The 1,052,050-nt window shown below is 30.5% G+C and overlaps 398 protein-coding genes and 8 non-coding genes across 406 annotated transcripts in view; 201 read left to right on the top strand and 205 right to left on the bottom strand.

The window, feature by feature from the left end:
* Positions 1-1,517, top strand: part of BX663DRAFT_558295 (AEX-3 domain-containing protein) — a 4,153-nt gene extending 2,636 nt beyond the window's left edge. The window contains exons 9-13 of the mRNA XM_051531804.1: positions 1-315; positions 386-689; positions 755-1,008; positions 1,074-1,241; positions 1,312-1,517. The exon at positions 1-315 is cut by the window's left edge and continues 237 nt beyond it. Coding sequence (XP_051386655.1) covers positions 1-315; positions 386-689; positions 755-1,008; positions 1,074-1,241; positions 1,312-1,425 — 1,155 coding nt within the window. The 3' untranslated portion in view covers positions 1,426-1,517. The remainder of the gene's footprint in view (positions 316-385; positions 690-754; positions 1,009-1,073; positions 1,242-1,311) is intronic.
* A 1-nt stretch (position 1,518) lies between these two features.
* BX663DRAFT_497278 (uncharacterized protein) lies at positions 1,519-2,177 on the bottom strand. The gene is made up of 3 exons (XM_051525892.1): positions 2,116-2,177; positions 1,748-2,007; positions 1,519-1,676 (listed from the first exon to the last, which is right to left on the bottom strand). Exons 1-3 carry the CDS (start codon positions 2,127-2,129, stop codon positions 1,603-1,605), a joined length of 348 nt encoding a protein of 115 aa, XP_051386654.1. The 5' UTR covers positions 2,130-2,177; the 3' UTR covers positions 1,519-1,602.
* Positions 2,178-2,280: 103 nt separating this feature from the next.
* BX663DRAFT_497277 (uncharacterized protein) lies at positions 2,281-2,886 on the bottom strand. The gene is made up of 3 exons (XM_051525891.1): positions 2,663-2,886; positions 2,478-2,596; positions 2,281-2,384 (listed from the first exon to the last, which is right to left on the bottom strand). The coding sequence occupies exons 1-3, from the start codon at positions 2,787-2,789 to the stop codon at positions 2,298-2,300; spliced, it is 333 nt and encodes a 110-aa protein (XP_051386653.1). The 5' UTR covers positions 2,790-2,886; the 3' UTR covers positions 2,281-2,297.
* On the bottom strand, positions 2,827-4,763 carry BX663DRAFT_497275 (WD40-repeat-containing domain protein). The gene is made up of 6 exons (XM_051525890.1): positions 4,559-4,763; positions 4,374-4,480; positions 4,076-4,295; positions 3,549-4,012; positions 3,314-3,480; positions 2,827-3,217 (listed from the first exon to the last, which is right to left on the bottom strand). Exons 1-6 carry the CDS (start codon positions 4,653-4,655, stop codon positions 2,941-2,943), a joined length of 1,332 nt encoding a protein of 443 aa, XP_051386652.1. The 5' UTR covers positions 4,656-4,763; the 3' UTR covers positions 2,827-2,940.
* A 298-nt stretch (positions 4,764-5,061) lies between these two features.
* On the top strand, positions 5,062-6,021 carry BX663DRAFT_548824 (uncharacterized protein; the record flags this gene model as incomplete). The annotated part of the gene is made up of 2 exons (XM_051531103.1): positions 5,062-5,543; positions 5,625-6,021. The coding sequence occupies 2 exons, from the start codon at positions 5,062-5,064 to the stop codon at positions 6,019-6,021; spliced, it is 879 nt and encodes a 292-aa protein (XP_051386651.1).
* Positions 5,781-7,227, bottom strand: BX663DRAFT_201382 (uncharacterized protein). Its single transcript, XM_051521742.1, has 5 exons — positions 7,124-7,227; positions 6,663-7,060; positions 6,368-6,559; positions 6,234-6,296; positions 5,781-6,174 (listed from the first exon to the last, which is right to left on the bottom strand). Exons 1-5 carry the CDS (start codon positions 7,177-7,179, stop codon positions 5,990-5,992), a joined length of 894 nt encoding a protein of 297 aa, XP_051386650.1. The 5' UTR covers positions 7,180-7,227; the 3' UTR covers positions 5,781-5,989.
* A 173-nt stretch (positions 7,228-7,400) lies between these two features.
* Positions 7,401-9,459, bottom strand: BX663DRAFT_466771 (armadillo-type protein). The gene is made up of 4 exons (XM_051524062.1): positions 9,112-9,459; positions 8,844-9,032; positions 8,622-8,753; positions 7,401-8,559 (listed from the first exon to the last, which is right to left on the bottom strand). Exons 1-4 carry the CDS (start codon positions 9,319-9,321, stop codon positions 7,498-7,500), a joined length of 1,593 nt encoding a protein of 530 aa, XP_051386649.1. The 5' UTR covers positions 9,322-9,459; the 3' UTR covers positions 7,401-7,497.
* Positions 9,460-9,510: 51 nt separating this feature from the next.
* BX663DRAFT_483368 (uncharacterized protein) lies at positions 9,511-12,704 on the top strand (the record flags this gene model as incomplete). Its single annotated transcript, XM_051524489.1, has 8 exons — positions 9,511-10,358; positions 10,426-10,561; positions 10,632-11,143; positions 11,217-11,604; positions 11,672-12,043; positions 12,131-12,271; positions 12,347-12,439; positions 12,534-12,704. 8 exons carry the CDS (start codon positions 9,511-9,513, stop codon positions 12,702-12,704), a joined length of 2,661 nt encoding a protein of 886 aa, XP_051386648.1.
* A 355-nt stretch (positions 12,705-13,059) lies between these two features.
* On the top strand, positions 13,060-14,612 carry BX663DRAFT_483367 (uncharacterized protein; the record flags this gene model as incomplete). Its single annotated transcript, XM_051524488.1, has 6 exons — positions 13,060-13,150; positions 13,251-13,258; positions 13,338-13,501; positions 13,578-13,743; positions 13,810-13,983; positions 14,085-14,612. 6 exons carry the CDS (start codon positions 13,060-13,062, stop codon positions 14,610-14,612), a joined length of 1,131 nt encoding a protein of 376 aa, XP_051386647.1.
* Positions 14,613-14,661: 49 nt separating this feature from the next.
* On the bottom strand, positions 14,662-17,330 carry BX663DRAFT_497244 (gamma-glutamyltranspeptidase; the record flags this gene model as incomplete). Its single annotated transcript, XM_051525889.1, has 9 exons — positions 14,662-15,230; positions 15,290-15,539; positions 15,605-16,129; positions 16,228-16,324; positions 16,404-16,439; positions 16,503-16,646; positions 16,791-16,890; positions 16,958-17,050; positions 17,150-17,330. The coding sequence occupies 9 exons, from the start codon at positions 17,328-17,330 to the stop codon at positions 14,932-14,934; spliced, it is 1,725 nt and encodes a 574-aa protein (XP_051386646.1). The 3' UTR covers positions 14,662-14,931.
* Positions 17,331-17,560: 230 nt separating this feature from the next.
* Positions 17,561-18,455, bottom strand: BX663DRAFT_558286 (60S ribosomal protein L12). The gene is made up of 4 exons (XM_051531803.1): positions 18,447-18,455; positions 18,325-18,381; positions 17,644-18,076; positions 17,561-17,576 (listed from the first exon to the last, which is right to left on the bottom strand). Exons 2-4 carry the CDS (start codon positions 18,378-18,380, stop codon positions 17,568-17,570), a joined length of 498 nt encoding a protein of 165 aa, XP_051386645.1. The 5' UTR covers position 18,381; positions 18,447-18,455; the 3' UTR covers positions 17,561-17,567.
* Positions 18,456-18,626: 171 nt separating this feature from the next.
* BX663DRAFT_497229 (uncharacterized protein) lies at positions 18,627-19,365 on the bottom strand. Its single transcript, XM_051525888.1, has one exon. It carries the CDS (start codon positions 19,340-19,342, stop codon positions 18,653-18,655), a length of 690 nt encoding a protein of 229 aa, XP_051386644.1. The 5' UTR covers positions 19,343-19,365; the 3' UTR covers positions 18,627-18,652.
* A 1,244-nt stretch (positions 19,366-20,609) lies between these two features.
* On the bottom strand, positions 20,610-21,824 carry BX663DRAFT_497227 (uncharacterized protein). The gene has a single exon (XM_051525887.1). The coding sequence runs from the start codon at positions 21,783-21,785 to the stop codon at positions 20,736-20,738; it is 1,050 nt and encodes a 349-aa protein (XP_051386643.1). The 5' UTR covers positions 21,786-21,824; the 3' UTR covers positions 20,610-20,735.
* Positions 21,825-22,432: 608 nt separating this feature from the next.
* On the bottom strand, positions 22,433-23,660 carry BX663DRAFT_497225 (uncharacterized protein). Its single transcript, XM_051525886.1, has 7 exons — positions 23,447-23,660; positions 23,360-23,391; positions 23,235-23,268; positions 23,060-23,148; positions 22,931-22,999; positions 22,773-22,865; positions 22,433-22,669 (listed from the first exon to the last, which is right to left on the bottom strand). The coding sequence occupies exons 1-7, from the start codon at positions 23,568-23,570 to the stop codon at positions 22,496-22,498; spliced, it is 615 nt and encodes a 204-aa protein (XP_051386642.1). The 5' UTR covers positions 23,571-23,660; the 3' UTR covers positions 22,433-22,495.
* A 1,613-nt stretch (positions 23,661-25,273) lies between these two features.
* Positions 25,274-27,085, bottom strand: BX663DRAFT_497209 (calcium/proton exchanger). The gene is made up of 9 exons (XM_051525885.1): positions 26,861-27,085; positions 26,738-26,781; positions 26,585-26,669; positions 26,401-26,502; positions 26,114-26,310; positions 25,985-26,046; positions 25,862-25,915; positions 25,731-25,805; positions 25,274-25,654 (listed from the first exon to the last, which is right to left on the bottom strand). The coding sequence occupies exons 1-9, from the start codon at positions 27,063-27,065 to the stop codon at positions 25,345-25,347; spliced, it is 1,134 nt and encodes a 377-aa protein (XP_051386641.1). The 5' UTR covers positions 27,066-27,085; the 3' UTR covers positions 25,274-25,344.
* A 1,722-nt stretch (positions 27,086-28,807) lies between these two features.
* On the top strand, positions 28,808-32,977 carry BX663DRAFT_497205 (uncharacterized protein). The gene is made up of 7 exons (XM_051525884.1): positions 28,808-29,067; positions 29,168-29,587; positions 29,681-30,281; positions 30,428-30,565; positions 30,629-31,174; positions 31,241-31,625; positions 31,694-32,977. Exons 1-7 carry the CDS (start codon positions 28,829-28,831, stop codon positions 32,707-32,709), a joined length of 3,345 nt encoding a protein of 1,114 aa, XP_051386640.1. The 5' UTR covers positions 28,808-28,828; the 3' UTR covers positions 32,710-32,977.
* Positions 32,978-33,068: 91 nt separating this feature from the next.
* Positions 33,069-34,196, bottom strand: BX663DRAFT_497202 (DTW domain-containing protein). Its single transcript, XM_051525883.1, has 4 exons — positions 34,123-34,196; positions 33,832-34,054; positions 33,635-33,779; positions 33,069-33,569 (listed from the first exon to the last, which is right to left on the bottom strand). Exons 1-4 carry the CDS (start codon positions 34,139-34,141, stop codon positions 33,186-33,188), a joined length of 771 nt encoding a protein of 256 aa, XP_051386639.1. The 5' UTR covers positions 34,142-34,196; the 3' UTR covers positions 33,069-33,185.
* An 89-nt stretch (positions 34,197-34,285) lies between these two features.
* On the bottom strand, positions 34,286-34,956 carry BX663DRAFT_497199 (transmembrane proteins 14C-domain-containing protein). Its single transcript, XM_051525882.1, has 3 exons — positions 34,875-34,956; positions 34,487-34,800; positions 34,286-34,398 (listed from the first exon to the last, which is right to left on the bottom strand). Exons 1-2 carry the CDS (start codon positions 34,919-34,921, stop codon positions 34,536-34,538), a joined length of 312 nt encoding a protein of 103 aa, XP_051386638.1. The 5' UTR covers positions 34,922-34,956; the 3' UTR covers positions 34,286-34,398; positions 34,487-34,535.
* A 38-nt stretch (positions 34,957-34,994) lies between these two features.
* On the bottom strand, positions 34,995-35,949 carry BX663DRAFT_497197 (CybS-domain-containing protein). Its single transcript, XM_051525881.1, has 3 exons — positions 35,760-35,949; positions 35,630-35,683; positions 34,995-35,547 (listed from the first exon to the last, which is right to left on the bottom strand). The coding sequence occupies exon 3, from the start codon at positions 35,480-35,482 to the stop codon at positions 35,156-35,158; it is 327 nt and encodes a 108-aa protein (XP_051386637.1). The 5' UTR covers positions 35,483-35,547; positions 35,630-35,683; positions 35,760-35,949; the 3' UTR covers positions 34,995-35,155.
* A 693-nt stretch (positions 35,950-36,642) lies between these two features.
* Positions 36,643-37,977, top strand: BX663DRAFT_427365 (galactose-binding domain-like protein; the record flags this gene model as incomplete). Its single annotated transcript, XM_051522613.1, has 4 exons — positions 36,643-36,765; positions 36,830-36,946; positions 36,999-37,156; positions 37,281-37,977. Coding segments are annotated over 4 exons (1,095 nt in total), but the record flags the coding sequence as incomplete, so codon positions are not given.
* A 308-nt stretch (positions 37,978-38,285) lies between these two features.
* On the top strand, positions 38,286-39,574 carry BX663DRAFT_497190 (uncharacterized protein). Its single transcript, XM_051525880.1, has 5 exons — positions 38,286-38,528; positions 38,614-38,820; positions 38,890-39,009; positions 39,082-39,146; positions 39,204-39,574. The coding sequence occupies exons 1-5, from the start codon at positions 38,427-38,429 to the stop codon at positions 39,433-39,435; spliced, it is 726 nt and encodes a 241-aa protein (XP_051386635.1). The 5' UTR covers positions 38,286-38,426; the 3' UTR covers positions 39,436-39,574.
* Positions 39,575-39,768: 194 nt separating this feature from the next.
* On the top strand, positions 39,769-43,765 carry BX663DRAFT_483356 (uncharacterized protein; the record flags this gene model as incomplete). The annotated part of the gene is made up of 6 exons (XM_051524487.1): positions 39,769-40,119; positions 40,218-40,254; positions 40,331-40,448; positions 40,527-43,381; positions 43,454-43,644; positions 43,724-43,765. 6 exons carry the CDS (start codon positions 39,769-39,771, stop codon positions 43,763-43,765), a joined length of 3,594 nt encoding a protein of 1,197 aa, XP_051386634.1.
* Positions 43,766-44,665: 900 nt separating this feature from the next.
* Positions 44,666-46,740, top strand: BX663DRAFT_534748 (WD40-repeat-containing domain protein; the record flags this gene model as incomplete). Its single annotated transcript, XM_051530581.1, has 7 exons — positions 44,666-45,405; positions 45,515-45,656; positions 45,733-45,958; positions 46,035-46,134; positions 46,198-46,331; positions 46,402-46,464; positions 46,553-46,740. 7 exons carry the CDS (start codon positions 44,666-44,668, stop codon positions 46,603-46,605), a joined length of 1,458 nt encoding a protein of 485 aa, XP_051386633.1. The 3' UTR covers positions 46,606-46,740.
* Positions 46,741-47,273: 533 nt separating this feature from the next.
* Positions 47,274-47,840, bottom strand: BX663DRAFT_200403 (uncharacterized protein). Its single transcript, XM_051521740.1, has 2 exons — positions 47,764-47,840; positions 47,274-47,686 (listed from the first exon to the last, which is right to left on the bottom strand). Exon 2 carries the CDS (start codon positions 47,504-47,506, stop codon positions 47,294-47,296), a length of 213 nt encoding a protein of 70 aa, XP_051386632.1. The 5' UTR covers positions 47,507-47,686; positions 47,764-47,840; the 3' UTR covers positions 47,274-47,293.
* A 986-nt stretch (positions 47,841-48,826) lies between these two features.
* On the top strand, positions 48,827-49,680 carry BX663DRAFT_558273 (40S ribosomal protein S29). Its single transcript, XM_051531802.1, has 3 exons — positions 48,827-49,038; positions 49,282-49,381; positions 49,457-49,680. Exons 1-3 carry the CDS (start codon positions 48,977-48,979, stop codon positions 49,463-49,465), a joined length of 171 nt encoding a protein of 56 aa, XP_051386631.1. The 5' UTR covers positions 48,827-48,976; the 3' UTR covers positions 49,466-49,680.
* A 191-nt stretch (positions 49,681-49,871) lies between these two features.
* Positions 49,872-51,018, top strand: BX663DRAFT_497178 (uncharacterized protein). The gene is made up of 5 exons (XM_051525879.1): positions 49,872-50,071; positions 50,135-50,260; positions 50,321-50,642; positions 50,719-50,852; positions 50,905-51,018. Exons 1-5 carry the CDS (start codon positions 50,021-50,023, stop codon positions 50,908-50,910), a joined length of 639 nt encoding a protein of 212 aa, XP_051386630.1. The 5' UTR covers positions 49,872-50,020; the 3' UTR covers positions 50,911-51,018.
* A 185-nt stretch (positions 51,019-51,203) lies between these two features.
* Positions 51,204-52,901, bottom strand: BX663DRAFT_427471 (major facilitator superfamily domain-containing protein; the record flags this gene model as incomplete). The annotated part of the gene is made up of 4 exons (XM_051522623.1): positions 51,204-52,148; positions 52,226-52,384; positions 52,468-52,689; positions 52,755-52,901. 4 exons carry the CDS (start codon positions 52,899-52,901, stop codon positions 51,204-51,206), a joined length of 1,473 nt encoding a protein of 490 aa, XP_051386629.1.
* Positions 52,902-55,379: 2,478 nt separating this feature from the next.
* Positions 55,380-56,518, top strand: BX663DRAFT_200239 (uncharacterized protein). The gene is made up of 4 exons (XM_051521739.1): positions 55,380-55,497; positions 55,572-55,769; positions 55,840-56,274; positions 56,357-56,518. Exons 1-4 carry the CDS (start codon positions 55,480-55,482, stop codon positions 56,396-56,398), a joined length of 693 nt encoding a protein of 230 aa, XP_051386628.1. The 5' UTR covers positions 55,380-55,479; the 3' UTR covers positions 56,399-56,518.
* A 1,785-nt stretch (positions 56,519-58,303) lies between these two features.
* Positions 58,304-59,805, bottom strand: BX663DRAFT_497172 (RNA 3'-terminal phosphate cyclase domain-containing protein). The gene is made up of 5 exons (XM_051525878.1): positions 59,641-59,805; positions 59,327-59,574; positions 58,915-59,237; positions 58,611-58,856; positions 58,304-58,548 (listed from the first exon to the last, which is right to left on the bottom strand). Exons 1-5 carry the CDS (start codon positions 59,765-59,767, stop codon positions 58,416-58,418), a joined length of 1,077 nt encoding a protein of 358 aa, XP_051386627.1. The 5' UTR covers positions 59,768-59,805; the 3' UTR covers positions 58,304-58,415.
* A 553-nt stretch (positions 59,806-60,358) lies between these two features.
* Positions 60,359-61,083, top strand: BX663DRAFT_497170 (uncharacterized protein). The gene is made up of 3 exons (XM_051525877.1): positions 60,359-60,515; positions 60,584-60,811; positions 60,894-61,083. The coding sequence occupies exons 1-3, from the start codon at positions 60,413-60,415 to the stop codon at positions 60,944-60,946; spliced, it is 384 nt and encodes a 127-aa protein (XP_051386626.1). The 5' UTR covers positions 60,359-60,412; the 3' UTR covers positions 60,947-61,083.
* BX663DRAFT_497168 (Sec1-like protein) lies at positions 61,084-63,405 on the bottom strand. The gene is made up of 5 exons (XM_051525876.1): positions 63,221-63,405; positions 62,962-63,157; positions 62,383-62,885; positions 61,838-62,317; positions 61,084-61,780 (listed from the first exon to the last, which is right to left on the bottom strand). Exons 1-5 carry the CDS (start codon positions 63,308-63,310, stop codon positions 61,340-61,342), a joined length of 1,710 nt encoding a protein of 569 aa, XP_051386625.1. The 5' UTR covers positions 63,311-63,405; the 3' UTR covers positions 61,084-61,339.
* BX663DRAFT_497167 (uncharacterized protein) lies at positions 63,329-68,813 on the bottom strand. The gene is made up of 4 exons (XM_051525875.1): positions 68,568-68,813; positions 68,338-68,497; positions 63,754-68,258; positions 63,329-63,689 (listed from the first exon to the last, which is right to left on the bottom strand). The coding sequence occupies exons 1-4, from the start codon at positions 68,750-68,752 to the stop codon at positions 63,575-63,577; spliced, it is 4,965 nt and encodes a 1,654-aa protein (XP_051386624.1). The 5' UTR covers positions 68,753-68,813; the 3' UTR covers positions 63,329-63,574.
* Positions 68,814-71,446: 2,633 nt separating this feature from the next.
* On the top strand, positions 71,447-72,606 carry BX663DRAFT_497163 (mitochondrial phosphate carrier protein). The gene is made up of 3 exons (XM_051525874.1): positions 71,447-71,546; positions 71,601-71,652; positions 71,793-72,606. Exons 1-3 carry the CDS (start codon positions 71,467-71,469, stop codon positions 72,573-72,575), a joined length of 915 nt encoding a protein of 304 aa, XP_051386623.1. The 5' UTR covers positions 71,447-71,466; the 3' UTR covers positions 72,576-72,606.
* A 345-nt stretch (positions 72,607-72,951) lies between these two features.
* BX663DRAFT_497162 (uncharacterized protein) lies at positions 72,952-76,290 on the bottom strand. Its single transcript, XM_051525873.1, has one exon. The coding sequence runs from the start codon at positions 76,012-76,014 to the stop codon at positions 72,991-72,993; it is 3,024 nt and encodes a 1,007-aa protein (XP_051386622.1). The 5' UTR covers positions 76,015-76,290; the 3' UTR covers positions 72,952-72,990.
* A 2,067-nt stretch (positions 76,291-78,357) lies between these two features.
* Positions 78,358-78,510, bottom strand: BX663DRAFT_409469 (uncharacterized protein; the record flags this gene model as incomplete). The annotated part of the gene is made up of 1 exon (XM_051522275.1): positions 78,358-78,510. A coding segment is annotated over one exon (153 nt), but the record flags the coding sequence as incomplete, so codon positions are not given.
* Positions 78,511-80,450: 1,940 nt separating this feature from the next.
* BX663DRAFT_466708 (uncharacterized protein) lies at positions 80,451-81,199 on the bottom strand (the record flags this gene model as incomplete). Its single annotated transcript, XM_051524061.1, has 2 exons — positions 80,451-80,738; positions 80,945-81,199. The coding sequence occupies 2 exons, from the start codon at positions 81,197-81,199 to the stop codon at positions 80,538-80,540; spliced, it is 456 nt and encodes a 151-aa protein (XP_051386620.1). The 3' UTR covers positions 80,451-80,537.
* Positions 81,200-86,244: 5,045 nt separating this feature from the next.
* Positions 86,245-88,290, top strand: BX663DRAFT_497155 (major facilitator superfamily domain-containing protein). Its single transcript, XM_051525872.1, has 5 exons — positions 86,245-86,502; positions 86,561-86,683; positions 86,745-87,070; positions 87,134-87,431; positions 87,497-88,290. The coding sequence occupies exons 1-5, from the start codon at positions 86,305-86,307 to the stop codon at positions 88,034-88,036; spliced, it is 1,485 nt and encodes a 494-aa protein (XP_051386619.1). The 5' UTR covers positions 86,245-86,304; the 3' UTR covers positions 88,037-88,290.
* Positions 88,291-90,720: 2,430 nt separating this feature from the next.
* On the top strand, positions 90,721-92,744 carry BX663DRAFT_448293 (major facilitator superfamily domain-containing protein). The gene is made up of 5 exons (XM_051523709.1): positions 90,721-91,033; positions 91,149-91,271; positions 91,338-91,663; positions 91,739-92,036; positions 92,106-92,744. The coding sequence occupies exons 1-5, from the start codon at positions 90,851-90,853 to the stop codon at positions 92,643-92,645; spliced, it is 1,470 nt and encodes a 489-aa protein (XP_051386618.1). The 5' UTR covers positions 90,721-90,850; the 3' UTR covers positions 92,646-92,744.
* A 739-nt stretch (positions 92,745-93,483) lies between these two features.
* Positions 93,484-96,186, bottom strand: BX663DRAFT_497153 (uncharacterized protein). The gene is made up of 4 exons (XM_051525871.1): positions 95,849-96,186; positions 95,192-95,770; positions 94,680-95,057; positions 93,484-94,621 (listed from the first exon to the last, which is right to left on the bottom strand). Exons 1-4 carry the CDS (start codon positions 96,120-96,122, stop codon positions 93,606-93,608), a joined length of 2,247 nt encoding a protein of 748 aa, XP_051386617.1. The 5' UTR covers positions 96,123-96,186; the 3' UTR covers positions 93,484-93,605.
* Positions 96,187-98,008: 1,822 nt separating this feature from the next.
* BX663DRAFT_497151 (uncharacterized protein) lies at positions 98,009-99,640 on the top strand. The gene is made up of 4 exons (XM_051525870.1): positions 98,009-98,329; positions 98,417-98,607; positions 98,693-98,930; positions 99,036-99,640. Exons 1-4 carry the CDS (start codon positions 98,116-98,118, stop codon positions 99,611-99,613), a joined length of 1,221 nt encoding a protein of 406 aa, XP_051386616.1. The 5' UTR covers positions 98,009-98,115; the 3' UTR covers positions 99,614-99,640.
* Positions 99,641-99,719: 79 nt separating this feature from the next.
* Positions 99,720-102,453, bottom strand: BX663DRAFT_497149 (ras guanine nucleotide exchange factor domain-containing protein). The gene is made up of 4 exons (XM_051525869.1): positions 102,256-102,453; positions 102,093-102,168; positions 101,741-102,010; positions 99,720-101,666 (listed from the first exon to the last, which is right to left on the bottom strand). The coding sequence occupies exons 1-4, from the start codon at positions 102,322-102,324 to the stop codon at positions 99,811-99,813; spliced, it is 2,271 nt and encodes a 756-aa protein (XP_051386615.1). The 5' UTR covers positions 102,325-102,453; the 3' UTR covers positions 99,720-99,810.
* A 348-nt stretch (positions 102,454-102,801) lies between these two features.
* BX663DRAFT_466697 (uncharacterized protein) lies at positions 102,802-104,471 on the bottom strand. The gene is made up of 3 exons (XM_051524060.1): positions 104,357-104,471; positions 103,650-104,296; positions 102,802-103,593 (listed from the first exon to the last, which is right to left on the bottom strand). Exons 1-3 carry the CDS (start codon positions 104,401-104,403, stop codon positions 103,241-103,243), a joined length of 1,047 nt encoding a protein of 348 aa, XP_051386614.1. The 5' UTR covers positions 104,404-104,471; the 3' UTR covers positions 102,802-103,240.
* An 813-nt stretch (positions 104,472-105,284) lies between these two features.
* On the bottom strand, positions 105,285-107,859 carry BX663DRAFT_427630 (major facilitator superfamily domain-containing protein; the record flags this gene model as incomplete). The annotated part of the gene is made up of 9 exons (XM_051522632.1): positions 105,285-105,984; positions 106,113-106,613; positions 106,692-106,738; positions 106,828-106,879; positions 106,972-107,027; positions 107,098-107,163; positions 107,271-107,374; positions 107,437-107,540; positions 107,618-107,859. 9 exons carry the CDS (start codon positions 107,857-107,859, stop codon positions 105,285-105,287), a joined length of 1,872 nt encoding a protein of 623 aa, XP_051386613.1.
* Positions 107,860-111,692: 3,833 nt separating this feature from the next.
* On the top strand, positions 111,693-113,544 carry BX663DRAFT_497139 (uncharacterized protein). The gene is made up of 4 exons (XM_051525868.1): positions 111,693-112,012; positions 112,117-112,312; positions 112,375-112,578; positions 112,636-113,544. The coding sequence occupies exons 1-4, from the start codon at positions 111,791-111,793 to the stop codon at positions 113,538-113,540; spliced, it is 1,527 nt and encodes a 508-aa protein (XP_051386612.1). The 5' UTR covers positions 111,693-111,790; the 3' UTR covers positions 113,541-113,544.
* Positions 113,545-115,357: 1,813 nt separating this feature from the next.
* On the top strand, positions 115,358-116,885 carry BX663DRAFT_529281 (ClpP/crotonase-like domain-containing protein; the record flags this gene model as incomplete). The annotated part of the gene is made up of 5 exons (XM_051530231.1): positions 115,358-115,439; positions 115,560-115,691; positions 115,802-115,994; positions 116,069-116,459; positions 116,541-116,885. 5 exons carry the CDS (start codon positions 115,358-115,360, stop codon positions 116,883-116,885), a joined length of 1,143 nt encoding a protein of 380 aa, XP_051386611.1.
* A 71-nt stretch (positions 116,886-116,956) lies between these two features.
* On the bottom strand, positions 116,957-118,171 carry BX663DRAFT_483335 (DHHC palmitoyltransferase-domain-containing protein; the record flags this gene model as incomplete). The annotated part of the gene is made up of 4 exons (XM_051524486.1): positions 116,957-117,084; positions 117,159-117,397; positions 117,456-117,770; positions 117,933-118,171. The coding sequence occupies 4 exons, from the start codon at positions 118,169-118,171 to the stop codon at positions 116,957-116,959; spliced, it is 921 nt and encodes a 306-aa protein (XP_051386610.1).
* A 332-nt stretch (positions 118,172-118,503) lies between these two features.
* Positions 118,504-119,787, bottom strand: BX663DRAFT_497127 (thymidylate synthase). The gene is made up of 2 exons (XM_051525867.1): positions 118,635-119,787; positions 118,504-118,553 (listed from the first exon to the last, which is right to left on the bottom strand). The coding sequence occupies exon 1, from the start codon at positions 119,724-119,726 to the stop codon at positions 118,827-118,829; it is 900 nt and encodes a 299-aa protein (XP_051386609.1). The 5' UTR covers positions 119,727-119,787; the 3' UTR covers positions 118,504-118,553; positions 118,635-118,826.
* Positions 119,788-119,924: 137 nt separating this feature from the next.
* On the top strand, positions 119,925-120,993 carry BX663DRAFT_483333 (uncharacterized protein; the record flags this gene model as incomplete). Its single annotated transcript, XM_051524485.1, has 5 exons — positions 119,925-120,263; positions 120,333-120,450; positions 120,523-120,546; positions 120,606-120,731; positions 120,809-120,993. The coding sequence occupies 5 exons, from the start codon at positions 119,925-119,927 to the stop codon at positions 120,991-120,993; spliced, it is 792 nt and encodes a 263-aa protein (XP_051386608.1).
* A 56-nt stretch (positions 120,994-121,049) lies between these two features.
* Positions 121,050-123,581, bottom strand: BX663DRAFT_483332 (Cys/Met metabolism PLP-dependent enzyme-domain-containing protein; the record flags this gene model as incomplete). The annotated part of the gene is made up of 5 exons (XM_051524484.1): positions 121,050-121,695; positions 121,790-121,876; positions 121,949-122,326; positions 122,393-122,577; positions 123,522-123,581. 5 exons carry the CDS (start codon positions 123,579-123,581, stop codon positions 121,050-121,052), a joined length of 1,356 nt encoding a protein of 451 aa, XP_051386607.1.
* Positions 123,479-124,414, top strand: BX663DRAFT_497116 (uncharacterized protein). The gene is made up of 2 exons (XM_051525866.1): positions 123,479-123,810; positions 123,877-124,414. The coding sequence occupies exons 1-2, from the start codon at positions 123,755-123,757 to the stop codon at positions 124,370-124,372; spliced, it is 552 nt and encodes a 183-aa protein (XP_051386606.1). The 5' UTR covers positions 123,479-123,754; the 3' UTR covers positions 124,373-124,414.
* On the bottom strand, positions 124,415-126,355 carry BX663DRAFT_497113 (SPX domain-containing protein). The gene is made up of 4 exons (XM_051525865.1): positions 126,077-126,355; positions 125,511-125,977; positions 125,010-125,442; positions 124,415-124,940 (listed from the first exon to the last, which is right to left on the bottom strand). The coding sequence occupies exons 1-4, from the start codon at positions 126,306-126,308 to the stop codon at positions 124,597-124,599; spliced, it is 1,476 nt and encodes a 491-aa protein (XP_051386605.1). The 5' UTR covers positions 126,309-126,355; the 3' UTR covers positions 124,415-124,596.
* A 27-nt stretch (positions 126,356-126,382) lies between these two features.
* BX663DRAFT_497111 (uncharacterized protein) lies at positions 126,383-129,428 on the bottom strand. The gene is made up of 7 exons (XM_051525864.1): positions 128,959-129,428; positions 128,830-128,883; positions 128,686-128,734; positions 127,201-128,585; positions 127,035-127,139; positions 126,646-126,960; positions 126,383-126,573 (listed from the first exon to the last, which is right to left on the bottom strand). The coding sequence occupies exons 1-7, from the start codon at positions 129,277-129,279 to the stop codon at positions 126,421-126,423; spliced, it is 2,382 nt and encodes a 793-aa protein (XP_051386604.1). The 5' UTR covers positions 129,280-129,428; the 3' UTR covers positions 126,383-126,420.
* BX663DRAFT_497095 (V-type ATPase, V0 complex, 116kDa subunit family) lies at positions 129,346-132,834 on the bottom strand. The gene is made up of 9 exons (XM_051525863.1): positions 132,636-132,834; positions 132,494-132,572; positions 131,954-132,189; positions 131,464-131,877; positions 131,171-131,383; positions 130,820-131,104; positions 130,007-130,759; positions 129,803-129,920; positions 129,346-129,738 (listed from the first exon to the last, which is right to left on the bottom strand). Exons 1-9 carry the CDS (start codon positions 132,756-132,758, stop codon positions 129,470-129,472), a joined length of 2,490 nt encoding a protein of 829 aa, XP_051386603.1. The 5' UTR covers positions 132,759-132,834; the 3' UTR covers positions 129,346-129,469.
* A 309-nt stretch (positions 132,835-133,143) lies between these two features.
* BX663DRAFT_548776 (uncharacterized protein) lies at positions 133,144-135,261 on the bottom strand (the record flags this gene model as incomplete). The annotated part of the gene is made up of 3 exons (XM_051531102.1): positions 133,144-133,670; positions 133,755-134,619; positions 134,974-135,261. The coding sequence occupies 3 exons, from the start codon at positions 135,259-135,261 to the stop codon at positions 133,144-133,146; spliced, it is 1,680 nt and encodes a 559-aa protein (XP_051386602.1).
* Positions 135,262-137,649: 2,388 nt separating this feature from the next.
* BX663DRAFT_548775 (amino acid permease/ SLC12A domain-containing protein) lies at positions 137,650-140,249 on the bottom strand (the record flags this gene model as incomplete). The annotated part of the gene is made up of 13 exons (XM_051531101.1): positions 137,650-137,750; positions 137,821-138,164; positions 138,278-138,334; positions 138,392-138,511; positions 138,593-138,839; positions 138,922-139,016; positions 139,085-139,335; positions 139,508-139,514; positions 139,591-139,666; positions 139,727-139,786; positions 139,848-139,884; positions 139,950-139,989; positions 140,047-140,249. 13 exons carry the CDS (start codon positions 140,247-140,249, stop codon positions 137,650-137,652), a joined length of 1,638 nt encoding a protein of 545 aa, XP_051386601.1.
* An 86-nt stretch (positions 140,250-140,335) lies between these two features.
* On the bottom strand, positions 140,336-141,315 carry BX663DRAFT_497086 (AP complex, mu/sigma subunit). Its single transcript, XM_051525862.1, has 6 exons — positions 141,063-141,315; positions 140,974-141,007; positions 140,858-140,910; positions 140,745-140,784; positions 140,633-140,661; positions 140,336-140,557 (listed from the first exon to the last, which is right to left on the bottom strand). The coding sequence occupies exons 1-6, from the start codon at positions 141,198-141,200 to the stop codon at positions 140,444-140,446; spliced, it is 408 nt and encodes a 135-aa protein (XP_051386600.1). The 5' UTR covers positions 141,201-141,315; the 3' UTR covers positions 140,336-140,443.
* Positions 140,857-142,496, bottom strand: BX663DRAFT_199337 (uncharacterized protein). Its single transcript, XM_051521738.1, has one exon. It carries the CDS (start codon positions 142,290-142,292, stop codon positions 141,333-141,335), a length of 960 nt encoding a protein of 319 aa, XP_051386599.1. The 5' UTR covers positions 142,293-142,496; the 3' UTR covers positions 140,857-141,332.
* On the bottom strand, positions 142,375-143,108 carry BX663DRAFT_199039 (uncharacterized protein). The gene is made up of 3 exons (XM_051521736.1): positions 142,705-143,108; positions 142,515-142,638; positions 142,375-142,471 (listed from the first exon to the last, which is right to left on the bottom strand). The coding sequence occupies exons 1-3, from the start codon at positions 142,959-142,961 to the stop codon at positions 142,457-142,459; spliced, it is 396 nt and encodes a 131-aa protein (XP_051386598.1). The 5' UTR covers positions 142,962-143,108; the 3' UTR covers positions 142,375-142,456.
* A 4-nt stretch (positions 143,109-143,112) lies between these two features.
* On the bottom strand, positions 143,113-146,532 carry BX663DRAFT_497079 (armadillo-type protein). Its single transcript, XM_051525861.1, has 8 exons — positions 146,385-146,532; positions 146,211-146,303; positions 145,864-146,145; positions 145,711-145,801; positions 144,384-145,637; positions 143,903-144,316; positions 143,393-143,819; positions 143,113-143,339 (listed from the first exon to the last, which is right to left on the bottom strand). The coding sequence occupies exons 1-8, from the start codon at positions 146,496-146,498 to the stop codon at positions 143,243-143,245; spliced, it is 2,772 nt and encodes a 923-aa protein (XP_051386597.1). The 5' UTR covers positions 146,499-146,532; the 3' UTR covers positions 143,113-143,242.
* Positions 146,533-146,644: 112 nt separating this feature from the next.
* Positions 146,645-148,042, top strand: BX663DRAFT_497078 (PPP4R2-domain-containing protein). Its single transcript, XM_051525860.1, has 5 exons — positions 146,645-146,912; positions 146,963-147,063; positions 147,131-147,224; positions 147,290-147,894; positions 148,019-148,042. The coding sequence occupies exons 1-4, from the start codon at positions 146,661-146,663 to the stop codon at positions 147,560-147,562; spliced, it is 720 nt and encodes a 239-aa protein (XP_051386596.1). The 5' UTR covers positions 146,645-146,660; the 3' UTR covers positions 147,563-147,894; positions 148,019-148,042.
* BX663DRAFT_199174 (uncharacterized protein) lies at positions 147,643-149,211 on the top strand. The gene is made up of 3 exons (XM_051521737.1): positions 147,643-147,894; positions 148,019-148,470; positions 148,543-149,211. The coding sequence occupies exons 2-3, from the start codon at positions 148,033-148,035 to the stop codon at positions 149,143-149,145; spliced, it is 1,041 nt and encodes a 346-aa protein (XP_051386595.1). The 5' UTR covers positions 147,643-147,894; positions 148,019-148,032; the 3' UTR covers positions 149,146-149,211.
* A 510-nt stretch (positions 149,212-149,721) lies between these two features.
* On the bottom strand, positions 149,722-151,982 carry BX663DRAFT_497071 (uncharacterized protein). Its single transcript, XM_051525859.1, has 5 exons — positions 151,717-151,982; positions 151,601-151,657; positions 151,433-151,524; positions 150,588-151,363; positions 149,722-150,508 (listed from the first exon to the last, which is right to left on the bottom strand). Exons 1-5 carry the CDS (start codon positions 151,773-151,775, stop codon positions 149,741-149,743), a joined length of 1,752 nt encoding a protein of 583 aa, XP_051386594.1. The 5' UTR covers positions 151,776-151,982; the 3' UTR covers positions 149,722-149,740.
* A 1,357-nt stretch (positions 151,983-153,339) lies between these two features.
* BX663DRAFT_427900 (concanavalin A-like lectin/glucanase domain-containing protein) lies at positions 153,340-154,480 on the bottom strand (the record flags this gene model as incomplete). Its single annotated transcript, XM_051522648.1, has 2 exons — positions 153,340-154,031; positions 154,141-154,480. 2 exons carry the CDS (start codon positions 154,478-154,480, stop codon positions 153,340-153,342), a joined length of 1,032 nt encoding a protein of 343 aa, XP_051386593.1.
* A 532-nt stretch (positions 154,481-155,012) lies between these two features.
* Positions 155,013-162,172, bottom strand: BX663DRAFT_548768 (uncharacterized protein; the record flags this gene model as incomplete). The annotated part of the gene is made up of 3 exons (XM_051531100.1): positions 155,013-159,191; positions 159,304-161,696; positions 161,923-162,172. The coding sequence occupies 3 exons, from the start codon at positions 162,170-162,172 to the stop codon at positions 155,013-155,015; spliced, it is 6,822 nt and encodes a 2,273-aa protein (XP_051386592.1).
* An 8-nt stretch (positions 162,173-162,180) lies between these two features.
* On the top strand, positions 162,181-162,464 carry BX663DRAFT_497068 (uncharacterized protein). Its single transcript, XM_051525858.1, has one exon. The coding sequence runs from the start codon at positions 162,235-162,237 to the stop codon at positions 162,427-162,429; it is 195 nt and encodes a 64-aa protein (XP_051386591.1). The 5' UTR covers positions 162,181-162,234; the 3' UTR covers positions 162,430-162,464.
* Positions 162,465-169,647: 7,183 nt separating this feature from the next.
* BX663DRAFT_497061 (uncharacterized protein) lies at positions 169,648-170,508 on the bottom strand. The gene has a single exon (XM_051525857.1). The coding sequence runs from the start codon at positions 170,113-170,115 to the stop codon at positions 169,879-169,881; it is 237 nt and encodes a 78-aa protein (XP_051386590.1). The 5' UTR covers positions 170,116-170,508; the 3' UTR covers positions 169,648-169,878.
* A 697-nt stretch (positions 170,509-171,205) lies between these two features.
* BX663DRAFT_497058 (uncharacterized protein) lies at positions 171,206-172,814 on the top strand. Its single transcript, XM_051525856.1, has 4 exons — positions 171,206-171,399; positions 171,514-171,772; positions 171,808-172,159; positions 172,241-172,814. The coding sequence occupies exons 1-4, from the start codon at positions 171,323-171,325 to the stop codon at positions 172,543-172,545; spliced, it is 993 nt and encodes a 330-aa protein (XP_051386589.1). The 5' UTR covers positions 171,206-171,322; the 3' UTR covers positions 172,546-172,814.
* A 1,369-nt stretch (positions 172,815-174,183) lies between these two features.
* On the top strand, positions 174,184-174,841 carry BX663DRAFT_497055 (uncharacterized protein). The gene is made up of 2 exons (XM_051525855.1): positions 174,184-174,274; positions 174,340-174,841. Exons 1-2 carry the CDS (start codon positions 174,240-174,242, stop codon positions 174,476-174,478), a joined length of 174 nt encoding a protein of 57 aa, XP_051386588.1. The 5' UTR covers positions 174,184-174,239; the 3' UTR covers positions 174,479-174,841.
* Positions 174,842-174,950: 109 nt separating this feature from the next.
* Positions 174,951-176,330, top strand: BX663DRAFT_198658 (uncharacterized protein). Its single transcript, XM_051521733.1, has 4 exons — positions 174,951-175,069; positions 175,129-175,149; positions 175,246-175,314; positions 175,413-176,330. The coding sequence occupies exons 1-4, from the start codon at positions 175,009-175,011 to the stop codon at positions 176,045-176,047; spliced, it is 786 nt and encodes a 261-aa protein (XP_051386587.1). The 5' UTR covers positions 174,951-175,008; the 3' UTR covers positions 176,048-176,330.
* On the top strand, positions 175,734-177,299 carry BX663DRAFT_198676 (uncharacterized protein). The gene is made up of 5 exons (XM_051521734.1): positions 175,734-175,902; positions 175,978-176,279; positions 176,384-176,550; positions 176,634-176,715; positions 176,798-177,299. The coding sequence occupies exons 2-5, from the start codon at positions 176,090-176,092 to the stop codon at positions 177,259-177,261; spliced, it is 903 nt and encodes a 300-aa protein (XP_051386586.1). The 5' UTR covers positions 175,734-175,902; positions 175,978-176,089; the 3' UTR covers positions 177,262-177,299.
* On the bottom strand, positions 177,257-178,854 carry BX663DRAFT_497043 (uncharacterized protein). Its single transcript, XM_051525854.1, has 5 exons — positions 178,440-178,854; positions 178,260-178,374; positions 178,114-178,194; positions 178,039-178,050; positions 177,257-177,888 (listed from the first exon to the last, which is right to left on the bottom strand). The coding sequence occupies exons 1-5, from the start codon at positions 178,751-178,753 to the stop codon at positions 177,337-177,339; spliced, it is 1,074 nt and encodes a 357-aa protein (XP_051386585.1). The 5' UTR covers positions 178,754-178,854; the 3' UTR covers positions 177,257-177,336.
* A 512-nt stretch (positions 178,855-179,366) lies between these two features.
* Positions 179,367-180,937, top strand: BX663DRAFT_548763 (Alpha/Beta hydrolase protein; the record flags this gene model as incomplete). Its single annotated transcript, XM_051531099.1, has 3 exons — positions 179,367-179,415; positions 179,481-179,500; positions 179,675-180,937. The coding sequence occupies 3 exons, from the start codon at positions 179,367-179,369 to the stop codon at positions 180,935-180,937; spliced, it is 1,332 nt and encodes a 443-aa protein (XP_051386584.1).
* A 2,049-nt stretch (positions 180,938-182,986) lies between these two features.
* Positions 182,987-183,562, top strand: BX663DRAFT_497039 (uncharacterized protein). The gene has a single exon (XM_051525853.1). It carries the CDS (start codon positions 183,051-183,053, stop codon positions 183,279-183,281), a length of 231 nt encoding a protein of 76 aa, XP_051386583.1. The 5' UTR covers positions 182,987-183,050; the 3' UTR covers positions 183,282-183,562.
* A 1,928-nt stretch (positions 183,563-185,490) lies between these two features.
* BX663DRAFT_497038 (fungal-specific transcription factor domain-containing protein) lies at positions 185,491-188,471 on the top strand. Its single transcript, XM_051525852.1, has 4 exons — positions 185,491-185,749; positions 185,811-185,837; positions 185,922-185,928; positions 185,994-188,471. The coding sequence occupies exons 1-4, from the start codon at positions 185,654-185,656 to the stop codon at positions 188,441-188,443; spliced, it is 2,580 nt and encodes an 859-aa protein (XP_051386582.1). The 5' UTR covers positions 185,491-185,653; the 3' UTR covers positions 188,444-188,471.
* Positions 188,472-188,651: 180 nt separating this feature from the next.
* On the top strand, positions 188,652-190,506 carry BX663DRAFT_497035 (uncharacterized protein). Its single transcript, XM_051525851.1, has 2 exons — positions 188,652-189,246; positions 189,367-190,506. The coding sequence occupies exons 1-2, from the start codon at positions 188,697-188,699 to the stop codon at positions 190,371-190,373; spliced, it is 1,557 nt and encodes a 518-aa protein (XP_051386581.1). The 5' UTR covers positions 188,652-188,696; the 3' UTR covers positions 190,374-190,506.
* Positions 190,507-194,279: 3,773 nt separating this feature from the next.
* On the top strand, positions 194,280-196,771 carry BX663DRAFT_198481 (uncharacterized protein). Its single transcript, XM_051521732.1, has 11 exons — positions 194,280-194,323; positions 194,384-194,551; positions 194,631-194,740; positions 194,802-194,947; positions 195,030-195,107; positions 195,182-195,333; positions 195,428-195,723; positions 195,802-195,934; positions 195,999-196,192; positions 196,266-196,654; positions 196,710-196,771. Exons 3-10 carry the CDS (start codon positions 194,663-194,665, stop codon positions 196,596-196,598), a joined length of 1,410 nt encoding a protein of 469 aa, XP_051386580.1. The 5' UTR covers positions 194,280-194,323; positions 194,384-194,551; positions 194,631-194,662; the 3' UTR covers positions 196,599-196,654; positions 196,710-196,771.
* A 443-nt stretch (positions 196,772-197,214) lies between these two features.
* Positions 197,215-197,787, bottom strand: BX663DRAFT_497028 (uncharacterized protein). The gene is made up of 3 exons (XM_051525850.1): positions 197,609-197,787; positions 197,379-197,530; positions 197,215-197,312 (listed from the first exon to the last, which is right to left on the bottom strand). Exons 1-3 carry the CDS (start codon positions 197,731-197,733, stop codon positions 197,257-197,259), a joined length of 333 nt encoding a protein of 110 aa, XP_051386579.1. The 5' UTR covers positions 197,734-197,787; the 3' UTR covers positions 197,215-197,256.
* A 664-nt stretch (positions 197,788-198,451) lies between these two features.
* Positions 198,452-200,414, bottom strand: BX663DRAFT_427327 (fungal-specific transcription factor domain-containing protein; the record flags this gene model as incomplete). The annotated part of the gene is made up of 2 exons (XM_051522608.1): positions 198,452-199,882; positions 199,956-200,414. The coding sequence occupies 2 exons, from the start codon at positions 200,412-200,414 to the stop codon at positions 198,452-198,454; spliced, it is 1,890 nt and encodes a 629-aa protein (XP_051386578.1).
* Positions 200,415-200,702: 288 nt separating this feature from the next.
* Positions 200,703-200,922, bottom strand: BX663DRAFT_404127 (uncharacterized protein; the record flags this gene model as incomplete). The annotated part of the gene is made up of 2 exons (XM_051522244.1): positions 200,703-200,762; positions 200,824-200,922. Coding segments are annotated over 2 exons (159 nt in total), but the record flags the coding sequence as incomplete, so codon positions are not given.
* Positions 200,923-201,718: 796 nt separating this feature from the next.
* BX663DRAFT_497026 (uncharacterized protein) lies at positions 201,719-202,943 on the bottom strand. Its single transcript, XM_051525849.1, has one exon. The coding sequence runs from the start codon at positions 202,820-202,822 to the stop codon at positions 201,869-201,871; it is 954 nt and encodes a 317-aa protein (XP_051386576.1). The 5' UTR covers positions 202,823-202,943; the 3' UTR covers positions 201,719-201,868.
* A 1,140-nt stretch (positions 202,944-204,083) lies between these two features.
* Positions 204,084-205,169, top strand: BX663DRAFT_198418 (uncharacterized protein). The gene is made up of 3 exons (XM_051521731.1): positions 204,084-204,189; positions 204,279-204,785; positions 204,845-205,169. Exons 2-3 carry the CDS (start codon positions 204,314-204,316, stop codon positions 204,859-204,861), a joined length of 489 nt encoding a protein of 162 aa, XP_051386575.1. The 5' UTR covers positions 204,084-204,189; positions 204,279-204,313; the 3' UTR covers positions 204,862-205,169.
* BX663DRAFT_497025 (60s acidic ribosomal protein-domain-containing protein) lies at positions 204,899-205,987 on the bottom strand. Its single transcript, XM_051525848.1, has 3 exons — positions 205,823-205,987; positions 205,589-205,749; positions 204,899-205,482 (listed from the first exon to the last, which is right to left on the bottom strand). The coding sequence occupies exons 2-3, from the start codon at positions 205,745-205,747 to the stop codon at positions 205,318-205,320; spliced, it is 324 nt and encodes a 107-aa protein (XP_051386574.1). The 5' UTR covers positions 205,748-205,749; positions 205,823-205,987; the 3' UTR covers positions 204,899-205,317.
* Positions 205,988-208,127: 2,140 nt separating this feature from the next.
* On the top strand, positions 208,128-209,094 carry BX663DRAFT_427387 (uncharacterized protein; the record flags this gene model as incomplete). Its single annotated transcript, XM_051522615.1, has 2 exons — positions 208,128-208,180; positions 208,251-209,094. 2 exons carry the CDS (start codon positions 208,128-208,130, stop codon positions 209,092-209,094), a joined length of 897 nt encoding a protein of 298 aa, XP_051386573.1.
* Positions 209,095-210,366: 1,272 nt separating this feature from the next.
* On the top strand, positions 210,367-214,345 carry BX663DRAFT_497013 (uncharacterized protein). The gene is made up of 12 exons (XM_051525847.1): positions 210,367-210,495; positions 210,561-210,784; positions 210,865-211,173; positions 211,244-211,450; positions 211,543-211,836; positions 211,893-212,165; positions 212,251-212,421; positions 212,496-212,883; positions 213,003-213,587; positions 213,697-213,837; positions 213,901-214,049; positions 214,111-214,345. Exons 1-12 carry the CDS (start codon positions 210,399-210,401, stop codon positions 214,297-214,299), a joined length of 3,027 nt encoding a protein of 1,008 aa, XP_051386572.1. The 5' UTR covers positions 210,367-210,398; the 3' UTR covers positions 214,300-214,345.
* Positions 214,346-214,438: 93 nt separating this feature from the next.
* Positions 214,439-215,547, bottom strand: BX663DRAFT_548753 (transferrin receptor-like protein; the record flags this gene model as incomplete). Its single annotated transcript, XM_051531098.1, has 2 exons — positions 214,439-214,772; positions 215,375-215,547. 2 exons carry the CDS (start codon positions 215,545-215,547, stop codon positions 214,439-214,441), a joined length of 507 nt encoding a protein of 168 aa, XP_051386571.1.
* Positions 215,548-215,926: 379 nt separating this feature from the next.
* BX663DRAFT_496997 (uncharacterized protein) lies at positions 215,927-217,671 on the top strand. Its single transcript, XM_051525846.1, has one exon. The coding sequence runs from the start codon at positions 216,031-216,033 to the stop codon at positions 217,501-217,503; it is 1,473 nt and encodes a 490-aa protein (XP_051386570.1). The 5' UTR covers positions 215,927-216,030; the 3' UTR covers positions 217,504-217,671.
* A 3,386-nt stretch (positions 217,672-221,057) lies between these two features.
* On the top strand, positions 221,058-221,240 carry BX663DRAFT_427433 (uncharacterized protein; the record flags this gene model as incomplete). The annotated part of the gene is made up of 1 exon (XM_051522620.1): positions 221,058-221,240. A coding segment is annotated over one exon (183 nt), but the record flags the coding sequence as incomplete, so codon positions are not given.
* A 1,974-nt stretch (positions 221,241-223,214) lies between these two features.
* On the bottom strand, positions 223,215-225,718 carry BX663DRAFT_534722 (uncharacterized protein). The gene is made up of 2 exons (XM_051530580.1): positions 225,439-225,718; positions 223,215-225,363 (listed from the first exon to the last, which is right to left on the bottom strand). The coding sequence occupies exons 1-2, from the start codon at positions 225,671-225,673 to the stop codon at positions 223,397-223,399; spliced, it is 2,202 nt and encodes a 733-aa protein (XP_051386568.1). The 5' UTR covers positions 225,674-225,718; the 3' UTR covers positions 223,215-223,396.
* A 431-nt stretch (positions 225,719-226,149) lies between these two features.
* Positions 226,150-227,343, bottom strand: BX663DRAFT_496991 (UPF0014 family). The gene is made up of 6 exons (XM_051525845.1): positions 227,242-227,343; positions 227,095-227,180; positions 226,970-227,030; positions 226,833-226,900; positions 226,582-226,766; positions 226,150-226,503 (listed from the first exon to the last, which is right to left on the bottom strand). Exons 1-6 carry the CDS (start codon positions 227,315-227,317, stop codon positions 226,221-226,223), a joined length of 759 nt encoding a protein of 252 aa, XP_051386567.1. The 5' UTR covers positions 227,318-227,343; the 3' UTR covers positions 226,150-226,220.
* Positions 227,344-230,368: 3,025 nt separating this feature from the next.
* Positions 230,369-231,481, bottom strand: BX663DRAFT_540322 (uncharacterized protein). Its single transcript, XM_051530746.1, has 2 exons — positions 231,274-231,481; positions 230,369-231,217 (listed from the first exon to the last, which is right to left on the bottom strand). The coding sequence occupies exons 1-2, from the start codon at positions 231,448-231,450 to the stop codon at positions 230,507-230,509; spliced, it is 888 nt and encodes a 295-aa protein (XP_051386566.1). The 5' UTR covers positions 231,451-231,481; the 3' UTR covers positions 230,369-230,506.
* Positions 231,482-231,959: 478 nt separating this feature from the next.
* Positions 231,960-233,796, top strand: BX663DRAFT_529262 (kinase-like domain-containing protein; the record flags this gene model as incomplete). Its single annotated transcript, XM_051530230.1, has 4 exons — positions 231,960-232,095; positions 232,173-232,283; positions 232,358-232,503; positions 232,576-233,796. 4 exons carry the CDS (start codon positions 231,960-231,962, stop codon positions 233,794-233,796), a joined length of 1,614 nt encoding a protein of 537 aa, XP_051386565.1.
* An 891-nt stretch (positions 233,797-234,687) lies between these two features.
* On the top strand, positions 234,688-236,031 carry BX663DRAFT_529261 (uncharacterized protein; the record flags this gene model as incomplete). Its single annotated transcript, XM_051530229.1, is given in 7 exon segments — positions 234,688-234,785; positions 234,860-234,891; positions 234,981-235,246; positions 235,287-235,371; positions 235,545-235,592; positions 235,612-235,694; positions 235,834-236,031. The coding sequence occupies 7 exon segments, from the start codon at positions 234,688-234,690 to the stop codon at positions 236,029-236,031; spliced, it is 810 nt and encodes a 269-aa protein (XP_051386564.1).
* Positions 236,032-236,982: 951 nt separating this feature from the next.
* On the bottom strand, positions 236,983-239,222 carry BX663DRAFT_558217 (uncharacterized protein). The gene is made up of 3 exons (XM_051531801.1): positions 238,903-239,222; positions 237,887-238,811; positions 236,983-237,658 (listed from the first exon to the last, which is right to left on the bottom strand). The coding sequence occupies exons 1-3, from the start codon at positions 239,149-239,151 to the stop codon at positions 237,159-237,161; spliced, it is 1,674 nt and encodes a 557-aa protein (XP_051386563.1). The 5' UTR covers positions 239,152-239,222; the 3' UTR covers positions 236,983-237,158.
* An 863-nt stretch (positions 239,223-240,085) lies between these two features.
* Positions 240,086-241,592, top strand: BX663DRAFT_496986 (autophagocytosis associated protein). The gene is made up of 7 exons (XM_051525844.1): positions 240,086-240,248; positions 240,304-240,353; positions 240,416-240,486; positions 240,578-240,864; positions 240,919-240,938; positions 241,041-241,349; positions 241,427-241,592. Exons 1-7 carry the CDS (start codon positions 240,129-240,131, stop codon positions 241,500-241,502), a joined length of 933 nt encoding a protein of 310 aa, XP_051386562.1. The 5' UTR covers positions 240,086-240,128; the 3' UTR covers positions 241,503-241,592.
* Positions 241,593-241,753: 161 nt separating this feature from the next.
* BX663DRAFT_428023 (uncharacterized protein) lies at positions 241,754-242,664 on the top strand (the record flags this gene model as incomplete). Its single annotated transcript, XM_051522655.1, has 3 exons — positions 241,754-242,037; positions 242,096-242,293; positions 242,358-242,664. 3 exons carry the CDS (start codon positions 241,754-241,756, stop codon positions 242,662-242,664), a joined length of 789 nt encoding a protein of 262 aa, XP_051386561.1.
* A 336-nt stretch (positions 242,665-243,000) lies between these two features.
* BX663DRAFT_427402 (T-complex protein 1 subunit delta) lies at positions 243,001-244,851 on the bottom strand (the record flags this gene model as incomplete). Its single annotated transcript, XM_051522616.1, has 4 exons — positions 243,001-244,353; positions 244,444-244,533; positions 244,613-244,665; positions 244,743-244,851. 4 exons carry the CDS (start codon positions 244,849-244,851, stop codon positions 243,001-243,003), a joined length of 1,605 nt encoding a protein of 534 aa, XP_051386560.1.
* Positions 244,852-246,314: 1,463 nt separating this feature from the next.
* Positions 246,315-246,905, top strand: BX663DRAFT_466610 (acyl-CoA-binding protein). Its single transcript, XM_051524059.1, has 4 exons — positions 246,315-246,360; positions 246,434-246,548; positions 246,610-246,672; positions 246,751-246,905. Exons 1-4 carry the CDS (start codon positions 246,349-246,351, stop codon positions 246,813-246,815), a joined length of 255 nt encoding a protein of 84 aa, XP_051386559.1. The 5' UTR covers positions 246,315-246,348; the 3' UTR covers positions 246,816-246,905.
* Positions 246,906-247,749: 844 nt separating this feature from the next.
* Positions 247,750-250,169, top strand: BX663DRAFT_496977 (uncharacterized protein). The gene is made up of 10 exons (XM_051525843.1): positions 247,750-247,917; positions 248,002-248,078; positions 248,157-248,325; positions 248,406-248,478; positions 248,528-248,640; positions 248,727-248,872; positions 248,956-249,033; positions 249,128-249,300; positions 249,360-249,883; positions 249,991-250,169. The coding sequence occupies exons 1-10, from the start codon at positions 247,802-247,804 to the stop codon at positions 250,058-250,060; spliced, it is 1,539 nt and encodes a 512-aa protein (XP_051386558.1). The 5' UTR covers positions 247,750-247,801; the 3' UTR covers positions 250,061-250,169.
* On the bottom strand, positions 250,046-251,512 carry BX663DRAFT_496966 (14-3-3-like protein). Its single transcript, XM_051525842.1, has 6 exons — positions 251,390-251,512; positions 251,260-251,317; positions 251,160-251,191; positions 250,754-251,028; positions 250,348-250,688; positions 250,046-250,255 (listed from the first exon to the last, which is right to left on the bottom strand). The coding sequence occupies exons 1-6, from the start codon at positions 251,396-251,398 to the stop codon at positions 250,203-250,205; spliced, it is 768 nt and encodes a 255-aa protein (XP_051386557.1). The 5' UTR covers positions 251,399-251,512; the 3' UTR covers positions 250,046-250,202.
* A 540-nt stretch (positions 251,513-252,052) lies between these two features.
* On the bottom strand, positions 252,053-253,249 carry BX663DRAFT_496964 (40S ribosomal protein S16). Its single transcript, XM_051525841.1, has 2 exons — positions 252,907-253,249; positions 252,053-252,530 (listed from the first exon to the last, which is right to left on the bottom strand). Exons 1-2 carry the CDS (start codon positions 252,934-252,936, stop codon positions 252,138-252,140), a joined length of 423 nt encoding a protein of 140 aa, XP_051386556.1. The 5' UTR covers positions 252,937-253,249; the 3' UTR covers positions 252,053-252,137.
* A 2,308-nt stretch (positions 253,250-255,557) lies between these two features.
* BX663DRAFT_496958 (OPT oligopeptide transporter protein-domain-containing protein) lies at positions 255,558-258,112 on the bottom strand. Its single transcript, XM_051525840.1, has 6 exons — positions 258,009-258,112; positions 257,896-257,927; positions 257,600-257,828; positions 256,373-257,515; positions 256,207-256,314; positions 255,558-256,144 (listed from the first exon to the last, which is right to left on the bottom strand). The coding sequence occupies exons 1-6, from the start codon at positions 258,046-258,048 to the stop codon at positions 255,645-255,647; spliced, it is 2,052 nt and encodes a 683-aa protein (XP_051386555.1). The 5' UTR covers positions 258,049-258,112; the 3' UTR covers positions 255,558-255,644.
* Positions 258,113-258,351: 239 nt separating this feature from the next.
* BX663DRAFT_496956 (emp24/gp25L/p24 family/GOLD-domain-containing protein) lies at positions 258,352-259,207 on the bottom strand. The gene is made up of 2 exons (XM_051525839.1): positions 259,008-259,207; positions 258,352-258,921 (listed from the first exon to the last, which is right to left on the bottom strand). Exons 1-2 carry the CDS (start codon positions 259,188-259,190, stop codon positions 258,439-258,441), a joined length of 666 nt encoding a protein of 221 aa, XP_051386554.1. The 5' UTR covers positions 259,191-259,207; the 3' UTR covers positions 258,352-258,438.
* A 539-nt stretch (positions 259,208-259,746) lies between these two features.
* BX663DRAFT_496955 (uncharacterized protein) lies at positions 259,747-260,461 on the top strand. The gene is made up of 2 exons (XM_051525838.1): positions 259,747-259,880; positions 259,940-260,461. The coding sequence occupies exons 1-2, from the start codon at positions 259,825-259,827 to the stop codon at positions 260,394-260,396; spliced, it is 513 nt and encodes a 170-aa protein (XP_051386553.1). The 5' UTR covers positions 259,747-259,824; the 3' UTR covers positions 260,397-260,461.
* Positions 260,462-261,075: 614 nt separating this feature from the next.
* Positions 261,076-262,306, top strand: BX663DRAFT_529252 (peptidase M24, structural domain-containing protein; the record flags this gene model as incomplete). The annotated part of the gene is made up of 4 exons (XM_051530228.1): positions 261,076-261,295; positions 261,355-261,643; positions 261,698-261,953; positions 262,019-262,306. 4 exons carry the CDS (start codon positions 261,076-261,078, stop codon positions 262,304-262,306), a joined length of 1,053 nt encoding a protein of 350 aa, XP_051386552.1.
* Positions 262,289-264,962, bottom strand: BX663DRAFT_496948 (uncharacterized protein). The gene is made up of 12 exons (XM_051525837.1): positions 264,890-264,962; positions 264,724-264,826; positions 264,592-264,651; positions 264,494-264,540; positions 264,328-264,417; positions 264,104-264,257; positions 263,736-264,044; positions 263,353-263,667; positions 263,145-263,303; positions 263,050-263,067; positions 262,416-262,988; positions 262,289-262,343 (listed from the first exon to the last, which is right to left on the bottom strand). The coding sequence occupies exons 1-12, from the start codon at positions 264,940-264,942 to the stop codon at positions 262,338-262,340; spliced, it is 1,887 nt and encodes a 628-aa protein (XP_051386551.1). The 5' UTR covers positions 264,943-264,962; the 3' UTR covers positions 262,289-262,337.
* A 153-nt stretch (positions 264,963-265,115) lies between these two features.
* Positions 265,116-266,342, top strand: BX663DRAFT_496945 (maintenance of mitochondrial structure and function-domain-containing protein). Its single transcript, XM_051525836.1, has 4 exons — positions 265,116-265,605; positions 265,691-265,782; positions 265,843-265,979; positions 266,039-266,342. The coding sequence occupies exons 1-4, from the start codon at positions 265,157-265,159 to the stop codon at positions 266,240-266,242; spliced, it is 882 nt and encodes a 293-aa protein (XP_051386550.1). The 5' UTR covers positions 265,116-265,156; the 3' UTR covers positions 266,243-266,342.
* A 797-nt stretch (positions 266,343-267,139) lies between these two features.
* On the top strand, positions 267,140-271,912 carry BX663DRAFT_427236 (uncharacterized protein; the record flags this gene model as incomplete). Its single annotated transcript, XM_051522605.1, has 19 exons — positions 267,140-267,181; positions 267,246-267,353; positions 267,408-267,554; positions 267,668-267,747; positions 267,860-268,451; positions 268,557-268,760; positions 268,816-268,906; positions 268,959-269,040; positions 269,097-269,169; positions 269,233-269,361; positions 269,438-269,651; positions 269,711-269,842; positions 269,914-270,062; positions 270,125-270,167; positions 270,488-270,793; positions 270,865-270,915; positions 271,066-271,218; positions 271,278-271,300; positions 271,442-271,912. 19 exons carry the CDS (start codon positions 267,140-267,142, stop codon positions 271,910-271,912), a joined length of 3,090 nt encoding a protein of 1,029 aa, XP_051386549.1.
* A 522-nt stretch (positions 271,913-272,434) lies between these two features.
* Positions 272,435-272,506, bottom strand: BX663DRAFT_t25. The gene has a single exon. It is a non-coding gene; the product is annotated as a tRNA-Glu (tRNA).
* Positions 272,507-277,831: 5,325 nt separating this feature from the next.
* Positions 277,832-279,976, bottom strand: BX663DRAFT_496918 (uncharacterized protein). Its single transcript, XM_051525835.1, has 7 exons — positions 279,732-279,976; positions 279,428-279,628; positions 279,160-279,327; positions 278,944-279,092; positions 278,609-278,887; positions 278,182-278,548; positions 277,832-278,103 (listed from the first exon to the last, which is right to left on the bottom strand). The coding sequence occupies exons 2-6, from the start codon at positions 279,494-279,496 to the stop codon at positions 278,272-278,274; spliced, it is 942 nt and encodes a 313-aa protein (XP_051386548.1). The 5' UTR covers positions 279,497-279,628; positions 279,732-279,976; the 3' UTR covers positions 277,832-278,103; positions 278,182-278,271.
* Positions 279,977-282,239: 2,263 nt separating this feature from the next.
* Positions 282,240-282,392, top strand: BX663DRAFT_424374 (uncharacterized protein; the record flags this gene model as incomplete). Its single annotated transcript, XM_051522433.1, has 1 exon — positions 282,240-282,392. A coding segment is annotated over one exon (153 nt), but the record flags the coding sequence as incomplete, so codon positions are not given.
* Positions 282,393-282,503: 111 nt separating this feature from the next.
* BX663DRAFT_483286 (PLC-like phosphodiesterase) lies at positions 282,504-284,502 on the bottom strand (the record flags this gene model as incomplete). Its single annotated transcript, XM_051524483.1, has 4 exons — positions 282,504-282,563; positions 283,143-283,569; positions 283,652-284,167; positions 284,468-284,502. The coding sequence occupies 4 exons, from the start codon at positions 284,500-284,502 to the stop codon at positions 282,504-282,506; spliced, it is 1,038 nt and encodes a 345-aa protein (XP_051386546.1).
* Positions 284,503-285,169: 667 nt separating this feature from the next.
* BX663DRAFT_466579 (phosphatase 2C-like domain-containing protein) lies at positions 285,170-287,145 on the top strand. The gene is made up of 9 exons (XM_051524058.1): positions 285,170-285,293; positions 285,414-285,517; positions 285,592-285,672; positions 285,744-285,875; positions 285,946-286,022; positions 286,099-286,240; positions 286,292-286,375; positions 286,485-286,550; positions 286,617-287,145. Exons 2-9 carry the CDS (start codon positions 285,415-285,417, stop codon positions 286,955-286,957), a joined length of 1,026 nt encoding a protein of 341 aa, XP_051386545.1. The 5' UTR covers positions 285,170-285,293; position 285,414; the 3' UTR covers positions 286,958-287,145.
* Positions 287,146-289,677: 2,532 nt separating this feature from the next.
* BX663DRAFT_496896 (Gti1/Pac2 family-domain-containing protein) lies at positions 289,678-290,798 on the top strand. Its single transcript, XM_051525834.1, has one exon. The coding sequence runs from the start codon at positions 289,708-289,710 to the stop codon at positions 290,557-290,559; it is 852 nt and encodes a 283-aa protein (XP_051386544.1). The 5' UTR covers positions 289,678-289,707; the 3' UTR covers positions 290,560-290,798.
* Positions 290,799-291,902: 1,104 nt separating this feature from the next.
* On the bottom strand, positions 291,903-293,594 carry BX663DRAFT_496894 (WD40-repeat-containing domain protein). The gene is made up of 5 exons (XM_051525833.1): positions 293,295-293,594; positions 292,671-293,199; positions 292,422-292,564; positions 292,278-292,355; positions 291,903-292,204 (listed from the first exon to the last, which is right to left on the bottom strand). The coding sequence occupies exons 1-5, from the start codon at positions 293,419-293,421 to the stop codon at positions 292,119-292,121; spliced, it is 963 nt and encodes a 320-aa protein (XP_051386543.1). The 5' UTR covers positions 293,422-293,594; the 3' UTR covers positions 291,903-292,118.
* Positions 293,595-294,242: 648 nt separating this feature from the next.
* On the top strand, positions 294,243-294,800 carry BX663DRAFT_548725 (uncharacterized protein; the record flags this gene model as incomplete). Its single annotated transcript, XM_051531097.1, has 2 exons — positions 294,243-294,429; positions 294,529-294,800. The coding sequence occupies 2 exons, from the start codon at positions 294,243-294,245 to the stop codon at positions 294,798-294,800; spliced, it is 459 nt and encodes a 152-aa protein (XP_051386542.1).
* Positions 294,801-295,326: 526 nt separating this feature from the next.
* On the bottom strand, positions 295,327-295,553 carry BX663DRAFT_403052 (uncharacterized protein; the record flags this gene model as incomplete). Its single annotated transcript, XM_051522232.1, has 2 exons — positions 295,327-295,404; positions 295,470-295,553. Coding segments are annotated over 2 exons (162 nt in total), but the record flags the coding sequence as incomplete, so codon positions are not given.
* Positions 295,554-297,457: 1,904 nt separating this feature from the next.
* Positions 297,458-298,368, bottom strand: BX663DRAFT_496886 (Longin-like domain-containing protein). The gene is made up of 4 exons (XM_051525832.1): positions 298,175-298,368; positions 297,966-298,113; positions 297,815-297,892; positions 297,458-297,711 (listed from the first exon to the last, which is right to left on the bottom strand). The coding sequence occupies exons 1-4, from the start codon at positions 298,329-298,331 to the stop codon at positions 297,564-297,566; spliced, it is 531 nt and encodes a 176-aa protein (XP_051386540.1). The 5' UTR covers positions 298,332-298,368; the 3' UTR covers positions 297,458-297,563.
* A 56-nt stretch (positions 298,369-298,424) lies between these two features.
* On the bottom strand, positions 298,425-300,428 carry BX663DRAFT_534701 (Vps5 C terminal like-domain-containing protein; the record flags this gene model as incomplete). Its single annotated transcript, XM_051530579.1, has 7 exons — positions 298,425-298,858; positions 298,959-299,164; positions 299,226-299,436; positions 299,513-299,649; positions 299,713-299,851; positions 299,926-300,045; positions 300,159-300,428. 7 exons carry the CDS (start codon positions 300,426-300,428, stop codon positions 298,490-298,492), a joined length of 1,452 nt encoding a protein of 483 aa, XP_051386539.1. The 3' UTR covers positions 298,425-298,489.
* Positions 300,429-300,483: 55 nt separating this feature from the next.
* On the bottom strand, positions 300,484-302,606 carry BX663DRAFT_197194 (tubulin beta-1 chain). Its single transcript, XM_051521729.1, has 2 exons — positions 302,274-302,606; positions 300,484-302,011 (listed from the first exon to the last, which is right to left on the bottom strand). Exons 1-2 carry the CDS (start codon positions 302,299-302,301, stop codon positions 300,678-300,680), a joined length of 1,362 nt encoding a protein of 453 aa, XP_051386538.1. The 5' UTR covers positions 302,302-302,606; the 3' UTR covers positions 300,484-300,677.
* Positions 302,607-302,858: 252 nt separating this feature from the next.
* On the bottom strand, positions 302,859-306,161 carry BX663DRAFT_496866 (Mis6-domain-containing protein). Its single transcript, XM_051525831.1, has 14 exons — positions 305,891-306,161; positions 305,692-305,820; positions 305,519-305,637; positions 305,347-305,456; positions 305,188-305,259; positions 305,008-305,134; positions 304,784-304,936; positions 304,581-304,716; positions 304,384-304,523; positions 304,202-304,319; positions 303,966-304,137; positions 303,455-303,907; positions 303,282-303,396; positions 302,859-303,223 (listed from the first exon to the last, which is right to left on the bottom strand). Exons 1-14 carry the CDS (start codon positions 305,919-305,921, stop codon positions 303,113-303,115), a joined length of 1,986 nt encoding a protein of 661 aa, XP_051386537.1. The 5' UTR covers positions 305,922-306,161; the 3' UTR covers positions 302,859-303,112.
* Positions 306,162-307,062: 901 nt separating this feature from the next.
* On the top strand, positions 307,063-308,294 carry BX663DRAFT_496860 (emp24/gp25L/p24 family/GOLD-domain-containing protein). The gene is made up of 5 exons (XM_051525830.1): positions 307,063-307,291; positions 307,348-307,430; positions 307,510-307,647; positions 307,714-307,783; positions 307,859-308,294. The coding sequence occupies exons 1-5, from the start codon at positions 307,156-307,158 to the stop codon at positions 307,951-307,953; spliced, it is 522 nt and encodes a 173-aa protein (XP_051386536.1). The 5' UTR covers positions 307,063-307,155; the 3' UTR covers positions 307,954-308,294.
* Positions 308,295-308,531: 237 nt separating this feature from the next.
* On the bottom strand, positions 308,532-309,416 carry BX663DRAFT_496856 (uncharacterized protein). Its single transcript, XM_051525829.1, has 4 exons — positions 309,120-309,416; positions 308,866-309,095; positions 308,741-308,827; positions 308,532-308,594 (listed from the first exon to the last, which is right to left on the bottom strand). The coding sequence occupies exons 1-3, from the start codon at positions 309,364-309,366 to the stop codon at positions 308,756-308,758; spliced, it is 549 nt and encodes a 182-aa protein (XP_051386535.1). The 5' UTR covers positions 309,367-309,416; the 3' UTR covers positions 308,532-308,594; positions 308,741-308,755.
* Positions 309,417-310,643: 1,227 nt separating this feature from the next.
* BX663DRAFT_t24 lies at positions 310,644-310,717 on the bottom strand. Its single transcript has one exon. It is a non-coding gene; the product is annotated as a tRNA-Asn (tRNA).
* A 3,790-nt stretch (positions 310,718-314,507) lies between these two features.
* BX663DRAFT_428145 (GLE1-like protein-domain-containing protein) lies at positions 314,508-315,905 on the top strand (the record flags this gene model as incomplete). Its single annotated transcript, XM_051522662.1, has 4 exons — positions 314,508-314,747; positions 314,817-315,011; positions 315,069-315,326; positions 315,435-315,905. 4 exons carry the CDS (start codon positions 314,508-314,510, stop codon positions 315,903-315,905), a joined length of 1,164 nt encoding a protein of 387 aa, XP_051386534.1.
* A 104-nt stretch (positions 315,906-316,009) lies between these two features.
* Positions 316,010-319,436, bottom strand: BX663DRAFT_496846 (Spc98 family-domain-containing protein). The gene is made up of 11 exons (XM_051525828.1): positions 319,121-319,436; positions 318,994-319,055; positions 318,850-318,917; positions 318,689-318,778; positions 318,358-318,607; positions 317,831-318,277; positions 317,385-317,750; positions 317,114-317,312; positions 316,916-317,051; positions 316,561-316,854; positions 316,010-316,504 (listed from the first exon to the last, which is right to left on the bottom strand). The coding sequence occupies exons 1-11, from the start codon at positions 319,378-319,380 to the stop codon at positions 316,055-316,057; spliced, it is 2,622 nt and encodes an 873-aa protein (XP_051386533.1). The 5' UTR covers positions 319,381-319,436; the 3' UTR covers positions 316,010-316,054.
* Positions 319,437-320,005: 569 nt separating this feature from the next.
* On the top strand, positions 320,006-322,021 carry BX663DRAFT_496841 (ureidoglycolate hydrolase-domain-containing protein). Its single transcript, XM_051525827.1, has 4 exons — positions 320,006-320,414; positions 320,491-320,805; positions 320,876-321,303; positions 321,371-322,021. The coding sequence occupies exons 1-4, from the start codon at positions 320,317-320,319 to the stop codon at positions 321,979-321,981; spliced, it is 1,452 nt and encodes a 483-aa protein (XP_051386532.1). The 5' UTR covers positions 320,006-320,316; the 3' UTR covers positions 321,982-322,021.
* Positions 322,022-323,703: 1,682 nt separating this feature from the next.
* On the bottom strand, positions 323,704-324,111 carry BX663DRAFT_427334 (thioredoxin-like protein; the record flags this gene model as incomplete). The annotated part of the gene is made up of 2 exons (XM_051522609.1): positions 323,704-323,947; positions 324,020-324,111. 2 exons carry the CDS (start codon positions 324,109-324,111, stop codon positions 323,704-323,706), a joined length of 336 nt encoding a protein of 111 aa, XP_051386531.1.
* A 289-nt stretch (positions 324,112-324,400) lies between these two features.
* On the bottom strand, positions 324,401-326,849 carry BX663DRAFT_496834 (uncharacterized protein). The gene is made up of 5 exons (XM_051525826.1): positions 326,726-326,849; positions 326,560-326,677; positions 325,607-326,437; positions 325,055-325,545; positions 324,401-325,000 (listed from the first exon to the last, which is right to left on the bottom strand). The coding sequence occupies exons 1-5, from the start codon at positions 326,822-326,824 to the stop codon at positions 324,545-324,547; spliced, it is 1,995 nt and encodes a 664-aa protein (XP_051386530.1). The 5' UTR covers positions 326,825-326,849; the 3' UTR covers positions 324,401-324,544.
* A 485-nt stretch (positions 326,850-327,334) lies between these two features.
* On the top strand, positions 327,335-329,732 carry BX663DRAFT_529241 (ubiquitin-conjugating enzyme/RWD-like protein; the record flags this gene model as incomplete). The annotated part of the gene is made up of 3 exons (XM_051530227.1): positions 327,335-327,353; positions 329,184-329,258; positions 329,332-329,732. 3 exons carry the CDS (start codon positions 327,335-327,337, stop codon positions 329,730-329,732), a joined length of 495 nt encoding a protein of 164 aa, XP_051386529.1.
* A 2,127-nt stretch (positions 329,733-331,859) lies between these two features.
* Positions 331,860-332,656, top strand: BX663DRAFT_548711 (uncharacterized protein; the record flags this gene model as incomplete). Its single annotated transcript, XM_051531096.1, has 5 exons — positions 331,860-331,948; positions 332,038-332,093; positions 332,165-332,184; positions 332,247-332,356; positions 332,452-332,656. 5 exons carry the CDS (start codon positions 331,860-331,862, stop codon positions 332,654-332,656), a joined length of 480 nt encoding a protein of 159 aa, XP_051386528.1.
* Positions 332,657-333,267: 611 nt separating this feature from the next.
* Positions 333,268-335,173, top strand: BX663DRAFT_496811 (aspartic peptidase domain-containing protein). Its single transcript, XM_051525825.1, has 8 exons — positions 333,268-333,424; positions 333,493-333,514; positions 333,624-333,694; positions 333,757-333,891; positions 333,952-334,039; positions 334,124-334,201; positions 334,279-334,287; positions 334,370-335,173. The coding sequence occupies exons 1-8, from the start codon at positions 333,311-333,313 to the stop codon at positions 335,056-335,058; spliced, it is 1,206 nt and encodes a 401-aa protein (XP_051386527.1). The 5' UTR covers positions 333,268-333,310; the 3' UTR covers positions 335,059-335,173.
* A 356-nt stretch (positions 335,174-335,529) lies between these two features.
* BX663DRAFT_196384 (MBOAT, membrane-bound O-acyltransferase family-domain-containing protein) lies at positions 335,530-337,245 on the top strand. The gene is made up of 3 exons (XM_051521727.1): positions 335,530-335,565; positions 335,637-336,500; positions 336,557-337,245. The coding sequence occupies exons 2-3, from the start codon at positions 335,657-335,659 to the stop codon at positions 337,120-337,122; spliced, it is 1,410 nt and encodes a 469-aa protein (XP_051386526.1). The 5' UTR covers positions 335,530-335,565; positions 335,637-335,656; the 3' UTR covers positions 337,123-337,245.
* Positions 337,246-337,247: 2 nt separating this feature from the next.
* BX663DRAFT_496805 (uncharacterized protein) lies at positions 337,248-338,902 on the bottom strand. The gene is made up of 5 exons (XM_051525824.1): positions 338,832-338,902; positions 338,582-338,731; positions 337,521-338,491; positions 337,372-337,455; positions 337,248-337,300 (listed from the first exon to the last, which is right to left on the bottom strand). Exons 1-5 carry the CDS (start codon positions 338,848-338,850, stop codon positions 337,259-337,261), a joined length of 1,266 nt encoding a protein of 421 aa, XP_051386525.1. The 5' UTR covers positions 338,851-338,902; the 3' UTR covers positions 337,248-337,258.
* A 1,031-nt stretch (positions 338,903-339,933) lies between these two features.
* On the bottom strand, positions 339,934-340,243 carry BX663DRAFT_196338 (uncharacterized protein). The gene has a single exon (XM_051521726.1). It carries the CDS (start codon positions 340,195-340,197, stop codon positions 339,988-339,990), a length of 210 nt encoding a protein of 69 aa, XP_051386524.1. The 5' UTR covers positions 340,198-340,243; the 3' UTR covers positions 339,934-339,987.
* A 246-nt stretch (positions 340,244-340,489) lies between these two features.
* On the bottom strand, positions 340,490-342,103 carry BX663DRAFT_577670 (uncharacterized protein; the record flags this gene model as incomplete). The annotated part of the gene is made up of 5 exons (XM_051532178.1): positions 341,769-342,103; positions 341,394-341,544; positions 341,016-341,110; positions 340,868-340,990; positions 340,490-340,528 (listed from the first exon to the last, which is right to left on the bottom strand). Exons 1-5 carry the CDS (start codon positions 341,892-341,894, stop codon positions 340,490-340,492), a joined length of 534 nt encoding a protein of 177 aa, XP_051386523.1. The 5' UTR covers positions 341,895-342,103.
* A 292-nt stretch (positions 342,104-342,395) lies between these two features.
* BX663DRAFT_496797 (uncharacterized protein) lies at positions 342,396-350,143 on the top strand. The gene is made up of 19 exons (XM_051525823.1): positions 342,396-342,819; positions 342,891-342,995; positions 343,064-345,729; positions 345,802-346,017; positions 346,083-346,234; positions 346,305-346,548; positions 346,623-346,951; positions 347,026-347,167; positions 347,276-347,494; positions 347,635-347,721; positions 347,789-347,990; positions 348,094-348,271; positions 348,340-348,414; positions 348,482-348,646; positions 348,717-349,013; positions 349,090-349,372; positions 349,452-349,610; positions 349,680-349,873; positions 349,971-350,143. Exons 1-19 carry the CDS (start codon positions 342,558-342,560, stop codon positions 350,020-350,022), a joined length of 6,027 nt encoding a protein of 2,008 aa, XP_051386522.1. The 5' UTR covers positions 342,396-342,557; the 3' UTR covers positions 350,023-350,143.
* On the top strand, positions 350,083-350,721 carry BX663DRAFT_496790 (uncharacterized protein). The gene has a single exon (XM_051525822.1). The coding sequence runs from the start codon at positions 350,142-350,144 to the stop codon at positions 350,451-350,453; it is 312 nt and encodes a 103-aa protein (XP_051386521.1). The 5' UTR covers positions 350,083-350,141; the 3' UTR covers positions 350,454-350,721.
* Positions 350,722-350,801: 80 nt separating this feature from the next.
* BX663DRAFT_496788 (Glutaminyl-peptide cyclotransferase) lies at positions 350,802-352,479 on the top strand. The gene is made up of 3 exons (XM_051525821.1): positions 350,802-351,419; positions 351,522-351,900; positions 352,006-352,479. Exons 1-3 carry the CDS (start codon positions 350,845-350,847, stop codon positions 352,114-352,116), a joined length of 1,065 nt encoding a protein of 354 aa, XP_051386520.1. The 5' UTR covers positions 350,802-350,844; the 3' UTR covers positions 352,117-352,479.
* BX663DRAFT_496786 (uncharacterized protein) lies at positions 352,367-353,110 on the top strand. The gene has a single exon (XM_051525820.1). The coding sequence runs from the start codon at positions 352,407-352,409 to the stop codon at positions 352,929-352,931; it is 525 nt and encodes a 174-aa protein (XP_051386519.1). The 5' UTR covers positions 352,367-352,406; the 3' UTR covers positions 352,932-353,110.
* A 1,015-nt stretch (positions 353,111-354,125) lies between these two features.
* Positions 354,126-356,012, top strand: BX663DRAFT_496782 (interferon-related developmental regulator-domain-containing protein). Its single transcript, XM_051525819.1, has 5 exons — positions 354,126-354,279; positions 354,344-354,626; positions 354,692-354,933; positions 355,008-355,122; positions 355,208-356,012. Exons 1-5 carry the CDS (start codon positions 354,158-354,160, stop codon positions 355,724-355,726), a joined length of 1,281 nt encoding a protein of 426 aa, XP_051386518.1. The 5' UTR covers positions 354,126-354,157; the 3' UTR covers positions 355,727-356,012.
* Positions 356,013-356,374: 362 nt separating this feature from the next.
* On the top strand, positions 356,375-357,683 carry BX663DRAFT_483263 (uncharacterized protein; the record flags this gene model as incomplete). The annotated part of the gene is made up of 3 exons (XM_051524482.1): positions 356,375-356,593; positions 356,627-357,409; positions 357,615-357,683. 3 exons carry the CDS (start codon positions 356,375-356,377, stop codon positions 357,681-357,683), a joined length of 1,071 nt encoding a protein of 356 aa, XP_051386517.1.
* Positions 357,684-357,867: 184 nt separating this feature from the next.
* On the bottom strand, positions 357,868-360,204 carry BX663DRAFT_496780 (permease family-domain-containing protein). The gene is made up of 5 exons (XM_051525818.1): positions 359,804-360,204; positions 359,355-359,694; positions 359,114-359,266; positions 358,876-359,045; positions 357,868-358,806 (listed from the first exon to the last, which is right to left on the bottom strand). Exons 1-5 carry the CDS (start codon positions 360,089-360,091, stop codon positions 357,919-357,921), a joined length of 1,839 nt encoding a protein of 612 aa, XP_051386516.1. The 5' UTR covers positions 360,092-360,204; the 3' UTR covers positions 357,868-357,918.
* A 37-nt stretch (positions 360,205-360,241) lies between these two features.
* Positions 360,242-361,910, bottom strand: BX663DRAFT_496778 (chitinase). The gene is made up of 4 exons (XM_051525817.1): positions 361,708-361,910; positions 361,537-361,645; positions 361,415-361,451; positions 360,242-361,342 (listed from the first exon to the last, which is right to left on the bottom strand). The coding sequence occupies exons 1-4, from the start codon at positions 361,878-361,880 to the stop codon at positions 360,336-360,338; spliced, it is 1,326 nt and encodes a 441-aa protein (XP_051386515.1). The 5' UTR covers positions 361,881-361,910; the 3' UTR covers positions 360,242-360,335.
* On the bottom strand, positions 361,854-362,783 carry BX663DRAFT_496772 (ATP synthase complex subunit H-domain-containing protein). Its single transcript, XM_051525816.1, has 5 exons — positions 362,707-362,783; positions 362,511-362,568; positions 362,383-362,438; positions 362,266-362,319; positions 361,854-362,176 (listed from the first exon to the last, which is right to left on the bottom strand). The coding sequence occupies exons 1-5, from the start codon at positions 362,746-362,748 to the stop codon at positions 362,102-362,104; spliced, it is 285 nt and encodes a 94-aa protein (XP_051386514.1). The 5' UTR covers positions 362,749-362,783; the 3' UTR covers positions 361,854-362,101.
* Positions 362,784-363,080: 297 nt separating this feature from the next.
* Positions 363,081-365,629, bottom strand: BX663DRAFT_534690 (heat shock protein 90-1). Its single transcript, XM_051530578.1, has 2 exons — positions 365,413-365,629; positions 363,081-365,282 (listed from the first exon to the last, which is right to left on the bottom strand). The coding sequence occupies exons 1-2, from the start codon at positions 365,497-365,499 to the stop codon at positions 363,270-363,272; spliced, it is 2,100 nt and encodes a 699-aa protein (XP_051386513.1). The 5' UTR covers positions 365,500-365,629; the 3' UTR covers positions 363,081-363,269.
* A 914-nt stretch (positions 365,630-366,543) lies between these two features.
* On the top strand, positions 366,544-367,103 carry BX663DRAFT_577648 (uncharacterized protein; the record flags this gene model as incomplete). The annotated part of the gene is made up of 2 exons (XM_051532177.1): positions 366,544-366,739; positions 366,891-367,103. A coding segment is annotated over exon 2 (198 nt), but the record flags the coding sequence as incomplete, so codon positions are not given.
* A 1,265-nt stretch (positions 367,104-368,368) lies between these two features.
* Positions 368,369-369,284, bottom strand: BX663DRAFT_483260 (uncharacterized protein; the record flags this gene model as incomplete). Its single annotated transcript, XM_051524481.1, has 3 exons — positions 368,369-368,600; positions 368,681-368,811; positions 369,282-369,284. The coding sequence occupies 3 exons, from the start codon at positions 369,282-369,284 to the stop codon at positions 368,369-368,371; spliced, it is 366 nt and encodes a 121-aa protein (XP_051386511.1).
* Positions 369,285-369,426: 142 nt separating this feature from the next.
* On the bottom strand, positions 369,427-371,418 carry BX663DRAFT_496765 (uncharacterized protein). Its single transcript, XM_051525815.1, has 2 exons — positions 371,398-371,418; positions 369,427-371,315 (listed from the first exon to the last, which is right to left on the bottom strand). The coding sequence occupies exon 2, from the start codon at positions 371,292-371,294 to the stop codon at positions 369,519-369,521; it is 1,776 nt and encodes a 591-aa protein (XP_051386510.1). The 5' UTR covers positions 371,295-371,315; positions 371,398-371,418; the 3' UTR covers positions 369,427-369,518.
* A 1,624-nt stretch (positions 371,419-373,042) lies between these two features.
* Positions 373,043-374,801, bottom strand: BX663DRAFT_195867 (ammonium transporter AmtB-like domain-containing protein). The gene is made up of 3 exons (XM_051521725.1): positions 374,293-374,801; positions 374,082-374,218; positions 373,043-374,014 (listed from the first exon to the last, which is right to left on the bottom strand). The coding sequence occupies exons 1-3, from the start codon at positions 374,675-374,677 to the stop codon at positions 373,133-373,135; spliced, it is 1,404 nt and encodes a 467-aa protein (XP_051386509.1). The 5' UTR covers positions 374,678-374,801; the 3' UTR covers positions 373,043-373,132.
* A 126-nt stretch (positions 374,802-374,927) lies between these two features.
* BX663DRAFT_496761 (WD40-repeat-containing domain protein) lies at positions 374,928-376,402 on the bottom strand. The gene is made up of 7 exons (XM_051525814.1): positions 376,244-376,402; positions 376,060-376,182; positions 375,847-375,968; positions 375,750-375,793; positions 375,469-375,688; positions 375,226-375,415; positions 374,928-375,158 (listed from the first exon to the last, which is right to left on the bottom strand). Exons 1-7 carry the CDS (start codon positions 376,363-376,365, stop codon positions 375,008-375,010), a joined length of 972 nt encoding a protein of 323 aa, XP_051386508.1. The 5' UTR covers positions 376,366-376,402; the 3' UTR covers positions 374,928-375,007.
* Positions 376,403-377,022: 620 nt separating this feature from the next.
* BX663DRAFT_427472 (uncharacterized protein) lies at positions 377,023-377,420 on the top strand (the record flags this gene model as incomplete). The annotated part of the gene is made up of 2 exons (XM_051522624.1): positions 377,023-377,250; positions 377,343-377,420. The coding sequence occupies 2 exons, from the start codon at positions 377,023-377,025 to the stop codon at positions 377,418-377,420; spliced, it is 306 nt and encodes a 101-aa protein (XP_051386507.1).
* Positions 377,421-377,491: 71 nt separating this feature from the next.
* BX663DRAFT_427644 (concanavalin A-like lectin/glucanase domain-containing protein) lies at positions 377,492-379,569 on the bottom strand (the record flags this gene model as incomplete). The annotated part of the gene is made up of 7 exons (XM_051522633.1): positions 377,492-377,619; positions 377,677-377,901; positions 378,055-378,210; positions 378,319-378,682; positions 378,744-379,042; positions 379,099-379,272; positions 379,332-379,569. 7 exons carry the CDS (start codon positions 379,567-379,569, stop codon positions 377,492-377,494), a joined length of 1,584 nt encoding a protein of 527 aa, XP_051386506.1.
* Positions 379,570-379,799: 230 nt separating this feature from the next.
* On the bottom strand, positions 379,800-380,411 carry BX663DRAFT_195793 (ribosomal protein S10 domain-containing protein). Its single transcript, XM_051521724.1, has 2 exons — positions 380,286-380,411; positions 379,800-380,229 (listed from the first exon to the last, which is right to left on the bottom strand). Exons 1-2 carry the CDS (start codon positions 380,311-380,313, stop codon positions 379,862-379,864), a joined length of 396 nt encoding a protein of 131 aa, XP_051386505.1. The 5' UTR covers positions 380,314-380,411; the 3' UTR covers positions 379,800-379,861.
* Positions 380,412-383,684: 3,273 nt separating this feature from the next.
* On the top strand, positions 383,685-392,097 carry BX663DRAFT_496742 (uncharacterized protein). The gene is made up of 6 exons (XM_051525813.1): positions 383,685-384,690; positions 384,753-384,823; positions 384,892-384,954; positions 385,014-386,686; positions 386,752-387,447; positions 387,538-392,097. Exons 1-6 carry the CDS (start codon positions 383,829-383,831, stop codon positions 391,883-391,885), a joined length of 7,713 nt encoding a protein of 2,570 aa, XP_051386504.1. The 5' UTR covers positions 383,685-383,828; the 3' UTR covers positions 391,886-392,097.
* Positions 392,098-392,434: 337 nt separating this feature from the next.
* Positions 392,435-393,197, top strand: BX663DRAFT_496740 (tropomyosin). Its single transcript, XM_051525812.1, has 3 exons — positions 392,435-392,478; positions 392,541-392,845; positions 393,007-393,197. The coding sequence occupies exons 1-3, from the start codon at positions 392,461-392,463 to the stop codon at positions 393,167-393,169; spliced, it is 486 nt and encodes a 161-aa protein (XP_051386503.1). The 5' UTR covers positions 392,435-392,460; the 3' UTR covers positions 393,170-393,197.
* Positions 393,198-395,360: 2,163 nt separating this feature from the next.
* On the bottom strand, positions 395,361-396,499 carry BX663DRAFT_195714 (60S ribosomal protein L37a). Its single transcript, XM_051521723.1, has 3 exons — positions 396,000-396,499; positions 395,725-395,936; positions 395,361-395,648 (listed from the first exon to the last, which is right to left on the bottom strand). The coding sequence occupies exons 1-3, from the start codon at positions 396,000-396,002 to the stop codon at positions 395,585-395,587; spliced, it is 279 nt and encodes a 92-aa protein (XP_051386502.1). The 5' UTR covers positions 396,003-396,499; the 3' UTR covers positions 395,361-395,584.
* Positions 396,500-397,554: 1,055 nt separating this feature from the next.
* BX663DRAFT_496739 (WD40-repeat-containing domain protein) lies at positions 397,555-399,560 on the top strand. Its single transcript, XM_051525811.1, has 7 exons — positions 397,555-397,886; positions 397,970-398,040; positions 398,114-398,155; positions 398,216-398,348; positions 398,423-398,637; positions 398,701-399,044; positions 399,113-399,560. Exons 1-7 carry the CDS (start codon positions 397,622-397,624, stop codon positions 399,531-399,533), a joined length of 1,491 nt encoding a protein of 496 aa, XP_051386501.1. The 5' UTR covers positions 397,555-397,621; the 3' UTR covers positions 399,534-399,560.
* Positions 399,561-400,252: 692 nt separating this feature from the next.
* Positions 400,253-401,643, top strand: BX663DRAFT_577636 (uncharacterized protein; the record flags this gene model as incomplete). The annotated part of the gene is made up of 2 exons (XM_051532176.1): positions 400,253-400,727; positions 400,866-401,643. 2 exons carry the CDS (start codon positions 400,253-400,255, stop codon positions 401,621-401,623), a joined length of 1,233 nt encoding a protein of 410 aa, XP_051386500.1. The 3' UTR covers positions 401,624-401,643.
* Positions 401,644-401,993: 350 nt separating this feature from the next.
* On the bottom strand, positions 401,994-402,595 carry BX663DRAFT_577632 (uncharacterized protein; the record flags this gene model as incomplete). The annotated part of the gene is made up of 2 exons (XM_051532175.1): positions 401,994-402,432; positions 402,453-402,595. Coding segments are annotated over 2 exons (330 nt in total), but the record flags the coding sequence as incomplete, so codon positions are not given.
* A 1,800-nt stretch (positions 402,596-404,395) lies between these two features.
* BX663DRAFT_496734 (uncharacterized protein) lies at positions 404,396-405,110 on the bottom strand. Its single transcript, XM_051525810.1, has one exon. It carries the CDS (start codon positions 404,990-404,992, stop codon positions 404,636-404,638), a length of 357 nt encoding a protein of 118 aa, XP_051386498.1. The 5' UTR covers positions 404,993-405,110; the 3' UTR covers positions 404,396-404,635.
* On the top strand, positions 404,958-406,333 carry BX663DRAFT_496733 (chaperonin Cpn60/TCP-1 family; the record flags this gene model as incomplete). Its single annotated transcript, XM_051525809.1, has 1 exon — positions 404,958-406,333. A coding segment is annotated over exon 1 (1,171 nt), but the record flags the coding sequence as incomplete, so codon positions are not given.
* Positions 406,334-412,644: 6,311 nt separating this feature from the next.
* Positions 412,645-412,878, top strand: BX663DRAFT_427999 (uncharacterized protein; the record flags this gene model as incomplete). The annotated part of the gene is made up of 1 exon (XM_051522653.1): positions 412,645-412,878. The coding sequence occupies one exon, from the start codon at positions 412,645-412,647 to the stop codon at positions 412,876-412,878; it is 234 nt and encodes a 77-aa protein (XP_051386496.1).
* A 273-nt stretch (positions 412,879-413,151) lies between these two features.
* Positions 413,152-413,561, top strand: BX663DRAFT_427493 (uncharacterized protein; the record flags this gene model as incomplete). The annotated part of the gene is made up of 2 exons (XM_051522626.1): positions 413,152-413,308; positions 413,383-413,561. Coding segments are annotated over 2 exons (336 nt in total), but the record flags the coding sequence as incomplete, so codon positions are not given.
* Positions 413,562-416,141: 2,580 nt separating this feature from the next.
* Positions 416,142-418,203, top strand: BX663DRAFT_195635 (Gti1/Pac2 family-domain-containing protein). Its single transcript, XM_051521722.1, has 2 exons — positions 416,142-416,464; positions 416,553-418,203. The coding sequence occupies exons 1-2, from the start codon at positions 416,293-416,295 to the stop codon at positions 418,109-418,111; spliced, it is 1,731 nt and encodes a 576-aa protein (XP_051386494.1). The 5' UTR covers positions 416,142-416,292; the 3' UTR covers positions 418,112-418,203.
* Positions 418,204-418,299: 96 nt separating this feature from the next.
* Positions 418,300-419,349, bottom strand: BX663DRAFT_548683 (uncharacterized protein; the record flags this gene model as incomplete). Its single annotated transcript, XM_051531095.1, has 3 exons — positions 418,300-418,830; positions 418,897-419,160; positions 419,221-419,349. The coding sequence occupies 3 exons, from the start codon at positions 419,347-419,349 to the stop codon at positions 418,300-418,302; spliced, it is 924 nt and encodes a 307-aa protein (XP_051386493.1).
* Positions 419,350-420,323: 974 nt separating this feature from the next.
* Positions 420,324-422,773, top strand: BX663DRAFT_496727 (IucC family-domain-containing protein). Its single transcript, XM_051525808.1, has 5 exons — positions 420,324-420,972; positions 421,091-421,185; positions 421,311-422,038; positions 422,135-422,591; positions 422,659-422,773. Exons 1-5 carry the CDS (start codon positions 420,414-420,416, stop codon positions 422,716-422,718), a joined length of 1,899 nt encoding a protein of 632 aa, XP_051386492.1. The 5' UTR covers positions 420,324-420,413; the 3' UTR covers positions 422,719-422,773.
* A 275-nt stretch (positions 422,774-423,048) lies between these two features.
* On the bottom strand, positions 423,049-424,663 carry BX663DRAFT_427445 (uncharacterized protein; the record flags this gene model as incomplete). Its single annotated transcript, XM_051522621.1, has 3 exons — positions 423,049-423,906; positions 424,001-424,342; positions 424,409-424,663. The coding sequence occupies 3 exons, from the start codon at positions 424,661-424,663 to the stop codon at positions 423,049-423,051; spliced, it is 1,455 nt and encodes a 484-aa protein (XP_051386491.1).
* Positions 424,664-424,972: 309 nt separating this feature from the next.
* Positions 424,973-425,779, top strand: BX663DRAFT_548680 (uncharacterized protein; the record flags this gene model as incomplete). The annotated part of the gene is made up of 5 exons (XM_051531094.1): positions 424,973-425,081; positions 425,152-425,250; positions 425,329-425,397; positions 425,456-425,599; positions 425,658-425,779. The coding sequence occupies 5 exons, from the start codon at positions 424,973-424,975 to the stop codon at positions 425,777-425,779; spliced, it is 543 nt and encodes a 180-aa protein (XP_051386490.1).
* A 684-nt stretch (positions 425,780-426,463) lies between these two features.
* Positions 426,464-427,233, bottom strand: BX663DRAFT_195579 (uncharacterized protein). The gene is made up of 2 exons (XM_051521721.1): positions 426,869-427,233; positions 426,464-426,761 (listed from the first exon to the last, which is right to left on the bottom strand). The coding sequence occupies exons 1-2, from the start codon at positions 427,087-427,089 to the stop codon at positions 426,533-426,535; spliced, it is 450 nt and encodes a 149-aa protein (XP_051386489.1). The 5' UTR covers positions 427,090-427,233; the 3' UTR covers positions 426,464-426,532.
* A 219-nt stretch (positions 427,234-427,452) lies between these two features.
* On the bottom strand, positions 427,453-428,076 carry BX663DRAFT_496721 (uncharacterized protein). The gene has a single exon (XM_051525807.1). It carries the CDS (start codon positions 427,998-428,000, stop codon positions 427,566-427,568), a length of 435 nt encoding a protein of 144 aa, XP_051386488.1. The 5' UTR covers positions 428,001-428,076; the 3' UTR covers positions 427,453-427,565.
* A 388-nt stretch (positions 428,077-428,464) lies between these two features.
* On the top strand, positions 428,465-430,961 carry BX663DRAFT_496720 (Alpha/Beta hydrolase protein). Its single transcript, XM_051525806.1, has 5 exons — positions 428,465-428,792; positions 428,894-429,306; positions 429,424-429,680; positions 429,788-430,181; positions 430,295-430,961. The coding sequence occupies exons 1-5, from the start codon at positions 428,516-428,518 to the stop codon at positions 430,772-430,774; spliced, it is 1,821 nt and encodes a 606-aa protein (XP_051386487.1). The 5' UTR covers positions 428,465-428,515; the 3' UTR covers positions 430,775-430,961.
* Positions 430,962-434,611: 3,650 nt separating this feature from the next.
* BX663DRAFT_496718 (uncharacterized protein) lies at positions 434,612-435,881 on the bottom strand. Its single transcript, XM_051525805.1, has one exon. It carries the CDS (start codon positions 435,764-435,766, stop codon positions 434,864-434,866), a length of 903 nt encoding a protein of 300 aa, XP_051386486.1. The 5' UTR covers positions 435,767-435,881; the 3' UTR covers positions 434,612-434,863.
* A 4,562-nt stretch (positions 435,882-440,443) lies between these two features.
* On the bottom strand, positions 440,444-444,274 carry BX663DRAFT_548675 (uncharacterized protein; the record flags this gene model as incomplete). Its single annotated transcript, XM_051531093.1, has 6 exons — positions 440,444-440,604; positions 440,665-440,978; positions 441,066-441,613; positions 441,697-442,587; positions 442,755-442,941; positions 443,025-444,274. 6 exons carry the CDS (start codon positions 444,272-444,274, stop codon positions 440,444-440,446), a joined length of 3,351 nt encoding a protein of 1,116 aa, XP_051386485.1.
* Positions 444,275-445,286: 1,012 nt separating this feature from the next.
* BX663DRAFT_496707 (uncharacterized protein) lies at positions 445,287-447,216 on the bottom strand. Its single transcript, XM_051525804.1, has 10 exons — positions 447,085-447,216; positions 446,917-447,003; positions 446,773-446,837; positions 446,686-446,713; positions 446,582-446,609; positions 446,339-446,514; positions 446,184-446,282; positions 446,067-446,123; positions 445,943-445,999; positions 445,287-445,878 (listed from the first exon to the last, which is right to left on the bottom strand). The coding sequence occupies exons 1-10, from the start codon at positions 447,131-447,133 to the stop codon at positions 445,682-445,684; spliced, it is 843 nt and encodes a 280-aa protein (XP_051386484.1). The 5' UTR covers positions 447,134-447,216; the 3' UTR covers positions 445,287-445,681.
* Positions 447,217-449,084: 1,868 nt separating this feature from the next.
* BX663DRAFT_540258 (uncharacterized protein) lies at positions 449,085-450,418 on the top strand (the record flags this gene model as incomplete). The annotated part of the gene is made up of 6 exons (XM_051530745.1): positions 449,085-449,168; positions 449,393-449,404; positions 449,504-449,554; positions 449,604-449,654; positions 449,919-449,978; positions 450,262-450,418. The coding sequence occupies 6 exons, from the start codon at positions 449,085-449,087 to the stop codon at positions 450,397-450,399; spliced, it is 396 nt and encodes a 131-aa protein (XP_051386483.1). The 3' UTR covers positions 450,400-450,418.
* On the bottom strand, positions 450,419-451,579 carry BX663DRAFT_448048 (Sucrase/ferredoxin-like-domain-containing protein). Its single transcript, XM_051523708.1, has 2 exons — positions 450,778-451,579; positions 450,419-450,708 (listed from the first exon to the last, which is right to left on the bottom strand). Exons 1-2 carry the CDS (start codon positions 451,550-451,552, stop codon positions 450,503-450,505), a joined length of 981 nt encoding a protein of 326 aa, XP_051386482.1. The 5' UTR covers positions 451,553-451,579; the 3' UTR covers positions 450,419-450,502.
* Positions 451,580-452,049: 470 nt separating this feature from the next.
* On the top strand, positions 452,050-453,156 carry BX663DRAFT_483231 (uncharacterized protein; the record flags this gene model as incomplete). The annotated part of the gene is made up of 6 exons (XM_051524480.1): positions 452,050-452,101; positions 452,166-452,409; positions 452,488-452,657; positions 452,714-452,819; positions 452,892-452,994; positions 453,046-453,156. 6 exons carry the CDS (start codon positions 452,050-452,052, stop codon positions 453,154-453,156), a joined length of 786 nt encoding a protein of 261 aa, XP_051386481.1.
* Positions 453,157-453,662: 506 nt separating this feature from the next.
* On the bottom strand, positions 453,663-454,452 carry BX663DRAFT_496683 (cyclin-like protein). Its single transcript, XM_051525803.1, has 3 exons — positions 454,278-454,452; positions 454,016-454,221; positions 453,663-453,933 (listed from the first exon to the last, which is right to left on the bottom strand). Exons 1-3 carry the CDS (start codon positions 454,419-454,421, stop codon positions 453,726-453,728), a joined length of 558 nt encoding a protein of 185 aa, XP_051386480.1. The 5' UTR covers positions 454,422-454,452; the 3' UTR covers positions 453,663-453,725.
* A 149-nt stretch (positions 454,453-454,601) lies between these two features.
* On the top strand, positions 454,602-456,097 carry BX663DRAFT_496682 (uncharacterized protein). The gene has a single exon (XM_051525802.1). It carries the CDS (start codon positions 454,656-454,658, stop codon positions 455,946-455,948), a length of 1,293 nt encoding a protein of 430 aa, XP_051386479.1. The 5' UTR covers positions 454,602-454,655; the 3' UTR covers positions 455,949-456,097.
* Positions 456,098-456,452: 355 nt separating this feature from the next.
* Positions 456,453-458,788, bottom strand: BX663DRAFT_496678 (uncharacterized protein). The gene is made up of 3 exons (XM_051525801.1): positions 458,691-458,788; positions 458,169-458,622; positions 456,453-458,061 (listed from the first exon to the last, which is right to left on the bottom strand). Exons 2-3 carry the CDS (start codon positions 458,292-458,294, stop codon positions 456,517-456,519), a joined length of 1,671 nt encoding a protein of 556 aa, XP_051386478.1. The 5' UTR covers positions 458,295-458,622; positions 458,691-458,788; the 3' UTR covers positions 456,453-456,516.
* Positions 458,789-460,381: 1,593 nt separating this feature from the next.
* On the bottom strand, positions 460,382-460,946 carry BX663DRAFT_496672 (uncharacterized protein). Its single transcript, XM_051525800.1, has 3 exons — positions 460,835-460,946; positions 460,730-460,761; positions 460,382-460,662 (listed from the first exon to the last, which is right to left on the bottom strand). Exons 1-3 carry the CDS (start codon positions 460,900-460,902, stop codon positions 460,475-460,477), a joined length of 288 nt encoding a protein of 95 aa, XP_051386477.1. The 5' UTR covers positions 460,903-460,946; the 3' UTR covers positions 460,382-460,474.
* A 63-nt stretch (positions 460,947-461,009) lies between these two features.
* Positions 461,010-464,930, bottom strand: BX663DRAFT_529215 (uncharacterized protein; the record flags this gene model as incomplete). The annotated part of the gene is made up of 7 exons (XM_051530226.1): positions 461,010-461,312; positions 461,390-461,780; positions 462,028-462,163; positions 462,228-462,355; positions 462,430-462,691; positions 462,716-463,027; positions 463,097-464,930. The coding sequence occupies 7 exons, from the start codon at positions 464,928-464,930 to the stop codon at positions 461,010-461,012; spliced, it is 3,366 nt and encodes a 1,121-aa protein (XP_051386476.1).
* Positions 464,931-467,705: 2,775 nt separating this feature from the next.
* On the bottom strand, positions 467,706-469,298 carry BX663DRAFT_195133 (26S proteasome regulatory complex ATPase RPT5). Its single transcript, XM_051521720.1, has 4 exons — positions 469,010-469,298; positions 468,832-468,936; positions 467,838-468,773; positions 467,706-467,723 (listed from the first exon to the last, which is right to left on the bottom strand). Exons 1-3 carry the CDS (start codon positions 469,262-469,264, stop codon positions 467,844-467,846), a joined length of 1,290 nt encoding a protein of 429 aa, XP_051386475.1. The 5' UTR covers positions 469,265-469,298; the 3' UTR covers positions 467,706-467,723; positions 467,838-467,843.
* A 3,100-nt stretch (positions 469,299-472,398) lies between these two features.
* Positions 472,399-473,262, bottom strand: BX663DRAFT_496663 (uncharacterized protein). Its single transcript, XM_051525799.1, has one exon. The coding sequence runs from the start codon at positions 473,234-473,236 to the stop codon at positions 472,688-472,690; it is 549 nt and encodes a 182-aa protein (XP_051386474.1). The 5' UTR covers positions 473,237-473,262; the 3' UTR covers positions 472,399-472,687.
* A 4-nt stretch (positions 473,263-473,266) lies between these two features.
* Positions 473,267-475,197, bottom strand: BX663DRAFT_496661 (nucleoside transporter-domain-containing protein). Its single transcript, XM_051525798.1, has 6 exons — positions 474,983-475,197; positions 474,880-474,922; positions 474,662-474,801; positions 474,376-474,593; positions 474,239-474,246; positions 473,267-474,155 (listed from the first exon to the last, which is right to left on the bottom strand). Exons 1-6 carry the CDS (start codon positions 475,112-475,114, stop codon positions 473,302-473,304), a joined length of 1,395 nt encoding a protein of 464 aa, XP_051386473.1. The 5' UTR covers positions 475,115-475,197; the 3' UTR covers positions 473,267-473,301.
* An 874-nt stretch (positions 475,198-476,071) lies between these two features.
* On the top strand, positions 476,072-478,129 carry BX663DRAFT_496653 (pyridoxal phosphate-dependent transferase). Its single transcript, XM_051525797.1, has 5 exons — positions 476,072-476,358; positions 476,422-476,459; positions 476,521-476,652; positions 476,741-476,854; positions 476,921-478,129. Exons 1-5 carry the CDS (start codon positions 476,304-476,306, stop codon positions 477,863-477,865), a joined length of 1,284 nt encoding a protein of 427 aa, XP_051386472.1. The 5' UTR covers positions 476,072-476,303; the 3' UTR covers positions 477,866-478,129.
* Positions 478,130-478,576: 447 nt separating this feature from the next.
* BX663DRAFT_496650 (uncharacterized protein) lies at positions 478,577-479,001 on the bottom strand (the record flags this gene model as incomplete). Its single annotated transcript, XM_051525796.1, has 1 exon — positions 478,577-479,001. A coding segment is annotated over exon 1 (161 nt), but the record flags the coding sequence as incomplete, so codon positions are not given.
* Positions 479,002-479,994: 993 nt separating this feature from the next.
* Positions 479,995-482,044, top strand: BX663DRAFT_427359 (amino acid permease-domain-containing protein; the record flags this gene model as incomplete). Its single annotated transcript, XM_051522612.1, has 4 exons — positions 479,995-480,394; positions 480,496-480,844; positions 480,923-481,117; positions 481,186-482,044. 4 exons carry the CDS (start codon positions 479,995-479,997, stop codon positions 482,042-482,044), a joined length of 1,803 nt encoding a protein of 600 aa, XP_051386470.1.
* A 522-nt stretch (positions 482,045-482,566) lies between these two features.
* Positions 482,567-485,690, bottom strand: BX663DRAFT_496648 (uncharacterized protein). Its single transcript, XM_051525795.1, has one exon. The coding sequence runs from the start codon at positions 485,485-485,487 to the stop codon at positions 482,617-482,619; it is 2,871 nt and encodes a 956-aa protein (XP_051386469.1). The 5' UTR covers positions 485,488-485,690; the 3' UTR covers positions 482,567-482,616.
* BX663DRAFT_496645 (HAD-like domain-containing protein) lies at positions 485,543-487,652 on the bottom strand. Its single transcript, XM_051525794.1, has 10 exons — positions 487,425-487,652; positions 487,332-487,360; positions 487,235-487,273; positions 487,080-487,167; positions 486,871-486,992; positions 486,706-486,808; positions 486,580-486,643; positions 486,399-486,508; positions 486,322-486,330; positions 485,543-486,250 (listed from the first exon to the last, which is right to left on the bottom strand). The coding sequence occupies exons 1-10, from the start codon at positions 487,557-487,559 to the stop codon at positions 485,849-485,851; spliced, it is 1,101 nt and encodes a 366-aa protein (XP_051386468.1). The 5' UTR covers positions 487,560-487,652; the 3' UTR covers positions 485,543-485,848.
* A 1,372-nt stretch (positions 487,653-489,024) lies between these two features.
* On the top strand, positions 489,025-491,495 carry BX663DRAFT_466438 (Metallo-dependent phosphatase-like protein). Its single transcript, XM_051524056.1, has 7 exons — positions 489,025-489,362; positions 489,431-489,481; positions 489,548-489,617; positions 489,695-489,819; positions 489,918-490,711; positions 490,781-490,988; positions 491,063-491,495. The coding sequence occupies exons 1-7, from the start codon at positions 489,075-489,077 to the stop codon at positions 491,396-491,398; spliced, it is 1,872 nt and encodes a 623-aa protein (XP_051386467.1). The 5' UTR covers positions 489,025-489,074; the 3' UTR covers positions 491,399-491,495.
* On the top strand, positions 491,473-492,847 carry BX663DRAFT_496624 (autophagy protein Apg5-domain-containing protein). The gene is made up of 6 exons (XM_051525793.1): positions 491,473-491,661; positions 491,741-491,877; positions 491,957-492,113; positions 492,168-492,255; positions 492,341-492,478; positions 492,560-492,847. Exons 1-6 carry the CDS (start codon positions 491,539-491,541, stop codon positions 492,754-492,756), a joined length of 840 nt encoding a protein of 279 aa, XP_051386466.1. The 5' UTR covers positions 491,473-491,538; the 3' UTR covers positions 492,757-492,847.
* Positions 492,848-493,544: 697 nt separating this feature from the next.
* On the bottom strand, positions 493,545-495,010 carry BX663DRAFT_496619 (uncharacterized protein). Its single transcript, XM_051525792.1, has 3 exons — positions 493,896-495,010; positions 493,729-493,817; positions 493,545-493,659 (listed from the first exon to the last, which is right to left on the bottom strand). Exons 1-3 carry the CDS (start codon positions 494,970-494,972, stop codon positions 493,605-493,607), a joined length of 1,221 nt encoding a protein of 406 aa, XP_051386465.1. The 5' UTR covers positions 494,973-495,010; the 3' UTR covers positions 493,545-493,604.
* A 4,080-nt stretch (positions 495,011-499,090) lies between these two features.
* BX663DRAFT_496611 (Alpha/Beta hydrolase protein) lies at positions 499,091-500,494 on the top strand. The gene is made up of 6 exons (XM_051525791.1): positions 499,091-499,409; positions 499,500-499,647; positions 499,700-499,917; positions 499,980-500,039; positions 500,095-500,338; positions 500,410-500,494. The coding sequence occupies exons 2-5, from the start codon at positions 499,515-499,517 to the stop codon at positions 500,185-500,187; spliced, it is 504 nt and encodes a 167-aa protein (XP_051386464.1). The 5' UTR covers positions 499,091-499,409; positions 499,500-499,514; the 3' UTR covers positions 500,188-500,338; positions 500,410-500,494.
* Positions 500,369-501,437, top strand: BX663DRAFT_496601 (uncharacterized protein). Its single transcript, XM_051525790.1, has 4 exons — positions 500,369-500,538; positions 500,610-500,725; positions 500,794-500,828; positions 500,884-501,437. Exons 1-4 carry the CDS (start codon positions 500,397-500,399, stop codon positions 501,143-501,145), a joined length of 555 nt encoding a protein of 184 aa, XP_051386463.1. The 5' UTR covers positions 500,369-500,396; the 3' UTR covers positions 501,146-501,437.
* BX663DRAFT_496599 (cytochrome C oxidase copper chaperone-domain-containing protein) lies at positions 500,882-501,437 on the bottom strand. Its single transcript, XM_051525789.1, has 2 exons — positions 501,166-501,437; positions 500,882-501,110 (listed from the first exon to the last, which is right to left on the bottom strand). Exon 1 carries the CDS (start codon positions 501,402-501,404, stop codon positions 501,198-501,200), a length of 207 nt encoding a protein of 68 aa, XP_051386462.1. The 5' UTR covers positions 501,405-501,437; the 3' UTR covers positions 500,882-501,110; positions 501,166-501,197.
* Positions 501,438-501,826: 389 nt separating this feature from the next.
* BX663DRAFT_558132 (uncharacterized protein) lies at positions 501,827-503,092 on the top strand (the record flags this gene model as incomplete). The annotated part of the gene is made up of 5 exons (XM_051531800.1): positions 501,827-501,870; positions 502,014-502,116; positions 502,411-502,430; positions 502,500-502,564; positions 502,628-503,092. The coding sequence occupies 5 exons, from the start codon at positions 501,827-501,829 to the stop codon at positions 502,837-502,839; spliced, it is 444 nt and encodes a 147-aa protein (XP_051386461.1). The 3' UTR covers positions 502,840-503,092.
* A 630-nt stretch (positions 503,093-503,722) lies between these two features.
* On the top strand, positions 503,723-504,763 carry BX663DRAFT_427432 (uncharacterized protein; the record flags this gene model as incomplete). Its single annotated transcript, XM_051522619.1, has 1 exon — positions 503,723-504,763. A coding segment is annotated over one exon (1,041 nt), but the record flags the coding sequence as incomplete, so codon positions are not given.
* A 1,331-nt stretch (positions 504,764-506,094) lies between these two features.
* BX663DRAFT_529208 (uncharacterized protein) lies at positions 506,095-510,120 on the top strand (the record flags this gene model as incomplete). The annotated part of the gene is made up of 7 exons (XM_051530225.1): positions 506,095-506,211; positions 506,269-506,310; positions 506,372-506,473; positions 506,535-506,591; positions 506,645-506,848; positions 508,702-509,647; positions 509,684-510,120. 7 exons carry the CDS (start codon positions 506,095-506,097, stop codon positions 510,118-510,120), a joined length of 1,905 nt encoding a protein of 634 aa, XP_051386459.1.
* A 307-nt stretch (positions 510,121-510,427) lies between these two features.
* Positions 510,428-513,772, bottom strand: BX663DRAFT_496584 (kinase-like domain-containing protein). The gene is made up of 3 exons (XM_051525788.1): positions 513,433-513,772; positions 513,223-513,338; positions 510,428-513,152 (listed from the first exon to the last, which is right to left on the bottom strand). Exons 1-3 carry the CDS (start codon positions 513,719-513,721, stop codon positions 510,906-510,908), a joined length of 2,652 nt encoding a protein of 883 aa, XP_051386458.1. The 5' UTR covers positions 513,722-513,772; the 3' UTR covers positions 510,428-510,905.
* A 2,427-nt stretch (positions 513,773-516,199) lies between these two features.
* BX663DRAFT_496572 (40S ribosomal protein S4) lies at positions 516,200-517,563 on the top strand (the record flags this gene model as incomplete). Its single annotated transcript, XM_051525787.1, has 4 exons — positions 516,200-516,202; positions 516,263-516,332; positions 516,552-516,740; positions 516,926-517,563. 4 exons carry the CDS (start codon positions 516,200-516,202, stop codon positions 517,456-517,458), a joined length of 795 nt encoding a protein of 264 aa, XP_051386457.1. The 3' UTR covers positions 517,459-517,563.
* Positions 517,564-520,315: 2,752 nt separating this feature from the next.
* On the top strand, positions 520,316-520,900 carry BX663DRAFT_420433 (uncharacterized protein; the record flags this gene model as incomplete). The annotated part of the gene is made up of 1 exon (XM_051522399.1): positions 520,316-520,900. A coding segment is annotated over one exon (585 nt), but the record flags the coding sequence as incomplete, so codon positions are not given.
* Positions 520,901-522,584: 1,684 nt separating this feature from the next.
* On the top strand, positions 522,585-524,408 carry BX663DRAFT_496544 (WD40-repeat-containing domain protein). The gene is given in 9 exon segments (XM_051525785.1): positions 522,585-522,645; positions 522,710-522,775; positions 522,850-523,064; positions 523,156-523,227; positions 523,328-523,497; positions 523,611-523,721; positions 523,790-524,134; positions 524,215-524,353; positions 524,366-524,408. 6 exon segments carry the CDS (start codon positions 523,054-523,056, stop codon positions 524,289-524,291), a joined length of 786 nt encoding a protein of 261 aa, XP_051386455.1. The 5' UTR covers positions 522,585-522,645; positions 522,710-522,775; positions 522,850-523,053; the 3' UTR covers positions 524,292-524,353; positions 524,366-524,408.
* A 453-nt stretch (positions 524,409-524,861) lies between these two features.
* On the top strand, positions 524,862-526,168 carry BX663DRAFT_496525 (velvet factor-domain-containing protein). Its single transcript, XM_051525784.1, has 5 exons — positions 524,862-524,998; positions 525,095-525,168; positions 525,244-525,369; positions 525,432-525,842; positions 525,898-526,168. Exons 1-4 carry the CDS (start codon positions 524,870-524,872, stop codon positions 525,772-525,774), a joined length of 672 nt encoding a protein of 223 aa, XP_051386454.1. The 5' UTR covers positions 524,862-524,869; the 3' UTR covers positions 525,775-525,842; positions 525,898-526,168.
* Positions 526,169-527,321: 1,153 nt separating this feature from the next.
* BX663DRAFT_496523 (60S ribosomal protein L10-A) lies at positions 527,322-528,149 on the top strand. The gene has a single exon (XM_051525783.1). The coding sequence runs from the start codon at positions 527,339-527,341 to the stop codon at positions 527,987-527,989; it is 651 nt and encodes a 216-aa protein (XP_051386453.1). The 5' UTR covers positions 527,322-527,338; the 3' UTR covers positions 527,990-528,149.
* A 2,308-nt stretch (positions 528,150-530,457) lies between these two features.
* On the bottom strand, positions 530,458-530,733 carry BX663DRAFT_427854 (uncharacterized protein; the record flags this gene model as incomplete). Its single annotated transcript, XM_051522644.1, has 2 exons — positions 530,458-530,549; positions 530,622-530,733. 2 exons carry the CDS (start codon positions 530,731-530,733, stop codon positions 530,458-530,460), a joined length of 204 nt encoding a protein of 67 aa, XP_051386452.1.
* A 485-nt stretch (positions 530,734-531,218) lies between these two features.
* Positions 531,219-532,614, bottom strand: BX663DRAFT_483202 (uncharacterized protein; the record flags this gene model as incomplete). Its single annotated transcript, XM_051524479.1, has 4 exons — positions 531,219-531,448; positions 531,843-531,899; positions 531,991-532,105; positions 532,591-532,614. The coding sequence occupies 4 exons, from the start codon at positions 532,612-532,614 to the stop codon at positions 531,219-531,221; spliced, it is 426 nt and encodes a 141-aa protein (XP_051386451.1).
* An 895-nt stretch (positions 532,615-533,509) lies between these two features.
* Positions 533,510-536,374, top strand: BX663DRAFT_496507 (uncharacterized protein). Its single transcript, XM_051525782.1, has one exon. It carries the CDS (start codon positions 533,806-533,808, stop codon positions 536,230-536,232), a length of 2,427 nt encoding a protein of 808 aa, XP_051386450.1. The 5' UTR covers positions 533,510-533,805; the 3' UTR covers positions 536,233-536,374.
* Positions 536,375-537,822, bottom strand: BX663DRAFT_466407 (Rhodanese-like domain-containing protein). Its single transcript, XM_051524055.1, has 2 exons — positions 537,575-537,822; positions 536,375-537,506 (listed from the first exon to the last, which is right to left on the bottom strand). The coding sequence occupies exons 1-2, from the start codon at positions 537,815-537,817 to the stop codon at positions 536,436-536,438; spliced, it is 1,314 nt and encodes a 437-aa protein (XP_051386449.1). The 5' UTR covers positions 537,818-537,822; the 3' UTR covers positions 536,375-536,435.
* Positions 537,823-538,670: 848 nt separating this feature from the next.
* On the top strand, positions 538,671-539,315 carry BX663DRAFT_427527 (Plectin/S10 domain-containing protein; the record flags this gene model as incomplete). The annotated part of the gene is made up of 4 exons (XM_051522628.1): positions 538,671-538,722; positions 538,778-538,960; positions 539,059-539,133; positions 539,197-539,315. The coding sequence occupies 4 exons, from the start codon at positions 538,671-538,673 to the stop codon at positions 539,313-539,315; spliced, it is 429 nt and encodes a 142-aa protein (XP_051386448.1).
* Positions 539,316-539,572: 257 nt separating this feature from the next.
* On the bottom strand, positions 539,573-540,762 carry BX663DRAFT_496502 (uncharacterized protein). The gene has a single exon (XM_051525781.1). The coding sequence runs from the start codon at positions 540,742-540,744 to the stop codon at positions 539,665-539,667; it is 1,080 nt and encodes a 359-aa protein (XP_051386447.1). The 5' UTR covers positions 540,745-540,762; the 3' UTR covers positions 539,573-539,664.
* A 364-nt stretch (positions 540,763-541,126) lies between these two features.
* Positions 541,127-542,110, top strand: BX663DRAFT_427779 (V-ATPase proteolipid subunit C-like domain-containing protein; the record flags this gene model as incomplete). Its single annotated transcript, XM_051522640.1, has 7 exons — positions 541,127-541,195; positions 541,301-541,313; positions 541,433-541,515; positions 541,588-541,663; positions 541,721-541,751; positions 541,830-541,914; positions 541,967-542,110. 7 exons carry the CDS (start codon positions 541,127-541,129, stop codon positions 542,108-542,110), a joined length of 501 nt encoding a protein of 166 aa, XP_051386446.1.
* A 334-nt stretch (positions 542,111-542,444) lies between these two features.
* Positions 542,445-544,556, bottom strand: BX663DRAFT_529201 (armadillo-type protein; the record flags this gene model as incomplete). Its single annotated transcript, XM_051530224.1, has 6 exons — positions 542,445-542,593; positions 543,039-543,450; positions 543,520-543,738; positions 543,798-544,110; positions 544,176-544,263; positions 544,349-544,556. The coding sequence occupies 6 exons, from the start codon at positions 544,554-544,556 to the stop codon at positions 542,445-542,447; spliced, it is 1,389 nt and encodes a 462-aa protein (XP_051386445.1).
* Positions 544,557-546,722: 2,166 nt separating this feature from the next.
* Positions 546,723-548,833, bottom strand: BX663DRAFT_496491 (uncharacterized protein). The gene is made up of 7 exons (XM_051525780.1): positions 548,763-548,833; positions 548,560-548,655; positions 548,068-548,476; positions 547,863-547,997; positions 547,717-547,806; positions 547,566-547,619; positions 546,723-547,505 (listed from the first exon to the last, which is right to left on the bottom strand). Exons 3-7 carry the CDS (start codon positions 548,368-548,370, stop codon positions 546,741-546,743), a joined length of 1,347 nt encoding a protein of 448 aa, XP_051386444.1. The 5' UTR covers positions 548,371-548,476; positions 548,560-548,655; positions 548,763-548,833; the 3' UTR covers positions 546,723-546,740.
* Positions 548,834-553,187: 4,354 nt separating this feature from the next.
* Positions 553,188-554,151, bottom strand: BX663DRAFT_496480 (oxidoreductase-like protein). The gene is made up of 3 exons (XM_051525779.1): positions 553,834-554,151; positions 553,748-553,762; positions 553,188-553,686 (listed from the first exon to the last, which is right to left on the bottom strand). Exons 1-3 carry the CDS (start codon positions 554,100-554,102, stop codon positions 553,488-553,490), a joined length of 483 nt encoding a protein of 160 aa, XP_051386443.1. The 5' UTR covers positions 554,103-554,151; the 3' UTR covers positions 553,188-553,487.
* A 44-nt stretch (positions 554,152-554,195) lies between these two features.
* BX663DRAFT_496477 (RAM signaling pathway protein-domain-containing protein) lies at positions 554,196-555,764 on the bottom strand. Its single transcript, XM_051525778.1, has 2 exons — positions 554,592-555,764; positions 554,196-554,512 (listed from the first exon to the last, which is right to left on the bottom strand). Exons 1-2 carry the CDS (start codon positions 555,597-555,599, stop codon positions 554,300-554,302), a joined length of 1,221 nt encoding a protein of 406 aa, XP_051386442.1. The 5' UTR covers positions 555,600-555,764; the 3' UTR covers positions 554,196-554,299.
* Positions 555,765-555,792: 28 nt separating this feature from the next.
* Positions 555,793-557,525, top strand: BX663DRAFT_496467 (uncharacterized protein). Its single transcript, XM_051525777.1, has 3 exons — positions 555,793-556,913; positions 557,059-557,376; positions 557,433-557,525. Exons 1-2 carry the CDS (start codon positions 556,245-556,247, stop codon positions 557,272-557,274), a joined length of 885 nt encoding a protein of 294 aa, XP_051386441.1. The 5' UTR covers positions 555,793-556,244; the 3' UTR covers positions 557,275-557,376; positions 557,433-557,525.
* A 589-nt stretch (positions 557,526-558,114) lies between these two features.
* On the top strand, positions 558,115-560,411 carry BX663DRAFT_427582 (Sodium/hydrogen exchanger family-domain-containing protein; the record flags this gene model as incomplete). The annotated part of the gene is made up of 8 exons (XM_051522630.1): positions 558,115-558,220; positions 558,308-558,573; positions 558,648-558,692; positions 558,775-558,857; positions 558,924-559,109; positions 559,199-559,247; positions 559,320-559,445; positions 559,668-560,411. 8 exons carry the CDS (start codon positions 558,115-558,117, stop codon positions 560,409-560,411), a joined length of 1,605 nt encoding a protein of 534 aa, XP_051386440.1.
* Positions 560,412-560,641: 230 nt separating this feature from the next.
* BX663DRAFT_496453 (ATP-NAD kinase-like domain-containing protein) lies at positions 560,642-562,817 on the top strand. Its single transcript, XM_051525776.1, has 6 exons — positions 560,642-560,781; positions 560,859-561,018; positions 561,100-561,244; positions 561,311-561,907; positions 562,045-562,234; positions 562,306-562,817. The coding sequence occupies exons 1-6, from the start codon at positions 560,712-560,714 to the stop codon at positions 562,698-562,700; spliced, it is 1,557 nt and encodes a 518-aa protein (XP_051386439.1). The 5' UTR covers positions 560,642-560,711; the 3' UTR covers positions 562,701-562,817.
* Positions 562,818-562,851: 34 nt separating this feature from the next.
* On the top strand, positions 562,852-564,487 carry BX663DRAFT_193406 (DNA polymerase subunit Cdc27). The gene is made up of 6 exons (XM_051521719.1): positions 562,852-562,941; positions 563,007-563,062; positions 563,135-563,253; positions 563,315-563,773; positions 563,858-564,127; positions 564,197-564,487. The coding sequence occupies exons 1-6, from the start codon at positions 562,888-562,890 to the stop codon at positions 564,379-564,381; spliced, it is 1,143 nt and encodes a 380-aa protein (XP_051386438.1). The 5' UTR covers positions 562,852-562,887; the 3' UTR covers positions 564,382-564,487.
* Positions 564,488-564,602: 115 nt separating this feature from the next.
* Positions 564,603-566,065, bottom strand: BX663DRAFT_428050 (uncharacterized protein; the record flags this gene model as incomplete). Its single annotated transcript, XM_051522657.1, has 4 exons — positions 564,603-564,901; positions 564,964-565,229; positions 565,316-565,604; positions 565,690-566,065. The coding sequence occupies 4 exons, from the start codon at positions 566,063-566,065 to the stop codon at positions 564,603-564,605; spliced, it is 1,230 nt and encodes a 409-aa protein (XP_051386437.1).
* A 2,619-nt stretch (positions 566,066-568,684) lies between these two features.
* On the top strand, positions 568,685-572,509 carry BX663DRAFT_496445 (trypsin-like cysteine/serine peptidase domain-containing protein). Its single transcript, XM_051525775.1, has 11 exons — positions 568,685-569,013; positions 569,106-569,283; positions 569,347-569,439; positions 569,493-569,603; positions 569,662-569,862; positions 569,930-570,232; positions 570,320-570,435; positions 570,500-571,035; positions 571,101-571,307; positions 571,370-571,967; positions 572,033-572,509. Exons 1-11 carry the CDS (start codon positions 568,716-568,718, stop codon positions 572,356-572,358), a joined length of 2,967 nt encoding a protein of 988 aa, XP_051386436.1. The 5' UTR covers positions 568,685-568,715; the 3' UTR covers positions 572,359-572,509.
* Positions 572,510-572,622: 113 nt separating this feature from the next.
* On the top strand, positions 572,623-573,761 carry BX663DRAFT_466386 (Chloroperoxidase). Its single transcript, XM_051524054.1, has 2 exons — positions 572,623-573,337; positions 573,425-573,761. The coding sequence occupies exons 1-2, from the start codon at positions 572,645-572,647 to the stop codon at positions 573,650-573,652; spliced, it is 921 nt and encodes a 306-aa protein (XP_051386435.1). The 5' UTR covers positions 572,623-572,644; the 3' UTR covers positions 573,653-573,761.
* An 879-nt stretch (positions 573,762-574,640) lies between these two features.
* On the bottom strand, positions 574,641-577,138 carry BX663DRAFT_496434 (kinase-like domain-containing protein). Its single transcript, XM_051525774.1, has 6 exons — positions 576,700-577,138; positions 576,541-576,643; positions 576,252-576,454; positions 576,063-576,194; positions 574,777-575,986; positions 574,641-574,690 (listed from the first exon to the last, which is right to left on the bottom strand). The coding sequence occupies exons 1-5, from the start codon at positions 577,084-577,086 to the stop codon at positions 574,793-574,795; spliced, it is 2,019 nt and encodes a 672-aa protein (XP_051386434.1). The 5' UTR covers positions 577,087-577,138; the 3' UTR covers positions 574,641-574,690; positions 574,777-574,792.
* A 1,386-nt stretch (positions 577,139-578,524) lies between these two features.
* Positions 578,525-583,172, bottom strand: BX663DRAFT_496433 (RNA helicase). Its single transcript, XM_051525773.1, has 9 exons — positions 582,987-583,172; positions 582,242-582,881; positions 581,533-582,142; positions 581,346-581,456; positions 580,118-581,271; positions 579,929-580,056; positions 579,266-579,869; positions 578,967-579,197; positions 578,525-578,882 (listed from the first exon to the last, which is right to left on the bottom strand). Exons 1-9 carry the CDS (start codon positions 583,046-583,048, stop codon positions 578,631-578,633), a joined length of 3,792 nt encoding a protein of 1,263 aa, XP_051386433.1. The 5' UTR covers positions 583,049-583,172; the 3' UTR covers positions 578,525-578,630.
* A 157-nt stretch (positions 583,173-583,329) lies between these two features.
* Positions 583,330-584,323, bottom strand: BX663DRAFT_496428 (uncharacterized protein). The gene has a single exon (XM_051525772.1). It carries the CDS (start codon positions 583,999-584,001, stop codon positions 583,360-583,362), a length of 642 nt encoding a protein of 213 aa, XP_051386432.1. The 5' UTR covers positions 584,002-584,323; the 3' UTR covers positions 583,330-583,359.
* Positions 584,324-584,664: 341 nt separating this feature from the next.
* BX663DRAFT_428205 (uncharacterized protein) lies at positions 584,665-584,886 on the top strand (the record flags this gene model as incomplete). Its single annotated transcript, XM_051522668.1, has 1 exon — positions 584,665-584,886. The coding sequence occupies one exon, from the start codon at positions 584,665-584,667 to the stop codon at positions 584,884-584,886; it is 222 nt and encodes a 73-aa protein (XP_051386431.1).
* Positions 584,887-585,180: 294 nt separating this feature from the next.
* Positions 585,181-586,138, top strand: BX663DRAFT_428174 (alginate lyase-domain-containing protein; the record flags this gene model as incomplete). Its single annotated transcript, XM_051522666.1, has 2 exons — positions 585,181-585,368; positions 585,517-586,138. Coding segments are annotated over 2 exons (810 nt in total), but the record flags the coding sequence as incomplete, so codon positions are not given.
* A 630-nt stretch (positions 586,139-586,768) lies between these two features.
* BX663DRAFT_548623 (P-loop containing nucleoside triphosphate hydrolase protein) lies at positions 586,769-591,537 on the top strand (the record flags this gene model as incomplete). The annotated part of the gene is made up of 3 exons (XM_051531092.1): positions 586,769-587,068; positions 587,173-587,442; positions 587,518-591,537. The coding sequence occupies 3 exons, from the start codon at positions 586,769-586,771 to the stop codon at positions 591,535-591,537; spliced, it is 4,590 nt and encodes a 1,529-aa protein (XP_051386429.1).
* A 1,081-nt stretch (positions 591,538-592,618) lies between these two features.
* Positions 592,619-592,979, top strand: BX663DRAFT_496421 (ribosomal protein S26e). The gene has a single exon (XM_051525771.1). It carries the CDS (start codon positions 592,684-592,686, stop codon positions 592,885-592,887), a length of 204 nt encoding a protein of 67 aa, XP_051386428.1. The 5' UTR covers positions 592,619-592,683; the 3' UTR covers positions 592,888-592,979.
* Positions 592,980-595,647: 2,668 nt separating this feature from the next.
* BX663DRAFT_496419 (uncharacterized protein) lies at positions 595,648-596,520 on the top strand (the record flags this gene model as incomplete). The annotated part of the gene is made up of 1 exon (XM_051525770.1): positions 595,648-596,520. A coding segment is annotated over exon 1 (383 nt), but the record flags the coding sequence as incomplete, so codon positions are not given.
* On the top strand, positions 596,332-597,031 carry BX663DRAFT_428153 (uncharacterized protein; the record flags this gene model as incomplete). The annotated part of the gene is made up of 2 exons (XM_051522663.1): positions 596,332-596,595; positions 596,681-597,031. 2 exons carry the CDS (start codon positions 596,332-596,334, stop codon positions 597,029-597,031), a joined length of 615 nt encoding a protein of 204 aa, XP_051386426.1.
* Positions 597,032-597,708: 677 nt separating this feature from the next.
* On the top strand, positions 597,709-599,551 carry BX663DRAFT_496415 (camp-dependent protein kinase regulatory subunit). The gene is made up of 3 exons (XM_051525769.1): positions 597,709-598,010; positions 598,082-598,975; positions 599,238-599,551. The coding sequence occupies exons 1-3, from the start codon at positions 597,824-597,826 to the stop codon at positions 599,411-599,413; spliced, it is 1,257 nt and encodes a 418-aa protein (XP_051386425.1). The 5' UTR covers positions 597,709-597,823; the 3' UTR covers positions 599,414-599,551.
* Positions 599,520-601,107, top strand: BX663DRAFT_496412 (Septin-domain-containing protein). The gene is made up of 6 exons (XM_051525768.1): positions 599,520-599,665; positions 599,724-599,855; positions 599,943-600,159; positions 600,214-600,331; positions 600,442-600,897; positions 600,959-601,107. The coding sequence occupies exons 1-6, from the start codon at positions 599,536-599,538 to the stop codon at positions 601,079-601,081; spliced, it is 1,176 nt and encodes a 391-aa protein (XP_051386424.1). The 5' UTR covers positions 599,520-599,535; the 3' UTR covers positions 601,082-601,107.
* A 93-nt stretch (positions 601,108-601,200) lies between these two features.
* Positions 601,201-602,747, bottom strand: BX663DRAFT_420706 (alpha-1,3/1,6-mannosyltransferase ALG2; the record flags this gene model as incomplete). Its single annotated transcript, XM_051522402.1, has 4 exons — positions 601,201-601,822; positions 601,987-602,258; positions 602,329-602,642; positions 602,711-602,747. Coding segments are annotated over 4 exons (1,245 nt in total), but the record flags the coding sequence as incomplete, so codon positions are not given.
* Positions 602,748-603,337: 590 nt separating this feature from the next.
* BX663DRAFT_496406 (meiotic cell cortex C-terminal pleckstrin homology-domain-containing protein) lies at positions 603,338-604,301 on the bottom strand. The gene is made up of 3 exons (XM_051525767.1): positions 603,788-604,301; positions 603,571-603,704; positions 603,338-603,507 (listed from the first exon to the last, which is right to left on the bottom strand). The coding sequence occupies exons 1-3, from the start codon at positions 604,245-604,247 to the stop codon at positions 603,394-603,396; spliced, it is 708 nt and encodes a 235-aa protein (XP_051386422.1). The 5' UTR covers positions 604,248-604,301; the 3' UTR covers positions 603,338-603,393.
* A 1,208-nt stretch (positions 604,302-605,509) lies between these two features.
* BX663DRAFT_496404 (uncharacterized protein) lies at positions 605,510-609,810 on the bottom strand. The gene is made up of 12 exons (XM_051525766.1): positions 609,722-609,810; positions 609,516-609,669; positions 609,312-609,453; positions 608,922-609,257; positions 608,399-608,832; positions 608,099-608,313; positions 607,946-608,043; positions 607,778-607,852; positions 607,172-607,725; positions 606,939-607,113; positions 605,889-606,855; positions 605,510-605,817 (listed from the first exon to the last, which is right to left on the bottom strand). The coding sequence occupies exons 1-12, from the start codon at positions 609,722-609,724 to the stop codon at positions 605,575-605,577; spliced, it is 3,396 nt and encodes a 1,131-aa protein (XP_051386421.1). The 5' UTR covers positions 609,725-609,810; the 3' UTR covers positions 605,510-605,574.
* An 865-nt stretch (positions 609,811-610,675) lies between these two features.
* Positions 610,676-612,231, bottom strand: BX663DRAFT_427969 (uncharacterized protein; the record flags this gene model as incomplete). Its single annotated transcript, XM_051522650.1, has 5 exons — positions 610,676-611,097; positions 611,154-611,481; positions 611,582-611,724; positions 611,786-612,029; positions 612,097-612,231. The coding sequence occupies 5 exons, from the start codon at positions 612,229-612,231 to the stop codon at positions 610,676-610,678; spliced, it is 1,272 nt and encodes a 423-aa protein (XP_051386420.1).
* A 2,667-nt stretch (positions 612,232-614,898) lies between these two features.
* Positions 614,899-615,949, top strand: BX663DRAFT_427608 (uncharacterized protein; the record flags this gene model as incomplete). The annotated part of the gene is made up of 2 exons (XM_051522631.1): positions 614,899-615,689; positions 615,763-615,949. 2 exons carry the CDS (start codon positions 614,899-614,901, stop codon positions 615,947-615,949), a joined length of 978 nt encoding a protein of 325 aa, XP_051386419.1.
* Positions 615,950-616,209: 260 nt separating this feature from the next.
* On the top strand, positions 616,210-617,940 carry BX663DRAFT_577458 (Leo1-like protein-domain-containing protein; the record flags this gene model as incomplete). Its single annotated transcript, XM_051532174.1, has 4 exons — positions 616,210-616,475; positions 616,573-616,753; positions 616,817-616,990; positions 617,064-617,940. The coding sequence occupies 4 exons, from the start codon at positions 616,210-616,212 to the stop codon at positions 617,787-617,789; spliced, it is 1,347 nt and encodes a 448-aa protein (XP_051386418.1). The 3' UTR covers positions 617,790-617,940.
* Positions 617,941-618,328: 388 nt separating this feature from the next.
* On the bottom strand, positions 618,329-618,402 carry BX663DRAFT_t23. Its single transcript has one exon. It is a non-coding gene; the product is annotated as a tRNA-Ile (tRNA).
* Positions 618,403-623,816: 5,414 nt separating this feature from the next.
* BX663DRAFT_540208 (uncharacterized protein) lies at positions 623,817-626,228 on the bottom strand (the record flags this gene model as incomplete). The annotated part of the gene is made up of 3 exons (XM_051530744.1): positions 625,963-626,228; positions 625,223-625,839; positions 623,817-625,137 (listed from the first exon to the last, which is right to left on the bottom strand). The coding sequence occupies exons 1-3, from the start codon at positions 626,173-626,175 to the stop codon at positions 623,817-623,819; spliced, it is 2,151 nt and encodes a 716-aa protein (XP_051386417.1). The 5' UTR covers positions 626,176-626,228.
* Positions 626,229-629,077: 2,849 nt separating this feature from the next.
* On the top strand, positions 629,078-630,189 carry BX663DRAFT_427200 (uncharacterized protein; the record flags this gene model as incomplete). The annotated part of the gene is made up of 7 exons (XM_051522602.1): positions 629,078-629,153; positions 629,221-629,359; positions 629,421-629,456; positions 629,632-629,655; positions 629,729-629,810; positions 629,891-629,972; positions 630,038-630,189. 7 exons carry the CDS (start codon positions 629,078-629,080, stop codon positions 630,187-630,189), a joined length of 591 nt encoding a protein of 196 aa, XP_051386416.1.
* On the top strand, positions 630,150-631,859 carry BX663DRAFT_192703 (uncharacterized protein). The gene is made up of 5 exons (XM_051521717.1): positions 630,150-630,201; positions 630,257-630,926; positions 631,006-631,174; positions 631,248-631,255; positions 631,325-631,859. Exons 2-5 carry the CDS (start codon positions 630,374-630,376, stop codon positions 631,756-631,758), a joined length of 1,164 nt encoding a protein of 387 aa, XP_051386415.1. The 5' UTR covers positions 630,150-630,201; positions 630,257-630,373; the 3' UTR covers positions 631,759-631,859.
* On the bottom strand, positions 631,804-632,326 carry BX663DRAFT_428173 (cytochrome b5-like heme/steroid binding domain-containing protein; the record flags this gene model as incomplete). Its single annotated transcript, XM_051522665.1, has 3 exons — positions 631,804-631,866; positions 631,945-632,093; positions 632,161-632,326. Coding segments are annotated over 3 exons (378 nt in total), but the record flags the coding sequence as incomplete, so codon positions are not given.
* Positions 632,327-634,091: 1,765 nt separating this feature from the next.
* Positions 634,092-634,681, bottom strand: BX663DRAFT_548611 (uncharacterized protein; the record flags this gene model as incomplete). Its single annotated transcript, XM_051531091.1, has 2 exons — positions 634,092-634,298; positions 634,373-634,681. 2 exons carry the CDS (start codon positions 634,679-634,681, stop codon positions 634,092-634,094), a joined length of 516 nt encoding a protein of 171 aa, XP_051386413.1.
* A 657-nt stretch (positions 634,682-635,338) lies between these two features.
* Positions 635,339-636,229, top strand: BX663DRAFT_427879 (uncharacterized protein; the record flags this gene model as incomplete). Its single annotated transcript, XM_051522645.1, has 1 exon — positions 635,339-636,229. One exon carries the CDS (start codon positions 635,339-635,341, stop codon positions 636,227-636,229), a length of 891 nt encoding a protein of 296 aa, XP_051386412.1.
* Positions 636,073-637,398, bottom strand: BX663DRAFT_577430 (regulator of chromosome condensation 1/beta-lactamase-inhibitor protein II; the record flags this gene model as incomplete). Its single annotated transcript, XM_051532173.1, has 2 exons — positions 636,073-637,180; positions 637,251-637,398. The coding sequence occupies 2 exons, from the start codon at positions 637,396-637,398 to the stop codon at positions 636,288-636,290; spliced, it is 1,041 nt and encodes a 346-aa protein (XP_051386411.1). The 3' UTR covers positions 636,073-636,287.
* An 841-nt stretch (positions 637,399-638,239) lies between these two features.
* Positions 638,240-640,480, top strand: BX663DRAFT_496368 (uncharacterized protein). Its single transcript, XM_051525765.1, has 5 exons — positions 638,240-638,495; positions 638,573-638,679; positions 638,818-639,104; positions 639,175-640,105; positions 640,170-640,480. Exons 1-5 carry the CDS (start codon positions 638,371-638,373, stop codon positions 640,259-640,261), a joined length of 1,542 nt encoding a protein of 513 aa, XP_051386410.1. The 5' UTR covers positions 638,240-638,370; the 3' UTR covers positions 640,262-640,480.
* A 320-nt stretch (positions 640,481-640,800) lies between these two features.
* On the bottom strand, positions 640,801-642,814 carry BX663DRAFT_496366 (armadillo-type protein). Its single transcript, XM_051525764.1, has 4 exons — positions 642,736-642,814; positions 642,492-642,670; positions 642,258-642,418; positions 640,801-642,171 (listed from the first exon to the last, which is right to left on the bottom strand). The coding sequence occupies exons 1-4, from the start codon at positions 642,800-642,802 to the stop codon at positions 640,920-640,922; spliced, it is 1,659 nt and encodes a 552-aa protein (XP_051386409.1). The 5' UTR covers positions 642,803-642,814; the 3' UTR covers positions 640,801-640,919.
* A 252-nt stretch (positions 642,815-643,066) lies between these two features.
* Positions 643,067-650,791, top strand: BX663DRAFT_496365 (uncharacterized protein). The gene is made up of 9 exons (XM_051525763.1): positions 643,067-643,454; positions 643,576-643,701; positions 643,779-643,874; positions 644,006-644,157; positions 644,283-644,425; positions 644,519-644,715; positions 644,785-645,393; positions 645,492-645,677; positions 645,788-650,791. Exons 1-9 carry the CDS (start codon positions 643,197-643,199, stop codon positions 650,765-650,767), a joined length of 6,747 nt encoding a protein of 2,248 aa, XP_051386408.1. The 5' UTR covers positions 643,067-643,196; the 3' UTR covers positions 650,768-650,791.
* Positions 650,792-650,959: 168 nt separating this feature from the next.
* On the top strand, positions 650,960-652,043 carry BX663DRAFT_496360 (uncharacterized protein). Its single transcript, XM_051525762.1, has 4 exons — positions 650,960-651,172; positions 651,264-651,298; positions 651,357-651,539; positions 651,608-652,043. The coding sequence occupies exons 1-4, from the start codon at positions 650,967-650,969 to the stop codon at positions 652,027-652,029; spliced, it is 846 nt and encodes a 281-aa protein (XP_051386407.1). The 5' UTR covers positions 650,960-650,966; the 3' UTR covers positions 652,030-652,043.
* Positions 652,044-652,098: 55 nt separating this feature from the next.
* On the top strand, positions 652,099-658,722 carry BX663DRAFT_496358 (uncharacterized protein). Its single transcript, XM_051525761.1, has 14 exons — positions 652,099-652,254; positions 652,323-652,702; positions 652,788-652,915; positions 652,988-653,207; positions 653,280-653,753; positions 653,825-653,914; positions 653,977-654,697; positions 654,753-655,290; positions 655,353-655,608; positions 655,662-657,467; positions 657,579-657,679; positions 657,732-657,846; positions 657,913-657,991; positions 658,068-658,722. The coding sequence occupies exons 1-14, from the start codon at positions 652,236-652,238 to the stop codon at positions 658,643-658,645; spliced, it is 5,505 nt and encodes a 1,834-aa protein (XP_051386406.1). The 5' UTR covers positions 652,099-652,235; the 3' UTR covers positions 658,646-658,722.
* Positions 658,723-661,617: 2,895 nt separating this feature from the next.
* BX663DRAFT_496355 (uncharacterized protein) lies at positions 661,618-662,302 on the top strand. Its single transcript, XM_051525760.1, has 2 exons — positions 661,618-661,846; positions 661,908-662,302. The coding sequence occupies exons 1-2, from the start codon at positions 661,810-661,812 to the stop codon at positions 662,081-662,083; spliced, it is 213 nt and encodes a 70-aa protein (XP_051386405.1). The 5' UTR covers positions 661,618-661,809; the 3' UTR covers positions 662,084-662,302.
* A 36-nt stretch (positions 662,303-662,338) lies between these two features.
* On the bottom strand, positions 662,339-664,167 carry BX663DRAFT_496350 (uncharacterized protein). The gene is made up of 8 exons (XM_051525759.1): positions 663,950-664,167; positions 663,657-663,896; positions 663,250-663,567; positions 663,016-663,162; positions 662,840-662,954; positions 662,676-662,774; positions 662,440-662,621; positions 662,339-662,381 (listed from the first exon to the last, which is right to left on the bottom strand). Exons 1-7 carry the CDS (start codon positions 664,111-664,113, stop codon positions 662,538-662,540), a joined length of 1,167 nt encoding a protein of 388 aa, XP_051386404.1. The 5' UTR covers positions 664,114-664,167; the 3' UTR covers positions 662,339-662,381; positions 662,440-662,537.
* A 1,107-nt stretch (positions 664,168-665,274) lies between these two features.
* On the bottom strand, positions 665,275-666,307 carry BX663DRAFT_496348 (50S ribosomal protein L30e-like protein). The gene is made up of 3 exons (XM_051525758.1): positions 666,098-666,307; positions 665,710-666,023; positions 665,275-665,642 (listed from the first exon to the last, which is right to left on the bottom strand). The coding sequence occupies exons 1-3, from the start codon at positions 666,249-666,251 to the stop codon at positions 665,622-665,624; spliced, it is 489 nt and encodes a 162-aa protein (XP_051386402.1). The 5' UTR covers positions 666,252-666,307; the 3' UTR covers positions 665,275-665,621.
* On the top strand, positions 665,318-665,613 carry BX663DRAFT_192322 (uncharacterized protein). The gene has a single exon (XM_051521716.1). It carries the CDS (start codon positions 665,372-665,374, stop codon positions 665,540-665,542), a length of 171 nt encoding a protein of 56 aa, XP_051386403.1. The 5' UTR covers positions 665,318-665,371; the 3' UTR covers positions 665,543-665,613.
* Positions 666,308-667,984: 1,677 nt separating the features above from the next.
* On the bottom strand, positions 667,985-668,736 carry BX663DRAFT_447900 (uncharacterized protein). Its single transcript, XM_051523707.1, has 2 exons — positions 668,436-668,736; positions 667,985-668,359 (listed from the first exon to the last, which is right to left on the bottom strand). The coding sequence occupies exons 1-2, from the start codon at positions 668,458-668,460 to the stop codon at positions 668,052-668,054; spliced, it is 333 nt and encodes a 110-aa protein (XP_051386401.1). The 5' UTR covers positions 668,461-668,736; the 3' UTR covers positions 667,985-668,051.
* Positions 668,737-670,189: 1,453 nt separating this feature from the next.
* Positions 670,190-671,980, top strand: BX663DRAFT_483161 (uncharacterized protein; the record flags this gene model as incomplete). Its single annotated transcript, XM_051524478.1, has 10 exons — positions 670,190-670,209; positions 670,417-670,498; positions 670,550-670,595; positions 670,655-670,797; positions 670,857-671,156; positions 671,242-671,307; positions 671,452-671,461; positions 671,512-671,513; positions 671,657-671,743; positions 671,954-671,980. 10 exons carry the CDS (start codon positions 670,190-670,192, stop codon positions 671,978-671,980), a joined length of 783 nt encoding a protein of 260 aa, XP_051386400.1.
* Positions 671,981-672,326: 346 nt separating this feature from the next.
* On the bottom strand, positions 672,327-673,451 carry BX663DRAFT_529168 (elongation factor TS-domain-containing protein; the record flags this gene model as incomplete). Its single annotated transcript, XM_051530223.1, has 2 exons — positions 672,327-673,043; positions 673,131-673,451. 2 exons carry the CDS (start codon positions 673,449-673,451, stop codon positions 672,327-672,329), a joined length of 1,038 nt encoding a protein of 345 aa, XP_051386399.1.
* Positions 673,452-673,770: 319 nt separating this feature from the next.
* BX663DRAFT_496337 (60S ribosomal protein) lies at positions 673,771-674,314 on the top strand (the record flags this gene model as incomplete). Its single annotated transcript, XM_051525757.1, has 2 exons — positions 673,771-673,900; positions 674,054-674,314. 2 exons carry the CDS (start codon positions 673,774-673,776, stop codon positions 674,251-674,253), a joined length of 327 nt encoding a protein of 108 aa, XP_051386398.1. The 3' UTR covers positions 674,254-674,314.
* A 32-nt stretch (positions 674,315-674,346) lies between these two features.
* On the bottom strand, positions 674,347-677,500 carry BX663DRAFT_496331 (spermatogenesis-associated protein 20). The gene is made up of 14 exons (XM_051525756.1): positions 677,398-677,500; positions 677,320-677,326; positions 677,229-677,239; positions 677,061-677,152; positions 676,906-676,988; positions 676,829-676,835; positions 676,508-676,769; positions 676,181-676,439; positions 675,715-676,121; positions 675,508-675,657; positions 675,067-675,439; positions 674,977-675,001; positions 674,738-674,912; positions 674,347-674,672 (listed from the first exon to the last, which is right to left on the bottom strand). Exons 1-14 carry the CDS (start codon positions 677,446-677,448, stop codon positions 674,418-674,420), a joined length of 2,157 nt encoding a protein of 718 aa, XP_051386397.1. The 5' UTR covers positions 677,449-677,500; the 3' UTR covers positions 674,347-674,417.
* Positions 677,501-677,756: 256 nt separating this feature from the next.
* On the bottom strand, positions 677,757-679,379 carry BX663DRAFT_483157 (uncharacterized protein; the record flags this gene model as incomplete). The annotated part of the gene is made up of 1 exon (XM_051524477.1): positions 677,757-679,379. One exon carries the CDS (start codon positions 679,377-679,379, stop codon positions 677,757-677,759), a length of 1,623 nt encoding a protein of 540 aa, XP_051386396.1.
* Positions 679,380-680,632: 1,253 nt separating this feature from the next.
* BX663DRAFT_496321 (anticodon-binding protein) lies at positions 680,633-681,979 on the top strand. Its single transcript, XM_051525755.1, has 4 exons — positions 680,633-680,809; positions 680,892-681,222; positions 681,309-681,391; positions 681,470-681,979. Exons 1-4 carry the CDS (start codon positions 680,657-680,659, stop codon positions 681,809-681,811), a joined length of 909 nt encoding a protein of 302 aa, XP_051386395.1. The 5' UTR covers positions 680,633-680,656; the 3' UTR covers positions 681,812-681,979.
* BX663DRAFT_192139 (Cys/Met metabolism PLP-dependent enzyme-domain-containing protein) lies at positions 681,952-683,363 on the bottom strand. Its single transcript, XM_051521715.1, has 3 exons — positions 683,201-683,363; positions 683,046-683,118; positions 681,952-682,976 (listed from the first exon to the last, which is right to left on the bottom strand). Exons 1-3 carry the CDS (start codon positions 683,324-683,326, stop codon positions 682,093-682,095), a joined length of 1,083 nt encoding a protein of 360 aa, XP_051386394.1. The 5' UTR covers positions 683,327-683,363; the 3' UTR covers positions 681,952-682,092.
* A 1,828-nt stretch (positions 683,364-685,191) lies between these two features.
* Positions 685,192-686,800, bottom strand: BX663DRAFT_496314 (cell differentiation family, Rcd1-like-domain-containing protein). The gene is made up of 5 exons (XM_051525754.1): positions 686,294-686,800; positions 686,077-686,232; positions 685,865-685,971; positions 685,636-685,779; positions 685,192-685,575 (listed from the first exon to the last, which is right to left on the bottom strand). The coding sequence occupies exons 1-5, from the start codon at positions 686,784-686,786 to the stop codon at positions 685,429-685,431; spliced, it is 1,047 nt and encodes a 348-aa protein (XP_051386393.1). The 5' UTR covers positions 686,787-686,800; the 3' UTR covers positions 685,192-685,428.
* A 594-nt stretch (positions 686,801-687,394) lies between these two features.
* On the top strand, positions 687,395-689,519 carry BX663DRAFT_548592 (kinase-like domain-containing protein; the record flags this gene model as incomplete). The annotated part of the gene is made up of 3 exons (XM_051531090.1): positions 687,395-687,763; positions 687,876-689,106; positions 689,230-689,519. The coding sequence occupies 3 exons, from the start codon at positions 687,395-687,397 to the stop codon at positions 689,517-689,519; spliced, it is 1,890 nt and encodes a 629-aa protein (XP_051386392.1).
* Positions 689,520-689,875: 356 nt separating this feature from the next.
* Positions 689,876-691,965, top strand: BX663DRAFT_191944 (WD40-repeat-containing domain protein). The gene is made up of 5 exons (XM_051521712.1): positions 689,876-690,062; positions 690,142-690,336; positions 690,409-690,575; positions 690,664-691,843; positions 691,919-691,965. Exons 1-4 carry the CDS (start codon positions 689,925-689,927, stop codon positions 691,679-691,681), a joined length of 1,518 nt encoding a protein of 505 aa, XP_051386391.1. The 5' UTR covers positions 689,876-689,924; the 3' UTR covers positions 691,682-691,843; positions 691,919-691,965.
* On the bottom strand, positions 691,796-693,085 carry BX663DRAFT_191987 (ras-like protein 3). The gene is made up of 6 exons (XM_051521714.1): positions 692,922-693,085; positions 692,833-692,861; positions 692,663-692,737; positions 692,521-692,602; positions 692,189-692,382; positions 691,796-692,103 (listed from the first exon to the last, which is right to left on the bottom strand). Exons 1-6 carry the CDS (start codon positions 692,948-692,950, stop codon positions 691,910-691,912), a joined length of 603 nt encoding a protein of 200 aa, XP_051386390.1. The 5' UTR covers positions 692,951-693,085; the 3' UTR covers positions 691,796-691,909.
* A 484-nt stretch (positions 693,086-693,569) lies between these two features.
* BX663DRAFT_483150 (uncharacterized protein) lies at positions 693,570-696,547 on the bottom strand (the record flags this gene model as incomplete). Its single annotated transcript, XM_051524476.1, has 3 exons — positions 693,570-695,087; positions 695,158-695,317; positions 695,454-696,547. 3 exons carry the CDS (start codon positions 696,545-696,547, stop codon positions 693,570-693,572), a joined length of 2,772 nt encoding a protein of 923 aa, XP_051386389.1.
* A 76-nt stretch (positions 696,548-696,623) lies between these two features.
* BX663DRAFT_191935 (translation initiation factor eIF 4e-like domain-containing protein) lies at positions 696,624-697,892 on the bottom strand. The gene is made up of 5 exons (XM_051521711.1): positions 697,808-697,892; positions 697,463-697,711; positions 697,206-697,383; positions 696,990-697,126; positions 696,624-696,916 (listed from the first exon to the last, which is right to left on the bottom strand). The coding sequence occupies exons 2-5, from the start codon at positions 697,699-697,701 to the stop codon at positions 696,811-696,813; spliced, it is 660 nt and encodes a 219-aa protein (XP_051386388.1). The 5' UTR covers positions 697,702-697,711; positions 697,808-697,892; the 3' UTR covers positions 696,624-696,810.
* A 12-nt stretch (positions 697,893-697,904) lies between these two features.
* BX663DRAFT_540183 (40S ribosomal protein S6-B) lies at positions 697,905-699,264 on the top strand (the record flags this gene model as incomplete). Its single annotated transcript, XM_051530743.1, has 4 exons — positions 697,905-698,072; positions 698,168-698,232; positions 698,486-698,849; positions 698,956-699,264. Exons 1-4 carry the CDS (start codon positions 698,067-698,069, stop codon positions 699,262-699,264), a joined length of 744 nt encoding a protein of 247 aa, XP_051386387.1. The 5' UTR covers positions 697,905-698,066.
* Positions 699,265-699,438: 174 nt separating this feature from the next.
* BX663DRAFT_447871 (nucleoporin Nup186/Nup192/Nup205) lies at positions 699,439-705,746 on the bottom strand. Its single transcript, XM_051523706.1, has 7 exons — positions 705,483-705,746; positions 700,722-705,395; positions 700,360-700,646; positions 700,124-700,276; positions 699,934-700,057; positions 699,521-699,860; positions 699,439-699,462 (listed from the first exon to the last, which is right to left on the bottom strand). The coding sequence occupies exons 1-6, from the start codon at positions 705,673-705,675 to the stop codon at positions 699,769-699,771; spliced, it is 5,523 nt and encodes a 1,840-aa protein (XP_051386386.1). The 5' UTR covers positions 705,676-705,746; the 3' UTR covers positions 699,439-699,462; positions 699,521-699,768.
* A 1,656-nt stretch (positions 705,747-707,402) lies between these two features.
* On the top strand, positions 707,403-708,258 carry BX663DRAFT_496296 (Isochorismatase-like protein). Its single transcript, XM_051525753.1, has one exon. It carries the CDS (start codon positions 707,453-707,455, stop codon positions 708,140-708,142), a length of 690 nt encoding a protein of 229 aa, XP_051386385.1. The 5' UTR covers positions 707,403-707,452; the 3' UTR covers positions 708,143-708,258.
* Positions 708,259-708,949: 691 nt separating this feature from the next.
* Positions 708,950-709,150, top strand: BX663DRAFT_427423 (uncharacterized protein; the record flags this gene model as incomplete). Its single annotated transcript, XM_051522618.1, has 1 exon — positions 708,950-709,150. A coding segment is annotated over one exon (201 nt), but the record flags the coding sequence as incomplete, so codon positions are not given.
* A 1,460-nt stretch (positions 709,151-710,610) lies between these two features.
* On the bottom strand, positions 710,611-711,255 carry BX663DRAFT_558066 (uncharacterized protein; the record flags this gene model as incomplete). The annotated part of the gene is made up of 2 exons (XM_051531799.1): positions 710,936-711,255; positions 710,611-710,776 (listed from the first exon to the last, which is right to left on the bottom strand). The coding sequence occupies exons 1-2, from the start codon at positions 711,052-711,054 to the stop codon at positions 710,611-710,613; spliced, it is 285 nt and encodes a 94-aa protein (XP_051386383.1). The 5' UTR covers positions 711,055-711,255.
* Positions 711,256-715,008: 3,753 nt separating this feature from the next.
* On the top strand, positions 715,009-715,348 carry BX663DRAFT_496288 (uncharacterized protein; the record flags this gene model as incomplete). Its single annotated transcript, XM_051525752.1, has 1 exon — positions 715,009-715,348. A coding segment is annotated over one exon (171 nt), but the record flags the coding sequence as incomplete, so codon positions are not given.
* A 242-nt stretch (positions 715,349-715,590) lies between these two features.
* On the bottom strand, positions 715,591-717,271 carry BX663DRAFT_558065 (galactose-binding domain-like protein; the record flags this gene model as incomplete). The annotated part of the gene is made up of 9 exons (XM_051531798.1): positions 717,237-717,271; positions 716,914-717,162; positions 716,797-716,848; positions 716,602-716,731; positions 716,421-716,543; positions 716,201-716,361; positions 715,956-716,127; positions 715,729-715,879; positions 715,591-715,664 (listed from the first exon to the last, which is right to left on the bottom strand). Exons 1-9 carry the CDS (start codon positions 717,247-717,249, stop codon positions 715,591-715,593), a joined length of 1,125 nt encoding a protein of 374 aa, XP_051386381.1. The 5' UTR covers positions 717,250-717,271.
* Positions 717,272-717,744: 473 nt separating this feature from the next.
* On the top strand, positions 717,745-718,392 carry BX663DRAFT_529156 (NO signaling/Golgi transport ligand-binding domain-containing protein; the record flags this gene model as incomplete). The annotated part of the gene is made up of 4 exons (XM_051530222.1): positions 717,745-717,797; positions 717,850-718,034; positions 718,100-718,224; positions 718,282-718,392. 4 exons carry the CDS (start codon positions 717,745-717,747, stop codon positions 718,390-718,392), a joined length of 474 nt encoding a protein of 157 aa, XP_051386380.1.
* A 3-nt stretch (positions 718,393-718,395) lies between these two features.
* On the bottom strand, positions 718,396-720,691 carry BX663DRAFT_427508 (uncharacterized protein; the record flags this gene model as incomplete). Its single annotated transcript, XM_051522627.1, has 8 exons — positions 718,396-718,553; positions 718,615-718,826; positions 718,890-718,985; positions 719,046-719,598; positions 719,715-719,983; positions 720,071-720,143; positions 720,270-720,353; positions 720,424-720,691. 8 exons carry the CDS (start codon positions 720,689-720,691, stop codon positions 718,396-718,398), a joined length of 1,713 nt encoding a protein of 570 aa, XP_051386379.1.
* Positions 720,692-721,846: 1,155 nt separating this feature from the next.
* Positions 721,847-723,559, bottom strand: BX663DRAFT_496264 (uncharacterized protein). Its single transcript, XM_051525751.1, has 3 exons — positions 722,376-723,559; positions 722,209-722,302; positions 721,847-722,160 (listed from the first exon to the last, which is right to left on the bottom strand). The coding sequence occupies exons 1-3, from the start codon at positions 723,461-723,463 to the stop codon at positions 721,903-721,905; spliced, it is 1,440 nt and encodes a 479-aa protein (XP_051386378.1). The 5' UTR covers positions 723,464-723,559; the 3' UTR covers positions 721,847-721,902.
* An 88-nt stretch (positions 723,560-723,647) lies between these two features.
* On the top strand, positions 723,648-725,443 carry BX663DRAFT_496262 (Alpha/Beta hydrolase protein). The gene is made up of 6 exons (XM_051525750.1): positions 723,648-723,822; positions 723,903-724,122; positions 724,186-724,513; positions 724,585-724,817; positions 724,890-725,242; positions 725,323-725,443. The coding sequence occupies exons 1-6, from the start codon at positions 723,714-723,716 to the stop codon at positions 725,412-725,414; spliced, it is 1,335 nt and encodes a 444-aa protein (XP_051386377.1). The 5' UTR covers positions 723,648-723,713; the 3' UTR covers positions 725,415-725,443.
* Positions 725,178-726,332, bottom strand: BX663DRAFT_496260 (uncharacterized protein). Its single transcript, XM_051525749.1, has 3 exons — positions 725,796-726,332; positions 725,410-725,756; positions 725,178-725,336 (listed from the first exon to the last, which is right to left on the bottom strand). The coding sequence occupies exons 1-2, from the start codon at positions 726,301-726,303 to the stop codon at positions 725,425-725,427; spliced, it is 840 nt and encodes a 279-aa protein (XP_051386376.1). The 5' UTR covers positions 726,304-726,332; the 3' UTR covers positions 725,178-725,336; positions 725,410-725,424.
* Positions 726,333-727,247: 915 nt separating this feature from the next.
* On the top strand, positions 727,248-727,756 carry BX663DRAFT_496257 (uncharacterized protein). The gene has a single exon (XM_051525748.1). It carries the CDS (start codon positions 727,271-727,273, stop codon positions 727,478-727,480), a length of 210 nt encoding a protein of 69 aa, XP_051386375.1. The 5' UTR covers positions 727,248-727,270; the 3' UTR covers positions 727,481-727,756.
* Positions 727,757-728,218: 462 nt separating this feature from the next.
* On the top strand, positions 728,219-730,459 carry BX663DRAFT_496252 (ATP-NAD kinase-like domain-containing protein; the record flags this gene model as incomplete). Its single annotated transcript, XM_051525747.1, has 3 exons — positions 728,219-728,954; positions 729,014-729,632; positions 729,709-730,459. Coding segments are annotated over exons 1-3 (1,550 nt in total), but the record flags the coding sequence as incomplete, so codon positions are not given.
* Positions 730,460-731,681: 1,222 nt separating this feature from the next.
* On the top strand, positions 731,682-732,527 carry BX663DRAFT_483137 (uncharacterized protein; the record flags this gene model as incomplete). Its single annotated transcript, XM_051524475.1, has 2 exons — positions 731,682-732,077; positions 732,498-732,527. The coding sequence occupies 2 exons, from the start codon at positions 731,682-731,684 to the stop codon at positions 732,525-732,527; spliced, it is 426 nt and encodes a 141-aa protein (XP_051386373.1).
* Positions 732,528-734,992: 2,465 nt separating this feature from the next.
* BX663DRAFT_t28 lies at positions 734,993-735,065 on the top strand. Its single transcript has one exon. It is a non-coding gene; the product is annotated as a tRNA-Lys (tRNA).
* Positions 735,066-736,392: 1,327 nt separating this feature from the next.
* On the bottom strand, positions 736,393-736,926 carry BX663DRAFT_558058 (uncharacterized protein; the record flags this gene model as incomplete). The annotated part of the gene is made up of 2 exons (XM_051531797.1): positions 736,811-736,926; positions 736,393-736,596 (listed from the first exon to the last, which is right to left on the bottom strand). Exons 1-2 carry the CDS (start codon positions 736,871-736,873, stop codon positions 736,393-736,395), a joined length of 267 nt encoding a protein of 88 aa, XP_051386372.1. The 5' UTR covers positions 736,874-736,926.
* Positions 736,927-739,269: 2,343 nt separating this feature from the next.
* BX663DRAFT_548574 (uncharacterized protein) lies at positions 739,270-740,235 on the top strand (the record flags this gene model as incomplete). Its single annotated transcript, XM_051531089.1, has 3 exons — positions 739,270-739,297; positions 739,357-739,604; positions 739,726-740,235. 3 exons carry the CDS (start codon positions 739,270-739,272, stop codon positions 740,233-740,235), a joined length of 786 nt encoding a protein of 261 aa, XP_051386371.1.
* A 145-nt stretch (positions 740,236-740,380) lies between these two features.
* BX663DRAFT_496244 (Di-sulfide bridge nucleocytoplasmic transport domain-containing protein) lies at positions 740,381-741,535 on the bottom strand. Its single transcript, XM_051525746.1, has 3 exons — positions 741,227-741,535; positions 740,794-741,163; positions 740,381-740,727 (listed from the first exon to the last, which is right to left on the bottom strand). The coding sequence occupies exons 1-3, from the start codon at positions 741,479-741,481 to the stop codon at positions 740,504-740,506; spliced, it is 849 nt and encodes a 282-aa protein (XP_051386370.1). The 5' UTR covers positions 741,482-741,535; the 3' UTR covers positions 740,381-740,503.
* A 1,498-nt stretch (positions 741,536-743,033) lies between these two features.
* BX663DRAFT_427304 (uncharacterized protein) lies at positions 743,034-745,781 on the top strand (the record flags this gene model as incomplete). Its single annotated transcript, XM_051522607.1, has 8 exons — positions 743,034-743,165; positions 743,302-743,641; positions 743,732-743,880; positions 743,973-744,191; positions 744,268-744,495; positions 744,603-744,798; positions 744,865-744,986; positions 745,074-745,781. The coding sequence occupies 8 exons, from the start codon at positions 743,034-743,036 to the stop codon at positions 745,779-745,781; spliced, it is 2,094 nt and encodes a 697-aa protein (XP_051386369.1).
* Positions 745,782-746,301: 520 nt separating this feature from the next.
* BX663DRAFT_496240 (voltage-dependent anion channel) lies at positions 746,302-747,614 on the bottom strand. Its single transcript, XM_051525745.1, has one exon. It carries the CDS (start codon positions 747,585-747,587, stop codon positions 746,451-746,453), a length of 1,137 nt encoding a protein of 378 aa, XP_051386368.1. The 5' UTR covers positions 747,588-747,614; the 3' UTR covers positions 746,302-746,450.
* An 807-nt stretch (positions 747,615-748,421) lies between these two features.
* BX663DRAFT_529150 (WLM domain-containing protein) lies at positions 748,422-749,326 on the top strand (the record flags this gene model as incomplete). Its single annotated transcript, XM_051530221.1, has 3 exons — positions 748,422-748,667; positions 748,737-748,931; positions 748,991-749,326. The coding sequence occupies 3 exons, from the start codon at positions 748,422-748,424 to the stop codon at positions 749,324-749,326; spliced, it is 777 nt and encodes a 258-aa protein (XP_051386367.1).
* Positions 749,327-750,747: 1,421 nt separating this feature from the next.
* On the top strand, positions 750,748-753,913 carry BX663DRAFT_577365 (endo-b-N-acetylglucosaminidase). The gene is made up of 7 exons (XM_051532172.1): positions 750,748-751,042; positions 751,214-751,422; positions 751,482-751,587; positions 751,688-752,182; positions 752,299-752,431; positions 752,516-753,194; positions 753,370-753,913. The coding sequence occupies exons 1-7, from the start codon at positions 750,771-750,773 to the stop codon at positions 753,645-753,647; spliced, it is 2,172 nt and encodes a 723-aa protein (XP_051386366.1). The 5' UTR covers positions 750,748-750,770; the 3' UTR covers positions 753,648-753,913.
* BX663DRAFT_548568 (uncharacterized protein) lies at positions 753,721-755,694 on the bottom strand (the record flags this gene model as incomplete). The annotated part of the gene is made up of 8 exons (XM_051531088.1): positions 753,721-753,898; positions 753,980-754,011; positions 754,075-754,201; positions 754,266-754,363; positions 754,424-754,476; positions 754,548-755,363; positions 755,482-755,590; positions 755,656-755,694. The coding sequence occupies 8 exons, from the start codon at positions 755,692-755,694 to the stop codon at positions 753,721-753,723; spliced, it is 1,452 nt and encodes a 483-aa protein (XP_051386365.1).
* Positions 755,695-755,878: 184 nt separating this feature from the next.
* On the top strand, positions 755,879-759,204 carry BX663DRAFT_427896 (THO complex subunit 1 transcription elongation factor-domain-containing protein; the record flags this gene model as incomplete). The annotated part of the gene is made up of 10 exons (XM_051522647.1): positions 755,879-756,136; positions 756,199-756,274; positions 756,361-756,485; positions 756,554-756,785; positions 756,851-757,188; positions 757,261-757,548; positions 757,616-757,812; positions 757,893-758,196; positions 758,396-758,412; positions 758,484-759,204. 10 exons carry the CDS (start codon positions 755,879-755,881, stop codon positions 759,202-759,204), a joined length of 2,556 nt encoding a protein of 851 aa, XP_051386364.1.
* A 1,268-nt stretch (positions 759,205-760,472) lies between these two features.
* Positions 760,473-762,486, bottom strand: BX663DRAFT_496221 (kinase-like domain-containing protein). The gene is made up of 9 exons (XM_051525744.1): positions 762,347-762,486; positions 762,106-762,289; positions 761,972-761,998; positions 761,779-761,909; positions 761,653-761,722; positions 761,511-761,578; positions 761,390-761,447; positions 761,188-761,318; positions 760,473-761,066 (listed from the first exon to the last, which is right to left on the bottom strand). Exons 1-9 carry the CDS (start codon positions 762,444-762,446, stop codon positions 760,741-760,743), a joined length of 1,095 nt encoding a protein of 364 aa, XP_051386363.1. The 5' UTR covers positions 762,447-762,486; the 3' UTR covers positions 760,473-760,740.
* A 179-nt stretch (positions 762,487-762,665) lies between these two features.
* Positions 762,666-763,397, top strand: BX663DRAFT_447828 (HRDC-like protein). The gene is made up of 3 exons (XM_051523705.1): positions 762,666-762,836; positions 762,901-763,053; positions 763,157-763,397. The coding sequence occupies exons 1-3, from the start codon at positions 762,690-762,692 to the stop codon at positions 763,313-763,315; spliced, it is 459 nt and encodes a 152-aa protein (XP_051386362.1). The 5' UTR covers positions 762,666-762,689; the 3' UTR covers positions 763,316-763,397.
* A 37-nt stretch (positions 763,398-763,434) lies between these two features.
* BX663DRAFT_496212 (uncharacterized protein) lies at positions 763,435-765,590 on the top strand. The gene is made up of 6 exons (XM_051525743.1): positions 763,435-763,535; positions 763,591-763,686; positions 763,797-763,874; positions 763,953-764,351; positions 764,407-765,409; positions 765,465-765,590. The coding sequence occupies exons 1-5, from the start codon at positions 763,440-763,442 to the stop codon at positions 765,196-765,198; spliced, it is 1,461 nt and encodes a 486-aa protein (XP_051386361.1). The 5' UTR covers positions 763,435-763,439; the 3' UTR covers positions 765,199-765,409; positions 765,465-765,590.
* BX663DRAFT_540159 (galactose mutarotase-like domain-containing protein) lies at positions 765,536-770,991 on the bottom strand. The gene is made up of 29 exons (XM_051530742.1): positions 770,735-770,991; positions 770,640-770,654; positions 770,375-770,579; positions 770,106-770,313; positions 769,604-770,024; positions 769,520-769,539; positions 769,396-769,405; positions 769,289-769,323; positions 769,133-769,197; positions 768,893-769,055; positions 768,787-768,825; positions 768,656-768,709; positions 768,503-768,569; positions 768,343-768,438; positions 768,133-768,275; positions 767,947-768,055; positions 767,640-767,874; positions 767,466-767,552; positions 767,267-767,372; positions 767,140-767,197; positions 767,057-767,081; positions 766,940-766,995; positions 766,716-766,868; positions 766,613-766,648; positions 766,481-766,558; positions 766,269-766,419; positions 766,101-766,203; positions 765,849-766,031; positions 765,536-765,773 (listed from the first exon to the last, which is right to left on the bottom strand). Exons 1-29 carry the CDS (start codon positions 770,960-770,962, stop codon positions 765,635-765,637), a joined length of 3,288 nt encoding a protein of 1,095 aa, XP_051386360.1. The 5' UTR covers positions 770,963-770,991; the 3' UTR covers positions 765,536-765,634.
* A 1,704-nt stretch (positions 770,992-772,695) lies between these two features.
* BX663DRAFT_427245 (uncharacterized protein) lies at positions 772,696-774,580 on the top strand (the record flags this gene model as incomplete). The annotated part of the gene is made up of 7 exons (XM_051522606.1): positions 772,696-772,761; positions 772,907-773,092; positions 773,215-773,277; positions 773,333-773,950; positions 774,014-774,143; positions 774,252-774,311; positions 774,372-774,580. The coding sequence occupies 7 exons, from the start codon at positions 772,696-772,698 to the stop codon at positions 774,578-774,580; spliced, it is 1,332 nt and encodes a 443-aa protein (XP_051386359.1).
* Positions 774,581-774,667: 87 nt separating this feature from the next.
* Positions 774,668-775,997, bottom strand: BX663DRAFT_191052 (uncharacterized protein). Its single transcript, XM_051521710.1, has 3 exons — positions 775,770-775,997; positions 775,332-775,711; positions 774,668-775,255 (listed from the first exon to the last, which is right to left on the bottom strand). Exons 1-3 carry the CDS (start codon positions 775,807-775,809, stop codon positions 774,755-774,757), a joined length of 921 nt encoding a protein of 306 aa, XP_051386358.1. The 5' UTR covers positions 775,810-775,997; the 3' UTR covers positions 774,668-774,754.
* Positions 775,998-777,441: 1,444 nt separating this feature from the next.
* Positions 777,442-777,524, top strand: BX663DRAFT_t29. The gene has a single exon. It is a non-coding gene; the product is annotated as a tRNA-Leu (tRNA).
* A 1,196-nt stretch (positions 777,525-778,720) lies between these two features.
* BX663DRAFT_548559 (general substrate transporter) lies at positions 778,721-780,391 on the top strand (the record flags this gene model as incomplete). Its single annotated transcript, XM_051531087.1, has 3 exons — positions 778,721-778,804; positions 778,887-779,639; positions 779,732-780,391. 3 exons carry the CDS (start codon positions 778,721-778,723, stop codon positions 780,389-780,391), a joined length of 1,497 nt encoding a protein of 498 aa, XP_051386357.1.
* Positions 780,392-784,322: 3,931 nt separating this feature from the next.
* Positions 784,323-784,820, top strand: BX663DRAFT_428047 (uncharacterized protein; the record flags this gene model as incomplete). Its single annotated transcript, XM_051522656.1, has 1 exon — positions 784,323-784,820. A coding segment is annotated over one exon (498 nt), but the record flags the coding sequence as incomplete, so codon positions are not given.
* Positions 784,821-785,391: 571 nt separating this feature from the next.
* BX663DRAFT_496181 (acyl-CoA dehydrogenase/oxidase) lies at positions 785,392-787,792 on the top strand. The gene is made up of 7 exons (XM_051525742.1): positions 785,392-785,834; positions 785,945-786,167; positions 786,250-786,372; positions 786,445-787,200; positions 787,293-787,412; positions 787,480-787,617; positions 787,708-787,792. The coding sequence occupies exons 1-5, from the start codon at positions 785,500-785,502 to the stop codon at positions 787,383-787,385; spliced, it is 1,530 nt and encodes a 509-aa protein (XP_051386355.1). The 5' UTR covers positions 785,392-785,499; the 3' UTR covers positions 787,386-787,412; positions 787,480-787,617; positions 787,708-787,792.
* BX663DRAFT_496178 (inhibitor of apoptosis-promoting Bax1-domain-containing protein) lies at positions 787,672-788,827 on the bottom strand. The gene is made up of 5 exons (XM_051525741.1): positions 788,680-788,827; positions 788,505-788,613; positions 788,301-788,440; positions 788,084-788,201; positions 787,672-788,023 (listed from the first exon to the last, which is right to left on the bottom strand). Exons 1-5 carry the CDS (start codon positions 788,819-788,821, stop codon positions 787,765-787,767), a joined length of 768 nt encoding a protein of 255 aa, XP_051386354.1. The 5' UTR covers positions 788,822-788,827; the 3' UTR covers positions 787,672-787,764.
* Positions 788,828-789,400: 573 nt separating this feature from the next.
* On the top strand, positions 789,401-792,181 carry BX663DRAFT_496173 (kinase-like domain-containing protein). Its single transcript, XM_051525740.1, has 14 exons — positions 789,401-790,038; positions 790,100-790,145; positions 790,205-790,260; positions 790,313-790,437; positions 790,523-790,560; positions 790,628-790,822; positions 790,889-790,953; positions 791,001-791,100; positions 791,163-791,211; positions 791,311-791,421; positions 791,485-791,598; positions 791,663-791,731; positions 791,801-791,892; positions 791,964-792,181. Exons 1-14 carry the CDS (start codon positions 789,521-789,523, stop codon positions 792,096-792,098), a joined length of 1,713 nt encoding a protein of 570 aa, XP_051386353.1. The 5' UTR covers positions 789,401-789,520; the 3' UTR covers positions 792,099-792,181.
* Positions 792,182-792,320: 139 nt separating this feature from the next.
* Positions 792,321-793,441, top strand: BX663DRAFT_496171 (uncharacterized protein). Its single transcript, XM_051525739.1, has 4 exons — positions 792,321-792,546; positions 792,631-792,676; positions 792,730-792,827; positions 792,898-793,441. The coding sequence occupies exons 2-4, from the start codon at positions 792,664-792,666 to the stop codon at positions 793,399-793,401; spliced, it is 615 nt and encodes a 204-aa protein (XP_051386352.1). The 5' UTR covers positions 792,321-792,546; positions 792,631-792,663; the 3' UTR covers positions 793,402-793,441.
* A 1,888-nt stretch (positions 793,442-795,329) lies between these two features.
* Positions 795,330-797,678, bottom strand: BX663DRAFT_427791 (uncharacterized protein; the record flags this gene model as incomplete). The annotated part of the gene is made up of 5 exons (XM_051522642.1): positions 795,330-795,555; positions 795,697-795,816; positions 795,905-796,022; positions 797,228-797,471; positions 797,568-797,678. 5 exons carry the CDS (start codon positions 797,676-797,678, stop codon positions 795,330-795,332), a joined length of 819 nt encoding a protein of 272 aa, XP_051386351.1.
* A 224-nt stretch (positions 797,679-797,902) lies between these two features.
* On the top strand, positions 797,903-799,636 carry BX663DRAFT_496156 (uncharacterized protein). Its single transcript, XM_051525738.1, has 2 exons — positions 797,903-798,808; positions 798,885-799,636. The coding sequence occupies exons 1-2, from the start codon at positions 798,257-798,259 to the stop codon at positions 799,584-799,586; spliced, it is 1,254 nt and encodes a 417-aa protein (XP_051386350.1). The 5' UTR covers positions 797,903-798,256; the 3' UTR covers positions 799,587-799,636.
* Positions 799,593-801,082, bottom strand: BX663DRAFT_496153 (uncharacterized protein). The gene has a single exon (XM_051525737.1). It carries the CDS (start codon positions 801,014-801,016, stop codon positions 799,646-799,648), a length of 1,371 nt encoding a protein of 456 aa, XP_051386349.1. The 5' UTR covers positions 801,017-801,082; the 3' UTR covers positions 799,593-799,645.
* A 562-nt stretch (positions 801,083-801,644) lies between these two features.
* Positions 801,645-803,183, top strand: BX663DRAFT_496152 (uncharacterized protein). The gene is made up of 4 exons (XM_051525736.1): positions 801,645-801,728; positions 801,823-802,270; positions 802,392-802,834; positions 802,903-803,183. Exons 2-4 carry the CDS (start codon positions 801,855-801,857, stop codon positions 803,058-803,060), a joined length of 1,017 nt encoding a protein of 338 aa, XP_051386348.1. The 5' UTR covers positions 801,645-801,728; positions 801,823-801,854; the 3' UTR covers positions 803,061-803,183.
* BX663DRAFT_496147 (ubiquitin-conjugating enzyme/RWD-like protein) lies at positions 803,098-804,241 on the bottom strand. Its single transcript, XM_051525735.1, has 7 exons — positions 804,127-804,241; positions 803,925-804,020; positions 803,794-803,871; positions 803,615-803,720; positions 803,498-803,542; positions 803,332-803,421; positions 803,098-803,276 (listed from the first exon to the last, which is right to left on the bottom strand). The coding sequence occupies exons 1-7, from the start codon at positions 804,148-804,150 to the stop codon at positions 803,272-803,274; spliced, it is 444 nt and encodes a 147-aa protein (XP_051386347.1). The 5' UTR covers positions 804,151-804,241; the 3' UTR covers positions 803,098-803,271.
* Positions 804,242-805,805: 1,564 nt separating this feature from the next.
* Positions 805,806-806,544, top strand: BX663DRAFT_483111 (uncharacterized protein; the record flags this gene model as incomplete). The annotated part of the gene is made up of 3 exons (XM_051524474.1): positions 805,806-805,980; positions 806,188-806,309; positions 806,464-806,544. The coding sequence occupies 3 exons, from the start codon at positions 805,806-805,808 to the stop codon at positions 806,542-806,544; spliced, it is 378 nt and encodes a 125-aa protein (XP_051386346.1).
* A 2,471-nt stretch (positions 806,545-809,015) lies between these two features.
* Positions 809,016-810,300, top strand: BX663DRAFT_496143 (uncharacterized protein; the record flags this gene model as incomplete). Its single annotated transcript, XM_051525734.1, has 4 exons — positions 809,016-809,349; positions 809,440-809,742; positions 809,838-810,021; positions 810,176-810,300. Exons 1-4 carry the CDS (start codon positions 809,077-809,079, stop codon positions 810,298-810,300), a joined length of 885 nt encoding a protein of 294 aa, XP_051386345.1. The 5' UTR covers positions 809,016-809,076.
* A 1,053-nt stretch (positions 810,301-811,353) lies between these two features.
* BX663DRAFT_577291 (uncharacterized protein) lies at positions 811,354-811,976 on the top strand. Its single transcript, XM_051532171.1, has one exon. It carries the CDS (start codon positions 811,411-811,413, stop codon positions 811,726-811,728), a length of 318 nt encoding a protein of 105 aa, XP_051386344.1. The 5' UTR covers positions 811,354-811,410; the 3' UTR covers positions 811,729-811,976.
* An 856-nt stretch (positions 811,977-812,832) lies between these two features.
* Positions 812,833-818,989, top strand: BX663DRAFT_447798 (Hydantoinase B/oxoprolinase-domain-containing protein). The gene is made up of 14 exons (XM_051523704.1): positions 812,833-813,020; positions 813,081-813,178; positions 813,250-813,316; positions 813,371-813,470; positions 813,551-814,069; positions 814,358-814,616; positions 814,697-814,804; positions 814,898-814,982; positions 815,081-815,199; positions 815,259-815,878; positions 815,968-817,168; positions 817,231-817,413; positions 817,499-817,768; positions 817,906-818,989. The coding sequence occupies exons 1-14, from the start codon at positions 812,845-812,847 to the stop codon at positions 818,949-818,951; spliced, it is 4,851 nt and encodes a 1,616-aa protein (XP_051386343.1). The 5' UTR covers positions 812,833-812,844; the 3' UTR covers positions 818,952-818,989.
* Positions 818,989-820,216, bottom strand: BX663DRAFT_190421 (Coproporphyrinogen III oxidase). The gene is made up of 2 exons (XM_051521709.1): positions 820,059-820,216; positions 818,989-819,992 (listed from the first exon to the last, which is right to left on the bottom strand). Exon 2 carries the CDS (start codon positions 819,957-819,959, stop codon positions 819,030-819,032), a length of 930 nt encoding a protein of 309 aa, XP_051386342.1. The 5' UTR covers positions 819,960-819,992; positions 820,059-820,216; the 3' UTR covers positions 818,989-819,029.
* A 796-nt stretch (positions 820,217-821,012) lies between these two features.
* On the bottom strand, positions 821,013-822,854 carry BX663DRAFT_496120 (Alpha/Beta hydrolase protein). The gene is made up of 8 exons (XM_051525733.1): positions 822,539-822,854; positions 822,332-822,472; positions 822,243-822,260; positions 822,107-822,180; positions 821,981-822,035; positions 821,753-821,908; positions 821,455-821,697; positions 821,013-821,371 (listed from the first exon to the last, which is right to left on the bottom strand). Exons 1-8 carry the CDS (start codon positions 822,665-822,667, stop codon positions 821,312-821,314), a joined length of 876 nt encoding a protein of 291 aa, XP_051386341.1. The 5' UTR covers positions 822,668-822,854; the 3' UTR covers positions 821,013-821,311.
* A 433-nt stretch (positions 822,855-823,287) lies between these two features.
* Positions 823,288-824,926, top strand: BX663DRAFT_558029 (CybS-domain-containing protein). The gene is made up of 4 exons (XM_051531796.1): positions 823,288-823,570; positions 824,388-824,570; positions 824,637-824,657; positions 824,728-824,926. Exons 1-4 carry the CDS (start codon positions 823,300-823,302, stop codon positions 824,880-824,882), a joined length of 630 nt encoding a protein of 209 aa, XP_051386340.1. The 5' UTR covers positions 823,288-823,299; the 3' UTR covers positions 824,883-824,926.
* Positions 824,927-825,434: 508 nt separating this feature from the next.
* Positions 825,435-826,145, top strand: BX663DRAFT_548543 (uncharacterized protein; the record flags this gene model as incomplete). The annotated part of the gene is made up of 4 exons (XM_051531086.1): positions 825,435-825,469; positions 825,543-825,643; positions 825,784-825,956; positions 826,014-826,145. 4 exons carry the CDS (start codon positions 825,435-825,437, stop codon positions 826,143-826,145), a joined length of 441 nt encoding a protein of 146 aa, XP_051386339.1.
* Positions 826,146-826,157: 12 nt separating this feature from the next.
* Positions 826,158-827,651, bottom strand: BX663DRAFT_496104 (choline-phosphate cytidylyltransferase B). The gene is made up of 5 exons (XM_051525732.1): positions 827,475-827,651; positions 827,255-827,394; positions 827,028-827,151; positions 826,453-826,961; positions 826,158-826,341 (listed from the first exon to the last, which is right to left on the bottom strand). Exons 1-5 carry the CDS (start codon positions 827,506-827,508, stop codon positions 826,207-826,209), a joined length of 942 nt encoding a protein of 313 aa, XP_051386338.1. The 5' UTR covers positions 827,509-827,651; the 3' UTR covers positions 826,158-826,206.
* Positions 827,652-831,105: 3,454 nt separating this feature from the next.
* On the top strand, positions 831,106-831,515 carry BX663DRAFT_496094 (uncharacterized protein). The gene has a single exon (XM_051525731.1). The coding sequence runs from the start codon at positions 831,148-831,150 to the stop codon at positions 831,454-831,456; it is 309 nt and encodes a 102-aa protein (XP_051386337.1). The 5' UTR covers positions 831,106-831,147; the 3' UTR covers positions 831,457-831,515.
* Positions 831,516-831,612: 97 nt separating this feature from the next.
* On the top strand, positions 831,613-833,763 carry BX663DRAFT_540140 (uncharacterized protein; the record flags this gene model as incomplete). Its single annotated transcript, XM_051530741.1, has 7 exons — positions 831,613-831,665; positions 831,728-831,818; positions 831,869-832,233; positions 832,293-832,706; positions 832,770-832,855; positions 832,921-833,219; positions 833,611-833,763. The coding sequence occupies exons 1-7, from the start codon at positions 831,649-831,651 to the stop codon at positions 833,761-833,763; spliced, it is 1,425 nt and encodes a 474-aa protein (XP_051386336.1). The 5' UTR covers positions 831,613-831,648.
* Positions 833,764-833,953: 190 nt separating this feature from the next.
* Positions 833,954-834,422, bottom strand: BX663DRAFT_190043 (uncharacterized protein). Its single transcript, XM_051521708.1, has one exon. It carries the CDS (start codon positions 834,316-834,318, stop codon positions 834,025-834,027), a length of 294 nt encoding a protein of 97 aa, XP_051386335.1. The 5' UTR covers positions 834,319-834,422; the 3' UTR covers positions 833,954-834,024.
* Positions 834,423-834,525: 103 nt separating this feature from the next.
* BX663DRAFT_529133 (uncharacterized protein) lies at positions 834,526-835,122 on the bottom strand (the record flags this gene model as incomplete). Its single annotated transcript, XM_051530220.1, has 4 exons — positions 834,526-834,723; positions 834,746-834,786; positions 834,949-835,058; positions 835,079-835,122. The coding sequence occupies 4 exons, from the start codon at positions 835,120-835,122 to the stop codon at positions 834,526-834,528; spliced, it is 393 nt and encodes a 130-aa protein (XP_051386334.1).
* A 2,792-nt stretch (positions 835,123-837,914) lies between these two features.
* Positions 837,915-839,627, top strand: BX663DRAFT_189985 (uncharacterized protein). The gene is made up of 2 exons (XM_051521707.1): positions 837,915-838,227; positions 838,288-839,627. The coding sequence occupies exon 2, from the start codon at positions 838,303-838,305 to the stop codon at positions 839,218-839,220; it is 918 nt and encodes a 305-aa protein (XP_051386333.1). The 5' UTR covers positions 837,915-838,227; positions 838,288-838,302; the 3' UTR covers positions 839,221-839,627.
* Positions 839,628-840,623: 996 nt separating this feature from the next.
* Positions 840,624-842,276, bottom strand: BX663DRAFT_447774 (general substrate transporter). The gene is made up of 2 exons (XM_051523703.1): positions 842,174-842,276; positions 840,624-842,118 (listed from the first exon to the last, which is right to left on the bottom strand). Exons 1-2 carry the CDS (start codon positions 842,228-842,230, stop codon positions 840,745-840,747), a joined length of 1,431 nt encoding a protein of 476 aa, XP_051386332.1. The 5' UTR covers positions 842,231-842,276; the 3' UTR covers positions 840,624-840,744.
* Positions 842,277-842,976: 700 nt separating this feature from the next.
* On the bottom strand, positions 842,977-843,582 carry BX663DRAFT_496084 (uncharacterized protein; the record flags this gene model as incomplete). The annotated part of the gene is made up of 2 exons (XM_051525730.1): positions 843,492-843,582; positions 842,977-843,406 (listed from the first exon to the last, which is right to left on the bottom strand). Coding segments are annotated over exons 1-2 (278 nt in total), but the record flags the coding sequence as incomplete, so codon positions are not given.
* A 432-nt stretch (positions 843,583-844,014) lies between these two features.
* BX663DRAFT_496083 (uncharacterized protein) lies at positions 844,015-845,837 on the bottom strand (the record flags this gene model as incomplete). The annotated part of the gene is made up of 3 exons (XM_051525729.1): positions 845,740-845,837; positions 845,596-845,652; positions 844,015-845,496 (listed from the first exon to the last, which is right to left on the bottom strand). Coding segments are annotated over exons 1-3 (1,541 nt in total), but the record flags the coding sequence as incomplete, so codon positions are not given.
* Positions 845,838-846,127: 290 nt separating this feature from the next.
* BX663DRAFT_496082 (uncharacterized protein) lies at positions 846,128-847,523 on the top strand. Its single transcript, XM_051525728.1, has 5 exons — positions 846,128-846,178; positions 846,300-846,758; positions 846,848-846,907; positions 846,972-847,095; positions 847,178-847,523. The coding sequence occupies exons 2-5, from the start codon at positions 846,511-846,513 to the stop codon at positions 847,445-847,447; spliced, it is 702 nt and encodes a 233-aa protein (XP_051386329.1). The 5' UTR covers positions 846,128-846,178; positions 846,300-846,510; the 3' UTR covers positions 847,448-847,523.
* BX663DRAFT_534595 (40S ribosomal protein S27) lies at positions 847,467-848,486 on the bottom strand. Its single transcript, XM_051530577.1, has 3 exons — positions 848,393-848,486; positions 847,769-847,877; positions 847,467-847,697 (listed from the first exon to the last, which is right to left on the bottom strand). Exons 1-3 carry the CDS (start codon positions 848,396-848,398, stop codon positions 847,558-847,560), a joined length of 255 nt encoding a protein of 84 aa, XP_051386328.1. The 5' UTR covers positions 848,399-848,486; the 3' UTR covers positions 847,467-847,557.
* A 1,810-nt stretch (positions 848,487-850,296) lies between these two features.
* On the top strand, positions 850,297-850,884 carry BX663DRAFT_427995 (uncharacterized protein; the record flags this gene model as incomplete). The annotated part of the gene is made up of 3 exons (XM_051522652.1): positions 850,297-850,485; positions 850,676-850,712; positions 850,781-850,884. 3 exons carry the CDS (start codon positions 850,297-850,299, stop codon positions 850,882-850,884), a joined length of 330 nt encoding a protein of 109 aa, XP_051386327.1.
* A 128-nt stretch (positions 850,885-851,012) lies between these two features.
* BX663DRAFT_428217 (uncharacterized protein) lies at positions 851,013-851,454 on the top strand (the record flags this gene model as incomplete). Its single annotated transcript, XM_051522669.1, has 2 exons — positions 851,013-851,285; positions 851,350-851,454. Coding segments are annotated over 2 exons (378 nt in total), but the record flags the coding sequence as incomplete, so codon positions are not given.
* A 13-nt stretch (positions 851,455-851,467) lies between these two features.
* On the top strand, positions 851,468-852,115 carry BX663DRAFT_496079 (histidinol dehydrogenase). The gene has a single exon (XM_051525727.1). The coding sequence runs from the start codon at positions 851,736-851,738 to the stop codon at positions 852,075-852,077; it is 342 nt and encodes a 113-aa protein (XP_051386325.1). The 5' UTR covers positions 851,468-851,735; the 3' UTR covers positions 852,078-852,115.
* Positions 852,116-855,290: 3,175 nt separating this feature from the next.
* Positions 855,291-857,239, bottom strand: BX663DRAFT_496073 (uncharacterized protein). Its single transcript, XM_051525726.1, has 5 exons — positions 857,068-857,239; positions 856,694-856,985; positions 856,449-856,594; positions 856,128-856,346; positions 855,291-856,056 (listed from the first exon to the last, which is right to left on the bottom strand). Exons 1-5 carry the CDS (start codon positions 857,190-857,192, stop codon positions 855,366-855,368), a joined length of 1,473 nt encoding a protein of 490 aa, XP_051386324.1. The 5' UTR covers positions 857,193-857,239; the 3' UTR covers positions 855,291-855,365.
* A 132-nt stretch (positions 857,240-857,371) lies between these two features.
* On the bottom strand, positions 857,372-862,858 carry BX663DRAFT_534593 (male sterility protein-domain-containing protein). Its single transcript, XM_051530576.1, has 7 exons — positions 862,319-862,858; positions 861,637-862,227; positions 859,073-861,567; positions 858,778-859,019; positions 858,411-858,721; positions 857,857-858,354; positions 857,372-857,782 (listed from the first exon to the last, which is right to left on the bottom strand). The coding sequence occupies exons 1-7, from the start codon at positions 862,739-862,741 to the stop codon at positions 857,450-857,452; spliced, it is 4,893 nt and encodes a 1,630-aa protein (XP_051386323.1). The 5' UTR covers positions 862,742-862,858; the 3' UTR covers positions 857,372-857,449.
* A 1,492-nt stretch (positions 862,859-864,350) lies between these two features.
* BX663DRAFT_t22 lies at positions 864,351-864,423 on the bottom strand. The gene has a single exon. It is a non-coding gene; the product is annotated as a tRNA-Arg (tRNA).
* Positions 864,424-865,527: 1,104 nt separating this feature from the next.
* Positions 865,528-866,035, bottom strand: BX663DRAFT_483091 (uncharacterized protein; the record flags this gene model as incomplete). The annotated part of the gene is made up of 2 exons (XM_051524473.1): positions 865,528-865,943; positions 866,008-866,035. The coding sequence occupies 2 exons, from the start codon at positions 866,033-866,035 to the stop codon at positions 865,528-865,530; spliced, it is 444 nt and encodes a 147-aa protein (XP_051386322.1).
* A 2,264-nt stretch (positions 866,036-868,299) lies between these two features.
* On the top strand, positions 868,300-871,908 carry BX663DRAFT_548529 (isoleucyl-tRNA synthetase; the record flags this gene model as incomplete). The annotated part of the gene is made up of 6 exons (XM_051531085.1): positions 868,300-868,315; positions 868,393-868,408; positions 868,474-868,975; positions 869,052-869,136; positions 869,206-869,899; positions 870,000-871,908. 6 exons carry the CDS (start codon positions 868,300-868,302, stop codon positions 871,906-871,908), a joined length of 3,222 nt encoding a protein of 1,073 aa, XP_051386321.1.
* Positions 871,909-872,053: 145 nt separating this feature from the next.
* On the top strand, positions 872,054-873,340 carry BX663DRAFT_466176 (WD40-repeat-containing domain protein; the record flags this gene model as incomplete). Its single annotated transcript, XM_051524053.1, has 5 exons — positions 872,054-872,299; positions 872,361-872,452; positions 872,509-872,630; positions 872,723-873,024; positions 873,086-873,340. The coding sequence occupies exons 1-5, from the start codon at positions 872,129-872,131 to the stop codon at positions 873,338-873,340; spliced, it is 942 nt and encodes a 313-aa protein (XP_051386320.1). The 5' UTR covers positions 872,054-872,128.
* BX663DRAFT_466174 (small-subunit processome) lies at positions 873,319-874,272 on the bottom strand. Its single transcript, XM_051524052.1, has 2 exons — positions 873,893-874,272; positions 873,319-873,811 (listed from the first exon to the last, which is right to left on the bottom strand). Exons 1-2 carry the CDS (start codon positions 874,220-874,222, stop codon positions 873,359-873,361), a joined length of 783 nt encoding a protein of 260 aa, XP_051386319.1. The 5' UTR covers positions 874,223-874,272; the 3' UTR covers positions 873,319-873,358.
* A 48-nt stretch (positions 874,273-874,320) lies between these two features.
* Positions 874,321-875,419, bottom strand: BX663DRAFT_496061 (uncharacterized protein). The gene is made up of 5 exons (XM_051525725.1): positions 875,347-875,419; positions 875,185-875,254; positions 875,023-875,127; positions 874,681-874,960; positions 874,321-874,630 (listed from the first exon to the last, which is right to left on the bottom strand). The coding sequence occupies exons 1-5, from the start codon at positions 875,364-875,366 to the stop codon at positions 874,365-874,367; spliced, it is 741 nt and encodes a 246-aa protein (XP_051386318.1). The 5' UTR covers positions 875,367-875,419; the 3' UTR covers positions 874,321-874,364.
* Positions 875,420-875,905: 486 nt separating this feature from the next.
* Positions 875,906-876,764, bottom strand: BX663DRAFT_496055 (uncharacterized protein). The gene is made up of 2 exons (XM_051525724.1): positions 876,313-876,764; positions 875,906-876,238 (listed from the first exon to the last, which is right to left on the bottom strand). Exons 1-2 carry the CDS (start codon positions 876,689-876,691, stop codon positions 875,994-875,996), a joined length of 624 nt encoding a protein of 207 aa, XP_051386317.1. The 5' UTR covers positions 876,692-876,764; the 3' UTR covers positions 875,906-875,993.
* Positions 876,765-876,812: 48 nt separating this feature from the next.
* BX663DRAFT_548525 (muts domain V-domain-containing protein) lies at positions 876,813-880,403 on the bottom strand (the record flags this gene model as incomplete). The annotated part of the gene is made up of 13 exons (XM_051531084.1): positions 876,813-877,007; positions 877,077-877,392; positions 877,445-877,769; positions 877,830-877,925; positions 877,995-878,120; positions 878,182-878,502; positions 878,567-879,238; positions 879,294-879,501; positions 879,586-879,672; positions 879,723-879,973; positions 880,047-880,179; positions 880,237-880,286; positions 880,364-880,403. The coding sequence occupies 13 exons, from the start codon at positions 880,401-880,403 to the stop codon at positions 876,813-876,815; spliced, it is 2,820 nt and encodes a 939-aa protein (XP_051386316.1).
* Positions 880,404-880,594: 191 nt separating this feature from the next.
* On the bottom strand, positions 880,595-882,641 carry BX663DRAFT_496049 (dihydrolipoyl dehydrogenase). The gene is made up of 7 exons (XM_051525723.1): positions 882,529-882,641; positions 882,381-882,462; positions 882,244-882,326; positions 881,957-882,152; positions 881,449-881,900; positions 880,826-881,380; positions 880,595-880,758 (listed from the first exon to the last, which is right to left on the bottom strand). The coding sequence occupies exons 1-7, from the start codon at positions 882,565-882,567 to the stop codon at positions 880,693-880,695; spliced, it is 1,473 nt and encodes a 490-aa protein (XP_051386315.1). The 5' UTR covers positions 882,568-882,641; the 3' UTR covers positions 880,595-880,692.
* Positions 882,642-885,429: 2,788 nt separating this feature from the next.
* On the top strand, positions 885,430-886,760 carry BX663DRAFT_496047 (pyrimidine 5'-nucleotidase). The gene is made up of 9 exons (XM_051525722.1): positions 885,430-885,524; positions 885,591-885,628; positions 885,689-885,735; positions 885,793-885,882; positions 885,966-886,084; positions 886,144-886,192; positions 886,255-886,302; positions 886,359-886,459; positions 886,528-886,760. The coding sequence occupies exons 1-9, from the start codon at positions 885,477-885,479 to the stop codon at positions 886,699-886,701; spliced, it is 714 nt and encodes a 237-aa protein (XP_051386314.1). The 5' UTR covers positions 885,430-885,476; the 3' UTR covers positions 886,702-886,760.
* A 1,254-nt stretch (positions 886,761-888,014) lies between these two features.
* Positions 888,015-888,831, bottom strand: BX663DRAFT_428072 (uncharacterized protein; the record flags this gene model as incomplete). The annotated part of the gene is made up of 3 exons (XM_051522659.1): positions 888,015-888,368; positions 888,437-888,643; positions 888,694-888,831. 3 exons carry the CDS (start codon positions 888,829-888,831, stop codon positions 888,015-888,017), a joined length of 699 nt encoding a protein of 232 aa, XP_051386313.1.
* A 957-nt stretch (positions 888,832-889,788) lies between these two features.
* Positions 889,789-890,793, bottom strand: BX663DRAFT_483083 (mitochondrial carrier domain-containing protein; the record flags this gene model as incomplete). Its single annotated transcript, XM_051524472.1, has 2 exons — positions 889,789-889,857; positions 889,954-890,793. The coding sequence occupies 2 exons, from the start codon at positions 890,791-890,793 to the stop codon at positions 889,789-889,791; spliced, it is 909 nt and encodes a 302-aa protein (XP_051386312.1).
* Positions 890,794-892,457: 1,664 nt separating this feature from the next.
* On the bottom strand, positions 892,458-892,540 carry BX663DRAFT_t21. Its single transcript has one exon. It is a non-coding gene; the product is annotated as a tRNA-Leu (tRNA).
* Positions 892,541-894,130: 1,590 nt separating this feature from the next.
* BX663DRAFT_496032 (uncharacterized protein) lies at positions 894,131-895,445 on the bottom strand. The gene is made up of 2 exons (XM_051525721.1): positions 895,271-895,445; positions 894,131-895,213 (listed from the first exon to the last, which is right to left on the bottom strand). The coding sequence occupies exons 1-2, from the start codon at positions 895,411-895,413 to the stop codon at positions 894,361-894,363; spliced, it is 996 nt and encodes a 331-aa protein (XP_051386311.1). The 5' UTR covers positions 895,414-895,445; the 3' UTR covers positions 894,131-894,360.
* Positions 895,446-897,722: 2,277 nt separating this feature from the next.
* On the top strand, positions 897,723-898,536 carry BX663DRAFT_496026 (uncharacterized protein). Its single transcript, XM_051525720.1, has 4 exons — positions 897,723-897,824; positions 897,881-897,904; positions 897,963-897,973; positions 898,045-898,536. The coding sequence occupies exons 1-4, from the start codon at positions 897,747-897,749 to the stop codon at positions 898,490-898,492; spliced, it is 561 nt and encodes a 186-aa protein (XP_051386310.1). The 5' UTR covers positions 897,723-897,746; the 3' UTR covers positions 898,493-898,536.
* An 849-nt stretch (positions 898,537-899,385) lies between these two features.
* On the top strand, positions 899,386-899,934 carry BX663DRAFT_406223 (uncharacterized protein; the record flags this gene model as incomplete). The annotated part of the gene is made up of 1 exon (XM_051522255.1): positions 899,386-899,934. A coding segment is annotated over one exon (549 nt), but the record flags the coding sequence as incomplete, so codon positions are not given.
* A 3,447-nt stretch (positions 899,935-903,381) lies between these two features.
* BX663DRAFT_428021 (uncharacterized protein) lies at positions 903,382-903,948 on the top strand (the record flags this gene model as incomplete). Its single annotated transcript, XM_051522654.1, has 1 exon — positions 903,382-903,948. A coding segment is annotated over one exon (567 nt), but the record flags the coding sequence as incomplete, so codon positions are not given.
* An 18-nt stretch (positions 903,949-903,966) lies between these two features.
* On the top strand, positions 903,967-904,285 carry BX663DRAFT_496011 (uncharacterized protein; the record flags this gene model as incomplete). The annotated part of the gene is made up of 1 exon (XM_051525719.1): positions 903,967-904,285. A coding segment is annotated over exon 1 (191 nt), but the record flags the coding sequence as incomplete, so codon positions are not given.
* A 223-nt stretch (positions 904,286-904,508) lies between these two features.
* On the top strand, positions 904,509-906,637 carry BX663DRAFT_540121 (S-adenosyl-L-methionine-dependent methyltransferase). Its single transcript, XM_051530740.1, has 9 exons — positions 904,509-904,693; positions 904,775-904,915; positions 904,986-905,096; positions 905,165-905,384; positions 905,439-905,500; positions 905,556-905,611; positions 905,684-905,903; positions 905,970-906,078; positions 906,142-906,637. The coding sequence occupies exons 1-9, from the start codon at positions 904,580-904,582 to the stop codon at positions 906,390-906,392; spliced, it is 1,284 nt and encodes a 427-aa protein (XP_051386306.1). The 5' UTR covers positions 904,509-904,579; the 3' UTR covers positions 906,393-906,637.
* On the top strand, positions 906,630-908,283 carry BX663DRAFT_496001 (uncharacterized protein). The gene has a single exon (XM_051525718.1). The coding sequence runs from the start codon at positions 906,710-906,712 to the stop codon at positions 908,195-908,197; it is 1,488 nt and encodes a 495-aa protein (XP_051386305.1). The 5' UTR covers positions 906,630-906,709; the 3' UTR covers positions 908,198-908,283.
* Positions 908,284-908,680: 397 nt separating this feature from the next.
* On the top strand, positions 908,681-910,065 carry BX663DRAFT_189153 (uncharacterized protein). The gene is made up of 4 exons (XM_051521705.1): positions 908,681-908,992; positions 909,046-909,385; positions 909,477-909,539; positions 909,623-910,065. Exons 1-4 carry the CDS (start codon positions 908,834-908,836, stop codon positions 909,676-909,678), a joined length of 618 nt encoding a protein of 205 aa, XP_051386304.1. The 5' UTR covers positions 908,681-908,833; the 3' UTR covers positions 909,679-910,065.
* BX663DRAFT_483074 (peptidyl-prolyl cis-trans isomerase-like 3) lies at positions 909,687-910,502 on the bottom strand (the record flags this gene model as incomplete). Its single annotated transcript, XM_051524471.1, has 6 exons — positions 909,687-909,822; positions 909,901-910,019; positions 910,080-910,163; positions 910,230-910,307; positions 910,364-910,438; positions 910,500-910,502. The coding sequence occupies 6 exons, from the start codon at positions 910,500-910,502 to the stop codon at positions 909,687-909,689; spliced, it is 495 nt and encodes a 164-aa protein (XP_051386303.1).
* A 1,468-nt stretch (positions 910,503-911,970) lies between these two features.
* Positions 911,971-913,289, top strand: BX663DRAFT_427943 (Mdm33 family-domain-containing protein; the record flags this gene model as incomplete). Its single annotated transcript, XM_051522649.1, has 2 exons — positions 911,971-912,325; positions 912,448-913,289. The coding sequence occupies 2 exons, from the start codon at positions 911,971-911,973 to the stop codon at positions 913,287-913,289; spliced, it is 1,197 nt and encodes a 398-aa protein (XP_051386302.1).
* Positions 913,290-917,539: 4,250 nt separating this feature from the next.
* On the top strand, positions 917,540-919,440 carry BX663DRAFT_427751 (uncharacterized protein; the record flags this gene model as incomplete). The annotated part of the gene is made up of 4 exons (XM_051522639.1): positions 917,540-917,867; positions 917,934-918,458; positions 918,549-918,687; positions 918,786-919,440. The coding sequence occupies 4 exons, from the start codon at positions 917,540-917,542 to the stop codon at positions 919,438-919,440; spliced, it is 1,647 nt and encodes a 548-aa protein (XP_051386301.1).
* A 143-nt stretch (positions 919,441-919,583) lies between these two features.
* On the bottom strand, positions 919,584-921,558 carry BX663DRAFT_548511 (uncharacterized protein; the record flags this gene model as incomplete). The annotated part of the gene is made up of 4 exons (XM_051531083.1): positions 919,584-919,939; positions 920,010-920,719; positions 920,772-921,007; positions 921,085-921,558. The coding sequence occupies 4 exons, from the start codon at positions 921,556-921,558 to the stop codon at positions 919,584-919,586; spliced, it is 1,776 nt and encodes a 591-aa protein (XP_051386300.1).
* Positions 921,559-923,814: 2,256 nt separating this feature from the next.
* Positions 923,815-924,054, bottom strand: BX663DRAFT_428051 (uncharacterized protein; the record flags this gene model as incomplete). Its single annotated transcript, XM_051522658.1, has 1 exon — positions 923,815-924,054. A coding segment is annotated over one exon (240 nt), but the record flags the coding sequence as incomplete, so codon positions are not given.
* A 3,124-nt stretch (positions 924,055-927,178) lies between these two features.
* BX663DRAFT_427469 (ABC1 family-domain-containing protein) lies at positions 927,179-928,959 on the bottom strand (the record flags this gene model as incomplete). Its single annotated transcript, XM_051522622.1, has 3 exons — positions 927,179-927,949; positions 928,019-928,669; positions 928,735-928,959. 3 exons carry the CDS (start codon positions 928,957-928,959, stop codon positions 927,179-927,181), a joined length of 1,647 nt encoding a protein of 548 aa, XP_051386298.1.
* A 1,010-nt stretch (positions 928,960-929,969) lies between these two features.
* BX663DRAFT_495987 (armadillo-type protein) lies at positions 929,970-930,958 on the top strand. Its single transcript, XM_051525717.1, has 3 exons — positions 929,970-930,195; positions 930,314-930,434; positions 930,487-930,958. The coding sequence occupies exons 1-3, from the start codon at positions 930,038-930,040 to the stop codon at positions 930,859-930,861; spliced, it is 654 nt and encodes a 217-aa protein (XP_051386297.1). The 5' UTR covers positions 929,970-930,037; the 3' UTR covers positions 930,862-930,958.
* On the bottom strand, positions 930,900-933,494 carry BX663DRAFT_557997 (uncharacterized protein; the record flags this gene model as incomplete). Its single annotated transcript, XM_051531795.1, has 8 exons — positions 930,900-931,081; positions 931,484-931,791; positions 931,868-931,942; positions 932,051-932,166; positions 932,222-932,324; positions 932,436-932,641; positions 932,704-932,942; positions 933,473-933,494. The coding sequence occupies 8 exons, from the start codon at positions 933,492-933,494 to the stop codon at positions 930,942-930,944; spliced, it is 1,209 nt and encodes a 402-aa protein (XP_051386296.1). The 3' UTR covers positions 930,900-930,941.
* Positions 933,495-936,164: 2,670 nt separating this feature from the next.
* On the bottom strand, positions 936,165-938,041 carry BX663DRAFT_447720 (uncharacterized protein). The gene is made up of 2 exons (XM_051523702.1): positions 937,984-938,041; positions 936,165-937,924 (listed from the first exon to the last, which is right to left on the bottom strand). Exons 1-2 carry the CDS (start codon positions 938,027-938,029, stop codon positions 936,177-936,179), a joined length of 1,794 nt encoding a protein of 597 aa, XP_051386295.1. The 5' UTR covers positions 938,030-938,041; the 3' UTR covers positions 936,165-936,176.
* A 1,195-nt stretch (positions 938,042-939,236) lies between these two features.
* On the bottom strand, positions 939,237-940,468 carry BX663DRAFT_557996 (uncharacterized protein; the record flags this gene model as incomplete). The annotated part of the gene is made up of 4 exons (XM_051531794.1): positions 939,237-939,804; positions 939,908-940,259; positions 940,325-940,387; positions 940,447-940,468. 4 exons carry the CDS (start codon positions 940,466-940,468, stop codon positions 939,342-939,344), a joined length of 900 nt encoding a protein of 299 aa, XP_051386294.1. The 3' UTR covers positions 939,237-939,341.
* Positions 940,469-943,987: 3,519 nt separating this feature from the next.
* Positions 943,988-944,374, top strand: BX663DRAFT_483065 (uncharacterized protein; the record flags this gene model as incomplete). Its single annotated transcript, XM_051524470.1, has 1 exon — positions 943,988-944,374. One exon carries the CDS (start codon positions 943,988-943,990, stop codon positions 944,372-944,374), a length of 387 nt encoding a protein of 128 aa, XP_051386293.1.
* A 2,082-nt stretch (positions 944,375-946,456) lies between these two features.
* On the top strand, positions 946,457-948,755 carry BX663DRAFT_495968 (phosphatase 2A regulatory B subunit-domain-containing protein). The gene is made up of 7 exons (XM_051525716.1): positions 946,457-946,557; positions 946,625-946,919; positions 947,028-947,224; positions 947,300-947,515; positions 947,580-948,331; positions 948,397-948,475; positions 948,534-948,755. The coding sequence occupies exons 1-7, from the start codon at positions 946,534-946,536 to the stop codon at positions 948,663-948,665; spliced, it is 1,695 nt and encodes a 564-aa protein (XP_051386292.1). The 5' UTR covers positions 946,457-946,533; the 3' UTR covers positions 948,666-948,755.
* A 58-nt stretch (positions 948,756-948,813) lies between these two features.
* Positions 948,814-953,024, top strand: BX663DRAFT_483063 (trafficking protein particle complex subunit 10; the record flags this gene model as incomplete). The annotated part of the gene is made up of 11 exons (XM_051524469.1): positions 948,814-948,841; positions 948,924-949,138; positions 949,212-949,408; positions 949,504-950,791; positions 950,856-950,975; positions 951,037-951,477; positions 951,548-951,669; positions 951,745-951,868; positions 951,943-952,066; positions 952,148-952,395; positions 952,479-953,024. 11 exons carry the CDS (start codon positions 948,814-948,816, stop codon positions 953,022-953,024), a joined length of 3,453 nt encoding a protein of 1,150 aa, XP_051386291.1.
* A 161-nt stretch (positions 953,025-953,185) lies between these two features.
* BX663DRAFT_495963 (uncharacterized protein) lies at positions 953,186-955,016 on the bottom strand. Its single transcript, XM_051525715.1, has 4 exons — positions 954,507-955,016; positions 953,590-954,414; positions 953,443-953,526; positions 953,186-953,381 (listed from the first exon to the last, which is right to left on the bottom strand). The coding sequence occupies exons 1-4, from the start codon at positions 955,002-955,004 to the stop codon at positions 953,235-953,237; spliced, it is 1,554 nt and encodes a 517-aa protein (XP_051386290.1). The 5' UTR covers positions 955,005-955,016; the 3' UTR covers positions 953,186-953,234.
* Positions 955,017-957,621: 2,605 nt separating this feature from the next.
* Positions 957,622-958,400, bottom strand: BX663DRAFT_495960 (cytochrome b5-like heme/steroid binding domain-containing protein). Its single transcript, XM_051525714.1, has 4 exons — positions 958,169-958,400; positions 957,972-958,103; positions 957,829-957,887; positions 957,622-957,745 (listed from the first exon to the last, which is right to left on the bottom strand). Exons 1-4 carry the CDS (start codon positions 958,280-958,282, stop codon positions 957,679-957,681), a joined length of 372 nt encoding a protein of 123 aa, XP_051386289.1. The 5' UTR covers positions 958,283-958,400; the 3' UTR covers positions 957,622-957,678.
* Positions 958,401-961,111: 2,711 nt separating this feature from the next.
* On the bottom strand, positions 961,112-962,242 carry BX663DRAFT_483059 (uncharacterized protein; the record flags this gene model as incomplete). The annotated part of the gene is made up of 2 exons (XM_051524468.1): positions 961,112-961,299; positions 961,390-962,242. The coding sequence occupies 2 exons, from the start codon at positions 962,240-962,242 to the stop codon at positions 961,112-961,114; spliced, it is 1,041 nt and encodes a 346-aa protein (XP_051386288.1).
* Positions 962,243-963,243: 1,001 nt separating this feature from the next.
* Positions 963,244-964,851, top strand: BX663DRAFT_548498 (uncharacterized protein; the record flags this gene model as incomplete). The annotated part of the gene is made up of 9 exons (XM_051531082.1): positions 963,244-963,366; positions 963,437-963,546; positions 963,601-963,694; positions 963,756-964,000; positions 964,056-964,099; positions 964,165-964,340; positions 964,415-964,562; positions 964,622-964,708; positions 964,784-964,851. 9 exons carry the CDS (start codon positions 963,244-963,246, stop codon positions 964,849-964,851), a joined length of 1,095 nt encoding a protein of 364 aa, XP_051386287.1.
* Positions 964,852-964,945: 94 nt separating this feature from the next.
* On the bottom strand, positions 964,946-966,275 carry BX663DRAFT_483057 (nucleotide-diphospho-sugar transferase; the record flags this gene model as incomplete). The annotated part of the gene is made up of 3 exons (XM_051524467.1): positions 964,946-965,582; positions 965,650-965,976; positions 966,040-966,275. The coding sequence occupies 3 exons, from the start codon at positions 966,273-966,275 to the stop codon at positions 964,946-964,948; spliced, it is 1,200 nt and encodes a 399-aa protein (XP_051386286.1).
* Positions 966,276-966,809: 534 nt separating this feature from the next.
* Positions 966,810-967,888, bottom strand: BX663DRAFT_495951 (coiled-coil domain-containing protein-domain-containing protein). Its single transcript, XM_051525713.1, has 2 exons — positions 967,103-967,888; positions 966,810-967,031 (listed from the first exon to the last, which is right to left on the bottom strand). Exons 1-2 carry the CDS (start codon positions 967,859-967,861, stop codon positions 966,936-966,938), a joined length of 855 nt encoding a protein of 284 aa, XP_051386285.1. The 5' UTR covers positions 967,862-967,888; the 3' UTR covers positions 966,810-966,935.
* A 657-nt stretch (positions 967,889-968,545) lies between these two features.
* On the top strand, positions 968,546-972,178 carry BX663DRAFT_188542 (uncharacterized protein). Its single transcript, XM_051521703.1, has 13 exons — positions 968,546-968,621; positions 968,685-968,838; positions 968,895-968,903; positions 969,003-969,273; positions 969,395-969,694; positions 969,759-969,882; positions 969,958-970,046; positions 970,156-970,312; positions 970,388-970,636; positions 970,714-971,167; positions 971,226-971,422; positions 971,499-971,957; positions 972,037-972,178. Exons 2-12 carry the CDS (start codon positions 968,718-968,720, stop codon positions 971,769-971,771), a joined length of 2,244 nt encoding a protein of 747 aa, XP_051386284.1. The 5' UTR covers positions 968,546-968,621; positions 968,685-968,717; the 3' UTR covers positions 971,772-971,957; positions 972,037-972,178.
* On the top strand, positions 971,702-972,597 carry BX663DRAFT_188563 (uncharacterized protein). Its single transcript, XM_051521704.1, has one exon. The coding sequence runs from the start codon at positions 972,058-972,060 to the stop codon at positions 972,541-972,543; it is 486 nt and encodes a 161-aa protein (XP_051386283.1). The 5' UTR covers positions 971,702-972,057; the 3' UTR covers positions 972,544-972,597.
* Positions 972,598-974,258: 1,661 nt separating this feature from the next.
* Positions 974,259-975,689, top strand: BX663DRAFT_495942 (HSF-type DNA-binding-domain-containing protein). Its single transcript, XM_051525712.1, has 3 exons — positions 974,259-974,524; positions 974,653-975,158; positions 975,258-975,689. The coding sequence occupies exons 1-3, from the start codon at positions 974,322-974,324 to the stop codon at positions 975,668-975,670; spliced, it is 1,122 nt and encodes a 373-aa protein (XP_051386282.1). The 5' UTR covers positions 974,259-974,321; the 3' UTR covers positions 975,671-975,689.
* A 2,153-nt stretch (positions 975,690-977,842) lies between these two features.
* Positions 977,843-978,303, bottom strand: BX663DRAFT_495935 (uncharacterized protein). The gene has a single exon (XM_051525711.1). The coding sequence runs from the start codon at positions 978,275-978,277 to the stop codon at positions 977,978-977,980; it is 300 nt and encodes a 99-aa protein (XP_051386281.1). The 5' UTR covers positions 978,278-978,303; the 3' UTR covers positions 977,843-977,977.
* A 5,266-nt stretch (positions 978,304-983,569) lies between these two features.
* Positions 983,570-987,196, top strand: BX663DRAFT_188438 (uncharacterized protein). The gene is made up of 5 exons (XM_051521702.1): positions 983,570-983,707; positions 983,800-984,288; positions 984,366-984,932; positions 984,990-985,173; positions 985,239-987,196. The coding sequence occupies exons 2-5, from the start codon at positions 984,031-984,033 to the stop codon at positions 986,792-986,794; spliced, it is 2,565 nt and encodes an 854-aa protein (XP_051386280.1). The 5' UTR covers positions 983,570-983,707; positions 983,800-984,030; the 3' UTR covers positions 986,795-987,196.
* Positions 987,197-987,274: 78 nt separating this feature from the next.
* On the top strand, positions 987,275-989,713 carry BX663DRAFT_447701 (uncharacterized protein). Its single transcript, XM_051523701.1, has 5 exons — positions 987,275-987,404; positions 987,472-988,221; positions 988,308-989,288; positions 989,340-989,573; positions 989,649-989,713. Exons 1-5 carry the CDS (start codon positions 987,351-987,353, stop codon positions 989,685-989,687), a joined length of 2,058 nt encoding a protein of 685 aa, XP_051386279.1. The 5' UTR covers positions 987,275-987,350; the 3' UTR covers positions 989,688-989,713.
* A 30-nt stretch (positions 989,714-989,743) lies between these two features.
* On the bottom strand, positions 989,744-991,992 carry BX663DRAFT_495925 (Aldehyde/histidinol dehydrogenase). Its single transcript, XM_051525710.1, has 10 exons — positions 991,891-991,992; positions 991,656-991,831; positions 991,458-991,583; positions 991,339-991,401; positions 991,158-991,275; positions 990,955-991,066; positions 990,823-990,904; positions 990,406-990,767; positions 990,255-990,310; positions 989,744-990,186 (listed from the first exon to the last, which is right to left on the bottom strand). The coding sequence occupies exons 1-10, from the start codon at positions 991,952-991,954 to the stop codon at positions 989,825-989,827; spliced, it is 1,521 nt and encodes a 506-aa protein (XP_051386278.1). The 5' UTR covers positions 991,955-991,992; the 3' UTR covers positions 989,744-989,824.
* A 635-nt stretch (positions 991,993-992,627) lies between these two features.
* BX663DRAFT_548489 (FAR-17a/AIG1-like protein-domain-containing protein) lies at positions 992,628-993,562 on the top strand (the record flags this gene model as incomplete). Its single annotated transcript, XM_051531081.1, has 5 exons — positions 992,628-992,744; positions 992,796-992,877; positions 992,958-992,992; positions 993,063-993,417; positions 993,507-993,562. The coding sequence occupies 5 exons, from the start codon at positions 992,628-992,630 to the stop codon at positions 993,560-993,562; spliced, it is 645 nt and encodes a 214-aa protein (XP_051386277.1).
* Positions 993,563-993,948: 386 nt separating this feature from the next.
* Positions 993,949-994,552, bottom strand: BX663DRAFT_428168 (uncharacterized protein; the record flags this gene model as incomplete). Its single annotated transcript, XM_051522664.1, has 2 exons — positions 993,949-994,208; positions 994,288-994,552. The coding sequence occupies 2 exons, from the start codon at positions 994,550-994,552 to the stop codon at positions 993,949-993,951; spliced, it is 525 nt and encodes a 174-aa protein (XP_051386276.1).
* A 2,667-nt stretch (positions 994,553-997,219) lies between these two features.
* Positions 997,220-998,261, top strand: BX663DRAFT_529107 (uncharacterized protein; the record flags this gene model as incomplete). The annotated part of the gene is made up of 4 exons (XM_051530219.1): positions 997,220-997,321; positions 997,369-997,451; positions 997,505-997,666; positions 997,721-998,261. 4 exons carry the CDS (start codon positions 997,220-997,222, stop codon positions 998,259-998,261), a joined length of 888 nt encoding a protein of 295 aa, XP_051386275.1.
* A 1,283-nt stretch (positions 998,262-999,544) lies between these two features.
* BX663DRAFT_427691 (amidophosphoribosyltransferase) lies at positions 999,545-1,001,254 on the bottom strand (the record flags this gene model as incomplete). Its single annotated transcript, XM_051522636.1, has 5 exons — positions 999,545-999,960; positions 1,000,034-1,000,692; positions 1,000,769-1,000,905; positions 1,000,999-1,001,084; positions 1,001,188-1,001,254. 5 exons carry the CDS (start codon positions 1,001,252-1,001,254, stop codon positions 999,545-999,547), a joined length of 1,365 nt encoding a protein of 454 aa, XP_051386274.1.
* A 1,797-nt stretch (positions 1,001,255-1,003,051) lies between these two features.
* On the top strand, positions 1,003,052-1,004,064 carry BX663DRAFT_427483 (uncharacterized protein; the record flags this gene model as incomplete). The annotated part of the gene is made up of 2 exons (XM_051522625.1): positions 1,003,052-1,003,429; positions 1,003,525-1,004,064. 2 exons carry the CDS (start codon positions 1,003,052-1,003,054, stop codon positions 1,004,062-1,004,064), a joined length of 918 nt encoding a protein of 305 aa, XP_051386273.1.
* Positions 1,004,065-1,004,798: 734 nt separating this feature from the next.
* On the bottom strand, positions 1,004,799-1,004,870 carry BX663DRAFT_t20. Its single transcript has one exon. It is a non-coding gene; the product is annotated as a tRNA-Thr (tRNA).
* Positions 1,004,871-1,005,417: 547 nt separating this feature from the next.
* Positions 1,005,418-1,009,060, top strand: BX663DRAFT_495898 (armadillo-type protein). The gene is made up of 6 exons (XM_051525709.1): positions 1,005,418-1,005,597; positions 1,005,668-1,005,749; positions 1,005,836-1,005,974; positions 1,006,120-1,006,278; positions 1,006,353-1,007,139; positions 1,007,193-1,009,060. Exons 1-6 carry the CDS (start codon positions 1,005,508-1,005,510, stop codon positions 1,009,023-1,009,025), a joined length of 3,090 nt encoding a protein of 1,029 aa, XP_051386272.1. The 5' UTR covers positions 1,005,418-1,005,507; the 3' UTR covers positions 1,009,026-1,009,060.
* A 311-nt stretch (positions 1,009,061-1,009,371) lies between these two features.
* On the top strand, positions 1,009,372-1,014,158 carry BX663DRAFT_495896 (uncharacterized protein). The gene is made up of 5 exons (XM_051525708.1): positions 1,009,372-1,010,936; positions 1,011,007-1,011,052; positions 1,011,115-1,012,461; positions 1,012,567-1,013,783; positions 1,013,853-1,014,158. Exons 1-5 carry the CDS (start codon positions 1,009,428-1,009,430, stop codon positions 1,014,024-1,014,026), a joined length of 4,293 nt encoding a protein of 1,430 aa, XP_051386271.1. The 5' UTR covers positions 1,009,372-1,009,427; the 3' UTR covers positions 1,014,027-1,014,158.
* Positions 1,014,159-1,014,409: 251 nt separating this feature from the next.
* Positions 1,014,410-1,018,014, top strand: BX663DRAFT_495895 (N-acetyltransferase B complex non catalytic subunit-domain-containing protein). Its single transcript, XM_051525707.1, has 11 exons — positions 1,014,410-1,014,574; positions 1,014,655-1,014,740; positions 1,014,800-1,014,938; positions 1,015,004-1,016,179; positions 1,016,244-1,016,313; positions 1,016,392-1,016,491; positions 1,016,545-1,016,592; positions 1,016,654-1,017,191; positions 1,017,252-1,017,325; positions 1,017,412-1,017,519; positions 1,017,593-1,018,014. Exons 1-11 carry the CDS (start codon positions 1,014,535-1,014,537, stop codon positions 1,017,854-1,017,856), a joined length of 2,643 nt encoding a protein of 880 aa, XP_051386270.1. The 5' UTR covers positions 1,014,410-1,014,534; the 3' UTR covers positions 1,017,857-1,018,014.
* Positions 1,018,015-1,018,636: 622 nt separating this feature from the next.
* Positions 1,018,637-1,022,433, top strand: BX663DRAFT_577093 (uncharacterized protein; the record flags this gene model as incomplete). The annotated part of the gene is made up of 7 exons (XM_051532170.1): positions 1,018,637-1,019,174; positions 1,019,202-1,019,416; positions 1,019,495-1,019,914; positions 1,019,981-1,020,767; positions 1,020,911-1,021,212; positions 1,021,285-1,021,699; positions 1,021,775-1,022,433. The coding sequence occupies 7 exons, from the start codon at positions 1,018,637-1,018,639 to the stop codon at positions 1,022,431-1,022,433; spliced, it is 3,336 nt and encodes a 1,111-aa protein (XP_051386269.1).
* A 678-nt stretch (positions 1,022,434-1,023,111) lies between these two features.
* BX663DRAFT_495888 (uncharacterized protein) lies at positions 1,023,112-1,024,035 on the bottom strand. The gene is made up of 4 exons (XM_051525706.1): positions 1,023,969-1,024,035; positions 1,023,725-1,023,876; positions 1,023,476-1,023,658; positions 1,023,112-1,023,426 (listed from the first exon to the last, which is right to left on the bottom strand). Exons 2-4 carry the CDS (start codon positions 1,023,854-1,023,856, stop codon positions 1,023,310-1,023,312), a joined length of 432 nt encoding a protein of 143 aa, XP_051386268.1. The 5' UTR covers positions 1,023,857-1,023,876; positions 1,023,969-1,024,035; the 3' UTR covers positions 1,023,112-1,023,309.
* A 966-nt stretch (positions 1,024,036-1,025,001) lies between these two features.
* BX663DRAFT_495884 (uncharacterized protein) lies at positions 1,025,002-1,025,602 on the bottom strand. The gene has a single exon (XM_051525705.1). It carries the CDS (start codon positions 1,025,507-1,025,509, stop codon positions 1,025,054-1,025,056), a length of 456 nt encoding a protein of 151 aa, XP_051386267.1. The 5' UTR covers positions 1,025,510-1,025,602; the 3' UTR covers positions 1,025,002-1,025,053.
* A 1,798-nt stretch (positions 1,025,603-1,027,400) lies between these two features.
* On the top strand, positions 1,027,401-1,028,951 carry BX663DRAFT_529102 (general substrate transporter; the record flags this gene model as incomplete). Its single annotated transcript, XM_051530218.1, has 2 exons — positions 1,027,401-1,027,656; positions 1,027,753-1,028,951. 2 exons carry the CDS (start codon positions 1,027,401-1,027,403, stop codon positions 1,028,949-1,028,951), a joined length of 1,455 nt encoding a protein of 484 aa, XP_051386266.1.
* Positions 1,028,952-1,030,074: 1,123 nt separating this feature from the next.
* On the top strand, positions 1,030,075-1,031,778 carry BX663DRAFT_495881 (phosphate transporter). Its single transcript, XM_051525704.1, has one exon. The coding sequence runs from the start codon at positions 1,030,161-1,030,163 to the stop codon at positions 1,031,766-1,031,768; it is 1,608 nt and encodes a 535-aa protein (XP_051386265.1). The 5' UTR covers positions 1,030,075-1,030,160; the 3' UTR covers positions 1,031,769-1,031,778.
* Positions 1,031,779-1,031,835: 57 nt separating this feature from the next.
* Positions 1,031,836-1,033,820, bottom strand: BX663DRAFT_495869 (uncharacterized protein). The gene is made up of 9 exons (XM_051525703.1): positions 1,033,699-1,033,820; positions 1,033,531-1,033,613; positions 1,033,329-1,033,471; positions 1,033,170-1,033,275; positions 1,032,589-1,033,078; positions 1,032,374-1,032,512; positions 1,032,279-1,032,322; positions 1,032,141-1,032,184; positions 1,031,836-1,032,054 (listed from the first exon to the last, which is right to left on the bottom strand). Exons 1-9 carry the CDS (start codon positions 1,033,784-1,033,786, stop codon positions 1,031,872-1,031,874), a joined length of 1,320 nt encoding a protein of 439 aa, XP_051386264.1. The 5' UTR covers positions 1,033,787-1,033,820; the 3' UTR covers positions 1,031,836-1,031,871.
* Positions 1,033,821-1,035,578: 1,758 nt separating this feature from the next.
* On the bottom strand, positions 1,035,579-1,035,974 carry BX663DRAFT_427228 (uncharacterized protein; the record flags this gene model as incomplete). The annotated part of the gene is made up of 2 exons (XM_051522604.1): positions 1,035,579-1,035,816; positions 1,035,886-1,035,974. The coding sequence occupies 2 exons, from the start codon at positions 1,035,972-1,035,974 to the stop codon at positions 1,035,579-1,035,581; spliced, it is 327 nt and encodes a 108-aa protein (XP_051386263.1).
* On the bottom strand, positions 1,035,876-1,036,679 carry BX663DRAFT_577079 (uncharacterized protein). Its single transcript, XM_051532169.1, has 3 exons — positions 1,036,663-1,036,679; positions 1,036,082-1,036,588; positions 1,035,876-1,036,017 (listed from the first exon to the last, which is right to left on the bottom strand). The coding sequence occupies exon 2, from the start codon at positions 1,036,393-1,036,395 to the stop codon at positions 1,036,156-1,036,158; it is 240 nt and encodes a 79-aa protein (XP_051386262.1). The 5' UTR covers positions 1,036,396-1,036,588; positions 1,036,663-1,036,679; the 3' UTR covers positions 1,035,876-1,036,017; positions 1,036,082-1,036,155.
* A 950-nt stretch (positions 1,036,680-1,037,629) lies between these two features.
* On the top strand, positions 1,037,630-1,038,187 carry BX663DRAFT_428181 (uncharacterized protein; the record flags this gene model as incomplete). Its single annotated transcript, XM_051522667.1, has 1 exon — positions 1,037,630-1,038,187. One exon carries the CDS (start codon positions 1,037,630-1,037,632, stop codon positions 1,038,185-1,038,187), a length of 558 nt encoding a protein of 185 aa, XP_051386261.1.
* Positions 1,038,188-1,043,828: 5,641 nt separating this feature from the next.
* BX663DRAFT_540089 (uncharacterized protein) lies at positions 1,043,829-1,044,912 on the bottom strand. Its single transcript, XM_051530739.1, has 3 exons — positions 1,044,559-1,044,912; positions 1,044,239-1,044,496; positions 1,043,829-1,044,041 (listed from the first exon to the last, which is right to left on the bottom strand). Exons 1-3 carry the CDS (start codon positions 1,044,831-1,044,833, stop codon positions 1,043,927-1,043,929), a joined length of 648 nt encoding a protein of 215 aa, XP_051386260.1. The 5' UTR covers positions 1,044,834-1,044,912; the 3' UTR covers positions 1,043,829-1,043,926.
* A 2,507-nt stretch (positions 1,044,913-1,047,419) lies between these two features.
* BX663DRAFT_483036 (uncharacterized protein) lies at positions 1,047,420-1,048,443 on the top strand (the record flags this gene model as incomplete). Its single annotated transcript, XM_051524466.1, has 3 exons — positions 1,047,420-1,047,618; positions 1,047,672-1,047,793; positions 1,048,033-1,048,443. The coding sequence occupies 3 exons, from the start codon at positions 1,047,420-1,047,422 to the stop codon at positions 1,048,441-1,048,443; spliced, it is 732 nt and encodes a 243-aa protein (XP_051386259.1).
* A 1,935-nt stretch (positions 1,048,444-1,050,378) lies between these two features.
* BX663DRAFT_529099 (uncharacterized protein) lies at positions 1,050,379-1,051,683 on the top strand (the record flags this gene model as incomplete). The annotated part of the gene is made up of 3 exons (XM_051530217.1): positions 1,050,379-1,050,808; positions 1,050,957-1,051,481; positions 1,051,664-1,051,683. 3 exons carry the CDS (start codon positions 1,050,379-1,050,381, stop codon positions 1,051,681-1,051,683), a joined length of 975 nt encoding a protein of 324 aa, XP_051386258.1.
* Between the last annotated feature and the right edge of the window lie 367 nt (positions 1,051,684-1,052,050).

Below are 1,052,050 nucleotides of genomic sequence, written 5' to 3'. Positions count from 1 at the left end.
CGTGTCTCATTAGCATTATCAGATATAACTACTTGGTCTTCTCTAAATGGTCGTCGCTCAAATGAATCAACATCTACAACGACGACGACAACGACGACGACGACGACGACGACGACGAACACAACGACTACGGATATGGCATTGCATTTTACAAGCCCACCCATGAGTCCTATTCGTCCAACTTCCAACCTATCATCCGCTCCAAAACGTATCTCAATGCCTACAACAAATAAGAATGGATATACTAATACGATTTACAATTCAAAGAGAATCTCTGAGCCACCACCGCCTAAAAGAGGCTACGATGAAAGAGAGGTAAATTTTAAATTCTATATAAAATACATGTCCTATGGATTCTCAGACTTTATGATTCATCTCATTTTAGAATGGAAGAAATCGATTTAGTACGTTAACATCAAAGCCAAGAGCTGTCTTTCATCAACAACCAGGCTCTACAATAGAGGGTACCATGTCATCTCCACGTATCTCCATTTCTACATCCATGACTGAATTTGACCCAAGCTATCATAATCAAATGCCTCGACGTACACAGCATATTGAAGGTCATATTATGGCAGAAATCTTTACTTCAGAACTTCAACGATTTCATGGATATCGATGCATTTGTGGCAAGCAAGTGACAGAAGAAACAGAAGGATATCAAACCGGCATGTTTATGTGCTGTCAAGGTAATATATATATATATATTGTATGCATATGTGTATATGTATATGTGTATTTATTATCTCTATAGAATGCCATTTAGTAACGCATGATACATGTACAGAACAAATCCTACATCCTTGTTTACCTGCTTGCTTTGATGAAAATAGAGTACATGAAGCATTTTTAAGAATGTTTGCTTCATTATTATATAATTATAGAACAGGCTTTGTAGATCGTTTAGAGTCAGGAGCATCTTCTATTACTGCCAACGATAATGAAAAGTCAACTCAATTATGCTTTTCCAAGGATCGATTTATTAAACATTCAGACAAAGATACCAGGGTATGTAATTATTATTATTTGTAAAAAAAGAAAAGAAAAAAATAACATTCTATATGTAAAAATAGGCGTTCTTATCAGGACTAAGTAATTCACAAATGTTTACACAATTCATTACAGATCGCTTACTCAAGTCTAGTCAAGAACCAGAAATACTCATGTTTGATGAATATATTAAATTAAAACTGAATAGATCGAAATTAAAGTTAGTGAAAGAAGATACACCCTTTTTAAATGTAAGTATAAATGAACATTGGGAAAAAAAAAAGAAAAGAAAAACATAAACTTAGTTGATTGTCTAATTAGGATCCTTCCTATAAAGTCTCACAAATTATTTGGGCTACACCTCCACCTGAAACTTCTGTTATAGGACAGGGAGACTGCAAACGCTTCCCAACCAATTTAAACTTCTTTAAATAACAATCCTAAATCATTATTTTTTTTTGTCTTTTTTTGTCTTTTTACCTTTACAACATTTGAGCTGCAATTGTAATCAAAAAAACATACATTTGAATTGAATGATTTGCGTATTTATTATTAACAAACTGAGAAAATAAAAGAAAAAAAAAGAAGTATATAAAGGCGTATACATATAATTTAACGTCTTCCTCTACCACGTCCACCACGTCCACTACGCATTCCTCTTCCACGACCACGACCAGCACCATCATCTAAAATATAGACCATGAATTAACTTTTGTTCCGTTTATAAATGTTTGACTTTTTTTTTTTTTTTTTTTACCATCACGCTTCTTCTTTTTAGGAGTATCATCAATCAAAAGTGTATCTAATGGTAAACTATCGGGTAAAATGACACAACGAATAGTATTACCACGAACAGATAAAGAATCCAAACTGACAGGATCTCTATTTTTAAGAGTCATTTTGACTGTTTTTAAATGGGTGTTCATACTCATGTCAACGCCTGTAATAGTACCGTGAACTACTGTGCCGTTTTTTAATTCAACAGAAACTGTTTCATTGTTTAATTTCATTAAGAATCTATCATTGTTGAAAGAAAAGCAAAAGAATGACATTAAAACAAGTTTATTATAAACAATAATAAATAGTTGGAGTCATTATGTTATAAATGAATTTATATTAATTTACCTAACCAACTTCATTTTATTTATTTATTTATTTATATTGAAAATAATAAGAAAAAAAAAAAAGAAGAAAAACCAATGTTATGTATTCGCGTAATTTAATTTTTAATAAATTATTTTAAGCCACCACCATTCAATCATACAAAGCATAAATTTTAAATTTGTACAGTTTCTTTTTTTTTTTTTTTATTGTTGTAATTCCCAAACTTCTTCTGAATTTCTTCCTTTTCTTTTCATTTCTTCTTTCTCTGCTCGACGTTGCTTAATCATCATCTATTAACAAATAGATACATTTAATATTTATTCAAACTTGATCCACCTATATATTTATAAATGTATATATATATATATATATATTTTTTTTACATGTGCTTTCTCGGATGATTTTGTTTTTGTCTTGCAACAAAACTTAAAATCTTCCCATTTCCCTGAACAATCCTTTTTTGTACCATATCTATAATAATGAATAGCTTGTGCACCCAATGCTGTAAAAGAGGAAAAGGGATATCAATTGATGAAACAACAACAACAACAACAAAAGGAGTACATACTATAACATTGAAATACAGCATCAAATGCTTGTGAAAGACTACAGGTCTCATAATCTTGTTTCGTTTCTTTATCTATCTCTGCAAAAAATGCTTTGGTGTCTTCATCTTCATGTGTTGAGCCTGTCATTTTTTTTTCCTTTATTATTTTCTTTTCCCCCCCAGATAAAAGACAACGAAACAAAGAGGGGGTTCCAAAAAAAAATATAAATATACAAATATATACATGTATTTATTCCTTATTTATTATAAACAATTTGAATCCCAGCAGCAGATATACTTTAGGAGTTGGTTAGAGGAGAGATATCATAAAATAGACAACCATTTGTTGAATTTCCTTCCCAACCTCTATTCCCAGAAGTAGTGATCATATATTTACAGGTTGGATCAATAGATATGTGAGAGATAGTACCTCCATGATGACCGGGTAAGATGCTAAATGGAATGACAGAAGATAATTTCTTGTTATTCGCTGTAAATCCCGGTTCACTATCAGGTCTAATAGTAAAATTAGATTCTATTGTTGTATTCCATAAACGTATATTATCATTTGAAGCACTTTAAAGAGTAGAGTAGAGTAGAGTAGAGTAGAGTAGAGTATAAGTTTTGTTTTGTTAGTTGAATGAATAAAAATAAATAAAAAATAACCCTTACCAGATGATGTGTTTGCCATTTGCCATACTTTTTACAAAGGAGACAGGCCCTGAATTAGCTGGCATACGAAATGATTGAATCCATTTTTGTTCTCTAAAATCATATTCATCTACTGTGCCATTTCTTCTTCCAACGTATATCTTTTTACCATCTACACTCCAACATGCCTATAGAATGAAACAGTTATTTTATTTATTCAATTCCATGTCTCTTTTTTTTTTCTTCTTCTTCTTACAGATAAACACCATGGTGGTGTACGTTCTGGTAGAGGTAATCGTTTGAAATTAGATTCTCTTCTATCCCATAATAAACATTGACCATCCATACTCGTTGTTAATAAGCCATGTTCATCATTAGGATGACATGAAGCGGATGAAATTTGTGAATTATGACCTGAATAGGAACGTACGAGATGACCTGTATGTAGATCCCATTCAAGCACAGACGTATCCCATGATCCACTGATAGCTGATTGTTCATTGGGCATAATTTCTAATACTGATACAGGTCCTTTATGTTTTCGAAGGACATGATGCACTTTACCTTCTTCGTGTCTTACTGTACTTAAATTAATAGCTCCATTTTCACAACCTGATAAAGCCCATAATGCCTCTGACTGAACTGCTAAACTAAAGACAGGAGAAAGTTTTATATCGAATGGTTTTATTGGAGGTAAAGATGATTCATTTGAATTTGTTTCTTAATTACATAGAATAGAGTCAGTATCTAAAATGAATACATTTGATATATATATATATATACCTGGAACTTCTTCATTTTCCCACCAAGAGCTCAAGACACCTGCATAGACAACTGAATCCACAAAATAGTGACGTTGTGCTTGTGTAAGTGAAGTTTTACCATTCATAGAACTAAAAAAGTCCCATTTACGAATATAGCCATCTTCTGAACCCGTGAATACCCAACGATAACAATGTGTTGTAGCTAGACTTGAGATAGGGGTAGGATGAACAGCTGCAACCTAAAAAAAGAAAAGAAAAGAAAAAAAAAATTTAGAATAATTGAATGTGATCAAGTTGAGTAGTCAATGATCAATTACTATTGGCACACAGTCATAGGATGAGCAAGTCAACATTTGGGGATCAGGTTGAAGTCTTGTGTTATTTTCCGCAAGTGGTGCCGTTGTTTGTATAGGTGATGGTAGGTCTATAAGGAGGAATTATTCAAGTCTGAAAAAAAAAAAAAAAAAAAAAAAAAAATCGCAAGACTAGATGCGTAATATACCTTCTGTATCTAACGTATCACCTCCATCGTCTGTTATTGTTTCTATTTGTGAAGTTGTATCATCGTTTAATTCAAGATCTTCTTCATCTGTTGACATGTTTTTTTTTATTAATTGAATTATAATAAAAAAAAAAATTGTGTAAGTATTAAAAAAAAAAACGCGGAATAATTTTATGCGTGTTGTAGGATGAAACAGTCAAGTTTGTTTGGATAAAAAGCCAATTTTAAGGGGAAAATGATCAAAATAGATACACTTGACCATTATCCCCTCCTCCCCCCATTTTTCTCCTTTTTTTTTTTTTTTTTTTTTTAGTTTCTCTCCCTTTCTTTCTTTTTGTTATTTCAAGTTTCAACTATTTCTATTTCTTTTTTTTCCTCTCCTTTTATTTATTTATTTATTTATTTATTTATTTCTTAAACAACAACATTCTTTTTTTTTTTTTTTTTTTTTTTTTTTTTTTTTTTTTTAATACATATAAAATACATTCTTTTACTTATTTTAAATGACAATCGTTTTAGGTACCTTTGGATATTCATCTCAACCTTTTTGTATCTACACTTTTCCACAACTTCACTTTTGTTTAGAAGAAATAGTAGCTGTCTTTTGTAATGATAATCAAAGTCTTTTTAAACAAAAATCAAAATATCTTTTAGAACTTTATAAACAATATCCTACGGAATTTATTAAACATCAAAAGGAAGGTCGTATTTTGGTGACAAGTCAAGTATGCTTAGAGATTGCAAGACTCTTAGGTCTTTATTGTTTAGCAGAGCTATGTAAATTAACTTTGGATGAAATTGTACATGGTCAACTAGCTGAGCCTTTGTTAGATACAATTGAATGTCGTGGTTGGGAAGTATCCTATAAAGAACAAATACTAAAGGATGAAGATTCAAGTATTTATGAATCCTGTAAAGGAAATGAGTGGATATTTGTAAATGAGAATGATGATAGATTAAACATGAGTTCATCCCCTTCTTTAGTGTATGTTAACTCTTCTTTGGATCAATAACAATGACTTTCATTTTTTTTATTTACTCTGTATATACATATTTATTATTATAGAACATTGAATCATGTTAAACATATCAGTAAACAACCTTCATTCAAAAATCCTACAATCGCTTTACTCTATCAATGGTTATCAACTGATTTATTATTATGTGGTGACTTATCTGTAGCTCGACAACAACAAGCCATTATTGAAACTCGTCAACGGCGTATATCATTCACACACAAAAAATTACCTACTCATACTACTACTACTAAACGAAAATATTATCAAATGACGTCGACAAAGATTGCAGGCAATAAAAGTCAACATGATAGAATAATAAAAAGTCATGATGAAAGTAGTAGAAATCTGCATTTATTAGCTACTCAAGCAACTCAACTTATACATAAAAAACCAAGATTACCGTCATTAAAGACTATGTTATCTGGTTTAAATCATCATTATTAATAAAGAGGTTAACCCATTTATAACCAGCTGGAATCATCTTCAATCTATATATAAATGAGTATATATATATATATATATATACATAATAATTTACTCTTGTATTATATAAAATACTTACCACTTCAGTATCTCCATATCGATCTGTTTCTGTAACTAAATAATACACGTCAATTGCCATCATTTATCATCTCCTAAATAATAATAATAATTACCTATTGTGTCATCATGAAACCATCCATCTTTTGTTTCCGTAGTAATTGTGTCACCATATCCGTCTTTAATAAATTAAAATTAAAAAATAACTCAGTTTTAAAAAAAAATAACTAAATATAGTAAAAATAATTACCTGTTTGAATCACAGTTTGCTTATCATCACCAAACCAACCGTTATCTTCATTAATGATAGTGGTAGAAGGAGCAGGTCCACCACCATAACCATATTCGGGTACACCACCATAACCATATTCAGGAGGAGGAGGAGGAGGTTCATTATATCTTTCTTCATTGTATCTTTCTTCATTATACATTTCTTCTTCCACTATTATATGTTATTATCAAAAAAAAAAGTCAATATATACATCTATTTTTTCTTAATAGGAGAGGGGACGGATAATAAGAGTCCCCGAAAAAAAGTACTCAACTGTAACGATTATCTCGTTCTTCTTGTTCTAAACGAGCTATACGCTCATTTTCACGTTCTTCATGATGAACAACATCCTTAATAGCTAAACCTGCTAAACCAGCAGCAGCAAGGCCAGCAGCTACCTTCATACCATTAGAGAAAAATCCACCATGTGAATGATGTTGATGATGGCCTTTCTCTTTCTCTTGAGGAGGAGTAGGAGTAGGATAAGGTTGTTGTTGCTCTACAACAGAGGGTGCATTCGCATAGGAAGGATATCCCTCGGGACGTGGAGGAGGAGTAGGATAACTTGCTTGAGCTGAATAATAACTATCACGTTCTGCTGGTGGTTGTGCTTGGTAATTTTGACGTGGATCTGTCCATGTCGTTGTACGTGTGTTATGATCAATAAAATAACTAATCCATTTTTCAATATCTTTCATTAATACGCGCCCATTATCGAATTTTATATACACTTACTATTGTCCGTTAGGGGCTTGGCGGCGTTCCCATCCAGGTGGTAAAGTTTCTGACATATTAATTTGATTACTTTTATTAATAATAGAAGAAAAGAAAAAAAAAAAGATATTCCTGGTTTTTTTTTTTTTTTTTTTCATTTATATAAAAATAACGAATTAATAAGCTGAAATTCAAGTAAATGAGACACGTTTACATAATCTTGGCAAAAATGGCTCTTTTTATATATTGTATGTATGCATGAATATATTTATATAAATATATTAATATATATAAATATATGTATAATTTTTTTTTATTTATAGAGGGAGAAAAAAAGAAAAAAAAATGAAGGAATTGCTAGTATTTTATATTTTTTTTTTTGTGTATATTTGTAATTAAGATCCAAAATTAAATCCACCTTGAGGAACATCCACATTGGATTGGAATTGGAATGACTGTTGAGGTGCCATTTCTTCTGTCATTTCATCCGCATCCTCATCGCTAAAGTAACGATCAATAATATGATATGCCTTTTTGTAAACTTCTTCATTTTGATGTTGTTGTAATTGGTGAATGATTTCCATGCCACCACATTCTTCAATATAAAGTGCATATCGATTAATACCATCTGGATCGTTAGGACGTTCTTGTTCACCAATCTTTAAAATATTATCAAGACCGTCAAGAGCAACTTGAACAATCTTATTATCCATACTTGTCAAGATTTCACAAAGGGGCTTAATACAACCACTGGCTACTAAATAATGGATTTGGGCTGGTTTATTAAGTCCACCAGAAGTAGCATTCACGATAGCCCAACAGGCTTCTTTACGTGTCTTAAACTCGGCTGTAGCCAAGATGTGAATAAGAGGAGGAATGATACTGCTTTCAATAACAGCATCAATCTGAACAGTATTGCCGGCTGTAATGTTTGAAATTGTCCAACAGGCCTCCTTTCGAATGGCTTCCTTTTTACTATTCAAAAGAGCGTTAAGGGCGGGTAAAACGCCACAATTGATGATGACTTGAGTTTGCAAATCATCGCCAGTCACAATATTACCCACAGATCTTAAAGCAGGTGTTTGAACAGAGGTGGAAGGATGCATCAATAATTCAACAAGTCGACGGCAAACTCCTGATTCAATCACAGCTTGAATACGATCATTGTAACCATCAGATAAATAAGAAATAGCCCAACAGGCGTCAATAAGAACTTCTTCATCAGTGGAATAGATAAGTTTAGCAAGAACAGGTAAAGCAGGAACAACCATTTCCCATGCAGGTTGAGGGTTTTTGCCTCTACATAAGTTGGATAATGTCCAAGTGGCGTTACGTGACATGGAAAGTTTATGTTGTTCATTAAGAATAACAAGGAGAGGTCCAAGTGCACCTTGTTCAAGGACATAGTCACGACATACTGCACTATCACCTGCAATATTACCTAATGCCCAAACAGCCTTAACTCAAAAAAAAAAAATCAGCTAACTGATTTAATATAATTAAACTTTAATACGCATACCTGTTCTTTAACATCAGGAATGTTACTCTTGAGTAATTCAATAAAAATGGGGACTGCACCAGCAGCAATAACAACTTGAGTTTGGTCAGAAGAACCAGAAGCAATATTGGTTAATGCCCAGGCTGCTTCAAACTATACGAATAATAAAATAAGCTTTTATTTCTATTCTTATATAAATATTTATATTTTTTTTTTCACCAATTAAAAAAAAAAATTTTTTACCTGTAATAAAGGATGACTTGATCTTAAGAATTCCACAAATTTAGGAACTGCACCTGTCTGAATAACTTCCTTAATAGGTGGATTCTTTTCTTTAGAAAGTAACTTTCTAAATTTCGTTGTGGCATCATATTGCTTTTCTACTTCATTTGAGTTAAGATCGACCATTAAACCTGATAAATTATTAATTAACTTAAAAAAAAAAAAAAAAAAACATAATAGGACATGTGTTAGTAAATGTGTTCAATAGATAATAGTAAGTTATAATTACGTTGAAATCATCTTCGACTTCAATATCATCTTCACTATCTGACATGGATGCAGTGGGAATGTGCATGTTACGACGCTTTGAAAGATTTTCTTCACGTTTTTGCTTTCTAATTTCGACCGTGTGTTTTTGTCGACGGTTTCGAACTTGATCGGCACCAAAAGCATCTTTGTTTTTGAAATTACTCTTTCTTTCTGCTGAGGATTTGTCCATCTTGACAACAATAAAGAAGGAAATGGAAAAGAATGGGGTGTGTGTGTGTGTGTGGAAAAAAAAAAAATAAATAAATAAAGGTGGTGTGCGCAATAATAAATAACAAAAAGCGTGTCACTGCGTAGTATAAAATAATGCAAAATAATGCTATCTATTTATTTTCTTTTTTTTAAAAAAAAAAAATTGTAAATGCTACTTGAATTTCAAAAACAAATTTTAACTGAAGTTGTAACAGAAGATGGCTTATTGATCATTTCACCTGGCTTAGGTTTATTTCAAATTTTATGTTCACTTATACAAGTTTACTCTAGTGGTAATCACCTTGTCTTGTTACTTAATACGACTAAAGAAGAGGATGATCTCATACAAGAACAATTGATTGCTAATGAAGTTTCACATCCTTTACGTCGTATTGAATATAATACATCTATCGAAAAGAGAAGCAGTATGTACCGTGAAAGTGGTCTCTTTTCGATCACCGCGCGTATTTTAGCTGTCGATATGCTGCTTGATAGAATTCCAACAACACTTATTAACGGCATCATTATTGCCAACGCTCATCGTATAAAATCCAACTCATTGGAGGAATTGATCTTGCGCATCTATCGAGAAAAAAATCAAGAAGGATTTATCAAGGCTCTCTCTGATCATCCGGAAGCATTTGTGACAGGCTTTGCACCATTGCAGACAACACTCAAGACCTTGATGTTACGCAAAGTGCATCTTTGGCCTCGTTTTCAAGTACTTGTGGCGGAAGGTTTATGTAATGCATCAGATAATGTCATTGAATTAAGGCAGCCCATGACAGAATCGATGCAAATTATTCAACAAAACTTAGTGCTTTGTTTAGAGGAAACATTGGCTGAATTAAGAAGGGCAAATCCAACTGTGGATGTTGGAGAATTTACTATGGAGAATGCTTTCTTCAAATCCTTTGATCAGATAGTAAGACAACAATTAGATCCTATCTGGCACCGTGTCTCACCAGCATCTAAACAATTAGTGGGTGATTTAAAGATATTACGACAATTATTAAAGTAAGGAGAGAACAAACAGATAGAAGTTCTTTTTTTTTCTTTTTCTTTTTCCTAATCCGTATTTTAGTTATTTGACTGCATATGACTGTGTGTCATTTTATAGTTTTATTGAAACTGTAATTGCAGCTAATACTTCATATGATGGGAAACAAGTTAGACAATCGCAATGGTTATTTTTAGAGGCAGGCGATAAAGTTATTTCGGTAAAGTTATAAAACTTTTTTTTTTTTTTTTTTGCTTTTTCCTATATGTATATACTTATTTCGATTAAAGACAGCAAGGAAAAGAGTCTATGTGAAAGAAGGAGATTTAGAATATAAAGACTTTCCAGAAACTAACAATAAAGATGACAGTATCCCAAAACATATCAAGTTGGTTCTAGAAGAACAACCTAAATGGGCATTATTAACGACCATTTTGGAGGAAATTGAACAAGACAGTTTACAGTTAAATGCAGGCGATGGTGCCCCTATCTTGATTATGGTATCTGAAAGAAGAACATGCTCACAGCTGAAAAAGTATATTACTGAAAACCACAAAGGTAGTTTTTTGGATCCAATTGCACGTAATTTTTTCAAATGGAGATCAACAATACATCAAATGCAAACAACAGTAGTGAATGAAGCAGCAATAACCTCTCACCAGTCCAGTTCATTAAGAGGTAGACCGCCTCCTAATAAGCGTAGAAGAGTAAGAGGTGGATCATCTACTGCATCATCTACCAGTGGTCGAGCATATACATTAGCAGAAACATTTCGAAACGATGTAATACAAAACGTTACAGAGTAAATATAGCTAATCAAAATTGATAGATACGTATTAAACAATTATCTTTTTTTTTTCACTTATTAATAATAGATTGGATACAAATACACCAGACACAACGGATAATGAAGACAATGATACATCCACATTTCAAGGCATTATAGTTCCAGAAGATGCGATATTAACTGATACCCTATTACCCACCTTTGATGAAATACCCAATACATCCCTTCTTACTATCCAATGCTATGATGATAATACTTACGAACAAGTCCTAGAAGACACAGAACCACGTTTTATTATTTTATTTGATCCAAATCCTGCATTTATACGACAAATCGAGGTCTATCGTGCTTTACATCCGTCTATTGATATTCGTGTTTATTTTATGATCTATGAAGATTCTGTTGAAGAGCAAAACTATTTAAGTTTAATTCGTAAGGAAAAGGAATCATTTGAACGACTTATTCATGAAAAATCAGTAAAGTAGAGAAACTATATATATATAATATGGAGATACAGTGAAGTTAACTTTTTATTATTATTAGGTCATGGCATTACCTTTACCAGATCAAAGAAGGAAAGAAGCAGAATTAACTATTCGTACGAATACACGTTTAGCAGGAGGTCAATTAAGAGTTGAAAAAGGACCTCAGTTAATAACAGTTGATATGCGAGAGTTTCGTAGTTCGTTGCCACCTATTTTATACGCAGAAGGTGTCAAAATTGTACCATGTACGTTACAAGTAGGAGACTATATCTTGAGCCCAGACATGTGTGTCGAGAGAAAGTCTCTAATGGATTTAATTCAGTCATTTAATTCTGGTAGATTATATACACAATGTGAAAATATGTCAATGTATTATAAGATGCCTATTCTTTTAATTGAATTTGATGAAAACAAGCCATTTTCATTACAGGTAAGCATAAAAAAAAAGGGAATACATTTGTATAATTAAAAAAAAATTGTATTTTAATCTATAATATATTCATATATGTTTTTAAAGGGAACTTCTGATATGAGTGAAAATATTAGAGCAACTGATCTTTCTTCAAAACTTGTATTACTCACATTAGCATTTCCTAAATTACGAATTATTTGGTCCTCAAGCCCACATGAAACCGCAAAGATATTCATAGAATTAAAGGTAAATAATAATATAGAATTCAAATATTCTTTTTTTTTTATTATTATTATTTTATTTTATTTTATTTTTAATTAGAAAACAGAAGATGAACCAGATACAGAAGTAGCAGCGACTATAGGAACGGAAGAAAATGACGATAGAGAAACGATTTATAACATGACACCTCAAGTAAAAGAAAAGAAAAAGAAAAAGAGAGAGATAGAGAGATAGAGAGGAAGAGGTGTGCCTAATCTATATTATTATTGTATATTTTTTTTTGTAGGATATTTTGAGAAGTATGCCAGGTGTTAACTCAAAAAATTATAAAATCATTATGAATCAAGTAGAGAGTTTAGACGAATTAATGCAGCTAAGTTTAAAAAGAATTCAAGATATGATTGGAGAAGAGCCAGGAAGAAAGTTATATAAATTTATACACACGAAAAACTATTAATAAAAGTCAAAGTAATAATACATTATATAATATTCTTTCTCTAGTATCATTGGTTAAGCAGTAATAGTTTGAATATATTCTATTATTGTTGATTATCAGAATAAAGAGGGATAAAAAAAAATACAGTAATTTATCCATTATACTGATGACATAAAATATACCACATTCATCTTTATTTTTTTTAAAAAAAAATCCCATCAAAGAGAAATTACTATATTTGGGCGTGATTATCTACATCTTCCTTTTAAATCGCCGGCCCCTTTATTTTATTTCCTCCATTATTTATAATAATGCAAGCTATTAAAACTACAATTTACTTTCTTCTTTTTATAGCTTATATATTATTATTATTATCATGGCTTCTCGTATTTTTCAACGTACTTTAACAACCTCTATTCCAAAATATAAGATTGGTTTAATCCCTGCAGATGGTATTGGTAGAGAAGGTAAAAAAACAAAAACAAAAAAAAAGGGCATATTCCAAGAATGCATAGCTATCTGTATTTGAAGCAAGACACTAAATCCTTTCCATTTTTTTTCTTTTAGTTATTCCTGTTAGTTACTATAAAAATTGTTATTTTCCTATACTATAATAGAAACTGAATAATGCCTTTCTCTTTCAAATTTATTTAGGCTGCTCGTCGTGTTCTTGAATCCTTAAGTAATGGTCCCAAATTTGAATTTATTGACTTGGATGCAGGTTTTGAATACTTTCAAAAAAATGGAACTTCATTACCTCAAGAAACGATTGATATCTTAAAGAACGAATGTAATGGTGCTCTCTTTGGTGCAGTAAGGTAAAGAAGAATATATATATATATACATGTATGTATTGTTTGACAATGATGGTTTATACCTTTTATGATGCTTTAGTTCTCCTTCTTATAAAGTAGCTGGTTATTCTTCTCCTATTGTCGCTTTACGAAAACATTTGGATTTATATGCTAACGTACGTCCTGTCAAGTCTGTTCAATCCCCTGCGTTTCCTAATCAAAAACCAGTAGATATGTTGATTATACGTGAAAATACAGAATGTCTAGTAAGTTGTATACATAGTCAAGTATATCGATGATATACATACATATATTAATAAATTTATATAAAGTATATTAAATCAGAAAGAGAAGAGATTGATCCTGAAACTGATATGAAAGTTGCTTGGGCAGATCGTAAAATATCTGAATATGCTTCAAAACGTATCGGTGAAATGGCGTTTAATATGGCTTTAACACGTCAAAAGCTTCGTTCAGAAATTCCAGTAGAAAAGCGTTTCTGGAAGGTATACAAATATACATATGCATATAAATATATACATTTATTCTGATGTAATATTGGCCTTTTTTTTTCTTTTCTTTTCTTTCTTCAATTATAACTGTATAGCATAACCCTCGTGTTACCATTGTTCATAAGTCAAATGTCTTGAGTATTTCTGACGGTTTATGGCGTGAAACAGTACGTAATGTAAAGAACAACGACTCAGGATATGATGATGTGGATATGGAAGAACAATTGGTTGATTCAATGGTGTATCGTATGTTCCGTGAACCTGAGGCATTTGATGTTGTTGTAGCGCCCAATTTATATGGTGATATTTTATCAGACGGTGCAGCTGCTTTAGTAGGTTCATTAGGTCTTGTGCCTTCTGCTAATGTTGGAGATCGATTTGCAATGGGTGAACCTGTACATGGTTCTGCACCTGATATCGCTGGTAAAGGTATTGCAAATCCTATTGCTGCTATTCGTTCAGCAGGTATGCTTTTAGAACATATGGGCTATACATCTCAGGCTTTACAAGTCTATGATGCTGTAGATAAGGTCTTGGCAGATGGACACATATTGACACCTGACTTGGGTGGTAAGAATACAACAATAGAAGTGACTGATGCTATTATTAAAAACCTTGCTTAAAAAAAAAAAAAAAAAAAAAAAAAAAAAAAAAAAAAAAAACTTTAAACTTTGTTTTATTATATGTCAAGTATAATTTGATTAATAATTGCAATAAAAAAAAATACACACACAAAATAAAATAAATAAAAAATAGATAAATTGTATATGCATATTTAATAGGCTGCTGCTAAACCATTTTTCCTTGGATCACTAGCAGCATGAAGTGTACCGTTACTAAATCTTCTAATGGCTTGAGAAGCAGATACAGTGCCCGTTTCAATCAAATTACGAATCTATATGTACATATTATATAAGAATTAATAGCCTATAATATATATATTTATATGTATGTATATATATATATATTTACGGCATGCCCTTTCTTGACCAACTCATTTAATATGTCGTTCTCAAATCCAGTCTCATACTGTACAACGTTAGGCAGTAATTGATGATGTATGCGAGGATGTTGTACTGCCTCAAATAGATTCTTATTGAAATCAAATGTATTTAGAATAACATTTAATGTAGCTGTCATGATTTGTGATCCACCTGAACCACCTACAACCAATAATTCATTTGTTTCTGTATCTTCAATAATGGTCGGTGTGATAGTAGATAAAGGACGTTTATAAGGTTCTATTGTAACGTAGTTATAACATATACAAATTCGAATCATATATTATTATTATTATTACCTATATAATTATAAGGACTGGGATATAATCCAAAGCTATTAGGAATACCAGGAATACTGAAATCATCTAATTCATCATTTAGAATAATACCTGTAACAGGGTCCATGAATTTAGCACCAAACATCAAATTAACAGTAGAAGTCAATGCGACTGCCCCATTCTTCTCATCAATTACAGAAAGCTGCATGGTTCCATGTGAATCATGATGATCATACTTTGGATGATAATATGAATACTCATGCGTTGCATCCTATATAATAATAATAATAAAGTACTAAGCTCGTTTTTTCTTTTATGTACATCTGTATACTTTACATCTGTTATATTTTCTCTCGTTTTATCAGCCCATGCCTTACTTATAATCTCATCTAATCGTACTTGATTTTTCACAAAATCTGGATCAGCAATTTCAGTACGGAAGGCATATCCAAATTTGAGAGCTTCCATAAATCTATGGATGGTAAGAGGTGTTGGACCAGTGACGTTAAAGTAATAAGGTTCAATTAAATTTAAAATACTCAGGAGAGCAGGTCCACTTGTAGGGCCAGAGGTTGTTACCACTTTACGACTATGATAAATTGTACTGATAGTAGGACGTATCTTGGCCTGATAGGACTTCATATCCTCAAGGGTTAAGATACCTCCAAGGGCCTGTGTGGCATTGACGATAGATGCGGCAATTTTTCCTTCATAAAATGCATTAGAACCCTCATTAGCAATAGTTCGTAGAGTAGTGGCTAAGGTAGGTCTTTTGATGATATCACCAGGTTGTGCAATAACCCCTGTGGGAGCAAACACTCGAGAGAATTCGGGAGATGCCTCGATCCATTTTTTAGATTTCTAAATAAGACAAAAAAAAAAGGGAGGGAGGGAGGGAGGGAGTAACATTATAATCTCTATTTTTTTTTTATCATATATGAAACTTTTATTTATATTACCACTAGTTTACTGTACAGTAGATCAGATACTTTAAATCCCTTGTCAGCTATATCTATAGCTGCTGTGAAAAGGTCTTTCCAGGGAATTTTTCCATGTCTATTATAAGTATATACACACATAAATATATAATCATGAGACTATTTTATATATACATATATAAATCAAATCTTCCTACCTTTGATGTGCTAATTCAAAACCTCTTATTTCACCACTAATAATCATAATATTTTTTTATCTTTATTTGCTCAATCTATTTTGTTCTGTACAAACTTACGGTACTCCCACCGATAATCCACCTATTTGAGCAGCCATTGGGTCCTTTACAAACATATCTCGATATGAGGCAGCAGGTGCAGTTTCACGGAAATCAATGTATTCAAATGTACCATTAGGTGAACGTATCAACATGAATCCACCACTGTTATAATATGAAAAATTCTAAGATAAAGATGTGGGGGTTTTTTTTTTCTTATTTATAATATTACCCGCCAATACCTAATATAAAAATAAATAAATATGATGCAAGTTTTTTCTTTTTTCTTTTTTCTTTTTTCTTTTATACATTTTTGTATGCATATTACCAGTTGCAAAACTATTAATAACACCAATACAAAGAGCAGAAGCAATAGCTGCATCCACTGCGCTACCTCCTCTTTTTAAAACTAATGTACACGTAATTTGTTAATAAAACTCTACATAGTTGTTTACATTGATAGATATGCTATATACTTTGGAGGCCAGTATCGGAGCATTCTTTTGTTTCTACAGCAACTGCACCCTTTGTTCCCACAATGAGATGGGGTTGCTGCTCTTTACTATTGTCTTTAATATATGTATATATATATATATTAAGGGATTTATTGATATAGATAGATATATATACATTTATATATTTCTTTGACACCTCTTACATAAACATACCTGTTTGTAATAATGTTAAGGTGACAAAGATAGAAGCAATAGTAAATACAGTAATTATAATAATCAGAAATCTTTGACTTTTTCTTTTTTTAATAGGTTGAGCAACATTAGGCAGTAAGAGTCCTTGACTATCTACCTCTTCGTCATCCTCTATTCTTATTTTAGTTGCAATTATATTCATAATAAGAAATGAAATAAAAGAGAAAAAAAAAAAAAGATAGGAAAAAAAAATTGGATCAATTCTAACTGTGAGATAAAAAAAAAAAATAATTAAATAAAATTGCGGGTGAAAGTTTAATACAGCAAAATCATTAATGTTTATTTGATATATTTTAAAAGAGTCGATCTCATTTTGAAGAAGAAAAAAAAAGTCATTAATGTTATTTACTTTATTGAATTTTTCCTAGCTGAAATAAATTTATTTTTCCTATACATAAAATAAATAAAATTAATATAAAATCCTTCCTTCACTCTATTAAAAAAAAATAACTTACAGGAATTTCAACTTCACCGGCATCAATAGCATCACAGAGATCCTTGGGGCTTTGACCATCAACAGTACAACCAACAGAGAAAGCAGTACCGAGAATTTCCTTAACAGTACCCTTCAATTCACGGGCATAAGACTTGAAACGCATGGTACGGGCAATTTCAATAACATCATCCAAAGAAATGTTACCGCTGTGCTTAATGTTCTTTTCCTTCTTACGGTCACGAACGGGTTCCTTAAGAGCCTTGATGACCAAAGAGGAAGCAGAGGGGACAACGGAAACTTGGGCTTGACGGTTTTGAATGGTCAATTGAACAGTGACACGAAGACCCTTCCAGTCCTTGGTACCCTTAGCAATATCTTCACCGACCTTCTTAGGAGACAAACCAAGAGGACCGATCTTGGGAGCAAGAGCACTGGAAGCACCAACTTCACCACTAAAGAATTTCAAGAAAAAAAAAGAGACATGTTAGCTAATCGATTCCTCTAATGTAACTTTCTTTTTTTGTAAAAAAAGAATTTCTCTAGTCTATATTTGCTGTCTATATATCTCTGTCCTTTATTTTTTTTCCCTATATCTCCCATTTCCCATCTTTTTTTTTTTAGATCGCTTGTTCATTTTTTTAATATTCATTTCCCCCATCTGTCACTCTCATTTCGAATCTATCATGAATAGTTTGCTTACCCAGTGGCACGAAGGTAGATAATCTTAACTTCAGTGGGATCAAACTTTGGTGGCATACTAAATTGTAAGACAATTATGTTAATGACATTTGCTTAGGCAAGTTGGATGGATGGTTTATTTACCTGTGATATGTTGAGAAAGGAAGGTTATAACAACTTGCACACTATTCTTACTTCATTAAACTGTGAAGTTTGGATTAACTGGTGGGTCCGGTCCGGAACTCTTTTTTTTTTTTTTTACCTATTGGCGGGATTTTCATCAATTATTGCTTTCTTTTTTTTCTCAAGTATTTCCACTTTATTATTATACTTTAAAAAAAACGTTTATTTTAAAATTTTGCATTACTATCATTATTATTATTATTATCATTATTTCTCATATCAGCTACAGTATCTTTATATGTAATTACAGCTTCTTCGCGTTTTTTAAATCCTTCATACCATGTAAATAAGCCTGGTGCCTTTTCCTTGAAAAAGTCACACTCAGGTAGACAAAATAAATCAGCCAGAACTGGAAAGACATAATAATCTGCCCAGGTTAGCTGCTCACCACATAAGAATTCACTGTCTTTCACAATGATACTCTCTAAGGCCTCCATAATCTTTCCCGCTTTCTCAAGTGGGCCCTTTGCGAATCGAGCAGTAATCTCGGTTTCTTTCAATCCTTGTTGTTCATAAAAGTGACGTGGTTTAGCAATGCCAAAGACAACATGATGAAAGACATAGTCGCATAAACAACTAATTATAGTTTCCATTTGGAGACGTTTAGAAAAATCAGTAGGAGTAAGTGAATTGTTAAATTCATGGTCAATGTAAGCTCGAATAGTAGCTGATTCAAACAAGGTTTGTTCATTGTGTAAAAGAGAGGGAATACGACCAAAAGGATGATATTTGTAAGCCAAATCAGTGTAGGGCGTAGTTGTTTCTAATGTATAAGGGACTTCAAGACAATGAAGTGCCATTCTAAATGTACGTGTAAAAGTAGAGAATGGTGCGCCAACAAGCGTTAAGGATGCCATTGTTTGATGAATTAAGTTACTGTGTGTGTGAAAAGTTCATTTGTTATTTTTCTTCACACTTATTAATAGTATAGCTATGTGACTGTTTATTAGATATGATATTACAAAGGTTTATTTTTTTAAACAGCATTCATATTACTTCAGCATATATATTTTTATGAGTATATTTGAACTATAGTTTGTGTATAATTATTTCTTTCACGATATAAATGGCTTGAATAAAATTTAAAATTATAAGAAACTACTAGCCTTTAGATGGGAGTACTATAAAATAATTAGAGATAGTATGACTATATCATAATGCCCTGAATGTTCAAATTTTTAGCTGTGATTGGTAAGTAAGAAAATAAATGATATGATTGATTGAAATAAAAAAATACCTGAAACAATTAAATTTAAGCCCTTTTGGTTGATTCTGATATTGCTACAAGTCTCTGTTCCCTGTGGTATCGTGCTCTTTGAAGAAAAAAAAACCCCTGCTTTTTGCTTCCTAACTGTGTAAAATGGGCACTGTAACTAGTTCATTTTACCCGCTTATGCAATACTCGGAACGACTTGTTTAACCACGTCTTAGCCTACTGCCCCCATCAAGCAGCACGTATGACTGATGGTACTTCAACTATCTTTACCCTACATATACTGTTATGATCGATGATATCTTACAATCCTTATATACGCTTTAGTCTTATTTTCACTTTCGGTTCGTTTGACATGTTTCATTTATTTATTTATTTTTTTGTTTCCACCACCCAATTATATATATAATATTTCCCTCCTTCGCCGCATTCCTTTTAATATTGCAACGATTTCTCCCAAAAATTATATCCTTTTAACCAGTAATTCTATCGAGTATCAATATGACTATTCCCTTTACTTTACTACTTTAGTTTAACATGATTCTTTCTTTTTTTTTGTATGTATATCTTTCAACACTTTATATTCAACTTACATCTCTCCGCGCATGTGTGACTTATAAGTTAATATGTATATAAAAAAAAATATCTCTTCAGTTATGTTTAATTTTAAAGACTTTCAGGAAATAAATTTTATCGTTGAGAAAAGTTTAATTGACAACGAGCTTGTAAGTTTCAATTAATATATACATATCAGTAGTGTTATCAAATGAAATATATCATAGTTAATGTCATTCTATTTTATTTTATAATAGAACATATTCTTAGCTAGAGGAATAGAGTTAATATAACTTTGCAGTTTCTTATCATTTTTTTTAAGAAAAAAAAAAAAAAAAGAAAGAAATGAATAAATATTTTACAAGTAATACGCGTCAAATGTACTTTTTACAACTACAAAGATATAAATTATAATACTTGTGTTGTTGGTTTTTTTTTTATTAAAAAAAAAACAAATATACATATATCTTTGTACATAATATTTACAAGTCAGCAATGTGGACAATCTTCTTACCAAAGTTTTCACCACGAAGAACACCAACCAAGGCTTCAGGAACCTTATCGATGCCTTGAGAGATATCTTCACGATACTTTACTTTACCACTCACCAACATAGGTGTGACTTCCTCTAAGAATTTTTGTTCATAGTCCATATGATCCATAATGACAAAGCCATCAAACTTGATTCTCTTGGTAATAATGTTTATGATGTTATAAATTGGTTCAGGCTTTTCACGGTTATATTGAGAGATCATACCACAGGCGATAATACGAGCAAAGTTATTAGCGACAGCCAAGACAGCATCCAACATTTTACCCCCGACACCTTCAAAGTAAATATCAATACCCTTAGGGCAATGCTTCCTCAAGAGTTCTTCAATATCCCCACTTTTATAGTTGAAGGCATCATCAAAACCAATTGATTTCAAGTATTCGACTTTATCGTCACTACCAGCGGAACCAACAACGTAACAACCCGCGGCTTTACCAAACTGACCTACTAATTGACCAACAGCACCAGAGGCAGCAGAGACATAGAGCGTGTCACCTTTCTTGGGTTTACCGATTTCGTGAAGACCATAATAAGCTGTCAAACCAGGCATAGCAAGGACACCCACATAATGACTAAGAGGTAAACCATTTGATTTAGCATCATTACGAACTACGTATGCCATCTTGGCATATTCAGCAGTAACTTGGACGTATTCTTCAAAGAGACCAAGACCGGTACGACCATAGACAAGATCACCTACCTTGTAATCGGGATTATTAGACTTTACAACAACTGACATAGTATCACCCGTCATAGGCTTATCCATAGGGAAAGCAGGAGCATAAGATTTAATAGACGCATCACGCATACGTCCTCTCATATATGGATCAACAGAAATTTCAAGAGTTTTAAGAATAAAGTTACCCTTAGGAAGCTCTGCGTCCAAATCAATTGTTGATTCTCGAATTTTCATATGCTCATCAGCAACGGGGAAGGTTTTAGGAACCTTGGTAAAGATGACTTGTTTATTAGAAACCATGTTTAATAAGAGGATAATAATAATAATAAAAAATATTTATAAATGTATATAAATATATGAAAAAAGATAGATTTATATTATTGTTCTTTTAATTTTTTTTTTTTTTTTTTTTTCAAGATAAAGTAAGACATATGCTGAATTTTAATTTACTATAGAATTATTAAGCAAAGATAAAAATAAAAATAAAAGTTGATAATAACAGGGTTTAACTGAAACAGAATTAAATGTAAATTCTTCATGATTGAAAAAGAGGGAAAAAAAAAAGCGAGTATTATACTACTATTGATTAGTTACTACAATATCTTCTTCATCCCATAAGATATGCATATATTATTATCTATTTTTATATAAAAAAAATAGACGAATATATGTATTTATATCTTTTTATTCAAATTATATGAAAGGGAAAAGCCTCCTCATTAACACTCCCTTCTACGTCATTGTTCCCTTATCTTCCTCACTCCTACTCCTTCATAACTTGAGACTATTAAATGCTTCTTTATCTTCTTTTTTTATGCATGTTTGTATACTGTATAAACTATGATCTTTTTTTTTTATACGAAAAAAAAAGAAAAACTACATAATGCATGTACGCGTTTAAGTAAATGTATACGCAGATACCTATTATGTTGTTTTCCATAACAATATTTGTTATATGTAAATTATTTTATTTTATTTTATTCTGTAGTATAATAATTTAGAATAGCATATTATTTTGCTTGATAAAGTGATGATAAAGGCTGATGATGCAAGAAGGCAGTCAGTGGTTGCTCAACAATTAAGGTTTCTGAAAATTTCGTTGTATTCGTGCTTTCTTCAGGACTCATTAATCTATTATGAGAAGAGGTAGGATGATGGCTCATTTGTTGGTGTATATTTTGTAGCTATTTTTTTTATTTTAGTTTAGTTTATATGAACATTAAGATATTTAACATTATATGTGTACGTATATATATATATATATATACATATCTATATATTTATTACCATTGTCTTTTTCTGTCTTTGAGTAAGATCTGTATAAGTCATGTAACTGATATAGGCTTGAAGTGCATTTCGTCTTATTTTAGGATGTTGCTTCTATATATATATATATGAGATATGTATTGTATTTTTGTTATTGTTATTATGTATACCATACTAACATAGTGTGATTGCTTGATAAATGCAGTTTTTGTTGCTGTATAGTCTGATCTTAATGGAGGTTTAGATACCTTACAAAATGTTTACAGAAATTAAGATATAATTTATAACAATATATAATAATTTAATACCACGATGGACGTCTTATTATTGTCCAATTTTTGGAATGGCGTCAAATATGTCGAATGGTTCTCAGATGATGGTTTAATATTCCTATGATCTATTATATATACATATATTTTACCGCATAAAGAAAAGCGTTATTTATACTACATGTAACTATTCATTGAAATAATAACATATTACAATCTACATGATCTTGTGATGATTTTGTAGAATACTGACATCATAAAAATAAAAATTAAAAAAAAAAGGGAAAATGTATAATATCAATATTCTTATGTAAACTATCCAAATATATAAATACATACATGATAATTTTTTGATTCGATATCACAGTCTTCTAATTTTTTTCAAACATATAAATACAAAGTTAAAAATAAATGATATCATTTTACCCAGTAAATTTGAGATAGACATTGATCTACTTGTATAATTGTTGTTTACTCGATTTTGATTTGCTAAAGAAACCAAAATAGATCCTGCTTCAACTTCTTCTGCATTTTTATTATTATAAATCATTGTTGTTTTTAGTAATTGAAAAAAAAAAAGAAAAGAAAAGAAAAGGAAAGGAAAGAAAGAAAGAAAAAGAAAGAGAAAAGGAAAGAGAAAGAGAGAGAAAAAAAAAGGATAAAATTATTTAATTGTATATAAAATAATTCATTCCGTAGTATGTGCACAAGCATTACACATGCACTATTATTATTCTTATTTTATAGTAGATCTTAAGTTGCACTACAAAAGTTACAATTTTAGAACTTCATTGGTTGCATTTTTAGACATTTGAAGTTGCATTTACCGAATTTGTTGAGTCGTACTTTAAGATATCCGAAGTAGCATTATTAGAAACTTTAAACTTCTACCCTTTACTGGAGCTAATGAAATCTCGCTAGACTAAAGATGATTACACACTGCTGCCAACTTAAAATAGTATATCACAACTTACTATTGTTAGACGGTGAAGATATGACTGATGATTTATAACGACAATCATGAGACACAGAGTAACATAACAAATATATAAATGAAGACACTTCATCATCGTCAATAAACGAGAGGGAGAGAAGTACATCATGCACTATAAAACATTATATCTTTATTTGGTAATTTGTCTGAGTATCCAAAATGTTCGTTATTACTTGACAGTCTCTTGAAGGTTTTAGTCTTTAATAACGAATCATAAAAAATTTATAAAGTGTATTAGCAAGTATAAATTTTAGCTAAACTTAACTTTTGAGCTCAATACATTATATACGAACTATTATATGATAAGCGAACTTTAGCATAAAAAAAGAGGATTTTTTTTTTATAAAGAAGAAAGAAGAAAAAAAAAACCCTTTTTCTTTTACACACATCTAAATATGTATCTGGATAATGTTATCAAAAGTATTCATCATCTGCTTTATCCCTTTTTTTTTTATATGCTTATGTTCTTTTTACAGACGTAGCTCAATTTCTGTTGTTAGTATAACAGTAAGAAAATGTAACAGATGTCATAAAAATTTACGTTTAACACCAAGTAACGAACATTTTGGATACTCAGACAAATTACCAAATAAAGATATAATGTTTTATAGTGCATGATGTACTTCTCTCCCTCTCGTTTATTGACGATGATGAAGTGTCTTCATTTATATATTTGTTATGTTACTCTGTGTCTCATGATTGTCATTATAAATCATCAGTCATATCTTCACCGTCTAACAATAGTAAGTTGTGATATACTATTTTAAGTTGGCAGCAGTGTGTAATCATCTTTAGTCTAGCGAGATTTCGTTAGCTCCAGTAAAGGGTAATAGGCTAAGATTGTAATTGTTAATGATTATGGAATATAAATTTCAGAATCTACGAACATATTATCCTTACGAGAAAAAAAAAGGAATAACTGGAGTGTTACAAAGTTGAATCCTATCATAAAATGCTATATTCACATAAATTTTATATTTAGTCGGGGATAAAGAAACCCATTGTTGTAAAGCTTCGTGCTACCATCACTGATATAGTTTAAAATTGTATGACTAAGAATAAGACATAAAAGCAATAGGACAGCATGTTTCGTTAATATATAAAAGGAAATCGTTACATGATTTATGTACAGTGGTTCCAATGCCAATGGGCGATTTTTTTTTAATAAAAAAAAAGGGGGGGGGCTTCAATAAAAAAAAAAACGCCACTCGCTTTTAAGATTTGAAAATCAGCCATTTGAAAAAAAAAAAGATTTATTTGCCGCTTCTTGTAGTTACATCATAAGCCTGTGCACATCATACATGTATATATTATTATTATTATTATTTTTTTAAACAGTTGGATGATAATAAAAAGCTAAGGCTACAATTGCATAACATGCTAACAATAAAGCCCCTTCAAGCCAATTTGATTTACCATCACCAATTAAATAATTCACGACAAGTACGCTTGAAAACAAAACGACTGTTTCAAAGATTTCAAAAAAGAAGGTCATAGGAACATCAATAAGCCAACCTGTCAAGACTAATATAGGAGATACCAAAAGACCAATCTGTAAAGAGGATGATACTGCAATACCAATACATAAGTTCATTTTGTTTTTCATAGCGAATGTAATTGAACTAACATGTTCTGCAGCACTATAAAGAATGAATAAGTATATATACAATAATGTTCATATAGAATCCATGTAAAAAAGAAAAAAAAATACTTTACTTGCCAACGATAGGTAAAATAATAAGACCAACAAATGTTTCATTTAATCCCCAGACTTCAACAACACCTTCAATACTATTTAAATTATTATTAGCCATTATTCACGGTCATTTTTTGTACTATTCACTTACGCTCCAACAAGGAGTTCAGCATGTGCAGCAATAAAACCAGCAATCACTAACAAACTAAAACGCAAACCAAAAAAAAATGTTAATATTACTTTTATCTTTTTGTCATTTAATATACACTTTTACGCAATAATAGCAAAAGAAAGAGTTGTATGAGGATATTCTTCTTCATCTGCTTCATCTTCAAACTTTATATACACATTATTAGTATCTTTTATACAAAAGATTAGCTTTTTTTCCCTTTTCGCAACTTACCAATTCAGAATGGGTCTTTAATTGAAACACCAAATATAAGAAATAGATAATTAAGAGAATAATAGCAGTACCATGACTTAAATTAATGATACCCTTATTCACTTCATTTATTTCTGTTCCAGCCGTTGCACTAAAGGCGGCAGGAATTAATAAGGAAAGAGCAGTCAAGCCCAATAAAGAAGTAGATGTTTGTGCAGCTAAAATAAGTAGTCAATATCTTTCTTAATAAATATCTTTTTTTTTTTTTTTTTTTTTTTTTTTTTTTTTTTTTTACAATTCCAGCTTACCTGTCGCATTAAATGTTTGTTCTGATCTACCGATACCGCCTGCTAAGAAACAGCAACCAAGAACAAGTAATATATTGGATAAAATAGAACCCAAAATAGAAGCTTATGCATATATAAAGTGAATAATTTGAACGAATCTACACATGCATATACACACATATATAAATATATATAAAAAAGTTACCTTGAACTACACGTACTAAGCCTTCTTTTAGAGCAATCATGCCAAGGATTAGTTCAACTGCATTACCAAAAGTAGCATTCAAGAGCTACATGAATCATAAATAATATAAGTTACATGTGACTGTATGTATAAATATCTTTATATTCACTTTACAGAACCAATGACGGAACCTGAGCGAAGTGCAATTTCCTCAGTAGCTATATATATATATATTTTTAAAAAAAAGGACGTTTTAATAGAATGTTATATAATATATGTATACTGATGCTACTTTACCGAAACCAAGAAGTCGAGCAAGTGGCATGATGGCAATGAAATTCAAGGAAAAAACTACACTTGAAGAAGATCCTGATAATATTAAAGCAATAGGAACAAAGACAAGCAGCCAATTGAATTTAGAAGATGTTAATGTATGTTTCAAAGACGATTTAAAAGTTAATCTCCCCTCATGGTGAGGTAGTAAAAGTTCTCGTTCACTCATTTATATTATTTATAAACCAAGAAGAAAAAGAAAAAAAGAAAAAAGGTCCAAAAAAATTTAATAATTAATATACAAAGTAGGTTTCACATAATACTTGCTACATATGAATTTTGATTAATTAAACATGCTAAGCTGCTATATTTTGTTATAATGAGTGACGAAATACTTTATTAGTGTAAAGTAAATGATTATTTTTATATTCTTTATACAAGAGAAAGAAAGAAAAAAGAAACTAGCGCCTTCAATATATATGTTTATATAATGATTGGCTTATTAAAAAGTGAAATTCTAGGTTAAACATCTCTAAATAATAGTGAATATAAGTCATAAGGAACACTCAAAGCTTTTAACAAAGAAAAGGTCTATTTAGTAAAGAAGTACATGGTTTATTTACAATAATAACGAATAAAAAAAAAATATGTCAAATATTTTGCAGAAATATGTCAATTAGAGTGATTTTATGGCCTTAAAAAAGAAAGCATTTATCAGAGGTATCGTGAGCACGTATATTTAATATTTATAGTCTTACAAACATATCTATTTTTTTTTCGTAGAACTTAATACTGCAACAGACTTACTTTTCTTTCCTCTTTTTAAATAGTACTTTTATATCTGTTTGATTGCCATAAATAGAGAAGAACATAATGACACCGTGTAACAGACTTTCCAATCAATAATACCATCTAGTCCAATCAGAAATTAAGTATAGTTGTTTTAAGAAACAAAGTGTTGTCTTATCAGGCATAGAATATTGCCTTACTAGGAATAAAAAAGATGCTGTATTACTGATTCAAAAAAAAAAAAGGTGAATGTAAAGTCAGTAGCATTGATATAAAGAAACTGTCACAGCCATGTCAAAGGAAGTAGATAATTCATCTCATGCTCTTCCTCCTCGATAACGACAACGACAACGACAACGACAACGACAATATATATGTATATCTTTTTTACTACTTCAGTAAAAAAAAAAAAGAGTTAAAATTGTAGAAATCCCAACTAACTGCTTCTTAAACTTGATCATGATAAAGTTACATTCGCGCACTTGAAATAGAGGATGTGTAGTTTAACAAGTTTTATATCCTCGCACCCAGTGCATATTTGTGATCGTTAATCAGTCATTTTATTATGTCATGATTTTTGAAAATAAAATCTTGATTTTTTCCTAAGCAGAAGTACCAGAATGAGCGCGTATACGATTGGTTTTGACAACAATTCCATGAGTGTCAGCACTAGACAAGTAGTGTATTTCTTCTACTCATTTATAATGACTGGATTGTAGTCCGCTACTTAACGATCGTTTCATATGCTTCCATATAATATCTAATTAATATATAGATTAAACGTTTTTAGGGCTTATATCTCCACAGTCTCTAAAATCTGCATGTTTGATGTATCGCTGTTAATAGTGTAATGCCCTGTCTCAATTCTACTCTGCTCTTTAGTATTTTGCTTACCACCGAAGTTTTCAAATAATAAAAAATTATTACTATAAATAATAATGTATTCCTTGTGCCTTCAAGGTTATTAGCCTAAATTTGTGTATTGACTTTGTCATGGATTGACTCATAATATTATGCTTTTTTTTTTTTAAATTTTTTATTATTTTTTATTTTTTTTTACGTAATAAATTATGCATTTTTTGCATCTACTCCTGAGTTGGACAATTTTGTGACTTATTCTAAAGCGAAAAAGAAAAAAAAATAGTCAAAACTTTTTTTTTTTTATTCACTTTATTATTTATTATTTTTTTCTGTAAATCAAAAATGTCAGAAAAAGGGAAAGAAAAACTGATAGTTAAACAAGAAGAAGAGGAGGAATATGATGCAGCACTAGACGATTTTAATAGACCACCTACTGAAGCAGAAATGTTAGAAATAGCTGAATTACGAGCCTTTGACGATATGATGGCTGAAGAAGATGATGATCACGATTCTCTAGATGATTGGCTTGACGAAACACCGCATGTTCGTTCTGATGATGAAGAAATGGATGATGAAATCAAGTAAAAGAAACCAATATACACATCTATACAATTCCCCTAAAATCTTTTCTTTTTCTTTCTTTCTTTCTCTCTCTCCCTCTCTCTTCTTTTTTTTTTCTAGTGTACAATTACAAACTATCGTTGAACAACGTGAAAGATTTAGAACAGGTGGCATTGAAGAACTCGAACGAGACATGGAAGAATTTGACAATAATTTAGCATTAACAACCGGCATTGGTGCTAAAAAAATTAGAGGATCACTTAGAAAACGCATGCAGGCAGGCGAATTCAAGTTTTCTGAAGAAGGAAAACAACGTTTTGGTCAAGCCAATTCTCTTTATATTGCTCGTGATTATGGTCAAGCCATTAGTTTACTTCAAGAGATTATTACAGAACATCCAAATGCACATCCAGCTTGGAACACATTGGGTTTAGTTCATGAAGAATTAGGAAATAATGAAAAGTCTATCAAGTTTCGTATGGTTGCTGCTCATTTATGTAATGATATTAAATTATGGAAAGAATTAGCCCTGAAATCAATGTAAGTCGATATATTTCAATTTTCAATGACAAAGTAGAACACAAATTTATGTACATATCATCTATATAAATACATATATGTATTCGTATATAGTGAAAATGATGTTCCAAAACAAGCTATTTATTGTCTTACAAAAGTACTTACATTAGATCCCACAGATGTTGATGCTCTTTGGGACCGTTCTTTTCTATTTAAACAGCTTGACAAGAATCAATTAGCTATTGATGGCTTTTTAGCCATTCTGGAACAAATGCCACATCATTTTAAGGTCATTAATGAACTTGCACAACTCTATCGACAACAAGGTAGAACTAAAGAAGCCATTCAACTCTATGAAGACGCTATTGTTCATCACAGTAAAAACGATAAATATGGTAATGGTAACGATAGCGAAGAAGAAGAAGAAGAAGAAGAAGAAGATGAGTTTCAGGATCGTTTAGGATATTCAGAGATTAACATGTTAAGTGAGCTTTACTTGATTTTAAATGACTACAGAAGATCTTTAGATACAATCAAGACTGGTTTGAGACATATTCAAAAGAGACAAAATGAGACTTGGTGGGCCGATCGAATAGATGATGACGATGAGTATCTTTCAGAAGAAGGAGATATACCAAGAACAGATTTCCCAATTGAACTTCGTGTAAGAATGGGTATTTGTCGATTATATCTAAACCAAGTGAGATTGGCAACTGTAAAGTAGTTTTAATATACATATATATATATATATATATATATATGTGAGTGTGAGTGTGAGTGTGAGTGTGAGTGTGTGTGTGTGTGTGTGTGTGTGTGTGAAATAAAAGTATTTATAGCAGTTCTTTTTCTTTTTTCGTTTAGAGACATTTTCAATATTTGCTACAATATCCTCCAACAATCTATCCTGATTTACATCAAGATATTGCTTATGCTTATTACGATAAAAGACATTATGATCTTGCAGTAATGGTCTTTCAAAGGATTATTGATTCATCCGAAGTAATTATTTGTTATTAAAATTTATTATGTATGTCAATAATTTGTCCTAATCTTTAAACATAGGAAATTGAAGTAGATTTGTTAATTCGTACTGCTGATTGTTACAGAGAAATAGGTGATTTAGAAACTGCTGTTGTCTTTTACGTCAATGTCCTTGATGAACAACCCAATAATCTAGATGTCATGATGTCGCTTGCTACTGTCTATGAAGAGCAAGGCAAAGAAGACAAAGCACTTGAATTAGTTGAATATGTTATGAAAAAGAATCGTGAAGAACGCCGACATAAGAAGGCTCTCTCCACGGCTGATATGCTAATTGAACATGATAGAGCTATCAAAAGGAACAAAAAGGCATCCTTGTTTGATGAAAAACCAATGCAACTGACTAAGAATGAATACTATCGCATCAAACGAATGGAGCGTCAAAAACAAGAAGAAGAAAAGATATATGCTACAAAGGCGCTATTTGATAAATTGCAAGAATTGGATGAATGTACAGGGCCAAAGTTGATTGAGATGGATCGTACAATGATGCGTGATTATATGAGAAATGCTCAGGAACTATGGGAGGACTTTAGATCGACAACGGCATTTTATCCATCTCTCAGAGTAAGTTTTTTTTTTTTTTTTTTTTTTTTTTTTTTTTGTAATAATATATACTAATAAAACATATAGGCTACTAGATTCCAAGGTTTTTATGCATTAAGAAGAGGTAAGAGAGCATTTAGTGGAGACGATATTCATTTAGAAGCAAGAAATATGGCCAGTCGACTTCGACCTAAAGTGAAAACAGAAGATGGTCAACAACCAAAAATTGAAGAGGATGAAGAAGAACGACAGATGCGAGAAGAAGAAGAAAGACGAGAGAGAATGTTGGCTGCCTCTCATTTTAGAACTATACCGTTTGATAAATGGCATCGTACTTTTATAAAATATGCTTATATGCTAGCCATCACTAAACGAGCTGATGAAGCATATGAATTATTAAAAAAGGCAATTGAAGCTAACGTGTTTTATCATGATATACCCAAAAAGACAGCTCTTTATTTAGCATTAATAGGTAGGTATATATATAAGCAGAGAAGTCTTTATCACGCACAAGCAATTATTAACTCTTTTTGTATATAGGTTGTGGTTTAATTGGAAAAAAAGAATATATTGCACAAGAAGGAGCACGTTGGTTATGTAATTTTTATCAATTTAAAAATGACCCGTTTAGAATTTATACAGCTGTTGTTGATGCGTCTTCACCTACAGGAAATAGTTCAATTGCCTACTCACAAATCAAGTACTTGAATCGTATGGTTCAGCTTAATGACGCTATAGCTGCTAAAAATCGAACAAAGGAACAAAACGATGGTAAGGGAACTGAGGACGAAATTCAGAGATTGAATGACGCAGTGATGGGAATGGAAGTCGTTGTTAATGCCGAACTTAACGATGATAACATAAGTGATGATATTGATGAAGGTGATAATGGTAGCAATACAAATTATCCTGAATTTCGAGCATTTCAATACGTACCTTCAGCTGTCAACAAAAATGATACAACTCGTACAGTACGAAATTTAGGTCTTACAGATGTGACATATGTTAATCCTATTCTTTTAACTGCTATCGGACATATGATGACATTCTCAAAAAACCATACAGCAGCTAGTTTATTTCATATGAGAGCTTTAGCTTTAGCGCGTAAAGATCCAGTTAACAGGCTTTCACTAGGCTTGGCTTTACTTCATACAGCTGTTAACCGTAGAACAGATAATCGTCATTTACAGATCATGCAAGGTATGATGTTTTTACAAGAATACGAGAGATTATCAGAAAGCAAGCAGGAAGCCGCGTATAATTTAGCACGTGCTTTCCATATGTTGGGCCTTACACATTTAGCCACTAAGCATTATGAACGTGTACTTTGTATGCCATCCATAAAAAAGGCGCCATTAGTAGGATCATTGATGAAGCCATTAGATGAAGTTTACAAGTGGCCAGTTTCAGAAGAAGAACAAAAGGAGTTGGAACAAGATATGGATGATGAAACTGATTTAAAATCTGAGGCAGCATACAATCTTCATCATATTTATATTACAAGTGGTAATATGTATTTGGCGCAGTTACTTTTATCAAAGTATTGCACGATTTAAAACAATGTCATGTATATGTGAAGAGGATTGTTGTATATAGCCTATAAATAAATTAATACCAAACAATGCAAAGTGATTCATCTTTAACATGCATAAGGCTTTATACTTTTATCCTTTCTAGTAATACATCTACTTTCTATATATATTATTATACTTTCGAAATAGCTTTAATATGCTTTCATATTTTACATTTAAAGATGTAAATGTATTCTATGACACTAGATGCAGTCAAGCTATTCATTCTATTACAAAATAAACTGCTAACGAGCATCATATTATACAGTATATAATTTTTATTAGAGTTATTTTAGCTAGAGAGGATTCCTTTAACAAAAAAAAAAAAAAAAGCATCTTGTATTGATTTAAACAAAAACATTCATTTCTTGAATAATTTAGGAAATACAAATTATGAAAAGATTAACAACTAAAAGCTTTATCTCCTTGTTATAATATAATAATATACATGGCCTTATTTATTACTCATATTTAATATAGTCTTTTTGTTGGTGTCGATGATTAAACTTAACAGACTTATTCTTACGATATGTCGTCTGTATCAATTGATAAAAAAATTTATAGTAAAACATTAAATTGTCATATCGTCCATCATAGCTTGAATCCTCAAACGTCTCACTAAATTCTCGATAAAAATAATAAATGGCTTCAATAGTTGCTAAATGTTCGTCATTCACGTTTTGAAAACGCCAAAAATGTGTTTGTCGAGGAGCTATCGTTACACATTGCATCTTTTTTAAAATAGGTGTGTTATTAGCAATTTGTCTTGCTTGAATCCATGTGCCGTCAATCACTACAACTTTATCAAATGAATCTCGTGGAATATCTTTTAATTGTTTTGCTCCCTATAAAACAGCATGTAATGTGTTTAACTTGTGTGTTTGTTACATGAAAAAATTATATACTTTACAGGTCCGGGAAATAGCAGTAACGTTCTTTCAGGCTGTTCAAATTGTGGCACATCTGGCCAAGTATAGATATCAACATCTTTATCTGCGATAATTTTTGCATGCACTGCTGTCGATTTACCATCTAATTCCTTATGATGCTTTATACTAGTATTACATCAGTTTATAATGTAGTTTATATACACAATATTGAACTCACACATCTAAATGAATAGGTAACTCCACTTGAGGTATATCAGATCGCTGCATTCCAACAATCTGGTAACATTTATAACAAAAATATTTTACAGTTTTCTTACAGATCGGACAAGGAGATCGTTGTTGAACTTGTTTCAAGATTTGATCATTATCAATCTTGAGCTGATCAAAAGGCCCTTCCTTTGTATTAATGTCATCAATTGAACGTTTCCTATTGTTCGATTCTACAGTAAAGATTAAAAAACAAAAAGAAGAAAGCAAATTGCTGCAATGTTGTTTTATATTTAATCACCTTCTTGTTGGTTCATCATTATCAAGAAATAATAACAATAATAATAATAAAAAAAAGACGAAAATTAAAGCAAATGCGGTCACAAAGACATTTTTATCCATTTTTTCAACACAAAAGATTCCTTTTTTTTTTTTTACATGAATGTCATTGATAGAACGACATTATAAAATTTATTATACAACACCTAGTTTAATATTAAAAGTAGTCATGAATACTACATGTTTTGATAAAATATTGAAATGAATTAGTAATTATGTCATCAACATTTCAATGTCACTATTCAGAAACAAAATTAATAAGCTTAATAGTACATCATACCATCATCATCAGTATGCAATTTCTCATTAATTATATTACAGCTTACAAAAAAAATATAAGAATTTATTGCCATTAGGCCATAGAGATTATATAATTTAGCTGTAGTCAATGATCTTCTTGACGTAATAACTACCAGCGGCAATTGAAATGACAGATAGGGCAACAGGAACTGGTTTTCTTGTCTTTAGAGCACGAGGAATCATAGCACCACCCAAGATAGTAGAAGCAGCCACAGCTGTTTCATGTCCATAATCTTTATTTTGTTGGATCAAGTAGCCAGCAGTACCATAAAGTATACCTACGCCAAGTCCTGCAACTAAAGATGGAATTGAACGAGTTCTAGCAAAACCTGCAATTCCACTTAAAATAATATAGTTGGTTGTTGTATAAATCAGTAATGACTTTTATATGTAAAATACATTAATAATATATACCCTGCAGCACATAATCCAGCTAAAGTGTAAGAAGTATGATGAGACATTAAGATATATATTAAAAAAGAAGAAGAGAAAAGAAACTGATCTTTTCTCTTTATTATATACACATGTACCCCAGTTTTTTTTTTCTGTCTCAAAAGTCGTCACAAAAGACTATTGTATATACATTAAATTTATTCTATGTGAACCTTAAACAACTTGTTTTTTTTTAAAGTAAATGGTATGAATGTGCATAAATATGTGTTGAGAAAGCAGATCGAAATAATTAACTTTATGTTCTAAGCGGCAAACAATCTTTGCAAAAACTCTGTTATCCCAATGTCATTTGTATTAAATTCATAAAAACCCCACATTACTAAACCTGTTGTTCCCATCAGAGTCCAATTAGCCACTTGGTGAAGTCGAGGGTAATTACGTCTTGGAATATAATCTGTAATACAAGAATCAAATCCCATATATACGTGATAAGGTAAAACAACTCCCATTAGTCCGTCTACGATGGGATGTGCACCATAAACAAATTGAGTAGTTATGAGAGGTATTAATGTAATAGCTGATGCACGTTCCATGTTCCAATGATGAGCTCCATAAGCATAACCTTGCATGTCATCATTTTTTATTTTTTTCGAATCATCTAGTAAAAAGAAAAAAGGAATCCTAAGTATTTTGTGTATGTATCTATTTTATGTGTGTAAATATTTTACCTTGATCTGCCTTTGGATCTTTCTCATTCTGTATCGCATTTTCTGTAGAACTAGTAATATTTTGATTCGAGGTAACTGAGCGTTGAAAACCAAAACAAAAAGGTATATAAATGACAAGGGTAGAGATTTAATAAACTTGAAATGAATTCTTACCAGCTGTATTATATGGTGATTTAAGTATAGTAATTCTTGATGTTTGTTTTCTACTTAATAAATTCAGAGGACGGATAATTGATCGAAGTGACATGATTAACTGTAAGCAAATAAAGTAAATATAAAGGAAGGGGTCAAAAACTCTATTTTTTTATTTTATTTAAAAAAAAAAAAGGACAATTGTTATTAAAATTCAGACTTTTTTTTTAAAAAAAAAATAGCGTGTATTATAGAATAATTCAAAGTGAGTCTAACTAAGGGCTTCTCTTTTTTCATCAAATATGTAAAGGTTGATCTTTCGCTTAGAGTAGAATTGAATATTTTCACTTGGCTCTTCAAAAAATATAGACATTATTTACCTTATTGCTTTGTCGAATACCTGTTATGTTTGTTATTCTCCCTGAAGGCCGATTATTATGATATCATATTTCAATCTCAGCAAAACTATAAAAAAAAAAAAAATAAAAAAAATTTTTGACATGCAAACAAATTAATCGTTCTTTTCACTTTTTTTTTTTTCTTTTAATACTAAATAATATGGGAAATATTCTTAGCTCACAAACATATCGTCGTCTCGATGCAAAATCACTCAAAGAAACTTGCTTTGAGGGTTATACAGAAGTTTCTTCACAACTATTAGACGCTAAAATTGAAGATGTAACAGATGAATCATGTGGAAAAGCTATAAATTTATTAAAGCAAGAGGCTGTGAATAGAAGCTTAATATCAGAAGACAAAGGTATATTATAAGCAATGTTATATATCGATATATAGACTTTTTATATATATTTACATATTTATAATAAGATACAAATGATGGCTGGCTTATCAAACGACATGAGTTAATTGGAAGGTAGTATTATATTACTGCATAATTTTATTCATTTTTAATTGTATTGTTTTATTATAGTGTGACTATTAAACTATGCAATCAAAGCAAAATTATTGGATTTGATATTGATACAACTGGATTTACTGATAGTAGTGCATCTTATATTAATATTGAAGGATACCAAGATTCTGATGCGATTGTAAGTGTGCATACATTTATGTACACATATTTTATTCTATTTGACTAATAATAATAATTTATAGTGGCAATCATTACTACCCGAAGTCCCTATTAATGCTGATTCACATAATTTTTTTGAATTTAATAGTAATAAATTGTATTCAAAAATCCGATTAAACATTGCGCCTGGCGGTGGTATTGTAAGTGAACAAAAACACAAAATACAAAAAGATTCTTATTGTTTTAATATAGGGTCGTTTGCGTGTCTATGGTGATATTACCCCAGATTTCACTGATAAGTCTAGAGAATACAATATGTCGGCTGCTAATTTAGGTGCACGTATTGTTCGTTGGACAGATCAAGGTTATGCCAATAAATCCAACATTTTACTAAACCATGGAACCAAAATGTATGATAATTAGATACGTATAAATCAAGCTTGTTATGTTAACTAATATAATATAATATATGGATATGGATATAAATAGGTCAGATGGTTGGCTGACTCCTCGATCTCGTTTAGAAAAACATAGAAATGATTTTGTCGTCATTCAACTCGCAACATCGTGTAAACCTAACTCAATTATAATTGATACCACAGGGTTTGAAAATAATGCACCTAAAAATGTATTTATCCAAGGCTGTTACAGTGAAGATACTGATCCACATTATGACCCTTTTGCTAATTGGGTTTCTTTAATAGTACCAGATAATAACAAATTATTGGCTGGTGGTTTAAGTACCTTTGATATTCATGATGATATCGTTATTTCACATATTCGTCTTTATTTAATTCCTGATGGTGGTGTTCAGCAAATCAAAGTAATAGGCACGCCTGTCACAAAAGAAAAGTTAAAAGATGGACCTCTATTGATTGAGCAAGGTCCACAAGTAAAATCGATTAGAAATAATGAGGAAGAGGAAGGTATAATTATTGAAGAATTAGAGGAAGGTGAATTAGTGCAAGACGAGATAACTACTGTAGAAGAAGTAGTAGTGACAAAAGAAAATAATAATAATAACATGTCAGCTTCAAAACATGCGAAATTAGCTGTAGAGGAACAACAATCTAAAAAAGATTTTGTTGAAGTAAAGATTGAACCAGGAATAACAACACCCATCACTGTAAATAACAGGAAAAGAATGTCATCTTACGAAGAGGAAGCACGTCTTAAAAGACAATGTATGAAATCAAGAAGAAATTTTCCATCTGGTGAATGGTTTCAATAAATATACTGTGTATTTTGATTTATAAGTTTTTAACTATCTTTATTGGAAATTTCATTAATTGCATCTTCTTTTAAATAATTGCTTTTGATTTACAATCAAAGACATTTATTTTTCATAGATGCATAAGCGTAAAATAAAAAAAAAAGGGGGGGGGAACAAATAAGTAAAAATATTTAAGGTTGACTATACTATTGTTCAGTCAAATTAAAAAAAAAAAAAATGACAGCTATGAATCATCACTTGTGATGTTCAGTTACTCTAAAGATAGAGAGAAAAAAAAAGCGGCCCTTTAATTATTGATTAGTAGTTCTTAACCGTGTTTATACATCAACATAATTGAAGCCATTTTTCTTTTTTAAGATTAAATCGATTGAATAAGGCATTTTTATTTCTTTATTTTTCTAAAGCAATCATATTATTCTTATAAAAATATATTTATTTTTATAATCATGTCGCGTTCATCATTGATAATTAAATTTTTTAATTTTCTTGTAATTACGCTCCTATTAGTGAGCCATATAACAACAGCACAAAAAGAAGAAATAAAGGAGGTAAATAATATATATACATGTGTATAAAAGGTAGTAGAGAAATTTAATCTTATTTATATATCTTGTCTTTTTTCCATGTATTTAGCAAGAAGCAATAACTAATACAAATTTAACTGTATATCATCAAAAAGATGGTCAATACATTAAACGAGGCATTATTGTTGGTCTTCCTGGAGTACCAGAATACCACCCTACAAAAAACGAAATTGTTGATTTTCAAAAGGGATCATTTTATCAAATCAAAGTAAAGGATGAACGTACTGGGAAAATATATATACAGTCTGTGAAAATGGTAATAAAAGAAAAAAAAAAGAAGTTTACAACTAACGAAACAAAAAAAAATTAACATTCCATTGAATAGTGTCAAATGGTAGATAGTGATTGGAATGATGAATTTATTTTACATTTGGATGAAAATAATATCTTTTATCATGTTGATTATTATGCCTCATCAAATGATTGTTCTGAGGAAACTATCAAGGTAAGAAATAGCTAAAAACAAAAAAAAAAAGGCCTTAATTTTATACTAAAACAAAGCTTCATATATATAAAGTATCCTATCACAACAAAACCTTTTACTTCTGTAATAAGAGTAGTTCAACCAATTGCTGGACCCAAGTAATATATAAAATAGGGTTTAGGTTATGTGCTATTCTAACATTAGTATACATTTAGGCCTTTAATTGGTCACTTTGGTGGTAGTGCTTCTCAACATAAAAAGACACAGTCCAAGTCAAAAAAGCCTACAGCTGTAATTAATGACGAAATACCTGAACACACAGAGATTGAAGAAAAATCTTTCTTTCAAAAATATTGGTATTTAATTTTAGCTGGTATGTTCTTATTGACAAGTTTAGCTGGTTCTGCTCCTCCTGAAGATTCTCCTTCTGCTAATCGAAGAAGATAATAATAAAATCTGAATTTAAATGGGATGAAGTCACATCAAACCATAGTAATTTTTTTTTTTTTTTTTCAGTCCTGCTGTGTTTCTGTTCAATAAAGCTTCACTGCAACGCGTAGACCGTGTTTTTTTTTCTTTTTTTTTTATATACATTTATAATAATTAAATAATCAAGAAGAATTCCTCTTTTATTGAAATTCGAGTTAACCATTTAACTCTTTTTTTTTCATTTTTCTTCTTTTTCAATTATTTTAATTCATTACGTTTTTCCCTTTAAATCATTGTTTGAAAAGACTTTTCCTTTATAATTCCGTACAGTATTAATTATATATAAACACCATGCCACCACCACCACCACCACGACAACAACCTGGTGGTCCTGTGTCAGAAGCACATAGACTAGCATTAATACCTTCTTCCCGTATGGAATTTCCTACACAACGTCGATGGGCTGTTTCTATCTTTGTTCTGCTTCAATCCTGGAAGATAACCGATCTTTGGTTAGCATATACAGCTGCTTATCCTGAGCAATATAGTGGTATTTTGATGAAATGGTGGTTGATCGATACGATCTATTTGTTATGTTTACATGTAGCCAAGATTCCGTGGTTACAATTTAGTGTGATTAAAACATTACTGTTGACACTTTTTATGCTTTGGTTAAATTTCGTACTTTTCGTAGCTCCAACTGTAAGTTATTTATAATTTTAATTATAGTCTAAAGTGAAGTTACTTATAAATACATTATATATGTATATGTATATATGTATATATACTATTCTCATTAGGCTGGACTTGGTGGAATTTTCTTCAAGAATCTATTTGGTAATTAGGCAAAAAAATAAAATAAAATAAAAAATAAATTTACACATTCATAATGTTAAACTTAACTTTATTGTAGGCGATAGTTTTGGTAAACAAACTAGTATATCTCAAGGAAGACTTGTAAATGTAAAGGATATTGTACAAAATTCTTCACATATTTTGGGTAGACATACAGTTCATATTCTTCCTTATGGGTAAAGATTAAAATTAAGAAGAAGCATATGTATCAAATAGGATGGTATATTAAAATTCGTTTATTCTTTTCTCTTTAGAACTGCCAAGTTGAATCCTAATAATGAAGTATATTGCTTAACAACTACAGAAATTGGAAAAAAGGATATTTTTATACCCATTATCTTAAACAATACAGCTCCTCGTACTGTTTCTATCTCTCGATATGATTTTGATACAAACCAGAAAACGATTAAAGATTATTCTGGAAGAGATATTCAACGTGCAACAGAGATTGGACATACAAAAGAAGGCGTAGAATATTATTATGTACGTGTTAGGAATCCAGGCGCTTATAAATTGGAAAAAATTGTTTCCAAAGATGGTGTAGATGTTCGATTATATAACCGACATGCTTTTGTATTTACCTGTCCTTACGCTCAATTTAAACCTATTGTAAATAAGGATTATTGTACAGGCGATAAAGAAACACTCCAGTTAGAAGTAATTGGTGTTCCACCATTAAATATTGAATATATAAAGAAATCAGCAGGTCATCGTGAAGCTCAACTCAAATTGGATCGTATTCAACCTGAAGGATTTGAATCACCCCTTCTTCTTAAGCCTCGATCTGACAATCGCCTGGATTCTTCATTATTTGATACAAAGCTTGATGATAATTATAATTGGGCTTCTGTTCAACAAGTAAACGTTCCTTTGAACTTGACTTTTAATTCTGCTTCCAAACAAGAATACACTCTTCTACGTGTTGTTGATGGTGTAGGCAATGAATTAGATCTTTCTGGCTTGTCAGCTTCTCAAACATTTGAAGTTCATCAACGTCCCTCTGTTCAATTCAAGTGTAGTGAAACAGACCCTATTCATCTTTTAATTGGATCTAAGTCTACTCAAATTCCTTTGGCTCTTGAAGGTTCTAGTCCTTTTCAACTTGAATACACCTTCTCTGGTGATGAAGTCCAACACAAGGCAAAGTTAACTTCTGCCTCTTCTATATCTGTCTCCTCTCCTGGAGAATATAATCTTGTCTCAGTAAGTGATCGATACTGTCAAGGTCAAGTTATGTTCCCTTCTTCCTGTCATGTTGTACAACCTCAATTACCTTCTGTTAAAATTCAAGCAACTCCAATTGCTTCAGAATGCGCAGGTGATAATGAAGTAGGTATGAAATTTGTTGCAGAATTCGTTGGTGCACCCCCTTATGTACTTGAATACGAAATTACAAAACAATCTGGTCGCTCCAAGAAGCTTATTGAACGTAAGCGTGAAACAATCGACAGATCTCGTCACATCTTTTCATATTTGCCAAGCTCAAGTGGTGAATATACTTATCGCTTTATCTCTCTGGATGATCGACATTATAAGAAACGACCCACAGATATGGCTCCTATCCAACAAACCGTTCATCCTCAGCCTGATGCTCGATTCAAAACAAAGCATGCAGTACGAACCTGTTTAGGTGAAGATTTAACAGCTGAAGTCGAGTTACGAGGAACAGGACCTTTTGTGTTAACTTGGATGGTAGGTGATCAACTCTATTCGGATCGTGTTGAAGGTGACCGATACACTATTCAATTACCTCCCTTTGATCGTCCAGGTCGTCATCTTATTTCACTAATCAAGATCCAAGATGATAACCATTGTGTCAAGGATTTAGAAGCTCGTGATTTTACAATTGATGTTCGACGCGATAGACCCAATGCATTCTTCTTTGGTGACAGAATGAATGTGACAGAGGGTGCAGAAGCAAACCTACCTGTTCGTTTGACTGGTGAAGGGCCTTGGACAGTCAGCTATCGACATGTTGAGAGCAACCAAAAAGCCACAAGACGCTTTCATGATCCTAATGCTTCCGTTACTGTACATAAACCAGGCCACTATGAGCTTTTGACGGTAGAGGATGCAATCTGTAAGGGGGATGTTGTCCCCTCTCATTATGCTGTGCAATGGATTGATAAGCCTACTATTTCAGTTCCTAAAGATCAAGGCGCTGTCGAAATCTCTCACCATCATTTTGAACGTCGTGCTGTCTGTCAAGGTACAAATGATGCTATTGATATTGAATTTGATGGACAAGGACCTTTCTACTGTAGTTATACAGAATATCGTGGTGCGGGACGCAGTTTTTATGCTGTTAAACAAGAAGAAATTGCTACAGGTAATCGACGTTACCGTTTCCCTCTCAAGACCTCTGACCCAGGAAAGTATCGTTACGTCTTTGATAGACTTGCTGACCAACGTTATACTGAACCCTTCAAGTTAAGCGAACGCTTGCAAATTGAACAAGTTGTGCATGCAAAACCAACTGTTAAATTTAGTAGTCGATCAACACGTAAGGAACGTACTGTTTGTGTTGGTGATACTTGGCAAACCGAGATGGATCCTATCTATATTGAGTTTACAGGTGTCGCACCCTTTAGTGTTGAATTTGGATTGCGTCTTGAATCTGAAATGGGTGGTCGTGTGATTCAAGTAGACAACATTATGACCAACAAATATAAATTAGATTTACCCGATGAAGTCGTTCATGTAGCTGGTACCTATGATATCAAATTGTTAAGTGTAAATGATGCCAATGGATGTGGTGCAGCTGTAGTAGATGATACGACAGTCAAGGTAAAGGCTCTTGACATTGCTACCATTACAGCGATGGAAGTCTATGATGATGTTTGTGTAGGTGATACAGTTGATTTTAGTCTCTCAGGTGTAGGACCTTTTACTGTCCATTATATGTTTAATGGCAAGAGCGAAACAGCAAAGACAGCCACTTCTAAACTATCTATGATTGCAGATAAACCAGGTAATCTTACCATTCTCTCTGTTGGTGATCAACGTAATCAATGTCGATCATTCCCTAAAAACATGATGAAACGAATTCATGAAGTACCCTCTTCTTATATTAGTGGTGGTAAAGAAATTATTGAAAGTATTCATGAAGGTAAAGTTGTAATTACCAATATATATATATATATATGCATATAGTTTAACCTATTTATGTTATCTGTATTAGGTGATATGGTTCAGGCTACAGTAGACTTAGTAGGTACACCACCATTTAATTTTGAATGGCGACGTAGTCGACTTGTTTGGGATCATGTGAATAAACGACATTATAAAGGGGAAGTACTTGAAAGTCATATTGTGACAGGTATTTTAGAACATCAATATTTGATCAACACATCTGTTGAGGGTATTATTGAGGTAAAAAAAAAGAAAAAGTTTTATTTTATACATATACAATTGAATATTTTGTTTACATATAATATATTTATTTACATAGATTGTAAGCATCAAGGATCAATATTGCCAATATCCTATTTAAGAAAACAAAATAGTATTATAAAATTAACATACACATCCTCTCCTCCCATATATGTATAGAAGAACATTATATATGTGTATACATATGTATATATGTATAATAATAAGAAATAAATGAGAGTTGCAAAGATAATTTCTTTAAAGAAGTATAAGCTATTTACTTTTTGAGTTGAGATAACATTAGAAACGTTGTAGTTGTTTAGCCATTAGTGAATTATAAATGGCATTAAGTAAACCAACGAATATCTTTTGGTAGAACTGATTTATGATGATAATAGGCTTTGATCCAGGAACGTTTTTTTTTTTATATATATACATATTTTGATTGATTACTACAGTTAAACATAATTGTGCAACATTATCCTTTTTTTTTTTTTTTTCGTTAGTTTATTTTTCGTTAGTTTATTTTATTTTATTTTTTGTCTTTTTTTTTTTTTTTCTCTCTCTCTCTTTTTTTCGTTTATTTATTTATTTTACTTTGGTATCCCTCATGTCTGAAAGTACAAGCGATATTGATATTGAATCCCAAGATAATGATAATATTAACATAATCAGTTCGCCAGAAGATACGTCTGAAGCAGTATTGTTAACTAAAGAAACAAGAAAATTAAGAAAAAAGAAACAGTTCTTATCTGATGATGAATCGTTTCCATCTACAAAAAAGACAGGGATGATCAACAATAGCAAGAAGAAAACGAACAAAGCAGCTAAAGAAGATGATACGGCAAACCTACTACAGTCTGCTATGATAGATGGTGATGATGATGATGATGATAATGAAGAAGAGAAAGAAGAAGAAGAAGAAGAAAAGAAAGAGCCACTACTTTCTTCTTGTCAAAACATGACCTCACATAAAAAGAAACGATTATCTGAATTTTTAGCCACTTCTTCTTCTAATACGATGTCTGATATAGATCAAGTCGATACAGATGACCTTCTTGAAGAAGTTGATCAACTTCCACGTCTCAGAAAGACATTAACGCACAAAAAGAAGAAATCCAAAAGACAAAGCTCCTCTAGTACTACTACTACTACTACTACTACAAAAAGGCAACAACAAAAGCAACAAGCTCGTTATGATCCTAAAGTTGTATCTCAACTTTGTCAAGAGTATCCTGATCATTACTGGCAGTTTTATGCTGATAGATACGCTATGATGGATACGATCAATGCAGATAATCCACTAAAAGTACTTCCATTTGATATAAGTGATCAGGGCGCCATCACCGGCATGACACTCTCTCAAGATGGCACACTACTTGCTACTTTCTCTAACGTAGGCGCTATCAAAATCTGGGATGTCCTTTCTAATTTCCAATTGTTGCGCAAGATTCGGGATCAAGCCGAAACACAAATTGATGAATTTTATTGTGGCCAATTCTTGGGAGAGGAAGGGTTATTAGTGACAGGTGGTAAATTAAAGGATCGACATCGATGGTCTGCAGAGGATGGTGATAATCACATCTTACCTTGTCCTCTTAAAGTATTTCGTATTGAGAGCTGTGAACGAGTAACGGTATTAGAAGGCCATATGGAAGAGATCTTGTGTATTAAAGCAGTTCGTTTTAAGGGTGAACCTTACTTTGTTTCTACAAGTCAAGATGGATATATTATTAAATGGCATATGAACAAGGATTGGACGTAAGTAAGCCATTTATTGAAGAAGAAGAAGAAGAAAAAATTAGTTCAATGGGGGGGGTTTCTAAAGATGTATATATGCATATATATATACACATTTGGCTATACATAGTGAATTATTAGATTCTGTAAAGATGATAGACGGCTTAACATGTATGGCATTTACAATTAGCTTTGTACCTAATACAGGTAATAAATACTTTATTGCTGCTTGCGATGAACATCTTCGACTTTATGATTTCGAGAATGCTATGGTAATGTTAATAACAATAATATATATATATAAACTATTATACAACTCATCTTATATATACATATGTGCATATAAAGTTACTTCAAACATTTGAAGATATGTATTCATCTTATTGTGATTGTGGAAAGTTTATTCATTGGGTTGATGATCAACAGCAGACGACAGTGATAGATGAAGTAGAAAGACGTGTTGAAGAATTATCTGTAGTAGAAGAAGAAGAGCAAAGTAACAAATCGAATGATACTCCTTTTGCTTGGTTTATTAGTCGTGGTGCAGAGATGTGTGATGTGAGTGAAGGAGTATGTAAGTAAGCCACAATAGATATGTATATCACGTGTATTTTTATCATTAAATTGAATAACATATTATATATGTAAAGCATCTAAACCAAATACATGTACTCTACATAAATTGACGTATCCAACTGAACTAGGTGGACAATTTAAATTGGAAACTGTAAAGAAATTTATGCATGAAGAGTAAAGTATATATGTATATAGAGTCGATTCTTCTCTTCATATTCACTTGTATATATAATCTAGTTATCATGCAAATTCGTGGCTTGTTAAAATTACTTCAAATGGTCGCTATATACTGGCACCTACCATTTATGGACAAATCTTTGTCTTTAATATTGCAACGGGTAAAGTAGCTGCTATCATTAAAGAACATGAAGGTAATATTTTATTTTATTTTTTAATCGGTGAAATCGTATCCTATGTAAATTAAATGATATCTTATTATAGATATTGAAGTGAGAGATGTTATATTCCATCCATATAAGCCACTATTATTTTCTTGTGGTGATGGTAAAATATACATATTATAATATATATACTTATATGTATATATATATATATATATTTACAGATGAATGCTAACATGTATACTTTATAGATGGATTTGTTAAAATATACACATACGATGAGAATGAAGCCATGTCAATTTAAGCCAAATTTTATTATCACTCATAATAATAATAATAATAAAGGAAAAAAAAATACATACATACATACATATATACATATATACGTATATACTATTCTCTTGATAGTTCAATAAATGTATCTACTTCTTCTTCTTTGACAAAAGGTGACGCGATAGTAGAAGAGCAACATGAATTGTTAAAGCCAGAATAAATTTGATTCATTAATTCCTCTGAACTTTTATTTGTAAATTCGCCTAATCTACTTGTCGTATCTTCTTCTAGTAAGGGTTTATAAATAGGTGTATCACTATCAATATCATCCGATGGATCATGTATTGGTATTATCGAATGACGCCCTTCTGATACGACCGAGGCAGGAGCTGGACTAGTGATAACAATAGGAGAAGATGAGCCCTCTGAACAAATACTGCTATTACTACTACTGTTATGACAAATGCAATAAAGTCTTGGTCTATCACATTGAAAACACAAAGTATTTTCAGATTTATTTACTAATTTTACAAAATAGTACTGAGTATAGATATTTGCATTTGTATATATTTGTATAATTTTACCATTTAAGGAAAATTCATAATATCGAATCTTTTCATCCAAAACAACATTTTTATTATTATTATTATTATTAGTCGTATAGATAGATTCTAAAATAGACATAAATTTAACATGCATGCGTATATTAGGTTTATTTATTACATACCTTGTTTTATACTTTCTTTCTTTTTTATACGACATTCACATTTAGCATGTACCTGTTGCGTCTTTCTTAATAAACGACAAGTTTCACATTGCGTTATAGGTCGTCCCTTTCTTTTAATTTCAAATAATTCCCTATCATGATGTGTACATTTAGAAGAACGATGACCCTTTTCAAGTATAAAATAAAAATAAGTTTTATTATACATCAGTGCTGTCAATGTCCATGTCTAAATACCTTTATACATTTTCGACAAGCGTATTTCTTTTGTGTACCATCAGGTAATTGTATATATACCATTATGTTATTCGAACTAAAAAAGGCACTCCTCGCCCCTCTTCAAAGAGAAATAAAATAAAATAAAATAAAAATTGTTTAAAATGATAAGCTATATATGTATTAGGTACTATAATTTTGTTAAATTTATAACATTATATTGCATATCTTCTTTAATTTTTCCTTTACCTTTTTTCTTTCTTTCTTTTTCTTATTTAGATTTTCTTGATATGTCTCGAGAGGGGAAAAAAAAAAGGGAATAAAATATTCAATTTTGTTATACATTAAAAAAAAAAAAAAAGCCAAGTCGAATTCAAAGGATATTGTAGAAAAATGATTGGTGGTGTGCTAATTTGGAGTGTACATAAAAAGGAGGAGGTGGTGGAGGGGGGGAATTGGAAACCTACAATCTAGTATTTCCAAATAAGTAATTATATCACTATTTATTCTTCTTGATCTGTTCTATTATATTATATAATGAAAGCTAATAAGTCTAAACTTGATTTTACTTCTAATAAAGTTGCTGCTAGTAGTATGTGATACAATGGTGCAAATTGGCCAAAAAATAAATAAATAAAAAGTTTATTTATTAGCGTAACCATCTTAAATATACATACTTGTATAATATATAGTATTTTATTAGCCATTTATTATTTTATTAAACAAAATATGTAACTGTCTCGAATAATGATAGCTTTAGTACTATATATAATAGTCAAGATTTTTGCCAGAAACACATTCAAGTTATTATTTACGTTATTGTTGCTGCTGCTTTATACATATTATCTTTTTTTTTTTATCTTCAAATTTTCATAATGCTTATACTTATTTTACATAGAAAGGAGAAAAGGCAATAAAATTGTTATGAAAGCTTTGTGTGTCTCGACAGCAATAACACGTTGATACTTTTTGAAAAAAAAAAAAAAAAAAAAAAAAAAAAAAGATGATTCACATGCTTTTACAAAGCTTATTGCTGCACAAACATCATATAATCTTATTATTTCTTTTAGGGAGGGAGGGGAATATGCATGCAGACTTAAAGTTTATATTCTCAAAAGATAAATATACTTGTTTAACTGCTAGAGGATGCATTCTAAAACTATGTTTACCTTTATTAATTGTTACTCGTATGTTCTTTTTTTTTTGATCTCTTACTACTTAATTTTATATATAATAACTACATACACTCTTCGTGTGGCTTAGTCAGAATTGTATAAAAAAAATAACAAAAAAAAAAAAAAAATAAAATAAGAAAAAAAATAAAAAATTTTTCCTCTGCAAAATATCCAAGGTAAGGAAGAGTTATCCGCTACAAGGAAGTCAGTATAGTCGGGCATCAATAATTTTTTTTTGTTATTTCTTTCTCTTTCTTGTTTTTTTTTAGAAGAAATTAAATATCAATATGGTTCACGCTAACGTTTGGAACTCTCATCCCAAGTCCTATGGTAAGGGCTCTCGTCAATGGTAATGTATCAAGTAAAAGTGGAAGAGATGGAGGAGGGTCGATGAGATAAAGTTGATTTTATTTTCTAAAAATTAAGACTTAATGAACAACTATTTCATGTTGTTTTTTATGTGTTTAATCTTGATGAAATTTCGGGTTTAACCTTTTTCTTTCTTCTCTTCCTTTTTCTCCTCCTTTTTTTTTTGTTTTGTAATAATGAAACAGTAATATTTATATAATTTTTATTTTATTTTATTATATAGTCGTGTTTGTGCTCATCGTGCTGGTTTGATTCGCAAGTACAACTTGAACATCTGTCGTCAATGTTTCCGTGAATATGCCAATGATATTGGTTTCCACAAGGTAAATAAATAAAATAAAATAAAATAAAAAACAAAAAATAAAGAGTAGTATATACTAAATTTATTTTTTCCTTAGTATCGTTAAAATGTGATTAAGGATGACTACACACACGTCTATCATATAATGATTTTATATGTATTACGTATTGTTTAATATTTAACTCTACTCACATGAATAAATCTATATAACATTTGAAACGACATATAATAGAGATTTATCTCTTTTGTCAAATAATGATGTAAAAGCTGTTTCTGATTTTTTTTTTCACTTTTCCCCAGTTATAATATAAAACAAAAAAAAAAAAAAAAAAAAAAAAAAAAAAAGAGAAAGAGAGATAATATAAAGTATTATTTGGTGATCTTTTTCTTTTATTTCATTTTATCTTGTTTTCTTTTATCTTTAAACATGGGAGAATATAATCATAGTTTAACTAGTCCTTTGATTGCAATCACATCAGCCTTAGCTTGTGTAAGTTGGCTGACTAACTGACTTTTTTTTTTTTTTTTTTGACAGCTTGTGTTCATAGAACCCTTTATTTTATTTTAGGCTGGTTGGTTAATTCTATTTATTGGTGGTTGTGTTGCAGGATTTCATGGTGTAGTTTGGTGGATAATTATTTTTGAACTTGCGTTTGTAGTTATGGTGATGGTATTTCTCGGTACTGGCCTTTTCGAGCATTGGCATAACACGGTAAATGAGAATATATACATATAAGATTTAATGATGACTGATTTATATATATTTATAACTTAGGTTTATCTCTTTATGGCATTAAGTCTTGCTTATTTGACTTGGCTTTGTCAATGGACATTAAATCATAATGATAATCAAGGTGCAAGAGCTGCTGCTGCTGGTGCTGTGATTTTAACTATTGTTGAAGTAAGTAAAAACAACATATGTATACTCTATTATATTTATAATTGATTTGATTTATTTTAGTTTATTTGGGCATTTGAATTATCTGCACCTGGTGGTACATGGTTAAGCAGTGGTGATATTCGTCAAGGAAGTGGTGGATTTGGAGGTAATCATGATTATGGTAACCATCATGGTTCTCGATTTGGTGGCTACCATAATTCGATTCGACCTTCTATGTCACAAAGAACAGATAGAGACGATACAACAACGAATCACTACAATAAGAGAAGAGATGCTCCTCTACCTTACCAAAGGGATGAAGAAAGTGATCTAGCTTCTTCTCATGCTGATGGCGGTGCTAATAAAAATCAAAATGTAGAAAAAGCTACAGCATTGCATGACTGTAAGTGATTCCTTTCCTCCCCTCATCTTACTAAACATACATATACATAACTAATTTAATCGCATATAATATAAAGATCAAGCAAATACAGACGATCCAAATGAAATTTCATTCAAGAAAGATGAAGTACTTGATATTTTGGATAAACGTGGTAATTGGTGGCATGCTCGTAAGCAAGATGGAACAATAGGAATTGTTCCCAGTAATTATGTAAGTATTAAATAAATCACAAAAGAAGGCTTATTTTAATGTGTCATTTTAGTTTTAATATGCTCATACACACAAATTTAAATAAAACATATATTTATAATACATATACATATTGTAAATGTTTCTTCTTTGTCTTTTTGGTTATTCACAAGGGCTTGTAAAAAAAAAAAAAAAAAAAAAAAAAAATTATGCTATCTGTTTAATGATGAAATTATTAAACAAAAATAAAATACTAGACTTTTTTTAGATAAATTTATGCTGAAACAAATTATTTTGCTATCTATTATACCAGCGTTTATTTTAAGAAAAAAAAAAATATAAACATGTATTAAGCAGAAAAAAAAAAATTAATTATTCAGCCTTCTCGGATCTTTTGATAGTAGATGCTGGTGTATTTCTATTTTGCTTTCCAGCAGTAGGTGCATGCAAAATAGTAATCCAAGTTGTGCAGAGCATAAATATAGCTCCTGATGCATAACAAAGACCGGGTCCAAAAATCCAATAGAGAGTACAAGCAAAGATAGGACCCAAACTACGACCCAATTGTCCATAACTACGGAATTCGCCTAATGCGCGACCCTTTGAAAGTATATCTTCACGCGTTTCATCCTCATGACATTGAAGACTAGCTAAACTTGTCAAACAATTTACAACTGTACCTGATGTAAATGCTAATAAGGTGACACCCAAATAGAGCCAAAAGGTTGGATGGCTCGCCATTACAGTATGTGCTAGACAATAAAGTCCAAAAGTACAGCTTGCCATACCTTGAATAATAATTGATTTTTCACCTAATTTTTCAACACGTCGACGAACATAACCTCCTTGAATAAGTGCTGATACAATACCCATATAACCTAATAACTTGCCTTGCTGCATATGACTATAATCAAGTACATCAAATGTCAAGAAGACCAATGTAAATTCCATACCCGAAAATAAGAAAGAAAATAGACACATGAGTTGTTTAAGACTTTTTAAATTGTGTAAACGATGTTGAATAGATTTGGATGTCGTAGTAGTAGTAGTAGTAGTAGTAGTAGTAGTTGAAGCATCTTGTTGTTGTTGCTTCTTATTTATCTCTCTACGATAGTATATAGTTTCAGGTAAATTCTTTTTGATGTAATATGTTTCAATGATTAAAAGAACAAGACCAACAAAGGCAGCCATAGAATAAGGATAGATACCAAATTTAACCAAGAAAGGCCAGTTGACACTCAAATCGATAGAGGCAAACCAAGCACCAATAGCAGGACCCACAGTAAAGGCAATGGCAAATGCAATACCCACTAATGCCTAAATGATAATGATAAATCATATTAGATAAATATGTTAAGATATATAAATAGTTATATATATATATACAAAATTACCAAATTCTTTGATCTATTCTCAGGTGTAGTCACATCAGAAATAATAGCAATACTTAACTGAACGTTACCTTCACTTAAACCAGCAATGATACGAGCCAACAAAAATAAGGTAAAAGAACGAGCAAACAACCATATTAAAGTAGATAAAATATTACCTACCTATGAAGAATATGTTAATATCATACAAAACAAGTTCTCTTCTCTTTTCCCTTTCGACTTAATAAGTGCACCTTCTACTTTACCATCGTATATAATAAAACCTTTCTACGACCTAAACGATCACTAGCACGTCCAATAATGGGAGAAATGAAGAATTGTAATAAAGAAAATAAAGATCCAACCAATCCACCTAACAAAACTGTATCCCATTTATCTGCATAATTGTCTGTTGAAGAACGCTTATTGGTAACAATAAGATGTTTAAACTGTTCCAGGATTTGAAGGAAATAACCCAACATATTTTCCTAATTGTATAAAAGTAAAAATTAGTCACATTAAAATCATATCAAAATGAGTAAATATATCTTACCTTTTGACTTCCCTCTTCAAACTGATAGTAGTTTAATAATCTTGGGAAAAGTGGAAGAATGATTGTGAATGAAAACAAGTCAATCAGTAATGCCTTAAAGACAATATTAACTATACGCTTCTGGTCAATTGCATTAACTTCTCTCATTCTAAAAGAAATAACAACAAAAAAAAAATGCAAGTAAAGAAGAAGAAAAAAAAAGGAAAATGTACACTTAAAAAGAAAGAATGTTTATATGAAAATGACGATAGAATGAATCTATAGAGTAACTTAATTTTTTTTTTTTTTTTTTTTGGTAGAGACTGAGATTAAATTGAGAAACATACATGAAAGCAGTAACTGTAAATGCTCCACTAATTCAATTCATGTTTGTATATAAAATAACATATTATTACTTTAAGGATAAAAAGGAAAAAAAAACGCGTCCAAACGAAAACAAGAATTTTTTTAAAATAGGCTTTATTCAAATAAAAATAAACCAAATCCATAGAAATTTCTTTCCTAATTTAAAAGAAATAAAGCAATAGGCTTGGTAAGTGATTAAAAAATACTTTATATCATCATTAAGTATACTCATTTTACATAATAAAATAATTTATCTATACTGAGCCAATCTTTTTTTTTTCTTTTTTTTTTCAGCTCAACTCATATAACTATGATCTTCTGCACGTTCGGGAAATAAAACAAAATTCCATGACATGCTTTATAAACAATAATGATGTATTATTTCCTATAATTACAGGGAGAAATAGTGTGTCTACCAAATTATTCCTGTAATTTGTCAATTATCTATTTTATATGAATAAAGGATAAAACTGTCTTTATTGATTTTTCTTTTCTTTTGCTAATAATCAATATTTGGTCATTTTAACGCAGATATTTTGCTTTTGTTTGTAAGAGTTACTGTTATGATTGTAGTCGTCTTTATAACTAAGTTAATAGAAATAAACCATTGTTTATTACATAATAAAGATGTTATTCAAATAAGACCAGTATATTGTACTTTACAGCATGATGTTCATTATACAATATTCAGTTTTAATAACGGTCATTATTAGAGTATTTGAGCATTAAAAAAAATAATAATATTATGTAATAATAAGAATTCAATAGGATTATGACTGTTATACTCAATTACATAATCACTTACATAAGTTATACATATTACACATACATCTATAATGTTGAATATTGTTATGTAATAACATCTTAGTGGATGATAATGATAATAGTAGCATGTATTGTTATAGCGGGAATATTCACTGTGAATTAATATGAACGCGCTGCTTATTTCAGAAATAATAATTTGTTATATCTTTAGTATCAGCGACAGCCCAGAAAGAAAATATCAGAATGATTCAAACAAAATAATTTTTACATAATTCTTTTTATTACGCCAGTCTTTACTTGCCTTGTAAAAACCACATAAATAACTCTCCATTTTCCATATTTTTATTTTTTATATTATTAATTCTTTAATAAACTGTGTAGACTAGTCTTTTGTTTTCATATTTTCTTTATCTTGTCAATTAAAAAAAAAGTCGTAAGGAAATCATACAATTTATGATTTTTATGAAATACTACAGTCTAAGGACACATCTATCTTCTGTTCAATCAATAAGTTATTTTATATCTGTAACGATCAAAGAATATTAAATCTGTTTGTCCTTTATAATTGTATCATAAAGATGTTTATTACTTGGAATTAATGATCTTTAGATAATTACTAGCAATACATCGCCAAGTAATTTTTTTTTTCTTTTGGAGCAAAGAAAATAAATTCGCAATATGTACTACGGCTATTCGTTTTCAAAGCATAAATTTGTTTTGATACTGTTATTGTTCTATCATTAGCTGCCCAAAAGATAACGTGTACACTTCTATAGTAAATATAAAACTGCAATATTCACATTCCTAAAACTGTGTAATTGAATAATGAAAAAGTAAAAAGGCTAGACTACGGAAGTCTTTTAGGAAAAGGAGGAAAGAAGATGAAAAAGATTAGGAAAAGTAGTACAAGATAGAATATGCATAAGTTTAAATTTGTTGCTTGTGAAAATAATTGGTTATAGACGTCAAACCTAAACCATTTCCCCTCTCCCTTATTCCCTTTCCCTTCTCCTTTCCCTTTTCTCTCCTTATTTTATTTTTTATATGTTTCATTAGTGTTGTACGACTAATATTATCGTTTCATAAATAACATAATACTCTTTATAGTATGTAATTATTAATGAATACATCATATATAGGCTCCTATTTGTACACATAAACCGATCTTCTTCTTCCTAAATAAAAGTGCCTTAACGTATAGTCATTAGAGGAGATATGTCTTTCTTTCATAATTATTTACGATTGAAGCCTATTATCCCTGTATCTTTTCATAAATTCTATGATACAGTTGTGCTTGTTTAAATAATAATCATTTTGGAACAAACAATCGTTCGTTTAGGTATAACAAAATATGCATCAACTTTTATAGCTTAAATAAACAAACAATGTTATACAAGAGATTAGTTAATGAATACATCCTTTTTTTTTTCTCATACAACTGCTTTAATTTATTTTTAGGATATAAAATATGGGTGCCTTTTCTTTTTCTTTTTTCTTTCTTTCTAACCTTTTTATTATTCTTTACTTATTTCAAGAGCTATTTACCTTTACTTGAAAAATAAAAATAAAAAAGCGTTTTATATTATTAACTTTATCTATATATTTTCTTAAAAAAATGATTTACTTGGAAGAAGTAAGTGTATTTATTTTGATTACGCGTCAAATAATAGTTTCTTTTTTCTCACGTCTTTCTTGATAACAATGTAGATAAAGACTGAAAATACTTTTAACAAAAAAATTAAATATTTGAAATTCTTCTTGAACCAGCAAGAAAACGAAGACACCTGTAATGGGTTTGATAACTGGTTACAAAAACTTGCCGGTTGGATTTCAGTCAAGGGGGTTGCTAGATTTTCTAGCTTTGTAGAATCAATCAAAATCCTCAAAGACCCTATTTGTAAATGTGTAAGTATCCTATCACATGAAAAAAAAAACCTCCTCCTTTATTAATTTTTTTTTTTTTTTTTTTGAATAGCTTGGCTCTTCAAGAAATGCTATTGCTGCATCCGCATCAGATGTATTGGCAGAAACAGCAGTTGCCTTAGGTACTGAATTCATTAAACTTAATGATTTATTTGTCAATACGGTTATAAAAGAACTGGGTCGTAACAATAAAATCCATACTACAAAAATGCTTCAATCCTATAAGCGTGTGATTGAGCATGCAAAGTTACCACGGTTACTCCCCTTCTTTTGTGAAATCTTGACTAATAAAGTCAAGCACAAAAATAATACGATCCTTCGTCGTGGTATTATTGAATGCCTTGTTACCCTTGTGAACTCGAATGATGCTAGCCAAGTCATCAAGTTTCATTCAGTGGTTGAAAATGCCATTCGTGTTTCCTCCTTGGATGCTGATCAAAGCGTGAGATCTTCCGCTCGTTTCTTTTTTCAATCCTATTCTGAAAAAGTCTCTGAAGATATTTTAAAATCTTTTATCAAAACTGTTGACTATAATCAAGCTAAAAATTTACATATAACTCATATGATAGCCTCTTGTTCAGAGAATGAGTCTGATTCTAACGTCACAGTAGCATCCAATGGAGCTACAAGAACAAGAACAAGAACAACAACAACAACAGCTCCTAGGTTCTCTACTTCAAGATTGTATGAAAATACAACGTCTTCTCTTTTAAAATTGAAGCAAGCCCCAAATGAGTCATCCTACAAAGTAGATGACCATTTGTCCAAAGAGAACAAGGCTGAAAATAAAAATGTTGTACAGCACGGCAGGAAATTGACGGTCTGTCGTACAAAGAAAGAAGAAAGAAAAATGTCAAAGAACAATAACAAACCTTATACCCGTCATACAAATAAACCTTGTTCTTCAAAAGTAGCAATTGAAAAGGAAGACTCACCCAAGAGCCCATCTTCCTCAAGTGAGTCCTTTGCAAGCCCAATAGTGCCCATCCGACGAGGATCGTGGCCTGGCTATGAATCTCGTTCGTTGCTGGAAGCAAAATTGTTACAGTACAAGAACAAGTTAGTACAATGCAGCAAGAAGATGCCTGCAAGTCGTACAGTGAAAAAAGGAAGGATAGAAAAGGGCAAGAATAAGCTCTATGAATCCTCTCCTTTAAAAAATAAAAATAAAAAATAATAAAAAAATAAAATAAAAATAATAATAATAATTATTATTATTTGTAATAAATTTAATTTTAAAGAACAAAAATAGTACTATTTGTAATCAATTTTAAGAAGCAAAAGGTATTATAGAGTAGAGCTATGATACAGTCAGAAAGTGGGAAAAGAGACATGAATAAAAACAAAGTATTATAGTGGGATATAGAATTAGGTTTGTGGAGGATAACATGCAAAATAAATTATACCAAGAATAGGAACGCAGCCCATACTTGATATGCTTTAACTTGAAAGAATCTTCAACACATTTCAGATATTTGAGGCTGGCAATGCCCCCTCCCCTCCTTGTAGATGGTGGGTAGAGGAATATTGCTTTCTCATTGCTTATATAGAACGCTTTGGATAGTATGTTAAATGACCACTAGATGACTAGAGGATATATTTAATATACTCATTCAAATAATATAGTTTGAATATAGAATAAGTTTTAATGATATACATCATCTTCAATGAGTTAGTCATTCAGACTTATGAGAGACTTTTTTAATGCTGATGATAGGATTTAATTTTTTTATTCCTGGTTGAAAAGGATGTGTTTCTTTTTAAACTAAATCAGTTGATGATAGTGTTATACCATAACAATTGAGATAAAAGAGGATCTATAGGCAAAGCTAGGAAACAAAATACTTTTTGCATTTATAACGATAGTGATCTTGTTAGCATTTAAATTTGATTATTAATAGCAATCTTGCTTATACATATACATATATATATATCGTTATAAGACATATGTCATAAAATCCTTCGGGTAAGATACATTACGAGAACCAGGTAATTTCTATCAAACCTATCTCGACAGAGATAAGGCAGATTGGGATAAGCTATACAAAGACCACAATGCTTCTATTGATTGACTTGTAGCTTTATTTTATAAAGAACTATGCAAAAGATTCAAATGCTAAGGTCATTCTGACTGTTTGTGATTCTAATAGTTGGTATATTTCAATGGTAAAAAAAAAAAAGAAGAAGACTCCTTTATAATTAACAAAAGGAGAATTGACAAACTTGAAATATATATAAAATGTAAATTTTGAATGATTAAAGCAATTGTTGTATTCGTATATAAAAAATAAAGCTTAATGAACCCTCTCCCTTTTTTAATTCTCATTTTTTTTTGTTATAGCTTAAAGAAGTTTGTTGAATATTTAAAGAAATTCTCATTAATATGACCTACTTTTAGTTTGAATTCTAAATAAGCTTTTTTTACTTTAATCTTATTGTTAGCTTCCACTATTATCGTTCATTCATTCTTTTAAAATAAATAGAGTCCATACAAGTATTCAATTTTATTATCACATGTTTCATGGAACTGTAATAAATAAAATTCTTTGTATATATATATATATATATGTGTGTGTGTGTGTATGTGTGTGTATATATATTATAGGTTTTATTTGTACAAAATGCTATCTATGTTGTCTTTTTATTGTGATTTACATAACCAATACCTAAGCAAGTCATAAGAATTGTATCATTTGACTCATCAGGCTGTATTTTGAAAGATACACCAAAGAATGACTTAATATCACGTAAATATTGAATACTAATAATACAAATATCAAATTAGCTTTATTATAAAAACCACTTGTATATATATCAACTTACGTAAACGCAGAAAGTTCACCAATTCTAATTTTACTAACATCTTCAGGAGCCAAAATCATCATTAATAAATTTAACCATTGACTTGTAGTGTCCACACAACCACCTTTGCGAATTTCATTTAATAATAATTTAGATGCCATAATGCCCACATCTTCGGGTGTTTGACCTGGTTCTGCTGCTTTTTCTGCAGACAATAAAACATCTGTATTTGATTCTGCTACTAGAGATAATGCAAACCCAGGTGATCTATTATATAAGTTAGTTGGCTTCCTTTCTCTCTCATCTCTCACTCTTCTTTACTTACTTGCCACTTTCAGCTCCTTTATAAACATCAGTATAAATATAAATATCAGGAATGTATCTATTTAATAATGAACGAGCAGACTCAACCAAACGATTTGCAGTTTGAGGAGAAACACGAGTACAATAGGCAATACCACGAATACGCTTGATACGTCCCTCATCCACAAATTGAACTGGTTTTAATTGTCGAATAGGAATACATGAAAATATAACTTCTCCTCCACCCAAAGGAGGTGCTCCTCTCTTTGTAATCTTAAGTTCTAAATTCTGATCTACACCATATCTTTTCAATTGAGGTAATAAAACTGTACGTATAAGATCCACCTATAATTTTTTTTAAGAAAAAAAATAAATACTTCCATTTTTTTTTTTTTTTTTTTTTTTTTTTTTTTGCAAATAAAATTATACTTTACTGAAGGATCGATATGATCTGTTGTGATACCTTCCAACGTTAATACAAATGGCTTCTTAGAGAATGGTGCAAGTGCTATCATTGGTTCCAAATAATAACTAATACTTCTATCAGTACCACAATCATGTTGAATACGTCCACCTTCGATAGCGCCAGGTCTATATAAGAGAGATGTACCTGTATAACTAATTTCAATAACAGATCCATTGGTTACTTTTTCTAATAATCTAAGAAATTTCATTTCGAATTCTACGATTCAAGGTCAAATAATATTATAAATATGTATGCGTATAAATAAAGAATCATAATATGTACCTCGTAGACCGGGATTTTCATCATCGGATCTGATCTTTTCAATGCGTACAGGCTTACCACTTAATGTGGCAAGAATAAGTCTTTGTCTTAAATAATTATAGCCTTCAAATTTTAAAAGTTTACTCATCTTTAAAGGAATAAAAAAAAGAAAAAGAAAAAGAAAAACGTACACTCACATATTGATTTTTTTTTGACATAAAGGGGAAGCTCGAAAAATAGTCACTATTTCCTTTTTTAGAGGATACTATAGTGGCTTGGTATAAAAATGGTAGCAAGAAGTTCCTTGCTGCATGAACATACATCCAACGACTATTTTGAAGTGTATGATATACCTGTAATGATAATTAATAAAAATAATTATCATGCACCAAATTTAAAGTGTAAACGCATGCTTGTACATTTATACAAGCATATCTTTTAAATGATTTATATTCAATAATAAAAATTATAGGTCTATAAAATGGAAGTATAGGAAAGAGACTATTAGTTGATAACAAGGTTAATATATTTTTAAAAAAAAAAAGCTTCTTTAATAACTGTTTTGTTAATAGTGCAATAGTTTTTTTTTTTTTTTTTTTTTGTGAATGTACTTCTGATGACAGAAAGAACGATAATCAATTGAAACTCCATTATCTAATACGTCACAAATTTTTTTTTTCTCTCACTCACTTCAAAGCTGCCTAATTTTTTTTTTCTTTTTTTTCTCTTTCCTACATCATATAAATATATATACATATTTATACACAACACAAATTCACAATATATATAAAAAATGACTATTGGCGTTCCCATTAAACTTCTCCATGAAGCACAAGGTCACATCATTACTTTAGAATTAAAGACAGGACAGCTTTATCGTGGAAAATTATTAGAAGGTTTAATTAGTTTTATATATCCATGTATTTAATCAAGGATTAATCAAAGTTTTATTTCGTGTTTATAGCCGAAGATAACATGAATGTTCAATTAAAAGATATTACAGTGACTGCACGCGATGGCCGAGTTTCACAATTGGATCAAGTTTATATTCGTGGATCTCACGTTCGATTCTTTATTGTACCTGATATGTTGAAGAATGCTCCCATGTTTAAAGGAGCTGGTCCTGGTGGCCTTAAAGGAAGAGGTATTGGCTTGGGTAGAGGAAGAGCTACTGTTGCACGTGCTCAACAAGGTAATATACAAATATTAAAATTAGTTTTGGCAATTAGCAAACAGATGATTAATTGACTTTTTTTTTTTTATTTTTTGTATAGCAAGAGGAAGAGGTCGTGGATTTAGAGGACGTGGTGCCCCACCTAGATATTAGATGGAGCATTATTGTTTTATTTTGATTATATATATTGAAGGCTATCAAGAAGGTGCATAAATAATTCAGTAAATATACACAGCAAAAGAATTATTAAAAGAAAAAAAAATACATAAACATTTTATATATGGATGTAACTTTTGATGAATGTCAATGTATATATATATATATAGTGTGTGTGTGTGTGTGTGTGTATGTGTGTGTGTAGACATTTATTTATTTCTTTTTCTTTATTAAACTCGATTAAGTTATTTTGGAGAATATTAATTGCATAATATAACAAAGAGACTGCGTGTATAAATAGAGTGTTGCATAGGGTCAATTACAGTAGAATCATTAAAGAAATAGGTCACTTATAATATAGATTGCAAACATGTAAAACACTTAGTTTTATTATCTTAATGATGAAGAAGATAAATTCATGTATTTTTCACCAACTTGACTAATTTGCTGTAAAAATGTTTTTGAGTTATGAACAAGATTGCCACCTAGAATGATACGGACACCAGGAAGAGTAGCATTTAATTGTGCAATGTATTTAGCTTCCTCAAATGTAACGCCACCACACATAAAGACAATGATATCTTGAGGTCTTTCACGTATAGAGACATCATTATGGTTATTATTAACAAAGGGATAATCTGTGTCCTTAAGACGAGCTTTAACCAACAAATCTAAGGTATCTCCTAAATGAGGTGTATGTTGGGTATAAACATTTTCAACACCCTTCAATCCTTTCAACGCACTTCTACCACGAGAAAAGAAAGATTGATTTGAAAATAAATCGTCTTGTCTTTGTTGATAACCAGCATAAAATAAGATAGCAGGAATAAGCTATTTTTTATAAGTGTTATATTCATATTCATATTCATATTTATATTAATAACTTACTGAGCTTTTTTTCTCACTAATGCCTACTTGATCCAGCAAATCAATCAAAGATTTAATTGCATTCGTTGCCATTTTTTCATATCTTAAGGCATATAACAGTACAAGCCGAACTTTAGAATCATCATCAATATGGTTAGATTCAATCAAACGTTGAATGCTCTTCAAATCATTATTATGATTTTCGTTACAAGCTAATCCTTGCTCTAATTCACTAACTTCTAATAAATGTCCTTCTGATACACGTCGACTTAACTCACTGACAAGGGCTACATGTTTTGATACATTACCAGATAATTTCCTAAATTCAGGATATTCTTCCACAAATCTTTTCATATCAGCAATCGATTCAATACTCATGTTCGATTTTGTCTTGGTTTGATATTCATCAACATATTGTTTAATAGTTGCACCTAAATCACCCAAGTTTAAATACATTGATTTTTTAAAAAAAGGATCTTGATCAGGAGACAATACAATTTCCTAGTCATGTTATAATAAATATCTTTTTTTTTTTTTTTTTTTTTTTTTTTTTTTTGAATATATACCTTCAGTTCATTTTTAATCTCGGGCACATGTGTCATATCAACACGACCATGGTGAATACCAATTAATTCATGAACCATCGCTTGATATGTCCATTGTATTAATAAGGGTGTAACTGGGTCATTTTTTCTATCCAGAATTAATAAAATAGGTGGTGTGTCGGGTCGTCTAAAGTCGAACAATTGTCCTTCTGAAATAATTGTATTTTGCACCTCAAGCGCTAATCTCTTTGCTAAAGGTGAATCACGTTCATAGCGAATAAGAGGCTTCTTCTTTAAACTCAATAGGACAGAGCAAAGTCCCTTAACAGTTTGCTCAAAGGTATTTGCATCCCAACTAGAGATGTTGGAGCCAAAGAGACATTCAGGATCTTGACCTAACGAAAACAAGTCGGGATTGATAGCAAGGTAGTCGCCATAATACTCTTGAATTTCTCGGATCACTTCATGTTCATCTATTTCTGCTAACTGTTCAATATCTGATTTACGAAGTGTATTACTAAAATCTATTAAATATATATGTATATATATATAAGTCCTATACATGGATATAGATGACACAGATTTATTATACTTTCTTACATAAATAATAATCTCCATAAGAAGGTTCTCTTAATTCAGCAAAAAGGTATTGAAGTGTCTCATGTGTAGGTCTAAGAAAGCAGATGCACTTCATGTGCTTCATCTTATCTCTATTCCTATTATCGATTCTGTCAATCAAATAACATTCTTTAGTTAATAAATTAGATTGAGTTGTAACAAGCGAAATAATGGATGTCTATAAAGAAAGATGTTAAAAAGGGATAAATACTATTTGCATATAAACACAGCTTTACTTTACTGTTTCTGTATCAAGTAAAAGTGCCTTCATACCCGGCACATCATTTATCATTTTATCTGCATAATATTGTATTGCTTTAATTACATCCATCTTTATAGATTATCAAGTTTTTTTTTAAAAAAAAAAGGAAAAGAAAGTAAGAAAAGAGAAAAAGTGTGTGCTGCCGGACATTTAATGATTATGCCACTACAGAAAAATATATTCAGATTTTAACTGTATTATGGAGAAATCAAAAACAGGTCTATTCTTTTTTTTTATTATAAAAGCAATAAGTGGGATAAGTTAATAGTGATGAATAAAAACAAAAAAATTGTATACATAAAATATTTATTGATGGACGAAAGAATGTTTCCCTTAAGCTTCAGCACTAAGAGGTTGAAGAACGTCAAATGAACCGGTACCACTTTCAACAACACGACCCACAACAATACGAGCTGATGGTGAATCAAGACTATCATAATCACCATGACTATATATAAATGAAGAATAAATAAATCAATTTTGTTTTTGTATACTAAGAATATGATACTTACAGTGTAGCTTCTGTTAAGAATTTACAAGTAGACTCGAAACTCATCTTAAGGAAAGGAGAAACGTTAGAGCCAATACCTATACGAGAGAATGGCTTGAAGCCACCTTCAAAGGTCATATAATCAGCAATAAGAGTTAAGTGACGACGATCGACCTTGATACCATAAACACTAAAGACAGCAGCTACTTCCTTAATAACAGCATTTCTAGCTGCTTCAACACCATATGTATCCAAGATAGCAGCAATATCATTAGTGTCAATAAAATCAACATCAATTAAATCAGCAAATGGCCACATGCCTCTTAAGTTCACACCTTCCGTTTGAAGACGCTTGGCGGTATCATTTTCAGTAGGATTAACATATTCGAAACAAGTTTGAATACCCTTGATTTCATGAACAACAACACGAGCACAAGTTTGTTCAATCAAGTTGACCATCAAGATCTTCTTTGTATCAGCAGGGAATTCCATATCGATTTGACAGAAGGATCCATTTACATCATCAAAGATAAACTTCTTACAATATTTACTCTTCTCAACAGCATCTTTTACAAACTGGTCAGATTTAGAAGAGGATTTCTTAGGTGTTTCATTTTCATCTTCATCATCTTCACCGGCTAATACTGCTTCTTCAAATTCTGCTTCTTCATCTTCAAGAGATTTATCAACTTCATCAGTTATAATATCATCCTCATCAGGCTCATCGTAAGAGGCTTGTTCTTTATTCTGCGCTGAAATACGAGCAGCTTTAGCATCACCTTCAGCACCAGGATCAGAATCATATCCGGTGTCTTGAGCAACTGCATCACCCAAATCTTCATTCACGTTATCATTATCAGCAGGTCCTGTCATCTTATGTGCCTTGCTGATATCATCGACCTTCTTGGTATCCTTCAAATCCTTACGAATCATCTCTTCCAAGTTCTTTAAGAATGTAGAAGAAAGAATCTCTTTGACTTTTCTGGCAGTCACACGATATTCCTCATTGTATTCACTTTCATTGAAAAGATTCAAACGGATTGAGTATGTCTTTGTTCTACGGTAGTTATTTGCAGCAGTCTTAGCGGTTGTTCTTTCTGTAACGGCAACATTATCGACAAGTTGGGATAACGTTAATCGAGAAGCAGCCTTACAGAATTGAGATGCCTTCTTAGCACTAGTTTCAGGGCGAAGAGGTAATAGCATGGTAGGTGTCTTAATCTTACGAGCAGCAGTCATAATAATTTCACGAAGACGAGGAATACCCAAGGTAACGTTAGCGGCACCATAACCAGCAAAATGGAAAGTGTTTAATGTCATTTGTGTAGAAGGTTCACCAACGGATTGGGCAGCAAGAAGACCAACAGATTCACCAGGTTCGACTAAACTGTGAAGATATTTCAAGTTCATAAGAGCCTTGAATTTACTCTTGGTCAAGCCAGCATAGCGTGCGGTGTTCTTGGGAATTTCAGTATTCTTTTCAAATGGCATATTATCGGGGTTTTTCTCAATATAGTCCTTCATAGCAATGGCAAAACGTTCAGATACAACACCAAGATGTGTACCAGGGTTGTAGACAGACAAAGCAGGATCATACTTGTTAGGTTTCTTAAGGGCCTTCTTGGCATAAGATTCACCCTCCTTTGTTTCAAGGGATTCCAAGGCAGCCTTAGGATTATATTTTTGAGAGAGAGCTTCAAAGTTGTGAGCAGAGAAACTGAATTGATTGATATGCTTAGCTTTAATAACATCTAAAGAGTCTTCACCATAATGGAATTGTAAGACAGATCCATCTGAATCACGAACAGTATGATCATAATGTACACGTAAACCTTCAAGATGCTTGATCAAACAACGTTGCAAATAACCAGAACGAGATGTTTTTACAGCAGTATCAATTAAACCTTCACGGCCAGCCATACAGTGGAAATAATACTCTTGTGGACGAATACCTGTCAAGAAACGACCTGTAACAAAACCACCAGCACGAGCACTGGTATCAAAAGGACGGAAAGAGGGTAAAGATCTACCTGAAACCATAAGAGGTACACGACGACCTTCAAGTTCTTGTTGACCAAGCAAACAGGAAATTTGTGTAGCATTAACATTAGAACCTTTAGCACCAGAAACAGTCATCATCTGCATGTCATTTTTAGGGAAGGGACGCACCAAACCATTAGGAAGACAAATTTGGGTAATGGATGAAGTTAACTTGTTAACCTTAGCCTTCATAGCATTATCAAGACCGGCTAACTTGTTATCATCACGAATAACTTCATTCATACGAAGTTTGAATTCTCTTTCAAGAATGTCAGGACTAGCTGTCTTGGCAGTTTCAGTTAAACCAAGGAATTCTAAATGAGCTTCATCACCAAGCTTCTTGCCATTTTCTAATAAATCTCTACGCCATTTATCACCTTCTTTAGTAAGAACTAAATCGTCCATACGACATGTGAAACCATGACTTTGAACAAATTTAATGAAGAGACGTCCCAAAATACTCAAAAGCATACCAGCAGACTCAGCACCATAAATTTCATAGACAGAATGAACTAGACCAAAGGAGGATGCACCAAATTGTGATTTATCCAAAATACCATGCAGTAATTCACCATCCATAACATTCACTTTTTCTTCATCTTTTGCATTAGGGCCCCAGAATCTAGCTGGGACCTTGCTCTTGGAAGTCATGTTAAGTTGAGCCTTACCCCAAGTTAAATTCTTAAGGATACTAGAGATAACTTGCTTACCAGTCCATAAAGGTTGAGGCTTAAAAATAGCAGGAGGAACTGTACGGATCTTACCACCACCAGTACCATCAATTTCAGGACGAAGTGAACCATATAAAAGCTGTTGGTATTCTTCCTTAGTGAAGAAAGTATCACGAGATGTCATCCAAACACCAGAATCGACATTATCTTGAATAAGACCACGAAGAGGATCACCACTGGTGGGAACTAAGTATTGATTATCGGTATTGGCGATTAAAGCAGCTTCAGCACGAGCAATTTCATTTTGAGGAAAGTGAATATTCATTTCATCACCATCAAAATCAGCGTTATAGGTATTACAATTAGCATAATGCATACGAATTGTTTTTTCACCAGGCAAAATACGAGCTTTGTGTGCCATAATAGAAGGTTTGTGAAGTGTAGGTTGTCGATTCAACATAAGCATATCACCATTTCGAAGATGACGGAAAACTTTCTTATTAACTGTTTGAGTACGAGTAGGATAAGGATTATTGCCTGTTTGAGCGTTATGAGAGCTTTGAGGAGCCAAAAGGGAGTTAGCAAGGGCAATACGAGATTCGATACTTAAATCTGCAAGAACATCAATAGATTGATCTTCATTTTGAACATGTGTAGCACCAGGCCATTTATTAGGACCATTGATAACGGCCTGTCTTAATTCTTTAATATTGTAAGGAGTCACTGGCTCAGGATAAGTAAGCTTAGTAGCAAAAACAGGAGGAACACCAATCTCAGAGGTTTCAATAAAAGGATCAGGAGAAATAACAGAACGAGCAGCATAGTTTACACGCTTACCCATCATATGTTTTCTGAATAAACCTTCCTTTTTTTCTAAGGCTTGACGAATACCAGGAGGCAAAGATTTACCTTGAGCTACTTGTGTAGGATTTTTAGTGGAGTCAACAAAGGAGTTAACAGCGTGTTGGAGGTTAATGATAGAATCTACAAAGTTATTACGAACACGCTCAACCTTGTTCTTATCCACTGGGTCCTCTTCAGAAGCACGTTGAAGATCATCAGATAAATCACGAACTAAATGACAGCCCTTAAGAATACCTGACAATAACTCGTTTTGAGGGGATTCAAATACTTGATCACCCATAACGGAAGGTGGACGGAAACGAGTAGGAGCGACAGCAAGTGTTTCAATAAAGAACATATGATAAGTAGCTTTTTTGATATGAGAAGGAACACGAGGATTACGTGAACCGTACAATAAAGTAGTAATTTCGCCTTCTTTATCAAATAAGGCCTGAACTTCCTTACGGACTTCATAAGGAGTCATAAAACGCTGACCATTTTTATTAAAACCCGTAACTTCATCTGTCATACCAATATTACTCTTTAAACGGTCCATATGAGCTTGTTCTTTTTTATTGAGCTGAAGCTGAAAAATTTTAGCTGCACCATCACGGCGAATAGGAGGGGAAATACCTTGACAGTTAAGACATTTCTTGACATAAACACACTGTTTCATGAATTCACCCATAAGTTTTTTACGAACATCATTGATAACTGTAACTTTATAGTCCTTTGCCGCAAATTTACGGGACTCCTCATTGTTCAAAGCATTCTTAACATAATTGTCAATAAAATCGATATATTCTTCAGCATTTGCTAATAAAAGACTATCTTCTTCCATCTTATCCTCAAGATTATCCTCGTCTTTATTGTTCTTAGACTTTTTATTGTTGTACAATACTTCATCTAAAGCTTGAGCTTCTTGAACCATACCATGTTGTAATAATTTAAATTGACCAATATATTTTTTCATCTAAGAAAAAATGCATATACATATATTAGAGAAAAAATTGTATAACTTTGTATCATTCATTTTTCTTATCAAGACATACCACTGGTCTAGAAATACGAAAGTGATGACAATATACACATTTAGCACGAAGAAGTGCATAAAGATTATCAAAGAACATGGGATTGTAAGCAGGAATGGGAATTTCAATGTGACCATAATGACCGGGACAGTTGAAATGATCTTGAGAACAAGTGGCACAACTACAAATGAATTATCAAATGAGTCTGTTATATTCTCTTATATATGTATATATGTTTCTTTGTCTTTTACATTTGAGTTTTTTGGTAAGGACCAAGTGCTGGATCATATAAACCACCCTTAGTAGGATGACCTAATGCATCAAAAAGGACAGGATTCACAATCTGCTTAACAGAAATCTTTCTAATTTCGCTAGGCTCATAAAAAGAGAAAGAAACAGAGTCAACCTCTGTACCAATAGGAACTGAAATGTTCATATTGATTAGTTTTTATTTCTTTGGAGGAAGACTTGAAAGAATAATGAACAAAAAAAAAAAAAAAAAAAAAAAAAGGCCTATTTTTGCTGTATTGAATCTTGATTAACCATCTCAGCTTAAATTTACAGAAAAAAAAATGAAAAAGCAGTCTTATGCTAGTCAAAGCCACCTGAAACTAATTTTAAAATAAGTATATTACATAATGCGCAGATCAAATAAGAACTACAGTCGACGAAACTAGGTTGGGTCAATAAAATAAAATTTGGTCATTTCCAAATCAAATTGGGACAAAGTGACCAAATTTTATTTTATTGACCCAACCTAGTTTCGTCGACTGTATTGACAACTCATTATAAGCAAAAATCAATAATAATATATAAATCTTAAAATAATAGAAATATATATATATATATTTTAGTATGGTATGGTTCATCTTCATTAGCCTTTAAAAGGATTATCTTGACAAAATAATACATAATATGGTACTTTAGTATATTTGTTATGTTTAGTCCAGCTAGCTACTATTGTTAGCATTAATGACTATTTGTATAACATTTATGCTTATAAATAATTATGTAATTGAATGTAACAGCAATAACCCTATTAAATCCTAATCGTTACATAATTATTATTGATGCTCGAATACTCTAATAATGACTATTATTGTGATTGAGTGTAGAATGAATACTCTGCTGTGAAGTCTATAATGTACTAATTGTAATTGAATAATCTCTTCAATATGTAACAAACGATGGTTTATCTCTATCAACTAAGTTGTAAAGACAATTACAATCATAACACTTTTGTTAAAGTTTAAAATATATATGCCTTACTATTTAATAGACATTGTAGAGTATCCAAACAACTCTTCAAATATAAATTCCCAAAACCTAAGCTTATAATCCTCTTCTAAATATTAAGAAACTCTATTCATCGCAAAGAGGCGTGATTTATCTATGTGCATTACTCAAGCTAACGAATAAGATAAACTTTTCAGTACATAAGCCAAATTGATTAGGATTACATGTAACAGGATATTTCCTTTTGGACCCGTTCAATGGTACTAGCTGGTCTTAACAAGTCAATTTTATCAAATTTAGCCTTGATATAGGTATTTAATTTCATAACAGCTTTGGTCTTCTTCATAATAATGATTTTAACTAGATATTATTCCATTTCATGCTTTTTAATGTCATCAAGTATATGTGCACTAAAATCAAACATATCAAAGATACTGTTCTTGTATAACCTGAAAGGAAACTTTTTTGTTCCCTTCTTGCTTTTGTTTCTAAAATTATTTAAATAATTTGATAAACTATGTATATTATAAATTAATACATAAAAACATCTCATATCACTTCATATTTTTCTATGTTATAGAAAAAAATAATAGTTGATAGCTGTCCTACTATTTTAAATGTATACACTTATGCTATTTACTATCTACAATAGAATGAAAATAATAAAGCAAATAAATTTTAACAGTGAGAATATTTATTTAACTTTATATAATTGATCTTTCTAATTTTAGATTTTCTTATATTGACATAAAACTCCTGCTCTTCATCAGCTAATTTTTCATCAAGTGCAAGTCTTGTTTAGACATGATGCTATGCTTTGATTAAACTGCTGTGCAAAAGACCAATAAAATGCTCCTATTCTTCAATTTGGTGTATATAATGATCAGTACGATAATTTTGATTAGAGAAATGTAAACTAATTTGCACTGTTCGCCTTTTTATTCTACTTTATGTTTTACAAAATAAAAGTTTAATTTCTACATTCTATATTTCTTATTTTTGCATACAATATTTTATTTTATTTTATATAGAATATGCCTATCAGGCGTAATTTCGAAAGATCAAAGTGATATAAGCCTTCTAAAGTTGCCATCTCTTCTGATAAAAGTGTTATTATAAATACTCCTGGCGTAATATGTGAGAAAGGCGTTACAGGTCTAATGTTATACAAGCTTAAAGCTGTTTATAAATAAAAATAACTCAATAAAAGAAAGAAAGAAAGAAAGAAAGAGATGATGGTAAAGTCTCTGAAGACACTGAAAAAGTAGATATTAACATTGGTACAAGAGGCTAATATTTTCTTCGGTTCATTAGGAAATTTATGTATATGTTAAATAAACGTGGTATGATAGGGCGATATTTAGTTATAGATAATGCTTCAATTTATAAAATTATTAAATTATATGAGTAAAGTTATTTTTTTTTCTAAATATAATTGAATTATTTTAAAGCTAGTACAAAAAAGAGGTATTCTTGTCTCCACAGAAAATATTACCAGCAATATCACGGATTCCACAAAGAAAATTACTGTCGATAATTATTTAGGATAGAACAAGCATTCAGTGTCATCTTTTGGTACATACTTGGTTTTTTGAACCTATACTTTAATTTGATATGTAAATTAAAATTTTAAGAGGCGTAAAATAAAAGATCTATACTCAAAATACAATTGAAATGTTTGCAAATGTTGATCATACTAAAGATATTTTTAATCATGAAATTTTAAAATTATACTTCAATTTTAAATATAGAAAGCCGATGTACTACGAAATTTAAGCAAAAGGATGACTCATAAAGTAATTTTATTATTCGAGAATCTGTGTAATGATCACATGAATTTTATCCTTTATAACATGAAGGAACTAAGCAGGATTTTTTTTTTAGCAGCTTTTACTCTTATATATTATACTGTTAATGTCTAACCCTAAGCATATTGATCTTTATTCTCAAAAATATTTTTTGGCTTGTACCATTGGCGGTATTCTTGCTTGTGGGTAAATACCTTCTAAACTGTATATCTATTGTATTATAACGATTTTTATATGTAGTCCGACACATTCTTTGGTAACGCCTTTAGATTTAGTTAAGTGTCGCTCGCAGGTAAGGATTATTAGAGTTCTTACTAAAAAGTAAATTATAACTTCTTTTTTTTTCTTTTCTTTTCTTTTCTTTTCTTTTCTTTTCTTTTTCTTTTTTTTTTTTTTTTTTTTTTTTTTTTTTTTTTTTTTGCATAAATATAGGTAAAACCAGGAATATATAAAAATGTGTTTGATGGTTGGAAAAACATTACAAAAACCGAAGGCTTTCGTGGCATTTTTACAGGAATTGGGCCTACAGCCATTGGCTATTCCTTACAAGGTGCAAGTAAATATGGTTTCTACGAATTTTTTAAATACAAGTATTCTCAAGTAATTGGTGAAGACAACGCACATAAATATCGTACAATTGTATATCTTACAGCCTCTGCCTCTGCTGAATTCATTGCTGATATTTTTCTTTGTCCAATGGAAGCATTAAAAATCAGAATGCAAACTACAATACCTCCCTATGCTACGACAACTGCTGAAGGGCTTAAAAAGATTATGGCTTCAGAAGGTATCTATGGGTTCTATAAAGGCCTTGTTCCCCTTTGGTCTCGGCAAGTGCCTTACACAATGGTCAAGTTTGCTTCTTTTGAAAAAACTGTTGAAGTGCTTTACAAAACATTTTTATCTAAGCCTAAATCAGAATATAACAAGCTTCAACAATTAGGTGTTAGTTTTGCTGGTGGTTACATTGCTGGTGTTTTCTGTGCTGTTGTCTCCCATCCTGCTGATGTGTTAGTTTCTAAATTAAATAATCAACCAAAGGCTGCCCCTGGTGAAAGGCAGGCTAATGCTATGGATATGTTCAAAAAGTTAGGTATGCGAGGACTATGGACTGGTCTTGGCCCTCGTATTTTTATGATTGGTACCTTGACTGCACTTCAATGGGGAGTTTATGATACTTTTAAGGTTATGGTCGGTTTACCTACAAGTGGTTAACATTAATCAATTAATAAAAAAAAAAAAAAAAGATGCTACTGTGTATACTCTATCTCTATACAAGCTGCTTGCTTTCACTAATATAGATACATGCAGATATATTCCTGTAACAATTTTTTTTTTAAGAAAAAAAATTATAAAAGTGATTTATTATTATTTTATTGTTTAAATATTTGTATACACACGCATATTTTTACCAATTCTATTTCTATACTTATATTTAATATTGTTTGTATAGACATAACATCTTTTCACTTAAGTATCGTTTGCATTCATTATGGATATACAGATAATGACATATGTATTGCTATTGCTTTTATATTTATATATTTTATTGTCTATATTAATTTAAAATAACATTACGATTATTGTATACTTTTTTAATTGTTTCTAAAGTCTTTTTTTTTTTTGGATATTATTTGTCTTGTATATATCTTTCAATTTTCTTAAACACGACTGACTTTAGCTGATGATCATTCATATGCTCTGTTCCACGGATTTTGAAAACCTCAGCAAATGTAATACATGTACGGAGATGAAGACCATATTCATTTGCTATATCAATTTTATCTCTTTTACGAACTATACTGAAGGCTTGACCAGATCCCTTACTTCCTTTTGGTTTATCCTCAAGGAATTGTCTATATGCAGTTTCGCATGCTTTTTTAAGCTCACCATTTAAAAGCAATGCGTAAATATATCTATTCCAGTTTTGTTCATCGAAGCAGTACTCGTCTTGTGTAAGTTGGTTCCAAAGATCTTCAATGTCGGTATACCGGTCTTGTTCAATAAGTGTATCTAAATAGATGGATAATGCAAAAGGAGTAGCTTGTATTGGTATAGGTTTGGCCGTTTCTATACTTTCAGCATCGTGATCTAAAAAGAGCAAATTCGAATAATCATAGTTTTGTTTTGGTAAAGGGATCCTAGGTAAAAGGGGGTCAAGCCCTTCTATGAAATCCTTATCAGGTGTTCGGTTATAGAGTAATTTCCATAATGTTTCTACGGCTTCAAAACGATTTTCATGTTTAAATAAGTTCATTAGAATTGTATATGCTGGAACAGAAACAGGTACTGATAAATTAATCATAGTATTAAACAGATTTTTAGCCTTGCTATATCTTCCATCATTCATGTAAGCCTCCATAAGAGGTGTAAATAAGAAAGATGAAAGGGCTGTATTCCTTTTGATAGGTTTTCGGGCTTTGTTTAGAATATCTTCAATAGTATCAGGAATTGTTTTTATATAAGTCCGGGTTGAACCAAAACATTTGTCTCGAAGCAAATTATGCTCATCTAATATATATTCTACTTTTGATCTTTTAATTATTCCCTGTAGGGTTGACTCGGCATACTCTAATTCATTTGCGTCAACACAGCCCTTGATTAAAATACCCCAAGATATAATCGATGGTTCAACACCAGCATCAATCATACGTTTTAATGCATCTCTTCCATCTTCAGGTCTATCATTCTCAAAGTAAGTTTGCATCAAAATAGTCCATGAGACGGTTTTAGGAGTGACATTATTTGACATTGTACTCATTAATGCTTCTACTGCCTTCACATCTTTTCGTCTTGAATAAAAATTCATCAAGATACCATAAGTAAATTCATTAGCAGGTACGTTTGCGTTCGACATATGCTTGTATGTTTCTAATACTTTATCCATCTCGTTCCGTTTAGCATAGACATAAAGTAAGGCATTATAAATATAGGTATTAGGCCTAAATTGTGTCTTGCATAACTTAAAAATGTTTTCAGTGCCTTCAATATCTCCAGCTTTAGCATATGCCTCCATTAAAATAGAATATGTATGTGAATTGGGTTTTACGTTTGCCTGAGACATCATAGAGGCTACTTTGTGCGTGTTCAAAACATCACCCTGCCTTGCGTAATAAGCCAATAAAGGGGTAAATGTCCTTGGTTCAAGATGTATCATATTTTTTGACATATAGTCTAAAAGTTCAACAGCTTCTAGAATATAATCATCTTGAATAAGCCCTTTAATGATTAAATTATATGCTTGTCTTGCTACTGCTGCTCGACGTAATGCTTGCTTTTTCAATAATGGTAGAAATTCCATAACAGACTCGTGATCATGAAGTTTAATAAAGCATTCAATCAATGATGACAATACATATTCATTGGGTTCAAAATTATATGTTTTCACCATTGTATCGATCAGTCTCCTTACATTAGTAAGATCTCCCTGTTTTGCATACATATCGATAAGAATACTAAAAGTTATACTATCAGGCTTCAATCCTGCCTCATTCAGCATGTCATACACTTTATGTGCATCTTTGACACTAGCGTCTGGTTTTTTATGAGCATAAACATCGATTAAGGCATTATAGGTAACAAGGCTAGGTGTGATTTTGTCTATGTTCACCATTTCATTAAAAAGTTCCATAGATCGTTCAACATTACCAGCTCTTCCCACTTTGTGTATTAATGCTGTTAGCATTCGCAATGAACGTGGAATCTTCTTTTTTACCATGATATCATTAATTTCTAGGGCATATTCTGGTCGGCCTACACTTGTGAAATATATAATCATTTCTTTATAAAGTATTGGGTCTAATACTTTTGTCTTGCCACCTACATTCATACCAATTTTAGTCCATACCCAATCCCATACTTCCTCAACCATGTCATCTGAAAAACCTGCCGATCGAATATTATCCATTAATATGAATGTTATATTTTGACCAGGCTGCATGTTAAGGTCTAACATTTTCTTATAAAGATCCATAGATTTTCTAGCAACCACCTCTGACCCAATATCTTTTTCATAAAGCTGATAGGATGCCAGCACAACATTAAATGGTTTTTGTGCCATTGGCGAATTTGGTATTATCAAACGCAGGTCTTTAATCAAGTCTTGGAAAACGCTTTCCATTGCTTCAATTTTTCCATTACGGCCCAATAAACGCATCATTAAAAGCTTTTCTCTTTGTCCCACTTGATACCCAAGTTGTTTCATATCTTCTACTAATGATAAGATATACTCTAGTGATTGCTCATTGCTTGACTTCGAATGGGTAAATAATTTGATGAGTTGTCTGTATTGATTATTGAAGATGAATTGGTGAGCTTTACGTTGCTTTAAATCAATATAACATTCCCAAGCAAGTTCTGGACTACCCTTTCGTATTAAAATGACAATTTTGTCAAATAATAACTGCGCTGTCGAAATCTTGGACTGATCTAACGCAGCAGATAAAACGGCTTCATAATCTCTGTTAAATAGTACTGAACTAGTTGATATTCCTCTAGCTGTTCCTAATTCTAAATTAAATGACAAGGATCTAAAAACACAAGATTTAGACTTTAAGTGATAAAAGTGCTTGTTGAGATCACTAACATCGTTTTTTGTTAGCCTATTGCTGTATGTATAAGATTTATTCATTACAAAATATCGCTTAAGCTGCATTTGCTGTGTACATTCTTTTTTCCATGCTGAATTAAGAATATTTATTTTTTTGAATTTGCATTGACACCTCTATAATACATTAGTTTTTTCAAAACAAACACACACAAAAAAAAAAGTGGGGTAAAAACATATAAATATATATTTTCGACATACTTGGCTTTGTTTATAGCATACTGAAATTGTAGAAGGTATCATTTATAATGCAAATGAATGGAAATTATATTAATAAGAGGGGCAAAATATACAAAACTAAACAAAAATAATAATAATAAAAATGTCCCTGTCTGGCACCTGTCATAAACAAAAAATAGACATATTTATATTCATACATATACTACGCGGAATATAAAAATTTGTTTACTATATAATAATTTTTAGCTACCAAGTAAAATATAATTTGTTCATTTCTGATGTCTAAGGAAATTAAATTCGAAAAGTCATCAATACACAATATATAGGATTCGGAGACATTAATAGTCAGTATGAACAAAAAAGTATGTTTTTGCATTATATAGAGTAAAGTGTTATTATATTCTATATAATTAGAAATAAAGTGAATCCTATAACAACACTAATCAATAATTTCAAATCTGGATATTTTTACGTTCTAAATCAATTCCAGAATGTGAACTTATTAACATCCTAGCATTTTGACATTTCAACGTGACTAGATCCTAAAATGGCAATTCTTTAACATTCCAAGATCTTACAATCTGTAGATTCCAATAGGACCTGTGATTAAGATCTTAGGGCCTCTGGATTATGATGTATTAAAACAAGGTTCCATCTTATCATATCATATTTTGTTAAAATACGATTTCTATAGAGAACGCATAGTTTCCTATTCCTAGTAATTTTATTTCTATTTCAATATATTTCTTTTTTATATTTAGTCCAAAATCCCTTTTATTCTAATCAACTTTTTTATTATTTCAAGTTATTTTTCTTGATTTTATTTACAATATTAAATATATCATCCCTTATCATGAATAGTGCTTTGATATTAGAGATGATGAATTATATTAAATTCATAGTTATTCTTCGAGAAGTTAGCAAGTCACTAAACCATACCTACTGCCTACTTTAAACGAAGAAACACAGTGATTAATCTCTATTTTACTACATAAAGGGTATATATGAATGCACCATACATTTCATATTTATACTTTAAATAAGTTATGCATCATACTTTTGCTTGTCTTTTTTAATTGCTTGTATCGCATTCTAGCTGTTTTACCATTCGTTTTAATTATAATAAAATATATCATCTGATGTAGTCCTCAAGACAAAGACATACTCTTCAGACGTAGAAATCAATAAATATGTGTAGTTTTTTTTTTTTTTTTGAATGAGAATAGTTTCACAAAAACTATAGATCAAAGTATGTTTAAACAATTTTAATAAACAAGAATGAAAATAATCCATTCATATTTGCTGTTTTGTGTGTTAAAAAATTGGTTTTAGTTCGTACTTTAGCAAAGTGCACCTTATTAAAGAATCATATTTTAAAAATGCATAAAAGTACTCTTATAATATTAAATAAAGAAATAGTGAAATAATGAAAATTAGCTTTTAATTGCCTTGTTAAATAGTCAGTATTAGGCTTATCATTTATAGTCTTTGTCTTTATTACTAAGGAATACAACAATCCCAATTCTAATCATTTGAGCTTTTATTAAATAAAAAAAACTTATTGACATGTCGTTTCGTCACTTCTTGAGGTGCGAGATAATATCAGACAAAGACTATATTTAAGTTTTCATGTGATTTATTATCAATAATTAAGTTTGTATGAAAACAGGGACATCGTGACGATAGCAATGATGTATAAGTGTTGTCTCTTAATTTCCCCGTGTTATCAACTAATTATGCCGACTTCTTCTATATTCACAATTGATACATAGTTTTGACTTTTTTCCTTCTAGATTCTAAATCCTTTATCGTTGGTTTGAATTTTCTATTATTCTGACCATTTATTTTAAATGGCAGATTGTATTCCACTTCTATTAACTGCTTATTTATTTCTTTATTACTAAACTGTACATTTATTGTGAGATTTAATAGAAGAGTTAAACTATAAATCATAAAAAACTCGGCGATTTATAGATATAATCTTATCCTTCCAAATTTTAAAGAAAGGTTAAAAAAAGCCTGTTCTTTATAAATTTCCTCTTTCCCCATTATTATTATTTAAATTTCAGTTACCAATGATATTTTTCTACATTTAAATTCAGTTTTGTTTTAGACGCGTCAATAAAAATTTAGAGATCTATCATTTGATTTTGTAGTCGAAAGAAGTAATGTAAGAGACAAAACTATTGAGACTATTTTAGGCCGACTTCTTTTTTGAAGGCATCTATCCCAATATGAGGTAGCATTTCTTATCCATACTTTACAGTATTTTGGTGTAACTGACCTGTATGCTTCTGCAACTCGTGGAGTCAGCTCGTCTCTTTTCTTCAACGGGTTTCTTCTAATATTGCTCTTGAATTTAGCTTAATATTCTTCTATAGGATTAAGAAAGGGCAAATAAGAAGGGAGAAACAACGATTTATACCCACAATCATTGATAGCCTGAACCACAAAACGTGCATGGTGTATTTTACAGTTATCCATGACAATAAAGTGGCCCTTCATATCATTTTGATCCAGAACATCCATAACCGCCCCCCCCCACAAACTTGACAATATGAAATGAAATTGTTCCTTTCTTTGATGGCTTTGACTTAATTTCTTAAGTGATAGCCTTTCGAGGGGGGGGGTTCACTTACAGTGGTATATAAATTTTTCAGAATCTTCTGGCCAGAAGATTTTAATGAAAATCTACCGGCTTCAACTTCTTCCTGCAAACGTAAGACTGTTACTTCTAAGCGCTGGATTCTTGCTGTCAACAAAGCAGCATTACTGTTACTGGTAACAGTTTTTCCTCTATTATGTTGTCAAGTACTAGAAGCAGTTCTGATAACAGGTATTTGATGAGTATTATTATTTGAGGTAGACATTTTGAAAGGTAAAAGATAAAAGTTAGTGCAAAAAAGTATAGAAATAATATAACCATATTGCTCAGATTTCTTACACTGTATATAGCGTTTGCTGCTATTTAATAATTTATTTCGTTCCATTTCAAAAGCGGATCGAGATTTTTTTTTTTTAACTTCTAATCTTATTTTCTTATTATGGATGTTCTCTTTAATATTAATAGCTATTACTTTTTTTTCATAACTTACAGATCTTTATAGATTATTTGATGTTGGAAGTATGTATATCATTTTGTACATAAATATGTTTTTTTTAATTTTTCTCTTTCCTTGGATCAAAAACAACAAATAAATAAATATGTATATGCTCGTCTTTATTATACAGCAGCATTTTTTGATTCACATCTACTATTATACAACAAAGACTTGTATTATTTATCTATTGATGAAGGTATATCTAATAACACTTTTATCTTTAATTATTTCAACATTTGTATTAACAATTTTTTATACAATAGGGAGGCCAAGTACAAGTGTACGTTACTCAATATAACTTTAAAAGATACAGGAAACAAAACTAGTATTCTGTTCTGTATGATAGTCTTTGTAGTCTTGGGGCTGTTTTCTCTAAATATTCCTCCAAGCAATGGCCAGGTTATCAATAGAATATGCATTCAAGGTAAGTGTGATTTTTTACATGTAATGCTTATAGCATATTTTTGGTTTTTCACTATTTATTATTATTATTATTATAATTGTTTTATATGTACCGATTTTTTATGTAATAAATAAATAAATAAAAAATAAACAAAAAGCCACATTTTTTTGTAATGTCCAATAAAGAAAGGCAATAAAGAAGCCTATTTAATATAAATAAAGTCTAAAAGGGAATAATATACCGTCTATATAACCCAATAATGTATAACCATGTATTGATGAGTTATGAAGCATAAAACCAGTGATAAAAAGTATGGTATTTAAAGTATTAGTAAATGAAAAGCAATTATAAACTACAGGATTTAAACAAAATATGTATATATCTTATAGAAAACAGTACAGGAAATGTATAATCTCTATATATATCCTGTAGAAAAAAGCACAGGATTTGTCTATTTTCTGATTATATCCTGTAAAAAATATACTCAGATGATTGCAGTAGATCTCTTCTTTTTATTTGATCATGCTGTTTTTCATGAAGATGATTGCGGAAGTATTATGGATGAAGAAGGAAGAAAAGCAACGTACAGTTTTTGTAGAAAAAAATCCATTTAAATAGAAAAATTTAACAGAAAGAAAATACATCAAAAATCAAAAAAAACAAGTGTTCTCTGATGTTTAAATGGAAGATCCTAACACCATAAAAAAAAAGGACTACATGATACAATTTTTATACTGATAAGGATAGAGAAAGATACTTTTACATATAAATAATAACAATAGCTATTTATTTTTTTCATTGGGAGAATGATGTTGTGGGATGCCTTGAAAAAAAAAAGAAGAAACAAGAAAAGAGAATATCAATAGCAATTTTCTAGTAAGTGCTAATTAATCTTGGAATTGCAACGTCTGGTTGATTACAGCTTCTTTCCATTGTAGCATTTTACTGATTTGTTTGATGTGTTTGATAAGTAATCTTGGCATGCTTGGGCAATGGAAAGACACATGAATCTTTCTAAAATAGTTCTGTTTGAAGACAAATAGTTCCTCAAAATATATGCAGTTGTCTAAATCAATTAAACATAAACACTATTAGCCTATTGTGTTAAAAAGTGATTGATATATGTATATAAATATTTGGCTATCCTAGAAGCGGGCACAGAGTATTTTCTTGGGAGTACTGGTAGGCAAATCAATAATAATATTCAAAATATTAGAATATAATTTATTAATATCAGAGGTTTTTTTTTTTTTTTTTTTTTTTTTTTTTTTTTTTTTTTCATTGTTGCATTAACTTTAGTTCCACCAGAGAACTTGATGAAAACTGTGGATATTTTTTTGCTATTTACTTTCATAACGTCACCATCCCATCTACATCTGCCTGTTTGGCAATATTCATTTTCGATCCAGTCTAAAGCAACTACATCATTGTTTGCTAAAAAAAAAAAAAAAAAAAAAAAAAAAAGCTGATATATAATGTAGATGATAGTATGGATGCAGGAAGCACGTTCTTCAGTTGCTCGTAAAGGTGAATTGTTTGGACTATCCATTAAATCGAGATTACAATAATAATAAAGTAAAAGGTGAGTTTTTATAGTTTCAGTCAAAAGATACCGTGTTTACAAATGATGAATAGTTGTTGTTTTGAATGCAAAAGATAAGGAAAGAGAAAACAGAAAAGACAAGTGTGTGAAAACTCTGTATAGTTTATTAAAAGAAAAAAAAATACAAACATAGTACAAAAGAAAAATAATATGGAAAAATGATAAGGGCTATTTATATGCTTTTTGCTTGCAAGGTAAGTGATATTAATAAAAGTATGATTTGGATAAATAAATACTGATATATTAAAGCATTGTGCATAAATGTTGTCTCCGTATAATCCTGCTTGCAATATGATATATCTTTATCTTTTTTCTCCTTTAGCTGTCGCTGTTACTAATTATTATTTCTGGCGTAAGCAACGCGTTCATATTAATTCACAATGAATATTCTAGCTATAACCAATACCAATTATTTATATGCTACTATTATTATTATTATCCTCTAGGATGTTATTACATAACAATATTCAACATTATAGATGTATGCATAATATGTATAACTTATGTAAGTGATTATGTAATTGAGTATAACAGTCATAATCCTATTGAATTCTTATTATTACATAATATTATTTTTTTTTAATGCTCGAATACTCTAACAATGACTGTTATTAAAACTGAATATTGTATAATGAACATCATGCTGTAAAGTACAATATACTAGTCTTATTTGAATAACATCTATCACCTCCATTTGAAAATAATTACTTAATTGCTGCCGAAGATATCAAATTTGCAATTTCCAATCTTCCTCTTAACAAAGCTCAAGGAGTTGACCATATTACTAGTGATATGCTTAAACCTATTGCTTCTCCTTTATCAAATATAGTATACAAACTTTTTTGCTTATGTTAGCAGTGATCATATACTCAAACTAATTGACGTGTAGCACAAGTTATCCCTATTTATAAGAAAGGCAACTCCATGGGTTCTAGTGACTTCAGACTGATTAGTCTTATGTTTATATTCAGAAAAATATTAGAATGATGTTTACAACCCTTACTTAAACAACAGGGTCCTACTATCGATATTGCTTAGAGTAGTTTCCACTCTAAACGGGAAGCACTAGATCAATTCCTTTGTCTTGTCAAAATATATCACATTATGAAAAACTTACTCTATTGATTCGGTTCTCACATTTTTGGACAAAAAATATACGTATGACATAGTTGATAGACAATATATATGTCATACACTATGGCAGACTAGAGTTGTCATAATGTCATGTTTCTTAATTAAACATGCAGATCATAAAATTATTGAACGAATTCTATCTAGATTCCACTGAAACTCTCTTGTTCCACTTTATCAAATAATATTAAAACCTTCTAACACTTCATTATCCTTAACATATCTTATTAGGTCGTAACTAACACCTTTCTGACTCGCATCTTATCTCAGACTTCTTTAACAATTCTTATAAATACCCTCATTAACTTAAATTCATAAATAGAATGATTGACTTTAGAACTATTGTTCGGTCTCGTTGACGTTTTTTTTTTTTTTTTTTTTTTTTTTTTTTTTTTTTTAATATTTTTTATTTGATATTTTACAAGAAATATCACATGTGTATATAATGATGTATTACATAATATCCTATAATATACAGATCAGAGTCATGAAGAACCAAATGATATTATAGTTATTAGTTGTAGACTGTATGGATACAATATTATTTGATTTCAGTTTATAAGACATTCCTGTGATGAGAAAAATAATATTATATTAAATACTAACGTTACGAGATAATGATAAGCCAAACAATAGTGTAAAGAGTTATTAATGGTAAAGATATATATGAATTATAGATTGTGCCTATTAGTCATATATACACATTATTATAATATTATCTAATATAGTAATTTATGAATACAATCATATACTATCCTATTTATACATTATACACTATAATGATATTCATTCAAGTAGTACATTAAGGAATGAATATAATACAAAGCATCTTCCTTATATCACTCACAAATATAAACAAGCGAGATCTCATTATTTGGTTTCAAGAAAAATAGCCGAACCGGCTAGATCAAGCACGAATACGAATAATTTAATTTTTTATTAGAATTGAGTTAACTGAGATTAATTCTCAATCAGGGCAAAGATTAGAGAGCTCAAACAAAATAACTTTAATCATTTTATGGGAAAATATTCTTCTTTCATTCTGTTCCTGTCGCGAAGTGACCCGTTCTCCACAAGATATAAATAAGGATCCATTTTGTACTCATTTGAAGAATCAAATTGTTTTTTCTTTAATAAAAATATCATACAAAGTTTTCACAAATTTTATTCTGTCTCTTCTTATATTTTTCAAAAGCATCAACCTCACTTCTTTTTAATGGCTTCATCATCCAAGAGTTTTTTAGGACAAGGAATATTTTTTTTTGTCAAAGCATCCCCAATTTTAAGGTGAGATAATACTATCATTGAAATTTGAGTATTAGTATCGCAATTGCTAATTTGAAACTAAAGGCGTAAGGTCATTTAAAAGTTTGGTGAAAACCCATATTTTATAATACATATTGTTGCTCTACAGTTAATGTAATGTTTTAAGAGCCTATAGAAGGTGATACAGGATTTAGCTTTATTGACCAATAAATACATTGACAGCATATAATTACCTGCATTGTGGAGCATGAAGTTTAGAAATATTTTATAGATTAATAAACTTTGAGCCACATAGAACATGACAGATAAATACACTTTTTAATAAAACATGCTTCAATTTATGTTTATTGCTGATGATTTAATGATATTCTTCAGACGCACTTGTAATATATATTTATATATATATATATATGCATCAAAAGTATAAACAGGCCATGTATTGCTTATGGAATCACTACTACATTAACTTAATAGCCGTAATATTTGAGGTGGGGGAGGGGGAAGATAGGGAAGATATATTTACTAAAATACTTTTAACGATATATTGTTATAATAATAGTTGATATTTAATTAATACCTGTATATATAGAATTTACCCAAACATGTAAGTTATATTTAATAAAACAGTCGAAAATTATGAGCAAAGGATTCATTTTTTTGATAAGAAGAAAGATGAGGAATTAACTCTTTAAAAGAAAAAAAAACTTTAAATGAATGAGATCCTGCCAATACAGAGCATATTGCTAATCTACTATATCAATTACTAAGCCTATATTTAGATAGAATGTATATATACCTTTTCTTAAAATAATAACACATTTTTTATATTTTAGGAAAGTTATATTGTGTTCGAAAGTGTACTTATATTAATCATTATAGATAAATAAAATTAAGAAGCCCAATTGAAGAATGGGGGCCTCGTTATAACTATCATTACTACTACTTTCCCCTCTATCCATTGAATAAGTCTAGTTGATTTTAAGGAATAGAGTTAAAAGAGAAAAATATACTACTTCTTGATGCAACAAGGAATATATATATATATATAATAATAATCCTAGACATATGTTTGAAGGCTTTATTAGTTTATCTGTAAAATGTATCGAGAATTGTCTATAAGAGTATCCTATTTAAATCGAAATTTTTTATGCTACGTTTTTTTTTTCCTGAAAAGTGCGTCATATTAAAATGTGGTGATACCTTGAGAACAGGTATAATCTACAAATAATTTTGTGTAAAACTAATGCTATATGTATACATATATTAGTACCAAAATACAAAAGAGATTATATTTAACTGCTTCCTTTCCTTTACTTATATATACGCCTTGGAATTACTTCTATAGGAATGATATTCTATTCATAAACAAATAAAATAGTTATACGTAAATGAAGATTAGACACATGCTTGAAATACACCCACATGGTCATTGGTAGTACTTTATTGTATCATAAGCGGTCAACGTTATATTTTTAACCTACATTGTACAAATCACTATTTGTCATCTTGCAAATCTATACATAATATAGTCTGATTTCAATCATAGCATATACATAACGGATTGAGTATTCAAATCTATGATAAACGAAGATCAATAGCATATTTTAAGAAATAAATTCAAAAGCGTTATAACAGCTTTTCTTTTTCGATTTAATTCAGTTTGAATTTTAAACTACGCTTCCTGTGTATAACATCTATTTTATATGCTTCCTTCATTCATATTATATCTCATATAAGAAATACAGTATACGTTCTCTTCGAATCTATTTTAGATTGTCCATTTTCATCGCATGATATGCAATTAGTTAGCAGGGGACTATGTTACACGGTGTTCCATAAAAAGAAGCGATTTGTATATACATCAAAATGAAAAGAATAATTGATAAAGAAGTATAACATACATGTATGCTTCAGAAAAAAAAAAGTAACCAAGCAAAGAAAAATAAAAACACGAGATTTTTACCTTTCACAAAAAAAAAAAAAAAAAAAAAAATTATGTATATACAAAAAGAATAAGAAAAACAAATATGATTTATAGCATTTGTAACACTGTCAATTTCTGTTAAATATGTAGTTTATAGTCTTAAAGGAATGTGTATCAAAATAATACTAGTAAGATATTTTAGTAATGAGTGTTGATTAGATTAAAGTTTATATATGTATCCCATTTTTGATTTGTTAGATGTATCGTATTTGAATCCTACTCTGCCACCTTTATAATTGACAATTATCCTTGCATGTAAATCATAAATTAATTCTTTTCTTTTTCTTTCTGTTACTAAGGTGTATTAAAAGATAACCTATATATTTATATATGAATAACAATTGCAAATTATTCTAAAAAAACGCTTATTTCAAAGAAACTACCAATGTGCTAAATTCAAAAAACTAACAAATCACTTTCATAATGAAAATACCGTATAAGATTTAAAAGTCCATTCTGTAAAATGTAACGCTAACGAATATATTATGAGCTCCGTTAAGTGAAGTACAAAAAAAAAAAACCTTGTTACATCAATTTTTCAAATGAAGCAAAGATCAGTTTCTTTCACATCTTATTGGACTTTTATATAAGATAAACGTAACTAAATTTTTTTCTTTTTTTTTTTTAAACAATTTTAGCTTTTTTTTTCTACAATTAAATAAAAAAAAATATGTCTGAACTACAGCTAGATGAAAAGAAAAGTGTTTCTTTGGACGACAAGCATTTAGATGATACTCAAACAATATATGAAGATAAAGAAAAGGCAAATAATTTATCACCAGAGTTGATAGCTGCCGAAAAATCCTTAATTAGAAAACTTGATTTCATTTATGTTATGCCTTGTATTGCTGTTCTAAATTTCTTACAGGTATTCATCATTCTATAATAGTTATGGTAGTTTAAATGTGACTAACACAGTCAACTAGTTTTTCGATAAATCAGCATTAAATTATTCTAATGTACTTGGTATTAAAACAGATACTCATATTGATGATAAGCAGTTCAGTTGGTTAGGTTCTATTTTTTATCTCGGTTACTTAATTTACCAAGTTAGATAATGACATGGAGGTTGATTTCTTACACGAATACTAACTGTTACATATTATTTAGGTTCCTAATACTTACTTTATTCAAAGATTACCTATTGGAAAGTATATTGGTACACTTATCGTCATATGGGGTGTCGTACTTACGGTGACATGTCTTGCTAAAAACTTTGCTCAGTTAGCTGCTCTTCGTTTTTTGCTTGGTTTCTTTGAAGCTGGTATCTATCCTTGCTGTATTATGATTATCAGTTCTTTATATCGTCGTAAAGAACAAGCTGGTCGTATTGGCTTTGTTTATATTTGCAATGGTATTGCTATGGCAATTGGTGGTCTTATAGGTTATGGTATTGGCCATATGATGGGTGTTAGAGGCATGAACGCCTGGCAATGGTAAATATGAAGCAAATAAGTATTATATTTTGATATTTACTAATATATATATATATATTATAGGATTATGATTATTTTGGGTGCTGCTACTATTACTTTTGGTATCTTTTGTTTCTTTTTACTTGCTGATAATCCTGATTCTAAACTTCTTCATCTTACACCGGAGCAAAAAACGGTAGTTCATCTTCGCACATTGGATAATGCTACTGTCATTACAAAACAAATCAAATTTCATCATATGCTTGAATCGCTCAAGGAACCTCGTTACTATTGTTTTATTTTTGCTTCCCTTCTTTTCAATCTCCAAAATGGTGCTCTTAACACTTTTAGTGCTGTTATTACCGCTGGTTTTGGTTTTTCTGTAAGTAATAAGATGCTGTTATAGCAAAAAAAAAGTCAATTCTCATTCAATTTTTATATATATAGAACTTGAATGCTATTTTACTTACAGTACCTTCAGGTGTAGTTGATTGTATTTATATTGTTTTTGCTATTTGGTATAATCGTCGTTATGGTCAAACACTTCATCTTGCTTGTATTCTCCTTGGTGTTACTATTCTTGGCCTCATCTTACTTATCGTTATCCCCCTCCCTCAAGTTAAACTCCTTGGACTCTATATGTGTTGGGCCTTCTGTGCTTCTTACGTTTTGTTCTTGACCTCTATTGCTAATAATGTATCTGGTTACACTAAGAAAATTTTTTATAGCAGTTCTGTCATGGTATTTTATACAGTAGGTAACTTTGCCGGTCCTCAAATGATGGTAGCTGAACAAAAACCCTTGTACCTTGGTGGTATGATCGGCTATATTGCTGCTGATGCTATCTGTATTATTCTTTTACAGATTGCTCGTTACTACATGGATAAATCTAACAAAGAACGCATTGAAACTCCTTCAAGTGATAAAGTTCATGTAGCTGAAGACCTTACTGATAGGGAGGACCCTCATTTCATTTATAGACTTTAAAAAAAACAGAAAAAAAGAAAAAGAAAAATACACATTATAAATTCATTTTTTATACCTTCATATGTTCCCTTATTTATAATAGTCATCTAATAATTTGAATTATTATTTCGAATATATAAATAAGTCATAATACCTTCTTATAAAGAATTATATACTTTTTTACTGCTATGAAGCATATAATAAAAGGGTATCAAAGAATACTCAAAAAAAAAAAACCCTATTAGTCTTTAATAAAATACATTATTGTCCTATGCGCTTGTTTCGTATATAAAACAGTGTATCTATGATCGATTTAATGATATATATAATATTCAAAGAAATTACACATTTTAATCAATTTATCCTATTTTTTTTCCTCTAACATAAAACCTAACATTTAATCCATAATCGTATGATAAAGCTTTATTATATTCTATAAGGGAATATAACAAACTTGGGCATGTATATTATTTTCCGCACAACATCTTATAAATTTTAAATTTGTAAAACAGAAAATATTAATTTCAGGGACCACAGTTCTGGTTTGAAGTAAAATGTCTCCGCAATCTGTATCCGTGTACAGAAATTAATCCTAACCACTGAATTTACCAATAAGAATGATGTGCAACTTCAACACAAGATCAGTGTTTTTTTTCCACAAACGATAAAGTTACGTGTAACTATTTGGTATGCGGTGTAATATTACCACTATATCAAATTGTTGTGAATCAAAAATTCACCAATGTGTATTTTAGTTAAGGAATAATTTTGGCTTCAAAAAAATATCTATTTATATATAAAAGGGTGGAATAATTTTTATCAACTAATGCTTACATTATTACCAGCAAATGAAACAATTAAAAGTCTAAATATTAAACATAACAGATGAGTAAACAATAAAATCAGCACTGCAGTGTGCACGATCTTATCCTCCAGCAACTGTGTGTTTCCCTTATATTTTTGATTTTTTTTTCTTTAAATACACATTATCTACCGCTTTCTCTCAAATGATTTTTTCCAGGTTTTGTTGAGACAAACCCTAAAAAAAAAAAGACGACCGAATTTTATTTTATTTTATTATAGAAGCACTATTTTCTGGAGTGAGAAATCTTAGAATAACAATAATCTGTCTCCTCTTTGTGCCATATAATTTCATAGATAACTTTTTCAACAAATATTCATATATATTATCGTTAATAATTTATATGGGGTATTTGTAGGTTGAATTTAGACTTTACTATTGGTAGTATATTGTATTTTAATTACAAAGCGATTATCCTCTAAAATACACATTTAAAACTTCTTATTTGTACATACAACTTGGGTTAGAATTTTTTTTTTTTTTTTTACACACAAGTTGAATTTTTAGTTATAAAATATTGAAACACTATTCATTATATGTATAAATGGCGGAGGAACTGATTCTGATGTTAACAAACAAAAAAAAAAATACTAAATAGACAATAATAGAATGGTAGTGTAATAGATCACTTAAAAAGAGTCCTATTATTCTACCAAGTAGATTATTTTTGTAAACAATTAATAGCCAACTAGAAATAATTTAAGGGAAATTTTTTCTTTGTAGTTTATGTACGCAATAATAATTGTTTACATGCGACAAAATATTATCTTTATTCTATATCTATATCATCTTCTTCTCTATACAAAATCAATAGATTGTAACTTTAATCTTTAATGTTAGAAGTAAAAGTGCAGAAGATAATCCGTTTAAAATCATTTTTGCTGATACAAAATATTGTTTGAAGCTTTTAAATAAACATTATATCTTCTTTCAGGGCATAGTTTACTCTTTATTAGAAGATTTACATTGCATATCTTTAATTCATATTTTCATTGTACTATTCGGTTGAATGTATGCTTCCTCTTTAAATATTATTATTATTCTTTTTAATGTATAATAAAAGGCAACGACCTAAATTTATATAACAACGAGTGGATTTTTAACTTGCGGTGATATTGCTTTTAACGTCAGTTTGACTAAGACAGAAAAGTCAATTTGTGAAATGTATATACATTTGGGTAAATTTGATATTAGTTTATAATATAGTATAAAATAATAAAGTACTATTGTTAACAAATAATAAGGTTTAATAAAAAGACGAATAAAAAGAGCAAATATATTTTTTATATTCTTTTGATTTCTTACTATAAAAAAGAAATTACATCATAATTTGACAGTTAAATATAATAATACAGCTTCTTTTTTTCTTTATTCTTTTGAAGAAGCATTTAAATTTATGAATATTTCAGGGTAACTATAATAATGTACTATATTGATTTGTTTTACAACTAATCAGTGTCCATGGATATAGACTGAAATTAGAAGCGGAGTAAAAATGAAGCCTGTAACTGAATACTCGTTCATTTTTAACCATGTTGATTATTATATAATTTTTGCTTAAATAAAGATACACAATTCTTTATTCTTATAATAAAGTATATTTTATGATCTAGTATAAGGAGAAAGGGGAAAATAATTTCATCTCCTTCCTCAGCTTTATTTTTTTTTTTTTATGAAAAGAAATACCCATTTCTTCCCCTTATCCGAAAGCAGTTACACTTAAATCATTCTCCTCCTCCGCTCAAAAATATTTTATCTTATACTGTTTAATTGTCTTTTTTTTTTTTTTTTTTTTTTTTTTTTTTTTTTTTTTTTTTTTTTTTTTTTTTTTGTCCTCTTACTTTTTTTTTCTTCCAAAAAAAAAACAAAAACAAAAGAAAAAGTAAATAATACAATATAAAATAACGCCCAAAATTTTCGACACAGCATCTATTCAATCAACGGCGTATACTACTACTACAGCCGATATCAATATGGGGTCTTTGGAAAAACGATCAAATGCATCATTATATGGAAATCGATATGAGATAGAGACAATTAATCAATACGATATTTATCGTGATGATGATGTTCCAATATCTATGGAAGAAAAATCACTTGTTAGAAAGATTGATTTCTTTTTAATGCCTATTATCTGTATTATTGATTTCTTACAGGTATAATCAGATATATATGTATGTAATATATATATAAATCAATATGCTAATATAGAACTCTTCTTCTTGTTACTGTTTTTTTTTCCTTTTTATATATATTTGTATATTCATATAGTTCTTAGATAAATCAACTATTAATTATGCTGCTGCGTTAGATTTTAAACAAGATCTCACGCTTGTTGGTAATCAATATAGTTTAATAGGCTCAATATTTTATTTAGGCTACTTATTATATCAGGTATACTTATATATTTGTTTATATTTAGAATTTCTTTAATAAATTACTCTATAAAATACACTATAGTTACCCAATAACTACTTTCTTCAGACAATATCAGTAGGAAGATATATCGGTATTATAGTGTTTCTTTGGGGTATAATTTTAACTTGTACAGCAGCCGGTACGAATTTCTCTCAAATTATAGCTCTGCGTTTCTTGTTAGGTTTCTTTGAAGCTGGAGTCTACCCTTCTTTAACGCTCTTGGTTAGCACTTTCTATCGTCGATCAGAACAGGCAACTCGTTTAGGAGCCTTTTGGCTCTGTAATGGTGTTGCCTTAATAATGGGTGGGCTTATTACGTATGGTATCGATCGAATGGGGAATGCTAGAGGCCTACCAAAATGGAAATGGTATACTATCTATTAAAAAAAAAGGAATGTTTAAAGGGACATTCTATATTCATTATAATTTTATTATTATTATAGGATTATGATCATTCTTGGCTCTATTACAGCATTTATGGGTATATTCAGCTTTTTTTTCTTGATCGATAATCCAAAATCTCCTGCACTTCGTCTAAATGCTGAACAAGAAATTTTAGTAGAAGAGCGAACGAGAGATAATGCAGTTGTACGCACGAGTATGATAAAGAAAGATCAAATATGGGAAGCGTTAAAAGAAGCACGATTTTGGTGTTTTTGCTTTTCTTGCTTGTTTATTAATTTACAAAATGGTGCCATGACGATTTACAATACTCAATTTGCTATGGGTTTTGGATATAATGTAAATAATGAATAATACACTTTTCCATCTCCTTATATATATATATATATATTAACATATTAAATGTAGGGACTTCAAGCTGTCCTTCTCAGTGTTGGTGCAGGTGGTGCTGATATTATTTTCATTGTTGGTTCGATTTATATAGTTCATAAAACAAAGCAGACCATTTATACAGCTATAGGTCTAATGGTGATTGACATAATTGGACTTATTTTACTTTTGGTCATTCCAAACCCTCATATTAAACTTGTAGGTTTCTATCTTGCTTGGTCGTATTGTGCTGCCTATGTCCTTATGGTTACATCTATCTCTAATAATGTATCTGGCTATACAAAAAAGATTTTTTACAATGGTATCTTGATGATTTTTTATACGATTGGTAATTTTGTTGGTCCCCTTTTGATTGTTGAAAGTCAAGCACCTCGTTATATCGGTGCCATGGTAGGATATATCGTTGCAAACTCAGTTGTTGTTGTACTGCTTTTAATAGCTCGTTGGAAAATGGCAGTTGTGAACAAAAGAAGATTAATGTCTGCTAATATTGTCGTAACAAATGTTGAAGATGATTTAAGTGATGTACAAGATACAACTTTCTTTTATCGTCTTTAAAGTGTGTAACATCCTTTCTATCGTCATGGCATTTATATAAATATATATACATATATACATACATACATATATACATACATACATATATACATACATACACCATTTTTCTATTTGCATCGTAATAGCTATTTCACGCATATAAAGTCTGCGTAATTTTCAACCGTATTATCTTATGTATATTAACTACACTACCCTTTTTTCTTTAAATATATAAACTGCATAGCATATTATTGCATGCATAATAATAATAATAATAATAGTAATAATAAAAGTTTATAAAACAAAGAATTTTTATAAATGACCCCCCCTGAATACATACTAAATTTTAATTTTCTGGATACTATAGCAACACAAGTAAATAGTTAGCTGCTATATATATATATATATATGTGTGTGTGTGTGTGTGTGTGTCTATGTATTTAGAAGATATATATCAAAACGGCAGCCTTAAAATGAGCATATACAATACACTCAATCAAGTTTGAAACAGCTTTGGAACTATATAATTATTAATACCTATTTAAAATTTGAAAATGCTTCATCATATATATGATAAAAATCAAGAACAATACTACTTCAGTGTGTACCAGTGAATAATAATAATAAAGTTAACAGTTACAGTAATAGAATTATTAGCAATATGAAAGCAACAAAAAAAAATGCTGATAGTATATTCAATTAATATGTTTATCATGTGTAAATATGCTATTTAGATATAGAGCTATCAGAAGCTGTCACTCTAAGGAATAGTTAACGGAAAATTATAATGATAAAGTAAAATTGCATTTTTAAACAGTACAAGACAAACATTCATTGTATTGGAAGTTATACAATATCCCTTTCCAGTTATAATCATGTCATATGTTTTTTAAATAAATACATATAAATACTCTTCATTAGATATATACATACATATATATATTGGTATTGTAATATATGTCTTTACTAAATTTCCTTTTATTATTCATTTTCCAAATTGATATTTAAAGTCGTTTTATAAAAATTAATATTTGTTGACGTGCGCTTATTTATAGTAGTTGCTACAGAAATTAAATTAAATTCAGGAACGGATATAATGGATGATCTATTTGATTGATCAATGGAGGGAGGAGATGAGGTAGATGAAAAGTAGAGGGATGATTGAGCATCATCAAAACAACTTGCTGCTAGCGAAGGTGATTTTTCTATTGCTATATTTAAGTTCTGTTGTTCTGGATTATTTTGTATGCATGCTGTATCAGGTGGACTTCTGGCCGTCAAAGTAGAGTCAATACTCATAATATCATCATCAGATTGGAAGTAAGTATCTATGACTTCGTCGTTATCTTTATCTAATAAAGCAGTAGTATATGATTCTGTATCCGTGTTAGTATCATCTTCTTGTTTCGTATCGGAAGGCGTTGAGGATTGATTTATGGCTGCTGGTTCATTAAATGATTCCTCTGTCTCAACAGATTGGAAGCTAGTTGTAGTCAATAAGGCCGTTGGCATGTTTATTATTGCATCAACTAATGATTTGCTAACATCAACTTCTAGCAGTGTGGGTTCCTTGCTTTTGTCATTTAATAAGTCAACTTTAGCTACATCAGTAGTATGTGCTTCTTCATCACTTGTGGAGGATGGATTATGTAATAAAAACAAGTCGTTATTGGTGGAATGATAATCATCTAGAGAAGAGGATATCTGTGTGCCTGTTGCAATACTCAACAACATACGACACCAAGTAATCAACTCTGATTTTGTCGATGCTCGAAAAACAGATATTTTATCACGTTGTAATACATTAGTAGCAGGTTTACATATCTCAAATGTATAATTATTAGTTGCATTTTGTTGAGACAATGCATTATCTGAATTTATATTATTACTGCTTATTTCATTCAAGTCAATTGAAGGGACAATAGTTGTGCTTGGTATAAAGAGTGTCTTTTCAGGCATACGTTTATTATCCAAACTATATTGATGAAGATATCCCCCTAAAGAAAAAAAGGGTAAGTATAGCACAATATATTTGTCATACATACTAAATATTACCTTGACTAAGGAAGTAATACTTTTCAGTAAATTGCTTTCGTACACCGATCTTTCTTTCTAATTTTCCCTTCAATAATGTCATTACACATGGATGAAACTTGTTTGGATAGTTGATCTTGAGAAAATCTTTCTTCGGATAATGCTCATTGACAAAATCATTCATATGGGATTCAACGAATTGACTCCATTCTTGTTCTTGTGTCATCATGGACGGTGGTTCTGAATTAGGCGCTAATATTTTATAGGAATATTCAATTGTTGGTTTAATAGCATCGTATAATCGTTTCTCCAATGATTTAGCCTCTTTTTGAATAGGTATCATTAATAGTCGAAGGCGATTTTCTTCATCTACTTCTCGTTTTAGTTGACAAAGTACCACTGTTACAGAAATAAATCCCCCCACACACACACAAACGTACGCACGCACACGCACACACAAAAAGTATATAAATAAAATAAATAAATATAAATATATAATATAAAATCATTCTTCTATCTATAAGGTGTTTTACATGAATTAGCTAACCATGGATCCATCTCTAATTGTCCTTTTGTTTTTTCTGACTGCTTACAACAACGATCTAAATGTAGCATTTTATATTTTGTTACTTCTGCACGACGTAACCATTCATCCATATATAAATTCTGATCATTTTTCAACTTTTGAATCATCTCTTTAACTTCCTTTCGCAGTTTAACAAGCTCAGATAAATAATGACGCTCGAGATGTTTACTAAATTCTTGTTGTTGAGCTGCTATTTGCATGACCATTGTTTGGATTCCGGTTAAGATGGTTGTCTGAGCTGAGCAGGATATGTCAAGATGCGGATATACCCGTTGTGAATAATTTCGAGCATTTACTATTGCAGCCTTAGATATCTCTTCTATCCATTTAATGAGTGCCTTGAGAAAGAGGAACCAATTTTCAAGACGTGTAATAATAAAATTGGCTCGATTAAAACTAGTTGGTGAGTTGCTATTCGTAGGTGACTTGATGGATCCATTGGTCTTTTTTATCGTTCCAGAATGAGTTATAAGTGGTGTAGATAAAGATGGTTTTAAAGGCTTTCGCTTTACCGTAACTGGACTTTCTAAAGAATAACAAGGATATTCATCAACTAAAGACATTTTTTTTTAAGCTATAAAAAAAAAACCAGATGAAGGATTACCTACAAATTCTGTATTCATACATATGGCAGTATTATCATTACTGAGAGATAATATTTGATGTTCTAATGAATCAAAATGTTCTGTAAAACGGCTTGTATATCGTGGTATTTTGTTAGAGTATTCATCTTCATTTGATGGAGATACATTTACTGAACTACTGCCACTTGAAGAATAGCTACCAGTAGGTTGTTCTATAATAGCTCTCAACTGACTTTTATTCGGTCTTTGTGGAGGACTAATATGTGAAGGTGAGAGTGGTATTGATTCAGCCATTTTGCATTGAAAAAGAAAAAAAAAGGAAAAAATAGAATCTTAAAGAAAGAAGAACAAATGCAGAAAATAAAATTATTCTGTGTAGCATTTGCACTACATGAATATAAAAGGATTCATGTGTATATAATACCAAAGTATATATGTGCATATGAAAATCGCATAAACACTTGTTCTAGGCTCGAATTACTTAAAATAAACGAACTTCTTTAATAAAAATTTGTACTCTTTGATAACAATAGATAATTTAACTTTGATTATAACGTACATATGTTTTTTTTTATTTTAGCGTATAAGAATATTTTTAAGCTTTCTTATTAATTTTGCATTATCAGAAATTGATACTGACTATTTAATCCCTATAAGAAATTCATCAATGTATTAACTTTGTAAACCTGTTACTAATAAGTTTATAATATAAAGGAGGTTAATTCTTTAAATCATAAAAAAGAAAAAGAGAACTATCAATTAGGTAAATTATTCAAGCTTAAAACTAGCCGGCTATTAGATTTGATACAAGTATTTCTTGAATATATTGTTTTCTTTTAATTGAATTATATATTATTGTAGTTTATTTAATATCTACAAACTAAATTTCCTAGTACAGCATAACCTTAGTCTTCCATGTATTCCAAAGACAATAAAAAGAGGTTATAGTGACATGTATATTCTTATAAGACGATATGCTAACTGGAGTAATATATACATACATATATATATATATATTTGTGTGTGTGTATGTGTATGTGTATGTGTGTGTGTGTGTGTGTGTTTTGTTCTATCTGAAGTTTATAAACAAAGGATACTTTTAATACAACCTTAGGAACTTCTTTCAAAATCTTAAATATATTAACCCAACTTTTTAGCATATCATCCTTTGACAGGTCTATATAGTATGCTTTTCTATTAATTCTTATCCTTCTTAATAAAAATAGTATTAATTGTATGTTATATACTGTAAATATATGATAGCCTGTAAGTTCACTATGTAATAACAAAAAAAGTTCCTAAGCTGTCCAATGATAAGTGATAGAGCTCATACTATTAATAATTTATTTATACATTTACTACAACAATAAGATGGAGAAAATGATATTTTAATATCATTAATACGTCATTATTGAATGAACCAATAATATCATCCTTTTATTAGTAGAACTTTATGCCCTAGGATTTTTTATATCCAAATATGTTATTAACAAAAAGATAAATGATGTATTTATGTAATGAGCTTACTTTAATATTTTGACAACAACGCTATTGTTCTTTCATAAAACACAACCAATGATAAAACCAGACCAGTTCAATGGCAAATCTGTTATTTTACACAAATTATTGAAAATACCTCAGCATTTATATTCCAAGTATTTTAGAAAACAATAATATAAAGAAATACTACATGAATATTACACATAAATTCTATTCAATTACTAAATTTGGAAGTTTATTTCTTATTAATTCTTGGATTAATACACATTAGAAGAAAGTAATTCGTGGCTATAACCTTATCTAGTTTAAAAAAAGGTGTTTGTCGTCATAAACAGGTGATATTTCAACAAATTATTGGTACCATATTTTTTTTTCTTTTTTCTTTCTTTTTTTTTTATATAGTTTTATTTAGTCTAATTTTAAGTCGACAACGATGCAATTAACTTTCATCGATTTCCAAGCATGCCTGATGAACTAAAATGGGTATTATTTTTCGACTACATTAGGAACTAGTAAATAGATTAAATCTATATTATTTTGAGAGTAAATTTAGTATGAATATTGTAGTAAGCTATCATTGACAGCTAAAAAGAGAAAAAAAAACATCATATTCGAACATAAAATGCAACCTGAAAAAAAAATATAAATATATTTTACTGGATAAAATGAACATGATTTTTTTTTTTTTTTTCCTTAATTAAAGAAGCTTAAATAGAATTAAATTTTATTTTATTTTTGATAATTACTAAAGCAACCTATTTTCATTGTTTCTTTCTTCTTTTATTTAATGATTGATTTTTCAATATTTCTTGGTGGGAAAAATCGAATTGTTTTACCTTTTCTTCTCTATCCTCTTTTGTTTGTTGCGCCGTCCCTTATTTTGTCATCGATCATCATTATACCAAATGATAGATTACCAGGCTTTTTAAAACAATTGTTATCCATTCCATTACTTTTAGCTGTATTTTTTATTCCTTTTGGTTTTACAAATGGAAATAGAAGTAAGGACTTATTTGATATTTAGTCTATATGTTTATACTAAAATTGTGCCTTTTTTTTTTTTTTTTTTTTTTTTTTTTTTTTTACAGTAATTGATCTTGTCGCAGGTGTTACGAATTATAATATATTTTTACGTTTCTTGGAATTATATTGGGTTGGCCCTTTAATTCAGGACAGACCTGTTTATGCTACACCTTTAAGTCTTTGGATTGACTTTTGGAGTAGTCTACGTACTTTTCCTAAAAAGGGTAAACCTGTAAAGATTTATAAAAAAGACAAGGTAATAGGCAAATATATATATATGTGTATGTATATCTAAAATGATATTAACGATGATAATCTCTTTTTTAATATTATGTAATAAGAAATTTTACCATATTATTTTAAATTTTTTGATTTGTGCTTTTATACTTGATATCTTTGGTAGCTGGATTTGCTCTTTTACAGGATATGAAGCTGTTGCTATGATAAAAGAAAAGCCTATAACCTATTTTTTCTTTTTTGCTGCTTGTATTGTCGTCATGACTGCCGGGTTTAATTTAGCAGGCTATATTCTTCAGTTCATGTATTGTGTATTTGTAGAGCATGGCTCATATTCATCAGGTAATATAATAGAGTGTGCTTATATATGTATATATATATATATATCTTTGCATAATAATTTATATTTTTTTTTTTTTTTTTTTTTTTTTTTTTTTTGCTGTTTAGAACAATGGAATTCCTTGATGCGTCATCCTATCGTTTCTCATTCTTTAGATGATCTTTGGTCTTATCGCTGGCATCAACTCTTTAAAACAACCTGGCTCGCATTTCCTTTCAGACCTGTTCGTATCCTTACTCAAAGAGCTCTTGCAAAACGTGTTAGTAATGATACCTCTAGATCTGTTGCTTTCCTTTTAGCCTCCATCTCTGTCTTTTTTGCCTCTGCTTTCATGCACGAATATATTGTTGCTGCTAATCTAGGTTGGCCCATTTTTAATCGTTATTTTAAGGGTCAACAATGTATCTTCTTTATAAGTCATGGTGTCGGTGCCTTTTTTGAAAATTTGATCAAGTTATATGTAGCTCCTCGACTATCTCCACAATTTAAAAACTCGTTAGCTTGTAGAGTTATTCAACATACTTGGACAATCCTTTTTGGTTATTTCACATTTTATTACATCATGAATGGCTTCTTGTCTTGGGGATTCCATTTTGATAATCCCTGTCAGTTAACAAAACCTTTTGTTGCAAAATTCGTGTATGCACATCCTAGATTGCATTCATATTTTGGAAGTCAAATTTAAAAAAAAAAAAAAGAAAAAAAAAAAAAACGTCAGGCTACGTTAAATTTATTGTTATATTCATGTTATAATATATACATATATACATACATATATATATATATCCCTTATTAAATATGTACACATTGAAGTATATAAATTTATTTCTAATGAGTTTGTTTGTTTGTTTGTTTGTTTGTTTGTTTTTATTTTATTTTATTTTATTTTCTTTCCACTTTGGCTAATCGTTGTGCTAAGGCTGTTTTAAATTCATCATTTGAAACAGAGGTCGAAAGAGGAGGAGGTGGAATAGGAGGTCGAGGTGGCACAACAGGCTTATTATCTATTATATGAAAATTCTCTATTTCCTCTTTTGAAAGACCTTCATGTATTGTCGCTGGACGTAAAGATTGTCCATTTGAACGTCGTTTGAGATCATCATCCATACTTGTGGGTCGACTCTCTGTAAGGTAATTCATAGATCCATTACTAAATCTTGATGTATTACTGAACATAGAGCTTGTACGATTCATGGAGATACTACTATTGCTACTGTTACTTCGTAATCCACCGTTGGATCTCATCTGTTGTGGTGGTGGTTCACGTAAATGACTTAATTCATCCACTGTATTCTGGCTTACCCAGGATCGCATTAAAATATATTGCGTGGCCATCTTTTGTTGTTCCTCTAGATTGTTATCTTCATCATCCACATCATAATTTTGGCTAGAGAGACTAGTGTTACTGCTACTACTGTTATGGGTATTTGAGTCAAAGCTGCTGCCAAAGAGACTACCACCACTGAATCTCTGAATACGTGAGGCTCCGCGATGTAATGCATTTGAAAGAGAAGGTCTAAAATGATGCTTCTGTGAAGATTTGAGAAAAGCGGGGGGTAAAGTAGGTGTATAACGGGGTCCACTTTGGAATTGATGCATTGTATGAAGAACATCGTGAATACGTGGTTCATCCGCTGAATTCATGGTTGCTGCATTTGGAGATGATTTAAAGGCAGCCAAAAGATAGGTAATATCATGAATGAAGGTGCCCAAAAAGGGCACCGTAGGGCGTGCAAAATGCTCGTCTCGAATAAGCTGCACACTTTTACCGTTTACTACAGCTGTACTCACCATGCCCATATGTTCTCGATAATTCCCATAATTATTACCCTCTGACATAAGGTCATTTAGTGTTTCAAGCTTTGTAAAACTCTTTTTAGGAACATAGGCCCAAGTACGTCGTAATCGTTGTACAGGTGGTGTGCTTAGAGCTGAAATGATTGCTTTCAATGTTTGATAATTATTAATGTCAAAACAGCGTGAAGCGACTTTAATCCAATAATGAATAATTTGAGCTCGTGCTGAAGCCTCTTGAGGAAGTAAGATGCTATGCTCAATAATACGTGTGATGTAATTAAAAAAATCGGTAGAAGCAACAATACGAGGGTGAGGATGTTTTGATGAATGCTCAAGTAAAGCATGTGGGGGTATCGCACTAAAGATAGCAGCCTCAATTAAAGTGATTTGATAGGCAATGACATGAGCTTGAAATTGAAGGATACTAGGGATAGTAGCAGCACTTATATACGTTGTACGAACACCATTCAGTGTTGCTTTTAACTCTGCTAGCACACGTAAGTATTGAGCAATCATTTGGTCAAGACTATCTTCAGTCGATGCGTCAGGATTTTGTTCTTTAGCTATGGCCTGTTTACGAGCTCGGCAATTTCGAATCTTTTCTTCCAAGTCATTTACTTTAGCTTGTAATACACGATGTGTTGTGAGGAGAGGAGGTGCTGGGATAAGAGGAACATGATCATGATTCATAATTGAAGAAGAAGGTGCTAAACTATCACCAGCACTTGTCTGAGCGGGGACAAGATAGTTAGGATCAATTTCACCTTCGGCTACTATATGAATAGAAGAGGAATGATTCATATCAGCCGTATTAACAGGATATTCAGTATGAGGTCTATGGGTCACATTTAATGGGTGATCGTTGCGAGTTTGTGGTGGTAAACTGGTGGGTCGACTTTCGTGTACATGTGGTCTAATGATTGTAATTTCTGATGAATTGTCTAATAAGTAATATATATATATATATATATAAATTAAAAATAAAGTTTAACATTTAATGGGTTGTATGCATTACCCGGCAATTCATTCTCCTGTGATTTTTGTGTTGGTGAAGCAGGTCTTGAGTTCACTCGAGTGGGTTTTGGTGGTATCGTAGGCTTTTGCATTTTGGATGGTTTTGGGGGTTTTGGAGGTCGAGACAACAGTTTACTATCGCTCGTTGTCTGACTACTGGCTGGTTGAAGTGCTGTTGGGGAATGCTGCTCAATAATATTTTCAACATGTGTCAAACATGTCCTAATTGATGACAAAAGTGCTAAATATTGTTTGGGACTAGATACAATAGCTAATGAAAAAAAGAAAAGAAAGTTAAAACATTATTCTTATTATTTAAATTAATACATTTATAAATATACATAATTACTTACAAGAATGTACAAATTTGATTTCATTTAATGATTGAATTGCTGTTTGACTTGCTGCTGTAAAAGCGAAATATGCTTCCTATATTGCAATATATAAATACATATCCATAAACCAAAAGCGTTTTTAAAATATATAATATACATATATCTATATATGTATTTTTACTTTAGTTTGTCCTTTTTCTTCGAGTTCAATAGCTAATGCAACAGCATTTGTAATTTGGTCATCTGCCATTGCCACTAACAGTATTTTCTTGAACTTTTCACTTCTTTTTTCTTATTTTTGCTTATTGTAAAATAATTTAAAAATCAAAAATAATAGTTTTAATAAGCTTTTCTTTCCTTTAAAAATAAAATAAAAAAATAAATAAAAAATAGTTATAAATTAAAAATGTAAAAAAAAAAAAAAAAAAAAAAAAAAAAAAAAAAAAAAAAAAAAAAAAAAAAAATCTGTCTTTTTTTTTTTTAATACAGTTTATTACCGTCGTCATTTATTATTTATATGCTAAAACTATGACGAATCAATCATTTATAATAATAACAATAATAAAAAAAAGCACATGATTTATTAATAGTATTATGTTGGTTACACATTATCATTATGTCAAAGCACATTTACTTTATGTGATAAATCATAAAATATGAATGATATATTATAAGTGCATATTTCATTCAATTTATCTTTTTCTCTTTTTTATACATATAAGAAAGTCTTAGAGTCAACAGCATAAACATATACAAAATAATAGGACTCAATATACATGTAGCACATGCTCAGAATATATACTTATTTATATGAAGAATCTGATTATATTTTTAAAGAAAAATCTTTACTTATCTAGATTGTAATGTACTGCGTAAGAGCATTATTTGTTATTAATAAAAATATTATATATTAAATATAATATAAAATCGATAGTATGTGTGTAAAAGGTGAGTATATATATACGTATGTATATATGTCTGTGTCTGTGTATGTGTGTATATGTGTATGTGTGTCTTTCTGTATGTGTACGTGTGTGTGTGTGTGTGTGTGTGTGTGTGTGTGTGTGTGTGTATGTGTGTCTGTGTGCAAGAGAGTATGCTCGATCATAACGATATTATATATACAAGATAATATTTATAAATAGAAAGTAATAGTTTATATTCTATTAACCTTGAAAAGGCTGCTGTTCAGAAGAAGGTCTCCAGGCTTCATTATTATTTGATGCTGTTGTATTAAATAAAATGTGTTCTACACTATTATGAATAGGAGAGGAATATTGTTTTAATTTCGCAATATGAGAATGTTCAATATGATATTTAAGTCCATTTAAATTTTTATAACGCTTATTGCAATAGCCAATAGTACACATGTAAGGCTTTTGTGCATCTCTTTCTGCTTCACTTAGTTTATCTTCTTCTGAATGTCCATGCATTTGATGATATTTTAAACCATTTGGATTTTTGTATGCTTTATCACAGCCTTTAATAGGACATTTATAAGGCTTATCTTGTCCATCATCTATAATAATAGGCAAAATTTAGATAAATCAATTTTTAATTATTCATTAACTTTACCACATGTTTGATATAATGCTTCATTTTTAAAATAATTTAAACTTTCTTGTAGTGAAGATCCATTAATGACAGAGGGATGATTAGCTAAAGCAGGTAATGCTTGCCTCAATATTTCTTCTGTATGCTGTTGATGTGGACTAAGTGTAGTACGTGTTGTAGGTGTAGGTGTAGTTGCAGTTGTAGTTGTAGTTGTACTGGGACTTAGGTTTAAAGATGTAGCAGTATCTAACGTAGTTGTAGGTGGGGATGTTGAAGGATTTATAACTGTAGTAGTTAAATTATTTTTTCGAAGTAATGGACTACTTGTAAGCGCAGCAAGTTCATGGGGTTGAGTAGGTAAAGGAAAAGGTGAATCAAGGTCATCCATAACAATATCATCTTCTGTAGTTGGATTATTTTCGTTTTCTTCTTTAGGCTCAGGCTCTTCTTCAATGGGAGCATGATGATGTTCTTCATAATGGTGTAATAATTCATGAAGATCTCGCACAGGAGTACCACAACATACTAAATCACTACAAAAGGCAGATTCTAGTTCTCGTTGATGAACAAAACTATCTCGATGTTGAAATAAAGTTGGCATTGTATGTGATGAAGGTGAATAAGACATAGCTGAAGCACCACCTATGCTACCGACGCCATTATTACCACTAATAATTAAACATGGACATTAAGTTATTGAAATACTATTAATTAAAAAGTTTACTTACACGGACTGCTTACGCTTAAAAATTATATTTATATTTTGTGATGTCATGTAATCAAATGTAAGTAATGTTAATGATTGATTATTATAAAAAGAAAGAGAAAATAATAATAATAATATATGAAAAGGGAAAAAAAAATAATGATAAAAAGATAAGTTTCGGTTTTGGTTTCAAATGAAAAAAAAAAAAGTGACACTTTTGACGGGCCACGGACACGGCCTATTCAACCAACCAGAAAAATATATTTCATCACCGAGTCGATAGCCCCCCCTTCTTTTCTTATTTAATGTTACACAAAATGTAAACAATAGAAACAACCGTGTAAAAAAAAAACTTATTTAATAATGCAGAATTCTTTAATGAATAGGTTATACTTTAAATACATATAAAACTTCACTTTGTGATTATTAATTTTTTATTTTTACAAAAAGAAAGCCTTCGAATCAAATGTTTACAAATTCTATAATATTTAGAATGCCGACCATTAGCCTTTGTAAGTAAAATAGACAATGCTACTATGATGACAACATGTTGCTACGACAGTATGTTACTATGACAACATACTAATACACTACTCGTTGCATTTTATTATTTTACTTGAAATATGCTTTATTCAAGTCATGATTCTTCCCTTTTTTTTTTCAATTTTTAAAAATGCATGTACGATAAATGGGGATAAATAAGTTAGTTTCCTTTTTTGACATTATATTATGTGCAAATTTATCTACTAAACATGATTAGCATTAAAAATTCTATTTTATTAAAAATCGAGGAATATATTACTAGCAAATAACCGAATTATTATTTTGTTAAATAAGTATTTATAAAAAAAAATTGTACTTTAGTACATGATAAAAGAAATTAGCTATTATATACAAATATGTTGAAATGTTAATTTTCAAAAGATAAAAAGAAAAAAGAGAGAGAATTGTTATTGTGGTGGCTTTCTACTACATAAATTATCTCCACCATGATGAAGATGTATTTGTTCTTTCACTGGTTGTATATCAACAGCAACTACATTATCTTCATAAACTGTGTGTTGGTGTTGTTCATCATCGTCATTTAAACTCTGAGGCGTGGCTGGTGTAGCCTTTTCAATATCTTGATCAGCGTTATTATTCTTATTACTAGGTACTTCCTCTTGCTGTTTCTTTAGGATAGGTGCTGATTTAACAAAAAGAGATAACATGAATCCAACGCCAGCCATAGCAGTCATTACATACCAAATCAACTTTAAGCCTTCCAAGTAGCAGTCTAACACATTATCCAAGTATTCAGTAGGACAGCCAGCTCTAACATATTCTGAAGAAGCAAGAATTTTTTCTACAATATCTTGAGGAACATATTGAGGAAGACTCTTAGAGAGTGTAGAATTAAGAATGGTCGATGACACGGCAACACCTAAGGCTCCACCAAGGATACGACTAAAATTACCAAGACCAGTAACGACAGCAATATCTTTGGGTGGTACAGATGCCTGAAGTGCAATGATAGCAGATGAGAACATACATCCAAGACCAATACCTCCAAGAATAGTAAACCCGTAAACGTTAGAAAATGAACTAGTTAAATCAAGTAGAGAAAGTAAACCTACACTTATTGTAAGAAATGCCATACCAATTGAAGGTCTATTCAAAAAGAAAAAAAAATAGATTGAACGCGTTATTAGCTATAATAATAATAATAATAATAATAATAATAATAATAATAATAATAATAATAATAATAATAATAATAATAATAAACAACTGCTTACAATGGTCTGAAAATACCAGTTTTAGAAATAAAAAGACCAGATAATGTAGAGAAAGTAGCACAAAGCAATTGCATTGGAATTAAACGAATACCAGACCACATGGCTGAATCACCACGAATCACTTGGAAATAAATAGGCAGATAATAAACCATACTAAAGAAGGACATACCGAAAAACCAATTTGTACTTAGAATAGCAGCTACAGAACGAATCTTGAATAAACGTGGTGGCATTAAAGGCTCAACTACTTTGGTTTCAACAAAAACCAAGGCACCAATAAATACACCGGTCAAAACTAATGGTACAATGACAGCAGCAGATTTCCAAGGAAATGTTTGGCCACCAAAATTCATGGCTAACAAGAAAAGGGTCGAGAAAAGAAGGACAAGGGCTGTACCCAAATAGTCAATTCTTTTTAACTTTTGCATGAAATCACCTTTTGGAATAGGTAAATGTAGGAAAATAAGAAGAATAATTACTGCAACACCTCCAATTGGTAAACTATATAATAAATATTAGATATCCTGTTGTATTGTAATAAGTTGTTGTTGTTAAAAAGAGAGAAAAAAAAAGACATACTTGATATAAAAGTTCCAACGCCATGTTACATAATCAGTAAATGTTCCCTGTAAAGAAAAAAAAAAAAGTCAAGTTAGAGATCTGTTACAAAATATAAGTAGCTTTTAATTTTATAATAGTTAGGAAAGTTACTTACTCCGATTAAAGGACCAAAAACGCTAGATAATGCAAAAACAGCATTTACGACACTAGGATATAAAATAAAAATTAGTTGTCGTTTTTTTTTTTAACACAAATAAAAGAGAAGGGGTTTTTCTTTGTTTTTAGGGGAATATTTTACCCTTGAAAAGCGCCTCTTTTCTCTAGTGGAACTAAATCGGAGATAATAATAAAAACCTATTTTATTACATAAGGCATACATTTAGTAAAAAATAAAGTTAAAAATATAAATAAGATTCATTTATACCATTGAGAAGATACCGGCACCACCGATACCAGCAATTGCTCTACAAACAATTAACATAATCATTGACTATTTTTCAGAGAATAATATTAAAAAATAAATAAATAAATTAGTATTGTTTTGTGTGTATGTTATAAAAAAGAAAGAAAAAAAAATTGTGTTTTTTCTCAGCTTACTTTAGCAACTCCACAAAGTAATGAGCCTAATAGGAACATAAAAATACCAAATAGTAAAATTAGTTTCCTACCAAAAATATCTGAAAATTTGGAGAATAATGGTTCTGTATGCAAATAAATAAAAGATCAGAAGATATCTCAATATATAATTCGATTTTCATCTTACGGAAAGCATCGAATGTAAGAATATACGCTGTAGCAACCCAAGCAACAATATCCATTTTATTGAAGTCAGATCCTATACGTGGTAAAGCAGTTGATACAATTGTACTGCAAAATACATAATATTACAGATCAATTTAATTTTATGATTTCAATTGACTTTTTTTTTTAATGTATTGATTTACCTATCAAGAGCAGCTAAAAATAAAGCAATTTGAAGACCAATAAATGTTAAAAATAAGCTATCTCTCCAACTCTTTGACTTTTTTAAATCATCTGTTGACTGTTGCTTTAAATTATCATGATCTTCGGGGAATTGAACTTCATCTTTTTTAGAATTCTCACTATAAATTATACTGTTTAGTGTGGAAGCTGCAGAGGCTTCATTTTCCTCATAATTATTAGGCACTTCTTCCTTTTGTGGCATATTATTTGAAAAGGGGAGAAGAAAACAAGGAAGAAAAATAAAAATAAAAAAAATGAATCTGTCAATTTTTTTTTTTTTCAGTTTAGTTTCAGAAAAATTTTATTACAAGTTTAATTCCGTATAGTCGGATTTATTTGTTTGTTCCCTCTTTTTATGTGCAATAAAAGAAAGTTCGATTGTGGATATAGTATTTAATAATTTTATCTATTTTTATCCATAAAAAAAAAGAAGGATTGTATACAAAGCTAAAGTGTTTTTACCAAAAAAAAAAAAAAAAAAAAAAAAAAAAAAAAAAAAAAACATAGAAGAAGGTGTTATTAATTTTTACGATTGGACGCTTTAGAGACTTTTCTTTTAAAAAAAAAGAAAAGGAGTCTTATTTTTATTTCTAAGGAAATGACTAAAATAATCAAGACATAAGTCTTCTTCATATTATTAAGTCAATTTTGAATACAACAATATTATAGATGAAATATTAGATTTGCCCGAATCAAGCTAGAAATGTAATATAAATGATTTAAAAAAAAATAGCAGTAGACAAAATAATAATGGTAATAAGGAATAAATAAAACAGAGTAAAGACACTATGATGTCCGAATTGGAGAATATAATGAGATCTTTTCCCACTTCCTCCCCCCAGATATTCAAGGAAAGTGATTTTACCGAAGAATGACTGATGAATTAGTCTGAAACAAACATCTTTGTACGAGTTGAGTTGAATCATTCTTTCTCTAATATAGAAATGATTTAAATACTACGTAGTTAATAATGCTCTTATTTCTATCATCTGCATAACATTAAAATCCTTTTATCATCCTTAAAGGCTAGAATATTTTGTTTTTATGTATTTTAATTGTTTATATTATGTAATTTAAAACAAGCATTATTACACAACAAAGATCTTCATTACAATAAATATATTATAAATGTGTCACACATAACAAAAAAAAAAAAAAAAAAAAAAAAAAAAAAAAAAACTGATTTCTAATTAACTGATTTACTAAAACCTGAGTTATCATTTCTCATATTGTTGAATAAACATCTTTCCTACTTTAGATATATATCAAGAAAGCAGCTCATTATTGGATTTAAATATTTTCCTCGGGCAATATTGTAAATAATGAAAGGAGAATCAATAATAAAGACATTAACACTATTTTCAGTTATTATTGGGACACTCTCAGGGGTTTTTATTTTTATTTTATGAGAGTACCTCTAAAATGAATTCAATTATCTACAAAGATGGAAATGGTAGAATGTTCAACGAAGAAGGAGATGAAATTATAATCTTGAAGATGGATGTTGATGAAGTTAATTATTCATTGGACAATGTTACCAATTTCGGTCAGTATTTAGATTGTAAATCACCTGAAAAACCCGTGAAGTTGGAAAAAGATGATCTGAATGAGCGCAAAGATGAAATTATATTTAAAGAAATAGAGAAAGAGACTCGTAAGACTTACAGAAAATATAAAAAGAAGAATATGGAATACTTTTTCTTTTTTTTTTTTTAATTCATGAAAAGCAAATGTCAATTCGTGGTGCTGCGGCAAAAATCAAAGTTCCTAGCAGTACTGCTTATTAATTTGGTATAAAAAAAGGGGTTCAGAGTTTAAATAATGATGGTGAAATTCAAGCAAGGAAGAATGGTAGTGGCAGACCATTGATATTGAATGATATCCATAAAGAGTTTCTTATTAGTTTGATTGTTGAGAAGTCTGATTCTGTTTTAAATGAAATGCTGGAAGGATTAACCAACCAATTTAAAGATCTTGAGATATCAAAGAACCTCCTTATATAATTATGTCACTAAAAAGTATAGGGTCACTCTAAAGAGGGCTCACTTTCATTCTGTAGAAAGAAATAGCCCTGAAATAATCGAGGAGAGATATCAATGGGTTAAAGACTAGTAAGAAACTGATCTGGATTATGAAAACAACTACGTATTTATAGACGAGATTGCTTTTCATATAACTATGAAACGTTCTGTTGCATGATCGAAAAGGGAGAGCGTGCGGTAGTTGTTATCCCAAAATCAAAAGCTAGGACCCTAACTATTACCGGGACTAATTCACCTTAGGGTGTCGTGTATGTGAAAGTGAAAAGTATCCAAGTTATAGCCGCATAAAAAGAAAAAGAAAAGTAACAGGTAACAACTGGGGAGCTAGTGCAAAAGGGAAAAGTGGTACTAGTTACTGGACATTACTTTAATTTTATAGCTAATACATTATATATCATGGATAAACATGAGTAATTTAAGGGTCATTACATAATAATGGATAATGCATCTATTCATAAGCACTCAGGTATAAGAAATTATATTGAAACTCATGGGTATGGTTATGTTTATTTATGCCCTCCCTTTTTATTATCCTGAAGTAAGCTTAAGAGAGAAGCTCTTTTAGAGGAAGAAACATTAACTTGACGAGTTCGTAACTCTTGAAATAGCATACTTATAAGTGATTTAAAAGGTATTTGTAAATACTCTGCAGCAAAGTTTACTGATTATTTGGAGCATAAATCTATTTAATAAAAGAAAACATTTTCGCACATTTGAGGCATCAAAATTTTGCATTAAATTTTTTTATTTTTTTTTTTTATTTTTTTTTAAAAAACACCGAAATAAAATAAAATTTAACTATAATTGTATATGAATTAAACGGCTAAGGACTATTGTGTATATCGATTATAATATTGTTATTACAGAAGATATAGGTGAGCTATATAACAGATAGAATAGAAAGGCTTAAGTTTAAGAATAATGAACATTTACTACGACTATCCTTTTAAACAAAACAGTTTATTTTTGATAGTTATTAGTAAGGTTTTAATGAATATTCCTGTTGGTCATATTTCCCTTTTGGATTTTAAGTTCTAGATTTCTAAGCACACCTTCCAAAAATTGGTAATGACGCTATTTTTTATAATTTACATATTATTGCTTTTCCTGCCAAAATTAAGTATATTTGTATATATTAAAGTTAAGGTTAAACAGATAAAATTTATCCATGCAGATAATGCTAAATATAATAAACTCTACAAATAGAAAAATCCTTCATTTTATTTAATAAACCCCTTTCTGTTACACTTCAAACTTTAGTGTTCATAGAAATCCTACTGTTGAATTTAGAAAGGGGCAATGTAATTAAGATAAATACATTTATAGCTTTTATTTCCAACTAACCACTTGGCTTGATTGGCCTTGTAAAGAAAAGTATCTATAAAAAACTAAAATAAATAAAAAAAAAATTAGTTTGTCATATTCACTTATAATATCAATAGTGCTTTTTGATATGTTCCTAGTAGCATTCTGTCCAAATCCTAATTAGATAATTTATGTAACTTTTTTAAATCATCTAACGTAAGCCATTCTTTCTTTTCTTTTTTCTTTTTTTTTTTTTTTTTTTTTTGTTAGATTATTATAATTTAAAGAATATAACTGAATATAATAAGTTTGAATTAAAGCTTTCATTTCTTAAGATTGTTAATTATAATTAATTCATCATAGCGAACACATTTTGTTGCTTAACTTGATATTATTTTTTCGGTTCTTAAAGTTCATAAAGGTCAGGTGTAATGAAAAGCTTATGAATATATTACCAAGTAGTAGTGGTAATATATATGAATATATAAAAAGGGAAAAGTACTACAGTAAAACACTGTATTGATAAGTGTTAATGATCTGAGTCTGAGCGGACAGAAAATTTTTAGCCAAGCACTTATCATGACCTATTAAATTTTTTTTTTATAAAAATAGATAACGATGATGCATTTATTGCTGTTGTTGCTGCTTGTAGCTATTGTGCGCATACTATAATTTATAAATGCCGATATTTTAATTTTATTAATTTCATATAATCATTATCTCTCTCTCTCTCTCTCTCTCCTTTTTTTCTTCTTCTTCTTTTTTTTCCTTCTATTTTAACGTTAAATGAATAGTATGTTTGATTGTCACTGGCAAAATTGTAGCAGAATATATTCAGATCCTGAACAGCTTTATAATCACTTAACTAATGATCATGTTGGTAGAAAATCAACTGGTAATTTATGTTTAACTTGTCATTGGGATGATTGTAAAGTATCTGTTATCAAAAGAGATCATATTACTAGTCACCTTCGAGTTCATGTGCCGTTAAAGCCTTATCATTGCAATGTAAGGAAAACAAAAAAAAATAAAATGAAATAAAATAAAATGAAATAAAATAAAATGAAATAAAATAAATGTAATCTATGTAGACTAATATATTCATATAAAAGTATTGTGATAAATCTTTTAAACGTCCTCAAGATTTAAAAAAGCATGAAAGAATTCACAGCGAGAAAGCAAGTACAAGTCAGTATGTAACATCATCAAATTACTCTAAAATATCTTTATCACCGAATGCTACAGTCCTTAGTCATACACCCATATCTCCTCCTCATAGCACCATAACTACATCAACTTATTCTGAAGGTAATAAATAAATAAATAAATAAATAAAGTACTAACTCCATTTAAATACTTGTGTTCATTAGATGATCATACTCAACCTGGTTCAAGTAATAATACAGTATTATCTCCTTCATCAGATTATTATGATAGCTTTAGTAGCTCTATTCAACAAGAACCTTCAACACCATGCTTGCCATCCAATTACTTATCATCATCAGGCAATGTTATGAACACTATCATGTTTGCTGATGAGTCATGTAACCAAATGAGAACTGACTATAACGCAGGTAAGAAGGAGTTGTATAGTAAGCATGATGGATAACTCATTTTTGTTTGATTATAAGATATGATGAATAACCTTGATATGCTTCAATATCTTGTTGATAATGGTTCTATCAATCAAGATTCATTTAATATGGATACTGAAGAGCAATTAAATAAATTCAATCTTTGGTTATCTCAAATTACTAAAAACATTCCAGATCAGTCTATGTATGAATATAGCCATATGCAACAACAGCCTATTTCTACAGCAACAAATTATACTAATATGTTACTACAATTTGATTCAAACACTATTTTACCTAATAATAATGATTTATTATATCCTATCACGACTACTAACAATCAACAAGAGGACATGTATGTAAGATCCTATCCTATAAATCAACAACCTACTATTCCAACACAAACCTTCCCGACACCACCGCCCCCTGAAAAACTATATAGTGATAATTTAAATCAATTAAATAACTACTATCCTCATATGAATGGCTTAAGGCAACATTATGCAATTGTACCTGACATTATTCCTAATCAAAATCTATTTACTCCAGATCTTCAAAGGAATCAAAACTTATTTAGCTCGAGGGAAAACATAAAATATAAAAAGACTAGTGATAATAGTAGTCTAAATAAGGGTACTTGTGCCTTACACGATGAATCGATAAAGAAGCAGTCACCTGCCAAGAAATCACCTATCAATAATAATATCTTGGATCTCTTAGTTAGTGATATGACAGATTTAACTATTCTTGAAGGAGAAAAAGAAAAGAGGAAAAAGGAAAAGACACTTTATCCTACTACTCGGATTGACTCAAAGGATAATAGTAAACAACAAAGACATCGCATTTTATTACAACAACTAAGTCAATGGATAAATGAAAACTATGCTAAAAAACAACGAAATACAACTTCTTTTGCATCATCATCATCATCAACAACAACGTCATCTGTTCAAGTACAATAAAGAGGCTTTTATTCATTATTAATAAATTTTTCATTTCATTCTATATTTATATAAAAAGGAAAGAAAGTATTGTTTGTTTAATTGTAGCCACCATAAAGAATATGGCTTAATATCTTCATATTATTATTATTAAAGTTGTTGAATGTTTCTAATGATAATTGTTGCTAACATAAAAGGAGGCTCATAAGCAAAATGAATATCATTCAGTAATACATTTACAAAATTACTGTCATTATGTATCGTGGCACTTTCTTGAATATTAGTAGTTAGTAGTAGTAGTTAGTAGTAGTAGTAGTAGTAGTAGTAGTAGTAGTAGTAGTAGTAGTAGTAGTAGTAGTAGTAGTAGTAGTAGCTACTACTTGTTGAGAGAAATAAGATGTTTGTTGATCATGACTCTTTGTATAAGGTCCTAGTAAATGCTCAATTAACTCACCCGCAGTTATCTGCCTTTCACAATTCATATAAAATCCAGCATCTTTATGCTGTGATAATACCAAGTTCATTTTAATATGATTATTACCATCATTGTTGTTTGCACCACTAGGAAGAATTTCTCGAAATCAATTTTCCTGTTGACTATTTGATCGTTTTTTATCTCTTTTACCCATATTTATATAATGCATCTTTTTATAATGTCTTTTAAGATTAGATTGTATTGTAAAAGTACTATTACAAATTTTCCACCATGTTAAAATGTGTATATACATATATAAATATATATTTTTATACATATATACTATATAATATTACTATTCGCATCGAAAAGGTTTTTGACAAGTATGTTTACTGAAATAAGCTTGAAGAGCACTTGTGTGTTTAAATAAGTGTGAACATAGATGACATATAAATGCTCTACTACTATGAATAGGATATTGTGTTCCGCTTTCTTTTGTTTTAATAGCTATTGCCCCTTTATCATATTGCTGCTGTTGTTGTTGAAGAACAACACGAGTAGATAAAGGTGTCGAAGAAAAAGCCGAGGAGAAGGTTATTATTTATCAATACAGGGAGTAATAGATTGAATACTTGACCTTTTAGGTTCAATAGTAACTTTCATTTTTTTTTGTTATATTCGGATAAAAAATAAAAAAGATTTCAGTACTTGCAAAATATATAACTTTTCTATTAACAATGAGCATAGAATAAAATAATATAATAATAAAAAAAGAGGTTTTAAAATGACATATAAAGAAACTGAAATGACTAATTTATAACGGTTCAAGTCTATTATTTCCTATTACTTGTGCTTCATGTATGAAAAAAAAAAAAGGACAGTCGCGTGCCACAACGGATTTCCTTTTTTCCTTTCAAACTGAAATGTTCCTTTTCCCTCCCCCACAATTTTCAATGGACATCTCCGACTATTTAAAATCTTCGTGTGAAAAGTATTTATGAATAAGGTTATCTTTATTTTTGTTTTTTTCATTCATCATGACATATCAAAGGCTCGTTACTAATTTATTTACTTTCAAAAGAAAGGTAACAAAAATAAATAAATTAAATACATAAAAATAACATTTTCTCTACTATGTATATACACTGCACTAGTTCGCTACACATGCTGTCATAAAAGAGGTAAAGTTTATTATTATTCCAATACAATTAGATTCCCCTTCCTAATATCCACCCCACCCATATAACATTCAAGCCTCCTGTTCTGGTTAAGAATAATTTCACATCTCGAAAATTAATCTTAAATAAACCACGTCGATTAAATGCGGTTGATCTGGAAATGGTAGATATAATCTATCCTCATCTAAAGGTAATGAAATGATACTTATTTGACAAGTTCAGTCTATTGACAATGCATATCATAGATGTGGGAAGAATCATACAAAGTCAAAAATATTATTATCAATGGTAAAGGTAGAGCCTTCTGTGCTGGTGGTGATGTAAAAGGTATATATATATATATTTATATATAATATCTACTTTAAGTCAATACATGATGTAATAAAAACTGGCTTTTTCTCTCTCTTTCTCTCTCTCCTCAATTATTATGGTTGATACATTATCTAGATGTTATTGAAATGGTAAAAGATCCAAGCAAACACGAAAGGCTGGCTCATCAAATAGATACAGAATATAATATGATTCATTTTATGGGCACTATGAAAACACCCTATATAGCAATTATGGATGGAATTACAAGTAATATAAAGGCCTTTTATGTGAATCTTTTGTTTTTTCTTTCTTCTTCTTCCTTTACTAATCATATTTGTATGTCTATTTTTTTCAAAAAAAAAAAAAAAAAAAAAAAGTGGGTGCAGGTGGTGGAATAGTATGCCCTGCCCCTTTTAGAATTGCTACAGAAAATACACAATTTGCTATGCCTGAAACATCTATCGGCTTATTCTGTGATGTAGGCGCTAGTTTCTTTTTGTCTCGATTAGATGGTTATTTAGGCACTTATATGGGACTAACAAGTAGGGTTGTAAAAGCAGAAGATGCATTGTAATGTATTGAAATAGAGCTCTCTGTTTAAATCCCTTTTCTTTAGATTAATCTATCTATGTATTTCTATATAGGTTTGCTGGTATTGCTACTCATTTTGTTCCCTCTGAAAGACTTGAGGCTTTAGAAGCTCAACTTGCAAAATTAGATAACAAATATGATCATGAAGCCGTTCATCGTACGATAGAAGCATTTGCAGTCAACAAGGATCATGTACCCGAGACTTATACCTTACACGGTGAACATCAGCATATCATAAATCAATGTTTTAAATACGAAACTGTAGAAGAAATCATCAGGGCTTTAAAAGAGAATGGATCTAAATTTGCTATAGACACAATAGATACCATCTTGAAAAGGTCTCCTACAAGTGTCAAGGTAACATTAGAACATCTTTGTCGAGGATCCAAACTATCTTGGATGAATTGTCTTCGAATGGAGTTACAGTTATGGCAAACTGTACCTGTAAGTTATATATATATATATATATAATATGTTTTTTATTTACTTATTAATTCTAAAAAAAAAAAAAAAAAAATGAGATAGTTTGCTCATGATTTTGTCGAAGGTGTTACCTCTCATGTTATCCATAAAAGAGCTCCAAAATGGAATCCTCCTCGACTAGAGGATTTGGATCTTGAAGAAGATATCAGAATCAAATTTTTCTATGCTAACACGAAGCGACGTTTATTTTTTAGCAATCAAGAAGATTATGACTTACATCCTTATAGAAGATTTGCATTACCTTCTGAAAAAGAGATATTACAGACTAAAGATTTACAAAATTTAAAAACTGTTCAAGAAACAGTTGAATGGTTTGAAAAGGATAGAAATGGAAAGTTTGGTGTTAAACAAAAAGTGGAAGATGTTTTAAATAGAGCAGTGAATTAGAATATGTATATACATATACACATATATAAAAGTATATTTATTATGTAAAATTAAAAACTTAATATTATGGTTTATTCCTTATTTAACAGTCGCGCTTCATGTTGTAATTGAGCAACCTGAATAATGTGTTTACAAAAGCTAGGATTATAAGGAAATATTTTATCAAATCCATAATTTCCTTTAGAAGCTTGAACTGGAACTATAGATAAAGATAAAATGGTTAAATCATATAAATTTCTCTCTCTCTCTTTAATATATTATTGAATTACTTACTCATCCATAAGAAAGGATTTGATCCCATTACAGAACACCAGTTTTTAAAATACCCAATGTCATATATTTTATTGTTAGCTTGAATTTGAACAACTTCAAAATTATTTCCTGTTTGGTCAAAATCAGCTCGTACAAAAATGAAACGATCAGCTATATGTTCAATGCTTGTTTGATTTGTTAAAATATAATATAAATGAACTAGAGTGAAGCCTAAGAGCGTTATTCCAAAGAGAAATCCCCTTATATGTTAATATTATTAGTATATATATATAAAAGGTTCTTTATTAGTTTACTTACAATGCTGTTAATATATACCAATGTAAATTGATATTTGTTAAATGAAGACCTTGAACACCATGAAATAAAGGAATCCATTCTTTATACCAAATCATTAAAATGATGTTTTTCCATACATGATAAATACAAGATAAATATAATTTATAAAGCTCCCAACAAAACTTTAACGTCATTATGTCTTTCTTATATTCTGTCCGAATAGCATATACTATCTTGGGAATTATATCAAATTCTATCCATAAACAGTAGCACGCAACATAAAACACAAATAAAAAAAAGTATTTGTAGTTGCTATCATCGACACAGCCATTGATCCTACATTGTAAAATGTCATGAAAATTATTAACTATGAAAGGAAAAAGAAAATTAAACCAGTACAAAAATATACCATATGCAGTGGCTACCATCATAATAACATCATTGTTGAGGTGAGATAATTTTAACTAAAATAAACAAATACATATACAACATACTTACTGATCCATTTTAGGTACACAGCGATGACATTCTCTGCAGTGATGCATTCGTTCAGGTCTTTTTGAATTACATTTTTGACAGTATAATGGTTCACCTTCTTCTCCTGTCAAAGATAATGCAATAACTCGGGGCTCAGAATAAATAGTAGAAGGTACATAATAGAGTCTTGGAAATTGATATCTTTCTTCTAGAGTCAACTTATCATTATTCAATGGTAATTGACATGCTGGTTTAAGCATAATAGTAAGATAGCAAATCCAGCTCAATATGCATAAAGTCAGTGCAACAACTAAAATAAATAAATAAATATGATAATGTCATGCATTGTTATCCCATATTTACTCGAATTTGTATCCATGCACCAACTTGTCTGATTCATTAAACAATGCACTTTTTTATATACATATATATAAATATACATACATACATGTATAGATCGATTGATGGTCATTAAATGTCGAGATTAATTCATTACTTTATGTTCAATTGTGAAGATTGAAGGAAATGTTCTATAATGGGTTATATATTACCTTGTCGAATATTAAAAATATACTGATAACATGAATAAGTTAAAAGTGTAAACACTAGGATAGGCATAAAAATGCCTAAAAAAGAGTAACGCTTCATATACAAAGTTAATAAATATAAAGGTCGTAATTACTATGATTAAAAAGAAAAAAAAAAAAAAAGTCTGTTTCTCACAAAAATAGATGTGCTTAATTTAGTATATTAAAAGAGAGAATCTAATCAGCAATTTTTTTTTTCTTCATCTTTGTTAATATCAAGCTAAACTACATCTTGATGATGAGCCCTAATAATTTAATGTTGTAATAAAGATAGTAAAACAAAATAAGACTATATTTAATTAATTTATTTATTTTTTCTATTTTCCTCTTAAACTGACATTTTCATATCAAGTTTACTATGAGGATGATAATTTTCAAGTTCAAAATCTTCATATTTGAAATCATCAATATTGCTCACTTTACGCTTGATTTTTAATGTAGGGAAAGGTCTAGGTTCCCGTTGAATTTGTTGCTTGAGAGCATCTAAATGGTCTACATAAACATGCGTGTCACCCATTGTATGAATAAATTCTCCAGGCTCTAAATCAGTAACGTGTGCTATCATACGAGTTAATAAAGCATAAGAGGCAATATTAAAGGGTACGCCTAATCCCATATCACATGATCTTTGATACATGACACACGAAAGCTTTGCCTTGCCACCATCTGCAGGTGGATTTGAGACATAAAATTGACAAAACGCATGACAAGGTGGTAAGGCCATAATAGGAATATCAGCAGGATTCCAGGCACTCAAAATAATACGACGATCCGTTGGATTATTTTTAATTTTATCTATCACTTCTTGTAGCTGATCGACACCTTGTCCTTTATAATCAGTGTCACAATCTACATATTTTGCACCAAAATGTCGCCATTGAAAACCATATACAGGTCCAAGATCACCTTCTCGTCGATGACTCAAACCAATCTTGTCCAAATATTCTCGTGAGCCATTACCATCCCAGATTTTAATGTTACGTTCACTTAAATGTTTTGAATTAGTATCGCCTCGAATGAACCAAAGTAATTCTTCGAGAACTCCCCTGAAAAAGACTCGTTTGGTGGTTAAAAGGGGGAATATATCGTCTTTTAAGGAAAAACGAAGTTGAGGTGGAGCAAAGATAGCCAAAGTGCCTGTACCGGTACGATCAGCACGATGCTCACCTTCATTCATAATGCGTTTAATTAAATCAAGATATTGATGTTCTTCATGTTGGATGGTCATTTTAAAGGGTGATAACAGAAAAAAAAAAAAAAAATATACAGAGGGAAATTTTATCGCGTATATAAAAATTATAATTATTCTTTGTTGTTCCCCCCCTTTTTTTTTTTTGTTACCGTACGTTGCGATTTTTGGTGTGTTTTTTTTTTTTTTTTTTTTTTTTTTTTTTTTTTTTTTTTTTTTTTTTTTATCTCACGAAAAATGGAAAAAGGTAGACTATCAATCGATCAAACAGGACCATCAGTTCCTATTTCATTAAACAATTCACAAAAAAAGACATCACACGAAGAAGAGTATGAAGAACCAGAATTTCTTAATAGCTCACTAGAAGGTCCCTCAATTAGAAATCGATCTACACAATTACAAGAAATTATTAATTCTCAAAAATCAATTGGAAGTGAAGAAAGATATATACCAAATAGGGACTATTTGTTTTCTTATTCTAATGATTATACCAGTATTGAATCTTCTTTTACATGGGAACAAAGAGCACGAGAAGCTATGAAAGAAGTTCAACACTTGAAGGACATGAATCAATTAGTAAGTTTAATGAAGACACAAAAAAAAAAAAATATCATCAAGTTAATGTTTGTTTATCTTGGAAAAAAGTATAAGAAGCAGATGGAAGAACTTGTACAGCAATATGAGCGTCTACATAATATTAGATATACTGAAACAGAAGCTGTTTTGGCTAACTATATAGAAGCAGCAAAAGCAAAAGATGAAGGTAATATTAAAAAATATATATATATTTATTTCTTTATTGTAAAGCTCTCTTTTTTTTGTTTTTTTTTTGTAGCTTATGCTTCTTTAAAAGATTCTAGTAAGTCAATGAGAGTAGGAAACTTAGATTTACTTATTGATGGTCATGTCTATTTTTAGTATTATCAAAAGATTCTTCAGCAATATTGGATTTTTTAGAAGAGCTGACAAATATCAAAGTAATAAATACTGAGAAAAAAAATGATGGAATTATGTATAAATGTGTCATATCGGGCAGGAAAGGAAGTAAGTAATAATGATTGCTTTAGAACAAAAAAAAAAATGGGAATGTGATGGAGCAATTTATTTTTTCTATCTATTAGGTATTCAATTCGACATGTTCCTTGGAAAAGACAAAAATGGACCAGTTAATTATTGTCCACATATAAATGCTACTCGTAATACTGAATTATTAGCCATTTTACCTGAATTTCTTAAAGAGGAAGTCGAGTTTGAAAGAGCTAATTTAGCTACCTTTTTTTTAAGATTAGCTAATTTATTAAATTAAAATAATAATGATAGTACTACTCATGTAAATATAATAAACAAAATGTACAGGCAAACTTAATTCTTTTGAGCAGCAAGTTTTAATGCTTGATCAAAGTCCCACTTAATATCATCAATATGTTCAATACCAACCGAGACACGAATCATATCTTTAGTGACACCAGCAGCCGCTTGTTGTTCATCCGTTAATTGTTGGTGAGTTGTTAGAGCAGGTGCAATAACAAGTGTCTTTGCATCACCTACATTAGCCAAATGAGATGCCAGTTTAAGATTATTAATAAATACTTTAGAATCGCCTTTTACACCAAAAGTGAATACACCACCAAATCCATGTTTTAAATATTTCAGAGCACGTTGATGATGAGGATGAGATTCAAGACCAGGATAAGATACCCAGTTCACATCATCTCTACTTTCTAACCAACGAGCTAATTCAAGGGCGTTATTGACTGTACGTTCTACTCTTAACGATAATGTTTCAACACCTTGTAAAATTAAAAAGGCACCAAAGGGGTTTTGACAGGCACCAATATCACGAACACCCTCTGTACGGAAACGAGCAGCAAAGGCTATATTTCCAAAGGTCTCATAAAATGACATACCATGATAACCTTCTGAGGGCTCAGAGAAGTTGGGGAATTTACCATTATTCCAAGGAAATTTACCAGAATCAATCATAACACCACCGATCGTAGTTCCATGACTAGAATATAGAACCAAAAAAATAAATAAATAAATAAATAAAAAATAGGTTATGATGTATTTATTATTTATATGAAAGGTAAATTCTAATTTACCCTGCAATCCATTTTGTAGCAGAATGAACGACAATATCAGCACCATGTTCAATAGGTTTGCAAATATAACCGCCAGCACCAAATGTACTTTAATATAAATCATTAGTATCATTTATATTTACATCCAATTCTTTACTTTATAATATATATAAAACTTACTTGTCAACAATGAGAGGAATACCAGCATCATGAGCTACTTTAGAAATAGCCTCAAAATCAGGAATATTAAAACTAGGATTACCAATACTTTCTACATAAATAGCCTTTGTCTTATCGTCGATAGCATTCTTATAAGCTTCAGGACTATCTTCGGTGATAAATTTAACTTGAATACCAAGACGAGGCAAAAGAACCTTTAATTGAATATAGGTACCACCATATAAAGAGGCACTAGCGACAATATTATCACCTGAATTAGCAAGAGTAACAATAGCAGTGAATTGAGCTGCTTGTCCTGAAGAAGTCAATACAGCAGCAGCACCACCTTCAAGAGCTGCAATACGTTTTTCAAGTACCTCATTTGTAGGATTCATGATACTATTTCAATCATTCTATTAGTTATATACATATATATATTTATATTTTTTTGCTCTATAATAATACCGAGAATAAATATTGCCAGATGCACGCAAAGCGAACAAGTCAGCACCATGATCAGCATCATTAAAGACATAGGAGGAAGTTGCATAAATTGGCACAGCGCGAGCATTTGTAGCAGGGTCAGGTTCTTGACCAGCGTGTAATTGAAGTGTATCAAAATGGAATTGATGTTCACTCATTTTTGTATTCTATTATGTATGTATATTTTCTTTTTTAGTATTAAAAAATAAAGAAGATTAAAAATATAAATATAACTATAAATATAAAATATATATTTATATAGATATTGGATATGCTTGTATTTTTTTAAGAAATGTCAAATATGGCGTCAACCTAGATAGGCCTATTGAATTCAGTTATCAATGTTTCGGATATAAGATTAGATGACCCGTTTCATTGGTTGTCCCTTATTTTAAATGACGACTATAAATAACTTGCGTATTTATTTTCATACACATATAAAAAGGTAGAATGCAGCATAGTTACAAACTAGAATTGAATTAATTTTTATCATTTATTGTGGAAAAAAAAAAACTTTATTTTTCATTATTAAGCTTATCAGATGACGTATAATTTAACTCTGATAATCTAATTATCCTCATATCCATTCTCTTCTTGTTGTCACCATAACAATACTAATTCTTTTTTTTCCTTTTTCTTTTACAAATGTATTTATAAAAAAACAGTCATACCCTTGTTCCATAATAGACAACTGCTTATATTCTTTAATTCGAGTTTTATCAATTGATGTGTGTCTCTTTCTTAAGAAGAAATTCTGCATCATTATACGTTATTTTATTTCATCTTTAGTAATACAGTCACACAATAAAACATTTTTTATTGGCGGATAAATTATATAAATTAGAAGAGAGGAAGGGGGGGTAATAAGAGGGGGATGATGGGAATCCGATTTTCCATTATTTCTTTTTTTTTTTTTTGTAATAGTTGCTGATCCATTGATATGCAAATAATGATATTTTTAAAGGTCATGTAAGAATTCTTGTTTATTTCTTTAAAGAAAAAAAAGTTCTTTTTATTTATTATTTACACCCGTTAATAAACAAGATATTGTATATAGAATGGTTACCTAAAAAAAAAAAAAAAATTATAGATTTCTATACTCGCATTTTACTCCATCTTCCTGACATTCTTCAACTTCTAAGCTATTTTTGAATATCCGAATGATTACCATAATAAATACATATACATACACATAACTATTATTACTGATATACAAGTAATAATACCTCTTTTTTTCCTTCCCTTCCCTTTCCTTTCCTTTCTTTTCTTCTTTCTTTCTTTCTTTTTTTACTATCTCTTCAAAGGGAAAACGAAACTAGCTTGGCCCAAAAAAAAAAAAAAAAAATGAAAAATATAATCTTTGCAGTACAAAACTTAATTTTAACAACAGTTATAAACAAGTAAACTTAACGCACAACATAGAAAGAAAAGGATGTCAATTGAATTAATTTCCCTTTATAATATAGAGAAAAATCATCTAGTTTGTTTCAAAAAAGATCAACGTCAGGGGGTTCAACGTTTGCTACACATACAGAACATACACCTATATTTAATACAATACATATCATCGTTGCTGTTATTGGTATTGTAGTGGCAATAGCGGTTGCAATCATTATATTTATACTATATAAACGAAGAAGAAAACAATCTTATTTAAAAAGAGATGTTGAGAATAATAGAATGACGGAATCTACAGACATCTCTATACAACAAACAATCATTAACCGATTTGCCAGTGATTTTGATAATCACGTTGAAGCACCTAAACCAGTAGTAACACATGTAGAAGATGTGAGTCCATTAATGCAACAATATCAATTACAACTAAAATTATTACAACAAGAAAGAGAAAAACAACAGCATTCGAATTTAAAGCCAATTCAACATCATACTTCTTCTTCTTCTTCAAGTAAAACTTCATCTCCGACTTCTTTATTACCTCCACCACCCTATCAGCCTTAATAGTCTTGAAAGAAAGAAAGAAAGAAAAAAAAAAAAAAAAAAGTCCTTTTTATTTATTCTTGTAAATAGTTTGTTTTTTACTTTCAACATTAATAATAATATATAAATATGTATATGTATGTGTATATGTGTATGTGTATGTATATGTGTATGTATATGCATTTGTATATGTTTATGTACAGGTAATAATGGCATATGTGTGTGTATACATTCTATAAAGTGTTTTACATAATAAAGCATTTGTTATCTGACATTTGCTGATTCATTCTTAATAATTGTTCTTCTGTATATCTCTTCCCTGTCATTGCTTGTACATCTTCAATAGCTTGTTCACGATCATTTTCTAACTTTTTTTGTTTGATTTCCTGGGGAAAGTATAATTTTAGGAAATTTTGTAAACCTTCATCTAAATTAAGTGCAGTAGCGATTCGAACCGCTGTAGGATGACGACATAGTGGACAACTGTCCATCTTCTTTTTTTGAGCTTTAATTAAACATCGAACACAAAATAGATGACTACAAGCTAATCGAATAGGTCTCCAAGCGACATTCATACAAATAGGACAAGCTATATAAACATAGATAGATAAACTAAGTATATAAATATATACATAGATATAATGTCAATAAACTTTACCATAGTCTTCTGGTTGTGGTATAATAGTTATTAATTTTGTTGTGATTACACTATACAACATGTTGATTAATTTCGGATTAATTAACCATTCCGTAGAAATAAAACCCGGGAAAGATTGAGAAGCAGTTAGGCCGCTTCGTTTATCATGTTTTTTTAGAATCTTACGCATCGCTGTCTGATTTAATAATTGATAATGCTTCATGGTCACCAATTCGTTATTCAAATTTACAAATCGCTCAAAAGCAATTTTGGATTCTCTAGACTTTATTTTCTTGAGAATATCTTTATTGTGTAATTGTTCCACAAACCAAGTCATTTGTTTCTTAGCTTTCTCGATAGATGTTGTATTGCTTCCTTGAAATATATGAGCATCCATATAGATTGAAAATATTTTACGCCAAGTATACATTTCTGACTTGTGAGATGGTGACGCCTAGCAAATAATTATTTAATACAACAAACTTGTAATAAATAATTGAATGACAAAAAAAAAAAACTTACTACTTTCACTATTCTTGTCTCTAGATCAGATATAGTGTTTGTAATTTTCTTTGAATTAATATCATTTAATTGAGCCGCTTGTTGTATTTCTTCCATCAACATTTTAAAGAATTCATCATCTTGTTCTAATTCTATTACCAACGTCTTTAAATTCCTCTCCTCATCTTCGTCTTCTTGTTCTGGATGCTGTTTCTTTTCTAGAGTTAGACTTAATAACTCCTTCACTAATACTACTGTCGAATCTCTTCTTTGTCTTTTAACGTCTGAAGCTTCAACTGCCTCTTGTTCTTTGTTCAAAATTAAACCAAAAAAGTCTTTATTATTTTGACTTCTTTTAAATTCTAGTTTTGGTTTCTCTAACATATCATTCTTATTTGTCGATAATAAACATGAAACCATTTTTTGCACTTGAGGATTTTTTGTATCATAAGTGAATTCTATATTAGGTTTTACATTAGGTGGCTCACCTACATAATATTAAAAAAAATAATAAAATAGATTCATTCATGTGTGGGGTGAAAAAAAAATATATAAATATTTATATAAATATGTAAATGTAAAATTACCTCTAAAATAATATCTTATTCTAGGTATTTCTTCTCGGGGATGTTGTGAATGTTCATTTTCAGATGAATCTTCTAGACATTCATGAAGTAATGAAGCTGAAAGACCTCTACTTTCAATTTCTTCTGCTACTTTTGTAACAAGTTTTTTTAGAGCCTTATATTGAATAAGGTAAGGTCTCCATTCAGAAGGAATATCTTCTGCCTCACTCTCCAACTGTTTTCCAAACTTCATTTTTATTATTAAAAAAGAAAAAAGAAAAAAAAGAAAAGAAAAAAAAAAAAAAAAAAAAAAAAAAAAAAAAAAAAGAAAAGAAAAAATAAAATAAAATAAAAGAGGTATATTTCTACCAAACTTGACATTTTTTTTTACTTGCTGTTTCTGCTGGGTTCATATAAGATCCTGATTTACATTGAAATGTATTCGAGAAATGTTTCGAGTTGATTAATGGGCCATTGACTCGATATCGATCAGGTGCATGCTTGTTATTGTCAAGCATCTTTTATATAGTGAAAAAAAATACTTAAGTAACGAAAAAAAAATAATACAATACATGCAGAATTTATCTTACCTCTTCTCGTTCTTTTCTTGTTTTACTACATTTTAGTCTTGCAAATTGAATATAAGCAATCTGCTCTTTATTCCAATGTTCTAAACCGGGTAAATCCATCTTATTTGTAATATTCATATATTCTATGACTTTTAATCCTCCCAGATCTGCAAAATTATTATCTACAATAAGTTGACCATTTAAACCATAGTCATCAAATTGTCGTATTAAGCATTGGGTTTCTTGTTCAAGACTGTTCACACTCTCATCTGTCCACCAGTGTTGACCAAATTGGCCTTTATCATTGTAATGTCTTCCTATGTTATCGAATCCATGCTATTTCGGAGTATACAATGAGTGATGCACGTGGGGATCAGGAGACTTCAATTCATTGGTTAATTTAAACTTACCATAATCTCATGTCCAATCATCCATCCTAGTGTTCCCATATATAAATAGAGTGGTCCGTTAGGATCAAAATAAGGTAATTGCAATAGACTTCCCGGAACAGTCACCTATAAAAAAGAATTGTTATTGGTAAATGTAATTCAACAGTTATTATTACGTAAACTTTACCTTGTTTAATTCTCTGTCATAATAGACACGAGTGAATTGCGTGTTTATTTTATTCCACACGTCTTTATGGATGAGTGGTGGTGGTAGATCATCATCCAACAATCTCCATATCTGTTTCATTTTATGCATATCAGTTCTTAACATATTTCGAAAGAAATCATTCTTTTCAATCTTAATATCGCTAAAATATTCCACTAAAGAAATAACAGACGCTTGAGAATAATCAATTTGGAATTCAATATTTTCTAATTTATTCAAGATGGCTTGTTTTGTCAAATTATCATTGTGGGGTATCCAAGGAAGATGTGGGATACGTTCCTTAAAGATACGGACGATATCTTGAGACATGACCTCTACCTGGCGCTTAGCTTTCTCGATACGTTCTTGTTGATCAAGGGCATAATAGTGTCCCATCAATAGACCCATGTCACTTTGATGAATCCATTTCATACAGCTATACTGCCTTTCAGACCCTGCTGTCCTTTGGACGCCTGTTAACTTGGTATACATAGGTGTCTTGAGAATGCTCAATTGATCTCCTAACCTATCCAAATGATACCAAATGATACGCCAAATGAAATACATGTGTATCGTACGTGAATTTGTTACGCTCAAAACATCCCTTTTAAGATGCTTCATAAATGGAATAGATGGAACAAGTACTGTTCCTTTATGTCCCCTTAATAACTCTCGCCAGTCAATACTCGATACCTCTCCCTCTAGCTCCTCTATCCTCCACTTTTTACTTTCTTGTTCTTCATTCTTTTCTAACACAAGTGCCTTTACAATGGTTTTTTCAAACTCAACAATACGACGCGCAGTAGCAATCGTACTCCAGGCCTTCCAGCCGAATTCATTCGATACATCATGTTTAAAGACAGCATCAAGGATGGTGACAATCAGCTGTGTATAAACAGACATCGTAGAGGGATCATCATAAAGGGCACGGTAAGGTAGAGTTAGATAAGGAACTTCTAACGACAGAATGGGCCGTCTCGTGTTGGTGAAGACATCTGACTTCATTTTTATGCGGAAAAGGGGCCATATATTGAGGTCGGCTAGATAGTGAATGGCTTTATTCAGACTCTCTCGATCCAGCTGGGGCTTACTAAGTGGAATGAAAGATTGAATATCGCGAAAGAGGGCATAAAGAGGCTCTATCACGATTGGTTCTTGATTTATGCAGGATTGATAGAGATCCTTCAGTTTTGTGAAAAGTTGCTTATTGAGTATATCTTCTGGATTAGGTAAGCTTGTACTCTCATCCATCCATTCTCTCTTTAATATCTGTTCAAGTCTATGATAAATAGATTCAGTTGTTATTTCTTGTCTATCCAGTCTTGATTTATCATCAGATAAAGCATGATTTTCTTTCCATTGATTACCTAAAAAAAAAAAAAAAATGTAAATATATATTTTAAAAGTTTTATCCTCTTTTTATATATAATATGTATATGTATATAAATATAAATATGTATATATTACAAGCATAGGCATAAAAATCATTGCATGGATCCAATTCACGATCTACATCCTATAAAAGGTAAAAAAAAAAAAAAAAAAAAAAAAAAATCAATACGCAATCATAAGTTGATAATATACACACATATATAAATTTTGTTTATTTGCCTGAAGAATTTGAGCTGCTGTTACAATACAACTTGAATCTAAACAATAAGAAATCTATATACAAACCATTGTATATCAATTCTTACTATCATAATAATAGTAATAATAATAATATTTCCTCCACTTTACTTTTGTATGATTCTTCGGTATATCATGAGTTGGTGCAGGTGGTCTTATGATAGGTTCGTCATCGTCCTTTTGACTGCTTCTAGCATAGAGGTCTATAAATAAAAACAAAAGAATGACCAATATGGAACTTGAGAAAAACATGAATTTCTCTAACGATGTAAATTGTCTTGTTGGTTGAAGATGTCGTGGGTAACGATATATGCCTGTTCCATAATCAGTTGCTCTAACATAACTTTCTTCTTGTTCCTCATTATTAGGATGGATTGAAGTTGATGGTCGTTGATCTTTGGTTGCTAATAAAGGCGTATTAACATCTGACATGAAAAAGAAGCAAAAAAAAAAATAAATAATAATTATAAGGAAATAAATAAAAAAAAAAAATATGTGTATATAAAAAGAAACAAAACAAAAAAAAAATACTTTTTATTAAAATAAGAAACTCTTTATTATACTTTATATTAAGCCACATACACACACACACACATACACACTCACTCATAAAAAAAAAGGTTTATTCATTGTTAATCGTAGGCTCCATAATACTAGCAAAAGTAAAGGGCTCAAACTTGATACCATCACCGTTATAAAATTTACCATCAAACTCAACCCACATTAAACGAAGAGCGTGAAGGAAAGCAGAAAGACCTTCCATACATAATAAAATACCAATTGTTAATGAAAACCATAAAGCAAAGCCTACTACAAATCCAATAACAGCAATGGCACCTGTCATGTTAAACCAAATTTTAATTGTCATGTCCCACAAAACACTTGATAATTCTAGATAATAAAAGGAGTTAGAAGCATTGCATTATTTAAAACAAATATTAAATAGAAACTTTACGTGCATGAGCAAGTGACAGAGCCCAAAGACGTAGATAAGAAGCTGTATTGGAAATACAGTTAAGACAGAATTCAATTGTATGAATTGTTTGATGAATCATAACTTCACTAAACTCAAACTATACATGTATATATATATATAAAAAAAAAAAACGTAGGCAACATAAATATAAATATAAAATGCATCTAGTTTGCTTGTCCTTACTTCTTCTTCTTCTTCATCTTCTTCATTCAATGCACCCTCAATCATAGGTTGTTGTTCTTCATCGTCATCATCAGCGGCAATAGATGTATAATGATGTTTACTTGCTTCTTTTTTCAAATAGAATGGCTTAGCAAACCACATCCAAGGAACACAGACAACAGCTAATAAGATTAATACCAATTGAACAGAACCCTGACCAGGATAAAGCTGTTCCTCAGGATTTACTTTACCAGGAGTTAGGAACATATAAATCAACATATTCAAAAGATTAGGAGGAGGGTTACGAATATGATGACCATTAGCATCAAGTTCCCACCAATTGACACTCCATTTATACATGATACAAAAGATCAAATAGCCAAATATAGATTCCATAAATAAGATTTGAGGTAAAAATTCAAGCCAAACGAATGCCTTACGTTTGTAATAGATATGATTAAAGACATTGAGACAGATAGCAAATGACATATGAAGTACACCAACTATAATCGCTTGCTTCATCTTGTATGAATTGGAAAATAACAAAAAGTTTTCGGATCCATGCCATGCAGGATCAAAACCAAAGGCATAAACGTGTCCATTAGGAATCATTTCAACTGACTCAGTTGAAGTGTAATTAGAAGGTAAATCAAAGCCGGATTTAAAAATGTTGAGTGATAATGAGAACATATCATTGTAAACAGCTCCTGTAAACATAGAGAACAGACCCATCATCAACATCATATAACGACCACCAAAAAACATTCTGAAGATCTAACGAAAAAAAAAACAGCTCAAGTATGAAATATAAAAAATGAGATAAACTATTTTTACCTCGCCATTATTAGAAGCCAATTTCTTTTCATTAATACAAAGATAAAGAGCAATAAGGAACAAAAGAGCACCATGACCAATATCACCAAACATCATAGCAAAAAGGAAAGAGAACGAGATGATAGTGAAGAGACCAGGATTGACTTCACGATAACGAGCAATACCATAAGCATCAATGATGCCTTGGAAACTTTCTGTAAATTTATTAGTGCGGTGGTATGTAGGACGTGTTTTTTTGGTATTTAATTCTGTTAGAATAGAAGGAAGACTAGTTCCAGAAGCATCCTATATAAATAGAATGAGTTAATAAATAAAGTACGTACAAACAAACAAAAGTTATAAACACTTTACAGTAGCATCCTTTAAGGCTTGTTGAACTAAAGGGATATCATTTGTAGGAACCCAGCCTTCAGCAATAAGACATTTGCGATTAACATCGTAATTAAACAAATTCATAGTATGGTATATAGCCTTTTCTTTACGAACAATAGTAGTCCAAGCAACGACATTTTCAGACACTTTAATCAATTCAGAACGACGAGTTTGGTTTGTTGTAGATAAAACCTAAAAAAAAAAAGAAAATAGCTTGGTTAACAATAGTAAGAGTAATAACATCTATATTTAATCTTGAATAAAGAATTTACATTATTCAAGTCTTCAATACGAGAAGTGACCTCCAAAAGAGCATCACGACGTTTATCAGCAGAATCATCAATAGAATATAACGTGCCACCCATACTTTCAGAAATCTTTTTAATTTTAGCAATAATCTCAGTACCGTGTGCAAAGATACAAAAGACATTTTTATCAACTAGACTGTCTGTATTAGGATCTACAATAGGTTCATCAATTTCGGCAGACTTCATGTAGAGATTACCACGAAGAGAACGCCAGAGGACACGTTCAAATGTTTGTATACGATTACGAGCAATTACACCTGTTACATATCCAAGATGTAAATTCTCACTATCAAAATGTGCTTGTTCAACATCGTTTTCTAAGAGTGGGGCTGAATCATCATCAAGTGAATTACGAATGGTATCTTGTCTTGAATCGGCCTAAGTTAGCATAAAAAAAAGAGAGAGAATTAGTTGATACCTTTTATTTAATTAGATTGGTAAGTAGAATGCTTACTTGTTCAAAGAAACCAGATGATTCTCTTAAAACATGACGCAATTCAGTTAACTGAAGATAACGAAGCTGAAGAGATTCATAGGAGGAGTTCATTTGAGAAATACGAGTTTCATATTCTTTTAAAGTTTCTTCAAGATCGTCTACTTCTTGAGCTGAACGTGCACGAGAACGATAAGCTGCAGGTGTTAAGGGACGAGTTGGAATCTCGTTTTTTTGAAGTTGTGTTTGAAGAAATCCTATAAAACAAGATTAAAATTGAAAGATTTAGTGCTTGCTTTATCATAGTGACGAAAAAAAATAAAATAAAATAATAATAATAATAAAATAAACTTGTTTTCATGATAGTGACATAAAAAGAATAGAAAACACAAATAAACACGATACAAAAGGAAAGAGAAATAGAAACATTTGGTATATGATATAATTTATATTCAATTCTTCTTAATTCCTCCTCCTCCCCCCCTTTTTTTTTTCTTTCTTTTCTTTTACAAATGACACTATCAAGGAAGTAAATTAACAAAAAAAAAAAAAGATACATACGACATTGACGTTCCATTTCATCAAGTCTTCTAATTTCAGAGACAAAAGAACGTTGAAAGGCATTGACTTCAGGATTAAGCTAGAATATAAATAAACAATTATAAAAAAAACAAAACTTCTGAAATAATAATCATGTACTCACATCTCTAAATTGAACCTTGCCCAATTCACCTAATTCAGCAACACTTGGTTGAGCAACTTCGGCAGGGATGTAAAGTTGGATAAGAGACATCTCCTCCGAACGGAAGAGAGTACTTTGTGTCATTATATTGTTTTAATGTGTTTTTTTTTTTGTTTTAATTTAAAAGAAAAAAGAACTCTTCTAATAGTAAACATTTTTTATCGTAGCAGTAAAAAAATAAAAATAATAAAAAAATTCTCCGACTCAAGATGGTCATAGAAAAAATGGAGGAAAACATAATTCCTAATAATTTCATTGCTCCGCCATGAAATACCATTACTTGAATTATGCATAGTTAGAGTAATCTAAATCGAATTATATGTAATTTTATTATTATTATTACAACAAATTAAAATGCAAAATTTATAAAATAATGAAATAGAGTGTATACTATTTAAAAAAAAAAATGGAAATCTATGTAAGATAGATACAACTAATTATATTATTACAAAATACAGAAGGAAATTTCTCAGTTTGGCATATTATAAAACTTGGTATATTCAGTAAACGTTGTTTGGCAAATACCAAGATTATTTAATTTTTCACGAGATCTTCGAGGAGGAGGAGAAGGACCATGAACGATAAATTTAATTGTCTTTTTCCAAATCCCTTTCAGTTTATGCATTTTATCTTTTGGTAAATCTTGTTCAGGGGCACGACTTTGATTCTCTGAAATTGGGTTAATCAAGGTAAGTGGAGTAGTTTTAGTCTTTTGATTAGGTGCTACGAATCTTTTCATAGATTTTCTGTATCTTTGGACAGGAAAATCCATCAAGTTGGTATGATGCTTGGAAGATGCAGATGATGATGTCATTGAAAGCACTTCGCTGTTTCTTTTATTTACAACTGTTGCACCAGAAAATCTGTTATTATTATTATTATCTTGGATTAATTGAGATCGATAAGGTTGAAGCCAAGAATGATGAGAAATTAAATCCAAGGATGCTCTTTGTTCTGGTATAGGATTTAACATGAGCTTTATAAGTTGTTGCAAATCTATAAAAAAAGAAGGTACATATTATAAAACTATTTATGTATGGAACACTATTTAGTCTTTTTTTTTTTTTTTTTTTTTTTTACCATCAGAAAAACCACGATGTTTGAATTGATAATTACTGTTTTGCATTTTCTTAAACATGTGTTGATGTGTTGGAGCCATGAATGGAAGATCTCCCGAATACATAAGGTACAAACAAATACCCATTACCCAAATATCTGCTTTTTCTGCATTATAGGTAGGATCATTATATAACTCGGGTGGAAGGAATTGACAGTTACCAATAAACTTATGATACTCAGTTCGATCATTTTGACGAAGCAAGCGCATAAATTCAACATTGCCATTAATATCAAACAATAAATTCATTTCTACTGGCTCATTTCTGTTTAAATTACTCTTTCGATACTCTCGAGCTGTCAAAATCATAGTTGCAAGTTCATGTTTACAAAGATTTTCATTGCCTTTAAAACTATCAGGATAGTGAGTGATACGGGATGCATCTTCAATATTTATAGTTTTAAGTTGACAAGAAGAAATATCAATTCTAAAGGGATCAGCCGATGTTGAGGCAGTTGAATTACCTTTCTTTTCAATAGAACTCATGGATGGTTCGGGAATAGTTTCTAATCTTGGAGATCTCTTTCTTGAATGATCATTAATGACAGAAGCGGGATGAAAGCTGATAGAAGATTGAGTAGAAGAATCATAAAGCATTTCTTCTTCTTCTACAAGACTATCGAGTAAAGGTATTTTTTTTGGTTGTTGAGTATTTTCATTTTTATTACTACTGCTGCTACTGCTGCTACTACTGCTCCTACTACTACTGCTCCTACTACTATTATTATTATTTGTTACAGTGGATGATTTTGTCATTATTTCGCTTTCTTCAGGAATAGGGTAAAGGGGTTGTTTTCTAAATCTATGTGAACTTTTCCGAGAGATAGACTAAGTTATAAAAAGACAAAATTAGAATAAAAAAGTATGGAATTTATATTAAAAAAGGATAAAGAGAGAATATTAAAGAAGAATAGATAATGGCAAAGGTAAAAGAAATGAATGAATCCCCTTTTTTTTATACATGTATGCATAGAATGAATGTATTTGTTCTTTGATCTCTTTATTATCGGATAGCATAATTCCGGAGAATTCACTTTATAATTGTGTATTACCATGTATATTTATGTAATATGTGACCATCATTTATAGAATACAAATACATATAAACAATGAAGTAAAAAGAGCAAAGGAATTGAATGGAACATAAAGGGGCTTTCTTGGGGAGATTTTTTTTTTTTTTACCTTATTAAATGATAAAGAGTCTAAGGGTATATCTAATGTTGTATTTAGTAAGAGTGAAGATGAATGATTGAATGCATTTTTATGAATATTGTTGTTGTCTAAGCTTAAAGAATCATGAATGGATGGTGATGAAAATTCAGGTATAAAGATAGGAAGCGGGGGTCGATCAGGAGAAAGTGATCTCCAATTAAATATATTTGGCTGTTGGGAGGAATCTTCTCTTTTTGATTTAAACTGACGCCACCATTGTGTCTTTGTTAATAATGCTTTACAATTAAACAACACCATTCTTCCTCTTCTCTTTTTGGTTTTATTGTAAACATTGTTTATCATGAAAAATAATTTTATTTTCTAGGGGCATTTGCTGCTTCTTTTCTTTTTTTTTTCTGTAAAATAAATTTCTTCTTCCGTACTAAAAAGAAAGTATATAAATCTGCTTTTTCTTTCTTTTCTTTTCTTTTAAAAGTAAATAAATAAATAAAGATAAAATTAAAGAAATGATTCAAGAATAAAAACAAAATAAATAGAAATAAAATAAAACATAACTTTTTGTATACAAGAAAAAGCTTCTTATTTTCCCGAGTAAAATTTACTTTTCAGGCAAATGATCCTTTTTCCTTGTGTATTTTTTTTTTTAATAAAATACCAGCAATCTGTCATCTTTTATTAATGTATTTTAATTGGTACATCAATCGTTATAATTTAGTATTCATGAATCAGTCAATCAATTTTTTTTTCTTTCTATTTTTCTCTTTACACACAACAAACTTATGAGCCTGTTAACTAACTATACTCTTATTGTTTGTTATGGATTGTATAAGCATATAATAGATTCTATACAATGGCTCATTTTGGAAATAAGTCTAATTTTGGCTTTGAGCTTAAATTACACTCCTTAATTATACTATACTTTTGCCAAGGAAAACAAAAATTATTGAACTAGAATTATGTTCTCCTTATAATTTTGTCAAATAAATAAATAAACTTTCCTTGACAGTTTGGCACGTTTTTCTTGCAGCTCATACTTATAAAGTCCGGGATTAAGAGCAAAATTAATGTAGTACGATGTAACACATCTATACAACAAAAATCCTTAAAAAAGAAAAGGGCGCCAGTCAATCACTGTATTTTAAGCCAAATGGTATTTACTTGATAGAATGATTCAAATTTATTTTTCAAGTAATCTCGAATATTGAAATATATAGCACGTTGAACATTATTCACTCTTTATTATTATTATTATTATGCTGTAAATATACAAGTTTTATTTACTTTACTAAATAGTATTCAATTTGGCGTTATTTTTGCAATTATTACCGTGAAAATAAAAAAATAATTTTACGAAATAACTCATACATATTTAGTTTAAAAGTACCTTTTTTTTTAATAACATAATAAAGACTAGTAGAGGATCAATAAATTAATCTTAAAAACTCCTTTTTTCTTTTTGTTTATTTATTAATGTTGACTTCAATATATCATCAATTTATAGGGATAAAGGATTCCATTTTAATACATTTCAATAATTATTAAAATAATACGTGTAATATTCATTTTTTTATAAATCAAAAAAAAAAAAAAAAAAAAAAAAAAGAAGCTTGCGTTAATTATGAATGAGCATAGTGCTTATTATTTTGTTTCATAGATTATTATTACTTATTCTATTGCGTATGATTATTTCAACTCTAGCATAGCCTCTTTCTATAACCAATCTGTAACTTGAAAGTGGTTGTATTTTAGTAGAAGCTTTATTTTTTTTCTAGCTTCTCTCTAATGAAAACTAATGCTTCATTTCTATGTATTTATATTTTTTTTTAATTATATAATACATCCTTAGAGATCATAAATCAACTTTCTACATAATTACAAATAAGATTTCTATTCCTTTCTATTCCTTTTTTTTTTTACTCTCTTGCATTGCTGTAATTACTTTTATTGGATTAATCATTGTTCAATAATTATTAGGTAAATATAAAAGTTGAAGGATATAATAAAAAGTGAATGTGCACCTTTAAATTATTGTTTTCAGTTCCTCTTCTACTTATGAAGCATATTCAGTATATGATGATACCCAGTATCATAAATAGAAAATTCAGGAGATAATATATGCATATATTTATAAATATATACGTAATATCTGAATAGTAAGTAGTTTTTTCACAAGGTTAAACAATTGTATTCAAAAAAAAAAAAAAGAAAAAGGTTCGCTAAATCGAGTATATATCTAGTTGAACCGCAGTGTATCTAATCTATTATTTAGGAGGAGCAGATTAGAATACCTGTTTCATTCATGTACTCCTATAAAACTCTATTTGTCTAGCATTATCATAGTATTCTTTTGTAGTTAAGCTTAGTATTCTTCTCAAAGATATATGGAGGCAAACATGAGAGGACAAAAAAGAATAGCTAATATAATATTATTTTTTTTTTGATTCAATACTCTGTATAATAAACTATTAAAGACAAATTCAACAAAGTTATGCTTTATGACCAAGTCTTTTTTTGATAATTCCATTTCCTTGAATTTATTATAGAATTAATGAGTAAAATAGATGACTTGAAGATAGTTTTTTTTTTTTTTTTTTTTTTTAATAATTAAATATGTATTTTTTTTTCTTTAAAAACAACCTTCTGGTTCTTTAATTAATATGTAGGATATCTTTTCTTTTTTTTTTTTTAAATAATCCAGGCAATAATACGTTTCCAACGAGGAATTGTTTTATCTTGCTCGTTATCCTTTTCGATATCATATCGAGTAACGCGACCTGTCTCAAAATCTAATAATAATAATAATAATAAAGTGAATTTGTATACAAAAGAGCATATGAAGGATTTGTATAAACTTACCAACTTCTTCTAGAGGTATCAATTTCTTTCTGGTAACTAATTTGTGTATAATATAACATAAGAAAAAGGGAACAATACCGATATAACTTGTGACAAATGATATTGAATCAAACTGAGGTGAAAAAGCACTATAACCCTGACCGAGGATAATAAGAATACAGAGAATGGTAGCAAAGAGACCAGAAAAGGGATAAGCAAAGGCTTTATAAGGTAAGTCTTCAATACTACGTCCTTGACGAATATATGCACGACGGAAACGAATATGAACAGCAGCGATACCAGCCCAGCTGATAAAACCACTAACAGCAGTAATACTTAAGAACCAAACAAATGCTTGTTCAGCACTATAAAGAAAGAAAGAAAGAAGAAGAAGAAGAAGAAGAAAAAAAGAGGGATTAAAGTTGTGAGCGTTGTATATAGCAAATTATATTATGTAAGAGCTTTTTTTTTTTATTACCTGTAGATAGAAGCAAACACACAAGCAAATCCAACTAACGAAGAAAAGCAAACAGCCCTATATTAAATAAGGATGATTAATATGTATTTCAATTATTTTATTTTTATAATTTACCAGAAAGGTGCACCATATTTATTGACACGGCCAAGGAAAGCAGGTGCATTATTATCACGAGCAAGACCCATAAGTGTACGAGATGTAGTATACATGGAAGAATTCAAAGCAGATAATACACTTTGAGTTAAGGAGGGGAAGGTTAGTTTCATTCTCCCCCTTTTTTTTCAACAGATAAAACAAAAACAAACATCTATTTACCTTGTAAGAACAATAGCATTAATGACATGAGAACCAGCTTCAATGCCAGCTAATTGAAAGACCAAAGTAAAAGAAGCAGTACCTGGTCCACCATCTGCATTTAATAAATTCTCATTATTATGGGGGATACATAAACCAATTAAGAATATAGTGCAGACATAAAAGATAATAATACGCCAGAAGGTATTACGAATAGCTCGAGGTACAGTTTTCGTGGGATTTTTGGCTTCACCTGCTGTGATACCGACTAAAAGAAAGAAAGGAAAAAAAAAGGGACGTTATTTTTATATAAACTGTAATACTTTAATCATCATGCTTAATAAACTTACCAATCTCTGTACCCTGGAAAGAGAAACCAGCTGCTAAGAGGACACTAATGGTACCAACGACACCATTATTAAATGCACCAGGATTTTTCCAATATCTAAGTCATATAGATTATATTAGTAAATAAAGTGAGAAAGAAAGAAAAAAAAATTATGATTATATTACTCAAAGCCAATCGTATGACCACCAACAGCTCCTGTTGCAACTAAAATACCAATGATAATAAAGACAATAACGATCACAATCTTGATCATAGCAAACCAATATTCAAGTTCACCATAAATTCGAACACCTAAAAAGTTGACAGCAACTGTTAAAACTAAAAAGATTGTAGACCATGCAGCATCTGGTAGCACTTCTTTCCAAAACTTGATAATAGTTGCCGCAGCAGCAAGTTCAGTAGCGATTGTAACTGCCTATTTTATAAAAGAAATTAGATTTTTTTTTAAAAAAAAAAAAAAAAAAAAAAAAAAAAAAAAGTTGATCTTGTTACTTTACCCACTAAAATAAAAAATAAATAAATAAACGTTGTTAAATAAAACAGATGAGAAACAAAAAAAAATAATTCTACAAGTTAAAAGAACTTACAGAAAACCTAGAAAAAAACAACAACGTTATTAGTCATTATTATTGTTTTATTTAAAGGAATTTTATATTATTATTATTTTTACCAATAATTCCAACCCAAAGCAAATCCCAATGAAGGCTCAACGAAGCGAGTAGCGTAATGGTTAAATGAACCAGAAACTAAGAATAAGTTAATTAAAGTGTTTAAAGTTAAAAAAAAAATTGTATTCATTTATATACCAGGCATAAAAGTAGCCATTTCACCAAGACATGTCATAATACAGTAAACCATGAAACCGACTATAAAATAAGTTTAGAATAACATATATATATTGTCTATAAAAGAATTAAATTTATGTACCAACGCAATAGGCAATAAGAGCACCAGCAGGACCAGCCTATACATATATAAATATATATATTAGTAAGTGCTGTATGTGAATATCTGTTTGTATATTATTACCTCAGCTACATTACTACCAGAACTCAAGAAAAGACCAGTACTATAATACAACGATTAAGAATATAACTTTATTTACTCAAATTGTATCCATAGTTACCCAATAGCACCACCAAGGGAAATCATTTGAATATGTCTAGCACTTAATCCACGTACAGTGCCATCTTGAATATGATTATTATTTTCAAGATCCTCTTGGTCAACATGACTATTTGAAAAATAAGAAGGTGCTTTTTCAAATTCTTCTATTTTTTGGGACTCATAGCTACTAGTGTTCCCATTACTAGTTATTTTATCTATCATTATAATATGTAATATATATTTTTTTTATTGAAAGGAAAGGAAAGGAAACGAAAATTCAAAAAATAAAACCAAAAAGAATTGAAATATGATTTTTCTATACTTTAATTTTTATTTTTTTTTTTGCCTATTATGTTCTATTAAAGGACTGTTACACTAAAAGATAGGCTGGGATATAAAGTAAGGCTTTTTTTTTCTTATTGTACAGACAAAACTCGCTCTTGATTGGTTTCCAAGATAAGGCCTTTCAAGATAATTTCGTCCATGATTATATGAACTTTTTCGATATTAAACACAAGATCAAGTTCAGTCTGAATTTCCATATTTGGATAAGGTTAATTTTTTCGAAAAAAAGAAAATAGAATTTTTTTTTTTATTTTACTTACAACTTTTTCGAAATATTGATCTAAACATTCTAATAGAAGAAAATAAAATTAGGATAAAAATAAAATAAAAATAGATTTTTGTTTTTATATGAGGAAAAAAAAAATACTTGACCTACAAATGTTTGAATTAACTCTAATAACGAAAACTCATTCTATAATAAAGTAATTTAGAATTGAACACCAAAAAAATTACTCTTTTTTTTTTTTTTTTTTTTTTTTTTTTACATCTTCAAAATCACATCCAATGATAAAATACAATGACGCATAAACTCTATAAACTATTTTGGAAATAATATTAACACTCCGATTATTTATCTTTCCCTAAGAGATAATAAAATAACCTATTTTATATTCTTTTGTCCTAAAGAATAATGTCTATAATAATCTACTAAGAATGTATATATAAAGTAGAATTCTATTTTTATTTTACTGTGTTTGATTTACGAGTTATACATTGTCTTGCTATTTCTAATTCAAAGGTAGGACGATCTTTACAATTCAAGTCATAAAAATATTTAGAAAAACGTGTTTGACAGGATTTATTTACAATTAAAAAAAACCGTATCATGTTTTATATATGAATATCAATATATATAAAAAAAAGAGAGAGAGAGAGAGAAAGAGAAAAAGAGAGATAGAAAGAAGAAATGATGAGAAAAAAAAAAGTGTTAAATTTCTTTAAAGCACGTGATATTGATTATTACCAACAAAGTAGCTGGAAAAGTAAATTATTTTCAATTTCAAGTACATTATGATTTGAAATGAATCCTTTTGATTGGCATTCATTTTCTTTAAATCCAATTTGATGCGTATCCCATAGCATGACCTGTTTATCTTGAGCTACTAAACTGGCAACAGTTGAACGAATAATATTGGAATAAGCAAGACTTCGTCCATAATTCCATCCTTTTGAACCATGAGTTGCATATTGGGTTGTCTTGACTATAATAGACACATTTTTATATATTTCAGTTACAATAAATTCTAAAAAGGATGAAAAGGCTTTTGCAAACTCAATAGGGTTTTGCTGTCCAGATGATAGATCCTCATTGCCAGTTCCAATTATTACAACATTAGGTTTAGGCAATCGACGTGCAATCTGTAAGATGTTCAACTTCCATCGATGATGCAACATGGCTTCTTCAGTGATTTTAACATGTGACATATCACCAAAGTACACTGCCATTGTATTATTATTCAATAAGACTGGTTTATCTACTAAGGCAGATGACAAAAAAGAAACTTCTTCGTCTTCATAAAAATAGTGAGTATCATCACAAAAAGAAACATCATTATCTTCTAGTGGTGATGATGATGAAGACATGATCATTTCTTTCTTCATAGACAAAATATTACGTTTTAGATGGAAATCACCCCATGCATGTATCACCTTTGGTAATTGTGGACAGTCATCACGTCGAACATCAAACAATTGACAGGAAGGCATAAAGACATGTTTCCCGCTTATTAACTGCCATACGCCTTTCGTGGCTGATCCAATACAACGTGTCTTATGCGATACTTTTATATCATTTGTTGAAGTAACAGTAAGTTGATTGGATGATTTGAAGTCTAAAGGTAAATAGCGATGTAAACTGGGCTGTTTCCAGAAATAAGAACGAAATTCAACTCTGGTTTCAAGTATCCAATCACCTTCCATCACAAATTGAACAGGGGCAAAATAGATGTTAGATTGAATAGGATGATGTATTAATGTAACAGGTATTGATGATTTGTTATCAAGAGATTTAACTGTGACGATAATAGAATCAGGTGGTGCATAATGAGGTACAATTTTGATAGAAGAAACAGCTGGAATAGGTCCTAACTATATATCAACTTTCTTTATTAGCTTAGCTTATTATCAGATCGAATCAATTACCATAACTAAAATGCAGACTGTCTCTTCCTTTTGAATATAAACATTTTTACGTGTAAATTGTCCATTAGGTTTCATAAACATAGACTTGGATGTCCATCCATCCCAATAGTCTCTATCAGAAGCCCTTCCAGATAGATAAAAGATTTAATAGGATGATTGTTGCATTTTATTACTTAGATTAACTACTTACAGCCAATGAAAATCAATATTTTTGCATAATGATAAGTTTGTGATTTCAATAGGTTCTGGTAGTTGAGTTGATGCATACATGGCATCTATTTCTTGAGGTGATGGTATAACAGGATCAAATAAAACTACACTTGTTGTTGTTGTTGTTGTCATCATCATGTTATTGAATAGCCATAGTAGTAGTACTACTAATAGTAAAAGTGTTGTACATAATAATGATATACGTGATAATGATGATAACAATGTTGGTGATGTCATTTTACAATATGATATACGTATATACAAATATTAATGAAAGAACAAATAAATAAATAAATAAAAAGAAAATGAAAATGAAAAATGTATTTCAAAAGGGGATGGAAGGAAGAAGGAGGAAGAGGAGATCTTTTTATATATAATTGTTAAAAATAAATAGTGTTGTAGCACAAAGTTTTTTTTTCTCTCTCTCTTTTTATATATATGGCAGAGTTTCTTAATTTGGAAATAAACCCAATATTTTAATGCAGCAAATATTTGATGATAATACATTATTGAACAAGTCAACGTCTCACTTTATTAGCGTTTCTTCTACGATAAGTAGCTATAAAATCTGATAATATTCTTCTTACTTTAATCCAATGTTGCTCATGAATTGCCCTATAAAATGAGTGAGTTTATATTTAATATTCATTAGTTTTTTTTTTCCTTACGCTGTCCAATTTGTCATAAAATCTGATTTAATTTCTACTGTCATGTAATCATCAGGAACTTGATTTACAACCTGCATTATCCATGTAGTTGATTCATTAGGTAATAACTCAGCTAATGACTTAAATAGGGCTGCTACATCAGGTATAACATCTTGATGATAAAAGTCAATTAATCCATCAAACATAATAATCACCAGTTGTTGTCCAAATTCTTTAAATAGTCTACTAATGATCAGTTCATATGTAGCCCCTAATGATAACATTCTTCGATAGAACCCTAATACAGCAAAGAGAGCATGAATTTCAGTCACTGTCAATCCTACTAATCCTGCTTGAAAGACAGTTGAAAGCAATCTCAGCAAATCATCATTGATAGTAGGTGTATTATCTAAAAAGGCTGTAATTAAACGGAAATAATCTTCAATTACTATATAAAAGTGTTAGACTCTAAAGGAACTATATACATATATATATATATATATATATTGTTTTTTGTCATTTAATCTATACCATCAGGAATATCACTAACTTGACTCGATTGTAATTTAGTAAACATAGTTTGACTTAATCTCTGTACAAGTTCGAAGCAAGGACTTGCTGCAGCCTCTCGTTTACCATACTCACGTACCATACGAAGTGCTACCCATAGATATCCACTCAGTCCAGTACGATCAAAGGCGTTTACAATACGTTCCATAAGAGATGGTAACAAAGGTACAAAATCAATTCCATACGAGCTTATAAAACTATTAAAGCATTTTGAAAGAGGCTCCGATATAGTTGATAATCCTCCAAAGTTAGCCAAAATAATATCCAAAACGGGCCATAATTCGCTGATAAAGGTCACACAAGGATGTGCTTGTCCACTTGGTATATTTTCAGGTCGAATTATTTGGAAAAATACACTAATTTGTTCAAGAAAATCTATTTCAAAGTGTATAAGTTGTTCATTCATATTTACTATTATATATATATGTATATGTATATATACCTCCTATCTTAATACATTCATCATTAGTCACTTGCTCTTTGCCTTTAGAAACTAGGGTATGCAACTCTTGAGCAATAGGCAAACAAAATAAACGTAAAGCTTCTTCTGTTTTGGTAAAAGGAAGTTCGGTGATGACATAGGATACTGCTTCTGTCACCTCCAAAACATCTCTAAACGGTAATGTCTTGATAACATTTAAATAAAAAACATGAAGTTGTGGTACAAAGTCGATCAAATGTTTACTACAATCCTTACAAAGATGCTTCAGGGCAAGTGCACTAGCAGCAGCTACTTCTTCATTCTGGAAACCATTAGAAATAAAATTTAACTGATACGTAATAAATTGGGGATGTAGTTGTGTCCAAAATGAGTATCGAGAGATAACCAAAGTAGCTGCATAGCGGATCCTTGGATGTGCTGGCAATTTCGACAAAAATTCCATAATATGAGGCATCACTTGATCTTCATCTGCAGGTATTTCAGATCCCATCACTCTTAAGGAAAAAATGGGTGCTTCAATTTGTTGCCATGTTGCATTGCTATCATTTAAAAGTGCTGTTAAACGATTCATAGGTTTCAAAAGGCATGGCTGTGGACCTAAAAGACGGCAACAGTCTTTAAGCGTATCGCCCATTTTATGCCTAAAATCACGAAAATCATCACGTTCTTCAGCTGTCATTTTGCCTTCATCATCAGGATATTGTAAATGTCCTAACATGATGTCTACTAAATGATCATAATAAGCTAAAAATTGGGGTTTTTGATGTCCATATGTATCAGTCTCCAATAAGTTTGTCAATTCATACCAAAATTTGAATGTCATAGGTACGATATCTACAAGATCTTCATGATAAGCTGTGCATTTCAAAATACCCTCTAAGAGAGTTCTAAAGGACTCAGGATGAGCTCCAATTAAATTGATATATGCTTCTCCAGCTTCAACAAAAATACGACAATAACCACGAACATCATCCTCATTTTCTTCTTCAATGGCCTCTGTTAACTTTGACAGCAAGACGGTAAAATAAGGATAGATCTGCTCAATAATCGGCCGTGATTCAATGACATCTCGTGTTTCATAGATGATTTCTGAAACTAGGTCAACAGTAACATCAAATAATTCAGGTGACTCGAGAGCCTTGAATGCAAGTTCGAGTAGGGGACTTGTACTAAGTAGTCTCATATCTATTTCACCTGTACGAATCCAGCTTGTTAAACATTTAAAGATCTGTTCTTGAAGTTCTGTATTATTCCCTATTGATAATTTAAAAAAAAAAAAAAAGGAATGTCAGAAATGAATAATTAATAATTTACAACTTGATCTTACCACTTGTTTGCATGTACATGGTTAATAAATTAAGTACTTCTTTAGCATTGTTGTCAATCAATTCTTCTCCTCTTGATTTATATTCTGCATCCTATGTGAAAGCAAAGTTATTAATCAAAGATATATCAATAAGGTATGGATGTAGAAATGTACAGTTAAAGGTAATCTTGTATTGCCATTCATTTCTTCGGGTAATGTTTTGAGAATCTCAAGTAAACATATCAACCCCTGAGTACTTGATTTATTGAACTTATTAATAAGGTCCGGAATAACTGTTTTCCATTGTAATAACTGTATAGCTAAAATACTAATAGCCAAGCATAATTGGATCATGACAGCTTTTTCACGAGTGGATGATTGCCAAACCATTTCAATAAGTGAATCACGTAATTGTAATCGAGCTTCTACATCTAATTCACGCAAGTCATATGTAATCTGGCAAAGAGAAAAATAAAAATAGATTTAGTAATGAAGTGATCTTTCTTCATGTATTTTTATACCTTTTGTTTAAAGGTTTGTGCAGCAAATAAACGTGTTTCGAAATTCGAATCTTTTGATTTTAATAAATAATCAGCGACCGCCCAAGCTTCAGGCTTTTTATTTTAAAAAAAAAAAAGAAAAGAAAATGCAAGCTTTAGTAATTTAAGGTTATTTGAGTAATCAATTTAGACTACCTTTTTTTGAAATCCTTCTAACCAACGACTAGCTTCTCTGTTTGTTTGTCGATTTGTAGAACTGTACAAAGAAGACAGTGCTTCTAAAACATTATTTATAATTTCTGTTACCATTAAGCAGTTTTAGATTGAAAAAATAAAATAAAAATAAAAATAGAAAAAAAGTTTATAAATATTGTGTGTTTTTGTGTACTCTTCAAAACTGTCGTCACAATAACATTGATTTTTCTTTTTCGTGTTTTTTTTATTTATTTTATTTTTTTTTTTTTTTAAATTATGTCAATAGAAGAAAAACTTATGCTTTCCTCTTCATCTTCAGGAACAGCTAGTGATACAGAAGAGACTGTGTCAGCCAATGAGAATGATGCAAAACCTAAAGACACTGTTAACAATGAACTTTTTGTAGAGATTAATGATACATTAGACGATGTAACTGTTGATTCCGTTCTTTTTCATATTGCAAAGACAAACCAGCTAGAAATTAGCTGGAAGCAACTTCAAAAGATATTAGTTGATTTAATTTCAAAGGTATGTATTCAAATTTACAAAGATTAGCAGTATAATAACTTGTAGATTAGCAACATGAATTGATGGAAAGTAAGCTTACTGATAAATCAGTGAAAAAGGTTGCCGATGACTTGTTAATAAAAATTACACATGCAATTAATGATCATTTAAAGTAAAGAGAGAGAGAGAGAAGAAACGAATCGTTATTAAGATTACATTTTTTTTTCTCCTATTATTAGTTGTCCTTTTACTATCCAACGTTTATGTGAATTAGTAACTGAGCCCAAAAAGTATTATAAAATGTATATTAAATATTTACGTGCAGTAGAAAAGGTTTGTACAAGGATATTTGATACCCTTTATTTTTAGTATTGTAAATTAATACAGTAGTTTGACAGGTACTTTTAGTGAATTCATATTGGGAAGATTTTGCACATTTAAATAAAGAAGAACAGGAACTATCACTAGATAATAATAATAACTCGTTAACATTAAATAGATTAGATGAGAATTCGATTATAGAATTAGAACCACATAATTTTAGCAGTAAGACAGAAGAAAGTGATGATAATAAAGATCAGGACGAGGAAAAAGAAGAAGCAATGGAGACAGAGACTTCTTTATCTGAACAAACTACAATAGCAGCTAATAGTATGGACATAGACATATAATATGGACGAAACTAAAATTACAAACAATCAACAAATATTAAGTCTGAAAGCATTCCTTATATAAATTACATCATTGTTTCATATCAACTGTTGTCTATGCAAAAGGTTTAATAATTAAATATATATGCAATTGTATACCGGAAACCCGGAATTAGATATAAAATGAATATAATTGGCTGAAAAGAGAATAATAACTGTTATATTCAAGCACATACTAATGACTCCTTTATCCTTAAAAGTCTTATATTTATTATAATATCTTGGGCCCGTGCGGCTGCATGAATAATAAATAACAATAATAAGAGTTATTTTATTCTTTGCCAAATGTAAACGTGAGTTTAGAGTTACAATTTTTTTTTTTTTTATTTTACATATCTTGAACAATTAGCGAAGGGCTTTCGCTTTTCTTTTCTTTTCGTTTTTTTTTTTTTATTTATTTTTTATTTATTTATTTAGTCAAAGATAAATAAATGATAAATCCTACCACTACAGCATTGCCATTATATCATCCTTATTCAGCTTTTAGATATAGCAGCCATGATCAACCACTATCTGAAGAAGAATCTCCGATATTTGATGATGATGATCAAATCCCTACTGTAACTGAATTCAAGACCATTATTGATGATTATCTAAATAATTTAAGTCCAAAGAAACGAGATAAGGCTCTTGTAGATACTCACCGATATTGTCTTATACAACAGGTACTAAGAGATCCGCGTAATACGGCTATTTCTACAGCTCAATTTCGTTTTTGGGTGAAAAAAATGTTTCAATTACAACCTGGTACAACCGATGTTGTATGTCACGATAATAAGCCGGTAGCTATGAAAGAGCAAATTTATGAAATTTTAGTCAAAGCGCATCGAGAAGCACATCATGGAGGAAGAGATAAAACTTCTGCCCTGGTAATAAATCAAAGTAATTAAATTGCAATGTGATTGGCTAATTGTATTATTATTATTGTATTTTCCCTCTAGGTACGAAGAAGATATTCTTGGATTCCAAAAGAATTGGTAGCTCGATTTGTACGCCATTGTCCATTTTGTATCACACGACGTAACAGTGGCCATAGCCCTAGTGTCTTGATTGCTAAATGTAATAGTCCTCGCTACCGTTATTCATTTGATGCCACAGACGATCTTTCATCAGGACCTCCATCTTCTTCAGATAGTAGTTATGATACGATGCCTCCTCCTCATCCTTCACCTGGAAGAACTTATTTTAATTCTATCTATCAAGAAGAAGAACAACAACAACAACAGCAGCAGCAGCAACAGCAGCAACAGCATCAACAACAAGACTTTTTAGTAGCTGTTGATCCTTATGACTGTTTACAACAACAACAACAACAGTCTCGTAATAATAACTATTATCGTCCTACATCACATAACATATTTTATAATCAACAACAAGGATATCATCATTCAACTTTCTATTATCCGTCAATTATGCGTACTAATATAGACCTTATGGATCCTCATTCTGCTGTCTTGTCAACACAACAACAGCCTATATTTTCTCATTTTACAACAACTGCAGCAACTCCAAATGAAGATGTAGTGACATTTCATGACATTTGAACATGAACAGAGCTTTATTATAGTATATAAATTATTTATTTTATATCAAATCACCCTCCATCTTATTTATTCTACATTACTTACATTTATATATATATATATATATATTTATATATGTATATATATGCGCATCTAAAGTATGACTTCTTTTCTGTTTGGCTTACCTAATAACATATGCTGTAAATGTATAAATACTTTCATACATAACTAGTATAATTTTCCCTCTACTTTTACTCTTTAATTTTTATATGCTTTTTTATATGAATAATAATAATTATAATAACGCAGTTTTCTTTTCTGTTTTTGTAGTTTAAAAAATTAATCTACTGTATTTACAAATAATACTTGTCAAATGTTTATTTAGATTTTTTTTTCCTCCTGCTTATCAACAACTTAAAAAAGAAAAAAGAAGCAGAAACAAACAAGTTTACAAAAAAAAAAAAAAAAAAAAAAAAAAAAAAAAAAAAAAAACGCTTCAAAATATAAGAGACAAAATTTTTTAAATTTTAACAAAATACTTTGTATTTTAATTTTTATATAATAAATAATAATAATAAAAAAAAAATAAGGAATGGAAGGGGGGAGACGGCCAAGTTTACTCAATGCACAAGGTACTGATGCACTGGACCAGCCAGCTCGAATCACGTACCTGGCAGTTTTTCAGCCATGTGGGACGTCTCTTTTCTTCCCCTGAGACAATCACCACAGGCTGATTTCTTACAATTTCCGGCCCTGTTTCATGCCTTCCATTTGTGGGCCTTCTTATTATCACTTGACCGCCTCCCGATTTGCACAAGGCCAAAAGATCCGCCTTACTGTGTTTTCCTTTGAAAACACCACAAAGGTAAAACGTCATACCTTTCAACAGGACACCACCACCGTTTAATCGGGCTCGCTTAGGTGCATGCGTCAGGCCCGATTGTTGATCACCTTGTACTTCAAAGTCAGACATAGGTAGCCATTTTCTGGCTTGAAGACTGTTGAGGAGCCAGGAGACATCTACAATCCATTTACCAGTTAAAAGGCCATGGCAATATTTAATTGTACGACGACAAAGCCCACGATTGTTGACACTGGTCACAAGATGAGTAACGCTATCTTCAAATTGAGTATGTACCACAACCTTGAGAGAAGAGTCACGAGTGAGAATTCGATCAACTTGCTTTTGTGCGGCAGGTGTGAGACCAGTTAAAAGGATATGAACCTTATCCTCTATTTTTAATGTCTGCTGTACATCTTCATCTTTTTCTATTGTTGCAGGTTCTATTACACCAGAATCTCTTGAAACACGGCAAACACCACATGTTTGAATGTAAGGTTTATTTTCAAGACCACATTCTGGACAAGACCAATTTTCACCAAACTGCAAAAAAAAAAAAAAAAAAAAAAAAAAAAAAAAAAAATTAGCATTCGTATAGAGTTGGTATTTTAATATACTTTACCTCTTCATCAGATGAATCTATATCCAACTTTTTTTCAACAGATAAATTTTCTTTATCATCTTGACTCTCATTCTGTTGTGCTGCTTCATCAACGATGGCTTTTTTATCAATCATTGATAAGGATTCTTCTTGTTGATTTTCAATAAAAGAAGTCTTTTCAAAAGAACTTGAGGTATCAGCAGAGGATGCTTTGTTTTCAGCTTCAATACAAGCATGGGATATTTTATTAGCAGTTTGTGAAGTAGGATTTGAACCAGATAAGCACGTATTAGAATTCTCCTGATCTTCTTCATCACCAGAAACTAACGCGTCAATTTCTTTCTTTGCATCTAAGAAAGTTCCTCCACTGAATAAAGAGTCTATAGAGATGACACTGCCTGATTCTTCACAATCACTATCAGTATGAAGAGGAAGGGGAGCAAGAGCAGAATCTTTAGGTTGTTTGTTATCCATAACACTTGAAGATGAGTGAGTCAGAAGAGTAGACGCATTACTAGTAGAATGGGTAGGAGATGGGATATATAATTTACTTTTTTTACTACAACTAGAGTCATCAGATTCATAGCCTTTAACGTCATTGGAGTCAGATATATCTTGATAAGAACGTTTTTTAGAGTTAGTATTCTCCTGACCTTCTTGAAAAGATTTTAATTTTTTATTAGAAGAAGATGCAGTGCTATTATATTCATCTTCAAGTTGGTCATCTTCAGAGATACTTGAATAAGGACGTTTATCAGCCAAAATAACAGATTGCCAATTTTCTTGTAGAGCGCGTTCTAAAGGATTCAGAGGTTCATTAAACAGATATTTCTTTAATTGAATAATTTGTTTAATAAATTTGTTACTTGTATAATCATAGGATGCACGATCCATAGAAGATTCTAGAAGACACGTAGGGCAATCATTTCTAAACATTAAATGTTTTTCAAGGCATTCTCTACAATAACAAAAAAAAAATTAAAATACAATTTTATTTTTTTTATTTTTTAAATACAAGATATAACAACATATACCTGCAAAAAGCATGGCCACAATCAATAATGATAGTTGCTTCAATAATAAATTCAGAACTAGTATATGATCAGTTACAAATTAGCATTTAACAACATTTGTTAAGCAATGTACATACCAAATAATGCATGTCATAGTATCTTCTAAAGTGAAAAGAGCATTGCGAGTAGGACACATTTTTAGAAAGTATATAAATATTTATATTTAAATAAGAGAACTGAAAAGATAGATAGAGAGAGGGAAAGAAAGAATAAGAGGTCTTGTAAAAATTAACCTGATTTATATATGCTTAAAATATATACAGATACATGCGTATACTATTAAAAAAAAAATAAAAAAAAATAATCGCGTAAATGCATAACAATATAAATAAATGACTCCTTAACATTTTTTTTTCTTTTTTTTTTTTAGATCATTAATGATTGTATTGATAAGAGACACATTATAGTGACACTAAAACAATTACTTCTTCAGTGCCTTATTATTTCTTTAGTGCTTGTTATTTCTTTCGTGCTTATTATTTCTATTACTTTCTAATATATAAAGAATACAGTGTAGTATTAATAATATTAAAGAAAGTATATTTAATAAAAAGGTATCTTATAAGTTTGAATAGAGTTGATGTTGCAACTCAATTTCATATTGCATGCATGGAACTCCTGTTGTTTCAAAATCAAAGATTATATCTCTCACATGATATAGTAAATATTATCCCTTTATCATAATGTGTTACATAATAATTTAGCTTACATATTTGAATTATGTTTCCTTATTTTATTATATACATACAGCAGATACAAGACAAAAAAAAAATGTATAAAAAAGGGGAGGAGAAGTTCTTCATATATTTAAAAGGATATCATGTTTGATGTTAAAAACAATCTTTTTTAGGCTGAATAAGTGCAGCTTGCGCATTTCCTAATAAAACTAATTCTTGAATATTGGCTGTTGTTTGACGATAAATACGTTCAAGGGATGAATTAGGGTATCTTCCAAGTGACACTAATAAGGTATGATTTAATTACTTAATTTACATTTTATTCTAGATTGCTTACCTAAAATAGCTGAATTTAGTTCTGATGCAACTTGTTCTATATATGAGGGCTCAAACAAATAAGCAATTGCAGGATTAGATAAATTCGTATACGCTAAAGTAGAAAATGCAGACTATATGTTGATTCTAAGTAAAAACTCTTTACTCTTATACTTTTTTTTTTCCTCCTTTCTTTTTACCAATAATTCAGTTCTGATTATCATATTATCTTTGGCTTCTTCAGCATACTCTTGTTTTAATTTATTTCCATATGCCATGACTTCTGCAAATAATGATGTTTCTATAAAGTGAGTTTCATCATTGGTTAACTTTTTATGTTTTTTCGTCTTCTTTCCATATAATAGCTCGTCTTCATTTTCATCAAAATCATCAATATGGCTTGTTGTACGTTTATTCTTATTAGTATTGGATGGTAGTGTTGTTGATACTCTTAAACTATTTGTCTCATATTCTCCATAAGTGGGTGCTGTCTGTTGTACTCTTTTCACCATTTCCACAAATTTTCTACATTTTAATCTAAATAATAACATTGGGTTCCTTTCTAATATGTTGGGATAATACTCTGAACATAATTGAAATACTTTATCAATGCTTCCTTCTAGAACTGCTTTTCGAATATCTATATTTAAATTTTATAATGTATGTATATACTTGTTTCTGTATGGTATATATACATATATATATGTCCTATTGACTACCTTGTCTATATAATGAATCAACATCGATAATATCATTAGAACCCTTTTTGTCCTTATTTATTATATCCCCATTTTTAGTTAATAAAGCTGCCTCTAACGATTTGGCTGCCTTTGTGTATCCATTATGCTTCAAATATTCTACTACAATCTGATCGGCTGATTCACTTTCTTGCTCTCTTTCCTCTACAATCTGACTTAAAAGTGTTCTCCTTTCATTCTCTATCCATTGTTCAATATCAAACATAAATGGTTTTGCTCCAAAATTGACTTCTATCTTTTCGCCTGGTGTCTTGAATCCTATAAACGGGAACAACTCCATAGTCTCTTTAATCTTTTTAAATGCTGTTCCCAAATAAACTCCATTCTTCGTATAAAATGCTGTCATGTTTCGAAAGTCGACACCACAACCGATAATATCGCCTGTACCAAATTTAGGTCCATAGTTTTGGCCAGTTCCTGATCCTGAATAAACTTTGCCTGTTTCTCCATGGTATCCCCAAGAATATTCTTCCCAACCTGGGAATCGATCAAGACTATTTAGTTTTCGACAAAACCCAATGCCAATGTGTCCATCAACTCCCTTTGAAAGAATTTGAATTTCGAAATAATAAATGCCGCATTGTTTTCGCATAGCATGGTTGGCTCGTACAGAAGAAACTTCAGATTCATCTTTTCCATTACCTTGATTAAATAAATAAATATACATGTATATATATATATATAAATGATGAATCGTTATTTAGATTCGGAGGGAGGAGGAGGAGGGGGGGGAAGGTTTATTAAAATATACCTTTGTAAGTCAGTTGCATATGATCCAAACTAATGTCAATATATTCTCCTTTTGCTTTAATATCCCATGCTGTTGGTAAACGTAGATCCTGTAATGCTAATGTCATCTTGAACGAATCATTTGAAAGACAAGCTTGAAGAGTATCATATTCGTTTGATGTAGGTATTCTTTTGTTTTCGTCTCCGTCTATTTGTTTGATGGTTTGAAAAATAAACTGTTGTTGTCTGACCAAATCAGCATAGACCGATGATGATAAATAAGGTGGAATGAATGACTGTCCCTCTGATTGCCTTGCATAAAACCCTAAAAGTTCATCTTTAAAGGTTCTTTGTTTTAACATGCGTGAAAGTGCTTGTAATGAAGAAGACGAAGTGAGTGCTGCTGCTATGCTTGGATTACCGTTGGCATTACGTCGGCTAAATCTGGATCTTACGGAGAATTCAGAAACAAATGGATAAGACGACATGATTAATAAAGAAAAGAATATATAAAATATGAATTAAAATAGATATGTATAAATACTGTATATGTGTATATATTTATATATATATTTATTTGTATATGTGTATGTTTATTTGTATATGAATATACAGCAGCAACGAGTTCATTATATACTTGATGTGACTGAATTTTTTAATAATTATAACAGTAATACGAATAATAAAAATGAAAAAAAAAAAAAAAAAAAAAAAAAGAAAAAAAAAGAAAGAAAATCAAAGCAAATCAAATCATTGATTTAGGTTCGCATAAAATATACTTTATTTAACAATTATAAAAAATAAATGACTACATATATGTACCAAAAACAATGTATATGACTATATATAATAATAATAATAATAATATTAATAAAATATGTGATTTTTTTTTTTTTAACCACGAAGAGTTCCCATTACAAGTGCCAATAAAGCCATTCTAACATAAAGACCATAACGCATTTGTCTAAAGTAGGCAGCTCTTTGATCAAAGTCAACTTCAGGTTCAATTTCATTTACACGTGGCAAAGGATGCATGACAATCATTTGTGACTTGGCCTTACTCAAGACATCATTGTTTAAAATGAAACTATCCTTTACACGCAAGTATTCTTCTTCAGTTTCAAATCTTTCCTTTTGAACACGAGTCATATAGAGTACATCAGTAGTACCAATGACCTCATCCAAGGTACGATAGACATTTTGTTGAATACCAGCAGCTGCAACTTCATCCATGACTTCCTTTGGCATGGCTAGTGACTCAGGACAGACGTAGTTGATAGTGACTTGATAGTAAGTCAAGATCTTGACAAGTGAATGGACTGTACGGCCATTCTTCAAGTCACCAACAAGAGTAATCGTGAGTCCATTTACAGTACCTAATTCCTCACGGATCGTAAATGTATCCAAGAAAGCTTGTGTAGGGTGTTCTCCAATACCATCACCAGCATTGATAACGGGCACCTTGGAATATTTAGCAGCAATTTGAGCACTACCAGGTTGAGGATGGCGAAGAATGATGACATCTGCATAGCAACCAAGGGTACGAACTGTATCTGCCAAGGATTCACCCTTTTGAACAGAGGAGGTAGTAGCACTGACAGACACAACTTGACCACCCAATCGATACATGGCAGCTTCAAATGAAGATGAAGTACGTGTAGAAGGTTCAAAGAACATCGTGCTCATCACACGTCCTTGCAATAAATTAATAGATCCATAGAGTTCAACCAAGTTACGCATTTCATGTGCAACACCGAATAAAAGATGAAGATCGTCACGGTCGAATTGAGCAGATCTTAAGATATGTTTACGATAGAAGGGGGAGCGACTTACAACGCGTGCAAGGGAGGCAGAGATCTCATATTGAGGTGCTTGGAGTGATACCAATTGTTGACCAGCGACACCGGCTAAACGAATAGAACCAGCAGCATGAGGCGCCTTCTCCTTGTTGACAATCGCAGGATGTTCGATTGTTGTCTTTGTAGTGGCGGTGGTGGTAGCGACAGAAGTGGCTGAGGCAACTTCAGCAGCTTGATGATTAGCAGGAGTTTCTGTCTTCGTCTTCTTCTTCTTCTTTATGGGTTCCATAATGGCTTGAGCTTGTAAGGACACATTGCGTCCAAACATAGACTTATCTGTAAAGGAGCCATCCATAAATAATGTGACATCGTTCATCGTGACACGTTCGACAGAGCCATGAACAGTACGACCGAGAAGAGGAGACCATTGTCCAGACCATTTGATTTGACGATCGATCACAACCTCAACGGAGGCATCAGATGGATGAGTCAAACCAAAGATGGCACGAGGGCGTTCATAAAGACGTTCAACCAAGTCCTTCACAGTTAAACGTTTAGCAGCAACAGCACCCAATAATAAGGGTAAAGCCTCATGAATACCAGCTGTAGCATCTACCTCATGTCCCAACTCCTTGGCCAATTGACGAGGAACAGTACCGATAGTGAAACAATCGATGACGTCCAAATCCTTCCAAAGAATTTCTTGATCTTGTTTAGTGGGTAAAAGTTGAGTATGATTGAATTCTTCAGATGTAAAGAAGAGAGAATAAATAGCAACATCACAGGTAACGGCTAATCCCTTTTCTTTACTCATCTTGATGAGAGCCAAATCATCTTTGCTAATGATATTGGTGACATGGATAACGCGATTATGAAGAGAGGCTAAGAGCAAGATGGAAGCCAAGTTGGTACCCTTAGCATCAGTCATAATTAATTGAGAATCGGGCCATGATGAAAAGGCTGAATCAAGAACAGAGACGTTGCTACCGATCACATCGGAATGGATATAGACAGCAGCTGCATCAGAGGCGTAATCACCAATATGGGCGGCATTTTCAGAAGTAGCTGTAATATTCAATAAATAATCGGTATAGTTTGTCTTGAGTGCCCTCTCGCTTAAATCATTGAGTTGAATATTATCTGTCACACTCTTGACAGAGGTAGCAATGGTAGTGAAACCAGCAGAGAGAGAAGCCTTAGAGACAGCAGCAAATTCATCGTTGGACTCCAGATAGGCATTGATGTTGAAAAGACCAGGTAACTGAGCTTGTGTATGGCTACTCTTGCAATCAATGTTCAAGATGTCAAAGTTCTTATGGCGAGCAAGGGCTTCAACAAATAATTTGGCACATTTGACATTAGTCAAGAGAGGAATAGAATAATCCACAGCCATACGACGTGAACGATAACCCTTGGACATATAAGAAGCAGGACGACGGAATCGATTACGAGAGGGCAAGTTGATGTACATGTCAATCAAGTTGTTGGATAAGTGTTGTTGTAAAGAGTATTCAGCCTTGAGCTTATCGTCTGTATCAGCATCTAATGTATCCAAATGTTTAACAGGGATGCCATGTTCAGAGATAAAATCAGCGGTACCCGTGGTGGCAAATAAATTATAACCCAATTCATGTAATTTCTTAACAGAGGGCAACAATTCAATCTTCTCCTTATAAGAGCCAATAGAAAGCAAGATATTTTTCTTGGGTAAGGTCAAGCCAGTAGCCAAGAGTGCCTTAAGATAAGCTTGGTATTTGTCTTTACCGAAACAGGCAACTTCACCAGTAGAGGCCATTTCGACACCTAAGACAGGATCAGCACCAGATAAACGACTGAAGGAGAATTGAGGGACCTTAATACCAACATAATCTTTAGGAATATCAACCTTAGGGTAAGGAGTGACAGGCAAGCCCAACATAGCCAAGGTGGCCATCTCAATCAAGTCAACACCAGTCACCTTTGAAACAAAAGGTGAAGAACGAGCAGCACGTACGTTACATTCAATCACCTTAATTTCATTATTCTTTGCAATGAATTGAATATTGAAGGGACCTGTGATATTCAAGGCGCGACCAATCTTTGCAGTTGCCTCTTCGATCTTCTTGATCGTCTCAGGGGCTAAATCTTGAGGAGGTAAGACAAGAGTGGCATCACCTGAGTGAACACCAGCATTTTCAACATGTTCAGAAATGACATGCATAATAAGTTTACCATCAAGAGCGACAGCATCCATATCGATTTCTTTAGCGTCCTCGATGTATTTAGAAATGACAACGGGATAATCGCGAGAAACAGCAGCGGCTTCCTTAAGATATGAAGCAAGATCATCCTTAGAGAAGACAACGTTCATAGCAGCACCAGAGAGAACATAAGAAGGTCTGACAAGGACAGGATAACCAACCTTGGCACAGAAGACTTCAGCTTCCTCATAACTTGTCAATTCCTTCCAAAGAGGTTGATCAACACCAATATTATCACACATACGAGAGAACTTGTAACGATTTTCAGCGTTATCAATCATTTCTGGTGAAGTACCAAGGACTTTCACATTTTGACGATAAAGAGGTAAGGCAATGTTGTTGGGGGTTTGACCACCCATGGACATCATGACACCAGATGACTTTTCAATTTCATAAATATCTAATACACGTTCAATGTTGATATTTTCAAAATACAAACGATCAGCTTCATCGTAATCGGTGGATACTGTTTCAGGGTTGTAATTGACCATGACTGTCTTAATACCCTTTTCACGTAAAGTACGAATTGAACGGACGGCACACCAATCAAACTCAACTGATGAACCAATACGATAGACACCTGAACCCAAAACCATAATACCATTATCATTGAATTCAATGTCATGTTCAACAGCATTATAGGTCATGTAAAGATAATTAGTGAAGGCAGGGAATTCAGCAGCAACGGTATCAATTTGTTTAACAAAAGGTGTAATACCATATTCTTGACGAAGACGACGAACAGCTAGCTCATTGCTGTTGATCTTGTTAGCAATTTGACGATCAGAGAAACCTAACTGTTTAGCCGAACGAATCAAATTACCAGGAAGATTAGCCTTAGTAAATCCTGTAAGACGCTCTCCCAATTTATGAATACGCATTAATTTGTTCAAGAACCATTTATCAATCTTTGTCAATTCCCAAATATGATCAACTGTATATCCCTTTTCCATAGCATTAGCAATTGCAAACAAACGTTGATCAGAAGGATGTGTAAGTTCATACTCAATATCTTCATCCTTAATAGTATTGGACTATAATGCAAAAAAAAAAAAAAAAAAAATCAATAAACATAAATTTATGTTATACTAATAATAATTATAAAAAAAAAAAAAAAAAAAAAAAAAAAAAAAAAAAAAAACTTACAGAATTGAAACCAACAAGGTTATAATCAATGGCACGAATAGCCTTTTGGATAGTTTCTTCAAAGGTACGACCGATAGCCATGACTTCACCGACAGACTTCATAGAAGAAGAAAGAGCAGTACTGACACGATTGAACTTCTTGAGATCCCAACGAGGAATCTTAACAACACAGTAATCAAGTGAAGGTTCAAAGCAAGCACAAGTGACCTTAGTGACACTGTTAGATACTTCATTCAAGGGAATACCTAAACCAAGTTTAGCAGCTACAAAAGCCAATGGATAACCTGTAGCTTTAGAGGCTAAAGCAGAGGAACGAGAGAGACGAGCGTTGACTTCAATAATGCAATATTCCTTTGAGAAGGGATTCAAGGCATATTGAATATTACATTCACCAACGACACCTAAATGACGAATAACATTGACAGCAGTGGTACGAAGCATGTTATAGTCTTCATCAGATAGTGTTTGTGAAGGTGCAACCACAATGGAATCACCCGTATGAATACCAAGAGGATCAAAATTTTCCATATTACAGACAGTGATACAATTGTCTTGACAGTCACGAACGACCTCGTATTCAATTTCCTTCCAACCCTTCATCGACTTTTCAATCAAGACTTGAGGAGAGGTAGCAAAGGCCTTGTTACAAAGGGCAATCAATTCTTGCTCATTATCAGCAAAACCAGAACCGAGACCACCAAGGGCATAAGCAGCACGACAGATAACAGGGTATCCGATTTCCTTTGCAGCCTCAAGGGCTTCCTCGACGGTTACAGCAGAGGATGATTTAGCACACTTTTCATTAATCTCATAAAGGGCTTGAGCAAATAAATCACGATCTTCTGTAGTGATGATGGTATCAATCTGAGTACCAAGGACCTTTACGCCAAGGGATTCAAACTCATCTTTAAGAGCAATACCGACACTGAGAGCCGTTTGACCACCAAAGGTAACATAGATACCATCTGGTTTCTCATATTGGATTACCTTACGAACAAAATCAGGTGTAACAGGTAAGAAATAAACTTTATCAGCAAGACCCTTTGAGGTTTGGATAGTAGCAATATTGGGATTGATCAAGACAGTATAGATACCTTCTTCTTTAAGAGCCTTAATGGCTTGAGAACCAGAGTAATCAAATTCACCAGCTTGACCAATCGAAAGACCACCTGAACCCAAGACAAGGACTTTATTGACGTGAACACGAGGATTCTTCTTGATGTTATCCGCCTTAAGACCACCGGGCATCTGAACAGGTACTAATGCCTTCTTTTCGAGGCAATCCTTAATATTATTAATAAAGACATCAAAGAGGAATTCAGTATCACGAGGACCGGGTGTGGATTCAGGATGGAATTGAACAGAGAAGATGGGTAAAGATGTGTGCATCAAACCTTCATTTGAACCATCGTTAGCATTCACAAAGAGTTCCATGTAGTTTTTGGGTAATGTAGAAGCATCAACAGCATAACCATGATTTTGAGAAGTAATATAACAACGACCCGAGATCATATTTGTACAAGGAATATTATGACCACGATTACCATATTTCATCTTCATCGTTTTAGCACCAGCGGCAAGGGCCAAGACTTGATGACCTAAACAAATACCAAAGATAGGTTTCTTGATATCTTTGATGTATTCACGAACACGATGAATGGTGAGGTCAATGGTAGTAGGATCACCAGGACCGTTAGAAAGGAAGAGACCGTCAAAGGAGTCCTCAGGTTCAGCATTGAAATCATAATCCCAGGGGACTACCTTAAGTTCAACACCACGATAAACAAAGCAACGAATTTGATTGTACTTCATACCGATATCAACAGCGATCACACGTAAGTTACGACCAGAGGGGGTCTTGATCGCATTAGCTGGATCAGGAGAATATACCTTAGGCTCCTTAATGGAGACTTCAGCAACCAAATTACGTTCATTAGGATCTACCCAGTCGACATTTTCATAATCTTTCATCCAACGTTCTTTCAAAGGTTCTTCGGTGGAACTAGAAAGACCGAGAGCTGAAGCAGCGCTTTCAATAGCACTAGAAGGCTTTTTAGGAAACAAAATCTTGGCTAAAGTAACACCTTCTTCTCTAATCTTCTTGGTCATGGCACGAGTATCAATACCATAGAGAGCAGGGACATTATTCTCTTTTAACCAGGTAGACAAGGAAGATTCAGCAAGATAATGAGAATAATCATATGAGTAACTACCCACGATCAAACCAGCAATATGAATTTGGTTAGATTCGAATCGTTTAGGTATATCCTTTAATAACTCGTCCATTTCAGTACGAGAGGGTACACCATAATTACCAACCAAAGGGAAAGTAATTACTAATATTTGGCCTCGGTAAGAAGGATCGGTCAAAGATTCAGGATAACCGACCATACCTGTATAAGGTAATTTTTTTTTTGTTAGTGTCACAAAATAAATGATTACACATTTATAAATATTTGTATTCTCTTTCACACAACTCTTTGTACACATGTATGCATATTGACATACGTATATGCATACACATAACAAATAGCCTTTCATTTCTCCTATCCCCTCCTCCCTCTTTATGAAACCGCAGCTTTCTTTTTTTTTAAAAAAAAAATAAAAAAAAATGCTTACCAGTTTGGAAGACACATTCACCGGAAATACTCTTTGTTTCAGAACCAAATGAAATACCCTGGAAACTGGTTCCATCTTTTAAAACAAAAGCAGCAGTAGTTACATTCTTAGGATCTTCCAAAGCAGCAGCAGGACGAGTAGGAGCGTTAGGGGAACGAGGGGAACGACTAATAGGTGTAGCATTAGCAGCAGGAGCCGTAATATGGGCATTAAGAAGAGGATTAGCAGCAGAAGGCATGTTGGATGTCATTTTTTTTGAAAAGAAAAAAAAAGGAAAATTCTTAATAGATTAAATAGATACTATGCGAGAGAATGTCTAGACGATTATTTTTTTTCCTTGAAATTCTTTATATAAATGAAGAAAAAAAAATATGCATTAGTATCGTATTAACTATAGTCTGTATTAACATAAATTTGCATGAAATAAATCTTTACAAAAAAAAAATAGAAGGAAATCTAATTTATATACACACAGAAAATGACAAGAAACTTGATTTCGAAAGATAATTTAATTGTGCGTGCCTTGATTTGGAGAACACAAGTAATGTAAATAGGTATTTATAAAATAGAAAAAAAGTTTATTTGATAAGAAAGAAAGTGTAATACGGGAATTGTCAGCCAAAGAAGCTGAAAAGTTCATAAATTGTATTTTGGAGTCCTTTTTATACTTTTTTTTTTTTCTAAAAAAAAAAAAAGAAACTAATTTTCAAAGTCAGTTATAAATCCAGGTTCATCTATGAGTCTTATATCTATAAAAAAAAATAAAATAAATAAATAGATAAAAAAAATAAAGCATAATGGACAAGAATCCTAAATGAAAATTTGTTTTTATCAAACCCCTTTGTTCATTTTCTTTTCTTTATTTTAACATTAGTCGCTTTTTAACAGAATAAAATACTTTCTATTTGATATATATTTTATATGAAAATAGAGGAAAGATCTATTTTTTTTTAACAAGTATGATTCACTTATTCTAGATCTAAATCTAAGTCACATACACACTTGTTGTTCCGCTATAAATACCTTAAAAGGTAATTATTGGATTTTTCTTTACTCAATTATACAACGAGGTTTTAAAAAAAAAAATAAAAAATGTTGGCCTTTGTGGTGTGAGCAAGCATTTGTTTTTTAATTAAATTATGCTTTTATTTATTGTTAAAGAGATTCGACTTAATATGTACAATGGCTTTCTTTTGAGTTTTGTTTTTATATAAAAAAAAAGTAGATATTTAAAGCTTCTAAAAGTTTTAAATACGCTTTTTATTTATATAGTCTGGCACTGATGTTGTAAATCCTTCTTTCATCTTAATGATGGAGAATGACTTGAATAGTAAAAATCTAACAAAAACAGGAAGAAAGTCTATGAAAACTTTGTATAGTTATAATACAAAAAAAAAAGAAAAAATGGAAATATAATAATGGGATATTTATATGTAAGATAAACGATGGTACTATTTATGGACATGTGACTTTGCCACAAAAAAAAATGTGGTGTAATACAGAATTGTATCGGAATATTACATCTACAATAAGATATCTTTATCTTTTCTCCATAAGCTGTCGCGGTTTCAAAAAATATTAATATTTATATTTTTTTTTTTAGCGGGGTAAATAATATATTAATATCAAGTATTAAAATATGTCACTATATTAAAATTTCATCATGAAATATCGTTATATTCATAATATATAATTCTAAATAAATATGTAATTGAGTAGTATCCATTCTATTATTACGTAATACAATATATAATTAATATTATGTCCAGATATAGTCTAACAACGACTATAGGCTGAGTGAATTTTGTGTTGTAAAGCACAATATACTGATTTTATTTCAAATGTTTATTTATTATGTAATAACTGACGTTTTATTTCGACGATTAATTTTGTCATAAAGACAAAATCACAATTATAGCAATAGTCATCGTGACTTCTCTGATTAAAAAAAAATTAAAAATAACTGCTTTCATAAATTTATCTTTCTTAGATTTGCTACAGTATCTTCAAATATGTATATCGAAACCCCTCTTTGTTGATAAAGTCATAGTCTTTATTTAAAAGTTCATATTCTTGTAATTCTCTTATTCGAGACTTTTTGTTTCTGCGTAGTTTAATAATACTGTTGGGGGGAGGGTTTTTTTCTCTCTTATGAACACAGCAACCGGTTTCAGCTTCTTGAGTGCCGATAGAAGCATTTAAAATGGGATGCCTCCAAAGATTTGATAACAAAATTGAACTGATTTCTAGAAAGGCCATAAACAACACTTTTTTTTTCTATCGAAGGATTGTTCCTGAAATCATATTAAAGAAATTGCGCAGAAATTCTATGTGTTGAAACTTTAATTCTATCATATTATTTGATTCGTTACTTTCTAGTAGGAAAGCATTTTTTTTTTATTATTTTTCTCTTCGTTTTTTTGTGTATTTTTACACACTATGAAGTCGTTTGTTTGATAATATAAGCCATGGACCCTATTTTTTCTTGTCGAGGGACTATTCTCAGTTACAAAATCCAAGTAACCTTATACTTGCTTGAGTTTCTATAATCCTTTGAATTCATATTGAATTTTTTTTTCTATTGGCTTGTAGTTTTATATCAGTTAACTCATTTTCCTTCAGCAAGGCATATTGAAAGACTTCACAGCCTTCTAATTTGAAAGTTTTTTTTTTTTTTTTTTTCAAAGAGGCCATATTTAAAAATACTATCAAGGATATTGAATCAATGTATATACATATATATATATATATGTGTGTGTGTGTATATGTACTTTTTTCTTTCCTATATAATACAGTATAAGGCTCTTTATGCCATATAATTCACCATGGTTTGATCTAACATATGAATCAAGAACGTCCTTAATAAAGAAGGTTTTACTTGCATTATTTATAACTCATTCTTTGATAAATTTAGCGTAGATATTATGCATATCTTGATGGTTAGTGGTGGGTTGCTATATTATCATCAGCATTATATTCTACCAATTTCTCCTTAAAATATGGAGAAAATCTACTCCAATGATGCGCTGTTAAAAAAAAAAGGACTTCTCTACAAGATGTACCTATTGTATTAGATAACGAGAACTGCGGGGTGGGAGGGTTAATAGATTCACCGCATTTTCTAATAACTTTTAAAAGAAAATCGAGCATATAAATTATAAAGCTGTAATTTTAGACAAACGATGCAATTAAACAATAATATGCTACAGACTAATATGTAAATTAGATGGCCATTGTGCTTAATGATGACGATATAAGATTAATAAGATACCAAACAATGGATTAAAAAAAAAAAAAGAAGGAATTTCCATGCAAAATACAAAATATTATATACTAAATAAAATTGTATCTAATTCCAACAAATGTCTGATGATTATGATAGCTTAGCATTGTGTGTGTGTGTGTGTGTGTATACACTAAGGAGAGGGAATGAGATGTGCCAAAACGCAACTTAAGCTTCTCTAACTTTTTTGTTTAATTTTTTTTTTACTTTTGTTAAGAGTGTATATTTATTCTTTAATAATGGCTAGTGCTTATATTAATTACTAAGATTCTACATGGTTTTTTGTTTTTTTTTTATTAAATTAGTATATATGGGATCTAACAATACCATCCAGTTTAGATGCAATCATTAAAAGATAAAGGTCTCTCATTTTTGAAATTTGATAGGGTTATTATACAGGTATCTTATTTACTACACCATTCTACTCGCCAGAAAAGAGAGAGCTATTGCTTACCTAGGAGTAGATAAGGTTGTTGTTGTTGTTTTTTTAAGCAGGGGGGATACTTTAACTTTCTAGGCTTTGTATCTTTTCAAACTGTATATACATCTAGTCACTTGATATCTTTTGTCTTTCTCTAGGTTATGTGAATATGTTTCTTATTCTAGAACATATGACACATTTTTTTTTTAAAAAAAAAAGACCATGAATTGTAGTAAAATAGAGTCTATAGCTTTGGCTCGATAAATTAAAGTCTTGTCTTTATATATATGCTAGATTGAATGATTATTATTAAAATGTGAAAAGGAGAAAGGTGGCTAATATTTATGAAATTATACTCTATTTTAGGTAACTTTGTTATTATCTCCTAAATGTACAGATAGACTTGATGCTTTATTATAATATTAATAGAAATAAAGAATGATTAACACTATTTAGTTTACACTTCTTTAATTTTAAAGAAAGAGTTATTATCCCCTTTTATTACTTGGACAACAAAGCTTCTTATCGCTGTTGTAAGTAGACGGCCTTGATAAATCCCTTGTTCTTATTTTTATTTCAAGACAAAGAAATGATTGTTTTGAACTTAAAAGTAAACCAATTAATTTATAAACTGAATAGGGGTTCCGTTCCTCATGAAGCCATAGCGATTTATAAGGGAAATATCTCCCGTCCTCAGAGACCGACACGAATAAACCATGCTCGACAGTATTAGAGGAAATAAAATGATGGAAACAATTGATTTTTGAGAATAAAAGCATCTTAACACACATAACATGTTAAAACCCTACTTGGGGGGGATAAAAATTAGTGTTTTCTCAGTATTAACGAATAAAATGTCATCATAATGATAATAAAAAACAACATCTGATAATTTAATGGTTCTCTTTATCAAGAAGAAAAATAGTTCTCTTCCTCTCTTTCCGTTTTGTGTGTAAATATGAATAGATATAATGATTGTTAATAAAACACGGGGCGGGAGACTATGTTAATATCAGCTTGAATTGCTATTTATAATAATAAAGTTGATTGATAATGATGCCTTCTTTATTTTATGTTTGAATGATTGATTGATCAAGGAAATTAAGAGTAAAATGAAAAAAAAAACTCGAGTATTATCTATTTTATCAAATCAATTAAATAAAGAAGAGCCTATTGTACTACATTTAATTAAGTTAATATAGGAAACTACCTTTACGCGTTTCTATCAAGAATAAAAGTAGACAAAAATGAATTCTTTTGTTTTTTGCTACCAGCATATATACTCGACTTGTTTATTAATAAGAATAATAATAATAAAAAAAAACATCTTGGATAGAAGGGCTCTTTAACAGATACTCGGGAAGGGTGTGTGTGTTTTACGAGTTTCTTACATGTTTGTATTATGTTAAACAAAACCAATAAGCAATAAATAAAGATAATATATTAAACTGATGGTCAAAAGCATTATTAGTAAGCTTCATTTTTTCATTCGTGTTAATATGAGCTTTTTTTTTTGTTGTATCTCTTTTGTATCGGAAAACTGTTACGAGCAAATATATCATTGAGGCCTATATACGTGCGTGCATCCTTAAGAATGACTGTTATCAGCATACTTTTGCAAGTGTATAAATAGGATCGGCTTCTTTGACAGCAGTAAAAGAATTTTTTCGAAAGGAGTCATTTTATATGATTCTGCTCATCATGTCCCTACGCTCTTTCATACTAACATACATACATGTATGCATACATATTTTTCATTTGAATAATTCTTATTTTAATTATTACATCATTATATTGCAACATTTTAATAATTTCCCTTTTTTTTTATCAAGAGATAATGCATTAAACTCAAATTTAATAATTTACCGTTTACGTGTTATTTGTTGCATTATTAGTAGTTACTTTTTTTTTATACATATTTAAAAACAAGTAGAATAATAGTTTTTTTTTAAAAAAAAATAGTAAAATCTCTACTTATTACAAAACTTTATATCACATGCATAAAAAATAGGTAATACAACTTGTCAACTGTCTAAGAATAATACAGCAGCAGCAGCAGCTACAACAACATCAGAAGGTTACTTTTATTTAAATGAACTACGATAATTTAACTTGAAAAAATAGTAAATATTTATTACGTAGGCGACTGAATTAAACTTTATTGAATGAAAATAATAGACTACAAAAAAAAAAAAACTTTAACTTTATTACCGCCGTTGCTGTATTATATAATTTTAACCGCAGCTTCAGAAAATAATTTTTTATCAAATTTCTTTTGAAAGAAGAAATAAGGATCAAAAAGGACTTTTAGTAAAGATTACACAAGGGATATTTTTTTTTCTCTAATTTGTTTGTAAAACGCTGACTTTCTTTATTAACCCCAAAAGTAGTGTATTAAAGAAAAGGAACTACTATAAATGGGATTCATTTGTATTATTATGAAAAGAAGATATGTGATAATAAAGTTCGTTAAATTGTCTATACTGAGTCAAATGGGAAGAAGAAGCTACTACTACTTGATATTATTGCAATTACTAGATAAAAAAAAAGTGTTCTATTATAATGAGAAAATATTCAGATTGAGACTCTTACGTATACTGTTTACATTTGTGCATGTATGTTTATTTATAAAGTAGATTTATTCATCGTTTCTTATTGTCAGCAAGGAGGAAGGGGGGAAAAAACAAAATCTCCTACCCATCTTTATCAAGCTCAGTAACTACAGCAGTATTCAGTTTTTTTTCAATAGTCATCTTATTTACGTTATAAAGAAGAAACACAAAAACGTGGTATTTCAGAGACAGATTCCGGGCATCATGTGAAGTCTGTCTGAGGTGGAAAGAAGCGAAACAGATCCATTTATTCATTTATTTTATTTTTTTAAGAAAATGACAAGCCCAAAGCAGTGATACCATGATGAAGACAATAACAAGTAAATCTTTAACACTATATATCGTTTTCTTTTTTTTTTCTTTTTTTTTTAATTTCAAATAGATTCCTTAGTCATAATGATTGTGTAGTAACAATAAATAATAAATGTGGACTGATAACTGTGTAGAAGCAAAAAGAGGGCCGATATGAATGGATCAAAGCAATTTTAAATGTCTGATTTACAACAATAAGTGTGAATATTTGACATAGAAATCAAGTTGTATTTCGAAAAAGAAAAATAAGATATGAGGAGTCTTCTTTATTGATATTAAAAAAAAAAAGAGTTCATTCTCGGTATAAAACAAATGTGTTCTTATCCAATTATAAGTCAGTTCAAGTAATATCTATTGTACAACATATAAGCGACTATTATTACTATCCATATTTTCTATTAAATAGGTTTGAATTAAAGTAAACAATAGAATAGAGAATTAAAGCTAAATACAACGATGATGATGGGTTAAGTATCTATTTTTAGAGAAATTACTTGTAAGGCGAGTGTTTGAATTTTGTGTGATGTCCACTGTTTTTATGCATTATAAATATACTATTTATTTCCAAAAATCTATGTTACTAGACCACCATTCAGCGGAAATAGTGTAATATAAAAGTGTATCAGAATAATTCAGCATGGTGTCTATTATTTGGACCAACTAAATCTGTTAAAATTATCATTTAGACTTTTGAGTATGTTATATAACTTTTTATTAATGAAGGATGTTTTTTTTTTTTTTTTTTTTTTTTTTTTTTTTTTTTTTTAGATCTGCTACTTCGGATCATCATCATTGTATTATTATTATTATTATTATTATTGCAATAGCATGTTTTATTTCTTGCTTCCTTGGATATTCTTTTTTGCACTATGATAAAATTTCGGGAGATGCAAAAAAAAAAAAAAAAAATCAGTTGTACAAATTCATTGAAAAAAGAAATGCATGTAAACATGATATATACAATTATAAAACAAAGATTTTTTTTTTTTTTTGGTTTAAAACAATTGCTTGATATTAAAAAAAAAATATTTAGTTGTTTTAAAACACATTTTTTTTGTTCACTTCATGGCGGTTTTTTTTTTTTTTTTTTTTTTTTTTTTGAGATCCAAATAATAAAGGGTATTGTGAAACAACAAACAAAAAAAAAAAAAATAGTTTTTATTATTAATGAAAATCACTAGGAGTTTCAATTGATTATCTTTACCAATGAAAGCTCTTTGTATCCAGGGCACAGGAGGAGAGATTGATAGATGCATAATATAAACATGGATAGGGAAGAAGAATATAGTATTTTACATCAAACTAGAGTTAAGAATATTTCTGTATAATTAAATCTTCCATTCAATCCAATCGACATCAGTTCCACGAACAATAACTTTATTGTAAATTCCAAGTGGTGATTCTAATTGATTAACTCTAAACCGATTATTTTCACTATCTGTTGCAATCAATTCACCTTGAACAACTGTTCCCCCATATAAATGAAATTTACATTGAGGTTTTGTGTCAGTCACATTTAGCCAAAGCTGTAAATAACGATCTCGTAACAGATCTTTTTTGTCCATCTTTAATTGAGATGAATTAAAATGAAAAAAAAAACAGACATGGAAAAAAAAAGTTTAATATCTTTAATTGGTTACCATATCCATTTAAACAGTCACATGAGATGCAATGCATTATCATGAAAGTGAATGATTTTTATATATTTTGTATAAAACAAAAAAAAGAGAAGATAATGTAAATGCAAGTGACGCCAGTTTATAGCATTCGTTTTCTCGATATAGAAATGCCGATCCATATTTTGGTAATAGCATGTATTTCATATTGTTGTGTGTGTATGTGTCATGTGTCATTACAATAGATAAAGTAACCTGTACAACAACTATTACTATTAACAAACAATATAAATAGATATGTTATGTATTCAATAAAGAAGAAGAATTCAGCCCAAAAAAAAAGGAGATAAGGGAAAAGAGAATAAACTAATTTGACTTTTTATTAAAGTTTCATGCTACTTACAGCTATTTTAGTAGAATAGAAAAATATAAACTAAAATAATCATAACACTTTATTCTATATTTCCTAAGTAGAACACAATGTATAACACGACTATATCAAATAAATGACATATATAATACATCAAAGAAGTAGTTAGTAGTAGTCTTTTTTTTTGTGTATGTGAGCTTAAAGGTGTCATTATTATTTACAACTACTACTAATTAAATAATCAGCATGCTGTAACTTGTATTTTTTATTTTTTTTTCCTTGATATCCAGTTTTTTTTTTTTAACTTTAATATTTATACTTCTTTCTGCTGTTATTTTATTACAACAATATCAACTCACATGAATTTTATAAATTATTTCTTTTTTCAATACTTTATATGTTGTCAATATATCCTTTTTTTTATTTTATTTTTTTATTTGTTCATAAATAGTTGACTTTTTCTTCTTCTTTCTTTCATTTGTTAATAAAATTGACTTTAAGACGGAATAGCAAAATGTCGTTTTTTTTTTTTTTTTGTCTCATATGTCGTTAGTTAAAAATGACTTGATTTGAACTACCGATAGCAAGGTAATACTAAGCGGAGTTATGAAATATGATGTACAATTGTGTATTTAAATAGAAAAGAAGCAAATCGCAATACACTTTTTTTTTTTTTTTTCTCTCTCTCTATCTTTTTTTTTACTCTTCTTCTTTTTCTTTTATTGTTATCATTACATAAAAGAGTTTAATCTATTATCTTGATTTGAATATATATTTTATAATTAAATGCCAGTTCCTGTTGAATATAGTTCGATTCGTCGTATGAGTACAATTACCATACCTAAACAAGATATTAACTTTGAGTATGTATCATTCTCTATCTCCTTTTTTCTTTTTCTTTTTTTTTTTTTTTTTAAAAAAAACGAAAAAGAAGGAAAGAAAAACGCGCTTATAGATAACTAATTATATAACATTAGTGCTTATGATTTTCAGCTTTGCGTGCCACAAAATGATATTAAAGATGCTTTTGAATCAAAGGATCTTGAAGCTTCGTTTTGTCGTGATTTTGCTTGCTGTGGTCTTGTCCTTGAAGATTTACATGACCTCTTGCAACATTATGAGGAATGTCATGTACGTATAGAAAGTGATGATGGATCATTCTTTGATGAAGAAGACGCTTGGTCTTCTCCTTCTCTATCTTTTGCTTCTCTTGATGATTCTGTTCCAACAAGTCCCGTTTTACAAACAGACATGGAAGTGATTAAAAAAAGGCAGCTGCTTATTTATCTGATCTTTATAACACAACACATGAAGAACAAAAACAAGAAGAGGTAGAAGAAAAGGAAAAGGAAAAAGAAAAGGTGAAATCAAGTCAAGAAACGACTACTTCTGCAGTTAAAAAGACATCCAATCATAATCATAAAAAGAGAACTTATAGTCAATATAGTAGTAGTCATCATCATCATCAAACACCTTCTGCTTTAGATCTTTTAACACAATCTGCTGTAAAGAAATTAGCTATGGCATCTTCTTCATTAAATGGAGGTGATGTTCCTACACCTATTTTAACAGATGAAGAATTTCTTGCCCAAGCAGGTGCTTTATTAGCCTCTGCCAATTCAAGTAAAGTCATATACATCTATAAATCTATTTTTATTTATCTACCTTAATATACTAACTTGACTTTTTTTCTTTTCTGAATAGTCTTTTCAATAGATGCTAATAATGCAGATAAGCCTTACAAATGTCCAGTCTCCGGATGTGATAAAGCATATAAAAATCCAAATGGACTTAAATATCATAATCAACATGGACATTGTAATTTAATTGAAGATGATAGTGATAGTCTTTCTAAACCTTATCAATGTACAATTGGTGAATGTGGTAAACGATATAAGAATTTAAATGGACTAAAATATCATATTGAGCATTCTCATATGGCTGTATTAAATCAAACATTAGCTTCTTTTAGCTCTACTTTATTTAACTCATCAAATGCATCTTTTTAAATAACCTTCATATTCCCTCCTCCTTTCTCATTTTTATCATATCATTTCGTCTTGTAAATATATTTTTATTATTATATTATTATTATTGTCGAAAACATATTTATATATAGTTCAAAGAAAAAAAAAGTATTACTATTTATTGAATAAAGAGAAAAAAAAAAAATCAAATTTTAGAGTCCCTCAGTTGCATAAAAATGTAACACGAAAACCAGAGCAATTAAAGGTCTTTGTCAACAAAGGGATTCAAATCTAGATATTTACAAAAAAAAAAAAAAAAAAAAAAAGAAAAGATAACAATATGTAATGTTGTTGTTGTTGTGAATTAGTCATTACAATTAGCTCAAAGAAGTAGTATATACATGTATATAAAGAGCAATTTATTCACATATATCAACAATCAATTTTAAGAACTCCCCCTTTTTTTTCTTTTTTTTTTTTTTTCATTATTATAAACAACATAATAATGTATTATAAACACATGCATATTATATACTCATTTTACAGTGCTAAATATCATCATTTACTAAAATTAACCTTTCGATAATTGTCTTTATTTTATGATCTAGACTATTCATCTAAACCAAATATTTATATGTATATTATCATGCCTGGAGACTCGTCTTACTTTGCTGATCATTTTTATTTTTATTTATTAGAATTCATTTTGGACTATATCATTGTTTAGAAATCCTTTTCTTTTCTTTTTCTTTTTCTTTTTTTTTTTTTTTTTTTTTTTTTTTTTTTTTTTTTTTTTTTGTTTCATGAGCAAATAATGAGATGGTAAAGCCCTGATATTATGGATATAATATAAGAAAAAAAAAAAAAACTACTTATTGGATTTACGCGTAGTATGAAGTCAACATATACTACTGCGATGTTTATTTATATACATGCATCAGAAAAAAAAGGGGGAGATTTGGGCGTGCAATTAGTTTTATAAATAAGCGTTACTATGTTATTCCTATTCGTTGCTACGCAGCAATAATAATAAACAATGACGCGTAAACTCTATTCACCTCTTCGGTAATAAAATAATTGTTTCAAACAAGAGTGAATAACATGAAAATATCGATATAACAATAAATTACTTTATTTTATAATTAATCTGTTAGTCTAAATGAGTATTGATATATAATAATCTATTCTGTACTAGATAGGATCATGTATCTTTATTATTAATTAAAGTTTTTTTTTTATTTATTTCTTTTTTTTTTTTAAAAAAAAGCTTAAATAAATTCCAGGGATAAATGCTATTTTTATTATATATTTTTTCTTTCTCCCTGTTATCAAAGCTATTAAAAAAAAAAGAAAAGAAAAGAAAGAAAGAAAAAAATAATAAAAAAGACTAAGTTTTCCCACAGCGATATTTATGCAAATGAAGACCAAAGTGAAAAATAATAATAATTTACTGAAGATAAATATAATAAATGCTTGATTTTTGATTTGCTAGTATTCTCTCTCCTCTCCCCCCCTGACACAAATCATATGTCATCAATAACAGTCAAAAAATACTCGTTTGACGTGTCAACGTCGTGTTTCGATAATAACAATTAAAAAAAAAAAAAAAAAAAAAAAAAAAAAGAGTATAAATATGGGTCAATATGTTGTTTTTCCCTTTTTCTTTCTTTCCAATATATATTTTTCTATTCTTTTTTATTAACAAAAAAAAATAATATAAAATAAATAAATCAATAATGGCTTGCCCTTGTACTAAAGAAAACTCTTGCTCGTAAGTTCCCCTCTTCCCCCTTTTTTTTTTCTTTTAATATGTTTAAATATAATTATTTTAAATAGTTGCACCACAACTGGACAATGCAAATGTGGTAACGACTGTGCTTGCCCTGATTGTAAGGCTCATCATCAACCCAAACATAAGGATACATGTGCTTGTAAAGGTAAATCAATTTATATCAATTTGTATAAATCATGTTAACATACGCGATATTTCCTATCCATGGCCGTTATTAGGTTCTGGTGAAGGTATATAAATATATTTTTTAACATTCTATTTAATCAATTTTCTTTATTTACTAATAGGATGTGAATGTGGCTCTGAATGTAAATGCTAAAATCAAAAGTTTAGTCTACTAAAAGGAAAAAAAAAAAAGGGATTTTGCTTGAATTCATTTTATCACACATTTATTGAATATCCACACTGATTCCCCCTCTTTCTCCCTGAAAAAAAAATAAATAATTAACTAAAATTTATCTTTTTTTTTCCTGATATTTATCATAACAATCTTTTTCGTATTTCTAACATTTATTTTAAATAAAAGATTATAAACTATGCATATTATTTTTATTAATTTATTGCATTTTTATTTGTTTCATTTTCCTGCAAAAGTCACTAATGTGTTCCGTTTTTTTTTTTTTTTTTTTTTTTTTGCGCGTAGTTAAAATCTATTCTTTTATCTATATCCATATCTATATATTTATATATCATTATTCATATATACCTTGCTCATGAATGCTTTATTACCTGCTGCTCTTAAGAATTCAAAATGCATATTGCATATTGATCTAGGTAACATTTCCAAAATAAGTTATTCTCAATCATAACTTGATCTCAATTATATATGTTAGATTGTTTTTATTGCCAAGTTGGTAAGAGAAACCAACAACTAGATGTAGATCTAACCCTTCCTGTTTAACCTTTTTTTTTTTTTTTTTTTTTTTTTTTTTTTTTTTTTTTTTTTACAGAACAAGTTAGATTAGGTATTCCATTTGATGTTCCATTGGCAGTTCAACAATGGCAAAACCTAATAGCAGGTAAAGTATAAATATATACTCAATTAAAAAAAAAAAATAGAGAGAGAGAGAGAGAGAGAGAGAGGTGCCCTAATAACTTATAACTAGTTATTTGGTAGTTAATTATGCCGCTAGAGAGTTTGGTATTCAAAAAATGACAACCCTTCAAGAAGCTCAAAAGAAATGTCCCACTATTCGTCTCATTCATGTTGCTACGTATGGACCTAATGATACAGAGCCACAGTACCATTCAAACCCTGATCGCAGTACTCATAAAGTCTCATTAGATGTCTATCGTGCTGCCTCTCGTGAGATCTTTAAGATTTTTGCACAACATGTCAATATAATACAAAAGATTGGAACAGATGAAGGATTTATGGATGTGACAGAACTTGTAAATGAGAGATTAATAGAACGTTATATAAAGCAAAACCCTACTCATGGCTACATAGATCATGAAGTGTGTGATATTGAAATGGATTGGGATAGTTTAGGATATACTGTAAAATCTCAACAGGAAGAGACAGACGGTCAATGGGCTCCTACAACATGGCGAGATTTACAATTGGCATTAGGTGCTGAATTGGCAGCTGAAATACGAAAGGAAGTGTATGATAAATTACATTATTTTTGTTCTGCAGGCATTGCACATTCTAAAGTATTAGCTAAATTATGTTCTAGTAGAAATAAGCCAAATAAACAGGTATACATACATACATACAATACTGTAATTCTAATAATTAAACAATGGTGATGATAATAGACGATATTAAGAGAATCTGCAAGATTGGATTTTATGCGTGATATTCCATTCACGAAAATAAGAAACTTTGGTGGAAAATTAGGTAATGAAGTAGGATCTGAATTTGAAATACTAAAATCGAGTGAGTTATGGCAGTTTAGCATTGAAGACTTTCAAAAAAAATTTGGTGAATCTACAGGCATTTATTTATATAATATATGTCGTGGTATAGACAATGAAGAAGGTATTTGTTCAAGAATAAGAAAAAGAAGAAAAAAAAGAAAGTCAAATAGTTTATATTTTATTAAATATGTATATACGCATCCTTTTTTTTTTTTTTTCCTTCAGTGAGTCCAACGAAAGCACCAAAATCAATGATGGCAGCTAAATCTTTTAATCCTTCTATCAAAACTCCCCAAGAAATGGAAAAGTGGTTTAGTATTCTGGCAGCTGAATTACGAAACCGTATTATGCGGCATTTTGAAGAGTATGGAACATGGCCCAAAACAATAACAGTAAATAGACTCTTTATTAAATGAGAACATAGAGTACTCATTTATCTATGTTTTTATACGGCATTTTATTTTATTTTTATTAGATAAGATATGCATCAATTCATCATAGATCCTACCGTTCAAAATCTTTACGTTCATTCTCTCAAAGTGAACTTAAAACACCTGGTAATTTAATATATACATGTATATAAACATATATATATATCTATCAGTTTAGCATGTGTAATACTAAAGTAGCACTATTTAGAAATAATTGCAAAACGGTGTGGTCAATTATTTAATTCTTTAGGAGATGGATATCCTTGTATTGGCCTTGATTTTTGCGCTTCTAATTTTAGTTCATCTACATCATCCTATCGTATTAATCAATTCTTTACAAAGACAAACAAGCCTATCCATGACAGTAGTAGTCCTTCAGTCATGAATACAATAGATACTAAGAAGAAAGGAGGATTGTTTTCTTATTTGGCTAATACTGGTCATAAAACAAATGAGGATAATGATAGCTTTCTGTGTGAAAAATGCAATAAAAGAATTCATATTACAGCTATTGAAGAACATTCAGATTATCATTTTGCGTTAACGTTGATGGATGAAGAAAAAAATGAATCATCAAAAAGGAGAGAAAATAGAGATGAAGAAGAAAAAAGTATAAAGAAGAAGCAAAAAAAGACATTATTCTTTCAGTCAAAAAACACAACATCGTCCTAATCTATTCTTTTTATTTATTTAAATACATATTACTTGAATATACATCATGTATGCTTCAACTACCCATAATAATTATTAGCGTTTTGTTAAGGATTTTCTACTACTTTGAGATTCTTGAATAGATGATCTTCTACTCTCAGATACACAATCTTCTTCAATTGTATTTTTATAACCATTAAATCTAGTTTCATAGCCATGATGTATCGCTATGGCATCATAATAGGAGGGCACAGCGTCATCCATTGAAAATCGATCCATCGGTAATTGGTTTTCTTCCTTGACGTCTCTGTTATCCAAATGATGGGTGTTTGGATAAGTCGCATTGGAATTGACATTCTTTGAAAGTTTACTGGATATTTTGCCAGTATTTGTAACCCAATGAATAGTAATGACATTGATGGTGACATCAATGATACAGCATGACAGACAAAGAACACCTCGCTCTCTTCCGTTCAAGATAGTCAAGGCCATGATATTGGCCAAGGAAACCAAAAGAGAGACAATAGAGGCAACTAATGTACGTCTAGCCACGTGATGAAGTCGAGATTCCTTCCAATTTACTCGAACCCCATCACCTGTATGTACCAAAGGCCTTACAAATAAAATGGTCATGTACATGTTGAAAACCTATACATGTATATATAAATATATAAATATACAAATATATATATATGTATACATATATTTATATTTGTATCTTTTAGTACTATAAGAAATTACAAAAGAAGGGGGGGAGAAAAAAAATCAAACAAACAAACATTATTTTGTTCTCCTTACAAAATCATAAATCTATCATATGAACAAAGACAAAATAAATATATAATATAAATTTTTATACATGGTATAACTTACAAGCAATGGAATACTGGCAATAGGTTGTAGTCCAATTATACACATGCCAGTTTCCTCTAATTCGGCTATATGAAAAATAATCTAAACATTATATAATATGATTATTTGTATGTCAAAAAGAAAAAAAAAAAGAAAGAAAGAAATACCATTAATGTAAAAATAGCTATGTAAGGTGTCAAAAGAAATATATGAAATCGATAGGATATTGTTTTCCATCTCGATTCACGACTTGCAGAAACAACCCACACTTTTTCAATCAACCTAGTATAAATAAATAAATATGTATACAAATATGCATTTATTACAATTGTGAATCATTTATTTACCAGCAATAAATGACAATTTTGGTTCCTGAATAAAAAATGTCGCATGTCATCTCGGAAAGAAAACAACTCATATAATTGCCATTATTTGTTGATGCAAAGATAGCAGCAGACATTGTAAATGACCATGACAAAATATATAAAGTCAAAACAAGCCAACGTGAATAAGATAGATATTTGAATTGCACGTTAAATGTTTTAATGCCAAAGAGGACGGACATGATAGAAATGGAAAAAAGTGATACTAGTTCCGAGAGAAGTTCTCCACTATCAGGCTGTGTAGATTTTTGAAAATTAGAAGGGTCAAATCTAGACATGATATATATTCTTTTCTCTTGAAACAAAGAAAAAGAAAAGAAAAAGGAAGAGAAGGAACAAGTTATTATCAATACATGCGTTGTACAACAATTAAACCAAGTATGTAGCTCACTTTTTTTTTTTTTTTTTTTTGAATCTTATTTCATCTCTCCCTAAAATACGTTCTGAAGGCTATAGAATACTTCTTCTTCTTTTGTTCTATTGCTCTTTCTTTCTTTTCTTCCTTTTTTTTTAGTTATGTTCTAGGTGTGATATAGATCAACTAAATATTTACTTTGTAACTTTTAATAAGCTTGAAGAATATATGTGGTATATACTATATATATGCCAAAAATAAATAAATAAAAACCTCCTGAAAAGGTAAAGTGAATTAAACTTATTCTAGATTAAAAAGAATAAAATAGTATGAAGATCGATTCTAAAATAATTTTGCTTATACAATTTAGTCCCTAGTGTATATGAATTTGTCACGTATATATTAACTCTTGTTCAGATATAAAAAGTTTTTTTTTTTTCGGTAAATAATACCTTTGTTTAATGTATTAACTCGACTTGTTCTCCTTTACGATCGTAGTTATAATAAAAGGTAAATCATCTTTTATATCATAGTGCATGACATTTGACGTTATTATTCATGTTGTTATTCATATTTCCATTTTTGGTATTTTTTTTTTCTAACAAAAAAGAAAGATCACATGAATTCTATTACATAACAACTAATTTCAGACTTTCATCCTCAGCAAAAGGTACAAATTTATTAAACCAAAATTGAAACAGTTTCTCCATATTCGCATCTTTGTTTTGAATCCAAATAAAGAAAAATTGTCATGTAATTCTTTTTTTTACTTTATTTTATTTTATTTTATTTTATTTTTTTTTTTTTTTTTTTTTTAATTTCAATTTTTTTTTTTGTGTGAAAGAGAAAAAGAATTATAAATAGAATTATAAAACAAGCTATGAATAGGTCAGCGCCTATCCACTTACAAAGCTCAAAATCGGCTCCTGTTCAAAAGACAACAAAGCAGTATAGTTTTGAACCACATCGTTTACCACCATCACCACCACCATCAACATCACCTTCCTTTAAATCAGTCAATTCACCTACACGTATTAGCGCCTTGCGTGAAGCTCGTCTTAATCAAACATTTCTATTTCAATCTAATGGTCGATTACGTTCTCATCGTGTTGGATATGCTATCTATGGCCCACACAATGGACATCCGGCATTTGTTATTGGAGGATATGGCTGTACACGACTCGTTGGTATCATGTTTGAAGAATTAGCAATACGTTACAACATTCGTATGATCTGGCCAGAACGACCTGGCTATGGACTTAGTCAACCCATTTCTTCTCAACGAATACGAGCTCTTGATTGGGCTCACGTCGTTATTCAACTTGCCAATCATTTGAAAATTGATAAATTCAGTATCATTGCTCAATCGGTAGGAACTGTCTTTGCATTAGCTGTAGCATATCGATATCCTGAACGTGTGGTGGGCCCTATTTTCTTGATTTCACCTTGGGTCTCAACACAGGCCGCACAAACATTTAAATGGACTCGACGATTACCTGCCCCACTTGTAGCCAAGACGATCTCATTGGCCCTTGATGTCATGTGGATGTTCACAAAGTCGACAACAACATTACCATTTACTAAAGATAATGATGATGATGATCATCGTCATCATCGTCATCATCACCATCACCCCGTTAACAATTCAAAGTTTCGAAATACGATCGTAGCTTTTGAGGAGGACGAGTTATTGGCTTCATTTGAAGAAGAGGCAGCATTTGAGTTATCGACCGATTTTCCAACACAACGACCATTACGGCATTTTGTTCGACCCAGACATATATCACTTTATTTAGCCATGAATCAGCAACGTCTGTCAGAGAGCTATAGTCAAGGCCAGTTATGCGATGTCATGGTTGCCCTTGAAAAATATCATATGTTTGGATTTAGTTATACAGATATAAAAGTGCCTGTTTCTGCTGTCTGGGGTGATAAGGATGGACTGATATCAGCCAAGGCAATTCATGTATTCGCTAATAGTTTACATGATGTTCGACTCAAGATATTAGAAAGTGAAGGTCATGATTTGGTATGGAAGGAAGGTGTGATGGAATGGGCCATTCGTGGTATTTCAGAACGATTTACAGACATGAAGAAAAAGTGTTGATGAAACTAATTTTGCGCATATTTATTAATATTTATCATTTTAATCTTTGTTATATGGCATGCTTTAAACTGTATTTTTATTTATCATTTGCATTTAATACATTATTATACATTTTTTTTTCATTTTACGAGTAAATATATTTAATATGTAATTTTATTTAATCAATAAAGAATGAGATTAATCTTTATATATACAACATCAGAATTGGATATTATTCGAATTCATTAAACCAAATTTCATATTCGCCTTTAATTTATTCATCATGTGTTGTAATGAGAAGGTTAAGGGTTTCTAATTATACTATCCATTTCCTTCCCTACCTCTTTTTCTTTTTCTTTTCATTTGATCAATAAAAGAGATCAAAAGAACTTCAGATTGAAAACTATATTAAATTAACTTACATGACTTTTTAAATAATTCAAGTATTTTTTTTTTTATATTTGTCTTCTTTAGCAGAAAAAAAAAAGAGGAGGACTGTAATAGTATAATCATAGAAACAAAGCACAAAACACTTTCTCTATCAAAATTGAACTAAAGTTCCAAATTTTTTGTTAACAAACGTGTTTAAGGAATTAAAATTCTTTTCATTCTACACGATCTATCTATACGTATTATTATACTTATTTTGTTTATACTAATTAATCTCGGATAACTGTTCAAATTGGCAATAACTTCATTAATAACGAATTCAGCAAATCCTCATTTATTTATTTTTTATCGTCAATGATGTATGAGAATAACAAAATAAATATGAATAATACATATTATTTATAATTAATAAATCGCGATTAGACTAAAAAGAATAAGAATGTCCTTTTTTACAAGTTGATTATAAATTTTGAAAATTAGTTCAATATAAAGAAAATAAGAGAAAAAAAAATTTTTTTTTCACCCTTCATTAAATGGAGAAATTTAGGCAACGAGTCAATCTACGGTTACACAAGATACCGCGTTTCCCAACAGAGCCTAAAATGGAGGTGAGCCCTATTTTTTTTTTCTCTAGTATAAACTGGTCCAATTATTTGCTCTTTCCTGGTTGATCCATAGTTTTCAACTATTTTTCTACTTTTAGTCCTATTTATCACATTTATCTTACTTTCTTATTATTATATGTTTATCACCGAACCTACTAAAAAAAAAAAAGTTTATTATTTATAAAGCCATTGGGTTATGAACTTTCTGATATTAATTTTTGAAGAATGTGTTCACTAGTACAAAAAAGCTCAATGATAGACAAAGTTCTAAAGTAACATGTGTAGTGTCTAAAATATAAGCTATACGACGAAAAACAGCTATAGTTTTGTTTTGCTTTTTTTCTTTCTTTTAGGAGAGAATGTAAACAATATGAATCTTGAGACGGCTTTTGACAACATTTGTGGTATTTCTCTTAAGGTATCAAAACAAAAAATAAGTTTAAATTAGTTAACACGACCCAACAATCGCTCTAAAAGATGATTATGAGAGGTATTTATTGAATAATACAGGGATATCTGAGAAGAGTTGGGACTATATTAGTTATGACCGAATGAAGTCTACAACGTCCTTAAATCTATAGATTATGAAGAAGTATATTAACAAATTGAAATAATCCCTTCTTCTATATTATTTGTCCATGTACTTTGAATAAAGGGTAACTAACTATGATTACTTGCGTATTTATACCATTAGTAGAAAATAGTTTAAGAAAGTCGTATTCATTTTAGTTACAATTTGATTCATCTGCTTGTTCCTTTATATACATAATATTATCGACCATTCCCCCCCCAACGAGCTAAAGTGTCCCCTCTCTCCCTGGGGAACTATAATGAAATCAAAGAAAGGCTTGAGTTATTTATGTTAGACTTTCATATTTTTTTTTCTTGTCCAGTGGCAATAGTAAGGCTTGGTAAAATAGATATCCTGTTATTCTTTCAAATTTCTGGCTTATTTCTGCATCACTTGAATAAAATCACACCTGCTCACTGCATTTTTCTTTTGTACCCAAAAAAAAAAAAAAAAAAAAAAAAAAAAAAAAAAAATTACGATTGTCTATAAAATCATCCAGTTTTATTTTTTTTTAACAGTTTAATTCTAGATTAGAAATCTACTACTTGGTTTTTCTTCTTTATAGCTCATGATAAGATTGCCACCTACTTCAGCCAAATTAACAGTGGATGATATAAAAAACTTTAAAGAATTACTAAAAAATACAAGCTATTCTGATTCTACTGATAATGATGAAGCTATTCTTCAGAATTCATTTTTGAGTCGATTTCAATCCAATTTTAGAGAAAAGGATATGGAAAGTAGATTAGGCCTCAATAATGTCAAAAGAGTAAAAAGAAGTCAATCATTTCAAAATTAAAATAATCATATACCTTCGAATTGTCTTTTATATAAATTAAAATATTACAGTAGAAAATGTATTTTAGAATGTTACAACACGCAATAAACTTTCACTTTTAATATTATATATCAAAAGAATTAAACTTTGTTAATTGACAAACATGACATGACAATGAATCGAGTCATTTCAAATAACGAATTATAGACTAGATCCTTTTGTAAGGATCATTCCAATTTTTTGTAACTTTTTGTGGCAATAAATTATTTTTTAAAAAATAAATAAATAAAAAAGTATCCCCCCTTTTTGGAATGATGATGTATACATACGTATGCAATATCATCATTGCTTCTATTTATGTTTTTGCTATTTAAATAAATTCATGCTTAACCAAAGTAAAGGATTATCATAGACTTGAGCATCTTCTATCAATTTTATGCTATACAGTACTCTTTTATTCTGTTAAGGCCTATCCATCTTTTAGATGCATCTTCTTGTTGTCGAAAAGAGTCTTTTTAAATACTCCTTGTTGCTATTAGCACTGTACATGTGTGTATATTTATCTAAATCATGTGTGTTATATATTTGGCAAGTTTTATTATCAACTTTAAGGATAGACGTGCCTTTTCTGGCTGCATATACTTTCCAATGACTTTTTTAATCTTCTTATAGAGGAAGTGAATAATTTACCTCTCATAAATAAATTTATTCAGGGATATAAAATCATCTTTTTTTTTGGAAATAGAAGCATTCATTTTACATAATTATGCATTAAATTTCTAATAAAGTTATTAGTATAGTCTAAACTAGTAGTTTGATATCAAGACTCTATCTAACAAGCTTCTAAAATATTTAAAGATGAATAAAGATTAGGTAAAGTTATCCTTCAACATGGTGATCTCTTTTATCCAAGTATACTATGCTATCTAAGCCATTAATAATGTCTAATCTTACTGGTAAACTTTTATAGTATAATACAGATAAAGCTAACATTATAATGTACATCTTATTCTCTATTGATATTAATAAAACGAAAATTATCCAAGCTATCATTTTCCTGTCATTTATAATAATATTGATAAATGATTATTATTTTTTTTTTTTTCACAGATAAAATGCAGATTAGCAATAGGTAAGTTCACAAAAACCCAATTTAAGGCTTTAGAATATGTGCAAGCCATTTATCATCCTATTATATGTATACAATGCTACTTGGTGGTGGCCCAATTAGTTATAAGCTCTTGTACTACTGAGCCTCATTTTTTTTTTTTTTTTTTTTAAATGAAATATGTTACATCCTGTTGCTACTTAGTGTATGAAGCACTACAGTTTTAAATGCTACTCATATTTCCCAGACAAACATCAGATTTAGGCTTCCATAAGTACGAAAGAATATGTCTACAAACTGATTATTAATTAAAGTTGCAATAACTACTTTCCTACTCTTGTTCTCTTCTATTCATAAGGGTCTGCTTTATAAATTTCTATGACTAATAATCAAGAGCAAAGTGAACCAAGTCGTTGGCTTCTTAAGTAGACTATCAAGAGGCACTCCTGAACGTTGCCATCTTTCATTTTCATGACTACAAACTATTTATATTTATTCAATACTGTATGAATCCTATGTTTTTCCTTTTTTTGTTCAAGCTTTGTTTCTTACAAGCCAATGCTTAACTGTAATAAGTTTGTTTAAACAGCTTAATGTTTTCCATATAATATCAAGCATCAAACTGTTTCTTCTTTTAAGATCTCTACCTTAACTGATAATACACCTTTTTGTCTAATTAATATTACAGTCATTCTTCTTCCCCTCATTAGTTAAAGGATTTGTATATCCCTTCTTACGTCATATATCCCTTAACTTAAAAGAGTTTTTTTTTTTTTCCTTTTTTATTTGTATGTTTGTATGCATTTGTAATTAAGTCCATGATCTAATCCACATGAGCAAATAGTTTCTCAATAAATGTTCATTAAGATCCTAAATTAACATGTTTTTTTTTATTAACTAGTACTGTTCTTGCCTAATAGAGTAGTGAATATAATTAACAATATTGGGTTTTCGGAGCTATTTAAAGTACTTTGCTGCACATAATGTTGTATACCGCGGATGCTTTGTATACCCTCAATATTGAACCCTTCAATTTCTTAAAAGGTTTCCGCGGATAAAGTTGAAGTTTAGACACAAACAGCTGCCACTTCTATTTTGTTGTTCTTTTTACTTGTTTATATTCACACATGTATATTTAAAGCACAGAATTTTTTATTCTCTTTCTTTCTTTCTCTCCCTCTCCCTCTCTCTCTTTTTTTTTCTTTTTTTCTTTTATCTGTGTATATTTATATAAATATTTATATACATACACATATATATATTTTTTTTAAAAAAAAAGGTTGCTATGAAACATGATCTCGAAAATAAAAAAGACCAAACAAAGCCAAAAAGGTTCAAAGTAGGGAAAGCTTGTTACACTTGTCGCATCAAGAAGATCAAAGTAAAATAAATCAAATTTAATTTAAATGTATACACTTGATGACATTTTTCTTTTTAATTAGTGTGATGGAGTACAGCCTTGTATGCAGGTATTTGAAAATACATACATTCAAATGTATACATAATAACATATTTTTTTTTTCTTCTTACATAACTTGTTCATATGTATATAGTGCAAAGGTTAGATAAAATAAAAAAAAAAAATTAATTAATTAATAATGTAATTCATCATGTTTTAAAATTAGTTCGTAAAAGACCTTGTACCTTTTCTAAAGATGGTACAATAGATTCAAATCAACGTGTTGAAACTGATAATGCATCACAAGAACAATCACCATCATCAAGTGCTTCAACGCCATCAGCAACTCCTCATCTATCATCTTCATCGCAACTTGATGAAAAGCAGATTATATCCATGACAGAGGCACTTACCAGATTAAACAAAATTTGGCCAGGTGAAGGGAGAGAAGGAAAGTGGGAAGTAGCTCAATCAAAATTACTTTTACATCCTTTTCCAAATCGACAATTAACAAATGAACATGAAGATGCTTTTGTACATCAAACAAAGGCAATACAACAACAATGCATACGACTTTATTACAAACATTGTTATTCCATGTTCCCTATTGTCCCAAAACGTTTATTTTATAAACAGTTTGATTCCCTTAGTCAAAAAAATACAACTTCTTCTGAATCCTATTTATTAAATCCAGCACTCATCTTGATCATGATGGCACATGGAGCTCAAAGGAGATCTACAGAAGAAATAACAGACACTATAACAGCAGAAGCAGATAGTTATTTTCTACAAGCTCGTTCTATTTTACTAGATAACAATTTGGTAGATCAACCAAAAATAAGTACAGTTGCTGCCCTCATCTTGATGAGTTTATATGAATCTAGTGTAAATCCTTATCCAGTTATGTATAGTGGCATAGCTTTTCAAATGGCACTTGATTTGAGTTTAATGCGAGATTATCGTGGTGAAATTGATTTTGAAAGAAGGAATGAAGATGGCGATTTACAAGAACTAAGAAAACGCACTTGTTGGGGCTGTTATGCGTTAGACAAACTAATTCATATGCAGACGGGCCAGTCATGGATGCTTCGAAGTAAAGATATTGAATTAGATATGCCTTCATTGTTACCAGGAGACAATGTAAAAGAGCATGAGACATTAGAAGGATTTGTAGCTCTTTTAAAACTCCTACAAATTGCAGAACGTGTTTTACAACCTGCATCACTACAACAGAATGGTCAACCTGTAGTTCGAACCCATGCACACGATCAGATGTCTTTGAATACTGATAACGACCTTTTGCACTGGCTAAGGACCTTACCTTCTCAATTACAATGGACTCCAGTAAATAATAATTCACATCAACTACCACCACCACCATCAAATGCGATGGTATACCATCTTCATCTTATTTATAATTTCATTGAACTTAGCGTCTTGAAACCTTATTCATCTTCAAATGTCAAATCCATTCACCAAAGATCTGCTATTGTAGCTGCACATATAACACGTTTGATAACAAATCTGTCAACAACACATACCTTATGGATCTTCAATATAAACTTATTGATGAGCGCTCTTATGGAAGCAACACGATTTCATTTAAGGTTATGTTCAAATGATGAAAATCTTCCACTTGCACGACAGGCACGAATGATGTTTCAACAATCTATGATGGCCATGAAGCATCTTTTGTCGGTGATGGTGTTGAAGCAAGCTACAAAAAGCATCCATTTAATGAACGAGTTTGTAATAGCCTTGGAACAAGCAATATCTGAAGCTGATGCAGCAAATCTTAATTTCTTTAATGGAGAAGAAAGTGATATTATGACACCTTTTGTCCTTGGCAATACACGATATATGGAGGAAGAAAGACAACAGTGGTCCAAATTGGATTATTTTGCGAATGGATTAATTACACCACCAACTGCAAAAGCAAGAGGATTTACTATGTCATCGACCATGTTTGTTCCACCTAACACATTCCCTGATTATGATATTGGCCATAGTGCAATTACAGCGACAGATCATGCATTTTCTACTCGGTTTTATTCTGCAAGGTCTTCTCTAGATGAGCTCTTGTCTAATACTACAACCCAGTCATGGCAAAGGGCCCATCAAAAGACAGCGTCATCAAATAATAACCAACAATTATTAATGAATCAATCTAATTCTTCTGACATTGCAGCATTTGTCGCACAACAAATACAGGATAATAATCAAAATAGCAATGGTAGTCACGAACAACACAATTGGCCCAATCATAGTACATCTACATCTAATACTACTACTACTACCACTACTACTACCACTACCAATAATAACAATACTAATACTACTAATACTAATATAAAAAATGGAACAACCTCTCAACAACAAAATGCTAACAATTCATCTACATCATCTATAGAGAATGAAAGCTTATTATATACATTATTATCATCCAATCAAGAAAGAGATAATAATAACACTCAGCAAAGAAGGTCTTCTTCTCATAACGACTCCTCATCAACTACACGACAAAACTATAACAGTTTTGTTCAACCTTATATGAGTATTGGTTTAGGTATTTATGCATCAGCACATCAACATCATAATGACGTAATTAGACAACATCTGCCTGTAAATAATAAAGGGCCAGCAACAATGCTGTCTCATACACAACAACATCAATAAATAAATAAATATATTTTGCCTAAATATGGATATTTTTTTTTTTTTTGAAAAAAAAAAAATCAATTTAAATCAAGCTGAGTAATTAACAAGATTACGTGATAATTTTATCAAAAACCTTTTGTGAGACAATCATGGTTTTACTATTATGTGAAGGCAATTCTATTTATAAAAAAAAAATCCTTTATTTTTTTTCCCTTTTTATCTATTTTTTTTTTTTTTTTCATTATTTATTTACTTATTTAAATTTAAGAAAATGTCAAACACATTATATGAAATTTTTGAACGCCATAAGGATAACACACATCCTGCCATTATTATTCCTCAATCAGCCGAGGTTCCTACTAAAGTTACATTTTCCCAATTCCATGATATTCTTTATGACTTTGCTCGCAAATTAGCTGCTCAAGTACCAGCTAACTGTCTTGCGCCCGGTAGATCTATCTCTATTAGTTATCCCAACTCTTTTGAATTCGCGGTTTCCTTTTTGGCCGTTAACTACATGAACTTGGTTGCTTCACCCCTGAACTTTGCTTATACCGAAGATGAATTTAATTTTTATCTCGAAGATGCCAAGAGTACAGTCTTGATTGTCCCCAAGGGCACTGAAGCCAATAGTCCTGCCATTTTAGCTGCTAAAAAGCAAGGTGTTATTGTAGTTGAAGTCTTTTGGAATGGTAATGAAATGGAGGTGAAGTCTCTTTCTGAAGTCTCTGGCGACCATCGTATTATTGAAAAGTTTGAGCCTAAGCCTGACGAGCCTGCTTTATTATTACATACCAGTGGTACAACTGGAAGACCTAAGGGTAAGTTTTACAATCCATATGGTGTATATATAGAGAGATATAATTAAGGAGGAAAAAAAAAACCCTCCCTCCCCCCTGGATATATACAGATACAAACTGATATTACTTTGTTTATTTCAGGTGTTCCACTTACTCACCTTAATTTACTTACTTCCATGAAGAATATTATTGGTACATATGAATTATCATCTCAAGATTGTACTCTTCTCGTCATGCCCTTGTTCCATGTTCATGGTCTTGTCTGTGGTCTTTTGTCCACCTTGTTGTCAGGTGGTACAGCTGTCATTCCTCGCAAATTCAGTGCCTCTCATTTCTGGCCAGATTTCAAGGCCAACCAATGTAACTGGTATACAGCCGTACCTACCATTCATCAAATCCTTCTTCGTAATCCACCTCAAGAGGTTCCCAAGATTAGATTCATTCGTTCTTGTTCCTCTAGTTTAGCTCCCGCCACTTTACAAGCCCTTGAAGAACAATTCAAGGCCCCCGTCTTGGAGGCCTATGCCATGACTGAGGCATCTCATCAAATGACCTCAAATCCTTTACCCCACCGCGGTATTCACAAGCCCGGTTCAGTTGGTCTCGGACAAGGTGTAGAGATTGCCATTCTTGACAGTGAAGGTAATCCCACAGAGATAGGTGAAGTCTGTATTCGTGGTAAGAACGTGACCCATGGTTATCTCAATAACCCCAAGGCTACAGCTGAGTCCTTTACAAAGGATGGCTTTTTCCGTACAGGTGACCAAGGTCGAAAGGATGCGGATGGTTATTTGATCTTGACAGGTCGTATTAAGGAATTGATTAACCGAGGAGGAGAGAAGATCTCACCTATCGAGTTGGACTCTGTCTTGTTGAGTCATCCCAAGGTTGCAGAGGCTGTGACATTCGGTGTCCCCGATGAAATGTATGGTCAAGAGGTTCATGCCGCTGTCGTCATGAAGGAAGGCAGCTCGGAAGATGTGAAACAAGTGGAGCGCGATTTGCAGGCATTTTGTGCTACCAAGTTGGCTAAATTTAAGGTACCTAAAAGAATTTATGTGACAGACCTGATGCCCAAGACTGCAACAGGTAAAATCCAGAGACGTAAGATGGTGGATGTCTTCTTCAGTCCTCAAGCCAAGATTTAATTATTATTATTATTATTAATTTTGGGGCGAGACTAGGAAAGGAATGTGTGGGGTTCTTTTTTGGGTTTTTTTTTATTATTATTATTAAATTTAATATAGAATGTAATAAATAATAATTATTATTATGCCAATATATGAAGGGGGGTTTTTTTTTCTTTACATGTGAAAAATGAGTTTTTTTTTTTTTTTTGGTCATTTGCATATTTTCTTCTGGTCGCACAAAAAAGGAGGAGGTGGAAAGAAAGTTGTATTAAATGAAGTTACCATAGATATAAACTGGCCATTAAAAGTTAAGCATGGTATTATTATTCTATTTTTTTTTTTTTTTGCTATAGCAATATTTTTTTTTCCTTTTCGGGATTTATTGACATATATTTTTAGGAAATTCAAAAAAAAAAAGAGCTATAGCTATTTTTAGCATAAAATGCGTATCATAAAATCATTTTGCTCCATAAATAAACCTTCTTCAATTTTATAGTTTAGTTGATCATTAATTTAATTCGATAGAAATAAGTTAAAGCATTAAAGTTCTTCCTCTCAGCCGTAGCCTATTTTTAAAGAAATGATGTATCCTTTTTTATTTACTTATTTTCTGCTTATAATCCTGTTGTGTATTATTTACATAAGCATATGTCTGATAATTTTTTTTTTTCGTATATCGTATATCTTTGTAATTATGATGCATAATAGGTTGGGTTTTTCCTTTTTTTTTCATGAGTTAGTTATTTATTCTTATTTCTCATAACGCAACATTACTATAATAAAATCCCTTTATTTTACTTTATTTTATTTTTGTATAAATACACGTATTTCAAGTAGTCTAATTAAACCCCAAAAGTATTGACTTTAGCAATAAAAATAAATATATATAATTTAAAAGCTAGTTTATTAGCGTGAATTATCCCATGAGTGATTGGTCTTTCTATGGAAATTACGACTGAATAAATTAAACATATACATTGAATATATTACACTTGAATGCAAAATATCAAAAAAAAAGATAAAAGAAAAATAAATAGATAAATAAAAGAAAAGAAAAAATTGCAGCAAAGTAATGATTATGTAAGGTTAAAGTGTTCATAAAATGAAATTACATGTATATGATTACGTAATAAAAATAAGGGTATCTTATTAGTGGAAATAATAGGGTCTCCTCGGATGTAATTTCAAGTTCAATTCGTATCAAGATTAAAACAAGACGCTACACTATTTTCTCCTATCAATACATGTGCTATCCATCTATTATTATTATTATAATCTAATCTTTATCATAGAAAATAAGGAATATCAATTATTCCATTTCGTACAACTTCGAAAGTCAATTCACTTATACTTGCCAAAAAGAAAAATACTAAAATAAATAATTATTACCCCTTTAAAATACAGCAAAATAAAATAAGAAATTAAAACATGACTGTTTTAATACTCCTTTTGTTTATTGGGCGAGACGATATCACATTGTTTGGTTGCTTTTATAGATTAAAAATGGCATTATATTTGTATTATAGTTTGAAGATTGATATTTATGAATTACCAACAATGTATTATTGAAATTATTTTTTTTTCGTTTTCCTGCAATATTATTTAATTCATTCTACAATATTCATAAATCAGTAAAATAATATGATAGAGATTATATAAAGGGATACTATCGGTGGAGTATGTTTATACATAATTTAGTTTAGCTGTTTAAAAAGTATTTTTTTTTATTAGTAATAAATTATCCAGTTACGGCAGTAATATGGATAATAACTTATTTCAATAAGATCTAGCATCACTCTACCCTTATACAGTTTATATAACTTGTAACTTGCATATACTATAGACCTGATTAATTTATTATTATTATTATTACTATTATTATTTTGTTTACAGCAGTCTTGTAAGCAATGATTCTTTATCAAGATTAAAGATTCTTTATCTTTCTTCAGGAGAAGCTTAAGATTACTGAAAGTATCTCTGCCTAGTTAGCCTCATTGTCCTATTTTTCTTTTATTATGAAATTCCTTTTCTTCATTCAGTCCTTCCTTGTTTACTATTTTTTTTTTTTTCGATATTTTCAATATTTTTGTAGATTCTTTCAGATTTTGATCGGAATTTCAATAGAAATTATTCTAGATTTGCACTATGATGTTTCAGTTTAATTTATTAATTTTTTGGGATCAAATAGGAATGAATTCATATTTGTTTTTAAACAAATAAGGAAGATTTTGTAGACAATTTAAATGTGAATATCCTAATTATCGTCCACTAAGATCAAAACCATGTTATCTACGGCAGTATCTCGAGTAAAAATAACAAGTCTTTACCTTTCCTCCTAAATAAAAAATGAAACGTCAAGCATATTTTCACTAACATTGATATCTCTATTCTACGTTATGTTACAATTTTTGCATTTGAGTATACTGTAAAAGCATTTACCATTGATGATTTCAAGTTCCTCCGCCTTTTTTTTTTTACAGTTATATTGCAAATTTAATATCCATTCTTTAAATTTAATACAAATACTTCAGCTTCATACAATACAACATAGTATATAATACTTTAGACATTCTAAATTCATTGATATCAACCATTAAAGATGTGAATAACTTTGATCCCTGTTTGAATTTATTATATGATATACTAACAGTTTCAGAGATTATTTCTCCTATTGGTATTGTATTCTTTATACCATCAAAAAATACAATCAATGACACTGACTCTAATACTTTAAAAAATATATTTAGCCACCAGTGTTTCTTCTTATGTTTATAGCTTTTTTTTTCTTAAAAAAAATATTTGTTTAAAATGCTCAGTAATTTTGTTGATGAGATATGCAGTTACAATAGCTAAATATGTATCACTATATCCAGTAATAGGGTGTTGTCTAAAAGGTTAAAGAATATGAAGATGTGCTTCTTTCAAGTTGACAAAAGCAAGTAAGATGATTATCAAAGGTATAGTATTTGTTTGTTACATGTTGCCCTAAAATCAACTGGCATATAAAGTACCAGAAATATGGCTAGGTTATTACAGTCATTAATAATATAGATGTTGATAGAAATTTGGGTAAAGGAATATCACATTTCTAATGAAACTACCAAGGTTAACGATTTTCTCGGTGAATTTATTTTTGAAGGCTGTCACAGGTGTAATAAGAACGTTCCTATACCGAAAGCGTTTTCTTTTCTTTCTTTCTTTTTTTTTTTCGATCCAGTAGTATGTTCGATATTAAATTATTAATTTTATTAAAAACATAAAGTATAGTTTAGATTCTTAACGAATAGTTATAGTTATATAAGATAAAGTCTATATATTAGTATCAGTAGGAAAACTCATTCACAAAGAAAGCTGTTTGCAAAAGGGGAGACTTGAAGATGATAATCACATTATTTCAACGATGCTGCTAAAAAACACGCCCTCCCTGCAACAAGAATGTTTTTCTGTTTTACAGTATATACACATGGAGAGGTTATCTGCTTCTTCCAGCTGAATAATGGTTGCTAAAATCTTTGATGTAATTAAAATTATACGATTGAAGACTTGAGTGGACTTTAGATTCATTAAATATCCAATGTGCCTAATACATGATTGCTTTTTTACTTGCAGATCATCTATAATGTATATTACATTTTAGTTTCACCTCTAAACTGAGATACCGAAAATTACAAGCTGGTTCGTCCAAAAAAAAAAAAAAAAAAAGTAAAACCTGTTTCGTTTAATTTATTTTGGAAATAGTATTAATCTTAAATTGAAAAAACAATAGTAATATTATAACTTTTTTTTTTCTTCCATTATTCTTTCTATTTTCCTATTTAAGGAAAAAGTTTATTATAAATAAGCGTATAGTTTCTTCCGTTACTTCAATATCATGTCAAATTCAGAACTATATGATTTTGATGTTGTTTTTATATGTAAACTTGAGGATAAACAAAATACTAGAATTTTATATAAGACATTTAAGAATGGTATTTATTATATAAATAAATATTTTATAACTGTTTATTAATATACGATATAATGAATAGTTTATCATGTAAAAGACGATCCAAGATGTATAAAATCCATTCTCTCTAAAAGAAAACATGATATTCCAACATTGATCATCATTGATATTGACTATCATTATGATTTACTCGAAAAAATATGCCAATCAATTCAAAATTATGAAATATCGACGACTGTAATTCCAATAGGTAAAACAAAAAAAAGGAAATTTGAAGTGAAATTTTATTATTTTAAATTTTATTTATATGATATTTATTATTATCATAGCTTGTTCTAGGAATGATGAAACATCTAATATAATGCGATGTATTGAAAAAGGAGCCCTTGACTTTATAATAAAACCATTCAATGAATCTGTTATCAAGACTTTATTTTTGGTATAGTAAATCATATTGTTGAATTATTCTTTACGTTTCTAATCATTGATAATTTTTATAGAATATTTATAGATATAATAAGAGTAAACAAAATCATCAAAAGCAACAAGAAAAAGAACAGTCGATAATAATTACACATTTCCAAGATAGACTTAAAACTTTTAATGAAACTAGTTCTATCAGTTCTTTATCAAAAGGCTATCAATGGTATATTAGCATATGACAGGTATTATAGATTAAATACAGATAAATTAATTTTTTTTTTCTTTTTTCGCATTATGACTATCAGGATAACAAATCATATTTTACAAGAATTTACTCCTCAACCGACCATTATTGAACGACTCTCTATAACTTCTTTATCAAAGTATTATTCTCTATTTAACTTAAGTTACAAGTCATTTATAACTCTTTCTCTCTCTCTTTTTTTTTTTTTTGTAGTGAACGTAAATGTTACTTGAAACAATTTATAAACGACTGGAACTTTACGCCACTCGAATTAAATGAAATAGATTTGCTTTACTGTGTATGTTCAATCTTTGAACAAATGTTTTTACAATTTCCAGAACTAAACTCATTACAAATGAATCATGGTATATATTTATAAAATCAAACTTTTCCCTTTCCTTTATTATTATTATTATTATTATTAAAAAATAACAACGATATTCACAATTCTATATTTAGATATTATTTTAGAAATGACTATAAATATTTGTAATTCATACCATAATTCAAACCCTTATCACAACTTTAGACATGCGGTAGACGTGTTACAGTCTACATGGTATTTTCTATGTGCAATAGGTTTGATTGAATCTCCTTGCTCGTTAACAGAAAATAATCACTCTATAAAAATACCTTCATTTACCACTCATAATAATCAAATTAAAGAATTACTACAACCTATTGATAGACTGGCATTATTGATAGCTAGTATAGGACATGATGTAGGGCATCCAGGCGTGAATAATCATTTTATGGTAACAAGGAAAGATATCACTCTTTATTATTATTATTTTGCTTATACATACATATATATATATATTTTTTTCAATAAGGTAACTACTGCTAATCCTCTAGCTATTTTCTACAATGATAAATCTGTTCTGGAGAATTATCATTCAATGGCATTTTTCAGTCTATTACATAAGCATCTCGCTCATAATATCAATTCACATCCAGAATATAAATGTAAGTTTTGAAGACACATTTTAGGTAGCCTGTCTATATAAACAAACAACACAACATATTGTAGCTTTTAGAAAGACTATTATCCATGGAATTTTATGCACAGATATGGACCATCATCAAGATCATGTTCAAAATATAAAATTATTGATACAACGCATACAAAATCAAGAATTAGACTTATCGACTGAAGTAAAAAAGGAAAAAGAAAAACTGATTTTGATTAGTGCTATTATGAAATGTGCCGATATTAGTAACTGTGTAAAGATAATAATAGTAATAATTAATATATGTTATATCACTAACTCGCTTATTATATAAATATATGCATTAGGCGAGACCATTTGAGAATGCTAAAAAATGGGCTATTATGCTTGTTAAAGAATTTTCATTACAGAGTGAACTAGAAAAGGAATTATGCATTCCAGCCATTCCTATTAATGAACATGACAGTAATAATAATGTGGCATTAGCCAAATTTCAACTCTCCTTTATCAAAAATATTGCATTTGATCTATATCTTTCTATGAATCAATTATTTCCAGAATTCAACTTTTGTATACAAAATATTCAAGATAATATGGATAAATGGTCAATAACAACGATTCAAGAAAATATAAAAAAGTATAAAAAAAAATTTTTTTTCTCCCCTTTTTTCCTTTTATAATACATTGAATAAGGAAAAGGATGATAATAAATAGACTTTTGAGAATATTATCCTATGTAATAAAATAATAAAATTACGAGTTCTGTAATAATTTAATCCATTTCTTTATAGACAAGAGAAATTGTCATTACTTGTACATTCCTTACCATTCTTTATTTAAGATCCAGCCATATAATATATTTTACTCTTTGTGCCATTATAACAACACTCATTGCAAAAGTCCTTAAACGCATTATTAAACAACCTCGACCCATTCTAGTAAATAGTCATATTAAAAGACAAGTTATGGTATGCCTTCATCTCATTCAACTGCCATCAGTTTCTTTACTACTTATTTGCAATGTTTAGCAACAACAACTGTCAATCATTACACAGAAGAGAAACGAACGTTATTAAAATCAGTTGTTACACTAATTGCCATTCTTTCTTTTCATTGTTTCTCAATAGCTGTCATTTGGTCTCGCGTTCGATTAGGTCATCACACAAAGTCGCAAGTCATTGCTGGTGCTCTATTAGGGGCCTTGTGTGCTTTATTATCATTTATAATATGGAAAAAAAATGAAATAAAATAAAATAAAAAAAAAAAAGGAAATAAAATAAAAAATAGGTTAAATAAATACATTTCTTTTTATTATATCATCAATCAACATTGATATTATTACAAATCAGGACAAGTAGGCTTGCCTAATAATGGACAGCAAGGATTAGGGGAATCTAAGATAAAATTATAGCAATTAATTTAAATGTTACATGTATTTCTCCCTTTTCCTTTTTACTTACTTAAATAGCCACAAGTTTGTGGGCAAGCTTTTGGACATGGCTGTAACTTTAATGCACAACTAACGTTACGACAATCTTCACTACTTGATTTATGTTTCTTTGTATTACTTTTCTTTTTCTTGTTATCATTTGACTTTCTTTTTACCAAATAACTATCGAATACAAGAATTAAATATTTCAAAATAATATATATCATACGCATATTTTTTTTCTTTTTTTCTTTTTTTTACTTTGCAATATTCTTCTCATGACGTTCAACGTCTGATGTAATTAAATCAACTGAATGTGATAACCCATTTGATATCGTAAAATAAAATGAGACTAAAATAAAGAAAAGGATAGCACAGAGCTTCATGCTATATTCAAAAAAGAAAATAATAATAATAATAAATAAAAAAATGGTTTGAGGATTTATATAAAGTTTTTTTTTTTTTTTTTTTTTTTTTTTTTTTTTTTGTTAAATTAACATACACAAAGGAGACGATAATGACGGATATATATATAAAGACATTCTATGTTACAAACATACTCAAAAGAAAAAAAAAAAAAAAAGGAGAAAAAAAAAAGTACAAAGAAGTTCATTTATCAGTAAATTAGTATACATGTTGCATATCTTGTTAAAAACCGTATTTCTTCTTCTCCTTATTTAAAAGTCTTTCTTTTTCTTTTTTTTCTTTTTTTCCCGCGTAAAAATGAAATGAAAGAAATGGAATACTTTTCTTTGTATTAAAAAAAGATATATTTATATATTATTTCAATGTATCTGAATATAGTAGTTTAATATGTGTGCTTTTCTTTTCTTTTCCTTTTTAATTAATAAAAATACTTAATGAAATCTCTTCTTGGAGAAACAATTATTTAAATAATGGTGTACATGTATTTTATTTTATTTTTGCCGAAAAGAATTTGTTTTACCCTCCCCCTCCTTCCTCCCTTCTTTTCCTCTATTACTACTACTACAGTATTAAAATGATGTTACATTATTTATTATAATATATTTATTGTTTCTCCTTTTTTCTCTAATAATGGTTATTATTTTTTTTTCCGTATTCTATAAAATCTATATTATCATTTTACCACATTGGAGTCTGTTGTTGAGACCTTGTTGGCTGTTGTTGTTGTTGTTGTTGTTGTTGCTGCTGCTGCTGCTGCTGTTGCTGTTGTTGTTGTTGTTGCTGCTGCTGCTGCTGCTGCTGCTGATTATGATTACTGAAATAACTATTCCATTCATCAATATCAAAGGACATTGGAACACCCCAAAAGGCTGTTCTAATTGCATCGAAAGGTCTATTATCTTGTCCAAAATTTAAATCTCCCGCTGTCGTTGTATTATTAGTCGTATTATTAGTCGTATTATTAGTTGTATTATTAGCTGTATTATTAGTTGTATTATAATTAGTCATTGTAGGTGGAGTGGTATAAGGTGTAGATTGTTGTGAAGAGGATGAAAAATCATGTGTCGTTGACCTGTTTACATATAAATAATCAGGAAATCGATGCTCTGTTCCTCGTTGTGCATCAATTGGATTTTTATTAAATTCAAATGTCTGTTGGTCGGATAGAATAGGTGAATTAGGTACTGCAATAGATAATGATTCACGATTTATCATATTTGCATTCTCTGTATTTCGATTATTATATTCTTCATCTACATTTTCCAGGTTAATATCGCGAAGACCTGCTAGTTCTCCTAGAATGTTACAATGACGAGCTGATGTAATCCATGTCTTTTCAACTTCATCCATGGCTCTAATAATCTTATTAATACTAATCTTGGCTTCGAAGGCAAACATGGAATCAGATGAAAGGGCATCATTGATGAAAATGATACCTGCTGTAAACATAAAATAAAGCGCATAATTATTGACATTCTTTAGACGTCCCTCAGCCATTAAACATTCAACAATGTCAAGGATTTTGTTAGCAGCAAAGGTACAGATGGAAGCCGAGGGAAAGACGGAAGGCGTGGTGGTTTGAGTGGGTCCAGGAATGAAAGGTCGATGCAATAAAATGAGTGCTGTATAGAATAACATGTGGATTTGACAAATTTCAAGTTTTGGGGCTGGTGCCTTTTCGGCCATACGACTGTTAGGGGGTCGATATTGAAGATAAGGCGGTAGTTTGGCCATCCATTTGTTAAGTGCTCGGTCAAGTTTTGAAATAACATCATCAGGTGAGGACATCATGGCTAACTGTTTTCTACCTTTTACCATATAAAGTTGAACAAGAATCTCACCGAGAATCTCACAGAGTTTAATAAGTTGATGAAAATCTTCCATAATGGTAGGTTTGTTATCCTTATCATCTTCATCTACTTCAGAGGGATAAGGTGCATCTAAATCTCGTTCATCAATCATCGGTGCTCGTCCATGCATAGCACATGTTAATCGATCCACAACAAAACTACAATAAAATACTCTTTTACGTTCTTCTTTTTCTGCATCAGATAAATTCCATGAATCACAATTTCTATTTAAACCTAAATTTTGACACATTCGAAAAGCCTAGCGAGCGAATATGCAATACATATGAGTTTTTTTTTTTTTTTTTTTTTTTTTTTTTTTTTTTTTTTCATACCAAACCACTATATAACCAACCACGAATATTTTTTAAAGCACCATTTTGATGACTACTCAATAATAAGAGAGATTGAACTGTTGAGACTTTAAAGTCATCCCATTCAAAGTCCAATAAGATTCGAGCTCGCTCTAAAAAGATATCACCCGCCGTATCACGTAATGCTGGATCCGATCTCACCCTAACATCAGGTGAAATACGAGATGCTACTGCATAGATGGCATTTAACAACAAGGGAGGAGGAGGAGAATCTTTCGAATTTAAAGAGGCCAAAAAGGATTTTTTGTGTAACAACGGTAATAACGGATAAAAGTGAGTAAAATAAAGATCTAATAAATGCTTTGATAGGTCAGGCGGAGGTAATTCGAAAGGATCTACGGCTAATGGATTATTCTTATTTCGACCTCTCGAATTAAAATGAAAAGCACCATTTTGAAAGTTTTTACTATTTTGAAGCATGTAAAAACCCGAAGATTTACCATAGTAACGAAGCTGTCCACTTTCATCGATAGATAGGTTTCCAAGGTTATCATTGATCGTATCATCATGCTTTATTTGAGGTTCTGTAATAAAAGGTGAATCACGAAGAGCTGCTTCACTAAGGATTGGATGCCTTTCTTCAAAGTTTTCTTTACGTGCTGGACGAGGACGAACAAGTTCACCATAAGCAGTTTCAAGTGGAGAATTAAGCTCAGCTAGAATAGCTTGAGAACGAGGATCATCTTCTTGAATAATACTACCTAATAAAGCTTCCAATCGATGCAATCGACCTTCAATTGCTTCAATATAACCTTTAGGTGGACCTCTCTAATAATAATAATAATAATTAATTTTCTTATATGCATTGATAGTAACAGACATTAGTTACCTTTTTTGTTGATTCTTTATAAGTACAAGGTAAACCTAAGGATGCACAATTACCACAGATAGCTTGTGCTCCATCACATTTTACTTTCTTTCTTCGACATTGTTCACTGGTGAAATGAGAATTAGATTTTATGTTAAATGTCAAAAAAAAACAAAGAAAAGAAAGAAAGGAAAAAAAAATTTTTTTTTCTCTTCCGAATTATTGTATCCATTTACCATGCTTTACTAACTCTTTGACGTTTATGAGGTTCTTCTGGCATTCTTTATGTTGGATTTTATATGGATTTTTCTTATGAAAAAAAAAAAGCTAAAACATCAATAATAAAAAAAAAAGAGAGAGAAAATAAAGATATCAAGAAATCTATTATTATAAAGTCTATTATCAGTAGTCCAAAACTTTTTTTTCCCAAATATGGAATTTCGATTTCAATTGTTTGGTTCAAAATTAATTTATTTTGATTTACTACACCCTTGATTTGCTTGTTCATTTATGCAGTCATCTTCTGTAAGGAAATAATTGCTTCTTTATAAAAAAAAAAGCATTATAAAGTAAAGTAACTTTTGTATATTTATCTTTTGTTTGTTTGCTTACGTGCATAATGTATTTATTGATTAGAGTCTTATTTTTTTTTTTTATCATTATTATTTTTATTATTAGATATTAATTAGATATCCGACAGTCCGAGTTTTTTTTTTATCATTTACTAATAAGCTGCTTATGTAATAAAGCATTCATAATAATGCATTAATAATAATGCATTCTTTTTTTTTCTTAAAAAAACACATTATTCATATTTCATTTCCAGAAAGAAAGAAAAAAAAAAGTATATTGTATTATTACTTAATAAAAAGATTCTCCTCCTATCAATTATTATCTAGAAAACGATTCACTATCGTCATTTTAAAACTGAGCAAGAAAAAGATGTAGCCTTGTTTATTAACGGATCTACAAATTATTAACAAATGTGTCTATATAAAAGAGCAGATCTACTGGTACATCATAAATAAGTTTATTGATAATATCAACAACTAAGGAAGGTATATCATTATCTTCTATTTGAAGAGTAGCCTGCACATGTCCACATTATAAGTTTCCATAAAACAGCAATGGCTGCTAAACCAGCCACAACAATTCCACCGTAAAATAGACCATCATGAAGTACTTTGTTACAGACTGTACCACATACTGACGTATCTGTACAGCTATTGTTACATTTATTTGTTATCACTTTTGAAGCAATCATGAGTGCAATACCAGCAGCTAAGAATGCGCAACTTAGTAGTAAACCAAAGAATGAATAACATGTAATAGCTGGATTATAACAACAACAACAACAGTCTCGTTTATGATTTGAGTCAGTATAACCTGCTGATGGTCGATAACGATAGGACTCTACTTCATTCTCAGGTGGTGGTGCAGGTTTAGCCACAAAGGGCTGGTGATGTTGAACCATTGGAGCCTTTTCTTCTAATCCTTCGATTTCTAATTCTTCATTTATTTTGGTATAGGATGAATTATTTTGTTGTATGTGTTGATAGTGAGGATGCGTATTTTGCTTAAGATACTCCTCTCGTTCTTGTTTTAAATAATCTTCTAATGGGTGATCTTGTTGACTATTAGGTAAAGGGCTATTACTACAAATAGGCTGATGAGAAGGAAGAAGAGGAGCAGTAGTAGAAGAAGGGTTGTGATGGTTATAATACTGTTGCTGAGAAAGAGAGTGGTTATTATAGATGATAGACTGTGGTTGTTGTTGTTGTTGTTGGGAGATATAAGGTTTTGATTGTGGTGGTTCTACTACAATAGAATGAGATGGATAATAAGCATTATTGATAGGCTGTGGTGATAAAGGCACTGTATATACATCCTGTAGTGGTTGTGGCATTGGTATTGAATGAGTAGTAAAAGGTTCTTCTTCTTCTGTTGTTACTGGAGGTATCCTTAATGGAGGAGGAGGTGGATATTGTCCAGCATATGGATCAGGATGATTATTGTACATTTTTGAGTAGCTTTGAATAAGCAAAAGAAATAAATAAATAAAAGAACAAGAAAATGATTAATAAAAATAGAAGGGAAAAAAAAGTACTATATTATTATTATAGTTTTATTCTTCTTGGCATAAAAAGTGACTTTTTTTTATAATGCTTATTTCCCTTTATTTTGTAAGAAAAAAAGCATTTCTTAATTTAGTTTTTTTTTTTTTTTTTTTTTTTTTTTTTTTTTTTTTTTTTTTTTTTTACTGCTTAAATATAATAAACAAATCATTTGCCTCCTTACTGCGCTTATTCAAATTTATAATAAAGAATGATTCATTTTAAGTTAAATACATGATAACTTTGCTATATTACTCGAATTTTATTTTAACAAAAAGTTAATTTCACCAAGTAATGTCTTCTTTAGTTATATATTTATCTGTATGAAAATTTATGTATTTTGTTGGTTCTCCAATAAAAAATTACTAGTACATGTGATGATACTGCATGCAGATATGAAAGGCGGAATATAATTGGCTAATTTAAACTAACTTCATTGGAGCCGAATAGAAAAAAGACTAAAAAAAAATTTCTACTATTTTTTTTTTTTTTTTTTTTTTTTTTGTACAGTTTTTTTTTTATTGAACAAAAAAAAAAAAAAAAAAAAAAAAAAAAAAAAAAATGGTAAGTTATAATATTTCATACAAACATATTTCTTTTTATTTTCCTTTTACTTTATTTTTCTTTTTACTTTGATTTTAAAAAAAAATATTATTTAATAATGTAATTTATAATTTATATAAAAAGTACCATCAAGTCTATGGCTACGGCCAACAATCGCAACAATCGCAACAAGGAACACCCCAACAGCAGTCACCGCAGGCTAATAACAGTAGTAATAATAATAATAGTCAACCTCCTTATTCTTCAACATCAGACAATCGTAATCTACCCAATTTTAACTCTTACATGGCTTCTCCTGCAAAAATCAATTCGTCAACATCACACAACATAAATTCTACTTTACAGCAATATCCTTATAATAATTCAGCTGTAAGACAAACGTCGTCGCCCTCCTTTCGTAATACAAATACAAGTAATGGATTTACTTCTGTAAGTAACAAAAACGCGTCATAATTACTTTTTTTTTCTTATTTCCTTTTTTCCCTTTTTTTTTCCTTTTTTTTTTCTTTTTTTTTTCCTTTTTTTTTCTTATTTCCTTTTTTTTTCTGCATATATAATAGCAAGATATTGTGAATGGTTTAACACAACCTACTACAAATTTTGACAATGATAGTTCAGGCGGAACAAACAATAATGAGTTACCTACTTTGCCCCCATTATCTCCTCAAATTAAAGGTCCACCGCGTTGGATGCCAGAAGATTCGATAAGGTAAACAGAATTGAAAAAAATAAAAAAATAAAACAAAAATAGCGTATGATAATAGAATCATGTATTGATTTATTTATTTAGAAATCCAGACACAAATAACAATAATAATAGCAGCACTGTTGCCATGATACCAACACCACAGCAACAACAACAGCAACAACAACAGCAACAGCAACAGCAACAGCAACAGCAACAACAACAACAACAACAACAACAACACCAACAACAACAACAACACCAACAACACCAACAACAGCCAGACCCTTCCGTTTTAGTACAATATGATCGTAGATTAATGCCGTCGTCATCACCTTATCCTCAAAGACAACAAGTGACTCCGCAATCATATAATAATAACAATAATAACAATAATAACAATGAAGGGGAAATAGGAGCTTATGGTTGTGGTGTAATGGGTTGTTTTGCTAGCTTTGCAGCATCTAACGGATTATTTTATCACATGAAAAGTGTTCATCCAAATGTTGATGAAGTTTACAAACCTTATCGTTGTGCAATGCCTGGATGTCCTAAACGGTATAAAAATATTAATGGGCTCCAATATCATTTACGTGAAGCAAAAGGATCATCAGGACATGGTAATGTAGAAGGAAGCAATGTGAAGCCATATCAATGTTTAATTGCTGGTTGTAAAAAGGCCTATCGAACACCTAATGGGTTACGTTATCATCATCAACATGGACATAACATGCAACAACAACAACAACCACAACAACCACAACAGGGAAATAACATGCAACAACAAATGATGGAAGCTGCTGCTATTCAACAACAGATGCAACAACAGCCTCATTTATTACAGTTACAACAACAGCAGCAACAGCAACAACAGCAACAGCAACAGATTAATCAACAACAGCAAATAAATCAACAAGTTATGAATCAACATGCAATGAATCAAGCTCATCAGCAGCAATTACCACAATTTCGTTTACAAAGAGATAAATGGTTAATGGATGGACAACAACAATAATAGAATTTGTTCATTATTTATGAAGTTATTATTTTTGTTTTTACAAATAAAAGAAAAAAAAATACATTTATAATTAAGAATGAAGCACATTATTTATTTTATTTACACAAAATAAACTCGTTTCTTTTTGGAATTTCTTAATCGAAGAGACCGAAGCCCATATCTTCGTCAGATTCTTCCTTTTCTTCTTCCTTTTGCTCTTCAGCAGGAGCATCACCAGAAGCGGCAGCGGCAGCACCAGAAGCAGCAACAGCACCACCAGTAGGGACAGAAGACATCTTCTCCTTACCTTCAGCAATGAGCTATATAATAATTGAAATTAAGTTGCCATTCTCTTTCACTCACTCACTCACACACTCTCTCTCTTTCTTTCTTTTTTTTTTCTTATATATATTTCTATTTATTTACCTCAGCAATATCCTTTTCGGCAAGAGCAGAGATCAAAGAGGAGACACGTTCCTCATCAGATTCAATACCAACAGAGCTCAAGAGAGACTTGACATCTTCAGCAGCAGGGTTGGCCTTACCAGCAACGTTAAGAAGAAGATAAGCAGCGAGATACTTCATGACTAAATAACATAAGTTTAATTCATCTCATCCATCCATCCAAATAATCAATCCTATTTTTTTTTTCTTTTTTACCTATTAATTATTTGCGTATGTAACGATTTAACTCCTTTGAGATACGAAACGCTTTAAAGAAATAGAATCTGTTAATTTTTGGCATTACCTTGAAATATAAAAAATTATTTTTTTTTTAGGTTCGGATTTAGGAGGGGGGGAGGGTCGGACCATCACATTATGTTGAACCAAGCCTAGAATTTCAATCAAAAGAAATTATTGTCGGCGTTAGAATTTAGTTTTTTCAATTTCCTTTTTTGAAAAAAGAAAAAATATTTTAGAATCTTTAACTTTTCTTTCTACCTACCTAAATATGTCATAAAGCCTGACAAAGGAAGAAATAAGTCAACCTACGTAACAATAAACGACTGTTAGTTGCGTATAAGTCGTAACCTATAATCCTCTACTATCTTTTCTCATTATGTTATCCAAATTACTCAGACCAGGAACTGACCACCCTCTTTTCAAGAGAAATATGAAGACGCTCTTTGACAATGAAGATTGTTACTAGGGCTCTATTAAATACACTAGAGATATTTCAATCAATTTAGATAACTCATATTTTAGTAGTAGCGATTATGTAATGGGATTTTTAGACTAGAAGATCGTTTATGTAATCTTAAAAGCTACAAGTAATAATGATAGTAACGATCGTAAATAGGACCTTGACTTTCTTGCAGTATTTGGCTTTATATAATATTAGTATTAATGAAGAAAGATGAGGACTTAAGGATGTAGCAAATTCTCCTGTTCAACTCTTGCAAACTGTGTCAGAGTTTGTAGAATCTAACAATATTATTACTTGCTTCTTTTGGAAATAAATTCAATTAAATGATGTATATACATAATACAATTTATGATATTAAGGTGAAATAGTCCAAGCTATATTATCTTCGATAGTACTAGATTATACTATGTATCTATACATTAAAATAGGTGTAATTTACTTTGATATAATGTAGCAGTAAGGCTAAACATGACAAAAAAAATACTATAAAATAAGAAGTTGCAGATACGATAATACATATCTCTTACTTAATATTAACTGACATTGTGAATTAACCTACTCGACTTTTTATTACCAATGATTGCTCAATCACGATTGATACTATTAAAGCTATTATTGTAATATTATCAACTAAAAAAAAAAAGAAATAGTTTTCGGAATTGATGATTTACGTCAAGAAATACAGGATGGAATTCACCTACTATTCTCTTACATCTGTTTCATCTATGCTGTCAATGACTCTATTATACTCCTCAATAGAAGTGAATTATAGCTCAAGTCATCTCCATTTATAAAAAGCGCTCCCTTAAAGATCCTTATTACTATCTCTTATGAATCAGCCTCACCTCAATTTCTTTAAAAGTTATTAAAATACTATCTAAAAGATAATCTTGGGATCAGCAACCCCAAATTAGATATTAGGCAGGATGAATTCCGTACTGTCTAGCTGAAATATGTGCTCAATTAAAAAATCATAAATACATTAAAATGCCGACCGTTTTTTTTTTCTGATATGAAAAAATAAGGCTGGTACAGTCCTTTTTTTTTTGTCTTAAGAAAAACATATATACTTAAGTGTCGAAATGAGTGATTTAGAAACTCTCGATGAACAACAAAGAAAAACATTAAATCAATATCAAGTAATAAATTTAATTACACAATAATTTTCATTTAACATTGATATCTGTATAGTCCATAACTCATAGTAAAGATGCTCTTGAATCAATACGCATATTAAGAGACAACGACTGGAATCTTGAAGTAAACTTTTGATAATAATAAAAACTATAATAAATAAATAAAGATAGTAAAAGATACTAAATTTTTATTATTATTATTGTTTGATGTTGAATAGAATTCTGTGCAAAATCGATATTTACCAATAGATGCAACTTCTAGTAGCCATGCAACTGTACATTACGAAGCTGAAACTGAAGCTGAAGACTCACCTTCTTCTACCTCGGCACTTTTAGGTACAACATCAAGAAGAACACATAATAAAAGATTTTTTCTATCTTTTTTCACATGGCCATTTAATTTGGCATGGAGACTCTGCTGGAATGTGGTTCATTTAATGGGTAAATATAAATAAATAAAAAAGTAGAATGTAGGCTCATTTGCTTTAAAACTAACATGTGCAATTTAGGACGTTTGTTATATAAACCTACAATTACTGCACCTCGTCGACAGGATGCTCGTTCAGAAGCAGAACGTTTTCTACGTGATTTTGAATTCACTTATGGTACAATACATCCTAATTTTTTTAATGAAGGTGGATATACACAGGCTCTTACTACAGCTAAAGATGAACTCAAATATATGGTAGCTATTTTAATTAGTGAGGAGCATGATGATAATGATGCTTTTTGCAGGTAAATAAAACATATATCCTGTCCATGTCGAATATATATGTATAGACTCATAAGATATCACTTATATTAGGGATACGTTAACAAATCCTGAACTGATAGATTTCTTTCATCAGCATCAAATGATTGTATGGGGAGGTAATGTACGTTATACAGAGGCATTTCAAGTTAGTCATACCCTTCAAGCCACAACATACCCCTTTATAGCCATCATTGCCTTACAGAATCCTTCTTCCAGTAATACTTCTTCGTTGAATGTATCAAAAATGTCAGTCGTGGACCGTATTGAAGGTCTAATATCTGTACCTCTATTATTGTGTCGTTTCGAAAATGTCATGAATCGCGTTGATGCAACTCTCGCACGTTTTCGAATAGAACGAGAACAACGAGAGGCTGAACGTCGTCTTCGAGAAGAACAAGATAAAGCCTATCAAGAAAGTCTACGAGCTGATCAGCTTAAACAGCAGCGTCTTGAAGAGGAACGTATAGCTGCTGAAAGGATAAAGGAGAGACAAGCTATGTTAGCTCATCAACGAAATCAATACATTCAATATCTTTGCCAGCATGTCTTTAACAAAGACAATAATAATGATGATAATGATGAAACAACCAAAATTAGTTTTCGTCTGGCAAATGGGGTACGTGTTATTCGGAAGTTTCGAGCTGATGATACATTAGAGACATTATATCAATTTATTGAAGCATATCCTTATTTACAACAATATCAACAACAAAATAATGAAAACATCGATTGTTCTATGCCTGAGGGATACATTCATGAATATAACTTTAAAATTCACTCGCCATTCCCTAGAAAGGTATATGAGGCTGATGCTAACAAAAGGATTAAAGATGAAAGTGGATTATGGCCAAGTGCAACTTTAATTATAGATACCATTGATGAAGAAGAGCTATAAACAATGTATGATAAATAGTATCCAAAAAAAGAAAAAAAAAACTCTACAGTATGTAGTTATGTAAAATAAGCTAATATAAAATTAGTTCTTTCTATATTTGTATAAATATAATTATATATCATGAATAGTCTACAATTGTATAAATTTTGATACAAGTATCTACAAAAATATAAACTGTTTATTACCCTTTTTTTTTTCATAAAGGATATCATTAATAATTCTTGTTTCAATAGCTTTAGTAATCTTCTGCGTATGATACCTAGTTTTACCCTTAGCTAATTAATGGTAAAAAAAAAAAAAAAAAAAAAAAAAAAAAAAAAAAAAAAAAAAAAAAAAAAGTATACATATTTATATATACTCAATCGAGTTCAGCTTTGATGGCCATGGACATATTTATTATCTCTATTTTATTTTATTTGAAATATTTTATGAATTGATATATTATTCTTTATAATGGAATAAAATGCTTTCATATTATCGTATATATCAGTAATATCCAACGCATCACTCTAAAATCAAATTTATATATTAGACAATTGTTTTTTGTACTTTCATCCTTTCTGGAAACTGCGTCAGAGGGCCTTTCTTTTTTTTTTCGTACTTTTTGTAATGCTTTAAGGTCTTGTATAAATGAATAAAGTGGTTCTGATAATTAAATAGAAAGATAATAATTTTGCTGAAGGTGATTTTTGAGAACTTTTTTTTCGCTTTTTTCCTTTTAGCTGGTCATGCTCTTATTGCTTAATTTTATACTCATATTTATTATAATATGTATATTTTTTTTTCAAAATTCAGCCTATCTGACTCTATAATTTCTTTATTAACAAATAGTAACTTTATAGTTTTTTTTTGAGAAGTTACACTCATTTCTTATAATCTTATTTATTTAAAATGTTAGTATTAATAACCTTATTTGTTCATTCCTTTTGTTCAAGTATAAGAAAGAAAAAGAAACATAAGTTTGTTTTTTAAAGCTTATCCAAGATATACAACCTTGAATTTGAAACTAGGACAACTTTAGGTATCTGGGATGATCTGTATCACCATAGCTTAAAGCTTAAATAATAATTAACATATCACTCAAGTTCAGGGGCAAAATAATCAAAAAAAAAAAAAAAAAAAAAAAAAGAAAAAAAATTCAAAGAAAAAAGTGACACTAATAAACAATTTTTTATGAAAGTCCGTTGTTTATTAAATAAATAAAGTCCCCATTGTTTTTTTTTTCTTTCTTTTTTATTACTTTTCTTTCTTCCTTTCTTTTCTTTTCTTTTGTTTTTTATTATTTCTTTTGTTTTTTTTTTTAGATGGTAAGAAACAATATAATATATCAACCATGGGATTTGATATCATCAGCAGGAAAAAAGAAAAATAGTGATATGCATGACAGTAGCCTTTTTAAAAGTATATTTGTGGTTTTTAACTAATACATTTTTATTATGTATACTTAAGTTTTCTTCTACGTATAGAAGAATCATTAGCACCTATTATTACAACGCAAGAAGTTATAGCTCAAAGATCTCAAAGTTTTGCATATGGAACAACAAAGACTACAGAAAAATCGAAAGATCCTATCGTTTATCCAGCTTTATTATCGAAAATTGCAGTTGAACTGAGGCAAAGGATCATATTGTCTGATCATATCAAGGATGAAGTTGAATATAAAAACACATTTGATGGTAGACAAGTTGTTGTAATGTTTACTTATAATTGCTCCCCCCCCTCCCTTGTTCATTTGATTCGTTTTACTTAAACAGGTTATATTACATATAGGACTTGATATCTTTGATTATACAACCAACAACTTCTGATAGAAATTTAGCTTTAAGAATAGGAAGAGAATTAGGCTCACAACGCTTATTTCATGATGTTTGTTACGAAACTCACCTAATGGATTCACCTTTTTATTTTTATGAATTTTCAAATCATCATCGAACCTTTTATAATTTGAAGACTGAGGCTCATAAAAATAATAACTTAAATCCAAGTGGAATTATTACAGAGCTAACCTATTGTTATGTACCTACGTGTTGGGATGTAAAGCCTTGTTACAGTCCTATATGTCCAAAGAGATTTACTCAGGTAACATTATAATATTAGTATAACCAATATGACATATATGTGTATATAATTATTTATAAACAAATTATAGTTGAAATTGGCTGATAATAGCAAACGTAAACATTCTCGATTAAAAGAGAAATCTGCAGCTAATCAATTATATGATTACTGGGCAGATAGAGTAGATAAAATACTTTATGATTCACTTTCGAAACTTGAAAGAAAAAGGCAAGAAAATATTTATGAATTGATATATACAGAACAAGATTACATTCAGAGTTTAGAATATTTACAAGATGTACATTATATATTTTACATTAGGAGAAAAAAAAAAAAGGGAGAGAGGAGAGCTAATATATATATATATGTATGTATTTTTTATATATATAGATGTGGATCAAACCATTGACAGAAAGGCCTATTCTTCCTACTTCTCGACGAGAACAATTTATACAAAAAGTATTTGGTTATATTGATGATATTTATCAAGTTAATATTGAAATGTTACGAGCATTACAATTACGACAAAATCAACACGCTATTATTAATCAAATCGGTGATGTTCTTATTAACTTTGTAATTAATTTTGAGCCGTATATTCATTATGGTTCAAAGCAATATGAAGCTAAATATGTTTTAGAGAATGAAAGATACTCAAATTCAAATTTTAATGCATTTGTCGAGGTAAAAATCATATACATACATATTTACGGGTTTATACTTACTATTGTTTATTGCAGAACACAGAAAGACACCCTAATTCATTAAAACTTGAATTAAATGGTTATCTTACAAAACCAACGACTCGACTAGGTAGATATACGCTATTATTAAATGAAATTTTGAAACATACACCACCAGGGCATCCTGATTTAGAAAATTTGCCAAAGGCAATTGATATTATTAAACAATTCTTATCTCGTGTTAACATTGAAACTGGGAAAGCTAAAAACAAATTTGATATTGAACGAATTTATTATAATCTATCATTCAAGTTCAGAACTGATGAAGTAGTATGTGTATATGTTTATATATGTATAAGATATATAATACAAAACCTTTTTATATATGTATATATAAATATTTTTTTTGTGATAGAATCTAGATTTACTTGATGAAAACCGTACTATTATTAAACAAGGAATATTAAAAAAATCCCCTCAGTCTGACTCTATTGAATATCAAGTAATTCTGTTGAATAACTATTTGGTGATAGCAAAGATCAAGCTAATTAATGGCACAACAGAACAATACGTGATACAGAAAAGGGTATACATATACACATTTTAAATTAGAGGATTATTTTACAATTTTTTTTTTCTTATATATTTGTATATATATAGCCTATACCTATTGAGTTTTTATATGTCTATTTCCCGGATATTTCATTGAATAGCAGTAAAAGATCAAGTGCATTAGCATTAACTTACCTTTCTACACATCATACTATTGCAGTCGTTCCAACAACATCAGTATCCACTGATATTAGGCCTTATTTGCAACAAAATACTACTAAAAATCAGCAATATCCGATTACATTTCAACATTTGGGACGAAAGACATTCACTGAATATACCCTATATGCAACATCAGCAGCAACTCGTAAACTATGGTTAGAGAAAATTCAAGACGAACAGGAGAAAAAAACTAACCGTAGTCCTATCTTTGAATTAACACCTGTTATTCATGCCTTTAATAGTTTGAACAAAATCAATCATTTTATTACATTTAGTAAAATATGCATGCATATATTATATTCGTAAAAAAAAAAAAAAAAAAAAAAAAAAAAAAAAAAAAAAAAGAAAGAAAGAAAAAAGTATTTATGGGTATACTTACATAATTTTTGTTAGATAATGGACAACAGTATTTATTAGCTGCAGATGATGGCGTCTATGTAGGCCATCACAATGATAAATGCCCAAATGTATTACCACATAAAGTACTATCTATTGAAAAAGTTACTCAAATACAGGTTATTGAAAGCACTGAAACGTTACTAGTGTTGGCCGATCGAACATTATGGGAATATCCTTTAGATAGTGTGAATGGTAAACCAGAAACACAGCCTAAAGGGCGTCTTGTCCAAAACCATGTTCCCTTTTTCAACGTAGGCATATGTTTAAATCGTTTGATGGTTTGTATACCCAGAGTTTCTGCTCTAAATTCTGTTATTACCATCTATGGGACTACAATTGAACAACACACTAGTAAATCAGCAACACCACAACAAAATAAAAGATTATCTGATGCCTTCAGTCGTTGGGTCTCAGTATATAATAAAACTTTATCATCTGATGAATTAATACATTTGAAAAAGATTAAGAACTGTTATGTACCCTGTGAGGCGTATGCTATTGAGCTTTCGCCTACAATGATGCTGATTACAACTTCAAGAGGAATGATTATGGTGGACATGAAAACAGATCATCCACAACGTAAAAAAAAAAAAAAAAAAAAAAAAAAAAAAAAAAAAAATGATGAAGGTAATATGATAACTAATTTTTTTTTTTTTTTTTTTTTTTTTTTTTTTTTTTTTTTGTACAGAATTATTGAATCCTGCAGATAAAAACTTGGCGTTTATTCTGGAACGTGAAAAGGAGGCTTCTTCATTAAATTTGCGACAACCCATCAAACATATAGCAATTTTTAGAACTCCTCGTAATCATTATTTTGTCTGTTACGATGGTATATATAGCAATCAAGTATAAAATAGAGAGAAACTAATTATAGATATATATATACATGTAGAATATGCGTTTTACATTGATAGTAAGGGAAATCGTTTATTTGTTAATTTCTTGATAGAATGGGAAGGAAATCCAGAAGGTTATGCATTTTGCTATCCATATGTTATGGCCTTTGATTCTACCTTCATTGAAATTAGAAATGTAATCACTGTAAAGTATTACTTGTTGGAATATACTTGCGTTATATACTAACTATGATTCGATATAATAGGGAACCATTGAGCAAGTGATTCGTGGAAAAGAAATAAAATGTTTAAATAATGGTCATAAAACGGAGCTACCTTTGATATTTGGTTCCATGATGGATGAAAATGATCGACAATTTGTATTTAAACTATTATTAACAGCTAATGAGCAAACAAACATAGGATCAAATATGCCCTCTTCTACTTTATACTAAAAAAAGAAAAAAAAAAAGAAAAAAAAATAGAGGAGGAGGGATTTAGTAGTTTTACATATACCATCTTGTATAGAATATTTTATTATTTTTCTCAAACAAATAATATTTTCTTGTATAATAAAAGTTAAAACCAACATTTTTATTGCTGTAAACTCTTAGTAGCCTGTTGAATTGCTAAGACAGCTCTTTCTTCCGTATATTTAATTTGATCTTTATCTTTGGCATCTATAGCTTCCACAATAGCAGGAAAGACCTGAGAAGAATAACCTGTCCAAAGGCCTGGAGCATAAACTACATGCTTAAACCATTCACGCCCTTTAATACCTTCTCCACATCCATCAATACGTGCTACTACATTCCAAATAGTTGTAATTTTATTTTTGATATGATTTATCATGATCACTTCACCTTCTGCAGGACCTTTTGGTTTATGAGAGATTGTTTGAAAGATTGGTTTCTTATTACGAGCCCCCCTTAAGAATTATTTTCGTGTACTGTATATACAATCATTAAAGTTTTCTAGCTTTATTTTAGGTTGTGCAGTTCAAGAGAGAAAGGTGATATGCATGCATAGGTTGCTGCTAATATCATGATTTAGAAGTAATTTAATTTTATATTCAAGTTCCATTGAGTGTTGATCAGATGTGCATGAACACAGATGCTTTGTCAGAAAATACGCGTTTGAAGAGAAAAACACAATCATAGAAAATCCAAGGTTATTGTTGCTGATTTTCTAATGCTCTTATATTGAAATATCAATGCTGATCAACTAGTTGATACCATTGTCTGAGGTTACCACGATCAAGACCCTTATATAACAATCAAAGTTTTCCTTGCATGAACTATTAATGAAAGTGCTATGAACAAAGATGATGCTCGCAAGCACATTAAAAACCAATCGTTAGTCCAACCTTATTTGTGTTCTAACCTTAAATAAGATACACATTACGTGCTTGCAATTATCTGAAAATAAGAGAGAAGCAGAAATCAGTGACAAAAGCAATATTAGTGCCCAAAACGGGAGGACCTATAGGCAGCAAGACTTGTTGGAATTAGTACACTCTATAGGCTGTACTTGCTGTCATAGCTCAAGGGGTAAACTATCGAACTTGGCTTTTCTGTGCTAATCAGACGTAGGCTTTTCATTTTTGCTTTCCAAAAGAAATCCCTAAACGATGAAAAGAAGCTGGTTCTGTCGATATCCCATTCCTTGGTTGAACAAGAAGCAAGAAGTCCAAGCCTTACCATGTCCTTTTGGATTCGCCTGTTCTTAGTTAAACCGTTCTTCTACTATACCCTTACCGCAACCTGTTTATCCTCTTTTCCTTTGTTCCACTGCCTTTATATAATCTTGTTTCACCTCTCTGCGATGTGTGACGCTTTAATTTTATTTTACAAAAAAAAAAAAAAAAAAAAAAAAAAAAAAAAAAAAAAAAAAAAAGTCCAAGCCATGATCAATGATCTGCTGATCTCTCAGGAGAAGAAAATAAACTACATGACGATCAGAAACACTTACAAATGAAATGTTGAATGTGACTTTTTGTATTGTCTTCGCTAATAAAATTAAAAAAGGATAATATGGCTGCTAAAAATTATGTACCTTTTTTTTCATTCTTTAAACTTTAAACGCGTTACAGCATTTATAATTTATTCTTTTCATTGTTTTTATTTTTTTTTATATTTTCTGTGAGATAACATAAGTTTTTTCCACAAATTTTAATCACTACAGCCATGTCCAACACACTAAAATCTAAATGCAAGCAATGTTTTAAGCCTATTCATTCCTTAAGAAATAAAATAGGGATCTGTCAAGGTTGTAAGAAAATGCTAGGGGAGAAACAGCAAACCTTCAATTTTGAAGAAGGCTCTGAGCAAGCTTTAGGTACGCATGGTCAAACTGTTAGTCAAAGAAAACGATCACATCATTTTGTACATTCTGTGGACTGTCAACCATTCAGCTTGGAGGTATTTAATGTTGATAAACGTACAAAGCTTTCAACAACATTTGCTTTGATGACAAATGATTCTGCTCTTAGTCTTACTTCTTTGGTTGATTTCCAAAATAATATCACGTCTGGTATTTTTAACGGAAGGATTTCTTTCTCATCAAATGATATGATCGAACCAGTATTAAAGAGCAATGCTTGTATCACTGCCAAGCTCGAAATGACTGTACGCGCCTCTGCTGTTCCAAAACTTTTACAGGAGCTAGGGCCACATCAAGAAATTGATGCAACGGTGCTAGAATTACTAAACTATGATTTTCGACTCAGATCTGAATTGATTGGATTAGTACCATCATTATTCTGCGGTGCGTTACTACACGATAGCATTACTTTACTTGTTATTACATGTGAAGTGTACAGCCGCTACTCTTCAGTTGATATACATTCCGAGTCAACTGAATTCTCTATTCCTGGAGAATCCTCTGGATACAAGAATCGCATGTCATGTACTACTTTTGAAAAATCGGACGGTGGTGCTACAAAACTAAAACTTATTATTGGCACAAAGACCATTAACCTATTAATTACTTGTTCTGCTCAAATATCACCAGAGCCAAAAATCAACATTGGGCCAGGTGTAGAGTTTGGTCATGGCTCAATTACAGACTCAAACTGTAAAATCTATTTGATGAAATCGAAAGTTGAAGAATTTTTGAAAAAGTTTGAGATTTACAAATTAAATCCTTCACATATCAATATATCAAGTCTGAGACAAGTGACATCGAGCTTCAGTAAATGCTCATCATATTTACTATGGAGATCTACGTTGCAAGTATTTGACAGTAGTATTTACTCGCCAGCAACAGTATTCACTCTTTGTGATTTACCGCATAAAGATGGATATGGTGTTGGATCAACATCTGGTGCTAAACTTGGCTCTCATATACTACAAATATTTGCTAAAGCAATATTAGTCAACAAAGGTATCATTCAACTCAGTGATTTCCAGAATGTTTTATTAGAGTATGGGGATATAATGAAACAAAAATGTGATGTTAAAGAGTGGTTTTCAATTATTAAAATAATGGATGAAATAAATGCAAGTCTAAATTCTGGTGAATTGAACGTAATTTCCTTCTGCAATAATAATAGTGGATTAGTCAGTGAAATCGCAAAAAAATTAAGCAGTTCAATTTCCACAGCAAATGCTATGATTGCAAAAAATGTGAAGAAGAAGTTATTACAATTATACCAGTAGTTAAACATATTTCAAGGAAATTGTATAATACCCTCATTCTATCATCATATTCACATTATCGAATATATATTATATTTATTAATAAAAAAAATAACAGGGTTACTCTATTGCAGTTGTTATAACTTATCTCCATTGAGCCTTTGACTGAAGGACAAACCACAATGCCGCATTTACACCCATTAGTAAATTAGCATCAAATTATCCGTTTCCATTTCTACACCTTCATACAACCCCAGCCATTTAAATAATCGTTCACATCAAATGTTGATGTCTATTGTCTCCATTGCATATTAAAATAAAACAAAGAGTTTACTTACCTCAACGCTAAAATATTATTCCCTTTGTCAATAACCAAACAAATGTTTTATCTTTACCATCATATCTTAAGGGCAACCTTTACTTGTGAGCGTTTAATAACCCGCGAGCTCTAAGTATTTGTAGTATTTGAGTGTAATATTAACGGCAATCTTTGAACATAAAATATGACTTCATATAAAATGAGACTCTCTTATATCCAAAATTTTATTAGAAGTAAAAGAGGAAGACCTCATGATAAAAAATATCGGAGAGAATAAAATAGAATTAGAAGTTTCAATATAAATAAGACACAATTAGACTTTAATTGACGAGTAGAAATCTACTCAGTTAAAGAGGTGTCTTATACGACACCAAGTACCGATTTTACATAGTCTGGCTGAACTTGAACAAAATCATTACTTCAGTACTGAAGTACTGAACTGACTTATAATGACATGTTTCATGATTAAACATGCGGATCATAAATTCATTTAAGAAATTCTATCCTAACTCTCTCTTGATCCGCTCCATCTAATAATATTAAAATCACTAACACTTCGTTGTCAACAATATTCCTTATTCGGTCGTAACTAACACTTTTCTGATTCACATCTTATCCTCAGACCTCTTTAACAATTCTTATAAATACCCCATCAGTTTAAATTCATAAATAAAATAATTGACTTTAGAACTATTGTTCGGTCTCGTTGACTCTTTTAGTCTTAATATTATTTTTTATTTTTTAATATTTTTCATTTGATATTTTAAAAAGAAATATCACAACTTCAGTACTCAAGTGCCGATTTCACACAGCCTGGCCAAGCTTGAAAAAAATAAAAGTACTGAAGTACTGAAGTACTTTTTTACAAAAGTACTTGTTACACACAGCCTGGTTAAGCTTGAAAAAAATAAAAGTACTTCAGAACTTCAGTACTTTTTTACAAAAGTACTTGTTACACACAGCCTGGTTAAGCTTGAAAAAAATAAAAGTACTTCAGAACTTCAGTACTTTTTTACAAAAGTACTTGTTACACACAGCCTGGTTAAGCTTGAAAAAAATAAAAGTACTTCAGAACTTCAGTACTTTTTTACAAAAGTACTTGTTACACACAGCCTGGCCAAACTTGAAAAAAATAAAAGTACTTCAGAACTTCAGTACTTTTTTACAAAAGTACTTGTTACACACAGCCTGGTTAAGCTTGAAAAAAATAAAAGTACTTCAGAACTTCAGTACTTTTTTACAAAAGTACTTGTTACACACAGCCTGGTTAAGCTTGAAAAAAATAAAAGTACTTCAGAACTTCAGTACTTTTTTACAAAAGTACTTGTTACACACAGCCTGGCCAAACTTGAAAAAAATAAAAGTACTTCAGAACTTCAGTACTTTTTTACAAAAGTACTTGTTACACACAGCCTGGTTAAGCTTGAAAAAAATAAAAGTACTTCAGAACTTCAGTACTTTTTTACAAAAGTACTTGTTACACACAGCCTGGCCAAGCTTGAAAAAAATAAAAGTACTTCAGAACTTCAGTACTTTTTTACAAAAGTACTTGTTACACACAGCTTGGCCAAGCTTGAAAAAAATAAAAGTACTTCAGAACTTCAGTACTTTTTTACAAAAGTACTTGTTACACACAGCTTGGCCAAGCTTGAAAAAAATAAAAGTACTTCAGAACTTCAGTACTTTTTTACAAAAGTACTTGTTACACACAGCTTGGCCAAGCTTGAAAAAAATAAAAGTACTTCAGAACTTCAGTACTTTTTTACAAAAGTACTTGTTACACACAGCTTGGCCAAGCTTGAAAAAAATAAAAGTACTGAAGTACTGAAGTACTTTTTTACAAAAGTACTTGTTACACACAGTCTGGCTGAACTTGAGCAAAATCAGTAGCTGGTTGTTTATATTTGCACGGTGGCTTTCTGTTTAAACCTGATTATCCGTATTCTGGCAATATATCTGCTAAAACTCCTCAGCTGTGTACTAGGTAATTAATTGATTATTTAATAATAACTCTCGTATTTGATGATACATTTTCTTTTTCCTCTCTTCTTCTTTGTCTTTTTATCTTTTTGCCATCAAAAATTTTTTTTTGCTCCTTCTCCCCTTTTATGATTTGACCTGGCAATTCAATCTAAGTAATTTTTTTTTCAAATGGGAGTTTAGAATTTTTGTAAATAAAAATAAATTTGAGTCGTACTCGAGACTTTGCATAACTTGTTGTATCGGGATTGTAATTTACCAGTTGACTTGTTAAATTCTATCCTTGCTTAATTTCTTGATGATAGTTAAAACTCTCAAAAGGTGTTATAACTGACCACTCAAATAAGAACGGGTAAGAGAGATTGTTTTTTTTATTATGACAGTTATTTCTAATTTCTAGCTTACTCGTTGTAACACCAGTGTGCTTGTATCACTTCCACAATTTAGTTTCCTGGACCTGGTTTTACCCTCTCGTCTTGATCACTGTCACCTTATCACAATATGGCTGCTTTTTAAGTAATTTAAAAGTTTCTATTAGCCAATGTTATAGAACAAGCTCTGGATATAAGCATAAGTAATATTATAGTAGATAAATTACATATTAAAGGATAAACTATAAGCCTAGATATGAAATAAAACGCTATATATAACATCTTGTAAGTAATATAAAACTTATTGACATCCAATCAACTAAATATGTTGACTAAATAAGATATCATATCATTTCTAAATATTTATTTTTATAACCTTGACAAAGGATTCAAGTCGTCTTTGATCCAGTAAAAATAAAACATAAAAGATATCAGGAACATATGCTCAGATTGAACAATAATTTTTTTATTTGAAACTTAATCAGATCATTACAACATCCAATAGATAATCCACAGATCAGTCTCTTGAATCAACAAGATGTATATCTGAATATTAATACTGTTTCATGACTCATGTTCTTTGACAACTACTTTTATTTCTTTAATTCAGGATTCATTAATATAAATACAAGCAGTTGTGTAGACACAAAATAATCTTTAAACTTTAATTCTTTTATTTTCATTTTCATTTTCATTGAATAAAAACAGTCTCAAACTATACTTCCTTTTGTTCTCTTTATCTTTTTATTTTCTTTATCTTTTTATTTTTATTTTTCTTTATTGTATTACGTACTATCACAGCCAATACCGTCTCTAATAAGTTAAAAATTGACCGAAATAATACTTCTTTTTTTCATTTTAAATTCCAAACAACTTGTTTTATACTTTTATCTCAAAACTATGAAAAATACTTTTTTTTTTACGAAGATGAACAGGAGAATGTTTACAACGATCTTAGGATAAAAGTTCTTGACCCTGTGGAGGATGTTCTAACGCAAATCACAGGCCCTAACATTGTCCTGGAAACTATAGCCACACAGAGTTTATATTTAGAAGCTTGCAAATCTATTGAAGAAAAAAAATGTTAAGAAAAGCGATGATTTAGAGCTAAAAGTTGCCACGGAACCAAAATTGACGCAGAATTATGTATAATGATTATAGCGATAGTATAAGAGAGGTGTTTATAGATCGAATGTTAGAAAGCGCTGAAGAGAGAGGAAGGATAGTTCGATTTGCAAAAGAGCTTGGTGTTGAGCCTTGCACTACCAGAAGATGGTAAAAACGTTATCAAGAAACAATTAAAGTTTCATACAAACGTTCAAAAAGTAATGCTAGCCGCTCAAGCTCTTTTGCAACTGAACATGAGACATATTTTGGAGAACTACTTAATAAGGATCCTCAGCTTTATTTTGAAGATATTATTGGTGACCTATCTAAAGAATTTACGGGCTTTTCTTTTTCCAAAACACAGCTTAATCATCACTTGAGGAACAGTATACTTGTGACGATTAAAAAATCTACATTAGTACCCGAAGCTAGAAACTCTGCTAATAACTTAGAGAAAAGATATGAATGGTTTATGAAATGGAAAGACTCTGATGTAGACTTTACAAAAAACTGTGTCTTTATCGGCGAAGCTGGATTTCATATAAATATGAGAAATGATTGGGCCAGGGCAGATACTGGAACACCTTCCATATTGAAGACAATTAAAGCAAAGACCCTATCCCATACGATTATTGGAGCTATACATGCATCCAGTGTCATTCATGTAGCGATAAAGAAGCCACCACCAAAAAAAAAGAAAAGCATCAAAGCAGCAAGGCATCTACAAGCAAGAAAAGAAAAGTAGCAAAGGGCAAAAAAGATACTATAGATGAGTTTATTATAGAAGAACCAGTTACAGAGTATGTTGATGATAATAACGAGAGCAGTGCGCAATATAGTTCAGAATCGATATCAAAAGGTACGACAACAGCACACTTTAACAAATTTATGAATGTTCATGAATCTTAACGAAAATATAAAAGAGGGTTATTTGGCAATGGATAACTGTACTACACATAAATCAAAACCAATAATGAGTAAAATCAAAAGCTGTGGCTATAAGCCGATGTATATGTCACCATATTCGCCTGAGTTAAACCCAATTGAATAGTTTTGGGCAATATTAAAAGGAAAATTGAAACGTCACAAACTGTTGACTGAAGAAAAAATGTCTAATAGAATTGCTGAGAGATGTAATGCATACCTGCTGAAATTCTATACAACTTTGCCAGTCATTCTAAACGACAAATTATTCAATGTTATAATAAAACTTTATTCTAATCATTTTGAAGTCAAAAAATGCATATCATTTTTAGATCAGTTTGATTTAACTTACTGTGACATTTCTCTTATTTCAAAAAGACAAAATTTCTAGACATGAAAGGACAATCATTTTTGGCTTAGTGTCATTAATTTTCTGGAAAGTGACATTTTTTTTTCTTTTTTTTTGTACAGAATTATTGAATCCTGCAGATAAAAACTTGGCGTTTATTCTGGAACGTGAAAAGGAGGCTTCTTCATTAAATTTGCGACAACCCATCAAACATATAGCAATTTTTAGAACTCCTCGTAATCATTATTTTGTCTGTTACGATGGTATATATAGCAATCAAGTATAAAATAGAGAGAAACTAATTATAGATATATATATACATGTAGAATATGCGTTTTACATTGATAGTAAGGGAAATCGTTTATTTGTTAATTTCTTGATAGAATGGGAAGGAAATCCAGAAGGTTATGCATTTTGCTATCCATATGTTATGGCCTTTGATTCTACCTTCATTGAAATTAGAAATGTAATCACTGTAAAGTATTACTTGTTGGAATATACTTGCGTTATATACTAACTATGATTCGATATAATAGGGAACCATTGAGCAAGTGATTCGTGGAAAAGAAATAAAATGTTTAAATAATGGTCATAAAACGGAGCTACCTTTGATATTTGGTTCCATGATGGATGAAAATGATCGACAATTTGTATTTAAACTATTATTAACAGCTAATGAGCAAACAAACATAGGATCAAATATGCCCTCTTCTACTTTATACTAAAAAAAGAAAAAAAAAAAGAAAAAAAAATAGAGGAGGAGGGATTTAGTAGTTTTACATATACCATCTTGTATAGAATATTTTATTATTTTTCTCAAACAAATAATATTTTCTTGTATAATAAAAGTTAAAACCAACATTTTTATTGCTGTAAACTCTTAGTAGCCTGTTGAATTGCTAAGACAGCTCTTTCTTCCGTATATTTAATTTGATCTTTATCTTTGGCATCTATAGCTTCCACAATAGCAGGAAAGACCTGAGAAGAATAACCTGTCCAAAGGCCTGGAGCATAAACTACATGCTTAAACCATTCACGCCCTTTAATACCTTCTTCATCAATAAAATTACGTTCAAAATAGGTTAGTTTATCGTTGGTTTGATCATTTAAATATCGTTCAAAACGATCTGCCTGCTTGCTCAATTCCCTAATAGATGCCTCTAGTTTGGAAAATTTATATTGGTGTTTTGCGTACCGTGTTAGGGTTTTTACATATTCATTTAATTTTTGTGCATAGTCAATAGGATGAATAGGCAATAGAGGCGAATCAGCTAAACGTAGGGCTATTAAACCCCATACTTTCACAAGTGTCTCATGGTATAAAAATTGTGGATCACCAAACTTTTCCATCCAATGAAAGCTATCATAGTTGCTATGATAAACACCATAAGCACCTTTAAAAGCCATGCTGATACTTGCAATACCCAAGTGGTCCAAAAATCCTACAAAATCAGAGCCAGACCCTAATTCACCTATATGTGGCAGAGTATTTTCAGTTGACCAGACATCAAAGACAGACTTACTCGAGTTGGGATCCTTTACATATTTTGTCATGGTATATAAAAGACGTTTTAAGGAAGGTGAAGCCGCTACTTTAAAATGTGAGCCTGAAACAGCTGTATCAACATTGATATATGTAACAGCCTCTTGTTTAAGCCATTCTTGATTATCCTCCACCCATTCTGTAGAGCCAACTAAGCCATACTCTTCAGCGTCCCAAGAGGCTAACAAAATCGTTCTTCGTGGACACCATCCTATCTTGAGTAGTTGACCAAACCCACGAGCCAATTCCAATAATGAGGCAGAACCTGAGGAAGGATCTACAGCACCGTACACCCAGGCATCACGATGGTTGCCCAAAATAACTGCTCTATTACCTTCTTCACATCCATCAATACGTGCTACTACATTCCAAATAGGTGTAATTTTATTTTTGATATGATTTATCATGATCACTTCACCTTCTGTAGGACCACTAAAATAGTCCACTCCTTTTAAGCCTCCAGACCAATCATCATCACTACCACCACGAATACCACGCCCTTGAGTAGCTTTGAGGAGTGGAAGCGCATCTTCCCATGAAAGTGGAAGGGAAGGGATTTTAGCAAGTCCCGGTGAGTCCTCTGGTTGAATACGTGTTGCATTTTCTGTAGCGGCATAGCCAGGCGTTAAGGGATCCCCAGTGATTAATGATATATATTGAACAGAGCCACGTTGAACCGAACTTGGAGAACGCCATGGACCGTTAGGGTAGGATTCACCATTCTTTTTGTCGACAGGTCCATCGTCAATAGGGTCAGAGTAAATTAGGACACCTGCACATCCAAAGACTTCTGCAGCACGTACTTTGAGGCCTCTAAAAGATCCACCGTAACGAACAAGAGCTATTGTACCATTCAATGGGATACCTTGATCCTTAAGGAACTGAAAGTCCTGGAGACGACCGTAATTAGCGTAAATAACGGGACCTCTCACTGTACCATTCTTTGAGTAGCCATGAAAGGTTGGAATAACATTGGGATCCTGACTTGTCTCATCCTCCTCAATAACGTCCTCTCTCAATTTGGCTTCAAATCGAAACTCGGGAGGTCCAGAAATGAGCGCTAGACGGCGTTCAATTGGATAATTGAGAAGAGGCCAATAGGTTACGATCTCGGATTGTAAACCAAAGCTTTGGAATTGTGCATGTGTCCATTCAGCCTGTCTTTTATCATTAGTAGTACCTGCCAAATGGGCTTCTGAAGTATATGTTTTGAGATAATTACGAATACTAGTATTGGAAGGGAATTCTAGTATAAATTTTTCAGCATCTGTTAGCTGTGGTAATTTTTCTATTAATAAATAAATAAGAAGATTGAATTAATTCTTTTTATATATATATATATATAAAGAATATAGGCTATTACCTGATTTTTTCTTGAAAGGATTATAGACAAATTGAGTCCCTAAGACGATAATAAAAACACAAATTGCTATTGTAGCAATAATTTGAAGTGCTTTTTTTTTAGAGCTTTTCTGTGTTGTAATATTTAACAAAGGAGTAGACTCTCCCGGGTCTTTATCATACCAGCTATAGTTTTTTTTATTATGTATTCTTTCGTTAGACTCTTCGTCTAGAAGTGAAGAAATAGATTTAATCATAAATATGAATTGATAAAAAGTAAATAAGAAAAGATGGGAAAAAACAATAGATTATATAAATGAAAAAAAAAAAAAAAAGGAATTTCAAATTTATACCTTTCTTAATATGGAGATTGTAATATCTTTTATACACTACTATGGGAAGAAGAAAAAAAAAGGCAAAAAGCTCGATACAATATTCATTTCTTTTCTTCATTAAAATATAAATATATACATTCACACACTATTTTTATATCAAAATCAAATAATGTATAACACTATAATAAATAGTCTATATTTTATGTATACAATAAATAAATATATTATGTAAAGGTATTATGCGCATAGATTAATCTAATAATGATTTTTTAACTGTCTTTTTTCTTCTACTACAAACATGTTTCATAACGATTGAACGAACTAATCGATGCTTTTCAAAATAACAATAAAACGGCTTAACATCATTAATTCTATCGAATCTCATTACTTGTTTATGATCGATAAGTATGGATAAACAAGCCTACATGATATTATTATTAATAATAAATATAAATTATATGCAAAAGATTCATCTATAATACTTTACTGCAACCGACATCACTACGCCTAATGCGCTACTTGCTGCAACCATAAACATAATACATTGTTGATACATAACAGATTGCATAATTGGCATTCCTGCCATAATTTGGCCTGTCATCATGCCAGGAATATTAATCATTCCCATCACACTAAGTTGTGTAAAAACTGGTAATAATGCAATTCGAATCGTCTCTACCGCCAGCGGTAAAGAAGCTTCATATCGTGATGCTCCATAGGATAATCTAGTCTCCAGTATAGGTGCATGTATACTAATATAAAAATGAATAAACAAGAGTAAAAATACATTATATATGTATATGTGTATATAGTGGTTTATATAATGTTACCTAAATTGATCTAAGCAACGTTCTACAGCCATTGCTACACTACTCATTGAATTTCCTAGAAGCATACCGATAACAGGAATAAAAATAGAAGGCTCCCAAAAGGGATCAGCTTTCATAACAAATACTGATCCAATGACGGTGACAATCAAGTTACTGAAGAATAAAATAGCAAACATTAAAGGAAACTATTTTTTTTAAGAAAAAAAAATAAGCTTACTAATACTGTAATTAGGATCATAAACTCTATTTACCATGCCTTTAAATGTTTTCTTTGTTCTGTTACAAACTATTTCATATGTGGCTAAAAGAACTAAAAAAACTTTTCATATGTGTATATAGAAAAGTAAGTTTTAAGCATTTTTTATATTTATATATTGTTGTACTTTACTTGACATTCCTATAACAATACTCATATATTGAGTTCTTAATATATCGTTCAATATTAAACCCTATATAGAAAACAGTTGTTTTTATTTAAGACTATATTTTTATATATATTTGGTGTAAATTTACAGTTAAAGATAATTGAACAATGCATCGAAGACCAGATATTAATAATGAAAATTCCAATTTTAGCCCTAAAATTAAACTAATGAAAGCTAGCTTTATTTATTAGAAATTGAAACAAAAAAAGAAAGCGTTCTTCTAGTAAATAAAAACCTGCAAAAATAATAGCTATTGATGCTTCAGTTACATTCCACCATGATAAATCTGGCTGTTTAACAACGTCTTCCATTTATAGATTGTATTTAAAAAAAAAAAAAAAAAAAAAAAAAAAAAAAAAAAAAAAAAAAAAAAAAAAAAAAAAGAAAACAAAATTAAGGAACTTTTTCGTTCTTTTATTTAACTGATCCTGAAAAAAATTGTCACAGTATTTTTTTTTTGGTAAAGAAAAATCTGATTTCCATAAAAGGGCCCACAATTAACTCAGAAAGTGAGTCAGATATCAGATTTTTTTTTTAACACAGTTGGTTTTCTACTTCATTAAATGACATTTGTGAGAAGGTTAGTTTGAAATATGCTTTTTTTTTCTGAGTTTTTTTTTTTTTTTTTTATTAGGATTTGTAACGGAGAATGAAATTTCATTGTATTCAAAAGAGTCCAAGGTACAAATGATAGGCCAACATAACATTGAGGTAAAACACCAGGGCTGTCAAGAAGATAATTTCATTTAAAAAATTAATAATATGAATGTCAAGAAATATGTATTATTCAGTATAAAACTACTTCATTAACTTTTTTAATTATAGAAGATATCTATAGTACAAGTAATCTTCTTATCATTCTTACGCTTCGTGATTTGTCACGTCTACTAATAGCAGACTATTTAAACTTGCATTAACTTTTTCCTGTTTTCGATTATCTTAGAAATATGTGAAATATTGAAATCTTTAATGAGTTTAAAATATTTTGCTGGAGTATTGCATTTTTTACCACTTTTATTCACTGCTGTTGTATGGAATAAGAAAAATCCTACTTTTTCCTGTGGAATTGAATTTTTGGTTTCTATCTTGGTTGAACAAGGCCCAAACGATGAATGATTCTAACTCGAGATATGATACCAGAATAAAGATAAACATACAGTTATAAAAACATATAAAAAAAAAGTCTAGTAAAGACATCAAAAACGAAATTATATGTAGAAATGCATTAAATTTTGCTTCAAACTTGTTATAACTAATAAACGAGAGGCATAGACGGAAGAGAAGAAGAGGAAGAAGAAGATCAATTCATACTGTAAATATCCAGCATGAGTTTTACCGGTTCTACATGTCCAGTTTAATGATAAGGAAATAAATAAGCAGCCGATAGAAGTGTAATACAATCTGTCATTTAAAATAAATAGGCAGAATAAAAAAAAATTCAAATCAACGATAAAGGATTTAGAATCTAGAAGGAAGAAGTCGAAACTATGTGTTGTCTGTGAATATAGAAGAAGTCGGCATAATTATTTGATAACACGGGAAAATTAAGAGAGAATGCTTATACATTATTACTATCATTACAATTTCCCTATTTTCACATAAACTTAGTTATTTAAGAAATTTTAATATTAATACTGATAAATAAGCAATAAATCATATAAAACTTAACTATAGTCTTTGTCTGATATTATCTAGCTTACACTATCTCATACATCAAGAAGTGAAGAAATAACATACAAATTTTATATCTAAAAACAATGTTGTGATGGAGGTCGACTTGAAGTGTGAAGTTGAAGGCTAAAAACATACTGATTGTGCTTCGAGCCGCATACTAGATGGAGACAAAGAAATTGTATACCTTGGTGCTTATGATAAGTTTATTTTCCTCTTATGTTGACAAAAGACATATTGAGAGATATTCATGCTGTTCCATTGTTATGGAGAGTTTTCATAATGACGTTCATAACATGCATCAAGGAAATTGTCCTGTCAATATGGCTCAACTATATTAATCAAAATACGTATATTGTCTTATAACAATATGGAAATTGCTAATAATTGAGAGCCACAGTATCTCAGTCATGGATAGTCAATCCAATCTTGATTTAAAAGACTACATTTAGTCTTAATGATATCCTTATGCTGTGTGTCTTCAATCATTTTGCATGCTTTGCTATTTTATTAGGAAATAAAAATAAAGATATATTCTTCTTATGAAGACTTTCATTCCGCTAAGGTTTATAAACGTATTAAAGTATACTTTTTTGATAAAACATTGAAGATTATAATAGAACTCTTTATAATAGAATAAATCATATAATACCAACTGATGAATAGAATAAAAATGAGAAAGCTCGTTATTTGATTTTATCTTTATATTTGTAAGTAATTTTTTTTTTGTAACTATAAAAAACCAAATTCGCTCTGTGACCATTAACAAATCACAGGAACAAACTCTTGATTCTGCTGGTATGTATTTATGTGAGATCGTTTTTAGTCATGATCAGTCCTACATTGTATTTCCTCAGGCAAGAACAATTCAGATCAATGTAAATAACAGAGAAGGAAAAATTGATCGGTCGCATCAAAAAATTATTTTGTAAATGCAAAATACTATATAACATTTAATCAGCTGGTGTCATAAGCAAAAGTTTGACTGTTTGTTAGTAGAGTATGAATATTAAGTCATCATGAAGAACAATAAAATTTTGTTTCGTGAGCATACTCAATGACATAAAAATCTACCTTTTTTTTTTCTAAATAGTTACATTGATTTTATAGCATATATATGTATTTTCTTTTGGAGGGTAACAAAAATAGGAGGGAGGCTATGTAGATAGGGAGAGTAAAGAAAGTATTAACTGTCAATTTTATATATTATTATTATTTTTTTTATTTATAAAATATACATAATAGAGTTCGATATTTTATATTTCCTATATTGATTAGGAGCATAATGATAATAATGAGGAGTTAAAGGCATAAAAATGAAAGGATAAATGAGGAGTTATATGCCAGAGAAAGAGATAGGTCATCTACATGCTTCAGATTTTAAAGTAAACTGTAATAAAACCTGTTATAAAAAGGAGAGATGATAGGTTATATAAAATGATAGTAGGACCCTTATAAACTATATATATTTATATGTATATATTCATGCAAGCTATATAAATAAAAACTATATACCTTAACCTTTTTTCTAATCTATAAGATACTTTTGAATATTGTCAGCAAAAAGCATGGCTTCATAAAAGTATTTTCTAATGAATTAGGTATAATACTATACTGCATTAACTACATTTTTTTATATATTACTAGAGGTTATGTATAACATTTGTATATATAAAAATGAGTGTATGTTATGTAAACATAATAAAATTCCCGGAATTGAAGACATAGAATGATTATATAGACAGCAGGTATTACTTTTACCAATTTTAGGAGATTTATAAACTTTCTTTATTTAGAAGCAGAAGAAGAAAGAAGGAGTTTATTTTGAATTAAAGAATTGAAATTGTCTTTTTTTCAGTGGTTGCTACTGCTGCTAACTCCTCTGCTATTGCCGTCTTAATTCTTTTAAGTAAACTGTGAAATTCATCACGATATTGTAAAACAGTAGCTTCTGTTGATATGTTTTTCGATATATTTTGTTGAATATGTATAGCCTCAAGCTTAGTTCTAATATGATCCATAAATGATTCTGTATTTGACTTTAATTGTAGTCTTAATAAACCTAACTGCTTAATTGCTTGTTGACGTAATTTTAACTTGTTATTAATAGAGTCAATCATCTGTTTGTTTCTTTTAGCAATGAGGCACGTATAATCCATTAGAGTGGTATAATTACTTTCGAATGATGATAATTCTCGCTCACAACGTAACTTAAATTGATCTACAGATATATATAACTGCCGTCTGTGTTGTTGTAACTGGTCTTTGTGTTTAAAAGCTACATCTCTAACACGTTCTAAGGATTGTTCTTGACGTCGTAAGCCTTCAAGTTGATGTCGAGAGCGTAAGGCTTCATCTTTTAGTTGCTTTACTTTGAGTTCGAGTTGGTTGGATAGAATCTTTGTAGTCTCGAGAAGTTTTTGTTTTGATTCAAGAAGTTGCATTATATCTTTTATACGGGCTCTGTATTGTTTATTGCATGCTGTATGAGTAGAAATATCTTTTTCATATTGTAATTTTGTTTGCCTTGATACTTCAAGCTATAAAAGATAAAAACATTAAATAAATGGATATACTCCTTGTTTAGCTGCCTTACCTGTACTTTTATGGAAGCTAGTTCTTTCTGTATTGTATCGTATTTTATATTCAATTGCTCTATTACTTTAGTTGACCTTGAAGAAGTACTTGGTTGAGGTTGTACTATAACTGTAGTAGTAGTAGACATTAATAAATTAGAATTATGAATAGTAAAAGCTTCTTGGATATGAAGCATTATATAAGTAAAATGAAAAGAAACAAGAGTTAAAAAAAAAATAAAAAATAAAAAAAAGGGCAAAGATAGAAAAGTAACTAAACATACACATACATACATACATATAAATATTTGTATATATAAAGGAGAGTAGGTTGAATGAGGAGTATAGCACGTGTGTACTTTTATTGTATTTTTAAGAAAAAAAAAAGCCTTTGTATATAAGCATAATATTAATCATTGAATTATTTAACTTTCTTTTTCTATTGCTGCTGCCAACAAAATATTAAGACGGTCAAAGTTCAAACACCAATTAAATATTTTTTTTTCTTTTTTCTTTTTTCTTTAATATAAATTCATGAACAACATATCTTAAAAATATTTTATTTAACACTTCTTCTTTATATACTGTTTAAATGACAAGTCCCTTTCATATTAAGCAGTCAAAGCCGAGATCACATCCACAAAAGGGTTATTTATCCCGTTCAGTCGATATAAATTATCTTAAATCCCCCAATAATCAAAATAACATGTTGGGTGTTGAATATGCTTCATTTGATAGTACTCGAACAGATTTAAGTATAAATAGTAGAGATGTCATTATTGCTGAACAATGGTTAGTCCTTGGAAGAATAGGTGAAGGCTCATTTGGTGAAGTATTTGAAGGTAATGAGCAAATATATGTGTATACACATAATTTATAGCATGATATAATTGAGATATTAATAGTATATTATTATTAGCGGAGGATGTTGATACTTTTAGACATTATGCTATTAAAAGAGAACCACTTAAAATGCGCCATCCTCAATTAAAACATGAAAGCATCATGTATGATGTTTTAGCCGGTGGACGTAAAGTATTTAATATCATCGTATTCTTTCATGGACTAATAATAATATTTTATTTATTTATTTATTTACTTTAGCTGGTATTCCACAATGCCATTGGCATGGACAACATGATGGTTTTGATTGCATTGTCATTGATTTGTTAGGACCTAATTTAAATCAACTAAAACAAACTATACAAACATTTCCACTTGATGTGGTAGTTGACTTTGGCTGTCAGATTGTAAGATAATGAAAATATGCACGAAATAGATGTGTCTATATCCATGACTAATCATACTACTATTATTATTAGGTTTCCATATTGGAACATATCCATAAGAGTGGTCTTGTTTACAGAGACATTAAACCCGATAATTTTTTATTTCCATCTCATTGTCATTTACCAGAAGCAGAAATGATCGAGATACCAGATGATAATGGAATGCCTCATATCAAGTATATAAATCCTACGTGTAAAGAAGTATTTAAGAAATGGAATGAACCTCATCCAAAGCTTCACATTGTTGATTTTGGTCTAACAACTTGGTGGCGTAACCCAACAACCGAAAAACCATACCCAGAAACGAAACGAAATATTAAGAATAAAACAGGCACAGCAAGGTATGCTTCCCTGAACGTTCATCGTGGTAAACCTCATTCCCGACGTGATGATATTGAAAGTCTTGGTTATTTACTACTTGATCTCTTATTTGGTACATTGCCCTGGACGGGTATTCAGGCACGTAATTCTCGAGTAGGATGGGATAGAATGCGACAAATTAAGGAAGATACATTTATGGAGGATTTATGTGCTGGTTTACCTCAAGGTTTCTTAGAGTTCATTCAATATGCACGTAAACTTAAGTTTTTAGAAGAACCTAATTATGATTTGCTGCGTCGATTTTTACAAGGCTCGTTGGAAGGAGGACGCTATTCAATCGTTGTGAAATCACCATTTGGAGGGCATACAGAACGTAAATGGCAACAGGATATTGAAAAGAATCCTGTAGATCATATTATCCGACCTTATAGTAATATGCACGGACAACACTATTATGAACCACCACCACCCACTCATCAAACAACTAATAACAAACAACGACAAAGAAGAGCATCTTATAATTCACCGAGATTTAATAATAACGATAATACAGATATATTTGCAATGGATGATATAGCTAATAATCTACCACATGATATCAAACCTATTAATAAGAATAGAAATAATTATAGAAGATCCAGTCGAGATCTTACTGCTTATACACCGGGACCTTCTTCATCATTTCAAAAATTAGTTGCTAAAAATAAAAGAAAGCAAAAACGTATTGGATGGAACTCGCATAAACATGATGATATGCCATGGAATCCTGATATTGATTGGGATACAAATGCAGATACACCAAATATTAACATTACTCATGCTTCTTGGGGTGAAGATAAGCCTGACCCTGCTTGGGGAGTTGCTGCGTGGACAGTAAAAGAAGAAAAGGAAGAGGAAGAAGACTCATGGGCTTCCAAAGTAACCAAACCTTGAGAAGAATTAGTTAGTAAATATTATCATTTTTGTTATCTTATTTAATAAATAAGCAATTATGTATATTCCCATGGAGAAGGAAAAGAATGTTGGAGTAGTAATCAAAATAGATGATGCTTTATAATTCAATTATACACGGACTTTCAAAGTCATGAAATCTAGTAACGATTCATGTTTTTATTTCTAAAGAGACATTGTATAACAATAGAGGTTACCCGCTATTTACCGTCAATAAATAACAGTAAACAACATTTACTTTCTAAGTACAGTTTAGTCTTCTTCTTACACACACACACACACACACACATACACACCTTTTTAAGTTCATTGAAAGAAAGCAATTATGTTATGACAAGAAGATAAAATCCTTGTCTATCACAATTTTTTATACGTGTTTGTATACTTGGTTGCTATATATAAATCGAAATACCTATAACATGTATATGTATTTATAACTGGGCAATAGTCTAAAACTTTACTTAATTTCTTGCTTTTATTTTGTTAAACAGAAACTTTCCCGAATCTTTAGCCTCTCTCCCCCCTCCCCCTAGTTAACTTTAACTCTTTGCATTGTATTTTGCGTTGCGTTAAAGACATGTAGGTCATTGGCGTAAAAAAATGCGAGGAAAGGTATCAATCTTTTTTTTTATTATTATTATTTTCATATAAAAGCTCTCTCCTTTTATTTATATATGCATACAAAGTTTATTATAACAAAAGAAGATATCAATAGAAATGAATAATCAACAAAAGGAGATTATATTTGTAGAAGAAAATATAGTATTTGTTAAAAAGGATAAAAAAGAAAAATATCTAGTACAATTACTCGATTATTATCTTTTGATTTAGGCTTTCTTTGATTATTTTGCAAATGGCTTGGATAGAAATAATATGCCTAATGCTCAAACAACAGGTTTAAGTGAAGATTTGAATCTTATTGGTAATCAATACAATTGGGCTCTTACGATGTTCCTTATTGGATATATTATGTAAGTTATATTTAAATCATTTTAATATTATCTATAGGACGTCTCTCATACCTTTTCTCTTTTCATGAATGTAGTTTACAGATCCCTGCAAATTATATTATTGCTTGTGTTTGAACTAGTATTATGCTTCCAACTGTGGTTACGACTTGATGATGCAGTTGTTTGTTTTATGACCTTTGTTAAAAAATTACCAAGGTCTTTATGACCTTCGTATTTGCCTTGGCTTTACGGAGGCTGCATTTTACCTGTGTATTGTCTTCTTACTTGGTTCCTGGTATACTAAAGAGGAACTTAGTACGCGTACCGCTGTCTTTGTGTTGCAGGTTCGCAAATATCCGGCGCCTTTAGTGGTCTTATTTCTGGAGCCATTTCTCAAAGTCTTGATAGTATGCGCGGTTGGAAATGGCTTTTTCATTATTGATGGAATTATTGTTGTCATTATTAGTGTTATCGGCTTCTTTGTCTTGCCTGATTTCCCACACAACATACGATTTATACAAGGATGAAATGCAAGAGTTGGCAATAACGCGTCTTGAGCGACAAGGTCGAAGTAGTCTCGTTAGTGGACTGAGCATGAATACATTTCGTAATTTATTCACAACTCCCTTTTATTCACTTGTTTATTTGTATGCAGATGGATATGGGTGTCTTATAGAACCTACCCATCATCTTGAAGACGTTGGGTTATGAGGCCACATTTGCTAATTATATGATGGTCCCTATTTTAGTGTTGAGTAGGTATTGTGATTATTATCTAAGGTAAATTATGGGATCAATATGGAAATCGTGCATATCATATTATAGCATGTGGGACTCTTTCCGTTAGTTTGGTGTATTGTCTTGGTCGCTGTGAATGCTGGACATGTGCCAGTTACCCTTTTGTTGGTCTGCGCCTATTTGGTCTCTCCTGTCTTCGGGAATCTCCCCTGTCATGATGACCTGAGCTAATGAAACCTATGCATGTAGTAGAGAATCGTGTGCGTTGGCCATTGCTATTATTAACTCGATTGGTAACCTTAAACCTAACTTTATTAATGTCAAGGTATAGAATGTGAGTAATGCACCAGCTTATCGCTTAGGTAAAATCGTCACAATGGCCTTGACGGTAGTAATGATCCTCTTATGTCTTTTCACTTTTACCTTACAAGTCAAGCAAATCATGATTCCAAAGGCGCCACAACGTATTATAGATGAAGAAATGAATAAGTCGAAAAGAACATCGATTACAAATGACGATGAATTGTAAAAAGAAAAATCCTTATTTCCCAAAAAAGAAAAGAGGGGGAGTGAGAGAACTTTGTATATATTTGTATTATTTTTGTTTTTTGTTTTCCTATGTTCTAATACATATTTACTGTTTAATAATATATTACGATAATGATATCCATTAAAGAAAAAATAAATAGATTTCTTGATCTTAGTTATTCAGCCAAACATGAAAATAGAGTGCATCATTTTTTTTTCTTTTGACAAGCCTAGTTAATAGAAATAATATTATAGGGTTAACAATATCTTCTATTGGTACACTATAAAATGAAATTATTCTATATTTGATTGTAGTGCTTTATACTAGACTTGTTTATTTCATACTTGTTTTTTTAAAAAAAAAAAGAAAAGGATTTGTTTATTATAAAATAATACTTTTAAAATTAAAGGTGAAACAAGAATATGATGTTTTATTTACTATTTTCCCTTCTTTGATATTCAAAATGGATCTATCTTATTACTGTTTTGAATGTCTTCATCTCCTTAAACTAATCCCTTGTTGATTAGAATTCAGGAACCAGAAATTAAAAAATTTACCAGCAGCAGTCAAGAAGAAAAATCTAAAGAAGGTTTACTAGTTTCAAATAGAAGTAAAAATAAAAAAAAATCGATAAGGCTAGTAAAAGTGGATCACTTGTAAAAAGATGCTATATCATTCTATGTTAAACATTATTCGGAACTAAGCACGTTTTTTTTTAATATAAATTAATTTTTTTTTTTTTTTTTTTGATTCAGTTCTGAAAAAACTGGGATAAGTGAAAAAAAACATACATTCAATTTATTATCTTTGATATACAACTTGTGCAACCATCATCATAGAAGAAAAACTATTTTTGGGGACAAGTATGTAGATATTTATATTTTAATAGAATGTATGCATATTTAATTTAGTCGCAAATTATTATTATAAACTAGAACTTTTTTTTTTTTTGTTCTTTACAAACTCAATATTATTATACTGTATAACAAGTAGCTTATATACTTTTGATTTTATTTAATGTATATATATAAAAAAAGTAGTATACATGTATAACATATATGTATTTATGAAAATATGCAGGGAATAAGTATATGCTATATAACATTTTTTCTTTTTATCATTTTTGTTTATGTGATGACAGTAGGTTCCTTACGACCAGTAAACTTTTCAAGCTCAGATAATTCTAACGCAACATCAATCAAAGGCTTCAAACCTTCTTGAGCATTTTTGCCATATTCAGAGGCGTCGTTACTGTACTTTTCAACATAGAGACGAACAGTGGCGCCTTGTGAACCAGTGCCAGAGAGACGAAGAATGATACGAGAGCCATCCTTAAAGATAATACGGATACCTTGTTTCTTAGATACACTTCCATCAATGGGATCTAAATATTCAAAATCATCTGCCTTATCAATCGTGAAACCACCTACAGTCTTATTTTCAAGTTCTTTTGTTTGAATTTGTTCACGAAGTCGGTTGATCATGTCTTCTGCGCGTTTTCCATCGACCTCCTCATAATCATATCTAGAGAAGAAGTTACGACCATAGATCTTATAGTGTTCTTGGAGAATATCATGAAGACTGGTACGCTTTTCCTTATTAGTATAAGCAATGATACTCAACCATGCTAAATAAAAAATAATAATGAAAAAAAAAAAAAAAAAAAAAAAGACGAAAAATTTAAAATCAGCATTATGTAATCATTGTTTCATATCCATTATACACCGATCGTCCGTCCCCTCCTTCCCCTTCCTTTTTCCTCCCTCACTCCCCCCCCAAACACACATACACATACAATTATATCTAAAAAAAAAAAAAAAAAAAAAAAAAAAAAAAAAAAAAAAAAATTTCTTACCTAAAATAGCCCAAACACCATCCTTTTCACGAATATGATCAGAGCCTGTACCAAATGATTCTTCACCACAAATAGAACAGCGACCTGCATCCATCAAGTTGCCAAAGAATTTCCAACCGGTAGGAACTTCAAAATGTTCGAGACCCATCTTTTTAGCAACTAAATCAAGAGCTTGAGAGGTAGGCATTGAACGAGCCAAACCATGAATACCATTCTTCTTGAAGTAAGGGATGGCATCCTTTGCATAATGAGCAATGATAGCAACACTATCAGAGGGAGTTACGAAAGCACCCTTACCGATAATCATGTTACGATCACCATCACCATCTGAGGCAGCACCAAAATCAAGACCTTGCTTTTCAACAGCTTCCACTAAATCGTGAGCATAAGTCAAGTTAGGATCAGGGTGAGCACCTCCAAAGTCAGGTTTAGGAACACAACGCATTACGCTAGATTCGGGTAAACCGAATTCTTCAACAAAGAGACGATGACCATAAGGACCAGTGACACCATTCATACCATCGAACAACATCTTGAAATCTTTGTTATTGGCAAAGAAGGACTTGATAGAATCAAAGTCAAAGATTTCCTTCATGAGTTCTACATAATCATCAACACCATCAATGATTTCAATTGTCATATCGCCTACTTGCTGTGTACCAAGTTTAGAGAAATCAATTTCAGGAGCATCCGCTACCTTAAGTTCCTTGACTGTCTTGGAGATTTCATAAATTTTATCTGTTACAGATTCAGGAGCAGGACCACCATTTGAGCAGTTATATTTGATACCAAAGTCATTCTCAGGTCCACCAGGGTTATGAGAAGCAGTCAAAAGGATACCACCTGTAGCTTTGCGCTTACGAATGATGTTGGATGCAGCAGGAGTAGAGACGATACCGTTACGACCCACAATTAACTTGGCAACCTATTATTTTTTTTTCAACACAAGAAAACGATATAAGCGAAATAAATAAATAAAAACACCTCCATATTTCATTTCATCATATACTACTTACACCATAAGCTGCACTTGCTTTAACAATGACCTGAAGTACTTCATTAGAATAGAAACGACCGTCACCACCAATAACAAGAGTTGCGCCCTTGGCACCACCATCAGACTCAGGAATAGCCTCAAGGATAGCTTGAATAAAGTTTTCTGTGTAATGCTTTTGTTGGAAAACCTTGACTCTCTTTCTAAGACCTGAAGTACCAGGCTTTTGACCTTCGAAAGGTTGGGTAGGAATAGTTTGAATGTTAACCATGTAGAAAAATAGAAATAAAAATAAATAAAAAATAAAAAAGATGAAGAAGAATTTCAAAAATTACGCATTCCCGCCTTTTAAATGCATTTATTCTTTCTGATAGTTTTTTTTTTTTTTTTTTTCTATCTTTCTATCCTATCCTATTTCAGGTTTCGGAGATTGAAAATCCTTCTCTTAAACATTACATAAGAAATATAAACATTTAAAAAAAAAAAAAAAAACCGTCTCGGAAGAAATTTTTTTTATTTTGTTTTATAGTTGAAAATCACTTTATATGTGTATTGTGCTTAGAAATAGATAAAACAAAGAATGTTTTGTTGAACTATTTAGTGACCTTTTTTTTTTTGTTGGAGATACACAATGCATCATAGATGATGGAAAAATTACCTTTTTTTTGTTGTGTTTAGTTTTAAAAGACCGTAAACTTTATTGTTGTTAATGGTACGTGATGAAGACTAACCGTTACTACACCCTTGAGCTTCTTATTAAAGTAACAAACTTGAAAATATGAATAATAATTTATATTATAAAAAAAAAAAATTTGGGTTCACTTTTTTTTTTTTTTCTTTACAACGTGTTTTGGCTTCTCTTCTTCTCAATATTGTATAAATTTTCTCCACTAGTTTAATATAATTTTATACGCTAATGTAATGAAGAAAGGTATGTACTCAACTAAGAGAGAATAATATAACAAGCATATTATGAATATTATTACATAATACAGTAGTAGACTTGATTATCTTTAACTAATAAATAAAGAAAATGAAATATATAATAATAGTTATTTATATAATACACATGTACAAATATATACTTGCATTAATGAAACTGTGCAATAAAAAATCCCCTGAAGATATAACTATCATCAAATGATCAATAGAAGGAAAAAAAAAAGTCAGCTGACCGAGTATTATTATTCAATTTTTTTGGACGAAAAAAAGCGGCATTAATTTTCTTTTGTTTTTTTTTTTCTTATCATGTCTGTCCAAGACGCATATAATAAAGTATTTTCCAATTTTCAAAAAGTAAGAGAATATCTTGCACCTGTCTTGAAGAATTCTAAATTTAAAGAAACAGGCTGTATTACTCCTGAAGAGGTAAGCAACTTTGTAACAGACAAATGAAAGTAGATATCGTTTTCAATATAAATAGTTTGTTGCTGCAGGTGATTTTTTGGTTTACAAGTGCCCAACTTGGCAATGGTAAATAAATGAACTATTGACATTAAACAAAATAAATAAGCGATTAACTATTTTAAACTTAGGGAAGGAGGTTTAAACGAGAAAAAGAGAGACTACTTACCAAGTGACAAACAATTCCTCGTCACTCGCAATGGTAACTTTTTTTTTTAAAAAAAAAAAAAAAAAAAAAAAAGATAAAATAACTTTACAACTCTAATAGAAGAGTATTAAATACTTTATAAAAGTTCCTTGTATTAGACGTGCTCGTCAAATGGAATTGACTGAAGATGAAGACGTTGAATCAATAATAAAAGATGAAAGTGGAGAAGATTGGATGCTTACACATAGTAAAAGAACAACTAAAACAATGGAAGAAATGGCACAAATTATTATGACTGAAGAAGAGGAAGAGGCAGAAATTAAAAGAGGATTAGAAAAATTAAAGATAGAGGATATACCAGATCTAGATGATGTACCAGACATGGATGATATACCAGACATGGATGACCAAATAGAAGAAGAAGAAGATCCTGTAAGTAGTATTAAATAGCTATATGTATATATAATCTAATGTAAATCATATTAGTCTATACAAGTAGTGACAAAGTAAGCCTGCATATATACACACACACATATATATATATATTTATATGTATATATTTTTGCATCTATTTATATACTCACTGTACATATATGAATGGCTACTAGTGATAAAGTACTTCAGGTTCGAACATATGATGTATTTATCACATATGATAAATATTATCAAACGCCTCGTATGTGGTTATTTGGTTATGATGAAGAACGTCGTCCTCTAAATTCAACTCAAGTCTTTGAAGATGTTTCTCCTGATTATGTAAAAAAGACGGTAACAATTGAGACGCATCCTCATTTATCACTTAACTTGGCTTCTATTCATCCTTGTAAACATGCTGAAGTAATGAAGAAAATTATCGAAAGAATGGGTCAGGGTAAAACTTCAGTTGTAGGTCAAGAAGGAGGAATACGTGTAGATCAGTAAAGTGTATACAGAATTCATGTAAATTGCTATTATTCACTTTTTTTCCTTTTTTTTTTTTCTATTCGTTTATTAGGTATTTGATCCTATTCTTAAAGTTTATGAGTTCTGTTGTGCCTACTATTGATTATGATCATACTATCAGTACATAGTCGTCATATTGAATATAACAATTCCCTTATTTTATGATCAATCTTATTGGTAACCGAAATAAATAAACTTATCTGAGTTTTAAATAGAAATACTGCATCATTATTTGTTGCTGCTGTCAATACCACCATCATCATTATTTAAAATCAAGGCTACTATTATTATTTTTATACAATTTTCTTTTTTCTTTTTTTTTTTTTTTTTTTTTTTTTTTGTTCTTTAAAATTATAACTTTTGAGTAATACAAAAAAAAATGAGTGTCAAATCACCTGTTATGATCATTACTGGTGCTTCTAAAGGAATCGGTAAAGCAGCCACTTTAGAAGCCTTAACTTCATACAATGCTAGAGTAGTAGCCATTGCCAGAAGTAGTGCTTTACTCGAGGAATTACAAAAGCATGTGTCAAACGAGTTAAATAAACCAGGTCAACTTGAGATTGTTATTGGTGATGTCACTGATGATAGAGTGATCCATAAAGCTGTTAATACTGCCATTGACAAATGGGGATGTTTAGATTCTGTCATTGCTAATGCTGGGTAAAACTGATTGACATTGATTATAATTCCAAGTTATTAATAATAATAATTACAAAAGTGTTCTCGAGCCTATTGCTTCTATTGCTGAAGCTCCTATTGAAGGTTGGAAGAAACTATTTGATATTAACGTTTTTTCTGTCATTTCTCTTGTGCAAAATGCTTTACCTTATCTTCGAAAGTCAGAAAGAGGTTCTATCATTGTTGTATCTTCTGGTGCTGCATTGAAAGGATATAAAGGATGGGGTGCTTATGGCGCGTAAAGTAGAAACATAAATAGATAGATAGATAAATAATATTAACGACTCATATATTGTATTTAGTTCAAAGGCCACAATCAATCATATTGCAACTACTTTGTCGGTTGAAGAACCAAACGTCACAACCATTGCTCTTCGTCCTGGTGTTGTTGATACAGAGATGCAAAATGTTATTCGTACTAAAGGTAAAGAGAGTATGAAGGAAGATCATGATAAGTTTATCGATCTTCATCGTTCTGGTAAACTCGTTAAACCTCAAGATCCTGGTCATGTCTTGGCTGCTTTAGCCAACAACCCGCCCAAGGAGCTCTCGGGTAAAATGTATAGTTGGAATGATGAGGAAATGAAACCCTTCTGTCGTCGACAATAGACAATATCCCTTAATACTAAATTATTTATACGTGAATAAAATGTCAATAGAATATACTATATTGCCAATACATATTTAATTCTAGAAAATTGTACACAGTTGTATAACCCTATCCATATCCATACACATACACATACATATATACATATACATATTTATAATATATTAGAGGGTTATGGTAAAAAAAAAAAAAAAAAAAAAAAAAAAAAAAAAAAAAAGTATATTATAAAAAACGGGAAGAGTAAAAAATCTACTACTACTAATATAAAATAATAATAATAAAAAAAAAAGGGGGCGAAGAAGGGGAAATAGGAAAGGGAAATAAGATGATGATATTTATCGACTTTGAACCAAATCATCAATCTTCATGATCATTTTGACAGTTTCAGCAGCTAATTCAAGAGCGCTTGAAGTAACTAATAAAGGTTGAATAACATTTTCATCCAAAATATTTGTAATTGTTCCCTTCTTAACATTAATACCAGCTGTCTTTTCACCGAGAGCATGCTTATTTCTCAATTCAGTAACAATTGAGATGGGGTTCAAACCAGCATTTTCAGCCAAAGTAGTAGGAATAACCTCAAGGGCTTCAGCAAATGCTTGGAAACAGTATTGTTCCATACCTGTTAATGTTTTAGCATAGTCCATTAACTTTTGAGAGATTTCGATTTCAGGGGCACCGCCGCCTGCAATCAAGAACTTCTTCTTTACCAAACAACGAACAACACAAAGAGCATCATGAAGTGAACGATGGGATTCTTCAAGAACAAGTGAATTGGCACCACGACAGATAACAGAGACAGTCTTACCTGCATGTTTCATACCAGTTACCTTAACAATACGTGAACCTGCACTCTCGGCTTCTTCAACAAGATCAGCATAGCCAAGTTTATCATCTGAAAAGGATTCAATATCAGCAACAGGCTTACAACCAAGTGATTTAGCAATAAATTCAATTTCATCACGTTCAATATCTTTAACCACCATAATCTTCAACTTGGATAAGAAATGAAGTGCCAAATCATTGACAGCATCACGTAAAATGGACTTTTGAATCAAAAGTACGTTACAACCTGATTTCTTGATCTTTTTACACATATTCAAAAGATATTGACGTTCTTCTTTAAGAATCTTATCCATCTGTCTATAGTCATTAACAACAATTTGATTGTCCATATCAGGTTTAGGAGGAGAAAGTTGGAATTGAACAAGACCAATCTTAGCCTTTTCCATACGACTAGGGCCACCAGCAGAACGAACGACATTCTGATTCAAGACAAGACCATCCACTAATTCTGTGTCATCAATAGTACCACCTACTTTCTTAACAACACGAATATCATTCAAGTTGACATTATTAGCAATAGCGGGATCAATAACACGTGTGACAGCATCGACAGCAATAGGAGCTAACAATGTAGAATATTGAGAGACAATCTTAGAATTAAGTGAAGTAGAAGCTGCTCTCAAAAGTGATTCACGATCACTTAAATCAACAGGTGTAGCCATTTCAGTTAAAAATTCTACTGCTTTAGCAGCAGCTCTTTGGAATGATTCGGCAATGGTGGTAGGATGAATGCCCTTATTCAACATTTTCTCGGCGGCTGCTAATAAAGAACTACATAAAACAACAACAGAGGTAGTGCCATCACCAGCTTCAACATCTTGTGCAGCAGATAAATCAACAAGCTATATATGTATATACGTATATAAAATAAATAAATCAATTAAATGTCCATTCGATTCATTGTCGTTTTTTTTTTTTTTTTTTCTCTTTACCATCTTGGCAGCTGGATGAAGGACAGCCATGTGCTTAAGGATAGTAGCACCATCATTAGTAATAACAACTTCACCTTTACCAGTTTGAATCTATTCAATTAACATGAATACATCATTATAAAGATTTTAAGTTTTTTTTTTTTTTTTTTAATCTTTTATTAAGATTTACCATCTTATCCATGCCTCTGGGACCTAACGAAGTACGAATAGCATCACCAACAGCTATTGATGTTAAATGATTAGAACATTAGAAACGCGAAATGAATCTATTATTATTACATATATGTATATATTGTTACCTTTTGCAGCAGTTATGTTTGACATGCGAACTTCCATAGGTTTATCTTTGTCTTGGAAATTTCCACCAGTATTATTTTTAGTGGTTGTTGGTTTTGCTACTTGTGCCATGTTTTTATACAAGTGACTATATGTGTAAAGTTAGTAAAAAAAAAAAAGAGGGGGAGGATTAATATTTAATCAAATTGGGTATGGAAAAGACTAGCAAGTTTTTTTTTTTTTTTTCGCGAACAGCATTCTCAAGCTTAAGCCGAAATTTTTTTTATTTTTTTTTTTTAAAGGACATCCAATAAAATTAATTTACTTTATAAATCTTGTGGCGTTTTATTTGAACGGCAACAAGATTAGTTTTTTTTTTTTTTTTTAATATTTCAATCAATGATTATTACTTTTGAACAATAAAGTAATGGACTTAAAGTATACTTTTTTTTTTTTTTTACTTTACAAACATTCTTTAAATATAATGAATTCTACTTAATTTATCCTTGGCATTGACTTTAAATGTGGTATAGTGGTTTGGTTGATACTTGAATTTAAATGTCGTATATGCATCTGTCTGTTTTGAAGGAAAAATTTGGAATAAAAGAAAAAAAAAGTAGCCTTTCATTTACAATATAACTAATAAGGATATAGTCGAAACATAAATCATAGGCAATTCATGGAAGTATGAGCTGTTTCTTTATTATTGCATATATTTTTATGTATGCTATTTGGTGTCGGGATTAGTCTTTTAGATATATACGCATATACGCTTAATCAATTAGATTCATTGTTGCAGCCATGTTACTTGATATCAGAGTTTTAAAATAAAAAAAAAAAGAAGGGGGGGATTATGAATACAGTAGAGGGGCTCCATTTGAGATTACAAAATGTGCTTCAAGTACCTCTTTTATTAATGTCCCTTGACAAGAGTAATGATTTGATAAGAAAGCAGTGCATGTTGTATAATAACCTACACAATGATTCACAAAGTAGTATGCCATATTATATTGTCTCCAAATACACCATCAACTTGAAAAACTTAAAATTGTTGATGGTCTTCTTCCCTTTCTTTTAAATCGACTTTCAACACATCAACTACGTGTACAACATATTTTTTAATTTATCTGTTAGCTAGTCATTTGCATAATCCTTCATAAACTTGATTGTCTCTTTCTTTATAAAAAAAAAAACTTGCAATGCCTCGGCTGGCTCCTCTCTTCCCCCCGCTCACTAATTGTTTCATAGTTACTCTTTCCTTTTTTTTTTTTATCCTTGATTCTTGTAAGGATTTTCTTTGTTTATGATTCAAGCCGGACAATTTTTAAGGTATTCAATAATATCTTGTTGTGTCCCAGTTGGGGTAAATCAGGGCGTGAACATGAAAGAAAATAAATAAATAATCCTGTTTCTTTACCTCCGCCTTTATCCCCAACAGTTGGAACAGATGAGTACTTGACAACATGCATGACCAGGGGTGCGAATATGACCAGCAGTTGTTAAATAATAAATGTACACATGTATGTGTGACATTTAAAAAAAAAAATGCAGAAGAATTTTCGTATTATATACACATATTCTTTTTTTTTTTTTTTCTCTTCTTTTCCTTTTTCATAATTCAATTTTAAGATGCCCTCGGAAGTAAGTTATTGTTAAAAATAGTTTTATAAAGTTATATTGACAAGTATTTCTGTTTCATTTTATGTTTCTTTAGAAATTCAACACTGCTGCTGAAGAAGTTCATAAGCTTTCCTCTACACCCTCTCAAAGTACTCTCTTAGAACTTTATGGTCTTTTTAAGCAAGTTACTGTTGGTGATAATGAAACTTGTAAGTGTCCTAAAGTAATGTTTTAGTCTATTTACATCTAAAATAAAATAAAATTATATAGCTAAACCCGGTGTTTTTGATCCTAAGGGTCGTGCTAAATGGGAAGCCTGGAACAAATTGAAGGGTAAAAATAAAGCTTATTTATGAATACACGTTATTACAATATTTATTTACTCGGAGGTTTTTTTTTTTTAAAAAAAAGGTATGTCCCAAAACGAAGCTGAAGAGAAATATATTGCTCTTGTTGAATCCCTTAAGGGTAATTAAATAAAGCGCTATTCCCCCCCTTTTTTTTTGATAAAATAAAAAATGGATAAGCAGATATAATTGCATTATTTATACTGCTATTATGGAATAGTTCCTTTCAACATAATTTAAAGAATAGGATGAAAATTCTCCTTCTGTTAGCACTTTGTTTAAATATTTATGTATGATTTTGAGGCTCATAAAGTGCTGATATATACTATTTTCATTTCTCTCCCTCCCTCTCTCTCCCTCTTCAACAGAAGTAGAATGAACAGGCCCTATTATTGTTAATGAGCCTTTAACTCTGGAACTATAGTCCATACACATTGTTGCTTTAAGCCAAAGGTCCAAATAGGACTAAGACCGTCTGGTTCTTTTGTATCATGAGTGACAGAATCTAGATATATTAAAAAAAAAAAAAAGAGAGTGATGATGAGGAGGATGAGGAGGACTACTAACTAGGTTACAGAGTTTACCTAAAGATTAGAATTATTCTAGTCGTATTCGTATAGAATATGAAAGTACAAGCTTTTATGAGTTCCTAAGATGTACATAGAAATCTTTTTTTTTTTTTTTTACCGAGTTTGTACATCATTGGAACACTTTTTAAACATTCATTAGAGCTCCTTATTTTTATTTATTTATTTATTAAAACTTCATCATAAACAGTTAATTGGTGATAACACGTCTTCTAGATGGAATCGCTTCCAAGTTTTTCTCTATAAAACTTATTTCCATCTCCTCTTGAAGCTTTCAGTAAGTATTAATATGACTCTCACATGTCAGCTTTTTGCTTTGATAATAATGATTTGAAAAAAAAAAAAAAAAAAAAAAAAAAAAAAAAAAAGATAAAGAGTGCATTAAAAGGCACTGTTTAAAATGATAATTATAAAACGGTGTGACTGTATAACATTCAATAATATAATTAAAAAAAAAAAAAAAGAGAGAAATTGATTTTTTTTTTTTACCCTATTCAGTCTTTCTCTTTTATTTTTTTCTATTTCATAATGGAAGAGAATTCAAACATGAAACAAACAGATGATATAATTGAGGAGTTTGATGAGAAAGTGAAGGTCATTTCACAACTTGATGATGAGGATGAACAAGAATTTAAAAATAATCAGTAAGGATATATATTATTAAATTACACTATTAAAGTTTATTGACATGATTTTTTTTTCCTCTTTTTTTTTTCCATTTTAAATAGAAAACAAGAGCAGTTTAATAGTATAAAAGTCAATGATGTAAAAGAAATGGAACATATTTTTAATCAGTTTATTGATGGTAAAAATATGAATATGCGTATATTATAATAATAATGGCATTAATGCGGAAGTTGAATTCTTTTTTTTTTTTTTTTAGAGAATAATAATAATTACCATTCAGAGATGATGAGAAGGCCTTCCTTTGCAAATGAATTAAAGATTGATACCCCGTTACAGCAGCAACAAGAAATACCTTTTGACTTTAATCGATTTTTGGATCAAATGAAGAATAAAAGTTCAAAGCCAATTACACGATATTTTAAGAGGTAAATAAATAGATTAAAAGAAAAGAGGGTAACTTGAACAATACATTTATATATAAATATTTTTTTTTGTGTGTGTACAGCTTTTTACAAGCATTTGATCGTAGAGCTTGGACAGTGAATGAGCAAATTAAGATCATTCAAGACTTTCTTGACGTAAGTTATTCATATTTATTGAAGGTGAATAAATACTGATAATAATTAGTTTATTTATGTTAAAATGAGAGAATGTGATGTTTGGAAAGATATGTCAGAACAAGAGTTTGGTAATGCAAAAGAAGGAATGGAAAAGCTAGTGATGAATAGATTATACCATGTGTTAGTATGGAAAGGATAGGATGAAGAATGACAATGAAGAGAGGATGTAAGCAATTTATCTAATTTTTTCCCCCGTTTTAACTTAGTACGTTTTGTCCTAATACAACAGATGATAAAGAAAGAGACGAAATTCTACAACAAAAGATCAACATCTTTAGATGGGTTCGTGAAAAGCATTTAGATATACCTGAAACTGAGTATAATGAGTCATTTTTAACGTTTGCTGAATCAGGTATATATATAAAAAAAAAGGGGGTGTGGGAAGCCTCTCTTTATTTAGTTTGTTACCAAGTTATTAATTATTGCTAAAATTAGAAATATTAAAAATGAATAACTATAAATCACCAAGAGATAAACTCATTTGTATTTTAAACTGTTGTAAAGTTATATTTGGTAAGTAATGAATATAACCAAGTCATACACACACACACACGCATATAAATATATACATATTTAAATATTCAAGTTTATATGTAAATGATTGTAGGTTTGATTAAGCACGTAGAAGGAGATGCTGGAGCAGATAAATTTTTACCTATATTAATCTATGTTGTTATCAGAGCTAATCCACCAAAACTAGTTTCCAATGTTCAATATATATATCGATTTAGAAATCCCGAGCAACTTCAAGCTGAAGCTGGTTATTATTTAACAAATTTGGTATTTATGATTATACAAAAGAAAGATAAAACTAAACTAAAATGAAAAAATAAACATAGATGGGTGCTATTTCATTTATAGAGACGATGGAAGCTAAATCATTATCTATTTCAGAAGAAGAATTTGACAAGAATATTGAAAGAACAATGCTTGAATTAAAAAAGGAAAGACCTCCCTCGATGATACAAGATAAACAACAAATTAGTTATGAAAACACTTTGCATCCCTCTTCAACTACTAACAAAGGTTATCATCAACAACAACCTTTACTTATTGATTCTGCTAAAGCAGCTGCTTTACTCGAAAGAGGAAGTCAATTTGCACAAAAGACAATGCAAAGACCTTTAAGTTTTGTTGGTAAAATATTTCAAGGTTTAAGTGAGAACAGAATTGGTGAAAGCAGTAGTAGTTCTGATGAAGAAGATCGACACTACCATCCACCTTTACCACCAAGACCCCCTCATCAAAGACAATTTGAAGATAATTTAGAGACCTTAAATCATATGTTTTCTAATGTAGATAGTAGTGTATGTTATCTTGTTTTAACTGAAAATGAAGGTGACTTGACAAAATCAATTGATCAGTAAGTAATCATTATTATCTCTTTTTTTTTTTTTTTGTTCTTTTTTCTTTCTTTTTTTTTTTTTTTTGAAGAAAAAAAAGAGTTTATTTTCTCATTTTTATTTTAAGCTTATTGGAAATATCTGGAGGAGGAAATGATGATCATCTAATATCATCATCAGTAATAACAAACACATAATAAACTATAACTATATCATTTGTTGTAATTAGAAAATAAAATAAAATAAATAAATAAATACAAGTCCCGACTACATATTATTTTAATAATAGTGGTGTTGTTTTATTGTGAAGAAAGGAGATAGAAAATATGAATTATTAATTTATTTAGATTCGTCAACAGCTTCACCCTTAACTTCATCAGCCTTTTCGGTTTCTAATAAAAATGAATGTTAAACTTCATTTCTTCTTTTTTTGGCCCTTTCTTTTTTTTAAAAAAAAAACATAAAACAAAATAGATAAGCTTACCTTCTTGTAAATCAGATGTCCACAAAGTCAAATTATCTCTCAGTAATTGCATAATAAGAGTGGAATCCTTGTAAGATTCTTCAGAGAGAGTATCAAGTTCAGCAATAGCGTCATCAAATGCTTGTTTAGCAAGATGACAGGCACGATCAGGGGAGTTAAGGATTTCATAATAAAAGACAGAAAAGTTCAAGGCAAGGCCCAAACGAATAGGATGAGTAGGAGCCAATTCAGTTTGTGCAATTTCTGTAGCTGTCTTGTAAGCTTCATGAGCTTGAGTGGCTGATTCCTTGCGTGCTTCACCGGTAAGAAATTCAGCAAGATAACGATGATAATCACCCATCCTAAAAGAGATAGAAAGAAATTTAATCATCATTTTAATACATCTATTTTATTTTATTGGACTTACATCTTATAGTAAAAGACCTTAGATTCACCACCTTGAGCATTAGGGATTAAGTTTTCATTTAAAACGTTCAAAATATCTTTACAAACTTCTTGAAGTTCACTTTCAATCTTTTGACGATAAGCCTTAATCTTTTCTACTTGAGCAGTGTTACCCTTGTTTTCTTCCTTTTGTTCAATAGATGAAACAATTCTCCATGAAGCACGACGTGCACCAATGACATTCTTATAAGCAACAGACAAAAGGTTACGTTCTTCAACAGTTAACTCGTTACCCATCTAAAATATAATTAAGTTTTTTTTTTTTTTTTTTTTTTTTTTTTTTTTTTTTTTTTTTTTTTTTTTACAAAAAAATAAATAAATAAATAAATAAAAAATTGTCTTATAGTTTATGTATGTATGTATATTACCTTTGCAACATCCTTAGTATATTGAACCATTTCTATATAGAAAGAAAAAAATCTTTTTGTAAATATTTTTTTGTACCATGTTTACACAATGAAGAGTTACCATCATAACGTTCGGCTTGCTCAGCGAGCTTGGCCATGTAGACATTGTTTTCACGCTCCTATAAATATATATAAGATGTTAAATTTGAAACCGACATGACAACATGTTCTAAAACGCGTCAATAACTTACAGTAGACATTATTTAATATAAAGAATTAGAAAGAAAGAAAAAAAAAAGTTGTCAAAAGTTTTCTTATAAATTTGTAGATATATTATTGTATATAAAAGAAAAAAGAAAAAGGAAGAAAAACAAAAAAGAATAGAAGAAAAAAAAAAAATCAAAAATTAAAAAAATCAATATCGGACTTTAAATATACGTCACCCGTATCATCACGAATAATAGATGAATACACACTATGTTTAATAGTGAGAATAAGAACATCGAATATAGAGCCACAAAAAAATTCATAGAATACTTTTTTATGCGTAACCTACTTGATTCATATTAAATAGAAAAAGAAAAAAAAAGCTTATAATATTGTAATGAATTCTTGTTTATTTGTTTGCATATGCTTTCCCAATTACGGAAAGGAATAAACACATCTTATTGGTTACTATACTTTACTATGGTTTCTCTTAGTTTCCCTTTCCCCCCCCCCACCCTCCCCCAAAAAAAAAAAAAAAAAGATAACACATACATATAATACACAAGGTACAATAGTGATGATATGAAAAGCTTAGTCAAGTCATTGACCATTTCAAATCTCCCCCACCCCCAAATATTATGCGGAAATTATTATTATTTTTTTTATTTTTTACTGTTTTTATGACAGTTTATAACAAAACCCTTATTATTTATATATTTATTTATTCATTTATTTATTTATTTTTTAATTATAACACATAAAAAAAAGGCAAAAAAGAATGCCATCGTTTTTTTAACGGTAAGACTTTTGGTAACGGGCACGAGCACCTGGACCACCAAACTTCTTGGGTTCACAACGACGAGGATCAGCAACAAGCAAGGTACGATCATATTGAACAAGGATTTCTTTGATTTCCTTCTTGGCAGCCTCATCAACAAACTTTTGATAGAAAGCAACGATAGCCTTAGCAAGGGCTTGACGGATAGCATAGACTTGAGAGGTGTGACCACCACCGTTCACACGGATTCTAATGTCAACGTTGGAGAAACGTTCTTCACCCAAGAGAAGAATGACTTCGTAAACCTTGAATTTAAGGATCTCAGGTTCGAGGAGTTCAAGAGGAGAACCATTGATGCGGATGAGACCGCGACCACGCTTACAATGGGCAACGGCAGTAGCAGTTTTCTATATTTGTAATAAGAGTAAGTTGTTTGTGTTGTTTTTTTTAAAAAAAAGAAAAGAATAACAGCATAAAGAAAAATAGAGAAAGAGAATGATGTTTAAAAATAATAATCCATTTGTTAAATATTCTGTACTGCTTTTTCTTTTCTGGCAAAATTAACAACTAAAGTGAATGTCTAGTGCGTCTAACAATTTTTTTTACTGATTATGCCAAAAAATTAATAATTTTTCATTAACATTTGAATTCCATTAAAACATGCTATTTGTTGTACTTGATTTAAATTGTCTCATTGAATCCAAAACATCAATTTCTCTCTCTCTTTCTTTCTCTATTTTATGCTGTCATTGAATGAGGTGGAGTTTTTTTTTTCTTTGTTACCTTGCGACCGAATGTCTGAACAGCTTCCATGTTGGGCTAATTAACAAATTTGAGATTAGCTTCCTGAACTAAAAGCATATAATTTTCTCCCTTTAATCCATCCATCCATCTATCTATCTTTTTTTTTTCATCCATTATTATTATGTCGTATGCTCCTCCTCCTCCTCCTCTCCCTTTTTTTACTTTACCTAATGTGAAAAGGAAGGATTTCTTGCTTTGATAACTTTTCTCACTTCTTTCTCTTTGAACGAATTTAATTTTATTGGACAGTATACGCGCTTGTCGGAGTTAATATTAAGGGATTTTTTTTTTTTAGATATTGTGATTAAACGAATTTATTTATTCAAAATAAATAAAAATGGCCAATGAACACATAGCAATTTTATTATGCTGCATTTCCCTAGTTAGTTAAACAAAAAATAGAGAGAGAGAAGGTAATAAAGGTCTCTTAAGGATTAAGAGGAAAGAAAAAAGGCAAAAGAGAAATCAGAGACAGTATAAATAGGCTAGTCTATTATGATGATAATCAATACATCAGCTTGATACCAGGATTAACTTTCAGATATTATATTTAAAATATGTATTTTATTTATTAACCTAATAAGCATACTAGTAATTATAAAAAAAAAGGGGGGAAGGACCTTTCACATACTACGGTATTTTCAGATAAAAAAGCAACCAACGATAACAACAATATAATTTTAAGAAAAAGTTAAAATAGATTGAGACGAGATAAAACTAGTTCTTAGACACGTTTATCTGTAAAAATATATTCATATATTTAGATATAAACTTTCCATTAGGAAAACCTCATGTTCAAGACGATGATATTATTGTTTCTGATAAGAAAATGCAGTAGGATGATCTTGGTTAGTTATTATCTCACTAGAGATTTGATAAATAAACATATATTTTTTTTTTCTGTAATAGTGTAATCATGTTGAGACAGTATCTCGCAGCTTTGGTGCGCTAAGAAGACGCTATAATAGTCTGTTATTGGAAACACAAAATTTCTTTTAAATTATGGCGAATGACAGGTCTGTTTTATATGAAAACAAATATGTTAAACTGATATTAACAAAGCAGTAATAATTAATTAATTTGGGAATTATATATTCACTAGAGTAGCTACAATTAAATCATTATGTCTGTACCTATTCAATCATTCTTTCTACAATGTGTTGGTGACTCCTGTTTGAAAGCATTTAAACTTGACAGTATCATTTTTAACTATTTTACTCCCAAAGACTATAATTGGAATTTTCATTTTATTTCAAGGTATCCAATACATACCTCTTTGTTTATTACAAAATGAAAATTTTATCATTTATCCCTTTTATAACTTGGGGAGATTTATGGAGGTTTTTTATACTTTACACCATTTTTCTTATCTTTAACTTTATTCTTCTTTCTTTTTTCAATTCTTTTTTTTTTGCATTTTCTTTTTTTTTTTTTTCTTTCATTTATTAAGATATTTACCGTTTCTTGTCTAGCACGTTGTATACTTTGGTAATAGAAAAAAAAAAGAAAAGAAAAAAGAAACCCCTCGTACAAATGAAGCGTTTGAAGGATGGTATTCTTTTAAATGAAGCATAATGTAGGTAAGATATTGAATATATAATGAAAAACTATCTGTCTTTACTGCTGCTGCTTTTAAGGAAATATCGTACTTTTTTTTTTGCTGTTCTATTCTCTATTACCGTTTCCTTTCATAACGTTTAGATTCTGTTAGAATAGAGTAGGAGTTTTTATTAGTTGATTTTCTAATCTAATGCGATGCCTCATTATTGCCATAAGTAGCTGTTGACACATTTGTTCTTCTAGGTTCGAGCCTGTATAGAGAAAACCCCCGTCCATCTTTTTGTCTGTTTGCCTATCTATTGACTCAGATAGCAACTTTATATTGAAACCCTTGGTTTAATAGTTTTTTAAAGCTTTGTTATATTATCAACAACAGCATCTGCAACAAATTCACCTGTTCGAATTAGTAGTAATTTATACATATCTGAGAACAGGTAAGCACTTTACAAACATCCTCTAATGCTTCCAAGATTTTATTTGTAATTGGTATTTTTGTATTATCATCGTTAAATTATTTCTAGTTTTATTCCTTTTTTTTATTAATAAAATATGTCTTTTTATTGTTTTCTGAATTCTTATTATTTATTTCAATAATATAGCGTTTTCTCTTTTCTTAAGCATTAACATTCTACTATTGACCCTTCGACAACAACAACAAAACAAAATACATGTGTAAAGAAAAAAACAAAATCAGATATAAAGTTATAAACTTTAGAAGATCCCAAGTTCTTTGTCTAAACATCTACTCCTGAATGGATTTGATCTTCTGATCCCAACCAAGACAGTCTTCTGTAGTAACAGTCATCTGAGTATCTTGGATTCTAGGATTTAGACTGTCCAAAGAAGAAAGTGAATTTCTTTTAATATGCTTTTGGTTTTAGATCAATATTCTTCAATCGTGTTACAAAAAAAAAAAAATGAGAGTAGACTAGCATCAATTACATATCAAGAATGATATATTCTACAGTTATTTATGGCAATATAGAATTTTTTTTTTTTTTTTGTAATAACAGCAAGCTAAATTACATGTTCAAATAGTACATAATACATATATTCTACAATAATTACATTATTATACAGAAAATAAAGAGAGGGAATAAATAAATGAGATAGAGGGTAGGGTAGGGGTTTTTTTTTCTTTCTTTCTTTCTTTCTTTTTACAAGTGAGGTACGTTTAAAGCACGCATCATCATATTTACGATGGCAAATGTGCCTTCACCTAGCACAAATCCACTGGCAATAATGATGATAAAGACTTTACCACCTACAACTCTATAAGGCTCTATCCAGGCCCTTAATTTGTTATTATGCTTATCGTACATATAAGGTTCTTGCCTTTGTTCGCAAAATTGTGTCCAAAAGTACATAATCAAACCACCAAGGACACGTGCCAATGTGAAGTTAGGTGGATTGTACATGCCAATTGCAAATGCAATACCTTGAGGAATAAAACGTGTCCATCGTTGTCCCTGAAAGAGCTCTTTAATGAAGACAAAGATAGTAAAGAGAATAGCAAAGGCAAAGACAAACTCGGAAACATGTGGAGGTAAGGGATGACCGTTGACAAGTCGTGACATATCAAGCCAGACTTGTGCAGTAGGAACAGGAAACTCGGGGCCAGGAATAGTGTATACTGTTCTATATAAAGCATAAGCACCTAAATAGAAAAAAAGAGTTAAAATAGAAAGCATTTTAATTAATTTTATGATCATTGTTTACCAGTAGCTACAAAGACACTTGCAAAGGAACCAATCATCTGGCCATAGAATTGAGCTTTAGGGGAGGCACCTAACAAATGTCCTGTTTTAAGATCCTGCATTAAATCACCTATAAAGTTATTATGAGTATACAATCTATATTTTTTTGTATATAGTGTTTAATTTACCTGCTTGTTGCGCACCTGCTTCGGCAATTCCCCCTGCTATCAAGTTTGCTAAAATACCACCAGGCATTACTGCTGCAAAAAATACTTGACTAATTTTACCAATACCACTCACTGGATTTAAATCAGTTTCACCTAATGCTCTAACACCTAGAATACTCAAAAACATAGCAACAAGAATGGCTAATAGTGTCATACTCTCCGATAACACATCAGGTCCAAACACAATTCGTACAAGATAAATACAAGACAAAGTAGAAACAAAGAGACCTAGTATGGTTACTATTTTTGGTACTTGTTGATCTTGAGGTACATCATCTAATCCAATATCGTCAGTCTCATATTTTGTTATCATGATCCTTATTACTGTTCTTGCTAATACAACTAATAAAGATACACAAGATTCAGCAATCATGACACCTAATGAAATCCACAAGATCCAGCCTTTAGATCCAGTTTTCCAATCATGAATGGGACCAGGTGCCCATCCTGCAAAATAAGCTACAGGAGATAATATGCCCCATCCCACTATACAACCTAACAACATAGATAAAGTTGTCGGTAGACCCATAATGATTCCCTGACCCATATAACTAAAACTTGGTGTGAAATACCATTCCCATGCTCTCATATCGACAAATCCAAATGTAAGATAATTAAAAATAGGTAAAGTATTAATAATGGGTATAAAGTAGGATAAGAGTGTATAAACTGAAGAGAGACTGAAGGAAGCAATGAGACCATTTAGTTTAAGTGACCAACTATATTCGAATGATGAATCATGTTGATGATTATCAGTTGTATTGTAATCCTGTAATTGCTGCTGTGGTAATAATAATAATGGCTGTTGTTCTACATTATGAATTTTTCTTTTTCTTAAAGTTACTACTCTTGGTGCAATAGATGATGACGGTTGCTGTTGTTGATGATGAAGTAAACTTATCATCTGTGCTGTAGCTGTACCTGAAGGAAATTTTAGTCTTTCTCTAATAATTGTCTGTTTTCTTAAGGGAATAGCGAAAAATACACCAAAAAATGCTACTGCTAAAGACCATAATAATAATTGTCGACCATTTAAAATGACTGCACCTGTTGGGTTATCTTCTTTTGTCATTAACTCCATAGCAGGTATAACGCCCACAAAGCCTTATTGTTAATATCATATTAATATTTCATTCATACATTTACACACACATAATATATATATTTTTGTATATGTATATATATTACCTGCTGCTAAAGGCATAGTTGCAGTAGCTACAGCAGTTGTTTGCAAAACAACATTTTCAATAGGACTAAATTTATGTTTTAACAAGTGTTGAAATGGCTTAAATATAGCAAAACCTAATAACGAAGATTGTAATGACATCATGGATATCCAGCCTGTTTGTAAACCAAAATACATATTGGAGAAACACATTAATATGCCAATAATTAATCCACAAATAACTGCTCTAAACTAATGAAGAAGAAGAAGAAATTAGTTAAAATAAGCTTCAAATATTAATCATTTTTATGTTATTTACAGTAAAATGAGAATTTTCATACAAGTGATTTTCTACTAATAAAAAGCCTGCATTAATACAAATTTTTGTCTTTTTTTTTTTTTTAAAAAAAAAAAATTCTCGGTATTAATTACCTTGGAGGAACTTCATTTTAATATTATCATTTTCTATCATTGCTTTTCTTTCTCCTCCCCCTTTTTTTTTTTGGTTTAAAAGAAGAAAAAAAAAGGAAAAAAAATAAAAAAATACAGTCTACTGATCAACTTATTGTTCTCTTTCTTTCTTCTTTTAGTAGTAACTTGATTAGTAATTCAAACAGAAATGACGATTATTTTAATAATTTGATTGGATAAAGAAAGCTATAACAAAGCTAATGATTGGATAACATAATAAGGATAATGTGTTGCTGTGTTAACTAATTATCCATTCTAAAAAAAAAAAAAAAAAAAAAAAAAAAAAAAAAAAAAATGACAACCCATTTTATGTAATAATACTATCATTAATGCAATGCTGATAATTCTTTTTCCTTTTTTTTTGCATTATTTTTATTATTCTCAACAATATTTAAACACCTCCTCTTTTTACATTAAAGAAGCTTTTAATGATATAAACTTGCAAACAAGCCATAGTCACGATAGCCAAACTTTCCAAAAGTGCAAACCAAAAGATTCTATCTTCCGTACTAGCTACCGTAGCTGCATTACGATTTTCTCTTGTTCTAAAATACTTTTGTGTACGTAAAATATTAGTCACAGATCCTGAAATACGCATCAATGATTCTTCCATTTCTGTAATCTTAACAGGTTCCACCTGTCCATTATTAGTTATTGTGAATTCAGGCCTTTGTTCGTTTTCCAATAAGATTTCAAAATCAATTAGCTTCTCGGCCCAAGTTGATTTTTCATTTGAAAAGCAAAAAGAATATTCACCAAAGTAATTAGCTGTAAATACATAGTCACCTTGTTTTTCTTCTTCACCTTTCAAGACAGAATCCCCATTGGGCGCAAGAATGTCAAAATCAACATCAAATGAACCACCTTGTTGAACCTATTACAGCGTGTTATATATATATATATAAATATGTATACAAGTTGAGAAATAAAGTCAAAATAGATACATGTATTTATACTTACGGCAAAATAGAAACCAACTTTTTTGCCTGGCTTGTCATTCCAAAGATGGAAACAACTCTTTTCATTTGAACCAAGTTTATATGTTAATGCAGTCGCTTTAACTTGAGACACGAAAAATGAAATTAATAAAATAAAACTTGAAATAAATACTGTCTTTCGAGTGGTTCTCATTTTAAGAAACATAAAGTGGAAAAAAAAAAAGGAACGTCAAAAAAAAAAAAAAAAAGAAAAAAATTGTTCATTTCTTCTTGTAATAAAAGGAGTTTGAATAGCAGGATCTTAATTAGGTTTCAAACAACTTTACATATTTAAAAGAAGTTGTACTATATTATTACTGCTACAAACAGAATAATAGGACTTGATAAAATTAAAAAAAAAAAAATAAAAAAAAAGAAGGGAAAGGAAAGGAAGAATTTAGCTTACATGAAATTGTTAATGTATTTTGTATATTATGTAAGATTGATTTGATATGGCGTTTGTTGATATGTAAAAAAAAAAAAAAGTCGCGTCGTGCCATTCAATTTATTATACATGTATAACTAAAGATAGTTTATGCAAGTCTTCTTCTACACTTACAATGAATAAATGAAACTTACTCAATAGTTAATCTTTGTTTCAATTAACTAAGAGCATGGGAATCAAAGCGTATATAGCCACTCTCTCTTTTCTCTTTCTTTTTTTTTTTTTTCTAAATTCACATATTCATAGAATGACAAAAATTGAGCTTTTTAAAGAGAAAAAAGAAGAAAAAGAAGAAGATTTATTAGCATCTCCACCTTCTTATACTTGCACTGTCTATAAAGAAGGTTATGTAAAAATGAAAAAGGAAGTGGAGGTAGGTGGTATGGAGATAAAAAATATAAAAGTATGGACGTATGTATCATGATAAAGTAACAGTAGAGCCTGCATGATAACTTAAAAAAATACTATAGTAAGGTCTTTTTTCGTTTACAAGGCACAATGCTTCAAATGTTTAAAAAGAGTTCTCATACTAGTCCATTTCATACTATATCTATGCTTAAAGCACGAAGTGGTATTGCCTCTGATCATCTAAAAAAGAATGTCTTGAGACTTAGGTTTGGTACAACTCATGAACAATATTTAGTTAATCCTATAGGTGGTGAAGTATCACAGATTATTTCTTGGTTTGAACACTTTCAGGCATCTGCTAACATTAGTCCTGATCTTGATCACCGAAGAATGCCACGTGTTTTGACTATTTCAAGAGGGATGGGTAGATATCAAAGACATCCTACAGTTACTCTACATGTAGATGACATACAAGAAGTTGTTATGCCACTTTTAGCTTATCAATCAGCTGCTGTCATTTATCATATACAGCAGCAGCAGCAGCAGCCTAGTTGTTTTCGAGGTAAACAAATCACGTGATATCGCATTTTACAATCACCATCACTATCCCCGCAATACTTGAATAATGTGTCCCATTTGTATATATTTTTTATAATTATTATTTAACAAAAACAAAATAAATGTTAAGATCTCGTTTACTTAAACTGTCTTCTATCGCAGGTAACTAAAATAAATAATTAAAAAAAAAAAAAAAGGGGCTGCGATGCTTAATTATTCTTTAGTTGCGCAAAAGGCCACTTCTAGTTTCAGCTCCAAAAGTCGTTTCATTATTCCCATTGCGAAACGTCACTATGCGTCTGATCGTGTACCTAAAACCCATATTAAATCTTACGGCCAACCAACACCATTCACTCATCCGAATATAATGAAAAAGGGAGAAGGTAGAAATTGACAAAAAAAAAAAAAAAAAATAGTGTCAAAAAAAAATATATATTGACATTTTATATATTTATATTTATAAGTGACACCTGGCTTTAGTGCTACTGAATATGAAAGGAGACGCTCAAACTTAATGTCATCATTACCTGAGGGGAGTACAGTTGTAAGTCTTGGGTACAGTTTACGGTATATGACCAATAATATCTTTTATCCTTTCCATCAAAACACTGACTTTTGGTATCTTTGTGGTTTCAATGAACCTGACGCAGCCATGATTTTAGAAAAGGATAGTAACTCGACCCGTGGCTATAAACAAATCATGTTTGTTTTACCAAAGAATCCAAATGCAGAGTTATGGGATGGTCCACGTACAGGCCTTGAAGGCGTCAAGGAATTATTTGGAGCAGATGAGGCATATGAAAATACAAGATTTATACCTTATTTGAAAAACGTACTTGGCTCTTCAAAACATATATTTATGGATAACTATACTGTGCCAACCTTATTAACAGAGGCAGAAAGCAAACTTATTGATACGGGTAATGCATAAAGAACGATTTTATATATATAATACAGGGCTAAATGATGATGTTGATAGGTTTAAAGTTACAAACTATTTTACCTTTGAGTAAAGTCGTTCATGAACTTCGTACAATTAAAAGTAAAAGTGAAATTGAGGCTATGAAGGAGTCGGGTATGATTAGTTCAAAGGCTTTTATTGAAGCTATGAAATGGACAAAACCTGGTTTGACAGAATCTCAATTATGGGCTAAATTTGAATATGAAACAAGAGTAAGAGGCTCAAGTGTATTAGCATATGTGCCTGTCATTGGAGGAGGACCTAATGCTTTATCCATGCATTATGTTCGTAACGATATGGAATTAAAGTAAGTTTTAGAATGACTCTATTTTAGCTTCAACTTATATATATATATATATAGGGATGGAGATTTAGTCTTAGTTGATTGTGGTGGAGAATATAAAGGTTATGCTAGTGATATCACACGTACATGGCCAGTCAATGGTAAATTTAGTCAACCTCAAAAAGAACTCTATCAAGCTGTTTTGAACGTAAATAAAGCTTGTATTAAGTTGTGTAGAGAGATCAACAATATGTCTTTACATGATATTCATTCAGAATCTGTCAAATTAATGAAACAGGAATTAAAAAATATTGGATTTAACGTGAATATTTGGGTAAACTAATTGATAAAAAGAAAAAAGAAAAGTTAGAAAATAATAATCATCTAACAGAAATCTAGGATATCGAAAGAGTTTTATATCCTCATCATGTAGGTCATTATTTAGGCTTAGATGTACATGATACATATGACATAGACAGATCTCGTAAACTAAAAGAAAATATGGTTATCACAATTGAGCCTGGTCTTTATGTTCCTTTTGATGATAAATTCCCTAAAGAATATCAAGGTATTGGTATTCGTATTGAAGATAATGTAGTTATTGGAAAAGATGAACCTTATGTCCTTACTGCATCCGCACCAAAGGAAATTGTAGATATAGAATTTTGCTGTGAAAATAACAAATGATTTTTTTTTCTTTATTAAATATAAAATAATATTATCCCTAATAAATCAATAATTATATGAGGAGTGTTAGTTTCATCACGCAATAATATATAAATATATTCATATTTACCTCGACTTTTTCGAATGAATTTGCTTTATGCTTTGGTACAAACTTAAAATCTTCAGGAGCAGGTCCCAAAATCATTTCACTGATCTTTACCCAATCAGAAGCAAGGGGACTTGCCATCAAAGTCTCTAAATCATTACGACCTACATAAGGTGGAGGTCTCTCATTCATATTCTGAGGAGGTTGTTCCAAGATACCAACCGGGATATATCGATAGAGAAACGATTGCCATTCACAAAGGAATCGTCGTGTTGTGTTAACACCTTGACTATCTGATCCCCAATGCTCTAAACCATAATTACAAAATCGTTTCAACATATCAAATCGTTCATTGGCTGAAATATCTAAATGGCGTTGGTTTTTGATTTCATCAAAAATCCAGGGCTTAATTAAGGCTCCTCGACCGATCATTACACCATCACATCCACTTATTTCTCGGTCTCGATTATAATCTTCGAAACTCATAATATCGCCATTGCCATAAATGGGCATAGTACTAGTTAAGTTTTTCATTTTACCAACGTATTCCCAATCTGCTTTTTTGGTATATCTTTGTGCACGTGAACGCCCATGAAGCTATATGTATAATGAGTATTACATGAATATGTCTTTTTTTTTAAGCTGCACTACTACTTACAACACCTAATGCAATGCCCTATTATTATTATTTTTAAAAATAAAATAAAATAGAGTCTTTAGTTGACAAATAATACAAAATAATAGTTTCCTTACCAACTCATCAAGTTTGGGAACAATACGATCTGCAATAGGGTAATTATCTTTAACACCCATTCTAAATTTGGCGGTAATAGGGACAGTAGATACGGTCTTCATACCCTTTAACATCTTATACATACGACCTCTTGATTCTAATAAAGCAGATCCAGCACCCTATAAAAGAAATTAGTTATGCAAATTTAATATTTTTAACAAAACCCACCTGTTTGTAAATAAGATCAATTGGGCAACCCATGTTAAGATCAATAAAATCAATATCAACCTCTTGACTCAACACCTCACAAGCTTGGGTGATTTGTTCGACTTTAGAGCCACAAATTTGAACGCCAAAAATATCTTCTGTGTAATGGCGTTTTGTTAAAGCCCATTCAGACTGTTGACCTCTTAAAAGATTAGGTGCTAGGGCCATTTCACCGCATGTAATATCTACACCAAACTCTTTACAAATTCTACGGAAAGGTAAATTTCCCACTGTCGTAAGTGGAGCAAGATAAGTCTTATTTCTGAAGTCAATAATCTATAAATATATATTAACATAAAGGAATTATACGCATATTATGAATATATATACAAATATATATATACCTTTTTATAGCCTGTATCAATAGGCCCAATAGGTTTTTCTTCTTCTTTATTTGTTTCAATGGAAGGCTCAATGGTAACATTTGTAAATTCACTTGCTGCATCAAAAAATACATCATTTTCATCACTATCATACATTTCTTCCTTTTTTACTTTCTTATTGGTGTTATCATCCACTACTTTGTCATTTTCCTCAAAGTTATCTTCCAAGGCTTTTCTTTTCTTTAAAGCATTGGCATCTTTCATTTGCTGGTCTGCTTCAATTTCCTTTTGAACTTCAACCATATAAGCCTTTGTTTTAGGGAACTCATACTGTAATAAAAATTTAAATATATAATTCTAGAATTCAGGGTCTATGTTGTCTTAATTACCTTGTTTTTTTGAAGTTTTTTTTGCAGTTCAGAAGTAATACCATTTAAAATATAAGTAGGATGCTCAGCAACCTTCTTTTCATCAATAATCAATGTGTTATCTTCCTTATTCAAATGAGCATTGAGAAAACGACATTTGTAACCATAAGGGCATCTAAGAAATGTAAATATTTTTTTTTCTTTTTCTTATAGTTTCAAAGACAATTTTTGTTCAATTATTTTACCTTCCAAATAGATCAAATTGAACACAGCGATCACCCAAATCAGCAGGTTTTGATTTCAAATAAGCTTCTAAATCATGAGAGTATTTACACCTAACCAAATAAAAAAGTGAGTAAAGAAAAAGGGGAAAAAAAGGGGAGTTATAAACTCGAACTCTCTATTTCTTACTTTTCCCCAAAAGTACATTCTTCTCCTCGAGATAAATTTTTACAAATCTATATAGAATGAGTTTTTAAATGATCAGATTGATGGGATGTCAATCTTACCAAAACAGTATCCACAATACGCTTTTTGCCTCTATTGCCTTTATTAGCTCCACGAACATTCTTTTAAAAAAAAATCAATAAAGTATATTCTCATTTACAAAATTTCTCTAATTATCTTTTGTTTTTTTTTACCTTAGTCTTTTTTCCTTTTTGGTTGGGTTCTTCTTCAGCTGCATTATCATCAACTAAAGGAACTACAGAAGTTTCATGATCTACCCAGCATTCTTTTCGAAATCTTTATTTAATCATTGAAAAATATGTTAATATGTTTAACTTCTAATCACTAATTGTTACATACTCGGGTTTAATACGTGCTTCACCAGGTCGATGTTCTATTATTACTTCAGTCATTATATATATATAAAAAAAAAAAAAAAAAAAAAAAAAAAAGGAATTATGTTTGAAGAAAAATAGTCTTAATGTGGGTTGCATTTTTAGTAAAACAGTCACTTCTTCCTATATTCATCTTCCGTCATAAAACTTTTTTTTTTTGTTTTTTTTTTTGGTTTACACCCTTTTCATATAAATTTTTTTATTCTATTTGAACACAATTAAATAAAGACTAATGGCTAGTAAATTGGATACCTTAACAGTCAACTTTGCTAGTGCACCATTCCAACGTGCTTTCACTACTAGTATTAGTCCTGTTGTTTTATTCTCCGTTCTTGATCATTATTTGCGTCGAGATGATCCTCAAACTAAAGTTGTTGGTGCACTTGTAGGTGTTCGTAGCCCTGACGCCACTGAGGTTGAGATCAGAAACGCCCTTCCCCTCATTTATAACAACGAAATTGATAGAGATCATTATCATAGCATGGTAGAATTACACCAAAGAGTAAATCCCGAAGAATTCATTTTAGGTTGGTATACTGCTGGCAAAGAATTGACACCTACTAGCACACCTGTTCATGAATTTTTTGCCGAGGACGTGGCTCCTTTTCAACCTATTCAAGTTACTGTGGATATTGATGCTCTTTTCAAAACTTCTGATATGGGTATTCGTGCTTATGCTAGGTAAAAAGAGAAAGGAAGGAGGAAGAGTCAATATAGATGTATAAAAAATGAATTTATTTAATAACTCTTTATTATTATTATATAGTGCACCTGTTGGTTTCTCTAATAAGCCTGGAGATTCTTTATTCTTACCTGTTCCTTGTGAAGTAAAATATCTTGATGCAGAAAGAAGTGGATGTAAGTTTGTATTTCAGATAACGTATGTTGATTGTGAATAAATTTAACAATATTGAATAGTGGATATGCTTGCTTCTGCCAAGTCAAATGAAAACCGCACTGCTTCTTTGATGTCAGATATGGATCATATTGAAATTGCCATTATCAAACTTCAAGAAATGCTTGAAAGGATCAGTCAATATGTTGACAGTGTTGTTGTAAGTTTGAATGTTATTTTTATATGATTATAGCACTAAAATAACAAATATTTTTGTAGGATGGTAAAACTGAGCCTAATAATGCCATTGGTAGATACATCATGGATACTGTCTCTGTTGTTCCTAAAATCGATAGTTCAGCATTTGAAAAGACGTTTAATTCTCATTTGCAAGATCTTTTGATGGTTGTTTATCTTGCCAACATGACACGTACTCAACTTGCTGTTGCTGAACGTTTACAATTATTGGCTACTACCAACTAACTTCATCTCACCCACATACACGATTATATAATATACATGTACACGCAACTGTCAGAAATTATTTTTTTTTATTTCGTCAAATAAACAATTTTAGCTAGAATTTTTTTTTTTCTTTTTAGTTCTTAAACAGCAGAATCCATATTATTTAATATTATTATTATGAACAATAAGGAACGGAAAAAAAAAGTATCTAATACAAGTAGTTGCTAGTAGTTGTAATTTTGATATCTAAAGCTGAAATTATGTATTCTGATGATACATCTTCTTTCTCCTCTCTAATTTGTGTAAATTCGAATAATCTAATACTGTTATGATTGTGCATATGTATATGTATATATATAAATATTGCAGAGCAAACGTATATCTATTCAAGAGGCTTTTGAACGTTAAGTCATTTTGCATTAGCGAGATATTATATGATTTAATTAATCTGTACCTTTTTTTGGCAGCAACGTACTTTTTTTTTTTTTTTTTTTTTTTACAATAACATGCTGTATCGTAATTTTATGTACCTAAATAAATAAATTTTCATATAGGAAGAAATTTATTTATTTAATTTTTTTTTTTTCTTCTTCTATTTCATCAATACAACATGGCATTCTTTTCAGGCATTGTCAAAAGTAGCCTATCATTACTTGGCAAAGACAATTCTAATTTTGGATATAGTCTCGGTGATAAAGTCGAATTCTATTCAGGTCAGTCCATTTGGACACTTCATCGTGGCATTAAAAAAGTAAGTTGATCATTATTCACATGTATAAAATACTGATTTATTTTTTCTTTTTTTCTTTTACATAATAGGAAGATGGTTCTGAAGTGTCTATATTTGTATTTGATAGTGTAAAGAATAAAGATAGAGTTCAATTAGCAAGAAATTCATTTAAACGACTTAGAACAATGCGACACCCTGATATTCTACGTTATTTAGATGGAATTGAGGTAATCTTGGATTCCAAAACTTGTCTTTTCTCCTAGAAAAGAAAAACTTATTGTTATTCTATAGACAGAACAAAGCATTATGTTTGTTACTGAACCTGTCGAGCCCCTTACAAATCAACTCAACCAAGATCCCGATAAAAATCTTATTTTATGGGGTCTTTATAAAATAGCTGTAAAGTTAAATGGAAATTATAGATGCATAACGTTATTAACATATATTTATTAGAATGCAATCAAATTTCTTAATGATGACTGTAATGTTGTTCATGGTAACATAAGAGTAGCTTCGATTTTCACAAATAAAGCAGGTGAATGGAAATTAGGTGGACTTGAGTTGTTATGTTCATTAAAAGAAGAAAGTCCAATTATTTTGGTAAGAAAAAAAAAAAAAAAAAAAAAAAAAAAAAAAAAAAAAAAAAAAAAAGAGAGAGAGAAAGAGAAAATAAAATAAATTAACTTGCCAATTTTAATTTGCTATATTTCTAGACGTTTGGTGGTCTAGTTCCTGATGCACAAAAATATGCTACACCTGAAGTAAAGAAATCTGGATGGACAGCCATTAAGGAGTATGTAAAAAAAAAAAAAAAAAAAAAAAAAAAAAAAAAAAAAAAAAAATAATAAATAAATAAACCCTAATACCTCACATTAACTTTTTTTTTTCCTTTTCCTACATATTAGTCTTTCTGTCAATGCAACTGATTCTTATCATTTAGGTTGTCTTGTTTATGAAGCTTATAATCATCGGTTTGAAAGCACAGATTCGCTTTTATCACAAAAGGGTAATATCCCTATTTCTATGCAACGAATCTATACCCAACTCCTTAATCCTGTCTATCATTCACGAGCTACAGCTGAAATGTTTTTAGATGAAGGGCTAAGACCGAAAGGTTTCTTTTCTAATGACTTTGTTAAAGTTAACCTATTCTTAGAAAACATCAGTATTAAGGAACCTAATGAAAAAGAAATATTTTTCAAGCAACTAGACTCGCATATTAACAGTTTTCCAAGTGATTTTGCTAAATACAAGATTTTACCAGAATTGATAAAGGCTTTTGAATTTGGCTCGGGTGGAGCTAAAGCTTTAAGTGCAATTGTGAAAGTGGGGGATCATCTATCAGATGAAGAATATGAAGCTATTATGATTGAGCCAATTATACGTATGTTTGCCTCACCTGATCGTGCAATACGTATTAGTTTATTAGAAAATATGCCTAAATTTATCAGTCATATGTCAAATAAGATGGTGACAAATCAAGTATTTCCAAATATTGTAAGTTTTTATATATTCATTGTTTACCGAAAGTGTGGGGCTAAGGAATGATATACATATATGTATATCATATATATATATGTATTTATTTATATATTTATATAGGCAACAGGATTTACAGATACAGTACCCATTATTCGAGAACAAACAATTAAATCTATTTTGCTAATTGTGCCTAAACTAAATGATAAAATTATCAATTATGATTTATTAAAGCACTTGGCAAAGTTGCAGATGGATCCGGAACCAGGGATTAGAACTAATACAACTATTTGTCTTGGGAAAATTGCAAAATATTTGAATGAAAGTGTATGTTTTATTTGTATAAAGTACGTATCAGTCTTATTAAGTATATATTTTGTAGACAAGGAAAAAAGTGTTGGTGCCTGCCTTCACAAGGAGTTTAAGAGATGGATTTCATCATGCTAGAATTGCAGCATTGATGGCACTTAACGGTAATGCTTTATCATTAAAACAGACTAAGCGAAAACTTATATAAAACTGTAGCTACCTCCGACTATTATGATGCTCAAGAATGTGCAGGAAAAATTGTTCCTGCTATATCTATGGTTTTGATTGACAAAGAGAAGTAAATAGTTCATATGCAAAATATGTCTTTTTTTTTTTTAACTTGTCAAATTTTAGAATTGTCCGTGATCAAGCATTTAAAGTAATGAATTCTTTTGTCAGTAAGATCCAAGAATTTGCAAATAAAATGGTAACAAAATATTTCTTTATCTTGGATTTGTAAATTTAACAAAAGTTACTTTCTTTACAATAGCCTGATACAGCAATTATGAATACATCTACAAGTGAAGAATCAAGTAGTCCAGCTGCTGGTATGGCTGGTGTTCTTGGTGGAGCCACTAAGAATCTTGCTGGCTGGGCAGTATCATCAATTCAATCTAGAGTAAAATTTTAAATATATATTAATAGTAATATATGATTAACTTATATACATACATAAATATATTTATATACATTAGTTTTCATCACCTAGTGGTGAAATTGGTAATCCTATTAACTCTGAAAGTAGTTCTGTATCACCACCATTGAATGAAATGCCTCAAAAGCCCATAACACCTAAAACAAATATAGATCATTCAACTATGAATATAATAGAATCTGATGATACAAGTGGATGGGATGACGAAGATAGTATACCTTTTGATTTTAACCAATCTGAAAATAATACATGGAGTATATACATATATAAGAAAGATATACTATAAACAGGAGTTGATTAATTTTTTAAATAGATTCTTTCGATCAACAAGAGCCCTCTTCAGCGTTTTCTCCTCCACCAATACATAATAGTGTAGTTTCTTCATTTAGTTCAACAACTAAAGCTCATGGATCAATGAAATTAAGTCATAAGTCCAAAACAGCAGGTAAATAAATGTGTTTATATCAAGAAGATATATCTTTTTTTCTCTCTTACTGACAAAAACCACCGTCTTAGATCTGTTTTCAAGTACTAATGATGGTAACATTGAAGCATTTGTAACACAAATTACGGCAGAAACCCCCACTACAGCAACGACTTCACCACGCGTAAGTAAAGAAGATCGAAAAGCTGAGCTCGAAAGAAGAAGAGAAGAACGAAGACAGGTACAATACAAAAAAAATATGCATATAACAAACGATAAAGCTAAACTATATAATTATTATAGCGTATGGCAGAGTTACGAGAGAAAAAGAAAAGTAGTGGACTTGGTGCAAAAAAGATTGAAAACATTGGACTATAAATGGCAAGTGTCATAGATCACAAAAAAAAAAAAAAAATCCTTAATTCGAAAAAAAAAAAAACAATAAAAACAATTATTGCTTATACGACTGGTTTAAGGAACTTCTCCTTTGTTGTTGTTGTCTTTTTCTTCCTCTTCTTTGTTAAATGTTTCATATAAAATTTATGCAGTTGTCATTGATTCTATTAATTTTATTATTCAGTCATCATATTTCTTGTCATCTATTTGACCTCCCTACAAAGACTTCTTATATTCCTCCTTCATTTCAGACACAATTGAAGTCCGTAGCAGCACCAACAGCAACACCCACAAAACTTTTTTTTAAAAGAGATGATATGAATGTTGATAATAATCTGGAACTTTATCAAAACTGGGCGAGTCTATGTAGACATAGTCAAACAAATATATATGTTGATTTGGCAGAGACCGCTAATATTTCTGTTCATAATTTATGGAAAACTGTTACCCAAACTGTTAATTGTGGTGGAGGACACGCAATAACGGTTACAAAGACGGTGGCTGTTGTAACTGCTACCGCAACTGTTGCTAGCCAGAAACCATGTACTAAACAATGCTGGACAGATTATATATGGCGTAAATTTATAATATATAATTTCATATACATTAGAAAAAAAAATTAAATATTTATGTACATATATGTATAGATACATATGGCGATGGTATAAGCCCAGCTCAGGGCTTTACTGGTGTAGTTTGTGCAATTGTTGGTCTTTATTTTTGCTTCTTTGGATTTCGTTCTTTTCGTCCTACTCTTATGTTCGTAGGGTTCGTCTTTTTTGGTAAAACTATATATATATATGCTCACTAATGAGTGGCATTTAGTTTTAATCTTGCTTTAATTTTAGCTACAATGACATGGATTGGTTTAATTAATAATGAACCTGCTGGTGGTTATCCTTTAGGAGATGTAATTTACATTTGTGTTTGTGCAGGACTTGGTTTGCTCGGCGCCCTATTACTTGCTTTCTTTTATCAACTTGGCGTTATTTGCCTTGCATGTAATATTTATAAAAGATTTACATGAAAGAAGAAGTATACTTATATGTTATAATCATAGGTCTTGGAGGATTTTATTTTGCAGTTTTTTTGCTTTCGTGGAAACCTGAACTTGTTATCACCTTGGTAAAGTGTTGCTATATATTTTTCTTTCTTTTTTTTTTTAAAAAAAAAAAAAAGAAAACTGAACTATATAAATAACTCTAACATTTTAAATAATAATAGAAAGTAGCTCGGGTGTGCTTTATCATTGGCACATCACTTGTAGTTCCATTTTTTGAATATTTCATAGAAACATATGTAGTACTTTTTAGTACGTCCCTTATGGGGTCCTATTTGTTTATTTTTGGTATTGACTTCTTTGCCCATACAGGCTTTATCAATGCTTGGCTCTCCATATTTGATGGTAATTCGCTGCACCGCAATACATACATGATAAATCAGAGTGTTTATATTATGCTATCTTTCGTAATTGTCTGTTTGATAGCATCCTTTGGATGGCAATATTATTACAACATTATTTGTTTAAAACTAGATGGCTTTGGCACCAATAATAAAAAGTTAGTCCCAAAAGAAGAAGAAAAAGCAGAGGAAACACCACCTGCCTATATTTGCGTACCTCCTCCATCTTATTATGGACCATCACCGCCACAACCTATGTTTGTGCAAAATGTAAGTGCACCGTATTATTCTTAGAGTTATATACTTTCTCTCCTTCTCTTCACCACTCATATACATATTCAGTGTATCTTTCTTAATCCATATATAATAATAATAATAATAGTAATAAAATATCATCATAAACAGTGTCATACTTTGATATAACCGTTACATAAAACTTTATTACGTGTTGATTTATATTACTTATAAATCTTCATTTGAATTATTATCATTGATATTATTTATCTTTTATGCTACTATTTAATAAAAACTTTATTTGCATATTATATTTATTTAGATAACAAACACAAGTAATTAAGTCTTACATAAATGTCATCCCTATAAGGACAGACGCGACAGCGTCCCACTTTATTTTATTTCCATGTTATATTAAAATTAATTTATAGTTAATTAAATTAACAAAAATATTGAAAACATCATCTATCTTCCATATAAGAATCACACTATAATAGTTTTCATAAGAATTATAATAGTCCATTAAGACAAATAAAATATTCTTCTTAAGACAACAGCAATACCAAAAAAAGAAAAAAGAAATTCCCCATCGGGGAGTCGAACCCCGGCCGTGTCGGTGAAAGCGACAAATCCTAGCCGTTGGACCAATGAGGAACTGATGTCTATAAAAATTTTAAATATTATAAGAGAAAGAAACTTTCCTAATTAGGCACTACAAGTAATGAAAATATTCCGCAACTGAAAACATACGTAAAACAAGTCTTTTTGCTGAGTTTTAAGTGATTTTTTCAAAAAATGATTATTTCGTCAACTTATTACTAGTAAACATGAAAATAAAATTAATATTAATTTTTTTATCATATACAAGCTTTTATATATCTAAAAAAAACTACAACTTTATAGCAAAAATTGATTATTTTATAGCAATTTTAATTTTACAGCCTTTTGGCAGTATTTAATTTTCATAGAGAAATTGGGAGAAAAAAAATTAATTGACCAATAAAAGTCCTAAAAATAAAAAAATAAACATTCAGCTGGAGTTAAAATGACGTTTTTATTTTTTTTGGTTCTTTCACCCCCACAATTTTCACTTGTAATTTCAGCATGCTAAAAAATTAACTTTTTTTTTCTTCTACAAACAGTTAGACATAAATTCTTATATAATATTTCATACATGACAAGAAAAGATAACTATTATAAAAGTATACAATACATATAATAAACAAAAAAAATAATTTTGCATCTTTATTTAATTTAGTCATTTCGAATGTAAATGTAAATGTAAATGTAAATGTCAATGTAATTGTAAACATTAATGGAAATGTAAAAAAAAAAGTAATCTCATAGATGCATGTTAATTGTCCCTAAAAAAATACAAAACACTTTCAACCATATTTAAATGTACACATACATATTATTACGTTACTACGACTGTTATTTGTTCAGTTTAAAATGACAAAAAACATTATGTCAATGCATTACTATTGAACTAATGTAAAAAAAAAAAGTAATTTCATAATTGCATGTCGAATTAACTGTGTTCAACTATATTTAACTGTATATATATATTATTCTCTTATTATAGCTGTTATTTGCTCAGTTTAGAATGACAAAAAAATATTATGCGAATGCATTACTAATGAACTAATGTAAAAAAAAAGTAATTTCGTAAATGCATGTCAAATGATCTACATGAAATGTCCAAATTTCAATGTAATCGTTAATGAGTTCTAATTTACAATTATTTAATAATATATTATTCTTTTACTAATGTTTCTATTTTATGGAATACGAACGATAACTTGTAAACAAAAAAAAGTACATGAACAATAACTAATAAAGAAAATTGTGGGGGAGAATAAACTTATTGTAAACTTTAATTAGACAATTTTAATTAGTGCTAAAAAATTTTTTAGTCCCTTTTTTTATTTTTTTTATCTTTTCTTTCTTTTCATTATATTGTAATAACATGCTTTTTTTCTATTATTTCTATTTTTTAGAATTTATTTTTTACTAGGTAATTGTTAATATATAATTGTAAATAAATAATATAAACTAAACAAACATAATGTATTCACTTTTTCATTTTATTTTACAGAGATATTGAGATTCTATTAAAGAATACTGCCTCTTGGTAACAGATAAAAAAAAAAGAGAGAGAAAAGGTATATCATCAAGGCTTTTCTTCTTTTTCAAGTTATTGAAACTAATTTTGTATATTTATATTTAGATAAAGCTTTTTATTGTATTGTCTATCCATTGAATACAAATGATCAAGTGTTCTCTTTTACAATCAATTGAATAATATGGTAAGTTTCTTTTACAACAATAATTCAACAAGTATTATAAAGTATATATATATTTACTCATTATTATTTAATCATGCTTAGATGGCTCTTGTTCTATTCAATAGATAGATATACTAATAAAAACTTTTATTTTCTCTTTATATTAAAGGTAAATATCATATTACAAGGGCTAAAATCATATATATAACATGTCATAATTAGTAACTTGTCTTTATTTTTATCATTTAGGTAGACATTTATATCCTGGTAATACTGAATAACTAACTACAGATCAAATGGCTAAATCAATGGTAATCTTGGCTACTACTACTAAAGTTATATTAACTCAAGGTAAGTATGTCGTTGTATTATAGTATATATTATTATATATTTTTTTTTGCCATTATCATTATTATATAATATTCTATAACCCAATTTCAAATAAATAAATAAATAAATAAATAAATAAAAAGCCACATTTTTTTAAAAAAGAAAAGCTGTATAAACAAGGGCATTATAAGCCTATTAAACGTTAAGGAAGTGCAAATAATGAGCCAATAATGCAAACAGATTTGTATAATAAAAGCCTCAATTGAGTATAAACATCTTTAATAAGATCCAATTATAAGTAAGAGTAAAGATATGAATTACGACGTTAGAGACCAATGATAAAGGCAGTTGCTAGCGTAATATCGTTGTCCCCCCAAAAATAATAACCTATAATAATCACCAAAAGATACGTTTTACGTATTATCAGAATTGCGGAATACACGTTTTCGGTAGTTTTCAGTGGACGTAAAACGATCGTTTTACTTGTCGTTTTCCGCAAGTACCGAATACTTTCGTATTACGTGTTGCGTAATACGAGACCGAAAACGATCGTTTTACGTATAGTTCTCCGCAATACAGTGCGTCCGCCGTCAATTGGACAATTTTTTGAAAAAGCTGGTCAAATTTTTGAATAAATTTGCCCACTTTTTTGAAACTCAATTGGTCATTTGTTTGAAATTCATTTGGTCATTTTATTTAAATTCAATTGATCTTTTTTTTTTTTTTTTTTTTTTTTTGAAAATTATTATACTTTATATAATGTTAAGGGAAAGTTATAGAGGGACCTTATTTAAGCAATTACTAAATTGGTTTATGGAATGTTGAATAATATTTCGAAGATGCTCAACAGGTACTTCTTCACTAGCCTCAATAATTCTTGAAGTAAGCGTTTCAACATCATTAAGTTTACTTCGCTTTACTTTTCCCTTAAGAATGGCCCAAAATTGTTCTATTGGGTTGAGTTCGGGCGAGTAGGGAGGAAGGTATAATGGCTTATAGCCCCGACTTACAATTACAGGGTCAATTATAGCAGGAACATGAATTGGTGCATTGTCCATAACAATAAAAAATCCTTTCATTTCTGGGAACTCATCCATAATATCCATAGTATCGTTAAGAAACAAAAGATAATGATCGCCAGTAGTGCCACTGGGAATAGTTAATTTATCTTTAGGAGCCTTTCTCTTTTTGGCCCCTACAACTTTCCTTCTCTTAACATTTCCAGATTCTCGCATACTCACATTGACGACACCATTAGCTGATATTGCACCAAGAACAGTATGTGAGGTAGCCTTGGTGGAGGGAGTTGTGGTAGTTGCTTTCGTACCGCGCTGTGACCAACCACGACTACGACGCATATTAATGTCAAACCCGGACTCATCAACAAATATACAATTGTCGAGATAATTGACGCCATTGCTGATCAATTTCTCAACCCACTCAGCACGAGCTTTAAGATTTTTATCATCGTTTCTGGCAAGAGGGTGTCGGTTAATAAGTTTGATGCTGAGATTACATTCTTCCTTCATGAACTCGGCTACTCTTGTTTTTTTTATTTGTAAGCCAGCAAAGTTGGCTGTCAAGCTTTCAACTGCGTCCTGGATTGTTGCAGTTGAGTCATCATCAAAAAAACTGGTTAGATAAACTTTATGAGCTTCGTTCAGTTGACTGACTGGTCTGTTGGGATTCAGATTCGTCTTTTTGATAGGAATCTTCCTTTCCGGATCATCCTCGTAAGCCTTTTTCCATTTGCGCGCTGTGTTATAATTTACATTTGCGGCTATGGCCGCATCTTTTGGTCTCATGAGTTTTTCTTTCAAAAAATAAAAGTAACGTCTACGGTCTTCCATTGTATAAATGTTATACTCAAGAGGTCTTTCTTTCTTTGGACTAGCCTCTTTCATGACTGTATCGTCTGAACTGATCGTTTCAAATTGGAGATCCTTGTTCTTAATGTATTTTCGTAGATCTGTTAATCTTTTCAAACGAAATGACTTCTCTTCAACATATGCTTTTGCTTGCTCGCCCTGTTCATCAATGAGATTACCAGCACCATCTTCATAAAAAATATTCATGCTCATTTGAAAAATAATCTCGAAATAATGGTATAAAAAAAAAGTAACAAAATATACCTCAGATAAAATGATCAAAAAAATGATCTATTGAATTTAAATAAAATGACCAAATGAATTTCAAACAAATGACCAATTGAGTTTCAAAAAAGTGGGCAAATTTATTCAAAAATTTGACCAGCTTTTTCAAAAAATTGTCCAATTGACGGCGGACGCACTGTATATCACAACTCTTTACTTGTAGTGAGGAAAGTGTCACGTGACATCCTGTCCTTTTCGGTCTAATTGTAATTATTTTAATTTCCGTCTTTAAGGTTTTTTCAGTTTATTATATTCGTTTTAAGGAAAGATCATATATTTAAAGGAATTATAATTATTTTTGAATATATATAGCTTTTTACTTTGCTACATTATTTTTATTTTATGTTTTAGCTGATTATTTGAATATTTCATACCTTTATTGGATTTGAAAATGGATTTAAAATTGACAGTCAATTGAAAGAAATAGAACACAACATAAAAAGTATCAGCATTGTTACAAGTCTTAAAAAAAATAGACAGAAATTGTTATGTATATAATGATGTATTACACAGTATCTTATGATATACAGATCAGAGTCATGAAGGACTGAATGATATTATAGTTATTTGTTGTCCACTTTATTCATACAATATTATTTAATTTCAGTTTATAAGACATTCTTGTAATGAGAAAAATAATATTACAATAAATACTGACGTTACGAATTAATAATAAGCCAGACATAGTGTAAAGGATTATTAATAATAAAGATATATGAATTATAGATTATACCTATTAGTTACATATTCACATTAATATTATGATATTATCTAATATATTAATTTATAAATATAATCATATACTATCTATACACTATAAAACATAATAAAATTCATTCAAGTAGTACATTGAGGAATGAATATATAATACAAGAAATTTATATCAGAAGTATCTTCCCTATATCATTCACAAGTATGAGCAAACGAGATTTCATTATTTGGTTTTAAGAAAAATAACTTGATAGATCGAGCACCAATAATTTAATATTTATTAGAGTTAACTGTGATTAATTCTCAATCAGGGCAAAGATTAGAGAGCTCAAACAAAATAACTTTAATCATTTTATGGGAAATATTCTACTTTCAAGATATCTTCATTCTGTTCCTGTCGCAAAGTAACCCGCTCCCCACAAGTTATAAATAATAATCCATTTTGCATTCATTTTTTAGACATTCACTTTTATTTTTATTCAATTGATAATAAAAGTCTTATACAAAGTTTTCACAGATTTATTCTGCTTTCTTTTTTATATCTGCCTTATCAACAATAATATCAATAGCAATTATTTAGTAAGTGCTAATTAATCTTGTAATTACAACGTCTGGTTGATTACAGCTTCTTTCCATTGTAGCATTTTGCTGATTTGTTTGATGTATTTGAGAAGTAATCTTGGCGTGCTTGGACAATGGAAAGACACATGAATCTTTCTGAAATAATTTTGTTTGAAGACAAATAGTTCCTCAAAATATATGCAGTTGTCTAAATCAATTAAACATAAACATTATTAGCCTATTGTGTTAAAAAGTGATTGATATATGTATATAAATATTTGGCTACCATAGAAGCGGGCACAAAATATTTTCTTGGGGGGTACTGGCAGGCAAACCAGTAATAATATTCAATATATTAGAATATAATTTATTAATATCAGAGGTTTTCTTTTTTCATTGTTGCATTGACTTTAATTCCACCAGAGAACTCTACGAAAACTGTAGATATTTTTTTATTATTTACTTTCATAATGATACCATCCCATTTACATCTGCCTGTTTGGCAATACTCCTTTTCGATCCAGTCTAAAGCAACTACATCATTGTCTGCTAAAAAAAGCTGATTTATAATGTAGATGATAGTATGAATGCAGGCAGCACGTTCTCCAGTTGTTTGTATGAGTGAATTGTTTGGACTATCCATTAAATCGAGGCTAAAATAATAAAGTAAAAAATGAGTTTTTATAGTTTCAGTCAAAAAATATTGTGTTTACAAATGGCGAGTAGTTGTTTCAATAAAACCAGCATCACGATTGAGAACTAAATTAAAGGCTTGTCTATAACCAATTTCATACATTATATTTCTTAAGGAGATCGTTGCAAGCTTGGATTCACAGAGAGAAGTTATTAGATCTTCAGCATATTCTGTTAATTCAACGTTTAGTAATGTAGCATGTTGAATAATATCATTATAATCTTTTTCAGCAAGCTGTTTTTTAAGCATTAAGATAACGGTGTCAGAGCTGAGGTCCAGAATTCCTAAGTAACCAACCCTATACATAATACAATTAGCAGTTTTATAGAACAAATTGATATTTTCAACACCTACTTGTCTGATGATAATTTTGACGAGAAATTTAATATTTTTTCTAAAGATTCTAAACCATCAAACTTATTAGAATCTTCAGTTCTGACAGGGTTACGAACAATAATGTTGCTACTGCTGCTGCTACTGCCTACACCATCATCGCTATATATCTGTTTTTAAAAACATATATTAATATATAATACAAGAATGCTAATTTTAATTGCATAATCATAATACCCATTCTGCCAGCCTTTCTAAACTTTCGCATGTCATATCATTCAATTTCTCCAAGGTTTTATTCTGTCTTTCTGTTATGATAGTTTGGGTATTTTTATTTCTTCTATCAGCCCAATATACCTGATAGTCTTCGGCGAAACCTGACTGTCCTTTGTTTTTCTTGCGTTTCTAGAAAAGGATTTGAGTCAATTAAGTAATGGATTTTAAATGTAAATTTCTATCTCAAACTTAGATCTCGTTGTTTCAACTATATGAATTAACTTTTTACTTTGTTTTTTGTTTGATAACAAATCCAGCAAATCAGAATAACGAGCATTTGTTGCATTCTCACTGCCATTAAAATTACTTGTGAATGAGAAGTAGTTTAAGGGATTACTCTCGTTTTGTACTGCTTGTTACAACCAGTTTTTATAAGCATAATTTGATGGTAGTCCTAATATTCTAATGTTATGTGAATTCTTAGACATAACTTATTCAAGTACCAAAAAAAGTAAGTAATTTTATCCAATATCATATTCGATCAAAAATTTAGTAGATTAGAGTTATCCAATTTAAGAGATTTCTTATATTACCGTTGTTGTTGTTTAAGAAGAAGTAGATTCTGAAGATTGTTGTTGTTGAGAAGAAGAATAAAAATGATGACAATAATAATATGGCTTGTTATTTATATTGTTGTAAAGAGTACTCCAATCAGAGCAACAATTAGTGTTTTCACTCAAATTACAAGGGTTAACCACTTGGCATATGATAAAGAAATTGGTATATTGTTTTGAATAGCAAAAGTTAAAGAAAGATAAATGAACAGAAGACAAACCCGTGAAAACTTTGTAGAATAATACAAAATTCAACATTATCTATATTTATATGGTATGTATGACTCATGTATAATTATGTAATTGAATATACCAGCCATAATCCTGTTTGAACTATGTCTATAATTATTATATATTGTTGTGTCATAAACAGATGTGAAAGCGTGGTTGATAAAATCAATGTAATTGATTACTTTAGCTTTAAGGAGGCTAACGTTACTCAAAATTTAATTTCTCCAAACGACTTTCATGCATGAAGACTTTTTACCATATTACAGTTAAATACTACCATAGTAGAAATTGGGTGATTTCTTACATACTGTATCTTATTCATATTCATATTAGTTTGAAAGTTATGTGGTATTGATACGACAGGAAGGCTCAAATTTCAAAAAAAAAAAGAGGGGATGTATTGGATTTTCAAACGTACTTTGTATATAAAGTTTTTCATTTTGCGCTTCTTAATTTTTAAATTTGCTGGATCACAAGAGTCAGCTAATACTATGACACGACACTTGGAATCTTTCTGGTACTCATTTACCCAATACTAACACTTTCTCTCCAAGTTATCTACTATCACCTCCATTTGAAAATAATTACTTAATTGCTGCCAAAGATATCAAATTTGCAATTTCCAATCTTCCTCTTAACAAAGCTCAAGGAGTTGACCATATCACTAGTGATATGCTTAAACCTATTACTTCTCCTTTATCAAATATAGTATACAAACTTTTTTGCTTATGTTAGCAGTGATCATATACTCAAACTAATTGACGTGTAGCACAAGTTATCCCTATTTATAAGAAAGGCAACTCCATGGGTTCTAATGACTTTAGACTGATTAGTCTTATGTTTATATTCAGAAAAATATTAGAATGATGTTTACAACCCTTACTTAAACAACAGAGTCCTACTATCGATATTGCTTAGAGTAGTTTCCACTCTAAGCGGGAAGCACTAGATCAATTCCTTTGTCTTATCGAAATATGTAACACATTACGAAAAACTTACTCTATTGAATCAGTTCTCACATTTTTAGATAAAAAATCTACGTATAACATAGCTAATAGGCAATATATATGTCATACACTATGGCAGACTAGAGTTGTCATAATGTCATGTTTCTTAATTAAACATGCATATTATAAAATTATTGAACGAATTCTATCTAAATTCTCATGAAACTCTCTTGATCCACTTTATCAAATAATATTAAAAACTTCTAACACTTCATTATCTTTAACATATCTTATTAAGTCGTGACTAACTGTTTTCTGATTCACATCTTATTTCAGACCTCTTTAATAATTCTTATAAATACCCATCAACTTAAATTCATAAATAAAATGATTGACTTTAGAACGATTGTTCGATCTCATCGACTTCTTTTGTCTTTTTATTATTTTTATTTTGTAATATTTTTTTATTTGATATTTTACAAGTAATATTACAGGAGTAATTCCTCCTCTTCTCTCTCTAGTTCAATACCTTTTCGATAACGTGCAAATTGAAGTAGTGTAATCAAATCTCACCTTTAGACGCTTCTATCCAACAACAGGGGTACTGCAGGGATCTATTTTATTTCCTTACCTCTACTCTGTTCATATGAATGACTTTCCCCAAATGCTACAGTATTTTCAACCCACTTCAAACCTCTCTAATATTGACCTAGTCCCTCATATGAACTGCTTACTTTATGCAGATAATGCTGTTCTAATATCGTCAAAAACTGATATACCTTCCCTCTTAAAACATTCTGAAGAACATAGTCTTCTTAGAGGATATTGATAGAGCCCATCTAAATGTGTCACACTATATAGCAATGGTAATCATCAGTATAATATACAATTTTCCTTGTATAATGCCAATCTTCATTTTCCTATCTGGGCGTACCTTTAAAACCTAGCGGTCTTTTGAACAATCAATCATTAATTAACAATCATATTACTAAAGTTAACTCTATTATGAATTCCTAAGTTTCTCCAGGTGTACAGTCCTCTGAATTCATAAAACTCACAGCTCTTCGATTTTACACTCAAATTGTCCGTGCTCAGCTTGAATATGATCTCGCTATTAGCGCATTCACCAGCTATCAAATAATCCAATTAGAAAGAAACTCAAAATAATCACATTCGTAGAATTTATGGTGGATCTACAAACAGCCCAATCAAAGTTATGCGATATTTAGCCCAACTCCCTTCAATGCAAGAACGACTACATATCTTCCTCTGGCGAGCATACTCGTTACCAGAATCAGCTTTACCTTCTCAACTCCTGCAGTTTATATCAACTTCTCGTACTAGTCAATGGTCCAAGTTATCTAAAAATCCTCTTTGGCGACAATTTCAATCTTCTAATGACGAACTCTCATCTAAAGAATTTACTCCCGTAAAACAAACATATCGACAACAAAACCTTTGAAAGAAGACTTCTGCAAAAACATACCAAATTATTAGCATGTTGCCATAACAAATTCTCAATTGACACCCATTCTTTGGCTGCCCATGACCACAGCTGAACGAAGCTGGCTTCTTAGAGGAAAATCGAAATACTGTCCCCGCCATCCAGAAGTTCACCTCTCAAAGTTACATGCTATAATTTTTCTCAATATACACAAACATCTATACATGCTTAACTCGATTGATGATTCACTCTCCTTTCTTTTGAATTAGCTACCTACCCGTCCATCCATCAAGATCACGAATACTATTATCAAAATGGTATATTTGCTGGCTTTTCATTTGTCATATCCTCTACGGCCTTGACTATCATTTTCATAATAAACTTGATCCCCATTTAAATATCAAACTTATACATGCACAGCCATCCTAAGAGTAGCTGTCTTTTACTCCTTCAACAAATGATATGTAGCTCTTTTCCCTATCTTTTTTACCCTTATTTACAAAAGAGGTAAAAGGATATATATATTATACTTATCTATCATGTAATTTCAAATGTTTATTAATACATAATAAATGTCAATTATTCACCCCTATTGTATATGAAATCAAAGTACGTGTATTTACAAGGTTAAATAAAGAAAATGATAATAAAGAAAAAACCAGCAACAAATAGTGTACATTTTGAAAACCAATTGTGGTGGGGGAAGGGGGTTAAATGTGTAGATGATGAAATATTATCGATGATTATATGTTCAGTAATAACTGATACATGATTTTTCTTTTGTTGGACGTTAGAGAGTTTTGTCGTAGTGGGTTTGTTCACTGTACTGATAGACAAAGGCATAATAGGTCTCTTTAACGTCACTCCATTCAGCTCTGCTACTATACTTGACGCATCGCCTATTGTATAAAAATCAACTTCGATAAAATTAGGTTTCTTCTGGAAGATGGTTGTACAGTTTTGAATATGTTGACTCAGGGATGGTTTAGCGTTTACTGCTTGAGCTTTTATTCTTGAAGGGATCTCTATCTTAATCATAGCAATATCGACTACACCATAGATAAAGTGATTTAGGACATACATAAGGTCCTTAGGATTCAAGTTGGGAGCTATTCTATCAACATTGCAATTAAATGAATTAATGTCAGTATTATCATAGGGTGTCTCAAATATATTAGAAAATTGATCCATTAACCTACATTATGCATATATATATATATATTTAAAAGAAAAAAAAATACATGTATATATATTATATATACATAATATAGGCTTACCAAGGTATTTGAACAGGATCTGCTTTACTATCAATAAAATTAACTACGCGTTTTCCGGAATCAATCATTTCTTGTAATGTAGGCCATGATGATAAAGAGTTATTGTGAAGGTATATAAAGGGTATAATATGACTTGATTCATAAGCCATGGCTATTTGAGATGCATCAAGATCATAAAGATTATTCCACATAATAGTAATCACTTCTTTTGGGTTGGATTGTAACCATATTGTAATATTATTAAGTGTATCGGTAATTGATCCTGCATCTAGTATGGCGCAAGTAGTATGACAAAGATGAATCCTATTTGGATTCATAAGGGAAGGAACAGCCGATAGCTTGATCCCTCTGACCCCATTACTAAGTTGATTGATAATATCATAATCCTGGGTTGCTGCAATATTAGGTGAAAGAGCATATGAGTCATGTGTTATAAGATGCGTTATGTTACTATAGGATTGTTGACAAAGATTAGATCCACCATTACATTCAGCAATCACATTTAATAATAACCAACTATAGATTAATAACAACACAAATAAAAGATGGTCTATTTTGTTCTTCATTTTACTTGGAATAAAAAGTGGAAAAAAAAAGAAGAAGAGGTATTAATAATAATGATAATACGAAAAATGATGAATATATATACATATAAAGAGGGGGGGGGGGAGAAGGAGGAAAAGAAAGTTATTTTTACTAATTTTACCAGTTGTAATTATAAACTATGGTTTAAAGTAAAACGATCGATGGAATATATGAGTGTATATATATATACACATATATCATTAATATATATCTTATTATGTTGTAGCACACTGATTTTGATCTGCATCGTGTGTAACGATAAACATTGGTAAACTAATAAAAGCACTGCTATTGCAACAGTAGTCATTGCAATATATGTATATACATATATACATATATTTATATATTTATATACACATGTGTGTGTGTATGTGCTCATTATCAGATTTTGACTAACATATCTTGATTTGATAAGATAAAGAAGACTATAATAGTATATCTTGGTATTAATTAAATCAGGTATTATTACTCGTAAAAGATAGTATTATATAACATGTTTCTAACACAATTATTTTGGGATGTTTTTTTCTAGTTTACAGTTCAATATAATATTATGCATAATTCTTCAGAAAAAAAAAAGGGTACACATGCTTACATAATATTTACATTAGAATGACGTTTGTTATTGATATTATCCTACAACAACATTTATTGTATATTGATTATATAGCATAATTTATTCACAATAAATAAATATAAATGTGTAGTATGTATTCTGTCAGAACAATAAAAATTATCATTATCGGAAGGCAAAGCCTTGTGATGGGAAAAGAAATAGTATCGATCCATGAAAATGGTCACGTGAACACGTCATAAACAAAACCGAAAAAAAGTGGTAAGAGTGGAAATAGAGCATACGCAAGAAAAAAAAAAAGACACCTTTTTTATTATATAATATTGTATTATATTATTTTTTTATTATATTATATTATATTATATTATTTTATATTATTTTATATTATTTTATATTATTTTATATTATATTATTTCATATTATTTTATATTATTTTATTTTTTCTCTTTCGACTTATTAAAACTTACTAATACTTTAAAAGATGTAAATCTTGAGTCAATGAAATAAAATAATAAAAGAATGAATAATTAATAATAATCATATTTTTTTCAAAAAAAAAAAAAAAACAAAAAAACAAAAAAAAAAAAAAATAAAATAAAATAGAATGGGACAAACACTATCTGAACCAGTTACTGAAAAGACAACGACTCATGAGTCAAATCATAAATATTTCTATGGATGCTCTCACATGCAAGGATGGAGACTTAGTAAATGATTTTGTGTGTTGTGTGTGTATATTATGATTTGTTTTTGTTTTAATGTTTTTTTTTTAAATGGTTAGCCATGGAAGATGCCCATACAACGCTTTTAAAATTAGGTGATACTAATGCTAGTTTCTTTGGGGTCTTTGATGGGCATGGAGGTAATTATACATCCAAAAGGGAGGACTGTATGTATTCATATTCATATGCATATATTTATGAATATATATAGGCTCTACTATTGCACAGTATGCAGGACAAACTTTATATAAAAAAGTGCTTGAAAGTAAATATTTTGAAACAAAAGAATATTCCAAGGCTTTGAAGGATGCTTTCTTATCATTAGATAAAAGCATAATTGAAGGTAAAATATATAAAAGTTTCTTTTTTTTTTTTTAAAAAAAAAAAACTGTTTTTGTAACTTGATATTGTAGATAATAATTTTGCTTATGATCCTTCTGGATGTACTGCCATTGCTGCTCTTATAACTGAGGATAATCATATTTTTGTGGTAAAATAAATATAATTCTAATACAACTTTGTCCTTTAAATAAATATTTATTTATTTATATAATATATTAATTTAGGCAAATGCTGGTGATTCAAGAGGAATTATCAGTATTGAAGGCAAAGTAAAACCACTTTCGTTTGATCATAAGCCAACAGATGAGGGAGAAATGGAAAGAATTATTGAAGCAGGAGGCTTTGTTGAATTTGGACGCGTCAATGGTGAATAAAGAAACCTGTGTAAAGGCTACATGATTAATACTGTTTATTTAGGTAATTTGGCTCTCTCTCGTGCTATTGGCGATTTTGAATTTAAACAAAATGAGAATCTTCCTGCTGAAAAACAAGTGGTTACCTGTAAATTATATCATCTATGATATGTGATTCCATATACTTATATTTTCATCTTTTTTTTTTTTTTTTTTTTTTTTTTTTTTTTTTTTTTTTTTTTTTTTTTTTTTTTTAGGTGATCCTGATATTACTGATCATCAAATTACGAAAGAAGATGAATTTTTCGTTTTAGCCTGTGATGGTGATAAGAAATAACAAAAATGGGATTTTACTTTATATCTTATGTATTTTTGTTATATAATAATAGGTATTTGGGACTGTATGACGAATCAAGAAGTAGTTGATTTTGTACGTTCAAGTATTGCAGATGGTAAAACACTTGATACAATCTGTGAAAATATGATGGATCACTGTTTAGCAGATGATCAAACATCTACTGGACTTGGCTTTGATAATATGTCAGTCATGATTATTGCTATTTTAAATGGTAAAACGGAAAAGGAATGGTATGATTGGATGAAAGGAAAGATAACAAAGAATAATGATACCGTCGCTAAGAATATAACAACAGTTAATCATATTAATAATAATAATCATAATCATAATAATAATGAAGCAATGGCAAAAGGAAAACAAGAAAGTAATTAATGATATAATATAGTATAATATAATAAATATTTAGTATCTATTTTTATATAAATTCTCTGCACGATTTTATATATGAAGCCAGAAATAAAAGAGGAAACGTATCGATTTATCTTCTTTTGCAGAGAAAAAGGTTAAATATATCAATCTATTTCGACTTATTAAGGAAGAGCAGCCTTGTAAATTACTTGAAAGTATCTATATCACTAGTTAGTTAGCTTTTGATATTATAATAATTTTTTAGTCTTTTATGAAAAAAAAAAAATCTACATTACAATGGCTTTTCTTATTAACAAAATAGTGCAACAATGTAGATTTATAACTCTTTGGACCTATCAAGTTTTTTTTCTTCATTATTATTAATAATAATAAAAGATGAACTTTTTTCTGATCAATTGATATTGTCTTCAATACACTTGGGGCAAAAATAAATAGATACGGCAAGCTAATCACATTTTATGACTCGAAATTCTTTATATTTGACCAAAAAGCATTTATGTGAAAATAAGCATATGGACTGATATAAGATATATGTCAAGTTGTCCTTTTTTCCACGTAAAGAGAATAATAAGTCAGTCTCATGATTGAACTATTTCATATTTTTTTTTTCGGTAAAATAGATTAAGAAACATCCGTTAACAACTATCGTCAGCAACGATAATCAGATAGAGAGTTTAAATACATAAAGATTTTATTTATTTATTAAAAGCAACGAAAGCATCTATAAAGTGATATTCACTTATATTGAATCAGAAATGCCTTTAATAAAGACAAATAACGATAATTTTATATATATTGGAGTCATTTAATAACCCCAATTATTTGAATTTTATATATTTGGAAATAGTAATGGAAAACTTGTTATAAATACCCCAAATATCAATAGACGAAGCCGTAAATCTATCTATCTCTCATTAACTAGGGAAGAGAGAGAGAAATTAAATATGTACATAATAGGAAAATAAAATCTAGAAATAAAATGCAAAAAGAAAGAATGCTATTAAATATTTATATACTCTTTGTGGTAACAATAGCTTATTTATATAAATAAACAGGAATGATTGTAGAACAATTTAGAACAAATATATAATGTATACTAACGATATAATATTCAAGTGAATCATTATTAAATAAAATAATTTTGTATACTATGTTGAATGGCAGTTTATTTTAGGCTTTAATAAATAGTCTAATTTTCTTAGTTTTTTCTAAATTTGTGCGGGGAAAAAAAATGGTATTATTATTATGGAAATTACATATTTGTTTAAATTAATTTTGTTGCTTATTATTGTTGTATGACCCTCCCCTCACCCCTCTCCCGAATAGAACTTTATAGAATCATTCCCATTTTTTTTTAAACTTTCTAACATACACAAATATGTAAATTCATTTTCTCGACCAACTCCTGTGATTTATGTGTTTTGTTCTATTTATACATGATTAACTCCTTTTTTTTTTTTTTTTTTTTTTTTTTTTTTTTTGCTGGAATGATAGCTTATTATTTAAGGTACACTACTGCAAACAACGTCATTACTTTAAACGCTTTTTTTCAATTTAACTTGTAAAAAAAAAAAAAAAAAAATAAGCTTTTTTTTATTTTATTTAAGTCAGGTACACACAATACCAATTTGATATTTTGACCAAGACAATGATCTCATATTGATGCCATAGTAGCAATTATTATACTCTTCATACATGGTATTGTTGTTATAGTAATATTGAATAAAAGAAGAATTCGGAGATAACATTAGTTGATAGTGGTGGGAGGGAAAAGGAAGGGAGTTTATACATGTAGTATTTGTTTAAAGTATGTAAATTATTAAATATATAGAATACATTATTATTATTTTTTTTTGTTTATATGCACGTAGAGAATGAGATTAAACATATAATATATATGTATATATATCGTTTATTAAGGCTTAATAAACCAATTTTAATTGAAAACACGCATGTATAATAATAAGCAGCTACTGTCTCTCCTTTTTTTATGTCTCCTTTCAAATCAAATTCTAAGGGACTATTCCCGCCAAAAATATAATCTAATATTCTTATTTTTTTTTTGTTTCTATCAAGGGGAAAGAGGGAAATATGTATCAAGGGTTATTGAAAATGATAGAAATATATAAAAGAGTAAAATAAATAAGATTATTTATATATCATTGATAAAAGAACATAACAATTCCCTTTTTACTATAAAGTTAAATTCCAGAACTTATTTCTTTCCTATAAGATCTACCTCTTTTTTTTTTTTTTCTCTTCATTTAAAAGAAAAGAAATAAGGGTTGCACAAACTATGTGTGTAATGACATCAAGTTAAACACAATCGAGATATTTCCCGATCCAGGTTTAAAATTTTATAAACTCCCATTTATTATTGATTTTAGCTTTTCCTCCCCCTTTTTTTACTTTTTGTTTCCTTCTCCTCCCCCCAAAGAATGCAGCTTTTTTTTTTGTTCTACCCCTTCTATTCTGCATGAAACATTAAAATAAATTATTTTCGCGCTTTTCATGACATAATATGCTGATCATGAAAAAATAAAAAAGGTTAAAAAAAATCCTTCTATGTTTTTTTGGCATTTTATATAAAAAGGATCGTATTTTTTTTAATATTATTCAGTTTTTTTCTTTTTTTTTTTCTTTTTTTCATTTTCCTTTTTTTATTTTATATCCATATATTTTCCCCTTTTTTTTATTTTATTTTATTTTCCTTTTTTTTTTTTTTTTTTTTTTTTTAATTTAAACATATAATAATGGAAACATTTATTGGTTATATTAAAACACCTCAAGATGCTTTGATTATATTTGAAGCTTGTAGAAGAAATAAACTTATTCGAGTTCAAAGACGATTATCAACTAGAGAAAGATCGCAGATACGTTCAGGATCTATATTTGCTTGGGATGAAAGAGAAGCTGGTATGCGTCGATGGACAGATGGACGAACATGGTCTCCTAGTCGAGTTCTAGGCAGTTTTTTAACGTATCGTGAACTAGATACCAAAAGAAGACCCCGTAAACCTTCTGTTAATTCATTACAACAAAACACAAAGGCCAGTCTGACATGCTCTTATAAAGCGGATGGTCTTATCAAACAATCCTTTTCTATCTGTACAGCCAATAATCATAAATTACATCTTATTTCATATTATACCAAAGCCGATGTTCTCGCAGGTCGTTTAAAGCGACCTCTTCATGATCCATTTTTGAATCATATTAAAATCCCCAGAGGATTTTATCCTGAATTAAATCCTTTGGATACAAGTGGAGGTCATTCAGCTGCATTACATAACTTGAAAGAGACTTCAATGGCCCTGACATCCTCACCTTTATCGGATATTGAATTTCCTTCTCATTCGCCACCTTCATTGTCTTCCTCTCCTAGAACATGTGACGATGATATTATCATGACGGATTTATTACCATCTCCTCATCATTATTATGTGTATCACCATCCATCATCAACAACAGCAGCAGCAGCAACAACAACAACAACTACTGCAGAATACCCATATTTACCGATAGCACAAGATATCGCTTGGGAGAAGGTACCTTCCAGTGAAGATCAACGTCAATTAAAGGCACTTCAAGATTTTATACGATTATAAAAGGAACCTTTCTCTTTCTTTTTTTTTTATTGTTGCTGTTGTTTATGAATGTTGTTTATTGTTCGTTTATCCCCTTCTCTTTCATTAATAAATATAATATGCCCTTCCCCTATTTTATACACTTATACAACTTATTCCTTTTCTCTCTCTCTCTCTCTCTCTCTCTCTCCTCCTTTTTTATACATATTTGTATATAAATATAATTTGATTTTATATATATTTATATTTATATATTTTATATTTGCCCTCCTTATTTCTCATTATATACACATATTTAGATATACAAAAAAAAAAAGGAAAAGAAAATACCCATAAGCTTTTATGTTGTATACCTTTACTATTAATTCATATTAGAATTTATGATACTAATATTTATAACAATAATAATAATAATAATAATAATAATAATAAAAATCTTTTATTACTTGGAAAAATGTCACACATTCTTCTCCTATTATATACATACAAAAATATATACAAACATATTAAAAATAATCAACATTATCTATTAGGAGAATTGCTGATTAAAAAAAGGGAATAAATGATAAAATAGGCTTGTTTATTTGAGTTGTTTTTATTTAGAACAAAAAAAAAAAAAAAAAAAAAAAAAAAAAAAAAAAAAAAAAAAAAAGTTGACCTGTTTTGTATAAAATACTATTTGCTCTTCTTCTTTCTTATAAGAGATAACATGTGATACATTTTTATTTAAGCTATGACTACTACTACTACTACTACTACTACTACTACTGCTGCTGCTGCTGCTGCTGCTGATTTAACATTACATATTTTAACCTCTTTAGTGTAATATTCAGTTACCCAAGCAGCCGGTTAAAGTTCGAACTAATTAACTTTAATTTCAACCTCACAACATGATAAAAGGAGGAGGAATAAACAATTATTTGAATGAATAAAAGGGGACAAGGACAAAAGTCATTATTTATTGATAAATAGGCAATATATTGATTTGGATATTTTTTTTTTTTTTTTTTTTTTTTTTTTTTTTTTTGTTAAGCAAGACTATTATTTAGTTGGTTTCATATCAACATTCGCAGTTTATCCTAAATTATTTTAGTCTAATAGAGATATTTCAATAATAATGAGTATATACAAAGTCAAGACTACTTTTATCATTACTTGTATATATTCTCTTTACAAACATCATTGACTTTTTAAAGCTCAAAGTTATATACAGTAATAACTCCTTCCCCCTTTATTCTATTTTGCTCTCTAGTTTGAATTGTTATAGTTGTTGATTCTGCACAATAAAAGTGTAATGTATAAAGAGAGAACCTCAGCAAGTAGGCTCTATTTATTACTACTGAACAATGATAATTACAGCAAAAAAAAAAAGAAAAAAAAAGAAAAGGAAACAAAGTATACATGTATACATAAGAGTCTTATATAATATATATATATAAATATATACATACACATACACATACACACACACATACACATACACATATACATACATATATATATGGATATCATATTCTATACAATGAATAAAAAAAGAAGAAAAGACTCATATTATAGATGCACATTAAGATGTGTTGGAATTAAACTTGCTGTTGTTGCTTATTCTTTTGCCATAATCCATATGATTTTGTTGGATCAGTTTGCCATAATCGAATAGTTCCATCCTCTACAAGATATATACAATAAAATAAATAAATAAATACACAAATAAAAATCCTTATTTTTTAGGTCTGATTTACCTGAACCACTCGCATAAATTTTACCATCAGGACTATAACTAACTGTATGAACTGGACCGTGATGTCCCTTGGAAACATCTATTCTTTCCCTTCTTTTTTTAATTTGTTATAGAAAATAGCATTCTATCTTATTTTCTTTCTTACCTACGACTTCTCCTGTATTGAAATCATATATATGTACCCATAACTTTTCTTCAATACCTGCTACAAATTGTTGATGATTTGGATGAATAGATACAGAAGTTAGACTCTCTTTTGTATGAATCGTCTTTACATCATCAAATGAACTATAAATTCACATATATGTATATATAAACATGAATTGGAAAATCCTTCCTTGTAAAAAAAAAAAAAAAAAAAAAAAAAAAAAAGAAAAGAGTTTTGCTTTTTTACCTGCCCAATTTCCAAAAGTTAGCCGTCTTTCCAGCGGCCCATGAAATATATTCACCATCCACAGACATTGTCATGGTTGGAATGGCTGTCTCACTCTTTATCATGCCACCTTCACGCATTGTACGTAAATCCCAGATACGCACTACTGCATCTTCACCTGCACTCATGACAGCATGACGTGCTTCATCCCAAACAATAGCACGAATCGTGCCTTCATGTCCCATCAGCTCTAATGCAGGTGAATCAGGTCGATAAAGATCAAATATCCTGAGAACTTGTTCTTGACCACCTGTCACCATCTTTGTAGCATCATCGTTAAAAGTAACAGCCCTTACAATATGTTTATGTTCAAAGGAATGAATTTCATCACCCGTTTCTGTATTCCAGACCTTGGCTGTAAAGTCGGCAGATCCAGTGACGGCCTTTTGAGCATCCCTTGAAAGACGTGCACTCCAGACAGCTCCTTTATGGCCTTGAAACGTGCCTATCCAATCACCTGTAATACCGTCACGCAGCATAGGATTACCGTCTAACATAATATATATATAAAGGCGTTGTCAGTTTCTTTTTTTTTTATATTATTGTTATTATTATTCTGTTATATAAAATATTGATTTAGTGTACCTTTGCAGGCAGATATTAAATAACATTTTCCATCTTCTGTTATAGGTGAAAAATGAAGATCAACAACAGGTCTTGTATGGCCTGAACAAGTTAGGGGAATAATGCGATTATTATTAATACTTGACATTCTGGTATAATTGAGAGACTACTGATGAAGAGATAAAACAGAAAAATAAATAAAAAGTAAAAATAAATAAATAAAAGAGAGATAGAAAGCTGCGGAGATTATTAAAGTATTTGATGAACTTTAAAGAGTAAAGACAATTCAAAGGTAATGTTGAATTAAAAAAAAAAAAAAAAGGTCAAGAACGATGATGATAACAGTAATCGATAGAGAAAGAAAGAAGGAAAGAAAGAAAGAAAGAAGAAGAAGAAGAAAAAAAGAAAAAAAAAAAAAGACCATATTTATTTAGTCTAGTACAACAATCTATTTTTCTTTTTCTCAAGCTTCAGATCTTTAAACTGTATTCACTATAAAGTAGTGAACAAATATCTGCTTATTTTTTGTATTTATGACTACTTTAAACTTTTTTTTAATAGATTTAGTCAGTTTTTACAAAGTTATTGAAATAAATCATATGATGTGAATAAGCTCTTCTTTATTACCACTGTTTATTATACGCATCATGGTATCAAGCACTCTTTTTTTGTTCACTTTTGGTCTTTTAAGACTGGGTGTCACTTGGAAAAAAAAATAAATAAATACTACATTCAAAGAACAGTAATAGAATCAATAAAATACATGCTTTTTTTTTTTTTTTTTTTTTTTTTTTTTTTTTTTTTTTTTTTTTTTTTTTTTTTTTTTTTTTTTTTTTTTTTTTTAGTCACTCATACCGAGAAAAAATCGGAGGAGGTAATAAGTCCTTCTTGGGTATAAATATTTAATGAACCCGTCAAAAAAAAAAAAAAAAAAAAAAAAATTATTTCCTTTTTTTTTTTAATAAACTCATGTCAGCAACTAAAGAGTTGGAACTTGTAAACGAATTAGAAGAAAAGATAAAAGAAATATTAAATGATGACATCTTGAGTGATGTACCTACTTTTCCAACTCTAGAAGAACTTGATGCTTTAATTGCAATAGAAAAGGGTCAAGCTTATCGCGTCACCATTGAAAGGCCTCCATTACCTTCATTCCGTACATTGTAGCTCTTTTTATTATTATTATTATTATTACATTGTGCCCTATGTATAAATACATACATGTGTATAGTTACATATATTAATTTTATATTAGGCATTATCGTTCAACAATCCTCAACTGTACGAGATATAAAAAAGTTAATTAAACTACAGGTAGAACGTATAGAAAAAAATGAGCACTCTGGACGAAAAAGAAAAATAAGTTGGAAATATATTTGGCACTCTTACTGTCTTTTATTTTCAAATAAAAGACTATTAGAAGATGATGCCGTTGTGAGTCAATTGGGCATTAAACAAAATAGTGTATTAAGGTTTACAAGAAGGGTTCATGAAAAAGGACAGCATAGAAAAGCACAAAGATATTAAAGCCATGTGGCAAGATTTTTTTTTTTGTATCATTGTTATTGTTGCAACGTTTATACCAAGAAGAAGAAGAAGAGAATAATTAAGAACAAAAAAGGAGACCTGTGTAATTCAAGGATTTAGAAGAAGAAAAAAAAAACTTTACTTTTCTGATTTTATAGAATGATGACTTAATAAATAACAAATAGAAATGCACTGTGAAGCAAGTATATGATTGTATACAATACAAAAGGGATCTGAACACAATTATTTTATTATTATTTCTCTGATTTATTATTAGAATGAAGGATACAAGTACTCTTCTTTTGGTAATAATAACATCATAACTTAATTACAATTAGGCTTATGTAGATAATATGTATAAGTGAGTGGGTGAGTGAGTGAGTGAGTAAGAGGTAGATATAGGAGATTGGTGAATAAATGTGATAATACATATTTTTTAGGGAGTTTTTTTCTTTTTGCTATAATAAAAAGGAGTAAAAAAAGAAAAGAAAAATGGGATGCATTGTATCTATAATGATGTCGTATGAATTTTAGCGTGACGACGCAAGTTACTGACTACAGAGAATCGTCTTCCACAGCCTTCAACTAGGCATTTATAAGGTTTCTATTCATATATATTTAATAAACTAGACACATTCATATAAAAAAAAAAGTTGTATATTATAGTACCTCTCCTGTATGACTGTGCATATGTGTAGCCAAAGAACTTGGACGAGTAAATCGTTTAATACATAAAGTACATTTATATCTTCTGGGTGTATTCGTGTTATTATTAGTTGATGCATTATTATTATTATTATTGTTACTTTTATTACTACTATTACTACTTCTACGTCGACTTGATGATTTGCATTGACCTTTCTTTGTTAATATACGTTTCGATGTCTGTGATAAAACAGAATTTTGATTGTTCATAGGTGAAGCTATTAAATGGTATTGACACTCTGGTGAATAGCAAATTGTTGTTGCTGTTGTTGTTGTTGCTGCTGCTGCTACTGCTGCTGCTGTTGTTGTTGTTGTTGACATGATCATGGCAGTAGGTAGAGGAGATCCTATATTATTATAACTATGACAAAAAGGATCCATACAAGCAGTAGAAATAGGTATATTCGTATTTTGAACTGCTTCACAACAACAATAATCTGTAATCCTTTGTTGTTGTTGTTGCTGCTGCTGCTGTTGTAAATTGATTTCAGTAATAGGTGGCGTTAATGAAAGGGGCATATCTCCTGGATAAACGTCATAGAACGGATCGGGTATCGGTGATAATAAGACATTTTCTGCTGGCTTTTCGAGACCATAATAAAACATTGGAGGCATAAAAGAATAATATTTTCTATTATCCTCAAGCATTAAAAGAGATTTATTATTATTATTAGATGAACCATGGCTACTTAAACTGTAATTAGTAGGAGAATTCACATGATTCAACTCGGGTGAACGATCAGTATGATTGGTCATTGAATAATAATAAGGAGGAGAACTATTTATGGAAGAAGAAGTAGAAGAATAAGCCATATGTTCCATGTCAAGATAAGACATAATTTTTTTTTAAGCGAAAAGATAATTAAAAAGAAGACTGAGTAGTGATTATGAGAAGATAGAAGGAAAAAGAGAGGGGGAGGAGAAAAGAGAAGGAAAAAAAAAACTAATGAATTTTTATATAAATAACGAAAATAAATGATTCAAGGGGAGAAGAAAAGGGGAAAGTGAAGAAAAGAGAGGAGTCTTTTTTTTTATTTTTTTTTTTTCTATCTTTTTAAGGGATTGAATGAGGAATAAAAAAAAAAAAAAAAAAAAAAAAGGCACAAAAGAAAAAGAAAAGGTTTATGTATAGCATTTTTACTTGCTACATAGTATTATTTTGGGTCATGATGTAAAAAGTAAAGATTTCGTTCAAACATTTATTATGTGTATGTATATGTGTATAACCTATGCATACATGATGTATTGTATAACTCAATATACTGTAAGTACCAAATTTATACTTTATTCCGGATCATATAAATCATTCTTATATCCCCTTATTATAACATCTATATATACACATGTATATACACACCTTCTTTCTCCTCCTCCTCCTCCCCCTCAATCTATACTAATAGGAGGTTATTAAAAGTATGTAGTATAAAAAAATAGGAGTGAAATGAAGCGGGTACCTGTCCGAAAAGAAAATAGTGTTTTCCGCTTTCAACGACACATTTGTTTGTTGTCGTTTCGATTTAAAAGGTATCGATTATATTTGTTTAAAATAATGTCTTTATTGTATAACAATGAATAATACACAGCATATTTTTTGTTCTATTTAACTAGAAAAAAAAAATTGGGGCATATCAATATCCGAGCTGTCCATTATATATTATGTAATCTTTCTCCTTTCTCATCTTTATTATATTTAAATCCGAGACTGAGTAGTTTATTTCGATGACAATATATGCTGTAAACATAAATGACAAAATATACAAATACAGACATATTCATTTTATTATCATTGCTGTAAAAATTTGAAGAAGAAGTGTATGTTTTCCTTTCCCCTTCCCTCTCTCTCTCTTTTTTTGTTTTTTCGTATAACTGTCAACAAAGAAAAGAAAACATTCCCTGCTTTTTATTATTATCATTAAGCTTTTACTAAAACATCATTGTTCAAAGGACAATTCCGGTAATAAAAAGAAAAAAAAAAGGGGGGGGAGTTTATTAATAATAATAAGGTTTACATATATAATAGAATACAATATTATATACGTGTGTATGCAAGTGCTTTTTCTATCTCAATAATTGATTAGCAAATTTGTCTTTTGCAGTTTGATAGGCCTGTAGCAAAGTTTGTTCAGAAAAAGGAATATCGACCATGTCCATACGAGGTTTAGATACTCGACTAACAATTGCGTTTGAGTCTGTTTCTAATATAATTCTATTGTATTGTATATTAAAAGAAAAAAAAAGGGGGGGAGGGGGTTTAGAACAGCTTTTTTTTTTTTCCTTCATCTATTTAAATATTATTTATATTCAATTACCCTCCATCTACAGTTTCATCAAGACAAAGAATGACTAAATCTAAATTATCCATTACAGCACGTTTTTCAACTTGATATCTATAGATAGAAATAAGCTTTCTTTCCTCTCTCTCACTCTCTCTCTCTCTTTATATATATAACTATAATATACCTTAATAAAGTAGAAACTGCATCATAGAAAGCATTCAACATGCTTAATAAAATCAACTCATTCTCTTCCATTGAACCGACAACATAAAAGAAAATATCAATATTTGAACGATACAAAACAATTTGATTATCATATAAAATAACTTCGCCTATATAGATGTATACATATGTAAGCAATCCATTCATGGATTCAACTCCAAGTTTCTTTACCTTGCGCACGCTTTGTTTTATCGAATAAACCTTTTTCAAACTGCTTTTGTTGTTTTAAAGTAGTGTGTTCATTATCATAGTATTTAGCTAATACGCGATTACCCTCCGCATCAAGTAAAATAACAGCTTTTATAGAATATAATGAAAGATTGACCATGATGCAAAATTAAATTATAAAAAAAAAAAAAGAAAAGAATAAAAAAAATACAAATTACAATAAAATATGAAGCTATCTATGATTGGCCGCTTATATTTAACTCTTTATTTTTTTTTTTTTTCTATTATTATTATTATTTTACAAGCAAATATTTATTATTAAATTGTTGATGCAGTTACTTCTTCTCCATCATTATCACTTAATCCTTCTGTTTGCTCAAAATAAGTCTCCCATAAAGCAATAATTTGTTTTTGATGTTCAATCATACTTTTAAGGAATTGCTCTACACTATCACGAAAATCTTCTACTTTTTCTTTATCAAATCTATCAAGTTCATTCTTGATTAATTTTGAAATATCATCAAACTCGTCTCTTAATTCCTCCACTCTTGCTTTCATTTCATTTAATTCGTGTTGTTTATCTGCTTTCTGTTGTTTGAGTTTTTCAAATAAGCTTAATTTCTTTTGATATTCAGAGTCTGCTTGTTGATAAGTTTGAAATGCTTTTATTCTTGCATTGAAGGCAATCTATTGTAAACAGAGAGTTATGAAAATATAAACACACACACACACACACACACAGTATGCTTCCTATTTATAAAAAAAAAAATGTCTCTAATTTCTTTACTCTAATAGAACCAATGATTCGAATATATTCATCAATTGTATTCTCTAAAGTGATAATATCATATTGGGCTTGTTGTTCATGTAGATCTTTCATTTTCTTTTGTATTTCACCCAAGACCATTAAATGAGTGGATAAATTTCGATTTAATTCAGCTGAAGCAAGTGGGAACATACTTTCTCCAAAATCCAAAGTAGCCGCGCCCAACTCTATTTTAATCCTATCTTGAGTCCCTCTTATCTATTTTAAACATATTCTTTTTTTTTTTACCCTTTCTCTGCTTAATCACGCCTTCTACACTCTTTAATAAGCCCTTTAATTGTACTTCTAATGCATCTAATTGGTTCTTTTTTGATTCAAACCATTCATCTACTTCAACAAATTTAGAAAATGGATTTGTAGCTGCATGTGTTATCGTTTCACCAAAGGATCGCATAAAACTCATTTTAGAATTCTCAGGTTCTGCTCTCCGTTGTCGTTTCTAAAGAAGCCATGATCAAAAATTGTGAAATTTCGTGATATATACACAGAGGTCCATCATTTTCGACTTTACTTACCTCCACATTAAATGACTCGCTTTCTAGAAAGACTTTTAAATCAGGATCACCATATAGCATTGGATGAGCTACTATTTTTTGTAGGCAGCGCTCCAAGGCTATTCTTCTTGATTCTACAAAATCGTTTTGAAATCGTCCTTATATGTAATACTATATTAATTCTTTTTTTTCCCTAGTTGAATTCATTACAAATAGTATACCTAAGAAAGCATGTTTTTCTGGAACAGGTGGTACAATCACACCAGGATTACCTAACGTAAGTTGATTATATAACCATAAAAAGTCACTGAAGCGTCTTGCCACTACAAATTCAGAAGAACGAAAAGCAGGAGAATTGGTCTATAAAAAGAAGAATAAATAAATAAATATCTTTATGCATTTTTTTTTTTTTTATTATTATCATTATGACTTGCCTTTGTTCTCACTTTATAGATAATATAAGCTTTAATAGCATCACCTACTTTTTGTGGATCTTCAATTGTCACCTTAAAATAAGGTCGAGATCCACTTTTGGGTACTTGTAAAGATGCTGACTATAATAACATTTTTTTTTTTTTTTTTTTTTTTTTTTTTTTTTTTTTTTTTTTTTTTTTAGTTTTCCTCCCGAATAATAAACATATATAAAGGAAGAAGGCTTTATATTTACTTGGGTATCTTCTTCTCTATTGTCTTTAGTAATCACATTGGGTTGAGTATTTAAACTCAATTCTCCCAACTCATTTGTTAATTCATTTTGATTTGTTTCTTCTTTTACTGAATCGTCTTCTTGTAAATCATTGGGTAAATGGGTCTCTATTGTTGATGATGTTTCAATCTCAGGTGATTGAGAAGAAGCATTTGCAAAAGGATTGGATTCTATTGAATCTTCATTATAATTCAATAAGGAAGAAGAATGTTGAGAATTAAAGGTATCCATATTAAAAGAACAAACGTTTATAAAATAATATGATATCTAATTATACGTATTATAGTTTTGTTTTAACCAATCAAAATAAGCATAATTTTTATTTATTTTTTTTTTCTTTCTTTCTTGAATTATGATGATGGGTGGGGATATTAAGATTATTTGTGTATAATTGAGAGAAAAAAAAAAGGGGGGAGGGGGAGAGGGAGAGACGAGGAGGGGAGGGGAATAAAAAAAAAAATAAAATAAAATAAAGGAATCTTAATCTTCTTCTTCTTCTTCAAGAACTTGATCTTCTTCAAGATAGTCTTCATCTTCCATAAGTTCATCATCAGCTGTAGCTTCTTGGTATTGTTGATACTCAGAGACCAAATCGTTCATGTTAGATTCAGCTTCTGTAAACTCCATTTCATCCATACCTTCACCTGTATACCAATGCAAGAAAGCCTTTCTTCTAAACATGGCTGTAAATTGATCATTGACGCGTTTAAATAATTCTTGAATAGCTGTACTGTTACCAATAAAGGTACCTGACATCTTCAAGCCAACAGGAGGAATATCACAAAGAGAGGTTTTAACACCATTAGGAATCCATTCAACAAAATAAGAAGAATTCTTTTGTTGAACAGCCAACATTTGGTTTTCAACTTCCTTTGTCGAAAGACGACCACGGAAGATGGTAGCTACGGTTAAATAACGACCATGACGAGGATCAGAGGCAGCCATCATGTTACGAGCGTCAAACATTTGAGCTGTCAATTCGGGAACACTCAAGTTACGATATTGTTGAGAACCAAAGGCAGTTAAAGGAGCAAAGCCGACCATGAAGAAATGAAGACGAGGGAAGGGGACCATGTTGACAAAGAGTTTACGTAAATCACTGTTCAATTGACCAGGGAAACGTAAACTGGTAGAGACACCTGACATGACAGTGGAGACGAGTTCATTTAATTGACCATAATCAGGGTTAGTCAACTTTAAAGTACGGAAACAAATATCATAGAGGGCTTCATTATCAATACAGAAAGTAGCATCACAGTTTTCAACAAGTTGATGAACGGATAAGACAGCATTATAAGGTTCAACAACCGTATCAGAGACCTTAGGAGAAGGAACAACAGAATAGGTACAAAGCATACGATCAGGGTATTCTTCACGAATTTTAGACAATAAAAGAGAACCAAGACCAGAACCGGTACCACCACCCAAAGAATGAGCTAATTGGAAACCTTGAAGACAATCCGTGTGTTCAGCTTCTTTACGAACAACATCCAAAACTTGTTCAACTAACTCAGCACCTTCTGTATAATAACCTCTAGCCCAAGAGTTACCTGCACCGTTTTGACCAAAGATAAAGTTATCAGGACGGAAAAGTTTACCATAAGGACTAGCACGTACTGAATCCATCGTAGCAGGTTCGAGATCAACAAGAACAGATCGAGGTACATATTGACCAGAAGAACCTTCATTATAAAAGACATTGATACGTTCTAATTGAAGATTATTATCTCCAGCATAGACTCCATTTGTGTCAAGACCGTGTTCTTGTGAGATTGTTTCCCAAAACTTTTGACCAATTTGGTTACCACATTGACCTAAAAAATAGTGTATAAGACTATGTTATTTATTTATTTTTGTGTGTGTGGGGGGGGATAAATCTGTGTAAATTCTTATCTTTTATACACTATTTTTTTTTCTTTTTTCTATTACATCCCTTCTTTTTATATATATTTCCCCTTTTTTTTTTTCTTTTACTACTTTTTTCCTTCTTCTTCTTCTTCTTTACCCCTCCCCTTTATATATGTAAATATCTTTCGTCCCCCTCAAAATAAATAAAAGAAAAAAGAATAAACTTACCAACTTGAACGTGAATAATTTCTCTCATTGTTTTATGTATCTTTTAATATGTATATAAAAGACGAAAGAAAAAGACAAAAAGATAAAAAAATAAAAATTCGGGGTTATTTAAGTAAAAATTATTAAATAAAATTACCTTTTCCTTTTATATTTACCTTTTTTTTTTGTTGTTGTTTTAAGGGAAAATATCTATTATTTAATTCCTTTTTCTAATTCTTTTTAATAATAACAATAATAAAAAAGAAAAGATTGTATAATATATTCTTCTAATTAAGTAAGTGAATAAGGAAAAAGAAAAAACAACAAGAAGAAGAAGAGGAAAAAAGAAAAAAGGGAAAGAAGAAGAGGAAAATAAAATTTCATTAATAAAATTTATTTATTTTATTACACGAGTATGGATTCCTTTTTTTCAAAATAAAGTAACCAATAAAAATGGTTACATTTCTTGTTTGTACTATTTGACATATTAAAAAAAAAAAAGATAACTCTATTTTTATTTTTATTTTTATTTTTATTTTTATTTTTATTTTTATTTTTATTTTTATTTTTATTTTTATTTTTATTTTTACTTTTACTTTTATTTTTATTTTCATTTTCATTTTCATTTTCATTTTCATTTTTTATATATTAGAAAAAGAGGCCGTATCTGTAGTTGAGACACTGATAGCAGAAGCTTCACTCAAAGTGATGGATTCGTTTCCTTTAAGTTTGATCAAGGAAGTCATACAGGCATAGAGTAAATCATATATACCAATAAATCCATTTTGGTTTAAATAATCCAAATATTGAACACGATAATTAAAAAAGTCAACAGAAATACCTCCTTGCTACAAAGAGATTTAATTAAAATTAATTGTTATTCTACTTTTTCCTTTTACCTTTTGAAGCTGCTTTAGATATTTTGCTGTAATAGGCCTTTGATGTATTATTTTTGCTTCATCTTCTAACATCTATTGAAATTTTGGAATATGAATAAATTTAAATAATTACAGTATAAAACTCACTTACTGTCATGAATCGTTTAGAAAATCCGACTAACGGTGAAGAATGAGTAATAGATAATACTAGATTAGCATCAATGTCTCTTTCTTTGCAAATTGCTTTCAATTTTTCAATGCTCAATCTATAATAAAAAAAAAAAGAGTCAGCTTGCAGTTGCATAAATATCAATCTCCTTTTACTCTTTTAATGAAAAGGCTAGCGAATCTTGGTATGAATTAGATAAAGCCAGATTTCTCCATAAAGCGTTACAGATGTCCATCATGTACTTGTTAAAATGATCAAGATAGGCAGGATTATGCTTTGACATCCAGTCCTCAGTTTTTTTATCGTTTTCTTCAAAAGCTAACTTATATCGATGAATAATCCCACACATTCGACTCACTGCCATCGCAGAGGTAGAAAAGAAACTACGATGAACAAGAGCAGCAGCAGGAATAATAATATCTGGAATATCGTCTTGTAACGAAATAGTAGATACAAGTTCAAAAAATGTTAAACAGCCATGTTGCATCAATGGATTATCATTTTCCGCTAATAAACCCATAACGCATATTCGATCAACATGCTCTACTAATTTTTGTATTGTTTCAAAGTAATTAATGTTAAATGTTAAACCACTAAATACATTTGTTCTATCATAATGGTATGTTAGTTTAATTGAATCTATTCTACATTAAATCAGATCTTTACATGTAATCAACATCTGTTTCCCCTTCTTTACTTAATTGTACATGTCGACTCCAATCCAATAATGCCCAATTCTTTAGCCATTCTGTATAACAAAGTATTAATTTTGTTTTCCATCTGACATCAGATACAGCATATAGTTTATATAAAGGCTTTAACACTTGCTGATATAATTCTGTAATTATATATATATATATATATTAGGAGTGTGTAAAATTTATTCTACTTTTGTTATATACCTCTAAATTCACCAGGTTTAATATATGTTATTAATTCAAAGATTTCATCCTGAAATTCGAATCCATTCCATGTTTTTAAATATTGAAATAAAATATATTCTATAGCAGCCAGTTGAGTCTAGACATAGTATAAAGAATGAATGGAGAGTATTAAACAAGTCATGTCCTCTGAAGTGTTATACCTTTGCAAATCGTGTAAATTTAACTAGCATCTTTAGTAATTCATGTAATTCTTGTCTTTCACTATCTTTACTATTACCCCATCTTATCAAATCCATAATTTTTTGTGTGATCCAATAACTAAGGCGGTCAATAACATTATCTATTTTGATTATCAGTACCCCTTTTTTTTTCTTTTTCTTTTTCTACGTGTGTTTACCATTTGGATCACATAAAAAGATATGTTGTAGTCTCCTATTTTCCAATACTGCATAAAATTGCTCTGCTATTTCAAAATTTTCTGCATTATTTGCAATACGAGTAATATCGATTATATCTAATGTACGTGAAGGTTCCTATAAAAAAAAAAAGAAAAAAAAAGATACATCAACACTGATTCATAAATTGTTGTCACTAACTTACTTCTGTTAATTTTTTTGACCGTGAACCTCTAGGTTTTTTCCTTGCTGGTAATTGAAAGTCTGACTTATGCACATCTAATGTTAATTCCATTTCATCATTAGCCCATAATCCACGAATATTTGCAAGATTAGTGGTGATATTAAGGCAGGGATTCTACAAGATGAAATTAAAATCTACATGCATATTTTCTTTCTATCTATATAAATTGATTCATATGTTCTTACTTTGAATACAAATACATTGACGAGTCGAACATTATATGGCACTATAATACTAATATCAAATGTTTGATAATATAATAATAAACCTATCATCTCTGCATTATTTCTTTCTGATTCAATCAATTCATTCCTATAGAGAAGAATTAAAATTGAATTATAGCCCATTTACAAATATATGATTACAATCTTCTAACTCTATATGGCGTAACTTGTTCTTTTCTAGTCAAGTAATAAAGTAAATGACAAATATGGGATCTATCATTAAAAAAAAATACAAATATATGTATATACTTAGTTTCAAATCACGTATATAATTCATCATAAATATAGTGTATCATCTACCTTACTGAGACATAAGGTAAATAGTGAAATAAAACGGGGTATAATTTACGAATTCTATCTTTTCTTTCAATAATGTCATATACAGCAATAATCCATTTTAGCAACTCAGCCTAATCATAATAATACATTTTAATATTTTTTTTGTTACTACATTAAACAAAAGGTAACTTACAACCATACTCATATCCACTCCTTTCTGTGATAATTTTCCAATGATACGAATAATATATTCGTCTGATATCTTACTTCTTGGCAATAAATAAGGAATAAGTATTTTTGCTGATGCACTCGCTATAAAATTAGTATTAGCAATATTGTTGTTTTAATGAGCTTATGCTAACATACGCAAGTTTTTACTCAAAATGGCTTCAAATAAAGCGTTGAATTGTGGTTCTAGTAGTCCATATTGTTCGATTAATGGAAATATTTTTTTGAGATTTTTAAAATAGTTTTGAAGTCGATGAGTGTTTAATTCTATCTTAAACTTATGCATTTAGAATCAATCAATTAATCAGAGATCTTTTTTTTTTTCTTCCTATTATACCTGGATTCATTCCCGCCATTATTTCTCTCATGAGTTCGTCTACATTATCTTTTGTTGCAGCGTTTATTTTTTTTCTCAATCCAGGGATTACATTAGGAACATCGATTGATTCGTCTTCTTGATCTGATCCCGAAATGTAATTTTCTGAAAGTAGAATTGATTAAAACGATATACAACGATAATATATATTTATACATGCATGCATGTAGATATACCCTCAAATGAACTCATTAATCTGGTTTCAACGATAGGGAAAAAAAAAAAATAAAAAATAAAAAATAAAAAAAATGATTTTACGTGCCAATTATATATTTTTTCTAGGCCGTCACGAATATACTCCAAATGCAAATTTAATGTGAGTTATCTTATATATTCATCTATTTATACCTTACCATTTATGCCATTTGGTCATCTGTTTGCTGTACAGTTAATTATATCTTTTTGTGAAAATTGATAATCTAAAGTTAATACTAGTAAAAAAAAAGAAAAAGAAAGAAAGAACAAGGCATTATATTAAGCTTAGTAGATAAATTTTACATGTAAATGCTTTCTGTGACTTATTGTTAAAAGTTTATAATGAGTAAATGGTGAAGTCTTGTTATAAAAGTCTCAAAGATCTTTATAATGTAATGAGTTTTTTTTTTTTTTTTTTTTTTTTTTTTTTTTTTTTTTTTTTTTTTTTTTTCCGTTATTATTCAATAGCTACATGAAATGAATATCTAAGTCATTATCATATCTTGGTTTCAAGGAAGAAAAAAAAACTTTGTTACCAGTGCTACGCTTAAGAAGCACTTTTTTTTTGTTGTTGTGTGATTATCTAAATAGTGAGCTAATTCCAACTTTGTTAGTCAAATACTATGCAATAAAAGTAGTACCATTATTGCTTAAAGCACATATATTTATATAGATTATTAAGTTCTAAATAATCTCTTGTGAGCTATATAACAAAAAAATAATAATATACACTCTTACACTAACATTTTTTATTATTATTTAGCATTGTTAGGAATTAGTCTTACTCTAAACTGTCACAAATAGATTAATGGGTCAGCATAAAATAGACAACTAAAGCATAATAAACTATCATATTCTTTTTCTTTTTTTTTTTAACAAATCAAGCAGTTCAACGTTGAGTACAAAAGTAGTTGAATTTACGCTTTTGATTGGCCGACCCTGATTTTGTTAATTTTTATTTTATTTTATTTTATTTCATTTTATTTTTTATTCTTTATTTCACGCGTGTATATTTTGGCATATATAACTAGATGGTTCAATTACGCTTCTCGGCACTTTTATTACTTGTTACCTATTTAACTAGCACACAAGCATTATACTTTTATTTGGAGGGATCCGAGAAAAAATGCTTTATTGAAGATTTACCAAAGGAAACCATGGTTATCGGTAAATGAGAAAGAAAGACAAATGTGTAGAATAGATTAGTTAACGCATTTATATAGGTGTGTACAAGTCAGAACAGTTTTCTAGTGCTCAAAATCAGTGGATTGAAAATCCTGATGTGAAGATTGAAATTACAGTTGAAGTAAGAAAAAAAAAAAAAAAAAAAAAAAAAAAAAAAAAAAAGTTTAAATTGAATATAACGTTTGAATATAAAATATTAGGAACTTCCACAAGGTCATAAGATTGTTGAAACTAAAAGTAAGTCCTCTGGTCGTTTTACTTTCACTTCAATGGAATCTGGGGATCATGCCATCTGTTTGGCAGTTGTTTCTAATTCTTGGTTCGACAGTACAAAAACCGTAATTATTTAGCATGTAAGATTTAAATACTATTTGTCTTATTTTTTTTTTTTTTTTAATTGTTAGAGACTTACTCTCGATATGGATTTTGATGATCCAACTGATCATCATGATCACAGTGCCGAAGGTGTTTCTAGTAAGTCATCTATTGTTTATTTTATTTTATTTTTTAGGATTAAGGAAATAAAAGCATAGCTAATAAATTATATAGCCTTAGTTAGAAGAGTACATGAATTAAACGAACGTGTTGAAGATATTCAAATTGAGCAAAATGCTCAACGAGTAAGTGAAATAGGGGAAAAATAGAGGGAAAAAAAACAGGCTACTAAAGTAATTTTGTTTAACAGGAACGTGAAAAGGATTTCCGTGATCAATCTGAACTTACTAACTCTCGTGTAGTCTGGTGGACAATTGCTCAACTTATTGTTCTTGGTATCGTTTGTGTATGGCAAATGCATTACTTTAAGAACTTCTTTACTGCGAAGAAACTTGTATAAAAAAAAAGGAAATAAACTAACCTCATTTGTTATTATAAAACAAAATTACACTTTATTTCTATACTGCATGACTCACACTGCCTGTTCTTATTTTATATTAATAATCTATATATTAAACTTTGTTAATAGGCAATCAAAAAAAAAAAGGACATTATTTGTATTTTCAAAAATAACACAATAATGTAATAATTCAAGTGGAATTTACACTATTACATGCATTTTACTATTTTTATTACATTACTATGTTGATTTTGAAGAGAAAAGAGCTGTTTATATAAATACTATTGATATTTATTTTATTATTGCTTTATTAACAAGCAAAGAAACTAGGTTGGGCCAATGAGAAAACATTTGATCGTTTCAAAATTGGATTGGCACACCAATGCAAAAATGGGACAGCGATACGGAAATGGGACATATTAAGATACTTTTAATTTTTGGGTGAATGAATAGGTCAACTTACCTGTAAATATGGGGTGTCTTGCTGTTATACAAGACATGATGTTATTCAATTGTTAAGACTATTTTTCCACAAATAATAATATTGTTGTTAGTATATTAAGTAATGAAATCTATATTAATATCAAGATAGCTTACCCCACCGAAACTCTTCAGGTTGATTGTTGTTGTTGGCAGCCATATACAAAAAGATAGAGCGTATGTTGGGACTCGCCATGTGATCTCTGTTCCATCGAGTATTACAAGTTTGACAGTTGAGAACTGGATGGATCATCATATTGGAGTTATCGCGTTGGTTGGAAGTATTTCTTTTATAACATCTGGGACATATTTGACTTGTGAAATACTCATCAATCATAACGATGTACTTTCTTGAATTTGGCTGGTTGCGTTCGGTTGATTTGACATAATTTAGTAAGGCTTTTCTGAATACCTTTGTTGGAGAAGGCACATTCCCACAAAGTCCACCGAACCGAGCAGAACCAAATGCCACTACAGTAGGCCTTTCAGCTTCACCGGCATTGTCTCTAGGGGCTAACGTTTTCCACTTTTGCTGATTTGCTTGTTGTATATTAGGATTGCCTTCTTGATATTTTCTGCTACCTGTAAACAACCGTTTACACATTTCGGTCAATGCTTTTTGCTTGTTTCTATAGCCGTGATATTTGAGCTTTTTCAATCCGATTGTGTAATAGCCTTTAATTGCCTCAAAGTTCTGAAATATATATCGTAAAGCTTTATTGAACTGGTCCCAGTTACACATCCTTGTTGATGGTGTATTAGAAATCAGACGGTGTGCGTCAACATTGGCTCGATCATGTTTGGCTCTTTTTATGGCAGCAGATTTGAATCCAGAAAGTTGATAATATTCGCTTGGGGAAGTCTTACGTATTCTATGTCTTTGTCTACTTTGGCCAGCACCAGTACTAACACCGTTGCAAGCAACAAAAACATCACGCAATCCAGGATCCAACCCCCATACAGTAGCAGTATTTAAATCAATCTTAGCGGCAATATCAACAGGTGTCAAAGTGGCTTCAGCAGCATGGGAAGGTCGTTCGCAAATAAATTCCAAAACAATACCATCGGTACTAATAACACCAGTAAAGTTCTTATTCTACGTATCCTAATCACTTTACTTGGCTTTATTATTTCAAAAACGATAGTTCACTCACTCCATCAAACCCCCAGAAATGCTCCTTATTGTCCTAAGTAACTCGAATCTGGGATATTCTCCATGAGGATTGTTCGTTCCGGGACCATTCAAGTTAGGTGAATCATATCCTAATCTGGATGATCATCATAGTAGTCTAATAGTCTATTAGTGACCTTTCTTGTTAAATGGAACAAGATTATAGCTTCTTGTTTATACATTCGCCCAAAAACTAAGCGTGTCTCAATATATCCCACTTTCATGTTTATGTCCCACTTTTGTATCAGTGTCCCATTTTTGCATTGGTATCCCAATCCAATTTTGAAACGATCAAATGTTTTCTCATTGGCCCAACCCAGTTTCTTCGACTGTAACAAGCAAATACTTCAATATTTATGAAATTGTGTATGTAAATTTTATTAGCATAAATATCTTATCTTTTTTTTTTTCTTTTTTTTTTTTTTTTTCTTTTTTTTTTTTTTTTACATCGAATTATGTAATAATATGTGTGTCTTCTACTTTGAAGAGATACCACTGGCAAAGAATAAAGGAATATACTTATACATTGTTTTAGTAAATAAAATAATATGTATAAATACCATATTAAACAAATACAAAATAAACTAGTATTTCTTTTTCTTTTCCAACATACATTATTATTATTCATTAGGATCATATATTGTTTTACTTCAAACATATACTATGCTTATTTTTGTGAAAGAACGACATTGTAAGCCTGGATAATAATAATGAAAAAAAGATCATATCTACAATTATAATTAACAATATAGACTGTTGGTTTATATGCAAATAATATACATATTGTGAAGCAAAACTACAAAAAATGTTATATCATGAAAAATATAAAAAAATCAAAAAAAAGAAAGCGCTCCTAGGTGGGCTCGAACCACCAACCTCCTGATTAACAGTCAGACGCGCTAGCCAATTGCGCCATAGAAGCTGTTGTTGATCTGATAGGTTATTTCTGGTGTCTTGTCAGTTCGCCACAATATTTTTTTTATATTATGTAATATTAACCCGTCACACTATAATGTTATGTAATATCCTGATTATGTAATATACGTCTTTGTCAAATGAAATAAACAACTCTCTTTCGCTTATTCATAACTTTTTATTATTTATAAGTGATACATTCTTATTGGTGTATAAATTATCTATAACAATAAGGAACTAGTGCATTCTCAACGCTCATAATATTATATTACATTGCCTCTTAATTTTTACAGTCGGTTAACGCAATCTGGTAATATCAATATTGTTACGACCTTTTGTACAGTAACAGCAACGAGAACATAACAGATCCTGAATTTTATATATTAGTTAAGAGTTCTTTTACAATAAAGTCACGTGATCTGTGACTGTGATTTTTAATTATGTCATCTTTTTTTTTTTAGTATGAGTATTATTTTTTTATTCGAATGATGAGCTTTTTTCTTCGATATTGAGCATTGTTCTTCATATTATTATGCTTTATTTCCATTGATTAAGTAATAAAAAGAGTTGAATTAACGATGTTAATGTACGTGAAGTAATAATAGCAATGCTCAACAAAATTTTTACTATACAGGTTCTTCCAATTGGCAAACAAAATATAAATATGACAATTATTACTGGTTAAACTATCATTTATTATATAATAAACAAACATTTTAAATATAATTAGTATATTGTGCTTTACAGAATAAAATTCACTCAACATATAGTATTGGTATTAGTCATTGTTGGGCCATATTTTGACATAATATTAGTTATGCATTTTATTATGTAATGGTAATATAACTGATACTATTCAATTACACATTTATTTTTGGGGAAAAGTATACATATTATATACACATTAGTGATTATGAATATATCATAATAATTTAATAATATTTCATGACTATAACTTAGTATAGTGATATATTATTTTTATAATTGTTACTAATATATTACTTATCCCATTAAAAACAATCCATATTTTTTTTTTATATTTTTAGTAATCACAACGATTCAGGAACGAATAATAAAGACATCTTATTGATTAATGCAAAAGAATTCGGTTATAGTGAATTCATATAATCCTTCATTACATTAGCTTCTGCTTGTAAAGATTATATTTCTATTAATATTACTTACCTTTCTTAAAAAATATACATATATATTTATGAATAACCTTCTTCATCCTCGTTTTATTTCCTATTAGTACAAATTTTGCATTAGCATACTTTTTTTTTGTTGAACTATAGAGAATTGTCTATTGTTTTCATTGTATTCACTTTATTCTCTTCAATAAAAGTAGATTTGAGTTGTTTATCGATTGCTATGATTTTACACTGTAAATTTTTGATGTGATCCCTGGTGTATCTTGTTTAGAAAGATTGCTTATAGGATTTGGTAAAGACTTGTAAGGCTAATTGAATACAAATATGAATATTTCTTCAAATTACTAATAATGTAATCTATTTTGGAACTAGATTATATATACATCTACCATATAATCTGTTGTGCCCAAATTAAAGATAAAGGTTATATATAACAAATTAAAAAGAAGCTAAAGGCTCTATGTATGTTCTGTGTAGTAATATCACTAATTACAATTACATTACCTTTAAAGTCGTATATATCTAAATTTCTCGTGTCGTTCAGAGAACAAAAAAAAAAAAAAATAGAAATAATGCAATAAGGGCATCCAATATTGCTGTATTCTAACGACTTGCATAACTATAAGTGACACTTTGATAATGAATATAGAATAATTTGTAGCATGTTAATGTTCATTTGCTATCGAAAAAAAAAAAAGAGTGTGTGGGATGAGTATTTGATATAATACTAAGTCTCAGTCCTTTTTATGAGGGATATACGGTATAATATGAATAGAAGTTAATAGACATACATATGTTTAATTAGGTTGTATACAGCAGAAGGAATATCTTTCAGTTACCCGTTTCTAATAGCGCGCAAAAATCAAAATCCCAGCTACGGTTACTAACGATGTTAATATTTTTTTTTTTCTTTCTTTCTTTCATTCAAGATTATTCACGATCATTTAAGAAATATCAGATGAAATGTCTTTGAGACTAATTGTAGTCATAGACAAAAATACATACTTTAATCAGTCCCTTATAAGAAATATGTTCAATCTGTTCTATGGCTATACTAGATGAAAGTAGTTTTCTATTTGAGTAACTGCTACTTCTTTTTCTTTGATATTCTGTATATCTTTATTTTCGTTCCTTAGTTTAATGAAATATTTTGTTCCATTCACTTTCAAATTTGCCTTTATTGAAGCTTTTGTTACTAAACAACTCTATGAACAGGTTATTGTTTGGGTAGCCCTCTTTCACTTGTTGTAAATTACTATCATTTTTTTAAGTGTTGTTTGATTTTCACACTTGATTCAAATTCATTTTTTTGTTTGAAAAAGCTTTAGACATAATTTGAATATCTTCTTTAATTCTAATAGTAACCCTTTTCTTTAGCTTACTTGGAATCAACTTTACCCCTATATATTACATGCTTATTTTTGATCATTTGAATATTAGATAAATAGTTTATTTTTATGACTAATTCTAATATTGATTCTGTATCTTTGCTCTGTCTTTGATTATATCCACGCAAAGATATAACAAAACTTAGCAAAGCAAAATCTATTGCCTTTTTTTTTTTTATTATGATTAGTAATAGGAATAAAAATTAATTCATTGCATTAATATCAGTTCAAATAGTAATAGATATACTATAAAATACATACATAAATTTGTTGACTAATGAATAAAAAAGATTTATTATTAATTAGGTAACACGGCCATTATCAACATATTCACAATGAAATAATACAACGCTTCTTGTTGACAATACTAAAGAAGTATGATTTAAACTGAATATATCATACGTCACTACTTATTCTTTTTTAAAATGCTACTAGTGGATGAAAAAGAAAAACCAAAAAGGTTTTTTTTTTTTTTTTTTTTTTTTTTTTTTTTTTTTTTTTTTTACGCAAAGAATCTTAAGATAAACCCTGACAAAGCCGAAAAAATTAAACCATTAATTTTTACTCCAATAAAGACAAAATTTTAAAGTGAATAATAAATTTTTTTATTATTCATTTCTCTTTATTGTTAACTATTCTTTTTTCTTTTTTTTTTTCTTTCTTTCTTTCTTTTTTTCTTTAAAAAAAGATCTTCAATATGATAAAGCCGCATCGCATCACAAATAACATTATATATACAGTTCCTGATTTAGAATCAGAATCAGATTTTGAGGATTCTTTTGAATGTTATGATTACACGTATGATTTTTGATTATCTAAATTTTGACATCTGTATTTACCTCGAAGCATTTTGTACTAGTCCCAAGACTTGTGAAATATCTGATAGACAAGTGCATAGTTTAATACAATTAGGTTGCATTTATAACCCTTTAGACGAATACAAAAAATCTTTATATTTTCAAAATCCAGTACGTTCTGTAAATATAAAGCCCTTTTTTTTATCTCTCTTTTCTCAAAAAAAAGAAAAAAAAAACCTTTTTTCATTATGAAATTATTATAATAGAAATCTTATGATAAGCAATTTGAAGCAAAATTACAGAAACATCAACAGGATTTAAAAAAAGAGAAGGAAGCATTACTACAAAAGCAATACAAAGAAAGAGAAGTAGAAATACAAAAGTTAAAAAGCTTATTGTCTGAAATTAACATTTCAAGGTATTACAGCAACAACAAAAAATAAAATAAAATAAATGTTGCTATGATTTTTAATATAGTATTTCATAGAGATGACAGTGATATAGATGAGGATAAAGCTTTTGAAGAGGAATTAATGAGGCAGAGAAAATTAATTGACGATGCTATCAAAGCAGATAAAAAGAGATTAGAAACAGCAGCAGCAGAAGCAAAAGCAAAGGCTGAAAAAGAGAAAAAAGAAAAGGAAGAAAAAGAAAAGAAAGAAAAAGAGGAAAAGAAGAAGAAGGAAGAGATATTAAAGCAGGTAAAAATACCTTTATTATTCAAAATAAGCAAACACACATATATTAAACATTTTTTTTACTGTAAACAGCAACAATCTGCTGCAACTTCAATCGAGGGAATGGAGGAATATAAGAAATATTATGCAAAAATTGAGTATTACAAGACAAAAATTAAGCCGATGATGAAAGAAGATACTTTCCGTAAGCAATGCTTTAATGCAAAAATGATCATAAATCGAACTATAACACAGCTTCAATCAGATCATAAAATTGTTTACGAAAAGGTAATTTTTTTTATACATATTATATAAAAATACATATTTATTTTCATTTTATTTTAGTATGAATTTTTGAAAAATCATATTTTGAATATTAAACAGCAATCAAATGAAGCATTTGAATTCTTACTTAATCATCTTTCAAAAGTATTTTTGGCCCAAGTTAAACAAGAAATACATGCAACAGCATTTGCAGCTTATTTCTTGGCTCGATTTGCTTGTTTAATGTGCAGTGCTATTCCAGAATTTTTAGATTATCTTATGGGTCGTTTATTAAAACGCTGTCAATATCTTATCCCTAAATATCATGATGATGATCCCGTAAGTAAAGAAAGAAAGAAAAAAAAAAAAAAGACAGCATCATTTGCATATTAATTTTTTTTTTTTTTTTTTTTTTTTTTTTTTTTTTTTTTTGTATTTTATTATTAGACTCTTTCAGCCGATGAAATAAGATCAAGATTACGTTACAATTATTCCAACAAAGAAAAAAAGATACTAGAGACATTCTTAGAGCATTCAGAAAATCAAAAATGTTATATCATGTTTTATAGCGCATTATGTCAAACTGTACCTGATCCAGGTCAACCAGAGAATCCTTTTCCAATTAAATATGCTTGGATTTGGTTAGCTCGAATTTGTAATATGCCACCTCGTGAAGTGACACCTATCCTAGTTCTTGGTTGTTTAGAAGTTAGTGCGATTCGATTACTAGAAGCTTATCCTCATCAAACTCCTAAACTTTTCCGTCTAATTCGTGAAACTATCTGTTCCATGTACCCTATAACTGATAATCAAGATAATCTTTCTAGTATTAAGCAGCTGGAAATGTTTCTAGATGAATATTTCCAGACTGGTGTACCTAAATGTATTCCTGAGACTTTACCGCCATCTGTTAAATAATAATTATTGCAAATTATATAATGATAACTATGTCTTTAGACATAGTAATATCTTGTTGTACTTTATTAATAATTTGCAAAGGAAAAAAAAAAAAAAAGAAAGAAAAAAAAAAAGAAAAAAAAAAAAAGAAAAGAAAAAATCATTTAATCCTATGATAAAAAGGCTGCTGTTTCATTAAATCCAGAATAAAATCCATTATAATCCAATCGAGTTGATAAAGATCTTAAATCTTCGTCATGAAATGAATTCAAACAATCTATAAATTGTAATACTTGTACTGTAAAGCCATCTTCCATTTCTTGATGTTTACGTCTAATTTTACTAATCATGTCTGCATCTTTTGCTATATTACTTCTAAACATTTTTGATGACTCTGAAGTTGCATAGTTGTAAAGATAATCCAAGACTACTTTATATTCCAACACACTGTCAAAGATACCATTTAATCGGTCAGCTAGTTCCTTTTGTTTAAGTCCACTCAAAAAGCCTTTTTCTGTAATCTCATTTAAATAATTGGTATGTGCTTCAATAATTGAATCCAGATCTATACTCTTGTTTCCAATAAATGTCTCCAACTTATCCCAAGAACATTCTAAAACCTAAAAGAAATCACACATGTTATTTTATCTTTCGTATGAAGAATATAAAAAGATACCTCAAATAACACATAATGCTGCAATTGATATACAAAATGAATCATGCGTTGAATTGCAAGTTGTGTAAAATGTATGTCTGTTTTAATTTCAGTTATCTCCTTAAATTGTCTACCTGCTTTCCCCCATTGACGCCAAGCTGAAGATAACGTATACTCAACTCGTCTTAAACGCCAAAGAAAGTTAAATATTTGAAGGTATTGATGCATAGCAGTCGAACTAAAGATAGTATTGATAGGTGCGTCAACATGATAATCCAATGAAAATACATCCCAGCCAAGATCATCTTTTTGAATCTATTGAACATGATTAATAAATAATTGTCTTTTTAATTTTTATTCAGACTAGATTCTTCACCTCTAATAATCGAACATCTAATCTATTTAATACTGTAGGATCATCATACTGAGCATCAGATGACTTTATCGCTGTTTCTAATATACCAGTTAAATTATGTCGAAATAATGTATTTGCTGGTTTATTCAAGTTATCCCTAAATAAAAAGAGAATAAGTAAATAATAGATACCCTTTTCTTTTTGCTTGTTTTAACTAACCATAATATATCCATCAAATATCTTATAAAGTCTCCCTGACCAAGAAGCATGTATTGTTTAAGAGCTTTTAAATGATCCATCAATTTATATTTTGTCTTGAGAAGGTTTAATAATGCTTTACTGGTGTTTTTATATGCTAAATCAATTGATTTTTCTAATTGATATGTTTCGCCATATTGAAATGTATGATGTATAGAAGCTTTAATTCAATTAAACAGTTAGTTAGTTCATTTATGAGTCTTGTCTCTATCATTCTATGTATACTACTTACACATGTCAGTCACATTCGATAGGACAGTTAATATATCGTCATGGCAACTATAACGAATGAAGTTCAATGATTTTCCAATAGAAAATATTTTATGGGCCAATTCCTTGGATAAAAATGAAGGTAACATATTTTCACGTAATGTATATTTAGCTTGCCAAAGTTCTTCTTCTGATACTGTTGCATCACAAGCAACAAAAAATTCTCCATAAGGGTCATCTAATTCGCCTTCATTCACCCATCGTTCTAGCATTTTATAAAATGGTTTTGATATAATTTGCAACATGTCAATAAGGTATGTCTTAATAAATGGGTCACCATGTTTTGTATAATTGTGAATAGCTGATATTAAAGCACCACCTTTCTTATCTATGTATAATCAAATGAGTCAATATTTATATAACATATCAAGAAAGCCAAAAAAAAAAAAAAAGGAAATCGACGCAAACCTTCACACACATCCACTAAAATACCCATTAATTTTAACTTTTGCTTATAATCTTCTGTCCACACTGCTAATCTTTTCAGGGTTAAACTTTGATCAGTCAAAGGTAATTGTTTATTTGCTATCTGTTTCTCAATCTGAGCTTCTAGAATAGCAATCAGTTTGTAATACTCTGTCAGCTCATGTTGTAATGCTGCACATAATGATTGACCCACAAGCCCAATAGTAGGTGAATGCATATTTTGTTTAACAAAATCACGTATCTTAATATATAACCATCCAACCTCAGCTAATTTTAATACTGTCTCCTCTGTTGACTTGGATATTTCAAGTCCAGGAATCAAAATATGATCGTTTAATTCAGCATTATACCGTATATATTGTCCATCTATTCCTTGAAAAAGGAAAATTAAGTCTCTTAAAATATCTGATTCTGACGCATAAATTGTTGCTATCATATTTAACAAAATAATAATAGGTAAAAATTGGATTTTAAATATATCAACGTTTTTTTTTTTTTCCTTTAAATACCTTCCATTGTATGATGTTCGTTCCTTTGAGCTTCTTTTGCTCTTGCTAGTTGCACAGCGGGTGGGACAGTATCAATATTTAAATTTCTAGTTAATTGAGGTGAAGGTTCTCGAGTAAGTCGACGACGAATATTCCTAGGAGATTCATTTGAATGCATTTCGTATGATCGAGAAGCGGGAGGTTGTATATCATTTGCTTCCTGGTCAAGGTTTTCCAAGCCTCTAATGGATGTACGAGGACTATTCATTGGCTATATTATATAGCAGTTATAATTTCAGCATCCTTTTTTGTTTGTTTATCTTTGTATTTTTTTTTTCCCCAGTTAACTTACTGATAGGTTCATTGACATATTGTCTCTTGTTGGTATATTGCTTAGCATTAATAATAAATAAAGTATAGGCCATCTTTTATGTAATCGTTGCTATTAAAAAAAAATAGAAAAAAAGTTTAATAATGAAATGTCTGAGTCATATTGTTGTTATTAAGTAATACTCTGGAGACTAATTTGTTGTATAAATGACCAAAGCGGAAGGCATTCTGAGGATTGGAAGATTCCTGCACTAATATGTATGTATTTATATAAAATTTTTAACAACATTTCTCTTTTAATGAGTTAATTTTACTTATGGATAATACATTTAGTGTGTATAATGTTGACTATATCATCTTCATTTTCAACTATAGACGGTTCTGGTTGACTTTATAAAAAAAAAAAAAAATTAAAAAGAGCATAATTTATAAATCTTGTCCTTAATAAATTTACCTAAGAATGGTATAATTAAACTTATCTAGTAATGCTCTTGTTTGATTTTCAGCATCCTGACTTTTTGCATTGTCTGGTATTATATCAAATCTTTCAACGATCCTTGCTAAAGTTTTGATCAAATGATTTCGAGGCATAGCACCAGTTGAGAACGATTCTTCAGTTTGTAAAGAATATGTAGATAAACGACTATGATTAGATCTTATTCGCTCATTATATCGTTGTTGTTGCTGAAATCGACTATTTTCCGAAGTATTCATTTGATGTAGATTAAATTTAAGATGGATATGTGTATATTTATTTGTATATACAAAACATAAATTAAAAAGAACGATTTTTTTTTTTTTTTTTTTTTTTAAAAAAAAACACGCGAAGGATTAGCATTTCAAACTCATCTTTCGTGTCACATCAAAATTTCTTTGTTTGCTAAACATGCCAAGAGGAACGTCTTAGTCTACAGTTATAACAAAATTAGCTCCCCCTTTTTATAGTAACAATAGTCTTCCTACAATTCTCAAACTTGACTAAAAGCCTACTTAAATTTATAGAAAACAAAAGGTATAATAATTTGGAAATATAGGACGAATTAAGTAAATCATTTTTCAGCATGGATAGAGTTTTTTTTTATGCTGTGTGATATTGTTTTATTATTTAAAGCTCTACATTTAACTGTTTATATTTCCCTCAGGTACGTATCATATTCGAACTTACTTGTATTATTAAAATATCAGATAAAAAAATATAGAATATTATTATTTAAATATAAAAGATATAATTTAAACAAAGGGTATAGATACATATTGATTGGTTGAATTGTGACTTATCTAAAGCAGCATTTGAAAATCTGAAGAATTAGTGATTAACGATATCATTCTCTCTCTCTCTCTTAAATATATATATATAAAGTATACATAATTATGTCAATTGCACCTTTATTTTCAAAGCTTAGTCAGGAAGACTTGCATAAATCAAACTTAAAGGATTCCATTAGCAAGTATTATTCATTATAAATATTTAGTATAATATAACACTTTATCTTTCTCAATAGATTTGGCTAGTTCTAATCTTGGAACCACTATTGTTAAAATGAATGATCAGTTTTTTACTTCTGCTCCTATGATACTTAACCCTAAGCCATCTATTCATGTTTCTGACAGACTTATTGGTACATATAGTAAATATACCATAACATATATATGTATATTATATATAGATATATATATATTGGATTAAAAGATTCTAGCTCTTGGACGGACAAGTGTGAAATAAAACAATATGATGGCTCTCATGGCTGGTAAATATAACTTACTAGGACTATTACGATATATATATATATATATATGTATATATATTTACTTTAATAATTATAGGTGCATTATCAAGCTTGGGATTCCAAGTATTATATATGGTTTTAATATTGATACTGGATATTTCTTGGAAGATTATGCATTTACTTTTTCTGTAGAAAGTAGCTATTGTCCAAATTATACAGGACTAGAAAAAGATATTCAATGGGTTGAAGTTCTTCCTAAAGTCCAACTTACTCCTAATGATTTTAATATCTTTACTTTAGAGAAACCGACTACCATTTGTACTCATCTTCGTTTGCATAATTATTCTCGTGGACAAATCTCTCGTTTCTATATTTATGGTGATGTTAGACCTGTTCTTCCAAAAAACAAAGAGTAAGACAAGAAGAATACAACATAATTTTCCTATTATAAATTATTATTACTGATATATTCTATCTTATAGCGAAATTATTGACTTGCTTTTTATTGGTTATGGCGGAAGAGTCGTCTATGCTAATAATAGCTATCTTGTCTCTGATTCATCTTCCTCTTTTTTCAATGTAACCAGAAAACTAGCAGACAAGTATATAGATAATGACAGTGGAGAAAAAATTCATGCTTGTGTAGAGAGTTATACAAATTTTGTTGTCTTTCATCTGGGCATCATAGGACATATCTTACAAGCTGAAATCAACACAACTCATTTTAAGGGAAATCATCCAAGAAAAATAAAAATAGAGGCTACTAATACTACTAGTATTGTTCCTGGAGGAGATGTAAAATGGATGACATTAATTGAACCTTCAATTATTGGACCGAATAATGTCTTTTATTTTAACACTATTCATACTGAGAAGATTTTTACGCATACTAAAATTTCTATTAGTCCTGGTAGTTCTTTACTGAATATATAATACATACACATATACATATAAGATTATTAACAATATCATCATAGATGGAGAAATAAAGCATTTACGGCTTTATGGCGTAATTAAAGGAGGTAAAATTCCTAAATTACCTATCGCTATCAAGCGACATATTTTTGCTAAACCTCTAACATCTGAAAACTATGCTCCTTATGGTGATGTCATTCATACTGCTGCTGCAAAATTTATCACACGAGTTAATCAAGGAACTGCAGAAAAATATCATCATGTAGGTCTGGTCACTAATAAATTTCCTAACGGTCATGGTAAAATGAATTTTTGTATTTTCCGTTGTCGACCTACAACTACAACTGAATTACCTTTCAATGTGAAGTTATTGGAGAGACATCCTTATTCTAGTCAAGCTTTTATTCCTATGACGGATGGCAGGATACGTGGCTACCTTATTATTGTTGCTCTTAACGGGTCTGACGATAGACCTGATATGTCTACTTTAAAGGCATTTATGGCTACTAGTAAGCAAGGTATTAATTATCGTGAAGGTATTTGGCATCATCCTATGATTGCTCTTGAGCATGAAACAGATTTTGTAGTTATTGTGCATGAAAGTGGTGTTCCTGAGGATGATTGCAATGAAGTTAACGTTGCTCCTACATTAGTTCATGTTCCTGACTTTTAATTGATATTAAATACTAATAATAAAAGAAGTTAAACTACTACTTGAACAGAAAATTTATTTAATAAAGATAGATTTTGGAAAGTAAATCATAGAATTTAAAACATATACATATCATAAGAATCTGTACCAAATATACGAAATTATTTATACTCATTTTTCTCCTGAAAAGATACATTATTAAAAAAAAAAGAGAGAGAAAAGTACTTTATTGAGAGTTACTAGTAAATGAATTGTCCCTTTGAAGCGGCTCATCGATTCAAAGTGCCACTATGAATGAGTAAACCATTAAAGCAGGCACTAACATTATCCCTTAATCACATTCAATATTTATTTTATTCTTGTACTTGAGAATTTTTTTTTTTGTTGTTGCTAAAAAGCTTTTCATAAACATATGATGCACATGTTCACAAATAAAAAAAGGTGTATATTCAAATTGATTGGATAAAATTTTCTACCCCTAAAATGAGCTTACTCCTTAAAAAAATGGAAAAAAAAAAGGTATAAAAAGGGGATCAAAAAATTGTAAAATTCCCTTTTTTTTTCTTTTTTTCTTTATGATCATCAACCGGCTATTCCACGGCCGTGAAATGGCTGGGCCTGATCAGCCTGGAGTGTCTCTTCAGTTGCTTGTACGCCCTCGGGAGGTGTGAGGGGGTATACTTCTGTCGTTCAGATGCGTCCATTTCAGAAATAACAAACACAAATGAAAAAAAAAAAAAAAAATATGATAGCAGCATATTTTATGATTAGTTATGCTTCTGAAGTTTAAATTGAGTTTTAAAAAAAGAAACGATGTGGTGAAATCTAATAGAACCAGTCACGTAGAAGACAGTCATTCACTTAAACAGCAACAACTATAATTAATAAAAAAGATACGTTTTGACCATAAAATACCTAACATTTATACATTTAATTGTCAATGATTGTATTTGATTACAAGGAAATACATTAATTGAATCATCGTGTTATAAGCTTATTTGTGGCTTCTTTTTAATCCTATATAGTCTAGTATTTAAAAAATAATGAGCTTATTAGTATAAATATATCTCAAATACACAGATTCACTTTATGCTTTATTAGAATAGCTAAAGAAAAGAAAAAAGACGTTTATCTTTATACAACTAAACTTAGTTAGTGCACCATTCAACTTTATAAGCTTATAGCTTCATTGTGCAATATAAGAGGATGATAAAGCTATTATATAGATCAAGATAAAGCATGATAATTTTACTCCATGGTTTAAGTAGTCCTCTTTGACTGCTTTTTGGTTATATATGCTTAATAGAATTCTAGTGTTATTTTTTTGGATGTGTGTGGTATTTATAATAAAGCTACCCAAGCAAAATATTAGAATAATAAATAATGCTCTAAGAGTTGATAATGATATATTGTATGGAGGCCTTCAACAAGTGTAATAAAACGATTATTACATCTAATCACTAGAAAGTATATCATGACTAAAGATAATAATGGTACTATTATAAACATATATTATGATATACTTATTAGTTACTCTTTCTTATACTACGGAATTCGTTTTTTTTTTATATTTTATTTCTTGTCGAGTCATTGCCTGTCTACAATTTATATCAACTTTTGTATTATTTCACTTTTTCTTAATCACAAAAGTCCATAATGATACAAATATTCTTGCATTATTTACAAAATTTATTCTTATTTATACTATTATTATTTTCTTTTTTTTTAAAAAATACATGATAGCTATTTAGCAAGTTCAGCATGTTTCTTCACAAACTCTGAAACTGCTGGCTTGGAACGCATGCCGATAAAAGAGTCTACTACTTTGCCATTATTAAAGGCAAAGACAGATGGTAAAGAGGCGATTTGATATTTAGAAGCAATAGCTTGATGATCATCAACATTGATTTTTACTAGAGTAACTTTAGGATTTTCGGCCACAGTCTTTGTTAATATAGGAGCCAACATCTTACAAGGACCACACCAACTAAAAAAAAAAAAAAAAAATAATTACTACAAGCTGAATTCATATATGTATACATATACATTTCTTCCTTACTCGGCATAAAAATCAACAATGACAGGATGATCAGCTTTTTCTACAAGTGAACCGAATGTTTCAGCAGTCGCTTCAATTGTCTTTCCTGACATACGGGGTTGAGCAGCATGGAATGAACGAACAGCTAAATGAATAAAATAGAATGAATACGTGTTTAATTGCTTCTATTTATACAAATAAATATATTTACATTGTCTGGTAGTAGATCGAGTAAGAATACGTAAAGAGTTCATTTTGAGACTAAAATGATTAATAAATAAAAATAATAATAACCCTGAATGGGGAAGGGGTGTTTTTTTTTTTTTTTTTTTTTTTTTTTTTTTTCGTATTAATTTATAAGCAGCATGTTTGAGGCCATTATCAATAATCATTATTATCCAATTAAAATGACGTATAAAAAAAGAAAAAAAAATGCATTTATATTTATACTATTAAGCTAAAAATTATACAATTTATACAAATTATAACGGTTCTTCCTTTTTTAAAGTTGTATATTATTTTTTTTTTCTAAAGTGGATATTTCATTTACATATAATCATAACCAGCACCACTTCTAACTTTAACGTGCTTCTTTCCCTTTTTATGCTTCTTTGATCTAACTTCATCTGGATCAAGTCCCAAACTTGCTTGGATTAAAGCCAAGCGAGCTTTTCTATTCATAGGTGTACCATCATCTGCAAGCATACGTTGATGAGGGAATAAAGTAACACGACCACCAGTGAGTGAAGCTGCTGCAGAGTTCTTTCCGCTCACCTGAGGTTGTGATAATTGCTTTTCGAAAAAGGCTTTATCCACTGCATCTGTTTTAGATCCAGGTTGGGATTTAGATCCATCAGAGGGTGCAATATAATTTAAGGCCTTTGCTGGTACTCGTACTGAGGGAGCTAATTTTTTGAATATTTTAAGCGCTGCTTCATGATTCTCTTTATTGAATTCATCTGCATCTACTCCAGGTGGAGGGTGACAGAAAAGAAGTTTACCCTATACATCTATAAATATCAAAAATTATAAAATTGAATACATGACTTTACTTACATTAACATAATCCTTTAAAATATATCTAGCAGCACGAGCTTCATCAGGATTACCCTGACTTGAACGGAAATAGCCTCTAGCGACAGCATACGTAGAGCAAAATTCTGAACTTGTGGGAATACCAGTTCCACCATCTTCGATAGGAACTGTACGAATACGAATACCGTAAGTAGCTTCAAGAACAGCTTTGGGAATACGTTTAGCTACCAATGCACAGGGACCTGAATGTTCACGAAGTTGATCAATAGGTAAAACACCATTACAAACTTGATCAGCCTTAGTTGTTGAAAAGGTAGGGAAGACCAAACCAGGACAATCACAGAGAACAATTGAGGGTGTTAAATAAATAGTTTGGAAATGCTTTGTTTTACCAGGAGTAGATGATACAGACACACGCTTTTCACCAATAATAGCATTAATTGTACTTGATTTACCAACATTAGGATAACCAACCAAACCAATTGTGATCTTTTCAACTTCGCCGTTATTATCTACAGGTTATGATGTCATTAGTTAATTTTTTTATCCATTTTTTTTTATGTATAAGCATACTTTTAATAACAGGTGTTTGTTCAATTAATAAATCTAATAAATCTGTAGTTGTGCGAATACGTGTTCGATCATCTTCTGGTTTATTATTACTTGACTCAATTGTAGTTTTTGATATCTTTTCTGTTAACTTTTCAAGATCTTCTTTCTTTTCCTCTTCTTTCTTTTCCTCTTCTTTCTTTTCCTCTTCTTTCTTCTCTCCTTCTTCTTTCTCCTCTCCTTCTCCTTCTTCTTCACTTTCATTTTCTTCATCTTTTTGTGCCTTCAAACTGGCTTCTAATTCTTCACGTTTTCGCTTTTCTTCTTCTTCACGCATTTTCTCATTAGCAAGAGCAGCTGAAAAGAAAGTATATTTAATTCCATTTGCATCAAAGTAATCAGCCCAGGTCTTTCTTTGTTTTTCAGTCAAGAAATCAGCCTTATTAATTAATAATAAGTTTGCTTTATTTTCGTCTACTTCCTTGACATATTTTTCTAAATCTGCTGATCTAAACAATAAAGGATTACGAGCATCAACAATTTGCACAATTAATTGAGATCTTTCAATGACTCTCCACAACTGACGCCACACTTCGAGATTCTTTTCAAAGGGTGTTAATAATAAACCTTCCTCATCTTCCAAGGCAGCCATCGTTCGACGCCAATCTAAAAAGCTCTCACGCTCATTTCGTTGTACTTGTTCTGCTGTCATCGTTTTATCCCAATGGGGTTTACGTGGAATCGCAAGTCGATCCACATTTGCTTCTTGCTTCTTGATGCGCTCTTTTTCTTCTTGTTCTGAATTTAAAAAGGGATTATGATAATCGTTTTGAATAACTTTCACATTTAATCTTTCTATAAGAAAAAAAGAAAAAAGAAAACAACAACACAGTTAGGGCTCGATAACATTAAAAATAAAATAAAAGGTGCCTTGAAAAATTAAAATTAAAATAGAATAGAATAAAAGGGAAATTTACCAGCTGTAAAGTCTGTACCAGCAAGAGCAGCAGTACTTAAGAATGCATCCAAGTCATTTTCTTGTGTAATACTTTGCATTTTAACCCATTTAGGTTGTTCATTATAGTCAGTTGTATGCTACGAAAATATTAGGGGATCTATCAACAATGTGCTAAATTTACTTACAAGTTTGCCTTCATCAATACCAATAGCTCTCTGTCCTTGAAAACGAGATTTGATAACTGCTCTACCGAGTGAACTGGTTTGCTTCTTCTTTGGTGGCATTATATATTTATATAAAGGATAAAATAGAAACAAAAAAGATTTTGAAAAAAAAAAAAAAATAAGCACATCAAGTTATTACCTAAGAAGCTTAATTAGTAAAAGCGGTCACAAGCCACTTAGTCAGATTTTATTATGAATTAAACTCTATTTTATTTCTGTGTAATTTTTTTTTTGGCAGTGAGCATGTAGCAACGTAATGTGCTGTATTGCCTGAGCCTGTTATGAAGTGGTTATAAGAGTAAAAAACCTCCCAAGAGACAAATGAGTAAAAAAGAAATAGAAAAAGGAAAGAACAAAATAATTAAAATATATAAAAGAATAAAAGAAAAGAGATATAATGAAAAAAAAAAGGAGACCAGAATAAACAGAGAGACTTATACTATTACTTGGATAACCAATTTAACAGTTTGCAATCAGGATCAACGGGAAGGAATGGAAATTTATCATGAAAATAGTGATCCAATTCAAGTAGTTCCAATTATGTTGGGGGAGGTCTTGTACACTACTATCATGACCAGTGGCATGAGTGGTTCCTATCCACAAAAAAAAAAAGGTCCAATAGATCCAGCCAACTTTCGACCGATTAATCTAATATCTACCTTTAGAAAGTTGTTTGAAAAAAAACGCATATATCATGAACTCATTTACACTAGCCCTCCATTAGATATAACACAAGGAGGTTTTCGTGCAGTTTGTAGTTCCCTTGACCAGGTCTTATGCCTCACAGAACTCTATCATATTCTACGTCAATATCATCGCTTCAAATCGACGTTGATTTTTCTTGATATAAAATCGGCATACGATACAGTAGATCAATCTCACATATGGCAAAAACTGCAACCGTTCGTACAACCTGCAATGTTTGGTATACCTTGTCCATGTCCCTACCATCCTTCTCAAACGTTTAATCGTACTCATTCCATTGAATGTTTACATAAGCACTGTAGACTCCAAAATGCCAAGAACGGTCACAGACCCACTCTCCTTCCTGCTGAACCAACTAGCCAACTAAAAAGCTAAAACGCTCACAGGATGTGACCCCTTAGACAATCCGTTGGCCATCTATTTGTATCACTCTATATGAAATGGATTACCTCTTTCATAAAAAAAAAGCTACCTCTAGATCCTCCCTCAGAACCCGGTGCACTACTAGTGAAATGGTTACTCAATTAAAAGTGTTAATATCCTTGTACTCTCTCTCTGAATTTTATTTTACTGATCTTTTTTCCAATTACTTTGTTTCCCTTTAACTCATTCTATTTATCCTATCTTTTACATATATACTTTTATTCTTTTTCCTTTTGTCTCTTAAGAGAGGTGTTCTTACTTGCATATTATTAAAACTGACTAGGGCAATACAGCAGATGAAAAATGCTATGTGCTCATTTAGTCAAAAGAAAAGAAAAGAAAAAAAAAGAAAATAAAAGAAAATAAAAAAATAAAAATTCAATTTTAATCGTATCTGTCAATAGTACTACGCCTTCATGTGATAATAAAAGAAAAGATGTGGATTTAGACGGAGATGAACGATGCTGTTATATCACACAACGAATTCATATTCTGAAGATGCTTTAAAATCATTTCTATTTTAGATTTTTACCAGAATAATTATGTAATAAATCCCCCCTAAAAGACTGCGACTTAAATTAATATGCTTGAGGCATAAAAGAATAACATCTCTTTCAAGTAGGTGTTCGTAGCATTTTTTATATGGTCACGCTAACTTCCTCTCACTCACTCTTTTCTCTTTCTTTCTTTCTTTCTTTCTTTCTTTTTTTTTTTATTCGTGCCAATTAATAGCATCTCTTCATTCTCTAAACTAAGATTGCTGTATTATTTGTATTTCATTTATAAGTTATTTATACAGTTTTACTCTAGATTATCTTGTATTGAAGCAATAATTACTCTTTGTCATATAGTAGTTTTTCAGGAAAATTTGAAATAAACAAATATGCAGTTTAAATTTGTTATAAAATAAAATAGCCCCCTCTTTTTTTCTTAAGAACCAGCATAATTTTTGACTATATCTATTACTCATATTGTATTTCAATCAACACTACTTCAAAAATATAAATTATGTGTGTTTAATGGAGAGAGGAGCAGCAACTTCTTTAACCGTAAAACACGAATAAACGCCAGAATAAAAAAGTAAGCAGCGCGATTTGAAAAAGAGTTCAAAAAAAAAAAAAAAAAAATCTTATTATTCATACTATTATTATTTGTCTTCATTCTATAATTATTTCAAAAATGAATAGTGAGATTCTAAACAATAGATTGAAGAAGGAATTAAGTATGTTTTATCAAGTAGTTTTTTTTTATTAGAATCTCTATGTCTACTGTTTACTTATTATACATGTAGTGAATTTAGAGAGAGATCCCCCGCCAGGTATTAGCTGTTATCCCAAAGAAGACAAATTGACAGATTTGGAAGCTTGTAAATTTATATATATGTTTTCTGGTCTTTGTTAAATCTAGAAATTTAATTACTTTTCTCGTTATATAACTAGATATTAAAGGACCACCTGATTCACCTTATGAAAAAGGATTATTTAAACTCACTATACAAATACCACAAAATTACCCATTCGATCCTCCACAAATACGGTTTATAACATCTATTTATCATCCTAACATTGATGATGCAGGCAGAATCTGTGCAGACATTTTAAAAAAAGGCGAAAGGGGAGGTTGGAAGCCTGCCCTGAACTTGTCAACTACATTAATTCTTTTGAGTCAATTATTAGCTGATCCTAATCCTGATGATCCTCTTGATGCTGACATTGCTAAAGAATTTCAACTTGATTATCCAACCTTTAAACAAAAAGCTATAGAGTATACCAAAAAATATGCAACAGAGGAAGCTGTGATGTTAGAAGAGAATACGTCTATTGTATATGTTGTTTTATAAATAGCGTTATTTTTACTAATTTTTAATTATTATTCAAATAGGAAAATCCACCAACAGAGACCGAAGAAAAAATGAAAGAAGAGGAACAAGCTGGACTTGAATTCGATTCAATAAAAAACGGATCAAAAAAGAACAAATTATCTTTATCACTTTCAAAGACCAAAAGTTCATCACAAAGCGCGTCAAGTCAACCACTAACAGTCATTTCCACCCTAACATCATCATCACATGTATTGAATAAAAAACCCACCACTACAAATGATGATAATTCAAAAACACATGAAACCAAACCAACAAACAAAAAGACAAAAAAGAGGAAAAGTACAACAGTGTTAACCGAGACAAGTAATCTAAAGACGGTAGACGAGAAGCTATTATCGAACAAAGTGAAGAAGAATAATAAAAAGCAAAAGATAAACGTTAAAGAAATGGATAATGGATTAAGGTCGCTTGTAATAGCTGAAAAGAAAATAATAAAAATGAAATCAGAAGAATCGAAGCAACAAACTAATGTAATAGAGATAATGACTGGCGATGATATACCTTTGAGCAAAAATGAAAAGGAAAATCATCATTTTTCTCTTTCTTCTTCTTCTTCTTCTTTCGTAAGCAGTGGTGATGATACCCAACAATTAATAATAGAAAAGGCCAGTTTGAACAGTGATGTAATCATTTTATCAGATGATGATGATGATGATGATGATGATGAGAACATTTTACATAGCCTTCAACTTTCAAAAAAACTTAAAAGGAACAAGTTAAGTTTAAGTAAGCGAAAGAAGTGAAAAAAAAAAACGTACTTTTCACGCTGAGTCAACTTGGATATGATTTACGGTCACGCTACTTCTCTCTCATTTGTATACAAGCATTTGGTCTCTCATTGTTATTATTATTCCCCTCTTATTTTAATATAATTAAATATCACCTCTAGTATCTTTGCTTGAAGTTTTCCTAATTACGATAACTTTTACTAGCGCTACTACAGAATTAGTGTCTGAATAAGTCTACTAAATATAATACTTTATTACCTATTCGTCTATAAAGGGAAAAAAATGATTGCATAAATTCAATTACATGCAGAATAAGGTGCTATCAAAATTATTATATTCAAAGATTATAGTTTTAGTCAAGAGTTACCGAACTTAAATCATCGTACTTGTAAAAAAAAAAAAAAAAAAAAAAAAGGCGTATTACAAAATACCTAATAAAGTCATTTGTTATATAATTAATAAGGTGCATATATCATAGGGTTACAGTAGGCGAATTAGAATTACTAATTGCCGGTGATGGTCTTCTTATATACATAAATGTATATACTTATTATGTACAATAATAGATTATTTTATATTGAAGCAGTTTTATGATTATTATTATTATTTTTTACCCCTTTTTTATGAAGCCATACATAGTGTGCTGAGGGCTGTTCTTTTTAATTTCCTAAAAATTATGGATACTTTTAGAGTAAATAAGATGTCAGTATAAATAAAGTAATTTTATGGATTATATTGTAATTAAATTTATGATATAATCAATAGAATTTACTAGTTCTTTTGAAGAATTTGTAGCATGTAGATTTACTAGCCGTATTTTTCTAACTATTAGAAGGATATACATTTATATATTCTTTAACCGACAAGGCAGCTAAATTTCCAATAGAGGCAGTGACCGTGACCAAAAGATAACTTTAAGATATAGATCGACACATATTAAATGTCAATAAAAATAAAGTAAAAGAACTACCAGATTGAATCAAGTTTCAAGAGTCACAAGATACTATCATAAAACTTGTTGATCGGGCAAAGCTGATAAACAGAAATAAAGTAAACTTTTAAAGAGGTTTTTATTTACCATTTATGTGTATATATACACTTATATTTCTTAATAAATAGCAAAATTTCAATGCTTGAATATACTTTCTCCCTTCTTATTAACAGGTTTACATACTATGAAAGATGGCTATTATGCGTATCTCCTTTCAAACTTCTCCTTTTTATATCTTTCTCCTATAGTATAATTATATAAAAAAGAATGAATAATTAAGTTTAATTTTTCTTTTTTCTTTTTTCTTTTTTCTTTTTTCTTTTTTCTTTTTTCTTTTTTCTTTTTTCTTTTTCTTTTTTAATCAAAATGAAATATTTCTTTGTTGCTGTCGCACTTGTATTTGCGTTTTCTCAAATGGTAGCTGCTCAAACTGCTGCTTGTGCAGCCCAAAACGTGTATGTGTAGACTAGTTTATATAAATACAGATCTAGATTAAAATATACCAAAAATAAAATAAAATAAATAAATAAATAATGATTCATAGATTGGACACCTGTCTTTCAAATGAGGATAATTATTTAAAGACTTGTATTGATAGAGGTAAAAATAGAATTGGCTAAGGCTTATTATTATTACCAAACTAAACAATTTAATATTCATCCATTATGTAGATTATGCATGTCTTTGTAAGGTAAAACACATTGAATCCATAATTATAAACATACAGTATTTGTTTACTTATAGTTTGTATAGTGGCATACAGCTAAATTAACTTGCTTTGATAATTGCCCTCAAAATCTTGGTAGAGCTTCACAACAAGGATTAAAAGACACATTCTGTTCAATTGCCCAAACTTATAATAAGTAAGTGAAATATAATAAATGAATGAACATGTGAATATGTGGCTGAAAATTTACCTTTTTTTTTTCCTAAAAAAAAAAAAAAAAAAAAAAAAAAGCATTACAAGTAGTTCTATTGCACCTTCTTCTACCCCTTCTGCAACAGCAAAGCCAAGCAATAATGTAGTCTCAATTATGCCTAGTGTTCCTTCTTCTAATTCTACAAGTACCTCTACTTCAATGTCGATTTCTAATCTAAATTATCTTGAACAAAGTCTTTTCATGTTGATTGCGACAGCTGTTACTTTCTCTTATTTAATTTAATATAATGATAATTTCTAAATTTGATAATTGAAGATCATTATAATTGTGATTTTTTTTTCTTAAATTTAAATTTGGCTTGGTTTTTATAAACCCTTTATATATGTGTATATTTAGATTTATAAAAAGGCTGTTTGATTGTAACACATTTACCTCACATCTATTATTCATTATTGTGGCTAATATTATTATCTAAACCAATATTTAATAAGGCTTATTAAATAATTCATTGACATTATTTAATATAAATTTTATATACTCTTAATGAATATCTTTATCATAATTAACACTCTATTATAATCCTTCTGACATAAAGTAGTAGATCTTATATCATTTACATGTATTATTATTATAAATATTCATTGTAGTACAAACAATATAGTTACATATACATGATGAATATAGAAATGCTGATCTATTTTTGGTTCCCCTTATTGCTATGGTTTCTTGTTCCGTACCGGTCATTGGTTTAGTCTAGTCATAAGAAGGGTAACCAACGTTACACGGTCGTCCCCTTAACTTTCTCTTTCTTTTTTTTTTTCGATTCGTTTATATTAAGCCAAAACAAAAACATAAAAAAAAATCATTCTTTTCCCTTTTTTTTTTCCCTTCCTTTCTTTTTCTTTTTTTTTTTATTTGCTTGATAACAATAAAAATATGCGTTTTACTGTATTATTATCGTCAATCTTATTGATTCCAAATATTTTCGCAGCAACACTTGAAAAAAGATGCTCTTTAAGAAGAGAGCGTATAAGAATAGAAGATGGAGTGGTAAATTATTTCAAATAATAATAACACTATATGATTTTAATAACAAATGTATATATTTTGCTTTATAGCCAATTGCAACTATTAAAGTCGGTATGTCTAGTAGAAAAGAAAAGAAATAAAAAAAAAAAAAGAATAAATTTTATTATCGGATATAGTTCCGGCTCAATGATGATAATAATAAATAAAATAAAAATATTAGGTACACCTCCACAAAATTTTCCAGTTGTTTTTGACACAAGCAATTCATTAACTTGGATACCTTCTGTTGATGTAATATTCAATTCTTTTTATTTTATTATATATAATGAATTAACCTTTCTATATACATTTAGTGTCGTACTCGAGAATGTCGTCAACAAGCCCACCTTTATAATCCTGCTGAATCTTCAACAGCTGTAAATCTTCATAGACCAAAAGTTTCAATCAAATATGATGAAGGAGTTTGTATTGATGCTAGATTATATACTGTAAAGTATTATAAATCAAAAAAAAAAAGGAAAACTCCCCTAATATAAAATTTCAAATAGGAATGCATGTCTGTTGCAGGACTTCAAGTTTGTAATCAAATGTTCGGTAGCGCTTATAGTGTAAAAGGCCTTGGTGGTGAAAACTATCGTAAATTCCGTATTTTTTTTTTTAAAAATAATAATAATAATAATTATTATTACTAAATGATGACGTTTTTTTTTAAATAAATAGTCGGATCTCTTGGTCTAGGTGGATTTAATGCTGATGGCTCTACAAATTATTACAATAACTCAGCTTCAACTCTTTCAAGTAAAGTTTACAAAATTAAATTTGAATATGTATAATTTACTAAGCCCATTTTTTTTTATATATTTATTTATATTTAGAACGTCAATGTAAAATACAGAAAAAAAAAGATTCCAGGACTTTAATTTATAAGTTACATTTATTAACTTAATTTTATTTTTATTTTTTTAGTTGTCAATGGTGCTGGATTTGCCCAGAATGGGTTCCAAACTGCTTATGGCAGGACGTCACAACAATTCAGTTTTTATATAACGAACAGAAATGGATTCTACCAAAAGAGAGATAATGAAGAATCAGAGGAAGGCGAATTTATCTTTGGTGGTGTTGACCACAATGTTTATAAGGGCGATATTGCTTACTTTAAGTTACCTACTTGTGATTATGGTGATTCTCCATTTTGGAAAACAGAAATCAAATGTGCTAAATTAGGTGATAAGATAGATATTAAACTGGCACCCAAGTCATTAGCTTCATTTACTACAGGTTCTAATTATATCTCGGCTCCTTCAAAGCAAGCAGATCTTTTAAACGCTGCTATTAATGCTGAATATGATGAAGTCGATCAAAGATACGTTTTAAAATGTTGCGATAATCTTGATGAAAAATATCCTACTTTAAAACTTGACTTTAATGGTTATCGTATCTCTTTACCTCCTAAACTTTATATCAAAAAAGATAAACGTGATGCTGATAGATGCTACAGTTTAATTAATAGAAACACAGATGACGAAAAGGCCTGGATCTTAGGTGGTGCCTTTCTTAATAATTTTTATCATATCTACGATGCTAGCAATAATCGTATTGGCTTAGCAATTCCTAAAAATGGTTGTGATGCAAAGATTCATAAGCTTCGCAAGTAATAGATTACTTTAATTTATTGTACATTCTTCTTTTCTATGTAATATTCCTAACAAATAAAGCAAATATTAAAATAAAAAAAATAAATGCTATTTTAAGGCATATATATTTATAAGAGTAAGATATTTTTCTATTTTTATAAAAAGATCTGCATTTATATGTCTTATTGTTATCGCCGCCGACAAAAAAAAAAATTTTTTTTTCTTTCTTGAAGCTTACTTGAAAACGTTGTATTTCATCAAAGAGAAGTCTTAATTTCACATGGCTTTTTTTTTTTTTTTTTTTTTTTTTTTTTTTTTTTTTTTTTTAAATTAAGATTATTTGCTTGGCCTATCATATTTGCAGTTTTTAATATACGTGTTTCTCTTCAATGTATATATACATTTATATACGAATATATTTTAAGCTCTTTTCTTTAACTTTAACTATTTTTTTTTTTTTTTTTTTTTTTTTTTTTTTTTTTAGTATAATTTCCTTAATAAGGCATTTATAAGAGGAAGAAGAAGAAAGTAAATAAATTAACAAACAAAAAAAATGCGATTCATTACACAGGGCATATCATGGTTAATTGGTGTGTCAGAGCCTAATATTCGACTCTTTATGACTATCATGTTAGCATATCCTATTGCCTATATATACAATCAAAAATATGTAATTCAACAACCTAATGCTAGTCGAGAAGCACGAAATACATACATTCTCCTCTCAGGTCTTGCCCTTGCCTTTTTCTTTAACAGCTTTGAGATAATTCATTCTTTAATTACTATCGCTGTTAGTTATTATATATGTTACATAACGGACAGGTTTTATCATAATCGACGCGTTAGTGCGTTGCTTGTTTGGATATTTAATTTATTATATTTAATGATTGGCTATTATTTTTACGCCTCTGATGGATATGATATTGGCTGGACAACGACACAATGTGTCTTATGTTTACGTCTTTTGGGATTTAGTATGGACTTTATGGACGGTGCTATCATGAAGGATAACAAGACGACACCATCGACTATGAAATCATCGGAGAAAAAAATAAGTGGCCCTCATTCGTTTCCCTCAGATTCACCCTTAGAAAAGTTACCAAAGTTAAAGGATGTCTATGCCTATTGTTTCTTTCCCTCTGCCTTTTTAATTGGACCCCAATTTTCCTTTTCACTTTATAATCGATTCTTATCATCTACTGGTCCCTACAATCGACAAAAGATAGTCGACAAGAAGGCTTTGATGCATACTAAAAGGGCACAAAAGAACTATATCAATCGTTGCTTAATGATTGGTATTATCTATATCATTCTTCTTCAAACAATAGGTGCTATATACCCTACTTCTTATATCCTTACACCAGAATTTTCAAATCAATCATTTCTAAAAAAACTTGTTGAATTTTGGATTTGTGGAAAGATGGTATTTGTCAAATATGTAGGTGTATGGTTATTAACAGAAGGTAAAAAAAAAAGAATAATATATACATATACATATTCATTGCTTTCTCTTTATTAGGGGCTTGCACTTATTTTGGTATTACTTATCAAGAAGGTGATGAGAATACAGCACCTAGTTTCTCTGGATTAGCAAACTCAAGGCCTCTTGAATTTGAATTATCTACTTCAATTGAACATTTAGTTCCAAACTTTAACATCAATACGAACCTGTGGGTGAAACATTATGTTTTCAAACGACTTCGTTTCTTGGGTAATAAGGACTTGTCTCAACTGGGTGCATTGCTTTTCTTGGCTATCTGGCATGGCTTTCATTTTAATTATTTTCAAACTTTCTTGCTGGAGTTCTTATTTGTGGTTGCTGAACGTATCATTCGTGCTCGGTTCTATGTTCCCTTTGTGAAACCCTGGATCGATCAAGATACCACTTGTCTGTATGCATGGAAATTAATTGCTTGGTTGACGGCCACAACTTGCTTTAATTATGCAATCGTTGGCTTTGATCTCTTGACGCTTGCAAGAGGAATTAAGGCTTATAATCAAATTTATTGGCTTATTCATTTATTAACTCTTTTTGTCTTTATTGTTCACTTGACGATAGGGAAGAAGAAATTATCGACAAAATAAATAAATATATTCTTAAAGAAAAACTCAATTTTTATTTATGTAATGTTGTGAATGTATATACATATATATATGTATATAATATATATGTGCATGTGTGTATATATAAAAGAAATATTACAATAAAAAATAGATGAAATTAAGATTGCTTGCATTCAGGAGCATTCTCTGATTTAGCAGGCTAAAAAAAAATGAAACAAAAAATAAATAAATAAAACTATTTATAAAAAAAGTTATAAATGAGGAACTTACAGTAGAATCATCATCATCATCGTCATCATCATCTTCTTCATCATCATCTTCTTCTTCGTCATCTTCATCTTCATAGTAGTCATTCTATAATTAATTATACAAGTTAGTATACAATAAGCTTTTATAACAAAAAAAAAAAAAAAACTTACATAATCATCTTCGTCTTCATAGTCTTCGTATTGAAGTGCTTTGCCAGTAAAGTAATCAACAGCATGTGGAATAATCTTATCTTTAAATTCTTCACCCATTTCATAATCGGCTTCAAGTTTTGCATCTAAACCTTCGGCTTCTTCTTCATCAAGTTCTTCATCTTCATCAGGAATAGTAGGAGGATTAAAGAAGTGGAAGAAGGAATTAGAAGGAACGGTACGTTTGACGACACGAGTCTTATTGGTGCCTTTATGACGTTGCTTTTTAGTTTCAACAGTGACGGTTAAGTCTTTACCTTCCTTCCAATCCACTTGACAACCCTCAGCGTGATCATAAACAAAGTCACCACCATAAGCATGGTCTTGATAGTAGTAAGTCTTTGTGAGAACCTTATTAGTAAAGTAGTCATTTTCAGAAAATTCAAATTCAAGTTTGAAGCCAGGCTGATCCATATAAGACATACGAACATCCAATAAATGTTTCAAGGCTCCTTCATCTTCTTCAGTAATTGTTTCAAAAATTTGGGGATGATTCTTTAATAAAGTTAACCAGAATTCAGGAACACCCTTTACATCATCATCTTCTTCTTCATTTGCTGTCTTTTTATCTTCTTCTTCCTCTTCTTCCACATCTTCCTCTTCATCTACTTTTTTACCCAAAGCAACTTCTTCATCAGTAGGTTCATATGTACCATTGATCATCTTGGCACGTTTATCATATAAAGGTTGATAGAGTTCAAGATATTTCTTTTCTAAAGCCAAAACCTCTTCTTGGAATTTATTTTCAAGTTCAGCATGCTTTGATTGAAGGTATTTGAGACCATTCAAACGACGTTTGACAGATGCAGGTAATTGATCGATATAACCTGAAGGACGGCCTACCAAAGTACCTAATTTACCCTGAAGCATGCTGATAAGAGCTGGATTACCAGTGAATGCACCGGCGAGAGGGTTATCATTAGATGATGAACCTAAATATCATACTATGTATTAGTCACTTATTTATTAACCTATTATATATATATATATATATATATATATATATATATATGTATGTATACCCTTAGTATTAATCGTTTCTGCATCTTCAGAAATAGCGGGAATAGAAGGACGATAATTTGAAGTAATAGGAGCAGGATTGATTGGTGTATTTTGAGGTGTGGGAGCAGTAAAACTACCGTTCTTGTTTTTAATATCTACACCAGAGGAGCCTATTTAAAGAAGAAAGAAAGAAAGAAAGAAAGAAAAAAAAAGGTTATAAAAAAGTAATTAATTAATATTTGAGTAAAGCAGTTCATATTTTTGCCGTACTTGATTGTTGAGATTCCATTAGTTTTTTTTTTAATCTAATAATTATAATTAAAGAAAAAAGAAAAAAAAAAAAAGTCTTGTAGAGAAAAAAATAAAAAATAGAATAAAAAAGGTCTTGTGGTCCAATAAAATTAAAGAAAACTTTGACTGTCATAAAAAAAATTATTATTATTTATTTTGTCTATCACGCGTAGCAATGTATTATCGTGTTCATTGTTGCTTGACAACTTGAACCTGAATTCATCAGGTTTTGTTAAAGTGTGTCAAGAAAGCTATAAAGGCATACATTTATTGCTATAGTAATTAGCAATGGATATGAATCAAGCGGTTATTTAAAGTGTTGTCTTCGTTAAACCTCCTACCACCCCCCTTCCGTTTACAAAATCCTACCCTCCCCACCGTAACTAAGTAATGCAGTACCTAAAAGTAAAAGTAAATTCATTTTTTTTTTCATTACTTTGAATAAATAATAATTCGTAATACTTGAATAATTAATTATTTTTTTTCTTTTTAGTTAGTAATTCCTATGATACATTTGTAATTTATGAACACACTCTTTATATAATTAAAAATAAAAAGAGGAAACTAATAATAAATAAATAGGATATATAGAACTAAAATGTGCCTTATTGTTTTAGTTAGTTTAGAAGGTGTTAAGGAAGAAAAAAAAAAGAATAAAAAAATATAAAAATTAGAAGAGAAAGGAGTATGTCTTGAAAATAGATAATTTAATACACATATAAAGAGTGGAACAGATGCCAGACCAACATATAAATCAATAAAAAAAGTTGCTTAGGTTTTTTACTACGGGGAAGCTTGTTCATAATGAATAATAGCGGATCTTCAATGAAAAGGGATGGCAGTAACAGGAGGTGACGACGGCACATATATGAGAGATATTTAAATGAATGCTATTACTATCAAGTCAAATTTTATAGTGCTGAATGTTAGAGATAAGGATAACGATCATCATCGAGCAACTAACCAAGGCATCAACATAGAGTACAACAACTACGTTTAATAGAAGATATAGAGAACATAATCAGTGCATAAGTTTTTTTTTTTTTTTTTTTTTTTTTTTTTTTTTTTTTTTTTTTTTTTTTTTTTTTCTACAAACAGCAAAGCGGTCTAGAACGATATTAGTCAAAATTATTAATTAAAAATTAATAATAACTTTGTTTAAACAAATGCAAATAAAAGCTAAAGATATTGAAAGCATAAAGTTGCTGAAAAAATACCTTGATAAGTTTATACTATTGAAAACAAAGGGCTGAAAATAGTGTGTGAGATGACTGTATAGGAAATATTCTATCTGTAGGGTGCAAAATAAGAAACATGCTTGTAGAATAGAAACACATTCTTGCATTGTAAATTATTGGACCAAACGAATCACCACTTCTAATTGAAACTTGGAATGAACCACTAAAGATTTGATTTTGATAATTTTAATTGCTTTAGAATCTTGTAACGTAAACGACTGATGAACGAGCTGTATTCCTTCATCTGAGAACGAAATATTTGAGAATAAAAGACGGACTGAAAGTAGGTGTTAAAGACTGTTCGCATTAATAACACCTACAGATATGCTGGTGCAAGTATGTATAGTAAAAACAAATAGCCCAATCACTAAATTATACTTTTTACTTATATATTATTTATCAACCAATATAGTAAGAACTATATTTCTTTTCCTTTTTCTATAATTTTGAAAAGAAAAAAAAAAGAAGTTCTAAAAATTGATATAACGCTTCAGGTACTGAACTGTTAATAATTAGAGTATAGTTAATAAAATCTATTCCATTAAATCATTTTTTTTTCTTTACTACATATTCAAATTTTTAATCTTTATGAGTCTGTAGTGTCTAAATGATACTGAATTGCTCAAATTAGCCAAACAAAAGAAAAGTGAAAATGAAGCTAAAAGTCTTTGTGAGATACAAGGTGAAAAAGAAAGAGAAAGAGATGAAGAGAGAGAAAGAGAAAATATAAAAGGAATATTAAAATAATGTGATAAGAAAGAAGAATGGTACACTAACTTTGGTTGTCAAATAACCATTGAAGCAACTTAAGCTATTCATCAAGAGAAATGATTCGATTTCATTTACGTAAACAAGGATCCACATCACTTTGGTCGAAAATTTACTAAAATGCTCAAGGATCTATTTAAATTGATTTTATTTTTACCATGTATGAAAGAAGAGTCGAGAAAAAAAAACGAGCGCTACTTGGATCAGTATATTTTACAGGAGTAAAAGTTCCATCTTGAATTCCTTGTTTAACTGTGATTATAAAATTATAAACAGTATCCAGATCACATCCTAGTTTTGTACCAGGCATGAAAGGCTCATCCGAATTGATGTTACTAAAAGTCAATTACCTTTAATGATAATTTTTTTTCTTGCTTAAACAGTGTGCAAAAGGGAGCCCTTGCCACTTCCCATACACTTTTTTTTTTTTTTTTTTTTTTTTTTTTTTTTTTTTAAAAAAAAAACTATCTTCAATGATTTACTCTCCATGATAAATCTATTCTTTGTGAATTCCTCATAAATGATATACAGTTACTTGAATCACAAATGAAACTTTGAATAGAGATTTGTATTTTGACAATTTTCCACAAATTCAAGACACTTGTAACTGTCTCTTTAAGCTTTTCCCAATTTAGAAATAGATTCTTGATCTGAGAAAAATAACCAAAAAATACTAAAAGTGTTCCCTTTTTGTAATTATACAAAATATAATTTTTTTTCGTAGCTACTACTTCATTTTATCTTGCTAAAGTTGCAAGAGTAGACGTGTATACAATACTTTTCAAAGAATTCAACAGAACTTCAGTAAAGTCAACATTTAATTTTAAAAGTTTCAAAGCCATCTTTGATAAAGTTAGATATCTTTTTCTTGAAGCTAATTAGTGCACTGAACATGTTGTAAAACAATTACTGAGGAATCATAAGAATCAAGTTCACTTTCTTCAGGGATTTTAAGAAAAGGTACTTTGATAAAAGAGACTTGATGTTGGTTACTTTTAAGAAGTAATACGCCATCTTTATTATTTTTTACATACATTTTTAAATGATGCCTTGATTACACAAATTTCTTTGTATTGCTGTTCAATGCTTGTAACAGGGTTTGTTTTTTTTTTCACAAAGGATATCAACTATTATAGGATCTAATATGGCCAGTCTAGTTACGCCTTGGATAATTTTTTTGCTGTTTATTATTCTTATTTAACTTGGACAAATTGCTTTCAACTTCAATAAGGTCTTTTTTTCTTTATTAACTTACTTTTCTATATGAGTAAAATATTTGAATAATAATATGAAGCTCGATATTTATATAAAGTAATATACCTTTATTTTATTTTATTTTATTTTTTTTTTATTTTTTTTTTTATTTTTTTCTTTTATTTTATTTTATATTATTTTTTTTTTTTTTATTTAATTTAAACCGACTTCGTTTAAATTTATTTGAAATTCAAGTAATTAATCAAATTCATAAAACGCATTAAATAAAGAACCAAATAAAGCTTCGTTTCTTTAGAGTCTTTATTTCTTTAAAGAAATAAGTCTTGTTATAAAATAAAATAAAAGGTAAAATAAAATCTGTCTTTGACTCCTTTATTTCCTCCCCCTTAAAAATTTATTATGTATATTATAAATTTAATAACTGTTTTTTTCCCTTTATTATTATTATTATTATTACTGTAATATATAGACTTACTCAAACACAATGAGGAAGGCATTACCTTCTTCCTCCTCCTCTTCCTTCTTGAAGAAAAACTCAAATACTCAAACGATGCATAACAATAATACTTCAATACCAGAGGAAAAGAACACGAAATTAGATGGACGCATCTTATCTTCAACTTCAACATTTGTTCTTAACAATAATACTAATGATAAACCTGAAAAATTAAAGAAGAAAGCAAAACACTTTTTAGATGAAAGGCAAAAAATTAAAACTAGAGCTCAAAGCCTATGGAGTTTTATAGGTACAGTGACATGCACTCATTTTATTTTATTTTTTCATCCAAATTAAGCTCATCTCATCTTTTCAATTTAGATGCCACTAATACTTTTGATCAAGCAAAGTTTTTTCAAGAACATGCAGAACAAGTATTTCAGGTTGTTTATGAAACTTGCATGCACCAAATAGAAAAAATTAAACGTATGTATACATTACACATTTTTAAGAAAAAAAAAAAAAAAAGAAGCTCATGCATCTTGTCTTAATAGATAAATCAGAAAGACCTCAGTCATGGAATTCAAAAGAACTTGTCAGTTTACAGAAGAATTTATTATTACTTCGAAAAATATTTTTATATATACCAGAATTAATGAGAAATGGATGGCAAAGACAAAATATTGCTGCCATTCTTACGCATATACTCGATCATGGTAATCATCTTAGACTTCGTGCACTAGGTTTTCAATTGTTATTATTATGGTTAAATGATCAAGTAGTTGAATATCCTGAATGTATAAATTTATTTGCAAACGCTATTTCACTTGACTTATTTATATTAGACGAAATTCAACCCTATATGGGTCACTCTGCTTCTTCTTCAACCACTACAGCAACTAGTGCAAATACATCCCAAGCTCCAGCATCTATGCAGTCAGCATCTCCTTCAAATAATCAAGACATTGAAGCAACGCCTGTAAACAACGTGTATACAAATAAATTTCATTCAACAGGATTACAATTCGTCAAGAAGCTACGAGAAAATCATTCTGATAAGCAGATCAAGCATGGTTTACAACGTGATGAAAAGATCAAGACTAGTCCTATTCAACTTGATCAACACTTTATTTTAGGAGATGCAGCAGCAGCAGCAGCAACAACAACCACAGCAGCAACAGCAACAGCAACAGCAGCAGTAGCACCTCTTTACCCTAACCCAGTACAGCCTACATATAATGACTCAATTATTCTAATTCATATCTTTATTTCAAATCTTGTTCGATTAGCTTATGTAGCAGCAGGATCACCCCCACCACCTGATGAATACGATTATCCTCCAGGTGTTCATATTGAACATGATGATGGTATTGCAACTGGTGTTGGTATTGATGCAGCTACTGCTAGTGCAAAATTTTTATTCAAAATCTTCCGAACTTATTATATGACAAAATTTGTTCCTTTTGTTTCAAGGGCACTTCAAGTTGAAGGTACACCAAATAACTCAGAGACAGTAACTGGATTTCCTGTTTGCCCGCCAAGTATTCTTCGTACTATGTTAAGATTTCTGATTGGCTATTGTCTTGATAACAATAGTCATCTAACTAATACACATTGGCAACATCAGAATCATATTCCAACTAGCATACTCTCTTCTTCACCTGCTACACCTATTCTTAAATCAATCGTCTTGTCATCACATGAAACTCGTGAAATATTGCATGAAATTATTCGTCAATCATTAGTTTTACCTTCTTCAAATCCTCAGTATCGAGATATCATTCGAGGTGCCATCCACATATTGGGTGTGTGGACATTAGGTAGTGAAGAAGAACGACCGTCATTTTTGAGACGATCTGGCAGTACGGTGACACGTTCGAGTAGTATTGCATCTGTATCTACGCAACATATTGACACACGTGCATCACCTGTTGAAGAAACCAGTGCAAAACAACTACCGCCACCTGATTATTCAGATGCTAACATCTTTTTACGACGTTATCTTTTAATGATTAAATTAATTTTTGATCAAAAGAGACCTGAGGAGAGTCGGGATAATATGGTAGCATATACACAACAGACAATGGATTGGGAAGGGTTAGTGTCACTTTATAAAGATGCACTTAACCTCTATCGTGCGATCGCTGTCTCGAAGGGGGGTATTGATATTGAATCGGAGAGTTGGGAGCTTATGTTACAGTGCCTATTAGAGATTCAGCAAGGATTTATGAGTCAGCCTGAAAAATACAGTCGAATCCCTGTTCAAGCTTATGCAGAAGAGCTTGCTGATTTTATTTGGGAAACAACCTTACATGCTTTTGTAAGAGCTAAAATTGTACATATGGAATTCTGGCATCAGCTTAAGGTACATATGGTGAGTTCGATGCGTTGGATTCAATCTATCAATCAATGGGTGAGGATCATGCAGAAATTAACACAACTTTTATCATCACGTTTATATAAAGTTGAATATGATCTTTATTCAGACACCAAGTATCGCTTGATTGAGGAATTACCAGCGTCCGCTATGCCCGTCACTAATCGTTATTCAATGCAGATTACCAACATGTCTTCGACTACTACAACATCACGTAGCAAGGGATCCAAGATACGATCTCGTCATTTGAGCATACAGGGACGACAGAGCAACAAGCGGAATACGTCAAATTCTGTGTCGCGTCCACTTTCTGCCTGTGGTAGTGATGGACAACTCATTGAGGCTAGACAGCAAGATCCTCAACCAGAACCAGAAGGAAGTGTATCAACATTGTTACGTAACTTAAGTAGTGCTTCTTTAACTGATTTTGCATATACTTTTAAATCAGACCGTAAATCCACTAATTTGAGCTCGGTTGTAGATGAAGAAAAGCCAGAGGAAGAAGAAGAAGAAACAACAACAACACCAACCAAGAATCTTAAATTTGGTATCAAAAGTATGATGCCCGCACAACAGCCATCAAGTGCCGCTTTAGGTAAACGAAGTAATACGAGCATAGCTAATACAAGCTCATCTAATGAAAAAGGACGTCGAGCGATCAGCATTCAACAATTGGATACTTTATGGCAGGATTCTGGATCCAAGTTGCTCAACTTGGTTCATCATGGGGATTCTCAAGCAAGCATATCCAAAACAGCAAATAAAGAGGAAGATACTAAAATGATTGATTTAGTGGATCATAGTGGCAGTACTAGTAGTTCTATAGATGAAATATCTACAAAGGTAATGTAATTAACAAATATGTATATATTTATATTTCCTTTTTTTTTAACTAATTTATGCTTGTATTTGTAGTCTAATCGTACATCATCCTCTTCTGCTTGGCCAGCTGGAGAATCGATTTTAATGATGGTGAATTCTGCTTCAGTAACAGAAAAGCTACCAACTAATTTAGGGTGTTTTAAGAGCTCCGAATTTCTTATTTTAAATAATTTAGTTTGTGATGGCCAACAAGTTTTAGCTATTTGGAAAAACATGTTACTTATTATAGGTAATATCAATCAGATCGAGGTAAATTTAAAGATACACTTATGAAGCCAATGAAAAGATATTTAATTTATAAGGGTTTAATTTAGGGATCTCAAAATTATGCTATTGCTATGAACTGCGTTGTCGATATTTGGGATACTCTACGTTTAGTAAGAGCTCAACAGCCTTATCGTAATATACCTATTCCATCAATGTATGAAATAGCACCTTGGTTATTTGAAGCGACAGAACTATCTTCGTAAGTTTATATTAATTGATGACTATTTTTATCTTTGCCTAATTTTTTTTTTTTTTTTTTTTTTTGATAGTGTATATGATGTTGGTAAAGCAACTGCTTATGGAAGTTTATGTCGACTTATGCTACAAAGATCGGAAGAAACGGTTCCGGAAGGCTACTATGCAGCCTTTTATAAATCTATTCTAAAAGGATTAGCATCCAATAATAATATCATTATTCAATCTATTATTATCAATTCAGAGCGTATCTTTGGGTTTTCTTTACCAGGCATTCATATCTTAATTCCATCGTTTATTACAGCTATCGAAAATCAAGTAAGTATATTAGCTTTTTTTTCCCCCTCCGCTTTCACTTCTCTTCCCTATATAAGTCTAATATTTTTGTCTAGCTTTTGAATGATGATGTTTCATCTCAAGTGCCTCATAATGTCAAAAGAAGTTGTATTATAATTTTAGGTTCATTAGTGTCAGTATCCAATCATCTTAAAGATATAACAATTCAAATAGATGAGCAACATATGTCATGGGTACATGGACTCCAACTAGGAAAGGCATTTTCATTTACAGATGTCAAAGTACGGTTAAAGGACATATTTATTCGTTTAGTTAAAGCAAGTACAATCTCAGCACCCCAAAGTGATGAAGAAATAGACACCTATTGTATGCTTTTCGGTGCTCTTTGTGCCTTAATTCTAGATGAATTATTAGCTTCTGAAAAGTAAGTTTCTTTCTCTCTCTCACGTACACTTATTATTTATTTATAGAACATAATTTTATTTATATTCATTTTAGTCCTCAATATGATATTATATATGAATGTATTGTTTCCTTGACAAACCATTTATACTGGAATCATATTTCGATTGTAAATACTGCTGTTGACTGTTTGAATACTATTGCACAAACATATAAAGAAAAATTAGATCCTGAAGGAGTAAGTTAAGCAAAAGAAAAACGGGTGGGCTCTTTTTTTTTGGGGAGGGGAAGGAGGAAAAGGAGAAGAAAGCATAAAGAATTAAAAATATTTAATTCATAATATTAGATTATTATGCATGAAAGTTTGACAAGAATTTTAGATTCACTTAATATGCATTTGAAATATTATGAAAAGAATCCAAAGAATGGAAGAGGTTTTATTATATCTAAACTATTTAGTTGTTTACTGGAATGGATCATGTCTATTGAACCAATCATTTTCACAGAGACTGATCTTTGTCAGCTTGTATTTGATAGTATTGAATTAGCACTCCATCTTAGTTCGGTAAACTATGTATATTTATAACATTCTTTTTTTATACTCATCTTTTATTTTTCTTTTTAGGATGGTAATCATGAAAAACTTTTACCACATCCACCAAGATACTTGAATACTAAAAAAAAGAAACCTTATTTAAATTCAAGTTAACTCCAGAAAAAAGACCTAATATTCATTTTGAATTTATAAATCAAGGTGTACATTTGATTGAAAATGACCAAAGCTATGTTAAGGTAAATATATTTATATATATAGAGAGAGAGGATAATATTTAATAACCTTATTTTTCTTTAAATATAGGAATCTGCTGAAGCTGTTCTTCTTCATCTATTACATCATTTTAATAGTTTTGCACCACCAAATGGTCCTGCTACTATTCATAGTACAATTCTTGGACCAGGTGTCTCTCAAGAAGAAGAAAATTATCATCAATACCAATACTTTTCTTTTAATGATACTACAATTATTGCTTTTGTAGAATTACCAAAATCAAATCAAAGAGGTAAAAATGTTTTTTTTTTTAAAAAAAAAGAAAAGAAAAAAAAACTTATTTTTTTTTTCATTTATTTTGGAAATCTGGACCCTGATGTCCCCTCATCTATTAGAGGCTGAAGCTCGTATCATTATTCGTGATTTAACAGGGCGGTATGTCTGGGATACTAGATTAGAACCCAAATTTGGTTCTTCTGAAACTACTACTGCTTTCAAGAAAAATTCCATAGGAAATGCTGAAGAGCAATTTGTTTTGAGACGGGGCTTAAATATTCAATCCATAAATGAAGTGTAAGAAAAGAAAAGAAAAAAAAACTTTTGTGCAAAGTAATAACATGATTTTTCTCTCTTTCTCTTAGACCTACTGAGATTGGTCAAAAAGAAGAAACTTTAAAATTAAATGACAAGGATCCTATGGGCATTTTATTGAAACAGTATAGTATTTAACCTAATAAATGAGTAGAAAAAAAAATAAATAGCTTACATAATATTCTGTATTAGAATTGGAGAGTCACATCCAGACTGTCTTTTAGATCCCGGTTTGCCATTAAACGTACCAAGTACACCAACACTTCTTCAAATGGAGATGACAGGGAATTTGGGCTCACACTTAAATGATTATCTTCAAAATGAAGCTCAAAACAATGAACAACATAGAACTAATGTGTAAGGAAAAAAGAGCAGAAAAAAAAAGTTAAGTTTATGATGTTTAAAATTAATATTATTATTTATGCAGTCAACTTTGGTATTCAAAAATGAATCATCTTCGAGAAAAGGAAGCGGAAAATGGAATTCTAAAACGTGGAGAATCTATGCAAACTCAGCTATTAGCTAATTTCAGTTTAGGAAAGGATTTTTTACCTGCGTTTCCTCAAGAAGCAGAGAAAGCGTATAGTCACTTTCAACAAAGCCGTTTATTGATGAGTCACATGGGCTTCATTCATTATAATCAACTTAAAAATGGTTCATTTCAAATGCTTAACAAGACACCAGCATTATATCGGGATTTAAGAGGACTTGATAGAAAACACGGGTAAACTAAATTAACGGGAAAAATAACCAAAAAAGACAAAGTAGATAAATTTGAATAATTAATATATTATACATAGACGTGAAACTATAAAGATTGGATTAATTTATGTCGCTCATGGACAAGAAGATGAGCAAACTATACTACAAAATAATCAAGGATCTGAGAGATATAATAATTTTGTAAATAGTTTAGGTTGGGAAATTGATATTGCTACACACACTGGTTATCTTGGAGGGCTAGAAAGAAATTTAACTAATGGAACACAAGCAACTTACTACTGCTCTTCAAGCCTTGAAATGATATTTCATGATGTAACTAAAATACCCACGGACAGTGAAGATTCTAAGCAATTGAAAAAGGTACGTTTTATTTATTTATTTATTTAAGAAAAAAAAAAAAAGGGGGAGTCTTCTTTATCAATACTTGAATATGCTTTAGAAACGACATATTGGTAATGATCATGTACATATTGTTTGGAATGAACATGACAGGGATTATCGTATCGGAACAATTGGAGGTGATTTTGGTAATGCACAAATTATTGTAACACCATTACCAGACAACTTGTATTCAATACAAGTGTATCGCGATTCCAAGGTAATAGATTCTCTTACTGTTTTCTTTTGATTCTGAGTTATAAAAATTAAAACGCCATTTCAATTATAGATTCCCTATTTTGGACCACTTTTTGACCAAATGGTTATATCTCAGCCCATTCTGGGTTCACTTGTCAGAGCAACGGCCATTAATGCATTTCGTGCTTCAGTCCATACAAACTTATATTCATTTTATAAATGTGTTTATGCACAAAGAGCAAATGATGTTCGAACAATAACTAATAGACATAAAGTAGCTAACTGGTAAGTTGTATACAAATATAAATATAGAGAAAAAATGACGTCAAAGTATTCCAAAAAGGCTTAAAAAAAATTTTTTTTTCTCTTGCATTATTTTTAGGAGTTACGAACAATTTATGGAAAAAATCTTCATGACTGAAGAACATACATAAATACACCCTTTTTTTTAATTTTTTTTATTATCTTCTTCTTTCTTGTTAATTATATAAAGGAAAAAAAAAGCGTCTTACATAATAATAATAATAATAACAATAATAATAATAAATTGCATATGTATACACACAAGCCTATTTTTACTGATAATAAGACTTCTGAATGGCCACTTGAAGAATATGAAGAAAGACGTATTATGAATGCAATTATACAACAACAGAAGCAACAAGTTTCCATTCTTTGGTCTAACACAGAGGAGGAAGAAGTAACATCACCTATTTCAACTTGTTTTCCAGAAAAAAACTTATTTACATCTAATATAATTGGATACCGTCGACAATCTACATCAACTTCTTTAAGGTGTTCCATATGTCAGCGTCGATTTCATTCAAAAGGCAATTTATCGAATCATACACAACTTTATCATTAAACAAACAAACAAAAAACATACATACATACATACATACACACACACATACGCGCGCGCATACACACATACCCTCGTCTCCTATAAAATATCACCTCTTTATTATCTTCTCTTTTTCTTCTAGTTTGACGCAATTTCTTTTTTTTTCCTTTATAATTATTCATGTTTTTTGTTGATTTTAACCTTTGACAGGTATTATTTTTTTTTTCCATTGATTGGAAAAGAAAAAATAATAATAAAATAAAATATTTTGAAACTATTTTAAAAGTCCTCAATTATACGTTCAAGTCGTCGTTGTAATAATAACAATAAAACAATAACGCCCTTTTTTTTTTTTTTTTTTTTTTTTTTTTTTTTTTTAATACATTTCTTTCTTTTTTTAAAAGAAAAAAAAATGAAAATCAAGACAATAATAAATCAATTTGGTTTATTATTTCTTTTATTCCCATTCTTTATTGAATGTTATAAAAGTCTAACAAATGAGTCATTACGACATTTAGCAAAATTAATAGAACCTAAACGACTTTCGGTTGATGGAGAACTCATGAAACCCCTTTTAGTAGAAAGAGTCTCGGGTACAACTGCTAATCAACAAGTACGAGAGTATATTGTTCAACATTTTCAAAAATTGGGTTGGCACGTAGAATTAGATGAATTTATAGATACGACACCCTTTGGCAATGTATCGTTTGCTAATATTATCGTTACTCAGAACCCAAAAAAATCCACACGGCTTGTTTTAGCAGCACATTATGATTCCATGCATTCACCTGATTTTGAATTTATTGGAGCTACAGACAGTGCTGTTCCTTGCGGTATTTTAATGAACATGGCTGAAATATTACAACCAATTTTATCTGATAAATCAACAAACTATAGACAATCTGATAAAACATTACAATTTATATTTTTTGATGGAGAAGAAGCATTTAAATCTTGGAGTCCGACAGATTCCATTTATGGTGCAAGGTAAGAAAAAAAAAATCAAAATAAAATAAATGATAAAAGAATACATTACATAATAAAGACAAGCATTTATATAATGATGATATGATATGATAAAAAAAAAAGACATCTAGCAAATGTATGGGAATCTTCACTTGTATCACATCCTAAAAAAGTATTTAAAAACAAGTTGGATCAAATTGAAGTCATGGTTTTATTAGATCTTTTAGGCGTAGCTAATACACAATTCCCAAACTATTATCGCTCAACAAGTTGGTTATATAATCAATTAATAAAGCTTGAATCAAGGTTAATCAGTTTATCTCTTTTTCATACTAAATCAGCTAAAACGAATGAAGAGTTACTATCACTTTTTAATCCAAATTCATTCCTTACATATAGAGGAGAAGCAATAGGAGACGATCATGTTCCATTTTTAATACGTGGAGTGAATGTATTACATTTGATAACGCATCCTTTCCCTTATGTTTGGCATACTAAACTGGTAAATGGAATACATGACATGACATGACATGATATAACATAACATAATATATATATACGTACCCGTACACGCACACACACTTATTTATTTGTTTGAATTCAATAGGATAATGCAGAATGTATTGATAGTGCTGTAGTTGAAAACTTGGCGACTTTATTTTGTACGTTTGTTGCAGAATATTTAGAATTGAATCCTTTGCCACATCATGAATTGTAATAGAATAAAATAGATGAATCATATATAACACGCTTATTTATAATATACTTTTCTTTTTTATTTGTATATATATCCATTACTCTTGTCTGTATATACACCATGAACAAAAAGAAGTAATTAAACATCCTTTACGCAAAGTACAAGTATACATTTACTGTAATGTAAGGGAAAAGAAGAAGAGCATTTTTTATGTAGTCATTCTTTGATATATTGACGTATATATATTCCCTCATTCCTTTTCTCCTTTTCTTTCTTTCTCTTTCTCTTTCTCTTTTCTTTATTATATAAATATGTTAAATACAGATCAAATATTATTTATCATAATTGTTATAGTTATTTCCACTTTTATTTTAATTGGTCTATTCACGTTAATCAATAAATCGAATGTTGAAAAAAGAGAATTAATAGATTTAGAAAAACGGATTACAGCTCAAGAACAAATTTCTAGTCAATGCTTGACAAATTTACACATGAACAATGATATGTTTGAACCTGCTAAAATTAGACAAAATCGTCATGAACAAAAAACGAATCACTTAACATTACCTCCACCTATCGTTATTATGACGCCAAAGAAAGAGAAAAGAATAGGCACAACAAAGCAATTCAGTCATGAATCTTTACTTAACAAAGTATATGGCTTTAAATTTAGTAGTCGTGGACCTTCACCTACACTTTCAACAATTCGACCTAGCTCTGTTAGATCACCTTCTTTCTTACCAATGCAAGAAAAGTCGAAATATTTTATTGAAAACATAGATCCACCTGCTTATAATGACCATCATGCATCTACACCCGTTATTCCTTTCATATAAAATATTTATTTATTTCATTGTTTATAATTCATATGCATTTTATATCTCATTCCCTCTTTGAGTCCCCCCCTTCTTTATACACACATACATATATATCCCCTTATGAAGACATTTGACTCCTTCCCCTCTCTCCCCCCTTTTTTTTTATCCCTTAACAATGCTGCATTATACAAACCAAGAATAATAATAAATAAGTAAAGAAAATATATTTGTAGATATTAGAGTGAATTAAGAATTTATATTTTGTAATAGTAGTTGCTAGTGTTGATACTGTATCGGTTCAAGTGCATTAATAAAAGGATTTACTATTACTTCCGTTTATATGTCTCTTTTTTTTTTTTTTTTTTGCTTATGTAATAACATGAGTGTTATTTAGTTTAATTGGAGTTTTCTTTAAATCAATAGCAATTTAGAGAGAAGGGAGTATTATTGATTCTTACTAATGGAGTACATAGGATATACCTTTTTCAATATTACTTATTCAGTAGTTAATAATCAGATATGCATACTTACTGCTATTCTTTTCATTTCATAAAACCAAATATAACACTTGAAGTATGAGTTGTAATATTTTTATGAGCAATGAGTTCTTTTCTCATTCACCCATTCTTTTTTTTTTTTTAAAAAAAAAATAGAAATAGTAGATTTATATGTATTAGATGTAGTATTATTCATTGATCCTTATGCCTTCTTGAAAAGCTGTCATTTATATGTCTTCATAGTCAACAAACTTTATTTTAGACTAGATGCTCATTGATTATCATAATATTATAAATAGAATAAATTGATAATCTCAAATTGTTAAATAGAGATAATAGTAGTTTTCTTCTCTGTAGAAAAGATTGATACAAGGATTAAAGTAGTGACCTTTTTTTTTTTTTTTTTTTTTTTTTTTTTTTTTTTTTTTTAGTAGTAGTAGTAACTGCGGTAGTCAAGGTATTGTAACCTAGCTATACATTAATTGACATGTGTAAATTTTATGCAATTGTTTGTGCTATGTATAACAATTTTTTTTTAGGAATAAACATGCATATTATGAAAAAAGAAAACCCTTGAGTTGGTCGATCCATTTTTTATTTGCACCTAAAACACGACGTCATTTTACTACCAAATTTCCATATATAAAATGAAAAAAAAAAGGGTTAACAATAAAAATATAGTTTCATTTTCTTTCTCTCTGTTTTTTTTCTTAAAAAAAAAAAAAAAAAAAAAAAAAAAAAAAAAAAATGCCTCCAAAGAGAAATACTAAATCAAGCTCTAAGCCCATTGAAGATGAATCAATCGAAATTGTAAATTGGATTGACAAGTTGAATAAAGCCATTGATGATCTTTCTGAAAGCAGAACAAGGTATTTGTTAAGAAATAATAATGAAATTATACCTACTCTAAAAGTTATTATTATTATTATAAAGTACTCGAGAGGAATCATTAGAAATAATTGTCAGCACATTTGCTTGTCATCGTGTATTTTCTCATATAGAAAATAGATTAGAGGAAATTTTAACCTTATTGAAGAAATCACTTGTTAAAAACAATAGTGTTAAAGAAGCATGTCTTGCAGCAAAAGCGATTGCTTTGACTTTCATTAATTTGGATCATTTATCAGAAAGTGAGGGCGATGATTTATATAGAAAAATGTTAAATTCCTTACGGAATAAAATCAAAGATTGTGAAGATATAGATATTAAAATTAGTGTAACTTATCACATTATTCACATGCAAATATGCATTTATTTATAGATTCATTCATTTCTATATAGTCCTTACAAACATTGGCATTAATTACCTATATTGCAGCATCAGATATAGATAAACAGTTGGTTAGAAATTATATCTTTGATCTCATAGAAACAGATGGTGCAGAATTCAATGTTGAAGAATTATCATCTCAAGACATGGATCGTTTATTATGTGAGGCTGCTCGAGCTTATGGTTTATTATATGCTGCTTCATTTACTTCGGGTTTTGTCAATTTTGATGTTTTATGGGAAGAATTTGAAAAGTAAGTAAACGATGGCCTTAAAAGATCTTTTACTTTTACCTAACACATAATATGCATATACATATATTAATTAGAGTTATGCCAGTACATGAAATTATGCTTGAATCATCTGATAAGGACAATAGAATTGCATCAGGTGAAAATATTGCATTAATGTTTGAAACAGTGAATATTTTCTTAACCTCTAACGTAAGTTATGTATATTCATTCATTCATTCATTATATAAGGCTAAATACAAAAAAAAAAAAAAAAAAAAAATTGCTACCTATATAGGAGGATGAGGAAGAAGACGATGATGATTATAATACAGTGAAACCAGAGTATGATAATATGGACGGCTTAATTTACACTTTAAGAGAGCTTTCTGTTGATAGTAATCGTCATAGAGCCAAGAGTGATAGAGCAGAACAAAAATCAGTTTTTAGAGATATTATTAAAAGTGTAGAGGAGAATATCAAACCTGTAGAAGAATTGAAGATCAATGGTCGAATTCTTACTTTCCGTGGTTGGGCGAAAATAATACCGTTAAATGCTTTTAGAAGATGTCTTGGACAAGGTTTCCAATATCACGTTAAAGTTAATCCAATGATGAAAGAAATTTTCCGTTATTCAACAGGCTTTTCCTCTAGACATCAGCAATTTGACTCTGATGATTCTGATGATGAAATTGGCTTTAATAAGTCTAGTCTAAGTAATGTAGATCGGAAATTTTTGTATGATGAAAATAAAAAGGCAAGGACGAAACAAATACGTAATGCTAGACTTGGAAAGGAGAATCCCCCTGTATATTAGCCTTATATATGCATATACATATACATAAATATGATTAGACTTACGTGACAAGCTTGTATATACTATGTATTACGTAATATTATAATAAATGAATGATTCTATGTTCATTGTGCTAATAATGAGAAAGGCTAAGCATGTGATCTATTTATTATAGGCACTATGACAGCTATTTGAAAAAATAATACTACTTTTTCATATACAGGAAAATAAAGAAGCACATTGTAAAAATTTATGTAGAAGACTTAATACTACTATTTAAAACACCAATTCCTAATAATAATTCTTTGACTATTTGCAAGTAATATCCATTCTCTCTCTCTCTCTTTTTTTTCTTTATTTTTTTTTTATAGTAAAGTGTGCTCTTTATTCATAAATATTATTAATGAGTAGATGGAGATTATGAATACATATCTTCTTTTAACCGTAATTTTTTTTTTATAGTTTTGTAAATGCGAATAAGTTCAAAAAATAAATAAATATTAGACTTTATATCAATATACTATAATCATATTTTCATTTATTTTTTTTTCAAGCAGCTATTTAACGCTTCTTTGTTAATATATAAAGAAGCAAATAAATCAAAATTACCAATAGAAATTTATTTTACTATTCTAACCTTTCTTCTCCATTTCCCCTCCCCCTTAAGAAATGAAAAGCAATAGTATACCGAACGAAATATTGAATAAAATATTCAGTTATATTCCTGAAAATGAGTTGAAAGATCTTCTTAAATCTTTAAAGTTAGTTTGCAAATCTTGGAACCACTGCGTTAATCTACTTTATCCAGGAATTACAGTTACACTTTATGATAATCAGTTTGACATGTTTTATAAGGATCTTCAAAAATCTTCTTTATTAGGAACACATGTAAGTCAATTACATATTTTACAACTTGTTGAGCCAACGAATTATGGTTATGAAGAACAAGATAAACAACTGATATCTATTTTACAAGCATGTCCAAATATCAAAAAAATATTTATTCATATTGGATCTGCTCAGATCACATCTTGTTGTATATGGACTTTATGTATAGCAGCAGGCTACTTGAAAAACGTTCAAAGAATTCTTATTCAACTTGGAACGGATTGTCTCCCACCTACAAAAGGGACACTCATTCATATCTTTAATAATATCTCAATTTGCTTACGAAACAGATTGACTTCAATAGAAATCAAGGAGGGTAATGTCCTTTTGATCTTTAATCGTTCCCCCATAGACCTTGAATACAGTGAAATAAAGGACATATCACATCTTCAATTGATAAAGTTTGATATCTATGTAGGAGCAGGAGAAGTCTCTATTTTTGAATTCATGCCCTTATTTGAGGAGCATAAAATGTTAAAAGGAATAGAATTATCTGGATTTTCAGGATTAGAACTATTTTCTGAAAGATCCCAGGTCTTATTAGATAAAGCAAGTGCAGAGCCTTATGATTCTCTTGAACATCTTGAAATACGAGCTTGGATTATACACATCAACCATCTACGCTTCCTTATGCGTAAATTCAAAAAATTAAAATATTTAAAGTTCTATCATAATTTTGGTTGCACTCTCGATTTTGATAATGAATGTGATAGATCCTATCGAAGCCTACAAGAGATACGTGATCAGCTTGTGGCTTATTCAAAAAGTATTGACTATGTTAATATACGTCTCTATATTAGAGAACAAGGTCGCCATGTAAGTCATTTTCTTTATCGTATTTTATTATAAAATTACTCTAACAAATACAAATCTCCAATTTATTTATTGTATAATATATAAACAGCAAATAACTTTAGATATAAAAAGAGAGAATGGTAAATTGAAATGGGATATGGCTCCTTTTGAACACACATTTTAGTGAGATAAACATAATTATGTATATGACATGTTCTGTACAAAGAAACAAATATTTGCTTTAGCTTATGCTCATTCTGGGAGCTTTGATATACTGAAAATTATTTTTACGTAATATATGTGTATTCGTATATAATTTTTTTTTTTTTTTTTTTAATTCATTACTTACATGGGTGATGCTGTTATACAGATACTATAAATAACATTATGATGAAAAAAATAATAATAATTTATTGTCTAAATATGAATATGAATATGAATATATATCTGTATAATATGTATAAGTTTGAAATATATATATAATAATAATAGTAATAATAATAATTAACACTTCAGTATATTACAAAGAGTTAAGGATTAATAGTTCTACTAGTACTCAATTCATCAAGATCATGCTCTTCATTAATTGAGTTATTAATAAAACCATCACGGATTGCCTCACGCTCGCGTTTTTTCTTTTCTTCCAATTCCTTTACAGTCTCAGGTCCCCATTCAGCAGGAATAACTAAGTTTAAAAAGATAGCCATAAGAGAACCAATACAATAACCTGTATCTACAATGGTTTCAACGGCACTTAAAAGGCCTTTTAGGGCTGCATTATCACCAGAGTAGCTAAAGACATGCGTAAACCAAGAGGGGACCAAAGTAACACCCATGCCAAGTGCTAAAGAACATGTCACGATGAAACGTTCACGTCTTGTCCATTCAAGATACGCTAGAATACGAATACCAGAGACAGTGACTGATGCGAAAAGGAAGGCATTCATACCACCCAAAACAGGCGAAGGGATAGCCAAAAAGACAGAAGAAATCTTACCAAAGACGCCGTAAATTAAAATAAAGAAGCAACAGCAATAACCGGCAATACGATTTGCACAACGTGTCATGGCAATAACACCATTGTTTTGAGCAAAGGTAACTAAAGGTGAAATCGTCATACAGGCAGCCAAAAATGAATTAACACCATCAGCGAGTAAACCACCTTGAATTCGACGTTGAAATGGTTCACCCTCAACTTCAACACCGGAGACATCACAGGATGCAGTAATATCACCAATACTCTCTAACATATTATCTAAAAATACAATCAAGAATGGTATCACTGCTGGTCCATACACTGTGATAGGGAAAGTTTTAACCCAAAGAAATGTGATAGCTGGTGCTGAAGCAATCGTACTATGATCAACATATCCACAAGCTGCTGCTACAATCAAGCCTACTATCAAACCAATGACAATCTATATATATATATATATTAAATAAGTAAAGTCTTTACTATACTCATATTTCATTTTCTCCTTTATTACCTGTGAACTTTTCATGAATGCTGAGCCGAAATTTTCAATCAATATAATAGTAACAAACACAAGGAAACCAAGTCCTAAAAATTGTGGACTCCCCCAGGGAAGAGGATGAGGTGCATCAATATTAGGACACATAGAATAGTAACCAGTAGCTGGTCTAGAGACACAACCACCTTATGTAAATCAATATCAATAAAATTTGATTTTTTAATCTTTTTAACCATCAATTCTTTATCATTACCTGATCCACCAGCCCAATCCTTAAGCGCAGTACTAATAACAGAACAACCAATCAATAAAATGGTTGTACCAGAAACAATAGGTGGGAAAAGTCGACGAATCGTTTTAGGAGGCAAAAAACTCATACCAATTTCAAAGAAAGAGCATACCATAGCTTTTTTTCAGATACATATACGTTTTTTTTTAAAGAAAAAAAGAGGTTTATAACTTTATATTTGTTTTTTGTTTTTTGTTTTTTTTACCTGTTCCAAGAATAGCACCCCAAGCACGAGGACAAGGTAAATATTGAATAGTGCCATCCGATAATACATTGGTTGGACAATAGCCGGTTGAATACATATTTTTAATAACAGCAGCAGAAGCAGGAATACTAGCGAAATTTGGACCGACTACACTGAGTAGACCAGTACCCAGATAGTAACCTGTCCTCCAAATCTTAAAACGAGTAATTTGAATAAGTGATAAAAGAGCTGAAGTAATTAAAGCAGCAGATAAAAGATATTGTTGATCAGCCATTTCTAAATTTAATGATGTGGATCCAGAACCAGTCATAATAAGAATAGGTGTTACAACACCACTGACCTGTCAAAAAAAAAAAATTTTTTAAGAATAAAAAGGAAACAAAATAGATATACACATATATTTTTCTTTTCTTTTATTTCTTTCTTTTTCTTTTTCTTTTTTTTTTTACCATTGCAAGTGAATGCTGAAAGCCCATAATAAGGGCTAAGCCTAAAGGTAATCGACTATTCAAACCCCAGAATGGAGCCTTTGTTTTTTGTTTTTGGAGAATAGTTGGAAGACACATTGATTTCCAATCAAAGTCACCCCACCATCCTTCTTTAGTTGCTACTTGTGACTTGAATTGTTTCCACAAGTTAGGAGGATCCACTGGGGCATACGCTTCAAACTGTGTCTGTGAAGTGGATGGTATTGTTTCTGCATCCTGTATAGACGATTGTTCTATTTTACTATCCATACTTTGTATATATTATCTCCTCTTTAAAGGAAGAAAACTCAAAGTAAATCACAAGAAAAAAAAATAAAAGGTATAGAATAACTTGATTTATTGTTTGTTAAATGAAAAAAAAAAAAAAAAATAAATAAATAAATAAATAGAATAAATAAGCTTTAACACAGATTAAAAAAAAAAAGTGACTGTTATTATAATAAACTTGTTTCATTTTTTTTTTTTAGTAATAAAAAATGACACGTTGATTAGATCAAGAAAAATGAGGTATATTTTTATATTCACTAAGAGGAAATAAAATGTGATTTTCTACTGTATTTAATTTATCACCTAAGCTGAGATAAGCAGTGTTTAAAAGACTTCTTGAACTGTTATTGATACTTTTTACATCTGCACTTAATTCCCAAAACATGACTCCACCTAATTTTCTATTTTTAATATATTCACATTTTACTTCCACCACCACTGGAGTATCATAAGTAACAAATTCTTGATTTGTTTCACTATAGGACCAGGAAGCACCTTTACTTTTATCTATAAATTCCTTTGCATTTTGTCTAGGTAAATCCTTATAATCAAACGAACCCTTTTCCCAAGATCCATTAGGAACTCCCTTGTAAATTGATCCTGGTTCACTATTTGTATTTGAAAATGCTCTACCATACATTGGGATACCCATAACAATCTTTTTTGAAGGTATGCCCGCTTTCTCAAAATCAGTTACTGCTTGATTTACATTAAGAGCACCACCATAAAGGTTAGATTGATGACCAGTCACTTTATCCCAACTGCCAGCAAAATCATATGCCATTAAATAAAAAATATCTACATATTTTGCCATTTTATCCAATTTCAAAATTCTATAATTTTCAGGCCCACAGGGCATAGCAACAGACAGTATGAATGACTCATCTGTAGGATCAAAAGTCCTTTGATAATCATCTAATGACTTTCTTACTTCTTCAAGTAATAAGACATAGTTTTCAGCATCTTTTTGATCTTTTGGAAATTCCCAATCAATATCAATACCATCTAAACCCAGATTTTTAACATGGTTTACTGCTGTATTTGCAAACTGACTTCGTGTCTCTGGAGTAGAAGCTATTACTGAGAAATTAGAACTCCATGAGTAGCCACCAATGCTTAGTGATACTTTTAGATGTCGATTTTGTTGCTTTAGTAATGCTAGTTGCTTAAAATTACCATGCAAATCTTTATCGTTTTCTTTCCAAGAGTCGACAATACCATCTACAGTTTTATCTAATAATAAAACAATAGTATTTATTTTCTAATAACAAAAGGAATTATTAAATTTTTTTTTTTTTTTTGTACCTTTTGAGAATCTTATATCTGTATCTGCCCATGAATCCTAGAGATACAAATATAAGCAATTTACGATAATGAAAAAAAAAATATGTATACATATATATTATAGAAATATATATTTATATTACTCCAAGGACAATTGTACCGTCCAAATTGACGTTAGCAAATGCATATAAAACGTGCGATAATTTATCTACTTCCAGATCTACAACATTGAAATTTCGATCATAAATTCCCCTTCATTTGATAGAATTAAAATTAACATGCGAGAGAACATGTAATTACTTTGATGTTATTACCAATTGATAAAATAACCCGCAATAATATAAGAATCAGTATAGTAATCTGTAAGCAATGTATTTCCAAAAATGTTAACATGATCAATAGCTTGTTGATACCAGCCAATAGTCAACAAAATGACTATAATAGGAGCTAATATGGCAAACCGTATTATGCTTTTTATTGTAAACATGTACAAATGTATAAATAAATAAAAAAAAAATGACAAAATAAAAATAATTATAATAATAAACCGGGGCAATAAAATTAACAACACTCTTCTAAGTTCAAACACATATACACACATGCACTTTATTTTATTTATTTTTTTAAAGGTGCCTTTTTTCTTAGAAGTCTTGATTTAATATAAATATATATAAAATGTATTATCTCCTTTTTTCCGCTTATTTCCCTTTATTGAGATACTTCCTCGGGTTCAGCATCATAAGCAGATAATTGTTCAGATAAATCAGCATCAACTTGAGGAACCTATCAATTAAATAAACATATTAAGCTTTTAATGTTACCTTAATTTACACACACACACACACAAACATATATATATATATGTTACTTACAGCAGGAGGGGTAGGAAGCTTTAATTCCTTGGCAGCACTTTCTACATCAGTGGCCTAATAGTTTGACCTATCAGTTTCATCAACCTTTATAAATCATGTACAATCTTTCAAACTTACAATGGGAGCAGGCTTATATCCCTTTAATTCCTTCAAGAATAAATCTTGAACAACATCTACAACATACATATATAAAGGGAATACAAGAGTTAAGATTTGTTAAAAGCTCAAACTATATTTCTAATTACCCTTTTGCATGACAGCGTTAATAGAAATACTACGAGTAGCCATAGCAGAGACGGCAGGCTATAGATTGAAGGGAAAAATATATAAATGAATTAAGTAATTTAATAATTAAAATGAATGAAATTATTTAAAGAAATGAATTCTATTATTGCTCGATAATAAAGTGCTGTATCTCATAAAGATTAAAATCCTGATTACCTTGAAGGAGACTGAGCGAAGGGCGATGCGTGCAATTGACATTTTATTCTTTAAAAAAAATAAGGTAGAAAAAAAAAGTAGTGTGGGGTTAAAAAGAAAAAAAAAATAATTGAAAGGGGCAGGCCCTTCTATGTCCGCTAGCTATCGTGACGCAATCAAAATTGCTATTTATACTTTTTTTTTTTAGCTATGATTTACTCTATGCTTTATGCGACAGCTAGTATGAATAGGACTATATAATGTATATTCGACTTTATAATGAGTTATATCACTTGTATGTATTAGATATGCAAATAAATTATCTCAAAAGATATATAATACCTGATTGCATTAATTAAATATTTTTCAGCAAATATGAATAATATAAAGTCTTTTTTTTTTTTGTATTATTGTGAAATACATATGTACTATTTATTAAAAATAATTAAAATAATTTTTAAATGCAATTAGATATATATAGAGAAAGAATAAAAATAAAAGTTAGTAGTATATATAGTGTGTATCATTGTTTAAGGTAGAAGGGGAAAAGAGAAAGAGTTTATGCTACAAAGTTAAATAATGATTTAATCAACTTCTTCCATCTTAGAGGCTTCAGTTGTCTCTTCAGCAGGGGTTTCTTGAGTCTCAGTTGAGACTTCCATTTCATCTTCATCAATGCTAAGACCAAGAGCAACCATACGGTTGATACGGGTAGCGAAGGAGCTAGGATCATCCAAGGAGAAACCTGAAGTTAAGAGAGAAGTTTCATATAATAAGGTAACAAGATCCTTAACAGTACGATCAGTAGAGTCTGCAGCAGCCTTGGACTTGAGAGCCTTAATAATAGGATGCTTAGGGTTCAATTCTAAAGTCTTCTTTGAAGCCATGTAGCTAGACATAGTAGAGTCACGGAGAGCTTGTGCCTTCATGATACGTTCCATGTTAGCAGACCAACCAAATTGACCAGTAGTCAAAACACAAGGAGAATCGGTCAAGATTTGAGAAAGGACAACCTTTTCAACCTTATCACCAAGGATTTCCTTAACAGACTTACAAAGATCTTCGAATTCCTTTTGCTCTTCTTCACGAGCCTTCTTTTCTTCCTCATCTTCTTCAATATCAGCACCTTCCTTAGTGATGCAGACTAATTTCTTATCTTCATATTCCTTCAATTGAGTGACGGCATATTCATCGATAGGATCAGTCATCAAGAGAACTTCATAACCTCTCTTCTTGAAACCTTCGAGGAAAGGTGAGTTCTCAACAGCAGCGCGGGATTCACCAGTAATATAGTAAATATTCTTTTGCTTCTCGGGCATACGAGTGACATAGTCCTTGAAGGAGGTCATTTCATCACCAGACTTGGTAGAGTGGTAACGCAACAACTCAGCGAGCTTGGCACGGTTTTGGGTATCTTCGTGAATACCGAGCTTGAGATTCTTGCTAAAGGCCTCATAGAACTTATCGAATTGCTCTTTATCTTCAGCAATTTCGTTGAACATTTCGAGACACTTCTTAACAAGGTTCTTACGAATGACCTTCAAGATCTTATTTTGTTGAAGCATTTCACGAGAAATATTAAGAGGAAGATCTTCAGAATCAACAACACCCTTAATGAATCCGAGCCATTCAGGAATCAATTCCTCACAGTCATCCATAATGAAGACACGACGGACGTAGAGCTTAATGTTATTTCTCTTCTTCTTAGTTTCAAACATGTCGAAGGGAGCACGCTTAGGAACAAAGAGGATAGCACGGAATTCGAGTTGACCTTCAACAGAGAAGTGCTTAACAGCCAAATGATCTTCCCAATCGTTGGTAAGAGCCTTATAGAATTCAGCGTATTCTTCGGGCTTAATATCTTCAGGGTTACGAGTCCAAAGAGGCTTAGTCTTATTAAGTTCTTCATTCTCAGTCACCTTTTCCTTAATAGTCTTCTTTTTCTTTTCATCCTTCTTGTCGTCTTCATCAGTGACTTCTTCAATCTTGGCACCTTCTTCAGAAACAACTTCTTCTTCATCATCAGAAACTTCCTTTTCAACCTCCTTTTCAACAACAAGTTGAATAGGATAGGAGATGAATTCAGAGTGCTTCTTGACAATATCCTTAATTCTCTTTTCTTCAAGGTATTCAAGTTGATCTTCCTTTAAGAAAAGACGCATTTCAGTACCACGACCAAGAGAAGGATTGACGGTGTCACGAGTAATAGTGAAAGAACCGCCAGCAGCAGATTCCCAAATGTATTGTTCATCATCGTTATGCTTGGTAATGACTTGAACTTTATCAGCAACAAGGTAAGCAGAATAGAAACCAACACCGAATTGACCAATCATAGAGATATCAGCACCAGAGGAAAGGGCTTCCATGAAGGCCTTAGTACCAGACTTGGCAATAGTACCCAAGTTGTTAACCAAATCGGCCTTAGTCATACCAATACCACTATCACGAATAGAAAGAATGTTATGTTCTTTATCGGGAGTAATACGAATGAAAAGTTCCTTTTCAGAGTCAAGAACAGAAGGATCAGTCAAGGATTGATAACGAATCTTATCCAAAGCATCAGAAGAGTTAGAGATCAATTCACGCAAGAAAATTTCCTATAAAAAAAAATAAAATAAATAAAAAGGTATACACATAACATATAATGTTAATTTAATCTATCAAATATAAATATTGGCAACTTTATAGTCGGTTGCCTCTCTTATTATAATTCCAATTATTCTTTACCTTATTAGAATAGAAAGTATTGATGATTAAACTCATCAATTGAGAGATCTCAGCTTGGAATGAGAAGGTTTCAGTTTCGGCGCTCATGTTTATTTTCACTCTACTTGATAATAATGAAAAGTAAAAGAACTGAAAAAAAATAAAGGAAAAAAGCTTCAAGTGCCTTTTATACAAAACAAATTTAATTATCCTCTTTATTGTCGTAGTTTGAATTAATATTTTCGAGCAATTTCCAGACATTTTTCTTGAAGCTAGGTTTTAAGTATTGTTCTAGCATTTTCTATTTATGAGGTCTTTCATTTTTATTATCATTATTGCTGATGTTTGTCTTAAAACTAGGAAACAAATAAAAAGAAGTTTGTGTTTAACTAAAAAGGAAAAAAAAAATTTATACGAATCAAATATATTCTTCCTTTCCCAAATTTGACATATTTGACAAAAAGTCGGTAAATTTTGTTCTTGATCGATGATAATTTTGTAGAACAAAAGTAGAAAAATATGCTGTTAAGTATACACAATGCCAATATCTTTTCGATATTTCTATTTTGCCTATATAGTCTACACCTTCTCTTTTTCTTTTTTTTTCTAATTAAATATTACAGTTTTTGACAAGAGAAGAAAAATAATATGATTTAAAAAAGGTACACCTTTTTCGGAAACTTTTCGCACACTTTGTGCACTTTATAAAATTAAATTCGTGCAGCCATTTTCATATATTGATGCTACAAAGGTTTTCCTTCCAAACAATCTAGAAATTTTGAAACAGAACAGAGTATCTACAAAAACCATGCATATCACTCAAGTATGTGTTATTGCATGCTTCCGTAATTCTGGATGTCAGTGCCTACTCTTTTAAAAGCTTTTCTCTTTTTAATTTACTTTTGCATACTGACCAGAATTGTTCGATTGGATTTAGCTCAGGGGAATATGGTGGAAGACAGACATAGCCATAGTCTCTTTTTTTTTTCAATATATGTCTTGATATCTAAATGGGTGTAAATAGAAGCATTATTCATAACAATATAATATCCTTTGAATTGCTCAATTTTATTGAGCAGCTACAAAATTGAAGTAATGACCAGTGACAATCCCGTCTTTACCTTTGTTTGCAACTGTTGAGGAAGCTCCCCCTTTTTTTTTTTTTTAAAAAAAAAAAAGAAGGCTTTTCAAAAGACATTGAGACAATACTATACGGATAGAAATCTTTCTATCACCTTTACAGAAATCAATCCTATTGATACTGCTGAAAACATTGAACCATGGCCCCATAGTCTCAATATGGATGAGCCCTTTGAACATTACAAACTCTTAAAAAAATAAGTGGCAAGTATTTAAAATCACGAAATCTCAAAGTGTTTGTCTTAATGGTTTTGCTGTATACTGTTTTAGATGTGGGTTTCTACATCTTTTTTTTTTTCCTATAAGATATGACGCTTATAAAGTCTTCCAAAAATATGGAAACAAAAGGCTTGATAAAGAAAAAGGTGAAGGTAATGAAATCTATTAATTGGAACAGAACATCAATCTCCTACTATATCACTACAAGCCCATCTGTATCAAATCCAGAAGTAAACTTACTGGAGGCTGATACTGATGACTTATATAGTAAAACTCATGAGTATGAGACAGTCATACACCTTTTAAGAGCAGAAATTCGTTCCAATGAAAGTCAAATCAAATGGCGTAAAATAAGCCGCTGAACATGCAGCTTAATATCTTCAACACCCTCTTTTATGATTGTAGTTGTCTTTATAACTAAGTTAATAGAAATTGACCATCATTTATTTAAATAATAAAGAGGTTATTCAAATAAGACTAGTGTATTGTACTTCATAGCATCATATTCATTCTACATTCAGTTTTAATAATAGTTATTGTTACAGTATTCAAACATTGATAATAACCATATACTCTTGTTCCATTCATGAGGATTGTAGCATATGCATATTTCATTTTTAAGTACATAACTACAAGGATAAACTATATATACATATTCGAAACCTTTTTTTTTTATTTTACTTGATTGATTGATAGAGAGTAAGGTACGCACGGTTTACTTGATATGCATGCTTTTTTATTTCTTATGCTATAGATACATTATATTGCTAAAATTGTAACATAGATGTTGATTTTATATTATGCTTCACAGATCAGATAATTATGTAATAGTAACTAGCAGTTTTTTTTTTTTTTTTTTTTTTTTTTTTTTTTTTTTTTTTTTGAAATGTAAATTTTATTCATTAGCTTATTACAGATGCTTCCAGTATATACATATATATATCAAGTACAGCTTAAACAGCTTAAGATTACATAAATGCTAATATATAAACAAGATGATTGATATAAAACAATTATTAACTTTGGAGGGGTATAGCTTCGCTTAATTTTATAACTATTCGTTTTTTTTTAATTTATGTTAGTAAATAACCTCTATTTCTTCACAAAGAGGTTTATGTATAGTTAACAGGTCATACCGTCTGTTCAAATTTGATAGCTGCAACTGTTGAGAAATGAATGTCATGAATAGATAAAGTATGACTAGACTAAAACTATGGTTATTGATTTAAGCTTCTGAGTTTACACGTGTATAAAAAATTAAGAATTATGTAATATAAGCATAGTGAATAAGGTTCTTTATCATAAATCATGCTTATTATATATGAATATGCTACCAAGATATATGCCCATCCTATACCAATTTTATAATAATAATGGGAGGGAGGTTTCTTTTTATAACATGGACACTTCTCCATTACTGCTCACATAAACATAATATAAATAAAACCCTTAAATACTATCAATTTATGGGGATATTTAGTCTCTCTCCATTATCTACAAACCATAAGTTCAAATTCTTTTATAAAGTACACATGTTGTTTTTTTTTTAGGAAAAAATAAGATATATTTTTCTTTTCTTTTTTTCAATTTAGTCTAAACAAAAAAAAAAAAGAGAGATTTAAGCCTTAACAGCATACTTGCGAAGAGGGAAGTGAGTCAACTTCTTTTGTTGACGAAGAGTCTTCTTGGACTTTTCGAAGGGAGTCAAAGCTCTACGCATGGCACGGGTCTTCTTGACACGAAGATCAAGAGGGACAAAACGCTTCTTTTGATAGAAAAGACGGAGTTGTTCACGTTGGGTTTGGTTAATAACGGTCAAGACACGGGCAACATTCTTACGAGCTTCACCACTAATTACAAGAAAGAGAAGGAAAAAAAAAGGGGGTTAGTCAAATTACTTTCTATACATCATTGGAGTTTATATTCTTACATTTCTTGTTGTCTACCACCAGCAACCTTTTGAACACGAAGGTTAGCAAGTTGTTGCTTTTGTTCTTCGAGGACCTTGAGGAGCTCGGCCTTGTTCTTGTTACGGAGTTCGTGAGCTTTGACGACAGCAACCTATTACAATGGTAATCGAGTTGATTAATAATTAAGAAAACTAAAATAATAATAATAATATATTCATTAGATCTAGGTCGAGAAAAAAGGCCATATGTGTTCAGGATAGAATAAGCTGCTCCAGCAGAATTAATTCAATTTAGATCTATTGTTTTATTGTGTGTGTATGTGTATATTTTTTTTTTGGTCATCAAATTTGACTACAACTGTTAAGTTGATTCTCTTTCTGATTCCACGATTAAATTCATGTAAGCCTTTTAACCCATTCGAAACTCTTTCAGTAATTTAAAATCTTCAACATCATTCATTTCTATTTCGTATTTATCATCTTTGATCCATTTCTCTTTTCAGCCTTCAAATAAAGAATAATAAAGAAAGACGAATCCATCAATGTGATAACATCCATCTTGAACACATATATGCTTTATCTCTATCTAGTATCTAATGATGCAATGTTTTGTTCAACTAACCATTTGAGATTATGGATGATTGTTAAGAGGGGGGGATCTCTGTTACCTACTCTATCTCAAATTCTATAGTCTTTTTTTTTTTTTTTTTTTTTTTTTTTTTGAACATAACCATGAGAGATTTGATGGAAAAAAAATAATTTAGTCCGGTTGGAATAAAATATAAATCCGGGTCGAACTATTCTATAATTTTTTATTTTATTTTATATTATTTTATTTGATAAACTTAATATCCACATTTTATGCAAACATTTCCTCATCCTCCTCCTCTTCTTCTTCGTCTCGTAATTCTATAGTAACATTATTATTTAAACTATTATGTAATTGAAGCTGTTGTTGCTGTTGCTGTAGCTGCTGCTGCTGTTGTTGTAAAAATGCTTGATCTGGCTTTTGGTTTACAATAGCAGCATTTGGGGATATGTCATCCCATATTTGAAATAAAATTTGTTGTGGAAGCTGACGAAAGCCCTGTGTATGCGAGATAGCACCAAAATGGTGTAATATATAATTCAAAGACGCTTGTTGAAGTCCTCTTTGCTCAGATAAACTTGCTGCATGATATATTTTACTTACACTTTCAACATTCATCTTATTAAATAGATGACGTACACATAATGCTAATAAACGAGGTAATAAATAAACATGGGCCATCACCATTAAATCTGCAATAACGTCTGTTGTAAAACTAGGATCATTTAATGTATCAGTATAAAGATATCGAACAAAGCTTTCTAAAGTTGAAAGTGGTTCTGACATTGTTAATGTGTTACTGATCGATTCTGCCATACCCGATTCTATTAAATGAACAAAGTGTGGCCATCGTGCCAAAAGAACTAGACGATGAACATGAATAGCACCTGCTTGAGGTTCTGTTGAAGAATATATTGTAAAGTCTGTGCCCTGTTTTTGCATTTGTTGCTGATTTAGTAATAAACTAATCAAGTCAGAGCCAAGTTGAGGAGGAGGTACAGGGACGATGCCCAACTCTTCTAATTCAACCTTTAAGACCATTGCATAAAATTCATCAGGATCATCTTCATTTGTCCCAAATAAATAAAAGGACGTATCGTGCTCTGTCATTGAAAAGCTATGCCAACTACAACTTTCGTAACACGGTCCTAATTCACGACAATGCCATTGCATAGAAGGTAAATCCAAAGACCAAAGTCCAGTGACTGGTGCTTCAACTAAAGCTTCTCTGAATGGCAAAGTTACCAACACAATCAATTGGTCTCCACATATTTGAGCGAATCGTTGTCCTGCCAAAGAAGGAGCAGACGGTGAACTGATATCTAATTGTGTGACATCCTCTGTTTTATTCAGATCAATGAAAGCTAAATGATTTGATCGACTCATATCCTCTCTTAATCCTCCAAACAAATAAAGTCTTGAATTATAGATAAAACTCATATGCTGTGCTCGTTTTATAAATGGAATTGGACGTTCCCATTCCCATGTATTTAGGTTCAATATTAATAGCGTATCTGCAAACGCTGTCGTTACATTAACTTGAATTCCACCTGCAACATAGAGTTTATTTTCATATATAGTCGCTGAGTGACGAATACGGCCTTGTGGTATAAAACCATGAACTTCTGGATGCCACCAAGTCATAGTATTTAAATCCAATACAGCAACATCATTAAAATAACTATCCTCTTCAGAGTTACCACCAAAAATGACAATTTTATCTCCATTCCACAAAGTTGCGGAATGGTCATTACGCTTTGCAGGAGGGTCACCCTTGGTATAGATGATCTGCCTCCATTGATAAGAGTTTTTGTTATCCAACTTGTAAAGTTTATTAAAAATTTCATCTGTGTATTGGTCAAATCCACCAAAAACATAGACATCATCGCCTACAGTGGTTAATGATGCGCCTACAAGTGATGCAAGTCTCTCTCCTGTAGTGCGAATAGGTTGTGAATGTTGTATGTTTGTTACACCATTAGAAGAAGGTGTTCTATCTCTAGAAGATATATTTGTACGAGGTGAATTAGGATGAGAATTGTTCATTTAATCTATATAAATTTCAAGCTTTATGATTTAATGAAGTGGGGGGGTAAAATAATTAGTTTTATTTATAGTCAAAAATAATAAATGGTAATAATGTAGTTACATCTTTTTTCTTAAAAAAAAAAAAAAAAAAAAAAAAAAAAGGCCAAGATATAGGAAAAATATGTATTTTTTTTTTAGAGATATTCATGCTTTCTTTTTTTATAATACAAATATACGTACTAAATTCATAAGCACACACTTTTTATCCTCATGGTTTCAAAAATAAATAAATAAAAAGTTTACCAATGATGGTATTTTGGGGACGATTTCAATTGGACAAAAATTAGCAAATGAAAATTGGAATATTTTAGAATTCATTTCCAAAATAAAAAGTAAATAAATAAATAAATAATAATAATAATAATAACCTCTTAGGAGTCAAGAGGAAGAAAAGAAAAGAGAAAAAAAAAAAGAAAAAAGAGAGCAAGAGAAAAGAAGAAATTAAGGATAGTATGAGTATACTAGTCTATTATGAGGACAAATAAAGAAAATAGATGCAGTAATCATTTATAGCATTTGGAGTTGACTGTGGATATAAAGATACTTGATAGAGTATTCACAGGTAAAAGTATCATATAGATGATGAAGACACGGTACAGGAAGACTGCCGGGCAAAGCTAATCAGGATTCCAGACTAAAGGTCATAACTATGCTTAATGTAGGTCATTGATAAACAAAGAGTATGTGGCAATAGACAGTGGTTCCTGAATGAATCTAAATGATTGGATCCTGACCAAGATAGTCTTCTATAGTAACACCTATCCAAGTAGCTTAGATTATAGGAGTTAGTCTGTCAAAAGAAGAGAATGAATGTTTATTATAAGCAAGCGTAAATGAATCCTGGAAACCAAAGAAATTTGAGAGATTATAAAGATCATATCCTTTGAATTACACAAGAGTTCTTTGGGAATCAATTGAAATGTAGATGTACTGCTCAGGCAACAAAACTCTTTTCATTCAAGTTATTACAAATATACATAGTGTTCTTGCTTAATAATAATATAGCAACATGATATAAACGCTTTCAAATAAAAAAAACCTCCATTTTTCAGGTTTCACAACAAATAATCAGTGAACACGGTCGTCTTCCTACATTTTATCGAATTCAGTAGTTATATCATTATATCGTTGTCTCGAACACGAACACGGTTTTATTCCCTAACGAGAAAATTGATATTCTTGCATGTAAACGTGTCGAAAAACTCATCTTATTTTGTCTAAATCTACTTTTTGCTTCTTCTTAAATTTATAATATTGTTATAGTTTGTTCTAATACATATATATATATATATTTAACTAGTCTCAATTTCATTTGAAAATACGGTATCTATTACTTTACAGTTTTTAACTACATCAGATCATCAAGGAAAAACAAATAAGAATAAGGATTTTGGTTTGGGGCAAACTTGTATCAATGGCATACAAAATTACTACCGCTACCTATGCAAGCTATGATATAATTATTTTTTTTTCGTTATTCGTATTTATGATCGAATAGAATTTCTTAATAATTAATTTAATGGATAATATATAGAATAAACATAAGGTTATATTTATTTAATTTGAAATATGATTTTGTATATGAAAAAAAAAAAGGGAAAATTATGACATGTTAAAGGAATGACTACAACGTATTTATAATTTTTGGTAAAGAAGAGCATGTTAATTACACAAAGGTTTTGTATTTGTATAATAAAGAACATGAGAATCTGTGAAAGACCAATGTATAGATATGCTAATAATAAATAAATAAAGAAAAAAAGGGAATACATGTTTAAACATTATGAAGACTTTCATCATTTAAAGTTTTTTTTTTCAGAACCCATAGATCCCCGTGTTTCAGGTGTAATGCTATAAGCTTTAACCTCATTTTTCACTGTCTTTTCTTTATCAGTGATTTGATTAACACCTATGATCTTATCTACATGGTAATATGCCATTTCACCAATTTCAGCTACGTCTAAACCTTGTAATTCTGCTTCACGATTAACACGTAAGGAGAGACCGGGAATGTTATTCATGATAAATAAAATAAGATAGGTGATGACAAAGGACCATGCAGCACCTGCTGTGGCTTCAGCTAACTGATAAGCTAATTGAATCCAATGATGATTCATCCAACCTCCAGCAATTTCTGTTGAACCATCCAAGGCAGCTATATATGATTCAGCGAAAAGACCTGTTAGAAGGGAGCCTATATAACCACCTACACCATGAACAGCAAATACGTCAGCGACATCATCGTAGCGAAGCCAATGTTTTAGATGAACAGCCAAGTTACAGAAACAAGCACCCAAAAAACCAATAGCTACAGCTGGTGCAGGACCAACAAAACCTGACCCAGGTGTGATTGCTACCAAACCTGCAACAGCTCCTGAGCAGAAACCCAAGGCAGAGAATTTGCGTTCAATACGATAATCAATGATCATCCAAGTAATAGCACCTACCGAAGCAGCTAAATTGGTCACAACGCAGGCCATAGCAGCACGCAAGTTACCAGATAAGCCTGAACCACCATTAAAGCCAAACCATCCAAACCAAAGTAAGGCTGTGCCTAATACGACATTTGACATATTATGGGGTTTAAATTCTTCTTTTTTTGTATCATGACCTTCTCGACGTCCCAAGATTAATGCATAAGCTAAACTAGCAAAACCACTTGTAATATGAACTGGTGTCTATATATAGATGATGACACATTTATATAAGTAAACTGAATGCATATACATCATTTATTTAACTTACACCTCCGGCATAATCAATGGCACCTAATTTCGCACTCCAGCCGTTTACGCTCCATGCCCAGCTAGCTACTACATCGTAAACAAGAGTAGACCAAATAAAAATAAAAATAATCATAGGTAAAAGGCGAGCACGTTCAGCTATTTAAAAATAAATGATAAGATAAGCTTCTTTATTTCCGTTACACGACTCTTTTTTTTTTTTTTTTTTTTACCTGCAGAACCTATAGCTAGTGCAGGAGTTAAAGCAGCAAACATACATTGGAAAACGCAAAAGACAAGATCAGGTATATTAGAAGAACCAATAGAGGGTTCGCCAAGTACACCACGTAAAAATACGTTTTCAGTATTACCAATGAAGCCATTAGTAGCTGTCTTACTGAATGTCAAGCTATAACCCCATATAAACCATTGTACGCTCACTACCACAAGTGATAATACACAACACATAATAAGTGAAAGAGCATTCTTTTGACGAGCCATTCCTGAATAAAAATAACCTACACCTGGTATCATAAGCCAAACTAAAGCAGTACATGTCAAAACCCAAGCAATATCTCCTGGATTGTAAGTCAGTAATGTGAAATCTGGCTCTACCATTCTATCTATTATATATTATTTTTTTTTATTAAAAGCAAAAGAAAAAAAAAAGAAAGAAATAAAAAGAAAAAAAAATTAGAAATAAACGATAATAGGGATTTCGTATTTATGTATACACAAAGCATTTCATATTATTTGATATGATCATCATTTTACAGATAGCAGTATTGTTATAATAGATAAAAGATAGGTGATAACTGAGTTTAAACTAGTCAAATAAGCAGCATATTTTTGTAAATCAGAGATAAACCCGAGAATTCGTAAAAAAAAAAAAAAACTAAACCAAATACGTTTATTATCGTTATCTATCTACATGTGACATTTATTTTTTCAAAAAATTTTCCATAAACTGACACGATGATCTTCACTTCCCCCAATTAGCCAGTTGTCTTCTTTACCAAATTCAAGGCCATAGACAGTATTTTTATGAGTTGTTAATACTGCTAATGGTTTCATTGTCTTTATAGAAAATATACGAATCCTATGATAATCGCAAATGAATGGCCTTTGCCAACAGATATAGAAATGCATATAGAATTGTAACTTACTTTCCATCAAATCCGCCTGAAGCAAATATTTTATTATCTGTTGAACGTATTTTCAATGCTACGATTCCAGATTTTTTGATGGCTATCTTTTTAATAATATCACCAGTTGCTAAAGAGTATTTACATATCTGATTATCACCAGATGAAGATATAGCAAACGATATTTTACTATCTATTGACAGATCAAAGACTTGTGTACACATGTAAGTATTCAATTAGAAATCATAAATGATTCCTTCTTACTTGGTTCTTTATGTTCCTGACGATGCCAAACTAATTTAGACGTTGATCTATCCTTTATAATTTCCCATAATGCTATTGTCCCACTTTCATATCCAGCAAGAACAAATAATTCATTATTTAATGTCCTAAATAACTGAGTTGCCATACATGAGCCAAATCGAGCTGTATTGCCGATATTTTGAAGCACAAAGGTTTGGGAAGTTAAATCATAGATATCCAACTTTTGTATTACACATAAAATTTAGCATATATTCGCTTTATCTATCTTCACTTATTTTTACCATCTTTATATCTTCTTTAGAAGGAAAGCATAATAATGTTGGTTCTAAAGAAGAGCTAGTTAGCTATTATACTAAAGATCGTCAACTTTTTTTTTACCCTCTTCTTTTTCATTGTATGAAAATTTACAGAAACCTAAGCCATTATATACAATTGATGAGGTTAATGTAGCTTCCACTTCAGTTAATTTCCAAATATGTATCATGTTATCTCTTCCCTGACTTTAACATAAAAATTTAGGATATGCTGTATACATGCAACTCCCTCCTTCTCTCTCTCTCTCTCTTTTTTTTTTGGTATTATCGTATTTACCTTATTAAGGTGTCATGCATAGAATTAGTAGTCACTTTTAAACAACTCGCTTCATGTCCTTTCCATTTCAGTAAAGGTCTTCTAGTTCTCATTTTCCAGATTATAATCCAACCATCAGCATCACTTGTTTTTTTTTTTAAATAAAATAAGAAAGAGCTTATTACGATTAGAAATCTTTCTTTACCAGGAAGCAAGCAACTGATCATCTTTGAATAAATGAAGATGATTAACAGTACTTTTATGTTCTCTAAATATATAAATAGGAGGAGGTGGAGGTAATGGCTCAGTTACTTTATTATTTGACATTCTAACATCTGTACCCAAGATGAAAGAGCACTTGCACATACAATTAAATAAATAAATATTTGTATTTTTTTTTTTTTTTTTTTTGAAAAATAAAATAAAAACGACCAATGGGCATAAAGCTGTATTTCAGGGAAAAATAATAATAATAATAATAATAATAATAATAATAATAATAATAATAATAAAAGCCTCTTAGAAGCCAAGAGGAAAAAAGGTGAAAGAAAAGAAGAAACCTGAAACAACAACATGAGTATGGTGGTCTACTGTGAGGGGCAACTAATGCATCAGTTTGACACCAGGAGGAAGAAGACATGTTTACTGAAATACAATTCTTCATAGTGGTGTCGACTTATTCAAATTCCCTTTATTGAAAAGATGTACGCCCTATGTGGAAGATATGCTAAAGTCATACCACTACCAGTTTCTGGAAGATGATATCCATGATTACCATAACCTCTTCTCTCTCTCTCTTCATCTTCTACTCACATGGATCAAAAAATAATGTATATGCTTATTCATCTAATCAAATACTTGGAATTTCTATTTTGACAGAAATTGAAACTTTTTGTAACAGTCACTTAACTATTGCCATTTTTTTTTTTTTTCATTATTATTATTATTATTATTTGTATCTCCTTTCTATTTATTCATTTTGACATGTCAACTGAATTAGAAGATCCTTCAAAAGGAATCAAGGCATGGGAAGCAAGAAGAAAAGAATGGACAACACCAAATCAACATTACCTTAATCAAATGGAAAAATATGATATAGAAAATAAAAAATATGAACTTATTATACAAAATGAAGCACAAAGAATAGCCATCTACAAACAATTAGTACATAAAAGACAAGTATTTCGAAATCCCATTCCAGTAAAATACATTGTAAATTTACAAAATATGAATTTGAAAAAGAGAGAGAGAGAGAGAGAGAGAAATGGAATTTTATTTATTCATACATTTTTTTTTTTATGTAGATACCTGTTTTAGTTACTGGTTGGCAAGAAGACGGACTTTGGCCAAAAGGTATGATAGTTCAAGATAAAAGTGATTGATGCATATTACTTGTAGAAGAAGAAGAAAAGTACTATATACCCTCATGCTTTAATAATTTCGTCGTATATGCTTATATTAAAAGTTGTTCATTAATTAAAGAAACTTCTCCGTGACCTGTTAAAGCAAGTTCTTTACTTGTTGCATTGTATTGTTTAAATATTGATTCTAAATTGGAGATTTTTGCTTGATTTTGATACGCTAAAAAATAAATAAATAAATATGACTATAAATATAAATGTAGATGTGTATGTATACCTTGAATAGCATTGTTCAATTCAGAAGCAACATGATCTCGTTTAGAAATATCTAAAAGATGAGCTAATGGACTTGTTTTTGGATCAGAGTATGAAAGTAAACCAAATAATTCCATTAACTCATCCAAATACTTTGAATGTTTTGTTTGATACTCTTCTTGAAGCTCATGTCCATATTGTATTGCTTTACGAATAGAGGCAAATGATTTTTTAGAAGTCATGTCTTCTTCACAATAGTCATCACCACCCCAAAATACAAAACTATGATTACTGCTATGACTGTTACGTCTACTGCCATTGCTACTACTATGACTCGTAAAAGAAGATAATCTTCTTCTGCGACCATATACGAAATCATCTTCTGGTATTTCAGTAATACTAGGTGTAGGTGGAAAAGAGGAAGGAGTAGCAGCTATAGCAGCCCAACTTAAGCGTCTTCCCGACGCTGCTACATGAATTGGTGGTGACAATAATGGCCATGGATGAGCTGTCATTTTGTTAGTCATTTCTTCTTCATAGACTACTTGATGTTGGACTTTATTTTCCAGATTCATTTTGTTATTTCTAGTACTAGAATGAACTAAATAGTCATCTTCCTCTGATTCACTTGCAGTAATATGATCTGGTGAATCTAACGGAGGACAGGAAGGGTAATCATCAATTAAGATATCAAGGAATTTACGCGTCTTGAGATGAAACAAGATATCAGGATGTTGCTCTAACAAGTGAGGATAAAATAATCGAATTTGCACAATAGCTGAATCAATAGAGCCTGACATAATCAGCCTTCGTATTTGACCTCTTATTTCTGTATCTTTGTTATTCATAAGATTATTCTTGGATGTATTATATACAAAGTCTATATTCTTTTTTAATGAATCTGCTGTTTCTGCATATCCCTGATGTGTTAAATAAGACATGACTAATTGATTTATTTCTTCTTTTATATTTATTATATCATTTTCAGGATGATTTACTATCTTTTGAAAGGTCAAGCTTTGTTGATCCTGTTATTGTAGGGAAATTTATAAATAAGAGGAATAACTAGGTTATTTTTTTTTTGCCTACCTTTGTATACTGAATAATATCAAATAGAAAAGAATCCTGACCAAAATTAGCAGTTATTCTTTCATCTTTAGTACTAAGACCAACGGTAGGATAATAAACATGGGAAGAGGATAGAGTATTAAAGGCAGTACCCAGAAATACTCCATTTTTAGTAAAGAACGCTGTTTGATCAGCAAAATTAATACCACACCCAATAACATCACCTGATGCATATTTAGGACCATATTCCTTGCCTTGACCTGATTGCTCAAAGATTAGACCTGTATGACCATGATAACCAAACGAACCTTTATCCAAGCCTTAAAGAAGAAGAAGAATTAATAAACGAAATACAAGTATGAATCATTATTTATACCTGGTAGCTTATTTAATGTATTTTCCATAGTACAGAATCCAATAGAGAACAGACCATCTTTCCCAATTGAAACAATATGAATTTCAAAATAATAAATACCACATTGGGGTCTTATTGGAAGATTTGTACGAATCATTCCAGCTGTTTCAGTAGTTTTATTATTATTCGGTCCCACTAATAATAGATGTTTATTTATAAATATGCATGTATTTTTTCACGAAACAAGTCATTACCATAATGCAAGTCATAACCATTAAGACCTACTTCAATATACTTTGATTTATCATATTTATTCCAACAATGAGGTAAACGAAGATCAATTTCTTCAAGTAAATCATGATATGATCTTTTCCTTTGCTGATGATATTGTTGACTTACTAAATTTGCATAATTTGTGTATTTTAAATAAAGAGGATATTTTGGTGGAGTTAAGGATGTAAAGGAGTTTGTTGTTGTCTTATTTCCTGTCATTAAAGGCTGATGATGATGATGGTTATTTGTATTTAATGTCCATGAAGAAAAAGCTTGAAGTGGAGGAAATGCAATAGAATAGGACAGATGCTGTGTCATAACTAAAAAGGAAAATATAGAAAAAGCAGAAAAAAGAAAGCAAAGAAGAAGGGAAAAAAAAAGCTTATTATTACTCGTATGTTTATTGTTTATAATGCTTCAAGCCAAAAAAAAAAAAAAAAAAAAAAAAAAGCAAGAAAAAAAAAAAAAAACTTTAAATAGAACCACGTGTCGTCACTCTTTTATGCATAAACTACTTTTTTCCCAGTGATTCAAACTCAAATTTTGTTGCACGTAAACCAATTCCAGAAGGTGCATTCATTGTAAGATATTTTAACCATCTATCAACTACTTCTGGATGACTGTCTTTAATTTGAATTAATCTTTTATGTGTCTTTCTTTCAAAATTTTCTTGTGATTTTTTATGAATAAAAGGGGATCGAATTACTGTCCAATGCGAAGTTTGTGTAGGTAAAGGTACAGTTCCAGAACAAGGCATACCCATGTGGTAAGCTGCACGGCGTGCAAAATCTGCAAAGAAATCAAGTTGCTGAGGAATATAGCCTCTCATTTGTACATTACATACAGGAATATTATGTGTAGGTTGAATACGCTTAGGAACTTATAATATATCTTAGTATCATTGGGGAATTAACAAACTACTTTCTTCATTTTACCTTCATAGATTTCACTGAATTCTTTCATTGTTTCACCCGCCTCTGGTAAATCAAGGATATTTTTTGTTGCTTCTGTTGTTGTAGTCTCTGTTGTTGCCAAAGCAGCATTTGATTTTGTACTAATGTAAAGAATTAGTTTTCATGTAAACTTTAACGCATGTTTTAAATTTTACACTAATGAACGTAATGCTGTTAAAGAAACTTGACTGTTTCCAGAAGATGCTCTAATGATTTTTGACTGATTTATATAATTAAGAAAAAAAATTCAATTCAATCATTTATATAAAGTGAACTTACTGTCAACAGCATATTTTATTTTCTTAAAGAAAACAATAAAATAAAGTAAAATAAAACAACTTGGACCCTCCCCCTTTTTTTCTTCTTTTTTGACACTGTCTAAATCCTATCCCTGCGAAGCCACCTTCCCCCCCCTCCCCTCTCTTATTTTTTTTTTCAGTTTCCCCAGAATGCCCGTTTTTTCTTAATTCAGACAAATCAAAATTTAAATTCAGATTTTATAATGCCTATCTTTTTTGCTGGAAGAATTGAACATTTATATAACAAACAATTGGACAAATCCTTAAGGTATAATTTAACAGAAATGATGACTGTATTTTAAGTCTAGTGATCTAGTTTGGATTCTTGTCTAAAGAAGTGTGAAACAGTGAAGAATGGCTTAATAAAAAACAGATTATGCGTTTAAACACTCTGAACTTTTTTTTTCTTTTTTCGTAAAAGTTGAAAAGCTTCACTTCTTATCTCTTTTATAGTTAAGGCTACTCAGAATCAAATAGTTAGTCGATTAAAAATAGGGAGGGGCGAGAGAGGGCTCTTTTTCTGCTTTCCAACAATTTTATTCATTTTTTATCTTATTTGAAAAATACTAAATCATAATTTTATGTCTTCAAGAATATTATTAGCAATTAAACATTTTAGTAAACCTGGCAACAATGTTACCAATTGGACCTATACCAGTACTTACTCCTTCTAATCAAATGAACAAGCTGGACGCTACTTTTGAGGCTATCCATAAACAGATATGTAGTCCTAAATGCATCACTATTACTACTATTTATCGGAAGGGAGCCCAGCATGACGTACTAGTTGCATCAAGATCTTTAAGACGTTTGAAATACCTGCTATTATCAATCAAAGTACTCAGCTATCTACTTCTGCCAGTCAATTAATAGCCTATATCATGATCTGATATCAACTAATAATTTGACAATTATGAAAATAAGGTAAACAGAGTTAATTACCTTTTATTTAATCCCCAAGATTAAAAAAAGAAATTCTTCATTCTTCAAAGCAAACTTGAAAATTTATCTAATAAAAAAAACATAAAATAAAATAAGAATATTAGAATAGAGTTTTTTTTTGTTTATATGTATATATTTATTTACAATAACAATAAATATACGAATAGTAGTCACTCGTGTAACATTTCATTATGAAAAGATATAAAAAGGCACATATATTTAATTTCCCCTTTTTTTTCTCTTCCTTTTTTTTTTTTTTTTTTTTTTTTAAATCAACCAATCAGCCGTAGCCGTGGAGCCCGCCTTGTTCACCACGTTAAATATTCGAACACGGAGGCAATATGGGGAGCCTGTTTTAAGCCGGGCTATGAACAGCACTGTAAATAGCCCCGTCTGTATAGTGCCTCCGATGGCTGATGGAAGGTAGTACAGAATCATAGAATAGTGATTTCATGTTTATTGATAATAAGAGTAGTTTGAAAAGAAAAAAAAACATTAACCACAAACAATGTTAGTTCGGCATATAAAAAAGTGTTAGACTTCTAAAGATTATTTCGTAAAATAGTCCTTCTTATTACAATAGAACGTTCAAGAGGTTAAAACGATATATGCACTATAAATAATACTCTTATTTATAACAATAGATATTTAGTGTCTGCTTATTGTCATTGTAATTAAAACCACCGAATATGCTTAAAGTTGATGGTTCACATATAAATGGTATCCTTGTTCTTTATCATTAGAAAAAGATCTTTTGAGCTGATTTATAATGGTATATTTCTTCATTAAATAAGCGGATCATAAAAGTTTTTTTTTTCCCCCTGAAATTCTCATAAACCTATTTTAACAAATATTAACATTTTATTATATATAACATAACCTATATTATTCAGTCGTGAATAACATTTTTTTTTCTGAACACACTTAATCACAGATACTTTATAATTTAGAATACTTGACTATTGTTCGTTCTTATTTTAGTAAGAGCAATTGCTTCAGATCTTCTTTGATTCAGTACGAATAACGCGGAAGTTAACCACAATTCAATTATTTGTTTTCATTTATGTATATTCTTCTTCTTTAATGGATAAACATAAGTATTTGAATTCATGCTAGGGATATTTGACTAGACGGCACATATTAGAAGTTTCTTGACATTTTTTGTTTTACCCCTTATTAATTTATATACTAGCCTATAATATGAATGTATGAACAAAAAAAAAAAAAAAAGCAATGTAATAATGGAATAATTTTAATACATAATATGGGATAACTAAATAAAAGAGCTTTAATAACTTGACTGTGGGATTATCGATATAAAAACAACCAGACTGATATTATATATGTGAGAACTTAAAAAAAAAAAGAGGGAGAGCATACAATTGTTAAAAAAAAAACCTCTCTCTAAGATGAAATAGTATATGTTTATAGTATGGAGAACTTTTTATCGTATTGCTTTTCTATAGTTTATTCTATTATTTGCGTTTTTATCTCAATCAGTAAGATATATACAAAAAAAAAATAAATAAATTCTATGTATCTGAATACATATACATTGCAACCTTTAATTATGTCAGAAGTACAAAAACTGTATAATTCTTACTTAGCGGCTACTAATTTATGACATTTCATTTTTAGAAGAAGATATGATGCTACCCCTATAATACAATAGGTTGTTATATAGTGGCGCATCAGAGGAATATAAATGTAACTAATTATTTAAATTATACAATATTGAATTTTTAATAAAGAATTGACTTGAAAGAAATTGGTTAACCCGAAATGAATGTATTTTTTTTTTTTATTAATACATATAAATATTCATAAAAATAAAGAGAAATTTATAGATTCGTTATTTAATATATTATTAATACTAGCTGTAAATGCTTACTCACCATTCTTTGACCAAAATCAGCTACTTGTCTAAGCGCGACTACTCATTTACTACGATTATACATGTGTATATGCCAATATTAATTTAATTTATGAACAAAATTTTACTCTACTCCAAATACAATAATAGTAATAAAATGTTTAAATATTTTTTTAACAGTTTTTATTGGTCTAAAAAAATATAATTTTTAGTGCTTCAAATAGAAATAGATAATATTAAAAATTCATTTTGCCTTGAATCTTGTCAGTTTAATAAGTTGATTATACATATACCATTTAAGCTATTACTTGATACGCCTCTTTAGTTACAATAATATCCTATTTCCTTTCTCTATTTATATTTATATATTTATAGTATATATTTATATATTTGTAGTTAAACATTCAACACATGTCAGAAAACAATGAAGCTTCATCTCAAAAGCATGAGCAACAGCATAATAATCTCCGTAACGTTTTAATTGAAAAACAATTAAAAAAGAACTATGCATTATCAGGTTGGGAAAAAGTCCGTAATAATATAAATGAAATAAATGAAAATAGTGTTTTTATTACTTCACCTGTTTCCTCACTTAACTCTTCACCTGCATCATCTCGTTCTAATACACCTAAACTTCATCATCAAACACATAACAAAAAGAATCTTAACCCTTTTTCTCGATCATCTACATTGGACAACTTTATTCTTAATAGTAGTGAAAATAGACCAACAATGGCAAATACTACTCTTGCAGCAGCTCAGGCAGCTGGTATGACTAATTTCACACATAACTTTCGGCCTGCCCGTCATTACAACGGTGCTATCTATGCTACTTCTACCGCAGTGCAACAAGATATTTATCGTTTAGAACGTGATTTAGATAAAATCCTAATACAGTCTCTTACACGTTCACAGTATGCAAGCTTTGCCGAATCTGCCTCTCTACTAACTACTTCCACTACTTCCACCACAATAACAGAGAATAATAATACAATTATTTCACCTACTACCTTTGCTAAAAAGGCAATGTTTCAAAAACAATCTATTGCTGATCTATTTCATTCAACTGCACCTTTTGGATCCAGTAATAATGATATAGATACTAATACGCCTATTAATGAAGATAGTAAGCGTATAAATGTAACAAGAATATCAACAATTATGTCAACCATTATGGATACTCTTAAAAAACATAAAGCAGCTACTCGACTACCTTTAGCACGTGAAATCTTAGCATTATTAGCAGCTCCATTTGATAGATGTCCTTTATTAAGTAATATATCTTATAGTCTTACATAGTGCATTGTATTTCTGATCTGATTTATTATTATATAGCAATTGATTGTGAACAAGCCCTAGATATCTTTGAATATATCCAAAGAAAATTTGTACAAATAGATGCTACAGTAATGTTTATACAAATAAACAAACTTTTTTTTTTTTTTTTTTTGGTTACTAATTTTATTTAATTCAGGAACAATTTGAACGATTGATGTTTTGTTGCCGTTTATTAGCTTCGGGAGACTTAACATTAAAGGTAATATAATGTTCATTTACTAAATTATATTTAAATCTCATAATTGATTTTATATATAGAAACGTGTATTAAATATAATAAACAATATGCTTATCCCTTGCAAGCACAATACCACATTTTTACCATCCACTCCCCAATCTTACCATTCACTCGTTTATACCCTCACGAATGCTTTAACTCAATTGAATATCCAAAAAAAAACTATGAATCATGAAATTGAAGAAACTGTGACTAACGATCTAGATATGGATGAAAATCATATTCGGTCTGGCATCATTGATATTCTTGACAGATTAGCGAATGGAAGACTTATACCACTCATAGGAGATGCATGGTCAACATATTATAAGATTGACACAATCTCAACTACACCTGTCTCGGTTGCAAAATTCTGTGTTGTAGAGGGCCTTTGTAAATGTTTGATGGTAGGTATTTGTAGTCAAAATGATCCCTACCAGGGGTTGCATGAGCCTACAGTCGCACGACTTTTTGAAAGAGCCCGTGATATTCTTATCTTACAAGATCTTCTCGAACGTTACTGGATTGAGCCAGAGCTTGAAGTCTATCCTGCTTACTTTAAAATTATCTTTTTATTTACAGAACTAGCATGTGAAACGTTTTTAGCAGCCAATATTGAAGACCTCAAGATTCAGACATCAACTGTCTCATTACTCTTACCAGTAATTGTAGATAAACTATCACCCGCTAAATTACAAAATTATTTAACAGAGAAAGAAAAAGATAAGACTCAAAATAGGATAACATCGAATGTCATTGTCATGCTTCTTGCACTTTTATCAATATGTAGCCTTGAGAACCGTCCACTAAGGCCCTCCTCGCCACAGCCTGTATATTCTCTAGACAATCTTTCTTCGCTAAGTTTGAGCCCCCGTCTCTCTGTGTCTGATTTTACTTACGATAATACCAATCAATCACCACTTAACGATGGTCCAAGTAGTATAAATATGAACTTTGACCACGATGCTACAATACAATCTATACTTTTGAAACTTAAAGGCTATATTGAAGAGTTTTGGAAATCGGGCTATAAAGAATTTATCATAAGTGGTATAGAGTCAATGCATCAGGATGCTACAGGCGAACGTGTTGCATGCACCTATCAAAATCTTGTCTTTCATATCGATCCTACCATCGGAGAAGAGATTGTCAAAAGGACATTATCAAGTCTTTTTGCGCGACTTGTTGACACTTTTCCGCCCGCATTACCTGCCATCTGTCATATGCTGCATGAGCTCTCTAAACGGTACAAGACATTATTTTATAAGCATGTTGTATCATGCGTGGCGACAGATGATGAGATGAAGGTCAGTGAGTATATGAAGCTCATTACATGTCTTCGACGTTATCTTTCTGGAGTACAATTTTGGATGCAAGATGCAGAAATGATCAATGTTTTACTACTAAGTAATATAGGTAAATCCAAAAGGAAGCAACATCAAAATGAGTCTGTATTGTCATCGCAACAGTGTCAAGCAAATAACGGCGTCTCCGAAATACAATGGGGGACCACTACTTTAGGCCAATGTACAATTGCTACAGAGTTTATGTGGGCAATAAAAGAGCTACGAGCCAAGCAAAAGGATCCCTACCGTAATATGGAAGAAGATGAGATTGCAAAAAAGTTTCTAATTGATCTAGAAAGACGGTTAGCAGTCTTTTTAGCTGCCAAGGAAAAAACTGCGCTAATGCCAATGCCGATGAGAGTTATTTTGTGTAATATTTTTATGGATATCCGATTTTTTGTAATACTACGCATCGTCCTGGTTGGTTAACAAGTGTAATCGAATGGGCTGTTCAACCTATAGCTTCACCATGTGTGCATACCTTTCAGTGTGATTCACCGTCCATTTGTCCAAATGAATCTCCGCCTATCTATCATCCTTCCTCAAATAATAGACTTCCTGTCTTACATACAAACGATTTTACAGACATAGTAGTCATGTTTGAAAGAATACAGAATGTATACTTAAATGTCATTCAGTTAGTGGAATTTGAAACAAATCACACAAATGATTCATGCAGGGAGTCCCTTTGGAAGCCGAATATTACTTTACAAGATAATATTATTGATACGCAATCAGTCAAAGTACCTCATCATAAGCGACATCAAGTCATTCAAGCTATGTATCCTACTAGTAATGCTGCTATTATGGCACTGGACTTAAATCCACCAAAATCCAATCATGATGATGCGACAACGGATGAAGGCCCTGCACTCAAACTGGCCAAATATCGATTTGAGAATATGGAAAAAATTAATCAGGATGCCTTTGGATCTGTCTTCTCTCTGCTGGCTGCTGTCTTTACAACTCTCTCCTCACAAGAGTTTGGACGACTTGTTCAGCCTCTTTGGGAGCAGTTTATGGATGATCGGAAACCAAAATCGTTTATTCCTGCTGTATTTTTATTAATGGAATGTGGTGAAAAAATACCCAAGACAATGATTGAAGTTTGCACATATGATTTTTATAGGTTAGAAGGAAAAAAAAAATATAAATAAATAAATAAATTAAAGGTTTTAATACTAATACGAATACTAACATATATTATTATTATATATAGCGGTGATCCTTTACGTCGTTTATCTGTGATTCAAAAACATGCATCCATGTTTGCTTTTCGGTTTAATGTCCTTAGTCAAGAATATATTCCTATTTCATCTCGACGAAGACCCTTTCGTGGTGATGGTGGTGCTTTCTCTACGCCCTTTGTACCTACTGATCTCGGTAGTAATCAATTTACCCTAGATGAGCCTCGTTGGATGGCCAAGTTAAAGAATGCAAGTAATTTTCCAATTGAATTGAAACGACAGATTCAAGAACTTGGCTGGGATGATGAAGACAATGGCGAAGAACATGAAGCGCTTAAAAAAGTTTTAACACCTCTTGCACTCTTACCTTCCCTTTTTTTGGAAGAAGAAGAAGAACGTATGAACGAAGATGACACTATAAATCCTGCTGTCTCAATCAATGGCAAAAAAATTAATATTAGCAAGATTATTACTCGTCGTAAACGAGCAACAACAATTCATGCATTAACAATTGCCTTTTTGAGTATGGTTGATTTATTAACCGATGATTACGGTGGTGCTTCAAATGCTCTTCGTGAATTACTCGAGTATTTTTTACGTGATGCTCCTGCTCTCTTTCTCCGCGCCTTTTTGAATGATTTGGGTAAATTCAATTTGGAACGACACAAAGATATGTTAACCCGTGTGAGACTTATGACTAGTATGCAGCATAAGCTTCCACCGGGATTTACACATATCTTGTTTAATTACTTGGCTGGTATGTGCAAATGGCTTGTGCGTGAAAATAAGAAAAGGGAAGGACTAGCTTTGATGACTCTGATGCACCCTATTCTTGCTGAATTAACGTTATCTACTAATGATTTATCTATTCGTGATTTAAGAAAGAACAAAATTGAACATCTTTTGATCAGCACAGGCCGATTTTGGTTTACTCATGAACAGCCTGCTGAACTATTTCCACGCAATGTTTCTAGTGAAAAGACTCCCTTTATTGTCCTTGATATTCCAGAAGATATCTTTTCCGTAGCTATGTTACGTATCAGTCATATCCAGTTCTTAACGAATTATTTAATAAGGTATCCAAGAGAAGTATATGCAGTTAAGAAAACGCTGCAAGACTATGAGTCCACACCTAATCCGGGTAAGAAAGCCAAGGTGACTACTAAATGGATAGCAGAGGAATCATGCTACCCTAATCTTGCTCGCCGTAGACGATATGGCAGAAACACATACATCTATGATGGCGAAGGGGATATGATAAAAGACAGTTTTATGCCGGAATGTATGGCAGAAGAAGACGAGATCCTTAAAACAGCTAGTAGACAGCCTACTCAGCAGCATTTGGACATTGATCTTCTCTCTTCTTTACGTGCTCGAATTTGGCTACGATTTGTTGATTGCTTACTTAATGGCCTTAATAAGAATTATAATGACCGTGATGAGTTAGAACGAATCCTTCAGGGTATAAATTTAATCATCATTGAACATACTCGCGATTTTGGCATTATTGGACAGGCTTTAATTCTTTATACACGTGTTGTTACACGTTTCAAGCGATTATTTATCTCTAATCGAGGCTATACAGCTTTCTTGCCTGCTTTATTCAAGGTATTTTGTGAAGTGGAATGCTTTCCTCAAGTAAGATCTGCAATTATCTTTGCTTGGTGTAGATTTTATGCAGTCCATGAAGAGTCATTTGTTTTTCAGATGCTTGGTACACTAGTACCTTTAATATTGAATGCATACACCAAATCAAGTGAATTAGGATCTTGGATGATTGACAATTTGTTTATCTTAATGCAGGCAATGCATAATCCTCCACGCTTGGGGGCCACCTCAGATGTATTGGGATTGCAATTACAAGTTGAGTTAGATGATCATGAACGAAGTATCCAAGAACGTATTGATGCTGTAAGCGATCCAATGACGATGTCATTATCTACAGCTATTTTTAAACCTCTTGCTAGGAGCGTAACAACACCTATATCCTCTTTAGATCTTAATAACTATAATAATAAATCCTTTGAGCTTCAAGATTTTATCAAGCTGTTTTTGACGATTATTGCCTATGACCCTGGATCTCTTCGAGCTGAACAATTTGTCAAGATCTTCCGTCACTTGATTCCTCGATTTCATAAGTTATCAATTGTAAAAGATTTGATGGATGAAGGTGTCAGTGCGCTAGTCGATGTATTTACTAAATTTAGCAAACATGCTAAAGTTGCCGCCAATACTGGACAACCTATAAATGGTGGCGGGTATCAAGGTGTTTCAACTGGTATAGATCATGATACTCGTATCCCTGGCAACAATAATTCACGTACTGAATCAGCACAGCATGCTTATGGTAAACAATGGCAGCAAAACGATAAACTCACTGTGCGAATAGAATTTATATCACTTGTGCATGAGTACTTGAAAAATGGAGGTACACTATCTGAAGTATCCCATGAAAAGATGGCAATGATTATTCGTAGTGTCATGCGTGATTATGGTAACATGAAGGGGTATATCTTTAAAACGGATTGGATTAAAGGCTATCTAATTGACTGTCTACATTCAATGGCTGATATTCGTAATTATACAAAATCTTTTAAAAAACTACTAAATCAGATTTTTTCTCAATATCGTTCGCAATGGAAGACGATAGAGGCTTCTGATCTGTATGATGGATTAGCGGTTGTCCTTGAGCAGGGACAAGGGAAACCAATGAATATGCATGACATTGCTAGTGTGATGAATGAGAAGTTTGTCATATTTGGTTTAAATATCGCCACTCGTACTAATTGGGATGGTGACATGAAGGGTTACAACAAATTTTGTAATTCATTAGCGCGTTTGATTATTGCTATCATGGAGAATTCCACACAGGATGTTCTAGGAAATATTGAACAATTGACAGCTACACCGGAATTAATTGCACATATACTTATACCTATATGTTTACAATATAATTTACAATGGAATTATAGTAGTAATATATCAATGTCAGGTCGGTTTAGACCAGATCCTACAAGTAACTGGACTCGTCTTCTAAATTATATTTCACGTGCCTGTAGTCAAGCATCACTATTGAAAAGCAAGAATTCTGGGTTTTCTCTTTCTAATCTGACATCAACGATGGGACAGACCATGCCGCAGGATGCAATCGATGCTAATGAATTTCTAGATATTAAAGATAGCAAACAAACACCTCAATCGGTTGCCCTTTTATTTTCCCTTAGTTTTGTAGCTATGAAAATTATTTTAGTAAGAGGTCATAGTTCATTTAACAAAGTAAAAGGGGCATGGGCTCAAGTAGCATTTTTTATTAAAAGTGCCCTCGTATTTGGACAAACATTAAAGTTCCTCAAACCAAAATCAGGTCGTTCTTCACCTAATATTCCAGCAACTCCAGTGACGACTGGATTATCACCAGGAGGGACTGGTAATGGTAATGGAGGAGTATCAGCGAGTATGTCTACTTGGGCCCAACATCTGTCACCGGAAGGTCGAACTACTTTTTCATTTACAGCTCCTTTAGGAGTTAGTAATATTTATGATTTTACTACATGGCGATTTCTAGAATTTGTCGTTTGCTATAGATGCCCATTATTTGTAATGTTGAAAGATTTTATTCAACAAAAATTATTGACTATGGGAGGAAATGTTAATAATAGGTCATCCTTTTATACCCCAAGCCCTAGTCCTCATGTTAGCATGAATTTTGGTGGAACCATCGAAACAGGTGGCAGTCTGAACAATTCACCACGAGAAACTAATAATATGAGTAATGCGCCTAATCGATGGAAGAGTTGGGGAGGAAGCTCATTATCATCTCCAAGACAGCCTTCTTCCTCTTTTGGTATTATACCTCAGTTAAATATACAAGACATAGATGCAGAAAATAACAATACTACATCATTACCCAATGGATCATTAACGTCTGGATTAGGTCTCCATATTCCCGGTAAAGCAAGTATTAGTAGTTCTACAAATGCGTCTTCATTACATACAGCACCTATACCTAATTTATCTTCGCCATATAGCAATATAGTATATGAGTCTTCAGATGCAGAAAGTAGTGTTCCACCAACAAGCCCCTACTCCCCCTCATCAGCTAAACCGAATAAAAATCGGACCTCCTCTACAAATTCTGTTCCAGGACAAGCTATATTTGATGTGGGTGGGGATGAATATCCAGCATCCACTACATTACACATACTCCATGCTGAATCGATTACATCTATTATTCATGTTCAGATTGCTATGGGATTTAAGCCAGCTTTGCCTTGGATAGCAGCCAAAAGTCACCAGATAAAGCCATGGAAACAAAAAGAAACAGTTGCCAAATTAGCTAATGAGTGGCAGCTCTTACTTCAACTTTATGCAGAAAGTTAATAATATTATGTTGAACAAAATAACTAAATGAATAGAATACATAGATGCATCTGTATATTTTTTACTCCAATAATTACATTATAGTATCTATTTAAACATATTTACTCAGCAATTGAAATATCTTTGTATGTATGTTTATTTATTTTCTTTTTTTTTTAATACTGGTTACAATATATGCATATAATAAAACGAAGCCATTCTTTGGTAACGAATAATATATTATTTTGTACGTAAGATTTTCTTAGTTTTTTTTTTATTTTTATTTTCTTTTTTTTCTTTTTTATTTTTTTTTTTTGTAAAGTATATAATAGAAAAAAAATATCTTATTATAAAGTATAAAATAATATAATCACCAAATTTTAAATACTGATATATAACACGTTTTATATATGCATTCATTTTAGTCTAATATATTATAAATGTATGAAAAAAAAAAAAAAAAAAGTGATACGTCATCTGTCATTATTTCTCAGATAATAAGATTTATAAATTACCCAGTTTTCTTTAATCTTCTTTTTTTTTTTTTTTTTTTTTTTTTTTTTTTTTAGAAAAAAACAAAAGAAACACATTACAATATGGATAAGATTCGCGAGGTACACAGAAATATGTTACACTAACTATGTAATAAAAAGCTTATTTCGTGTCTTTTCTGTAGAAAATTAATAGTATTCGTGCTGAAGCTGATGCTGCCAATGCCAAGGTCGAGGAATTAGAAGCCAAACTTAAGGAAATTTCATTAGAACATACTCAACAAGAACGCGAAATTGTTTCTTTGAATCATAAAAATAAGCAACTTGAAGATGAATTAGAAGTTGCTAATGATACCATTAAAGAATTAAAGGGTAATGAGGCTGAAGAAAATGACTATAAGAAGGAATATGAAAACGCTATGCGTAAGATTGCCATCCTTGAACAAGAATTAGAAGACTCTGATAAGTCACTTAAGGAAACTACTAATAAGTAAGTTTTTTTTTTTTCTTTTTCTTTTATTTTTTTTTTTTTTTTTGTCAATTAGCAGCTCTATTTAGATGTATACTTTTTTTATTTATTTATTTATTTTATTTATTTATTTTTATTTTTATTTATTTTTTTTTATTTTTTTATTTTTTTATTTTTGGTAGTTTCCGTGAAGCTGATGTGAAGGTTGAGCAACTTGAAAAGAAGGTTGAACAATTAACAAACCAACTTGCTACAGAAGAAAAGAAGAATGAAGAGCTTGAGGAAAAGAATAGGGAATTAGCTGAACAATTAGAAGAAATTAATAAGCAATTAGATGACATGTAAAAAAAAAAAAAAAAAAAAAAAAAAAAAATTACATATATATGTGCACTCGTACTTTGAGAGGAATGAACTTTCAATTTAATATATGTATCTCTAAATACATATAAACGATTCATGTTGTTTGTGATGAATAAATAAATAAATAATATTTTTGACAAATTTGTACGTACCATGTCCTTATATTGTAATACACACTTTGAATGCAAATATACGATTATTTCACCTGTCAAACACGAATATAAATAGCTGATTAATGTAAAGCAAAAATATGTCCAAGTAATATTTTTATTTATAATAAATTAACTTTAAGAGATCCAAATGGGCACAAGGTAGAGGATATAATCGATTTACTTAGTACAGTTTGTCAATGGAAAAAAAAAAGAGGGCTGCTAAAAATGCTCCTTTAGGATTGATAGTAAAAAGAAAAGAAAAAAATAAAGTAGTAGAAGAGGAAATCTTCAGTCGAGGAACCTTTGCTGAAGACATATTGGCAATGAAGGTGTAATCTTCTAGTAGAAGAAGTAACTGAGCTCTTAAAGGGTTTTATGTATAATAGACTGATGAATAAATTAACAAAGCATATTAAAATATGTATGTAGTTTAGTATTTCAATTTTTTCTATAACAAATTATACTATAAATGCTACACAAAGTTATAATCTAATAATACTTCCGTTTAGATCTATTAGGTAATCATACGCGAATGTCGTTTTCTTTAAATAATATTGAAGTTCATCATTGCTCGTTGTACAAATACATGCAGATTGTGATATACAGGAACAATTACTATAGGAGCAGTTTATATAACTTGATCAAGCTTTGTGTAAACATTTTTAATTAATAAGAACAAATACTTTATATGTATATATCTTATGATATAGTGTATTAAGGGCTAAGCTTTAATTCGTATTTTTAATACTTCTATAACAACTCGTTGAAGTGTATCTTTAACACTAATATTTGAAGAGATATATTTTGATTTGATAATAAAATGCAGAGATATTTTTCAAGTAATTTGAACAATCCTGTTGAATAGTCAATACCTGATTAATAGTTAATAATCTCTTTATAGGGGAGGTATAACTGATAATACACTGATTAGGTCGTTTTGATGATTTATTTGACTGAAGTGTTAATAAGTTGATAATAGAAGCCTATTCTCAATACATTGATAGGCTAGTGCATTTTCTTTATTGTCTTTGTCATTTATGATTAAAAACAAGCTGTAATAACAGAATGATATTTATATATATTATTCTCATCTTGTTGTGTGCATTGTTGTGTTTATTTTCATATTTTAGTAGAAGCCCTTTATTTTATTAAGACTAACTATTATGAATTTCATTGAATTCAATCCTGTAACAAATTCTTTTACAAGCTAATATGATGTGTTTAAATAAATAACTATATACCGTGCCTTAGCCCCATTACATTTTGTATAGATATATATCCATTTTGAATATCCTACTCTCTATACATACAATATACATATAGTAACACAGTATTTATCTATAAAATAATAGCTAAACTTGAAGATGCAGAAGAAAGTGCATTCAGCATGCATAAATCGTACGAACGGTATAAAAATCCGCCATATTTATCATTTACCTCTGCACAAAGGATATTAGATCAGACTAAATGAATAGGCTACTATTACAGGTATCATAAGCAGTTATAGTGTTGATGAAGAAAGAAGAAAAAAAAAAAAAAGGTAAAGATAAGATGAATTAATAAGACTATTTCAGTATGCGTATAAATAAAAATATGAATTCGTTTGATTACAAAAAAAGTAGAATACTCCATTTTGTATAAATTCTATAGTTCTGCTGTAACTAAGATAGGTGACTTTAACTGAATAGAAGATGCTGTTGAACTTTATCAATATTTCAAGTAAAAAGTCTATTTAACAAAACTAAACTAATACTAGCAGAGTAGTCTATAAGAGATAGATGTGTTGTAATTTTATTTATAAAAACTTGCTTCATAGAAAATTGCCAATCGAAGTTTCATTTTTTTTTTTTTATAGCTATAGTATTGAAGTACTCTTTTATCAACAAAATCCTTGGTTCACCTACACCTTTCAATTTTTATGTTATATAGGCTCTATATTTGACCGCCTATATGCATACAAATAAATAGGTATACATATTTGCGGCAAGTGATTTTTGTTTTTTTATGTAACAATTAAATTTTATAAAAATGACATGTCAAACTTTTAAAAGCGACTTTGAGATAGAAGCAGCACTGTAGTTCCTAATACATTCAATCTTACTTAAATTGTGTTGAGTTTCTGATTCTTTTCGACTAGTCACAATACAAAACATAGGAAATGAGTTAATCTTTTTTAGGGTAGTTACTAAATTATTTTATTTAGATGTAAATGATTTAGAAATGAAGAAAATCCTGGGTCAAAAATAACTTAGATTTCAGCCAATTCACGAAGACGACGAACAGTGGAACGAACGGTAGCAGCAGCGGTTGTGCTATAAAAAAAATAGTATTAAAAAGAAAAAAAAAAGTGAATAAATTATAATTAAGAAGTGCACATGAATAACTTACGAAACAGTATAAGCACCACCAGCCATGATCTTCTTACAACCCTTACATTTCCAGATACCAACAGCAGAACGCTTAACAGCATCCTTACCGCAGAAGGTACATGTGTAGGTAGAGTGTTGGGTGATTTCCATCTTCTTTACGGTCTTTCTGAGAGAGGCACCATAACGGGTACCATATTTACCGGTGATTCCGACCTTCTTAGTTCTCTTGACCTAATCAAACATCTTTTTTTAATTTATGAATGGATGGATGGATACTTTTAATATCGTATATACCATTTTTGATAAAGTACCAAAGAGGAGGAAGTCTGTGATTCACTGGCATTTGCTTACTTTACCTCTTGCTTGACTTGAAAGTTTTCCCGGATTTTTTTTTTAGGATCCTGATTTTTTTTTTAAAATTTTAATTTTAGAGTATATTAGGATGTCCGGTCCGGACTTTCTTTATTATAATAATAATTTTTAAAAACCTCAATTGCGCATGAATATTGTACACATCAGAGTTGCTCAAGTTGGATCATCAATAAAATAAAGAAAGGTCTCTCTAGGAATTAAGGAGAAAACAGCAAAGAAAAAGGCGTAGTGAGTAAAGGAAAAGAAGGAGATTTTTATCCTAATTGTAACAGCAGTGGATATAGATTTTTATGATAAAAGACGTAATCAAGTTTATGAAAGATGATACAAATAATTAGCCAAAAAGAGTTATTAACATAAATAGATAGATAGATAGTTTGTGTGTTGCTAGAGCTTGATAATAATATTCTGGATAAAAATAAGATTATTAGTAGTACTTGAAAATTTCTTTATATACACTATTAGGCAACATAAACCTAGTTTACATGCAAGAATATCAATTTTCTCGTTAGGGAATAAAACCGTGTTCGTGTTCGAGACAACGATATGATGATATAACTACTGAAATCGATAAAATGTAGGAAGACGATCGTGTTCACTGATTATTTATTGTGAAACCTGAAAAATGGAGGTTTTTTTTATTTGAAAGCGTTTATATCATGTTGCTATATTATTATTAAGCAAGAACACTATGTATATTTGTAATAACTTGAATGAAAAGAGTTTTGTTGCCTGAGCAGTACATCTACATTTCAATTGATTCCCAAAGAACTCTTGTGTAATTCAAAGGATATGATCTTTATAATCTCTCAAATTTCTTTGGTTTCCAGGATTCATTTACGCTTGCTTATAATAAACATTCATTCTCTTCTTTTGACAGACTAACTCCTATAATCTAAGCTACTTGGATAGGTGTTACTATAGAAGACTATCTTGGTCAGGATCCAATCATTTAGATTCATTCAGGAACCACTGTCTATTGCCACATACTCTTTGTTTATCAATGACCTACATTAAGCATAGTTATGACCTTTAGCCTGGAATCCTGATTAGCTTTGCCCGGCAGTCTTCCTGTACCGTGTCTTCATCATCTATATGATACTTCTACCTGTGAATACTCTATCAAGTATCTTTATATCCACAGTCAACTCCAAATGCTATAAATGATTACTGGATCTACTTTCTTTATTTGTCCTCATAATAGACTAGTATACTCATACTATCCTTGATTTCTTCTTTTATCTTGCTCTCTTTTTTCTTTTTTTTTTCTTTTCTTTTCTTCCTCTTGACTCCTAAGAGGTTATTATTATCTTCTCCTTTTTTGGAGCTAGTTAGAACAGCATCATTGATCATTCTTATTTATATTATATTTTTAAAGTTTAAAAGCCCGCAATCAAGGAGAAGAAGAAGGAAAAAAAAAAGAGGCAAGCAATGACTGCTAATTCTGTGGCTTCCGCCTTGTTTTTCTAAATTAAAAAAAATAAAAGGAAAAAAAAATAGCATTTGCAAGTGTTATTTATTTTATTTAATTATACATATTTATAATGGCTGTGGATCCCTTTTTTGCCAGTACGCGCAAACGTAAGCGTTCTAATAACAAAGCTACAAAAAAAGGTTCCGTCAAACCTCAACCCAAAAATACCAAGCCAGATAGTGATATTGAAGACAATGAGGAAGATAATTTTGATACTGATTTATCTGCTGAGAGCGAAGTAGAATCCTCAGAAGAGGAAATTGAAGAAACAGCTGCAGAAAAACGTGTTCGTCTTGCTAAAGCCTATTTAGGTTCTATTGAAAAATCATTAGAGGGTACATAAAAATGATATATACATATTTATATTCAAGTACATGTTATATATAATCTTAAACTCACATATTATTTTGTAAAACAGATGACATTACTGCGTTTGATGCTGCTGATTTGGATCGAGATCTGATTGCTGAACGTTTAAAAAAAGATGATGTATGCACATTATTTGTCTTCATTATTCAAAGAATAGTTATAAGATATTAAACTATATTTATTTTTCTTTTAGGATGAGAATGAAGGTAGACTTCATCTACGAATTGCAGATACAGTAGGTTTTATTGTCATATACGCTATTTAATACTCTGATCTTAATGCATTCAATAAATAGTTTAAATTAGATGATGTCGAAAATATAAAAATGAATACAATGCGTGGTCATCAGCTTCCAGTTACAGCAGTTGCATTATCTGAGGATGGTGCCATTTTATATTCAGCCTCAAAAGATGGATCTATTGTGAAATGTAAAGATGAAGTTTTTTTTTGAGGAGATGTACTTTAAATTAACATATACTTGCACCTTTTTTTTTTCCATTAGGGGATGCAAAGACTTTTAAAAAATTACATACCTTTTTAGGAGGTAGAAAAGGGGTTAAAAACTTTGATGGACATACACAAGCCATTTTATGTCTTGCAATAAGTTATGACGGACAATATCTTGCAAGTGGTGGACAAGATAAGGTTATTAATATCTGGTCAGTTAAAGAAAATAAGCATATTGTCAAATTTACTCAGCATAGAGATACAGTATCTGTAAGTCACTTTTTCATAAATTTTGTTATCATTAAACTCAATTCTTTTTTTTTTTCGTATTAGGGTCTTGCTTTTCGTAAAGGATCAAATCAGTTATATTCTGCATCACATGATAGAACAATTAAACTATGGAATATTGATGAAAGAGCTTATATTGAAACTTTATTTGGTCATCAAGATCAAATTACAGATATTGATACCCTTGGTCGTGAACGTTGTGTATCCACGGGTGGTAGAGATAAAACAGCGAGATGGTGGAAAATTCCTGAAGAATCGCAACTAATATATAGAGGCAGTGTCTCTACAAAGAATTCAGATGGAAGTAATCGACCTTTATATGTAGAAGGTTCATTAGACTGTATAGCACAAATTGACGAAAGTATGTTCATTACAGGTGGTGACAGTGGGTAAAGTATCATTGTAAATTATTAAATAATCTTTGTATTCTTGTTTATTTACATATACATATGTATAGTGTTATTTCTTTATGGGACATTAATCGTAAAAAGCCTGTTTTCTCTCAGTCAATTGCTCATGGATTGAATATATACGCAAGTGAATCAGAAGGAGATATTAAGACACCTTACTGGATTACAGCATTAGCTAGTCTAAAATACTCCGATTTATTTGTTTCAGGTTCATGGGATGGCTATGTACGTATATGGAAATTAGCATCAGATAATAAGAGCTTTAGTCAAATAGGGCAGATTCCTGTGCAGGGTGTAATTAATAGTATTCAAATCAAAACTTCATTTCCTTCTAAACGTACTTTACTTGTGCTTGGTATTGGACAAGAATTAAAATTAGGTCGTTGGCTTCGATTAAAGAACGGTGTAAAGAACTGTACAAAAGTTATTGAATTAGAGACAAAACCAAATGAACTAAGAATTATATAAAATAAAGAAAATAGTATATGTATATTATGTAATAGATATAAATATTTTTATATGTTTTCATCATACTAGCATCATATAAATTATAAATATATTATGCTATAGTATATAATAACCATTATTGTTGAGTAAATAATTCTTATTTCGCGTTTTTTTTTTTTTTTTTTTTTTTTTTACAATTACTGGCTATTTCTCATTATAACATTCTACACGAGTAATTCAAATTACAACAATATGTCACATGGCATTTTTATTAAAATGATATATGCGTGTTACAAAAAAAAGACCATTCTATCGCGTTTTTGTAGTTTTTATTTTTACAACGTGCATAAGCTTTGTCATACCAATAAGAAGAAAAGGCTGATGATAAGAAAAAAAAAGGGTTAAATATAGAGCTATATTTTTATTTATAATAATAATAATAATAATTGCTTATTTAAAAGAAATAAATACACATGATTTGTAGCTCAAATATTTCTTTTCATCTTTCATTTAAAACTCCGGGATCAGTGAATTTTAATCTTTATTCGTCAAGGAGTCCAAAAAAAAGTTCCATAATATATGAGTTTGTTTAGGTTTTACCTTTTTTTTTATTAAGTTAATGAAAAAAAACAAAAAAAAAGGAATCAACTATATTAGTATTGCTATTCTTATTCATTTTTTTTTTTTTTTTTTTTGTTCTTTGTTTTGTTTTTGTTTCTTTAATGCTGTTTAGCTTATAAATGTCAGATAAAAAAAATTATTCACAAACAACAACTTCTAGATCAATTACTCACACGACATCTTACACTTACTCTTTTCCTCCTATATTCACCCCTATTTCTTCGACTGTAACAGATAAAATTATATCATCTGAAAATGCGGATAGTTCATTTACGATAAAAATATTTTCTCCATTACCTAGTTCGACTTCTTTAAATGCTGATACGACTAGTACTATAGATAATTCTGGTATACCACTTCCTACTATTTACGCTCCTCTCCCTTCAAGTGCTAAAGGTCAACTTACTTTTGGTGTACCAACAATGACATCCTCAGCCTTTTATTTTTCTCCTACAGCTACAAACACTAATATTGTGACTACTAATTCAAATACATCAAAACTTTCTGGTGGAAAGATCGCATGTATTGTTATTGTGAGCATGTTAGGTACTGCTATTCTATCTTATATGTTTTATGTAATGTGTTGGACTCGACGTAAGCAGCTTCAAAAATCACGTCAAGAAAGAGAAGAAAGAATAAGACAATATAAACAAGTTGTAACTACAGGATTGAATGATTGGCATAATCATGATAATAATAATAATAATAATAATAATAATAATAATAATGAAGGGGATTACGATAAAGACGAGAAAGAGAGTGAGATGAGTTCTGTATACCACGATGATAATCAACCTATAAACTTTCCCCGTGCTCAACCTTTTTATGATCCGAATCGTCTCTATTCTTCGGCATCCTCATTCAGAGACCCAAGAGAAGATTTTAGAGCTTATTATTATGCACGTTCAGCAGCTTCACAATTTAAGGATAGCAGTAACAGTTGCTACTCATCTACGGCATCCACTACCTTAAACAGTCAAACGGCATCTTTATTACCTGCATGTTATAATAATAAAGATTCTACCCCTTTTTTTGGAGGCTATCATCTTCAACATGAACCTATCATGTCTCAACAGATCTCTGCTCACTCTAATAATTATCCTCCTACTCATACAGCGATACCAGCGGCAACAGCTGTATCACCTTCACACCCTTATTTATACCAAGCACCCTTTATGATGCCGCCATCGTCTATGATGATGTATAATAACGCAGCAATAAAAAATCCTTACTTTTCTAGCAATAAGGATAATACCTACTATACTAATTCAATAATAATGAACTCTAACGCAGAGGAGTCCTCATTAACATCAATACATCAACATAATTCAGAATTTTCAACTTTTAATAATCAAACAAATCCCCTTCAAAGTGCTTCCAATATAGATATTAAAAGCAATTATGGTCAAAGTATAACTCAAAGTAGTCAGAGTAGCTCTCCAACACTTTTACCGGTTATTTATGATGATGAAGAAAAAGAAAAAGAATGAACATGAAATCTACATTATTGCAATATCTTTTTATACTATTATTATTGATAACATTATTATTTAATTACCAATTCTAAGAATTAACAGTTGTAATAAAAAAAAAGGAGGGGGACATTTATTACTATTAAAAATAAAAGTTACATAATTTATTTATTTTTTTGATCCGTGTGAGTACATAGTATCTAAATGATACCACTGGATTGTCCAGATCTGCTCAACAAAATAACAGTGACAAAGAAACTAAAAATCTTTGTAAGTGACACAAGGTAAAAAAAAGAAAGAGAGAGAGAGAGAGAAGAGGTTATGGTAATCATGGATATCGTCTTCCGGAAACTAGTAGTGATATGACTTTAGCATATCTTCCACATAGGGCGTACTTCTTTTCAATAAAGGGGATTTAAATAAGTCGATACCACTATGAAGAACTAAAAGAAATTTAAAGGAGTTTATTGCTGCAGTTAATTTTTCCAGATAAGATAGACATAAAGTACACTGTTAGGAACAGCACTGGTATTAACCATAGTGTATTGACAAAAAAACCCCCCCTTAATAAACCATGCCTAATAACTAAAACATTTGTTTGTTGTCTGAAAGGTTTTCGGTTTATAACTCGTTTGAAAGATTACAAACTCATGCTGTGGCATTCTGGACAACAATTGTTCGTTCTACATTCATTAATCAAATACACCAATAAATTATGCTTTTTGAGAGGATCCCAGAAACCAATACCTTTTGTTGGTTCATGATATCGAGCATTTGGAGCAGCCCAAGTATCGGTCACGAAAACAGCATTATCTTCAAAAATATGTCTCCTATTTTAACCAGCAACTGCTCTTCCTTTTGTTTCTTTATGTAGTAATGAAAAAGTTTCATCTTACAATGTATAGGATGTGAAGTTCGATGACTTGTTGTAATTTGAGTATAGTGAATTGAAATAACTTCAGATGTCAATGAACTTTTTGTTAAAAACTCACCAAATCTTTCTAAAAATAATAACCGAGAGTTTTGTAAGGTATTTTCCACATCAAAGATAACTTATGTTTTCAGATCTTCTAATATTCGACAATACTTGACTCTTTTCAGTGACTTTTTTTTGGAATAGCGTAGTGTACCTGTACCTGATGAGCTCTTCTAGAGAAGAACTTTCATGTACAAAATTCAATAAGTCACGACGTTCAGGGTCTACAGTAATATATCTGCCGAAAACATCCACATGCTACTGCATATTTATTTTATTGATGTATTGGATCTGCTTCACTTGGACACTATATCGTGATGTGTACCTGCCTTGTTTATTTGTTCTTTTTATTTATTTATCTATTATGATAACTTCCACAACATCTGTCTAAATTATTCCTCTAAAATGTAATGCGCCTTTCTATTGCTGTTTAAACGCAGAAGAGTTTATTTTAATGACAGTTCTCATAAAATGAGTTTATCATCAGAATAGGTGGTGATCCAGGAACGACCAAGAATATTTTGGCATAATTTTTTTTTTAAATCAATCGTCACAGAGCAGGGAGACAATAATTAACAAAGTGAACAACAGTTAAATACAGATATTTCAAGATTGTTAAATAATTGAACAAACTAAAAAAAAAAAAAAAAAAAAAAAAAAAAAAAAAAAAAAAAAGAGGCCTTAAAGTGTTCAATGGGATTTACTTTCGCATCATAATAAATATTGTATTCCGGAATTGATATGATCTTAGATTTGGCAGTAATATAGATGTAAGAACATCTAGGGTACAAATAAAAATAGGATTAGAAGATTAGGCCCTAATCCTGTTGGTTACTATTATTCTTTAGGATAAAGCCTGCTTAAAGTTAGCAGCAGGGAGAGTGATGGTTTCACGAATTTCAATTGATATTATTTCTGCAGATACACCTTCTGCTTCTCTTCTTGATTTCAATTCAGCTATTCTCATTTGAATATCCGAAAAGAATATTGATTACCAAATGTCAAATTTATATTATTTGTGTACGTCGTATATATTCTAGTTCCTTCGATTAACGAAGTTTGTTGACCATATAATAGGTTCATAGTCTAACAAGTTACAGTAATCTTGAATATATTGAATGCTGATCTCACGTCTTTCTGCAGTTAAGGAAAGCCAACCTTCTAAAAAAAATACTCCCCCTTCCCCATTTCTATACATTTTCGGTGACCTTAAAGAATATAAAAGCAAATCACATTTCTTCTTTGATATTTGAGTGTCTCAACAGATTCTAGACTTAAATTTCCATAAATGCGACAACGTTTTTTCAACAAATATGACATGTTTTCTCAAAAAAAAACACGTCAACATAATTTTTTTTCAGTACAATATCATTTTGAGAAGACAAGGTAAATAATCATTCCGTTACCACAATAACGGGTAAATTTATTGAAATTATTGGTCCGTCCATTTTTGATTGTGGGAAAAAAAAAGAAATAGACATATTTTATATACTTGAGAATAAAGTAAGTAATACCTTCTATTATATAATAAGAACGTATATTGGATACATTATCTTTAATAATTTATTAAATGTTAAGTAATATTTATAAAATATGTTTTCAAGAGAAGAAGTAAAATGGCTTTATTTCATATTATTAATATTTCAAGATGGGAATAATTCAAACCAAGCCATAATGAGTTTTTTTTTTTTCTAGGACTTTCTACTAGACCCTGCTGAATTCATTCTTTTTTTTCCCCAGAAAAAAAAAAGGTTTAAAATTAAATAGAATTAGAATTGATTTTTTTAATTTCTTTTTTCTTATTTTTAGACATCCTCTTTCTTTTCCCCTCCCTCCCCCCCTTTTTTTTTAAAAAAAAAAACCCAATAATAATGAATCGTTTGGTCGCATCTAGAGCTCGTTCATTAACGCGTTCTACTGGTATACTTCAACGTCTTTATTCTACACACAAAGAAATCAAATTTGGTGTCGAAGGTCGTGCTAGTCTCTTACGTGGAGTAGATATCTTGGCTAAATCCGTTGCTGTTACTTTAGGTCCTAAAGGTCGTAATGTATTAATTGAACAACCTTATGGTTCTCCAAAGATCACTAAAGACGGTGTTACAGTCGCTAAATCTATTGTTCTCGAGGATAAGTTTGAAAACTTGGGAGCACGTCTTGTACAAGATGTTGCAAATAAGACAAATGAGTTTGCTGGTGATGGTACAACTACAGCTACCGTCCTTACACGCGCCATTTTTGCTGAAGGTGTTAAGAATGTCGCAGCTGGTTGTAATCCTATGGACCTGCGTCGTGGTGTCCAAGTTGCTGTAGATGCGGTCGTTGATTTTTTGAAGCAAAACACAAAGATCATTACGACTCCACAGGAAATTGCTCAGGTGGCTACTATCTCTGCTAATGGTGATAAACATGTAGGAGACATGATTGCTCAAGCAATGGAACGTGTTGGTAAGGAAGGTGTGATTACTGTTAAGGCTGGTAAGACAATTGAGGATGAATTAGAAGTGACAGAAGGCATGCGTTTTGACCGTGGTTTCATTTCACCTTACTTTATCACGGATACAAAGACACAACGTGTTGAATTTGAAAAACCTTTAATTTTGTTATCTGAAAAGAAGATTTCTATGTTGAATGATATTTTACCTGCTCTTGAAACAGCCGCTACTCAACGTCGTCCCTTATTGATCATTGCTGAAGATGTAGACGGTGAGGCTCTTGCTGCCTGTATCTTGAACAAGTTACGTGGTCAAATTCAAGTTGCTGCTGTTAAGGCACCTGGTTTTGGTGATAACCGTAAGTCTATCTTAGGTGATATTGGTATCTTAACCGAATCTACTGTATTCTCTGATGAAGTAGACCTTAAATTGGAAAGAGCTACTCCTGATTTGTTTGGCACCTCCGGCTCTGTCACTATCACAAAAGAAGATACTATTATTTTAAATGGAGCTGGTGCAAAGGAACGTATCAATCAACGTTGTGAGCAAATTCGTGGAGCTATTTCTGATGCTAGTACATCTGATTATGAAAAGGAAAAGCTTCAAGAACGTCTTGCTAAACTTTCTGGTGGTGTAGCTGTCATTCATGTTGGTGGCGCTTCTGAAGTTGAAGTAGGTGAAAAGAAAGATAGATTCGATGATGCTCTTTGTGCTACTCGTGCTGCTGTTGAGGAAGGTATTGTCCCTGGTGGTGGTGTTGCTCTGTTGAAAGCAGCAAAATCATTATCGAACTTGAAGGGGGCTAACTTTGATCAACAATTGGGCATTAATATTATTCGTCAAGCTATTCAGAATCCTTGTCGTACGATTGTAGATAATGCCGGAGGTGAGGGATCCGTTGTTAGTGGTAAACTTATGGAAGATAATCCTGAGAATGTTAATTGGGGTTATGATGCTTCTACTAATGAATATTGTGATATGATTGAACGTGGTATCATTGATCCTACCAAGGTTGTTCGTACTGCTCTTGTTGATGCTTCTGGTGTTGCATCACTTTTGACTACAACTGAATGTATGATTACAGATGCTCCTACTAGTTCTAATGGTATGCCCGGTATGGGTGGTATGCCTGGTATGGGCGGAATGGGTGGTATGATGTAAGCTAGATAAGTAATAGACTATTAGTAAGTGATTTTATATTTATTATACCATATCTTTCGTTCTTTCTTCTTCCTCCCCTTTTATATATAATATAAAATGTCTACATTACATAATAATAATAAAAAAAATATGACATATTACACTATATGACTTTCGTTTGATTATAATATAAATAACCATCTAGTTAAAAATTCTAGTAAATAAATGATAACTATGTAGAATATAAATTTTGTTACCGACCCCAACAAATGATAATATTTTTAAAAGAATTTCTTAAAATTTGTTTTTGGTGTAATACGAGTTAGATTTTTTCAATATAATTTAGTTTAAGCAGTCATTTATACTGTTGTGCTTGTAAATCAAGATAACTATCATTGTATTAATTATACTAGGCGGAAATATCTATAGAATTAAAATAATAACTTGGCCTATAATAATATGTACCTTATTTGTCTATATTCTAATGAGCTGTTATTAGGTGTTTTTTTCGCGTTTTAGATATGGAAACTTTCATGTATGTTAATATACTGTTTATAACGGTACAGCCGAAGAAAATAGGTTGGGCCAGCAAAAAAAAAAAAAAAAAAAAAAAAAAAAAAAAAAAGATACAGAAATTGTTCGATCACCAAGTGTAAAGTGTGCCTGTGGTAGACTCGATTCTCTAATCAAACCCTTGTTATCAACAAGTGATAAAAAGTGAAGGAAGCTACTATCGCTATGTTTCAAGACTATGATAGGAACTTTTTCTTTGAATATTCAACTTAAACAAATACGTCAAGAGCTTGAGTTGTGTAAGTATATACCTTTTTCTACAAAATAATCCGATATATATTACATGTGTTACGCGTTATCTACTCAAAATTGACCAGATGGTTACGTGAAGAGTACTCTTGATGCAGTTCAAGAAAAAACAAATAATGGTTGTAACTGCAATGATAGGTAGTAGTAATGCTCCATATTTCTTTAGATGTGAACTGATAAATTAACTGCTTAAAAGATATGGAAGCGTTATGTTTATTTAAAAAAAAAGTAGTTTATGTTCTGATGAAGCTGAATCCTAGAATACGGTAAAGAGAGAAGGCATAACCATCAGCACATGAAGGAGATGGCATCCTTGAAGGGCTTTTAATACTTGTAAGGTAGTCTAGCATGTCGCATTAGATCAATATCACCAGAACACTATGACGTAGTGTATAGACCCAATAAAGCAACATTACAAACTATCTGATCTTGAAGGAGTTACGATCTTGAATCAAAGGCGTAGACATACTTCTCATGTTTCACAAGCAACTGCAAGTGAGCTTATAAAAAGCCTGCAAAGGGGACCAAACCGTTTTAACCCACTGCTATGTTGAAAGCATAGATATTTACCAGTCTCGTTAACCATTGTTTTATCTCTCCTCCTCCTTTTTTGTGGTGTGAGAGAAAGAAGAATTTTTTTTTGTAAGATGAAGCAGGCAATTTTTTTTTAAAAAAAAAATGACGTCCTCGAGAGGCTGGCTTTACTTAAATACAACGAATTTGAAACGTAAGTCCGTCTGTTCCTCTGGTTGATTTAAATAAAGCATCTTTTGTCTCTGCTATTAACATTTCACCCTCTCTCATTTATTTAAATAATATAAAACAATTCCTTGTTGGAGGCTCTAGTATATTTGGATTACATTTAATACTGGACAAGTTACTAACTTTTGTTCTTTTTTAAACTTGAACAAGTCATGCCCAAGTATTCGGCTAAAGTTAAAATCTCAGGACTACCTGCAAATTATATATTTAAGAGTTGGTTGCGCCAAGCCCTACAAGATGAAGACAAGCCTCTGGATTATTTCTCGTTTGCAGATGAGTTTGGCGGAAGCGAGTCAAAAACCAACCTTTACTACAACAACTTGTTGACTCGTTTGGACCACAAAAGCAAAGTAAGAGGCTACTTCGTTTAGTCTAGTCTCGAAGGTAAAGGCTACCTTTAAGGTAGAAATTGGTGTTTCAAGTATGTTTAGTAATTTTTCTCAGTTTCTTTTTTAAAATCGCAAAAAAGACAGAAATGGCCAGGCTTTCCAAAAGACTATCATGAATATTGAACACACCGAAGAACAGAAGACTTAGCAGCTATTATCGCAGCAAGACAGACGGTGACTGTGACAACCTTTCAATGGCATAACATGCCAATGCATAGAGAGACGGGCACAAGAGGTGAGTTAATGCTTTATTATAACTGGTCTTCCTGTATATTAACGATTTGTTGTAAAATCAGTTAGATGGTAGGGCTAATATAGGCGCAAGTAGTAGCGATACCAATGTGATGGTATGTAATAATATAAAGAAAAATAAAAGAAAGAGACAAAAGAAAACAGAAAGAAGTATAGTTTGAAACTGCTCATTCAATGTAAAGAAGATAACAAAAAGAGAATTAAAGATAAAGAATTATTTCGCGTCTACACAACTGCTTGTATTTATACTAATGAATCCTGAATCAAAGAAATAAAAATAGCTGTCAAAGAACATGAGTCACGAAGCAGTGTTAGTACTCAGATATACATTGTGTTGATTCAAAGGACTGATCTATGGATTATCTATTGGGTATTATAATGATCTGATTGTATGTTCCTGGCATCTTTTATATTTTTATTTTACTGGATCAAAGACGACCTGAATCCTTTATCAAGGTTATAAAAATAAATAGTTAGAAATGATACGATGTCTTATATATTTGACATATTTAGATGATCGGATGCTAATAAGTTTTATTTTATTTATAGGATGTTATATACAGTATAATATGATGTCTTTTATTATGTGTTCAGACTTATAGTTTATCCTATATTATTTAATTCATCTATTATAATATTACTTATGCTTATATTCAGAGCTTGTCCTATAACACAGAGAACTTCAGCATTCACGGAATCCTCCTTGGGCAATATCTAGGAGGGGAGCTTCATCTTGTAGCAGATGTTTTAAACAGTGCTCAAAGATCTTACGGAAAACAGATGCTAAACTAATCGGTCGATAATTAGTTGGGTCATGAGGGGAGCCTTTTTTGTAAATTGGGACGACTTGTGCTAGACGCTAATTTGCAGGGACAAAGGACCATTGCCAGCATAAGCAGAATAAATGATATAGCAAGGGTGATAATATTGATTGAAGAGGTTTTAAAGTCTCAATGCGTAAGTGCTCGACGCCTGGTGCTTTACGGGGTGGTTTGTAGATGTTTTGCCTGCACCTCGTAAAATATTCAAATAAATGTCGTTTGACGCAAAATGGTTCTGTATACGAATTCATCACTGTGTGTTCGTCAGAAAGATGCTGAAAGAATTGTCAGGTATGTACAAGAACAAGAACGAAAGAGATTGGAAGTAAGAGAAATGCAGTCGGGTTACATCAGTGTTAGACGCAGCGCATTCAATGGGAATAGCCAGGAGCTTTATTTGAAGTTTACTCACTGCTCATGTCATGAGAGTCGTAGGAAATAAAATACCCAACTTGTCCTGGTCCAGAGCACTGTCGCCTATAAGTGACAAAAATAAGAATCACCTTATTTTTGTATGATGCATGCCGCATCCCTACAAGCCAAAGCCAAGACTGTCGTCTGAAACAGTTGTAAGTAAACTTCAATAATGCAAAGATGTAAATGTATAGAGCGCATCTACACCAATTTATTTTTTCTTTGATCTCTTTGATCAAGTTAACAGGCTTTTATGGAAGCAGATGAAAAGATAAAAAATGTGTTCTTTAAACAGACAGAAAAATATTAATTCGTTGGTGTCTTCGTCATCAATATTCATTCCCCCTTAAAAAAAAAATGTGATGGTTAAAGTGCAACTTTCATGCGTAAACGCCGCAGACGTCACTTACTTTGGTGTTACGGGTTTTAAAAAAATAGACTGAAATTGAATAAATATTATTGAGATACATCAACAACAAAAAAAAGTACACTTTGTTCACCAGCTGAACGACATAAAAAAAGGCCATTTTTTATACTAATTTAGTTAGGGGTAAAAGGGAGCTGACTCATTTTTTTTTTTTACAACATTGGGAAAAATACACTATTTTCCGAAATTATTGGCGCAAAAGTTGAAAAAAATTGTATCAAAGTCAGGACTAAAAAATGGCACAAAATAAGTTTTCCCTCTTTCCTTTATTTTTTATAAACCAGCCTTATTAAAATGGACGAATTTTTGCATGAAGACGGTAGCGGAAAGTTGTATGATGACAGTGTAAATGAAGTTGCTGTTCTTGATATGGAAGTTGACAATGAGACCTTTCCCCTGAATGAAATCACGGAATACGGACTATACCTAGACTTGAAGCCTCCTGAAAAGGCTCCCAAGGCTATCATAGCCCGCAAGCAGGATGTTTCTGAGACACCTAAAACGGAACAGGAAGCCAAAAGTGGGACCTATAGATCGTACAAGAGTGAGGATAAGGAAGCACTTTTTTTCTTGATCTATTAAAAAGGTCGTAGCGTTCGCAGTGCTGCGGTGTAGATGAAAATTCCACCTAGTACTGCTCGAAATTGGCTTAAAAAAGAGGAGGCTAACGAAGGCACTGAGGTTCTTGGTGGACAAAGTGGAAGTGAAAAACCAGTTGGAAGACCTTCTCCGTTGAATGATTAGCATAAAGATTTTTTGACAGAGCTTATCGACAAAAAGCCTGACATAGTTTTGGATGAGATGATGGAGAACTTGACAACCCAGTTTATTGATCTCAAAATTTTGAAAACTGCTTTGCACATCTTTGAGACCCAAAAGTACAATATTACGCTAAAGAGGGTTTACTTTTATTCAGTAGAAGGAAACAGTCCGACGAAAATTGAAGAGAGATATCAATGGGTCTTAAAGTAACAAGAGACAGATATGGCGTAATATTTCTTTTAAAATATGAAATAAAAAATATTAGAAAATAAAAAATAATATTAAGACAAAAAGAGTCAACGAGACCGAACAGTAGTTCTAAAGTCAATCATTTTATTTATGAATTTAAATTGATGGGGGTATTTATAAGAATTGTTAAAGAGGTCTGAGGATAAGATGTGAATCAGAAAAGTGTTAGTTACGACCGAATAAGGTATGTTGTTGACAATGAAGTGTTAGTGATTTTAATATTATTAGATGGAGCGGATCAAGAGAGATTCAGGAGATTTTAGATAGAATTTCTTAAATAAATTTATGATCTGCATGTTTAAGCAAGAAACATGACATTATAAATCAGCTCATGACATATGGACTTCATGAGTAATTGTGTTTTTGTTGATGAAGCCGCATTTCACATTAACATTAAACATTCTTTTGGATGGTGTTGATAAGATAAAGATAACAAAAGAATAAGACAGAATAAATCTGTGAAAACTTTATAAAATGAAGAAATTGAATAAGAATAAATTTAATTGTATCTCTAAAAAAAGGAGTGCAAAATGGATCCTTATTTTATATCTCGTGGAGAACGGGTTACTTCACGACAGGAACAGAATGAAGATATCTTGAAAGAAGAATACTTTCCCATAGAATGATTAAAGCTATTGTGTTTGAGCTTTAGTCTTTGCCCTGACTGAGAATTAATCTCAGTTAACTCTAATAAATATTAAATTATTGGTGCTTGATCTAGCCGGTTATTTTCCTTGAAACAAAATAATGAAATCTCGTTTGTTCATACTTGTGAATGATATAGAAAAGACACTTTTGATATATAGATTTATATTCTAACCAGCTTCTTTATATTATATTCATTCCTCAATGTACTACTTAAATGAATTTCATTATATTATATAGTGTATTCAATTAGAATAAAGTTATCATAGATAGTATATGATTATATTTATAAATTAGTATTTTAGACAATATTATAATAATAATGCGTATATATAACTAATAGATATAATCTATAATTCATATATCTTTATCATTAATAACTTCTTACATTATGCTTTGTTTATCATTATTTCGTAAAGTTAGTATTTATTATAATATTATTTTTCTCATCACAAGAATGTCTTATAAACTGAAATCAAATAATATTGTATGCATAAAGTGTACAACTACCAACTATAATATCATTCGGTCCTTTATGACTCTGATTCGTATATTATCAGATATTATGTAATACATCATTATATACATAACACAAGATGTTATATACAGAGTTTTATTTCATATTCAGGCTTATAGTTTATCCTTTCTTATTTAATTCATCTATTATAATATTACTTATGCTTATATCCGGAGTTTGTTCTATAACAACCACTAGCAATAGCAGCAGCAATAGCGACAATATCTTTGACCTGGTTAATAATTCTATACAGCTTGGTGATTCAAGGCAACTACTTAATGAAATCTTACGATCTTCAGCAGATTTGTCTTCTGACAGGTAAGCGTCCAAAATTGAAACTCATTTTATGAAACTTCAAACTAATAGAATTATGCAAAGAGTTGGCTGCTTGGGGGATCGTCGATCTTAACTCTCCTATAGCCCTAACAATGCTTGAAGAACACTTTGACCAAGAAAAGTACGACGAAATTGTTCGACGCTCCACTTTGCCAACTATTGAGATAACTCAGTATGCTCAAGAGCTACTTGATACTATCCCAATATCAAAGTTGGCTACAGTATATATTAGAGTAGCACTTTACCAAGCTGGCTTCAAACTGTCATTTAATCTTGTATTGAATCATGATACTGGCTTTATCGAAATCACAGTTTGTCATTTGTAAGCACAGTCTTTTTTTTTTCGACTAAAAAAATGTATAAAAAACTTTAACTATTATTGTCATTATAGCTTTGATTTAATCGATAGCCCAAACAACCCGTTGAAGCAGGTGACTGGAGAGCGCACTGTCAGTATCTATACTATCATCTACGTCATAAACCAGCTATTTATATCAAACAATGATTCAGTTGCTTTAGATTAGATTGAGAACAAGTATTGCAAGACTGGCAGAAGTAAGTGGGATGGTATCATCCTTAAAATAAATGATAAAAAAACATCGCCAGTTCTTGTTGAGTTTCCTGGAGGATCAAAGGTTAATGCCACCATAAACAAAGAGGCATATGATATAAACAAGCTATACTCTAATATGATCAGCATTATTGCTGATTTGCCTGACAATATCTCCAAGACCATGTTCTGTGCCCGCTTTTACGGTGTTTGAATAAAAACAACAACTACTAGTCAATACAACACTAATACCTACTTATATATACTTGAGCTTTTTTAGATGACAATATCTATTTCGAGGAATTGTTTGCCTTTGAAGAAAGCTATTTTAGAAAAATCCGTATGTCGTTCTGCTGCTCAACAACACCAAGACTACTTGTCAACTTTACTAGCCAGATACCTCAAATATTGCGTTGGAAAGAAGCCGTTATAAACCAGAAATTGCAGTTTCAAGACTAACCAGCTAGCAATGAATTTCTCTCGCTCTTTTCTTTTTCTTCAAGTCATAATCAAATAACATATTCCCATGCAAAAATTTTCTCTTTTCTTCAATTAAAAAGTCTTATTTTTTTCAATAACAGTTATGTATTTTACATGTTGTAAGGATATGGCCTTTGGGTAGATGAAATTTAGAGTAAAATGGATTTATAGTAGAAAGAAAAATAGATAATTGGGATAGTGCCCTTGATCAATATTGATAGATATTGTTCCTCAATTATCACTTATTTGATATCGTTCCTTGTCTTAAAATACTTCAAAGTAGGATACAATGTTCCTTATTTACGAGTGAGTAGGATATTGTTCTTAATTGATACTTAAATGGATAGTGCTCCTTGATCTTTAAAAGAGTAGGATTTTGTTCTTATCCAAGGTTTACAAAGGCTGTATAAAATATAAAATCAAAATAAAGCACAATCTCGAAAGATCAAAAGAAAGTAAATAGGCAAGTCTAGGGATGTGAAGCTAAGATTATTAAACCAAAACTAAATTACTTTTTTTATTAAAGAAAGAAAGCATCGAGCTATTTATTTGTGTTGAAATAATAGCAACAAGAAGGGGCAATCAAAAGCAATAGGGAGAAGGATGCGATCAACGATAGAAGGAGGACAAGGCGATAGATTATTGGCTAATAACGAACAGGTCCTTAACATTTATTGCATCATTCCCATTTTCGTCAACAATATCTCCTTGTTTATTCTCAAGCATTATTTTTCCAGTAATTGAATACGTGATGAAAACTTTTATAGTCAAAAGTATAAATTAAAAGAAAACTGCTAAAAAGCTCTACCAAAGGCACGATTTGGTAAATGATAATGGGAAGAAATATCTTCTTTTGAAGTCAGCGAAAAATTATCTAGTCCAATCTTACATGGATTTGGGAAGACCTGCAGCGATAAACGCTGAACAAAAAAAGCATAAAAAACAAAGTAGTGTACCTTCCAAGAAAACTTTGATGGTCCTGTTTTTTTACATTGGTTGTCCCTTTTTTTTTTTTTTTGCTGGCCCAACCTATTTTCTTCAGCTGTATAAGAGGATATAATAATCAACTTTGCTTTACATTTCAGTGCTGCAGCAATATTATATTTTTTCTTATTTCTTTTGACCGAGAGTGTTACGTTTTATACATTTGCAGAAAGTAGGTTTATTATTAATATAATATATAAAAAAGGCATTTAGTTATTAATATAGTCCAGATATCTTTCAATCATTTATAGACATCATTACTATCTATTCTCAACTGAATAAACAATATAAATATATATATGTATAAAAAAAAAAAAAAAAAAAAAAAAAAAAAAAAAAAAAAAAAAAAAAAAAAAAACCACACAAGACTGCACAAACTCGTCTTGAATAGACATTATCCAATAAAATTCGTGGTAGAATTTATTTTTATTTTATTTAACGCTATAATAATAGGGCTTTCGCTATGAAGATTTCTCTTCAGATATGTTTCATATTCTTTGTTTAGACATGTTGCAGATCTTTTAACAAGCTTTCAATGCTTTATTTTCCACTCAGCAATGTAACCTAATTCTAAATTGTTTGACACTATATAAAAAAAATAATGCTCCTCCTAAATGTCAATGTTCTTGTAAACTAAGTTTTTTTTTTTACTAATACTACTAATACTGCTTCCACTACTACATCCTATTTTTATTATTATTATTATTATTATTCACATATCATTCCTGCTTTATTCCATTTGTTTCAACACGTCATCAGGGCACTAGTTACAATCAGTAACGCGCCAAGTTAAGCGACTTACTTTATCTTGTTTTATTTCGTACATAAATATATTGGTTAATTTTGTTTCATTAGTTGTCTTTATAAATAACCTGGTCCATGTTTAAAAAAAATTGGAATGATCTAATTTCAAAGTAAAAGACTTGCTGAAAATGTAACTTCAGCTACTTCCTTTTCATTCGGAACTTAAAATTGAATTCGATTAAATTTATCTTTTTCTAAAGGAAAATTCGATACAAATTTGGAAATCTATTTGCCACTCATATTATCAGCGAAACACTTGCAGGACAAATCTAGCATAAATCTTCTGTATTCTTCTTCGTTTCCCCAGGTTATTCACGATAGCTTTTATATTTAGTCTTGGGGGACTTTTTTCTTCTTTTTTTATTTATTAGCTAATAATAATAATAACAAAAAGAAGAGGATTAATAAAAGGATCAGGAACAAGAAAAGAAATGCTTTACAAACACAAAATGCATAAGTAAAGGAAGGAAGAAAAATGAACTACTAATCATAAAAAATGTCAACTTATTTTTTTTTGTGGGTGTTTAACTTTTTTGTCTCAATGAAAAACCTAAAAAAGGGAATTTTATAATAAATAATGTCGACATGCTATAGTCATCATTTCTTTAAGTAAACTAAGATACAATAATATTTGTGTGGTAAATAAACATGCATAACAGTAGTAATAATAGACAGGGTAAATATATGTTCCGCAGTCTATGAAGAAAAAGTGTGACATGGTCCCCGCTTTTTTTTTTCTTTTTTTTTTTGGCAAAGCACAAAAAAAAACAACAAAAATTGGGTTTTTTTCCTCCTTTTTTTTATGGGTTTAATATTTATTTTATTTTTAGTTTTATTGACATTGCATTTACAATTCTAACATTTCATTCAATTTTAATCTTTTAATACAGTACACCTTGTTTATATATTGTAATTATCTATTATGTTAGTCACAGAAACTTTTCATGGTTATATTGAAACAACCCAAGATGTCTTGCTTATCTTTGAAGGATGTCGTAGAGGTTTATTACCAAAAATTACTAAACGTTTACAAGAAAGAGACCGTAAAATGATTCGGTCTGGCTCAGTTTTTGTTTTTGACGAGAAAGAATCAGGTAGGTTAAAGCCCCCCCCTTTCTTTTCATTTTTTTAAAAAAAAATGATACATAAAATAATATAGACTTATATATTGGATAAATTTAGGTATTAAGCGTTGGACGGATGGACGCGTTTGGAGCCCATCACGTATTCTAGGTAATTTTCTAATTTACCGAGAGCTTGATAATAAAAAAGGTGCAGGAGAAAATAAAAAAAGATTATCGGCTTATAATCATAGTAGCAATACTGATATGAGTTTTGGAAATCCATTAAATAATACAACAATACGAAGAAGCTTTAGTATTGATGGTTCTATTAATCGAGATAGAGAACGTCAATTGATTGGTAGTCTTTCAGATTCATATCGATTTAAAGAGAATGGTTTAATCAAAAAAACAATGTCTATTGTATTGAATGGTGTTGCTCAGCATTTAATCTCTTATTATGACCCAAATGATGTACTTCAGGAAAAACTGAGGGCTCCGTCCTCTGTACCTGAATTAGCTAGTCTTGAAATATCTCCTGAGCTATTAGCAAAAGAAAATTTTAGAATACCTCCTTTTGTAGAGCCTACTTTTGATTCTTCAGGACAGACAATAACCACCGAAGGATCCTCCTCTACCGCTTCAAGTTACACTCATCGTATGCTACGTCCTCCTCACCGTATGTCTATCGGATCTATTCGTGGTCAAGATCAATCTTCTTCACTTTTAGCATATCACCCTTATTTACCTCCACAACAGCAACAACAACAACAGCAACAACATAGAGCTTCTTTCTCTATTGCCTCATCTTCTTCAAATCAATTTCAACAGAATTCAATTATGTATGGAAATAATAACAATAATAATGGATATGATTTTAATCAATCTCGTCATTTAAGTCTAACAAACGGTTTACATCCAACTGTGCAGACTTCACCCCTTAATCTGGTGCCTTCTCCAAACACACCTATGACCTCACCTTCTCGTTATTCTCAACATCAACGCCATTACTCTACTTCATCTATTAATAATTTACCTCCTTTTGATTCACTTAATTATGAACATAACAATACTAATACAACAACAGACACTAATACTACTACTAATCCTACTTCACCTCATCGTTCTATGGATCCTATTTTACCCATTGATAATTCCCCTTTTTCTGCCAATTCTCGGCAACAACAACAACGACAACAACAACAGCAGCAAAGCGAACGTTTTGCTACGCCTAATTTAGGACAACTATTAAACCCAGTTCATCCTTTAAGTAATAACAATAATACCAATTCATCTTCTCCTTCAACAACTCATAATGTAACCGAACATAGTAAGAGCAACAGTAATAATAGTAGAAATAATCAAAATAGTAACGATTTGTTGCAGACAATGGGTCTTCCTTACGCTATGCGAGCAACCTCATCAATAGAAGGACAGCCTTATGGGTATTCATCGTTGCCTAGCAGCTCTGTTGCTACTAGTGCCTCTGTTACTTCTTCACAACAAATGAAACATCCTTTAGATGAACTTAGTACTAATAATAGTAGCAGTATGAGTAATTATCTAAACTTTTATCAACAGCGTCCATCTTCAGCATCAACTACTAGCCAGCCGTTTCAACATAATGAATCTCAATTTATATCTGAACTACAAAATCATCTCTTTACCAATTTGGAATAAAAAAAAAAGAAAATTAAAGAAGGCGTGCATGCTATATATATAAATATATATACACGTATACATACACATACCTCTTGTATATATATGTATTATGTATATTATTAATTTGTACATATATAAAAATATAAATATATATTAAATATATGTATGTATATTATACATATAATAAAAAAAAAACAAAAAAATTTTTATAAGTCTTTAACTGGTTTATAGTCTTCATCTACTTTGTCAGAAAAATCGCGTAAAGCCCAATCTTTATGGATCCAAACAATATCATCCCAGGCAAATTCATCTAATCCTTTTGCCCTTTGTTGTTCTTTTTTTATTTGTTGATGGTTGTCATTCATCCAGCTTATAAATTTATCAACATCACCGTCATGATCTATAGTTTGTTGTAAACGTGATTGAAGTCCTTCGAGATCCTTTACAAATCTTGCATTTACACAGTCAATATTTCTTTTCCATCGAAAATTTGTCATGATATGAATAGCACGTCTCATACATAAGTTAGCTAAATGATACCGCATCTCTTCGTCCTTTTTTAATAAAGGCTTAGTTGCTGCTGATTTCATAAAAGTATCTGCCATCAGAGACCAAACCCGATAATCTGAACTTCTTTCTTTATTATAGGCGATACATGCATCTATTGCTTCTCCATAAGCTTCTACTAATGGATAAAACTTGGCTCTTAATAAGAATAACCCTGTATCTTGTGTATGCTATTATTATATTAATGTATACAATTCTTTTTTTTTTTTAAAAAAAAATCATTTCTTTTTTCTTACTGATTTATTCCACAATAATTCTTTTAACACATCTAACTTCTCAAGCTTTGCTGCACAATGCATTGCAATATCAGTCATTTCTTTTGTTCCCGATACTTTGCATTCTTTATTGTTTTGAGCAACTCGAATATATCCAAGTGCATTTGTTAAAGCTCGATCATATCTTTTATAAAAATAATCATGTTCAATCGCATTTCTTAATTGATTAGCCCCATGTTGTTCTAACATGATTTCATCGATGCTTTTATTATGATTATGAAACCACTATATAAAATAAATTAATAATTATAGATCTTAAAAAAAAACTACATCTTTTGTTATTACTCCATCGGTTTCTAATTTAGCTTCATAATTAACTTTGGATATATTTAATTTTTCTTTTTCTTCTTTTGTTATAAACACATCATCGTCAAAATCAAAGTTAAAGATGTCATCTTGTTCTTCTATTGACATGTTAAATCAATTTATATAAATCAAAGAAAAAAAAAACCTACATATTTGGCATATTTCGCGCTAGTATAAACAAGTCACAAGATACTTTTTTTTTTCTATAACAGCCTTAACTAGTCTAAAAAAAAATTATAGTTTTGAATTCCATATATCAGGCTTGGTTTTAAGCCTTTTAAAGAAAAAAAAAAAGCACACATTTAACTACTCATAACAAAGATTTATTTACTCAATTAATGAAAAGGTGAGAGCTATTATTTATTTTAAATAGCTCTTTTCTTAAATGGTTTACAGTAGCAGAAGATATATTACTAATTAACGTAAAATCTATAAGCTATTCACTTGTATTATCATTTTATGTATAATATGTAAATATTTAGTTTACTGTTTATTTGTATATTTTTTTTAAAGTACAGAATCAATATTGTCTTTTTATCTTATCTAATTATATACTCCATCTTTTATAAATCGGTATATCCTTTTTCCATTTTGAGTATATTATTCCTCTTTAACAACGCATTAGCTAGTATAAAAATTAGATTTTATACAAGTATTCATTCTAATAAAAATGAATATAGCTATCCATTAATTACTATGCGCGATAATGAGTACAATTAGTTTTAAAGAAAAAGATCATCTTTCTTGTATATACGTGTATACATTGTTATTCCGCTTATACAGTCATGCTTTTCACAACAAGTAATATTAATCGCTATCATAAATAATGTTATAATAATATCTCCGTTGTTTTATTATATTATTAGAATTAGAGTTGTTGGTCCTTTTCTCTATATTCAAGACCATTTTTTTGATTGTAAAATGCTTCTATTTATTATTTACTTAAATAAGGAAATCCGTAAAGCATCATTTTTTTTTAAAAAAAAAAAAGGAAAAAGATTGTATTACCCAAACACTCTCAATTAAGATCTGATAACCGTAAGTATACGTAGTTTTTATCAATTTAGATTCCGATTTAATTTTTTTTTTCTTATTTTAACTGTATAAATTTAAGAAAACTCAACAATTTTTTTATTTTTTGACTTTTTTTTTATCCCATATAACTAGCAACTATGCCTGTTCCTTCTAGTGATTTTGATAAAAATACATTTTATGCAACCTTTGCTACAACATCACGTTTAGTAGCTTGTTTGACAAGTGAATCTCTTGTTCCCGTTTATTTTGTTCCTAATACAGTCGTAAAGACAGAAGATAACTTAATCGGTCTTTGTTTATTGCTACATCCTGTCAAAACAGAAAACGAAGTTCCTGCTAAGGTAACTCTAGATTCTATCTTGGCTGTTGTTCCTCTTCGTGGCATTCCTATTTTGAATAATAAATATTCTGCTAATTGGAATGGCATCCGTTGCTCTCGTATTGATTTAGTGGATAACCTTGATATGTTACCTCATATATACTCCATTAGTATTACAAACGATATTTCAAACAAATTAAGCAGTCAGCTTACAAAACAGATACTGAGAACTGTCCTTTCTGAACAGACAGAATTTAATATTGTTGATGGTTATGATGCTGTTCAACTTTGGGATCGCTTTGCTACCATTTATGGTGTCAATAATAAATTAAAGGAACAAATCGGTCAAGAATTAGCTTCATCCATTTTATTTCAAAGTAAGTTGTTAAATTAAAATAGGAGGAGGGAGGGGGAGGGAGCACGTAAAAAGTAAAAAAAAAAAAAAAAAAAGTGAAAAAAAAAAATATGTAATTTTTGTCTCATATAAATATAAAGAATATACCTATGATCACCCAAAAAGTCTACCTACTTTGAACTCATCTACCGTTGCTTGGGAACAATCAGTTGTAGAAGGTCATGCTACACATCCTGTAAGTATACAGAATTGAAAAAAAAATAAAAAAAAAAAACTTTTTTCTTTTTGACATAAGATGATGATAATATGTAGTAAATTAATAATTACTAATTTTTCTTTTTTTCTTCGCTACTAATTAAGATGCATAAAGCTCGTAAAAGTTTTCCTCCTATGAAACCTTTAACACCTGGCTCTTACGATTTAGAACACCCCAAGATTCGTCTTGTCGGAGTTCGCCGAGAAAGCGCGACACTACGTGGAGATTACGAAGAGTTATCAAAGGATCTCGTGGATGCACTTATTGAAGCAGCAAATGAGGATGTACAAACTGTGCGTAACAAATATGATTCGGACTATGTTTATATTGCCATCCATGAACTTCAACTCCCTAACGTTGAGCAAAGATTTCCTGATGCCTATATCTTCCCTGAGCCATATAGTATCCCTGTTGAAGCCTTGGCTTCACTCCGATCCGTTGCTCGACCCGATATTTTAATCGGCCGAAGTGTCAAGCTCTGTTTAGGCATTAAAATTTCTTCTGCTTTACGTACAGTAACACCTTTTACGACCTACTTTGGTCCTGGATTTTCTTCTCATGTCGTACCCAAATTAAACTATGATCCTAATGTTCTTGCTGTGGAACGTGAAATGGCGACGATTTCTTATCGTCATGAAGATCCAGATGTTGCCAAGCATTGTAGTAGCGTGATTCGTGAAGCCTTTGAATATGATCCAAAGTATAAGGATGATTTATTTGTCCCCTGTGGTGTCTTGGTTGAAAAAATTCAAAAGCCTGATACAAATGAAACTCTTCTTACTCATGTTTGGGAATTAGATTCTGAACAAAAGAGAATTAATTTCTTAGAGAGGTAACTAATACAGCATATGATAAATATATACATATATATGTATTATAAACTTTTTTTTTTTAATCATTTCTTTTTTTTTTTTTTTTTTTTTGCTAGATATATTGATTTGGCTCTTCGAGCTTTCTTACCCCCATGTCTTGAAAATGGTGTAGCCTTTGAAGCTCATGGTCAAAATACATTAGCTCGATTTGACAGAAAGACAGGCCAACTTAAAGGCTTTGTCATTCGTGATTTTGGTGGTATCAAGGTCCACAATGAGACTCTTAAGAAGTCAACAGGCTGTGAGATTGATGTTTTACCTGATAGCTGTGTTGAAGCTCATACGATTGATGAAGTATTTAAACTTTTATATCATACATTGTTCCATTGTCAATTCCAACGTTTAATTCGTGTTTTGGGACTTCATTATAACGGCATTGGCTGGGAGATGGTTCGTAAACGTATGTCTGAATTAATACCTAAAGACCATATTATGTGGCCTATGTTTATGGAATCTGAAAAGGTACCTGGTAAATGTTTAGTTCGTATGAAGATTGATGAACTTTACCGTGATGTAAGTTGATATTTGTTCGTAATAACCTCTTGATTTATATAATACTGATTTATTATATTTTATTTAGTATATTTACCGTCCTGTACCTAATATGATTTTGTTCAAACCTCAAAAGGTTGAAGCTTAAAGATGTTTATTTTTCTTTCTTTCTTTTTTTTTTTTTTATTACTATTATATACTACACGTATAAAATTACTCATCATCGTTGGCTTTTTAACTTAAGTTTATCTATCTGTTTATTCTTTGTATACACATCTATTTTTAATTATCTCTTTCCCCTCTTCTTTCATTCTACTTTATTCTCCCCATCTCTTATAATAGTACGAATATTTTTCATTATTATTTAAATCTTATATTTTGCAAAGAAAACAAAAAAAAAGGCATATAAATATATAATAGTATTTTTATAATCTATTTTTATACATTTACATACATAACTAACTCTAATATACATGTATTAATTTATCTGAAATTGTTCCTGATTTTCTTCTCTTTCAATAAAAGTATTTAAATGATTAGAAATAGGATATCCGTAAGCTGTCATATCACTTATAGCTAAGGATAATCTTGGATCATTAGCATTTGCAAGAGTCTTAACGAGCTTATAATAACATCCTTGTAAAGGAATCATTCTTAACTTCTTCATTTTTTCCAGATACGTAAATGCATCTTCATAATCGGACTGAGTACACATTAAGGTAACCATTTTACTTAGATTGGATACTGTTGCTAAAGTCCTACCTGAAGAAATAAACTTACGGTAAACTAGCTTTCCTAATTCGGCGTCTTTCGCATGAATACAGGCATCCAAAACTGCATCTAGTGTCTCATCATTAGGCGTCACTCCAAATTCTTCTGCACGATTATAAAAATTGAAGGCATCATCATTTTCCCCATTATGAGCTAAAGCATGAATAATCAAATTGAAAGCTACAACATCTACTTCTTGAGATTCTGCTGCTATATGTGCAAGAGCATCTTGTGCTATACAAATCGAGTTTTTATCTTGCCCCACTTTGTAAGCTATTGGTTTAACGGTTCTCTTATTTGGTTTAATGCCCACTTTTCGCATAACTGTTAAGACTTTGAAAGTACTTTTGAAGTCGTTAGTGGATGCAAAGGCTTCAATCAATGATGTAAAATGACATTCACGATATCTAAATCCATTTTCGCCTATATATCGAATTACATCAGTTGCTAATACAGGATTACTATTCTCTCCCGCTAAATTTAACACATATAGGCATAAGCCTTCATCTGGCTTTAGATTATAATCTATCACAACTTTCTTCCAGTACATTTTCACAATATCATACTATTATCACCGATAACCAGGGGAAAAAAAATTAATATACATTTCTTTCTTTTTTTTTTTTTTTTTTTTTTTTTTTTTTTTTGGTTCTACTTACATTGCTATTATAAGCGGCACAGCGTAATGCATGTAAATATATAGATCTATCATAATCCTTGAATAAATCTAAATGCTCAATATCTTCTAATAACTGAAAAGCTAAATGAGATTGTTGTACTTGTATCGCCATATCCACAACGTTAATATAACTTGATAGTATAGGCTTTATTCGCTCTTTTTTCATCATATCAAGGGTATCCAATGCTCTTTCTAATTCAAATGTCTCTCGCATGCACAAAAGCATATAATGGTATGTTTTTGCTGACTTTTTATGGTTCGATAATTCCAGATAATGTAATATTTTTCCTTGTAATATTGGATCATGTAGAGTAGCTGCTAACTAGTACAAAAAAAAAATTGTAAATAGATAGTCAACAATTGACATTTAAACTTATTTATGCTTTACCTCTAAGGCTTGATGAAAGAATTGAAGCCTTGGGATTAGTCCTTGTGCCTTCATTTGATTGTAAAGTTCAAATATTTGACTTGTATCGTTTGTTTTTGCATAAGCGTCAAGAATAAGTTCGTATGTTCTTCGATTAACAGGCTCACCTGTTTGTTTTAATTGATCGACAAGTTGTAAAGCTTGTTCCAGAGCTGTTTTGGGATCAGATTGATTAGAATCTACACTCTTAAGTAAATTGAATATTTCATGATTCATCTTTTGAAGTTGTAAAGAATAATGTCTACAGAGTGGTAATAATCTAAACGATGGTACCCATGTTATGCTCAATGTACAAGATGGTGTTCGTCTATAGTTTTTTAAAAGTAAGTTTCTACCACTTTTAACTGCTTGACATTGTGTTGCTATTAAATTTCGATATAACATTAATCCAGAAAGTAAGTAAAATAAACAACAAGACCCCGTATTTTTTTCCCCTTATTTTTTTTTTCTTTATAAATGTATAAAAAAAAAAAAAATAGCGTTAGTTGAATTTTTTTTTTTCTTTTCTTTTACTCTTTAAACATCATGTTCCAAAGTAAAGAATACATTGAGCGTAGACACGGAAGAACAGGTACAGATAGAGCCTACTTCTTAAGTCAATTAGTACAAGAATATAACACGACTAAAAGTCAAGGTATATTCACTTTTTTTTTTTTTTTTTTTTGAAAGCATTTATATAAAAATAACTAATTAGTATAATATAGAAGCAAAGCAACAAGTGCTTGCCAATTTAGCTAACTTTGCTTATGATCCTATTAATTACGATACGCTTTGGGGTCTTAGAGTAATCGATTTATTTCTAAGTAAACCAATAAATTTTAGATATATTCTGTTAAAGTCGTCCATTCTTATGATTTTTTTTTTTTTTTTTTTTATTACAGATGCACTAACTGATAATGATCCGTTAATTCAAGAATTTGGAATGGGTGGTCTTGCAAATATTTGTTTAGGTATTATTTATAATAGATATAGAATAGAATAATAGATGTCACTCATCTCGTTTAATAGATCCACATCATCATGAATATATAATGTCACAGCCAATGTATAGAAATAACATTATTCAATGTTTGAGTTCCTCAAATTCAACAAAAATAAAAATTAATGCCATGACGACTTTAATGCAACTTATTACAGCTGAAAATTATCATGGTAAAAAAAGTCTTTTATTATTATTATTTTAGAGAATGCTGATAACATGTTTAAATAGTGATTTTGACAGCTGAGTTGGAAGAATATTTATTACAAATTAAAGATGATCATCAACATAAACAAGCTAGTAGAATGGCTGCTTTGTTTCTTATAGATTATTATCATCGCAGTATTTTTTAACGATAAACAGTCCATCGACCAAGCTCTTTAAATTTATGCTTCTGTCCAACTAACCTGCCTTTTGATATACGTGTATATAGTACAACATCCCATTGTGTTGGATGTGGAACATGTTGAAAATTCTCATCTGCATCATGTTGAATACATTCGAATATATGTTGTTCAGTAGTAACTTGCTGCCACACTTGTCTTTCTTTCAGTGTCGCCTCTGGCTCATCCCAATAAGCAAGACTTATGTGATTTATTTTTTTTAAACGTAACTTGACAATGTGTTTACAAGCATTGGCAAGTTTTGACAAGACACTATGGTATGCATCTGGTACTGTTACAGAAAGCAAAAGATGAGCAGGATCATTTGTAGTACTGTCATAGATAAGCAAACTTTTATTGAGATTAACTTTGGGTGAGGAAGCAACGTTAAAATTTGAAAATAAATTATCAACCATTTGTTTTATGATGTTTTGTTGTTCTTCATTAGCGACATTAAAGAATCCTGTCATAGTAATATGACAATCATATTTATTTGCTGTTGTTGGGCCATATTTTTTAGAACATGTCTCAAGAAAATAGTCTACTGCTTGTTTGAATTCTGCTGATGGTTCTAAATAAAGAATTAGTTCAATTGGAGGAGAGGCCATTTTTTTTTTGTTATAAAAAAAAAAAAAAAAAAAAAAAAACTTTTTAGATTTATTTATTTCTTTGTACATAAAAGGAAATATATATGTATAAATATCTATATATAAAACAGGTCTTCTAATAATTACTTGATTGTCTATCATAATTGGCACCACCAGCACGTCTAAGTTTAGTCATAATTTCATCTTCATTTAAATCTTGAATATGAGATGCAGGCACCTCAATGTGATAATTACGAAGAACATTCTTCACATCTGCAATTTGAATAGATAGTTTAGCTTTACGCATAATACCAACTTTATCACCACACCAAGGGATTAAAACAAATTTAATACGTTGAGAATATCTTTATGGAAATGCGTGTTCGGTTAATAAAATAAGAATCAACAAAATGACAGATGTGTTCACATCTTTCCTCCCCTTTTTTTTTTTTTTTTTTTTTTTGTTACTTACTCATCATTACTCATATTCATACGAACATAACCCCATCCAGCAACTTCTGGTTTTAACTGACCAATAAATTCAGCTAATCCACCATTACCTGTGCCTGCCACTTGAAGACGGTCTGGCTTACCATTAGCAAAGTCAAAGAAAGCCCAGTTAGTTTCGGTCTTGTCATCTCTGACATCTTCATAGGCTTCAGCAAGGGCAGGATCTGAAACGTTCAAAGACATGACTAATATTTAAATTCAAAAGTTCAATTAATCTGGATGATATTTTTTTTTTAAGAAAAAAAAAATAAAAAAAGAGAGAGAGAGATATGAAAAGTAAATAACAAAGTAATAAGTTTGCAATGTTAAAGAAGTAAGACCCCGATTTGATATGATTGGCTGTTATATATAATCAATTTTGTTGCTTTAAATACTTTAGGTTGCTATTCTGAATGAAACCATATTGTTGTGTATTCTTCTTTTTGTCATGTATAATTCCACATTGAATATTTTTTCCATAACAAAATTTGATAATGCAAGTACATTATGTAGTCTGTAACAAGTGTATTCATACTATTTGCTTTTTTTTATTACATGTATTGCTCCAAAAAAAAAAAGAGAAAAAATAAAAGAAAATGAAATGAAATGAAAATGAAAAAAAAAACAAAACCAAACAAAATAAAAATAAAAACGAGATGGAAATGAAATAAAACAATTATCTAAGCAGTTAACTTTTCTAATTCCTCTCTTATTGCTTTTCCTTTTTTCACTTTTTCAAGTTGCTCTTCATTTAGGGTTTCTCCTTTAATTAATTTTTGTTCCAATTCTGTAATTTGCCTTAATTTCTTGTTTAAAGCTTTAATTTTCTTTTCCTTGGGCTGATCTGTTGAAGGCGGTGTTTGCTCTTTCTTGACAGTCGTTACTTCTTTCTTTTTAGAACCAGGAACTTCCTTTTTTGATTTTGCACCTGGAGGTAAAGTAGATGCTTTACTAGCTTCTAGACGTGCATTTGAATAACGTTGAACATCTTCAGCTGGAACAAATCCGGGCCTCACTTTACGTTCTTTACGATAGGTGCCATCAGCTCGAATAGATCCCGGAATCCATCTTTCTTCTCCAACTTGAATAATACCAGCGTTAGAACGCTCTGCCATTTTATTTTATTTTATTTTATTTATTTATTTATTTTTTATTAACAAAAAAAGGAAATAGAAATTTAAAATCTGTTTTATTGAGAAAAAAATTTTTTTTTTTTTTTTTTTTTTTTTTGTTAGTCATATATAATAAGCTATTAAATGGTTTTCTTTATTTGGATTTATTAAAACTTCAAAAAGTAATTGCATTATTTTTTTAAAATTCAAAAAAAAAAATTAAACTAAAACTTATAAAGACCAACAAAAAAAAAAAAAAAAAAAAATAGTGCTCTTCACTAAAATAAAGCTTTATTTAAAACATAAGCAAATGATGTTCTTTTTTTTATTTTATTTTATTTTTTATTACTAGGATATTTGATCCGTATCCTCCTTTTTATTTTCCGGAATAAGTTTAACCGAATACTTGAAAGTTGTATAATAATAACAATAAAAAAAAAAAAAAACTTGATATTCTTTTACTTTCTTTTCTATGTATATTTTTTTTTCTTTACTTTTAATTACATAAAAAAAAAACCATGCTGGTGCCTCAAAGACTTAAAAAAATAGCAAATGTTGCCGAAAAGCAAATTGGGACACATGTTATCGACGCAAAGAACTTTGTATTTACAGTAGGTAAAAGAACAGTAACATCAATTACAACAACTTCAAGTAAGACACAAACATCAACAGAGACTAAAACAGTGACATATGCTAGTAATGAGGGCTCTCTGTTAGCTAATACGTTGCTGTGGGCTCATTTAATTCCTCCAGTGCCAGTTATTGTCTCTACTATGTATCGTCATTATGCTAAAGGTAGCACATGAATTATTTTTTTTTCTTTTTTCATGTATTCTAAAACTATAAAAATATATGCAAATATATGTGTATACATAATACATATGCACATATAATAGGTCCTCCTGCTAAATCTTGGTCACTTTCAACTGACATTACTATTGCCGTCATTCGTGATTTCCTTAATCGTTCAAATAAAATTACCGTTGAAGACATTCAAAAGATAAGTTCTTCTAAAAAACTGCCTATTCCATCCAGCATTAAACGTAGAAAGTTTGTGGTCCCTAATGAGTATAGGAAAAGGGCTGGTGATTTAATAGCTAAATTATTAACTAAAAAAGACGAAGAACGAATTGGTTGGAACTGGCAGAAGGATCGTGAAAATGCTCCGCCTATTAAAGGAGAATGGCTACAACAAAAGGGGAATCCATTAGATCCCAGTAAAGAAAGTACTATACTCTATTTACATGGTGGTGCTTATTATCTTGGATGTTATGGAATGTACAGACAATTCCTTTGTAGAATAATTAAGGTAAATAAAAAAAAAAAAAAAAGTTTAAATTTGAATTTTTGAAGCTCAGAAAACAATTATTAACAATTATTAACAATTATTATTATTAAAAAAAAAAAAATAAAATAAAATAAAAAGTATGCAAAATGTAGAACATGCGCAGTTGACTATAGATTAGCTCCTCAGCATCCTTTTCCAGCTGCTTTAGAGGACGCATTAGCCACTTATTTATTTATGATTGATCCTCCTAAAGATAATGATATACATCCTATCGATCCTAAGAAAATTATTATATCTGGTGATTCGGCAGGTGGAGGCTTGACCTTCGCACTTCTTATTGCTATTCGTGATTCTGGTTTACCTGCTCCTGCTGGGGGTATGACCCTTTCGCCATGGTAATATATTGTATAAAAGAATTTTGTCAGTTTACTTCTTTTTTTTTTTTACGTAAATTTTAATATTCTTTTTTTTTATTTATTTATTTACTTATAAATAACAATAGGCTGGACTTAACACATTCTTTACCCTCTATAATATCAAATATTATGACAGATTATCTTCCTCCTACAGGATTTAAACATGCTCCCTCACCTGCTTTAGACTATGCTCAACTTCCAGCTAGAGAAGAGGACTTGGAAATATTAAAACAAGCAAAAGCTGAGGCAAAGGCTACAATTGACTTGAATAATAACTTGAAAGAACCATTGTTAAATAATGAGTCATTTGGCCATCGAACCTCTATCGGTCCTTTTGGGGAATGTGTACCTGTACCAAGTATCAATGGAGATGATATCTATCGTATTCAATTTTATGCTGCTAATGAAGCACTTAAGGTTCCTCTAGTTAGTCCTATCTTTGATAGATCTCACTTGAGAGGTCTTCCTCGAATTTTAGTGGTATGGTTGCATATAATTTATTTTTGGAGAAGACTATAAATCTTTTCAAAATATAAATGCTAAAGTAACTCTCTTTTTTTTTCCGTATACTTTTTCTTCTTTATTATGTATAGCAATGTGGCTCTGCAGAGAGATTAAGAGATGAATCCATTTACGCATCTTTACAAGCAACTGATACATCACCTATTGCAGACGAAAAAACCGCAGCTTATGGGAAACCTACTCATGTCGCTTTAGAAATCTATACCGACCAACCTCATGTCTTTCAACTTTTGTTTTCAAATAAATCAGTCTCACGCTCCATTAAAAATTTAGCAGCCTTTGTACATGACGTGACAAACTCACCAACTCCCTTTAATAATAAAGATAAGAATAAACCTAATTATGTAACAAACGAGCTCTTGACCGTCAGAAATATTTCTCCTAATGGAAAGATAACGAACATAAAAAATGAAATGCTAAGCAAGTTTACAAAAGAAGAATGGAATGAATGGGAAAGGAGACTTGATAGACCAAGCATTAAGCAACGTATGGATGATGTTCTTGTTGCTTATGAGCGTATCTTAAAAGAAGAAGAACCACTTGCTCATTAAAAATTGATATTATAAACATATCCAAACGATATAAATCAACAAATTAACATTAAAAAAGACTTTATAAAGTACATTAAATACCTTTTTATGTACTAATTTTTTTTTTATGATTGTAATACCATCCTGTTATTTATCTGTTAAATATACTAGTAATAAACACTTTATATAAATATTTGTCAAAATAAAATATATATTATATGCTTATAGAAAAAAAATACAAAGCAAGTTATAAAGCATATAAAATAAAAGTACTGAAGAAGCTTAAAGTAATATCCTATATAACATTAAAAAAAAAAGGTAGAGTAACACAACAAAATGATGTAAAGGTAATACTCCTTCTATACTTGCCTTAATAGATTTATGATCTACAAAATAGCAAGCATAAGCCCAAGGCTGGCAAGGGTATTGTAATAAAAAAATAAGTACTTTCTGTTGAGAGTTACTTTTTTTTTTAACATTCCATATATTATTCAAGAGATGACATATGTGATGATAACTGGCAGTATTTTATTATTTTGTCGGTATACAGCAATTGCATAAATCATTCATCTTACAAGGAAGTCATTATTAGCTGTATGATTGGACTTTGACTAAGACTGGAGGTAATGAGTAATCATTATTCTAATAAATTGGCATATCTATTTCAAAATATGAAATGATGACCTCAGTTTAAATAATAATAATAATAAATAAATAAATAAATAAATAAATAAATAGATAGATAGATAGATGATTTACTAATGGATCCACTAGTTAAGAACATCTTCAGTGTAAACCTTTCGATTTAAGCACGACCATGATGTGATAAAAGATAAATATATTTATAAATTGGAATAATATATGTTCAAAGATAGAAGAATACTAGCCACAGGCCAAGGGATTATCAAAAGACCTAAAGTAAAATATGTATGAAAAATAGACGAAAGATTCGAATTTACATTTTATAAGCTTATATATAAAAACCCTATTGTTATAGTAAATAAAGCGATCGAAAGCCTAACAAAAACTTTTGAAGAATTCAATTTAAAAGAGCGAACAGTTGGTAATCTAAGAGAGTAACAAGGCACCCAGTCACTTAAAAAAAAAAAAAATGATCAAATTAGGCTGGATAAAAGATACAAATGAATAGTTGCATGTGTTCAAATGGATATGAACTATCTTTCCGACCCGTGTATTTATTGGATGACATCAATATGATACCGCAATCTGGTCGTGCCAGTCAGTGGTTTATCTATGATGGTGACTATATCTTCAACACGAGTTGAAACGCAGCCTGCCGTTTTTCCCAGAAGCAACGTAACCGTATTTTCAAAATGCGACTTTGCATTCTCTAAAAATGCAAGCTTTACTTTATATAGTGTAATCGCCTCTTACAGAATGCAAAGTCGCATTTTAAAGTGCAATTATGTTACCGTCTCGGCAAATGATGTCTTGGAACCATATCATTTTTTTTTTTATAAATGAAAGATGTGTAATAATATCTTTATTAAGGTATTAGAAATTTACAAAAAGATTAGTAAAGACAATGAGACTAAGCAACGATAGGTCTAAAGATCGATTATTTTATTTATTATGATAGTTATTTATATTATAAGAATATCTGAGAAGAGGGATTAGAAAAAAGAAAATACTTTGTTATTATGGCAAAATTCTATTTAGTATTATGAATGAAGGTGTATAATGCCTTTGAATTCATAGATCATGAAGAAGTATGTAAATAAGTTCAATATGTTTCTTTGATATCAATTGCCTAGCCAGATGCTTTTAATTTAGGGTCAAATAAAGGACGATTATCTCTGATTACCTCATTTTGATGATTGACAATATAATTATTTGATGTCAAATCATGATATACTGGCATGTTTATTAAGTTTACTCTTTTTATTTTCGCACTATTGAGCGAAGCCCAAGAGCAAATTTCTCATCAAAATCCATTTCTGTAAGAAATTAGAGTCGTATAAATACCCTTACAGACTGTGTTTCTTCTTTCTTTCTTTAATATAGCTCAGATTGTCTTATAATTTGTTAACAGGGAAAATAATATCTAGGAATTGAATAAGCTGTGAAATCACTAGCTTGAATTTAAATATTAGGAATACACTATTGGAAAGTTGTACCTAGATTAGTTGGGGTGTGTGTGTGTGTGTGTGTGTTTTCATTTATATTTCAATAGACATAAGGATTACAGTATCGAAGTAGCGTCTAAATGTAAAAGGATGATTGAAGACTCGTGTCTTTATGACACACGCTGACCTCGAAGGGCTTACTTCATAGCAGATATCTAGTTCTTCATCACTTTTGATCTCTTTCAGGTATATATATATATATATATTTACGTCTTCTGGCATATGCTCCATGTTATAAAACATATACTCATGCATAATTCCTTAAGATGCTCGTTCTTTGTAATAGGAGGATCAACTAGTTGTACAGGTTTACTTTTTAGCTTTGTTGGCTTGCTATATCAGTTATTAAATTGGACCATGTTTATCTAAAAAGAAATTATTCGAAAATTTGTATACTTTATATACACACACACCCAATCTTGGTCTAAGGAACTTAAATTGGGCTCTCTTCTTCCCCACACCACTAACAAAATTAATTTACTCTGTTTTCGGATATTCTCCTCTTTATTTTTTTTTTTTATATTTCACTTACTTCTAACAACGAGGATTTTCGTTATTCTCAGCCTTTCATTACTTCGAACCGGGTAAACCTTATATATTATTAAATAATATCTCGTGCTCGCTGGGTCATTAATAATAAAATAATTATCTGTAAGCGTACATCTATAATATGTCTGAAAAAAAAAAAAAAAAAACTAGCTAGCAATAATTACCCAACAAAATTAAAATATTATATACAATCTAGTATATTATAATCCTTGAAATACATATAATTTCTTGTAATGATCATGTAATTTTTGAAATTATTTATGTTATGATTTATTTCTATTATTTATAAAATAGATAAATAAATAAATAAAAATACTACAAGAAGCTGTAAATAAGTATATCGTTTACTTTGCTGACATTGTGTTCCATTCTGAAGTAATGTAGATCAATACCAAATATGTAAAAATAGAAAATATGCCAGTATCAAAACCTTAATGCAAAAAAAAAAAAAAAAAAAAAAAAAAAAAAAAAAATTAAACTTTTACCGAACATTTTACTTCGAAGATATTGAACAAAAAAAAAAAAAAGAAAAGAAATAGAGATAGAAAGAGAGATAGAAATAGAAATAAAAAATGGAAATAGAAATAGAAATTTATTATGTACAGAATGCATATATTATAGAATATTATATAACTGGACTATTTTTACTTGGAAAATAATTAATAATGATAAAGTCCTTTTTGCTTTTTTGTTTCAAGTAATATTCGGGCACTAAATAAATATGTTTTAGAAAAGTCCGTTTTCTGTTTTTTTAAGAGAAAAGAAAACTTCTTTCCTCATATTATTTTAATATTTTGCGTTTATTCTTCAGAATATAACTTTTTTTTTTAAGAAAAAAAAGGTACAAAAGTGACTAATAGAATTTTATTTTATAGAGTTTTCTATCAGTGTATCTATCCTTTTTTTTTTAAAAAAAAAAAAAATCGAGCCAAGCAATTCATTAAATATTAAAAAATTTCATTTTATTATAATCCGAAAATAGGTACTTTTTTTTTATTTTTTTTATTTTTTTTATTTTTTTTAACCAAGGATGATGTACCTATTGTATTACCATAATTGTTGTTTTTTAATTTTAAGTTGTACGAAATGTAAGAAATGCGGTTACTAGCAAGTTATTTATAGTTTACATAAGGCATATTACACCACACTGTTTCGAATGATATAATGTTTAGGAAATCAAGTTTATTTATTTATTTATTTTTTACTATTAAAATGATAAATAATAAAATTTAATTATATACAATTAAGGCGGAAATAGAAGTGAGATTATATATGTATAATTAGATAACTGCTGTAATAATTAAAATGAAAAAGAAGAAGAAAAAAGGATACAGGTGAAAAGGGGTAACTTGCAATAAAAATAGAGACAAAAATAGAGACAAAAAAAATAAAGTTTTCTCTCTTCCTTTGGATTTTATATAGAGAAACGACGGTTATAATTATTTATCCATTGTTCTTCATTATCGTATACTGGATCTTCTAATTCAAAGTTCTCCATTTTATGATTAGATTGGGTAGCATCATAAGCAAGTTGAAACGCTGTTGAGATAGGTTCCAAATATAAGAATCCACGTACTTCCTCCTTTAATTCACGTTGTTTAGGAGGCTCTAGAGCAACAGTAAAGGGGACATTAAAGGCGTTATCTGTCAATACCATACGTGTACGTCCCTCTGAGAGAGCTTCAAGTCGAACTTGGTTTTTATAATCAAACCTACACATACCCTTTGTACCATCTGCTTGATCTTGTTCAAACCACCAAACAGGTGAAATAGTACGACGAATATGTTTATTCAATTCTAATGTGCGACCGGCGTTATCACCAAGATTATTATTATTAGAGAGTATGGGTGCTGAATTATATTGATGTTTAGGGAGGGCCATGACGGTATGTCTTTTATTTTGAAGCTGACTAAGATTCTTATTAGAAGGAAGAGGCTTAAAGAGAACAGTACATGTTCCAACTATTGAGTCAGTGAGTGCGCATTGAGTATTTGAATGGAAAGATGCTTCAAGGATAAATTGACTATGTTCATCAAATTGAATCCATTCATTATTATTATTATCAGATTGATTTTTAGGTATTAAATTAGAGCGGCAATACCAAACAGGTTCAAGAGTACGAAAGATGCCACGAGCATTTTGCATAGAGGGACTTGTAGGTGTTTGAGGTAGTGAATCATTGGTTGAAGAGTATGAAGAAAGTGAAGACACAGATGAATTTGTTGAATATGTTTTATTAGATGCAGTAGATTTATTTGAATTACTCTTTTTAGACTTCTTCTTTAAGCCAAATAAGCTACGAATACTGTTCTTCATTTCTTTCGGTACTATTTTAAATAAAGAAATGTATATATAAAAAAAAAAGGTTTAAACAGAAAAAAAAGAGGTCCCTTTTTATTTAATCTTGATTTTCATACTGAGTACAAAAAAAAAAAAAAAAAAAAAAAAAAATGGGTATTTTACAACACTTTCTTTTTTCTTATTGTTGCCGTAAATTTCAAAAAAGCTGTTATAAAAAAAAAATACTTTATTTGAATTCCGAAAGAAAAAAAGGAAAAGAAAAAGTAAGCCTGGAAAATAACCATTTATTTTCATTTGTTGGGCTGATACAACTTTATAAGCATCAATTGCCAATTTCCAATTTTTTTTTTCTTTCTGTGAAGCATTGTTTGTCATTTTTTCGTGTTTGTACAACTATAGAAATAGGGTATTATGGATTTTGCTGAGTAATAAAAAGTAAAACTGGCTTCTCTTATTTGATGCTAAATATATTTTAGATGAGGTTCCGCCTGGTCTCTCTTTTAGCATTAGTATATTGTAGTCATCATCTCCCTTTCCCTCTTCTTCTCCTCCTAACCCCCGATAAATTCCTTCGTATATAACGGATTGACAAACTTTATACTTTTAGGCAATGAAACATCCTCCTAAAAAAAAAAAAAAATACACTGTACTATTGCATTGCTTACGCTAATGTGTAAATGTATGTACTTTTAGTTTTATTTCGGTTCTATAATTAGTTTTTCAATTCCCTTGTTATAGTAAGCAGCGTTTACCTGTTACAAGCTTCGTAATAATGTATAAATACTTGGTGGTACATCTATAATAATTTCTCATTTAATTTCAATTCACATCTAAATATGTCAAATATAATAACTGCATATAGAAACTGACCATCAGTTTTGAGGAGAAGAAGAAAATAATCTACATGATCTTCTTTATCATCGTTACATCTGATTGTAGATTATATGCATTCATAGTCTGTATACATATATTAAATGATTGTCATTCTTTTTTTAACATGATGGTTTATAATAAATTTAATATAATATCGGATTCTGTTACTAATAATAATACTTTAAATGAATATATGATTTTTATTTTTTTATTTTTTTTTTTTTTTTGATATAATTATTAACATTTATTTCTCTCTCTTCCTGTCCCTTTATTCACCTTTCACTCACTTTTCCCTTTAGTATCAATTTATATAGCGCATGTTTCAGAAAAAAAAAAGAACACTTTTTTTTAAAAAAAAAAAAAGAAAAAAAGGGGGAGGCGAGGATGAAATAACAAGTTGCATAAAATACAGAAATAGTAGTGTCATTTACCTTAATATAAGACGTAAATGATATAGGACTATAAATTGATATATAATAAATATAAATTTAGTATATTATAGCTTATATAATATGTTTCATGATTATAATTTGTAATATAAAGCCCTCTACTTGGTGTTTTCTTAAATAAACATTACATAATAATGATCCCTTTCAAAAAAAAAAAAAAAAAAAAAAAAAAAAAACACGAGGGGTTAGGTACTGCTGTCGTTGTAAATTAATGTCAGCCTGATCAAGGAATGTAATCATGGAAAATTAAAAAAGGAAATTTTATTTTATTTTAAAAAAAATAAAATAAAATAAAAAGTAGGAGAACGATATTAGGTTCAAAAAGACAACGAAATTATATCTCCTTATTGAAATAAAAGTAATAAACCTCATATAAAAAATGATGTAGATCTTGGACTGTCTAGAGAAGTCTCTTAGGAGTTGATGGTTTCACGATTTTCTATATATTTCGGTATATCTAATCTACTGTACAAGTAAACAGAGTATGAATCGTGTATTCTTCGATCATAATAGAATCAAATACTACGCTTTTTCGGCTCTATTGTTATCATGTATCCATCTTTACAAGTAAAATAGAATTAACTGCTAAATATATATTTTTATTCGATAACAGGCCCCTCATTGATACTGCATTCATTTAAAAAGAAAAAAAAAGATAACAGAAAAAAGCCAAAAAAATGGAAACTTAAGAAAGATAGAAAATAAGCAAACTAAAAAAAAGGGTCCATAGAATTAGAAGAAGCTCTCATAAAATAAATATGAGAGGTTATTTATATATAACTTTGGATGTCTTTAACTGGAGGTAAAAAGAAAATAAAAAAGAATAGACTATATTGATAATAAAAGTAATGGCGTACTTTATTTTTTTGTATATTACCTTGGTATTGTTGAAAATATCACGGTAAAATAGCATATGAATAGATAAGAATTGAACTTTAATATGAAGACAAAGTTGTTGTTTCATATTAATAAAAAAGCTTAGCCATATCGAATATGTATTGCCGTAAAAAAATAAAAAATAAAAAATAAAAAATAAAAATAAAAATAAAAGAATAAAAATAACGCCATCGAAACATGGAACAAACTTTATGCATTATTTTTAGGTTAAATAGAATGACATTATAATTCTAGGAAATCTATCAAAGAAGACTAAAGCTTATTGCTATTGAGAGATTTAAAAGAAAATGAGTACTTTTCATATGTGTTCTATTTAAACGCTAATAATTCTGTATGTTTTAACTTGTTAATAATACAGTATTGTACAACAACTTTGTAATTGTAGATACTCTCCTAAAACAATACACATTATTACAAATCAAAGATTCTACTTCTTCTTCACAATGAAGCTTTGTTATTTTCGAATATGTATATAGAAAAGTTATTTTTTTTTTTTTTTTTTTTAGGATCATCTTTAACTATGATACCCTCATCATTAAAATAGCGCAAAGCCAAATGAGTACTATTATGGTAAAGTTTTCCGTAGTATTTCCTCCGCTTCTATGTGACCATGCAGCCAAAAAAAAAAAAATAACCTATTTTACTAGCATCAATAGATTATAGATAACATACTTCTATCGTGTAACAACGCGTTAAGGATTACAAAGTTTGTATCAAACCAAACAATAAAGCATTTCAGATAGTGTCCTAATGAATGTTTATAGACTGTTGTAAACAACAAAAAAAAAAGAAAAAGAAAGGGATACATACTTCAACTTTGTGTTTCAATGCAGGACACGAGCCAGGTAAAGCTGTGCAAACTCCTGTCCCGAGATTTTTGTGTTACTACTTAATGTTATTCTTCTATACCATGCCAAACCAAGCAAATCACAAATGCTATATTCAGTATTCGTAGGAGTTTAAAAAATCGATTTTATCATCACCACCAAACTGAGCTGTGGGATTAATATAGTAACAAAAAATAAATGATTACTACAACGTTTAGGATTCTTTTTTTTTTTTTTTTTTTTTTTTTTTTTGTAAGCTGTATTAGATTTTATTTAACAGTATAGTTAGTTTTTTACTATACATAATATAAAAGGATATACTTATTCTGAGTTAATGAATAATGATCGATCGAGTTTCGGTTGTGTGTTATTATCAAATCGATTTACTTCATTACTGCAAAGCAAAAAAAAAAAAAAAAAAAAAAAAAAAAAAAAAAAAAAAAAAAAAAAAGATAATAATGAGCCGCGGTATACTAAAAATTAAGTTTAAAGATACTAAAGTCTGTCTTGATACCTTTTATAATAATAGTAAGGATCTACATAACAGCAGCAGTGTATGATACACTTATATTATTATTAAACAAAGTGGCTTCATCTATTTTTATGATGGTTTTACTTACATCTTATTTGTTGGACATCAAACATAAATCATCGCTTTTGAATTAGAAAATTTTTAGGAAGCAATAGTAGATACAGTCATTCAGGTACCGATAATACACCTTATGTCACTTCTGCTCATAGTATTTACTTTACAAAAATCAACTATTTCAACTAAATATAGAAAAAAAAAAAGAAAAGAAAAGAAAGTAAACCCGAAGATACGTGAGCAAATAAAATAAAATAAAATAAAATAAAATAAAATGCTAAATATAGCAATATTATCCCTATTCGAATCTTAAACGTGTAGCAGTATTTTTTTTTTTTTTTTTTTTTTTTTTTTTTTTTTTTTTTTTTTTTTGCTTTTGTTTATGTTTTTGATTTACTGTTATAAAAATAGATCAAGAACTCAGATGGTTGATCAAGTTGATGTGAATACTGATAATGATTTTCGTGAATAAGTTGCATGATTTGAATGATTTTAACTAGAACGAAGGTACTGGAAAAAAGAAAGGAAGATTTCAAAAAACTTGTAATTGAGCGTGAAAATTAAGTAAACTAGATTTATTATTTTAATGAAATAAAATGTTCTGATAAATCCAAGTATAGATACAACATTTTAGGTGAATAAAATGAATTATTTATTGTTTTGTTTGTAGCATACATTGTATATGATAAAAAATAATAGAACTGTTTAAGCAAAAATATAGATGAATATATCTGTATATACATGTATATAGATATAAGAAAATATATGCGGTATGAAAAATACAAATATATATGTATAAATATATAAAAAGATAAATGAGGCAGTGGAAGGGGCCATAGAACAAAGTAAAATGAATGAAGGCATGTATGAATATAATATATATATATAGAATAATTTAGGATAAAGTAAAATGATATAAATGATATGCAAAGAAAATAAAATAAGTGGAGGGTAAAGGGAAGAGCGAACTTTCTTTTTCTTTTTTTTTTAACTCATTCTAGTCTATATTGACTGAAGAATGTTATTTCTTTTCTAAATCATGTTGGTATAATTGATTTGATTATATAGGAATTGTTTGCACACCTTTTGTATCATTTTCACATATAGATGTAAGTTTTAAAGTAGAATGAGCGTCAGTTACTCCTTGGCAAGCCTTCATACGCCATTTAAGAGATTCAGATATATCTTGTATCACACCTCTACCATCTTTATAACATTCAGCTAAAATTAATAAAATCAATTAGTAAATGTGTTTATTTATTTTTATTATTGTTGTATTACCAATCCAGTTATAAGCTTCGTGAAAGTTGTCTTCTGTAGCAAGTTTCATCAATATATTAAATGATTCTGATTTCGATAATAAGGAGGGAATAGATTCAAACTTATTTTGTTTCGCTAAAGGAGAGGAACGGCTTTTTGAAAAGATAGTATTTGGGTCATAATTTAAGCTATAAAGAGCCATTTTTAAAAGAGAGGTTTTTCTGGATTTATATGTTTTAGGTATTCTTGTATCTTTAGTAACACGTTCATAATAAATATAAGCTTTTTCATAATCTTGTAATTTTTCATACAGTTCAGCAACAGCAAACAAAGCTCTACATAAAAAAATAAAGAAAAGAAAAAAAATAGAGACAGAGATTAGTTAAAAATAAAATAGAAATTATATTTTCATTTTTCATTACGTTGATTGACCAAGTTCAATTGCTTTCATATAAAACTTAAGAGCAGTTTGTTTATCTTGAGTAACGCCCTGCCCATTTTCATAATAGCCGCCCAAGAATAAAGCAGATAAAGCATCATTGAGATTGGCGGCCTTAACATAAAATTCCATTGAGGTTTTAAATTCGCCTTTAGCACCATAAAGTCGACCTAATTCACGTAAACCAGTAATATGATTTTCCTTTGCAGCTCGAGAGTACCACTTAAGGGAATCAGACCGTAAAGTTTCTATCTCTGAAGCTGATAATTTGCTAATACTATTTTTTAGTTTTTCTTGACAAATTTGTGCGTAGGATACCATGGATTCAGTATGTCCAAGTTCAGCAGCACGTTTAAAGTAATAGCATGCTTTATCATAGTTGCATTTAATTGAGTCATATCCATTATAGTAATAGATTCCAATGTAATAAAGAGCTTTAGGATTATTCTTTTCTGCAGACTTTTGTAGCCATTCAAAGGCTGCCATTCGGTCTTCTTTTACTCCAATACCTTTACAAAGCATATGACCAACCTAGTTTAAATAAATAAATAAATAAATAATAATAGCAATAATTAGTCAACTGCATACTTAAAATAATATCTTTATATGTATACCTGAAATTGTGAATCACTTGAACCAAGATTAGCAGAAATAACATAATGTTTATAAGCTAGAGAGAGGTTTTTAGGAATAATGTCACCCACACCTTCTTCATGGCATACAGCAATCCAATATTCAGCGTCTGCATCACTTCCAGGTAAATGAGTCAAGGAAGTCAAGATATCAAATGCTTCTTTTGGTTTAAAGGGAGTCGTTGTATCCTTTTCATCAAGATAAAAAAGAGCAACCATACGTTTAGCTGTACGAGAGATGATATCGGAAGGAGGATAAGTATTTAATAGAGATTGTTTCATTCCGGATGCATACAGATACATGTCAAGTGCTCTTTGATAATGGCCATTTTTGTGTAAAAACCTTGCATACGTTTGTTGAGCACTAGGAAGGTGTTTACCAGGTTTACTAACAGCAATTTCATAATATTCTTCAGCAAGTGAATAATTCACAGGACAACCAACACCTTCTTCGTAAAAGTTAGCCATCTGAGTGATAGCGGTATGCATATCTTGTAAAGCAGCTCGTCGGATCCATCGAAATGCTTCCTTCTTGTGACGTGTTGATATTGTATCTCCATTAGAATACATCCTTGGTGAAGACCGAGTGGTAGAGGGGACTTTACCATCGCGATACATCATACCAATAAGATATTGAGCATCAGGGTAACCTGATTTCGCGGCACGTTCAAGATAATAGAATGCCTTTGCATTATCTTTTAACAAATTAAGTCCACCATGGAGGTAGTGTAGACCAAGTCGAAATCCAGCCATAGGATGACTATATCTGTCTGCAGCATTTTGATAATATTGAACAGCCAAAATTGGGTCCGCTTGTACACCGTTACCAAATTCATAACATTCACCAAGATAATAGAATGCCCTGGGATCCCCCTAAAAATGTAACCAACAGAAAAAAAAAAAAAAAGGTAAATATAAATAAAACAAAAACAAAAAACAAAAACAAAAACAAAACAAAAAGATGAGGGGAAGTTGTACTCAAGTGTTTGTGCTCATGTATGCTTGTATGTATGTATGTTTGTATTTTTTTTTTGTCTTACCAATCTAGAAGCTTTTTTTAACCAAGAAATGGCTTCTGAAGAATTTTCTTTTAATAAAATTAATGCTAATTGAATCTGAGACGGAGTATAGCCTTTATTAGCACTTTGAGTATAATATTCCTTCGCACTGACTTTATCATCAATTACACCTGTTTCAATTAAAAATCCAAATGAAAATTCAGATTTTCTAATAATAAACATTCATATGATAAATAATTAGATTAGCCCAGAGTAAAATTAAATAGTAACTGATTTTAACCATTTCGTTACCTATTCCCAGCAGACACACTTTCTTTGAGATAATCGATATTTTCTTGTAAATTGTCTTTATTCATTTTGCCTGTTGTAAAATGGATAGCAGCAATTCTTAGTTTAGCTTCTGCAATATAAAGTTGAATACGTTCACTTTGGATAGTAGTTGGAGATTCTATCAGTTTTCTATACCAGTAAATGGCTTGTTCATGATCAACAGGCTGAAGACTATAAGAAGAAGATCGGTATGAACCTTCATTCATCTGTTGTCCTACTACACCAAAAAGATAACAATGGCCTAAATAGTAGTAAGCTTCCCAAACATCTCTCTTAGCAAGTGCCTGTAATTCCATAAAACCTTCCTTTGGATCTTTAGTAGTACCCCAGCCACATAACTTACAGCAAGCCGCCATCATTTTAGCTGTCATGTCATCAGCATGTCTTAAACTCCATGTTTCTACGGCTTGAGATGCTTCCCTTTGTAACTCAACATCAGATTTCATACGTTCAGATCCATACATACTTGTCAGGATATCAAAGACAGAATCGGATCGAGTTGTCAAGAGTTCAAGAATCTCATCCGCCGTAGAGAGATAGTCTAGTGAAGGTATGATGTTGTTTGAACGAAGAGGTAACACAGTATTGTCAATAAAATCCAAATCAGGGGTTGCCATGATGTAATTATTCATGTTGTCATCTCCCAATTTATCGAAAAAGGAATTAAAAGAAAAGGAAGATACATTAGTAAGATCAGTGATAGCTGAGTCGGCCAAGACAGAAAAATGAAACTGTTCACCAAAATGACTACTAAATCCACTCGTTGCAGTAAACGTAGAGCCATGTTGGTCTGGAGGAAAAAAATGTTTGCTTTGCCGATAATAACTTGTCTGTTGTTGAGATGATTTAATTCGTCTATTATGAGCCTCATAACGTTCTGGTGACGGTGAAGTGAGTTTATCTCGATCAATCTCTATAGATACTTTTTGTTTTCTATCTGAATTGGCTGTACTCTCTAAATAAGTCCCTTCAGATGAAGATCGTTTTCCAATATTGATAGCTGTGACTGGTTCTATAGGGATAGCCTTCATTTCAATAGGGTTAATCTTATCTTTACTAGTATTATTGTTGTTTATATTTATTTTGTTTCCTGAATTATTTTTAGTTGATGAAGAAATACGTAAATTTTTGATAGATGATTTATGACTCTCAATGTATTGAGGCCCTCTTAATGAACTATCATTTTTACTAGAGCTTATATTATTTCCCATTGTGTGTATAATTAAAGGAAAGAATAATAGAAAAAAAAATAGTATCAAAGTATATGGTTGAAAGGGTATAATAATAAAGGGGTAGTTTTATTTTATATATTATATATATAAAGGATATGAAATAATGTGTGGTATTTATATAAAATGAAAAGTAAACATGTACTACCTATTAAATACATACTAAGAAAGACAAAACATTAACTTAAAGAAGGCAAATTTTGAGGTATACAAAAAAAAGTCACATAGACATCCATACTTGTATTTCTAATAATGCATGTTGATTACTTTAGACATTCAACGTATAAACATTCATGTATTGCTGTTTACATTAAAAAGCCTTATATTAAAAAATGCGTGTAATTCAAACACTTGTATTATTATTATTTATTTATTTATTTATTTTTCGGTCCATTATCCGTACAATGAAAACACGAAAAAAAAAATAAAATAAAATAAAAAACGTTAGTGTTACTTTATCTCGGATCAGCTTTTCCGTTTACTTATTTATTTTTCCCTCTAACAACAGATTCTCAAGACAAAAAAGAACTATACATATTTATATGCATTAAATATCATTGTTGCATTTAATGAGAGTAGCTTTAGTTTTAACAAAAAAAAAAAAATGACATACTAACTTTTTCTAAGCATAAAAAGTGTCAAATAATAAATTGTCCACAAAAGAAAAAAAAAAAGTTAGTCAAAACAAAACAAATCAAAGTGAACACAATAACAAATATTATACTATTCTAACGTAAATACGAAGAATAGATGTGAATTCTTTTATACATGCAAGAAATTCATGATCATTCAGGCATATAATAAATGACTTTTATAAATATCAGACTATTTATAAAGGTAAATCATAAAAAGATCAGACTTATTATATACTCAATCTATCAGCAATACTTGGGTTATTGTTAATATCTATTATTTAAAGTAGTACTTTATTTTTTACTTAATCTATTGCATTCTATAAAGTTTTTTTTTTTTTTTTTTTTTTTTTTTTTTTTTTTTTTTTTTTCTCGTCATAAAATGAAAAGGCTGCATGGGTTACATTTTGTGTAATGTTTTTGTAGCAATCATGTTGAAGCACTTTTGTATAACTTTACAACAAGACAATTCTATTTTATTCACTTACATATCGTCAGTGCTTTATAATAAACAGGAATTTCCCTTTGAGATAAATATCGAGTACCACAGTAAAAGACTGTTGTCATTTCAGAATGTTGCGTCAGATTGCTTTCATCTTTTTTTTTTTCAGGTACAAATAAATAAATAAATAAATAGATGTATATTATTAAATGAATGTAGGTTGATACTTCTTTATATACAAATGTAAAGTCCTATTACATTATATTTATAGAATAGAGTCTCATTTGTTTATTTCCCATTTGATAAATGGATATATTATTCATGCTTCTTCTTGATTTGATCTACACCAAAACGTTTATAGAACAAGAAATCCTTAATGAAAAAAGGAAGATAATAAAAGAGAAGAAATAGCCATGATGTGGCTCCAAATGTAATGTAACTAGGGGATATAGGTCGAAGAATTTTCTTAACAACATGTGAAGCAAATACATCAGTAGGCGTAGAGTTTGGTCCTATACATGTATAAGTAAATATATACGTATCATATATTTTGTATTGTATCGTATTGTATATTACCCTGAGATAAGGTGGCACGAGCTATGATATAGTTGGCTACAGAACTATAAAGTGAATCTATTATATTTTTACATAATGAGTTAAATATTACAACATATTAAATAATGTATATAAATATATATACCTTCAGGAACAGTTACAGATCTTTTTCCAGCATCTCCAATATTAGAAATAATAGCCCCTAAATAAAATTAAGATTATTATTCCCTATTCATTTAAATACTACTACTATCTATAATACCTGGTGCAACTACAGTCACTTGAATACCAAATGGCTTTAATTCCAATCGTAAAGTATCAGACATAGAATGGACAGCAGCTTTGGACAGAGCATAGGTCCCTTAATACAATATAAAAATCAATATCATAGACATATATAACATATTGATATTTTACCTGCCCAAGGTGTAGAAACATAGCCTACAACAGATCCAATATTTACAATTTTACCCTTTCCTTTCTTTGCCATATGTTTTGCAACAGATCTTGTTACCAACAATACACCAAATACATTTGTATTAATGCATCTGTGTGCAGTCTCCAAATCAATATCCATTAAGGCTCCTACCGCTCTAAAATAAATAAATAAAAAAAGAGTTTACAATTATAATTGTAGATTTAATAATACAATAAACTTACGGTGCGCCTGCATTATTAACCAAAATATCTATACATAACGTAATAATAAGAAATTGAAATATAACAAATATTGAAGGTTTTTTCTATTTTTTTTTTTTATATACCAATATGTCCAAAATTATCAATGATTTTCTAGGAATATTTATGTATGTAAATAATCACATATATAAAAGGGATAAAATAATAAATACCTGAATGGTAGTTTCAATCGAGTCTTTATCAAGCACATCTAAAACTTCTTTATCACATCCAAAGGCTATATATGATGTATTATAAGAATATACAGTCATTCTATCTTTACATATTTTAACTTGGTTTTTTTTTTCTTTTATTACCTTCTAATCCTTCCATAGCTTCAATACGTCGAGCTGTAGCAATAACATGATTTCCTTCTTGAGCAAACTTTTTGGCAAGTGCATAACCTTATATCATAAAAAAAAATGAAAATAAAATAAAATAAAACATGTTGCTTATATTATACAGATAATAACAATGAAGTTTACCAATGCCACCTTGAGAGCAGCCTGTAATGAGAACAATGGGTTTTGACATTACTAAATTGTCTTTAGTATTAAAGAAAAAAATAAAAAAAACATAAAAATGATTTTTTTTTTCTTTCTTTTGTTTTTGTTAATTACACAAGAATTACAATTTTGAATGACCGATTGAACATATGATATCTTAAATACAGTAGATTATACTCGATCAGATAAGAGTAAGAAAGGAAATTAGATGTCCTTTTATGACAAAGAATAAAAAGCACAAGAGGAATAGAGAAACCAAAGAAAAAAAAATACTCAATTAAGGATAGTAAAGTAACATGAAGGATCCCATTATGGGCACCATAGTTCATTTCATACAGTAAAGCTTACATAAAAGGTCATCAAATAAATCCATGGTAAAGCTTGATATTAATAATGTTTGAGACTTCTAGGAGCATAGTTTAAATAAGCAGGAAAAGATAGTGAATCTTTGAGAATTTAAGAAATTGAAATCTGTTAAGCATATATAGACGATGAATATAATGTGTTCTAGTTTTAAAAAAGACAAGACAATTAAAGTAATAATGATCATGTTAAGATTTACCCGAGGGGAATTCATCCTAATTAATAGTATAGATGCGTTTGCTTCTAACAGGCTTTATCATAAGCGCCTAAAGAATGGGATTGATAGAGAGTTACGATAGAAGTTTGAAGTGAATACTATTTCTTTTCTAAAAAATAAGAAGAAACCTATCAGGATTATTTAACAAATGAATATTTTGTTTCCAGCATGGTGTTCTGGTTAATTCATATGATTGAAAATAATGATTCAAAAGTTGAAGGAAGAGAAACATATCAAACAGTAAAGTGCTCCCTAAAAGCTTCAAAGAATATTTGACAAGTTAAGTCTTTAATATCATGTATTGCGGGCAATATTGCAGAATATATATATATATATATATATTGTCTCTAATGAATGATCAAGGATCTTCATCAAGTATTCAATATGTATTAGTGTTAGATTTTATCAAGTCATGGTAGTCAATATATTGACAGCAAAAAATATAATTCGGTTGAACTTACATTATTTGGCTATAAAAACAAATATGTAACAATTTAGCAATGTCAAATTGATAAATGCTAGTAGCAGGAGAATCTGCTCATTATATAAAAAAAACCATTAATATTGTGTCGTACGAGGGATCCATCAAGAAGTCTTCAAGTTAAATTATATGGCTTTAGTATGAAATAAAAGTATATAAATGTGTAACTATATTGCTTACACAAAAGCTATTAAAGAATTTATAAAGCAATATTGTTAGCATATTGAAATAAAGTACCAGTCTAACATAGTGTCTTTAAATAGTACTCATAAATAGTTGAATAGCTACTCAGTTTATAAACTTGTTTATTAACTCTTTTTATATATATTTTCATATATATATTATACATGTTAAATAATATAATAATTTTCTATAAAGGCAATGATATATAGTATTCAGCATAAAATGCCATTTGTATTCGTTAACTTGATAATATGCCGATGATTATTAGCATTGTTATTACTACTTATGAGTGATGATGACTGCTGATTACATGCTAATATATTATTATTAGAGTCCTTGGTTTCTTCTATTACCTCTTCTAATGCGGGAAATGAAAAATACATTTTCTCAAAGGATGAGTTTATATGACTATTACTAGTAGTAACTACTATGGGCTGCTTTGGCTTTGCTTTCTGTTGAGGTAATAGAATACATAATAAAAGCTGCTTTAATAATGAAGGTAATGTGTTATTTGAGTTGTGATTATTCTGAGTTGACATTGTATTAAGGAAAGTATATATTGTGTAAAGAGAAAGAAAAGAAAAGAAAAGAAAAAAAAAAAAAAAGGGAAAAAATGTGTGTGTGGGGAGGGGAAATATAGAATGATCACATATGTATATACAGATATATGATAGTGCTCATATTGTAATGATATGATATACTACTAATAGGAATATATGATGAGAAAAGAGAGACATGTGCTTTAGTTTTATCTGTCTTTGGACTGTTTTTCTTATTATTGTATTCCCCTTCTATATACTAAGTTACCCGATCCTTACAGTAAGAAATAGTCAAGGACTAGTTAAGAGAATTTATGTGAAATACATATATGTATATAAACGTGAAGAAGTCCAGACCAATTCTTATTTCTATATGCATATAAAGAATCATAAAGGGAAAATAAGCTTCCTTTATTTGTGATGATAATTTATAACATGATAGTATAACATGTCTACATCTATTATAGAGCGCTTCTATTGTATATGTATATAATATTTTATTAGGGAAGGGAAAGAGTAAGATGCATCCTTCTTATTTTCACTTGAAATAATAATACCTTTTTTTTTTCTTCCTTTTTCTAGATAAAATACATACAATTTAATGACATTATACAGATAATATCATCAATTGCGTTTAATGTACTTTTCCATGCATTGATTTTCATTGTCAGTATTATTTGTAATAAGAAAACGAGAAATCATGTATTTTGTACAGTTTGCCATTCTTGTTTTGTATAATACAAAATCTTTATCTCTTCTATTAAAGGTAAGTTTTTAAGCATAATAATTGTTGCACTGTAAAAAAGCGAAAAAAAAAAAACTTTATTCTTGCACATGATAATGTATATTGTATAGTCAAAGTCATAGAAACCCTTAACCTCACATGTCTATCAGTTTAATCATGCTATAGTGTAACATTGTAGTAACTCCTTTTATCATTCTACAATGAAGGTATCTTTATAGAAAAAACTAATCGAAAACTCAACTATTAAAAATATTGATTAATTGTATTTTATACTACATATCAAAGCATTACCATTTCACATGGATACTGTTACATTACTTTGTTTGCCAGAAGATCAAGAAAAAGGTATAAAGCTTGCCTATCTTTTTTTTTCATACTATTTATGTATGTTAATTAAACCCGAAGATTGTCGAATTTATGAAACATACTTGTTTATACAATTATAAGGGTGGACATGTTCCCAATGAGCTACTTTATTTATTTTATCATCTTACTTTTGATTTGCTACAAGTATTATATAGCTACCATTTAGTATTCTTTGAAACTATACATGGGTCCCTTAAACAAACATACAGCAGATGAAGGAAATAAATTAAAATAAAATAAAAATCTATGTATCCTATTTAAGGCTTATGTGACCATTCAAAATTATCAAAACTTGCATGTTCGTACAGATTGTTATTTTAGATACTCGATATTCAGTACGCGTCTAGTTTACTATAAATGCAGAGAAAGTTGGATAAGAAAGACCTATTGGGTAAACTAGATAACGATCAACATACACAGCACATCGCTTGAAGCAGAATTTAAACTATGCCAACTTGCTTGTTGTATACGAATAAGCTTTATTTAAATATATATACAACTATCTACCATTTTATTCTATTACATTTACTAAGTGTAGGTTCACCAAAACTATGAGACATTGAACCACGATATAATTCTTTAATGACTTTCTTATTTATGATTGTTTCTTCTATAATTTCACGACAATGACAAGTCTTTACACGACCATACCATATTCCAGTTCTGCCTTTATTTATGTAGCAAATCACATTTCCTGCAAACTTATGACCTATATTTATATGTATATATAACAAAATAAATAACAAAATGGTTCTAATCCCTTACAATTTCATCTTACCTCCTACATGACTAACCATAAATACTCCACAACCACCTTCACCATCAGGAATATCCAATTCTCTTAATACATGATCAAACTCACGATTTAGTATAGGCGCTGTTACACCACATCGTTTATCTCTTTTTCTATGTGAACAGATCAAAATCATTGAATCGTAAGGATTTGGATAAATAGTCAAATTTCCCAAATTATAATTTCTAAATGCTGCCTCAATATGAATAGGTTCATTTGAAGTAGGCAAGGGCATCTTAACAAACACATCATATAAGAGTTGAGCATCATCAGGTGTAACATCGCCAACAATAATATTATCAGGTAATATAATCACATCTAATCCACAACGAATAACGCTTGAATATTTTGGCACTAGAGAAGTATTTGTAACAAATGTACGCCAGGGCATTGGATTAGATACTAAAAGTGCTTGTAAGTTGGCAGCCAATGTGCCGTAGTCTTCTTCAATATGTGCCGGCCAATCGCATTGTGCTGTACTGATCATAAAATGACGACCATAGGGCACCATGGAACCCAACAATGGTGATTGAGTATCAAAATCTAAATAAGAAGGATATTGTTGATGTTCACATTCTTCGCCAGAACAACCTTCACAGCCTTCTTCATTGACTAGTAATTCATTAGGTGGAATTTGATCGATGGAGACTTCACCATGTTCAGCTTCTTTAGGTTTTGGTTTGGATAATTCTTCTATTGTCGGTATTGTACTTTCACTTCCTGATAAAAAACTACCTAATGACCTTAAAAATGAAGACATAATAAGAAAAAGGAATATAAATGAAATAAAAAAAAAATAAAATGAAATGAAATAAAAAAAATAAAATGAAATAAAAAAAAAAATGCGAAAAATAAAATTGAATAAACTAAAAATGTCGGAATTATTTATCAGATCCCTATTTTCTATAATCACATCACAGAACTATCATTCAACAATAAGATGTATAGATAGACAAAGAATCAAAAACTATACAAGTATAATATTTATTACTTTATCTATTCATGTTTTTTTTTATTCTTTAATAATTCTGTTCTTTTTTTTTTTTTTTTTTTTTTTTTTTTTTTTTTTACTAAAAAAGAAAAAAAAAATCTGATAATAAAGTTCTATTGACGATAGTTATGACTTCAATGTGAAACCAAAAAACTTTTTACACAACTTTTATAAACGCGTTTTCGGGGTTTGAAGTCTGGATATACTCTTTATTTTTATTTTTTTATTTTATTTTTTTATTTTTCTTTTAGATTAATCAATTTTACATGAAAAAAGAGTCTGATATTACACCTAATTATTTAGCTGAATATTCTGATAGTAATCTATAACATGAAATATATGTTCAATCTATAAATTACTGATTATTAAGTCATTTTTATAGCTATTGAAGCTTTGCCACTTGAATTACAACGAAATTATACTTTGATACGACAATTAGATGAAAATGCAGAAGATTTGATGAATCAAGTTCAGAAAGAATCTGCAGCTTTAATAGAAATTAAACAAAAACTATCATTAGAAGAGAGGCGATCTCGATTAGAGCATATTGGTCAACTATTGAATGAAGCTATAAAAAAAGGAGAAGAGAAGTTTGCATTAGCTAAATCTACTTATGATACAGTAAAGTAATATTGATATTAAATGAAGCACATTCATATTCTCTTTTATTTATTTATTTACAAAAAAAAAAAAAAGGTTGATAGACATTGTACACGATTAGATAATGATTTACAGAAAATTGAAGATGAACAACTAATAGGCCCAGGACGTGCGACTATGAATAATACGACTACTACTAAAACGACATCAAGTGAAATTTCAAATCGTAAAGTATTATCTGCAGTCATAGAAAATATAACAGAAAGAAAACAAAGTAAGTACTCTATTATGTACTGAATCCACATATTAAGCCAAATTGTTCTACTTTAGCAAGTGGAAATAGAAAAAGGACAAGAAAAGCACGAGCAAATAGAAATATAAAACAAGATGAAGAAAATGGCTTATCAACAGAAGATGCAATGCAACATGCAAAAGCGTAATTTTTTTGTATTTTTTTTCACAACCTAATGCAGTATTTAACAGTTTTTTTTTTCATTTATTTATTTAGAGCTGCATCCCTCAGTGATTTACCAATTGATCCCAACGAACCACTTTATTGCTATTGTAGTCAAGTATCTTTTGGTGAAATGCTTGCTTGTGATAATCCAGAGGTAATTTTTTATTTTATGAATTTTTGTATATCTAATATAAACATTATTTAGTGTGAAATTGAATGGTTTCATCTGGAATGTGTTGGCTTAAAGACACCGCCTAAAGGCAAATGGTACTGTAAAAATTGTGCACCAGATCTAAAAAAGAAAAGAAAATATTAAGCTGAGGAATCCGAAGAAGTAGAAGAGGACGAGCTTGATGGAGGCGAATCACTTGAAGTCTTGGCTTTTTTACTTTTTCTTTCTTCTTCTTCTCTTTCTGCTAATTTTCTCTTGAACCTATAAAATACATTATATATATATACATACATATATATAATATTCATCCCCTCCCTCTTCCCTTTATTATAAACTTACATGGCAGATTCAGGATTATTAGCTGTACAAAGCTTTAACTTGTAATCAATTTTTTTAGCTTCTTCTTGTGTTACAAGTGTTGCTGTCTTGAGTAATGCCAGAATGTTATCAATGATTGACAATAAACTTGAAGCTTCATCGCGAAATCTATCTGTAATATATCGTTTTACTTGCTGATCAAATTCGTTCTCTTTACCTGCATATATAAATGCTGCTATTGCTAATTGAGAAGGTTGATAAATTAATGGTAAATCTGTTAAAAGTATTTCCGCAATCGTCTTTTCTACTTTCTTGTATGTTTCTTTTAACAGTTTAATGTCTATAGGACCTGTCTATAGGATATAAAATCAGTTTTTTTTTAATATATCATATCTTTATGAATATATTACCTGCATATCTAAGAAGAATCCATAGGCAGGTCTATATGGATGATGGACATAATATTGAAACTTAAGTCCTTGAGATACTATAAATTCTAATCCAAGAACATTTTTTGTTGAAGGTAGTCTTAGCTGTTTACCAAAATTTTCAATTGAAATGCGTTCACTTTCTGATTTCGTAGCAAGAAAAAGACATGTTAAACTAAAATAAACATACAGTTAGGAGCCCCCTCCTTCTTTTTTTCTTCTTTATAAAACAAATCAAAAAATGCATAAAAGCTTACAAAATATCCTTTGGATGATAGTCCATAGTCGAATTATATAAAAAGAAACGTTTCATATAAATAACAGCTGTTGCCATCACCATGTCATTAAATTTACAGTGTTTGCTCATAATTTGCAATTGCATTTCATAGAAACGACACAATTTTAGTTCTTCAGCAGCTGTAAGATATTCTTTTATATTATTTGCATCTGAATTATCCATAGTCTAAAAATCTTGATAAACTAAATGCAAAATATATAGATTTATAACATATACTTTACTGTTTCCAACTGATTATGTTTTTTAAGACGATTAATGGCATTTTCTGTATTCTTGTTTCTAATTTCCCATAATTGTGCTGGACTAAACCGCCAATGTTGATACTGAGTAGACTCTTCGTAAATATTTGGCTTTTTATCTGTCATATTCTAAATTAAAATAATAATAAAATAAAAAAAAAATGATATTGATAAAAATGTCTTTTTTTTTTTTTTCTGTGCTGTAGTTGTATTCGGTTTACTAGACGCACCAATTTCTGAATTTTATATGTTTATTATTGTTATGCAGTTATTATTATATACATAACAGATATTGTTTTATTTATTGTTTTATTTATTTTTTTATTTATTTTTTTATTTATTTTTGAAATTCATTAGATTATGAAGCAAAATTTTCTCAATAAATTACCTCATGAAGTATTAACAAATACATTAAAAGATTATTTAGATTTACCTGATCTTTGGAATTTAACACAAGTTTCAAAAGACATTAGAGAAATAGCAAAACACATTATTGAACGACATTGGCGAATTGAATTAGATGCCTCAATATCATTGCTTAAAGTACAAACTCATGCCGTCATGATTTTCTTAATTTATTTTTCACAAAAACTCATTCAGCGTATTAAGGTTTATGATCCTTATGCCTTTCCACCTTTTGTCTCACTGTCACAACAGCAGCAGAAAGAAGTAGAGGCGTTACAGAATATAACCACTTTAGATTCAACTGTCTATGATCTCGCCATACCATTTACGACAACAATGCCTCTCTTATTGTCACATTATGATTATTTATTATTTTCGAGAACTTTGGAAGAGGAAGATGATACCTATTCTGCCTTTCGTTTTCCACCCACTATGGAGCCTGGGCTGGATGATGATATGGCAAATGAAATGTTTGCTATAGAACGTTATAAATATCAATCAAAACGACTTAAAAGTATCTTGCAAATAGAATCGAGATTACATGAGCGTATTGTTAAAGGTATTACTGACGAACAGTTAGTAGCTAATAATAATAAGCCCGTTATTGTCTCTCCCTTACGATATGTGCTTGATATCATCTTTTATCATGCTGTCTTTGTTCGAAGCTGGGACCGAATCATGCATCATAAAAGCAGCAGCAGCAGCAGCAGCAATAACAACAACAACAATAATAATAATAGTATAAGTGAGCGTCGTCATCGATTAACACAAAAGGGTTTAGCATGCTGTTTAGCAGCTTCAGCTGCACGCTTGATGTGTGCACTCGAATTACAGTTCGAAGAAGAACATCAGCATATAATCTGTATGACCCTTTGGGAAAATATGGAAAGCTTTTTGTCATTGACAGAATATCGTCTTTTAGCTGCAAAACGACAACAGCCTGTACTTTTAAAACAACTTCAAGAGTCACAAGAACAACCAAATCATTTTTTACCTATTGTCTTTAGTATAGCAGCTATGTTGGATCTCTTAGGTGCTTGTTATGTTGCTAATCTCATTCGTGATGAACATGCTGTTCTAATGATAAAAAAGGTCTGCATGATTTTGGATAACGTACAATTATTCATTTTAAAGACTTCCATGTTGAAGGAATTGATGAATACATGGCTTACTATAGATGATTTCAACGTAAATACAACTTTACGTTTCATTATACAGAATGAAATAGAGAAAGGATCATCAACTTAATAATATAGCATAATGAAGTGAAGGAAAAAAAAACACACAGAAAGAAAGAATGAATGAATGAAAAAGATAATTATACATACATAATATACTTTTTTTTTTTAACCACAAGTTGGTATGGACCTGTCAAACTAAATTTTTTTAAAAAAAAAAAAAACTTTGAAGATTTCTTCTTTAAAGAGGAGATAACTTGAGTCTACGGAGTCCACTTTGAAGAGTGACTCGTTATTTTAGTTTCTTGTATTACAAATGTATATCTTGGAAACAACCTTTTTGAATAATATTCAGACACTTTGAGTCCGGATGCTTTTGAATTCATAGTGAAGTATTCGGAATTATGTCTTTGAGACATTCTTTTATTAAAAAAAAAAAAAAAAAAAACTATAAAAATAAAAAAGGAATAATAATGAGCATATTATAATACAACAGTGTATGTGTGATAAATCATATAGTCATTAGAAATTAAATACATAGTAGCAAAGAAGTTTTGTTATTTTAATAAGGATCTTTTTTTTTTTTTCCTTTAGAAGGCCATAAATATCATAAAATGATGATTTTTTTTTTTAATATTTTAATTCCAATGATTTCCCTCTTTTATTGCACTGTCTTCCATAGATTGAATCATTGGCAAAGCATACCCTGTATTAAAATGTGTACTATTACGATGTATATGATGGTTTTGACGCAATATGGCTTCATGCTCTTTTTCCCGACTACTGGATTCTTCCTTTACAGTGATAAAATAGTTGTGATGAGTGATTAAACGAGGATCTTCTTGCTGCTGCCCTGATTGAATGACTGAACGACCAGCTTCAAAGGAGTCATCATAGGGTAATTCAGATGAGGATGTTGTTGTGAAAGCGGATGGATGGGAGATAGTATAAGGTACAAAAGAAGAACTATTAGCAGTAGTAGTAGTAGTAGTAGTAGTTGAGGACTGAGTATTGTAATCTGTGTTGGGGTTATCTTGATGTTGGGATGGATGATGATAGTGTCCAGAAGATGAGATAACGAAATCATGAACAGGTTGAGGTGAAGACATTCTTTGAGAAACATGATGTTGAGGAGGAGGAGGAGCGATCGAAAATCTTTGTTGTTGAAGAGGAACAGAGGATGAGGAAGAAGAAGTGGATGAAGAAGGCGAAGTAAAAGAAAAAAGAGATGTACTAGCACCCGATTGTTGATGTATAGGGTGGCGATGATTTTCTAATAAGATAGGGGAGGATCCACTGTTGTTAACACGTTTTTTAATGCTTGCTGATCTTGATGGAGGAATAGGTACTTGAATTGTATAACTAGGGACATGAATTTTATGAACTCCTTTTTGTGATTCATGACCCTTTATAGCTTTTGTATAACCTTTTTGGGTAGTAGTAGTAGTAGTAGTGGTAGCAGCAGTTGTGTCATTATTATTTGTAGTAGTGCGATCTGACGCTTTTCGCTTTTTCGATGGTGAACTAGGTATGTCATCCTTATCTTGTTGGTGAGTACTATTCAAAACGGGCTCATATTTATCTATCGTACTGTCACTATGTTCAGCAGGTTCAATTGTATTCGATTGAAGATCACATAAGCTGTCAACACTATCTGTTGGGATATTGGCCAGTTGAAGGTACTGATCAAGCATTCGTTGCAAGTCATTCGTCACCGTATCTACCCAAGCTTTATTATGAGCTACAATAGAGCAAAGACGAGAAGAAAGTGGTAAAAGGGTTCGAGCATTCTTAACTGCAATCATGTATTTAATACGCTTTCTAGCTTCAGTCAAACGATTATAAAAACGACGTTCATTCCAAATAATGTAAGGAAATTCTTGTTTGATTCTTTCTCGAATCTTGTTGGTCTCATCCATTTCTCCAGCTAATTTGTTAATAAGCTCAGTTACAACAGGTGGCCATGGCTTTTCCATTTCATCAGGTGACATCATTTCGTGGTTATGGTCAGAGGCATTCGGGTTCATGGATCGACGAAAGATCCATATACCTTGTTCATTCTCTGATAATACAACACGCCAACGACAATCACATCTTTTAGAAGGTCGTTTACGTTGAGGTGTTGGCTTTGGGTTACGTTGAGAGTCGGGTAAGCCTTCTCTTGAACAATAAACATAAATATTCTAATACAACAGTAGATAAAAAAAAATAATAATAATCATTTAATTTTAATACGTATAAGGAGGAGGAGGAGAAGGAGGAGGAGGAGGTAGTTTAATTTATATTGTACCCTATTTGCACTAGCTTCTTGTTTTACAGTAAACCCAAATTCAGCACAAAGTTCACGACAATAAGCAATGGCAGATATACTATCCGAAAACTGTCTACTAATTAGTCTTTCAAATAATGGTTGCATCTAAAGATAATTATAAGATTAATATCTATATGAGGAGTCCTTCTATCTCCTCTTCTCCTTTTTCTTCTTCTTCTTATTTACTTACAGATACTACATGATTATTTTGATTTATTTGTAATGAAGTTTGTTCAGTTTGAGTCATTATTTAATGAAAGAAATATATAAAATATGTATTATTTTTTTTTTCTTTACAAGTAAAGAAAGTATGTAATTATGAAAGAAAGAATGAATTAATAGATTAAGTAATAAAGTATAATAAAGAAGAAGGAGGAGGGGAAAAGGTATCTGTTTAAATAATAATCGATATACAAAATATCTATTGTTTGGGCTAGGTTTTACTTTTATTATTATTGTTTTTGAATAAAAATATAAAAAAAAAAAAAAAAAAAAGGTTACCCAAACAGTTCTGGGCAAATGACTTAATCTATATACTGCGTTTAATTGTTTATTACTACTAGAAAAGGATTGAAGTTTTTATTGTAAAAAGAACAAAGAGGGAAAAAGAAAAATAGAGGACAGGGGAGGGAGGGAATATAAATAAATATTTATGTTGATGCTTAATTTGTCTTTTTAATATGTGCTAAATAACAATTTATGGAATTGATGTATTATCCAAGAAGTTTTTTCATAAAAGATACACGCACAGATCAGATTGTATTAACAAAAAGAGGATATAGGAGATAAGTAATACTTAACAAATGCAGGGCAAAAGTAGCAAAATTGATATTATCCCATTTATATGAAAAAAAAGAGGGAAAAGGGGAGGCAAAAAAAAAAAAAAAAAAAAAAAAAAAAAAAAAAAAAAAAAAAAAAAAGACAAAAGGCAAAAGGGGAGACGGAGAAGGAGAAGGATAAAAAAAAAGGAGGTAAACAGGTTCTTTGACAAGAAAACATAAAAAAACAGAAAGACAAATAGGAACACAATTGAACAATTAAATTATTTTTGCATGGAAGTTTACAGTAGGGCAAAATAATAATAATAATAATAATAATAATAATAATAATAAAGATTTATTTATTACTGCATTTTTACGCGCAGACTATAAATTAAAGCTTTGATTTACTGCGTATGTATTCATATATCAATGTGATAGCTTGATTATATATAAAATAACATTGACAAGCATGTATGTTTTCGTTAAAGAAAAGATATAATAGTGTGTTATATATTTTAAATTAGCCCAGTTAAATTGTCTTTTCTTTTATAACGACAACTATAATAGCATGGTATTTCTTCATTATAAACATCAAATAAGCATATATTATTTTCAATATAATAGAGTATTTTTAAGTTTTGCTCTCATGTTTCTCTTTAATATATACACACATATCATATGAAATGATTGATTATTACATATCATGTCAAGAGACTATGGTTAATTATATATAAGGTTTTATCATATACTAAATACATATGACTTCTATGCATATATGCTTTTTATAGTCCATAGTTAATATAATATGTACATATTTGTAAATTTATAATCATGTGTGTTATTAAAGGGAGAAATATAATGAAAGAATATGTATATATATGTATATTTATATAGGAGGCAAATAAAAGCATGTATACCGTTTTATCTGTCATTATTAATATGTACTCATTATGTTTTATATAAGAAAAAAAAACACAGTGCTAAGCAGAGATCGACAAATTCTAAATTAAAAAAAAATGAATATACTATTGACATTTATACGATAATATTAACATATAAAAAATGTATCGTGTACATTGTGTACAGTAAAAGGCAGTATGTATTATTTAAGCTTATTTATACACAAAAAAAATGATATTTTCATTTGTATAATCTATTCATGTATACACACAAATACACAATAAAAAGGAGGAAGAAGAGGAAGAGGAGGAGGAGGAGAGAAAGTGAGAGCCAATATTTTTATGTGAAAATTTAAGGAGAGGAGCTTGTCGCTTTTATGGCGGGTAAAACCATCCTCTCCTATCTTATGTAACTCCTCACCATGTAATTTAATAAAGTCACTAAAATAAGCTATAGTTATAATTCTCCTTATTCATATCTATTGACATGTATACTATTAAAAGGAGAAGAAAAATTAACAATAAATCAACATTTATTAGAGTAAAGAGGAGACTGCTAATTTTATTATTTGAACTGAGAAAAATGATATTTACAGAGATGAAAAAGAAAAAAAAAATAGCAAATTTATCGAGGTGATTCAGGCTTGTTATTTGTTTGTTTTAGAGATATGTTATTCGAGTTAACGGCCCCATTAGTCGCACCAAAGACAGCGGTGGATGTAAGTGAGTTATTAATATATTTTTGTAATAATTGGTTCTCAGTCGAAAGTGATTGATACTCTTTCCTTGCTGCGTCTACTCGCGATAACATTTCTTTAAAGATATTTTATTAAAAAGAATAAAGAATTATCCTCCCACCCCATTTAATTTTTATGATTACCTCGTAATTGTGATTGTAATTCAAGTACATGTCTATTAAGAGAAGGAAGGAATAAGAAAAAATAAAGAACTTTTTCTATCGAAATGGCATTCTACATCATCTTACTTTACTAATTCTTCTCTTTCCTCATTATTTTGTACTGAATCCAGATCATCAAATTGTACTTCTGCCATTATAATTAATTAGAATATAAATATATAGACAGCTTCAAACAAATAATAATAATAATAATAATAATAATAAAAAAGAGAAACTTTAATAAAAATTTACAAAATTTAATTTAAGGATAATTTTCAAAATCATCTATTTTTTTTACAAGCTCTGCATAATCACTTTCACCAACAATGTATCGAACCAATTTAGAAAGATACTCTAATTCATCAATTATTTCTCCCGTGGAACAGGCCATAGCAAACCATGTAAGATTACGAAATCGAGTCCAGTTTACCTTCTGCTGGTTTGCACGACGACTTTCAAGTAGTTTCATTCGAATCGTTCGTGCAGAAGGCATATAAATCGGTAAAGGAGTTTTGGATCTTAAAGAAGATGCCAATAAATGAAAACTAAGTAAAATCGAAGCAGTCTTTTATAGGGGGAAAAAAAAAGGAAGGGAGAGGGTTAATATGATAGGCTACTATTATCCCATTAGAAATACATTACCAAATCTCTTCTATCTGCGTGATATGCTTTTTCACAAATATCACGTTTTACTTCAAGTGGCATTTGAAGTAAGGCAGTTCGAATACTCAATAAGCGGTCTAGGATATTTCTTACAGATACAATCATTTCCTTGTAGAACAATTTTGGAAAGGGACCTCGAAAACGGGGTTCATGATCTGTAAGCTCTAATAGAACTGAGCATGTATCAATGGCTGATTGGATTCTATTTTCCAATTTTATACTTTTTGTTATTTCTTCATCATTAGGTAATGTATAAGGATTATGATATAGGAAGGTGCCTATAACATAGGTATAATAGTCCTCCAATTGAATTAAACAGCTTGCAAGTGATTTACGAACCATATTTCGAGCAACAAATGGCCAAACCAAACTAAAATTAAAAAAAAAAAAAAGATAGATTAAATCAGCAACGTCCTCTTTTTCCTTTTATTTTTTTTTCTTTTTCTTTCAAACTTACGAATTTAAAAGAAGAGCAACGCATATACCCACAATTAATGTAACAGTTCGTTTCCTATATACATATATATATGTATATATATTTATGTATATAAATGTATAAATAAAATATATGAATTAAATGATTTGCTATAATTATATTTCTATCTACAACAACTTACCATACAGTAGCTGCAAAGGTTTCTCCTGGAGTAGGAAATGCGTATCTACTCAACGCAACAACCATATAAGTAACCAAAGTTACAATACCTACTTTATTATAAGTGCTTCCTAAATGAATATAAAAGAATGGAATAGCTAAAAAAAAAAAAAAAAAAATGAGACATAGCAAGCTTTTATTATTATTGTTAATATTATTTACCAAGTAAAACAGCAAAAAGACCCAAAAGATATGGACTACCTCCTCCTGCTTCCAAAGCTGCCCAGCCTACAAATGCACCTACCAATGTGCCTACAATACGCCAAATACTGGCTTGTAAAGTACCACCACTATATAAACAGAGATTAATTTTTTTTTCTCTCTTTCTCTTTCTCCTTCTTCATAATTTTATACATGTAGTTACCTTGTTGGATTCATAATAGCAATAACCGTTAAAGCAGCCCATTGTCCTCTTACATTATAATACCAACTTGATGACTCTGGTATAAAAGCTGGGAGACATAATAGCAACACAGCAATAGCCATCTTTAGTGCAAATTTAAATTCATATCGACGAAGGTATTGAAGACGAAGCCAAATTCCATATCGAATATGTAACATGATTGGCGTCTTGATCTTTTCTTCTCTCTTTTGTTGTGCTGTTAATTCAGAGTCTTCATCTGTTTCTATATAATATTGCGGTATTTTACTTTTTTTATTTTGTTCATTATTTTTATTTAATGATAGTGATGGAGGCGATAATGATTCATCTTTTCTGCGAAGGTATGGTGATTTTTGTCTACGATAATTTACTAAAATGGGAGAAGAGTTATTGTCCTCTGCTTCTTCTGCAATGGCCTTTTCTGATATATTTATACGGGGTAACTTTTTAGCTAAAGAGGAACGGTGACTTAAAGTTCGCTTCAGACTATTATTAGTTTGAATTCTTTGAAGTTGATTATATTCATCTTTTACTTCATTTTTCGTTGGTTCATCTTTTGGTATATGAGATGTCAATACAGCTATAAATAAAAATACAGTAAATAAAGGTGTATATATATATATATATATATTTATATATATATATTTACCAGAAGTATAACCCCCCTTATCACGCGTACTTTGATGATTACTGCCTCTTGCCCATTTCTGCCATTTCTTTTGTTTAAATATAGGAAAATAAAAATGCTTCCTTCTCTTTCCAACTAAACTGCCCTTTCGTGAATTCAAACGTAATTCATCCATTTGAATCGCCATTTCCTGAAGTTCAGTCGCGACTTCACGCATTGTAAAGATAAAGAAAAAGACCAAAAAGAGTTCCTGGCGCATTCCCAAGTCTAATGTGTTATTAAGACCAGACTGCGCCTTCTTGATCTCATACAATGCATGCATTCGATCTCTTTCCGAGTTATCAAAATGAGTAATAGCTAAACGGATATTCTGAGAGCAGTTACATTTTTCATTCCCTTTATGTCGCTTTACAGATCGTTTGATACTTTCTTCATTACGGATATCCCTTTGATTGCCTATTCGAAATGTATGCTGCAAGAAGGATTTCCAGGTTTGTCGAATCGAATCGTCATCATCAGGATCCATATCGAATTCATTTGCAATACTATCACAGATACATTCCAAAACAGTCGAACAATCCAGAGAGAGGTCCATCAGGGGATCACGTAGACCCTCTAAATAGGTAAGGAGAAGATGTCGATGATGATACTCTGTTTGCTTTTTTGATTTCTTAGGAGGCTTAGGCTTTGGTATGGATAGTCTTGGTAAATTCAAAAATGATTTAAAGGAACTGACCGATTTCTGATTGTGTTCAGTGTAATCCTCTTCTTCCCCTTCAACACGATCATCATCAGAATTATGAGTAGAACCAGGACGAGAGCTGGCTCTTGAGGTAGTTCGAGAGGAATATGCACTAATGTTATTAGCACTTAAATATGAATTGGTATGTTTATTATTACTATTATTATTATTACTACTACTACTATTATTATTATTATTATTCATAAAATCGTTTGTAGCACGTAATGCATTACGCAGTAAATTGAGGTCTTCTTCGCTATAGGATGGACGACTCAAAGAAGAACGATGTGTTTCCTCATTATCACTCATATCATAACTATGGCGTTGTGAGAATGAAGCCCTACCGCTTACATAGGATGATGTATCATCTTCATCTGTCATATCGGGATAATCCTTCATCTCTGCTTGTAATACTTCAATTGCACTCTCAAATAATTCACGCTCTATCTTTAAACAACTCCCAAGGATATTCAAATGTTTCGTCAGTCGATCAAGGGATTTCTGAATCTGACTCAACTGTTGAGGATGAACATAGGCATAAGAAATTTCATATTTTGCTTCATGATAAGCTGTTTTCACCTTTGTCATGCCCACTCGCATCTTGGAAGCAGCTTCATTGACGACTGATTCAGGTACAGAATCAGAATTAGGATCAAGAAAAAATTGCTTTGTGATTAAATGAAGCATATCTTGACTACTTGTGATAGTTTCTCTAAGGGCTCTACCTAAACCATCTACAGCCGTCTCTGGCCAAATAAGCAAGTTGACTAAAAGTGAGATTGCATGTCCTATAAGCAAGGGGATACCATAATTTAAGGGTAACTTGAAGGGGATGACGACGTAATGAAGGCCACGTGTCATAGTAAAGATCTGGATGATCATGAACTGTAACGAAAAAAAATGGAATTTCGGATAGATTTGACGCAGTATCTGTGACCAAAAGACGCCAACGAATAAGAAACAAGCATTAATTATATTCCCATTAGGATGTAATTCATGGTCCGAGTGGTGTAAGTTATAGGCAACAGAGGAGGCCAAACCTGCAAAGGACCAAAGAACAGCAATCACAACTCCCAAGACAGCTGTTACAGTTGCATCAAATTGAGCACCCATCGTACGCCCTGGATGACTAAAAAGCATACCAGTAGTGGCCAAGAAGGATGCAGGACCTATGGCCGCCGTGAGGGGTCGAATGAGACTAAATAAAGTCGATAAGAAATAGGCAATTGTACATTTCACTACTCGTCTGACAATTCGACTTGGGAATTTAGCATGAAGGTAATTAAGTAACCGTTCATTTCGAGTAGGTTGTGGTGATGATGTTGATGTTCCAATTTCTTCATCGATGGCTAAATTTTGATCTTGATGATTATAAAATCGTTTTTCTAAATCAGCTGGAAATTGTACAGTATTTCTAACTTTCTTTCTGGGTATATAGTTATTATCTTTTTCAGTATTATTTAACGTATCTTTTTCGTCTTTTAAAGTTGTATCTTCTTCCTGATTTGGCTCTCCTACAACAAACATATCTTGTAACCTTCTACGAGGTTCTTGTGGAGTTGGAGGGATGACTATAGTTGTTGCCGCAGGTATGACGACCGGATCGGGAAATCTATATTATCACAATAAGATTAATTTCTTTTCTCTTTTCTCTTTTTTTTTATCAGTTTCATATATATTTATCATTGGTCTTTTACCGTTTATTTGCCTTTGGGCTGTCATTCATTTATTTTAGTTTATTTTTATTTTGGAAAGAAAGAGAATAAAAATAAAAATAGTGCCAACTTGTTGATTAGACCATGCTTAGATAGATATATTTTTTTCTTAACCTAGTATTATCCAATCAAATAATCTTTTCTATAAAAAATTTTGCCTTTTTTGAAAATAATTTCTTCTCAGTGATACCCTCATTCAGCAAGGTTTCACATAGTTGAACAGTAATCATAGTCATTAGTAATTCTAGATCAAGATAATAAAACTGTCAATTTTATTAAAGCGGTCGCTGAGATTTTTTTTTTTTTATTTTCATTATGAATCAAAACTTTCAAGTATAAGTCAAATGAGATTTATTAACACTTTTTGTTTGTTTGTTCAAGCTATTAATCGAGTTTATTTAGAAGCCTGGGATCACCTTTCTTGTTACTGTTACTTGTGAAACAAATCAGAATTTATTAAAAAGTAAATGAAACAAAAGAGAGAGAGAGAGAGAGAGATAAAGAGAAATTACTTAAAACAATGTACAAAATAGTTACACGTGTAAGCTAATCAGAAAAGAATATATGAGGTGGTAGACAATATGGAGAAAAAATATTCTATCGCTGCTAAAGAAGTATATAATCAATAGTAAGCTATTCATTTATTTCTTCTTATTGTTACTATGAACGTCATTAGCTTTCCTTTGTTTTGTTTTTATAGTAAATAAGAATCTTTCACGTGATTTGTGAAAAAAAGAAATACGTAATGCACCAAAGAACGTGCAATGAAGTACATCCTATAATACAGGATATAATCAAAATTTAGTGAGGATATTATTGTTTCGATATACTACATTTTAGATGCTATAATAGCTTATACATATATCCAATAAAAAAAAATGTACATCTCTACTACCATTTTTTATTATCTTAAGTTTACAGATATTTTGACTATAGGCTGTGAATTTTATTTATCTGCTATTTCAACTCTTTTTTCCTTTATTCCCCACAAGTTTTATATGTATAGCTTGAATTACAAGCTTATAAAATGTAAATTACAGTTTAAAATAATAAAAGTTACATGGCAGTTATTTCAAATCATAAAAATATGTATTGTAATTATATAAATGAAATAAAGACTTTTTGTTATAAAAAAAAAAGTAGTTTTTTTTTTTAAATAGAATTGAATTTATTTAATTTCGCATTTCAATTAGTTCATGTAATGTGTTGATTTATTAATTTACTTTAATTTTGAAATGAACAAAAAAAAAAAAAAAAAAAAAAAGAAAAAAAAAACGCGTCTAAAGATACCGTCACTAATCATTACATAATCTTCCTACAAAAGTCAATGAACTGTATGGATCCATTTCCTGAGACGAAGGAATTTCACATCGTTCTGAACAATGCACCAATTAATAGGGCTGATGAGATTGCATAAACTATTTCAAAGAGAGAATACAGAAGTATGATATTTCTTGTAAAATATCAAATAAAAATAATAAAAAGACAAAAGAGACGTCAACGAGAGCAAACAATAGTTCTAAGGTCAATCACTTTATTTATGATGGGAGTATTTATAAGAATTGTTAAAGAAGTCTAAGATAAGATTCGAATCAAAAAAGTGTGGGTCACGACCGAATAAGATATGTTACAGATAATGAAATGCTAGAAGTTTTAATATTATTTGATAAAGTGGATCAAGAGAGTTTTTCAGGGGGAATCTAGATAGAATTCCTTGATCCGCTTGTTTAATCAAGAAATATGACATTATAAGTCAGCTCATGACAAGAAGGCATCTATCTCCCTCAGTATTTTCCCTAAGCTTAACCCGATCGAAAGTTTTTGATCCAGAAGAGAGAGCCATGTCAAGAAAGTGGAGTTTAATAGCACTGACTATCTGAAAAATGAGAGTAACTGAAACATCAAAAGAAGTAAGACCATCTACACTTAGGAGCAATATTAGTCAACGTTCTGTAAACAGATTTAACATCTGCGAATGAAGCCTCTTTAATATATTATATATCGATCGCTTTTTACTTTGATGTTAATTGTTGACACAAGTTGATACAATTAAAGAAAAGATGTTAATAATATACATGTATTTAAGCATGTATATAAATATATATTTATATGTGTATGTATATATATATTTATATGTGTATGTATATTTTTTAAAAAAAAAAGCACTTATTCCTTCTACTTCTCCTTCCTCCTTATTTTATTTATACTCGGTCAATATATACACTCAATGATGATAAATATATTATCAAGATTTTTTCTTTTATATACACAAAGCGATATTTTTTGTTTTTGTTTTTTATTTTACATGTAACTAAGCATAATATTGTAATGTCATCTTCTTCTTTGCCTGCACTTCTTGAATAGCTTCCATAAAATCTTCATGTGTAATTTCCACTGCACCTCTTCTAAGAGCCAACATACCACTTTCTACACAAACAGCTTTACATTGAGCACCATTGAATTCATCACAACATCTTGATAATTCTTCAAAGTTAACATCCTTACTAACGTTCATCTTTCTAGAATGAATTTGAAGGATACGTGCTCTTGCCTCTTCATTAGGAAGAGGGAATTCAATCTTACGATCTAAACGACCTGAACGTAATAATGCAGGATCTAAAATATCTATACGGTTGGTAGCTGCAATTACTTTAATGCGATCATCGGAAGAAAAACCATCCAATTGATTCAATAATTCTAACATAGTACGCTGAACTTCACGATCACCTGACTTATCTGAATCAAAACGTTTAGTACCAATAGCATCTAATTCATCAATAAAAATAATTGCTGGTGCCTTTTCCTTGGCTAACTCAAAAGCATCACGTACTAATTTAGCACCATCACCAATAAACATCTGAACCAATTGAGGACCGGCCAATTTAAGATAAGCAGAATTGGTCTGAGCAGCACATGCTCGAGCTAAAAGTGTTTTACCTGTACCAGGTGGACCATACATTAAAACACCCTTAGGAGGCTTAATTCCCAAATTTTTGAATCTATCAGCGTGTGTCATAGGTAATACAACAGCCTCAACCAATTCTTCAATTTGTTTGTCAAGACCACCAATGTCATTATAATCTTCTGTTGGTTTTTCATCTACCTCCATAGCTTTTACTCGTGAATCATATTCAGCAGGAAGTTTATCTAGAATTAAATAACTATCCTTATTTACACCAATTAAATCCCCTGGCTTTAATTCACTTGCATCCACTAAACCAATTAACGGTAAAAAGATAGTCTATTAACGAATATATAAGTATGAAGCATATTATTATAATTTATTGCTCATTTTATACCTGTCTTGTAGATGTTTTAATGACAGCACATTTTCCTTTAATTTGACTATCTAAATCGACATTACCACCTTCTGCATCATCTTCCTCAGGTTCAACGTCAAGCAACTATATAGAATGTCAATACAATATATATATATGTATATGTATATAATTTCTAAAGATGAAGAGACAAACTTACTTCAACAACATTACCAACAAGATAAGGTAATTGCTTATTCAATTTAATTTTTTCTTTATTATCTTTAATTCTTTCTTTCATAGCAGCTTGTTCGTGTTGAAGACGGACAATTTCTGATTTCATAACTTTAATATCATTTTCAAGTAAACGAGTTCTATTTGTGATTTCTTCAGGTGATAAACGAAGAATATCTTGTCCAATATCGTTGTCATTATTTTCGGATTCCCATAAAGATTTATCTTCTAACGTAGCCATCTTGTAATGTTGATTTTTTTTTTTAAAGAGAGAGAGAAAAAAAAAAAAAAAAAAAAAAAAGAGAGAAAGTGTATATTGCACAATAAATTACGTGTTGCTTTGTCTATTGTTAACAGTCACATTAATGATAAAAAAAAATAAAAAATAAAAAAAATAAACTTTAACGCGATTTGTGCATTGTTAACATTCGTCCGACCCCAGAATAGTTCCAGTTCATTCAAATGCTTTTAAATATATAAAATAAATCCAAGTGATTAGCCTTAAGACAATTAAATAAATAACAGATACCTTCAAATGCTAAAGCTTGTTTGGACAATATAAAAAAGAGAATATGTATGTAATTTGGAAGCATAAAAGAATATAGAAGATAAACAACAATGCGTGTATTATAAATGTCATTGTAAAAGGGATTTTTTTTTTAAGAAAATTTACTAAAAAAACTTTTATTATTAAACCAAGATATAAACAATACTACTATTATATAATACAAATAACATACTGTCATGTATGTAATGATGATATTGAAAGTGTAAGTTAAAATAAAACAAAATGAAGGGGTGGGTATATATGTATACACATGTTTATTCATTAGAATAGACATGAAGCATCACTTCTAGCTGTAGAACGAGACCTAATTTGAAGAAGGACAGCATAACCTTCTAAACTTCTTCTTCCATTGGTGATAGTATTTCGTTGTAAAATACGCTCTTGTTGTAAGTTCTGCTCTGATTCGGACAAGAACATACGACCCAAAGTGACAGGAAAGTCAGTTGATTCTTTCACAGCTTTTCGATCATATTCTTCTGAACTATGAGTAAAGAATACGGTATCCATGTTTTCAAATCGAACTGATTTTTCTGAACTTGTAGAGGAAATAGTAGAACTGGAGGAATCACGTCTCTTGAGGGGCATTGAAGTTTGTTTTATAAAATGATACCAACAACGACTAAGTGTGGAAGAAAAAATCATTCAACAAAAAAAACAAGTATTTATTTAATTTAAAAAAAAAAAAAAAAAAAATAATGAAAAAATCGTTCTACTTTTTTTTTTTTTTTTCCCATTTTATTCTTTTATAGAAAAAAAAAAAGGTTTAACAACTGAATCAGGAGACTTTTTTATTTTTGAAATTAAATTAAATGGGAAGAAAAATGGCGGGAAAGAAAGTTATTGTTCAAATAAATCGATTTTATAAATGTCAATGCAAACGTCTATTTTTTTCATTATTGAATATTAAACTTTTTATCATTAACTATGATCAAAAGGACCGTATCATCAAATTAAATAAAGAAAAATAGATAATGAAAATTGCTTGGAAAAAAAAAAGTAATAATTTAAATTAAATTGTTTTAAATTGCTTTTTCCCCCATTCAGTTACCTGCCAAGTTACAAATATTGCAGGGCAATAACAGTTATAAGAAATGAATTGATTCTAAATTTGTCCAAAGAATTAACTGGAAAAAAAAAAAAGCGGACTTTCAATATAATTTCATTGGTTTTATTTTTTTATTTTTATTTTTTGTCTATTGACGACAATGTCAAATTTTCAAACCGTGCCTTGTATCAACAAGACAGCAATTGATAAGTAGTGTTAGGATGAGCCTGAAACGTGATAGGACGAATAATAATAGTTGATCTCGTTTATTTGTATTGCAATACAATTGGAAAGGACAAGTCCAAGATGAGTAAATAGTTTTTAATTATGCCGAAATTATGAGCTGCGAGATGATTGGTCCTTATCGGTTGAGGTCTAATTACTGCCGTATTTATCTTTAGTTCTATTTTGTATTACCACATTATCATTTTTTGATATTCATAAAGGGTCTCAAGATGACTCCATTTCTTAATTTTTACCTTATTATCTAAACATGTATAACTAGATTCATACGTCAAATATCACAATTAACTCTATTGTAGCGTTATAAGTATCTTGATTTTTTTTTATATTCACCCACTAATATGCTGTAAAAAAAAAATATCACACTTATACGATTGCGGTATAAATAGAAAATCTGAAACTCGCTGGTCGAGCAGTTATATCTATGGAGTTTATACACGGCCTTCTATCAAGAAAGAATCCTGCAAAAATTCTATACCGGTATGTTCTACCATTAATAGGTAATGACATCATCATCTATTAAACCTAACCAGCAAATGAATGAGAGTACCAATTGACCAGATTGTGTGGCTAATGTGTATAAATGATACAAATATTCTTATTTGAACGCTTTTGGAGAAATAAAACCTCCTGAAGACATTATTAATTGATGACTTTAATCTAACTGCAAGGTTTATTTTGTAAAGACGCTATCAAAACGTTTAAACTAAAGTCAACAATAGGAATCCAAGTTGCTATTGGTAAGAGCATAATAAAACATAGGTATTTTTGATCAAGTACTTACTGTATATATTCTGTTAGATAACAAAAAAGGGCACTATTTTTGTAATGTCATGGTATTTCAATAAATTATATACTTTTACAGAGTTAATATATTTTGATATACCATAAAGACAAAGAAACCTCTTAAACATAATTAGACATATTAAGGTCCTACTATGTATCACTACCATCCACAACTTAATTTGTATTCATACAATGAACGATTTATCTCTTGCATTACTGCCTCGAAAATATCATGCTTAGTGGAAGGAAAAAAAAGATGTTCCTTGATACTCAATCATTAAAATCATTTAATTATACTTTTTTTTTTATTGTTGATTCTTCTTTCAGCTATTTAAAAGTAAATAGTCTTAAAATCCTTTTCAGCATAGTACTGGATAAAAAAAAATAATCATATAGGGTCTATCAATAAGCCTACCGAATGTGTAAACATTGGATCGATTAAAATATCTAAAGAAAATATGGTGAAGTTTTACTACCGACCTAAACCGATAAGGACCAATCATCTCGCAGCTCATAATTTCGGCATAATTAAAAACTATTTACTCATCTTGGACTTGTCCTTTCCAATTGTATTGCAATACAAATAAACGAGATCAACTATTATTATTCGTCCTATCACGTTTCAGGCTCATCCTAACACTACTTATCAATTGCTGTCTTGTTGATACAAGGCACGGTTTGAAAATTTGACATTGTCGTCAATAGACAAAAAATATAACCAATGAAATTATATTTTCCAACAACCTGTGAATTTTTTTTGGAAATCCTTGAAATTTATTTTTTAAAAGTCCATCTTTTAGCTATTTTTTTTTCCAGTCAGTCAATCCTGTTGAGCTCATTATGTTTCTTTTCTTTTTTAATTCCTCCACGTTTTTTAAAGAACTTCCCCACCAAATGTTGTAATTTATTAATGTGCTTATTGTTGGGATTAAATTTTATTAACGTATTTTTTTTTTTCAGTTTTTTCCACATAATTTTTTTTTTCTTTTTCCAGCAGTAAATAAATAAGTAATTGCAATTTTTCATGCTTCGTATTTTTTCTTTGGTCGAGGATAGATACGACGATGATCAAAAAAGGTTTTAAACGTATTCTTTATGACTGATATCATTTCTTTCTTGTTGTTGAAAAAGGGAACAAAAAGCTTCTTGTAATTAGGATATGTGAACTTTTGTGAGTGAAAGAAGTTGATGATAAAGGGCAATCTATGATGAGAAGAAATAGTAAAATGGGTAGAAGTTTGGCAAGCAGCCTCTACTGGATATCCGAAAGGGAAATGAGAATGGACTTGTTGTTGTATAGCATCATTGAAATAAAGAATAGGATCGTCATTAGATGATAAGAAAGCTGTTGCTGCTGCTGATAAATTCCCATTATTTGTTATTAATCCTTTTAAAAGAATGTCATCAGCAGAAGAAGAAGAGAGTAAACAGGATGTTTCAGGACTCCATAATTGAATTTTATTAATAAAAAATTCTTGATCAATTCCCATTTTCTTAAAGAAATAATAATAGAGAAAATAGATTGTTTGAATTAATAATAAATATTTATAATAAATACGTAAAAGATACATGATATATATAAATATTTATACATATATTTTTTGACAGTTCGTTTCAATATAAGAAAAAAATATGATTAAACCATCCATCTTGCAATAAAACTTAATGAGCCTCCAATAGCCAACCCAAGCACGAGCGAAAAGCTCATTAAACTGCCCACCATTGCCTTTTCTTTACCTTTCTTGATCGATTTTAATTGTGGTGCTGCCATCATAGCTAGACTACAGATCCATCCATTTGTAATGGCAAATAACCAAACCAAGATAAAATAGAATAAATCACTTTGAATAAGTACTGGTAATTTTCGAGATTCTGAAACGATTACATTACACAATAAAAAGAGGGGTATAAATACTGTACGCGATGCAGATAACATGACAAGATATTTCGTTTGACTAATGATAAAGTATTTGGAAACTGGCATCATACGACCTACCCAATCTCCAACGTTGAATAATAAAAAGTGGAATGCAACAAATATATCATCATTATAAAATCGTCCTTTATTAGTGCCTCTATGTATCGAATCTATAGCATCATTAGGTCTATGAATGGACTTGATAAGAGCTGTAATTGAAGGGAATAGCATAAGAGTAATAATAAATATATAGCCCACAGTAAATATCAATCCACTTGTTTTACGAATAACTGACATGATGCCAATAGGTGCTTCTTCTCTTAAAGGCTCTTCATCAAGATCCTCTTCAATTTCCTCTAATAAAGTGGATGCATTTGACTTCATTTGACTACGATAAAAGGGTAATCTGACTACCCATATACGTCCTATCAACGCTGCCAGAGTGATTATAAAAGCAGATAAAAAGTATAAAAATGCTGAACGACTAATAGAGGATTCATTGGGTATACTATCTGTACTTCCTGCAAGTGCGCTTAGAATAGATGAAATGGCTACTACAACACCTGCAATACCTATTATGTTATTTAAACATGTTAACAAGTCGTTTTACATAAACCTATATCTATATATATAATAACTAATCATTTGATCATGCCTTGACCGCTATACATATAAATATACATACATACCATATAAATAAACATATTTATATAAATAAATAAATAAAAAGATACAGACATAAATACGTATATATGCATATACATATTTATATATTTATATTTATAGTGTTACCTAAGTACTGCTTGCATATACATTGGTGGTAATTGACTTGCTTCACTAAATACAGCATTTTGGAAAAAGCTAGTAGTAACGCCTGTTATGACGATTAAAATCAAAATAAACCAAAAATAACCAATTCCTTCAATATGTGTTTCGACAGTAATTGCCAACATGCCAAATATAATTGTATTGATAAAGATAGATAAAAATGAATCGAAACTATATGAAGACTTTATACATTTATGTGTTTGCATTTTCTTTTCTTTATACAAGTATATATTTGTATGTATATATTTACCTTATTCTGCATATAAATTACGAAAACAAATGTTAAGAGATTTGTATTCGTGAAATTAGTCGAAAAGTAGTTTTGAAACGTTTCTTCATAAGGTGTTCCCGAGAATCTTTTAGCGAAATATTCAGAAGCTGTGATAAATACTAGATATATACAAGAGTTTTTTTTTTTTTTTTTATTTCATTCCTTTTCTTCACAATCAAATGTTTATTCATTAATACCATTCCAAGGTAACAACATGGCAACTCCATATATAAAAAAGATCTGTACATGTTTATATTAGAGAATGTCAATATTATATAAATATATAAAAGTTAAAAATACCCAATAAACCAAGTGATATTTGTCAAGAACATCTTCATCTTTAATCTGGTCTGAAGAACTACCTTCTGATAATAATCTTGTATTCTCATCTGAAGTTACTTTTATGAATCTTTGCTTTATTAATTTCAACATTCAATTTTATTAAATGAAACGAATAATAAAGAAATAGTAGCAATAATAATAATAATAAATGTCTAAAGTATTTATAATGTAGCTCTTTTTTTTTTTTTTTTTTTTTTTTTTTTTTTTTTTTGTAAAGAATGACTGATAAAACTACGAAACACGCATGATATATATTTATATATAAAAGATACACTTTATATCTTAATAAATGAAAACAAATAGACGTAATATTATATTTAACAAATATTGAATTCAAAATCGAGTATGATGGCAGTAATAGAGTGACTTTTACGATAAATAAACAATAAAGATATACTCTTAACAGGATCTACCTTAATCCAACTAGCAATTATTTATATGCTTTGTAAACTACTTCTTTCTTCTTTCTCCCTGTGACGTCAAGTAGGGTCAACTTGGCTTATCATCAGACGGTAGACATCATTGTGAGTCTCCACTAACTATTGTTGTACATATGAATTAAAGTACCGTTTAAGAAGATAGAAGAAGTAACAAGAGGATTGGAATATGCTTGTTCCAGTTATATTATTTCCCATAATGACTTTATTTATTTATTTATAAAGTAAACATTATTATTGTGAGAAAAAAAAACCCTAATTTGAATAACAGCTTTACTCCGAGGAAACGGAAGAAATTGATTTCGGTTTTATTAAATAGACATCCATATTCTAGATTAGCAGGGCGTATATCATTGTCATATAGATCGATACATCTAGACTCTATTATTCAGTTTTTTATGCTATTAAAGAAAAAGACTCGTAACTATTAAAGAAAAAAAAAAGAACTCCTCCCTTTTTTATGAATAGATTCATATTTGAATTATCCGTCTATCAAAAAAAAAAAAAAGTAGATTATCTTTAAAAGAAAGTCACACACTTCTTTTAGTTGTTGTTGTTGTTGTTTTTTTTTTTTCTCTCTTTGTGCCTTGATCATGTATGACTCATTTTTTATAGAAACGTTATTTGAAAAGAAAAAAGAAAAAAAAAAGAGGAAACATTTTATACGCACAATATACACACTTTACCTTAATACATGTCATTTTTATAGTTACGAGTTGAAATGATTCGATAAAATTCAATTTTTAAGTTGAGACTGAAAATAAATAATAGATATAAATATCAACTGTCAATTGTTATTTTGAACTTCTCTTCTTTGTACTAATTAAAGAAAAAAAAAAACGATGGATTATTCAAAGCATATTAGTGAACGTAGTAAAGCCAGAAACCCTTCTGCAAGTATGTTAATTTTTTTTATTTATTTATTTTGTTTATAAGGATATTTATTCAATTTACTACTAGTTCGTGCATTAATGCCATATTTGAATAGGAAGGATATGGTAAGCTATTTTTTCATAGAAATAATTCAAGATTCTTCTATACTGATGACTTGATTTATAGATTTCACTTGGTGCTGGACAACCTAATATCGCTACTTTCCCTTTTGCTGGCTTAACAATTACATTGAAAACAGGTGAAAAGATTGAGATGGATAATAATTTATTTAATCGAGCCTTGTCTTATGATTTGTCTGTAAGTATTTCCTTTTTTTTTGTTTATTCTTTTTCCCCTTATGAGTATTTAATATAAATATATATACAAATATATATATACTGTTTAGAATGGTCAACCTCTGTTGAATGAATGGTTATGTGAACTTCAAAGAAAAGAGCATAAACCTCATGTTGATTTTGCTCTTTCTATAGGTTCTGGCTCTCAAGATCTTTTAACAAAGGTAATATAATATAATCTATAGATATATCATTATCTAACAATAGGTCTCATAATATTATAAATAAAGGCACTTGAAATGATGATCAATGATGGTGATTCAGTCCTAGTAGAAACACCTACTTATACAGGTGTTTTATCCTTTCTTGAAACCTTAAACTGTGATCTTGCAGATGTAGCTACAGATGAATATGGTATCATCCCTGAATCTTTGGAAAATATGCTTGCTAATTGGCCAGAGAGTAATCCTAGTGGTAAGAAAGATCAGCCTAGACCTCACTGTCTTTATACAGTCCCTAGTGGTGGTAACCCTACTGGTATCTCTGCTACCTTGGAACGAAAGCAAGCTGTATATAAGATTTGTTCTAAATATGATATCATCATCCTTGAAGATGATGCTTATTATTATTTACAGTTCACTGAAAATCGAACCCCCTCTTATTTCTCTATGGATCTAGACGGTCGCGTCTTACGTTGTGATAGTATGAGTAAAATTTTATCATCAGGTCTTCGATTAGGTTGGATTACCGGTCCTAAACCTTTAATTGAACGTATCAATATGCATACAATGGTAACTAACCTTCAGCCCTCTGGTCTACCTCAGGCTATCACATATACTCTTTTAGAGAAATGGGGACACGAGGGCTTCTTCCTTCATGTAAACCGTGTTGCTGATTTCTATCGTGAAAAGAGGGATCAATTTATTGAATGTTTGAACCGTCAATTAAAGGGACGTGCTGAATGGATTGTACCTAATGCTGGCATGTTTGTTTGGCTTCGTTTATTGGGTGGTATTACTGATTCTTATGATTTGGTCATGACAAAGGCTTTAAAAGAAAATGTCCTTGCTATTCCTGGTATTGCATTTATGCCACATAAAACTAAAAATGAATATATCCGTGTCTCTTATAGTAATGTGACTAAAGAAGATATGGCTGAAGCTGTTCGTAGATTGGCTCTTGTTATTGATAGAGAAGCTGCCCTGAATGATGTTAAAATTAATAGTGATCTTTAAATAGACTTTTTTTTTTCTATTTTCCTCCCTCTTAAACTCCAAATATTGTAATTATATTCATATACTTTCTTTTGAAAAAAAAAACCTGTACTTATTTTAAAGTATACTTTACAACATATAATAAAAGTCTATTATTTAATATTAATAATTCATTCTAATCTATCTCATAAATTAACATAACTCAGCATAGTTATGTCACTTTTCATAAACTGTTATTAGAAATAGTAGTAATAATCAAGATGGTGTCAATACTGTATAACTACTATTATTTTATAATATTTATAATAAATAGCTTAAATTCTGTATTATTTTATACCAAGTGCTTCCCCCCAATGATACCAAGATATTACTTATATTGTATTACTGTAAGACACAATAAAGTTGTTATAGATACAAACAGACTAAAATAATCATTCTTTTTGAACATTATTGACCTTAGACAATATATTTATTAAAAAAAAAAAAAAAAAAAAAAAAAAAAAAAAAAAAAAAAAAAAAAAAAAAAAAAACTGATCTGTAAGTAAGAATAGTGTTAATAAATAGTCTACTACTACTACTACTACTACTTTGATATAATTACATGGCTATAACTTGGTTATAATAAACATATGTGGGACGTGAATTATCCATATTTGGAAATTGATAGAAAACTTTATCTATCACATGCTACTACTATATTATTCTCTATCCTTAATTAGGTTTAAGTTTTTAAAAAAAAAATTAATCTAATAGTGATAAGCCACCATAGATCAAAATATTCAAGGAAAAAAAAAAAAGAAAGGTTTTTTATATCATAGAAAAGTAGTAGTTTTATTATCAAGTAATATGAATAAAAAGATGAGCAATGTGATAATGGAGAACATGGATATACAAATAATAACAGCATAAATGATGCATATGTTGTGCAACAATCTCTTTGGCTACTATTGAATATTTTGTTCACAAAAAAAAACAAACCATTATCATTTCTCACAATAAGAGATAATTGGCGTTTGATACACAACTTTTAAGGCTTTCTTTTTCTTATGAGAAAATATGTGAAAATAGTAGTACAACATAATACATATTTCAAGCTTCTTTATTGTCTCTTCTTGTCTTTCCTTTTATCATTTTCATGCATTAGAACGTACTACAAGTATAAATATTATGGCTATAAATGACGAATGATTTTTTTTTCTGACTTGTTTACATTAAATAAGGTACACCATATTATGCATTATATAGTAAGGAAGACATTTCTTTCAAAGTGAATGTTCAAATAATATAGACTTCATAGTAGATATAAGGAAGAGTAATTTTACATTAAATTTACACAGTATATAATGTTTTATCTTTCTTTATACTACTACAATGGATATAACTACTAGATTCTTCTATAAAGTAATTTAAAGACATATGCAAGAATCATCATACGTGTTTTTTTTATTGTTAAATAAAAGATTGACAAAAATGATCTTTGGTAATTTTAGTAGTTTGAATTTCTTTATTATTATATAAACCCTAATAATATATAAATAGCTTATAATTATATAATGTGAGCAATAATACAAATAGCCGTTTATTTTGTACACTAATAATAGTGGTAATGTTGTTCATATTTGATTGACACATAATGCTTACAGCATATGACATAGATTATTTTAGTTTTAATTGGATAAAATACAGGAGACATAATCCAATGAAATAGGTCCCCCACAAAAAAAAAAAGAATGGTTTCATGTCTTACGAGATGAATTGTAGGACATTACCTCTTTTTTTTTCTTTCTTCTAGTATGCGCATGATCATGAAATAAATTCTTCAATTACCTTAAATGGTAAATATCTGCGTAAAGTGTATTACCCATTTTTATATGATATTATGAAGAGTGTATTTCAACGAAAAGTTTCACAAAGTCATACCCGTTTTTTTTTCTTAATGCTTAAAGATATGTGAGAGTTAATTGATAACTGGTGGTGTTTACATTTTATATCAAAATTATCTAAAATATATAAAAGAGCGGCTAGTCTATATAATCAGTTTTTTTTCTTTTGTTTTTTGTTTTTTGTTTTTGTTTTTTCTTTTCTCTTTTCTTTTTGCCTCTATCTCTCTTTTTTTTTCTTTTTTTTTTCTTATTTGTTTTAACTAAATAATGTCGGACGAAAAAACAGAAGATTTTACAACAAAAGGCATTCATACTATTACTAGCACTTCTAATATATCTTCAGAAGGACATCAAAAAGATGGGCAATTTTTTCGGTCTGTAGCTGAACGTTATACTAAAGTGGATCCATCTTCCTATTTACGACAGGAGAATGAATCAAGTTCAAAATATTGGTTTCGTCGTCTTGGTCAGATTAAACCTGTTGAATTACTATGGGGGGATGCTGAAAATTCTGAATTACGACGTGTTTTATCAGCTTTTCAACTTGTCTTTGTGGGTATTGGCGCTATTATTGGTACTGGTATTTTTGTACTTTCAGGTTTAGCCGCTGCTAAAAATGCAGGACCTGCCGTTACTATTTCTTTTTTGATTGCTGCTGTAGCTGCTGGTAAGTTTAAAATCTTTTGTGTGTGTGTGTGTGTGTGTTTATCGTTTATGAATACATATTTATATATTTATATTTTTTTTTCTTTCTTTCTTTCTTAAAAGCTTTTGCTGCACTGAGTTATTCTGAAATGGCTTCTATGATCCCTGTTGCTGGCTCTGCTTATACATATGCTTATGCTACAATGGGTGAATTTGTTGCTTGGATTATTGGTTGGGATTTGATTCTTGAATACATGGTAGGCGCTGCCACAGTAGGTGTAGGCTGGTCAGGTTACTTTGTAGAATTTTTTGAAATAGCTTCTAATGGTAAAATTATTTTTGGTGAAAATTGGACAAAGCCTACACTTGGATGGACAGAAAACCCTGCTTCTATTTATCGTACTGAAGGTCATTACTTTAATGTTCCCGGCTTTGTTATTATTATGCTTGTCACTATTATTTTATGTATGGGGTATGTATATGAATATATATATATATATATATATATATATTGTAGAAAGTAAATATGCTAATTTATAGAGTCCTATAGTATTCGTCAATCTGCTATATTTAATACAGTTGTTGTAACAATTAAGCTCGTTGTTATTCTTTTGTTTATCTTTGCTCTTTGTGGTTTTATGTACAAACCTAATTATGATCCTTATATTCCTCCCAATACATCGGGTGATTGGCATTTTTTCGGTGGCCCAGGCATTGTTGCTGCTGCTACTACTGTTTTCTTTAGGTAATTTAATAATAGATCTATTTGGACTAAACTAACTTTTCCACACGCACACACACACATATATATAGTTATATCGGTTTTGATGCTGTTACTACTGCCGCTCTTGAAGCTAAAAATCCTCAACGTGATCTTCCAATTGGTATTATTGGTAGTTTATCTGTCAGTACTATTCTTTACATTGCATTCTGTACTATCATGACAGGAGCAGCTAAATATACCGAACTTAATGTGCCTACACCTGTTTTAGTGGCTGTGAAGGCTGTTATGGATCGTACAGGAAAAGATTTCCGATGGCTTAATATCCTTGTTGCCCTCGGTGCCATCTGTGGTTTAACATCCGTCTTGTTGATCAACTTACTTGCTCAATCCCGTGTGCTTTACTCAATGGCTCAAGATGGTCTCCTACCTTCTGTATTTGCCAAGGTTCATCCCAAGTTTAAGACCCCCTGGGTGACAACGCTGACGGTAGGGTTCATCACCGCCGTTCTTTCTGCTATCCTCCCTGTTGATTTATTAGGAAACATGACATCCGTGGGTACCCTCTTGGCCTTCTTTGTCGTTCATGCCGGTGTCATCGTCATGAGATTCACTCGTCCTGAGGTCGAAAGACGTTTCAAGATCCCTGGTGGTAAATACCTCTCCCTGGTTTTCCCAACTCTAGGTATGGCCGTCTCAGTAGCGTTGATTGCTGTAGCTGAGGTCACTACCATCTGGCGTTTATTTGTCTGGATGGCAATTGGTTGGGTCATTTACTTTGCTTATAGTATTCGTCACTCTCAATTCAATCGAGATCCTGTGGGTCGATTTGCAATGGCTCATAAACAACTTCCTGCTCATGTTGAACATGATGAAAATGGCTATCAAGTGCAACAATTTGAGTACATTCCAGATGCTACCAGAAATGATCCAGCTGCTCAAAATGCTTAAAAAAATGTATATTCATATATACGATAAAAAACAAATCCAAAAAAAAAAATAGCTTTATATTTAATTTATAATAGGATATAATCATCTTTTACTTTTTTTTCCACCTTTTTTTTTAAGAAAAAAAGACAAACAAACAAACATACGCATAATATATTTCCATATATCTATTACATAAATAATTATCTTTTTCCTCTTCTCCCCCTTTTTATATATGTATATGAATATCTTATAATAATACATAACATAGTTAAAATAAAATATCATGTATACCAGAAAATAATGAGAGTCTTTGATGTATCCAATTTGGTTTTTTTTTTGTCATATATGTATATACTTTATAGTACAAAAGTGATTAACTTTTTATATACCTGTGTATGTTTACCTTCTTCATCAACACTTTTTGATAATGGATATATTACATTATTTTTTTTAAAAAAAAAGGTTTACTCTGTACAACTTGATGATAAAGAGTATTCTATTTATTATTATACACAGAGAGAGAGAGCGAAAACAAACAAACAAAAAAAAAAAAAAAAAGAGGTATCTATTGGTATACAAAAAATAGATATACATTACGTTATAATCTGCCGAAAATCCATCCACTGATATATTTTTGAAGCTGATTTATAATCATTCGCATTTAAAAAGGCTTTCATAAAGAGTTTATATGTGATTTGATCTGCTTTAGTGGATTCAGAAAATAACTCGACAAACGCGTATTTTTCATCTGAATATCTGATGTTCTCAGTGACTAAATCTAATAGTTGACAACAGAGGGATGAGTTTGATTCTGAGTGAAGTGATAGTTCCTTCTTCTTGTATGCTGAAGACTGAATTAAAGAACATGGATAACCAGTTGCCTTTTCAAATATTTCCCAAATCATATCACTTGTCAACGCATAATTCTCGGTACTCTTAAATCTCTCTAGCTCTGGCCATTTATTCTGATTTTTCAGTAAATGAGCATAAGATATAGATGAGGAATCAAGTTGTAAAAAGCTCTGTACAAATAAATTAAACGATACAATATCCAACTTGATTTTATCCATCTTCTTCAATTCCTTAACAAAATTTTCTACCTGTTCCCAATCTTTTTGATTGATCCAGCCTTTCAAGAGCGTATTTACAGTCCAAATATCAGGTTGTATTCCCGGCTTATTGGACATGTCCTTGAATATCTGGACAGCGGCATCCATATTATTACTGTTTACAAATGCCTTTATCAAAATATTATAGGTCACCAAATTAGGACTTATATCCATCTTAAGCATGCGTTGGAATGCTCTCTTTATCCTTGTTATATCAGGATATGGAAGTCGTGATGCATATCCATTTAAAAGTGAATTGTAAGAGGATAGGGTTGGAGGTTGTTTCCCCTTATGACATGCACCCAAGTATTGCTTACGATACTGCATATCTACCCAGGCTCTTTCTAATTTACGAATATCGTTGTTTTTCGTTGCACTATGTATCATGGCTCGATAAATAGAACTCATGCTACACCGTTTGCGACAGGATTCGTGTCCTCCCTCTCGTACCCATCGATAGAGTCTGTAGCTATCTTCACAATCACCTCGATCCCCTAATCCAATAATTACACGACTGATGCCCTCCGCATCTAGATGGACATGAAGATTGCATTCCATCATCTTTAACGATTTCACTATTTGTGATCCTGGGACTAAAGGGTGCCCATTTTTGGTTTTGAAATTTATCAAGTTGTTTACGATTCGTATGATGGTGTTAGGGGTGAACTTGATCTTTAGTCCTGACGTAAGCAATGCATCAGATGCTATGAAATTATTATCAGAGAAATAGGCCATTAATAATGACTTGACTAAACGACGATTCCTTTCAACTCTATCTGATCCAAATTGATTCTGTAACATTTTATAATGAATGATACATTCATTCCATTGCCCTCCTTCTAACCATCCCTCCATTAGGATCGCATAAGCATCTAAAACGTCGCAATTTGATTTCCGTAACCAGTTCCAGCCTTTTGCAATATCATCCTCTTTAACAAACCCATGAGCCATAGATACAAAGGACCCTTCATCTAACTCAACGCCACTTTCTTTCATATCCGAAACTACCCTCTGCGCTTGAGTCAAATTGGCCGAATCTTGAGTAAATACCTGAATAAATGTTTTATATACACTTGGATTGACTTTATTGTCAACTGAATCTTGTTGCCTTAACGTTTGATAGAGTTTCTTTATTTGATGAGTAGACAAATTGGATCCAAATAAACGTAAAAGGATTGAAATGGTCTCTGAATCAGGTTTCACATTTAACCTTTGCATACTTGCCAATATTGATTTTACTTCACCATAATTGGAATCAATCAGTGTCAAGATAAGATTACATGTCCTTGTAGTAGGCACGAAATGAGGCTGATTGCATAATAAGTTAAATAAAGTAAATAGCTGAGATGAGAGGACATCTTTGCTGCTTTGGTACTTTGTCTTGGCAATGATAAAGGATGACTTTTCAATATACGTCGATATAAATGTCTCAGCTGTTATAGGAGTAATTGGTGCATGCGGCAACTTTAACAGTTTAGAATAACTATCCCATAGTGACTGTGTGATTAGCGGAATAGCTTCACTATCCCAATCATCTAAAGATGGCACGATTCGGGTTAATTCTTCTGCGGCCCTGATGGCCATTTGTAAATGACTTTTCTTATTCGATGAACAATAAACAGGAACAAACTGAGCAAGACATTGTGATTTCTCTTTTGAATTGATGGTCGGATTACTTTTAATATCTCGGAGTATTCGAAATGCGGTTGCTGATATGCTGCAATTCAATACCGCTGACATATAAAGTGTATAAGCATTTGACTTTAACCGGTAATGTTGCTTGTATTCCTTGAATGTTAGGATTACCTTCTCCAAATTATCTAAATGACTATATGCTGTCATGGTGGATAAGTACATTGTAGGCGAAGGTTGTAGATTCATTGTTTTTGATTTTTCAAATGTGTGAACAATTTCGTTCCAATGAATAGAAGCATCCGGTGTGTCATGGGTTTGTTTGATAATCGTTGTTATCAATTGTTCAAAATGCTTAATAGTTGACATTTCTTTCGGTTCTGGATCTACTTGTTGTTGTTGTTGTGGATCGTCCTGTGACTTTGATGTATCCTGTTTATCTTTGTTTACTTTTGTAGTTTGATCTGTCAAAATAGAATGATCGTCTATAGAAGGTGAAGATGGTAATGCGGTAGAAGTTGTATATACACGAAGAAAAGTTGATGGTAAAATAAAAGACATTTCATGAAATGATGGTGTACAAAACGGAAAGTAGTGTGGTTTTCCTCGAATAAATGAATGAATTGGATATGAGCTGCTTCTCTCAAGTTGACGAATTCGTAAGGGTTTGATTACGCCTATTCGTCGTAACGATTGCAAAGACTCTTTCAACTGAATAGACATCTCTTCTTCGTTTCTTTCATGTATTTAAATTGTAAAAATAAAAATAAAACACACACACGCACAGTGAAGAAATCAACAAGCTTATTTAAGGAATTGTAGAGAGAAAGAGTGAGAGAGAGAGAGAGAGAGAGAGAAAATAGGCTTATTGAAGCTCACAGTTAGTAACAGCCCCCCTCTCGAATCTCCAATAGTTTTATCTTACCCCACGCTTTTTTTTTTCAAGTAGAGATTGAATATAGGGGTGTACCCAGGCTGACAAGAGGAAGACGAACAAACACTGTTTTCGGGAAATTTAACCATTTTTTTTTATTACACTAGGTGACGAAATATTTAAATAATTAATAGAAGCTTTTATTTTAATCTACATTATTTTTCTTTTCTCTTCTTCTAAAGCAATAATGTTTTCTACAGCTTCTTCTACATTTTCACATACCATTTTAGCAGGGAATTCTTTAGAATTTTCTTTACCAGAAAAAACACCTGTACGAACTAAAACGCTTGTCCAACCATAATTATTAGCGCCCTTAATATCTGCAGCAGGATTATCACCTATAGCATACACATTACGTTTCTGTTGTAGTTGTGAAGGATGAGTAGCCAAGGAATCAAGAATTTGTTCAGCATAACGGTAAGTTGTCGCGTGAGGTTTACCAAACGAAGTTGATTTTAATTCGTGACCTGTCAACTTTTTATATAAAGCTTCTAAGGCAACCTTGGAAGCTCCTTGACCTAATCTAGGTGCAGGAAAGTCTGTACTCCAGATCTATAATATAATATTAGTTGCATTTATATTAAGAATGAATGGAGAATTGAGATTCATTTCAAATATCTTACGAGATCATTCTTAAAAGAAAAGGAAAAAAAAAGTGATGAGTAACAAGAAGAAAGATAGGATAAAACTATATACTTACATTAGACCAATAAAGGGGAACATCTTGTACTGAATAGTCTTCTTTTCTTGTTCCAAGAATACCATCTTTTGAGCAAAGTACATCTAACATAAGTTGAAGATCTCTTCCCCCTTTTATATTTATTTATATGTGTATAGATTACATGTTAGTTGATGTCATAAGCACCTATTATCTTATTTACAATCAAAGGTATCATGAAATACCATAACAGCATGGACAGGTGTTTTTGAAAAATCAATAGCAGACTACGTAGAGTATTTAGAAAAAAGAAATAATCACTAAATTTTGGTTTACATGTGACTCTTACATCCGTTAACATAGACAAATCAGAGGTAGCTCTTGAATATGGCCAAGATGAACCATTCCAGTGCATAATATCATTGGGCACTACAGCTTCTTTAAAACCGTACCTAAAAAAAAGAAGAATAATGTTATCTCTTTATTCATATATATATATATACTATCTTATTACTCTTTAGCTACATCATAACAATCTCTCCTTTGGCCGCCAATAATTAAAACTCTCTTATCTTTATATTTATCTGCTAAACTTTTCATTGGGGAATGAGAAAGTATAACTTGTTTGGGATTAATCTTTATAAATACATGATGAGTAAATGAAAAAAAAAAAATAAAATAAAAAATAAAAAAACAAGACTTGCTAAATTGTTAATACTTTACCTTAACACCAACAAGTTCACTGATTTGTCTTGCCTTCTCTTCTTCAGTCATTCCTCCTCCATTTGTTAAAAGTACAAATGGTATGGTTCTATAGATTACTGCTAATTTAAGGTTTATTCTTTCTTTTTTTTTCCCACTATATAATATCTCCATACCTATTTGAAGCGTTATTACCGTTCAACAACTTTAAAGCACTATGAAATACATTATATCATCTAGTATAATTTATACAATGAAAAAAAAAAACTATACCGAGTTGCTTCGGGAATAGGACGTTTTCCCTAAAAGTTTTCATGATTAGTATGTGTCTATTGTATATATAAAATTGGATGACTCCATCTATACTTTAATTAAGACACCATCAATGTCAAAAGCAATTGCATAGTTAGGTTTATTAACTGTTGATATAGATCTAAAAAAGTTTTGGTGAAAAGCTTTTTTAATGACGAAAGAGGAAGATGCCCTTAAGACGTTTGTCATAATTTTCTAATAATAAGGTACAAGGAGGGAATAAGCTATTACTGCCAGCAGTAACAATATAGCGGTAGCAAAATTAGGCTGTTATTAAAAAAAAAAAAAAAAAAAAAAAAAAAAAAAAAAAAAAATATCTATAGACAATTAAAAATAGAATTGAGCAATCTGTAGCTTTCTTTTTTATTTTTAAAATTTGTAAACTTTGCATTCAGGGCATAAGCTTGATGTCTTGAATTTGTTAAATAAAACTTTTAAAAAATGCAGCTGTTCAGCTACTTAAAATTGTCTCTAAAAACCTCTTCTTTAAGTTCCTAGCTAAACAATTTGCCTAATTGTTTCTAATTTGCTATACCCGAAAATATGATTCTTTCGAATTAGCAATAATAATAGGTTTATCTTGATGAAAATAGACAGCAGCTTAATTATCTGATAGACAAGTTCAGTGCTCTTTTCTTGAAGGCTTCTTCAAACTCAATTGCTTTCCTTAACAATGTAATCTCTTCTTTGTTTATCGAAATTCTACAAGCACTACAAGTATATTACAGAGTATATTACAGAGTATATTACAGAGTATATTACAGAGTATATTATTAACTTTACCTCTAGTATATTCAAGTTTATATATATATATATAACAATATACTCAAGAATCTGTGAGTTAGATTAAAAAAAAAGGAAAAAGATATATAGTTTCTTTTAATGAACAAAGTCACCAAGATTTTATGAACAATTATATCATATGAATTACTTTTATAAAATTCAAGACACACACTTAAGCTCTTATACAACAATAAGTACAATGCGCCTAATTATGCTACCGTTGACATTAGGGTCTAGAAAAAAAAATAGCATTTAATTGTTACGTTAGAGTTTATACAAGCTTGATTTTACTAAATCAAGAAAGAACGTATAAAGATGTAACTGGACTCCCACCCTTCTTTAGACCCTTATTATTAGAGAAGAGAAGTGAGTGTTAAGTAAGCAAAATTTCTTTCCTTTTTTTTTCTCTCTCTTTGAGTTGTTAAATAGAAATAATGAATTGCTTATCATGTTAAAAAGCCTTCATGATACTGCTATTTGTCTATTCTAATACCTGTTTGAATCATTCATTATTCCTTTCCTCCTTAAAGGTCGACTTTGAAAAAAAAAACACTTATAAATCAAAAGTACTAAGTTAACTAAACATGAGGATGATATCAGTTAGAAAATTCGAAACTTCAAAGATCGTTTAATAATGTATAGCCAAAAAGAAAAAAGGGCATCTTTTTACAGCAAATAATATTAGATAGCAGAGGATTATTCGTCTTCTTACTATGATCTATAACAAAAGCAATAACCATAGCATGGTTTATAAATAAATAGATCACTTGATTGTCATGTAAAATAATAACCTTATTATGCTTTAAAGATCTTTATAAAAAAAAAAAAAAAAAAACTCACTAAAAAATCGGAAAAAGAATTTCAAAAACGACTTTATTTTACAGTTTCTATTTCAATTTGTTTCTTCTTCTTGAATAAGTTATGCATTATTTTTTTGTATTACTTTTGATTTATATCACTTCTCTTGAAGCAAGCAGTATCAGCCAAGCTTTTTTTACCTTTAATTCTGTCACAGAATTAGAAAATAAGCTATGCAATCAGATTGATCTATTTCTCAATCCAAATGATCCCGATGACGCCCGAAGGAATTGTGATTCATGTATTAATTTATTGAGCATGGCTAAAAGGCTATGTTTCTTTCCTGAGCCTATTCAATTAGCTGCAATGAAAAATATTTGCCGAAAATCAAAACTAGTAGATAATGAAGTTGTAAGAATGCTTTTATTTTCCTATTCTCTTATTATTATTTTTTTAACCATATATGCATTATGTAATAGTGTGAGGGCATAGTTCGGGAACAAGGTCCAATCATTCGCAGAGTCTTAAAGGTAAAGAAGAAATAGTATATTTATATGAATAACTTTATTTATTTATTTATTTTTCAAATCATTTAGACAATGGATATATCTGGACGAGATGGACATTTGTTATGTGCTTCAGTTTTCAATTCTTGCCCATATCCTGGTATATATATACAAATATATATATCATTATTAACTTTATATAATATATTTATTCAAATGCTTGTTATTATAACATAGATGTCAAGCAGTGGAAAGTACGTTTTCCGAAACCTAAACCAACGAATCATGTTCACTATAAATCATCAAATAAGACGATAACGGTTCTTCATTTAAGCGATTGGCATATTGATCCACAATATGAAGTAATTATTCATGATACATTGTATCTATTTTTTTTATATGTATATAAATATTGATATTTCTATGTAAAAAAAAAAAAAAAAAAAAAAAAAAAAAATAGGAAGGAACAGAAACAAAATGCAGTAAACCAATCTGCTGTAGACGACAATATACAGACTTTGATAATATTGCTAACAAGGCATCACCTTGGGGAGCCTTTGGTTGTGACTCACCCTTACCGTTAATTGAAACCATGCTAGAATATATACCTATCGTTGCACCTAATATATCCTTTGCCATTTTAACAGGAGATATACCCCCACATGAGGTTTGGGAAACGTTACCCATTGAAAAGACCAAATTTATTCAAGACACTTCTTACGCTCTACTTCATTCACATTTTGACTCATCCTTCTTGATCGATACAAAGCTTTATCCATCTATTGGAAATCATGAATCAGCCCCTACCAATTTATTCCCTTTAAAGGATTCGAATTTACCAGCAGGGAAAAGACATGAGGATTTAACTATGACTTGGCTATATGATACTTTAGTGAGTAATTGGAAAGGTTGGATTCCATCTAAATACCTTTCACGTGTTCATAAACACAGCGGTAGTTATGTTGCTTATCCTGTGCCTGGACTAAAATTGATTAGTATGAACACTAACTTTTGTTATAACCTAAATTGGTGGTTATATGAGCAACCTACTAAAAGGGACCCTAATGGGCTATTAAAATGGTTCATTAGTCAATTGCAAGAATCAGAAGATAACAAGGAAAGAGTATGGATTAGTGGACATACATCTCCTGGAGATTCTTCTTGCTTTCATGATTATGCAAATTATTATTATCAAATTATAGAAAGATATGCTCCTCACGTGATTGCAGGTCAATTCTTTGGACATACACATAGGTATAAAGAACTACAATATTAATCTATCAACATATATAATCCTTTGCTTACATATATACATATTTTAAGAGATGAATTTCAAATATTTTATAAGAATGCGTCTCAGAAAGCAAAAGATGCTATTTCCATAGCTTATATAGCGCCCTCTGTTACGCCATATCCTGATCTGAATCCAGGTTTTCGAACTTATACAGTAGATACTGGAACATTTGAAGTGATCGATACTCATACTTATATAGCAGATCTGAATAAATCAACTGAATGGGAATTAGTGCCTGTAATAAGTTTATTATATAAATGATAAGTTTATTCATCCTCTAATCATAAAAAAAAACTCCCTCTTTTGTATAGAATTGGCATAAAGAATATTCTGCTAAGCAGCTTTATGGATCATCAAGTAATACCTTTAAGGCATTATCTCCTTCTTGGTGGCATAAAGTGACTGAAGAAATGGAGTTGGATGATGAAAAGTTTGATTTATATTGGCTCAATAGATATAAATCATCTCCTCTTACACCAAAATGTGACCTTTCTTGTCGTACTAACGCTATCTGCAGTATTCGTGCTGGTAAATCAGAATTACGCTGTGATTACGATCCATCTTCTTCTACACCTAGGCCGGTTATATTGAATCATAAAGAACGAGATGCTTGTGGTGTATCCTTATTAAAAAAAGTAGAAGTATAATAATAATAATAATTTCTGCTGAGTTTGTAAATATGGGTTAAATTATTATCTTCTTTTTGTACACATGCATTATTCTTCTTCTTAATAAAATAGAGCCATATAAAAATATATTCGTCTTTCTTTAATACAGAATATTATTCATGTCGTTATTTGATATAGATATTTCAAAGTCTATATGGAATGGAAAGATTCCAATCAAGATTACACTTGATCCAACAGAAATAGATGTTTATGGAAAAGACAAAATTTGGGATCCTATTTATGTATGTATGTTTTTTTTTTCCTAATGTTGAACAAGCTATAGCCTAATTTTATTTCGAAAAAAAAAAATAATGATGATAGCTTGAAGCATCTCGTTGTTCATACTTTCCTTTGATTACAAAACATTTGCACCATTTATTCTCCGAATTAGGAATGCAAGTTTCTGAAGAAGCATTTCAATCAATTTGGTATGAATATAACAATAAGCCTTTAAAATGGTAACAGGACAAGATATAAATAGCAAAAGCAAACGCTTTTTTATTTAAATAACTGAACATTTAATAAGTATATGATTAGGCATTATCCTATTGGATTGTTATTTGACTTGCATTCGAAATCAACATTATTACCATGGCCAATTACTCTACATTTCAAAGATCTACCTACTAATGATATTTTATTAAAGCCAACTTTGGAAACAATGCATGACATGTTTATGTCTATGGTGAAAGAGGTAAAAAAAAAAAAAAAAAAAAATCCTATTGAAACTAATAATGAAATACATTAGGCAGACTTTCTTCGCTATGGAAGTACGAAAAAGGTCATGAATCTTTCAAAGTATGACTCGACACAATTATGGCAGTCTTTGATAGTAGGTAACTCAAAAAAAAAAAAAAAAAAAAAAAAAAAAAAAAAAAAAAGAGGCTTCAGTACTTATATCTCTAATACATAAATATACAGATCGATTTGAAGATTTTAGAGCAGTCAATAAACAATTAATAGAATATTCGAATCAACTTCAACATATACCATTAAGGATTTATTTACCTGAAAACTGTCCTATAATTCAAGAACTTGTTCCATTTCATTCTGATACAGGTTAGTATAAGTCAAATGATTCTAAATAAGAATAAACTAGTGTCATATTCAAGATTTTAATATATATAAATGTATACATAGAGAAAGAAATAATACCTACAATAGGCGATATTCTTAAAAGATTAATTCCAGACTTATTTATTGAGAATGAATTAGATCCAAATATTGAAATTATAATACATGGTATTGAATTACCCTTAGACACTCCCGTACACTGGGCATATGAAAACCTTTCGTTTGCTGATAATTTTTTGCATATTGTGATAAGAAAAAAATAAAAATGATTTGTAGTAGCTCTTAGTTAACCATCATCTTACACTTTATTTATAAAAAATAAAATAAAATAAAGATAGGCCGAAATAAGACACATCCTTTAGTAGCAATGTTGCGTTTACTTGAGTAAAAGTAGCTTAAACAATTTCTTGGTATTTTTCATACACTGAATATGCTGCAAATTGATAAATGGTTTTGCTTGATTTCTATTCTATCTCAATTTTATTGCCCTCTCTGTAACTTTTTACTTTTTTTTAAATGCCCTAAATGTGATATAATTGCAATTTTACTTGACAAACTCCACTCTATATGTATACATGTAGAGTAGATTACATGATAGGCTTATCTTCCTATATCACCACTTCTCGATACCATTCCAGTTTAGAGACTTTTGAATGGATGGTCAAGAAGAAGAAGAAGAAGAAAAAAAAAGGTTTAATATAGACAGGTAGTACAAGTTATGTATCAGAGTTTATCCATTTGTATAATACAATATTTATGTATATACTCATTACATTTTCTTTCTCTTTTTTTTTTTTCAATGCGCATAATAATAATTGAAATACATTTAGGGTACATGATATGGAACAGTCGTTATAAAAGGCATAAAGGGTATATATTATGATAAGGAAGGAAAAAGAAAAAAAAAAGAGAGAGAGAAAGAGAGAGAGAAAACATTTATGTTTAGCTCAGATTAAGGAATATTAAATTAAAGGGTATATGTGTGTATACATATAATAATAGGAAAATCTAAAGGCCTTGTTTCCTGGTTTTAGTCTATGTGTATTCTACCTTTTTTTTTTTTTTTCTTTTTTAATAATTCGTAGAAATTCTCTTTAGTTTCTGATAATTTTTATATTTTTTTTTTATTTTTCTTTGACCATCGTAATCCACATGCGTTACATAGGCTATTTAAAAACAACCAAGTAAGATTAATAGAACTTAAAATAAATAAAATAAAATGATTTGATACCTACGTTTTGGGCCCACAAGGACCTTTTCTCCATTCAGGAGAAGCAGTTGTTCCACAATCAGTACAAATATATTCAAATTGATATTTACTTTTCTGTTATAAATAATAAAGTCAGATTTTTTTTTTTTTTTTTTTTTTACTATCACAGTGTAAGTATGCAGATATAGTTACTCTTCTTTTCCAGTTGCCTTTCTGTTCAAGCGCCTTCTCATTTGAAGATGAAGATGGGTTTGCAGTATAAGGTAAAATAATCTCTCTATTCTCAATGCTTTGTTTATCTTGCTTTTGAGTACTTTTAATGATTATGTCTTCATTCAGGCCTGAAACAGAAGCCGTCATTGATGGGGTATATAGGTTATTATCATTATTCCATTGGCATTTGCTATCTTCTAATTCTGCTATTGCCTCAATCGTATTTTTATTATTATTATTATTATCATTATCATTATTATTATTATTAGTTTGAAACATAGTAGTAATAGCTGAGCTAGCATGAATGGATGATTGCTTTCGTAATGTTTGAGAAGAATTTAAATTTACATTATTTACTGTAAGTAATATGTTATTATCATCAAACAAGGGAGGAATCATAAAAGGCTGAGAGTAATAATATTGCAATTGTTGCTGTTGTTGGGTTAAGACGAGTTGCCCCAGTTGCTCTGCTGAAGAAGTAGGAGAAGAAGAAGAAGAACCACGCAATGATAAAATATAATTCAATTTTTCTTTTAGCCATTCATTTTCTTTTTTGATCTCAAGGAATGAACCAAGTAAGCCATCACTTCTGGAAATATAAGGTTGAGCAATGGCTAAGAATGAGTGTGGTAACTGATCTAATCTATCCTGCTTTGGTTGCCCTATTAATTCTAATAAGAGATATGTATTATTTCTACACCGCATTCGATAATGCACTTTTATTCGCGACATAGATTTAAAGGCATTTTGAAACTGGTTTAAAAACATACTAACATCATCTACATGAAGGAAATCAATCAATAATTTCCCAGTAAGTTCATAAGGCTGGTATCCAGTTTGTTCTATACATGACTCTGAACAATAAATCACTTTTCCGGTAGGTGAAAGTACATAGATTAATCCTGATATTTCGTGTAATACCTTTTTCGACCAACTTCTTTCTGCTTGTTGTTGGCTGCAATCAGAATTTACGTTATCATAAAATACATTACTTTGTTGCTGCTGCTGCTGCTGTTGTTGTTGTTGTAAAATGGACATAAATTCATTATTATACATTAAATAAGAAGAGATTCTAATATTATTTTCATCAGACTTGCTGTTATTTGTATTCATCATATTTAAATAATTGGAAGCAGAAGATTGTTTTTGTTGTTGCATTCTCCAATTTATTCTATGAGGTTCGAAAAATATATATAAATATATACACAAAATTCTTTGTTAAAATATGCATTGCTGATACAATATAACCATATATTAACCTTAAAGAAAGTAAATTTTTCAAATATATTTCTCTGAAGGTCTTTAATAAATAATCTATTTTAATTAAGGAATATTTGGTACCTTTTTTTTTTTTCAAGTTAAAAAAATATATAAATAAATAAATAAATAATAGTGTAATAAAATCAATAAAAAAAAAAGAAAAAAAAAAAAGGAAGAAAGAAAGAAAGAAAGAAGAATCAAAATGGAGAATAAACTTTAACAAAAAAAGAAAAAAAAAGGGCTTTCTTATTTTCGCCCTTAAAGCTGTTATTGTTAACCTTTCTCTTCCCCCCTCCCCCCATTTTGCTAAGATTGACAAATATAGTAATTCATATCAATCAATATTTGAGAGGGCCAAATATGGTATTTTTTGCTTCTCTATTTTCACCTATATATATTGGAGCAGGTTATAGTATAGCCTATTTCAATAAGTTTACATAGAATAAAATTTCTGTGACATATTCAATTGCTTCTGTATTCTATCTTTTATATCCTACATGAATTAATATTGATTTAGGGCACTACCTCATCAGCTTTTAATAGATAAGTCATTAAAGGAAGCTCATATAAAATGCATAAATCATACTCTAAGAGCATTATATGTATGTATGTATGTTAGTTATTCTTTTAAATATTAACTTCACTTGTTAATTAGCCTACATATTTATGTATTCTTTACTTTTATCTTAATTTAAAGCAATGGATGTATGTAAATTGATTTTTTTAAATGATGTAATATCACTTACCCATTATAATTATTATAGACTAACATCGGATTAAAGTATATCTTCTTCTTCTTTTTTTTTCTCCTTTTTCTAAAAAAAATAAAAATAAAATAAATTCTAATGATATTAAAAACCATACTGGGAATAATCCATGGACTGATTCTATCCTTGCTAGTTCAGAGTGCTTTTCATCTTGTAAGATTTTCAACAAAATCCATTGATATATATTCATGATAGAGGATTCGAAACTGTGTCAAGTGATCAAGAAGAATTGGTTATAAAAAAGTATAACTTACAAAAAGAGGACCTAATGTAGCTTGTGATAGAGGTAAAGGAGTTCTAGAATGATTATATGTCTCTTATTCTTGAACATCAAAACATATTAGGAGTCCTTCTTTCTAGTATGCAAAACGACATCATCCTGGATCCTTCTAATTCTAAATTTATTTACTTCTTATCACTCAAAAAAATAAAATAAAATAAATAAATAGAAAGGGGGAGTATAATTATCTAATTAATCCTAGTGTCCATGTGCACAAGAAGATTAAATATCGAATCTCCAAAAAAAAAAAAAAAAAAAAAAAAAAAAAAAAGATATCGTCTCTAACATTATTTATGCTAGAGTTGTTTGTAAAATATATCAGCAAAACCATATCAGTCATACAATATTAGATTACCTATTTGTGAGGAAGCATTATTAATTAATATTCTCCAAACCGAGAATTTTTCTATTTTAAATAAAATAATAAAAAAGTAATCTCCTTATCAGATATCAATTACCTCATCTTTTACTTCCTTTATAGTGGATATCTTTCTTTCACAAGACAAAGTTGACAGCTATGAATAACCTTCAAGATATTTGTAATGGAGTATGATAACGTAGATACTATAAAGGATATTCCTGCCAACAGAGAGTCTCAACTCTTCTTAGCACTTTTAAAAATTGAGCTCTACTCAAATCAGAATAGATCCTTTACCACGGTCATTATTATAATTTAAATACCTGTACTCATTATAACAAATATAATGTATTCATATAAATATATGCATATATATTTGTATGTATGTATGTATGTATGTATGTATGTATGTATACATACATGAACAGTAAGGATCTTGATAAATCTAACATAGAACTGGATATGATCAGTGTTTATGAAAAAGCAACTAGTGCAATATGATATATCATCACTATATAGAATTTTGTATAGGAGAGGAGGAGAGTATCTTATTTTGTATTTGGATTGATGGCCGTATTTTATCTTTTTTGCGTCCTATATATTTGATACGGGATACTCAATACTGGTAACTTTAAAAAATGCAATAATAGAGTAGAAAAAAAAAGCTTACCGACTACCTTACATGTAAATATTTTTTTACTCTATTCGTGTTCAGTAAAGGGATCTTTACATTAGGTGATTCCCTCCAGTAATAGTAATTAACTAGCCCTTTTAATCTTTAGATCAAAGAAAGTAATTAAAAATGAAGAAGAAGAAGAAAAAAAAACAATTTAAATTTTTATGCAGATGCAGATATAGTAGATATTAGTCATCAATTGGTAGACAACGCAATTGTACCTCTTTACTATCATCTACCTTTTAAGTACATTCAAGAGCCTTTTTACATACAACTTGAGATAAAGTTGCAACTATAATTAGACAATAAATTCTCACATACAGAACAAAAATAATCGTTCTCCAACTTTATGGCTCGAATAATTATAATAGTCATAATCGACATAAAAATAATAGTAATAGTATTGATTACCTTTTTTTTTTTACAACTGGTTCATGAATATTTCAACGTACAAAATATCATAGGAGGCATTGTATACATATTAGTCTGGTTAGTTACTGCTCTATAGTCATTGCCCATGAATCCGTATTTAATTTCAATATAAGATATGCAAAAAAAAAAAAAAAAAAAAAAAAAAGTAAAACAGCTCTATTTGAGATATAATTTGTATTTGTATTATTATTATATATGTGTATAAAGTGAATATGTTTACAATAAATTGATTTATTGCAAATATCTTCATCTGATTAAAAAAATAAAATAAAATAAAACAGGGACGTATTTGATGAACCAGTAAATACCATATATGGTTCTCTCAAATATGGATTGTTATGAATTGCTATATTTGTCAATTTTAGTAAAATTGGGGGGGGGAAAGAGGAGGGACTGACAATAATAGTATTAGGGGTAAGCATAAATAAATAAGAAAACTCATCGATTTATGGTATGCAGTAGACTGATGCAAGAAATTGATTCCTTATTCAGAAATCTTTCCCGATGGATCGGGATCCAATCAAACTGTGTGCAAATAACTTTTTTTTTTTTCTTTTCAAAATAACACTTATACAATAGTAACATTCAAATATAGCTATTTTCCCTCCTTCTTCTCCCCCCCCAACAATTCTAAGCAACTATATAACACAAATGACTTAAATGTAGTACTCCTGTAGTACAATCTTTTATAAATTTTACTGGAGAAGAAAAAATTAGTAGTAAGAGATAGGATAATTATAAAATACAATAAAATAGCCAGAACACATAATATCAGGGAGAAAGGATTATTAAGAGAGAGAGAGAGAAAGATGAAGTATAATTGCGCGTTGATAAGGTCCGTTATTACTGAAATATATTGAATATTTGAGGAGTTACATCAAATACTGCAGGGAATTCAGCATTTATAAACCATCAGGCCAAGAAGTTTAGACCATTTGCATTTCCCCCCCTTTTTTTTTTCTTTTGATTTGGCATAATTATTATAAGCTATTATAATAAAGAAATGATAAAGATAATTTATTCATGTAAATGAACCTATAAACATGTAGACTTGCTGATTTGCGCTAATTGGTCCAAGTAAAGGCAAAAAATAAAAGAGGAAGGAGATGCTAGGAGAAAGATTTCATATAATAGGGAGTATTTGAAGGGCTAACATGAAATCTATCGAGAAACTGACATTGCGATAGAAGTTTTTTTTTTTTTTTTTTTTTGGGTAAAAACTTATTGAAGGGGGGGTGGGGAACTTCAATTATTCATGGTACTTTGCAAATACGATTTTCTGAAAATATTCATAATAATAATAAAAGCACGTATTTCTAGAATGATAGTTACACAAAGATTTTATTTTATCTATAAATTATACTCGAGTTACCAATTTTATCTATTTAACATATTTAACTAATACTTTATTACTTTAATAATGTTAAGCCCAGTCACGAATAACAGAATTTATGATAACTTATATTATATCTACTATGATCAGGACACTAAATTCTCCTCTCTATTACCCTGTCTATCATATTTTTTTTTTTTTTGAAAACTACTAACGTTCTGGAGCAGGTTATTTCAACTAACTTTTATTATTATTACTTATATTTTAGGGCCATGCTAATGCTAACTATTTTTTTTTTCATGTCAAATATTTGCGTTTTTGATTTCGATATTTTATGCTCTAATAATTTTTGAGTGGAGCAAAGAAATAAAAAAAAACATTGATTTGGTTTGTATTACAGTCACTACAAGTATTAAATTTCAGTTCCTTGTTTTTTTATTATTATTATTACTATTAACTAATAGTTTTATTCATTAGCATTTGTAAAAAGAAATGCCCTCACAAACTACATTTATTGAGTCAAGTGATAAGACACTAATAGAAATACAGCTAAGTTCATCTTTAACGAGACAAACACAACCTGAAGCACCTGGTATCATTATTGCACATCCTTATGGCCCATTAGGTAATTTATTATATACAAATAAATTCAGCATCAGTGGTCTTATAGGCTAAAGGTGGTAGTATGAATAATAATGTTGTAATCGAATTGCAAAAGTATTTTCATTCAAAAGGATATGTCACAGCATGTATGAATTTTCGAGGCTGTGGCAATTCTAAAGGAAGAACAAGTTGGACAGGCATGCCAGAAAGAGAGGACTATATATCAGTTATGAATTACTTGTTACGATTGGACGATAATAATTATCCTTTAGTTAATCAGTTGATTCTATGTGTAAAATAAACTATATAACATCATAAAATGCTGTTTTCATAAACTTATTTTTTTTTTCTTAGGGTTATTCATTTGGAGGAATGATTGCAAATACAATAGATTGCAGTGTTGCTGTAAGGAGCGTACCTATTGCTTATTTACTGATTAGTATGCCGTTGGGTGTCATTTGGGCTCTAGCTACCATTAAATTTACATTCTTTAAAAGGAAACCAAGAGCAGATGATAATGTCTTATGTATCTATGGCGATCAAGATCAGTTCACAAGATTAAATACCTTTATAGATTGGTGTGATAATAAAGGAGTTTGCATTGAAGGAGCTGATCATTTCTGGAATGGTTACGAATCAATATTAATTGAGAAAGTAGATCTATGGAGAAGACTGAGTTTATAATAAAATAATTCACACGATAAAATAAAACGGTAACTTTTTCTTTATCTTTGAGTATTTTTTTTTTTTTTTTTTTCGCCAGTTTAAATTATGCCACCTATAGCATACATAACACGATCAGAAACTTTTTCTGCTGCACATAGATTGCATTCTCCTCAATTATCATCTGAAGAAAATCAGTTGTTATATGGGAAATGCAATCATCCTAATTTTCATGGACATAATTATAAAGGTACGGACATGTAAAAAAAAAAAAAAGTATCACTAGTGTATATGGATACATTAACATGCTATATAAAACAGTTGAAATAACATTAAAGGGAGAGATAAACCCCTTAACGGGTATGGTTATGAATCTTGTTGACCTTAAGGAATGCATAAAACTAGCTGTTATGGATCCACTTGATCATCGAAATCTGGTAAATTAAAAACAAAAACAAAACAAAAAACAAAAAACAAATAAAAGTAATTAACTCAATTAATCTAGGATCTAGATGTAGAATTCTTCAAGACAAAACCAAGGTAAGAAAAAGGAACTAGTCAATACTCATGAATATGTAATTAACATAACTTTTAGTACAACTGAAAATCTGGCAGTTTTTATTTGGTGGAATTTCCAATATCATTTTTTAAGAAATGAAAATTGGAGATCCAATTCAGCTCAATTATATAAAGTTAAGATTTATGAAACAGAAAATAACATAGTGGAATATATGGGTGATAATGGTTTAGATGAGACAGAAAGACAGATGGACATTGCACTTCTTAAATTAATGGGTGTAAATATACAAAACGAGGCTGAGTCTACAATTAAGAGTTCAGAATTACTTGAATCATAACAATGAATTTTATTTATTACTTTTCTATAATACAAAGATAAAATAAAATTATCTATATTTTGAAGCCTAAATTACGCATACAAGTCAAATGTGCTTGAATTAATTCTTGACAGTTTTCCTCCCCTTTTCTAAAAATACATTCATCACGAGCTTTTTTCGTTTCAGGACAAGCGCAGCAAGGCTTAAGTGGTTTACCATCTTTTCCAACTGGAAGTTCACCGGATACAGTGGATGTTGTTTTTACAGTAGATTCTGACATTGTTTGTTAGTGAAAAAAAAAGGGTAAATAAAGTCAGAGAGGAGGGGGGGGAGGGGTATTATGGGCAGTAAATAATACAATAAGAAATTCAAGTATGTCTATTGGTTAAAATTATAAGCGAAATTTTATTGGATGTAGAAAATTCAACATCAGAATAAATAACATTTCATGCAGGTTTAATTATTTCTTTTTAAAATGTAAAGTACATGGATTTTAGCCATACAAATTTAACGTTATTTATTTATTACTACAGCCATCAGCTGAAAGAAAACTACTTTATTAAATAACGATATTTAATATCATAGATGCATGTATAATATGTATGACTTCTAAACAATTATGTAATTGAATATAAAGATCATGATTCTATTGAATCCTTATTCTTAGATAATATTATTTTTTAGCGCTCGAATACTTTAACAATGACTATTATTGTTGAAATTGATTGTAGAATGAACATTATGCTGTAAAGTACAATATACTAGTTTTATATGGATAACCTTTTTATTATTTAAATAAATGATGGTTCATTTCTATTAACTTAGTTATAAAGACAACTGCAATCATAACATACGTAATACATGATTTGTCTACTTTACTTTTCCTTAGATCCAAATCAGCAATTGATGATATGGCGAAATGGAATGCCGATAAACGGGATGTCCAGTTTTCTAGTTTACTATGCTTTGCAAACAACAAAGCTGGGAATGCCGTATCTTTCTTCCAAGTGGATATAATATAGTCAACGTTTGATAAATGCATTGATAAAGGTTCCCAAAATTAAACAAAATAGAAGTTTTTATATCAGAATACGAACCCAGAATTAACCATACATTTCCTTTTGTTAAAAGTATAGTTTAATTTATTTAATTGGCTAAATTCAATTCTTTTTTTTTTTTTTCTTCAATACAAAAGAATCTAACGAACCATCCGCAGACACCCATAATCAGCTTTTTACTATCAACATAATCGGTGTCTTGCCTGCATTTATTATAATTTTCATTAGCCTCTTCCAAAACATTGCTGGTTTGTCTATTTCGTCTACTGAATTTTGTTAAAGCTCCTGAATGCTATTTTTTCTTTATTTCAATCTAGTCATGTCCTTCCTTCTAAGCTTAGCACTGTAAAAGCTGGAATTAATGCCGATTTGGCTACTAAAGGTAATTGTTAATACATTAAACTTATTAAATACTCTGTTTATTTAATATTCATAATATGATTAGGACTTAAAAAATATGTCGTATGCCCAGAATGTAACTGCATTTATGATTATGAAGATGTTATGAATGGATTGGTGTCCTATTGTTCTAATATGGTGTTCAAACTATATAATACTTTGAAAATAAGATGCTACGCTCCTTTAATAGCAAAAGATTCCAATAACTCAATTAAACCTATTAAGCGTTATGCTTATAATTCAATCAAGGCAACTTAGAAAAATTCATTATGCATTCAAAGTTTAAGAAAAAATAAATGAATGGCGAAAGAGAAGCACTATTAAAGGAATGATGTTTGATTTTTTTGATGGTGAATACTTTCAACAATTCAAAAAAGATGGAGAAATGCACCATTCATTCAAAAAGACGGTTCCCTTATGTTGAGCTTGAATGTAGACTGGTTTACTCCAACAAAGACCATGAATTATCATGTTGGGGCTATTACTTCATTATAAACAACCTTTCTAGGAACGAACGATTCAAGAAGTACAACATGATTCTCGTCGGTTTAATGCCCGGTCCATCTGAACCTGCTTTATCAAATATAAACCATTTCCTACGTCCAATGGTAGATGAATTGTCGGAAATTTATGATGATATCGTTATACCCACTTTTAATGCTCTTGAAGGAAGAACTATTCGTTGTGCCTTGAGTACTATTAATTGCGACATGCCTGCTTTGAAAAAGACTTGTGGATTTACTGCATTCAGTTCGTATGTTCCATGTCATAAGTGTGCTGATAAGTTTCCAGAACAAGAAGGACAGTCAAATTTACGATGCTTTGACAATGCTAATTGTGAATCTTGGACACCTAGGAACAAGGAATCAAATTATGTACAGGCATTGAAATGGAGGGACGCTAAAACGGCTGCAGAACGTAAAACAATAGAAAATAATCATGGTGTAAGTTGGAGCGAACTCCATAGATTACGTTACCTAGATCTTATTCGTTGTACTACTGTCGATGGTTTGCGCAATCTCTATCTTGGGACAGCAAAAAAAATGGTCAATTACTGGAAATCTACCAAAAAGGATTCAAATTCTACAAACACCTTTTTAACCAGTAAAGATCTTACCGAAATGGCGCAACAGGCAAAAAGCTCATCGTTCCTTCACAATTCTCTACATTAAATGCTAAAATCTCTGCCAATTTTTCTAACTTGAAAGGTGATGAATTCCGTTCGTGGATGTTGGTGTACTCGTCGTTGCTTTTAAAGGGAAGAATAATAGGGGAACATATGACTAATTGGTTACGTTTTGTTGGTGCAAATCAAATACTCTCCTCTCCTTCTATTACTTTGAATGAAATCAATGATGCCCATGACCTACTCGTAGAATTTGTGAAGTCCAATGTTAAATTGTATGGCGCCAATTTTATAACTCCCAACATGCACATGCATTTACATTTGTGTCAAACCATTCGTGACTTTGGCCCCATGTATTCAACCTGGTTGTACAGCTTTGAGAGAGCTAATGGAGATATCAAAGGAATAGCAACAAACTTTAAAGAAGGGCTTGAATTCACATATATGAAGAAATACCTTCAGCAAGTTCACATGTCTGATTATTTCAACCTGTTGCCTAAAGAAATCAAGCTAAATCCTATGATGATGAATGTACTGATGCTTTTGCTTCCAAATGGTCATGATTTTAATTTTGATAATGAAAACCAAGATGCAATGGATATTGTGTATAATAATCATGAGCAGCAACAATATCATCAAGATTCTCCTATTGCAACTTTTGATATAGCAAGTTTCCTTCTAAATATCGCTAGTGAAAGTGCCAATTTGACTGGTTGTGAACCTTGGCCTCCTACTTGCTTTCCTTTAAAGTTGAAAAAATCGATGATTATGGACAGACAACATTACAATTGCCTTCATCAGTTCTATAAGACATGTTATGGCCAAAAATTTCAGGTGATACATGTTTCTGCTCTTTCTTCCTCCTCTGCTGGCAATATATCCACTAGTGTTATTGTAACAGATCTAATTACAAAATTCGATCAAATCAATATTTTAGGTCAACAATTTACTTCAATAGATTGCCGAAATAAACGTGGATCGTATGTACAAGCAATGAGTCCAGCTAAAGATGGTGTGTTTCGTATAGGAAGGATTTTGTATTTTTTTTTAGCATGAATTAAAATTCCCTGGAATAGAATTGTTTTGTGATCAAGATGCAAAACAACATGTTTTCGCGTTTGTTGAATGGTATGAAGCTTCAGAAAAAGAGTTTGAATCTTTTTCAGCACACAACATTGAAGTTTGGAAAAATAATTTTGAAACTATTAGCTCATTATCAATATTACCAGTTCAACAAATATACACTTGTGTTGCTGTAGCAGATTATATTGACAATTGTATTTTAGATATTCCATTACCTAGAAGAACTATTGGATTATAGATATTTATACGAAATATATATAATACTTTATTAATAAATTCTACTAAATACAATTATAAATATTTTTACAGTATACTATCAGTGTTTTTATTTAATGCTTCAAGTGTATAAATATGTATATATAAATATAAACAAAAAAAGGCTAAAGAAACTATGTACTAAAAGCCCAACCAGGAAAGTCTTCTTTATCTAAATAACTTGGAAATAATGTTTCTGTAAGAACAGGGCTATTTCTAACTAACTTGCCCTTTCTTTTCAATTTTTCACTAGGATCTTCAGGGTAGTCCATTATATCATTTATGAATCCATTGTTTGTTGTAATTAGCTTTTGTAAAATGCAACCGTTGAATAACCTTAAAAATATAACCAGTAATAACAAAAATCAAAATAGCCCCATATTATATAGCATAATTCATAATTGTATTTATTTTATATATCTTTCAAAGAAAAATAGTATTGTAATTAGTTATAGAAAATTATAGCGATATAATAGCCTTAATAGAACAAGTCACTCTTAGTATTGAACCACTATTGATCATATTCAATATATTTCACATTTACGTTTTTGAAAAGGATTTTTGATATTTGCTTTTTTTTTTTTCTCTTTTATTACGCAATCTACCAAGTAAGTATAACTTTTAAACTTATTTGATCCTTGATGTCTACATTCTTTACACTAACATTGTTTACTTATTGAGCTAGTAGTAGGTCTTTTTATTAATTTACGTTGTTTGATGGATAAAGGTAAATAATATCTTTGTAGAAAGAAAGCCTGATACCCATTTAACTGTAGTCTTTTAGCATACAAGTGAAAATAAATGTAGTCTTTTTACTCTTTATCTTTATGGTAAATATTTATTAAAAAAAAAGAGAGAGAGTAATGATGGAATATTCAGGCAAACTAATGCTTTCAGACTTTCTAAAATGTACAATTTTTTTTCCAAAGGTGTATGAAATTATTTCCTAAAGTGTACGAATACTTTCTCTTATTTTTACTTGTTTTATTTTCAACATCCGTTCAAAACAATTTTTTTTTTTTTTTTTTAATTGAATCTTCCCTTTTACAATGTCAATTACCAATAATAATAACAATCCTTTGATAGAAGAACCTCCTGTAGAAGCAGTAGAGGAAATCGATGTTGTAGCTAAAGAATGGATCCAGGAGCAATCAGATAAAGAAGTGGTAACTATAGTATTTACTTGTGAATGTAATCAATCAAGCTAAATAAACAATTAACAGAAACGTATTCGTGATGTTGGATCGAGTGTTTTACCACTTAAAGTATGTAAAATAATAATAGTAATTACTTGACATCTAAGATGCTTTTTTTTTTTTTATATAGATTAAAAATTGTGGTATTATTTCCAATTTTGACAATAAAAAGCCTAAAGCCATTAATAGAGTTGAAGTGGATACAAATTGTGACTTGAGCAAAGTACAACAAGTAAAGTTTTATCAATTCTTTTCCTTCAAGCAAAATAAGTATTAACAGAACCTATTATTAGATTATGGTATCACCATCTATTCCTTATCCTCATAAAGATAATTTCAATTATGTCAATGTAAATATAGGAATTGTATAATATAAGACTACGACTAACGCTTTATTTAATAGCTTATTCTTGTCACAAATCAACCTATTCCATTCTTAGTTCCTTATTTATACAAAACTAATTTGAAAGTTATACAGCCTGCAAGAGAAATAGGAGATCGCAAATTTCCAAGTAAAGAAGTCATATTAAAAAATGATTTAAAAGATTATCTTTTAATTAATAAGAATGGCATTCGATCTCGTTTTACTATTCATGAATATCATGACGTCTAAAATAAAATTATTTTAAAGATCGTCTTATATAGTCAAATATAACAAGAAACGAAATAGAAGACAAGTTAGTCGAGTTGTAAGTTAGTTCGTTGTTTATGGATTGAGAGAGGGAGAAGGGCTTTAGGTTATGGATTGCTAACGGCGATACAGCATCTATCATTAACCAGCTAGTGGATAGTGTATTGCTGAAATTATTATATCAATTAAGCAAGGTATAATAATGTATAGAATGTATTTGTCTGAAGCAATTATTTGGTTTTGAAGATATTTATTATATTCCTTGTACTCCTGTTAAATACAACTGTTGTGTGTAGGATGCATTATCTACTATAATTATGCAATTTTGATAAAATATTTTATGACTGTGTGTGTATGCTGAAGAGGGCATTGTGACCAGGTCTATTTACATGCAACATAGCTGTCTTTCTTTCTTATTTGATATTTTAACTCTCTAGTAAACATAAATCATTCAACTTGGTGATAATTCATCGTCACGTTTTATGAGTAAAAGTACTCGAATTTTATATAGTGTGTAGTTGTAATAATAGACATAAGTAAAATCGTCTGTTTTATTACGTTCTAATATGATTTTGATACCACCCCTTTAAAATTTGAACCTTATAAAAAGTTGCAGCTTCACAAAAAGAAAAGAGTACTATATTCCAATTCTTTAATTAAAAATGAAACTTCACCTTTTCCAACAATCCCGTATAACAGTCAATGCCTCCATCAATTCAAGCTCCGTTCTTTGCTAGGTCTTACTTGAAGACAAACTGGTGTGTAGATTGTAGTTGTCTTGTTTACAAGCTTACCATGATAAAGGTATGCATTAAAAACTAACAGTGTTAATTGATGTACTAACGAACAATTTGGTCATTAGTATGTTTAGAATAGTTTCCTATATCTTTATGAAAGCCCGATCTTCTAGACTGCTCGTGGTCCGTTACTTATCCCTGATATAGAATCATATTCTTTACGTATTCATGTTTCACCTTGAACGTGGTCATATCCTTAGTAGGCACTTTAGACAGTTGTCTATTAACAAACTGTCTTTATTCCATTTCTATCCGTACGTTGGCATCATTCGCTTACACTCTATCAAATAGACGCTTCTCCACCTAAAGTTATTATTTACTATTGAAGACTCTCCCTTCCCAGCTCACTTGTAGGAAATTTGAAAAAAAAAATAATAAATAAATAATAATAATACACACTCAAGTTGCCTCTATATTCATTTATCTCCCTTTGATCTGCTGAATAGTTCATTATGTATACGATTCTTTATTTATTTCATGATACGATCCTTCCTTCCCCGCTCTATCCGGATTCTTCCATGACTGCTCGCTGAATGCTAATAATATTTTTTTGGGCTTTTCTTTCTTTCTTTCTTTCTCTCTCTCTCTATGCATATATATTTAATCTCTTTAAATAGGTTTTAAGCATTTATACGCCTTTTCTTTTTTTTTTGAAAATGACAAGAGTAACACAGTATATTTAGGAGACGATGTACTTGAATAATAAAAGTTAAACTTATCAATAATAATAATAATGAAATTGTTCATTACAAATCGTCTCATAAATCAATTAAAACCCCGTAATTTTCTTTTTTAAGGCATAAAATACTAAGCTTTCTACTTTTTCTTTTCTTTTTTTTTTTTTTGGTATCTAATAAAAAATAAATACAGAATGCCATTGTCTATGGTAACCCGTTATAAGGATATTACACCAGATGAAATTGTAAGCTATATAAAATTCTATTTTATTATGTATGCTTTTTTTTTTTAAGAAAAAAAAAAAAAAAAACTTAAGTTTCTTTTTTTTTGTTTATTATTATTATTATTTTTAAGGCTCTACTTCAAAGACAGTATAAAAAATCCTATTTTTATTCAAATCAACAAAATACACAGGCACATCCTAAAAAACTAGCCATCTTTGATTTTGATTCCACATTATTCTTTTCTCCTCTTTTAAGCCCAACAATTTGGCATCCTGATCTCATTAAACTCGCCACAGCAGAAAGTGTATATGGTCCAGGTTGGTGGCGAGACATTCGTAGTTTAGATCTAGGCCCAATTGAAGAACTTGAGCCAAAGGCATGGAAGGGCTTTTGGAATGAGCCTATTGTCAAGGAGGCTAAAAGGTGCATTAATGATCCCAACACAATGACAGTTGTTTTAACAGGTCGTCGCTATCACCCCTTTCATCTCTTGATTCCTACCATGTTAAATTCAAAGGGACTTCAGTTTGATTTGATTGGTCTTCGACCTGATCCAGAACAGGTCTCTGACAATCATTGGGAAGTGAAGAATGGACAGCAACAACTCACGTACAATTTAACAAGTTCTGTGTTTAAATCTACCATGCATTTCAAGACATGCTTTATACTAAACTTGATTCATAATGTACCTTCAGTGCGTCAAGTGACAATGTGGGATGATCGTACTTACCATGTCAATCGATTTAAACAATATTTGAACACACTCAGATATGAGGGATTGATTAATAAAGGTCGAGTAGTCTATGTGCCTGGAGTAAGGCCTAAATATAATCCTTCGTGGGAAAAGAGAGTGATTGGTCATATTATGGAAACACATAACAAAGCTCTTTTAGAGCATAGGCAGGAAGGTATTAAAATCGGGAAAATAGAGCAGAGAATGAAATGGTCTGATGAAGCTGATGTGATTGAGGAGGAAGATCCTTTAGGTCATTCTTCATCTGAAAGGCCCTTACGATTAACACCTTTACCAGCTGCTACTGTCATTAAATTATCCAAGGAAACAACCCATTATTTACGTGATGTATATCAACCTATCTTTAATCGACAATTAGAGGATAAGTGGCGGGAAACAGTTTGGAATGTTTGTGGAGGTGAAGAACCGGAATATTTTGGGGATTGTGTTTATTTATCTCAACATGTGCTTTCAAATAATCAAATCAAAGTCGCTAGACTTGGATCAGAAGTGAAAATGAAGATTATTGCGTATTCAGATTCAAATGACTTGGCATGTCTATTATTAAAAGTACAAGTAGAAGGTTATGATGAAGAGGATTTCTTACTGCCTTTATGGTATAAGCCCTCTGAATATAATGAACTATTTAAAACAACCTATTATTCATGGAGGAGAGTGAAAGATGATGACAAGTCTATTTCAATCATAAATGGTAAAGTAGACTATGCATATCGATTAGGTGCAGTTGAGAAGACAATTAGTCAAAAGCGTCCGTGTCAATCTCATGATGACAAAAAGCGTTTAAAAAAAGAATAAGTAACATTTACACAATACCCTTATTATACTATACAAATCTTATATATGTGTATGTATGTATGTATGTATGTATGTATACATATATACTTTTTTTTTTTTTTTTGTTTATTTATATAAACTATTATGTATCATAAAGCACTTCACTATATACATATACATATATCATATTACTTTTATAATCTATCCTGAGACTTACAAAAAAAAAATAATAATACGCCAACATATAAATACACATGTATACATTTTATATATTCATATAAATATATATAAATATTTATATATATATATATATCGATTTATACAATTCAGCAAAACAAAATAATACATTTATGTATATGTTATCACAAAGCCTTTTCTTGTTGATTTATATTCGCTGAGGTTGCTTCCGGCGCAACTGTAGGTGTTGTCTTTTCAGCTTGCTGTTGTTGTTGTTGTTGTTGTTGCTCTATCACAGTAGGCTTTTTTAATAAAATACCCTGTTGATTCTTTCGTAATCGTTCCACTTCTCTTTTTAGTGTATCATTTTCAGCAATCAATTTGTCTTTATCACGAGTCAATTTATCATTTTGTTTTAACGTGCTTACTAATAATTGCTGTAAATGTTCCATAGTTGTATTTATATCTATCACTAAACTATTGTTTGATGATGCAGTATTAACCTGTGCTCTAATGATAATAATAATAACAATAACATAGTATCGTTAATAACCATATAACATAGTTAAAAAAAAAAGAGAGAGGGGGAGAGGGGTGATATAATTCATATCTGTATATACATATATATTTTACCTTTGGTAAAGCTCTTCATTATGAAGAAAAGATGGTTTTTTACTATCTGATACTGTACGACTTCGATTACCATTACTCGTTGTATTATTACTATTATTTATGTTATTAGTACTACTTGATTGTTGCTGATAGATCCAAGTAGGCATAGTGGAAAGTAATTCATGTAGCATCGTTTTCTGTACCTCTGTTTGCTTTAAAAGAGACTCCATATGTGTATAAATCATTTGAGGAAGTGAATTATCAACCACACGCTGTGCCTGACCTCTTGAAACTGAATTACAAGGCGATACAACAGGTGATGGCCCAACTGTTGACTGAGGAGATTCTGCATGACCTTGTGTTTCATTCTTTGTATTCTCTGCTGCTGCTGATGATGTATTATTATTATTATTATTATTAGATCCTCCTGTTAATTCAAAACGTCCTTTTTTACGACATTCGGGTGGTACTACTGCTCCATTCATTGTAGTGGATGAATCACTATTGGGACCTTCAATAGAGAATCGACTAATCTTATTATTCACTGAACTGTCTCTTGAAAGTGCAGATGCATTTGAACTCTCACGCGTTAAAGGAAAACTTTGTAAGGGCGTTGGTTCGATAGGTGTAGCTGTATGTTTGACTTCAAAACGTGATTTACGTTCTTGAAAACTATCTTGACTCGCATTACGCATCATAGGAATTGTCTTGAGATCAAGAGAGGGATGATGGACATGATGGATTTTTTCTGATGGTGTGGCAGGGTATGTTAAGTCGTCAATGGCAGGTGTCAAAGAACGAGTTGGTGTTTGATTAACACTAAAACGTCCTTTTTTAAATTCACCTTCTTGAAGTGTATTATTATTGCTATTGATATTGGTAGTTGTTGAAGGAATAGTAGATGAGATGCCTAAACCTACACTCATTGGCTCTGTAGGAGATGAATTAGGAGGAGATATAGATAATTCAGATTGGGGTGACATATGAGAGACAGGTGTATTATCCTCGATAACAAATCGAGATTTTTTAGATGTTGTTGTTGTTGTTGTTGTTGCTGCTGCTGCTGCTGCTGATGCGGGATGATTTGGCAAATTGGGTGATTGATGAGAATGAGTAGGAGTTGATACGGGAGTAACTTGTACTGAGGTAATTGAAGGATCAGTAGTTATTGTAGAGGGAGTTTCTACAACAGGAGACATTATTGTACGATTGATAGTTGGATCTCGAATCACAGCATCACCAAATGAAATATGTTTTTTAGACAATGGTTGATCTGCCATGTGCTCACTAGAGGGTGAGTGAACTGATTTTGTTCGATCTACTAGTACAGGTTTCGGACATTCCTCAAATTGAACGACCGATTTGGTACGTTCCAAAGAGGGAACTACAGGCGTCTCACTTTTTTCAGGTATCGTAACGGAAGGTGCAGTATTGAGTGCAGAGATAGGCGGCTTTTTAGGCTTTTGAGACTCATCATCAGCAGGAGGATCAAAATCCCATTGTTCATCACTATCTGATACTTCCACATATTTCTTTGGTATTTTTTTGTTTGGTCTTTGATCTAAAGGTATTACGTTGGCCAATATAGATTTAATAAGATAATCTTTCTTTTTAGCCTGTTTAAAGAATGGATGCAATAAAAGTTTCTCTGCTGAAGGTCGTTTAGTAGGTTCTTTTTGAAGGCAAGTATCAATCATTTCCTTGAATACTCTTGAGAATTTATGTTTACAATTTTCTCTGTCTAGTGTAGGAGGCGCACATTGAAGAGTCATCATCAAGACTTTCATAGGAGGATATTTAGCAAAAGGAGCATGACCAGTAGCTAATTCAAGTGCAGTAATACCAAAACTCCAAATATCCGCTTTAAAATCATAACCAGCTTGTTCCATAACTTCCGGGGCCATCCAACAAGGTGTACCAACAAATGTCTTTCTGACAGCACCATTTTCATTTAATGAACTAGAGACACCAAAATCAGCCAAAAGAACAGTACCGTACTGATCCATTAATAAATTTCCCGCTTTTACGTCACGATGAATATGACCATTTTTATGAAGATAGACAAGACCTTCTAAGGCTTGACGTAAAATAGTAGCTATTGAAATTTCATCAAAACCATCGGGAAAAGAAGTTTTCATGATATCTAAACAAGATCCTGCGGATAAATAAGGTGTGACAATATAGAGTTTAGACCCATTCACAAATGATCCATATACTCTTAATACATTTGGATGTTTAGATAAAGCCATTAAAGCTGTTTCTCTCTGTAGAAAAAAAAATTAAATTTTTTTCTATTTTTTTTTTTTTTTTTTTTTTGTAAAATGATATAATTACCCTAAGTTCGTCAATTTGATTACGTTCAAACATATCTAAATCTATCATTTTAACGGCTACTCTTTTTTTTAATGGCTTATATATTGCTTCATATACAACTGCTGATGATCCATAACCTATATTTTTTTTAAAAAAAATAAAAAATAAAAAATAAAGCGTGATGATTAGAGAATGGAATCAAGCCTCGGAAAGTTGGTCTTTTTTTTTTACCAATTGGTTTTCCAATATCGAAATCTTCATATTTATTTGCCCAATTAGATTCTGATGGATAAATATTATTTGTATATTGATGTGTTAAAGGAGAAGAAGGTAATGAATCAGTTTCTGAATGGTGAAGTGTAGGTAATCTGACATGTAGACCCTCGGAGACACTCATAGAGCGCTTAAAATTTTGTTTTAATTGTTGAGAATTATTTTGCTGTTGACTCGACATTGGTTTAATAACACTATTCGATCTTGGTCGTTGCTGATCCAAATTGTTAAGAAAGGTTTTATTCATAAACAAGTAAGAGAAAAAAAACAGAAAAAAAAAATATGCTATTTAACTGAAATATAAAATCTGAAATATATACTTTTTTCCAGAAATTTTTTGCACGCTTTGCTAAAAAAAAAACTATACATAAAAACATTTGAATTCCGCACAAATAAAAAAAAAAAAAATATTCATTTATAAATATTTATTTATTGCTCAGTCTTTTATCAATAATTTGCATAGTTTTTAGATTTGAAGACTCTAACAATGAGCTTATAAATGTGTTACGAAGACAGACAAGGAAGTATTGTATATGCCTCAGAAAACGAACCAATTGCAATGAGAGTAAACAGTGATCCCTTCCCCATTAGAGAATGTAACTTATTATTATGACTATTTAGACTTGAAGCTTTTTAAAAAAGACATCATTATTGGTGAAATTAGAAGTAAGTAATTCAGAGTTGCCTTCAAGCACAGTTGTAAAAAAGAAGATATTGTAACAAGTAGGATGATATAACAAATGAGCATTTTTTTTTGGTGTTTATGAAAAAGGATTGACTGCAGGAAAAACCTGTGCACAATTAGGTATTGTCTGACAAACTGCATGTGGCTGGCTTGAGAGGGACCAAAAGAAAATATCAAATAGAGAATTTCCTAAACAAAAAAGGGTTAGAGGTAGAAAGCCTATTTTAAATGAAGAACACAAGGAATACTTAATCGAAAAGTTTAAAGGCTTTTCCTTCTGCTACTGTAGATTAAGCATTAGAAAGGCTTATAATACAATTTGCAGGCTTAAAGGTTTCAAAAAGTATAGTGCATAATTTCATAAAAGAAAAGTGCACTGTAACTAAAGAATGAAACTCCCGAGGCAGAAAAGATTTGATTGAGTTGTAAATTGGGATAAAACTGGTTTAGATTATGAAAGCAACTACAGATTTATTGATGAGTCTGTTTTTCATAAAAGTATGAAGAGGATTATGGCCTGGTATAAAAAAGAAAAGAAAAAGCTGTGATAGTTCAGCAATTAAAAACTGGAGTCAGAACTACAACAATTTTGGTTTGTTACACTCTTTTTCAGTGTAGTAAATACAAGAGTGAGGCGACTATTAACACCTTCAAAAAAAAAGATAGGTAAAATGACTACTGGTCACTATTTCAATCTTATGACAAGCATTTTAGATGTTTTAGATCAGCATAAAAAATTTAACTGTTATTATATAGTAATGAATAATGCACCTACTTATACAGTAGCTAGTGCAGAAAAAAAAACTGATTGTTAGTCATGAATATGACTGTCTTTATCTTCCTCCTTATTCAGCTGAATTGAATTCAATTGAGTAATTTTGGTCTGTTGTTAAAAGCAGACTCAAAAGGGATAAGCTTTTACAAAGTGAAACATTTATTGATGCTCGTAATAGCATTTTTTTTTTTTAATGATTTAGAAAGATTTTGTCGTCACAGTGAATATAGTGCCAAAAAGACGATTAAGTCTTCATATCTATAGTATAATAATGAAACAAAAATATGTTATTTTTCTTTATTGACTTTAAACAGAAACAATGCCGGTCTAGTAGAGATTAGAAATAATAGAAGTGAGAATATTCGGTGCATAAAAGAACCAAAAGGAATATAGCGATACCAACTATATATGTATATATATTGTTAGCATATTGATATACATATTCCAAAACTATAGCATCGCTTCCCACTTTGGTCATATATTTTCCCTTGTCCATTCTTTAGAGAAAAATAGTTCGTTTTTTACTCTGTTATCGGGCTTTAACTATGATGACTTAATCGTCCTTTTGACACTGTTTTCACTGTTGTAAATTTTAAGCCGAGAAATTAGAAAATTAAAATATCGATTCAAGATAGATTAATCCGGCATTTAATCGAATCAAAACCGCCGATTTATATAGAGGAAAACGTGAATTTAATTGACAAATTAAAAAAAAAAAACTAAAGGTTAGAATAGTGTTGATGCTCTAAAATATTCAGCCGATTTTTTATTTTATTTTATATAGAATGGGAGCTGGTCAAAAGCCGTTGACTTTTAGTAAGCCTCTATTAAGTAAAAATAGGATCCTTTATAATTGTTGTTAACAATTGCTGTCAATAATAATAATAATAGTTATCATATCCTTGTAATAATGATGAGTATAAAACGCTTGATAAATTGAAACAATTTTTAATTATAAATTCTGTAATAAAAATAATTATTTTCTGTAAATAAAAATAATATAAAACATCATAATAAAGCTGTCCTTTGATGGAAGGCTTCTAGTGTTCTCGAGATAATATACATCATTTTAAAATAATGTATACTTTCAATTATAACATATATATTATGTAATAAATGTATGTTTGTACATGTATTCTTTTTATTAATAAAAGCCAGTCACATATCATAAAAAAAATTAATTTCGGTCACAAGTAAAAAATAGGGGCGTGCCTAATTTAAAAGAATCTTTCTCTTTCTTTTTATTTTTATCTTTATTAATCAAAATGGTAAGCTAGAAGATATAATCCATCCATCCATCCATCCATCTAAACTATTTATGAAATTAGGCTCGTGGTCCTAAGAAGCATATGAAGCGTTTAGCTGCCCCCAAGCATTGGATGCTTGATAAACTTTTGGGTATGTATGATAATATTAAGGGAGATATCAAGTGTTTTTTTTTACTATCTGTGGTGTGATGATAAAAAAATAAACAAATAGTCAAGCTCAACAATCCGATTCAAATTATGACGAGTTTTATTCATGTTACTGACATGCAGAAGAAAAAAAATGATTCAAATTTTGATATCTCTCTTCATTATATTATTCCCTGTAGATATTAATTTTCTATTTATATAGGTTCATACGCCCCTAAGCCTAGCTCTGGTCCTCACAAGACCCGTGAATGTCTTCCTTTGATTGTTTTCATTCGTAACCGTTTGAAGTATGCTCTCAACGGTCGTGAGGCTCAAGCCATTTTGATGCAACGTTTAGTTAAGGTTGATGGACGTGTTCGTACTGATTCTACTTTCCCCGCTGGTTTCATGGGTAAGTGTTTGTTTTTATATATAAAAATAAAGAGGGAGGGAGGGGATAGAGAGATTGGGGTTAGGGAAGTGTTTTAAATTGGGGCGTATTATGATTGTGATGTCTCACAGCTTAAGCTTTGACGAATCCCGGATGCATTTATTCTCTTCCTTGTAATTGTCTTTGATTTTGTTTATAAATAACAGATGTTATTACAATTGAAAAGACTGGAGAGAACTTCCGTCTCGTCTATGACGTTAAAGGTCGCTTTGCTGTTCATCGTATCACTGATGAGGAGGCCAAATACAAGTTATGTAAGGTCAAGAAGGTCCTCGTCGGTGCCAAGGGTATTCCTTATATCACTACTCATGATGGTCGTACTATTCGTTATCCTGATCCTCTTATCAAGGCTAACGATACTGTTCGTTTTGACCTTGAGAAGAATAAGATCTTGGATTTCGTCAAGTTTGAAGTTGGTAATCTTGTCATGATTACTGGTGGTCGTAACATTGGTCGTGTTGGTCAAATTGTTCATCGTGAACGTCACATTGGTGGTTTCGAAATTGTTCACATTAAGGATGCTCTTGATCGTGTCTTTGCTACTCGTATTTCTAACGTCTTCGTTATTGGTCAAGAGAACAAGCCTATGATCTCTCTTCCTAAGGGTAAGGGTGTTAAGCTCTCTATTACTGAAGAACGTGACCGTCGTAGAGCTGCTGCTGCTGCCGCCAAGAACTAAAGAAAAAAACAGGCTTATTAAATAAAATCGTTTTTCTTGCATCTTATTTTTTTTTTCCTTGTACATATTATTAATTAAAGAATACCAAAAATTATTTTAAAGATATTATACTTTGTTTTATTTTCTTTTTTACTACAAAAGAAGGTTTATTTAGATTAAAATGAGTAAATATTATAGAGTTGTTTTGAAGCAGTATTGGTGGCTGTATGATGCAATGTATTCATATATACTACTAATATAACATATAATCTTATTTCTCAGTAGATAATGACATTGTTTTTAAGGCAATTAGATTACGTCTAAATTTCTTGAATTCTGATAACTTTCTTAAGCTTCAAGCATATTTTTATTTGATAATAGCCTTATTCACTGATTAGTTGCAGTAGGGATATTAGAATAATAATTTGAGGAAACCTGCTCCTGAAATTACATCCTAGTTTAAAATAAATGTTGAAAGTAATTTTAGGGTAACAATAACCATTATTTGTTATGGATATATATACATGTATGTATGTATGTATGCATGCATGCATTTAACAATATGCCCTTTGACTTTAATATTATCCATCTATCATAGCATACTGAGTACTTGTATACAAATGTATCAAGCATGCTGAAAGGTTAATGGAGGTGACATAAACAATTACTAATTATTTTAAGCAATACTGATTTAAATATGGAAGCAAAAAGCTTCAAGTTATAATAAATATTATCCAAATAAGATGAGTAATATCGCTTTTTTTTTTTTTTCCTTCATGACGGCTTCAATGATAGCATAGTATTCCTGTAATTTATTGGTGTTAAGCTTAAAGTCAAAAAAGCTATTAAAAAAAAAAAATGCTTTATGCAATTTAATTTTTAGGATTAAATTCGGAGCTTTATTGTTATTATTATTATTTTTTAAATTTTTTGGCAATGAGCATGTAGCGCAATATTGCCCGAGCCAGTTATAAAGGGGAAATAAGAATAAAAACGTTCCTAAAGGACAAGAAAACGAGAAGGAAAAAGAAAAGAGCAGTATTTTGGAATTAAGAGAAAATATAAGGAGGAAAAAGTGAAAAAGTGAGAAGAAACAATTTAAATATAAACCAGACCAAAGGGACCAGGAAGACACACACTATTACTTGGACAACCAATTCAGCAGCTTGAGACCAGGATTGAGAGGATCAGGAGGAAATTCATCATGGAAGCAATAATCAAGTTCATGTAGAATTGTACAAAGAATAGGCCATAAAGTATACCAGCTCGTACTATCAGAAGGACGACGAGGTTTATGTAGCGGAAGCAAGTTGAGGAGGGACGAGATGGGATCTTCGACTGAAGTAGGCATGTAGAGACGATAATGTACATGTAAGCACTCAATAGCATGTCGCCGGCTCCAATTATGAGACGGATGAAAGATACATTCTTTAGGTTTACCACCAGGTAACCCAGCCAAGTCTCCATCGGAGCACTCGGCTACGTTCTGAAGTAGTCATTGGTAAGTAAAGGATAGGATCCAATTCAAGAGTGGGACGTGAGGAAAACCATAGGATGAAGTTAGTGTCTTGACGAAGGGTTTGAAATTGATTATCTAGAAACTTAGCACGAAGAGTGTAGGATTGTTTTCGGTCGAACGTTGAGATGATTGGTGAGCATAGGTGTTTCCACAATGTAATTTGAGCCAATTTATACCGATGGGAATAACTATTTGAGGACTGAACATGAGGCAAAAGATGGGTAAGAAGAGTATCTGCTGGTAATTGGGAAGTTCGAAAGAGGTATTGCGCTTGGAGGACTGCAGTACGGATCTTCATGGATGGAAGGTTGACAGGATGAAGCATGACTTTCGTCGGAGACCGTGAGTGGCCACCAAAGATACGTCGAATGCATGAATTTTGAAAGGTATCCAGTTCTTTGGTAAGTTTAGCAAAGAGAGAACTGATTGCAAGACCATAATCTAATTGAGAACAAACAATTTGACTATGAAAACGACATGCAAGCAGAGGCGAAAAACCTTTGGAGTTGAGACCAATAGCAACAAGTTGATTCATAGTGAGAGAGGCTTTATTGATATTATGTTGGATTAAAGCAGCATAGTCAAGTAGACCACCAGGTTTTATAGGAACACCAAGATAAAAAAAAGGAGGATTCTTTGGGAATAGCAGTACCATATAATTGATATGGTTGAGGATCATTGGTAGGAGCGACTATGACACATTTTAATGGCTTCCACCGATAACCTAAGTAGTAACTATGAATTTTGCATTGGTGCATTAAAGAAGTGAGTTTCTCAGGGGAGGCAATAAGGACGACATCATCAGCATAGAGTTAGAAACACAATACGATTAAAGAAAAATTTTATTTAAAAAATTAAAAAATGACCAATGAGCACATAGCATTTATATGCTGTTTTGCCCTAGTCAGATCGCTATGGAAAAAAAAAAAGGAAAGAAAACCCCTTTTGGGATAAAAGGGAAAATGTTGAATTGTACATAGCTTTTGCGAGTACTGAAAGCAGCAACTAGGAAGAAAGGGCAACTTTAAAGACACTTTCTGAGGATCCTAGTCACTTTGCTAGGTTTTTGCTACTACTCAACGTTGATTTTGAAGAAGAGCATGACAAGCATTTACCATTCGATGTCAGGAGGCTTCCGCTTCCAAAATTTATTGTCTTTACTATCCAAAGCATCTCTGAATTGGCGCTTTGTAAGAATCAATATTAATGCTCTGGCATGTTTTTGCCAAACTTATATTGCCTTGCAGATATCAAGGCCAGCTGGGAATGTTTTTTCAGGCTTTTAGGTTTGATAAGCTTCGGTACAGAAAGTAAGTTTACAATTGTTACAAAATAATGCCTACACTTTCTTTGACTAGTATTGATCAATTGACACCAAACGGAAGTAATCCTGTGCTTTTCGGAAACTTGGTTCGAAGTGATGGTTTCTCAATAGATTCTATATTTTACAAGAAACGTCAAACTGGTCATGATCCTTCCCTTCAAACCTTTGATTTAACACTCTCTGATTTCAACATGTATGAAATGAAAGACACATTTGTGCCTATCTCCATTGATCCTGGGCGAAAATCCGTGTTCACTGCAGCCATTGGGTTAGAATCTGACAAGCATATAAGAAGGTGTACCATAAAAGAATACTACCATATGACTGGTTCCACAAGATATATAAAGCAATTGAATGACAAGAAAGCACTCTCCTGCATCAGTTTAATTGAAAGCAATATCCCCTCACCAAAGACTTCTCGATTTACCACATACCAAAATCATGTAAAATATATGTTTGAGAATCTTGATGCTTTGCTCAGCTTTTACAGTGTAGATAATGCCAGAGATCGCTTTTCTTTATACCAAGGTGTACAGAGGGCTTTTGAACAAATGGCAAATATGTTGACACATGGTACCGCCAAATATAATCGTTCAAAAAGAGATAAAAAGAAAAAGAAGGCGAAAAGAAGAATAAAGCAAAGAAGAAAAGACAAGACAGTAAGTAAACTTGAAAGGGCAAAGTAAGAAAACATTTCATTTTAGTCTGTACTATTTGCTTAAACACATTTAATAGAATTAAAAAATGAAGAGCAGCTTCGTTCGATGAAAACAAAAAGAAGGTACTACTGGTTGTCTTTGGAGCTGGAATGTTTGGCAAAGACCTTGTGAAGCTGAAAGGTTTGAGATGTGGCATTGTCGGTAAATTATATCAAACATTGAAAAGACGTGAGTCTAAAGGTCAGTTAATTGTTGTAACAATTGATGAATTCAATACCTCCAAAACTTGCAGCCTCTGTCTTTCTCTTAGTTTGAAAACTGTCAGCACGTCCAATTTCAAGGGGAATGGTGTATTGACTTGCCAAAGCTGCCACAAACTTTGGCAGAGAGATGTCAACGCTGTCCGGAATATGATGACTATTTCTGAATCAATCTGGTCAGGAAAAGGAAGACCACCGATCTTTAAACCTCAAACAAGAAACAAAATCACTGTAGCAAACACAGGCACCCTCAGGGTTTAAGGTTTTTACAGGTAAGATGCCCAAGCATAAGCTTCAATCTGTCTGAAAACTAAACTTCTTTCTGTCTAAATTTTGTATTTACTTCATCCAAAAAAAGGTAAGCAAATTGTCTGAATTTAAATTTTGATTCGTTAAAAAAAAAAAAAAACTAACACCATAGTCCGAGAAAAGTTCTTTAGAAGGGTTTAAAAATAACTATGCTAAACACCCTCTTGATTTTTTCTTTTTTCCCAAGTATCTCAGGCCATGATGATACCTGGATAACGATTTGATTATTAGATATTCAGCATTTTACCAGCTACAAGTATACATCCATAAGGACACAAACAGTTAAAAATAAGAAAAGATAAAACTCTCTCTCCCCCCTATTATTGACGTAGTGCTAACCAATCAGTAAACAAAGATTGATAATGCTGAAACCAACTTTATGCAAATCTTTAATTAAAAATACGCTGAAGAACAAAGTGATATCGTCTATCAAAAAAAAAAAAGGAGGATAGGTAGCGACTATTAACATATTCTGTACTATTATTATTCCTTAAGAAAAGAAGAAGTCTACTCTAACACCTTATTAATTGAGATGGAAAAAAAATTAAAGTATTGAAGCTAATCAAGATATTAAGCTAAAAATAATATATTTTTTTGTTAAAGTTAGATGTGAATTAATATTTTATAAAGTAAACAGCTTGCTTATAACCCTCGTGGCAAGCTTAAATCGAATTAATCCAGGCATTTTAATCAAAATTTAACTCATCTCAAGATGAATAGTCAAAAGGCATATAGCAAAGCATGAATTTAATAGACTTAAAAGTCTTAAACACAACGTTATCTTATCCACTACTACTACAATAATTCGAATACTTGGGCCATAAATACGTCTTCTGTTTAGCACGCTTATTTTTTCTTTTCATTCGTTTATAATAATCTATTATTGTCGCTCTAGGATTCATTATATGTGTTTTAACTGTTTTGACGAGTAACAATGTCGTATCTATACTATACATTGACGTCACATACAAGAAAAAAAGAAGCTAAAATAGAATTGTCTTGCTTTTTCCAAGTCACTATAATAAAAAAAAAGCAAATATTATGCAATTTCATATAATTTTATTCTTGTTCTTCTTGTTTTTTTTTCTGTTATTACTAAACAACAATGACAATTATTGATACAAATTGTGTATCAAAGTAAGTTAAACAAACAAATAAAGCAGCAGGATATGGCAGTAAATATTGACTTTAATAATATAAGTGATGCACCTATGTTTGTTAAACCAAAACCTATTGTTCACGATCAAAAAGTAACCATTCATCACTGGTAAAAAATAAAATAAAATAAAAACAAAAAGAAGGTCCTTTTGAATAGAGCGTTTTAAATATGTTTGAATATAGGCAATTAAGAGACTTGATATTAACAGATGATGAACATCATAAAAATCAATTAATTTTTCCTACTGGACAAGATATATTCAGAGTAAGTGGATCTTATTTATATGAAATATGATTTTTTGGAATTTTGAAAATATAAAATAGTATAATTATAAAACGGGACAAAGAAGCTATTTTTTGAAAGATATTGGGTATTCACCCACATGTATGGCTGCAAAGTAATATATTTATATAAATTTTTTTTTCCATTAACAAATTTGAAGCATTTAATATGTGATATTTACAGAGACCTTGATGTTATTATTCTAGTTATGGATATTGGGCAGCAGGAGGTCAACGAGGAGATTTAACACTTAAATGTACTAGTAGTGATTATCAAGTGTAAATATATACATATATATATATATATATACATTAATAATAGAAGCAATAAGAATCGAAGAAAAAAAAAGGATGATAAACTGATAATATTACGTAATAGACGCATCACAACAGCACCAGGAGGTACGATTAATAATGGGTTATGTTTTTCTCGTTTAAATGGACAAATTCGATTGTTTGTATCAAATAATGATGCTTCTATTCGAATATTTACTGTGCCAGAATTAGAATTGGTTGATACATTAGATTTTAGAACGGCTGTGAATCATAGTAAAGTATATTATGATGTAAATTATATGTGAGAAAAAAAAAATTTTTTTTTATTCTTTTTTTTTTTTTTTTTTTTTTTTTTTACTAACGAATTATAACTTTTATTATTTTAGCTTCTATTAGCCCTGATGATAGAAAGATGATTACAGTGGGAGATGATAATCGTGTTCAATTATTTAATATAACTAATGCTGGACATTTTGAGTTAATGTCTACTATGGCAGGTAAGAAAAAAAAAAGTAGTGAAATAGACTTTTTACCATCATGCATAAATATAACCAATTACATAAAGTATCTCGGGATGCCAATTTTTCAGTGGCGTGGAATCATAGCTCTGATAAATTTGCTGTATCAAGTCAAGATGGATCAGTTCATGTTTGGGATATTCGAAGTACTCAACCTTTAGCAAAATTTTCGGGACTTCATCCATCTATTACAAAGGGAGCCGCAAGATGTGTCAAATTTACACAGACAGGTGCAATTGATTTACTGGCTTTTACAGAGCACGTATCACATGTGCATGTGATTGATGCACGTACATTTGATAGTCAACAGACTATTCGAGTAGGGTCTCCAGGCCATGATACACCCATTACCGGTTTATGTTTTTCGAGTAATAGTCAAAAGATGTTTGTTGGTAAAATAAAAAGGCTGATTTTTTTTTTTAATGATTGTATTTTTTGTTCTTAACAGTTAAACTAAAATTTTATACAATAGGTTTGGAGAATGCAATATTAGATTTTAACATCGATACAAGTTCACGTAGAAGATTTGCTTATGGATCTTTACTTTAAAATAAGCATACTCTAATTTAATTATTGTATATAGATATATAGATATTTATGTATATATTTATGTATATATTTATGTATATATTTATTACTAAAATTATTATTTAAACATACATGTCTTTTCACTTTATTAAGTATTATTAGAGAAAGACAGTTGTTTGTATAACGCTACTAAAAATAAAATTCGATTTTAAATGGTTTGTGCGTCGTAAATTATTCTTTTTATTTCTTTTTTGTATAGAATAACCTAGAACATGATCGAATATCGGCTTTATAGTACATAGTCTTACAACTAAATTATTATCATAACTATCATAAAATGTAAATGTATATAAATAAACTAAATGATGATGTTGGAGACCTTTTCTATATGGAGAGCCGACTATTGATATTACCTTTAAAATAAAAGGTATATATAGCTGAATTGCCTTAATTACTAGTATACCTCTTTAATTGAACAATGTAACTCAGCTTCGATTAGGAAAAAAAAAGTATAAAATGATGTATGAATACACATACAATTCTTTTTTTTTCTTCTTCTTTTTTCTCTTAATAAATGATACATGCATTTAGAAAACAACATGACTGATAACTACAATACATCGCCCGGTTTAATATTTGAGAATAATTATCAGTTAGATGAAGACGATGTTCGTTTATTTAATAGTTTAATAAATTATGACACTGAAGAAGAATTTATAGCAGAAGAAGTAAACATTGATGATGAAATAGAAGAAATTGATAATAGCATCAATAATCAAATGAAACTAACTTTTCTAGAACCTAACATTGACATTCAAAATAAGCCCCTTATACAAGTAAATAATAAACAAAGATCATTACGTAATAATATAAATGGTGTTAATGATAATGATACAAGGTAAAGTGATACATACCAAAAATAAATAGATACTATACATGAATACATATCTATATCTATATTATTATATAATAGAAAATATATATTACAAGTTGTTGAACAACCATATCAATGTCGTATGTCTGGTGTTGGTGATGATAAAGATAGAAGGCCTATAGATCCTGCTCCTATTGTAAAGTTAACAGTCGTAGATAAAGAAGAGTTAGTATAGATATTTAAATAATTTGAATATATCAAACTCTACTCATATGTGCTCATATTAGTATTGAATGTCCATTTTATATACTTCATGTTACACTTTGGTCAACAAATATGAAAATACAATATGATGTCTTGAGAAGTCTAGTATCAGATACGCCCTTTAAAGTTTTAATTGGTTCACTTGTTAGTTCACCTTCCCTTTTAAAAGATTTAGATAATGAAAAGGCTTACTATTTTGCTTTTCCTGATCTGTCAGTTCGTACTACAGGTCAATATTGCTTAAAGTTTAGTTTGATTCATTTAATAAGGTATATCACATTGTCATATATTACTAACTTTAATAATGAACACGCATATACACACATAAACACACATACACACATACATTTGCATATACAGAAATAAAGTGATCCGTGAAGTCTTTTCGGAGCCATTTACTGTTTATACAGCAAAAGGATACCCAGGAATGAAAGGTGATCTAGAATATAGGATACAAACAAAACATAATAGATTAATACTTTGTCATAGAATCAAGTCAATTATCACGTCATTTAGCAAAACAAGGTTTAAAGTTAACAATCCGTACACAACTTAGATCAAAGAAAAAATAAAAAAAAAGTATTCATGTGTAGTACATAAATAAATTATATGAGATAAAATTAATTCTTTATTTTCTCTATAATCATTTGACGCACCTTCTTCGGTAAATGTCATAATATTCAACTCTTCATTGCCATACTCATAAGTTATCAAAGCTTACTCATACTAGTAAAAAAAAAAAAAAAAAAAAAAAAAAAAATCACATCTCCTGTTTTCTACGGGATTTGTAGTATCATCTACCAGAAGAAGAAGAATGTTTTCAAGCAGATAAGTTAGTTATATCATGTTGTGATAAAAGAAATAATTCTATTTGTATCCATATTGATTTCTTTTGCTATTAAATCAACATTTTTTTTTTAATTCCTCTTTGGTCAAAAAGGCTTCATACTATCTAAATTTCGGTATTATGTTTTGGGAGCAAATAAACATATACATATACACACAAAGGCTAATCACATGTGAATGATCGAGTTAAATTTGATATTTTATAATAATAGCAACGATTAAATTGAAGGAAAAAAAGACATTGCAAATATATTCCTTTATAAATGAGAGTACTGGAAACTAGTTAAAAAAAAATAGAAGTACAGACTTCAAACTGTAGGAAAGACATAAAAGTGCATTATTACAATAGTAGCGAAAAAAAAAATGAGACTAAAGCAACAGCCAAAATAAAGTATTATCTATCAAAGATAAAGTCTGTCTAAATTGCTTAAATGATAAAGTTGTCCAAAATTAAATTTAATTGGTTTAAAAAAAATTGAATTTGTCTTAATCTCAAGTGAAAATAGCTTAGTTGTTGCGGCAGTGGCGGGAATGACAGGAGGAGGGAAAGAAAAGAAAGTGGGGGAGAGAAATGATAGTAGAATGACAAAGGTAGACAAAAAGCATCAATTCGATTGATTCCTTCCTTTACTGCCTGTACTTTTGATATAGGTAAGATATTTATTTTTAATTTTAAATAAAAGGATATATAGTGAATAGAAATAAATGGATGGAAAAGAATACATAGTATCAATTAAATGGATGGATATTTTTTTTTTCTTACTACATTACGGCATCTGATTTTCAAAATGTAGTAATTTTTACAATTTTCAATGTTAATACAATTCAATTTGGGCATTACCATTCATTCGAATAAATAAAAAGCTTTAGTTGAATGAGCATTAAAGTTTATGAATTTGTTAACTTTACTACATTTAGTCATCTAAAAGTGACCTGCAATTTGTGTTGATTGATGACTAATAAAAGCAGCTGCCGTAGTAAAAAGGAAAAAAAAAAATAAAATAAGAAGAATGGCATTTGTCTTTTTTTTTTTTGTATTTTTTTTTTAATTGTTTTCTTATTTTTTTTTTAATATACAGAAAAAATGGGTCGTCGTCCTGCTCGTTGTTACAGATATTGTAAAAATAAGCCTTATCCCAAGTCTAGATACTGTCGTGGTGTTCCTGATGCCAAACTCAGAATTTATGATTTAGGTCGTAAGAAGGCATCTGTTGATGATTTCCCTCTTTGTGTTCATTTGGTTTCTAATGAATATGAACAACTTTCTGCTGAAGCTCTTGAAGCCGGCCGTATCTGTGCTAACAAATACATTGCCAAGACTGCTGGTAAAGATTCTTTCCATATGCGTATTCGTGTTCACCCTTACCATGTAACTCGTATCAATAAGATGTTGTCTTGTGCTGGTGCTGATAGATTGCAAACTGGTATGCGTGGTGCTTTCGGTAAGCCTAACGGTCTCGTTGCTCGTGTCAACATTGGTCAAATCATCTTCTCTGTTCGTACCAAGGATTCTAACAAGGCTGTTGTCATTGAAGCTTTGAGACGTTGCAAGTACAAGTTCCCTGGTCAACAAAAGATTATTGTCTCCAAGAAGTGGGGCTTCACTCCTCTCTCTCGTGAAGAATATGTTGAAGCTCGTGCTGCTGGTAAGCTTAGACCTGATGGTTGTTATGTTAAGTTCGTCCCTCAAAAAGGTCGTCTCGCTGATTACTTTAAGGAAGCTTCCAGAGCTTAAAATATTTTTTTTTCTTTATTCATATTTCCCTTTTCTCATCAAACAAAAAAGTGAATAAAATTGTATAATTAAAGTAAAAGCAGTTGATTGTATGAATATCTCTTTTCTTTTGTTAAAATAAAATGTATGTAGGTATTTAGCTATTTTGTTTATAGGCCATCTTTATAAATGTGTATATAAAAAGAAATCAAATAATTAAATTATGCAAATTAATTAAAAAAAAAGACAGTTGCTGAGAAATAAAAAAAAACAGTCAGCATTTTATATTATGTAATAAATGGGATTTAGTATAATACATGTCAATTATAATTAAGTTGCCTAATACAGTAAAATATATGCTTACATAATAATAATTACTGAGCTAATAATGGTGTATTTTAATATGTACAAAAAAAAAAAAAGTCTGTAAGATTTCTATAGAATATCAAATAAAAAGTATTATAATAAAAGACAAAAGAAATCAATGAAACCGAACAATAGGTCTAAAGTCGAATATTTTATTAATGAATTTAAATTGATGAGTATTTATAAGAATTGTTAAAGAAGCCAGAGATAAGGTGTGAATTAGTAAAATGTTATTAGTTATGACCGAATAAAACATGTAAATAATGAAGTGTTAGATGTTCTAATATTATTTGATGAAGTGAACTATGAGAATTTTAATAGAATTTTTTGTATAATTTTACGATCAGCATGTTTGATTAGAAAATATGGTATTATAAGTCAGCTTGTGATAAAGTTATGATGACGATTACAATAATGTGTTGTCCCTTTTTAAATTACCATGGAGACATATTTCAAATATAAAACACAACTAAACAAAAGGAGTGATTTAGTGTAACAAATATATGCATGTACATTATATAATTACCGTATCTATGGAAACCATTCTCATACATATTTCCTTTTTAAAAAAAAATTGCCGTCTCAAATTTACATATTCAATCTCTTATAATGATATTGTTGCCAAATATGAATAAAGATAAAACCTTAAAAGACAGTATGTGGATATCATGGTTTTAGCCGAATCTTAGATTTAATTTATAGGACAACAGAAAAGTTACTGCCGTGTTGTTAATAAACTGTTTTTTAATTTTAATTTAATGAGAAAAAAAAACAGAATACTTAAACAGGAAATTTTTAGAAATTTCCTTGTTGTTTATTTAAAAAGACAACTACTGCCCTAAAAATATAATTTTTTGAAACAAAAAAGCTAAAATTGTCATTCTTAAAAAGCACATCTTTTGCCATAATGATGTCTCAAGAAAAAAAAACAGCGCCATATGTGTTTTTTTTTTAGAAAAGAGTGTTACATAATCAGGAAAACTGTATTGCATTTTTTTTTTAAAAAAAAAAGAAGAGAGACAAAATTACTAGATACAACTTCATTACTATAGTCGACCTTGCAACATGCGTGAAAAGATTTAGTAGTGGAGGATCCGAAATCAGAGCCTGTAATCCATCAACCGTTCATTAAAGAGAAGAGGATGAAGAAAGAAGGAGAGAAGGAGGAGATTTGACGAGCTAAAGCTAACCAGGAGCAGAATCTGTAGAGTAATCCCCTTCAAGATTATAGATCTAGTCAAAGTGCCAAAGGATACAACACGTATCGACCCGAAAGGAAGGACAGGCTGCCGAGGCAGAAGAAGGAAGGGAACAGAGAGCATGATCAATACGATTATCTCTAAAATCGAGTAGTATAGAGTTGAAACGCTCAAGTCATTGAAGTTACTGCATGAAGCCAAAATTTTAATGAAACAGATTCAGCCAGCTAACAGAATCAAGTAGTTAAAACTTTGCTTTTTCATCCCACCAAATAAATATAACACGCAATCATACCATCTATAGGCTCTTCTGTGAAGAATATAGCAAAGAAAATACAAGAAGACAACCAAAAAAAGAATGAGGAGCATGGCTTGTTTGATATGTGCTATGAAACTAATTCTAGGCAGTCCGTTCTATTCACTTTCGCTGAAATGCATTCTCAACCTTTAATTTTTAAACTTTGCAAAACTTTAAATGAAGAAGCATTTAATGGCAAAGTTAATACCATTTGATAGTTTAGCTGAATAAGCCAAGTAACTTTTTTACCGTTTTGATTACCATGATTGTGTGAATGATCTTAATCTTTTTTTAATTATGTCCTTTTACCAATTTTAGAGAAGGATGTCTTATAAATAAAACTTGTTTATCACATAAACACTCGCTATATAAGCCTGGATGATAAAAATAGTTAATAGCTAAATACTTGGACTTTTTTGAACCTTTGAACTGGAATTGGTCTGCAATTAAAAGAGGATAGAATTGACGAGTCATTCAAAGTGGCCACTCTCTTGGATTTATGGAATTTGTGGTCATAAAGTCATGTGTTAATTATTATTATCCTTCATTGGATACTGGCAAGAATATGTTAGAAATGTAATTGAAGCTGGTTTGTTTGTATTTAATTTAATTTACTTGATACAACTTTACAAATCGCCTGTGTTCGTAGACAATCCTGCAAAATATATGACTACAAGGCAAATGCCTTCTTCAGATGAATTGATATAAGGAATCATAGCTAAGGAAAAAGATTAGCCCTAGTCTTGTTGTTAATAAATATTCACATATTTGTAAATATATTAGGTCTTACATTGAGCATTTCCATCCACACTTATTAATTCATTTAACAAATCAGTATTGTCATTTACATTTCTTGAAGCAAAGGTATCGGAAACCGAGCAAGACCAAGACACAAAGATCATGTCACATAAAGATCTTTCTTTTAAACACTTTACAATGTTATTCAAAACCCTTTTTCTATTTCTTCATCTTCGTGGCTAATAGATTTCCTAGCGTATCCAATGATGGTGCATCCTTGTTTTTTTTATAGAGTTTATGTAGTTTTAATAGTGTGGAATATAGGTAGTGATAGCTTCTATAATACACTCTAAAATAGAGAATAAATAATGGTATTTCTTTCTTTTTCGATAACATCAATAATATGTTACCTCTATATTCATTTTTCATTATATGAAGTTTTATGTAACGCTTATTCGACTCTCTCTTCCTTTTCCTGGTAAATACCACACTCATAAAGTTGATTTTTATCTTAGAGCACTAAGTTGTAAATGCTATCTCAGGCTTGTAACTCATACATTCATGTAAAACTCATTTAGAAATGTTATAACGTAATTCTAAAACTGTATTTAATATATTAGCCGAAATATAACGAATAGTATGTAATCTTTCAGTGCTTTCCAGGTTCAGATTTTACTTCTTCTGTTTTCGTAGAATCCAGAGCTGGATATTCAATTAAATAACGTTTAAAAGTTAAGGGATCATTACGAATCACATTTAAATGCACCAGAACGAACCACCTAGAATCAGTTTCATAGCACATATCAAACAAGCCATGCTCCTCATTCTTTTTTTGGTTGTCTTCTTGTATTTTCTTTGCTATATTCTTCACAGAAGAGCCTATAGATGGTATGATTGCGTGTTATATTTATTTGGTGGGATGAAAAAGCAAAGTTTTAACTACTTGATTCTGTTAGCTGGCTGAATCTGTTTCATTAAAATTTTGGCTTCATGCAGTAACTTCAATGACTTGAGCGTTTCAACTCTATACTACTCGATTTTAGAGATAATCGTATTGATCATGCTCTCTGTTCCCTTCCTTCTTCTGCCTCGGCAGCCTGTCCTTCCTTTCGGGTCGATACGTGTTGTATCCTTTGGCACTTTGACTAGATCTATAATCTTGAAGGGGATTACTCTACAGATTCTGCTCCTGGTTAGCTTTAGCTCGTCAAATCTCCTCCTTCTCTCCTTCTTTCTTCATCCTCTTCTCTTTAATGAACGGTTGATGGATTACAGGCTCTGATTTCGGATCCTCCACTACTAAATCTTTTCACGCATGTTGCAAGGTCGACTATAGTAATGAAGTTGTATCTAATAATCCACTGCTCTCTCTTGTCTCTCCTTATTTTTTTTTTTTTTTTTTTTTTTTTAGTTTTCTTTACCACATATTTTTATATATTGTTTTTTTTTCCTTTTGTTCCTTAGATTAGCAATAATAATCAATTGATCATCTGCACAATAATCTTTTGCCCGAGCATTTCGACTTATGGATTCTTCCTATTAAAAAAGTTTAATTGAAGCCTGTAGAAAAAAAAGCCCTAGAGAATTTAAACAAGAAAATAATGGGTGAAGTTGGGCGTTGACTATATGAGTAACATGTAACATATTTTTTCTTAGCATAACACTATAGTTTTTTTTTATTATTTTTTTTTTAAATGCGATACTATTTTTCTGATTGTGTAACACTCTTTTCTTAAAAACATATGACGCCGTTTTTTTTTTGTTTTTTTTTTGTTTTTGTTTTTTCAAAAAGTACGACACTTTAGTTTTTTTTTTTTTTTTTTTTTTTTTTTTTTTTTCTTGAGACATCATTATGGCTGTTGTTTAGCATCATAAAAAAAAAAAAGAAGATTGAGATAGAAAAAAAATGTTTCTATTTATTCTTTATATTTTCCTGAACAGGGTAAAAAAGCAATAGACGGGAAAAGATATACCAGGCTCCAAATAATAAAATAATTTATTCAAACATTCGGTTTCCTTACCTTGTTTTTATACCGACGAGACATAATATATTATTATTAGAAAAAAATGATTATTCTATTATTTTGCAATTAAAATAGCGAACTGTGTCATATTAGCTTTCATTGTGCTTATAATAATTAATAATGGCTCGTGTTTTTTATTCATTATTTATCATCAAGATAGATGGTAGGATTTAATAATATGATTCTAGTTGTTTAATTGTAATTTTTTTTTTTGTCATAAAAAAAAATTTATAAAAAAAGAAAAAAAAAAGAATACAAATTAAGTATTGCTATAAATACATACTTATACGCTTAATTAGTATAATAGAAACTTGTATATCCCAGGCAGTATACATGTGACGCATAGTACATTATCTTATAAAAATCCTTTTTTTTATATATAGACTGATGTTAATGTAGTACGCATTGTACATATTAAGTTTCGTGTGTATGTTCCTGGAACGACATGTGCTATATTTCCTTTTGCCGAAATCATTGGCTCCGCTGAACTTTGAGAAAATCCGCTTTCTCCGCTCATTAGTTTCTCTAATAAAATTATATTTTTAATTTGATCTTCATATTTAATTACTTTCTTTTTTTATTTATTTTTTTATTTTTTTTTTCTTTCTTCATATATTAAACTTGATTATATACATACACGTACATATAAATATATAATAAATTTACCTATATTCTCATATATATAAATTTATTTCAATAAATATATATAATTTCACTAGTACATCATATCTATACATTCCTTTAAATATCTATTAATAGTAACGCTAAAATGTTAGAAACAACCTCAACAAATAAAGAAGGTGTAAGAAATGATTCTCCTTTATGGCTAAAGCAACGCTCATCTCTCTTTAATAATGTCAATAATAACAATACCTTAAAAACATCAAAAAAAGTGGATAAAGAATTAGCTAGATTAAAAAACATAGGAGCTGTTTCCTCTGTTTGGTCTAATAAATTCATTCAAAAAGACAGTAATAATTCAGGAGGTAAAAAAAAAAAATTAAAAAATTAAAAACCTTCTCGTTTCCTCACTGTTTCATTTTATCTAAAAAAAATGGAAGGAACCTCCTTATAATAAATATTTAATACTTATATATTATTGTTATAGGTACTCGTCAAATTTCTTCATCTCAACATACTCCTCCAAGGTCACCTAACTCAAATGATACTTTCGGAACTCGCATTCGTACCTCTTCAACAATTACAAAAAAGATGGTCGATGATGTCTCAGCTGCACTTGAATCTCATAAACTATCTCCTACCGGGGCTAAAAAACTACAACAACAAGAAGAAAAGTCTTCTTTAGTTTTCCCATCCCAGTTAGACATGAAAAATACAGTAGAACAGAATGATACCAAATTAACTATACCTGTTGTTAAGCCATCTACAACAACAACAACAACAACAACAACAACAACAACAACAGCAGCAGCAGCAGCAGAAACAGCAACAACAGCAGAAACAGCAACAACAGCAGAAACAGCAACAACAGCAGAAGCAGCAACAGCAGCAGAAACAGCAACAGCAACAACAACAGCGACAATAACTCAAACTGCCCCTACAACTCCATCTACTTTACCTTGTTATGTCACAAAAGTGACAGATATTGCTACAAGCACTATTCAAGACAAAACTACCGTTCCTCATCAAGAAGCGGCTGCTCTTTGGTTTCAATATGAGACTCTAAAGACACAGTATGCTCAAGCAACTGCTCGTCTTAAGAAGGCTCAAGAAGAGATTGAGTTCTATAAACGTCAGCTTAAACAGCAACAAGAGCTTCTTAAAGATACCGTTCCTCATCAAGAAGCAGCTGCTCTCTGGTTTGAATGCGAAACTTACAAGACTCGACATGCTCAAGCAATGTCTCGTGTTAAGAAAGCTCAAGAAGAAATTGAGTTTTATAAGCGTCAATTAGAAAATCAAAAAGAAGTTCTTGAACGTCAATCTGAAGATACTGTTTCTCGTGATGAAGCTGCCTCTCTTTGGTTCGAATGTGAAACCCTCAAGACTAAATTTGCTCAAAATAATGCTCGTCTAAATCGTGCCAAGGAGGATATTGAATTCTACAGGCATCAACTAGAATTTCAAGACGAAAAAAACCGTAAAAGTATAGCTACCCTCGAGGAAGATAGAGAAAAGGAAACCGAACGTAGTCGTCAACTTGCTGATCTTCTCATTAAACAAGATAAATTATTAAATGAGTATGAAGAGAGCTTAAGTCATTTAACCCGTTTAACCGACGAAGCTAGTTACTTGAAGGAGACTCAAACAGAGATGGATAGCTTGCGTCAAGAGTTGATTGCCCTCAAGAAAGGAAAGAGCGTTATGGAGGACACCATTAATGCCTTATGTGCCGAGTTAGAATTGAGTCAAGGTCAGATGAAATTGATAATGACTGTATCCACAGAGATTCAAGACGAATTTGATCGTTACAAGGATAAGATGGATCACGAAATAAAGGCTCTTTTAATTAGAAAGCAATTTGAGCATGAAGCTGAAATCAAAAACCTGAAAGAAAAATTAGTGTCTAATTCTGAAAGTAAGGTAGCTAAAGAGCCTATAATAGATCAAGTGAATTCCTTAAAGGAGGCTCTCGAACAAAAAGATAAAACAATCTTGGACTTGCAAACTGAACTTAGAAATCAAAAGATATCTATGGAAGCTCAAATGATGAAACTTACACAAAGTATTCTCGAAAAAGATACCCTCTTAACGGAACTCATGAGTAGTCGTGATACAAGTCGTGAAACAATTGGTCAACAAAAGCAAGTCTCTCTCAATCACGATACAAACTCTGCTATTCCTCTCTCTACTACAAAAGCCTTTTATCATGATGAAAAGAGTTCTGAAACTCATTTACATATTTCCCAAATTCGTGACTTTATAAACACTGCCTCAGACAATGATGATGATAATGATGATGACGATGCTGATTCTATTTTGATGCGCTATACCTCTGAAGATGAACAAAAATCTATTTATCAACAACGTAGTCATTATCATCAATTACTTGATTCTGAAAGTCATCTCAGTAGTGTTTCTCAAAGCCCCAGTGAGTGCTCTGCTTCATCTAATAGTAGTACTATTAGTTTTGATTCCTATGAAGAAGAAGAACAAATTGCTGAAATCAAACACTTTTCTTACTCGTCTGCCAAGTCACAACAAGTGAGGCCTGTCTCCTTGATTAGTGCTGCTGAATCGCTTACAGATGAACACACGGATTTAATTCATAATGGTAATAACCGATTTAGTAATGCCACTACAAACCACTTTAATCTTATCAAAGACACAAATGCTACAACAAACTGGTCTATGCCTCTTGCTCCTCCACCGAATGAACCTTTACCCCCTGTCCCTGTAAATGAAGAAGAAAGTAACTTGACAAAGGCAATAACAACACCTGTTGTTCCTAGATATCGTCCTAGATCATCTACAATGGGTCAAGCAAATGAACTACCACGTATTATTCCATTACAAAAAGAAAAGTCTGAAACCGAGCCCGTGCCACCTCCTCGTAAGGAACTTCTTTCATTAAAATCAAGTACAAGGTGGATGGATGATCCTGATAGTGAAGAGGATGAACTATGGTGTGATCCCACTTCCAAGTATACTAACTGGAACACTGTGCCTGCCATATAATAATACATATCACTTTATTATTATTGTTATATTTCCCCTCCTCCCTGCTCCTCCCTCCCTTTCACCGTTGTAAGTCTAGAACATATCTTTCTTATTCGGAATTATATATGTGTATATGAATATTTTATATATATTTTTTTTTTGTTGTATTTTTTTTTTCTCTCTCTTTTTGTTCTATATAAATAAATTAAAACAAGTATAAATTAAATCATCTCTGTTAATTCCTTTTTTCGACGCTCCTTTTCACAAATACACAAATCATGCCTTGATAGACCATTTTTACAAGCCGAGCAACAGTATATTTTCCCTTCACAATGACTATTATAACAATCATCACAACAAAGTACTAATAAATGACATCCAACAGAAGCACATTTCTCATATTTATCCCATGGTGTTTTATTGCATTTTTGACATGTACTTATAATTAGAGTTGATGAACCATGATGAAGCGATTGCCGAGCATCAAAGACATAATTTTTTCCTAACCAAAGCGATTTTTTATTGTTGTCCTCTTCTTTCTGTTCCTTTTTTTCCCACCATTCTAGATAATTATGAATGCCGCCATCCAACATGTAAATTTGCTCATTGGGTAACTTTTGACGCATAAAAGCTGTTGCTTTCTCACAACGTACACCACCCGTACAATATGTCATAATTGTCTTACCCTTCATTGACTCTATATTTCTTTCAACGAATTCTGGGAATTGGCTAAATTTACGAATAGATGGTTGAATAGCACCCTCAAAATGTCCAATTTTACTTTCATAATAATTTCTTGTATCGATTAACAAAATATCGTTGGAGGAAGAGAGGAGCAATTTGTGATGAAAATCTTCAGGACTAAGTTTACCATGTTGCTGGCTAGTGTCTTTTAAATTATTTAATTGAATGTTATTTTGTCCTAAAGGACAGATTTCATCTACGAGTCTGATTGAAAGATCAGAAAAGACATGACGACAGCCAGCTGAAGGCTTAAAGAACTGATAGCGTGCAAGTTGAGATGATTCAAGACTATTGAGACAATCAGCAAAAGGTTCTGTATATATTAACCAGTTAATGTAAGCATCAATATCTTCATTTAGTCCAGCCAAGGTCACATTCAGACCTTCTGAGGCAATACGAACTTTGCCGGTAAGTGTTGTGCAATAACGTTGATGATCCAGAGCAAACTGAAGAGGATCAGGGATATCTACGTATTTATAAAAAAGAATGACCTTTGATCTATTTGTTTGTTGGCATTGACAGTTAATACGAATAGGATCTGAAGATCCCTAATATTATTATCAAAATATTAATATATGCATAACTTTGTATATGTATATATATATATTACTATTACCTTTTTAGCTCGTCTTTGCTTTAATTTTTGCACATTTTGTTTATATAAATTCATTTCTTCTAGTTTATGCAGTTCTTCTTGTTCTCTTTTATGAATGTCAACTTGATGATGTGTATGAACATGACGTCCTATACCTTGTATTGATTTGAATTCTAAATTGCAGCAATGCCATTCTTGAGAATCTATTTGCTTTTCTTTAAAAAAATTCTGAACTATATTTCTAGTCAATTTTTGTACTTTCATTTATAAAAAAAAAAAAGTGGAGAAAGGAAACAGGAAAAAAAAAAGATTTATTGCCACTGCAAATAGAATCTATTACACAACATGGTTTACTAGTAGTAGAATAATACGACGGTCACATTTTTAGTGCACAGACAATGTTTACTTTACAGCTGAAATAAATGCTTAATGCATCTATTGTGCATAAAGTTGTATTTTGCCCTATAATGTATTCTACTGCTTAAAACTTGTTTCATTTGATTGTTGTTTTATGTGTGAATTTTAAAAATGGTGTATATTAAAAGAACTTCCTTTTTTGGGTGAACTCTTTAGCGGCGTTTGAACATATAAGGAAAAAAAAGGGGGGGGGAGTTGGAGTGAGAGAGAGGAGGACCAAAGAGTCATATCAAGTCAAAACGAGGGAGACCTAAGGTCTATAATTTCTTCTTTCCCCGCATAGGTAAGTTCTATCTGATACCTTTACATCCATCCATTTAGAAAAATAAAAAGAAAGAGCATCATCAAAAAAAATATCAACAAAAAGAGCCATAAATCATACTTTTTTTTAGTTTATTTACGCATCCATCCATCCATCCATCCATCCAACAAAAAACTACTATATTAGAGACAAACAATTCATAATCATCGAATTACAAATTGCAAAATAAATGATAATAGACATATCTTGGAATAACATGTTTAGAGATTGATGGTTTTAACAATGATCTTTAATTGAGACAGAAATTTAATGAATTTGACTGTTAATGGAAATCTGATGAATGCGTCTTTGTTTTTGTTTTTTGTTTTTTTTTTCCACATGGATGGATGTAGTTATTTTGCCTTAATTAAACTTTTTCTTTGATACGTAGAATCCAACATGCTTATTTCCAAGGAGAACAGAAAAGCCATTTTTTCGGCTATTTTCAAGGGTAAATATTTTTTGTAGAATGCAAAAAGAGCCATGAGATCTAATCTGTCATGTAGATGGTGCTCTCGTTGCCCCTAAGGACTTCAACCTTGCCAAGCATCCCGATATTGATGTTCCTAACCTTGAAGTCATTAAAGCTATGCAATCCTTGACTTCCAAGGGTTTCGTCAAGACTCAATTCTCTTGGCAATGGTTCTACTATACCCTTACTGATGAGGGTATTGATTATCTCCGTGAATGTAAGCATTTAGTGGAAAAAAAAAGAAGAAAACTTAAATGAGCATATAAACCCTGTTAACATTCCACCCTTTTTTTTTTTTTTTTTTTTTTTTACTAGATCTTCACTTGCCTCAAGAAATTGTTCCTGCTACCTTGAAGAAGACTGTTCGTCCTGCTGCTCCTCGTCGTAACTGTAAGTATTGATTTTTTTTTGTATTTATATATTAGGGATATATAGACTCATTTTATGGTTTAGTTGGTGGTGATCGTGAAAACCGTGGTCCTCGTGGTGATCGTGATAACTACAGACGCAAGGAAGGTGCCAGCGGTGATTTTAAGCCTGAATTCCGTGGTGGCCTTGGTAAGTTATACTGACAAATTGGTATTATTTCATGAAAAGTTAATGTTTATTTTTATTTTATTTCTTTGATTATAGGTCGTGGTAACCGCGAGTAAAATCTTCTCGTCTTTTTTTTTTTTTTTTTAAGCGTACATAAATCGTTTTTGTTTATTTGTTGATAACAAGATTTGAATATTTTATCTTTAATTTCTTATGTGCATAAATAAGAAAAGGGTAAATTAAGTGTTATGCAGCAAATATAATTTATGAATAGAGCCTGGTTAATATTCTATTTTTTCTTTTTTCTTTTTTTTTTTTTTCTACAACATCTTTTAATGGCCTTTTTATTTTTTATATACAATTCCTTTTAGTCTTCTTGGTACCTTATCTTTTATGTACTTTATATAACAAAAAACGAACAATTGTTAAAATACAGCTATTTAGTATAAATATGTAACTTACACGTTGACCATAACATTTAAAATACACATGAACAGAATCGATCATTTCTATAAATTCATTGAATTGATTAAAAAAAGTTTCAATTGCTTCGCGCGTCTTTTCGCTTGGTTTGCTGAATATAACACCACAGCTAATATCTAGTGATAGCATCTTCAGTCCTTTGAACTTGGTCATGATGTACCTTAATGTTTGACCATGAATTGTGCTTAGTTGTATTTGAAGATGTTTAAGTGAATTGTAAGTCGGCTCACAATTAATCTTTTTCAATTCTTTAACAGGTACCACCAAATTTTGAGAAAGGAATCCTGCTAATACAAATTCTGTATTTCGCAGAGCCTTACAACTATCGAATAAACTTGCCAAATTAATGCTCCAACGATTCATTTTCATATAAGGTGATAACTTGATTTTTAAATGGTGTAAATTGGGAAACTGCTGAAGAAAATTAGAAATACCTCCATAGTGATCTTCTAAAACCCTATAGGTTGTACCATTCGAAATTTCAAAATAAGTCAAGCTATTTCTAAGTTCTAAACATATATGAAAGTAAAACATGTTCCTGCTTCTTGAACATGCTTGTAAGTTGCATATGTAAAATTTCTGAATATGATTTAAATAATAAGTAATTTGTCTTATAGCCTCCAGATAGGCAGGTAAACCATCCAAGATATCAATTGACAACTCTGATAAATTTGGACACAATAATAAGATATGTTGAAGTTCAATATGTGGTAAAATTAAATCAACTTCTTTCCAAAATTCCATTACTTGCAGATGTTCTATCTTCTCAGCTAAATGTGAGCAAAGTAAAAGATCTCGATATAAATCAGGTAACTTCTCTTCTCTAACTCGAACTGAAATAGTGTGGCCGTAAATAGCTTTAATAGCATTGCACCAAGATTTATTTACTAATTTGAAGGCACTTTTATTAGCTCTCATTTCTTCTTCAGAAAGGTAGTCAAATATTTTGAATAATATTTCTTTGGGTAAACTATTAATCATTTTAATATGTAAAAAAAACGAAAAGAAAAAGAAATAGATTCAATATAGAATAGTATGTGTTGTAAGATTTTACTTGATAAATTGTAGTGCGTATATATATATATAGACATCTTGTGGCTTTTTTTTTCTTTTTTTTTTTTTTACCACTTGATTATTAAGTGTTGTCAATGACTTCTACATATAACATTTAAATATTGATTTGCTTTGGTCAAATTATCAGTAGCGGCATAAAAGGATCAATAGTGCTTTTAGTCGGCAATTTAATATTTAGGATGATGATGACGCCAATTTTTTTTTTTTTTTTTTTTATTGTGGTCTTTCTTTTTGGAATACTTTCTTTTTAACTACTTTTTCATTTACAAGTAAATTTATTTAAAATATAATGGCTGATTCAGAAGTTTACTGTCCAAGTTATGCTCCTTTCTTTGGATTTGCTGGAGTCTTTTGTGCTGTAAATTACTAAAGTTAATATAATGTCACGTTAAAATGTGATGAAACATGTAAATTAACCTCCTTTTTTTTTTTTTTTTTTTTTTTTTTTTTTTGCTGTACATAGATGGCTTTCAGTAGTAAGTATCCAGTTTCTTATCAATTATATAATCTAAGAAAACTATCGCAAAAATGTCAATAATCGATAATTTTGAAACAAACTCACTCCTACTTCCTTTTTTTTTTCCCGTTATAATAGCTATTGGAGCAGCATATGGTACTTCAAAAGCCGGCATTGGTATTGCTGGTATTGGTTCTTTTAAACCTGAACTAGTAATGAAGGTAAAAATTGTCCAGAACTATAATTTATGAAATAACTTCATCTTTTTTTTTTTTCTTTTGTGATTTGTATAGTCTTTAATTCCTGTCGTTATGAGTGGTATTATTGCTGTATATGGTCTAGTAGTTGCAGTTCTTTTAGCCGGTCAATGTAAGTTGATAAGTTAGGTATTGTCTTGATGCTTGTTAATAACGTATATCTGCATAGTATCACCAACTACTGGCTATTCTTTATACTCGTAAGTTAGTAAATATACATTTGCATATATGTATTTATATATTAGCAGGAAGTTTAACTTTTTTTTTTCTTTTATTAGTGGTTTTATTGCTTTGGCAGCTGGATTATCAGTTGGTATGGGCGGTTTAGCTGCTGGATATGCTATTGGTATTGTTGGTGATTATGTAAGTTATGAGCTTTGAATTATTTCAGAATTTAAACTAATATGCAGAATAGTGTGTTCGTGGTTATGTTAGAGAAAGTCGTTTATTTGTTACAATGGTTTTGATTTTAATTTTTGCAGAAGTTCTTGGTCTTTATGGTTTAATTGTCGCCCTTATCCTAAATGCCAAAGCTGACAATGGTATTTGTGTGGCTTAATTAGCATAAGAAGAGTGAAAGGTAATCATGTAAATACAGATATATGTCCTTTACTCGCACCTGGAAGTTTTTTTCTTTGTATTTTTTTTTAAAAAATGCGTCATATATATATATAAAGAAAAGCAAGAAATTTTATTTTTGATACCATATATTATTGCTATACTACTCTTATTCTAACAATCATATGCTGCTGCCCCCCCCTCTTATTTTGATTTTAAGATTATAAAAAATCAGCATATTGATTTACTTGTCTTTTATATATACATTAATATCTAAATACAAATATAAAGATAGAGACAAAATGTATGCACATATAAAGAAACGCTCTATAGAATTAAGTAAGTGTATCAGTAAGCACTTCATGAAGTTGTTCTAATGCACTGCTTGCTCTATCTCGAACATCTCTGTTTGGATCGTTTTCCATTGCTTTCAGTTTTTCTTCAACTCCTAACTCTCGTAAACGATTACAACGAGCGAAAAGATCTAGGAAAAAAAAATAAGTATTTCCTTTTCTCTCTCTCTCTCTTTTTTTTTTTTTTTTTTTTTTTTTTTTTTTTTTTTTTCTTTTTTACCACTTTGATCTTCATCAGCATTTGCCCAAGTCCAGTTAATAAAACACCATGCAGCAGCTACTCTAACTGAAGAATCTTCGTGTCCCTTTAAAAAATAAAAAGTAAGAAAAAGAAAGTGATAAAAATTGTCCTCTAAGGTACTTTACCAAATGATGAATAATACTATTTACAATATTTGTTCGACTCATAAGAGCTATTTTAGGAGCCTCAGCATTACTTGACATGTTCACAACAATATAAAGTGCAGGCACTAACGTCTACAATATGATAAATAGTGTTATATACGTATAAAAATTGAATAAAATCTTCATTACTTACTGATGTTATTGCTTCCTCTTCCTCTTCAACTCCCATACTCGATGTTGGTTGTAATTTAGCTTCTAATACGTCTAAAAGATCATCCTTTCCTATACCTTCAATAACCCAATCAGTATCTTCTTGCTTTCCAAATACCAAATTGCGAACAATTTCTAAAGCTTGTTCCTGAATTGCGGGTACAGGCTCATGTAGAAGTTCAATAAGAGCATCAAATGTAAGGGCCTCCATTACAGATTTCTTTGATTGCAAGTCTGCTCTAAACAATAAATTATTCAATGCCCATACACCATTAAGCTGCAGATTAATATCCTTGGATCTGGAAAATTCAACGAAACGATTAATTGCGCCTGCTTCAATCACACTCTTTTTCATGGGTGAAAATTCAAGTACCAAATTACATAACGCACCACAAGCAGCAGCTTGAACAACAATAGATTCATCATATAATAACTAAGATTTGTTATATATTTTTTGGTTATTATTCTCTTCTTTTTTTGCAGTTTTTTTTTCAATGCTTACTTTAATTAATGGTTCAGCTACACCCGCATCAACTAAACTTGTTCGTAAATGACTAACGCTTCTTGATAAGGACTTAACGGCTTGGCAGGCTGCTAACCGAACGTTATAGTACTTACTATACAAGCCTGATATAATATGTGGTAATGTTTTTGCTTCAATGGCCTGTGTACGGCATTCTTCTTTCAATAATGTGGCTGCTGCAATAGCGATTAGTGAATTCTATTATATAAAACATGTATCAGTTTTATTATTATTAACTTGGTTGAAACTATATTTACCTCTTTAATTTTCTCTTTTCTTTTTGCTATGCTACCTGTACCAGGCACACCTAATTGAGAATTATCTTCTTCTTCAGTATCAGTTGATGAAACACTGGCTAATAATTCTGCTAAACGAGATATAGCATCTGCATCATATGCAGCTTTTTGCATTTCTTCGCTGTCCTTTATTAAATCAGCCAAAACAAGTGGTGCTCTTTCTTGAACATCATCAGTTGGATCCTGTAGTAATTTTACAAGAGCAGGTAGAACGACTAAGGTAATTTCATTGAAAGATTCTGAAAGTACACCAGTTCGATAAAGGTTGGTTAAACTATAATAAATGTTAAATAAATACTTCATCTTAAAAAAATAAAATAAAATAAAATGGAGCAATACCATGTAGCAGCTATTAATCGAATATTAGGAGATCTACTCTTTACAAAATCAAGCATAGTGTTAGTTGTCAACTGATTTGAGTTTATTGCTATTAAACCATTTGTGATATAAATATATATATATTACAAGTGTTATTCTTTATGTACAATAAATAAATATAGAATTCTACTTACGCTTCAACCTAATGATTTGCTCTCCTAGTTCCTTGTTTTCACGACATAAAGTGGCAACTGCATCTAGAGCAGCCTCCTGAGCTTTAATGCATCCTGAATTTAATAAATTCACCAGAGGCTGAATAGCACCAGCCTGCTCTAATTGTATTTGTTGCAATTGGGTATCACAGAATTTTGCGATAATAGCAGCTGTAAACTCAGCAATCATTGCAAAAGATAATCCTTCAGAGGACACATTCCCTTTAGGCTCATGAATTAGATAATTTGAAGTAGTATCCAATATTAATACAAGATCATGAACATGTTTATCCTAGTATATCGTATTAATAAATAAATAAATAAAATGAAATGCAGTACTTTTAAAATAAATATTACCGTAAAAACTGCATAGTTTATATTTCGAGAAGAAGCAAAAATAGCCTTTAAAGCTCTAGTAGATGCCTCAAGTAATTTTCGTCTTTCTTGCACAGCTTCTAAAATAGGTTTATTTCCGGGTAATTCAAGAGTATTGAGTAAAGGTATAACAGCACCTGAAGCAGCAATAGCAGAAACATTTTCATCTTTGCCTAAACAAATGACATTAGGAAAATGCATAAATTATATGCCATTTCCTAGAAAATTATAAATTTACCATAAGCAATGCTACCAAGAATGGTAGCAGCTTGAATTTTTAAAGTATAAGAAGTATCATCGTATGGTAAAGATAAATATTCTACAAGTCTATATTATGATACATTCAATGACAGTCCATGATTTCTTTCTCTTTTCCTTTTTTTCTTTCTTTTTTTTTCTAATTGCAAATTTACCTTTGAATAACACCAAGCTTAATATATAACTCTTTTTTTGTTTTATTACCGATAACTGAGTTTTTAATAAAACGTAAAGCTTTTAGTTTTTTTGAAATGTCTTGAGATGAAAGTTCTTTAACTGATTCCTCGTACTTTGAAGTTGTCATTATATTATAATAAAGGGAAATAAAAAGAAAATATAGAAAAAAAAAATTAAATGTAAAATATTCACTTCATTTTGCATGTTACTGTTTTTGAAAATCAGGGAATTAAATTCGATCAGGTTTCAAAAAAAAACAAAAAAAGGCTTCTAATATTATAATAATGATGAAATAAGAATTAATGCTACTATTTTGATAAACAAAACGACTTAAATAAAGACTCTGTTATTTCATTTATTTTTTTTTCTTTAAAGTGTTTTTACATCATCGATAATAAAGTAGTAAGCTTCATTATTAAAGTAAATAAAAGTAATTGTTTCAATTTTGACAGATAGTAATTTACCTAATTATATCATAGTTTTTTTTTTTTCTGTAGCAAAATAACTCAGGATGGAAGGGAACGTGTATAAAATATTTTTAATTTCTTGATACTTGAGCTGCTTAACGTTCCCTATTGGTTAAAAGCAATACATGTGTATTCTTATTATAAAAGAAATTTGATGAGCGTATTTAAAAAAAAAAAAAAAAAAAAAAAAAGCTTTTATTTCAAGGGTATTTTTACTCGAGTTGACATTAATAAGTTTAAACATTATTTAATAATGATTTAGAAGCAATAATAGAAGAATAATGGACGGTGTATAGATTTCAAATTACAGTGATAATTGAATTTACAATATTTACATAGATGTCAAACTCATGGAGTCTATTTATTTCAAGATATGGTATTAATACGTACACTTATATCTTATAAAGGAGCAATAGTAGATATTGATCGATAGGGTCTTTAATGATAAAGACAATTCTTTTTTTTTTTTTTTTTAGTACTAGTACTATTCTACTATTAGGTTTTGAGACATAATTTAAGGAGAATTAACTACAAATAAAGTGAAAAAGACATACTAATGACCAAAGATTTGTTCGATAGAATTATTATAGTTAGCATTACTTTACCAATAAAGTACTGCAGTAGTGTTAGTTTAGTAATAATGATTGATTTATATGAGAGCTACAGGAGTTAACTAAAAAGATAAAAAGCAGCTCTAAATAAATCATAAATAAGAACAATTAACTATCATTATGCAACTCGAAAATATTAGTGCCAATAAAAAAAAAAGTACTGTTATAATATCTTTTGCTGGAAAATACATAGAAGAATTATTGTGCCCTCTACACATAAAGTACAGGAAGCTAGATAACTCAGTAGTCTGCGAAGTTATAATTAATTAGATCAAGGAAATAACTAATAGCTTCAATATTACCCACATAGAGTTTGTTGATCTTGATCATTTTTATTATTAGATATAATATGAAGATATTATGAGATAGTCACTACATTTTTAGTACTGACAACTATAACAAATAGGTATTTATGTATATGTATATGTATATGTGTATATATATATATATATATATATATATTTATTTGTTTATATATAGAATTTATCATGATGAATTGTTATTTTCTTCATTGTTAACAGGAAGTATAGATGTACGTCTTCTTATTTGATCCAAATAAGTCGTGTTAATAAAGTATTCTTTTAATATTATCTCTAGTTCTTCAACACGGTTTGATAATTCATTTGATATTGCTTCAAGCCTGCTTGATTTATCTTTTTGTATATATAATTGGTTAATAATTTCAGCTGGATCCTGATTCGTATTGAAAGAAGTACTAACGGATGATGTTACTTTATTGAATTTTGATGGTCTGCATTCTTCTATTTTATCACTTCTACTGCTCGCATCAGATAAGATATCAGAATCTTTCTTTGCGTGTAACAGTGATATTTCTGGTGAATATTTGGATCCATCCTTTTTTAGATTATCTAAAGAATGCCTTTCTTCTGTTCCTCGCTGTTGAATCATCATTTTCTTGATGAAAGCGTCGCCATGTTTATGAAATGTAAATGTTTTATTTTCATTAATATGTCTACGGAAAAACCATGGTATAGTTATAGTACGCTTATTCTTCTTAACATGTGAGGCTTGTTGTGTATCTTGATTACTTTTATCTATGTTTGATTCTTCATCGGTTGTATCCATGTGTTGTTGATTTTTATTACTAATCAGAGCAGGTATATGGTGCACAAGACCCCATGGTGTTAATCTTGTCATACCGAATAATAAGATATAAATGGTTGTAAATACACCATAACAACCACCAGCTAAGGCTATAGCAGCAAGTACAGTATGTTGTCTAATTTCTGTCTATATTTGAAAGCTATTTTTTTTAGAAAAATATATATTTGTATATATAATCGTTATTACCTTAATTTCAATTGTACTCCGTGCTAGCTGTACAGAAAAGACTCCATGATACAGCTAATAGAAAAAGAAAAAAAAAAGAGTAAGTTAATATATATTCTACTCACCTATTTGAATGGACTTTTGATTTAATAATAATAATATATACACTTACATCTCTATCAAAAGTAGAAGAAAGATTAGCTTGAAGCGGCCAATTATGCTGAAAATTGACAAGGGTAAAGATATCTACATAATTTCGTTTCTATCATATAAAAGTCATTCATATATTCATATTTATTAATTTCATAATAAACTTACTAAGCCCAAAATAGAAGCAGCATCACGGTGCTTTATTGCTCGATACTTTTCAACATAATAAAAAATACTCGACGAATGGTTTAGAAAAGATGTTGCCCTTGATGATCCCAGTTGAATACTAGCAAGCTTCTCTTTCTAGTTTATATTAATATTGATAATAATATAAGTTTATAAGCACTTTCAACTTTGGTAAATTCTAGTCTACCTCTACAGCCGTATCACCGATAGTCTCCGGTGCCCAGGTAGAAAAACGATGATCGTAAAGTTGAACAGCAATAGCTGGCACAGTAATGGTTGCATAACTTATATTAGAAATATTATCAATATTCCAATAAAAATCTAACCTTCGCAAACCATTTCTATGGTCAGGACTAAGGCCAGGAGCCATACGGAATTCATTGTTAGTTGTAAATAAGTAGCATTTGGTTTGATCTCCATTATTCAAACCAGGATAAAAAAAATTTTCCCAGCAATCTGGAATATCCATAACTGTCCAGTTGTAATACATCGCACTACATTTAACGATACGTATCGTAGAATTTTGTACACATATTTCAATATCTGGAGTCTCTATATCCGTTTTTATTTGTTCAGAAGATATTTGTATTAAAGGGCTATCATTATATATCTAACATATTTTAGCTTGGAATAATAACTACATATGCGTATATATATATATATATGATAATTAACATACTTGACTTATTAGATACTCGCAGAAAGCTAAAAATAATAAACCCATAGTGATTGCAGTACTCCCTCGACTATATGCCAAAATTCTAGGTTCCAAGGGCTATATAATGTAGAATATAAAGCAGATACGCATTTAATGATTACATTGTTTAATTATTATTATTATTTTGCATATTGTCGTATATATATATAGAGTGATAAACATACTCTTCTATAACACGCTTCTCCTATAAAATGCATTATAGTAGTATAATAGAAAAAAAAAAGACGAAAACAAAAAAGAAAGTATAAAAGACGATGATATTTATTTCTGTGCAACAAAACGTCACTTAATCATTATGGTGCACAATTGCGCCTTAAAATTTAAATTGTTTTTTTTTTCTTTGATTTGAGGCTTATTATTTTAAAAACCAAAATTTATAAAACATGCGTCCTGATTCTTTCTTACTGTGAAAGAAGAGTATTATTATTATTATTATTTCAAGAATCTAACTAGTTTTTTTTTTTTTTTTTTTTTTTTTTTTTTTTTTTTTTTAACAGTATCGTCAACATTAGATTATTAACAACTATTGCTTATTATGTTTTCACCCTAATCTTTTAGAATGTTGCAGTAAATTCTATCAAAAGAAGAAGATTAAACTAATTATGTTAAGGCATGGTACCTGAAGAAACAAATTGTATCCAATAACCTTGTACGCTGACGTTTAATTTGGCTGAATTGAGGTTGTACGTACCTTAGATGCCAAATAGAGATTGGTTACTTGTTGTAGTTTACAGGTAATTAAAATAGAATAGAATAATAAAATAAAAATAAAATAAAATAAAAAAGACAAAAAGTACGTTGAGACTTGTTAATAATAGTTTTATTGAGATAAAGGTTAGGCGATAAGTTAAATTTTAAAATGAAGGTGAATAATGTGAGAGCATTTATATCTATTGTGAATAATAATAAGATAAAAATATAACAAATTGTATTTGATAATATAATGATAGACAGAGAATGATTATAACATCAAGAATCATTATAGTCATATATCCATGTCTTTTGTATGTATATATTTGTTTTTATAACCTAATACATGCACTTTGAGTGAAATCAATTATTACGCATTTTTGCATTATTCCTTAGCTTATCCACAGCTTGACTTGTAAAGTTATTTTCATAAATTTATATTCACAATAACAATAATAGAAGAGATATATTTTTTTAGATGTAAGACTTTTATTAGTTATTTTTTCTATACAAGGGTAAATATACTTAATATGTGTAGAGACAGAAGCGCACTATATGTTTTATTATGACTATCTATCTTATTGAATTAAGTTACGAACCTTACAACTATGACATCGGGTCCTTTTTGTGTGTGGTTTTCACTGTTATCGGGTCCATATTATACGCTTTTCAATGTAATTGTCATGAGCTGATTTATAACGTCATGTTTCTTGATTAAATATATGTATCATAAATTTATTCAAGGAGTTCTACCTAGATTCTTCTGAAACTCTCTTGATCCACTTTATCAAATAATTTTAAAACTTCTAACACTTCATTATCTACAACATATCTTATTCGGTCGTAACTAACACTTTTCTGATTCACATCTTATCTAAAGCCTCTTTAACAATTCTTATAAATACCCCCATCAATTTAATTCATAAATAAAATGAACTATTATTCGGTCACGTTGACTATTTTATCTTTATATTATTCTTATATTATTTGATATTTTACAAGAAATATCACAGTGTTATTAGTATTACTATGAGAGTACCTCTGCCTCCTAAAAAAATTAAGATACAAGATGGTAAAAGAAAAGATTGGTATCCACCTTATGTCTTGTAAACATACTAGAACTTTCATTTTGTTAGAAACTTCGTTATAAGCACACTTCAGGAACCTTCTAGCAATTTTATGATTAAATAGTAAAAACTATATAGATCACAATTATAACTTCAATAAAGATAACCCATAAAATCTTTATTAACTTCCAGCCAATAACTAGTCCCTAAATTTGCAGACGTATCACACTCATGTTACTATAATTGCCAAGTTATATAATTGTGACTGAAGCTACGGTTACGGTTGCGGTTGCGGTTGCTAAATTACCATACACTATTTCCTAAAAAAAATGGATCATAGTTAGAAAATAAATTTGGCTTGGCTTATAAATCGAGAAATAGTTAGTACAAAAAAGACTAAAAATTGGCACAAAATCTTATTCCATTTTCTCTCTCTCAATCTACCTCCCTTCCTTTTTCCTTTATTTTTTCTCCTCTTCCTTCTTCCTTCCTTCTATATTAAATTAAATTTGGGGCGGATACTTAGTCTTTTGAAAAGTGCTTAAAAGTAGTTTAATAAATTTAAACTAATATTGATCTTTTCGTAACTCATCTTTACTTTAAATTTACTATTTGAACTAAGAAGATTGATGAATTTAATTATATTAAGTGAAAGGAAAGACAGTATGTAAGAAGTCTTTATTATGATTATATTATTATGTATGAGTATATTGATAAAGATAATTCAAGAACGATTTTTATAAGCTTAATTTATTTTGAACAAAATATTATAGAAGTAGTAGTTTAATAGAAGTAGTAGTTTAATAGAAGTAGTAGTTTAATAGAAGTAGTAGTTCAATAGAAGTAGTAGTTTCAATAGAAGCAGTAGTTTAATAGAAGCAGTAGTTTAATAGAAGTAGCAAACCAATGGAAGTAGCAATTCAATAGTAGTAGCAGTTCAATAGAAGTAGCAGCAGCAGTAGTATTTCATTTTTTTTCCCTCATCATTTATAGACTTTAGTAAAAGATATAAAGATATAAAATATAAACGAACCTGATAAAAAAGAAAAAACCTGTTGTCTAAAGTATGAGTGATGTAAAGGCCTTTTTGCTAAATGATACACAGTGGACTTCTTGTAATTCAGAGTTTGTTAGCGGCTTGCGGCATACATATATATATATATATGATATGCTTTTATCCTAATCGACAGAGCTTTCGTGCTCAACTCCTTTTATCCCCCCCAGAGAATTGAGGAAATTGTATTTTTTGATAGTTACTTACTTTATTCTACTCCACTGCACCAATATACCTACTAATTTTTTTTTTTTTTTTTTTTTTTTTCACTGAATTTTTTTTTCCGTTACGTTCGTCTGGGGGGATGCCCCATATCATCTTTGGTGGAAAACATGATTCAAGCAGTAGTTAAGAAGGTGGATGCTACCCCTAGGCAATCTCTAAAATTACAAAAAGCTTGCATACCATTTGTAGTTGGAAAGGAACGGATCTAATATTGTATGCCACAAGATAAGCGCTAGGATTTTTTGAGAGCTATGTCTATTTGTACACATGGATAAATATATATATGTATATATATATTAAATACTTGATTAGAGTAACGTATATATAAGAAGAGATAAGCATCAGGAAGATATAACAAGGATAATATTGCTGTATTCTAGTAGTAGTAATAACAATTTAATGGTGAGTAGATAGTATATAGTGTGTTTTAAAACAGTTAATATAGGATTACCATGAAATAGAAGACATAATAAACCTTTAGCATTAGCATCAATATAAAAGAAGAAGCCAGAAGACTAATCTATAGTATATATGTCTATATATATATGTCTATATATATATGTCTATATATATGTCTATACATATTTGAAATAAATAGGCGTAAGTACATTTTATCTTTTATTTCACTCTGTTCCCTTTTGTTTTATTTTATTTTATTTTATATAATACCTCTATCGTTTCATTTTATGTATTATATCTGTATATACCATCTTTTACATGTATAGTTGAAAGATATAAAGCTAAAAGAAATACCCTTTAAATAACTGGGGTTATGGAAAAAAAACAAAAGAGAAAAAAAAAGTAGAGATAAACAACAAATAAAGATAAGAAAAGATGACGTATACAAACACTCCTTACATTATTGATATTATGAGAGAATAAATAATACACATGTGTATGTATGGATTGATTGACTTCTTTTTTAAATTATATGTGCGGTATTTCAATCTTGTCTTGACAGTGCTGATACAAGCAAATTAAATTATATAATCTAGAGGGTACTAAAATAATTCAGGAACAATAAGGAACCAATATAATATTATATATAATAAAAGAGAAAATGACAATAAAAATAAAAAATCTAGATGTTTGAGTCATAATTACACTCCATTACTTGAAATGAGTTGTCAATAAATGATCTAATCTGATCTGATTCAATCTAAATCTTAGCAAATGTTCAAGTTCTATTATATATGATTTATATGATTTATGTGACTTGCATAATTTATATGATTTATATGATTTATATGATTTATATGATTTATATGATTTATATGATTTATATGATTTATATGGCTTATATAACTTATATAACTTATATAACTTATATGATTTATATGATTTTCCCCTTATTAAATCATAAAATGAGGATGATGTAATAGCATAATATAATATATATATGTGTTGTCTATGACTACCGTTGGCCTTCAGCTAATTATATACCATTTTAGGCATTAAAATTAATGTCAGAAAAAAAAAATTATAAATTTGATATTTTATGAAATATCACACAATGTAAATGTTAGTTCATTACAAGTCTTTGGCCCATTTCAGTTCACTTTCAGTCCATTTCTAGTCTTCAAAGCGAAATTCAGTCATTTTCCCTTAATAATCATAGTCAGTTACTAGTCTCAAACCCACTTTCTTGGTCAACTTCACTACCATGGTTAAACCGATAATGTGTGAAAATACTGACTGCAATATTTATTTGAAAAAAAAAAAGTACAATACTTTATTTATGCGACATCATATTGGCAAAAGGTGTATATATACATATATATATAATTTATTCCTTCTCTTCTACCTCTTACTCTCTATAAATACATACATTTATATATATAACTTTTATATATCTAAAAATTTTTATTCTTTAGTTTTCTTTCCATTTCTAAGAAAGCTTTCATAGTTGGATCCATTTCATCCATAACGTCTATATTATTTGTCGATTCTAGTTCTTTAGGTAATGTCTCTCCTGCTTCTATAAATTTGTTTCTCAATCCTTTTTTCTTTTGTATATATTCATCCATATCTTCTTGATATATATCCCATACACTTTAATTGTTTTTTTTTTAGAAAAAAAATAAAGCTATTATTATAAAGATTACATATTTACCAGTGGGCACAACCACTATTTATTTTTTTAAAAAAAAAGTAATTAGAGTCCTGCACTCACAAAATGATTTTATAGACTATTACTACCTCATACAACAATTATCAGGAGCATTTGGCTTTTCAGGAAGTTCTATAGGCTTTCCTTTCAAATAAACAAAGGCTGGTTTCCTTTTTACAGCAGACGTAATTGGTGCTGGTGCTGATTCGATTACAGTGAATGGTATAGATATTGGCTCCCTTGTAGTTTTTTCTTCATTTTTGGAAGAATTTATAGCTCGATTAAGAATTTGGGTCCAATAACCATCATAATTTGGTATTCGTTTATGATGAAAAGTTCGAATGAATGTTAATGACATTATAATTTCATTTTCTTGCTTCCGAAAAAAATAAATAAATAAATAAAAAATAAAAATAAAAAAGAAATTAGAAAAAAATAAACATGTTTATATAAAAAAAAAATAGACTTTTAATTATCGCTATTTTTTTTTTTCTTTTTTTCAATTAAAGAAAAATGATGATAAATATGCATCTATGATGGGTATATAAGTTATCATTAGTTGGGTGATTGCTCGGAAATACTTGAACTTCTTTCTTGCTTCTCTAATATGAAGCCATCTTTTGCAAAAGTACTGACATTATTCCATAGTTTTGCTACTTCAGCTGTCATTCGAGTGACATAAAGACATCCCTGCTTAATAGGCTTTGGCCAAGTAAATTCTTCCTCAGTTGAAATAGATCTAATAAAGGTCATGACGCTTACAATAACCTAAAAAAAAAATATATATATATATATATTAAAAACCAAAAATAAATCTATCATCATATATATATAGAGAGAATAAAACCTTCAAATAAATACTCGTATCTTCCCAAATACGTCTACTAAACTCTTTTCTGGTCGAAATAAATAATATATTATCCTTATTATTTTCCATATTTGCTTCAACATCTTTATCTAATCGATGTGATAATTCAGTAGCATACTGTGTTTGTCGTAACAGTTCATTTAATTTCTTTTCTAAATTTGACGAAATATTATTATCATTTGCTTGTAGCGTTTTTTCTATAGACTGCTTAAGCATATTCAATACGTGTAATGAGCTTGTAACAGCATGTCTCAAGTGTGTATATAATTGACTATTGTCACCATTTGTATTTGGAGAAAATAAGGGTGGACTAAGAGGTGAATTATTAGACCCAACCAACTCATTATGGGTTTTAACATTAATGGTCGTGGCTGGTTTGTTTTGGGCAAATGATGTTAAGGTAGTCATGGGATCAACAGTTAAATGAGGGCTTATTATTTCCCAAGATTCTTTAATATCTACTGTTGCACTATAAAGAATCACTAACAGATTTCGGGAATATTTCGAATCTAAACCTTGAATTAATATAGACAATCGTGTCCTTAATGCTCCACACAGTTCCTTCAGCATCATGATGCATTTTAATGTAACATGTACAAGTTCATTGTTTAATTCTGGAGTATATCTTTTTTCAATCACATCTAAAATCGCTGTCAACTTTTCATTGTTTGACTTTAACTTGTATGTAATAGGTAGAAATGCTGTATTAAGATTCTCATTGCCTATAAATCCAAGACATTTTCCTACAGTACGTTGTAGTGTTGAAGCAGTGAATAATAGTGTTTGAGAGGCTTCTATTATATGTTCGACTGTTTTGGACCTAGTATTAGTTATTTGTTGTTGATTATGTTGATGAAAAGAGGTGTTCTTTTCCCCTTGGGGTAAATTCACATTATTATTTTCTGTATTTATATAATCTGAATTTATACAGACTAAATGAGTAGACTGTAAAGATGATTCATCTCGAGATTGCATGTTTTTGCTCATTTCTAGTGTTATGTTAATCTCTTTATCTTAAAATATTGACAAACAAACTGGAGTCTATAAATGCAGATATGTATATAAATATATAAAAATATAAAAAAAAAATGTATACACACACATGTTTATGTAGAATATTCAGCCAATAAAATAAACTTTTGAAATTAAAAAAGAAAAAAAAAAAAATGCTATCGTCATTTTATTTTTATTTTATTTTTTATTTATCCACTTTGAGGGAAAAACGATTTTTATAGATGGGACGACAGCATTATTCTTCAGCCAGTGAATCTCATTATAAAACTCAATATAAAAGACATGCAAAAGAAAAAGAACAATTAATAAATCATAAAATGGAAATTATTTCCTCAAGTAGTCATACTTCATCAGAAGGGCAAGGAAAAGAATACACATATCTTGAGCAACATAAAGTAGATCAAACATGTATTGAAATCAACAATGACTTGATTAGAAGCACAGAGGGTACTCATAAAACCAAAAGTACCAGCGGAACCTTTTAACGAAAAAAAAAAATAACATGATCCAATTATAGGTCTTGTATATACAGATACGAAAGAGGAAATAGCATTAGGATATCCTAGTCAAGTTATTACAGCCCATTCACATACTAGCAAACAAGCTAGACCTCTATTTATGAATGAAAAGGAAGAAGAAGTTGAACGAATAATGCAAGCAGATTGGACAAATGATTCCGATGATGACAATGTTAGTATATCCAAACAAAGTAATAGCAATAATAATGAGACAGCTAAAGACGATATGAATACTGCAGAAATTAACCAGGACAAAAACAAATCAACCAAAGCCACAGATTCAAGTTTACCAGAACCGTGGGTAATGCAAATAACTGAGAATGGACAGAAATATTATTATGATAAATATACACGAAAAAGTGTCTGGGAACTACCAGATTCTGTAAAAAAAGAGATGCAAAAACAAAAGAGCAATTATGTAGAAAACAGCAATAAAGAAATGAAAGGGAATACAGATAAAAGGACTAGAGATGACAAAGAGTATGATCATGAATCAGTAAAAAAGATCAAACGTGAAACCAGTGTAGTTAAAGATCAAGCTTATAAAATTGCAATCAAAAATGAACACAAAACCAGGACACGTTATTCTACTGATAGCAGCAAAGAAAAAAAGAAGATAACCGGTAATTCTACACTATCTAGACCTTCTTCTTCACGTAGATTAGAGCCATACTCTCGTCCATCAGAGTTTGATCGACCAGGACTACGGTCACGACGATCTTCACCTTTACCTCCTCCAAGCTATTATCACCCATATCCTTACGAGTACAGGTAAATTAATAGCACCATCAGAATAGTGACTATATATACATACATACATACATGCATGCATATATATACACACATATACATATATATAATATATATGAGTCGTAGCAATAACAGCAGTGTAATGTTCATAAAAATTTATACTTAGACCCTTGTCACCACCTATTTCGAGTCATCACCCCCTTTCTTCTGGCCGATATTACCATTCGAATCGATATGATGATACTAGACCTCCTAGATATTATCATGACCGACGTTTTTATTCACCCTCACCTCCACCAGGATGGTATTCAAGAGACAGTAGATATGAATATAACAATAGAAGGAATTATGAACCCTATTACAGAGACTATCGATCATAGTTATAATCTCTTTGTTAACAATCTCTTTCGACTTACTGTGTCGTCATTATAATATAAACAATTAAAGATATGTCTTTTCTTCTTTTATTTGTATAAAGACTGCTGTCAATCAAAAATGATTAGTGTTTAAAATAACGAAAAAGTCAAGACTATTATACCACAATTAAAATTATAAATTATTCATTTAGGAAGAATTGACATAATAACGAGGAATAAAAATTATTAAAAACCAGCAAGCGATCAAAAGCAATTAAACGACTTTGGCTTTTTTTTTTTTTTTTTTTTCATTTACTAAAATATATCCTGTTGGTTATTTTTTTTTTTTTTTTAACTTTGCTTTTCATACTTAGACGCGGAGTTCGCAAAATTAGCGCATAGTGAGATAGGTAAGATAACGCTATCCTGTTAAACTTAATTGGGGGATTTTCTGACACATTTATTAATGCTTTAAAAAAAAAATACATTATAAATACAGTATAAATAGAATTGGCCCTTATATATATATAAATATATAACTACGAAATCCTTTTTATTTTTATTTTTTTAATTTAAAAAAAATCAAAAAAAAAGTATTGTAGTATATACAAATATATAAAACTGATTTAGGCTTAAACGTAAGCATTGATCTGCTTAATAAATCAAAGCTTAAGCTTATTTTTATTTTATTTTATTTTTTTGATTTAGATCCTTCTATTAAGCCAGATAAATTGATCGATAGGCCTTCTCCTCTCAGCTAATTTTTATTTTTGTTACTAAAGTTATTATCTCTAAGGCTTCATCAATTGTAACTAATTTAAAATAAACTATCACTGTTTTCTATTTTCATTTCATAACAAGTTAATGCTTGAAACTGTATCAATCGTAGCTGCAGTTTTAGGAGGATTTATTCTGTTATATGGACTTTGCTCACTAGTCATCAAAGAAAAACTTTATCTATCTGAAGCATGTAAGAAATACTTTTTTTTTTTTATTTTCTTTCCTGAAAGTTTAAAGAAATATATTTACTGTTATTGTTTTTTTATTATTATTTTAGCTATTGCAATTGTATGTGGTATCTTATTTGGCCCAATTTGCGCCAAATTTATCGATATTCGTAAATGGGGAGATGAAGATGTTATTACACACGAATTTTGCCGTTTTGTGATTGCTATTCAAGTGATGGCTGTAGGTGTGGCTTTACCGAAGGCATATTTAAAAAAACAGCTCACATCTATTCTTATCATGCTCGGCCCAGTCATGATTTATATGTGGTTAGTTAGTGGACTCTTAGTTTGGGCTTTCATTCCTGGTCTTAACTTTGTATGATTATCATATCGTGTTATTTTATTAAGTATGGGTCTAATTTTATATATATATATATATATATATAATAGCTCGAAGCCTTAATGATAGCTGCATGTTTTACGCCTACAGATCCTGTACATACATACATATATATATATATATATATATTGATGTTTATTTTATATATATCATACTAAAATTTCTTTACATTGAAAGGTTTTAGCAAATTCTATTGTACAAGGTAAATTTGCAGAAAAGCATGTACCCAGTCATCTTCGTAACATAATTGTGTGTGAAAGGTATTCTATACATATACATTATATGAATATTCATAGAAGAAATTTATGTTGACTGGAAAAAAAAAGTGGTGCAAATGATGGCCTTGGTTATCCATTTTTATTTTTAGCTATTTATTTACTTCAAATGAATGTTGGCTCAGCAATTGGCAAATGGGCGTATTGGACTATGGCTTATAATATTCTTTTATCTATTATTATTGGATTTGTAGCAGGATATATTGCCAGGAAACTTTTAAAATATGCAGAACAAAAGTACTATCTCTTTTATTTTATTTTATTTTTTTATCTATCTTCAAGAAACTTATTCGAACTGACTGTTACTCATTTATTTATTTATTTAGGAAATGTATTGATAAAGAATCTTTTTTAGTATTTGCTATTGCTTTAGCTGTTAGTATACCTTATATATATATATATATATATGTATGTATGATACTAATAGTAAAAAAAAAAAAAAAATAGTTATTTCTTATTGGAATTGTTGGTTTAATTGGCAGTGATGATATTTTAGCCTGTTTTATCGCAGGTAATTCATTTACATGGGATGACTGGTTTCGTATTGAAACTGAAAAGGCTTATTTAATGGAGGTATGGAAGCAAAGTGATTAGAGCACTTTTTATTGCAAAAAGAAAAAAAGAAAAGAGAGACTAACTGTTAATAACATTTAGGTCGTTGATATCTTGCTTAATCTTAGCATATTTGTTTATATCGGTCTAACGATGGTATATATTTAATTGCAATAGATGATAATAGATTTAATATTAATCATATGTGTATTAATACATTTATTTATAATATATTCATTAAAGCCTTGGAGTACATTTTCTAATCCCGCTTTAGAAATAACTGTATGGAGATTAATTGTATTGGCTATTCTTGTATTAATACTTCGACGTCTTCCAATCGTTATTGCTTTATACAAGTTTATACCTGCCATTCGTACTTGGCGTGAAGCTATCTTTTCGGGATGGTTTGGCCCTATTGGGGTTGGAGCTATTTTCTATTATACTGTTGCTATTGAAGCTATTCCGGAGGATGGACCTAACTCACATGCACGTTCTGTATTAAAGCCCATTATTTATTTTATGGTACTAGCGTCTGTGATCGTACATGGCATCACGATCCCTCTCTTTTATATTGGCACATATGCAACACGAACCCTTACGCGTACAAGTGATCATGGAAATCAAATCCTTCACTTTCCAGCGATTCAAATGCTTGCCAATCGTAAAAACTCACCACACATGGATGAGTCTGTGATAGCAAATATGAAAATCAATGAAAATATTCTAGAAGAAAAAACAATAGCTACTAGTAATGAAAATAATACTTTTACTATCCAGCCCAAGAAGAAACATACAGCTATTACTATCATCGCTCCAACTCAAATCCCTGAACGTGTTAAACAAAGTAATAGTCGATATAATTTATATTATAATAATAATTCTAACAGGGACTTGAATGCACAAAGTCAAACAGCTTCTTCTTTACGTAATAATATCGTTCTAGATAATATACAAGACGAAACATTATACCTCCCTGAAGATGATTAAAAAAAAAATACTAATACTAATAATAAACTTAAAAATTTATATAATCAACATCATGTAGCAGTAAGAGGAACCTTTCTACTTTTCGAATATCATTTGAAAATAACAGTAGCAGTAAGTGATATCGATGATGAGTTTTCCAAAAACTTTATACTTTCATTATTTGCTTTAAAAAGCAGTCAAACAAAGCTTTTTTTTTCTTTTTTTTTTTTTTTTTTTTTTTTTTTGTTTATGTGACATTCATATTTCTTTATTATGTTTACATATTTTATTATTATTTAGTGTACATTTTGATTCTCAAATATGAGTTTAGGTGGTACAAAAAGAGAGTTAGATTATTCAGATAAATATGATTCTCCTAATAAGAAATCAGGTAACTAGAAGAAAAAAAAAAAAGTAGAAATATAAATATATATATATTTTTTTTAATTCATTACATGACGACTATAGCAATTTCTCAAAAATATTCAGATAACACTTGGGATCCAGAAAAAAATACTGTCCTAGTCATCACAAAGGCAAAAGATGATAGATTGGTATATATTACTCGGCAACTTGCTGAATGGTTAATATTTACTCCACGTTTTGGAAAAAAGAATCCTTTTATAGTGTAATTAGCTTAATTTAGTTATAATCAACTTTAAACGATTTGTAATATTTCTAAGACCCCTCCCCCCTTTTTTTTTGATAGTTATGTTGATTCGCATCTAAAGGATTCCAAAAGATTTGGGCTTGAAAAACTCATTAAAGAAAATCCAGTTTGGGAAACAAATCTAAAGTTTTGGAATCCCAAGCTTTGCTACAAACACCCTGATCTATTTCATCTTATTATTACTGTAAAGTATAATTGGAGACCATTAAGCAAGATTTGATGATACTGAGTATACCTTATTATTATATAGCTTGGTGGTGACGGTACAATTCTTTTTACATCCAACTTATTTCAAACCAAAGTTCCTCCTATTATGCCCTTTCATCTAGGCTCACTTGGATTTTTAGCGCCATTTGCATTTACTGCATATAAACAAGAACTTAATAATTTATTTACAGGGCAATTAAAAAGTATTATCCGTATGCGACTTAGTTGTACAGTATATCGATACAGACAAGATCCTTACTGTTTTACAAAGGCAAGGCGGAATTCGACTAACAATACTATCTGGACTCGTACTATACCAATTGATAAAAAATCGAATAGTGAACATCATTTAACAGATGTGCAGAACAAATGGGAGCTAATGGAAACAGCTTGGATGAGAAAAGCCTTTGAACAAGCATCAAAACGCAATCCAGATCAAATTCGTTCATTAAATGAAAAGGTGATGTGTTATACGACTGTTCCAAGTCAAACTTTCCATGTATTGAATGAAATAGTTGTGGATCGTGGTCCAAGTTCTAATATATCGATGCTTGAGCTTTTTGCAGATGATAGACATTTAACAACTGTTCAAGCTGATGGGCTATGCATTGCAACAGCTACAGGCTCAACCGCATACTCAGTAAATATCTAAATCAGATATATATATATATGTGTATATGTATTTATATTATTATTATTTCTTTGCTCTTCTGTTATTCATATACTATATACTCTCTCTCTCTATATATATATATATATATATGTATAAACTATTAGCTTTCAGCTCATGGATCACTTACACATCCTGATATGCAATGTACCTTGGTTACGCCTGTTTGTCCTCATACCCTTAGTTTTAGACCCATGCTTTTACCTAGTAAAATTACAATTCGAATTGTCGTACCATTTGGTTCAAGGCATACTGCATATTGTAGTTTTGATGGAAGAAATAGAACTGAATTAAAACGTAAGTATAAAGAGATATAATAAAGGGGGGGAAAGGAAGATATATAGACGTATTTATTATATCATTATTAGAGGGAGATCATGTCAAGATTACAGTATCACCATATCCAGTTAAAACCTTTTGTGCATGTGATTCTAGTAATGACTGGTTTACTTCTGTCCAAACTTGTCTTCAATGGAACATGCGTCGACGACAAGAATCATTTGTAGTTGTTGAAGGAGATGAAATATCAACACAAGAAAAGCCAAAGCCTGATAATTTATTTGCATGTCTTCGGTCAATAGATAAAGAGCAAAAGAATGGAACCACTAAACTTGAGATGCCTAAAATACAAAGATTGTCTGAAGAGACAGACTTAGAGAAAGCATTTGATTTAATCCCTTGGACTGACGAGGAATTACAAAGAGAACAAACTACAGTCGAAAGCTATAATCTAAACATTGAGAAGAATAAATCTAAAATTTAATTCATAATCATATAGAATAAGATCAGTAGTAAGTAGTAGTCGTAAATTTCATCTCTACTACCACAATGCATTTTTTTAATAATAATCGCGTCACAAACGCGTATAATAAAAATAAAAATAAAAAAAAATGAAATTATTAATTTCACGTTCATTTATTATTTTTTTTTTTTGTAATCTTTCAATAAGCATGAGCGACTATGACGATTACTTGAATATAACTGTTATTCAAGAAAATAAACCAGTACGTTTTTTTTTATTTAGTATTTTTTTAAAGTTAATATCTTATAACTTTAGTAATCAATTAAGGTTACATATAAATCCTTGGCCAGATCTTTAGGAATTCATGTTAATACAGCAAAACAGTAAAGTTTCTTTTTTTTTTTCGTTGTTTTTATTATTGTTAAAAAAAAACATGTAAATAAACGTCATTTTAGGGTTTTATATGATTTTTCAAAGAAGCAAGTAAATGTTCATGCTGTTTATTGTATTACAGGAAGAGTTTTACAGAATAATCATTTCACCATCCAGCTTGTAAAAGATTCAGATCTTGAAGGTAACGAAGGAAAAAAAAATAATAATAATCCTCCTTTATTGATTCGCAAATGATACAATAGAAACTAAGAAAAAATACAAAGAAATTACGGGACTTCATGTTTACAGTCTGACGTCCTTTAATCCAGATGATTTTTCTATTTTGTATACAGCTTGTAAGGAAGCACCTAGATTAGCAATTGAAGATCGTGTTAAATGTGGCATTCTAAAAAATACGAATGCTCGTTTAAAGAATATTGCATCAAATCGTTTATCCGAAAAGAAAGACCAGCCTGTTATTAAAAGCAATGTAACCACAAACACAATAAATACTAAGCCTATTATGACGACGACAACTCCCAAATCCACTACTACTACTAATGCAGTGAAAAGAAAGGGCACTTTGTCATTTGGGCCAGCAACCACAAAGAAACAAGCTATCTCTACTCCAAAGGCCAACAAATCTAGTGCAGAACAGATCGAAAAGACCACAGCAAGTAGTAAAAAGATAGCTGATGAGCCTAAAACCAAAGACGAGAATGGTAATAAAGATAATTGTATTGAATTTAGTAGCTATCATACATTAAGTTTATTTATCTTTTTCTAAAATATATAAGATGATATAGAAAAACGTATGGCGAAAACATCAATTAAAGCTTCAGATATTTTCTCAGATGATGAAGATGAACATATGAGTAAGCCTTTACCTATTGAAGATATGAAAACAGAAGAAAATGATGATGATATTGTTATGGAAGATGTGGAAAATAATAAAGAACAGACAAGAGCAAGCAATGAAAATATACAAACCGTTTCAAACACTACATCATCATCTTCAAAGACAAGAAAAAAAGTCCTTAAGAAAAAGACGACTCGAAATGCCCGTGGATTTCTTGGTAAATAAAAGTCAATTAATTTAAAAATATCATGACTAACTTCACTTCATAATGACTGTTATTCATTAGTTACTGAAGAAGTATGGGAATGGGAATCTGCTGATGAAAACGAGACCGATTCAACTCCTACCACACTCAATAAACCATCAAAGCCTGTCACTAATAGTTCAAAAAATGCAGCTAAAAAGGATACACCTACTCCTAAGAAATCAACAGCACAATCTAATTTATTGAGTTTTTTCAAAAAGGCATAATTAACATATTTTATAAAACAGCTTCATTTTAATAATAATAAAAATAGTCTCTGTTAATGACAGATGGTATTTATGCTTATATAAATAACTTTTGATACTATAGACTTAATTTATACGAGTGATTTCTTCCAAGTTAAGTTAAAGATCATTTATCAAGTACAATTATATTAGCAATTGATTATAATATGATACACACGGGGGGAAATATAATTAGTATAAAACTATGAAATACATTTCCAATATTTCTTTTGAACGCTTTTTACAAGTTCTATAGTCTTTAAACATTCTTTCTTTGGATATAAGTCTGTTTGGACAGGATCAGGTGCATCACCTAGTAATACATTCATACAGGCTAAAACTGAAACTGCAATAGAGTTAAGATCATAGCCACCTTCTAAGGCAATAACCAACTTGCCATTTGCAATTGCCTTAAGCATATGTGTCATATGGCCGTATCCTGTTGGAGTTACATTACATTTACCAATAGGGTCGTTACAAGCAGCGTCAAAACCAGCAGAAACTATCATATATAATCTATAAATTTTCATTTTTTTTTTTTTTTGTTCATTAAAAAATGGTTACCAATTACAATATCTGGGCTAAATTCCATAGCAATAGGTATAACAATTTCACGGAAGGCATAAATATAATCAGCATCCGTCATACCAGCACATGGCCATGGTATGTTTACTGTTTTTCCTATACCTTTTCCATGGCCTGTGTATTCAGCTGAGCCTTTTCTATCACTAGGATAAAATGAACCATCCTCATATCGATGCAATGAAATATAGAGAACATTAGGGTCTTCTGAAAATATACTTTGAGTTCCGTTACCAAAATGAATATCCCTAAAAAGAACCATCAAATTCAATGTATTAATAAATTTTCTTTGCACTCTCCAGAATAAGAAAAAAAAAACCCATATAAGTCTTACCAGTCAACAATTAAGATTTTTTTAACATTTAATTGTTTCATACAAGCTTTAGTAGCAATAGCAACGTTATTAAATAAGCAAAATCCCATCGGGACATCAGATTCAGCATGATGTCCAGGTGGTCTAATGATAGCAAGTGCATTTCTTATTTGATTTCTAATAACTGCACTAACAAGCTCAATTAAGCTTCCTACAGCATATAATGCGCTTTCAAATGAGTTACTGTTTAAATAAATAGAATCATAGTCATTTTCCATAGCTATAAAATCTGCACGACTTTTATTTAGATCTGCGAGGTAGAATGTCAAAAAAAAAAAAGAAAAAGTATTTGAACTCCGAACTAATCGTGTTTGAGTTTATTTTAATGGGCTTACCTGATGTCTCTCTTAATTTTCTATAGTGAATGATGTTATGTACGAGTAAGATCTCATTTTTTGTTGCCCTTCGACTTTTAATACGCTTACATTCATTTAACAAACCATTTCTTTCTAGAATGTTAAATATCTTAAAAATTCTACGTGGGTCTTCAGGGTGAATTTCCATTGGATCCGGAGTAGCATGATATGACATTGCAGTATCATAAACAAATCCTGTTCGAAGAAATCTACGTCTGTTTAGTTGTTTAAGGGGAGTATTTCTATAATTTATAGCTACATTCTTGTTTGTAGATGGTGTATTTATTGAAGATCCAGTAGATGACGTGGTTTTTCGACTATTTTTTGCGTGTCTGTTTGATGAGGCTGCATTCATATTCAATTCAGAACCATAAGAGAGTAAATCTAGGTCTATTGAATTAGCAATATCATTATATGTAATGACTTTGTTACGACTTGCGCGTACAGGATGCTTCTTCACAGCAATTACTACTGATGAATTAACATAATTCACGTCACGTGATTTTGGAATTTTCAATATTGGACTCTGTTTAACCTCTTCATTATTATGATTCATAGTATTCTGTGCCAAATTCTTTTCACTTTTAGATAAATTTACTCTATGTGAAGCATTATCAGATTTTTTCTGTAGATCACTCAGCTCATGGATAGTATCATCGCTACTGCTCTCTTCTAATTCTGCCTCCTTCTCACTATTCTTAATAGTACTTGTTTCTGTTTCTAAATCGTATTGTGCATCCAACTTTTGTACATCCATTGTTATAGGCATATCATTTGAATTTGCCTTATCACTGCTAGATTTTGATATTTTTTCATAATTGTTGTCATTAAAGTGTGAAGATATAATTCTCTTACTACTATTATCCGTCAATCCATTAGTTGAATTTTTTTCCTTATTTTTTATATCTTTTCTCAAATCGCTGCCAGTTTGACTATTCGATTCCTGAAGGACACTGTTCTGTTTGGATGTCTCTTTTATTTGTTCTGTTACCGCGACTATCGGCGAATTATAAAGCATGTCATCGTCATCATCTGATGATAAAATTACGGTATCATTAACTTGATTTGTTGAATCAGAGCCAGGCGAGTTTAAAGCTAACTCATATTTTGACTTTTTGTTAAGAATGTTAAGTTCTTTTTCATTACTTCTTTTCATATATGTATATGTTTTGCAGATAAAAATATTAATCTGCAAGAAAAAATAAAAGTAAAGAAGAAAAAAAAAATATTTTTGTCTTTCATTTTTTTTTAAAAAAAAAAAAAAAAAAAAAAAAAAAAAAAAAAAAAAAAGAAATGGAGAAGGAAAGTCACTTAAAAATGTAGTTGAGTCTTTCTTTAATGAAAAAGCTAAATAGAGGCATATTATTGTGTTATGCAGAAAAGTATACTTTTACATATCAAGGAGTGTGTAAAATTAAAAATAAATACTATATGTCATGACTTTTAACACAAAAAATAACCAAAGCTTTAATTTGTTACTATTCAATAACAAGACAACATAGTTCAAAATTTAGTGGATAAAATATCATAGGGAGTTTCTTGTAGCTTTATTTATTATATTATGTCTACTAAGGATTGTTCACTCAGTATGCTGTCATTAGATAATTTATTATTCATAATTGGTAACAAATTATATATTTTTTCTGAAGCCTTGCTGATAAAATATTATAATAAGAAAAGCTCCTTTAATTTTCAAAATTATGGGTAAAATGAATCTACGATGGCTGTATCATATATGGTGAATGGATTCCATCTAATTGTGACATAAAAATTGATACATTTTTATTAAAAAATAGAGAAATAATAATGTCTTATTTAATATGAAAATGAGGAAATACAGTAAGTAAAAGATTTCCAGTCATGTTGGCCGAAAATATAAGATGTCAATTGTTTCTAATCAAGCATAAGAAAAAATATGCTTAAATAATATTAATTACTATGAGAGAAAAGAGTTCTCTTAGAATTTGAAAAGAAACAAAGAGAGTAAAAGAATATACAACGTGCAGCTTGCAAGCCAAAAATCCATATAGAACCCTCTAGTCTTGTCTATAATTCTATCCTTATCCTTAGAAAATGTTGGAAAAAAAAAGATTGATATAATACATAGCAAAAGCAATCTACATTAGATCTACATTTACTAACTTTGTATTCTAGTAGTTTCTTGATAGAGGACAGGATATGCCACTACTAGATCAAAAGCCTACTCTATTGTAAGCTATTAATCATAGTATGAGTTTTTGATATCATGAGGGAACAGTTATCATCTGTTGAAGTAATAGGAATCACTTAGCACCTACCAAATGTCAAGTGAATCAAATGATAAATTTTGAAGTATATTTAGTAGCCTACCAATTAACTAACCAAGTACGTCAAGAATGTAAGCAAAGAAACATCGAAAACAGGATGACCAATGAATCAAAGTCAGAAAATACATAGTTTATTGAAGTGTATAATAATGGATTACACTATCATAGTTGCCTAGAACGTTTTCAACCTATTTATTTTGGAGCTTATTCAAATGAACATTCTTTTATTCCAACTATAGAAAACAGGCTTTTTCAAGAGAACACAACTCGTTAAAGTATCTCTGTATAATAGTTGGTATCTTAGCACTGTGTAAGTTGTATCTAATTTACTCTTTACTATCAATCTCAAAATTAATGCCAAATTATCTGAAAGAATTGAATTATGTCTAACCCTAAAGCGAAATAAATTTAATTTTCTTTTTATTATTCTCATTTTTCAGCATCTCTTTACAACTTTGTTTCCTTCTATTGAATAGACTCCAAATACTATTTATTTATTTTATTTTATTTTTTATTTTTTTTTTTAAAAAATAAGAAAAAATTTTCGCGGACTTGAAAAAAAAAAAAAAAGATTAAGCAATCATCAGTTCTTTTTTTTTTTTTTTTTTTACCGAACATTCTTTAACCGTTTTTTTTTTTTTTTTTTTTTTTTTTTTTTTTTTTTTTTTTTTTTTTTTTTTTTATAAATATATAAATACAATGAGTAATACACCCTTATCACCAGCAAAAACAGCAGTTCCTTTGCTTCCAAAGGATTTTAACTTGGAAGGTGGTGATTCACCTGCTTCAACAACTACAAGTTATCCAGTTAAACGCAGAAAAATTGATTCTACCGATCTAAATGAGGAGAACTTGCTATCCGATGACGAACACATGACTGATGCTCTCCCTTTTACTTCTGAATTTAAACCTTCAAAATGGCAGGGAACAATTAATAATGTTGTTAAAGCAATTGTTTCTATTCGTTTTAGTCAAGTGGCTGCTTTTGATACTGAAGGTTCATATATATAAAATGACAACAGTCATAGAATAATATAACAATAGTCTAATAATTACTATTTTTTTTTTTTTTTTTTGGATCATTAACAGGCCCAGAAACATCAGAGGCTTCAGGCTTTATTGTAGACGCCAAGAATGGTATTATTTTAACAAATCGTCATGTTGTTTGTGCAGGCCCTTTTGTTGGTGAAGCCATTTGTCATGATCATGAAGAAGTTGATGTTTATCCAATCTATCGTGATCCTGTTCATGATTTTGGTTTCTTAAAGTAAACAATTTGAACTAATGATTAGAATAACTAATACTAACATTCTTTATTTCTATTTCATAGATTTGATCCTAAAAAGATCAAGTACATGCCACTGACGCAAGTTGAACTTCGACCTGAATTGGCAAAAGTCGGTCTTGATATTCGTGTCGTTGGGTAAATATATACATATACTATTCTCGTTTTATTAGGTACTAACAAAATATTAGTAATGATGCTGGTGAGAAACTTAGTATTTTAGCTGGCTCTATCTCTCGTTTAGATCGTAATACACCTGAATATGGAGATTTAACATATAATGATTTCAACACTTTTTACTTGTGAATATCAAAGTCAATTGTAACAAGTGCTTTTACTAACATGTGTATTTACAATTAGACAAGCAGCTTCAAGTACTAGTGGAGGAAGTTCAGGTTCACCAGTCATTGATATCGATGGCAATGCTGTTGCTCTTCAAGCAGGTGGACATACAAAGGCTGCTACTGATTTCTTTTTACCTTTAGATAGAGTCAAGCGTGCATTATCTTTTGTTCAAAAAGGTGAATCTGTACCTAGAGGTGACATTCAAACCCAATTTATGTAAGGATGCTTATTATTTTCATAAAAAAAAATTGCTTATTCTATTTTTTTTTTAAAAAAAAAATAGCTATCGACCTTTTGATGAAGCACGTAGATTAGGGCTTAGATCTGAAACTGAAGAAAAGTTGAGAAAGGCTTTTCCTGATGAAATTGGCCTTCTTGTTGTAGAAACAGTGTTACCTGAAGGCCCTGCTCATAAAAAATTAGAAGAAGGGGACATTCTTTTGACAATCAACGGGGAATATATTACCAAGTTTGTGCCATTTGAAGAAATGCTTGATTCTAATGTAGGAAAAGAAATCATAATTACTATTGAACGAGGTGGTACACCTATGGAATTAAAGGTTATGGTTGGAGATTTGCACGCTATGTAAGTTCAAAAGAAAGAAAGAGAGAGAGAGTGAGAGTAAGAGTGAGTGAGTGAGAGGTGTATTTAGTTAACAACATATTTATACAGTACTCCTAATTGCTATGTTGAAATTGGTGGATCAAAGCTGAACGAAGTTTCATATCAGTTAGCTCGTGCCTATTGTGTACCTTGTAAAGGTGTATATGTTGCTGCCCCATCAGGAAGTAAGCTAGAGAAAAAAAATATCCAAGTAGATTAATATCTTTAAATTAATTTTAATTGTCATAGTGTTTCGTTTAGATGGGCCAGATAATGGCTGGATTATTAAATCTGTAGACGACAAAGAAACGCCTAATCTCGAAACATTTATTTCAGTAATGAAAGCAATTCCAGATCGTACACGTGTACCAGTTGTGTACTACTCTATTGCTGATACACATACAATTCTTGTTGCAGTTGTCCAAGTGGAAAGACATTGGTCAAGCTTCAGAAAGGCAGTACGCAATGATAAAACTGGTTTATGGGATTTTATTGATTTAGGAGAGCCAATACCACCAAAGCCAATTAAACCATCGACAAAACATTTTATACAATTAGATGATAGTTTTGGCCCTGTTAAAGACTTGATTCGTTGTTTAGTTAAAGTTAACTTTTCTATGCCATGCCGTCTTGATGGTTTTCCTCGTAGTCGCAAACAAGGTGCTGGTGTTATTGTTGATAAGGAAAAAGGCCTTGTTATTGTTAGTCGTAGTGTAGTTCCTTTTTCAATGGGTGATTTAACATTAAATGTAGCTGATTCACTCGTTATTCCCGCTAAAGTTTTGGTAAAAAAAAAAAAAAAAAAAAAAAAAAAAAAAAATAGTAAATTAATCCTAACTTTCTTCTATAGTTTCTACACCCTACACACAATTTTGCAGTTGTTCAATATGATCCTAAGCTTTTAGGTGAAACAGATGTTATGAGTGCACCTTTCAGTGATAAAACATTATTACAAGGCCATAGAGTGACATTAGTTGCACATAATCACAATCAACGCCCTGTTTGCTTAAATACTGTTGTAACTGATATTACATGCGTCACAATTCCACATAATGGGGTAAGCTTTATTCTTTATTTAACCATATCCAAAATCTAATTTTAGTTTTCGTTTTGATAAAGACACCACGCTTCCGTAGTGTAAATTTTGATGCTATTACACTAGATACACCTTTAGCACTTCAGTGTTCAGCTGGTTTATTAGCTGATGCAGATGGATTAGTTCAGGGTTTATGGTTGAATTTCTTAGGTGAACGTAATATGAATGGTCATGATAATGAATATCATCTTGGTATTCATATTTCTGCTGTTCGTAGTGTGTTAGAATGTTTAAAGAAAGGAGAAAAAAACGTTATTCTTAGAAGTATAAATGCAGAATTAATTCCTGTTCAAATGGCACAAGCAGCTGCTATGGGTCTATCTGATAAATGGATTAATAAAGTAGAAGAAGCTAATTCTTCAAAACATCAGCTTTTCATGGTCAAACGTACTGAAGCTAGTTGCGAGAGTTCAAAGGTTCTAAAAGAATTAGACTTGATTCTCTCTGTGAATGGCAAAGTGATTACAAGGATGTATGAAATGGATATGCAATATGAAGCAGAAGAAATGGAAATGACTATTCTACGTGCAAAGAAAGAAATGATTGTTAGAGTGAAGACAAGTCCTGTTTCGGGTGATGGTACAAGTCGTGTTGTTTTTTGGGCTGGTGCGACATTACAAGGTACAAGCAGTTTTTTTTTTTTTTTTTTTTTTTTTTTTTTTGTTAATTTTTGTACATATTTTTAGAACCACACAAGGCTGTCCTTCAACAAAGTAAAACATTACCCTCTCGAATTTATATATCTGCTCGTTCAAAAGGTTCACCTGCTTACATGTATGGTCTTGTGCCAACCATGTGGATTACGCATATCAATTCAAAACAAGTAGTAACATTAGACGACTTAATTAAAGCAGTTAAAGATATTGAAGACAATACATATGTTCGTGTCCGTTGTGTTAGTTTTGATAATGTTCCAATCATGCTTTCTGTAAAAATGGTCAACCATTATTTCCCTTTAGTTGATATGATTAAAGATCCTAATGTTGAATGCGGATGGAGAAAGCAAGAATAATAGACTTGATAGACTAGATTATTATTACGTCAATACATTTTATAGAAAGAAACATGTTATAATGTATATAAAATAAAATATTTATCAAAATAAATGATCCTTTTTGGTGTTATTTGTAAGCTACCCAATATAAACAAATACTAAAAGAGACGTGTGACAAATTAAAAGTCAAATCATCTATAAAAGAAATTTCGTTTTGATGCATTTTTTTTTTTTTTTTTTTTTTCGTTTTCTTTTTTTTCGTTTTCTTTTTTTTTTATTATTATTATTATTATTATTTATAATAATGCCGAAATCTGAAAAGATAAAGTCTCCAATTTTTATTTTGCAGCAAAATAAAATCAAAGGAGTTATACTTTCTACCATTTTAGGTGTAATTGCCTGTTTCGTTGTCTTCTATGTCATTGTTGTTGAGATTAAAGGCCGTCGAGCATTGAAAACACCAGAAGAATGGAAAGAACTACTTGAAAAGCATCCTTATAAACGAGAGGAGTCATACGCCAGATCCCCTTGTCCTATGGTAAATACACTTGCTAATCATGGTTTTATCTCCCGAGATGGCCGTAATATCAAACTTAATGATTTCTTTGATGCCTTGATGTTAATGGGAGCTCCACCCATCGTCACAGACTTCTTTTTGAAATATGTTTACTCAACATATAAGGAAGTTGACCCTAATGCATCATTTCTATCGCAGTTTGGTCCTTTGTCTACTCTCGACCTGGATCGCTTAACAATTCCAGGTCTCATTGAGCATGATGCTTCACTTACAAGACATGATTTAACTCGGAAACCATATAATACCTCATATCCAGATCCAAAATTTGTATATAGGATAGTTAAATATACTGAATACGCCAATAAGGACACTACACCCAAAGATATCTTTACTCGTAAGGACGAAAACGATTTAAGAAAATTAAGATGGAAAGAAACCTTTAGGGATAATAAGTTTATGCATTTAAAGTTCTTCACACAGGTAATCTATCATCCTTACAAATTACGCTATAATATGCATGTATTATATCATTTAGCCTTTTTTTTTTTCTCCTTCTTTTTGCTTTAGTTTGCAATGAGTACAGAATGTTCTTTATTGATGGATATTATTGGCCGCGATGGTCATATCACGGTTCCTCATTTACAATCATTTTTATTACATGAAAGATTTCCTGAAGATTGGTATCCTCGAGAAACATCTTATAGTATGAAAGAACTTGCAACAAAACCTTTTATGTGTTGGCATGGTATATTGAAAAGTAATATATCATTAGATGTATTGGATGAGCTTGATTAAGTAATTTTGCATATGTATATAATAAACGATACATGAATATGCTCTATACTTGAATATTCTATATCATATACAATATGTATACAATGAATTCACGCATTAGGCTTCTTTTTTTTTTTTTCCTTTACATACCCCCTCCCCATATTTCTCTATTTTTGTGTCCATATTTATAATTTTTACTTTTGTATGTTCATTCTTTTATGTTTGGAACTGAACAATATGGGGTTCATTTGACGATTGTCGTGAGGCGTGATAGATTGGCAAAAGCACTTTTGTAAGACTGTTTAGTTACAAAGAACAAAAATGGTTGAATTATTCCAACCCGTGTGCTTATGTTTATTTCTAAGGGTTAATAAATGGAAAACATTATTTTCTTCTTCTTCTTTTCGTTGTTTGTTTGTTTAGACAACTACAGTCTTTGATACTTCATCACATCGTCAATTCATTTTGAGTTTGTAGTGGACTCAAAATCGTGTAAAGCAGCGGCATTTAATGTGTTACATTTAGTTTATACTCTCCAAGTGGTTCTAGAAAATAATTAAACGAAACTGTATCACATTATATAATCTACTTTTGAAGAAAAAAACAAACAAACAAACGAATATTACTACATGTATAGTTTACCACAAAAATATATATAAATACGTATATTTTTAATAAAGATGCTGCTAATAATCCATTCCTAGTAAATAGATTAGATTAAAAGAAAGAGAAAAAAAAAAGGGGCTTTGAATTTGAAGCTTGATTCTAAATTATATATTTATATGTATATGTCAAGCTCTCATAGGCTTTATTATTATTTTTTTTTCTTCTTCTTTCTTAATCGATCTAACCGGCTCAATTATTTAATAAGTAATAGTATCGAAGACTGGAGATCTGAAAAGATTGTAATATTCTATAGAATACAAAAAAAAAAAAAAAAAAAAAAAAAAAAAAAAAAATCCATAGTATATATACATGTATGTATACTATACTTTACTTTTGCTAATCTATCATACCTTACGGTAATCGTCAAAATAAACTCATATTACTCAGTCTAAACTACATACATATAACAGCTTCAGTATATACATGAATAATTGTAAAGAATGCGCAAAAATAAAAAAAAAAAACCAATAAATATATACATTTTTTTTTTGTTTGTTAATGAACGCGAAGCGCTTTTATATTATTATTTTTAAGAGAATGGTCACTATCTTTACTATTATTACTAGGCTTCTTGTTAGAGTGCTTTTGATTCTTGTTTGATATTTTAGATGATGCTGGTACCGATTGTCTTTTTGATTTACTATCTTCGACTATCATTTTAAGAGATGAAGATGTATAGTGGGGTATAGTTCGAATAGATGATACTCTTAAATCCGAATAATGTTTGTTTGAGGCTGAAAAAGAAGTAAAAGAGACGGGGCGTTTTTTACTAAGATGAATTGAACTTACTGATTCCTTTATCATATTGGCGCGTATCATTTTTTCTGCTCGGTGTTCTAATGATGAGCTGTTAGATTCTTGTTCTGCTTTACTTTTAAAAAGTTTTCTAGCACCATTGGCACTTAATCCCATTGATAATCTAGCTGTACGGCTTTCATTATTGCTGATCGGGAGTCGTTTTTGATACATGGTGTTCTTTAAAGATATATTCGTAACGATTTTGGGCTTTGGTATATTTGTTTTTATATCAGCATATTTGATTGGTATTTTTTCGACATTTGTAATCATATTAGTAGAAGGTAATTTTAATTGACCTTTAGGTTTGGTCATATTTTTTGATTTCATATTCTCGTTGCTATTATTATTGTTATTTGTTGATAATCTTGTTTTTTCTCCTTGATTTATTTTTCTTGCATTTATTGGGTTGGCTTTTCTTTGCATTGATAATCGACTGGTCTCTATTTTTTCCTTTTTATACTCTACAATAAGCTCTTCTAATAGTGGATGTAAAGTAGATAATACGGGAATCCTTGAGCCTTGATTACGACTAGCATCCGTCATAGACTGACGCCTACATATTACATTTATAATCTTCTCCCTTACTGGTGTAGCTGCTACTAAGCTTTTATCCATAGTAAATGATGGAAGAGGAAGACGGCATTTGATATTTCTGGAGGAGAATGGAGACTGCACAGCATGCATTTTATTGCTGTAGGTAGTAGTTTTCGTGTTTATAGTAGGGGAAGATGACCTATTTCTCATTTCTATACTCGAGTCAAATTTATAATTCAATGTAGTATCATCATGCATTATGCTTTGTAGGTCTGACTCAGGTTGTGAAGATACATCATAATTGAATTGAGCTGCAGGAAATAATAATTCAGGTTCATACTCTTGTAAAAAAGGATGCTATATAATAATAGGGTAAATAATTAGAGTCTATAAATATGAAGCTAGACAAAATCCACAATGATTCAAAAAATACCTCTAACACATAATTAGCTGTTAATCTTGTGTGTGGATCTGGATCTAGACAATGATCTAGTAAGTCAGCAAGAGAAGCTGGTATATTTGATGGATATTCTGGCCTGCCATTATCCAAAATTCTTTGCTTAATCTTGATATAATTGAGTAAGAAAAGTGTTTATTACATGAATATATATATATAACTTACCTCCTCTTCATCTAATCCTTCATCTTCATAAGGCGCACTTCCACCATTCAAAATCTCTAATATAACAATTCCAAGTGCCCATATATCAATTTTATAGTTTACAATTTTTTGCTGTACTAGTTCAGGTGACCAAAATAAGACAACTCCAGCTTCTTCTACACTTGAATCTGCCACAGATGAAATAGAAACCACACCAAAATCACCTAAATAAAATAATTTTTTATTTTATTACAATAAAAGAAAAGGATATGTGGTACAAAAAGGTATTTATTAGATAATCAAGTCTTACCTATAACAATACTATTGTCCTCTTGATTTAAGAAAATATTGTCACATTTAATGTCTCTATGTATGTAACCATATGAATGAATTTTTGCAAGCCCTGAAGCGATCTAATTACACAATGATGAGTTGTATTAGAAAAGGTTATTATATTAAACATGGTTACCGATTTAATAATGTAGACAAGTTGACCGATTGTAACTTGATGCTCGAATGTATATTGCTGCAATGAACCTCCGGTACAAAGTGGCATAATCAAATAAACAAATTCTTCATACAAATGAACTGCAAGTAATTTTAAAATGTTTGGATGTACACATTTAGTCATTGAATATATTTCATTCTCTACGAGTTCTTTAGGCATGACAAACATATCTTCATGTATGTTCTCTTCTACTAAATATTTTTTGATAGCCACATTTTCTTTTGAAACACGATTAACACATTTGTAAACACCACCTTGAGCACTAAACCATGTGGGTTCTTCGTCTAAACCAAAGTATTCTAAATGTGGATTTGTAATAAAAACAGGAACACCATTCACTGTTTGCATTTATAATAACAAATAAGAAAAGAAGACAAGACTAGATTCCAAAAAAAAAAAAGAAAGAAATACCTTGTTTTTTTTTTTCTCTTGTAGAGAAAGCTAAGCTGTTTTTCAAAAAAAAAAAAAAAAAAAAAAAATTATTTAAAATCCCGTCGAGACTAAAGAATAGATATGTATAAGGAAAATTGGGGGGGGCCTTTTTTTTTGGTTTTTGTGTTTAGCATAAAAAAAAACCCAACCCCCCTGAGCATTAGACAGGAGAAAAGAAATATGGAATAATAATGTTATATCGAAAACAAACTTTCTTCAACATGATTTCTATATATTGTAAGTAAATATATATATATATATATATAAATACATATATATACATATTTGATTGTCAAGAGAAACAACACCAAAGGGATTGTCAATTATTGCAATTGTTGAGATAGTTCAAAATCCAAGAAAAAAAAAGGACAATTACTGTGGATACTAGGACAGTAACAAATAAAGTCTTCTGTTCGGCTATAATGAATACTACTTTCTCTTTGCTAAAATAGAAAATATAACAGGAATAAGCTTGTAGATGAATCAGACAGTATGCGCTATTAGACTGAATCCTAATATATTCTAATGTTCTCTTTTCCCGTCATAAGAATAAAGCAGTATTATAAAAGACAATGATCACGGGAAAATCTAGCATTGTCCTTACTTGAACAAAATTTATAATATTGCACAGAATTGACACTTTCTGTGTATGTGTATGTCAATGAATGTAATACAATTTCCTTTTTGTTACTAAATACAGAGAACTTTATTAACTGGATAAATTAAATAAAAGTGAATTTGATGAAATTATTACAGAAAAGAAAAAAAAAAGAAAAAATTATTAGATTACATTTATATTCTTATGGGCATACTATCCTCAGAAGCTACTAAAAACGTTACACTAGAACCCAAGCAGAATAGTACGATGAAGAAGTCTATGATTCGGCTGGAAGTAGTTTATTATTATTATTATAGAAAACAAAGCTTATATAAATTGAAATTAATTTGACAAGAATATATATTTGCATGTTTATTTCAATAGAAAATAGATGATTATACAGTTAAAGTCATTGCAGTGACTTTAACTACTTTCTCTTAAAAAGCTCCAGAGATATGTAGAAGTGTAAAATGGTATCTTTATAAAGACTAAAACAACATTATAAACTTCAAAATCTGTAATATGTTTGGACAGGAAAAAAAAAATGAATGCAGCTACGAACATACTATTATTTTATACTGCAAAAATACACTTTTTTTTTAAAAAAAAAATATGTATTTCTACTATTAACTTATGTTGAATAGATGAATGCATGTGTCTACTCATATGAGAGATGCATATTTATAATATGACTTTTTTGGTGAACTTGATTTGTATCACTTACATATTTTCTTATGCAAGTATAATGAAAATATCGATACTGCCAATCAAATAAATAGTTTATTTTATTTCCCTTTTGAGTAGTGCAAATTTATATCATATGTATGCAAGCTTATTTGATTTTATTTTATTTATTTTTTTTTTATTTTGTCGATAAAGGTGCTTTACACACAGGGCAAGTCTGGCCTTGTGGTGCCAAGACAAGACGACGAATTTCTCCACATTCCCAGTCAATAGTATGTCCACATGGGAGGCGAACACTTATTCTTTTAATACATGGGCTACATGGCTCAGAACAACGACGCATACAGCTATGTTTACAGTCAAGTATTTTTTCACAAATTTGTTTACATCTATAATCGCTATGGTCATAAGGATGACATTTTAAGGTACACTTTACAAGAGTTAGTAAAATACAAACACAAACACAAACACACACACACATATATACATATATATATGCATATATAATACATACTTTATGTCCACATGGTAGTATTTCATTACACATTTTTCTACAACCTCCTTCTGATACTTCTGTAAAATCAACAGGCCATTTTATTTCTGTCTTTTCGTTATGTTTAGAGCATCTTAATGTGAGCTTAGTGCCAATCATATTCTCATTTCTATCTTCAAGATTTCCAACAATTTCATTCCAGAGATCACTTTTTTCACACAATAGCCTTGCATTACCTAGAATATACATACCCTAAATACAAATATAAAAGTATGGATATTATATATCATATCTATCTATATATAATACTTGCAACTTACATGTTGAGCTCTTGATAGGGCAACACAGACACGATTTGCAACTTTTAAGAAACCAATCTGTCCAATTGAGTTACTACGAACAAGTGATAAGATAATAATCTTGTTTTCCTCGCCTTGATAACCATCTACACTGCTTATATTAATAAGCTCTGGATCAATGTCGGGTCGTCTTTCATCCCGGAGCGCCTTTTTAATCATTTGTTTTTGTCCAGAATACATGGTAATAATTGTTATTTCATCTGTACTATAACCTTGAAGTAATAAATACGTAGATAATTTAGCAGTCAATTTGGCTTCATGTTCATTCATCTTTGAAGCAGAATCTCTCATGCAAGTCTCTTCTTCTTCATGAGCTAAAAAGAATACAGATTGTTCCATACCACGGATAGGTGGGAAGGTTAATACGTTAGGATGATCATTTAGAGGAGGATTTTTATAAATAGGATCAATAAGTGAACGAATTTCAGGTCGCATACGTCGTTGATGCGAAAGTCTTGTAAAAGGAAATTGATTAATGACTAGACGCTCAAAAAGAGAAACTCCCAAGGCATGATTGTCTGATAATTCATGCACAGCAGTTGAAGGTCTCAACTGTTGGTGATCACTAATGATTTAATTTTAGAATATAATATTTCTTTTTTTTTTTTTCTTTATCTAACTCACCCAATCAAAATCAGATGTTCTAATGAATCTGTTAAGGCAGAAATAATATGTGACTCCAACATTTCTGCTGCTTCTTCAACAACCATAACTCTTGGGCGTATTTCTTCTAATAAGTCATGATATTTTGCCTTTACATAAATGTATATAATTAGTATTTCATGTATAAAATAAATTTCAATTGATACTTACAGCTGCAGTACTAGTCATGCCCACAACTCGATTTTCCCTACAAATTTTAGCTTCGAAATTCGCCATTACTTTACGAATTTCTGTAGAAATATGATGATATTGTTTCATCATTGAATTCAATTTGTCTTCCAAGATGGCGTTCCGTTGATCAATCCATTTTTTATGGGCTTTTAAGCGAACTGGTAAAGGCCACATACTGAGATCGTCTTCTTTCATCCATCTTTCCAGAGAATACTTGGTATTTTCCTCTTCCAAGGTTAATTCATCAATACTATCCTCAAAGAAATTAAACTGTTGAGTGTGAAGGACATGAGTTGTTTTCATTTTTTTATAGTTAACAATCTTCCTTTCTGGACGTTCACCCAATTCAGGTTCAGTTTGTCTTTTATAGGATCTGCCAATCTGAATAAATGGGTTTTTATTCTCCTTCATGTCAATATCATCTCCACGGAAGCCTCCTATGACGTCCTCTAATTCATCTTTTTCAATCAATTCTCTTTCATCTATAATGTCTGTAAATACTAATCCCTTTTCTTGTTCTAAAAAATTCTGCTTTATTTCATCGCTAACGGTAGACATTTCTCCATTATCATCCACATAATCAATGGCCTCTCTTAACCAAATTTCAACGGGGTTAGGGGATTTCTTTTTCAATTCATTATCTAGGTTTGGATTTCCACCTGCCCAATCGTTATAAGCTGATTTTTTAACTTTCTTGTCCTTTGAAGTAACAGTAGGTTTTTTATTATTTCTCGCTGATGTAGTGGGTATATCAGAACTAATCTCCCAATCGTCGTCAGAATCATTATCATCTATATCAAAGCTTCCTAATAAATTAGAAGGAATAATTCTATCCTTTTCTCGTTCACTCATTCTCTTTAAACTTTCAATTTGTCGAGGCCTTAAAGCTTTGATAGAGCTGATAAACTCGATTGTCACACAGGGTTCTTCATATAATTCAATGATTGTTTCTCTTATGTCCTTTGCAATGTTGTCTCGATTACGATATAAACGACCGATACCTCGAGGTCGCTCATGTACCTTTTTAAGTTCATATAACGTACGTTCCTTTAATCTCTCTGATTTAGATCGACCTCCAACGCGAACAATTGAATCACAATGATCAAGGATATGTTCCAAGAATTGGTCCAATGCTATAGTATTAAATGAGGCATATTAAATCAAATAGAAAGAAAGAGAGAGAGAGAGAGAATATATAAATATTTACCATGATTTGTTTGACAGATACATATGATAGGACCCAAAGATTGACTAAAATTATTTAAAAGGACACGCATAGCATACGTACCAACAAAGGTTTTACCAGTACCAGGAGGACCTAAGATATAAAATTAGATAACATTCTCTCTTTCCTCTTTTATATATAAATATAATTCAAATTGTAAATATTTAACCTTGAACAATTGATAAATTATTGGATAAAATCGTTTTCAATGCATCTAGTTGAGTTTTATCCATTCCCATTTTATAAATAGGCCAATCCTCCATGATGTCTACTGTCCAACGTTCTTTATTTCTACTGTTGGGTTGAGGATTGATATCATATATTCTCTTTCTTGCTGCATAATGAGGAACTAGAACATTATTAGATAGCTTTACCAAATAGTGTGAAAAGGGTAAATTATCTGGATCGATCTTTTGGAATACATTAAGGACATGACGATAAGCTTCAAAATAGCCATCAGTTGCTTCAAGCATGACATAAGTATCATCATTAGATAGACTAGGGTCACCAAATCCTAATGGCTCAAATTCATTATCTCTCTCTAAATACAAATCTACCATGTATTCAAATCTATTTGGACCACGCATAGGCTTATCACCTCTTTCAATGATAGTAGCGATTTTTAAATCCTTTTCAAAGTTATCTTTTGATAACAAAACCAATGAACCTGGCATCAAACGTTTTGACTGAGTCCAATCCACGCGTACATAATAAGGTAATCGAAAGCTGATTCTATACAAAGGATGTCGATTCCCAAAAACAATAGCGTTTAAATGTACCTTACGTAAATAAGAATGTTAGCTCTCTCATATACACACATACTCTATATATATATATATATATATATATATATAGGCCAAGTTATTCATTATTAGTACATGTTCATATAAACGGAATGGCTTTTGAAAAGATAAGATTTCCATTGCTTCACCAACATCATCACTCTTTATACTGTTCAATGTTTCTTTATAAGCTTTTACTGCCTTTTGAAGAGGAATAAGAAAATCTTGACGCATCAGCTCAAAATGAGTATATAAATACTGATCCGTACTATCATAAGGAGATTTAACATGATTGATAGGTATTCCAGGTAAAGGATCTCTATAGTGACGATTTTCCCATTCTTCAGGATCTTTTAACTCATCAGCTATAAGAATGTCGTCATATTCTGGAATAATAGTTTGTGTACGAAAGGAAGTATAATCGACGACTTTTGTAAAGACAGGATCATCCTCAATTTCCATATTTAAGCGGAAAGTAGCAGTTGAAGTATCCTTTGTACTAAATCTTCCAGGATGAACATCTTGATTCACATTCTCATCGAACGTTTCAGTTGACCATTCATTCAAAGCATTTGTTGGTGCTGTATTCCAACCTTGTTGATCATTATAAATCCAGGTCTGTGAGTGATCAGGACTACTAAAATCAAAGTTAGATCTAGTTGGCTTTGGTTGAGTGACTTCAAATTCGTTTGTGAAAGAATTAAGAGTAGCATTAACAACTGTAGGACTTGTTGAGCTGATATATATATATGTATATATTTAAAGAAAGGAAGAGAGAGAAAGAGAGAAGAGGAAAAAGTTTAATTAATAACATAACAAAGATTAATTGTAACTTATTTACAATGCTGAATCCCAGTCGACTTTATTCCAATGTTGACGAGATTTCCCTTTCTTAGGAGGCATTAATATTTTTGTAATGTTTGCGTCAAGTGTCAAAAGAAAGGAGAAAAAAAAAATAAAGATAATAATTTATTCTATTTTTTAGTCAGAGGAAAAAGAAAAAAAAAATATCTTCAAGTGTACTGCAATCCCTTTTTAACAAAACCATTTAAAGTAATCAAGCCTTAGATAAAAAAAAAATCTTAAAGAGAACATATCGAAAAGACTCTTTGTATAATTAAACTTGCATTTAGCTTATATAATATATATACATACATAAAAAAAAAAAAAAAAAAAAAAAAAAAAAAAAAGGAAAAGAAAAGGGTTTTATTAAGTTAGGTTAGTAAGGACACAAGAGTGTAAAGTTCATAATCTTTAAATGAAAGGTAATCTAGTTTCGAGCCGTTGGGGAATAACTGAAATTCGTCCACCATATTCGAAGGTGGTGTTGATGGCGGTATGGCATCTATATAGTCAAAAAGTTCTACTGATAATTCAAAATGGTTTCCATTGTATATATTTTTCTGCTCTTCATTTTGGTGAGTCCAAGTGTTAGGATTGTCTTTTATAGGTAAGTTTTCTTCATGAAGAAGTTCGTTCTTTTCTTTCTTTTCCAGCTCTGGACACTTGTCTGAAAGCAGCAAAGACTTCTTTCTTTGCTTGGGCCTATACTTGTACTTTGGATAGAGCATACCATGCATTAATTTTTCTTCCTCAGCCATCCTTTCATACTTCATCCGTACTTCCTCTTTCTCATTTTTCCACATTTCCGCAAATATCTTCGAAAGATCCTTACTGTGTAACTTCATGGTTGAAATTGTAACACTTTTTTGTTTTTCTTGTCTATATAAAATAAACGAATTGCGAGGTCTAGGTGCCTTTCTTGATCTTAGCTTGCTTGAACTATTATTTAAATGAGATTTCCTTGATTTTGACCGAATTGTTTGAAATTCATTTACGAATAAAAGCACTGTCATATTCAAGTATTCATAAGTGAAAAGGAGTAAAGAAAGTAAAGAAGTTGCCTACTTATATTTATGAATAACAATGAAAATTAACCAGAAGAAATCAAGGGGGAGAGAAAGAAAGGAAAGGAGCTGATGGTTACGCAAATCATTCAAATTTCATTATGTCTTTCTTTTTGATTTATTCATTTCTTTGTTAGTTTATATAGAAAGGAAGATAAAATAAAATAGAATAAAATAAAATAGAATAGAATAAAAAGGAAGCCCTTGTCGTTCTGACGGCTTTAGTTTACTATAACTAAAGATTGACTAGTATTACATATTTCGACAATAAAATAAAACAGAAGAAGTTTATCAATTACTGTCAAACATATAAAAATAGGAGTACATTTTTCCACTAAAACGTACTTTATAAAAGTCATTTAATAAACACAAAGTAAATAAATAGGCTTCCAACTAACTATTTGAGTTAAGTTAGAGTTTAATTCTCTTTGTCTTCTATTTATAAAATAGAAGAATGATGTTATTTTATTTCATTATTACAAAAAAATAAAACCTAATTTTAACAAGAATTGACTCAAAAAAAAAAAAAAAAAAAAAAAAAAAAAAAAAAAAAATGAATTTTCTCTATTTTTTATTTATTTTATTTTATTTTATTTTTTTATTATCAATAATATGGGCCCAAGAAAGCCAGAAATAGAATATATTTCACTTAAAAAGTTACAATTACAAAAACAAAAAGGACCTGATGATACAACAAAGGAGGCGTATAGTTGTCTCAAAAGACTCGCAAATAATGCTTTAAAGAGTGGGCCATTTAGTGTTACATTTGGAAAAAAGGAACCTCATATTGCCCCATCTGGTGATATCCGTGATTTTCTTAGTTATGCACCGTAATGTACATGCATATTTGAAAACGACATTAGTGTAATATTAACTCTATTTAAATTAGTTATTGGTGGCCCGTAAGTATGATTCTTGATTCTTCATTCTTATTATTATTATTTATGTATAAAACTAGGAGAATCCAAATGATCCAAATAGTAAATATATCAGGAAAGATGGTAAAAGAAATCCAGGTAAATTGTATTTTTTTTTATTGTATTGCGCTTATTCTTATTCTTTGTTTATCAAGACATAGGAGCCGTAGAGGATCAATCACAATTAGAACTTCTTGCGGAAAATGTAACATTTTTATCAATGGGTTATTATTTTTTTAACAATGAAAATTATGCTATCCATGCTGTATCTTTATTAGATACATTCTTTATAAATGAAAAAACTCGTATGAACCCAAATCTTAATTATGTTCAACTCATCAGAGGTCCACAAAATACACCTAAAATAGGGAGAAAAGAAGGCGTCATAAGCTCTAGAACGTAAAGTGATAGTAGTAAATTATAATTCCAATATATACACACATACACACACACACACACACACACACACACACACACACACACACATACATACATACATACATATACACATACACACAGGATAATGACTTGATAATATAATATATAGACTTGCTCGTATTGTCAATATCTTACCTCTTTTGGAAACATTTAATGGTTATTATCTATTAAAACAAGATATAATTCATTGGTTTAATTCGTATCTCTCTTGGCTTACATCAAGTCCACTTGCTTTGAAAGCCGCAAATGCTAAAAATAACATTTATACATGGTACATGGTACAATTGACTTCAATAGAATATTTTTTAAATCCAGTATCTCCTCGCGTACCCAATCTTATTTTAAAATTCTTTAATGAAGCATTGCCTGAACAAGTTGATCTCAAGACCGGTAATCAACCATTGGAATCAAACCGTGCGAAACCTCTCCATTATTTAGTTTTTAATATGCAAGCTATTTTATATCTTGCTGAATTAGCTAAAGACAGTGTAGGAATAGATGTTTATAATACAAATAGTTTAATTCATTTAGCTACTCATTACATAACTTCAACTTTTATTGGAAAAGCTGAAGATCAAGATGTTACTGAAGCAGTCAGATGTGTTGAAATTTTATTGAGTAGAATGAATGGTCAAGATGATTGCTGTCAAAGATTTGTTGATATTTGCTATCATTGTAAATATTCCTCTAAAATAGGCGGTCCAAAAAATGCAATTCATTCTTTATGGTGAAAAGAAAAAAAATAGTACTTCCTCCTTGGTACAACTTTATACATGTACAAGAAGTGTAATATGATATACAAAAAAAAAAAAAAAAAAAAAAAAAAAAAAAAAAAAAGACTATTATTAAACATTATTACTATTGTTCTCAACAAATAAATAAAAGACTTCCTTCTGGCCAAAAAGGGTAAAAATGGACATAAAAAGTAACATGTAGAAAATCTGTCTTTGATTACTTGAACAGCAGCAGCAGCAACAGCAGTGTCGGCGATAATAAAGTACAAATCTAGTGTACTTTTTATTTATTTTTCTGCTTTTTTTTTATTTTATTTCATTTTTTGTTTGATATTATGAAATATCTTCATTGTAGTTTATCCGTAAGTCTTTTTTATATATGTACATCTTATCTTTGAATAAATCGATCTCAATTCTTTTTTTGGGTAATAGCAACTGTGGATAAACGATGATTTTGTTCCCTGCTTTAGGGAAATGTAAGTTGGCTCTTTAAAACAGTTTTTTTAAAAAATAATAAAACTAATCGCATCCATTAGAATCATTGATGGAATGTTTCTCATTGTAATTCTAGCTTGGTCATTTATCGTCTTGACTATCGCTAGTGTAAAATATTATAAATCCTATTCCATGGGCTATGCCCCTCTTCTTAATAAATTGCCTATTACAACAAGCTCAAATCATAGTAATTACGGCGCTTTAGGTGATAATGTGTGCGACGAATATTCGATTTCTGAAAACACAGACATTAAGATTAAGACTTCTCGTTGGACAATTTTTAATTGGTCAAGATTGGCTTTGGCTATTGTACAATTGAGTTTGTTTTTATTTGCTGTTTATGAAATTAATGTTCATCAATATAAATTTTCTCCAAACGAAGGTCACAAATTTAATCTATTGTTTGCTTACATAATACGTATAGGATTTTGGGTATGTAAAAAAAAAAAAAAAAAAAATAGTGATGTATATGCATATTCATATATGTATATGCATCTACTTAGAGTCTAATAATAATAATATATATATAATACTAGACTTATTCACTTGTTTTGTCGATTGTCAATATTTATTTATCTGTCAGCTTCAATGAATTATCTAATAAGATTTGCAACCATCTTAATTGGCTATATTTGATAGACTTTTTTGTCACTCTTATTGATGAAAGATCATATTATCTCTTGGGTCAAAATGCGGGTACAGGATATCCATTATCTCTCCTGACAGGTTTTATTGATCTTTTATTACTCTTGATTATCATTAATGAAACTCGACTCGCTCCTTCAAAGCCAGTGGTTACTAAAGAGGTAAGCATTTATACAACAAAGTGTTAAAAAAAAACAATAGTGGATATGAATGTAAAATTTTCCTTTTGTTATAAGGGTCGTATTATGTCTGGTGAAAATTGGGCTTCCCTTTATTCAAAATTTATGTTTAGTTGGGTGAATGTGATGATGAAGGAAGGATATAATCGTACTTTGGATGATGCAGATTTAATTGAATTACCTACTGACAATAGAGCTAAATATACACTTTTGGATTATAATAACAATAAATCTTCTTCTAATATAAAGGCTACACTCGTTAAGACATTCCGTTGGCCATTATTCTTTCAAACTCTCTATTGTTTAGGCTGGACTGTACTTGTCTTTGGTCCTCCTTTTTACTTGAACAAAATTGTTAGATATATTGAAAGTCCAAAGGATGAACCTGTCACAACTGCTTTCTTGTATGTTCTTGGTTTGTTTGTCACTAATTCTGCTCAATCTTTGTTACTTCAGCAAGGTCTTTATATCGGTCGTACTTTAGGTATTCGTGTTCAATCTATTATTATTGGTGAAGTTTTCTCAAAATCACTTCGTCGTCGTGATGATAGTGGCTCTCCTGATGTTGCCTCTAGTCTGGAGGAAGAGACTAGAAAGGAAACGATGGGTAATGTGAATAATTTACTATCTGTGGATGCTCAAAAGGTAGCTGAATGTATTGCTTATATTTTTTATATCTATTGCTATCCTCTTCAAATTATTTTCAGTATTTGGGGGTTATATAAGCTTCTTGGCAATGCTGCATTATGGGGTGTTTTGGTCATGATAAGTTGTCAGCCTATCACTTATTATATTGGCTCTCGTTTTGAAAGGCTTCACACCTCTGTCATGTCGGCTACTGATAAACGTCTAAAATTGATGAATGAACTTTTGTCTGCTATTCGTATCGTTAAATTTTTTGCTTGGGAAAGTGAATTCAAGAAACGTATTATTGAAGCTAGAGAGAATGAATTAAGTGCTATTCGTTCTCGTTTAATGACGTTTATGTGGATGGTGAATGCTTGGTTTTTTATTCCTATCTTAATCATGGTGACAACCTTTTACGTTTACACTCAAGATAACCCATTGACTGCCTCTGTCGCTTTTACTGCTTTAGCTCTCTTTAATACCTTCCGTGCTGCCCTTGATGAATTTCCTCTCTTGATGTCCTTTTTAATTCAATCCAACGTTTCTATTAAACGTGTAGAAAAGTTTTTAGCTGAAGATGAAGTTGAGCTCCCTACACAAAGAAACGCAGAGGCCTCTCAAAGCGGCGTTGTTATTGGCTTTATCAACAATGCCTCCTTTAGTTGGGAACGTCCTCGTGATGGGGATCATGCTAAAGCTGCTATTAAAAACTTAAACTTGAACTTCCCAGTAGGTAAACTTTCTATCGTCTGTGGTCCCACTGGGTCTGGTAAAACGTCTTTAATTGCAAGTCTGTTAGGTGAAACCTTTTGTCTTTCTGGTCAGGCTATCTTACCACGCGTTATCCCTAATCAAAGGAGTCCACTCGGTGGCGCCGTCTCTGGGATTGCCTATGTTGCACAGACTGCATGGTTGCAAAATTGTAGTATTCGAGATAACATCTTGTTTGGTTTACCCTTTGATAAAGAACGGTATGAGAATGTGTTGTACATGACGGCGTTAACTCGTGATTTGGAAATTTTGGAATATGGTGACGCTACTGAAGTCGGCGAAAAGGGTATCACGCTGAGTGGTGGACAAAAGCAACGTGTAGCTATTGCGCGTGCTGTCTATTCTCAGGCTAGTACGGTTATCTTGGATGATTGTCTTAGTGCAGTAGATGCACATACTGCTAAGCATTTATATGAACATTGTTTGACAGGTGATTTAATGAAGCATCGTACAGTGATCTTGGTCACTCATCATGTTGGACTCTGTATCTCTGGTGCTGATTATGTGGTGGTCTTGAAGGAGGGTCAAGTTCTAGATGCAGGATCACCCAAGTCACTCTTAAAATCAGGTGTACTTGGTGAAGAACTTTCAAAGGCAGAAGAAGCCAAGATGGCTATGACTGAAGAAACGGCTGTGGAGGGGCCTATCCCGGTTGTTCCTAAAACGATCCATAGTACGACTGATATGATAAATGGTCATGGCGGGAAGTTAACCCAAGAGGAGGAGCGTGCTGAAGGCGGCGTATCTTGGTCTGTATACAAGACCTATATTAATGCCTCTGGAGGTTATCTCTTCTGGGCGATTGTGTTAATTTTGTTTTGTGTTGCACAAGCTTGTGTTTTAGGTCAAGATTATTGGATTAAAGTGTGGTCGGCTGCATATGGTCATGAATCTGAAGGACCAGAGAAGGATGCCCTCCATGACGATCACCTTGGTCTATTATTATTCTCTGCTTCAAATACAATGGGACAAAATAACTTGATGAATGTATATACTACTGCACCCATTTTCCATACTACGATGAATAGGATGATAAAACCTGCTGAAGATGCGATTGATGTCGTCTACTACTTGGGCATCTATTTCCTTGTGGGTGTCATTGCGTTATGTATGACTTCATTACGTACTTACATTCTCTTTAGAGGCTCTTTAAATGCTTCCAGTCGTATCCATCATGAATTATTGTCTCGCATCTTGAGAGCCAAAGTTCGTTTTTATGATACAACACCTTTAGGTCGCATTGTGAATCGATTTTCTTCTGATTTAGCCACTGTAGATCAAGAGATCGCGCCTTCTCTTTCTTTCTTGATCTATTCAATTGTTGCTACGTTATGTGTGATCCTCTTGATTTCAAGTGTGACACCAACTTTCCTTGTACCTGGTGTTGTGATTGCCGCTCTGTTTGTCTCGATTGGTAACTACTATCTTCGTACCTCTCGCGATCTAAAACGATTAAATTCTGTGAGTCGTAGTCCAATCTATGTTCAGTTTAATGAAACCGTGAATGGTGTTGCCACGATTCGAGCCTTTGGATCTCAATTTAGGTTTATAAATGAGAATCACAACAAAATCGATAGTAACAATCGCCCCTTTTTATGGATGTGGGCTACGAATCGTTGGTTGCATTGCCGTGTTGATGTCCTGGGAGCCTTTGTCGGTTTCTGTACTGGGTTTGTCCTCGTACTTGCTCGTGACTGGGTTGATCCTGGGTTAGCAGGTCTTTCCTTGAGTTATTCATTGATGTTTACACATCATGTTTTATGGGTTGTGCGTAATTATGCATTGAATGAAATGAACATGAACGCTATTGAACGTGTACATGAATATCTTGATGTTGAAGAGGAACCAGCTGCAGAGATACCTGAAACAGAGCCTCGCTCTAGTTGGCCAGAGTACGGTTCTGTTGAAGTTCAAGATTTGGTGATGCAATATGCGCCTGAAAACCCCCCTGTACTTCGTAATGTATCCTTTCAAGTTCAACCTCGTGAAAAGATTGGCATCGTTGGACGTACTGGTTCTGGTAAGTCCACGTTAGCACTTTCTATTTTCCGTTTTATGGAACCCACGAGTGGGACGATCAAGATTGATGGTGTAGATATACACAAGATTGGCTTAAACGTACTTCGTTCTCGATTAACCATCATTCCTCAAGACCCTGTTTTATTTTCAGGAACACTTCGTAGTAACCTTGACCCTTTCCATCAACATGATGATCTCGAACTTTGGGCGGCTTTGAAACGTTCTCACTTAATTGATGACCAAGACACTACAACAGAGAATGCAATCACACTCGATTCAGTCGTAACAGAAAATGGATCCAACTGGTCTCAAGGTCAAAGACAATTAATTGCTTTAGCTCGTGCACTGGTTAAAAAATCGGCTTTAATCATTTTAGATGAAGCGACTTCATCCGTTGATTTTGATACAGATCATAAAATTCAGCAAACAATTCGAACCGAGTTTACAAACTCTGCTTTACTCTGTATCGCTCATCGTATTCGTACTGTGGCTGATTATGATCGTATCTTAGTCTTGGACCATGGAGAAGTGAAAGAGTTTGATACACCTTATAATTTAATGACTAGAGAAGGTGGTATCTTTCAACAAATGTGTTTGCGTTCAGGCGAATATAATGAATTATTAGCCATTGCAACTGCCAAGAAAGATCAATCTTTATAGAAAAAAAAAAAAAAAAAAAAAAAAAAAAAAAAAAAAAAAGAAAACCAAAACAAGTTACATTATTCCCTTTAGAGTTCTTTTCTTTTCATAAATAAATAATTAAAAATAAACAAAAGAAATTTGCATTCGATGCAATAAGATTTTTTTTTTCCCCAAGTAATTCAATTGACCTTGTTCTTTGTCATAATAAGGCTTTCCTCTCTCTGGTTTTGAAAAACCAAGCTTAGACAAGTGAAACACTATGATGGTAGTCAATAAGAAGTTATCTTCATTCCTTTTATCCAGGATATAAAAAATATCAACAAAAAAAAGTAATAATATTTGTTTTTGTTTTTAAGTTATTATATTAAGCACTACACTCAGAATTACATTAAATGATAACATAATTCATTTGTGATTCCTTTATAACACTAATAATGGATAAAAAAAAAAAAAAAAAAAAAAAAAAAAAAAAAAACAGATAAATATTTTAATCTCAGCTCGAAGTGCTTAATATCCTAAAGTCAATCCCTAATAGGGGATTCTCTCTCTCGATTATATAGTATGGTAAGTTCATGACTATATTTAAATTATTATCTATATACATATAGATACAGATATGCATATAAAAAAGGGAGGAAAAAGTCTTGGAAATAAATGATCAATAATGATGGATGGATGGATGGATGGAAAATTTACAACTATTACAAGACATCATTTTTTTTTATGGATGAGAGAGGATAGCATAAGTTAATGAGATTCACAACTTGCAATGCAAAAGGAAGAAATTAGATTATGGACATTTCAATTTCGAACACAGAAAATATTTTTTTTTGTCAACCTTTATATAATGAAAGAATCTTTGTATATAAGATCGCCAAAAGTCATCGTTTATTTTTCATTTATTTCTTGGACAACACCTATTTATGAGCATATTGATTGAATCTTTTTCATTATTATTATTGTTTGACTAAAATATATATACATTTGTATATATCCTTTCCTCCCAAAAAAAATATATATACATATATAAATAAATAGACCTGTAAAAGAAGAAATAACGGACGTAACAAGCACGGTCGTGGCCATACCAAATTTGTTCGTTGCATCAACTGTTACCGTTGTTGCCCCAAGGATAAGGCTATCAAGCGTTTCACTATTCGTAACATGGTTGAAGCTGCTGCTGTCCGCGATCTTCAAGAAGCCTCAGTCTACGAGGAATACACCATTCCCAAGTTGTACGTTAAGCTTCACTACTGTGTCTCTTGCGCCATTCACGCCAGAGTTGTTCGTGTTCGTTCTGCTGTCGATCGTCGCAACCGTCTTCCCCCTCCCAGATTCAGATTCCAAAAGTCTGCTAACAAGGCTTAAATGATGTACTTGTAGCTTTTTTTCTATATATACATATATCTATTTTTAAGGAATAAACATATGTATAGGCATCATATTAGTTTCTCACTGGACTCTTTTCTTTTTGTATTAATGAGCATTATCATGTAGGAAGGAAAGAAAAAAAAAAGTTCACCCATTGATTAATTTTCAGGTTCTATTTTTTTACTTCAACAATAGAAGGATTGTTTTTTTTTTACAATCGAGTATTATAGAATTTATTTTCTTCAATAATAGGTAGTTTTACAGAAATTTATCTACGTTTATTTATTTAAAAAAAAAAAAAGAGAGAGAGGGAGAGGGAAAACTACAAAAAATCAAAGCAATTGATAATTGCAATAATTTTTTCAAGTTATTAATTACATGCACATCTATTTCCAAAATAATGACCTATTCAGGTACAGTCATGTAAAAACTATATAGATTCAAAATACATTCGACTATTACAATACACAGTGTAATAAGAGAATAGTACTAAACATTCTTTATACTAGTAAAGAATTTAGAGGAAAAAGAATTATTATTTTTTAATAATGTAACATTATGAGTTAATTTATATAAAGCAATGGTGATTTTTTAAAAAAAAAAATAAAAATAAAAATAAAATAAAATAAAAGTTTTTTTTTTCCAATACATAAAATATGCTAAAAAGATAATGCTATCCTATTTATTTATTATTGTTGTTGACAACCCAATAACCTTATTATTATCTGAATTGTCAAAGCCACCACTATTTTAATCGGTTGTTGTTGTGTCAAACAATAAAAGTAAAAGCAGTCATAGGACTTAAAAAAAAAGCAGTAAAAAATTTTTGTGGTGTCAAAAAATATAAATTTACGCCAAAGACAAGGATACTAATTCTGTTTTTCTTCTATACTTTTGTAAAATACGACTCCAAGGGATATTTGAATAATGTAAGTACTTTTTATTAAATCTTTCTTCTTTTACTATTCAATTTTGAATGATGAACAAAACATATTGCTACTAAACCCAGCTCAGTTTGAGATTCTCGGTGAAAGAAACTTTTAATCTGAAAATTGAATAGAGAAAGAAAAAAAATTTATATCATTTTTTTTCTCGTAATAGAATATTAACCTTTTATTTTTTTTTTAATCTATAGTGTTTATTATAATGATTTCTGATATCCTTATCTTAATTAAATAAATAAACTTTTTTTTAAAAAAAAAAATAAATATTTCTGTTTTTTTTGAAATGTTGTCAATTTTTAATAAATGGTTCATTATGGTGTGTTTATAGGAGGAGAATTTATATACAGTGCCAAATTGGACCCTAAAAAAATCGCTGAGCATGTATAAATCTTCAATTGTGCGATTTTGGTTTTCAAATCGCACTCATCTGGTTGTGTTGTATCAGGATCGTGTATACCTAGTTGCTTAATAAAAGCACATTTCTTTCCTAGCCAAAAAAAAAAAAAAAGAACAACATGAGGTAAAAATTTAAGGTAGTATTATAACATGCTTTTACATTGGGGAGAATTTGTTAATCTAAAGGCTCATAATACGACAAAAGCTTCAGATATGACTGACTATAAGGAGTATTGTTCAAAAGCCAGCCTATTGCTCATATCAACGGACACTCTATTTAGCAGTGTTTCGCACACGATCATCATTACGCGTACTTGTTACTGACTCTGAACAATACTTTAGAGATAATACATTACAAAGAATGTTGAATGCATATAGACATAAAGAATACCGTCAGTCTAGAATAGACAATAACGAAACTGCCCTTGTAAAGTAATATATTTTTTTGCATGTGCTAAAATATATCTGAATAATGAATTAGGGAGATTTGAAAATTATTTATAGCGTGTATGACATGTTCTCTACTTTAAAAATTTTTTTTTTTTTTTTTTTTTTTACTTTTGACTGCTTCTTCCATCTATAATAAAGAGCTTTGGGGACTTGAATAATTTTACTGTCTATATTCGGTCTGTAAAAATATTCTCTTTTATCATTTATCTTTATCAAATCTTAAATTTATCAGAAAAAAAAAATGAATTAGCTTAGTTTGAAAGATTTGAGGAAATAGGGATTACACTTTAGATTAGGAAGAAGTTAGTTCTTTTTCTGGACAAATCAAAATTAGTTTCCAGATATTTAGTTTACCTTTTTTGGATGAAATGAGACAAAGGAACTCGAGAAATTAAATTGAGACAAAATGTTAGACGAACTAAAATGCAATCGTAGGCTATTTTTTTTTTTCTTTTTTTTTTTTACCTCTTACATGGATTCTACTTGCGAATAACCTTAAGAAGGTTTAGCTAGCGCATTATAAGAAAAGTCCATCTTTTGGTGTTGATTTAATTGTACAATGGGAAACCAATTTACGACTTCGCTGAGCAAATTTAAGGATTTTTTTTTTCGATTTAGGGGTGGATTCTTAAAAAAACAGTCAGCTTCTCGAGCATTCGTACCATTATAGCACTACACAATGTAAGAGTGGGACTCAAAACTTATTTTTTGATTATACCTATATCAAACCTTGGGAGCAAAAAAAAAAGGACACGAGATCTCTTTGTCTCTTTAAACTGACATGTTCATATCTGTCAGTCTAAGAGGAACACAAATAAGTAGATAGTCTGCGCTTGGATTATATAACTAATAAGCAAGACATCTTTAGTGATAATTTTGTGATGTGATCTTCGATATATTATATCTTAATCCTATTGTATTGGATGCCAGATCGATAATTATGTACTGAATTTTTGCTATACTATTTCTTCCTCTCTCTTTTTCTGTTTGTCTTTTATTTTTTTTTATCTTTCTTTTATTAATGACACGTACACCCATATATCCTGAAGCCGAAATACTCATTGCAGCAAAAAAGCTTGCAAAACTAGAAAGCATTCAAGGTAGCAACATTGCAGAGAGCAGCAAAACCCCAAAGTTGCCCAGGAAAGATAAACAAGTCTTTATGATTGATAGTATATGGTGTACTCTTATTAACTTGAAAAATAAATTTAATGAAGGTATTAAAAGAAAAGATGATGCGGATATAAAGAAAGATAAAGCTGAGTCTAAAAGGCATCGAAAAACATTGACTACAACGCCTCCTCCCACTTCAACTGAAGTATTAAAATGTGCTTCCTGTAATGAAATTGGCCACAGACCTGCAAGAAGCAAGAAATGCAGAGACTACAATTATACCTTGAAAAAAGTTATGCAAATGAAACTAGGAAATTACCATACCCGATATACTCTCTCTATACCATTTAATGAATTCTGTCAAGATGATACGGACAAAGAAAATGCTTTACTCAAGATTAAAAAAAAAAAATATATATTGTCCTTGGTTAGGGAGACACTTTTCAAGTCGCAGTTGTTCGTCAACTATTTCATTTTAAAATACCCTAAAAATGTCACAAGTGATATTTTCGACCAAAACTTTTGGTACAGAGTTACAATGGCCGTTCGAAGCAGCCCAGAAAAAGTCCATGACATACTGGCAAAATACAATCATGTATCTTGGCTTGCAGACGCTTTTTCAGATTTAGCAAATATACCCAATGTGCAGTTGTTTGTTGATGAAAACAAGCTAAAAAATTACGGACAATCACTGGCTACTGCATGTGAAACAGTTGCAGTTAATTGGAACAATTATTACATTGAAAACTTTGAAAACATTATATGCAATTATTTTGTATTCTTCGTCATCAAAGAATATTCGGTAAGCAATAGCAATAATAAGCCTTTTTTATATATACATATATATACTCTATATCTGAAATATCTTTATTCATCGGAACTATTAGGATTTAAAAGTTGCCAATATTAAAAAATTGGTGTATAACTACGTGTATGATGAAGTATTCTTACAAGCTGAAACGTCGAGCATACCAGTGAATACACCGAGCTTGTTTAAGCCTGAGGCGGCTTCCAGTCTCCAAAATTACCTGAATCCTCTAATCCTAGAAGTGAAAACTAGAATACCAGCGGTTCCTGTCACTAAAGCTACTCTTAATGAATCGCCTTTCAAAATTCTTCCGATATTTAGGTATATACTAGGCGAATATGAAGCATATAATATTGCTCAAGCGTCCGAAAAGAAGGAAAAAGCCAAAACGACAAGACTATTCAGTTTATTTTCCCCCAGCCTGGGTTGAGGTGGCGTTTTATAAAAATCGATTCCCAAAACTTGAAAGGAATTTTTAAAAAAGCTGCAGTTAAGAAAGAAGAAGACGAAAAAACATTTAATCATATCCAAAAGTGCTTTTACGCTATCTTCAGGTTTAAAAAAAATTGGAATCAAAAGGTAAACTGTTTTATTACTATTTTTTTATTTTTTTTTTTTTCTGAATTTCATCTAACGTTCTGTCTCCATTTAATTTCTCCTTTGTTCCATTTTTTTGCATCTGTAAACAAACTATCTGAAAATTAATTTTAAATTTTTGTCCAAAAAAATACGAACATCTTCTGAATTTGAAGTAGAAATACTATAAACTGGAAATAAAGCGAGGCTCAGAGAGTATGTACCGCTTCTTCACTGTTGTATTTGATCCAGCCAGACGAGCACAATTTGAAAAGCAAAAATACGCAATTCGTCCGATTAAAATCACGCAGTTTGAGATTTGTAAATGCATAATAAATTTTTTTAAGGGCGCAATTTGGCACCGTGTGTACTGTAAAAAAAAAAAAAAAAAAAAAAAAAAAATTCTATTAAAAAAAAAGGCTTATTCGCCTGATGATGATCATAAATTTTAACTGATGATGTACTAAAATAAGAAATTGTTGATTTACACCACTTTTGTGTCATATTAATTTAAAATTTTAATTGGATCAAAAAAAAAAAAAAAAAAAAGGTGTATTACAGTTGTTGCACGGAAGAAGAAATAGAACTCACCTTTCTTTCTTTCTTTCTTTCTTTCTTCCTTCCCTTTCTCTCTTCATTATTAGCAATGTTAAATGATGATCATTCTTTCGAATTCATACCACAAACTGATGAATATACACAACTTTTAACTGAATTGCATCATGAATATTGTAAAGAACAGCCAAAGGATGTACTTCAGTTTTGTTCCAACTTTTTCTTTCGTAAATTGGAGGAACAACGAGCAGCACGTAGAAAAAATAATATCCAAACTTGTAATAGTAGTAAATTTTCTTTATAATTTTTAATTGTTATTCATTTTTTTTCCCCCTTATATATTGAAAAGCTAGTGAAGTACATCCTTTATATGAAGATGCTGGCTTTATAGAACAAGATAAATTTGGAGATATCTTATGGACTGATACTCATTTAACTAGTTTAAGTGAAGAAGAAAAGGTAGGGGAAGATAATGATGATGACGACGACGAAGAAGAACTTGATAAATTTTCAACTGAACTTTTACCTTCATTACCACCTACTAACTATAATCGTGGTCGACGTACATCTGTTAGTGCAGAATCAATGGCACCTAGTACGAATAAAGAATTTGTTAAAGTAGTTATTCCTAAAACAGCTGAACAAGCTATACGTATTAAAACAAGTATTGGACATAATTTTTTATTTCGTAACTTGGATGAAGATCAATATTTGGATATTATCAATGCTATGACAGAAAAGCATATTGTAAAAGGAACAACTATAATCGAACAGGGGGGAGTAGGAGACTACTTTTATATAGTTGAGTCAGGTACCTTGGACTGTTTTATTAACGGTATGAAAGTAACCAATTATGAAACAAATGGAAGTTTTGGTGAATTAGCTTTAATGTATAATGCACCACGTGCTGCTACTATCATTACAACTTCAGATTGTGTTCTTTGGGCATTAGATCGTGTTACGTTTCGTACAATTTTAATGGAGAATACATCACGTAAAAGACGCATGTATGAAAAGTTTTTATCAGAGGTTATCTTGTTAAAATCATTAGAATCTTATGAAAAACATAAAATTGCAGATGCACTTGAATCCATTTATTTTGAAGATGGACAAGAAGTTATTAAACAGGGTGATATAGGAGATCAATTTTATATTATTGAATCAGGTCAAGCCAATGTATATAAAACTATAAATGGTGTACTAAAGCAAGTAAATCAACTTGAAAGAGGTTCCTATTTTGGAGGTAAAATAATAAGCGTACATGTATAAATGTATAAATGTATATATGGATAGATGTATATGTGTATAGATATATATGTGTATAGATGTATATGTGTATAGATGTATATGTGTATAGATGTATATGTATATGTATATGTATATATGTGTATATGTGTATATGTATATATATATATATATATATATATACACCCACACACACACACACACACAGCTTTGAATTAATCTGTATATAAATATTTTCTTCTTCTTTTGTATGTATATAGAATTAGCCTTATTAAATGATGCACCTAGAGCTGCAACTGTAATTGCTAATGGTAAACTTAAATGCGCTACACTTGGAAAGAAAGCATTTACACGTCTTCTTGGTTCTGTTTTGGATATTTTAATGCGTAATTCTGAAAATTATCATGCTGTTATCAATCAACAATTTACTTTTTAACTAAAAATCATATGCAGCTTATCTCCTTTTTTATTATTATTATTTATTTATTTATAGATTACTTTTTTTTTCTTCTTCCTCTTCTTCTTTTCCTTCTTCTTCTTTCTTTCGAAAATAAAATTATGACAGATATCATGAATGATCTTATAATAAGTAATTCTTCTTTACCTAAAACTGGTATTGCAAATTTACCAAATCAAAGACATAAAATTGTTGCTAAAAATGGTGCTAATTTTACAATCATGGTTTGTGGTAACTGGCTGTCTTTTTTTTTTTTTTTTTTTCTTTGACCTCATTATTCTTTTAATAGGTGAATCGGGTGTTGGTAAGACAACATTTGTCAATACATTATTTACCACAACCATCAAGGAACATAAAAATTTAGCCAAGAGACATATGAAGCCTCCTTCAAAGACTGTTCAAATTCAAATAACAAAAGCAGGTATAATAAAAAAAAAGCAAGTATCTATAAAATGTTGTCAATGAATAACTTTTTTTTTTTTTTTTTTTTTTTGAATTTATTATTTAGAGCTGGAAGAAAAAATGTTTAAAGTTAAATTAACTATTATTGATACACCGGGCTTTGGTGATTATGTTAATAATAAGCATAGTTGGATTCCTATTGTGGATTTCATTGACGACCAACATGAAAAATATATGCGTCAGGAGCAACAACCTTGTAGAAAGGGTGTCGTTGATATGCGTGTTCATGCTTGCTTATATTTTATTAAACCAACTGGACACACGTAAAATAATGATCCACTAGACTCCTGAATTATTTATTTATTATTTTTTGTTAGTCTAACTCCTTTGGATATTGAAGTCATGAAACGTTTAGGTTCTCGAGTCAATTTGATTCCTGTCATTGCTAAAGCTGATACACTTACACCTATCAATTTAGAAAAGTTTAAACAAAATGTAATACTAATAATGAAAATACAATGTATTAAAAAAAAAGAGGGGTAGTATGAGGGGAAGATAATTCGTATCTTTTACCATAATATTCATACACATTTCATTTTCCTTAGATACGTGAAGTAATTGCTGCTCAAAATATTCAAGTCTATACTTGTCCTCTTGAAAGTGATGATGAAGAAACAACTAAAAGAAACAAGATAATGATGGCATCTTTACCTTTTGCTGTTATCGGCTCTACTCAAGATGTCATTACAGAGGATGGTAGGAAAGTAAAAGGAAGAGAATACTCTTGGGGTATTGCTGAAGTAGAAAATGATTCTCATTGTGATTTCAAGAAATTAAGAAGTTTATTGATTAGAACTCATATGTTGGATTTAATTACAACTACTGAAGATAATCATTATGAAAATTATCGTCAAGCTCAAATGGAAACTCGTAAATTTGGTGAAGCTCGTACTCAAGTAAATGAAAATGCAAAATTTAAAGAAGAAGAAGAAATGTTACGCATGAGATTTACAGAACAAGTAAAGGCTGAAGAACAACGTTTTAGATTATGGGAAAAGCAGGTAAATGATAACTCATAAAACTACTTTTATCAATCAATTCACTCTTTTTTTCTTCTTCTAGTTATTAAATGAAAGAGATCGTCTTCATAAAGAATTAGAAGCTCAAGGGGAAAGAATTAAAGAACTACAAGGTGAAATAGAGCCTTATTTTTATCATCAACGTGATAAATCTGTTAGGAAATAGTTACAAATTTTATTCTATAAATATTTATACCAAATAATAAAAATCCCAATAGCTATAAAAATACGCATTGTATACTCAACATTATCATATTTATATCGAGTGGGTCTACCTCCACTTGCTACTTCTTCTAATGTATCTTCTAATTGATCTGCAAAGGCTTCTAAAGAAAATTTTGATTTAACATGTTCACGTCCTCTTTTACCCATCTTTGTTCTATCAAAGGTATCTGAAATAAGATCATAAATTCCTTTGGCCCAAATTTCAGGTTCTGGTGGTAAAATGAGTCCAGTTTCTTTATCCTTGACTGTCTCAAGAGGTCCTCCACTATTGGCTGCAATAACAGGTAAAGAGGCATACATACTTTCAACAGGTGTAATACCGAAATGTTCATTAGAAGGCGTATATAATAATAATGTTGAATTAGCAAGCAAATAAGTACGTTGAGCGTCATTAAATGAACATAAAAATAAAACTTGAGTTGTATTAGGCGCCTTTTCGTTTGTATTTGGAAGAATTGTAAATGTTTCAAGTCCAAATTGTTGAGTTGCTAATGTATCTAATTCCTTTAAATACTCTACATTCTCTGATACACGTTTATCATAACCACCAGCAAGTACAAGTCGGTAATTAACAAATTCTTCTTCTGAGATAAAATTTCTTAATAAAGCAAAAGCTCTTAATGCTAACTCTATGTTCTTTTTCCTTTCGAAGCGATTAATAGATACGATTGTCTTTTTATGTCTAATGATTACATGGTCAATAATACATACATATATACATACATGCATATACATATACGTATACATATACATATACATACACATACACATATACATACACATACACACATATATATATACACACACATCTACACACACACAAATATTTATACTTGTTATATTTACGTTTCAATTAATTGAACAAATGGATCTGATAAATCTACTGCCTTGTCATATGCAGCAAAATTGATAGGTGGATATAATACTTTTGGTTTTTTCAAAATAGCTGGAAAAGATCGTCTAAACATACCAGCTGTGAATTGACTATTTACGGCAATTGTATCTGCCATGCCTGTAGACCATTCTTCAAGTTTATCAATAGGCATTCTATACAATTCTTTGAGTTTTGATCCTCTTTTAGTTAAAAGTTTATCTGGAAAATGGCAATAGAATAAAATCTGTTTGTTATGTATAAGCAATTAATAATTTTTTTCCCCTTTATATGGATAGTGAAATAGATATATTTACATTTGCAGAAGAAAACCACTTTAAAAATGGTACACAAGCACTTAACTGATCAACAAAGATAACATCATAGGTGTCCTTTTCATGTCTTAATATCCATAAAACTAAAGCAAATTGTCTAAGAATAGCAAATATGATATAAAATCTACCAAATAAACTGCGTGGTAAATAATCACCATGAGTACGTACTTCAAGTGTACCATCTCTTGTTTCTTCAAAGCAATGGTTTGGATCATGATGACTAGTATACATTACAACTTTATGTCCTTTTGATTGAATGCCTACTGCAGCATCTACAACTAATCTTTCTGCACCCCCTACAGGATATAAATAACAACATTACTTTCATTTGTTACATGTATGTGGCTTCTTTCATTTAGTTTACCAATGCCTAAATCAGGATGAATAAATGCAATGTTAAGTTCTGCATCTCCTTCTGACATTATTCAACACGTTATATGTAACGATTAGATATATGTATCTGTAAAAAAAAAAAAAAGAAAAAAAGAGAGAGAAAGAGAGAAAATTGAATCTAAGAATAATTTTTTGACAGTTTTTTTTTTTTTTTTTGGTTTTATAATTGGTAGATAATCTGACATGGCCAAGGATTCTTTGACTACTCTAGGAACTAGCAATGTTATATAGAATAAAGATCTACTAGAAAAGCGAGTAGAAGCATGATCATTATTTGTCAAGAACAGCATGATATTTAACTGGAATAATTGGTCTGTGATGATAAAATAAAAAGTAACAGAATAGATTGAAGATACATTTCTATATCTTGCAATATAATCAGTATCATGTTCTTTTCCTTTAAAAAGAATAAAATAATGGTAATTTATTCGATAACAAAGTCATGAATTAGTTCAAAAACACCAGGGCATGGAATAGGGTTAACCAAGTAGTATAGTCAAAGAATAACGTTTAGTACGATTTTTTTTTACAAGGAATAAACCCTTAGAAAGCTTCAAGTATTCAGTTCATTCATATTTCTTTTATTATTATTTTAAAGGTAGGTTTATTATTCGACAGATGTGCTATAAATCAGAGAAATGGTATAAATGCATGTCACTCTGCTCTGATATTAAATTGGTGATTCCCTTTATCTGAAATGACAAATTCATTTTCTGAATCAGTTTGTTCTGTATTGGAAGTACTATCATTTAAAAAGTATTTTAATGCCTATAGTGGGTAAGTAAAGGCTAATTAATATTAGTCAATTCTAATGTAATAATTATACTTTACTCTTATCCAAATAGAATGAGTAGGTAAGTCAATGCATTGAATTTGTATATCTTTTGAGAATGTTTTTATAAATATGTTTGGCGGATTTAACTTATTATCTGAACCTTTGGCTACCGTAAAGGACTTGATAAATACTTTTTTTTTTTTTTTTTTTTTTTTTGCGTATTAATGATGTTGTATATTTCTATGAAAGTAGTATATATATATATAGACTTACCACACTTGGTATTGTATGGGTTATGATTAGTTCTGGTGGGCTTATTTGCACTCCAATAGAGTGTTCGCGTATAAGGATAAATCCAAAAGTAACGTCTATGCTTATTTCTCGAAAAGCCATTCCCTATCGCTTTTCGTGTATACTTCCACATCCAATGCCCAATCATCGTGAACTGTAATGGGTCAATAAATAGATAATCATTATTATTTTTGTCTAGTAAGGAGCTAGTGTCTTCTTTAAGCTTATGTTCTTTAAAGTAAAGCGAAGAATCTAAAGTAAAGTCTTCTTCTTGTGGTTTATATATATTTGAATCAATTATTCTTGATTGATAAATATAATTCTCAGGCTCCTTTATCAAGTATCCGTCATATTTTTGCAGGGCTGTTACAGTCACTTCTTCTTCCTTTTTATTATCTGCTTCTTTTTCTTTTTCTTTAGATAATACATGTTGAAAGTGCATTCCCCCCCTAGGATTGAGCAGCTTTGTTTTTGATCCATTTAAAGGGAGTTCCTCTGTTGCTTCTTTTAGATCCCTTTTAATGAGGTTGCTTTGGGATCCATCTATTTGATCTCTATCAACATCCTTCTCATGATGATTTAAAGTTGACTTGGGCAATATAGAGAGTTTGAAAGCTTCATACTCATCTAAAGTCTTGCGATTGTCTTCATCTTCTTTTAGACAAAAATTGCCCTGTTGTATAGGATCAACTACTGCTGTATATTGGTTTTGCAAATAGGCTTGAGGTCTTGTTATTATAACCTCATCATCTCCTAGTTCAGGTCGTTCTGATAATAATAGCTTACCTTTACTACTCCTTAATGGTGCCATTTGTTGTTTATCATTACCATGAACCGAGCCAGGAGTATCATCATGATCGGAGATGGTAAGGGATTTTATAGGAGGAGGAAAAGAAGAAGAAGAGCGATCATGATAAGTCGAATCATCATTGTCAGCAAATTGTTCCCTAGTCGTTTGAATCCCTTTTCGCTGATGTATAATCGTCTCTTTTCTAGCATGTATGCATTCTTCAAATGGTGGGCTCGGTTTGATAAAAGGTTCCTGTTGTTGCATTTCATGAATAGGAATAGAATCAGGATTACTATGGACGAGCGTAGCTCTTGGTTGCGTTGTTACTTCTTCTGGTAGAGTAGTAACAGCTGTTGTTGTTGTTGTTGTTGATAATAATTGAATCAATAGTTCTTGTAATTTTTGAAATAAATCTTCTTTGTCTATACAAGCTGTATGTAATAGGTGCTTCAAATAGCTCACCTCTAGTTCATGTTGCTGCTGTGCTCTCTTCAATTTAGCTTCCCAGCTATATTGCCCTCTTCTTAATTCCTCAAGCTCTTGTCTTAACTGAACCTCCCTCTGTACTAGATTGGCCTTTTGTAGATTTGTTTCTAATAACGTTTGTGTCAAATGATGATTCTTTTGTAACAACTCTCGCTTATTGGCTTCAAGACTCCATATCTCATCTGCATATCTTTCTGTTAACTCAATATCGTTCAAAAAAAAAACATAAATAATAGAAAAAAAAAAGGGAAAAGAGCAAGTTTTACTAAAGAAAACTGTTTTCAATCTTTAAGGAACGACTTTATAAAGGGGAATAGTAACTTGTCTGTAATGTAGTAATTAAAAATTAAAAAAAAAAAAAAAAAAAAAAGGAGGACTCATTTTTGGTAAACATCAATTTCACTCCCTCTCATCTTCTTCCTTTTCTCTTTTGTAGAATAATAATAATAATAATAATATCAACTTTATTATATAAATAAAATAAGGAGAAAAATTAGCCTCTGATAAAAATTGCGCCAGTTTTATCGATTTTTGAAGTTTTATCGATATGATCCAATCCGATCACGTCACCAATTTTATATGGATGTGAAGGAAATAGTGTCTCTTGGTTATCATCAACTAATGTCACATTTTCATCATCTTCAGAAACTATATTAATCTTAACCTTGCTCCATTCATTATCATCTAACCCTGTTCTAGCTTGAAGACGCTTCTTTGTCTCAACCAATGGTTCATTCTATAAATATATGCACATATTATTTTATAAGCATACTCATCTATACAAATTAATATATAAAATAAACCTACATGCTTAATAACAAATTTAAATGGTACAGAATGAGTACGACTTGGTATACGTTGGAAATGGAAAACGCCGACAAAACCATCTCTAGCATCCATGTTAAATTCCTCCTCTGGAATTTTTTCTGCATACACTTTTACTGCTGAACATGCTGCGATCATTTCTTTCCACAATTTATCATCATATTCTTTACTAAATTTACCATCCATCTCTTCAAAGATACGAATATAATCCAATTCAACTCCATCAAGTCTTGCACCTTCAGCTATTAGAGCTTTCTTCAAATAGTTGAGATCACTATCCTTAGGTACTAAAACCTCAATCACTTGTAATTCTTTCAGAGTAGGAGCGCATACAGTTACTGATACAGAACATTTAGATTCTATTTCATCCAAACTCACGTTTAATTTTTCATATAAAAATCTTATTCTGTTTGTATTCACATTTCCAGCACCAAAGGCATGAATATTTTGCAAAATTTTGCCTAATTTCAATCCTCCAAATCGTTTTTGATTTACTTTGCTGCCCTGATAAGGATTAATAAGACGAATCTTATCAGCATCAACATTTAATTCCCTAGCAACATGAGTAGCAATTTCTTCATATCCCATTTCTTTATGTAAACTTATTCTCATTTCAGGGGAATTGGCATCAGCTGTAAGAGGTCCAAAATAAATCTGTGTTTTTCCAAGTTCATAGCCAAAAAATTCAGGAACTGTAGTTTTTCCATTGTTTTCTGAAATTTTATGTTCTTCTTCAGGTGTTAGCTTCTTTTGTATACAAAGAATATCACCATCTTGGAGTTCTGCTTGAGTAAAAGTAGCATTGAAATCAACAGGTTCAATCATACTCGCTTTAATTTCCTCAAACAAAAGAATTTCTTCATTTTCATCAATTGCAGCCATCTGTTTTAATGTACTAATAATCGTGCCCACCTTAGCTTCCTTTTGTGCATATACATGACCAATACCACTATTTAAAATTAGATATAAGTTATTAAATCACTGAGGGGGGTTTTTTTTAAGGGAGGGGAGTTCCCTTTTTTAAATACGTACTGGATTCTTTGACATTCAGGGTTAAATAATTTGATAAAGATTAAAATAAACTGTGCGGATTCTGGTGGAGAAGGGAAAACAGTATTATTAGATTCATCGAATATATTGGCTCTCTCTAAATATAATCTCAAATCTAATTGATTGATTGCATATCTTGAACGAATATCGTCCAAAACTAAGTATGGAAAGTTAATATTTATAAAATAAAAAGGCAATCATCATTTCAAACTTACTCGTATTATCTTCTTCCTCTGGAATAGGAACATCAATACGAACGGTGCGATTTTGACGATTTACCATCAACCAGAATCTGAAAGAAGAAGGTGATAGATTGATTCTCTTGGCAACTTCGTTTCTAAATTGACCAAAAGTCTGATCTTTTCTTGTCTTTAGAACGTGAATATGATTTTCAGAAGCGTCTCTCTCGTCAAAATTTGCAAAATCAAACCCTGAATTAGCTCGGAATGTATCATCATCAGCAATAAGCACTTTCATATATAAATGCTGCTCTTCTTTTTCTTTACGTTTTAACTCTCGAATACGAGCTTCAGCTTTAATACGTTCGGATAAATGTTTTGGAATATCTTCTTCAGTAACAGGAGCCAAAACTTCATCTAGCATACATTCACGAATATAAACTAGCATGTAAGCATTAGTAAAGCGATTCATAGGACGACCATTGGGTCTCATGTTAGCATTTGGTAATCCCAATTGTTCACCACCATAGTTTTCCTCTAATACTTCTTTTAAAGTAGCAGGAATAACTCGATCATCATCAAATTTAAACCTATAAACAGAATAAATATAAATATACAAAAAGATATGTATAAAGATAATACCATTTGTTTTCTTTTCCAGGTTTAACGAATGCAAAGTAATGGCCTCCAGTCAAATCACCGCTGTGTACTAAAACACTATACAAATTAAATGTTTTCAAGTTAATTATGCGAATTTATAGCAAAATATATATATCTATCTATATGTATATAGTTATTAGCCAAATTTACCCATGAAGAATATATTTATGTCCTTTTGATTTATCAGCATTTTCACTAAGGTAAGGTTCAAGATCGATTTCAGTGGGAAATTCATGACGATCATTAATCTAAAATTCGTCAAGTATTATTTTTTCTACGCTTATATATAAAAGAGTTTATTACCTTAACCATCATATCTCTCATCATATCATATTCAAACCGCTTTAATTGTAAGTGTAATACTGGAGGAAAGCTCTCAAAAATAACACCCTTCTTAGCATCTTGTAGACCATAACCTTCTGCCATATATTTATTATCGCCCTCTAATGTTTCTTCAGTAATATAATCTTTGAAGGATTCTTCCAAGTTTTTACAGCCCTTGACGTTTAATTGGATATCTATTGTATTAAAATTCATTTAGTTTAGTTTTTTTTTAAAAAAAAAAAAAAAAAAAAAAAAAATTATAACAAAGGAAGTCTATACCATAATAGTCTTCAGATCGGGAAGATTCATATTTAACATTTATGCATTTAATGTAACTCTTCATTTTACCGACAAATAAGTTCTTAATGGCGCCGTCAGCAGGGGTGTTTTTCATTTTAATTTCAAGATTATCTTGTAAGACACGATTGAATTCTTGGACATCATGTTGTCTAAAAGCTTCTAATGAATCCCAGCCAAATGATTTTGTCAATTCTGTTGTACCAACAACATTATTTGAAAATTGTAAATTATAGAAAACTCTTTGAAGAGCTAATGCAATGCTCTTAGTAGGCTCATCATTTTCAGTAGGAATTTGATATACTGCTTTTTTGAATGAATTTGTAAAATAAAGTGATTGAAAGAGAGAATTCATATAACAAGTGGCACCTTGATTTTGTAGTCCAACATAACCAGTAATCTTTTTAGAATCATAACTAAGAGATATATAAGTATCAATATTGATACCTTCTACTAAAAAAAAAAAAGTGGGGGAAGTAGGGAATAAAGGAAAAAGTTCACTTACTTGACAAAATTATGCCAAAGAATTCCTGTGGAATCTTTGACAACACGAATAATTGTCGTAATTCGAACTGAATCATTTTCCAAAATAGTGTTTGGATTGTTATAGAAATCTTCAAGAGAAATAAAGCGAGTGAATCCCCAATCTGATTCGTCACGTGTAAAACGATGTTGTGCACTATGTACAATAAACTTGGTGGGATCTGAAGGTTTAGAAAGACAAATAACGAATTGAGCACAAGCGTATTCATCTGTTTCACTATTTCTAACATTAGCTAATTCCAAATAAATAGAAGCGAATTCTGATTGATTATTTCCCTTGGGAAACAAAAGAATGTTCCTGAAATAAGTAATTGACGTTAGATAATTAACGTTTAATTAGTGAATGATTTACCAATCGAATCCACCAGTCTTCATAATAGGACCAGTACAACGATGTTCCAAATTATTCCAGTTCTCTATATTCCAATGAAAACATTTTGTTTCAATAATTTCTTGTTCAATAGGGTGTAATTCCCTATTAGCAATTTTTTCGACTACGCGAATTAAGGTTATATTTATTTATGCTTGAAAATGTGAAAGAGAAAAAGAAACTTACAATCATCAATAACAGAATCATTAGCAGAATGTTCATCTTCTGTCATTGATTTAGCTGTTTCGTTTTTTATAGGAGTAGATTGAAGATTAGGTGATTGCTTAACGGTCTCTGTTTGCTCCGTTTGTTCTTGTGATAAATTCTTTTGCTCCTCATTCTATATAAACAGGTAAGAAGAACTCGGTCTTTTCATTTAGTTAATATGTTACCATTTTATATTTATTTATTTATTTTTTTCAAAAATAGTTGAAAGAAATATAACAATAATAAATGAAGGAAAAAAATAAGCTAATAGAAGAAATACACTTTTTGGTGTTTGCGTATTCTACAAAATCCTAAAATGAAAATAATTTTTTGATCCAATAAAACGTCATTTCTGATACTGACAAATTAGAATTAAGATCGTTTTTTGAAAAAATAAAATAAAAATAAAGACAAGAGGAAAGCTGAATGCAAGACTAATAATGGAATAAAATATGTTTTATAATGATTAAGTATCATTCTGTGTATTGAAAAGTTCTCCTTTATCTGTTATGTAAGCACCCTTGGAAGAACAAATAAGCAAACTTGCACACACTTCTGACTTAACCTTATGTTTGTAGATTTATGGTAGAATAGCTACTTTGTTGTAGTTAAGGATAGTCATATTTTACTTACGGTAATGAATCTTCACGTATAATAGTTAAATATGATAAAGACAGAAATAAGTGCAAAAATTTGAATATATAAGCCTTATAGTCATTATTTATACTTGTTACTATGAACTTAACCGTGTTGACTTAGTATAGCTTGTTACAATGAGTCAAATTGCGATATATTAAAACTGTTAAGGAAGGATGAATATTGTTTACTAATAACTTTTACAAGAAGAATTATATTTAACGTTGTGCTAGAGATACGACGACTTTAACATATCTTCTTCATTTAGGATATGATTTATAAGATAACAAATACATGTAGAACATTGCCATTTGTATACAGAATGGGCGTATCTCGTTAATTATGCTTATAATAACTCATTTCGTAATATGCTTGTAATTCAACCTTATTGTCTTAGTGTTATGAATAAATAAACATTCTGCGAAATGAAAGGAGAAAAAGTCCAGTTATATGAATGAAGTGCATGCTTTATTATTTATTTATTTATTTATTTTTTATGTTGTTTATAATTCATCATGATTAGGCTCATCTTTCTTTTCTAGCTTTTTGCTCAACTTTAAAGAGCCTTTATATGGCCAGGCTTGGATACGACCTGAGCCTACTTGGTTTAACCATTTTTCAAGGTTATTCTCACTCCAAGAACCTATATAATTTCTATAAAGATGCTTGTGAGGGTATAAGATAAAGATAGAAGGATAGTCCTCAGTCATTTGCAAAGTATTTATGATATCCTTTGATTGATCGGCATGAATCCATCCAAATTCATAACTAAAGGCCTCAGATTTTACTCTATCTTTTAGATAATTCAAAGTTTCTAAAACACTTTCTCTATTGTCTTCGTCTGTCATTGCAATTACACAGACAGTGTTTCTGCTTGCATTTAAACAATGTTTATTTAATAACTCATCATTAACCAAAGACATAACTTTAGAGAAGATTATTAATATTACGTTGTAATAAAGTAAAAAATATACAATTTACCTTTCTTTGGTTCTTTTTGTTGTTTAGGTGAAGACTTGGAGGAAACTGGCTCAGGTTTCTTTTGATTTTTGGGTAATGCATGTTTGTTTAAGAATGCTTTAATGCTTTCATGATTTAATTTGCCTTCATATTTGAGAATACCATGCTCAGGTGAAATAACAACAAGAGTAGGGAATGATTGAATATTGAACTCTTTGATAATGTTTTTTTCGGAATGTTTAACTTCTCCAACTAATAAACGATCCTTGAAATCTACAGATAATGCTTTATATAAAGGTGTGGTAGTAGGCTTGTTTGTGAATAAGAGAACTTTTGAAAGACTTTCATTCTAATTATAAATCAGTAAGTTTTTTTTTTTTTTTTTTTTTTTTTTTTTTTTTTTTTTTTTTTTTTTTTTTTACATATACATGGATATCTTTACTCTTTACCTTTGTTTGTAAGAAACTGTCCAAACTTATACTCTTTTTTGACTTTACATCCTTTTCATTCCACTTGACAAATAAAACATTAGAAGGTTGATATGATAATAAGAAATCCACAATTGATTTAGCATCTCTTGGTCCTTGATAATCTATATCATAATAATAACAATTATTATATATACATAAAACTTGATTGAAAGCTTTTGTTACCTGTAGGAACTTTCGTAAGTTGACCTGTACGTTTATCTCTTTTAAGCTCAGGACTAAACACTTTAATAGTTGGAAAGCCTTTGATTTCATATGTGGCACAAAGTCCTTTATTTGTTTCTACATCACAATTGACAGCACCAACTGAAACAAGTCCTTTAAGATTAGTAGCAGCTTTTTTCCATTCAGGAGCTAAGCGTTGACAATGTCCACACCAAGGCGCATAAAATTCAACTGCAACCAGTTGCTATTACAAATTGTTGTTAGTTTGCAATCAAGACAAAAGAAGAGAAAGGAAAGAATTGTTCTCTTACATCTGAATCAAGAATAGCATTACGAAAGTTTTGTGGCGTTAATTCAACAACATTATCTTTTGGACCATAGAAAGCTTGAATTAAGATAAGATTAGCATAAACTGCTAATAAAGTGCTTATAAATTTTATCTTCATTAAACTAAATTTAAAAAAAAAAAAAAAAAAAAAAAAAAAAAAAAAAAAAGGAGGAAGGAGGAAGGAGAAGAGAATGAAATAATAGTATGAATTCAAAGCTCCGTTACTTGTCTTCACGCTATTGGCCGCATATAAAAATTATATTAATATTAGAGGCTCAGCAGTAAGCAGAAGAAGATGCTAATTGTATGAAAATTATCCTAGTAAGTTTGTACAGCTAAAGAAAAAAAGGATAATATGATAATACTATTACTAGAAGAGAAAAGGATTAACCAAAAAATGTTTCCCTAGGCCGTGATGATAATTAAGATAACTTTCAATAGTAAAATAAGAAGCATCCAATTACTTGATAGATAGTATAGCAGATACACTAAAAAAGGACATTAGTATAGGATTAATATTAAAAATACTATTAGATATCTTGCATGTAATAATGTTTATTCTTTAAAGAGTAAACTCGCGCTCTCTATGATCTGTTCTGATTTTCTTTTAATCTTTCATAATGATTTATTGATGAACGTCATATTCTTAATGGTATCCATATTCCGTTTTCTATAATATACAAGTTTTGACTTTATTAATTGTAGCAGCTTAAAATAATTCTCTGTAATACCTTTAATATGTTGGTAGCCTTTCATCTTTATACTATTTTCTCCATTCATAGCATTATAAAATACAGTTGAAAGAATTTTGCTTTTTTTTTTTTTTTTGGACCATGTCTACCTACCATAATACCTTAATACTATAGCACGCAAATTATATTCAATATCCCTAATTATTATATCTATTATATATATATTATACAATCAAAACTTGAAGATTACAGATAATAAAGTTGTATAATTCTTTGGATAGCATCTCTATCAAGCCTTTTTTTTAAAAAAAAAATAGTTGTATTACTTCTCATTAAAAATAAAATGAAATACACACTTTTTTGCGTTTTTTTTTTAGTCTAAAAACGCTTGTGTACTATGTTATATATTCTATACTTAAGCTTATATAATTTTTTCGCTTATAGTTATATACTATATAAAGTATATGTTTGTGCTGTATGTGCAAGTGACTTTAAAGATAATAGAGATATTTTTATAGTGTATTCTACTTTTTGTTTGTAATAACTGCAGAACAAATTGGAATAAAGATAATATTATAGCTGCTAAAACATGATGACTATTTCAGTGTAATATATATGGAATAATTACGGAAGACCAGCAAATTTATAGAAACAGTAACTTGTTTTTTTTTTTTTTTTTTTTTTTAAAGAAAACAGTTTAATACACTATTGCCATAGAAAATGGTAGTCCAATTTTCAAGTGAAAGTATGGTAACTATAGTAATTTGATAATCTAGTCAGGGCAATTATGATGTGTTCAATATCATGTTCTTATTTGAGAAGTTTCTTTGAAAACATATTTGAACGTAATCATGGTGATAAGTAGTATATATCATCGGTATTCCTAAAAAAGGGAAAAAAGCCTTAGTTCCTTCCTCTAATTATTTTACCCTTGTTGTTCAAAATACTTTTTAATTAAACTGTTTCCCTTTTTTTTTTTGATCTGATGAGCGGAAATCATATAATAAATTTATTGAGCGCTTTAAACGTCTTTTTTTTTTTTTTTTTTCTTATAAATAAGGTTGTTCAAACTTCATAATATATAAAATCGATTAAAACATAGAATTAAATCTCTAGTAAAGAATAGACAATTTCAGCAACTGTTAAATTATATATTCATATAATATATATATATGTGTATATAATACCATCTTTCTCTTATTATTTTTTCCCTTTTTTTTACCCGTATACATATAATCATATATTGTATTTATTTATTTATTCAATATGCTAAGCATATCATCGCAAGAAGAACAAGAAATTATACCTTTACAGCAATCCTGTACACCTGAATTTATAAGTGAACAGGAGGAATATACTAGTGAGGAACCTCTTACGCCGATACCCTTGAAATCGAATTCATTCTCTAATGAAAAAGATTCAGAAGACGCGTTTTTAATGTTAAATGAACAAACTGTATATTCTCCTTCACAGTCTTTTATGTCATCAGCCTCTTTCATCGAGAATAATAAATCAGTCATCAGTATAGAAAAAGGAATTAAATGGTGCCAAAGATGCGGTACAATTGAGACTCCAAGATGGAGACGAGGACCAGCTGGACCATTAACGTAATTATCATACGTACATTTGATTTAATTTGGTTTTGCCTTACCCCCTTTCTCCTCTATTTTCATTACTTCATCATAGGTTATGTAATGCTTGTCATCTTCGATGGAAAACTCAAGGCCGACCAGAAACTGGATATAGCTCAGATGTCTTTCCTCCCCCTTACTATAATCCGTCCTCTCTTAAAAGAACTAGGCAGACAAAACAGTTGAGAAAGATAAAAAAGCAAAAAACATCAAACATCATAAACAAGCCAAAGTTAGGACTAAGCAACAAAGAAAACAGAAAGAATTTAATATTAGCTGAAAAGAAAATAAATGATGATGATAAAGAAAATAGAACCACAACAAGTATTATACAACCTGGAATATGTTGTTCTGATTGCCACACTACTCAAACCCCTTTATGGCGTAAGGGACCTTTAGGGCCAAAGACGTAAGGAGATGATATTAGAATCGATAGGACTACTTTATCTTTTTATGTATAACATGATTTGTAATAGGTTATGCAATGCTTGTGGCTTAAAACAAGCCAAAAAATCATATGCATCGAAAAAAGGGCATGATCATGTTTTAATTCACAATAAAAAGGAATATATTCGACATGGACTTTATTATGATAAAACAAGAACAAGAAAGAATGTTTCTGTAATATCTCGATTTTTATTTCCATTACCTATACATCAAGGAGAATTTATTATTTCAAAACAAGTTGATTTTAAATTACCTGCGGATATTCTTCAGGAACGAAAATTAGGATTAATCAGAGGGATTGTAGAAAATAAGCCACCTTTTTTTACTCGTATACGATCTAATATTTTTGTTGAACGGAAGCCGCAAATAGGACATCATGAAGCAGCTATATGTCAATGTACACCACCTTCTCATCCTAATCAAATGGGCTGTGGTGAGGATTGTATTAATCGAATGCTATTTTATGAATGTGAGCCCAAGTATTGCCCTTGTGGAGAGCAGTGCTCAAATCGGCGATTTCAGCGTAAAGAAAAAATAAAAGGATTACAAGTTTTTCGGACTGAAAGTCGTGGCTGGGGTCTTCGTACGTTAATTGATATTAAAAAGGGTGAATTAATAATTGAATATCGAGGTGAAGTTATTTCACAAGAATTATGTGAAGAGAGGATGTCTACTGTCTATGCAAATGCAAACAATTTCTATTTTTTGGATTACAGTAACGGAGAAGTAATTGATGCTTGTACAAAAGGAACAGAGGCGAGGTTTATTAACCATAGCTGTGATCCAAACTGTCATATTGAAAAATGGTAATGATGGTTTCTTCTTTAATTTATGTGTATTCAATTACCCTAACCCACTACTTCTTTTATTTATTTAAAGGTCTCTAAGAGGAGAATCTCATTTTGGAATATTTGCATCTAAGGATATTAAAGCAAATTCTGAATTATTTTATGACTATAATTTTTCAACATTTAATGGCTCTGTTGAAAGTCAACAGCCTTGCTACTGTGGGAGTGAACACTGTAGAGGTACTATTGGGAAAAAATTATCTACTCGTATGAGGTAAAGTCTTCATTATATATATATACTATAGAAGTGATTTAGACATGTTATTCTTGATTTATTATTTATTTATAAAAGGCTGTAAAATAAAAGATAATCCTCTTGTGTGTGTGTGTTTTTTTTTTTTTTTTTTTTTTGCAGAATTTGTTTAGAAATTATTAACCAATCATATAATCTTTCTTTTCCAATTTCTATGAAAACCAAATATGACAAAAATTCAGCTGTTAATCTTTTTTTAACTAAAATAAATAAAATACGATACAAATGCCATACGAAGATGATGATAAGAATACTTCTGATCACGGTTTTGGTGATCTTTTTGGTTCTGATGATGAAGCATCTGATATAGATGATGGACGTTCTCAGTTTTCAGAAGAACAGCAAACTACTTCTGCCGCCAATACTTTGAAATCATCACCGGTACTGTCATCAACTGCAGCAAAAACAAATGATTTTGACAAATTATTTGGTAGTAGTGATGAGGAATCAGAAGAAAAGATAGAGAAAAAACAAACACTAAAACAAAGAAGGTATAAACAAGGATTAAAAGCAAAGCAATTGTTGAAGATCTACTTGATTAATTGAAAGAAATGATATATGATTTATTCCATTTATTGTTACTTTTAGCTCACAATTTGAATCTTCAGAAGATGAACAAGATAACTTGGATAAACAAAGTTTAAATGAGTATGAAGATGATAATGAAGGATATAGAGACAATGATTATAGATCATCTTATAAGGAAAAACGCGTAGAAGTTTCAGTTGAATTGCCACAATTGTCTTTACCTTATAGCGATGATAATAAGGTATTGTAAATTAAAATTGAAAAAAAAAAAATGAATGATTATTCTAATGCATACTATTCTTAGTATTATTTAGTAAAGTTACCACATTATTTAGATATTGAAAATAATCCATTTGTTGCTGAAGAATTCAAAGTTCAAACTGGTGAAGGATTAAGTGAAGCACAAGAACAAGAGTCTATTCGTGAGCAAGTTGAGAGTACTATCCGTTGGAGAAGAGTAAAAGAAGATGGTATAGAGGTATTTCAAACCTAACAAAGTCTCTTTGTGTATGCATATAATATATTTACTTTTACCATTTTATTTTTTATAGACTATGCAATCGAATGCACATTTTGTTGAATGGGAGGATGGTAGAATGTCACTTATGTTGGGTGATGAATGCTTTGATATTAGTAGCAAGCCTGTTGGATCTCACGAACATATATATTTGCTTGCACATCAATCTTCTGCTGGTGCGCTTGAAAGTCAAACTGAATTAACAGATTATATGGCGTTTAGACCTAGTGGTCTTATGAGTGATACACATCGTTATCTAACGGCACAAATTGCTGATAAACAAATAAAGAAAAACAAAACAAAAATATTTTTTACTGAAAAAGATCCAGAACGCATGAAACATGAACTTGAGGCTCAAGAAAATGAGCGTTTGAAAGCACAAAGGAAATTAGAACAACAACGCAGGAAAGCTGATTTACGTTATAATGATGTTGGCACACGCCGTCATAATGATTTTGGAGATTTTGATACAGTTGATTATTCATCAAATTATAGCTCAAGTCATTTGGCACAAGACCGCTATGAAGATGATTTTGTTGTTGATGATGATGAATACGATGAAGAAGAAGAAAGATTAAGAGAAAATCGATTATCACAAGTAAAACGAACTGGCATGGATAGATATAAACGATCTAATTATAGTGATGAGGACGAAGAAGAGGAGTATGATTACGGAAGTGAAGAAGAGGAAGATGATGATGAAGAAATTGTTGTTAGAAGACATAAACGTAATCGTATTTTAAGTGATGAAGATGAATAAGACTTACCAAGTTTAAAAAAAAAGAAGAAATAAGATAACTATGTCTATTACATGTATAAATCTGTAATAGTGATTTATTTATATATCTAATAAAGGAGAGATAATATGTTAGTTTGAAGAAAGTTACATTATTAAACAAACTATATAAATTTATATGCATATTTATTTCATAAAGAAAGATATATTAATTGTTAGTAACATTACAGTAATAACTTACTTTATGTTATTAAGATCAAGTTATTCACTATTTCCTTCTAATACCTGCTATTCAAATCGAAAAAGATTAATATGTGTGTATATTCATCAGTTTAATATTAATATTTATAAAAATAATATTTAATATTATTATTAAGTAATTTTTCTCGTTATAGGGAAAACGTTACGATTTATATCCTCAGGTTGAATATATACATGAGATAATACTTATAGCATAACAACATAGAACATATAAATAAAATCATTATTTAGAAAAAAAAATAAAATAATATTATACAGAAAACCAACTAAACGCACCACGATAATGTGGAAAAAACAAAAAATGCTCATTACAGGGGTCGAACCTGTGACCTTGGCGTTATTAGCACCACGCTCTAACCAACTGAGCTAAACGAGCTTCTTGCTGTTTTGTGAGCTACTTTTTAATACATAAGTAATATAAACATAAAAAGCAGTCACACAACGAATGACATCATCTTTATCGTTCCCTCTGACTTTTTATAACTTTTTTTTTTAAAAATGTTAATGTATAACAGTTCAAGTATCTTTCGAAATAATCAGTTCCTTTTATGTTTTTTTATCAAGTGTTATGATTGTATTTGTCTTTATAACTAAGTTAATAGAAATAAACCATCATTTATTACATAATAAAGAGGTTATTCAAATAAAACTAGTATATTGTACTTCACAGCATAGTATTTGTTTTGATTAGCAAAGATAATGGAAGAAGAATAGACAGAAGACAAGTCTGTGAAAACTTCGTATAGTTTATTAAAGATAATACAAAAATTGTACAACGAAAATTACATGGAAAGATTGAGGGTTATTTATATGTTTTTACAAGGTAAGTGTTATCAATGGAAATATGATTCAGATAAGTAAGTTTTACTATAATAAAGTGTTTTACATAAAACATTGTCTCCGAATAATTCTGCGATCAATAAGATATATCTTTATTCCTTTTTTCTCCCTGAGTTGTCGCTGTTCCTAGAAACATAACGAATCATTATTATTGGACTGCGACACATCAATATTAATTCTCAGTGAATATGTCTAGCTGCAACAATACCAATTATTTATGAGCTACTATCATTATCATTGTATGAGATTTCATTATTTAACAATATTCAATATTATCAATGTATATCTGATATGTATCACTCAAGAACAATTATGTAATTGAATACACCAGTCATAATCCTGTTTGAATTATGTATATAATTATTATTATTGCTCGAACATTCTAACAATGACTATTATTAAGACTGAGTGTAGAATGAATATTATGCTGTGAAGTTCAATATACTAGTTTTATGTGAATAACCTCTTTATTATGTAATAAATGATGGTTTATTTCTACTAACTTAGTTATAAGTGTTGATTAAGAAGAAAATAATATAAAAGAAAAAATATAAGAAACGATAAAAGTCTGTGAAAACTTTGTTTAATTCTTTTATTTCAAAAAAGCTGTCTCTTTAAAATTATACAAAATGGATCCTTATTTATATCTTCTGGAAACGGGTAAAACTTCTTGATTTAATATTATAAAACCATAGACATATCCAATAGATAATTATGAATCTTGTTTAACCTTGATAATGAAGAACCTGACTGATCAATTAATCTCAGCTGTCAGTTATGTTTCAAATGCTAATCTGATTCAAATAATTAGTTACCAATGGTATCTCAAATTAAACTAAATAATTTTTTTTTTTTTTTTAGAACTTCAGAATGATCTCGAATTGATACAATATTGTTTCTTTATTGAAACACATATCTCTATCATCTTCTAATCAACTCCTCAAGTTTCTATTCTATATAACTCTTTAGAGATTGTTTATAATTGTGCATAACCATACTGAAGATAGTGCTTCTTATAGGTAATTAATTTTCAATATTAAGTATTTTATATATTGATCAGCAACTATTCTTCTTTCATGTTTAAGACATCTATTACATAACATCTCTGTAATTTTATAGTTTCATTCTAACACAAGTGTGTCTCATATACTAAAGTAGATTAGTATCGTGTACATGAAGTGCACCACTAATATATGATAACATCATCCCTCTTTGATAATGATTGAATATCTATACTATATTTTGTTATACATCATCATATATACAACAATAAGAACGACTACAATCATAACAGTATTCATTCTGTTATAAAACAAGCTCTGGATATAAGCATAAGTAATATTGTAGTAGATGAATTACATAATACAGGATAAAATATAAGCCTGAATATAAAATAAAACTCTGTATACAACATCTTGTAAATAATATAAAACTTATTGACATCCAATTGTCTAGATGTATCAATCATAAGATATCGTATCATTTCTAAATATTTATTTTTATAACCTTGACAAAGGACTCAGGTCGTCTTTGATCTAATAAAATAAAACATAAAAGATATCAGGAACATATACTCAGATTAAACAATAAAATTTTTTATTTAAAACTTAATCAGATCATTATAACACCCAATAGATAATCCATAGATCAGTCTCTTGAATCAACAAGATGTATATCCGAATACTAACACTGTTTCATGGCTTATGTTCTTTGACGGTTATTTTTATTTCTTTGATTCAGGATTCAATAATATAAATACAAGCAGTTGTTTAGACATCAAACAATCTTTAACTTTCAATTCTTATTTTTTATTTTTAATTGAATAAAACAGTCTCAAACTATACTTCCTTTTGTTCCCTTTCTCTCTTGTTTTTCTTTCTCTTTTCTTTCTCTTTTAAATATTACGTTCCATCACATAATTAACAAACAAGGTTAAAAGATTCATGCATTTCTTTTGAAACTTTATGTATGAAGAGCTAAGCCTTAATTTGAATTATTTTTACTTACTATCACAGTAATCAAGTAATGCATATTTGAAAGTATTTAAATACTTTTTTTATCAAATACTAAATAGCTTTTAACTATCTAATTGAGCAGTCAGTATCTATGATCTTTTCTATATTATTATTATGCCTTTATCTTTATTGTTGAGGATACATCAACGATGGTATTATTTCTAATAATCAGATGAGTAACATTATATGTCTATTTTCTTTAGAAGAATCTAACCAAGATTTTAAAAGTTAGTTTTTGATAAAAGAAAAGAAAAGAAAAGAAAATAAAAAAAAAACTTCAAATTGAATGTTGAATGATTGTATAAGGCACATATTTTTTTTTATTATATTGAATATTTTGTATTTACTATGCGTGATTTTTATAACACATATAAACCTTTCATTCATAAAAAAATAAGGATGAATAGCAACTGCTTGAATACATAATACTAGAATATGCTGTATTGTTCTAGTCGATCAATAAGTAAAAAGGAAAAGAAAAGAAAAGAAAAGAAAAAAAAAAGTAAATGTATGAACAAACTGCAAAAGGGTATAAATATATTAACGTTACTATGAGAATAACTATTTCAACAATTGGGCTTCAGGGGTAATTAAAGAATAAGTGAATGCACTACGAAGTAAACATTATATTTTTTTTATGAATTATAACATATACAGTAAGTCAATGGAAAAATCTATAAAGGGACAACTTTAGAGACCTTTGTATTCACACTAGAAAACTTTTTTAATATGTACGAGTCTTTAATATGGAGAAATAGCTGAAGGTGGCAGTATATATGGGGAGACATTCAAACGAACTTAGTCGAATCAGGTTTATGACTAGATGATAACTGCACAGCTTAAGTTTATTATTATAAGGCAAACCTTTACATGTTTTAATGAATAATCCTCATTCTTAGTTTTATAGTTACTCAGAATTCTCTTTTCTTGTTGCTCATATTAGCATCGGAAAGAATAAAGTATTGAAATATAGCATTTCATTCTACAATTAATTTTTTTTCTTGCAAATCGCAACTCTTTGATTTCTTGTTTTTTAATTTTTTTTTTTTTTTTTTTTTTTTTTTTTTTTTTTTTTTTTTTTTTTTGGTCATCAAATAAGCGCTGTGAACATTTAAATATTTAAATTTAAGAAGGTCTTCTTTATTCTTAATAAATCTTATTGTTTCATTTACGTTTTCGTCAAAATCATATCATTCACCTATTTCAAAGCAAAGCCAAAAATCCATCTAATAAAAAATATAAAATAAAATATTAGAATATGTTTACGTGTATTATTCAGTTATAATATTGAAGATGCAAGTAGTAGTCACTCGTGTAACATTTCATTACAAAACGATATAAAAGGCACGCATGTTCAATTTCCCTCTTTTTTTTCTTTTTTTCCTTTTTTTTTTCCTTTTTTTTTTTTTTTTTTTTTTTTTTTTTTTTTTTCAGAAATGTGGGGAGCCTGTTTTAGGCTGGGCTATGAATAGCACTGTAAATCGCCCCGTCTGTATAGTACCTCCCATGGCTGATGGAAGGTAACACAGACTCATAGAATGTTTATTGATAATAAGAATAGTTTGAAAAAAAAAAAACTAATAACTACGAACAATATTAGTTCGTCATATACAAAAGTGTTAGACATCTGAAGATTGTTCGGTAAAATAGCCCTTCTTGTTACAATAAATATTCAAGAGGTTAAAACGATATATGAATTATGAATGATGTTTTCATTTATAATAAAAGTGTGATATTACTTGTAAAATATATATAAAATAAAATATTATAAAATAAAAATAATAAAAAGACAAAAGAAGTCAATAAGGCTGAATAATAGTTCTAAAGTCAATGATTTTATTTATGAATTTAAATTGATGGGGGTATTTATAAGAATTGTTGAAGAAGTCTGAGATAAGATGTGAGTCAAAAAAGTGCTAGTTACGACTGAATAAGATATGTTAAAGATAATGAAATGTTAGAAGTTTTAATATTATTTGATGGAGTGGATCAAGAAAATTTCAGGAGAATTTAGATAGAATTCCCTGAATAAATTTATGATCCACATGTTTAATCAAGAAACATGACATTACAAATCAGCTTATGACAAGCACTTGTCAAAAGACTAAGTATCCACCCCAAATGTAATATAGAAGAGGAAGAAAAAAATGAAGGAAAAAGGAAGGAAGATAGATAGAGATAGAGAAAGAGAGAGAAAGAGAGAATGAAAATAAAATAAGGTAAAATAGAATAAGATTGCAAAGTACAGGTAAAAATAGAGGAATAGAGTTTACTATATTGTATTGTATTGTATTATGTTATATTATAATATGTTATGATATGATACGTTATATTATATTATGTTATCTTAGAGCATATATTTATATAGTAGAATGAATAAATGAACAGTTATTATTAGACTAAATTACTATTAATACTGCTGCTACTGCTATTACTCATATATGTGTGTAATTTTTTTTTTCTGATAAATAACAGTAGTCTTTTGTAATAAAATAGCATAGCATATTTATATGTATGCTAAATATGTATTTGAGATATTATTGGAATATACTAATGAATTAATATCAATCAAAGCATAATAATACTGGTTAAAATTAGCTAAAACTGGCTTATATGCTTATTATTAATTCTATTATATGCATTTTATGCCTTTTTAGTAAAAATATCAATTACATAATTACTTTTATACGGTATATATCTATTAATTTATTATTATATAGCTACTATCACCTAGACAACTTTATAATTTTTGAAAAGTACGACACTGCTTTTTTTTTTTTTTTTCCTAGATGCAACACTAAAATATATACAATACTAAATATACATACATTTATATATATTCATGCGACATCGCTTTGGCAAAAGGTGTATAATAATAATAATTCTATTAGGTAATAAATAATGGGAGTAATAACAAAAAAAAACACTATAATATTTAGCTCCAAACATCTTCTTGATAACGACCTGTGTTTCTCAAGTTCTTGACATAGTCTTGAGCTTTGTCTTCATCGAACTCACCAAACTGTTGAGCAAAATGGACAAAAGTTTGATGAACATCGCGAGCCATATTCTTTGCATCACCACAAACATAAATATAAGCTCCTTTTTGTAACAAATCCCACATTTCTTGTCCATTCTCCATTAATCGATGCTGAACATATATCTTCTGTGAAGTTTCACGAGAAAAGGCTGTGATAATACGCGATTGTCCACCTAGAGTTTCAAATAATTCGGGCCATTCATCTGCATATAAGAAATCTTGTGCAGAATGACGACAACCAAAGAAAAGAACAGTAGGGCCCACCGGCTTACCTTCCTTCTTTTGTAATGCTCGTTCTCTAACAAATCCACGGAAGGGGGCTACACCAGTACCAGGACCCACCATGATGATGGGTACAGTAGGGTTTCTAGGAAGCTTAAACTGTGAACGACGAAGATGAACAGGGATACGAGCCATGTTGGTTTCGGAATCGAATAAACAATGACGAGGACCTGACAAGTGATATAAAGGCACATCATCTGTATCTGTTTCAAGTTCATTCATAGCTTCATGAAGACGCCAAAGATAATTCGTATTAACGCCATAGACTGTACGAGAAGATGTAGATTCAGGTGTATATTTAAGTGTAACAGCCGTAATTGAAATCTTCTTGGGAGATTCCTTAGATGAGGATGAAATAGAGTAATAACGAGGTTGAAGTCGGGAGATACTTTCGACAATTAAGTCAAAGGGTACACCTGAGAAAGTACCGTTTGAATCCAATGATACTGACTCAGCTAACATTTCCAAGACTTCTCCCAAGTTACGAGTCACATCTCCTATACGAATACGATATTCATCCTTATCAGTTGCTAACTTGCGTAAAGTTTCTTTTATTTGATCAGTAGGAGCAAATTCAATGAGCGACATTAATGTCTGTCGGGGAACAGCGGCACAGATATCCAAATAATGACGAAAGATAGCACGATAAGTTGTAGGAACAGGGAATGGGTATCGTTTAGATGCAGCTGGATCCATAGCCTCAATATAAACAGCTGTGTCTAATTTATCTGATAAACCAAGCACCTTAGCTAACCTTTCTACTTCAACCTCATTATTTGTGGGCCAAATAGCAATATGATCACCCGTTTGATAAGTCAAGTTAGTATTTGAAATATCAATTTCCATATGTAGACAATGTCGATCAGTACTATTAAATAAATCCTTTGAAGTAACTGGGGCATTATAAGGACGCTTAGCATCATAGATAACTCGACTATATAGAATAGATTAGCACCTCTTTTATATACATATATATATATATAAATCTCCTAATAAAATGATACAACAAGATAACTTACGCTCCCTCTTTAAGCCATTCACTTAATTCACCAAGATAAATCTTTGCTTCATCAAAGTTTGATAACTCTTCAACAGTAAATGTAGCCTGTCTAGGACCTGATTGAGTATTTGTTTCATCAATATCTAATGCATCACAGAATGCAGGCCACATATTCTCTTGCCAAGCTAAAAAATCTTCCTCTAATGAACCATCATCATCACCTTCACCACATTCACCAATTCTCTTTGCACCCATTTCATTTAAGCGTGTGTCCACTTTTTTAATAACAGCATTATAATGCTCATATGTTTTGTTACCCAAACCAAACGCAACATATCGCAAATTTTTTAAAGGAGTGCTTTCATCTTCATTTTCAGAAAACTGAGGTTGCTCATCAGAAATTAAATCCCAAAAATCAACTGCATTGTCAGTGGGTTCACCTTCACCATAAGTAGCCATAATAAAGAAAACAAGACAATCCTCAGGAACAGTATCAAGATAACTTAGATCATATTGTTCAATATCAGCCGTCATTGAACTAATACCATACTTTTGTGAACATTCCTTTGCAAGACGAGATGCGTAATCTTCAGCTGTACCTGTTTGAGAACCATAAAAAAAGATAACTCTTCGTCCCTATGAAAAAAGAAAAATATATGTATATATAAATAAATAAACTTTATATACATACATATATAAATATATATTTTTCAAGAAAGTAAGGAAGAAAGTAGTAGAGTCAATAAGAGAATACTTTACCTGTTGTTGCATTACTTTAACAAAGTTACGCTCTTTCTTTGTTGAATTAGTTTTGACATCGTTGCTAGATTGATTTCCGGGTTCTTGCTTATTTGACCTGAATAATTTTTCTGCAATCTGATGTCTAGTAAACCAAGCAATGGTACCAAGACCAATGGTACCTAATAATATAATATCTAATGTATCCAAAAAGTTGTGTGTTGCTTTAGTCATTTTTTTTTATTATTATTATACAGAACGAAAATCGATATTTGAATATAATAAGTAAAACAAAAAAAAAAAAAAAAAAAAAAGGAGAGGGGAAGATGAACAATAGGATAAATAAAGAAAAAAGTGGAGTTTTTATTAATTTATGAATTAACTCTCCGAAGACGATTATTAGCTCCTCGTACAATTTAGGCCCGTATGAGGCCGAGATACAGCTATTGGTCTTCTTTCACATGGGTAATAAATACCACGAATTAAAAAAAAATGTAAAATAAAATATTGTGTAAGCCTTATTAACTTAATTATACATTTATGATAATAATAAGAAAATGGATATTATAAATAGAGTTTTTTTTTTCTTGCGGGGAGATATGGGATTAAAAATAAAATACAATCTGATAAACAGTAAATAAATCAATACAGTCAATACTGAAGATTTAGAGTGTATAATACATGCAAATAGTTTATTTCCGTTTATAACAATGTATTATACATATACATATTCGTATTTTTTAATAGTTAACTACTCTGTTGTGTTGTTGTTTTTTTTTAGCGAAACAAAAGTAGAGTGATTTATAAATACCAAAAAAAAAGAGAGAGATATTACTTGTTTTTTTTTAAGTTACTTTTTTTTTTTTTTTATATAAAAATAATCAACAAGAAGAAGTAAGTAATTTATTATTGATCTTTGGAGTTAGTTCAATAGCAGTTATATATTGAAAATACCCTTTACTAGGTAATGAATAACTAGAGATCTTTATAATATTACTAGTATCGATTATTGTGACAAATACACAATTAAATAATCGTGATTTAATATACAAAGGAGCTTGTTAACAAAGATTTTGAACAACGGTATATTTTAGTAGCTTAAACCTAGATATTGAATTGCTTCAATTATTAATCTTGTGTTGTATGTGAAATAGTGAGATGATGGCAGTTGAATGCAGTCAAAGTGTGACACTTAGTTATTCATCTTCCATTCACTGATAAGCAGATTGGATATTACAATTGATGCTTAAATATATGATCAGAAACAATCTGCTGTTAGTTAAGGGGAGTATCTGTTACTTTGTAAATAATTGTACTTTTAATAAAGAATAACTCTATTTATTTACCTGTAAGGTAACACTTTAATGACTGTTTATATATTAAATAGAAAAAGGGGAAGCTTATTACTGATATAAAGTACTGTCATCATTTCCTTTATAACCAGCATGCTTTACGAAAGTAGGATCTCTTATTTTATACAAATGACAAAGTTCTTTGCGTGAAAAAATAAAATAAAATAAACAATAACAGCAATCTATGCTTTTGATTCTGTTTTGTTTAGAACCTCCTTGAATCAACACAGCTTATATCGAATATACTCCATTATAATCCTCAATGCTGATTGACAGTACATATATACAGAAATATGAATATACATAGGCATAGGGAATATGGTTATACCTCACATAATTAATAATTCATATTTTAGTATATTGAAGGTATCAAAGCTAAATATTCTTACGTTATATATATATATATATACAAGCAAATATATAAACGTTGTGATATGACACTAAAGAACAAATAGATAAATGATATGAAAGAAGCATATAATCTCAAAGAACAATGCTACTGTAAATTACATAAATCCTTCGGTGTAAATTCACACAAATGTTGGTTAATATATCAAAAAAAAAAAAATGCAATTAAATTAAGAGGACTTCATTACATAGTGTTAGGATAAATAAATATCGGTAAGGCTTTCTCTACAATAAGTGAATAAACAGGAAATTGGTATTTATCAATGTGGTTTTTGATAAACTATGAACAACTTGGTTTTATTCCCAAAAATCGCTTAGATACAACATGAATGTGTATTTGCTATCTGTATTCTTTATTTAATGCATATTAAAATCTGTGAGAATCACTATAGTATCTTGACTAAGAATTATGTTTTATTTAATCAATGTAAGAATTATTATGGCTATTATTCAAGGTCGATATATCCCTTTAATCAAGTCGTTTGACAAACATTATTCTTTGCTGAAAACTGCAAGTAATCTTCTAATTATTCACATTAGAATTGACCGTTTAAGTTCTCTTTTTTTCCTTTTTGTCATATCGTCTTCATTCTCAAGAAATAAAAAAAAAAGAAGATATTAGACTACCAAATCATCACTTTTATTAACATAGGATGAACATGGGCCTAATTCCCAAAAATATCTTTATGCTATACATTATCACTTCTTATATCACAACAGTTACTATTAATAAATAGACACGTTACAGCTTTCTTTTTACTATCCTCGTCATCTTCCCCATGAAAAAAAAAAAAAGATTTTTCTCACTTACTGCCTCTATGTATGTAGAGTATTAATTACAAATACTATTTAGTACTAAAGATCTGCCTATCCCGTTCTACTTTCTCTTCAATGACACTGGAGTTGAGTAGACGGCTCATTCATTGTGAATCATTACTTTATAAACTTGATTACTTGGCTTATAACGAACTTCTCCTCCCCCTCCAACTGATCCTTATTAATCATTGATTACTATCATTGTCATTATGCAAATTTTATTTTATTTTTTGTTTTAAAGGTAGTATTATTTAAGACATTCCGTCATTTAAAATTAAGATATAGCAAAAAAAAAAAAAAAAAAATCGCTTTATCACCACCACTCAATGTCTCTGAAACATGATTGGATTAAAAATTGACAGACTAGTTTTATTCAATACACAACACATTTTTTAATTAATAAACTTTTCCAGCAGCAACAGCTGTAACCAAAAAAAAAAAAAAAAAAAAAAAAATAATTTATGAAGAACACGGATAAATTGATATTCTTTTCTATTTTTCTTCTTTTCTTTTTTTTTTTTTCCTTTCGCTTGTTTTTCTTTTTTAATAAAAGATAAAATATGTCTTCTTCTATTAAGGATATACAACCTTCTCGTACAAATGAAAATGTCTTTTTGTTCATACCCAATTTAATCGGTAAAAAGAATAAGTAGAAAAAAAAAAAAAAACTTCTTTTAATAAGATCCCCTTTATTTTATAATAGGCTATACACGAATTATTTTGGCTTCATTATCTTTATATTATATGCCCTGGCACCCTAAAGTATGCGTAACTTTATATTGTATTTCTTGTTTATTAGATGCAGTCGATGGTAATGCGGCAAGATATTTCAGTCAATGTAAGTTGAAATAAATTAGTTTATGATAAAAGATAGTTATATCTGTTATATATGCTTTTAGGTAGTAGATTTGGTGCTGTATTAGATATGGTGACAGATAGGTAATAAAAAAAAAGAAAGGAAACGATAGACTCTGTTGTTTGTAAAAAAAAACAAAAAAAAAATTATCTGACAAAATTCTACTAGATGTACAACTACTTGTCTTTTATGTTTCCTTTCTCTTAAATATCCTCAATGGACAATTCTCTTCCAATTCCTTATTTCTCTTGATTTCAGTTCACATTATATGCACATGTATAGGTAAAAAAATAAATAAATAAATAAATATGTATGTGTGGAAGGAATAAGGTTATATGTACTTACATAATAATAGTTCAATGGTCTCAGGATCCTCTAGTCACAAGAAAATTAGTGAAAAACAAAGCTGGTATCTTCGAATTTATTACACTAATAATGTAAGTTTAATTTTTATTCTTCTTCCTCATTGAAAGAGAGAAATGGGTTTGTTAAAGCAAAAAAAAAAATAATTTATTAGATTGTTTTATTCCTCATGTGTGCTGGTAATGAACTCTTTTTTGTCTTACTTTATGTTCTTCGATTTAATGGTCCTATAAATGGTAAGTAGAGTTTATCACGAGATAAAAATAACTTACAAAAAAAAAATCAAAAAACAAATGCATAGTATTTTGGTGGAGTGCTTTAATTGTGACGGGTATAATCTGTTTTGGTAAACAATTTATCAACATTGTTCAAATTGTCAATGCTAGTAAGACATTAGCCAACAGTGACTTGGAAGATAGAGCTAAAAAAGCAATTTCAGAAAAGAGTAAATAAGGAGATGATTATGTAATAAAATTAAACGAAATAATAAATAATAACTTATAACATGAAATAATAATAGTATCATTTTCTTACTTGGAAGAAAAATAAAATAAAAAATATCACTGTAATTTTTTTTTCTTTTTTAATTCCTCCTCCGTTTTCTTTATACATCTATACATATTCATATTTAAATAATATGTCTGCATTAGAAAGTAATTCAAAAGAATATGTAACCTCTGTTGGACACACCCATGTTGGTTCAGATGCTGAATTATCCACTTTACGTAATTTATATTTACCAAAGGAGTTAAATGATCGTCAAGTGGATGAAGAAACAGGACTTGTTGTTTATAAATCTATTACTGCATTCCCTCCCGTGAAACAATTGAAACCATCTGAACGTAAACGTATCTTGGTGACAGGTGGAGCTGGTTTTGTAGGTTCTCATTTAGTCGATCGACTCATGTGGATGGGTCATGAGGTTATCGTGTTAGACAACTTCTTTACAGGCACAAAACGTAATGTACAACATTGGATAGGTCATCCTCATTTTGAATTAGTAAGACACGATGTCGTTGACCCCTTTATGATTGAAGTATCACAGATATATCACTTGGCTTGTCCTGCTTCACCTCCTCATTATCAGTATAATCCTACTAAAACAGTGAAAACAAGTGTAATGGGCACCATCAACATGTTGGGTCTTGCTAAACGTACAAAGGCTCGTTTCTTACTTACTTCAACTTCAGGTAAATACTTTTTTTTTTTTTTTTTTTTTTTTTTTTTTTTTTCGTTCGTTTGTTTGTTTGTTAAATATATTATTGAAAGAGGTATACGGTGATCCTGAAGAACATCCACAAAAAGAAACTTATTGGGGTCATGTCAATCCAATTGGTCCTCGAGCTTGTTATGATGAAGGTAAACGCATTGCAGAAACATTAACATATGCCTACATGAGACAAAATGATGTTGACGTGAGAGTTGCACGTATTTTCAAGTAAGTTATAAAGATATTTATATATTCTATATATAAACTAACATCCTTCTTTCTTTTTCTTAAAAATAAAAAGTACATTTGGTAAGTTACTACATGATATCGGGAAACAGATGAATTAATATTTAGTGTCTACATAAATATATATAAAAGGACCAAGGATGTCTCCCGCGGATGGTAGAGTTGTGAGTAATTTTATTATGCAAGCTATAAAAGGAGACTCTTTAACACTTTATGGTGATGGAGAACAAACAAGATCATTTCAATACATCCATGATTTAGTGGATGGACTTATTCTTTTAATGAATAAGAATTACAGTGAACCTGTTAATTTAGGAAATCCTGAAGAATATACTATTCGTGATTTTGCAAATATGATACGAGAAATGGTTTTAACTCCCCCTTTATCACCCGAGAGTGTTGATATTAAAGTTTTGCCTGCTGCTTTAGATGATCCTAAAAAACGAAAACCAGATATTAATCGGGCAAAGACATATTTAGGTTGGGAGCCAAGATTTTCTGTTAAACAGGGTCTACAAGAAACAGTAGATTGGTTTAAATTACAAGTAAAAGAGGGATCAATTTAGAAGAAGACTGTCATTCTATTATTCCAAAAATAGACTCTTTTATTATTATTCAGTGTCATTTTCTACTAATTTACCAACCAATACATATTTACTAGTAAAAAGATTTTCCTACAAACAAAAAAAAATAAATAATCAAAATAAATAAACAAAAAAACATAATAAATATACTTATTTATAATCTATTACCCATTCTCTTAAAGATTGCCATTCATCTGCTTCTAAATCTTCAAGTTTATCAATAGGACCATGAGGATCCACCATCATTTCTTTATCAAATGAATTCTTTGCTAAACCACGTGACGCGTCATGACCAGCAAAATTCGCATAAGGACTTCCTAATAGATAAAATAAGCTATCCAACGACATAATAATAATAAAAAGGAGGAATTATTCCTAATTTACCTGGACCATAAAAATTACGTCCTTGAGTTACATCATAAACAGAGCCATTGACACCCATCAAGATACGTGAACCATTTTCACCATTATAAGGTAAAAGTTCTAAAGGAGTATAATTTTTATAAACAAGTACTTCAGGATGCTTTGCAGGAATACGAGATGAATTGTTTGAGATTGTAAAGAATCTTAATATATAAATTAAAAACTAAACATGGCGAAGAAATAAAATAAATTAAGAATAAAGTTAACAAGTTGTGTTTGTGATTATGATGACATGTGGTGTATGCTTTTTTTTTTTCTGTAACCGGAATGAACTTTACTGCTAATAATACCCAGTTAATAGGGTTTTCTAAAGAAATATAAAAGTTAAATTGAGTAATAAGTTGAGTCAAATGTCATACTTTCTAATTGAGTTAAAAGTAAATTTAGAGTTGACATTTCTTTTTTTTTTTATAGAAATAAAACAAGAAGAAAAAAAATATTAACTCTAATGCAAATAAGATATTTTTATACATGTATAAATATTTTTTTTTTTTTTTTTTTTTTTTTTTTTTTTTTTTTTTTTTTTTTTTTTTTTTTTTTTTTGTCAGACGATCTCAGACAGTAAAATGAAGACAGTGCTGTAACTTTATTTCATAATAAGACCTAGTTCGCTTATAAATGTAAATCGATAGTATACAAACAACCTGTCTTAACACACAGTCATCCTTTTCTTGATACATACAAAAATCACTGTTTCCTAATAACTTTTATTACTCAATACGCAACAGCAGATATTCTCACTTGATCATCTAAAAGTAAAAGCCATCATACTGTCCTTTATGAAACCTTTTTTTTTTTTTTTTTTGAATATAGATAGATTAAACAAACCTATAATACTGACATGTTAATATAAATAGTAAGTTCAGAAGCATTTTAAAAGAATCATAGTACAAAGTAACAAAAGGATATGAAGAAAGCTCTTTATTTGAAATAATATGATTGGGTCATATTACATCAGTCAGGAACCAATGCACTATACTTACTTTTAACTCTATTACTGCCAAAAAAAAAAAAATAGGATTGAAACAAAAGTTAGTTTTTGACAATAAAATCAAGCAAGAAGATGTTTATTTTATTTTTTTATTTTGAATATATTTATTTTTGTATACTTTTTAAAATGCCTTTGTAAAATAAGATGTTTATTATCACTTGTATTAGAGACTCATCTTCTTCAAAATAAAACCACATAAAGACAGCATCTAGGATTAAGTTTTACACTTGTAAATCGAGTATTGCTTTGTGAAAATTAAAATAAAATAGTCTAGACTATTATCATTCATGAGTTAACTATTAGGCCTCTTCTTCTTCTCCATACTTGGTACATAACGTGCAAAAGAAGTTTAGACCTGAATGATCATCCTTTATCTTTCGTGATTGGTCAGTCCTGACTGTAAAGTTTCCATCAGAAGAAAATAAAATAAAATAAAATAAATGATTTGAATATGTATATATGGAATACATTAAAGGTTAAAATAAATATTGACGATCCCAAAGAGAGATAATGTCCTAGTTTCAATATTTAGTATAAAATATAAAATACTGGAATCATTATTATAAAAATATATATATATTTTTATTAAATAAACGTGTGTAACTGAAAGATTTAGTCTACTCTACTTCTTGTAGACTCTCTTTAAACGTGTTCTGGAAAAAAAAAAAAAAACCCACAAAAATAAGGTATATGAATTTATACTCCGATTAATATATAACAAATATCTTGATGATCATCAACAATACAATTTTTATTTTATTTTTAAATCATACTCATGATTGATAAATTCATAGAATCTGATATAAATGTATTATTCCAATTTTTATTTTTCTCTTTAGCAAAGCATAAGAATTTACTTTATTTGTTTGTTATATACAATAAATTATAAGCAAGCAAGCTATTAGGAAGAAGAAGGTAAAGAATCTAATTTGGATCTTAACTCAAATAAAATGTCGGTCCATTCTTGTTGAAGTTTATGCGATTTATCTGAGTTTAATATTTGCATTAATCGCTGAAAACGATCTAAACAATTATTAACTGCGTCTGTAGCCGATATTAAGTCTCCACTATAATAAATTGATCCTTGTGATTCAATAGCATAAGCCATCTGAATAAATTAAATTAAATAAAATAAATGATTAAAAAACCAAATATCTAACAAACAAACAATCAAATAAATACCTCGTCTACAGCTAAGCGGTATAAATGTTGAAATTCATTTACTTGCTTATCTTCCATTCCCTCTTCACCTCCTCCTCTATCTTTGTAGTCATAGAATGTATTTGATAAAGAGGATGATGACGACGACGATAATGATGATGATGTCGTTGTTGTTGTTGTTGTTGTAATAGAGGATGATCTACGTCGGATAAGTGGGAACCAACGTATAATGGATGATGTTTCTTGTTCATTCATATGACATCCACAAGAACAACATAATGTTTGTTGTTTATGATGATTATTAAATAAGAGTGAGGTTAACAATGGCATGATGGATATTAAAGAATACGATAAAGATATAGATAAAGAAAGAAAGAAAGAAAGAAAGAAAAAAAACAGAGAAAAGAAGAAGAGGGATATAAGCTCTTTATATTATTATATGAATCAAAAAATTATAATTTAACCCCTTAATTTTATTTTTATTATTCTAGCCAATCAAGCTTAACTGTTTTTATTTTTATTCTTCTCCTTAAATCTATATCTGACAACTTTAAACTAAAAAGACACTTATCTAGAATAGGGAGTAAGGGATTATTTCTAGAATGCTTATTTTAATATTTGTGCACAGAAATTAAATAAGATGAGGAGAGATATGTTTGATCAACATATATATATATATGTATCATATTATTATTGTTGTCAGTGTCTGTTGACAACAATGATACCATAAAAAGCGGTATTATCTTTCTCTTTATCTAAAGTATATGAGTTTTCTTTTCTTTTTTTTTTTTTTTTTTTTTTTTTTTTTTTTTTGAGTGGGGGAAAAGGAGGAGGGAGTAAGGAAGGCCTATCATTATGTAATACTAAGTCACTCTTTTAGATTCTACTCCGACAATGACCAGTTAGGGGAGGGGGGAGGAAGAAGAAGAGGAGGAGGAGGAGGGAGAAAATCAACTTTACTCATTTTAAAAAATAAATAAATAAATAATGTCAACATCATTTGCTAATTTATTTCGCAATTCACGGCTTGCAACATATGATCGTACGATTAGTCAAGTGTATACAACTCCTTTAAAAAATAAACAAACGGGTGATTGGGGTTTAAAACGAAATTTACCTGCAGTGATCCGTACTCGTTATGTTACTATTGATGCTTTAGACACCGCAGAACATCAAACACCTTGGAAGTCGGGTAATGATCAAGTGTTATTTATTAAACGCTGGAAAGAAAATTTCCCTGATTCAAAGAAACCTGTTCCTCGTTTGGATAGAGAGCAATTTAATATTACAAACATGACCCCTGCCAATTTTAAATGTTTCCTTCAACAATGTGCTAAACATGCTCCTGAATTTCAACAATTATTAAAAAAGAAAGAACTTGTACCTGAACAAGTCTATGATTATTTAAATATCACATTTAAAGAAAATCCCGCTGAAAGTCCTATAGGTCCTACCTTTTCTGAATATACCTCAAAGACATCTTATTCTGTTCAAGGTCGTATATTAAATTCTGAAAAGGGTGGTTATGCTGTAGGTGTAGGGGGTGTAGTCGCTTTCTTACCAAAGCGTCATTCTTGGATGTTAAGTCAAAAGGGGGATAGACGTGTTCGGACATTTTATGTTGAGAGTGCTTGTATAGATGAAGATTCGAAACCTAGAGTGACTCTAACAACAGAGCCCCCTATCGACGATGCATCTCATTCTTTCTCATCCTTATTCGATCAAAAAGGAAATCATAGTCATCCTTTATCAACGAAAGAAATGTTTTTAACTAAAGGAAAAGTGAAGAGGAGAATTGATGATGATGATCAAGTCAAACCCAATCCTGATCATGATAAACTAATGGATAGAATGTTCAATTTAATGGAGGATAAATAATACTAATACTAATACTAATACTAATAATATATGTCAACCACAAGTTATACTATTATTTTTATCTCAATTTCACTGTCATAATAAATGATGTCCAACGTCCTGCAGAACAGTCAATGGCATGTTCTGTTTTAGAATCAAATAATGTACATGCACGAAAATAAAAATCACTTTTAACTCCCTTTTCTGTATCTTTTAATTCACGACCTAATTGACTATATTGGTCACTTCCACAAGACCACACAGTGCCATTCTTATCTAAAACAAGAGTATGTGTTGAGCCACATACAACTTTCATCGCATGTACATCAATAGGTTGATCATTGACATCTAAAAACTCTACTAAAGAAACAATATCATCATCACCTTGAGTATGTCCTGAACCTAATCTTCCATCTTTTGACCAACCAAAGGTATATACATCACCATTGATAATAACAGCTGAATGAAAGGGGCCACAAGAGACATAAGAGGCTTCACCAAGACCGCAAAAATAATCAATCATCATCGGTTGCTGTATCTCTTGCTGTTGATAATCCATACCTAATTGTGATAAGCGATTAGAACCTAAGCCATAAACAGGCGCATCTAACGAATAAGTAAGAAATAGAACATGACTATTTGAAGCAGCAAGAGACTTGACAGGTGGTAAAGTATCGAGTAATTGACTCTTTTCATTTCTAACATCATATTGATATACCTCATCACTCGTTTCCTTCAATATAAAAATAGAGTGTAGTCTAGTACAATAAACAGCTTGTCTAACTTGACTTTCACAATCATTCCATCTTGTTTTATCTGCTGTTACATATGATAACTTTTGTTCTTGATCAATAATACCAAGTAATTCATTAGGATCACCAAATATACTTTGAATTTCTTTATCTTTACATAACTTTTTAAACTTTTCAAACCAACAGGGTTGGAAGCCCCAGATTATTAATTCTCCTTCATCTATACCATAATAATCGGAAGGAAAAAAAAATTAAAAGAAATACAATCATTGAATACTCAACTCATTTACCATCAATAACAATGGTTGTTTCCCAACTAGCAAATAATAATTTCCTTATATTCGTATGACATGTAGGTGATTTTGTAATAACTGATTTGCTTCCTGTTTGTTGAAAAGCATTGAAGCCAAAAGAATAAAGTCTCGTTTGTAAATGCATATAAAAATGACAACAGCTGACAACAAAAAAAAAAAAGAAAATAAACAAATAGTGTAGATTACATTACGTAATAAATTATTAATTAATTAATTTAAAAAAGAAAAGAAAAGAATAAAAGGGAGAGAGAGAGAGAGGCAAATGTAGTTGAGAGAGTTATACCCGTAACACATGTATACAGACAGTAACATCAAGTTGGATGAGTATACAAGATATACATCTACATGATGTGTGTGTGTAGTATCTCAAAATTGATAATAATAGATGGTATAATACGCGTGGTAAGATATAGAAGGTAGGTTTCAGATTCAGTCTTTTACTATCGATCATAAAAGTATTATCAGTGATACCCGCTATTAATAGTGTTATAGATAATCCTGTTTAATAAGCCACCTCCTTATTTTATTATCACGTATATGATTTAATAATCTAAATATCTCCTAGAGTCTAGTATATATAAAAGAGAAGAGGGAAAAGAGTTTCCAACTATTATTTTTAATTTTAATTGTTCAGACAAGTCTTTATTATATGATGATCCAGTGACAGTTTTTCTTTTTTTTTTTTTTTTTTTTTTTTTTTTTTTAAGCTTTCTCACAATTAAAAGATAAACTGTTGTTGTTCAACATACCAAATCATTCAAATCAGCTGTGACTGGCTTATCGTAAGGCAAATCCCGGGCAAAAAAAAAAAAAAAAAAAAGACATTTCCGTGCTTTATCAGTATTTTTTTCTTGTTTTTTAGTTTTTTAGTTTTTTTTTGTTTATTTGTTTTTTTTATTTGTTTATATTTGTTTATTTGTTTTTTAATTTTTAATTTTTAATTTTTTTTCTTTTTTTTTTTTTTTTTTTTTTTTAAATTTCTTACACTACTACAAATAAAATATATTTTTTTTTCCAGCAACCACAGTAATAGACAAAACGAAAAAGAAGAAACAGAAATAATAATAATAATAATAATAATAATAAAAACGACCAAATGCCAAAATATATTGGAGCTATTGACCAAGGAACAACTTCTACACGTTTTTTGATTTTTGATCAAGCAGGAAATCATGTCACCTCATATCAACTCGAATTTGAGCAATTATATCCACGCCCAGGGTAAGACATATTCAATAACAAGAACAAAAAAAAAATGAAAGGAATTTATTTATTTACATTTATATGAATATATAAAGTTGGATTGAACACGACCCTTATGATTTATTGGATTCTGTTATTCGTTGTGCTGATGAGGCAGTTAGAAAGTTTGGTATGATGGGTCATAATACAAGTGATTTAAAAGGTAGGTAAAAAAAAAAAAATAATAATACATACATGCATACATACACACACACACGCACATGTATTTTAAAATAGTATGGGATGAAAAAAATAAAAATAAAAAATTTATACAGTTGTATTCATAAATTTATATTTTTAGCTGTCGGCATTTGTAATCAAAGAGAAACCACTTTAATTTGGGATCGTAAAACGGGCGAACCATTATATAATGCGATTGCCTGGGGAGATACTCGAACAAATAATCTTGTAAAAGAACTTGCAGAGAAACAAGGAGATTTAAATGTACAAGAAATTTGTGGGTTACCACTTCATAATTACTTTTCAGCTGTTAAAGTGAGATGGTTAATGGATAGAATTCCTAAAGTGAAATATGCAGTGGAAAATAAACGTGCTATGTTTGGTACTGTTGATACATGGTTAATATGGGTAATTTTTTATTTCTTATTATATTATATTGCATTCTCCTTGTTTTATATGCTTATGTAGATTTTACTAGAATTTGACAGGTGGCATTCAAGGAGGAAAACATATTACAGATGTAACAAATGCAAGTCGTACAATGTTTATGAATTTAAAATCACGTCAATGGGATGAACGTCTTTTGAATTTTTTCGGTGTACCATCTCATATGTTACCCACCATTGTTTCTTCAGCAGAGAATTATGGTAATATGCAATGGGGTCCCTTAGAAGGTGTACCTATCATGGGTTGTTTAGGTGATCAACAGGCTGCCTTAGTAGGACAAAAATGTTTTGAAGTAGGAGAAGCGAAAAACACATATGGTACAGGTGCTTTCCTGTTAATGAATGTCGGTGAATCTCCTGTTTTATCAAAGAGTGGGTTATTGTCAACGGTGGGTTATCAATTTGGTCCTAATGCTCCTGTATCTTATGCACTTGAAGGCTCTATTAGTGTAGCGGGTGCCGCTGTTAAATGGCTAAGAGATAATTTAGAGCTAATCAAAACTTCAGATGATATTAATACCTTGGCTTCAAAGGTGAAAACAACAGGTGGTGTCTTCTTCGTTACTGCCTTTTCTGGTCTCTTTTCTCCCTATTGGAGAGATGATGCACGTGGTACTCTTGTAGGTTTAACTCAATATACAAATAAATATCATCTTGCAAGAGCGACACTTGAAGCTGTTTGTTTCTCAACAAGAGCTATCTTGGAAGCTATGAAAGCAGATGGTGATGTCCCCTTAAAAATGTTAAAAGCAGATGGTGGTATGTCAAATTCAGATCAATGTATGCAAATCCAAGCTGATGTATTGGGTATACCTGTCATTCGTCCTGGCATGCGTGATACAAGTGCCCTGGGTGCTGCTTATGCTGCTGGCTTTGCTGCTGGTATTTGGAAAGATATAGAAGATATTAAGAAAGTGTCTGCTGACCGTGAAGATGTGTTTTATGCAAAATGGGATGATGAAGGTAAATAAAAAAGAAGAGGAGTGACAATAATACATGTATTTATTTATAATCATTTTATTGATAGGACGTGAACGTAAATACCGTCAATGGGAAGAAGCAGTTCAAAGAAGTTTTGGTTGGACAGATGTTTATCGACCTGCGGATCGTATCTTGTAAACCTCCCCCCTTTTTTTTTATATATATTTATAATCCCTTATTAATTAACTACATACATCATTCATTTATATTATAACTTTTTTCACGTATTTATATACAATTTCCTTCTTAATATACTAGATGCAACACTCCTATTCTCCATTTTGTTTACATAATGGCTCCTTTTTCTCTCTCTCTCTCTTTTTTTTTCTTCTTCTTCTTTTCGCGTCTATTATAAATAATATTTACCTAATTATTATTATCATTATTCATACTAAAAAAAAAAAAAATGTCTCTATTTACTGTACTTTCATTGAGTGATGTTTTTTCTATATATTCAAGATATACACACAAAAATAGACAACGTAATACATAGCCATTTCTATAAATCATTTAGTCATGTTTTCATTTATAATAAGACCTGATCAATATAAGAATACCCTCCCCTTCTTTTTTTTTTTTTTTTATATATGCCTAATATCTTTCATCTAATAATATATCAAATAATTTTTTATTTTTTATTTTTCTTCTTCAAGTGTTATAAAGACTAATAAATGAATGGCTGGTATTGCTTTATCATTTCATTTAAAGTGGAAGAGGGGAGGGGAGGGGAGAGAGAGAGAGAGAGAGAGAAAGAGGAGATGAAGGAAACTGAGAGAAAAAGTATGTGTTAATTTGTTTATTTGCTTGAAATAGCTTCTAATAATAATTTAGATCCGGAATTTGTTTTTGCAGCTTCTTCAATTTCTTTCTTGTGAGATTTAAGTGCTTTTTGAACTTCCTTCTTTGTAGAGGGCTCTTCAGCAAGGGAGAGTACAACATAACTACCATGGTTAGTGGCAAAATGAGCAAGGTGAGGTTGAATGACCTCAAGTAATTTAGGGGCAAAATGAAGAGGTTCAATCGCTTTATCATTTTCTGCTTCTGCTGTATCTGCTTTAACCATAGCTTTAATAATACGGTTTGCAAAACGATCTTCAATTATATGATTCTCTTTTTCAATATTTTCTCCTGCTAATGCTAGAATACTATTCATAGCAGATGATTTATCACCGACAGCATGAAGCATGATTTCTTGAACTACTTGTGATGATAGTTTCTCTCTCATTAGAACAGGTGCATCATCAGTAACTAATTTAATAAGCTGAGATGAAGTGGCCTTTAATATTTCTTGAGCTCTAACTTCAGGATCCTTTTTACTGATTCTAATTTTATCACCTTCCTTTAAAAGCTGAACAGTTTCAGGTGACAAATAACGTGTATTACGTCCAGCTAAGATATATAAGAAGAAACGACGACCATATTTATCCGCAAATAATTCTTTGGCATGTTTACTTAATTCACCAAGAACAGCTTTAGAGACTAAAACAGTATCATCTGTCACATCAAGTAAGCGAAGTAAAACCAAGTAACCATATTCATCTGAAGCAATCTTGACCAAGTAGGGTTTAAATGCTTTAATAATCACCTTACGATCCTTAGGTGAAGCGATTGAAAGACAAATCATGGCTGACCATGCACCTTCACGAGTATGAATAATTTCTTGAAGTAATTCTTTAAGATGTCCCAACATAGCTTCTCGTCCTTTATCATCAGTTAATGTTAAATATTGATATAAAGCTTTATGAACAATGCTGTTAACAATAGTGCCTTTATCAAAACATCCCTGAAGCATCTCTGCCATATATCTCAAGATAGAGTCCTTCTTTTCAGGGAAGGCTTTCAATAAATCATCTAATGTCTTTGCTCCTCCATTGTGATTGAATAATGTCATTTCAGGACCATAAAACTCTGCAAGCAATTCATTTCTTTGCGCAGCATTAGCGTATTGTGAATAAAATGTTTCAATAACTGTAGCAGCTTCTTTATGTCGAATTAATTTACGAACATTATTTCTGAATTCAGCCAAAATATTGTCTCTCTGTTTGTGGCTGTTTATAATTGCATTAGTTTTGTTTTTATTTTTATTTTTTTTTTTACTATAATTTTCTATAATATATGTACAAAGAGAGCTTACCAGTATTCAATAGCCTTCATCACAATGAATTTACCATACATGGATTTGGATAATTCAACGTATTTACCTTGAAGTTCTTCAACAATTTGATTTCTTTGTTCTGCATTACCCTTCTTAAGACAAGTTTGAATAATACGTGAGGCATCATGTTTAAAAATGACCTAATATAACATAATACATTAATATTAATTCTATACTTATGTATAACATTCAATAGTTGTTTATCATTATTACATCTTGAACTTTGCCACCAATAATCTTCATCATCTTTTCCATCAAATTCTTTTGTTCATCTCGACTAATATCACCACGACGAACTTGTTCCCAGACCTTCTTGGCTTGAGTGATCATTTCAAAATTTTTATCATGAGACTTACGCTCATAACGAATATTTTTTTGTTCATTACGAGACTCTACATGGGTTCATATATATATAGGTTAGTAATGGGGTAGTTTACAATGAATAATAAAATTTTACCAATCTTTGATTTTTTGTTTACACTAGGCTGATGTTCAGCAGATCTCTTTTCTCCAATTTCCGACATTTTATATTTAAATCTATAAAGATAAATAAATAAAATAATGCTCTCCTCCTCCTTTTTTTTTGTTTTCTTTTTTTTTTTTTTTTTCTGGCAATTAAAATATTTTGAGAATTGTGTATAGTGAAAACTAGTCACAGTCAAGCCACTACCTTAATTCTTCACGACCCGCTCGCGTTAAAACACGAAATTTTAAAACACCTGATTTTTTTTTAACAAATATTGACAGCCAACGCGGTATCATTTGTTAGTCCTTTCTATTTTAATTAATTTTATTTTATTTTATTTTATTTTTTTTTAACCAAATAATAACACACACACACACAACTATATACATATATATATTTATATACATATATATTTATACACACTCATAGGGAAATATTGAATTAAAAAAAAAATGTCTAATAGACCTGAGTTTGGTGTGTCATCCTCTTTCCGTAAAGGAAAAGGAGGGAATGGTGTTAATAAAGGGACAGTTCAGTCTACAACATCCTTTCAACAATTTGGACTTCCTTCAAGTAATTTCAATGAAGCATCTAATGTTGATCAACGATTTGAAGATGTTTATAATCTTGATGCAATGGAAGCCACATTTGGTTTTGATAGATATCAAGAAGGCCCTGAAAGATTAGGCTGGTTATTAAATATGCACGAAGTAAGCCAATAAACTTTCCCTCCCTTCCCTCCCCCCCTTTTTTTTTTTTTTTTTTATTTTTTTTTTATTCCTGTTTATACATTTTTGAAATGGTTTCGATTTATAGCTAATATCATGTTAGACACTTATCAGGGACTCAGACTGGCCTAATGGTAGATCAGGTGTAGACTATTATTTCATTAATGATAATGGAGAGACTTTTAAAACAACACTCATATTTAGTCCATACTTCTTTATTGGTTGTAAGGTAACAATATAGAAATATATTTTATTTGTTTCCATTTTTCATAAATATAATATTGATTTGATTTGATTTGATTTTAGCCCGGTACAGAGGATGAAGTTGAAGATTATTTACATAGACGTTTTGAAGATACCATTGAAAAGATGAAAAGAGTTAAAAAGGAAGATTTAAAACAAGTAATACAAATATGGATACATATATATAAATATTTATATGTTGCAGTCATCTAGATTATGTGATGTTAAAGAGTTTATTATATATACATATGTATATGTACATATATATATATATATTTTTCTTTCCTTAGCCTAACCATTTAATTGGTAATACCCGTACATATATTCAACTTTGTTTTCGAAATCAATCCGATCTATTTTCTGTGCGTAAGATATTATTACCTATTGCAAAAAAGAATCAAGAAAAAGCAAAAAAAGTAGATGCTTATGCAGAAGTGTTAAAGTTAGTATACATATTTGATTTATTACCTTGCCCCTCTCCCCACCTTTTTTTTTTTTTTTTTTTTTTTTTTTTTTTTTTTTGCTGAAATATACTAACAAATCTATTATATATATTTATTTATATAGTGCTGCAAATAATATTAGATATGAGAATCAGACACATTCAGCAGCTTTATCCTCACGTAGACATCCTGAAGAAACATTAGAAAATATACTAGATATTCGTGAATATGATATTCCATATTATGTTCGTGTAGCAATTGATCTTGGTAAATATAAAAGCAATTACAACTTTATTTCGCATGTTTTTCTTCCTTCAACAAATAAGCTAAGTGTATGTTTTTTTTTTCATCTGAAAAAAGATATTCGTGTTGGTCTATGGTATATTGCAAAAGCGCAACAAGATGGTACAGTCACTTTAACTAGACAATCACAATTAGTTCATCGTCCAGAACCAGTAGTATTAGCTTTTGATATTGAAACAACAAAATTACCACTAAAGTTTCCTGATGTTACAATTGATTCAATTATGATGATTTCATATATGATTGATGGCAGAGTTAGTAACATTAAAAAAAAAACCTGATTTTTTTTTCCTTTCATGATATATTTATATTTGACTCAATAGGGTTATTTGATTACAAATCGAGATATTGTGAGTCAAGATATTGAAGATTTTGATTATACGCCAAAGCCTGAATTTGAAGGACCTTTCACGATTTTTAACGAAGAAAATGAAGAAGCTGTCATAAGAAGATTTTTCGAACATATTCGAGAAGCCAAACCTACTATATTTGTAACCTATAACGGTGACTTCTTCGATTGGCCGTTTGTGGAAGGAAGAGCAAAGGCAAATGGAATTGATATGTATAAAGAGATTGGTGTATATAAGGATGAAGAGGATGAATATAAATGTAAACATGCAAGTCATATGGATGCCTTTCGATGGGTTAAGCGTGATTCTTATTTACCACAAGGTAGTCAAGGTTTAAAGGCAGTAACTACAGCAAAACTAGGTTATAATCCTATGGAATTAGATCCAGAGGATATGACACCTTTTGCAAGTGAACAACCTCAAACATTAGCTCAATATTCAGTTTCAGATGCTGTTGCCACTTATTATCTCTATATGAAATATGTACATCCCTTCATTTTCTCATTATGTAACATTATTCCTCTTATACCTGATGAAGTCCTCAGAAAGGGTACGGGTACACTTTGTGAATTATTACTTATGGTAAGGAACATATATATATATATTTGATATATTTATCCATTAAAATTATATAAACATATACATATATATATATATATATATAATATCATGTTAAATAGGTTGAGGCATATAGAGTCAATGTGATTATGCCAAATAAACATGTGGATGAAGTTACTAAATTTTATAATGGACATTTATTAGAAAGTGAAACGTATGTTGGTGGTCATGTCGAAGCTCTAGAAGCAGGTGTATTTAGAAGTGATATCAACAGTGATTTTAAAATTGACCCTACTGCTGCACAAGAAGTAAAGTATAGATATAAATTAGACTTACAAATATTCATATTGACCATTTCTCTCTCTCTCTCTCTCTATTTTTTTTTCTTCCTTCCTTTTATATATTCTGTTTCGTTTAGTTGATTGATCAGTTGGATGATGCACTCAAATTCACTATTCAAGTAGAGCAAAAGAAAAATTTAGAAGATGTAATAAATTATGATCAAGTAAAAGCTGAAATCCAAAAGAAATTAGAAGATCTTCGTGATCAACCTTTACGACAAGAGCCACCTCTCATTTATCACTTGGATGTTGCTGCTATGTATCCAAATATTATCTTAACAAATCGACTCCAACCTGACGCTATGGTAGATGAATCTATGTGTGCTAGCTGTGCTTTTAATGTCAATGGTAAATCTTGTGATCGTCGAATGAAATGGATTTGGCGTGGAGAATATTTTCCAGCAAAGCGGGATGAATATCGTATGATTGAAAACCAACTTAGTCAAGAAACATTCCCCTCCAAGCGTCCTCATGAACGACCTCGTAACTGGAATGAATTAACCGAAAACGAAAGATCTAGTTTACTTCGATCTCGTCTTACTGAATATTGTAAAAGAGTTTATAAGAAAGTGAAGGAGGTGCGATCGGTTGAACGCGAGTCTATCGTTTGCCAGCGTGAAAATCCTTTCTATATTGATACTGTACGTGCCTTCCGTGATCGTCGTTATGAATACAAGGGGCTTCATAAAGTTTGGAAGGGAAACCTGGACAGTGCCATCAAGGATGGTTCAGCTACGAAAATTGCTGAAGCCAAAAATATGATTGTACTTTATGATTCCCTTCAATTGGCTCACAAAGTTATTTTGAATTCATTTTATGGTTATGTCATGAGAAAAGGTGCGCGTTGGCATTCACTTGAAATGGCCGGTATCGTCTGCCTCACGGGTTCAAATATTATTCAAATGGCTCGTCGTCTAGTAGAACGAATAGGTCGTCCCCTTGAGCTAGATACAGATGGTATTTGGTGTATCTTGCCAAGGACTTTCCCAGAGACTTTTACCTTTACACTTTCTAATGGGAAAAAATTCAGAATCGATTATCCATGTACCATGTTAAATCATTTAGTTCATGATCGCTTTACAAATGACCAGTATCAGAGACTTGTAAATCCAGAGACATTTGAATACTCTGTTAGTAAAGAGAATAGTATTTTCTTTGAAATTGACGGTCCTTATCGTGCCATGATTTTGCCATCCTCTACGGCAGAGGATAAGCTTCTTAAAAAACGTTATGCCGTTTTCAATAAAGATGGTTCCCTGGCAGAATTGAAAGGGTTTGAGGTCAAACGTCGTGGTGAATTAAAGCTTATTAAAATTTTTCAGTCGGAAATTTTCAATGTCTTCCTGGAGGGTAATACACTTGAAGAATGTTATGCTGCTGTAGCGAAAATTGCAGATCGCTGGCTAGATGTGCTTTACAGTAAAGCTATCGACTTGGCAGATGAAGAGTTATTTGATTTGATTTCTGAGAATCGTAGCATGTCAAAGACGTTAGAAGAATACGGTAGTCAGAAGTCAACCGCTATTAGTACGGCAAGACGTCTTGCTGAATTTTTAGGTGATCAAATGATCAAAGATAAAGGCTTAGCCTGTAAATTCATTATATCTGCACGTCCCTACGATCTTCCGATCTCTGAACGTGCTATCCCGGTTGCAATCTTTCAAGCAGAATCTAGTGTTAAAAAGCACTTTTTGCGAAAATGGTTGCGTGATAATAGTTTACAGGATTTTGATATTCGTAGTATCCTTGATTGGGATTATTATCTCGAGAGATTTGGTTCCGTCATTCAAAAGCTGATTACCATTCCAGCCGCTATGCAAAAGGTTCAAAATCCAGTACCACGAGTAAAACATCCTGATTGGCTTTCTAAGCGTGTCGCTGCTAAAGATGATAAGTTTAAACAACATCGTATCACAGATATGTTTAGTCGATCAGATAAGCCATTACTTCCTGAAAGAATGGATATTGATGACATTGAAGATTTTGATGTGCCAGGTGCGAATACGAATGGTCAATTACCAAAGATTGCAATCACCAAGAAAAGAAAACGTAGTTCTGTTGCAGAAGTAGTAATTGATTTAGATGCACCTTTACCTCCTGAAGACCTTCCAGAGAATATACCCAATTGGCACAATGATTATCCTGCCTGGCTTGAATTCCAAAAGCGTAAATGGAAGAGACAACGCTTAAGACGTGAACATAATCGAAAGATGGCAAATGATCCTTATTTCTTGTCTTCATTATCTAATAACAACAACAACAACAGCAACAACAACAACAATATGAATACAAGGAATTTCTTTCGTAAACAAACTGGTTCACTTATTACTAGTGTTTGGGAGGTAATTCAGATCGTAGAAACAGACATCCCTGGCGAATATCGTATGTGGATTATGGTGCAAAATCAAATGTTTAATATCCGTCTAACTATCCCTCGTACCTTTTATTTGAATTCTAAGGAAGATGATCCGGTGTCAATACAGGCATCTAATCCCAATTGCTTTATCACCAAATGTTTACGTACCTTACCTAGATCTCATCCTGTCTATCATCTCTATCAAATGTCAATGCCAGAAGCAACTTATCAAAATGAAATCAAGACATTTACGAACATATTTAATCATCCCTCAACGGAAGGTGTATATGAGGCACAAGTTCCTCTATTGATTCGTGCTATTTTACAACTAGGTGCCACCTGTCAATTTGACAGAGCTAAAGGGATTGTGGGTCGAAAGATTGAAGATCAATTTCATTTGTATGATCTAATAGAACGTCCAGAGATGATACATAGTTATATGAGTGATCCAAAGATGTTTCAATACATCTATCTCTTCCATGCACATTCCGACAATCGTCACTTCTTTACCCTTATAGGTGCCTCTATTCCAGTGGCACAGGTGTTTATTGTAGGATTATCAAAGAAAAGTCAACAGATACCGAATATTGTACGTCTTTATAAAGAAATGTATCAAAGGATCTTTATTGAGAATCAGCCACCCAGTGATACCGTTGAAATAAGGGAAAATGCTGAATTTGAAACAACTCATTATTCAACTGAACAGGAGGCACTTCGAGCGATCAACAAGGCGCTTTCAAATTACCTTGATACAAAACGTGGTAAAGTGATCTTGGCCATCAACTCTCCTCGCTCATCTTCTCATTTAATTCAACACGCTCGTATGTTGACTTCCTTACCTTTTGTCAGAATTCCTTCATTACAACAAGATAATCGATTTGACGCTCTTAATTGGGTCCAACCTATCATTAATCGAATGTTGAAACACTATATGGAGTTGGGAACTTGGATTGATGAAAAGATATCGCAGGCTCGATATGCGAATATTCCATTCTGTAATATACCAGATGATCCATATTTATTCATGTCGGATGTTATGTTTGCAAAGAAACTGATACAGAATGATATGGTCATTTGGTGGTCTGCTAGTCCTATGCCTGATCTTGGGGGTCGAGAAGAGGATGAGAGTCTAGCGATGACAAGTGAAATTATCAATACCGAGTTAAGTTATTCTGGTGCATATGAAAATATCTGTGTTGAAATCGACATCGTTGGGCTCTGTCTTAATACATTAATTGAAGCTCATGTTATTAACGAACTAGAGGGTACAACAGGCGGATTATCTGGATTTGACAGTACAGGCTACAACTTGGATGATTTTGCAAATGGCACGGTGAACACGACTGCAGCATTTGGGGAAGGCATGATCTCTAGTAAAACATTTTCTATGCTTCGAGGTGTCGTACAGCAATGGTATCAACAGTCTGTCGAAGATAAAACAAATCGAATGGCTGAACATATGATTGATACACTTCATAGATGGCTTCTTAGTACAGACTCCTTTATGTATGATCCTTCTTTATATGGTCTAGTTCATAGTATGATGAAGAAAGTATTTATGCAATTAGTTGCTGAGTTTAAACGTTCGGGGGTTACCATTATCTTTGCAAACTTTCATAAGATCGTTCTAACGACCACCAAGGAAACATTAGAAAGTGCATTACCTTATTTTGATTATCTGTATCGAAATATTCAACGTAAGCAAGTATTTGAACTATTAGAATTAAAGTCTACTATTTATTGGAACGTATTATTATGGATGGATGAGAAAAATTATGCGGGTGTGATTGCATCAGAAGATATCGATCAGGGGCCTCCTGTTGTAACCAAAAAATGGAACATTGAAGATTACTTGCCTGAAGCGGCTCGTAGCTTATTCAGCAAACACACATCTGCCTATGTATACAAACTGTACAACTTCAAGTGTCAATTCCCTCGTGGCATCAATAGTCAAATACAAGAGGTAGAGAAGACCGTACCAGATCCTCGAGTAGAAAACTTACAGCTCTATATTAAACATAAGATTGCAAGAAAGATGCTTCGCCTAGTGCCAGCCTTAGTCCGTCGACAAGAGGAACAACTTGCTCATCCTGATCCAGATATGGTATTTCCAAAATTAGCAGGATCACACCTTACCATGAATAATGTAGCTTTGGAATATGTTAAATTTGTGTGTGCTGTTTTAAGTTTAGACGTTCGTGTTGAAGATGAGGTTCGTGTCTTGAAGAGAAGTGCATTAGAACTCGTAGGTGGTTTTAGTGATTTTAGTAGTATCGCACAATTCTACAACCCCTGTGAATATTTCAAATTGACCGAAGTTATTTGTGCCTATTGTAACTATACAACAGATTTGGATTTCTGTAGAGATAAAGAATTGATGCCAATTCAAGGACAGGTTCAAGCATGGCGATGTAAGGGATGTCATTCAGAATATGATAAACGTATTATTGAAGATAGAATGATTAAGCAAATTCAAAATTGGTTTACTGCGAGTGATCTACAAGATTTGCGATGCACTCGATGTCGTACTATTAAAGTAGAAAATTTGATGCGTCAATGTGATAGATGTGGTAGCGAATATTCTAAAACTTTGAGCAAAGCAGAACTTAAACGTAAATTGAAAGTATTTGAAAATATCGGAAAAGAGCAGCAACTGATTCGATTATCAGAAATCATTAAAAACTATAATATGTATTTATAATAACTCTATACAATCTTTTTTTTTCTTTCTATTTTATATAAAGAAATAATAAATAATTCATATTTCTTTTTTTTTTTTAAAAAAAAAATGTTATTGATTTGATTGGCTCGTCAAAAAAGAGAACCGCGTTGAAGAGAATATAAAATTGACTTCTTTTTTTTTTTTTTTTTTTTTTCTTCATAATTGAGTATTATTTCAAATGACTTCATCACCTTTAAAAATAACACTAAAATTATCTGGACCAAAATCAGCTGAAATATCTCAACCTCCTTCACCAGCTTCTAACAAAAATATAAACATAAAGGAAGATGACACATCTTCAGTGGATAGTCCTCGTAAAAAATCTAAGCCAAACAATAGTCGCAATCGAAAGATCAAAACGGAGGGAACACCAGTACCAGACACGTAAATCATTATAAAACACTTCAAATCAAAATAATAGCTTTTTTTTTAGTGTGTATTCAATTTCAGAATTAACATGACCATTTCCTTTTAGGCCTAATACAGTAGAGGAAGAAACGGTTGATGAAAGTAAATTCTGATGCGTACTATATATTGATAAATAATATTAATGTCTATTATTTCCTAGCTCCTAATAGTCATATGAATAGACGTACTGGAGTAGGAATACAGAGCAATTATAACAATTCAACACTTACATTAAAAGACTTGATGAAGTATAAAGACATTAAAGTTAGAAAATGGGCAATAAAGCCGCTTATATTTTATACTTTAGACGGTGCAGAAGTTAAAATTCCATCTTGGCAGTCAGGTAATGATAATAAAAAACAAAAGACGACAATTCAGACAAAAAGATTAAACATAAATTTTATTAAATAGAGGAAGAAATGAAAATCAATGAACAAACAACAGAACCAATCACTGTTTCAGAAATAGATCAATTATTTTCATCAACTGCAGGCGAAAAAGATTTTCGACCTTTTCTTTGTACTCAACCTGGCTGTTCAAAAGCATTTACATCATATGATCAGCTTCAGACTCATGAAACAAATATGCACGGTACTAAGAAATTAGTCTGTGGCATTGATGGATGTCACAAGAGTTTTGTAACCACAGGTCAATTAACTAAGCATCGTAAAATGGTTCATTTCAGGGCTGCAAGGAAAGCAAAGTTAGCAGCAGCAGCAGCAGCAGCAGAAGTAGAAACAGTAGAAACGCCAGTGTCAGCATTAGAAGATAAGGATGAAGAAGTAATTATTAATGGCGGGGATAATGAAAGTGTTGATATTTCGGCTTCATAAATATATAAATATCTATTAAATATTTCCGATATTTTTCATTCTTTTTTCTTTTTTTTTTTTTTTTTTTTTTTTTTTTTTTCATTTCTCTTCTTTATCTTAATAATAAATTACATTTTAGATACTTTTTTTTTTAATGTGTATATAAAATATACATTTATTTACTTTATATCCTATATTAGTAGAATAAATTATACAGCTATTTAACAATGACGGGTAGACCTCAACGTAAATTTCATTAATGATTTAAATCCTGAAATAATTTCCTTTAACTTTTTTCTGTACTTATGTTATAGAACAATATACGCGTTATACTTCCTCGAATCAACCATATACAAATATTGGAGGAAATAATAATTTAAATATACCTTTTATACAACAGAATAATATTTCGCATTATAATCAACCAATTCAACATGCTAATTCTCCTTCCATGGCATCTCCTTATTCAGCTTCATCTTCACCTGGTTATCATTTCTCAAATGTTCCAAAGTATAATCAACTTCAACCATTAAAAAAATATACCTTACAACCTCCTCCTCGCCAATTACCATTAAGTAAGGCTATGCCTTCTCTTGGTTACCCAGATATGTTTCCTCAACGTCCTGGACAAGAAGAAGATAACCTAACAGAATCAAATGTTCGTCATGGTTTTATCGATAAACCTGTAGTTTCGGTATGTTTGATTATATATATTTACATATATGCATATACATATATTTTCATAGAATATATAAACTGAGTATTTTTATAAAATATAGAATGAGCATACATGTGCTCATGACATTGTTTATGGAAAATTACAAGATGATCAACGCTTATTAAATGAACTTGGTAGTTTTATGGTTGACGTTTTACAAAGGCAAAATTCAGCTGGATCTATTACAACGTAATATAAATCAAAAAAAAAAAAAAAAAATACTGGCTTTATTTTGTATGTATTTATCTCTATTTAATTTAGTCCATCATCTTTTAAACCGCCTGTTAGAACAACGTTAATCGATTCTAAAAGAGAGCAGTGGATGCAAGATTTAGCAAATGGAATTGTTCCGTTAAGAAAATTAGCTCGCAATGTTCCTCATGGTTTTAAGGGTGAAAAACTTTTAGAAACCTTAGCAGCTAAACAGGTTCCGTTCCTAAGAGCAACATGGTTTATAAAAATTGTTGGTCTTTCTGAAATGGTAAGAAATTAAAATAATAAAATAAAAAGAACTGTTTGTTTAACAAAATATATACTATTATTATTATATTAGTCACAACGTAACGCCAGTAATGCAACTAACTCAATGGGCTCACAGTCAATTCAATGGACTTTTATTGTAACAAGTCATCTAAAAAAACAGCTAAGTGAATTAACACCTCTATCAAATAATAACAATAATAATTCTGTCTCCAGTCCACATTCAACTGTTGGGACACAAGGAAGAGGATACAAAGGTTATAATCATGATAATACATCTAAGCCCTGGACTACATCAGAAAATAAAGCTCGATTTGAAAAAAGATGGTCGTATAGTGTTAAATTAGCCCGTTGGCAATATTTCGAAGGATTATTAGATCAGCGTACCTTTTTAAAGTGGACTTTAGATACATTAGCTGGAAGTAATTCATTTGAGATAATGTGGATCGTTTTAACTGGAATTATTCAAGATTATATAGACGAATATAAACGAAATAGAACATTAACTAAATTATTAATTGAAACCTTGATAAAGTCATATAGTGCTGTAAGTATAACTATGAAAAAAAAACATTAGCATAACATATATTAATGTATATATGTATATGTTTATATTAGCTTGTGCAGTTCATAAGTCAAAATCAATCAGAAATGATAAGATTGGAGACTTACTATGGACTTCAGAAAGATATGGAGCATTTACTACAGGTTTGTTGGTTTGTTTCGTTGAATATGTAATTCAAGTTAAAAACCTGTTTTCTTTTTGGCAGATCCTTTTTCTTTCAACGCCTGACATGTTTGTCATACCAAAGTTATATTATCAATATCATCCTTTATTTGATAAAATATTTGGTGATGAGTATAGACAAAAATCATCAAAAACATTACCTGATGTAAATTGTGTGTTAAAGGAATACTGGACAATGATCAAAGCTAGAAATGAAGTATTCTGTGGTACTTTAGAATCAAATGAAACAAAGACTGATCATCATGCTTTAGAATTTATTAACACAGCATCCTCGCACACATATGATACAGATAACTCTATATCACCTGCTGCTGCTTTTAGTATGCATGAAACTGTTTATGAAGAAAAAATTGTTCGTATTTTAGATAATATAGGGAAAAATGTTGATACAGTGACAGGTTTACTTTTTGATAATGACACCTGGGAAGATATTCATGGACATTCTGCAAATTCTGCTTGTAAATCAATTTTTAGTGAGGCACATCTTCGACCTCAGGTATTTACAAAGTTAGTTCATATAATGTGTCATTGGGCAACTAGTGAGTCAAGATACGGTGACTGGAAGGCATATTTAGTAGCATCCATATTGTTTACATGGAGAGAAAAAGATAAGAGTCAGGATAATCAAACTTTATTACAAAATGCCTTAATTCAATTTTTGGATAATGAAGCTGCAACTAAGTGTAATAATAATAATAATAATGTCAGTTATGATGAAATGGCAGATGAAATAATGGAAGAAGGTATATCTACTAATTATACTTATTCAATTCATATTTAGTAAAACATTATTATTAGAGCAACTTTTAAAAGATGGAAATACGTCTGTCATTTATCTGTTTGGAGTTTTGATTCGTTTACGTTTATTTTCTTACCAGAAATATCTACTTCGATTAATTGCGAGGGGTGATTTAGAATTAAAACGTAGATATAATCCTCAAACTCAACAATGTCTCCACTACTTGGCTTCCTTCCCACTATTAAATCCAGCTCCTGCTTATCTCATTAACCAGAGGCGTGTTGCCATTTATGGTACACAACATGCTGATGATAATAAAATAGAAATAGAAAATTTCAATAAGCTCAAATATTTAGCAAGATTAGCTGTAGCAGGTCTTGATCATAATGATTCGGATAGTCTATTTGGAGCAGATGCTAAAGAGATGACACAATCAGCTCCTACTGACAGCATAAAATCTTACGAGTTAGCATTTAATGAAGGATTCAAAGAAGAATTTCTGCAAACTATGAACTCTACAACACGCTATTCAATTTTAAATTTTACAAGTGATTGGCTATTAAATGAAGTAAAGCAATTTGTTGTTAAAAGTATACAGTAAGTAGGAATTATTATATGTATATATATATAAATTGTACAACTCATACGGGTTTATATAGAATTGGTGAAGATAACTGGAGGGTAATGACATCTCCTGGGTCTTGTTTGTTAAATATAAGACAATTCATAACTATTATTCGTATTATGGAATTTGCAAAAGATTATCTTAGCATTATAGAAGTTACGTTATGGGTTTTGGAGAAAACAAATGACTCGAGTTTATATCCTTACATCATTGATTGTTTTAGAAAGTATTCTACATATTGGAAACTTACAAACAATGGAAAACGAATTGTTGATGCAATTTGGGCAAAGGTATGAATATTAATATTTGGAAAAGTAATAATGATTTTAATAGACTATAATAGCATTTAAGCCTCTCAAGTCGAGGATGTAGAGAACGCTGTATTATGATGTATATGGTTCAACTTGTTCAAGAGGGCTATCAAATTAATGATATTGTAAGAGCTCAATTACAACAGGATTTACAAATTAAATCAAAAATTAGGGGACGTTATAATAGTCATATTTCTATTAAAGATGAGCTTTTACAACTTGTTAGACAGCCAACACTATCAAATGTTCAAATTATTTCCGAATCCTTAAGTATACCATCCCAAAATGCTATTAGATGGATTAGTACAATCTTGAAAAATGTAGGAGAAATTATTCATGAAATAACGAAAGAAAAAAATATACCTGAGCATGCTAAAGCTCATCATCCGCAGTCTCCTCTTTCAACAGTTTTATACGATTTTCACCGAATTGTACGATATTTTGCTACTGTTATAAAAAATACAGCAGACTATACTATCCTGACAGGCCAAGCAGATGAGGCAGTGATATACTGGCTTTGTAACAACGAAATAGTTCTTCAGGACATGAATCAAGAATACTCTTGGGTTCCACTGTTTATAGCTATTCTTGTTGCTTATAATGTAATTAATTTAAGTACATTGATGAAAGAATTTGCTTTACCCTGGTTTGAAAAGGTGGGACGTGAAGGCCAACAGCATTATGGAACAGAAGAAAGTAAATTGATTGTATTTTGTCGTAATTTAATATCAGTTATTCGACTTTTAATTATTCAAACAAATAATAATACCCATACTGAATCTGGAATTGCACCTATACTATGGCAACTAAGAATTGAAGAATTTTTCTGCTTACAAGTTCAACAGGAATCACAATTAGCAAGCAGTTTAAGCCATATTGAACCTATGTTTGGCTTGATGGAGCGACTTGTGATGATAGCAACTAATTTACCATTAAGCTCTTGTTTATTGCAAGATCTTGTTATGCTTCGTGCTGATCTCCTTCAGATTACGTGGTTCCGACAAGCATGTCTTCGAGATCTTAACGGTGTTTATCAGAGATTTGCAGCACGTGAAGCAGAAGCGACGATAGAAAAACGATTAAAAAAGAAGATGTTGAATATTGTTGAAGAATTAATAAATGGGAATGATTTGGTAAATGAACGCCAAGGAAGTATTGTGCATGAGACAACACCTGATTTTGTGGATAAGCTCCATAGAATATTTTTGAATGTTAGCCAGTGGAACGATGCACAATGTCGAGTACAGATTAATTTACTTTTAGATAATATTTCTTTATCTGATGGGCAATCACAAAACCCTAATAATCCGCATATTCTTGGCGACGACATGTCACTAGACATGATATCTAATGAATCGACTCTATCACCAAATAAAGATTTACAATCATTTGTATATTTCTTTTATGATGCAATATTAGCAGATGACAAAGAATCAGATCCAATTTCAGCGCAACGTCGATTTTATTTTTTCAGAAACTTGATACATGAATTACGTGAACCAGTACTTTTAGAATTACTAAATCATGGAAGTCGACTCCTTGAAGGTGAAGCTATGAAGAGTTTTCCAGATAATGTATTACTTACGCAGACGAAAAAAGTTGAATCGTACTTTGATTCCAACAAATATACTTATCGTAATCAAGCTTTTTTGAATATTATGCAGCACATGTTAGCTGAAAATGTTTGGACAAATGAAAAGAAAATTGAGCTTGTTAAAACTGTGTTTGGACAAATAGCACGCTTCAAGAGTGGCTTATTAGTATACAAAGTAATGGAAAGTGCCAATGTATGTTATTCAGATGCTGCAAATGCTCTTCAATTAGTTAAAAATAATACTGTAAGTAAACACCTGTGTATACTATATATATTGTAACAGAATAAGTAAAATGTAATTTATAAATCTAATTTTAATATATGCATTTATGTGTATATATATTTATATATATAGGATATGGCTGTTGCATTGCTGATTAATGAAGGATTACCTGATAATTTAAATACGGGATTCAATAATAGTAAAAAGATATTCTTACAGGATATTCGAATAAGGTAAAACAACATAAATAATATAAATTAAGTATATATTAATTAGTTTAAATAGTTTATTAATCCGTTTGAGACTTATTGTACCATTTGCATCGTTAATATGGGAGCATCCTAAAGAAGATGAATGTGACATTTTAGAATGGATTAAGGTTTTAGTTTTATTATTAGGAGTAAGTGTTGTATCTAATCATGGAAAATATATATAAAAAAAAACTTATTTATTTATTTATAATAAGAATCCTATTATACACGGAAATGGAAGTCAGGAACGATTCTTTGAATTTACATTAGATTTTGTATCCCTATTGATTGATGGTGAGTGTTAACAAATATTAATTATCATTCTGCTATTTATTTACTTTTTTTTTTTTTTTTAAAAAAATCTACACAGAGGTTCCTAAAGAATTAAAGAAAGCAAGCTTACATTTATTAGGTTCTATGCATAGTGAACTTACATCTGTACCTTCCATGTTCAATAGCCGTGTTAAAAGAATCATGCCGTTCTTAACTCATAATATCTATTTATCTAATACTCGATTAGCTTCATCTATTTTGGGTTTCTCACATGCAAATGATAGTCAACAACAACAACAGCATATGGAAACATGTTTAGATCAAAGCAAACCATGGGAATGGCTTGAAGATTATGTAGGTGATCCATCGCATGATAATGATGCACCCATTAGTTTAACTTTATTCAATGCAAGAAAAAGAAGGCGAGTTGATAGTACTTATGTCCGTTGGTTTAAATTTGGGTTTGATGATCCCTTATTAAAGCGTAAACAACACAATAATCCAGAGTTTTTTAATCCAGTACATATTATTACTGTAGAGAAAGAAAAAAAGAATATAGCCCCAGTTGCAAATAATCCAACGTCAATTGTAGACAATGACAATAATGGTCAAGAGAATGCTTCAAAAGAAAGATTAAAAAGAAAAATAGATATAGAAGAAGGAGAACTACCTTAGATCGACTCTATAAAGAAAATATAGTACTACTCTGTACACTAAATGTAAATAAAAGGCAATATATATAAATATATATTTATATATATGAATATATGAATATACATATACATATACATGTACAAATATATATATATATTAGTTCAGAGCATGTATGAATTGATTAAATGAGCAAACTTTCTCTTATTGTAACATTAGTATGGTTTGAAGAATTGTGAAATCTAGACTTGTAAATATAAAATAATAATTAATTATGAGTGATACAAATAGAAAAGATTCAAAAACATACAAGTATGATTTAATAGTGTTGCAAATGAGATACACATAGAGTTCAAAAACAAAGACTTTATGAACAAGCGCCTTGCTGTCACGATTTGATATTAAATAATAAGTCGAGCGACTGTCATCAAAAGGCTGTTCTTACTACTAAGTAGTATATAAGGTTTAAATATACTCTTTATTGTGGTAAAATCATTATATAATTAGATACTGAATAAAAATAAACAATAGATGATTTCATATTGAATAACTGGAAAGAATACTAATTCATTTCTTTTCTATAACAATCAAGAAAAAAAAAAGAGGGGGAGGGGGAGGGGAGAGGAGGCTTAATTAAACTAAGCTTATTAGGCGAATACAAGGGAAAAGAAGTGTATCTGTGGACAGCCATAACTCATAGCAAATTTTTTTTTCTTTAAAAAAATGTATTAGTTGGATAACTGTATTTACATATCAATTCATAATCAACATATGAGAGTGTAAAACGGTAGTCGTGTAATTGAATCATATACATTCAAATCAATGATTATAACAAGGCACATGCTATTATTAGTATAGATCATTGTTCAACTATTTTAGTTGAGCTTTATATCATTTTTAGCAGTCTCTAATACATAGTCGAATAACTCTTTGAACTACTCTTGTCCATCGTAAGTTTTCTGTTCTACATTCTGATAAGAAGAAGTATATAAAGCATTTCATAAAATTCAGAGTATTTCTGAATAATTGTTATGTATAATTAACATGTATATAAAGGTTTATTTGGCAATCTTCTTTTAATACTATTCTTTAATACGTATACATATAATAGTGATTCTATTATTAATAAAAGTGCATCTTAAACATTTATTTAAATCATCCATTTGTTTTACTGTAAAAATAATATTTAAAAAAAAAAAAAAAAAAAAAAAAAACTTGTATTTTAAACTGGAGGAGTTATTTTGTGCGTTGTTAAAGTCCAATGTACAAAAGATCAAACGAACCACTGTAGGATGCGTCCTTGAACCCAGACCCCAAGTTACACAATACAAATCACAAGACCAGCGCACACTTGTATACTTGTTGAATATAGTAGCAATTCTACGTATTATATTGCCATAGTTTGAGATATTCATTTCTTTATTCTGAATATGTATAATATAAAACTTATTAATTGACACTTTCATCATTAACAGTTTTTTTTTAATAATAATTGATAAGAAATAATACTGTAGTATTATTATTATTGTCAGAGTAGAAGAAGACTGTTTCTTCAAACAAGGACAATAATAAGCTTCTGGTCTTTCTTTTTATGTTTTTAAGTTATAACTTTAAATTTTGTAGACATGAAAGACATATAAATAAAAATGATATGATGGTATATACAGTTATCTGGAAAACAAAATTTGGCTTTCAGTGAAATATAAGGCTTCTTTACATGAAATAATTATATTTTACCAGAAGAAAAAAAAATTGGTTTTTTATGCAACTACCATTCGGTAAATGAAAGGTCCGTTTTACTTTTTTTTTTTTTGTCAAAGATGGCTATGTACAATGAATGAAGAAAAAAATTGTCCATATGTCGCATAACATCTTACAGGAGCTTTGGTGCTGTAGCCTTGCATGAAGTGTAGGTTGAGTAAAGGCAGTTGTAGACTGCAATAGTGTATGGTTACTTATTACGGAAGGGGCCGTACTAAGAATAAAAGTTAGGGAACCCTTTTTTCTATCCCGCTTGTATTACCTATATCAAATTAAAGTTTAGCTAAAGCTTATCATACAATAATTTTTATCTACCCAATGCCTAATTTACTTGCATGATTATTTGTGTAATTTAAATCCGGAAGTGAATTAATACTATTAATGTCTGATCTATCCAAACGATTTGAACTAAATATCTCTGCCAAATGGAGTTTACGACCAGTAAAAGAAGAAAAATGATCATACACGGTTGCCAGTAGGATGCTGTCCTATTTTTGCAGCTGAATTATTGCTCGCGTTACTTGCACTACGATCCCGTCCATACTTTACATCAGAATGGTTTGAAGCAATTCCATTACTATTTACTGTTTATTTCATTCATGCTCATGTTACCCAAAGATCCTGATAATACCATACTATATCGATTATTTCCGTTTGAAATTGCTTCATGTAACATATTGGAACTTGTTGATTCTGGAATTAACTCAGGAACAATAATTTTACTAAAAATTTGAAAAAAGAGCTTCCTGAGATGACATAGCTGCTTCAGGGCCATTAATATGATCAATAAATAAGATTTGTGTCATATGTAGCAAAAGGTATTGTACAATCTCATCGGTATAATCAACCCAATCCTGCTTATAAGCTGATGCAGGAGAAGCTTCTGCTAAAGCAATTTCAATAATCTTAAGTGATTGTGTTAAATCATCTTTCACCGGACAAGAGCATAGTAATGCTAATAGGTGCCATGAAGGTTCATGTTTTGCGTATGCACCCTTTTCTAATGCCAATTCTTCTTTTTCATCAGTATTAGGGACAGGTGTCAAGTACCCAAATGCTTCTGAAGCTATTGCATTTGTTGTAGATTTCATATCTATTAAAGCCTTTGTTTCAAATCCTACCAAATAAAGATAAGTATGAAGGGCATGCTGTGCTTCTTCATAATCACCTAATTGAAATGAACTATGAAATAAATGACGCATGATACAAGGTGAATTGAATGTTCTAAGGGCTGCTCGATTCAATACTTTTATAAATCTTTTTATTCCACTTTTGAAACCTCCTACAATTTCTAAATCCTCAGTTAATCTATTTACAAAATCTAATACAAGTGAAATGAGCTGTCCTGATTGCAGAAAATGAGTAAGCGCATAAACGAGTTTTTCATATGTAGTGTGGAGCTGCATGATTTCGATACAAAATGATTGATGATCATATATTCTCTTTGCATCATTAAATCCGTCTCTATAGAAAGTATTTAATATATTCGATAATAAACTTTGTTAATTCTTTTTTTTTCATTCACCTTTACTCTTTTTCTTTTCCTTCCTCTGTTCCTACAAATTCAATAGGAGGTTGATAGTGATAAATGGATGCATTTTTTATTTTCCCGATAATTTTGCTGTTCATTGTATTCTTATTGAGAAAATCCAGTACAAAACACAAAATACGACGCACTTTTACCTTTTCTCTTTCAGTTGAAGATTAGTAATATTAGGCGTATCATTCTTCTCCAAGTAAGATCAGAAGCATATTGAAAAGCTTCAATCATTAAAATAAGGTGTTTAAACGACCAGCTGTTATTAAATGGAAAACAAGAATTGATTACCTACATGACCCAAAATAGCGATATAAACAGAAAAAGAAAATAGAAATAAACATAGAGTTTTTCCTCTTTTTATATTTTTGTCCTCTCTATGCCTATTTTAAGCAATTTTTTACCATTATTAAGTCTAATATTGTTATGATTTGTTTTATTTCATAACTGACATTTATTGTACTATAAAGCAATAATGATGGTTGGTTAATCGAAGGTGTTTATTAATAAGCGTATTTACTTTTTTTTTCTTTTTTTTTTTCAAGACAAACTGCATAAAAGAGCAATAAATAAATTATTTATTTTATATATGAGCAAATCTTTATAAGCAGTAGCAAATTAATCCATCTCCATACGATCATATTGATTATTATTGATAAGTCTTGCCTCGATATTTTTTATATTTGGAACACCTATTTCAGTCTTTTTATTATAGGAAGTATGAGTATACTATAAATAGTTATATAATTGTTTTACTTTTTCTTCTTTTAATGCTTCATATTTAAAAGATGGTATATCATCATTATTTTCTTCTTCTTCTTCTTTCTCATTTAAGCATCTATAAAAGCCACATCCCTAAATAAATAAATATAACAATGTGAAATAAGCATATGTAGACATGGTACTATAAATATATATACCTCTGTCCAAGATAAACGACATGTCCAACAAAAGCAAAATCCACAATATGAACAATCGACTTTATTACACCCTTCATCCCTATTTATCATAATTGAGCAATTTGGACATCGTCGACTAAAAATACATATAATTAAATAAGAATATGATATATTCAAACATGTCTGGATTTTTATACCTATTGTTTAATTCCCATCGAACCGTTTCTTTGATATCTTTTTGAATATGTTTATTTGATAGCATCTCTTTCATATTTTCTTCACAGCTGAATCCAATATGTGAATCATATCCACAATGTAGACAAATACGTACTTTACAATGGGAGCTATATAATAAATCGATTTTTTTTTCTTTTTTTTTTAAAAAACCAAACAAACAAGCAAGTCATTATAAAAGAAGTTGCATCATTTACCAAATCATATCTGGAAAGAATTTAATATGAGCAAATTGAATTTGTTTCCAAATTTCAGGCTTTACACAGAAATTAATAAATTGAAGAGATATGTTGTAAGCATAGTTTTGATTACTACGACTATTATGATTTTTTTCAAATTCCAACACATCTTTCATGATGTGTTTATAAAGCACAAGTAATTTATTATCTGAACAATCTTGTCTTTTATAAATTGGTATCCATCTTTTAATTGATATATGCTCTGGATGATTTTTATGCTTTTCAGCTTTAGGACAATTATTTAACATTGTTTCCATTAAATCACAGAACAAACGACTAAAGAAAAAAAAAAAAAAAGAATGTCTGATAAGTAATGATATATCACAAAAAAAAAAAAAAATCCAAGTATACGTGTATATATTTACCTAGGTTGTTGTATCAATGTCGTGTTATGATTATACATGCATGGTATTATGTCAGTTTCACAATGTGAACATGCTCTAGTATAACTACGGTAGGGTTTATTGAATTTATCATACATTTCTATAATTTTTCGAGGTACATATTTACTCCATTCATGTTTAGGTATTAATGCATTACAAACAGGACATCTGATAGGAGTTACACTTAAGCCCCATGATGACTTTACAACTTCAATTACATATCTTTTTAACACAAGTTAGCAATCCATTTATTTATTTTATTTTTTTGTCTTTACTTTTGAAAGCATTCTATACAGTATTGATCTCTGCAATATTCTAAACATAAATCAAGCTGTGAATCAAAACATATTGAGCACCGATTGATAAAAGGTTCCATATAATTTTGTTCTTCATATGAAGAACCACTGCTTGCAATAGATGAACCTTCAGTTTCATACATTATTTATTAAATGAAAAAGAAAAGGAAGAAATGCATGCTATCTAAAAAAGAAAAAGAAAGAAAAGAAAAAAAATACATATTAAACGAAATAAAATAAAATTTGCCTTTCTTATCATGATAAGTAGACCTTGTGACAATATTATCATAATTGTTGATAAATGTATATTTAAAAAACGATATGGTATTTGTCCCTGACAGTTATAAAATATTATTCATATTAACTGAGCTTATAAACATAAGTAAAGTAAGAAAAGCTTGTAATACAAATGTTTATACTCCTTTCCCTTTATTTTTACAATCACACTTTTTACTGTGTTAAATCGTGAAACCCAATATTAATAAAGAATAAAAGCTTATTGATAAACAAATTTGTCGAATAAAAGTGAACTGCTGTTACTAATTGGCATATTTTTTATAGGACTAAATAATATATACTTTTATATAACTCAAGTGAAAAAATTATATACCGACTTAAGGCTATATCAATATACATATACATATATTTATATATATATTTTTTATTTATAACAGCTAATAAAATCCAGTAGGTATAATACAAAAACTACTTTTTTAAAATTGCCGAATGCATACCAGACAAGGTAGTAGTATCCTTTTTTTTTAAAAAAAAAAGACTTAATTAGCAGAATCCATAATTAAACTAAATAAAATATACAGAAAAGCTATGAATAATTTTATACATAAACAAGAGGATGTCCAGACATATTCTATTAACATGTTTATTGATATTTTGTCTCGTTGAGCATCTTGTTTTACTAGTTTCACCCCACATACACACACATGCATACTCTAATATAGAACAAATAACTTTTAGTTTATATCCTTACAACAGCTTAGAGACTTAAATAAGTGTATTATTATTACATCCTGTTTTTTTCACACATCAGTCTGTTTTCCTCGATTGTTTTTCTTAAAATATGAAGTTTATAGTACAAAATGTAATATAACAGCCTTCATTTAATAGGCCTATCATTTTCCCCTTCATGATATAGGTCAAACTTATTAGAGGCAATTTTAGTAGAATAAAAGAAAACTTTAAGGATCTTGTAATACAATTAATAGAATGAAAAAAAAAGTCTATTCTAACATATAAACATGCGATGCGATGCTATTCTTTTTTTTTCTTTAAAAAAAATATGAGACTCCATCTTTAAGCACAAGATAACATTAATAAAAAACAAAACAAAAAAAAAAAAGTAAAGCATTAATTTTCTTAATCCTGCCATATTACTTTTCAGGAATGCTGTTACATAATGCATTTATGTTTGACCAAAATTATCTTTTTCTGATTATAAACTTTGTTTCATCAGTATGCATATCGCTGCTAGTTGCTGATATCTTCTTTTTATTTTGTTTCATTAATTATTCCTTAGTTTATTGGCTATTTTTCCGTTCTATACTGGATACATAACTCTGGAATTCAAAAAAAAAAGGTAAAAGGATTTAATACAATATGTGAATAAGAAAGATAAAAAAAATCATATATAAAATTAATAAACAAGCTTTTCATTCTATTTTTTTTTAGAAAGAAAAATTAGTAAAAACAATATTTTTTTAAATGTCATTTATTTTACTTACCAAGTTTTTAGCTTGAGCAAAACATTCATCATATAATTCCTTATAATCAGCGGCAGACTTAACATCCTTATTTTTACCGCCATAAACGATCATTGTGACAGAAGTGGGACGCTTAGTAGCACTAGCCTCACCTAATTGCTCTTTAGAAGGAACAAAGATATAGGGAACATTGTGATCTTCACAGAGAACAGGCATGTGTGAAATGACATCAACAGGAGAAATGTCACCAGCAATTACAACAAGACCCTTTTCTCCTTTACGAAGAGCTTTACCAACTTCTTTAACACCACGACGAACGTGCTTAGCTTTACTGGCTATTTATTTAGCAAATTTAAAAATTAAAGATTATTTAACAATGTAATTCGTTATTTTTTATTGATAATTATACCTTTCTTAACGGTCTTATAAATCTTCTTGGTGAGCTTCTTTTCAGCTAAAGGCTGAGCAATGGGGGATAAATAACGAGGAACTTCTTCTTCATTTTCAGTAGATTCGATCTTGACCTTCTTTTCTTTCTTTTCCTTCTTTTGTTCTTTAGCCATTATGTATTATTATATGAATATTAAAACAAATAAAAAAAATTGTCTTTCAGATTTTTTTGACAAGTTCAGAAAAAAAAAACTTTGTGACTGTTATGGGTATAATTTCCCTAGAAAAAAGGTAAGCCACCACCACCACCAAAAATAATAAAATAAAATAGGGTATTCATTATGCTAATTCAAGTTGAGAAACAATGAAATTAGCTTTTAAAACCCCATAAAAGGAATATAAGACAAAATGAATATTAATACTTTGATAATTCAAAAATATTTAAGGATATAACTTACTACCTTTACACGTTTAAATCCTTTCATAAAATGGAGGTTGCAAAAGATTAATTATGATAGTAGAGTAGACATGATTAGTGAGTGAATTAATATATAAAATATTATGCATTTGTTTTTACGCTATTTTTATTTTCATATTGCCATAGTATTCGAACATCTCAGACTATAGAATCTAATACGCATAGAAATAAAGGCCTCTTTATAACATGAACTGTCTATATATACCGTATACTTTCAAGTCTTAAATAAACAGTAATAACACCGTAAGTTATTTTTATGTGTCTTCAAAAAAAAAAAAAAAAAAAAAAAAAAAAAAAAAAAAAAGCTACCATTGTTCCTGCCCTATTAAGATTTTTCTTTATTCCTGAACTTTTTTTTTTTTTTTTTTTTTTTTTTTTAATAATAAAAAAAAAAGGAAATTTGGATTGGATTAATACTATTTTCTTTATTTGGTTTGAGACTAACTTTCTAGAAATATCATTTTTTTTTCTCGAAAAAAAAGTAAATGAAAAGCTTTGTTATACAGAAAATATATTAAGAAGAATATGAAGGCTTCATTTAACGACGTCATTTTATCTTCTTGTTCACTCTTATTTTAGTATTATCAAGTTAGTTTGCTAGAGTGATTTTTCCAATTTCTCTTATATACTTGTGTTTTTCAAATACTAGACATTTCTAAATATTTCTTGGTATTTTTACTTGTGTAATGTATTTTTTTTTCTTTGGCCATAGCTGTTCAGTATTCTTCGTTTATATATATAAAGTGCTTATTTTGTGGATATAATATATGATACGCTTATTATGCCCTAAGTCGAAAAGGAATTTTAAATATATAGCAGGGTATCTTCAAAGAAGAGATTATATAAGCATATAAATTTAGTTGGATCAATTAGTAACAATAAGTGATATCAACAACAAACTTCAATATATGCTTCCTTTAACACATGGTATAAAATGGTTTATTTTTTTAAAGCAATAAAAAAAACAGGTTGGTTTTGTTAAAGTAGAGTAGTTCTTCACGTCTAGATAGCATATGTATATACTTGCGAATTACAGAGATGTTTTTTTCTTATTCAAGACACTTGGCTTTAAAAATAAATTGAAGGATAAGTAATTTTAATTGGTGTATTTACGACTAGATCAACATTTGAAAGCAACTGATGAACAAGCAGTTGCAAGATTTAAACATAGAATGAGAAATAATAAAGACAAATAGTCTATTCAACACTGTAGTTCAGACTAATAAAATGGATTTTTTTTTTAATTATTTTTATTGTTCTTATATTCATTAAATGAGCTTGTAAATTCTTTTTTTTTTATAAGTTATAGATAGAAAGATATCTATAAATTATTAAGAAGGAGAGGGAGTATGTACAAATAGAGTGTAATAGTAGATTAAAATAGTCACATATCTTTATAACTATAAATGTATATGATAATAGTAGATGCATATGTATAAATAAATAAATAAATAAAAACAATAAAAGAGTATTGCCTTGTATCATTATAATTGATTTACGAGAATACTTTTGCTGAAGTTGTAACAGAAAGTGGATTTATTTGATTGGAATTGGAGTCCATGAATATAGGCATTTTATCATAAATAGGTAAAGAAGTATTACTGTTATCTGGTAAACTGTCATTTTTCCAATTACACGATTTACAAGCATATCGAACACTCATGTTATTTGGTAATCCAATTCTCTTGTTACATATAATTAATTCATTTTCAAAACGTGTTAATTGAACTGTATCTAGCTTTTTACAACGTGGACATGGATGTGTAGTGTTTTCCAGACATATTTTACGATCATAGCTTCCTACTATTTTTTTTAAAAAAAAATATATATATAAGTATATTATATCTTTAATATTCTATCACAATTAAAGTTAACTTACATAATATAAAGCATTGACGCGTCATTTTATATCTATAATCGTGCAGTTTATATTATCTTTTAATAAGATATATATTTATATATTTTTTTCTGCGCTCTCTCTATCCCTCGTCCCCTCCCCCTCCCACTCTTTTATATAAAATAGGTTGCAAGGCACAATAAAACATGATAGAAGTAAGAAAATTCTATAAAAGAATTCTGGGTTATGTGTGCCTTAGAGTACGTAAAGAAAACGTCCTTTTTTTACTATATTTAGATTTTTAAGGGTCTAAATGTTTAATATAATTCTCGACTTCTACTTCAAGTAAGTCATGAAACATACATGTATAGATTATATTATTAGATATGAGTAAGGTATAATTATAATATATATTTCTATATTATAGTTAATAGTGTTTCCTGATAAAAATAAAAATTCTATAAATACGTAATATATATATTTTTTCTTTTTCCATTTAATATAATATTTTAACTTTTGGGATAATTTATGATGTAAGATTGAATAACTAATTAATAGTAATCGTCCTCTTTAGGTTTAAATATGTGGAATAAAGTTATTCATTATAATAAAATGATGAAACCAAAGAAATATCAAATAGAATTAGTTACTAGAAGATTCTACGCTTCATTGATTAATTTAATGATGCAAAGTGGTTTTATTAGTCACAAACATAGAAAGTGAAATCGCTTGTCTTCATGCATTGTATCAACTACACAGTCATATTCTTTGACTTTACTTTTGAGAATTCTCTTAACTCTAATTCTAATCATTTGAAGGCTCTTTCTTCTTGTCTTTGTTCCTCTACGAATAATGTTAATTTATATCTTAAAATTTTAAATTATGTCTTCTTGTCATTATATCATATTATTATTCTATATAAAAAAAAAATAAGATTATTAACTTTGCATAAAGAGTGTCATTCACTTTATATCAAAGTTTATTTGTATTTCAAGTATAATCATTTCCATATTATTTTAATTAAATAGACATATATAATTTCATGACACATTTTAAATTGAACAGTTTATTATTAAATTTATACTATCCATTATTATCTTATTGACTTTGCTTTTTATATATATTTATATAATTTTTACTTTTAGTTGTTAGTTCAACGCATAAATCAAAAGTATATGAAATTATACTTTAAAGTTATTTTCCATTTTTGTCTATACAGTAGGCGTAATAATAATAATAATAAAACACAAAAATACTTGTATACTCGTCTTTCTACGGAGGTAACAACCAAAGAATAGTCAGATATGGAATAATGGACCTATTGTTTACAGTTGAAAATGGTAGTCTTCTTGGTGAAATTTCGAATTTTCCAAGTAAACTTTTCATAGCGTACGTTATACTAGAAATATTTTGTTAGATTGAAGAATGAAAAGTAGAAAGGTAAATATAAGCACTTTTATTTCCTATCAAAGCCTCATTTAGAAATTGAGATATCGTCTTAATAAAATGATAGTCCTGCATATACTATCCATGAATAATAGTAATATTCATTATATTACTGCTGGACTCCAAGTAACATTCTGTCCTTTGATATTATCATTTCTATTTTTAATAAAAAATCTCATTTTTAACACTTTCTCTCTCTCTCTCTTTTTTTTAGCAGCTTGTATTTCTTTTCTTGGTGGAGGTTTTATATGACAACGTGAACAACGCTAGACAAGTGAACAGCACCGATAATGGTGTAAACTTATGCTTTTCGATCTATACACCTTTTCTTCAACGTGCAAAACTACGATATGTACAAATTCAAATTCAGGTAATCTGACTTTAAATATGTATAATACTTTTTGTTAAGAGGAAGAAAAAAATAAAGCTTTTTTTAAACCTTTAATTAATTTTCAGGGGGGGGGGAAGAAATAAAATAAAATATAGTATCTATTTATCGTTAAAGCTTTTTCCATATTATAATTAAACTGGAGCCCAATATTATTAAAAAAAATAAAAGCAAACTATCATTATACAGTCCTCGGATTGGCAGTGGAAACACTGTATGTTGCTGTATATCTATTAGAATGGGTGTTCTTATAATATCAAGTTTAATATTGGTAAGTTTATATATTCCTTGTTAGAATAACTTGCTTAAATACATTTAATAGAGCATATACTTGGCGAATACAATATTGATATTTATATATGCTAAAGGTATATACATATTTATACATAAAGGACTATTATATATCATAAATAATATTATAAAATAGATTTGGAAAAATGGTCTACAATGGAACAGAACGTTGATACACCACTTACCTTAGAAGCATTCAACACTGTATTCTATTCATTTGCTTCTGTATTCATTATATATATTATAATATCATTTTTAGGAATCATTTCTATCATTATTGTAAGTTGAACTATAATATACATAATAACCGCATGATAATATCTATAATGCATAAATAGCAACATAGAAGAATGGTGCGTATATATCATGTAATGAATTGGTTTCTTGTTTTATTACTCTTTACAGTCACAGTAGCATGCTGGGTCTATTTTAAAGTAAAGCAGGATACTTATGTGAATGACTGTCAAGATATACAGAATATTAAAAACAACATTACTGCTGATGAATTTTATACTCAAATTCGAATACCTGGTAAGCAACCGATAGCACCTGGATCTGATAAGTCAGAATGTGTTGAGCTTGTTAAGCGTATAATTATAATATCTGGCATATGTGTTTTTATGTTCAACTTTATACAGGTAATAAGAGATTGATGATAGGTATGATTATGCGTGGTCTTCTTTTTTTTTTTTTAAAAAAAAAATTATTATATCATAAATATAGATCTATTGGGCTAGATCTATTGGTAAATATGCAACTTCTTTAAAGAAGAACTGTCATCATAAAATAGTAAAGACCTTTGACGATGAAGATGACGATAAAGACCTTTTATCTTCAAGAAATGATTAAGAGTTGTAATAGCATTTATATAAGATGAGTATATTATCTATTTTACAAATTTTTAATTTGATTCATTATTTGTTCAACAAATAGCTTTGTTATAGTAAGAAAAAATAATAATCATTAATACTTGCCATAACTATTATTTAATAGAAGTGAGTAAAAATGTTTAATAGATCTTTTTCTTTATAAAGCTTTGTATAATTTGTTAAGATTAAACAATATAAACAACAAAATGTGTATACACAATAGGTTATTTATATGTTTTCGTATTATATATGTATATAAAAAATATTAGGTTTGCAGATGGAATAGTTTTACCCAGTGCCATAATAAATCTTTTTGCACTCGTACTGTATTTTTACTTCTTTTTAATCATTGTATAGTAAGCATATTACAATTAAAGGACAACCAAGTCTAAATGTATCTTTTTATTGATGTAGAAAGATAATATATCGAAAAAACCTTATTTACTGCTTCCTTTCAACATATCATTATTAGCATGTCTCTGTATAGTTAAAGCTGTCTCTGTAATTGGAAGAGGAAATCATACTTTCAAAATTTTCTTTTTTAACTCTATTTCCTGTTTGTCTAGTCTAGAAGGAAGCCTAAATGGTATTAAAAATATGTTTAGAACCATGTGTTGATCCTACTCAGACTATTCATTTCAAATATTATCAAATCAATAAAGCTCTTTACTCATTATTAGTTATTATTTCTTTAAATGATTTGGGTTTTCAATAGAATAATAAATTCAAAAGTATAATATTTAGTGTTAACAAATTGTATCAGTTCCATAATTAACCCTTCCTCCTCCTCCTTTCTTTTTTTTATATAGTAAATAAAGACTATTTTCTAAGCAAATTACTACAAAGAAAATTGTTTATAATACAAAGAAATAGAGTTTTTTTTTTCCTTGACAAGGGAAAGTAATTAAATATTGTTATATGGTATATAAGAAAACCTTTTTAATTTCCACGAGCAGCGTTCAAAACTTCATCCGCAAAATTATTCTCTTTCTTTTCAATACCTTCTCCAACCTCCCAACGAATAAAATCAATAACTTCAGCACCATCAGCTGCCTGATTCACATATTCAGAGATAGTTAGTTCAGGATTTAGGAGATATTTCTGTTTGTTTAAGACATGTGTTTCTTCAAATTCTTCAAGATTTGTTTGTGCCTGAAGTACACTGTCGGGAATATCTTTAGAATTTAAATAAGTAGGATTGAAGCCAACAACTTGACGTGCAACTTGGCGTGCAGTTTTTAATAATGTATCAATGTTGGCTTCATTTAATTCTGTTAAATTAGTCACTTTCTTAGGCTGAAGCACAGCAATACCACCTATTTTACCGCTATTTGCATCACCACCATGAATATAGGATGCTGACACACCTTCTGAAACAACAGCCGCACGACGTAAAGTTATATTTTCACCAAGTTTACCAATCGTCTCCACAATGGATTCCTTTATTGTCTTTCCGATATGAGCTGAATTTAATTCTGTTTCACTTGGGTGTGGCATTAAGGGTGCATTAAGGAGATCATCAATCGGGATATTTTCAATTGAACAAGCTTTGTTGCTGAGAGAGCTTTCATGCATTAATAAAGAAGTGGCCGCAATTCTGGATGCAAGGTTTTTAAAAACATCATTTCGAGACACAAAATCAGTTTCGCAGTTTAACTATGTATATATATAAAAGATGAATCAATATACTTTCTTGATCTACATGTGCCATATTATATAACATATTCAAGACTCTATATTTACTTCAATAATAGTACTTTTACTCTTAAAACCATTTGATACAGGCACTTCAACAGAAGCTGTCGTAATCAATCCTTCGCCAGCAGTTCTTCCTGAAACTTTCTGGGCTTTCTTTGCACCAGAAATTTGTGCATCCTCTGATAACCAGACTAGCGCTTTTGCATAATCATTATTAGTTTTGATAAGAGCTTCTTTTGCTTTGGACATAGAAACTTCGGTTTCCTTACGAAGTTCTTTGAGTAGCTTTATATCTGGTTTTATTGCTGTTGTATAACGTCTTAACAAGACTTGAGGCACTGTACGAATAACATTCAATCTATTCATCGTGAAAAGCTAAAATAATTTCTCTATTTCTTTTATAAGTATGTAGTATATATGAAAATAAAAAATGAAAAACAAAGACAGGGGCAAATGTCAAATTTAAAATTGACATTTTTAAAGACCGTGAATTTCAAGAAATAGAGAAGCATGTGGCTTAGCTGTTGAAATTTTTTTTTTTTCAGTTATTTTTCAGACTATTACTTAGAGCTCTCTCTCTTTCGTATACATTTCGATCTCTGTAAGTAACCATGCCACTTTAACATCAACAGCTTAATTGACCTATTCGATCTCTCTTTTTTTTTCTTTGTTTTGTTCAACTAGAAAAATGGCTCCTACTGTTAAGTCTAAGAAGAACGCTGAGTCTATTAACTCTCGTCTCCAACTTGTCATGAAGTCTGGCAAGTACACTCTTGGTTACAAGACTACTTTGAAGACCATCCGTCAAGGAAAGGGTAAGTAGAATCTTTACCATATATAATATTATGCATTTATATATATGTATTAGAACCCTAAAAGGTTTTAATATAATGCTATTTTATTTGAATACAAATTGAATATTACGAGATTGTGAAACTAATTCATCTTTTTTTTTTTTTCCTTAATAGCCAAGTTGGTCATCATTGCTGGTAACTGCCCTCCTCTTCGCAAGTCTGAGATCGAATACTATGCCATGTTGTCCAAGACTGGTGTCCACCACTACAACGGTAACAACATCGATCTTGGTACTGCTTGTGGTAAGCTCTTCCGTACCAGTGTCCTCTCCATCACTGATGCTGGTGACTCTGACATCTTGAGCGCTCAATAAGTTTTTTTTTTTGTTGTTCTCAATAAATGAAAACTAAATCATAAATACAACCTTCAACAAATGTAATTTGCATTTTATATATATACATATATATTAAGATGATAATGAATCAAGATTTACATTTTATTTTATTGTTTGATTTTATTATGTGTTTGCTGCCAAATTTATTTATATCCATTCAATGCTTGTTCAAGTTGTTCGGCATCATAAATTGGTAGTCCACAAGTAAAGTTTTCACAGATGTAAACAGCAGGCTTATTAACGTTATTTTCTGCTATTTCCTTGACAATTGAGTTTTTTGTGGAAATAAAACCATTTGGTTTAGTCAAGATGACTAGTTTGTTAGGCAAAAATAGACGAGAGATAATTTTTGTAAACGTTTTCAGTTCAGGATCTGTAGATTTGCCGGCTAATACAATCTAAGGAAAAAAAAAAAAACTTGGTAAAGTTTGTAATAAATGTATGTATTTTTAAAAAAACTTACTTCTTTAAGACCCTTTGATAATAATGTAAAGGCATCTACTAATGCTGGTAGAGCAAAAGGATACTGACTTAAAGTTAACCTAAAGGATTGGACTGTATCTTGAGCTTTAGTGTGGTAGCTGGAGATTCCTAATAAAGATGAAAGCCGGATCAAGTTTTTTAAAGCAATAGAATTTCTATATAAAATAAAGTATTGAGTTATATATAACATATCTATGGGAAGAAAAAAACAATACATACGCGGATGGTTCGGCACCATCTTGCTCTATAAAAAAAAAAAAAAATAGTTTGTTGGCGTTTTCTTAATAATTCTATATTATATTTTTGTACCTTCTTTCATTCTGATCAAGATAGATTTATCATTAACAGTAACATTAAAATAGCCACCTTCTTCATTATCATAAAATAATTCATTCTGTTTTTCCTGAAGTTCAAAAGCCCATTCAATCCAACGTTCATCAAAGGTAGCCTCATATAAATCCAATAATGCTTGGATCAAGAAACAATAATCATCAACAAAGCCCTCAATATTTGAAGGCCCATCACAGAAACTTCTTAATAAAGTGTGAGTAGATGGGTTGTAAAGTTCTCTATAAATAAACTCTGCAGTCTCGGTAGCTAGTTTTATAATACTTTCATTTTGCAAAGCTTCATAAGCATGGACTAAGCCTGTAATCATAAGTCCATTCCAAGAGGTTATAATCTAATTTAGTTATTTAAAATGAACACATGAAAGACAGCCCTGTGTTATTTTCTTTAAGTCTGACTAACCTTTTCATCACGATGAGGTTTAGGACGAACGGTAGCTCGATAATTCCATAGCTTTGATCTTGCAGTATGTAGAATAGATTGTACTTCAGTGGGTGACATGTCTACCATCTTTGCTGTTTCTTCAATTGAATTCTTGTTATACAAAACATTCTAAATAGATATTCGATATAAATACGTATACAAATATATATTAGTTTTACAACAAACCTTATGAACTAATTCCTTGTGAGGATCCTGAGCAGGATTTACATTGCCTTTTTCCGAACAACCATAATGAATAGCAAAAACATGTGAATCTGATGTACCTAGTATCTCTTTCAGTTCAGATAGTTCCCATACACAAAAGGCGCCTTCTAACTTTTTAGTAGCATTATTATGTGGTAATGAATCAGCATCCTCTGCAGAGTAAAAGCCACCACTAGTATGATGTAAATCTCTTGATACATAAAGAATAATATCTCTTGTGATATCAGCAAAGACAGGATTCTCTGTAATTTGATATGCAAAAGAATATAATGATAATAGTTGAGCTTGATCATAAAGCATTTTTTCGAAATGAGGAACGTGCCATTTCTTATCAGTACTATATCGGTGAAACCCATTACCAACATGATCTAAAACAAGCAAAAGTTTAAATTATTTCTACAAGTTACTACAACTATATATATCTTACCATGAATACCACCAGCGGCTATTTTTTTAAGAGTAAATAAAGCCATGTCTAGTGCCTTTTGAGCGTTAGCCGAGTTATCTTCATTTTGGCGATTATACATATAGTAATTGAATAAAAATTGAATCTGTACTGGTGTAGGGAACTTGGGTGCTTTTCCAAAACCTCCGTACACAGAATCAAATGAATCTTCAAAATGTTGGAAAGTCTCTTCAGCAATTTCAGTTGGATCTAATGCGTCACTTGCATCAGCAGGTTTAGCCTAAATAAAAAGAAGAATTTAATATATATATACATATATGAATAAAGATAATAAAAATAGCAACGTACTTGTATATAAGACTTTAATTGTTGAATCATGCTTTTACCACTTGCTTTTACCTTTTCGGGGTTTGTCTCCCAAAGCTGTCCAATACGGTTTAATAAAGTTTTGAAACCTGGTGAACCGTATTGATCTTCAGGAGGGAAATAAGAAGCACCAAAGAAAGGATCTAAATCAGGTGTCAAAAAGATAGACATAGGCCAACCACCATGACCTGAGGTAAGTTGAATATATGTCATATACAGCTTGTCTACACCCGGATTTTCTTCTCTAAGGTAAAATATCGTTATTTTCTTAAAAAATTACATAATAATTAATGCTGATCAAACCTATCAACTACAGAAATTTATTAAGCCTCTTCATCTATTTTTTTTTTTTTTTTTTTTTTTTTTGATTATTAATTTACCTTTTATGTTTACAAAATATTTATTCATAATTTTTGCTATTTCTTCATTTTCAAAAGATTCATGTTCCATTACATGACACCAACTAAATTTTAAATGTAATCATGTCAAATTCATGTAGTGAATGTATTTTTTTTTGCTTATAATAATACTTTACTGACAAGTGCTGTATCCCACACTTAGAAAAACGGGCTTATTTTCATTCTTTGCCTTAGCGAAAGCTTCCTCACCCCAAGGATACCAATCAACCTAATTTAATAGAATAATAAGTACTTGATTGTCAATAGGGTTTTCATATTTCATGTATTGCTTTAAAAATAGTTACAGGATTATGTGCTTTGTTTTTAAATAATAAGTTTTCAGAATAATTAGTAAAGTTTTTGTTTTGATTAATAGTAATTGTAAAAATATTTTACCATGTTGCTATAAGTAAAATGATGAGTAAAAGAAAAGGAAATGCATAATAAAAATGTTTTTTTTTTTCAAATTCTTACTAATAAATAAGGGCTTTTTTCTTTAATAAGCCTATTTGTGTGCTTTGGCATCTTCACTGTAAGGAAATAAAAACTCAAGTTAACAAGAAAAAAGAAAAAAAAAAAAAAAGAAAACTAGTCGCTACTACGCTATATATAAATCAATACCTCATTCAATAGCTTATAGCAATATATAATTTATATCATTTTTGCATAAGAAAATGATGTCATGAAAATATGTTTCAAGAAGCCCTTTATAGAACGCCTATTTGACGTAAATTTCAACATAGCCTTTTTTTTTTGATCTTTATAGATGTTGCAAGCCATATATACACATTTATATTTATTTATAGCTTAACCAATACAAAGTAATTATCTTGTTAATGAGCTGTTGTATTTAACGATGAAGAAGAGCTTTTTTTACTACTGAATAGCCTGGAAAAAGATACTTTTTTATTGACAATAGATCGTATCGTAAAATTGCGTTCTTTTTGAGGAATAGAAGCATCAGAATAAGGCTTTTTAATGGAAACTGATGTAGAAGTGATTTTTGATGGAAAGGATTTACTCTTAGTAATAGTAGCTCTTCTGCTACAGATAGTGTGAATACATTCATTAGAATCTGATAATATAGGTCGATTATCTTTGGAGGTATCAAAATAGGAAGATGATCGTTTTATCATACTGTTTGGAATTGGAGTTGGCATGAGTTGATGACAACGAGGAGCCAGGTTATTACTGATAGGTCTAAAAGTAGAGATATTTGATTCACTTCTTACCATGAAGGAAGTCGGGCTTATTTCTGTATTTGCACATGAAGCTTTTTGACTATTACTAGAAAAGTATAAATTTGAGAACGATTCATCTGTTTCTACTTTTTCATTAGCAAATTCTTCTTTTAATAGCAGAATAGGGTTAGATTTAATTGATGATGGCTCTAGTGGATAGCGTTGTTCTTCTGGATTGTAAAATTCACCTTCTTGTTGATTTGTAAACCAGCTCTTCCATTCAGTACAGTTACTAATCATAGGTGAACAGGACTCATAATTAGGATGGATGCTACTGCAAATGCTTTGATTATCTAATACATTATTTTCTCCTACGTTTAATTCAATGTCTTTCCATGAAGAAAGTTTATATAGTTGTTGATGGCAGCTTTCATATTTACGGAAAAGTTTGTTATATTGAGAAGATGAGCCATCTTCATTTATCTTGGTTGATATATTAGGCGTAGAACGAGAAAAGGTTAAGCCAAAGTGATTCATGAAAGATGAGTCATAGGCCTGCCTCATATTACCTATTTCGTCTTCATCTTCTTCTTCTTCTTTTACATGACTATCATCATATGCATATAAATCAATGGCTTCATTATCATTTTCTTCCTGAACCTGATGAACAATACCTTCGTCCATTTTTTCAATAGGTATGTCATTTATATGATTCATACTGCTATACCTTTCCAAATTGAAATCATCATTCTTTTGACTCTCATGATTCATGAAAAGTGGTGCATGTACCTCAGGACCTTCATCTTCTTCTTCTTCTTCAGCATAAAAGCACGTTGAAGCCAAGCTTGTATCCAGATTTATATTCTTAATCGGAAGAACGCCTAAGGTAGACATGAATATGGGGTCACCTAAGGCTTGAAGTAATTCTTTACGTGCATCAAGTGATCTTTTCATGAATTTTAAGCCAAGTATGTTCATTGTATAGACAGCTTCTGAAATATGAATAGAATCACGGGTGCTCCATACTTGAGCACATTGAAGCATTTGTTTAGAATCGAGCCAATGTTGGTCCAGATAATGGTCCATCAGCCTCATCCATGTTAATCTGACATAATCATAACTTGGAGGTGCAGTCAGTTGTTGATTAACCAATTGAGTTTTCCACTCTTGAATTAGAGCTTCATATCCGTCTTCAACAGAAGGATCATTAGGGTTACTAAGGAAAGACAAATGTTTGTGCTTGTTCTTTATATCATGTTGATTGTCAGAAAGCATATTTTTTCTTTTTTAAAAAAAAAGAAAGAAAGAAAAGGATATAGAACAATGCTATATGAAATGAAAAAGTAAAATGAATAAATATATTATCTTATGTATATATACATGTATATGTGTATAAATATACATATATGTATATTATGAGTATTATGTATATTATAGATATTATATTATATATTATATACAAGACATTATATTATGCACTTTAATTTATTTTGACATTTATTGCATTCCATCACAATAGTATTTCTATAATACCTCCCTTTATTTTCATTTAATTTATTCTGTTCCCTTCCTCCTTTTCTATCTCTCCTATATATGTGTATATATTTCTGTGTATACATGTGCCTATAGTTCCTAAAAAGTCTGCTGCTACTCTCTTAATCATATTCATGTTATAATTATGAGGATGATTGTGTCATAATTTAAGACTATAGAATAAAATAATAGAAAGACATATTTGATATGAATACTGAGGTGTAAGGGATAGCTTTATACCACACCATAATTACAGCTAGTTACCTTTATTCTTTTAAGGTCTAATAGAAAATGGCATACAACTTAAGTAAATGTACAGCGATAGTCATATATTCTTAAATTTTGTGTGAATATAAATTTAAATGTTGATTCTATATCAATAACAACTTCTTTGATAATCTAACTAATCATAGGCTGGTTGTTTAATTTAGCTCTGATCTTCTTTTTTCCTGTAAAACTAGCCTTTTTCTTTTCTATAAAATGTTTACTTAATAGCAATATCGATTATTATTCAAGTTTACCAACAAACTTTATTAGCATGAAAATAATAACTTTAGTCATGCTCTTTTTTTTTTTTATTCTATTTGGTACTTGTATATTACTTTCTTGTATACTATTGATCACGTAAAATTATTTCTAGATATGAATACGGAATTCTATCATTAATAGTCTTTTATTGCTGCTTCATTTTATTATAGCTTGCATCTTAGTTAGTGTTAGACGTTTACTGAGGAGAAATGGTATCTTACTATGATCTGCTTTTTTTTTCTAAGAAATTAGTTAGTACATTCAATATGTAGTATTGTTTCGACTGCACTCATAGTGTTGTTCGAGTTTTTTTTTTTTTTTTTTTTTTTTTTTTTTTTTTTTTTTTTTTTTTTTTTTTTTGTTTGTTAATTAAAATGCACTACGTGACCGCTACGTGACTGGACTTGATATTCTCTAAACATACAAAATATTTTTTTTTTTTTTTTTTTTTTTTATACAGATATATACTTTATTGTACCCAATAATAAAAAATGGGAGATCTGCCTTTACGTCCCTCTGAATTAAAAAATAAGCATAAAAGAGAAAGACTTTATCAAAAACAAAGACTAGAGAAACAAAAAGCTAAAGCAGCCAAGAGAAAACAACAGGCCAAGCTAGAAGAAAAAAATCCTGAATTAAAAAAAGTAAAAGTCTTTTTGTCCAATTCGTAATGCCATTAAATGATAAAATTAAAGCTTTTTTTTTTTTTTTAAAAAAAAAAAATAGAAACGTTTAGAGGAAAATGTGCCAAAAACAATAGATAATACAAGAGAAGCAGATGAAACTATGGCCGACGAAGATGATGAAGTTGTAGAAGATGAGGCCTCTGATGAATTTGCTAGTTACTTTACTGGAAAGACACCTAAAGTATTAGTAACTACTAGTAAGAAGGCTTCAACTAATTGTTATGATTTCTGTGCAGAATTAGTATCTATGTTTCCTGATGCTCAATTTGCCAAGCGTGGACCTAAACATGAATTAAGACAAGTAATCAAAATTGCTAAAGATAAAGAATTCACAGATCTTTTGATTGTGAATGAAGATCGCAAAGTGCCTAGTAAGTTAAAATATAAAAATAAAGATGAATAATAATAATAATTTAAAGCAAATAACTTAACCTATTTATTATTATTATTATTATAGATGGTATTACTTTAATACATTTACCTGATGGACCTTCAGCTTATTTCAAACTTACAAGCATTACACCTGCCAAATCAATTTCGGTAATTCAAATATAATTATTCATGTACATCAACATTTGCACTAATATCTATTTTTTTTTTTTTTTTATACATATACAGAACCATGGACGAGTTACTGCTCATAATCCAGAATTGATTTTAAATAATTTTAATACTAGATTAGGTCATACAGTGGGACGTATGTTTCAGGCACTTTTACCTCAAGTTCCTGAATTTCAAGGTAGACAAGTGATTACATTTCATAACCAGCGAGATTTTATTTTCGTTCGACGACATCGTTATGTGTTTAAGGATACCGAGAAAGTGGGTTTACAGGAATTAGGTCCCAAATTCACCTTAAAGCTTCGTTGGTTACAAAAGGGTATTTATAAGCGTGATGGTGAATATGAATGGATATTTAAACCTGAAATGGAAACAAGTCGTAAGAGATTCTTTTTGTAAATAGAGATAATAAAGTTACATTCTGTATTCATATTTAGATTAATTTTCGGGTTTTATTTTTGAAACCTTTAATTCTAAACAAAAAAGATATGTGTGTGTGTGTGTGTGTGTGTGTGTATTATTTATTTAAGATATAATGAAGGTTATGAGATGATTAGAGAATTTATAATGATAGAAAAGGGAATAAGTAAATGAATTAAAAACTCTAAGAAAATAAAAAAAAAACTTTCCCCCAAGTCTGAATGCATTAAAACAAAAATAAAATAAAATAAAATAATAATTTAATAAGCGGCATCCAAGGCTTGCTTAAGATCAGCAATCAAATCTTCTTGGTTCTCAATACCAACAGAGACACGAACTAAGGTATCAGTAATACCCAAGATAGCACGATCTTCGGGACTAACAGAGCCGTGAGTCATGATAGCAGGTACTTCAATAAGGGATTCGACACCACCCAAAGATTCAGCCAAAGTGATATACTCGAGTTTACCCAAAAATTTGTTTACATTATCCAAGCTACCTTTAAGACGGAAGGAGATCATACCACCAAAGCCTCTTTGTTGCTTCTTGGCCAATTCATGATTAGGATGACTAGGGAGACCAGGATAGATGACCTCTTCAACATGTTTATTGGTTTGCAAATATTCAGCAATTGCTTGGGCATTTGCGGCATGTCTTTGCATACGCACTTCCAATGTCATTAAACCACGACGGGCCATATAACAATCAAAGGCAGAGGGAACGGCACCAAGAGAGTTTTGCATAAAGGCAAGCTTATTATACCATTCTTCATTAGAGGTAACAGCAACACCCATCACGACGTCAGAGTGACCATTAATATACTTTGTAACAGAATGAACAACGATATCAGCACCTAATGAAAGAGGGTTTTGGAAATAAGGAGACATGAAAGTATTATCGACGACCAAGATGGCACCGTGAGCATGAGTACGTTCAGCGATGGCCTTAATATCAATGACACGAAGAGTAGGATTAGTAGGTGTCTCAATCCAAACCAATTTAGTGTTAGGTTTGAAGTAAGATTCAATATTAGCAGGGTCACTCAAGTTAACAAAGGTAGTTTCAATACCAATATGAGCAGCAACCTTGGTGAAATAACGATAAGTACCACCATACACATCATTTACAGAAATTAAATGTGATCCTTGTTGAAGAGAGTTAACAATGGTGGCTGTAGTAGAAGAACCAGAAGCAAAGGCAAGACCATATTTACCGCCTTCAAGAGCAGCTACAGCTTCTTCAAAATTGTTACGGTTAGGATTACCGGATCTTGAGTATTCGAAACCCTATAAAATAATGATAATCATTAATACGAATCAAGAAAAAAAAATTTTTTTAGAAAAAAAAAAAAGAGTGTGTCAAACTTACAGTATGAACACCGGCAGCAGATTGCTTATATGTAGTTGAAAGAGAAAGAGCGGGAATAACAGCACCTGTAGTAGGGTCAGGGCGTTGAGCAGCGTGAACAGCACGAGTACCAAATCCAGAAGACATATTATTTAATAAAAAAAAACTAAATAATAAAAAAAAAAGAAAACAAAAAAAAGGGGAAGCTTTTATTTTAAAACCAAAAAAAAAAAAAAAAAAAAAAAAAAAAAAAAAAAAGTTTTTTTTTGTGACAGGGAGAAACATATTGTCAAATTTTGCTTGATTTATAATAATTCTTAAAATAAGCGATTATATTGGTGAATGATGGCGACATTGAAACAAAAACAGCGAATAAAAAAAAAAAAGGACACTATTAAAAGAGAAATATTTAGTTCAGTTTTGAAGCGAATAATGATGACTACGATTTACAAAAATTGTTATTATTGTCATTTCTCGTTATATTCACCCTGGGAAAATTAGCCGAGTATGTGTAACATTTATAAGTTTGTATTAACAATAATATTCTTTTGTTCCTAACAAATAAAGTATATTGCCGTGCAGTAAGATATTTAAATTAAATATCATATTACTGAGAGGGTAAATATCATTAAAAAAAAAATACCCAAAATAGCAAGAAAAGTAAAAGTGGAGAAAGAGGGCTATTTATTAGTATATATGTTGAGGTATAAGTATTTATGAATAGAATATAAAGTTATTTCTTCTACTGGGTAGTAATATTATTGATAGTTGTTTCGAATAAGACTGGTTAGCTAGTAGTCCAGAAATTACAATTGTTAAAGAAGATAACAAATCTCTTCCTTTATAGTCACTTTTTTGTTTTTGACATAAATACAATTAGGACTGCTACAGACGAAAATACTATTTACCGTTGTTTAAGATCTTGAAAGGATATGAAATCCTCTGAAAACAGAAAACACGGGTTTTTGATAAATAATATTCGTTAGTAATATATATATACACATGTATATAATAGTGTGCAAACTATACTATGTTACTTTCTAGTTCCTACTATACCTTAGATATCCTTTAATATTAGAGCCAACATATAGAAACTGTCTATAATCACTAACAAACGTGATTGGGTGTACCTTTCTATTGGAAGTCATATATTGCTGCTCCATAAGACAAAGATTATGAATGAATTCCCTATTCTGTAATTGATAAGTTTTGTGTGTGTGTGTGTGTGTGTTAAAGAAAGAAAAAGAAAAAGAAGAAGAATAAAACGAATGACTATATAAATAATTATGATCCAATTCTTACTATTCGTTTATGATATTTATGATTGAGGAATTCATTTGATTTTATTTTATTTTTAATAGCTTTTATTGCTGGACCAGCTTCAAGCCTTCTTTGAACGGAATAGCTTTTTAAGGCCAAAATAGAAGATAGAATAATAATATACTAAAATATTTCTTTATAGTACTTAAAGTAGCAATTACTTATACCACTATTATACTCGGTGTATATCATATTATTCAAGCCTATTCCGGCAAAAAGCGTATATTAGTTATAATGCTCAACAGGTGCATGTCCTCTTGGTGTTATTAGAAAAAGAAAAGAAAACCCCCCCGCGTTTGAGCTTGTCATAGTAGCCATGTCAGCGCCATAACATAACAGTAGTCTTTTTATTTATATGCGTATATATAATAAGAATTTATTTTATTAAAATTATTTACGTAGGCCATTTTTATACATATATGGTAAGGAAAATAAAATAAAAGAGGGAATAATAAGATGAAATAAAATAAAAAAGAGAAATGTACAGTCTACATTTTATATACATATAAAATAAATAGGATACAGCCAGCCTAAATAATATAATGATTAAATATATGTAAATATGAGTGAGTGTGGGGGTTTATATGGAATGTTGGATAAAATAGTATTAGCATTAAGTAAATTTTATATGCATATATAAGTGATTATAATATATATAAGTGTGAGAGTATATGTGTATAATATGTTAATACTTTTTTTTTCCTTGTCTAGTTAATACCATCGGAAAGGTTAAGTAGTAACTGTCCAAGACAACGCTTAGTTGCAATATCATCTTTTAAAGCTTGATGGAATGTAGAATCTCGAAGAGGTTCTGGAAGACATTGACGTAAAGCTTCACGTGCTCTAAAGAAAAAAAAAGTATATGAATATGTGTATATTAATATCTCATTCAAGCTTCTTTCTCTCTTTCTCTCTCTCTATTTTTTACTTTACCTTGGATTTTCAGATAATCTTAAATAACAACGAATAACATGTTTAAGTAAACGCATAGCTTGATTTTCAACAAGTTGAGTAATCATATTATGTAATACAGTAGCTACAGCATAAAATCGTTCATATGTTTGACAGATATAATACTAAATAAATAGACAAATAAATATCAACTTTATACATATATTATTATATTAACAACTTACTAGGCCGGTATCATCTAAAAGAATCTTTTGAACCACAAAAATAGCAACTGTTTTTGAAAGCTCACTACCAGTTTCCATTATACGGAGACACAATGGAATAATTTCAGTTGATAAAAGAAAGCTAATCACTTCGGGATTATCGTTCTGTTTTTTTTTTTTTTTTTTTTTTTTTTTTTTTAATTTACACATATTTAGTATATATAGAATTAAATACTTATTTTATGATTACCTTTACTAACGCGCCTATAACACCTAAACTTGTCAATCTTAAATACTCAAAAGGTCGTGTCTTACTTGTTGTATTTAAAAAGGGGTAAAGATAAAGAGGGATATGAGCTATAACAAAAAAAAATATATATATACAAATATACACATATGTATTTGTATACATGTATGTTTAATATCTTCATTTACATACATCAATCATATATTTTATTTTACCTTGAAGAAATAAACTTCTCGTTTCATTATGATTAGCGACGCATTGAAGAAGAGCAAGAGCATTACATACTCTATTAGAAGCACCACCACTTAAAGTAGGTGGAGTTAACAAAGGATATACTGTTATAATTTCTTGAAGTAACACAGGAATAACACCTACACATATAATTAAATAACGTCATCTTATACACATATATAATTCCATGGTTTTACTTACCATAAGAATACCATAAAATTAAAGCCAAATCATCATATTGTTCTCTCTTTTTACTCAAGTCTAATAAAGCTTGTTCTCTGGAGGAAGGATTAAGTAAGTCTAAAACAAGTCCATAAATCTTTTCTTCATCTAATTGCTGTAATTTTTGAGCCGCTTGATGCTCCTGCTGCTGCTGTTGTTGTTGTTGTTGTTGTTGTTGCTGCTGTTGCTGTTGTTGTTGTTGTTGTTGTTGTTGTTGTTGTTGTTGTTGTTGCATGATAAAATTAGCAGACATTGGAATAGCTTGTGAACCAACACTATTATTCATCATTTGAGCATAAACAAAAGGATCAGCATTATTGCCCCCAGTAGAACGATTAATAGTAGGAAAATGTTGAGATAACGCGTTCATATTATTGTTAGGACCTGGCTGAAGCGAATTTGTTAAGGGATTAGCACCGCCTGCTAAGGATGTTTGCTGTAAATATTGATGAAATTGAGAGTTCGGATTCATGACTTGGTTTAATAATAATAAATTAAAAGGAAAAGAAAGGAAAAATAATATTTGTGCGAAATAAAAAAAAAAAAAAAAAAAAAAAAAAAAAAAAAAAAAAAAAAAAAAAAAAAAAAATTTCAATTTAATAATTAAATTTCAGAGGCTGGTAAGCAAGTTTTTTTTTATTAAAAAAAAAGGGAAAGGAAGAGAAAAGAAAAATAGCCACTTCCTTCCTCTCCCTCCCCTCTCCTTTTTTTTTCCTCGTTTCTTTTTTTTTTGTTTATACTTATATAAAGAGAGTAACCTTATTTTGTCTCTTTATTCATTTTTATTATTAAGAATACAAGTAATTTATTTATTTATTTTTTTGTAATTGAATCAATCTAACGTAATGTTGGTTTGGTAACTGTTTTAAAGAAAAGAAGATTTTTTTTTTTTTTTTTTTTTTGTTAACAAGCAAAAAAAGACTACATTAGTTTAATATCTCTTTTTGTTGCTGTTGTAATAATAATAATAGCCTCCCCTTTCTCTCTTTTATAAATACTCTTTTTTTTCTCTCTCTCCTTTACTATTATTATACACATATTTATATATATTTTTAACTCGGAAAATAATAAAAATAGAATATGTCATCAATAGATTCTGGTAACTATACAGTTAAAGCAAAAAGCGAACCATTTATCAATTTGGGCGTTTACAGTCCACCTTATGAGCATGATATTGAACATAATACATCTCTCGTTCGTCAACTTGCTGCTCAATTTCCTGAGTATGAAAAACAACCTCATATGGAACCCTTTGGTGGTGTTTGGATGAATCCAAATTCAGTTATGGATGAGGATCGTTCTGAAGCAAACATTGAAAAAGTTATTGAGGTATCTAGTAATGGAAGGTTTGCTAAATTAAATACTTTTTTGGGTAAGGGTGCTTTCAAGGTAGTTTACAAGGCTATTGATAGAGAAGAAGGTTATGAGGTTGCCTGGAATGTATTACAGGTATGTTTGAATAGAAGTCATATTTATATGTATATATTTGTATATGTATTAAAAAATAAGAGAAAAAAAAATACATAAAAAAAAAACCCCCCACCAATTTATTATTTGATAGATTACTCGTCAGGAAGTAAAAGCATTAGGCCATGAAATTGAAATTTTAAAATCTGTAAGACATCCTAACATTATTGCTTTTCATGATGCTTGGTATAATGATTCGGAATTTGTATTTATTACTGAACTCATGACTTCGGGTACTCTTCGTGAATATATTAGAAAACTTTCTCCTTTACCTAATATGAAAATTGTAAAGAGATGGTGTCGACAAATTTTGAAAGGTTTAGTTTATTTACATGGACATAATCCTACTATCATTCATCGTGATATTAAATGTGATAATATCTTTATTAATGGAGCTCATGGTGAAATTAAAATTGGTGATATGGGTACAGCTGAAATGAAGATAGATAAAAAGTACACTGTAATAGGAACACCTGAATTTATGGCACCTGAAATGTATGAAGAAAAAGGATATAGTGAAAAGGTAGACATCTATGCGTTTGGTATGTGTCTCCTAGAGATGGTAACAGGTGAATACCCTTATAATGAATGTACAAATGCTGCTCAAGTATTCAAGAAAGTAACTCAGACAATTCGTCCTGAATGTTTATCAAGAGTTCAAGACCCAGAAGTATTAGCTCTCATCAACAATTGTCTTTCCTCTGAACATGAACGTATGTCAGCTCAAGAGATATTAGAACATTCATTTTTAGCCGTAGAACCCGAAGTGGTCTTGTTAGCAAGTGATATCACGATGAAGCAACTCACATTACAAGTCGTGTTTAAGGGTATGGATAAACTTTCTGTTAAATTTGAGTTTAATGTAGAGACGGATACAGCAGAGGATGTTGTAGCAGAAATGATTGAAGAACAAGTTTTACCTGAACGTTATCAGCAGTTAATTACAGGTGATATTAACCGTTTACTTCGAGATCTTAATAAGCAACAACAAAATACTTCTTTAGATGACAGAATGATTGAAGATGATGACCAAATGATTTGGAGAAGAGAGAATGATATTCGTTCCGAACTAGAACGCGCAAAAAGAGAATTAACAGCAGCAAGAAGTAAAATAGTAGAGATGGAAAAGAAGTGTGAAAATATTGAACAGAGAACTCAAATTACTGAAGAAAGATACAAAGATACCCTTGTTGCAATAGAAAATTTTAAACTATCCTTTGTAGAGACTGAAGCTACTGAAAATCAGACTGAATTAAATACTTTCACCAGTCCTACTTTTACTAATAATTCAATCATAGATGAGAGTCCTTTTATGGAATCAACAGGTATTTGTTATGATATTATTCAATCCACGTTTAAACAAATGATTAATATAGATATATATAAATATCTATATATCTGTATATCTATATATCTTTATTTACATATTTATATATATAAAAAAAAAGAATATCCAAATGATACTAGTATTGAAACTTTTGTCTTGGAAACAGCAGCAGCTACAAATCGTAATAAAGATAAAGCTTTAGAATGGGTTCGTAAACTTCAAAATCAAGATATTATGACTGTAGGTGACCTTCGAGATTTGCATGATGAAGACTGGGCTGGTATCGGTTTAACAGTATTCGCTCTTCGCGCATTAAAGAATATGCTCGTTGGTAAAAAAAATCAACTTAGGTCAAGGTCAACTTCTAGTGGAACAAATACGCCGATAGATGAACAAGATCAATTTTTATAATGGATAACTGTTTTTCCCTCCCCCCTCCCTCCCTCACTCCCTCACTCACTCTCGTATCTCCTTCTTCATCATACGCTTTTATTCATATATATTTATATAATGCTGATATATATGTGCATTATATTATCTTTTTTGTTTCTTTTTGTATCTATATTTAGCTGTATAAATAAGTTTGTATGGCTCTAATAAAGTCTACATACTGTATATCATCTTTCAATTTTTGGACCTTTTTTTTTTTTTTTGCTTGGTATGATTTTAGCAGGTGGCTTATAATGTCTGTATGACTGTGTTTTATTTTACAACACTACTTTCTATTTTTTAAGGTATATATGTGTATACATATTTTTTTTTTCCCTCTTTCCTTTGTTCTTTATATATATTCATATATTTATTAAAATAAACACTATGGCCAAGAAGAAGGGGAATAAAAAGCAAAATTCTAAAAAAAATATACCAAAGAATAAAGAAATAGAAGAAATCGAAGAACCTGTAAAGAATGAAGAAAAGTATTTGCGTATAGAACCTGCTAGTTCTGAGACACAGGTAAGATATTCAAGAAAGAAAAAAGAAGAAGAAGAAAAAAGCTGACCTCATGTTTTATTATTTATTTATTTAATAGAAGATTAAAGATAAAAAGTTAAAAGCAAAGCTTTCACAACAAGAAAGGAACAGTCGAGATGCAGCTCGTGCGGCTGCTAGAGCTGAATTATTATTACAAGAAGAGACTGGTTATTTAGAAGCTGAAGGACTTGAAAAGACCTTTAAATTCAGACAAGACCAATTGATTCCTAGTCTTGATGTTAATACAGCAAGCAAGGTATTTTTTTTTAATTTATTTCAAAGAAAAACAAAAAAAACATCTATTTACATTATCCTTTTCTCGTATTAGATCTTTACATTAGATCTACCGCAATTTGGACCTTATGCAATTGACTATACCCGTAATGGTCGTCATTTGTTAATTGGTGGCCATAAAGGACATATTGCAGCTTTTGATTGGCAAACGGGTGGACTTCATTTCGAAACTCATGTTAATGAAACAGTACGTGATGTCAAGTAAGTTTTATAAAAAAAAAAGAATAAATGACTCCTTTATTATTATTTTTTTTTCCTGACTTATTCATATATAACTATGCATAAATAGATGGCTTCATAATGAGACATTATTAGCAGTTGCACAGAAGAAATATGTTTATATTTATGATAAATCCGGCCTCGAAATACATCGTCTTAAGAGCCACAGTTATGTTGATAGACTCGAATTTTTACCTTATCATTATTTACTTGCAACAATTGGTAGCAATGGTTATCTTAAATATCAAGATACATCCACAGGTGAACTCGTTGCCGAGAAACGTACAAAACTTGGACCTTGTAATACAATGACACAAAATCGTTATAATGCTGTTATTCATCTTGGACATCAAAATGGTACAGTGACATTATGGTCACCTTCGATGCCATCACCGCTAGTGAAGATGCAATGTCATCGAGGACCAGTGAGAGCAATTGCAGTAGATAGAGGAGGACATTATATGGCGACATCAGGTCTTGATGGACAATTAAAGATATGGGATATCCGTAACTATGGATGTCTTCAAGAATATTATACACCACGTACAGTAGCTTCCTTAGATATTTCAGATACAGGCTTATTAGGTGTTGGATTCCATACACATGTTCAAATCTGGAAGGATGCATTTACGACAAAACAACAGTCACCTTACATGTCCTATTTGGAAGCTGGATCTGTGGTTCAAGATCTTAAATTTGTACCTTATGAGGATGTGTTGGGCATAGGTCATCAAAAGGGGATCTCAAGCATCATTGTTCCTGGTGCTGGTGAAGCTAACTTTGATGCACTTGAAGCGAATCCCTTCCAGACCAAGAGACAAAGACAAGAAACTGAAGTGCATACATTACTGGATAAACTTCAACCTGATATGATCGTATTAGATCCTACTCAAATTGGTAAAGTGAATAAAGTAACAAAGGCAGAAGTCTTGAAGAGACGTCAATTAGAAGAAGACGAGAAAGCAGAAGGAGATACATCAAACACAACAGTGAAAGAAAGGAAGAGAATGAGAGGTAGAAACTCTGCATTAAAGAGACTCAAGCGTAAGAAAGCAAAGAATGTAATAGATCGTAGAATGGTAAAGTGAAGAAGAAAATTATTTATTAAATAGAGGGGGGGATATATTAATTATTATTGTATTAGGTTGAGATGGAAGAAAAGTTAGAAGCTGATAAAGCTAGAACAGCGAAGGAGAAAGCAAAAGATAAACCATTTACAACACTTGATATATTTGAATAAATATATGTATGTATGTATGTATGTGTGTATATATATATATAATATAATATAATAGCTTGCAATAAATTAGATTATTTCACATTAGTATACATTCATTACAGCAAGCTAATCCATTTTTGTTATTGAATTCATCTTGAGCATTTTGTGATTCCAAATTAAGTCTTCTTATTTCACGTACTATTCCATAGAATGCTTCATCTATATTTATTCTTTGTTTAGCAGAAGTTTCTAAGAATTGACAGCCATAATGTTCAGCTAAAGATCTACCAACTAATTTTTTTTTTTTTTTTTTTTTGTTAATTGAACACTATATACACACATATATATATATAATGTATTATTCATACACACAGACCATAGCTTGGAACCTGTCGATGACTTTCCATATCACATTTATTTCCTATTAAAATAACTGGAAATAAGTCTAAATCTTTAACTCGAGATATTTGTTGATAAAGCTTTTGAACTTGTTCAAATGAACGGACTGAAGTAATTGAGTAAACTAAAACAAATCCCTCTCCATTTCTCATGTATTGTTCTCGCATAGCACTTTTTTTTTTTTGTCAATAATTAAATATCACATTATGATGAGAGGGGAGGGTGGGGGTGGGAAAACAAGAGAGAGAGAGAGAGAAGGAGAAGGAGAAATAAGAAGGAGAAATAAGAAAGAGAAAAAAAAATATTTACCTATATTCTTCTTGTCCTGCAGTGTCCAATATATCTAACAAAGCACATTCACCATCAACTACGCATTGTTTACGATATGAATCTAACTTTGCTTATATTAGGAAAAAAAAAGAAGGGAATTTAATAGAAAAAAAGTATTTACCCTCAATGGTAGGATCATATTCATCCACAAAATGGGATTGAATAAACTGGATAGTGACTGCTGACTTGCCAACACCTTTTTTTTTTTACAACAAAATGCATAATTATTGACAATAGTTTTTTTTTTTTTTTTTTTTTTTTTTTTCTCAATAACTGTATAAAATAGATTACCTCCTTCACCCACCATAACTATCTTGTATCTAAATCCATATAAATTAAGTAAAGTAAAATAGTCTATCAAAATTTCAGTTCTTTCTTACTCTCTTAAAATAGTTGCTATTTTAGACATCTTGTATGTGATATATCTGAAATACTATAATAGAAAAAAATAAAAAAATATATGTGTATAAAGAAGAGAGAGAGAGAGAGAGAGAGAAAAACAAAGAAAAAAAAGCAAGGATAAGGAGAATATAACCAGCTCAAGGTATTTTGATAAAAAAAAAAAAAAAAAAAAAAAAAAAAAAAAAAAGACTAATAGTAGGAACACTGTTGTTCCTGAAAAGATAGGGGCATTTTGTATTTATATCCATGTTAAAAAAAAAAGCTTCACTTTTATAAAGTATAATGAAATTAAAAAATAAAATAAAATCAAGGGGTAAAATAAAGGGACTAGTACAGAAAAAGGTATTCAAATTAAGACTATATAGTTCTATAATAGTATATTAGAGTCGTTATTTGTTTAGAAAGGAGAAACTCTTTATCTATGATTGTTTATATATATTTGTATATTCTTCTTCTTTTTTTTAATGTGATATATGCTATTGTACTAGGTAATTTATAAATATACATACATATTTTAGTAATTAACATAAAGATAGTGGGGGGGAGGGGAGAACCTATGTGTAATGAATATATCTATTTCTATAGGAATACATAATTATAAGCTTTACAGAGTAATTTTGACAAAACTAGGAGGTATTAAAGGTAGAAGAAGAGGGATATATTGTATTGACAGTTTCTGAAGAATAAGTACCGTTATCTGATGATCTGGTAATTGTAATACCGGTCCTATTCTCTTGTTGTGCTTCTACACGATATGTAGCAAACGTATTATCAGATACATTGATTGATGACTGATTTACTAGGAATGGTTGTTGTGGCTGATAATGATCCATAAAGATATGATTAATACTTTGAAAAAACGAGACTGCATTTAATTGTATTTGTTCTAAAGTCAAATCAATGTTATTTTCATCTAAAATCGTATCTTGATTTTGTTGTAATGCTACAGTAGTGACATTATTTTGAGCTATTAATGAGCTATTATTGGGATGAATATCTTGCTGCTGTTGCAACATAAAAGGGTATTCTAATATGGGTGATGCTGATTCTGTTGAGACACTAGCAAGTGGATTAGTGGATGTAAAGTGTACGTTGATGTGACTATTATTATTATTATCGATTACAGGCATAGTATGATTATGTTGAAAATGAGCTGGTTGCTCTTCAAAGAGTTGAAAGATTTGATTCTTTATAAATTCTTCATCATATTCTTTATTATGTCCAGTCGTTATGAATGATTCATTACATTTTTGATCAAAAGGGATTTGAAAGGAAGAAGAGGCCTTTCTCTGTAGCTGCTGATCTGGATGTAAACATATTTCAATTGGCTTTGACTGTTTATATTTGTTCTTTTGTTTTAGTTGTTGACTCTCATTTAAAGTTGATTGATGTTGATAACAATTGACTGGACCTGCTGTCTTGGCTTTCTTTTTCTTTCGACCTATATTATCGACTTGATGTTCTTTGATTACTATTGATGGTCCTGAATTAGTAGTAATAGTGACAGACATATTTGGTTCTTCATGTTGGCCTATATCTTTTCTCTTTTCTAATATATTAGAATTAAAGATAGCATGAGCAGCAGTTGTCTGTTTATCGTCTTCAATTTCAAGAATAGATAAGAAACGATTGTTATATTGATTTTGAAGATCACATAATGTATCATAAAGCATAGAATCTGTATCTTGTGTTTGAGGTAACTTACTAAGGATAGTAAAGCAAAGTTGGAAATTTTTGTTTGCATTATATTTTTCAGAGTTAGAAGTAGATGCATTTAATATGTGAATACGAAGAGCCATAATGAGAGAATAAGCAATTAGAGGTGACTTGGAATGATACATTAACTCTTTGTAATCCAGTTTACTAGCTGTATCTGTAATAATTATGGCAGCATAAGAGCATATCTCATAAGAAGGTCTACTACTGGTGTTACGGATTGATAATGTATCATCGACATAAGGTCTATGAAGTAAAATCAGATTTATATATAAAAACAGTTTCTTTTGGAATTCCATCCGTCTTGAAATATGAGTCTCTTCTGTAATAAAATTAATCAAATTAGACATTGGTGATTCAGGCTCCTTTTGTGGATGAATAATATCAATTAGCCATGAATCAACACTGACTAGAAATGCATTATGTCTCTAAAATTTACACCTGTCAATATTTAAGAATATCTATTATCTTTCTTTACTTATTTATTTATTTTCGTACCTTTACAGGCCCTTGTATGATATAAGGAGGAGGAGGACAATAGTTAAATTTGACTACTCGAGCAGTTACTTTACTCAGAGATATTAAACAATTTAATTCATTAATCCATTGTACAACCACATCTTCGTCATTTGGTAACGTTGTAGGATATGTAACATCTCTATAGAAAAGTAATTTTTTTTAAAAAAAAATAAATAAATTAAATATATGCTACTATTTAAGCTCTCTCTCTCTCTCTCTCTCTCTCTCTCTCTCTCTCTCTCTCTCTGTAAACATATACATATATATATACTTACAACACCTTTTCTTCTGTAGATGATGGACGTCCATAAGTCATACTTATCGTACAGTCAGTTATATAAGCAAGCCAAAATGTACGGATACATAATTGTCCAAAAGAAGATTTTTCATCACAAATAGAAGCACGATGTATACCTAAATCGAGAGCCATCTTGAAAGCTTTCCCTGCCCATAACCAACATTTTGTAAGATGCTGATATAGTTTGGCTTGCTCTAGATGATTTATCATAATAATCAAGGCCAATACTGTACTCACACGCGGTTTATCTGTGTAGCAATCTACAAGAGCTGAAACATAGTTCATACAGTCTGTCCCAAGTTCTAATAAGGTTTGTTTATTATCTGATGTTACCACCTTTCGATTCGTCTCCAAATGACTGGCACGTGCAAAAAGAGCGTAGAAAAATAAGGGAGAAAGGTAACTATCTTCTTTCTTTGTAATGCATTCAAGTTGTTTTAAAAGATCTTGTTTATTAATAAGTGGATAAAATGGGTTCATATTTTCATAATAAACATCAATTAAATAATATTGATCTTCAATAGAAAGAATGGGCCTTTTTGGGACTGGCTGAAAATCCGGGAAATCAGATTCTTGTTTAATCACCGGCGGCTGATCTACAACAGGAAGATAACCACAAAAGGAAGTTTCCCCTGTATAATGACAAGAGCTTAATAAACCCGGTTTACGAAATACGGTAGTAGATGGTATGGATTTATTTAATTTAAGATGCTGTGTAGAGGAAGAAGAGTAATAGGTCTCTATTAGCAATTGATTTACTTGTTCCTCTTCCTCTTGTTTTATTTCTTCTTCTTGATGATGATGATGTAAACATTGACAGTTCGTTCTTGTACATTTCTCGTTGGGAAAAGCATTAATATCACATCGGATCTTTTTCTTTTTACATACTTCACATGCCTTATTATTTGGTTTTTTCTGTTCAGTTTTATATAATTTTTTTTCTTCAGGTTCAAAAAATCGAAATTCAACTTCAGGTGTAGTTAAGCTTCTTTGTAATTTTAATATATCAATTGCAATAGTTTTTAAGCTCTGTAAAGAAGGAAAAGGTAATGGTGGAGGTTCTTCGATCATTTTTTTTTTGTTATAAAATATTTGTTTAAAAAAAATAAAGAAAGGAAATAAAATAAAATAAAAGAGAAAAGAGAAAGAAAGTAAAAATAAATCCGGGAAAAAAAACGTTACTTCTTTTTTTATGTGTACATCAAATATAAAATACGCGTTAGTTTTTGGTGATACACTTACATAGATTAATTTATTATTATTATGACATGTAAGTTTTTTTTCTTTAAAGAACGTGCCTTAAATTTCACCTTCTAACTTTGTTATATAATGTTTTAGATGGTAAATTTATTTTCACCTGATTTAGCAGCTGAGTCACCGTGTGGGGTGAATTCAACAACTAAACTACTATTAAGGTTAAGGAATTCTTTCAATTGACGACTAAAAAAAAAAAAAAAAAAAGGTGTGTCAAAAAATGTAAAGCTTCAAGTAATAACTAGAATAAATCAAATACCCAATTGTTTCTGTCGTTTCGTTTTTCTCGGAACTTTTGATCCATAAAGCAACTCTATAGAATACTCTACGCACAGACACGACAGCACCACATATTTCGTCTTCATATTTAAATTGTTCTCCTAACATGGTAAGGATCTAGTTTTATAATGTGTAAATATAGATTGAATATAGAAGTTTCTTTAATTAATTATTATAATTCTACTTATACACTTACCAAATTAAGCCAGTAATCATTAATAGCCTCACCAGTTCTATTTCTAGGAAATTGAATACTGAATTTACCACCATTAGCATTAGCAGGATCTTCCCATTCAGGTCGAATTCCTTTTTTAAAAACATGATAATTTGAACTAATTTCAAGATGATTGACTTTAACAATATTATTATGAACACTATATTACATATAAAGAGGGAGGGAGAAAGATTTAGTGTCTCTATAATCTAAAAAGTGAAATGATTAATTCATAATACCCCCAGAAATCTTCAACTGTATTAACATCAACAATTTCTTTTAAGTTTTGAGACCATGAAGCAGCATTTGCCTTTTTGCCAGGATTATCAAACCATAAAGTCCAGGTATTCTGAAGAGGGTGCTTTACATTATAGTTCTTGGGGTCATGAAAGACAGTTTTAAGAGACTCATCGTTTTGTTGTTCACTAGGACTTTCAATTTCTTTTTCTTCAACAGTGGGGCGTGTTTCTTCAGTCATTTTTATTATTCTATTTTTAAAAAATTATATAATTATTGTTTTTTACATTAGTTTTCTTATTTTTTATTTTATTTTTTTCATGAAAATAAATGATCTTTCGAATTACCTCTTATTTTAACTATATACAAGTTGAAAATGAATAAAATTCAAATTTCACTGACAAAAAAAAAACAAAAAAAAAATCTTCAGACAGTATAATGAAAAAAAAAAAAAAAAAAAAAAAGGATAAATTTGTCCGGTTCGTGACGACTTCTTTTAGTTCGAAGGCCGGACAGTTTACTTTTAGTTTATCTTCATTCAAACATTGGAATTACTTACAACAAGAGAAGCATCCAAAGCTATAGATCCCCCTCTCTATCTGCGGTATGAAGGTCCGTAATAATCGACAATCAAACACAATATTACATCCTATCTATGGATGAAAGGCGATGATACTGACCCGTTTTTATTTTATATATACATATAGTTGAACATTGCCAACCCAGCCACCGGCTGCCAAAAATTGATTGAAATCGAAGATGAACGTCGTCTGTAAGTTGAATTAACAACATTCGAAGTAAAATAGCATCAATCATGACAAAATAAATTTATTAAAAAAAGGGGGGGAGAAGAGGAAAAGAAACGGCAATAATAGTCCAGATTATTAGTTCAGATTATTTAATTTGCAATCAAAATCAACACATGTCAAAAAAAAATAAGAACTACACATTATTTTGTCATTATTGATGCTATTTATTAGCTTGAACTTAGGAATTAAATCCGAACTTTTTTTTTTATAATTTAGTCGTGGTTTCTATGATAAGCGTATGGCCCAAGAAGTTTCTGGTGATTCTCTTGGAGATGAATTTAAGGGTTATGTTTTCCGCATTACTGGTGGTAACGATAAGCAAGGTTTCCCTATGAAGCAAGGTGTTCTTTTGCCCCACCGTGTTCGTCTCTTGATGTCTAAGGGTCACTCTTGTTACCGTCCTCGTCGTACTGGTGAACGTAAGAGAAAGTCTGTCCGTGGTTGTATTGTCGGTTCTGATCTTTCTGTCTTGTCTCTTGTTGTTGTTAAGCAAGGTGAACAAGATATTCCCGGTTTGACTGATACCACTGTTCCTAAGCGTCTTGGTCCTAAGCGTGCTTCTAAGATCAGAAAGTTCTTTGTAAGTTGAATATTCTATGATAAAACCCTTTTTTTTAGAGAAAGGAGTTATGAAGAACTGTATATATTAATTCTTTTAATTTTTTTTGGCGGGGAAACTATAATAGAACTTGTCCAAGGCTGATGATGTCCGTAAGTATGTCATTCGTCGTGAGGTTCAACCCAAGGCTGAGGGTAAGAAGCCCTATACCAAGGCTCCTAAGATCCAACGTCTTGTTACTCCTCTTACTCTTCAACGTAAGAGACATAGACAAGCCCTCAAGCGTAGAAGAGCCGAAGCTTCTCGTGAAGCTGAAGCTGAATACAAGCAATTGCTTGCTAAGCGTGTCAAGGAACAAAAGCAAGAAAAGTTGGAACGCCGTCGTACTTCTTCTATGCAAAAGTCTGCTTCTAAGCAAAAGACTGCCTCAGCTTAAATTTTAATTTTAAGTTATCATCATTAAAAAAGACTATTAGTTTATCTTTTGATTTCAACAAAGTAAAAGACTATTTTTTTTAAGTGATTTCAGTTGCATAATATAGTTGAAAAACAAAAACAAAAAAAAAAGGGAAAGAGGGAGGGTGAAAGTCAAACTAAGATAGGGACAGTAAAAAAAAAAAGAAAGAGGGAATAACTAAGACAGTATTAAACAACTAAAACATGTATAAATTCTATTTTAATAGGGTTATTACATGTATGTAAATAGACTACTTTATCAATAATTTGGACTTGGAAGAAATCATTCTATGTTAAGAAACGATGTATTATAAATAAGATAACAACAACACACTAAATAGCATCACACACTTTGCCTTTTGAATAATAGTTACATTCCCTCTATTCAATATAGAATTGCTTGCTGATTTAGTAAAATGAATTTATTTTTTAACATATTACAATATTATTATTTCCTTTTATATATATATATATATATATTGTATTATTTGCGTGATTTGTATACATCCAAATTATACTTTATCGATGTAATAATTTTAGCTGCTTTTGCTTCTAAGAGTGATGAGTATCCGTTACCTAAGCATTTTTTTTTTTTTTTTTTTTTTGGATATTAGAACAATAATAGAAGATTAAATTATTCTTTCTTTACCATTATCAGGTGTTTTATTCCATATTCTTTCTTGATTTGTACTTGGTATAATAGTGCTTGCCAAATTATCAGGAATTTCGAGCTGTATCATGGAACTGTGTAATTGATTAATACCTCTTTTAATCTAATAAAACAAAAAATCACATTCAATTTAAAGAACTATTTATTTTGGATACAAAATAAAACTTACGAAATCCTCGGAATAACCTTTACGACAGCTCATGTAATATAAAATAGTTGTCACTAATTTTAATTGTTCTAATAAATTCAATGTAATTCTACGATGCTTATATCGAATTATATTAACCAGAGTAGATTGTTGTCTTCTTGCCCAGCTCTCTGTCTAATAATAATAAAAGTTAATAAAACATAATATTCTTCACAATTTTCTCTCTCTTTTATATATATATAGATGTGTATATATACCTTCAATAACACTTGATCGTTCTTTCCGTCATAAGAGCAAAGTATAGCAACAATTAATTTTAATGTTGGCATAATCAATTGTTGATAACGCTCAGACAATTCAGAACAAGCATCTATGTCCATATCAATTAGCGTTGGATCATGTTGTTGAGCCTTTGTAAATTGGCATTGTCCAAATATTTCAAAGATACGATGATTATACAAAAGCTCGGCTCCCTTGGGATTCATTGCAAGTCGAAGAAGTATAGACATTCTAGCTTCAAAAATATATAAAGGTAATAAAGGAGCTATAAGCAATAAAATTAATAATAATGTTAGTATTTCTAATTCTGTTATAATTACATATACACATATATATATACCATCTGTTTGTTCAAGTAAATTAGATAAAGCTGCATCATCACTTCTAATCATGTCAATAGTATATTGTAAAAAGTTCTTTTCGATTATAAATGATTGTACAATATCATTGCCTGCATGAAGCGCCATAGTATTCAAGGCATCAAGTGCAATATAAGCTGTAGTTTTCCATATATCCAGTCCATCAACAGCATCACTGCAAATAATATTTAAAAGTTTAGCATTATCTAAAGTAATCAAGTTGATAATGAACTGTTCAAATTGCTTGAAAGACTCGTCTCGTTCATGCTTTCGGATATACAATAGGAAGCTAGTTATAGCTGAATACATATCCCCTCGAACAGTAACAGTTGTCTCCTTTTGAAAGATACAATTTGTAATTCCATTAAAGATAGTTTGAAACTTTTCTATGGGAAGTTGTGAAATCGATTGAACCGGTGTATTCTTGCGCAATTGATTTACCAGTGTCACGATAATTTCGCTCATATTCTTTAGCATGTCACTGTCGTATCCGGTAGTATGTGTGACTTTTGGTAATAGCATCGTTAATAATTCGTAGATAATCACTTCACGATTTTTCGGTAAAATCAGATCAAAGCATTCAATAAGTGTGATTTGTATTACTTGTTTCCATGCCTTTAAACAATGAAGTTTAGCATATGCTATTTCTCTGCTATGATTTTGTGCAACAATATAAAGTAAAATGGATTCCATCTCGAGCTCAATGCTAGCCAAGTCTGGACTATTGGGTTGACATTGATCACGTCTTTCCTTTAAGACCTTGTAAATTTTGCGTACATCATACACTTGGCAACCATGTTCATTTTCGATTTCAAAAAGTCCAAAGCTCAAGTCACTAAAATACTTTAGATCGGATGTCTTAATTCGCTCCAAGAGACCATCTACCCAAGTAAATTCTAATGAACTCACTAATTCAAGCATTTTTACCAAAGGCTGTTCATACAAGTGCGTACTCGTATTTGCAAATAGATTAGATGATGATGATGACTCAGTTACATCCATAGCGTCTTCAGACATTGTATCTTTACGTCCATATAGTAACTCTAATAATTTATTAGTCTCGCTCTTCTGTCTCATTGCAACTGTCGTATGTAATTCTAATGCAATGGATTTTAGTAACCAAGCCCTTTGATGGAGTTTTGATCTTAATTTGAAGAAATCTGTTTTATATTGAGCACCATCAGCACAAATCATAACACCTGGGAAAGAGGTGTAATCTGTTTGAATATTATGTTCAATTCGAGACGCCATGGTATCAAATTGTTTATAAAAGAAATTTTCCCGATTACGTAAATAACGCATAGTAGATATGGATAGAGATTTCTTTGCGCATAATCTATAAATGAGTTCGTAACACTTTTCGGCCAGAATAGGATGAGTATCAATTAATGGTTCAGCAGAATCTACCATATCTTCTACCATAGCATCACCTTCATTCAAATTTTTGTGAATCCCTTGTCTAAGCATATTTAAAATAGCATGGAAGCAAACCATAGAGGCTTGATTCGCTTCAGTATCCTGAATCTTATTAAGTGGATTCTTGTTCGACAGATCATAACTCAATAAAAATTCGGTGAGTGTTGGTGAAAATGATTGTTGAATATTTTTTAGCAACATATCTAATATAGCAATGCGCACCGATAAATTAATACGAGGCTTAAGGTTATTTGAGTAATTATATGTGTTTCCTAATGTTTCCTCTGCAAGCCAAAATGGAATCGTATTGATATCATATTCATAATCATCACATGTTGTGACTTCAGGAATATTGATGCTTAAACGCTCGCTTATACCAAAAATAATAGCTTGTGCTTCATCATAAGAACTCAGGGCTTTAGTCATGTTTGCTCCTAACTCGAAAAATGATGTAGAAGACGCAGAACGACTTAAGGCTTGATTATCAATAAAGTGGCTATCTTTAGATACACTACAAAGCATACTAAGGATTTTAGTACTAAGGAAGCAGACCTCTTCTTGATCTTCATAGTTTACTAATAGAGCAATTCGTTTCAAGATATTAGAATGGAACAAGATAAGTTGACCAAGAGGGACTACAGATGGCAATGGATCAAAAACGTATTCTCCAAGTTGGAATTCAGATGAGGTCTTTTTCTTAGAGAATCCAACGATATAAGGTATAAGAATATTGCAAAAAGTATTTTGAATCTTTAATATACGAAGCAATAAACGTAAAGATCGAAGAAGACACTTCTTATGATAAGGCATGCTATCAACATCCTTTGTTTCCTTCTTTGCACACTCTTCAATTGTATTGAAAATTTCATCAATAATCCGTCCGCCAGAAAGAATACGAATGATGACTTGAAATCCAGGATGAGTTAAAATCCCAAGTAAAGTAGACGCAATAGATGAATTGTTTGAAGTAGGCTTTAATTCTTTATCCAAAGTTTGTCTATATTCTAAACTTTCAAATTGCTTAATATTTAATGATTCCACACTGTTTTCCATCACCATTAAGCAAGCATCGGTTAATTCCCAACGGGCTTCAGCAAAATTATACTTGTAAGTTCCAAGATTAACAAATATTTCATCAATGACAAGTGAAATAAAAGGAATGGCACCAGGATTTTTGGTGCCCTTGCCAAGGTCCAGAGGAATGCTTGATTCTGGGTCACGGAAGCCTAGCAATAAGGCCTCACGTTTACTTTGAGTGTGTATAGCGGAACCAATTAAACGAATAACAGATAAGGTCTCAGTATAGACTCGACTGCTCTTTTCAAATTCCAATTCTTGCAATATACCAGCAGGTTGAGTAATAGATTGTGACTTATCTGGAAGTACTTTACGTTTTGAGACTAACATGTCACTGTTTTCCATGATTTTCCACATTTGGTAAGAAATTCTTCTTCCAACGCCTTCAATACCTCCTCCCCAATCAGAACAAAATGCAGATAAAATATCAAAGATAGCAGCGCGAAGGGTTGTGGATGTTGGACAGTTGAGAAGATCAAATAAGATTGTCTGTAGACGAATAGTTTCGTTTTCCCAGAAGAATTTACGAGCCTCCACACAGTATTGAACGCATTGTTTTAAAATTCCAAGAAACTTTAAAATTAATTCTGTTTCAACCGCAGGAATTCGTTGTTCAGATTCTGAATTATTTTTGAAAATAAGTGTATAATGTTGGAGTACAGAAAGTGTCCTTCCCCAGGAAAACATATGACTCGACGCAAGATCAAGATCCATACCCAACTTGAAGAAGTGAAATACGTTAAGAGCACAAACATCACCAACTGCAATGGAGCTAAAGAAATCGAAAGCAGCATTTACAGTTTCTGGAACTTTTATATCAAGCAACCAACGAACAAAGTGATGCAAACCTCCTTGCTCACGATTCCAGAAGATAAGACCCTCATTAACACGATTACGAAATATACTTGCTAAGAATGAGAGAAAGTATTCTAGATCATGACACTGTTTTACTTCGTTTAAACCATTTGCTAAAGTGTTGTCCACTGTGGCTGATTGTTCTACAATCGTTTTTGAATCCTCTTCCTTATATTTAAGTTTTTGTAAAGTATTGGATAGAATAGAAATAATTGAAACACTCATTCTTTCTAATTCATAAATAACAAATGGTTGGAATTCATTACGAATATCTGCATTAAAGTTGTGATAATCAGATAAATTAATTGTCTTTGAAGAGCTATCATTATTTCCATTAGGTTGTTTTATTGTTTGCCTGTCAGTATCAATCATTGCATTGGGTTGCTGGAAATACAACAGGTATTCATTCATGAATCTAAACACATCCGTTGTAATACAAAAATCAAGCAATTTCTGAATATCAGCCTCACTTCTACCAGTATGCTCTGTACCAATAACTTGATTGATACGAACAGGATCAGATAAATATAAAATCCATTGAAGAATAATTACAGCTTTAATTACAGGTACTTTAGAGCCATGTGTCATAATATGTTGATGGAAGTCATCGATAAATTTTAAAGTTAAAGGACTAAGTATTGATTCTTCAGGCTGGTTACTATTAGATAATGCAGATAGTAAAGCAATGATCATATAGGCTGTGGCTGTGTCGGACAATTCTGCTTCTTCAAGTAATTTGAGCATAGAAATCTTATCATTGGCTTCAATATTAAACAAAGAAATAATGTGATATAAAATCTGAACAATGTATACACGCTCATCACCTAATCGTTCAATGCGTAATTCTGAAATGTCTTCTCCTAGTTTTCCACTTCCTGCTTCAGGCATTTGACCACTAATGCTACCTGTTTTAATAATGGCATCGATTGTTTTACTGAGATTTTCCAAAGTAATTAGAAGTTTTGAAACAAATGTACCAGTTGTACCGTTGCTGAGAGTAAGTTGTTCTCTTAATAATTCAGCAATGAATTGGCTGCATACAGTTCTAATTTCTTCACTAATTGATGAATCCTTTGCTGATTTTAAAATAACATCAAGACAGGCTAATAAATATCCGCGTTCTCCATGATAAAGAAGGACAGCAGTGTCAATAGAATTACTACTAACACGAGAAAACTCTGCAGTCCCACGCATTAAGAGTGTAGCTGCAACATGCTCGTTAATGTCTAGTTGATCTGATATAAATAAAGCTTTTGTAACAAATTCCTTGGTAACATTATGTGAAGTTCGATTAATATAGGCTTTATCTGTAGGTTGTGAAGAAGAAAAAAATAATAGATAATAATCAGTTAAATTTTAAAAGAAAATATAATAGGTGTTCAATTTCCACTTACTTGAATTAAGTATATTTCTATCTGAAGGGTTCCTAGGCTCATTATCTAATAGATTTAAAAACTTGTCCTTATTTAATTGGAGTAGCTGTTGTAAGGAATTAGCAGACGCTTCAGAAGCTCGTGCTTGACAAATAGCATCATGTAAATAACGATTTTCTTCAGTCCATGTTGGTATGGTGAAGATAGGAGACATAATTATTTATTCAAAAATAGTAATGTATATGTCGTAAGGGGAATGTCCAAACAGAATTAGTTATCACGCGTAAAAAAAAATAAAATAAAAAAAAATAAATAAATAGTAACCTCAATTGCAGACACTAGGCGAAAAAAACAATATCGCAGTCTCTGTGACTGTCATCCCTTTTTTTTTGGCAATTCTTTACTTTTGGCATTCTTCTACTATAATAGCAGTAGCAGTTATGTAATAAAAGCTTAAGAAGACAACAATTAGAAACTTCCTTCATATTTATTATATATTAAAGAATATTTATTTTGATTCGACATTTTGTGATTAAAAGAAAAAAAGATACAATAAAGTGAATAATCCATGTTAGAGATGATTCTATTTTTATTGAAAAGATACACTATCTTTCAATAATAGCTGTAAAGAAATATAATAAATAAGATAAATAAAATTTGTTATAGTTTATATATAAAGATTTCTTTAGTTAACATGTTAAGTGCCATCTATCTTATAAATAAGTTTATGGAATATAATTCGTATATTCTAGTAGTAATAATTCAAATAATGGATTAGAATAACTGTTATCTGATCTAATATTAAATAAGCAACCATTTTTGTATTGATTTAAAAGTTAAGACATGATTGATAAACATTTGTAATCACTGATCTGGAAAAAAATGTATGTGGGGTAAAATACCATTTTGGTTTTAATACTATTTTTTTTTTTTTTTTTGTATTGTATATTGTTTATTAAATAAGGAAGTATTTTATAGCAGAAGTCATTCATCTTAGTTATGTAATAGATATAATATTATCATTTTATTTGAATAATTTAAGAATGAATGTATTTGATAAAATCTGTTGAAGCATTAATTACTATAATTCAAGTATGTGTTAACTAGTTCTTATGTCATTGAAATGTGTAACTTATTTTCCTTTTTTTTATGGCTGTGTAAATGTAATTTCAGTTAGTGTCACAACAAAATAATTTGTCAGCTATTATATATGTATTATCAATTTCTCCTTAGTATTACTGTTAAATGATTAATTATTTATTAATCAGATAAGAGTTCATTTATCATTTGACAAAGTGAATCTCGGGATTTTTGTAATCAAGCAATGCCTGTAAAAGTTTAATATGTACAAAAAAAAAAAAAAAAAAAAAAAAAAAAAAAAAAAAAAAAAAAGGTCCATAATAATAATTTTCAAAATTGGATTAAATATTATCTTGATGATTTTATATGATTTCTTTTCAAGTAAACAAACAAAAAAATATTAGTCAAAATATAATAATAAATTCCTATAATAGTAGAAATATAAAGCTTGTTCCTTGATTGATAGCTTCTATTCTATTGATTGAATTTTATATTTTTTTTTATTTTTTCTACTATTTAGAATAGTACAATTAAGAAGAGATGACGTTTGAAATGATATACTGATCAGCGTTTGTTACCTAGAAGAATGAAAGAAACTGGGGCTTAGTATAGAGTAATACATAAAAAGAATAATAAGCTTTCTGCTAAATAATCTATTAGTAATGATTTGTAAAATTTAATTTAATCTGCTGGTTACAAATTGACTAAAACAAACCATATGATGACTGCCGTCAAAAAGAAAAAAAAATACATGAATCAAAAAAAAAAAAAAAAAAAAAAAAAAAAAAAAAAAAAAAAAAAAAAAACTATATAAACATTGCAGATTTTAAGTTTTTTTTTTATTATTATTATAATATCATCTTTCTTTTTAAGAAGTAATTTACTAAATCAAGTCTCTTTAAACTATTAATATGCGTTTCTCATTTACTGCTACTGTTGTTGGCGTTGCCGCCCTTGTCTCATCTGTTACTGCCGATTTATACAAACGTCTTGATTTGAATAATAGTGCTATTTTGTTTGTTGATCATCAAACTGGTCTCTTCAACGTGGTTCAAGATTATGCTCCTGATGTTTTTCTTAATAACGTAATGGGTCTTGCTGAAGCTGCTAAATACTTTGATCTTCCTATTGTTCTCACTACATCTCGTGAGGATGGACCTAATGGACCTTTGCTTCCTGAACTCAAAAGCCTTTTCCCTAATACTCCTATAATCGCTCGTCCTGGTCAAATTAATGCCTGGGATAATGAGGATTTCGTTAAGGCTGTCAAAAAGACCGGTAAGAAGCAATTGATTATTTCTGGTATTGTTACCGATGTTTGTGTTTCCTTTGTCTCCCTTTCTGCTAAAAAGGCTGGTTATGAGGTATTTGTGGTTACTGATGCATCTGGTACTTTCAGTGAAGCTGTTCGTGATGCTTCTTGGTTAAGAATGCAACAAGGTGGTGTTCAACTCTTGAACTATTTCAGTGTTGTTCTTGAATTAGCTCGTGACTGGCGTATTGATCTCGAAGGTATTGCAGCTTTGTTTGCTAAGCGTTTACCCTCTTATGCTCGTGTCATGGAATCTTACAACGGTGCTGTTAAAGTTGCTTCCTCTTAAATTATACCATAAATTAGCAAGAAAATAAAAATGGGAATAATATAATAGAAATAATTAGAAAAACGTCAAATAAACATAATATAAAAAAAAACATTTTGTATCCTTTCTTGTATGCATATATAATTTTTTTTTTTTTTTTTTTTGATAACAATAAATAAAGTTTTGAATTACAAATATTTCCTTTTATTATTATTCATTATTTTGGATTTCCTTGTGGGTACAGTGCCTCCACTCCATCCCCCCCCAAAGTTTGTTTTGGTAAAGACTCCATTTTCGAGTTTTCTTTAGCTTTTATTTTCACAGCGACCAAATGAGTAGCATCTTTTTTTACGAAAACGGATAAGGCAAAATTTTATAGATAAGCAGGCAAATGAGGTCACAGAAGTTGATCCTTATAATCTTAACCCTTTATTGACTCTGTCACATCATAGTACTGAGCTTTTCAAAGCTGCTTTCCTACAAAGGACGTAGAAGAACTTTATGTGCAGATGGAGGAAGTAGCTGAAGAACTATCACAAATAGCAGCGAATAATAGAAAATACAACATGCATTCTGACAATCAGAAGTCAGTGCTCTATTACTTCAATAGAATCAAGCTTTGAAAAGATGCCCCCTTCGCACTTAAAGCACATATAGAACTACGAACGGCTCAAATTTGGACTAAAAGAAAAAAACTCAAAGATCCTAACTGGGATATTTATGAGAAGCAAACGAATAAGGTCAACAGAGAGCCTTTTCAACTTCAGTAGGAACAAAAGCAGCATCTCATGGAACTCTTTGACAATTATCCTCAGACAACGAGGTGTGATGTGCAACTTGACCATGAAAAGGGTCATTCTTCAGACTTTGGCAAGAAATAGCCCTGAGGATATAGAAACCCGCTACAAACGGACAGATAAATGGGCTGTTAATTTAGATATGAATTATCTTGAAAAAAATGAATTTATAGACGAAGCTGATTTCAATATCAACATGGGAAGCCTTTTTGCTCGTTCAATGAGGGGTACATCAGCACTTGTTGAAACACCAACTACTCATGCTATTATATATACCGTTCTGGAAGCTATAACAGCAAACAATGTTATTGCTCTTGAGACTAGAGAACCTTTAAAGCCCAAGAAGATTAAGATTGCTGAAGGCAGAAAGAGAAAATTCCCTACAAACAAAAAGATGCATAAATGGACTGTTAATAGACAGCACATGAGGTTTATATTAGCCAAGACATTAAATGAAATGGACAACTTCCCAGAAATGAAAGACTTCTACATTGTTATGGATAACGCACCTATCCATACCCTGCAAGATATAACGACAATGATCGAAATGAGAGGCCATAGAGTGGTATATCTCTCTCTTTATTCACCTGAGTTCAACCCAATTGAAAACTTTTGGTCGATTATCAAAGGAATTGTCAAGCAAAGTCAGCTTCAGGACACCAAGGACTTAAAAACTAAAATTACTGAAGCCAGCAAAAGTATTAGCAGAAAGGCTCTTCATAATATTGTCCGACACTCTATCAATAACTTCCAAAAACGCCTCAATAGAGAGCCACTTTACATAAATCTTTGAAAGCAAACACGAAAATTGAGTAAAGCCAAAGCGAACTTTGGTGGCTGCAAAAGCGAACTATAAAAGTAGCGAAATTAACGAAAGTTGTGAGATTTTGACTTTGATGAATTGATAAATTTAAAATAGGCTGTTAAGTGAAATGAGTCTTCTTTAATCCTTTATTAAAAGTGAGGCAAGATTCATCAATCAAAATGATTTTGGTTTATATAAAAAAAATCGTTCTCGATTATTTAAGTTCAGTACCAATAAAATACATAAAATAGATATGATATTAGCAGGCATTTGTATTTCAGGTGTAGTCTAATTCGATTTACTAGTAAGAAGTATGCACAAATACCACAAAAGTGACGAAAGTAATGAAAGTAACGGGCCAATCATTTTTCACTAAAGCCGTTATGTTTTTTAATAGGTGAAGGTACAATGCATCAGAAACAAATTTAGTATAAAAAGTTTAACAGTAAGGGAAGCTATTGGTTGCACAATGAGAGATCAACTCAAAGTATGTGGCGATGAAAGGCCATTTTTAATGTTGAATAGGATGCAAACCTATCGAATAGACCTACCTTGATCCCAATATTATAACACGATATTCATTTCATTTTGCTTTGGTTTTGTTCTATGAACTCCTTCACAAATATAAAATCCTTCGGTTTGGTGATTTGAATTGGTGTGACACAGATGTACTCTCCCCTTGTACAGTGTTGTTTAAAGTTTTTTGCAAAGTCAATACCATCCTCTGCATATTTTGCAATGCGTTTCTGAGAGGTTTTGTCGTTCAAACTGTTATTACGAATAATTTTTTTGTATTGAGATATAGTTATATCGCAAAAGGATTTGATCTCAGTATCTTGAATCACTCTGCTGTTCGATTTATTGGTAAAGATTTGGTAAGCTATTGTCTAAATGCCCTGAAGCATTGGATCCATGTATTCATCCAAAGCGATAATATGCTTTTCTTGCTGTGTTATAAAGTGGACTAGTGCAATCATTTTTGGCATCGGTACTTGTATAAACGATGTGATCGAATCAGCATTGCAGATATGAACTTGTTTTGCCCAAAGTGAACTGTAAAGGATATAGTACAGTTCATTGTTGCGTTTGACAAAATTTTCCTTGCGAAAGCATTTACTTGAGAACTCATCAATATTGATGAGTAAAACAATTGGGAGGGTGCTTGTTTAATCAGATACATTCAATGAATATCGCATTAATTGTGCAATAAACCCATGTGACATCTTTTTCTGAATCTCCACTATGACAGGCGCAAGATCCTTAGTGTTACCATAAGAGTAGTACGTTATATCAGGCTTTATGTTGTCATTGTATTCTGTTGGTTCTGTCATGAGCTGACTTATAACGTCTTGTTTCTTTATTAAACATGTGGATCATAAACTTAAATAGAAGCAGCAATGATAGAGACAGCAATGATAGTAGTAGTAGTAGCAGTAGTAATAGTATTGTTTTTAGTAGTATTTTTTTTCTTTTAATTTTTTTTTTAAATTTTTTTCTTTCCTCGTCATTCATATACTTTAATAGAATATATATATAATATAAACAAACCTGACAAAAAGGAAAGAAAAAACCGTATTGATTGTCTAAAGTATGAGTGATGTAAAGGCCTTTTTACTAAATGATACACAGTGGACTTCTTGTAATTCAGAGTTTGTTAGCGGTTTGCGGCATACATATATATATATATAAGCCGTATATATAATATATATATATAATATGCTTTTATCCTAATCGACAGAGCTTTCGTGCTCAACTCCTTTTATCCCCCCCCAGAGAATTGAGGAAATTGTATTTTTTGATAGTTACTTACTTTATTTTACTGCACCAATATACCTACTATTTTTTTTTTTTTTTTTTTTCACTGAATTTTTTCTTTCCGTTACGTTCGTCTGGGGGGATGCCCCATATCATCTTTGGTGGAAAACATGATTCAAGCAGTAGTTAAGAAGGTGGATGCTACCCCTAGGCAATCTCTAAAATTACAAAAAGCTTGCATACCATTTGTAGTTGGAAAGGAACGGACCTAATATTGTATGCCATAAGATAAGCGCTAGGATTTTTTGAGAGCTATGTCTATTTGTACACATGGATAGATAAATAAGTAAATATATACATATATATACTAAATACTTGATTAGAGTAAAGTATATATAAGAAGAGATAAGCATCAGGAAGATATAACAAGGATAGTATTGCTCTATTCTAGTAGTAGTAATAACAATTTAATGGTGAGTAGATAGTATATAGTGTGTTTTAAAACAGTTAATATAGGATTACCATGAAATAGAAGACGTAATAAACCTTTAGCATTAGCATCAATATAAAAGAAGAAGCCAGAAGACTAATCTATAATATATATGTCTATATATATATGTCTATACATATGTCTATATATATTTGAAATAAATACGCGTAAGTACATTTTATCTTTTATTTCACTCTGTTCCCTTTTATTTTATTTTATATAATACCTCTATCGTTTCATTTTATGTATTATATCTGTATATACCATCTTTTACATGTATAGTTGAAAGATATAAAGCTAAAAGAAATACCCTTTAAATAACTGGGGTTATGGAAAAAAAACAAAAGAGAAAAAAAAAGTAGAGATAAACAACAAATAAAGATAAGAAAAGATGACGTATACAAACACTCCTTACATTATTGATATTATGAGAGAATAAATAATACACATGTGTATGTATGGATTGATTGACTTCTTTTTTAAATTATATGTGCGGTATTTCAATCTTGTCTTGACAGTGCTGATACAAGCAAATTAAATTATATAATCTAGAGGGTACTAAAATAATTCAGGAACAATAAGGAACCAATATAATATTATATATAATAAAAGAGAAAATGACAATAAAAATAAAAAATCTAGATGTTTGAGTCATAATTACACTCCATTACTTGAAATGAGTTGTCAATAAATGATCTAATCTGATCTGATTCAATCTAAATCTTAGCAAATGTTCAAGTTCTATTATATATGATTTATATGATTTATGTGACTTGCATAATTTATATGATTTATATGATTTATATGGCTTATATAACTTATATAACTTATATGATTTATATGATTTTCCCCTTATTAAATCATAAAATGAGGATGATGTAATAGCATAGTATAATATATATGTGTTGTCTATGACTACCGTTGGCCTTCAGCTAATTATATACCATTTTAGGCATTAAAATTAATGTCAGAAAAAAAAAAGTTAAAGTTGTCTAGGTGATAGTAGCTATATAATAATAAATTAATAGATATATACCGTATAAAAGTAACTATATAATTAATATTTTTACTGAAAATGCATAAAATACATATAATAGAATTAAAAATAAGTATATAAGCCAGTTTTAGCTAATTGTAGCTAATTGTAGCTAATTGTAGCTAATTGTAGCTATTTGTAGCTAATTGTAGCTAATTGTAGCTAATTGTAGCTATTTGTAGCTAATTGTAGCTATTTGTAGCTAATTTTAACTAGTATTATTATGCTTTGATTGATATTGATTCATTACTATATTCCAATAACATAATATAATATAATATAGTAAACTCTATTCCTCTATTTTTACCTGTCCTTCGCAATCTTATTCTATCTTGTCTGATTTTATTTTCACTCTCTCTTTCTTTATATCTACCTACCTCCCTTCCTTTTTCCTTCATTTTTCTTCTTCTTCTTCTTCCTTCTATATTAAATTAAATTTGGGGTAGATACTTAGTCTTTTGATAAATGCTTGTTATGAGCTGACTTATAATGTCATGTTTCTTGATTAAACATGCAGATCAGAAAATTATTCAAGGAATTCTATCTAGATTCCCCTGAAGCTCTCTTGATCCACTTTATCAAACAATATTAAAGATTCTAACATTTCATTATCTATAACGTGCCTTATTCAGTTGTAACTAACACTTTTCTGATTTACATCTTATCTCAGACCTCTTTAACAATTCTTATAAATACCCCATCAATTTAAAGTCATAAATAAAATAATTGACTTTAGAATTATTGTTCGGTTTCGTTGACGTTTTTTTTTTTTTTTTTTTTTTTTTTTTTTTTTTTTTTTTTTTTTTTTGTCTTTTTATTATTTTTATTTGATATTTTACAAGTAATATCACACTTTTATTATCATTCATAATGCATATATTGTTTTAACCTCTTGAATGTTTATTGCAACAAAAAGGGCTATTTTACGAAACAAGTTCCAGATGTCTAACACTTTTGTATATGATGAAACAATATTGTTTGTAGTCAATTTTTTTTAAACTACTCTTATTATCAATAAACATTAATTCACTATTCTATGAGTCTGTGTTACCTTCCATCAGCCATGGGAGGCACTATACAGACGGGGCGATTTTCAGTGCTATTCATAGCCCGGCATAAAACAGGCTCCCCACATTTCTGAAAAAAAAGGGAAAAAAAAGAAAAAAAAGAAGGAAATTAAACATTCGTGCCTTTTATATCATTTTATAATGAAATGTTACACGAGTGACTATTATTCGCATCTTTAATATTATAATAATAATAAAAATGAGAGCTTGTAAGCACATGTATCTTCTTAATTGTTTATATGTGAATTTTGCTCCATATAAAGGTAAAAAAGGTTATAATTAGAAATAATTTCAAAAATCAAAAACAGTGCTTAAGTGTGTTTTTTAATGCAGCAAACTTTTTAAGAAGTCTTTTATAATAATGTGCAAGTCGAAGAAAATGAAAATAAAGTTGTTGTTATTGAAGAATCAGCTAATAAAGACAAGATAACTGTAAACGTGTCTAACGTGTTCGCTACTTAGAGGATATATCTTTGAACGTTCAAGATTAGTTAGTGATGAGGAGTTAGCAATTCTTAAGGATACTACTTTAATGATTCATAATATTATAATACAAAACACAAAAGACGCACCAAATAGAAAATTTGTTCACCAAAGACGATATTTTTTTTTTTTTTTTTTTTTACCTCTGAACTACTGTAAAATCTCATGAGTTGGTTTCCCGGTTTAATTGGGCTGATTACTAGCTCTTATTTCGATACATATTCTTTGTTTTATGCTGTGATCAGTCCAGGAAAAAAAAACAAATCAGAAAATTTGAATATTACAGTCTGGGAAACTAGGTTGGGCCAATAAAAAAATAATTGGGTCATTCAAAAATTATTCTTCTCTGTCCCATTTTCGCATCTGTATGTCATTTTTGAATGACCCAATTATTTTTTTAATGGCCCAACCTAGTTTCCCAGATTGTAGTCCGAATTTCAGTAACCTTTTATTCTGCCACGATCAATAGCAGATCCTCTGTCCTTTCTTTTAAATCATCTCCCTCAGCATAAGTACCGAAATTCTCAGGATGTTTCTGCCTGGTTCTATCGCTGGCCAGTTATGTGTACCATTCTACAGGAAATAGATTACTTAATGCACGATAAACTACCCCCTCCACTTCTTGATCCAGACAGGAAATGACTCAACGGGTTGTCCCTTTAAACTTGTTAGCAATATTTCCCCCCTTTCTTTCTCACCTTATTTTCTTCTTTCTTTCCTTTACCTTTTTACCTCTTGTCCCATAAGAGGGTTTTTAGATACTATTTTTTCACATAATTTGAACTGACCTGGGCAATTCAATATAATAAATATACTATGTGCCCATAGGTCGCTTTATGAATTTTAATTTATAAAAATAATAAAAAAAAATGTTTAATCGTAACCTTTTATTCCGATTTTTTTTTTTTCGGTGAAATGTATATTTGTATTGATGATAAGAACATTTTACTGCTCATACATGTATTTTACTATTCAATCATAAGTTCTACTAACCAACAAAAAAATTTATTGGGCTTCAAGATTATTTTTTGTATTTTCAAACGCGAGATACTGTAGTATGGATATCCTTACAAAACTTTCCTTTGATAGTAATTTGCTGTATGCCTCCATCTAGTATGTTCATAAGTATATTTATATGTGAAAAAAAATAAATTTATTTTGACTTGTAATTTACCTGGTATAGGACGAAAGCGAACATGTGTAATGGATTTATTGAAACAGCAGGTAAAAGTATGAAGCATATTAGGAAGAAGTTCAAAATGCATTAATTCTGTATCTATTAAACTTGTCCAACTTGTATTTTCTAATAAGTTTCTTTGTTCAAACTTTTTTTTTTCATGTTAGAAAAAAAAATCTATTTTCTTTTTTTTTTTTTTTTTGAAGACAGTTTATAATACATACCTCTTTATCCACATCTATGGAACATCCTTCTATAATAATCTTCTTTGGTGCATTTCCAAAGAAATGTGATGTATCAACAAGTATTTGTTCGACAAAGCCTAGTCTAGCCAGCTTTATAATCGTATAATCTTCTTGTGTTTTGTGTTTTCTTGGAGTTATCCAACCATCATATCTTGAAAAGAATGAATTATTATCCCAGTAACAAGTCTGTTTTTTTTTTGTCTTGCTTTTATATAGTCATTTACCTTGAATCTTTTCGGTCAATAATGATACAAGGTATGTCTTCTCCAATAATATCAGATGGTCTATATATAACTTGAGCCCCAAGTCTTGTTGATGCTAGATTAACAGTTTCATCATATAAAACGTTTTGAAGAACTACTTCACCATAACAACGAAATCTAGACTATAAAAAAGAACAACATGAGGTTACTGATCAAAATGGGTTCTATATTTATGTTTTACAACACCACCACTAGGTACAACCATTAATTGTATATGACTATAAATTCTATTTGAAAAAGTTAAAACTTGAAAAAAGTTATGGGCATTAGGCAAAATTGTGACATCGGTAAGTATCTCTACTATCTAACTCACAGATAAGTTTCATTCCTATCTTGTAAATATATGTGATTCTTATACGTACCTCTTCAGACTTATTATCTTGCATTAAATATCCTTTTACATTTGCTTTGATTGGAGCACATTGAATATAACCAGTAGTATCAATGTCAATTCCAATTATTCTTCCAGGGACTCCTAATTTTATAACAGCACTATTTATGTATATTGATGAATCTTTCTGATATTATAAAAGGCAATGCCATAAAAAAAAAATTACATGGCATTTTCTTCATGACGTTTAACAAGCCAACCATTCTGCTGATTATCATCTAACAAAAATGGAATTAAAGTCTACACTTGTTATAATTAAAAAAAAAAAAAGCTTACCCTATACCTTCTTCATTAGTATTATCATTCTCTCTTCTTCTTTTTTGAATAGCAATATTATTTAAAGAAGTTTTGATAAGATTATCTGCGGCTCCATAAAATTCATCTGATGCATAAACAATATGAGATCCCTGATAATCTGCTGTCAATTCTGTCTTGAATGCAAAAGAAGTCTCTTTTAAGCTAGAACAGTCCTTGAGAGCGACAAAGGTACTTTCAATATTAGAATTTAAATGTTCTACAGCTGATCCCTTTTCTTCTATATTATTATTATTATTATTGATATTAATGGTAAACACAAGTGTTTATTTTATGTTTAATTCTATCTACTATTCTTATTCATTTAATACGTTAAGGAGCTTTGTAACTTGATATTTATTTATTTTTTATCTTTTTATTGCTATGGTTAATAAAGGAAACTAAAAGTAAAATTCAACTACCTATTATTTATAATTTGATGTGTACTCATTGTACTTGAGAATTATGATGAAGTCTTTCACAGCTGCCAATCAAAATTAAGGTTTGTTGGAATTACTGAGGAACAAGAAAAAAAAAACTCTTTCTCTCTCTTTTATTATTATTTTCTTGTATAATAAACGAACAAAATATACAATCATGAGTGAACTTCCACCTCGGCCTTCTATGCAATCTTCCATTTATAGTGAGCAACGTATGACTCGTGCTAAAAGTATCCTTGAAAAAAATTTGAATAAAAGTAAAGGAGCAGAGGTAACCATAATAATAATTAAAAGTCTTGCTAATAAAAAGCCATCTCATGTCAATTAAATAAATAAATAAAAAGGTTAGTTTAAGTGCACAAACCTTTCTTTTTTCAGAAATGCTACAGTATGCTCAGAAGAGAGTTAATGGGATTCAAGATTTAGAGAAAAAGTAATGAATAATTTGAAACGATTGATTGAGTAGGAATTAATGTATTTATTAGATTAAATGAGTTTGGATATCGTGTTGGTATTCGTGTTCTTGAACTACTTGCTTGGAGAGAAAAGGTAGCAAAAAGAGAAATTAAGGTGATCAATGTACTTTATTTTATTCATACCACAGTTTGGAAAGCATTATTTGGAAAACAAGCTGATTCACTTGAAAGAAGTACAGAGAATGAAGATGAATGTACATATATACATTGACAAAAAAAAAAAAAAAAAAAAAAAAAAACTAATATTTATAAATAATAGATATGATTTCAGATAATGAACCTATTCTTACAAAATATATATCTGTTCCAAAAGAACTCTCACAGCTTAATTGTAATGCATTTGTAGCTGGTATTGTTGAAGCTGTACTGGATGGTTGTCAATTTGTAAGTTTTATTATTAACTGTTAATACTGTATTCATATTTATGTACATTATTTTTAGCCTGCACGAGTAACAGCACATACAGTACCTGCAAATGGATTCCCTCAAAGAACAACAATTTTAATTAAATTAGATAAAGAAGTTTTACAAAGAGAAGAATTTTTAAAATAGTAGTTATCTCCTTCCTTTTTTGGACGTTTTATCAAATGTATCAATAAATCTCCTAGGTACACCTTTACTAATCATTAATTCAGTAACATTCTTGATTTGAGGACCTTGAACCATGATTTCAAATAATGGATTTTTTGGACTAACGCCCTGAATAGGATTATCTTTTAAAATAAAATAAAATAAAATCAATCATTGTAAATAAGAATAATAATGCATGCTTACATGTAGCACTACTTGCACACAAGCGAGTTAATTCCTTTGCTAATTCTTCAATATCTAATCCAAAGCCTTCTACTCCAGTTATTTTCGTGATCGTCTTTCTTCCTTGTCTTATCTCTTGTGTGATCTCAATTGGCTTAGGATATCCTTTACGTAAAACAGGTTCCTTTCCAGGTAAAGTCATTAAATGAAATGGTTGCATTTTTTGACAAATTCTATACATGCATATAGATGATTTAAATACACCCTTTTTTTTTGTATACTCATTGATAAATTACCTATGAAGTATTTGATCACGACCTAATTTTTGTATTGTGTTATATTCATCTTTAGCTAAAATTGCATCACATAAAATAGGATCAATCATAATCATCCTTAATGAATAATTTAGAAATAGTGTTTTTTTTTCCTTTGTTAATATATTAAAAACTTACTTTTGATTCTTGGGATCTGCTAATTGATGTAACTTTATATAATCGGATAAAACATTTCGAATTTCAGGAATTGTATACATTTTATCCTTTTCATGTTTTGCTTCTTTAAAGAATTGAATTATATGATCTCCTAATGGTTTAAATAATTCTTGTATATCAGCTTGTTGTATTTCATCTTTTTGTTGTCTTTGCTGTGTTGTTGATTCCTTTTTACTATTGTTAACAGTAGTGGTAGGTATTTCCATTGTTTTATATTTATTCACTTCTTGTAGATTTGGATGTGAATAGTTAACTGAGATTATCATCGTTTCACCTCGTTGTTCTTTTGTTTTTAATAATCCTGATTTTTCCATTGTTTTTAAGAATTTTTGTAATTTCTTCCAACTGGATTTCTTAATGTCCACTTCAGTTCCTATATCCGCCGGTCTACAAGGCATAATATAGGCTGAATAGAAAGATGAAGCAGATATAGGCAAAATAGTTGAAATATTCTCTGCTTTAATTTTATATATCAAGGCTTGATATAATGACTTTTTAAGCCATTCATCAATTTCTTTTTGATTTAAATAAGTGAAAAGAAGTATATATTGTATTATTTTCTTTTACCTTTTGTAGTTAAATGTGTGGTTCCTGTAGTTTGTTGCTCTTGAGTTACTTTTTCGACATTACTTTCATCATGAATTGCTTTTACTTTCGCTTTTGTTTCCACTTTTTCTTCTTCTTCATCATCATCATCATCTTCTTCTTCATCATCATCATCATCTTCTTCTTCATCATAGTTTGAAATATGTTCAAATTCAAGTGGATCTGACTTATCACCCATAGCCCATAAATAATCTTGATAAACATGAATAATATGGACTGCCTTTCCTTTCATTCCTGATCTAATTTTGATATCTGATGTTGGTAATGCCATAGTGCCAATAGCAAGTGGAGTACTTGAAATAATAATAGTAATACATAGATATGAATGAATGGTATAAATAAATTTAAGCTTATACATCTATATTTATAAATTCACTTACGAATAGCCTTTAATAGTAATAGCAACTAGGTCGCCTGTATTTAAAGTAGGTAAAGCGCCTTCTGAACCAAGAACTAAGCCAGGAATCATTAGATCTAGGGCAAAAAAAAAAAAAAAAAAAAAGTAGATGGAGATGAATCGTAGTTAAGAATTAATATAATATACACAATTTATTTATTTATTTCATATAAAAATTTTACCTGCTCCCTCCATTAGTTTATGAATCACAGGTGACCATGTATAAAGTTTTGGTAGCATATTAGGATACTGCCACATAGTATAGACTATTTTTTTTTATTGTTGTTGTTGTTGTTAACCATTATAGATATATAAATATATTAAATATGAATTTACCAGTTGGAATAGGGGGTAGTTTTTCTATCGAGATCCATAAAGCTTGTTTCTCAGATTTGTAGACAATACCAGGTGTACCTACATGAGAAACAAATTTGGCTGCTTGAAGATCATCAGGCATTAAATGATGAGGCGCGCCTTCTTCATCACTGGTACAGATCTCTTTTAGAGAAGGGTAAGCATTGTATGCCTCATTTTGAAAACGTCGACGATCAGAAGATCTTAAAGGGCTGAATGATTTTAAATTGGCTAAAGGTTTTTTAAACATCTAGTATAGAAAAGAAAAAAAATGATAATAATTTTTTTTTGGCACGTCATGCTAGCTCGTAGTTTATTTTATTTTAAACCCCACTTGAGCACATCATAAACTACGATTAAATTCGGACAACTGAAAAATATTTTCAGACAGGTTCAAAAAGGTTTTCAGACAAATGTGAAAAAGTGTTCAGACAACTGTAAGAATGAATTCAGACGAAATTAAAAGTATCCAGACCCTTAAGATACTAAACTAGGCACAGTTTTTTTTTTACCAAGGCATGTATCTAATCCCACTATCCATGTTGAGTATGCCGACACACGGCCTTTTGAACCAAAATTACAATATTGTACGCATTTGTACCTTTTTATCGCTTCCACTACATAAACCTTATCGTCCTTCTGATTGTACGAGCTGGTATACTTTATGTCCTATTCTTTACACAATTCTACATGAACTTGATTATTACTTTCATGATGAATTTCCTCCTGATCCTGTCGATCCTGGTCTCAAGATACTGAATTGGTTGTCCAAGTAATAGTGTGTGTCTTCCCGGTCCCTTTGGTCTGGTTTGTATTTAAGTTGTTTCTTCTCACTTTTTTCCTTATATTTTCTCTTAATTCCAAAATACTGCTCTTTTCTTTTTCCTTTTCGTTTTCTTTTTTCCCTTCTTGTCCTTTAGGAAGGTTTTTATTCTTATTTCCCCTCTATAACTGGATCGGGCAATATTGCGCGTTTATTTCGTCGCTCCATGCTCATTGCCAAAAAATTTAAAAAAAAAAGTAGTGGTGTACCAGTTACAAGCAAAATTTCTATTTCATTCCTTGAGCCTCTCAGAGGATATGCTATTGATCAAATCTATGTCACGCACACCTTTTTTTTTCAGCTTCAGTTTACTAGTCTTTTTACCTTGTTCGCACTTTTTTTTTTAATGATCATAGTTGAGATGAGGAAATACGCCATTTTAGTTTCTGTTAATTGATATCAAAAGTAGATAGTGTCATCTTTATAAGTTTAAAAGCCTGTATCAGCATCATTGATTAGTTGATGCATCTCAAGTATTCTTATAAGTGTCTTTATATACATATATAATAATAAAGTACTCAATAAGAGAAACTATATTTTAAAGATATTATTTATAAAATTATTACATAATTAATAAAAGGTATAGAAACAAAAACTTTATATAAAAGAATATCATCTTTTTTTTTTTTTCTTTTTTCTTAAAAAGATTTTGATGGTGTCATGTACTCTGGTTCTCCTGGCATCCATTTTCTTAGTACTGAAGGGATTCGTACTGAGCCATCTTGTTGTTGGAAAGTTTCAAGAATAGCAATGATGATTCGAGGTACGGCGATTGCTGTACCATTTAATGTATGACAAAAAAAAGCATTTCCTGGATTTAGTTTATGATCTTTAAGACAATAACGAATTGATAATCTACGAGCTTGATAATCTGTACAATTTGATGTAGAAGAAATCTATATGTTTTATATTAATATATTATATACATTGCCTATACATTTTACCTCTCCCCATTTCCTTCTTCCCGGCATCCAAGCTTCCATATCATATTTACGATACGCACTAGCACCTAATTCTTCTGTAGGCATATCCAAAATTCTTTATATGAAATATCTATGAATGTAAGCGTACATATATATATATGTGTGTGTGATTAAAGTCTATTTATTACCTAAAGCATAATCCTAATTCAGTAAACATGTCTTCCTGTAAATCTCGAATTTCATTCATCATGGCTTCACTTTGATCAGGTGTAGTCACAGCAAATAACTCAACCTTTGAGAATTGATGAACTCTATATAAACCCTTTGGATCCGTTCCTAGTCCACCTGCTTCAGTTCTAAATGCATGTCCAAAACCAGCTAATCGGATCGGTAATTCTTGTTCAGAGAAAAGCCTTGTTGCAACTTTAGCTGCCAAGGGGATCTCAGCTGTACCAGCTAAGCACATGCTAGGATCTTCTTGAGATTTGGTATAGATATGATAGATTTGAGAATGTTCATCGCTTCGAGGTTGAAATCCACAGCCATAAGCTACTTGGGTTCGAATTATATCCGGTGTTAAAACTCCAAAGAAGCCTTTTGCATTGGCCTTATGCATTGCATATTGAATCAAAGCTAACTCCAGAAATGCGCCCATTCCTTGTAAATAATAAAAGCTTGTCCCACTTCCTAAAGCTGCCTGTTTTAAATCTAAAATATTTAATTCAGCTGCAATATCAAGATGATCTTTCAATCGATACTGATCTTCATTTCTTGGTGAACCGATTATTTTCATGATGCGTGCATTTTCTTCTGAACCAATAGGAGAATCGGGATGCGTCTCATTAGGAATTTGAAGTCCCTGAGTTAGTAATTGATTCTCTATTTGTGAAATTTTTTCTTGAATGGGCTTAATTTCTAGTTTTAATTGTTTCCCTTTTTTAATCCATTCTTGAGCAACTGATTGTGATGATTTGATTGCTTTATGCATGTTGGCATTGACCTTATCTTGTTCAGCAACAAGTAGTTTCAAATCTTTTTTTAATTTTATTCTTTCATTGTTTAAATCAACAAATTGGTTCATGTCAATTCTGCCATAGTCTCTATTTTTCATGTTTTGCTGAATGGCAGTTGCATTAGCAGCTAAATAGTCATAATTGAGCTTTGGATGTATATGGAAACCTTGTTTCACATTTTCTTTTATTAAAGTTGAATAGTAATACTGAATTGGTTTTGATTTAATACAAAACTTTGATTTTGGAATAATGTGTTTTAACATGTATTTTTTTTTTTTAATAATTGTATCGTATATATGCAATATCTGCCAGGGGGCGGGTTGAAAAGAAAAGCGCACGCATTTAAGCTTTAAATGATTCAGTTGCCGCCTTTTTTTTTTATGTACATCTATTTCTTCTTTCTTCTCCCTCTCTACAACACACATATACACACCATCCTATTTTATATTTTTTTTTAAAAAAAATATCTGTATATTGTTCCTTTTTTTTGTGCTTGTTAACAATTGAATCAAAATGTCTTGGATTCAAACAAATACATTATATGTTTCGGCATCACTATTTTGTTTACCATTACTAGTATTATGTATCTTTATAAGTTTGCCCTTTTTAATCTTTATTACAGGTGGAAAAAAAAAAAAAAAAAAAAAAAAAAAAAAGAGAGAGAGACAGAGAGAGAAAATGATACTAATATAGATTAAATAGTTATCCTGTACCTGAATGCATGGTTCACATATTATATGCACGCACAAACTGATATAACCAGTTTAAAATTACCTTTAAATCCAAGCCGAATCATGAAAATTAATCTGGCAGCATTTGATTTCTATCGGGGTTGGATAAAGTGTACACCTTTAGTCATCTCTTATCTGTATTGGCGGTTTTGGGAAATAGGTTCATCACAACGTTTTAAACAAATTGTGAGGTGAGTTTTAAATATGACACACAAATACAACAAAATACTTAACTTTTTTTTTTTTTTGGAAAGTTTAAATATTCCATATTATGGAAATTGTAAATTAGATATTTATCATCCAGAAAAGAAAACAAAAGGACGACAAGAAGAAAAGAAGAGGTTATTATCTCCTATTGTAATCTTTATTTATGGTGGTGGATGGGGCTCTGGTAATAAAATGATTTATTCTACCTTGGCAAATACTTTACGTGAATTAGGTTATGTTGTTATTGTACCTGATTATCGTAAATATCCAGAAGTTAAGATTAATGAAATCTACAAAGATATACGTGAAGCTATTAAATGGAGTTATAAGCATGCATTAGAATTTAATGGTGATCCGGAGCAAATCTATCTTATGGTATATATTAAGCCATAAGAGGGAAGGGGAGGGGAGGAAAAAAAAAACGAGCCATTCACATTATTCTATAGGGACATAGTGCAGGTGCTCAATTAGCAGCACAAGTTGTCTTATCAGATGTAATTGAGCAAGTTAAATATGATCAAGATATTCATTCAAATCAAGAAGCTATAACTCCACCTAATACAAGTGAAAAGCATGATCCAATTATGGAAAAAAAGATAGATCATCTTTACAAACATCATATGTTATTTAGTAAAGATAAATCAAATGATTTCTTACCACTTGTTGAAGGCTTAATATTGTAAATATCGAGTCTTTTTTTTTTTTTTTTTGTTTACTATTTACTAGAAATCAACTTATTGTTTATATATAGATTTTCTGGCGTTTATGATGTTGCATCACATTATATTCATGAAACATCAAGAGGTGTAGAAACAATATCAGCTATGGCAAGAGTAATGGGAATGACAGAGGAAGGATACGTTGCAAACTCGCCTCTTCATCTGATTGAAACGAATTCAACCTTATTTTCTAATTCAGAAGAGCTTTTAGATTTATGGCCTAGAATATTATTTGTACACGGACAAAAGGATCTAACAGTTGGTATGGATCAAACGGCTAATATCTTTAATACCCTTGGTCAAGTATTTCCTTTTGAACGTCGACAAGAAGTAGATGTCAGAATGAGATTATATAAGCGTATGGGTCATTCTGATCCTATATTATGTAATATATACACATACATACATACATATACACACACCCTTTATTTACGTAATAATAACCTTCTATCTATTTACATGTAGGTCTTATGCCAAATCTATTTTATAAAAATAACGAAAAACAATTAATATTAAGAGATATTCAAGAATTTATTAACTTGTCATCATTACAATAATAAATAAATTTTATAAACTTGATAGGAAATGACCAATTTGACTAAATCCATCTTCACCACTAAAATACCAAATCAGCATACCTGAGCCAATAGCAACACTGATCCATGTATTCTTTTTATTAGGATTATTCATCTTTGTTGGCTTGTGAGAGATGGAAGAGTTTGATGGAGAAGGTGATAAAGTATCTATTGCTGTTAAATTATGTCGCTGTCTTGATTTAACTTTTAAATCAAATGCTTTCACCCATTCTACATTAATGCCTTCGTTTTCTATTTCTTTTCCTTCTTCTTCTGTTAAATTATGTATTTTACTTTTTTGTTCTATTGGTTCTTCCTTTACAACTAATTTCTTTTTTTCTTCTATTGGTTCTTCCTTTACAGCTAATTTCTTTTTTTCTTCTATTGGTTCTTCCTTTACAACTAATCTCTTTTTTTCCTCTATTATTTGGTTCATTAACGGATGAGGTGGTGGCCTTGAGGTATTTTCTATCCTGAAACTTGTATCGTTTTTTCCACGACGATTAGCAAGTTTTAATTCAAATGCATCCACATAGGCTTGATCCATTAGATTAGTGCTAGGATCCTTTTCTTCTTCCTTTGTTGTTTCTTGGATAATACTAGAATGAAGAATAGAAGGCATTGTTTTCTGGTCTACCATCCTGTTTGAAGTTTGATGTTTTAATAATCGAACTACAATGTCATTCTTTGTTCCAGATAAAGGTAACTGATTTTCTTTTGCTAATCGGATTAGATCTGTTTTTTTCATTTTTTGAAGACATGATCTTGTCCATTCAGTGGATTTTGTATGAAAATATGAAAAGTGATGATTATAGTATTTATTGATAATAAAGGATCGTTGCAGACTAGTTCTAAAACATGACAATGGCATGATCTATACCGAAAAAAAGGGAAAATGAAGGAAAAAAAAATAGTAATAATAATTTAAAAATTTTACGTTGACATATTATTATGCACTCCGATGATATACTATTTCTGAAAATGAATGGGACACCACACAAAAAAAAATATTCAGTACATTCAAAAAAAAAAAAATAAGCCAAGAGAAAATAAAAATCTCAAACACTGGTCAATTAAAGGAAAAAAAAAAATCAGGCACTAGAGAAAAATTTAAAATCAGGATATTTTCAAGTAAGGTAAAGATGTACGCTATGTTTGTTAAAGTAGATAATCGATGCATATTCTCATGATAAACAACCATTTTCTACATACATTTTAGGATCAAAATTCAGCATTTCCAAGTTGGGGACAAATAGCAATTCTGTCATCATGCATTTATCTTTTACATACGTGTAAGGGATGACTCGGTTATTTTGAATACAAAGGTACTTCACAAGCTGTCCGTAAACATATATCATGGCTTGTATATCACTGTAAAAATTGGAGTTACGAGTGGGGTTTTCAAAGATAGTATCTCCATGGCGAAATACTTTCCTCTTGGCTCATTTTTATTTTATTTTATTTTTTTTTGAATGTACTGAATATTTTTTTTTTGTGTGGTGCTCCATTCATTTCTGGAAATAGAAGGAGGCCTATTTAGTATTTCCTAAATAGGTATAAAGCATGAAAAAATTACCATTGGTTGTTCAACGCATAAATAATAAGTTTAACAAAAAAAAAAAGTGTAGTGGGTTACATAGAGATTAAGCTAATTTATGCATGCATAAAATAAAAGTATAAACTAAACTACTAGGGTTAAATTCATGCAAAATTAATCAACCCATTTTTTTTTTTGTTTTGTTTTTAATTTTATTTACATAAATAAATATATACACACTACACAATTAAGTTTTAATAATAATTTATTCCCTTTTTTTTTTTTTTTTTGCTCTAAAATAATGTCAAGTAGTTCAAATACTGGAGAGTTACCTTCTCTTAAAAAAGTGGATACAATTGTTCATAATGATGACAATGGACCCGAATTGAATCGTGTAGTTCTTATATGTTTAGATCCTGAATCTTCTAATGTTACATTTCAATGGGCATTAGACAACTTTATTGTCCCATCAAAGGACTTGGTAAACAAAAGGAGAAGGGAGAGGGTATAAAGACTTTCATGTATACAAATTAACATAAACATCTTATTTTAAGGTAATACTTGTTCATGTTCGTCAAATTGATATACCCGTTGCTCCTTATATTAATACGACTGGATTTGTGGATGATATAAGTGAAGAGAGGAGAAGAGAAAGTCATCATTTATTACGTACCTTTGCTGAGAACCTTAATCGAAAAAAGGTAAAAAAAAAAAAATAATGGCAAGTTTATGAATTAAATAATTTTTATTAACAAACCAAAAATAAAAGATTGCTTGTAAAGCGATATCCATGGTGGGTGACCCAAAGGTAGAGATTTTAAGAAAAGCAAAAGAAATCAAAGCTGATGTTGTTCTTATGGGCGCCAGAAAGATGGGTGCAATTAAAAGGTAAAAAAAAAGGACTATCTACGTTTACTATTATTTTCTTTCTTTTTCTAAAATAATGTAATAGAACATTGTTGGGCAGTGTTAGTGACTACATTGTGCATAATTGTCCCTGTACAGTAATTGTTACAAAAGCTGAATCAGAATCTCATAGTGAAGAGCGTCGTAAATCAATCGTCTCACTTACTTCTGGTAAAGATAATACCAGATAACTTTTTCTATAATATGACGTTGGAATGAATTATTGAATAAATAAATAAAAATCGGAATCAAATCAGCATGACATCATTTAATTTACTAATTTGGTCCTTTTTTTTTTTTTTTTTTTTACTTTCTTTTTATTGATCTTTTATTATTATTATTATCCTCTTTCACTATAATTATTATTTAAGATAGCAGTCTAATGTTAGAATCACCAATTCCTAAACTAGATAACCCTTCATTTATATCCAAATCTAGAACACTAAAAGATCATCAAAACGAAGAAAATATAAATGGTGTAACAGGTATGGGATAAATACACACATATAAAATGCATAAAATGAATAATTCATTAAATAAACAAGGGCAAGATTTTATATCGAATAATACATCCTCCACAGAGCCGACAAATTGGATTAAACAAACAAACAATTCTAATATATCAAAAAGACCTAGTATTCAACACAGCAGAATAAACAATTCAGTTGAATTAGATAATACATCTTCAGAGGGCAGGCCTAGTATTTATTTATTTATTTTCGTTAATCCAGTTTCAGGTGATAAAAAGGGCGCTGATCTTGTTGCTTTACCGATTCAACATTTTCGTCTTCGTCGTTTCCCTCAAGTACAAGTAGAGATTCATGATATTCTAAACGATGAGGATCGTAATAATGGCATCAAAAATATTCAATTAGTTGAATGTAAATTAAAATTTAATCAAATACCACCTATTGAGCAAAATGAGGTGGATATAAATAATGACGAAAATCCAACTTTATCGAAAGGTGTTCAAACAAGACAAATTCATGTTTGGAGTGCTGGCGGTGATGGTACTGTCATGAGTGTCTTTGAATTATTAGTAGCTCATAAAATTGATCTTGGTCTTGTATTTTTCTCTTGTAAGTTATAATAAAAAGGAAACGAAGAACAGAAAGTATTAAATCATCATCCTATTTAGGTATTCCTTTTGGAACTGGTAATGATTTTAGTCAAGTCCTTGGTTGGGGACGTACAATTCCAGATAAGAATATTCTTGGTTCTAAATTACAAAATTTGGAAGAACTTATTTGTGATCGTCTTGAGAAATCAGAAGTGGCTCGTTTAGATGTATGGGAAATTAAATTGACTTCTTATCCCTCGGGTTATGTGCGTGAGGCAGGCCCTAAAGAAAGGAATGATGGTCATGATGTTGCAGAAGTGAAAAATGGCCATTTAAAGCATGAAGATGAATTACCTTTAGAAAAAGAAGAAACTGTCTTGGTTCGAAAGATGTCTAATTATATGTCAATTGGTGTCCAAGGCTTTGTAGGTAGTGGGTTTGAAGCACATCGTGCTGGTAATCGTTTTGCTAATAAACTAGTGTATGCTCATGAAAGTTCTAAATGGGTATTTTGGAGACGATTTCCTCATCTTAGTCATTATATCCAAAATATCAGTCAAAATGGTCAAAAAACCCTTGAATGGCCGAATCCAGAAGAAAAACAAAAAGAATCTTCAAAAATATCAAATAATAATAACATACCACATATGATGAATGATCCTATTGATTTAGTAATTCAAAATATTCCTCATATTTGGTAAACATACGATATATATATATGTATATGCATGCATGTATATATGTAATATGTATCTAAACTTAATCATTTTTAGGGGTAGAGAAGTAGATCTTTGGGGAGAGGCGCAATCAGGTTTAGAAGCCGTATCAAATCGCTCTGGTCCAACAGATCCAAGAAATTGGAAACCACAACGGGCTAATGACTGCCGATTAGAGATAATGAGTATAGAGAATATGTCTAGTTATTTAAAAAAATTGGCCAATATTCGACATCACGTGTCGAGGATAGGTCAATTTGATAGTCCATTTGAAATTAATTTTCATCAACCTGAATACCATCTCAAAAAGACTGATAAATTAGAAGAATCATCTTCAGCTTGGTCTAAAACAAAGGCTTTTGTTAAAGATAAATCAAGACACAAGTATGAGAAAAAAAACATAATGTGTATCATGTGTGATGGCGAATTCTACGAAATGAAAGATCCAAAATCAATCACTTTTAATTGTTTTGCTCAAATTTGGACTTTAGGAAGGAATGATGAAGAAAATCAAGGAAGACTTGTAAAAGATGAATTAGATGCAGAAGCTGATAAATAAAAGGTCCTTATACTTCAATGGGAACTACAAGATGAATAAATGTGTATATTGTATTTATACTGAAGATGATTGCTACTTTATTAAAATAAACATGCAATACAAAGAGCTAGTATAAATTGATTTACACGACTACAGCTAAAGCATACCCATAATAGATATATATAAAGCTAAGAATAAATATCCTGGAAAAAAAAAGAACCATATCAATTTAAAATGATAAAGTAATAAAATTATCTATTAAATTGTTAATTTACTAGAGGAATAATATTGTTTATTAGTGATGATATAGAACACATACTATTTTATATATAAACAAGAAGAACTGCTGCTGCTGCATAGAGTTGTGTCTTCTGTTGTATTGAATACACTACAGCAATAGTTATTCTTAACATAAAAAGTAATTTTATTCACTAGATTGAACAAGTAAAGATTCCAACTCCCTAATCAAATATTCCAAATCTAAGATCGCACAAATAATAAGCTTCTCACCATGCTACCTTATTTTATAGTTGGTACGTGTTTTGATTTAAATTAATAACCAACGTTAAGACGTATGATCTATCAAAGATAGTACTCTATATGATATCTCAATAATAAATGTTAACAAAATAAGAATTGTATCAGATAGCGAATTATATAAATCTTGAGTCGTGACAGATTATTCTTTTTAGGCTCTTGCAATAATATCAAATATTTTCTAATTAAAGTAAAAGTAGATATTTAGAGGAACAAACTGCTTTACTAGTATATAACCTGCTTAGTTCAATTATAGAATATCTAGATACAACACTCATATCCCAGCAAAAGATTGTGCTTTTCTTATTATTTATTTTCACATGTCATGCACCCTCACTGGCCGTTTTTTTTTTTATATTATTATTATTATTATTATTTGTTTATTTATTTAAAGATACAATAGAAGAATGAATAATACAATTTATATATGTATGATATATAAATTATTTTATAATAGTTTATTATTAAAGATTATATCTATGAGCAGTTTTTTTTTTACTATCCTTTAAAGGACCATATTGATAATTATTGATAGTTTCTCTATTATAAATTTGTAGTACAAACTTAGGGGGGAATAAAATAATAAACTCAAATGCAAAATGATGACCAATCATCAACAACTTTTATATAAATATTTATAAATTTTTTATTGCTATTTTTTTTTTTTTTTTTCTTTAAAAAAATATATCTTTTGTTTAAAAAAAATACTCAATAAAAAAAAAGAAAGACAATCATGATTAAATAAGGAGTATCTACACTAGGAAAGCCTATTTTAATCGATGAAGGCTTTGATGATCAACATAGTTTTCTTCGGCTATTCTTTATTTTTGTCACATTTTTATTAATGCTTTTGAATATTATTCTTACGACGAAAAATTATTTGACGTTTAACAATGACAAAAAAACGATAAAGTTTAGATTTATTGGGAAAAGCAACCATAGTTCAGCTATTATAATGATATTTTATATTTTACATGTTATTATTCATAACTTCCATTACATGGATAACATCTATAGACCAGTTGACTATTTCGAACCAAAATATTTGTATCAAAAATATATTTTCTCAACAATGGAAATAACATTTTTCTTTAACTTTCCTGTAACTATTTGTGGAATTGTTTTTATGAAGAAACTGTTTAACAATGGTTATGTCGATTTTTCATATCTAACGGCCTACATATGTTCTTCCTTAATGACACTTATGCATTATCGTATAGAAAGTCCAACATTATACACGCCATTAGTCAATTTCAGTATCACCGGTGAAGGCGTTTCTATATTCTTGTTTATCTGTATTACATTTATTATCAAGCAAAGACCCGAAAAGAAAAAGCATAAATTATTTATTGTAATATTCTTTACTGTAATAATGTCTATAATAATATTATTCAATATGGGTGTACAATATATGCTAATCTCTTTAGCATTATTTATACTAATTATCATAAAATTAACAGAAGGAATCATATATGAAGATTATGAAAGAATACCAATGTCAGAAACACATTAATAAAAATAAACTGTTCTTTTTTTTATTATTATTAAATTCCATTATGTATTATAAATTATATTATCTCTAGAGTTGCCCCCTCTCCCTTTTTTTTTTTCACTAATTTTAAATAGTTTTATTATACATACTATTTGAATGTCTATGTGATAGTTTAAATATAAAATTATAAAACATGAATAAAGCCATCAACGAGACTGAACAATAATAGGACTAAAAATAATTGATTTTATAATGGGTATATTTATATGAAAAATACAGGGGATATCTAAGGCTTATAGAAAAGTATAAATTATTATATCGTGATCTGACGTTAAATGAAATGAATAAATAATCAAAGCGAAAGCAATCATCAGCAGAGTTAATTATTATCTTTAGATTAATAATACCTGAACAAATAATAATATCAACGAAGGGTATTTCGACTTACATATATATATATATATATTACTATTACTATTATTATTATTATTATTTATTCATTATATTTCATAAATTTAAGGACGTTGTACATTTTATTAACAATATTAAATATAAACAAGTACTTTTCTAATACCTCTTCTCTGATAATCTTTGATATTCTTATAATATAAATAAGCATCAATTAAAGATTATAATAAATAAAATAACTGACTTTGGAACCCATTGTTAGTCAGTCGTCTAGGGACGTCATCCTATCACATTTTAGGATGTGTTTGCTTAGCTAGCTAGAGTAGAAGTTGTGTAGAGAAGTGGGGTTAGGCAATGGATGGGAGAATATGTAAACAAGTGTGAGCATTTAAACTACATCAGCTTGGTTATAAAAAGTCGCGTAGGCTACTTATTTGGATGAGCTAACATTGTTGGGTATAGCCACTCTGTAACATACTCCCCCATCTATTGCCTAACCCCACTTCTCTATGTTATAGAACAAGCTCTGGATATAATCATAAGTAATATTGTAATAGATGAATTACATAATACAGGATAAAATATAAGCCTGAATATGAAATAAAACTCTGTATATAACATCTTGTAAATAATATAAAACTTATTGACATCCAATTGTCTAGATGTATCAATTATAAGACATCGTATCATTTCTAAATATTTATTTTTATAACCTTGATAAAGGATCTAGGTCGTCTTTGATCCAATAAAATAAAACATAAAAGATATCAGGAACATATACTCAGATTAAACAATAAATTTTTTATTTAAAACTTAATCAGATCATTATAACACCCAATAGATAATCCATAGATCAGTCTCTTGAATCAACAAGACGTATATCCGAATACTAACACTGTTTCATGACTCATGTTATTTGACGGTTATTTTTATTTCTTTGATTCAGGATTCATTAATATAAATACAAGCAGTTGTTTAGACACAAAATAATCTTTAACTTCTTTCTTTAGCTTTCTTTTAACTTTCTTTATTTTATTGAATAAAAACAGTCTCAAACTATACTTCCTTTTGTTCCCTTTCTCTCTTTTTATTTTGTCTTTTATTTTTATTTACATTCCATCACAATCATTATTTCGTAGAGTTAGTATTTATTATAACATTATTTTTCTCATCACAAGAATATCTTATAAACTGAAATCAAATAATATTGTATGCATAAAGTGTATAACTAATAACTATAATATCATTCGGTTCTTCATGACTCTGATTTGTACATTATAAGATATTATGTAATACATCATTATATACACAACACATTTCGCGACTGCTAAAAATTTAGAATTGCATTTTGACAATCATCACATTGTGTAGGAAAATGGTACCTTGCTTTTAATTATTTTGAAAATTGGTTCCAGTTTGATAGAATAGTTAATTACGATTATAACAGCTGCAGATATTAAGAAATATACCGCCATCTTCTCAAATTTTATAATAAAGGTTAAAGAGCTTTGTTTTGACAGCAAAAAGTTAAAGAAAGAGAAAAAACAAAAGACAAGTCTGTGAAAACTTCGCGTAGTTTTTTTATTAAGAAAAATAATACAAAAATTGTACAAGGAAAAATTATGTGAAAAAGTAAAGGGTTATTTATATGTTTTTGCAAGGTAAGTGATATTAATAGAACTATGATTTGGATAAGCAAATATTGCTATAATAAAGCATTAGTCATAAATATTTTCTCCGAATAATTCTGCCTACAATAAAATCTATTTTTATTCTTTTCTGCCTGAGCTGTCGCTGTTACTAAAAATATTAAATTATTATTTCTGGGGTAAGCGACGCGTCAATATTAATTCACAGTGAATATGTCAGCTATAACAATACCAATTATTTATATGCTACTATTATTATTATCCTATAAGATATTATTACATAACAATATTTATCTTTATAGCTATCTATATATAATATGTATGACTTATAAATAATTATGTAATTGAATATAACAGTCATAATCCTATTGAATTATTATTATTACATAATATAATGTATATAATTATTTTTAATGCTCGAATACTCAAACAATGACTATTATCAAAACTGAGAGTAGAATGAATATTATGCTGTGAAGCGCGATATATTAGTTTAATTTGAATAACCTCTTTATTATGTAATAAATGATGGTTTATTTCTATTAACTTAATTATAAAGGCTACTACAATCACAACAAGCTTGTTTTTATAAACTTCACCTTTTTCCTTGTAGTTATTATTTTTATTTGAATTACAGTGACCAATATGATTGGTCAATTTTAAACTCCGGTATTCATTTACTCTATTATTTAGCAGCTGAATCCAAAAATCAACAAAGCCTAGCTAGCTCAATCGGTAGAGCGTGAGACTCTTAATCTCAAGGTTGGGGGTTCGACCCCCCCGTTGGGCTTTACTTTTGCTTTTTCTCCTCGAAGAAGCTTTTTTTTTGGTACAAGAGCGTTTGATAAATAGATGATTGTATTTTTTAGTAATGTGTCTTGGTATAGCAAAATAGTTCAGATATAATAATACAAGTATAATGTAAAATAAGAAGAGCAACACGTCTTCTTTCTTTTCTTATTTCATAATGATAAAGAACAGAGATAGTTCACCTTTATCTCTATCAGAGCCAACACATGTTTTAAACATTAATTCTGTCTACAAGATCAGCCTCTTCTCTTTTATTTATTTTATCAAGTTTTCTTTGTAATTGAATTATTAATATTCAGTTGATGGCTACATTACTTTCCCTCTAACAAAACAAAATTAGTATATACATATATGTATGTATGTATGTATATGTATCTATTACTTTAATAAACTCATTTATCTCATTATTTCAGTGTGCAGAGGATTAAAACACAAAATAGATTCTTTCGTTAATCTAAGATATACATATATAACATTAATTAGTTGATTTTCCTTTTATAACCATCATAAAAGCTGATTATTTATGATATAGAATACAGTAGAAGAATAAACATTCTTATATACAAATAAATGGATTCTTCAAGGTAATAATGAGCATATTTTACAAACAAAATTAAATATTAAAAGCATTGATAACCCGTTTATATTTTAATATAAATACACTATAGTAGTATTAGAAATAAGGATCTTTTACTATGATAAAAAAAATTATAAATAGTTTCCTAATATTCATTCGATTTGTATTAAATGACTTCCCTTCCTTTATTTTATTTTATTTTTTTTTATAATAATAAGTAGTGCAACAGGTTGCAAAACTTTATCATGTACATAAAGTCTTGAGTGAGCTTTGTTTCTTAGATAAAAAACAGGTTAAATTATGAACTCTAAAAAAAAAAAATCTATAAATTAAATATCCATTATCATAAAATGAAATAAGAATTATGTTTAACTTGCTTAAATAATTAAATCTTGATAACTATTAAATTGGAATAAACTTTCTATAAACTTTTTTTTTTTTGGTTTATAATCAGGATTAAGGGTAAACCTATCATTTATCATTATTCTATCTATAAGTTTAAAATATTACTAAGAGATTTTAAGTTAAGGACGCTTTTTTTTTTCTATTAAAATTTGTATTGGATCTTAAAGATGGGAGAGGAGTAGGAAAGAAGTTCTATTCTAAATGATTCAAATAAGATGCCTACCTTTTTTGGACGGAATTCAGATAGAAAAAAAAAATCAGCTTTCAGAAGAATAGAGTTATAGTGTTTAGACATCTTACCTGTAAATAACTAATCTAAAGCCTTCTAGAAGGCAATCGTGCTTGCTGTGGCAATTATATTACTCTTCTTCTTTGGTTTTAAAATTAGCCATATTCCTTCTACTGACCAGATAACTTCTGAGATCATCATCATCATATTGCGAGCTGCATTTGCATCTCTTTGCCACACTTTGTGACATACTTTACAGGTCAATACATCTCCATCCTTGGAATTAGATGTGTTGACAAGCTTTCAAACTGAGCAAAAGATAAAGATTACATTTTTTTTTAAGATATCATGAGGTAGAATTCTGCTTGTATCTAGCAAAACGTAATAATTTACAAAGAACTTTGCTTTAATGACAATATGCCTAATATGGATACATGGTGCTATTATTATTATTATTATTATTTTTGGTTTCATGTATGGGATAATTCTTCCTGATACAATTATCGTATAGTACCTTTCTTGTAAAGGCCTCATAATTATCACCAAGGTATTTGTAAATTACTTTAACTTTTGGCATTATATTAAAAGGGAGATAAAGAAAATTTTGCAGAGGAGTGGTTATATCTGTTCTATATATCTTACAATGGGAAATTAATAGTTCTATTACTCGTCTTTTTGCTTGTTCCAACTGTATACAAAGAGAGTTTAGAGAACCAACTACAAGTGCATATATATCTTGTTTTAACAATTACCTTGTGTCTGCAGTAGAAGAAAACCTATAACTTGCATTTATAATAATTTCTAGGATTATACTTCCCCTCTGATTTATTATAATCAATGCAAACGATTCTTATTAATTATTAATTTTTTCAAATGAGTTCTTGCAAGTTTCTTAGTATACAAATATTACCACTACTTTCATCACTCACTTCTTAGCCTTTTCATAATTCAAAAAAAAAAAGTTTGTTCCCTTCTCAAAATAGTTACTCTATGCATTATTATACGTGTAGAGGGGGGGAAAGAAAAAACGTTGAATATAATCAATATAATCAAAATAATTCATATATTTAGAATAAGTATGTGCGTGTGTGTGTGTGGGGGGGAAATTAAAATGATATACCAATTAATTGTTCACGATCCCGTTCATTGCTGATAGTACATTAACATAATAAACTTCTCATAGTGTATATAATCGATCTTTGTATAGTCTCGACCATAAAATAGTATTGATGAACTGATATCAACAGGGAGCAAATGATGTTTTATTTGGCAATAGTGTCAAGTTTGACAGGATGCTTTCTAGATTTTTACATTTGATAAAAAAGAGTAGAATTCAATAGTAAATCATGATTTCATGTATTGAAGACTTTTCCATAGAAGTGGTTATACGAGTGTTCAGGCCTAGCTTTCATTGATACTGGGCAGAACACAGTTTTAAATCGCTGCTATTGGAATTGACAAGGACTAGCATCAAATAAGACGTTGCACTACAGATGAATACTACCACCATTTAACTTGTTCAACAATTCATATCAAAAGACTGAAAAAGAAAAAAAAAGGCATACAGCGATTAAATCTGTAATATCTTCTGCAAAAAAAAAAAAAAAGTCAAGAGGTGCCCCATATCTTCAGTATACCAATTACAAGATGTCTAATCTCGACGTATTGCTTTCTCTTTTTATGAATATCACACTGCCATCAACAAACGTAGTCTATATTAAGGCAGACAACAAATTCTTAAAATCATGGTAGACATGTTATTGCATGGTACATCCAAAATATAATAGAAATCGAAGAAGCAAGAAGAAGAGAAAGAAAAAAAAATGAAAAAAGAAGAATATTAAAAGCCCCCCAAAAAAAAGAAACGAAAAAAGCAAGCGTAGACAGCATTAGCATCGAAAGTAAGTTGAGAATTGTAGACCTATGTATTCATTTCTAATTTTTTAAGTACTTTATAGGATGAACAGGTAAGTTTACAAATGAAGACAAGTAGGAAGTTCCTCTGGTTGTTTTTTGGTAACAATATGTTTCAAAAGGATACAGTTAAACTGAAGAGATTATATTGTGGTCGATGCATGAAAAAAGAAAAAGGAAAAGTTACTGGGGATCTTCTGATCATACCAATCGATGAATTTAACACATAAAAGGTTTATAGTCAATGTATCACCTGCACTCTTCAACCAAAAATGTATATCAAAGATTAAAGTGTACTTGTCTCGTTTACAAAATGCAGTATACTTTGTCAACGAGACATCAATGCCGCCAAAAAAAAAAAATACCAATGGTGAAAATCTCTCCATCCTTCTGGAAAGCCAATAGCAGGCCAAAAGCTTACAGCAAAAAAATTAAACATATAGCTCACAATCGCTGTAGCAAACACGGTTGTCTTCTAGAAGGCTTTAGATTAGTTATTTACAGGTAAGATGTCTAAACACTATAACTCTATTCTTCTGAAAGCTGATTTTTTTTTTCTATCTGAATTCCGTCCAAAAAAGGTAAGCATCTTATTTGAATTTAAATTTTACTTGGTCCATCATCGTCTTAATTCAAAATAAAAAAATAAAATAAAACGTGTGCGAATAATTTCCATTACACATGACCAGCAAATAGCATCTAAGGTTGCACTAGATAAAGAAGATATTAATAAGATAGGGTAACATCCGGCTTATTAAAATTCATCATTGGAAGATTTTATTTTATTTTATTTTTTTGTTTTTAAAGAAAGATAATAGTAAAGGATCCTTTACCTTACTTGAGAATATATTATTTTCTCGTGACTTTTATTTATAAAAGAGAATGCAAAATATCGATATAGTCTCTCACATGAACACTCTTAAAAGAAGAAGATTACTTAATATAGAAGGATTATTATATTTTATATCCAGCAGCAAAATAGATACATATAAAGGGATATCCCTTTTTATTTTTTCTTCTTTTTCCTTCTTTTTGTAAATAAATATATAAGTAGTTAACATGTTATTTGAAACAACATATCCTTTTGGTAATACATACTTTTATATGTCATAATATAGAATCTAAACTTGCTTTTTTATTTTAAAGATACCAATAATAAGTTTATTACAAAAGAGAATACAACAACTACTATCATGAAACAATATTATGATAGTGAAGATGATGAAGAAACATTAGCAACAGCTATTGATGATTTATCAAGCCTTATTTTATACCCTTCTCATTCAACGACTCATATTGAATTATTTCAAGATCAAATGCAGGATCCAACAAACCTTCGTATATCTCAATGTCAAAATACATATTTTATGGATGGAGGTGTTCGATTTATTTCGGTAATAATAAGGATTGAAGGAGAAAGAGAGAGATAGAGAGTGAGAGATAGAGAGTGTGTGTGTGTGTGAGAGAGAGAGAGAGAGAGAGAGACAATGATGATGCTCATATAATATTATACAGTTACCTACATTAGGTACAAGTAATACTAAGGCAACTACACCTATTTCTCGTATCTTTGAAGAATGGTTAGCAAATAAATTATACAGTCATCCTAATAAGACAGTAAATTTGAATAGTAATACGATGATGATGACGACGATAGAGGATGAAAGTAGTAGTTTTATGATAAATGATCATTTACCTATATTAGAAGATAATATTGAATTAATATCCGAAGACATTATCAATATGTTTAAATCAAGAAAAAGACTCTTGAAGGGATTATCTAATATTCTTATCAAGGTTAGGACAGGCCATGTTTATAGCTATCATCAATTAGAGAATGGCCAACCTATTATTACTGAAGACATGGAAGACTTTTTTCAACAATTTCCATTATTTGTAGAAATTTTAATTTATGCTACTCAATCAGAACAGAATCATAATGAAATCAACTTATTATTAATTACTGAGAATACAACTTTAACTTCAAATTTACCTTATAAAATTATGGAAAATATTCAATTATAATCCAAAAAAAAAAATACCAATTGTATATTATAGCATCATTTGTAAATAAATAAAAGAAATTAACAGAAAAAAAAAAATTGCATGACTACTAAAATTTAAAGTTTACTTTTTTTCCTATCCATGTTACAATAATGCTTAGTTTCTTTTGCTTATTAAACCACCATTGGTAAGAGACCAAATAATTCCAAATCCAAAGACAATACTATATATCTATTTTTTTTTTTTTAAAATAAGAAAAAAATAAGCAAATCATTTTAATCTACTATTTTTATCTTCTTCTTACCATTGTCTTTAAGGTTAAAGTATTCAAAAATCCATTTACCATTTCTGCTAAAGTTTCCGCCAATACTTTCGATTTACTTACTGCTAACGGTCGCATCATACAACGTTCCCATTCTCTACATAAATCTTGAATAGCTGGTAATCGAGTATTAGGTGAACATCGATTTAATTCATATTGTTGTTGACAATATAACTGATCACCAAATAAATCTATAACAAATTTCTTCATTCAATATTGAATTTAATCTATAATTGAATTCCTCTTCTTTTTCTTACCTGATTCATAAGTAGCTATCTTATCTTTTATATCATAGTGTATATTTCTAATAAGGTGAATAATAATATAAAGTGCTCCCATAAATAAAATAGACGTATAAAATAGTTTAAATAGTCCATTAATATAATAGATTACGCTATGGCTATGATTGATATGTTCATCGGTAGAAGGTGCTGCATTATATATAAATACTTGTGAAGGAGAAGTTGCTACTGGACTTTTTAACTTTTCATCGGTTGGTGTGGGTAAGGATGCTATTGCATTTGGTATTTCAAACTGATCAACAGACTGCTTTATTTCTAATCGATCTTTACTATCATTTACTTTTAATGAATTATCTTTTGGTAATAGTTGTAAACTTTTTGACATCTATCAATTATAATTAATCAGTTTGTATAGGCATATATTGTATTGTTTATCGTCATTTCATACTTTTGTTTGTTTGTCTTCTTGTTCTTGTATTCGTTCAGTTTCTTTATCATTCAACGTCACTTCATTAAGTAAATTACATACTGTATTAGTTGTCGAACTCAGTTTTGTATAATTATTTCCAAAAAGAGACTGGGGAATATGAAAGGTGCCTGAAGGTGGTAATGTATATACTGTCTGTAATTTTTCATTTAATGAAGGAAAAGAGAGAGGTTCTGTATATTCGAATTCCATTTCATCTGTATATTGATAATCCATTTTGATTATTTGAATTTTTTGTCTAAATTGAAGTGAATTTTAGAAGGAAAAAAAAAAGGAAAAAAAAAAAGAGAGAGAGAGACAGAGAGAGAGAGACAGAGCTACAGTCACGACTTGCTAATAGCCAATGAATCGTTTTTCTGATGTGGATTGAAAATAAATAAATAAAAATTGTGACAAAGTATTAAAGCTCTAACATGGTGTCAAAATAGACTTGATTTGTACTATGTAAAAGAGGAGAACAGAACCCATCAACTTATTATATTAAACCTTATTTACCAGTGTAAAATGACTATATAAATATCTTGATTTTTTTTTTTTTAACATTTCCTATCGTGCTCAATAATGTGACTCATGTAGTTCAAATTCTTTCAGGATATTCATTATCATTTTAACAGCATTCATATAATCAAGTTCCCTAACTATACCGCGACTCGGGATATTAGCAGCTTTATTGAGGAAAGTCTTTATTACAATCATTACACATTCAAAGAGGTTTAAGCCTGTCAATAGTGTATTAAATACATTGAATCTATTTCCAACATTGACAGTAAACACACTACATGACAATTTATTTACTACAAGATCCAGCAATAATTAGCTAAAACTGACTATCTACTTCTTACCAATAACAATAGACAGATGCTATCTTCAACTATGATTCCAATATCTTTACGTATTATTAGATATGGACTATAATAACATTGTTGCAAATAAAATAGATAGTCTTGAATTCGTTTAGAAAACAGACTAATAATTGGTAAATGATTAAGCTTTGTACATATTATCTTACGAGTCCTTCATGACGTTATCTTTAAGTGTATTGAATAAAAAAAAAAGTCTATTTTCATCTTATTATTCCTTGATTCATAAGCAATTTGTGCTGCTATGTAGCTGACCATTTATTTTTATTGCTTACGACATAAGAACACTTGGGTAGTAATAGTACCATTTTTAACTAGGAGGAATTTATAATCTTTATTATAGCATAGCCCATTTCATAACGCTATTTATATAAAACGATATCTATAGAAAAAAGGCGCAATGGTCCATAGACTACTAATATATAATCAATATAGCCTATTTATTACTTACCTTTCACTATCTGACAGTAAGCCTTCTTTTGACCTTTTAAACAATGAAACCCGTTTTATTCATTTATTTAAACAGCAATTGGCTTTACTTTGATCATCATTATCTTACTTATAACCCAATCCTGTACACACAAGCGACTCTAATTTATTGTAAATTGTCTTTGATTCTAAGTATGATCGACTTGTTTCCATAAAAAAAAAAGCCCAAAGGCTATTGTGAGTATAATGGTTCTACATGATTATATAATAGCTTCATTCAAGTTCTTTCTGACTTTAAATAGCTTTTTCTCTCTCTTTTAGCAACTGACTAGTGCTACCTATCAATTATTTGGTCTAGTAAATTAAAATTTATTATTGCAAACAAGTGCGGCATTTGAAGTAGTCTGACTGCTTTTTCACTGTACTCTTTATATATTCCAACTGTGTCTTTTTAATACAGCTTTTCTTTATTTACTTAAATGTCTGGAATTGAAGTTGTTTATACAATACATAAGTTTGAAGCTGAAAATCCAGATGAGATCTCGATCAATGTTGGAGAGAAAGTAATCGTGCTCGAAAGAGATGAAGGTTTTAATGATGGTTGGTGGCAGGTGAAATGACAGTTCCTTTTTATTATTATTATTATTATTATTGAAATTAGAATAACAAAAAAAAAAAAATAACTTATCCATTCTTCTTTATTCATATATATATATATATATTTTATATATATTTATACATATAAAGGGAAAAAATGAAAGAGGTGAAATCGGTCTTTTCCCAATCACATATACAACAAATCAACTTCCAATAATAACTTCGCCTATTGCATTAGAAAATAAAATCGATTCACTCGAAAGCACCATTTCTAAAATGAAACCACCTATACAGCAAAAGAATTCAACACAGCATTCCTCTTTGATTTCAGCAGTTTCCATGTCCTCTAAAAACGTCCATTCAATCATTAGTAAATCTTTAGAGAATCCTTTGCTAAGTAATAAACCAATTGAAGACTGGAGTTCAGAAGAAGTTGCAATATGGCTAATTCATATCGGATTTGACAAGGAACTTGCAGAGAACTTTAAAAGTTAGATAACATTTTATTCATAACTCTTCTCTCCCTTTCCCCCTCCTTTTTTTTTCCTGATATTTATATTCTTTCTTTCTTTATTATTAGATCAAGAAATTAGCGGGGATATTTTATTAGAGTTGACTCTAGACTCTTTAAAAGAACTTCAAATAGCGACATTTGGTAAAAGGTTCAAGATTCATAATGCTATTAATGCTTTACGGCAAGAAGCAAACACAAGGAATAATAATAAACGAGTAAAGTATTCCTTGAAAACTTTATTCATAAATAACTTAAATTATTTCTCATTTATAAATAGCGTAGTACTATGGCCATCAACAATTCACAGTCAGATATCGTCTATAAGCAACAACAAGAATTCCTTGAGGATGATCTTGTATCTAATTATAGTACAATCATTCGAAATTCACAGTTAAAGAATAGACATTCTTCTTATATTCAACAACGTAACAGCTCATCTGATATACATGCGAATAGAACATCAACTTTACAAAATAATTCTTCTTCATCTGTTGAAAGGAAACGTAACACAATAAATAATATAGAGGTAATTAAAGAAGCTTTATTACCGTTCTTTATGAGTAATAATTTTTTTTTTTTTTTTTTTTTTAAAAAAAAATTAGCAAGCAAATCGATACAATTTCATACAATCGCCATCTACTATGAATCAATTACAAAATGTCTTATCTATTCATTCCCCAGCTACAAGACAATCCGAAGAAGTAGCTTCATATTCTGATATACCGGATATGGAAGGATGGCTTTATAAGCAAGGAGATAAATATAAAAACTGGAATAAGCGATGGTTTGTTCTTAAAGCATATAATCTATACTATTTTAAGAATCCAAAGGTAAAGTAAGAATAGTACCTATATAATTATTATAAATTAATATATTCATATTCATATGCATATACATATACATATACACATACATATACATATACATATTTAAATAGTCTCCTCATATCAGAGGCATCATTAATTTGAAAGGATATAGAATTGAATCAGATGAAAATATTCATGCTGGAAAATATTGCTTTATGGCATATCATGAAAAGGAACGCACATTTTATTTTTATACTGACTCTGAGAAATCAATGAAAGCATGGATGAAAGCATTAATGAAGGCGACTATTACAAGAAACTATACATGTATGTTTATTTTATTTTATTTTATTTTATTTTATTTTTGTCTAATCAATTTATCTCTTCTAATAGCACCTGTCATGTCTTCAAATACAATTTCAACTGTATCATTAGAAATGGCCCGAAAAATGCGTCCACGTCCACCTTCAACTCTTTTTCAGGAACAAAATAATGTTTTCCAGCAATTTAGTGCAGTCACTAAAGACAATCATGATCAACAGAGATTGTTTAATCATCATTTTTCTTTATTATCCTTAGATAAAGAAAATGAACAGAGAGAGGAGGAGGAAATGAAGATGATGATGATGAAAACAGCAGATGGTGCTCGAACTTCATCTATCCTAAGTACAAATAGTAACCTATTACATTATCCTCAGCAACCCAAGTCTATTACTACTTTGCTTTCATCCGATCATACGTCATCAGACAATTATTCAATTGAAAGTAGTGTTTACAACAGTCGACTTAAAGATTCAGGGTTTAATAGTATCCATGGGAATAGTCGAAGACGATCTCTAGCTGAAGGAAGTAGTAGCAGTCAAAGCTCTTTAAGCTACAAAAATAAGTTTATAAAGACTCCAAAACCAACTAATAATACCACATATTGTTACCCTAATGAAGAAGATGAAGACTTGATTGATCCAGAACATATGACTATCATAGAATCCAATAGACACCTTTTGCAAAAGAAAGAAGATGACCTGTCCGATCACAGTAAACGATATATTCAGTGGATCAATAAATATATTCAAAGGAATAATAAAAAGATTCATCATTTATCAGAATTAAGTACAGGCGATATACTTTTAGATTTTCTAGAGCAATTAACTCAAAAAGAAATTGAAAGACACATGGCCATGCCAGGGAGATCAGCTAATGATAAGAAAATGGATCTTATTATTGCTGCATTCAAATTTATGACCTTGGAAGGTGTTGAATTAGATGGAGTGTGTACTATTCGAGGTAAGTTTAATTATCATCATTATTAAGAAAAGACCATCCATTTTAAACCTCCTTTTCTTCTTCTTCTTCTTAAAAAAAAAAAAAAAGATGTATTGAATGAAAATGAAGCAAAGATTATTCAGTTACTTGATGCAATTGAATACTGGTCAAAACTTCATTTAACAAACAATAAAACAAGTGATAAAAAGACGGCAAGTAGAGGTACATTTGGTGAAGAAGATCGAGTCAGGTTGAAAGAGTTACAAGATAATTAAGCAACTTTACTACTAGTATTATTATTTTATCTTTATTTTTTTTGTTATGTATTCCTTATTCTTTATATTCATACTTACTTTATACTTTTATTACTATAACTATCTTTAATTTAAAAATCATGCTATTTACTACCATTATTATTATTATTACCAAATATGTTCAAATAAATTTAGCCCTTCTTTGTATAGCTTAATAAATTGATAACAAAAAAAGTAAATATGTGTATGTAATATATTACAGCTGAGATTTATTATGATTCTATATATGTTTTATACATGAATATACAAAGGCTAGTAGTAGTAGTAGTAGTAGTAGTAATAGTAGTAGTAGTAGTAGTAGTAATAGTAGTAGTAGTAATAGTAATAGTAGTGGTAGAGGTAGTAATGGTAGTAGCAGTAGTAGCAGTAGTTGTCGTTGTCGTGATATTATTATTATTTCTATTATTTTGAATTTGTCACAGGTGGAGGAGCATTAAATGCCGCACCTGTGATTACACCTTCTATGGTTTTAAAAGTAACGGTAAGCCAGATAAGTACGAGAGCACATGTTAAGATGGAGGCAAGGACTAAGAAGAATCGAGAATCCAAGATGGTACCGATACTTAAGGTACCCGTTGTAAAGACACCTAAAGGGAAAGTTAAAGCCCACCAACCCATATTGAATGGGATCCTTTGTCTTGATGTATAAGTAACAGAGACGATGGCCATGATAAAGAACCAGACAGCCAAACCCCATAAAAAGAAGGAGAGAATGAAACCTACGCCAAATGCCACCGTTCCAAGTCCCTCCACATAATGATCTGCAAATATTTTCTTACCAGCGAGTCCTAATTGAATCATACCATAACAACCTTGTCCTAAGGGGCCTAAAGGTAAAAAAGTACTAATGATGGCTTCCCTTGGTGGTAAACTATGTATCGTGATACGGCAGAAATAAATCACAATGATGATTAATGCTAAAAGGATTCCCATACCCATTTCCATGTAGGACATCATCAACACTACAAGACCACGAGTTTCATCAAGGTGTTGTGCAAGTAAGCCTCCAGAGGCAGAATTGACTACAGTAGGAATAACGGGGAGCAAGAGAGTACCATTCAAGGTCTTTAATTGATGATCATGATGTACGACAATAAAGAAGGGTACAATAAATGCACTACAGATAGATAGAGCAAAATCAATACACCACAACACAAAGGCCAAATTTCTTCCCCAAGGATAATCATCAATAAGGACAAGGATAGTAAAATTAACGATCGTCGTTAAACCCATCGGCAGTGTACCAACAAATAGACTCTGTGACGAATGTTTTAACATACGTTTTAAAAGATGAGGATAAAATATATATCTTGCCAATGTCATTAAAATAAATATACAAAATAGTACAACATTGTATACAAAAAGGACAACAGCAATTGTATGTAAACCATGGAATTGATAAGGGAAACTTTTTAACAGGATTGACAAAATACCTGTTCCCATATTCACACTAAACCATGCAGGTGTGAAATTTTGTATTATCTCCGGGAAACTTTTCCTTTTACTTTTCTTTTCTTCCATACTTTCGTCTGTTTTCATATTGACGTCTATCAAGAAGAAAAAAAAAAAAAAAAAAAAGAAAACAAAAAAAATCTAGCAATAAAAAAAAAAAAATATAATCAAAATAAGTAACAAATAAATAGCAATTGTTTCAGAATATTGACAGCAGTGTATTTTACTCATATCTTTAAGCCCTTTTTTTTTTTTTTTTTGTTTCAATTAATAGAAAATTTTTTTTCTCTTGCTGCATTTAAAGTAAAAATTATAAATTAAACTTTTGAAACCAAAGTGAAAACAAACAAACAAGCAAAAAAAAAAAAAAAAAAAAAAAAAAAAAAAAAAAAAAAATTGTTTACATAATAAAAGAGGGCAGACAATGTCAAATCTTGGCATCTTGTTTGTATAACAATAATGGGAGAAGAAGAAAGGTTATGATTACCAAAAACTGTGAAAACATCAATTATTCCGAAAAATATCATTTTAATTCCTTAAAAAGTAAAGAAACGAAAAGAAAAACTACGCATTATTATTAATATTAAAACTTCATATTTATTAAGGTACAAAATACACATATTTTAATTATTATCCTTCTCCACCCTTTCTTTTTTTTTTTTTTTTTTTCCTTTTAACTCTTATTTTTCTTCTTTTTCTATTAAAATGTCAAATACGATTAGCTTTAAAGTTAGTTTCAAGTCAGAAATCATTAATCTTAATGACTGGAGTCTAGAATCAACTGTCGACGGAATAAAAAAACATCTCGAAGAGAAAACATCATTACCTAGAACTAGTCAAAAATTGTTATGGAAAGGTCGAATCTTGAAGGATGATCAAATTACTTTAAAAGAGCTTTCTATACAGGAAGGAAGTAAATTAATGCTAATGGGAAGTCTACCCACCGAAATTGAACAAGTCATCAATAAAGATAAAAAACTGAATGAACAAAAACGTATAGCTCCCACTATCCAATTAAAAAAACATCAACAAAGACAGACTACTAGAGTAACGAGACTGGGCTTTAATAATTCAAATTATACATTTCATAAGCTTACAGTTATTGAAGAGTTTCCTAATCCTGAGAAAGCAAGAAAATTATTAGAAAAATTACGAGATGATAGAGGCGTAAAGTAACCATAGTAATTAATTAACTATGATATTCATAAGACATGGATTATTTATGATAACATATAGGTGAAAGCTATCATGGTAGAAAGGAAATGGTCTGTAGGAGAATTAATTGAGCTAACACCTTTTGAGACTTCTATATTGGGATATAATCGAAATAAAGGTCAACTAATTGCAATCCGACTACGAACAGATGATTTATCAGGATTTAGACATTATGATTCAATAAGAAAAGTATTATTACATGAATTAACACACAACGTAAGTATTCCACTGTTATCTATAATAATAAGCCTGCTAATCTTAAAATGCTATGATAGGTTTGGATTGAACATGATGATAATTTTCATGCTTTAAATAGACAGTTAAACAAAGATGTGGTTAGACTAGATTGGACAGCACATGGTGCACATACTTTAAGTGATGATATATATAAAAATCCAGTAGATGATGAAGCATTCATAGAAAACAATGTTACATATGAAGCAGGCACATATAGACTTGGTAGTAGCAGTAATAATAGCGAATTAAATAGTGTAAATACACCTAAAACTAGAAGACAAATATTAGCTGCTGCAGCATTATCCAGATTAACTAGGAAAGAAGAAAAAGAGTTGGACGAAGGTTGCGGTTCTTCTTCTAAGGAAACTATCTAAAAAATCATGAATAAATTTTTTTTTAATACCCTCCACCCGAACAATAGATCAAAAATAGAAGTTTTTTTTTTATCTTTGTTAGCAAACGGAGATTCAATAAGCACAGAAGATTTTTTTTATTTTTATTTTTTTATTTTTTAAATTAAGCACGAGTATTTTACATATCAAAATTCGTTCGAATCAGTTTACAAATTCAGAGAGAAAAAAATTCTTATGAAGGGTTTAAGAGGAAAAAGGGAATATAGGCCTAATGTTTTTAAACCCAATGAATGAAAGAGGAAGGAGGATCCATAAGTAATATTAGAAAGTATACTATATTATATTATCAAATCTAAAAGTTTGCTGGAGAAGGATTCAATTAGTTCTCCAGTATAATAGCTTAGAAAGTGAATTGAGAGGTCATTTAGATAGCATATTAAGGATGTACGAAATAAGATCAACAATAGTTGTAGAGGAGTAGAGATTAGAGCGTGTATGAGGCTTTGGTAAGTTTGTACTATCAATATGAATAAAACTTTCTAGGTAGCCGTCGTAGAAGGCGACTACGTTCAATAGGATCTATAGGCAGCCAGAGAATGGGTTCCAAGCATAGAGTCAGACAATACACGAATGACAATGATTTGATCAATACTTTAGGTTTTTTTTTTTTTTTTTTTTTGTATGCGAGAATAAAAATAACAAAGTGCGAAAAAAAAACAAATATTACCAATAAAAAATTTTCTACGGAAAATTGATCTACGGCAAATTCTATTCTCCTTTCTATTAACCTAAAATTCTTAATCGACTCAATTCCCTGATTATCTTTTAATCATATTTTTCCGACTTTCTACCAAATAATACCTAAAAGAGTGCCTGCATATACATTATAGATTACAACTGCTAGAAACAATTGCCTGCTCCTGTTGTTCCTTTTAGCTCATACTTCTTTTTTGTTTTCTTTGGTAAGATACCTCTTATTCCGTACATTTGGTTAATACTTAGCGTATACAATGTCTTAACATATGTATTATTTTACATGGAATTGACTACCTTTATCCTTACAAACTGACCCCCCCATTTCTAGTCAATCTTGAATAAAGACTTTGAAGCTAATTTCCTTCTTCTTCTCACATTCATTCTTTCCTTCTCTTCTTTCACACTTATTTTTCCCCTCTCGATCTCAAAGTGGATTATACCGTTCTTATCCTCGACATATTGATCCAATCTGGGCAAATTTGATATAATCACGCGCTTTTTAAGACGTTAAAGTACTATCTGGTTAAATGTATATGAATCATGATATATGTACTAGAGGTATATATTTATCATGATCATTATACGAATATATCAAATACATATAAGATCGATATATTCACTTAAAATTATTTTATGATATATGTTCAAGTTAACTTCTTTCTTATCCTTTCTTTTTTATATATATACAAATATTGGATGCGCAAATAAAATGCCTTCATGCAAACTTCAATTTGACCCATTATCACCAAAGTCCTTTTGTCTTCATTCAATAGATGAATTATACAATTGGATGCCCTCTAATAATACATTCAATATATCCAATATACCTTTACAATATCGTGAAAAGGATAACTCTAGATCAAAATTAATATTAATTCATGATATGGCAGGAGGTTATACAGAAGATAAATATATTCAAGGCAATGCCTATGATTCCACTTATTATTTCCAGTATTGGCATTTAGCAGATATATTCATTTAGTGAGTATATATATACATATATATATAAAAATATTGTGTATATGTGTATATGTGTATATGTGTATATGTGTGTATGTGTGTGTGTGTTTTGTGTGTTTTATTTTAACATTCGCGTAAATAAATTATCAGTATAATTAGTCTTGATTTATTTATCTGACTTTTTACCTGTAGCTTCTCTCGTAAACGTGTCTCAATACCTCCTGTCAATTGGACCAACAACTGTCATCGAAATGGAGTTCAATGCTTAGGAACTTTCTTCATTAAAGGGAATAATCATATGCATGAGATAGAGATACTTCTTCAAGGCCCATGTCATCTAAGAAATAATGATGATAATGACAATTTAAGACTCTGGAGTCCCTTTTTCGCGGATAAATTAGGTAAGTTTATATTATAATATATATATTATAAATGTACATTTAAACAATAGTAATAAAAGTATATATTGCCAAATATTATAATTTTGATGGTTGGTTGATTTATATTGAGTGTGAATTTTTTCCTTTCCCAACAAGTTCACAATACAAAGCTCAAGAATTTGCAAAGTATACAAAAATAAACAAATTAAATATTATTATTATTATTATTATTAATACAATATATGTATGCCTATATGTATTTCTTCTTCTTCTTTTGTTCGAGTAGATTCCTGGGTTATTTAACTGAAACAATGCATCAAGAACTACCAGGTTCAAAAGTCATTTGGTATGACAGTATGACTTATACAAGCAAAATAAATTGGCAGAATCAATTAACAGATAAAAATGAGCTTTTCTTTAAAAGCACAGATGGTATTATTTTGAATTATTGGCGGAAAAAGTTATATCCTACAATAGCTCAAAGATTAACCGCAGAGCGATATTATAATAAATCAAGTTTTGATATCTATTTTGGTATAAACATTTGGGGAAAATATATACAGGGTGGAAGTAATTTTAAATCATACAAAGATATCGAAATCGCAAGTTCAACTCATGTTTCATCGGCTTTATTTGGCACTGCATGGATTTATGAAACTTTTGAGAAAAAAGAATTTGAGAGAATAGATCGATTATTTTGGTGTGGTGGAAAATACTCTGATTATCCACCTTTACCTCTTAAAAATTTAAAGAACAATGTAAATACGGAAGATGATGATAGGTAAATATAATTTAAGTATGTGTGTGTGTGTATTCTTTCAGTCTTGATTTTTATTATAACCACTACTTTTCTGTGATATATTTATATAATTTATTTATTTTTTTTTTTTTTTAAAGTGAAGACGAACTCATTTATGATCAAAAAAAGGGGATTTCTGATGTTATTCCAACTCGCTCTGTACCAGGCACTTATTGGTTCGTTACTAATTTTGATAGAGGATTTGGTAAACATTTTGCCCATAGAGGAAAAGTAAGTAGAAAAAATCAAATATATACATATACAAGTATCTTGAAAATAAAATAAAATTAAAAAATAAATATTATCATTATTTAGATATTACTTCGTCAACCTTGGTCTCACTTATCTCATCAATCTATTCTGCCTAATTTGGATTATCAAAACCTAATAATGTGTCCATTCGATAGAAATATTGATATATCATGTACTCTTCAGGATACTTTTGGCGCATTTTTAGGTGGCACTTGTCTTGTAGTTAAGGGACAAAGACTAACCCATCGTGAATCTCATGATATGGAGATGGATGTAGTAATCCCTCTCTATCAAATGAACATAAGTGTCAGTCAAGGTTGCATATTAAAATATATTTATCGGACGCTTTTAGCCGAAGACGTAAAACTCATCATGCTTTACCAATTCACGTTGCAAAATCCTAAAGATAGTTTTTCTTCTGTTAGTGATTTTTGCAAATCATGGTTACCCGAAAATAATTTCGATATAGAAGACGGATCTCGAATTACAATTTCATCAGCAAGTGACGCCTGTGATAGTCAATGCTTTACTCTACCTATTGTAGAAAATTCTATACACGGGGGTGCATGGACAATGACAACAACCCAAATACCAGCAGTGGCAGAAGAATCTGGTTATAGTCTGCTTTTAAATCGTATCGAATTATGTGTTGTTATAAATACAGCAAGTTTAGTTGGTATAAAACTTCATACGATTGCTTGCTTAGGGTATCTGAGTATTATACCAGCCTTTACAAACATATGTAATTCATCTTTATTGAGCAACAGCAACAGCAACAGCAACAGCAACAGCAACAGTAAAAGTTCAGAAAGAGAAAAAACGCAAACTTTACAGCTGATTGACCTTAAATGGAAAGATACAGCGATACAAATTGTGAAAAAAAAAACCTATAACTGCCGATAATATGAGCACTAAAGGCGTTATTCTACAAGAAGAAACTTATCGCTTTTTTGGTACTATTTGCTGGAATAAATTGACTGAATCTACTAACGATTGGAAAGATGTTGATTACTATATTATATCTTATGAAATAGATGGGAAAAATCGCATATTTTTAGGTACTGCTTTTTGTAATGAATATCGTATATCAGGTCTTGAATGTATTAATAAGGCACGCAGGCATAAAATTATAATCGAAACTGTAACTAGGGAAGGTACCATTCCTTCAAGCACAAGTTTGAACATAGTTTTGTAGATAACAAATATATATTCATGGACACGAGGCTTTAATACTGGCAAAAAAAAAGAAAGAGGATTTTATTATCATTTTATCTTTCTTCATTCTTATCTTCAGTTATGAACTCGGTTTCGCAAAATCTATAACAACGACCTAACTTTGGAATATCATAAGATATAATATTCATATCAAAATAAATATTTTCTTCATTGCATATTGCTCCAACAATTCTTTTTAATTCCTCGAACTTTGATGCATCCAGATATGCTCTAATATAAATTGTAGAAAAAAAAAAGGGGGAGGGGTCAAAACTTGAGTTTACCTCATCCTTCTATATGAATATAACTTACTCTCTCGCTGGAACTTTAGAAAACAGTAAATCCTACATTATTCATATATTAAAGCTAAGTTTATGTACTCAAGTAAACATTATTTGTAAAGTTACAGCATCTTTTTCAAATCCATATACGATTATTTTCATTCCTGTTTCATCTTCCATAAGAAAGGCAAATTGATAGATGATTTCTACCTCTTTCTTACAATTTATACATGGTTTTGATGGATCGTTATAACTAAGATTATAATATTTGTACATACATTTCAATAACTCGTATCTATTTTACTTTTCTGTCTTACGTTTTTTGACATGTAGAACACCAACCTCGGATCCAGTCCTTTATGTCTTTTGGCTGATAGTTAAGAATAAAAGCTCGTAATAAGTATATTCCCGCTTTCTACATCGATGTTAATAAATCAAAAGGTTTTTCATTTAGAAACATTCCCTTTTTTCTCACCTCCTTTTCTAAAATATCTTTAACTGTATTAATAGTCCTTGAGCAAGTTAAGCCTTTTACAAAGAAAGTAAAGAAAAAAAAAATTAAAAAGAGAAAAAAACAATAAAACTCAAGTTTATCTTACTTGTTCGAATAGAAGATATAGATTTGGTTATATCTCTTTTTATAACTGTTTCTGATGTACCATCAAACTTTAACCTTCTCTCAAGTAAATTTTTCAAAGAAGGATCTTTCTCCTCTAACACTGTTAATTGATGCTTTTTGCTTCTATTGCCTTTTACACTAATCTCTAAAGATTGGCTTCTAGCATTTCGAGTGCAATTCTCAATAAACACATAGTCGCCAAAGTTCAATTCAGGGCAATTATCTGCATGATTATCCCATAAAGTGCATTGTAATAAGAATTCATATGAAATACCCTTTACGTTATATTCATCATTAAAATAGGGCTTGGGATTAATGGTATAATCAGTTAAAACTAAATCGACTACAGATCTAGAATCTGGGCGATTATATGCTACAACCATGCCAATATAATCGAAATACATAGCGGGGTTATGGATTAATTGATCAGTTTGCAAAATAGGTCGTTTGATAATGGTAGCCATCTGTACCCGCTTTTCTTTAATCAACGACATGTATTGTTGATTCCAAGAATGTAACGCCCTTATAATTATCTTTTCATGATCTTCTATTTTATAAAATACGTCAACAGAAGGCTTTTCCTCTAATGATACGGGATCAAAAGCTGTATACAGTGTTCTGTTACTGCTAGCCAATTGAATTCTATTATTGAATTCATTCACTTTTATATTCTTTAAAACGAGAATACTTCCAACTCTGACTTGAGGTAGTGATTCAGTCTTTGATTTAAAGAAATTAGCCGTTATACTTTCGCCATTTAAACTAGGATCAATTAAAGTAATGCTAAAAATATAATCTAAACAATACAATCAATTAACGAATAAATTATTATTGTAATTTATCCCTCTATTCAATAATAATATGAGAGAGCGAGAGAGAGAGAGAAAGAAAAAAAACGAGTCTTTTGCTTATACCCTGTCTTCCGTTTGAAATCCTTTTAAAGGGTTTTGTATCCACAACAATTGCATATACATCTACATAAGTTTCAGGTTTAATCTCTGAAAGATTTTTATAAGAAAAATCCTATAAAAAATAGGAAAGTTAACATATTTCATTCGAATAATTTAGAAGCTGTTTAATAATTTTACTTCAAGTAACTGTTGATAGTGAAGTACGGCTTCTTTCATTGTATAAAGGAATAAAGGCTTTGCTCCTTTTCTCACTGATTATTTTCTTTTTTTTCTTTTCTTTTTTTTTTTAAAGAAAAAATGCCGTCACGAACTTGGTTAAAATCAGCAATTGAATGCTATTTTATTTCATTCATTCATTTATTTATTTATTTTTTTTTTTTTATTAGGAAAACAAAATTAAATGTCCCAATTCTTAACTTATCGTAAAGAAATTGAAAAGGCTATTATTCAATGTGTTGAATTAGCAGCAGATTATAGAAAATCAAATGAAACAAAGGAAGTTCCTTTTCAAAATATTCAAGATTTAGTACATCAGTACATTATGCCTTTAGGAGGAAAAGAAAATAGATTAAATGTTTCTATTCCAGAAGGCAGTAAACAAGATTGGCGTAGAAATGCAACAGAACTTGTATTTCGCAGAACACTTTTTTTTATTGTTGTATGTAATAATGGTTGTATTTTGTAACTCTATTTAATTTAAACATCTTTTCTTTTGAACAGAGACTCGAAGAGAATGAAGAAAGATACCAACAAATATTCGATTGTCTTGACATTGTTTTATATTGCTCAGGAAATGGTAAAAAAAAAAAAAAAATGCTAATAATGCTGACATACGATTTTTTTTCCCCCATTAAATGCAATTACTTTGTTTCTCCTTTATAGACGTCGATTTGATTGATAACGTTGTTCCTTTAACTTTACTCGAAGAATTATGCGAGGTCCATACGACTATTGGATGTGAAAAAATATTTAATTATATTGAACATCGAAAAGATAAAATCACAGTTGTAACGTGTCTATCTATTCATTTGATGTAAATTTTAAATATTAATTATCTCCCTTCATTTGTTGTTAGGATATGGTTCCTGGTAAAGGGAAAGGCCTTATTCTTCTAAGAATGTGTAATGAATTACTTCGCCGATTATCAAAAGAAACAAGTACAGTCTTTTGTGGTCGAATCTTGATGTTTTTAGCTAATTCATTCCCACTTGGTGAAAGATCTGGTGTTAATCTAAGAGGTGATTTTAATACAGACATGGTCCACTACGATACTCCTGAAGAAGTGGATGCTGATCCAACAATGTCAGGTATTATAATTTATGTTATTATTTTAAAGTAGTTTGTCTTTTTTTTTTAATTAGAGTGATATTAGATGATCAAAAAGAATTTTATAAACTATTTTGGTCTACTCGACATTATTTTGCGAACCCACCTACAATATTTGTAGATGATAATTTCAATAAATTACAAAATGGTACAAATAAGATTGTTGAACGGTTCAAGTTAATAGCTGACAAAGAAGCAGAGATAAGTGGATCACGAAAAAAGAATGAAGGTGTAGCAATAAAGAGAGATCGAGTTGAATACGAAAGAAATATATCTGATATTAGTGGAGACAATGCAGATGATGCAGAAGAAATGTTAGCTCTTATTAATCGTGATTATAAATTCCCTCGACTATTAAGCAGTAGAAAACTATTAGGTTTAGAGGTATATAATCTGCTTTAAAATCAAAATTAACAAATACATATATAAAAGAGTTTAACACACTATATGCTATAGTTAGAAGATATAAAGTTTAGACGTAGTGTCATCGTTCAGTATTTGATTCTTTTCCAATATCTTCTTAGTTTCTCTGAAGAAGAAAGAGAGAAAACGAAAGAAATGTTAGCATTAGTTGGGACGACAAAGCAATCACTTGTCCAACCTACATTTACTTTATCTGAAGATCAAATTAAATGGATTCAAGATACTAAAGAAATGTTTGTTAAGCTATTAAGATCTATAAAGCCTCATGGCAATTCATACACAGATATCATTTTATCTATCTTGGATCATGAACGTCATTGGGTAAATACACATTTAGTTTATTAAAACAGCATGCATTCAAAAAACTAAGTCAATTGAATGTAATTAGATCTTTTGGAAGACATCAGGATGTCCACCATTTGAAAAGAAACCAGTTGATATAAAAGAAATGGAAAAGAACTGGAGTAATAAAAAGCGTAGATTAGAAACACCACCCAATAAGTTTCGCTTCTCTCATGGAAGTCATGAAGTATCCAAATTATTTAATACTAGTAAAGAAAATACAAGTTTATCAAAGTTTATGTTGTAAAGTATCCAACTGAAAGACATCTCCTCCTTTCCTTCTTAATTATTATTATTATTCTCATCTTTATAACCTTTAATAGAAATCGACCCAAATATCCTTCAAGTGTTGATGTCATAGACAAATCTATTACTGAATTAGATGATTCTCTTGAGCCTTCTCAAGAAAGATTCAATTATGCTAGTGGTGCTACATTACAAGCGACAAGATTGATGTATATTAAACGACCTACATTTATTCGACATATTTATACAGTTAAAAAAGAAGTTTATAAAGAAATGCGCGAAAAATTAAATGAAGATGCAGAGATGGAAGAAAAAGGAGAAGATAAAAAGACTTCAACAACGTCTAATTTTGTAATTGGAGCTGAAAAAACTGAAGATCATGTGCAAGCAGAAATTGACGTATTAAGGAAAGTCAAAGAAGTGATCACGGCAGAGATGAAAGAAGATTAATAATTGACATTTTTATGTTTAAATTAAAAGGGAAATTATTTTGCATGCATGCATGTATATATTTATTATATGCATAACTTTAGGGAACTTGATTTATTGAAAGGAGAAAATAAATGTGTGATGGAGAAAGCACGTACTTGACGTACTGTCCTTGTTTCTTTTCCTTTTTCTTTTTCTTTTTTTTTCTTTTCCTTTTTCTTTTTTCAAATGAATAGTAGCATGTTACTGATTCTTTACATGTTTGTTTTGTTTGCGAATGCAGTACGTTTTAGTACTACTAAAGAAATGAAAAAAATTAATATTTTTAATCATTGTCAACATACACTTCAAATTGGATATCAAATGAATTTAGAGCCAGAAGGGCGTACTATTGAATTAAATGCAAATAAGACATATCCACTCTTTGTCGAACCAACTTGGGCAGGTCGACTGTGGGCAAGAGAGAATTGTGATACACATAAATGTGAACTAGCGGGTGCAACTAATCCAGCATCATTAGCAGAGTTCAGATTTTCATCTATTACGACTACAAATACTGACTCTAGTGATATCGATTATTATGATGTATCATTTGTTGATGGCTATAACTTCCCACTTAGTATTCGACCGAGAATCGTTTATGGGCTCGATCGTCTTGTCAAATTAGATAATAAACATTGTAGAAAGTCAGAATGTCTCCATTTACCAAATTGTCCGTCTGATTTACAAACATTTGATAAACTTGGAAAGTTTGTCGCCTGCGAGAGTGCTTGCTCAAGATATGGAACAGATACATATTGCTGTACAGGTAGATATAATACATCTGCTACTTGTACATCAAATTATTATGCAAGACAAGTGAAAAATATGTGTCCATTTACATACAGTTATGCCTTTGATGATGCAAATAGTGTTTATGCTTGCAAGACAAATGAATATGATGTTATATTCTGTCCTTAATATACTGTGTCCATTATTATTATTATTATTTTTTATCTTGTATTTAAACAAAATATATTGCCAAAAATGTACACATGTAATGAAGAAATCCCAATTCTGTTGCTTGTTAATTATTTACGTTACAGAGATAAAAATATAGTTTTATTAAAATAAAATAACAACACTATTCATATAAATAAAATAAACATGTTAAATAACTTTGTTAGCACTTGTTGAACAATGTTTAAAAAAATGTACTTTATGAAGCTGCAACTAACATATATATTAGAACTTTAGAGAATTAGGAATAGGATTAGTTACCTAATATGCATGTATAATAAATTACTGCTTGACGTATACAAGTCACCTGCGGATGAATAACTGTAAATGGTTTATTTCATGATGACAAGATATAAGCCGTGTATCAATGTTCAGTTGAAAGTATAAAATATGTCTTTATCATCTTACCTGAAGAGGAAAACCCATTATTAACCGAATCAAGCAATTTATTATTTATGCAAGACAATTCAATCTATTTAAATTCAATTGTCTATTCAGAACAATACTTCCAAAGCCTAATCTTTCTTCAACTGAAGACTACTATTTTTCTTTCTTTCTTTGATGGTTTATCTTTATTATATAGGGACAGTCAATATTATGTGTAAAGAAGTATCCTTTTTGTGAATTGTAGTAATTCTAGGATTTGAAGTATATCAAAGAAAGTTTATGTTTTTGCCATGAATAATAGTAGACTCTGAAACATTGATGAGCATACCCCTTTTTTTTTTTTTTTTGTTAGACTAGATACGAGTAGAAGTCATATTCTGATAGAATTCAACCTTTATAAATCAATTCATTTTTCTCTTCACGCAACTCTCAAGCTTATAACTTTTTTCATCATCTTGTTCCTTTGGCTGTTCTCTTTTCTTAGATTGCCTTAGAATACATTTAATACCTCTTGGCACATATTTTGCCATAAGCTAAGCTATGGTTTTGGTCACTTGCTTTAAAAAATATATATTATATGCTCGGGAATATTCGTATTTTTTTTCCAGTTATTATTCGGGATTATGATGTAGCAAATAAAATTCTCTTAAGGGAAGTCGATTAGTGTGATACTATATTTTAGCATTTTAACGAATTTAAAACGGCGGCGATTATTCATAAAAATTTATGTGACTGTATTTTTTGTGCACGCAGTACAACTAGAAAAAAAAAAAAAAAAAAAGTATAAATAAGAGGCAATTTCTTCAACTTTTTTTAAAAACTTTCGTACTTCTTTTCTGTGTTCATATCGGATAAATCTTTCGCCTTTTACTAAAGATTTCCGTGGATGCGGGGAGCATAAGAAGTTTACCCTAATTTTTAGTATCCTTTCCACAGTCTAAGAATATTGATTTTTAGGCTTGTATTTTTTTAACAAAAAAAATGAAAACTTTTAATTTATTTTGATTTATTTTAATTAATGCATATTCATCTAAATTGCTTTTTAAGGGAAAAAAAAAGGATTATTTTTCTTTTTTTCTCGCTAGAATATCAAAATTATATTATTTATAGTTATTGCGTTGTTTTTGCTCGAGAAATATCGTTTGTGTTAATATCCAAAGTGTTTGTTACAGTAGGGATGGCTAATGTAGTTGCAGCCGATTCTTTTTGTTCTTTATCCATCTTTAATAAGGAATTATTTCTGATATGATTTACTGCACTAATAGCTCTAACTGCGCTCTTAAAAGTTCGACGCGCATTAAAGTTTTCACGTACAGTATTTAAGATATCGATGTCCTTAGCTTCATCACCCGTCATCCATATATCATTTAAAGCTTCAGTTGCAGTTGGTCTGTCATTTGGGTCTAATGAAAGACATTTTCTAATAAATGCACGAGCTAGTCGCATGGTAAAGTAAAAAAAAAAAAAAAATCAGTTTTGAATAGATGAATATACCATACATAAATATATATATATATACAGATATGTATATGTATATATATATGTGTGTGCTATTACCAGTAGGGGATACATTTCTCCAATATCTTTCATGAAATTCATATCGACCATGAATAATATCATCCATCATTTCAATGTTATCGTCACCTTGAAAAGGCTGATAACCACAAAGGACTGTATATGTAATTACTCTAAATAAACTTTACGTTTAATTTTTTTTTTTTTTGTTGTATTTCATGATAAATAGAATATTGCCCTTTACCCGACTCCCCAAATATCTACTGGATAGCTATATGGCTTTTTCAAAAGTACTTCAGGAGCTAATAAAATATTCAATAAATATATCAGAATATGTGTGTTATATATCAGAATATACGATTTACCAACATAACCAGGAGATCCACAAATAGTCTTCAATCCTATTTCATTATCATTAATGACTTTAGCGATACTATACAATAGTTTGTTAATAATAATAATAAAGGAGAGGGGAAAGGTGTGATTACTACTACGATATATCTATACCCAAAATCACAAATGACTAAATCTGATGTAGACTCTGGTGTTTTAAATAATAAGTTTTCAGGCTTCATATCTTATTACAATAACAGTTAGTAATAGAATATACTATTATTATTTTTATTTTACTACCTCTGTGTACAATTTTATGTTGATGAAGGTATTCAATTCCTTTCAATACTGATCTCATGATTGGAATAGCATCTTTCTCTGTAAATTTGCCTCTTTCAAATAACCTTTCGAATAATTCACCTCCAGTAGCTCTACAATAATATAGATCAATATTGTTCCTGTTCATATATTAACCTATATATTATCTTTTTACAATTCAAATACCAAGTAGAACTTTTCTCTGTAAATAATGCATATTATTAGCACAACACGTAAAAAAAGGCATAGTATATATATAGATATATACATGTGTATGTATGTATATAAATATGTAATTTTTTTGTTTACCGAGATTCAAACCAGTCATAAAATCCAATAATATTAGGATGTGAAAGACTTTCCAGGACTTTCATTTCGGAGTAAACCATATCAAAATGACCTTTCACTTTTGACTTTGGGATGATTTTAATAGCTACTTGTTTATTATCTTGAATACGAATAGCCTTTTTAACATAACCATATGATCCACTTCCTATTTGATGGTATTATTAGCCATACTGAAATCATTTATTTTCTTTGTTTGTTTTACCTAATTCTTCTCTAAATTGATAATTCTTTTTTCTTTCATATGATTCAGGTCTTTGTACACCACCATGAACAAAAGTATCTAAAGAGTCACGAAGCCCCATGTTATATAAAATTAAAGAAGAATAATAATAAAAAAAAAAAAAAAAAAAAAAAAAAAAAAAAAAAGTAAAGAAAAAAAATTAAATAATAAATAAATAATAAATAAAATAAAATAACTGTTTATTTTTAACTTATGACAAATATCTGTTAATGTCCTTGATTTTGGTTGACTGCTTTTTTTTTTCTCTCTTTTTATTTTATTTCTTTTCCCTTTTTTTTTTCCTAATTTTTTATTATAATCTAACATGCAAATCAAATCAGTAAGATCAGCATTAATAACTAATTACGAAGTATTAAGACTTTTAGAAGAATGTCAAGAAGCACAAATGCGAGATCAAAAATTAGATCCTACGATAGAATATCCTGAACATTTACGAACAATTCAATATGAAGTAAATAAGATCTTGATTTTTTTTTTTTTTTTTTTTTTTTTTACTAATAATATCTAAAAAAAAGTTAACAGAATATTTAAGGCAATCACCAGTAAATACACAGACACCGGATCAGATATCGAATTTTTTACAAGCATTATCTAAATATGACTTGACAAAAGCAGAAAAATTACAAATCTTAAACCTTCGACCAAAAAGTACAGTTGAAATATACTTGGTAAGCTCTAAAAAAAAGAAAAAGATTAAAGAAGAGGATTTATGCTTGGATTTACTAAAAATTGCCCCTTTTGTCAAAACAAAAAAAAAAAAAAAAAAAAAAGATTATTGAAGAATGTGAGGAACGTTTTAGTGAAGAAGATTTAGAGGATATGATTAACTGTGTTGTTACAACATTACCTAGAGATGATGATTATGTAGAAGAAGAGGAACAACAAGAGGAACAACAAGAGGAAGATGCAATGGAGGAAGAGGAATATTGATAGTCTATTTAATGTACAACGTGACACACCTTATCTTTTTTTTTCTTTTGTAAAATAAAAAGCCCTCCTACATTTCCCTTTTTTTCTTTTTTTTTTTTTTTTTTTTGTTCCAAATAATAAAAGTATGGAACCATTATCTTCTCAGCTTAAAGGACCAAAGAGACAAGAGACATTAGGACCCACTTCTCCTATTCAAGATTGGGAAGTAGAAAGAGCCAATGTAATAAAATAATATTTCAAAAAAAAAAGTGAAAAGGAAACTAAGCATGTATTAGCTTTTAATTGAATTAAACAAAAGCAATGAAAAGGCTAATCGCTTAGAAAAAGAATTAAAAAAATACCAAGAAACACATGAAAGAAATACCTCTAGTGTAAAAAAAAAAAAAAAAAAAAAAAAAAAAAAAAAAAAAAAAAAAAAAGTATATCTCTTAAAAAAAATGTTTGCTTTTTCAATTTAACAATAATTATTATAAATACTTAGTTACTTCGAGAAGTAAAATTGAAAGAAAGCTATATGGAAAAGAAATTAAAAGAAGTTGAGGAACAGCTTATGGCTGAAGTATGAATTTTCCTTGTTATATATACATATATACATATATACATATTATATATAGTTATTGATATCTATTTATTATAGTTGGTCGAACTACAATATAAATTAGATGAAGAAAGACATGGTCAGCAAAAGGAAATACAAAATTTGAAAAAACAACATGAATTGGATTTGGAAGCGGAAAACAAAAAATATCAGAGAAGGTTAATTAGCCTTCAAGAAAGATTGAGTGCCAAAGATAAAGAGTATGCGGAATTATTTGATGAAAAAGAAAACTTGTTACAGCAGAATCGTTCTCGGGAAATACAGGATACAGATGATGACGATGAAAAGTCTTTCAAATCAGAATCTGTTAAACAGAAAGAACTTCAACGATTATTACTAACAAATAATAGTAATAATAATAATAATACTGACAAAAAAAAGAGTACTGCAACAGAAGAGAGGGATACATTGTCAAATATTGAAAATTCTATAAAGGAGGTATTGTATACTTATAGAATGATAAATATAATGTAGTAACATATCATGAAAAAAGTCTAAAAACGAAATAGAGGTGACTGATCTTCATACATATTCAAAAAATATTCAAGAAGAAAAGTTTCAAATAGATGAGTTACTTATAAAGGAGTTTACAGAAAAAGAAGAAAAGGAGTATATTGAGCATATTAAGGGATTAGAGAAAGAATTAGTATTGATGCAAAAAGAACTACAAGCACATAAGAAGCGTCTAGAACATACATTATCAAGTCATGATGCATATATCAGGGAGTTAACTGAGAAGTTTATGTTGGAAGCACAACGATCTGAAATGACCAATCAAGCACAACTTCAGAACCTTCAATCTGAACATACTGAAATGATGCATGAGATACGAGAGCAGCATGAAACAGAAAGAGAAGTGTGGCAAATTCAACACACAACTCTTATTGATGAAATGCGTCGAACTTTGATATTTGAAAAAGAGGATGCATTGAGTGAGCTTAATAAAGAATGGAAGGAAAGAATAAAAGACCTAAAGGCATCCATGTCCAAAGATTCTATGCAAATTCAAGCTCACTGGGAGGCAAAATTAAATGAGGTAAAATCAAAATCAGTCTCACAAATATCTCGACTTCAAGGTGAAATGGAAGTTATTAAGGATCGCTTAGGTCATGAAATTCAAAGACGTAAGCGATATCAATCCAATTTAGATGAAGTTACAGAAATGAATAAGTTGATAGATGGTAAACTGAGAAAGTACCAAAGCAAATATAATGAATTATTTAAGCAACGGGCTATATATGAGAAAGAAACTATGATGGTAACAAAATTAAATATTACAAAATAGATCTTCTGTTATAACTATATATATAAATATTTACATGTATTAGTTAAAACAACAACATAAAGCTTCGTATAAATTGGCTGTGGATCTTTTAGTCATTATATCACCTTCCACTGTTGTAGATTCTCAACTGAACTTGCTAGATATAATGCAAATACTTATTCATCATATATCTATTATGAGTATGCTTACTGAACCAGAATATCAGTATCAAGTATAGTAACACCCAAAGTTTAACTTTGTTAAATACTCATCTTTTATTAATTTAGGAGTCAAATTTTTATACTGAAAGTATACCTACTTTTAGTCTTTAAATGAAAGATCAAGTTTATTTTGCTCTAAATATAAAGAATACCCTGTATGTGTGTGTGTGTATGTGTTCTTTTTTTTTTTTTATTAATGTATATGTATAATATTCATTCATTTCGATTTAAAAAATTTAATTCAAATCCACTTTGAGTGTCATGATTTGAAAAGCTTTAAGTGTTATATTATAACCATTATTTTCTTTTTTTAATACTTGACCAAGGTTATCTTCCAATACATTTGAAATTTGAATACGTTTAATATCCAGGTAACTGATATAAAACGAAGAAGTTAGTAAGGTGTATATTTAAGAGGAAAGAAAAAAAAAAGAAATGTCATTATTTTACCTTTTCAAAACAGCACTACTTTTGCCACCATAAGCCTCATAGATACGTAAAATAATCTGTTTACCCTCACCATTATCATCTTCTGAAAACTTGATAGTGTCAATAATTATTTGATTATTAGGTTCAATAGTAAACAGAGATGGAACAAGTGTACCCCTTTGAAGTGTATGTCCTTTTGCAAGACTAATAAATTATATATATATATATATATGTTATTTTATGATTATTAGAACGTCAGCGTATCGTACTCACCGGATTGACAGAGGTACGTTAAATTCTAATGCTGATTGCATGACTCTAGAAGACGCGTAGCATCCTTGGTGAGGATATATAGCATATTTGAATTTATGTTGACCTATTTGGCAAAAAAAAAAAATAGGTTATTTGTAAGAAAAAATAAATAAATCTTTGCAAAATTACCCATATCTGCAGTCTCATCAGGACCCTTGGGTGAACGCAATAATGAAAGGCGTTGTGTATTTCCATGAGTTGAATAACCGTATTTACAATCATTTATCAAAGCAATACCATAGTTAGACTCTGATAAATCAGCAAACTTATGTCCACAAACCTTTTTTTTTTCATTATCATATTAAATGGTGTTAAAAAATAAATTAAATATTTTCATTTACCTCAAATTTTGCAGATTCGATCGTGGTATTGTAATGTGTGGGTCTTCTAACAACGCCATATTGAATATCATATGTAGCCTATTTAAATATCAAATCAATACTTTTTTTCTTTCTTTTTTTTTTTAGGATTACATAATCAGTAACAATATCCCAATTAAATTCAACTTTCTATATGAGTAAAATAAATATGTTAATTTTCAATTTTTCTTCAAAATTATGTATTTTTTTTTATTACCAAGCACTGATGGCTTTCATGCCAATCAACAAAGCTTTCAAACTCAAGTCGTTCACTTACGCATGTAAGACTGATTGTTTGTTCTATGTGACTAATATCTGATATTTTATGATTAAAATAAAGTTCTGCCTTAAGAGGACCATCTGAAATAATCTGTATAAATTGATTTATAAGCCAAGTATATTTTATATACATTTATATGTCTATCTAGCATGACTACTTGCCTTTAATGTATTTTGGCTTTCTAACTCAACATATTTTTGAAGATGATAGATTTCAACTATTTTTTTTTTTTTTTTGTAAGAAAATAAACTTTCTAGCTATTAAAGTAAATCACTCACTATCCCATGCATCCCAGTAAGTAGGCTAAAGATAATACAAATTAATTAAGTATACATTTGGATATACATCACACATTTCTTACCACATCCTCATAAAGCTGTAAGATATTTCCTCTAGAATCTTTGGAAATAAGGTTGCCTCTATATTCATATATATTTTAATCGTATCGATCTTTTTTTTTTCTTTTCTAATGTATGCATATATATTACCTTGTTGAATTTTTATCAATGAGTTCAATAAGCTGTCCATTAGGATTGAAAGTTGCTTTAAGGTTCATATTCTCTAATACAAAGTGATTATGTTCGGTCTTGTAGGCTATATATCAGATTCACATATATTTAAATATATTAGTAACATACCCCAGTTCTTTTTATAAAAAAAAAAAAAAAAAAAAAAAAAAAAGAATACCTTGAGCTGCCTTTTCTGGAGGAACTATATGAAAATTTTCAGCTGAAGCGACATAATTAGAAGCTCCAAGACCTGGGACATTTTTAACTATATTTTTTCACCACAAAAAAAAGGGGGGAGGAGAGGAAGAGGTTATTTATGATAAAATAATTAAATATATATTATTTTCTTTACCTATAAGGTACTCATAGTTTTCTTTCCATTGTTGATTCATCCATTTTGTATTTTTCTCGGGGGAAATAATGACTTCAGTACGAGACCAAGGAAGCGTGTTAAAAGCAATGATACTTTGATGATCTTGACTATTCTCTTTTGTGCTAGAGAAACATTCTTTTGTGCTTTCATCAATAATGAAAGACTGAGATGCATAGCGGAGTAATGAGCAGCTTGAAATTACTTCACGATGGAACTTGGTTAATAAAATAAATGTTAAATTAAGAGAATAGCATATATTTCCTCTTTTTTTTTTCCTGTATTATACCTTGTGAACATCTACATAAGCCAAGTTAATAGCAGAACCTGGTAAACAATCATGAAACTGATTAAGACATATAAGTTTCCATAAATGAGTGATTTGCTTAACAGGGTAACTATATAGTGCAAATAAGTCCAGATTCATATATACTTTACAAAAAGTATCAAAGTTATTCTATTCTATTACTCTTACCTGTAGTCACTATTTATTTTATTGGATAAAACTTTTGCTATTGTAGCAAGTATTTCTACATCTCTAATGATGACTTCACTTTTACGGTTACCTTTTTTAACAAGTGCTTGTGAGGTATAAGTGCCACGATGGAATTCCAAATACTAATAATGTATATCTTTCATGTTTACTTTTATTTTACATATATTTCAAAGGTGCAATAAAACTTACCAACTCCCCTTTATAGGACTGTAATCGATTAGAATTTTTCTCAAGACTAATAAAGAATTCAGTAGCACTCCCAGGTTTGACGATAGGTAAACCATCCTTTATACAAGTTTTGAATTTATTTAAACTATTGACATATTTACATTCATCATATATAATTTACCACATTATGCATCCTTTTTAATCTTTCTAACATTTCTGGAGTAGGGCCTCCGCCACCATCACCATGTCTATAAATAAGTATTTATATAAATAAATAAATATATATATATATATTTTAGTCTATATACAAAGTTTAAAAGATCAATATTATTACCCATAAACAAGTAAACTTTCATTTGAGTATTCAAGATCATGATGATTTCGAGAACTAATTATAAAAAAAAAAGGAGTTATATGTTCTGCATCATATATATATATCTATCTATGTATGTATGTATAAAATACCATTTATAAAGCTCACTAGGAGTTACAGAAGCAGTATACCTTATTAAGATAAAAATTATATTAATTTCATTTTGCTTTTCTTTTTTGTTTTCATTCTTTATATTACGTTTCTGCAGGTGTCAAGTGAGCTAAAATACGAGAATCATCAATCCCTGTCCACCAAAATGTTGATAAAGGAAACTTATTTATATTATTCCATGAAAGCTTTTGAGTAAAGAAATAATCGCATCCAGAAGATTTAAGTATTTGAGGAAGTTGTGCCGAATATCCTATTGACAAAAAAAAAAAAAAAAAAAACTATGAATTTGTCATATATATATATATATATTTTTATCTATTATATTACCAAATGAATCAGGTAGCCAAAACACTCTAGTTCTTTTTCCAAAGTTTTTCTCATAAAACTGCTGCCTTTATTATATATTTAAAAAAGTAGGAGTTTTTTTTTTTTTTTGTTTTATGAACAAACTTCCGATAGTAATATCCTATAATGATAACTTACCCTAAAAGCATTTGTCGACATAAGGATTCCCCCGACTAAAAATAGGTTCAATATAATATAAGATTATAACAACGAAACTAGTAATAATTATACATATTGTTACTTACAGGCATATTTGTATCTATTATTTATAAAAAAAAAAAAAAAAAAAAAAAAAAAAAAAAAAAAAAAAAAGTTATTATATAAAATAAATAAATGAAATACATGTATATATAATGCAATAAGGCTTATGTACCATGTTCAACCCAGCTCTATAATATGTAAATAATGTCTATTAGCGTATGTACTGATGTATTTATAATTAGAATACTTTACTCCACCAATAATTTCCCATTGACCAGTTTTTTCGGCCTTTTGGATCCTCTCGAAAAGAACTGGGTAAAGCTCTTTAAGCCATTCATATTGTTGTACTTGAGAACCAGTAAAAACATAATGAGGATAAGAGTCCATTAGCATAAGCTGGCTTGACCATGATCTTGCAATCTTTCGTTTTGTTTCATCATAAGGCCAAAGCCATGCCGTATCAATATGACAATTACCAACAGCTGTGATTTGATGTTGACTAGTTCCAGTTCCATTTTGAGCACAAAGGAATGTATGAGTTAACTGTAAACAGTCTTCAATTGCCTTCTCATCATCTCCAATATAATTATTAATCACTTCATTTAAAGTCCATAAAGCTTGTCGGGAACGAGAGGAATTCTGATCTGTATCATAAGCAATACCACGAATTACGCTAATATATATATATATATATATATATAATTGAATCAGAAATTAATTATTATTATCTTGTTATTAACATGTATCTTTTTACATCAAGTCATGGTAAAGAGCTTGAATAGCTTTGTTAGGCACAACAAGATCAGCAGTTGTAAGATTAAAATAGCGATCTGGATCAGCAACCATTGCATCGTTTGCACCAACACCAAACATACCATTGCATGCAGCTTCAATATAAAATTCGTATTTTTCTTCTGATTTAGCATACTTTGAAATAATAAACTCGTGACGTGCTTGATCAGCTTACATAGTTTAATGTTTATTATATTAGTGAAATAGATATCTATTACTATATTAACTTACTTCCTCCTGTAAGACCTTGTAAAGGGACTCCATCTGTGCTCCATACTAAGCCTTCACACCCCATATCCCACTGAAGTATGACTTCTTTACTGTCCATTTCTTTAGGAATTAGTATAGAAATATGAAACCAATGGGTTGACCAACTAGGTCCAAAACTATGATCTACTCCTATATTGAAATCTTGAAACTTTTGTGTAACTGCTTCCTATAAATCAACAAAATTAATGCAGCTCATCTTTAGTGGTATGTATTTCATTTACTTTACTTTAAACGGTATGCGCTATTATATGTAGAAATAATAAAGAAAGTATTAAGAATAAGTAAGATGTGGTATTGTTTTGTTCTTATTCGTATCTATACCTTTAAATCGGGTACACTATACACTTTGAGATTTACATAAGGGGGGCCACCTTGTCTTGCAAGCCAAAATTTAGTTTGAATGCCCATACCATAAAACTGGCCGCCACTAGCTAAAAAGTTATTGACACGAGACTGAGTGATATTCTTAGGTACTCGTGGTGCATTATCTAATGAAGGTCTTAAGCTGTTATCAGCGTGATGACTATGTCGATGACCGTAAATTGTCATTTTAAAAAAATAAAAAAAAAAAATAAAAATGAAAATAAAATAAAATAAAAGAGTTGCCATAATGCTAACCCACGTTTTCTGTATATTTATCATAATAGAAGTTGTCACATGATGATACATGCTCACACGCTCGTTATCATTACTTTTTTCTTTTTATTATGCATAAACCCGCTCTTTTTTTTTTTTTGAAAATAATAATAATAATAATTTAGTAATTACAAAAAATCAAATTGAATTAAAACAAAACACACACAAATTGAAAAGCCTTGGTTCAAGTGTGAGATGGGGAGGAAAATATGAGAGTTTTTTTATCCTATTAGTACTCATTTGCAAGGCTTTAATAAAGATTTGCTAGAAAATCATTACAAATGTATGGATGGCACATAAACTTGAAAAAATAATAATAATAAACTCGCAATATTTAATGTCTTTTTATTTTTAACGAGGAAGAATTTGTCAATTAAGAATTTCTTCAATTATATGATTTCCTTCCAAGATTGCTGGATTAGGCTTTATGAGCTAAAGGAGTATCATGAATTCTAAAGATCGAAAGGCTGGTTTTATTGAAGTTAAAATATTCGGCAATTGGACGAATTATAAAAAATAAAAATAAAAAAAAAGTAAGGGGAATTTAATTGAACTTGCTTTGCATTCGTGAGTAATAAACGTTTATAATAATTGCTATTATTGTCGTATTAGTTATTTTGAAGAAAGGAAAGCATATTATTTATGCACAAATAGTCCATGATGTAAGCGTGTTTTAGAGGTGGTAAAGGATTATTGCCTCAATTCCAATTGGATTCTTGTAAGATGTCTTGGTGTTATATCTTAGAAGATAATGTTGTCATTATATCTTCTTTTATATGTGATTAGACAGATATGAACAGTGTTTTTTTTCAGTATTAAAAAAAAAGGGGTACAAGTTTGTATGATAGTATTTCTATTCAAAATGTAGGTAAATATATTATCATCTACATCATAGAAGATTATACTTTAGAAACAAAAACTACATCTACCAAAAATTATAGTGAATATTAGCCATAATAAATACAACTAACAACAACTAAATCTCTTACATAAACAGATCAGATCTTAGAAATATGGGTGGGGCTTTTATCAACTGCAATTTTTGGTTGACAATAGATCCTTTAATTGAAAACAAAGAGGGGGACATTCAGAAGAACAGAAAGAGTTTTCAATTTGGGATACTTTTATTCTTTGATTAGTTGACATCAGTCTTTTATTATACTTTTTTTGTAGATTATGACAACAGATTTAATTTGAAAAGATTTCATTCCTATATTTGTGCTTCTTTGGTACATTTGTTTTATTTATTTTTTCTGTAAATTAGCTAGTCACATTCATCCTACTTTTGTTGAATGAATGGTAAGAGTGTGGATGATAAAAAGTGTAGATAATTGGTGGATAAAATAGAATAATATTTATCCAAACATGAAGCTTTATTTGTAGTGTAACGCATGAAGATCTTTTTATTTTATTTTGCTACTGTAATAAAGTAAATTCATATGCTACGATTCAAAGTTTACATGATCTTTAACTTTATTATATTTATAACTTTTATGCATGACATATATACTTTTTTTTTTTTTTTGAAGTACATAAAAATGTTGTTGTTGTGTGACTACTAATAGTGTCTATTATTTATTAAGGAATTAAAAAAAAATAAATAAATTAAATTAAACTCTCTTCTTTTGTCTTCTTATAAATAAAGCATGTTAACAAATTCAAGCCAATTACTAAAAGACAGTGAACCAATATCAGTATTAAATCATACAAACGTAAATAAGCTTTTTTTTTCTTCCTTTCTTTCTTGTTTGTTTGGATTTTTTTTAAAACAAACCAAAAATAACAACAATAAATAATGATAATAATAATAATAATAATAATAATAAAGCTAAAGTTCTTTCTTTTCTCTTATTATAGTCAAGACCAACTCAAGATAGCGATATGTTAAGTGGAAGACTAAATCGTGTGATATTGAGTGAAGATGAAGAAGATAATAATATAAAATATGCTTCTGATGATGATAATGATAATGATAATGATGACGATGAACCCATTACTGAACCCATGTCTGTAGAAGCATTACAATTACTTCAAACAGAAAAAGTGTTAAAATCAGGTTATTTATTGAAAAAGGGAGAAAAAAGAAGAGTAATGTATTATTATTATCCACAGTTATAATATAATTATTTAAACTTTTTTTTCTTAAAAAAAAAAAAAAAAAAAAGACATGGAAAAAACGTTGGTTTGTGCTGAGATCTACTAAATTGGCAATGTATAAAGATAAAAAGGTAAATAAAAACTAGATTCTTATAGTAGGAATACATGTTAAAATAATGTCTATAGGAATATAAATTATTAAGAATTATTGATTTACATGAAATACACAAAGTAGTCCAAGTGACTTCTAAACATAAATACAAATACGTTTTCGCCTTTGTTACTGCTAAAAGAATGTATTATTTACAGGCTAATGATCAAAATGAAATGGAAGAATGGATTATTTTATTAAATCAAGCTAAACAAGAACTAAGGCTTTATGATGCAGATGATGATATTAGCTTAATAGATCGTGATCAAGAATTTGCTAGCGATATTATCACATCATATAACACAAATCATTTTACTACTCCTACTACTATGGGTAACAATGGACCCTATGATAATCTTTCTACTTCCTTACAACATGATACAAATCCTATGAAACCGCTTCATATTCCGGGGGAAAAGAGTCAAACAAATGATCAAATGACTTCATCAAAATCATTATCTGAATATGTTTTAGGTCATTCATATCCTCTGTCACCTTCTTCAGATCAGAATGCTCAACTACATGCTATTGAAGGCGTTATTAGTTCAGAAGATGATGAAGAATACAGTGCAGATAGAGCCAAGATACAATCAGAAGAAAATAGAAGCAAAGTCCTTATTGAAGGCTATCTTTTAAAATTAGGGCGTAATAAGGTAATATAAATAATGATAATTAGTGTATGAACATATATTTATATATACTTACTTACTATTTAGGGCTGGAGAAAACGGTGGTTTGTGCTACGAACTGATACTTTAGCATATTATGAAGATGATAAAGAATATGCACCACATAGAATCATCCCTTTGCATCACATTATTGATTCATTAGAGATTGATCCTGTCAGTAAGAGTAAACAAAATTGTTTTAAAATCATTATTCCTAAGAGAAGCTACATTCTTTGTGCTCCTACGGAAACCAATTTAGATGCATGGTTAAATGCACTGGTTGTAGCTATTCGACGAGCTAAAAAAATCACTAAAGATGATGATGCATCTTTCAAAAAACCTAATAGTCCTATTATGCCACAAAGTCCTACTTTTTATTATCCTAATCAAAACTTGGATTCATCAGATCAAAGTCATCTTCATAACTTTCTTCAAACAAATTCAAATAATTCTTCTACAGATTCATTTGAGAATATAAGTCATTTATCAGGCGTGAGTGGGGCTGGTGGAATTGGAGGCGCAGGCGGTGCTTTAGGTGGTGCACCCTTATCATCTAATCATACTATTTTACAATTACATTCAAGAGCCTCAGAGAGATTAGGTCGTGCAAATTAATTTAATATTTGATATCCCCCCCTTCCTTATAAGTTTAATTTTTATTTAATGATAATAGCATGTATATGTATTTACTTTTGTGTTGTATAGTTATAACGAAAATTTTATTAAAGTTTACTATTATTGCTTATATTATAACTATCGTCTTCTTCCTTTTCTTCTTTTTTTTTTTCTTTAGGAGACATGCAAGACAGGACATTTTGGCATAAACTTTTCAGGACCAAGTTCTTCAACACGATAACCATTAGAGTAAATATGTGGCTTGTATATAAAATAATGAGGAACATATCTCCCTTTTTCATTTGCATGAAAAGGTGTTCTCAAGTCGTATATATCTCTTGGAAGACACAAATAACGTATAAAAATAGCTCGTAAAGATATGGATATATTAAATATAAATCGCATAAAAATTGAGGCAGACTGAATACCAAATGCTTTACATTCACTTTCCTCTAATAAACATGGCAAAATCTTGTACAGAAGAGGCAACATAAAGCTAGGAAGTCTGCTTCCTAAAAGTTGAATAGTCGGGACTGCACAACGCCAATTGTTTGGATGATAACTAACTAATTTTACAACATATTCCCTTTGGACTTTGTACCATTCATCTAGCGTATCTGGTATGTTTTTTATTTTCATCTTTGTCCCAATTTCATGCCAAACTTTAAAGATTGCCTAAAGAAAAAAAAAGTGGAAAGAGAGAGAGAGAAAGCTTTAGATTTATATATAATATACTAATAGTTTGCTTTACATTGATTTCTCGAATATCTAGTTTACGCCATTCCCAACTATTAATCCAACGTATAGGCTCTACTACAAATAAAACTAATGTATAAAGATAATCTTCATCTGAAATAGGATATTTGCCATGAATTTCATTCAATCTATCAATAGCCGCTTCTCTTCTTTCATATTGTTTAATGACTTCTCTTTCTGTGATATGTGGATTACGACGTAGTTCATTTTGAATACGAGGATAAGGATCAATCATTTCTGATAAAATTAACTCTGTGTCTTCAGCTCGACGAGGACATCTATCCAAAAATTCTCTTGTGGAAACAAGGAGTTTACTGACGGATGGCATAGAAAACGGCTTAAAAAGAGCAAATTCAAGCGAACATCTAGCAAATACTAATATAAATTATATTTATGTTTAGTATATATTGAGGAGAGTTTTCTTTTTTTTTACATGGAAATTCTTTGCGAAATATGTTGCTATAAATTTCCATTGCAATATCATGATTTTCAAGTATAATATTAGGATCAGGATATTTTTTGATAATACTATTTACTGCTTGATAACGATGAAAGCGTACATAACATAAATAAAAAATAAAAGAACTATTGGTGCTATAAGCGTACTATGTTCAAATATTAAAATTTGAAGAAACATGATTTTTTTTTTCCTCAATAAAATGAAAGAAAAAAAAAAGAAATTAAAAGAGATTATTATTGACAAAATAAAAATACTTGTAACTTTTACCCCTTAAACTTTAAAAACAACTTTTTTCTTTTCTAAACAACTCTATAATGCGTGGTGCTCATCAACTTACTTTGTAAACAAACAAGTATCATATAACGCTATTATTTTCCTTATCTCTTTTTTTTTTTTTTCAAGTCATATACTCGAAAGGGAATGACAAAAATAATAACCTTTAAGGAGAAGTTAAAAATAATAATAATAGTCTCTCACTAATATTAAAATAAAATTTATAAACGAATAGGTTGAAAAAAATTTTTAGTAAAATAACTGTAGAATTTATTTGATAAAGAAAAAAAACACACTGCAAACTTAATATACATATTTTTTTTATGCAACCATAAATAACGACTTGTGGCATATCGAATAACATTATATCCATAATACTTTAATATGTTGCTACTACTATCTTAATCGATACAGCTATTCATATTATAAGCTGATATGTTTGTCATAGTTTGCTATGAGACATTTATTTATATAAATGTTAACCATTTAGAAACTATCTCTATTTTGTAGTATAAATAATGAAATATTTTATTTACTATTTGAAGCTAATTGATGCTGTTATGTATACAAACATTTTTTTTTAGCTAAAAAATAATATAAGATAAAAAGGCGTATATCAGTTAGCATGTTGTTGGCTCGTCAAGTTTAAGAAATGGAATAATACAAAATGCAGCATTTTTTAAAAAGGACTTACTACAAAAAAGGAAGCAACAAGGGCAGTATAGAATCCGAATCGAACTGTCACGTAACCTTACTTTTTTTTTTTTTTACTTGCATTTAGATTACATACTACTTGCAAATTCCTGAAAAAATGTTAAGATAAATTATTTATTCAAAGGCAAATTTAGAAAAAAAAAAAATAAAAGTTCCGTGCCGGAGTAGATGGCGAAATAATGGGCGTCTTTAGGACTTTCCGACGATCTGATTGGCTAAAATTTTTACGAATAACTTATATAAAATATACAGAAGTGCAAAAATGTCGAGTCTGATAATACTTATGAAGATGTACCATTAGAAGTAGATGTTCGTCTAAGGAAAGAAGCCAAGCGGAAAATGAAATTCAAGCCCATTACCAATAACAAAAGGTTACGTAAAAACAGGGTCCAAAGTGAAACATGTTAACACGTAAAGACTTCTTTAAGGCTTTTAATATTTGTTCAAATCTTATTGGAACACGTTCATACTTAGATAATATTTTACAATATTTTATTTAGTATAAATACGATTTTGATGTGAATGAAATAAACATTATCTTTGATCTTGTCTTTTAAATAAACATCTTCTTTAAATTTTATTTTATTTTGACTTACCGGTTAACCACAGAGAGTTGAATCGGGTTTATACTTACTATTTAAATTGACAAAAAACAACTGGAGAGATGGCCGAGTTGGTCTAAGGCGTCACGTTAAGGTCGTGATCTCTTCGGAGGCGTGGGTTCAAATCCCACTCTCTTCACATTCTTTTTTCTTCATTTCATGAAGATTTTTATTTTTTGACAAAGTTAACTTTATAAAACCTTTTTTTTTTATCCTTACATAAACATATTCCGTATCATTATTTATACCGTCGTATATTGATTCTAAAGTATGTATAATATTTATACAATCAAAATTATTACTTTGTAGACGAAAGGTAAAAAGATGTCTTCATTATTTTTATTGAAATAAACTATTTAAGTGGTATGATCGTAATATTTAGTTTAACTTCAAAATAGCAATACATTGCTTATGAAAGAAGCGTGAGAAATAAGGATGTAAATTTAATATTTTTTATAGTATCACAAAGTTACGTAATATATTGGATTTATCATAAAAGTCTTTTTTTCTGAAGGGTATTGTTTGTAGCAATAACAATTAATATAAGATGATTAATAAATTAGTCATGGTCTATCTTTGGTAAACAGAAGGGCTTTCCTCTATTTTCATCAATCATGCTTAATAAAAAAGAAAAATAAGTGTTATAAAAGGAAGTCAATAAGCAATACAATAAATGATATCATTTGTTATATATTTAACAGTTCCTTTTTCTAATTTGATTGACGTTGTTATGATTTTTTTTCTTGTTAAACGTTTACTTTAAGTTTTTTTTTTTTTTTTTTTTTTTTTTTTTTTTTTTTTTTTAAATGACCCTATTTTCATATAGCAACACCTTCTTCTCTCTCCCCACAGAAATACAGTAAATAGATTGTCAAGCTTTTATTAAAATACATAGTAAAAAAAAAGGCGATAACTTCTATAATCTAGTTTTTAAAACAAAATAGGGGAGGGGAGAAGAGTAAACAAATCTATGCTGAGTTCACAATAGTCAGTACAAACTTATGCTGTTTTTAACCCTTTTTTTACCCATTTACTCCAGCGTCCCTTAACCTTGCTGTATTTCATTTCTTTTTTGAATCCTTTTTGGAGCTAAGTTGCTCAAGAATTTAAGATTTAACAAACCTTATCTTGCAAAATGTAAAAGGCGGGAAAATCGATTTAAATTCCAGCAAAAATAGAATAATGTGGGGTACGGGATCATGTATTTTATCTAAAAAAAAAAAAAAAAAAAAAATAACATGGTATAAAAAGCGAATAATGAAAAGGTCAGTTTTAATGTTTCTTTTTTTTTTTGTTTGTTTAATTTGAATCTATCATTATTTCCTTGAAAACAAAATGCTTAAATTAAAAGGGAAAGCATTATTCGCGGCATCAACATCATTAGCGGCTACAGGTTTTTTACTCTTTGGTTACGATCAGGTAAATATATATATATGTTAAGTCTCAATATGAATTATTTGAATCAAATAATAAATTATAAAATTTAAATCATTAAAATTAGGGCGTTATGTCAGGCATTGTTCCAAATAAACACTTTTTAAAACTAATGGGGGATCCAAGCTCTGCAGTTGTGGGTGCAATGGTCGCTATTTATGAGATTGGATGTATGTTTGGTGCATTAGCTACGGGAAAAGTGAGTGATAAGATCGGTCGAAGGAATACAATTCGAGTAGGTTCACTTATTCTTATTATTGGTGCCATTATTCAGACAGCAACACAAAACCTGACTATGACTATTGTCTCACGTGTTATATCTGGAGTCGGTAATGGAATGAATACTGCGACTGTCCCTGTCTATCAATCTGAAATATCTCCACCCAAATCTCGTGGTGCTCATGTCTGTTTTGAGTGTGCTTTACTTGTTCTCGGTATTGGCACTGCATACTGGTTAGAATTTGGTCTTCATTTCGTAGGTGGTGAATTTTCTTGGAGATTCCCATTGGCCTTTCAAAATTTTTTCGCAATCATTCTTATTGCCGGTACCTTTGTCTTGCCAGAAACCCCAAGATGGCTTGTAGCTCATGGAAGAGATGAAGAAGCAAAAGATATTCTAGCTCGACTTTGGACAGATGGTGATATTCATCATCCACGTTGTATCTCTGAATATCAAGAAATTAAAGATAGTGTTGAACTAGAACGTCGTGAAAATATATCCTCCTATAAAGATCTTTTTCAAAAGGGAAAGTTTAATAATCGTAAAAGAGTATTAATTGGTATGCTTAGTCAAATTATTCAACAGCTTGGTGGTATCAACGTAAGTCTATATTCAATTTTTTAATAATTGATATTAAATGCTCATCGTATCTTGTGCATATATATATATATAAATTTTAAAAAAAATACTAGGTAACTACTTATTATCTTACAGATGTAATGCTTCAAGCAGGTATGAATTATACAATGGCCATGTTAATGGCAGCTGTAGATTCTGTCATCTATTTTATTGGAGCCATGGTCCCTGTTTACCTTGTTGAAAGAATTGGAAGAAGAAAAATTATGTTATGGGGACTTTTAGCACAAACAATTACTCTTGTATGCATTGCTGGATGTCAAAAAGCGAATACAGATAGACATACAACTGCGGCTGCTAATGGTGCTGTTGCATTTACTATGCTTTATAATTTTGTATTTGGTGCTAGTTGGTTAAGTATGTCATGGCTTTATCCTGCAGAAATCTTCTCTACTGCTTTAAGAGCAAAAGGAAATTCTTTATCTACGGCAGCCAACTGGCTTGGTAACTTTATCGTAGCCATGATTACACCCGTTATGTTTGAATACATTACATTTTGGACTTATATTCTCTTCGCCTTTATGAATCTTATATTTTTCCCTATGGTCTATCTCTGGTTCCCCGAAACTAAAGGACTTTCATTAGAACAAGTTGAAACTCTATTTGCTGTAGATGGTGTTCAAGAAGATATAAAATCTGTTACTTCAGAGCATTCTTATCATAATTATGCTGATGAAGAAAAGAAAAAGGATGTTGGAAAAATTGAACAAAATTAAGAACCTATCTATCATAAAGATAAAAAAAAACAATACCAACACCAACACCAACAACAACAAAACATCTCACTTAAAAGAAAGGAGAAACTCCCTCATTTTTTTTTCTTTAATTATTATTATTATACATTCATATAGACACTATTCAAATTATAATATGTGACTCATTCATCATCATTATTAAAGACATATATATATAAATATATATACATATATTAATTTTTATTTATTACTATGTTCTACTGCTACTAATAATCAAATAATACTGTTTATTGTTTTGATAAATGTGGGGTAATTAACTCCGTTTTTACACCTCATGAAAAAAAAAAAAACGGAGCTAGGAAATTAAACTAGTAAAATTATGTAATATTTCGTCGGACCTCTTTTATTGAGTGTATGACTTAGATAAGTTTATTTAAAAAATATCAAGTTTTCATGATAAAATAAAAGTACTTTCCTTTCTGAAGAGATAAATAACAACTATTGTTAAATGTGATTTTTATAACATATTCTAGATCTAGAGTAATTGTAAGTATATAATATAAAATAATGCTACACAAAATAGTATAAACTCTGCTTAATAAATGGAAGAATAATTTAACCAATATTATCAAATCTTTTCTCATTCATGGTTCCCATCCATCAAATATAAATATTTACCCTTTAAAATGAGAGGGAAGGGTTAGAGTTAATTTTTTGACTTTTATTATGGGAAAAAAAAAGAAATTGCCGATCCATTGATGAATTTGGTATAAATAAACGAGGAAATAAAGAATAAAAATAAAAAAACAGGACACTTTTAACATTTAAAAGTACGAAGAAGATATAATTCCAGCAAAGAAATATCAGAAGGGTTTTTTTTTTTTCATTTTATTTTTTTTCAAACTAAATAAGTAATAAGACTGTATTACAGATTTGTGGATCCCATCCTTTACTTACCAATGACTACCTCAGAACGTAGCCGAGTGCTTCGTTGGCGACTTGACTGGCTACCGGGTGGTAAACCTAAAGAATGTATCTTTCATCCGTCTCATAATTGGAGCCGGCAACATGCTATTGAGTGCTTACATGTACATCATCGTCTCTACATGCCTACTTCAGTCGAAGATCCCATCTCGTTCCTCCTCAACTTGCTTCCACTACATAAACCTCGTCGTCCTTCTGATTGTACGAGCTGGTATACTTTATGGCCTATTCTTTGTACAATTCTACATGAACTTGATTACTACTTCCATGATGAATTTCCTCCTGATCCTATCGACCCTGGTCTCAAGCTGTTGAATTGGTTATCCAAGTAATAGTGTGTGTCTTCCTGGTTACTTTGGTCTTATTTGATTTTTTAAATTGTTTCTTCTCACTTTTTCGCTTTTTCCCCCTTATATTTTCTCTTAATTCCAAAATACTGCTCTTTTCTTTTTCCTTCTCGTTTTCCTTTTTCCCTTCTTGTCCTTTAGGAAGGTTTTTATTCTTATTTCCCCTCTATAACTGGCTCGGGCAATATTGCGCATTTATTTCGTCGCTACATGCTCATTGCCAAAAAATTTAAAAAAAAAAAAAAAAATAATAATAATAATAATAAAACTCAGAATTTAATCGTATTACAGATTTGGCTTTTATAGCTTCCCGCCTTAGAGAATATATAACAGCTTCTTACTTAAAAAAGTTTTTTTCTATATAAAATTCCGAATTTGCTTGCTATAGTTTTTACACTTTAAATTTGGACGAAATTAGTTTTTTTCTGGATGAATCAAAATAAGTTTTTAAATAATTAGTTTATCTTTTTTGGACAGATTCAAAAAGGAAATTCAGACAAAAAAATTAGTTTTCAAATGATTTGGAATAAATAACATTTGTCTACCTGTAACAATCTGAATACGTCTCCAATGGTCTCTTGGTGAGCTCAAAAACAGGGACACAGCTGATCAATACCAAGCAGAGTTCGCCAATACCCTACATTCATATCTTTCACAAAGACCTTCAAATGATCTTAACGAAAAAGACTCTGCATGCAAATACATCGAACAGTTCAATTCACAAATATGTAATTCAGTTTACGCATCCCCTGATACAGTTTGTGGACGCAAACAACAGACTATATATGATACATACCTAAAGAATTTTTGGACTCCAGAGATGACCTCTGTTTTTCACCTAAAAGAACATTATTATAGAAAATGGAGTAAAGCAAACGGCTTGAACTGTTTAAAATACTGGCTACTTCACCAAGAATCAAAGGCACGATTAAGGAGGCTCATAATTCAAAGACAGCGCGAAACGTGGCGACAGTTTTGTGACAAAATGGCACAGGGCGAATATACAAAAGCTATTGCAAAATTCAATCGTATTCGGAAAAAATAGGACTTTTAAACCGACCTTTTCCACAACGGATGGACCACAACACTCGGCTAATACTATGGCTGCTCACCTCCAACAAATCTACTCTGGACATCTTCTACCTGAACAATCATCCTATATGGAGCTAGTGGATTCTACACCTCGACATATTAATGCATATACACTTACAGTATCTGACTGCCCTATAACACTCGAAAACATCAAAGATGCCTTAAAAAATCTACCCTAAAAAAAAGCACCTGGAGTTGATCACATAAGACAAGAAATGCTCTCTCCAATAACGAATAAATTTGCTCCAACCCTTCTGTCTCTCTTTGAACTATGATGGCGATGGTCCTATACTCCTCTATCTTGGCGAGTAGCTCAGATTGTCCCAATACATAAGAAAGGTGCACCTACCAAACCAGGAAATTATCGACCTATCGGCCTAACATCAGTTTTTCGAAAGCTATTTGAACGATGCCTGTATCCTTATCTCATGACTTATAGTCCACCGTTAGACGTTGCCCAAGGGGGATTTCATGAGGCTCAAAGTACACTTGATCAGGTCCTTTGTCTAACTGAAATTTGTAACTTACTTTGCAAAACACAACATTTCAAACCAGTGCTTGCTTTCCTTGATATCAAATCGGCTTATGATACGGTAGACCGTGCCTACATCTGGCACTATTTATCTGATTATGCCCATGCTCCACTACTAAATATCCTGAAAAATCTTTTTGACGATGTCCATCTCGAAGTACTTTTAAATAATGTTACCTCATATAGGTTTTCCCCGAGAACTGGTGTTCTTCAAGGCTCAATTCTTTCTCCATTTTTGTACTCAATATACATAAACATTCTCCCTAACATTCTACGTATATCACCAATTCCAACAAATATACGTGATCAACCACTTCAATTTGTACAATCGATTAATTGCTTGTTGTATACTGACGATGTTGTCCTCATCACGGCACCTGAAAAGTTGCGCTCTTTATTATCATTATGTGAAGAAAACAGTAATTTATTAGACTACCGCTGGAATCCTAGTAAATGTGTAATCCTTGATCCTTCTGATAATCAGCAACCGTGCACTTTATATGGTGACCCCATTCCAACCCAAAAATGTTTTTCTTATCTAGGTATCCCCATCAAGATAAGAGGATTCTTAGATATAGCTCAACTAGTATAAAATAATACTAACAAAGCCCTACAAACAATGAACCAAATGGCATCTATTGAGGTTAACCCCAAGGGATTTGATCGTTTACTCGCTACTTACTTCTACACGCAGATAGTCCGACCACCACTCGAATATGGTCTAGCTATTAGTCTACTCAGTACAAAGGAGATCCAACAACTGGAATCTTGTCAAAACACATGTATAAGACAGATATTTGGTGGCTCTAGTCGATCATCAGTAAAGGTGATGCTTTATATGGTAAGCCAACCATCAATAAAGGTTAGGGTGTCCATTCTGCAGGCCCAATTCGTTTTCCGTGCTATTGATTTACCGGATGATACTTTGCTCGCTAAATTACTTCCCGAGCTTCAATTCTTCACCTTCAACACTCAATGGTATAAACTCATTTAAACACCATGCTGGAGACTCTGTGTCGCCAATTCAATTCCGTTAGACCAACGCTCCTTTCGGAAATATCGTCAAGAATTTCTTGAAAAGAGTTTTCAACAACTACTTGACGGGACATATTCTGTTTTGCTTTCCACTTACCGCCCCAATCTGGTTATTGATCCGATACTCTGGTTACTCATGACATATAATGAGCGTAGTCGAACTATTCGATGGCGTCTTGGTTGGTTACCCGGAGGAATACCTAAAGCCTGCCCATATCATCCTCATGTACACTTTAGTCGGTCACACACCACTAAATGTTTGCACATGCACACCCGTTTATTCTTGCCACGATTAATTGCAGATCCCCTTTCCTTTCTTTTAAATCATCTCCCTCAGCATAAGTACCGAAATTCTCAGGATGTTTCTGACTGGCTCTATCGTTGGCCAGTTATGTGCACCATTCTACAAGAAATGGATTACATAATACACGACAAACTACTCCCCCCCTCCACTTCTTGACCCAGGCAGGAAATTTCTCAACTGGTTGTCCCTTTAAACTTGTTAGCAATATTCCTCCTTTTTTCTCATCTTCTCTTTTTCCTTCCCTTTACCTTTTTAACCTCTTTTCCCATAAGAGAGTTTTTATATACTTTTTTTTTTTCGCATAATCTGAACTGACCTGGGCAATCCAATATAACAAAGATATTATGTGCTCATAGGTCGCTTTATAAATTTTTTTTAAAAAAAAAGTTTAATCGTATTTCAATCTGAGTGTATACATACAAAACATCTTCACTCATCAACAGTTGATAACCTAAAATGACAAATAGCAGCATTAAACTCTTGGAAAAAAAATTATGTATCAAATAGACAGATGTAATACTATTAGTTTGATGAACTGCGTCAGTGGCTTTTTATTTTTAAACCCGAATATAAATCTCTCATCAGTTTTCCTTTTACGTTTTATTCAAGAAAGGTAAGCAAGTCATCTGAATTTTAATTTTGATTTGTCCAAATTTAAAGTAGAAAATATTATAATAAAATTAATAATCCTAAATCCCACATCACCATTTGTGCATTATTGCTTTGTTTTTTTTTTTTATTGATACAAATATTTATATTTTTATATATCTATTTTCCCATTCTTCTTCTTATTCTAATTATCACCCCTCCCCACTCTGTAATAAAGTATTCATAAATGAGCCTCAAAACATTCACACGAGAAGAAGTAAAGCGTCATGCTTCTGAAGATGATTTATGGATCATCATCGATACCAGCGTCTATGATATGAGTCGTTTCATTGATTTACACCCTGGCGGTGCTTATCCCATTTTAGAATTTGCTGGTAAAGATGCTACAGATGCATTTTATGGACTTCATCGTCAAGAAGTACTTGTCAAATATCAACGTTACAAGATTGGTACCATTGTAAATGAAAAACCTCAAATTGATTTTTACCAGCCTGGTGATTTATCCAAGGTCCCTTATGCCGAGTCAAGTGCCTGGATGGGTTTCAAATCACCTTTTTATACGTATGAAAATAATAATGATAATAGTAGTAGTAGTAGTAAATACTTACATCTCTCTCTTACTCTCCTTTTTTTTTTCTTTTCTTTTTTTTTATATTTGTGTATACACATAGTGAATCTCATAAAAAGTTTCGTATTGCAGTTCGTAAAATTACTGATTCTTTAGCTGTTGAAGCTAGAGAATTTGAAGATGCTGGTACCAAGCCCTCTGATGAATTTATGCAAAAATTAGGTGAACATCATCTTTTAGCTGCCAACATTGGTCCTGGCCCTTGGCTTCATGGTTTAGTTCTTCCCGGTGATCTGAAAGGAGAGGACTTTGATTATTTTCATGAAGTATATTATTCAATCGATTCCACAACAACCTCTTTCCTCTATTTTATTCATCTGTTTTTTTTTTTTTAAAATATTATAATAGATGATTCTTCATGAAGAGTTTGCTCGTTGGAAAGTTCGTGGTTTTGATGACGGTGTTGTAGGTGGTATGGTCATTTCTGTACCCACAGTTTTGAATTTTGGTTCTCCTCAACTTAAACAAAAGGCATGTATTGAAAAAAAAAAAAAAAAAAAAGAGTGAGAGAAGCTAATTTATTATATACAACGATCTATGCAGATTATTCCTGATGTTTTTGCAGGTAAAAAACGTATCTGCCTTGCTATTACTGAACCTTATACAGGATCTGATGTTGCCCGTATCAGGACAACCGCCACACGAACAGCGGATGGTAAATATTTTATAGTGAATGGTGTTAAAAAGTGGATTACAGGCGGTTGTTGGGCAGATTACTTTTCTGTAGCAGTTCAAACTGGGAAAGGAATCTCGATGTTACTTATTGAACGAAGTGAAGGCGTTGAGACCAAGTTGATCAAGACCTCCTATTCACCCAGTGCGGGTACAGCCTATGTGACATTTGAAAATGTCAAGGTACCTGTAGAGAATCTGCTGGGTAAAGAGAATAAAGGATTATTAGTGGTATTATCCAACTTTAATCATGAGCGTTGGGTCATGTTGACAGGCGCTTCAATGGCTGCTCGCCTTGTGATTGAAGAATGCCTTAAATGGGCTAATCAACGTCAGGTCTTTGGTAAACGCTTAATCGATCAACCTGTAATTCGTCATAAGTTAGCCAAGATGATTGCTAATCTAGAGAGCGTTCATAACTGGGTTGAAAACTTGACTTATCAAATGAATAATATGGACTATAATGAACAATCAGATAAACTGGCTGGTCCAATCGCTTTGTGTAAATATCATATTACTCGAGTCTTGCATGATATTTCTGATGATGCTTGTCAAATCTTTGGTGGTCGTGCGATTACCAAGACTGGTATGGGTAGAACTATTGAAACTTTACAAAGAACATACAAGGTAAATAATAATAATCATAGTAAAATTTCTTTTTTCCTTCTCTATGTCAATTTCCTTTTCTTTTCTTAAAACAAAATAAAATATTATTCTAGTTTTCTTCTATTCTTGGTGGTTCTGAAGAGATTCTGGCGGATTTAGGTGTTAGACAAGCCTTAAAGAAATTTCCTACAGGAGCAAGACTTTAATAAATACTGTTTTCTTAAACTAATAAGGTAATAAGGAATTATACTCGGGTATCTTTTTATTTCATTGATAACAATAGCAATAATAATAATAAAGGCGAACAAAAACTATTACACATTAATATGAAAGACAAGCAGTTTCAGCTTGATTTTTTTTTGTCGATGTATTTCTAACTAATAAAATAAAACCACGCTAGTTATATATTAAGCATTCTTTTCAAGATATAACTATTAAGTATATATCCAACATAATACAAATTGATAGAAAATATTCAATGAAAAAAAAAAATTTCATTAATAGAAACTTCTCTTTTTATTTTTATAGTTTTATATAGAGCAATAATAACACATGTTCCTTTTTTGCTTGTTTATTTGTACAATATTAGTTATCGCGGCTCATTAAATCCAAAATTTCCAAGATTCGAAGGAAAAGATTAATAACATCTAAATAAAGACTGACAGATGCAATAATGTAATCCTCCGCAGAGTATTTGTTGAAGATCAAATAAGTATCAAACAGAATATAACCACTAAAGATAATTACACCACCAATAGCAAATGCAAGTTGAATACCTTTAGAGAAAGGAAGGAACATTTGTACAAGACCAGCAATAACTAAGATCCAAATACCTGCATACAAACTTGTAAAAGAAGTATTATTTATACTGATATCTTCTTCGATCTACAATTATTTTACTTACAATGGCCCTAATCCAGTAAAATCCCATTTTGATTGAAGTGTGAATATAGTAAGGCCGATAAAAACACCCAAAGTAATTATCAAAGCTTGCAATACAATTTTTTGATTATAGAATGTGACTATTATGCAAAAAAAGAAAAACAAGTATTGTAAGCTTCGGGAACCCCTTGTTACAAAAAAAAAAAAAGAACTACTTCACTTCCTTTATATTACTTTACCTATCGTTCCTATAGCATGTGCTTCAAGTAGAGTAAACAGAGACAGTAAACCATAATTTAAAGGATAGGATCTTGCCTTCCAAAACAAAGCAAATAATAGACCCAATGTACCAATCATTGACACAATAAGCATCCACTGGCTAATAAATAAAATAAATAACTATAATACTACTACGCTTTTTTTTTATAAATTATAAACTTTACTTTGACTGAACCCATAATTTAGCAGAATGGTTAAATAAATAAAAAGTAGACAAAATAGTAGTTGCTAACAATTGCATTGCTAAAATAGAATATACTTTTCTTACAAATTCTATATACAAACGATAATTAATGTCTTTGCTTTTAAATGTTTAATTGCTAATTTCTAGGACATTACGAAGACGAACTTCTTTTGAACTATTTGCAACCACTTCTTTAAACATGTCATCATCATTATTATAAGAGCCTAGTAAAGGCCGATTTGATTCTTCATCATAATTTGGAGGAGGATTTGTATAGGGGACACTTCCATAAGACATTTTATTCTACAAAAAATAAAATAAAATAAATAATAAAATAGAATAAAATAGAAATTTGCAAAAATGAAATTATGCAAAAAAAAAAAAAAAGCTTATCCAATCAAACCAATGTTTGATTACAAATCATTTTATAAAGAATGACATACACTACTTTATTTTATATCATAAAAATAGATTCAAGTATACATGTGAGAGGAATGAATAAGAAGGAAGAGTACTGCCATCAAATGATTCCCTTTAATCAGTGTACATTATAAAAGATAATGATTTTATACAAGATATCAAGGAAGTGACTGTAAAGAATAAAAAGTCAGAGAATATGATGTTTGACAACAACAATCCCTTCTAGTGTTGTAATTCTATAGGATTTCCAACATGCATGCCTTGTGCAACTCTATTGTCTTTCAAGAAATAAAATTACATCTGTCATCATTTGAACTGAACGTTCTACCTTATAATTCTCCTTACTACTATGAAAGGGAAAAATAAATAAAAATAAATAAAATAAAATAAATAAAGTAAAATAAAAATAAAATAAATAAAATAAAAATAAAAATAAAAAATAAGGAGACGGAGTGTGTGACTATCAACAAGATTGTTGTGTATGTTGTATTATGTGCTTTTTTCTTTAGATTCATCCCAAAATTATTTTTTTTTATCTTCCCCTTTTTTATCTATTTTTTTTTTATTATTGAATAAATGTCCAACATTTCAGCTGTTCAATTACCAGATTCATCACAAACTTCTATGTTTGGTGATAGTAACTGCTCGACTAGCAATTCAAATAATGGTACTGTTTTTTATTCACCTGAAAATGAAAAGCAAAACATGTTGAAACGTCATGAGAGAAGTGATGGTTCTGATGATCCTGACAGTAACGAATTAACTCGCAAACTGTCAAAAATTGGTCATACCGATGATTCGGAAGAAAGTTCAACAACAAGTTTACGGAAAACAGTAAAAACAAATAGTAATAACAATGATGAAGATATTACTGCTGCTATCGATCATGTTTCTTCTAAATCTGAACCACAATCATCAAAGCAATCATCCATTTCTTTTAAACTGGAAGAACCTAACTGGAGTGCCCATAAAACAGCCTGGGCATTTTTGCAGTCTTTAAATCCCAAGTATAAATCTAAGTATTTAGAACGAAGAGAACATACACAAGGTCGTCCTGGCTATTTGTTAGGTAGACGATCTGATAGTGATATTAGGTAATAAGAATATTAAAAAACAAAACCCTTTTTTATATTTCTAATATATACACATATAAAGGTTTGATCAGATTGAAATTAGCAAAAGACACTGCTTAATTTATATGGTAAAACATTTGTTGAGCATAAAATATATATTATTAAGACTAATTCAAAAAAAAAAAAGGAAACTGGTGCCAATGGAAGAGCCAAAGGAATTCGAATTTTTCTTGAAGATTTAAGGTTAAAAAAACAAAAAACAAAATCATTTCAAGAATTAACTTTTATTATTTAGTTTCAATGGTACTTTTGTAAATGGTGAACTTGTAGGTGTGAAGAAGCGTGTTTTATTAAGAAATGGCGATGAAATTCAATTGTATAAGCGCAATGCTTATGCTGAAGATGATCTCCGACAAAAGTGTAAATATATAAATTTGTATAAAAAAAAAACCTCTTTTTATTAATAGTAAATCAATACTAAAAAGACTTTATTTATAATGACTAGTTTTCCGTATTTTGTTTCCATCACAATATGAAGCTAATGTAATTTTATATTTCATTTGATCTTCTTTCCCCCCCTTTTTTTTTTTTTTTACTAAAACTCTTTTAGACATGTGAACATGAATATAAAATTGGTAGATTATTAGGACGTGGCAATTTTGCTGGTGTTTACCATGCCGTACATAGACAAACTAATCATGTAGTCGCTGTAAAGGTTATTAATAAAAGTAGATTTGCAAATAAACCCAAGCTGACACAATCATTGATTCAAGAAGTTGGAATTATGATGGCGATTGAAAAGCATGTATGTAGCACAATATATCTATTTTGACATTTAATATTTTGACTGCGCATTTTTTTTTTATGATAGCCATTTGTTGTGAGGATTAATAAGATCTTTAATGAAGTTCAAAGAATTTTCTTGGTTTTAGAATAGTAAGTAAAGCCTATTTTCCCTTTAATAATCTAATGAATAAAAATAGTGTACCTGGTGGAGAACTATTTCATTATATAAGAAATAAAATTCAACTTGAAGAAAATGAAACACGCTTTATTTTCTGGCAATTACTTATAGCTACAAAAGTAAGTAAATAATTAAAAAAAAAGAATAAATTAGGATGATTTATATCTTTAAATCGATTTAGTATCTTCATGAAAATAATATTGCTCATCGTGATTTGAAGCCAGAAAACAGTAAGGAGAAAGCCTTTTTTTTTTTTTTTTTTTTTTTTTTTTTTTTTTTTTTAAAAAAATAAATAAATCGATATTAAAGTCCTATCTTTTATATATTAGTTCTTATTGTTGACCAAAAGACACTACATGTAAAAATTACTGACTTTGGTTTAGCTAAAACTGAACAAAGAAACCAATATTTTGACAGTCAATGTGGCACTGCTAACTATGGTAATTTTTTATATACTTTAATAAATAGAATATCATATACATATTAACTTTTATTATTTCTAGTTGCTCCTGAGGTACTTGTTTCATCAGAAGATCGTGCTTATGATAAACAATGTGATTCATGGAGTCTTGGCGTAATTCTCTTTGTATGCCTTGGTGGATATCCTCCTTTTTCAGGTAAAATAGACACTATATATATTTGTTTAAAATGAAAGCTAAAAAAATACATATTTGTATTTAGAAAAAGACAAAATTCTTAATGGTGACTTTAACTTTAATACCCCACAATGGGATTTGATCACAGACGATGGTATTGCATATAAACATCAACTAATATTATTGATGAATCTTTATATTTATTTCTGTATATATATTTTAGCCAAGGATCTTATCCAGGAACATTTAACAGTTAATCCTGCTTTAAGAATCACGGTCACAGATGCATTAGAGCACTCATGGATGAAAATGAATGTAACCTATTTTTATAAAGATATATGAAAAGACAACTCACTCTAATTTCTCTTTTTATTATCATTATTTAGCATGAAGTGATGACTATGATGCGTAACCGCCTTGGAGAAGATGTTCTGAATGCTGTAAAAGAACTAAATATTACTGATAATTCTTCTTCAACTCAGTTAGCTTTAACTCAAAGCATCTCTCAAAGTTTACGTTAATAGAAAAAGAAAAAGAAGAAGAAAAAAGACTCTTTATTCTTTTGAGTTTAAATAACTTATTGCCATGAAAACATTAGAAGGATATTCAATAATTTACTTTATTTTTGTTTATTTGTTAATTGTCTTCTAATAGATATTATACATTTCTTTATAAATGAAAAAAAAAGCATGAAGTTACAATATGACTGAACAATGAACAAAAAAAAAAAAAAAAAAAGAAAACTTTTAGTTGAGAATATTAGCAGTTCCTCTATTGCAGAATAATATATTTATTTATTAACATTTATGAACTCTATTTCTTCTTCTTCTTTTATATTGTGTTCATATATAATGAATAATAATAATTTTGGAATAATGATGTATAACTTTAATAGTAACCCAGTCGTATGTTGTGCTGTAATACCATCAAAGTATGGAATACCCTTAGTGTTAACTATTTGGATTGTAGGTAAAAAGAAAAAAAAAGAATATCTCATAAAATACATATATAAATATGAATCAAGTATGAAACTAATGCTGTGTTCTATTTTAGGGCATTTCTGTGTATTTTGCTGCTTTATCCTTTATGAAGAAAAGTCGTAAAGTAATACTTGATAGTTTACATGTATATCTATTTACATATATCTATTAGCCTTTTATTCATATATTGATACCCGTACATTGATTGTATTTGGTATACTTCACATATTACTAGCTTTATTATGTTTTTATGGCTATATAGTGTATTGGGTAAATTTACAGTGAATGAACAAACAACTAAGGTTATTACAAGCCTATTAATTGTATTATTGTTATTCAGATTAAACGGTCAGTTAGTCAATACCGTCGATATGCAAAATTAGTTGCCTGCTTTATTGTCATTATTTTAATTGATATCATTGCCAACTTTATTACCTTTGTCGTAAAGAAAGATGATTTTTTAACTTGGTGTAAACACAAATCAATGAATACTATGATGAATCAAACATTACAGCAAGAGAGTCTTATGAATACTACCCTCACTGATCAATTTATCATCATGAATCCTGATCTTGTGTTCAATTGTTCAAAATTGCATAAAGCGGATATCAAGTTCTCTGCTGCTACCATCCTCTTTATCATCATTCTTTATATACATTGGTCTACATTTATTATCAGTGACTCGAAAAATTTTATAATTATGCAACCTGAAATTTTTAGTCAGCCATTATCATCGTCAACAGATACAGAAGTGGAAAGATTCAATAACTACTCTCTTCAAAATCGACAAGCGTCTATTGAATTATCTAATATTAGACCTTCTTCCGAGAATAATGCATTTTAATAACATAATTTAATTTATAAATAAAAAGAAAGAAAGAAAGAAAGAAAAAAAAAAGGATAAAGATAATGTTCATCTCTAATAACAGCTTAATATAATTACTATTTTTAGTAATTAGTTCAAATAGGAAATACTGGGTGACTATTGCACTGAGCATAATTACAAATCGGAAACCCAAACAGTCAATTCGATGTCACTTAATTTAATAAATTCAAATACGTAATCGATAAACCTGACTATTATGATTATAATTCTTGCATCTAGGGAGACATAAACTTTACCGCAAGGTGAAAAGGCTAATGACTTGTTGTGGTATTATAAAAGACAAGTCAGTGGCTGTTCAGATCAGTCCTGTTGACCTTTGGCAGCTATTCCAAGCTGCGACAAATTCCATCAGCGAGTGGTGACAAAGACTTTTAACTTTATTGTTTCTCACTCAGGGCAGTTAACGGGCTGATACTCCCATTAAGAATTAATTAAACTGGCTTACGTTCTCAAAACTAATGGAAAAGCGACTAAAAAAAAGTAAAATATATCAGCTAACATATTGATTTTTTTTATAGTATCTGCAGGGAAACGCTATCAGAAGTTTTAAGCAGTCCGGCATGGTTAGAAGAAGATGCTTCAAGTCATTTTTATTACCAAAAAGAAATAAACTGTTTAATATACCTTCCAATATATAATTAAGACCATTTATTTCATAAAATAATATAAAAACAATTTAACAAGCAAATACATGTAATAAAAGAATAGAAAAAAAAAAAATACACATTTTATTTTCTTTTAGGTGTATAGAACGTGCTTTCAGGGAAAGCATACGCTCTTCTGGGAGGCGACTGTAAACGAAGATTGATAAAACCACTTGTTCTGCTTGAAAGCCTCCACTTTTTGTATTTTTTAGAGGCCTTATTTACATTATCGTAGAGATTGACTACGAACTCCTAATAATAATAATAATAAAAGCTAAGCGACTTGCTATGAAATAATGGATTGGATGTATGAATTTACCTTGAAGTTTAATAGTTGATCTAAAGTATTGCCGAAGACAAAATCCTCTAAATCATCGACGTCCCCTGGTAAGAACAGGTTGTCTTCCTCAACCTTCACTGCAACTATAATATCTTCATATTGATAAACAGAGTAGATAAAAGCAGAAAGACCTTCAGATTTAATATATATTAGTTGCAACAAGGTTAAAACTTGAATGAGTGTGTCTATTTTACCTATAATATCTATGTTTTGACTGCAAACGATAAGGAAAGAGAAAACAGAAAAGACAAGTCTGTGAAAACTCTGTATAGTTTATTAAAAGAAAGAAATAATAATACAAACATTGTACAAACGAAAAAAAATAATATAGAAAAATGAGAAGGGCTATTTATATTTTTTTTTTTTTTTTTTTTTTTTTTTTTTTTTTTTTTTGCAAAATATGTGATATTAATAGGAGTGTGATTTGCTATAATAAAGCATTATGTGTAAATATTGTCTGTGTAAATATTGTCTCCAAATAATCCTGCATGCAATAATACATATTTCCTTTAACTGTCGCTGTTACTAAAAAATATACCCAATCATTATTTCTGGGGTAAGCAACACGTTAATATTAATTCACGGTGAATATTCCAGCTATAACAATAATACCAATTATTTATATGCTACTATTATTATTATCAGCATCCTCTAAGATATTATTACATAACAATATTCAACATTACAGATGTATATATAATATGTATAGCTTATATAGATAATTATGTGATAATCCTATTGAATTCTTATTATTACATAATACAATGTATATAGTTATTTTTTAGCGCTCGAATATTCTAACAATGACCGCTATTAAAACTGAATGTTGTATAATGAACATTATGGTGTGATGTACAATGCACTCTTTACTATTTAATAAATGATAATTTATTTCTATTAACTTAGTTGTAAGGACGACTACAATCATAACAATCATCATTATGCTCTCCCATATGTGCGGCGATATTATGCAAGATGCTCTTGTTTACTCTAATATTTTTGTTCAGCTGAATTGCTTCAACATCTTCTGACACAATGGAAGGCTTGATTTCTACAGAGCTCAATTCGATATTCTTCTTTATATTTTTGTCGTCAAGTATAGAGTCCTTAAAAATCAAATCTATTTTTCTACCATAAATACCACTCGACACAACTCCGTATTTGAATTCATTGATTTGGTGTTCATACTTCGTCGCTAAACAGCACGCCTCTCCTCTGTGTAGTCATGTAAGCAATTCGAAATAATTTTGTAATAATTTTTCGATTTACCTTATTAGCGAGATATGGGTTCCTCGAAATATAATATCAAAAATAGACTTCCAATAGCATCCAAAGTCTTCCTCATGTAAATGTTCTCCGTACCAGTCCTTGAAGTTTACTGTATCAAGTCTACATATATTATAAATTATATGTTACATCAAGAAAAAAAAGTATTTAGCCAAAGTGATATGATATGATATGATATTAAGGATTTTACATCAGATCATATACATCCATAATCATCAAGTTAAACTTTTCTAAATCTTCAAGATAATCTTCATATATTCTGCAACGCTCTCTGACTATAAACTTTCGAAGACCTTTCTTACTGCCAACTCTATATGCCTATGTAGAGAAAACACATATCATTAATGAAAGTTGAAATAATCAAATTGCCTCAAGTTAGATTGCTCACCTCTTGTATTTCTCCTTTTAACTGGGTCCATCGAGGGTTCACGAATTCTGAGAAGGGCAGTACTGGCTTAGAACTAAGTGTACATTCTAATTGATTTAGACCGATAATTGCTTCGATCGACTTCCGACCGCTAACTGATATAGTGTTTATACAACTCGATAAAAGAACACTATGATTCATGACAACAATCATTTAGCAAACTTTAATGGCTATATTTGTATGTATATTGTATTTACTGACGTTTTGACTTCTCTAGTGGATTTAAGTCTTTGTAGGTCTTAAGCAATTTGATGCATTTATTGTAGATTTTTTGGCTAATGGTTGTAGCCGTCAGCAGAGTTGAGATTGTATTCAAATCGATTTCTTCATTTTTGTGCTAAAAAAAAACAACTCTATTTTAAAAGTCTTTATTTAAAGGAAAGATAGAGTGAGCTTACCAGTTTATACACTATTTCTGGAAATTATTCGTTCGTAAAAAAATTAAAAAATAGTTCACAAAAAGATTTTGAACTTCATTCATTTTTAGTGAACGAAATAAGTGAAACATCAAACTGGCTTTTGATTCAAAGCCGGCAAATTGACTAGTAAGATCTTCTATGATTTCTTTCAATACAGAAGATGGCTTTTCGTCAATGGAATTGATCAAAAACTGTTTATGTTCCTCTGGTAAGAACAGGAGGTCTACCAGCTTTTCTACCACTTCCAGTTTGTCTCAGATTCATTTCTTCATTCCCAGCAAGCTCGGTTTTCTTTTTCCAAGTTTGTGCCGTACTTTGAGGCACTTTTATTTCCTCAGCAGCAGCACGTACACTCATCCTTTTCTCATAAATAAGGTAAAGAAAGTAGTTTTTGACCTCAGGCTTATAAGTTCAGTATGTTCTTTTATTTTCATTGTTATCTTTTTTTTTTTTCTTCGTCCTTCGTAACCACTTGTTCAATCTTGGCAAGTTTTTCAGGTGGCTTCAAGTCCAAGTACATGCCGTAAATAGTAACATCCTCAAGAGGATATTCTAATTCATCAACTTCCATCTCAAGAACTGCAACTCGTTTGCCTTCTTCATTGCGAAGGTTTCCTTTACCATCTTCAGATATAAATTGGTCCATTGTTTTTTTTTATGAGCGAACAATTTCCGGAAATAGTGTACAGATAATGATACAAAGAGTTCATTCTGAAGTCTGTTGTGACCGCTTCATTGAACTCAAATGTTCTTTTTCTAACACTTTCATCTTCAGCAACAATCGAGCGTGAGCATTCGCCCTGAGGTACTTTCATGATGTTATTGATCGTGCAATTCTCGTAATGTGAAGCATGGTCCTTGTACGTTATGTTGTTCACAATTTTGTGAACATGCTTGTCTTTAGCTTTCCCCTATTCAAAACATTAGCACTTTTGCAATTATATACATAACATAGATTTTGTATTTACTTTTGAAGATTTTTTAAATAATTGTATCTGGGATTTCACGTCACGATGGACCAAGCTACTATTCTTAATAATTTCCAAATTGTTGTTGTATTCTTTCTGTACCTTGTTAAAATACTCATTAAAGGAATTTAATCTTTTTTTTTTTTCCATTCATAATACTGAGGGAAAGACCAATCAAAAAATGGATTTTTTTTTTTTTTTTTTTTTTTTTGAAATAACAATCAACCTCAAGCTCTTCATGTGCGTGGTAACTGTTTACAGACATATAGTATTAAAAAAAAAAAATTCAAAATCAGAAGTGATTAGTGATAATAATGCAAGAGATACAAAAAAAAAGCAAAAAGTAAATCAAACGTTTTCAATTGTATCATGTGCACAAAGTTGTATAGCAAAGCTAATAATAATTAATATTTGCAAATTTAGTCCCAAAATCCAATATTATATTTTCCATTTAGAATAATAACTTTAAATCTTTACACAACTTGTTTAGGGGGGGGAAATATACACACTTTTTATTCTCTTCCCCCTTTATATCAATAATAAAAAAAAATGCCATCAATGATTCAAAAATCAATTAAACGTGTTGCTATTATAGGTGGAGGACCAGGAGGTCTTGCGGCCGCTAGAGCCTTACGTGATGAAGGAACATTCAGTACAATTACCATCTTTGAAAGGAATGACTATGTTGGTGGTACTTGGTAAGAATAAACAAATATTTCTATTTGTGTATGTGTACATATGTCAACTTATGGCATCTATCTAAAAAAAAAATAAGGCATTATTCATCAGAAATAAATGAACCACCCCCTTTTCCTTCAACAAATGCTTTAAAAGTAGATACAACTTTGAGTACGAAAAAACAAATTTATTCTCCCATTTATGCTAATCTTCATACCAACTTGCCTCATTCTGTCATGTCCTTTCAAGATGTTCCTTTCCCTCCGGGTACACCTTTCTTCCCTTCACATAATTTGGTATTGGATTATTTAAACCAATTATCCATAAAAGAAAACTTGGTATCTTGGATACGATTCTCAACTCTTGTAAAGCGTGTTGAATTTGAAAATGATCATTGGAAAGTCTCATCAGAAAGTTGTGGTGATAAGAAGGACGGAGTTTGTACTACTGTTGAAGAGTTTGATGCAGTTGTCGTGGCAACGGGCCATTATACTGTACCTTATATACCAAATATCCCAGGACTAACAGAATTGTATGAAAACAAACGAATCCAGTTACTTCATTCTAGAGATTATCGACGTCCAGAAGATTTCAAAGATAAGGTAATAATGAATAACATACATGCATATATATATATATATGTATATACATATTCTATATTTATTATATTTTATATAGACAATACTAGTTGTAGGAGGTGGGTCTTCTGCTATTGATATCGTACGTGAGACATCCCAGGTGGCAAAAAGGATATATCAATCTATTCGAACCGAAACTGAGCTTGCTCGTCAAGCAGTTGAACAGTATCCACCTCATACTGTGCATCAAGTAGGCTTGATAGAACGTATTGTTCATACAAAAGTATCTTCATGGATTGAACTATCAACACAGGAGAGCTTAAAGGATGTAGATATTATTATATTTGGAACTGGTTATTTATATAGTTTCCCATTTTTACCCTTTCAAGAAGGTAACTTGATCAAGACAGGGCAAACAGTGCATCATTTAGATCATTTTATGTTTTATCAAAAGAATCCTACTCTATGCTTTTTAGGATTACCTATTCGAATTGTTCCTTTCCCCTTAATGCAACGTCAAAGCATTGTGATGGCGAGATATTGGAGTGGAAAAATTCCTATGCTCCCTGCCAATGATAATAGGACTCATGACGATGACGATAGCCGTATCGACTTCATTATGGGCGTAGCTCGAGAATTTGAATATAATGAAAGGCTAGGTGCATGGGCAGAAGGGATCATGGATCCTAAACAATTTGAACAATGGCACTCGAATCATCCACTTACAGGTCGTTTATCTGAGCAATGGAAAGAACTTCGAAAAAATGCATTAAAACTTCGCAAAGATTATTTAGGATATTAAAAAAGAAACCAGAGTTGTATTTTTATTTCATTTATTTATTTATTTATTTATTTTTTTGTTTAACAATTCGATCTTTTATTGTTGTTGTTTTGTTCATCTTCTTGAATACATCTTGTACACTGACATAAAAAGTGGTAATGTTTCAATAATCTCGACCGACGATTTTCCACATCTTCTTCAACATTACCATATGAAATGCATGCTTCTTCACCTTTTTTAATCATTCGTTTTGCAATGAATTTCATTTTTCTTCCATCTCTAATTTTTATGACGTTAGCATCACATGAATGATTAAAATAAACTGCAGAAGGATAGATGCCCCAACCCAATAATTCCAAATCATCAGTGACATCAGTATGATCATGACTCATTTCCCATAATCCAAAGCTGTTGGCTCGTTCTCGAAAATAGATGGATCGAAATAACCGATGATCTAGATTAGCTAATGTTGGTATTTTTATTGAATTCTTTTTTGTGACATGTGTGTCCTTGAAGGCACGAGCAAAGAAGGAATAAAGTGCCATGACATCTAAAACTTCTAAAGGCAAGACTGAAAGTAATAGTTCTCGTCTTTCCTTGGGTCCAAGTTTTATAATATGTTGAATGCAAGGTAATAATAATGATGATGATATTGATTTTTGATTATCATGAGATGGGTATAATTCATTTTTTGGATTAATAAAACAACTTCTAAAATGGGATAGTTCATTATTTTGAATTGCAAGCAAGTCTTTGAATCTGGGTAGTGGCGGTAGATTATCATTGCAAGGATACAACTCTGCGTCTTTACGTATTATGCATGAAGCAATGAGTCGACACATTGCTCTATCTGTATCATCTATTTCTCTATAAAGCTCAAAATCATTATCTACTATACAAGACCATGCTTCATCTAGCCAGTCTGATAGCGCTTTATCATCATGAATATCCAAGCTTTCTATTATCATTATTTCTTCATCTTTTAGTTGATTTTGTATTAGATTTGTTTCTTTTAATTTATTTCTCTTAAATTCATTATCTAGTCTATAATTGGCAGCCATTGTCATATACCATTCGAAGGGAGTCGATAATCCAGATCGCTTGAATTCCTCTCGACACGTTTCTGAGCAGAATAAAATGTCTTTGAAAACTAATGTTGAAGCAAGCTGCTGTACAGCATGTGTAACCGACCCTTTTGATGTGTAACCATCCTCCTTTGATGACAACCATTGATTTGAAAGTTCTAATTGCTCTTCTCTTGTTGACACTGCTTTAAATTTTTGTTTCTTTGGATAACTAAAGTTAAAGCACCAAAAACAAGTTTCAGGTATCCACTCTTGTGATACGGTTGTCGTCAAGGGCTCTGAAACATGTATTGTTGTCCCTGCTGTAATATCCTCAGTAGCTCTATATCCTCTACCTTTTCCGGGTAAAACTGCAATTTCGAGCATATTTATTACTTAAAACTGAAATAAGTTTAAAATAATGAAAAAAAAAAAAAAAAAAAAATTTTTTTTCTTGATCCAAAATTAGTAGTATAGAAAAGAATCATATTATCATAGCAACAGTTAACAGTCCGGCGGACCATTTTTTTTTTCCCTTTACAACATCATCAGCATTATTATGATAATAATGTGTGTGTGTGTGTATATATATGTATGTTTTTCAACTATGATAAGTTTCAGATGAATTCTAGTGAGTCAAACAGCATTGCGTATATTCCCTAATAGGATGATTAATTTTCATAGTTAGACAACAAATTTTAGGATTAGTTTGATATATACATACACGTATATATAAATGTATTAAAAATTAGTTGCTATGCATTAGCTACATACCCAATAAAATCATCATCATTATTATTTTTGTTACTAACATGTATAGATCTTGATTGTAACCCTTGAATTTATGACTGATCTTTATTATAGACCATGGATATCGAAAGTGGATAACATCATTTCAGATTTCTCAACATTTAAGAAGATGCTTAATCTTATTAATAACCCACTAAATAGGATATCTCCTTTCATATGTATTAAGCGTTTTAAACTCTTTTTTTTTTATATAAAGTTTTTATGCATAACAGTGTTTTATAATTGATTTTTCATTTTTTTATATTGCATGCAAAGTGTCATAGTTAATTCAAATTTTGATTTACTTTATGTAAGATTTAAAGTTTTTTTTTAAAAAAAAAAAATTGTTTAAATTGTCAATTATTTTGATTTAACATTTCTTTTTTTTTTCTCCTCATTTGAAGCCTTTTTTTTTTATTTTTATTTTATTTATATAATGATTCTTATAACAAGTGCTGACCAGTATATAGGATATACAATTACATCTCACTTGGCTCAACATAAATCATTACGACAAGAACAATTACGAATTCTCTGTGAGAACAAACAAGGCTGCTATGGGTTCTTAAATGCAGGCGTTGATGTTTGTCAAGTAGACTATAGTCATCCAAATCTTATTTCACATGCATTGAGAGGAGTCGATCACATCATTCTTGCCATTGGTAGTGACCCTGATAGAGTTAAACATGCTGCCATGATTTGTAATTTAGCTGCTCATTCTGGTGTATCCAGTATCATTTGTATTTCTCATATAGGCTGTACTGCGAGTTCTCAACGCTATCTATCCCTACAAGAATTTAGTGAAATTGAGCAAATTGTCATGAATAGCTCATGTCAATATACAATCTTAAGGTAAGATTATATATATATATTATGGTTAGTGTTGGACTAATTCCCCTCTCACACACACACACACACACTCTCTCTCTCTTTTTCCCTCTTTCTCTCATTTTTTTTTCTATTAAAATGTAAGACTTGATTTTGTGCAACAATATTTCCATTTATGGTCTAATTATGCAGAAAAGCATCGTGCCATCATCTTACCCATGGCTGAGGACAAGGAAATATGCCCTATTGATATTGAAGATGTATGCAAAGTCATTGAGATACTAGTGTTAGATAATGAAAGTCATTTGTGTAAACCTTATCTTGAAGATAAGCATGATGGTCAAGTCTATATACTCACTGGTCCAGAATCCATGAATGGGAAACAATTGGTGGAAAAACTTGCAGAAAGTACTGGATACCATCAATTTAAATATCTCTATTCACGTCCTATGGATATCAGCTATTACTTGACTGGACTTGGTAAGGATGTTTTATTTGATGCTCGATTAAAACATGAACGATATCAAATCTATCACGATACTTTTGATGATAAAGCGTACAAAACAAAGGCTTATGCATATCCTTCAGGTAAATTCATCCTTAACAACGAAAATATATAGATGTGTATAATTTAATCTAATCTATGGATAACATAGATAACCAAATTCAACTCTTCCTTGATTACTTTAATTGGGTACAACACACATCAGGTAGCATTTATGTATCTCATACAAGTATGTTAACCAAGACTTCATGTCAAACAATTCAAGAGTTTTTTAAGAGAAATGCGAATAGTTTTAAACCAAGAGTATAAAAAAAAATGACGTGTTTTTTTCTTATTCATGTCGTACATATACATATAAATATATATAAAGGACAGGATAAATAAATGATACATATTATATATGTATATTTTAATATGCATTATAAATTTAATAGCAAAAGGAGTTAAAAGGGAAGAATGAGAAGGTGGGATGTGGGGTGGTAGTGGTTGGGAAGGAAGAAAGAAGATGAATCAATTCATTTTACACTAGAATAAATCAGATTAGACTTTTTACCTACTTGTTTATTTTAAAGTGACTTACTAGCATATTTTCTTGTCCAATCTCTTGCTGTAGCCTCGTAACGAGAGCGGTCTGTTTTATAAATATGAGCAAGTTCGGGGACAAGTGGATCTACACAATAATACGATTTAGTAAATTTAATAAAATAAATTATTAATAATTAACAATAATAATAATAGTGACTTACCATCAGGATTAGGATCAGTGAGTAAGGAACAAACAGATAAAAGAACTAAGATATGTAAAATTCATTAGGTAATCTGAGTTTATAAGATAAAACAAAATTACGTGTAACAACTATTACCCTTAGAAATAGTTAAAGCAGGAGACCACTGGTCTTTTAAGATGTCAAGACAGATAGAGCCATTACTATTAATATTAGGATGATAGATTTTAGTGGTAAAATTAATCTATAATGTACATATAAACAAGTTAATATTAAACAAAAAGAAGAAGAAAAAAAAGGAGAGGCATGATATTTACCTTTGGAGGTTTAAAAGGGTAGTCAGTAGGAAAGTGAATAGATAAAAAAAATACACCACCTTGATAAGGACTATCCTCCTATGAATTTATTAAATAATACACTTCTTTTTCTATCCTATTTTATGACTTACTGGACCCATAATAGTTGCCTGCCAGTGAAATAAGTCATCTCCAATAGGACCTGCTGAACAAGAAGAAGGTGGGTCACGTTCGAGATCTTTAAGTTCCTAATTCATCATCTAGTTAGTCTTAAATTGTCTAATCATTCTTTCGCTATTTTTTAAGTTTATACATGTATGTATAAAGACTTTATGTATATGTATATTTATTTACTTTGTTAATACGTTTTAAAGCCATAGTGTATAAATAATTTCTTTTTTTAGTATTATTATTATTTATTTATTTATTTCAAATAATAATAATAATAAAGGAATAAAGAAAAGAAGAAGAAAAAAAGGAGTTTTTGTTTTTGTTTATGGTCTCTTTTTTTTTTTATTTTATTTTTTTACTTGAAATTCAGATACAGTGAGAGCGGTAAATTTTGTCACTTTGAGAAACTTGAATGTCCGCAACCAAAAGAAAAAAAAAAATGTCACCTTCCAAAAAATGAATGGCACTAAACCGAGAATGATTGTCTGTTCATGTCTAGAAGTTTTGTCCTTTTGAAGTAAGAGAAATGACACGATAAGTCAAATCAAAATTAGCCTAAAAATTATATTTATTTTATAACTTTAAAGCAAATTAGAATGGAGTTGTCGTTTAAGAATGACTGGCAAAGATATATAAAATTTCAGTAGGTATGGCGTTACATACCTCAACAATTCTATCTTCAGTTAACAGCTTGTGGCAATTCAATTTTCCTTTGTGAGATTGCCCAAAACGGTTTATTTAAGTTTAATCAAGCGAATATGGAGGCAGAACATCAATTTATAGTCATAACTTTCGATTTTCCTCATCATTAGTTTTCACTTATGCATAGTACACCAAATAGCCCCTCCTTTTTTTTTTTTTTTTTTTTTTTTTTTTTTTTTTTAGATCTCCATTAAGATCCATAATATCAAGCATAATATTCATGAATTTGATAAGTGCACAGTTGTTGTACCTTTTGATATTGAATCTGAAATATCTTGTACACTGTTCTCGTTACTATCATCAGTATTCTCTATAGTTGATTCTGACCTGGTACATACGGAAAATTTTTAGGTTACTTTGACCTTAGTTTACCCAAAAAAAAAGGAAAAAAAAAACTAATAGTTCTTTACAGTTAAACATAACTTATTTGAAGTCCAAAACAATCATGACTCTATTTAATGCTTAATATAATATAAATACTGTTTTTTTTTCTTTTTTTTTCTACGAAATCATCAATAAGTATAACTAAATTAATAGACACAGCTTTTATTTGTTTCTTATGTTACGGAATCTTTATACTAACTGTATTCTGTACTTACAAAGAAATAATTGGCTCATGTTAGTTAGTTAGTTAGTTAGGTTGGCTGGCTAGCTGTCACGAGTTTTTAACTTAGTTTTTTAGCTACCAAAAATAGAAAGCAACCTTTTCTTCTGGCCAATCACAATCTTTTAATTGATAATATGTCAAAATCTTCTTTTTTTTTTAAAAAAAAAATTGTACTGAAGGCTAGCGCATGACTTTTGAATATCAAAGTTAGAGGCGGTTACCATAATACGTATTAGGGAAAATAAAAATGAAGCAGAAGAATTTTGACGGTAAAGTCTACAATTGATCGGGTAAAAACTATACTATTCGGGATGGAAAAATAAAAGGGATTTAAATAAAAATATAAGATTTATACTTTGTCGTTTGTTTTATGACTTTCCCAAGGTTAGGTGTTAAATTTGCACTTCGTGTTGTGCTGTTCAATATTATTAATCGGAGTTGACTGTTGCTCTGGCGATTTCTTGTAAAATGACGTTTTTGAGTTTGTTTGTTAATAATGATTATGGGTTGAAATGCCTGTTGTTGAAATGTGAAGTCGTAATGGGCGTGCCCTATGTGTGCGAGTACGATGAAGATTATTTTTTTCAGGTTTTATGTGTTTGCTGCGGCAATAAAATACCATGGTAAAGTTGAATGTTGTTATGGTGGTGCCGATATCTTCTGGTGTGGTTGTTGGCCATACAAATTCGGTGATTATGCACTTCCAGTTGATTTGTTTTCGTGTGCAGGTAAAGGCATATGTTGAACATCTTCGGGGTATGCTTTGCATATGGCACAGAGTTCCGTAGGAAATTTGACAGGATTGAATCGATGCAACCATTTCATGAAAGGCGGTTTATTAAAAATTCTATTTAAGAGTAATATCTCGCCTTAGGGGGAAAAGCAATACTGACCAGAATCATTCCCATTGTTTAATTTCATAATTAGGGGGGTAGGTAAATTTTCCATATATGCACGAAAACACCGAAGGCAGAAGAGTCGTGCATCTTTATCGGTGTTATCCAGATCAAAATCAAAACATTCAGTCAGGGCTCGCATATCCGCTGAGTTGTATTTGGTAATGGAGCAAAAGCTAGAAGAACCAGATCTTTTTTTTTTTTTTTTTTTTTTTTTTTTTTTTTTTTTTTTTTTTTTTTTTTACTTCACCTCACAAATTATAAATGAACATAATTACCTTCTATCAGTACTCACTCTCTAATAAATTTATTTAGGTCATGATTGAGGGCGAAAATACCGAAGATCAACCAAAGATAGCACAGGAGAAACATCTATCAAAATATTATACAGTTTAGGGACTTTTCTCATACCTCTATATCGTTGGAGGTAGAAGAGGTTGAGATGTTAAATTAAGATATGAACGAACTTGATTTGAGCAAAGCACCCCATCCAAATATGGTCTGAACATCGATCAAGAACTAGCCATCACGAGCCGCTCAGTTCATTTCTTTGATGCAAAACGCTATCACAAACAAGATTTACTGATATTAATGGTATTTTGATATTAAAATAAGAGGTAAACAGATTCCAGATCTGCCATCGTAGTAGCATGTAGTCGCTATTAGTGGTTGGACCATTAATATAAGTGAATCTTGTGAGAGAATAACACAAATGTAAAGCTTCTTCAAGCTGTTAAGAGACTGAAACTGGATATACCATAACTTACAGATTCAATAAATGTAAAGCCAATAAAGGAACAATATTTCCAGGTTATAACTTGGCCTTTAAAGTTAAATAAAGGGAAAAAAAATAATGTTAAGATTACGAAAGAACATTCTCAATTCATTAATGACTATATAGAAAAGAGCGTACTTGCATTGTGAGAGATGCTATACATATTCTTTCTGCCGCTTTTGAGGGCTTATCTGTTAATCAACCCATTAGCTGTTGCTATATAGCCAATGTTGTGGTTTATTTACGTAAATTAAAACAAAATGAATAGGGAAAAAGATAGAGTAAAATAGGACAGTGGTGTCATACTTTGGGACTTGTCATAGTGTGATTATTATAAAGAATATACCCTTTGAAAAAAAATATTGGTGAGAGACGGATAAAGAATTTTAAATAAGAGCGTGTTAATTATTCAAGCTAGAAACTGATTTATGTAAGCGATTGTGAATACCGAGGATCTTCTTTATTCTATTTACTTCTTTACAAACATGTTGTATTTTAGTTATAGACTGAACGAAGGTGTTTTCTATTATCAGTAAATTAATTCTTTCATATGTACTGGTTATCATTTTCAACGCGCACTGGAAGCAATTTGGTGTGTATTATCCTTGAAAACATCCTTGAAACAGATGTTTCAATGGCTGATTCAAGGATCCCTTAAAACAGACGTTTAAAGGGTATCCTTGAATCACGGCTTGAAACAGATGTTTAAAGGTACCTTATTACATCGGTGAAAGCTCTGAAAAAAATACGAACTGACCTTCATTTTAGAATTACATAACCCTTTTCATTTGCTACTTCTTTAACGACAGCATCCTTTACTATTGGCCTTATTATGAATGATTCTCAATTTTATGTTTACATTTAATTGGACCATATACACATCTTTTTGTGGCTTTTATATTAAATATCCTTTTGCTTTATTGGTTTAAAATATTATATATTATTTATTTTGTAGGCCTTTACATGCCATATATAGAATCTTATTTATATATATTTGTTTACAAAAAAAACGCGATTTTTATTTATAAAAAAAAAATAAATAGAATATACGATAATAATAATAATAATAAAATAATATAATAATACAATTATATAATAATATAATAATAATATAGAATATGTATATTTATAATATTGTATTCATTGCATTTCTTTGTATAGTCGAAATAAAGTATTGTATACAATAGAAGAAATACTTACCTTTGATACGTCTTTATTAGCACAAACATTTGTATTAACCGGCAGAACCTTTTGTAATAACATGTACAGTAGTTACAAGAATCTTTAACTATATATATTAGTTATTGTTATCCTATAGAAGAAAATATACTTTACTCTAAAGTGTTTACCTTTTAAAGGACCTAAAAGAAAAGCAATTAGTAACTACCAATGTATGCCAGAATTAACTAGAGAAAGTAGTACTATTTATACAAATTAATAAAAGTTAGAATTAATAATAAGATAGAAAAATAATATATACCAAAAAGTATTTGAACATATTGTTTATCCTTAGGCACAAAGAAGGAATAAAAGTAAAAAGAGTGGCACTTACTAAATAGTAAACATATAACAGCATAAGATATAAATTGAAACAAGATTTATACAAAAAAGAATAGCTTACCTTATCTATTATAACAACTTGTATATTATTACAACGTTTCCTATTAATATTAATCAGTCGGAGAGTTAAATGAATTGATCGATATCAACTTTTTTTTTTTTTTTTTTTGAAAATAAAAATAATGTGTCAGTATAGGCTTATTGTCTTTTATCAAATAATATTATATTAATGAATGACAATTAAAAAGATATACTTACCTAATGGCTATCAGTCATTAGCAATAATGTTGTAAAGAAAATAATTGAGAAAAGATAAAAGAAAAGGAAAGAAAAAAAAAAGAAAAAGAATAAAAATTTTTTCATCAAAAGCTAACTGAGACACGAATTGGTGGTGATATCGAGTGTCATTTCAAGAGGAAAATAAAACTGGAATTAAATCAACCAAGCAGTTTCAATATCAGTTTATTGTACTATACTTATAATTGCTATTGATTTAAAAAAGCAATTCTTTTTTATTTTTATTTTTATTTTTTTTATTTCTTTATTTCTTTATATATTTATATATATTTTTTATTAAGAAGTACCAACTCAACATGCAACAACCTAACAACAATGCTCGTCCTAACGCTCGTCTTAACACTCCTCCTGTCGTTATGACAGCCGGTTCTTCTAACAGCAGTGAAGTTGCCAACACTCCTGTTAGAAGAAGTGCTACCAGCAACACTGAAGTTGCTGAATTAAAAGATAACATTAGACAGCTTCAACAACAGTTTGCCTCAGTCCAAGCTCAGCTTGCTGCTGTCGTAGCTTCTAAAGATTCAGGCAGCACTGGCAAAGGTCTAATTGGTAGATCAAGAGAGACTTCGGTAAGTAACACAAAAAACTGCTAATGTGTATATTAACCTTTAAAAAATATATATTTATATAAATACTATACTTGTAAATAAACAATATAGAGCTTGATTAGAAGAACATACGATCAATACGTTGAAGATAACTATCTTCAATATGATTTTAATTTGTCATTGAAGACTGGTTTCAATAAGATCATTTATGATCATATTTTAAATACTGTTATTACAAAAGAAAAGGACATCACGCGTAATAACAGTATTAGCGCTGAAAAATTGAGGGAACTCAAGAGGCGTATAAGAAATCACTACGAGAACCTGAAGCATCAGCAGAAGGTTCGAAATCAAAGCCAAGAGGTACAGCAAGCGCTTGCTCATAAAAGAAGAATAGCCACGAGAAAAAACAGAGTAAATATACCAATTAGTTATTATATATACATAATGATCACCAAATAATTTTAACTTACTTTGTTATATTTTTTTCTTTTTAATATGTATTCTAGAAAATCGAAAGAAGAAGAGCAGCGTTTGCTGTACATGGTGAGGCAATCACCCAAAGATTACGATTGCCTTACGAGACATGTCAACTCCTCTTAAAGGAGGAGTACATGTCTGATGATGAAGATGATGAAGTTGATGAACTTGGGAATGTGACGTTGTTGAAGAGAAAGCGTCCTACTTGGAGAAGTGAACTTGTAAATAAAAAAAAAATTACATTTGTATTTCATTATTATAACACAAACTAATATGCATTGTTACCTTTTTTTTTTCTCTACAAGCTGCAATCTCGTTGTATTAAGTTATCAGTATTATCATAGTCCAATAATCATATGCTATATAGAAAAAAAAAGCGAATATTATCATGTTAATCGGCTTGGTAAATGTAGATTACTTTTATTCACGGTTGACATCATAAACACACAATTACTCATGACTCATTACACGTTTCACATTGAAAACACTTAACTCGCTACCCGTATGTAAAGACCTATGCAAACCAAGTGCATCTGTATTTGCAATCTGCTGATGTTCATAAGAAATACATAGAGAGTTTTGAAGATCATTTAGATAAAAAGAGGAAAAAACATTTAAAGAGAAAGCTGAACAAACAAACTCTACTCAACTCAGTTGCAGAAGCATTACTCGACAAAAAAAAAAAAAAGTTTCACAAAATGGAAAGAGAAATCAATGAAATCGATAGCTCACTTGAATATTCTACTTCTAAACCACATAATGTTGATGACTCCTTGGTTTCTAGTACTACTGCTTCCTCTTCTGAAACTTCTGTTGCTATTGGCACCCCTTCTGCTACAGTTACCAATATACCTATGTCTTTAAATTCTGCTAAAAACTTTAAAGGAATCAATATTCATGATATCATATATAATGCTGCTGCCATCTTACACTCAAAATATCAGAGCGGTAAAATTCTGAGTTTATCAGAGCTCAAAACAATGGCATGTGGATTATCAAGCATTTTAGATATCAATTCCGATGAAGCCGATGGAAGTCAACAATCGCTTTTTGATGAGGCCCTTTGGAAAAAGATATATTCAAAATACACAAAAAAGCACAAATTCAATCTGCCACCCATCCCAACTGAAATATATCAGCAATGGAATTTAATATCCAGTTTATGTAAAAATAACAACGATGGTCGTATAGCTCAACATTTTATCTGTAAATTAAAAGTTGCGTCAACCAGTATAAAACAGGAAAGAACGCTCAATTTCTTAAACGAAGTTTTATTTCAGATAGAATCGAAACAATTCATGTTTAATGAACATAATTCAAACAGGACATCAGAACGCGACTATGCTTACCAATTGTGGATTCTAATATTAACTAAACTTTTACGAGGACTCTAATAATGTTGTTGGCTTTAAAGTAGATATCAGAATACTTATAGATTATAAAGACGAGGAATTTGACTTAATGTGTGGAGAAGCCTGTCATCATGATGCAAGGGATACGACATTAGGATCTGACGTTTCTAAGCTCATTCGCGAAGGCAAGGAAATCCAAAGAAACCTAGCGCATATCTTTCACGATGAAAATATTGTTGGTAATGTATGGATGATTCAAATCAAAGGCACCAAATGCAGCTTTTCAACCATCCATCCTACTCCATATCATTATTTTGTTAATGTTCCACAATTTGACATATCCTTCCCTACCAGCTACTCACTTCTGAATGAAACGAACAATAAGTTTATTAGACCTTTGCTTGCCTTTAAAACCTCTATTGAAAAACTGTCAGTTGAAGTAGAAAATAAATTAAAACGTCCCACGCTCAACCAATCTCCAAGTAGGAACCAAAACTTGCCACCCGAACCTACTTGGTTCACACCTCCCGGGGGGGGACTATTCGATTTCAAGAATTCCAGTATCTGAAACCTTCGATAGTGATGAAGTGTTTGATTCCGATGATAACGACGCTGAAAGCAAGCATACAGACAAATCATATGACCAACCGGACGAGTTTGGATTCGTTAAAAAAGGTGGACAATGGTTCAATGTTAATACTGAAACTTATTGGGATTCACATCCTTTTGCTGATTAGTCTCTTTATGTTCCAGTATAGCTATTAATGACAAAATATTATAGTTTATTGATACAAATAATAAAGAACAAAAAAAAACATTTTATTCACAATTTTTTTTTTTTTTTTTTTTTTTTTTTTTTTTTTTTTTTTGCTTTATAAATACCAAGAGAAAATCTATTCCATTTGCTTTCAGTTTTCTCTCTTGAGCACGTTATTTTTCCAGTTCCCTCAGTATTTCCTCTGCTCGTGAACGAGTGAAGGTTGATTGTTCATCCATATATTATACATTTATGTTAATACCAGCATAATATATAACTTTGAAAGATATGGGAAAGAGAAGAAGCAATTATTTTATTTAAAACACACACAAAAAAAAAAAAAAAAATACGTGGTTGCTATTCATTTTTTTGGAAGGTGACATTTATTTTTTTGGTCGCGGATATTCACTTTAATTTCTTTTTAACGGAAAATAATATGTATTCTCAAATTTAAATTTATTAAATATAAAAGATACTCACTCTGTACACGAATAGTGAAATTGACCTTGTATTGAAACTAAGGCTATTAAAGTACAATCTAGTTTAATCATCTTTTACGCAATAGAAGGAAATTCGTTATTGATGATGCAAAAAAAATAAAATAAAATAAAATGAAATAAAATCATCCTTGTACATAATCTGCTGCATTTAAGAGTAATAAAAGATATCCCATTCTCATGAATAATCTTTATTCTTTCTTTCTTACTCGAGAAAGAAGATTTTCACCATCTTTTTATCTCCAGAATAAAGTACGAGAGAGGAATAGGAAGGTTTTTTTTTTTTTTTTTTTTTTTTTTTTTTTTTTTTTTTTAAAGTTCAGAAATCAACAAATTCTACGGTCACATTCGTAGAAGAAAGGCCCTTCAGTAACAATAATAATTTTTCGTGATTTTTTTTATTTTATTTTATTTTAATATTTTTATCTAGATGGCAAATAGAAAGATTGAATTGTCAAAAGAAGTATTATCTTCTAGTAGAGTTGCAAAAATATTTCCAGAAAGTACAAATATTTTGACTTCTATATCGTTTAATGATACCGGAGAATATTGTATTACCTCAGGAGAAGATGATAGTTTAAACGTTTATAATTGTAGAGAAGGCATGTAAGTCACAGTAATTTGCTAGATTTTGCCTCTTGTTGCATATTCTCATTACTATCACAGTGTTCGATCAACACTTTATTCAAAGAAATATGGTGTGACTTTAGCTCGCTTTACGCATCATAAAAATAATGTTATTTATGCATCTACTAAAGAAGATGGTAAAATCTATAATTTTTGAAATTGAATGTTTAAATCTAAAATTATTATTGTTATGATTAATTTTTGTTAGATACATTAAGATATCTATCCATTCACGATAATAAATATATTCGCTATTTTCGTGGACATAAAAAGAGGTACATTATAAAGTTTTATATGTGTATAAATTAAACTACTGATCTATTATTAAGAGTGACTTCAATATCAATGTCACCCATTAATGATACTGTCTTAACTTCTTCTTTAGATGAAACAGTACGTTTATGGGATCTTCGATCATCTACTTGTCAGGTATATACTATAAAGGCAATAATACATACCTGCATATATATATATATATATCTATTTATATTTATTTATTTATTTACTAGGGCGTTTTACACGGGGAAAGTAAAACACTTGCAGCAATAGACCCTCAAGGATTAGTATTTGCAGTAGGCACTAATTCAAGCACAATTCATGTTTATGACTGTAGAGAATATACCAAAGGTCCATTTGATACCTGGCATATACAAGATAATCAGCGTCTTGGTCGTTTACCAGAATGGACAAGTTTAAAATTTACACCGGATGGCAAAAAGTTAATAATTACTACATTATCAGATATCATTTATATTCTAGATGCATTTACAGGTGCTTTAATACAAAAACTAGTAGGACACTCAGGACCAAAGGAAGGGTCTTGTGGTGAAGAAGTATGTATTACGCCTGATGCTTCCTTTGTAATGGCTGGTGGAAAAGATGCGATCTTGAGAATTTGGGATATAAATAATACCGAGATTATGGAAAATAAACCATTTACAGCATTCCCAACACCACATAAGCGTGAAATAACAATTGTTGGATATAATCCTTTAAATGCAGTGGGCGTAACAGGTGCTAATGAATTGGTAATATTTATATAAATACAAATGTGTATATGAAGCCATTCATGTTATATAAAGAAGTATTAATTTTTTTTTTTTTACTAATTTAGGCATTTTGGTTACCTACAAGTCAAGTAAATTAATCGGCGCTTATAATAAATAATATATACTTTTTTACATGATTCATAAAAATGTCTTTTTCTCAAGATAATCTTTCTTTTACTTGTTTTAGTTTTATTTTATTTCTATAATATACGCGTATATATATATATATATATATACATATATATATATATTTATTTCAAAAAAAAGGAATTCTTAGATTTAACAATGACTAAAACAGAATCAAAACCATTGACTATATGTATTGATAGAGGAGGGACTTTTACTGATTTTATTGGGTTTATTGGAAAACCAGGAGATGAAAATTATCGTGAATATGTTGTAAAGTTACTTTCTGAGGATCCATCCAATTATAATGATGCTCCTACTGAAGGTATCAGGAGGATTTTAGAACTTGCAACTGGCAAAAAATATCCTCGTTCTGAGCCTGTACCAACAACACAAATTGGTATTTTATATATACATATTTATATGAATTTAATGGTGAAGAGGGCAGGGAAAATAAATACATTTATATATATTTTTTAGAAAGTGTACGTATGGGGACTACAGTTGCAACAAATGCATTATTAGAAAGAAAAGGAGAAAAGAGTGCATTATTAATTACAAAAGGATTTCAAGATCTCTTAACAATTGGTAGGGAATTTGTATTTTTTTTTATTTTATTTTATTTTATTTTATTTTTTTTTTTTTTTTTTTTAAATTCTCACACTTAACTTGTAACATTAGGTAATCAAGCTAGACCCAAGATCTTTGATTTATCAATAAATAAACCAGATGTACTTTACCAGAAAGTCATTGAAATTGATGAACGGTAAAAAAGAAAGAAAGAACACTATATAATGCATAAGATAGTGACAGTATGTATTTCACACACACACACACACACACACACACACACCTTTTTTTTAGTGTTGTTTTATTGAATTCAGCTGCTTCTTCGGAACAAATTGATCCTGAGTCAATTAAGGATAATAAAAATATTAAAAAAGGTATTTCCGGTGAATGGATAAAAGTTGTAAAATACCCAGGTAAGGATATGTATAAAAGGAGTTTATCATTATTTTAGCTTAAATAAATATCTGTTAAGATCTTGCTACTATTAAATCTCAGTTACAAAAGTTGTACAATGAAGGATATCAAAGTATTTCGGTTTGTCTTTTACATTCATATATATTTCCAGATCATGAACAAAGGATAGGTGATTTAGCTAAAACGATCGGATTCTCTCATGTTTCACTATCGAGTCAAGTTATGCCAATGGTGAAAATAGTGCCTCGAGGGACCTCTGCTACAGCAGATGCTTATCTAACACCTTGTATTCAAAAATATATTAAAGGATTCGTGGATGGCTTTGATGATGGGTTCAAAAATGGAACAACCCAGTTACAATTCATGCAGAGTGATGGTGGATTAGTACCTGTCAATCATTTTTCAGGCTTTAGAGCTATCTTGTCGGGCCCAGCAGGTGGTGTAGTAGGTTATGCGTTAACGACATTTAATCAACAAAATAGAGTACCCATTATTGGATTTGATATGGGTGGTACAAGTACAGATGTATCACGCTTTGATGGTCATTATGAACATGTCTTTGAAACAACCACAGCAGGTGTAACCATTCAAGCTCCTCAGTTAGATATCAATACTGTAGCTGCTGGAGGTGGTTCAATGCTCTTTTTTAAAAATGGCATGTTTGTTGTTGGTCCTGAGGTAAAAAAAAAAAAAAAAAAAAAACGGCCTCATGTTACATATGAAATGAATAACCCTATTTTATTTTATTTTATTTTCCCTCTCATTAGAGTGCAGGTGCTCATCCTGGTCCCGCATGCTATAGAAAGGGAGGACCTTTAGCTGTCTCTGATGCAAACTTATTCTTAGGCCGACTTTTGCCTGATTATTTTCCCAAGATTTTTGGTCCAAATGAAAACGAGTCCTTAGACAAAGAAATTGTTGAAAAGAAATTTCAAGAACTTGCAAATGAAATAAATGCCTCAACACCAAATGAAAAAAAATCACTTGATGACATTGTGTATGGGTTTATTAAAGTGGCTAATGAGACCATGTGTCGCCCTATTCGTGCCTTAACAGAGGCCAAGGGACATGATACAAGTAATCATACATTAGCTGTGTTTGGTGGTGCAGGTGGCCAGCATGCATGTGGTATTGCTCGTAATTTAGGTATCAACAAAATCGTCTTGTATCGTCATAGTTCTATTTTATCTGCCTTTGGTTTGGCTTTAGCAGATGTTGTACATGAGGTGCAAGAACCTTCAGCTGAAAGGTTGAACTCAGACCATCTCTCCGGTATCCAAACTCGAGTAGCTCACCTTAAAGAGGCTTGTCGAGCTGAACTGAAAAGGCAAGGATTTCGTGATCAAGACATCCTAACTGAGGTCTATCTTAATCTTCGTTTCGACGGTACTGACTGCGCCTTAATGACTTTGCAGCCCTCTCCTGATAATTGGGAATTTGAAAGGGCCTTTTACGCGCTTTATAGACAAGAATTTGGTTTTAGTCTCAAGGATCGTGATATCATTGTAGATGATATTCGAGTGCGAGGTATTGGTAAGACGATACAATCCAATGATCTTACACCAGATCGTGAAATAGAGGAGCTCAGGGCCTCAAATAAAATTCTGGACATTAAGAAAGCAACAGATCTTGTAGATCAATATGTATCTGTTTATTTTGAAGAAACAGGACGCGATAACCATGTCCCCGTCTATCGTTTAAACAAATTAGCCCCTGGCTTTTCTGTACCTGGTCCTGCTATCATTATTGATGTTACAGCTACTGTGGTGATAGAACCAGCATGTACAGCTTTAATTACTGGAAACCATATCACTATAACAGTTGGACGCGGTGAAAAGAAAGTTGTAACGACAGAGATGGAGCCCATTCAATTGTCTATCTTTTCTCATCGTTTTATGAGTATTGCAGAGCAAATGGGTCGTACACTTCAAAAAACTGCTATTTCTACCAACATTAAAGAACGACTCGGTAAGCTATATATATATGTATATATTATATGTTTTGTAGGAGAATTAATTATTGCCTTTTAGACTTTTCATGTGCATTGTTTGGCGCTGATGGCGGCTTAGTAGCCAATGCGCCTCATATTCCTGTACATTTGGGTTCATTAAGTCATGCTGTTATTTATCAGCAAAATTTTTATAAAGGTAAACTTTATGAAGGTGATGTTATCATGACAAATCACCCGCAAGCTGGAGGATCACATTTACCTGGTAGGTGTACTTATTGTTAATATAATACAACAAGATAGCGTCTGCATCCACCAATAATTAAGATGACTACTATTCCAAAATTTAGATATTACCATTATTACACCTGTGTTTGATAAAGGGGAGATAGTATTTTTTGTAGCATCTAGAGGACATCATGCTGATATTGGTGGTATATCACCGGGTTCAATGCCTCCTCATTCAAAAGAACTTTACCAGGAGGGAGCTGCTATTAAATCATTTAAAATTGTTTCAAAGGGGCAATTTGATCAAAAGGGACTTGAAGAGCATTTATGTACTATTCCAGCTTCTTATCCTGGATGTTCGGGTTCGCGCGCTTTTAGAGATAATATCTCAGGTAGTTATTTTTTTTTCTTTTGCTTTTGTTATTGTTGTTTTTCTTACCCTCTCTCTCTCTCTCTCTCTCTCTCTCTTTCTTTCTTTCTTTCTTTCTTTCTTTCTTTCTTTTTTTTTTTTTTTTGTCAATATGTATAGATCTTAAAGCACAGATTGCTGCTAATCAAAAAGGAATCAACTTGGTTAAAGCACTAATTAAAGAATATGGACTTGATGTAGTTCAGGCCTATATGATGCATATTCGTCGTAATGCATCTAATGCAGTTAAAGATCTTTTAAAACAAGTCGCTAAGGATCACTCTAATCAAGATCTTGTTGCAGTAGATTATATGGATGATGGTACACCCATTCACTTGAGAGTTACGATTGATCCAGACAAAGGTACTGCTGTATTTGATTTTGAAGGAACTGGACCAGAGGTATACGGAAACACGAATGCGCCTGAAAGTGTATGCCATTCTGCGATTATCTATTGTATAAGATGTTTAGTCAATCAAAGTATTCCCTTGAACTCTGGCTGTCTTGAGCCGATTACGATCAAGATTCCAACTAATTCCATTCTAAGCCCCTCCGAACGATGTGCTGTCGTTGGTGGTAATGTATTGACAAGCCAGAGACTTGTGGATGTTGTACTAAAGGCATTTGAAGCATGTGCAGCCAGTCAGGGATGTTGTAACAATCTTACTTTTGGAAAGGGGGGTAAAGATGAGACAACGGGCAAGACAACAACGGGTTGGGGATACTATGAAACGATTGCAGGTGGTAGTGGTGCGGGCGCGACTTGGAATGGGCAAAGTGGTGTGCACACACATATGACCAATACACGTATAACAGATCCTGAAATCTTGGAACGTCGTTATCCTGTTATACTACATCGATTTGCCATACGTCCTCATTCAGGCGGTGAAGGTCTTTATAGAGGAGGGGATGGAGTGATTCGTGAAATTGAATTCTTAGAAGATGGTATTCAAGTCTCTATTTTATCTGAACGTCGTGTATTTAAACCTTATGGTCTTGCAGGAGGAGAAGACGGCGAAAGGGGTCTTAACATTTGGATTCGACATGAACAAGGGGGCATGATTCGAACTTTAAATTTAACAGGAAAAAATTCTGCTACTTTTGGTCGTGGAGATCGTATCCTTATCCAGACCCCTGGTGGAGGTGGTTATGGTAAAAAAAAATAAATAAATAAGGGAAAAATAAATAAATAAATAATAACAATAATAAAAAAAAAAGAGTGTGTATTGTTTTATTATAATATATTATTCAAGTGGAATCCAATCTCTTGGGTTCTTTAATACTTCTTCTAATTTTTGTTCTCTTGAACCTTCCTTTGTTTCTTTCATATACTCCCATCTTGAAGTAAGAGGTAAAGACATAAGAATGGCCTCAATACGTGCACCTGGGGTTTGAAGGCCAAATTTAGTACCTCTATCCCAAACCAAGTTAAATTCAACATAACGTCCTCGACGGATCTGCTGCCATTCCTTCATTTCAGGTGTAAATTTCATATTCATTCTTTTCTTCACAATAGGAATATAAGAAAGAGAGAATCGATTACCCATTTCTTTTATAAAACTAAAGAGTTCTTCAACAGGTCTATCATCTAAATCATCAAAGAAAATACCCCCTATACCTCGTGCTTCACCACGATGTTTAAGATAGAAATATTTATCGCACCATTGTTTGAACTGACTATAATATTTCTTATCAAATTTATCACATCCATCTTTAAGTACTTGATGGAAATAAACAGCGTCTTCTTCATATAAATAAGCAGGCGTTAAATCTGAACCACCACCGAACCACCAAATTTTAGGTGTACCATCTGGATTTTCAATTTCAAAATATCGATAATTAAGATGAACGGTGGGCGCATTTGGATTATGAGGATGAATGACAAGGGAGATGCCAGCAGCAAAGAAGGGAACAGGCCCATCTGCATTCATATCTTTACCTCGGTCATGACGCATTTGTTCAACGGCTGCCTTGGGTAATTCGCCATACACAATTGACACTCCGACACCTGCCTTTTCGAACACATTACCATCTTGCAGAACGCAAGTGATGCCCTCACCTCCTTCAGGTCGCTCCCAAACTGTCTTTGTAAACTGTTTCCCGTCTAGTTTTTCTATATCATTTACAATTTTGCTTTGAAGTCCTTTTACGAATGCTTCCATACGAAGTCGCATGGGATCATTATCTGTAACTGGGCCTTCTGTTTTCTAAATAATAATAAATTCAATTAACAATTAGTTGGATTAAAATGAATTTTTGTTCGTTCACTTTACACGTTGCTTATCATCAGTAGCGGCATCACAATATACCTAAATTAAAGGATTGTAAACATTTAAAACCATCTTTAATAGTGATGTTCATTCATTAGAAAAAAAAATAAGAACCTCTTGAATGTTCAATAAACTAATAGCAATAGCACCTAAACCTATTGCAGTAGTAATAGAAACTGTATTCTTCCATTTCGACTTTGCGTTATAAGTACTATAGAGGCGTTGGTTCTTCAAACTATTACATGTCATGTCAAAAAAAAAAATTATTACCCCACATAAAAAAAAAAAGTTGTTTCATACGTACTATACAGAAACAGAGGCACGCTGACGAAGTAAGCGAGCTGAATTCAATACTACAAAAGATGATTTATTTCAGTTTAATACTTATTTTTTTCTCTGTTTCTCTTATTTATTCATTTATTTTTTTTTATTTTTTATTTTATTTTTTTTTTTTTTTTACATAAGCTTCTACTTTTAAACATGATAAAAAAACAACAACAACAAAATAAACGCACGATTTTCTTTTTAGCAAAGAAATTATAAACACCGCCCACTAAGTATCAAATTTTAGTAGACATGTCATTAAAATTTAGCCAATGTTTTGGTGCAATTCTTTATTACTACACACTGATAAAGTGCACACAAAAACTAAGATTTATACTGATCTTCCAATTGATTCCGGTATATCGTCTCTTCAATGGTTCGATTCTTTGTTATGTGTGTATCTCAAAAAAAAAAAGAGTTAAAAAAGCAAAAAAGCAAAAAAACAAAGAAGCAAAGCAAAAAAAAAAAAAAACCTTTTCGTTGGATTCCTTTATTATCATTAACTGCCGTTATGGATCATTTATTTATAATCTTCCTGTCTGCAACATTTTTTACCCATAGTTATTTTATTTTTATTTTTTACTTTTTTTTTTTTTTTTTTAAAAGCTGTATCTTGTAAATGAAGAAAATACTTTGTGATCTTCAATTACTAATTTTTTTTTTCTTGTGTGGCAAAACCTGTCACATAATTGCTTATTCCCATGATTGCTGTTGGCGGTCATAAAAGAAACTCTCCCCCCCAAAAAAAAAAATCATTTAGTAGTGAAGTCCATTTCCCTTTATTTTAGAAGAAAAAAAAGTATAAAATCTCATTTATCTGTACAAGTTTTATTTCTTAAACAAAAGCGAATAATATCCTTTAGAAAAGATGAACGATATAAAATTCAGAGTAAAGAGCTGAAGGGTAGGATATAATTTGCTTGTATAGTTATTTAATCTAATTCCCATACATAATCTCGTACAAATTCAGCAATTGCTTCAAAAAACCCATTCTACAAAGAAAAATAAATAAATAAATAATGAAATTGCCTATTCTTTCCCTTTTTTTTTTTCTATTTTCTTCCTTTCCCTTTACCTGCATACATGTATCATTATGTGTTCCATTTTCAAAATCTCTCCAAACTTTAACTCCACTTGTCTGTGAAATGCTATATAATTTTGCCATGTGTCCTGGTGGAACTAATTCATCTTTTAAACTCGATAAAAATAATATTGGAATATGATGAACATATTTAATTGTCTTGTAAGATCTCCATGTTTGATGTACTAAATATACTAAATGTCTTAATGCAGGCAAGATATGTGGCACTAATAATGGCTTTTGATATAATCATTTTTAGTTTATGTTACATGAATAATTTAAAGTCTCTTACCACACTTAGAAATGTATTTTCAATAATTAATGCATCAAATTTATCTTCATTTCTTGATACAAGACTAATAGCAACTGAACCTCCTAATGATTGTCCAAAGGCTATTAATTTGGTATGTTTAAGTATTGGGTGTTGTTTGATATATTCTAGCACAGTCTACTTTTTTTGTTTGTTTACGTTAAACACTATAGATCGCTATAAATTAAAATTCAAAAAAAAAAAACTTGCCTGTGCATCAATTTTAAGCCCTTTTTCAGTTGGCTTCCCTTCACTAAGACCATAACTATAAATATAAAGTAAATAAAGAGGAAATCTACTTTAGACAAATGTATAAATAAATATATATCTCTTTACCCTCTATAAGATAACATGACTACATTATATCCTAGTTTCTTATAAAATACTTGTGCTATAGGTAATCTATGACCCTACCAATTATTATAATTATATATACATACATATATATTTGTAATTCATCTCTTTATTTTACCATATTTCCTGTATGTGCCTGATTATATTATAGAATGAAAAAAAACAAAAAATTGGTACACATATTATTATTATCTTCTTCTGACTTACATGAAAACAAACTACGGTAGGTGACTGTATTGCTACTTCTTCGCCACGTTGAATCATAACATAAGCTCGAATTCGATATCCATCTTCTGTTAATAGTATCACTTCTTTATCAGGTAAACCATATTGTGAGGGTCTTGCAACCTGTAATATAATATATAAATTAAATCTTTTTTTTTTATTTGTTTGTTTCTTTCTTTTTAACCTTACAATTGTCCTTGAACCAGCAGGGAATCCTGCTGCATATAATAATTCACATTGATAGGTATATAATAATAAAGATAATGCTACTGCCACAACTATTGCAAAATAAAATAGATATAACAAATAGATCAGCATTGAAAAGAAAAGAAAAAAAAAAAGGGGGAGGAAGGGAGTGAAAGAGAGTTGAAGTTAAGAGACTATGTTTATTTCGTAAAAAGTGTGTTTAATTAGTCTCTTTGCTGATTATAGTTGTAATAAATGAAGAGAAATGAATAAAGTGATCTCTCTCTCTCTCTTTTTTTTTGCAGAAAGTTTTTTTTTTTTTTTTTTTTTTTTTTTTTTTTTTTTTTTTTTTTTTTCTTGTAAAATAATAGCCCGACACACATACAGAACCCCATCTATCACGTGATGTCCCCATTCGTTTTTTTTATTGATTATCATGAATTGTTGATTCTTTCCTATCAAAATGCTTCATATAGAATCAAATTACTTGATACAACAGCTGCATATAACTACTTTTTTTTCTTTACATTAAACAAGAAAAAATATTACACTGTATGCTTTAGGTACGTCTTTATCATATATATAAATCACACTTATTTATACAAAGGATATCATTTAAAAAAGCGGTGGGGGAAAGAGAAAATTAACAGAAATTAATTAATTTTATTCTCCGCTAATATAGCCTTTGTTGGTTTTCTTTTTCTTTTCCTTTTTTTTTTTATTTGTTTATTTATTTATTTATTTATTTATTTATTTAACAAAAAATGTCGTATTCGTCACCAAGAATACCACCTATGAATATGGAAAGAAGAGCAATACCAGCACCACCTCCACCTACAACAATGCAATCACCATTAAATAGACTATCAACTATACCAGTTCAGCCTTCCTTTCAACGAATTGATATTGAAATTCCTGAGCCTCCACAAACTGAAGCTGGTCGTTGGACATTTCATTCACAAAAAGAATTTCCACCTCCACCTGCGTTCGAAAAGAAACTTAAACGATACCCAACTGGAGCTGAAACTGGTTGCTGTAAGTTTATTCGTATTTTCTTCATGTATTATTATTTCATTAACTAAATCTTTATAGCCATTCCTGTTGATCTTTCTCATCTTGAAATTTATCAATAATAATAAAAAAATTGCTTATTAAGTAAAAAAAAAATAAGCTATACTTATTATGTAATTGAATGTGTAACTCATGAAATATGTATAGATGTACATAAATACATGTATTCGCATGTGAAAACTTGACTTGTGAGTTGCATAAAAAAAAAAAAAAAAAAAAAAAGACAACATATCAACCGTTATTCAAGTATTGAGTAAATAATGGACTTTATATTTTGTGATTTCCTGACAAAATCTCTAAACTATAAAAGTCCTTTATGTTGCAATAGAATAACTGCCTTTTTTTTTTTCTATACTTGTTTATTATAATAATAACTCACTTTTTCGCTTCCTATATCTTTACAAGATGCAAGGTTAAAAAAAAAATGGGAGAATTGAAGTCGGGAATTTCGTTGAGCGAACTGAACCCTTTTTTTTTTTTTTTCAATGTATAATTAGAAGATTTGACAGAATTACATAACATTCGTGTTTCTTTCTTTTTTTTTTTTAAGAAAAAAAAAACTATTCATCATCTATTAGTAACACATGTCATTTCTTATTTCTTCCAAGCCATTAACCTTAACATGTTCAAGGCTCGTATTAACAAAATCTTCATTCTCCTTGTTTAATAAAAAGTATACTAACTCAAGTAAAAAGAAACCAATAGACAAGTATGAGTAATTAAAAGCAAACAAGACTTATTCAGATTTCATTTTTTTTTTTTTTTTTTTTTTTTTTTTTAGCTGCTAGTAAGAATACAGTCATAAATAAAATACCAGATAGAAAACATGGTTCAGTTCATTGGAACTTGGAAAGAGGGGTAGCTATTACGATGATACCATTAGTGACTAGTACTTTTATGTTTGGCCCTTCTACAGTATCTGATGTATTTCTCGGTATTGTCTTGCCATTTCATATCCACATGGGTAATAGAAGGAATGAATATACACAAATCTAAGCAAAAAAATAGTTACCTTTTTTTTTTTTAATAGGCTTTGATTCTTGTATTACAGGTAAACAATAGACATAGTTGTTATCATAGATATTTTTATTTATTTATTTATTTTTGTTTTTATAAATTAGATTACTTTAATCCGAAAAGAGCAAGTCCTTTCATGTATAAAATGATGGCCATGACTTTACATAGTACATCTACCTTGGTTATGATTAGCTGTGGCATATTTAATTATTATGATATTGGTTTAACTGAATTTATTCATAGATTATGGTTAGCTTAATTTAAATAAATAAATAAATAAATGGGGTCTACCCATTTTTTTTTCTTTCTTTCCTTGCATATAATATTCGTAGTCTTTTTTATATATACACAGCCATGACTTGTTATTCATTGCAAATGTCCTATTTTATATAATAAAGCTGTTGTCAGAGGCTTAGGTCTCTAAAAGTGCTAATCAAACAGTCTTAAAAAAAAAAAAAAGGTGATGATAAACATGCTAGAAGCATGATGAGTGCTTTAGAAGATAATAGATAGGATAGAATATCGTGACGGCTGATGATGGATCCTTTTTATGTCTCTGTTCAATAGTGTTTACGCATTTTATTGGAAATAGCATTTTGTTGTTGGTAAGAAAGTTCTGGGGATGTGGACGACTATGATTGATTTAAGCGTGTAACATATAAAATGAAAAAGGTTCTCGACCCTTTTTTTTATTATTATTTACTTATTTTTCTTATTTATTCATTTATTTATTTATTTATTTTTTTTTTTTTTTTTTTTTTATTTATTTATTTAATTGTTTTATCATACTCAACTAAAATCATATTTTATCATGGAGTCAATTTCATTTAACAAATTCAAAAAATGGTAAAAAAAAAAGAGTAAATAATACAGATATCAGGCGAAAGGCATTGTTAGTCTATTACTCATAGTTAAATAGTTTAGATGATTGGGCAAAACAAAATGAAATAGGAGAACAATGTTTATCTCGACAAGTGTTGGGCAAACCATCGATTGAATTGGAACCGATTACAAACAATTGTAAGATAGATTTGATTTAAAATACCCATTTCTCCTCCTCCTTTTTTTTTTCTTTTTTTTCTTTATTGCCTCTCGTCTATCATGAATATATACTAAAAATTCGAGTATTACTTTTTTCCATTTGCTTTAATTTCAATTAGTAAGGCAAATACTAGATTGTATGTTCGATGAATATTGTCAAATGCTTCATAAATTGGAAATAGAGGAAATAGCAGTCAATAATGAACAAGAAAGTAATAATCATCATATACCCGAACAAGTTGTTTTATTAAAAAAATGTTTAGAAATGTATGATCAAGAGTACATGGTTAAGGTAAAATGGTAATGAGATGGAATAAAGTTATAAAATCTAATAAATAGATACGAATAGGACTGCATAAGAGATATTGTAAGTGGTGAAGGATTCGCAACTCAACAGCATTTAGCAGGAAGTATGGCATTATGGCGATCAGAATCCTATCTTGATGAAGAAATACAACGAAAAATAAAACATTTAAATTAAAAAAAAAAAAAAAAAAAAAAAAAAAAAAAAAAAAAGGCAAGTTATTTTATTTATTTTTATATTATGCAGATATAGAGTCTAAGGATGCTTTTAATTGATCTTTATCAATAGGTGGTTTATTTGTAAGCGTACTTACACCTGTAGTAGGCGTACTAGCACCACTATGAATTAATTTTCTCTTTGCTAAAAAGTTACCCTATACATACATGCATATAATAAATAAATAAATAAATAATAGTAAAAAAAAAAAAAAAAAAAAAAAAAAAAAAAAAAAAAAAGGGCCCACATATTGATTAATATGACTTACAACTACATCTTGTACACCAAATAAACTTGAAAAGTCAGTAATGAAATGATGACTTTGTGATTCCCAAAAATCTAAATGATCCAATACTGTGTTCTTTACTTTTTCAAGGTTCTTTTTCGTCTTTATTTGTTGTTCCTTCAAAAATGAAATATTCAACTCCTTTGCTGAAACACCTCTTTCAAGGTTTCTTCTCAAGAATTTATCATAATCACGTACAATACGTGTAATTAGATCTGATGTAGAGATACCATCTGTACGTCTTGTGGGATAAAATTGACCTTGTGACTTAACAAATGCATAGACGTCGCCAGATTCGGTTGATTGATAAGGTTCTGCATCATGCGCAACATAATCAATTTGATATTTGTCAAGGAACTCCTGTGTCACAATCCATGGTGCTCCCTCAATGACTTCATCTACCCATTTACAATGTCTAACAGATTCATATCGTTCTTTATCTGTCATCACTGTTCTACCCTTTCTTTTATGTGTTTCTTCATCATTACATACTATACAGATAAAAAAAAAAATTCGTTAATCATTTATATAGTACTCCATTTTTTTTTTTTTTTTACCACCAACTAAAAGATAAACATTGGGAAATGCTTTTTTGGCTTGTTCAAGTGCTTTTGCATGTCCAAAATGAAACATATCATAAATACCATCGCAATAAATTCGAACGGGCCTATCTGTTGGCGGCTATTATATGTATAGATACAAAGTTACATACTATATAAGTCTGTATATAAATATATATATAAAAATATATATATTTATTTTTTCTTTTTTTTTTTCTTTTTACAGCATTTATTTTAAAGTCATAGCCTTGCGGTAACTCATAAGTACTTATTTCATCCTCAGGAACTTCATTTATAATTGATATTTCTGAATATGTTCTTTTTAAACCGAGAGAAGATGTTGGTGCTGGTGAGGAAAGTTCGTCTATTATAAAACATGCACATAATTTATTAAAAAAAAAAAAAATGTATTAACTTGCTTGTTTCTCTTTCTTTTTATTTTACCTTTTGCTTTATTTTGTTGTACCACCTTGTTCATACCGAAAAAGAAATATTATATATAAATATTTATCTATTTGTATATACAATAGAAGCAAAGAAAAGGGGAGGGGGAAAAAAAGAAAAAGAAAAAGAAAAAAAAGTGTATAAACGGATAGTTCCTCCTATCCTTCCAAGATGTACAATGAAACACATAAGCAGTCACATATAATTTGACATTATGTTTAAAAATCGAATTATTATTATTATTATAATACATATTTATTTATTTTATTTTATTTTTTTTTTTTTGGACCAAATGAGCACATAGCATTTTTCATTTGCTGTATTGCCTCTAGTCAGTTATAATAGTATATAAGTAAGAAAAACCCCTCTTATGAGACAAAAGGGAAAAGTATAAAAGTATATGTGTAATAGATAAAATAAATATACTAAGTTAAAGAGGAACAAAGTAAATGGGAAAAAGATCAGTAAGATAAATTTCAGAGACAGTACAAGTATATTAGCACTTTTTAGGTGAATAACCATTTCAGCAGTAGTGCACCGGATTCTGAGGGAGGATCTAGATGTAGCTTTCTTCATGAAAGAGATAATCCAATTCATGTACAGTGATACAAATAGATGGCCAACGGACTGCCCAAGGAGCCGCATCCTGTGAGTGTTTTAGCTTTTTTAGGTAGGTAGTTGGTTTAGCAGGAAGGAGAGTGAGGTCTGCGACCGTTCTTAGATTTAGAGTTGATGGTGCAAATGTAAGTAGATACTCGATAGAATGAGTACGACTGAGCGTTTGAGAAGGGTATGATAGAGACATGGACGAGGTATACCACCAGGTAGCCAACCGAGGTGCCAGTGGAGGACTTGACTTCTTTCTGTATTCGTCATGGGCAGCCAAAGAATTGGATCGATGATAATATTAGGACGACATGCATGAATCAGCTTGGAATTTAAACCCTGACAGAGGTTTTCATATTGAGTTTTTTGAAAACGCAGACGGAGCCGTTTGAAAGCCTTTTTATCAAGTTCGTCCAAGATAGGGGCACATTCTCTCCAGAGTGGGTTGACTGTTAGTTTAGTTTATACCATTGAGAATGGCTGTTGGACATTTTGAAGATGAGGTTTGAAGTTTGTTCAGTAATGTATCGTCGAGTAGTTGCATTGATCAAATAAGGTATTTGGCTTGCAGGATAGTAGCTCCGGGTTGTCATTGAAAGGTTGTTGTACTAGGTGCAGCATAACTTTGGTTGAGGATCTAGCAGAACCACCAAAAATACGTCGAATACATTCATTTTGACAGGCTTCAAGTTTTGTAAAGTGACTATTATTTAAGGCGCAGATAGCAAGACCATATTCCATTTGTGATCGTATCATTTGGCTGTAGAAACGTACTGAGAGTAAGCGGTTAAACTCCTTCGTGATTGACTCCAAGAGAGGAAATTTGATTCATAGATGATCTAGCTTTTTTTAGTGTTGAGATTGATGAGGGGAGCAGTGTCAATAAGTCCACCAGGTTTGATTGGAATTCCAAGATAACTAAATGATGCTTCACTCGGTAGGGGCGTATCATAGAGGTAGTATGACTGTTCATCAGAGAGCGGTTTAACAACAACTCATTTTAACGGACTCCATCGGTAGCCTGGGCGGTAGCTATGGTCTTCACAAATTCGAAGTAATGATGGCGTTGCAGTAGCTGAGGCTATTCTATTAACACTGCATCATTGGCGTAAAATAAGGAGGTGATTACTGGAACAAATTGAGTAGCATCTTGAAGATCATCTAAAATGAGTGAATGAGTGTCATGGTTGTAGGATTTGTAACTTAATTCAATAAGATAAATAGTCATAATAGAACATATAGTGCACTTCTAAAATAATTCTATCTACACGCATATTAAGTATATTTACTCTTGCATAAAAAAAAATAATAAGAAAGTTCTACATCTAAAGGTATGTCTTCTTCTATTATTGTTCTGCTAAATATAGATTTATAAGTTAAACTGGGGTAAACTAAGAACAATACAAATAAGCGTGATAATTGATTCCACTCAGAGTACACATATTAGTTATAAAAATAAACATATACAAAGACATGAATGTATATCTATAATAACTCTTAGTAATCATTCTCTTCCATGGTTACGTCATCAAATAGAATTTATTATATTATGACTCATCATCCTTAACCACAAAATATATAAATACTCCTACGTAATTAATCTTTTTTTTTTTTTTTTTTCTTTTTATCTTTATCTTAATAAAACTTATTGACAACTCTCAACGTACTTCTTCTATCTGTTTTCTTTTATTTCTCTTTTTATTCTTTTATTTTTATTTATATTTTATTATATGCTTACAACGCTTTTGCTATTTCCAAGAAAAAAGTCAGGATGGAGCCTTGGAAATACAGTGAATATCATTCTGATTCGATACGAAAAGAACAAGATCAGAAGATATCAGTTTCAAACAGCTTAAGCTCTTATGAAATTACAGTACCATGTTCAAAGAGAGCAATTTAAGAGTTGCTTCATTTGATCATCCCGCCAGAGCCAATTGCTCAAATAACCCATGAAGAATTCTTAACAGAGAATGGAATATTTAAGCTAGTTAAACAATACTTTGGTGATAATTGGAATTTTAGTCAAAACAAATTAAATGACCTTATAGGTAAAGATGGGTCTTGGGGAGGCACTAAACAAAAAAAGATAAAGACAGCAGAATAAGAGGTAGAACGTACAATGTGGTGGAGGCTAGCTTGAGAGACTTCAAGTGGAAAGACATTAGCAATATCAGCCAGTTTAGATACCTTGTTAGAACGGCACAATTACAATATGTTACTATTGATTATGTCCGCAAATCTAACACGACTGAATCGAAAACTGCAAAACAAAAGTCTCTTTCTCTTCAAGCATATAAATTAAAAACTAAAGATTTATGCAAGTACGTCTTCTGCAGTATAGACACCAATGCAGATACTGTAATAGAAGATAGAGATTATGAAAAAAAGAAAAATAAAATTAAAATCAAAAATTCACATGGTGATTGTCAGGGTAAATAATATGTTTAGTACTTGGAAAGTGAGGACATTAATTTATTTATTTTAACGATTTACTAGACATCAGCTTTTACATGATGACAAAATTTTGAATAAGTTTCAATGTAGAACTTCTTTAGAAAAACGTTCATTATTATAACTATTCATGTATTTGCTATACTTGTACTTTATTTATTTACCAAATGTACAAAAGATTATGTTTATACCCTATTTCAACTTATATTTATCCTCTTTTAATAAATTATATTATAATTAACAAGTTAATCAATTTTCATCACTTACATTTTTTTTTCTACAAAAGAGTTACTTTCAGATTACATTACTGGAACTTAAAAAATATAGGATATTCACTTGGATGATTAAGGACACTAACGTCTTTAAGTTCATTACGATAATAAAGCTAAATAATCGATCTTTTTTTGGAGTACTCACTCTTTTTTTGGAGTACTCACTCTTTTTTTGAGGTACTCACTCTTTTTTTGAGGTACTCACTCTTTTTTTAATGGTACTCATTCGTTCAAGTGTCTACTTACATTTGCACCATCAACTCTAAATCTAAGAACGGTCGCAGACCTCACTCTCCTTCCTGCTAAACCAACTACCTACCTAAAAAAGCTAAAACACTCACAGGATGCGGCTCCTTGGGCAGTCCGTTGGCCATCTATTTGTATCACTGTACATGAATTGGATTATCTCTTTCATGAAGAAAGCTACATCTAGATCCTCCCTCAGAATCCGGTGCACTACTGCTGAAATGGTTATTCACCTAAAAAGTGCTAATATACTTGTACTGTCTCTGAAATTTATCTTACTGATCTTTTTCCCATTTACTTTGTTCCTCTTTAACTTAGTATATTTATTTTATCTATTACACATATACTTTTATACTTTTCCCTTTTGTCTCATAAGAGGGGTTTTTCTTACTTATATACTATTATAACTGACTAGAGGCAATACAGCAAATGAAAAATGCTATGTGCTCATTTGGTCAAAAAAAAATGTATATATAAACACATATAATAATAATAATAATTCAATTTTAAACATATTTACTGGAAATAACATCTGATTTTTGTAACTCATCTTATTTTTCTTTTTTTTTTTAAAAAAAAAAAAAAACGAAATATGCAGTATGTTATATAACATCTGGTAAGACCAAAATTGTTAATTAACAACCTTCAATCTAATGTAAAAAATAAAATAAAATAAAGTATGGTATCTGACTTCTTTTACCCAAATATGGGTGGAGTTGAAAGCCATTTATATGAATTATCTCAACGCTTAATTCAAAGAGGACACAAAGTAAATAGGAAAAAGATAAATTTAATTGAAATACTTACAAAACAAGATAGGTCATTATTATTACACATGCCTATGGAAATAGAAAGGGTGTTCGTTATTTAACCAATGGACTCAAAGTGTATTACATTCCAACTCAAGTTATTTATTCAGAGGCTACATTACCAACCATTTATGGCTTTTTCCCTCTTTTTCGTCATATTGTCATTCGTGAATCTATACAAATCATTCATGGTCATGGCGCATTTTCTTCCCTTTGTCATGAAGCCATCTTGCATAGTAAAACAATGGGTCTTAAAGCTGTCTTTACTGATCATTCTCTATTTGGATTTGCCGATGCCTCTTCCATTTTGACAAACAAATTATTAAAATTTACTCTAAGTGACGTTGACCATGTCATTTGTGTATCTCATACAAGGTAATAGATAGATTGATAAATGTAAAATAATTTTATTAACATTGTGGGGGTGGGTCCAGTAAGGAAAATACTGTATTAAGAGCAGCATTATCACCAAGACACGTTTCTGTTATACCCAATGCTGTAGTTGCATCTCAGTTTCAACCTGACTCAACAAGACCCGACCCTAACTGGATTACAATTGTTGTTATTAGTCGACTTGTCTATCGAAAAGGTGTTGATCTCTTGATTGCTATCATCCCACGTATTTGTGAAATGTATAAACAGGTTCGATTTATTATTGGTGGAGATGGACCTAAGAGAATAGATTTAGAGCAGATGAGAGAAAAGCATTTATTACATGATCGAGTTGAGTTATTGGGTCCTATAAAGCATCATGAAGTACGAGATGTATTGATACAAGGAAATATTTTTTTAAATACGAGTTTAACTGAAGCATTTTGTATTGCGATTGTTGAAGCTGCATGTGCTGGGTAAATATAATATACAACACGTGTATAAAGAGAGAGATGTTTTTTAATGATGATGATGATTAGTTTGTTTGTGGTGAGTACCAAAGTGGGTGGTGTACCTGAAGTTCTACCAAGTCATATGATTCACTATGCAAGTCCAGAAGAAGATGGTACATGATATACATATTTATATACATACATATATATACATGTAAAACTCATATTATTATCACAGATCTTGTTATAGCTGTGTCAAAGGCAATCCATACATTTCGGTCCGGTAAAATAGACCCAAGCAAGTTTAATGATGAATTAAAGGAAATGTATAATTGGTCAAATGTAGCAGAAAGAACGGAAAAGGTATATGGATCAGTGTATCAAACATCAAATTCACCTTTAATAGAAAGATTAAGACGATACTATGGATGTGGAGTTTATGCAGGAAAAATATTTTGTATGGTAATGGCTTTAGATTATTTGATATGGAAATATCTTGAGTGGATATTTCCTACTGAGACGATTGAAAGAGCAAGAGTATTTCCATATCAAAAATATCGATATTACTTTTCTGGACAAGAAAGAAAAGAAGAAGGGATTCTTTATTGAATTAATATTCGATAATAAGTAGCAATAAGATATGCACTTAAACTTAAATCAAGCCATCTTAAAGCGAGTTGATGATTATGTAGAGAAGGCTGAGTCACCCATTCACACATAATCTTCCATGTATTCACCAGGTCTTCAGTTAATTGAATTTGACCAAATAAAATACTTGATAGTCTTTCCCTAAATTCTTTTAAATTGACCCCTTTCCCTAAATTTACATCAAGTCGTAGTTGTTCAAATTCGGTTAATAATAACCTTGGTGCTACCATCTTATTTGTATAACGCATGAGCTTAATAAATAATTGACATAACCAAACAGGCGTTGGAAGTTGATATTGAAACCGACAAGGTTCATCCTGTAACATGTCTGCTAGATCACTATAACTTTGAAAATGTCTTGGTTTTATATTGTTCTGTAAACGATATATTTCATTTTGTACCCATTCGTCCATCGTCACCACAGTGCCTGTAACTAAATCATTTAACCTTAATGTCATGTTTTTTTATGTGTGTGTGTGTGTGTGTGTGTGTGTGTATGTATGTATGTATAAAAGAAAGCAAAGTAGAAAGCAATTGATATTTTTTATTTATTTATTTATAAAGACAAAAAAAAAAAAAAAAAAAAAAAAAAATGCCTTTTTATATAGGTTTTTTTTTTTTTGGTGTCTTAAAGCCGAACTTCTCCCCGCTCTTTACTACTACTACTACTATTACTTTAACGGGATTGATCTTATTATAGGTTATTGTGTATTCCAAAAAAAAAAAAAAAATTATGGAATTTCTTAAAACAGTATACATTATTTATAATCTGTAAAGGCTTTCTATAATTATTTTGGTTGAATTTAAAGTCATTATAAAAAATAAAAAAAAAAAAGAAAGAGAGAGGAAGAGAGAAAGAGAGGAAGAGAAGAGAGAAAGAGAGGGAGAGAGGGAGAGAGGGAGAGAGGGAGAGAGGGAGAGAGAAAAGGGCGAGACCATGAAGCAAATTAATATTAATAATAATACCCAGAGGATGCAAAAGGATCATCCGTGTATTTTTGCTTATTTATTTATATATTTATTGCTTTGTAAGCTACAGTCATTTGCGTTTGAAAATAGAACTTTTTGGATAAACTTTTAATTGGGTAGAAAATTCTGAAACCAATAGAAAATATGGTTGAACAGTGGAGGTGTTCGACCATTAATATACATATCATAAAACTAATTGTAGTAATAAAAAAAAAGTTACAATAGTTTATTGTTTTGGAAAGAACAAAGGTCCAAGATGAGCCATGCCTATTTTATCTTCTTCTTCTGTTAAATGAAGTATTGAAGGATTTACTATTAAGGAGAGTGAGCTAAGACAACTAGATGACTTGAACATATTTTTCATTAAAGTGGAATCGTGTTCCTTTTTCAACTCCATTATCAATCTAGAAGTTTCCTTCAACAGCTCTTTCATTTTCCAGTAGTACTGGTGAAAGTCTAGGAATTGCTTCTAACTTGTCGCCAATATCTGGTTTAATTTCAAGGGAGCCTTCTAGCTAGAGATCATAAATGGATCCTTCAGGTGCAAGTGACATGCTCCACAAATACATAGTTCTGTCAGTAGCATGGAGAAAAAAAAATTTGATTTTCCTGAATGTAGCAAGTGACCCATATTGGTATTCATCCGCACTTGTCTTTAACATGGCCAAAGCGCCAAACAAGCCTTTATGATGATCAATTTTGGATTTTCGCTGATCAGTGGATACAAAATGATGTGAGGTCTCGAGGAAAAGGATATCTCTAATCTTTTGAAGCCATACATTCGAATGACTCCATCTGCCTTGTACATGTTTCTATCATCCATGATAATTATGCAACAAGTCATGATGCTAAGCGGGGAGGATGTTGATATCAACTGGATATTACTAGTTCTAATTTTTCATATGAATCTATGGGATATTAGCATATTAGCTGAAGTACCTATCTAGAAGAAACTTTTGCTAATCGGCAAGCTGTAAAGTATATTATACATGCTAATATTTTTAGTCATAAGCATCTGTGTATGTAAATCTTTTTTTACATTATTATATTTTATATAAATATATCAATAGATTTAAAATATTAGAAATACTTTTCAATATTAAATTTAATACTTTATAAGTGTGTACAATCAACATATATTCTTCTACTCTGTGCTTTTAATATTTTATTCATAGGATACTAGATATTAAAGATTCAGCATTGGAAACAGTAGGGAACTACTACGAGGATAGTTATCTTACTAGAGAAGCAGCAAGATCAATGAGGTATTATCATGAAATAAATGGTTTAGTAAGAGAAAAGCGTTTAAATTCTTGAGATAGGTAATAAAAGAGTCTATGACCATAAATACGTAGTGAAACGACTAAAGAACATTCTAAATAACTGATCTTCTGATAGTCTCGTTATCAGATTATATAAGAGTAAGTTTAACTGGTTTAAATGGGATAGTCCAATACATGAAGAATAAACAAAATATTCAATTCTCCAGCAGGTTTAATAATAAAATTAGTGATTATATATATAGGGCTATATTTCAAATCTTATCGTGAAAAAATAATAATAACCAAATTGATGAACTCAACAAATATTAAAGCAAAACAACCTCGATGAACAACTTACTTTAAAAAAAAACAACACAGGGATGTTTTTTTTTTCCAATAAGCCAACTCTGCCTTCATTGGATTAGTTGCGTCACAAAATAGGATATTCGCCAAGCCCACAGAGATTGTTCACAACTGATTACCCTTATACCTTACAAAATTCTACAGTATAAAGATAGGGAGGCCAAATAAAAGATCTACTCGTTCCAGCTGTGTTTGTTTGTAATGAAAGGAAAAAAGAGCTAAAAATACAGCGTTATAGAGCAATTCCAACGGAGTTGTTATTTCTATTTTTAAAATAACTTAATCTCGAAGGGGCAATGAGTAAAAAATGATGTTAATTAAATTTCTCTCTTTTTTTTTTTTTTTTTTTTTTTTTATCAATGACTGCTTCTCAACAAAAGCTTTACTAGATTCAAAAAAAAAAAAAAAAAAAAAAAAAAAAAAAAAAAAGGGGAGTACAACAGCAAGAAACAAACCTGATATTTGATTTCTGAGTTCCTGAATTTTTCGTCTAATCATGTCTGCACAAGTTTTGCATGGTGAATTCGAGCGTTACCCAACACAATATATTGAGGTACTTTTTCATCCTTTACTTTCTCTATCAGTTGCTACAGAAAATCAAGGAATATTGTTGCGTTTGTAACCCTTCAGGAGCAGTTTTTGCGTGAATTTGTTCAATTCCTTGATAAGGCAGGGTGACTAAAATAGTTCCTTCATCTTATCAGTTACAATAATGGCCGCAGTTCCTTTTTTTTTTTTGACCGCCCATATTTTCTGATTTGAGAAGAATTAAGTCCTGCTGCTTCATAAATAAGAATACAATTGAAAGCATAACTAATGTTATATTCGGCCAATTTCTCCACAAATCTATTTCATTTCTCTTACATGTCCTCGTCGTTTCTTTTTTTCAATTAATGGTTTTGAACATTTTAAAGTAAAGCGTAGTTTCTTGACACAATATTTGTGAGTACCCATCAATGAAATTTTTACGCCAAAACTTTCTTTAACCTTTTGTTGTGTCTATGTCCCATTTCGTTCTATTGAATCTTCCAAAAAAAAAAAAGAAAAAAAAACAGTAAAAATTAAATTCAAGTTTAATTTTCTTTAGATTACTTGGGTATAGCTGCATTTTCATGAAATAGTCTAGATAAGAAATATATGTAGTTTTTAATTCTTCATCAATTGGTACTAACTACATAGGATTTCACTAAAAAATAAGCAAGTTATAGAGATGTTTATAGAATACTGTTTTTTTTAGCTGTTATTTAACGAATATCAGATGAAATGATATTATTTATGCAGTATATATAAACAACTTTTACTAAAAACAAATGTCACAGAGATCTTTTATTGCCCTGTTTGGAAATATTGACTTTTGAAAATTTTTGTAAAGGAGGGGGGAGCACCTTTACAGCTCTTTTTTATGCAGAGTGTGAATATTTGTAAGAGTAATGTCTATACACCTTTTCCCAAAAGTGCAACATAGTTTTTCTCAAATGTGTGACACTCTTTTTCTCGAGTGTGCAACACTCTTTTTCTCAAGTGTGCGACACTCTTTTTCTTAAAAAATGCGTCATCTTTTTCTTGAAAAGTACGACATCATTTTGGGAAAAGGTATATTTAGTGTTTAAAACGTATCAACTATTTTTTGTTCCTTTAATTCACTTGTTTCTAAATAATAAATAATGCTATCTTCTAAATTTAAAAACTATAAACACATCGAGACTTCAGAAGGATCAAGAAATTATTCTCACCAATCTGCAGCAGAACTATGGTCATTTAGCCATTACTTTAATTAAACTCACAACGACCTTAACAAATTTAAAAAATACACCTCTATTGTAGATGACTACCTTACAGATCTTGACTGGATACTATGTTGTATAGTTTAAGAATATAAGAAGACGAAATAAATCGTGAGACACAGGCACAAGTGAGAATAAACTAGCTATCCTTCTTGTACAAACTATCTGGCTATTTATGCTTTTCTTGGTGGCTATAGATGATATTTATATAGATGCTATTTCATTGGTTTTGTGTTAAATATTGATCATTTTATGATTCTATCAACAGTTATGATACAGATCATGATCTGGTATTATCTTTGGCATATCGCTAGTTCGGTAAGGGGTTCATTTGAAGGTTTTACATTACATTTAATGAATACATAATGATATTGCTTATACAGCATTATTGTGTAATGAATGTTCGACATTTATGTTTTATTATATCTTTATGTTATGTATAAAGACAACATACTAAACTAAAGTTCAACACGAGCAAAAGTAAAAGATTATGTTGTCGTATTAAAGAATGAAAAAACAGTAAGTGGTTTCTTTATTATAGTTTGTTAAAAAAATATAGCTAAATGCTTTCTTACATAGCCTGGTAAATCAACAATGAAAGCAGAAGCAGCCTTGCCTAAGAGGACCAGATTTATTAATAATAAAAATACCTTCATTATCAGCGGCAACAACAGCAATATTAGAAGTATTCAACTTGGAGATAGATACGGCACAGATGAAAGCAGTAGTAGTAATATGGGTGTAAAACGCAAGTTTAACAGTGACTTGGAAGAAAGAAACAATAATAAGAAGCCTAATATATTTGAAGTTGAAGAAGGCATTAAAGAAAATAATTCTATATTGGAGAAATGGGATAAATTCCTTGAAAATAAAGAAAGTTTCCATCTTTATAGTCCTGAATACCATCGTATCATTCGTGGTGAAAAAATCGTTTCTTCAAAACCTTTCTTGGACAAGGATCTTTATAACCAACATATAAATGAGCATAAAGATGTAGAATATGTCATTCCTGAGGCATGCATGCCATATATTGCTAATGTAATCAAGCAAGACGATTTGGATAGCTACAGAAAAGCCATTAGGGCAGTACCAGAAGCAAACAATGAAGATGAAAATGCTCTCTTATTTATTGAAAACCTGTTTCAAACCATGTACATTTTTCATACCGCTCACCAAGATATCTATGAGGGCGAATCTACGTTTAACGGCCTCTTTTTGTATCCTTTCTTGAAAGCAGTAGCAAGAGCTGTTTCAAAAGAGCTTAATTCTACCAAGACAGATTTTTGCGATGGTGAAGTGTGTCTAGAATCTATGTCAATACAATTGAAATCTTTAAACATGATGGTCGATAATAGAAACATGTACAAGGCAGATGGAGTCATTCGAATGTATGGCTTCAAAAGATTAGAGATATCCTTTTCCTCGAGACCTCACATCATTTTGTATCCACTGATCAGCGAAAATCCAAAATTGATCATCATAAAGGCTTGTTTGGCGCTTTGGCCATGTTAAAGACAAGTGCGGATGAATACCAATATGGGTCACTTGCTACATTCAGGAAAATCAAATTTTTTTTCTCCATGCTACTGACAGAACTATGTATTTGTGGAGCATGTCACTTGCACCTGAAGGATCCATTTATGATCTCTAGCTAGAAGGCTCCCTTGAAATTAAACCAGATATTGGCGACAAGTTAGAAGCAATTCCTAAACTTTCACCAGTTCTACTGGAAAATGAAAAATATGTTCGAGTCATCTAGTTCTAACGAATTTATGGCCAATTGTGTGCAAAATCCTTGCAGAACGCGATGCCTATCATCATCTCGAAAGCGATTTACAACAGTATTATGACGTTTCTCCTTGTCAGTTCTTTATCAAGCGGATCATTCCTTCTCTCTCAGAAGCAGAATAATACTATTATCTTATGACCCCCACTCTCTATATACAAACACTATACAACACACTTTTCTTATTATTTCCTTCAACATATACCTCTTAACATTTTCCCGCTTACGCGTACAGGGTTTTCATATGCTTATTTCTTCCTTTATCTGTCTAGATCAAAAATGTCCAGCAAGGACGCTGTATTCTAAAGAGACATAAAATAAAAAACCAAAAGTTTTAAACATATTGATAATATATCCCTGTGCTCCTATACTCTCAACTCTGAATAAAAAGAAATTCTATATTTTCTGTAGTAAAAATTCTAACTGATCAACTTCAAGCTCTATATGCTAACATCGATTCCATCCTACCGCCCTTTTGTCGCCTATCTCGTGATCTTGATCCTATTCTCTGGCCATCTATGACTACTTCTGAACGGAATCATGTCCTTCGATGTCTCCGTAGTTAGATACCTGATGATAAACCAAAGGAATGTCTCTTTCACTCAAATCAAAACTGGAGTCGTCATCATGCTTTTGAATGCTTACACATCCATAAACGCTTGTATTTCCCTCTCAAAATTGATAATCCAGTATTGTTTCTTCTTAAATATGCTTCCACGGCGTAAATCCCATCGTAACTCTGATTGTCTTAGCTGGTTTATTCTCTGGCCTATCCTTTGTATCATTTTACATGATGATTTTCCACCCCCTACCGTTGATCCTGGTTGCAAACTGTTGAATTGATTACCAAAGTAATAGTATGAGTCTCTCTATTAATTATGACCTCTTTTTTTTCATTTTTATTTTTTTTTTTTTTATAGCTTTCAATTCTTTTGTCCTTTTTTCTTTTTTCCCCTTTAGTCTCTTGGGAGGTTTTTTTTATTTTTGCAACCACTTCATAACTGGCTTGGGCAATACAACACATTTCGTTGCTACATGCTCACCACCAAAAAAAATTGAAAAAATTGAAAATATGTATTTATATATGTATACATATTACACAGAAATAAAATAGAATTTAATCATATTGGTAATATTTACATATATAAAAAGTAAATGAGAGAAGAAAATTCTTCCACTTCTAATACTCTTTCTTATTTCCCCTCCCCTTTTTGTGTGTGTGTGTGTGTGTGTGAGTGTGTTTCTTTTTTTCAATCAGCCGTTGCACGAATGCGTTCATATCCTGATCGAATCACATCCTCTGCACTTCTTCCCTTTGTTTCTGGCAAGATTCGGAATGCGATTATGACAAAGAGGGTTAAAAAGCCAGCAAATAAATAAAATACTTGACCTTGACCCATTACCAACCTTAAACTTGGGAATCCAGCAGAGATGATAAAGTTCGAAACCATATTGACAGCTAAGCCTACTGAACATGCACTACTGACTGCTTTTGCTTCTACTAATTCGGGTATCATCAAAAAAGGAATAGGGCCTAGACCAATAGCAAAGGCGGCAACAAAACCGAGGATAGCTAATGCAGAGATAAAGGACATCTGAGGGCTATTCATCATAGACCAGCCCAACAAAAGAGCCATAAGAGCCATGAGTCCAGACGACATTAAAAATAACGTACGTCGACCGACTCGATCCATCAAGAAAGCGGATAGAGTGGTCATGATCAAGTTGACAACGGAGATATAGACCGTAATACGTCCAGAGGATTCAGGAAAGACGGTTGACATGACGGACGTCGAATAAAAGATGACGGCGTTAATACCTGATAATTGTTGAGCAAGTTGTAATAAAAGAATAATCATGAGAGGTCTTTGGTAATGAGGTAAAGTAACAAACTGCCAGACTGTAATATGGGTTGATGATGTTGAAAATATCTCATCACTTTCTCCTCGTTTCCATACTTGAATCTCTTCCTCTATTTCATCTATAGATGACTGTCTTAACCTCAACAAAGACTTTTTGGCTTGATTTAATCCTCCAGGTAATGAAGCTAAATATTTGGGTGATTCAACACAAAATGGTAACAGCATAGCCTGGATCACAGCCAAGATAAATCCTATCGCTAAAATCCAACGCCATTGTTTGAGGTTGGACCAAAAGAGGCCCACAACTTGGGCCATCATGATACCAATTACGATCGCCAATTGATTCATGGCGCCAAAGAGCCCCCTACTTGACTGAGGAACACATTCAGCGATATAGGCAGGGACAACAACGGTAACGACACCACTACCGATACCTGATAAAAATCGACCCAAGGTCATGATTGAAGGAGAGGTAGCGCAGGATGTGAGTATGGATCCTAAAGCAAGTAATAAATTAGTGTAGAATAAAGTCAGACGACGACCATATCGGTCATTAAAATGAGGAGCAGCAAGTGCTCCAAAAAGTCCACCCGCTGTTAAGCTTGAAACAACAATGGCATAACGAGCATCTGTCATTGGAATACAAGCAGGTAGAAATGAGCTCCAATGTGTCTGAATGGTGGTAGATGAATCTGTACATTTTGTAATGACTGATTGTGGTGTATTTAATTCACCATTATGGTATCCATATTGAAATGCACTCTTAAAAAAAAAAGAAGTTAGATGATTGAAATTAGGGAACGAATAGGTATATTACCATTAATATTGAAAAAACAACAAATAATAAGTAAAAAGTGGGTCGTTCTGAAGTCATTTGTATGTGAATAATAATAATGGTAATAATAAAAAAGAAATGCAGTATTTACATCAAGCTGAAATACGAAATTGCAGAAAATTTACATGCAACAAAATACGAAATTCAATTGGTCAAAGTGAATGCCTACAACAATAACAACTTTCATATGTGAGTTATTCGACTTGATCAAAACGCTACATTTTAGTTTTAATTTTTCTTTTCTTTTTCTCAGCTTACAACTAGTATGAAACGCAAATACAAATGGATAACTACCGATGAGTCTTTCCCCTTCCCCTAAAATACACGCACACACACATACACACACACACACACACATATATATATATATTAAGAGAAAGCTTTATTATGTTTAATATAACGCCTTTATTGATTTCTTGTTTTTATCACTACACTTACTAAAGGTGTTGTTCCCAGCTAATAAAGTAACTTTGTAAGCAAACAACCTCCAGAGAGTCTCTTTAGCCTCCTTTAATGTCCTTTGAAAAAGCTGAAAGATACACGTACAGAATAAATAAAATGTAGTAATTTGGAATCAAAACTTTATTGTCCAATATTTGAAAGAGTAAATCACTGGTTGAAGAAAGTCAACAATCGATAAAACAAAGGTAGTAATCTATATTGGATTAGTTTTTTGTAAACTTTGTATTCTTACAGTTCCTTGACAATAAATATAGTATTCCAGTACTAAATCAAAGATCTATTCTATTTCATGCTATCAATTATAGTCTAGTTTTTTTTTTTTTTTAGATACCATGAGGGAATAAGGGAACAGGTACCATCTGTTGAAATTATAAGAACCGCTTTGTACCCAATGTCAAGTTAAGCAAATAGTAAAGTTTAAATATGCTTAGTAGTCAAGTAGTTGATTAGTCAAGTGTACCAAGGATACAAGCAAAGAAACACATTGAAAACATGATGACCAATTAATCAAAACCAAAGTACATAGTTTATTAAAGTAAAAAGCTCGCAATATCATGGTTACCCAGAATGTTTTCGATATCTTTATCTCGAGGTTTTTTTTTTCTCTTTCAAATAGGCGCCTCTTGGTATCCCGACTATAGAAAAGCAGTATTTTCAAGAGAACACGTTCTATTAAAGCATTTCTATCTGCATCTGGTATCATTACACATTTATACCTCGGTACAGTGTAAGTCATGTTATAAAAAAGAAAAAGTATGCAAAGTATTTTTTTTTTCTTTCTTTATCTACTTTACTATCAAATCTCAAAATCACTTTTTGGTTTTCTTCTAAAATGCAGGAGAAAAAGAAAACTCGAATTGGTCTGAAAGTACAATGCAAATCAGTAAAAACATTTTAGTCGCCGCCCTCTCTTTTACACAACATTCCCCTTTTATGATATATAATGGAGAAAGACAGTCACACAAATAAATTAAGTTACATCGTCGTCAAGTGTATAGAATGCTTGATGTGGTAAACTTCACTTTTAATAAGACTAATTTCACATAACAAAAAAAAAAATTAATAGGTGTCATCTTGGAACTTATTCTTTAATAATGCATATATTTTATCACATTCATAAAGACTCGTATCACAATGAACTTTTCTATTCATTTACTTTCTTACAAAAGAAAATCTCAAATTAAGCTTCCTTTAGTAAATATGTACTCTTGATACTGCTATAAAGTCATTATACTTTCTTTTATTATTATTATTATTATTATTATTATTAAATAAATTAGATTAAATTATGTAATTCATTACTTATTTTATACGAAATTGTCTTGATGAAGCTCTAGTTAGAGGATAATTATTATTTTCCTCTATTGTTAAGTTATGTTTTTTCTGACTAACTGCAATGGAAATGGCTGTCATTGTATCCCCTTTAGCCTCATTTAAAGCATCTTGTAATATGCTTATATCTACTTGGGGTAAAATGCTTGTCATATATTCAAGTGCTGTATTATTTGATTCACGATGTTGACTTGTAAGATTAAACATACTACCACTACGACCAAAAAAGAGTCTACTACTAGGTGTGCTTGTACTTGATTTAGGTATTGGAGATATAAGTGGTTTATGATGTGTCGATAAGGGGGTTAATAGAGGAGGAGGAGGATGAGGAAGAGGAGGAGGATGAAAATGAGAATGAGAAGGCTTAAGTGGCGGCTTAGTTAATGAAGTGATACGATTATTTATATTAAGAGGATTCATTAATCGTGTAGGTGGTTGTGTTATCTTCTTGGTTGTTGAGTTATTTTCAAAATTATATTTCTTTGGAAAGGGAGGTTGTTGATAGTTGTAAGCAGGTAGTCGAGTGGATGACACATTATTGAATCGACTCATTGAACGACCAAAGAGACTATGACTTGTTGTATTTGTCTTTTCAGAATAACTAGGACAAGGCACGATCATAGCAGATTTGTTATTAAATTTACTAAAATAGGAGGAACTTGTTCCTGACGCCTGTGCCTTTTTCTTTAAAAATGTTGAAATAGAATGACTTAAAAGTGAACCCATACTACCAAATGTACTTGTATTCTCGTTTGCCTTGAAATGGCTACTACTGGATGATTTTAATCTTGCTCGTGTTATTCTAACTGGAGGTATAACATAATCTTCCAACAAAGCTTCTGGTTTCCCTTTAGCTTTATTTTCATGAATCCATTTTGCAATGGGTGAAACCTCTCTTAGACATAAATCGAGTGTAGTTTCATAGAATGAAAGTCTTTCATATATATCTGGAATACGCATCATTTCATTATAATTACGAGGTATATATTTCTCTTGTGGTTGTTGATATAATGGACTTAATTGTTGTTTCTTTTTATTCAGGCTCTTGACACTCTTTGTTGACTTTTGAGAACGTTTGCTAGAGACGGAAGAAGCACGATTTCTTGCTAATTTTGTAGGTAATTTTCTTTTAATAGTAGTGATAGGTAACTGAGATGGTTGATCTGATACTATTATCATTTCTTTTTCTTGTATCTTCACCTCTGTCTTTTCATCCGTTCTATTATTCTGTTTTACCTCTTCTTCTTTTTTGATTGGATCAGGCACTACTTTTAAGGTCTTAAACTGATTTACTAATGAAGAAAAGTCATCGGATAAGTTTAGTTTACAAATAGAAATAGGTTTTGGCATCTTCAGGATTGGTTCAATTAATGTTTTCCCTTCTTTTGCTCTATCTTCTTTAAATGAATTTCTATCAGATTCATAAGGTATTTCTTGACTAGATTCTTCCCATTTTTCATCCTCGAATACTGTTGTCTCTGTAGAAGATGTTTGTGGTAGACTAACGGTATCTAATTTTTTTTTAAAAAAAAAAAAAAGAGAGAAAATAAAATAAAAATCTGTATAAAGGCCTTTTTTTGTATGTATGTATGTATGTGTATTTGTCCTACTTTCAACTACAAAACTGTCAATAGCACATTGTAAATCACGAATTTGGTTCAATAGATCTATTTTTTTTTAAATATTTATATACATATATTTATATAGATAGATAGGTAAATATAGTTTTTATACAATATATATGTATATTATACCTTTAGTAGCCATTTGATTATGCTAGAAGAGTAAATATTATACAATAAAGAAAAAGAATAAGAAAAATAAAATGAAATAGAGTAAAATTCGTATTTTGTCTATTATATGTCTCCTATAAATGCACATTATGTATTCGATTAAATTTGCTATTTATATGTATATTAATAGCTATAAATTTAATCATCTAACTTAAATACAGTCAATTTGTAAATATTATATTGTTTTTAATGCACTTTATAAACAAATGTAAGAATTCATTTATTTATATGTTTTATATATGTATTCGTATATATTTGTATATAAAAAGTGGATATTCTTCTTTAAATCATATATTACGTAAACAATCTGCTGTCAGAGAATTAAATGAAGGATGTAAGCAGCACGTACATTTTGTATAACCCCATTTTACAACAAAGTTCTAGCTCTCCGATTTTTACTGCTCATGTTTTAATGGATCAAAAAAAAGAAAAAAGGGTTAAAGTTTTTCCTTTTTATTTACCAATGTTTGGCCAGAATAACCTTCAACAACAATCTCTTTCTAAAAAAAAACAACAAACCTTTCGAAGAGTATTTTCTTAATTTAAGTTTTATTTTTTATTTTTATTTTTTCTCTTTTCTAAAGCCATATATTCTAATTTTGTTTCCTTCTTCTTCATAAGCTGTTACTGTGCTTCAGTAGTAGTTGTAGTATTTGTGAAAGAAAAAAAAAAATCTTTTTTGACGCCGATAATAATCAGTTTCAGTATAAAATATATATAAAAAATGAGCATATGTTCATTGCCCTTTCCTTCCCCTCTCCCCCCTTTTTTCTTTTTTTTTGGGTTAATCTACCTAGCAACATGTCCAGCGCATATGGTAAAATCCCTAAGCCTGAAATAGCAGTTGATCTATGTACCATTTTACCCATTCATAAAACACTCCGAGATGGTACAGAATGTGTTATTCAACAAGTAGATACTAATAATAAGTCGCTTGTTGATTTCCTTCATGCCCAGTTTAATCAAGAAATTGAAGCAGGGTAATAATTTCTGTCAAAAAAAAAAAAATAATAATAATAATAATAATAATAATAATAAACTAACCCTTTTTTGTGTTAAATCAATAAAGCTCAACTTATCCTCAAGAAAATCCATTAGACGAACAACAATTCAAAGATTACTTTTTAGGGTAACATTATTTATTAACTATAGATAACAAAATGGTAAGAATTGAAACTTATTTTATTTAATAGCTATGACGCCTTTGTTATGTCTAAAGATGGTTTAATTGATCCCAAAGTAACTACTTATAATTGGGACGATAAAATTGTTGGTATGTTCTATATCAAGCCTAATTATCCTGGTAGAAGTTCTCATGTAAAGTAAAAACAAGCAAACAGACAATTATACACAAAATCACAAACTAATCACCTTTTATACATATATATATCATCAATAGATTTGTAACGGTGGATTTGTTGTTATGAAGAATTATCGAGGAAAAGGTGCTGGCGTTGTTATGGGTGAAGCCTTTAAAGTATTGGTTCCTGCTCTTGGTTACAAAGCTTCTGTCTTTAATTTAGTTTTCGCAAATAATATTGCTTCCATTGCTATCTGGAGAAAACTAGGTTTTCAAGAAATTGGCCGTGTTCCAAAAGCGGGTCGATTAAGAAATAATCCAAATGAATTAGTAGATGCAATTATATTTTATTATGATTTTACAAAATAAAAAAAAAAACAATCAAAAGTTCATTAGAAAAGAAAAAACACTATTTTCTTCTTTTTTTTTTTTGTTTTCGTTTATTAAAAAAAAAGGATACAACTTTTTTTTTACTGTATTTAGTTAGCCTTTCTACGGAAAGAACAACCTTCAGTCAAACGAGCACGACCACCAGTGGGTTGGCACAAGACAGTACCGCAAGAAGAGCACAAGACAACAGTTTGAGCGTGGCTGAAAACAGTGCTGATGTTCAAACAACCTAATGTCAAAGAATTATTAGTAAAAAGAAAAAAATTTATGCATATTCAATACAGATTAATCATTATTTACCAGGGCACTTGACATCCATGAAGTAGGAGTTGGGAGATTGCACAAGTCTCTTGAGCTTGTGAGAACGCTTCTCGTGTTCAACAGAGGGGTTAAGAAGATCGACGGCCAACTATAACAAACTCATTAGTTACACTGTTTTTAAATACTAAAATTAAAAAAGTCCAGCTCTGAATCAAATATAAGCATCAATTTTAGAAAAAAAAAAAAGGCTGCTGTGTTTCAGTGTTTTTTATAGATTAAATGAATTTGTTGGACATTATTTTTATATAATCAAGATTCATGTAAGATTCATAATGAAGTTGACATGACCCATGTGCTTGTTTTCTTTTTATACTAAATCAGTGTGTAATCATGAGTGCTGTTTTTTTTAATAGCTAGTAGTGAAATGGTGTTCATTTATATTTTATATTTCTAAAAACATTATCATTGTTCGATTCTAATCATTTATAATTTACATTGGTTGAAAAAAAAAAAATGTATATAATATGTCGTAAATTCCAGCAAGAAAAAAAAATCCATGTTACATATCCATCCATCCATCCATCCATCATATCTGTCGATTTTTTTTTATTTTGTGCTTATTTATTTTGATTCAGAGATGAACTCTTCCTATTTCCAACTTACAGTCATATTACTGTGTCGAGAGCTTAGTAAAAAAGGGAAGGTTTAATCGATTCACTGTTTCTGCTTCTTTGATAATCATTTTTTTTTTTTTTTTAGTTTACTCTATTTGGCTTAAAAAAAAGTCACTAACAAAATTAAAACTCATCTGTTTTTTTATATACATTTATTTATACTCAAAAAAGAGAAACTAATTTTATTTTATTTTTTTTTTGCTTCTTTAAATGACGATCACGAATGGCATTTACAACATGTTGATAATCAACATCATTGTTGTCATCCATGCCTTGACTATTATCCAAAAATAAATTGTATAATTCATTTTGAATTGCTTTCCTTAACTTAATTATATCTAATATGCGTTTTTGTCTGTTGCCAAATCCTCTTTGTAATATAAATGCATCAAATAATTGGAAAGTGCCTCTCCATTGTTTAAATGCTTCATAACTAGAATCAATAGTTGTAACATGAAGCCAAAAGAAAACAATAATTGTCATGCCAGTAAATACAAACCCGATTAAGCGGAATCGATAAGGATAATACCAGACCCAAAGAAAGAGTGTAATCAACATGAAGGGTACCAAGGCGGTTGCATAAAGGATCTTGCCTTGTGCTTTAGATTCCTCATATATTTCTTGTTTACTATAATATTGACTAATCAAATAAAGTGGGAAATGGCCCATAAAGACAGGTAAAAAGAAGGGAAGCTTCATAAATAAGCTTGAGGATTTATAAATAAGATTCTTGCAAATCTTTTGATTCATATTAGAGCAGTGATTACAATAATCAATCAAGTCACTATCACGTAATAAAAGATCATTTAATTCATACTGATAAGCATACAGATTTTCAGCCAAATATCTTTTATCTTCGTTTGATAGTATATTGATTAAGCTAATTAAAAAAAAGATTAGTATAAGAAAGTATATTTTTACTTATGTCGTACGACACTACAGTCAAACCTATGTAAATTGGCGTTTTCACAAAAATAATTGTCACTTTTATAGAAATGATTAGCAGCATTTGGAAAATAAATGATACAAGCTCAATTCTTTTTGTAATTAAATTTGGTGGTTAATTTTCAAAAATGTCTAAGAGATCACATAAAACACCCCCCAATTTACCTAAACCGCATGGCGCTTACAAGGAATATAAGCTATCTCCTAGCTTAAGAAAAGCTTTAGAATTGCCATGTTATCTATTTACTGAAAGAATGAAAGATTGGGCTAAAATGCCTGATTTGTTTGATCCATATTTCAATACAGCACCAGTTATTTTAATAGAAGGCGAGGAGTTGTATATATCAATATTGAATTATCTGGAAACTATGTACAAAGGAGATCTATTAGGAAAAACAATAAGTAGCCACTGTCAACGCTTACAAACTTATCTAAAGAACAAAATGGTGAAACGTATATTCCTAGCTTATTATCAATCAAAAGAACAGATTTGGAGAGAAGAGAAAAGCAAGGAATCTTTGAATGCTGAAACAAGAATTACAAGCAATGTTGTTATAACAAGAAGAATACGAGAGATTGGTGAAGAAGACAGCGATGATGACAATGAACAAGTACAGAAAAAACAAAGGCATAACCAGGTATTTATATAACTTAAAGTTTTCAATTCAACGCATATTTCTCACAAGCATATATATATATATATATCAAAAGGAGCATGAAGATAACGCGTCAAACCCAGAAACCTCATCTTCAACTATTATATTGGATACCGGTAATGAAAGTGCACCGGACTGTATTGACGAATTTTTTGATCCCGTACTTGAAAGAGTATGTATCTATATTGGCATATGTAATTGTTTCATCTCACTAACCTATTTATTTTAGACAAGTGGCCTTACCGTTGTTAAAGAGAAAAATATATACAGGTTTCAGATGCCCTGCGACAACATGTTTTCCCCCAATAAACCCATTATACAAAAAGAAGACTTGGCTGCTATCAAAGGTTATTTTGATATTTGTATAGGCTCTTCTTCATCAGAAGCATCCCCTGAAACCAAATCTGAATATAAAGTATTAATGAAACGACAAGCTACCCTTCAAAACCTTAAAGATCTTGACTCTGATATTATGAGTTGGGTTAGGAAAATCATGGATTGCCCTGAACAAGATATGTTTAAATTGTTAGGAACCCTCCCCAATCATCCGTTTCTAAACTTTATTAAATTTACTATGATTGACTTTCTGTTGAATTGCATGCGAACTACAAGGTATAATGATAACGATGAAAGGACAGCGTATTGTGAGATTTTTATACCGATATTCAAAGCATTTGGAAACACCACCCAAAAACTCGAATACACTTGGTAAGTATTATCTATTTATAGTAAATATGTACATATGTATATATATTAATTTGCATTGTGAATATTAGGTGCGAAAAAAAGGCAAAAGATTCGGATTATATCTGGCTTGCCACAAATAACTTTATCAAACAAAAAGGGAATCTCAAACTACTCGATGGCATTGGAAAATTAACCGTTAAAGAGCTTAACTACCTTATTATTGAGTCCTCTGCGTATGATCAAATTATTACTATGATTACTTTCAATAGTATTTATTAATATGCTTTTCATGTTAGCTATAATAACACTAATGGATCGTCTCATGCACTTAATGACACACTCAAGAATATCAAAACAGCATCTGACAACCTTAAGTCTTTTATTTCTAACTACAAACAAGCATCATTCAACACTTTAAAAAAAGTACGCTTATATACATGCCAGATTATTGAAAACAAAATGACTTTGATTCGTTATATGATAAAATCACCATCACAGTGGCAAGTGATTGAGTGCTGCTCTGCTTCCGTCCCTCTCACATTTTCTGAAGCTATTAAGTATACAAAGGTTTTTAATCTTTTTGCTCTTCTCTATGTATGTATTTTAGAACATGAAACAACATTGCCTCTATCGCTAATAGCCCCCTCCTTTTTTTTAGAGTGATATTGAAGAGCAAGAAAAGGTTTTCACTTTGTTAGAAAAAGAATCAATGGGACTAATTGAAGTTCCTGTTGAAGAAACAGCTGGTTATTTTTTACAATAATTAAAGAGCTGCTTTTTTTTTAAAAAAAAAAGGGGGGTAGTATACTATGTAACATTGATAATAATGATAATAACAATAACAATAGCTAAATCTATAAAAATATTGATCACGTATTATAATAAAAAGCATTCTTAAGATATCATTACAACAATTTCTACAATATAAAATATAAAATGTATGGAAGAGTACACAAGCAAACAACGACTTTGCCTCGTGTTGATGTCATCCGTTAGAGTATTGCCCACCCTTACTCTTTATCTGTTAAGACTGTCGATGAGGCTATGGCCTTCTCTAATACTTATGCCCCTGAGCATCTTATCATCCATCTTGAAAATGCCGCCAAGGTCATCCCATTGGTTGATAACGCTGTTAGTGCCTTTGTTGGTCCTTACTCCCCTAAAAGTTTCGGTGATTATGCTTCAGGTACTAGCCATACTTTACCTACCCGTGGTTATGCTCGTATGTACTCTGATGTCAACACCAATGGTTTCCTTAAGCATATTACCTCTCAGGAATGTACTGCTGATGGCATGAATAACCTTGCTGAAATTGAAGGTTTGGATGCTCACAGAAACGCTGTTGCTGTCCGTGTTGTTATCCGTGTTGCTGATATCAGGAAGTAAAGAATGCATATGAAATTGAATGAAAAAAAGGATGGATGAAGGATGTAAATGCTATTTTTTCTAAAAAAAAAAAAAAAGTTCCAATGGTTCAATAAATTATAAAGGCAAAGATAGAAATATAAAAGTATTGAGATCAATGAAATGAAATTAACCAGAGACCACTGACCTATTTCTTCATCATCGTCTTTATTATTATTATTATTATTATTATGAGAAAGGATTTATTTTAAATCACATATAGAACAAGTATTTTACAAACAAACAATTTATAGACGATCTAAAGTTCGGGATTCATCATAAAATGCGTTGCTTCCAGATAAGCATTCTTTTTTTAAAGATTAAACAAAACAGATATTTATATAAAAGAATTTTATTTGTTTCCACTTGTGAAAAAAAGAAAAGAAAAGGCTTTATGTCAACACATGTTCAGATCGCCTAACCCCTAACAAACGACAACGATTGCTTAGAACAATGTGCATTAACTCAATACTACTGGTACTTTGTGGACACCATAAGTGGCTCAGATGGTAGAAAACAAAGCAGAGTAGATTTACAAGAGCAGCATAAAGCACTTAAAATATACATGTTCTTACACATTTGTCTCTTTTTAATTAGTTCCACTATTCAAAATAAGATCTAATAAAATAATTACTTACTAAAATGCCAGTATAACAAGAAAAGATCATATACACAAACATCAGCACACGTTCAGATCGCCTAACCCCTAACAAACGACAATGTTTGCTTAGAACAGTGTGCATTAACTCAATACTACTGGTACTTTGTGGACACCATAAGTGGCTCAGATGGTAGAAAACAAAGCAGAGCAGATTTACATGGTGATGCAAGGTAGTGCCATTTTTCTATTCTCAAAAAGGTCAAAAGCTTTATGCCAGCACACGTTCAGATCGCCTAACCCCTAACAAACGACAACGATTGCTTAGAACAATGTGCATTAACTCAATACTACTGGTACTTTGTGGACACCATAAGTGGCTCAGATGGTAGAAAACAAAGCAGAGTAGATTTACAAGAGCAGCATAAAGCACTTAAAATATACATGTTCTTACACATTTGTCTCTTTTTAATTAGTTCCACTATTCAAAATAAGATCTAATAAAATAATTACTTACTAAAATGCCAGTATAACAAGAAAAGATCATATACACAAACATCAGCACACGTTCAGATCGCCTAACCCCTAACAAACGACAATGTTTGCTTAGAACAGTGTGCATTAACTCAATACTACTGGTACTTTGTGGACACCATAAGTGGCTCAGATGGTAGAAAACAAAGCAGAGCAGATTTACATGGTGATGTAAGGTAACTTTTACATGTATATTTTTTTTTTTTTTTTTGGTATTAAAAATATGAAGAGATTAATAAATAAATAAACAAAAGGTTTTAATATATATAATATGGTGACGTAATTAAAATTCCTGATTTACTTAAATCACCCTATTTTAAGAGCGGATTTTAAACCTGCTGTCGATGGAAAGGCAAAAATGATTGGCGGTATTTGAAAAATAAATGATACAAGCTCCATGCCAAGTAATTAAATTTGGCGCTAAAGTTGATCATATACACTATTTCCTAACACTTCAAAAAAAAAAAAATCAGGCAATGGCCAATTAAAAAATAAGGCAAAAGACAATTTTTTATTGGTTCAAAATTAAAGTGGCCCGAATGTCCCAAATGGGTGGTCTATCTATATGGGTTTTGCGCTGTAAGCAATCGTCAAATTTCTTGGCTGAATATCTATAGAAACCTTTAAGAACACTAATAAGAACATTGTTGCATGCGTCCTTTATACGCGAAGTTAAAGTTTTTTTTATTTAAGAGCGCTTCTCTTTTAAGCTTGCTTTTGCAGACTGACCAAAATTGTTCAATAGGATTCAATTCAGGGGAATACGGTGGTAAATAAACACAGCCATAGCCACGACTCTCAACGAAAAGTTCTATATCTTCGTGTTTGTGTATAGGTGCATTATCCATGATCAGATAATAGCCTTTGAATTCTTCATCTTTATCCATAATATCTAGCGTACTCGCAATAAAGTTGAACTAATGGCCAGTTACTGTACCAACTGTTCTTTTTGCACTAACCATAATTCCTTTGTCTTCTTTATTGCTTTCCAGCTTTCTCTTTCTTGATTGAACAACTTTGGGGATCCTAACTTTTATGTTAACAACCCTAATAGCGGAAACGGCTCCAAGGATTGTCGTCATTTTCGATTTTGTCTTTGGGATCTTTACAGTTGCGCAAGTCCCCACTCGTGACCATGCGAAATATCTCTTCATGTTTATATGAAAGCCTGCCTCATCAATGAATACACAATTACTTTCAAAATCCATGTCAGTATTCTCCAAGTGCTTGACCCAATTGTATCTTTGCTCGATCTTCTCAGGGCTATTTCTTTCCTCAGGTTGAAAGTGTGCTCTCTTAAAACTGATTCTGCATTTTGTTTTGGCAAACTCATGAAAAGCAGACTTAGAAATCTGCAAACCCATAAATTCGGTCGTCAAGCTTTCCATCATTTGGTCAAGAGTCAATCCTGTATCGTTCTCATCTACAAGCTTTACCAAATAATTTCGATGGTCGTCGGTTAGCTTTGGAGGTCTGCCTACAGGTCTTCCACTTCCGGCCTTTCTCAACTCAACGAAGTCGTCCAACGCTTCAGTACCTTTTTTTATGCCAGTTGGAAGCAGTACTTGAAGGAATCTTCATCTGTTTGGCTGCGCCGCGAACGGACATTCCCTTTTCATTTACTAGAAAAAAAAAAGTAATCCATGTCTTCTTTTTTATAACGACGATGTGTTCTGAGTATTGATGTATCATTCTCAGAAGTGTGGACGCTTTCTGCTTTATTACTACTTGATTCATTTTGTTCGCCTTTTGGTTTCTCAGGAGGTTTAAGATACTGATATTCACTGTAATTAGTAACATCGCCAAGTGGAAAATTGGGGTCATCAACTTCCATTTGAAGCACAGCAACTTCATTGCTATCTTCATTGAACATCTTGCCTTTACCGTCTTCGAATATAAACTGACTCATATTAATTGATTTGAAACCTGAAAAAAAAAAGTCTTGAAATGTCCTAATTTTAAATTTTTATAGTGCTTGATTTTTTTTAACCTATTTTTTAATTGGCCATTGCCTGAAATTTTTATTTATTCTTGGCTCATTTTTATTTTTTTGAGTGCACTAATTTTTTTTTTTTTTTTGAAGTGTCCCATTAATTTCAGGAAATAGTGTATACTCAAAAAAGAGAAACTAATTTTATTTATTTTTTTTGCTTCTTTAAATGACGATCACGAATGGCATTTACAACATGTTGATAATCAACATCATTGTTGTCATCCATGCCTTGACTATTATCCAAAAATAAATTGTATAATTCATTTTGAATTGCTTTCCTTAACTTAATTATATCTAATATGCGTTTTTGTCTGTTGCCAAATCCTCTTTGTAATATAAATGCATCAAATAATTGGAAAGTGCCTCTCCATTGTTTAAATGCTTCATAACTAGAATCAATAGTTGTAACATGAAGCCAAAAGAAAACAATAATTGTCATGCCAGTAAATACAAACCCGATTAAGCGGAATCGATAAAGATAATACCAGACCCAAAGAAAGAGTGTAATCAACATGAAGGGTACCAAGGCGGTTGCATAAAGGATCTTGCCTTGTGCTTTAGATTCCTCATATATTTCTTGTTTACTATAATATTGACTAATCAAATAAAGTGGGAAATGGCCCATAAAGACAGGTAAAAAGAAGGGAAGCTTCATAAATAAGCTTGAGGATTTATAAATAAGATTCTTGCAAATCTTTTGATTCATATTAGAGCAGTGATTACAATAATCAATCAAGTCACTATCACGTAATAAAAGATCATTTAATTCATATTGATAAGCATACAGATTTTCAGCCAAGTATCTTTTATCCTCGTTTGATAGTATATTGATTAAGCTAATTAAAAAAAAAGAAAAAAAAAAGGTTAAAAAAAATTTATGTTATTACCTGATATTCCTATTGATTACCTTTGTGTAACTTGAATGAAATCAGGCATGTTTCCATATTCCTTAGGGAACAAAATGTCTCTTGCAGTGATAGCACTAGTTCGAACTATTTGATCGGGAGCATTAATAGTTAAAGCCACAAGGGCATCTTCAAGTTCTTTTGTTACTCTTTTAGCAGTTGCTTTAGGATCTTTATCGAAATCGTGAAGATAAGGGTCCACTTGAATTGGTTTACCGAATCTATAATAATAATAATAATAATAAGAGATAATGGGATAATATGAGTGACTTGTATCCATCTATCTATCTATATGCATTTATACATTTATATATATATAATACCTAACAATAGCTACACTGCGATATTTTGATTTATCAGTGTAGACAATGCCTACGGGCAAAATAGCAGCAGGTTTAATAGAATAGTGACCATCATTATTAGCCTTTGGTGCTGTATCTCGTAACAACTGAGCATATTCTAATGCAGCCTTATTGTATATGATAATAATGGTATTAATATGAAGAAACTTACTTGGTGTATTATCATTCCTATATATATATATATAAGCCTTATTTATTGTACTTACAAAACTTATACCATGCTTTAATGGACCCAAATGAGGTAAAGTATGACTTGTACCTTCGGGAAAGACAACAATGGATTCATTTAGCTCAAATACTTTAAAAGTGGCTGTATATAATGCTTTATGATCTCCGGAGCCTCGATAAACTGGAACACATCCCACACTATTTAAGAACTGTAATGCATATTTATTATTAATAAAGATTGAACTCTTTGCCCAATAATGCAGATATTCCTTAGATGTTGCATAACATATCACAGCTGGATCTAGTAACATATTGTGATGCGTACATGCACTTTTTTTTTTATAAAACAAACAAAAAAAGATTAGTATAATAAAGTATATTTTTACTTATATCGTACGATACTACTACTTACAATATGTATGGCTGGTCATGATTTATGATATTTTCATAGCCTTCTACTTTGACATCTGAAAAGAAGGCCCAAAGAGAGATTCTTGCCCATTCTCTACAAAATGTAGCCCCTTTTCCAAATGGCATATTTATACATGTATAATAATAATAATGAAGATATTGGAAAAAAAAAAAAGATAATTAAAAAAGATATTAAAAAGGATATTAAAAAAAACAGAGGTTACACCACCTGTCAAATACTATAAAAGTCACATGTATCTGGATTTCAAATTGTTACACATCACACTGAGGCTACTAAATCAATTATTACATGATAATATTAATTTATTAAAAAAAAAATCTTTACATAAAGTAGTAAGGTATAAATATATACATTTTTTTTTTCATTTCATTAAATTATATGCTTCAGATATACGTCTTAAAGCACGTGCTTGTGCTGCTCGGTCTCCTACTGGAACACTACTAATCAATAATGAATACACCAACTGAGTCAAATGTTCTTCATCAGCTTCTAAAATAACCTGTCTCCTTTTTGTAAAACTATTATTTTTTAGAATGATTCCTTTAATTTGCATTAAACATTTTTGAAAGACTTGAGCATTTTGAAAGCTTTCACGTTGTGAGGCTGCACCTAGACGATAAGAATCAATTTGTTGACAAAGATCTGCCATATTTGAATTAGCTCGATTCATTTCTATTTGTGCCATCATCGCTTTCTATATGAAAAAAAAAAGAGCAATCAATAACAAATTTTCTATTACCTTTTTTTTTTTTTTGTTCATCTTTTTACCATCATGCCTTCAGGATCAATAGGTGACACAGGCGTCTTACCACCATCACTATTTTGTCCTGCAAGCTCAATCAAAATTTCAGAAGTAGGTATTCCTAATTCATGCAATAAAATTTGTGCATCTGGAGATAGCTTTTCCTTTAATTTGATTTCGGTCAAGAAACCCATCGACATAAAGACATTGACGGCTGTCTTGCTCGATTCTGTTGACAATACTTCACGATAAATCGTTCTTCGACCAGTGATAAGATGAGTTGCGATCCATTGTGATAAGAGAGGAATAATACAGCGTGGTAGCATGGGAACGGCCTCTAATGCTGATAATGAACACGATGTAATCCAATAGGCATCTACTGTTGGATAGACAAGAGAAGCCAAGAACATCATTTGTTCATAACGTATAGGATCATTTTCCAAATTGACTAAAAGTTGTAGTCGATTTTCATGAATACGAATGATATGCTTTGAGACATAAGTATGGATTACATGCTTGAATTTCTAATATGTAATGTGAGTTTTATATATGTATTTATACATATTAGTTTTATTATTACCTCGTCTAAATCCCAATGTAAGACAAATTCCTTTTCCAGTAATTGTAACAAGAAACGGAATCGATCCATAAATTCATCTTCTAAAACAGACTCTTCTAAGAATGACAAATAAACAATTGCAAAAAAGGAATCCAAAAGAAAAATATCGATAATTTGATTTGCATAATAAGAAAGGGTCATCACATTGTCTGCATGATCATTGACACGAATATTTGTATCATCATTGAATTCTCTGCCATCCAAGATTAAGTTTTTTGGCTCATCCAATAATTTAAACGATGTTAAAATCAATGAGTCTAAATCTTCTCCCTCTATGTATATATATGTAAATTCTGTTGTGCTCTAATATTCTATAATGTATGTATACCTTGCCAATCAATAGCATATCCATGCTGAATCATTTCATGTCTCATCCATACCATCAATTCCTTTATTTTGCCTACACATACACCATGTGTTGCACGTCCATATAATATAATGGAAGCGATAATTGATATAGGAGATACGACTAAAGCTTTACATTGTGAAACATGAATACGGCGGGTAACCTCTGTCATTAACATATCTACTTCATCATATATCGTTTCTTCACTATCACGTACACTACCACTAAAATTAAAATATAAATATATACATATATGCTTGTTATATTAAATCTTTACCCGCTATTTGTTACATCTTTTTGATAAAATTCATCTGCTACTTCTTGCACACTAATGAGAGATCCAACACCAAGTGTGACACGTCCTCCTTTTTTCGTTGTAAATGTGTCATTTTCAAGTAAAGTTTTACGTCGATCCATAGTCTCGCTGGGTCGCATCATCGGCAAACGACGACCTGTCATTAAAGACGGTGAAGAATTACTGGAAGTCATAGGGGGTCTCTGTCGGTTTATAGGCTGCTGTTGATCCAAGACTTCATCTATCAGACAAGATAACTCGGGTACATGTTCATATGTGATATTGATAGGTATAAACACAACATCCTTATTATACACCTTTTTATTAGATTGCTGAGATCGATTAGTAGGTGGTTCATCCGTCATACTATTATTATCAGAAAGATCTGAAGATTGTGCTGTTAGACGAGATGTGGATGATGAAGATGAACATCGAGACTGGTTCGTCTGTAAAGTGGACTCAATAATCATTTCAACAAATCCATCAGGATAAGGCTCTTGAAATTTACCTGTCCTTGATCTCGATCTCTCAAGACAAAAGGAAAGTGCACCATGCTCCCTTAATAGAACCTGTGTATAAGCTGCTGTAACAGCCGAATTGAGTGGAGATCGTTTCGTTTTATCGCGTTTTACATAGTAGCCTCCTGCTAAGCGATAGAGATCAGATAAGGAACCTAGTTGTTGTTGCGTCATAACAGACTCATCACAAACAAGTGCAGGAACAGGTAGGCGATACCGAATTGCAATATACCAGACCAATAATAAATCTAAAATGGATTTTGCAACAGGAACATAAACAACACGTTTACCTATTGTGGCTTGTCGAATGATGCGAAGACTTTCATCTGAGATACGAACATGTTCAAAGAGATCCGTAAATAATTGATTTAAAAGAGTTCCTGTAAACCAAACAAATGACAGTTGCGTACGCTCACTCATCCTCATCAAAATTTTCATAGCCTCATTCACAGCCGTTTGCTTTGCGACACCTGCATTTCGTGTGATTTGAGTAATGGCTTGATTGACACGCTTATCGTTTAAAACAATAATTTTTACAGATTCGTCATTACTACCTTTGCTACGACGCCATTTACCAAGTGCAACCATACTACGTCTTTCAATGCTATTCGATGTATCTTGACACCAATCATCTAAAGCATCATCAAGATCTGTCAGCCAAGCATCATCCTTTTCCTTATTATTAGCTTGCATTGTTAATATAGATTTAATATGAGATATCATACGTGTTGTGCGTTGTTTGACTTGGTCCTTTGAAAAAAGAACGCTCTTAACTTGCCGAGTCAGAACGTGTTCGTAATAGTCACTATCATCTTCGTCCAAGCCCTCAATAGGTCGCTCAATACTACAACTCCAGCCATCAATTGGGGTCGGAAGTCGAATCAATGATGTATTAGGATCTTGACACACGTAATGATGTATACCATAACTTGCATTCATAAAATAATTGACCCAGAATTTACTATTAGTATCTTCAGGTAAGATAGTACTAGGGTCAAAAGCATCATCATGCATATTGCGAATAGCATCAATTAATTTCATTGTGTTTAAAGAAATAACAATAGGAATTGAATGTCGAGAACAGATAATGCTATCTCTCATCACATAGGCAGTTTTCACTGCCATCTCTAAGGCACGACTTGACCGTTGCTGGGAAATACGTTTATAGCTGCTGCTACTACTAACACTATTACTATTATTACCACCACTACTACTAATACTACTACTACTACTACTACTTATAAAAGAACTACGATCTTCATTTATAAATGATGACCGCTGAGAGGGATTGATGGTGTCATTAAATTGTGAAGTATTTTGGCTCATATAATAGTCACGCAATGAGTTCATTACTGTACGTGCACGCGAAAGTCGAGAAGATGCAGGTGGTGTAGTTCCATTGGCAGAATGATTATTGTTAAAATAGATAGTTGAAGTGGGTAAGTTTGCAAAAGTTGATGTATTCCAGTATTGACGCATGGCTTCATATCCCATACGCCATGTAATTGGGCGCAAATTTGTAGTTGATATATGATAAATTTTTGGTAGTGTCTCTGAAAATGATAAATAAGAGGAGGGTATTGAAGATGGACGATAACAGAATATATTACTATTTCGAATAGATGACATCCTTTGACTACTATTACTTGATGTTCTCTTATGAAACATACTTTTATGTTCTGAAGGTAAAGATGGTAATCGATTTGTATTTTGTTCTTCCAAACTCAATGACGATGTTTTGCTAATGGTTGTCATATGAACCTCCTTGGGTATTTCGAATTTTTTTTCCTTTATTATAGTTGAGTCGAATGTAGCGGCACAGCCAATTATCAAACGAGCAACATAATCAACAGGTACAACATCAATGAAAGTACTTCCGACATGTGGCTGAATAATATTTTTAGCTTGTCCTTTACCAGTTAGTAAAATTGCACCATTCATGCCATTCACACCGTCCGCCTAATAATAATATTAATATAAGAGTAAGTTGATGATCTATAATAGAAGATGAGTATAAAATATATTTACCCAACCTATTAATGGTTCATGTACACTTGGGCCTACAGGGCTTAGCCTTAACATAGCAATAGGAAATAATGAATCCTCTTCCTTTAAGGATCTTGAAACTTCTTCAACCAAAATATGCTCAGCCAATGCTTTTGAGAAAAAATAATCGTTATTATAAAATGATGGTATTAACGTATGGAAATTGTTTTCATCATCTTCATTAGTTGATAAAATTTGATTTAATATCTCTTTAGCCGTTAATTTCTGTCCACTATTACATAAAGGATATAAAGAATTTTCTTCAATTTTTTGTTCATCATGTTGGAATAAATGTGATAAAGAGACAAATGCAGATAGAGATAGACATTTCTTTGCTAAATCTAAAAGCTGTAATGTTCCAAAAGAATTGATTTTGACAAGATTTTGTAAGTTAAGTGTGTTACTTCCAGCACAATGAAAAATAATATTAGTTTGACTTGAAATTATATGAAAATCAGGGTCAGACAACCCCAATTGGGTTTCGGCTAAATCACCGAATATGGGATATACTTTCCCTTCAATAAAACGATCAAATCTAGTAAATCCCATTGATCTACGCAGACTAACAAAAGCCTTTTATAGTGATAATAATAATAATAATAAGATTAATATATGTATATGTATATACATGCATGCATATATAGACAGTCTCTATGTATGTTACCTTATTGGATAATATATCTTCTTGTAAACGATCATATGGTGTATTTTGTTGTCTTTTACACCTTAACAAAAGAAATATTTTATCAACAGAATCTGTCAGGGACTGAATTAATTTCCACAATACAGCTTTACCAATGAATCCGGTAGCACCTGTAATCAGAATACATTTCTGATCATAAAATGTTTGAATTGTTTTTTGTGGATTAGGAGCAGCGATTTGACAATCCTCTTCTTCATTATCAATAATAAAACTCTCTTGTGAGTCTATGACAAGATTACTTTCAATATCTTTGACAACATCAAACACAGTAGGAGAATCAGGTGTAGTAGTTAATGTACTGCTGCTTGACATTATGCTATCGTAATCCTTATTTTTTAAATCTGGGGATGTAATGGAAATAGTTGGAACAGGTGATGAAGACATATTAAAAATAATATAAATTTAATTTTTCTGTTTTGATTTTTTTGTTTCAGTCAAAAATAAATAAGAAACTAGAAAAAAGAAGAAATAACGCTGCAATTGTAGATATTTATATTTCTTTTTCTTTTTCTTTTTTTTTTAACAGCCCATAGTGTAACCTTCTCTTTTTTATATTAAAATATTTTATTTCAAAAAATCATATTGATTAATAAAACATAATGAAAAGGTTATTATTGTTCTAGGCAAAACAGGAACTATCTTCAGATTATTCAAACTCTTGGCATTTAAAGTCTTTTAAAAAGAAAATCATGTTCATTATTATGGGGATGTTTGGTTAAAGAAAATAGTGCAGTTATTAGGCTTTGGTTATTTAAAGTTAAAACTATTAATTTCAGCTTTTTTTTTTTTGGTACATTAGCCCTTCTATAGTTTTTATAGACTTGGACACTATGATAGCAAATATAAAACTAAATTTAAAAGCTTTTGTCAACAAGAGTTACAAATATAAAAGATAGCTATTTTACTAATAACTTTTTTTTCTATTTTTTCAATTCACTTTATGTTTCTTAGAATAACCACTTTCTTAAGTTAATATGTTATCACTTAATGCAATAAAAGGGAGCTTCTTTTCTTTTTCTTTTTTTTTTTTTTCTATAAAAAAATTAGTAATATATGCTGATTTCCTTTATAAAATAGATCATTCATATCGAGGCATTTTTAATAATGAGAATAAGCATTCTTTAATAAGGGTTTATATCTGACAGTAAGCTGATTACGTCGTGCTTTTATTGTTTAGCTAATTTATTATACTTACAAATACTTATTGTATGATCTTGTCTATATATTGGATTCGATGTTTGATGAGTCACGACAATACAGATTACATAAATGTAGATTGTCCAAATAGATTTAGGCAGTTATTGTACTTTGATTTACATGTTACATAAGGTTTAAATAAACGCTACTATAAATATATTATAAAAGACATCTTTTCTCCTCAATAAATAGAAATAGTATTATTATTTGAAATTATCAATTACATTAATTCATACTATATAGTATATATATCTACATACATTAAATATTGCTGCTACTTCCGGATTAGACACAATACTGCATAAAAAAAAACTAAGAAGTAGTATAAATAATGTCTGATCAAAATATCATATCCTTATTAAAATAACGTACTAACAATAGTGAGGTTATAACACTTGTTTATATATAAATAAAATAAAGAGGAACATCTTTGTTGAATATATGAATTTAATGTCTTCTTTTATATGTTGCTCTGCAACAACTATTATAAGTATAATAGCTACTGTTATAAAATAAAAATGTCATCTTTCATTCACTCTATTAAATATCCATATGTATTGCTCCATTAATATTAAGTAATACTTTAACGTAAGATTTTTAGTATAACTGTTGTCACGCAACTAAGAAATAGTAGTCATAATCTTATACGACATAAAAAGAATAATTATATAAATCATAGAAACTAATATGAAACAAAAGAAACCATCTACGTACTCATTATAAAATATTCATATACATCAGACGTTAAATACGACAGAATGTAATAATAAGAATACAAAAATAAAAAATGAAATTTCGAAGCTACCAGGGGTCGAACCTGGAATCTCCTGATTCGTAGTCAGACGCCTTATCCATTGGGCCATAGCTCCTTTTACATTTATTTTTGTAGAGTATTTATATATATCATGTATTTTTACTAAAAAATCACGTGACTTCACCAATAAGATCGCGTATCTTTCTGTCTGTTTTTCAATTATAATGGTATTCTAATTTTTTTTTTCTAAAATCAAAACTAAAAGTCTTTTTCTTGAGTTACATTCAGGTTTGTAGGTTTTGTCTATTAAGAAAAAATAATTGTCATCTACCCGATTTTTTTTTGATGTTATGAATGTAGTCGTCTTTACAACTAAGTTAATAGAAATTGTTGTGTGTATAATGATGTATTACATAATATCTTATAATATACAGATCAGAGTCATGAAGGACTCGAATGATATTTATAGTTATTAGTTGTACACTTTATGCATACAACATTATTTGATTTCAACTTATAAGACATTCTTGTGACGAGAAAATAATATTATAATAAATATTAACGTTACAAAATAATGATAAGCCAAACAATAGTGTAAAGAGTTATTAATGACAAAAGTATATGCATTGTAAATTGTACCTATTAGTTGTATATCCACATTATTATCTAATATACTAAGTTAAAAATATAATCATATACTATCTATACACTATACAATATAATGAAATTCATTCAAGTAGTACATTGAGGAATGAATATAATACAAGAAATCTATATCAAAAAGCATCTTCCCTATATCATTCACAAGTATGAACAAATGAGATCTCATTATTTGGTTTTAAGAAAAATAATCGTCTAGATCGTGCACAAATAATTTAATATTTATTAGAGTGAGTTAACTGAGATTAATTCTCAATTTGGGCAAAGACTAGAGTGCTCAAACAAAATAACTTTAACCATTTTATGGGAAACTTTCTTCTTTCATTCTGTTCCTGTCGCGAAGTAACCCTGTTCTCCACAAGATACAAATAAGAATCCTTTTTGCACTTATTTTGAGAAATTCAATTTTAATTCAGTTTAATTTTATTTTATTCAATTTATAATAAAAGTTTTATACAAAGCTTTCAAAGATTTATTCTATCTTCTTTTTTATCTTTACCTTATCAACAGAAGCGAATAATGTCATTTACTTTTCAACTATCTTTTCTGTTGATAAAGTTCACATTCTTGAAACGTTCAATAATTCATACATCATTCTGCACTTCTTCTCTTTAGCTGTCAATATGTAATTTTTGTCTGTGCTTGACTGTCTTGAGCTCGATTTTGACTTTGAAGCACTAATTCCTGTCAAAACGCTTTGAGTCTCCTCAAGAGCACCAGTTGGATTATCACTGCTTGTTTTTGTTGATGTTTGAATACCCTCTTCTACGAGAAACCAGCTATCTCTGCTTTGTTTAACATCCATATCTAACATTTTTACAACGCTCATAAAACAAGCCTTCCAGTCACCTTTAAAATCAGCCATGTCCCTATCTTTATATGTATCAACTGTAGTATTTTGCATGGGCTTGAGGAAATTCTCCCAAGTTATGGGCTGTTGTGTTTCTTTCAAATTCAACAAGCAGGACACAATTTCTAAATCAGACAATTATCACTAACTTTTTTTTTTTTTTTTTTTTTTTTTTTTTTTTTTTTTTACCATCTTTGTATGGACTATCTGTAGACATGGCTTATTTCTGTGAGATAAAAATGCTCGTCGTGAAGTCAAGAATATAAAATGTGAGAAAGCAAAGGGGTTTCGATGATTGAAGTCTTGCTATTTGCACACGTGTAGCTCAAACGCCGATTACGAAGAATATTTTATTGTCATTGTTATAATTTTAGTCGTCTTTACAACTAAGTTAATAGAAATAAACCATCATTTATCTATTTATAAAAAGGTTATTCAAATAAAACTAGTGTACTGTACGTTACAGCATAATATTCATTCTACATTCAGTTTAAATAATAGTCATTGTCAGAGTATTCTAATATTAAAAAATAATTATAGACATTGTATTATGTAATAATAAGTGTCATGAGCTGATTTATAACGTCATGTTTCTTGATTAAACATGCAGATCATAAATTTATTCAGGGAATTCTATTTAAATTCTCCTGAAACTTTATTGATCCACTCCATCAAATAATATTAAAACCTCTAACACTTTATTAACTGTAACATATCTTATTCGGTCATTAACTAACTCTTTCCTGATTCGCATCTTATGTTAGGCCCCTTTAACAATTCTTATAAATACCCCAACCATTTAAATTCATAAATAAAATAATTGACTTTAGAACTATTATTCGGCCGTGTTGATTTCTTTTGTCTTTGTATTATTTGTATTTTATAATATTTTTTATTTGATATTTTAAAAGAAATATCACATATAATCTCGACATTAAATTTGCCCTTGTAAATTATCGTATTGAATAGTGTTGTCTAAGGTCGTCAGCTAGTTAAAGGACGGAATAAAAAAGGAATTGAAAAGCGATATGAGATTTATTTTATAACAAGATATCCTTGTTGTTGAACAGAAACAATATTCTATATACTTGGTTGAAGTTACATATAAGCTTGGTATGATCTTTATTTAGAGCATACATTTATATTAGAAAAGAGAGTTTATCATAGAAATATATGGTTTATATTTAATACTTTTTAAAACTAGCTTATGATACATCATGTAGAAAAATAAAATCTATAGAAAGCTTACTCAATATAAAGATAGCTTTATATGTGTCTTTTGTGTTAATGATATCATTTGTTATTCATATTGCAATTGATAAGTTTATATAATATTAAAGAGCTGAATCTCAGGTACCACTATTCATGTATTTATAATGCAGCTGCCAAATCAAATCTAAATAAATGTTAATACTTACAAGTTAAATTTGATATAAGGATATATTACGATATGATATAACAATTCAAGATGAATTTGTAATTAACTAAGGGAACAAATATTTAATCATCATGACTATTGCATATATTGAGTCGATTACTGAACAATATATAATCCAATTACACATATCAAATACATGTTTTACTTCTAGTTAATATCTTCCTTCATTTTAATTAACATTTGTGTTTTTTTATAGGCTACTTTATCTATCATCATTCTAGTAATATCGAAAATCCTTTATTTTTATTTGACCGTAAATATAATTAAAAGGATTGAAGCTATATAGTTGTTTTACCCCGAATATTATAAATTAATTTATTCTATTAATCTACTTCCTCAGTATGAACTCACAATAAGTATTTCAAAAAAAAAAATTAAAATATAATTTATTTTGAGTACTATTAACCTGTGAAAAGCTTCAAGGTGTCACTTTATATAAAGCCAAAGTAAGAATTAATTATACAAGAAGCGCATAGTTAATATATACATATTTTTATTTATATTGTCATTATTAATAATAAATGGCTGAAAAGGTTCAAAAGCACTTTTCAAATATTCCAAGTTTGATAAATAGTGATTTCTATTAAATCAGCATATAGTGCATAAAATGTCTACATAAAAAAAATGACATGAATATGTTGCACACTAATTATATAAAATTAAAAAGGCTAGGCTAGATATAGGGAGTAATATCAAGTATGATAGCCGTTAAGGAAACATATCAAAATGTAAATAGACAATCAAAATAGAATATTTTAAGTTACCAATAATGACTTAAACATCATACAAAATGGTAGTCTTATTTAATTCTTTAACTGTGGAATCCAGTTTTATTATATAATACGAAGTAAATAATTTTCAATCTGAGAGCTTCATATTAACCAATCATAACATTGAATTGGGAATTGACAAACTATGACTGTGGCTTGTTCGGATATTCAAACACAAAAAAACATCCCTTAAAATATTTTTTTCATATATCGGAAGCTCAAAACCAAGACTTCTTTGCACTTCTTTTCTTTATTTTTCTCTAAATTATTACAATGTCTTTGGCTGACTGTAAGTATTATTTTTTTTTCTTTTTGTATATATGCAAGACTTTTTATTTAATAATGTTATATATCGATTTTAATTAGTGACTGGTCAATTCAAGTAAAGTATTTTTTTTTTAACTTCGCCGAAATGATGTCAATCTAAACTTTTTTTTTTTTCCATAGCTTTCCCAAGGAGGAAGAGAAAATTCTCGAATTTTGGAAGGAAATTGATGCTTTCCAAACTTCCTTAAAGTTAAACAAAGATAAACCTATCTTTGCTTTCTACGATGGTCCTCCATTTGCTACAGGTCTTCCTCATTATGGCCATTTGTTAGCCGGCACAATTAAAGATATCGTCACACGTTACGCCCATAATACAGGCCATAATGTTGAACGTCGCTTTGGCTGGGATACTCATGGTCTTCCTGTTGAATATGAAATTGATAAGAAATTGGGTATCAAATCTAAGGATGATGTCTTAAAGATGGGTATTGATAAATACAACGCTGAATGTAGATCCATTGTTATGAGATATTCTAGTGAATGGCGCAAGACTGTTGAGCGTATGGCTCGTTGGATTGATTTTGATAATGATTATAAGACTTTGAATCCAACTTTTATGGAAACTGTTTGGTGGGTTTTTAAGCAATTGTTTGATAAGGGTCAAGTTTATCGTGGTCAAAGAGTACAGTATTATTGATTATTTTGCATTATTTTGATTTCTAATATGTATTTATATACATTTATATCTATGTTAATAGGTTATGCCTTACTCTACTGGTTGTACTACACCTTTATCCAACTTTGAATCTTCTCAAAACTATAAGGATGTTAATGATCCTGCTAGTAAGTATTTTGAAATATATATATTTGTATGTATAAATCGATGTATATTAAATAACTTTTGTTTTTTAGTCGTTGTTGGTTTCCCCTTGGTTAATGACGAATCTACTCAACTTTTAATTTGGACTACAACTCCCTGGACCTTGCCCTCCAATATGGGTGTTTGTGTTCATCCTGATTTTGAATATGTGAAAATTCACGATGAAGCATCCAACAATAAATATATTTTAATGGAGAAACGTCTTAATATCTTATATAAGGATCCCAAGAAGGCTAAGTTTACTGTCCTTGAGAAGTTTAAGGGTTCTGATATGTTAGGTTGGGAATACGTTCCTATGTATGATTTCTTTGCTGAGGAATTCAAGGGTAAGGCCTTCAAGGTGATGGTTGACACTTATGTTACTGATGATTCTGGTACTGGTATTGTCCACAATGCTCCCGCTTTTGGTGAAGACGATTACCGTGTTTGTTTAGAACATAAGGTCATCAGTGCTGATGGCCACTTGCCCTGTCCTGTTGATGATACTGGCTGCTTTACTAGCGAAGTCCCTGATTATAAGGGAATGTATGTTAAAGATGCTGATAAGGTTATCCAAAAGGATATTAAGGCTAAGGGTCGTATGGTTTCTCAATCTCAATTCAAGCACAGTTATCCCTTCTGTTGGAGATCAGATACTCCCTTAATTTATAAGGCTGTTCCTGCTTGGTTTGTTCGTGTTACTCCCATTATTGATAAAATTTTAGCTTGTAATGAACAAATGCATTGGTAAGTGAATACACAATTCTGGAGTAATCAATTATGTAGTTTAATATCATCTTTACTTAAAAAAAATCTTTTTTTTTTCTATATACATATACATATATAGGGTCCCTTCTTTTGTTCAAGAAAAACGTTTCGCCAATTGGATTGCTAATGCTCGTGATTGGAACATTTCTCGTAACCGTTATTGGGGTACTCCTATTCCTATCTGGGTTAGTGAAGATTTTGAAGAAATGGTATGTATTGGCTCTATTGCTGAATTAGAAGAACTTAGTGGTGTTTCCCCTATCACTGATCTTCATCGTGAAAGCATTGATAACATTACAATTCCTTCCAAGAAGGGTAAAGGTGTCCTTCGCCGTATTGAAGAAGTCTTTGATTGTTGGTTTGAATCTGGTTCTATGCCCTATGCTCAACAACATTATCCTTTCGAAAACGAGGATAAGGTCAAGAATTCCTTCCCTGCTGACTTTATCTCTGAAGGTATTGATCAAACTCGTGGTTGGTTCTATACCTTGTTGGTCTTATCTACTCATCTCTTCAATAAGCCTCCTGCTAAGAATGTCATCGTTAGTGGTCTTGTTTTAGCCGCCGATGGTAAGAAGATGAGTAAACGTCTCAAGAACTACCCTGAGCCTGGTATTGTTATTGACAAGTTTGGTTCTGATGCCTTGAGACTTTATCTCATTAACTCACCTGTTGTCCGTGCTGAGACATTGAAATTTAAGGAAGAAGGTGTTAAAGAAGTTATTTCTAAAGTCTTTTTACCATGGTATAATGCTTACAAATTTTTCTTGACTCAAACTGCTGTCTTGAAGAAGGACTTTGATTTTGATTTCATGTATGATCATAATATCAAGAAGTCTGAAAATGTGATGGACCGTTGGATCTTGGCCACTTGTCAATCTCTTATCAAGTTTATTCGTGAAGAAATGGCTGCCTATCGTCTTTATACTGTCGTTCCTCGTTTGTTGAGCATGATTGACATGTTGACCAACTGGTATGTTCGTTTCAATCGTAAGAGATTAAAGGGTGAAAACGGCTTAGAGGATGCTAAGATGGCTATGAATACCCTTTACGAAGTCTTGTTTACTTTGTGTAGTACTATGGCTCCTTTCACACCTTATTTAGTCGAAAATATGTATCAAAACCTCAAGAACTTTGCTCCTAAGAATCCTAATGTTGTTGATGATCGTTCTATTCACTTTTTGGACTTCCCTACAGTCCGTGAGGAATACTTTGATCCTGAAATTGAACGTGCTGTGGGTCGCATGCAAACTGTTATCGAATTGGGTCGTACAATTCGTGAGCGTAAAAATATTTCTCTCAAGACTCCTCTTAAGGAGTTGGTTGTCATCCACAGTGATCCTCAATACCTTGCTGATGTCAAGGCTCTTGAAAACTATATCATTGAAGAATTGAATATCCGACATTTGATCATTACCAACGATGAAGGCAAGTATGGTGTCAAATATAAAGCTGAAGCTGATTGGAAGGTTCTTGGTCAAAAGCTTAAGAAGGATGCCATGAAGGTTAAGAAGGGACTTCCCGAATTGACCAGTGATGAAATTAAGGAATTCGTAAAGACCAAAGAGATTGTTGTTGCTGGTATCAAGGTTACTGATGAAGATCTTAACGTCATTCGTTACTTTGATGCTACCTCTGAGGATGCTAGTTATGAAGCAAATACTGACAAGGACTCTTTGATTTTGATGGATGTTAAGTTGTATCCTGAATTAGAAGAAGAGGGTATTGCTCGTGAAGTCATTAATCGTGTCCAACGTTTGAGAAAGAAGGCAAACTTATTACCTACAGATGATATTAATATGTATTATCGTCTTGCAGATGGTGCTGATAAATTAGAGAAGATCATGAAGAATCAAGAAGCTGCTATGGTCAAAGTTATCAAGAAGCCTTTACAAGACGCTAAAAATATGAAGCCTTCTGAGCAACTTATTACTGAAGAAGAACAAGATGTTAATGGCATGAAGTTTGAACTTGTATTTGCTAAATAACTTGCATCTAACTTTTAATTTACATATACATTTATAATCATTTTTTTTTATCATATATAAACTTTTAGAAATACATTTTTTTTTCTTACTGACTTTGAAGAATAATGTCGTTTTTTTTTTTTTTTTTTTTTTTTTTGATTTTTTTAATTTTCATTTTAATTTTCATTTTTATTTATTATTATTATTGATATCCATTTATAATATAAACGATTGATCATCCATGAGTATAAGATCGCATTGTTTAATAAGCAAAGATTTATCTTTCACACCTTACGATGTAAAATGGATCCCGCTTTCATCCAGATTATGTGTCCTTGGTGTGACAAATCAGGGAACAGGCAAATTGGGGGTTTATGGACTTTCAGGCAAACATGTCGAATTAAAAACTGAGGTATAAAAAGAAGAAGCTTATCCTTTAATACATATTCTAAATAATAATAATAATAATAAAGACAGAGACAACCTCTGCATTACGTTGTGGAACGATAACAGGGCAAAATAGACATCTAGCAACTGGTGATTTTGATGGTCAATTACAAGTTTGGTAATTGAATGACCTTGATGTAAAATGATGGGTATATTCAAATTTTGATTATATAGGGATACTCAACGTTTTGACATTCCACTTGTAACTTTTAAAGCTCATGAGAGCATCATAAACTCGATCGATGGATTTAATCAACCTAAAGAGTCACAAGAACTCATTACTGGCAGCCGCGATGGTAAACTTTTTTTTTTTTTTTTTTTTTTTTTTAAAAAAAAACACTATACATGTATAAAATAACATAATGTATGCATATATATATTTACATAGGCTTAGTGAAAGTTTGGGATATTCGACAGCCAGAAAAATCAGTTTTAACTATTAAATCTAACAAGACAAAGGACATTTGGGCTGTTACCTTTGGTCAATTAAGAGGACAAAAAGTAATTGCGGTCGGATATGAGGATGGTGATATTAAATTGTTTGATGTGAATGGATCAAAATATTTATGGGAAACACATGTAAAAGATGGAGTTTGTTGTATTGAATTTAATAAAGAACAGCTTTTAGTTAGTACAATATCAGGTGCATATATCATTGAAATAGAAACAGGCAAAATAACAGAAATACCAGTAAGTGTTTAATAAATAAACCATCTTTGAAAATATTAATTTTTCTTCAAAAAAAAAAAAGTCAATTACAAAAGAAAATACAACACTATGGTCTATTCGACATGTACCACAACAACCAACTTATTTTACCGTAGCTGGAGGAGATGGAAATCTTTCAACTTTTAATCTTCAAGAACCATTTACAAAACCCATAGATGTACTTAATTTATCAAAGCATCCAATTATTTCTTTAGATTGGCATAAAGATAAAAAAGGTTTATTTACATGTAGTTCATTTGATCAGTCCATTAAAATAGGCATGTTTGAAAATATATAATAAAAAAAAACATAGATTTTATTTTTTACGTTCTGCTCTCCATTTATACACTGGTAATCCATGCTCATCTTTACCGACCACCTTTCTTTTGCCTTTTCCTCGTAAAGCCTTTTGAATGTCTAATTCTCTTTCAGCCCTACTTAATTCTTCTTCACGTTTCATACGAGAAGCTAATTCTTTGTAAAGACGTTCTCTTTCTTTCTTGAGTTCCTTAAGATCCTTTCCTGATTCAGGAGTAATAATAGTCGATTCACGTAAAGTCTGAATGCGAGGTCGATTGAATTTACGGTTCACAAGCTCTGGTAAGGTATCAAGATGTTTAACAGGATTAAATTGACGAGCTTCTTTTTCAGAATCAACAAAAACAATATGATTTGACTTTTTCTTTTGTTTTACTTTTGTTTCTTCTTCGTCTTTGAATGATTTTCCATCATCTAAGAATTGAAGTGATGCTTGTAATTTTTCTAATTTCTATTTGTATTTAAGAAAAAAAAAAAAAGTACAGATTAGTTTTAATTCAGTTGGAGAACAGTAGTGAGCATAATACTTTACTCTTTTACTAAGATCTCTTTGATATTTAATATATTGTTTATCTTGTGACTTCATCAACTGAATCATCTCAGGTGGTAATTCTTCATTACGCTTTTGAATGTGTACACCACCCTTGGTTTGGGTGTTAATCATCTTGAAATAGAATTCATCAGGATTTCTGAACAAAGCCTTTTCTCTTAAAGCCTTTAATCTATTTTGTTTTGTATGATAATCTTTTGCACGTAAAATATAGTCTTTCTTTTTTTCTAAAAGACCAAATCGTTCACGACCTGCTAACTGACCACGTTCTTTGTGATTTCTTCGCTGTACTGAGTTACGTAAACTAGACATTATATAAATGTGTATATATAAGAGGAAATAAAGTTTGCTTTAAATTTAGCTTTTTATTTAAATAAATAAATAAAAAAAAAAAAAAATGTATATTATATAATATGTATTAAAAGTAAGCCACAATTATATAGAGAAAAAACAGTCATTGCTTTGTTATTTCCAATAAAAATATACTATATAGTGTTCCAGCATTCACTTTGACTTCCGATGACTCGTCTTCTGGATCAACGTATTTTACATCTTGAAAGAATGAGTCTTTTGAAATCATTCTACACTTTAAGTTCCATTTATCTAATAAATACTGTATACTTCTTTTTGGACTTCTTTCTTGATAAGTTGTGAAAAATTTACAGTTAGGATTATGATGATGCATAATAAAAGAAACCGACATAAGCAAATCTTCAAAGTCTATAGACAAAATTAGCCTATAAATTTGTTTGTTTGTTTAATAAACTTACGTGATGGCTCATAAAATGTATCACTACCAAATATAAAATCTATTTTCGTTTTCGGCCATTTACTTTCAACAGTCTGTAGTAATCTATCAATGCTTGTGTCTGTATTGAATTTTCCCCATTCAAGTGCTCGAACCCATATCCTACCAATATCGTCTTTTAAACAATTAAGTTGTAAACAGCCTTCAATAACAGGTAGAATATTTGGCATATCACTTATGATTAGTTTTGCATTCGTTGATTTGGAAAGTACAAGAGAAGGTATTGATGTGCCTGCGCCCACCTACATGCAACTGCATAATTAGTATTTCCTTCATAAATAAATATGATGTGCATCTACTTTACTTCGAGTAGAGTTTTATTTGTAAATTGATGACGATTATACCAAACAAATTCACCCATGACTAATGCTGAAGGCCAAATATAACAACCATAAGCAGCATCTAACATCTTTTCAAAATGTAAATGCTTATAGCTTAATTAATATATACATATTTTAGCCATTACCTCTTGAATGTAAATTGTTAATGTATTTGGCGTGTCTGCGTATTCATCGAAATAGGATATTCGCTTTATACTTTATTGATAGAATTGTGTTAGCCATGTAACAAAAAGAAAGAAATCTAATAAATAGAATACATTTAACATGCAAATTGACAAAACTGAAACCTTTTTAAAGCTTGATCCATTCTTAAAATCAGAGGGTGTAAAAAAAAAAAAACCAAAAAAAAAGGGAGAAAAAAAAATATTTGGTTAAAGATAATAATAATAATAATAATAAAAATCATGATTTTCATGGACAGATACATATATTATTCGTGCAGGTATTTGCTTTAAACAATGTTGAGAATGTTAAAAAAAAAATATCCTTAGTCTTTTGATTTGTATTTCCTACAAATAACAACGTTCTTACTATCACCTTTTTGGGAGGCATAATTAGTTACGACTCTAATTTCTGCACTTTAGCCTTTTTAAGTGGTTTTTTTTTTTTTTTTTCAAGTTTCAAGTAAGAGTAACATATTTAAATATAATCATCGACTTTTATCAAGATTTTTACCACTTTATCTATCCATCTCCAGTTAACAAACAGACAAAAAAAAAGTTATAAAGAGTACTTTGACGTTTTAGAACCCCTTCCCCTTGACTTTGCACGATTTGATCCTTTTTTTTTTTAACTTTATTTTGCCCAGTTTATTTTTATTTTATTTTATTTTATTTTATTTTTTTTTTTTTTTTTTGAAAGAAAATATTTCTTTAAAGGGTACACGATATCTTTAAACACCGCAATCAGGTACAAACACAACAAGGGGAAGATATTAAACAGCTATTAATAAGGGTCTTCTTTCATCTTCTATGGTACTGCTGCTCATTTGCTGCTTATCCCTTTGATGATAATAGGAGGATAACAAAATACAGAAGGAAGCAAATAGTAGGATAACAGCAAATAAAATCAAAGATAGGTAATTTAAACATAGAATTGCACAAGATAACATGGTGTCCTGTTGAATTTCCAAAGGTATTATTTCTGTTTTGCTTTTCACTCTATAGATAAGATGCACGCCTATAACAGGATATAAACAGATTTGTATAAAAGCGCATATCTTTCATTCATTCCTTTCCTTTTTCTTTTATTACCATATAACGAAAATACAATTTGTATTAAGAGTGTAACGCTTATAAACCGTAAAAACCATGATTTTTGCTGCTGTTGTTTTTTGTTTGATTTGATATTGCTAAATAAAGCAATAAAAGTAGTCATTATGGCCAATATACTTGACATGAACGATCCAAATAAAAAGATAAAATAAAGTTTTGCATCTCGAGATAAAATTAAGTGTTGCCAGTCATCATTTCTTTGAATTTCAAATAAAAGTAATTTAGTTGATGCATTAAATGTTGTATACAAATTATATCCGTTTAGTGGCACTAGTGTTATAATAGATAGTATAAGGCCTACCATGCCAATAAAGCTAAATAATATTCCTATTGAATTCATCATGGTATTTTTTGTCATTGAAATCACAAAAATAAATAAATAAAATGAAATAAAATGAAATGAAATAAAATAAAATATAATAAAAAATAAAATAAAAATAGACAGACACATATATTGTTCTGAGTTATGCAATTTTAATTTATTCTTCCATCTTGTCATCACAATTAGATGGATTATCTGTTTCTAAGATTTGTTTTAAATATAAATTTTGTTCTATAGCATCTGAATATTTTTCTTTAATGGACTGAATCTTTTCTTCTAATGTATCTTTGTCTTCATTTTGATTTGCAATTGCCAATTCTTTTGTCATGTTTTTTATAAGTTCATTACCATCCTATATATATATATATATATATATTAGCATATGTCTATTTACAACTTGTGCTATTATAATCACCTTTACTTGTTGTGGCTCAATCTTGTTTTGCTTATTAAACCTACTATTAAAGAAATCAGCTTCTTCGTCTAATTCATTCGCTTTACGCTTGGCAAGATTTATAACTGATGGTGGGAAATTCGCTAATTCTGCTACATGAATACCGAAACTGCGATCTCCTACACCTTCATTCACTTTATATAATAAAGTGACTTCATGATCATCACCTATATGAACAGTAACATGAAGATTTTTGACATGAGGAACAGTTTCATTCAATGTTGTCAATTCATGAAAATGAGTTGCAAATAAGCAAAAGGCGCGTATCTTTGTTGCAATGTATCTAATAGAAAGTTGTTAATAACATGATAAGGATTTCTATCTATATACTTTACTCTGAAATAGCCCAAGCTAAACCAAGACCATCGTATGTGCTCGTGCCTCTACCTAATTCATCAATGATAACTAATGAATTACGTGAAGCTGCTTTCAAAATAGTACTCGTCTCCAGCATTTCTGCCATAAAAGTAGATACACCTTTCAGTTGACTATCACCTGCACCTACACGTGCCATGATAGAGTCAAATATACATAAGCTTGCACTTGTACAGGGAACAAAACATCCAATTTGAGCCATTAATGCAATCACTCCTACTTGACGAATATAAGTTGATTTACCACCCATATTAGGTCCAGTAACGACTTGAAATTCAGATGAATCTACATAATAAAAGTAAATATAATAATCTATTCATACATGTATCTACTATATTACTTTACTTCTTAACATTTCAACATTATTAGGAATAAATGCTACATAATCCTGAACTTCTAAACAAGGATGACGTGCTTCTTCTAATATTACGTTACCTTGCCCTGTAAATTGAATGTTAGTATTTTCATTATACATACACATATATATATATTTATAGTATGTATATTTACCACATGGATACATGGTAGGCCTGATGTAAGGTATAGGTGCCATAACTGATACATGGGCAAAACTAATCAATACATCCATATGAGCAAGGACTGCACTAAGAGATTCCAATACAGGACAATATGTTGCTAGAATTTATTATAATATGTAAGTATAATTTAACCCCCCAATTCATCTCTTGTACTTTACCAACAATATCTATAATTTCTTTAACAAATTGTCTTTGCTTATCATCATATTGAAATGATAAATCTTTATGTCTATCACTTAAACCTTTAAGCTTAGCTGTTGTGAAAAATGTGCCTGCCTTTTGAGTTGCCAATTCTATATATTCAGCTTTATTACGTAATCTAGATGATTCACTACGACCAATAATACGGAAACAATGACCGTATAAACTGTGTTTCTCTAATCTCAATTTTTTATCCATTTCTAAATTTAGCTTGTCACATACTCTTACATATTCGTTATTCATTTGATTACTGATCGATTGCATTTCAGCTTGTAATGCTATACATGAAATAAAAGAAAGAAACAATTAATACACAATATGAATAAGGTTTAGATATTATACCAAGTAGATCTTCATTGAATTCTGCCTTGATAATATATTCATGATTTTCTAATGCCTCTAAATCAATGGATGTTACTACTAATTCTTCCAATTTTTGTAAATGACTTGCATATTCTTTAATCTTTGATGTATATGTTTCTTCAATTAAGGTAGCCATTTTAGGATCAGGACATGGTCTAGCTTCCAAGCACTGTAAAAGAGCCGGTAAACGAATCACCATTTGATAGATACGAATAACGTCTTGTAAATTACTAGTTCTGTTTTGTAATCTTTTAGATAGTCGATGTAAATCAGGTACATGTTTTAAATGATCTTCTTGAAGAGATTGTCGTAACTCTGTATCATCAAAAAATACTTGAACGATATCTTGTCTTTTAGTTATTTCGTTTATATTTAAAAGAGGCTGCTTTAGCCATTGAGCAAATAATCGACTTCCTTGAGCTGTGTTACATTTATTCAATAAACCATAAAGACTAGTTGATTTATTAGGTCCATCTTGGGCTGTTGGTAAAAGATTGAGGGCTTGTAAAGCAGGCCCATCTAACCTCATGTATTGTGATAGATCATGATGTCTTAACGTATATTTTCCAAAGTTATTTTCATTTTCCAACAATTGCAAATATTTAAGAACACAAGCACAAGAGGACATGGCATCTTTCAACTCAAATTCAGCTAAATAAGTTAGTTAGTAAAATAAAGAAATTTCTATCGTTTTGCAAATACTTACGTAGTGCTTTAACTGAGACTTCATCACCCAATAATCGATTTAAATCTTGGTTAATGTTTTTGGGGTCAAAATCACTTTTTTTTCTTTCAGTTGTAACAACATTGCAGCGATCAAGAAGACTTTTGATCTTTATTGCTTCATAATCTTTTGTTTCTTTTCCAGTAGATAATAGCAAGCATTCTTTTACACCCAATTGAATAATTAAAGACTAACAATGTAAAGCAAAGGTTTAGAATACATTGATAGATCTATCTCTCTCTATCTATTTATCTACTCATCTGTATTTCATTACCTCTAAATTAGAATAAAGATCATTATCAATAAATTGACTTACGCCTAATTGATTCGTAGTCGTGTCTGCATAGGCAACACCCACTGTCTACAAAGTAAGTGTAAATAAAGATAATCCTTAAACAAACAAGCAATTACCTTGTTTTCACCAGAGATACTATATTTAACAGCAATCACAACAGGTGCAGAAGTCAATTGCGCACTTGAGAATAAAAAGTCTTCAACTGATTGCAAATTACCTGGTGAGGCCTTATGAATCAATCGCCACTCTAATCTATTCTGTTTCCAGATTTCAATCTTTAGTTGCTTGTTAAGTAAAGCATCTCTTAAAAACGCTTTTGCTGCTTTATTGGTTAATTTTGTTGTTGGTAGACCTGTTGAGCTATCACCTAATATAATCTAAGTCATGATCCTTCTGTATATAGATCTATCTATATCCATATATATATATATATTTATTACCAGACCAATATAGAATAACAGAAGTTGTTTTATATACATTCTCGGCTATATATTTTGCATCATCACCATGAAAAGTATAATAAGGTGATTCATTCGCTTCACGTTCAAATAATCGAATTGTGCCTTCATCTGTCTAACAAATAGAAATCGTTAGTTTAATTGAAGGACAGATATGTATGAAATAATTTACAGGATCTAACGATCTAAAGAAATTAACAAATGTTTGTTGTTCAGGTTTTCCTATTATGGAATATTATTATGTAATTTAATAAACAAAACAAAAAAAACAAAAAAGATCAAATAATAAACCAAATTACCAACATCAGGCAATTCTTCAGTGGTTTCAGTAAGGCTCATGTCTATCTTAAAAAGCAAAATTCGCGTAAAAAAAGGAAAAAAAAAAAAAAAAAAAAAAAAAAAAAAAAAAAAAAAAAGAAAAGAAAAGAAACGCCAAAAAAAAAAAAAAAATGTCAGACTATCTTAAAAATTTACACTCCCCACTTCCAAAAAACCAGACATAGAAACTGTAAAAAAAAAAGTCTAATTTTTTTTTTTTTTCAAAGAGGTGTTTTACATAGTATTAGAGTACTTTAATATTAAAGAAAATGAAGATTTTAAAGGGAAAGATGATCTTATATTTGGGCTTTTAAAAGTTAATAGCTTTACCAAAAGAGGCAAATAAACAAGCTTCACGGAAAGCTTCGGAAAGAGTCTGTGGAGAAAAAAAAAATCAGCATATCATATTTCATTTGTAACATCAAAAAAAAAATATAACTTACAGGATGAGCATGACAAGTACGTCCCACATCTTCAGCAGAAGCGCCATATTCAACAGCGAGTACACCTTCAGCAATCATCTCACCAGCATTAGGACCAATAATATGAACACCCAAAATGCGATCTGTATCAGCATCTACAATAACTTTAACTAAACCATCTGCATCATCATTAGTACGTGCACGAGAATTAGCTGAAAAAGGGAAAGAACCCGTTCTGTACTTGACACCTTCTTCCTTCAATTGTGTCTCATTCTTACCAACCCAAGCAACCTCAGGATGTGTGTAAATAACAGAAGGAATAGCATCATAATTGACATGGCCATGACCGGTACTGATCATTTCAGAGACTGCAAAACCTTCATCTTCTGCTTTGTGAGCTAACATAGGTCCAAAGGTAACATCACCAATACAACGAATATTAGGTACATTGGTCTTGAATTCAGAATCAATCACAACACGACCACGATTATCAAGTTCGACGCCTACATTTTCCAAACCAAGTCCAGTAGTATAAGGTCGACGACCAATTGAGACTAAAACAGCATCAGCTTCAAGCTAAGAATGAAAATAAAATAAAAATTAGTTTGCTTTGTTTAGCCATTCATTCCTCTTCTACTACTTACAGTTTCAGCTTTACCACCTTTAGCAGCTTCCACATCAACCTTGACAATATCACCTTCTACTTTAGCACCATTTACCTTTGTAGACAATTTAAACTTAAGACCTTGTTTCTGTAAAATCTTGTGGAAATTCTTTGCAAGTTCAGGATCCATACCAGCACCAATGGCATCCAAATATTCAACAACGGTAACATCGGCACCCAAACGAGACCAAACAGAACCTAATTCAAGGCCAATGACACCAGCACCAATCACAACCATCTTCTTAGGAACCTTTTCTAATTCAAGAGCACCTGTAGAAGAAACGATCTTCTTTTCATCAATCTCAATACCGGGAATAGGAGTCACTTCTGAACCGGTAGCAATAATGATATTTTTGCCCTTAATAGTCGAATTCGAGGTACCATCAAGACCTACAACATTGATTTCTGTATTTGTTTTGAAGGAACCAGTGCCTTTAATATAATCAACACCATATTTTTGAAAAGAAATTCAACACCCTTTGTTAAACCCGTAATGGCCTTAACACGAGCCTTATGCATTTGATCCAAGTTAAGTTTGACATCACTAACTTCGATACCACGGTTTTTGAGATCGTGTTGTGTTTGATGATAAATATGTGAGTTATTTAACATGGCTTTTGAAGGAATACAACCAACATTAAGACATGTGCCACCAAGAGCACCACGCTTTTCAATACAGGCAACCTAACAACAAAGCATGAGTGAGAAATAAAAAAATAATATAAATATATATCTTTTTTATCCTTTTTTTTTTCAATGTTCGAGTAATCATTACTTTAAGGCCTTCTTGTGCAGCTTTTATAGCAGCAGGGTAACCTCCAGGGCCACCACCAATAACGACAACATCGTATTCAGTATCTAGTAGGAAAAAAAAATTAATAATGCAATTAAAAGTAAAGTTTATTACATTACCGGCAGGGGTACTGTAAAAACGATAGAATTGGGTAGCTACAGGTGCACGAATTGATTTGACAGCAGCATTACGAAGTGCAATCTATTCAAGTAATTCATATTAGTTCATAAATGTCTGTACTAAATGGAAATTAAATGGTAAATTTACATTTGCTAAAGGTGTCTTTGAAGCAACTAATCTAAACATAATGTATCTTGGAAGAAAAAAAAGCGGGGAAAAACCTGAAAATATGGACGATATCTGGGGAAGATAAAAAATACTCTTAAATTTGAGTCACACGTCATTGACTTTTGGGGTAGGGTTTTCTATGGAAGGGGTAGGAGTTCCCTTATACAGCGTTTTAACCATTGGAAAAAAAAATTTGAGATGATCTGAGATTGAATGTAGAATGGATGATGAGCTACTACGCCAAAATCAAGAACTTAATAGATATAAAATAAACTCTTTGTTATAAAATATCAATGTTTGATTGCAATATCAATCATGAAACTGTAATAGCAGTGAATAAAAAATAATAAAAAATAAAAAATAAAAAAAAGCGTAAAGATTTTAATTTCCTGTTTTGTATTGCTGACTATTAAGAATTGTTAAGGCATCAATTAAAAGATCTAAAATAAAAGCAGTATGGTACATATTTCTTATATTATCAGATAACAGCACTGTGTTTATGGTAGAGCATAAACGAAAGTAAAAGAAGAGAAAAAAAGGCATTGTATATCTGGCACTGTACATGAAATTCGAAACTGACACCTTGATTAGTCGAAACTTGTGAAGACATGACAATTTGGAGTTGAATCAGATACCTCGACAATTGTTACTTTAATAGGTAAGCAGTACAGAAGGAAACTATTTGTATCAGCCTTGTTAAGTTTTTTTTTTCCTTGTATTTTGCTCAGTACAAGTTTTCCTCATGCCAAAAGTCAATGATTTTTGATTTATGGAAATAATCAAGTACACAGCATTGTTTATTCATTTCAATAGATATATAAACAGAAGTATTAAAATCTACTTGTATTCTGTATCCAGTTAGTAAGCGTGCCTAATAATAATTGTTAAACAAAAAGTGATTATTTAAATTTTTGAAGTCTTAAAATAGACTAGTCATTTTCTTGAAAAATGTGTAGTCAGGCAAATAGATACTATACCTTCTAACTAAATTATTACAGAACAGAAAGCGAGATACCAGAAGACCTCTTCTATCCTTCATTTCAATTAGTTGTTATAATCACAAATAGAACACATTTTATGTTTATATAGGATACAGTTAGTTGAAGCGTTTTGAAGAATATTCAGTATTAAAAAATAAAATAAAATAAAATAAAAGGGCAATGCATCCAGATATTTGGTGTAGAGGGCTAAATAAAGCAATTAAGACTTGTTGAAAACGGTTTAAATGTTGCAAGCCACTTAGGTTCCCTGCGATTGGCAACCTGTGGAGGAGATATTTGTAAAGCTCGTACATTGCTTGAACGGTTGTCGGATATAAGAAATATGGCTATGTCCAACTGTAATAATTATATTATTATGGAGAACAACAATGAAATTAAGAAAAAATCGATGGATTGCTGGCAGTATCAGCCAAGGTCACCACGATGAAAGCGATGATGAACTTTCCATTACCTCTTCTGGTCTGTCTCAACAAGAAGACAGATATTCTAGCTGGGTTCATGGTTCGTGGTTCCCACTACCAAAGACAGAAGACTTGGTTTGGCCAAAACATCATTTTTCATCTCCTTTTTTAAATAAATAAATAAAAAAAAATCATATCTTACAATCTAACACGTATGTCTTGTATAAGTTCATTTTATTTATGAGATATTATTATAAGCCTCATTCACTCTTGTTGTCCTTCGTTTCTTCTTTTTTACTAGAATAGCTACGTCTTACATTAGCTACTGAAAACTGTTTTATTATTGGATTGATCTTAGAAAAGTAAGGGAAAAGCTAGAAATATTTGCAGCCTCGTTGTTACTACCATTTTCTTGATTTTATTAGAAGCACAGTCTATCTCGAAAAAAGACTGATGTTTTCATTCAAAACTTTTGCTACGTCTTTAATCAACCTTCCCTCTCTCTATAAGTATTGCTTCTCACTCATTTCCTTTTATTTTCTTTAAAGATAATATATAATTAGGAAAAGTGAGTAGTCAATACTCTTTTATTACCATTATTTCATAATTATTTTATTTTAATAAAGCGATCATCATCAAACTAAGTAAATAACAAGTATATTGATATCACAGTAGTATAAATTTTTTTTGACATAACATTATCTAACTTTAATCTTCTTCAGAGTAAAGACGTAAAACGGGAGAGGGAAAGAAGTTTATTGTTTTATTCAAATAATCAACTCTAGTGTCGATATAATTCTACTAAAAGTGACTTGGATGCTCAATGCATAACAAGTTTACAAAAAAAAAAAAAAAAAAGAAAATAATCGTTGCTTTTGCCCAAACAATCTTTAAATTGTTTCCTGTAGACAACTTGAGTGAAATAATCAAAGAAAACGACGTGAAAACACGATATGTGGTTTACCAATTTTATAGACGAAAATATCTTTTTAAATAAAAAAAAATGATTCTATTAAACTTCTCCAATTACACTGTCGTTTGCGCTTGCAATCATCAGTTGGTTCCTTTTTAATTCGAATCTAACAAAAAAAAAAAAAAAAAAAAAAAAAAAAAAAAAAAGACTTCTTCTACTCAATAATACCGCTGGTCAATCATGTGTTTGCGTCTATAAGGACTCAACCACTTAATTTCACAATAACAGTAGTAACTATCTACAAGCCTCTCTGCTTCTCTGGTTCAACAATTTTTCTTTTTTTAAATGGATGTCATAGTTAATAATATGAAATAATTAGAGCTAAAATAATATTGTCTTTCATATTATAAGTTGATTGGTTTAAAAAGGTTCAATAATTAAACTCGAATCTCAAACAATATTACTATGTTTTATTCAGGGAAGAAAGTTTTAGCTTATGCGGAGCTAAAATTTTAAAAGAAAAAAAAAAGGAGGGATAAAAAAGGAAAAATAAGGAAAAAAGGGCTTTTTGTTTTTAATAATTTTTTTTTTAACTAATATTTTACAATTAGAATGACATTGAAGCCTATCTTCTTCTTTGACTTAGATAACTGTCTTTATGTAAATAACAATTATTAAGAAATAATATTGGATTCTAATGCATCTTGTTTATATACACATTGATAGAATAAAGATCTACATATTCTTTCACTAATGAGACTAAAGTAACTAATTATACGGTTACCCGTAACTACCACAGTAACTGACTTCTTTGTAATACATAGAATTCAAGACTATTTTGTACATGAAGTCGGAATTCCTGTTGACCAAGGTGAGTTTTTGATTTATTTAAAATTCAAACAAAATTTGCTAACTGTCTTTGTGTTAGTTGTCCCTTTGCAAAAAAGATACCAACAACAATATGGGTTATCCTTAAGAGGTCTTCAAAAAGAATATAGCGTCGATCCACTTGATTATGGTAAAGGCTCTTTTTTTTTTTTGTTTTGGTTATCAAAAGGTGTATTAGATAGTAGACTAATATAGTTTTATACACATATTTAGATATAAAAGTTGATCAATCGTTACCTTTAGACGGTTTAATTACAAAAGATGAAGAATTGATAAAAATGCTTCAAAAACTTAACTGTAAGAAGTGGGTATTCACTAATGCTTATAGACCCGTAAGTATAATATAAGCAACAGCAAAAGTAATATTTGTAATATTAACACTTATCTACAGCATGCCGTTAGATGCTTAAAGCTATTAGGCGTTGAAAATGAATTCGATGGTAAAAGGAAATACGTGTATATATATACATAAACAGGATAACTAACACTCTGCCATAAAAAGGATTAATTTATACCAATTATTTGTTACCTGATTTTAACTGTAAACCAGGTAAGCACATTATCACAAATGTAAGAATATCAGATCCTTATACTTTTGAAATTTAGAACCTGCTGCTTTCCTTAGAGCTATGAAAGATGCGGGTGCCGTGGATCCTAAACAGTGCTACTTTATAGATGACTCTGCAAATAACATTGATGCTGCACAAGTAAATTCATCATATTATTATTATTGTGAATGAAATATTGAAACTAATAATTCTAAATATATATATAGAAAATGGGATGGACTACTATTCATCTTGCTGATGATGCATCCAAATCAAATCATGGTGATTATCAAATAGAAGATATTTATGATTTACCTCAAATTTTACCAGAATTATTTGAGCCCATACTTCCTAATCTTAAATTCAGAAGACAATCTGTTGGAATTACGACAGCAGCTTAATATATTAGTTAATATATTCCCTTTAAAATTAATAAATAAAATATTTATATACACAAGTATTGGATTTAATGTCGTCATATATTTTGTTGATTTTTATTACGTAATATAAAGAATTTCTATTGTTACATTATTTCATTTAACCATAAAAATAGTTTCACTGTTATAGTAAATAGGAAGAATTAACAAGAAGAATATGTTTAAAGAAAGTATTGTTTGCTCTTTTTTTTATATATATGCTTAGTTTATTAAAATAAGTCAACGCCACTTATTAGCTTCTTTGTTACGCGCCTTCATTTCTCGTTCATATTCTATTGCCTCCTCTACCATTTTTTTGTTCTTGGTTGAACTTATTTGACGTTCCAAGCGACTATAACTTGTATTTGGTTTCTTTTTTACATTAATAAGTGCAGATTTTTTCTTTATTGGTCTGCAGCCTTTCTTTCTTTTTATATTCCCGGATTGATCCTGTAAGAGTTCCCATAGATTATTCATGATTTCAGGATCAGGCTTCTTAGAGTGCTGTCTATATACTGTTTCATCTTCAACTGTACTAGAAGTTGGAGACTGACTATCAGATAATGTGTCTTCTTTATTAACTGGTCTACCCATATCGTCTCGGGGTACAATACGTCCATGGAATGGACAAGTAACAAGATCTTTTCTAGGACAAAGACCACCATTGCGTAATGGGTGTTTACATGCCTTAATATATAGACATGCATATAAGTACAAGTACAAAAGATATGTATACAGTTGTAGTTATATACCTACCTGTAGCTCTTTTATTTCCTCTGATTTATAATAAATGGGTCGTTTACGAAGTTGATCGAGTAATTGATCAGGAATCTCATTTGCTCCTTCCCCAACACCCATAAATCGATGATTTCGTTCTAATAGTTACAATAATAAATGAATATGTAAAGTCTAAAAATAAAATTTTACTTACCTATGCCACTTGTATTAAATTGAACATTTCTTTTGTCCCAATAATATAAGTCATCTCCCCACTAAAAATAAAATAAAAGTTATCATTTGCCAAAGAGAAGATGAATAAGAATAGTTAAAAATAATGCTATTACCTCAACTACTGGTGCACGCTTTAATAATTCTATTTACATACACATATAAAAACAAAATATTTTTAGTTTAATAAAATGATTTTCATGTGTTTAAGTAACCTTCTCTTTCTGGATTTGATTTTTGCTTTCCTTTATCTCTTAGTTCTTTTGTCCTATGTATATCAATAAAAATATTGAGTCTTTTTTTTTAAAAAAAAGAAACAAGTTTTATCTCTTTCTTGCCACTTCAATTATTTACTCTATATCATTATTTTGTATCATGGGTGGACCACTATAAGTGACATCTTCCATCATGCTTGGCTCATAAGATAAAGGGAAAATGCGTTGTAATGGAGGTAATTTTGAACTATTAAGTGTATTTTCATCTCTTTTAGATTTCGTCTGATGCAAGTCTATTTCTTCAAATAACTCATCCTCAAATTCATCGTCTTCGTCTTCTTCTTCTTTAATATCTGTCATATCAAGCTTTTTTCTTTCTTCTTGTGGAATTATTTCGATTTTTAATAATTTTGCCTTTTCTATATCTTCTGTAGCTTGTGCCTTTAGGCTAACTAATTCTTTTACTATCTTTTCTTTTTCAATTTTATTCTATTAAAATAAAGAATAAGTCTATTTTACATTACATTACACTACACTGATTTTTTTTTTTTTTTTACTGGCATGGCATCCATTCTGATAAGTGTATTTAACCATGTATTTAGTTGATTCATGTGCTTTGTCATTAAAATGCTATATGCCTCTCTCAATTCATCAAAAATAATCTTGTTTTCATATGTTTCCTTTATGTCTTCTAATAAGGAATCCTCGGACATGTCGATTGTAATCTTATATCTATTTGAGCCTAATCCATGAGATAAAATACTCTGTAGATACAAGTTAATATCTTTTTATGACTTTAATGCATATACTTTACATCTTTGTATGTATCAGGATTTTCTGCTTCGTTTTCTATTATTCTTTCTCCCTTTAATAACGCATCAAAATCTATAGCAGTCCCATCGTCCATTATAAGATCATTCTTTGGTATTAAAATCTCAAAGCATCCTTCCATTCTTGTCAAATTATCTTGAATGATTTCTAGATGATTGTCCACATCAGCCTTTAATAGCTCAAATCGATTTAATTGACTTTCTTTTCTCCTTGCCTACACCATAAATATAAATAATAATTACGATTTATAATCTATGCTATGCTATGCTATGCTATGCTACCTCAGTATTTGATTTATTTCGATTGCTTGTATGAATATTAGCTAATGATTCACCTTCTGTATTCAAAATACCATTATTCAACAAAAATTCATATGCAATGTCAATTTGACGATATCTTTCACCATAATGTGTTAGCCAAGATTTAATAAGTGCAATTGCATATTCTTTTAATTTCATAGCTACTTGTGCTGGTGGAGGAAGCTTTTTATCATGAAAGCCAATTGTTAACTGTGTAAAGACTGGAAAATCTTCTGTCAAGAGTTCTCGAAAATGTTTCGAACGTTCGAATAATTGCTCAATCAATTGTAAACAAGAATATCGAATCTTATATAAGCAAAAAATGTTACTAGCTTCCATTTATTACATTGTATGTATGTATGTATGTATGTATATATGTATATATATATATATATATATAAGCATACCTGTGCATGCTTTTTTTTTAATTGTGACATGATGCATTCAAATGTGACTTCAACATGGACATTTGATTTTTTACAAAATGATTTTATGATCTTTTATATATTATTGCAACATTTAATTATGTTTACTTGTCTTTTTATTATTATCATTATTATTCACCTTTAGCTTTTGTAAATCTAATACCCATTCACCTGTTTCTGTAATTTCTTTTATTAATCGTGCAAGCTTCTCTCTAACATCTATGGTCTCCATTATAAAGAGAGAAATAATGCCGCAGTTTTATAAATGAAGAAAAAAAAAAATACTTGTAAATTAATGCATTTTTTATTATTATCTTATTGGATCAAAATATAGCATATATATAAAAATAAAAATTAATTCTTTACAAATTCTAATGCTTGGTATACTTTTTCATATACAGTAAAAACGATGCCACCAGAGAACTATGATAATAAAAGATCATATTAGACTATGTGTATGTGTATGTGTATGTGTATATGTATATATACATAAAATGATAAATAATAAATAAATCTTACAATAAGTCTAACTAGTCTAGGTGTTGTTCCTTTCCATAATGAGAATACACCATTCTGCTTTACAACCTTTATCAAACAATCTACTGAATTTTTATATAATGTTTTAGCATCTAAGCCTTGCATTCGTGTCTTGACAACATCTAAGGGCATAGTTGAATAGACAGTAACAATACCAGCCAAGGCTCCAGCTACAAATGTGTGTGTGGATGGTAAAGGTTCATCATCCTTCTCTCGCCAGTTCTGAAGCATTGATTTAAAGTATGAATAACAACTAAATCGAACAGCACTATTCGCTCCTTGTCTTGCCATCACAGGGCCTAGCCCACGATAGATACCACCAAGGCCTTCCTCAGCTATAATCGTTCGTGTACCATGTATTAATCCTTGATATTTATGTGTAGCATTATTTCGATCATGAATTAATTTGGTTTTAATTGTTTCAGAGGGGGTTACGACTAAAGCCGCCTCTGTCATGCCTGCTCCTAGACCAGCTAGCATACTTCGTATACCTGAAAGCTTACCATCTTTATCTCGCAAGACATTTGCAATTTGATCGTAAGTTAGGAATCGTACTCCTGCTTTAGCTGCATTGCCAATGGCTAATGCTGAGACACCTGTATAGATCGTACTTACACCCTGTGTGCGAATCGTTCTCACTAAACAGTCAATAGGCCCTCGGAATTTTAATTCTCCAGGTTGAAGTTGGCCACCTGCTTGAAGCTGTAGGCGCGTCTTTACGTATTCTGTTGGATAAGTGGCTACCCCTTCTACTGCACCCGCAATCGTACCTGATATAAGTGAGAGCACTGGGTCTTTGGACTTCTTTTCTGATTGTGACATTTTTTTTTTAATATATGGTATATAAATATGTATATAATCAAGAAAAAAGAAAAGAAATAGATGGTATAATCTGTGTACTTATTTAAAAAAAAAAAACAGGATGGCTAAATCAGTATCATCTCATCAAAATTTCCTTTTAAAGAAAAGCAAGTAACGACATTTAATTTTAAAATGCAGTAGCATACACAATTATTTACAAGTTGATGTGTGTTTAATCAAGATGTGACTTGTACAGTTAGAATGAATATGAATAATAACATGCAGTATATTCAGCTAAAGAAAGTGTGTGTGTGTGTGTGTGTTTTAAATCTATGACATTATCTTGTTAATTGAACTAGTGAATTCATCGTTTATAAAGTTGTAGATTGTAAGAACTTGGTGGATTACATGATTGTTTTCATTGAGGAACGCTGGATAGTGTTTACTATTAGTTGTTTCAAATCAAATAAATTCATCTCTCTTTCTCATTTTTTTTTTTTTTTGTATGGTAAAATAACTTGTTATCAAAATAGTATGATGGACAACTTTAGCTGTAGTTAAAAAAAAATAGAGTAATTATCAGAGATAGTAGGCAACAACGGTCTACTAACTTTTATATAATGTATACCTTATGCTTTTTCAGTACTGACATCTTTTGTCATGTTTTTTTTTCTCTTAGCCATTTTCAATTGATTACAAATAGAGTGATATAAACAATTATATAATGAATGAGGAGGTCTTATGCTAAGCTCATTTTTTTTTTTCTTACCGAAAGAAATTCTAATACCATTGAAATAGCATCAAATATACAAAAGAGTTCACTACAATACAACACAAATCAACACATATCGTAGTAAGGTTATTTAAAACACCTATGTATCTAGTCAATAAATAGTACCAAGATGAAGTTGGAATATTTGATCTTAAATGTAAAATAAATCGAGAAAGAGAGAGAAAAAAGCTACATTTGTTTCTCATAATCACTTGATATTTATGATTCATTTTATTGTAGTTACATTATTAAGGGTTGATTTGTAATAGCCATAAAAAATGTCAAAGATCTGACACTATTATTAAAACAATTGTTATGTTTAAATGTGAATTTAATAAAATATAGATACATATTTATCCCCATTATTCTTTTATAAAAAAAAAAAAAAGATCGAAAGACCAATGTCTACTCTAAATATGATACAATAATAAAACAATATATCATTGTTGATTGGCTGCTACTCCTTCTATTTAGTTTACGTACATAACAAAAAGGTCCTGCATTATCTCACAAAGGAAATCAGGTAATGAATTAAAGACAAAACTAAAACATGTGCAGACAAAACCCCCCTTTTTATCGGATATTCTACATTATTTATAATAATATATCCGTGTTATTTTAATATTGTCATGCTCTTTATCTTGAGAACACTGTAGCTTCAATTAATTCTTGATAGTTTGCGTAAATGCTTACAACTTCGTTTGATTATATAATGTTTCTATTTTGATATTAAATAAATAGGAGAGGTGGTGATCAGAATTGGTTTTATATATTTTATATTAGTTATGTCATGTCAAAAAAAAATGTTGTATTTGGGGCTGTCTTATCATGTCATGATAGTATCTTAAAGTCCTTTATCAGCTGGAAAAGGTAAAATGAAGAGAGCAAAAATAAAAACAAAAATAAAAAAATGTGAAGAGAGTGGGATTTGAACCCACGCCTCCGAAGAGATCACGACCTTAACGTGACGCCTTAGACCAACTCGGCCATCTCTCCAGTTGTTTGTTGAGTTTTATAGTTTATATATAAGCTATAAGTGTAAATTAAAAGTCACGTGATTTAACCAATAGGATTGCTCCATCTTCTGTCTGTTTTTTAATTTTAATGGCATTTCATTTTTTTTTCTAAAATCAAAATAAAAGCCTTTTTCTCGAGCTAAAATCTTGACATTAAATTTGCCCTTGTAAATTATTGTATTGAATAGTGTTGGATAAGGGCGTCAATTAGCTAAAGATTAGAATAGAAAAGGAATTGAAAAGCGATATGAGATTTATTTTATAACAAGATATCCTTGTTGTTGAATAGAAATAATATTCTATATACTTGGTTGAAGTTACATATAAGCTTGATATGATCTTTATTTAGAGCATACATTTATATTAGAAAAAGAGAGTTTATTATAGAAATATATGGTTTATATTTAATACTTTTTAAAACTAGCTTATGATACATCATGTAGAAAAATAAAATCTATAGAAAGCTTACTCAATATAAAGATAGCTTTATATGTGTCTTTTGCGTTAATGATATCATTTGTTATTCATATTGCAATTGATAAGCTTAAATAATATAATATTCAAAACTTGGTACAAACAAATGATACAATACAATTAAGCATATCTAATTAGAATAGCTATGTATAGCAATAATATTATCGTCAATATCAGGTTACCAATAACTATTGCTTATTACTTTATCAAACTAATCTTAGAACGTTGTAGTAAATTCTAGTAAAAGAAGAAGATTAAACTAATTGTGTCAAGGCATGGCACCTAAGAAACAAGCTGTATGGAATAACATTGTACACTGGTGTTTAGTTTAGCTGAATCTAGGTTATACCTTGAATGTCAGATTTAGATCGGTTACTATTATTTCCTTTGTATCAAACATCCCTAATATAGGATCAAGGCAGCGAAGAAAATATGCTGGTTATTTTGAGAAAGCTTTTAATTGTTAGATTTTAATTTGAAAAGATAAAAGCAATACAACAGATTCTATCACAGATTTTTCCTTTCTTTCTTTCTTTCTTTCTTCTTTCACCGATCTAACAACTGCTATCATTAACATTTATCATTTAGTCGCAATTCACACTTCTTTTCTGATTCATATCTTACCTTATAAAATCATATATATATATATAAAATATTCACTTTTGGAACTATCGTTCGGTTTCATTGACTTTCACTGTAACAAATATTACAATTTTGATGTCGGCAGAGTGTAAAGAGATTCAGTTTGTCTTTTTTTTTTTTTTTTTTTTTTTTTTTTTTTTTTTGAAAGAAAAATAAAACAGATAAACACTTTAAAGACTACAAAGTAATTTAATCAGGGCTTATGCTAAGAGGAAGAGAACATATTTATAATATTCAATCGATTTTTTCCCTTCAATTGTGATATTCATATTGAATATATCTTCTCAGTATTATATGTGTAAGGCGATTGGATAATATAATGAAACAATCTATTCATAATAGTAACCAAAGTGATACTAAGATTTATTATTGTATATATGATTCAAGTAACAACAATAATGGACAATTGAATCAACTAAATCTAATCTACATTCGTAATAAATTATAGAATTTAAAGCATTCTTCCTCTATTCTCCACTGTTTTTATTTAAGCACATAATATACATACATCTATTATTACCATCTGAAATAAGTTTTTAAATACAACATTTAACGGTGTAATGCCATAGATCCTTCTTGTCGTAGCTTTTTCATATAATTCTTTGCTTCAGAAAGAAAAGGAAAAATCTCTGTCAAAAGCAGAAAAATAAAAATAAGCAAATGTCTACTATATTCATGTTTTCCTTATTTACCTTCAATTTGTATTGGTGGCATACGACCAAAAATTTTATCAGGATCCATCCTAGATTGCTTCTCTAGATGCTTTTGTAGTTCTGGACTTGTTGCCCATTCTGGTACTTTAAAGGTATTTTCTTTATCTTCAGAAGTATTTTCTTCTTCTTTTTGTTGTTCAACTACGTTATCATCCTTGGTAACCGTTTCAGGTTTTTGTGATTCAGGTACGGGATCACTCACTTCTATTTTATTATTGGGTATATTTGTAAGTCGAGCGGTGGTAACTACATTCATATTTGACGGTGAATCTTCTTTTGATAATGCACTTGGTGATTTACTTGCTTCTAATGACGGTCGTCCCATTTTACTCAAACGATTATTGAGTTGTGCATTACTGTTAGGTGATAAATTATTAGAAAAACTTTTACTATTTGTTTTAGAGACAACAAGTTGAACTTCATCATCATGTTCATCAAATTCTTTCGATGGTTGTAAATTAAGGTCGGTCATGATGTCTTCTGAATGTATTCCAACAGAAATGACACTTTCATTTGATTTTACATCATCTTGTGTATTTTCATCATGTTGTTCTGGTAAAGTATTCTCAAGCTCATCCTTTTCATTGACAATTATATCATTCACAGGATTTCTATCATTAATAGTATTATTGTCATTATCAACAGTGTCTTTTACATCATTATCAATATCATTTTTAACGTCTTTTATAGATTGCTCTTCTACTTCATTTTCCATCATTACTTGTTTATTCTCAACATTGCTTGAAACAGTATTTTCTTTCATCTCTTTAACTGATGCTTTCTTTTTTGAATCTATACGCGGCCTTTTCCAAGATAGTAAATCTCTAAAAAAAAAATGGTTAAAGTGAAATGCTTGTAATTTCCTTCAATATATTTATTACTTTATAGTAGAATGATTATTAAACCAATCTAAATAGGTATTTGAAATATCTTGTAATTGAGATATTTTTTCAGCCGCAATATCATCCCATTTATCTTGTTGATCGAATGCCCAAAGATAGCCTTTTCTTGTTCTTTTTGCCATGAAAGATGATAGCTGAAGTTAATAAAAAAAAAAGCAGATTTATTATTATTATCATTAAAAAAAAAAAATTAAAACTCAATAAGCACACCAATAATTATATATTAAAATTGCTTGGGGAAGTTCTTTAAAAAAGTGAATAAATTAAAAATCTTTAATAGGCTCAAGGGAGAAATTTTATTATTAAGAATAATTTTATCTATAAAAAAAAAAAAAAGAGAGACCAAGGGACATGTAGCTTATAAAAAGAATAACTAAAAATCTATTTAGGACAAAAGATAAAAAAAAAAAAAAGCAAAGGGCAAAAGTAAAGGATCAACCACAATAAGAAAAATAAATAAATAAAGTGCTAAGAAGGGAGCTTAGAAAACCAGTCTATCAGAAGTGATCCTGGATCTGGATTAGAAAGAGGCAAAGGCATCGTGTTGTAAGCTAGACAATATATTGAGTGAATTTTACTAAACAATTGGTCAGAGTGAAAAGGATAACATGATGGAGACACTGACAAAGACATCGACTTTGAACAGATTGTACCATAAGCAACCAAATGATATGGCTAGTTATTAATGTATTACGACATGCAGACAAATACTCGAAATAAAGAGCAGAACGTCTTTCATTCAAGTAGTTCAAAAGATAAGTGGAACGAATATTCTTAAATAGACGTGTGTCAAGGTGTTCAATAATAGGGATGCATTGTTTCCACAGCAAAGTTTTATAACTGCCGAAGGTGAGGCATCATTGGACAGGGTGCAGGATTGAAGAACGAATTGAGCTTATAGTATACTAACACGTTTGTCACGATCTGATATCAAATAAATCTTTATAATAATTCGACGATATTCAAAATAAGGTAATCAGAGTTAACTACCTTTATGCAATTCCATATTTAAAGTACTTGAACAAATATTTTTAAAGAAAGCGCTTCCACCTTATTCATATATACTTCTTCATGATCTATAAATCTAAAGACGCTGTGTACTTGAATATAAGAATAAGCAATCACTTCTTACTTAAATATTCATCCTTTAACACCCATAAGTTCCTATATCTCACTTTCTGATTACATATTTTTAAGATTTTTCTTTGACAGTACGCAGTTGTAAATAACATCTTCTTTGAGAAACACCATTTTGAAAAGAATAATGCTGATCTATTATTCAATATTCTTGCTCTTGATAATATATTCATTATAGTTACGTGTTTTTATATATATATACATATAAGCCGATTCATTTGTAGGTGTATTGGGTACAAATACATCATTTAAAAACATTATTAACCGGCTATCTAATGCTAATAATAATAATAATAACACTATTTAAAACAATAAAATGGTTAGTATAACCATTAGGCAATAATAATGTTTATACCATTCGTATTAACATACTTTTGATAGTTTCTTCGTTTTCTAATTCGCTTGCTAATGCAGCTTTTTGAGCATATTTGTTATAGATACAAGGATTTGAATTAATTATGACTAGTGGTAGAATCATTGGTTTAAGAGGAACATTTTCATAACATATATCAAACTCCTTTAAGTTTTTTATGGTTTATTAGAGTTTTGCTACATTTTCGTCATTGAATTCTTCATAAAAAAAAAAAGCACAAACAGCTTGTTCCTTTAGGGGGTCATCCTATCATAGATAATGTGTGCTTGCTTAGCTATAGTAGCTAGAAGTTGTATTGTACATAGAGAAGTGGAGTTGGGAATGTGTAAACAAGTATAAGTGCCCAAACTATACCTTCTTGGTTATAAAAAGTTGAGTAGGCTATTTTTTTGGATGAGCTGACACTCTTGGGTATAACCACTCTGTAACATGCTCCCCCATCCATTATCCAACTCCACTTCTCTATATACAATACAACTTCTGCTACTATAGCTAAGTAAGCATACACTAACACTATATATGATAGGATGACCTCCTTTAAAATAAAAGAAGCCATGGCCGAGAATAATAATATTAAAAAATAAAAGGAAAAAGAAAATCGAACCTTATCCAGAGAATAGGAGATTGAGGTATAAATGAAATATGATTAAAGCAAAAATTAAGATACGCAAACCAATTGAAAAAAGCACAATAATAAACATTTTCTTATTTTAGTCTTTAGCACTGTTATTTATAAATCTAAATATGTATATATTTATTGACTAAGTTTAGGTGGATAGGGTATTACCTCTTTATCATTATAATATTCTTTGTGGAACAGTTGTGATTTTTATAATAATAAAGAGGAGCATAGTTACTATGTCCAATTAAAACCTGGATTATTGCCTTTTATTCCCTTTTTTTTTTTTTTTTTTTTTTTTTTTTTTTTTTACTTTATTTTTCTCCATGTTAATTCAACCTAATTTACAAGATGATGAACAAAGAAAAATACAAGACAAGATTAAGAAACTTAAAAATAAATTGGTATATCAACGAATAGAATATACTATCTCTGTATTTATAAATAATAATAACAATAGAATACTGATGACGTTACTAGAAAGGTATACTATAAGCTAGCAAACAAACAAACAAACAAGCTGTTAATATAGTCTGTATTAGGATAACAAGCAGTAATGATAATAATAATAACAAGATCATTACAGTTTATAAATTCATATACTTTATATTATTATTGATATAGTTTATTGGACCTTCTTAATATTGAATATAAAAAACTATCTGAACTTCGATTCAATCAAAATAATTTACTAAAATCCAGTTGGGATGATTACCAGCTTAAACAACGTCAAACACGAAGAAAAGAGACCGAAAAAAGGTTAATTGAAGCCGAAAGGATTGAACAATTAGAATATGAAAAAAGACTTGAAAATAGACCAGAGGTTGAAATCTATGATCAATTGTTAGCCTTACTACTTGATGATACAAGCAGCAGTAGTAATAATAGTAGTGCTATAAAAGTACATAATGATGTTGGATTTCCAACTGTCATAGATACCTCAATTGTAATTATTCCTGTAGAAGTTTTAGATCTCTTCTGGTCTGTAGACGTACCTATTCCCTCTACTAAATCAGAAATCCCTTTGACTATTGAAACTATTAAACAGCGAAAGGCCTCCTTATTGTTATAATAACATTGGTACACATTCTAATAAAAAAAAAAAAAAAGAAAAAACCAATTAGTTTTGGTTTCATATTATATTCACATGAAACCAATACCACTATCGGTTAAAAAAAATTTATCGCTAAGATGATCTTTTATTTTTATTTTTATTTTTTTATTTTCCCTGGATTATTATCATTATTATTATCAAATCAACAATAAAGTTATGAAATGTCGAATATAGTAATATTCGCTCTTCAACCCTTTACTCCATTACCTAATTGCAGCAATACTACTACGATTTATGATGAAAAAGCTAAAATAGATATCAATTGTAACGGTATTGTTCGAAAAATCATTTCTCTGCGTATCTATTTTGCACTTATCATTTTCAATTTTTTATTTGTGATCATTACAACCTCTTATTTCTTTTATTGTGCATCAAGAGCCAATGAGCCAATTCCTTTAACTCAACTAACAGCGAATACAACAGCAGAGAAATCAGCTGAGAATATCTCAAGACAATGGCAAAGTTATTCCTTAAAAAAGCGAGGATCCTTCGGTATTGCTTTAGGAGCCATAGGACATCTTATCTTCTCCACTTTTGTTTATTTATATCAAGCCTTCATTACATCCTTTGCTTGTGACATCTACTTATGGGGACCACTTATGGGGTTCTTTATATGGACCTATGCTATCGTCTGGCGTACGCTCCGTTTACATCTTCTTTTTAATATAAATAAATTTCAACAACAATTTAAGCAACATACAAAATCTGATTATACTTGGTTCATGCGACAAAAGGGTATAGTCAATATAGGTACTCGCTATCATATCTGTTTCCTTGCTGTCCCTCTCTGCTTCATTGGTGTTATCGTCACACTAGCTGAAACGTTAGGTATTAGAGTTGAACATGAAGACAGATGCGACTATTCACTTGGTAATCATATCATTTTATACGCAGTTGTTGTATTCTTTGTCGTAGTCATACCATTTATCTTTTGGCGTTTAAAGGGGGACGCAGATGCGCATGGTATTCGACGGGAGATTTGGGTGACGATGGGTATGGGTATACCTTGTTTTATCATTTTTGTCATTTGGCAGACTTTATTTAAGCCTCCTACAGGGTCAAATCCAGCAGCATCGATGAGGGGGATCTTTGGACCCTCAAATTGGTTGGTTATCGTGACAACAACGTATCATATTATGACAGTGGTGGTACCCGTCTTTAGGAAATTAACTATGACAGAGCTATCACTACCGATAAGGAGACAATCCATCTCTATCATAGACTCGTCCTCTGTGGGAGATCAAGAGGAACTAATGATGTTGGAATTAACGACCGACTCCTTAGAATCAGCCTTGAGAAACCCACTCATGTTAAAAGTTTTACAAACATGGGCAATTAAAGATTTTAGTGTAGAGAACATATTGTTCTATGATAGATATTTGCATCTAGCACAACAACTTCAAGAAGAAGAAAGAGAGATTATACCAATAGAATTAGTTCCTGAAGTGATCGATTTCTATAAGACCTTCATTACAGATCAAGCACCATTACAAGTTAATATTTCACATGAGGCAAGAGGGAAGATTGATAAGTTATTATTTCCTCTTCTATCAAGGACTTTAGTAAACAATCATGCTTCAACGTCTAACAATAATATATCCTATTTATTCTTACAAAAGCCAGTTGATTATACAACTGAAGTGTACGACTTAATATCAACTACATCCAAGAAAGTAGATTATGATTTTTGTATCATTGAGTCCTTAAAGGACCAACCTCCACCCGTAATTACATTAGAGCTCTTTCAATTAGCAAAACAAGAAGTCTTTTGGAACATTTTTTCTGGACTTTTTCCAAAAGTTGTTGCTGCTTATGACCATACATCATAAAGTATGAGAAGAAAATTAAATTAATATTCTGTATATAGAAATATATATATATATACCATACATGTAACTATTATCGTAAATACTAAAGAAATCACACTATCAACAAACTCTAGAAGATTTGAAATTATATCCATTTGTTATTTTATCTTAACAATGCTGTATTTAACATAATTTCTTAACTAGACTTTATTTTACTTGAAAAAAAAAAACCCTTGTAAATGTCAATGTATTATAACATATTACATTTATGCTAGTTTAATTATTATTTGCACAAAGGCTAGCTATGATTAAATGATAAATGTATTAAAGAAGAAAAAAAGTGGTCATAATGAGCACAATAGTTTAAATAATTGCATTGCCCGAACCAGTTCACGAAGTTGAGAGTAAAAAAAAAAAACCTCCTAAGAGTCAAGAGGGAAAATGAAAAAAAAGTATTGAAGAATAAAGAAAAAAATAATGAGGAAAGTAAAACAAAAGAAAGATAGATAAAAAGGAAAAAAAATTCAGAAACAAGACAGAAACACTAGCATTTTTATCATTGCAACCATTTCACCAAACTAGCACCGATATTAGTTGGAGGGAGAAGAGGATCTTCGCCATGGAAAATATAGTATGATCCAATTCATGTAGGATCAGGCAAATTTCTGGCCAACGTATGGACCAGGAAGAGATAGATGGCACATTTTTTGGTTTTTTTAGGGGTAATAAATTTAGTAAGAAAGAAAGAGGGTCTTTTATGGATCTGGGCATTTGTAGATGACTGTGTATGTGCAGACATTCGGTAGCATGGGCACGAGGAAGATTAACTGCAAGATGGAAAAGACAGGGACGAGGTTTTCCACCAGGGAGCCAACCAAGACAACAGCAGAGTACCTGACTACGTTCCATACGTGTCATTGGGAGCCATAAAATAGGAACAATCATCAAGGTTCGATGACAAGTAGAGATTGTTTGAGCATTTGGACCGTTACAGAGAGCGTCATAACTTTCTTGTAGAAATTATTGTTTTAGCGATTTAAAAACATGACGATCCAATGTATCCGGCACAGGTTCACTTTTTTTTTTTTTTTTTTTTTTTTTTTTTTTTTTTTTTTTTGCCAAAAAGGATTAGAGACTATATTTATACCATTGTGAGCGGCTTGCAGATGTTTGTAAATGAGGCAGTAGTTTTTGTATTAAAGTATCATTAGGTTAGTTGTAGTGCTCTAATTATGTATTTGGCTTGTAGTATTATTGATCTGTCTTTCATTGAAAGTTGGTTGTTCATATGTAACATCACTTTAGTCGAAGATGTTCGAGATCCACCATACAATTTATGTACACATTCATTTTGATCCGATCCAAGTTGCTTTATATGAGATTGATTCACATCACAGATCGCTAATCCATATATCCATTTGTGAACGTGTACCATTTGTACATAGAAACGCATTGAGAGTAATTTGGTAAATCCTTTAGAGCCGACATCAATTGCAGAGATTTGGGTCATTGATTGTTTGGCTTTATTGACATTAGGTTAAATAAGGGCAGCAGTATTAATGTTTCCACCTGGTTTGATAGCGATACCAAGATATGAGAACGAAGCTTCTTTTGGGTAGATTAGTTTCATAAAGTTGATAGATCTGTTTGTCTCTTGACGGAGCAATAACAACACATTTCGTTAGATTCCAACAGTAACCTAGACTGTAGCTATGTCCTTCACAAACTTGCAGCAATTGAGTCATTTTTTCTGGTTTAGCAATCAATCCAACATTGTCAACATAGAGAAGAGAGGTAATTGATGGAGCTAATTGGATGACATCTGTGAGTTCATTTAATTCAGGCGATGGTGAGCGTAGAAGATTTGGTAAACCATTGATATAGATTGAATATAAAAAGGAAGATAGAATTGATCCTTGGAGTACCCCAGTGGTTGGTTTAAATCTAGTTGATGTAGAGTTGTTGAGTAGTACTTCAACGTGTACATCATCAAAGAGGTTCTTAAGACTGGCCAACATAGGGCGAAAGACAAAAGGTTATAATTGATTCCAAATAAAACAACGATCAACGGTATCATAGGCTGATTTTATATCTAGAAAAGCCAAAGTAGGAATAAAGTGATGATATTGATGCAGTATTTTGCAGATTTCAGTTAAACATAAGACTTGATTTAAATTAAGGAACTTCCGCATTTTCTAAACCCCCTTCCCCTTGAGCAATATCTAGTGAAGGACTCGATGCCTGCAAGGCATGATATATACTTTCCTCAAAGAGTTTGCAGAAAATAGATGTCAGGCTAATGGGTCTGAAATTACCAGGATCAGAAGCAGGTCCTTTTTTGTGGATTGGAATGACTTGGACTACTCACCATGAGAGAGGTGTATATGACCAACACCAACAAAGTTTGAACAGTAAGAGCAGACGCGGTGATATTATATCAGTTACTGGTGTAAGCATTTCAGTTGTAATGTGATATATCCCTGTGTCATGAGCTGACTTATAATGTCATGTTTCATGATTAAGCATGCGGATCATAAATTTATTTAGGAAATGCTTATCTAAAATCTCCTGAATCTCTCTTGATCCGCTCCATCTAATAATATTAAAATCACTAACACTTCATTGTCAACAACATACCTTATTCGGTCGTAACTAACACTTTTCTGATTCACATCTTATCCTCAGACCTCTTTAACAATTCTTATAAATACCCCCATCAATTTAAATTCATAAATAAAATAATTGACTTTAGAACTATTGTTCGGTCTCGTTGACTCTTTTTGTCTTAATATTATTTTTTATTTTCTAATATTTTTTATTTGATATTTTAAAAAGAAATATCACAGAAGCCTTTTGCAAGGGCTACCAGTTCTTCTTCAGATAAAACTCGACTAGGAGTCTTATTATATTTATGTCGATCAGGCGGTATTTACCTAGTTATTGCGATGTTTTTCAAGGTGTTGAGAGTTTTGAATGTGTATATAGTGTTGTAAATGTCTTTCCAAGTTTAGTAATAGTGTTAGAAAGCGGAAGAAAGCCCGTATTTCTACTTCACGCTTCTACACGCAGATAGTCCGACCACAGCTCGAATATGGTCTAGCTATTAGTCTACTCAGTGCAAAGGATATCCAACAACTGGAATCTTGTCAAAACACATGCATAAGACGGATATTTGGTGGCTCTAGTCGATCATCAGTAAAGGTGATGCTTCATATGATAAACCAACCATCAATGAAGGTTAGGATGTCCATTCTGCAGGCCCAATTCGTTTTCCGTGCTATTGTTTTACCGGATGATACTTTGCTCGCTAAATTACTTCCCGAGCTTCAAGCCTCTATCTTCAACACTCAATGGTATAAACTCATTCAAACACCATGCTGGAGACTCTGCGCCGCCAATTCCATTCCATTAGACCAACGCTCCTTTCGAAAACATCGTCAAGAATTTCTTGAAGAGAGTTTTCAACAACTACGTGACGAGACACATTCTGTTTTGCTTTCCTCTTGCCGCCCTAATCTGATTATTGATCCGATACTTTGGTTACTCATGACACATAGTGGCATCTTGGTTGGCTGCCCGAGGGGAATACCTAAAGCCTACCCATAGCATCCTTATGTACACTTTAGTCGGTCACACGCCACTAAATGCTTGCACATGCACACCCGTTTATTCTTGCCACGATCAATTGCAGATCCCCTTTCCTTTCTTTTAAATCATCTCCCTCAGCATAAGTACCGAAATTCTCAGGATGTTTCTGCTTGGTTCTATCGCTGGCCAGTTATGTGTACCATTCTACAGGAAATGGATTACTTAATGCACGATAAACTACCCCCTCCACTTCTTGATCCAGGCAGAAAATTACTCAACTAGGTTGTCCCTTTAAACATGTTAGCAATATTTCCCCTTTCTTTCACACCTTTTCTTCTTCTTCCTTTCCTTTACCTTTTTACCTCTTGTCCCGTAAGAGGGTTTTTAGATACTTTTTTTTTCACATAATTTGAACTGACCTGGGCAATCCAATATAATAAAGATATTATGTGCCCATAGGTTGCTTTATAAATTTTAATTTATAAAAATAATAAAAATAAAAAAAAATGTTTAATCGTAATAACAACAGTTTTTAAAAATCCGCATGTTGAAATAAAAAAAAAAAAAAATCCAGTAGTTAGTAAATACTATAATAGTAATCTTTCTTTCTCTTCAACCCCCTTCCCCCGCATTTTTTTTTTAATTATAAATGTTTCGTATCTTGTCTTTTTCCATAAATAAGTCATGCATTCGTCTTTATAGTTCGAGTTGTCAAAAAGAGCCATTGACCCCATTAGGGAAACATCTCCTTGATTCCATCAAGGTAAGCAATTGATTTACAATTAAAAAAAAAAAGAGAAAGAGAGAGAGAGAAAGAGAGGGAGATCTAAATGACATACTTTAGTTGACAGGCCCATTATCAGTTTCACATTTCATGAGGCAAGTCCTTGTAAATCCTTTGAGTGGCTATTACATGAAGGGTGATGTCTTTGGAAAAAAAGGTGACTTTATAACTTCTCCAGAAATTAGTCAAATATTTGGTGAGGTAACGAACAGCTGTTATTCTTTTTCTTTTTTTTTTCCGAGAGAAAAAGAAAATAATTTATTTATTGTAGCTTTGTGCAGTTTGGTATTTATCAGAATGGATGAGACTAGGACGACCTTCAAAAACACAAATTATTGAATTTGGACCTGGTAGAGGCACGTTGATGAGTGATATGTTAAGAGTAAAAATAAAAATAATAATCATTATCAAGCATATAGATGCTCAAATCAACACATTTCATATATCTAGACATTGTCTCAGTTCAATTATTTTTATGAAACTCTGACAGATATTCACTTAATTGAAGCAAGTCCTGAACTTCGAAAAATTCAAAGAGAAAGATTAGTGAAAGGATCTAAGGATGAAGATGTAGTGAGGATTAAAGGCACAAAAGATAAAGCACCAGTTGAGACAATTACAAAGGATGGGTTGAAGATATCATGGCATGATGGTATCGAAGTTGTACCAGGTAGGTCTATTATAGCGCCAGTTTAAGAGTACAGATCCCTCACTTTGTTAATAGATCAATGGTCATTTGTGATGGCTCATGAATTTTTTGACGCACTTCCAGTTCACCTATTTGAGGTAAGATATAAAGCTATACTGTATTTATCCTGGTCTAACTTATTTAATGTTGTAGAAAACTGAATCAGAATGGAGAGAAATCCTTGTTGATATAGACGACACCAGTGAAAGGTATTAAACACTAATCAAATACGCTCTCCTCTAATTGTGTGTGTGTATGTGCGTTTTTTTTTTTATTTTTAGTAAATATAATTTTAAACCTATTAAATCGCCAAAGCCTACAGGAATAGTTAAACTATTAGAGAATGACCGATATGCTAATTTTAAGGAAGGAGAACGAGTTGAGATATCTCCTGATAGCTGGGGCGTCATGGATAAAGTTGCTAAATATTTGAATCGTAATGGTGGAACTGGATTAGTTATTGATTATGGACAAGACTATGTTCAAGGTGATACGTTAAGAGTAAGTCTATAAACAAACAATAAAAAGGGGGAAGGAAAAGGAATTAAAGTAAGGTTATCATTATAGGCTATTAAAAATCATAAAATTGTTTATCCCTGGAGTGATCCAGGAAATGCTGATCTTAGTGCTGATGTTGACTTTTCGTTTTTAAAAGAAGCTATTCGAACAGGCTCAGGTAATCTAAATCATTTACTTACGTATACACATAGATATTGAATTTATTTATTTTTTCTTATAGATCTTATTGCCTATGGTCCTATTACACAAAAGGATTTCTTACAATCTTTGGGAATTGCAAATAGAGTAGAGAGTCTATTTAGAAAAGCAAAAGATAGTAGAACAAGAAAAACAATATTAGATGGTGCAGAGAGATTAGTAGATCCAAATGAAATGGGAAGAATATATAAAGTATTAGCATTTGCAAAGGAAGAAAATAAGCTAGAAACGACTCAAGCGCCTATTGGGTTTGAAAAAGAAAACATGAAGTAACTTTATGTAATACAATAAAATAGATTAATACATTTAGAGATGAGAAAAGTCATTTAATAATATTAATTATATACAAAAGACTTGAAGAAACTTTATGATTTGATTATTATTGAATGAGCAACAATACATGATGATCAAGTTATTTGTTAAAAATTAGTAGTAGTGTTTTTTAGACTAGTTGGGCACGCTGTTACACTGCATATAAGTCACAAATTAAGGAGAAAAAAAAAAAGATTATTTTTTTTCCTCACTCTTTCTCTCTCTCTCTCTTTTTTTTTTTCTTTTTCTTTCCATACATTTATTTACACATAAAAATTATGGACCCTAATTTAACAGGAACTCCATCATCACTTATAAAAGAAGATCCTATTTACTATGATGCATGCCGTACAGGCTGCAGTTTGGTTCAAACTACAGGAGAGTACTTCTCCGCTATTAATGAACTTAAAGAAACCATGGAACGTGAACGCGTAACTAGTAGCATCAATACTTGTCTTCAAAACATTGTTATTCTTTATGAACGCATTGTTGCATCCGCTCAGATGATTAATTCATCTTACCCCTACATCCAAAACAAAGAAAACCGATTTGCCTTAGTAGCTGCTGCACAATCATCCACATCAGCAGCTCTTAATGCCCTCATCAGTCTTGAAGAGTCTCTCAATAAACTCAATCCTTCTGCAAACACTAAACGTAATCAAGAATTCAAAAAAATAAAAAATGATATACTTGCACTGATTAATGTGGGCGATGTTGACTTTTCGCATGCCATTAAACGTATGGATCCCACTGAAACCTCACTTATGAACAATAACGCTGACACAACTTGCCTCAAATTAGTTTTGAAAAAGAAGATACAAGAGAATGAAGATCTGCGGCAAATGCTTGAAGGCCAAATATTTGTTTTTGAAAGAGAAAGAGATGAATTTCGGAGGGAAAAAAATGAGCTTGAGAGGGAAAGGAGCGAGATCAAGAAGCAGCGTTTTGAGGAACCAATGGTTAAAAGCCTTGAACAACAAATTAAATTGTTGAACGAGGATAAGACGCAATTAGGTGCCCGTATCCATGAGTTTGAAGAGTTGCGACGTCACTATAGGACCCGCCAAATAATCACATTATCAGCAGCGCAATTTTTACAAACTTTTGAAAATACAGTTAACCATTATGCAAAACTTTATAAAGGATATACATTTGAGACGGTTTGGAGGAATATGTTGGTTTATGCCGCGCCTCAAAACCGTCAACAATGGATCCAAGAAAATATCGTGGCGAAAAGATTATCATGGGATAAGGCAAAGGAATTATATATGAATACATTTCCTGAGCCTACCCATACGCTTGTCGCCATGACTTCTCCTTCTTTGCCTACTTCTTCCTCTCCTGCTTCTACTTCTACTTCTGCTTCTACTCCTGCTCCTATTCCTATTCGTACCAATACCAACTTCAAAGTTGACCAAAAAAGCCTGTTGACAAAACGTGAACAGCGCGTGGCCAACTTTGCAGAGAAATTATTTTCCGCTAAAATGGTGTATCAAGAAAATATTTCCAAGTATAATAAAAAATTCATCGATGCCTGCAAGTTGGCTAAGATGGATTTAAGCGATGAAATGTTGATGAAGAGATACAAGAAGTCTTTGCTGCCAGAATATAGTGCAGCATTAGAAAGGTATATTCAACAAAATAATCCGATCATTACGGATATAACTGATATGACAACCTTAGCCGAAATTGCAAATAATTCATATAATAATAATAAGAGGAAAAGAATTAAGCTTTTAGAGCATAAGCATACTAAACGTTTATGAAAAAACAAAAAGAACAATATTTATACACATCTAGATACATACATATATGTGTATGTGTATGTGTATGTGTATAATTTATATTATACATACATTTATATACATGTATATATATACGTATATATATATATATATATATATATATATATATGAATGTATGAATATATGAATGTATGAATGTATGTATGTATGAATGTATGTATGTATGCATGTATGTATGCATGTATGTATCTGTATATATACGTATACATATATACACATGTATACCTTTTTTTTTTTTACTAATAAAATAACGTGTTATTAAATTAGATATAAATAAATGCATGGTATTATTTTTTACTATAAATTAACTTGGTGTATATATACACACATGTATCCACTTATAAAGAAGTGAGAAGAATAAATGCTGTTGTGGTTTTGTCTCAAGTCAAATCTGAAAAAAAAAAAAAAAAAAAAAACGCTGAAACTCAAATTTGATTCTTACTGCTGCGCTGAATCTTATAGATTAGAAACATAAAAAAAAAAAGCCCAAAATGCCTATCTTATACACATATACACATATATATATTTTTTTTTGTTGTTTTTGTTTCGAGCCTATAATTATACCCAGTTTTCTTTTTTTTTTTTTAAAAAAAAAGTATGGACATTTACTCTTTAACTCGCAAGAAAAGACCTTCTCATTTAACTCTTGCACAACCTACATCACGACAGACACTTATAGAAACTTCACCAGCCATTTCAACCTCTTTACTCAATCAGTCTATCAATCTTGGTCCACCCACCCGAAACCATTGGAAGGTAAATAATTTTTAAATTAATATACAAATCAATCTTACGTTATGTATATATAGCCAGATGCTATCGCCAATCATTGTGATTACTTGGGCTGTTCAACCACTTTTGGTCTTTTTGAACGACGTCACCATTGTCGTAAATGTGGAGACATTTTTTGCGCTCAACACTGTTCTAACTATTTTAGATTAGACGGAAATGCTCAGTTTCATGTACGAGGTCAGTTAGCACGAGGATGTGATGGATGTGCTAAAGATTACAGGGAATGGCGATTAAATTCAGCAAAGACAATTAAAGATGAGGGTGTAAAGCATAAAAAGAGTGGACAAAGTCGATTGAAAGGGATAATGACACAACAGCCGCAAGCAATGGAAGGAATCACTGAGCTTGGTCGAGATGGTAAATTGTTTAATGAAAGATAGATTGTATGATTATTTATAACTTTTTTTTTTTTTTTTTTTTTTTTTTTTTTTTTTTTAATAAAAATTAGATATCGTGGGGCCGCAAAAGTCAAATGGATTAAATATTACTAAAACAAGCAATAAAGGACAAGGTATAAGTTATATATATACATATATATACCATATTGTGCATATATATTTAAAATATACATATACATGTATTTATATATTTTAGTTACATTTGATCCTATTCCATCGGTTCCTGCTGACTGGCAATGGTCAACTTTTTAGAATTTTATTTACAATTGCTTATCTGCAATAGGATTAGCATGAATAGTCACTGATTTGATACGAATGTCTTGAAGTGGTCTATTCTTTTCGTCAGTTGGAAGCTTCTCCAAAGCATCTAAAGTTGAATCTGCTCCATCAATCACTCTATCATATACAATAATTTAGTTGCCTTTTTTTTTATATACATATAATAATCTCTACAAAATATACATTATACTTTACTTGCCAAAAACTGTATATTTCGTATCTAAGTGAGGGTGTTTTCCATATATAATGAAAAATTGTGAGCCATTTGTATTTGGTCCTGAATTAGCCATAGAGACAATCCCACGAGCATTATGCTAAAATTACATGAGATTAATAACGACAAAACTCATTGATTAATTATTAAATAATGTTACCTTTAAAGTGGATCGGATTTCATCATTGAATTTTTTGCCCCAAATAGAGTTACCTCCTTTTCCTGTGCCTGTTGGATCACCCGTCTATTATTATTAAAAAAAAAAATAGATGAGTTAGATTAAGGATAACAAGTGCGTATTTTAATTTACTTGTATCATGAATCCTGGAATATTTCTATGAAATAAATTATTGTCATAATATCCACTTGCACATAAAGCTAAAAAGTTCTAATTTAGAGTCAGTCTACAATGTCATGATTGAGATGAAATTGTTTCTTTCTTACTTCAGCTGTTTTAGGAACAGATTCACAAAATATTTCAATCTTGAGATCACCAAGATCAGTATGTAAAGTAACAGACTAAAACAGGTTGTTTAGTACAATGTTAAAAAAAAAAAGGAATCTATAAAATTATTTTTACCATCTTTATGTGCAAAATAAACAGGAATAATTTCGAAATATAAAAAATTGTTTAAAAAAGAAAAAAAAAAAGACGGAGTTATCATTTTCATCACTCCCTGTTGTTTTATTGGCTTTATTTTTATTTCATGTATTTTATACTATTGATCTCTCAGGCAAAATGTATGAGCACTTCTAATTCTTCGCTGGGCCCAGATGAAAATAACATTCTTGCAACAATAAAATATTCCTATAATTCAAAAGACTATCTATAGTTGGACAGGCTTCATAAATACAATGGATAAAAATAACAATAATGCTTTTATTTATATAAATAACTAATAAAGGAATTCTTTACTTTAGTGCTATTATTGAATGCAAATTTAAAGTGATCTTAGCCAAATATATGCTTCAAGCTATTAGCCCTATTACTATGATAATATGTTGAGTATTTGGATATATATATATATAATGAGATAGAGTAAATTGTTGAATACTAAGCATCAAGAAAGGAGTTTTATTTGCTGTAAAAGTATAATAATCTATAATCGAAGAATCTGAATGAACGCTGACATAATATTAGGATGTAGTTTCTTTCTTGTTAATTAATATATACAGGACTACTTTTTCTCTATTGCAGAGTTATTAACTAGTTTGTTTAACATACGATCACCTATTGAAGGAATAAAAACATATATAAATACATATTGATCCAGTCGTATAATACTCTGATTGTATATTTTTGTCCAGAGGCATCAGAGCTAGATTTCTAACATATACATATAAATATATAAATAATATGTATCAGCTTGAACTCTAGATTACTACTTGGAAATATTAATTTAATAGTATATTTTGCTGGAATATAATTCTTGCCAAGAACTCATTTTTATTAACATTAATAAGCTTTAGTATCCTCATGTCATATATACTCAGGGGAGGGGGGGGGGAGATGACTGCAAAGACAAAAAGAAGTTTAGCTACTTTAAAATTCAAAATGAGCTATACTACATACTTATTTCAAAAATACTGCAACTACTAGTTTTTTCTTTTTTTCTTCTGTATAACTTGTTTATATTGACAAGATAATATTCTTCAACAATGTGACACTTTAAAGTTCTAAAGTAAGAAGATACGGTTTTGAAAAAAAAAAAAAAAAAAAAAAAAAGTCGACCCCTCAATCAAAAAGACAAATTTTATTGACATGAATAGACAGCTAAATTTTATTTAAGGACAATTATTTTCAGCCTAGTGCCATTCACTTTGGGCAAAATGATTTTTTTTTTTAATTTTTTGCAATGTGATAATATTTACCGTTCTCACTGTATAATGTAAAATTGTAACAGAGTCAAGCCTGACTTTTTAAGAAATTAGATAAAATTAATATTTTGGAGTTCTAATTGGTGGAACCTTTTGAAAAAAAAAATACCCTCCCTTTATCACCCCTCCTTCCCTTTCCCCTTTTCCCTTTCCATTTTTTTTTCTTTAGACCAATGTCCTTTCGTCAATCTCAGCGAATAACTCATATCACACCTTTACTTCTAAAAAGAACAACAGCTTGTCATTTTATACGATTTTTATCAACAGCCCCCACCACTAATAAATCTTCATCACTCATTCCCCATTCTAAACCATCTTGGTTTACATCAACAAAATATTTTATAGACCATTGGCTGAAACCACGAATTCAGCCTTATATTCATAAACTTTCAACCTCATCTGCTAAAATCAAGCAATTAAAAGATATTGAGGATCCCAAAGAAGCCATTCAACGTGCTAGTAAAGTTCTCAACGAACTTACAGGATATGATCAAATCGATGCTGTCAAACAAAAAGTGAATAACCAAGGTACAAAATAAAAAAAAAACACCCCTTTTTTTTATTTTATTCACATTTATCTTTTATACTAAAATACCTTTTTCTTCTTCTTTTTTTATATATATTTATATACCTTCGGAAAAAAAAAAAAGCTCGACTTTTTGAAACTACTCGTGACCAGGTTCAAGTAGCAAAACGTAACTATGAAGCAGCTATCGAAACACGATCATCGACACAACGAGAAATCAATGAACTTCTTCAACGTAAACATGCTTGGCAAGATCAAGATGTGACACGATTTACTCAACTCTATCGTCTCGAACATGAGCATGCACATCATGAACAGCAAAGTCGTGAAATCTATCAACAGGCAGAACGTCAGATGGATCGTGAGTATATGGCCTTGGCACGTTCTATTATGGAACGATATCATGAAGAACAATTGTGGAGTGATAAGATTAGAAGTGTTAGTACTTATGGTACATGGGCTTTGATGGTCATTAACGTTGTCTTATTCTTGGTAGTCCAGACAATGCTAGAACCTCGAAAGCGAAGGCGTTTAACAGATCGATTTGAGGAACTATTAGTATTGAAGATGAGTGAATCAGAGGCACAAATAAAGGCATTAGTGAATGAATTGGAAAAAAAGGAAGGAATGGTTTTGGAAAAACAAGGAGCTGTGATGGAAGTATTAAATAACTTGATGGGTCATCCTTTATTTGATAAAGAAACAATAGATGCACTAAAAGAAAAGCAACAGCCTGTGATAGATCAGGAGCGATTAAAAGAAGATAATTATGTAGAAGATTTACCTGTGTTATCAGAACCAATAGTTGACATAGTGCTAGAGGATCATGATCATGAACAAATAATAGCACCGCTAATACAACAGGATTCTGTGACATTGAGTAAAAAGAAGCTTGCTCTATATTCATTAGAAAGTGCCTTGGCTGGTGGATTAGTTACAGCCATTGCTGCTTATCTTTTCCGTTAATATACCTTCCTCTCTTAATTTTAGTTGTAAACTATTTATAGAATCTTTCCTTGAACAAAAATAAAACTCATATCGAGACAACTATAGTAATCATGTATAGATAAACGATAAATAAGATTATTAAAAAAAAAGAGAACTTTGTCGTTATTATGAGGCTAATTTATTAAAGAGCATAACTCATATAAAGAGCTTCATTCATCCACTAGTAGATTATATATGTTTATAGGAAGGAAATTCAATAAGTATATATCATTTAGATTACTCTTTTTCTTTGAAGAGACGCAATAGTACGTATAATATATTGTTAATACCTCAGATAATATCTACTTATTGATCATCTAACTCACTACTGTCTTTAGCGACTTTCTCATACAATTGTTGTTGATAAAATAGTACTCTATCTCTGATATCCTCTTTATACATACATTATTATCCTTAAATGCTAAGAAACAGTTGAACACTACACGTTCTCTGCTGTCTTTGTATGTTTTATTGACTTTTCATTTGTACCATCCCCCCCCAATGAATTTATTTATTTCATTCAAAAGATCTGTCTTTACTGCTGCTAGCACAATCCTCCCTCAACAATGGCTCCTCTTCACTCTTATGCCAATATTTTAAATAGTATGTACCCTCAAACTCCCCTTTTTTTCTCCTTATATTCTCCTTTACTAAGCGAAAGAGGGAAGAGTTTGAATTCAGAAAATTGTTAATATGAGCAGATACATATCAGTTTTATTGCTGCTTTAATTCTCAGAATACAAAATATCAGTAGCACTTAACGAAAGCTTTTTTTTATTTATAATACAGTGCAGCTGGTAAACATGGACATGGACATTGATGCATACAACACTACTGATGATAACAGTTTTTTTTTTTTTTTTTTTTTTTTTTTTTTTTTTTTTTTTCATTTATAATATTAAAGATGCAAGTAGTAGTCACTCGTGTAACTTCATAATGAAAAGATATAAAAAGGCACGCATATTTAATTTCCCCTCTTTTTTTTTTCTCTTTTCTTTTCTTTTTTTTTCAAATCAGCCAATCAGCCGTAGCCGTGGAGCCCGCCTTGTTCGCCACGTTAAATATTCGAACACGGAGGCAATATGGGGGAGTCTGTTTTAAGCCCGGCTATGAATAGCCCTATGAATCGCCCCGTCTGTATAGTGCCTCCGATGGCTGATGGAACCATAGAATAGCGAGTTCATGTTTATTGATGATAAGAGTAGTTATTAACTACGAATAATATTTAGTTCATCATATACAAACAAACGATAACATGTGGCTGTAAATAACACTTTTTGCGACTTATACTTAATCACAGATATCTTTAACAATTTAGAATACTTGACTATTGTTCGATCTTATTTTAGTAAGAGTAATTGCTTCAGATCTTCTTTGATACAGTGCTAATAACGTAGGATTTAGTTGCTATTTAATGATATGGGTTTATTTATATATCTTTTTCTTTAATGAACATTAGACGTAAGTAGTTGAATTCCTATTAGGAATATCTGACTGGATATCATCTAAATAACACATTAGAAGTTTCTTAATGTCCTTTTTTTTATTGCAATTTCTGATTTTTCATGAATGCCCACTTATCTATTTTTGTTTCTGGTTGTTATCTTATTCATTATCTTCTTTGGCCCCAATATTTCTCTTATTTATGTTTATTATTGAATCTACGGTAAAATATTTCTTTTCTCTATACTTTGTATATGGTAAATTATCATTTCCTTCTTTTATGCTATACTAAAAAAAAAAAGAATTAATAAAGTCTTATTACTAATTTATAAATTGATTCGAAATATCTTTTTATATTCTAAGTAATATAACTAGTTATGTTTTAAACCAATCCTCAAAGATGAATATCATTGTATACCAGACCAGAACGAAGTTTATGCTATTCATAGTACGAGTTTATTATTGAGAGTATACAATAATCTTACTCTTGGAAAGTTCCCATATAATATCATTGTTTGTAAATATACTAAGTTATTTTTTTTTATGTACAAGACAGTTCAATATATGACTTATTTCTTTATATATACATGTATAACAAACTGATTGATTTTTTTTTTGGAAATTAGTATATCTTTTAATAACAAACTTAATCAATCATCTCTTTCTGTCATGTTATAATATCAAATGTATTTTTATAATAATTTGACGATCATCAAAACAAGGTAACTAGAATTAATTACCTTTTATGAATGTTATATTTGAAGTAACTGGGCAAATAATAATAAAGAAAACGATTTCAACTTATTTAAATATACTTTTTTCATGATCTACAAATTTATTAAATACATTGTACACTTCATTAACCATACTAAATGTTATTCAATCGTAACTAGTATTCTCCTAATTCCCCTTTTATCTCAGATATTCTTATATAAACACTTGTTATTTAAAAGTATAACTATTGCTCGGTCTCATCGACTTTACTACTCTTCCTCATCATTTTTATACATTTCTATTTATTTATTTTCTAATATCTTAATAGATATATCACAATCACTACATCTGACATTTTTTCTTCTTTTAATTTAGTCGAGCCATTCATGTAATGAAGCGCTTCTCACTTATCAAAGTTGTAGAATAATACAGCAGAGTGATGTAAATTCATCTAAAAACATTGTTAGAATTTCACAAGTAATCACTGAACACGATCATTCTCCTGCTTGTTATCAAAAACTAATTTTATTTCGTCTAAATCTATTTTTGCTTCTCCTTAAACTTGTTGTTTATTTTTTGATTTACTTTTTTTTTCAACTAGTCTTAATTTCAGTCAAAAATACTTTACAATTGTTCGTCTGCTTCTCGTTTCTATGCACAAATCGTCTACTCATAGCTGGAATATGGCTTGGCCATCAACACATTTAATTCCAAAATTATCAAATTCCTTAAAGACTGTTAAAATAGCTGCCTCCGCCCTATATTTGGTGGTTATTCTACATCTTCCACGAAGATTATGTTGTATCTCATTAAACTGTCTCATATACATGTACATATTAATATAATACAAGCTCAATTCGTTCTTCAATCCTGCACCCTGTCCAATGATGCCTCACCTTCGGCAGTTATAAAACTTTGCTGTGGAAACAATGCATCCCTATTATTGAACACCTTGACACACGTCTATTTAAGAATATTCGTTCCACTTATCTTTTGAACTACTTGAATGAAAGACGTGTTCTACTCTTTATTTTGAGTATTTGTCTGCATGTCGTAATACATTAATAACTAGCCATATCATTTGGTTGCTTATGGTACAATCTGTTCAAAGTCGATGTCTTTGTCAGTGTCTCCATCATGTTATCCTTTTCACTCTGACCAATTGTTTAGTAAAATTCACTCAATATATTGTCTAGCTTACAACACGATGCCTTTGCCTCTTTCTAATCCAGATCCAGGATCACTTCTGATAGACTGGTTTTCTAAGCTCCCTCCTTAGCACTTTATTTATTTATTTTCCTTAATGTGGTTGATCCTTTACTTTTGCCCTTTGCTTTTTTTTTTTTATCTTTTGTCCTAAATAGATTTTTAGTTATTCTTTTTATTATTACTTTTGAAATAACTAGGGTAATTTAGTAATTTTATAAACTATATGTCCCTTGGTCTCTCTCTCTCTCTCTCTTTTTTTTTTTTTTTTTTTTTTTTTTTTTTTTTTTTTTTTTTTTTATGTATATAAATAAAAGCACTATTGTTCGTCGTACCTAAATCAATCTCAGTTAGCTTTACTTTATCTCCTAATGTGATAGATGCTTTCGGAGCCATGCTTTATTTTTCCTTTTTTGAATTAAATATTTTTTTTCCACTTTTCTTTCTCAATAACTATCTTTCTAAGCATATGATCTTTTTTTTTTCTCTTGGGAGGGAAAAATATAGATAATTAAAGATAATAATAAAGTTAATAGTATATTGAGAGAGTATAAATCATATTATTTGACTGATTTTTGCCAACGTAAGAATTCCTTTCCCCACATATATTTTGCGGTCATTTAATTATTATTTTTTTTTTCTCTTACACACTAGTAACAAAACTATTGTATAATCTACTACCCTACATTCCTTTTGCTTCATAACGATTACTAACATATTTTCCCACTATATATTCAAGATAAACAAAATTATGTAAATAAATTCTATTATTTTAGAACATTTTATTTTTTTATTTTTATTATTTTTTATTATTTTTATTTTATTTATTTATTTTTATTTTTATCTGTTTTATTAATTTATTACTAATGGTTATTTATAAATCTACGCTCTCCTCTATTCCTATTCCTAATATTGATCTCGTGTCATTTCTCTTTCAACCTAATGAATTTACTCAATCCAAGGATCTTGATAAGCCTGTTACTATTGATGGAGAAACAGGCCGTTCACTTAGCTGGAATCAAATTCGAGATAAAGCTACTTATCTTGCTACAGGCTGGAATCAAAACGTAGGATTAAAGAAGGGAGATATTGTTGCTGTCTTTGCTCCCAATCAATATGATCATGTTATTCTTTATCTCTCATTATTAGGTGCCAAGTGTACTATTTCTCCGGGTAATCCTGCATATACAGAAGGTAATGTATACATATTTATTTGAAGAGTTTATATTTAAATATATACATATACATATATATTTATAGCTGAATTCGAACATCAAATTACAAACAGTCAGGCAGTTGCTCTTGTCACTGTACCAGTTTTATTACCTATTTTTCTTAAAGTAGCTGACAAAGTCGGTATCCCTCGTCATCGTATTTTCTTATTTGGTGATACTGAAGTAGACGGTTGCCGTCCATTCTATTCTATAAGTGGCAGTACACCTATTACCTTACCTTTAACAGGTATAGACGGTTACAACGATACAGCCTTTATTAATTACTCAAGCGGTACCACAGGTCTCGCCAAAGGCGTGATGTTAACTCATAAGAATTTCATTGCTCAAATTCTTCAGACAGTCTATGGTGACCCTGAAGAAGAACACTTTGATGATGATGTCGTTTTAGGATTCTTACCCTTTTATCATATCTATGGCTTAACAGTCTTGGTGTTAAACGCATATTATAAAGCATTACCGGTTGTTATTATGTCCAGGTTTGATCTAGAATTGATGTGCAAGTTAATTCAAAAATACAAAATTACACTTGTATCCATTGTACCTCCTGTTGGTAAGAAAATTCATTCATTCATTAATAATATATATCTATACTCAAATCTTGAATTCTTTTCTTCTTCTTCTTCTTCTTCTTCTTTTATAGCTGTTTTGCTTGCTAAACATCCTATTGTTTCTAATTATGCTTTGAATTCGGTTCGTCTTTTGGGGTGTGGTGCTGCACCACTAAGTAAAGAGCATATTAGATTACTTTCAAAACGTATTCCTGCACAACTTGTACAAGGGTAGGCATCATTTGAGGAGAAGAATCAAATATGAGATTAATTTTTTTTTTTTTTTTTTTAAAAAATATATATATATATATACATATTCGTGTTTTAAGTTATGGTATGACGGAAACTACATCTGGCATCATTTCGCAAAGAATCAATAGTGGAGGAGTAGCAGGCTCAATTGGTATTTTGTCTGCTAACATTGAATGTAAAATCATGAATGAAAAAGGAGAGGAACTAGGGGATGATCAAGAGGGAGAATTTTTATTTAGAGGTCCTAGTATTATGAAAGGTTACTTTAATAATCCAAAGGCAAATGCAGAGACATTCACAGAGGATGGTTGGATGCGTACAGGTGATGTAGGAAAATTTGATTCCAAGTCAGGTGAATTTTTTATCTTGGACCGAATTAAGGAATTAATCAAATATAAGGGATATCAAGTGGCCCCCGCTGAATTAGAAGCCATTCTGATGAGCATAGATTTAGTAGCTGATTGTTGTGTTGTGGGCTATTATGATGAGGCTCAGGCAACCGAACTTCCTCGTGCCTATATCGTTCTTCAACCTAGTATTGAAGCAAATGCTAGAACAGCTCAGCTGATTGAGGAATATGTAGCTAAAAGCGTATCTACTCATAAAAAATTACGTGGAGGCATTCAATTTGTAGAAGCTATTCCAAAGAGTCCTAGTGGTAAAATACTTCGACGTCAAGTAAAAGATTGGGTTAAGAAAGAGCAAAAAGAAATGATGAAAGCTCGTTTATAACAAAATAATGAATGAATGAATGAATGAATGGCATTATCAAATATCTATCTATCTATCTATCTCCTTCTCTTTTCATTTATTAATATTCATGTACATGTACATATTTTATTATTAGTATTATTATTACTATATTACTATTACTATTATTTTTTTGTCTTTTCGTTTTCAATTTTTAATAAATATTCAAATTTGACTCGATCTGCTAAAGTTGTTGAGTCAGGTAGACTAATATGACTTGCCCTTGATTCCTTTTGATGATGGTCATTACAAAAAATGACCTTGAATTCATTCATAAATAAAGTAAAAATAGTAGATGGTATAGACAACGTTGGAGCAAAGACAATTCCCATATTTCTCACTGTCATCTTATTATGGTCAGCACGCTGTGCAATGCCCAGTAAATGAGAAAGTAGTGAATTCAACAAGACATAATTAGATTTAGGAAGCATTGCCACCAAATATTTTAATTGTTTAATACGGCTTGATTTACTCTTAATATCTAAATAAGATAAAAGCATTAGTTTAATTTATCTAATCTATAAAAAGTTCAAATGATATGAAATACATACCCACAGCAGCCAAGAATTGATCTAATAATTCATTTGTCAAGATATTTGTTGGAAGCTCTCTCAACCATAACTTTAATAGGCCAGCTACTACATGTACATCCAGATCAGAATCATATTTCAGTAAATCCACATCACCTTGTTCACAAAACGTTTGTCGCAGTTGATCTACTTGCACTGAACTTCCACTTAATCGATAAATTCCTTCTTCATAGGCAGCCCCTTGAGCATCCAAATAAGCCAAGCAACGATAAACGATAGCAGGTAATTGCATTAAGGAACATTCACGTATAGCTTCCTCCAATGTAATACCAAAGACTTTGAATACATGCTTGTTAGCAACAGGTTTACTAAACCAAAATGTTTTACGACGTTTTTCTTTCTTTTTCTTTTTATTTTCATATTCATCAGACGTTTCATAGTATTTAAAGATAGCTTGTTCGTCTACGCTCTGACGGAAAGAAGGATTAGAATGGGATCTATAAGGCATTAAAGGTGGTTTAACGATATCTGAAAGAGATTTCATCCATTTCTCTTGTTCCGAATCTGATTTCGTACTAAGAACAATAGAATGGTGGGGTGTCAAGATAGTGAAAGCATACTGTAACGATTTTTTGATAAAATCATTTGTGGTAGTATCAAGTGATTGCTTTTTACTAATTTGTGTCTCAGAGGTTAAGGATAAAGTTCCCAAATAAATCTGGCCATCATGTCTCTATTAGAAATAAATAAACATATTAAAATTTATTTATCTATCTATCTAACTTTCTTTCGATACTTGCATCAAAATATTTTAATTCAGATGATTCAGGTAATAGAATAAAGTAATATTGTTTCCAGCCTTGCTTTTCTCTTTTAAATAAATAACCTTTATGAGAATGAGGTAAAGGAGTAATAAAAGAATATAAAAAGCCCAACTCATGTTGAGGTTTTGATTGAATGAGAGTCTTGAAATAAGCTTCCAAAAATAATTGACGTTGCTCTAAAGGAATTGATAATAGCTATATATACATATATATAAAAGAAAGAAAAAAATGAATAAAATACAATAAAATACAATAAAATAAAAAGACATTACTTTATCATCTATTAAATTAATAAAATCAATATATAGCTTTTCAATATGCCAAAGTTCTTGTCCAGCTGAATTAAGGATAGATATCACAAATGAGGTTACATTTGTTGATATTATTTTTATTTGTAATACTTTTAATTTATTAGTGGTATCTTCTTGCGATGATAAGTTATTTGACCTATAAGGTGATCTTGGAGGAAGAGTAGGTGTTGTTCCACCATTTGATTTATTACTATCTGTACTACTACTGCTACTTGTTGTACTCGACTTCTGGTCTGTCATATTATTATTATTATTATTTTCAAAAGTCGTTATTTTCACCAATAAATCATCTCTTTCTCGCGTTATATTATTAAGAGCTTTTTGTAATTCATGAATGATAACACGTTGTTTTTCAATTATATTCCATAAATCATTCTGTTGGGTATCTTTATTATTAAGGGATGTTAGAGAGGGATTAGTAAAGGGTATGGTCATAATGGTATCTATATAATATAATAATTAAAAGGAAAAAGAAAAAAGAAAAAAAAAAAAAAGAAAAAAAAAAGAGAGAGAGAGATAGAGATAGAGGGTAGAGAAGAAGAATTGATATGAATATATTAAAAAAATTTTTTTTTCTTTTTTTTTTTTTTTTTTTATATTTGTATATAAATGTAATATATCATTAATTACTGAATTTAGTAAATTTCTTTATTTACCAAGCTTTTTTATTTTGCATTTTCCGATTAAATTCAAAAATATCAAATAAATTCACCACAATGTGGACTTTGAAATATCACTAAGCGGTAATAAAAAATAACAAAGCAAGAACAATTGAAGTAAAACTTTTAATTTACTGTGATTTCATTTTTTTTTTTCATATGTTTCAACAGCTAATAAAAATTCCTATTGTTCATTTTCACGTTTTTTTTTTTTCATAAAAAAAATATGATATGAAATCAAAAAAGGCATTCGCTCCATTATTGAACTACTGCTTTCTTTTATATTCAAATATTTGTGGTAGCGAAGTATTAACTTTATAAAAGCAAAATTCAGTTTTAATTTCCTGATTCTCTTACCTAAAATTGAAGTATCATGTGATTATGTTTTTTTTTTTTTTTTTTTTTTTTTTTTTTTGAGAGAACCCATGTCAAGTAACTTTTGTATTTGTTTCTAAAAAAAAAAAGGGGGAGACAAACATGTTACTCAAACTTTTATTCCCACTTTATCAGATCAATCTCAAAGACATCGATATTTTATACCAACTCTTTATATTGTTAATTTTAGCAACAGAATAGAATACTTCCCTATCTCTCATAGCTACAAATGTCGATTCATACATTTGTAGACTGTTTCTGTAATGTATCTTGAATTGGACAATAAAAACTCGAGTTTTTTCTTTCTAATAAAAAGTATTGACTCAAAAAGATTTGGCAATAGGAATTTATATTTTAATAGATAGATATTCTCACTATTACACTATTTGTAAGATGCTAACTCTGTTCAAGAGTCTATAATGGGAACACCGCGTGTGATAAATAAATAATATTTATCTATATATCAATACGTCAGTTAGTGCTAAAATAAATTGCTGTTTCAGCAAAAGCAATTGTCTAGTATACATTTTTTTTTTGTTCATACTTTTGAAAAAAAAAAAGGTTTTGATCCGACGGAAAATACCTTAGCAGAGATTCTAGACCCTGACATCATGTTGTTTAGAGCAGTAACAACCCCACAGAGTTACTTGATTCATAAATCTGAAGTTAAGCAACCAAACGCTGGGGCCCCCAAAACTGCAAATGGAGGAACTTACGTCACATATATGAACAAATAAACAGAAAAAGTTCATAGATAAAATGACTAAAAGTCTTTACCAGAAGAAAAGAAAGACAACAGTCATTGTAGCCACTCACTTTGTTAAGTTTGTCAATAAGTCTCTTGAATTGAATGGATCAAGATGAATCTTTTGAGGTGTAGTTATCCTGTGATAAACAACGCTAGTGTTCATAAATCAAAACCTATGATACGAAACATTTAAAATAGAGGTCGATAGAGTAATGTATCTGGCCTCCTTATTCATCTATGTTGAACTCCACTAAGCTGTTCTGATCTCTATAATTTAGAGAGAAGATGAAGAGTTATCACTTAACGGCAAAAGGTGCTTTATTGTCCAGAATTACAGACACTTGTAATGATGTTCACTTTTAGTAACCTTTATGGCTTTTGCACCTATTCCAAATGTCAAATTATAAATTGCTATATTCAAACTCTGTTTCAAGCCTTTCCTAAAATACCTACTATTTTTAGCTTCAATTCTACAACAATTTATGAGTGCTAAAATATTATATAGTTTTATCAAGTGTTGTATTATGAAGTATCATAGATCAAACCTTATAGTAAAAAAAAAAAAAAAAAAAAAAAAAAAAAAAAAAAAAAGAATTAAAAAAATTAAAAAATTAAAAAAATTAAAGAATTAGATAGTCTAAATTTCAAGTTGAAATACGATAGCCATGATTTTTTTTTTTACCATTGATATAGCATCTGAATGCTATCAAAAAATTTTAAAAGTTTTGGAACAAATGTAGAGAAACAATACAAGTGATAGAGCTATATATTTTCAAAAAGAAGATACATAAATAAATTGACAAAATATACAAAAGTATTTATTAAACAAGGATTGTAATAATACAGCATATTGTAAGTATATAAATACAACAAGTAATATAAAACTACAGACACAAAATTATTCTTTAGCTAAAGGGCTGCTCCATCTTCTTCTTTATTACTGACGCTAAAAAAAAAATTGTATTGTATTGTATTGTATTCTTCAAGGTCAACGTCGACGTCTATCGATTTTTGTTTGGATGATTTGTTTGTGTTCTCCATCGTTAATCTAGCTTTATATACAATTTTTAATATGGACAACAGTTCATTGCAAATGCTATCTGCATCTTCTAGTAAATCAGCAGTTATTGTGTGATTAATTCCGCAAATAGACTCAGTTGATGCATTGTATCACATCTCCTGCAAGTTGATCAATGAGAGGAAAATAGTCCCATTTGAATCATTTTAAATAATCCAAAAAGACACTTCGAAACCAATCACAAGTAGGGGAATTCTAATTCTTGAATTATTAACTCTTTTAACGAAATAGCGTCTGCAGATATTCTAAGAGAACTCATATAGCCTTTCAAGGGCATAAGCAAATCGCAGAATTTCTTTTTTTTTTGTAACTTTTAGTTCATAAAACTCTTTACCGAGAACTTTATCACCAATATCAAGCACTAGTGAATGTACAGGACTAGAACCAAGTTATTATCATGTCACCATCTTTAATAATACTTATTGTTCATAACTGTAACCAATTACATATTCTTTTATCTTCTGTTAATGATTTATGCTTCTTAATTGCTTCGTGGTATTTTCTGTCAAATTAGAATTGGAATTTGAAATTGTCTGATTTTTTTTTTTTTTTTTTTTTTTGTTGCAAATATTAGCGTATATTAGCTTTCTCAAACATGCATTTAGAAATAATGTTTTATAGATAAATTTGAAATCCCAATGATGAACACAAGATATCATCTAAAATATATCTGGTTTGTCCGGACCAAATCAAAGTAACTGAGAAAAAAAAAAGGGGGAAAAGAGCCCACTCTTTGGAATCAAGAAGGAAAAATGAAAGGCAAAGGGTGTTCATTTGGAAAAATTAGTAACTAATAAAATACTCGAATGACAATTTCTTTTAGCACTGTCAGTTAAACCTTGTCTCTAAACGAATGGGGTTCTTTTTTTTAAGAACCGATATCCATATAAGGCAAAAATGGTAACTGAGTTGTGAATTACATTACTGTTATTTTAACTTGAGATTAAGACTATTGTCAAAAAAAAAAAAATTAAACGATTAAGATTTTAATTTTAGTTGTCATAGAAAGAAAGTTAGACATTCTGAATTTTTTTTTTTTGACGTTTCTGCATTTTTTATTGGATAAATATGACTAGTGTTTAAATTATCTTCGTTTTACAGACGAGCCAAATCTTTTGCCTGTAAATAATACCTAAAGTAATGTTTGAATTAAATGTAATAAGAATTGTTGGTCTTTGCTTTCTTAAAAAAAAAAACAAATTGGCATACTATCTTGATTTTCATACTAATATGACGATGCCTACATATCACATTTTTTTTAGTGACGTTAGTGTCTTGCTGCAGGAGTGTGGAGCTTCCTTTGCAAACAAGCACAATCTTACAAAAATCATATTCTGCGGCTTTAAGGTCCTTTTTTTTTTTTCATGAATGTTGAAATAGAAAAAACTGGGTGAAAGTTGTAATGACCCCCCAAAAAAAAGGAAAAGCCTAGAAACTTTTCGCTGATACTGACACCTTCTTTTCATTGACGTATTTGTCCATATATATGCTAAAGCACTTGTGAGCTATGACAAAAAGCAAGAGTGGCGGTGCTTATGAGGGAAACACCAACCTTTTTTATTCATTTTTTGATATTTAAAAAAAAACAAGTTCACTTGTACCGTTAAAAGCGACAGCTTTGGTGTTTGATTCGGGTTTGCTAGAAATGCCAAGAATGCAAAAGAAGAAGTACAATTAGTGTTGGAAGATTTTTGCAATGAAGAATTACTAAAAGTATTTTTAGCCTTGTGCTGTTGACCCAGGCAGAGAATCATATATTTACAGCAACAGTACACCATGAAGAAGATCAACAAGAAATAAAAAAGATGTAGCATTAAAGAGTGACCATTGTTATACAGGTTCCAAGAGGAGGACTTGTCATGTAGAAAAACTTAAATAAAAAGCATCGAGACAGATTTCCCTTTTAGTAAAAACCGTAGACATTGAAAAAAATGGAATAATTATATAGTATATACTCTCAAACATGTGCCCTAAACCTTCAGGTTCTACAATGAAAGGTTTGCACCCTTTCGTTTCAATAATTATCAAAGCAGACAAAGGTCGAATAAAGAGATGACCAACATCTTTCTTAATAGAGGAAAAAAAAAAAGTACATAAAAGCCAAAAGATTGAATATAAGAAAGAAAAGGAAAGAAAAAAAGAGATAAGAAGAAACAAGAGGACAAAAAGAATTCACAAATTATATACGATGATTTGAATGATCCTCTCTCATTTCTCTTGAATCAGCTTCCTACAAAACAATTGCGTACATATTTTTGTATCCTTCCTTGGTTTACTATCCTTCACGAATTTGAATACCTTTTTCACCACAAAAATCTATCCTTACCACCATCACAACCTGGTCAACAATTCCTTAATTGATTTCTCCCCTCCTTCTCCTCAATAATAATAATCATAGCTACACTATGTTCATTTTTAACTTTCTTTTTCTTTTGTATTCTTGTTCTTAGAAGGTGATTTTTTTTTTAGTGTCCATTATCATTGATGATCTCGCCCAGGCCATTTTAATATAATTATCAATACCTTGTGCCCAAATTTTGAGTTTTTTAAAGTTTAAATAAAAACTATTGTTTATACGTATACCGAGTGTTGTTTATAATGTAATATCCATATTTCAATGAATGTGTAGTTGCAGAAACAGCCTATTATGCTTATATATTCTTTTATATTTTTTGATACTTTATATATGTATAAACATTTGTAATAGTAGTAGTAGTAGTATTGGTGGTGGTGGTGGTACATTTTCTTTTGATTGTTATCGTTCCAGCTACGTTTATCAATCTAATATAGGGTCAGCATTCATATTTATAAACTCGAACGTTTTTATTTTATGAGTTGTATTCAATCTTTATTACACATTATTTACATACATAGAGAATTTCAAGAATAGAATACAATCACTAGCATATTGAATGGAATAAACTTGATATTACTTATATTGATTACGTAATATAAATCAGTAATTTAATCAAATAAATAAAGGATATAAATTATATTAAAGAAAAGAAAAAAATGGCAGTTCTACTTGAACAATTATTATGTGCTTTCAAGTACAAGATAATCTTAAAGGTATATTAATAAAATGTTCAAATTACACAGACTACATGTTAGGACAGAGTATATCACTAAAAAGAGAAAGAAAAAGAAAAATGAATATTCTATAGTTTACATACATATTTTTTACCTTCATTTGCTTTACCATAATTTTAACCATTCTTCATCACGACTATTACGACCAAGATAAGCTCTAAGTTCAAGGAAAATCCATACTTTTAACCAAGGCGCCTTAGGGTCTTCCATTGCTACCTTTCTTCCTTCCTTCAAACTGTAATCTCTTAAAACAGGCAATGCATTCTTTAATAAATCCAAATCTGGATTCAATTGTCTTCCAATTCCTTCAAGTAACATAATGCTAACTACAACATTGATAAAGTCTCCTTCCATCTTAACATGATGTGAACGCACCATATTCATCGTTTCGTGTAACAAATTGCCAATTTTGACTGTTCCTAAATGAAATGTACTTTGTTTAAGCCCTAAAATAAGATTTTGCATACGTAAGGCAAATACATCTGGTTGAATCACAACCTCGGGGGATCGACAACGCTCAACCATAAGTTCCCCTGCTCTATAGCCATCAAAATGAGCTATAGCTTGAAACAAATCTAGAAAGTTGCGACGATTCACTTCATTTAGCTCATTGACAAGTCCTGTATCGATAAAGACAAGGCGAGGAGCATATCCTTCCTGTTCAAGTTGTTCAAGTTCTTGTTGAATGGCCACTGGATCGTGTTGGACACGAAGAATACGATTAACAGCTGTTTCACCTTCATCTTTTAATTCATGACCCATCCATTTGGACCAACTCGATCGTAGTGGATGATAAACGGAAGGCTTATAAAATTCAACCATGATATTACCTGGATGTAAATCTGCATGTACAAAATTAAAAAAAATCAGCATATGCTATACAAATAAAGGAGGAGGAAAGGTTAATCCTTGGTCATAATATCATCATCATTATTCAATTATTACCAAGAAGGCATTAAGCCCTATATCAGCCAATTTTTTTGCAAATACAGGCTCCAATTCATGTTGTCTTGCATAGCTTGCTTGCTTTAAAAACAGATCCAATGGAATTGATCTCTCATATTCTTCAATCAGCATATCACGTGTAGAAAATTGCCGATAAGGCTTGGGCACTTTCACATTACGATCATTTTGAAAATAGTCGTTAAAGCGACATAGATTATGAGCTTCTCCTCGAAGGTCTAATTGTTCCATCATCATCTCACCAAACACACGAACTTCATCAGGCAAGGAAAGCCATTGCATGGTAGGTATCAGAGTAATTAATTTGGCTCCATATTCCATAATAGTTAGGTCACGCTGTACGATATGTCGTGCTTTAGGATGAAGCACCTTAATGGCTACTTCCCGACTCTCATAATCCGGTAAAATATTGGATCTTAGTGTAGCCTTATAAACTTGAGCAATAGCTCCAACACCTAATGGCTTTGGCTCAAGTTTCAAAAATACTTGATCTAACTGCCTACCAAACGCTTCCTCAATCACCTTTTGTGTATATTTGAAAGAATGAGGGTCTACATGTGAGTGTAACTTGGATAGACGATAGCATAATGATAACGGGAAAAGATCTGTACGTGAAGCAATCCATTGTGCTAACTGAATAATAGAATGTCAGATCCCCTTGCTCTTTTAAACAGAGAATTCAATACATATATGTATACCTTAATAAATGTGGGGCCTGCTCTTTCCATTTGTTTTGCTAAAAAATCGTACCACCAAAGTGTTCCTGATCGCTCTTCAGTTCCATTCGCTTTTGCGCCCAAGAATATTATAGGCGTTGTAGCAATGACTGGAGTAAACAAAATAATTATATGTGCTAACCTTCGCAACGTTAATAAAGGTTCCAAAATCCAGTCATCCAAAAAAGTTAATAATCTTTGACACATGCGAATGACTAAGTATTTAGACGGCTGATGTCGATGATTTATTTCATAAAGTTCAATCTCTGAAGGTGTAGCAGGTGATAGTTCAGAACCTATTCGAGTAGCTTTCTTCGTAGCTGGTGTAAAACGAAAGGGTAATGTAAGTGTAAGTAATGAGGCATTAGTAATAGTAGTAGTTGGGATTAAAATAAGTGGGGATCGAACAGGTTGAGGTTTTATTTTTAGTATAGAATACGGTCTAATGGAAAAGTGATGATGGCAATAGGGTTTAATTACTGCTCTTATTGATTGTGAGGAAATTCTATGCATATTAATACATTTAAAAGAATACCCATATTTTAAATACAAAATTTAAATAAATAATTTTAAACCCAATTTTAATCCTGTAAACAGCATGATGTAGTGGTGATGATAACAGTAATATGGACTTTATACGTGTAACTTGCGTGTTCAAAAAAAAAAAAAAAAAAAAAAAGAAAAGAAAAAAAGGGTTTTTATACACTACCATTAGAAGAGATGGCAAGCAGCATAATTCAATATTAGGTATACATTCTACTCATTTACATATTTATAACAGTCATTCTCAATTCAGCTTCATTTTTTTTTTCATACTGTCTAATAAAGAACGTATAGACACAAGTGATTTTTTCAAAATATTATTTATTTATTTATATAACTGTATTATCTTCAATTCTCATGTCTTATGAGACCTTGATTTATAAAAGTACTTTTAGTTTTTAAGCAGCTTTCTTTAATAGTTGATGTTATAGCAAAATAAATAAAGAAAATAGACACAATGTTAATTCTTGCTTTTGATTTAATCTTTAAATATATAAACAATATACATATTGGACAATATTCCTTACTAGGTGAAAGCCTTTTATACCATATTTATCAAGAACATTCATATCTCTTTATACAAAATAAACGAAATGCTTAGACTTTGTACCTCTCACAAGTTTTTTTCCTAAATTAATGAAGATACAACAGTCACTTTTTTTTTTTTGTAATTTTTTTTTTTCTGTCAACCTACTAAAATTTATAAAATATAATTTTTATAACCTATTTTATTATATACATTATGGCTACTTCACAGCAACGCCCCGAGAACATTGCCGCTATGATCAATGGCGTCGAACGTTACAACCCTGAAAACATTACTGTTCTTGAAGAATATTTAACAAAGCAATGTGAATCTGGGGAATATGATTTAGAAGCTAATCTGGCTATTCTCAAACTGTATATATATATATATATATATATATAAATATAGTACATGTAAAGATGAAAACAAAATAATTAACATTTCCTCTCCCTCTCCCTCTTTCTCTTTTCTTTTCTTTTTTATATACGTTAGTTATCAATTCAATCCTTCTTTGGCTAAAGAACCTATCATTGTAAAGATCCTTGTAAAAGCTTTAACTGCAATTCCTGCTCCTGATTTCAATCTTTGTCTTTACCTCTTGGCTGAACATGCTGTAAGTTCATCAAATATATACAAAATGGATTATTTTCTAATGCATTGTATAGCATCTCGAATCAATCGAAAAGTTAACTGAATTACAACAATTATTAGAACAAGCACGTTATGTTAAATTTTGGCAATCTGATCTCAAGCCCTGGATTGCTGTTGTGCCCAGTTTTGAAGATGACATTCGTCAAGTGATTTCACGTGTTATGGCTATGTCTTATCAAACGATTAATGCTTCATTGTTAGCAGCTAATCTCGGCTTATCCGGTGACGCGTTTAAGAAATTCTGTGAAAGCCAAGGCTGGCAAACTTTAGCTGGTGATTTAATTCAAATTCCCATCAATAAGGGTAATGAAGCCAAGACAGTTGTGATTAGAGAAAATATTAAATTTGAACAATTCACAAAGGTGATTGGTTATTCCAACGAAATGTAAAGAAACGGAAAAAAAAAAGAAAAAGAAATGAAAAAGAAAAATTATATATAATAAAAGGGCACCCATGTATACATTAAGTTTTATTTAATATTTTTTTGATGATCTACGACAACAATAGGAGACATTAATTCAAGTTCTTGTTTTTCTAATTCATTTGCTGGCTTTTTTTCTTCTAAATAATCAGCTACATACATGCCTGCAGTTGCAAATATCATACCACCTAGAAAAAAAAAGGTTAATATTTTTTACTTGCTTTATATAAATGTTATGTGTGAGTTAGAATACCTATACCGATATACATTCTTGTCTTTGGTGGCAATGATGTATATGATCCCCATAATGACTTTTTTTGCATTTTATGTATTTTTTTTTTTTTTTAAAAAAAAGGAAATTATGACAACGAGTAAGAGTAGGGAGTATTATCAAATAAAATCTCCACATAAAAAAATTAGCTGCTTCTTACTTGTATATTTACAGATTGATTATGTACAAATTTATTCAACATTATGAATAATATTAAGAATTCTGTAATAAAGAGATTACGAGTATAGAATAGAAACTAACTATATACACTTACTTTCTACTATTTTTTTTTTTTTTTTTTTTTTTTTTGGGTACTTACCACTTTGGACGCAACCTACTACTTCGATATACTTCATCTTTTCTATGTCCCAATCACTATACTCGCACAAGTTAAGTAACATATCTTTCAGCATTTTTGGAAGCTTAATCTTCGATTCATGGAAGTATTTTCTATCAGTAGGCCCACCATAGAATGAAGCTGCCTCGCACGCACCAAACTCTAATATTTTACTTCCATCAGATACGAGACAAATCGACATATCCAGTTTTGATCCTGTTTCCTCTCTATCAAACTCATCTTGCGTTGCTCGCTTCCTTTTGCGACTGTAGGTACTTGCCGGGCCATTCCTATAAAAATGATCAATCAATAAAACAACAAAATAGATATAAGTCGGTGATTTATGTAATTTTGAACATACCTTACGCAATTAATGCTATCAATATCATAGAAGCTATCGATAAATGGGGCCCATATATGGCTATTATACCATGATTCATCCTATCGTACCAGAAGAGGGTTGAGATTTTTCTGATACTTGTGCAGTCTTATATGTATTTATTTTTTATCAGTAAAAGAGTCCTTTGAAATGCATACATATTTACTTACAAGGTCTCAATAGCATAACATATTTTATCAATATGAAAACTCTTGTCTTTTGAATAATTATTGTATCGAATATCAGCATACTTGAAAATTTCCTTTCTTATTTCATTTACTGTAGGCTAAAAAAAAAGGTTACCCTGATTTATAAAGATAAAAATGTTGATGCTCTACTACCTTGTTCATGCCTTCCAATAATGAACGTATTTCTTCTGATAAAGCAACATCTTTTTTATTGCCTTCACTTGTAATTTCTGCCCATTCGTCATCAGTAAAAAGGCTTTTTTACTTTTAAGTCAGATATATCAATAATGAACGAATGTATAGCACTACTCAAGTAAAAGATTTTAATGAGTAAAAACCTTGTGCTAAATTTAATGAATTACTTTACTTCTCTCGTTCTAAATCAGATCCATAGGAATAAAGAATATCTTCAACTACTCTTTCTGAGCGTAATTTCCATTTCTTATCTTCTTTCATTTTTTTAAAACAGTTATCGAAGACATCAAAGGATCTAGTCGTTAATAGCTTAATCCTCTCTGAAACTCCGGAAGCAAAACTAACTGTATCCAAAGGGTTATCAGGAACTTCTATGTTCTGAAAATAGAAAAAAAAGATTACTGAATTGAAGATCAACATATCGTTCATCAAGTCTATACCTTTACTTGGCTTAATGATGTCTCACTCATGTTAGCTAGATTTTCCGTATCCTCTGGATTTTCATGAATGCTCGCTTGTACACTACTTGTGTCTTCACAATTATTTCTTCGATAGTGATGATGGAAACCATTGGTTGTTTCAAATTGTTTATTACAAAAACATAAAAATTTTGAATTACTCTGTCTATAAATGGTTCTCGTTTCATCTGTAATAATGTTAGATTCATTTTCAATAAAGCCTATAGATTAACATACCATTAGGAAGAACAATCCTCAATGATGAAGAATGATGATCTCTATTATGAGTATTAAGAGTGTTTTGATTTGTAAAAGATATGCTACAGATATTACAGTAAAACATGTGAAGAACGATTAAGTGTGTTATGATTGAAGTTGTATTAAAAACTAAGTTAATAGAAATAGAAAATCATTTATTAAATAGTAAAGAGTGCATTACACGCCACAGCATAATATTCATTATACAACATTCAGTTTTAATAGTGGTCATTATAAGAGTATTTGAGCATTAAAATAATAATAATATTCATTGCATTATGTGATAATAAGAATTCAATAGGTTTATGGCTGTTATATTCAATTACATAATTATTTATACAAGTCATACATATTATATACACATTGATAATATTAAATATTGTTAGGTAATAACATCTCAGAGGATGCTAGTAATAATAGTAGCATATAAATAATTGGTATTATTGCTATAGCTGGAATATTCATTGTGAATTTATATTAACGCATTGCTTACCCCAGAAATAAAGATTGGGCATATTTTTTTTTAGTAACAGCGACAGTTTAGGGAGAAATATGCATACTGCATGCAGAATTATTCAGAGACAATGTTTATGTATAATGCTTTATTATACTAGTATTCACTTATCGAAATTATACTTCCATTATTATCACTTATTTTGCAAAAATCAAATAAATAGCCATTGTCGTTTTACCGTATTATTTTTCTTGGTACAATTTTTATATTATTTTTCTTCTGTTCTGTTCTATATGATAGTCTTTGTAGTCTTGGGACTCTTTTTTTCTAAAGAATCCTTTAATCAATGGCCAGGTTATGAATAAAATATGTGTTCAAGGTAAGTATAATTTGTTACTTGTAATGCTTATAGCATATTTTTGTTTTTATTATTATTATGATTATTTTATATGTATCAGTTTTTTGTGGATTAAATAAACATTTATCGTAAACAATGTCCAATAAAGAAGCCTGTTTGATGTAAATAAAGCCTAAAAAGGAATAAAATACCATCTATATAACACAATAACGTATAGCCATGTTTTGATGAGTCATGAAGCATAAAGCCAGTGATAAAAAAAAAATATGGTATGTAAAGTATCAGTAAATGAAAAGTAATTATAAAGTATATTTACTCTTGAGTAGAAAAATAATTAATACAAGTCGTATATCTTCTTCTATTAATGTTCTTGTGAATATCAACTTATGAAAACAACTTTACAAGTCAAGCTGTGGATAAACTAAGATAATGTAACTTTGTGAGTGTGTGAGTGTGTATGCATGTATTAAATGTGGGGTAACACATATTCTTATCGATTTCATATGATTGTGACTGTAATTTACAACAACGACCTCCTTATTCTTATAAAAAAGTAGATATTCAAAGTTATTTCTTCTTCTTTTTCTTCTTTATTATTACTATTTCTTCTGTAGGTAAGTCATTAAATAATACTATTTTATTCTTCTTCCCTGCCCTAGGAGGAAATTCTTTTTCTCATGGTTACCACTTATGTACCGGGCTCTTGATGAGGAAGACACCCTATCTTGCCCTCCTTGAATTAGGAGGACATTGTAGGGTATCTTGTTGATTCAGAGGGCGTTACATATTGTGATCGCTATGGTTTTTCTAACCTCCTAGTAAAAATAAAAAATACAAGAACAAAGAAGGTGCAGCGAATCCTAGCCTCCACGCGGCCACCTTTGGACTGCAGTAATTATTATTATTTTTACTGTTGACGAATTGGGGATTCACTTTTTTTATATGAAATAAAAATGAAAATAAAATACAATAAATAAATATCTCTTTTTTTTACGCGTCTTTTAATAATCTTGTGCCTTCTTTAACTATTGTTTGTATAATAAAATATCTTTTTGCTCTAAATTGACTTTAAGAAGTATAAAAACAAGTAGAGAAGTTATAAAGTAATTGACATAAAAAATACAGGAAATATAAGATGTTATGTAGTAGTCATTATGTAAACTATTGACTAATATCTTATCAGAGAAACTATCATGATTATTATTCTTCCTTTACAATCAAATTATTATTTTTTTTTAAATTAACTAAGATGAGTACAATACATTAAAGATATTAAATACTTATTAGAAAAAGAGGCTTCTAAATTCAGCTTGAAACTTAAATTTCTTTCATGTATACATATTTCCTTTTTTTTTTTTTTTTTTTTTTTTTTTTTTTTTTGAAATCCCATTCATATAAAGCTTTTAAATGATTTAATAATGAGCCGTTTCTTTGGTTCTAGTGAAACTACTTCAAAATGAGGTAGATATTTTAAACAAGTTATATCTAATGTAGAAACAACTTTTGATTCTTTTCTCGAACAACCTATTACTCGACGACAGTCATCAGCAAACGAAGGTAAATGATATTCTAATGTCCCTTATTAATCTTCTTTTTCTTTCTTTCTTTCTTTATTATGATAACGAACACTACTTTACACTAGGTTTCTACTGAAAAGAAATATGAGTATATTATTATCATTAGGATCATAAAAAAAGAATCTACATATTTAATTGTTAAACGAATTTAATATCATTACTGAAATACAGTGTACATAAAAGAAAGAGAGAAAGAGAACACTACAACAAGAGTACTTTAAAGAATATGTATTTGATATACCTAATAATAATGTAACTTTGATGTGCCAAAGAATTTAAGTGAGTGTGATATTTTTGCTATGACTTCAACTATGCTCTCTAAGAAAAAGTAAGCAAACATAATAAATAGTTCATTACCTATTTATACAAATATACTTTTCAGTAATGACTATATGAACCTTTCTTTTTTTTTTAAAAAAAAAAAATAATAATAATAATCTGCATTTATACATATTGTCATGAACTGGCTTATAATGTCATTTTTCTTGATTAAACATGCGGATCAAGGAATTCTATCTAGATTCCCCTGAAACTCTCTTGATCCACTTCATCAAATAATATTAAAATCACTAACACTTCATTATCTATAACATTCTTCTGGTTCACATCTTATCCTCAGACCTCTTTAACAATTCTTATAAATACTCCTTAATTTAAATTCATAAATATAGTGATTAACTTTAGAACTACTGTTCGGTCTCGTTGACTTTTTTTTGACTTAATATTTTTATTTTCTAATATTTTTTTTTTTTTTTTTTTTTTTTTTTTTTTTTTTTTGATATCTTAAAAGAAATATCACAGACACTCATCACTCGTAAGGGTTCTCAGTTGAACTCTCTTTGCTAAACACATTAAAATAATCATTTTCAGCATACTTTACCCAACCAAACTTGTCAGGTAAACCAACAGCAGCTGCTTCTTCATCGCTGGATTCATCACTGGGCTCTTTGAATGAAGGAGGTGGAGGCGGAGTAAACATATGGACAGGAATCCTTGAAGTTTTGTCTCTCGGTGGAGTGTACCATGTATCTCTCATCCATGCAAGCTTTTTATTCTTCTTGGAAACTGAAGGACGGTTAAACGACTCTTCTCCACCAATTGATGCTGTACGAGCTTGGAGAATTTTATCAGCAGCAATATTGATCTCCTTTTTCATTTGTAGTAAGTGGCCTAACGTAATGGGGAGCTTGGAGAGATCGGATACAGTGGATGGAAAGTTAAAGCTGTATCGGTACTTAGAGACATAAAGGCCATTTTTAGCAAGCTCCATAGTTGAGAGAGAGCAATGGGTACCAGTAATTTGAATAAAATAAGTCATTAAGCGGCAATCATAACCATGGGTATTTTGAATAATTCCGTCTAATGTATCCTTTGCCTCTCGTAATAGTTTGTCTTCATCTTGAATTGACTTTGAGTCACTGTTACGTTTGGCACATTCACCAATAGCAAGATCCAGTTCTTCTGTATTAATATCAACGACCAATCTGATATCAATTTTAAAGCCATGAATATACTTTGTCTTGGGATAGAGGACCTTCTTCTCCTTGATCGAGAGTGGGTATTCAGATTCAGCTGAGACAATACGGACATTTTCTGAGGGAGGGAACAATAACTCCAGCAAAGGAGACCATAAGATTCGAAAGTAATCATTTTCACGATAGTTGATATTACTGGTATTACTAAGCATCTTTTTATAATCACTCATTGTTCTGAGTATGTGCTTTATTATACTAAACACCCTCGTAAGGCCAATATCACTTGCATGCTTGATTTTCATTTTTCCGATATAGCTTTTAACAGCGTTAAAATCGTTCGATAGATCTAACGTGTTCTTAATGATAATGAGGATATTTGTGACAATTGCATCCAAAGGGTATTCCTTCATTTTGAGCTTCTTGTCAAAGTAGTCGTTAATATATTTCCACTGATCATTATCAAAAAGTTTTCGCTGAGATGAATATGACTGGTCAGAAAGATCAAGAATGGATGAAAATCCAGCAGTCATGATTTTTCGTTGGCGGTCGGTAAGCTGCTTAGGGTTTTGCAAGTACAACTGATGTAGTTTTAAGGCTTCCCTTTTGATTATGGTACCCAAGCTTACAGTGGAATTTGGTATCATGATACCATCGCTTTCAACATCAGTGGCATCACCAGTGACTTTATCAGTAGCTTTATCAGTGGCTTTATCCTTCTGTCTCCTTTTGTTGCCTTTTGTCTCTAGTTGGGTATTCATGCGTTTCTTGCTTTGTGATCTCTCCACAGCCTCTTCTTCCAAAACAGCCTCCACCTTATCGACATTAGTAATGTGATCAATAGCATTTTTTTGCAATTCTGGATACGAGGTGTGCCAGAAATAATCGAGGGCATCGTTTTGATTGCGAAGCGCAGCATGGAGTCCAACTATTACTTTATACTCCTTTGAATCAACAAAGGCGGCACCAAGTACTTTGAGAAGCTGAATTGCTTCTCTTCTTGGCTTGGTCGGGTCAATGGTTACTAAACTTCGGTAGAAGTTTATTAGACTCCATTCCGAAAAATTTGTTGAGCTCCAATAATCTATTGTAACTATCTGGTTAGAGCTATACTAAATTACTTTTATATTAATAGGCACATACTATAGCAAACGAGTTTTCCTTTCAACGATTTCCAAAGAGCAGTCATAGGTGGTTGTTGTAAAAATAAAATAAAATAAAATAAAATAAAATAAAATAAAATAAAATAAAATAAAATAAAATAAAATAAAATAACAAAAAAAAGGAGAAAAAAAAAGGAGAAAGGGGCTACCACCATTCCTTACCCCTAATTTAATTAGTATACATATATGCCTAACTGAACGACCTTTTTTTTAGTCTTTAGACTAAAACATGTTTTTTTTGTGTCGTTCAGCTTGTGAGCAAAGATAGAGCGCATGTTGAAACTCGCCATGTAATCTCTGTTCCATAGAGTATTACAAGATTGACAGTTGAGAACTGGATGGATCATCATATTGGAGTTATCACGTTGGTTGGAAGTACTTCTTGTATGACATCTGAGACATATTTGACTTGTGAAATACTCATCAATCATAACGACGTACTTTCTTGAATTTGGCTGGTTGCGTCTGATTGATTTGACATAATTTATCAAGGCTTTTCTGAATACCTTTGTTAGAGAAGGTAAATTCCCACGAAGCTCACCGAACAGAGCAGAACCAAACGCCACTACAGTAGGCCTTTCAGCTTCACCGGCATTGTCTCTAGGGGCTAACGGTTTCCATCTTTTGCTGATTTGCTTGCTGTATATCAGGATTGCCTTCTTGGTATTTTCAGCTACCTGTAAACGACCGTTTACACATTTCGGTCAATGCTTTTTGCTTGTTTCTATAGCCGTGATATTTGAGCTTTTTCAACCCAGTTGTGTAATAGCCTTTAATTGCCTCAAAGTTCCGAAATATATAACGCAAAGCTTTATTGAACTGGTCCCAGTTACACGTCCTTGTTGATGGTGTATTAGAAATCAGACGGCGTGTGTCAACGTTGGCTCACGAATGATGACTTGTTGCTCCATTCTTTCTAAAACATGATATAACTACGGCAAATACAAGTGAGGTTTAGCATAGTAATCTGCTTCAGTTAGGTTCAAGCCATGTAATCTTTGGTGGCATTCATCAATAAGATTGTTGATTGAGGTTTTGTGAGTGTCAGCAACATCCAGATTAGCAGGGTAAATTACTTCTTGATTAGTACAGATAGCATTATATACCCGCTCAGCTAGATCGCGTTTGACACCATTTCAGAAAGGGAGGTCTGGAAATTCAGTTGTGTCACAAAGCTTCGTAAAGAGATAGCGCGACGTTTTTGGCTTGAAGTTGGCTCCAACATGATTCTCTATAAGTGTATCAAAGCTACGCATGACTATTGAGATTAGTGTGCTATACTGAATGTTGGGGGAACTGTTGTTGCCTATTAAAATTTTCTCCCATTTCATTACTAAATTATAAGAAAGCTTCAGCGATCTCGGTATCGGCATTCTTTCCTTGACCAACAAACAAAGCAGCAAAGTTGTATAGTTTTTTGTGAGTCAGTTTTGGTATAGCCTCGCCGTTCCTCGAAAGTTTCAGACAGAACCAGTTCAGAAATAATGAAGCTGCATAAGTAACATTGCTGAGATGACGAACAACGCGACGGACCTCCGTAACAAATAATGTTCTTTGGTCTTGATTGAAGTTTTCAGCCCTCAGCATAGCTTTCAATTTGGTTTTGATGACAAACTTTGTTCTTCTAGCTCTTGGACTTGGACCAACGGCTTCAGTCTCTGCCGTTTCAACACTAGGCTTTCTCTTAGATTCAGAGGTGGAAGATTCTTGTCGAGCCTTCCTCTTGGCTTCGGAACGCGCTTGTTTCATTTTAACTTTCTCAGACAGATGCACCGGAGTACTAGAGGATTCACTAGGTGTACTTGGAATGAGACTAACAACTTTCTCGAACTCTTGTGTTATTCCTGTATTATATTAAAGAGTGTTTAGTAAAACTTCAAAAGTGTAATTTAATTTTCATTGACATATCTGAAGATAGAGTAGAAGCCTGTACAGGAGCAGTAGCTGAGTGTTCTGTGCGAGCAGTACGAGGTTGAAGAGCAATAGGTTCTTGAAAATCATCATCTTTTTCAAAAGTAGTAATGACAGTAGAGCGAATAATGTGACGGGATGGGCGTATGGAGGTAGAAGAACTAGATTCACCGGACTCAGTGACACGTCGCATTTGTGAAGATAATTTTGTCACTTTTTCGATGTCGCGTTGTTCCCTAGTTATAGTGGGGGGGGGAGGCGGATGAAAGCCAGTTGGAGCTTGGAAATCTTCACATTCTTCATTCTCAAAAAAGTCGGCAGGAATATTTGAAGTAACATCCTTGGCTAAAATATGATGCTACGATTAGTATTATTTGTGTATTTCAGTTATATATATACATCCAGTATACCTTTTTCTTTTCCTTTCTTTTTTCTTGGTCTAGGATCTCCAAAATTTTTGCTCCCAGAAGGATCTAAAAGTATATTGTAAGACATATGATATATAGCTATACGTCAAATTTAAATACTTTACCAGGTTTTCTTTTTGGAAGCATTTCTATACACTTGAACTGAACTAACAAAAAAAAAAAAAAAAAAAAAAAAAAAAAAAAAAAAAAAAAAAAAAAAAACCTAGAATGAAGAATGAATTAAGAGTTCAAAGGCTCTATATTTATATCTTTAATTTTCATTTCCTTCATGGCGGAAAATTTGTAATACAATTAATGAATTTATTGTAAGTTGTGATATATATGTATTATTCATTGATGATTTATTCGTGTGAGTGAAATGAAACATTCACTTTCATTGTTGGGAGTAGGAGGCGACTCTTATTGTCCCTCTCTCCCCTTTTCTCTCTTTTCTTATTTTACTTTAGATTTATTTTACCGAAATTATGATCCTTTATTGATAATCCGCATATTACAAAAATATATATATATATATATATAAATATATATATCTATATATATTTATTTTATATCTTATTCGAAATAATAAAGAAAAATTAGTTACACAATCAGAGTCGCCGACTCTCGACCAATAATTGATGGGTATCAGCATAAATGACTAAAATAGGAGAAAGGGGATGTCATTTTGTAAAATCGGTAGATAAAAAAGATATAAGAAAAAACAAAAACAGTGGGCTAATCTAGATGCTTGTGTGAGTGTTTATTCAATGTAAACTGACTGAAGAACTTTATTGATCCAAGATGATCTCCTTTATATACATTTATCGTTATTTGTTACTTGTATGAATATAATCGTATGAAATTGTCGGTTTTCTGATCCACTGGTACCTGGACTACATACGGAGCCCAATATTACAGAGTATAAATAATGATTGTAACCAAGACCTGGTGGCTCTAGGTCTTTCTTTCTTACGAATAATAAAAACCCTACATTCTACGTATCCTAATCACTTTACTTGGCTTTATTATTTCAAAAACGATAGTTCACTCACTCCATCAAACTTACAGAAATGCTCCTTATTGTCCTAAGTAATTCGAATCTGGGATATTCTCCATGAGGATTGTTCGTTCCGGGACCATTCAAGTTAGGTGAATTATATCCTAATCTGGATGATCATCATAGTAGTCTGGTAGTCTATTAGAGGCCTTTCTTGTTAAATGGAACAAGATTATAGCTTCTTGTTTATACATTCGTCCAAAAACTAAGCGTGTCTCAATATATCCCACTTTCATGTTGATGTCCCACTTTCATATTGGTGTCCCATTTTTGCATTGGTGTCCCAATCCAATTTTGAAACGACCAAATTTTTTCTCATTGGCCTAACCTAGTTTCTTTGACTGTAAAACAGACCTTCATTGGTTTATTTCTTTTCATTGGCCTTTTGAAATTTAAATTAAACGCTTCTTTAATTCTTTTAATATGACACATTATACACTTCTTTAAAATACAGTTATTAATGGAGCTTATATTATTATTGAAAACGATTATATCCTTTCTTTTTATTATATTAGCCTTTATTATTTCCTTTTTGGGTTAAAGAAGTACAAATAAAAATACGTATAATATTTACATATATAAAAACGATTATAAAAAATGTATATAAAAATAGGTATAAAAATATAAAAAATAGATGGTTATAAAAATGAATATTACAAAAAAAATAAGAATAGATAAATAAATAAATAGATAAATACAGAATAAACCAGAATAACGCGTATATTAGATGTGCCAAAACATCCTATACAGCTTCTTTCGTAATAAGAGCAATGCCTATAAAAAAAAGAAAAATAATTAATAAATAAAAAGATATAATAGTTAAATATATTTGCTTACCATTTTAAAAAAAAGGCTATCTTATCTATAAGCGTTATCCTGTAAAGTATAGAATAGTTTTCATTTACCTAGATTAAAAGAAGTTAGTATTGTAATTATAAAGTAAATAGTATATATGCTTATATTTGCCTTTTACATTGTATATAGTCATTTATTTTAAAAGATAAATTCAATAAAATGTGTCTATCTTTTATTGATAGTAAAATTAAAAGGTGTTAGTCTAATAATTACCGAGATTAGGCATTATATGAATGGCATTTACCTTTATATTTCATAAAGAAATCTAATTTAGAAAGCCTAAGATACGATTTCAAATTAGATTAGAAACAAACAGATACATCATAAAGACATATAATAGCCTAGAAAAAAAAAAGTTAGCCTTATCTTTAAGCATTGTAGTATGAAATTAGATATGTGTACGCTTACTTCAAACATTATAGTATACACCTAAATATTAAAATAAAAGCAAAAGTTGGCTAAAAAAGGATACTACAAAGAGGATCCAACACCTCAGAATTTAACATAGTGAAGCCAACACCTGAGAGTTAAACATAGTGAAGCCAACACCTGAGAGTTAAACAAAGAGGATCCAACACCTCAGAATTTAACATAGTGAAGCCAACACCTCAGAGTTAAACAAAGAGGATCCAGTACCTCTTGAACAATAAGAATCCAACATCCCAGTGTTAAGAAATTGTTACTAGCGATTCACAATTTATTATCTAAGTTCACCATCCTAAAACAATTTTTGCATTGTATTGAATTAGTGTACTTTAAATAAATAAAAGTAATAAGTATCTCACCTTCAATCAAGTATGATTGACAGAATAACATTTGAAAACCTCAAAGGTCAAAGGATCCAACACCTTTGATCTATTAAACGCTATTGATGTTTCGCAATTGAAAAGAGCAAGCATTCAACATGATTGAAACAAACAAGAGGATCCAACACCTCTTGAACAGCAAAAGAATCCAACATCTTAAAGTTGCTGCGAATTTGTTACGCTTTCTGGCAGTTCATAATTTCAGACCACTGTTCATAAACAGAAATTCACAACGCATCAGGTTAGTGTACATTATAAAAATAAGCATGAGTAATAAGAGATGTTTTACCTTCAGGTATGTGTAAGGGAGGAGTTAATATACCATTTAAAGATCTAGCAAGTCAAAGGATCCAACACCTTCAATTTAATAAATCTTATTGATATTATAATTAAAAAGCTTGAAAAATGCGAAGCCAGAAAAAAAAAGTTGAAAGCGTAGCGCTTAAATATTGCGTTGACGTCATTCTAATTTTATTTGTAGTGAAAAGTATAGTGTATATAACGATATCCTAATAAAAATGGATAGGAGATGGACGCAAAGTTATCATCCTTCCGTTTCTGTCCACGTCACTGCCTCCATCTTGCATTGGTTGCACATAATTTCTATTGGTCGACAGCTAAAGTGGATTTGCTTTTGCCACTTTTTTTGAATATGGTCACTTTTTTGAGTTTGAGAGCTGTCTAAATAATGTTCCTATTTAGCTGCTAAATGATCAAATGTAATATAACCAAAAAGTGACCGACTGATTATTTTTGTTGACCAATTTATTTTCAGAAAGCTGGTCAAATTAGCTTCAAACATCTGGGTAATCTAACCTCACACAAAAACATAGGCAGAGTTTTCAAAAAAATCGGTAAATTAAGAATGAAAGTACTGTACCTAATTATAAAATATAAAAAGCCACTTCATGCTTTTTTTTTTTCCTTCTCTTTTCACTTAAACTTAGCATGTCTGTAATGGATATACCATCTGAATTTATGCATTGTTTTAATGTTAATGATGAGATCTCTGTTCCCGATCACATGGATGTTGAAGAGTCCACACAATTAGATTTGTATGAAATTGCCTCGATTGTGTGGCATTCTTGGCAACCTGGTGTTGACGATCAAATCCAGAAGAAGAATGACGAACCAGAGATTAAGAGATTTATGGATTTAGATATGTACCAGGCAAATTATAATGATAAAAAAATAACTGACGAAGACATACTCCCCACTGCTTTACCTAAACGCAATTCAGAGAAAAAAAAAATTTCATTTAAAGCTGCTTCAGGAACCAGGAGACCTTACCGATTCTATACTCCAACTCAGATCCAAGATCAAAGAGCTTCTTGATCTTGTTATAGAGCAAGAAATGTCGACGATACAGGCTGGTTTCACAGTAGGTATTGTTGTTAGAACAGCTCAAAATTATGTGAAGCAATACAAAGACGATGAGCAGAAGAGACTCCCTGGGAAAAAAATTGCATTATGGCTATAGCAAAAAGCTAAATAGTCATCATACAGACTTTTTATGTGAATTCTATGTAAAAAATGCTACTGCTGTTCTTCGGCAGGCAAGAGGTACGCTACTTTTTACTTTCAACAACATTGAATCTATTAGTCTCTCTTCTTTGCACAATCACCTAGTTAAACATGCTTCACTTACATTGAAAAAGTTAGAGTCAGTGATTTCTTCTAGAACGTCTCAGGAACTTTGGAAAAGCGAAGAAAAACAGTTTTAGAGTGGACTAAAGATGAAAATATGGATTGGTCTAAAAAACTATGTCTTTATTGATGAAGCCTGATTCAACATGCATATTAGACGAAAATTTGGCAGGTCTAAAATAGGTACACCTGCAAAACAGATTCTTCCTGCTAATAGAGGAATCACAATAACAATTATTGGAGCAATCTGTGAGAAAGGCATCATTGATTTGACCTTGAGGAAATCAAAACGTGTTTATAAAGGGATGGCTCAAACAAAAAGAGAAAAAAAATGGTGGTAAAACTGCTGAGGTTATTGATGTAAATGCAAGAGTTGGAACTCGCAGTGAGCATTTTCTACAGTTCATCTCTGGTGTTATGGATACACTAGATAATCACAATATGGTTAAAAGATATATTATCATGGACAATCCATCTATTCATCAAGTGTCTGAAGTATCTGAACTCATTGTTTCTAGGGGATATGTACCCGTCTATTTACCACCATACTTTCCCTTCCTAAATCTGATTGAACTACTTTGGTCAAAGCTGAAAGCTGGCGTAAAAAGAGACTGCCTTTCTTCTACAGATAATTTTAGTTCCAGAATCACTGAATCGGCAAAACAAATAACACCTGATGATTGCTGTAGCTGGATCAAGCATTCTATTTTTTTTTTTTTTTTTTATTATTATTATATCTTATTCTTAGTTGGCAAAACATCAGCATACCCACTCTGTTGACTTTCAACACAGTCAACATGAACGTTGCTGAACCCTCTACTAAGTTTTAATCTACCCTATTGCGCATCTGTAAAAGTGCATTTCGCTGGATAAATATTGCAGTTAGCTGCCTTGCCTATCCACCTTCTTGCAAACTTTTAGAGCTCTATACTTTAGACGTTCTAAAATGATGGTCCTTGGAGCAAATTTAACTTTGACTTCAACACTGTAGAGTGATGGCTAATTTATTAAGCAATAACTGACAGGCATCGATGAAAGGCTTGTGAGGAAGTTTAGTGAGGTTAGTTAAAATATTAACAGTTTCACTACGATTGCTTGTCCAAGAATAAAATAAAAAAAAAAGAGAATACTAATAAAAAGATTCATTTGATAAGCTAATTTTAACAATAAAATGTACATTATGTAAAAGTTTGAATCTTCCTTCTAAATAAGGAAAACTATATTCAACATAGTGAAGCTTATAAAAAACTTACAAAAAAAAAATGATATTTGTTCTTTTGATATACATTTTATTTTAGAACATCATGATAATATTCTATAAATGCTCTAGCAAACGAATATATTACGAAATTTGGTTAATGAATGTGTTCGATACCTTATCCAGCTTAGTTTATTTTGTTTAGACCTTTCTTTTTTTCGAGATATCAAGAAAAAGAACATTCAAAATTAGATAATTTTTTAATTACTTTCTTTTAAAATGAGTAGTTTGTAGTCTATCTCAAAACCATAAACAAATACTAAATCTAAAGAAAGAAAGAAAAAGAAGAATAAGAAAAAAGAAAATTGTACTATTATTTTAAGTTAAAAACTTGTCATGAAAACAACCAGTGTTTGGACAGTATTATAGGAAAAAAAAAAAAAAAAGAAAAAGCTTACACACACAAATAGATAATCTAATTTATCTACAAGCCTACAACTAGTATATAGAATGCGTATTTGTAATTATTGCTTATTTTTTTTATTTTTTATTTATTTTATTTTATTTTATTTATTTTATTTATTTTTTTATTTTTTATCCATATAAAAACCGGGAAATTTTCAGCTTTGGCCTTCTATTATTATCCAGGATGATAAAAGGACTTAAGGGAGTTGTAAAGTTTTGTGTTATTTACATTTATAGTATATAGTTGACATTCTTTTATATTTGTATATCTAAAGCTTTCTAGAAATAAATCACACAATAAAGAGAAATTAGCGAAATCACACGATGTTAATAATAATAATAATAATAAGACCCGTTCTTCTTCAATACGTCTGTCATTTAGTAAATCTCAGCCAGAACAAATAAAATCAGACGATGTTACGAACCGATCAGCAAAAGTGACAAACAAGATATTAAATGATACACCTAAAGATGAAATACCCCTTCGTACACCGCGTCGTCAACGTTCTTCAAGGATTAATCTGCCCACTTTGCAACAGCATCACTTGGAAAAGAATCTTCGTTTCACTGGTAATGAAAAATAAAAACACACACACACTCATACACACACATACATACATACATACACACATACCTTATTTATACAATTAAGAACCCACTAATATAATATATTTCAAGAGGTCCCACCTTCAAAACGTCAAGAATTATTTATATTAAAATTACAACAATGTCAAATCATTTTTGATTTTAATGACTCTACTTCAGAATTGAGAAATAAAGAAATAAAACGGCAAGAATTACAGGAAATGTTGGAATATATATCTACTTCCAAAGAGGCTATTTCAGATGCAATCTATCCTCATTTTATTCAAATGGTAATAGTAATATATTAAAAAAAAAAACTGTACATGAACTAAAATCACTTTTGTAATTTTTTTGTATAAACATAGTTTACTGTAAATGCTTTTCGTACAATATCACCACCACCACTACAAATGTCAAATACTTTCCAAGAAAACTATGATCCAGAAAGTGATGATTCTGCTTTAGAAACAACATGGCCACATCTACAACTTGTTTATGAACTATTTTTAAGATTTCTTGAATCACCTAAATTCAATCCTCATATTGCTAAAAAATTCATCAATGAAAAGTTTATTCTTCAGGTAAGTACTTGATACAAAATAATAATAAAAAAAGCAATTGTGAACTAAAATAGAATGTTATTAGTTGCTCGAATTATTTGACAGTGAAGATCCCCGTGAACGTGACTTTCTTAAAACAATTCTTCATCGTATCTATGGCAAAATCCTCGGATTACGTGCATTTATTCGACGTTCCATAAATCATATCTTTTTCCAGTTCATTTATGAAACTTTTCGCTTTAATGGTATCTCTGAACTTTTGGAGATTTTGGGCAGTATTATTAATGGATTTGCTTTACCACTTAAAGAAGAACACAAAACATTTCTTTTAAAAGTCTTGATACCATTACATACATCACCTTCATTGGCCAGTTATGGTCCCCAACTAACCTATTGTGTTGTACAGTTTCTTGAGAAGGAACCTCAGTTAGCTTCAGGCGTAATTAGAGGGCTCTTGCGCTATTGGCCTAAATTAAATAGCTCCAAGGAAGTATTATTTTTGACAGAACTCGAGGAAATTATCATGACTGTGAATGAAGATGCCTTGTTAGAAGTCATGATTCCCTTTTTCACAAAGCTGGCAAATTGTGTTGATAGTTGTCATTTTCAAGTAGCAGAACGGGCACTCTATTTCTATACCTATGAAGATGTGATACAAGTGATACATGATTATAGTAAAGTTATTATGCCTATCATCTTCCCATCATTATATCAAAAGACAGATCACTGGAATCAAGCCATCTATGGACTTGTGTATAATGCACTTGAACTACTGGAAAAAATAAACAGTGAATTATTTGATCAGTTAGTAGAAAAATTTCATCAAGAAGAATTAGAGTACGTATATATATAAAAATATATTATCAATGTATGATACAAGATTATAATTAATGTCTATATAGGAATGTAAAAATAAAGCATATCGAGGATAGAACTTCAGTATGGAAGACACTAAATCAGCAGATCATACATCATAAGAATGTAAGTAAAACTAGATGGATTTTAATTCATCAAGAAGCTTATATTGTCATTAATATAGGTAATGATAAATGATAATATAAATTCAACTGTCAGTATTATATCTTCTTCTCATCTTCATGATTCCCGTAAAGATAAAATTCAAGATACTCAAGATAATTCAGATAGTGAAGATTCTTGGCATAATATATAATAATAATAATAAAGAAGACATTTTATGTGTTTAAAAAAAAAAAGAGGGGGAGGGATAAAAATTAAAAGGCAGTCAGCAAACAGAATAAAGTAGCATTTTATTTGCAAAACTATTCTTTTGTACCTTTTTCATCAATAGTTTTGATTGAATGAGTGGACAAAAATTAACTGTAACATGTAATAAAGAGGTTTCATTTTTATATTGAAAGATATTTGAATATTAAGGCTTTTTTTTTTTTTTTTTTTTTGATTTCATTAGATTGTGATGAATATGAAGTTTGGCCGTTAATTGCAGATGACTTGAGTTCTCGACTTCCACTTCGCCATCTAAAATGGCAACCGTCCAGTCAACGTGCTGAATGCATTATTCCTTTATTAGAAGTCGATTTGAAACGGTTCACAATCGATCCTACACCACCATCTCTAACAGCTACACAAACTGTTTATTTAAATTTATATTTTGTAACTTGCGATGTAAGAAGCGTATTTTTTTTTTTTTTGAGATAAAAAAAAAAATCACATTTTGATGTATAAACTTTTACATTAGGATAATGAAGTCTATAAATCAAAAATTAGAAAGAATATTCGTCAATGGGTTGAAATGATGCAAACGAAAAAGAATCAAGAGTGGTTAATTGTTTATGTAGCAGATACAGAAGCGAAACGTTCAAATAATTATTTAGGTTTAAAATCCTCTATCTATGATAAAATCAAAACAGATTTTAATCCACCTAAACAAGATAGGTAAACAATTGATAAAGCAATGTAGTATTATCCTATTAAAATAGAGTTGTTCTTATCCTCACGCTTTCTCTCTCTCTCTCTCTCTTTTTTTTTAGATGTGCTTATATTCGTAAAAAGGATCCAGAAGGCCCGCAGTCCGAGCTTTGGTCGTCGTTTATTGAGAAAATGAAAGAATGTATTTTATCCAGCTTCGACATGCAAGTCCTTCAAATACAAGAAGACACAAGACGTTTAGACATGCAGCGGCATATGCCTGGTTGGAATTACTGTACCTTTTTCATTCTTAAGGAAGGGCTTGCACAAGCTTATGAAATCATGACTCTCTATGAAGATGCTCTCATCCAATATGATGAACTCGAAGCCTCCTTTTTTCAAGTCTTGCGTGATAAGGCATTAGCTTGGTTTGGTCACTTTGGCGGTACAGATGCTTATGACGATAGTGGTAATATCCTCGACTTTAAGCGCAAAAACTACCGCGATCTAATCAACAAGAACATTATCTCGGTCTTTGATTTTAGGAGCTATCTATTTGCAAGGCAATGCCGTATGTTGATTAAGTTACAAAGGGTAGTAGAGATGTTAGCACGTGCTCAACTGTTTATTACATCCTTTATACCATCCATTCGTGAAAATGCCTTGCCGGAGCATTTTTTAGAGTCTTGGGTATTCTCGGCTTGTATGAATGTTGTGAACGAATGTGAACCATTAGGGGAAGACGACAAGGCATATCATGCAGTCAAAGCAGATCTATTGTTGACTGCACGACGTCAGCTTGATAAGTTAGGAGTTAAATGGGGTCATTTGCCAAACACAGAGCCATTTTCAATTTATATGACAGAGGATAACTCAGAGAATAACGACAAAATAGCTATCACCAACCCCAAGTTATTAGAAGCGATGGCCTCGCTTGAGGCCTTTGATAAAGCCTATATGGGACTAAGCACCCGCGTCATCAAATGCTATGATCAAAGCAATCGTGCCCGAGCTGCTCTTTCTGTACATGGTGACATTGCGGCTTTAAAGTATGTACGTGGGAAAGATGAAGAGTGTGTTCGAATTTTTGAATCTATGATTTGGCGGTATGGAGAAGATGGTTGGAATGCAATTGAAAACAGTTTGCTGATTAAGTGTGCGGATGCTCAACGACGTTTAGGACGCATTGATCAGTATGTGGAATCAGTTTTGGCTCTATTGAAAAATAGTCAAGATTCAGAAACAGCTGAACATTATACGAATGAGATGTTGACTAATGTAATCAAGTTGGATAAAATTATTAAAAGACCCTTTGAGCCAATTTTTGAAATCTCTGTTATTTCAATTATTGATGGAATATCAGTTCCTAGTACAAGTGTGGAAGTGTGTATCTATAACCGCTTGCCTAAGGTAAAAAAGAAAGAAAGAAAGAAAGAAAAATGACCAAAGGACCTTGCTAAATTTGATATAATAGAAAATATATTATGATACTATTTCATTAAGATTAGTAGGCAGTGATCCTGAACAAATTTGGTTTACAACTGCTAATCAAGATTTATTACCCGGAAAAAATACCTTTTTATTAACAAGCAAGGTAAAAAGAAAAAGAAAAAAAAAGAAATTACAATTATTTATTAAATACTGACATTTTAAAGGTATCAACATCTGGTAATTATGTTGTAGAAATGTGTGAAATGGAAATAGGAAAGCTTGTATTTAGTCACAACTTCCTTCGTCCTGGACAAAAGAAACGTGTAATGCGATTAAATCATGATATAAATCAACTTTATTTGTCTCTACAACAACCTTGTGATGTATGTTTAGGAGAAAGACAGAAAATATCAGTTCAAATAGATAGTCGAACATGTCATGTCAAACAAGGTGTTCTATTACTAGAGCCCCAAACAGAAGGTATGGAAATCATTCGTACAAATCAAGTAAAGGGTATTTTGCGACATAATGAAGAAGAGCAAAAAGAGATTGAATTGAAGATGTCAGAAACAACTGGGGAAATTACTTTGCCTGAACTTTATCCTCTTGACCAATTAGAAGTTTTTGTCAAATATGATGGCCCGTATACAGAATTTGATTATAGGGTAAACCATATATATTTATATAATATTGTATTTTATAATGCATAAATTGATAAGTTCTGGTTCAAATTAGATAAAGTCAACTGTCACATATGAATCAAAAGAGGATAAGGAATGTAAATTTATCTCTTCAGACTATGTAAGAGTCACCATGCCTTTACTTGTAACTGAATCCACTATATTTAGAGAAAATTGGTAAGTATATGTATATATATATATATATATATATATATGCATAAATATATTTAAGTATATTAATTTGGTTATTAGTATATTTTTAAAAGTAGAGCTTGCTTGTAATGGTGATTTACCTGTGCGTATTCTTGGAGCGTTTGCAAAACCATCTACTTTTTATGTAGTCGAAAGTCAATCAGAAATGAAACAATGCGATTTGGTAAATCGAATATAAGCAGTCTTTTTGTTTTCTTCTTATTCTTTTAACAAATTAATATATTTATATATTTTTAGACACTATTTCCTCGACAAACAGTAACATTCATTTATAAACTTTTGAAAAGGGAAGATGAAGATGACATAAAAGACGTCAATTCTAAAATATATTTCAGTGTTAAATATCGAACTCTAAAGAATGGTAAAAACTATCTTATTGTTAAATGAAACTTAATTGTCAAATTTTAACAATCTACTTGTATATTTCTTTCTTTGCGAATAGAGGTTGAAAATAGTTTACAGATCATGTTGAAGGAGAAATTGAAAGCATTTGATTTGGATCAACATACACCTTATGTATTTCAAAAGATAAAGGAGGCATTTTTAGACTCTGTAGATTATTCAAGTTATGGATTAACAGATGTAGTTCACTTGGATAACTTTGATGTTGAATTATGTGAATCCTTTTTATTAAATAGAGACCTCAAGACAAAAGTACAATTATTAGACTTGATAGAAGACTTTTTCGAGGTAATATTTATGCATAATTATTTTTTTCTTTTCCTTTCATCTTGTAAAAAAAAAAAAAACTTATTCGTTTTGGCCTTATTTAGCAAAATGTGGCTATTACAATGCAACAAATTAAACAAAAATACCATCATCCACCAATTTATTCCATCACATTCCCACTTGAAGTTCCTACAAAAAAGATCATACATACAGCTGAGCTTATTCTTTCTGTTGAAAAAGATTTACTTGTATCTGAAGCTTGTTCCTGTACATTACGTATCAAACAACTTACATATTGGGATCCATCACCCAGTGAGTCCTATTACTATTATGACATTGATGTAGATTATGATAATTGGTTACTGAGTGGTAAAAGAAGACTTCGGTTTTTATCTAAACCCGGTCAAATCATGGATTTCCCTATAAAGCTAATTCCTTTAAAGACGGGTAACTTATTGTTACCTAATATACGTGTCTCTTCTGTATCACCAGACATCTTTGCATCTACTATCTATGTCAACAGTGCACAACAAATCTTGGTAAAGCCTAAATCAAAGACAGCAACATTCTTTGTAGAGCAGCAACAGAGATTTGTTCAACAACAACAAAATATGTATAATAATGGGTTACCAATTGTTATTGAAAAATAAAGTCAATAAAGCTATTTCTTTCATAAATATATGCAAAAATACAGTAAATAACTCCATATTATTAGGCTTGATGTAAAAGAGATAATAAAATGATTTTATTTATTTACATAAATATAGCAAGAGAAAGAGAGAGAGTGAGAGTGAGTGAGTGAGTGAGTGAGTGAGTGAGTGAGTGAGTGAGTGAGAGGAAGAGGGAGTGGGTATAGGAGCTTATGTACATGGTTCATATCCGATGACAAGTGGCATTAATGACTTGGAATCTGATCCTTCTTTAGAGGCTTCACTTTCAAGCACTGTTAAATCAATTTCTAACTTTGCCAATGTTGACTTTACTTTTGTTTCAAATGGTTTAAAAATCTGGATATTAAAGAGTTAATTTTTTTTTATCTTTAACATGTAAATATGAACTTTATTTTACCTGTTTTGCTACTGCCTTCTTACCACCTGTCTTGTTTAATTCAATTACATCTTTTTGCTTAACTCCAAGTAATCTTGTTAAAATCTAAAGACATCCATTATTTAATAAGTATAAAAAAATATATATAATCTTTTGTCCCACTTCTACCTCATTGTTAAAAACTACTTTAACAGTTCCTTTCACTTTATCTTCAGGATCTCCTATTTCTACTTCTAAATAAAATCCATGAATAGTTGACATACGTAATGTAGCTAGCTTTATACATTTCACTTTGACAATGACTGTATCAGCTACATGACCTGCATAATTAGGTTGTTCCATTGATTTCAAAGTCTTTTGAAGAACTTCAAAAGAACAATGTGCTTTACCATCTTTGTCCACTTCCATAATAGCTTGACATTTTTCTAATTCATTCATACTATCCCATACACTTGCATCTACCCATGACAGCTCTTGACTTTCCTCTTGTGAGGCCATTATTTCTGATTCAGTTCTCATGCGCTTAGATGGGGAAAGAGATTGCATTGAAACCTCTTGAGCAGTTCTACGTGGTGATATAGGTGGGTCCATAAAATCATCATTGTCCAATATAGGATCATCAGAGGGTATCGCTAATGCATGATTCTCTATTGATTCAACCACTTTATCAACGTCCATCCTATTTTCAAAGGCTTCAAGCATGCTATAATCAATATCATCGTCATCAAAATCTTCAATTTCATCCACAAGATCAGGGCTTTGAATAGTTCGTGTGATAGTTGGTTGTGAGCGATTTTCTATCATCAAATGATTTGATTTTGTAGGTGGATTATCTTCTTCAACAAGTAATCCAAGTTTGGCCTTCAATCGTCTTTCTAATTCATTTATCATATTGCCTCCATATAATTCTGGGACATTGCCTCCCAAAACTTTTACGTTATTTTTGTTTAGTAATAACATGCCTCTTCTTACTTGACAATTCTTAATAAGCAACTAGAAATATACATGTGTATGTATGTATACATGTATTGTATTAGATTAGATTAGATTAGAAATGAAAGCTTTTTTTTTTATCAATAATTTACTTTGCAACCAAAAGGTGTTTTCAGATCTAATTCATGTATAGTTTCCATCTCCATTGCTTGAATTTGCTTTGTTCCATCCGTTAACGTCCAACGTAACATACCTCTAGAAAACTCGACTTCTTCATTGGCGCTGCGCTCAACATAGGTATGTCGTACTGGCACCAGGTTGTTTAAATTGTTCAAAAGTGAATAAGCAGAATTACTAATGTCGATTGTGTCTTGGATCTGCAAAACAACACCATCCGAGCGTAAGTGAGTAGCTGGAAAGATATCGACGACTGATTGCCCAAAATTATCTTCAATCACGGATTCTGAAGTCTCTGATATATCTTTATGAAGAAAGTCATTAATGAGATCATTATAGAGGGCCTCTGTTGTGCTTGTTGATTTTATTGTACTGGCATCGTACCAAGCTTTGAAATAGTTGGGTTTAAGCCGAATGCCAGATCGATCTTTACACCAACGTAAAAGAATAGCTGGTGGTTCATCGGTAGACATTATTTAACGCATACAAAAACAAAAGCAAAAGAAAAAAAAATCTATTCTATTATTTTTTTTTTTTTTTTTAATTACGATTAAATATTTTTTATTGAAAAAAAAGATTTCAACACATAATATTGTTATTGTCCAGGTCAGATAAAAAAAAAAAATCTTTTGATAGTTAAAATAGGAAAAAGATAAAGAAGGGAAACTGTATGATCAGATACTAGATTAATTACTGTAAAACCACTGAATCAAGCCAGTACTAAGAGGTGCCATGGTAAGGGTAATCAAGCTTCAAAGAATATATCACATATGAATAACACATGCAGAAGTAGAGGAAATGCTTTGTACGAGTAAATGGCTTTCTAATTACGTTTATTACGAAAATGATTTGAGTAGAGAAGGTAAAGGATTAGCCAGCCACCTTGCTAGACATTTGTAGTCGGGCTAGAATTGATTAGTACAGATAGCTACACAAAGAGGCCAGCTTAAAATAATCTAAATATTTATCAGTCTACCATTATGTTGATGGTAAGGTTAGTCGGCTCAAGATATCTGTAAAGAATTGAATATAGGATAAAGCAAATGATAACACTTGAAGGATCTCCTGAGCCTTTTCAGGATCATAGTATGGGGCTATTATCATCAAGTTTACGTTGATCCTTGTAAAAAGATAGCTATCTTGAAGAAGTCTTTATCAAGTAATAAAAAAATACTCTTCATACAACTGTTTTTCAGTATGCATATTCTACTAGAAATTACAGTTTATACCATGTTAAAAATACAGTAGTGTGTATAGCGAGAAATGAAGAGTAAAATACAACTCAAGCTTACGATTAAAATATGAATTTTATTTTATTATTTTTTTTTTAATTTTTTTTTTTTTTTTTTTTTATGGCCAGGTGGGTACAGTGCATTTTTCATCTGCGATTTTGCCCAAGCTAGTTCGAGTAGTATATATAAGAAAGAAAAAACCTCTTAAGAGACAAGAGGGAAAATGAAAAAAGTCTAAAAGTTGATAGTAAAAAAAAAGGAAAAATTCAGCGATTGTGCAGGAGTATAAATACTGTTAGTTGAGCAACCAATTCACGAGAGAAACACCAGTATCAGTAAGAGGGTTAGGAGGGAGTTTTCCATGGAAGATATGATCCATCTCATGTAGTATTGTACAAATCGTTGGCCATCGAATCGTCCAAGGAGCAGCAAGGTGTGCGGTTGATGGTTTTTTAGTAGGCAAAAGATTCAGTAAGAAGGAGAGAGGATCTTCAATCGACGTCGGTAATAACAGCTGATGATGCATGTGGAGACAAATGATGGCATGGTGACGAGTAAAATGTTCGAAAGGGTGATATATACAGGGACGAGATATACCACCAGGTAGCCATCCGAGACGCCAACGTATAACCTAACTGCGCTGGGTTTTGGACATCGGCAACCAAAGGAGAGGATCTAGAGTCAACGTTGGACGACAGACGGCAAGCAGCTTAGTATTTGGGCCAGTACAAAGTGTTTCATGATATTGTTGTAGAAAGTCGTGCTGTATTCTCTTAAACTTACTTTTGGTAAGGTTATCCAAATTGCGGGCGCATTCTCTCCATAAAAAGTTCTTGGTCAGTTTGCACCATTGTAAGTGACTTGCAGACGTCTCCAAGTGGGGTAGTAATTTGGAGAGCAGAGTATCATCAGGTAAATTCATGGATCGTACTAGGTATTTTGTTTGAAGTATTATGGATCGGTTCATCATCGACGGTTGATGGATCATGTGAAGCATCACTTTAGTAGAGGATCGCAGGGAGGCGCCAAATATGCAACGAAGACATTCATTTTGGCAGGCTTCTAGTTGCTTAAAGTGAGAACCGTTGAGAGCAGCGATGGCAAGGCCGTATTCCAGTTGTGATCTGATCATCTGAACATAAAAACGAACTGAAAGGAGACGGCTGAAACCTTTTGAGTTGACACCGAGAACAGCTATCTGGTTCATTGAAGATCGCGCTTTAGCCGTGTTTTGTTTAATAAGAGCAGCAGTATCAATAGAACCGCCAGCTTTTATAGGAATGCCTAAGTATGCAAAAGAGGGTTCACGAGGTAGAGGTGTGTTATATAGGTTATATTGGTGATCATCATTGGGAGGCGCAACAACGACACATTTGGATGGACTCCATCGGTAGCCCACATGATAGCTATAATCCTTAGTCTGAAAATTTACCATCAAAGTGTCTGAACTCATTTTTTTTTTCGTCTGATTTTATTTTTCCTTTCGTCCAAAAAGTGTAAGCAGAGTGTCTCCTCCACTTCTTGATCCAGGCAGGAAATTACTCAACTAGGTTGTCCCTTTAAACTTGTTAGCAATATTTCCCCTTTCTTTCTCACCTTCTCTTCTTCCTTTCCTTTACCTTTTTACCTCTTGTCCCGTAAGAGGGTTTTTAGATACTTTTTTTCACATCATTTGAACTGACCTGGGCAATCCAATATAACAAACATATTATGTGCCCATAGGTCGCTTTATAAATTTTAATTTATAAAAATAATAAAAAAATGTTTAATCGTATTATTAAAAAAAAAAAACCCAAATATATGCATCCACTTTATTGTTTCATGTACATTCATATATACTTTTTTTTTTCCTTTTCCTTTTTTTCTTTACATCTATACTATAGTAACATGTATTTTTATTACGTAATCATAGGTATTATAAAATAAAGTTATAATAAACATAAGCAGCAATTAAGACAAAAGGAATCAAGATACGGAAAGGACTATTATGTATACACACACACACACATACATACAAAATGAGTAAGCTATATACACACCCAAAACATTTACAAATAATACTTACTTTCCCTTTGGACTCTCAGGAATTACTTCAACAGGTCTTTCCACCTTAATAGGCTTGGACTATTTTTTTTTTTAAAAAAAAAAAAGGGTATGATATGAATAAAAAAAAAACCACAAATACGAAACTTAAACCAATAAACTTACGTTAGGATCAACATCACCAACATAATATTTCTTTAAAAGTTCACGAGCATCATCTGAATGACCAACATCTTCAAAAGCACCAGTACCATCTTTTGCACCTTCATCAAGTAAAACTTCCTCACCACCAGGATGCTATAATAAAAAAAAAAGAAAATGTCAAAAAAAATTTTTTTTTTCTCTGTCATCTCTCTATATACCTCATCTTGGAATTTTGTAATGTCATAAACTTTTCCTTCGATAATTATCCAAAGATCAGATCTATTGTTGTGCTTAGCAACTTCTTCGTAAGTATAGAGTTTAGTAGTAGACATGATTATTATTGTAAGTAAATAAAAGAAGAAGAAAAAAAAAAGGGAAAAAGAATTAATAATAAATAGTAGGTACAAACAACAGAATTTTTTTTATACCACCCAAAAAAAAAAAAAAAAAACGAAGGTGGTAGTTTGCGACTAGGAACAATGATAAACCAAATAAGTAAGACAAACAATATAAATTCGGTGATTTAGTTTCATTTTTTTTTTTTTTTCATTGTATAAAAATGAAAGATACATATTTAATATTAAAAGAACGTGATTTACTTGCTTTTGATTATATTACTTATTTGCTACTTTTTATTTGACTGGATTGAATTTTTATTACTTTATCTAAACAAAAAAAAAACAAGGAGAATAATGTAAAGAAGAAGGAATGATAAGAAAAGGAAGACAGTAAAACAGATGAAAGACAACCAGAATAGATGGAACATAGTTGCCCATAAAGTGCTTGGAAATCCTTGACTTTATACTAATATAAAATGGCTACCGGAGAAACTCAGAAAAAGAAAGAAAAAAAAATGATTGTTATAAAGTACCTTATTTTTTTTTTTTTTTTGGTCGAGTTGAAGAGTAAATAATATCTTGTAGCGTGGCGCTGTAAAAATGATAGTGTATTAGCGATCTTTTGGTTTTGGCAAGTATCAAGACTTTATTATATAGCCGATGCCTTGGTGAAGAGGTAACAACAAAAAATAAATCCGCGGCCAAAACAGATGCTTTTGTGTAAAACATGCAGTATATTTTTGGCAGCGTCATAATCTAACAAACACAATAATAATAATCTCTTTATTAATTTTAAAATGGCTATAAAATACGTAACAAGCTCGAAATACTAGTAGCAACGAGTATTATTTCTTACTATATCATAAACTGATTTTTTTTTTTCCTTATTACTGCAGGTATTCTCTTCTGAAACGAATTTTTATTATTCTTTATTATATTTTTTTTTGTCGGGGTACACTTCCGTCAATACGAAACGAAGAACAATAGACGCTGAGTTTATATAGGATAATAAACATTAGCATTGTTGTCCAGCATAAAATACGAAATAGCCTTTCATTAGTAATACTTGAAAGGGTATAGACAAAATTGCCTTTTATTAACTAAAGTAGATACCATTCTTAAATCTTGTTTATACGAGAACAATAGATTTGTAGGGTTATTATCATTATACCTGAAAAATAGATATAAATATATGTGTATATTTTTATGAATACTTTTCTAGGGGACATTATAAATATGAAAAGATAAATAGTTTGTGTTATTATTCACAAACTACCGCTTGCAGTAAGACAGGAAAGATGTATCTCAATTACTGTAATCAACCTTTCAGTCTCTATTCCCTTTTCTTTCTTTTTTTTAAAAAATGAATATATACATAAGTTAAACTCTAATTGTAAACTAAAGGGAAAAAAAAAGAAAAGAAAAAGTATTTTATATCAAATCAACAAGAGTTTTACTTTATAGTCTCTTATTTGCAATAGATAAAGAAAGAAAGAAAAGTGCTTACCAAAGCAAAAGAGAGAGTCGAGAAAGTAATTGAACAAGAACTTAAAAAAAAATAGTAAATTTGTTAGTCATTCTGTATTTGTAGAAGGGGGAGGAAGGGAAAGAGGGGAAAGTGCTTTGTTATGTATAAAAGGGGTAAGATAGATATGATCAAGTCCTTGTTATAAAATCTTGTATTCTTTTACCTTTTTTTTTTGTTTTTTTGTTTGTATCTGGTTACTATTATTGTTATTTTTATTTTATTCTATTTTTTTACATGACTTCTAATATCAATAGTACAGATTTAACGTCATTTGATCATGTAATACTATGAATGATATGAAAAAAGATTCAAGTAAACTAACATGAGTCAATTAGGACTTTTATAAAACAAAAGTAGATGATGATATTGAAAGTGCCTCTACTATAAAGGACATTCCAGATCCACATCAAGCATGGTTACTAGAAGAAATAGAGCATTCATTTGATGATAAACACACTTTGGATGATTTCTTTGACCCTTTTATCATGTCTTCTTTTTACCATGACAAACCCGTTCATGCCACACGACTTCATAATAAAAATACATCCTCAACATTATCCAACTGGAAATCAAAGATAAAACAAGTCTTCTTCAGTAAACGATCTCACATGCAATCGAATACTACTTTACCCGTCTTTCATCATGCTGACTTTACATCACGATGGTATCATAATCCCTCTGTCGATTTTCATAAAAACAATAGTACATCAACTTTAGTTTATCCTCTAAGACAGTCTACTATTATAGCTAAAATGAAGCAGCATCGTCAGTCAAATCATTCAAACATCACTTTATTTGATCAACAAAGGAATACAGTGAGGTTTAATTCTTGGGTTGATGTTTATGAGACATATGCAGCTACTGACTATGATCGTGGATCAAATCCTGAAGCCATCTGTACTCGTCTTAATCCTTACCTTGTTGGTCAAATTAAACAAGAACTTAACCAATATAAACTATATGAAATGAATGTACATGATTCAAGTCGTATTCATACCCATTTCTTTCTGTAATTAAAAAAAAAATGATCAAGAACATGTGTGCATATATAAATGAATATAAGCTTACGTATAGGGAGATTATATTAAAAAAAAAATTGCACAGACATAAAATAAAAAGGGTGGAAAGGGGAAAGGAGGCAAAGTAAGAGAGGAAGAAACTTGTATATAGTGTTTCATATTTGAGAAAAAAAAAAGGAAGGGGGAAGGATATTATATACAATAAAGAGAAACAAATAAATAAATAAATAATATACACTTATACATTTTTTTTTCTTTTTCCTTTTTTTTTTTTTACTATCGTCGTTGTAATACTTTCTGAATAACCAATTTACTTTTCCTTTTAGTCTTTTCTGAAGTTGCACATTCTTCTACTCTTAATCCATGCCTTGTTAATGCATTAACGTCACATTCAGTTTTTGATACTAGAAATTTTACAGAATTCCATAATTCTAACGCTGCTGCATAATGAAGGCAAGTCCAGCCTATGTATAGATATACAAATACATATTTATATTCATGTAAATTATTTACTTTTTTCTCTTAGACACACACACACACACACACACACATACCATCATTATCTCGACTATTAATATCCATTTTTCGATCTACTATTAAATATTTGACTAAATCTTCATGTCCATTCAATAAGGCGATATGTAATAGAGACCTGTTGTTCTGACCATCTCTGATTGTATCTAAATCTATCAATTTCGAAGTGCTGGTCATCATTAATTCCTCTTTATCGCCACGAGAACAAGCATCCAAGATGACTACAGAGGGTTCAAAATGAACCTTCTTTTGTTGTGATGGGGTCCAGGTACGGAGATGAGGAAGTGATAGGCCAGACGAAGTTGAAGAAAAGGAGGACAAACTGCGATAACTTGGTGATGTGTTGTTATTGATCAGCTGGTGGGTTGTTAAGGATGAATAATAACCATCATCATCATCATCCCTGTGTGAATTATTCAAGAACATAGCTACTTCATTGGCCTTTTTAAGTAAAAATGACGGTGGATTCGTACATAAGATAGCCTTTATATCCCTGATGAGTTCAGAATGACCCCAAAAGGTGGCAATATCAAGAACAGAATAAATCCCCCGATGGAACCGATGCTCAAGAAAGGATTTCAGTTGAGGATGAGGAGTGAGGATTTGAAAGATATGGCAACCTATTTGTCCATCTGGGTTCTGTAAGAGTGCTAGTTCCAATGCATTAAGATCATCAAGCTGATGACCAAACTTGACTATTAGTTTATTAGGGAAAGATAAACTTAATGAATAACGACTAGTGAAAAGAGTATGAATTAACTGAGGATCAAAGGATAATTGACAAAACTCCTTGTATTGATTCGTATCGATTAACAATTGAATAGTTTTCGTAAGCTGTTGTTTCATACATGAAGATACAGCACGTAATTCCATTATTTTTTATTTACTGCAAGATAATAAAAAGAAAGAGAAAGAGAGAGAAAGAGAAAGAGAAAGAGAGAGAGTGAAAGAGAGAGTGAAAGAGACAGACAGAAAAAAAAAGATAAAGAAAGAAAGACGTGTGCATTCCGGTTTCCGGTTTAAACTTATTGTTTTAAGGCATATAGTCGTGTAACTTTGCTCACTTAAATTCTACTATGAAGAGTGCTATATATATATATACATATATACATATAAAGGTCATATGTATATATGTAATCAGACCCTCTCTTCTACTTTTTTAATTAGATAAAGATGTATAATTGAGTAGTGATGTGTAGTTCACTAGTTAGGGCAATTATTGTACCTTAAATCATATATGTATATTTATATATTGATTCAGGAGATAGAAAAGAGAAAAATAAGGTCTTTTAAAATGCAGAATGAAATCTATATTCAGGGCAAAATATCTAATAACATGGAAGCTATATTCCCCCCTTTTTTTTTCTCTTTTTATTATGTGGTCCTTTCCATTGTCTAGTGGGATCAATTTTATTATTTTAAACTTCTAGAGTAACCCAATTTAATTTTTTATCTGAATGTTAATTTCACCTTTTAGTTTATTCACTAAATACAAATATATTTATAAGTCTATATATGAAATCATGTTCAGTTTAGATGAAATAATTTATGATAGACTTTAGTATGTGGTTACTGTTCTATTTTGTTTATTTAATAGCAGTGTATACTGTATCTATTTCGGGACAAGTATTAAACCGAATTTAAAGTCTTTAAAGATTTTCGCCCAATTAAATTGCTTGATTGCACAACTTGTAAAATAAAACTCTTTCTTTTCCTTTTATTATTATTACTATTATTATTATTATTTCTATTATTATTTCTATTATTACTACTACTATTACTATTCTTATTATTATTATTACTCTTTAAATACACATATATTTATTTATAAACATATACCTTTTATATATACATATATATGTTATATAATTTCCATGACAACAACATTAGGGGATAAAAAGATGTCTAGTGAAAGTTTTGTCGATTCTACAAGTTTCGAAGAACAATCATCACATAAAATGGTTGAACCAAATCAGAAAACTGAACTTAGATTTAATGTAAATTATGAAAAAAAAAAGATGTAATGATGCGTACATGGATTGATTTCTTTATATGTATTGTATCTAGTTCTGGTCAAATTCAACAAATTCAGTTTATTTAGTTTTATTATCGATATTTGAAGCTATTATTGTTATAGCATTAGAAGCTGTCATCTTTGCTAAATTCTATCATACAGCGTAATATAAATAATCAAAAAGACCTCCTCTCATCTATTTACATTTATATAATAGGTTTTCAAAAAAGAATCTTGGATTAGGTATACCAGTTTATTTGATGATCTTTATCTTTTCACAAGTATTTCAAGTCTTACTAGCTTGGGATGCAGTAAAGTTATTTTAGATAAATAGATACACATGTAGTATATATATTTAATTATTATTTTTAGGTACGTGCACAAAATACAATTCAAGTGATATCATTTTTATTATTCAATTTATGCTGCTTTATATATGCTCTATTTCAATTTAAACAAATAGCAGATGCACTTAATTCAACCAATCTTGGACTAGAACAGTTAGCTAGTTCTTTAACCTTTCTTATTGATCGACTATTAATTGTCATTGCTGTCATTACGGGTGTATGCGAGTTAATATATTGTTATATCGGCCTTAGATTATATCAAGAATTTGGGTAAAAGAAGAAAGGAATTTAATATTAGTTTATAAATTCACCATGTCTTTAATAGTTGGAAGATTTATAAAAAGATTGGAGCAGACCCTGAAATAAGAAGTAAGTAGCCTTTATCTCATTCTTAGTTAGTTAAATAAACTAGATTTGACTTGTTTTATTTTTAGACATGTATCGTTGGTATCAAATTATTTTGACTATATTAAAAATCGATTTCTTTTTCTTTTTGGGGTATTCGATACAGTATCTTGTGTTGGTATTAAAATCATCAGATTATGAATTTGCATTGACGATTGTCGCTATACCTTTGACTTGTTTATTCTTACTCTTAGTCGTTTATTCAGTAAGTTGGCTATCACTCACTCACTCACTCACTCACTCCCTTGACGGCTTGTTATAACTAAAGTTTATTTATAGATAAGACATGAATCAAAATGGCTAATCAGTCTATTCTTTTTGGGTATGTTTGCTGGCATTGCTTATTTTATATTCAAAATCTGTCGTATCTATGATCCTTCTCAAAGACAAAAATACCTTTATGTTAAAGAAGTCTTGACTTTTTTTGGTAAGTTAAATTTGAATATATTTTAGTTTTATTTTTTAATTATTACTCTTTATAATTAGCAAGCGTCTCTTTGGCCTTAGTGGTATTGACAGTGATAAACGCTTTTATATGCTACCGAAACTTTGGCAAAGGATTAAAACCACATCGTAAAGTTATTAATATTGTTCACATGTTATATTTATTATATTAACTTTTTTATTATTTTTTATTGTCATTATTAGTCAATTCTAATCACCGAAGAGCTTCAATGCCTAGACATTTGGCTGAGCGAACATTATCTTTGGATTAAAGGGGAAAAAAAAAAAAAATAGGCGTAGGCGTCTTGATGACACACATAAAATATTATATATATTATATATACCATATACATAAATACAACTTGATTATGACCAAACGCTCCAATTTGCCTTTTTCCTTTCTTCTTCCTTTTTAACATGCTGTAACCAAACAGGTAGACATGTATCATAATATGTATCATGATCAATACTCTTTTCATTTGTTCCTTCAGGACATTCACAACGACAACGTAAACCACTTTCTTTTGTAGGACAGTGTCTATAAAGATCATGTTGATAACCAAAGTCTTGAAAATAATGAATCTCATCTGTTTTTAAAAATAATCCTGCTGCTAATGAATGAACAGGTGCATCTCCCCATCTTTCATAAAAGAAATTGCCTGTTTGATCTAAATAATGAAAGAAATCACGATACTCTGGACTTCTCCAGAAATTTAAAGAGGCAATTTCGAAATTAGACCAAAAATGACACAAGTTAAAATCACCTGTCTCTGAATTTCGAAAATAAGGAAATAGCAGATTACTGTTATTTGAAATGTCAATTCTTCTTGATTTGGCATATTCTTCTACTGTTTTCCAAAGACTAGGAATCGTATCTCTCAATTCTAATAATGTCACAACAAATCCATATTTTTTTTTATGTTTTTCCATATAAAGAAAAGGATCATAAGTAATGTCACAAAAATATTTTACGCCTGGTTCTACACGCCAATACCATTCATATCTAAAAAATAAAAACTAGATTAATTTCATTATTCATCGATCGACATTATTTTTTTTTTTTTTTTTACTCGTCTAACAAAGGATGATCAAAAAAGAATCCAGATTGATATCGACACATGTGATGATAACTTTCTAATCCACCATATAATACTCCTTTTTGATCCATCTTTATTCTTGCTTCAGCAGCCAAGTTAGGATCAACCCAAGCAGGATAACTCCAATGTTTTTCAGGCACCAGTCCAAATTTCATTTCTGCTTGAGGCGCTGCTTCTTTCATGGCACGTTTAAAATCTTCTGTAAAAGGTTGTTCATTTAAAAAGACGTAAGGATAATTGAAATTTTTATTGAATTTGTCCTGGAAATTAGCTAAGGTTTCTGCAATAGCTTGCTGTTCTCTTTTTTTTTTTTTTGATTTAGAGAGTGTTGGTATATTTAAATATTTATCATATATGTATTACCTGTTTCTAACAAGAATAACCATAGCAGCTTTAGCTTTCTTTGTAGGAGGAGATTTTTCAAGTAATCTTTGTGGAAGGCAAGCTCTTTCATCATAATTATTATAATATGCAACTGATTGCATTGACTTTGACACTTTGGGATGACTTGCAATGTGGTATAGAAACACAAATACAATAATAAAGATAATTAATAGAATCGGTTTCCTTGAAAACGACAGTATTGGAAATGCTGGCATACTATAAGATTAATAAATATGTATTATGTATTAAAAAAGAAAAAAAAAAAAAAAAGAAAAGAATTTGACCAAAAAATCATGACAAAAAAAAAAAAAAATGCTGCTATAACCCTTCTTCTCCGCAATAATAATGAAAATGCATATAAATGCTAGCAGCAACATTATAAAAGATGTTTATATAACTTATGGCAATATTTTTATCTTTTTTTTTTTTAAGAAAAAACTATTGAGAATAATCAATTCTTGAAAGGAAAAAAAAAAAAGAAAAACTTAATTGATCAAATAATAAAAGAAGTCCAATCATGAATAATATTTAATTTAGATCAAACCATGCATCCTTTTTTTTTTTTTCTTTTTTAGAATTACAGATACAGTAATCATTTAGAATAATTTAAATACTGCTATAGTGTTTTATAGTATAAGGCTAATTCATCACCGATTTAATTAAAATAAAGTTATTCAAAACTATGAAGCTGGTTCAATGTCAATGAAAAAAAGTTTACTTCTTGCAATAATTAGTACTAGAATTAATTCCTCAAATGGATTCTTTCCTACCAATAAAAACAGTCTTAATATAGATATTACACTTTGAATTTAGACGTGGTCATTAGTTTTATTATATGTATATATCTATCTATCATCTGTCATAAGGGTATATTTTTAATCTTCATCAAAGTATTTATCGTGAATATCTTGTTCTTGCTGTTGAAGATTATCGTAATCTTCATTATAATCAACTTCACTATAATTGAAATCCTGCAAATATATATAAATATCAGCAAAAAAAAAAACCCTCTTTTTAATGTAAAATTTAATAAAGACCGTACATTATCTTTTCCTGCTAAAAATTGTTCTTCTAATAGTCGAATCAATTCTTGTCTTTTCCTTTCTCGAAATTCATTGTCTTTTTCTTCTTCGTCACTTTCTTCTTCTTCATTTATCATATTTATATCTTTTTCTTTACCCTTTTCATCTTTCATCGACTCTTCCTCTTCGTCGTCGTCACTTTCTTCTTCCTCTTGAAATTGCTCCTCGTCTTTTATCTTTTGTTGGCGCACTTGCTCATCTACATAGTTGCGATCCATATTACTCAAGATACGATCCACAAGCGTTACATCATTTGCAAATGGTTTCCTCTTTTCTCGTGAAGGTATATATTTCCCCACATAGTGATTATACAAGATAGGCTCCCTTAACTGGATTGCTTCATCCGAAAAATAATCCGAATGCCTTAATGTACGTTTTAGAAATTCATAACGTCTATTTTGTATCACTTGTTGTAAAGCAGATCGTTTTCCTACATTTATTGTTACGGGTGCTGCAGACTGATATAAAAGTGTATCAAGATAAAATCTGACTTCATAGTCATGTCGAAGTGAATCAAATAGTCTTAATGTATTTTGTGAGAGATGACGCCCCCATTTACTTAAAAAAAGCCCCGGATCATTGTGTAGAATGTGTCGCATCTGACTCAACTTTTCTGAGGGATCAAGCTCCGTTTCACCATAACGTAATGTTTTAAAGGGAATGTTGGAAAGATTCCTTTCAACATAAGTCATGATTTGTGATTCTATAGAATCGTCCATCTTTGCTGATTTTAAACTACTACTACTACAATAATAATGGTGAAAAGAAAGAAAGAAAAAAAAAAAAAAAGGCATAATTACTACTTTTATTTTTATATTTTTTTTTTAGCTGTCACGACATAAAAATAAAGCATCATTTTTTTTAAAATAGAAAGGAACACTAGTTTATATAGTTTTTTTTTAAACGATCTCATGTCAATCTTCGCCATGGAAAATAGATTCAAAGTAATTATCAATATTAATTTAATTTTTCTTCTGTTTCTTCCAATTGTTTTTAATATAATCAAGATAGGCCGATCTGAATGGTTGGTTAGAACAAGAATCACGACATAATACAATCCATACCCACATATTTAATTTAAAAGAATTAACAAAAGATGATCACGATGAGTAAAAGATATACATTAATAAAGAAAGAGAGAAATAATATTTATTCATACTCTATTCAAGGCCTCCTTGTTCTCTTTTAGAAAGTTTTGATTTAACTTTAAAATTTTATGGATATTCAACTATAGCATTAAAAGTTCTGCATCAAACTGTATTTGACGCTCTGTTAAAAAATCAAAGTACCTAAAAAAATAAAAATAAAAAAAAGAAAGAAAACATTGATTAATATTATTTATTTTTTAAAGACTATGAAACAGATTTCGATGCTCCACGCTTCAAAGTAGGCGTTGATCATCGGTTACTTTATCATATATCTCAACGCTTTAAATTACATCAATATACCCTTTATGAACTATGGAAATTACCTATAAAAGTAACAAAATACACATTTTCTTTTTTTTTGATATACATTTATATGAATCATATAATGATGTAGGATTCCCTTGAATTCATTTTTACTACATATAAAATGACAAGAAAACCTCTCCGAGAATTCCATCAAATATATATCAAACTGATACAAAAATTACCTTCTAACTTTGATGAACACACAAGTTGGTTAAGTCATCAAATTGAAATTGATAATTTAGGTAAACCAATCTTTATATACGAAAGGGAAAAAAAAAATTAATTTTCTTTTTTGTAGATGACTTTTGTAAATATCATTTTTTTTTCTTCTTCTTCTTTATATATATGTGTGTGTATATAACGAATAATTTCTTTCTCTTTTTTCTTTTTTTTTTTAAAAAAACAGTACTAAATCATGTCCATCATGTATTGCAAGTATTTCATGACTGTATTTTAGAAAATAAGCAAAGAGATCACTGTATAAAATTGTTAGTGATATGTTTACAAAAACTCCTATTCACTATACAGAAACGAAAGCTTCATTTGTTTTCTGAATCAAGAGAGCTTCTCAAATTTATAAATAATTTGACTGAAAATAAACTCATTTTGGAAAAAGACTTGACTGAAATACAAGATGAGGAATTAAAGTTGACAGTCAAGACCTGTCAAGATATGAGGTAAAACATGCAGAAAAAAAAAAAAAAAAAAAAAAAAAAAAAAAAAAAAAAAAAAAAAAAAAAAAAAAAAAGAAAAAAAAAAAAAAGATAAAAATAACATGACATGACATTCTGTATTTAGGATACATCAACATAGTTTAAAATATGAGTGGATGCAAATGATCCAAAAAGAGAATACGTTCACTTGTCATGAAGAGACATTTATGCTTATCTGTTCACATATTCAATCACGTTGTTTAATATCTCCTTTATCCAGTTCACCCTTTGATTTAGATCGATTAGAAAAATGGATATCAAATCAAGCTAAAAATAATAGACTATGGGCTTGTAAAGAATGGTGCTGCTTTATGATTAAACATCAATCAAGTTTTTGGTTATCAGTCTTGAAAGTCATGGTTCAGTTTATGGATCTTTGGATCAGGTAATTAATTAGACAGACAGAGAACTTTCTTATTAACAAATAAAGTCAACGTTAAAAAAAAAAGTGATATACAAGTTTCTGATTGCGCGGAAATAATGGCTTCACTTATTGCGCATGAAAACATGATAACTATTTTATATCATCACATTCTGAAACATGTATCACAATTCGAGGAATCACAATTAAAGGTATTCATTCAATCAGCGGTGTCATCATGAATTCTAATTTCTTTATTTATTTTATTTTATTTTTTTTGGAATTAGAATCTCTGTGAATTATTAAGAAAAAGTATTGACTCTCTGGACACAGTTGAAGATATTTTACAAATTCGAGATTCTATTTTTTATCAAAGGTAATTATTAGCTTAAAGGAAGCTCTTTTTTTTTTTTAAAAAAAAAAAATGTACTATTTATATACATATTTTTTTTTCTTTTTTTCTTTAATACATATATTAAATGTAGAGGTACCAATGATAATGTCCAATTACCCATTTTTGGGATAACAACTATTTGGAATGTTTCAATTGAATTGGATATAGTAAAGTTTAGTAACCAGATCACTACGATTGATGATCATGATACTGAAGTATTAGATACTACTGTGAAAAAATTAGCCATGGTAAATCATATTTACATTTATTCCAAAAAAAAAAAAAAAAAAAAAAAAAAAAAAAAAATACTAATGTAATTTAAGCTATCTGTTATTTGGCCCTACAAAGTAGTTCAGGTCTTATTTAGTAGCTGTATGAAAAATAAAAATCAGTATGTAGCTATTGTTCCTGTTTTAAAAAGTTTAGGCCATCTTTGTAGACTCAAGGTGTCATCATCAGGAACTTCTTTACTTTTATATGTCATTCAAACTACGTTGTCTGAATTACAAGCACATGAAATTGAACTTTACAGAAATAATATAATTCAATTTATGAAAGCCTGTTGTGACTCTGTAATATAAATATAAACATAAATATGTATATGTATATGCATATGTGTCTAATATCTCTTTATATATATGTATCATAGGAAAATCAAACGATACCCACTTTGCTTTTACCCAATTCTTTCGTGGATCAAGAAACGTCACTTTTAAACTTAAAACAAGTCCTTTCTGAGTTTGTTATGGAAAACTTAACTTTGTTTATTACTTGCTTAAAGAAAGACATTCATTCCGATAAGAATTCTACTCCTCTATTAAGGTTATCATTTTATCTTTTAGACGCATTTTATGAAAGTCATCATGATGAGATTACCGTCCTAGATCAACATGACCTCCCTGCTCTTTTACATTGTGAACCTGAAACATGGATCTATTTATTAACTGAACTTTTTACATATCGAGAACAAGAAGGTTTAATTGAACTGAAAGACTGGGAATTGATTTTTAAGTTTATTCAAAAATTGATTCATCTATTACAGCAAGCTAAACAGTTACTCTTCTCCTTGTCCACTTTCTTCGAGACATTCAGAGTTAAATATGGTAAAGTGAAAATATTCATGATTATCATTTTATCTCTAACACACACCCCCTTTTATAGATTGGAAGTCTCAATTACTATGGTATCCTCTTTTACAAGATAAAACATTAAATGTACCCAAATCTATTTTTAATCTTACAGGAGCTTTGGATGGTATTCTGAATGCTGATGATAAGCTTGATGGATCTGACGACGCTTGGTGTGATTTATTTGAAGCATGTAAATTATCCCCATTATTTACAGATAAACTATTTGAGGTAAGTGTATATATATATATAACAATTTTACTTGAAAGAAGTCTGATGATATGCATATATATATATATATATATAGCATTCTTCACAATGGACTTATAATTTAGTATTATTATGGAATTGGCCAAAAAAGACCGAAAATAGTATCTCTTGCTTCACACGCGTGTTGCATCCAACTTACTCATCCAGTTGTTTAATAGAATATTCAAATCTAGTAGTTTATTTTTTAGATCGCCTTTATGACTCTACTAACTTTCACGACATTATACAAAAAAATGCACCTACCGAGTATTCCTATTTCATACAAAGTTTAACAGAAAGAGGTATTTACCTTTTTTTTTTTCCTTTTTAAATATGGATGAATATGAATATGTATATGCATATGCATATTTATATATTTACTTGTTTCTATACAGGAACAAAAATTTATTTTAAAATATATTATATCATACAACTGTTGGAGGAAAATAATCATGTTTCCAATCGGCAATTTGAACAAGAAAAATATTATATTTCAGGCATGATAAAAACACTTCAGGTAAAGAAGAAGATGATGATGATGATAAAGGAAGAAAGAATTGTGTTACTATTGATTCTCTTTTTCTTTCTTCCTCTAGGGACTTGTACATTGGGGAAAGATGAGTAAAAAAGGACAAGCGAATTCCTACATAGAACTTAAAAAAACCGTAACACAACTTCTTGATGTACTTGAACCCATTTGCTATTACCCTCTTTTGGTAGATGCGGAAATGAAATCGGATCGAGCCCTATCTATCTTAACCTTAGTTCATCTCATCACCTTGATGAATAAGCTTGAACCCATGTTAGCGGATATTGTCCGACGTTTAGTGATGCAGGTGATAGAGGGATTGATCGATACTGATTCGCGCCAGCAATTTGAACGAATGATTCAACAGCAGCCTAAATCACGTTATATTTCATGGAAAAAGAGGGTTAAATGTACGCCTCATCTTTGTAGGGAAATGAAGAAACGACCTGTTTTAATGCAAGAAGAAAGAGAGTTATTAAAAGCGATTATAACAGAAGAAGCTCTAGACCAAGTATTAGAATTAAATCAAACGGAGAATGATGACAAGAGTTTATATTTTATCTGTAATAAATGAATACACATGGATCTTTTTCTTTAAAAAAAAAAAGAAAAGAAGAAAGAGGGTTTCATATTTATTTATCTATATTAGTAGTAGTAGCATATGATGCATAAAGGATTTATTGTAAACTAATCATATTATATCATGAAAAGAGATCAGAGAATAATTTATAATTCATTTGTTAAAGAAGAAAATGTAGAAGATGAGCTAATATTAGTTTGTTCTTTAAAGAAACAAATTCTTTATAATTGCAATACTAAAAAAAAAAGAGGAGAAATATATATTTTGTCTGTCTTTCTCTGTAAGAAGAATACTCTTTTTTTTATTTTATTTTATTTTTTTTTCTAAAACAACTTCTTTCTGTTTCAAAAGATTCTTTTTCATTCAAATACTACATATATAAAAGAGAATAAAAACTAAAGAAAAAATTTAGTTCCCCTTTTTTTTTTCTTCTTTGTAATATACATAAAGAATAATTTTTTATATGCTTTAAAGAAATTTTTACTCTCTCTCTCTTTTTTTTTTTTTTTTTTCTTTTCAACAGCTGGGACATATTCAAATAAGGAAATCATGATACCTTATCATAATTATAATTATCATCTTATGTCTACCCGACGACAAATAATTATGCGCTATAATATCGGGGATCATAAAATAAAATAGCTTTGTTTTTTTAAAAAAAAAAAAAAATTAGAGCTATATGAAATCAGCAGTGCTATCTATTCTTTCGCTCACCCCACCCCCCTGACTCATTCAAGATAAGCTCAATTTTCCATCAAAAAATATAAACTTGGGGGGAATTATAATATGTGCAGATAATAATGGAAAAAAAAACTATACATGTATACATTATATTAAATTTGCTTTTTAGTTTAAAGAAGCTTATCATATATATCCACAACAAAGGAATTATCCATTTTTTCTATATACTTCTTTTCTTTAAAAAAAATAAAATAATAATTGCTAATTTTTTCTTTTTATTTTTTTTCTTTTTTTTTTTTAAGAGACAGGTCGTACCTGTTTTTTCGTTGGAGTTTCCTTTTTGTATAATGAAATAAAAAGGGGTCCTATTAAAAGGATGTAAATTCTTAATTTTCACCTGTTTTGTAATTGATTCTATTCCCGGGGGATGCTTTTTTTCTTCACATTATAGAAAAAAAAAATTAAGGTTTTTTTTTTTGAGTTTTAAAGTTAAAATTCATTATTTCTTTTGCATTAAAATAGAAAAAAGCAATTTTGGCCCACATGAAATTTTCCATTTATTTTTTTCTGTCAAAAAAAAAAAAAAAAAAAAAAATATGTGTGTTTATATGATTATGATCTTTATTAAAATAAATAAAACACCTTTTTAAAAAAGAAATGAAAAAGAAAAAAAAACTCAATAAAAGTAAAAGAATAAAATAAATACATTTATATTACGCATTCTCAAGAGAAATTATAAAATCATTAAATAATATCATTGAACCAAAGTAGGTCAAAAGCTTGATCTTTGTTAAAACTTTGAAGAAAATAGAATAGAAAAAAAAATGAGACAAGAAACTCATCCAATAATGACTTGTTCCCTTTTTTTTTTTTTAACCTCTGCATTAATATGAAACATCATTTTAAAGCTTTTTATATAAACTTTACTTTTCTCTTAAAAAAAAAATAATAAAAAGGTCAACATTTATCTTTATTCTTTTTTATTCTTTTTTTTTATTATAATTATTTTATATTCTTAAGAATTCTATCTTCATTTTTTTTTCTTTCCATTTATATAGAGAAATACTATATATTAAATAAACGTAGAATAGATGTCTGGATTAGATTCATTGCATATAACTGTACCTCAACCAAACTCTTATATGCCTTACAATAATCATCGAAATAGTCTCTCTTCTAATAGTTCATCAAATAATTCTTCGAATGATAGAAATTGGGAACCTCATGAAATAGAAGATTCGCATAGACGTTCTACAAAACGAGGTGTTAGTACATTTATTAGTAAACTTTTTAGGTACCAGAGATAGACAAAAAAAAAAAAATTCAGGAACAAATCTATTTTTAATTGTTGTTTCTAATATATTATTTCCTTTTGATGATGCTTCTTTTTTTTTCTTTGAAATTAAATAAATAAATAAATAGTATGGTCAGTGATAGATGTAATCAACATTTGATTTCATGGAATCCAAGTGGTACATCCTTCCTCGTCTGTAACGCTACCCGGTTCTCTCAAGAAATCCTTCCTGAACATTTTAAACATTCTAATTTCTCAAGTTTTGTTCGACAATTGAACATGTATGGTTTCCATAAGATTAATAAATCCCCACGCGGTCAAAGAGGCAATAATGAGAATGAAATCTGGGAATTCTCTCATCCTAAATTCCAACGAGGTCGACCTGATATCTTGGAAGATATCAAACGAAAGGCGATGGACTCTGAGCTCTTACGTCGTGAGACAGGTGATATTCATGCCTCCTTTGCTATGGTACAACTTTCGCAAGCTGATTTACTACAACAGTTTCGTGTCCTTCAAGAAAATTTTGGAAATCTCTTACAGGGCTTTGAAGAGCTTAAAAAGATTCAACTTCAACAACAGATTATCATTCGAAGATTAGCTGAACGACAAGGTCTTCCTATAGCCACCTCATGTGAGTTCTCTTGATTTTCTTTTTTAAAAAAAAAAAGTGTATATGAATATACATATGTATGTGTGTTACTGATCCTAATCTACCCTTTTATATACATAGTAAATGATTATGAACTTGCTCCTAATAATGGTCAACCTAGTGTGTTTATAACATCTCCTACTGCATCCTCTTATGAACCACTACAACACCAACAGCAACACTGGGATGAACCACAACCACAAATGATCATGCCTTCTATATATCATCACAATAATAATACAAATTCAAATCTGCAGCAACACCCCACTTTTTCTTTCCCGTTAGTTCAAAACCCTTTACCTCCAAGCCCTGTCTCTAGTGTTCTCTTATCTTCTCCATCTTCTCCAACAGATGAACAACAACAATGTGATCTTCACAACAGCAACGAGAATAATAATAACAATAATAATAATAAGAATACCTTCAATAATAATAAGGATTCTTCTACTTTACGACCACAACAAGCACTTACAGTTAGTTATCCTAATCATTAATTTACCTTTTTTTTTTTAATTGCCTATTTATATTTTGTACAGTTCCTCAATAATATTCAATTCACCCTGTTATTTGATATAAAGTTGTAGTTTTTGTGTTTTTTTTTATTTTTTTTTTTGTTGTTGTTGCTGTTGCTGTTTTCTTTTGTACGATTGTGAATATTTAAAATTGGGGGTTATTATTATTATTATTATTCTATCATTTCTCTTTTGAAAGAAAAAAAATAATTCTATTAAGAAAAAGAAGCTTATCATGTAGTAATGAATGGATATCTTTAAAAGGATAAATAGGTTGAAATTGATTTTATATGATGAGTTTTCATATTATATTTTTATTTATTTATTTTTTAAATAGAAAGAAATAGGTTAATGATAACGGATTTTTCTTTTTATTTTTTTTTTTTTTTTTTTTGGGGGGGGGAAAGGTGTTGTATTTATTCTAGAATTAAATTTAAGCAGATATTCTGGACTCTCTCCTCTCGTGATTGTAAAAAAATACAAGTATAGTATTCACTACTAGTTTTAATAATAAACGAGTTAATAAGTTTTTTATTATTATTATTATTATAACTATTAACAAACAGAGGGATACTAATTATATATACATATTTATATACATTATCATCCTCATTGTAAGCATCCTATAATCATATGTCTTGACTCATGGGTTATACAGTTAAATAGAATAAAATAAAATGACTTGAATGAGTACATAATGACAAATTTTACTGCATTAACTCTTTCTTTCCCCCCCCCAGGCCAATTCAAAAAAAAAAAAAAAAAAAAAAAAAAAAAAAAAGAGTAATATTAAATAAGAGTAGAGAAAAAAAAATGATTCTGTCTGCTCAAAGGAAGAGAGAGTGTGGGGGGGGGGAAAGAATAGAATTACCTTTATCAAGTAAAAAAAAAAAAATATGGATTTTATGGAAATTCTCTTCGTAATTGGGACGAGATGTCTCTATTTTTTTTTTTCAAAGAAGAATCTTTTCAACTGCGTTTTGGACAAAGTGGGAGAGCAGTAGAGCGAGGGAAGGAAGGGGCCAAAAAAAAAAATCAAGTTACATAGTTAAAATGCATTGACAAAGAGATTATGATGGCAGTGGAAGGGGTAATATGTATATGTATATAATATACGGGTGCCGTTGATACCTGCTTTTTTTTATTTTTTTGAGATTGTTACTACGAATCATGCCTGTAGGAAGGCGGATCTTAATTGGGAAAGTAGATAAATATAAAGCTTTGGTCAAGTAGAGGCGAGTAGTCGATTCTGCTTTATATGAGCTTGGTACTTGTACCTATCATCGTGAAAGAGGAAACTCTTAAAGCGAATGGTTTTGGTAAAGCTATACCAAGGAGAGGAAGAATAAAGGAATTCTCAGTTGAAATAGGTGTAGGCTGTGCAGGAGTACGGATATGCGGGATTGGAGGAAGCTAAATGGTGTTTAGCAAGTAAATTTTTCGGATTTTAGATCTCACGCTGAGTGTCGGCAAGTTGAGAAGGCAAATGGGAAATTTGTTGTTAGAGGGGATGGAAAAAAAAAAACTAATTGATCATTATTACTATCAGCAGTTAGAAGCGGAGGGGAATTATTATCCACTCAACTAAAACTCTTTATATATTTTTAAGCTATTATATATTCTTGAGTAATTCAATATATGAATGACTATTCATATTCTCTGCTTAATTAAGGACAAACAAATCATTAAAATTTCTAGACATAGAAACATTATTTAGAAGCCATGGAAAGATACTTTCAACAAAAAAAAAAGGAGTTAATAGGTTAATGAACAAAATTAGTAGTTAGTGTCAAGGACAAAGACTGACCATCTACCTTGAAACAACATAACAATAGATTATATCTTTTATTACCTCGTATATGATAATATAAGTGTCAAAAGATTAGCTGTCAGGAAAAAAAAAACTAAAGATCAAGTTTATCTCTTATTTTTTATATTGATCGTAATTGGCAGTATTTCACGTAAGAACTAAAAATGAAAGCATATCCTCTGATAGAACATTAAATGAGTTTCGTTAAAGAATAGGGGGGAGGAAATACAGATGCCTTCCATCCACTCTTTTTTTTTTTTTTCATTTTTGTATAAGAATAATTGACTTGATATATTTTTTGTTCTCCATTACAACGTCTTCATTTAATAATAATTAATTTTTTTCCCAATCCATAGTTTGTATATAACAAGAGATGTTATTTATTATTTATTTATTTTTTATTTTTTTTATTTTCTTTTTTTTTTCTGTAGTGCTTTATATGTATACATTGAATAATAATAATTTACAAAGAATCATCTCTACCAAGATGCTTTTTTAACTCCGGGAAGGTCTCCATTTAAAGCCTTTAAACGAAATTGAAATCGACAAAGTCTAAATTCGCGTAAAATACCACTTCCATGACCAGTAGCAACACAACGATTATGAATATGAGTAGGTGAGGAATTTTTAGGCATTGAATTAAGCTGAAGTTGGGCTTGGTGACGTATACGAGCAGGTAATGTTTCGTTGCGAGTAATATATTTAAAAGCTTGACGAGTGATTTCGTTGTTGGCAACTGCCTGACGTGCTTTTATATCACGAAGTATACGAGATCTCATGATGTTTATAAATGTATAAATGTATATTATGTGGAGAACTCCAAAAAAAAAAAATGAATAGGGGTGGTGGTTTAAGGCATATCCAAATATGGTAGAAAGATGGTCACGAATACTGCCCAATTATATCTCATTGCAGAATTTTTATACTTTTAAACAAACAAGATATTAACTATATCAAAATTGCCCAAGCTAAATTATCAATGATAAAAGGTACTAAAAAAAATCATCCTTTTAGGAGCAACGGTAAGAAATAAAAGTTAAAGAAGAGCAAAGTGTAGCTATGACACTATTATTGAGTGAGTGAGTGAGAGAGAGGAAGAAAGAGAGAGAGAGGAAGAAAGAGAGAGAGAGAGAGAGAGAGAGAGAGAGAGAGAGGAAAGGGGAGGTAATGAAGGAATTGTTGATCAGATCGTGATGATAGTGAAGGTGGGTTTTTATGGTGGAAAAGGTAATTAAGTTCATGAAAGTTTGTATACATAACTGACCAACGGATATACCAAGGAAAGATATTAAAATATATGCGTGATCATAGCATGTACAGTATTTTAATCTAAAGTGAGATAATTGAAAAAAAAAAACAAAATAAAAATATCCCAATCTGCTTTTTCTTATCTTCTCTTTATGGAACCACCTCTAAAGTTTATTACAGTTAAAATTTCAGTTGCTGATATTGGATAGAAAGTAAGATACGTTCCACTACTTAATAATCTCGTAGTTAATATTCATGTTAATGTAACGTATACTTTTTACATTTTTTTTTATCCAAAAATCAGTCAATGATCCCTATTTTCTTCTAAAGAATTTTGCAAATATTGATTTTTTTATAGAAAAGTATTCTTGTCACTACTTAAAAGCTATAGCGCAACTAAACGAAGGCTTACAACTAGGTAAACAGGATATAGGGATCTTATTAGCAAGCATCAAGATAGTTATTACTACTATTACTTACAATAATATTGCTCTCATAAACCATTAGAGCTGAAGTAGGCTCAAGGAATAGCTAGTTAGGAGGTAGTAGAAAATCAATACTGAGTACTTAAATGGTGTTGCGTCTTATCTCAGAAATAAATTACGTATCTTTCTTTTTTTCTTCTTTAGCGTAATTTTGAAGAAAAAAGTAAAGCCTGCTACCTAGGAAAAATGAATTGAAGAAGAAAAACAATTCAGCTAATCATGATATATCAACTGAAGTAGAAACTATTACCAAGTTAATACATTAGAGTAAAAATGGCCATATCATCCAGAAATGTGGACACCCTGCTAAAGGGCTTCTTCCTACATTAATATGATTCAAAATATCTTCAACTCATACTCCTCTGACTATCAATCTTCAAAAGGATCATCATGCTATATGTGTAAAGCTAATTCTATCAAATAATATCTCAAAGATCACTACAAACTTGCATGCTTTTGAAAAGCCTATCAAGATAGGTATTTTAACTATTTTCCCTCAACGAAAGATCTTCATTCCATCATACATGACTATTGATACGTACATTTTAAATATTCAATTTTATTTCTCTTGAACAAAGGTCGTTTTAATAAATACCATAGTACTTAAGAAGTATCATAAACCCCCCCTCCCGATTCATAATATAATAATAATAAAATAAAGTAGTTAATGATCTTCTTTGACCTAGAGTCATTTGTTAAAGACTTGGTGAAACTTGAAGGCAACAATTATAATATTACTAGAGCATTTAAAATGGAAAAGAAGAGTACAAAATATTTATTCAAATTTACAACTACTGCAGTAAGTGAGAGTTTAATAGGTGCTTCTTAGATGAAGCTAATTATCACAATGTCCTTGTTTACAAATCTTATCATTAGAACATTAATAAAACGAAAGAAATTTAATAAAGATACGTACATAATAAGCGATTCACTAATGCTGATATGACTATATTATCCAACTATGATGATTAATTATAAGGGATAGAATAATTGTTATTAATAATGACAATAAGCTATATTAAAACTATTTATTATATTATAGTTAATAGAACTTTGTTGATATAACGTACATCACTTATAAGTTCGTATTATCTCCTCAGAAAAGAAAAGAAAACTTTCTTTCTTCTACAGTAATTGCCGATTGTTTTATAGCTCTCTATTCTATCTTAATTGTAAATGACAACAAAAAAAAAGTATTTTGAAACGCGACTTCTTTAGCATTGTGTATATATATATGAAAGATGACCTTTTATATTGCACCTAATGTATTATATAATTGACTAAACAGATAGTTAAATACATACATATCAATATTTATGTATATACAAGTATTCTTAAACGATTAGCAGCCATTATTTACTATTGTATCATAATGAATGCTAATGCAAATTCCATATGTTTTATAGTCAAACAAGATTGTTAAGTCAACTACTAGTTTTTTTTTTTTTTTTTTTAATATAACTATTAAAATCATGTTTGTTTTGAAACATGTATACATTAAAAGGTTTAAAAATAAAAATAAAAATAAAAATAAAAATAAAAATAAAAATAAAAATAAAAATAAAAATAAAGATTTTTATTAAATAACTTTAACAAGCGTATTGAAAATAATATGCAAATCTCTGTTCCACATCCAAAAAAGGGAAGAAAAGTGGCGCGAGAATGACAGCTTCGTTGAATGAATTCATTCACAATCATAATGAAGTTATAATCATCCAATCATATTTTACGGTAAGATTTTTTTTTAGTAACAGTTCCAACAAAATTATCCTTTTTTGATTATTAATAATAAACTATTATGCAATCTGGATCATAATACAGCAATGAGCAATATTTTTTGATATGCTTACATATACATTAGTAATAGTGCATAGTTCAGTCTTATTAATGACAATAATCGTAGCATATTTAGTTTTTTCATATCACGGATATTTTTTTAAGTATAATCTTTTTTTTTTAGGGTTGAAGCTTCTATTTCTTATATTGAATCGACCTCATTTTTTAATTAGTTTATAATCTTTTGATGATAAAGTTGCATTAAAAAAAAAGAAAGGACGTTTATACTGTATTTACAATTGAAGTCTAAGCCGATATTAATAAAGGTACACAATAAAAAAAGGGGAGTGGAGAAATAAGCACGTTCATATTGTCACTTATCTAATAGTAGACTCCTCTTGAGGTTTCACTTGTATGGCATATTATATTGTTCTAAAACGTAGTTTTGATATGATGTAAAGGTTTATAAAAGAAGAAGAACTCAAAATATGTATCATACGTAATTTAAATGACGAAAGAAAGTAGAGCCTCAGTTCTTTAACAGTTAGCTAGTTACCGAACATGTATGATAGGTGTGAGGGTATTATTTAAAAAAGCAATAGAGATATTCAAAAAGGGAGACTGTTTCGACGGATAAAATAAGCACTATGAATATTCTTGATCTCTTGCCCTCCGATGTTGCTAAATTTGGGAGTGATGAAAATAGTAGATGAAAATCATTTACATCTACTTGAAAAGAAGGACTTGTAGTAGTGAAGAAGTAACCTTCTAGCTATATTTCATAATTTCACAGCTTATAGTTACATGGAGCATTAAAAACTTATTACAACATTTCATCTTCAGCTCTCATATTTTTATAGAATGATGCATAATATGTTAAATTAAACGAGAATATCTTAAACCTAATAAATATAGATTGGGCCAACATTTTTTTTTTATCTTGATATGCTTTGTATACTCTATTTTATTGGACAATGCGGAATCAGTTTTGTAAATAAACTGCATAAAGCCACACAATAGGATAATAATATACTATATTTAGTTAAACATAAAGAGATATTCATATCTGTACACAATACTAGACAGTATGAAAGTGTTTATATTTAGTTGATGAACGGAAGAGTTGAAACTAATCATGGATAATTTGTTAGTAGTATCATGCATCAAGCTACACACTATTGTTAATATCTCCATGATCTATATCGACAAACCCATTTAAACATTATGGATGCTTCTTGACGTATAATTTAGTAATATCGATACACAAGATTGAAAGAGATGATTCACAAAGATAATAAAAAAAAGAAGTCTTACTTAAAAGAATATCCATAACATGATGTAGCAAAAGCATGTTTCATTATGAAATACATCATCATACTACACATTATGTTCATATAGTGTGCATATTAAATACATATACACACCCTTATATACACACCCTAACATATGAAGGTCGAAACAACTTTAATAGCTTCTATCTATTTATTTTTACAGCTAAATAAAGAAATGTTCTATTAAGATACATTATATATCTAAAAAAAAAGAACAAATAACGATACAATGATTCAATGCTTTATTACCTACTACAATAATAAAATTTTGGCTCAGTAATAGCTCAGTTACTTTTCACCCAAAAAAAATCATCAATATTTTGCAAGGACTATTATGTAATATAAACTCCGACAACAATAGTATTAAAAAAATTAATGAAACCAAAAAAGGTAATAATATGATGTCAAATAGCTTCAATTACTATTATTATTATTATTTTTTTTTTTTTGAGTTTTGATTACTCTCTCATATTCAAGTATTAATTTAAAAAACAAGATCGTTTTTAATAAAAAGGAGTATATGTATTCAATTAATTAATTTATCATTGAACGGAATGAAATAATACAACAAGCTTTCTATCAGCTTTTCTAATTTAAACATAAAACTATTGTCTCTATTTCGACCTTTCTTGATTCTCTTGGATAACAACTTTGAATTCTATTTTTCCTACACAAGGAAAAAAAAAGGGTTCAATGTTTTACCATACAATGATTAACAAGCTATTCCAAAAATATAATGTAAAACGACTGTGTTGTGTAGTTTTTTTGAAATTGTGTTTAATATAAGTTTTGCGTCTATTTAGTGTTTCTAACTATTGCAATTATGTATCTTACTTATTCTATACAATTGTTATTTTAAAGGTTTTAGAAGACGAGTATGAAAAAAGTTAATAAGCAAAAAAATCAAAACTAAAAACTCAGTAAATAGATCATTGTTGTCAATGCTTAACATCATATTATTGGCCAAGTGTCAGAATAATGTATATTCGGTTTTTTAAGTAAATATTATAATAATCTTGATTCTTTTAATGATAAAATAAAAAATAAAAAAAAGAAGAATAAGAGAATGTATATATAACAACAATTCTACTCTTTTTTAATATATGAGCTATAATATGGATTGCAAAATAATTGTAGCAATAGCCCAGCTTATTAAAAATAAAAATAGTACTAGTTAACTTCAATTAAAAAAAAAAAAAAAAAAAAAAAATAAGGTTAACCCTGATATTGTTTTAAATTAATAAATAATTCTGCTGAGTGTAATTCTCTAAGACTTTAAAAACAAAGATACATATAATAAAAAATGAAACAACTGGAGACTATGGCTCAACAACTAAAATAGCAACAAGTGTATAATGTAATATTTCTTGTAAAATATCAACATAAAGACAAAAGAAAGTCAATGAGAGCGAACAATAGTTCCAAAGTCAATCATTTTTATTTATGAATTTAAATTGATAGGGTATTTATAAGGATGGTTAAAGAGGTCTGAGATAAGATGTGAATCAGAAAAATGTTAGTTACGACCAAGTAAGATATGTTATAGATAATGAAGTGTTAGATGCTTTGATATTACTTGATATTATTTGATAAAGTAGATCACAAGTGTTTCAAGGGGATCAAGACAGAATTCCTTGGATAACTTTATGATCCATATGTTTAATCAAAAACCATGACATTACAAGTCAGCTCATGACAGTATATATATATATAAAGAAAATGGATCCAAGAAAAAAAAACTTTATAGTCTATTTGACTTTTTGTTTTCATATGGTCTATAAATATAGTATACTTTTAGTAGTAACGTACTTAGTTACTAGTATATTTGCTTATAGAATACCTAATTATGGTACACAACAACTAAGATCAACTAACCAAAGTTTGAAGTCGTTATTCACTAAACGAAGAGAAAATTATGTTTGTTCTAAAGATAATAATCCTTCTTTAATGGTAAACATAATATATTTTATACTTAAAGGAGTTTATATTAAAAATAAACTTGAAAATATTCATATATGTATATATAGTTGACACACTTTTCTGCTGTCATATTTGGTGATTTCGAAACTTATGGTGGACAAGATATTCTTGGACCTTTAGCTGTACAAGGAAAATTCAAAGCTAACGCCTATATGGTGAATGCTAATGGAAATGTCGATTGTTCTAACAAAAACGATATCAATTCCTACGGTCTTGTTGTTGGTGGCTCTGTTGATGCCAATGAGGTTCGTGTTCGTGGTAATATGATTGTCCCTGAAGGTACTACAGGTCTTCAAGAAACTATGGGTTCTTGTAGTATTAATTATGGTACTGGTCTATATGATTTTGATCAAGCTCGTTCAAATGCTATCAGTGCATCAAAAATTTTGGCAAATATGAGTCCTAATTTATATTTGGATTCTAATGGAAGACTTAATTCAATTGGAAGCGCTACTAACGGTTTTAATGTTATCACATTCAACTCATGTAATGGTGGTAACTGTAATCTTTATCCTGGGAAAATGTCTGACCCCAATGCCATTCTTAAAGGTATTGGTAACTGGAATGGACCTCAAGGAATGTCATGGCCAAGATCTGGTACTCTTGTTCTTAATGTACGTTATGCATTATATTACATATATGTATCTATTACTTACTCTTTTAATATATAGATTCCTGTTGATGCTGACTCAACCTTTACCCTTATTGGTAATCTTCCTACTCAAGGAATGGACCCATGTCAAACTATTTTCAACTTCTATCCAGCTGATTCTAATGGTAGATATAGCTCTGGACATTTTACTTTAAAACGTAATACCGGCAGTAATTTTGGTGGTTTTACATTAGCTCCTGAAGGTAATTCTTAAAAAAATAAATAAGTAAAAAAAGTAAACAACAATTACTAAATTATTCAATAATAGCTTCCATTGTTGATGGTTCAACTGGCGCATTTTCTGGTACTGTTATCGGCGCACATTATACTTGGGGCGGCAGTGGTATTGAAATTCACAATTATCAAGCTGCAGGAGGCAGCTGCCAAAATTTTAGAGGATGCTTACCCATTTCTAACGATAATTCCAAACAAAAGGAAAAACCAAAAACAACTACTACCACAATTGTAACTACCACTGCTACCACTGATAGTGCAATTACAACTGAAGCTTCTACTCACCACCACCATCATCAGTCTACTACCACTGCTACTACTGAAGCTTCTACTCATCATCACCATCATCAATCTACAACTACTGCTACTACTGATAGTGCTGTTACCACTGAAGCTTCCACTCATCATCACCATCATCAATCTACAACTACTGCTACCACTGAAGCTTCTACTCATCATCACCATCATCAGTCTACTACAACTGCTACTACTGAAGCTTCTACTCATCATCACCATCATCAATCTACAACTACTGCTACTACTGATAGTGCTGTTACCACTGAAGCTTCTACTCACCACCACCATCATCAATCTACAACTACTGCTACTACTGATAGTGCAATTACAACTGAAGTTTCCACTCACCACCACCATCATCAGTCTACTACAACTGCTACTACTGAAGCTTCCACTCACCACCACCATCATCAATCTACAACTACTGCTACTACTGATAGTGCTGTTACCACTGAAGCTTCCACTCATCATCACCATCATCAATCTACAACTACTGCTACCACTGAAGCTTCTACTCATCATCACCATCATCAGTCTACTACCACTGCTACTACTGAAGCTTCCACTCACCACCACCATCATCAATCTACAACTACTGCTACTACTGATAGTGCAATTACAACTGAAGTTTCCACTCACCACCACCATCATCAGTCTACAACTACTGCTACTACTGATAGTGCAATTACAACTGAAGCTTCCACTCACCACCACCACCATCAGTCTACCACTACAACTGAAGCTTGTAATCACCACCATCATCATCACCCTACTGCTACAACTGAAGCTTGTAATCACCACCATCATCATCACCCTACTGCTACAACTGAAGCTTGTAATCACCACCATCATCATCACCCTACTGCTACAACTGAAGCTTGTAATCACCACCATCATCATCACCCTACTGCTACAACTGAAGCTTGTAATCACCACCATCATCATCACCCTACCACTACAACTGAAGCTTGTAATCACCACCATCATCATCACCCTACTGCTACAACTGATAGTGCCACTACAACTGAAGCTTCTAGCCAACACCACCATCATCGCCACCATCATCACCAACATTCATCTTCAGTTGATACTTCCTCATGTATATCATCAAATAAAAATTGTTCTAAAAAATGCCACCATCAACCTAATAACACAGACACAAATGCTACTTGTAGAACAACTCAAAATGCTTCTAAACATCATACTAAACCTACAAGAACTTGTCCTGCCGGTTGCGTACAAACAGTTACAGTTACTGAGAATATATATGTCACTGTTACCGCATCACCCTAATTTATTGTATATGCTTAATATTCATTATTTTAATACTTATAAAAATATGTAAATAAGAAAAAAATAAAATAAAAATTGATCTGTGGCATAGTATTATTAATTAATGTTTATGTGCATTGGAGAATAGTTTATTTGAAATAAAATATTTGTATATAAAAACTATGTTGATAAAGTTCATTTTGTTATTTTTGATCTAGCTGAATTAATTCTTTTTTATTAATTGCAATGATTATAGGAACATCATTCAATAATGAAAAAAAAAAAAAAAAAAAAAAAAAAAGAAAATAAAAAGTAACAACCAGTAACATAAAAGAATATAGAAATCAAAATTGATTAATGCTTACCCAAATGACGTAAAAAAAAAGAAAAGAGAATAAAGAAGTGGCTTGAGATCTAAATGTTATTATATCCTTGCTACTTCAAAGCCCGCTCACAAGCAATTCCTAACATTAATTTCTTTTTCACTTTCTATATTTATAATATTTATCTTTGTTTTTTTTGTTTTTTTTTTCTTCTTGTTTTGTGTTTTGTATATATACAAGATCATTAGCATATAATGGATCCTAAACAAACAACAACTGGATTTGGTAAAAATCCACGACCACCAAAGGTGAGCAAATAAAAATAAAAATTACTGTCTTCTTCATTTCATTTAAACCTTTTACTATTATTATTAGGTCAAGAACAAGAGCGCAGCGCCTATTCAAATCACAGCCGAACAAATCCTTCGTGAAGCTCATGATCGTCGTTTAGAACCTACTCACAGTATCCCTCAACAAAAGATTGCTGATCTTGAAGAACTAGGCGAGTTTCGTCAACGTAAACGAAAAGAATTTGAAGATAACATTCGTAAAAACCGTTTGAACATTAGTAATTGGATCAAGTATGCCAACTGGGAAGAGAGTCAAATGGAATTCCAACGTGCTCGTTCTGTTTTTGAACGTGCACTCGATGTTGAATGGCGTAATAATGCTATTTGGTTACGTTATGTTGATATGGAATTGAAGAATAGAAACGTAAACCATGCTAGAAATTTATTGGATAGAGCCACAACTCTATTGCCTCGTGTTGACCAGTTTTGGTACAAGTATACGTATATGGAGGAAACATTAGGCGAGGTACCTAAGGCTAGAAATGTATTTGAAAGATGGATGAAATGGGAACCTGGAGAAAATGCCTGGATGGCTTATATAAAGATGGAATTAAGATATGATGAGAAGCAAAGAGCTCGTGCAATCTATGAACGATTTGTGAGTATTCATCCAGAACCTGCTAATTGGATCAAATGGGCTCGATTTGAAGAAGAACATAATAATTTAAATAAATGCAGAGAGATCTACACTGCAGCTCTTGAATTCATGGGCGATGAGAAATTAGACCAAAAATTACTTGTTGCCTTTGCGAAATTTGAAATTAAAGCTAGAGAGGTAAAAAAAAAAAAAAATCTTTTTATACCAGTATGTACACAATATAGTATTTACTAGATTTTTTTTTTTTACTATTATTGTTTTAGTATGAAAGAGCTCGCGTTATCTTTAAATATGGTTTAGATCGTCTTCCTAAATCAAAATCACAATCGCTTTATAATCAATACACCAATTTCGAAAAGCAGTATGGCCATAAGGCAGGCATTGAAGAAGTTGTGATTGGAAAAAGACGTGTACAATATGAACAAGAGATTGACGAAAATCCCAAAAACTATGATATTTGGTTTGATTATGCAAAATTAGAAGAATCAGCAGGTGAACCAGCTCGAGTTCGTGAAGTTTATGAACGTGCTATTGCGCAAGTTCCACCAGCTGAAGAAAAGCGATTTTGGAGACGATACATTTATCTCTGGATTAATTATGCCCTTTATGAGGAACTGGAAAATAAGGATATTGAACGAACACGAGAGATTTATGAACAATGCATTCAACTGATACCACATAAAAAATTTACCTTTGCAAAGATTTGGTTACTTTACGCTCAATTTGAGATTAGACAGATGGATATCACAAAGGCAAGAAAGTTACTGGGAAGAGCGATTGGCCAATGTCCTAAAAATAAGCTTTTCAAGGGTTATATTGATTTAGAATTTCAATTAAGAGAATTTGACCGTTGTCGTACGATTTATACAAAATGGATTGAATACGATTCATCCAACTGTTCAGCTTGGATTCAATTTGCCGAGATGGAAAAGAATGTGTTGGATGAGGTTGAAAGATGTCGTGCTATTTTCGAGTTGGCCGTTTCTCAAGAACATCTTAATATGCCTGAATTATTATGGAAGGCCTATATTGATTTCGAAATTGGAGAAGAAGAATATGAAAAGACAAGAGACCTTTATTATCGCTTATTGGAACGTACTGAACATGTTAAAGTCTATATTAGTTTTGCACAATTTGAACTCTCTATACCGTATGAAGATGGAAATGCGGAAGGTATTAGACGTGCTCGTAAGATCTTTGAAGAATCTTATAACAAGATGAAGGAGAAGGAGCTTAAAGATGAGGTATGAATTATTTATTAACAAAGTAACTATGATTAACTTGTATTATAATAGCGTGTTCTTTTACTTGAAGCATGGAAAGACTTTGAAGAGAACTACGGCACAGATGAAACAAAGGAAGTGGTTACTAAGAAAATGCCTAAAGTTGTTAAGAAGAGAAGAAGAGCTGCTGATTCAACTGAAGATAATGTTATTTGGGAAGAATACTTTGACTATATCTTTCCTGATGATGAAGTTCAAAATCGTTCACTTAAATTCTTACAAATGGCACAAGCTTGGCAAGCAAAGGTAAATTTGTTTATTATTATTTTTATTTATTTATTTTTAAGAGAAGGGACATGTACTAATACCTATTTATTATAGCAAAAAGAAAAAAGCAATACATCAGAAACTAATGAATAAAGTTAATAAAGTGTTTTTACATTATGTACATATTTGTGTATACAAATATATATATATTTTTTTTATGTTGGTGAAGAATATATTCTTCATATACGTTTTTATTTATTTTGCTCCATAATAAGATTATTATACTCTCCTTAAAGCTTACTTTCATTCTTCTTTTTGCCTTCATTCTTAAAAAAGATATGATAAGAAGATTTAAAAGTAGTAAAGATAGCCTTCACCTTATTGATCCATCCTTCAGGCAAACCCATTGTAAGCATTGTAAAGAAAATGGTCTTATTATCTGAATAAGGAGGATAACGACTCATCAAGATACCCTCAAGTCCAGATGATTTAATCATCGTTGTACGTTCATGAGTAAATGTTTCAAATGATTTAATTCCATGATAAGAACCCATACCGCTTGGCCCAACACCACCAAAAGGTAAAGCTAGTTCCTGAACATGCATTAAAACATCATTTACTACAACACCGCCAGATTGAGTTTGATCAAGGACTATATTAAAGAGAAAGAATTGTAAGGGGAGATTTTTTTTTTTGTTTCAAAGTTATATTCTATTTTACTTTTTTCTCTTGTTACTTTATCATCTGTAAAAATATATAAAGCCAATGGAGTATCTCTGATAATTAATAAAATATTATTAACAAAAGTGTAATTTCAAAGTGTAATTTAAAAAAAAAAAAAAAAAAAAAAAAAAAAAAAAAAAAAACTTACTTTGAGTTCACAATTCGAATAGCTTCGTCTATATCTTCAACAGGAACAATAGGAAGAATAGGACCAAAGATTTCTTGATCCATTAATGGATTTCCAGCTGGTTCAACAGGACTAATGACAGTAGGAGCAATATATAAATCACTTTTATCCGTCTGACCTCCTATTACTATCTTTTTTGGATCATTGACAGAATCAATCAAGCTTTTGAGTGCATCAAATCGACGTTCATTCACCATTCGACAGAGAGAGTCTGATTTTTGAGGATCTTCTTCGAATCGCTCATAAATGACCTTTCTGCAGATGTCGACAAATTCATTTACATTATTTTTTGGAATGAGGACATAGTCTGGAGCAACGCAGATCTAAAATAAAATGAAATAAATAATGGCTATACATATATATAAAGAATATATTTACTTGTCCACCATTAAAAAGTTTTCCCCAAATAATACGATTTGCAGCAATTTGAAGGTTTGCATCTGGAGCAATAATAACAGGCCTATTTATATAATTTGTGAAAAGGGGAATTTACATTAGAAATCGACTTACGATTTTCCACCAAGTTCAAGTGTAACGGGTGTTAAATGCTTTGATGCTGCTGCCATAATAATCTTGCCAACTGCTCCATTACCCGTATAAAATATATGATCAAATTGTTCAGCTATATGTATATAAACGTTATAACAACATTTATATATTTATATATATATGTGTATAAATATTGTTTTGATTTGTTTTTTTTTTCTTATTACATAAAAGTGCTGTTGTTTCTTCAACACCTCCTTGTACAACTGAATAAGAATGTGGATCAAGATATTCAGGAAGAACATTAGCTATAAACTCTGAAGTATGACTTGCTACTTCTGAGGGCTATTTTTTTTTCTTATAAATTAACTTTTGTATATGAATGCGAATGTGTAATATGCCTAATACCTTCAAGAGTACACAATTACCAGCTGCAATTGCACCCACAAGTGGAAGTAAAAGTAAATGAATCTATTAAAAAAAAATTAATAGCGTAAACAATAAAGACGTATGAAAAAAAAAATTACAGGGTAGTTCCAGGAACCTATAATTAAAACAACACCCTTTGGTTCCTTTCTTATTGTACATTTATCCAATGAGTTTACTATAAAGTGAGGTTTAACTGATGTAGTCTTTGTTAATTTGTTAAGATTCTATACGTCAATAAATACATATACATATGTGTGAGAAAAGACCTTTTATATAATAAAACCATGATATGTTACGTTAAGCATATAATCAATTTCAGCAGAAACAGGCGCTATTTCACCAATAATCGTCTCAAGTTCATGTTTATGAAGGTCCTTTTTTAAGACATGAATTATATCATTTTCTCTTTCACGTAAAAATCTTTGAAAATGAATCAATTGTTGTCTTCTGTAATCTTTGTCTTTTGTAAGGCCTACGCAATCATATAATTACATGTATGTTTGTTTGTTTATTTGTTTTTTAATCCTATACCTTGTTGAAAGGTTTTACGTAATGAGTGAACAATAGAAGGAATATCTTCTATTTTAGTATACATTATGGAAATGAAGGAAAGAGAAAAAAAGAAAAAGAAAAAAAAAAAAAAAAAAAAAAAAAAAAAAAAAAAGAAAGTTGCATTAAAATTAATTTGTCATTTTAAACTTGCCAAATTTGTAATAATAAGAACAAGATATGCTACTGCATACGTAAAATGATGATGTAACTGTAAAAGCTGATTTGCCCTAGTTAATTCAAAAAAAAAAAAAAAAAAAAAAAAAAAAAAAAAAGTGAACAGCCAATTTAACATAGCTACTTTTTATACGAAGCAGACTTACCATTTATGCTTTGAAAGAAATTTTAAATCTATAATAATAAGCTGTCATGGTATCTTAGCTAGCCAAAGCTACCTTGAGATACTGTGACAATACGGTTGCAATAATGCCAAAAAATATATACATATATGTATACATATATTCATCAAATCTCTAATGAAATACTAACTGGTCAAGATGGCCCCTCTGTATTATCTCGTTAGAAACCAACAAGCTAGTCCAAAAATACTGTATTATCATTAACATACGTATTATTATGGATATATTACTGAGTTGAACGGTTTATTACCGAATTAGACCGCCGATAATGATGGAAATGATGTTTTATATTTATAATATTACCCTTTTTTTTCTTTCTTTCTTTCTGTCTTTCTTTCTTTCTTTCCCGTCTTGTACAGCATGACGCATAAAGGATTGAATTTGTTTATTGTTACTGCAGGTCTATGTGTAAACCTGTATGGATTATATGGTGTAAAAATCGGTGTACCTATGGTGGGCTATAGTGGTCATTTTCAAGTAAGTTATAACCTAGCAATAATAACATATAATGATATTTATCTTGTGTAGTTTTTAACTATTGTCGGTCTTTTGGTAGCCACTTTATCCTCTTTTGCTCGCATTATTAATTTATTAACAGGAAAACTTCAAGGTAAAAAAAAAGAAGAAAAATATGGGTAGAGAAAAAAAAAAAGACGCGATAAGATATTTATGTATTTTATATTATTATAGTGATTTATGAATCCTTGACTGCTATTGCCACACCTGTAAATATATACATACATATACATATATATATATAACATACGCGCATATTAATATCATTATTATTTCTAGGTAGAAGGGTTAATTAGCATTTTATATTGGCCTATTATGCTGTATGATAAAGAAATGCTGGTACCCAAAGATACTATATTTGATTTACCTTTAAAGTTAGATTTGAGTCTACATCTTTTTCCTACTATTGTGTGCTGGATCGACTTTATGGGATTTAACAGAGGATTTAAAAGATCCCCTATTCATATCTTTTCCATTTACTTTTTCACTTTTCTTTATTATGTTTGGGTTAATGTATGTTATGAGCATAATGGATATTGGCCTTATCCTCTCTTAGGTTTATTTAAGAATAATGCTCAAAGAGGCGTTTTCTTCATATTCTGCGGTTGGTTTTGTTCTTTACTTTATAAAACAAGTAACTATTTAGTTTAGTGAATGGAAAAAAAAAGGGGGGAGGGCGGAGAGAGATTAACATATGTATTTACTTTTTTTTATGTAACATAGTTGCAAAAGGACATGAACTATTCCATGCAAAGAAAGAAGAAATAAAAACAGAGTAATAGTAACACTAAGGTGTATGTATGTATACATGAAGCAAAACCTAAATATCATCGCTTATGGATTGAATCATATAAAGTCTCTCTAATTGATAATAAAATACTAATAGGAAAGAAAAGTATGATTTGTAGCTTGATTACTTGACTAAAGCAATCAATTTATTGGAATCAATTCTTCTTTAAAAGTGTAAAATAAACTATAAATGTGAAAGGGAATATTTATTTATTTAGTTTAAAGGATATTTTACAATATGATTTAAAGAGAGAGAGAGAGAATAGATATATAATATAATAGAATGCTTTATAAATGACATGAGGAAGTAATATATATAAATGAGGATAAAATAATGGTAAAATATACAATTATGTATATGGCGTGATAATCTTTGTTAATGAGGGTTGAACCAACCTAATTTATTAAACACGCTCCAAAGCATACTAATCTTATTAACATCAATTCGTGCACATTTTTGCGCATCTGACTTTCTAAATTGAAGATGCCTTTTATTAAATTCTTTAGCTGCCAAGATAAGTGACCTTCTACATTTTAAATATTGTTCTGGTGTGATGCGTAAAGTAGATGCGATATAGACTTCACCAGGATGTAATAGTTCATAATAAGGTAAATGTTTAATTAGCAATGGTGTACCTAAGAATATATATTTATTTATATGTGTATATTTATTGTTAGTATAGTAAATTTATAAATGATATATGTACGTGTATACCTTTCCATACTACAGTAGGTAATGAATGATTAAACACATTCATATTAGGAACCCATTCAGGTTCAAGAGCTTCTTCATCACTTACAGTGATATCAACACTATCATAAGCTGCGGCTGCATCAGTCTTGGCTTTCCTTACATGGCGTTCAGTATTAAGAATAGAAACCGTGTCAAACGTTGGTAGTAATGATTTGTTCTGTGTCACTTTTGAATTCTTTCTGTTCTTCCGTCCTTTTATTATTCTGCAAATAACTCCGACATCCATCATAAAAGTACCTTGAGTGCAAGCAGGAAGAGAACGATAAGGTCTTGATTTGGATCGATTTTTACCTCTGTTGATAACTAAAGAAGATTGATGGATAACATCTTCACTTGCAGTTGAAATGAATCGATATACACGACTAGCTTTACGTGGTCTTCTTTTTATTAGATCATAATGAGGAGGAGAAGTAGGAGTAAAAAAAGCATTATTATTATTACTACTACTGCTATTAGATGGTGGTGGTAATTGAATAATAGATGCCACAGGTGACATAGATCGCTCCTTTTCCAATGTTATCTTTGGAGTGACAGGAGGAGATATAGGCACACTATTAGGAGAAAATATCATAATAATAATTAATAAGAGAAAATGACTCAATAATAATAATAAAAAAAAAGAGAGAGAGAGAGAAAGAGAGAAAAGAGAAATATTGATCTTTTTAATAATAATACACTAAATTAATATTTAATGTGCTGCTGCTTTTTTTGGCTTTGTGACGTTTGATACCGGGGCGTAAATAACAGGAGAAGAAGAAAAAGAAAGGATAATGATAATAATGGCACACGTGGGGGGGGAGGGCTATGATATTTTACTACAGTGCGGCTGGTAAATTTTGTCCGCTCTGAAAAAAATAAATGGCGATCTCCGAAAAATAAATGGCACTAAATGGAAAACGATTAGTGAATAATTGACTTTTTAGCCAAGTCAAATCGGCGTTACTGAGAGTTACTGTCGGTTACGATGTTAGGGCTTAATTCTTTTTTCCTTAATGCACAACATAAATGAATAAAGATATATTAATAAAAGTATTTTTTTAATGGAAAGTTGACTATTTTTATAGCTTTTTAGTCTCATTTACATGCATGAATGTTTATTTTGACAGCGATCATGTCATTGTATACGATTTAGCTATTTCGCTGCATAATATTTTTTTTTCTTTATCTATTTTTAAATCATTTAATATCATTCGTAACTAATCTGAACAACATTTGTGCATCATTCCCATTAACACAGATCATTACATACAATAAAATGAGTCCGATTCCTTACGATAAAAAGATGGATATTTTAGCAAAATTTAATGCTAAGGAGCCTTATAAAGATATTTCTAAGGCAATGGGCGTGTCAACTAGGACAATTAGCAGAATTGTCAAAGAAAATCAAATTGAGATTAACGTAAAAGAAGGTAGATCAAAGAAGATTAGCCCTTTACTTGGGGGATTGTTTGCGCGATCTTTTTATATTGGTCATTTTATCACCACTGCAGTAGACGCTTCCGGGAACTTACATGGTCAAGGATATGATATTTTGCGCAAACCATTCGCAAATTCTTAAAATTATCCAACTTTGGTTCGAAGCTTAAAAAATCTTTATTGCCATTGACGAATGAGCGTAGACGAAATCGTCTGAAACGGGACAAAGCTTATATAAATTGGACGGTGGAGGATTGGGAAAAAAAGGTCGTCTTTAGTGACGAAACAAAAAATTAACCGTTTGGGTTCAGATGGAAAGCAATGGACATGGGTTAAAAAGGGTGAGCCGTTAAAAGACCATAATGTCAACTTTAACACCGGAGATAAAGTACTAGTTTTGCCATGGTTGCATTTACCATGTTCAATATGCTTTCACCATGGTGAAACTTTGGTGAAAGTAGGAGTTATTTGCAGTGATATTAAATGCAGGCAACACGCAAAATGGCAAGACGACCAAAACTAGACGGTCTAAAGGGTGCCTCAACTATTCCTTCAGCAATCAGAGATGCTTTGAACATCCCTGATGGTGTCTTGATTGCACCTTTTAAAGAATTCAGTGATGCGAAACGTTTGATCGATGATTATTTACAAAACCAAATTTGCCCTGATGATTCTAGAATTTTATACGACATTATTATTATTGCACTCGACGATATCAGTAAATTGGTCATTAAAAAAGTAAAAGATTCTGATAAAGAAGTCTCCACAAAAATAATAATGATCAAAGAAGATTGTATCATTGTTGGACAAGCGTTGAGTATGGCGAGATATTGTACAAAGATCAAATTATTTTTGGAAAATACACAAATCAGTAACATGTTTACCCTCGAGTATGCAAAGGCAATTAAGATCAAGAGAAGAGAAGAGAGGAAGAGATCCAAGATGTCAAAACCAATCTCACGCATAAAGGTCAAATGTTGATGTATAATGCAGCAGATTGTAGCTATTACAAGATAAACGCCGATTTGGAGAGAGACAAAGGTAAAAGGAAAGTAACGACAACTATTGAGGAAGAAGATAGTGAAAACGGGGGATCAGTTGATCAGAAGAATTTAGATAATAAGGATGAGAATGACAGAAGCAATGGAAAGAGATTGAAACAGAAGTCTCTTGCTAACATTGGGGAAAATCAAGGTATGTTATGGGTTAGGATTGAAATCATACGGCTTTTAACGGGTTTTAGATATATCACTTCTCACAAACACATCTGGAGACACCTATCAAAATTCAGTTTCCTCAATTGACAGTCCTTATATTGCGTACGTTATTAGCTTGGATGAGATAGAACCATTATTGTTGGAAAACCTTGATGAGATTCGGTATATGTCGAAAAGTGAATCAGTGATTGATAGACTGTAAGAAATAGTTGCTGATATGACATAAGCTGTTTGCACAACTAATAGTTTTATTTCATAGAATGTACAGTGGTATTGAATTTGTTGATACTTGTGAAAACCGCGAAAATATACTTGATGCCCTTGATGACGACATCCGCAGTCTTGCTGATCGATTTTTTCGAGTAAGTGGTATCCAAAGTAAAAGGTAACAAGACTAATTGTTTTATAGGAAGTGCAATACAAAAATGACAATTTTCTGTTGAATCCCTTGAAACCTGAATTCGACAATATAACAATTCTTTTATTATCTTGGTAAATTCATTTGCTTTGCTTGATAGTATTTGGAATTAATAAAAACTCTTTAGCCATTCTAATATACTCAAAGATTATAAACTCCAGCAATTAAATTTTCATTCGTACAAGCCTGTAGAGGATCAAGATAATAGGGAAAATGATTACAAGATAAAATACGTTGTGCCTTTTGTTAATTCTGTTTTCCATGTCAATGACAGATTCCAAATATATTGGTAAACTATATAAAGAAAAATCAGTGGTAGCAGGAATTGATACTTTTTCTTTAGGGATTTACCATTCGATTTCTATGATTGTTCAAATATGAGTATCCAGCACTGTCAAACATCAGATGCCAAATTTGTTGAAATTAATGGTTTGGAAATTGGAGCTGTAGAAATCAAACCATTTCATACAGCAGCTGCTGACATCGATAACGAAATTGTACGGCTTGGTGAGATAACCAAAAGAATGCTTCATAGAAGAGTGATGAAGGCGAAATCACTAAGGAAGTTTATGACCTTTGGAGTCATGGTTTATGGCTTGATTGTTGAATATTATATTCACCAGTATCATCCACCACAACCATCAACAGCATCAGCATCTGCAGGATCGTCATTATCATACACATTTAAATTTATCCAAAAATGCATGTTGCCAACGCTGTCAAGTACATGCACCCGCATGATGCTGTCCTTGGAATACTTGATTTACTACAAGAAATTGATGGAAGACACTATTGCTTGGGATAGTGATATTGATAAGCCATATCTCTATAGTCCTATTGATAATGGATTTATACCCACGGTAACATTGTTGAATTTAGGTTAGGTGTTTAAATAAAAGTTTTCTATATCTGTTGTAAATACATTCCATGAGTATAAAAAAAAAATTGTATTAACAGAATGCCGAATTAAGTTTTTTTCTTAACATGTCTAGAAAAACATTATTAGAATGCCCTAGTAATCCCTGCACGAAATCCCCCCCCCTTTTTTTTTTCATGAGCACGATTAGCAGTGTAAATCCTACTTATTATGATTCTTCTTTTTTTTTTTTAAGCTATAAATTAAATATATTTTATTACAAAAATTAGTTTTTTTTTTTGGGGGGATTGTCATTTGGTATAGTCGTACACAATGTAACAGACTATGTCGATCCAAAAAAAAAAAAAAAAAGTATGTGTAACAATTCATTCTAGACTACTTGAACTACGTAAATTAAATATTGTAGGACATTGCTGATTAATTTAGACTTGAGTTACCTTAAGTGTAAATTGAAATTCTTAAACATTAGTACGAGCTTCTTATTCTTGGCAAAAAAAAAAAAAAAAAAAAAAAAAAAAAAAAAAAAAAAAAATAAATAAATTATTCATTGTAAGATATTTTTATTTTATGAATATTTTTAGAGAAGATATATTATTTTATTTAAAGAATCTTCTGGGAATTGCTATAATTGTGAGTAATAAATCAAAGAGAATGACTATCTTCTTCAAAACTCAATATTTGCTTAATTGTCTTTGAATCAGGCTTCATTATAAGTGTTTGTTCCTTATGTAATTCAAGTATAAAAAATTATTTTCTCCATAGATAAATCGTTATCCCATCAATTTCCTCTTTTTTTTTTTATTTTCATATTCCTCGTTTTGGATAATATCGCAATTGCTGCTAATAAAACGGCTTCGAATTTATATATAATCTAAACATAGGCAAAAACCAATATCTATTTATATGTATTTATTTGCTTGTTTTTTTTATTATGGTAATAATTTCGATAAGCCCTAACAGTGGCAAAGTCTTTTGTGTTTCTCTCTTTATATTTTCCTTTTATTATTATTATGAAGAGGAATAACTTTTAGCTATTCCTATTTCCCTAGGAATTTAATTCATGTTTGTTCGGTCATGTTTGAGTATTCTATCAAAGTTTTTATCTTGTCTTTCTATTGCTAATGTCTTTCTGTCTAACTAATTTAATATTTTTTTTTTTTTTTGAATGAGAAAAGTTCTATTTAATATTAAGCATGATGAATTATTTATAAAGTATACTTTTATATATATATATGACGCATGATTCTTTTGTATAACAATATTATATAATAAACAATATTCTCTAATGTATTATTTCTTAAAACTATTATGTAAACCAATGCTTTCATTATCAGTAGTTGCTTCCTTGACCTTATCGCTACGCAAGCTTTCTATATAATTAAAGTAGGACTCATCTACATCACCAGTGACATATTTGCCATTAAAGACAGATGTATCGAATGTTTTAATGTTGGTATTAAAGCGACGTACGGAATCAATCAAAGCGTCCAAATCTTCAAAGATAACTTTATCTGCTCCAATATCTCTGGCTATGTCTTCTTCATTGCGTCCATAGGCTACTAATTCATGTCTTGTAGGCATATCAATACCATAGACGTTGGGGTATCGGATGGGTGGTGCACAAGAGGCGAAATAGACTTTTTTAGCACCTGCCTCTCTTGCCATTTGAATGATTTCCTTTGAAGTAGTTCCTCTAACAATAGAATCTATATAGATATATGAATGAGTTAAAAAAAAATTGTTTTATTATTATTACTCTTGTATACAGGAATACTTTACCATCTACTAATAACACATTTTTTCCTTGGAATTCTAATGCCATTGCATTCAATTTACGACGCACATTTTTACGTCTTATTTGTTGACCAGGCATAATGAATGTTCTGCCGACATATCGATTCTTGTTAAAGCCTTCACGATAAACAATGTTAAGTTTGCGGGAGCATTGAATAGCAGCAGCACGACTTGTATCAGGTACAGGGATGACTACGTCAATATCTATTTGATCACCAAGTACCCTTTTCACTTGATCAGCCAAGGCTTCACCCATTGCTAAACGAGCATTGTAAACCGAAATACCATCAATGATACTGTCTTGACGAGCAAAATAAACATATTCAAAGATACATGGTGCAATATCTTCCTTGATCACTAAACGACGTCTTGAAATGGCTTCTCTCGTAATAATAATAGCCTCGCCTGGTAGTACATCTTGGAAATCTGTAAACCCGAGAGATTCTAAAACAACACTTTCAGAAGCAAACATATAATCATATCCTGAAGGTGTCTGACGACGCCCCATGATGAGGGGACGTATACCATGAGGATCTCTAAAGCCAATGATACCAAATCCGGCAATCATGGCTACACAAGCATAAGCTCCTCTACATTGACTATACAAGTCCTTGATGGCTGTAAAGATATCTTCTTCGTTTACTCTTTTTTTTTTTTTTTAGATGAGATGTAAGTTTATCTATTGGGTGGGTCATACTCATTTTTGACAGTCACTTTTACCTAAATTTTCCAGTCTTCTGTAAGTTGTTGGCCAAGATGTTTAATAATAATTCGGAATCAGAATCGGTGTTGATATGTCGGTGAGCTACTTTGTCCATGAAATCTCTCAATTCTCTTGCATTAGTCAAATTACCGTTCTAAATAATAATGAAACAAGTATATCAAAGAGTTAGTCTTGCTAATGAAAAAAAACACACTACAAATATAAACATTTAAATAAATATATTTACATGAGCAAAAGTAATGCCATAAGGTGAATTGACATAAAAAGGTTGAGCTTCGGACATAGAAGATGAACCTGCTGTGGGGTAACGAACTATATATGTATATTTTTACATATAAAAAAAAAAGACAGATATTAATGTATTTTAGTATATCCATATTAAATACGAGTAATACTTTTATAATCTATTTCATACCATGTCCAATACCAAGGCTACCAATAAGATTGGAAAGTTGTTGTTCATTAAAAACGTCTCTAACCATGCCATTTCCTTTACATTGATAAAATCGGCCTTTTGCAGCACAAGTTACAATACCCGCAGCATCCTATTTGTATATACAGATATATAGATATACATACATATATAAACGTCATTTGAAGAAAGCGAGAATAAAATAAAATCTTATGTACCTGGCCTCTATGTTGAAGTAGACCTAAGCTTTCAAATAAATCAGGACAAGCAGCTCCATTAGGATCTGCTAAAATAAGTGCTGAAATGCCACACATTGTTGAAATGTAGATGAGTACAAGAAAACAAAGAAAATGTAAAGGATGTTTTTTTTTTTCTTTTTGTTTGTGAAAAAAAGAAAAAATGTCTTATTTGTCATATCGCTTTTGTTTTAGAGATCCGAAAAAAAAAAGATCTCTTTTTTTTTCATGTATTTTAGATTATTGGAAATGTATCGAGTGCCCAAAAAAAAAAAAGAAAAAAGAAAAGAAAAGAAAGAAAAAGTATAGAAGCAATAAGAAAAATATTTACTGTTGCTTTTATATGTAAAAGAAAAAATAAGTAATTGTAGCAAAGGTGTATATTTGTTGCATTATGTTTTCCTAAAGTTTCATTACATTAAATGGCTTTCTTTTTTTTAAATATGAATTTTATTTAAACGAATACTAGAATATTAAGTATGTAAATTATATAAAAGAAAGAAAGAAAGAAAGTAACTTTGGATATTTTATACAAACAGTATGTTGTATTCCATATTTATATTAAACTTTTATCTCTCTATTTTGCTATATTTGACAACGATGTAACAATTAATATGCATCTTATTCTAAAAATATACCTATTTTTTACATGTAAAAAAGAATCCTTAAAGATCTCTATTGCATATAGAAATTGGATCATTCACTTTAGATAAACAAAAAAAAAAGTCTGGATTATAAGAAGAATAAGTCATTGGAATTATAACTGGCGTATGATTATATAGCAGAAATATAATATCATGTGAATCAAGTTTCGGTAATTATTATCGGTTTATTTTAAGGACAAGCCATCATCATATATATAAAATTAGAAGAACAATATGCTAAAATTAAACTATTATAAGATATGAGTAAAGTAATAAGAAAAGGGGGGAAGAGTATTTTATATGTTTTTGTGTATAAGGTAAGGTTAAGGGGAAGAGCATAGATAACAGTTATTATTTTCAATAAAAAACAAAAAAAAAAAAAAAAAAAAAAAAAAAGAGGGTCTATATACGATGCCTTTGAGTGTGCCGCTATAATTAACCTTATCTGTCTTAAAGAGTCAGTAGATCTAATTCTTCCCCTACTCTCCTTTTCCCTTTTTTTTTTGGCAGCCATTTCCCCTTACCCCTCCTCCCCTTTTCTTTTATTGTCATACTGTTATGTTAACAGTAAACAACGTTAAAAGGAAAGTACTTTTGTATATAATCTTTTTCTTTATTATATACTTCTTTCACTCCTAATTATATAAAGGAAAGAGCTTTTTTAGCCATCTCTTTACTCCTTAATTTAGCTTAATTTTCTTTAACTATAAAACATATAAATATTTATATCCGAGTCTCTTATAAACATATAGACATGTATACATATAAATAGTTACAAATACACATATACGTGCATTTATTTTTATTTAAAATCATCAAAAGTTTTGTATAAATATTTATTACTTTCTGTTTTCTTTCGTTTATAATATATATATAATTGTTTTGTCTTTATCACTATTGTTACATATTCATATACATATATACTATACTTGAATGATGTCTTTAAATCAACAGCAGGATGAGTTTTGTAACATGATACTGGATTCAATGAATGAAAATTATATCACTATCAATCAGCAACTTGGACAATCTATACCTTTGCAACAAGATCAATTTCCTACCTATAAAGAATTTGACTCTATTGTTCAAGATTACCTTCAGAATTTATCTTCCAAGAAGCGAGACAAAGCATTGATAAATCAAGCTCGTTATTCTATAATTTTACAAGTTCTTAGAGATCCTCGTAATACGGCTGTCTCAACTGCTCAATTTAGATTTTGGGTAAAAAAAATGTTCCAGTTAAATACGAGACAAGTTATCTGTCATGATGGTAAGCCGGTGGCTATGCGTGAACAAATTTATAGTATTTTGGTAAGAGCACATACCGAAGCGCATCATGGAGGTAGAGATAAAACATCTGCATTGGTAAGGATGATATAAATGTGTATATGTTATTATTATTATTTGCTTTCATTTTATCTTATTTCTCCACTCTTTTTTATTTTTATTTTTTTTTGTAGGTTCGTAGAAGATATTCTTGGATTCCAAAAGAATTGATTGCTCGATTTGTTAGACATTGTCCATTTTGTATATCTCGGAGAAATGGTACACAACAAAGTCCTTTATTTATTGAAGAACGAGCTTCATCTTCTTCTGAAGAAATGATGATGATGGCGGCAGCAGCAGCTTCTGTAGTAGCTCAACCAGTAGAAACACAGCAATATGATTTTGAATGGCCAAATACTGCTACATTTAATAATCAACAACAAACGTCACAATTCGTTAAAGAAACGTTTAATCCTGATTCACAACAACACCTCGATAATTTTGATATAAAGTTTAACCCATTAATAACTACAACATTTGATATGCTGTATGAGGCGCCTGTAGTCAATAGTCATACATCACCTTCATTATCGCCGTCTTCTTCTTCAACTTCAGCTACTTCATCGCCTATACAATATAATGTATCTGAAAATAATTATTTTCTTCATTCAGTACAGCAACAACAGCAACAATCAACAACAAGTCATATTTTACTCTCTCATCAGCTTTATTAAAAAAAAAAAAAGAAAAAAAAAAGAAAAAACACACACACACATACACATACAAGTTATATATGTATAAATCGAGTATATACATATTATTTTCTCTCCTTCTTATTATATATACATTATAAGCATTCTTTAATATAAAGCAGTGATATTTACAGATCATTTGTTTCTTCTTTGCTCTTTACATCAAAAAACAAAAAATATGATATTATGTATTCTACTTTATATATTCATATCTTTAATAACAAATAAAAATTAAGTATTCTCAATCATTTGTTTTACCAGCAAATATATTAACAATTAATCTTTTTTCTTTTACTATTGTTATAATGAAGCCTCCTTAATACACATTTCATATTTTACCACTCAGAACTAATACATTTTATTTGATCAGAAAAAAAAAATTATTTTATTTTATTTTTTTTTTCTTCTACTCTTGCTTCATCATACTACTAAATCTTTACAAGGAACGTCCTAATCATACTATTTAATTTATGATAAAATAAAAAGGATACAGATGCTGTCAACTAGCATAATAAATTATCACAAAAATAATAGTATATCGATAGATCTTATTTAATTTTTATTTCAGTAGCAGGTAGATCATATAATCTTAATTTATTTTGTAATAATAACATAATACAAGCTATAAGCAGCCTTAATCGACAAGCCAAAGTTAATAAATCAGAAAATATGTGATCCGATGCAAGCAACTCGAGAAAAAAAACTAAAAAATATATTGCCTCGGTGCTGGATTGAACAACAGACCTTTTGTTTACAAGACAAACGCTCTACCACTGAGCTACAGAGGCTATCTTGTCAATTTTTTTTGCAATTAATATATATTCCTCCTGAATTTCGAAAAGTCACGTGACTCTCCGGACCCTGCGTATCGCTGAGTTTGTCAGTTTCCCTGTTTTTTGTAATTAAGTTTGTTGGTTGTACTAAGATATAAAGTTTATGTATTGTTCATATTAGAAATAAAAATAAAATAACCATTTAAACTAAAAATTAATTCGATATTCCATGAAGCTCAATAAATAATTGTTATTGTTTTTATTGTTTTCAAAAACAGTAAAAGAGATTCTATTGTTCATTTAATCTTGAAATTGAAAAAGTGTTATTCAAAACCTTAATAAAATGTAAAAAACATATATTATATCAAAATAGTAAATTATAACTTGGATCTAATGATATTGGTTTACACCTTTTTTTTTATTAATTACTACAACAGTAATCATTGTTGATGATGAAGATTAATAGATACATGAAAAAAAACAATAAAAAAAAATAGAATAGTAATTATTTGACAGTCACCCGCAACTTAAAAAAAAAAGTTTTTATTTACATGTATGTTTTTCTTATTTTGATACTTTTTTTATTATTGTTATTTTTTTTTGGGTACCTTAATTCACCTTTTTTTTAAAATTTAAAAATAAAAAAAAGGAAATGGATCAGAATTCAGTTTACCAGTTATTTGTTGCTACATATCATCCTGATCCCAATGTTCATAAGCAAGCTGAATTGAACATTAGAAATGTAAGAGAAATGACACTGATAATATTTATTTCTCCTTATATTTTTTTTTTATTAATCAATATTTTATTAGATTGAAGCGAATAATGGATTCTTACCTATTGTATTACAAATCCTTGCCTCAGAAGAACTTGAATTAGGTGCTCGTCAAGCAGGTAAAATAATCGATTCTTAAAAAGACAATAGTGAAAATACTTAATTCTTTTTTTTTTTTTTTTTTTTTTTTTTTTTTTTTGTATAGCTGCCATCTATTTCAAAAACCGCTTAAACAAAGCTTGGGATGGTGAACGTGAATCAGCTGTTCCTATTAATAATGAAGACCGAAACATGGTAAAGCAGACTATTCTTCAAGCTTTAGTAACTGCTCCAAACCAAGTTCAGTAAGTTTTTTATTTTCATTTTTATTTTTATGAAAAAAAGAGAATGAAAGGGAAGAGCACATCAGTCTGGACAATACACTAAAGAGAAAAAAGCGAATAATGGAAGGAATATTGTCTTAATACGTACTAACAATTGTTTTTATAGAGTACAACTTACATCCACCTTAAATACTATTTTAACAAACGATTTCCCGGATAATTGGCCTAATTTTATTAGCGAACTTGAAAGACTTTTGACTTCAACTGATGTCCGATTGATTTATGTTGGTTTGTTAGCTTTACGTGAAGTTGTTCGAGTTTACCAGTAAATATTTATACAAATAACTGTATTTGCATAAGAGCTAAATACTTATGTTACATAATCATTTTTTTTAATAGGTGGAGAACAGGATCCAAACGTGAGCCATTTAGACAATTAGTTAAATTAACTTTTCCTGTCATTCAGACTATTGCCTCTGGTCTTATTAACAATGACAGTATTGAAGCAGCTGAGATCCTTAAGCTGGCACTCAAAATTTATCATGCTGGTATTCAAGCTGAACTTCCTAAAAGTCTTCAAGACCCAAATTCCTTAGTTCCCTGGGGTACCCTTTTCTTGCAGCTTATTGAGAAAAAAATTCCTAATGAAGTATTACCTGCGGATGCAGATGAACGTGACAGATATCCATGGTGGAAAACGAAAAAGTGGGCCTATCACTGTCTTAACCGTCTCTTCTCCAAATACGGTAATCCTGCCACTATGCCTCGTGGAACACCTGAGTATAGCGCCTTTGCAAAACAATTTTCAGCTAATTTTGCACCCAATATTTTGCAAGCCTATCTTGGTCAAATTGAACTTTGGATCAAAAAGGAAATATGGATACCTAGTAAGTGTTTAGCCTTGACATCTTCCTTCTTTGCTGATTGTGTCAAGAATAAGACAACATGGCAGTTACTGAAGCCTCATGTGGAGACATTGGTAGCTCATTTCATTTTTCCTCAACTCTGCTTTTCCGATGAGGATCAAGAACTTTGGGATGAGGATCCTGTTGAATTTGTACATAAGAAAGTCGATCCTCTTGAGGATTTCCATTCACCTCAAACAAATGCTATGAACTTTTTGATTGACTTGGCTCGTGACCGTAAAAAGTATACCTTCATGGGGATCCTTAATTTTGTTAATAGTGTCCTTAGCAAATATTTAGAAGCACCTGAAGATCAAAAAATCCACGTGAAAAGGATGGTGCAATGTGTATGATTGGTGGTTTAGCCTATCAGGTCCTTCAAAAAAAGTCTCCTGTTGCTAATATGATGGAACCTTTCTTTGTCACTCATGTCTTTCCAGAATTTAAGAGCAAATATCCCTTTTTAAGAGCTCGTGCTTGTGACTTGACTAGACATTTTAGCGATTTAGATTTTAATAACGAGCAAAACTTAGCTACCTTGTATCAAAGTGTTATTGATTGTATTCGCGATACAGAATTAGCTGTTAAAGTCCAAGCTTGTCTTGCTCTTCAACCTATGATTCGCCATGAAAGTGTTCGTAATGCAATGGCACCCAACTTGCCTTTTATCATGCAAGAATTATTGAATTTAACAAATGAAATCGATATCGATACATTAGCAAACGTGATGGAAGAGTTTGTAGAAGTCTTTGCTGAGCAATTGACACCCTTTGCTGTTCAGCTTTGTACTCAATTACGTGATACTTTCTTACGTATCATGGAAGAATTGAATCAGAGTAATACATTAGCAAACGCAGATGATGATGAATTTACAGGTGATATTGATGAATTAAGTGACAAGACGATGGCTGCTATGGGCGTTTTGAAGACAATTGGTACTTTAATTCTTAGTCTTGAAAGCACGCCTGAAATTCTTCAACAATTAGAAAATGCTCTTTTGCCTGTTATCACCTATACCCTGGAAAACAGAATATTGGATCTCTATGATGAGATCTTTGAAATTATTGATTCCTGTACCTTCTCTGCTAAACGAGTAACTCCCACAATGTGGAGTGTCTTTGAGCTCATTTATGCCGCCTTTAAGGATTCAGGTATTGATTATATGGAAGAAATGTTGCCTCCACTTGACAACTATATTTCCTATGGTAAGGATGTCTTTGTCAGTAACGAGCACGTTCAGCACATGATGTTCGATATCATTGATACTGTAATGAAGAGTGATCGAGTTGGAGAAAATGATCGTATCTGTGCCTGTAAATTGATGGAATCAGTGTTACTTAACTGTCGTGGGCATGTTGATATGTGTGTTGCACCTTTCCTCAACTTGGCCTTCCAATATATCTTTACAGGATCTATGAAGACAACTGAATTTAAAGTTCATTGTATTGAGGTCGTTGTAAATTGTATCTATTATAATCCTGCTCTTACCTTACGTATTCTCGAAGAAAACAACTGGACTCAAGGCTTCTTTACTCTTTGGTTCAATACACTTCCCAAGTTTTCACGTGTCCATGATAAAAAATTAGTAATTGTCGCACTCTGTGCTCTCTTGGAATTACCTATGGATATGATTCCAGCCACACTCCAATCTGGGTGGTCTCAAATTTTGGCCTGTATGGTTAACGTCTTCCAGACTTTACCCAAGGCTATGGAAAATCGTGAAAATATGGAAAAATTATATGGCTCCTTTGATGATGACTTTGAAGATGACTTGAATGGCTTTGATGCCGGTAGTGGAGACGAAGAAGAATTCGAGGAGCTCGGTGAAGATGAAGATGTTCCTGATGAAGATAATGAATATCTTGAATATTTAGCTAGTCAAGCTGCACAGCATTCTGATAACTTTAGTGATCTTGAGGAAGACGAAGAAGAGATGGAAGAAGAGATTTTGTTTGAATCACCTTTAGATGAAATTGATCCTTATGTTCGATTTGAACAAGTATTTAGAAATATGCAACAAAACAACAGTGCATCTTATACCCTCTTAACAAAGGATTTGAATGCTGAACAACAGAATCTTATTATGACTGTCTTATCTACTGCTGAACAACATCGTACTGCTGCCACTACTACTACTACTACTACTACTGCTGCAACTGCTAATTAGATCTTTTTTATTTTTATTTTTATTTTTATTTTTATCAATTATCCCCGTTTTTATATTACAAATGATAAAATATTTTGCATAAGTTCCATATATGTTTCCCCCCTTTTTTTTTACATAAAAAATAAAATAAAATAAAATAAAATAAAATAAAAAATAATTAATACAACATACAAGATACGCGTATTGTCAAATAACATGCATTTATTATAATAAATAGTTTATATGTAAATTTAAGCTCATCACTGATAAATTTTAAATTTCTCTCTCTCTTTAATTTTTATTTTTATTTATTTTATTTTATTTTATTTTATTTTATTTTATTTTATTTTATTTTTTTTTTTTTTTTTTTTTTTTTCATTTTTAAATCAGTTCAAAATTGATCTAAATAGCGGATTAAGTTTAATGTACAACGAACACTGGGAAGATTTTACCTTTGAGGAATCTCAAACGGTGGGATTTCTTCGACTTCCAAATAGTGTAATGGAGAACATTTGTCGTTTTCTGGATGATCAAAAAGATCGATACGAAGCATGCTTAATTAGTCGTCGATGGCTTACAGCAGCACAGACTGTATTATGGGAAAAACCTCACTTTGACATGCCACATAATTTTCGACAATTTCTTAGAACGATCTGTAACAATAACAAAACAGCACTCTTAGTTAAAGACATTCAATTAATCTTTCCAGATCACGATAATAGTTTATTTCAAACCATTACCAAATCTAAGTCCGATCGTCATCACCCTCAAAATCCTCTATCTTCGCCTTCTATTTTTACCAACATTGCTACCTATTGTGAGCATCTCTCATCACTTACCATTTATGGTTGGCATTTAAAAACAACCCATATTGAGCTTTTGGCTACACATGCTAAATATCTTACATCATTGCACATTATCGGAGCAGACATGACGCCTATTGTCTTGAATAATTTATTGCCTCGGTTGAAGACTTTACGTTTAGACGGTAATTTTCATTTGGATCTTCAATGGGCTCGTACTTTAATTCATAGAGCTACTCGCCTTAGTCATTTACAACTCTCCCTACAAGGCATTAACCAACAAACATTAGCTACCATCTGTTCACAGCAACTTGAATTGACCGAGCTAATTTTAACGGATGCTTCACCTCTTAGCGATGATCATGTCTTTAAGATTTTACAGTCCTTTCCTAACCTTACGCGATTCTGTCTTGAAGGTTGTAAAAAAATAACAAGCTTATCTATTGCTATCGCTCTTACAACTTGTCCCAATTTGACTCACCTTGAGTTACGTGCAACAGAATCGATCGATAAAGAGTCATCTGAAGGATTAGATCATTTTCTGACATCAACTACTATAGCAAGACCTGTACGATTCTTACTGGAAAATATACAAGTGACTAACCATGATTTTGAACTTTTAGCTGCCACCTCCTTTGCTTCACTTCAGACGCTAGGCCTTAAGGGCTGCACAAAACTTACAAATAGGTCTATTGAAAACGCGCTATGTAAACTTAAATACTTACGACATGTCCATATCAGTCAATGTCCTCAACTTGACTCACAACTTTTCAGTTCTTTTGCTAATTCTACCTATGTTTCTCAGTCCTTGATGCGACTCTTCTTTGAGAATAATGGTGAAGTTCGAACTAAAGATATTTATGAGCTCTGTTATGCAAGTTCTGAATGGAACTTGCGTGAGATTTGTTTAATCAAATATGAATATTTACAACAGACAGTAATTGGAGATTTTAATGAAGAAGGTGATGCATCAAGGATCTTGTTAAATAGACAATCAATTGATGCTTTAGCACAGTCACGCTCTATGCCTGAGGATGTGACATTGACAGGCTTACAAATTCATTTGTTAGCTAAGCATCTAAATATCTCTGTAGATGATTTGTTAAGCTTGTTTAAGCAAGTTGAAGAGGTAAAAAAAAAGGGGGGGTTTAATAAGCCATATTAAATAATCTAACGTATAAACATTTGTATGTTAATAGGAGGAAAAAGAAATGTTGCATAAATATGAAGAACCTTCAAAGCAACGTAAGTTTTATTAGATATTTAAACATTTTTTGAAATGTTTTAATTTCATCATTGTTTTATAGATTTTGCAGCCAACAAAAAACCATTTAATAGAATTTCAGCCTTGATAAATGAATCTCGACAACAACAGAATCGACCCACAACGCCTGCTGTGTGGACTAATGATATCAAAATGAATGGTTCTTTTCAACCTACTTCAGAAGATCAAATTTATGAAGAAACAGATGAACTTCAAACATCTACCACAGAAAATGAAACATCGGGTTCTGATGATGTGGAAAATGAGACATCAGGTATTGATGATATAGAAGAAGGGTCTTCCAAGGATGAAGATGAAAGCCGTAGTGAAGAAGAAGAAGAAGAAGATGATGATGATGAAGAAGAATATGAAAAAACCTCTAATATTGAATATACAGCACCTCAGTCACAGTGGAATAATTCTGAAAATAATGTTAAAAATGAGGATAACTTGGGTGGCTGGAATAATGTGGAATGGACTGCGCCTACAGTTCCCATACCTCCTGTGCAAGAAGCACATCCTATTTTATTTAGTCAAATTCAACAACAACAACAACAACAACAACAACAACAACAACAACAGCAGCAGCAGCAGCAACAACAACAGCAACAACAAAAGCAACAAAATGGTTGGTTGTCATATAGTGAAGAAAATTTAAGCGATCAATGGAAACAGTCACCGTTAGAAATCAATCCACATGCAATGTTTAAACGAACACACAACAGACGATTAGTTAAAAATAATGCAATGGAGATCGATAATGAAGGATGGGGGCAGGTACAGAATTTTGTGGCATGGGACAACTTGAATGAACAAGGTTATGTAAAGGAAGTTTTAGAGCAACAAAAAGCAACCACTTATTGGAACTTGGAAGGAGATTCTTGGATCCCTTTAAATGCTAATAATCAATTCGAGCAACAGCAGGAACAACAACAGCAGCAAAAACTACGTACAACTGCTACATATCAATCAAGAGAACACCCGTCTGTTTCTGATGATGATTTTCCTCCTTTAAATAACTATCTTCAAAATGACAATGGATCCTCCAAGAAAAAGCCAACATATACTCGTCAGCAGCTACATAGACGTTCAAATTCAATTGTAAGCTCAGATACATGTATCAATTGGACAGATGATGATGCTGATGATGTTGTAATTAAGGTGTGTAATCAAGAAAAATTTTCTAGCAAATATGCATTTAATAAGCGACAACCTGATCACCCTGGGCAGCCGAAATGGAATTCTTATGGTGATTGGAAACTAACCAAAGAACAGTCACCACATAATCATGATAATGGGGACATAAAACCTAAGAGCACAATATGGGGAGAAATGCCTAACAATACGGCTCCTGTTAAAGGTAGTTGGCAAGCACATTTTTCACCAGAAGGTAAAATATATTTTAACTTTTTATTACCCCTTTTTGTTTATTAAACTTTACTCTCTTTCTTTTTTTTTTTTTTTTTTTTTTTTTTTTTTTTTTTTTTTTAATCAGATATTAATAATAAATCAGCCAACGATAGTTGGTCTTCACTGAATAACTCAACAATTACACAGCAATCAAATCGTCGTCTCTTCTCACGGCCAAGGTCTTCTGCTTCACGTCCAGCATCAGTTCGAGATAATACACCACGCGAGACTGTACAGTCTGAATCCTATACTACTTCATGGGGCAAATTTACAGCGAATAGTATGGAGACTGTTAGCGAACGTTCTAATTCACCACGGAAATCAATTGCATCACATACCACAACTCCTCGAGCAGTTACACCATCTACTGCTGCTACAGATGTACTAATTGATACAGATAACAGTACACCTATATTACCCAAACAGATGCCTAAAAAAAGCGATGTATGGGACTCTATAAATGATTTAAATATAGTAAATAATCAGCAGCAGCAACCATCAGAAGAAGTTGAACTTGTTGAACTTATGAATTGGCAATCTACAACCAGAGATTCACCATCTGTTCGCTTTGTAGAGACAATCCCGGGCACGGTAACAGAAGCTGAGATAAAACAAAAAGAGGAGGAGGAGGAAAAAGATCATTTGGTAATGTTACAAAACTCAACGCTATTGATGCCTGCATTGGTACCTACTTCCTTAAAAGAGACTGCGACTGTTCCTACTACTATTGATATTGATAAACATGATGCATCTATAGTTAATAATACTATTATAACTACATCTAATACTACTAATAATGCTACTGTTACTCCTATGATGGCTTCAGAATCAAATATAGCTGAGAATTCCGTACTTGATACAACTAAAATCGTAGCTTCTAACCTTACTGCATCTCCCGTTATTACTACTAATTTAGCTCTAACTAAGGAAACGGATACCAGCATCCATAAACAAACGCAAGACACTTTTGTTAATACTACCGATCAAAAACAGAACAACAATATATCATCACAAAACGTTGATGAACAAAAAAAGCAAACAGAGGAGGTTCAAGATCTTTTATCAACATCAAGCAGCTTTATTAAACCTGAATCATCTACCTCCAGAAATCTTATCGATGAGCAGGAACCTTTGAATCAAAACAACAATGAGGCTTTGTCTGGTTTATTAATTCAATCCAAAAACCCTGCAGCAGAGCCATCATTAGATCATAATGATATTCAAAAACATAAAAAATCAGGAAAGCCGATTGCGGTTAAAATTCAATTAGCAAGTGGATTTGTATCTGCTGTATTCCATGAGGTAATATAAACAGAAAAAGAAAAAAAAAACGAGAAGATGATTTAGTTTATTCTTACATGTTGTTAATAGGGTGATGACTTTTTAGAAGTTAGTCGAAAGTTCTGTGAAGAACATAATATACCAAACAGTGTAGACATTGTATACGAAAGAGCAATGGAAAGATGGACAGCTCGAAAGACAAAGTCTATTTTGAATAAATCGAAGAAATTGAAAAAGTCAGGTACAACGCCTACTCTTTCTTAAAAAATAAAATAAAATAAAAAGGAAATCCTTAGAATGTTATGTAATGCATTGTAATATTAATTCACACTTAGAAAATGTATATTATGAATTATTATAAACTTTCCTTTGTGTTAATAATAAATGCTATTAGAGAAATGAAATACCTTTCGCTTTTCTTTTCTTTTCTTTTCTTTTTTTTTAATAAAGATAATTTATAATTGCTGTAGTAGATATAATATTCCTTAGGTATATTTCTTTACATTATCCTAGTTATACTTGCGCTTTTCCTTAAAATGTTACATTAGTTTATCCAACCTATAATGTTACTTTTTTCAAAAAAAAAGAAAGAAAAAATTATGCAATTGTCTTTATCAAAAGAAGTAATTTGATGAAGAAATTATTATAGATTATTTTGATCATTGTGGCTTATGCTGTTGTTGTTACTATCATCGTTGAAATCCCGAATTTAAACAAGAATTCCTGCTCGCGCCATATTTTTTTTTTATCACTGTTGTTTCTTCAAGACACTATGGACTATACGACAGAAAAAAAGCTGAGACCGCTTTATGGTAAGCGTTACTCTCTTTTTTTTTTTTATCTTGTAAATAATATAAAAAGGCTTATTCATGTTTGTATTTTTGGATAATAGAGGCTCTTGATGAAGGTCAAAATAAAATTGCTCTTCAACATTGTGCAAAATTATTGAAGAAGAATCCCGACTGGCCTTTAGTCAAGGTAAAAGATTATCTGTATAACATTTAATTCTAAACTATTAATAATTTTTAATAAATAAGGCTTTAAAAGCACTTGCACTTGTTAGAACTGGAAAAGAAGAAGAATCCTTTGAATTATGTGGGCAAGTCAAAAAGGCCATTCCTACTGATGAGCCTACACTTTTAGCTGTCACTATGGCTTTAAAAGAACTCGGAAAGCGTAATAATAATTAAAACAAAAAAAAACATCTACTATATATAATTTACACATTTCTTATTTAATAGATTCTGTCATCGTTGAATTATATGAAAATGCATCCAATCAACAACCAAAAAATGAAGAATTTGCTAATCACTGGTTCATGGCTATGGTACGTAATAACGATTTTAAGGGACAGCAAGCTGCTGCTGTTAAGCTTCATCGTCTCTTTAAACAAAACAAATATTTGTTTTGGGCTATTATGTCCTTAGCTCTACAGGGCACACCACTTGCTTATGTCCTTGCGGAACGCATGATGGGTAAAGCACTTGAAGAAAATCGACTTCAAGAAGTTGAACATATGCGTCTCTATCTCTTGATTCTCATGGATCAACAAAAAAATGAACAGGCTCTTCAACTTTTATTAGCTAATGATGAACTTGCACAAAAGTCATTACGTGATCCTGAAATACGACAAATTAAATCTGAACTCTTACGTGCTAATCAACGATGGCAAGAAACGTTAGAGATGAGTCAAGCAATATTAGATGGCGAAAATGCAGATGATTGGTTTCACTGGTTGGCATATTTTGACGCTATAGATGCTTTAAATGATACAGAGATGATAAATAAGGCGATGGCGTTGGTTGAGCGTTTGCAACAAGCGGCCTTAAAAGCTAAAGTCTTGAAACGTGGCCCATTTTTAGCTGAACTTGAATTAGATCACCGACTATGGAAGACTGGAAAGAGAGAAGAGGATGTTATCTTGGAGCATACTGCAAAATACTTTGAACGCTTTGGATCAAAGAATTGTGCATTTGAGGACCTTCATAGTTATATTGGATTTTTGAAAGGAGAAAAAGCCAAAGCATGGATCGATCGCCTTAAAGAGACTATTCAACCTGCAAAAGACAAAGCAGCAAATATAAAAAATGTACACAAGCAGGTCAACATCAGAAAATTGGAACGTTTCCTTGGCCTTCACTCAGCTGTTGACGTTAAGGAAGCACTTGAGATTGTTAACACATTATGGTGTGAATATCAAAATGCTTTACCTTTAGGAGAAGGTTTGGAAAAGACAGAGATGCAATATGGTGATGAGTTTGCTATATTGGCAAGTCATCTTCTTGTAGATTTATATCATCAATACAAAGAGTCTTCATATTTGATACAAGCTATTTCACTCTTGGAATTGGCATTGACTAAAAGTATTTATAACTTTCAAATCAAGTTGATTTTGGTCCGCATGTATACCTTACTTGGTAATAAAAAATATATATACAAATATTTATATATAAAGGCATTATTGATTCTTTCATTTGTTAGGTGTTTATCAGCGACCTTTCGAAATTTACAGGACTATGGAAATCAAGCAAATTCAGTTTGATACAATGATGTAAGTTTTTTTTTTTTTTTTTTTTTTTTTTTTTTTTTTTTAAATACTTATTATTATTTTATATTTATCCATATATAGTCATTACTTTACAGATAGATTTGCTTGTCTTGGTTGCTTCGACCAACTTGAAGATATGTTACATGAATCCTTATTGATTTATAAGAGTAATGAAGTTGAGGTAAGATACTAGTCTATGTATACCCTACAAGAAAATCTAATCCAATAAAATAGACACCTGAAATGTTAGTTAAAGCATATCAATATGGAACATTCTCTAAGGTAAAAGCATATAAATTTCTTTTCCAAAATAATTATTTTTGTAAACTTTTATTTTTTTTAGATACAAGAATTTATTGAATTCCGTCGTCGTCTCGACACTTCACTTCAACATGCTATAACTCAAATCGAACTTATACGTCTAAACTATATCCATTCCTCCTTCCAAACTAAATATGCTGTCCAATTCTTCCAAGAACAAGATGTTAGTCAACTTACTTGCGATAGTTCAGTAACATATTCTGATAATCGTGACTTCCGAGTCTTCCTCAATTATAATGGTCAGGAAAAACCAAATATAGAAGAATACTGCAAACCTCTTAATATGAGTACTTCTCAGGAATGGGTCCAAGTTATGTCATATATTCTTCATATCATGAGTGTTATTTGTGAAACCAAAGATTCAGCTAGAGACTTGTCCCATCTATCAAAGGGATTGAAGGACTTATTGGAATGTGAAAATGTTAAAAAACAAATCACCCATAATGAATTTTGGCTTGCTTGCTATGTATCTGAATTAACTCAAGCATTAGTATTATTGAAGAAGTCAGAGGATGGTAGCAGCCAACTTAAAAATGCAACTACTATCTTGGAAGATCAATGTAAGAGCATATTTTTATCAAAAAGTAAATTTTACTTCTATTGATATATACATATTATAGTGAGTAAAGTGGATGCATTTTCTGAAAAAACCCTTTCATGGAACACGTTCCATCAACTATCAACATCATTAGAAGTAAGATATATATATTTATATAAATGAAATAGAAAATAATATACATATACATGCCTATATGTATTCATTTATGTACTTTTCTTTAGGCATTTAATTATGGTACTGTGTTGATTGAAATAATAAACCGTACCTTAGGATTGAACAGTAAGGAAGCCAGAAGAAAAGCCGCAGAAAAAGCAGGATCTGATCCATTTGTAAAGATATACATATACATACATACATTGTTTGATTTTCATTACACATAATTTTAATTGTTTTATTGTTTAGATGGCAAGTTTTGTTCAGCTTCAAGAAGCATCTAAGAAATCGTTAAGAGAAATTCAAACAATAGCCAGAAATGGTAAAGAATTATTCAGAGCACAATTACAAAGAAAATTATGTAAAGAGGTTTTGGAATCAGAGAATGTTGTATCTTATTTGAAGGAAAATCAAAATTTAATTCAAGAACATGTCAAGATAATGATTCAAAGTTGGAGTTTAAGCTGTACACAATTTTCAGAAGAAATTGATAGACGTGTACAAAAGTTGTAATAGAAATAGCTTAATTTAATTATAAAAAGAAAATTAGAATGGTATCATATGTAACTGAAAAAAAATTACATATTCATTATTTTTTGTAGCATGATAATATATACGTGAATTTATACATATAAGATATATCTGTTTTGATTATTTTTTTTTTTTTTTTTAACAGAATGTAAATACTCTTGTTGTTGTTTAGAGCAGTACTAGGGAGCATCTATTGAACTTGTTGTGTTTTCAATTAAATGAAAGAGTATATTTACATCTATTTATTGAAACATAATTACCTTTTTCTCCTCGTGTGCATTTCGTCACATTGACATAAACATAAATATTAAAGTAAAATTGATCCAAAAAAAAAAAGTCATTTTTTTTTTATTCTCTTTTTTTTTTTTTTTTTTTTTTTTGTTTGTTTTATTTCTTAGTAACAAGTTAATGGTAATTAAAGCTCCAATAAATACTACACTACAAAATGCTCAACCCACACTAGAGCCAAATATCAAATCTATCAATACCACGATGAAGATACCCCATCAAAAAATAAATCAAGATTATTTTACAATAACACATGAAGATCGTCCAGTTTCCTCTAATGTACAGTCTTTTCAATTCAAACAACAACCCACTGTTAGACATCAATTCTTGAAACGTTTTGAGACTGCTCCTCACAACAGTTGGAACACAATCAAGAAATGGGTTGGAAGTTATCGACATGCTCCTGTCAGAAAACAAATTTTGCCTTCCAATATTGAAAGACAAGCTGAGTTAAATGGTTTAATGCCCATTATCATGGCTATGCATTTTACTCGAGATGAGCAAGACAGACGAAGGATTCCTATATTTTTAAAAAACATCACTATCAAAGTTTCAAAGGCGCCTACAACAACAGATGATAAATCAAGAATAAAAAAGAAATTACATGGTGGCACTGTCTTTAAGATTACTGTACAATATGGTAACTTGAGTTGGATAGTGTATCGTCGTTATTGGGACTTTGTTAAGCTGCATTACATTTATAAAACTTTATCAAGCCGAACTCCTCAATTTCCCAGTATTCCAAAATACCGTTTTCAAAACAGGCAACGTAACCTACAGAACTTTGAAGAAGAACAGAAAAAGGGTTCTCAACAACAATGTACAATGCTTGAGCCTGTAGTAGACGAGGATACTATTATGGCTCTTGCCAGTTCGGTAAATGACACACCTGCAACTAATTCTAGCTTTCATCTATTCCTTGACGCAGATCACAAAGTGTTAAAGGATATGGAGGACTATATGAATCAATTCATTTCAAGTATTGGGCCTTGTGGTCATATTAATCGTCTCTGTATGTTTCTTGAAATTTCTACTTTAGGCGTTCAATTATCGTCTCGATTTCCTAATATCGGTTACCATGGTAAGGAAGGCTATGCTGTCTTCCAGAGTAGAACGGATCGCGATCCTAAACAAAAACGCATGTTATTACATGATGGATTAAGTTTATTTACTACGGGATCCAAAAGAAGACACAAACCCAAGTGGTTTATTGTTCGTGAAAGTTATATTGTTTGTGTGGATGATCCCAGTGAGGTATTATATAAATAGAATAATATAGAAAAATATTTAATTTTTTTTAAGTCCTCCCCTCACCCACTTTTTCTTCAATAGAGCAAAATTTATGATGTCTTTTTATTTGACCAGAATTTTGATATACATAGATTGATTTTATTTGGTAAACATCATAAAGGCAAGTTTAGTAGTACATTAGTAAATGCATCTCATTGGGCTTCAAAAAAGTCCACTCTCTGTCTAACCAACATACATGGTGTCTATCATCTTAGAACTAAAAATGAACAACAAGCAAGGCAATTTGAAAAATCTATTCAATCAGTATCTCAGAATTCAATATGGTGTAAACCTAATAGATTTGATAGTTTTGCACCTATTCGTCATAATATCCCCCTCACTTGGTATGTGGATGGTAGAGATTATTTATGGGATATCTCTGTTGCTCTCGAAAATGCAAAGGAATGTATTTACATTCATGATTGGTGGCTATCACCTGAACTGGTAAGTAACTTCCCTACAGTATACATACATACATACATACATACATTTGTATATATATATATTAATATTCTGTTTTTTTGATAGTTTTTAAGGAGACCGGCTGCACAAAATCATGAATGGAGACTTGACCGCATCTTAAAACGTAAAGCAGATCAAGGCGTAAAAATCTACATTATTATTTACAAAGAAGTTGCTATGGCACTCCCGCTCTTCTCACATACTGCCAAACGTCATCTTCTATCTCTCTCTTCTAATATCTTTGTTCAACGACACCCTTCACGTGCAATTGATATTTTCAAAAAGGATAATATCTTTTTCTGGGCTCACCATGAAAAAATCTGTGTGATCGATAATGAAATTGCATTTTTAGGTGGCATTGATCAATGCTTTGGTCGTTGGGATACACCTGCTCATATACTTATAGATGACTTACCTGCTAATGAACAAATATGGCCTGGTAAAGATTATTCAAATCCTCGTATCATTGATTTTCATACATTAGATAAACCATTTGAGGACAATCAGGATCGAACAACATTACCAAGAATGCCATGGCATGATATTTCAATGCGCCTGATGGGTCATTCAGCTCGTGATGCAGCTCGTCACTTTATACAGCGATGGAATTACTTGAGGAGGAAAAAGCCGTTAGCGCCCAGACGACCGACACCTATGCTTTTACCTGTTCCTGATCATGATGGTATCTTAAAGATAGATCATTATGCTTGGCGACCCCATATGGCCCAATGTAGCGTACAAATTTTGAGAAGTGTGTCGCCTTGGAGTATTGGTTCTACTAAATACTTGGAGCATAGTATTCAAAATGCGTATTTCGAGAGTATTCGAAATTCAGAACATTTTATTTATATTGGTACTATTTATGATAAAAGAAAAGAAAAAAAAAACAAAACTTTTTCTTCTTAAACTAATATACATATATATATGTATATTGTAGAAAATCAGTTCTTTATCACTTCAACAAAGAGCAAAACAGTAGTTATCAAAATAATGTAGGTGATGCTATTTATGAACGTATTGTACGTGCTCACAGAGAAGGTAAAAAATGGAGGGCCATTCTTGTCTTACCCTTAATGCCCGGATTTCCTGCTAATATTGATGAAACAGAAGCTACAGCTGTACGTCTTATTTCAGAATACCAATATTTAACCATTGGACGAGGACCTGATTCTTTACTTGCTAGATTACATGCAGCAGGCATTCACAATACACATGAATATATTAATTTTTATGGGTTAAGGAATTGGGCTGAACTAAATGGAGAGTTTGTAACGGAGCAAATCTATATTCATTCCAAAGTAAGTTTTCACCTTTTTTTTTTTTTTTTTTTTTCTTTCTTTACATAATTTTGTTAATTTTATTATTTTTAGACAATGATTGTAGATGATAGGATTGTTATAATTGGATCTGCTAACATTAATGAACGATCTCTTTTAGGAACTCGAGATTCTGAAATTGCTGCATATATTGAGGATACAGACCTTATGGATTCCGTATTAGATGGTAAATCTATTAAAGTCGGTCGATTTGCCCATACACTGAGAATGAGGCTGATGTGTGAACATGTCGGCTTAGATATTGATGAGATAGATATTCAAAAATATAGCCAAAACAGTTTTATAGAACACCATTTTATTTCTAAGAATGGCGTGAATTGTATACCACCTTATATTCAGGTTATGTCAACAATCGACCAAGAGAAACAACAACAACAACAAAATCGACAAGAAGAATATGACTTGGATCAAGCCTCAGAGTTCTCTGATAGTTCATCCAGTTCATCAAGTGAGGTTGATTTTAGTCGTAAAAAATGGAGTACTGCTATGAAAAAACATATTCTATTTAGAAAAAGGCATAAAGATATAAAGAAAAAGCAAGAGCTGGGACAAGTGATAATAAATCGAATGGCTGGTGATAAGAGTAGACAATTATCGGAATCATCAGCAGAGCCTCTTCATCGAGAGGAAACGACTTCTACTACCAAAACCTTTTTCGGTAAACGTAGAAGTCTTGCCAGGGAGGACTATATTGATTTTTGGAATGAACTTGATCCAGACACGGATAATAATGGTGATGGTATTACCTGTAATAATGAACAACTTAAAGTCTTCAACTTTAATCAAGATACTATTTATAAAATCCTACAAGATCCACTCCATGATAATTTCCAAAATTTTTGGCATATGCTTGCACGTGTCAACACTGATTTGTTTCGAAGATCGTTTTTAGTAATGCCTGACAATAATGTCAAAACTTGGGCTCAGTATGATAATTACATAAAAATGGCAAAGCTATTTTTGGGACGTATTGATATTAAGCATGGTGGAACAAAGACAACTGCAGCAGCAGCCACAACTGTACCATTTTGTGGATTGATGGAGGATGAAGTTTCAATACGAGAAATTTTGGGACATATTAAAGGGCATTTAGTGATCTGGCCCACACATTTTATGGAAGAAGATAATGATAATATATTAACTACTGTTGATAGAATTGCGCCCATAGAAATCTTTGTTTAAAAGATATATAGATGTATTATGTATAATATAAACTTTAAAACTACTATTCTTTTAATACTCTCATAATATAATAAACAATACTAATAAATCCTGATAATATACATTATGGTAAATTGATTTATTTCATTTAAGGAATTGTTTAAACATGGCCATTTTATCTTGTATAAATATATTATCCCCTTAATAAAGCATTAAAGATATACATATATATTTTTGTATATATATTTTTTTTTTAAAAAAAAAGAGCAATAAATGGTCAACAATTTTTTTCTGTAGTATTATAATGAGAACAAAGTTATGTGAATATTAAGATATAAATTATATAATTACTGAGAATGCTAACTGAGATGAACAACGAAAATGACATATATATTTATATAACAGAGTAGAAATTAACGATATGAAATAATTTTATTTAAAGTAACAGAGATATGAAATAATATCATAATATTGCTTACTGTTTTAGCAATAAGAGTGACATTGTTTTTAAGGAAAAGGAAAAGAAAATACATTAATAAAACAAAAAAAAACATCTAGGCCAAGTATTACAAATCTGCTTCAATAAGCTTATAATATTAATACATTTTTTAGATAGTAAAAGAAATAGGATATATGCCTATATATTGTATTTCTTGCTTTAAATACTAATATTTTTTCTTAAAAAAAAAAAAGGAAATATGCAACCTTGTTTCTGGCCAAAGTAAATGAATTATTTTTTTCTTTTGCTAACATTCTATTAACTAGCTATTTTCTTATTCATAATACTGCCTAAATGTTCTTAACATAGCTGTCTATTTTGGCAGAATATTCTTTAATATGTTATACATATAACAAAGTTTAAGTTTCTTTATATAGCAGGTATCTATTTTAATATTATTACACAACAGTTATACCAATCCTTTGTGCTAACTTTTGATATTGTTCACGAGCAATTTTCTTTTGTCTCCAACTAAAAATAACAAGTGATAAAATAGCCATTACCAAATTGAAAGCCTAAATATATTATTAGTCATTTATGTTTAGTACGTCATCTCGGCATTACCTCGAATTTTATAAAACGCATTCGTTCAATACTTTTAACTTGGCGACAAGGACGAAAGGAAGGTAAAGAGATAGCATCATCGTCATCAAATGTTGTTTGATTTTTGTTTTGTAATTCAGCATCGTCCCATTCACAACGTATTGCTTGTTTATTACCAAATTCGATACAATAGGGTTGTGTTTTCTATTTGTAAATCAGCATAAGCTACACAAAAAAAAAAAAAAAAAAACCAAACAAATATATGCTTACTTTTTCTAAAGGAGAACAAGCTTCACATTCACCAATGGGGAAACAAGAATATGTTGATTTATCTACAACTTGATGTGAGTGTGTATAATCTCCTAAAGATTTCGAAGATGAAGTTGATCCAAAAGGAGGCATGCGGCGATTATGTGTTGATGCTAACGTAAGTATAAACATGTTTAATCTAACTTTTTGATTTCTGTTTAATAAAAAACAAAACGAAAATATTTATTTTATATAGTTTGTTTACATGCAAAAGATGATGTTGAGATTCTTTTTGTTATTCATTTTAAATTTTATATTAATAAAAAAAAAAAAAAAATGGCACTATTGACTTTTTCATTCTAACATGCGGAATTTTATATACTTCTTTTTTTTTTTTCTAGTTTGCATGTTAGTATTATTTTATTGGCCCCCCCTTTTTTTTAATATTGTATTTCTTAATGATAATCTTCTGAGACATTGCAACTAGAGCTTCTAAACAAATATGGAAAGCAGAATACACATATATAAAAGATAATTACTAAGTGTAAATAAAGCAATAGAAGGTCTTATGTTTCTAAAGAAACTAGTGAATATATCCAATTTGAAGGTTTTAAATGAATATTGATTTGTGTATATCTTCTGTTCTTTTTTTTTTCCCAAGTAATGCAACAATCCTTAACTGGCTTCATTCATGTATTACTCGGATAATATAACAGGTAAATATAGTGACATGATATAAACTGAATACAAAATGGTTGATACTGCCTTATTGAAAATATTAATAATTTTATAAGAAATACTTAATTGTATATATCCTATAAATCAAGCAAACCATATAACATAATCATAATCATATTAACTGCAGATGTGTATAGTAAAAAAAAAGTTAGATTGTATCAAGTTTATTGTCCACAAATATTACCTTTAATAAATTGCTTCGGATAGAACATTCATTTGGGTAAATTCACTTAATCTTTTTATTATAAAATTAAGCGCATAGTTGATATATGTTTGGCTACTATTAAAGCCACTGCTTAAATTATCGAATGTCATCTCACTCTTTAAAGTATCATAGATGTAATAGATATTCTAGCTAAAAAAAGAAAAAAAAAGGAACACCACCCAAGAACATTCTTAGTTGATGATACATGAAATTCAACCTAGATATTTCTGATAAAGTTAACTCTATGTAAAGATCATTTTTGTTTTTATTACATAAAGTAGATATAGTGTTTAAAGTTCAATATACTGGTTTTACTAGTTAATATAATACAGAGTTCACATACAACAACAAAAAGATGAAAACGAGAGCTTTATTATACGTAAAGATATTTATTTATATATTTATATTTAATGATAAAGAAGATTAAGAATGAAAGCTGCAGTCCCAGAAATAGTTCTAAAGTACTGGAGTCTATCCCACTTATTTATCAATGCATATACCTTCTTGCGATCATAACTACTGCCTTGTTTTTCCATCTCAAATAATTGATTATTTATAGGAGCGATAAAAATTAAAGTAAAAGGGGCACTAGCAAAAGACAATACACTGGCATAGAGGAAGTTTATCTTTGAAGTGCGATAATAACATATAGCATTACAAACAGTGCTTACAGCAATATTTAAAATGGCAATTTTGGACGCCCTTGAATAAGTCTTGTAAAATACAGGTAAAGGATCGTTTGTAGCTTTAATGGAAGGAACACTAACAAAGTTCATACAGATACCGAGGCCAGTAAATACACCATTTGCAAATAAGCCAATAGTTCTAGGATAATAAATTAAATCGTGTAAAGTAATAGACATAATATAGTATAGATTGAAAGCGAAAAAAAGGTATCAATAAAGGAAAGGAGATCCTACAGATGAGTGTTGTCTGTATAATAATTATGCATGGATAAATTGTGAAACTTGTGACTATTTTTAAGTAAATCTTTTATTTTAATAAGCAATCATAACATTATTCGATTGGCTAAAAGAAGTACATTGAGGAATGAATATATCAAAAAGCATCTTCCCTATATCATTCACAAGTATGAACATACGATGTCTCATTATTTGGTTTCAAGAAAAATAACCGGCTAGATCAAGCACGAATAACTTAATTTTTATTAGAGTGAGTTAACTGGAATTAATTCTCAATCTGGGCAAAGACTAGAGAGCTTAAACAAAATAACTTTAACCATTTTATGGAAAACATTCTTCTTTCATTCTGTTCCTGTCGCGAAGTAACCTGTTCTTCACAAGATATAAATAAGCACTCATTTCGAGAAATTTTATTTTAATAAAAGTTTTATACAAAGTTTTCACAGATTTATTCTGTCTTCCTTTTTTTATCCTTACCTTATCAACATTTATAAAGAAATACTAATGACCCAATGAATACAATATGTTATTAAATAACAGCTTTGCCCAGGTCCGAGCAATGAAGAATCGAGATATAACGAAAAAAGACCTCTTTAGGAGCAAAAGGAAATATCTGGAAACAAAGTAAATAAATTGACTAGTTGTGTGGAGAGGACGAGAACAAATTTAAAAATATCGGACCAAAATTGGGTGGAGAAGAGAGGGGGTATTGGCTTGTTGTGGAAAAGTTAATTAAGTTCATGTAAGATGATGCATATATTTAGTCATCGTATTAAGCTATCGTATTTACCAAGGAGTGACAGAGTGGATAGTTAAAGGCTTAAATGTTAATACAATTAAACTAAAGAATTTTATTTAAAAATTAAAAAATGACCAATGAGCATATAGCATTTATATATGCTGTTTTGCCCTGGTCAGATCGCTAGAGAAAAAAGGAAAGAAAAACCCTTTTGGGATATTAAATGTTAATACAGTATTATCAAATGAAATTGTGAAGATTTATAATTTTCTTGGACAAATAAATCTATCTTGAGGCTATCTAAGTTAACCTACTCTTAATAATATCTATCCCAATAAGAAGCAGCATTTTTAACCCATACTAAACAGTCCTTTAGAATGATAACCATACATGCTTCTCTAATACTTGGCATTAATTTATCGACTTTTTTTTTTCAAATTAGTTTTATTTTATACTTTTCTTTTTAAACTTTAAGCCAACACACTTCAATAGGATATATAAGAATGAATACGGAGGCATATACAATGATTTATATCCCTAATCTTCACTTGTATCCGTAAATAAATAGAAAAAAAAATAATATTAAAAGCTCTTTATTAAAGAAAAAAGGGAAAGTTCTATCATTAATGAGTTTAGAAAGTAAGACATTTTACAAGAATATGGAAAAGTTTATAAGTTTTAAACTGGTGCTGTTGATATATGTTTACAAGTTTTAAAGAAGAGGGTTTGTTAGTGACTAGTTCACTGTAACGATCGATAGATATAATGTATCTAGCAGTAAATAGGTAATAATTGGCTGAATAATTCTTTAGACAAAACTAATAATTTTCACTCTAATAATGCTCTAATGGTGCTCTAATAGTGCTCTTAAGTATAGTATTTATCAACAATGATCTTATTTTTAAATCTATTAAGATTGAAGAAAGATAGGCGGATGTTGTTGAAATATCGGAATACTAATAAATGTTTGCTTATTATTGGTTCAACTAAACAATAAAATATTGTAAAAAAAAAAATATAATAAAATTTTTTTTTTGCTTCTCATTCCTTATTATGAGTTCAAAATTCCAGGTATCAGACCAAAAAGTAGACATGGAGGAGAACAGTATTACTATACTGGAGGAACCCAAAAAATTCCGTAAGGCAATTTATATATCTGCATTAGTTGCTGCTATGGGTGGATTTATTTGTGGTTATGATACTGGTGCCATTAGTGGTATATTGGCTATGCCTACTTTCCAAGCATATTTCTTTACTGAGGAAAATATGACTTATTTGCAAGGTCTTTTGCTAGCACTATACCTTATGACAGCAGCTTTAGGAGCATTTATTGCTGGTTTTTTGTGTGGTAACTATTATTGCAAATATTATAATATATATACATATATGTATTTGTATATGTAAACCTTGTTTTTATTTACATATTAATTATTTTGTGTTATAGATCGGTTTAGTCGAAAATATTCAATTATTGCCGCTTCTGCTATTTTTTGTATTGGTATTCTTCTCGAGATTATCGGCGTCAATTTTGGCCTCTTATTAGCTGGAAGATTGATCGGTGGTTTTGGATCAGGTTTAATGAATAGCGCTATACCATTATATCATTCAGAGATTGCTCCTGCTGACATTCGTGGTCGTTTAATCAGTTTTTTCACATTAATGGCATCACTAGGTCAGGTTACCGGTTATTTTGTAACGTTTGGTACAAGCTATGTAACAACAAACTGGTCATGGCGAGGTCCCTGGCTTTTACATATAATTGTTTGTATCATATTTACAGGAATTATGACACAAATGCCTTTCAGTCCTCGTTGGCTAATCGATAAAGGCCGTTACGATGAAGGCTTAGAGGTTTTGATGGAGCTGCATGAAGTGACAGATCCAAAACATGTCATTGTCTCACGTGAATATAACGAAATTGTTCAAGAAATAGAATTTGAACATACCTTAGGGGACGTTAGATATGTAGAACTTTTTGTTGGAACTAATCTTAAACGTACTTTAATTTCATTTTTCATATCTATCTCGACTTCCTTCACGGGCTATGCAGCTATCGGTTACTACGCTCCACAGATAATTCAAAATGCTGGCCTAAGTGACGCCTCAACCTCAATTGCAGCCACCGGTGGTACGGGTATTTTATCGTTACTAATGGCTTTCGTTTCACTCCAGTGGTTTATTGATCGTGTTGGTCGCAAGCCCGTTTTTTTGATTGGTGCTAGCATTATGGGTATTAGTATGTTTATTGTTGGTGCTCTCTTTCAAGTTTATATAAAGGTGGATGTAGAGAGCTATGTAGTAATGGTGACCAATGTTTATGCTCGCAACGCTATCATTGCCTTTTTATATATCTTCATGGGAACCTATCAGTTTAGCTGGGGAACTGTATCCTATGTTTATCCTGCTGAAGTCTTTAATATGCGTACCCGAGCAAAAGGTTTAGCACTCACTTATGCATTAAATTGGGGATTTTCAATTTTGATTACCTATTGTGTGCCTCTCTTTTTAGCACATACTGTATCTGGTGTTTATTTCTTTTTTGGTAGTTGTTGCTGTATTTGCTTTATAGGATGTTGTTTTATTCCAGAAACAAAAGGCAAGACATTAGAAGAGATGGAATATGTATTTGGAGCAAAAGGATAATTAAGATGCAAGTAATTAGGTACATAAAGGAATATATAAATATTTATAAATATTTATTGTATTAATTTTTATTTTATAGATTGCTTTATTTAGACAGGTTTTTTTTTTCTTAGACAATAAATTAGATCCTAAAGGGTGGATAGTTTATTTCATCATTGAAAGCATCAAGGGGTGCCCACTTTTTTTTTTAATTCCTAAAACTTAGGGATTGTTAAAATTAATGGCTGAGAATTTATACCCTCATTTAGCGGACCAGGATAATGCCTGCGTCGCGATGATGCATACAACGATGAAATTATACTCTAAAATGTAGGAAGGAGCAAGACAACAGGTAATGTATATTATTGAAAAAGGCACGTGTGTGTGTGTGGCATGCAAGGGAGATGATAATAAAAAGAAAGGGAAATTGGGTTTATTTTATGTTATACACTCCTTCCTATCATTCATCATCGTTTTGTATATGTGAGGATTTTTTTCTTTTCTTTTTTTTCTATTTTTTCTATTTTTTCTTTTTTTTTTTCTTTTTTTTTTTCTTCCTTTTTTCTTTTTCTTTTTTTTTTTCTTCCTTTTTTCTTTTTTCTTTTTAAAAATAAAACTAAAATAAAATTATTATACATAATTTTTAATTATAAACAGCATTGATATCAACTTTATTCAGTTTCAAAATTTAGAAAAATAATCGGTAGCTAATCAAATTTCCTGCCAATGTTCTAAAAAAAAATAAAATACTTCACTGGATATGGTAAATTGAATTACCTTACGTGTATTAATACAGGAGCAATTGCCTGGCTTTAGTCATTTTCAGATATTTTTCTTTATTTTCTGACTATAAGCTTTCAAAGTTGTTTCAGTTATTTCAACTTTTATATCTGTATATACTTTTTTTTTTATCTCTGATTTTAGATAAAGGTTAGAAATTTAGATTTTCCATTTATTCTTTTTTATTTTATAGATAAATCTTTAAGATTCTTAATCCCCTTTCTACAAACTGCATTGATTAGCGTGCGTCTCATAAGTAATATTGATTGGTTTAGAGCCAAGGAAAAAAAAAAAACTATACGAAGAAACTATGTTAATTAATCTAATGCATATTTATATAAAAGAGAAGCAGAAAAATAAATTAAGTTACAGAACATTTTTTTCATTTTATTATTATTATTTATTTTACTAGTAATTAATATTTTTTAATATTAAATATTCATTTATAAAATGGAAATACATGATTATACCTGGATTTTTGCAGTGGGTATGGTCGTCGCCTTTATAGATGCATTTGGTATCGGTGCAAATGATGTTGCAAACTCATTTGCTACGTCAGTCTCAGCAGGTTCCTTAACATTAGCTCAAGCTTGTATTGTTGCATGTTTTACAGAATTTGGTGGTGCTGTCTTATTAGGTGCAGCAACTGCAGAGACAATTAAAGGCGGGATTCTGTCTGTGTCTTACTATGTTGATCAGCCTGAGATGCTTATGCTGGCCATGCTTTGTGCTATTGTAGGTTCTGCTACTTGGGTCCTCACTGCTACTAGGTTTGGATGGCCAGTTAGTTCAACACATTCAGTTGTTGGTGCTGTCATTGGTACTGGTATCTCTGCCTTTGGTTTCAATTCTATCACTTGGGGATGGGATGGCGTTGCTCAAATTATTGCTTCATGGTTTATTAGTCCTGTTGCTGCTGGTTGTGTAGCTGCTGTCATCTATTCGATTACTAAATATGCAATTTTACGTCGTGTTGATAGCTTCAAGTGGGGTATTCGTTTAGTACCTATTTACTTCTTTTTCACAGCTGGTATTGAATCATTTTACATTATCTTTAAAGCTCCTGGTGGTGGTGCAGATAAAATGCATATTGGTTTGATCGTAGGTATTGCTTTAATTGTAGCTGTTGTCTGTGCCCTCTTTTGTCAGTTTTTCCTTTGTCCTTGGGCTGTACGTCGAATCAAGGGTAAAGAAGATCTCAAATGGTATCATATATTTGTTACTCCATTTTTAAAGACAAGACCTATGATTGAAGAGCCCGCCGATACTGAGGTTGACCAAGATATTGAACTTATAGCTCAAACATCAAATATCGAAAAAATCAAGGATCATGACGGCAACGGTGAAACTGAAGTGATTCAAGATGAAGATGTTCAACAACCAAATAAACAACAAAACTGGTTTATATACAATGCTTCAAAATTAAAGTCCAAATTCTTGAAACTAGCCCTTAACGGTATTAAACAAGATGTTCGTAACCTTGATAATAAAAAACTTCAAAATGTCCATGCTCATACAGAACTTTTCGAAGATGATGCTGAATATCTATTCCGTTTCCTTCAAGTCATTACAGCTTGTATGGCGTCCTTTGCACATGGTTCAAATGATGTATCTAATGCAATAGGGCCTATTTCTTCCATCTATGAGGTTTGGAGTACAGCACGTATAGATGTATCTGGTAAAACCCCTATTCCTATTTGGATCTTAGTTTATGGTGGCGTTGGTATTGATCTCGGTTTAACTTTATTGGGTTATCGTGTAATGCGTACTATGGGTAATAACATTACGTACTTTACACCTTCAAGAGGCTTCTGTGCAGAATTATCAGCAGCTTTAACCGTACTCACTTGTTCTCAGATTGGCTTGCCAGTCTCTACAACACATTGTATTACAGGCGCTTCAGCTGCTATTGGTTTATGTAATACTAAAGGTTATAAGGCGGTTAACTGGAAGGCATTATGTTGGTGTTTCTTTTCTTGGTTTATTACATTACCTTGTGCTGGACTAGTAGCTGGTCTTTTATTTGCAATCTGTTCAAACTCTCCAAAATTTATTTAACACACAAACACATCTGTATAGATATATAAATATTTATATGTATTTATATTTACTTCTACATTGTATATAGTATTAAAAATATAAAGTTTTATTAATTATATTATTAAAATAAAATAATTGTTGGTACATATCCGTTTTTCATCACCTCCATTGCTATGCCTTCATCATAACCTGTTAAATGAGTGGAACCAAATGGGTTTTGTTCACTTGAACCTCTTGTTAAAATCACAGGTTTTTGTTGATTTTCTGATTTATCCCAAGGTATAAGATCTTGCATTGCTTTAATCTACATACACATATATATACATGTATACATATTTACATCAGGCTTAATATTAAATACAGTATACCTAGTTTTATTTAAATAATTACCTTCATATTTGCCATTATTATATTTTCATTATCCTCTTCTATGTCTACTAATAAAGATTCATTATCTGGTTTTTTATCTAATTTTTTGATTGTCAATTATTATGTAATTTGTTTAATAAAACATGGTTAATTTTTTACTTTTATCTTTAGGAAATATAATTTGAAATGGACATCTTTTATATCTAATAATATACATTAGTATGACACATAAAAGTCTTTTGAATATATTTTACCTTTGAAAATCATAATGACCAGGTATATTTCCATGAAGAATAATCTTCTTACATTTATGTAGTCCACCATCAATTAGAATATCAATCCCCAAATGAAAATAGTTAAAGAAATAGTCTGTTGGCTGTATGAATAATGGATCTGTAGATTAAATAATAAAAAAAAAGTAAACATATACAGGAAAATAACACTTTATAATTGATTATTTCTATTATACCTCTGCTTTTATCTTCTTCTCTCATGCTATCAGGTGTTGATTTATTAGAATCTTGTGACGGACTTACATGCTTATTAGTTACCGAATGAATCTTCATCTTATCCTCTTCCTTATAAAATACTCTTGTTGGCTTGCCTAGATCTGCAAGTATATCCTGAACTGTAGTTGTGTTCAAACCTATAGAGATAGTTTGATAGCTGATATCATCTGATGCATTGGTATCTGTAGCTGTATTAACGATATAGGTTGGAAATAACAATGTAATTCCTATTGTTGGTTTTACTATTGCATTTTCTATCTCTCGTTTTTGACCTTTTTTTGTATTGGATTCTGCTATAATTTTTGATAAAGGAGTATCTTGTTGCCAACTGTAAAGCATAATCTTTGAAGCAATAGGTGTAGTGCCATCAGGAAACTCTAGAGGAAGATCGACAGATGATTTATATAAGTTTTGATGTTTCATGGGTATAGGAAACGTAAATGATAAGCCCTTAAAGAAGTTAAACAAAAAAATAAAATAAAATAAAAATAAGATGGCTATTTTGTTAGTATCTATTCTCATTTATCAAAATATAGCTTACTGGGTATTTTAATGTGTAAATACTTTGTTTGGAGTCAAATTCACCGGGATAAGTGGGTCCAAATGATTTATAAATTAATAAAAATGTTGGTATTGTCCTACTTGAACTGTTTAAAGCATAGGTTAAAAATAGAGAAGAATAATAAAATTTCCACTTTACCTCACATCATTATTTTGATAAACAAGCTTCACTTTATTTGGATCATAACACTCAATTGACTTCAATCTTTGAAGTGATCCATCAAATCTTAAATTAAGTCCGTTAGCTGGTAATGAAACTATAAGATCATATTCCAAAGGCTCCTAATAAAATGATTAATAAATTACTCGATCAGTAAACTAGTTAGTATTTTTTTTCTTACTTCTTGGCTATATTTAAGTTCAACAGAAGGAAAAAACTGTGTTTTGTCAGATAGGAAGTTGATTATGTCCCATAATGAAGAACCTATAAATTATGCAAATGAGAGAAGTCATTTAAATTAACTTGTGTATTCATGTATGAATATTTATATAGATTTATATATATTTACCTATTCGAAAAGGTCCTAAGCTTCTTCCTGGTATAATAATAAGCTCAATTCTCTTTGACTGTAACGGCTGTTTAGATAATTCATTCATGTTTTATTTTTAAATGTAAAGGAAAAAAGAAAAGGGGAAGATAAGAATCATACTTGGACCAATGAAGTCACAGCATGAATCATGCAGTTATTTTTTTTTCCCGCAAAGTAAATGATATAACATGTCATGTGAGATATTTTGTTGAATATCTAAATAGCTTAGGTGTATTACTCAATTATTATGTTTAATCTGTCAAAAGGTCATAAAAAGAAAAATGCTTAAAAATAATATATCAGCATGTCATAGATCATTTGCTTACACCTAAAGTAAGCCTGCATAGTTAAGTGTCGAGCAATTAGTCAATATATGCCTTGAAATGAAGAAATATAAAATGATAAAGTTATTTAAAATAAATACATATAAATCAAAGGGTTGATAGAATATAAATTATAATCTCACGTATTTCGATATAGGCTAATTACAGTATTTTGTATTTGAAAATAGAATTTTTGGGACAAAAAAAAAATAGAATTTTTAGTCTGCACAAGAGAGTTTTTTTGACAGCCAATCCAAGAATCACGGACTCGGTATAAAAAACATTTAGAAAGGAGTAAAATACAAAAATATCTAAAAAAAATCATAGTCTAGACGTGTTGTATTGATCTATATCGATTATGGTATATTGTATGTTGCTGAGATATGATTCTTTATTTTGTTCATTTTACCTCGTAAAAACGAATTCGATAATGCTTTTTCATTTCACGGTTATTTCATTACTATGGCTCTGCCTATTCCTCCATTATTTCTATAGGTTACTCATGTACAAAATAATACTTGGTTGTTCTATGTGGATGATGATCAACAGATAAGACGGATGAAAGTCGCTCCTTCTCCTCTTCATCGTCATTATCTTCATATACATCTTTGTTATGTTCTTCAAAGACTTCTTTTATCTAATTATGATTCATGTATAGGATGATATTGACGATTTATGTTGTTTTCCTAAAGAAACAGAGCAATTAGAAGATATGGTAATGCAACAGCGTTTATGTATATATTACACTAATCGTGGAATTCATGGTAAAGCATAAATATGAGATAAATCATTTGCCATAAAGTTGAAAACTTTTGTCTGTTTTGCTTTATCATCGTCGGTTATCTACTAAATATATGTTACATCTATAATAATATTGTAAAGAGTCAGTAAGTATTTCACTAATTACAGTTGAAGAAAATAGATTGGGTCAAGAGAGAGCGACTCAACCTATTTTCTTAGACTGTACACCTCTGGAATTAAATTACAAATATTTTCTTTTACATTGGGGCCATTTTCAATTGTTTTTGAAGTTTAAATATTCTAAGGCAAGAATTGACTTTTTGAAGTAAATTCATTATAAGGCTTTTCAAATGTCCAGCCATAACAGTTTCTACACGAAAACATCTTTTCCTTGGTACGGGTATGTATAATATTCAACATTCATGATAAAAAATCACAATTTGTTTGAAAAAAAATTTATCCATCCTGTTTGAATTATTTAACAGCTATTTCATCAATGCAGTAAAGGCAAAAATAAACTTTTTTTTTTGTTTTTTTTTAGAAAAGAACTTTATTATTAACTTAGTATTCAATGGTTTGATTTTTTATCCTTTGTTCGTGGGGAACGCTCTTCCAACCGATGTTTTCATCAATCAAGTCATTGATAACCTTGTTTTGATTCTCCAATGACACCTGAATTTAAATGGAAAATAAATTAATTCAAATTTCATTTAGTGTATAAACAATGTTTTTTTATTAATATACCTTCAACTTCATGATTAATTCCATGACTGGCAACCAATATCTTTTGTCTTCTCACTTTCTAGGCACGACCGCCGAACGCTCGGTTACGCATGCCCATTTTCCATCTCTTAAAACTTTCATAGATAACAGGGTGATTTTATTTTCATTGATTTGGAGGCAAAGCATTTTACGCTTTAGCATCGTTTCAAACGATGCCTCTCCATACTTATTCATTTCTTGTTTTAAGCATATGGCAGCACATTCCATTAATTTTATCGAATCTTCAATAGTATGGCCATTGTCTGATTCACTACGTCATATTATATTAAAAACAGAGATTAGAATAGATCGTGTAATAGGTTGTTAATGATTTCCATACCCAGATGATTCAACCAGTACTTCTTCCATTCCATCTGTAGATGCAATTCCAATTCCATCCATTATTTTTTTTGTTGCATCATTGGGCATACAGATAGCAAGTATTTTAGAGTATTCAAGACCCTTTTCGCACCTATAATATAAACGTATATGAGTTATTTAGGGTATTTTTATTTTCGAATAAAAACAATAGTAACCGTAAAAAAGACAATAGTTTTGTCGTAGAGGCGGAATACTTGAATATTGGGACCACATGCTCGACAAACGGTGTTTACTCATTGTTTGGTACAAGCAAGCATTGATTTTTTTTTTCGCAATTGGAGACATAATCTGTCAAAATAAATCTGATTAACTTAATCATTGTTTTTTCTTCATCATTCAAGTTGGGGTCATATCCATGGTTCCACACATATTTTGGTAAATCATCTAAATCTTGATCGAGTGATTTTTTCAAGAAAGCTACTACATTTGGAAGTGTCATAATACAATGATTTGATGCTTGTTCTTCCATATTTAAGGTATATTCGTCTACTGTCTCTTGTGAGATATTGCTATATGTTTCATCATCTATTTTGACAACATATACTGCTTTTAAAAGTTCGATATCTGATGGTGATACCCGAGGTTGATGTCTTGGTTTAGAAGGTGCCAATGCAGGAAAAAAAAATGTATCTCTTCTTGCCTTTTTCAATCAATACATTATCCTAAAAATAAGGGAAGAGTAAATACAATATTCATATTTATGTGGCACGAGTTTCTATTCTTTTACTACATATACAAAAAAAAAAAGTTAGCTGTTGAAAAGGTTTTCAAACACATAGTATATAGATTTCACCCTCTTCAGCTTTTCGTTTATTATTATTTCCCTAATTACAAGGTTAATCAACTGTGACTGATCAAAACAATAACTTGTATACTTACATTTCCTTGATTAACAATGTTAGTAACAGACGCGATTTTTCCAAAGTTATTTAACACATTTGATGATTCTCCATTATTGCCATGTTGTTGTGATTGATTTTGTTGCGGTGGTGGTGAGTTTTCTTTACTTGACATAATTTCTAGCATAGCATAGTTTCTAATTCATTGATAATACGTCCAGCTGCATTTCCATATGATTTTCTAATAGTACCCACTTTATTCACTTCTCTCTTCAATTTGTTAAATGTTTCAGAGATTGTTTCATCTTGATTACTACAATATAGCTGAAGTAAATCGATTGTATTCCACTTGTTGGGAGCAGTTTGACTTAAGTAATCTTTTGGATTTTTTATACGTTTGTTATTAGGAGACATGATATTTTGGAAAATAAAAAGGTGCTATTACTTAAAGCTTGAAATTAGTGGTACATTTTTTGAAAATAAATTGGAATACTCAGCCAATTAAATTAAGACAAAGTTCGAACTTAATTTGGAACACTCTTCGAACTTGATTTGGAACACACTGTGAACTTAAGTCTGAACATTATTTTTATCTTCTTATTTTTACTTCTCATAATTCTTAATGAACTTCTTTTTTTTTTTTACGTAAAGACTGTTCCGGCAATATTACGAATGAGGATGGAACTGAAGCTATGGATTTCGAGATTGAAGGCGATCCTTACAATTTAAATAAACTGACAGATTTCGAGGAGTACCTGAAAAACAAACCTTTGGACGTCGAAATGTCTGAAAATAACAGTGCAGAAGCTGGTAAACAGTAAGGGTGTAAAAGATACTGGCTCAAGTGAAGGGCAAAAATGTGAAATGCACGATGGAACAACTTGTGGTTTGTTTTTTTATTGGAGGCTTCAAAAAGGCTTATCCGTTCATGCTACGGCTTTCAGAGCTAATGTGAACCATAGCACCGCAAATAACTGGTATCAGAAGTACCTAAGCGACCCTGATAACTATGAATTGGAAAAAAAGACTAACCGCAGTAACCGGCCTGTTCTTAAGCTTCAGAAACCACACAAACGGCATTTGATTAATTTTTTTGATGAAAATTCTTCTGCTGTTATAACTGATGCTGTAGAAAGTTTGACAGCAGCTTTCGAAGGGTTTGATATTAAGAAGTCTGGAGTCAATGAGTTTATGAAGGACCAATGTAATCTCTCTTTAAAAGTCGTCACGTTGCATCCAAGACCTCGTAACAATGAAAAAAATTTAGAAAAGAGATTAAAGTGGGTGCAAGAGTGGATGGGCACCAACATGGATTTTACAAAAAACTTTGTTTTTATTGACGAGTCAGGTTTTGATACACTAACTCAAAAAATGGTTTCAATGTTTTCACTTTATGGAATTTATGACGTCTATATTACTTAAAAAACGGACAAGGATTGTACAGTATTTGCCAAAATGATGTCGCACTTGCTATTTAGACCTGAAGAACAAAATAGGAAATGTTATTATGCTAGAATCTTCTTGAATCTTTATTTAATAGCGAATTCAAAGATATATAAAGGAATAAAATTCTAATATTATACTATCAATCGAATTTGAGCTCGGTCAAATAATAAGAAAGAAGGGAGGGAAAGACCAAATATAATAAAGTAAATAAAAATTTGAAGGGTGGGCATAATAACATTTCCTATTTTGTTCTTCAGGTCTAAATAGCAATTCTCAGTCGAAAGAAATTTCTCGAGAGAATGTGATATTTCTTTTAAAATATCAAATAAAAATATTAGAAAATAAAAATAATAATAAGACAAAAGAGTCAACGAGACCGAACAATAGTTCTAAAGTCAATCATTTTATTTATGAATTTAAACTGATGGGGTATTTATAAGAATTGTTAAAGAGGTCTGAGGATAGGATGTGAATCAGAAAAGTATTAGTTACGACCGAATTAGGTATATTGTTGACAACAAAGTGTTAGTGATTTTAATATTATTAGATGGAGCGGATCAAGAGAGAGTCAGGATAGAATTTCTTAAATGAATTTATGATCCGCATGTTTAATCATGAAACATAACATTACAAGTCAGCTCATGACAGAGAATTTCTTGAGACCGTCGGAACAAAATAGGAAATGTTATTATGCTAATCCAGAGCTTGAAAGGAATCAGAAGCATCAAAAAATTCGTCTTGACTGGATAGAATCGTCGATGTGAAGTCAACTTGCGCCATTTGATTCCGCTGGTAATGACGAACAAATGTTTCTGATGAAGCCCAGTTATCAAGAGCCACAATGCTGTCTCGAGAAATACCTAAATCTAATGCCCTAGAAGATGCCAACGATCGAATAGAGACCCCAGGTTCATTTGTACACAAAGAGATGAAATGACGATGTAACCACTTAGAAACAGTCGATACGGATAACGATTCTTTTATATTGTTGGACTTGACAAAGAGAGTCGAATTGTCTGGACGAGCTTGTAGTGTCGGATGATCTTGAATTGCTTTAAAGCATTGAACGGGACATAATTCGTAATCCTCTGTATGTGGGTGAACCGTGAAAGGTTTGATAATAGGGCGTTTACTGCGAGTTTCTTTCGGTGCGACCACTTGAAACTGAAGATGACCATTTTCTGGTACGGAACACGACGCATAGGGGATACGAACCAGGTCAGACGGACGGAGAAAAGCAGCCATTGCCAGGAGAAAAGCCAATTTCTGTTGCAACAACAGGATCGGAGTAGAGGATCTGGAAGCAATAGATCGAGCATAGACAAAAGCTGGAGACACATCAATAGTTGGCCGGTGTATAGACACTGGAGGATCTTCCTTTGACATATGGTCTATATAAGAGTTATTCAGTTCACTTTCGCTAATACTTTTAGAGTTGTCATGGAGATGAGCCACCGCTGTACGTAAAGACTTAAGAGTGGAAGCCAGTAGATTATGCTCTTGACGCATGTCAGCCAGAAAGTTTACTAGATCCGTAGGAGTGTAAGCCGTATAAGAAATCCCATTATTAGTAGCCCAGGCCAGAAAACGTAACTGACTCTTAGGGTAGCCCCGATTAGTCCCATTGTTTGCCAACTGCCTTACTAGTAGATCCTCAACCGCTTGTGCATTGAGGTGTTTATGCACTAGTTTATTCCTGATAATGTCCACACGGAGAGCATCCAATTCCGAGGTAACAGTGGGTGTGGAGTTTTGGGGGATGTCGTTTGCACCGATTGTGGGGGCAGGAGCCATGGATCCGTTAGTGCTAGACGTTGAATTAGAGGAAACCAAATCGCGCTGGGCCAGTATGGCACAACTAGAGTGGCCCGGGGAAGTTTTTCTCGTATAATCTTGTGGAGTACCCGAGTGATGAGGTTCCAAGGTGGATTGATGTAAGGATGTGGAAACTTCGTCCATGGGATGGTAAACGCATCCGTATGGATAGCGTCCGGATCGGGAAGCCAAGACACGTACTTTGGTAACAGTTTGGTTGTCCTGTCGGCGAAGAGGTCGATCGAGAACGGGCCCAACAGTTGATTCATCTGGTGGAAAATCGATGGGCGGATTTGCCACTGATTCTTGAAAAATGTTCGACGAGATTCCATATCGGCTATAGTGTTGTGTATTCCACTGATATGTTGTGCTTGAATCATTATCTTGTTGTGAAGGCACCAATTCCAAACTTCGGTTGCCAGTTCCAGTAATGGGAGAGAACGTGTCCCGCCTTGTTTGTTGATGTATGAAAGACTGGTGGTGTTGTCTGTCTTGATCAGCACTGTAGAGTTCTCCGGAATGGGAAAAGTCTTGAGAGCCAGGTGGGGCCGCTTTAGGCTCTCTCCAATTGATTGATTGCTCCGCCTCCATTGAAGTCCAATAACCATGAGCTCGATGCTGTTTCCAACTGTAGCCCTAACCCGTATCGCTCGCATCCACAAAAATAGTTTGAGTCGGTGTTAACGGTAGGAATGAACGACCATTCCATTTCTTAAGGTTGTGATACCACCATGAGAGTTCCTCCAGACTGGCTTGATCTAATGGTCGAGGTTTGTCCCAATCGGCATCCGTCTTGACCGTTTGATTCTTGTAATACAGGAGATGTCGAGTATACAGTCGAGCTGGAAAAATTGCAAACGTAGCTGCCTGTATTCGCATCGTCAAGCTGTGTATTACTCGAGGAGTTTGACGATTGGGCTTGTCCAACACTTGCTTGATCGATCGCCGGATGTCGCGAAGTTTCTTGAGAGGGAGAGACGCTGTCATCTTTGAGGTATTCAATACAAAGCCGAGGTGTTCTAGTTGTTGCGTGGGTGTTAAGACCGACTTCTTGAAGTTGACGAGCCAACCTAGTTGTTGAAGAAGAGAAACCACCTTTTGAGATTGTTGAAGAGCTAATTCTTTGCTGTCTGCTACCAAGAGCCAGTCGTCCAAGTAAGCAGAGATCCTGATGCCTTGACAGCGTAAGTGTTCTAAAATGGGCTTGCAGACTTTGGTAAAGACATAGGGACTTGAGGCTAAACCAAAAGCGATTGTACGACACTGGTAGACTTGACCTTTCCATTTCAGACGTAAAAACCGTCTTGAGTCTGGATGGAGACCTATGTGAAGGAATGCGTCCGATAAGTCGATTGAGACTAGGTAATCGTTTGGATGGATCATTAATGATACTTCTCGTAATGTGTCCATTTTGAAATGAGGAGCGTGAAGGTATTGGTTGAGGCGCTTGAGATTGAAGACTGGGCGAATGCCCCCATTTCTCTTGGGGATGACAAACATGGAGCTGTAAAACCCTGGTGTTTGTTGAACCGATTCTGGGGAAACAGGTTCTATTGCTTGTTTGGATAAGAGTTCTTGGATGGTCTGATCGATCAGAGGTATTTGATCTTGAGATAGAGGGTGAATTGATGTTGGATTTATTGTTTTAGGTGGAGCAGTATGAAAATGAATCTTGTAACCGTGTTGAATTATGGTGTCGACGAATGAGTTGATGGGAATTTTTGTCCAGTTTGAATAGTATTTGCTGAGACGACATCCTACTGGGTCGAGTGTTGTAGCTGTAAGTATTGATGTGGTTACTGACGAAATGGGTTGGTGTTCTTCCTGTAGTTGTAGTTGTAGTTGTTGTCACTGTTGCTGTTGTTGGGACGAGAGCTGCTGCTGCTGCTGTTGTTGTTGTTGTTGTTGCAGTAGTTGCTGTTGGTGTTGTTGTTGCTGTTGGTGCTGTTGAGAAAACCACCCTGCTGCGAGGGTGGACCTGCTCGAAAAAACTGCTGATTTGAAACGTTTGAGAAAGAGCTGTTCGAGACAGAATTACCATTTTGGAAGCGACGACGTTGGCGTTTGTTGATGGTTGCTTCCTGAGTGGCCTCTCTTGCCGCAGTCTGTTGAATCAGAGTGTCGTGGAATGCATCCAAAGGGAGAGTGTAATTAACTTCATTTGTAGATTTCATGGAGAACGAAGGATCAATCGCACGAAGAGCAATGTTATTAAGGGTTTGAGTCATTGATGCACCGAGATGTAACAACAATTTTCGGATATCCTGAAGCATGGTCCAATAGCGTTCCAAGTTTGGATTGCCAGCTTCTGATGAGACAAGTTCATGACTAAGAATGTCAAGGGGACGATAAACTGCAGATAGCAAATATTGGAATTGCTTGATGGAATTGTCTTCGTAACGTTGGCCTTTATTCATAAGGCGCTCCGCTGTTGGGATGGTAGCGGGTGCTTTGTAATCCAAATGAGCCATGGGAGGGTAAGACTCAATGATCGTCTTACGTTCGGAGTCAGTAAGCAAAGGTGAAGTGTTCAATGGAGCATTTAAGTTCATCAGTTCAGCAAGACCCTCTGAAGGGGACCAGTCGTAATGGGGTCGGGTACCCATTGAGTGTAGAGGTAAGATAGCAGTGTCATCCGCTGACTGTATCGAGGTAGTGGTAGCTGTTTTGATAAGCAAAAAGTTAAAGAAAGAGAAAAAGACAAAAGACAAGTCTTTGAAAACTTCGTGTAGTTTTTTATTGAAAAAAAATAATACAAAAATTGTACAAGGAAAAATTATGTGAAAATGTAAAGGGTTATTTATATGTTTTTGCAAGGTAAGTGATATTAATAGAACTTTGATTTGGATAAGCAAATATTGCTATAATAAAGCATTAGTCATAAATATTTTCTCCGAATAATTCTGCCTACAATAAGATCTATTTTTATTCTTTTCTGCCTGAGCTGTCGCTGTTACTAAAAATATTAAATTATTATTTCTGGGGTAAGCGACGTGTCAATATTAATTCACAGTGAATATATCAGCTATAGCAATACCAATTATTTATATGCTACTATTATTATTATCCTATAAGATATTATTACATAACAATATTTATCTTTATAGCTTTCTATATATAATATGTATGACTTATAAATAATTATGTAATTGAATATAACAGTCATAATCCTATTGAATTATTATTATTACATAATATAATGTATATAATTATTTTTAATGCTCGAATACTCAAACAATGACTATTATCAAAACTGAGAGTATGTTGTGTATATAATGATGTATTACATAATATCTTATAATGTACAAATCAGAGTCATGAAGAACCGAATGATATTATAGTTATTAGTTATACACTTTATGCATACAATATTATTTGATTTCAGTTTATAAGACATTCTTGTGATGAGAAAAATAATGTTATAATAAATACTAACTCTACGAAATAATGATAAGAAATACATAGTGTAAGGAGTTATTAATGATAAAGATATATGAATTATAGATTATACCTATTAGTTATATAGATGCATTATTATTTAATATTGTCTAAAATACTAATTTATAAATATAATCGTATACTATCTATGAGAACTCTATTCTAATTCAATACACTATATAATATAATGAAATTCATTTAAGTAGTACATTGAGGAATGAATATAATATAAAGAAGCTGGTTAGAATATAAATCTATATATATCAAAAGTGTCTTTCCTATATCATTCACAAGTATGAACAAACGAGATTTCATTATTTTGTTTCAAGAAAAATAACCGGCTAGATCAAGCACCAATAATTTAATATTTATTAGAGTTAACTGAGATTAATTCTCAGTCAGGGCAAAGACTAGAGCTCTAACACAATAATTTTAATTATTCTATGGGAAAATATTCTTCTTTCAAGATATCTTCACTCTGTTCCTGTCGCGAAGTAACCCGTTCTCCACAAGATATAAATAAGGATCCATTTTGCACTCATCTTTGGAAAATTCAGTTTTAGTTTTGGAAAAAAAGCTTTATTTTTTAATTTTAATTTTTATTGAGAATAAAAGTTTTATACAAAGTTTTCACAGATTTATTCTGTCTTATTCTTTTGTTATCTTTGTCTTATCAACAGAGTAGAATGAATATTATGCTGTGAAGCGCGATATATTAGTTTTATTTGAATAACCTCTTTATTATGTAATAAATGATGGTTTATTTCTATTAACTTGATTATAAAGGCTACTACAATCACAACAGGCAGCTTAACATAGCCCTCTTCAAGACGTTTTGTAGCCTGGTCTCCATCATGTGCTTTTCCAGCCTCCGAGGCACCATATTCTTCTACTTCGTCATGACTGCAGGATTTCTTGGCAAAGATCATATCGCATTTTTTTCCTATCTTCTTTCTTTCTAGTGGTTCTACTGCTGCGATTGATCTATCTTTATTCTTTCTTTTGCTGGAGCTGCTACTGCTGGTTTCCCCTCTAATATCACAAGAAAGTTAGTATCAAAATATAATTAGAAATTCGTCGCTCCATGAGTTTACCTCAAAACAGTGATTTTGTCTTCACCGTTGAACACTGTATCAATAAAATGCCAGACATGGGCCATATACCAAGCTTCGCTATGCTCCTCCTCCAAGCTGCCAGACCCGTACTCTCTTAGTAAAGCACAAATAGTAAATCGGACCCAATCGTAATCATGGGAATCTTTGTGGCTATATTCTTGATCAAACTCTTGAGATTGAAAGATTTGGCTTCTCAACTCTTGGATGATGTTCTTGTTGAAGGAGTTGATATAGTCACGCAGCTCTGTAGGCATTGTTTTGATAGCAAAAAGTTAAATGAAGAGAAAAAGACAAAAGACAAGTCTGTGAAAACTTCGAGTAGTTTTTATTGAGAAAAATAATACAAAAATTGTACCAAGAAAAAAAAATATGGAAAAATGACGAGTGCTATTTATATGTTTTTATGAGGTAAGTCATATTGATTGGAGTGTGATTTAGATAAGTGAATCCTGCTATAATAAAGCCTTTATGCACAAATATGCACGAATATGCACAAATTTTGTCTCCGAATAACTCTGCATGCAGTATGCAGATTTCTGCCTGAGCTGTTGCTGATATTAAAAATATACACGATTATTGTCTTTGGGATAAGCAACGCGTTAATATTAATTTACAGTGTATCTTCCCTCTATAACAATATACAACGTTATGGATGTATATATAATATGTACGACTTGTATCAATAATCGTAATTCAATATAACAATCATAATCCTATTAAATTATTATTATTACATAATATAATGTATATAATTATTTTGAATGCTCGAATACTCAAACAATGACTATTATCAAAACTGAGAGTAGAATGAATATTATGCTGTGAAGCGCAATATATTAGTTTTATTTGAACAACCTCTTTATTATGTAATAAATGATGGTTTATTTCTATTAACTTAATTATAAAGGCTACTACAATCACAACAGGCATTATGGGTAGTTTCTTCTCTTCAAAAGCTTTGATCTCGTCGATTTCAGCTGAAGAAAATACTTCATTTGTCTTGTAGTTGCTATCTCTTATAACAATTATGAATGAATGGGAAGGGTGATCATGGTGGCATTGCATTCCGAATGCAAATAGCTCGTCTTCAATACATTTTCCGGTTGAGAGGTACCATTTACTTTCCAGCTTCATGGCCAAGAAGCTTGATCTAAATTTTTTCTTATCAAAAACATAATTGTCTAACTTCTCTTCTCCTACTTCATCTTGTTCGCTCTCCTCGTTATGTTCTCCCTCCTCGTCGCCTCTTTCTTCTTATGCCCCGATCTCAAACAACTCTTCATAAAACTCTTCCTCTTCCTGAGCACGTAGGAGCTTTTGGGAAGCGAGTATCGACTTGCGGGTCACCTTGTACATATACAACTTTGTTTCTGTTGAGTTGAAGTACTTATTATACAATAAAAAAGAGTTAAGTATTGAGGAGTATCAGTGTGTATAAAAATGTTTTATTTACCTTGTGTTTGCACTTTCGAACATTTCTTGCCCATTTGATAAGCTAGGCATTTTTCCTTTGTCTCCTATTTCTGTCCGCGATTGCATTGATAGCTTTTTTGAATATATCCTTAGCAACCTTAATATTTTGTAGGTTTAGCTCCTTCAAGAATTTGACTCCGTTAAACAACTCCAAATTGTTTTCAGTGTAAGTAATAGCTTCTTGATTCATGGTCTGATATTTTGATAAGAACAGCCAAAAGAACTGCGCCTATTTGCACGTATTTTTTTTTGCTCCCCAGAAAAATTTTATGACGTCACCGTTACGTCACTCAAAATATTTTGGAGTACGCGAATATTACCTAAATTATTATAATAAAGGATTATTTTCTTTTCTTTTTGGTTAATTCCCCATATACCGCCGTCGGACTCTGAAAAATACAATTTTCTTTTATGGGAATGGCTCTCTAATATATTACTAGTGAAAAAAATACTGACTTTGTCGTTTCTTGACTTCTTGAGGTACGAAAGAGTAAAACTTCAGATAGTATTAAGTAAAAATAGCAAATAATATAATTAAGTTTTTATAATATTTAATGGTTATCTTTATTCAAAATCAATAATTTTTCGATATTTATATTAAATTTGCTACAAAATAAAGTTTATGTGACAACAGGGAAAATCGTGATTATAGTAAAGATGCGTAAGTGTTGTCTTCTTGATTTTCTCATGTTGTCAACTAATTATGCCGATGTCTTCTATTTTCACAAATTATGCATAATTTTGACTTCTTCTCACGTCTGAATCCTTTACTATCGGCTTAAATCTTCTTTTATTTTGCCTATTAATTCTAAACGGTAGATTGTACTCTACTTCGTTCCTAATAGACTGGACAATCCAACATATTTTAGCTGTAGGTTTTCACTACTAGTAGTATTACAATAAAAGGAAATTCTATTTTTCAAAGTCCGACGACTGTATATGGGAATTAACCCAATAAAACTATACGAAGTTTTGACAGACTTGTCTTTTCTTTTTTCCTCTTTCCTTATCTTTGAACTCCAAACAAAGCATAATCAGCTTATAGAGTCTGAAACACTCGCACAAAGAATAACTGAAGCATGTAATGCTGTCCCTTTATCTCATCTTGTCAACATTACTCAACACCCTAAAAACCATTTTGAGGACTGCTTAAACAAAGTCTCTTTTTAAATAAATTGTTCCATACAAATTTCAAAAGCGTTCAGACTTAAGTTCACAGTGTGTTCCAAATCAAGTTCGAAGAGTGTTCCAAATTAAGTTTGAACTTTGTCTTAATTTAATTGGCTGAGTATTCCAATTTATTTTCAAAAAATGTACCACTAATTTCAAGCTTTAAGTAATAGCACCTTTTTATTTTCCAAAATATCATGTCTCCTAATAACAAACGTATAAAAAATCCAAAAGATTACTTAAGTCAAACTGCTCCCAACAAGTGGAATACAATCGATTTACTTCAGCTATATTGTAGTAATCAAGATGAATCAATCTCTGAAACATTTAACAAATTGAAGAGAGAAGTGAATAAAGTGGGTACTATTAGAAAATCATATGGAAATGCAGCTGGACGTATTATCGATGAATTAGAAACTATGCTATGCTAAAAATTATGTCAAGTAAAGAAAACTCACCACCACCGCAACAAAATCAATCACAACAACATGGCAATAATGGAGAATCATCAAATGTGTTAAATAACTTTGGAAAAATCGCGTCTGTTACTAACATTGTTAATCAAGGAAATGTAAGTATACAAGTTATTGTTTTGATCAGTCACAGTTGATTAACCTTGTAATTAGGGAAATAATAATAAACGAAAAGCTGAAGAGGGTGAAATCTATATACTATGTGTTTGAAAACCTTTTCAACAGCTAACTTTTTTTTTTTGTATATGTAGTAAAAGAATAGAAACTCGTGCCACATAAATATGAATATTGTATTTACTCTTCCCTTATTTTTAGGATAATGTATTGATTGAAAAAGGCAAGAAGAGATACATTTTTTTTTCCTGCATTGGCACCTTCTAAACCAAGACATCAACCTCGGGTATCACCATCAGATATCGAACTTTTAAAAGCAGTATATGTTGTCAAAATAGATGATGAAACATATAGCAATATCTCACAAGAGACAGTAGACGAATATACCTTAAATATGGAAGAACAAGCATCAAATCATTGTATTATGACACTTCCAAATGTAGTAGCTTTCTTGAAAAAATCACTCGATCAAGATTTAGATGATTTACCAAAATATGTGTGGAACCATGGATATGACCCCAACTTGAATGATGAAGAAAAAACAATGATTAAGTTAATCAGATTTATTCTGACAGATTATGTCTCCAATTGCGAAAAAAAAAATCAATGCTTGCTTGTACCAAACAATGAGTAAACACCGTTTGTTGAGCATGTGGTCCCAATATTCAAGTATTCCGCCTCTACGACAAAACTATTGTCTTTTTTACGGTTACTATTCGTTTACTCGAAAATAAAAATACCCTAAATAACTCATATACAGTGTCTCACAAAATTGTCCCAACGTTTTGCACTTTTCTCTTTAACTAACTGACTCGTTCTTCTTTTGTAATCATGCTAGAAAGATATCGAAGATATCATTCGATAGCCTAAGTAATTCTCTATCAAACCATTACCAAAAATAGTAATATAATTTTAAAACTCAGCATAGACGTAAAATATTAAATAAAAAATTGAATATGCATTCGAGACAGTTTTGTGGCCGTACCTATAAAAATAAAATCTGTCCCACAATTTGGCAGTAACTTTAGCCTAGCATATAATAGCCATCGTATTATTTCTTTGTACCTTCCACAGTATAATTAAGGTAAGTTCTAGAATATTCTATAATTTTGGGGACTAAATCTTGAGGCCATATAGTTAGTATGCGCTCCATAAGTGAAAACCAAAGAAATGACATTATTGCCAAGCTCAACAGCGGACTTTCTGTGCTGTGCGTCAAATGGCTGAGCAGATCGGCGTGAGTCAGAGTTCCGTGTGTCGCATCGGAAAAACATATTTATCTGGGCGCAGCTTGTCAAATGGGGGACGACCAGGTAAGCTCACAGAAAGGGACAAGCACTACTGTGTTCATAAGATAACTAGAGGATGTTTAGAAAACGTTGTGCAAGTCGGAAATTCAATTAAATTGGAGTTAGGCAAGTCAGTCTTATCTGAGACAGTTCGTCGCGCTTTAAAATCACTCGGTTTGGGTTCTATAGAGAAGGAAGCGAAACCTGCACTTAGTCCCACAAATATTAAAGAACGACTTAGATGGGCAAAGAAGTATAAAGACTACACAGTCGATGATTGGAGAAGGGTTATTTGGTCTGACGAGACTAAAATTAATCGTTTTAACTCCGATGGGCGTGTCTGGGCTGGGATAAAGGACAATGAAAGTCTTCAAATACGTCATATTAAGCAGAATTATAAACATGGAGGTGGTTCAATCATGATTTGAGTTGTATTATCTGTGTCGGAGTTGGCTGGATGTGCAAAATAGACTCTACTATGGACGGAGAGCTTTATAAGGAAATCCTTCAAGACGAGTTAGGGAAATATATTGAAATGGTGTGCAAGCAAGCAGGATTAAGGAGAGACCAAATCGTCTTCCAGCATGATAATGATTCAAAACATAGGTCAATTCCCGTCAAAGAATATTTGAAAAGCCAGGAATACGAAGCTCTTGATTGGCCATCACAGTCTCCAGACCTTAATCCTATTGAACATATATGGGCTCTAACAAAAAGAAAACTTAATGAGTATGAGACACCACCTAAGGGTATTCGTGAGCTTTTTGAAAGAATCACGGATGTATGGTACAATAAGATCACCAAAGAAGATTATTTAAAGGTTATAGACTCTATTCCCGGCCGTTGCAAAGCTGTTATAAAGGCAAAAGGTCGTTGGACTGATTATTAGTTGTTCAATGTTTAAATTAAATAAAATTAACTTACGGCCACAAAACTGTCTCGAATGCATATTCAATTTTTTATTTAATATTTTACGTCTATGCTGAGTTTTAAAATTATATTACTATTTTTGGTAATGGTTTGATAGAGAATTACTTAGGCTATCGAATGATATCTTCGATATCTTTCTAGCATGATTACAAAAGAAGAACGAGTCAGTTAGTTAAAGAGAAAAGTGCAAAACGTTGGGACAATTTTGTGAGACACTGTATATTTATTTTTAGACCTTTTTCCGCTTTCCAACACTTGTGATAAATTTTTACCATATTTGGCAAGCGTTACTAAGACTTCTATTATTCAAATAAAACTACAGTTCGACAATAAAACCTTTGACGAGTGTGATGGGATCCCTTCGAGGAGCCCACAATAAAAATGCAGACCCTGCCCTCACTGAGGAACGGTTGTCTGAACTCGACATTAACTTTTCGACATTTCGAAAACAATTAACATGTCCTGCATGTTTCAAAACCACTACTTTCTATAGAAATGGGTCTTCAAATAAAGAACCCTTCCAGCCTCAATTTTCATGCACCTCCTGTCACAAAGCTGTAAAAGCTTTTGAAATGTACCCTATAGTCCGTTCTGCTGCACAAAATCAACAACCATTGTCTCTAACGACCTCCAACGTGGAGATTATGCCACCCGAATTGGAATCTACTACTGCCAGCAACAGCCAATTTGAACTTATCAAGCAGTTATGCCAAACTGTCGAGCAGTTGACTGCAGAACTCTCTCAAGCACGTAGTGAAATCCAAGACTTACATGCCCGCCGTTACAACAATATCGGAGTTTCCCACCCTCCAGGAATCCCAAACCCAGCTTACTAAATTCCCAAATGCTCCTTGGAACAACAAAGAGAAAGTACAAGCACTTAGACAACCTTGACTTCAACAACGTGAACAACGCCGTCTCCAACGAGAAGCTGCAGCCGCCCGCTTCTTTCAACCACCATCATTGAACCAAGGTTTCAAGTTCCTCTACATCCCAACAAAAGCCCGAATTCCTGTTGGCACCTTACACACTACCTTTCGAAAACTTGGTGTTAATAATGCTCGATTACTCGACATTCATTATCCCGCTCGTAATACAGTTGCCATTCTTATCCATAATGATTACGAAACTGAATTTACAGACCTTCTACGCCACCATAACATTACAATCAAAGCAGATTTTAACCCCTCCAGTGGTAAGATCCTTGCAGATCCCAAGTACTCCACTCTTACAACTAATGAAAGAGACGTCATAGCGTCAGACCTCCAACAAACCCGTCTGGAACGTGCACTTGACCATATTTGTACACCAGTTAAATTCGCTGTTGCCCGCTTTTTCCTTGACAAACAATGGATTTCTAAACAAAAATTTGACTCACTCAAGACCGACCGTAATACACAACTAAACAATATCTTTGATTCCCCTCAACAACAATCAACACCACCATCGGACGGTATGATTACTGATGACACCGAAAGAGAAGACGTTCCTATGGACGGCACTGTTGTGGTTTAGGTAGGTTTAAGGAATTAAATAAAAGAAATAAAATAAAAAGAAAATAAGACAGAAGAAGTACGTTGAGACTTGTCAATAAGTTTTATTAAAAGTTAAAATCAATACAAGTATTGTTGTTAGTTATAAGTTATACAAAATAATGTAAGAGTATTTATATATTTTGTGGATAAGGATGATGAGTAATAAGAAGATAAAAATATAACAAATTGTATTTTGTTATGATTGTAGTCGTTCTTATAACTAAGTTAGTAGAAATAAACCATCATTTATTACATAATAAAGAGGTTATTCATATAAAACTAGTATATTGAACTTCACAGCATAATATTCGTTCTACACTCAGTTTTAATAATAGTCATTGTTAGAATGTTCGAGCAATAATAATAATTATATACAGTGAGGATCAAAACTGTTCAAATGTTTAGCATTATTTGACATTTTTAATTTTTTCCCATACAAACCATCAGAGTTATGCCACAAAAATAGTATCATTTTACTCGTAAAACT

The sequence above is a fragment of the Cokeromyces recurvatus genome (assembly GCF_025118155.1).
Source record: "Cokeromyces recurvatus strain NRRL 2243 chromosome Unknown BX663scaffold_3, whole genome shotgun sequence".
Taxonomy (NCBI): Eukaryota; Fungi; Mucoromycota; class Mucoromycetes; order Mucorales; family Mucoraceae; genus Cokeromyces; species Cokeromyces recurvatus.
Note: the sequence above shows the minus strand (reverse complement) of the source record. Positions and strands in the feature narration are given on the sequence as shown.

Coding starts and splice junctions, on each gene's coding strand:
- BX663DRAFT_497278 (XM_051525892.1), bottom strand. Junction 1,677..1,747: donor TAAAAAGAAGAAGCGTGATG/GTAAAAAAAAAA, acceptor TCTATATTTTAG/ATGATGGTGCTGGTCGTGGT.
- BX663DRAFT_497277 (XM_051525891.1), bottom strand. CDS start 2,789: ATGACAGGCTCAACACATGAAGATGAAGACACCAAAGCATTTTTTGCA. Junction 2,597..2,662: donor TGCTGTATTTCAATGTTATA/GTATGTACTCCT, acceptor CCTCTTTTACAG/CATTGGGTGCACAAGCTATT. Junction 2,385..2,477: donor AATCATCCGAGAAAGCACAT/GTAAAAAAAATA, acceptor ATTTGTTAATAG/ATGATGATTAAGCAACGTCG.
- BX663DRAFT_497275 (XM_051525890.1), bottom strand. CDS start 4,655: ATGTCAACAGATGAAGAAGATCTTGAATTAAACGATGATACAACTTCA. Junction 4,013..4,075: donor GGAAAATGAAGAAGTTCCAG/GTATATATATAT, acceptor TATGTAATTAAG/AAACAAATTCAAATGAATCA. Junction 3,218..3,313: donor AATGGCAAACACATCATCTG/GTAAGGGTTATT, acceptor TACTCTTTAAAG/TGCTTCAAATGATAATATAC.
- BX663DRAFT_201382 (XM_051521742.1), bottom strand. CDS start 7,179: ATGTCAGAAACTTTACCACCTGGATGGGAACGCCGCCAAGCCCCTAAC. Junction 7,061..7,123: donor CAAGCCCCTAACGGACAATA/GTAAGTGTATAT, acceptor AAAATGGATTAG/TTATTTTATTGATCATAACA. Junction 6,560..6,662: donor AGAACGAGATAATCGTTACA/GTTGAGTACTTT, acceptor AACATATAATAG/TGGAAGAAGAAATGTATAAT.
- BX663DRAFT_466771 (XM_051524062.1), bottom strand. CDS start 9,321: ATGGACAAATCCTCAGCAGAAAGAAAGAGTAATTTCAAAAACAAAGAT. Junction 9,033..9,111: donor AAGTCGAAGATGATTTCAAC/GTAATTATAACT, acceptor TTTTTTTTTAAG/TTAATTAATAATTTATCAGG. Junction 8,754..8,843: donor CAAGTCATCCTTTATTACAG/GTAAAAAATTTT, acceptor TTATTCGTATAG/TTTGAAGCAGCCTGGGCATT.
- BX663DRAFT_558286 (XM_051531803.1), bottom strand. CDS start 18,380: ATGCCACCAAAGTTTGATCCCACTGAAGTTAAGATTATCTACCTTCGT. Junction 18,077..18,324: donor ATCTACCTTCGTGCCACTGG/GTAAGCAAACTA, acceptor GAAATTCTTTAG/TGGTGAAGTTGGTGCTTCCA.
- BX663DRAFT_497229 (XM_051525888.1), bottom strand. CDS start 19,342: ATGGCATCCTTAACGCTTGTTGGCGCACCATTCTCTACTTTTACACGT.
- BX663DRAFT_497227 (XM_051525887.1), bottom strand. CDS start 21,785: ATGGTTTCTAATAAACAAGTCATCTTTACCAAGGTTCCTAAAACCTTC.
- BX663DRAFT_497225 (XM_051525886.1), bottom strand. CDS start 23,570: ATGATTTATAATAATAAAAATGCAGAAGAAGTTGAAGCAGGATCTATT. Junction 23,392..23,446: donor GTCTATCTCAAATTTACTGG/GTAAAATGATAT, acceptor GAAAAAAATTAG/AAGACTGTGATATCGAATCA. Junction 23,149..23,234: donor ATCACAAGATCATGTAGATT/GTAATATGTTAT, acceptor TATATATAATAG/ATCATAGGAATATTAAACCA.
- BX663DRAFT_497209 (XM_051525885.1), bottom strand. CDS start 27,065: ATGAGTGAACGAGAACTTTTACTACCTCACCATGAGGGGAGATTAACT. Junction 26,782..26,860: donor TGCTCGACTTCTTGGTTTCG/GTAAAGTAGCAT, acceptor ATATATATATAG/CTACTGAGGAAATTGCACTT. Junction 26,047..26,113: donor TAAAGACCCATTCTGAATTG/GTAAGTTGCGAA, acceptor GTGTATATAAAG/TTTGAAGATGAAGCAGATGA.
- BX663DRAFT_497205 (XM_051525884.1), top strand. CDS start 28,829: ATGTCAGAAAAAGGGAAAGAAAAACTGATAGTTAAACAAGAAGAAGAG. Junction 31,175..31,240: donor CATTTTATCCATCTCTCAGA/GTAAGTTTTTTT, acceptor TAAAACATATAG/GCTACTAGATTCCAAGGTTT. Junction 31,626..31,693: donor TCTTTATTTAGCATTAATAG/GTAGGTATATAT, acceptor TTTTGTATATAG/GTTGTGGTTTAATTGGAAAA.
- BX663DRAFT_497202 (XM_051525883.1), bottom strand. Junction 33,780..33,831: donor TTACCTATTCATTTAGATGT/GTGAGTTCAATA, acceptor ATGTAATACTAG/TATAAAGCATCATAAGGAAT. Junction 33,570..33,634: donor TACTGCTATTTCCCGGACCT/GTAAAGTATATA, acceptor GCTGTTTTATAG/GGAGCAAAACAATTAAAAGA.
- BX663DRAFT_497199 (XM_051525882.1), bottom strand. CDS start 34,921: ATGTCTCATCATACTTCTTACACTTTAGCTGGATTATGTGCTGCAGG. Junction 34,801..34,874: donor GCTGGATTATGTGCTGCAGG/GTATATATTATT, acceptor TATTATTTTAAG/TGGAATTGCAGGTTTTGCTA.
- BX663DRAFT_497197 (XM_051525881.1), bottom strand. CDS start 35,482: ATGCAAGGTTATGCTTATGGAGCTCATCATTGGAACATGGAACGTGCA.
- BX663DRAFT_497190 (XM_051525880.1), top strand. CDS start 38,427: ATGTCGCGTTCATCATTGATAATTAAATTTTTTAATTTTCTTGTAATT. Junction 38,821..38,889: donor ATATACAGTCTGTGAAAATG/GTAATAAAAGAA, acceptor TCCATTGAATAG/TGTCAAATGGTAGATAGTGA. Junction 39,147..39,203: donor CAACCAATTGCTGGACCCAA/GTAATATATAAA, acceptor GTATACATTTAG/GCCTTTAATTGGTCACTTTG.
- BX663DRAFT_200403 (XM_051521740.1), bottom strand. CDS start 47,506: ATGTATAATAAAACTTATTTTTATTTTATACTTGAAAAGGGTCATCGT.
- BX663DRAFT_558273 (XM_051531802.1), top strand. CDS start 48,977: ATGGTTCACGCTAACGTTTGGAACTCTCATCCCAAGTCCTATGGTAAG. Junction 49,039..49,281: donor GGTAAGGGCTCTCGTCAATG/GTAATGTATCAA, acceptor TTTATTATATAG/TCGTGTTTGTGCTCATCGTG.
- BX663DRAFT_497178 (XM_051525879.1), top strand. CDS start 50,021: ATGGTGATGGTATTTCTCGGTACTGGCCTTTTCGAGCATTGGCATAAC. Junction 50,072..50,134: donor TCGAGCATTGGCATAACACG/GTAAATGAGAAT, acceptor TTTATAACTTAG/GTTTATCTCTTTATGGCATT. Junction 50,261..50,320: donor TGATTTTAACTATTGTTGAA/GTAAGTAAAAAC, acceptor GATTTATTTTAG/TTTATTTGGGCATTTGAATT.
- BX663DRAFT_200239 (XM_051521739.1), top strand. Junction 55,770..55,839: donor AAGACCCTATTTGTAAATGT/GTAAGTATCCTA, acceptor TTTTTTGAATAG/CTTGGCTCTTCAAGAAATGC. Junction 56,275..56,356: donor TTCAATCCTATTCTGAAAAA/GTCTCTGAAGAT, acceptor CTCATATGATAG/CCTCTTGTTCAGAGAATGAG.
- BX663DRAFT_497172 (XM_051525878.1), bottom strand. CDS start 59,767: ATGAGTAAACTTTTAAAATTTGAAGGCTATAATTATTTAAGACAAAGA. Junction 59,575..59,640: donor TGAAAATCCCGGTCTACGAG/GTACATATTATG, acceptor CTTGAATCGTAG/AATTCGAAATGAAATTTCTT. Junction 59,238..59,326: donor CAGATCATATCGATCCTTCA/GTAAAGTATAAT, acceptor AAAAAATTATAG/GTGGATCTTATACGTACAGT.
- BX663DRAFT_497170 (XM_051525877.1), top strand. CDS start 60,413: ATGACTATTGGCGTTCCCATTAAACTTCTCCATGAAGCACAAGGTCAC. Junction 60,516..60,583: donor TCGTGGAAAATTATTAGAAG/GTTTAATTAGTT, acceptor TCGTGTTTATAG/CCGAAGATAACATGAATGTT. Junction 60,812..60,893: donor TGTTGCACGTGCTCAACAAG/GTAATATACAAA, acceptor TTTTTTGTATAG/CAAGAGGAAGAGGTCGTGGA.
- BX663DRAFT_497168 (XM_051525876.1), bottom strand. CDS start 63,310: ATGGATGTAATTAAAGCAATACAATATTATGCAGATAAAATGATAAAT. Junction 63,158..63,220: donor TTTTACTTGATACAGAAACA/GTAAAGTAAAGC, acceptor CTTTCTTTATAG/ACATCCATTATTTCGCTTGT. Junction 61,781..61,837: donor TTAGTGAGAAAAAAAGCTCA/GTAAGTTATTAA, acceptor TATAAAAAATAG/CTTATTCCTGCTATCTTATT.
- BX663DRAFT_497167 (XM_051525875.1), bottom strand. CDS start 68,752: ATGAACATTTCAGTTCCTATTGGTACAGAGGTTGACTCTGTTTCTTTC. Junction 68,259..68,337: donor TTCGTATTTCTAGACCAGTG/GTATGTCTTGAT, acceptor ATTTTTTCTTAG/ATGAAAAAATATATTGGTCA. Junction 63,690..63,753: donor TTCTTAACAGAAGCTACACT/GTAAGTATCATA, acceptor ATTTATATATAG/TCATGGTGATTATGATAGTC.
- BX663DRAFT_497163 (XM_051525874.1), top strand. CDS start 71,467: ATGTCTAACCCTAAGCATATTGATCTTTATTCTCAAAAATATTTTTTG. Junction 71,547..71,600: donor GGCGGTATTCTTGCTTGTGG/GTAAATACCTTC, acceptor TTTTATATGTAG/TCCGACACATTCTTTGGTAA. Junction 71,653..71,792: donor TAGTTAAGTGTCGCTCGCAG/GTAAGGATTATT, acceptor GCATAAATATAG/GTAAAACCAGGAATATATAA.
- BX663DRAFT_497162 (XM_051525873.1), bottom strand. CDS start 76,014: ATGCAGCTTAAGCGATATTTTGTAATGAATAAATCTTATACATACAGC.
- BX663DRAFT_497155 (XM_051525872.1), top strand. CDS start 86,305: ATGTCTGAACTACAGCTAGATGAAAAGAAAAGTGTTTCTTTGGACGAC. Junction 86,503..86,560: donor CTGTTCTAAATTTCTTACAG/GTATTCATCATT, acceptor ACAGTCAACTAG/TTTTTCGATAAATCAGCATT. Junction 87,432..87,496: donor CCGCTGGTTTTGGTTTTTCT/GTAAGTAATAAG, acceptor TTATATATATAG/AACTTGAATGCTATTTTACT.
- BX663DRAFT_448293 (XM_051523709.1), top strand. CDS start 90,851: ATGGGGTCTTTGGAAAAACGATCAAATGCATCATTATATGGAAATCGA. Junction 91,664..91,738: donor GGCCTACCAAAATGGAAATG/GTATACTATCTA, acceptor TTATTATTATAG/GATTATGATCATTCTTGGCT. Junction 92,037..92,105: donor CTATGGGTTTTGGATATAAT/GTAAATAATGAA, acceptor TATTAAATGTAG/GGACTTCAAGCTGTCCTTCT.
- BX663DRAFT_497153 (XM_051525871.1), bottom strand. CDS start 96,122: ATGGCTGAATCAATACCACTCTCACCTTCACATATTAGTCCTCCACAA. Junction 95,058..95,191: donor TCCATGGTTAGCTAATTCAT/GTAAAACACCTT, acceptor TTTCTGTAACAG/TGGTACTTTGTCAACTAAAA. Junction 94,622..94,679: donor GTATTACTTCCTTAGTCAAG/GTAATATTTAGT, acceptor TTTTTTCTTTAG/GGGGATATCTTCATCAATAT.
- BX663DRAFT_497151 (XM_051525870.1), top strand. CDS start 98,116: ATGATTGATTTTTCAATATTTCTTGGTGGGAAAAATCGAATTGTTTTA. Junction 98,608..98,692: donor AGATTTATAAAAAAGACAAG/GTAATAGGCAAA, acceptor TTATGTAATAAG/AAATTTTACCATATTATTTT. Junction 98,931..99,035: donor GCATGGCTCATATTCATCAG/GTAATATAATAG, acceptor TTTGCTGTTTAG/AACAATGGAATTCCTTGATG.
- BX663DRAFT_497149 (XM_051525869.1), bottom strand. CDS start 102,324: ATGGCAGATGACCAAATTACAAATGCTGTTGCATTAGCTATTGAACTC. Junction 102,011..102,092: donor AATCAAATTTGTACATTCTT/GTAAGTAATTAT, acceptor TTTTTTCATTAG/CTATTGTATCTAGTCCCAAA. Junction 101,667..101,740: donor ACAGGAGAATGAATTGCCGG/GTAATGCATACA, acceptor ATTACTTATTAG/ACAATTCATCAGAAATTACA.
- BX663DRAFT_466697 (XM_051524060.1), bottom strand. CDS start 104,403: ATGACATCACAAAATATAAATATAATTTTTAAGCGTAAGCAGTCCGT. Junction 104,297..104,356: donor TTTAAGCGTAAGCAGTCCGT/GTAAGTAAACTT, acceptor TTTAATTATTAG/TGGTAATAATGGCGTCGGTA. Junction 103,594..103,649: donor AGCATTATATCAAACATGTG/GTAAAGTTAATG, acceptor CTATTATTATAG/ATGATGGACAAGATAAGCCT.
- BX663DRAFT_497139 (XM_051525868.1), top strand. CDS start 111,791: ATGAATAGTATGTTTGATTGTCACTGGCAAAATTGTAGCAGAATATAT. Junction 112,013..112,116: donor TAAAGCCTTATCATTGCAAT/GTAAGGAAAACA, acceptor TTCATATAAAAG/TATTGTGATAAATCTTTTAA. Junction 112,313..112,374: donor TACATCAACTTATTCTGAAG/GTAATAAATAAA, acceptor TGTGTTCATTAG/ATGATCATACTCAACCTGGT.
- BX663DRAFT_497127 (XM_051525867.1), bottom strand. CDS start 119,726: ATGACCATCCAACATGAAGAACATCAATATCTTGATTTAATTAAACGC.
- BX663DRAFT_497116 (XM_051525866.1), top strand. CDS start 123,755: ATGAAAAATATAATCTTTGCAGTACAAAACTTAATTTTAACAACAGTT. Junction 123,811..123,876: donor TTAACAACAGTTATAAACAA/GTAAACTTAACG, acceptor TTTATAATATAG/AGAAAAATCATCTAGTTTGT.
- BX663DRAFT_497113 (XM_051525865.1), bottom strand. CDS start 126,308: ATGAAGTTTGGAAAACAGTTGGAGAGTGAGGCAGAAGATATTCCTTCT. Junction 125,978..126,076: donor AATAAGATATTATTTTAGAG/GTAATTTTACAT, acceptor AATATTATGTAG/GTGAGCCACCTAATGTAAAA. Junction 125,443..125,510: donor AGACAAGAATAGTGAAAGTA/GTAAGTTTTTTT, acceptor ATTATTTGCTAG/GCGTCACCATCTCACAAGTC.
- BX663DRAFT_497111 (XM_051525864.1), bottom strand. CDS start 129,279: ATGTCAGATGTTAATACGCCTTTATTAGCAACCAAAGATCAACGACCA. Junction 128,735..128,829: donor CAGCAGCTCAAATTCTTCAG/GCAAATAAACAA, acceptor TACCTTTTATAG/GATGTAGATCGTGAATTGGA. Junction 128,586..128,685: donor TGATTTTTATGCCTATGCTT/GTAATATATACA, acceptor TTTTTTTTTTAG/GTAATCAATGGAAAGAAAAT.
- BX663DRAFT_497095 (XM_051525863.1), bottom strand. CDS start 132,758: ATGACACAAAGTACTCTCTTCCGTTCGGAGGAGATGTCTCTTATCCAA. Junction 132,190..132,493: donor TGAAATGGAACGTCAATGTC/GTATGTATCTTT, acceptor CTTGTTTTATAG/GATTTCTTCAAACACAACTT. Junction 129,921..130,006: donor AAGATGAAGAAGAAGAAGAA/GTAAGGACAAGC, acceptor ATACATGTATAG/TTTGAGTTTAGTGAAGTTAT.
- BX663DRAFT_497086 (XM_051525862.1), bottom strand. CDS start 141,200: ATGATACGGTTTTTTTTAATTGTAAATAAATCCTGTCAAACACGTTTT. Junction 141,008..141,062: donor TAACTCGTAAATCAAACACA/GTAAAATAAAAA, acceptor AGATTATTATAG/ACATTATTCTTTAGGACAAA. Junction 140,662..140,744: donor GTTAATTCAAACATTTGTAG/GTCAAGTATTTT, acceptor TTCTTCTATTAG/AATGTTTAGATCAATATTTC.
- BX663DRAFT_199337 (XM_051521738.1), bottom strand. CDS start 142,292: ATGGAAGGTGATTGGATACTTGAAACCAGAGTTGAATTTCGTTCTTAT.
- BX663DRAFT_199039 (XM_051521736.1), bottom strand. CDS start 142,961: ATGACATCACCAACATTGTTATCATCATTATCACGTATATCATTATTA. Junction 142,639..142,704: donor AATATTGATTTTCATTGGCT/GTAAGTAGTTAA, acceptor TCTATCTGGAAG/GGCTTCTGATAGAGACTATT.
- BX663DRAFT_497079 (XM_051525861.1), bottom strand. CDS start 146,498: ATGGTAACAGAAATTATAAATAATGTTTTAGAAGCACTGTCTTCTTTG. Junction 146,304..146,384: donor TAGAAGGATTTCAAAAAAAG/GTAGTCTAAATT, acceptor TAAAATAAAAAG/CCTGAAGCTTGGGCGGTCGC. Junction 145,638..145,710: donor CATGTACATGCAAACAAGTG/GTAAGATCAAGT, acceptor AATTATCAATAG/GGAATAATACAGAACTTCAA.
- BX663DRAFT_497078 (XM_051525860.1), top strand. CDS start 146,661: ATGTCAATAGAAGAAAAACTTATGCTTTCCTCTTCATCTTCAGGAACA. Junction 147,064..147,130: donor GCAATTAATGATCATTTAAA/GTAAAGAGAGAG, acceptor TCCTATTATTAG/TTGTCCTTTTACTATCCAAC. Junction 147,225..147,289: donor ATTTACGTGCAGTAGAAAAG/GTTTGTACAAGG, acceptor GTAGTTTGACAG/GTACTTTTAGTGAATTCATA.
- BX663DRAFT_199174 (XM_051521737.1), top strand. CDS start 148,033: ATGATAAATCCTACCACTACAGCATTGCCATTATATCATCCTTATTCA. Junction 148,471..148,542: donor GAGATAAAACTTCTGCCCTG/GTAATAAATCAA, acceptor TTTTCCCTCTAG/GTACGAAGAAGATATTCTTG.
- BX663DRAFT_497071 (XM_051525859.1), bottom strand. CDS start 151,775: ATGTGTCCTACTCGCAATGCTCTTTTCACTTTAGAAGATACTATGACA. Junction 151,658..151,716: donor ACTATGACATGCATTATTTG/GTATGTACATTG, acceptor ATCATATACTAG/TTCTGAATTTATTATTGAAG. Junction 151,364..151,432: donor TGCATCCTATGATTATACAA/GTAACAAATTTA, acceptor TGAATCCTTTAG/AACGCGCTCTACAAGAAAAT.
- BX663DRAFT_497068 (XM_051525858.1), top strand. CDS start 162,235: ATGTCTAGACGATTATTTTTTTTCCTTGAAATTCTTTATATAAATGAA.
- BX663DRAFT_497061 (XM_051525857.1), bottom strand. CDS start 170,115: ATGGACAAAAAAGATCTGTTACGAGATCGTTATTTACAGCTTTGGCTA.
- BX663DRAFT_497058 (XM_051525856.1), top strand. CDS start 171,323: ATGCCAGTTCCTGTTGAATATAGTTCGATTCGTCGTATGAGTACAATT. Junction 171,400..171,513: donor AAACAAGATATTAACTTTGA/GTATGTATCATT, acceptor ATATAACATTAG/TGCTTATGATTTTCAGCTTT. Junction 171,773..171,807: donor ATTCTGTTCCAACAAGTCCC/GTTTTACAAACA, acceptor GATTAAAAAAAG/GCAGCTGCTTATTTATCTGA.
- BX663DRAFT_497055 (XM_051525855.1), top strand. CDS start 174,240: ATGGCTTGCCCTTGTACTAAAGAAAACTCTTGCTC. Junction 174,275..174,339: donor ACTAAAGAAAACTCTTGCTC/GTAAGTTCCCCT, acceptor TATTTTAAATAG/TTGCACCACAACTGGACAAT.
- BX663DRAFT_198658 (XM_051521733.1), top strand. CDS start 175,009: ATGAATGCTTTATTACCTGCTGCTCTTAAGAATTCAAAATGCATATTG. Junction 175,150..175,245: donor TTGTTTTTATTGCCAAGTTG/GTAAGAGAAACC, acceptor TTTTTTTTACAG/AACAAGTTAGATTAGGTATT. Junction 175,315..175,412: donor ATGGCAAAACCTAATAGCAG/GTAAAGTATAAA, acceptor GTTATTTGGTAG/TTAATTATGCCGCTAGAGAG.
- BX663DRAFT_198676 (XM_051521734.1), top strand. CDS start 176,090: ATGCGTGATATTCCATTCACGAAAATAAGAAACTTTGGTGGAAAATTA. Junction 176,280..176,383: donor TGGTATAGACAATGAAGAAG/GTATTTGTTCAA, acceptor TTTTTCCTTCAG/TGAGTCCAACGAAAGCACCA. Junction 176,551..176,633: donor CATGGCCCAAAACAATAACA/GTAAATAGACTC, acceptor TATTTTTATTAG/ATAAGATATGCATCAATTCA.
- BX663DRAFT_497043 (XM_051525854.1), bottom strand. CDS start 178,753: ATGTCTAGATTTGACCCTTCTAATTTTCAAAAATCTACACAGCCTGAT. Junction 178,375..178,439: donor AAAATTGTCATTTATTGCTG/GTAAATAAATGA, acceptor TATTTATACTAG/GTTGATTGAAAAAGTGTGGG. Junction 178,195..178,259: donor TAGCTATTTTTACATTAATG/GTATTTCTTTCT, acceptor TATAATGTTTAG/ATTATTTTTCATATAGCCGA.
- BX663DRAFT_497039 (XM_051525853.1), top strand. CDS start 183,051: ATGATAAGATTGCCACCTACTTCAGCCAAATTAACAGTGGATGATATA.
- BX663DRAFT_497038 (XM_051525852.1), top strand. CDS start 185,654: ATGAAACATGATCTCGAAAATAAAAAAGACCAAACAAAGCCAAAAAGG. Junction 185,750..185,810: donor GTCGCATCAAGAAGATCAAA/GTAAAATAAATC, acceptor CTTTTTAATTAG/TGTGATGGAGTACAGCCTTG.
- BX663DRAFT_497035 (XM_051525851.1), top strand. CDS start 188,697: ATGTCAAACACATTATATGAAATTTTTGAACGCCATAAGGATAACACA. Junction 189,247..189,366: donor TACAACTGGAAGACCTAAGG/GTAAGTTTTACA, acceptor TGTTTATTTCAG/GTGTTCCACTTACTCACCTT.
- BX663DRAFT_198481 (XM_051521732.1), top strand. CDS start 194,663: ATGCGATGTATTGAAAAAGGAGCCCTTGACTTTATAATAAAACCATTC. Junction 195,334..195,427: donor CTCATTACAAATGAATCATG/GTATATATTTAT, acceptor TTCTATATTTAG/ATATTATTTTAGAAATGACT. Junction 195,935..195,998: donor TTCACATCCAGAATATAAAT/GTAAGTTTTGAA, acceptor AACATATTGTAG/CTTTTAGAAAGACTATTATC.
- BX663DRAFT_497028 (XM_051525850.1), bottom strand. CDS start 197,733: ATGAAGCTCTGTGCTATCCTTTTCTTTATTTTAGTCTCATTTTATTTT. Junction 197,531..197,608: donor CATGAGAAGAATATTGCAAA/GTAAAAAAAAGA, acceptor TGTATTCGATAG/TTATTTGGTAAAAAGAAAGT. Junction 197,313..197,378: donor ACAAACTTGTGGCTATTTAA/GTAAGTAAAAAG, acceptor ATTTTATCTTAG/ATTCCCCTAATCCTTGCTGT.
- BX663DRAFT_497026 (XM_051525849.1), bottom strand. CDS start 202,822: ATGTACAATAATCATCCTGATCCATATGCTGGACAATATCCACCTCCT.
- BX663DRAFT_198418 (XM_051521731.1), top strand. CDS start 204,314: ATGATACCAACACCACAGCAACAACAACAGCAACAACAACAGCAACAG.
- BX663DRAFT_497025 (XM_051525848.1), bottom strand. CDS start 205,747: ATGAAGTATCTCGCTGCTTATCTTCTTCTTAACGTTGCTGGTAAGGCC. Junction 205,483..205,588: donor CCGAAAAGGATATTGCTGAG/GTAAATAAATAG, acceptor ATTATTATATAG/CTCATTGCTGAAGGTAAGGA.
- BX663DRAFT_497013 (XM_051525847.1), top strand. CDS start 210,399: ATGGTAAGAAACAATATAATATATCAACCATGGGATTTGATATCATCA. Junction 211,451..211,542: donor GTTTAGAATATTTACAAGAT/GTACATTATATA, acceptor TTATATATATAG/ATGTGGATCAAACCATTGAC. Junction 211,837..211,892: donor ATTTTAATGCATTTGTCGAG/GTAAAAATCATA, acceptor TGTTTATTGCAG/AACACAGAAAGACACCCTAA.
- BX663DRAFT_496997 (XM_051525846.1), top strand. CDS start 216,031: ATGTCCAACACACTAAAATCTAAATGCAAGCAATGTTTTAAGCCTATT.
- BX663DRAFT_534722 (XM_051530580.1), bottom strand. CDS start 225,673: ATGATTAAATCTATTTCTTCACTTCTAGACGAAGAGTCTAACGAAAGA. Junction 225,364..225,438: donor TCCTTTCAAGAAAAAATCAG/GTAATAGCCTAT, acceptor ATTTATTAATAG/AAAAATTACCACAGCTAACA.
- BX663DRAFT_496991 (XM_051525845.1), bottom strand. CDS start 227,317: ATGGAAGACGTTGTTAAACAGCCAGATTTATCATGGTGGAATGTAACT. Junction 227,181..227,241: donor AATAGCTATTATTTTTGCAG/GTTTTTATTTAC, acceptor AAATAAAGCTAG/CTTTCATTAGTTTAATTTTA. Junction 226,901..226,969: donor TATTGTTATAGGAATGTCAA/GTAAAGTACAAC, acceptor ACATATGAAAAG/TTTTTTTAGTTCTTTTAGCC.
- BX663DRAFT_540322 (XM_051530746.1), bottom strand. CDS start 231,450: ATGCTTCATATCCAAGAAGCTTTTACTATTCATAATTCTAATTTATTA. Junction 231,218..231,273: donor TAGCTTCCATAAAAGTACAG/GTAAGGCAGCTA, acceptor TATCTTTTATAG/CTTGAAGTATCAAGGCAAAC.
- BX663DRAFT_558217 (XM_051531801.1), bottom strand. CDS start 239,151: ATGGTTAACATTCAAACTATTCCTACCCAACCTTTCGAAGGTCAAAAG. Junction 238,812..238,902: donor AAGCAAGTGCAGCTTATGGT/GTAAGTAGTATA, acceptor AAAAAATAATAG/GTTGCCAAGTTAATTGTGGG. Junction 237,659..237,886: donor TGGTGTTTGGGCTATTTTAG/GTAAGAAATTTT, acceptor TTTTTTATTTAG/CATGGTTGAGTATCATTGCT.
- BX663DRAFT_496986 (XM_051525844.1), top strand. CDS start 240,129: ATGTCTGTCCAAGACGCATATAATAAAGTATTTTCCAATTTTCAAAAA. Junction 240,249..240,303: donor GCTGTATTACTCCTGAAGAG/GTAAGCAACTTT, acceptor CAATATAAATAG/TTTGTTGCTGCAGGTGATTT. Junction 240,865..240,918: donor TAGAAGAAGAAGAAGATCCT/GTAAGTAGTATT, acceptor AAATCATATTAG/TCTATACAAGTAGTGACAAA.
- BX663DRAFT_466610 (XM_051524059.1), top strand. Junction 246,549..246,609: donor TGTTGGTGATAATGAAACTT/GTAAGTGTCCTA, acceptor AAAATTATATAG/CTAAACCCGGTGTTTTTGAT. Junction 246,673..246,750: donor AGCCTGGAACAAATTGAAGG/GTAAAAATAAAG, acceptor TTTAAAAAAAAG/GTATGTCCCAAAACGAAGCT.
- BX663DRAFT_496977 (XM_051525843.1), top strand. CDS start 247,802: ATGGAAGAGAATTCAAACATGAAACAAACAGATGATATAATTGAGGAG. Junction 247,918..248,001: donor CAAGAATTTAAAAATAATCA/GTAAGGATATAT, acceptor CATTTTAAATAG/AAAACAAGAGCAGTTTAATA. Junction 249,034..249,127: donor CTGTTGTAAAGTTATATTTG/GTAAGTAATGAA, acceptor AAATGATTGTAG/GTTTGATTAAGCACGTAGAA.
- BX663DRAFT_496966 (XM_051525842.1), bottom strand. Junction 251,192..251,259: donor GCAAGCCGAACGTTATGATG/GTAACTCTTCAT, acceptor CTTTCTATATAG/AAATGGTTCAATATACTAAG. Junction 250,256..250,347: donor GACATCTGATTTACAAGAAG/GTAAGCTTATCT, acceptor CATTTTTATTAG/AAACCGAAAAGGCTGATGAA.
- BX663DRAFT_496964 (XM_051525841.1), bottom strand. CDS start 252,936: ATGGAAGCTGTTCAGACATTCGGTCGCAAG. Junction 252,531..252,906: donor TTCAGACATTCGGTCGCAAG/GTAACAAAGAAA, acceptor TTACAAATATAG/AAAACTGCTACTGCCGTTGC.
- BX663DRAFT_496958 (XM_051525840.1), bottom strand. CDS start 258,048: ATGATAGAAAATGATAATATTAAAATGAAGTTCCTCCAAG. Junction 257,829..257,895: donor ATGAAAATTCTCATTTTACT/GTAAATAACATA, acceptor CTTCTTCATTAG/TTTAGAGCAGTTATTTGTGG. Junction 256,145..256,206: donor AAGTGTCTTTGTAGCTACTG/GTAAACAATGAT, acceptor TTTTCTATTTAG/GTGCTTATGCTTTATATAGA.
- BX663DRAFT_496956 (XM_051525839.1), bottom strand. CDS start 259,190: ATGTTTCTTAAAATGAGAACCACTCGAAAGACAGTATTTATTTCAAGT. Junction 258,922..259,007: donor AAGTTGGTTTCTATTTTGCC/GTAAGTATAAAT, acceptor ACGCTGTAATAG/GTTCAACAAGGTGGTTCATT.
- BX663DRAFT_496955 (XM_051525838.1), top strand. CDS start 259,825: ATGAAAAAGGAAGTGGAGGTAGGTGGTATGGAGATAAAAAATATAAAA. Junction 259,881..259,939: donor AAAAATATAAAAGTATGGAC/GTATGTATCATG, acceptor AAAATACTATAG/TAAGGTCTTTTTTCGTTTAC.
- BX663DRAFT_496948 (XM_051525837.1), bottom strand. CDS start 264,942: ATGACTGAAGTAATAATAGAACATCGACCTGGTGAAGCACGTATTAAA. Junction 264,827..264,889: donor GAAGCACGTATTAAACCCGA/GTATGTAACAAT, acceptor GATTAAATAAAG/ATTTCGAAAAGAATGCTGGG. Junction 264,652..264,723: donor AAAAAGGAAAAAAGACTAAG/GTAAAAAAAAAC, acceptor TTTTTTTAAAAG/AATGTTCGTGGAGCTAATAA.
- BX663DRAFT_496945 (XM_051525836.1), top strand. CDS start 265,157: ATGGCTAGTAAATTGGATACCTTAACAGTCAACTTTGCTAGTGCACCA. Junction 265,606..265,690: donor GGTATTCGTGCTTATGCTAG/GTAAAAAGAGAA, acceptor ATTATTATATAG/TGCACCTGTTGGTTTCTCTA. Junction 265,980..266,038: donor AATATGTTGACAGTGTTGTT/GTAAGTTTGAAT, acceptor ATATTTTTGTAG/GATGGTAAAACTGAGCCTAA.
- BX663DRAFT_496918 (XM_051525835.1), bottom strand. CDS start 279,496: ATGGCAGTGAGAATGCAACAAATGCTCGTTATTCTGATTTGCTGGATT. Junction 279,328..279,427: donor GTTATCAAACAAAAAACAAA/GTAAAAAGTTAA, acceptor ATCCTTTTCTAG/AAACGCAAGAAAAACAAAGG. Junction 278,549..278,608: donor GAAACAACTACTCGCCATTT/GTAAACACAATA, acceptor TTATTATTTTAG/CCTCGATTTAATGGATAGTC.
- BX663DRAFT_466579 (XM_051524058.1), top strand. CDS start 285,415: ATGGGACAAACACTATCTGAACCAGTTACTGAAAAGACAACGACTCAT. Junction 285,518..285,591: donor CATGCAAGGATGGAGACTTA/GTAAATGATTTT, acceptor TTAAATGGTTAG/CCATGGAAGATGCCCATACA. Junction 285,876..285,945: donor AGATAAAAGCATAATTGAAG/GTAAAATATATA, acceptor TTGATATTGTAG/ATAATAATTTTGCTTATGAT.
- BX663DRAFT_496896 (XM_051525834.1), top strand. CDS start 289,708: ATGGAAACATTTATTGGTTATATTAAAACACCTCAAGATGCTTTGATT.
- BX663DRAFT_496894 (XM_051525833.1), bottom strand. CDS start 293,421: ATGTCAAGTATTAATAATAATCGCATTATTCCCCTAACTTGTTCAGGC. Junction 292,565..292,670: donor AACTTTTGGAAATTGGGCAG/GTAAAAAAGCAA, acceptor GTGAATTTATAG/TTCATTTGATGATGTAAAGA. Junction 292,205..292,277: donor AATTTATGCGAGTGGTTCAG/GTAAATCAGACC, acceptor TATATCTTGTAG/AGGATGGAACTATTCGATTA.
- BX663DRAFT_496886 (XM_051525832.1), bottom strand. CDS start 298,331: ATGGTCAATCTTTCATTATATTCTATAAAAGCTGTTATTTTACTTGAT. Junction 298,114..298,174: donor TAAAACAAAGCGTGCGCAAG/GTAAAGAAACTT, acceptor ACATCTATATAG/GCGAAGTTATTTTATATGAT. Junction 297,893..297,965: donor GCAGTTTCTACTTTATTAAG/GTATATTATAGT, acceptor TTCTATCTATAG/ATATCAAGTTGAAAAACGTG.
- BX663DRAFT_197194 (XM_051521729.1), bottom strand. CDS start 302,301: ATGAGAGAAATTATTCACGTTCAAGTTG. Junction 302,012..302,273: donor AATTATTCACGTTCAAGTTG/GTAAGTTTATTC, acceptor ACTATTTTTTAG/GTCAATGTGGTAACCAAATT.
- BX663DRAFT_496866 (XM_051525831.1), bottom strand. CDS start 305,921: ATGAGAGAAATAATGGCGGGAATGAATCCAG. Junction 304,320..304,383: donor AATTTACACGATTTGCAAAG/GTATAACACTTC, acceptor TACTATGTCTAG/ACTCAACTGGCTGCTATAGA. Junction 303,224..303,281: donor TTTCTAAACGATTCATGACA/GTAAGTGAGTTT, acceptor AAATTTCAATAG/ATGTTAGAAGATGAAGCAAA.
- BX663DRAFT_496860 (XM_051525830.1), top strand. CDS start 307,156: ATGGTTCAATTACGCTTCTCGGCACTTTTATTACTTGTTACCTATTTA. Junction 307,648..307,713: donor GGTTCGACAGTACAAAAACC/GTAATTATTTAG, acceptor TTTAATTGTTAG/AGACTTACTCTCGATATGGA. Junction 307,784..307,858: donor CAGTGCCGAAGGTGTTTCTA/GTAAGTCATCTA, acceptor TAAATTATATAG/CCTTAGTTAGAAGAGTACAT.
- BX663DRAFT_496856 (XM_051525829.1), bottom strand. CDS start 309,366: ATGTGTAACTGGGACCAGTTCAATAAAGCTTTACGATATATATTTCAG. Junction 309,096..309,119: donor AGCCCCTAGAGACAATGCCG/GTGAAGCTGAAA, acceptor GGCCTACTGTAG/TGGCATTTGGTTCTGCTCGG. Junction 308,828..308,865: donor CCAATATGATGATCCATCCA/GTTCTCAACTGT, acceptor TCGATGGAACAG/AGATCACATGGCGAGTCCCA.
- BX663DRAFT_496846 (XM_051525828.1), bottom strand. CDS start 319,380: ATGAATACTTCGGAAAATAGTCGATTTCAGCAACAACAACGATATAAT. Junction 318,608..318,688: donor ATATGTCAATGAACCTATCA/GTAAGTTAACTG, acceptor TATATAATATAG/CCAATGAATAGTCCTCGTAC. Junction 317,052..317,113: donor TATTTGATGGATATATTATG/GTTAGTTAAAAC, acceptor CTTTTTATTTAG/GGATAACTTGAATAAACCAG.
- BX663DRAFT_496841 (XM_051525827.1), top strand. CDS start 320,317: ATGTATATTATATATAGATATATATATATTGGATTAAAAGATTCTAGC. Junction 320,806..320,875: donor GTTCTTCCAAAAAACAAAGA/GTAAGACAAGAA, acceptor TCTATCTTATAG/CGAAATTATTGACTTGCTTT. Junction 321,304..321,370: donor TAAAATTTCTATTAGTCCTG/GTAGTTCTTTAC, acceptor ATATCATCATAG/ATGGAGAAATAAAGCATTTA.
- BX663DRAFT_496834 (XM_051525826.1), bottom strand. CDS start 326,824: ATGCCACCAAAGAAGAAGCAAACCAGTTCACTCGGTAGAGCAGTTATC. Junction 326,438..326,559: donor TGGTACAGACTTTACAGCTG/GTAAATTTCCCT, acceptor TTTTTCTTATAG/AAAGATTAAATGTGAAAGTT. Junction 325,001..325,054: donor TTTTAAAGGATTATGTTAAT/GTAAGTAAAGTC, acceptor ATAGATGTATAG/GGTAAACTTCTTTTCTGTCA.
- BX663DRAFT_496811 (XM_051525825.1), top strand. CDS start 333,311: ATGCGTTTTACTGTATTATTATCGTCAATCTTATTGATTCCAAATATT. Junction 333,892..333,951: donor TTGATGCTAGATTATATACT/GTAAAGTATTAT, acceptor AATTTCAAATAG/GAATGCATGTCTGTTGCAGG. Junction 334,040..334,123: donor CCTTGGTGGTGAAAACTATC/GTAAATTCCGTA, acceptor TTAAATAAATAG/TCGGATCTCTTGGTCTAGGT.
- BX663DRAFT_196384 (XM_051521727.1), top strand. CDS start 335,657: ATGACTATCATGTTAGCATATCCTATTGCCTATATATACAATCAAAAA. Junction 336,501..336,556: donor TGTATGGTTATTAACAGAAG/GTAAAAAAAAAA, acceptor TCTCTTTATTAG/GGGCTTGCACTTATTTTGGT.
- BX663DRAFT_496805 (XM_051525824.1), bottom strand. Junction 338,492..338,581: donor AGAAACGATTAATACTAAGG/GTATACATACAT, acceptor TATGATATTTAG/GTTCATCATCTAATGATAAC. Junction 337,456..337,520: donor ATGAAGACGAAGATGATTAT/GTAAGTTTTTTT, acceptor AATTAATTATAG/AATGACTACTATGAAGATGA.
- BX663DRAFT_196338 (XM_051521726.1), bottom strand. CDS start 340,197: ATGCAAGAATGTGTTTCTATTCTACAAGCATGTTTCTTATTTTGCACC.
- BX663DRAFT_496797 (XM_051525823.1), top strand. CDS start 342,558: ATGAGGAAGGCATTACCTTCTTCCTCCTCCTCTTCCTTCTTGAAGAAA. Junction 345,730..345,801: donor TAGATGAAATATCTACAAAG/GTAATGTAATTA, acceptor TTGTATTTGTAG/TCTAATCGTACATCATCCTC. Junction 347,168..347,275: donor AAAAATTAGATCCTGAAGGA/GTAAGTTAAGCA, acceptor TCATAATATTAG/ATTATTATGCATGAAAGTTT.
- BX663DRAFT_496790 (XM_051525822.1), top strand. CDS start 350,142: ATGTATACACACAAGCCTATTTTTACTGATAATAAGACTTCTGAATGG.
- BX663DRAFT_496788 (XM_051525821.1), top strand. CDS start 350,845: ATGAAAATCAAGACAATAATAAATCAATTTGGTTTATTATTTCTTTTA. Junction 351,420..351,521: donor GATTCCATTTATGGTGCAAG/GTAAGAAAAAAA, acceptor TAAAAAAAAAAG/ACATCTAGCAAATGTATGGG. Junction 351,901..352,005: donor ATGTTTGGCATACTAAACTG/GTAAATGGAATA, acceptor TGAATTCAATAG/GATAATGCAGAATGTATTGA.
- BX663DRAFT_496786 (XM_051525820.1), top strand. CDS start 352,407: ATGTTAAATACAGATCAAATATTATTTATCATAATTGTTATAGTTATT.
- BX663DRAFT_496782 (XM_051525819.1), top strand. CDS start 354,158: ATGCCTCCAAAGAGAAATACTAAATCAAGCTCTAAGCCCATTGAAGAT. Junction 354,627..354,691: donor ATATAGATATTAAAATTAGT/GTAACTTATCAC, acceptor ATTTCTATATAG/TCCTTACAAACATTGGCATT. Junction 355,123..355,207: donor ATATTTTCTTAACCTCTAAC/GTAAGTTATGTA, acceptor CTACCTATATAG/GAGGATGAGGAAGAAGACGA.
- BX663DRAFT_496780 (XM_051525818.1), bottom strand. CDS start 360,091: ATGGATAGTAAAATAGAACAATCGTCTATACAGGATGCAGAAACAATA. Junction 359,695..359,803: donor TTCAGCATTCACTTGCAATG/GTAAAAAAAAAA, acceptor TTTTTTTGACAG/GTCAGTGGTGTTGTAACACC. Junction 358,807..358,875: donor CATTCATGAAAAGTTCACAG/GTAATAAAGGAG, acceptor ATATATATATAG/ATTGTCATTGGTTTGATAGT.
- BX663DRAFT_496778 (XM_051525817.1), bottom strand. CDS start 361,880: ATGTTTACAATAAAAAGCATAATACGGTTTGCCATATTAGCTCCTATT. Junction 361,452..361,536: donor ACGGTACAATTGTCCTTGGA/GTAATATAAATA, acceptor TTGTATCTCTAG/GATTCATGGGCAGATACAGA. Junction 361,343..361,414: donor AGATATAAGATTCTCAAAAG/GTACAAAAAAAA, acceptor TTTTATTATTAG/ATAAAACTGTAGATGGTATT.
- BX663DRAFT_496772 (XM_051525816.1), bottom strand. CDS start 362,748: ATGTCAATTGCACGCATCGCCCTTCGCTCAGTCTCCTTCAAG. Junction 362,569..362,706: donor TTCGCTCAGTCTCCTTCAAG/GTAATCAGGATT, acceptor TTCAATCTATAG/CCTGCCGTCTCTGCTATGGC. Junction 362,439..362,510: donor TAACGCTGTCATGCAAAAGG/GTAATTAGAAAT, acceptor TGTATGTTGTAG/ATGTTGTTCAAGATTTATTC.
- BX663DRAFT_534690 (XM_051530578.1), bottom strand. CDS start 365,499: ATGAGCGCCGAAACTGAAACCTTCTCATTCCAAGCTGAGATCTCTCAA. Junction 365,283..365,412: donor ATACTTTCTATTCTAATAAG/GTAAAGAATAAT, acceptor TTTTTTTTATAG/GAAATTTTCTTGCGTGAATT.
- BX663DRAFT_496765 (XM_051525815.1), bottom strand. CDS start 371,294: ATGAACAATTCTCATCCTAATTCACCTCGTACAAATATATCTTCTAGA.
- BX663DRAFT_195867 (XM_051521725.1), bottom strand. CDS start 374,677: ATGGTAGAGCCAGATTTCACATTACTGACTTACAATCCAGGAGATATT. Junction 374,219..374,292: donor ACTAGCTATAGGTTCTGCAG/GTAAAAAAAAAA, acceptor ATTTTTAAATAG/CTGAACGTGCTCGCCTTTTA. Junction 374,015..374,081: donor CCATTGATTATGCCGGAGGT/GTAAGTTAAATA, acceptor ATCTATATATAG/ACACCAGTTCATATTACAAG.
- BX663DRAFT_496761 (XM_051525814.1), bottom strand. CDS start 376,365: ATGTCAAATAATAAAGTAACTGAGCCATTACCTCCACCTCCTCCTATT. Junction 375,794..375,846: donor ATACAATGAAAAAGAAGAGG/GTAAAAAAAAAG, acceptor GCTCTTCTTTAG/AACCAACATTATTATGCTTT. Junction 375,689..375,749: donor CTAAAGAAGATATAAAGATG/GTAAAAATAAGT, acceptor GTAATACAAAAG/TTGGATATCTATGATTTAAC.
- BX663DRAFT_195793 (XM_051521724.1), bottom strand. CDS start 380,313: ATGAAAGAATTCAGTGAAATCTATGAAG. Junction 380,230..380,285: donor ATTCAGTGAAATCTATGAAG/GTAAAATGAAGA, acceptor ATATATTATAAG/TTCCTAAGCGTATTCAACCT.
- BX663DRAFT_496742 (XM_051525813.1), top strand. CDS start 383,829: ATGTCAGAAAACAATGAAGCTTCATCTCAAAAGCATGAGCAACAGCAT. Junction 384,691..384,752: donor TGATAGATGTCCTTTATTAA/GTAATATATCTT, acceptor ATTATTATATAG/CAATTGATTGTGAACAAGCC. Junction 384,955..385,013: donor CGGGAGACTTAACATTAAAG/GTAATATAATGT, acceptor TTTTATATATAG/AAACGTGTATTAAATATAAT.
- BX663DRAFT_496740 (XM_051525812.1), top strand. Junction 392,846..393,006: donor CTTAAGGAAACTACTAATAA/GTAAGTTTTTTT, acceptor TATTTTTGGTAG/TTTCCGTGAAGCTGATGTGA.
- BX663DRAFT_195714 (XM_051521723.1), bottom strand. Junction 395,649..395,724: donor GGTGGTGCTTATACTGTTTC/GTAAGTTATTCA, acceptor TTTTTTTTATAG/CACAACCGCTGCTGCTACCG.
- BX663DRAFT_496739 (XM_051525811.1), top strand. CDS start 397,622: ATGGCTGTGGATCCCTTTTTTGCCAGTACGCGCAAACGTAAGCGTTCT. Junction 398,041..398,113: donor AACGTTTAAAAAAAGATGAT/GTATGCACATTA, acceptor TTTTTCTTTTAG/GATGAGAATGAAGGTAGACT. Junction 398,638..398,700: donor AGCATAGAGATACAGTATCT/GTAAGTCACTTT, acceptor TTTTCGTATTAG/GGTCTTGCTTTTCGTAAAGG.
- BX663DRAFT_496734 (XM_051525810.1), bottom strand. CDS start 404,992: ATGTTTATCACCATTAGCAGAGATAGTAGCCACCTGAGCAATTTCCTG.
- BX663DRAFT_195635 (XM_051521722.1), top strand. CDS start 416,293: ATGTTAGTCACAGAAACTTTTCATGGTTATATTGAAACAACCCAAGAT. Junction 416,465..416,552: donor TTTTGACGAGAAAGAATCAG/GTAGGTTAAAGC, acceptor GGATAAATTTAG/GTATTAAGCGTTGGACGGAT.
- BX663DRAFT_496727 (XM_051525808.1), top strand. CDS start 420,414: ATGCCTGTTCCTTCTAGTGATTTTGATAAAAATACATTTTATGCAACC. Junction 422,039..422,134: donor AGAATTAATTTCTTAGAGAG/GTAACTAATACA, acceptor TTTTTTTGCTAG/ATATATTGATTTGGCTCTTC. Junction 422,592..422,658: donor TTGATGAACTTTACCGTGAT/GTAAGTTGATAT, acceptor TATTTTATTTAG/TATATTTACCGTCCTGTACC.
- BX663DRAFT_195579 (XM_051521721.1), bottom strand. CDS start 427,089: ATGTCTTTGAACGTTTCAGATCCTGCCCTTGCTGAAGCCTATGAAGAT. Junction 426,762..426,868: donor ATGAATATGAGTAATGATGA/GTAAGTAACAAA, acceptor ATTTCCATAAAG/ATATTCTCAACGTATTAAAT.
- BX663DRAFT_496721 (XM_051525807.1), bottom strand. CDS start 428,000: ATGGCAGAGCGTTCTAACGCTGGTATTATTCAAGTTGGAGAAGAAAGA.
- BX663DRAFT_496720 (XM_051525806.1), top strand. CDS start 428,516: ATGCTGGTGCCTCAAAGACTTAAAAAAATAGCAAATGTTGCCGAAAAG. Junction 428,793..428,893: donor GTATCGTCATTATGCTAAAG/GTAGCACATGAA, acceptor CACATATAATAG/GTCCTCCTGCTAAATCTTGG. Junction 429,681..429,787: donor GGTATGACCCTTTCGCCATG/GTAATATATTGT, acceptor AAATAACAATAG/GCTGGACTTAACACATTCTT.
- BX663DRAFT_496718 (XM_051525805.1), bottom strand. CDS start 435,766: ATGAAGAACAGTATTCGTAGCTTATTTGGCTTAAAGAAGAAGTCTAAA.
- BX663DRAFT_496707 (XM_051525804.1), bottom strand. CDS start 447,133: ATGTCAAAACCCATTGTTCTCATTACAGGCTGCTCTCAAGGTGGCATT. Junction 447,004..447,084: donor CTGCTCTCAAGGTGGCATTG/GTAAACTTCATT, acceptor TTATGATATAAG/GTTATGCACTTGCCAAAAAG. Junction 446,000..446,066: donor ATCTGTAACTGTTCCTGAAG/GTATATATATTT, acceptor AAAATATAATAG/ATTCACTTTATAGTTCTGTA.
- BX663DRAFT_448048 (XM_051523708.1), bottom strand. CDS start 451,552: ATGTCTTCATTTTTAAGGTCATTAGGTAGTTTTTTATCAGGAAGTGAA. Junction 450,709..450,777: donor TATGGTTAGTCATGTAGGAG/GTAAGATGAAAT, acceptor ATATAAATATAG/GTCATAAGTTTGCAGGAAAT.
- BX663DRAFT_496683 (XM_051525803.1), bottom strand. CDS start 454,421: ATGACAGATAAAAAGCCAAATATTTACGAAGAGTCTACTCAGTATCAA. Junction 454,222..454,277: donor AACATAATCAGTTGGAAACA/GTAAAGTATATG, acceptor CAAGATTTTTAG/ACTATGGATAATTCAGATGC. Junction 453,934..454,015: donor TATCATCCAAAGGATATTTT/GTAAGCTTTTAT, acceptor TGTTTATTTTAG/TTTAACATGTCTTTTTCTTG.
- BX663DRAFT_496682 (XM_051525802.1), top strand. CDS start 454,656: ATGAAGCAAAATTTTCTCAATAAATTACCTCATGAAGTATTAACAAAT.
- BX663DRAFT_496678 (XM_051525801.1), bottom strand. CDS start 458,294: ATGCAACCATTATTTGAAAGACTAATTAGTAGACAGTTTTCGGATAGT. Junction 458,062..458,168: donor AAGAAGCTAGTGCAAATAGG/GTACAATATAAA, acceptor CTGTTGTATTAG/AATATTTATGTTTATTGTTC.
- BX663DRAFT_496672 (XM_051525800.1), bottom strand. CDS start 460,902: ATGGCAGAAGTACAATTTGATGATCTGGATTCAGTACAAAATAATGAG. Junction 460,762..460,834: donor GAAAGAGAAGAATTAGTAAA/GTAAGATGATGT, acceptor TTCTCTTAATAG/ACATGTACTTGAATTACAAT. Junction 460,663..460,729: donor ATTACAATCACAATTACGAG/GTAATCATAAAA, acceptor ATATCTTTAAAG/AAATGTTATCGCGAGTAGAC.
- BX663DRAFT_195133 (XM_051521720.1), bottom strand. CDS start 469,264: ATGGCTACGTTAGAAGATAAATCTTTATGGGAATCCGAAAATAATGAC. Junction 468,937..469,009: donor TTGTTGGTAATGTTGTTGAA/GTAAGTTTGTCT, acceptor CATTCTATATAG/TTGCTTGACGTTGAACCTGA. Junction 468,774..468,831: donor TTAAAACATCTACAAGACAG/GTATAAAATGAG, acceptor ATTCGTTAATAG/ACTATCTTTTTACCGTTAAT.
- BX663DRAFT_496663 (XM_051525799.1), bottom strand. CDS start 473,236: ATGTATCTTTTACGTATTTATTATAAATATTTATTATTAATTCAAACA.
- BX663DRAFT_496661 (XM_051525798.1), bottom strand. CDS start 475,114: ATGTTGAAATTAATAAAGCAAAGATTCATAAAAGTAACTTCAGATGAG. Junction 474,802..474,879: donor CATGTTGTTACCTTGGAATG/GTATTAATGAAT, acceptor GTATATATCTAG/TATTTATCACAGCTTCTGAA. Junction 474,594..474,661: donor TAATTTATATGCAGAATAAG/GTAAATATATAC, acceptor AAATGTATAAAG/TCTTCATATAGTTTCGATTC.
- BX663DRAFT_496653 (XM_051525797.1), top strand. CDS start 476,304: ATGGATTATTCAAAGCATATTAGTGAACGTAGTAAAGCCAGAAACCCT. Junction 476,653..476,740: donor CCTTGTCTTATGATTTGTCT/GTAAGTATTTCC, acceptor TATACTGTTTAG/AATGGTCAACCTCTGTTGAA. Junction 476,855..476,920: donor CTCAAGATCTTTTAACAAAG/GTAATATAATAT, acceptor TTATAAATAAAG/GCACTTGAAATGATGATCAA.
- BX663DRAFT_496648 (XM_051525795.1), bottom strand. CDS start 485,487: ATGTCTATTCAGTTGAAAGAGTCTTTGCAATCGTTACGACGAATAGGC.
- BX663DRAFT_496645 (XM_051525794.1), bottom strand. CDS start 487,559: ATGACAAACGTCTTAAGGGCATCTTCCTCTTTCGTCATTAAAAAAGCT. Junction 486,993..487,079: donor GTGAACTTGTTGGTGTTAAG/GTAAAGTATTAA, acceptor GTATTTATAAAG/ATTAATCCCAAACAAGTTAT. Junction 486,644..486,705: donor ATTTGTCTATGTTAACGGAT/GTAAGAGTCACA, acceptor TACTCTACGTAG/TCTGCTATTGATTTTTCAAA.
- BX663DRAFT_466438 (XM_051524056.1), top strand. CDS start 489,075: ATGCATTATTTTTTTGTATTACTTTTGATTTATATCACTTCTCTTGAA. Junction 489,363..489,430: donor AACTAGTAGATAATGAAGTT/GTAAGAATGCTT, acceptor ATTATGTAATAG/TGTGAGGGCATAGTTCGGGA. Junction 490,712..490,780: donor TTCTTTGGACATACACATAG/GTATAAAGAACT, acceptor ACATATTTTAAG/AGATGAATTTCAAATATTTT.
- BX663DRAFT_496624 (XM_051525793.1), top strand. CDS start 491,539: ATGTCGTTATTTGATATAGATATTTCAAAGTCTATATGGAATGGAAAG. Junction 491,662..491,740: donor AAATTTGGGATCCTATTTAT/GTATGTATGTTT, acceptor TAATGATGATAG/CTTGAAGCATCTCGTTGTTC. Junction 492,479..492,559: donor TCCATTTCATTCTGATACAG/GTTAGTATAAGT, acceptor ATGTATACATAG/AGAAAGAAATAATACCTACA.
- BX663DRAFT_496619 (XM_051525792.1), bottom strand. CDS start 494,972: ATGTATAATAATGAATTTATGTCCATTTTACAACAACAACAACAGCAG. Junction 493,818..493,895: donor AAGGCAACTGGAAAAGAAGA/GTAACTATATCT, acceptor TATTTATAACAG/AAAAGTAAATATCAATTTGA. Junction 493,660..493,728: donor GGTCCTTGTGGGCCCAAAAC/GTAGGTATCAAA, acceptor GTTTTTAAATAG/CCTATGTAACGCATGTGGAT.
- BX663DRAFT_496611 (XM_051525791.1), top strand. CDS start 499,515: ATGCCCTCACAAACTACATTTATTGAGTCAAGTGATAAGACACTAATA. Junction 499,918..499,979: donor TTAATCAGTTGATTCTATGT/GTAAAATAAACT, acceptor TTTTTTTCTTAG/GGTTATTCATTTGGAGGAAT. Junction 500,040..500,094: donor GCAGTGTTGCTGTAAGGAGC/GTACCTATTGCT, acceptor TTTGGGCTCTAG/CTACCATTAAATTTACATTC.
- BX663DRAFT_496601 (XM_051525790.1), top strand. CDS start 500,397: ATGCCACCTATAGCATACATAACACGATCAGAAACTTTTTCTGCTGCA. Junction 500,726..500,793: donor CACTTGATCATCGAAATCTG/GTAAATTAAAAA, acceptor CAATTAATCTAG/GATCTAGATGTAGAATTCTT. Junction 500,829..500,883: donor TTCTTCAAGACAAAACCAAG/GTAAGAAAAAGG, acceptor CATAACTTTTAG/TACAACTGAAAATCTGGCAG.
- BX663DRAFT_496599 (XM_051525789.1), bottom strand. CDS start 501,404: ATGTCAGAATCTACTGTAAAAACAACATCCACTGTATCCGGTGAACTT.
- BX663DRAFT_496584 (XM_051525788.1), bottom strand. CDS start 513,721: ATGAATAAAACCTTTCTTAACAATTTGGATCAGCAACGACCAAGATCG. Junction 513,339..513,432: donor CGATATTGGAAAACCAATTG/GTAAAAAAAAAA, acceptor AAAAAAATATAG/GTTATGGATCATCAGCAGTT. Junction 513,153..513,222: donor ATCAAATTGACGAACTTAGG/GTAATTATATCA, acceptor TTTTTTCTACAG/AGAGAAACAGCTTTAATGGC.
- BX663DRAFT_496544 (XM_051525785.1), top strand. Junction 523,722..523,789: donor GTTAATGTCTACTATGGCAG/GTAAGAAAAAAA, acceptor AATTACATAAAG/TATCTCGGGATGCCAATTTT. Junction 524,135..524,214: donor TAGTCAAAAGATGTTTGTTG/GTAAAATAAAAA, acceptor TTTATACAATAG/GTTTGGAGAATGCAATATTA.
- BX663DRAFT_496525 (XM_051525784.1), top strand. CDS start 524,870: ATGACTGATAACTACAATACATCGCCCGGTTTAATATTTGAGAATAAT. Junction 525,169..525,243: donor GTTAATGATAATGATACAAG/GTAAAGTGATAC, acceptor ATTATATAATAG/AAAATATATATTACAAGTTG. Junction 525,370..525,431: donor ACAGTCGTAGATAAAGAAGA/GTTAGTATAGAT, acceptor TGCTCATATTAG/TATTGAATGTCCATTTTATA.
- BX663DRAFT_496523 (XM_051525783.1), top strand. CDS start 527,339: ATGGGTCGTCGTCCTGCTCGTTGTTACAGATATTGTAAAAATAAGCCT.
- BX663DRAFT_496507 (XM_051525782.1), top strand. CDS start 533,806: ATGGTCGATGATGTCTCAGCTGCACTTGAATCTCATAAACTATCTCCT.
- BX663DRAFT_466407 (XM_051524055.1), bottom strand. CDS start 537,817: ATGAAAGTACAAAAATTGACTAGAAATATAGTTCAGAATTTTTTTAAA. Junction 537,507..537,574: donor AGCAAAGACGAGCTAAAAAG/GTAATAGTAATA, acceptor TAATAATATTAG/GGATCTTCAGATCCTATTCG.
- BX663DRAFT_496502 (XM_051525781.1), bottom strand. CDS start 540,744: ATGATTAATAGTTTACCCAAAGAAATATTATTCAAAATATTTGACTAC.
- BX663DRAFT_496491 (XM_051525780.1), bottom strand. CDS start 548,370: ATGTATTACAACTGGACAGTTATGGATATTCCAGATTGCTGGGAAAAT. Junction 547,807..547,862: donor CTGCTTCTATTTTGGGCTTA/GTAAGTTTATTA, acceptor TTTATATGATAG/AAACGAAATTATGTAGATAT. Junction 547,620..547,716: donor CTTCTACTTTTGATAGAGAT/GTAAGTGTATAT, acceptor TTTTTCTATTAG/CTGTATCATGGAGTCTTTTC.
- BX663DRAFT_496480 (XM_051525779.1), bottom strand. CDS start 554,102: ATGTCATTAACATTCATTCGAACTTTTCATCATAAACGAATACCAAAT.
- BX663DRAFT_496477 (XM_051525778.1), bottom strand. CDS start 555,599: ATGAGCAAAAACATGCAATCTCGAGATGAATCATCTTTACAGTCTACT. Junction 554,513..554,591: donor ATACGAGTATTTATTTGAAG/GTTTTATTCTCT, acceptor TTTTTTTTTTAG/GTTATTGTAAGCGTCATGAC.
- BX663DRAFT_496467 (XM_051525777.1), top strand. CDS start 556,245: ATGAATGAAAAGGAAGAAGAAGTTGAACGAATAATGCAAGCAGATTGG. Junction 556,914..557,058: donor ACCCATATCCTTACGAGTAC/AGGTAAATTAAT, acceptor AAATTTATACTT/AGACCCTTGTCACCACCTAT.
- BX663DRAFT_496453 (XM_051525776.1), top strand. CDS start 560,712: ATGAGTTTAGGTGGTACAAAAAGAGAGTTAGATTATTCAGATAAATAT. Junction 561,245..561,310: donor TATTTCATCTTATTATTACT/GTAAAGTATAAT, acceptor ATTATTATATAG/CTTGGTGGTGACGGTACAAT. Junction 562,235..562,305: donor AAATAGAACTGAATTAAAAC/GTAAGTATAAAG, acceptor TATCATTATTAG/AGGGAGATCATGTCAAGATT.
- BX663DRAFT_193406 (XM_051521719.1), top strand. CDS start 562,888: ATGAGCGACTATGACGATTACTTGAATATAACTGTTATTCAAGAAAAT. Junction 562,942..563,006: donor TTATTCAAGAAAATAAACCA/GTACGTTTTTTT, acceptor TAATCAATTAAG/GTTACATATAAATCCTTGGC. Junction 563,774..563,857: donor TAAAACCAAAGACGAGAATG/GTAATAAAGATA, acceptor AAGATGATATAG/AAAAACGTATGGCGAAAACA.
- BX663DRAFT_496445 (XM_051525775.1), top strand. CDS start 568,716: ATGAGTAATACACCCTTATCACCAGCAAAAACAGCAGTTCCTTTGCTT. Junction 569,014..569,105: donor GGCTGCTTTTGATACTGAAG/GTTCATATATAT, acceptor GATCATTAACAG/GCCCAGAAACATCAGAGGCT. Junction 571,308..571,369: donor TCACAATTCCACATAATGGG/GTAAGCTTTATT, acceptor GTTTTGATAAAG/ACACCACGCTTCCGTAGTGT.
- BX663DRAFT_466386 (XM_051524054.1), top strand. CDS start 572,645: ATGCCGAAATCTGAAAAGATAAAGTCTCCAATTTTTATTTTGCAGCAA. Junction 573,338..573,424: donor ATTTAAAGTTCTTCACACAG/GTAATCTATCAT, acceptor TTTTTGCTTTAG/TTTGCAATGAGTACAGAATG.
- BX663DRAFT_496434 (XM_051525774.1), bottom strand. CDS start 577,086: ATGCAAACAGTGAATGGTGTTCCTGTTTTTATTACAAATCCACATTTA. Junction 576,455..576,540: donor GGACAATAGTATTGTTATAG/GTAAGACTTGAT, acceptor TATTTTATTTAG/GTGATTTTGGTGTGGTTTCT. Junction 575,987..576,062: donor CAGCTAATTATGTGTTAGAG/GTATTTTTTGAA, acceptor ATTATTATATAG/CATCCTTTTTTACAAGAGTA.
- BX663DRAFT_496433 (XM_051525773.1), bottom strand. CDS start 583,048: ATGCCTCCTAAGAAAGGGAAATCTCGTCAACATTGGAATAAAGTCGAC. Junction 582,882..582,986: donor GTCGACTGGGATTCAGCATT/GTAAATAAGTTA, acceptor TATATATATCAG/CTCAACAAGTCCTACAGTTG. Junction 580,057..580,117: donor GCATGACTAGTACTGCAGCT/GTAAGTATCAAT, acceptor ATTTATGTAAAG/GCAAAATATCATGACTTATT.
- BX663DRAFT_496428 (XM_051525772.1), bottom strand. CDS start 584,001: ATGACAGTGCTTTTATTCGTAAATGAATTTCAAACAATTCGGTCAAAA.
- BX663DRAFT_496421 (XM_051525771.1), top strand. CDS start 592,684: ATGGTTGAAGCTGCTGCTGTCCGCGATCTTCAAGAAGCCTCAGTCTAC.
- BX663DRAFT_496415 (XM_051525769.1), top strand. CDS start 597,824: ATGTTAAATGATGATCATTCTTTCGAATTCATACCACAAACTGATGAA. Junction 598,011..598,081: donor AAAAAATAATATCCAAACTT/GTAATAGTAGTA, acceptor TATATTGAAAAG/CTAGTGAAGTACATCCTTTA. Junction 598,976..599,237: donor AAGAGGTTCCTATTTTGGAG/GTAAAATAATAA, acceptor GTATGTATATAG/AATTAGCCTTATTAAATGAT.
- BX663DRAFT_496412 (XM_051525768.1), top strand. CDS start 599,536: ATGACAGATATCATGAATGATCTTATAATAAGTAATTCTTCTTTACCT. Junction 599,666..599,723: donor TTTTACAATCATGGTTTGTG/GTAACTGGCTGT, acceptor TTCTTTTAATAG/GTGAATCGGGTGTTGGTAAG. Junction 600,898..600,958: donor TTAGATTATGGGAAAAGCAG/GTAAATGATAAC, acceptor TTCTTCTTCTAG/TTATTAAATGAAAGAGATCG.
- BX663DRAFT_496406 (XM_051525767.1), bottom strand. CDS start 604,247: ATGCACTTTCAACATGTATTATCTAAAGAAAAAGAAAAAGAAGCAGAT. Junction 603,705..603,787: donor CCCATACAATACCAAGTGTG/GTAAGTCTATAT, acceptor AAAAAAAAAAAG/TATTTATCAAGTCCTTTACG. Junction 603,508..603,570: donor CTCATTCTATTTGGATAAGA/GTAAAGTATAAT, acceptor TACCCACTATAG/GCATTAAAATACTTTTTAAA.
- BX663DRAFT_496404 (XM_051525766.1), bottom strand. Junction 608,314..608,398: donor CCGATCTGAAGACTATTATG/GTATAGACTTCC, acceptor TTAATACAATAG/ATATCCAATTAAACGTCAAG. Junction 607,114..607,171: donor AGAGGAAGAAGATAATACGA/GTAAGTTTGAAA, acceptor TTCCATACTTAG/TTTTGGACGATATTCGTTCA.
- BX663DRAFT_192703 (XM_051521717.1), top strand. CDS start 630,374: ATGTCTGCATTAGAAAGTAATTCAAAAGAATATGTAACCTCTGTTGGA. Junction 630,927..631,005: donor CTTACTTACTTCAACTTCAG/GTAAATACTTTT, acceptor TATTATTGAAAG/AGGTATACGGTGATCCTGAA.
- BX663DRAFT_496368 (XM_051525765.1), top strand. CDS start 638,371: ATGCCAAAATATATTGGAGCTATTGACCAAGGAACAACTTCTACACGT. Junction 639,105..639,174: donor TTGATACATGGTTAATATGG/GTAATTTTTTAT, acceptor AGATTTTACTAG/AATTTGACAGGTGGCATTCA. Junction 640,106..640,169: donor TGCAAAATGGGATGATGAAG/GTAAATAAAAAA, acceptor TTTTATTGATAG/GACGTGAACGTAAATACCGT.
- BX663DRAFT_496366 (XM_051525764.1), bottom strand. CDS start 642,802: ATGTCGGAAATTGGAGAAAAGAGATCTGCTGAACATCAGCCTAGTGTA. Junction 642,671..642,735: donor AAACAAAAAATCAAAGATTG/GTAAAATTTTAT, acceptor GAACCCATGTAG/AGTCTCGTAATGAACAAAAA. Junction 642,172..642,257: donor ATGAAGGCTATTGAATACTG/GTAAGCTCTCTT, acceptor AATTATAAACAG/CCACAAACAGAGAGACAATA.
- BX663DRAFT_496365 (XM_051525763.1), top strand. CDS start 643,197: ATGTCTAATAGACCTGAGTTTGGTGTGTCATCCTCTTTCCGTAAAGGA. Junction 643,455..643,575: donor GGTTATTAAATATGCACGAA/GTAAGCCAATAA, acceptor ATATCATGTTAG/ACACTTATCAGGGACTCAGA. Junction 643,702..643,778: donor ACTTCTTTATTGGTTGTAAG/GTAACAATATAG, acceptor ATTTGATTTTAG/CCCGGTACAGAGGATGAAGT.
- BX663DRAFT_496360 (XM_051525762.1), top strand. CDS start 650,967: ATGACTTCATCACCTTTAAAAATAACACTAAAATTATCTGGACCAAAA. Junction 651,173..651,263: donor GGAACACCAGTACCAGACAC/GTAAATCATTAT, acceptor ATTTCCTTTTAG/GCCTAATACAGTAGAGGAAG. Junction 651,299..651,356: donor GGAAGAAACGGTTGATGAAA/GTAAATTCTGAT, acceptor ATTATTTCCTAG/CTCCTAATAGTCATATGAAT.
- BX663DRAFT_496358 (XM_051525761.1), top strand. Junction 652,916..652,987: donor TCAGCTGGATCTATTACAAC/GTAATATAAATC, acceptor TATTTAATTTAG/TCCATCATCTTTTAAACCGC. Junction 654,698..654,752: donor AGATGAAATAATGGAAGAAG/GTATATCTACTA, acceptor CATTATTATTAG/AGCAACTTTTAAAAGATGGA.
- BX663DRAFT_496355 (XM_051525760.1), top strand. CDS start 661,810: ATGATCATATATTCTCTTTGCATCATTAAATCCGTCT. Junction 661,847..661,907: donor TTGCATCATTAAATCCGTCT/CTATAGAAAGTA, acceptor TTTTTCATTCAC/CTTTACTCTTTTTCTTTTCC.
- BX663DRAFT_496350 (XM_051525759.1), bottom strand. CDS start 664,113: ATGTATGAAACTGAAGGTTCATCTATTGCAAGCAGTGGTTCTTCATAT. Junction 663,163..663,249: donor TTCTTTCCAGATATGATTTG/GTAAATGATGCA, acceptor TTTATTATATAG/CTCCCATTGTAAAGTACGTA. Junction 662,622..662,675: donor AAGCATTAAAAGAAGAAAAA/GTAAAACAATTA, acceptor TATAATAAAAAG/ACTGAAATAGGTGTTCCAAA.
- BX663DRAFT_192322 (XM_051521716.1), top strand. CDS start 665,372: ATGCTGTTACATAATGCATTTATGTTTGACCAAAATTATCTTTTTCTG.
- BX663DRAFT_496348 (XM_051525758.1), bottom strand. CDS start 666,251: ATGGCTAAAGAACAAAAGAAGGAAAAGAAAGAAAAGAAGGTCAAGATC. Junction 666,024..666,097: donor TTATAAGACCGTTAAGAAAG/GTATAATTATCA, acceptor CTAAATAAATAG/CCAGTAAAGCTAAGCACGTT. Junction 665,643..665,709: donor TTGCTCAAGCTAAAAACTTG/GTAAGTAAAATA, acceptor AAAAAAAAATAG/AATGAAAAGCTTGTTTATTA.
- BX663DRAFT_447900 (XM_051523707.1), bottom strand. CDS start 668,460: ATGACGCGTCAATGCTTTATATTAT. Junction 668,360..668,435: donor GCGTCAATGCTTTATATTAT/GTAAGTTAACTT, acceptor TAAAAAAAATAG/TAGGAAGCTATGATCGTAAA.
- BX663DRAFT_496331 (XM_051525756.1), bottom strand. CDS start 677,448: ATGCCAAAGCACACAAATAGGCTTATTAAAGAAAAAAGCCCTTATTTA. Junction 676,440..676,507: donor AATTAAAGTCTTATATACAA/GTACGTTGCTAT, acceptor CTTTTTATTTAG/GCTAAACCTGCTGATGCAAG. Junction 675,658..675,714: donor ACAAGGAATTAGTTCATAAG/GTTTGTTGTAAA, acceptor ATATCTATTTAG/AATGTTTTGTATAACAAGAA.
- BX663DRAFT_496321 (XM_051525755.1), top strand. CDS start 680,657: ATGGGAGATCTGCCTTTACGTCCCTCTGAATTAAAAAATAAGCATAAA. Junction 681,223..681,308: donor TGAAGATCGCAAAGTGCCTA/GTAAGTTAAAAT, acceptor TTATTATTATAG/ATGGTATTACTTTAATACAT. Junction 681,392..681,469: donor CACCTGCCAAATCAATTTCG/GTAATTCAAATA, acceptor ATACATATACAG/AACCATGGACGAGTTACTGC.
- BX663DRAFT_192139 (XM_051521715.1), bottom strand. CDS start 683,326: ATGTCTTCTGGATTTGGTACTCGTGCTGTTCACGCTGCTCAACGCCCT. Junction 683,119..683,200: donor CTGCTGCCGGTGTTCATACT/GTAAGTTTGACA, acceptor ATTATTTTATAG/GGTTTCGAATACTCAAGATC. Junction 682,977..683,045: donor TGTAGCTGCTCTTGAAGGCG/GTAAATATGGTC, acceptor CTCTTCAACAAG/GATCACATTTAATTTCTGTA.
- BX663DRAFT_496314 (XM_051525754.1), bottom strand. CDS start 686,786: ATGAATCCGAACTCTCAATTTCATCAATATTTACAGCAAACATCCTTA. Junction 686,233..686,293: donor AATTTTATGGTATTCTTATG/GTAAGTAAAACC, acceptor TTATATGTGTAG/GTGTTATTCCTGTGTTACTT. Junction 685,576..685,635: donor TTTTAGATGATACCGGCCTA/GTAAGTTGTTAA, acceptor CTATTTATTTAG/TATTATATCTGTCAAACATA.
- BX663DRAFT_191944 (XM_051521712.1), top strand. CDS start 689,925: ATGGCCAAGAAGAAGGGGAATAAAAAGCAAAATTCTAAAAAAAATATA. Junction 690,063..690,141: donor CTGCTAGTTCTGAGACACAG/GTAAGATATTCA, acceptor ATTTAATAGAAG/ATTAAAGATAAAAAGTTAAA. Junction 690,337..690,408: donor ATGTTAATACAGCAAGCAAG/GTATTTTTTTTT, acceptor TTCTCGTATTAG/ATCTTTACATTAGATCTACC.
- BX663DRAFT_191987 (XM_051521714.1), bottom strand. CDS start 692,950: ATGTCTAAAATAGCAACTATTTTAAGAGA. Junction 692,603..692,662: donor ATATGATCCTACCATTGAGG/GTAAATACTTTT, acceptor AAGCAAAGTTAG/ATTCATATCGTAAACAATGC. Junction 692,383..692,520: donor GCAGGACAAGAAGAATATAG/GTAAATATTTTT, acceptor AAAAAAAAAAAG/TGCTATGCGAGAACAATACA.
- BX663DRAFT_191935 (XM_051521711.1), bottom strand. CDS start 697,701: ATGACTGAAGAAACACGCCCCACTGTTGAAGAAAAAGAAATTGAAAGT. Junction 697,384..697,462: donor ACAGTTGAAGATTTCTGGGG/GTATTATGAATT, acceptor TATGTAATATAG/TGTTCATAATAATATTGTTA. Junction 697,127..697,205: donor ATGATTACTGGCTTAATTTG/GTAAGTGTATAA, acceptor TTATAAAACTAG/ATCCTTACCATGTTAGGAGA.
- BX663DRAFT_447871 (XM_051523706.1), bottom strand. CDS start 705,675: ATGTCTCCTATCTTCACCATACCAACATGGACTGAAGAAAATCGTTAT. Junction 700,277..700,359: donor ACGATCAAGTGTTATTGAAG/GTATATATACAC, acceptor TATTATTATTAG/ACAGAGAGCTGGGCAAGAAG. Junction 699,861..699,933: donor GAATAAAACACCTGATAATG/GTAAAGAAAGAA, acceptor AAAAATGCTTAG/GTAACGGATACTCATCACTC.
- BX663DRAFT_496296 (XM_051525753.1), top strand. CDS start 707,453: ATGCGTTTCTCATTTACTGCTACTGTTGTTGGCGTTGCCGCCCTTGTC.
- BX663DRAFT_496264 (XM_051525751.1), bottom strand. CDS start 723,463: ATGTTAAAACACATTATTCCAAAATCAAAGTTTTGTATTAAATCAAAA. Junction 722,303..722,375: donor GAATTAGGATTATGCTTTAG/GTAATAAATAGA, acceptor TTTCATATAAAG/AATTTTGGATATGCCTACAG. Junction 722,161..722,208: donor GAAGAAGGAAATGGGGAGAG/GTAAAATGTATA, acceptor TAAAACATATAG/ATTTCTTCTACATCAAATTG.
- BX663DRAFT_496262 (XM_051525750.1), top strand. CDS start 723,714: ATGTCTTGGATTCAAACAAATACATTATATGTTTCGGCATCACTATTT. Junction 723,823..723,902: donor CTTTTTAATCTTTATTACAG/GTGGAAAAAAAA, acceptor TAGATTAAATAG/TTATCCTGTACCTGAATGCA. Junction 724,123..724,185: donor CGTTTTAAACAAATTGTGAG/GTGAGTTTTAAA, acceptor TTTTTTGGAAAG/TTTAAATATTCCATATTATG.
- BX663DRAFT_496260 (XM_051525749.1), bottom strand. CDS start 726,303: ATGCCATTGTCATGTTTTAGAACTAGTCTGCAACGATCCTTTATTATC. Junction 725,757..725,795: donor AGAAGAAAAAAAGAAATTAG/CTGTAAAGGAAG, acceptor AAAAGAAATTAG/TTGTAAAGGAAGAACCAATA.
- BX663DRAFT_496257 (XM_051525748.1), top strand. CDS start 727,271: ATGTCAAGTAGTTCAAATACTGGAGAGTTACCTTCTCTTAAAAAAGTG.
- BX663DRAFT_496244 (XM_051525746.1), bottom strand. CDS start 741,481: ATGGATTATCAATATACAGATGAAATGGAATTCGAATATACAGAACCT. Junction 741,164..741,226: donor AAGAAGACAAACAAACAAAA/GTATGAAATGAC, acceptor TATAATTGATAG/ATGTCAAAAAGTTTACAACT. Junction 740,728..740,793: donor GATAGCTACTTATGAATCAG/GTAAGAAAAAGA, acceptor AATTTGTTATAG/ATTTATTTGGTGATCAGTTA.
- BX663DRAFT_496240 (XM_051525745.1), bottom strand. CDS start 747,587: ATGAAAACAGACGAAAGTATGGAAGAAAAGAAAAGTAAAAGGAAAAGT.
- BX663DRAFT_577365 (XM_051532172.1), top strand. CDS start 750,771: ATGCCTTCATGCAAACTTCAATTTGACCCATTATCACCAAAGTCCTTT. Junction 751,588..751,687: donor AAAGCTCAAGAATTTGCAAA/GTATACAAAAAT, acceptor TTGTTCGAGTAG/ATTCCTGGGTTATTTAACTG. Junction 752,183..752,298: donor AATACGGAAGATGATGATAG/GTAAATATAATT, acceptor TTTTTTTTAAAG/TGAAGACGAACTCATTTATG.
- BX663DRAFT_496221 (XM_051525744.1), bottom strand. CDS start 762,446: ATGGGGCTTCGTGACTCTTTAGATACTTTTGTTCATGGTGGTGTACAA. Junction 761,910..761,971: donor TTCTACTTGGTATTTGAATT/GTAAAAAGATAA, acceptor ATATTATTGTAG/AGCTACTGGAGGTGAATTAT. Junction 761,448..761,510: donor TGGATCTCCTGGTTATGTTG/GTAAATCGTATA, acceptor ATATTTTATTAG/CTCCTGAAGTACTTTTGAAA.
- BX663DRAFT_447828 (XM_051523705.1), top strand. CDS start 762,690: ATGCAAATCAAATCAGTAAGATCAGCATTAATAACTAATTACGAAGTA. Junction 762,837..762,900: donor TACGAACAATTCAATATGAA/GTAAATAAGATC, acceptor TCTAAAAAAAAG/TTAACAGAATATTTAAGGCA. Junction 763,054..763,156: donor GTACAGTTGAAATATACTTG/GTAAGCTCTAAA, acceptor AAAAAAAAAAAG/ATTATTGAAGAATGTGAGGA.
- BX663DRAFT_496212 (XM_051525743.1), top strand. CDS start 763,440: ATGGAACCATTATCTTCTCAGCTTAAAGGACCAAAGAGACAAGAGACA. Junction 763,536..763,590: donor GGGAAGTAGAAAGAGCCAAT/GTAATAAAATAA, acceptor AGCATGTATTAG/CTTTTAATTGAATTAAACAA. Junction 764,352..764,406: donor TTGAAAATTCTATAAAGGAG/GTATTGTATACT, acceptor TCATGAAAAAAG/TCTAAAAACGAAATAGAGGT.
- BX663DRAFT_540159 (XM_051530742.1), bottom strand. CDS start 770,962: ATGACAATTTACGGTCATCGACATAGTCATCACGCTGATAACAGCTTA. Junction 768,056..768,132: donor AAAATAAATAGTGACTACAG/GTAAGAGTAATA, acceptor TGCACTATATAG/TTACCCTGTTAAGCAAATCA. Junction 767,082..767,139: donor TACAGCTTTATGAGGATGTG/GTAAGAAATGTG, acceptor TATTATCTTTAG/CCTACTTACTGGGATGCATG.
- BX663DRAFT_191052 (XM_051521710.1), bottom strand. CDS start 775,809: ATGGAAATTTATAGCAACATATTTCGCAAAGAATTTCCAT. Junction 775,712..775,769: donor ATTTCGCAAAGAATTTCCAT/GTAAAAAAAAAG, acceptor AATTTATATTAG/TATTTGCTAGATGTTCGCTT. Junction 775,256..775,331: donor TAGATATTCGAGAAATCAAT/GTAAAGCAAACT, acceptor TTTTTTCTTTAG/GCAATCTTTAAAGTTTGGCA.
- BX663DRAFT_496181 (XM_051525742.1), top strand. CDS start 785,500: ATGAGCCTCAAAACATTCACACGAGAAGAAGTAAAGCGTCATGCTTCT. Junction 785,835..785,944: donor TTCAAATCACCTTTTTATAC/GTATGAAAATAA, acceptor GTATACACATAG/TGAATCTCATAAAAAGTTTC. Junction 787,201..787,292: donor CTTTACAAAGAACATACAAG/GTAAATAATAAT, acceptor ATATTATTCTAG/TTTTCTTCTATTCTTGGTGG.
- BX663DRAFT_496178 (XM_051525741.1), bottom strand. CDS start 788,821: ATGTCTTATGGAAGTGTCCCCTATACAAATCCTCCTCCAAATTATGAT. Junction 788,614..788,679: donor TTCAAAAGAAGTTCGTCTTC/GTAATGTCCTAG, acceptor GTTTGTATATAG/AATTTGTAAGAAAAGTATAT. Junction 788,202..788,300: donor ACATGCTATAGGAACGATAG/GTAAAGTAATAT, acceptor TTTGCATAATAG/TCACATTCTATAATCAAAAA.
- BX663DRAFT_496173 (XM_051525740.1), top strand. CDS start 789,521: ATGTCCAACATTTCAGCTGTTCAATTACCAGATTCATCACAAACTTCT. Junction 790,146..790,204: donor GACACTGCTTAATTTATATG/GTAAAACATTTG, acceptor AAAAAAAAAAAG/GAAACTGGTGCCAATGGAAG. Junction 790,823..790,888: donor TGATGGCGATTGAAAAGCAT/GTATGTAGCACA, acceptor TTTTTATGATAG/CCATTTGTTGTGAGGATTAA.
- BX663DRAFT_496171 (XM_051525739.1), top strand. Junction 792,828..792,897: donor ATGGCTATATAGTGTATTGG/GTAAATTTACAG, acceptor ATTGTTATTCAG/ATTAAACGGTCAGTTAGTCA.
- BX663DRAFT_496156 (XM_051525738.1), top strand. CDS start 798,257: ATGTGTACATATGTCAACTTATGGCATCTATCTAAAAAAAAAATAAGG. Junction 798,809..798,884: donor CAGAAGATTTCAAAGATAAG/GTAATAATGAAT, acceptor TATTTTATATAG/ACAATACTAGTTGTAGGAGG.
- BX663DRAFT_496153 (XM_051525737.1), bottom strand. CDS start 801,016: ATGCTCGAAATTGCAGTTTTACCCGGAAAAGGTAGAGGATATAGAGCT.
- BX663DRAFT_496152 (XM_051525736.1), top strand. CDS start 801,855: ATGATTCTTATAACAAGTGCTGACCAGTATATAGGATATACAATTACA. Junction 802,271..802,391: donor TGTCAATATACAATCTTAAG/GTAAGATTATAT, acceptor TTAAAATGTAAG/ACTTGATTTTGTGCAACAAT. Junction 802,835..802,902: donor GGCTTATGCATATCCTTCAG/GTAAATTCATCC, acceptor TGGATAACATAG/ATAACCAAATTCAACTCTTC.
- BX663DRAFT_496147 (XM_051525735.1), bottom strand. CDS start 804,150: ATGGCTTTAAAACGTATTAACAAA. Junction 804,021..804,126: donor CTTTAAAACGTATTAACAAA/GTAAATAAATAT, acceptor ATGATGAATTAG/GAACTTAAAGATCTCGAACG. Junction 803,721..803,793: donor ACCCTTTTAAACCTCCAAAG/GTAAATATCATG, acceptor TGTACATTATAG/ATTAATTTTACCACTAAAAT.
- BX663DRAFT_577291 (XM_051532171.1), top strand. CDS start 811,411: ATGATTCAAATCAAAGGCACCAAATGCAGCTTTTCAACCATCCATCCT.
- BX663DRAFT_447798 (XM_051523704.1), top strand. CDS start 812,845: ATGGCAAATAGAAAGATTGAATTGTCAAAAGAAGTATTATCTTCTAGT. Junction 814,070..814,357: donor TAACAGGTGCTAATGAATTG/GTAATATTTATA, acceptor TTCAAAAAAAAG/GAATTCTTAGATTTAACAAT. Junction 814,805..814,897: donor TCAAGATCTCTTAACAATTG/GTAGGGAATTTG, acceptor TTGTAACATTAG/GTAATCAAGCTAGACCCAAG.
- BX663DRAFT_190421 (XM_051521709.1), bottom strand. CDS start 819,959: ATGCGACTTCGTATGGAAGCATTCGTAAAAGGACTTCAAAGCAAAATT.
- BX663DRAFT_496120 (XM_051525733.1), bottom strand. CDS start 822,667: ATGCTGATCTATTTGTTATATCTATTTTATTTTGCAATAGTTGTGGCA. Junction 821,909..821,980: donor GGCTTAAAATTGATGCACAG/GCAAGTTTTTTT, acceptor CAAAAAAAGTAG/ACTGTGCTAGAATATATCAA. Junction 821,372..821,454: donor ATAATGATACATGTATGCAG/GTAAAGGGAAAG, acceptor TTTTCTTTGTAG/AATGGGTTTTTTGAAGCAAT.
- BX663DRAFT_558029 (XM_051531796.1), top strand. CDS start 823,300: ATGTCGTATTCGTCACCAAGAATACCACCTATGAATATGGAAAGAAGA. Junction 824,571..824,636: donor GCCATTTCATATCCACATGG/GTAATAGAAGGA, acceptor TTTTTTTAATAG/GCTTTGATTCTTGTATTACA. Junction 824,658..824,727: donor CTTTGATTCTTGTATTACAG/GTAAACAATAGA, acceptor TTTATAAATTAG/ATTACTTTAATCCGAAAAGA.
- BX663DRAFT_496104 (XM_051525732.1), bottom strand. CDS start 827,508: ATGAACAAGGTGGTACAACAAAATAAAGCAAAAG. Junction 827,395..827,474: donor ACAACAAAATAAAGCAAAAG/GTAAAATAAAAA, acceptor GTTTTATAATAG/ACGAACTTTCCTCACCAGCA. Junction 826,962..827,027: donor TGTTTATCTTTTAGTTGGTG/GTAAAAAAAAAA, acceptor TTATCTGTATAG/TATGTAATGATGAAGAAACA.
- BX663DRAFT_496094 (XM_051525731.1), top strand. CDS start 831,148: ATGCGGCTCCTTGGGCAGTCCGTTGGCCATCTATTTGTATCACTGTAC.
- BX663DRAFT_190043 (XM_051521708.1), bottom strand. CDS start 834,318: ATGATCCTTTTGCATCCTCTGGGTATTATTATTAATATTAATTTGCTT.
- BX663DRAFT_189985 (XM_051521707.1), top strand. CDS start 838,303: ATGAAAGCAGAAGCAGCCTTGCCTAAGAGGACCAGATTTATTAATAAT.
- BX663DRAFT_447774 (XM_051523703.1), bottom strand. CDS start 842,230: ATGACTTCAGAACGACCCACTTTTTACTTATTATTTGTTGTTTTTTCA. Junction 842,119..842,173: donor TTGTTTTTTCAATATTAATG/GTAATATACCTA, acceptor TTTTTTTTTAAG/AGTGCATTTCAATATGGATA.
- BX663DRAFT_496082 (XM_051525728.1), top strand. CDS start 846,511: ATGTTCATTGCCCTTTCCTTCCCCTCTCCCCCCTTTTTTCTTTTTTTT. Junction 846,759..846,847: donor AATCAAGAAATTGAAGCAGG/GTAATAATTTCT, acceptor AAATCAATAAAG/CTCAACTTATCCTCAAGAAA. Junction 847,096..847,177: donor ATCCTGGTAGAAGTTCTCAT/GTAAAGTAAAAA, acceptor TATCATCAATAG/ATTTGTAACGGTGGATTTGT.
- BX663DRAFT_534595 (XM_051530577.1), bottom strand. Junction 847,698..847,768: donor CATGGATGTCAAGTGCCCTG/GTAAATAATGAT, acceptor CTTTGACATTAG/GTTGTTTGAACATCAGCACT.
- BX663DRAFT_496079 (XM_051525727.1), top strand. CDS start 851,736: ATGGCCTTCTCTAATACTTATGCCCCTGAGCATCTTATCATCCATCTT.
- BX663DRAFT_496073 (XM_051525726.1), bottom strand. CDS start 857,192: ATGCCATTTGGAAAAGGGGCTACATTTTGTAGAGAATGGGCAAGAATC. Junction 856,595..856,693: donor TAAAGCATGGTATAAGTTTT/GTAAGTACAATA, acceptor ATATACAATAAG/GCTGCATTAGAATATGCTCA. Junction 856,057..856,127: donor TTCATTCAAGTTACACAAAG/GTAATCAATAGG, acceptor TTTTTTAATTAG/CTTAATCAATATACTATCAA.
- BX663DRAFT_534593 (XM_051530576.1), bottom strand. CDS start 862,741: ATGTCTTCATCACCTGTTCCAACTATTTCCATTACATCCCCAGATTTA. Junction 861,568..861,636: donor ATGAACCATTAATAGGTTGG/GTAAATATATTT, acceptor TATTATTATTAG/GCGGACGGTGTGAATGGCAT. Junction 857,783..857,856: donor TTGATCCTGAAGGCATGATG/GTAAAAAGATGA, acceptor TTTTTCATATAG/AAAGCGATGATGGCACAAAT.
- BX663DRAFT_466174 (XM_051524052.1), bottom strand. CDS start 874,222: ATGTCTAGTTTACGTAACTCAGTACAGCGAAGAAATCACAAAGAACGT. Junction 873,812..873,892: donor AAAGAGATCTTAGTAAAAGA/GTAAAGTATTAT, acceptor AAATACAAATAG/AAATTAGAAAAATTACAAGC.
- BX663DRAFT_496061 (XM_051525725.1), bottom strand. CDS start 875,366: ATGGATCAAGCTTTAAAAAG. Junction 874,961..875,022: donor CAAATAAAACTCTACTCGAA/GTAAAGTAGATG, acceptor AGTTGCATGTAG/GTGGGCGCAGGCACATCAAT. Junction 874,631..874,680: donor TACATTTTATGAGCCATCAC/GTAAGTTTATTA, acceptor TTTTGTCTATAG/ACTTTGAAGATTTGCTTATG.
- BX663DRAFT_496055 (XM_051525724.1), bottom strand. CDS start 876,691: ATGACAAAAAATACCATGATGAATTCAATAGGAATATTATTTAGCTTT. Junction 876,239..876,312: donor AATTGTATTTTCGTTATATG/GTAATAAAAGAA, acceptor ATCCTGTTATAG/GCGTGCATCTTATCTATAGA.
- BX663DRAFT_496049 (XM_051525723.1), bottom strand. CDS start 882,567: ATGTTTAGATTAGTTGCTTCAAAGACACCTTTAGCAAAT. Junction 881,901..881,956: donor TCGTGTTAAGGCCATTACGG/GTTTAACAAAGG, acceptor ATTATATTAAAG/GCACTGGTTCCTTCAAAACA. Junction 880,759..880,825: donor GTACTTGTCATGCTCATCCT/GTAAGTTATATT, acceptor TTTTCTCCACAG/ACTCTTTCCGAAGCTTTCCG.
- BX663DRAFT_496047 (XM_051525722.1), top strand. CDS start 885,477: ATGACATTGAAGCCTATCTTCTTCTTTGACTTAGATAACTGTCTTTAT. Junction 885,883..885,965: donor CGTCGATCCACTTGATTATG/GTAAAGGCTCTT, acceptor ACACATATTTAG/ATATAAAAGTTGATCAATCG. Junction 886,460..886,527: donor ATAACATTGATGCTGCACAA/GTAAATTCATCA, acceptor ATATATATATAG/AAAATGGGATGGACTACTAT.
- BX663DRAFT_496032 (XM_051525721.1), bottom strand. CDS start 895,413: ATGGCAAAAAGAACAAGAAAAGGCTATCTTTGGGCATTCGATCAACAA. Junction 895,214..895,270: donor AATAATCATTCTACTATAAA/GTAATAAATATA, acceptor TTTTTTTTTTAG/AGATTTACTATCTTGGAAAA.
- BX663DRAFT_496026 (XM_051525720.1), top strand. CDS start 897,747: ATGTTAATTCAACCTAATTTACAAGATGATGAACAAAGAAAAATACAA. Junction 897,825..897,880: donor AGAAACTTAAAAATAAATTG/GTATATCAACGA, acceptor TAATAACAATAG/AATACTGATGACGTTACTAG.
- BX663DRAFT_540121 (XM_051530740.1), top strand. CDS start 904,580: ATGTTTCGTATCTTGTCTTTTTCCATAAATAAGTCATGCATTCGTCTT. Junction 904,694..904,774: donor ATCTCCTTGATTCCATCAAG/GTAAGCAATTGA, acceptor GACATACTTTAG/TTGACAGGCCCATTATCAGT. Junction 905,612..905,683: donor ATAGACGACACCAGTGAAAG/GTATTAAACACT, acceptor TTTTATTTTTAG/TAAATATAATTTTAAACCTA.
- BX663DRAFT_496001 (XM_051525718.1), top strand. CDS start 906,710: ATGGACCCTAATTTAACAGGAACTCCATCATCACTTATAAAAGAAGAT.
- BX663DRAFT_189153 (XM_051521705.1), top strand. CDS start 908,834: ATGGACATTTACTCTTTAACTCGCAAGAAAAGACCTTCTCATTTAACT. Junction 908,993..909,045: donor CCACCCGAAACCATTGGAAG/GTAAATAATTTT, acceptor ATGTATATATAG/CCAGATGCTATCGCCAATCA. Junction 909,540..909,622: donor AACAAGCAATAAAGGACAAG/GTATAAGTTATA, acceptor TATATATTTTAG/TTACATTTGATCCTATTCCA.
- BX663DRAFT_495987 (XM_051525717.1), top strand. CDS start 930,038: ATGGCTACTTCACAGCAACGCCCCGAGAACATTGCCGCTATGATCAAT. Junction 930,196..930,313: donor AATCTGGCTATTCTCAAACT/GTATATATATAT, acceptor TATATACGTTAG/TTATCAATTCAATCCTTCTT. Junction 930,435..930,486: donor ACCTCTTGGCTGAACATGCT/GTAAGTTCATCA, acceptor TGCATTGTATAG/CATCTCGAATCAATCGAAAA.
- BX663DRAFT_447720 (XM_051523702.1), bottom strand. CDS start 938,029: ATGACTGCTCTTTGGAAATCGTTGAAAGGAAAACTCGTTTGCTATA. Junction 937,925..937,983: donor AGGAAAACTCGTTTGCTATA/GTATGTGCCTAT, acceptor TAGTTACAATAG/ATTATTGGAGCTCAACAAAT.
- BX663DRAFT_495968 (XM_051525716.1), top strand. CDS start 946,534: ATGATAAAAGGACTTAAGGGAGTT. Junction 946,558..946,624: donor TAAAAGGACTTAAGGGAGTT/GTAAAGTTTTGT, acceptor GTATATCTAAAG/CTTTCTAGAAATAAATCACA. Junction 948,476..948,533: donor AGATCATACATCATAAGAAT/GTAAGTAAAACT, acceptor TCATTAATATAG/GTAATGATAAATGATAATAT.
- BX663DRAFT_495963 (XM_051525715.1), bottom strand. CDS start 955,004: ATGTCTACCGATGAACCACCAGCTATTCTTTTACGTTGGTGTAAAGAT. Junction 954,415..954,506: donor AAACACCTTTTGGTTGCAAA/GTAAATTATTGA, acceptor GTATATTTCTAG/TTGCTTATTAAGAATTGTCA. Junction 953,527..953,589: donor AAGTAGTTTTTAACAATGAG/GTAGAAGTGGGA, acceptor GGATGTCTTTAG/ATTTTAACAAGATTACTTGG.
- BX663DRAFT_495960 (XM_051525714.1), bottom strand. CDS start 958,282: ATGTCTACTACTAAACTCTATACTTACGAAGAAGTTGCTAAGCACAAC. Junction 958,104..958,168: donor TTACAAAATTCCAAGATGAG/GTATATAGAGAG, acceptor TTTTTATTATAG/CATCCTGGTGGTGAGGAAGT. Junction 957,746..957,828: donor CCTGAGAGTCCAAAGGGAAA/GTAAGTATTATT, acceptor TATACATAATAG/TCCTTTCCGTATCTTGATTC.
- BX663DRAFT_495951 (XM_051525713.1), bottom strand. CDS start 967,861: ATGGACGATTCTATAGAATCACAAATCATGACTTATGTTGAAAGGAAT. Junction 967,032..967,102: donor TTTTAGCAGGAAAAGATAAT/GTACGGTCTTTA, acceptor ATATATTTGCAG/GATTTCAATTATAGTGAAGT.
- BX663DRAFT_188542 (XM_051521703.1), top strand. CDS start 968,718: ATGACAAGAAAACCTCTCCGAGAATTCCATCAAATATATATCAAACTG. Junction 969,274..969,394: donor AAGACCTGTCAAGATATGAG/GTAAAACATGCA, acceptor TTCTGTATTTAG/GATACATCAACATAGTTTAA. Junction 970,637..970,713: donor TGAAAGCCTGTTGTGACTCT/GTAATATAAATA, acceptor TATGTATCATAG/GAAAATCAAACGATACCCAC.
- BX663DRAFT_188563 (XM_051521704.1), top strand. CDS start 972,058: ATGAGTAAAAAAGGACAAGCGAATTCCTACATAGAACTTAAAAAAACC.
- BX663DRAFT_495942 (XM_051525712.1), top strand. CDS start 974,322: ATGTCTGGATTAGATTCATTGCATATAACTGTACCTCAACCAAACTCT. Junction 974,525..974,652: donor TTTATTAGTAAACTTTTTAG/GTACCAGAGATA, acceptor ATAAATAAATAG/TATGGTCAGTGATAGATGTA. Junction 975,159..975,257: donor TCTTCCTATAGCCACCTCAT/GTGAGTTCTCTT, acceptor TTATATACATAG/TAAATGATTATGAACTTGCT.
- BX663DRAFT_495935 (XM_051525711.1), bottom strand. CDS start 978,277: ATGAGATCTCGTATACTTCGTGATATAAAAGCACGTCAGGCAGTTGCC.
- BX663DRAFT_188438 (XM_051521702.1), top strand. CDS start 984,031: ATGACAGTATATATATATATAAAGAAAATGGATCCAAGAAAAAAAAAC. Junction 984,289..984,365: donor ATAATAATCCTTCTTTAATG/GTAAACATAATA, acceptor ATGTATATATAG/TTGACACACTTTTCTGCTGT. Junction 985,174..985,238: donor TTTTACATTAGCTCCTGAAG/GTAATTCTTAAA, acceptor ATTCAATAATAG/CTTCCATTGTTGATGGTTCA.
- BX663DRAFT_447701 (XM_051523701.1), top strand. CDS start 987,351: ATGGATCCTAAACAAACAACAACTGGATTTGGTAAAAATCCACGACCA. Junction 989,289..989,339: donor AGAAGGAGCTTAAAGATGAG/GTATGAATTATT, acceptor GTATTATAATAG/CGTGTTCTTTTACTTGAAGC. Junction 989,574..989,648: donor CACAAGCTTGGCAAGCAAAG/GTAAATTTGTTT, acceptor TATTTATTATAG/CAAAAAGAAAAAAGCAATAC.
- BX663DRAFT_495925 (XM_051525710.1), bottom strand. CDS start 991,954: ATGTATACTAAAATAGAAGATATTCCTTCTATTGTTCACTCATTACGT. Junction 991,832..991,890: donor ACGTAAAACCTTTCAACAAG/GTATAGGATTAA, acceptor ATGATTGCGTAG/GCCTTACAAAAGACAAAGAT. Junction 990,905..990,954: donor CTTGAACTTGGTGGAAAATC/GTAAGTCGATTT, acceptor TTATATAAATAG/GCCTGTTATTATTGCTCCAG.
- BX663DRAFT_495898 (XM_051525709.1), top strand. CDS start 1,005,508: ATGGATCAGAATTCAGTTTACCAGTTATTTGTTGCTACATATCATCCT. Junction 1,005,975..1,006,119: donor ACTGCTCCAAACCAAGTTCA/GTAAGTTTTTTA, acceptor TTGTTTTTATAG/AGTACAACTTACATCCACCT. Junction 1,007,140..1,007,192: donor TCCTTAATTTTGTTAATAGT/GTCCTTAGCAAA, acceptor CCACGTGAAAAG/GATGGTGCAATGTGTATGAT.
- BX663DRAFT_495896 (XM_051525708.1), top strand. CDS start 1,009,428: ATGTACAACGAACACTGGGAAGATTTTACCTTTGAGGAATCTCAAACG. Junction 1,010,937..1,011,006: donor TGTTTAAGCAAGTTGAAGAG/GTAAAAAAAAAG, acceptor GTATGTTAATAG/GAGGAAAAAGAAATGTTGCA. Junction 1,013,784..1,013,852: donor TATCTGCTGTATTCCATGAG/GTAATATAAACA, acceptor TGTTGTTAATAG/GGTGATGACTTTTTAGAAGT.
- BX663DRAFT_495895 (XM_051525707.1), top strand. CDS start 1,014,535: ATGGACTATACGACAGAAAAAAAGCTGAGACCGCTTTATG. Junction 1,016,180..1,016,243: donor CCGCATGTATACCTTACTTG/GTAATAAAAAAT, acceptor TTCATTTGTTAG/GTGTTTATCAGCGACCTTTC. Junction 1,017,520..1,017,592: donor AAGCAGGATCTGATCCATTT/GTAAAGATATAC, acceptor TTTATTGTTTAG/ATGGCAAGTTTTGTTCAGCT.
- BX663DRAFT_495888 (XM_051525706.1), bottom strand. CDS start 1,023,856: ATGCCTCCTTTTGGATCAACTTCATCTTCGAAATCTTTAGGAGATTAT. Junction 1,023,659..1,023,724: donor CTTGTTCTCCTTTAGAAAAA/GTAAGCATATAT, acceptor ATTTACAAATAG/AAAACACAACCCTATTGTAT. Junction 1,023,427..1,023,475: donor TGCGTTTTATAAAATTCGAG/GTAATGCCGAGA, acceptor TAATATATTTAG/GCTTTCAATTTGGTAATGGC.
- BX663DRAFT_495884 (XM_051525705.1), bottom strand. CDS start 1,025,509: ATGTCTATTACTTTACACGATTTAATTTATTATCCTAGAACTATTGGC.
- BX663DRAFT_495881 (XM_051525704.1), top strand. CDS start 1,030,161: ATGGAAATACATGATTATACCTGGATTTTTGCAGTGGGTATGGTCGTC.
- BX663DRAFT_495869 (XM_051525703.1), bottom strand. CDS start 1,033,786: ATGAATGAATTATCTAAACAGCCGTTACAGTCAAAGAGAATTGAGCTT. Junction 1,033,276..1,033,328: donor TATCAAAATAATGATGTGAG/GTAAAGTGGAAA, acceptor TGCTTTAAACAG/TTCAAGTAGGACAATACCAA. Junction 1,033,079..1,033,169: donor TTTACACATTAAAATACCCA/GTAAGCTATATT, acceptor AACTTCTTTAAG/GGCTTATCATTTACGTTTCC.
- BX663DRAFT_577079 (XM_051532169.1), bottom strand. CDS start 1,036,395: ATGGAAGAACAAGCATCAAATCATTGTATTATGACACTTCCAAATGTA.
- BX663DRAFT_540089 (XM_051530739.1), bottom strand. CDS start 1,044,833: ATGCCTACAGAGCTGCGTGACTATATCAACTCCTTCAACAAGAACATC. Junction 1,044,497..1,044,558: donor GACAAAATCACTGTTTTGAG/GTAAACTCATGG, acceptor TTGTGATATTAG/AGGGGAAACCAGCAGTAGCA. Junction 1,044,042..1,044,238: donor GTAGTAGCCTTTATAATCAA/GTTAATAGAAAT, acceptor TAAAAAATAAAG/CTTTTTTTCCAAAACTAAAA.